Source organism: Mesocricetus auratus, unplaced genomic scaffold (assembly GCF_017639785.1).
Source record: "Mesocricetus auratus isolate SY011 unplaced genomic scaffold, BCM_Maur_2.0 Super-Scaffold_100008, whole genome shotgun sequence".
NCBI lineage: Eukaryota > Metazoa > Chordata > Mammalia > Rodentia > Cricetidae > Mesocricetus > Mesocricetus auratus.
The window spans coordinates 32,714,434-33,690,490 of NW_024429192.1; the positions used below are offsets into that span (position 1 = coordinate 32,714,434).

A 976,057-nucleotide genomic window follows, 5' to 3' on the forward strand; every position below is an offset into this window, starting at 1 on the left:
TGACACCAACTAAGAGTCTAAGCAATAGTGGAGAGTCTACCTTAAATATCCTTCCCCTATAATGAGACTGATGACTACCTTATAGGCCATCCTAGAGTCTTAAGCTTATGGTTTTAAAGGTCAATCTCTCAAGTGCCTAGGTGCTCTATGCTTTACCACTGAACAGGAGCCTTTCATGCAGTGAACACATCTGGTTCTATCTTGGCAACCAATCACCCTTTTTTGTAAACATCTCTGGATTTGCTCTCCTGATGTCCCCTGGGAGCCATCTTTAAGTGGCTAGTGTGCCCTTCAAGGGACAAACAGTTTGTTTCAGGTGTGTAACCCCTGGAAGTTCACTGTGCTACAATGAACAAGCCCTATATTCAGGAACATACTGAAGGTCAGCAACACCTGGACTCAGAGGAGGAGAAAAATATAAAAACTAAGCCATGAAGTGGGGATGGGGATTTGAATGGGAGGAGCTTGAAGGAGTAGCACTGAGTACATGTATAAAATTCTCAAAGATTAAATAAATTTAAAAGATTAGTGCTTACTGTAAGAAGCAGGTATTTCAAAAGTTTAATATTGGGGTTTCTTACTTTCATAAATATCCAAAATACCTTTCTTTGTATTTGTTTACATAGTAAATACATAGTTGCCTCTCTTTTTTGAATCTATACATAAATTGTCACAAGTGACTATGTAAAAAGTAAGAAATACAAATGATAGAAAACATACTATTTGTTTTTCTTAAATTGGCTTTGTCCTTTAATATGATGATAAGTAGTATATCTATTTTCATGTATATGGAATGTGTTATTTTTTCTTTCTTGCTGAAGTTTTACAATTAATATATGTATCACATATTTCTTATCCTTACTTCTGTCCTTGAACACCTGACTAATTTTTCATAAATTAAATAGTGTGGATAGTGAACAAAACACAGATTTCACACAGACAGACATTAGGTAGATAAATTGATAGATAATTAGATAGATGATACATGACAGTTAAATAGATAAATCATAGATAAACATATAGGTAGATATTTAGACAGATAAATAGATGGATAGATATGTAGACAATAAACATTTGCATTAATTGTTATATGCAAAATAGCTTATAGTATTTGACACATGTCAATGAGCAAAACATTTATAAACACATTGATAAAGCAATGTTTATACTTTTCATCTAAAATTTCAGTAGACACTAAAATATATAGTAACATAATGCCAACATTTAAAAAATACTATTTAATGGAAGATATATTACTCATGAAAGGCAAAGTGCTGAGGAAATCTGTTCATATGTTTTTTCAGTTTTTTAATATAAATTTTATTTAAATTAGAAATAATCTTATTTTGCATATCAAACCCAGTTCTCTCTCCCTCCCAACCTTCCATGCCCCCCACCAACCTTCCCATCCCACCCCTCATCTACTCCACAAGGAACGTGATGCCTTCCATGGGGAATCATCAAAATTTCTCATGCCATTTTGGTCAGGGACTAGGCTCTCTCCCGTGTAACTGGGCTGAGAAAGTATTCCTCCATAGAAAATGGGCACCCAAAGTTCACTGGTACCCTAGGGATAAATACTGGTTCTACTGTTACACAGACACAGACACACACACACAGGGTGAGAGAGAGGGACACATATATATGTATGTGTATTTCACCTATATATGCATGTGGAAATAGTAATAAAAATAGGCTTTCAACTCTCAATAGCAGCCATTTGACAGAGGAAAGTTAGGAGGGGCTGGAGGAGCTAAAGAGAGGGAGAAAAGTGTTGTAATTTCTATTTCAGCTAAAAATTTTTAAAATGAAAGAAAAATAAACACTTTTAAAAGTGAGACAATGAGAATTACTGAAAAGTAAGACAACAGTGACTAGATCTGCACTGAGTCTCTACAGATAAAATAATTTTCAGTATTAATATGGTAAAAGATGTAAAGCCCAGTGGGAGAAAAATTGAACAGTAGGAGCCTGTTGAGGGGTAATGCTGCAAAGTGCCATTACCAAAGCAGATGTGTCACTTCAGAGGAATCTTTAAAAGATGAATTTTTAAAACTATCAATTAAGATTAAGCCATTAATCCTCTTAATCAAAGAGAAAAGAAAATGCCTTGATTATCCAAAAAGTATCCTAATCAGAAATGCAACTAAAACTTGTCTGATTAGTATTCTATTTAAATGACTATTAACAAGTGCCACTGTGGACAATTTAATGTGGTATAGGCATGTAAGATTTAAAAAAAACATTAAAATAATTGTATTCCAAGATTCTCACAAATAAGGGAAAACAAGTTTTAAATCTGGGAAGATGACATTCAATACAACTTAACTGTTAATATATCTCTTAAACCTCATGCATTCATCTACAGCTATCAGGTTATCCACACTATGATAGCAAAATATCATTCAAAACATACCAGCTAAGACTACAAAGACTTCAATATGCAATATTAATTTCAGTTGTAACCAAAAGTCTTTCAAAGTCTATTATGAAATTCATAAGCATGTCAATATCCGTATTTCTAAATCAGCTTTTTGATAATGCCAGGATTATTACTACCTAGTCTCTCTTTTCTGCTGGGGTCCAGTCATACCTGTAAATGCCTGTTTAACACTGGGTTGTTTTTTTTTATCCAGAAGTACCTCCAGGGTGGGAAGATATGGGACATAGCAGAGATGATCTCATAGTAAACCTAGACTAAGTTCATGAAAAAGTGTTTGCCTGATATAAGAGTCTGTCACAATGGCTTAACTCTGAACTCTTTGGAACACATAAGATTCATCTCCGGTTTTTCCCTCAGACAGCAAACAAGAAGTTGAAAAATATGTTGTACTAACCTAAATATTTTAAAAGCCTTTGGACACTAAGAGAACTCCTATAGAGATGGGATGTGTGTGTGTACGTGTGTGTGTGTGTTTGTGTGTATGTGTGTATGTGTGTGTTTGTCTTTGTGTGTGTGGGTATGTGTGGGTAGAGCTCACTTGCCCATGCCCACATGTAGAGATCAGAAGAGGAAGTCAGATGTCCTACTTTAATATTTTTTCTTCTTCGTTTCCAGAAGATTGTGTTGCTCACTCAATCTTGTGCTAGGCTGGTAGCAAACAAGCCAATGTAATCTTTTCATCTCCTCTCCTACAGCTTTGGAGTTATTTGGGCATTTCTTTTACATGTGTACTTGAGAATTGAACATAGGTCCACCTGTCTGTATTACAAATGTTTTTACTTCCTGACCTAGTTTGATTTCAATTGCCATAAAAATCATCATTACCAAATCAACCTGGGGATAAAAGACTTTATTCAACTTGCATATCCATATAACATTCCATCATGAAAACAGACAAGGTAGGAAACCAAGCAGGGCAAGAATCTAGAGACAAGACATCAATAAGAAGTCCAGAAGCATGCTACTTACTGGCTTCCTCCTCATGATTTGCTCAGCTTAATCTTTCTTGCAACCCAGAACCATTCACCCAAAGAAGCATTACCCAGAGTGACCTAGCTTATCCCACATCAATACTCAATTAAAATTGCCCCTACAGATTATTTATAGGCCAATCTGATGGAGGCAATTATTCAGTTGAATCACCCTTTTCCAACTGTGTCTGTGTTGTGTCATGCTTGCAAAAGATAACTAGCAAATTGGCTGAGCCATCCCACAGAAACCAAAGATCTTTCTAATGAGGTAATAAAAAAAGAGGCTAGATACCCCAGAGACCCAGAACAGAACCAAACATGACTAGCAATATTAAAAAGTCAATGAAATGATTCCTAATGATACTTTGCTGTCAGGATTCTATCATCAAGGAGGCTTCATCCAGCAACAGATGGAAACAGATACAGAGACCCACAGCCAAACATTAGGTGGTATTCAGGTAATCCTGCTAAAGAGGAAAGGAGGGATTGTAGGAACTAGAGAGGTCAAGGAGAGGAAAGAAAACCCACAGAATTATCTCACTAGGCTCATAGGGACTCACAGAGACTGAAGCAACTATCAGGGAGCCTGTATGGGTCTGACCTAGGTCCTCTGCATGTATGTTATGGTTGTGTAGCTTGGTCTTCTTGTGAAATCTCTTTCAGAAGTAGAAATCAGGTCGTTGAACTTACACATCAAAGCTTTTACCTGCTGATCTCATTATCACATAACATATTATTTTATGTTATGAGTTATTAGACAATATTTGCATTATTTTTCTTCCTTGTATTATAAGTCCTACCAAATATTTGTGTGTTTTATACTATCCTAGATGACCACATTTCATGTTGTTAAGACAACATTTGAAGTTAAACTAGAATTATGAAGCAAGAAACACCAAAATATTATGACTAGTTTATTTAGCATCTACAGTGAAGAATCTTTGGTAATATGCAAGTGATCACATCAAAGAGTACATTCCCAATAGTGTATATAGTATACTGTGGTGCAGAATCTATGCATTAACAATAAATTATATCAGGATATATATTGCTGAATTTGAAATCTTTCTCATTGATGATCCTTTCTGCCACTGTAATTTACCAAAGTTTAATTGCTTGTGCTCTTCACTGATCAACAAAAACTTCATACTTTGAATTAATATTTTCTCCTTGCTTCAACAAACATAAAAGTTATACAGGTATGCTTATTTACCGCTTTCCTAAAAGAAACAAAAGTTATTAATTCGAAAAATAACTGTGAAGTTCCACCAGGTGTTACACAACATTACATTATTTAATTATTATTTTACGATCCAATATTAGTAATAAGGGGAGCAACTATTTAAGAAGAAATTTAGCCTTTATAGAGCTCGAGTATAAACACTGGCCAAAACAAAATTATGGGATCATGAAACCCTAGTAAAAATGTCAACTTGATTGCTTCAATGCTTTATCATTGCCTAGTCATTATGCCAGGATAACTTTTCACATGGAAGAGAGTAAATTATGACATATTTATCTGAAATATAAAGGCTCTCACAGAGCTCACATTGTTATATATCCTGGGGCACTGTGGTCTTACTTGTATTCATAAAAAATGGACCTGTCAAAACATCTCAGGATTAGTAAAGACAGATATTTTAAGAAGGTCAAGGGGAATGACTAGTTTATTCTTTGGAGTACAGCATAGATTTCAAAGAAAAAATATAATATTAGAATCAATAGTTATCAGTGCATCCATCATCCTTTCAGGAAATAAATTCATTGTAAATTGAAGAATTTTGTTCTTTTTAGGCATATTTAAATTTTAGCATCACTACACCAGTTTAAAACACAATGCTAAATCTCCTAACTTGTAGTACATGAATAAAAAATACAGATTTTTTTATTTTCTAATGATTTCTTCCATTATAAGATGTTATTTGTTAAATTGCATTATAAATGTTATTTGATACATATAAGGCTCATGCCAGTGATTTTTCATACGTGTTATAGATAAAATGATAAGCAATATGATATAAATAATTCATTTCTGAAAATGAGTTTGGATCAAGCAAGATAATTTTGTCTCCCATTACAGAAAAAAATGGTGGTAAATGACCTAGAAATTTAGGCACTTGTTGAACCCTAACTAGGTAGGGATTCTACCATGAGCTATATTAGGGGTTCAAGAATTGGAATTGGAAATAGAAGGCATTATGTTTTAATATTCAATTTTATTAATATATTTATTGGACACTTACTAAGCATACATACAAACTTATCCATATATGTACAAAATAAAATATCTGTAATGTCAATAGCAAGAAAAGTGGAAACCTTGCTTTGTTAGGTATGAGCTGAGATGATGGAGAGAAATAGATGCACAAAGCATATACCAGGAGTATTTTCTTTTCCTACAGGCTGGACTCTCTCCCATCAATTACTAATTAATAAAATGTCCTTTAGTCTGATCTTATCAAAGCATTTTCTCAATTGAGATCGTCGCCTTTCAGATAACCCTAGTTTCTGTCAAGTTAACAGAAAACTAGAGAGCCCAATATTCTCTTACATAAATACTTTATTGTTCCCTAACCTGATATTTTACTCATATGTTCCCAAAGACAAATATATTGTTTCTCTGTTTTCCTTCCTAAAAAACAAGAGGAGAGGATGGTTGGGGAGAGAAGAGGAAGGGAGAGAGAATTTAATGATGCATACCTGTGGGGACACCAGACCTTGAGCAGAGACCCACTTCCCCATGGGTCTGGGAGTAGGCAGCTGTAAGACAATATTTACTAAAAACATGTTTACTAAAAACAATACAATGCCTGGGGCAATAAGTTCCAGGAAAGGGCTTGCCCATGGGAACCGCCCTGACCTCCACCTTGTCTTCTGACACACCCAGATCAGTTTTTGGTGTCAGAGCAGAACCAGCCAGGGGAGAGGAGAGAGCAGAAGCTTTTCTGGAGGGAGGCCTTTCTTGGGAAGTTTTCTTGAGCCTTTTTGGGGCCTGCTTAAAGTTTTCTTTACATCATTGAACAAGTCTCTGTGTTGTCAATCCCCGACACCCTCTGCACGTTCTCGGACACAGGCTGCTCAGCAGATGCGGCACATACCTCATAATCTTTAGTTGATCAATAGCCACAAATATAATGGTGACTACATAATTCTTTCTACTGGTTTTGTATATATTTTTAGTTTGTGGACCTCTCATTTTTATTTTATTGAATTTAATATTTCTAGTTGGTTTATTGTGCTAGGCACAATTCAAGGCTGTGTAAATACTTTGAATGTAGGTGTATATACAAAGTATTCTTTACGAGTAATATACTTCAAGTTGCAATTTAGTATGCTGGACTAGCTCAATTAGTCAAATGCCTCTTTCAAAGAAAAAAATTTCCCAATTTACCAACACACATTTTTCTTCTTAGGACTGTCATAGCAACAAGTATTTATTCAACCCATGATTTTCTACTCTAAAAACTCATTCATACAGTATGAATAACCAAGATTAATTCTTATTAGTGTCCCTGAAAAAGGAATGCTCAGAATAGAAAAGAAATTTTAAAATAACCAATAGAATGTGCTTACATTTTCCCCTAGATTAAGCCTTTCAAATGCATCTTCGATTTTGAAATAACACATTAACTGTATTAACAATGCATTTTTAACACAGAGAGCAAGAAACATTTTAGCACTTTAGATTCTTTTACTATTTATTGCCAAGTTCCTAATTTTTATGCTTGAACTATGTACTTTGATTTATTAATTTAAGAAATGTTGAAATTTTGTTCATTTTATAGTATGTTTTATGTTCTTCATTTTCCTGATATATTCATAAGCTAACTGAAGAAACATTATTATGTGAATATTGTTATGATTAACAACTCATACACTGTTCAATTAATGAGGGAGTTTGTATTCTATTGGAGGTAGCAATTGTTCAGTTTTACTTGTGTATTTTACATTTTTGATTCTTTTTAATTTTATATAAATATGTGATTTATCTGCTCTTATTGTAAAAAAAGAAGCATATTAGTGTAGAAAGCTCCTGTTTTTCTTTTTATTTCATAATACCTGCTCCAGAATAGTACATTCTCATAGTCTGAAGAAAATCAAATGGTCTCTGGGTAAATCTATTATATCACTGATTTTACATGTCTTTGATTTCTGTTTTGTTTCCTCACTTTTTTCTCATTGCTATATGACAACTAGCAATAGGCAGAACCTGAAGAAATTGGACATATATTGAGTCACACCAAACTATTATATCTTTAACTATATGATCATAAGTTATTTGGGTTTAAGTTTAATAGTTGAACTTCATTTTTTCTTCCAAACTTGGGAATGATTCTATATAAGTTTCACCATCAGTTACTGCTGTGATCTTTTGGATATCATTCTGCTATCCCATCTTTGGATTCCTTTTTTTTTTCTTCATTAACAGAGGCATGATTTTGTTTCTAGTACTCTGACTGCACTTGGTAAGGGTGCTGGCTTCCATCTTGATGACCTAAGTTCAATCCTAATGACTTATATACTGGAAGGGGAGAGAAATAACTCCTGTAAGTTTTCTTTTGGCCTATACATGAGGGCAGAGAGACATATATACAGAAACTCCACATATAAGCCAAAATAAATAACTGTTTTAAAATAAAATAATTAAGAAGAAAAGAAGGCAATAGGATCTAACCCAGGATCCTTATTTCTACCAGAAAGGTCCCAACAACTTCGTGCAACATAAACATTTCTGGAAGCATCTCCACTGTCGATCATTCAAAATGGCTGAATGAGACTCAAACCAAAAACCGTATGCCTCAACTGGATCAGTGTGAAAAGCTATTAAACTCAGTGCTGCATTACTTAAAACTGCAAAGTTCTGATGCCAGATTTCTCAAATCATGAAAAGGTACAAAAATCAGGCAAGTGAACATAGGAATTTATCATGCAACATATGATAAAAGTGGCCTTTCAATTTTCTAAGGCAAGAAAGGACAATTTAATAAATGATGCAGGGATTGGTTAATCATTTGGAAAAAGATAAAATTAGAGTCATACTTCACCAGTGTCCTTGAAACTTCAATTCGAAAATAGATCATATATTTAAATGCTAAAAATATATATGGTGCTCTACAAGTAGGGAAAACTCATATAAATTGTTCTTTCCTCTCAGTGTGAGCATTATAATTTCTATTGCTCAAAATGAGTAAAATATTAATCATTTTACCTTATTTTGCATCACATTTTATGACAAAATTGCATCATGTGTTAGTGAGCTATTCTCTTTCCAGTACAATAACACATAAAAAATGATAAAATTTGAAAATGTAAGATGGTTTACCTTGCTTCATAGTTTTAGATATTTTGCCCATACATAATTAATAATTAATTGGTAGCAAACAACAGTGTCAAATCATGTGAGATATCATAAATGAGAAATCTTACTCACTTTATGTCTCAAATGCAATATAAAGGAAGAGGAAAGGGTAGTAGGCAACTATTGTTGGGGGAAGTCCTGTGCATTTGTCAATAAAGTACTGTTGAGCCTATAGGGAACCAAGATAGGAGGGACTAGGAATCCAGGAGAACTCTGGGAAGGAGAAACAGAAGAGAGTCAACATGTAATGCCATGGGGGTAGGAAGCCCGGAACCATTCTCCGGTAAGAGAAATACTTAGATTAGCAATTATGGGGTAATTACTTAAGTCAGAGCTAGCCAGTAAGAAACAAGCAAGGCCAACAGCTTCATAATTAATACAGCGTCTTGTGTGTTATTTGGGGACTACAAAGCGGCAGAGCCCAGGCAACTGGCGGGAGATAAACCAAAACGGCAAGCAAGGAAAAGCTTCCCTTTACAAACTATCCTCTTAGATTGCTTGTTCTAATGACCTATAGACCTCCTTCTAGACTTTTATTCTGAAAGGCTGGATGCATCCAAAGCACCACATTCTAGATGAAGCCTTAGGCAGATGGACTTTGAAGGTCACTTAATATGCATTCTACATCCCATAATAAGTAAAGTCAAAACACAACTCACAAACTAAATGGGAACCTTTCTGATGGGGGAAGTCCTGTACATTTGTCAATAAAGTACTGTTGAGCCAATAGGAATCTAGATAGGTGGGACTAGGAGTCCAGGAGGATGCTGGGAAGGAGAAACACAAGAGAGTTCGAGATGTGACGCCATGGGGTAGGAAGCCCGGAAACTTCTCCGGTAAGAGACATACTTAGATTAACAATTATGGGGTAAATACTTAAGTCAGAGCTAGCCAGTAAGAAATAAGCAAGGCCAACAGCTTCATAATTAATATAGCCTCCTGTGTGTTTATTTGGGACTGATGCGGCTCTAGAACCAGGCTGGCGAAAAGGCTTCTCTCAAAGGAAAAAACTTCTCTTTACACCTTTCAATATATACTACATGATGAAAAGCTACTGTCATGAACATATAGAGAATTCTTTTTATTTTAAAATTTTTATTCATTTTTACATTCCAACCACAGTTCCCCCTCCCTTCAATCCTCTCATCCACCCTTTACCCCCCCCCATTCAATGCAGAGAAAGGGTAAGTGCTCCCATGAGGAGTCAATGAAGCTTGAAGCATCAAGTTGAGACAGGACCAAGCCCCTCCCTGATGCATCAAGGCTGACCAAGGCATCCTATCATAAGGAATGGGCTCCAAAAACATCAGCTCATGTAAGAATTCTTGCTATTTTTTAATTTAATTTTGTAATCCAACTACAGTTCTCCCTCTCACACCTTCTCTTCCCCCTTTGCCTTCACAAGCCCACTCTCAGTTCACTTCTCCTCGTGGGTAAGGAACCCCTTTGTCCCAATCTACTGTGTCAGACTTTGTTGACAACTCATGGTAGCCCTTAACCTTACCCTTGAGGAGTCAACAAATTCTGAAATAATAGGTTAGGGCAGGGCCAAGCTCCTTTCCCATGCATTAAGACTGGGATTATATCATGATTCTACCCCTAGGGTCCTCTCAGCTACTCCAAGCTTCACAAACAGCGGGCCTAGCTACAATTCACACTGCCATAGAAAGTTAGGAAACAAGGGAGACGCTAAGAGAGATATACATGGTACCCCAGAGAAGGCGAAAGATAGGGACAAGATCTTATGAGCTAATTGGGAGCATGGGGTGAGGGGAGAGGAATTTAGGAGAAAGAGAAGGCAATAAAAGGAGAGGTGAGGAGGACATGAGGGAATAGGGGAAGAATAGAGGAGAGCAAGAAAAGAGATACCATAATAGAGGGAGCCATTATAGATTTAAAGAGAAATCTGGCACTAGGGAAATTTACAGAGATCTACAAGGTTGACCCCAACTAATAATGTAAGCAATAGCTGAGAGGCTACTTTAAATGCTTTCTCCAATAATGAGGTTGATGACTACCTTATATGCCATCTTAGAGCCTTCACCCAGTAGCTGATGGAGGTAATAGAGCTTTTTATATGACCATTTTATTTCCAGCTAATCGTTACACATTTTCTCTAACCATAATTTACAATTTTAAATAATTCAGTAGTTGAAGTAAAAGAGGGACACAAAGGTGTGGCACCCACAATACATGTCCGAGGTATCAGGAAATGAAAGACAACACGTCCAACCGTTCGTGCTAAAAGAATGTGTCTGCTGCCTTTATTGCCACAGAATGCATGTGTATATGCCTTTTTTGCAAGTGCTAAGATCTCTTTCTTTCTCTCACTCTTTCTGTCTGTCTGTCTCTCTCTCTCTGTAAAGAGGGAGCAGGCTTATATCAATCTTACAGCACAGTGGAAAAACCCCACTGTGTAAGGGCTTCTGTTTTTCTCGTGCTAGATATTGATTTCAGGCCGGCAAGGCTGGGGCTGTAAGCCAGGAGTAGAGAGAAGGACGCACCTGTGGCTATCAGCTGACAAGCAATGCACAGAAATCCGTGGGGGCTGGGACCCACCAAAAACGGACTGAGATGCACTGGCATGTAAATGCCTCAAGTCATTCTTTGTTGGTATTTGTAATTTCAAATCTGTAAAACAAATAGAACATATCTATAAGAGTTCTATAATAAACTATGAGAACATGCAATAGTCTATGGTGCATCATGACAAAATACAGGTTAAATATAGTGATATAAAGAATTTATTACTTAAAATAAATTTTGGAATATAATGTGCATCTGGGAATAGATTTTACACAGAAAGAAAGAAGAAAGAAGAAATTATATATGTATCATATCACCAAAAGTGTGAAGGGAAAAGGGAGGAAAAATGAACAGAAAATGAACCACTTAATTTCCAAGGTAGCAGGACATAGTGTAGAAAGAAACAACTGTAAATTGTAATGGGATTTTTCATATATACATACATAGTCCATAATCATAATTTATACGACAATTGAAGTACAATATCTAGATAAACTATATTCCTTGTTTATTTGTAAAGTAACTCCCACTTCAAAGTATGTATAAAAGTTATCTTCCTTATTTGCTGTCTTAAATGTATTCTTTAATGCCTATTTTTCTTTACTGAAATAGTTTTATACTTCTCTTTGAGGAAAGCCTAACAAAACAACTGAACTAAAAGCTAAAACTTCAGTCACAGTTATAGACTTCTTAACAAAATAGACTTCCTTGATCTTATTTCATAAAATCTATAATTTAAAAGACCAAATGTTTTAAACCATGAGAGTACTGCATTTGTATCCTAATCAATACTAACGATCTTTATTTTCTTCATATGGTGTTTGAAAAGAACTAAAATGACATGTAAATTACCTAATATGACAAACATCCAGTATTTTTCTTGCTTCTCCAAAACCCTTAATTATTTTTAAGAAATAAGATGTATGAATTTAAGAGAACTTGATAAGTAATTAACTACACACATTTTCAATAAAATTCCTTGGTCATTAAAATATATTGGACATAGTAAACAACTCAGTGGCTGAAATTTATGTAGTAGTATTTTTAGAAAGATATTTAGAATTTTTTTCACAATGTCTGGTTTTACAGGTGTTTCTATGTTATTTCCTTTTTGGTCAGCTTTTAAAAATTATTTAACTTGGCATAAGCATACTCAGCTCTAAGAAACTACAGTTTACATTCCTACTTGTTTCATAAAGCCCTTCATTCTTAGATCAATAATAAAATCCACTTGTGAAACAGTGTGTGCACTTTTGCAGTAAGTCTTCCAGCTGCACATTGTATTTCATGAATCGGTACTTAGTGTGCCTCCGTAGGTGCTTTAACTTTGTTTTAAATTCACCAGGGCAAATATAATCACATTAGGTGGTGAGCAGTCACTTGGCAACTGAGATTCTTATATGAACATTTAATTTCCAGCTAAGTCTTACACATTTCCTCTACCCACAAATTACAATTTCAAAATGAACATAATTCAATAGTTGACATAACAGAATAACATAAAGGGATTTAAATGCATTGCTATGATCATTGTTCAATGAAGCAGACAGTTATGCACTTTCCACAGACTCAAAAATAAATTATGAAGTATACTCTCATTATTTGTAAATTGGATTCACAGGAAGAGTTTTGTGATTATTGCATATTTATGACCATTCAGACATCAATGTAAAATTACTTTAAGATCACACTTATTAAAAGGAAACTACTCAAAATGCAGAAACAAGAGCCATTTCATAAACTTTCTTTCTCTCTTCTGTAATATCAAAAGAAAGGGCTATTCCAAATCCCCAAAGGGGGAAAAGAATTGTGATAAAATTGACATTTCAGCCAATAAGACTTTTATGATACTCATCCAAATGTGATTAAAACATAATTTTTAATATAGCACTTGCCAAGGAAGTAGTTCACTTAATCTACATTAATTGACTACAGAATTTTTCAGTAATCAAGTAATGGAAGGAGTGATGAAAAGATTGGCTTAGGTTTTCAATTGAAAGTTGTTTCTGCAAACTTTTAATATCGTCAGTTTCTAAGTACTTCCTCTTACTGGAAGGGACTTAATCAAATATTGTAGCATATACCATTTCCAAAAAGTTGGGAAGGATGTCATTGTTTAGTCATTACCTGTAAAAACTATGTTCCATCGAAATTCCACTTGCAAACATACAGTAGATGCTTTCCTGATAACGAAAATTAATGTGCCACTTCTTATTTATAGTTAGTCTAGAAAAACATAGCACATTAAAAATGAACCTATGATCCAGGCGTTGGTCGCACACTCCTTTAATCCCAGCACTCGGGAGGCAGAGGCAGGCAGATCTACGTGAGTTCGAGGCCAACCTGGTCTACAGAGCGAGTTCTAGGACAGCCTCAAAAACTATACAGAGAAACCCTGTCTCAAAAAAACCATAAAAATGAACCTATTTGCACACAGATTGGCAAAACAGGGATAATCCAAGGTTATGATTTGATTAAAAGCTCCACTATGCATATAATTTGGAGATTTAATTTCTGTGGGCAGTTTTATTTATAGCTGAACATTACTCAGTTGACTTTGATTTTCTCTTTATGCAACGCAAGAAGCCTCCCTTATACATATACAAGCATAAGAATATAACAGAATTCTGAGTACTAAAGAGGATGCATTGTGTGAAAGGGTAAGTTTCCACATCTAATCTCAAACACATATCAAAAAAGAATATTAGTGTATAACCATTACTTGAAATATATCTTTAATAAAATTTTCAACTTGATTGCTTGTTTCCACTAACTAGTATTTTGAAAACATGTTTACCAGCTACAGTGATAGAAAACCATATCTATCTACCAAGCAGAACTTATTTTATAAAATTAAATTTTAATGTATTATGGAATTAGAAGCTGCAAATTAGTTTTCTATAATTTGATTTATTATATGTAAATAAAATTGAAATAAGAGAAATATTGTAAGAAAATGAATATTTTTATCCAAGTGGTTATGACCTAGGATCTTAATGAATATGACTATAATAAATTTATATGATAAATTGACATGGTAGAATTCAATAACAGTTACCATAACCAGTTGGTACCACCTTTAAAAATAATGTTCTATTTTCTATAGGATTAGCATAAGACATCACAATTGTAACTCACACATTTAGGAACAAGAAATTTGAACAATATGCCTGAAAATAGGTTACACTATGACTATTCTATGGAAAGCAAAATATGTAGTCATCCTAAGTCAAGCTACCATGGATTCTAGCCTATATCATTGCCTCCTAAGATCTTCTCTGCTGTATCAATAGTAATCAATCATAGGGACCATGTTTTCTTTTGCATATTACCAACCATCTATCTCTATCAGACTTAAATATACAATTATCATTTTCTAAAGGCACAAGACATTTTCTCAACAAAATCAATCTTGTGTGTAATATTTTTAATTTTTATACTAATTGACTGCTTCCATAGATTGTTGTTGAAACTGTCAAATTATTCTGTAATATTATTCGTACATCTCCCTCTGATTAAGAGATTTTTTTCCTGATATCCCTACCTTTTACATTATTTTGGCACATTATATGTACAAAAATCACTTCACATTTATTTAAAATAGTAAGAAAGACAAAGAACTACAGGTAAGTATGAGAAATGAGGAATGGAGAATTGTCTTTCCCAGGGAGGAGTCCCCTGATTGGTTTCAATACAAAGTGATCAGTCTTTAAATAAAATATACAGAAGCAACAAAAACAAACTGAGAAGTTTGTGTTTATGTATTTATACATTGAAACATATGTGCATCCTATACGCATATAATGATATAATAAGAGTAAAGAGGCCATCATTTAAGATACAATAGTGGGCAGGTAAGGGGTGAGGGGAGTAAGGAAAGGAGGAGGTGATATAATTATTTTTAACTGAAATATAATACACATAATGTAAAAATAACAACACAACATTTGCTATCAATATTCTTTGATTTATGATCTTCACATACCTTAACAACAATTGTCACATTATATTTTCCTGATAAATATATTTATTTTGTACTCATTACCAATTTACCAAAACATGTGAAATCTACTAAAACAGGCATGTTCTCCTTTCAATATTGATTTGCAAATCCTAAATTATTTAGCATTTAAGATAATAATAAATGCACTGCATAGCTTATAAAGATTAAGTATAATGGAATTATTGCTTGCTTAAAGTAGTTTTAATTATTAAAAATGTCTGTAATTAGAAATTGCATATTTTTATTATGGAGTAAACACTGGTAAAATGCACAGGTAAATTGTTCTAAAATGTATAACCGTGAAAAATAATGAATCTACTTCTTCCAGAATATATAATTACAGACAATACATAATGCTAGGAAATAATATGTAGTTATTGTTTCTAATAACTGTGTGTTTATTACATAGTTTTATTCTAATTAGTTTAGGGACAAAAGTTAGCACACTCCTTTGTATGTAACAGATTTTAGAATACTGATACTTGTATCTACTTTCCAGTACAAACTTAATATTTTGGCAGTCCACCCTGGAAACCAGATAAGAGGCAAGGCAAATTCCATGTTGTGTCTATATTGAACAAAGGTAACTTCTATACTCAAACAACAGTCAAGTCATCACTTCTTTCTCTTGAATTTAAATAAATGGGCCCTGAAGAATACTTCCTGAGTGAACTTTATTAAAGATTAGTTTTCTGGTGTTTTTTTCTTATTACAAGCTCTCTCTGGTGTTTGCTCTTCTGACATCTTTCACTGTTAAAATTCTTAGGATAAATCTAATATATTCTCAGTTCAGCATATCATAACTTTTAACCCTCCCCTGTGGTAAAAACATATTACTCACCTAAGGTCAGCTTTATGAACAAATTGAAAATATGAGATCTGGGGAAAGGATGTGAGCGAACTCCAAGAATGTATCAAAAGCATAGGTAGGCATATTTATGTTGCAGAAAAGACAGGTTTTATTACAAGATTATCTTTAGAAATGGTAAAATGCTTTCTTTCTAAGCCTTGAAAAATCAAGATGTATTTCTATTTTTGTGAACATGCTATCGTATAGCACAATTAATTCCATTATTCTAATCTCAAGCTAATAAAGACAAAACTTCATATATTACATTTGTTTCTCCATTAATTCAAATTCTATCTCTCAAAATGGCAAAGTAAATAACACACCTCTGTCATAGCCCTTATATATTTTTCTATAAAATTTGAATTGTTCTGCCTGTAATTTAAAACATATCAATAAGAAAAATATCTACACCTTAAGGTATAAGAGAGAGAGAGAAAGAGAGAGGCATAAAATAAAATTTAAAAAGAGAAAAGGAGAGGAAGGAACAGGACAAAAACATACTGCATGAAAAACTTTAACAGAAAGTTTTAATATGAGGTCTGAAAAAGAAATTAATGAGTAAAACTTTCCATTTTTCAGTTATAATGCTTTTCAACAACAAATATAATATGCAACCTCCAATGTCATACTGCTTTATTACATGTTCTCAAGCCATTGGTAAAGTAAAAATGAAAAGATGTTCAATTGATAATTTTAAAAAGTAGAGTACTCTTATATTTTTGGTTGTGAGCCTAGCCTTTAATGACTGAGCCATCTCTCTAGCCCAGGGGCATGGAGTGGGGATGAAGGGTTGGGAGTATTGAGGGATGGGGGAGGAGGGGAGGGAGAGGGAACTGCTCATTGCGACAGAAGAAGATATGGGTAGTTTGAATAGGAATGACATAATTAGATTCACAGATTTGAATGTTTGTTCACCAGGGAGGCGTACTATTAGGAGATACGGTCTTGCTGTGATAGGTATGACTTGGTTGGAGGAAGTGTGCCACTGACATTTCATGTGGAGGTTTCAGATGCTTTCTTTCTTTCTGCTGCCTATGGATCAGGATGTAGAACTTTCAGCTTCTTCTCCAGCACTGTGTCTGTGTAGCACCATGCTTGCTGCCATGATGACAATGAACTAACTATAAGCAAGCCCCAATTAAATGCTTTCTGGATGACCCTGACTAAGATTCTAAGCAATAGTGGAGAGGGTGCTTTAAATGCCCTTCCCCTATAATGAGATTGATGACTACCTTAAATGCCATCATAGAACCTCATCCAGTAGCTGAAGGATGCAGAAGCAGAGATTCACAGCTAAGCACTGAGCAGGACTCTTGGAATCGAGTTGTAGAGAGGGACAAATGATGAACACAGGGGTCAAGACCATGCTAGGGAAACGCACAGAAACAGCTGCCCTGAGCAAGTCAAACAGCTGGGGAACCAGCATAAGACCGAACTATGGGTGTCAGTTGGGAGACTTGGGCAGTATATCGATCCTCTGGCAGAGCAACCAGTATTTATCCCTAGTGCATTAACTGGTACTTTGGAGACCATTCCCTTTGGAGAGATACTTTCTCAATGTAGATATAGGGGTAAGGCCTCATTTCTGCCACAAATGATGTGATCTCCCATGGAAGGCCTCACCCTCACTGAGGAGTTGAGATGAGGAACTGATGGGGGCAGTGGGAGGACAGAAGAGAGAGGGAACCGGGATTGGTATGTAAAATAAGATTATTTTTAATTTAGATGAAAAATTAATTTAAAAATGTTTCAATAGCTGATGGAATGTTAGAGATCCCTTAAAACAAAGGATTCATATTAATTATTTATATTCATAATAATTCACATGCAAACTATTCAAATAAATTCATTGTTATATTTTTAAACCAAATGTTATGAATTAATTTCAAATATCAGTATCCGGCCAGACAATTTGCTCTATATTATTCTTATTCTTATGTAATTCACAATGTATTTATGATTGTCAGTAGTAACTTTTGACTATATAGATACAAGAGTTGGTTATCATTAGAATTAAAAATAATGATTATTATGTTGAACTTAAGAAAATATGACTTTATAAGATGCTCATTGCATTGACATCTCTAACCATCATATTATTACTTTCTATTTTTGTAGTAGGTATTGATTTTTGTCTTAAACACTGTTAATGATTGTGTGTCTCTAATATTCTGAGTCAATATTAATTCAGATGCTCAAATACTCCTTCTAAGGACATAAAAGTCAACTGGTCTGCAGTATCTAAAGGAAACTGGTTTAAAGAATGCTAAGTGTATAAAAATCAAATCAAAAATATTCAAATTCCATACATAAACTGTCATATTTTTTAATATAAGCTACCATTTTACTCTGACATAATTCAACTCATTTCTTGCTAAAATTTTAGATGGAATATAGTTGCTATATCATCATTAGACTTTTGTGCTATGTAGTTATTAAAATTTATTATATCCAGGATAGTAAGAAAGAAAAGCCTCTATATACTCTATATAGAAACAATATTTTATGGATACTTTTGATATATTGTCGTTAAATCTGGAAATCAGAGAGCCACCAATATAGCGATCTTCATGTATTAGGGTGATAATTTATTTCTTGAAATATAACAATGAGATTCATTAGAAAATCAATAATGTAAGATTAGTTGACATATTTAAAGCTTGCTTATGCAGAATTATAATCCATTTATCCTGTACTAATTAAGGAGTATAAGTATCACACAATTCTGAAAAACTGGGCCCTGATTAAGTGGATAGAGCAATATTTTAATGAGCACAGATGGGGCACCAAGCTGATGGTTCAGCCCAAGGCTATCACATATGGTTGTGCAATTTGGTAATGGCTCAAAGCAACCTGACTGATAGAACTAGAAATGGCTGACAACTAACTCTGTGCTGCTTACCAAGCCATGAATATCCATGTGCTTGAAGACAGTTATTCTGAAGTCCCTACTGGGAGCTGCATGTATGTGGAGAGAAAAATAACCCCCTCCTTAATTTCCAATTATTTCATTTAGACCATAGCACGACAAATCAGTGCGTAAGGATTTGTTCCACCTTTGCACAGTGCTGAGAGTTGAGAGAAATTTCGAAGTAAAAATTTCATCCTAAATGATGTCTTTGACATTTACTAAGACAACTCTGTTATTAAACCAGCTGACACATTGAACAAAATCTCACCAATTTATGTATATGATAACATTTATATTGGCCAATGAGAAGTTTGTTTTGTTTAATTTTTTAAAATTTAAATTAGAAACAAGGTTGCTACACATGTCAATTCCAGGTCACTCTCCCTTTCCTTCCTCTCCTACCATGCCCTCCCACCAACCCCTCCAATATAACCATCATTTCCCCAGGAAGGGTAAGGCCCTCCATGGGGGTGTCCATAGTCTGTCATTTCATCTAGGGCAGGGCCTAGACCCGCTCCCGAGAGTCCATGGTAAGAGTGCTTCTCTCATTGTTGGATGGGTGTTCAAAGTTCATTTGTATACCCGGAATAAATACTGATCTACTACTCAAGACTCAATAGATTACCTAGGCCTCCTCACTGACACCCACATTCAGGGGGTTTTGATCAGTCTCATGCTGGATTTCCAGGCATCAGTCTGGGATTCAAGAGCTCAACCTTGTCAGGTCAGCTGTATCTGGCGGTTAAAGCAGCCCAGTCTTAACCCCTTTGCTCATCAGTCCTCCCTCTCTGTCACTGGATTCCTCGAGTTCAGCTCAGTGTTTAGCTGCAGGAGTCTGCCTCTACTTCCACAAGCCATCGAATGAAGGTTCTGTTTCCCAGACTCTCTGGCCATAGGATTGTAGGCTGGCACTCACCAGATCTATGTCTAAAATCCATGTATGAGAGAGTACATGCCATGTTTCCCTTTTTGTGACTGGGCTACCTTACTCAGGATGGTTTCTTCTAATGCCATCCACTTGCCTGCAAATTTCAGGATTTTTTTTTCTGCTGAATAGTATGCCATTGTGTAAATGTACCACATTTTCTATATCCACTCTTCAGTTGAGAGCCATCTAGGTTGCTTCTAAGTTCTGGCTATTAAAAATAATGCTGCTGTGAATATAGTGGAAAAGACATCTTTGTTATATGAATGGGCATCTTTAGATATATGCCTAAGATTAGAGTTTCTTGGTCTTGTGGTAGGTGTATTCCCATTTTTATGAAGAATCTCCATACTGATTTCCAAAGTGGCTGTACAAGTTGGCATTCCCACCGTCAGTGGAGGAGTGTTCCCTTTTCACCACAACCTCTCCAACATAAATTGTCGTTGGTGTTTTTGATTTAAGCCATTCTGACAGGAGTAAGATGGTATCTCAGAGTTTGTTTTGATTTGCATTTCCTGGATGGCTAAGGATGTTGAGCACTTCCTAAAGCGCCTCTCAGCCATTTTAGACTCCTCTATTGAGAATTCTCTGTGTAGTTCTGTATCCCACATTTTAATTGGATCCTTTGGTGTTTTGGAGACTTGCTTCTTGAGTTCTTTGTAAATTTTGGACATCAGCCCTCTGTCAGATGTGGGATTAGTGAATATCTTTAACCATTCTGTGGGATGCCTTTTTGTCTTGCTGACTGTGTACTTTGCCTTACAGAACCTTCTTAGTTTCAGGAGGTCTTATTTATTAACTTTTGACCACACTGTCTGCGATAATGTTCTGGAAGCTGTCTCCTATACCAATTCATTCAAGGGGACCACCCACTTTCTCTTCTAAGAGGTTCAGTATGGCTGGATTTATGTTAAGGTATTTGATCCATTTGGACTTAAGTTTAGTGCATGGCAATAGATATGGATCTATCCGCATTCTTCTGCATGCCAGCATCCATTTATGTTAGCATGTTTTGTTAAAGATGCTTTCTTTTTTCCATTGTAAATTTTTAGCTTCTTTCTCGAAGATCAGATGTTCATACATGTATGGGTGAATATCAGGGTGTTCAATTCGATTCCATTGGTCTACCTGTTTATTTTTATGCAAATAGCAACCTGTTTTCAGGACTAAAGCTCTACAATAGAGCTTGAAGTCAGGGATGGTGATGCCTCAAATTGTTGCTGTGTTGAATAAGGTTGTTTTGCCTATCCTGGGTCTTTTGTTTTTCCATACAAAATTGATTATTGTTCTTTCAAGGTCTGTGAAGAATTGTGCTGTTATTTTAATGGGAATTGCTTTGAATCTGTAGATTGCTTTTGGCTGGATCGCCATTTTTGCTACATTGAATCTACCAATCCAAGAGCATGGGAGATCTTTCCATTTTCAGAGGGCTTCTTTAATTTCTTTCTTTAAAGATTCAAAGTTCTTGAGATACAGGTCTTTCACTTGTTTGGTTAGAATTACCCCAAGAAATTTTAGCTGTTTGTAGCAATTGTATAGGGTTATGTCTCTCTGATTTCTTTCTCAGCCCTTTTATTATCTGTATATAGTAGGGCTACTGATTTTCTTGAGTTGGTCTTGTAGCCTGCCACTTTGCTGAAGATATCATCTATAAGTGTTCCCTGGTAGAGTTCTTTGGGTCATTTATGTTAACTATCATATCATCTGCAAACAGTGACTGTTTGACCTCTTCCTTTTGAAATTGTATCCCCTTGATCTCCTTTTATTGTCATATGGCTCTAGCTAGAACATCAAGTACAATATTGAAAAAGTATGGAGAGAGTGTACAGCCTTGTCTTGTTCCAGATTTTAGAGGAATTGTGTTGAGTTTCTGTCCATGTAGTTTGATGTTGACTGTTGATTTGCTGTATATGGCTTTTATTATGTTTATGTATGTTCCTATTATCCCAGATCTCTCCAAGACCTTTATCATGAATGGGTACTAGATTTTGTCAAAGACTTTTTTCTCATCTAGTATGATTTTTTGATTTTCAGCTTGTTTATATGGTAGATTACATTGAGGGATTTTAATATGTTGAACCATTCCTGCATCTTTGGGATGAAACCTACTTGATCATGGTGAATGATTGTTTTGATGTGTTCTTGGTTCCGATTTCCAGTATTTTATTGAGTAATTTTGCATCAATGTTCATGAGGAATATTAGTCTGAAGTTCTCTTTCTTAGTTGTGTCTTGGTGTAGCATGTGGATCAAGGTTATTGAAGCCTGGTAGAAAGAGATTAGCAAAGACCCTTCTGCTTCTATTGCGTGGAATACTTTGAGAAGAATTGGTATAAGCTGCAATTTGAATTTCTGGTAGAATTCTGCACTGAGGCCATCTATACCTGGGCTTTTTTTGGTTGGGAGACTTTTGATGACTGCTTCTATTTGCATAGGCATTATAGGTCTATTTAAATGGCTTATCTGTTCTTGATTTAATTTTGGCAAGTGACAGCGATCCAGAAAATTGTCCATTTCCTTTAAATTTTCGAATTTTGTGGAGTACAGGTTTTCAAAGTATGACCTGATGGTTCTCTGAATTTCCTCAGAGTCTGTTGTTATGTCCCCCTTTTATTTCTGATTTTTTTAATTTACATGTTCACACTCTGCTGTTTGGTAAGTTTGGGCAAAGGTTTGTCTATCTTGTTGATTTTCTCAAAGAACCGACTCTTTATTGCATTGATTCTTTGTATTGTTTTCCTAGTTTCTACTTTATTTGTTTCAGTACTCAGTTTGATTATTTCCTGGCATCTACTCCTCCTGGGTGAGTTTCCTTCTTTGTGTTCTAGAGCTTTCAGCTGTTCTGTTAATTCTCTAGTATAACTATTCTCCAGTTTCTTCATGTGGGCACTTAGTGCTATGAACTTCCCTCATAGCACTGCTTTCAAAGTTACCCATAGTTTTGGGTATGTTGTGTCTTCATTCTCATGGAATTCTAGGAAGTCTTTTTTTTTTGGTGACTTTTTAAAAATATTTTTTATTATAATTTTAAATAGCTTGTTTTACATGTCAATCCCAGTTCCCTCTCCCTCCCCTCCTCCCGCACTCCCCTTCCCCCCCACCCTCCCACACTATTGCCAAATCCTTCCACATAGGGGATATCTAGAGTCTGTCATTTTACTCTGGGTAGGGTCCAGGCATTCTCCTAAGAGTCCAGGCTGAGAGAGCATCCCTCTTTGTGCTATAGGCACACGAAGACTGTTTGTGTACCAGGGATAGACACTGATCCACAGCTCAGGGCCCCATAGGTTGCCCAGGACTTCTCGCTGACACTCACATTTGGGGGGTCCAGATCAGTCCCATACTGGCCTCCCCACTGTCGGTCTGGGGTCCAAGAGCTCTCCCCTGTTCAGATCAGCTGTCTCTGCTGGTTTTGCCAGCCCATTCTTTGCCAGTTTGCTCATCGCTCCTCTCTCTCTGTCACTGGGTTCCTTGGGTTCATTTCAGTGATTAATTGTGTTTTTGCCTCTGCTTCCATCAGTCACAGGATGAAGGCTCCCGGATGGTTATAGACATCAAGTTCATTATCAGGTATGGGCATTCGAGGTGGTCTCTCCACTATTGCTTAGCTTGCCAATTGGTATTATCCCTTTAGATCACTCCAGGTCACTCTGGTGCCTGATCTGTATTCGATCCTATGATTCCCTCTTCCCCCTATTCTACCCCCACCCCCTCAACTTCCTGTTCCCCCATGACCAACTCTCTTCCTCTTCACCCCCTCTCTTCTTCCCAGGTCCCACTCCCCCCACCCCTTGCCGTATTCCCCATCCATTCAGAGGATCTTGTCTCAATCCTCTTCTCTTGGGTACTATGCATATATGCATATCTTTTAGGTTCTTTCCTGTATCCCAGACTCTATCAGTGTAAGTGCAGAGTGGCACTATCCTGATCCATGTCTAAAATCCATATATGAGTGAGTACATACCATGTTTGTCTTTTTGCGACTGGGTTACCATCCTTATCCATCAGGGAAATGCAAATCAAAACAACTCTGAGATACCATCTTACTCATGTCAGAATGGCTAAAATCAAAAACACCGAAGACAATTTATGCTGGAGAGGATGTGGAGAGAGAGGAGCACTCCTCCACTGCTGGTGGGAGTGCCGACTCATACAGCCTCTTTGGAAATCAGTATGGAGATTCCTCAGGAAAATGGGAATTAATCTACCATTACACCCAGCAATTGCACTCTTAGGAAGTCTTTAATTTCTTTTTTGACCCAGGAATGGTGAAATTGTGCATTATTCAATTTACATGAGTTTGTAGGTTTTCTGCAATTTGTGCTGTTGTTGAATTCTAATTTTAACGCATGGTGGTCTGATAAGATGCATGGAGTTATTCCAATTATTTTGTACCTGCTGTGGTTTGATATGTTGCCAAGTATGTGGTCATTTTTTGAGATGGTTCCATGTGGTGGTGAGAAGAAGGTATATTCTTTTTTATGTGGATAGAATGTTCTATCAATGTCTGTTATTCCAAATTCGGGCATTACTTCTATTAGACCCTTTGCTTCTTTGTTAAGTTTCTGTCTGGTATTCCTGTTTAGTGGTGAGAGTGGGGTGTTGAAGTCTCCCACTATAAATGTGATTTGAGTTTTAGTAATGTTTTTTTTTTACGAACATGGATGACTTTATATTTGGGGCATAGATGTTCAGAATTGAAAATTCATCTTAATGGATTTCTCCTGTGATGAGTATGTAATGACCTCCTTCATCTCGTTCAATTGATTTTATTTTAAAGTCTAATTTGTTAGGTATTAGGATTGCTACCCCCACTTGTTTCTTGGGTCCATTTGATTGGAAAATATTTTCCCAGCCTTTAACTCTGAGGTAATGTCTATCTTTGAGGTTGAGGTGTGTTTCTTTTATGCAGCAGAAGGATGGGTTCTGTCCTCAAATCCATTCTTTTAGCCTGTGTTTTTTTATGGGTGAGTTAAAACCACTAATATTGAGGGATATTAATGACCATTTATTGCTCATTTTTCTTTGATTTGGAATGGTTGCTGGTGGTGGAATTATGTGTGGAATTCCACCCTTTTTTTTCTTTTGGCTGTTGGTAAAGTGCGATTATCTAATGCCTATGTTTTTCTGGTTGTAGTTAACTTCCTTGGGTTGTAGTTTTTGTTCCAGAACTTTCTTTAGGGGTGGGTTATTGGATATGTATTTCTTGCATCTAGTTTTCTCATGGAATATCTTGTTTCCTCCATCTGTAGTGATTGAGAGCTTTGCTGGATATGGTAGTCTGAGCTGGCATTCATGGTCTCTTAGTGTCTTCTGACTTTCAGAGATTCTATGGAGACGTGAGGTGTAATTCTGATAGTTTTGCCTTCATATGTTACTTGCCCTTTTTCCTTAGCTTCTCTTAATATTCTTTCTTTATTCTGTATATTTGGGTTCTTGATTATTGTGTGGCGAGGGGACTTTTTTGTGGTCCTCTCTATTTGGTGTTCTGTAAGCTTCTTGTACCTTAATTGGCACGTCTTTCTTTAGGTTGGGAACGTTTTCTTCTATGATTTTGTTGAATATGTTTTCTGCCCCTTTGAGGTGGTTTTCTTCACCTTCTTCTATACCTATTATTCTTAGGTTTGGTCTTTTCATGGTGTCCCATATTTCTTGGATGTTTTGTGATAAGCATTTGTTGGACTTAAGATTTTCTTTGGCTGATGAATCAATTTCTCCTAGTGTATCTTTAACACCTGAAATCCTCTCTTCCATCTCTTATATTCTGTTGGTTATGCTTGTATCTGTTTTACCTGATTGTTTGCCCAGCTTTTCTATTTCTAGCCTTCCTTCAGATTGTGTTTTTTTTTTATTGTCTCTATTTGAGTTTTCAACCCTTACACTGTTTGAATTGTTTCTTTCAATTTTTGGTTTATCTTTTCATCCATTTGTTGCATTTTATGAATTTTGGTTTGTTTTTTATTGTATTTCTTGTAATTTTGGTTTGCTTTTTCTTCCATTTCTTGCATTTTTAGTTTGTTTTTTCTTCCATTTCTTTCATCTTTAGCTTGTTTTTTCTTCTATTTCCTGTATTTTTTTGGTTTGTTATTTTGTCCATTTCTTTTGGGATTTTCCTATATCCTCTTTTAGGGCCTCTATAATTTTCATGAAGTTGCTTTTTAGGTCATTCTCTTCTTCTTCATTTGCATTGGAATGTTGGAGTCTTGCTTGTGTGGAGTCTCTAGAATCTGGCAGTGTCTTATTTCTTTTTCTGTTGCTGAGTGTGTTTTTGTATTGTCTTTTTGCCATATCTTCTTCTAGTAGGTGCAGAAAGAGCCCCTTACTGGTCTGGTGGTTAGAGGACCAGAGTTCCCTTTCAGTGGGTGCAAGCAAGTCCAATACTCTGGTATTTCTTCTCTTCCTGGTCCTAGTTCTGGTCCTGTAATTCGAGAAGAAGCCCGGGAATCTGGGGTGCTTAGTTTCCCACCTGGTCCTCTGGTTCCTTTGGTGGAAGAGAAGACCTGGGATCTGGGGTGCATTGCTCCTGCCAGGATTGGAGGCTCTGTGGCTGTCCCCAGGCACTGGTCCCACTTGTCCCCTGGTCCTGTTGATGGAAGAGAAGACCTGTGACCTGGGGTGCTTGGCTCCCGCTGGGATGGGAAGCTCTCTGGGAGTACCCAGGCACTGGAAAGCAGGCCTGGATGAAGCAGGGGCCTTGTTTACCTAGACCTGCTCTTATTTAAAATTTTGAGCTAGTCAATGGAAGGTTGATTTTCCTGCCAAAGACTTCTAAAAGGTAAGCAACATTTCAATTCTTTGAACAACAGAAAGAAACTTGTCATTTTTAAAGATGAAGGCCCCTATTTGACAACACATGACTTTACAATTCAGTGTATGGTCTGAGTGTGCATTGGTTTCCGCATGTGAGGAGCCTGAAATTACTGATTCTTCCAACACTGTATTGTACACATTCTGATATTGTCCTTTGTAGTGAGTGTGTTACAGAAACAAACCAGTTCCTGTATTATGAATTTTAGGTATTAAGAATTCAAACATTTTCTTCCCCAGCTGCCAGGAAACCACTCACCAGACTTTCAGAATATATTTATGTTCTCTAAGTATCAAAAAACAGGAAACAGATTTGAAGTCATTTATTGCCCCACATCACTGAAGATGAAACAAGTTAACATGATACCTCATTCTGTATGATCAATAAGTAACATCAGAAAAATGTGATAAAGAAACAATTATTTCATAACATATTGTTGAAATAAAAAAATCAGTTTTGTCACCTGTCAATTTTAGATTTAAAATGTTAAAGATCAGAGTGCCCATGTTATGCAGTGAAATTCTGTATATTTAGCGGGTTAGCTTTAAACCTTAAGTATATAATTCCTAAACTACTCAAAAAAGTTACAGGTTGTTTTCCTTATGATGAACTGAAAACATACTAATGAAGTGTAATTTTAGCAATCACATGAGATAAGGAGTAAATCTTAAATTTGAATTTGCCTCAATTGGAAAGAAAGACCAGATAGTAGATGAAAATTCAGTACTATAGCACACAGTTATATTTGTAAGGACAACTTTTGAGATGAGTAATTGAGACTAAGGTGGATTTGGCTGTGCATGCAGTTGTCAAAGGTCCTTTAAGTTATAACTAAACACTCTTTCTGCATTCAAATAATGCAAAAGCACACATGTGGACATAAAACATGTACTAAGATAGAACTAGTAAATGATTAAACAAAAGTTAACATGATAACATGAAATATCTATCTTTTACTTTCTGTTGATGTTCTGATATTCTGCATTGGCTAGTTTTGCATTTTTTCAATACATGATTTCTCTGTGTAGCTTTGGAGCCTATCCTGGCACTCAGTCTGTAGACCATGCTGGCCTTGATCTCACAGAGATCTGCCTGCCTCTGCCTTCTAAGTGATAAAATTAAAGGCATGCACCACCAATGCCTGGTCTGGCTAATTTTACTTTTAAACATCAGTGTATTCATCTGAAATGGCAAAAATTTTGATTTTTTTAAAAATATCCTACCTTTATTTTGACTAACACATTGGATTTACTTTTAATTTTGTTTTATTTGGATGACTTGATAGTATGTTTTTAAAAACAAAGATTCTATTTCCTTTCCTTTTATGGCAGAGAATAAGCAAACAAGTCAGTAGGCCATGCCAGGTGCACTCACCTAAAAACATGTTCATCCTTAATTTTAGCTCAACAAACTTATCCTTGCCTTTTGTTTTATGTCCTTCCAGCTGCCAATACATTATTGTGAATACAGAATGTGAATTCCCCACATGGATGCTGTTAGTAACCTTGTTCCTATCACAGTTCATTACAGACAAGTGGAAGTTTCTGATTCTTTTGAGAAATTAGTTTTAACTCATTCTTTTCTTTATCCTCACACCTTTATCACACACATTCTTGCATAAATGAAAGTGACTTGAATACATATCACAAACAAGAAGGACTACAGGGAAAAAGCAAGTCATTCTACCACTAAAATCAAGTTGTTGGATCCAAACATAGTATATACATGCACAAATTATATTCATTGTGCTTCATAATGATAAAATAATAATAGTAATAATAACAAAAACAATAATAGTGTTGAGGAAGAGGAGGTAAATGAGATAATGTTGGATGGTTAATGAAGTATAGGTGTGAATCTGAAAGGCATAAAGGAAGGGTGGTAAAAATAACTAAAATTCACTATTTGAAATTCTCAAATAAAAAAAAATAGCTGATTTCACAAGTCTTTCTTAGGGAAGTCTACATTCATTTGAGAAAACCTAAAAAGCATCAGATGCTTTGTGGTTTGTTAATGCACTGAAGATGGATGCATGTTTTCAACTAATAATTTCTGTCATAGATTGGTCATGCTTTCACTTATGCTTATATGCAGAATTGAGTTACTGTTTTTATGTGTGTTTTGCACTAGGATTTTAGGATAGAAAAAATATGAAGTAGGAAAACAAATGTGTTAGAAAAAAATAATAGGGATTGGGTTTTGCTGTACTCCTTCAGTGTCCTTGGACCTAGAATCAAAAGTTTCACATTTTACTTATAGTTTGAAAAAGGAATGGGAAATATAATGGCAATTTATATTTTGATTCCCACCACATATTTACTTTGCTCAATTTCACATAATTTTACCAAGCCCAAATATTTTCAAATTCCTCAATATTTTCAGTAGCTTGTATACTAATAAAAGGAGATTCTAAACATTCAAATACTTGTTAAAGGAAAGTGGCTAAGCTAATAATGACACTCATGTGTCACTAGACTGGATTCCCCTGCTTCTATGGAACAAATCATAACTTGTAAAATTGTCTCAGGGTCTAAATATCATTCAGTGTTGCTATTACTCCAGTTCTCCTAGCATATTAGCTTACTCCTGTTCCTTAACACTCAAGCTTTGCTTAGTTGTGTATTTCTGGTTATGAAATTGCCTGTCTATCCAGCAATTAGTTGTGGCATTCGACTATTTCCATCTGATAGGAACTCGAGTATACTTACTCTGACTTAGCTTCAAATTCTGGAGCACATTTAGGTCCCCCCACATACTAAAGTAATCACCACCAAATATTATAGCAGCCTCACCCTATTGAGCCAATTTTCCTAGGTTTTTGTTAGAGAATGTAACCAAGGAGATGGTTAATCCTCTGAGTTCTATACAGAAGTGCAATTACTGTTTTGGCCTGACCTTTATTAGTACATAGCAATTGGGCTTTTCTTCTTCTTCTTGATTCCAATCTTCTTTATTTTTTCATGGTGTATAGAAACATACACTTTGAGGTTAACAGTAGACTCAGAATTTGTTTGCTTCCTAATCCAGTCCTCAGAGACATCCTTTCTAGAATTGATTACTGACATTTTCAATGTACTTTGAACTCTTGTGATGTCAGATAAAAGCATTTACCATTAGCTTCTGACTACTGAGAATAAGCTGTGTAAAAAGCTGTTTCCTTTCTGTGTAGGATGTAGAAAAAAGTTGTAGTATTTCTAACAGGAAACAAATTTCTTCATGTATTATAGACAAAATAAAACAAAAAAACAAAGAAAAGTAAGGATCCATAGGAATTTTAGGAAATGGTAAAATTTGTCTTTCTACTAAAATAATTTAGTTTTCATGAAATTTTCCTTCAGTTTTTATTGTCAATTTAGAACGTGGACAGAAAAAAAAATATATATATATATGTGATTATGTGACAGTTTTAGGGAATGAATTGAGTTTAAAAGTACACATTGCCTACAGAAGAATTTTTAAACATTATATTCATGCACAATTCAGAAAAGTCATATGTTAATAACTGATTGTGTCACTTTCTTCAATAGCATAAGTGCTTGGTCAGTGCTTGTTCAATTAATTCTCGAACAGAAATAAAGGTATTCTCATATTCTCTTTTCCTGCCTCAACAACCACCCTTGAATTCAGGTGAAAATTTTTAGAAAAATGTAAACGCACACACACACAAATACACAAAAACAGATAGAGGGGGTAGAAAACAAAGTTGAAAAAATGAAACAGAGAAACAAGTGATAGTGATAGAGAAACAAAAGTGTTAGTATTCTCTCCATTTAGTTTGATGTTAGCTGTTGGTTTACTGTACATTGCTGTTATTATGTTCAGATATGTCCCTGTTATCCCTGATCTCTCTAGGACCTTTATCATGAAGAGGTGCTGGATTTTGTCAAAGGCTTTTTCAGCATCTAGTGAGATGATCATGTGGTTTTTCTTGCACAGTTTGTTTATATGGCAGATTACATTGATAGATTTTCTAATGTTGAACAATCCCTGCATTCATGGGATGAAGCCTACTTGATCATGGTGGATGATTTTTCTGATGGGTTCTTGAATCCAGTTTGCTAGTATTTTATTGAGTATTTTTGCATCGATGTTCATGAGGGAAATTGGTCTATTGTTCTCTTTCTTAGTTGTGTCTTTTAATTAGCATGCTCTCCGACTGTCTTTTGGTTAATTTGGACAGGTTTGTCTATTTTGTTGATTTTCTCAAAGAACCAACTATTTGTTTCAATTGATTCCTCTCAATGTCTTCCTGGTTTCTACTTGATTGATTTCATCCCTCAATTTGATTATTTCCTGGTGTCTGCTCCTTCTGAGTGAGTTTGCTTCTTTTGTTCTAGAGCATTCAGCTGTGCTGTTAATTCTCTAGTGTGACTGTTCTCTAGTTTCTTCATGTGGGCACTTAGTGCTATGAACTTTCCTCTCAGCACTGATTTCAGAGCGTCCTATAAGTTTGGGTATGTTGTGTCTTCACTCTCATTGAATTCCAGTAAGTCTTTAATTTCTTTTTTTTATTTCTTTCTTTACCCAGGGATGGTGCAATTGTGCATTGTTCAATTTCAATGAGTTTGTAGGGTTTCTGAGATTTGTGTTATTTTTGAATTCTAATTTTAATGCGTGGTGGTCTGATAAGATACAGGGGTAATTCCAATTTTTTGTGTCTGTAGAGTTTTGCTATGTTTCCTATTATGTGGTCAATTTTAGAGAAGGTTCCATGCGGCGCTGAGAAGAAGGTATATCCCTTTGTGTTTAGGTGGAATGTTCTATAGATGTCTGTTAAACCCAGTTGGGTCATAACTTCTATTAGTTCTTTTGTTTCTTTGTTAAGTTTCTGTCTGGAGGTGAGACTAGAGTGTTGAAGTCTCCTACAATACTGGAGGGGATGGTGGGGGGGTGCCTGAGGAGGGGAGGGAGAGGGAACTGGGATTGACATGTGAAGCAAGCTATTTAAAATTAAAATAATAAAATAAAAAATAAAAAAGTGTTAGTATTACAGGGAAAATTAGAATTCCAATAAGTAAAATTATTGAAAAACATTGCTTTTCTGAGCATTCAGAACCACCAGCCCAAGGTTGCACAACTCAGGTTTAGCAGGGCCCTCCCATGTCAATCACCAATTAGCAATAAAGAAAATGCACCACAGGATTGCCCTCAAGCCAATCTGGTGGAAGAATTTCCTTACTTCAGTTTCTCTCTTCCAACATGACTCTTGCTTCTGTCACGTTGGCATAAAGTTAGCCAGCAAACACCTGAAAATTAAACAATTCATTATTAAGCAATAGACCTGTCAAAGAAGAAATGTAAACATACCTAGAACTAAGTGAAAATGAAAAACACAACACAACACACATCCTGGGACAGATTGAAAGCATTTCGAAGGCAGAATTTATACTATAAGTGCCAACATTGAATTATAAGTTAGAGCACAAATTAATGGGACAATTCAAAAATTTGTAAAAACATGGAAAAGTCAAAGCCAAACAAAACCCAGTTTACCGCAAGAAATAATGAAATTACAAGCAGAAAATATTGAAATAGAAACAAGGAATTCAACACAAATACTGAATAAATCTAAAAGATCTGCTTTTTGAGGAAATAAACAGGATTTTTAGACCCTTAGCTAACTAACCATGAGATAAAAGGATACTGAGTATGTGGTAATTGTTTTCTTTGGTCATTATACAACTTGCAACTGAGTCTTGTGATAGAGTATTATTTTCAGTTGTGTAACTTTTGTTTCTGCTGCATTTGTTTAACTCTGTGAATCTGTGTTAATACGCCTGTCTGAACCACCTTATGGTCCTAATGAAGAAGGGAAAGGCCAATAGAGAGGCAGGAGGAAGGAGAGATGAGACTGGCAGGCAGAAAAGATAAACAGGAGGAGAAAGGAGAAAAAGCAGCAGCAATGGAAGAAGGAGGGGAAGACTTCAGGTCTAGCCATCCATCCATCCAGCTGCACAGCAATCCACCAGGTGAGAAAAAGATTTACATAAGAGAACAGGAAAGCCCAAAGGCAAAAAGTACATGGAATAATTTAAAGATAAGGAAAGATGGCTAGAAACAAGGTCAAGCTAAAGCCAGGCAGTTGTAACTAAGAATAAATCTCCGTGTGTGATTCATTTGAGAGCTGGGAGGTGGGTGCCCCACAAAGAGAAAATAAAAATAAAGACGTCTTACAAGAGTTTCAAGACATTGCATCGTATCTCATAAATTTGTGCAACAATGATTTCAATTAAAATAATTTAATAGTAATAACAGTAATACAGTGTCAGAAACCGAAATTCAAAACAAGGATTAGTTCAGTTATTTCATGGAATTGGTATAAATAAAAATTACTATGTAACGTAAGTCCACAAAATCTCATAAAACTGAAAAAGTGATATTTTTGTGTTTGGTAAGTCAATCTTTCTTGCGCAGTGTTCAGATGTTTAGCTTTCTTAGAAAAACTGTGGTTCTTATCCTGAAGTTATTGAATATCAAGCTCCTAAAATGCCTGGGGTTATAAAAATGCAATTGTAACATAATGGGTAATTACAGTTAGTAACTTGATAAGACCAACCATCAGATGGGAGCTGGGTCTCTGGGCTGCCCTTGGGGGACTTTATTGCTTGGGTTAATCCTAGTGTGAGGATCCACTGTTGGTGGTACCATTCCCTGGATGGGATGCCACAACCTCCCTTAGGTTGCTTTTATCATGGTCTTTTTTATTACAGCAACAAAAAAAGAAACTAATACAAATGAGTACAGCACACTAATTTTTGTCAAACATGTGTGTTATAAAAATGTGTCTTTAAAGTGTCTTTTGCTATAGTACTTTACCATGTGGCCTACTCTTCGACCTGCCCATGAGAAATACACAGGAGCTGAGCAGTTAGGTTCCAACTATTGTCTTTGTTTCTGCTATTGGTATTAGCCCTGTGACTTTGGAAAAACTCCCATTGTCATTCTGCTTCAAAACACAAAGGCTTCACTTTACAGTCTGCTTCTCTTCAGTGTCAATCACTCTGGAGGTAATTTGTTTTCTACCTTGGATCAAATGTGAAATAGACATCACAACTATTTTTTCTGTATTTCACCATTGTCAAGTTGTCTGAGGTCAGGCTAGGTTTCTGAGCACTTCTCTTTTTTCCTTTGAGTAAAGAAAGGTTTGTAGCCACAAATACCCAATGCCAATCACTGCTATTTTTTCTACTATTGATGTCTGTATCCAGTCCCGGATACAATTCAGTCAATTCCTGTGTTATTATTATATTATATGCTCACTGGTATACAATGTTTTCAAGTTAAACATTTCATGATTTCATATGTGTGTATGCATTTTTATGTATGTCATGTTTTACAGAATGGACATAGTTGAATATGTTTTAACTGAAAAGTATGGAAGGGGTTTAAGCATATTTGTGTATAATTATTAAAATTTAGGGTGAGGGAATGGGGGATTTATATGTAAAATAAGATTGTAAAATTAAAAAACAATTCTCTTTGCGGGGAATTTTGTAATGCAATGTAAATGGATTCCCCACATTTTCCTTTTCCTGTTTTCATTCATATTTGAATTTGAGGGATCGAACTTCCTCCATTTTACATGCTGGGTCTAATTTTCAGCATCTTTAACAAAGGACTTTTTATCAACAACACTCCTGACAATAGGGATGAGGATGAGAGCATGTACAATACCTAAGTCAGCCCCACAGTACCTCAAAGCAATGAACAAATAAGGACAGTTCCTGCAAAACCCTTAAAAGTTACACAAATATGCCCAAACATAAAAAACTAAGCTCCCTTTCCCTTCTCCCCTCCCCTTTCTCCTATCTCCTTTCTCCCTCCCTGCATCCTCCCAATTTACTCAGGAAAACTTGTCTATTTCCCTTCCCCAGGAGGATCCATGTATGTCCCTCCTTGTTTCCTAGCTTCTCTTGGGTTGTGGATTATAGGCTGTCTATTCTTTGCTGTATGTCTAATAACCACTTATAAGTGAGTACATATCATGTTTGTCTTTCTGTGTCTGGGTTACCTCACTCAGGATTGTGTCTTCTCGTTCCATCTATTTGCCTGCACATTTAAAGATGTCATTAGTTTTTACCTCTAAGTAGTATACATATACTTGGTTATGTATATGTACCACTTTTTCTTCATCCATTCTTCAGTTGAATGGCATCTTGGTTACATGAAGGATGAGGAAGGTCGAGTTGGGGAAAGGACACGAAAGGAGAGCAAGGAAAGAGACATCATGATAGAGGGAGACATTATGGGATTAATGAAAAACCTGGCACTAGGAAAATTCCCAGGAATCTACAAGGATGACCCCAACTAAGAATCTAAGCAATAGTGGAGAGGCTACCTTAAATGCCCTTCCTGATAATGAGATTGATGACTACCTTAAATACCATCATAGAGACTTCATCCAGAAGCTGATGGAAACAGAAGCAGAGTCCCACAGCTAAGCACTGAGCCAAACTCCTACACTCCAGTTATAGAGAGGGAGAGGTTTTAAGTAAAGGGGTCAAGACTATGATGGAAAAACCCACATAAACAGCTGACCTGAGCAAGTGAGAGCTCATGGACTCCAGAGTGATAGTTGGGGACCCTGAATAAGAATGAACTAAGCCCCCTGAACTTGAATGTCAGCTGGGGGGCTTGGGCAGCCTATGGGGCCTCTGGCTTTGGAATTAATATTTACCCCTACCACATGAACTAACTTTTTGGAGCTCATTCCCTATGGAATCTATGCTCAGCCTAGATACAGTGGGGAGGGTCTAGGTCCTGTCTCAAATGATGTGACAGCTTTGATGATTCCTTATGGGAATGAGTTATTAGGCCAGTTCAGGATCTCTGGCTTCTGCTCTACCAACAATACTGGACCATAACCAAGATGCATATCCTGCTATTGTCCTGAGTCATAGAGATGCTGCAGCTATGATTCCTGTGCTCCAATAGCTCATAAATGGAGTGGGACAATTCCAAAACCTGAATCTGAACCTAGGTGGGAGCCCAGTTGGTCTCTCTTAAAATAATATTTTTTGACAATTTTTTGATAGCAATTATATTTTTCTTGAAGTGAAATTTGCAGATACTGACATTGTATACTTTCTTAATTATTATATTGAGAAAGGTCTGCAGCAGTGTTTATTTGTGAGCCTGGAACTTCTACATTCCAGGTAAGCCTTAAACTTGTGTATTCTGATATCTCAATATCTCCAGGATCTGTAACTACAGGTAGTGCTAGCAGTCCAAGCCTGTGACACTGTTTTACTCTGTCAAAATCCCTTTTGCTTAATGGTAGGTTGTGTAGGATCTTAGTGTCTTCTGACTTCTAGCAACCTATCTGGAAATGGGAGCATGGTTGAAGAAGCTGTGCATGAAAATCTTGATTCCTAACTTTTTTCTTTGTTCATATTAACACAACTTCAGATTTTCTCTCACCATTACTTATCTAAGTCTTTTATCCAATTTTCTTTCATACAATGTGTTTTGATATTCTTTCCCCTACCCAAATCACTCCCCATCCTCCTCACTTTCCTCCCTACACAATATCATATTTCTCTCTCTCTTAAAACAAATAAAAATGAATACCTTTCTTTTCTATTTTTTAATGAAAAAATATTTTTACAATAATATAATCTAATAATTTTTACCCTCCCCCAGATCCTTCCTACTTGTTTTAGCACTAGGAACTGAAAGCAACCTAGTGGACACATTCTTCTGTCTTAATTAATAACTTACGTGTAGGCTGTGAGATCAAGGATACATGAACAGATATTTTCGATTCATTCTACGAACAATTGGATGCTAGTGGATCAACTTGCCTACATTTCGTGTCTTTACTTATTCCAGGGACACGACAACATTGTTTATATTAAGCATTAGATATGATATTTGTTAATAAGTGGATTCAGGATCTTGAGATAAAAGAAGGAACTGTGTTATTGATTTAATTTTTTCACTGGTAAATTTTGGTGAAACATTTTTATGGTTATTAAAGACACCTCTGCCAAGTATTGATCAAAAGCCATGAAATTTCATCTGTTAAGCAAAACTCCTTACTCCTCAACTACAATCTCTGTTCAGTCTTCACTGAATTTTTATGGTTTCATCCTATGATAAATATCATTCTGTGTTTCCATCTTTGTCTTTATGTATGTCAAATTCTCTTAAACAGCCTTGGGGACATTTGCAATGAAGGATATGTCGACATCCTAAAAAATTTATTATTGCTGATTTGTTAAGTACTTAGAGTTGAATAAAATAATAATTTTTTACTCTATAGTTTGTGAAAACATAAATAATCCAGATCAGTTTTTATAATGTCACAAAAGAGTAGTAACTTTCACAATATGCAAAGAGGAATCATTAAAGTACAGATGAATGTTAATGAAATATCATAAATGATTGATATTTTTATTCTAAAATTTGTTACTATTTCAGAATTTAAAAATGAAACATGGATACATTTTCTTGAAACTTAATTTATGAGTAATACATATTAATGACATCACACAACTATTAATTTTGGTTGACATAATATTTGCCAGGTACTGATTTATTTTATTCCAGAGATCATTTATAAGTTAACAAAATGTCTTTAGCCAGGTGGTGGTGCCACATGCATTTAATTCCAGGATTTGGGAGGCAGAAGCAAGTGGAGCTATATTAGTTTGAGGCCAGCCGGTTCTACAGAGAGAATTCCAGAATAGTCAAGGATACACAGGGAAACCCTGTATCAAAAAAATAAATAAATAAAAAATAAAAAATAAAAAGAGAATAGGTATAAGATATTTTAAGGGCATTGCTTTGGTTCTGCGATGACTCTTTAGAAGATTCAGCTAGGGCACAACCTTCACATAGAGGCTCCATAGTCTTCTAAATGGTCATCTTTTGACCATTTGCCCCCTATGGTGGTTTTAAAAAATGACTCCTCTAACAACATATGGACTACCACTTAGGGTTGTCCTCCTTGGAGAAAGTGTGTCATTGGAAGAGGGCTTTGAGGTTTGAGATGCTCAAGTGAGGCCCACTGTCTCACTCTCTTCCTGCTGCCTGCAAATTCATGTGTTCTTATTGAAGTTGTTTTACTTTAAACTGGATTTCTCTCCTCACATCGACTGTACGTTTATCATCTTTTCCCAGATGTATGACAAATTTCTTACTTGTCATGTTCAGAACTTAACTTTTTAAATTCTCTAGGGAACCTGTTCTTTCTACAATATTTTATTTCCTATTTCCTTGTCTGAGAACTTAATTTTAATTGTTAAATGGAGAGAAAAGGCCACCTTAGTTCCTGTCTTTCATACTTAATGTTAATCCATTTGCATGCTTGCCTATATCTCTTTCACAGTCAATCCAGAACAACTACTGAGCCCTTCTAACATTTTTAAAAAGTCTTGTTATGCCACCAGAATTGAGTCATTAAATTGTTACAGAAGTTAAAATTTGTCATGTCACTTAAAATCATGATAGTGAATAAACATCAGAAACATGACTGAAACTGAGTACACTAGAATCTGAGAAAGTGTGGCACAGGCAGTGTTAGGACCCACAGCAGAGTTCGAAAAATCTCATAACCCCGGGGATTTTATCACATTGAATAATCCTATGCCTAGAAGTACTTGAAGAAAAAATTCGGAATATTACCATTTGGAGAAAGTTCCTCAGTCTTCACTGGATTGCTGATTAAAGAGAACTATTTAGCCTCACACAAAACAGTGTGTTCTAGCTTTGTAAAGAGAATGTTTTCTGCCAGAAGCCTGCAGTCACTAAATGGCCACTGTCCAGAGCTCTGGAGTTTAGTAGAGTTGGAACAGTCTAAGCTTCTGCCTCAAACAAGATAAAAGGAAGCAAAAGCATGAAATATTAAAGGAGCACAAGTTACAATTTAAGGAGAAAATAATGCTCTAGTGGGGCCTCATCTAATTATCAAATCTGCTTTTATAATTTGCAATAAAATGAATGTGGAACATACCATCTGATTCTGCAATTTACTATGAGGCAAGGCAAAGACAATAAATGACACAAACTTACTTTGGCTTTGGTTGGGGTGTCAGAGAGTAGAACTGATAAAATTTTGAAGAAATTATGCAAATCAAATTTATTTTAGCTAATGGGTGTGTCAGTCTGTCCTAAATTTTTATAGCATATAAATTATCTCTTAATTATTTTCTTTATTTTTAAACATTTTTAGATATATTTACTTAGTATTCATAATCTGTCTGTATGCCCAAAGGCCAGAAGAGGGTGTGAAATCTCATTACAGATGGTTGTGAGCCACCACATGGTTGATGGGAATTGAACTCAGGTCCTCTGGAAGAACAGCCAATGCTCTTAACCTCTGAGCCATCTCTCTAGCCCCAATTCTTTTCTTTAATGACATATATTTCAAAACAATGACTTATTCCTAGAGAGTTCCAGTCATTTCAGAGTGATTCTGAGACATGATAGTATACCTTCCTTGCTTTCTCCCATTTCTTTATCTTACTATTTTTACACTTCATTGAGATTGTCTTTTAGTTCTTGATTATATTTATCCCTCTCACAACTCCTTCCAGAAAAAGACCCCTTTTTCTACAGTCCCAAACTGTGTACATTTCTAAAAGTAAAAAAAAAAATGAAACAAACCAACCAACAGAAAAACATCAAGTTCAAGTTGTGTTGCCCATAAATTCATGTGAGTGTGTGTGTGTATGTGTGTGTGTGTGTGTGTGTGTGTGTGTGTGTGTGTGTGTGTGTGTCTAGCCATCCATTCCATCAGCCCTGGCTGAACTCTAATTTTCTGTGTAGATTAGCCTGGCCTCAAACACACAGAAGTTCACCTACTTCTGCTTCTGGAGTGCTGGTGTTAAAGCTATGAGAACTCATTACAGCCTCACTAGGTTTTACTTGAGGAAACACTTCGTTGATAAATGTGTCATTACATTCCATGTTTTGTAGTATTCTAGAATGATCAGAGCCCGAAGCACTAGGTGAGATCTTTAGAGTAGATGAAAGCACTGGATTTGATCTGTGCCTCAGCTAGACTACCTGAACGTGTCCTTGCCTTGATTAAGCGCTCCTATTTCCTTTAAATTGAATCTTTTACAGAACTTGGGGAATAAAATTTACATTTTTATCAATAACTTTGAAAAATTTGTGAACTTTATTGTACTTTCTCAATATTGTTTCTAGACTCTGCACTTCATTCTTTTACGAGGTATGTTTAAATTAAATGTAACACCTAGGAGTCTAATTCTGACATCAAAATTCCTCCTGGTAAACTTCTTTCCCAAGTACATAATCATAACACAAACAATAAAAATCCAAAGACAGATACTGGGGTTCAATCTGAAGTTGAAAAAAGCAAAGCAGTCAACTAATAGCTCTTACCTCTACCACAGATAAAATGGAGATTCTGTCTTCCCTCTCACTAGAAACTGAACCTCACATGAGACCCTTTGCTTCTTCCTTATATACCTCTCAAGTTCTGGGATTAAAGGTGTGAGCTCTGTTACTCTTTGAGATTGATTCACATTCATATAGCCCAGGGTGGTCTTGAACTCACCACCATCTGCCTCTGTCGTTTCCTGAGTCCTAGGATTAAAGGTATGAGCCCCCTGCCAAGCTTCTATGGCTGTGACTAGTGTGGCTAGTGTTGCATTGTGATTGCCATGCAAGTTTTATTAAATCATAAACAATATATCACCACACATAATTTGATTAGCTTTGTTTCCTATGGTCTAATTTATTTGGGCATAATAATTTTTACAAATTTTTGACTTTGATCTGTATCAACTTTTCTAATCATCTTTAATGATTTTTAATTTGTGTTTGGCTTTCTATAGAAATTACTTGGTTCCCTACTGACCCTATAGTCAATACTCTGGATTTAAATTCTCTATATGATGATGTTCTCTGCCTGGTACCAGGTTTATCACAGCATATGCACAGTATAGCTTTGAAAATAATTACTATGGAACTCAGTAGCATAAGACAATTGAACCTCTTTCCCTTCCTTGTGGTTTGACAGGGATGTGGCAGATGTAGAGTAAACTCTGGGTTTTGTAAAGACCATAGGTTTTCAACTGTGTAACTCATGCTCCTTTAACAGGCCTAATTTAATTCACTAGTATACTGAGGTCAAAAAAGACACAATAATAGAAGGTGGAATAATTGGGAAGAAGAAGGGGCCAGTGTAAGTAGAAGGGAACCGCTAAGAGTAAATATAATAAATGTACATTATATGCATGTATGAACTCGATGTAATGCAACTCATGATGAGCTCTCTGTGTGTTGTAACTAACAAAGGTTTTGATACATCAGTTTGCATAATATTATTTATTCCTTATACTCTATAATATTTCATTTACTGTCAATATTCAACATCCAAGTCTGAATGACTCAACTCTGTGAATGTGATGCATTTATTATAAACTCTCTAGCAAACATTTTTAATTTAATTGTACCTATTTATAATATGTACTCCAGTTCACAAGTCATTGACACAGGACTCTAAAACACTTCTTCGCACTTACATACCATCCTTAAAAAATCCAATAACTGAATTAATACTTTATTAATTTTATTAGTTCATATGTTATCTTAGATTTATTTTTATTGTGTTAGATTTTTCTAGATGTTGAAAAAGATTTTGACAAGAAAAAATAGAACATTTTATTGGCTTTATTCTAACCACAGATGCCTTCAATTTAATTATAAAATCTAGGAGGCTGTGGTTATATTGTGGTGTAAACTTTCTTACACTTGTCATGATATGATCTAAAGTCCAATTTTTCAATCCTGACATTTAATCTATATGTATACACTACTTCAGGGACCAATCAGTGTTGTGTTACTTAATTGAAGTGCTAAATGTGATGTGAGAGCATGTTCATGCTATAATATCTTATTTGGCCTTTGAAAACAATCTTCAGCCTTGCCTGAATTCATAGCATCAGGCAAACTAATGGCATTACCAAATGTCCAAAGAGAAAGGAAATGTCTTCTTGATATCCATGCTTTAGTAAGACACAATCATTCTAAAGGTTTGCACCATTCCATATTTATGTAAGTCTTTTGTCAGGTCCCAACATCACAACAAGAGTACGAACTATAAACTAGCTTCTATTTTCAAAATCATAATACAAAAGTTTCCAGATTGTAAGCAAAATTTAATTATGAGTTTTTAAGAAAAATTATACTCAGCAATTTTTTTGTTTCATCTAATCATTTATTTAATTAGGTCATAAATTATTGAAGAGTACACACGCTTAAGAATTTAGAGATTTACTTTGAAAATTTAGGTGAATAGAATCATTAAAATATAGTGATATATGGTAATTGTAAGAGTAATGTTTCACAGTTGAGTTCTCATTGTAAGAAGGCTTGTCTGATCTTTAAGTTTTATGTCTTCATAACATTAACCTAATTTAAGAAACTGAAACTGGGGAGAAACAAACACCCTCTTTGTTTCAAGTGAATTGTTGGAAAAGAAAGATGTAGGTAGAAAAGAAAACAAAACAGCCTTACACCATGCATTCAATCTACTTGAGAGGTATAATGGTAGGCCCTTTTTCTTTCAGTTACCTTTTAGATTCTTGAAGGCACATCATTTGAGTTTCCCAAACAACTGCCACCCTAACGCAACTTGAAATTCTTGTACCTATTTTTTCTTTTTTCTTTTCCCCTTAAACCTTTTTTCTTTCCACACTAAACTCTGGGCAATTTGAGAGAGAACAGGAATTTAATCTTACCACTTTTCTCTCGAGTGTTGCTGAGCAAAGGAAGATAGTTATATTAAATGTCCTTTATCCTCCCTTTAGGCTTAACCAAGAAATGGATAAAGTTATTCCTGGAGAGGTATAGAAAATGCTTTGATACTGAACCTTGGTCAAATATAAGTTGATTCGATGTTAGAGATTTCTATCTCTGAAGAAGCTGAGGAAGTGAACACATGAAGGGAATTAGTTTTTAGTTGGGGTCATAGAAGTCATTAGAGCAAGTTCAGCTTAGAGAAGAGAACTGTTTCAAATTATCATAGGATCCAGGAGGTGCTATGGTCCTTTAGAAGACCTTTGCCATGTTTCTTACATTTTATTTAGTCCTTAAAGCAATTCTAAGGGATAGGTAGTATTTCCATTTCTTCTTGATTAATGAAAAACCTACTTTATAAAGACTTTTAACAAAGTGATTAATTTCTCTCAAATACATAGGGAAGGCCTAGACTAAAACTCACATCTAGTTATGCTTCTAGTAATATACATGGACTTCAAGTCCATAGATTACTTATATAAGTAAATTAGAGAAAAAGAGATTAATATAGAAAATACTAATATTTTATTTATCATTATACAGTTGAAAAACATCTTCAAATTACACACTGTAATTCATTTGTAAATACTATATTAGATTTAACTAATACATCCTGCTAAACAAAATTACTATCTACTGTGTATTTTAAACTTTGAAAGTTGGAAAAACATTTGTATATAATATATTTAAATAAATTTATCCTCAATTTTAAAAATCAAATGAAGAATAAGAGGAGTGAGTTTTGGCAGATGGTTTATATGTTATTAAGTTAGGCTCTCTACACTTTTTAACTGTAGCAGTGTTTTCCTCTGTAAGTATGGATGTTTTCCACCCACAAAAAGTTATCACCTAAAAAACTAGACCCTACCCCTGCCTCTTTGATTCTATGAGAAGCAGAGTGGTAAATCTAACATTCTTTAGATCACATGTGCTTAAAGGGAATGTCTTTCCCTGCCTACAGTGCTGGCTTTCTAAGTATAGATTTTTGCAAAGAGAAAGAAAGGCAGATAGATCTGAAGTGCAGCTTCTATGTACCATGACAAAGAAGGGGAAATAAATTTGCCTTAGGAAATTGTTCCTATTCTTATGGAAAAAGAAGGTTATTAAATTGCCCAAATTAGGATTAGTAAAAATCTGCATTTGCAGTAGAGAATCAGTTTTATTTAAGGATGTGGACCCTGGTAGGTTGACAGTGCTTCAGTATATGAAATCACTGTAGAATGTATAGCAGCACTTGATTCAGTAGTTTTAAATAAAATGAGAGGACACAATCTTGATTTGGGTTACAAGAGGAATCAAGGTAGGAGTTGGGCGGAATGAGAAAAAAGTTTGCAATTCTCAAAGAAATAATGAAGAAAGAGGAAAGGAAAACATTAGCCTCAGGAAGGAGTTGATGAAATCTGTCTTTAGCTATAACTGAATTAATTCTGCTAACTCCTTTTCCACATTTTTAAAGAATATTCTTTTTTTATAAATTTTATTTAAGATAGAAACAATCTTATTTTACATATCAATCCCAGTTCGTTCTCCCTCCCATTCTCCTATTCCCATCCCCCATCCACTCCCCAGGGAGGGCTAGACCTTCCATGAGGGATCATCAAAATCTATAAGTCATCTGTGTAGAGATAGATCTCATGTACCCATGAGAGCGTGGTCACAGGTATGTAGATCCTTAGGAATATAAAAGAGCTGGGAGGGAGATGTTCTCTCTTTCGGTCTGGTTGCATCCTAGAGAACAACTTGTAGACCTTTGGTTCTCAGTTTTCTTGGCTTCTCACATCAGTGATTTCTCCCTCAATGAAATATCAGAGGACATCCCTACTTTGCGTATCTTAATATTTCCATGATACTTCCCCATTTTGTATATGGAAATCAGATAATTGAGCTTCAGAGTTTAGAGTGAAACTCAGGCCCATCCAAGTGCAATACATACACTTCTCCTTTACATCACCACTTTAAAAACCACAAGGAAAACCTAGTCAGCTTCCTGAAAATATTCTAGTCAGGGTTCTTTTTTTTTCTTTTGAATTCTTCCTTTTATTTTTAATTATTTTCTCGTTAACAACTTTTATTTTCAATTGACATACAAAGTGTCTTAGTTACTGTTCTATTTCTATGAAAAACACAGGGCCTAGGCCCTCCCCTGTGTTTCTAGGCTAAGAGAATATCCCTTACATGGGCTCCCGAAGCCCATTTGTGCACTAAAGATACATCCTGCCTCCACTGCCAGAGGCCCCATAGACTGCCCAGTTCTCCTAGCTGACACCCACATACCAGAGGCCTGGTTTGTTCCTAATTTGATTTCCCAGCTGTCAGACTGAGGTCCATAAGTTCCACTTGCTCAGGTCAGTTGTTTCTGTGGGTTTCGCCAGCATGGTCTTGATCCCTTTTTTCATCATTTGTCCCTCTCTACAACTGGATTCCAAGAGTATGACTCAGTGCTTAGCTGTGAATCTCTGCTTCTGCATCCTTCAGCTACTGGATGAGGGCTAAGGATGACATTTAGGGTAGTCATAATTCTTGTTATAGGGGAAGAGCATTTAAGGTAGCCTCTCCACTATTGCTTAGAATCCAATTAACTCACACAATAAGCATAGGCAATAGGTAATCTCACTTTACCAAAAGTCAGGAAAAGGGCAAAAATGCACACACAGTACCACCACCAAAAACATATCCAAATCAAAAAATAATCAACAATCAATGGTCATTAATATCCCTCAATATCAATGGTCTTAACTCACCTATAAAAAGACACAGACTAGCAGAATGGATACGAAGACAGAGTCCATTTTTCTGCTGCATACAAGAAACACCTCAATTTCAAAGACAGACATGACCTCAGAGTAAAGGGTTGGGAAAAGATTTTCCAATCAAAGAAGCAAGCGGGTGTAGCTATCCTAATATCTAACAAATTAGACTTAAATTAAAATTAATCAAAAGACATGAAGAGCATTTCACAGTCATCACAGGAAAAAGTCCATCAAGATGAAGACTCAATTTGGAACATCAACACCCCAAATACAAAGGTACCCACATTCACAAAAAAACATTACTAAAACTCAAATCACACATTAAACCCCACACATTTACAGTGGTACCCCATTCTCACCACTGGACAGGACTACCAGACAGAAACTTAACAAAGAAACAAAGGAACTAACCGAAGTTATGACCCAATTGGGTTTAACAGACATCTATAGAACAGTCAAATTCAAAAACAATATTCTCATTCATTGACAGTTTATATATTTATACAATGTGTATTGATCGTATACAATTATTGCTCTTATATCATATCCTGTCTCCTGTTCAACTTTGTGGCTTTTAAGACATTATTATTATGAATTATTATTATTATTTATAATTGTAAGTCAAATTAGTATTGCCCATATGCTCAACTTATTTGAAACCTAGACTTATATGGGGAGACGGAATTAAATTTGAGGAATCAGCCCTATTAATTAACTCTAAACAAGTTTATGGTACATTTTCTTGTAGAGTTCTGACATGAAGTGAAACTCTATTCTTCCTCTATTTGGTTTGATATTTATCACAGCAATAGAAATCAAAGTAGTATATAGCTATCCATTGGTACATAAATAATCTACCAGTGGCCAGGTGCCAAAAGCAGAATGAATCTCCATCCTGAGATAGTCATCAATTGTCAGAAAACTGGCTCAGGGTGCTTTTCTAACCCATGCTAGAAATTTTACTGACTTGATTCTGTGCAAGTCTAATGCTGGTAAACATACCTTCTACGAGTTGATATATGCAGCAACTATGCCATGTTCGGAAGTCAGCATTACATAGCTCACCTCCATATTTATCAGCTTTTACTTTCTTTCTATCCTCTCTTTACCTTGCCTGAGCCTTGAAAGGTGAGAGATTGATCAATATGGTCCATTCTCAACTGAACATCTAGTATGATTTGTAATCAGGACATTGACGTATAGGTGTTTCCACTCACTATTACCCACTGTACTTAGAAGCTTCTCTGACAAAAGTTGAGAACACAGGTCTATGTCTATGAACCTAAATGTTTAGAATATTAACAGCATGACCATATGATATAGGAACAATATATGAACCCGTAGCGTCTGTGATCTTCCCAGTCATGACTTTTTGACCAGGTTTATAATAGCAGTCATAAAATCCTTTTGGATTCCTGAGAATTTCTCTAGTGCCAGGGTTCTCCCTATTCCTGTAATGAATCCCTCTATCAAGATAGCTCATTCAATTGCTCCCCCCCCCATTCTCTCCTGCAACTTGGACTTCTTCATCCCTCTCATGTTCCTGTCCCCCATCCCTTCCCTTTTACCCTCCTCCCAGTTTACCCAGGGAAACTTAAGTATTTCCTATTCCTGGTGCTTGCCACGTGTGTGCCTATTATGTTCCCCCTTGTTACCTAGCTTCTCTGGAGTTGTAGATTGTAGCCTGATTATCCTTTACTTTACATCTAATATCTACTTATGAGTGAGGATGTACTGTGTTTGTCTTCCTGGTCTAGGTCACCTCACTCAGAATGTTTTTTTTTTTCTAGTCCCAATCCATTTGTCTGAAATTTTAAGATGCCGTTGAATTTTTTACTGTTGAATAATACTCCATTGTGTAAATGTACCACATTTTCTTTATTCATTCTTACATTGATGGGTATTTAGATTGTTTCCAAGTTCTGGCTATTACGAATAATGCTGCTATGAATATAGCTGAGCAAATGTCCTTGTAGGAGTATTTCGTCCTCTCTGTACTCATGTAGAAACATTACATGATTTTTAACAGAAATGTAATTGATTTAGACTATGCTAACAATAGATAAAAAATGAAAACTGGTTAAAACCGTCTTTGGCAGTTATTAGAGAGTTTACTGGCAATGTTCTGTTATAAGAAAATTTTGGATGGGGATGTTATTAATACAATACAGGTTTGTCCAGCATGCATGAGGTCTTCTTTCGTCTATCCACAGCACTCCAGAAACTAGCATGGTAGTACATGCCTGCAATCTTAGTACATGGAAAGCAAAAGCATGTGCTAACCTCTATGGCTACCTTGTGTGGCTGTTGGAATTAAAAGTATGTATCACCATTACCTGGCTCTATGGCTGTGACTAGTTTTACATTTTGATTTATCACCACAAATAACCTCTACAGTTTGAGGAAGATGAAGTTTCTTTTTCATCAAGTCATATCAAGTGTTTCTTCTATGTATGATGCATAGTCTGTGCATGTTCATTCTGATCCCCCTTGAAATAGGACTCTTCACAATATTCTATTCCTCTATAATTTTATCCCTCATTATGCTGCAATGGTTTGAAGAGAAGCCACTGTGTACCATGGAGACTGAAAATTTATTCTCACCTTCTTTGGAGAGGAAATATATTTTAAAGCACTTATTAAAATTACAACTCAAAATGATTTCTCTGATGTTTCATAAAACAATGGAAACTGGAATGTAATTTAGTATGACTACAAATCTTTTGTTGATTTTAAGTTGATCTGTCTCTTCTAACAGTTTAATCTGTTTTCCTTTTCATACACAAATTGTTGTTTGCAACAAGTTTTCTCAACTCCAGTGTGATATGTGGTCAGATAATTATTTGCTGTGCAGAATGTATTGGATTGAGCAGGTTATTTATCAACATCTCTGACTTTGACTCTATCGCAGATTATAAATCTTTATACAATAACATTATATTTTGTCTTAATATGACTACCAAAAACACTTCCACATACTTTTAACTGTCTCATAAATGGCAGAATTCACTTAATTGAGGAATTTTATGCTGGACTATGATATATTTTCTAAATTATGAAATAATTTTTACATTATTTAGCTACATTGTATAACATGAACTATTCTGTCCCAAGAGAGATTCATAATACTCAAGTGGCTAAGCAAGATAATATACCTCAAAATATTATAAAGTGTAGCAATCTCAGGAATTTCTGAAAGACACTAGCTTCAATAATCTGTTCCTCACTGTAAGCCCTAATCAACTCTTGAAGAAGATGACACACTTTTCAGTGGAATTCTCTACAAGGTGAGCAATGGGATCAAAAGGAAACTGTTTGGAGTTGTCTCCCACGGAGTGTAGGCATTTTCTCAATGCAACTGGCTTTGTCTTACTCATACTCATATTAAAAAAAACCTATAAACTCACATATTTACCCATGTAGACTTGAGTGGAATCATCTCTTTGGATAGTTATTTGTGCCCTATTCTTTTGATGAATAAACGTTTCTTCGTGCCTCTCTGGACAAATCACAAAACATCATTTATAAAATTAACACATATTTCCTTGTCATGAACTATCTTAGTGTATTCCAAATTTTAGAAGGTTATTTATGTTGCCTCAATATTCTTCCATCCTTTGTAGCTCTCTTCTTCATAAGACATCTTATCCTTAACAAAACATCTTAAAGAAATAATCCAAGTATTTCCAGCAGTTTGCAATCAGTTCAATTTCTCCTTTATTCAATAAATTCTGACATCTAAAGATAAATTGTCACCACTGCTTTGATATCATAGACAGCCACTAATTTAAAAATTACCTCTTTGCATTTACTGTGTGGCTAGGCATGTCATGTCTCAAAAGCTGTCTTCTCTAATTAAATGTCACAAAACAGAATATACCTACTAAGAACAAAACTGTAGCAATGAAATTTATGATTTTATAACTTTTTCCTTGTATCAATATATCCATTTAATAGCTATCTCTAGAGTGAACACAATTCCTTCTAATCCCTTCAACACCTCTCTTCCCACAATTTCACTCTTCAGTTCATCATTTCAACCTCTTTCTCTGGATGCTTCTAATAGCAACTGAAAAAATGTGTCTCTAGCTTCTAGCCTCCCTAATTTGCCTATTGCTATTCTCTTAGTGCATTGTTTAAAACTGAATTGCTAATACAGTTCTTGAAATAATCTTCCATTGCATCCAACAACCTGAAAAATGAGTCCTCATAAGAACAGCTAAAGCTTTGGCTAATTGGTTTTTATATAACCCATGTGTTCATCTGTTTTCCTTGCTCTCCTTTCTGCTTTCTAACTTATTCTTCATAAGGCTACACATCTTTCAGTAAACAGGCAAGCCAAGTACCTATTTCCAGGTTATCCATTTGCATGCTGAGTTACATTTATACATTATATAAAGAGTTTTGTCGTCTGTTAATGCCTTCATCTTTGTAAAACCAATGAGATATCCAGGATATTTAATTGTCATTGACGATATAAATAATATTGAATAATGATTAAAAATATTCAAGGCACTTGACAGAAAAAATTTTTATTTAATTCCATAGTTCACTCACACAGCATAGGTAGGGACATGCCTAGTAGCCTTCATGAATTTTTGTGCAAAGGCGAAACATGAAGACATAGGTCACCTAAAAAAAATCCAAATACACTGTTTTCCTTTCCCTTTGTTGCATATGTGGTTCTCTTGACCAACATAGTATATGAGCAATGCCTTTGAATTCATACAACTTTCTCATCATTATTCAGAATATAATTATCTTTCTTTTTCTGTGAAAATTACCTTTTTCAATCAAGTAGCCTGAATTTCTTCTCTTTTTCTATCTTCTTTATCACAGCTTTAGAATTTTATATATTATTTTGTTACATGTCTTACTAAGCCTAATAAAGTCAAGATTATTTTTGTCTGTGCTACTGATACATCCACACCTGTAACTACATGGATGTATATGCCATTTGCTGAGACTATAATATGTTTTCAACTACAACAACAAATCTTTGAAGGATTAGACAAATAGACTCCACCAGTACAGCATCCAACAGAATGCTGTAAAAAGATACCATATACATATACAGAAAGAGAAATTTTAAAATCATAGATTATTCCCAAAAATATATAATAAAGGAACAATGGGTTATAATCCAGGAATGAGGTAAATGATGGTGCTCAATAAGATAAATTGAAATTTTCTTATTCTAATTTTCAATAAGGTAAAATGATCAGAATAAAATCCTATAGCTTTGAAATTAATATATGAGAAAATGACAGAAAATACAGAAATGCTCTTAGTTAATATAAATTTTATTTAATATTTGTTAAAGCAGAGAACTTTGGCTTAGAAGATTTAACAATGGGTAAAGTGATTGATGTGCACATGTAATAAACCAAATTAAGTTCAAGTTCAGATACATAGAAACCACTTTGATCCAGGCTTGGTAACACATGACTATAATTATAACATTTCTTGCAGATGGGAGTGGATACCTGGAATACAAAGAGGTGAAGAGGAGACCTCATCTCAAACAATGTAGAAAGCAATGACAGACAAGAAAAACTGTCCTCTGCTTTGCATATGTATCCATTACACATGTCTACCTGAACATACACAACACAAATATATGTGTACACACACACACATACACACCTATATCACACAAAGATTTAAATTAGTAGAATATGGAACCTACATTAGTATTCTTTGGAAAGTTGATTGTCTCTAAGATACTAGGGATAAAAAACAGATGTGTGGTATAATTATATTTCCATCTGGCCTGTGACTAAGGCAAATTGATCAAAACTGAATTAAGACAGTATATATATTGTCATGCACCTCTAAATATGCATTTCATGAACTTTTATATTTATACGTAATTCAAAAAGTCACACTCACATTAAAGACATTTATGAGAATATACAATCTGTATAGGCTCTCATTAACACTACTGTTGTTAATGAGCACATGAAGTATTTTAGGTGTATTAATTATATTTACTTTGCTTTGTTTCAATAGTTTTCCAAAGAAACAAGAAAATGTTCTCTTCTTTTACATTTTAAAGCAATAAATAAAATTGAATATTGAATTTATGAATACTACTAACTAAATTAGAGTCAGGTTCCAATTCTTACATTAAAGAAAGCCAATAGAAATATAAAATTAGTCAACGTGTGGCTCTTGCCAATCTCTAATGGTATTCAGGTAACTGCTTTCTCCAGTGAGTTATTATGGCTACTCTATTGTAAGATGAATACATTATAATTAGTTATTGATTTTGACAAGTTCTCACATATTACTTCCATGTATTACAAATTAAACCTAATAATGTTCAGTCTTATACAAAGCAATAAATTATATTCTTAATCTTCACTTTAATGTTACCATACTGAATATTTGTATGTAATAAGCAAAATGTGGACAAAAGAATATTTTCAATGATAAAATGCTGAACCAAATTTGCAAATATTTTCAATGATAGAATGCTGAATCAAATTTGCATATTATTAGAATACCACAAAATGTTATCATCTGAAACAAGCAAAGGAGTCATCAAATTCTAACTATCTCAGTAAACTTAATTCTGAGGTTAGACATTGGGTAGTGTAGTTTTATAATTATTACTATACTTGTGAAGACAAATCTAGTTGCATGAGAACAGACCAATGATTATAAGATAGCTATATCTCAAATAAAAATGAAAGCAAAAAGGAGGCACACTACTTTAATCCTTATGAGCAACATGCCATAGCTGGCTGGTATGAACAACGGACATTTATTGTGTTTTAATGAATCGTGCTAGCTTTGGTAGATCATTTTGATTTAACATTTCTCCAACTATAGTTCTATAAACTTGGTATACTTTGCCAAGTTTTATAGAGTGATCTATGCCAAGTACATGCAGTTTAATTAAGCTTAATTCATTTATTTGACCAACTCGTTAAAATAGAAAAAAAATATTGAAAGATTGCTGCCTATACGATTTCAAGGAAAAATGTAGTAATGCCCTAATAATTTTTAGAACATCTTTCCAATACATTGATATATTAAAAAGACATTGTGAATATCATTTTATTTGGAACACAATATCACAGTGAAAAAATTCTTTATTTAAACAAATGGTCAGCTGATGTTGACCAATGTGTTTCTCCAGGCTTGACTTTAATTCACATGAGGTAGCCATCTGTGGCACTTCTTTTAATACCTACTTCTGCAATGTTTAGTAAGAGTCTGCATGACTTTAGGTGTGGTGACATTTTGGACCCTAGAATCATTTCCTTCCCTTTCTTTCTCTTTATGTTTATGGGCAGGGTAAGTTACAATTTGAAACAATAATTATTCCAGACCAAAGATGAAGACAGGAAGACACACTCAACAGACAGATTATTCCAGAACCAGCCTCTTATGTGGGTTTCAGCTTTTTGACTAACCTCTTTTGCAAAAAACATTGCCTCGTGTCCTTCACCAAATACCCTGATTGAGGGAGCTGGATGGATGATACCAAGGTCCTTTTAACTGTCTTTTATCTTTTTCTGTGTGTGATATATAAGTAATACTTTATGTAATCAAATAGTTTGAGATGCTTTTCATAGGACGTAATTCTGTGATGTGATAATTTCTGATCATTCATGATGATTAGGTGCTGTTATTAGCCTTTCAATTTAGCAATTAAAAATTAAGTGAGTCAAGCTTCAGGAATGTACCTATAGTAGCAGCACTAGTTAGCTAAGAGAGGAAAGTCCTGAGATCAAACCAGTTTAGGCTATATACTGAGAACTTGGGAGAAAACAAGTAAGCAAACAAACAAGAAAATTTTATTTTCTGGCTGTATAATCAATAAATATATAACTTAATGGTGGTGTTATTATTAAATAATAATAGTATTTAGTGTGAGATGAAAATATATAAATCAGAGGTTCTCAGCCTTTCTCAGGCAGTGCCCTTTAATAGAATTCCTCAAGTCGTTGTGTTCCCCAGACATATAATTATTTTATTGCTGTTTCATAACTGCAATTTTGCTACTTTTATGAAACACAGTGTGAATATCTGTTATGCAGGATATTTAATGTGAGGACCACAAAGTCAGATGATGTGTTTATTCTCTTTTGATTAAGAGAAAGGGCCACAACAACCATTCATTTTCTACTGTAAATACCAAAAATATGAAACCTCATTTCATTGAATTGGGAAAGGGAATTTCTCTTGTTACTGAATGTTAAATGACGTGTGAACAAAAAATAAATATGCAAGATCACACCCAAGATAAATCGACTACATCAGTGCTTTTATAATATAGTATTGTTGAAGGAACTAAACACTTGCAAACAGACCCAACATCATTACATAAATTTGGGTCTGTAACCAAAAGTAATTGTCAACAATTAAAGTTCGCACATCCCTTTGGAAACCAACCTATAATAGAAAGAATTGAAACCATATCTTTTTGGCAGATATGCAATAAATTTAAACTTTAATTTCACATAACAACACAATATTAAACTCATAGGCATAAAAATGAAACTTTGAAGAGTGTTTTTGTTATAAATTAGTTGTGGATTGTAAAATGTGCCTAAAGCTTAACCATTTTACTAAAATATTAAAGCTTATCAATCATTAATAAACATTTTAATATATATGCAGATGCATACAATTCACAATTCTATAGTATTTCTTAATACTACTTTTGACAGACGATGTTGGTTACATAATCTCTGAACTAACTACTCCCAATATCTTCTCAATTGCAAATGTTACAATATCCAGTTCTAAACACAGATATAAAGTTAGTGGTGAATGTTTGCCATAGCATAGAGATCTTTGGTATTGTCAAAGACAAGCTCAAGTTGAGACTGCGAATTGCCTTTGAGCCTTTTATTAACTAACTGAATGATTCCCAATTTAAAGAAATAGCAGAAGAGAGATGAAGTTACCTATGACACACAGAAGGCATCATATGTGGTGGATTGACATCACTGAAGTAAAGAATCTACCAAGTTCCTATACAAGAAGAGAAAGATTGGATTATTTCCTACACTGTAAGGGAACAGTAGTTAGAGCAGAATTTAAAGAAACCCCAAGCAGATGATGGTAGATACTGGATGCTTTATGTGGGAAATCTCTTAGTATGATTTCAGGTACCAACAGGCAAATAATGACATTGTTTATTTGATGTTTAACTGTTGGACAGGGACTGAACTTATAAAGCATGAGAACTGTGGTGAGAGAGGTTGTGATCAATTTTGAGTGCCTGAGGTCAGTCAGTCTAATGCCATTGGCCTCTCTTATTTCTTAGAACATAGTAACACCAGCTTGCTTTCCATAATTCATATTAATATCCTCCAGACTCTTTTGTTTTAATTTCTATAATTTAAATATCCTTTAATTAATTTAAATTGTTTTAAATTAAGTGTATTTTTAAATTGTTTTCGTTACTATAAAACTCTCTCCATAGTTTCATAAATCCGGCATTTTATAGAAACTCCTTATTTTATAAAATATTATTATCAAACTTTCTTTAATGTATTAATTGTGAGGTTACTATAGGTTATGTTCTTATTAAATCAACCTAGGGTTTCTTTCATGTAGTTTCTTCTGGATACCTAGGTTCAGTATTCTTTGTATATCATTTACTTTTTCATTGGAAAGTGAACATTTAGATAGTATATTATGCCATTTTAAAGTACTTGAATTTTCTCAGTGCCTGCGACTGCTGATTTTTAATTTGTATTTGTTTAGTGACTGAATGAATTATTTAAGTCAAATCTTATCAGCCATACATCCATAAATAGTGTTCAAAATGATGTTTAGGGAGGCAGAGTTTTGGATATTTACTCTTTTTGTACACCACACCCTAAAAATAATCTCTTCACTATTGACTTTATTATTGCTACAATGCTTTCAAAATATCACTAATCCTAATTTTGTCTGCATACCAATCAAAGCAAATTTTGCCTTCTTTGAAGAAATATTTTTATGGCTTCAGTTTTGTTCTTGCTCGTTTATTATACCATTTTGAGTGCTGACCTCAGTGCTCTCACTATTAGGCTCTAGTATTATACAGATCCTAGAGTTTAATTTTTGTCCTACTACCCTTCTATTGGTATGATAAAACACAGCAACAGGAAACAAGCTACAAAAAAAGGTTCTTTTAGGCTTATATTTTTGGGGATACTGAGTCCATTGTGGCAGAAATGAAATGGCAACAGACAGGGAACACATGAAGGCAGAAGCCAGAACCTGGATAGTCACAAGTCACCAGGCTGGTTATAAGAACTTAAAACCAACTCACAGTGGTGGCCTTCTTCTAGCATGGTGCAACCTCTAAAGAGATCCTAGCCTCCACAAACAGTTGAATCAACTGGGGACAAAGTGTTCAAATTCATGTGTCTCCAAGCAACATATCATTTTCAAACCACAACAAGCTCATATCTTTACTTTTTTTACCATATTGTCCTGGATTCTGCAGAGGAAGTACCTTCAGACATAATTCCCATGAAAGAAATTAGTCCTTTGAGAAAAGAGTATTATTTGTTATGTGATTTATTTTCTACCATCAGGCAGAAATTGTGAGCCAAAATTATGGAGGCTGGGGTGGGAACAATACCAGGTTTCTTTATGAATGACACTCCTAGTACAAAAACTGAGCAATGGAGTAAGAAATATCAGACAACTGGATCCCTAGGATTGATGTCATCATGTTTTATCCTAATGTAATCAGAATCCCAGGGATATAGGCTGGCCACACAGAAAGGAAAGTCACTGTTATGCATCTCATACTACCAGTGCCAGGGGCCTAACCAAGTAACAAGAGTTCAGAGATGAATGAGAATGCTGTGTCCTCCTCCTCTCAGGAGAAAGTCTTCCATTTAAAGACTGGAGATACTGAAAGTCCTTTGTTCTTCTTTCTGCTCCTTTGAGTTAGAATACCACAAACTCCTCCTGTTTTTGACCCCTGTTTTAATATCTATTACTAATTGATATTTGCTTGCCCTTTAAAGAACATTCCTAAGTATTTTTGTGGTTGTATTTTTTTTAATTTGTTTATTTGTTTTTTTTAATATAGTATCCCTGGGAGTCCAGTTAGGCAGAAGGCAAGAATTTAAATTCTTGTACAATAATTTAAATATTTATTTGCAGATAAGAATAAAGTTAAATATGAAGTGAAAATTTCTTAACTGTTAGAAGCTATGAATTGAATGAGAACTTTGCAGATAGTTCAGTTCAGTTGTGAGTGATGTAATTTGTTACCTTATTTTGCGCTTCTATGGTCTCAGTGAAAGTGAATCATGTGGAAATATAAATAGAGTTCAAAGCTCTGATTTTAAACATAATGTGCTAATTTAAACTATTAGTGGAGATTTAGCTATCATGCAGTGTTTTTAACCAAGAATGAATACAAAGGCATCATAAAACACTTTAAAAAAATAAATTATTATAAATGATGATGAATATGTAAATCAGGTATTTATATATAAAGTTGACATTTCTCTCTACATAAAATTCTTCTAACCTTTTATTTTATATATCTAAAGTGTTATATAAAATCATAAAAATAAATTACTTTAATGTCAAATTAAGTTTTTGTGAAATGTAATTTGGTACAAACATTAAATCTATTCAGTTAAAAGTCTAAAATAAATTTCTATTTTAAATAAGATGAGCAAAAAGAGGATAATTTCTTAAAATTATTCATAAGAACAATAAGATCTAATTTTCATGCAACTTTCTAGGTAGAATTATTTTTCATAAATCAATGTGTTATATATTTTAGGCTGCCTTGTGGTTATTTACACTGAGTGAATGTTTTACTCCAAGAAATATTTGACCTGCCGTCCTAAGTCTATCCTTGTTTCATGAATTTCTGCTATAAGATAAAACTATAATCTAGGTTTAACATATGTCAAATTCTGCAAAAAAACAATAATTGATTAAAATTCTTTTTCTCCCTAGCATTAGGAATATTAATTTATAACCTTAACTGTGTATAAGATATTATTGTAATAATTTCACTTATTCACTGGTTAAAGAAGCACAGTATGCTCTATACCATGAGTTATGATCAGCCAGCTTCTGAAGTTTGCAAGATAATGAGTGATCCATTGTAGATATGAGTCCTTTATGACAAATGTTCATATTAGTCTACTGAAGTTCATTTCTTACAACTTTGGAAGACAGGCTGATCTTTTCAGATTCATCTTTCTATTGGTATTTGCTGCCAAAGAAAGGAAGAGAGAAAAGAGAGCTTCTGTCATTTTCTTAATGCTATTCTATAGTCATCGAAGATAACCTTATAAATCATAATTTTACATGGACTCTTGTATTACAACTCAAATGGAGCTCAGTAATGTTTTTCCATGTCTACTGTGTCTAATGATGAAAGCATCATTTTCCTAACATCCATTTGTTTAATCTGCATCTTTGTCTTACACCTCAACTTTGCATTTGTTCTACTTTTCTATATTTCTCCTAAGTTTTACCTTTATTACATTATATTCAACTTTGTTTCCAAACACAATCCTAGCTAGAATGGCATTCTTACACAAAGCTCTACAGTGAATTGTCTAGTCACTGGGTATAAATATTTATCTATCATCTTCTACTCTGTTTATTACCAGCATTCTCCTCCTGGTTAGTTGTCTTGTTTCTTCACACTTGAAAACCTGTTCAAGTGATAGAGCATTGCCTCCCTGCTCTTTCTGTTACTTGGATTATGGGATTATGCGTCTCACCAACACCCCAGTTTTTCTTTTTGTTCCCCTAAAAATATACTCATTAATTATATTCCTTCATGATTAGAGCTTCTGCTTGTGTTGCTATTAAAGTATGGCCAGACATTTAAAGAGGAAAGCATAGTGGGAAGCATAGTGGGAAGTCTTTAGGGGACATGTCCTTGGGAGCTTTATCTGTCTTTTCTTCCTCTTTTTTATTTACTTCGATAAGGATATTTTACAGTTCATGTTTTTCTTGTACTCTTTTTGATTTTTATTTTTAAGTTTAAATTTAAATTAGAAACAAGATTGCTTCACATGTCTATCCCAGGTCCCTCTCCCTTTCCCTCCCCTCCTCCCAGGCCCTCCCACCAACCCCCCCAATACCCCCTCATTTCCCCAGGTAGGGTGAGGCTCTCCATGGGGGTGTCCATAGTCTGTCATTTCATCCAGGGCAGGGCCTAGACTCTCCCTCAAGAGACCAGGGTGAGAGTGCATCTCTCGTTGCTGGATGGGCACCCAAAGTCCATTCTTGCAATCTTGACATATACCATTGACCACGGGCCCAGATGCAGTCATTTGAATTGTACAATTTTTTCTTGAACTGGAAACAAATGCCCTCCTTTCCTTAGGTTGCTGTCAATTGCCTCAAGTATTTCATTACACTGATGGAAAGTAGTGTAAGGATCAATATATCAAGATCTCAGAAGAACTGGAAAAGCTAAAGTGCTGCAGTGTAGGAAGTTTGATTTGTCAGTTAAACCAATGAGCTGAAAAAGAAAACAGTTAACCCAAATTTTGGGAGCTAGTCTCAGTGATTTTTTTCAAGACACTATAATAGGTGAATGTATTGATTTTCTTTAGAAACATTTTGTACCATGTAAAAGCAAAATTGTACACACAGAGGGTGTTTTCGTAGAAAGCAGACATGGGACTCATATCATTGTTGTGAGAACTCTAGACAAATTCTTCTAGAAATTTTAAACTATAGCAAATGTTGAAGAAGAGATGGAATTGAAAAGGAGCAGGCCTTGTGTAAGAAAAGGGAAGTTTCTTCAGGTTTTCCTGTTCTGCCCACCCTCATACTGGAAGGCATAGCAGATCCATCTGAGAACTTTGGTCCAAGGTCTGACAGAGAGATCTTGCAATGAATGTACTGTTCCTGGTGAAGGAATGTACTCCTACGGATGAATGGAATGACTCACCAGACTGGAGTAACTCACTGACTTCAGTTCCCTTTAGAGCTTGTGACATGCTTTTTACTATGTGTCTCTCATTTGTGTGCTTTGTCTGTGAGGTAGACTGCATGGTCTTTTTTATTGCCAATGACTGGAAGAAATATTCACACACAATGTTTCACAAGTTGCTGAACTGTTCAGTATTGTAAGAGCCCTGTGCCTATTATGGTCTAGATCCACTTTTGAAGCAGAAGTCTTGGACTTTAATGAAGGGTTGGGTGAATCATCAATATTCACATGTGAAGTTAGGCTGATTGAAGACTGTTGTAAACAAGAGTGGTTTATGATAGTAGGTTTGTGGAAGTCCCTTTTAAACTGAAAATCCTACTAGGATAATACAGAAGTCACTAACAAAGTCTAGACCTGAGACTGTCAGCTCCCCTTCTGTTACAGCCCCTGTATTGACGATGAGATAGTTAGAATTAAATTTCAAGGTATTGGGAATTTCTGTTCAATACCTTTTCTTGGGTATTCCAGAGCTTTTAAAAAACAATTTTCTGTTGTACAGATGTTATTAGCAGTCTAGTATTATGGATAACTTTAGTAGTCACAGAACCATTGCATTGCCTGATTTTCATGTACTTGCTCATTTAGTTTAAATGATCAATAGTATTGGCATTAGAATCTTTAATTTTCTTTAAAGCAATTTTAAGGTCTTTATAGCACTAAAAGTGCTATTAATTAACTAAATATATGAATATGCCTGATCATGAGCTGTTTTTTTTCTCTCATGGATTTATGTATTAAAACATCAGTGGCTAGAAATCACTTAAGACTGTATCATATTTTAGATTTGGTAAATTCTAAGGTAATTAGTTGTCTTAAGCCCAGCATCCAATAGGCTTATTAAAAGTACAGCAGTTGATTATTAACCATTATATTGCATTCTCTCATTTTAAAGAATGGCTCATTTGTTAAATTTTTTCATGTTTATATTTAATTCATGTTTTTAGTTTTTTGAGCCAGAGCCTCACTGTGTAGTCCTGGAAGATATCAGTCTCACAATGTATACAGATTGGTCATCAATTCACATAAAACCACCTGGCTCTGCCTTCTGATTAATGGGATTAAAGACATGCCACCATACTTCAACACTCATTTATTTTTAGTACAAATATTTTCTATTAGAATCTGTTTAAAAGGTAAAATATGCCTAATTAATACTTACAAATAAAGGACAACTTCTTGTTATATTACCAAAAACTCCTCTGTGTGAATAAATCTCAAGACTAGAAAGTCTGATCTGTACTTACAGCTTCTCGATCAACTCTTTCATGCAGCTGCATTTACCTGCTTGTTATGGAAGAGATGAATTGGTCCTTGGTAGCTTCATGAATATTTGTAATGTGGTTCATGGGGCTTCTGCACTTTGCTAAATAATTTTAGAAACAGTAAGAGGAAACAGAAAGGAAGCACTCTTCCTGTCTTCACATCTAATATAGTTCCCTTGCCCCAAATCAAGACGTATGGCAGATATCAGACTCTCTAAGAGGAAATGGTACCAAGAATGGAAATTAGGATGGCAGTCTTAACCACCCTCCCTTATAAAATACTTTAACTGTATTCATTTACATCTCTTTTGCATACAAAATACAATCACCTTTCTTCTAAAGGCTAAACCTCAGGATGTTGTCATCTAAATCAATTAAGAGGCAGATGAAGTTTTTTAGAGGAACATCATAGTGACCTTTTCTGATGTAATTGTGGTTTGCATATCAGGTAGTCTCAGATAACCTTGAGAGAAAAGCCCCAAACACAATAGCAATTTTCCAATTTGTGATTCAATTTGCTAAAATTTATCAGCCAAAAAATCGTACGTGCAAACTAGAACCAGTCATGAGGAGATGACTAACCAAATGAAATTAAGTAAAGAATCATAGTTCCAACCTTGCAAATAATTTGTCCTGTTAAAGGAAAAGGAAGCATCAAAAATCAGCTGATCTCAGAAACCACGTTGTGAGGTTCCAAACAACAGGTTTGATACATTATAGTATATTTCAGATTTCTCTATCTAGCCCTTTTATGCAAATAAAATTCAAATATTCATGAAAATGTGTACAGATACACTTTTAAAATGTGTATAGATTGGGAAGAACTGTCTCTTTGTTTTGCTATCATTAAGTACATAATTTCTGAAAATTCTTGTTTTCTCACTCCCTGTGACATGGTTACTGTCAGTCAGAATGTGTTCTACATTTTAAAATCTGTGAAAATTCCATCAATTAATCTTTACTAGTGGGCTCGTGCATTTACAGGGCTTATGTTTTGGTGATTTCCTTTTTTTTGTCATCAGACTATAGAGGGTGTTTTCCTACTGAGTACACTTTTACTTAGTTATTCTCATGTAGTCCAATGAAACCAGGAACCTGAGGTGATACATACCATCTTTTTATGGGCATATAACACATTTATGTAATAAATTCATGACATAAATGTAAGAATAAAATAAGAAAATTTCCATAGTGTTTTTCAAAATAATTAATGAATTTGTATTGTAAAATCATGTATTTATAGAACATGCTTTAATAAATAACCACAATAAATAAACTTCTACATTTCTGATAAAAATTAATTTGTATAATTTACATTAGCATAATTTTCATTTAATTTAACAAATAGATATGAAATCTTTGTTAAATATAAGATACTCTCATTTACTTCAGGGATAATAAAAGTTCACTATTTTTGACATTGAAGAAGACACACGATTCCTAACATATAACATATAACATTGAAGAATATATGAGGTATAAATATTACAAACATTTTCATTTGAAGTAATAGTGTTTATAGAAAATAAATTCTCCTAATAACAATGTGATTTAAGATATTCTTTGCCTGGATGGTCAGACACAAGCATTCTTAATAAGAGGAAGTAATAATCAACTAGAAATTAGAAAACAGATTTTCAAACAGCTGAGAAAAATTGAAAATTCCCAGTGATCTGACTCATAAATATAAAAGATCTTTATGAGAAAAATAATATCAAAAGTACTTGAGAGAGTGAAAAGTTTTAGCTGAAGAGAAAGACCATTTAATGAATACCAAACTGTATACAGCTGTATTATACTCAAAGTTATTGTTAATAAATAATTATTTAAATTATTCCTTTTAATTTTTCATGTATTTATTATGGTGCAAGTCAGAGAACAGCTGTTTGTTTGTTTGCTTATTTGTTTGTTTTGAGTCAGGTCTTCCTTTCACGATATTGATTACAGTGCTTAAGCTAATGTTTTTGTGTAGACAGAGAGTAATTTTATCGACAGGCCATCTCCATAGTGTTCAAGACTTACACCATAATTTAGCGAGCCTAACTGAGGGGATGACATGTAGACAGATTATCAGAAGTACAAGAAAAAGCCAGATAAGTCATTGAGAAAAGAAATGAAAGAGAATGAGGTAAGACCTGGGGTTGTATTGTAATACAATCTTTAACTTTTAAAATGAATGAGAGAAATACAACATAAGAACAAAAGGAAACGCAAGCTGTGCAACAGCAAGAAAATTTCAAGAAAAACCAACTAAAAATGACTAAATGAAGATTTAGTATGTGATGAAGAAGGCTGTCATTTGGAAAGAATTGGTAAGATTGAAAACAAAAGAAATAATAACATTTCACCATATCTTAAGACAAAATAAAATGATCTCCACTTTAACATGCATTAATATTTCTGATGAAAATATGTAAGTATCGGGGCAAATTCAAAATGTACATTTACATTAATATTTTTTCATATAATTTTAAAGAATGAAAGGAAAGGGTGTGATATTAACCACAATGCATTATACACATGTATGTGATTGTCAAAGAACAAATTAATCAACAGAAAAGAATGTGTCCTTCTCGTATTGATATGAGATGTACTTTCTCCTCTGTCTCTGTCCAACAAACACACGCACACACACACACACACACAAGTATGCCTAGACTAAAATGAAGAAAGCAAAAAACTTGAAGGCAGTACAATGTAAAAATTAATCTAGAGAACTAGATCAATGATTACTATAGACAAGAAAAATTATTTTCATTTAAGATTTCATTTGCATTTTGAGGAAAAATCATTCTGGAATAACTGAGACAAAATATTGGATGGTTTTTTTTGTTTTTTTTTTTTTTGGTTTTAAGAGACGGGGTTTCTCTGTATTGTTTTGGAGGCTGTCGGTCCAGCCCAGCCTCGAACTCACAGAGATCCGCCTGCCTCTGCCTCCCGAGTGCTGGGATTAAAGGCGTGCGCCACCACCGCCCGGCTAAAACATTGGATGTTTAAAATTATATTTGTCATTAAAAACAATATATTATAGTTCAAAACTGCACGCTAAAAGAATCTGTTATTGAGATTTTAGCAATGGGAAAAATTTCAGCTCAATTTCCCATCTGGTTAAATGCTGTGAATTGGAAACTGTGTTTTCAAATTTTAGTACTAATTCTTCTTAACAAACCAAGTGATGACTTCTGAGAATGACATATACATATATATATATATGTATATATATACATATATATATATACGTTTTTATTTAAATTAAACATGATTGCTTCACAGGTCAATCCCAGCTCTCTCTCTCACTCCTTCTCCCTTGTCCCTCCACCAGCCACCCACAACCCCACCCACAATCCCTACTCCATTCCCCAGGGAGAGTGAAGGCCTCCTTTGGAGGATCTCCAGAGTCTGTCATTTCATCCAGGGCAGGACATAGGCCCTTCCCCATGTGTCCAGGCTGAGAGAGCATCCCTGCATGGGCTCCCAAAGTTCATTAGTATGTCATGGTAAACACTGAACTACTACCCAAGGCCCCAGAGATTGTTGAGGGCTCCTCACTGACACTGCATTTGTGGAGTCTGGATCAGTTCCCTATTGACCTCTCAGCCATCAGTTTGGGGTTCAAGGGCTCCCCCTTCTCTGGTCAGCTGTCTTTGTGGGTTTCACCAGCATGGTATTGACTCCTTTGCGCATCACTCCCCCATCTCTGTTACTGGATTCCAGGAATTCAATTCAGTGTTTAGCTGTGGGTATTTGCCTCTGCTATCTTCAGTCACTTGATGAAGGTTTTAGGATGGCATATAAGGTAGTCATCAATCTTATCATCAGGGAGGGACTATTAATGTAGTCTCTCTGCTATTGGTTAGTTTGCCAGCTGGTGTTATCCTTGGAGATCTCTGGAAATCTCAATAGTGTCCACTCTCTCCTCAAACCTATATTGAATCCATCTATTAAGGAATATGTCATCCTGCTCTACTCTGCTTTTAACCCAACTCAACTTTTCTTCTCCCCCATGTCTTCCTCTGCCCTCCTCTACTCCCCCTCTCTTTTTCCCAATCCCCTCTCCCCTCCCCCACCCCTGTTCCCAATCTGCTCAGGAGATCTTGCCTCATTCCACTTCTCTGGGTTATCATGCATATCTCTTGGAAACCTCCCTGTTTCCCAGACTCACTGGCAAAGGACTTGTAGGCTGACACTCCCCTGATACATGTCAAACATCCATAAATGAGAAAGTACATACCATGTATGTTTTTTGTGACTGGGTTACCTCACTCAGGATGGTTTCTTCTAGTGCCATCTATTTGCCTGCAAATTTCAGGATTCCATGTTTTTACTGCTTAATAGTACTCCATTGTGTAAAGTTACCACATTTTCTCTATCTACTCTTCAGTTGTGGGGTATCTAGGTTGCCTCCAGGATCTTGCTATTACAAATAATGCTGCTATGAACATAGTGGAAAAGATATCTTTGTTGTATGAATAGCCATCTTTGGGTATATGCCTAAGAGTGGAATTGCTGGGTCTTGTGGTAGATTGATTCCCATTTTCCTGAAGAATCATCTTACTTATTTCCAAAGTGGCTGTACAAGTTTGCTCTCCCACCAGTAATGAATGACTGTTCTCCTTTCTCTACATCCTCTCCAACATAAATTCTCATCGGTGTTTTTTATTTTAGCCATTCTGACAGGAGCAATATGGTATCTCAGAGTTGTTTTGATTTGCATTTCCCTAATGGCTAAGGATGTTGAGCACTTTCTTAAGTGTCTTTCAGCAATTTTAGTCTTTTCTATTGAGAATTCTCTATTTAGTTCAGTCACCCACTTTTTAATTGGATGCTTTGGTGTTTTGGAGACTTGCTTCTTGTGTTTATTGTAAATTTGGGAGTTCAGCCCTCTGTCAGATGTGGAGTTAGTGGACGTTGTTTCTTATTCTGTGGGCTTCCGTTTTGTCTTGTTGACTCTGTCCTTTGCCTTACAGAAGCTTCTCAGTTTCAGGAGGTGCTATTTATTAATTGTCGGTCTCAGTGTTTGTGCTACTGGTGTTATGTTCAGGAAGTGGTCTCCTGTATCAATTTGATCAAGGGTTTCCTCCACGTTCTCTTCTAAGAGGTGCACTGTTGCTAGATTTATGTTGAGGTCTTTGATCCATTTTGACTTAAGTTTTGTTCATGGTGATAGATATGGATCTATCTGCAGTCTTCTATATGCCAGTATCCAGTTATGCCAACACCATCTGTTGAAGATGGTATCTTTTTTCCATTATATAATTTTAGCTTCTTTGTCAAAAATTAAGTATTCATAGGTTTGTGGGTTAATCTCAGGGTGTTCAATTCCATTTCATTGGTCTACCTGTCTATTTTTGTGCCAATACCAAGCTGTTTTCATGACTGTAGCTCTATAATAGAGCTTGAAGTCAGGGATGGTGATGCCTCCAGATGTTTCTTTATTGAGCAGGGTTTCTTGGCTATCCTGAGTCTTTTGTTTTTCCATATAAAGTTGCGAATTGTTCTTTCAAGGTCTGTGAAGAATTGTGCTGGGATTTGGATGGGGATTGCATTGAGTCTGTAGATTGCTTTTGGCAGGATTGCCATTTTTACTATGTTGATTCTACCTAACCAAGAGTATGGGAGACATTTCCATTTTCTGGTGCATCCTTTAATTTATTTCTTTAAAGGCTCAAAATTCTTACGATACAGGTCTTTCACTTGTTTGGTTAGTATTATCCCAAGGTATTTAATGTTGTTTGTGGCTATTGTAAAGGGTGATGTTTCTCTGATTTCTTTCTCAACCCTTTTATCATCTGTATATAGTAGGGTTATGGATTTTCTTGTGTTGATCTTGTATATTTCCACTTTTCTGAAGGTGTTTATCAATTCTAAGTGTTCCCTGTTAGAGTTTTTTGGGTCACTTATGTAAACTATCATATCATCTGCACATAGTGAAAGTTTGACCTGTTCCTTTCCAACTTTTATGCCCTTGATCTCCTTTTGTTTTCTTATTCCACTAGCTAGAACTTTGAGGACAATATTGAAGAGGTATGGGGGAGAGGAGACAGCCTTGTCTTGTTCCTGATTTTTGTATTGAAAGATCTGAAGTAAGCGGGCTTCAGGCTGAATACCCCAGTGACATCCCGAGCTCAATAACCAGACAGTAGGATGCAAACTGCAAGAGGTGTATTTTTTACACAGGCGTCTATGGGTGATTCAGCAGCTTGGCTAACTGAACGCACTGGGCTTTAGGACAGTTTTATTTTTATATACATAATTTTGGCAAGCAAAGTAATAGGGGTATTGTAAGGAGTGGAGCTACTGCAGGTGCAGATCTGGGTAAGCAATAGGGGATTTTCAGAAGCGCGGGCATAACTCATCCTCCCTGGAGAAACCACAAGGTCAGATTTACACTTATCTCTACAGCCTGCCAGTTTCCTTCATTAGCACTCTGGATAAGATGTTCTTTCTAATAAGAACTTGTTCCCTGCCCAGGGGAAGGGACCTTGGGAAATTTTCCACTGAGGCGACCTTCTGAGTCTCAAAAAGTGGGAGGGGTTTATTGAGGTTTTTCAGTATGTTGAACCATCCCCGCATCCATGGGATAAAAGCTACCTGATCATGGTGGATGATTATTTTTACGTGTTTGTTGATCTGATTTGCCAGTATTTTATTGAGTATTTTTGCATCAATGTTCATGAGGGATATTGGTCCGAAGTTCTCTTTCTTAGTTGTGTTTTTGTGTGGCTTGGGTATCGTAAAGAGAAGCCTTCCTGCCAGCCTGGTTCCAGATCTGCATCAGTCCCAAATGAACACACAGGAGACTATATTAATTATGAAGCTGTTGGCCTTGCTTTTTCCTACTGGCTAGCTCTGACTTAAGTATTTACCCCATAATTGTTAATCTAAGTATTTCTCTTACTGGAGCAAAGTTTCTGGGCTTCTTATCCCTGTGACAACTACATCTTGACTTCCTGTGTTTCTCCTACCCAGAGTCCTCCTGGATTCCTAGTCCCACCTATCTTGCTTCCCTATTGGCCAACAGTGCTTTATTGATATATGCACAGGACTTCCCCCATCAGGGTATCAATATTATTGAAGCCTCATAAAAAGAGTTTGGCAAAGACCCTTCTGCTTCTATTGCATGGACTTCTTTGAGGAGAATTGATATATGCTTTTCTTTGAATTTCTGGTAATACTCTGCACTGAGGCCATCTGGCCTTGGGCTTTTTCTTGGTTTGGAAACTTTTGATGACAGCTTCTATTTCCTTAGGTGTTATAGGTCTATTTAAATTGCTTATCTGTTTTGATTTAGTTTTGGTAAGTGATATCTATCAAGAAAATTTCAAAATATGACCTGATGATTCTCTGGATTTCCTTGATGTCCATTGTTATGTCTCCCTCTTCATTTCTGATTTTGTTAATTTGCATGTTCACAATCTACCTTTTGCTAAGTTTGATTAAAGTTTTGTCTATCTTGTTGATTTTCCCAAAGAACCAACTCTTCGTTACATTGATTCTTTGTATTTTCTTCCTAGTTTCTACATTACTGAGTTCAGCCCTCAATTTAATTATTTCCTGGAGTCTGCTCCTCTGGGGTGAGATTGCTTCCTTTTGTTCTAGACCATTCAGTTGTGCTGTTAATTCTCTAGTATGACTATTCTCAAGTTTCTTCATTTGGTCAGTTAGTGCTATGAACTTTCCTCTTAGCACTGCTTTCAAAGTGTCCTATAAGTTTGGGTATGTTGTGTCTTCATTCTCATTGAATTCTAGGAAGATTTTAATTTCCTTTTTTATTTCTTCTGTGACCCAAGAGTGGTGCAATTGTGCATTATTCAGTTTCAATGAGTTTGTAGGGTTTCTGCAATTTGTGCTGTTGTTAAATTCTAACTTTAAAGCATGGTGGTCTAATAAGATAAATGGAGTTATTCCAATTTTTTTGTGCCTGTTGAGGTTTGCTATGTTTGCAAGTATGTGGTTGATTTGTGAGAAGGCTCTGTGCGGCACTGAGAAGAAGGTATATTCTTTTGTGTTTGGATGGAATGCTCTAAAGCTGTCTGTTAAACCCGGTTGGGTCATAACTTATCAGTTCTGTTGTTTGTTTGTTAGGTTTTTTTTTTTCTCATCGTCCTGTCCATTGGTGAGAGTGGGGTGTTGAAGTCTCCCAATTTAAGTATGGGAGGTTTTATATGTGATTTGAGTTTTAGTAATGTTTCTTTTACAAACATGGATGCCTTTGTATTTGGGACATAGATATTGTAATTGAGACTCCATCTTGGAGGATTTCTCCTGTGATGAGTATGAAGTGACCTCCTTCATCTCTTTTAATTGATATTAGTTTAAAGTTTAATTTGTTAGATATTAGGATTGCTACCCCTGCTTTTTTCTTGGGTCCATTTGATTTGAAAATCTTTTACCTACCCTTAACCCTGAAGTAACATCTGTTTTTGAAACTGAGGTATGTTTCTTGTATGCAGCAGAAGGATGGATTCTGTCTTTGAAACTATTCTGTTAGCCTGTGTCTCCCTATGGGACAGTTAAAACATTAAAATTGAGGGATATTAATAACCATTGATTGCTCATTCTTGTTTGTTTTGGGATGGTTGTTGGTGGTGGAATTGTATGTGGATTTCCACCACTTTTTCTTTTGCCTCTTGGTAACGTGGGATTATCTATTTCCTATGTTTTCCTGGTTGTAGTTAACTTCCTTGGGTTGGAGTTTTCCTTCCAGAATTTTGTATAGGACTGGGTTAGTGGATATGTATTTTTTTAAATCTGTTTTGTCATGAAATATCTTGTTCTCTCTGCCTATAGTGATTGAAGGCTTTCCTGAGTATAGTAGTCTGGGCGGGCATCCGTGGTCTCTGGGTGTTGATAGAATATCTATCCAGGACCTTCTGACTTCATAGTTTCCACGGAGAAGTCAGGTGTAATTCTGATAGGTTTGCCTTTAATATCATTCTCTTCTGCTTCATTTGTGTTGATATGTTCAGATCTTGCTGGTGTAGGGCCTATGGACTCTGGCAGTGTCATATTGTTTTTTTTGTTGCTCAGTGTGCTTTTATGTTGTCTCTTTCCCATCCATTCTTCCAGTGGGTCCCAGAAGGTACCTCTTCCTCTCCTGGTGAGTGTAGGTCCAGGGTTCCCTTCTGGTGGGTTTAGATAAGTCCAATGCTCTGATAGCTCTCCACTTCCCATTGTCGTGGGTGGAAAAATGGACTAGGACGCTGGGGTGCTTTGGATCCTAGTCCTGTGGGTGGATCAGGAGACTAGGATACTGGGGTGAATTCGCTCCTGCCACCAGGATAGAAGCTGCAATGACAGACCCCCAAGAACAGGCAGGTGGCCTGGAAATGGGCCCTTATTTACATAGTCTATGGATAGAGCTGGAGACTAGGATGCTGCTGTGCTTTGGCTCCTGCTGCTGGGATGGAAGCCGCAGTGGTAGACCAATAACCAGTCTTTTACACTGTTGTTTTAAATGGGTTACTTGGGTTTGTAAGTAAAAACAATTCAAGTTAAAAGCAATCAGGTACTTTATGATTTTAGGATGCTTACACAATCAATTTCAGAATCTCCATTTATTTTCATTGTTAGAACTGACCAATCCTGCTCAGGTCAGCCAGAGCTGTGGCCACTGTCTCTGATGCAAATAGTTCTAATTGTTTTTAAATTTGGAAATGTAAAAGATGAACTGATTTCAACATGATTGTATCTACCATAGCTTTCTTCCTTCTGATTGAATGCAAACACAGTTTTGGTATTCGGGTGACAGAATATTGTTTATATTTTCTGTATTAATTGGAAGAGTAGTATAATGAATTACTCAAAGCTCTGCAATTGACCCCTCTCATATCTTTGACTTTTGAAATGAGTACATGAATGTTATATCAATTGGACCAATACCTAGTTATGACAAAAAGACATTTTTTGTATGTGAACATAAAAATGTCTTTTATGTTTATCTCAGAGTTGCATTGTTGTGGTCTGTGTTTTAATAGCATTACTGGCAATGTTTTAGAGTTTTTAAAGCACACACAAAGTTCTTATGGTACTCTTATTTCTGGCAGTACATGTAAAAGTAAATCAATTAAATTTGAACTTAATGTCTCATTGATATAAAAAAGGGTATTTAATCTATTTACATTGAACCCTAAATTGTGATTTGGATACTAATTAAAGACTATTGTATTCTTAACACATTAAATTTATAATTATAATATTTTAAACTCTATTGATATAGTACCCAAAATCCTTTCTTTTGCAGACTTGTCAGTTTAGCGACTAAATTGTGTTCACATGTGTACGGCTGTACATTTAGAAAGATCATATAAATATACATAGATTTTATGTATCAAAGACATGCAGAAGAATATTGTATGTCTTTAGTTATTCTATGCATGTCACAATCTTTCCATGTATAATTATGGAGACACAGCAAAGAAATCATTTCTAGCATCTGTTTCCTGCAGAAGTTGTTATGTACACAAAAGATGGCCAAACTATCTTTGTAGAACTTCATCTTACATCCTTGCCACATAGTAGTCTCATTATGCCATACTTGAAAAGCTTAACAACTTTAAAATATTTTACAAACATTTTGTTTACTCTGAGTTAATATTATCCTATTTTGTTTTATGCAATATTGCATTAGTGTTCTCAAATACTTTGAGAAAAAAAATCCTAGATATTTAATTCACTGTGTCCTTAGAGATGATTGTATTATCTACTGGGAAGTCTCATGAGCACAATAAAATTTAATATAATTGGAGAGCACACACACACACACACACAAAAGCGCATACACACATATGTATATGCATATATACACAGGTATATATGTGTTACATATATATTACAATAACTCTAATTTTGTTAAATAGATCATATTATAGAAATTTTATTTTTATAGAACATTTTTCCTTTTCTTTTCAAGTTTAAATTTTTATTGATTCTTTGTGATTACACATCATCCTTCTCAGCCACAATCATCTTCCTGTCCCTTCCCATCTGCCCTCTACCCTTGCAGGCCCATCAGACCAGGATAAAAAAAAAAGATACAATAAAAAAAAGAAAGCAAAATCTCATTGTGGAAGCTGTAATGTGACACAATGAGTCACACAACCTTCTGTCCATATGTTGCTACTTTCAAGTGTTCATTACATTGAGTTGTTGATCTGGTTTGGATTCTCTGGGTTTTACTACATCATTATTAAGCCCTCACTGGTGTTCTTCTTGGGTATTCCGTTCTTGTCCTATAAAATGGAAATGCTACCTGCAGGACAGAAATCTCCTCCATGTGCTCCAGCATTTCATAGATGGGCTGGATGCTGGGGCAGGCCAACTGATACATAGCTCTGGTTCTCTGTCTAGGTGGTTGCTAAGTTGGTCAGACCACCAGCTGTTCTCCTTCATCTTTAACACCAGGGTGTGCTCTTCAGTAATGCCCAGGTTAAGTCATCCTATATAATGAACAGTAAGGGGCTGGCCAGATTGTCCTGCTCTTATGTCATAATTTTTCATATATCTAATTCTATAAAATGCAACATGATGAACTAAGTTTTCAATTGACATGTCAATGAAACACTAATCTAAAGTCACACAACGTAAAAGTAGCAGATGGTACATATTTTTAAAATGTCACAAATATGCAGCAATTTTCAGTTCAAATATTTAAATTTAAATAATGATCAAACCAACTAATGCTATTGAAAATTTTCATCCAAAGGATGAGAATTATGCTGTGTGGTCCTTTTAAACATCAGGACTGTGTGAAATGGAGGCCGCCTGAGAAGGGGAATAAAGTTCTAACCTAGGACCTCATTTTTATTCCAAAACTTTGGGAATCTGTGGGGTTATTCATAAAGCAGCAGGAAAAGGTAGACACATAGCACCTGATAAAGAACAGCAAAAAAATAGGCACGGAGATATTTTTCTACTTTATTCCACTGATTATAGAAAGGGTACAGAAAGTCAGTATGTTCTGTGTATTACAGCAGTGATTCCACACCTTGATAAACAATCTATTTTTCCTCATGTGCTCTCTTAGGATAAGATAGTAAATGAAGAAAAATAGCAGAATAGAAGCATCAATGTGTGTAGGTCTCTGAGGATGGAGTCTAATACAGGAGCTGTTGCTGGAAACAGGGAACAAATCATTGATCAAAGAGACACACTGCTAAGTTCATGCAGTACTTTACTTGGAAAATGATAAAATAAAAGAAAGGACACAAGCCAGCAAGTATGTTTTGTCAGCTACAGACATCCCCAGAGTGAAACACAATAGACTTTTGCTTGTAATCAATAGAATGTGATCACTAAAAATTGAAGATTAATCATTTGTGCAGAAAAGCACACTTGGAAATAATATACATTGAGGGTTAATTGTATAACTTAAGGAATTGAGAATAAATTTAAAATGTAAATCTTTATGTTTAAAAAGTAGGGAATGAGATTTAAATGGGCATCCACCATTTTCTTTGTGGTTTCTATTATTTTTTATAAAAATTCATAAGAAATCATCATCATAATACACAATCCAAAGTTAGAATCAAGTATTAGAATATTCAGCACACAAACATTTACAGAAATTATGTATTTTGTGTTACATATATTAACCACATATTTATATTTTATTTTTATCAATACTTTAAAAAATGGACCCAGGCAAATATACTTTGTTTTTCTTTGTTTTCATTTCAGCATAAGAGTTTGTCTATGAAAGTAGAGGAATGTGAATAAGAAGTTGTATGCAAAAATTCCTTTGTCATTTGTGTTTCTTGAATGACATTAACTAAAACAAATTCTCAGTTAAATGTGAAGATTGTCTTCACTAGTTTTGGGAACTTTCTATTACTCAGTTAAGACAAATTACTAATGTCCTAGGAACTTTCATTCTCACTTTACTGGATATTTGTTGAAACCTTAAACACCAGTAGTAAATTCAGTGTCAAGGAGTACTTGGCACCCTATGTAAGAAGGATATATCTATTTATAAACAAATGCAAATAACTGCATGCATGTGTGGTGTATGTAGCTATGTATTTATATTGAAAGGAATAGAATACATGAAATGTTCTAGACACATAGAGGCTTTGGGTCAGCAAGAGTGAGCATTCTTCCGAGCCTCTTCTCTCTGACATAAAATTATATCTAGGGCAAGAGTTCTAATGTAACATGTAGGCTTTTAAATTTGAAAGAAAAGGTAGCAAGTAGCAGAAAACACAACATTTTAAAAGATGAGCATTTTGATACCCTGAAACAAATTGGTACAATAATCTGCTTTCTGAACATAACACCAGTAGCACAGACACTGAGATTGACAATTAATAAATGGAACCTCCTGAAACTGAGAAGCTTCTGGAAGGCATCGGACACATCCAATAAGACAAAATAGCAGCCCACGGAATGGAAAAATATTCAACAACCCCACATCTGACAGAGGGCTGATTTCCAAAATATACAAAGAACTCAAGAATCTAGTCATCCAAAAACCAAATAATCTAATTAAAAAGTGGGGTACAGAACGAAATAAGGAATTCTCAATAGAGGAATCATAAATAGCTGAAAGACACATAGGAAAGTGCTCAACATCCTTAGCCATTAGGGAAATGCAAATCAAAACAACTCTGAGGTAGCATCTTACTCCTGTCAGAATGGCTAAAATCAGAAACACCAATGACAGTTTATCCTAGAGTGGATATGGAGACAGGGGAACACTACTCCACTGCTGGTGGTAGTGCAAACTCATACAGCCACTTTGGAGATCAGTATGACAGTTCCTTAGGAACAAGACCCAGTCATTCTACTCTTAGGCATATGCTCAAAAGATCAAAAGATGCACATTCATACAAGAAGGACATCTATTCAACCATGTCCACAGCAGCATTATTTGTAATAACCAGAACCTGGATGCCTAGATGCCCCTTAACTAAAGAGTGGATGGAGAAAATGTTATACATTTATATAATGGAGTACGTACTAATCAGTAGAAAAAAAGCAATGGAATATTGAAATTTGCAGGCAAATGGATGGCACTAGAAGAAACCATCCTGAGTCAGGTAACCCAGTCACAAAAAGACAAACATGGTATATACTCACTCATATATGGATTTTAGACATAGAGCAAATGATTACCAGTCTTACAATCCATACTGCCAGAGAAGCTAGGTAGCAAGGAGGACTCCTAAAAGACATAGATGCTCCCCTGGAGAAGGGGAAACGGACAAGATCTCCCGACATAATTGGAAGCATGGAAGGAGGAGGAGAGGAAGTTAGAAGAAGGAGAAGGGGAGAAGATGAAGGGAGAGTAACACATGAGAGATTAAGTTTGTCCCTACTGGATCAAATGAACTTATTCTTACTTCTCCAACACAATTAATTCAATGACTTTATAAATTTTTAGATGAAGACTCTACCTGGTTTGCAATTGTGAGGAACATACATAAGGATCATTTGAAGCTATTAATTTTTCTTTTCTTGTCGTTTTAGTTGCTTCCAGGTGCTGTGGTAATAATTATATTCCAGGAAGCTTCTATTTTTAATAGTGTCAGAAATTTTTATGTAGACTGCTGGTGGAATAAAGGCAACAGTCTTACCCAAACTTGTACAATAATGGTGTAAGTATTAGTGGAGTAAACTACTTGTCTCTTATTGGATATAATGCTTTTTTTTTTATAAAAAGAGGAGTTCATGCCTGGTACAGTAAATATAGTCCAAAACTCATGGCTGAGGAAATCATAGACCCTAAGAAGTAGCTTATGACTATAGTTTTCTTGAATTTACATGATATCAAAAATGCATTTTAAACATTTGCTTATATCTTCATAAATACATGTTAGCCTCACCCTTAATCAAGGAGCCTTCATTTAACTAAAGGTACTGATAATGAGTAGGAGCTTAATGTACTGTCCTAAACAAGATAGTTGTACCATCTCCTCTATGGCACAGGAAACATTATAGTAGAGATGGTGAAAAAATGTAAAATCTGAAACGCAGGAATAAAAATTTCAAAACCTGGAGCTTAGAGTTCAGTCCTGTCCAAAAGAAATAAAGTAGACAGGGACAGAATAGGACTCTCAACATGATCCTCCAGTCTCTATGTTAATACATACAAAAACACCTGACCACACACACACACACACACACACACACACACACACATATCACACAGGCAACAGGCAGCAGTGTAAGCAGTGTAACACATACAACAAAATATTTTGATGCTAAATATTTTGATAATTTAAGAAAAAACTTTTATTTTTGAAGATATTTGATCAGAGAGATATACAGAGAACTGTAAATCACATAGAAACAGTATTAATCATAATAAATATTAGTAAAACAGTGAGTTATTGAGAACAGCACCAAGAGACTTTTGACATGTATAAAAAGATTCTGAAATAAAATAGAGGAAATTGTAGAGGAGAGGTAATATTTAAACAAATAATGAAAGGTTTCTTTATTTAATGAAACATGTGAGCCTGGAGATTGACAAGGTTTCCAAGTCCCAGCGCAGATTAATAAAAAAGGTCATTTACTTAGACATATCCTGATGAAAATTTGAATTCCAATAGTAAATAGGAAGTCTTATATGAGTTCCTTTAAGAGCAAAGAACTTTCATTTGAATGTTAATATGTCTAATGTCTCATGTATTTACAATACAAAACTCAACAACCATTAAATGTTATCCATTAACACAAAGGAAGCTAGCTTTAAGTCACTTCTCATCTGTCTGTGGACAGGAACACCACCATAGTCATTCATGGAATCAAGCTATCACCATGTTTTTGAGAAAATAATTGGAGAATTATAACACTCAACAGACAATAAATCATTGCTAAGACACTGCAAAAGATTAAGATGATAGTGGGAAATGGCATTAATGACTTTTTCAGTTTACAGGATTTCTCTTAAATGATAATGCTGATATAGTTTGAAAGGGTGAAAGTACTGTGGAATCGGATTTCTTAAAATAACTTCTCTTTAAAAAGAGACAAGCTATTACAGAGAACCTAAAATGAATTTAAACAAAACCTAAGACCTTGAAACTAATAGGAAAGGAAAAGAACAAAATGCATATTGATTGTCATATCTGGATGAGGGGGTTACCACAGAAACTTTTAATAACTACCTAATTCAAGTTCTTTTATTTTCCGTAAAGTTGAAATTCAATTTAATTACTGACAATTGCATCATAATCAAACTGGACACTTTTCTGCTGTGCTTTAAAGATATAGTGCTCTGTGATTACAGGCAAGGGAACATGACATTTGTGAATGCTGGTTCAAAGGCCATTTAATAGATGCTGACTAGGGGATGAAATGCTTCTCTTGCTTCATTTCCCTTACCCACTGATGTGAATTTACTAACTGGATGTTCAAGAGACAGTGTACTAATAAAAAGAAAAAAATAGAGAGGTCAAATCTTAAGCAGGGAAATAAAAGAAATAAAAATGTGCATTAAAAGTAATAAAATGGGGAGGTTGAAAGTTAAAAGGTAGGCTTTGCTGTTTCAAAGTATAAAATTGTGTGATTCGAGATTAATTAGAGAAGAAATACTGCGACTTTAAAAATACATATCCTCACAAATGCAAACTTCTGTGAGTGCTAGTATGTAGAAAGAAGGAGATATTTTAAAGACGTAAGATACAGAGAAGCATCACAGAAAAGACCTAAGTGATAATCAAAATGTAAATAATTAAAACTGATGAACAAGTAAACATTTTAAATGAACAAAATAAATAACAAAGTTTGAGCTAGAGAAAGGAATCAGTAGGTAAGAGCATTAGCTACTCTTCAACCCTTTTCATTTATTTTCTGTTTGCCTGCCCTCTTCATCCCCTGTATATCAAGCTGTTTCCTACTTGAACCTTTCTGCCCCCAGTAAGGTGACTGAATCTCATTTTTCATACATTCTACTACCTTCCCATCTCACAATATATTTTCATTTAATAGCCCATGTTCAGTGACAGCTGTCATATAATACCAGTTCAATTACATGACACAGAAGACTTGGATCTAGAATCCACACATGACAAAGAGCATTCAACATTTGTCTACCTAGACCTGGTTAACCTTATTCAGTATTCTATTTACAAGCTCCATTATGTAAATACTTATTTTGTGGCTTCATGTTTCTCAGTACAATTGAGTAAAAATTAATTGTGTATATGTACAATTGTGAAATGCTGCACAAAATCTCATTACCTACTCATCAGCTCATGGACATCTAGGTCGATTTCATTTGCTAATTATTAAGGAATATAGTAGAGCATCAGTGAGCACAAATGTGCAAGTATCTCTGTAACAGGATAGAACTTCACTTAAGTATAGACCTAAGTGTTGTCCAGTTGGATCATAGGATAGTTCTATTTATAGTTTACTGAAGAACCTCCAGACTGATGCCCAAAATAACTGCACTAAAACCACCCTGATACTAGGCAGTTAATGTTTGGAGAGCCACCATTCAGCTTGAAATCAATAGCAATCAACCACTCCTTTTCATTAAGATTAAGATATCCATTGGGAAAATCTACTAAGCTTTTCTTATTTCTTTGCAAATATGAATAATGAATTCTCACATTACCAATAAAGGAATGCTAGAGGAATTAACCAACATTTTAAGCTTCAAAAACAGTAAGAATGAAGGTAAAGTGTATCTTCCTTGTAGTAATCAAGAAATGAATATACTTGCACTGAAATTATTTCATAATTCTTTACAATTATGATAAAAACACACTGGAAAATACAAGTTAAGAACAAACCTCCTTTATTCATTGAAAGTATATGATATTACAAGTCTTCATAATTATGTTCATTTCAATTATCACCATAGTTTGAGTGAGTATATTATACAGCAGTTAACATTAAATAATTGAGATATTTTCATTTTCACAAAAAGACAGTATTTTATTTATTACTATAAATAAAGCTGTTAATGTTACTGATTTGCTAGAATCTTAATAATAACAAAGACAATTTAAATTTAAAATTTAAAATAGGCTGATATGGATATATAGTGTGGGTGTATATATATATATATGCATACATATGTGTATGTTTAGAAAAGAGAAAAGACTGGTTTTCTTTCTGTCTAAGATGGTACAATCCTATGTATGTATATCCTTGAGTCTATCACCACTGTCACTACATGGAAAATGCTAAGTTCTGAGGCCAGCTCAGATATAGCCAGGCCAACTTTTATCAGCCATATCTAATATGGCCTTCAAATACTGATTCAGGAAAACATTCTCCAATGCTGTTTAATTCAAGCAAGGTACACTATATACTCTATATACTCAGGCATTCTTTCTTCAGGAACTCTACTGGAAATAAATGTGCATTTGGATGCTTTAGGGTCTAGAGCTTTGGATGTTCCATATCTCACTTACAGGGCACTTTCCCTCTCGTTGCAGTGAAAACAATGACGTTTCTCTTTTATGGCACTACTTTCTTTAACAATTCCAGCTTCATTGTCTGCATCCACTATGTCTGCAAATTTCAGCCTGTTTGAATATATTTCCTCACAAATCACATTTTTTATAGTGCCTCGGCTATAGCCATGGATCTGAATTCTCATATATAAGCCTGTTGTCTATACTAAGTGGGATTATTGCGTAATTACAGACTTAAATTTCCTCACCCCTCACCAAACAAATCCACTACTTCTAAAGTCAACCTCACTGTAATATTCAGAGGATGGGCAGAATGACACAAGATTCATTTTCAGAATGTGACACAAATGGTCTCCAATCCAAATCCAAATGCAGTAGTCCTCCTTGCTTTCTAGAACCTAATGAAGCAAGCCTTTATTGCTCACACTTTTTAGGACAACTTTCTTTTCTACATCATCACCAAAGGGTGCTATTCCAGTAAGCAGTGTTTTCAGAATTCTCGGGGTCCTGTGTAGCTTAGAGTTCCAAACTTTTCTACTGTCCCCACAATCTAGGTCTGAATGCCTACACATACTTTGGTTAACAATCAGAGTAATGCCTCACTTTTCAAGATAACTTTCCTTTGACAGCTACTTATTTATTTATTTATTTATTTAAATTTCATTTTACCATCCAGCCAAAGTTCTCTGAGATTGTCTGATACTTGAAGTTTCATTAGTCAGTAATAACACTAAACATAGTCAATCAAAATGATGTAAATTTGCTTTTTAAGAAATCCCCAAACCCACATCTGACAGAGGGCTGATTTCCAAAATATACAATGAACTCAAGAAGCTAGCCACCAAACCACCAAACAACAGAACTAAATAGAGAATTCCCAATAGAGGAATATAAAATGACTAAAATACACTTAAGAAAGTGCTCCACATCCTTAGCCATCAGGGAAATGCAACTCAAAACAACTATAAGATATAATCTTACACCAGCCAGAATGGCTAAAACCAAAAACACCAATGACAGTCTATGGTAGATAAGATATGGAGAAAGAGGAACACTACTCCATTTTTAGTGGGAGAGCAAACTTGTATGACCACTCTGGAAATCAGTATGGCAATTTCTCATGAAAATTAGAATGAGTCTACCTCAAGGTCCAGCAATTCCTCTCCTGGGCATGTATCCAAAGAATTCACATTCATACAAGAAGGACATATGTTCCCCCATGTTTGTAGCACTGTTGTTTGTAATAGCCAGAACCTGGCAGCAATATATATGACCTTCAACTGAAGGATGGATAGAGAAAATTACATTTATGCAATGGAGTACTGCTCAGCAGAAAAAAAATGGAATTTTGAAATTTACAGGCAAATGGATGGAACTAGAAGAAACCATCCTGAGTGAGGTAACCAAATCACAGACAAACATGGTATGTACTCACTCATACATAGTGTTTTAGCATAGAGAAAAGGATTACCAGCATACAATCCACACTGCCAGAAGATCTAGAAAACAAGGAGGACCCCAAGAGAAAAACACATGCACTACCAAAGAAAGGGAGGGAAACAAGAACCCCTCAGCAAATGGGGAGCACGGGGGGGGGAGGAGAGAAGGGAGGTAGAAACATGAGAAGGGGAAAAGGGGGGAGGAGTACTGAGACAGGGAGAAATAGGGGAGGGCAAGAAAGGAGATGCCTTGATAGAGGGAGCCAGTACAGGTTTGGAGAGAGGTCTGGCACAGAGGAAATGGTAGGGGATCCACAGGGATAGCCCCAACCAAGGATCTAGGTGTGTTGGAGAGGCTGCCTTTGATGCCCTTCTCCTATAATGAGATTGATGACTACCTTGGTTACCATTCCTAGAGTCTTGACCCAGTAGCTGATCGAAGCAGAAACAGGCACCCACAGCTGAGCACTGAGCCATATTACCGGAATCCAGTTGTGGATAGGGAGGAGAGATGACCAAATGAACCAAGAGGGAACTGGAAAAACCCACAGAAACAGTTGACCTGAACTAATGAGAGCACACAGATCCTCGTGGTAAAGCGGGGGAACCAGCATTAGAGGAAACCAAGCCCTGTGAATGTGGGTACCAGCTAGGGGGACAAGGCGGTCTATGGAACCTCTAATAGTGGAGCCAGGGTTTATTGCTAGGACACAAATGGACTTTGGGAGTCCTTTTCCTATGGAGGGATACTATTGCATCCCAGAAACAGAAAGGAGGGCCTTGGCACTCCCCCAAATGATGTCATGGACTTTGATGATCCCCCGTGGAGGGCCTTACTACCCCTGGGGAGTGGGTGGTAGGTGGTTTGGGGGTCGTCGGGAAGCATGGGATGGTGGGAGTGCAAGAGAATTGGAGAATGGATATGTAAATAAGAGTGTTTCTAAAAATAAAATTGTAAAAAATCTAATCTAATAATAAAAAATTTTTCTTAACTTTAAAATATGTCTATAAAACTATTCTATTGGTTTTTTAAGTACCTTGTCACACTCTTATGTTTGTGTAAGTTTAATCTTATCTCTTATTTCCTGATAGTCAATAATAAAATGACATTGTACTAGAAATTTTCAAATTGAATTATTCAAAATTGAAATTTTAACTTATATGATAACTGGATTTGAAGGCATACAAAAGCAACTCATATGATAAAAAATGGCAATGTCTTAAATAATTTTTTAGAAAAGTTATTGAATTCCACAGCTTTGCAACTTTTAGAAAGACTTTTACTGTTTCAGAATATTTTAGTAAAACAGAGTTGTGATTAGAATTCCCATTTTTCTATTATTTCATTTTAAATATTTCACATATTTTATTTGCATATTTTTCTATGTATATGCTGTGTGTGTGTACAGATGGTCATAAAAGACAGAAGGGGGAATTAGATTGCCAAAACTAGAGTTATGGGCTCTTGTGAGCCATCTGATATGAGTGCTAAGACCAAACTTTGGTCTTCTGGAAGAACAAGTGTTTTTTGTTTTTTGGTTTTTTTTTTTAATGAATAGATTGCTTTTTAAAGGTATTGTTTAGAGCTGGGCCCACAGTGACTCTGACAAAACCAAAACATGACAAGGTATGTGCATATCAGAATTGAACACAGTATTCAGTGCTGGAAATAACAGTCCAGAGATTCCTTTTTTTTTCTTTTTTTTTCCAAGCTCCCTCTCCCATCCCTTCTCCGATGAATTTCCACATAGAATGACAAAAGCTTTAAAGGAATTTTAGGAACGGAGAGAAGCACAGATTTTTTGGTAGCAGCATTTTTCTCAGGTGTGCTCTGTTTTGCTAGCTACAAGCCGAGATTCACGCGGCTCGCTTAATGGAGTCTTCCTGACTCGGCATAAAAAAAAAAAAAACAGCAAGGTTGTTTTAAGAGACTCTGCTAACTGATTGAGAGGTGTGTACGTACAGCTGGAAGTGGCAGCTTTTGCTGGATGTCAGCATGGACTGAGGCGGTAAGCTGCAATCACGCTTACGCCCACCATCTTGAAACGGCAGTTTAAAACAGCCGAGGTTTTACAAATAAGACACATGGCCAGAAAAACATAAAGATTTACAGTAAAGTCAGACTTGGATGAAGAAAATCTCTAAAGGTTTACAGTGTGTTTAAAAATATACGTGAGATTGAGAGAGAAAATGAAACGACAAAGTGGTAAATAAATACAAAAGCTGGCTGTGGTGGCGCACACCGGTAGGAATTGCTCCAGAGGCAGAGGCAGGCAGGTTTCCAAAGAGAAACCCTGTCTCAGAGAAAAATAAATAAAAGTGAAAGAAATAAAGTAATAATAGATAAATAAATAAGCCACGTAAAGATGGAAAATACACAGAGACTCTGGATACTGTATGCTATTGTGTTTTTCAGTTTTTTCATTGCTAAGGAAGGAACAGCTACTGAAGTACACTTGATTATAAATGCTGCTGAATTAATTCAACTTATATCTTTTGAAAATGCCTTGACTTCAAAATTTAAGTATAAGGATATGTTACTTGGGAAAGGAGATTTTGCTTATGTTTCCACAGAAAATGAAAAGCTGAGGATTCCGTCCAGTCTTCTGTGGTTTGACGAACCAAGACCCCCGGAAGCAGTGGATCAGATGTTCCAACAATTGAAACAGCAAAGATGATACAGTTTTACAGACCTGAAAATACAGACTTATGCAGGTTTCTGAGTTCTGTCATGATCCCCATGGTATGAACAGCTCCCCCTTCCAGCAGGAAGCAGTTTGTAATGAGCGACGTCCCAATTCCCATCTTGTTTATAAATCTTTGTTTTCATTTAAATGGGATTGTTTATAATTGGCTAATGATCACAGCCAATCTTTTTTAATGGTAAAAAAGTAATTATGGTATGGGTATGGTTTTCATTTATAGATACAAATTCAAGGTCAATTTTGTGATGCATGTATTTCTCCTCTTGATTAATTATCGTGCTTATACTGATCTTTTAAAATGTAATGCATAACTGAATACAGACTATAGATAGTTACTTATAACAGAATTTATAGTTAGGTAAGTTAGGTTTTCTAGATATATAGAGATGTATTTGAGACAGATAAATAGTCTTCAAACCTTTCAAAGACCTTCAGAAAATGGCATTTAAAATGGTTTAGGGTTTTTCTTGACAATGAGAAATGTCTGCTCCTGGCAGCACCAATTATGAGAGGAAAATGGGCATCGAAGAAACTCATTATGGAGTTTGCTTTCAACATGGTAAGATTAGCCATTTGGGCAAGAAACTGTTCTTGCCTAGACTGACTGTTGCTGTATAAACTGGACATGCAGGACCCACAGGAAAGTGACTGCTGAACTCAGTCTTACAGGGTTCCTACTTCATGGAAGAGTCTATGGGACTTTCTACAGGACACAGAAAAATGACTGACAGACTGCTGATGCAGATAGACAGTTTGAAATTTCCTGCTTTGCTGAGAAGTGTTCCAGACACACTGTGGCCTATGGGCTAAAGATGGATGCCCCAATTTTACAGAGGAACTTCGGGTGACTGTCCAGGCAGTAAGATACCTCTGTCAATCCTAGTGTTTATATATTATCCTTCTGTGGTCTTTGATGGAGTTGAAGACAGATAGTTATAATTATAGTTTTCCTTAGTTATGATAAGAGATAAGCTACATATAGGACTTTGGACTCACAAGGATGAGATGGATGATATTTTCTTTAAATCTTGCTAAAATATTGTAACTATGTTCTTACTTGATAACTGTTCTGTCATATACAATTTGACTATGTTAAAATTAAGACCTTTCTTTTGTTTAAACAGAAAAGAGGAGATGTTGGGGAAGTCCTGTTATTTGCCTGTTATTTGTCAATAAAGTACTGTTGAGCCTATAGGAATCTAGATAGGTGAGGCTAGGAGTCCAGGAGGATTCTGGGAAGGAGAAACACAGAGAGTCAAGATTTAATGCCATGGGAGTAGGAAGTCCGGAACTATTCTCCGGTAGGAGAAATACTTAGATTAACAATTATGGGGTAAATACTTAAGTCAGAGCTAGCAAGGAAGAAACAAGCAAGGCCAACAGCTTCATAATTAATATAGCGTCTTGTGTGTTTATTTGGGGACTACATCGCGACAGAGCCCAGGCGGCTGGCGGGGGATAAACCAAAGCGGCTAGCAAAGAAAAGCTTCTCTTAACACCCCAACCCACCACCCTATCCCCACATCATTCTCTAGGGAGGGTGGGGCCCTCCATGGTGGATCTCCAGAATCTGTCATTTCATCTGGGGCAGTCCCTAGGCCCTTCCCCATGTGTCCAGGCAGAGAGAGCATCACTCTATGTGGAATGGGCTCCCAAAATTCATTCCTATGCATGGTAAACACTGATCTACTAAGCAAGGCTCCAGAGATTGCCGAGGCCTCTTCACTGACACTACATTCAGGGGGTCTGGAATAGTCCCCTGCTGTTCTCTCAGCCATTATCTGGGCTCCAAGAGCTCACCATTGTCGGGTAGGCTGTCTTAGTGGGTTTCACCAGCACTGTTTTGAACCCCTTTGCTCATCGCTCCTCCCTCACTGTCACTGGGTTCCAGAAGTTCAGTTCAGTGTTAACTGTGGGTATCTGTTTCTGCTTCCACCAGGCACTGGATAAAGTTTCTAGGATGGCTCAAAAGGTAGTCATCAATCTCATTATCAGGGTGGGGCTATTAAGGTAGTCTCTCCACTATTGCTTAGTTTGACAGTTGGTGTCATCCTTGTAGATCTCTAGAAATCTCATTAGTGTCAGCTCTCTCCTCAAACTTATAATGACTCCCTCTATTATGGACCAAGTTTTCTAAACCACTGAGTAACTTTCCCAGTCCCCATATGCTAGACAAGTGCTATACCAATAGAATATCAATATATATCACAATCAAGATTTTATCACATTATGCTGGTTTGATTCATATTATTTAAAATCCTATATAGATAAATTTTTATAATCAAAACCTAATCAACATTCATATTACATTAGATTTTGCCTAATATTGTTTTGGTTTCAAATACCTATGTGATGTATCACATTTTCACTCATCTCTTTAAGTTTCTGTTGGCTATGAAAATTTATGTTTGATTTCTTCCACTGATAAGAGCAGGAGACTTTCAAAAATAACATTTTCTTTGAATAATTCTAATTTAATATAGCACTGGGAATGTTTCTGTAGTCTAAAAAGTACTTTGACCTCAATTCACAATGGAATTGATTACTTTAAGTAATTAGTACATGTTTACCTAAGATAGCACATTATAATATTATGTATACATCTTGGGGTTTGCATGAGTATCTATCTGTGTTAGGAGGTTTGTGCTATGGATAAATTACTCTTTTGGCAATATAATTTATTATTCAAACAGAAACATTTGTAAATGAAACGCGTATTAGAATTGTTTCAGAACAATTCTATATGTTGGGAAACAAGCTAAGCAAACCCTTTGTCCATCATTAATTTATATACTGCCATTTCTTTCAGTAAGAGTAAAAGATGCATAATATATTATTACTCCTATAAAGCCATGAAAAAAACAAAGCAGAACCCAAATATTTCATCTATATGTATAAGTGTGCACCCATATATTTACATACATACAAACAAGTGAATAAATTTTCTGAAGCCTAAGAAAAAAATAAATGTGACCTTCACACAGCTGTGAGTCTATTCATAGACAGCTACAGGAACTACTGAGGAGCCAGGCTGTGTCTTGGACTAGATGAAGAATGTAAAGGAATCTCATCCTTTTAAAAAGAAAATTCAAGATAGAAATATCACAAAAACTGTAGTACCATCTACACACACAGCATGAACTGCTGGATATAATTTATCTTGTGTAATTTGGATATTAGAATATCAGATTAAGTAAAAAGATGATAGTATTCTCATATTCTAAACATACAGAATTAAATATCATGAGAATTTCCTAATAAGTGGAGCACTCAGATGATTGTGTGGCTGGACATCTTAGGGAAGCATGGCCTTGTAGATACATTTGTTTTACTGTTGAGATTTTGTTCAATTTAAATTCCATGTGGCATTTTAAACAAAGACTATGTATTACTTTTAGGTCTTTAGGATGAGATTATATTTTGGAAGACCAGTTGATCTTTATATATGCCCAGTCTTAATAATGTCCTTTATCTTAGAAACATTATGTAAATTAAACAAGATAAAGTTTTCAGTGACAACATATTTTTAATTTTTGCTTCTTAATTATATTTAAATTGTAGAGACCTCTTAAACATGCTTGCATATTTTTTATAAAAAACACAGATAAGCCCAAATTTTCCAAGCAAAAAATGTTTTTGTGTATTATTTTCATTGATTCTTTACAATCTGACTATAGCATTCAGGTATATTACATGCTGAGCCATCACTCTCATAGTTTTATTGGTTTCTAAAATCTGTAATAAATTATATACTGTATCCTCATACAGGGAGTTTCTTACACCTGTATTTATATTTCAGATTGCAATTCTAAAGAGCACTTTGGCCTATATTCTTTCTGAATAGGTTTATTTTTTTCTGCCTTAGTGTTTTTTTTTCTTCTGCCTTCCAACCATATCCATATCCCTTTTATCTCTATACACGCTGTTCTAGCAGTATGCTCACCTATAGAGTACCCTGGAAAGTCAGGATGGAAAGACAAAAAAGAATGTAGTTAAACTCCTGTATCTCTCCACTTCTGGTAGCCTCAGGCTTGGTATATTTCTTAACTTCAGTTCACTATTCCTCTTTATACTGGCCTCTCCATGGCCCTCTGATCCTTCTATTGCAGTAAAAGCTTTCTAAATTCCTTGGTGTGATTTGTTTGGAAATTATTTTGAAGAACAAAAGTAATTTATCACTTCAAGGGTCTCACTAGTGATCCCACTGTCTTCCAGGTAGTATCAGTATCACTCAGGCCTCAGTTTATACTAAATTAAGTTATGTCATATATTTCTACTTGAAGTCTCAGGATACATATTTACACACACACACACACACCATTTTCTTTGTCTATTCATCACTAATGGACACACGTTGATTTCACCTGTCAGATATTGATAATAATGTTAAGACCAACATGTAAGAAAAGATACATAATTCATGCAGTGACTTCGTAATCTCAAGACTAGTGCTAAACCGAAAAGCTCATCTTGCTCCAAACTTTAGCTTTAACACTGTCTTTTGAGTATGTATGCCCTATAGGAGGTTTGCTGAATATTGTGGCAATTACATTTTTAACTTCATATTACTATATAATTGTGGAACCACTTTGCATTCCTTGTGAAATTTATCCATTTTGCTTCTGTTCATACCATTCTGACCATGATCTACCCTTTAATTACTTAGATAATAGGAATTCTAAACTGTAAGATAATATAATCTCACAGTGGGTTTAATTTGTAATTTGTTGACAGTAACAAAATTCTCATAGCATGGTTTTATAACTTTGAGTGCCATCTTGGACCTTTGGAAAAATTGCATTTTAGTTTGTTGTTGTTTTTGGTCTTTGATTTTTGATGTTACATTTTTATTTATATATTTTGCTTCTATCTTATGTGCTTTGCTTAAAAGTTATAATTTTTTGTCTTTTTTAAGTGGGTAAAATGGACTTTTTGATGGTATTCAAAATATTAAAGCTCCACAAACCCTTTCTTCTGCAGTTCTGGGATTGAAATTGTGAGAACTCAATGTCAGGGCCCCTCTCTCTCTTATTCTTGCTGGAATGGATGGTTCAAGACTTCTAACTCCTTGGAGGCCATGTATACCTCGAGGTCCAGCACCGTGCTGCTAGAGCCATATGCTTGTCATAATAGGGAATTAGCTTTACAAAGTTATCATTGAGAGCAACACAAGCCCTAGCACCAAATGCAGAAGAATGGGGATCCATACTAAAGTTGCAGTACACAACCTAGTTCTCAGTGTATCCCAGGATGCTCTTTAGCAGGCCCTCTAATGCCTGCTTTACCACTTTCTTAATGACATTATATCTGACATCTTTATCCGTGTGGTATGTCGGGTACAGTACAGATATATATATATCTGGAGTAAGAACATGGGAGTCAATGCCAGTGAGTATCTCATTCAGCTCTGCAATGACCAAGCCCACAGCCTTGGCAGCACTAGTGGACACAGGAATGATATTATGCACAGCCCCACATCTGTCTCGTCACAGATGGGTCATCCACAGTCTTCTGGGAGGCAATGATGGGAGAAACTGTGGTCATGGATCTTTCTACAATGCCACAGTAGCCATGGATGCTCCTGGCTAGGGAGGGCTAAAAAATTATTGGTGAAGAAAGCATTGCTGAAAATCCAGCGAATTGTCATACTTCTAGTGCTTCGCACCAGTCACAAACAGAGTGGCATCATCTGAAGGGGTAGAAATGATGATCGTTTTGGAGTTACCCATCAAGTGGGCCCTTGCCTTCTCTGTTGTGGTGAATATAGCAATAGACTCCACAAAATACTTAGCACCACCATTACCAATTGTGATGTAGACAGTAGTTTTTGCCATGGGTATAATCATACTGGAACATGTATACCATGTAGCTGAGGTCAATGAAGGGGTCACTGATGGCAACTATATTCATTTTGCCAGAGTTAAAGAAAGCTCTGCCAACCAGACACCCAATATGGCCCAGTCCTTTCACCTCAGCCTTCACCATCATGTCTCAGGGATGAGACTGACACTGCATGAGAACATGTGGCCGTCTCTGGAATAGAGGAGCAGAAATCTAAAAAAATGCCTCATTTCAATTTCGAAACCAAACTATGGCGCTTCTTGATAGTCCTCAAGATAATGATTGTTACAAGGTAATCTATCTTCGGTGATTCAGTGAATAATAGCTATTTTAAGATACTTCAATTACATCTTGCAAAATATTGTGTGGCATTTTTACTTTAATACATTTTTTTCTTAACTGAAAAAAGAAATCTTTTCTTCTTATTGCTGAAGCTTCTGCGAGACACTTTTGATAATACAAGTCCCTCTAGTGGCACATGATGTGAATGCTGTCATATGAAAAAAGTTAAAATTGTTCTTAATGCTTATAGACCACATTCATAAGATGAACATTTAGAAATGGTGATATCTTCAAGTCATTCATGTCTTGCAACAGTAATTCATTGTTATATGTGATATGTACATGTATTAAATTAATTTAAGTGACATATAAGAATGTTATATTTTCCAGCTTAGGAAGTAGTTTGATGACTTGAGGGAGCGTTTCTTAAGTACTTAATCCATACTAGCTGTTTTATCCATTGATTAATTTTATTTGATTATTAATAATCTTATACAACAGAAGGCATCATTTTTTCTTTTAAAAAATAAAACTCAGAAAACCACACTCCTTGTGTGACATGTCTAGTGACTGAGAAAAGGGTTTGTGCAAAGTTTATTTAGTTTCTGCTGCACATTTCCATTGAAAATAAAGCTGCTGAAAATGAAGAGTGGGCTGAGGAAATGGTTCAGTGGGTTAAGGCCTCGGTGTACAAGCATGAAAACCTGAATTTGGATGCCCAGCATGTGGGAGGTTGAGGGAGGCTGGTCCTGCATGCTTGCAGGCCTTTATTCTATTCAATGTTGCCTATTTATCTATCAATCCTACCTTCATGCATCCAAATGAGCCATTCCCTGCTTACTGTTTGGGGAATGTGTATGACATTATAACAAATAAGCTAACTTTGCCTTTGTGTTTCTAAGTGCTCAAAGAAAATATTACCAAGTCTATATTAGAGGTTTGGCCATCACATAAAGAATGGGAAGTGCAAAATATGTTATATTTATTATTGTGCTCACTCTCCATAAAAAATAATCTTGAGTTTAACATGAATAACAGAAACCATGACAGTTTTCTAAAGGCAAGAAAGCTAATGAAAACAACTCAGGTTTGGTCAGAGCTTCGCAGACTTGATAAAAGGGCATAGAAAATGGGAAATTCCAGTCCTCAAACACTGTTGTGAGTTGCAAGCGTAAATTCCAGGATCACCACTACCACACCTCACATTAGTTAGGGAAGCCATTATCATCTGTGAGAATAAAATCCCAGTGTGAATGAAGCAATAGTTCTTTTTATATATTTGTTAAGAGTAAAATGAACTTATTGTTGTAGAAAGAAAAACTTGGAAAGTTTATATCTTCAAATAGTTCAAACTCCCTCTGTTCTGTTGGTCATTCCTATGTGGATAGGGCAATATCTGCATTGAATTATAAAGCCCCTATACCTCTGCTCAGGTAAGATCTTGATAAGAATGAAGGGCCTATAAAAACAATCTTCATAGAATTTGCATGTCACAGAATGAACTTGGAATATCAATGTAAGTTCTATGCACAGGGTAGAGATTTTAAGGAGGTAGGAAAGAATAGATCCACCAAAACCAGAACAGATAAAAACTGAAGGACATATTATCTGATAAGGATGATAAAGGATTCCTCACTGAAATCTGTGTAAATGGCAACACTGAGACAGTCTGTCCCTAAGCATCACATTCATCTGGTCATCGTGATCAATAAATATAAGTTTACAAACAGAGCAACAATACCAGAAGGCGGCAGGTGGATATTTCTGAAATAAATAATAAGATCCTACTTCGGGCAACATGGAAATAAATTGTTACCTGGTTGGATTCATAAGAAAACAGCATATTTCACTCACTTAAATTTGAGGTTAAGATATAGACTTGTTGACTTATAATAAGATACATAATAGTCACCTTTCCTAACCAAGGTCCAATTCAGAATTCTAAATCTTTTTGGAAATTATTCTGTTAAGTTTATTTTCTAATGCTTAAGTGATATACTGAGTATAGTTAAATATTTCAAGTATTTCAAAACATTTTATTAGTTCTATAAGGATACAGAGCATGTCATCGATATCAAATCAACAATTCATGAAACAATATTGAATAATGTGTTGGGCATAAATATTAATCACAAGCATTTTGCATCTTTCTTTACATTTTTAGCTTTCACACATCCTTAATTTATAGAACCCATTTCTGCAGCACTCATGCAATTTCCCAATGATTGTTCTGGTTATTTTTGTTAACTTGACACAGAGTCAACTGCGAAGAGAATTCATAAATTAAGGAATTGCTGCCATCTGTGGGACATTTTCTTCAATAAAGAATGATGTGGGAGTGTCCAACTCACTATGGGTGGTGAGGTCTCTGGGCAGGTTGTGTTGGTTTGTATGAGAAAACAAGTCAATCAAATCGATGGAACTAGAAGAAACCATCCTGAGTGAGGTTAAAAAGTCACAAAAAACCAAACATTGTATGTAATCATTCATATATGGATTTTAAACATAGACCAAATGATTATCAGCCTACAATCCACACCACCAGAGAAGCTAGGAAACAAGGAGGACCCTAAGAGAGACATGCATGGTCCCCTGGAGAAGGGGAAAGGGACAAGATCTCCTAAGCAAATTGGGAGCATGGGGGAAAACTGGGAGAGGGGTTAGGAGAAAGAGAAGGGAGATAATGATGGGAGAGGAGGACATGAGGGAGTAGGAAGATTGAGTTTGGGGAAGAATAGAGGAGATCAAGAAAAGAGATACCATAATAGAGGGAGTCATTATAGATAAGAGAAATCTGGCACTAGGGAAATATCCAGAGATCTGCAAGGATGACCCCAACTAATGATCTAAGCAATAGTGGATAGGCTACCTTAAGTGCCCTACCCCAATAATGAGATTGATGACTACATTATATGCCATCCTAGTGCCTTCATCCAGTAGCTGATGAAAGCAGAAGCAGAGACCCACAGCTAAACAATGAGCTGAACTCCTGGAATCCAGTTACAGAGAGGGAGGAGTGATGAGCAAAGGGGTCAAGGCCAGGATGGAAAAACCCACAGGAACTGCTGACCTGAACAAGGGGGAACTCATGTACCCCAGACTGAGGATAAATGTGAAACTAGCACAGGACTGACCCAGACCACATGGATGTGGGTGTCAGTTAAGAGACCTTGGCAATCTATGGGACCTCTGGTAGTGCATCAGTATTTATCCCTATTATATGAATGGACTTTGGGAGCCCATTCCACATGGAGGGATACTCTCACATGGGAAGGGTCTAGGACCTGCTCCAGATGATATGGCACACACTTTGATGACCCCCATGGAAGCTCTCACCCGCCCTGGGGACCAGAAAGGGTTGGTGAGTGGCAGGGGATGAGGGGAGGGAGAGGGATCTGGGATTGATATGTAAAACAAGCTTGTTTTTAATTTAAATAAAAAAGAAAATGAACTAAAGAAAAGAAGGAAGGAAGGAAGGAAGAAAGAAAGAAAGAAAGAAAGAAAGAAAGAAAGAAAGAAAAAAGAAAGAAAGATCAATATACAATATTCCTACAATGTTTTTGCTGTTCCTTCTTTGAAGATTCTACCTCCAGGTTCCTGCCTTAGCTTCTCCTCTATACAATTTATGTTGGAAGCCAAATAAACTCATCTCCAAATTGATTTTGGTCATAGTGTTTATCACAGTATGGTATTAATCTCTGTGACAGCAAGGAATGTAGGACAATGGTAAATGCTTTTATATATAAAAATTAAAAGAATTGACATTTTTATCATCATCACTTTCATAATTCATGGAATTATATTTTTAAAAATACTCCTTAAAACATCCCTCATGTTGTTGATCCTCACATCAACTGATCCAAACTTCATTATTAATAAATCTTGATTTTCTTCATTTTTATGGCATCTACCTCAATTTTTTATAAATTCCCTATTAGGACTCTACACTTTCTTACTATCAACAGTCTTAAAATATTATTCTGATGAGTTAAAATGCTTCCTGTTTTTCACTATTTGAGTGAACATTGAGTGTTGGGCAAAATGAAATCACACAACCAACTTTAAGTTTGAAAATCAAAATGCTGTTTTATGAACCTGACTTTTTTTTATTTATCAGTATTTAAGCTTATTGCCTAGAATACAGAGCTATAATGAACCCATAGTAAAAACTAATTCTCATGACATCCATTCATGTTTTTACAAACTCTGTATTAGCTAGAAATTTGTTATATGAAGCTATGTGTAAGATTTAATATAAAAATTATGTAAAACTTTCTAGTAGTCAAGTCCAAGTATTAAAGTAATTCCACAAGCTTTGATTGTTAAAAGCCAAATTCTGGAGTAGCTGGATTAACTAACAACATATTTTTCTGAAGCATTAAGAACTTACTGAGAAATCTGCCTGGTTAGACATCCTATACCCGTTATCTGCAAGAGAGTTGTTTACTCCACTAATGAGCACAGAGAGCCAGCAGATGTCTAGAACTGAATTGGCAGCTATGAGCTTTATATCCATATTCCAAGAACCCATTAGCTAAATATAATTTTTAGAAACATAAATGTCAGAATTCTGCCAATGCTTCATCCATAAGAATCCTACAATTGAAAGGACGGATCACTATACAGTAGTCCCTGAAAGGCAGCTGAAAATGCTGGTTGGGCAGCATCTGAGATGGTTAGATAACATCATCAATGTCCTAATCAAAATATTTACATTCTGCCAACATTCTTAAAATATCAAATATCTCCCTTATGCCTCAGCTCTCTTTGAAGTTAGAGGAGGAAGAGCAAAGAAGACAGGCTGCAGTCACAGCTTTAGTGGCCTTTTCTAAACCAGGTTTTTCATGGAAGCCACTGTGTAGTCAGCTATAGTCAATTATGACATTGTCTGTTAACTTCCTACCTATATAAAAATACAAATGTACTTTAATATAGTATTTGTTTAACACTTTGAAAGGTTTTGGACCTATTTTCTGTGAGGAAATCTGCTTTAAGAACTCTTCTGGTGCAACATGACAAATTCCTAATTGCCAAAGAGGGTATCACCTATACTACATGAATATCTAATGTTTTACCACAGGTGTAGTCTTCAATGTAAACAGCAGTATTCACATGACTGACAGATTTCAACTGAGATAATGAATCTACTGAAAACGAATGTCACAAATTCTCATTAAATATCCAATAAGGAAATGTATCTTTTTTTCTTTTTATTTTAGTAAGATCTTTATGTTAAATTATGCCAATACAAAAATGTTTTCTTAGTTTTATTGTCAGATTCATGCAAAGACCTTTTCTAAATTATTGCTTTATCACATGATCTTATTAATATTTCTTTAACGATGTAGTCAATTTCATTTTGAAAGTGGATTCTGTATTTCTTCATTCAAAAAACCTTGTTGATGATGTTGCTAATACCCCACATCCTGTGCAGAAAGTAATTAATTTTTAAACAAAGTCAGCTATCCCTAAAAAATTAGTTTATTATACATATAGACACATGAATTACAGACACATGTTATAAATTAGTATATTTGTGGGTTGCAGTATCTTCATGGTGCTAAGAAACCAGAGGAAGCTCAATTTCAGCACTATAATTGAATACAGTCTCAATTATAGTATCCAATATCCTTCATACACAGGAATCATATTTATTTCTCCTAGAAGTCAATGAATAGAAGTAAGTTTATTTCCATGGAGAATTTTATGCTTTATTTTATTGTATTATGTGAACAAGATAGCCTAAAGTAATTTGCCTTGCAGCCTGATTTTAGTTCATCGCAGTAAGTAACTCATGCTAAGTCCTTGATTCATTTTTATGACTTCTCCAAATGAGGTTTTGATGTTTACACCTTGTAATTGCCTTGTTTTACACATGTTTTTGAAGGGTGTTATTTTAAAACAGCAAGGGCTAGAAAGATAATCCCCAAAATTTTGAAGAGTTAATTAAGGCCTTGAGATTGTAGGTGATCACACAAAGACTACATATCTAGTTATTTGTGGAATTTATAATAGAAATGAGGCCATCTGAATTTTCATACTTCACTTAAAGCATCTTCCTAAAAGGTAAAATGGGAAAAGCTGTTAGCTAGATAATAACAATTGAATAGAAAGGAAGAAAGAAGACAAAGGAATTTGATAAAAAAGAAGTGGGAACTTAGTACTTAGTGAAGCTTTAAATTTTTATTTGACCATATATCATATATTAGATATAAAATTTGAAGGATGATGGTTATAGGAATTTAAACCTAAAGTAAAAATTCTTTAATGGAATTTTCTCCTAGGAGAAATAAACATAGTCCCTGCATCAAATAAAATATCTTTGTCTTAAAAATATTTTCAGTTTATTAAAAATTAAGTCATTTTATTAATCAAAAGCTACATGCTTTTTGTGGGAGAAGTGACTACAGGGCACAATAATTACTAGTATATGAGGACATCACAGTGACCTAAAATCAGCAGTATAGAATTCATTGGGACAGGAATTTAAGAGGTACATTCTAGGAGAAAACAGCTGGTTTGAAGCTACCAATGAAAAATGTTTTAATCTTCTCAATATAAAATATCTTCTGGCTGACATTATTTTGTCTTACTAGCCTTACCAGCTAACATTATGAACATTATAATTCTCCACAACACTTTTTTTCTTTACATTGTTTTTGAGAATTTTAATCATGAGTACAGTATTTGAATCATAACCACTTCACCCACTCCCCTCTCCAACTCCTCCTATGCCCTTCCAAGCTCTCAAATTCATGACATTGTCTTCTGTAGTTATTGTCATTACACATATATGAGTAAAAACTGCTAGGTTAATTATATGATGTGTGTTTGTGTTTATGTCTGGAATTGGCTAACCTGTCAGATACTTATTATTGAAAAAATCCAGAATTTTCCTTTCCAAGAGGCCATTAGTTGACTGAGGCTTATCATCTCAGGTTAAGACTTTCAGAGTATTCATACACCCATGCCACTTGATAATCAAGGATGTCAGTATGAAGCTCTTGTCCAAAAGATTTCCTAGATTTCATAGGTTCAAATCATATATTGTTCTAACTTTTTCACACTGTCTTCAAGATATTACCTTAGTCTTTTGTAAGTGAAGGGATTGTGTTACAGAAGATGTGTCAAGTTGGTATGGGAATACGGCAGTCGGTTGTTCTATGCATTTTGAGAAATTGTGGATGAACTGTTTCCAAAAGAAAGTCTTTTGATGAGGAGTGAGAGCTACACTATTCTGTGGCTATAAAGTTGGGCATTAAGACAGTTTTTAACAAGTGGCAGTCATAGGTCCTCCTTTAGAGTTGATGACTAATCTAGCTACAGGCAGTTGGCTAAATTCACAGTATTAGGTATGAATCCTCTCCTATTGAGTAGGCCTTAAGTCCAATTAGATTGTTGTTAGTTACTCTTAAATTACAGAAGTTGAGATTGCACCAGTGTGTATATTTTATCATGTTGGCCATTGTAATTCACAGATTCCACAGCTCCACAAGACTATAGATTGCTTTCTTTGCCTTGGCATCTTGCATAATATTTATTTATTTATTTTTGGTGTTTCATGACAAGATTTCTCTGTATAGCATTGGAGCCTATCCAGGCACTCACTCTGTAGATCAGGCTGGTCTTGAACTCACAGAATCTGCCTATCTCTACCTCCTGACTGCTGCGATTAAAGTTGTGCACCACCACTGCCTGGCTGCATTATACTTTCTTATACTTTGAGAGGTAGTGCTCAGTAAAGAGGTTTTCAACTCAGTTCCATCTCAATTTCTGTAAATCCTGCGTTTCAGTACATGGTGTCTTGATCAATGGTGTTTTACCTTCAAACTCTAGGAAGCAAACAGGGGCAATGGCAATAACTCATATACTTTTGGTAATTATTTGAACTCCTCTGTTGACGAGCAGTATCCCTTGTTGCTGTAACGATAAACAGCACACTTGTTGAGGTTATAGGTAACTCGTTATTGTAGAAATTACTTACAAGAGAATATGGTCCACCAACATTACAGAGGAACTTCTGGTGACTGTCCAGATAGCAAGATGTCTGTGTCAATTCTAGTGTTTATGCATTATCCTTCTGTGGTCTTTGATGGAGTTGAAGACAAGAGTTATAATCATGGTTTCCTTAGTTATGATAAAAGATTAGCTCCATATAAGACATGAGACTCATACAGATAGGATAGATGATAAAATACTTTCTTTAAATCTTACTAAATGTTAATGGACTAAATATTGTAACTATAGTTCTTACCTGACAACTGTTCTATTATATATATAATTTGACTATGTTAAAGCTAAAACCTTTTTTTAACTTAGAAAAGAGAAAATGGGAGATGTCATTTTGTAAATATATCTCTTATTGGTTGTTGAATAAAGTACTGCTGGCCAATAGGGAAGCAAGATAGGTGGGACTAGGACTTAAGGAGGTTTCTGGGAAAGAGAGGCAGATTTAGACACGATGTAGCCGCCAGAGGAATAAGAGGTCCAGACCCCTTCTCTGGTAGGAGAAATACTTAGATTAACAATTATGGGTTAAATACTTAAGTCAGAGCTAGCCAGTAAGAAACAAGCAAACAGCCAACAGCTTCATAATTAATATAGTGTCTTGTGTGTTATTTGTGGACTGCAACTATGGCAGGGCCTAGGTGGCTGGCAAGTAAGACTACGTTCCACAAGCCCATATGAGTTTTTTGTTAAATAGTCTATTGTTCTTGAGGGCATATATGCTGGAATTATCCCCACTAGTGTTGTTACTTAAATTATACGTGAATACACACACACACACACACACATATACATATATATACACACACATTATGTATTTTCTTTTTCTACATTTTAACATAATTTCTTTATTACTTCTTTAGGGATTTCACATCATGCACCCAAATTCCACTCATCTCCCAGTCCCCCTATATTCTCGCCTTGTCCCTTCAGAGCCCCCAAGATTTTTTTAAATCAAAACAAAAGAAGCAAGCAAACAAAAACAAGAAAAAAATCAAAAGCAAACTTCACTTCTCCAACTTTCCTGTCATCCAACACCTCTTAAGTTATCTTGGTGGCATTGGGAGTGGGGTGTCACATAGTATATGCCAAAAGCATGTCATTTTTGTCAGCTTTACTAGAAAATGTTCATTGCAATGAGTCAAAGATTAGTTCAAGGCCTCTGGTTTCTGGTACACCATCACTGGATCCTCACTAAAACTCCTCTTGGATATGCCGCATCTGCACAGAGTAATTTTACTTAAACATAGAATAATGCATTTTCTTAAGGGATTTCCAATCATCTTGCATAGTATTTAAGTGTCTTTCCACTATTTCCCTCTGAGTTGTCCTTCCTGCTTTCATTCCATCCTATTCAAGTTTTCCTTTACAAACACTATCAGTGTGCATACTGTGTTATATATCTATGAATATTTTGACTTGTACATGTTAATATCTTCCTCACCTGCTAAATGTCAACAAATTTATTCTTGAATTATAAGTTAGTACTACAGTTATAATTTCATTATGGAATAGTTGGGCTAATATTTGTTCTTATTTGTATGACATTAATAAAAAAATTTTGTTAAAATCAAATCATTGCTGCAAATGATAGCAGTCAGGAAGGTTCATTCTGAGTAGCTTTTGAGGAAGTGATGTTTTAGTGTGCTTTGGATTGTTGGTTCATGCTTATATTATCAAGTTACCATGTCTGGAATACTTTCATGGTCCTTCAGTAAGGGAAAGCAGGCCTATGCACCTGCCTTTCTGAACGACAATGCAATAATAGTCCAATAACAATGGACAATGCAGTAAATAGTCCAATAACCTCAACTTCAATGTCACTGTCAAGAACTTATCATGGTACATTCAATACTTCCTACATAAGCTCTGGTAGAAAGTCTTGTATTGAATACTTGTAAAGCAGTCAACACCTAGAAAATGGTTCCTATTTTTCTATTAGCATTTCCAAATCTGAGAGTTAATGGTGAAAAAATGATTTCAACAGATAGCTAACAGAAATTTAATTTTCAGACACATACATTGTCATTAGTTGAAACAAACTCTCTTGAGACATCTGGTGCTATGACGACAATGCCAGTCTACTGTTGGCTATTCTTTGGCTTAGTCTTTAGGTTTAACCCAGTGGTTCTCAACCTGTGGGTTACAACCTCTTTGACAAATATCTGTCTCCAAAAATATTTACGCTTTGATTCATAACAATAGCAAAATTACAATTATGGAATAGCAATCAAAATAATTGTATGGTTGGGCGCCATCTTACCATGAAAAACTGTATGAAAGGGTTACAGAATAAGGAAGGTTGAGAACCACTGGAAAAGGATGGTTTCTCTCCTAGCTAGTTGCAAAGTATCAAGAATAGTACTTTAATGGTGCTGGGAAGAGACAGAAAGAGCCTCAGAATTATCTGAAATTATTGTTGATGGTCCCAGCTGAGGTCCCAGACAACATCAGCTGGCATTCAAGCAAATTACCTTATAACTTGAGCCCCTCAGTCCTTAAGTTTTCTAGGCTAAGAGTTCTGCTCTTGAAGGAGGGACAAGTCCTGATCTCTGTTGTGCTTGTCTGACCTTCAGATTGCATGTGCATAATGAAATGATTGCTGTCTGCCACTACATTACAGGCAACATTAAAAACCACATGAATAAGTCATGATGGATAACATTTTCTAGAATGTATTTGTTGTCAGCCAAATATCAAGTTTCACATAAAGAGTATGAAGAAACAGTCATACACTTATCTCCCTGTGTAAATTAGGGCAGTTTATTCTGAAAAATACATGTGTTCACATGTATATTATTAAAACTGGTATGCTCTTACATAACTTTTGATAACAGGATGCAAAATGTGGCGTGAGTCCAATTACTTATGTTTCATATATGGAAAATGGTAACAATTCGTTTTAAAAGGAAAATACGAATATTTGAACTGTAACGTATAATTTTGTGTCTCAAAGAAAATATGTAACACAAAAGAAATATTTAAAAGTAGAGTTAAATAGATGGGTTCAAATTAGTTTATGATTTTATTTACAACTTTTAGGTCAAGAATTCATATTCCTTTTCTTACCCTAGTTGCAAACTTATGGCCTTTCTTCAGGAAGAAAATGTCTTATTAAATAATGGAAAAATATAAAAAACTAACAATAATACAAGTAAAATTTTATATCATCATGTTGCTACTATCTGTATGTGTTGATAATGTTATAAATATTTAAGATATACTGAGGACTTAAAATGCTTATTTGGCTTCTACTATTTGCTTTGTTGTACTAAAAGATCACCACTTTTCTTAACTGGTTACATTCACAGATTATCTCGATATTATAAGAATATCTATATACTACAATCAAAAGTCCTATAAACTCAAGCAACTTATGAAAATAGTGAAATGCAATGTAGTCTTGAACACATATCTTAGGTTCAGAAACATTAATATACATGTTTGGATGGGATAGCTTACGATGTTTAAAAAGTATACAAAAACTAAGTAATAATTTCATAATAACACGATAGAGGGTAATTGAAAAATTTTGTGTTGTTATGCTACTTCTAAAACTAAAAGAATAATTTTAAAAGCAGTCATGTTGGCTCATGACTATTATGTATGTTATCACTGAGGCAGGGTGATTATGGGTTCCAAGACAAATTGGGTGTACAAAGAGTTCTTGATGGAGGGAGAAGCCTTAAAGAGAAAAACATGTTATAAATTGCAACAACAACAAAAGTCATCCTACTCCAATTCCTTTAGCCTTATGTCATAAAGAAGTTAATTATTCCTTAATTGATGACTTTCAAAAACTATCTTGGTTACATAAGTAAACTAATGAAAAGTCTTTATACCCATGCATGGATAGTTAGCATTTCAATAAAATTTGTTTTGGCTGGCTGAGAGTCTGGAGATATTTTCCACTGGGAATTTGGGGATATCACTTCTAATACTGTCGTAATTACATTGGCTAAAGAGTAGTTAACCCTTGATTAGTGACAAATGACAAAGTCAAATATAGCTTTCAAAATAATAATTCTTTCAATAAGAGAATTAATGCTGGACTGAAACATATACAACAAACAACATATAGATTTTAATGACACAAGATACTTGTGTATTGTGAATAAGGCTCATGGCTAATTTTTCCAATCCTTGTCAAAATATACTCTATATTTCAAACTTTCAATAGTTGCCTACATCATATCACCTTCATTTTAGAATAATGACTAAATATGGTTTTTATGAGTGATCTGTATTGATTTACAGAAAGAAAGTAAAGTAAAATTGTAGAATTTTGATTCTAAACAGGAAAAAAGGAGTCTACTCTGTAAGTTACCACAGTAAAGTCTGATAAAAATTGTCATAAATCCATAAGTATATTAATTTATGATTTAAATAGGCATTTAAAATATAAATTTTTACCTTTATACTTAGGTACTTGATCTATCTGTAGCACTAACAAGAGAGTATGAAGCAGTAGGCTGATTATTAGTAGGCTGATAGTAATTACATTATAGACAGTCCTGTACTTACTCTGCACATAGGAAACTTATGTATCCCTCATTTTTGTCACTAACCCTGATTTATTCAGTTTTATTTACCTCCAGAATAACTGTGCAAACTTCTTGATTATCCCTTGGATAAATTAGGAAAAAAATACAGGGCACACTTTAAAATTTATAAATCATTGTCAAAGGCTTTTTCAGCATCTGGTGAGATGATCATGTAGTTTTTCTTTTTCATTTTGTTTATGTTGGAAAAATATGGCCTGTGATCTCTCCCACACCAGTGACCAACTATTGAAAAGCTTAGTTTTGTGCCTCTGCAGCACAGGCAACCATGATTGTTATGATTTCGTGATTGCAATGGCTATGTTATACCTAAAAGTAAGAGTTCCAGTCCCATACAGATGGGCTTACAGATGGCCATTGTTAAACTCACTGGGTCACAAAACAAAAGTAAGACATGAATGAAAGAAAAGAATATGGAGGTATTGGGGTAGGGAGGTTTCCAGTAGTGGACTAAAAGAGGGTATGAAGGGGGTAAGAACATTCAGGATTAATTTTGTAAAAGTGTGAAATTATCAGTGAAAACTTTCATTAATAAAAACTTAAGCTCATGCCTTGTTTGCCATTAGACTATAGCGCCTATGTTTTAGTTATCTTATTTCTGAAATTGGTAACTGAGACTACAGACCATGCTGTATGTAAGTTAATACATGAAAGCTCTGTGTGCACAAGCTTTGCTTTATTTCTCATGGAAGTGGGGACTTGAGAAAAGGCTGCAGATGGAGCAGGGAACAGAACAGATGAGTCAGGCGAGTCAGACTACAGAAGACAGCTTCTACTTAAAAGATATACTTTGTGAAAAACAGAAATAATTGTGCAAGTCATCGTTGTGCCAATGTTAGGCCAGTTCAAATAAGGACTAGAACATTTGGGAATTTAAGCATAACTGCAAAGGCAATTCACTTCGAGCATTATGTAGTAAGAGTTTAATTTCACAAGATTTGATAAATTTTTATAATAAGCAAATATATGTAAATTATGTGCGAGCAGAAGCCTTGTACTTTGCTGAACATTCGGGAACTTAAGAGGTAATGCAGTAATGGCAAGCAGAGCAGACAGCCAGAATGCCTGGGCTATTGTCTCTTTTTACATTGACTGCCTGAGAAACTAGGAAGGTTATGAAGTTTTATTCACTGTATTTTAACAATGAAGTTAGGGACAAAGTAAGGCTTTAGCATATCATCAAATGGAGTACTTTAGGGGGACATATGTGACAGGTGGAAACAGATTTGCTGACTTTCATACGCAATTTCTTATTTTTTAAAACATTTGTTTATAACCAAAAGGTGATTTTTATATCTATGTAAATAAAAAAATCACAGCGAGGAAAAACAAAACATAATCCAGAACAAAGTGTAACATAAAATAAGACAGGTAAAAAATGTGCCACATCTCTGTATTCTCTCAGGGTCATTAATTTTGGGAAGTCCCTACTGTTTCAGTTCCTTAACATGGTGCATTTGATGGACTCGTGGCAATATAGTGGGTATAGTGGGTATACTGAGCAGAGCAGTGGCTATGGCAACTCCAGCATCAGTTCAAAGTTATAACATTCAAAGGTTCTAGGCCCTGCCTGGGATTATATGACAGACTCTGGAAATCCCTCATGGAAGCCCTTATACTCCCTGGGGAGCAGAGGGGAGATGGAGTAGGGGGGGATTGGGAGGAATAGGGGGCTGGGCTATGAGGGGAGAGAGAGGGAACTGAGAGTAACGTGTAAAAAGTTAAATAAAAAATTATTAAATATAAAAAATAAAAAAGAAGGCCCATTGGCTAAATAACAAATAATTTATTCAGTTAAATAACTGAAATAATCTTCTAAGATATTGAGCTTGTATCTGAGTGACCAATTTCTATATGTTATCGCTAATTCAATAAAATACTAAATAGCACATTATACCTGGGCAATTTTTATTGAAAATAGATTTGTTTCTAAATATTATATTCTGATTATGGTTGCCCCCTACTCCTCACAGTTCCCCCCCTCTCTTCCAGTCCAGATCCAGTCTCTCCTTAAAAAACAAACAAGCATCTAATTAATAATAATAAAATAGGACACTGTAAAATAAATAAAAATGAAACAAATCACAATATGTCAAAACAAACAGGAAAAAGAGCCAAATGTCCCCTCACAAGAAATGCATAGATGCACACATTAGTGAAGACACCTAGTGTCTTAGTTACTCATCACTCTAGCAAAACTATGTAATTTGAGAAAATATAAGCATGCTTCATTCAGAAATTTTGTTTTGATATTAGCAAGAGGTATACATATATATCATATATCAAAATTATATAATAAATTTTTGTCATTCAGTGAAAACACCATTTCTAAAATAGTTTTCTACCTCTGTATTTGCTTTTAAAACAATATTCTCTCTTGCATTTCTACCAAGGACTGTGGGAAATATGCAAAGATTACTGAGATTGGGTTCCTAATCTCAAGAGTTTATATTATTGTGCAAAACACAGAAACATAAAATATGAATTAATCCAATACAGATCAATTTGTTTGCCCTCACAGTAAGGAAATAATACTTTCATCAACATTGTAGCTACAGCTTTTAGTGAGTTAGCACACTCTTTTTTCCCCTGTTTTTTAATTTAAATTAGAAACAAGCTTGTTTTACATGTCAATACCAGTTCCCTTTCCCTCCTCTCCTCCCCTGCCCCCAACCTGGCCCCTATTTAATCCCCCTTCTGCTCCCCAGGGTCTTTCAAGGATGATCTTCAGAGTCTGTCTTATCATTTGGAGCAAGGCCTAGGCCATCCCCTGTGTGTCTAGCCTTAGACAGTATCCCTGTATGTGAACTGGGCTCCTATAGTCCATTTACTTTTGATGTAGATGTGCTCATCCTCTTGAGATGACAATTTACTCACATCAAATACTGTATCAAAGGTTACGGAATTGTGAAATTATGCTACTAAGTTCAACTGAGTAGCATTAATAATGCTAGCCACAAAATAATTTGAATAAATTCTGTAGAAATGTTTTAAGTGATAACATGCATATTCATTCAATTTTATAGGTAACAAGCCATTTAGTTTATCTTTCCTGTTCCAGAATGACCAGCTGGGTCAAAAGAATTTGGTTTTCATTGAATAAAAATAAATATAATTAATTAGCAATTTCTAAATGTCAAGCAGGTAACAATTTATGGACAAGGGAAAGCTAAACTTAAATAAATATTTTTACAGTTAAATAAAAGTGATTTACTTTCATTGTGAAAAAATACAGTAGAGATTCTGCTCTTAGTTTATATACAAGTATTCAAATAGAAATTTAATAAAGTATACTTTTGCTTTGTCTTGTGATCTTCCTACAATGAGAAGCTCTGTGTACAATAAAGCTAGATTTTACAAGAATATTACATAAACATAAGTTTGTTAGCAGTCTTATCATTTCAATAACAGCTCTCTGATACACATTTCAGGGATTTTGGTATCAACAATGAAAACCGGATTTTTGTTATAATGTACCCAGGACAGACAATATATTCGATGAAGAGAAATAATCTTTAGGTGTGTCTGATAAGGAATTTTTATTCAAAGTCCTTTTAAGGAAATATTTCTGATTTTTTTGTCACCAAGGTTCATATTTGTACTTCTGAGACTCTGCATGCTTTCTTGCACATTAAGTTTGGAAAACTGAAAAGGAAATCTATCACAGTGTTATATTCCTTATGAGCTATGGCATGCTATTGGTAATTTAATGTGCCTACTATATGAATATTATGTGAGGAGTTCCGTATTACTTTAACCATAATGGATCTTTATCTCTGGCTATCAGGTCATTTACATGGAATATAAGTATCAGTACATACTCACAAGAATGATCTTTGTGCACCCTAGTAACAAAAGCTCACAATGAGATTTATTGGTGCTTTATGGTTAGAATCAATAGGGTTAGGAATATAATAAGGTTCAAAGTATTTGCAACTAGGCTTTGATATCTTCTTATAGTTTAATATACAATCCCCACTCTAATAAAGCAAGAAATCACAACCAGTAGGTAGATATATAGTAGTACATAGACTTTATCAAAAACTATGCTACATTTATTTAATCCTGATTTATTTTGTATCATGTCTTGAAATATATGAACAACAGGAAATATATTTGGACTTAATCTTTAATATGTTTTCAATCTGTACAAAAAAATTAGGAAAGTTCTTATAAAAAGAGGTACATAATTTCTAAGCAAAGAACCTCAGAGTAGCTGTATTTGAATTTGTAGATTTGTTTTTACTTTAGCTGTTGAATGTTACTTATGCTTTTTGTATGCTAAATAATATACAAGTCAGTCTTTTCCTTAATTCAGATTTTAAAGTTGATGCCATAAAATGTTATTATTGTCCACAGCAAGTCACTGACTTTGTTATCAGGAAAAAGGCTCAAGCATTGTGTATATCTGCAGTGCAAACTTAATCCTTTAAGACCTGGTGTTTCATAATATCTTTCAGCATCAGAGATCTTTATTTGTGTTTCTTCTTTCTTGACCTCAGAGAATGCAAATTACTGCTGTAAATGGATTAATTTACTTTTCTGCCAGAATAATATACTTGAGACTTTCTCCATGCTTGAAACATGCTGAGTCTTAAACAATATAATCCTTGTCTTTCCTCAAAGGAATTAATTGCAGGTTAAATCTCCACTTTTCATCATTTTACAAAGCAAATAGCATTCAATACTGTTTTCTCTACTACGCATGACTAGTTGGGCTGAATTTTTGTGTCATATATCTTTCACTTAATAAAATTTTAATCATTTCTTACCTGAGACCACATTACATATATCTTGGAGAACAATGTTCTGAAAGAATACAAAAGAATTCTGAACAATATAGCTCTGAAAAATGGGACATGAATGCCTTTATGAATATGGGTATGATTCAAACAGACAAGTGCAGATAAATCTGCATGAATATTACATCTGGTTCTTTGAGTGGCTTATAATTTTGAAACTGTCACATGTCAGCAAATATGACAACTATGCTAAAAAACAAAAATGAAAGTGTATCTCTGCTTAGCAATTGCATCCAGTTCACATATAATTCCCATGACTTTGTTTTATTCTAGTTATGATTTCTTTTCCTTTAACTGAAATTGGATGTTTTCTCACATAATATATCCCCTCTCTCTACTCCTCCTTGTTCCTCCCCATATCTCCTCCCATTTGGAGTCACCCCTGTTTCATCTCTCATTAGGTAATCTAAGAGATAACAGCAGAATAAAATATAAGCTAAAACAAAGGCATCACATCGAACATGGAGAAAGCAAACTGGCAGAACAAAAAGAGCCCAAGAAAAGGCATAAGAATCAGAGAGCCATTTGTTTTCACACTCAGAAATCTCATGAAGACACTAAGCTGAAAGCCATTATACATAGAAAGAGGACCTGATGCAGACCTCTGCAGGTCCAGGTATGCTGCTTCAGTCTCTATGAGTTCATATCAGCTTTGCTCATGTTGACGGATAGGTAGGACCTTGGCCTCTTTGTGCCTTCCATCCCCTTTGCCGCTTACACTCTGCCTCCTCTTACAGAGGGCTCCCTGAATGGTGAGGCTAGGTATTTGATGGAGACATCCCGTTTAGTTTATAGCTAAGTGTCCCAAGGAAACTTTATGCAACAAATTAGTTTTATTCATACAAAATAGTTAACTCTTAACTGCTTCCTGAGAGAAGAAAAGTGAACATTAAAAAAATTGGAATGTATATATGTATGTGTATTTTGTGGGGATATATATGGCCAAATTTTTTTATTGATTGATGCTATTATAAAGTTTAGGAGTTAACAACTCATGTATTAATTTACTTTTCTACCTGAATAATGTACTTGAGACTGTCCATGACAAATGGTCACCATAATTTAATTCATTATTGAAATTTTTAAAATTAAGATTTCCTTATCTTCCAAAAATGCAAGAAACAGTATCAAAGCATTTTTTAAACATAAAGACACATGCTTTAATATGGGGAAAATATTGTCATTATGTTTTTCTTAAAAAGTCACAACCAGTAAGGCAGCCATCATCTGCCCAGGTGATACATGTTATGTGAAGCTCTGCTGTGGTTTATTTGAACAAATAGTGAGGAGGAGCTAAGCAGTTGGTACAGCGGGAGTGAAGTTCAGTACAATCAAGTGTTAGAGCTACTTCGAAGTTTATGTTTCAGACATCGCATTCTGCTGTGAAATCGAGCCTGAGTCTTGGGAAATGACTCACAGCTTTGTTTCTGTTTGTTATCCCCTTCATTTTCTTTCCATTAGAATCACTCCCTTCTAAAATGATTTTATATATAGCTTCTGACCGTTCCACAATTTATAATAAATTGTGTCAAATTTAAGATTCAAATAAAGCATTAACACTTGAGTTTAAATGTTCATTTGTAAATGTGATGCTGAAATTATGTTAATTATTTCCCACTGAGAATATATTAAAACAGGAATTATTATATGTAATCAAACCACCAGCATAGTCATTAAGCACTCTGAAAAGATTACTTAGACAAAATGTCTTGTGGTGTCCTCATATTGATATTTATTTTACACCTGAGTTAGTAAACTAAATTGAATTTGCAAGTGCCTATGTCATTAGTCAGTATCAGTAAAACTGGTTAAATAAGTAGCAAAATCAGATTTCACTACTGTAAAAACTAATACACGAACTCCATCTTTGAAGATGTGATTTGCATACATTTAAATTGGCGTGGACATCTTTGAAAAGCTATGTATGAATTCATAATGAGTGTGAAAGCAGTCACCAATTAGAAAGCTTCTTCACACTTGCATGTTACATTTCTCTCCTTGAGAGCAGCTCTTAGATTCTTGGCGTCCCTTGCTCCTCTCTCTTTCCCTTTGATTGACTGTAAGGCATGGACAAAAATCCCTTAACTAGAGTTCCAACCATAAACAACACCGAGCAGAATCAGAATGCCTGGAAACGCTGCTTCATTTACAGAATTTCCGGTAAAACATTGACCCTTTCTTCTTAGCCTACTCCTTTTAAGGTTCCCAACACAGCCATTCCCGACCTGAACCCACCCGGCCGCTTTGAACATATCTGCTCTGTGCTGTAGAAATTCTCTTCACTCTTCTCCAATGCTATCAATAAACCTTCAAATAACCCCTTCCTCGTTTGGAGATGGATTTTTTAAAATCTTCATTCAAGACCGATAATATTCGTCCCTTCAATAAAGAAAACAATAACGACATTAACGAATGCATTACAGAAATTACAACGCCAGTGATAAAGTCTCCACAGTGAGACCCTACAAACACTGTAAGTTTGCTTGAATGCAGCCTTGTGCTTTTTCACAGGTTTAGCAAGCAATTCCACCTGCCAGCAATGAGGGAATTTTTTTTTCTTGTCTACTAACCCCCTCTAGCGCCGAATTGGCTGCACCCGAGCCACAGCTGCTGCCAGATCGCAGGGCTTCCACCAAGCTCAGCAGCGCTCTAGGGCCCTGCCCTCCGCGCACCGTTCTCGGCAGGCAGCTGGGCCACAGCTCCCAGATTGCCTTCGGTAACACCCCTTCCCATCAGCTAGTTCTGTTCCTCGTCCCAGGGTGGGGTCCCACCAAGTCGCAAGTGCACCTACTTAGGAGCGCCCGGACCTGAGAGCCTGTAGGAGCTGAAAAGGGGGCGTCTCGTGGAGAGCGCATCAGTCGCTGTGCGCGCTGCCTTGGACTTAGCCACGCAAAGCTCAACCCTTGAGCTGCTCTCAGCGCATAGCCCGACCCTGAAGAGCAGGCTGTCGAGGTCCTCGGAAGTACAGCACCAAAGCTGCCAGGATGATGCTGGTGACCTCCTTGGGGAAGTCACCACCTTATGCCAACGCAGACCTAGGCTAGCCAAGGCGCCAGGCACCAATCGACTCTCAGGCTGCAGTGACTTCTCTCTATTGCTTCTTCAATCCCTATGTTTTCCATGGACTCGGAACAGAACCGGAAAGGTTGCTGGTTCGCTCTGGTGGCCAAGTTTGGGAGGCTACAGACGCTACAGGGCCCACCACTGCCATCGTCAAGCTGTGCCCAGGGCGCTGACCTGCAACCCTTACCACTTGGAGCGGCAGAAATGTGGCAACAGGGAAGAAGGTGTTCAGAGCTGACAGTCTATCATTACATGGGGGAGGGGGAGCGCAAGAGATTGGGGGACTAAGGTAGCTTCACTGATATCCAGTAAGCAAGCCTCTGCCACGGCAGAGGGAGGCACAGATGCCACCTAATCGGTGGTGTCCACGACTGGTCACTCAGACCAGGTCACTCAGTCAAGAGACTGAGCGCTCAGCCAGCTGCACGCTGGGACCACTCGAGAACCCGCTGAACCTCATTTGCCCGGTTCTCTAGACGCCAGCCACAGGAAAGTTCTGGTCGCCCAGGCTACCCTTGCTGTCTTCTGTGCCCCCCTGCTCTGGGTTCTGTAAGTGTCAGATTGGGTCCAGAGAGACTCTTGAGTCCCCAGACTGCACCTTCACTACACCCCTGGACATCCCTACCAACCCCCAGTACCTTCCTTCAGGCACCCTCCCTGGTCTTTCCATCCCCTCCCCCAAACTACAGCCTGAGCTCGCTCTTGTGCGCGCGCTCTCTTGGGCCCAAGTGAATAGTCCTCGCTGGAGCGGGACACGGCTGTGGATGCAATTCCCCTCGCCTCCAGCCGCCAGGAGCTCCCCGGCGGCGCAGGCAGCATACTCCTCCGAAGCAGCTGCTCCTGCACCTGGACAGCCTGGACCCTCGTGCCCTGCTCACGGGGCCTCGCGCGGGAGGCGCCCCGGGACTTCCCCTGCGGGCCGGGTGGAGGAGGAAGAGGAGGAGGAAGAAGAAGAGAGCTTGGACCAGGATCCCCACCCTCCTAGGAACACCTGGCTGCAATACTGCCACTTCTTTTTAAGGGGCAAAAGGAGAGATCCAGCAAGAGCCATGGGGGGCTGCGAAGTCCGGGAATTTCTTTTGCAATTTGGTTTCTTCTTGCCCCTGCTGACAGCTTGGACAGGCGACTGCAGTCATGTCTCCAACCAAGGTAAGGGACAAACCGAAGGGCTGGAGGAGGAGGGTGCCTTGAGAGTGAGTACTCTTGTCCACTGTTGCAGGTAACTTTGTCCCTGGGTCAGCTCCTCTGGACTTCCCACACTGTGATGTCTAATACGTTTCCTAACCAGACAGCCCTGATTACACTGCCTGGGACCAGCTGACCCTGGAGCGCTCATCCCTTCTATCTAGAATTCTTTCCAATATATGAGCATCCTAGGTACATGTGTTCCTTCCTGGCAGTTGTTTGATTGGTCTCCATTGAGCAGTCTCCACTGGAGGTCAACCTTCATGGCACCGACCTAACTGCTTCTTGGAGAATCTTTCACCAAGCAGCAACGTGCGGATTCTCCTGGATAGCTTCTTGAAAGAAAGGTCATGACTCCTGCTGTACCCTATACACCTGTAACCAATCGTCAGCCTGCTTTCTCCAGTAACTACTGGTCAATCTTACTCGGTATTAGTTTCTGAATTCTGTCTACCATTCACTTCAAATTATTCTTATAACAGATGTTCACATATCTGTGCTGTTGTTTCTGTTTCGAGAACTGGGCAGAAGAGTGTTAAGCCTGAAATTCCAAGTTATGAATATCCTATTCATAAAGTCTAGTTGTTGTTGGATTTTTAGAGGGCTTTTACCAGTGGGTAGTGGAAAAGTGAAGGCGAATGCTCTATGGGGGAAATTATGGAAAGCGTGTAAAATACTTGAGTATTTTCTTTCCTTCTACTCAATCTTTAATAAAATACGTATCTTTGGATTTCTGCTATGAATGTCTAAGGATATAGGAAAGTATCACCTGCATGTTCCAAGTTGCTTTCATGCTCAGTATAAAACAACCATAAAAGTTTTCTATTGGCCCCATATGCAAAATTGTTTAGGAACATTTTCTGAAAGTACAAATAGAGGTCAAATGAGAGTGTGTACTTTGTGTTTGATGGGTAGAGGATGAGAGAAAAGGCAAGCCAAATAACAAAGCCTTACTTTTGTCATAATTGTGTGTGTGGTCATATTATTTTATCTAGAAACATTCATTCAGAAACAATTCACATGTTCCTGTTTATTAAACAACACTACTGATAGGTTTACTTTTATTTTTATCTGTCAAAATACAATCACAAGTATTTTTTTGAAACTGCATAGTATCCCTGCGACTTTGACATGTCACATATGTGACAGCTATAATGCCATACTCTTCCACAGTGGTATAGTTTCAAACTGCATCCCACATTGGAGCTTAAGGATTATTGGAATTAAGTTCCCGGGTGTATTTTAGGTTACTTGTATGGCAATAAAAAGACTGTTGAAAATAACATGTAGTTATTTACTTGACCTTTTATTTAGAAGGAAAACATTTTTTAAAAAAATGAGGAAGTGAGATATAGATTTGATACTAATACTATTGTCTAGGGGAATGAAAGGTAAATGTAGTTTGAGATTCATGCTCACTACAAAGTTTGAAATGATTCCGGTCTGAATTTACCTGAATAGCTAATATGTGCCTATGTAAGTCAGCACCAATCCTGGGCCCTGGCTTTATTTAGACAAATAAAACACATATGAACAGCCCCAAAACAAAAGTGCCATTCTACTGAAACATGCCATGCTAAACTGTGACCGTAGAAATATTTATATCAAATGCCAAAGCCTAGTGGAGGTGTTTCTTAACCTCTTAGTAATTTTATTTTCTTCTTTCTCTTAATGAATCTCTCATTCTTTTTAATGATTTTTTTTGTCAAGAGTAAAGAGGAAATATCTGAACTTTATTGTATGCTTCAATTAGCTTGACTTAGTGCTTCAAAATATTTTCCACCTATCCCATCATACACTTGCTAGTTTCCAAATATAAAGTTAGATAAAATTGAGTTTGTTCTCCAATACAAAGTTACAGATTACAGTCACATTTTTCATCAGTAATAAATGATTATTGGTTTTGCCTGACAAATTTAGAGAATACTAACATAATGAGACAAATGAATAAGAAATTATCACCTTTCTGCAGATTACTTGTATGAATATTTAGAGAAGTTTCTAAATTTGTAAGTTCATAAAGATACAGCAAACTGAACAATACTGCTTGTTTATCTAAAATGTGCACTGTTGCAGAATTATAAGAACAGCAAAGAAAGATTCAAGTAAAATTTGGATTTAATTGTAATAGATGTAAAAATAAATGTCAGAGATGTGATTAATGCTTAGTGTTTAGAAGATGCTTTTCATAATCCTCATAATTTTATTAATTTTTGAAACCTGCTATTTTATATAGAACAAATTTTCATTTTTCTATAACCTTCCTTCTTGATTAAGGACATTCACAAAATGAAATGTCATTGCTCTATGGCTATTTTTGTCAAATGATTATATATAAAATCCTTCATGGTTGAGTAGACCGAATTCACTCTCTGACCTCCTATCCCATCCCCAATCTTCCACACTAAGGCTGGGTCAAATAATGATGCTAAGAAGAAGTGAGCTATCTCCTTCTTAAAATGAACTAAGGGGAACCTCACTACAGACAAGGCTTCTTGCCTTTGAACTTGCTCTGAAGCTATGTGTGGTAAAGACAAAATAAATTAGATTGACTCTTTCTTTCTATTACCTTATGCTCTTTGAATCAATATGAAAGTAATGATGCTTCCCATATCACTTCATGTGATTAAGTAGAAAAACAATTTCTGTTAGACTGTCATATGCAGTTACATTTCATTACATTTAAAAAACTGTTCTTGAGGTATTGGTACATTTTATTTAAAACTCATATTATAATCTCTGAAAATATGCACCCTTGCATTTCCTTACTAGCGAACCAAAAACCGAGTATTACTTCATGTGTAAGCTAACCAAATGTAACAATTACAGTGGTTACTGGCCATCAGGGATCTATTTATTTAAATTTTACTCTTCTTTAGCAGGGTACCATATTGTCTGAATTAGTTGATGCATCTCTTAGTGTGCTCATGCTTATAAAAATAATCAATTTCATACAAAATAATTCATTAAGACAACCTGTGTTACTAGATGAAGCCTTGTGTATATTTTATTATCACTGTTGTATGATGTGACTGGTTACCAGACAATACTGGACAAACAAGCAAGGTAGCTATGGTACTAATGATTTTGTTTATTGCTTTGGATGAAATGATGGCAAGAAATCTAAAGTTGTATGTAAATATAAGGAAACATGTTAAAACAGAAAATATCTGCCTAAAAATCAATGATCTATAATTAGTTGCCCTATTACTAGCATCATCCATAAATTGTTAAAACAAAAGAAATAAGTTAACCCATATATTTTTAATTAAGATAATTAGATAATTTACTGACAATATTCCTCTAAGATTCTTCACAATAGTTTCAATTTATTTTCACAGATAAACTCTTGATAGGTTTTAGGGATGTTTGACATTATTTTCCCATGTCCTCTTGGTAGACATAACTATATATAAAACCTGAAATTTTATTATAAATATGAGTTCAAGTTGTGGAGTCATAGTCATCAGGAATAATATCCATTTATTTTTACTGAATCCAGAGTGCTCATCAGGTTCTATATATTATTCGCTGAGTTACAAATAAACTATATCTGAAAATGTTATTGCACAAAAATAGTAACATGTTCATTAAAATTATGTTCTTTAAACTAGAAATAACATAAATAAAATTATTAGAAACTAATATAAAGCATTGTTTAAATACTTTTTGTTGATTTTCTAATGGAGAAATGCTATTTTAAAGATACAAAAGAAGGTATAATGTATAAGATTGTTGAGTACAAGACATTTCATAACAATTCTTGTATCAATATATAAAACAATTCTGTTGCACAATCTTTTGCATTCGTCTACAAACTTGTTCTTTCTTTTTCGCAATCTCAACAACCACTTCCCTGTGCTCCCACACAAGTTGCAAATAGAAAAAAAAAGTTTCTACTTGCAACTCAACTATAGTGCAACATTCATAGAAGTCTCCTTCCTTTGGCTTAAAATTTCTTGGTGGTATAAACATGGTAAATATCAATATGAACAGTTAAATAATGAGAATAAATTTGTATCTATCCATACATTGCTAATCACGCAATTAAAAATATCAAATTAATAGTGTGTCTACAGCAATCAAATAAATTTAACGTTTGCCTATACCTCATTATTTCCTCAAAACTGAAAATATATTGCTATTATCACAACTTTATCTTGAGTATTGTTTTTAGAATGTAAAATGTCATGACTGGAGTGATGGCTCAGGGATTGGGAGGGCATGGCGCAGGATAGGATTCTGTTTTCTTTCACCCACATCTGGTGACTCCAAACCACATGTAATTGCACATCTACTGGGTTATTCTTTTGGCTGCCTTGGCCACCTGCACATGCACACATGCATGTATCCACACACATAAACACCATAAAAACTAATAATAAGCTAAATTAACAAACTCCCAAACTTCCAATAAAAGAGCAAGTTACTGTATATGAAACAAAAATGGTAAGACAAATCATAAAAAATATATTTAGTTGATAAAATGTAGAGGTTGTGGGAACAGTGATTTCTTCATACAACCTGGGTAAATAGTAAGAAGAAACAAACAAAAGACAGAAAAAAAGTGAACAAAGCAATCAAAGCATCAGAAGAAATAGTCACAGGACAATTGTGGTGCATTAAATGATACCACTGAAAGGACCTGTGTTGAGGTGCAATGTAGCCCTCATCCTCAAGCAAGAGGAACAAATAGCTTTTTCAGAGAAAGAAGCCCATTAATGCTAGAGGGAGATAAATGGTTTGTAAATATCTATGACAAGTATTAAGAACTGAGTCCAGTGATACTGGTGTTTACTGGGTAGAGGAAAGACCTGAAGAAATGTAGTTTGAAACACAGTAGAAAAATTTAATGGATGTAAAAGTAAGAAACGGTAAGAAACCAAGCTTTAAAATTATCTCAGGTAATGTGGATTGATGGTAAGGGAACTCGGGTCCATCTCAAGAGGAAAAAGATGGCAGTAGGCTTGCAAGAGCAGAACTAGGTTTTCTGGCTATTGTTCAGGAGAATGGGTGTGACATCCTAGTATAGAACATTAGTGCTGGAGATAGAAAGCAGAAAGTATATATATATATATATATATATATATATATATATCATTCTGAATTTATTTTTTTTTGAGAATCTGAGCTATATATTGTGTCATCCCCGATTAAGTAGTTATTCATAATTGATGTGTTAAGAGGAATTGAGCAAAACAAAAATACCTCAAAAATATATAGCTCATCTCCCATGTTTTTCCAGTTCAAACTGACTAGTTCAAAAGAATTATCCTATAAGAGTAAGCAGCACTCCTACATGGCCTCTGCATCAGCTCCTGCCTCCAAGTTCCTGCCTAGTTTGCCTTCCTGTCCTAACTTCCCATCAGTGATGAACAGTGACATGGAAGTGTAAGCCAAACAAACCCCCCCCAAAGAAAAATCATAAAAATTCATACTGATAAAAATAGATATGATATATTTACATATTGCATAATGATATAAATACATGTATTACTGGGGTTGGTGCTAAAGCCTCCATGCAGAATTCTTTCTGTGCCACTCATTTGAAAGTCTTATCTAATCTTAGTAACAGTTTCCTGTTTTGAAATACTGTACATGATGTTGATTCATCAAATGTAATGTGCTAATTCCTTTCTTTCACCTCAGCTTTCTATCTGTAGTAATCTTTTTTGTCTAGTGGGTGATGACTCAAGTAGGTATGGTCATCTTCACAGGACAATGTAATATTACAGTCTATGTTAGAATTGTTTTAAAATGCACCCGTGTGTTTTGATATTCTTTATTTAAATGAAAATCAATTAATATTAAATCCCAACTAATACTGCACATAAAAGAGGCAAGTTGTTTTCAGATATTAACCATGAGTCTCTTCTCTGCACTGAGTGTAAATAAAGAGTAATATATGTTAAGACAATGTTTATGATCTGGACAAAGGAATTTAAGGATATATTCTATGTGGGATCAGGAACACTGGAAGACCTGTCAGCAAATTTTGCATAATCTAAAACTTCCTTGAGTTGTTATCTCCCTTATATTGTGATCTGCCTTCACAAATGTCATTGAAAAATTTATTAAAATCACATAATAGTAAAAGAGCCTATAAAAATTATATAAAAACAAGCAAAAAAGACAGCAGGAAATTCCTAATTTAACAAAATTTCTATATATTTGATGTCTATTTTAAAAATCATACTTTGAATAATGTTCATGTAAGTATTATATTTTTTAAATATATTCACATGTAGTAAATCTTTACAGAATGTCTGGAAGAGTGGTTCCTTTTTAAAAAAATATGGCTTCTTATATGATACATGATTTAGTCTTTAAATATGTATGTTCTAAAAATGTCAATGTTTATTCTTGTCACCATATTTCTTAAAGACCTGCTACATGATAGGCAGTGTACTTGTCATATATAAAGGATATAAGACCATGCTTCATATTGGAATGTCTGATCAAGTGTAAAATATTCAGTCTATCTCCAAATTTGTCAGAAAATTTTGTTTTCTCAATAATTGAATCAATAATCTGGAAAGTAGTTTAAAATCATGTTCGGCATATTAACCACATATGATATGACATACAAACACATTGGTTGATCTTCAAATAAAAATTACATACCATTTTTTGAAAACTGAATCTATTATTCTAATGCAATTTATGTCAAAATTAAATAATGCAATAAACTCAATACATAGAGAGTCAGGCATCATATGATCTGCTAATACTACAGTGACAACAGCCAAACACAGAAAGTTTCCTGAAATCCTATTACAAAGGCTGTGATATTTTTTTAGGAACTTTTTATTTAATATTAAAAGGTTTGATGATGTCAATATACCATCATTCAGGGTAAAGAAGATTTTGTGATAAAACAGAATAATCAAATAAAATCATCAGTTTAAGAGCTGCATTCCTAGATTTCTTCTTAAGATACTCTACTCTAACTTTATAGGTAGGCAGATACTTAATTATGTAAACATATAAAATTAATTTACAAGCTTACAATGTTTGTGCAAATAAAAGTTAAATATATCACAAATTTAGAACTTTCTATAGACTGATATTGAAGTGAGCTTTTGTTGACAGGATTAAACTACTTATTCTGATTTGTTAATTTAAAAGGATCTTTTATTTAAAAGTGTAATTTGTCTTGAAAATGTGAATTTCCACTTCCAAAAAGCAATGGATGTTTGTTGTTTGTTTGTTTATGCTTTGGAGAAAAAACTTAGAATGAAAATGCATGTTTAAGCGTATATCCTGAAAAAATATTTTCAGCTACTTTGTGAGTACATTGCTGAAGACTTCACCTGTTGGCCTATGTGCCAACCTGAACTTGATGAACTTGCTTACAAATAATTGCTCTTCCAAATATTTCATTAAAACTTTTCAGGTGTGAAAGTCACCTATTTTTTGATCCCTAGAGATATGAGATAATATAGACTTGGAAAATCAGTATGATGGATATGAATCTGTTATTTTCTCTTGTAATTACTCATAATTTTATAGGTACAGGTATGCAATGAAAAGCACTTTATGTAAAAATGCATAATTCATTTAATGTATCCATCTGCTAATCCCAGGTCAATTATGAGTTCTCTGGAGTAACCATGCTATATATGGAACTTAGATATTATGGTCGAAGAGCACAGCAAATAGAAACACATTGTGCTGCAGTACTTACAGCAAAGCATCTAGAATAAGAACACTTGTAATTCATATTTAGAGTCCATGATTAAAGTTAAGCAACATATAGATATTCACCTGTCAATTATGTAGTTAATGAAGTCCATTGTAATTTAGAGAAAAAAAATCTTATGTTAGAAATATTCCAAATAAGAACTGAGAATAACTGAATGTATGTTTCCAGGTTGAATCATATTTGATGAGACCTTGAATCTCCTTTAATGTTACAGTGATACTTTAATGTCACTAAAGATTATTTAAATTAGATCCATAATTAGAGACTTCAGCTATAAAAATTATCTAAGAAATAATGTCTTCCATTCCTCCTAAATTAGCCTCACAGTGCTAGAGCAATAGTAATGAATGACCTGGCCTGGTTTAGGACATTCTGAAAATAAGCCTGTTGGTTATGAATTCTCCATGGTGTGACATATTCTGAATAAAATATTATGATCCATGACCCTTCATTTCTGAAAATATAAAAGTGTCTACTAATGAAAAATAACATTAGTTAAAAACTTACCTGTGGTAAATTCCTATCCAGGCCGTGGTAGTGCGCGCCTTTAATCCCAGCACTTCCAAGCCAGAAGTAGGCGGATTTCTGTGAGTTCATGACAAGTGTTGTCTACAGGAGCTAGTTCTAGGAAAGCCTCCAAAGCCACAGAGAAACCCTGTCTTGAAAAAAACAAAAGAAAAAAATACTTATGTGTGGTAAATTCCTTTTATATTCTATTTCTTTGAAATTAAAGTATATTTAAATAGTGTTTACCTTGTGAGTGAAAAATGGTCACCATTAAGTGTGATGAGTAAAACTTGAACAAACTGTTCGATCTGATTATATAAAATCAAAACTGACTTTAGCACTTTCGACATGAAAATGTGACTGTGTACCCTAGTTTACATACTCCCTTGCAAAATCAATGTTATGCTGTCTGTGAACATTTTAGAACACCAGAATTTAGTAATGGAAGTTCACTATTGCCTTGACAATTTCAATGCTCCTTTTAATGAAGAGCCAGTTGTAAAGAGATTTTTATTTTCATTTAACCAACCCCAAACATTTGGAGCTTCATATGCTCATTATAGCATGTTAACTACCATGATTTAAAAACAAGTAAAATTTAACATGTTCTAATTTCATTGTGAATTTTAAGACTACACAAGAACAATAGGTACTAAGGGGACAGTAACTTACTGTCTTATAGTGTTGCTCTATAATAACTTCATTTTATAGATGAAATGAAATGTGGTTTATCCAGGTTATTAAAATAACACTTTGTTAGTTTATTTAGAATGAAGTACAGACATAAAAATCTTTACATCCTTCACTGGTTTGTGACAAGAAATTTATTTATTGATACATTACCTCTGGTATTTTCAAGAATGCTATTAGCTTAAATGGTGAATTTATTTAAGAATTTGAGTGTTAGCATCTTAAAGTTTTTATAGTCTTATTAAAGCTAAGTGATACTGTATCTTTAAAAATGCTACAGAGGTATACAGTAAATTTGTATATATTTCTATTGTGAGATTCTGAAGTAATTGTTTATTTAAAAGCATAACAACCTTTAGGATTTTGTTACTTAAATACAAATACTGCAGTTCTTGAGAACCATTCACATATCTTGTGAGACTTTTGTTAGTTTCAAAAAATAGTACATATTCAAATTTGTTTTTTTTAAGCATCCAAAAATTCTTTATTGCTTTCATTTACTTTTGTATAGACGTTACAGCAGTTTTAGGTTCAGTGGGAAATTGAAAGGGAAGCACAACAATTTTCCACACACAGCCCCTGCCTCCCCCAAGGTCAAAATCCTCCAGCACAGTGGCATCTTTATCACAACCGAATTTGCACTGGCACAGCATTCCCTATAGTTCACAGTCTACATGAGGGTTCACTTCAGTGTCAGACATGCCATGCATGAGGACAGATTTGCAAGGATGTGCACCTTCCATTGCGGTGTCACTCAAAGCAGTTCTGCAGCCCTGAATACACTCTGTGGTCTACCTGTTCACCCCTCGCTGTCCAGACCTCTTCACCTGCTGCTCCTTCCATGCCTATAGCTTTACTTTCTTTTTTTTTTTTACATTTTATTTTATTTTTTTGATGTTTCTGGTTTTTTTTCCAGTTTAAATTTAGATAAGAAACAAGGTTGCTTCATAAGTCAGTTCCAGGTCCCTCTCCCTTTCCCTCCCCTCCTCCCGTGCCCTCCCCCCAACCCTCCCCTGTTATCCCCTCATTCCCCCAGGGAGGGTGAGGCCCTCCATGGGGGTGTCCATAGTCTGTCATTTTATATAGGGCAGGGCCTAGATCCTTCCCCAAGAGTTCAGGGTGAGAGTGCACCTCACATTGTTCTATGAGAGTCCAGAGACCGTGTGTATACTTGGGATGGGTACTTAAAATATTCAAATTTGAATTACACTGTTGGCAGTATGCTTCTTCATGTTGCTGAATACAGGAACTGTATATGTTACACTCTAGTCTACAAATTCAGAGAGATTACAATTTGGCTAACCATGACTAGGAAGATGGCTCAGTGGTTAAAAGCACTGACTTCTCTTGCAGAGGACCAGAGTTTGGTTCCAAGCACTCACATAGTGGTACAAATCCCCTCTACCTCCTATCCCAATGGATCCAGCATCTCCCCTGACCTCTGCAGGCAACAGGCTTGCACATGTGTACATACATACATGAGGGAAAGCACTGACAGAAAATCAATAAAATCTAATGATTTAGGTAATAAACATATGTAAGCATCAATGCATATACCTAAGTATTTGTATTTAACTCTTCTGAGGATCTGAATCCTTTAGAAAAATAAAATGTTGTCTTCTCAAAGATGCATAAATTAATCCACAAGGGCAATGAAAACATAGAGTCATTTAATAGGAGCATGACCACATATCAGGCATAAACTTATGACTATCTGAATCAAATCTGTCCTCACTCTAAGTTCATTGCCATAAAATCAGAGGTCTGCATGAGTACACTAGAGATATAGAGGTATACCAAAGACTAAAAGAAGTGATAAAATATGTACTTTACAAACAGGACATTCTTGTTAATGTTTAGGATAGGACTGTGACCCATTAATTAATATATGTCAACTTCAATACCTGAAATAAGAGAATGAAGCGAAACTTTTATATGATCCCAATTTTAAGCAATTTAGAGTTAGCTTGTCAGCATCTACAGATTAAAACTTACTGTACCTTTAAAGTGGAGCCATCACCACGTACTAAGAGTATTCTGGCTTGTCCTGACTAGTGGAGCTCATTACTGTATGGTATGGTTTGACTTTTCATTAAAATTTTAAACCTGACTTCTCATAGCTTTTATATTTAATTCTGGGACTGATTTCAGAATTCAAAAACCATAAATTTCATATTGTAGCAGACATGCATGTATTCCAGGCTGTGGATTACTTACCTCTTTTTATGACTGTATAATTGGCAATATCTGAATGGTCTTTCATTATATGAAATTTATTAATAAAATGCCCCTTCAGTTCCGGGGTGATGCCTGTACAGATAGGTGCTTTGCAAGCAAGTGTAAGACATCTCTGAGGCAGGACTGCAGAATCCATGTAAAAGCTATGTCTGGTGGTACATGCATCTGTAACTCCAGAGATGGAGAGATCATGTGTCTTACTTCTCAGAGAGTCCCAGGTTCCCTGTCTCTTGCAAAAAAGAAAAAAAGAAAAGAAGGAATGGTGGGAAGGAGGGTGAGAAGCAGGGAAGGAGGAAAGGGAAGAAAGAAGAAAAGAAAGATGAAGAATAATAGAGGAAGGAATCTCAATATAACAGGATTTTATGACCTGTACACACACACACACACACACACACACACACACACACACACACACACAGACAGACATGCACGCATGTGCGCACACATACACAAATACATACACACAGACACACACACCCACACAGACACAGACATGCACACACACACACACACACACACACACACACACACACACACACACACACACACTTTATAGGCCATATATGGTTGTTTAAATGTGTAATTCCAGCTACTGGGAGTGAGGCAGGGGAATAGAACTAATTTGTTGCCAGTCTACGTCACAGAGTGGTATCCTGTCTCAAAAAAGGACAAATCATTCTTAAAAATCTTACCACCTGTTTTATTTATGGCTGATCCACAGCTACTTTCTCTGTCCTAATTTTATTGAGCAGTGGTTTTAGCAGTGTTTTAGAAAGTTGGATTTGCAGGTATTCATAATTATTTTTTTAGAAATTAACGTATAATTTGACAGATTCTGTATTTTGTATTTGAAATATATTCCTCTAGAAGCACATAGAAATAGAAAGTGTTGTTATATCTTGGTATTTTTGAAAGAAGAAATCAATTGCAGATTACCCATGATTAGCTACTGACATTTAGATTTGCACATTTAGAATGTCAAAAAGCACTGTAAACTCCCATCTAGCTTCTAAATTGCAATAATACTCCCTATTTTCACATTGAATAATATACTACCTTTCATTTTTTCATAAAAAGAATATCATTTTCCAAACTAATCTAAATTATTACAGATCTTATCATATTTCTGATAGAAATAAATGATCGTAAAACAATGTGCATTTTAATAAGACAGATGAATGCCTCTATGTTTGTTCTTACAAGCGGACTTTTTGAGTTGAAAGGAATTTCAGAGTTTTGACACTTTAATTTTAAATTCTGATTGTGTGTGTGTGTGTGTGTGCTATTATGTGCATACCACTACAGACACAGCCCTCTGTGTGACAAGGAGTCCATCTTTTAAATGCACCCTAGCCTCAGTTATGTGCATACCACCATGTACTCAGCCCTCAGTGTGACAAGGAGATCATCTTTAAGGTGCATCCTAGCCTCAGTTACAAGTTCTGCTCTTGATACAGCAGAAGAATCCAGGAAACCTGTAAAACAGAGGACAAATGACTAATTTCCTCCTCACTAGATTTGCCATTGGTTGGCCTGTTGTACACCTCTTTTATTTATACTGTTTGTAGCAGTTGTGATCAAATTTAAAAGTGAGGGTAGTTTATATAATTTGGCTTTTAAAAAAGATTTTTGTTAGTTATTCTGAAACTGAAATGATTAGAAACATTCTGATTTTAGGTACCGATTTCTTATATACTTGTTATATGTATCAAATTAAATTAAAAACTTTCTTGAATTGGTTGTTATTTTATTATTGTATTATTCTTTGACTGTCAACAATGTTTTAAAGGCTGAATTTTTTTCTACTCAATACGTTTGTTCTACTGGAATATGTTTCTGAAGTACGTGTGTCCACATTGTTCAGCAGGTAATGGGAAAATGAATTACCCATTTGTCCACTACCGGACACCTGAAGCTTATGTGTGAATATCAGCTTTCTGTGAGAGTTCAGAGGCAGGTTTACATCTAACAGAACTTGTTCTTTAGAGGGGTTACTTCATTCCACTTTGAATCTGAATCTACTCAGATCCACTTATCTACCAGTCCTGGGAAGACGAAGGACTACTTTCCCGACTAATGGGTATAGGAAACAGAAGGAATCCTGACTGAATGTTTACTACGCTGAATATGACTGGCACAAAAGCAGCTATATGTGGCTCTGCCGCAGAAATACACTGCTCAGAAAATCTTTTCACGTGTCCACAATCTGTCTGTCTCTGTGAGTGGTGGCCTTGAGAGGAAGAAGTACCCACATGTTTAGAAGGGGTATTGATATTTTCAACAGGGATTTAGGATTGCTTTCCATAGAAAAGTAAGTTTTCTTTCCTAACCATCATTTCTCAACACTCTATTCTCTGGACCATGTATGTTGGTCTTGTCCTCAATTAATTTTCCAAGGTATTTTTTTCTCACACAGTGAATTGAACAAGGCCTTTCTTACATGCTTACAACAGGGAGCTACACTGCAGTGCATTTTCTGAGATGTTTAATGTGTAGCAATCTTTCCCAATCATTTTAGTTCATTTTCTCCATATATTATGGCTTTAAGCTAATATATTAGGCCTCAGAGTATGCCCTGATGGCAAACATTTCTTTTGAAGTTGTACTCTAGAAAGCAATTAAGCAGCATGTTGAAGAATAGCCACACATTTAAATTTCTTACTTCCCACGTTTGTGAATTTGCTTTTTACTACAAGAAAAGACAGAAGAAGATTTCTTTTGATTGTATATAAGCATTTTATATTACAGCCTTATTTATAAAATGAAAACTTTGGAATCAAATTGAATAATCCAAAATGTGAGATTCTTCTGGGAGATGACTGTATTTGTCTGAAATATTTTCTTAAATAATACCTCCTACTTTGGTAAGAATGACCAAGTATTTCTCTGAAAAGTAGAAGGAGAAATTTGTTTTGTTGTTAAAAATATTATGGTGACAGAGGAAAAGTGAAAGGTGGCTTATAACTGGATGAGCCTAATGGATACTACTTTTACTTAGCCAAAGAGACAGTATTAAAAGGATGGTTAAGGTTGCCCTATTTGAGGTACGTATTTTTCTTAAGGACTAGGCTTTGTCTGGCTTGGACATCCAGAATAGATGCTGGGTCAGGAATTTGATTCCATCTGGTACTGTGTTTCTAGTTACTTTCCAAAAAGTAACATGGATCACTCTAATATGACAACTACCTCACAGGAAAGTTACAGTGGTCAAAGAAATTAGGTCAGAAAGAAGATATCTGTATAATCTCATTAAATCTCATTAGTAAGAACTGCATATTGATGATATATTTCATTTATATTTAGAAGTTGGAAGTGATCCCAGCATAAGTTTATAATGTTCTAGAAGAGGGCATTCTGTGGCATGCTGGGTTGACAGTGTCATTTCTCAAGACTATTTAGCACTATTTTACTAAAAGTTATGGGGTCTTTTGTTTTTTCTAATAGTTGCAGATTAAGAGAATATTGGTTTGATATGTGACAAAGGGCATACACCTACATACAGAGCAAGGGGGGTACAACTAAATACAGTAATGTCATTCAGCAAATGAGGTAAATGGAGCATAAGAGAAACATGGTATGTACTCACTCATATATTGATTTTAGACATGAATCAGGGGACTGCCAGCATATGATCCCACTGCCAGAGAGTCTGGGAGACAGAACCTTCATCCAGTAACTGATGGAAGCAGAGGTAGACACCCACAGCTAAACACTGAACTGAAGCCCTGGAATCCATTGACAGAAAGGGAGAACTGATGAACAAAGGAGTTAAGACTGGACTGGTTTAACCCACAGAAACAGTTGACCTGAACAAGGAGGAGAACTTGGACCCCAGATTGATGGTTGTGTGGAAAGCATGGGACTGACCCAGACCCCCTGAATGTGGGTGTCAGAGAGGGCCAGAAAAGTCTAGCAGAATCATTAGGCTCCCATTCAGTTGTGTGTGTGTGTGTGTGTGTGTGAGAGAGAGAGAGAGAGAGAGAGAGAGAGAGAGAGAGAGAGAGAGAGAGAGAAAGTTGGGAGAGTGATTGAGAAAGAGACACACCCCCTAGATCCTAGCTTCTACATATATGCATGTGTATAAACACACACATGTAAAGTAGAAACTCACAAAACCTATTTATCAATCAAATTATTAAAGAGATGAAGTGTCTTCCAATCTCTTGTGCCTAGAAGTGCTATTGAAGACCCATTATTATTTTCAGCATTCTGATTTGAGGACATAAATATTTATTGAGCATTTAGTATACTTTACAGGAATTGGGAGTAATTTTGAAGCAAATTTTGTTCGTTAAATTTAAGCTAATGTTTGCCTCCCTCATAATCTGGAAGTTGTCATGGTACCTAGAACCTTGTAGGTAGTTGTATATTGTCTTCTGCTGCTGCCTGTTGGCTTCAACAGATGCTGTAACTATACGCGACACACAATTACTGAAAATAAGGCTAAGTATTTAATATAGAAAATTACTCACAAGATACCAAACCCAGAGGATCTAGTTCTCAGCTAGCGGCCGGACCGGAAGCCGAACTCCAGGAAAAGAGAGCGAGACTTCCTGGGTGCTGTCTTTTATGCCTTCCCCCGTAACGCCCCTAGCCATGCCCAAAAGTGGGCCATGGCTAGTGACGTAGTTCCGCCTACGTATGTATACGTCTTTACGTCCAGCCGTATACGTCTTTAGTCCTGCCTAAAGTGGGTGTGGTTAGCGGTGTGGTAAACTGCCCTTTTATTACCTCATCTGTATGGGCCTCTAATAAGTCACATGTTTAATGGCGGCATCAGACTTCCTCCTACAGCTGCCTCTCTAGGTGTGCATGTCTTTGCAGAGGTGGGGGTGAGGGAGAGAGAGCATGGGGCTAGAGGGAACTGAGGAGGCACCACAGCTTAAGTTACTTTCTCTACAATGTAAATTCTTCCCTTACTAGACAACAGTGATTCACATAAGCACTTCATTTTATTAGTGCATGAAAAGATCTGTAACTTTGAGATTGCATACTTTACTCTTTCCACTATATTTTTACTATGTTTTAGTTTTTTTATGTGGCAGCTTAAGGCTGCCATACAGGGAAAATCAGATGTACTTTAAGCTCATATACCTGGTATCTGCTGCTTGTACTCATAGAGACAGTGTCACTGAAACCTACCAGCATGTCTGCCAGCCAGTAGCTTCTCATTACATGCACATTTGGAAATGCATCAATGATGGAGTGTTTGAACAAAGAAAAATAAATAAAAGCGAATTCATTCTGACTGTATATATTAATTTTATTCCACTGCTTTATCTTGTTTTAAGTAAGATAAGCAACATAAATTTCGGTACTTATTTTGCTAATGCAGTTTTCATCAACAATAATTTACTGCGGCAGAGGTAATAAAGCAAATTAGTAACTAAAAGGGAAAAAGGAAAAATACTTTTAAGTACTATGTGAGAAAGAAAATTTCACACAACTTCTAGAATTTAAAAATGCAAAGAAATTAAGTTAAGTATTTGAATGTTTAATGTAAGCTCTATCAATATTTAAAAACTATTTTGAAAGAACACAATTTAGACAAACTTTTATAAAAATTACTTGTCTTGAATTAATAGATTTTTGTCTTTAATAAAAAGCCAAAGTTAACAATCAAAATTTAAGGAAATATTGTCCCGTTCATAGCATTTTACTTATGGCTCTTTCTCTGTTGATCATCTTTATAACATTTTCCTGATAAATTATCCCTCTTAAGGACTGTGTAAGCCATCTTTATTAAAGAGCAAAAGTATCAAAAAAAACCACCCAATGCAAGTTGTACACTTGAATTATCCCATGACCCTCTCCTTTTCAGACTACTTTTCATTCTCTCAATGTGGATCTAGCACATTAAAGATCATATTTTCTTTCTTTGTTGTAATTATTATTAAAGAGTGTGTTCAAATTACAGATCTGTGAAGCCTCCACCAAATAATTGAATTTGGTATATCTGAGATAGTATTTAGGACATTCATTTTTAATAAATATGCATGGGTTTGCACCAGGTTTTCTGCACATATGATGTGGATGTTAGTCTGGTGTTTTATGGAACTCGTAACTGTGGGAGCAAATGTGTCTTTGACTATTTTATGTGCTCTTGGGACTCCTTTTCTCCTGTTGAGTTGCATTGTCCAGATTGAGTTTGAGGGCCTTTGACTTGTCTTATTGTATTTTGTTTTGTCATGTTGTGCTGTTTTCACTTGGAGACCTGCAGTTTTCTGAAGAGAAAAAGAAGAGAAGTAAGTCCAGGGAACAGAGGGGGGTAGGGATGGAGGCTGGGAGGAATTGAGGGAAGAGAAACTGTGATCAGGATACATCGTATGAGAAAATAATCTATTTTCAATATAATTAAATAAGTATGCTGCATGAATTAGACAAGAATAGTTTGAAAAATACTAAATTGGACATTTGACCACTAACCATTCTAATTATTTGCAAGCAACAGGGATGATAGCATAAGCAGAAAAGAAAATTGTTAGTAACTTTCGGACAATCTGCATAATCAAAGAAATATCTAGAGATTGAGCTGGAATGGGTGGGTAAAAGGATAGATGCTGTGTTCCAGGTATCAAGGTTTCATCAGTCTCACTGGGCTGAATTGGTTCCAACTCTTTCCTGTATTTCTCTTGTATGTCTTGAGCTGAAAAACTCAATTTTATCAAATAATAACTGCTTGACCTTGCTGGGTTTTTATCCTCAGAGTCAAAAGAATAGTACAGTTTCTTGATTAATAACTTTGCCAAGACTAGACAGAATGCAATACAATAATTCTTTAAAATCTTTTGCTGGTGGAATATTCTAAATGGAATAGATAATGGATGGCCAACACCCAACATATATACCTAATCACTTATCATGCAATATGATGATAAAATATCTCCTTTTAACATTTTAACTTTATCAAAATATTAAGTGGATATTATTGGCTTGTCTATAGAATTCTAGATTTTTATTATTCAGAATATTAAGCATCATTTTGTTCCTAAGAAATCTAAGGATCATTTTATAGAAAATCATCGATGTAGGAGATCTGCAATAGAATCCTGAAGCCTACTACCTATTTCCTCAAACACATTATTGGAGCATCCTTTATTGTCATAAAACTCTTATTCTGCAGTATGTAACTTTATGGAAGATGGTGACACCTGGACTTCTGGCCATTCTTTTCAAAAACTTTGACTAAAAACAAATGAATTACACCATGAAAAACCTTGCACTGTAGTTAAAGTATGATATGGCATTCTAGCTATTGTCATTTGTTTGTATAATAGGAGACAAAGTCTTTCTTCTCTCTCTCTCTCTTTTTCAAGACAGTATTTCTCTGTATTGCTTTGGAGCCTGTCCTGGTACTCACTCAGTAGACCAGACTGGCCTTGAGCTCACAGAGATCTGCCTGCCTCTGCCTGGGATTAAAGAAGTGCACCACCAATACATGGCAAAATTGGGGACAATTTCTAATGTTAATTTAGTGTGTGTGTATGTGTGCATGTGGGTGTATGTAAAGAGAACAATTTGCAGGAGTCAGTTCACTTTCCACCATGTGTGTTCTAATATTGAATTCAGGTTGTCAGGCCTGGGTGGCATCAAGCACCTTACTAATCCAGTCATGGTTTCTGCTATATAAGAGAAAACTTTAGGAAAATTAAGCTGTACTGAATATTGATCTACCTTCCGTACACAAATATTCTACTTTTTATTACATTATTTCTAAACTAGAAGAAAATTATTGTTTCTAAACCTTACATTTTGAAAACTATCTATGAAACTACAATTTAAGTACTTTGCAAAGTAAGCTTTTCACAGTTTCATCTAAAATATGTTTGTGGATTTGATTACTCCTCTGGGAGCGATTTTCCCAGAAAGAGTTGTCCAAAAGTAAATTTCTTGTTGTTACATACCACCACAAGTATTTCAAGTTTACAATCCTTAGAGCAATTTTTCTTGTTACAAAACTTATTTTATTTATATATATATATATATAATTTTTATGTAACTTTGTATACATGTTATTCTCAGTTCCCTCTCCCTCCCTTCCTCCCCCGGCCCCCCATTCCTTTCACCCCTCCATCCTACTCCATCTCCCCTCTGCTCCTCAGGGAGGCTAAGGGGTTCCATGAGGGATTTTCAGTATGTCATATTATCCTGTGCAGGGCCTAGGTCCTCCCCCATGTGTCCAGGCTGAAAGAGCATCCCTCCATGTGGAATGTGTTCCTAGAGTCCATTTGAATGCCAAGAATAAATACTTATCTACTCTCCAAGGTCCCATAAATTGCTGAGGCCTCTTCTCTGACACCCAGGTTGAGTGGGAGGGTGTCTGGATCAGTCCCATGCTGGTCTCTCAGTCATCAGTCAGGGATCCATGTGTTCCCTGCCACTGTGGCTTTCACCAGCCTGTTCTTGATTCCTTTGCTCATTACTCCTCTCTGAAACTGGGTTCCAGGCTATCTCAAATGCCCTCCCCTGATTATGAGCTTGATAACTGCTTTATATGCCATCCTAGAACCCTCATCCAGTAGCTGATAGAGGCAGAGGCAGACACCCACAGCTAAGAGTAGTCTTTAAATTAATAGTATTACTATATTAACTTTATTTTTGAGGAAAATTGCACATGAAATAAGCAATTTAGCCCAAAGTTAAATTGTATTAGTTACATAATTTTATTAGTGTATTAATTTATTGAAATTTACCATCTATCAAAGATCCGACACAAGGAAAAATATGTATGTGTATATATTAACATGTGTTTAATAATATATGAAATTCCACATACAAAATTTATGTGGATATACAAGAACATATATATATATGTATATGGGTATATACTAGAATTACATAATTTATTAAGCAAAGAATGACAAAGAGTGGTAACAATTCACCTGATGGTTTAAAGAAGGCATTCTATGAGAGCCTCAGGATGAAAGATTCTCTGAAGATCTGAACCCATGTTAGCCATAGATTTATTATTTTAAGCCATCCCACCTCATAATATTTATATAGAAGAACTACAGGAATCTAGTACACAGAGAAAGGCTTTGTATGTATGCATTATGACTCCAGAGCCTTCTTAAGAACATGTTATGTTACCTATCGAATAGAAAGAAAACTAAGATACAGTATCATCTCTTAGGATAAAAAGAGATATTTGGTTTAAGAAAGATAATACACACTAAAATCACTAATATTATTTTTCTTTCTTTTTTAATAATTTTTATTTAACTGTTTATACATGTTACTCTCAGTTCCCTCTCCCTCCCCTCCTCCTCCAGCTCCCTCAATCCTCCCTCCCCCTCCCCCCACTACATCCTCCCCCCCCCCGCTTTGCTCCACAGGGAATGTAAGGGCTTCCATGAGGGATTTTCAGAGTCTGTCTTATCAATCGAGGCAGGGCCTAGGTCCTCCCCCATGTGTCCAGACTGAGAGGGGATCCCTCCATGTAGTATGGGCTCCCAGAGTCTATTTGTATGCCAGGAATAAATACTGATCTACTTGCTCTTCAAGGTCCCATCGATTGTCGAGTTCTTTTCTCTGACAACCAGGTCCGGGGGGCGAGAGTGCCCATATCAGTCCCATGCTAGCTTCTCAGTCATCAGTCTGGGGTTCATGTGTTCCCCCTTTTTAGGTCAGCTGCCTCTGTGGGCTTTGCCTGCCTGGACTTGATTCCTTTGCTTATCACTCCTCCCTGCAGTTGGGTTCCAGGAGTTCAGTTTGGCTTTTAGCTGTGGGTGTCTGCCTCTGCTTCTGTCAGCCACTGGATGGGAGTTCTAGGATGGCATATAAAGTTGTCATCAATCTCATTATCATGGGAAGGTATTTAAGACAGCTTTAATGCCAGTTGGTGTAATTCTTATAGATCTGTGAAGATCTCACTAATGCAGATCTCTCCTCCAACTTATAATGGCTCCCTCTATTATGGTATCGCTTTTTTCTGAAGCTTGACTACTCCTTCATGAGCATTACATGTGAGAACGTGCATGTCTGATATGCTTGATTCCATATGTTGTGTTTTTACAAAATTTGGAATGATTGATCATATATGAGGAAATATCTTGGTTTGGGATTCCAGTTAAAGTTACTACTTATGTTCAATGTTCACCATCTGTAAACAATCTCTACATAATTCTGTCTGGTACTTGTGGAAAACAAGGTGATATATGGCATTCGGTCAATGCTCAAAATGTTTGAGATTTAGGATTTACTGATTAGACATGCTAGGTATTCCATTAATGAAATAATGTCCATAAAAACTTAGCAAAAGGTAGAGAGATGTGACTATTGTTTGCAAATGTAATTGAAAACTTATCTTTTATTTATTTGCATAAATGGATCTAAGTTCATTTAAATATTAGCAGTAGTAAATAAGGAAGTCTCTGTAAGAAGAAAGATAATCCAAGGAAGTATCTCTTCCTATGTACATTTAACTCCATGAACACAAGCCACATGTCTTCATTATCTCAGTCTTAGAGTAAAAGTGCTTTCAGAGTGAGAAGAACAGAGATGAGAACGGCATTCATTTAAGATCTATAACTGGGGATCTGCTAGGCTTCCTTCAATGACTTTATGGTTTAAGCAGACAGTAATATATATATATGTATTAAATTTTCTCAGAAATAAATAAAATGAAAATAAATACAATGAAATGAGAAGTCTGGAAGAAAGTAAAAATTAAGTCGACTTCACACTGGCAGCCTCCATTCTGTTGTTAGGAACTGTGCAGGTGATAAGGGAATATCAGAGTTTCTCTAAATGGATAGCTAAGTGATAACCATCATTTGTTTTTTGACTATATGGATTAATTAAGGAAAAGTTGAATTTATCTCTTTTCTCAAGTTCAATGTAATTAGTAATATATATATATATATACACATATATATGTATAACAGAGATACCTTACTGCTGTAGATTAATTAGTAATTTTCTTGATGTGTAACTCTGTGTAATGTAATTACATTTTACTTTTCCAAAAGTCCATTGGGCTTCATAGTTAAAAAAGGCTCAGGATTAAATTCAAAAGTAAAGAAAGTATTTCTATTCTTATTTGTTTTTGATTGATTGATTTGACAATTTGATGTGTAAAATAAGACTTTATTTGGAGGTGTCAGAACATATCACATTTGATCAATTTATCTGATTTAAATTTCTATTATATGTTTATGTGTATATATATTTTCCATTAGATTTAAGAAAACTATTAATGGCTGTACAATGAATTTCAATAAATTTTTTTAAGGCCTCTAAGTATCTTAGTCCAGATAGACCTGGAACTTGTAATCCTCCTGGAACCTCCATCTCTTTGCTGAAATTAAAGGCATACAATGCCAAACTTATGCTTAAAATAAAAGTACAAAGGTGGATAACTGAAATCAATATATTAGCACTACTCTTTTACTTACAGGTGAGTGAAAGTAAAGTCCAGGGTCACCTGGCTAAATGAATACTGTAATTTAAAAATAACTGACTAACATGGCCACAGTTATCTAAATATTAAACTTAGAGTAAAAAAGGATTTTCATTAAATCAGTTAAATTAAATCATTTTGTCAAATAACGCTACATGGCTGTGAAGAAGTCATGCAATTTTCTTATCTCATTTGCCTATCAAGTAATAGAGGATATAGTTTTTCATGTAATGGTTAAATAATGATACAGAATGACATTTTACAAAAAATGTATGCCTAAAATGCTGCAAATCTACTCGGGCGTTGGTGGCACATGCCTTTAATCCCAGCACTCAGGAGGCAGAGGCAGGTGGATCTCTGTGAGTTCAAGGTCAACATGGTTTACAGAGTGAATTCCAGGACAGCCTCCAAAACAATGCAGAGAAACCATGTCTTGAAAAACAAAAAAAAAATGCTGCAAATCAACATCATTCAGGGAAAAATAAGCCATGGTTATTTTTATATTACTGGTACAAATATATATATATATATATATATATATATATATATATATATATATAAAGTCCTCTGTGATAAACATATATTCTATAGGAAGAAACTGAAATATATTGACTATTTTTGTAAAACCTTTTTGCTACTAGCTGTGTTGGAGTTAACAAGTAGCTTTCATCTCTGTGATTTTTATCCATATTTAGGATGGTTACATATTTTTTCTCTCATTCAGTCAATTCTCAAAAATACCTTTATCAAATGATGGTAGTAATATGTGAAATAATGCTTGAGAACAAACAATTTAGGTCATTAATATTCAGCCAGAATGGGTTAATTCAGTGAAATCCTGGAGAAGCATATGTAAAATCTTAAAGCAGTAAGGCATTTGCTTCTCAGGAAGGCATGAGCAGAATTAATTAAGTGAGCTGACTGGCATTGTTTTCCCTGTGGCCTTGAGCGAATATTTTAAATCTTTGAGCCATAGTTTGCAACTTGGTAAAATACTGACAACCCTTGGAGGCTCTATTTTACAGGGTTGTAGCAGCAATGGAATATTGTTTGTCAAAATGTTTTGAACACTGTGCAGTGCAGCACAATTGTATTAGTTCATTTGGTTTCACAGCGGTACTGGAACATCTTCACACACTGTCGATCAAGACATTTAATCATTCATTCCACATTTACTGAACAAACATTAATTGAATTCCAGAAACTGTGATTCATGTTAGCATTAAACAGAGAGCCACCCAGCCTCACTCTTGTTTCAAAAGGAAGAAAAACTTCTGAAGACTGAAGGACTGACAGCAGAGACATGGGCTCAAGTTAGGTTGGCAGCATCAACTGACACTGTGCCTCTTGTGCTATCAAGGTAATGTGCTGTCAAGGTAATGTGCTGTCGTGGTTATGAAAGGAAATGGGGTAAATTGGAAAGAGAAGAGGAAGTGTATCATTCTGCATGGATTGTATATTTCTCTTTTCTACCCGCATTACCAAACTATAACAGTCATCTCAGAAAGTTTAGTCTTAGGCAGATACTGTTATCACATCTCATTTTATAAATGAAGAAAATGAGGCAAAGAAAGGTTAAGAGAATTGAATAAGACTACCTGTCTTAGTTACTGCTGAATTACTGTTATGAAAGATTGTAAACAAGTCAAATTTAAAAGAAGGTATTTAATCGGGGGCATGTGCTTACAGTTTAAGAATCTTGGTCCGTGGTCATCATGGTGGGAAGCAGATGGGTGTGGCACTGGAGCAAAAGCAGAGAGCTATACAGGCTGATCTGCAGGCAACAGACAGTGAGAGTGACACTGGGCCTGGTGTGGACTTCTCCTCCAACAATGACACACATATTCCAATGAGGCCACATGCCCTAATTCTTCCAAACAGTTCATCAACTGGTGATTGAGTATACAAATACATGAGCCTGTGCAGCCATTCTCATTGAAACCTGGTCACCACTTGATAGGACAAGAGAATATGAGCAGACATTGGGTAGTCATCTAAATTGGGCAATAAGAGGTGAAGAAAAATTGAAAGCAATTGATATAATGGAGGGGACTTTCATAGGTGCTTTCTCACAGCAGATCAAGGTAATTCCTGAGTACTTGAAGTTGAATCCTAACAAATAAAAAGGCTTCTCTAACTGAAAAGAATGTTTAATAAACACAGAATGGAAATAAATAAATAATTAGAATTCAGTATATTAATTACCCACTAATAATCACAAGCACGTTTTTTTTTTCCTTTTTTTAAAATTTACTGTAGATTAGTGCTTACAGAGACTATTTCCTGGAGAGGATTGTGTCTGAATGACATGGTTTATGATGAAGAAGAATCAGCCAGGAAGGTTTTATTTTAAAAAAAAGTGTAACCAGGTGTTGTGGTACATATTTGTCAAGTCAAGAGAAGTTCAACGTCATTCTTCACCTCAAGTAGTTTAAAGACATCCATGATTGTACAGGACTTCGTAAAAAAACATGGAGTAAATGAGACTCTATCTAAAATAGAAGATGGAACAGGCAATTTGAAGAAAGTTGTATTACTGAGAAAGTCTATAACATCTATACGCGTGTATGCATGAAGCACAAGAATTTGGAAGGAGGTAACATTCGAAAAATGATGCAACAATGAATTAATTTTTAGACACCTTGCATCTTAGTTTTCTTTCTCATTTCTCTGATAAAATATCTTGACAGTAGCAACTAAAGGGAAAAGGTGTTTCTTTAGCTCACAGTTCCCTGTTACATGACCAACCACAACAAATATGTCAACTGGTCATATGACATCCACAACAAAGAGGAGTAGTGGATTAATCTCAATTCCTGCTAATGCTCACATCACTTTCTCCTTTTCATTAATTTCAGGGCCCAACCTATAAGATGGTACTCAAACTCAAGGTGGGCCTTACCATTTCATTAATTCATCTAAGAAAGTACTTCATAGGATGTCTACACATTCACTAATTCCAGACAGTTTACCATTAAGATTCTTTTCCCAGGTGATGCATTACTGTGCCAAATGAAAAACTAAAATTTACTAACTTAACTCCATTCTTGTCAATTTGAAATACCTCACCTAGCTGATGTCCTCCATTAAGACAGTTTGCTAGAGTATTCACTTTATATTCACAAATATAATTCACATTGTTTTGGCTTGCCTTGTAGGAAAATATTTTGTACACTTATGTTAAAACTACATACTGAAAGTCACACTCTAAAATATTTTCATGTGTGCATTTGAAACTTAGTATATTCTTAGAAAAGCAAAGTAATCTTTTTGGAAAATTCTATAAAATTGATTAATAAGCAAGATATTGATTGATTATACATAGAGAGATAGATAAATAGATAAATGATAGACAGACAGACAGATGTTGTATTTTATATTTTAGAATTGTCTCCCTGGAAGTTAACAAAATGTTTGGAGACCATAGTTGTTAGTGTCACTAAGAATAGAAGTGATAGACAAAGAATGACAAAACAAAAATTTCTGAGAAAACATGATTAATGTTTAATAGGTATGCCATAATAGTTTGTTGTTGTTTATGTGTGGTCACTGCCACACAATTATTACCATATGTAGTAAATCTATTAACTGTTGTAGAGAGATGGACAACTTAATCTTTTAGCTTCTTTATAAAAGCAACTACTGTGGCCAATGAAGGAACAACATATGTATAGAGCGAAGATTGATAATGAGAAGTTGATTAGGACAAGACTGTCATCATCCAGGCAAGTGTTTACAGTGATTAAAACTAGAGCAATGACAATTATCACTGAAAAGGGTGGATGGACTTTAATAGACTGAACTTCAAGTCTTGTCGTTCAGAGATAAGTTGTGATTAGTGAAACTTAACTGTAGCTCATGGGCTACCTACCACACAACATACGTGATCTTGGCGTTTGAAAATCTGAATTTATCATTTGAGAAGCAGGGATGACTTCTTCAGTTTGTCTTTCAGGTAAAGAAGTAATCTAATTGTCTTTTCTCAGAAAAAAAAGCATAGTTATTGATGTCGATGCCCACCTGTGCATCTCAAGTTGGTGTGCTGAGAATTTTTCCATTTCCTCTCCACTCTTGATTTTGAGTAATGGTACTGTTTTTTTCACTTTGATGGCTGGAAAAAATGTGTCAACGGTCCACATATTTGATCAGGATGTTGACTATAGTTCCCTGCATGGTAAACATCCTGGGTAAGAGCGTTCTTGTGAGTATGCCTTTGTTACAGCTGCCAAGAAAGCATCAGAGAAATTTTGCCCTGCTCATATTCTCTCTTCTGTCCCAAGAGTTCTCCAGAAAAACAAAAAGATAGGATTAGGCATGAAGCACCTTTACATTCCTGAGATCTAAGGCTTGAAAATATCTACTTGGCATATTTTTATGCTTTTTATTTTATTTTTCACTAAAAAAATCATGCATTTAGTGTGATGTCATGCAATATTCTATGACATGTATACATTGTGAATCAAATATTTATCTTTTTATAGTGAATATATTTTGAAATCTCTCTTTTATCTACTAAAATGGTATATGGTTATATTTAAAGTGTGATTTATTCCTTAATATTTCATCATATGTTGTATAATGCATCAAGATCATCTCCTATCCCATCTTCTTCCTGAATTCCCCCGTCACCCAAATTGTGGCCCTCTCAGCTTCATATCCTCTTGTATTTCTTTAAATATTCCACTTCATCCAATTACTACTGCCCCTATGGAAGTGGGCACTCAAGGTGAGATGTCAGAAGTTTTTTAATTAATTTTTATTCAAATTAAAACCAGTCTTATTTTGCATAACAAACCTAATTTCCCCTCTCTCCCCTTCCATCCTCCTATTTCCTAATAGTTCAGGTTCCCTAAACTCGAGTTCATGTTATTTCCCTAGCACTATATTTTAACTGCAATCTTACAACAGAAGAAACTATGATTAAAATACATCTTAAAATTAAGCTTTTCACTAATTGTTACCAGTAATTAATTAATTACAGCTCATATTGAGCATCAGGAACTTTGCTTATTGCAGCATAGCTCATTTAACTTTTTCTTTTGGAAGAGTCCTTGGTTAGCCTTATGAATCCAATATCAATATAAAGAGGAAGATTTCTCTAAAAAGTAAAACCAGGAGCATTACTTTGTTTGGATCTGAACATTATAGACAAATGTTTTACTTATCTAACATTTGAATTAAAGGTATTTATTTTGCCTATGATGGCTATTTCTCTTAACTGTCTTTTTTCCATTATATTTTATTACTTGTTTTTAGAAAAAAAGCTTACTTCACATGTCAATTCCAGCCCCCTCTCCCTCCCTCTTCCCACACCCCCCAACATCCCCCCATCCAGCCTCCTACCAATTCTGGACTCCCTTCCCCATAGGGGGTATGCAGAATCTCTCATTTTCTTCAGGGCAGGGTCCAGGCCCTTCCCCAAGAGTCCAGGCTGAGAGAGCATCCCTCTTTGTGGTATGGACACACAAAATCCATTTGTATGCCAGGGATAAACACTGATCTACTTCCCAGGGCCCCATAGCTTGTCCAGGCCTCTTCACGGACACCCGCATTCAGGGGGTCTGGATTAATTGTCTTTTTTTAATATCGGTATCAGCTTCCCTATGCAATATAATTTTCAAGTTTGTGTTTTTAAACTTTGGTTCACAAAGAAATTTTTAATGTGGTACTGTATTATAACTACAGTTCAAACAGTTAATATTTTGGCATATACTACTAGAAGCACAATTTGAAAGCAGAATACATGTTTAGCTTCTGAGAAGCTCCAAGTGCAGTATTTTCCTTATTAAATTCAAATATGTCATCTGTTGTTTTTTGCTCGTCAGGTAAGAGCTATTAATGCTTAGAAATTGTTCTATTTCATATGTATGGCTGCCCAGAGTATCCACACTGAAAGCAACCTACAGGAGACAGGCTTACGTTTCAGCTTACAATTCCAAGTTAGAGTCCATCATTGGGTAGAAGTTAAGGGATACACTTCAAACTACTAGTCACATGACACCCATACTGGAAAGTAGAGCAAAGTGAATGCACGCATGCTCTGGCTTGCTTGCTAGTGCTCAACTCTGTCTCTCCAGTCTTAAGCCACTGAAAATTCCCTCACTAGAGAATGAAGCCATCACATTGTAATGGGATTCTCACATCTGTTAACTTAATTAAAACATCTTGCACAACAGACATCCTCCTGGCCAACCTAGTATAGATTATTACTCATATGACTCTCCGCACATGTGATTCTTGGGTGTGTCAGTTTGGAGGTGGAAGCTAGGCATCCACACTCATTATCTTCTGTAAAAAATTTTCATATCCAGAAACAACTAGCAGAAGGAAGACTCCATTTGGGTTTATAATTCCAGAGAGATAAATGTTAATCACAGTGGGAGGCATACAAGCAAGTACTTACCACTGATATTTTATATTTACTAATTAAAATATAGTAATACAGAAAAATTTGGTTGGATACTACCTCCTTGAACAAGCTACCTTCATTACTTTACCTTGCAACTAGAAGTGTTTTGAACTTCACATCAATAAGTGGTTAGGCCCATGTTTTTATGTAGAAATAAAAATGAACAAAAGTATTTTGGAACCTGACAGCTAACTGAAGATACATTATCTGTGTGACATATGTTGTTTAAAACACATTTATTTAAACAAATATGCTTAAATTATAGATTGAGGCCATTTATAAAACCCTTTCTTTAAGAAAGTCTGATTCACATAGAAAGAGAAATGTATTGGTCAGTTTTGTTAATTCTGTCAGAAGGGTAGCAGAGGATAGGAACCATAGTGTTGTTAGATAGCAGCAAAAGAAATTCTGTTAGTGATACGTAGAAAAAAGAAGCCTTCAATCAGAATGCAATGAATGCTGTCTACAGCAATTATTTACAACTGCAATTGAGCTAAGTGGAAGGTACATGTATTATTGCTGTTCACATACCTGGTTCAGTGTTTGTTTGTAAAATACCTTAAAGCAAGTTTATGTGTTAAAGAGATACCAGAACTACATAGTTATTTGTGATATCTGATTGTATTTATTTAATTGTGTATGGTGTTTATACTTGTAGAGCCCTTTCCCTTTGAATCATTCTTTATTTATTTGGGCTGTTATCAGCAGGAGGACAAAAATATCCTTTTGTCAGAAAAGAAAAGTTTCAGGGTCTTTAAACAACTCAAAGGAGGTTAATCTTGTATGTTCCTTCAAATCCTTGGATTTCTGATTTTTTTAAGCAAGATAAATCAAAGTGCATCCCTCTGGCTGTGTAACTAAGTCTTTAACTTGTTTCCATAAAATTAATGTCCAGTCAATAACCATGAGCTCACTATTGTCCATTCAACAAATACGGACCTTTTTCCACACCAGCACTAAAAGTTGTCCCATTTAGCACATGCCTGGATAAAAAAATGTAGGCTTCAGGTTATCCTCTTGTCTTCCTTATTTATTATTGTTTAAAATGACACCATTCTGTGAATGTGCTAATTATCATCTTATTATTATAGTTTTCTCTCCCATAAACACAGATCTTATGTTGAGTGACATATGATATGGAGAGAACAAATATGTTACATGTGTAAGTGGTTGGAAAAGTAGCTTATCTGGTATATTAAAATGCATCTAAAATAAATTGTCATGTTTGGAAACAAAAAGTAAAGTACGGGGTATAGTTTGTGTGACTATGATAGAACTTGAATGTAAGAGAGAAACACTACTGCAGAGAAGAGGTAGAAAAGATGAGAGACCAAGATATGTGGCATGAAAGAAGGGACATCAAGTGAACTACAACGTCAACCAAGATGATTCTAGCTGTCATACTTATATTCTAAGGAAGGCTGATTTCAAATTCATCTAGTCTCTGCAGGACTAAAGGACAAGATGAAAACAAATCATACACTAATTAAGCAAAGTTTGAACATGTAAAGATAAAAGAAATAAAATACCCAGTATGTTCTGTGAAGTCATAGCTGTCATGTCACTACTGTCTTTCCGGCACTAATATAAGTACAAAGACAAAGGAAATATTTTTGTATTAATGAGTGATTATTTTAAATAAATAAAAAATGACTTTAAGAAAGTAGCTTTTATGATCAAAAAGGAAAATTAATTTCAGATTTAATATCTACTATTTAAATAACATAATTAAGAGACTTCTTATGAAAAATACAAATTGCATTTTTCCAGTATGCTTAGAATTCAAAATGGGGTTCAATAAAACACTAATTAGCTTAGTGAGCAATCATGTTAGGGTTAGGCTCATGCTGCGCACAATTATCTCCATGCAGAGTGATTCTGGGAACTATGGTACAAAGGCTTTCTATCCATCAAATGCAACAAAGCTGTATAGCTGTAGCTCTCTTGATGCCTCTCTACTAAAGTCCATCCAGCTCTCTTAGTAATTGTTCCCAGTAGATGTTGCTGGAAGGAGACAGATAGACAGACAGACAGACAGAAAGAGACAGAGGCAAAAAGAGACATAGAGGGAGAGTTTGTATGCTGTGTATTTCCTGTTTTAGATTTATAACATTTATCAATAAAATCTAATGATAAGTTTCTAAATTATGCCTGCTATAAAAACTGATATGAATCCCTCATCACTACTGAACAAGTTCTTCCTTCATTTGACTAGGAAAAGGGAAAATGGACATGTTTCTAGGTCTTTAATACTTTGCTACATTTGTAATTTTGTACTTACTGGCAGGAAGGCTACTTCTACTGAACACTTTAAATTCTGAACACATTCCTCTGAGTCAGTCTAGATCTTATCTATAGGAACAGTTCCAGCATACATTATGAGACCCGGGGAGATTTGGTTAACTTCTCATAAGCAGTAATGGTGACAAACATTAAAGTATTTGACTGAAAATTGAATGATGAATCATCACTCCTCATAAAAATTGAAAGTAAAATTATAGAAAATTAAAAGTCATTCATCTGAATACTTGAAGAATATAAAATCATAAAGCTTATATGTATTAAACAGTGATTTTTCAAACCTTTTGATTCTGTGAGTTAATGACTAAAATACATTGAAAGATAGAATATAAAATTAAAATTAATATCAGTTACACTGGTTCTCAGTGTAAAGTCGTTTTGTTGGTTTTAAAACATTTTGCAACATATAATTATCATAGAGTGTTTTGTGTTATGTGGTGTGTGTGTGTGTGTGTGTGTGTGTGTGTGCACTGTGTGCTTCTGTATGTGTAGAACACTTGAAAGATATGCATGTGGAGGTCAGAAGTCAACTCATAGGAGTCAGTTCTTAGTTCTCCCCATGTGGATCCTTACCTTGAGCTCAGGTCATAAAGTCTGGCACAACAGTGCACTCCTAAGCCTTTACCTATACTATTCTAGTTTATCTCCTGTTGCTGAGATAAAACACTCTGATATAATAAAAAAATATGAGATTGAGGTGTTTATTTGGCTTGTACTTCCAGGACACAAGGCATCCTTAAGGAGTGTTGGACTGGAACTCAAGCAGGAAACTAAGGAAATCACAGAGGAAAGGGGATTTCTTACTTTTTCATTGGCTCATGTCCAGAAGGCTTGGTTCTGTAGCCCAGAACCACCTGCCTATGGATGGTACCACTCACAGTGGATTGGGCCCTTTACATCAGTTAACTGTCAAAACAATACTTCACTGACATGCCTACAGGCTAAACTGACCATGTTGTTTCTTTACTTGTGGTTCCCTATTCCCAGGTAACTCTAGGTTCTGTCAAGTTGACTATAAAAATTAAGATACCTACTGAACCATCTCAATGAGCCTTAAATTTAGTTTCATTGTGAGAAATCAGGAACATTGTAAGCCACCAACAATTTGGATGATCTTAAAATGGGATATATGGAAGCATTCTCAAGCTGCTTTTTAAAAATAAATCATTGAAAAAGGGAAAAAATAGGAAAGATGCATGCTGTCTGTTTTATGAAATACAGATATACAGGATTATTCTTTATTAGCAATAATCTATAATGACACTCACTCAAGTGGTCTTATATTATTTTTTGAAAATCAGTACTCTTGAGAAAATAGACGAAAATGACTACAAGTGCTTAGCTTTCTAAATGTTTTAGTATTTAGTATTACTAAGCCAAATATATTTGAAAAGATTATATAGAATTAGCTTCTTATAGAATTTTGTAAATTTGGTATGTGAATACAGTACTCATTAGCACCCTTAGTAGCTTCAGAATATCAACTAAAATCATCTAGACTGGGTGCTTATAGCAAAGAAAATGTGCAATAAAAAGCAACCAGTAGAACACTTATAAGAAACTGTAAGTTTATATAGTAGTGACTCCAGACACCTTGACCTGACAAATTGCAACACTAATTGTGTGGACCTAGAGATATCCCCAAGCATCTTTTCACTTTTTATTTTGAAACAGTGTCTCACTAAGTTGCGGAATAACTCATGGATTTTGCAATCCTTCTATCTCAGCCTCCTGGATAACTGAGACAACAGGTTTGAACCACCAGGCTGTCATAAAACAATCTTTATGAAATTTCAAAACCTTATCCAGTCTTCTTGAAAGTTTTATGTAATTTTATGACAATGATGGAGGGTGTGCCTTGAGTTCCAGAATTCATCTACACTGCAGTATATTTGTGCCCATGATGATTGTCTCTCTTTCTTGGAGTGCACCACAGCCCTGTGTACACTTTCTCATCAGCTCACTCAAGCTGATTTCTCTCAAATCCCTGTCTCTCATTTTTCTCCCAAACCTCCACCACTAGATTGAAGGGCTATTTATATTAATAATGGGGTTATATTATGTTAAGGACATAAAGTTTAATACTGATTATTAATAAAAAGTTGTTTTAAACAAACATCATTAGTGAAAAAAATTATGTGTGTAATTAATTGTGGTCTGTTTAGCAAAATCTCTGGTGATATCTCACATGACAATTGTCCAACCCTTGCCTGTAAAGTGGCATGATGACAAATTGTTTCCTACATTCAGAGGACAAATAAATGTTTTTTTTTCACTTTCAAGATAGTAAGAAGACATAAAGGCATGAAAAGCATCCCTGACAAACAAGGTACATTTTATCAAGTTTTTCATTAATTTTGGGAAAAGTAGACTCATGGTAAGAACAGCAACCATAGTCTTGAAGAATCGATTGGACATGCTGTTTTTAGAAAACTATAAGTACAATTATATATTTATTACAACTTGTAAGACTAAGCTACACTTGAACATTCTTGAATTCAGGGATTAGGAAAATATTACTAATTACTCAACAACTAATTTTGCTAAGCATGTTGGAGAAGAAATAACATGAAAATGTGTTTTTTGGTATACTTCTGAACATGGGAGAACTGTGTAAGTCGTAGGAGCCAAACTTCTATCATCCCAAAAAGGCATGTAATGGAGTTACTAGAAGTCCTTTACAGTTTGATTTGGTCAGGGAAAGCAGGTGAGTAGAGAGAAAATGAATACAGTTATTCACTTAGTGCTTATTATCGATCACTTGATAGATATTCATTGTATGGAAAGCTTGTCTTAGGAGCTGGCAAATATAATTTTATGTGCCCCCAATTTTGAGCATAGCAAACAATAGTAACAGCTGGGAATATAACTATTTATCCCAATGGGATTTATTTTTGTACACATTGATATTTTAATGGGTACTTCATTTTAAGTCCACGTGCCTCACATTTCCTTAGTTTCATTACAAATTTTATTGACTCTCTTTTATACCATGCTTTATAATGCTGAAGGCTTTATTTCTAAACTGACCAAGACTTACTTGAAATAGGTAAATTGACAATGTGGCTAGACTTACAAAATAAGATGCATTCATGCCAGTAGAGATTGTATTCATTTCTGAATTATCATTATTACTGTTATCATCATTTTTACTTTGAAAAGAAGGTAATGCTATGTGGCTCAAGCTAGCCCTCCTGCCTCATGGCCCTGAATCTTGGGATTTCAAGCATGCATCACCACACCCATATTATGGTTACATTTCTTAGAAAAAAATTTCTAAAATTGGCCACCCATTTTAAACACATGAAATATTTGGGTCCTGTGATTTTTTTTATTTTCACAACTGTAATTTTGCTGTATGGTTTTGTTGACACAGAGTATGATCACTATTAAGTACCTTTAAAAAAATAAGGGGGTTGGGGATGAAGACAAGGAAGAAGGAAGATTGATTTCCAAAGAGAATGTAAGTGCTTAGCAAAAGTTAGAGCTGTCTCTGTGAGCAGCCTTCAAAGCTGATGTAAATAAGACATGAAGTGGAGCTTCCCAGAAGGCTTTAATTCAGGAATCTCTGATGGAATACAAATGTTCACAGCCTTCCGCTGTAAGATTTGTTCATTACCTCCATCCACTTGAACAGATGAGGTGTGAAATACTGTAAGATACAAAGGTAAGAGCTTTGAAAGGCACCTCCTTAAGCATTTTTATTTTTCACTACCAACATGGATGACCCTTCTTACTATTTATTCATCTCACACTGTGGAAGACTATGCAGGAAGTTAGTATTTCAAAATCAGATTACCACAAGGCTATTTTTGTTTATTTTTCTTTTCTGTTGGGTGATTATATAAAATCATATAAACTTTCAAATCTTCCAGTGCCTGCTTTACCAAAGCTTACTAGAATCCATTACTCATAAATCTGGCAGAGCCAGGTGTGTACCTGCAATCCCATGTCTAAGTGGTCACACCTTGTCTATTGTTCTTGTACTGTGGACTGAACCATTTTCCCAGCTCATATTCCAGATGACACTGAACAATGTGTAGTCCATACTCAGGCTGTTTTCAACTGTGAGCCTATCTGCCTTTCAGTTCAAATGCTTTGGTTTCTTAGTACTTGTGCTTCCCAAGTGTTCTTACATTCAAGGTTCATTGCTTAACCACCAAGAACAGAAATAGGAGTTAGAATATACTCTTGGAAAAGTAAATGTGGTGATACATTTAAAATATATTTAGTAAAGTGCTTAACATACAAAACCATTCAAACTACGGTAGCTACAATTACTATATCACAAAACTAAGTTTACAAATATGACTCAAATTTACCTTAAATCCTTAGGAAAAAATGTACAGGGACAAATAGCTGCAAATAATTATTTGAGGCACTAACCACTCCTTGTGAAGCATAGTCATCTTTTTTATTTAAATTAGTAACAAGGTTGCTTCACATATCAACCCCAGCGCCCTCTCCCTCGCTCTCATCCCACACTCTCCTAACAACTCCTTCTCCTTCCTCCACCATCACCACTCCTTTACCCAGGGAGGGTGAGGCTCTCCATGGGGGGGGTGTCCATCGTCTGTCATTCATCCAGGGCAGGGTTTAGTCCCTCCCCCAGGGTCCAGGCTGAGAGAGCATCTCTCACTGTGGGATGGGCGCCCAAAGTCCATTCATTCGCTAGGGATAAATACTGATCTACTACCCAAGGCCCCATAGATTGCCTAGGCCTCCTCACTGACACCCACCATTTTAACCCATTTTTTCTAGCATTAGAGAGATTAAATTTCAACTACTACTATTAGGTGAATTTGAGAAATTTGAAAAGAATTTTGTGAATGAGAGTGTGGGTAGGTGGTGTGTATGTGTGTGAGTGTGTGTGCATGTGTGTTTGTGTGTTCAAGTGACAGAGATGTTTTAGAGGACACTACAGTGATACTTTTGTTGTTGTTTTAGATGCATAAGAATTATCAGATAGCCTGTGACTGGTGTTCTGAGAATGGCACACACACGGGACAGAAGCAGTGCCGAATAGGAACTGAGGAGGAATGAGGGATGCTTTCCCACACCTTAGCAGGGTGCCATTACAGAAGGCACATTCTGGATAACTTGTCAGAAAACTTGCACAGTGAATGGTGCATCCCTGTTAGTAATGGTCAGCTCTCTCCTCATCTCCTTAGACCAACACTACTAACTGGGAATCACTGTTTCCCAGTGAGGGAGTGGGGGCATGGAAGGGATAGGGCAAGGGGGATTTTTCTAAACAGACACAAAAGAGAGTCATCTTTGACTCTGTTGTAATCCCAAAGTCAGAAAAGCAAACTCAAGACTGAAGTAGTCAGGAAAAAATTTTCCTCTGTGTGCTTAATCACTCACTTTCTGAGATTATTCTTGATGTATCAGAAATAGCAACCTTGAATGGCAGGTTACGAGTAGCAGCTAACACCTACCGCTCCTACACTGCAAGCTCTCAGATCTCAGGCAAAACAAAACTGATACACAGAGATCTGCAAAGTTGTGGGAAATTTGGTTGTTTGGATATTGAACTAAATGTTCAAAATTTGACATAATTAAAATTCACAGTAAATAATTAAACTGTGAGAGATTTCACTGGAATATGAAATAAAATTAGCCCACAAAGTTTTTTTTGTTTTAAAGATCAGGGATGAAATCAAATAAAAATAAAAGATTAAAGCCTAGTGCTTTCAAGTAAAATAACATAATTTTGTATAATCCAATATATCTTTAATAACAATATTAGATAGCAACATTATATGTATGTGTATCTTTGTCTTTGTGTATCTGTGTGTATGTTTGTGTGTGTTTGTGTGTCAGTGTCTGTGTGTGTCTTTGTGTAGCTGTGTGTGTATGTTTGTGTGTCTGTGTATTTGTGTTTGTGTGCATCTGTGTGTGTGTTTATGTCTGTGTGTAATTTTGTGTCTGTGTGTGTGTAATGGAATGCATGTGTCCTTGAGAATGTCGTTTCCCAGGAACATGCACTGGCCTGTCTCTTACCCATTAGCCTAGGCTGGCTGCTAGCAAGCCACAAGAGACCACTCTTCTCTGCTTCTCCAGAACCGGAGTTGGAACTGTTCACCTCCACATTCAAAACTTCAGTGAGTTATGTGGGTAGCAAGGACTCCACCAACTGAAACTTCTTTCCAACCCCATAGAATTGTTTTATGCAAGGACAATTATCATTTTTCTTCTGAGAACTTGCAGCTTTGATAGTTTACCAGACTGTAGAAAAAATTAGTGAACAGCATGACTAAAATGTCTGAACTTATGAAACTTAGTCCGTTTCACTGACATAAGTGATTGAATAGCTAGTGACAATAATGTCATGCCTTTGGCATGGAAAGCATATTTGTCTGAGGAGGCCCATTAAACGTGCCACTTCCACACCATTAGGTAAAGAATGCTGGGAGATGGCCCTAGCAGGAACTGTTATGTAAGCTGAAACTGAGTGAGTAGATTGTCATTAGGGTAAGAGAAAAGTAGCTTGTGGGAAGACCAAAATAGTTAAGTAGTCTTTCAGAAACAAATGTTTTGAGAAATAATTTTGGTAACACCTGCAGCCCTTTGTTTAAGGAATATTTCAATGGTACTTGAGAGATGAATGCAAGGTTCCTGCAGCGACAAAAAGCACACTGGCTACTTCAAAGTGGTTTGGAATATTCGATTAATTTCAGGCCTTATCTGAGAAAAAATATGCTTAAGCTCACATAAGAAATGTTCAAAGAAAAATGAATGGTTATGAACTGTGCTTTTGTTTAATTGTTCAGATGTTTTCTCAGTTTCATTTTTCATAGAAATAATTCAATAGAATTTTACTGTAAAGTATGATAGTTTGGTGTTGGTCAGAATATAAATCTAGGAGACTCAGAAAGGCCATTCTTCTCAATAAAGATCTGATATGACATAAAGATTTTCCTTCCTGAGGTTAAAATTTATAGACATGATGGATTTTAGATTTTTCTCTTTATGTCACTTGATTCTAAAAATTTAAGTTCTTGGCTGCTCTGTTTTTATATATTTACACAGTAAATGGTATTATCTACTTGAATATCAAACATTTGATAGGAACAGCTTATATCAGGAATGCTTATTATAAATAAGTGCTTTAATGGGCTTATGGCATTATGGAGAGACATACTAGGCAGAGCAGAGAAAGATAATGCCACCCATTTCTCTGTATGTGAGATACATTGAGGATGTATCATTAGACTAACTCTATTGTGAGTAGCCACATATATTCTTATTTTTTGCTTACTTGTTCAGAAAAAAGGCAGATTCTTTACTCAATAATAATGTGAACTTTGTCTCTATAGTGATTCCTGTACTTCCATAATAACAACTGCTTTTCTAAGGAACAATTGTGTGTCATTTAGACGTTCAGATATATCTCCAAACAATAGTAATCATAGGTCTAATTTAATATTTCATTTTATTTTATGAAACATTTAAGTTTCTACCAAAAGTTTGAATTCATACAAAAGCTCACTAGAGAGGAACTCAATAAAGAACATCATTCTCTACAGTTTTAAATGAATTCTAAAGTGTCAAACCGGTAGGATCCCTCAATTTAACTATAGAGATGTTACAGACTTCATAGTTCTTTTAAAATAATTTTAAATGCAGTTTCATATTTCCTTTCTTAGCTGTTCTTCAACCTAAATGGCCATAATGTATTGGCTATTTTTGTGTATGTGTGAAGAGCATCCTCTGGGCTAGAGATGTAATTCAAGGGATGGAGTCCTTGCCATACATGAACAAAGACTTGGCTTGAACAGAAGCCATGCACAAGCTGTGAGTGCTGGCATCTGCCTGTCATCTCAGCACTCCAGAAGTGGAGCCATAAGAGCAGCACGCTCAGGAGACCAGCCCGAGAAACAGGAAAAAGAATTAAAATCATTACCTATATTTTTCATAAGTATTCCCTATTATCCATATGTCTGTTTCATTTTTTGGAGGGGAGGGTTCGAGAAAGGGCTTCTTTGTGGCTTTGGAGTGTGTCCTGGAACTAGCTCTTATAAACCAAGCTTGTCTCAAAATCACAGAGATCTGCCTGCTTCTGCCTCCTGAGTGCTGGGATTAAAGGCATGGGCCACCACCACCCGGCCATCTGTTTCATTTTTAATTAAAGTAGAATCTATGATAAGGTTAGTGTTTTATTCATACATATACACATATATATGAATATCTATATATTAATATAAATATATTCACACATATACATATATACACATCTGATAAATCATCTTTATTTTCCCTGAGTACTATTTGAAATTTGTTTATCTCAAATTGTTAAAGCTCCTGATTCATGTTTTCCCTACTATAGCTGTTTGCTCTCCAACTCATAGTATCAAAATTCAAGATTATTATTATGCCTTTGACAGAGCTCTCCCTCTGCTCTATTAAGTTCCTTTGGTAAAACTTTCATTATTTATTGCTGTTGGACCAGTGGATTTATAAACACATGGCTGTAGCTGCCCATTTTCCAAAGGACTCTTTTCAAACTTGAAGCTATAGAAAGTATACTCTATTTCTTTTTTCTTTCTAAATTTCTATTTTTTTTTCCAAAATTTGAGTAATTTATCTCCTTCCTACTTATCTGTGTATGTGAATACTTTTCACATATATCCGTATATAATATATAGTTTTATTTTGTATATCCATTGAGTAACTTCATTGTTTTTAATACTTTTAGTTTTTAAAATAAATTGAGGCTCAAAGCAAAATTGACAAGCTGTTATTAATATTTTCAACACTCAGTCATAGGGAAGAATGTGACATTAACATTCATAGTTTGTAACCCAAAATGGTTTTAGTTGGTTGGAGAACATGTACAGAAAAAATCTATCCATTGTTAGAAAATTAAGATAATTCTTCTTAGAAAGTCATATATACAATTTGGAATAATATATAAGAACAGCAGTTTCTGTATTTTCAGGCTAATTAGGAAAAGTTCTAAAAGCAATCATGAGGTAGGACATAGGTGGTGAAAAAAATCTATTTGTAGTGCTACTAAAGTGAGAATGCTCTGAAGGGACAGCATAAGTGAAGTTGGTAGCAGGAAAAGCAACAAGGTGAGTTTGAAAAACAGCACTATTTAAGAAATGTGGAGGTTGGAATGACATGCAGAAGGAAAAGTGGAGCAGAAGGACTGCAGAAACTGTGTACTGTCCTACATGCACCACTGAAGAATTGAGTACAATGGACCCTGTGTTCCAAGACGAACTCCATTCAACGTTCAGTCAGAAGCAGACTGAAACATTCTACACATGTTTTTCTTGATATTATTATATAAATAAAACATTATGACAACTAATTCCATAGTATGTGCATTGAACTAAGTGTCAAAATTAATTTGAGGGTAATTTAGAATATAGGAAGGAAGTGTGAAGGCTATGTGCAAATACTGTTCATTGTACATAAGGGACTTTAGCATCTGGATATATTGACATCCATGGGAGGCCTTGTCAGCAGTACCATATACATAAGAAAGGACAGCAATATATATTGTAAATCCATGATTTCTACACCGTGTTCTCTTTATTTTCCACCTACAAGTTTTTAGTTTTAGTGACCTTAGAAATCTGCACCCATCACAACAGATCAAGTCACCACAGAATCTGTGCTTCTCTTACTGTTATCCAGCCTCCAACTCACTTTTTGCAGCACCGAAAATTGTCCTTTGCAGTACCCTGAGCTTCATTCTGTTCTTGGGTTCCTTTAATTTTCTTCATGACATTATTTTCTTATAAAGGTCATGGCTTGAAAGTCTGTATTTAGGATCATGGTTCTTTGCATACCCAAGAGACTAAAAAAATCATATGAAAGTCAATTGTCTTGCCATCACCAAAATGAATCTGATGGATACTGAGTCCAAATACAAAGATGATATCAGGTATGGTTTTGTACATTTTGGCTGGAATTTTCTTTCTTTGGCACTGTTGCATTCTCGGGGTAAAGACCATGAATGACTATTTGTTTCCTCTGGAGCAAACAGTAATGAGCTTCCTGGTCAATATTGTTACTGTCACTTTCACAATGGCTGCAGTCCCTAAGCAGCCATGGAGAAAAAGAGTTACCATGCTCTGTGGAATGTACTTTACTATAAAATATTGCTATAGATTCAATATAATTGAGAATTTAGTATCAAAAATGGTAAAGTACTAAATTAATTATAATTGTTTTTTCTTGTTTAATTTTTAAATCTTGTTTCCTGTTTGTCATCTCTAGCTCATTATAATAATACATAAATTTCATTTACCTGCTCTGTAGCAAGATATTAACAGGTTTCTGTAAATTAGGAGGCAAAGAGTTTGTGGGAGCTACAATTTTGCATATAGCACTCAGTTTTTAAACTGAGGGACTTGTTACGTACATAAAGGATGGTCAAGCTTGGTGCGATGGTTGAAATGTGTCCCTTCTAAAGTTCACTTTTGCTAATGTAATTGTATTCAGAGTGGAGCACCGCTTAGCATATAAGACCCGCAATGCTGCTACCTGGTGAATGGGTATGGTGCGCTTACAAAGGTATAGACTAAATTAGTTGATTCTCTCATCCTTCTTCATTGTGCCATGTAAACACACAACTCTGCGGTTACCATACCTGTGATTTTGACTTCCCAAGCTTCCACACTGTGAGAAGTAAATTCTTCTCCACTAATTACTTCCTTCTGATTAATCACAGACATTTCTAAAGAGAAGGGATGTTGGTTCATACTTTTTATGTTGGAGCAGATATTGTGGGCTAGACTTGAAACTAGAAGATAGGAAAGTGGTATCCTTTGCTCAGGTAGACAGTGAGTTATGTGGATTTCTTCTTTTTTTTGTTTGTTTGTTTTCTTTGTTTAGGGGACTTTTAATTGTATATGAAGCATAAGAGAAACATGGTAAATGACAGTTTTGGAAGGCTAACAATATTGCAATAATATTTCAAGTTCCAAACTGACTAATTTCATCTGCAAAGTATGATGTCAGAGAAAACAAAAGAGCAATGTATTTATGACATGGGTACAATGTACATCATTTTAATCATAGGCAGTTTTATAAAAATAGAATAAAATAAGATTCATTAATCACTCAGGGATGATTTTCATTGAGAAATTAATCATTTTTGTTTGAAAACTGTTATTATTATCATTGGTTAATAAAGACTTACAGAAGTGAGTTCATCTCTAAAAAGGGTACCTAAGACAAAAGTATTCTAACCAAATAACTGTGAACACCATGCTTATATATTTATATTTCTCCCCAAAATAACTCACGATAAACAAATGGAATCTTCTGTCCTGATTTGACACCATATGAATCAGCCTGTAGAAACGGGACTTATATTCTCATGTAACACACCTTTGGAGATGCAGAGATACTTCGTTTCAGTGTACAAAAATACTTGCTGTTTAAATTTAGAAGCCTGTGTTAAAATATCCAGTACCCATGTACCAAACGTCACATGACTGTGAAGGTTGCTGTCAATCAAGACACTATGGCTTTTTGTCAAGTTAGTCTAGCCCCAGATTTAGTGAGAGACACGGTATCAAAGAAATAATCTAGAGAGTGATAGGCAGATAGATACCTGACACCCCTTTCTGTCCCCCACATTCTACAGAGAACATATGCATTTGCACACATATACCTATACTCACATACAAAAATATTTTTTTGAAAAGGATACCTTTTGGGGTAAAGAAATATAAAACTTCTTAATTGAAAAAATTAAATAACCATTGTAATATCAAAACTCTAAAATTATTTTTTACAAAATTTAATCAATGAAATGTAAGACACAACTCTAAAGACTATGTGTAAATAATAATTGAAATGTTGGCAGTATACTTGACAATAGGTATATATGAAAACACTTAAACTAAGTAGAGAAAATTTCTTAAGCTAGGTGAGAGGTACAATCTTACAATGGTAATATTCAGGTAGCTGAAGCAGAAAGATTACAAGTTCAAGGTCATCCTGGCCCATGTAGCTTTGCTGCAAAAAATTGGAAACACGCAACTAACACTGTTTCTTTAGCATCATTCAGTGATGGAACTTTAAAATTGCTCTTTTTTAATTTAATTTTTGTATGTATTTTTTATTTAAATTAGAAACAAGCTTGTTTTCCATGTCAATCCCAGTTCCCTTTCCTTCCCCTCCTCCCCTGCTCCCCACCACCCTCCTATCCCACCCTCTTTCTGCTCCTCAAGGAGATTGAGGTCTTCCATGGGGATCTTCAAAGTCTGTCATATCATTTGGAGCAGGGCCTATACCCTCCCCTGTGTGTCTAGGCTGAGAGAGTATCCCTCTATGTGATGTTGGCTCCCAAAGTCCATTCGTGTACTAGGAATAAATACTGATCCGCTACCAGAGGCCCCATAGATTTCCCATGTTTCCTAACTGACACCCACGTTCAGGTGGTCTGTATTAGTCCTATTCTGGTTTCCCAGCTATCAGTCTGGGGTCCATGATGTCCCCCTTGTTCAGGTCAGCTATTTCTGTGGGTTTCTCCAGCCTGGTCTTGACCCCTTTGTTCATCACTCCTCCCTCTCTGCAACTGGTTTCCAGGAGTTCAACTCAGTGTTTAGCTGTGGGTATCTGCTTCTGCTTCAAAGTCATCGGGAAAATAGGAGGTTTTTTGTTTTTTGATTTTTTTTTGTTTTTTTGTTTTTGTTTTCCTAAAGGAAAACCTGATCATGAATTGTCAGTAATTTAGTGTTTTACAGGAAATCTTTGATATGATTTGGTGAATAAATTTAACTTCTGTAAAGGAGATTACCTTCTGAGACAAACTGCCACTGAAAAAAAGTCCTTCTCATTTATAAACTGGTCTCCTTTATGCATGGCTAGCAAAAATCAGGCTACTCTACTATGCTGTTGCCTCCTTAGCGAATAATGCTGAGGTCTAGTATGAGGGCCAAGGACAGACCTTGGTTTCTGATGACTTCATAAAAAAAGGTTTTCTTGTTGCACACATGTAATCACAACAATTCAGGAATGAAGGAAAGATCAGGAGTACAAGGCCAGCCTGAGCTACTTGTGATCCTTTTTTTAAAACAGTCATAAGAGTTTGTCAATATTATATATGTCTCCTGAAAATCCATATGTTGGATAATCACTAAATTAAGGATACTATTTATTGTATTATGAAATTCTGTATCTACTTCCCTGTCCTTAGTTATATTGGAGAAACTAATGCTGAATAAAATATTCTTCATTTGCCTAAATGTTAAAATGGCTTTGTCATTTCTACTGCGTTTGTTTTATTGCAGATGGTCCCGGTAATAAACAGTGTAACAATACTCCTTAATGATGCGCCTTCCCCACAGGGTAATGATGATCCTAATGTAGGTTTTTAAAAGTTTATTTTTATGCCAACAATAAAGCTTCCATCTGTCATTCGTTTTTGTATACCAAAGTCATACTGCTTCTGGCATGGGTCACATTTCTAAAAAACCCTTCTTCCTCTCAGCTCCTGTTCCCTTCAGAAATATGTCAGAAAAGATGTGATCCCTCACAATCCCTGCGCCTCCCAATCTGGCATTGCATTCATCCTGACATTTCCTTAGTCATTTCCAGTAGGAAGCTATCCTCCCTCCTTCTCATGACTTAATCCAATGATTGTGCCAAAGGCTGCTTAATGTATAAATAATGTGACAACTGCTTGATACATATTTTATGTAAGTCTTATCATTGCTGTATTTTTATTATAGACTACTATGCTCCATAGACACCATTGCCTAACAGTGTAATTGTTATGATTCAAATTACCTATTTAGAAGACAACTCATGTCCTTCAGGCAGTTGAGTATGTTAGAGTATGGTAAAAAGCATTTGAAAAATTACATTTTTATTTAAATTATTCTTGTGTAGCATCTTACCAGAATTCATATGAGCACATGAATAGATTATTCAGTTTTGTGATTGAATATGTATATTTCATGAGCAGTTGACTATGAAATCTGCATGTTCATGAACGGACTTTGTCGGCTGCTTTAGAAAAGAGTCTTCAAAGTGGCAGTATGATCTAACTCATTTAGACTATCAGAGTTGTGGCTTGGCTCTTATTTCTGTAGTCACCTGAAGAAACTGGATGGGATAAATCTAAGGAAAGAAACTTATTGTTCTTATGTCTATTCTGATGACTCTGTGGATCCATTGACATCAGAAACTCAAAGTGTGGCGAGAAAATATGACTCATGACTCAAGCAAGTTTTGTGATAACTCTTCTTCTCTTGCTCTCTTTCACTAAGTGTTCATAGCCTACTAAGGTTACTTAGTGAAAGCTAGATCAGGGTAGGTGTTGAGAAATGGACAATTACTTGTTTAGGACAGAGCAGTTCACAACAATTAGCAAATTGTGGTTGGTCACAGTTATATAAAACACAAGGGTCTTATCCCTGGATACAAATGAAGTATACACTACCTTTAGAATTAAGTTTTTAAATAAATTCCTATGAAGAATTTCTTAGGTGTAGTGATTTTTGGAACAACATGAAAATATCCCAAGTTTCTTTTTTATTTCTTTTGTTCTTTCTCTCTCTCTTCTTCCTTCCTTCCTACCTTCTTTTTTTTGAGTTTTAGAGACAGGGTTTCTCTGTGTAGTTTTGGAGCCTGTCCTGGAACTTGCTTTGTAGACCAGCCTAGCCTTGAACTTACAGAGATTTGCCTTCTTCTGCTTCATGAGTTCTGGGATTAAAGGCATTCACCACCACATCCTGAAAAAAAATGTCCCATGTTTCTATCAAAATACACTTCTAGAATAATTTACACTTATATTTTTAAAATGCTGCAGAAGTAATAATATGAAAGATTATTCTTGAGAAAAATCTACATGCTAATTTAGTAATATATATTCTTCATATGATGCATTCATTCAGTAGAGCAACTGATAAGAGACGGCCATGTAAAGACAGTGTTCATCATAGGACAAGTACACAGGACTGATGTGAGGGCAGACAGCCTGAGACCACTGCTGGCTGAAGGGGATGGGTACAACCTGGAGAAGGAAAAGATACTCCAGAAACTACAAAAGAAGTGTCTATTACAGGCAATTCTAGGCTCAAAGTGTTATCTGTTTTGATTTTGAATTTCCTAGTGTCTCTACTTTGTCTGCTAATAACATCAGATAAATGAAATGGAAATGACACAGGAGCACAGATTGCACATTAACCTGTCAAGTGCTATCCTCTCGTTATTCTGGACTGCTCTTTCAATACTTAGCTAAGAATACACTTCTACTCAAATACGCAGTTCTTGATCATTTTCTTTTCCATTAATTGCATTCTTCCATTCTTGCATTAGTTTTATTAGAGGGAGAAACAGAGGAGGAAGAGGTTGCCCCCGAGAAACTCTAATTTAAAAGTTTAATTGATAACGATAATTATCTTGATTGTTATCTAGCTACTGTGAAAATATGTTCTATCAAATTATTTCCAAGTATTTCATTCAAAATGATGACAATATAATTAAGATTTTTCCTTTGGACATTTCCTATTCTTGATGATGAAAGCCTGCCTTTTATCAATGTCTACTTATGAAAATGTTTACATCACTGTGTCTCTCCAGACAAATTTAGTAGAATTTTCATGTATTTGAGATTATTTGAGAGAACTTCTCATTTTGTTGACTCCAGAGATGTGCTGCTACTATCTGTTCCATCCTTGGCATTCTGTTGAAACTGGAATAAGTTATCCAAATACTGACAACTCTGATGCTGATGCTGATGATGTGATATCGAATGTCCGATCTTACAGAACAGCAATTCAATTTCACACAGTTTCCTAAATAGCCACAACTTCTCCTTAGCTGAATCTATAAATAAGGATCTTTTAAACTATACTGTTTGCATGTCTGAATAAACTATACCATGGGGATCAACACAAAATTCATAATGGTGAAAGGGATAAAATGCCACAGAACATTTTGAAGGACAGAGGTTTGTCCATTTTGTTGATTTTCTCAAAGAACCAACTCTTTGTTTCATTGATTCTTCTCAATGTTTTCCTGGTTTCTACTTGATTGATTTCAGCCCTCAATTTGATTATTTTCTGGCTTCTGCTCCTCCTGGGTGAGTTTGCTTCTTTTTGTTCTAGAACGTTCAGCTGTGCTATTAATTCTCTAGTATGACAGTTCTCCAGTTTCTTCATGAGGGCACTTAGTGCTATGAACTTTCCTCTCAGCACTGCTTTCAATGTGTCCCATAAGTTTGCATTTGTTGTGTCTTCATTCTCATTGAATTCCAGGAAGTCTTTAATTTCTTTTTTTATTTCTTCCTTTACCCAGGGATGGCGCAATTGTGCATTGTTCAATTTCCATGAGTTTGTATGGTTTCTGCAATTTGTGTTTTTGTTGAATTCTAATTTTAATGCATGGTGGTCTGATAAGATACAGGGGGTTATTCTGATTTGTATCTGTGATTTGCTATGTTTCCTATTATGTGGACAGTTTTAGAGAAGGTTCCATGTGGTGCTGAGAAGAAGGTATATCCCTTTGTGTTTGGGTGGAATGTTCTATAGATGTCTGTTAAACTGTGTCTCTCCAGACAAATTTAGTAGAATTTTCATGTATTTGAGATTATTTGAGAGAACTTCTCATTTTGTTGACTCCAGAGATGTGCTTCTACTATCTGTTCCATCCTTGGCATTCTGTTGAAACTGGAATAAGTTTCATAACTTCTATTAGTTCTTTTGTTTCTTTGTTAAGCTTCTGTCTGGAGGTCCTGTCTAGCGGTGAGAGCAGAGTGTTGAAGTCTCCTACTATTAGTGTGTGCGATTTTATGTGCAATTTGAGCTTTAGTAATGTTTCTTTCACAAAGGTAGGTGCCTTTGTATTTGGGGCGTAGATGTTTAAAATTGAGACTTCATCTTGATGGACTTTTCCTTTGATGAATATGAAATGTCCTTCTTCATCTCTTTTGATTGATTTTAATTTGAAGTCTAGTTTGTTAGATATTAGGATTGCTATGCCACCTTGTTTCTTGGGTCCGTTTGATGGGAAAATCTTTTCCCAACCCTTTACTGTGAGATACCGTCTGTCTTTGATGTTGAGATGTGTTTCTTCTATGCAGCAGAAGGATGGGTTCTGTCTTTGTATCCATTCTGCTAGTCTGTGTCTTTTTATAGGCAAGTTGAGGCCGTTGACATTGAGGGATATCAATGACCATTGACTGATGATTTTTGTTTGTGCTTGATTTATTGTTAGTGAAGTTTTTTTGTGTGTGTGTAGTTTCTCCTCCCTTTTTCTTTTGGTGTTTTGTAAAGTGGGATTATATATTGTCTGTGTCTTTCTGAGTGTAGTTAACTTTCTTGGATCTAGGTTTTCCTTCTAATACTTTCTGTTAAACCTGGCTTTACCATGTAATATTTTGTTTTCTCCATCTATGATAATTGAAGCTTTGCTGGATATAGTAGTCTGTGCTGGCATCCTTGTTCCCTTAGCGTTTGTAGGACATCTGTCCAGAATCTTCTGGCTTTCATTGTTTCCATTGAGATGTCAGGTATAATTCGGATAGGTCTGCCTTCATATGTTACTTGGCCTTTTTCTTTAGCTGCTCTTAATATTTTCTCTTTATTCTGTACGTATGATGTTTTGATTATTATATGGCGAGGTGACTTCTTTTTCTGGTCCAGCCTATTTGGTGTTCTCTAAGATTCTTGTATTTTCATAGGCATATCCTTCTTTAAGTTAGGGAAGTTTTCTTCTATGATTTTGTTGAATATGTTTTCTGTACCTTTGAGCTGTATTTCTTTGCCTTCTTCTATACCTATTATTCTCAGTTTTAGCTTCTTCATGGTGTCCCATATTTCCTGGATATTTTGTGTTTGGGATTTGTTGGTTTGAGATTTTCTTTGGTTGATGACTATATATCCTCTAATGAGTCTTCAACACCTGAGTTTCTCTCTTCTATCTCTTGTATTCTATTGGTGATACTTGCATCAGTAGTTCCTGATAGTTTACCCAGCTTTTCCATTTCCAGCATCCCCTCGTTCTGTGTTTTCTTTATTGTTTATATTTCAGCTTTCAATCCTTCAACTGTTTGAGTTGTTTCCTTCATTTGTTTGGATGTTTTTTCTTGGTACTCTTTAGATTCTTTGAGAGATTTGTTTATTTCTTGAATTTTCCCCCATTTCATGGATATTTTGCTTGCTTTTTCCTCTATTTCATTAAGGGATTTCCTCGTCTCTTCTTTGAGGGTCTCTAACATCTTCATAAAATGATTTTTAAGGTCTGTCTCCTCTGCTTCATCTATATAGTGCTTTTCAGGTCTTGCTAGCATTGGTTCCCTAGAATCTGGTGGAGTCATGTTGGTGTTTTGATTGCTGAGTGAGCTCTTATTCTATCTTCTTCCCATCTCTTTTTCCAGTGGGTGCTGGTGAGGTCTTTCTGTATCCACTGGTCTCCTTCCTTCCTGAAGCTGAAGCTGGGATCGCCAGAGTTTGGGGCCTGGAAGGGCTGATGTCTTTCCTGTGTGGGTGGGTCTTCTGGATGCCAGGGGTGGCCCCGGAAGATCAAGGGGATGGGATGGGTGTTGGGCAGAGGATGGGGAGTGTCCCCCCAAGACCCAAGCTCACCTGGCTGGGGTCGCTGGAGTTTGGGGCCTGGAAGGGCTGATGTCTTTCCTGTGTGGGCAGGTCTTCTGGATTCCAGTTGCGGCTCCAGAAGTTCGAGGGGATGGGTGTTGTGCTGAGGATGGGGAGTGTTCCCCCAGAGACCCAAGATCACCTGGTTGGCTGGGATCGCTGGAGTTTGGGGCCTGGAATGGCTGATGTCTTTCCTATGTGGGCAGGTCTTCTGGATGACAGGAGTGGCCCCAGAAGATTGAAGGGATGGGCGTCGGGTGGAGGATGGGGAGTGTTCCCCTGAACACCCAAGCTCACCTGTCTGGAATCGCTGGAGTTTCCTTCCTTCCTGTCTTTCCTTCTTTCCTTTTTTCTTTCTCTCTTTCCTCTTTCTTCAACCAATCTAACTCTGTGTAATTAAAGTAGATATAGAGAATTCAGGTCCTAAGATGAAGCAAGTGGAAGAATTATACAATGCCATTCAGTAACAACATGACAACCTTTTCGTCCTCTTACTATTTACTAGCCACACCAATAGCAATAATTTGGTAGAAATGAAAAGCAGTGTTGTGGAGAAATTAAGTGCATAAAATGACATTGGTCAGGGTCTCAGATTCCTGTTATAGTGGATCAGTTCCTATAAGATTAGAGAGACACTGGGATTCTCATTGGGTCCCTGTAGTCAGTGCTGGTAATGATGTACTTAAGAGAAGAAAATAAAACTGTATCAGAAAAGATAAATATCTAAATATGGCTGGAAAGTGAGAATAGGAATGTGTAAAAGTAATGATGGACATTCTAGTCATGTTTTATCAACTATTAGGAACTTTCTCTTGGACAAGTTCATAGTGGTAGTTATGACTCTGAAGTTTGTTATGCCTCTAAATAATAGCAAATTTTGTTCATTTGTTAATAACTTCCATGGAATTTCACTGAGTAAAATGGGTATAGATTTTTTTATTTTGTTAAATAATAACCAAATTTACATTTTTAGAGTAGAAATGAATGGAAAGATTTATTTTGCAAAAAATCAACATTTTTTCTGAAGATACTTTGTAGTGAAACACAAAACTCTTATTGCTCAAGAGTTCAACACTTAAATTTCTCTCTAATTTCTGAAAGTAATTTAGCCTTTCTATATATTTAGTATATTATGTTTCAAAATGGGATTTTTCCAAATTCTTAAAACTTAAAGACTGAATAAAAGTAATGACATATATAATTTACAATAAGGACAAGTGAACAAGAATAGAGTAAAATAAGCATAGCCATAAAGAAACAAAATGTTCTCAATATATAGAACCAGTGTCAATTTCTGTAGAATAAGATGACTTTCTTATTTTTAAGAAGGAATGATCCTCTTTCCTCTGTGTTGCCTTGAAAATAATATCAATATATAGAAAAGCATTTGAGGGGTAAGCATATAATCCTATGTACATTCCCAGCAATCTCTATTAGTTTGGGGAGGGATTAAATATTGATTACAACACTGTATTATACAGGTCTGTAAGTAAAAAATCTAACTATAGTTTTAACTGAATGAACCAGGCAGTTTTGTCAAGCCAGGATTAATTTGATTACCTCAAAGTCACTTGAAACACCTCAACAGTATATCATTCATTTAGACAATGTCTAGATTTTCTCATATTAAGAAGCATGTTTGGACAAAGGTTTGTCTATCTTGTTGATTTTCTCAAAGAACCAACTCTTCGTTGCATTGATTCTTTGTATTGTTGTCCTGGTTTCTACTTTATTGATTTCAGCCCTCAGTTTGATTATTTCCTGGTGTCTACTCCTCCAGGGGGAGTTTGCTTCTTTGTGTTCTAGAGCTTTCAACTGTGATGTTAATTCTCTGGTATAACTGTTCTCCTGTTTCTTCATGTGAGCACTTAGTGCTATGAACTTCCCCCGTAGCACTGCTTTCAAAGTGTCCCATAGGTTTGGGTATGTTGTGTCTTCATTCTCATTGAATTCGAGGAAGTCTTTAATTTCTTTTTTTTATTTCCTCTTTGACCCAGGGATGGTGCAGTTGAGCATTATTCAATTTCCAGGAGTTTGAAGGTGTTCTGCAATTTGTGTTGTTGTTGAATTCTAATTTTAAAGCATGGTGGTCTGATAAGATGCATGGAGTTATTCCAATTTTTTTGTAGCTGCTGAGGTTTGATATGTTGCCAAGTATGTGGTCGATTTTTGAGAAGGTTCCATGTGGTGGTGAGAAGAAGGTATATTCTTTTTTATGTGGATGAAATGTTCTATAAATATCTGTTAATCCCAGTTGGGCCACTACTTCTATTAGACCCTTTGCTTCTTTGTTGAGTTTCTGTCTGATATTCCTGTCTAGTGGTGAGAGTGGTGCAAACTTACCAAACAGCAGAGAGTGAACATGCAAATTAACAAAATCAGAAATGAAAAGGGGGACATAACAACAGACTATGAGGAAATCCAGAGAATCATTAGGTCATACTTTGAAAACCTGTACTCCACAAAATTCGAAAATTTAAAGGAAATGGATGACTTCCTGGATAGCTATCACTTGCCAAAACTAAATCAAGAATAGATAAGCAATTTAAATAGACCTATAACCCCTATGGAAATAGAAGCAATCATCAAAAGTCTCCCAACCAAAAAAAGTCCAGGTCCAAATGGCCTCAGTGCAGAATTCTACCAGAAATTCAAAGAACAGCTATACCAATTCTTCTCAATGTGTTCCACACAATAGAAGCAGAAGGGTCTTTGCCAAACTCTTTCTATGAGGCTGCAATAACCTTGATCCCCAAGCCACACAAAGATACAACTAAGAAAGAGAACTTCAGACCAATATCCCTCATGAACATTGATGCAAAAATACTCAATAAAATACTGGCAAATCGGATCCAAGAACACATCAAAACAATCATTCACCACGATCAAGTAGGTTTCATCCCAGGGATGCAGGGATGGTTCAACATACGAAAATCCATCAACAAAATCCACCATATAAACAAGCTGAAAAACAAAAATCACATGATCATCTCACTAGATGCTGAAAAAGCCTTTGACAAAATCCAACACCCCTTCATGATAAAGGTCTTGGAGAGATCTGGGATAACAGGGACATACTTAAACATAATAAAAGCTATATACAGTAAACCAACAGCCAACATCAAACTAAATGGACAGAAACTCAATGCAATTCCTCTAAAATCAGGAACAAAACAAGGCTGTCCACTCTCTCCATACCTTTTCAACATGGTACTTGAAGTTCTAGCTATTGCCATACGACAACAAAGGGGGATCAAGGGGATACAAATTGGGAAGGAAGAGGTCAAACTTTCACTGTTTGCAGACGATATGATAGTTTACATCAATGACCCAAAGAACTCTTCCAGGGAACTCTTACAGCTGATTAACACCTTCAGCAAAGTGGCAGGCTACAAGATCAACTCAAGAAAATCAGTAGCCCTACTATATACAGATGATAAAAGGGATGAAAAAGAAATCAGAGAAACATCACCCTTTACAATTGCCACAACAACATAAAATACCTTGGGGTAATGCTAACCAAACAAGTGAAAGACCTGTATCGTAAGAACATTGAATCTTTAAAGAAAGAAATTAAAGAAGCCCTCAGAAAATGGAAAGATCTCCCATGCTCTTGGATAGGTAGGATCAATGTAGTAAAAATGGCAATCCTGCCAAAAGCAATCTACAGATTCAAAGCAATCCCCATTAAAATCCCAGCACAATTCTTCACAGACCTTGAAAGAACAATAATCAATTTTGTATGGAAAAACAAAAGACCCAGGATAGCCAAAACAACCCTGTTCAACAAGGCAACGTCCGGAGGCATCACCATCCCTGACCTCAAGCTCTATTATAGAGCTATAGTCCTGAAAACAGCTTGGTATTGGCACAAAAAGAGACAGGTAGACCAATGGAATCGAATTGAAAACCCGGGTATTAACCCACACACGTAAGAACATCTGATCTTTGACAAAGAAGCTAAAAATATACAATGGAATAAAGAAAGCATCTTCAACAAACGGTGCTGGCATAACTGGAGACTGGCATGTAGAAGAATGCGGATCGATCCATGTTTATCGCCATGCACAAAACTTAAGTCCAAATGGATCAAAGACCTCAACATAAATCCAGCCGCACTGAACATCTTAGAAGAGAAAGTGGGTGGTACCCTTGAACGAACTGGTACAGAAGACAGCTTCCTGAACATAACACTAGTAGCACAGACAGTGAGATCAACAATTAATAAATGGGACCTACTGAAACTGAGAAGCTTCTGTAAGGCAAAGGACACAGTCAGCAAGACAAAAAGGCAGCCCACAGAATGGGAAAAATATTCACTAATCCCACATCTGACAGAGGGTTGATCTCCAAAATTTACAAAAAACTCAGGAAGCAAGTCTCCAAAACATCAAAGGACCCAATTAAAAAGTGGGCTGCAGAACTAAATAGAGAGTTTTCAATAGAGGAGTCTAAAATGGCTGAGAGGCACTTGAGAAAGTGCTCAACATCCTTAGCCATTCGGGAAATGCAAATCAAAACAACTCTGAGATACCATCTCACTCCTGTCAGAATGGCTAAAATCAAAAACACCAATGACAATTTATGCTGGAGAGGATGTGGTGAAAGGGGGACACTCCTCCATTGCTGGTGGGAGTGCCAACTGGCTCAGCCACTTTGGAAAGCAGTATGGAGATTCCTCAGAAAAATGGGAATAAACCTACCACAAGACCCAGCAACTCCACTCTTAGGCATATATCCAAATGATGCCCATTCATACAACAAAGATGTCTGTTCCACTATGTTCATAGCAGCTTTATTTGTAATAGCCAGAACTTGGAAGCAACCTAGATGTCCCTCAACTGAAGAGTGGATAGAGAAAATGTGGTACATTTATACAATGTAGTACTATTCAGCAGAAAAAAAAACAATGGAATCATGAGATTGGCAGGCAAATGGATGACACTAGAAGAAACCATCCTGAGTGAGGTAACCCAGTCACAAAAAGAGAAACATGGCATGTACTCTCTCATATATGGATTTTAGACATAGATCTGGGGAGTGCCAGCCTACAATCCTATGGCCAGAGAGTCTGGGAAACAGAAAATTCATTTAGTGGCTGATCGAAGAAGAGGCAGACTCCCTCGGTTAAGCACTGAGCTGAACTCAAGAAAGCCAGTAACAGAGAGGGAGGACTGATGATCAAAGGGATTAAGACTGGGCTGGTTTAACCCCCAGAAACAGCTGACTAGACAAAGGTTAACTCTTGAAACCCAGGCATCAGCCTGGGAATCCAGCATGGGACTGATCAAGACCCCCTGAATCTGGGTGTCAGTGAGGAGGCCTAGGTAATCTATTGAGCCTTGCACTCTCACCCTGAACTCTTGGGGAAGGGTCTAGGCCCTGCCCTATATGAAATGACAGACTATGGACACCCCCATGGAGGGCCTCACTCTGCCTGGGGGAATGAGGGGATAATGGGGGAGGTTGGGGGGCACGGGAGAAGGGGAGGGAAAGGGAGAGGGACCTGGAACTGACTTGTGAAGCAACATTGTTTCTTATCTAAATTTAAACTGGAAAAATAAAAAAAAGAAGCATGTTTGTTTCTATAATTGATACTTCTAAGTTAGAATAGATGCATTTTCTTTCATGTGTTCTCAGGTTTTAGTATTAGAGGAGGGTTAGGGGTTGTTATGGGTAGTGGAAGACAAACCATCACACCATACCCTGAATAGTTGTTTCTGAGCATCTCAATTCTTGCTTTACCTGACCTATCCTTAAAGGAGAATAACCTTTTCAAAAAATGCTTTATGCTCCCATGTATGAAAACCATTAAAGAAAGTCCACAAAATATCTATGATTGTTTGAACTTACAATATTAAAATATTAAAATCATGACAATCAGCATTCCAGGAAGGATGAAGGAAGTATGGCTGGGAGTAGGTGGACCATGCTTCAGTGTATGGGTCCATACGCATGAATATATGACCAACACAAATTAGGCTTGCTGGGCATGGATCTACAAGGAATTACGTGTAAGAAGGGGGTAAATATATTCAAAATGCATTGCATACAAATATAAAATTCTCAAGCAATGAAAAACTATATTTTTAAAATTAATGTTGTCAGTCCTTAATATGTCAGTTTCTATCTTTATAAAATAATTATACTAAAAGATATATGTATATCTTTATTGAGACAACTATTCCATGATGGGATTCCATGCATCCCATGCTGGCCTAGAACTAGTCATGTAGCTAGAGATGAAAGATGATCATGAACATCTCATGTTCCTTCCTCTACCTTCAACAGAGTGCAGTAACTATAGGGCAATTATTTTCATTCCAGATTTAAGGAGCGCTGGAGGCTTCCTGTATGGTAGGCAAACAATCGAACAGCTGAATTACATTCTCATTCCGAACTCCCAGTAAAAGATGACTTTCTTAATGAAACAACTTATTTCCTTATTTCAAAATGGTATATAAGTAAAATTTCATGTTCTTTTGCTATTCCATTTTAGTAAGAATAACTAATTATACATTTTAAGTAAATATGCTAATTGTTTTTAAAGTAGTATCATTTAAGTTTAATAAAGATGGTTAAGACTAAATAAACTAAAGACATTTTTATACTAAGTATTGAGTCTTATGTTCACATTTGTATTTATTTAACTACTATTTTAAAGTTCATTTTATTATTCAATATTTTCTTCTAGCACATAATTTTTTCAATTTTCCAGAAATTTTGATATATGGCAATATATTTTTTTGATTTTACAAGACAGGGTTTCCTTGTGTAGCTTTGAAGGATGTCCTAGAACTAGCTCTTGTAGACCAAGCTGGTCTCTAACTCATAGAGATCCACCTGCCTCCGCCTCCTGAGTGCTGGGATGAAAGGTGTGTGCCACCACTGCATGGCATGGCAGTATAATTTTATAAATCAATATAATAATCTGGATTATTTCAAAAGTTAATAAAGTTTTCCAAGCATATTCTGTGTCTTATATTGCTTTACAAAATTAATGTTCCAAACATTATCTTTTTAGCATCACCCTAGTATTTCTTTTTATGTATTTCCTCATTATCTAAACAAATAGTCACATTTTAAGTTTCATTTGATTAAATATATGTTTTGACTTTTACTTCATGACTGAGTACAATTTAAACCATGCCTGCTTCACTTAAAATGAAAATCTAAGGCATATGTATGGAGTAGCTGTTGTAATAGGGGTTTGCATCGATTTTGTGCTCTAGCAGTTAATACATGCCTTTGTTAAATGCCAGCAGGGGGAGCTCTCACCTCGTTGGGTTCAGTGTAATTAGTTTTGGAAATCTGCATTGTGAGATTTTGGTCTGTGAAACAAATAGTGAAATTAAAACTTTCATGGCCTGTAATAATATTATACTCTGAACAGTTTTCAGGTTTCTTTTAATATCATTGTATCATTCTCTTGTCTACAATGCAGGTTTTAAAAATGCCATTAGGAATTTTTTAACTGGATAGTTTACATAAAAATATAATTAGGGAAATCTTGTTTCTGAAAGCTATTAAAGTATCCCCCTCAAAAAACGTGTACCCTCTACACTATTGGTATGGTATATACATACTATCTCCATTATTTGTTTTGAAATGAATATACAATGGTTACTACTAAAAGCTATGTCGCAAAACATCTAGAAAGGATTGTAATTATATCAATTAACCAATTAATTCACCAGCCATAATATCAGTAACTTAAGGAAACTAAATTAATATCTGGTGACAAATTTAGATATTAGTGGTTTTTGGTAGTTCTTCTTGTAAGTGTCATGGGTTCTGCCCTTCTGATGTATGACCCTTACAATGTTTGTGTCCTGTGTTGCTTGATGATCCATGTGACTCTGGCATGGAGAGATGCAGGGAGAGATTTGATGAAAATGTCTCATTAATGGTTGAGCCCTTCACTGACACATTCTCTCTAGTGTGATCAGTTATGAGTTTCTGTGCTAGCCGACAGTCACTACACAAAGAAACTTCTTTGGTAAGATCTGAGAGTTGCACTAGTCCATGGGTATAGATACACGAATTTAGGGGGCAGCTTGATATTGTGCCCATTTAGTAGAACTCTAGTACTAGATTCATTACTTGGGACCGTGAACTTCCCATCCATGGTTTCTTGGCAAAATTAACAATACCAGGCAGGAATACTTCCCTGTAGAGCAGACCTTAAATTCATTCACAAAGTGATTGCTTTCTGCCATATTTGTTCCACTACTGCACCCAGAGGCATACCTTGCCATACAGATAATTAATGTAGTTAATGTAGTTTTTCTCCTCACAGAAGATCGTCTAGCACCTTCCAGTTCTATGAAAACTAATCAGCATGATAGAAGGCTTCCCTGTCAGTACCAACCTAATTACTTTACATGCTTTGAATAAAACATGAGGTGTCTTCAGCAACAGGTTGTTACTATCAAGTGTTGGTGTATATATCCAAGAGCAATAGAAATATTCTATATTATTTTGGTGGCCTCCTGGACACCTCTGAGATACAGTTGCAGGGGAGGTAGCCAACCTTTAACACAAGGCTTTTATTTGGTATTATATGGCTTCTTGAAGGAGCATTCTCCCCTGTGTAAGTTAAGTCCAATTACGCTCCCTTTTATATGAAAAAAAATCTTTCATATGATAAAACATTAGATTTTTTACTCACATTCCTGGCATGTTATTCCTTCCCCAATATCTTATCTGTCCTACACTCCCATCTTACACATTCTAACACACTCCCTGTATTATTTTTTTCCATTTCATATAATTTGTGTATCTGTCATATAATCTGTTTTTTGCTGATTCAATTCCCCTAAGATCCCCCGCTTCCCCACTTATAGATGGCCCCTTTTAGTTTTCTGGATTCTCTAATTATTACAAATTAAAGCAAATTCATAAAGATTTGACCAAAAATCCTCTATTAGTGAGATCATGTGATATATGACCTTGTGGGACTAGGTTACCTTATTTTCAGCTTCAACTATTTACTTGGGAATTTCATTTTTCTTTACATCTGAATAAAATTTTGTTAAGTGTAAGTACCACATGCTCATTATCCATGCATCAGCTGATTGACATCTAGGTTGTTCCCATGCCCTAGATATTATGAATAGAGCAGTTATGAACATGTATGAGCATGTGTCTCTGTAGTAGGAAATGGAGTCTTTTAGGGAGATGCCTAGAAGTGGCATTGCTGGGTCACTTGGTAGATCTAGTTTCTTGTTGAGTAACTGCCTCACTGATTTCCAAAGTAGCTACATAGATTTGCACTCCCACCAAAGATGCAAAGTGTTTTCTCATTACCCACATTCTGCTTGTATTTGTTGTCTTTTGTTTTCTTAATCTTAACCATCGCTATTAGAGCAAGATAAAATCTCAAAGTGGTTTTAATTTTTATTTTGTTTGTAGAGATGGGAGCAAAGGGTAAGATATTTATTCTGAGAAATCTCTGTTCAATTGAATAGCCCTCTTAAGAAGCAGTCTACAGAATGGGGAAATATTTTCTACCAGCTAAGCATCTGGCAGGAAAGCATTTGTCATTTCCTTATGGAGAAAATTTTTGTGATTCATTCTTGTAAACTTTTTAAATGAACACTACAGTTGCCATCTGCAGTTGCTCTGCACACAAAACTTAGTATGCCTTGACAGACTTTTCACATCTCTACCAGACCCCACTTCCTTAGTCTCTCATAACCACTACTATACTCTAAACTTCTAATAGATCAATATTCTAGATTCTGCAGATGAAGATACCAGGCTGTACATATCTTTCATTGTTCTTAATTTCACTTGTGATAAAAATCACCCATGTAGTGTCAAGGAAGAATTCAAATCTTTTTATTCTTACATAGCATTTCAATGTGGGTATATATCTTATTTTCTTTATCTTTCTTATTTCGTTTTCTTGCCACAATGACATGAGATACAGATAACCTTTAATATACTGATTTCATAAATATACGTAAGACATTTTGGAGATTACTGAAAGAAGAGATCACTGTGTTCCCACTTCTGCTAATGTGAATTAATTGCTAATCCTGCCAACTATTAGGGAAATAACAAAATATTTCCAAAGTATGAAACTTCTAAATAAGTAATAGCATAATCTTTCATGACCTAATATTGACACTGGACTTACATATTTCTACATTACTTAATATATCTCCAAAATAAAATAAATTATTTAATAACAGGATTAAATTAGAATTTTAATTATCATACTGCTACATTTTTTTTCTTTCAATTGTGAGGTATCTTGAATTGAATGACGCAAGCCAGTGTGTGTGTGTGTGTGTGTTTTATTGTTCATACTAATTTTTGGTTGTCTTGCTCCCATGCTTGTTAGAACCGTAAGCTGAGATGGAGTAAATTAAACTATAAAGTGCTTTAGAAGCTCTAGCCTTTTATGTCCCATTTTATATCTTTTTCTGATGTTAGCAGCCCTGGGAAACCATTAGCTAAATATATTAATTCATTAGCAGTAGCAAATAGTACACCCTAATCTGGTCATTCCTTCTCAATTTATTAACTAGAATATTTCAACAAGAGAAATTTCCTTACAGAAGCTATTTTATTTAGCAGAAATAGTAAGTACTGAAAATGCAAAATGCATATTTTATTGTATTCAGTGTATGCAACAGTTTTAAACATAGTGCTTATCTATTGTTCTGCAAAATATTCACTAGATATGTTATTATAAAGGCATAAATTTAAATGTACCTAGAGTATTTCAATTTACCCTTATATATGGTGAAATTAGTTACTTTGCCAGTAGGAACCTATGCAAATTGATCATGTTTTTCTTTGTTGTTATTATTGCCCTAGTAGACTATGATATCTTCTCCATGCTCTGATATTAGTTCTATGAGAAACCAGCAATATGTCTGGCAAAAAATAATGAATGAATGAACAATCAAATAAACAAATAAATAAATGAAGCTAAGTCTGGTGACTCAGACTCTTATGGCAGATGCTTGAGATGCTGCAGCAGAAGGGAGACAAGTTCAAGTTCTTTCTGTCCTATAGAGTGAGTCCAAATTCAGACTAGACAACTTTTAGAAACAATCTGTCAAATTTAAAACATAAACTAAGTGAAAAAAATATATGGAGTATTTCAATCCATTAGTAGATACATACAAATTAAGAAAATTTAACATGTAGAAAACAATATTTTATTCTGCTAGAGAATGATTCTGAGGTAGTAAAAAGGATAATTTTTCATCATTATTGGAAATGTCCTGTAGGTTGATGAAGGAGAATGACTCATGTGTCAGATGATGTAGACTAGCAGGACATGTAAGGACCTGTCATGTGGAGTAATAGAAAGCAATCTGACTAGCCATTGGAGATGTACAATTTTACTCAACAAGAAATACTAATTGTTTTCCCTGAAAAAGGGAAATTACATGAAAATTAAACTGGCTTAATAATTTCCTCAGCTGTAAAGCATACATATGTCCATTAGGTATGAATGCTGTTTGGTAGAAAACTTAGTTATTAGCCATGAAAAGAAGCATATTTATTGACTTGTGCAGCATCAAACATGAAGGCCAACTCCATGATTCCAAGTAAGAAAAACAGGCTCAAAAGCATAGATATCATTTGATGGCTACAGTTACATCTTGGAAATGTTAAAATGCTGAGACAGAAACCAGATACTGGGTGCCTCGAGACAGAATGGGAAAGTAATTCATTACACAGGGTCACAAGGAATATTGGGAGAACAATGGAAATATTCTCTACCTTGATTGTTTCCTTGATACATTGGATATGATGTGGGTTGTCACAATTCATATAAATGAGCATTCTAGAAAGATAAATTTTATGAAAATAAAACAAGTCAATACATATAAATTGAAAAGAGTTATGGGAGGCTTGAGGGTAGTGTTTTTTGTTGTATGTTTAGTGGGAGATTGGGTAAAGAAGTACATCTAAAACAAAGTTAGCAATAAATTAGCAATCAACAAATTTAAGGAGTGAGTATATGATGGTTGAATTTTCTCTTTAATTATTATCTCTAACTTGTAGATCAGCCTTCAGTCATCACCGGGGTATGTAAAAAAAAAGCAGCCGATGAATGTGGTGATGGCTTAGGAAAAAAATGTATCTGAGGGGAAAAAATAAGGAATACACTTTCTCATGGCTACTTTCTCTTTTGCTTCATTGTGAAAAAAATTCCTCTTTGAGAATATCTCTCGTTCTTCTTCATAGCTATTCACAGCTGCCTATTCTCACAGCCATATTGGACAATTGGATGTTACTTTTCCAGGGCCAAACCCATTTTCATAACACAAGATAAGTCACATTGTTTTTCTCAGGTTAGGAAGCTCCCATTGACCAGCCAGTGAGTAACGCTTGGCCATGCACATAGCTCTAAGTTGGTGAGGGTTCTCAGACAGAAAATGATATTTGAATTCACCACTTAACAATAAAAATTAATTAGGTGGGCACTGTGCGGTAGGGAGTATGTGTGAAAAGTTCATTACTGTATGAGGTTTACATCTATCAAAGTTGCCTAAAGCCTGACCTTGAATCAGCATATTTAGGCTCTGGTGGAAGCATTACAAAGACTCTCCTCAGGTGAACTTCATTTGCCTTTTTTTTCTTTTGCTTTGCCTTAGTTGCATTTTTGATGTTATAGTATCACTACATTTCTAATTTCTGTTTCCTGTTTCCAAAACCTCCTCTCTATCCTTCTTTGCTCTCCATCAAAGTCACATTCTTATTTTTCACTTATTCCATGAATATATTTTTGTTTATGATGTATATGTATGTATATATACACACAAATTTCTAAATATTACCTGCTGAATCTATATGATATTAATCATATGCTTGTTTTCATGTCTGACCATTCGATATTGGATAACCAATTGGTGTGATCTTCCCTGGAGAAGACTCTTTCCCACTCTCAGAATCCCTTAGTTGCTTGTAGTTCTTTGTGTAAGGTTGAGGGCTAGTGGCCCTTCCTGTTTCCAATTTGGCATGTTAATTAGTGTTGCCCCTGTTTAGCACATGTTCAGTCAAACATGTTGAACCTTTGTAGGTGTACTTTCTGACATTACTAGATAACACAATTTCATATTATATTCTCTGGTCCTTTGGCTCTTACAGTTTCCCTGTTCCCTTTTCTGCAAGATTCCCTGGGCCTAGGGTACAGGATTTCTTTTGTAGATATATCCATTGTGCTCCACAGCTCTGCATTTGAATGGTTGAGGTTTACTGTGATAGTCTGTAACTATTGCAAATAGAAGTTTGCTTCTGTAAATGTCTCCAAGTATTGTAAAGAGAAATTTGTTTGATGATGTATGAGGGTATAAAGACAAGTGATTAGATGGTTGTTAGGTATTATGCTAGTTTAATAATTGCAGTTGTAAGTTCCCCAACATCCACGATTACAGTTGCACTGAACAATTAGCTAAGTTTTTCAGTACCTGACATGATCTCAACCTTGTTGAGCAAGTCTTAAGTCAAACTAGAGAGAGATTGGTTAGCCCCAAGTATGCAGACTGTCTGCTTATGATTATTGTGTTGTGCTGGTTGTTGTGCTCACAGGTGTCATATCTGGGTAGGGTTGTTTGTTGCTCCCATCCCTTAGAAGTTTGTGTGGCACCTTTGGTACTATACAAGCTAGTCCTCAAGGAAGTGCCATATATTTCAGTTCCTTTTTGGGTCCTCTAAGCTCTGTGTGTGAAGTACATGGTATCTTAAGTAATAAGGACTTGCCTTCAACCTATGGAGAGGAAAACAAGCCAATAGCAATAGGCACCCAAAGTCCATTTGTATGCCAGGGATAAATACTGATCTATTACCCAAAGCCCCATAGATTGCCTAGGCCTCCTCACTGACACCCACATTCAGAGGGTCTGAATCAGTCCCACGCTGGATTCCTGGCCTTCTAGCTAGAGTAATACAAGAACAAAAGGAGATCAAGGGGATACAAATAGGAAAGCAATAGGTCAAATTTCACTTTTTGCAGATGATATGATAGTTTACATAAGAGACCAAAAAAACTCTACCAGGGAACTGCTACAGCTAATAAATACTTTCAGCAAAGTGGGTGGATACAAGATCAACTCAAGAAAATCAGTAGCCCTACTATACACAGATGATAAAAATACGTTGGGGACTTGTTTTCTTTTAGCTGATCGTGAGTTATCTTTGGTTACAGGAAAAGATCCGCTGTTTTAAATTGACTTGTATTTGTGTTATCAATCAGCAATTTGTATACTAACTAGTACTTAGGTATCTATGCTTTGAAGGCTATGATTTATTTAAAAAATAATGTTCATTTCTTACTAATTTTTATATGAGATTTTAATAGAAACAACAATGCACAGAGGCTAGTTTTATATTTCTCTAATATACTATGCTTGTATCCCTGGCATACAAATAGACTTTGAGTGTCCATCCCACAATGAGGGATACTCTCTCAGCCTGGACTCTTGGGGGGAGGGCCTAGGCCCTGCCCTGGATGAAATGGCAGACTCTGGCGATTCACCAAGGAGGGCTTCACCCTACCTGGGGATTGGAGTGGAGACTGAGTGGGGACTGGGGGACCTGGTAGGGAGGGTGCAGGAGGAGGAGAGAGGGAGGGAGCTGGTATTGACATGTGAAACAAGCTTGTTTCTAACTTATATAACCCCCACAAAAGAAACAAAAATGAAAGCCATATATTTACAATCATTACATATATTTCAATAAAATACATAGAGATTGAAATTTTTTCTCCCTAATTAACTTTTAAAATGTATGTATGCCTTTAATATGTATGTTCGCCTTTGTCTCATACAGTGCATATAAATGGATATTTCATATATACAAAGAATTAAATTTATTAATACCAAAAAAAAGTTAGAGAATAAACAGGGTGGGGTATTTCATTAGATTGAAAAATCTATGGTATCAAAAAGGACCCTGTTTTTGTTACTTAATTATCATTGTCACTTATTATTATTAAACCAAATATATGTGCAATATTTTTTGCATTAATTTATGACCATTTTATGCTTCTTATCTTAAAGAATTATAAGAGGCCAATGCAAGTAATTTCTAAGAAACAGTGATCTTAAAGCTATTGTGTTGAAGAACGTTTGATAATAATGATGAAACTAATATTGATATATTTTTGCATCAGTTGAGAAACTCATTTGTGTTTTATCTATTTAATTCTAGTTGTGTTGCTTGATACAACTACTGTGATGGGAGAGCTAGGATGGAAAACATATCCATTAAATGGGGTAAGTTTAAATATCATTAAAAAAAGTTTTCAAGTTACCATTCATCTTGTGTTTGTAGAATTTTCTATGAAAGTTAAAGCAACCACAGATTTGCGTGATTTTTACATATAACATAAGTCATACAGAAAAGATTAAAGTCTAATTGAATGAGTAATAAATACTCTGTTTTTTAATTAATAATTTGACACATAGTCACTAAATATGTATATTCATAACAATTTCATTAAAATAAATTTATATGCAATTATGTAATTCCATGATGTTTAGGTCTGTATACAGGTTACATACGGTAATTTAAAAGGGGTCTGTGCATTCATAAAATCTGTTGTATTTAGACTGCATAAATACTAGCACTATACCTGTTGATGAAAAAATGTTAGTTACCACAGAAGCGTTTTGTAACTTGACAAGGTGATATATCATGTCCACCTTTCTGTAATCTTGAAAGTTCCCTATAAGGGCTTATTCACAAGTGAAATCCATAAAATTATATCATATCCTATGTACTGATATTTTAGCTGTGGTTATTATTGAGTTTTTATATATTTCAGTTTGTTTTATATAATATCTACATTTCAGTGTGTTTCTAATTCAATTTTATATTATGCTAAGCTAAAGTGGTGGTTTGTAAGGCTTTTACTCTGATTTTTTTAGTATTGAAACATAAAATTATAAAAATAAGTAATATATACAGCTAAATGTTTTCAAGAGTTTAAATACTTTTCTTTTTCTCCTACAAATGTTCTCATACATCAGTTCCCTTCTGATACTGTTTTACATGTTTTCCATCATTGTAACTTCAAATGTGAATCTAATAGGAAAAATTTACCTTGAAATGCCTTTATGATTTTAGAATCTTTCACATAAGTTGACATTTTTTATCAAATAATATTCATTAAACAAGTGCTCTTGAAACTAAAAGAACTGTGCAGAGTAAAGTCTTCTTTTTTAATTGGCTATTTGCTTGTCAGGTGTTTTACAATCAATCTGTAACTTCATAGTTAAAGTTTTTGTTTTATTCTGATAGAATTGTCACTGTAAATTTCTGAGAAAATATATTTTTATATACTATAATTTATTCTTTATTATTTTATATCCATAAAGTTCATTATTAAATGCATTGAATTTATTGAGTTATATTTCTTAGTAATAATCTGGAATTCACTGTAAAACTGGTAATTATATAATACATAATATCATAAAATATTTCCATGATATACTAATTTATACTTGAAATTGCAAATGCTATTTCAAGTACGCTAGTTTTCCAAATTATCCAAAATATAGTTTGTAAGAAAGGTAGTGGTGGAATTCAGTTCAAGCCTTAAAGCCTGAGAACCCAAGGAGATAATGTCTCACTCCCAAGTCTAACCTCTAAATACAAAGACTGAGAAAGTATTCATCCGTGTAAGCTGTCAAGTCAAAAGGTCCCATGAACCACAGTGACAGAGGGTAAAGGAAGACAGATAACCATCCAAACTCATTCTAGACAGTGAATTCATCTTTCCAGTTTTGTGCTTTATGAGGCCCCCACTTTCATATAGGAGGGCTTTTTGTTCATTAAATATTATTTCCTACCAAAACATCCTCATATACACAAGCAGAAATATTTTCCCAGTGTTCTTTATCCCAGTCAAATTGACTCCAAATTAGTCAAATTAGTTAGAATAATAAGAACTTGTGTTTTCATATCCAAATAACAGCTGCAGGTGAGCCTTGTAGCTAATGCTATTTATAAGATACTTGTAGTTATAAATTTTGATTAATCTAGGTAAATGGATATGTCGTCTATAAGCCAATACCATGGTTTTCTAGTATCATTGTTTACTACAAGAAGACAACTGGATGTGTTGGAAAAGATAATGGAACATCTATTAATAGTTTTGTTAATATAGTGACATTTACATTTTTGTAATAACTTATCAGAACCCCAAGACCTTACTATTATATTCTGCATCATTTTATCATGTACCATTATATGCTAAAACTCACAAAATAAGAACTTTATTGATATTTTTTCTTCAAAAGTGAATGTGAAATTTGACTATTTTCCAAGCTGCTATTTATTCAAAAAATTCCACATCATATATGATCGTGTTCTAAATTTCCACCATCTTAATTTAGGTTTTATTATTTCACACTACAAATATTTGCTTTCAGTTTAGTGTATGCATAGATTAATTATATGAATACGTATTTCATTGATTTTCATGCTCCAGTGACGTTTTATTGCATCTTAGTGTGGAGTGTGTGGTGTGTGTGTGTGAATCAAAGCTGATGTCTGACATGTGAACAACAAGATACTGTTATCTCATTTTACTATGTAAATTTCAAGAGTCACACAGTTCCTAGGCTTAGCAACAAGCACCCTTTCTAGATGAACCAACTCAATACTGCTCAGCTGACATTTCATAACATGAGAGTTTAACCTCCATAAAAAGGGAAGAAAGCATTGATAGTATTCAATAACGTAGATTATTGTAAGGATAAAATATTGAAGAAATGTAAGAAATTCAAAAAGCATATTACTATAATTAACATTGTAATAGCTCTAACAATTTTGAATAAGCAAAATTTCAGCACTTGATATTATGCAGGTTGCTTGTTTTCTTTATCTGGAATCATCAATTTTTTCTATTTGGCACTAAAAACAATATGTAACCAATGCAATGCTATATCAAATAAATAGCCTGGAAGTAAAATGAGCATTGGCTTAAATCAAAGTGAAATGTAAAGTCATGTATGTATTCCTGCACTAAACATGAAGTACTTGAAAAATAGCTTGCTGATCATTAGATTTTCAAGTTGCATTTGTCAAAAAGGTATGCGAGCACTCATTCTTGTTACCTCAAATATCATAGTACCTGTGGTCTCTAAGTTATAACTACTTAATTCAGCATATATATAACATATCATATATACACACACACATATATATATATAATCTTAAAACCAAAATAGACATAAGATACTAATGTGATAACAGTCCCCTAAAGTTTGATGGGTTGCAGTAATGCAGAACACAAGGCTAGAGGACACTTATTAAAATCATTGTAGCTTGAGAGTAATTTCTTTTTAGGAAAGAAAAAGGAATAGTTGAGATATTTATAGAGAAAGAATCATTGTAGTTGTTTTCCTCTTTTTTTTGATTTTCAAAATTTTGTATTATCTCTTGTACTTCTCATTCTTCTGTATACTGCCCTTTATCCTTTTCCTTTCTACATCCCTAGTCTTCTTTTTCTTCTTCTTCTTCTTCTTCTTCTTCTTCTTCTTCTTCTTCTTCTTCTTCTTCTTCTTCTTCTTCTTCTTCTTCCTCCTCCTCCTCCTCCTCCTCCTCCCAATCCTCCTCCTGGTCCTCCTTCTCTTTTGATTCTTTGTGAATTTTACATCATGCATTCTGATCCCATTTATCTACCCTCACATCCACCAATGCACTTACAACCACCCTCTCCAATCAAAACCACGTTTAAAAGAAAAACCAAAAAACAATCAAAACAACAAGAAAGGAGGAGGAATACTTTCTTGGAAACTGTAGCATAGTCTGTTGAGACCCACAATTTACACTTTAGCCTATTTATCTTTACTTGCAAGTGTTCATTGCATCGAACATTGGTCTGGATGGAGAGACCTGTGGATTCTGATACACCCCCCATTAATGGACTCTCACTTGGGTTACTTTTGGATATCCTGTTGTTGCCTGTGTCATGGAAATCTTGCAGCTTTATATCTGTAGGCTTGTCTCTTTCACATGCTCTAACAGTTCATAGATTATGTGGATTTTTCAGTGATTCAATTCATAGCCCAGTTTCTTGACCTTGGTTGGTAGTTGGGTTGGCCAGGCCATCAGATGTCCCTCGTTGTCAACACCTAGGCTAGCTCTTCTTTACTTGCATGAAAATGCACTCTACAAAGGAAAGGTTTCTGCCATGTTACGGCTGAGCATTTTTTTGCCTTCACTTTCTTTTTTTAATTTAATTTTTTACATATGTTGCTCTCAATTCCCTCTCCTTTCCCTCCTCCCCAGTCCTCCAGTTTTTCAAACCCCCACCCCACTTCATTGCTACTCTGCTCCCTAGGGAGGGTAAGGGCTTCCATGACGGATTTTCAGAGTCTGTTATATCGTTCTGGGCAGGGGCTAGGTCCTCCCCCATGTGTCCAGGCTGAGAGAGCATCCTCCAAGTGGAATGGGCTCCCAGAGGCTATTTGCATGCCAAGAATAAATACTGATCTTGAACTCTCCAAGGTCCCATAGATTGCCAGAGGCCTCTTCTCTGACACCCAGGTTGGGTGGGTGTCTGGATTAGTCCCATGCTGGTCTCTCAGTCATCAGTCTGGAATCCATGAATTCCCCCTTGTTTAGGTCAGCTGCCACTTTGGGCTTCACCAGCCTGGTCTTGATTGTATTTGCTCATCACTGTTCTTTGTACCTGGGTTCCAGGATTCAGTTCAGTGTTTAGCTGTGGGTATATGCCTCTGCCTCCATCAGCCACTGAATGAGGGTACTAGGATGGCATACAAGGTAGTCATCAATCCCATTATCAGGGAAGGGCATTTAGGGAAGCCTTACTGCCAGTTTGTCATCCTTATAGATCTGTGAAGATCTCACTACTGCCAGATCTCTCCGGCAAATTATAATGGCTCCCTCTATTATGGTTTCTCTCATCTTTCTCTCCTCTCTTCCTGCTCTCCCATGTCTTCCTTTCCCCTCTTCTTCTTCTCCTCTCTTTCTTTCCCATAACCCTTCTCCAAGTTACCAGAAGCATCTCTCTTAGGGTCCTAATCTCTGGTGGTGAGATTGTAGACTGGCAATCCCTGCTCTATGTCTAAAGTATGTACCATGTTTCTCTTTTTGTGACTGGATTACCTCATTCAGGATGGTTTCTTTTAGTGCCATCAATTTGCTTGCAAATTTTAAGATTCCATTTTTTTTGTCCTGAGTAGTACTCCATTGTGTAGGTATACCACATTTTCTCTATCCATTCTTCAGTTGAGGGGCATCTAGGTTGCTTCCAGGTTCTAGTCTTTACAAATAATGCTGCTATGAACATAATTGAGTAGATGTCCTTATTATATGAGTGAACAACTTTTGAGTATATGCCTAAGAGTAGAACTGCTGGGTCTTGTGGTAGGCTGATATCCATTTTCCTGAGGAATCTCCATACTGATCTCCACAGTGGCTGCAAAAGTTGACATTCCACCAGCAGCTGAGGAATGCTCCCCTTTCTCCACATCCACTCCAGCATAAATTGTCATTATTTGTTTTGATTTTAGCTATTCTGATCGGAGTGAGATGGTATCACAGAGTTATTTTGATTTGCACCTCCCTGATGGCTAAGGCTACTGTGCACTTTCTCAAGTGTCTCAGCCATTTTAGACTCCTCTATTGAGAATTCTCTATTTAGTTCTGTAGCCCATTTTTTAATTAGATCCTTTGGTGTTTTGAAGACTTGCTTCTTGAGTTATTTGTAAATTTTGGAGATCAGCCGTCTGTCAGATGTGGGGTTGGTGAATATTTTTTTTCCATTCTGTGGGCTGTCATTTTGTCTTGTTGACTACATCCTTTGCCTTACAGAAGCTTCTCAGTTTCAGGAGGTCCCATTTATTAATTGTCAATCTCAGTGTCTGTGCTACAGGTCTTATGTCCAGGAAGCAGTCTCCTGTACCAATTCATTCAAGGGTACTCCCCACTTTCTCTTCTAAGAGGTTCAGTGCGGCTGGATTGATGTTGAGGTCTTTGATCCATGTGGACTTAAATTTTGTGCATGGTGATAGATATGCATCTATCTGCTGTCTTTTGCTTGCCAGCATCCAGTTACTCCAGCACCATTTAATGAAGATGATTTCCTTTTTTCATTGTATAGTTTTAGCTTCTTTGTCAAAGATCAGGTGTTCAAAGGTGTGTGGGTTGATATCAGGGTCTTTGAATCAATTCCATTCGTCTACCTGTCTGTTTTTGTGCCAGTACCAAACTGTTTTCAGGACTATAGTTCTATAGTAGAGCTTGAAGTCAGGAATGGTGATACCTCCTGAAGTTCCTTTATTGTATAAGGTTGTTTTGGCTATCCTGGATCTTTTTTTTCCATATAAAGTTGATGATTGTCCTTTTGAGGTCTGTGAAATATTGAGCATGTTTTTTGAGAGCCATGTTAATCATACAAGTTTCTCATATATCTCATATATAATTTTAAATATAGTAGAACACAATTTGAAGCCATCTTAATTCCTTGGCCCACTGCTCTGAAGAGCTCCAGTTGAGCTATCATTGCCTAGATATCCCTGAATACCCTCTTTGGGCAAGAGGAAAACAGGATAGCAGTGTAAGTTAGATAATCTGTGACCATTCCAAAGGGCAGTGTATAGTCCATTATGGCAGAGAAGTCATGGAAAGACACAATATATTTGGTCATATTACATCCATGGTCAGGAGAAGATAAAGATAAAAGCTAGTGTTCATGCTTGCTTCTCCCTGTTATTGAACCCAGAACCATAGCCACATTTAGACTAGTTCTTTCCATTTTGATTAAACCAGTCCAGTAGTTCACTCATTGCCAATCCCAGATGCTTATCTCATAAGTGATTTTAGATCACTTCACTTTGATGATCAGTATTATCATTAACAAATAACAACTGTACCTCCTCTCAGCTTAACATTCAAACATATAACTATTAAGCACTAACTTTCTCATCATTGTCCCAGAATCTCATGATCATCTCAAAGTGAAAAATTCATGAAGTCCAGTTTTTAAAACCCCATATGTTTTTGTTTTTTATTTTAACATTTCATACAATGTTTAAAAATCTAGACCTTCTGAGACTCAAGGAAGTCTCTTTACAAGGAGCTCTTACCAAAAAAATTAAATAGTTTCTAACATACACTGGCACTAAGTAAAACTTCCCATTTTATAAGGGAGGAATGAAACAAAGCATGTTAATATCTAAGCAAATCAATAATGAAACTCAGTAGAGGACATATTGAAGTTGCAGGTCAATATCCAGTATCTACATGAAATCATCTGGGCACCAAATGACTTCAGAAGTATTGCTTCCTAGCTGTACTTTCTTCTTGAAGCCTCTCTGTTAAGCCAGATCCACTCAGTGCCTTCAGTGGACATCTCCTGGGTCTCTTATATCCAACATGTTGGCATCTCTAGTACAACTTAGGATTCATCATCATAGCTTTATACCAACAACTTCCAAGACCTTCTTTCAGAGCCTTTGATTCTGCTGAACATTGCTTGAGTCAGTGAAACTTTGGCATGGAGTCATGCCCAACTCCATGACACAAGTCTTGCATCTTACAAGCTTGCAAAACTAGCATATTGTCAGTGATACTACCAAGTCCTGCTGCCAGGTTGAGGTGTAGCCTGGCAGCTTTTGAATACAGATGCATCAGTCTGTGCCTGCCTTTCAGACTGACCCTAGGGAAATACATCCTCAGGCACTTATTTTAAAGCAAGAAATCCATTTATTTTACTTAGGGCTTCTACTACAGTGAAAAGCATTATGACTAAATTTGAGAAAACAAAGGCCTACTTTACTTATAAGTCTCAGGCCATACTCCATCACAGAAGGAACTCAAGGCAGAAACTGAAACAGAGGCCATAAATGAACTCCGCTTACTGGTTTGTTCTTCGTAACTTGCTCAACCTGATTTCTTATACAACTCAGGATTAATTATTTGTCCAGGGGTTGCACTACTCACAGTGGGTTGGGTACTCCCATAAAAACCATTCATCCAAGAAAATGTCTTACAGACATGCCAACAGGTAAAATTTCTAGAGGCATTGACATTTTCCCAAATGACTTAATTTGACAAAAGCAAACAAAAAGAAAAAAAAAAGAATAAAACCAGCCAGGACCTTCTTCAAAGACATTTCCTATTGAAACTATCTGCTTCAAATGAAGTTGCATTGTGAAAGATTGGATCATTCATAGATGGGTCTCTCAACCCTCCTGGATATTTTTCTATTGGCTCATTACAGAGCACCATCTTCCACTTTAACAGTTCTCTTTAAAAACCACAGCTACTTTTAACGGTGCCTTTCTGTAACTTCATACCTAGACAGCAGAATTTTTCTTTCCAAACTGAACATTTCTCACAACATTCTGTTCCACTATTAATCCCTTTCACTGCACACCTGGACAAAGTTGTTCATAGGAACTGTAGCTCAGCTTGAATGTTCTTCTCCTTAAAATTTACATCATCAAACATGTTAGTCTATTACTTTCAACCACACCTTGACTCAGTTTATCAGGTCATAGTTAGAGAGAAACCATATTCTTCACCAAAGAAGAACAAGAGCAGGTCCTGACAGTCCTTGTTGGCCAACAAGGCTTTTTTTCTTTTTCTTGGCATTTGGTCTTCAAAAACTGCCACTGAAATAGTTAATTACGGTTCAGCTACAGCATTCCAGGCTTTTTAAAATGTAAAGTTATAGACTTGCTTACATCCTTTGAATAAATGAGCTCTGAAGTTCACCAGTCACATGGTCAGGTTTATCACAAAAGCAGTACAACTTCTAGATGCCAATGTTCTGTATTGGTTGTGTTGTACATTGTTGGAACAAGAAAAAATCCATAAGCAACTTCAGAAAGGATGGGTTTAATTTGGTCCTCAGTTGAAGGGTACAGTTTAGCATGAGAGAGGAGTTATTTAGCTGTTAAAGGGTGGCCACTCAATAATAAAAAACAATTATGAAAGGTAAATAGTAAAGGCCATAAGAAAACAGAAAGATTGAGAAACTCATTGCTCGTAGAAGTAACACTATAGCTGCTATAATGCCAGGTTCTGCATGGCTTCAGGGATTGACCTAACTGGTATAGAGATGGAATTAATAAATGACAGGCACATGGACACTTGGGCACAGAATACCTGGGATTGGGTGGGTGTTGCTTGACCTAATGAAGTAGCTGCAACATGCAGAAGCTGAGAATGTTCATAGTTCACAGTTGAACAGAGAGATAGGTTATTACATACAGTTGAACAAGAAGGTGGGGTTCATATTATCTAGCTAAACAAATAGGCAGGTTTAGCTAATCTCAGTTAGAACAGTCTATGTAGGGGAGCAATCTTCAGGATGTAATCATCTGGGGGAAGGGATATATAGTGGACTTTATTTTTTTTAGAATCACTCTTATTTACATATCCATCCCCCCATTCCTTCACTCTCCCATCCTTCCATGCTCCCCACCGAACCCACCAAATCCCCAAGGATAGTGAAGCCCTCTACATGGGGACCATCAAATCCATCACATCATTTGGGGCAGTGCCTAGGCCCTCTTTCTTGTATCTGGCCTTCTATAGCATTCCTTCATAGGAAATAGCCTCCCAAAATACATATGTGCTCTGGGTATAAACACTGGTTCCACTGTTAGAGGTCCCATAGACTGCCCTGGCCTCCTAGCTGGCATGCACTGTCAGAGGACTTCGTTCCATTGCTGGTTCCCAGCTTTACTACTAGGGTGTCTGTACTCTCACTAGGTCAGGTCAACTGTTTTTGCAGGTTTCTCCAGCACAGTCTTGGCTCCTTTACTCACCCCTCCTCCCTCTCTGCAACTGGATTCCAGGATTATGACTCAGGTTTAGCTAAGGGTGCCTGCTTCTGCTTCCATCAGCTATTGGATGAATGCTCTGGGAATGGCAATCAAGGTAGTCATCAATCGCATTATAGGGGAAGGGCATCAAAGACAGCCTCTCAACAACTATCTAGATTCTTAGTTGGGATCATCGCTATGGATCCCCTAACTTTTCCCTTCTGCCAGATCTCTCTCCAAAAGTATACTGGATCCCTGTATCATGGTATCTCCTTCTTGCCCTCCCCCATTCCTCCCCTGTCTCAGTCCTCCTGTTCTCTCCTGTTCTCCTCCTTCCTCCCCTTCTCCGCCTCTTCCCTTCCCACCTCCCTTTCTCCCCCCATGCTCCCAATTTGCTCAGGGGTTCTTGTCCTCCTCCCCTTCTTTGGGGGACCATCCATTCTTCTCTCAGGGTCATCCCTGTTTCCTAGTTTCTCTGGGGGTATGGATTGTAGGCTGGGAATTCTTTGCTATATGTCTAATATCCATATATGAGTGAGTATATACCCTGCTTGTCTGTCTGTGATTGAGTTACCTAACTCAGAATGTTTTCTTCTAGTTCGATTCATTTGCCTGTGATTTTCAAGATTCCAATGCTTTTTTATATTGAATAATACTCCATTGTATAAATGTACCACATTTTCTCCATTTATTCTTCAGTTGAGGGGCATGTAGGTTGCTTCCAGGTTCTGGTTATTACAAACAATACTGCTCTAAACATAGTTGAACAGATTTTGTATGAATGTGCATTCTTTGGGCATATACCCAATAGAGGAATTGCTGGATCTTGAGGTAGACTGATTCCATTTTCCTGAGAAACCACCATACTGATTTCCGAAGTGGTCATAAAAGTTTGCACTCCCACCATAAATGGAGGAGTATTCAGGTTTCTCCACATCCTCTCAAGCATAATTTGTCATTGGTGGTTTTGATTTTAGCCATTCTGGCCAGTATAAGATGGTATCTCAGAGTTGTTTTGAGTTGCATTTCCCTGATGGCTAAGGATGTTAAGCACTTTCTTAAGTGTCTTTTAGCCATTTTAGATTCCTCTATTGAGAATTATATATTTTGTTCTGTACCCCAACTTTAATTGAATTGTTTGGTGTTTTGGTGACTAGCTTCTTGAGCTCATTGTATATTTTGGAAATCAGCCCTCTGTCAGATATGAGGTTGGTGAATATCTTTTCCCATTCTGTGGGCTGCTATTTTGTCTTGTTGACCTTTACTTTGCTTCTCAGTTTCAGGAGTTCCCATTTATTTATTGTCAATCTCAGTGTCTGTGCTACTGATATTATGTTCATGAAATAAACTCCTGTACCAATTTGTTCAGTTATGGCTAGTACAACAAGACAACAAAAGGAAATCAAAGGGATACAAAATGGAAAGGAAGAAGTCAAACTCTCACTATTTGCAGATGATATGATTGTTTTCATAAGTGATCCAAAAAGTTCTACCAGGGAAATCCCACAGCTGATAAACACCTTTAGCAAAGTGGAAGTATACAAAATTAACTAAAAAAATCAGTAGACCTACGATTTGCAGACAATAAATGGGCTGAGAAAGAAATCAGAGAAACAGAGTTGGGCAGTTGTGGGGCACAGTTTTAATCCAAGCACTCAGGAGGCAGAGGCAGGTGGGTCTCTATGAGTTTGAGACCAGCCTGGTCTACAAGAGCTAGTTCCAGGACAGTCTCAAAAGCCACTGAGAAACCCTGTCTGGAAAAACAAAACAAAATGAAACAAAACAACAGCAAAAACATTAGAGAAACATCACACTTTACAATAGCCACATAAAATATCTTGAGGTAACTCTAGTCAACAAGTGAAAGACCTGCATAATAAGAACTTTGAGTCATTAAAGAAAGAAATTAAAGAAGATACCAAAAAATGGAAAGATCTCCCATGTTCTTGGATAGGTAGGATCAACATAGTAAAAATGACAATCTTACTGAAAGGAATCTACAAATTCAATGAAACCACCACGAAAATCCCAGCACAATTCTTCACAGACCATGAAAGAACAGTACTCAACTTTATTTGGAAAAACAAACCTGTACAATAAAGGAACTTCTGGAGGTATCACCATTCCTGACTTCAAGCTCTATTATAGAGTCATAGTTATGAAAACAGCTTGGTATTGGCACAAAAATAGACAGGTAGACCAATGGAATCAAACTGAAAACCCTGATATTAGCCCATATACCAAAGAGTACCTGATTTTTGACAAAGAAGCTAAAGTTATACACTGGAAGAAAAGAAAACATTTTCAACAAATGGTGCTGTCATAACTGTATTCAGACATGTAGAAGATTGCAGATAGATACATATCTATCTCTATGCACACAACTTTAGTCCAAATGGATCAAAGACCTCAACATAAATCCAGCCACACAACCTCTTAGAAGAGAAAGTGTGAGGCACCCTTGAATGAATTAGTGAACATTTTTTTATTAATTTGTTTTACATTCCAATTCCATTTCCTCCTCCCTCCAATTTTCCCTTTCCCCCTACATCTACCTCTTCACAATTGCTCCATAGAGAGGGTAATGCCTCCCCTGGGAAGTCTACTAAGTCTGTCCTATCATCTCATTGAGGCAGGATCAAGGTACCTCTCCACCTCCACACCCCTGTGCCTAGGCTGAGAAAGGTATCTCTCCACACAGAAAGGGCTCCACTAAGTCAGGTTGTGCATTAGCATTAGATTTTTGACCCATTGCCAGTGGCCTCATATATTGTCCCAGTCACACTTTTGTCACCTATATTAAGGGAGTCCAGTTTGGTCTTATGCTGGTTCCCCATTTGTCAGACCTGACTCAGAGATCTTGCACTAGCTCAGGACAGCTGATTCTGTGGGTTTCCCCATTATGGTCTTGACTCCATTATTCATATTATCACTCCTCCCTTACTTTACTTTGCTTGTACTCCAGGAGATTGGCCCATTGGTTAGCTGAGAATTTCTGCATCTGCTTCCATCTTGTTCTGGAAGATAATTCAAGTTTAGTAGACATTTTAACACAATATAGACATTTATGAAGACTAAAGAAAGACTTTGTAATTCCTGTGTGCCTCCCCCAAAGAAGGCTTTGTCACTTTCATATCTGAGGTATTGGTCCTTGACATGTTTATGCCCATGACCACAACATACATTCATTCATTCTGTACTTCTCTGACCACACTAAATCTCTAGATCAATTATTATTTATTCTTGAAGTAAAGTCCATAATTTGATTATTAACTAATATACGTATATATGGCATAATCATATTTTAAAAGTGACTTCCCCTTACCTTAGACTGCTGGATTGTGAATGAATGTTATAATGCTAAAAGTAGTTTGTAGTAATAATAGAGATCATGACAGTATTGACAAATGGAACACTGGCACTATTTTGAAACAGAGGAAAGGGAGAAAAAGCTCAAACACTAAAATCTTCTTTAGGAGGACACAGGACCATGAATTAAGGCAAGCTGCTGGATTCCTTTCATCTGCTCATGCAATGAGTTAGGGAAATGACTGCCCTGTGTGCTGGAAATATGAGAAAACAGAGGAATGAATTTACATAGTTTATTAGAAGGCATTAAAGTTTAAGTATTTAATAGATATACAGTTATGATTTCTGTCACTTCTCTTCTACTCTCATGGCACCCGTTCAAACTAGCATCTGTACAAAGGAAATTGATTGCTGTCTTATTTTTTCATTAACTGAAGGAGCATATATAAAACACTAGGTGAAATTAATTTTGAGCTAAGGACAAGAAATAATGGAAAAGTAAGTTTTAGTGATTTCTAAAATCAGATGTGAAATGTTTACTATCTGTAAATAAGTGATGGCTTTCATATGCTTTGAGCACCTAAAAGCTGGTATATATGAACTTAGTTTTCTTCCAGTGGCTCTGCTTTTTTTAACACATGAAATTACTAATATCTTCTTTTAAACATTTAGTATTTAAAAACTGTTTTAGGATATTTAAAACAAGTCCTTAATTAAATAACATACAATATTTTTCATTATTGTTTATACTTTTGATTCTTGGACTCTGGTTTTATTTTGAAATTAATTCTTGAGTTATAATGGCTCAGCTAAGACTCTGGGTTGTTTTATTTTTGTTGTTGTTGTTTGACTTTTTTGTTACAGCAGATTAAAGGCAATTTTAACCAGAATCATTTAAACACATTTAAGTGATTTCATTTATAAAGATGTCTATATCTAAGTCCCAAATGAGGTCACATGAATATTTTAGGAAATAATAGTAAAGATTTAAGATCCGCTTAACATGGTAGAGGCAGGTGTTTTAATACAATTAATTGGTTATTGTCTGGTAATTGACTCATTTCTTCGGTCATTCAAGTGCTTCAATGAGTGTTTTCTCAATCCATGTCTCTACCCCATCAAGTTTGTGTCCTCTTATTAACCTGTAGCCATTACTTTCCACTCTCCATTCATCATCTGACACACCCTGAGCTTTAGTCATTGCCAATTTCCAGCTTTTCCAGAAACATGTTCTTTGTTTTGTGCCTTGCTTAGTTTTGTCTCTGGTCATCAGATCTCACTTCCTCGGGTCTGTCATTAAGCACTGTGAATATCCTTACACATTTTCTGGAAAACTGATACTACTAGATGTTAAATTAGAAAACACTACTTCAGGAATGTCTGAGATTCAATGCCTACCCTGATCCTTTGACACACTGTTTAAATGTATGGTGAATTATTAGTGTAAAGATCTGATTTTTTTATGTGTGTATATAGAGTTAGGTAAGACAATGAGTAAAGTATGACAGATGTGCAATAAATGTCATTTTAATAGATAAATAGATGCACATCTGTCAATATTTTAGATAGTATACTATTTGGAGACTGTATTTTACAAATGTAATTATAGATGAAAGAGTCTAGTACTAAGTGTACACAAATCATGTGTATGGGAGAAAGACAGTATTGTTGTAAACATTTAAGTGTGGGTTTTTTATTAGTACAAGTAGAAAAATTTTAAATATTGGCTTCTAATTTTTTGTTTTTTAATCTGATTCAATTTATCAAATTTCTCATGAATTTCATGTTCAAAGATGGAAATATTTATTTATTTATTTACCAAATAAAAGGACTAAAAAAACCCTGAAAGCTTTCTAAGCAACACCAATGCAGACGTAATACACTTCCGAGAACTATTGACCAGTGTAGAGTGGTTGATGAGCTGAATCCCATCAGGAAAATATTAACCCTAGTTGGTTATTAAACCACCACTATGTTATTGAGAATATAATAAAAAGTAGGACATATGGATATTCAATGGTTTATAGAGTAACTTCATTTTTAGAGAATTTAGATTAAAGGACTAAGTTTTTAAAAGCATAGTTCAGTATTAAATGTTGAACGGGGTTTTTATAATATGTATTTCATTCAATTAGTATCTTGAGATAATTTACCACAGTAAACAAATTAGGTTCTTAAAATTATTTGCCTTCTTTTCATTCAGCTAAGCAAAGCATGTTGGCTAATAAATGTTTAGTCATCACTATAACTAGGAAGCATATATGAAAAAATACAATAATAGAAGCTTTACAAGTAGATATATAAACAAGGTCAGCATTTATACATACATATACACATTCATTTCCTTTGAAGGTTTATCCAAACTAAGTATAATGGTTTAGAAAATGATATTAATTTTTATTTTAGAATTCAAATTTAAGTTAAGAATTTAATTAAATTATTTGCTTGTCTTAATTGTCATGCCTTAAGACACACATTAGAAAGGATTTATTTATGGTTACCACTAAATAAAACTGTAAGTATTTTCCATATTGTCAATATATGGTAAGAGATATACATAACCATGAAAATACAATTATTTTTGCTTCTTCTATTGATACGTTTTACTAATTGACTGACGATCAACAATAATTTGCTTAGAAAAGCACTGGATTATTTCTATTGTCCCAGAATAATTGTTAGTTTTACTAGCAGTCCTGCCTTTAGTTGTTAAATAACTTAAAGATTAGAATGTCTATTTCCCTAAAATCATTATAGTTTTTTAGGAAAACTATCATTATGAAACTATGTCTCTGCTTTATTATAATCAATATCTATTATGATTTTAGAAATATATTTAATTATAATTCCCTGATATGATCTCTTCAAATGCCCTCATGTTTATAGTAAAATTATTCATATATAAGTTTTAATTATTTTCAGATACCCATTGGTCAACTTTAAGATATTGAAGCTATGTAATGAGCTTGGTTTGTATGTTCTAGAAGAACTAAATTCTGGTGAAATTTCTTGGCTTGATTTCTCTGTTTAAAATTGCCAGGGAAAAAGCTATGAAAAAATTTATTTTGGCCTAGTGTCATAGATTTTGTTCGTAGTCAACCTTCTCACTGCCTCTGAGTCTTTGGGAAGACAGAATTTCAAGGCAGAAGATCATGGGGTAGCTCAGTCACTCATCTGTGACAGTGAGGAATAAGAAGGAGACAGAGGAGAAGACAAGTGTGGGCCAGGTAAGAGATGAACTTTAAAGACATGCTCCACTAAATCACTTCCCTGAATGAGCCTTAACACCTAATAATCCATTCATGTGCAACTTGATAAGTCGATTAGTCCATTGATGAAGTTAGTGTGCAATTGCATCTTAAGTTTTCAGCTCATGAACCATTGGGACATTTTATATTTAATCCACAACAAGATTTTTACCCAATGGCTTAATTTATCAAGCAGACGTTATGACACTTTATAAAACCAGAAAAGAATCTCCCTTTTGCTTCATGTATATAATTTATTTAATCTTTTAAATTTCGTTTTACATTTCCACCACAGTTCTCCCTAAAACCCCTCATCCAGCTCCCTCTCCCTCTCCCAAACCCACCCCCAGTCCATGAGAAGTCAACAAAATCTGATACAATAGGTTGGGACAAGGGATGGCAAGATCATGATGAAGAAATCTACAGAGACAGTTGATCAAAGCTCATGGAAACTTATGACCTCTAGAGTGACAGCAGTAGAGATTCCAGGGGAACAAACTAGGCCCTCCATATGTGGGAGACAGAGAGGCCCCTGACATTAGGACCATGATACAAACCTGGTAGGTTGGAGCCCATCTTCTATAGTGGGATGCCATGCTCAGTCTTAATCTGCTTTGCTTCATTTTTTTCATTATTTTTATTACATATTTTTTAGAGAAGAGCTTGCTTCACATGTCAATCCCACCTCCCTCTCCCTCCCCTCGTCCCACAGCCCTTCACCATCCACCTCCCCAGCCTCCCTCCCTATCCCTACTCCCTTCCATATAGGAGATACCCAGAATCTGTCATTTCATTCAGGGCAGGGTCCAGGCCCTTGCCCTAAAGTCCAGGCTGAGAGACCATTCTTCTTTGTGTTATGAACACACAAAGTCCATTTGTATGCCAGGGATAAATACTGATCTACTGCCCAGGGCCCCATAGGTTGTCCAGGCCTCTTCACTGATTCTCTCATTCTGGGCCTCTGGATCAGTCCCATGCTGGCCTCCCAGCTGTCGGTCTGGTGTCCAAGAGCTCCCCCTTGTTCAGATCAGCTGTTTCTGCTGGTTTCGCCAGCCCATTCTTTGCCAATTTGCTCATTGCTCATCTCTCTCTGTCACTGGGTTCCATGGGGTTCAGTTCAGTGTTTAGTTGTGGTTGTTTGCCTCTGCTTCCATCAGTCACTGGATGAAGGTTCTAGGATGGCATATAGGGTAGACGTCAAGTTCATTATCAGGAATGGGCATTTAAAGTAGTCTCTCCACTATTGCTTAGTTTGCCAGTTGGTGTCATCCTTGTAAATTGCTAAAGGCCTCACTGGTGCCAGATCTCTTTTCAAACCTATAATGACTCCCTCTTATGGTATTTCTCATCCTGTTCTCCCCCTATTCTTCCCCCATCTCAACCTTCTTGCTCCCCCATGACCTAATCTCTCCTCCTCTTCTTCCCCTCTCTTCTTCCAAGCTCCCACTCCCTCCCACCCCCCATTGTGCTCCCACTCTGTTCAGGAGATCTTGCTTCATTCCTCTTCTCTGGGGTACCATGCATATCTCTTTCATGTTCTTTCCTGTTTCCCAGACTCTCTGTCAGACTGGCACTCCCCTGATCCATGTCTAAAATCCATATATGAGTGAGTACATACCATGTTTGTCTTTTTGTGACTGGGTCACCTCACTCAGGATGGTTTCTTCTAGAGCCATCCATTTGCCTGCTAATTTCAAGATTCCATTGGTTTTTTTCTGCTGAATAGTACTCCATTGTGTAAATGTACCACATTTTCTGTATTCACTCTTCAGTTGAGGTGCATCTAGGTTGCTTCCAGGTTTTGGCTATTACAAATAATGCAGCTGTGATCATAGTGGAACACATGTCCTTGTTGTATGAATTTGCTTCTTAATAAAGATTTTCACTTCAGAAACAGAAAGGATGCTGACTCATCATATATGTATCTTTACTTAATTTTTTGTGGACTGACCCTTCTTCTCAGGCACTTACTCTGTGTTGAGAAATGCATACAATTTGAAAGCAGTGTTCTCAAAATACATTTATTTTGCTGTTTTATCTTTCTGTTTCAACCTAAATATGTTGTCCTACAGTGATCCGATGATATCAAAACGTTAACAAGAATGCCAATGAAGCCACATATATAGACAGAACAAACTGGATCTGGGGCTGGATAGTTAAAATGTAATACAGTGAGATTTTCTGTCAGATAGTAGAATACCTACCCTTGCTGGTTTCTTAGTTCCAATTGCATGGAATACATCTGGGAAAAGTGAATCTAGATGATATGCCTGAATGGAAAAGGGTCATATGCATGAAGTCCCATGCCTAACCTAATAGCTGTGGGACATTTATAGCTGCCAGGAAAGGAAAAGTTAGTTTTCTCTACGAGTGTAGCCCCAGGTAAGTTGACCACATTCCAGGGGATGGTCACATATCCAAGACTATATGGGCTCACAAATTGGAATATATGGGTGTAATAAAAGAGAACACAGAATTTTATGGGTAAGGAAGGGGTATATAAGAGAGAAAATGTGAAGAGGAGAACAAACATGATTTAAAAAACATACTTTGTGAAAATGCAAGCCCTAATATATATATATATATATATATATATATATATATATATATATATATTAGTATCCCCTTGTACATTCACCTATTTGGTAGCTACCTATGGACTTAGAACTCTGTATAATTCTGATGAACAACTAGTGGCTTCCTTATTATATAACGTTACTCAAATGGCTCTCAGAGTTTATATTTATCTCTGGGTGTGCAGATATATTATGGGTTATTTAATAATCATATTCACAATAACTCCTGATGGGTATTTTCCCTTTGTCCTTAAATAGTTGAGTATGAGGGGATATATTATGCCTCATGGTGAGTGACTTGGTACTGCCCTTTAGTCCAAAATTTTTCTCAAGAACGTTTTCCTCCTGAAAGTATAATTTTTACATGCTAAGAAATTAATATTCACAAACTTAAAAGTGAAAATGTTGATTTTGCATTACTTGGATTTTAATGTATCTATATTGCTAAAGTTAATTTTCTTCATGGTAAATATTGCTAAAGACAGAAAATGTCTAATGAACATAATAATGAACATTTGAAATTGAGCCATTAAAAGGAACAACACCTGGAAGAAAAATGCCCTTTTTACAAATTGTATTAGTTGGCATTATATTGCTGCATTAAGATGCTCAAAGCAATTAAATTATGAAGAGAGAAGATTGATTTAGTTCACAGTTCTGAAAGTTTTAGTCAAAGATTTCACAGCTTATTTCTGTTGTCATTTTTTCTTACTTCTCATCTTTCTTTCTCTCTTTCTTCCTCCCTTTATTTCATTTCTTCTTTTTTGCTACTAATAGGAGCATCAGAGATCAATATTAGAGAGAAAATCATGGGGCAAACAATTTATGTCATGTACTAAGATTCAAGAAAATAATAATAGGAAACCTCCATCTCTTAAAAAAAGAATGGTACAAACCACCACAATGTGCTTCCAAGAACTAAGGATCCCACCCCTAAGGTATTAATTATAAAATCTGTTTAACATATCCCAGGGGGACTTCTGTAGGTTCCAGGCTCTTGGTACATGTAACTGTGGGAGGTACACATCCAAGTCAAAGGACAAACATGAAGTTTATTTTTAAAGTATTTCTTATTTAAACTTTTTTAAAAAAATAGTAATTGATTCTATATGAATAATTATTTTTATGTTTTTTAACTGTGATTTAAGCACTGGAAGGTGTGCTGAGGATAAAATGCAAATTTCTAGTGAAGTAGGAGAATTATGACTGATGTTACCAAAATCTATTTTAGTATACAGAAACGTGAAGGATTGCTTCACAGATCATCATTTCCGTCCTTATGTAGTAGTCAGATTGCTGTTCCAATAGCGAAATTTGTACAATATCAGTCTTTCAGATCTTTCAGTCTCTAATTAGCTAACCTATTGTTGCTTTTGAACTGGAATGAAGCACTGAATCATGGCAGGATGCATGATATAGGGATGTCTCACCTCAGGACCTCTAGGAAGGAAAGAAATATGATGAGCTAGCATCCATGTATTCCATGAAAGGGTCTATCCCTGGAAATCTATTTATATTCGCTTTGTAAAGGTTCCTTAACTTCTTTTCAGTGCTACCAAGTTCTCAACATTCAGAAGCCTTTGAGAGGGGTACTGAAAATTAAACTCCAGCACCTTCCTTTATTCTTGAACCTAACTACAATTGTTCCCTTTTTCAGGGTCACTGTTACCAAGCGAAATCCTGAATAACTCCTTTATTCCCCTTGTCATATATTCATGAATGAATTTCATAAGTAGTAGAACTGATCAATGAAGCCTTTTGTATAAACAAGAGAAATATAATTGATATATATTTTTAATTATCTATGACAGGTGAAGTAAAAACCTAGTAAAATCTACATTATAATATATATTATATCCCCAGGGTTAATATGCCAAATTACAGATAACTTGTTGAATATTTGTTTTAAAACAACAGGAATTGTTTCAAAGTTATAGAGACAGAGTTTCTGAAATTACAGTGTAATCAAGACCAAGCCTCCACTCAAGACTCAGAAAAGCACCCATAGTTATCACTTTTAGTCTCTTTGTGCTCTGAGTAATTCTCTTCCCACAACAGGTACTTCTCCACCTTTTTCCTGTATCTTCACATGGCCATCTTCTCTCTAGCTGTGTCTCTGTCTTCACAAGGCTATGGTAGGACTCAGTGATAGGACTTAGCTCATTCTCTAACTTAGTATGATCTTAATTCAGCTACACTTATTGTCTGTGTTTCAAAATGAGGTCTCATTTGCAGATATTAAGTAGATATGACATTTTCTAGAACATAGAATCCTTTTACATGTCAATATATCAATCTTCCAACAACATCAGTTTATATCTTACAATCATGTTTTAAGACAGCAATGTAGTAAGGAGAGATATAATCTGCTCATTTTGGGATTGATAATTCTTATTAAGTATATGTTTTTTCAAGGTGAATGTCTGATTTGATAAGTATACCTTTACTAAGGAGTATTTGGAAAGTTCTGGAGAGTTAAACATAGAAACATTATATGAAAATATGACATAGTTATGTGCTTATGAATTTGTAAGATAGTGTTTCCCTATCTTCAATCTTTTAGTTTTTTGTAATAAACAGTGGACGTGCTATTATGAATGATTATGCCTTCATGAAATCTGGAGTAGCACTATGAAATATAACACAAAGAAGAATAGGGAAAGAAGAGATTTGGGATATTTGTGGTTTTATTCCTAAGCTGAGAAAGCAATCCTACCTCGCTGTGTAGATATGTGCTCCATTGGCTTTCACATAATTCCTAAAAAAGTTCGTGAAAATGTGTAATAATTTCGTGTCAAATCCTGGTGATCTTTCAGGTGTTTTTATGTGATATTATTTTTTTCATTCTCTTCCAGATATATTGAGAAAATAAAATAGATTACTCTGCAAGCTGGCTTCCTCTGAGATTGAAGTAGATCGTTTACTAATTACTCAGGCACAATAAGTGTAAACAAAATATTCAGTTTTGCTAACTATTTAATAACCCATTCATCTTTTCTTTGTAATTGGGAAAATTATTTCTCTAATGTGCCTCAACATAAGCAAGAAATGGCAAGATACAATTTCTCTTAGCTGTGGCTAATAGTTTGAAGTCATTAGACTAATGAAAAGGAAGCTTCTAATTTAATGAGATCACTATGCAAATCAGAGTGGTCTGTGCTGCAAATGTTACCAAGGGTAGAAACTGCATATGTAATTCAGGAGAAAATGCAAAAGCTACTACCTCCTTACTTTAAAATAAATGTATGATTAAATTTTATTCTCTTATGGCCATTATTTTATATTACTGAAAATACAGACACACACACACACAAAAAATTATATATAACCTAGAATTTATCAGAATATCATTGAAAGAATTCTGATTTATTTTCTATTTTATTATTTATTTCCTTTATGTGAGATGACAATTCTTTAGGGTAAAAGTACCATTTTTTTTCTTTTTTAGTATTCTTTTTTTAATTTTAATTTTTATCTTTTTTTGTTTAAATTAGAAACAAGCTTGCTTCACATGTCAATCCCAGCTCCCTCCACTCCTCCTCTGCCCCCCACCAATACCCCAGCTCCCAACCCAATCCCTATTCAGCTCCCCAGGGAGGGTGAGGCCCTCCATGGGGGATCTCAAGAATCTTTCATTTCATCCAGGGCAGGTCTCAGACTCTCCCCCTTGTGTCCAGGCTGAGAGAGCATCCCTCATTGTGGGATGAGCACCTGAAGTTCATTTGCATACCAGGGATAAATACTGATCTACTCACCCAAGGATCCATAGATTGCCTAGGCCTCCTCACTGACACCCACTTTCAGGGGGTCTGGATCAGACCCATGCTGACCTCTCAGCCATCAGTCTGGTGTCCATGAGCTCCCCCTTGTTCATGTCAGCTGTTTCTCTGTTTTTCACCAGCCCAGTCTTGACCCCTTTACTCAGCACTCCTCCCTTTCTGCTACTGAGTTCCAGGAGTTCAGTTCAGTGTTTATCTGTGGTTGTCTTCCTCTGCTTACATCAGCCACTGGATGAAGGTTCTAGGATAGCATATAAGGTAGTCATAAATCTCATTATCAGGGAAGGGCATTTAAGGTAGCCTCTCCACTATTGCCAAGTTTGCCTGTTAGTGTCATCCTTGTAGATATCTGGAAATCTCACTAGTACCTGATCTCACCTTCTTTTTTACTATTATTGACTTAAAATTACTGCAAACTCATTTACACTTCACTTTGTTGAGTATCATTTAGAACTGGGAGTTGTTGAAAGTTATAATATACTTTTCATTCTTAAGTTAAAGAAAAGAATAAATGAGCAGATGGAAAGTCAGAAGTTTGCAGGTACTGTCAACCTGTACATGTGTAGTGGGAAAGAAGCAGACTAGCCTTCTAGAGAGCAGGGAGCATGGCTGTGGCAGCAGGCATGGAAGACACTCCTTGTACTCTGCAGAAAGTCAGTGAATAAGAAGTTTCACATAGAGTGATTTTACCAGGAGAACAGGTTCTGGCATGTGCCAGTACAATGATGTATCCTATTCATCTCTGTCAGTCACGGACTTCAAAGCCTGATTTCAAAGAATTGCTTTTCATGAGAGGGAGGACAAGAGGAAACATTTGAAAGAACAGGTGATTAATGACATCATTACAGAGTCCTGTAACTGTTATGCAAAACTGAAGACATTTGTGCAGGAAAATGGGAACAACTTGAATATCCACGGATTGCTGTATTTTGAATCATTGATCTAAAATACATGAACATAACAGGTTGAGGATAAATGTGACAACGTGGCCACACAGGAAATGGTAATCAGTGTTGGGTTTTTTTCTACATATTTGGCTACAATTGAAAACAAGGTAAGATCATGTCGATTGCATAAGGTTTGGAATTTTATGATTTTTAGCCAGCAAGCAAGGCAATGTTTAGCTTAACAGAGTATGATCTTTAGTGATATGAAACAGTTTTTGTTATTTTTATTGAATATTTCATTTCATGTTTTGATAAAATCCACTCCCTATTCTAAATTCTTCAATTCCTCCCATGTTTCTCTTCCTCCTTCATGTACTTCCTGTGTCTTTAATGTCTTTTGTTTTTAAAAAAGTAGAAAGCAACTCAGTTTTTTAAAAATTCTGTTACCAAACAGGAACTAGAGAGTAGTGAGAGATCCACCCAGACTCACCTGTGGCTCTGACCACACTCAATTGGGCATGGTCATAGGTGAGTACCAGAGCTTGTGGTATTTGTTCTGGGGACCAGGAGACGCTGTTAGCTATGGTCAGGTCATGGAGAACAACCTGGGTGTGGATCTTTGTAGCTGGAACTTACAGGTCATCTGTTTGTTATGTAAGTGACTTCTCGAATAAAATTAACCTATATTTAACCAAGTCACCTGTATCTTAATCTGTGCCACTACACTAGAGTGTGGAATAAAAATGTTGGTAGTTCAAACACAAGGTTATATGAGGACAGGAGCTTGTGTGTAGCATTGCATAGGAGTTTGGAGGTCATTTGCACAGCAAAGACTTTGAATTGAATAATGCTGTATGTACTACATGGGGTTCTTTCTTTCCCCTCTCTTTTTTATTTAAGTTAGAAACAATCTTGTTTTACATGACAATTCCAGTTCCCTCTCCCTGCCCTCCTCCCCTGCTCCCCACCAGCCCCTTATCCCATCTCCTTTTTGCTTCCCAGAAAGGGCAAGACCTTCCATGGGGGATCTTAAAAGTCTATCACATCATTTGGAGCAGGGCCTAAGCCCTCCCCTATGTGTCTAGGCTGAGAGAGTATACCTCTATGTGGAATGGGCTCCCAACGTCCATTTTTATGCTAGGAATAAATACTGATCCACTATCAGAGGCCCCATATGCTGTCCAGACCTCCTAACTGACACCCATGATCAGGGGGTCAGGGTTACTCCTATGCTGGTTTCCCAGGTATCAGTCTGTGGTCCATGGGCTCCCCCATGTTCAGGTCAATTGTTTCTGTGGAGTTTCTCCAGCCTGGTCTTGACCCCTTTGCTTATCACTCCTCCCTCCCTACAACTGAATTCTAGGAGTTCAGTTCAGTGTTTAGCTGTTGGTGTCTGTTTCTGCTTCCATCAGCTACTGGATTGGAGGATCTATGGTGGCATATAAGGTTCTCATCAATCTAATTATAGGGGAAGGGCACTTAAGGTAGCCTCTCTTCTATTTCTTAGATTGTTAGACGGGGGTCTTTATTATAGATTCTGCACATTTCCTTAGTGCCAGATTTTTCTTTAAACCTGTAATGGCTCCATCTATTATGGTATCTCTCTTTTTTGTTCTCCTCTGTTCTTTCTCTGACTGAATCTTCCTGCTTCCTCATTTCCTCCTCTCCCCTCCTCTTCTCCCCTTCTCATTCTCCTAACTCCCTCTACCCCCGTGCTCCCAATTTGCTCAGGAGAACTTGTCCCTTCCTCTCTCCAGGGGACCATGTATGTCTCACTTAAGGTCCTCCTTGCTTCTTAGCTTCTCTGGAGGTATGGATTGTAGGCTAGTAATCCTTTGCTCTATGTCTAATATCCATATATGAGTGAGTAAATGCCATGTTTTTCTTTTTGTGACTGGGTTACCTCACTCAGAATGGTTTCTTCTAGTACCATCCAGTTGACTGTGAATTTCAAGATTGTTGTTGTTGTTGTTTCTTCCGCTGAGTAGTACTCTATTGTGTAAATATACCACATTTTCTTCTTCCATTCTTCAGTTGAGGGACATCTATATTGCATGCAGATTCTGGCTATTACAAATAATGCTGCTATGAACATAGTGTAACAGATGTTGTATGAATGTGTCTCCTTTGGGTATATGACTAAGATTGGTATACCAATAGACTGATTCCCAATTTCCCAAGTAACCACCATGCTGATTTACAAAGTGGCTGTCCAAGTTGGTACACCCACCAGCAGTGGAGGAATAATGTTCCCTCTTCTCCACATCCAATCCAGCATAAACTGTTGGTGTTTTTTATTTTAGCATTCTAGAAGGAGCAAAATGGTATCTCAGAATTATATTGATCTGCATTTCCCTGATGACTAAGGATGTTGAACACTTTCTTAAGTGTCTTTCAGTCGTTTTAGAATTCTCTATTGAGAATTCTCTATTTAGTTCTATACCCCACATTTTAATTGGATTATTTGGTGTTTGGGTGACCAGCTTCTTGATTTCTTTGTATATTTTGGGAATCAGTCCTCTGTCAGATGTGTGGCTGGTGAATATCTTTTCCCATTCTGTGGGCCCATTTTGGCCCTGTTGACTGAGTCCTTTGCCTTACAGAAGCTTCTCACTTTCAGGAGGTCCTATTTATTAATTGTCGATCTCAGTGTCTATTCTACCCATGTTATGTTCAGGAAGTGGTCTCCTGTATCAATTCATTCAAGGGTACCTCCCAATTTCTCTTCCAAGAGGTTCAGTGTGGCTAGATTTAGGTTGAGGTCTTTGATCCATTGGACTTAAGTTTTGTGCATGGTGATAGATATGAATCTATCTGTAATCTTTTACATGTCAGCATGCAGTTATGTCTGCTAATATCAGGGTTTTCAGTTTGATTCCATTGTTCTGTCTATTTTTGTGCCAATACCAAGCTGTTTTCAGGAGTATGGCTCTATAATACAGCTTGAAGTTAGGGATGGTGATGCCTCCTGAAGTTCCTTTATTGTACAGGTTTGTTTTGGGTTTCTGTTTTTTGTTTGTTTGTTTTCCCATATAAAGTTGAGTACTGTTCTTTCAAGGTCTGTGAAGAATTGTGCTGGGATTTTGATGGAGATTTCATTGAATTTGTAGATTGCTTTCGGCAAGATTGCAATTTTTCTATGTTGATTCTACCTATCAAAAAGCATGGGAAATCTTTTCAATTTCTGGTATCTTCTTTAATTTCTTTCTTTAAAGACTCAAAGTTCTGGTTATACAGATCTTACCCTTGTTTGGTTAGAGTTATTCCGAGATATTTTATGTTTGTGGCTATTGTAAAGGGTGATGTTTCTCTGATTTCTTTCTCATCCCATTTATCCTCTGTATATAGTAGGGCTACTGATTTATTTGAGTTAATATTGTATCCTGCCACTTTGCTGAAATATTTATCAGCTGTAGGAGTTCCCTGGTAGAATTTTTAGGTCACTTATGTAAACTATCATATCATCTGCAAATAATGAAAGTTTGACTTCTTCCTTTCCAATTTGTATCCCCTTGATCTCCTTTTGTTTTATCATTGTTCTAGCTAGAACTTCGAGTACAATATTGAAGAGATATGAAGAAAGTGTGAACAACCTTGTCTTGTTCCTGATTTTAGAGGAATTGCGTTTAGTTTCTGTCCATTTAGTTTGATGTTGTCTGTTTGTTTGCTGTAGCTTGCTTTCATTATGTTTAGGTATGTTCCTGTTATCCCTTTTCTCTACAAGACCCTTATCATGAAGGGTTGTTGGATTTTTTCAAAGGCTTTTTCAGCATCACTGGGATGTAGGCTGCTTGATCATGGTGGATGATTTTCGTGATGTGTTTTTGGATTAGATTTGTCAATATTTTATTGAGTATTTCTGCATCAATATTCATGATGGAGATTGAGTTTTCCTTTTCTTTCTTAGTTGTATCTTTTTGTTGTTTGGGAAGCAAGGTAACTATAGCCTCATAAAAACAGTTTGGCAATGACCCTGTAGTTCTTCATGCACAACTTCATGTACTGCTTGTCTCTTAAATCTCTCCTTAAAGGTGTGCATTTTAATCATCTTCAGACACTGGAATTGTAGCACCTGTGACTCTGGGTAGTTATAATAAGCCTCAGGTTGAGGATTTCCAATCTTCCTATTTGACTGTGGGTTTTTCTAATAAACTAATTTGGAACCTGATGTAAAGTCTTCTAGACCTCACTCTCTACCCTACTAGTCTAACACAGAGTAGTTTCACAGTTTTGTAGGAAAGCTGAATAATGATCCGTCTCCTTATGACTACTTTTGGGAGATATAACCTCTGCCTGAAAAGGAGCTCAAAACTGTCTCCCACTATATCCATCTGCTGGAAAGGAATATATGATCCCTTATGGTAGGTATGGATGAATTCCAGAATTACAAAATTAGTCTTGATTTGTATCCTTAAAGATCGAAAAATAGAATTTTTTTTAGTATTAGGAAGGTCCCTGCAGATCTTTTAGCATTTCTTCAACCACCAGTCTTGCAATCAAACTGTCCTTATCATTCTGACTACTGAGTTTGGTAGTGAGATCTCTGAGGCTATGAAAACCATAACAAAGGCTATATATTTAGAATGTGTCAAAACACAGAAGAACAATTCCCAAAAAATCAAGTAGTTAAATAGATTAAAGATAATATAGTATGAGATAAAAATCAATGTACACTGTTATCTACAGTGGGATAGGAAAAACATCAATGAAAGCAATCAAACAAAAACAATTGTTTCAAATCCTGACAAATAATTGTTACTTGTTTTTCTGTAATAAAATATAACAGGATCAAATATAATCTAATAAAACAAAACTATCAAACTAAAGTTGTACAAGACAAACTAACAGGAGAAAAAGAACTCAAGAGATGTCACAAGAAACATACACCCACTCATTTACATACTCAGAATTCCCATAAAAACACTAAAATGGAAGCCATAATATATATATACACACAGAGAACCTAGTATAGATATATGCATATCCTGTGCATGCTGGTTTTGATTCTTTGCAATCATAGAAGCTTTTCTTATCTTGATTTAGAGGCCCCTGTTTGCCTGTGTCCTCCATCATCTATAACACTTACATTCTTTCTGCTTCTTCTTCCATGGTGTGCGCTGATCTCTGAAAGGAAAGGGAAATATAATAGACAATTATGGATCATCTATTATAAGAGATATGTTGGCATAGGAGGATCAAATGAGGAAGCAAAGGAGAGAGGGGTTTGAGGGAAAGAATGTGGACAAAGACACTTAACTTAGTGGGTGTTTGAGGGTTAGTATGAAAACCTAATATAGTAGAGATGTCCTAAAAGATGTACATGAATGGAGATGATGTAAATGAAATCACCAAGTAATTGGTCATCTCTTTTCACCAAAGGAAGCTTCCAGTACTTAGTTTGGATTACATCATTAGAGTTATTTGTGAAAGGTGTCCCATTAGACCTACATAACTCGTTGAACATGGAGAACTAAAGCTAGTGCTTACACAGAGACTTCACTCCTACCTTATATTATCTTTGGTACAGGAGGACACTCTGTAGGCATCCATCAGAGAAATGTAAACACCAAGCCAGCCTAAAGTTCTCTGATCTACAATGGTGTCCTTTCTGCAATATATGCTGGGGCATTTGTGCCACAATTCTTGTGGGAATAACCAATAGCTGGTTTGACTTAGGCCCACACCATGAGCTGGAACTCATAGAGACCAGATACCATAGGGATCTAAGGTAAAAACTGAATACTACCTGTGTAAAAATAATAGTAACACAGTGATAAAATGGTTCATAATGACATTCTACTGTAGTCATAGATTTGACCATTATCGGAGAAGCTCTTTCCAGCAGCATATGGGAAAAATACAAATTCCCACAACTAGACATTATGCAGAGAGTGAGATTCCTTCAAACATTCAACCCTAAGTAGGATGTCTCTATATTTGCTCTTCTTAACCTCAACTTTGAGGATATTTAGTGCTGTCTACAGGAGTCTGTTAATATCTGTGACTCCCATGAGTCAAGAGATTGAGTACTGTCTTCCATGAACATGTTTAGTTAATCAAAATAAATTATGCAGCTAGAAGGAGTTGCAAATATTTATGCATGTTCACAAGAAAATAGTGCATATATTGGTTGTCAGGAAAGGACAACATACAGGGGTTTATATGCATTTATTTGTGAGCATACTAATAATTTATATATATGAGTGTATATATATAAACATATTTCATTACCACTTGCACAGTATAATATACTTTTTTTTACATCATGATTTACTATTCTAATCATGATTAAATGTGCTGAAAAAGGTTTAAGAGTTTCCCCATCATGGAAGGAACAAAACCATGGCTTGAATGGCACAGGGTTAAGTCAATGGGAGGAAGTAAATTTCTATCTGGCCATATAAGGAAACCATAGAATGATGGGCCACAGGTGGAGCTGGATCATATCCTCAATGAAAACTTTTCATGGCTCACTTTCTCCAAATAAGAAACCCGTTTAAAGTTCTACAATATTCCAAGACAATTGGGGACCAAGGGTTCGAACTACATGAGCATAAAGGAGGAAATTTAACATAATAATTGTTCAACTATTACCAAGTAATTCTTTGAACATAGATATTTAATTATGTAAAACATGATAGCATCATAGTAATATATTTGATTATGGCTTGTTATATGATGGTACTTTAATTTGTATCTTAGATTCTAGACTAGATTAAAAAAACACTAAGGAAGGAAATGATTTCTTTAATATTATATATGTTTAAGGACTCAATAAGGTTTTGGATGATATTCATTAATATTTTTGTAATTTTTAAATGTAGACAACTTAAGAGGATGGGGCTACTAATATTAACCCCTAAAGAAAAAATACACTCCACTAACTTAGAACTTTAAGTCACAAAGAAGGTGCAGTAACCCTTTTGTATTAAACAGATTGCAAAGTGTCTTTCCTTTTATAAGGATGGTGGGGGAAAGGTAACAAACTTTCTGTTGGCAAAGGTAACAGTGAAGATTCTGACTTCTTGAGTACTATTTTGCAAGCAAAATTATGGCTTCTAAATTCACCACATAGCAGCAAATCATAGAAATAATACAGATATGATTGACCTTAGGCCAAATATCTATGTGAGTATCAGGGCATCATAGAGAGTGTACCCAGGGACTGTTGGTTTTGCTAAAGGCACCATTGCTTTAATACATTAACTTGGTATGTCAGAACTAAGAAAGATGGTGAAAAAGATGGACAGATCACAGAGAGAATAAGGGCAGTGGTCGTCTCTCATGTGTGTTGCCTTTTCATGTGATTGCTGTAATGTGAAGGATGGGTATACTTACTGTAAAAGTGGACAGGTATGTATCAGAAAGCTGTTTCTAATGCAACATATTATCCTTGCTATCCAATACAATACAAATATTTGTAGTTTATTCACAGACACTTTAAAATAGTAATTTAGTTTCCTCAATGTATTAGAAAAAGGATTGGGAACAGAATGAGAGATATAAGTGAACAAACATCAGTGGCTACAGTAGGAATAACAGTTCTCAGAATCTGGCTATGCTTCTGGCCACATCTAGCCCATTGTTAGGGATTAGGGATTATATTCATTAGGTACAGTGGTGGTTGTAGAAACTCTTCCAAGATCAATAGCTCACTCTTCTTAACTGGGTCTAATAGAGACAGAAAACATTAGACTCTGGAATATTCCACCTATGTGTACTTATTGCATTCGTTTTGAGTCAACCAGCTCATCTTGGATATCTATAGTATAATAGATACTCTAAGCATTACTGGCTCAAAAGCATGCAAAAGAGATAAGTTTGGGCCTTGCATACTTATATTAACAGAGCAAGAAAACCATCAGTAAGATGAGAGTGGTAAAATAATGTTAAAATGCGGCTGTACCTGGGAGAGATTCCACTGAAAAATGAACACTGGAAACATGAAAAAGAAAATTGTTGGTGGCCATATGAATATATGCAGAATGCTGGCATTGTGAATAGTACCACCAAGCAACAAAACCCATTAAACTTCATTACCATCAGCTGTGAAAAGCAATCTGGAAGTCTACATGAAATGGAAAGACCGGGAAATTGTAGTAAAGCTGGGGACAGAAGGCTTCACAGATCAGCGTTAGGGTGTCATTTTTATTTCAGAGAAAATCACCTGTAATTTGGTATATTTTTTATTTTAATACTTAAATGGGTTATTAATATTTAAACATCCATTCTGATGTTTGTAAGATGTGTTTAACACTTAAATTTGTATATATGCTCATTAAGAATTTTTAAAAATATTGCCAATGCTTCATAGCAATTCTAATCTTTCTATAATTTTAGAGAGACTATTAAGGTTTTCTTGGTAAGAACACTTCATAGAAGTTCAGAATTGTTTTTAGTCTCATAATTTAATTCAATAATTTAAATAGGATTGAAATAGTTACTAATTACAGACACCAAATCCTTGTGTACAGAGAGGAGTTTGAGGAGCTTTTTCTTTTTTTGGCTATGTGAAGGTTCTTTACAACTGTATTTCTATAGATGCTAGGATAGGGATAGCTGAATTTAATCAGCAGAACTAATTTACACATGATTTACAAAGATGACAAACTTCTCATAACCATTTGGCTAAAAATTTTCAGCATTCCCTTTTGATAACAAATAGTTAGCAATACACTTGCTACTAGCCAAAAAGCATATAGACTGAAATAAATTCAGGTTTATAACCAAATAAAACTTAGTGTGATGCTAAAGATGAAATGGTGTACATGGTGGTATCGCATGTGGCATGGGAAGCTAAGTCCAGATGGATCCTTCACCAGGACTCAGAATTGTTTGACTCAAATGGAGACAGCACTAAGGCAAAATCAAATATTTATCACAATCTCTAGAGGATCAACATTAATATCATCTACCCTCCATAGTTATAGTTTAAAGATTTCATATATAAAGACATTGTGTTTCATCTAACCTCTCCATGTCCCCTTTCTAAAATGCATGATCTAATTTTCTATATTTATTTACACACACACACACACACTTTAAGTAGGATTACAACATGCATTTAGCTTGTGGCAAATAAAAATCTATACTTTACCCATAAAGTAAAAAATTGTGATCAAACAGCACATACACTGAGTCAATGTACTGGACAGTTGTTACTGTCTACTTGATGCAAACTAGAATTGCTGGGGAAGATAGGACCTCAACTTAAGAACTGACTTCATCAGATTGGCCTGTGGTATTATTCCTTGGGGGGGCATTTTCCTAATTGACATAAGTGCGCCAAGCAGACTGTGGGTAGTAACTTTATTAGGCTGGGTGTCTAGGGCTGCAGATAAAAAGGTACCATATGCCTGAGGTAATAAACAGCACTATTCAGTGGGTTTTCTTCAATTTTACCTTGATTTACTTCCCTGACTTCTTTCAATAATGGATTGTGACCTGGAAGTGTAAGCCAAATGAAACCTTTCCTTGCCAAATTGCTTTTGAACAAATGTTTTATTACAGCAATAGAAAGAAAACTAGAACACCAGTATCTTCTTTATCCTAATAATCATTATATATCTTATAGGTGAATACATTCCTGATACCTCAACAGTGTAGCAGACATATCCCTTTCCTGTTATAACTATGTATAATAATCTTACACAGAAATCCTAAGGTACACTTGCTAGTATGATAATATCAATTGTTTAGTTATTTACAGTTTCTAAGAAAAATTTGCTTCGAAATTCAAAGTTTATATTTCATTGAACATACTCATGGTACTTTAGGATTTCTTTGTACTTTGACAAACCATGTATCTTTATACCTTGTATTAGATAATGTAGGATGTCTCTGTGCCTTTCAAACTTTGCGTATACGTCTTGTTCTTTGTCTTAGTTTCCTATGGTACCTGCCTTAGATCGCATAGTAGAATCATAAGTCAGTTTAGGACAATCAATTAGTCTACAGATAGTCATTATGATCATTCTTTCTCTAGAAAGTTAAGATAAGTCAAATAAAGATAGTACAAAAAATGGTTCAATGCATATAAAGAAGAGATAGAAAAATGAGAAAGGAAGAAAATACTTAGGATTCTATAAAAATGATGTGATAGGATACAGATTTGAAAATATGAATCTCCAAGTAAGTGTTTTCTAGAATTTTGGGTCAGAGAGGAATGGAGTCTTAATGAAATAGTAAAGAATGTCCCTATATTAGTAATATGAGAAAGATGATTTAGTGCCCCCATGCCCTGGAGATTTTAATAAACTATTGCAAAAGGTCATAATGAGAAATCTGAAAATTTTTAATTAACATTATATTATCAGCAATGATCCTGACTTTCTTTTAATATTATTATAGCATTTGGTATGATACATTTAACACTTTCTTGTTAATCTTATTAAACAGTAGTGAAAATTTTACTTGAAAGTGAATACTTAAGATAGGAACCTTATTTGCTTTTATTTGCTAATATTTTCTTAGCATGAGTTCTAATAGGTCTTCATAACAAAAAACCAGATCCAGCTATAGAGGTAAATGATGAAAGATCAGAGAAGCAGAGTAGCTAGCCATTAGTTCTTCCCTCGACACAATCCTCAGACTGAGTGGGCATTCCTGTCTCTAGCAATCTTCAGACTGAATGCAATGAGTTCTTGTCTTCTGCCGCCTTATGTATCTGTCTACTCATATCACTTCTGTCTCCACCTCTTACTGCTGGCATTAAGGGCGTGTGACTCCCAAGTACTGGGGTTAAATATGTAAGCCAGCACCTCCTGTCTCTGTCTTTTAGACTAGATCAGTCTCGTGTAGCCCTTGAAATCACAGAAATCTGCCTTCCTCTGCATTCCAAGAGCTGTGATTAAAGGTATATGCCACCACTGTGTGGCATCTATGGCTAACTAGTGGCTAGCTCCAGACGCTGATCTTCAGACAAGATTTATTTGTTAAAGCCAAACAGAATATCAACACATTTTTCTGAGTATTGATTATTTTCAAGAGACTGTCATGTATGCTATTTATTACAGAACCCACTGAAGGATTTAATCATGGAAGAATTACAAGTAAGGATCAATTCACTCCTGGCATCAATATGTAGATTTTACCTATAGATAACATACAGTGGAGATGCTCTCATTCTACTGTTCACCCATTATCTTATGTTTCTCATCTTTTTTTATATTCATACTGCCCTTTGGATACACTGTATATTTGCATTGACAATTTTAGTTAAAGATTTAGTGAAAGTGCAGTTTCATTACTATTAGATTTTTTTTACATGTTTTAGCTTGGCTTTAATTAATTAATAATTATGTTGTTAATGTTTTGAAACATTTTAGCAGATCTATCATGAATTTAGATTCAGTTTATGTGATTTAACAAAATAAATTAATATATATGTTGAATAATATAGCATTGGAGACTCTCAGTTCAAACTAGGCAATCTTTGGGGCCTTGGGTAGTAGAACAATATTTATCCCTGGCATACAAATGGGCTTTGGGTGCCCATCTTACAATGAGAGATGCTCTCTTAGTCTGGACTCTTGGGGTAGGGCCTAGGCCCTGCCCTGGATGAAATGACAGACTATGGATACCCCCCATGGAGGGCCTCACCCTCCCTGGGGAAAGGTGTGGGGACTGGTGGGGGTTAGGGGGTTTGGTGGGAGGGTATGGGAGAAGGGAAAGGAGAGGGAGAGGGAACTGGGATTGACATGTGAAGCAACCTTGATTTAAATTTTTTTTTGGTTTTTTCGAGACAGGGTTTCTCTGTGGCTTTGGAGGCTGTCCTGGAACTCACTTTGTAGACCAGGCTGGCCTTGAACTCACAGAGATCCGCCTGCCTCTGCCTCCCGAGTGCTGGGATTAAAGGCGTGCGCCACCAACGCCCGGCTAATTCTAATTTAAATTTAAAAATAAAAAAATTTAAAAGATACAGAATTGAGAAGAAATAATCTGCACTTTTCATGCTGGTATCTAAAATGCTTCAATTTGGATTATAAAATGCTAAAAACAAAACCAACCCCCCCAAAAAAAAGATAAACTTTCTATTTTTCTCAGCTTTCTATTCTGTAAGCCCATACATGTTTAAACATAATTCTACTCAAAGACAAATTTAGCCTTATTACTCTAGTGGAATTTTATTTGTCATATATATACATATAACAGAAGTAAAATTTAATAATCCTAGTTCTAAATAATGCTGCATGTTGTTTATCGTGATTTCTCTTTCTCAACAGATTGTCTTATATAATACTACAGCTAAATTAGGTTTTACATTAATTTATATATTTGTTTATTATGTATTTTTTAAAGAAGAGGTAGAACTCTATGTGCCATAGTACACAGGTTAAGGAAAAAAAACTTGCAGGAATCTGTTCTTCCCTCCTGCAATCTGGATCATTGAGATTGAACACATTTAATGCGTTTTATGGCAATTTCCTTTATCCACTGAACTATCCCATTGGTCATGTGTAACTTTTTTTTTAATTTTTTTTATTTTAATTTTAAATAGCTTGTTTTACATGTCAATCCCAGTTCCCTCTCCCTCCCCTCTTCCCACACTCCCCTTCCCCCCTCCCTCATATGTAACTTTTTAAAGAGCTTAAATATTATATTGTATGCTTTTATAATTTATTCTTTTTGGAAACTTTTGAATTAGTTCTCACATGGCATCAGCAGAGTTAAATTGTATTTAAATTCTTTTATTCAAGTTTTATCAGTTTTAGTTTTCATTTTTCATCTTCTGTGGTATCCATCAGTGGAAATCGTGGGTAGTGAATGCAGAGGAGTTAAAGCAACACAGAGCAAGATTAGGTGAGTGAGAGGATTGTTGCTCATAAGGAGAATTATTAGTCTTCTTAAAAGTTCTTCAACAAATAAAACAATTTTCTCTGTGTTCTTATTCTTGTAAACAGTTAATAAACTTGAAAGAAAAGCTATTTGGGTTTATTTTGGGGCTGGAGATGAAAGGATGGTTTAAGGCGATGGCTTTGTTGGAATTAATCTGCTAGGTTCCAGAAATACAGTTTCCAAAGCTTTGTAAAGTAATGGAAGCTTTTGAGACATCAAACAGTAGTTCAGTCTGGTTATTGATTCAGTTAAGTCTTTATGGCTTCAGCAGTATATATCTATTGCTGAGAGATGTGGATTTTTATGGCAGACATATTTTTATGATAATTTGTCTCAATAATGTTACAGTATCTTTATATTTTAAATGTTTTTTCAAAATACATTATATATAAAAACATACAAGTATATATACATATATATTTATCAAGCCTACTATCTATATATATATCTATATATATCTATATAATGTTGTATTCATGTATATATGTTTATGGATAACTACCAGGGATTAGGATAAACTATTGGGTTTCTCATCCCTGGGGATGGCCTGTAGTCATCCCTGTTTTCAAGATGGGAACTTGTGAAATCTCCACAGTATACAATGGCATGTTAACTAATGCCATTATACAAGTCTTATTTAGGAATATTATTGAGATTTCATTTGTGTACCTTCCATGTCAAGTCATCCTGATTCTATGACTCTTAAACAAATCTTTTTACCTCCTCTTCCTCACAGTTCCCTGAGACCTGGGTTTAGAGCTTGCATTATAGATATAATAATTGGGAAGAATACGCCAAGGTAACTTGTTCTCTGTATTTTAACCAGTTTTAGCTCTCCTTAGTAACCTCTACTTGCTTCAAAAAGAAACTTTCTTGATGCGGATTGATAGTTGCATGTATCTGCAGATATCTAGAACTTCTCTTGTCTTAAAAGATAAAATATTTCTCACAGTGTCTGTGGCTCAAAGGTATTCAGTGTATATTATTTGAATAGATGAAATAACATGATAGAGAAAGTGATAAATCTCAGATTTTTAAGAAACTCAAGTGTTATACTAAGTGAGAAACTAAAATATTTTGACTTATGATGTCTTAACATGGTGGACATTATCCTACTACTGAGCTCATATATGTGTATCTGAGCACAATTTCCTGTAGTTATTAAGCTGTGGGAGTTTGCCTACATGCAATCTTATTTCCTTCTTTTCCATGAGGCAGTGTTCATGCTTTATATAGTTACATAAGTAGCTTAACAGTTAATAAGAGAGGTAACTCCAGCCCTTGATATCTCTGCATGCCTGTAAATATTTTATGTTGATATAAGATCTATCTTTCTACATGTTTGTGTTCTAAAAATATGTTAAACATGCCCTCCACAAATTCATAGACATCACTGGTGGGAATGAAATGTATGACTAGACATGAAACTCTGCTCTGGTCACATAGATTTTTAAATAATAGCAGTACTAGACTTATATACAGTATCAACACATCAGGCTTTTATTCTTGATTAATTTCTAACAGCACAAAGCATGCTTTGTCCAGCCAGTTACTAACAACTACTACCATCTTAGTCCTGTCCTAACAGTTTTAAATTCTTTTTCATTTTTTGACCTTTTCCCCCAGTCCCCACAACAGTCACAATATTCCTGCAAAATAGACTGCCTAACAATTCACTCAAAATTATCATTTAGGACTCAGACTCCATCACTCCACATCATGTTGGCACTGTTCTTTCCTGGTTTTTTCCTTCTGTCTTTAAACCTTCTCATATATTACTATACTCTTTCTTTGCTGACTTACAATTTGTCCAACTCTTCATTCAAATGTCACATCCTCAGAAATTATAAATTCAACTCATCATTCATTACTTCCTTATCTCTTTCTTACTTATTTACTTTTTTGCTATTGCCAGTTTATGTTTGCTACATTTAATAATGTAAGCACTAAGTATCTTTCTTATTCACCAATGTATATAGATAGACTTGCTGGCCTATATAAATTATAACTATTGTTAACAGAAAAATATTGTTTTCTTTTAATACCTTACTTCCATTTCGATTCAGCATTATTTAATTTATACTTTGATTCCTTAATTCTTTGTAAATTATTTTACTGTAGTGTGCATACCATTACTAGTCGTGATGCTATAAAAATAGCTCACACTGGAACTTAAGGAAAACAAGTATTATTTTGTTATATTTCAATGGAATTTGCATAGTCCATCATCTTGAGGAAGTTATGACACCCAGAATCTGAGGCAAATTTCCACTGAATCTTCAGGCTGTTAGCAAAGACCAATGTTTCTTTTGGTGCTCCTTTTACTTGATTCTGAGACCCAAACACACTAATTCCTGGATAGTTCCATCTGACCAGGTTTAGAGTGAATCTTCCCACCCAAATAAATAAACTTAACTAAAAAATATTAAAATAAGCAAGAGAATAGCCATAAAATATTTTCATTCAAATGAAATCTTTCAAGATTTCAACTTGAAAATCAATGATAGCACTTAAAAATGTCTACAAATTAGTGTCTTCTTTTTTTTTTTTTTTTTTTTTTGGTTTTTCGAGACAGGGTTTCTCTGTGGCTTTGGAGGCTGTCCTGGAACTCGCTCGGTAGTCCAGGCTGGTCTCGAACTCACAGAGATCCGCCTGCCTCTGCCTCCCGAGTGCTGGGATTAAAGGCGTGCGCCACCAACGCCCAGCTTACAAATTAGTGTCTTCTCTTGAAGTTAGTTTTAATGTTTCTGAAGTAGCATGAGAGCCCTTCTAATTAAATGTGGTTCTGTGTGTTTGTATACTTCACCATGACTTTAGCAGAGTCAGGGTTTAGTGGAAAGTTTCCTATAAAACGAAATGATATATTTATCTGTAAGAAGACAAGGATAAAGAATCTTCTTGTTTACCAGGAATGTTCAGAAATTGATAAACACTCTAAAATAAAGTTACCTTGCCATGTTCCCACAGACACTTCTGTTAATGGGACAGATCCTGAAGATGTTGAAAACCATGTAAATTCTTTTGTGAAATATACAGAAGATGCGGGTTAGGTGAATCATAAACCAAATTTCTGATTAGCAAAAATACACACTTGGGCCTTTTGTCAGTGCATGGAGAGAAATCCCAGCTCTTGACAATTAATTTAATTCATTTCTAGCTAAGAGTATTTAGATATGAAATTCAGGCACCATTATTATGAGTAAATGTTGATGATAATTTTTGGCTTGTCAGAGAGGCTTGATTTCTTTGAGACAGGCTTTTAGGACTTCACAGCCTAGAATTCATTATATAGATAAGTCTGGCATAGGCCACAAATAGATTTTCTATTTCAGCCTCCCAGGAGCTGAGAAATACACATGTACCACTATGCCCAGCTCATGGCTGTTGTGGAAAAAAGCCAAAACAATGTGAAGAATTAACATACACCATGTTTATAGAAAAGTAAGAGAAAAGAAAGGTTAGTAAGAGTATTTAATGGTGGAAACAAAAACTCAGTTTTTACTTAACATTCTTCTAGGTTTTACACTACATTAATCATATGATTATTTATAATTTATGGTTAATATCAGGCATCATTTAAGAGCCTTATGTATTTTGTAAGTAGTATATGAAGTAATTTAGGGAATTCATAGAGAAACTCATTAGTTCTTCATGGAGACTTTGGAATTTCTATGAATGGTGTGAATGGGAAGTGATGTGTTCTAAAAATCCAGTGAACAAGTTTTGTTCAATTATCATTCCAATTATATCTTTAAATTTTTCCAAAATTGCCTGCTATTTTCTCATTTTTAGATAAGGAAACAAACAAATATATGAAATATGGTATCTATTCCCAGAATCTCTCTTAAGGCATTAGCATTAAAACTTTTATGTTCTTATTCTAGTATGTGTTGATTCCATGTCACATCTATGACGTATTTGATAAATCAGGATTGCTACAGTATAGCAACAATTACAAGGCTAACATAACATGTATGAATTTTGTTGCAAATACTGCTTTCGGGAACATTATATGCATTTATTTCATTTAATTTGAGCATGTTTTATAGACAATGAATAACTCTGGGGATGAAATAGCCACCACCATGTTTGTATATACATTTTTATGCCTCTAGAGATACAAAGTGTTATAATGCATACCTTTAATAATTGACATGTTAAAGATGCTTTCTAATCAATAAAGTTTTAAATAATGTCATTCTATAAGAATTTATTACTTAAATGATATAAATCAAGCTCCAAAAGTTGTGTAAAATATTTTTGTCTCAAAAAGAAAATGGAGAGAATATATGTCTTCATGAATAGATAAAGAATGTTAACACATTTGATTTACTTGGTGCCAGGGACATCTACAAGGAGAAATTAAATCAATTTATTGACTTATGATCTTGAGACAACAGAGCTTTTGGAAAGTGATCAACATTTTGAACAGGTGTCTGAATAGAGATAGGAAGAAATGAAATCTTATCTGTGGGAGAGAGAAAGAAGACATAGGATAATTGACAATTCTCATCATTACAAAAGTAGGGAGCAACTGAACAGCTGTTTTTCCATACTTTGTCTTTAAAATAACATTCATTTATTTTGCTAATACCAACATAGTGGTGTTGTTTGGGTCACAAAAGACTTGCCATAGTAACTGAATGTTGGTGAAAAAAATTGCATGTAGCAGCATCTAAAGGAACCACACAGAATCCCAGGAAGGAGAGGAGAGATGGTTTGACATGAGTGAGATCTATTATGGCTGAGAACACAGAAGGCTATTTTTTTCATTAGGAGACATTAATAAGAAAAGGCAATGACTTTACTTTTCATGCATGCATTCAGATTTTAAACTTTTATTGCTCATCAAAATGTGTAGATTCTAGCTTGTATATTAAGGATTACCAAATAACTCTAATGGTTTACAAATGTCATGTGTGACTTTTCATTCAACATTTAATTTCACGGTCTTATTTGAGTCTATTTCTAACAACAGATCTTTAAAAAAGAGATTTATGTTAGAATATTACACAAAGGATTTAATGATTTCCACAATAAATTTTTGTTGTAAATTCAAATAAATATATAAAGAAGAAGTACTACATTAATAAATTAGTCAAATTGGTATTCATAAAATAAGGCAAATATAGTCTACACAAAACCAAATCTAATGTATATAGTCTTCACCCTGCTACATAAAACCAAATCTAATGCATACAGTCTTCACCCTGCTACATCATTCCTAAATATAAAGACAACAATAGGAAAAGGCCATTTTCAGTAAATAAATTTCTGTATTTATTCAGGGAAAATGAAATGGCATGGATTTTTTATACTAAAATTAGCAGTAAATATTATCAAATTTCATATGCTACTCTATACTAGGAGAAATGTAGTTTCCTGAACTTCAAAACTAAGAATATTTTTTGAAATGATTAAAGTTCATAGAATCCAGTTTAAGAGTAAGAATTACATTTACATGCCTGAAAATAATATATCTAATAAAATGTTTTAGGAAGAATTCAATTAAATTTTGTGACAAGATAATAACTTCCATAGAAATTCATAACCACATTAATTCTGTCTACAGAGGAATGTTGTCTCTTGCTTAAAAATGACTCCTTTAGTCACTTCATTTAATTTAGCTTTAGGGAATTTTTAAATATATATTTATGTCTATTTCAATAAGAGAAACTATCTTCTTGAGCCTATTGAAAAAGCAATTATAATTGACTATAATAATTTTAGGTATTAAGTACTATTTAAAACTTCCTAGCTATAAAAATGCATGCCTTGGGCCAAAGTGGAATCAGGCGTCCATCTCTTATAACACATTCCCTGGTGTTCCTTTCTCTTGACAAATTACTTTGCTGTAAGTTTTTGTGCAACTAAGTTTAACTAGAAATCTTTTCTTTGTGTTCACTATATAAGAAGAAAAGGAGTGAATAAGTCATAGTGCACTTCTGACAGTGTGTTTAAATTTTATATAAAAGAAACAACAAATGCAAAACAATCACAAAAATCTTTACAAATCATCTAATTATTTCACTCTAATAATTACTTTAAAATTATTTTGGTAATAGAGACAAATTAATCTATTGCACTACTAAGGACAAAAAAACTATAGGACATTTAAATGGGTAATGAAATCTTTAAGATTACTAGAATACTAAATATTATCCTAATGGACAACAAAACTTGATATGGCATTTGTTTTTAAACAAGACAAGTTTTTTGTTAAAGAAACTATTCAAAATATTTAGCAAAACTGTATTTGTGCAATTTTGTCATGTCACAATATTATAAGATATATTTAATTTTTAAAATTAACTAATTGATAGCTATTAATTGATAGAAAATGTAAAGAACTCAATATCATAAATGACTTCTACCTTTTGGAAGATTTATCTAGTGTTGATCAGTTTCTAAAGGCTCTGTGTCATGATCCTATATCAATAAATAAATTTAATTTATCATTTTAGGGGTACCTCCCTCATACCAAGATACACAATGTGTTCATATCATACTTTATCTAATCATGAAGACATTTCCCTTTTCTTGGGATCAAGAAAATAATAATTTAGAAAATACTTAAAACTCTTATATAACAGTATAGTAAACATTAAGTAGCAAAAACATATTTGAAAAAAACAATGATTTTGCTATTCATGTACTAATTGATGGTGTATGTTCTGTATGTCTACTTAATGTTGCAGAATTGCTTTTCAGGATTTTTTAACATCTTATGCCAAGTGATATTTCTTTATTTTCTCCCTTCCTTCCTCCCTCCTTCCTTCCCTCCCTCCCTCCTTCCTTCCCTCCCTCCCTTTTCTCTCTTTCTTTTCCTTCTTTTCTCTTACTCTTCTCTCATATAATAATCCTGACCACAGATTCCCCTCCCTCCTGTTTTCTCATTCCCTCCCTCAGCATGGAAGCATTGTGTGAGTGATGAGAACCCTTTGGCAATCAATGGCAATTTGGTCAGGAAGAGATATTTCTTCAGGAATGCCACTCTTTTTAGGCTGCCCATGTACAAAGGATGGCCTGATATGCATAAAAATACTGACAATGCTAAATGGACACAGTGAGTCTAAAAAGAAGCACATCACGCTGAGGCAGGACCAAGCCAGTCCTCCATTCATCAAGGCTGAGCAAAGCATCCCACCATAGGGAATGGACTCCATACAGACAGCTCACCAACCTTGATGTGCCAGGCTTCATTTATTCCCCATATGAGGCCTTGCCATTTCTTAGGAGTAGATGGGGAATGAGGTGGCAGGAGGCAGAACTGGAGGAAGGGAGGGAGGGGAAACTGGGGTTGGTATGAAAAATGAAAAGAAAATTTAAAATAAATATAAAAATAAATAAAAAGGACCACATGAAGTTGGGAGGTAAACTGATGGGAATGGAAAAAAACTAGGAAGTATGGAGTAGAGATAATGAGATGGATGAATTTCATCAACACATGCACATTTGAAATTCCCAAACAATAAAAACAAATGAAATCATTTTTTAAATTAATTACAATTTTCCATGTAGTGTGAAATAGTTGCTTCCATCAGTTACTGCCTGTGTATGCTTCTCTTTGATACTGTCCCTGAAAGAAAACAAACAAGCATTTATGATATGTCAGGTTTTTCTTGCTATGGTACCTGTACAATTTTGTACAGAATGTTATAACAAATTCACAGACTGGGTGGGTTTATCTATAAATACATATTTTAATGAATCCTGAAGATTTACATACTGCAAGTTCCATGAGCTGGTAGATTTTTGGTGGCACGTCACAATCTGCTCCTTGTCCATGAGTCTACATTTCACTGTGTCCTCTCATGGTAGAAATGAGAAGTGAATCTCTTTACGTGGGTCCTCTTTGTTTCATGTAAAGTTGAGGCTCTTTTATATCACTGTGTAACTACCGGAGAAAAACAGCTCCAAAAAGTGGGTGCCTGTTTGTCTCAAGGGTCGAGAACTTTCACTTTACACTCATCTGGATCCCTTGCTTTCAGGCCAGTGGAAGACAGAAACATAGCTGAATGGATTGGAAGAGGAAAGCTGCATTCATCATGATATATTTAAGGAGAGGAATAAACAATAGAAGAGAGAAAGATCAAGGGGCAATATAAAAATCACCTCTTCATAGTCTATGAACTCATCAGCATATCACCTTCATGATCCACTCTCCTTTCCATAGAATGCTAAGGATCAACAACAGGAAATCCATGCCCACATAAGAACAAGATCCAACCCCATGACTGAACCACCTCCCAAACCTCCATAAATCCCAATCACAGCTGGATCTCAATTCATCCTCTTGGTGTAGACAAAAACCCTTCCATCCATTGCAGTCTATCAGGCAATAAATCACAGAGAATAAAGTTTCCCTTGCTATCATCAGCAAAATGCATTTGGCTTGGAAAGAAACCTGCTTGGTTTACGTTTCAAAAGCTTCCAAAAGCTTTCTCATTAAGTGAGGTTCTTGTTGTTGTTTAAGAAACAAAGCATTTTCATGGTTTGCTTGATTTCTTCCATCTCCAGATCTTTCAGTCCTTTAGAATTTGCTTCATTCTGCAAATTGACACGGAACAGACATTCTTGAGACCCTGGTAAAAATAAGACTGCTGTGGTGATTTTCTGTTTTAATATGTATCTCTTCAGATTTAAAAGATAATTAACATTCCAGCCTTTAAGGGTTTCTCTTTCCAAAAAAAAAAAAAATAGTTGAAAACATCCCTTGCATAACTGTAAACATCAGTCATCCATCTCACTACCATTTCTCAAATCCATGTTTTCTGATTATTCAGTGCTAAATTCTTCTATTTAAGTGTCTGCAATGTTTGTGAACACCTTCACCACAGAAGTTTCTATCATTAAATCACATATTCATTCCCCAATGTTCATGCTAAAAGTAAGCTAATGACAGTCTCTCTAATGAAATATGAAAATTATTTTCCCTTTTAATGGCTTTTAATTGCATGAAGAAATAAATTTGTAAACAATGAATTGATAAGATACATGTTAGCAAATGAAATATCTTACTTTGATTGGATAGATGCTTAGCCTTCCTTTTAATCCATAATGAATTACAAGTTAATATCAATCTCTTTCCGATTTTGTTACCTTAAAGCTTTAATCTTCCTTTTTCATTTTTGGTTTTGATAATCCACTTTGATTAAATCTGATTATGCCTATTACTCGAGAAGTTATATATTTATGTTTAATTTTAATTTTTATTTTTTCCTTTAATTTAAATGAAAAACAAACTTGTTTTACATGTCAATCTCAATTCCATCTCCTTCCCCTCCTCCCCTGCCCTGGACCAACCCATTATTCATTCCCCTTTCTGCTCCCCAGGAAGTGTGCAACCTTCCATGGGGGATTCAAGAACTTTTATTAACACATGCATATTAACACATATGGGTATTTTTTATCTTAGTTGTAAGTTACCACCTTAATAAGTGATAATTTGTTTTACAGACATAAGTTTTCAAGATATCTGTTTTATTTTATTAGTCATGATTTTGAATTTTTTTTCTTGGTTTTACAGGACAGGGTTTCTCTGTATTGTTTTGGAGGTTGTCGGTCCAGCCCAGCCTCGAACTCACAGAGACCCACCTGCCTCTGCCTCCCGAGTGTTGGGATTAAAGGCGTGTGCCACCACCGCACAGCTAGTCATGATTTTGAACTGAGTTTAGAATTTGTTAGGTGGAAAGATGTTCCCAGTAGTTTTCTACTTTACTGGTTGACACCAAATATTGAATAAATGTAATTTTATTCTATCTTGATCATCCCACAAATGGGAATTGATATATTTTAAATAATAATAATATTGTTTTAATTTTTTAAATGTAGTAAGTATTAATAAAATTTGTATAAAATCATATGCTAAGAGTGGTTACCTAGAAAAAAAGGAAACTGAAACTAAAATAGGTGATTACAGATACCAAAAGGAATAAAAATAAAAATACCATTTTCCTAAAGGAAATATGAGAACATAGGCCAGGAAATAAACAGGCATTTCAGTGTCATAGCTTTAATGTATTACTTTTGCTTCCAGGATTGTGAAATAAGCTCATCATCATTATTTGACTTTATTGCATTAATTCTGAAAAGAAACAACAATTATATTATTTCAACTTATGGCTACTTTCATTCATGTTATGGGTGACTGAATAGTTTTTGAACTCTAAAGTTCACTCAAGTTTTCTGTAAGTTGAACTGAACAAATAAGAGCATTTAAGCTCTCAGTCCTCACTGTTTTAGTAAGTTCTGCTCTGTATAAACATATTTAATACTATATTTCTTTTCCCTAGATCTCGTATTATAATACAAACAACATCCTTATACGCTGTTTGAAAATGTAACCAAATCATCTCTAGTTTGATACCTTGCTTTATACTAGAAATTAAGGGAAATCCAATTAAAACATATTTTATGTTATAATTAATATGGTGATTTTTTAACTAATTATGGATGCTTTATAGATCTAAAGTATATTCTATTTCAATATCAATGTTAAAATACAATTATTGACATTTAGATTTTGGCCTAACACACAAATGTATTTAAATAGTAATGTATGTTAATATTATTTTATATCTATAATATGTGTAGAAAACATTTTATGAATTAATTTAATATTTACTAGGTTGTAGAGATCATAAATGATTAAACATTCTTGGAAACCCAAATTTTATCTATAAAATATCAGCATCCTAATTTTTTCTGAAGCACCATAGATCAGTTTGCATCAAAAACATGACCCTAACTAGTTAAGCTTCCTGAGAATTTGCATCTGTGTAGGTGTAGTTCTAAGGATGCCTATATGTTTAGTTTTCATATCATATTCTTTTAATTTAAATGAATAAAATGAAGTATTTTTATCATGAATAGATTGTCTTAATATGGAGAAAAGGAGGACTCATTAGTCAAAATGAATATTCAATGTCTTGCCATATAGCACCTTCACCATGCAACATTGCCACAACAATATGGAAAAGAAAAACACCTCCTAAGGAAAATTTGATATAGCTTTCCTATGCTTTTCCAGACCTATTTCCAACACTGCTAAAAGGGGGGAAAATTCCAGAAGGCATTGAAGAGACCACCTCTCCAGAACCCGCTGTTACTTCTGCTCTGGATGCCCAGGCTGCAGCTCCCTAGGAGCCAGGTTGGAAAAGTTTCTAGGAAAACAGATTATTCATGTGTAGCGTATATTTTAAGTACAAAAGGTTTTTTTTCATTAAAATTTGTCTTTGAGAGTTCAGAATTAGCTAGACTAAAAGTCCACATTTCATTTTGACATTAACATTTGTTTCCTGAACTTTTAAAAATATTAATAATGAATGTTTGGATTTTTAAAAATATGATTGAAATGTAAGTGTTTTTACAGGATGCAAAGTTAGATTATTAAAACATAATGTCACAGTCTTATGCAAACTTTTCAAAACCAATCTCAGTCTCTTAAGACACCTTTAAGATCATAAAGTACGAAGTTAAACTTTAAATTGTATATTTTTTTTCAAAAATTTTAAGCTTTCCCATATAAACTATATAAATGACAGTAGTTTATTTTGTAATTCTCTTTTGTCTATACCTCAATTCAGGGACATTAGTAAAATCCTCTTTGCATAAATGGAAAAAGAAAAGTAGTAATTATGCATATGTTGTTCATTTTCAATGTCTGTGAAGAATCTGCTATGATAGGCCAAAGAATTAACAAAATACTAAGAGGGAATTTCATCTAAGACTAATATGAAGTTAAATTTTAGACTTGATGCACTTTGAAAGTACAGAGAACCATCATTAATAATGTCAACTTGCATTGAAGTGAAGAAGAATGGCAGTCACATTATTCACAGAGATTACATATAACAACTATGGCTATAAATAATGTATTCAGGAGAAACACAATTGATATTTTACAATAATATAGTATTAGTAGCCATTTATGAATATTAAAACATGTAAAATCAGTTTGAATAATTGGAAAACTAATTAACGCAGCAATTTTTAAGTAAAAGATCCAGAAAGCAATAAATTACACTATTTTTAAGTCTGAAATAATAAGTACAAAAATTGGAAATTACATATTCATATCCTTAAAAGTTAATTTAAAATAATATGTTTATCTATATTTACATATATAAAGCAGGGTGTTATTAAAATTTTAAGCATTTTTAAGTGAAAGTATATACATTAATCTACACATGTTTTATAATTTTTTTTCATTTACTGAAATCATTGCTTTAGGTGTATTTTATTATTCTTTCCTATGTATAATCATTAAATTTTTAATGCCCTGCGAAGGTTATCAGATCACAATATAGCATTTATATTTGCATCTTGTAGGAGTATAAGTACATCGAATTTATTGTTAATTATATAAGATTAGTTGATAGAACTGAATATACAAAATCAGGGGTTAAGAAAAAAATCCTCATTCAAAAACATGTGCTGCATCACCTTGATCGGAAATGTTTTTATTATCCTAGCAGAATGTTTTTATTTTTTAATTATTTTATAACTTATTTTGATCAGCATATGTTAATTTGTTAAGTGTGTTTAGAAAGACATTTCACTGCTCTATTTGCAAACACATATACAATGTTCTTTTTCACACTTGGTTCCTGTATTTCTTAATTCAAAGACACTTATAAGTCCATCTACTTGGAATACATAAAGTCACTTTAGGTAATGGGCCTAGTGTAATGTAGCCTAATACATTGCTGGCATGTCCAGACCTAGATCAGAAGTCCAATTTATATTTAAATTACAGGCAAAATTATGTGTGCTTCTGTAACCATTAATGTGACTGAACTACCCATTTGTCAGACTCATTTAAGCATGAAGGAAACAGTGAAGATTCTGTACATTTTATTCTGAAGCATAACTGACAAATTTGGCTCAGCTCACTATCATGTTAATTTCAAAATTGAAAAGAAACAAGGTAGCAGTTAATAAAGGAAAAATGAATCAATGAATAAAAGTTCTTAATTCATTGAATAGAAGAGAACTAACTCAATTAACATGTAAACAATGAATAATAATTATTATTGAACAAAATAACATTTTCAGTAAAGCCATAAATAAATCAGCCTTGTGGATAGTGAATAAACAGATAAGCAATAGTCCCATCATCCTAACTTGCTCCCATTAACAAAGAAAATCTCCTGACAGGCTCTAAGAAAGCCTTTTAAAAACATGAAGGTAGTAGACTACCTGTCTATCTATATCTGTGAACATGCATCTGCATCAATATCATTCAAATATTAATGCCTACCTGAATGTGCAACATAATGTTATAAAAACTGTATGTAAAAGACAGACTAGCGGCCTATCTAGGACTAGAAGAGAATTTTAGCAGTTAATTAATAAAATAAAAATTAAGAAGAATACTAATCTAATATTTTGAAATTTTTCATTGAACACTATGATAAACATAATTGTGTAAGCTATAACATATATTCTATGATACCAATACTGTTTTTCTGATAGATAACTGGAAGTATATTATATATCAGGCTATAAATATGACAAAATAGACAGATCTCAATCCAGATTTTGCATAATTCTTTATAAATCCCCTTTAAAAGTCCTCTGTGTGTATTTATGTCAGTCTCTCCATGAAGGGACTGCTCCTATCACCTTCCTTCAGAAGCCACTGCATTTAGCTTTATTTTCTGTTAGCTTCTTAATTGGAAATGTTATATATGTATATTCTATAGTCCAATAATTCTTGTATCCTTGTCAATACTCTCCATTGGTACCTGTAATGGCTTTTTAAAATTTATTTTTGTTTTAACTTAGATTAGAAACAAGGTTGCTTCACAAGTCAGTTCCAGATCCCTCCAGATCCCTCTCAGTTTCAATCCCCTCCTCTTATGCCTTCCCCCCAACCCCTGCCAATAACCCCTCATTTCCCCAGGGAGGGTGAGGCCCTCTATGGGGGTGTCCACAGTCTGTCATTTCATCCACAGCTGGGCCCAGACCCTCCCTCAAGAGTTCAGGGTGAGAGTGCATCTCACATTGTAGGATGGGAGTCCAAAGTCCATATGTATTCTCAGGATAAATACTGATCTACTGCCCAAGGCTCAATAGATTACCTAGGCCTCCTCACTGACACCCCCAGTCAGGGGATCTTGATCAGTCCCATGCTGGATTCCCAGGCATCAGCCTGGGATTCAAGAGCTACCCCCTTGTCAGGTCTGCTGTTTCTGGGGGTTAAATCAGCCCACTCTTAACCCCTTTGGTCATTAGTCCTCTCTCTCTATTACTGGCTTTCTTGAGTTCAGCTCAGTGCTTAGCCATGGGAGTCTGCCTCTTCTTCCATTAGCCACTGAATGAAGTTTCTGTTTCCCAGACTCTCTGGCCATGGGAATGTAGGCTGGCACTCCCCAGATCTATGTCTAAAATCCATATATGAGAGAGTACATGCCATGTTTCTCTTTTTTTTTGTGACTGTGTTACCTCACTCAGGATAGTTTCTTATATTTTTGGTTGTGAGCCTAGCCTTTAACGGCTGAGCCATCTCTCCAGCCCCAGGATGGTTTCTTATAGTGTCATCCATTTGCCTGCAAATGTCAAGATTCCATTGTTTCTTTCTGCTGAATAGTACTCAATTGTGTAAATGTACCACATTTTCTCTATCCATTCTTCGTTTGAGGGGCATCTAGGTTGCTTCCAAGTTCTGGCTATTAGAAATAATGCTGCTATGAACATAGTGAAACAGACATCCTTGTTATATGAATGGGCATCTTTTAGATATATACCTAAGAGTGGAGATGCTGGGTCTTGTGGTAGGTTTTTTCCCATTTTTCTGAGGAATCTCCATACAAATTTCCAAAGTGACTGAACAAGTTGGCACTACCACCAGCAATGGAGGAGTATTCCCCTTTTTACTATATCCTCTCCAGCATAAATCGTCATTAGTGTCTTTGATTTTAGCCATTCTGACAGGAGTGAGATGGTATCTCAGAGTTGTTTTGATTTGCATTTCCCGAATGGCTAAGGATGTTGAGCACTTTCTCAAGTGCCTCTCAGCCATTTTAGACTCCTCTATTGAAAATTCTCTATTTAGTTCTGCAGCCCACTTTTTAATTGGATCCTTTGATATTTTGGAGACTTGCTTCTTGAGGTCTTTGTAAATTTTGGAGATCAACCCTCTGTCAGATGTGGGGTTAGTGAATATTTTTTTCCCATTCTGTGGGCTGCCTTTTTGTCTTCCTGAGTGTGTCCTTTGCCTTACAGAAGCTTCTCAGTTTCAGAAGGTTCCATTTATTCATTGTTGATCCCCCTATGTGATACAGGTGTTATGTTCAGGATGCTGTCTCCTGTACTAATTCGTTCAAGGGTATCACCCACTTTCTCTTCTAAGAGGTTCAGTGTGGCTGGATTTATGTTTTGGACTTAAGTTTTGTGCATGGCGATAAACATGGACTTATCCACATTCTTCTACATGCCAGCCTCCAGTTATGCCAGCACCATTTGTTGAAGATGCTTTCTTTATTCCATTGTATATTTTTAGCTTCTTTGTCAAAGATCAGATGTTCAAAGGTGTGTGGGATAAATTCGATTCCATTGGTCTACCTGTCTATTTTTGTACAAATACCAAGCTGTTTTCAGGACTATAGCTCTATAATAGAGCTTGAAGTCAGGGATGGTGATGCCTCCAGACGTGCCTTTTTGAAAAGGGTTGTTTTGGCTATCCTGGGTCTTTTGTTTTTCCATACAAAATTGATTATTGTTCTTTAAAGGTCTGTGAAGAATTGTGCTGGGATTTTAATGGGGATTGCATTGAATCTGTAGATTTCTTTGGGCAGGATTGCCATTTTTACTACATTGATCTTACCTATCCAAGAGCATGGGAGATCTTTCCATTTTCTGATCGCTTCTTTAATTTCTTTCTTTGAAGATTCAAAGTTCTTACGATACAGGTCTTTCACTTGTTTGGTTAGCATTACCCCAAGGTATTTTATGTTGTTTGTGGCAATTGTAAAGGATGATGTTTCTCTGATTTCTTTCTCAGCCCTTTTATCATCTGTATATAGTAGGGCTACTGATTTTCTTGAATTGATATTGTAGCCTGCCACTTTGCTGAAGGTGTTAATCAGCTGTAAGAGTTCCCTGGTAGAGTTCTTTGGGTCATTGATGTAAACTATCATATTGTCTGCAAACAGTGAAAGTTTGACCTCTTCCTTCCCAATTTGTATCCTCTTGATCCCCTTTTGTTGTCATATGGCAATAGCTAGAACTTCAAGTACAATGTTGAAAAGGTATGGAGAGAGTGGACATCCCTATCTTGTTCCTGATTTTAGACGAATTGCATTGAGTGTCTGTCCATTTAGTTTGATGTTGGCTGTTGGTTTACTGTATATAGCTTTTATTATGTTTAAGTATGTCCCTGTTATCGCAGATCTCTTCAAGACCTTTATCATGAAGGGGTGTTGGATTTTGTCAAAGGCTTTTTCAGCATCTAGTCAGATGATCATGTGATTTTTGTTTTTCAGCTTGTTTATATGGTGGATTACATTGATGGATTTTCATATGTTGAACCATCCCTGCATCCCTGGGATGAAACCTACTTGATCATGGTGAATGATTGTTTTGATGTGTTCTTGGATCCGATTTGCCAGTATTTTATTGAGTATTTTTGCATCAATGTTGATGAGGGATATTGGTTTGAAGTTCTCTTTCTTAGTTGTGTCTTTGTGTGGCTTGGGGATCAAGGTTATTGAAGGCTCATAGAAAGAATTTGGCAAAGACCCTTCTGCTTCTGTTGCATGGAATACTTTGAGAAGATAAACCGAAAATTGCAAGACAAAATGCAAACAGTGCAAGGCTTGAAAACTTAATAGAGACAATAAAAAAACACAATCTGAAGAAAGGCAGGAAATAGAAAAGCTGGGTAAACAGTCAGGTACTACCGATACAAGCATTACCAACAGAATATATGAGATGGAAGAGAAAATCTCAGGTGTTTAAGATACACTAGGAGAAATGGATTCATCAACCAAAGAAAATCTTAAGTCCAACAGATCCTTAACACAAAACATCCAGGAAATATGGACATCATGAAAAGACCAAACCTAAGAATAATATGCATAGAAGATGGAGAAGAAAACCACCTCAAAGGGGCAGAAAACATATTCAACAAAATCATAGAAGAAAACTTTCCCAACCTTAAGAAAGACATGCCAATGAAGGTACAAGAAGCCTACAGAACACCAAATAGAGTGGATCACAAAATAAAATCCCCTCGCCACATAATAATCAAGACCCCAAATATAAAGAATAAAGAAAGAATATTAAGCGCTGCTAAGGAAAAAGGCCAAGTAACATATAAAGGCAACCTATAAGAATTACACTTGACTTCTCCATGGAAACTCTGAAAGCCAGAAGGTCCTGGATAGATATTCTACCAATACTAAGAGACCACAGATGCCAGCCCAGACTACTATACCCAGCAATGCTCTCAATCACTTTAGATGGAGAAAACAAAATATTCCATGACAAAACTAGATTCAAGCAATATGTATCTACTAACCCAGCCCTACAGAAAGTTTTGGAAGGAAAACTCCAATCCAAAGAAGTTAATTACAACCAGAAAACATAGGCATTAGAGAATCCCTCTCTACCCCAACAGCCAAAGGAACAAAGGAGTGAAATTCCACACATAATTCCACCAACAACAACCATTCCAAATCAAACAAGAATGAGCAATCAATGGTCATTAATATCCCTCAACATTAATAGCCTTAACTCACCCATAAAAAGCCACAGGCTAGCAGAATGGATTCGAAGACAGAGCCCATTCTTTTGCTGCATACAAGAAAGACACCTCACTCTCAAAGGCAGACATTACCTGAGAATTAAAGGTTGGGAAAAATTTTTCCAATCAAATAGACCCAAGAAACAAGCAGGGGTAGCAATCCTAATATCTAACAAATTAGACTTTAAAGTAAAATCAATCAAAAGAGATGAATGAGGTCATTACATACTCATCACAGATGAAATCCACCAAGATTAAGTGCCTATCCTGAACATCTATGCCCCAAATACAAAGGCATCCACATTCAGAAAAGAAATATTACTAAAACTTAAATCACATATAAAGCCCCACACATTTATAGTGGGAGATTTCAACACACCACTCTCACCACTAGACAGGAATACCAGATATCTATAGGACATTTCATCCACATAAAAAAGAATATACCTTCTTCTTACCACCACATGGAACTTTCTCAAAAATCGCCCACATACTTGGCAACATATCCAACCTCAGCAGCTTCAAAAAACTGGAATAACTCCATGCATCTTATCAGACCACCATGCTTTAAAATTAGAATTCAACAACAACAGAAATTGCAGAAAACCTACAAACTCATGGAAATTGAATAATGTACAACTGCACCAACATACCCAAACCAATGGGTCACTTTGAAAGCAGTGCTACGGGGGAAGTTCATAGCACAAAATGCCCATATGAAGAACCTGGAGAATTACTACAGAAATACTAGAGAATTAACAGCACAGCTGAAAGCTCTAGAACACAAAGAAGCAAACTCCCCCAGGAGGAGTAGATGCCAGGAAATAATCAAATTGAGGACTGAAATCAATAAAGTAGAAACTAAGAAAACAATACAAAGAATCAATGCAATGAAGAGTTGGTTCTTTGAAAAATCAACAAGATAGACAAACCTTTGTCCAAACTTACCAAACAGCAGAGAGTGAACATGCAAATTAACAAAATCAGAAATGAAAAGGGGGACATAACAACTGCCTCTGAGGAAATTCAGAGAATCATCAGGTCATACTTTGAAAACCTGTACTCCACAAAATTCAAAAATTTAAAGGAAATGGACGACTTCCTGGATAGCTATTACTTGCCAAAATTAAATCAAGAACAGATAAGCAATTTAAATAGACCTATAACCCCTATGTAAATAGAAGCAGTCATCAAAAGTCTCCCAACCAAACAAAGCCCAGGACCAGATGGCCTCAGTTCAGAATTGTACCAGAAATTCTAAGAACAGCTTATACCAATTCTTACCTGTCATGACTTTTGATTTAAATTTGTGATGTGGCTTACTAAGGTGGCTGTAAGCTTTTCCAAAGAGCCCAGCTGGGTAATCAGAAGATACTAAAGAGAGGACAATGGTTTTCCTTTTACCTGAATCTTTCAATAGCAAATAGTTCAATAGTGAAGGGATTCCCCCCCCCCAACCTGGAGCTTCTCCATCATGCAATTCTCCCTGTTGCTGACACATTGTTCTGATGACTGGGTGTAGGTTTTCACAGCTCCTTTGAGTTAGTGACTGCAGTGCCTCTGTCTTACCTAGGAAATGACATTTCACATATCGACTGCTTCTCTTCTAGTCTTTACCATTCTTTCTGTACAATCTTCAGTGATATACCCTGAGTCTTAATGGTGATATGTCTTATTTAGTGCTACAGTTGGAAATTTTTTCTCACACCTCCACCAAAACAAACTCAACTATCTTATTTACATTGTCAAATTCAGAAGTCCATCTTAATGTTCTCTTCTACTTATTGATCATTGATTGCCTTTATCACACCTGTTAAATTCGGGTGCTTGTTAGGAAAACTATCTGAAAGATCCCAAAGAGAACATTCCATCAATCTCTTCAACCTACTCTTATCAGTCCATCAAATTCCATCCTAGCAATATAAGTCTAGCCTACCAATAAGAAATCTACCAATCCACTCGACAGCACATTGGGTTTGCATATGATTTCACTTTTCTAAAACACTATAATTGATTGAAAAGCAAAATTTTATACTTTTGATTTCAAAGTAACCCCAAAATCCAATTAACTGTTAAAACCTTTATTGAAACTCTGGTCTTAGAAGCACCACCTTGCCTCTGGATTAAGTTTACTGTTAAGTGGTATTTCAGATTTTATGTTTCATACCTGGCTTCCTTTTTTTCTATCAAAATGTGCTGCAGGTTATTGAACCATGGTGATGAGAGTTTCCCTGAAATAAAAACACTTCTATAATTCTCATGATATAGATCATACATGTTAGAGTAATATAACAGTTAATTTGCAGATGCTTATTGGTTTCATGAAACCAATAGTAAAGATGTGAAAGTTCCCAACTTATCAAATTATACATATATACATACATATATGATATGATATAAAATATAACATAATATATATGTAATATGTATATAATAAAATTATACCTACCCATTTAACTTTGTTCATTTCAATATGACATACTTAACTTAGTTCATTTATCTGTAAAATAACTAAATTATAACATACCTTTATATGCTTTTCACATGTTAAGTGAAATAATAAATTTTAATCGCATTGTCTGCCATATAAATGTAATTTTAGGTTCATAAATGTATTACTATAATTAAATAATATGTAAACCAATGGTTAACTATAAAACTAGTAAAGTTTAGAAGGATATCTTAAAGGACAAAGAAACCTCAGAGAACAAATATGTGCCTCAAAAAGTTTTTATTTTGTTTTTCAAGAAATATTACCAGCCCTTAAACACATGTGGAAAAGAATAAATGTCAAAATTCAAGTTAATCAGAAAGTGCTCAATAAAATTATAGGATGTATTTCCAATGAAATAAAATGGAGCATATTTTTAGAGATTTAGTTTCCCAGCAGTGTGACCCAGAAGGTACAGATTTTTTTTTCTACCTGCTATACAAGCCCAGCCCCCATTATTGCAGACCTATCAGAGCACTTCATACCATTACATAGCACACATCTTTCATATTCAGACTCACTCCTAGGTTTCAACGAATTTATAACACAAATCCACCACGGTAATCAGGTCGACAGATTTAATTGTCCTAAACATTTCTCTGCTCTCTGGTTGTTCAGAACTTTTTCTTCTTTAAATCTTGACAGTGACTATTCATATTACTTTTAACACATTGCCCTTTTGTTTAACAATGACAAATTGCTGGAATGGCACTCTTTTTTTCTGATTTTTTCTTTCAGTTAATATTAACACATTTTAATATCCTTCATGTCCTTACTTGATACAACACCTCATTTCTACTTTCACAATGAATAATATTTCATTCTTGATACTTGTGTGAATCTGCAGGTAGAAACAGGTACATGCCTAGAATATTTCCCATAAGCATTTTCACATAAGCTTTAAGAAAATAATTATCTTTCATTGTTCTTTATTGAAAAGTTATCTTTCTGTGACTCTTAAATTAGCTGTTTAAAACTTACTTCATAGATCATTTTAATCTATGTGTTACCTGCTTCTGCTTCTCTGATTTGTCACTGAGGATCTTGTATTGATGGGGTTCACCTGATATATAAAGAATGCCTAAATTCTCACTATTCAGCCTATATTCTGTCACGCTATAGCTTCACCATGATACATTTCAAGACTGGGCATGCTGATTCATGCCTGTATGTCCTGAACTAGGGAGACTGAAGGAAGAGGTTCACATCATCTGATACCCACCTAGGTGACAGCGTGAGACCTTGTCTTAAAAAGAATCAAATCCACATACATTAAATCTCATTAGTAAGTGCATAATTTCTATTGTAGAAAGATGTTTTCATGACTTTATTAATGTTGATTTATATCTATGAAATTTAGGATAAGAAATATTAATTTCTTAATTGATCAGTTTTCTTGATCTAATACATAACCAAGCATAATTGTTTACTAAAATTTAAGTCCATGATTTCATATTATTATATGAAATCTTTGTTGAAAGAATTTTTAATATTTGGTTAATGATTTTCCTGTCTTCTTAGATATCCTTTTCTATCTTGAATTGAAGATATTACAAGGTATACATCCTTTCAAGATTTATAAGAATCTGACAAAAATGTTCATCATAATAAATGTATCATATATCTAATATCTGAGAAGTTTAAATAAGCCATTAATCAGAATAGATATAGTAAAGAATAAGAGTGTCATGTACAAGATTAAAGAAACAAGATCAGATTAGTCCCCTAAAGTTACATTGGGTTTCCCACATTTATTGCCTATTTTGAGTGTGTACATGTGAAGTCCTGGGTTAGTGGAACATTTTCTATCTTAGTTACTGTTAATTGAAGTGTGACACTTGTGTGTGTGTGTGTGTGTGTGAGTGTGTCCTAAAGAATCCAATACAATGATAAATAAACTTAATGGCTAGTTACTTTTCTATCACTATGATAAGACATTATGACTAAGGCAATTTATTTAAATAAGAGGAATTTATTGGGGACTAACAGTTTCATGGGGTGAACCTGTTACCATCACTGTAAGAAGCAGAGCAGCAAGCAGTAGCTGAGAGCTTACATCTTCACAAACATGAGGCAAAAGAGAACAAACTGGAAAGCAGGAGCTTTTGAATCCCCAAACCCGCCCTCAGTAACACCTTCTCTAACAAAGCCTCCCCTGCTGATTCTTCCCCAAGATTTACAACAACTGGGGACCAAGTATTTAAATATATGAGTCAATGGAGGATTGGCATTCAACAACTGGGGACCAAGTATTTAAATATATGAGTCAATGGAGGATGGACATTCTCTTTCAAACCACCATACTTTAGTGTTTAAGAATGAGGCAATTTGTTCTGTTGTATCTGATTATTAAATCGAGCATGGGGACATGCTGTTGCTTTATAATATATATACTAAATACAAGGTGAGCAAGAACCTGCCATGGTAATGAATGACAGAGAAGTCATTTCCCCCTTCTTTGTGATATAATTCTATTATATAATTTAACTGAAAACATTAGCATAAATTATCTACTGGTAGTAAAAGTTACTTATTTTATATGAGGATATTGAGATGAGAGGCGATGGATTGCAACTTCCAATAATTATTAGGAATACAGGTTGAGGTACATTTTTAACTGTCTTATATGCCCAATATATTTATTTGCTAATCAATATTATTTTTACTAATTATTTAAAATGACTTCACAAGATTGTATCGAGAACTAAATGGTATTTTATGAGAAGTACATATAACAATAAGATTATTAGCATCTGAAATTAAACTACTACAATTACCCGAGGTAAAGTTCAATTATATGAGGTTAACATCGGTAAAAATAACATGGGTAAAAACAATATGACATAAATATTAAAAGGAAGGGGAAGAGGTTGTGGGAATGCTGTTTTATTCATGAAATATTTGACTAAGTACAACACAGTTTTCAAATGTGTTATTTCTTTTCAGTAACTGTTATGAAATGGCAGTGTCTGCTCCAATGTTGGGTCCAGTTTTCTTAACTCTAAGCATATGCTTAGAGAGGCATCACCTGCCTGGCATAAGCACTAAGAAGCTGGTGCAGGATGGTATCTTGTATTTGCTGTCACACTGGACTATGTAGTATACTCTAGTCTACCCTCTCCTACATTACACAATACTGTCTAAAATGGATATAGTTATAGATAATATATAATAGTACATTCAAATCATAACAATCAATATAAGATAATGCTTGAAAATATCTGTCTTAGGTTTTCTCAAATCAGCAATTTAATACCTCTTTGAACATTTTAAACAAAAGGAAAACTGACCATTTCTGCATACTATTCTGTAGATGTCTTTTGCCACCTAACAATATCTCACAGGCAGCATCCTATATCAGAATATGCTAATCTGTCTCACACTGGATTTTTCTTCTTTCTCTGCTGTCCTCCGTTCTCAAACCATTAACGGACACATACAGACCTCCATTTAAGGCTATATGGAACCATTACCCATCTTGTTGCTATTCTAATCCAGGTTCTAATCAACTTTCAGGAATATTTAAACTATATTTCCTGCTCATCTGCCTCCCTCAATCGGTAACCCAGTCAGAAGCTAGAATGATCCATTAGAACTAGCAGCCAGATCTTATGATTTTCATGGCAAACTCCTGCTGTGCTTACCTCCTTAGTGTGGAATGACAGGAGCCCCTTTGTAGCCTGCCAGCACCCTAGAGATCATACTTCTCTTTGAATCACTTCTTGTCACTCCCACCCTTTAAACTGAGCTCTAGTCACACTGTTCCCTTATGTTTCTCAATTAAACCCTGCCTGCTTGCTTGCCCTTTGATCGGACCATTCTCTCCTCCTTTCAAGTCCCCCCACGGTCCTCCTTGGCTTGCACTTCAGTCAGATTTCAAATAGTACTGCATCAGAGACACGATCTCCATGATCTCATACAGGTATACCTCCCCGTTCACTCACCCTCACGTTACCTGTCTTCATTTTCCTCTGTAGCACTTTTACCCCTGATTTTTTCCCTCTAATTTTCTTTCTTTTTATATGACCTGAATTTTTAAAACTTCACAAGGGCAGAAAATTTGTCTTGTGTAAATATTTTTACTGATACATGCTTCAAGAATACTGTTTGGTGGAAGACAGGTTCTTAATAAATATATATTGAGTGGATTATTATGTAATTTAAAGAATAATGAAGTATATTTTAATCTGTGGTGTGTTCATAAATATAAATTACTACAGCTTCCTATTCTGCTAGTGCAGATACTTCATTTGTCTTATTTTTTCACTATTGAAAATGCTAAGTGAATTATAAATATATACTTTTCTTAATTTTTTGAGACAGGGTTTCTCTGTATTGTTTTGGAGGCTGTCCTGGAACTCGCTCTGTAGACCAGGCTAGCCTTGAACTCACAGAGACTCGGTATGCACCACCAATGCCCGGCTAATTATATATATTATACTACAATTTTCTAGTACTAGAAATACTGTATCTATAAGTATACAGATTGTGATGTTGTTGTATATGGCCAGGCTATCCTCCAAAACAATGAATCACACGAATTTTTAGAGTCCTAGCTGCTTTTGTCCTTGGCTATATTATACCTCTTACATTTATTCAGGTTTGTATATCTATGCCAACTTCAGTTTTATTTGTGTATGTGAATTGAGTCCACTTTTATTCATATTTATGGTGTTCGGTAATACTTGTCTTCCAAGGAACCATAAAGGGAACTATTATCCGTATATGAAGAATTATCACTAAAATTGTAGAAATTATTATCCTTGTGTTCTATTATGCCAGTATCCATAGAGATTTGCTTTTAGTTTCATTTCAAAATCACAACAAGAAATATATGGTCCTTAGAAACATATGGCTAGGCTTGGGCTTCCTCTGTGCCCCCGCTGCTTTGCTGAGTGGCTTTCTGTGTTCTTGCTGTGTATGTGTGTCCTCACCACTAATAAAAGTCTTCTTTTCCTGGCAAAATACCAAAACCACTTAAGGGTACGGATACATGTGTAGAAAGACCAAATATAAAAAGAAAAGTTGAATTTGATTACAAAAATTGAAGTTCATTATAAAGTATTTTGTGACCTCTCTAGTGATCTAAAGGGATGACACCAACTGGCAAGCTAAGAAATAGTTGAGACACCACCTTGAATGTCCATTCCTGATAATGAACTTGATGTCCATAACCATCCTGGAGCCTTCATCCAGTGACTGATGGAAGCAGAGGCAAACACCTACAGTTAAACACTGAACTGAACCCATGGAACCCAGTGACAGAGAGAGAGGAGTGATGAGCAAATTGGCAAAGAATGGGCTGGAAAAACCATCAGAGACAGCTGATCTGAACAGGGGAGAGCTCTTGGACCCCAGACTGACAGCTGGGAGGCCAGCATGGGACTGATCCAGATCCCCTGAATGTGAGAGTCAGTGACGAGGCCTGGGAAACCTATGGGGCCCTGGGCAGTGGATCAGTGTTTATCCCTGGCATACAAACAGACAACATGTGTCCATAACACAAACAGGGATGCTCTCTCAGCCTGGACTCTTAGGGGAGTGCCTGGACCCTGCTCTGAGTGAAATGACAGACTCTAGATATCCCCTATGTGGAAGGAATTGGTAATAGGGTGGGAAGCTGGGGGGGAGAGTGGTGGGGGGTGTGAGAGGAGGGGAGGGAAAGGGAACTGGGATTGACATGTAAAACAAGCTATTTAAAATTAAAATAATAAAAATAAAGTATTTTCACCTCCAAAATGAAAATCATTCATTAAAAATCTCTTATACTGATCGAAATATCATTTTATTATCCATGTCAGTAAATCCAATATTTTCTACTTTCTCATGCATTATGCTTATGATTTTTCACATGATTGCATTTTAATTAAAAGACAGTTGTCAACTGAAAAGTGTTACTCACAAGCAGGCACAAACACAAACTACTGTTTAAGTGATATTTAAAATGCTGGGATGAAAACAGCAGAGGAAATAATTTTCTAGTAACATAAAGGGATACAGTGTGTAAAACTGATCCCTTTTCAGTTGCACAAATCTGTATTCAGTACGAGAGGGACGCATGAGGTATGTTCTCTTCATTCCAAAGCTCATGTCTGATCAGGTCTGTGTCAAAGGTTGAAAATTTGAAAAGAATTCCACAGTGTAAAGGAAACATAAAATTAAACCTTAGAACATCATTCCCTTAAGTATAAATCTTTCCACAAGAACTCTTCCAAGGCTTCTGAAGAAACAATGACCCATATAAACAGAGAAGTGGCTGAGGATGGTAATTAGAAGAAATTCTTGCCTTCACATTCAAGTTATTGAGAGACTGCTGGGAAGGGGTGCACAGGTCATATTAACTACTTCTGTTCCGTGAATGAAGATGTTTCAGAACAGCCGGGCGTTGGTGGCCCATGCCTTTAATCCCAGCACTCGGGAGGCAGATGCAGGCGGATCTCTGTGATCTGGAGGCCAGCCTGATCTACAGATCGAGTTCCATGACAGTCTCCAAAACAATACAGGGAAACCCTGTCTCGAAAAAAAAAATGTTTCAGAACACGCTGGCATTCATGACCAAGATAACTAAACAGGTTTCTAATGAGTGTGTTTCAAATGGAAACAAATGATACATTACCTCAAAGCTGGAACCCAGCTATCAGAATTTTTAACTTCCAAGAGGAAAACTAATAGATAAAGTCCGCATTTTCACTCCTTGAAATTGAATATTATGATTTTGCGATACAAATAATAAATGCATGTCAACAGTTTATTGCAGTGTTGAGAATTCCTTGAATAGTGTCTGCTGGCTTCCTCTCTTTAAGGAAAGCATTAAGGTAAAATTTGCTAAAATTGAGAAGCATCAATTCAGAAAATATCTCAGTAAGTTTTGCCTGTAGGTAAATTTGGGGGTACTGCCTTTTTTAATGGTTGATGTGGGAGGCCTGTCCCACAGTGGGTGGGGCCAGTGTTTCCAGGTGTTTTAAGAAAGCCAGCTGACAAAGTCATACACTGAGACAATAAATACCATTCCTAAGCAGCCTCTGCATTATCTCCTGCCTCCTGTTTGAGTTTCTGCCCCAAATTACCCACTGTGATGGACTGTGAAATGGAACTGTAAGCTAAAATAAACTATTTCCTCACCAAGTTGCTTCATTAAAGCAACAGAAACCCTAAGGAAGACAACAGGTTTAGAAAAGCTGAAGAAAAGTTATGTGAAAAACTCTAGTTGTGAAGTGAAATACCTATTTAACTCAAGTATATTCATAATAGTATGGATAGTGATTTGGGTAGGATTAAAAAACAATGATGTGGTGATATTGGCAGACGAGAGAAAAGCAATACTGAGCATAGAAAGAAATTTGTGAGGTTGCAAAGAATGCATACAATATGAGAAAGAGAAAAATTATGTGCTGGTTATGTCAGATGGTTAAAGATATTACCATTAATCATGGAGCTTCCCAAGTTAATTTTGAAAATTCAAACAAAATAAAGATATAGAATGTGAGCTTAATAACTAGAAAACTTTTCATATACAGTTAACAAGCTTCACTCACTTTCAGTTAACAAGCTTCACTCACTTTCAGTTACAAGATGTTTTACAATACGTAGAATCTGCACTTGAAATAGACCAGAAACTAAGAGACTCTTCCCACAGAGAAGCATAATGGAAATTAGAGAATTTCAATCCCTGCTAATTCCTATTATTACATTTCTGATGGGATTGCAAAAACAACAGCATGCCTGGAAGAAAATAATTCTTAACTTACTTCTTAATAATTAAAAAAAACGAGATTTTCAAAATTGTTTATGTATACCAATTTAAGTAAAAGAAGTATTCTAATGGCATATGAAGTGCCCCCCCAAAGTAAACTAATAAAGTACAAAAACCAGAGAATATGCATTAAAGATAATGCAAGGGAATTCCCAGATTTTCTGCACTTTATAGGATTATTCTCAATGTTTCTGGGTAATCTGACTCATTTTCTTATTAGATGCCAGATTCTTCCCTCCAGCTTTTCTGCCATGTTTCCTTTAAGATTCCTGACTTTCATTTTACTAGCCAGGTCTCTGACATTCAGAAGTGTATTTCAACTTGCATATGACTCAGTGTCTATTATCTCATTGAACTTCTGTGAATTCACAAGACAGTAGTGTATGTTAAGCATTTATTGTTTGTACATATTCAATAAAATGATAAATAATATTAATCAGGTGCTGTTAATATTAGTAATAAATATGGCTGCAGTTTTCTTGTACTTGTTGTTTTTGGAGGGTAAGATAGACAGCAGTGAAAGCTACCAGGAGACCCTCAAGTTTTGGTTATAACTAAAATGTAGTGTCTTTATATGGTGAATCTCCTGTAATTGTTTTGCTTATATGTTAAGGGTCATGTGTGATATGCTGTGATTTTTAAATGGACTACAAATCAGCAAAGCTGGCAGTAAGGACCTGGCAGTGTGGCTGTAGCAGTGTTAGTGAGCTTTGGGGATGGAATGAATTGTTTTTAGCTACATGAATGAGGGAAAATATGTATATTATGCAGATATTCACAAAGCAAGTCTAATATGAACAGCTATGGCACACATGTCTTTTAGGAGTGGCAGATAGATAAATTCTGACACCTAAACTTTGATCTTGGTTTTCTGATAGATTATTGTCACACTCATTAAGATAACTATGTATCACAAGACCACATTTGTGATAAATACTATGAAGGGATGCTTTTCGTGCATACTGTTAACATGGATGGATGTAATTTCATAAAGTTACACCCTCAGATGAAGACTTCAAGTCAATCAATGTCTACTACAGTGGGATTCAGCCTTTACTCTGATAGGTTATCTAATCTCAGCATCCATCCCTAAATACATAATATATATACTATATGTATATATACTATATACATATAGTACTAAATGGGCTCAGTAGTGTGTGTGTGTGTATGTTTGTGTGTGTGTGTGTGTGTGTGTGTGTGTGTGTATTTGTGTTGAGAGTTTTGTAGAAAAGTAGAAAAGCCAGGTATCTGGGTTTAAACCACATAGATATCACCTAGTAAGAAAATATAAGCACAGATAGGGAATATCTCATCAATTCATGTCAAGCTAAGTTTTCCCGGTTATAAAATGATAAACTTCCATTCTTTCATTAACATGAATTTGGTTCAAACCAATATTCTGGATATATTATACATTAGATAATTTAGTCTAATTTTCTCTAAATTATTGCAGGTAAAATCTATGTGCTAAATACTGGACCTATTATTTTAATTTACCTTTATATTTTCAAATTGAGAATCAAATGTATCTCTCATTTCACAAGGACTTTGAAAATGACGGATGTGAAACATTTAAAGAATCCTACATCATTTCAAATAGCATCAAAGGTAAAAGTATCATAGATTTTAAGAACTGTATTGCTTTTGGCTCATACTGACAAATTCTGTTTTGGAAGTCAGACAAAAGGTACAAAGGAAGCACTGTAGGGAAAGGCTGAATATCCTGTCAGTATTTGACACATGGAGTCCATTTTTCCTGTAGCTAATTCATACCTTGTTTTTCTGAGCACGACAAAATTAGCCGATTTTTTCTTTACTTGGAATCTGTTCAGGTCATAAAAATAGCACCCTACGTGAAACAGACACAGTGGGAAGGGGCAATGGGATTGTCATTTAAAATATTTATTATTAAGATTTTATTTTGTGTGTGTGTGTTCTTTTTTTTATTTAAGTTAGAAACAATCTTGTTTCACATGTCAATTCCAGCTCCCTGTCCCTCCCTCTTCTCCTACCCTCCCCACTAGGTCACCCAGACCCCTACCCAATCTCCACTCCGATCCCCAGGGAGAGTGAGGCCCTCCATGGTGGATCTCCAGTGACTGTCATTTCATCCAGGGCAGGGCCTAGGCCCTCACCCAAGAGTTCCGGCTGAGAGAACATCCCATATTTTGGCATGGGCACTCAAAGTCTATTTGTATGCCTGGGATAAATACTATCCAAGGCGCCCAAGATTACTTAGGCCTCCTCACTAAGACATAATTCATTCACTATGAAACTAATTCAAAGAGTACAAGTAAATAGCTTTAATATAGTCACAGAGTTGTATGCACACACAATATTAAGTTTAGGGAATTTCCAACAACCTTCAGAGTTCTGAAATCTGCCCTTTCCACATTCCCACTCAGCTCTAGGAAAATGATATATATTTTCTGTTTCCCTGTATTTGCCCATATTTAATATTATATAGGAATTTAATTTGTATGATTCTCTAGTGCCTACCATATAACTTGCACATTTTCAAACTTAGCCAAGTATACCTTTATTTCTTTTGGTTCTTCTAGCATTACAGTCATTTACCAAATATGGTTCAATTATATACACCACAAAAGTGTTATCTATGTATTAATTAATTAATAAACAATTGGAGTTGAAATGGTGCTATGACTATCCATGTACAAACTTTCATGTGATCAGATGACTTAAGTGTTCTTGAGTACATACATAGGAGTTGAATTATGGATCATATCATACTATTACATATTATGTATATTATTTGACAAATTGTCTACTTACATTTTACAAAAGATATGTCACTTCTCCAGTTGCAATATATGAAGATTCCATGTTCTCTAGATCTGATTCTTGTCAACTGTTTTGTCTATTTGAAATTGTATATATTGTTTATTTGGGCTTTGTTTCCTACTGGAAATGATACTGAGAGTTTTTTATATGCTTAATAACCGCTTTTATATTTTCTTTTTAGAAGTATTTATGTAAAGTGTTTACCTGTCTTATAATTAAGGAACCTGTCTTTCTTTTGCCTGCGTGGCAGGTCACATATATTCCAGGTAGAGTTCCTTTATGAGACATAGGATTTTAAAAAAAGCTTCTCTCATTTTTGGGTATTATATTCTCCTTCAAAAATCCTTTTAATTTTAAAGTGCAATCACTCTGATTTTTATCCTATATTTGCTAATTTTAATGTTATATCTAAGAAACTTCTTAATAATCCAAACTAAATAAATCCAAAGATTTATTCCTATGTTTTTAATGTGCATATCAACAAGAATACATATTTTTGCTATGAACATATTATTCATAAAACAAAGTTACATATATGAACAAACAAAATTTCTATTTAGGAAGATTGAAGTTTGGTTTAATATGTAACATTTGTGAATTTCCTTGTCTGTGCAGAGAGTTTGCATAGGTAGAGAGAAACATCAGAGCACCAAACTGTAGGAAAGATAGAAGAGACAGTAGCCACAGATTTGAGATACTCTTTAATTACAGAGTACAAGATAATCTTCACAGCACTTGTGACGTGATACTGAGAAAATAACAATAGCAAATTGTCTTTTGAATGACTTTGAGCTGTCCCAGCTGAATCCAGTAAGCTAGAACTTTGGTAAACTAGTCCTGCAGGTCTTGGGGACTGTTTGAGGTTTTTGCTAATTCCTATATTGGATTTGGCCTTCTCCACTTCACTGATGGAATGGAGGTATATAGCTCATGCACCAAAATGGAGTAAGATGGCTCGAGGATTTTCATTATCTGAGCTGACTAAATGTGATATCAACATGGTCTTGAAATTCCTTGAATTTGTGTGTCCAGTGTCTTCTCATTGGTTACATATATAGTTAAGTCTTGAAATTTTGATTTGCTATTTCAGAATACCCTCATTCCTATTAAAACTCAGTAATCAGTTTCATTAGCAAACTCTTAACTCAAAGTATGGTCATTACAGGAAAATTGCTTTTGAGTGTTGTAGTGTTCTGTTTCTCTCTCTCTCTCTCTCTGTCTTTTTGTGTTTGTCTCTCTCCCACTCTTGAATGTGATTGTGTGTGTTGTTACTGCTACTTTTTATTTACAGAAATCTATCTTTAGAGAACCACAGATGGATCATAGGCAATAGATTCTCTAGTCTCATACTGACCTCTTTTAGACTTTGGACTTTTTCATCAAAATTCCAAAGAATTCCACCCTTTGATGTTGATTTCAGATCATCTTTTCAACTCTGTACCTCAAAGGAGCATACTAACAGCAGACCACAGCTCATTCAGCTGCCATTAAATTCCAAAGTCATTGGCAAATGACCTGATGCCAACCAGCTTCCTTGGGTGTGACCTATATTCTTTCCTCTGTTGTCCATGGTACAAAGAACCAACCTTTCCTGGACCAGGTTTCACAGTTCCTGCTTGAACATGTTAGTAGTGTTTTACATCCTTTTGATGAATAACCCATTTCCTCTCAGCGAAGAATGTAACTTCTATAATTGGGTTACATTGAAAATTGTACCAGCTGTTGACCTTGAAATCTTAAAAGCATGTTAGGGCCAGCTTGCAGGAAAAAGTTTTAATTTTGCCAAACTTCTATTGATGCAGTGCATCAACGTAAAGAGAAACTGCACTCCCATAACAAGAGCAAGTAAACCACATTTGTAAACCCAGAGAATTTAGAAAAAAATGGGGATTTAAATCTCAAATATCTCCACCCATAAATCTTCATTATTAAACTCAAATTCTTCCCTGTCCACCCCTGACTTAAATGTAGAGGATACACGGTGATGGTGAGTTCATCCATCTCTTCAGTATAGCACACAGCAAATCACGTTTTGATCTTATTTTGTATGCTGACCTACTTTTAGGAAACTCAAAATTAGTGTCTTTATCAAATCTATTATTAAAACCTTCTATCTCAAACTATGCTGTGAGGTAGATGTTGGCTGAGTCGACTATGCCATTTCTCTTCCTTCAGTGTTTTGATTGCTGTAGTATATCCACCATCATTATAATCACGATTGTTATTGCATTGTAACTTTCTCCTCTCCCAGATATATTAATAAATGTCACCATTTCACCTCTGTATCAAGGCAATTAACAAGGAAGAAAGCAGTTATTACCTTAAACACAGATAGATTCACTCTTAGAACAGCAGTGAAGTCTTCAAGGTTTTGGGACAGTGGCTAGTTCACCCACCACTACTTCTTAGGACAGATTTTAAACTGATTGTCTTAATCCATGACCTCCATTGTATATGTTCTGAGACAGGTCTTTGAGTGAAATGAACTATTATGACATTTAGAAAGCATTTCTGGGGAAGAAGAAGTAACGGGAAAAGAGAATGGTAGGAGTGAAGAGTACCTTTTATGCTAATTAATAAATAATTGGAATTAACCTTACTGGAGCATTTAAGGTAATGGCTGAAAGTATGTCTTAGACACTAAATTCTGTAAATTGTTTTGTGGTATATTAATTTCTTACTAATCCTGATCTTTCTAATTCAATTCACTGATAAGCCTTTTTATATCTTTGAGAACTTTGGAAACAACCTTCACATACAAAGCTGGTATCAGAGTATCATGAGAGATTGGAGGAACTGGACAAGTGAACAGTACCAGAAATAGGCTATGTTAGGATGTAATGCAGACTTGGCATTCTTTTGTGAGCTAATGGTCCCAGAAAGAAACCCCACCTACATTAACTATTCTTCAAGTCTAACTAAATATTTAGAACTTCAGTAATTGTGTAGCAATTAGAATGTTGTAGGTCCAGGGTCAAATTACAAGTTATGTTGGGATATTTTTTGTCACTCGATTGTCATTCATTGCCCACCTCTAATTTTAACCTAGCATCGTTAAGGGTACCACATGAACTGTTTTGAGTTTATTAACAGGATGTCATTAGCATCCACCAACCTCCACATCAAGGAATATCAGAGATCTATAGCAAATATTTCCCCAGTGCTACAGCCCTCCCATCTGAAGCTGCTACCTATGATTTGAAAGGTGCTTTGATTAGGGACTTCCTTTGTTTTGTGTATTAAATTTCCTATTAGTGAGATATCTTAAGATATGTGCCTGGAAAGATGACTGTATGATTAAAAGTGAGTGCTGACTTTCCAGAGGGTCCGAGTTTGGGTCCCAGCACTCACAGCTGACACACAATCAGCTATAATCCCAGCTCCATGAGATCTGACTCCCTCTTCTGGCCTCTGGTGACATTGCACTCAGTATAAAGAGAAAACTTACACCATCTACATTAGACTTGAATATCTTGTTTCAGTTAAAGTTAACTCTACTTTTTCATCAAGGAAGAGAATGTTTTCCTTGCCTGTAATTTCTAATTTAGTAGACCACTGAGTGACCCCTGTGTCCTGTAACAGCATTTATAACTAATTTTTAATGGTAATGGGTTTCTAATAACAAAAGAACAGAAATTAGTTAAATAAGAAAGAAACAAATGGAAAGGGGAGAGGAGGCATGACTGAGCACTTTTCTAACAGACAGCTATTACAAAAGGACTAAAACCAAGAAAAGAAAATCTTTTCATGGTGATACTCTAGTAGCTTGTCATTAACTTATCATCCTGACACACAATACCAGCAGGCAAATTTCACAGAAGACAAAACAAAAAAATCATCAGATCTCCACTTCACTCTGGTATGAACTTCAGACTCCTACAAATGCATCATCATCTATTTCTGTAATTTATGTTTCCAAACCCTCCATAGGCTTTCTTCGTTACAATAAACAAATCTTCTGCTTGAATTTTATTTTTATTATGTTAAAACCTATTGAAAAGACTTCTGCAGCAAGTTCAGGTGTCACACATGCTTGGTTATTTCTGTATCCATAGTCAGATACCATGCATTCACTTGTAGAAATCTTACACTGTGTCTGTGTAGTGAGCATTTCTTGTCAGACTTCCTTGGACCACTGGCCCCCAAATAATGACAAAGAGATTTATTATTAGTTATGAAAGCTTGGCTTTAGCATAGGCTTCTTCCCAACTAACTCTTATAACTTAAATCATCCTGTTTCTATTAATCTACATTCTGCCATGCGACTATTTTGCTATCCTCCATTCTGTAAGTCCACCTCCTCTATGTCTTGCTATCATCTCTCACATGCCTAAGATTCTTCGCCAGTTCCCCCTTTCCCTGGAAGGTCTGTCTATTCTCTCCTGCTTACCTATTGACCATTCAGCTCTTTATTAAACCAAGCAGAAGCTATATTTTTCAGTGTGACCAAATATCCCACAACATATCTGGACTCAGATTTGTTTTCCCTCTGGCTTGTTAAGCAAAATGAAACAGATGTACAAAATAAAATTCTAGGTAAAATTTTATCAGTTACTTGTGATGTTTTCTATATATGTTTATATAAAATGATTATCTCTGATAATTAGGTGAATATGAAACCTAGCTGTGGATAAAACATTATAATCATAGCAAAAAAGCAGTATAACTCTGTACACCAATTTGCTGGATTTAAGAAAGTTGATATTTTTGAGTTTTTTCCTTCATATCTCCAAATACCTATGAGGATTCATTGGTATACAAGGTATAAGATGCAGTTAGACTGTTCAAATTTGGAAGAAAGGTGACCACTGAGGCTGAAAAATGTGATTATTCTGTCTCTTAGTGCTGGTTTTCAGTGTCAGTCCAGTGCCTTCTTACCATCACTTAGTGATCTCTCTCTCTCTCTCTCTCTCTCTCTCTCTCTCTCTCTCTCGCTCTCTCTCTCTTTCTCTCTTTCTCTCTGTCTCTCTCTCTTTGTGTGTGTGTGTGTGTTTCTCTGTCTCTCTCAAACACATGCACACACTCACATTCTTTTTCATTAATTATAGTCAACGTTTGTGTCATAACTGTGCTAAATATCTTTAATTTCTATGTGATCTTAGACATCATAAACTGCTTTTTTGCACATGTTATATTGGTTTTCACAAGTGTCATTAAATTTTAGCAATTATTTTTATTAATAATATTTTACCAGCATTACAGACTATATAGTAGCACATATAACAATTTATATTTTTATGAAACAGAATTGAAGTTTAATAAAGATATTGTCATATGGTCTTCAGCATGGATCTTAACATAGACTTGGGTACTCAACAAAAAGTAAGACACAATCAGGGTCATATGTGTGACCTTCTGAAATAAGAGACATAGAATGTAAGGTATATTCAAGTGTGATCAATGATAGTCTAAGTTTTCTTTTTTTATAGGTTACTGTAAGATGCATATAGGGAATCAGCTAAAAAATAGAATTGTAGGTTTATAAAGTCCTGTACAAGAACATAAAGCAGCATGTGCAAGGGTGCTTTTGAAGCTGGCATAAGTGACTTAGTGGCACATGCAAGAAATCTGTGTTTCTTGCTGTTGATACTTCCTCCCAATGATGGACTATAATCTGGGACAACAGCTAAACTAAATCAGTTCTCTTCTAAATTGCTTCTTTTAGAATAATTTATCACTTCAATGGAAAAAGAAACTAAGTCACGCAATTTCTAGATAAGCACCTGTAGTACCCTCTTAGTGTTTATAAATGTGTGGCCACGTTTCTTGCTTACTTATCATGCATGAACACTATTTTAGGAACTCCAGTAACTTTCAACTTTTTTTTGAAATATATTTAGTCATTTAGTCATTACAATACTTTTAACATTCAGTTGTGAACATGGGTGTTTTAATTATTCTGAAGTTTTTTTTTGCTTGCAAACATTCTTAAGATAACTTCAGCCTGTAACACTCAGTTATAGAAACAGGAGAAATGGTGTCAAATATTCTAAAAAGATTAATAGTATGTTTTAAAAAATATCTTTGTAGGCAGTTATGGGCAGATAATTTGATTACATAAATGTTTGCTTATTTTATAATCTATGACTATTCTTTAAAATGTGAGCTTTTAGCAATGATAGTTGCTAAATCCCATGTATTTTTTGTTAGGAGCACTTTTATCTCTTATTTAAGTGTTGTTTAACATTGTCTCCTCTGGAGTCTCCTTTTTTAGTAATCCTATATTGCACTTCACTGTGTTTGTACTTTCTAAAATGCCATTTATTTTCTGTAAATTGCTGCATTTAGTTTAAATTATTATTATTGGTATAGATTGTTTTATGTATATCATAAAACTTAAGTACATATTAGTAATACAAGCTTTGAAAGTAAACTTATTCACTGTGGAAGTATATTTAATTTTATGTATAACAGCTAAAATGCATCCTCTTTTATTGTTTAATTGCTTATTTAGGAAATACGATTTTTTTCATTATTGGATTTAGTTGTAATATTTAAATTAAAATTACATGGTAAACTTTTATAGAAAAACTAGTATTAGCAAATGTAGAAGTAACAGATATTTAAATATTTTTGATAACTCTTTTCTATTACACTATCTCTGTAGAATATTGGTTTAATAGGAAGTATATATGACAATTTGTAATTATTTTTATGATGAATTTAAATGTGAGTAGCTAGGAACATTGGTTCCATATAATTTATTTCTGAGCAAAAAGATGTATGTTTCCAACATGACCTTAAAACTGTATGTGATATATGATAGAGCTTTTTGTTGCTGTACTCAGGGTGGTTTTAGTTTGATCTTTGATGGAATGTAATGTGCTATATTTAATGGTGTACAAGGCATTAGATAACCTCACAGTGTTTTTTGAACAGATATCTTTTAGTGGTTTCTCCTTCCCTTTTCTCTTTACTATGCTTCCCCCTTCCACTCACTCAGTAATCTCCTTTAGTCTCCTTTCCACCTTCATGTCATGTATAATCTTTGCCGTCCCCCACTCTTTTTCAGCATCCCATTTTACCCTTTCTAGCTCTCCTTCATATTTTTACAAGTATACATCCTAAGCTAGGATCTACATAAGAAAAATAACACATGGTTTCTTTCCTTTCTGGGGACAGGTCACCTTACTAGCTTTCTGATCTAGTCATTTCCTACAAATAAAGCAATTTCATCTTTGCGGCAAAATAAAACTCTATTATATATACATGGCACATATTCTTTATCCATTCACCTGTTAATAGATATCTATGCTGACTAAAACTTCTTGCAATTGTGAGTAGTGCAACAATAAAAATGGATGACAAGAATTTCCCTACTTTGCCAGCTGTAGTTTAGACACTTGGGTAATATCCAAAATTTACAAGAACTGTGACAACTTAACATAAAAACATTGAAACTGTCAATTAATGTATATACTAATTAACTGAGTGGGTAATTAACAAACAAGAAACATATGAGGTCACTAAGTTTTTAAATTTTCAAACATTCCCAGTGGTAAGTGAAGTACAAACCAAAACTATTTAAAGTTATTTAAGTTGAGGGTTTTTTTTTGTATGTAGGATTCTGATGTGAAGAAAGCATTTGTTCAATAAGAAAAATTGTGATGAAATCATGGACATAAATTGTGAAATCCTAAAGCATTTTCAAAAACAAGCAAACAAAAACAAGTCACCATCCACTCTTCATGAGGGATTAAAGCAATAATTATGGTCTATAATTTAGCTGAAGAAGATACATTGAAAGTCATTGGTCGTAAAGCAGTATTTGCAAATTTATTTTGTATATTAAAAGCCTATAACAGACTAAAACTCTCTTCAGAATAAAACACAATAATTGTGTTCCTTATTCTGATATCTTAGCAACTATCACATGCTATGTCACATAATTACTGTTAACAAATCAAGATACACTGATCTAGCACTTGTAACATGACTCCATAAATACGATTGATGATCTAGATTTTAGCCCTGGGTCATAAATTTTTGGAAGAACCAACTCCATCAAACTGTCTTTTGAGCTGTACACATGTCCCATGCCACTAGTGAGTATACACATACACACATATATGTGTAGTGCCAGCGCTATAATGTTTCTCACAGATTCAGGCCAGGGGCTGAGGATTTAAATAATGACAGCACATCCTACATGCAGGGAGAATGCCATTTATTGCAACAAGAGAGGAGAGCCTTATATGCCAGTCAGCAGGCGCAGTAGAAAACAACCCAGGCTGGGGGTTTACATTCCCAGGCCCATCTGGGGCATATAACAGGAACTTTCGCTCAGGCCTTCTCAGAAGGAGGGGAACAGGATATTTTTGCTGAATAAGCTCCTAGTCACAAGTTGGTCAGCAGATCCGCGTGGAAGAAGTGTCCAACACACATGAATTCATACATACATATATACATGCACATATGCACACATGCACATGCATATGTACTCCCCACACAATGAATAATGCTCTAAAAGGTGTACTGATATATATGTTACCAGACCATTTAAGCGTTCATATTCTTTTTTCTTTTTAAAAGTAATGTTTCTATTATTGCTTTGAGAATCTTATGAAATATATTTTGATCTTATTTACCTGCTTTCTTCTCCATTTTGTATCTTAGCCATCTGCCCCATGACATGCCCACCCAACCAACTTTGTTTGTTCTGTGTTTTTAATCTATCAGATCCAGTTTGTGTTTTCCAAATACTTTTAGTTGTGAGGCTTATCCTAGAGTATGATCAGCTACCAGGAGTCATACATTTAAAGAAATGAATGCAGTCTCTCAGAAGCAATAAATTACTAATAGTTTCTCAACTATGTAGGAGTGAACCCCACAAAGCTATCCGCCCAACGGTCAGTGCGTCTCTCTCTCTCTGATAAATAAATATATCGTTTTCCCTTTATAGTCTCGATACAACTATACGTGGACCTACCGTCCCCTTGCATACTGGGGTTGTTTTCTGGCTTGAGCTCATACAAGCCTTGTGATGATACCATAACTGCTGCCAGTTCATATGTGCAAATGCCTTGCTGTACCCAGAAAACACGGTTTCGCTGTAGTCATTTACTGACTCTGGCACTTACAATATTTCTGACCCCTCTTTTGGGTTGATTTCTGAGTGTTATGCGGAAAGATGTTTTCAATTTAGAGAAGAACACTCTGAAGTATCTCTATGTCTTAATATTAATCAGTTGTGGTTTAGTTGTCATCTACTGCAAGAAGAGGGATACAAGGTCTCAGATAAAGGATGAGTGATGTACCTCTGTCACCATAGGGGTAAGTCACTAGGAGTCAGTTTACTATAGCAACTGAGCATAATATAATAGGTCCTCTCATATTATTATCTAGCCACCAGTTCTTGGCCCTTGTAGCAGTGCCAGTTATTGGCTTTCTCTTGTGTAGCAGGCCTTTAAAATCTCACCAATAATGTTTGGTTAATATCCAAATATTTGTGCCACTATTGAGTCCATGAATATATTTTGCAAGACCAGTAACTATTATAGTTCTCACGTTCACAGCTAGGTAAAATTGATCATTAGTTTATTCTTCTAATGGCATGCAAAGTTCCTTCACACAATATGAAAACTAGCCAGTGCTGAAAAAGTTTGGAGGTCAGTACCAGTTTCCTGTTCTGTGATTCAAATGTATGGAATCTTCAGCATTAAAGTCTTACCATCAGATTCTGGAGAGTAACCAAGAGCAATGACAATAGCCTATAATTTGGTGATTTATGAGATCCCATTGGTCAACATTTACAAAAGAGTTAATGTGACATTGTCTAATAAATATTGGATACATCATTTAAACTTTTATATGTATATATGTTTATAGTGTGTAAAGCTTCTACAAGAGCAGGTTTCCATAGGTCTTTTCCATGAGGTCTTTAGTTTGAAATATACAAGAAAGATAAATGTCATTTATTTTTATATTTGGTGGGTGCTGAGATCTTACCTGGGTCTTATACATACTAGGAGAGTGCTCTACCAATGATCTGCATTGCCAGCCCCCAACAGCATTTAATACTCTTGAATACTTTCTTCCTCATTAGTCATTTTCATGTTCAGTGGGTAGAAAATATCACATCCCCAAGAGGCTTCATGTCCCCATTTGAATTAGCATGAACAGCTTGAATATTCATTTACTTCACATTTGATTTTTGCAAGAATTAAAAATTCATATTTTGCTATACTTAAACCATAAGCTTTTTTAGATAAAATAGAAAGTTAATCAGTGTGAGCTATGAACTTCATAAGTCTTTACCCCAAAGATAGAGGATCCTGCTGGATCTGTAATAGTCCTTCTAAATTAAAGTGATTCTCTAAGAAAGAACGCCTTCTTAGTCTCCTAGATGTTAGAACACTTTCTCAGTTCACTTAGCTAATGAAGACATGCAGTCTGAAAATCACTTCCCCCTCCTCTTCACTCCACCTTGAACATCAGACAGATGTGCATCCACACACAAACAACAGAGCAGAGTTATAAACCTGAATTTTCATTTAAAAATTCCTGTTTTCTAGTGTGATGCCCAGTATGCCTCCTGACATGCCAAGGCTTGAGCTTAGTCCTTTGAGCTATCTGTGGTTAGCTGTCCTCCTCTAATCTTCAAAATCATATCAGTACCATAGGAGATGACTTAAGCTTACCTATCTCTCAGTAATGTGTTGCTCTCAGAATCTGGACCTAGTACACAATCAGTCTGATTATTAGAGTTTAAGTATTTAATGACTTATTTTATATTAAAAAATAACAAGAACTTACTTAATTCCTGAAATTATATTTCTTCTGAAGTGTGACACAAGACCAATAGAATTCAATTCCTATTCTCATAGAGTACACAGTGTACTTAAATTTATTTTGATTTAAAGTCTTTATAATGGCAAGTATCATCCTCCAAATATTTTTATTATCCCTTTTATATTTGAGAGTATAATATATTCTTGTTCAAATTTATGGCATCTTTTTTAGTAATTGCTATTACATGCATATATGTTGCATGCAAATATGTATTGCCAAGTGGAACTTATGAGTCTGTATAATGTTATATGTCCATGTGTTTTCAAGGCTGACTATATCAGATAATTAGTGTGGATCTCTTGCTTGAATATGACTGTTATTCATGCTTTCAGAATTCCTTGGTGCCCTCTGGGTCTTTGTGGAGCATTGAGACATTGTTGACTTTCCCTAACAATATGTTAGGATGTCCACTGTTGTCCTTGTTCAGGTCATGTTTAGGCAGTCATGTCAGTACAACTTTATGGTTGTAGCTTCTGACATTGCTAGGAGACACAATCTCACAGACAACTTTATCATTTTCTTGTTTTTACAATCTTTCCACCTTGTCTTTTGCAAAGATTGTTTCCTAAGGCTTGGGCGTGGGAGTTGTTTTGAAGATGTACCCATTGGAACTGGGTTTCCTAATTCTGCATTTTGATTGGTTGTGACTTTTTAATAATCTCTGTCTATTTCAAGAATAAGGGTCCTTGGTTAGAAGTGAGGAATTCACTTATTAGTGGATAAAAGCAAAAATTATACAGATGATACTGGCTTAGTAAAATGGTAGTTCTAGTTTCTCCAAGATCAATGACTTCACAAGCTTTGAGCAATTGGCTAGGTTTCTAGTACTAGGCATTATTTTCCTTTTAGTCAAGACACTCTCAAACACTGTTGGTGTGTTTCTTTCCCTTGGTTGCCCTATTGCTGAAGACACTGCATTTTAGATGAATGACCCAGTGGCCCCTAAGCTGGAACTCACCTGCATTCTTCCTTTTTAACTTACAGGGTAACAGAAGGTGCCATGCAAACTTCACAGGGCAGGAAGAATTCAAATGGCAGGACGGTTCAGTTGGAAGACAGACAGAGTGGGAGAGCAATGAAAGAGAAATATTGATAGAGGGAACCATTATAGGGTTAGGGAAATAACCTGGTATTAGGGAAATTCCCAGGAATTCACAAAGATGACCCCAGCTAAGACACCTAGCTGTAACGGAAAGGATGCCTGAACTGGTCTTCCCCTGTAATGAGATTGAGGACTACCCTAACTGTTATCATAGAGCTTTTATTTAGTAACTGATGGAAGCCAATCCAAAGAGCCAAAGCCAAGTACCAGGCCTTGCTCTGGGAATCCAGTCAAAGATAGGGACGAGGGATTATATGAACAAGGGGTGGGTGTCAAGATCGTGATGGATAACCCACAGAAACAGCTGATCCAAGCTTGATGGAGCTCAGTGATTCTGGACTGACAGCTGGGAAGCCTGCATAGGACTTAAGTAGGCCCTCTGCATATGGATGACAACTGTTGCTTGATCTGTTTGTGGGACCATGAGTAGTAGGACCAGGATCTATCCCTAGTACATGAGCTGGCTTTTTGGAGGCCATTACATAAGGGGGGATTCCTTGCTCAATCTCATTGTGAGGGGAGGGGGGAATCTTATCCTTTCTGAGGAGTGGATAGAGGATGAGTTGGGGGGCATTTGGGGAGTAGGAGGAGGGGAGAGAGAGGGTACTGTGGTAGATATACTAAGTGAATAAAACAAAGCAAAAGAAAAGAAACAAATGTCCTATCTAGATATGACACCAATGAACTTCCACAATGACCATCATGGCACAATAACCCTATGGGTGTATTATGGCATATAATTGATAACCAACATGACCATTATTTGGACTTAAGACCCACCAAATAAGAGGGAAAGAATCCAAATACTTTTAAACAACACTGACTCATTTTATGCATGCACTGTTGGGAAGATTTCTCTCTCTCTCTCTCTCTCTCTCTCTCTCTCTCTCTCTCTCTCTCTCTCTCTCTCTCTTTCTCTCTCTCTTTGCTTTTATGAACCTAAATGAATCAATTACTTTCTTTAGGTCAGCATTATCATTCATAAAACAAGGAAAATAGACTTCTTTTTATCTCTGATGAATATGAATCAATATAAATATGAGGTTTTGTGTTTTTTGTATTTGGGAAGTCTTGTGAAACCTTGGTGTATTTTAATATAAGACAGGTTAGTTAAGAACAGTATTTGTCATTTACTTAAAGTATTAATCCTATAAGCATCTTAAGATGGTACATTCAACATCTTATTAACTGGTTAAGTAAAGACCTCAACTTTAGCCAGGTGGTGGTGGTACACACCTTCATGCAAACACTCAGGAGGCAGAGGCATACAGATGAGTTCAAGGCCAGCCTGGTCTACAGAGAAACCTGTCTCAACATTTCCCTCCAAAAAAGGACCTCAACTTTAGATTTTAGGCCTTTTGACATGGGAAGGTAGATTCCATAGGTAATTTTTAATCTCCATTAATATTGGACAGGCTTTAAATGAAACAATCTCTCATGACTAATGAACAGCATCCTCATTGCTACACATACCAAAAATCCACAAAATAACAATTTTTTTGGATCCTGGTCGCAGCTGTAGTTAGATGCAGCACTGCATTTGTACCTTTTTTATTAAATATCTTTGTATTTGTAATAAGAAAGTTTTATGTTGCTTGAAGTGAAATAGAAATGCTACATTTTGCTTCTTGTTTTATTCTCTGAAACTAGCTATCATTTAAATGCAGAGTCTTTGCTTTTTTGCTGCAAAAACAGATTTATGCTATTAACTCCATGCCTAGGAGCAGAATCCAGGGCGCTAATTTTCTAAGTTTATATCTGTATATTGACTCAAAGTGAATATTTAAGTGGTTCCGGGGAAAATATTACATTAGAATATGAAGAAGCCTTCAGAAGCTGCTTTTGATAGAGAATATTAGATGCATACAATTTACAAATTAGGCCAAGACAAAGCTACAGAATGAGATGCCTGTGTTCTACCTGGAACTGTAGTTTATTTGACTTGTGCAAGCAAAGAATGTTTGGGACAAATGAGGTTTCTGTTGCCTTAGCAAATTAAGGCTTCTCTTCCCTCTCAGACCTTTTTCTTCTTACAATGAAGTTCAAGATTTTCTTCCTCTACTTAGGCTTAGCTACTTGAATTAAATGAATTTTTATCACATACTGCAAAACACTTGGGAATACATTTTATGGAGAGCTTAATGAGAAATCACAGATTTATCATGTGCTTCCAGTCCTTTGTTATATCTTTTTACCAATCTGTGATGAAAAATGAAATCCACTGTCCCATTTGTATGCTTATTATTTGTAAATCTGTTCTAGACCATTTAAAGGGTTATTTTGTTTTGTGGAGTTGTATCATTTCAGTAGTGATTTATTATAGCCTGACTCTGTGATATTTTCTTCTTCGTCACAACCAAATGTTAAAAAAATTCTACATATATGACTCATCTTTTTAGCATCTGTTGTTTGCTACAAAGGTAGAAATAAATTGAGAATTTAATAATTTTGACATTAAAGTAAATAAAAGAGAAACAAGTGATTTCTGATGGACAGATAAAAGGGAAGAAAGTAAACAGATTTCATAATGCATACAATAATGTAAGTACTATTCAATCAGGAGACAGAGGTACAATCAAAATTCTCCTCTCTCTCTAACTCATTCTTCAATGCTGTAAGACTTCTTCCTCTCCAGGTCCCTTTTTTATATAAATAATATCAGATATATTTTTCATTTACAGGACATATGATTATCATTTGTGTTTTCCATTCTAATGATATTTTAAAGTTATTATTAGTAGTGTTCTGAGGGGTCCTTTTCATTCAGGTTCCTGCATGCTTTGGGCTCACCAACAATTTTTACTGATTGCTCTACTTCTCACTCTAGTCAGCCTTGCTGCTGCTTAGGATCTTGATGACTCTGCAGTGTGATTCGCCTCCAGTTGATTTTTCCTTCTACTGTGTGCTTTGAGGACATCAGTATTTATAATTTCCCCTAGAAAATATTAATTTTTCTAACTAGATTCCCACAAGCCTATTTTATTTTCAGAAACAGACTATCTTCATTGGTCCTAAATGTGTTTGTTTCTCAATAGACATTTATATTCCTGTTCCAGTTCTAAAGATTTCAAAACAAAAAAGGCATAAATTTGAGTAATTCATGTTAGTGCTTTGAACCCATAGGTCAATTTCCCTTCCTATTATCAGAACATTTGTTGCCTAGAAAGGCTACTTGATTGCCTTATTCTATTCTCAATGGAAAGAAAGCAACTTGAATCCTTAGTGACTGCCAGTTGCTTTGGGAATTATTTTTCTTGTTCTAGCCTTCTCTGCCTAGAAGGAATTCAGCTTTTTGGCCTACTTTATTAAGTTTGTTATGGAAATAAAACATCATATGTGGGTGTGGATGTTTCTAACAGAACCTCCAGGCATAAGCAGACTACGGATTATTCATAGTTCTGTATACTTCCCATCACTTGTAGCAAATACACACTTCAAATGGGACTGTGGAGAGATCATTAGTGAAGAAACATTCCTACATGAAAGAAGGCTCTAATACAAATGTGCATATTCTGTGTAATTTTTATCCTGTGTCATATGTATATAGTGGATAAAATGGGTTGTCCCTACTTAAAACAAACATATAACTTCTTTTAAGCAGTGAAACATTTACAGATATACAAACTGAGTAATGTTAGAAAACCACTGGATGAGAATAGTGAAAGCTCTTATTAATTCTGCTGTTAAGTTGCTCAGCACTCTTAGCTGCTTTCTTTTATGTAACTGACACTGAACTAAAACACTCCGCTTCCTTTGTGTCATGCTTTCATTTTTGCTCTAATTATGTAAAGTTAATATTTCATTAACTCTTTAACAGTGTCACTAAAATGTGTTTTGATCATATTCACCCTTCCATTTTTCCTGAGGACTTGGAATATAAAAAACAGTTCCTCAAAATATAACACAATTAGCTCAGCAAAAAAGAAGCACAAGCCCTGCATTCTTACGCAGAGGAGAATGTCCTCGACTTCCATCTTTTCTAATGTATTATATGAATAGAACAGACAGTTTCTTTTTGTTGTGGCAGTTTCATCGGGTGTTTATTGCTTGGATTGAGGAATGGATATGTGAATTACATATGATGAATGGGAATTCCTTGACCCAACTTTGACTATGAAAATTTTAGCTAAGCAAAATTTAGTTGTCCTTCAGAAGTTGTTTCAGAAAGAATGCAACGATTTTGAGAATGTCCTTTTGGATACAATAGAATGGAGTTGGTGTGGAAAACAAATGAGAATATATAGAAGGAAGTTTATCAAATTCAGGAATCTCAGAGAGGAGATCACATATCACATAAAAGCATAGAACCTTTGGTTGTGTTGTAGAAGAAGGCAGTCTATGACAGAATCCTATATGAGGGTATCTGAGGGAAATACAAGGCAAAGCACCTCAAAAGGGTGTGAAAATTTAAGAAAAAACACAAAATAAACAAAATGCTATTTAATTATCTTTAAAAACAAAACAAGAAAGGTGTTGATAAACAATCACTGGGATTTGTTTTCCTACTGTCTCTAATGCCTGATCACCAGGCTAGGAGCTTTTGTCTTCCTCTGTCTATCAAATGTGCCCCTGTGAGCAAATGGACCACCCTAGAAAATGGTAAAAAGAAGACTTGTGTCTTTTGCACCAGCCCATCATCGTGGGGAAGGTGTGGAGGAACAGCAATGTTGAAGTCATTGCAGATAGGAGGTAGAACAAAGAAGCAAAGGGAACACCTCATAGATATACTCCTTATTTCAAATAGCCATAATTACTTACAATTCACAACCTCCCAATAATGCTATCTATTACATTTCGTTTCCACCAAGTTATTAACCACTCACTAGACAGAATCTTCATGGCCTAACCCACTGGTGACATGTCCTCCTGGGCTCACTGTGGTATGTGCTTTATTAATCTCTTAGGTTTTCCTTAATCCAATCAAGCTTAAATGAGTAATCATCAAACTATGTGAAGGTTATATTAGGAAACATTCATGGCTGTAGATTTAACAGTAGCCTCTAGTGTGTGAAATATATGCTCCAACCCCAGTCCTTTGATTTCTGTAAGAAGTATTCAGCATTTAGAAGTTCAATATCCCATTTTCCTAACTTCTGGCAATATTTTATATTAGTTCTATAAGAATTTCAGACAACATATGTTGTTTATTTTTAAAAATAAACATCTCCACATAGTCCTTCTTACGCACTCACCCCAATTTTGCGCCTCTCCGATGTCAATCCGTTCATACCAACTTGTGCAGTCTAAATATTCTTGAATGTGTGGTCTTCATTGGAGTGTGGTGGACTTTCCAGGGAGCTTATTTTCTTAGAGAAAACTTTCCCTCCCTTCTCAGCAGCTCACTACTGCAAGTAACTTAGCAACCAGGTGTCATCGTTTTCTCAACTCCCTTTTCTGTGCTTGGATTTGGTCTGGTTTGGCATTGCACAGATTTTGTACATGTGTTTCCAGGGCACTGTGCATTCATAAGTTCAAATGCCATGCTTTATCCAGAGGTCACTATTTTTTTTTGTATTCATCCACTACCTTTGGATTCTATACTCTTTCCAACCCCCTCTTCAGCAACAGTTCCTGAGACTTGCAAAGAAGGACCAAGCTAAATATGTTACATTTAGGTCTGAGCTCAGTCTCCATAGCATGTAAAAGATATGATATATATATATAGCTTTAGTTTGATGAACACATTCTGCATTATATTTTGACAAATTATTATATAATATGTAATCATTCTGTTCCTATGGACAAATATCTAGATGATGTATTTATATGGAGAAAATGCTTACGTTGGGTCCCAGTTCTTCCTTATTTGACCTTATAACATATGGTACATCATAGCATGATCATATTGTGTTGCTCATCTCAAGGCATTCAAGAAGTCAAAAGATAGGAGGAAGGCCAGGGATCTGTATAATCCTTTCATGGCCCCCCAGTAACCTAACTTTCCAGGCTGGATCATACCCTTTTAAATTTTCCATCTCCTTCCAGTGCTGACACAAGTTAGTGTACTCCATAGAAGACTTAAAATATTTGATTCAGTGACAGTGCTGTCAAAAGCAAGCAGATGAGAAAGATGAGCAAGTGGTGAATGGCAGGTTTGACATGTTCTGAATATTTGTAATTTCTTTAGCTATTACATGTAAACATTCATCAGATAATCTGTTATGCATTATTTAAAAGGATAGGTACTATAATCCACTGAATGCACATAGTATAGTGCTAATGGTACCTAAAAGTATGCAAACATAGCTACCCTTATACATTAACCTATTGTTTCTCTGTTTTACTTAAAATTTGTTTGTTAGTTTCCTTATTTGTTTTTTTCCTTGTGCATGTGTGTGCAAGAAAGAGAGATTGTAAGAAAGAAAAGAGATAGATGATATATAGGTATAGATAGAAGACAGCTAGATAGTCACACAGAGAGTGAGAGCAAGCAAGAGAGAGACAGAGACAGAAAAATGAAAGATAGAGAGAGAGACAGAGACAGAGAGAGAGAGTCTAGGCCAGGCTAGCCTGAAACGTATTATGTATCCCAGATAGTCTTGAACTCATAGAAATCCTCCCACCACAGCCTCATGAATACCAGAATTGTAGGAGGGAATGAAGCACCAATGCTCAGTTTGAATTATTAAACCCATTAGTTCTTTAAAGTACAATTACATTTCTTCTTCAAGTTTGCAATACTATGCTAATTCATAAATATTGCTGATTACTTAATACTTACCCTATGTACTATCGATGCCATTGCATTGATACTTAGACTCAGACATGTGCTACAAGCATATTTTCATAATTTATTCCTTCAACTAGTTATTCAAAAGTCCAAGTACCATATCCTACATTCACTTTATCAAATTATAACATGCTATTACAAATTCAGTACAAACTGTTGTGTGGGGATTTTTTATATTTCTTCATTTTGTTTTTGCTTTTCAATTTTTTTACTTTTTAAGAATTTCATACATAAATATAACATATATCATTATATATCATAATCACTCCCCTTTCCCTGCCAATCCTCTTAGATACCTCTCAACATGTTTTTTTTCCAACATTGTTTCTCTTCTCTTCTCCTCTCCTCCCCTTCTATTCCTTCTTTTCTCTTCTTTCCTTTTTATTGAGTCTAATTAGTATTGTTCATGCAGTGATTGGTATAGGGCTGTCCACTGGCAAATGGACAAACTATCCATGCTCACAACTTCCAAAAAAAAAAACAATAACTTTTCCTCCCATATAAGCATTCAACAGTGAATATCACCTCATCTAGCTTTGGGGTTGAATGAGTTTAGTTTAAATCTTAATCTTCATGAACTGTTGTGAGAATTTTGCTATTGTTGTTGTTTCTTTTACGTTTTTCTGTTTCTGTGATAAAACAGTGATGAAATCCATCTTGGGAAGAAAAACTTTATTAAGCTTAGAATTTCTCAATTTCATTGAGAAAAGCAAGTCGAGAATCAAGACAGAAACCTGTAGGTTGGTACTGCAGCAGAGACCATGGAGAAATGCTTACTGGCTGATGTTTTCCAGCTTGCTCAGCTACTTTTCTCATATACCCCAGTGCCTCCTACTATTTATGGCACAGATCATTGTAGGCTTTGACCTACAGCATCAATTATCAATTAAGAAAATTAATTCCCACAGACCTATTTACAACTCAGTCTAATGAAGGCAATTGCTCACTTGAGTTTCTCTATTCCCAGATGACTCTAATTTTTTCAATAAGACAAAGTAACCAATATGGTTTTGCTTGTGACTCAGAAAACCTGGCTGGTCACTGAGAACATAGATCCTCCTGTCTCTCCCTCCACAACACTGGGATTACAAAAGCAAGCCACATGTCTGGATTTGGCATATATGCTGGGTTTTATGCTTCTGTGTCCTGCACGTTACCAACTCGAGCTATAATATTTTAAAATCTAATTTGAATATTTTCAATAATTTTCACCATCTTTAGACTTAGGATAGGAAACCATTTTGTCTGTACCTAGAACTTTAGATAGACTTTCCCATTTTCTTCTATGGCTGCACTCCACTTCATAAAACTGGGGGAGTGAAGGAAAAGGAGTTTTGTCTCTTAGATCTTGTGATAGATTTTCTATGTGGCATAGGCATCAAGATTCATGAATTTATTTCTTTAGTGAATTCCATCTACTTTGAGAAACACTGTGGTTTTATCTGCTTTGTCTACTCAATAGATTCATTAACTTTCAAAAATGTCATGGCTTTTAGGTTGGGTATTGGGGATGGGGATCCAGCCTCCATGACTGGCGATGGTTCTGGTGTCCTCAGTTCAAAATGAATGGGGGATATATGCTGTCAGCTAAGAGGAGGGCCCAAATTTTACATAAGTGTTAGGATAATCTTGTATGTTGGAAGTCCTTTGTGGGATTAGAAAATTGTGAATGTGTGGACTCACATGGTAGCTAACCTTATGCCTACAGTTTCAGTACTTGGAATATGAAAATCATAAATTCAATGTTTTTTAAAGAAACATACCTAAAATATGAGATAAATTTTACATCTACTGATAGTGAACAATAAATGTTATATCTTTTACATCTAGACTAATTTTAAATTCATTTCTTTATTTTAGGCAAGTAGATTCAAATTTAAATTTTAATGTACATTTCTTTTGACTAGTACAGAAGATAAAATTTAACAATAGACTTTTTGACTGTTCTGATACCTAATTGCAATTCCAATTGCATGCTTTCAATAAACAAAGATAAACACTGCCATGTATAAGTCTTCTTAAATTCAATATGGAATATCATACACCAGCCTATGCATATTGATGCATTGTGTTTGAAAATTCACACTTTCATTGAATCAGATAATGCTCTTATCTCTCTTTAATATTAGTTATTTGAGAATTTCATGTAAGATGCTTTGATCATATTCATTTCCTCCCCAACTTTTACCCATTCCCACTCCCTGTTTCCTCTTTTTTTGTTCATCCATGAAGTCCAGTTTGTACTACCTATACATTCTTTGATGTATGGCCTTCAGCTGGAGCATGGTCTATTTCGTATAACAGGGCCAACACTGTTAAAGCAAACTGTCTTTTCCTATTCTAGAATTGATCATTTGACAAGAGCTCCTAAGCTAGAGATCAACCTTCATGTCTAACTTTACTATCCATGCTGGGGTTTGGTCTGGGTTGAGCTTTTGCAGTTGTGCCTGATGACACAGTTGGTGAGTTCCTAAGTGTAGCTACCCTACTGTGTCCAGAGAACACTCTTTCCTCCTACCTCTCTTCTTCAGTGCTCACAGAACCTTGGAAGAAGAGTAGCTTTGATATAGATATCCCATTTAGGGCTGAGTGTCTTACTCTCTTTTTTCTCTGGTCTTTACCTTATTGTAGGTCTTTGCTTTAATTACCATATAAATAGAAGCATCTCTTGTGAGGGTTAAGAAATGCACTAATACGTGTGTACAACTGTTAGTATTAGAAGTCAGTTTGGTACAGTTTCTATCAAGCAAAATAATAGCACATTGTTTTCTCCTAGTGTGGATTACCTATCTAGCCCATCCTTTATATAAACAGTCCCGATGTAGAATATATTTACATAAGCATAATAATATAATGTATTAGGAAATGTATAAGGAAAATGTACATACTATTTTAAATGTATTAGCTTCATATTTTAGCTTATTGATGAATGATGAACATTTTAATATTTTAATCTAATGAGATAGAGTCTGAAATTATTGAAAGTGTAGAGGGTCAATCACTTTTGCCCCAAAGCAAAGCTGTACACTATTTGGGAAAGGTAAGGATGCAGTAAGGACAATCATTGAGTGCCTTTAATAAGAAATAAATGAAATCTGAATAGAAATTTGTCCATGATAAGAATAATCAATGGATGATACTTGAAAGCTTTCCAAGGTTTTTGGTTTTTTAGGGGTTTTTGGTAAAATTCTGTGAATTTCAGATATTGATTTTTTTTAATTTTCAGATTTATTATTATTACGTTATCTTGTTCACTATTATTAATAAATCTGTAGCAATTAGTTGACTCCTTACATGATCCAGTAGAATATTAAATAGCTTTTAATTTTAAATACAAATTATTCTTGAGACTCATGCTATTAGTGAAATGACAGGCATTAGATTGGTGATTCAATATCATTCTCCATTCAATGATGGGTACACCCCTGACAAGCAATGGTTTTGTTCTGTAAAATTAGACCAACAGTTAGAAAGAAACTGATTTCCATGGAAAATATCCCCTGAATCACAAGCAAGCTACTTGACATTTATGGATATAGATTTAATCTTACATAATAGATTATTCCATGATTTCTGCACATTTACAGTAGATAGTTAAAAGCACTTAATGTCATAACAGTACTAAATACTGAAGCAAGTATCCCTGCGGTTGGAAGCTATACTAACTCTCAGTTCAACCCACTTAAATTAAGTGACTCTCCACAGCCAATTAAAGTGAAAAATGTTATAAACAGAATGTGTTAAATCATCTTACTCTAAATTACTGAACTAGGGTACCAAGAGATGGGACACATACTTTATATAGAAAACAGTGTGTGTTTCTAGTATCATCTAACTGAAATAATAGATTCTTGAAGACCAACATGTTTTCTCTCAATGACTGTGAAGATTCTTAAATATTATTTATTCACTAACAATATTATTGTAATTATACAAATAAAATACAAACACCCTATATATACAAAATAGATAGAAAATTTGAAAGAAATACAAGCTAATACCTACTTACTTCAAAACACTCAAATTTTTTTATTAAGAAGGTTTAGCAAGGCCTTCCCATGAAGTCAACTGTCAGCATGCTTGTATTTATCACAAAACAGGGAAGGAAATCCAATGACCTAGGTCAGGACAAAAGGCCAAGTTCAAGTTACTGGGAAAGACATTTAGATCAGTTCTCTAGGCATTTCTTCCCCAGTTTTCTTCCTAAACTGTTTCTATGCACATATTGTCTTGTAATAGACTTAATATTTGCTTTCTACTCTGTCTCTTCCCTAAGATATTGCATAAGTGTCAGTTCCTTAGTGAGGTCGACATCAAAAGCCTATGAAATACTGTAAATTTCTTCCTCTTCCTATCTGTGATGTATTCTGTTACTGTATTCCTACCATGGCATTTATTCTTTTGATAATCCTATGTTACTATACCCCTATTCTGCAATATAATCTCAAGTAAACACTTCTTAAGTACTGTATTCTCATGTCTGGAGGAATGACAGGAATATCACTTGTATTAATCTAAGATCCCGTTTGTTTATTTCCTTCAAATTTTTACCAATGTGTGATTTTTTTTCTTTACCCAGATACAAATCCTGTGTAGACAAAAGGAAGCTCTTTGAGGGCTTGTATTTGGCAGCTATGTATGTCTAGATATGGAACAACAACAAACAGGGACATCAGACAGGTGACAATAGCAGTGTGTGGCATAGGAGCTAGCTCTGAAAGCATGATAGCTCTTAATGTGTGTCTAAATTTTTGGCATTATGGCTATGGACAGGTGTAGGTAAAGAGATTCATTACCTCTTAACAACCACTAGTGTTACCACACTTATATATGCCTAGCAATCTGGGTTTAACCAGCTGTTAGTCTCAGCTTAAGTGCCTGAGACATTTGGCCTGACAGATTATACAGCTCTGTAGAAATCTTCCAGTGACCAAAGCCTGTACTTTCTCTTCTCCAGCTCCTTAGACCAGCTTTGCTATTCCTCCCTCTTTTGCCATTCTCATAATTTCTGGACCTCTTGTCTTCCTGTCCTGGTGGTTCTCAAATTATTCACCAGCTTGTTCTCTAGTATCCATATGTCTGATTACTTTAGAGCTTGGCCTGTTCTCTTCACTACTCGATTCCATTACCTCTGCCAACATTGCATTCTGTTGCCTCTGATGCTTATTTCTTTGTGTTTAGTTTCATGACACTATATGAAGGCAAAAAAAAAGATGACGTGGGATAACCCTTTTATTGTACCTAGTGTAACTCCACCACAGGAAGAAGCACATGAGACTGTCTCCTGGTCTATTCACTCAGTTTTCCTGGTGCATTGTTCTATAGACAGAGAAAGGTATCAAAACCAATCATAACACACCCTCAGGCAAATAGAGATTTAGTTTGAACAAATCACAGCCTCAGCTGTTTATACCAGTCACAGGCTTCCCGTGAAAGGCCATCAAGGAAGTGTATCTAGACTAAGCAAAAAATGTTAAAAGGAGATTCAGAGTTGGTTAAGGTTTATTATTGTGTGATGAATAGTTTTATGCCAATTTGGCACAAGCTAAAGTCATCTGAGAAGAGGGAACCTCAATTAAGAACATGCTTCCATAAAATGGTGTTTCAGGCAAGACTGTAGTGCATTTTCATAATTATTTATTGATGGAGGAGGACCCAGCCCATTGTGCTTGGTTTCATTCTTGGGCTTGTAGACTTGAGTTCTATACAAAAGCAGGCTGAGTAATCCAAAAGGAGCAAGATAGTAAGCAGGACACCTTCAAGGACTCCAAATCAGTTCCTGCCTGCAGTTTCCTGCCCTGCTTGAGATCCTGCACGCACTGATTTTGATGATGAACTGTTATATGGGAATGTGAATGAAATAAACTACTTCCTCAAGTTGCTATTGATAATAGTTTATCATCACAGAAGGGGAACCTCAACTAAGATAGATATTGGTACCAGGATTTGGGGGTATTGCCGTTACTGATGTGACCATATAGTTTTGGTAGGATTTTGTTCTTTTGTAGAAGGACTTTGGAATTGTGGGACGGGAAATCTGCTGAGTTTTCAAAGCTTGGTGAGCTGTTTTGTGGGAGGTGGGAACATATAATGTGAAAATAAATGCAGAGGATGAAGTCCTGGCTTGTGACCTTCCAGTGTTTCTCTGGAACCACTCCACGTCTCTATCAGGGCCTTATACATTTTAAGTTAAGAAACTGTAGTTTTGTTAGCTGGAATTGAAGAATAGCTGTGATTAACAATAGACTAGCACCACTGAGGTAAAACCTTTGCTGGAGTTGTCAAAGCTAGTCACCTGGAGCTAAGAAATTAGCAGTGATTAACAAGAGACCAACATCATTGAGGTGAAATCTTCTGGGGAGTGCTTCCTCAGGTTCAACACACAGAAGTTTTGTTATAGATGTGACTAAGATTGTGCTTCTTCCTGGAAGCTGAACTTGGTACTGGAATAGTTACCTGGTTTCGAAGGCATGAAGGGGTCATGGAGAGCAGCTGAGACTTGAGACTGTGTGGCAAAGTGAAGTCCCTGAAGAGAGCATAGGAGAAACTGTTAGTGAAGGTGCAGCCAAGTTGCAACAATGCACCCCTGCATTATGGCTATGCCAATACAATGGGTTCACCAACAAGAAAAGCATGAGTGGTGGAGTCTAGCCAAGATGTTTGTGCTGCATAGAGCTGATCTAGGTAGGTAACAGAGGCCTTTTAAGAAGCCCAGAGGATGACAACTGGATTCCAGACATGGGATCTTGAATATGACGTAGCTTGGTTTGACTTTTTTCAGATTGTATGACTATTCACTGATTTTGCTCTCTTGAAGTAAGAAGGCATTTAAATTTATAGGAGCCTACAGTTGAGAGACTTTGGTTTTTAAAAGACTTGATTTTAAAAGAATAGAATTTTTTAAGTCTTTTAAAGTTGTAAGAATGAGTCTTTTAAGTTTGAAAATATTTTATATTGTGATATCAATATTAATGTTTGTCTTGAGAATGAACAAGAAATTAAAGGTTGTAGCTTAACAGTGGTATGTGTGTGTCAAGCTGACAAATGGTCAATTGTGTTAAATATTTTTATGTCAAACTGAAGCAAGCTAAAAGCTTCCATAAGATCCAGTTGTCTAGAACCCTATGGGGCATTTTCTTAGTGATTGATGTGGGAGGGCCCAGCCCAGTGTGGGTAGTTTTATGCCTCAGCTTGTGGTCTTAGATTCTATAAGAAAGCAGGCTAAGCAAGCCAGCAAGCAGCCGGATCATAGTACATCTACATCAGCTCTTGCCTTCAAGTTCCAACCCTGCTTGAGTTCCTGCTCTCACTGCCTTGATAATGAACTGTTATCGGGAACTATGAGTGAAATAAACCTTTTTGTCCTCACATTACTTTTGGTCATGTTGTTTCACCGTAGCAATAGTAATCGTAAGACATATCGCCAAGTCCAGTACAAACTGAAATAATCCTTATGATTGTAAAGAAATTATCTGTGGTCATTTTTTGTATTTTTTTAATCCATCAATCAGGGTGTCTGTGAATTATTCAAAATGTTGGAGCTGGCATAATGATAGTCTAGTTGGCTATTGTTTGGTGGTTCTTTTGCTAATAACTGTTAATTGTAGAATCAAACCATCCTATTGACGTATTCAGCCTGCTTTCCTATAAAAGTCAGCCCCACCAACCTACGGTGGTACGACCCAGTATGGACTGGACCATCTCATGTCAATCAGTAATTTAAAAAGTAGTGCTCTGCAGCCTAGTATTATGGAGGTATTTTCCAAATTAAGGTTCCCTCTTCTTCCGTGACTATAGATTGTGGAAAGTTGATACAAAACTAGCCAGCACAGAGGGAATCCCTATCTATCTCAGAATGACGACAGAAACATTTAATTTCACACTGGTTAATAAATCTCACATTGTGACAAATTATACACGAGGATAGATTAACAAACCACTGTGCATTTTTCATGGGTCTGATGATTTTGATCAAATAATGTATGCTACTTTAAATCCTTTTAGTAAGCCAAGAAATATTTCTATTTTTTATTCTATTTATGTGTCTGTTTCTCTGTGTGCATGCATGCACTAGAGGTCAGATAACCTTGGAAGTCAGACAAGGGTGGTGTCAGGTTGCCTAGATAGAGTGGCAGGTGGTTGTGAGCTGCCTGATGTGGATGATTTGAACAAATCTAGGGTCCTCTCCAAGAGCAGTATGTGTTGATAATTGTTCTAGCTCTCCCCCAGAACAGCTGTAACTGCTTTAGACATACATTTAAAACACATATGGGTTACAAGAATCCTATGAAAAAGGTCATGTTGCCAATTCTATTATACAGTCAAAGAAACTGACAATGTTAATGCTGCTTTGGTTATATTATAAAAGGAGAAAGCTCCCAGAAGAGTAGGTTCCATACTTTCAACTGAAGGGTCATGGTTCAAATGCTGCATTGCTGCTTTGGACAATTTCATTGCATAGTTTTAACTCATTTTCTTTTCCTAGGACATTCTTAAACATTAACAGGTCTGTTAATAGCAGTGGTTTTATAGACATTTCTCTTTTCCTTTTTGCAGTGGGATGCCATTACTGAAATGGATGAGCACAACAGGCCCATACATACATACCAGGTTTGCAATGTCATGGAGCCAAACCAGAACAATTGGCTTCGTACTAATTGGATCTCTCGTGATGCTGCACAGAAAATTTATGTGGAAATGAAGTTCACACTAAGGGATTGTAACAGCATCCCATGGGTTTTGGGAACTTGTAAAGAAACATTTAATCTGTATTATATAGAATCGGATGAATCCCACGGGACTAAATTCAAGCCAAGCCAATATATAAAGATCGACACAATTGCTGCTGATGAAAGTTTTACTCAGATGGATTTGGGTGATCGCATCCTCAAACTCAACACTGAAATTCGTGAGGTGGGGCCTATAGAAAGGAAAGGATTTTATCTGGCCTTTCAAGACATTGGAGCATGCATTGCCCTGGTCTCAGTCCGTGTTTTCTACAAAAAGTGCCCCTTCACTGTGCGGAACTTGGCTATGTTTCCTGATACCATCCCAAGGGTGGATTCTTCCTCTTTGGTGGAAGTGCGCGGTTCATGTGTGAAGAGTGCTGAAGAGCGGGATACTCCTAAACTCTACTGTGGGGCTGATGGAGATTGGCTCGTTCCTCTTGGGAGGTGTATCTGCAGTACAGGCTATGAAGAAATTGAGGGTTCCTGCCATGGTAAGATGCAAAAATGCAAAAATGTATCTCCTATCTTAAATTGTTTCTCGAAAATTATTGAATGTGCTTCCTGAACTTTTCTTGTTGAAGAAATTGACTTCTGTTAACTATAAAGAAAATCCGATATATTACTTTTTTCCTTAATATGAAGGAAGATATAGCATACTCCTTTCAATTAAACTCTATGCATTCTTGGATTTTTATAAAGGAAAATACCAACCTCAGTGGATTACTCACCTCTGATAGTAATAGCTAAAATTTTCACCTACGTTAGATTTTTAATTTTAGTAAGGTTTTTAAATGTTATTTTTAAGAAAAAATAATGTTGCAAATACATTTAAATTTAAAATTATAATTCATGTTCTTGTTTTTTTAAGATTTATTTATTTATCACATATACAGTGTTCTGCCTACATGCCAGAAGAGGGCACCAGATTGAATTGTAGATGGTTATGAGCCACCATGTGGTTGCTGGGAATTGAACTCAGGACCCCTGAAAGAGTAGCCAGTGCTCTTAACCTCTGAGCCATCTCTCCAGCCCCCTATAATTCATGTTCTTATGAGAATGAAATAATTATAACTAAAGGATTTTTCTCTCACATGAATCATCCTATGGAGATGTCTTAATTAAATAATATATGAAGGAAAACTCCAACCCAAGGAAGCTAACTACAACCAGAAAAACATAAGCATTAGAGAATCCCTCTCTACCAACAGCCAAAAGAACAAAGGGGTGAAATTCCACCCATAATTCCACCACCAACAACCATCGCAAATCGAAGAAGGATGAGCAATCAATGGTCATTAATATCCCTCAATATTAACGGCCTTAACTCACCCATAAAAAGACACAGACTAGCAGAATGGATTCGAAGACAGAACCCTTCCTTCTGCTGCATACAAGAAACACACCTCACCCTCAAAGACAGACATTACTTGAGAGTTAAAGGTTGGGAAAAAATTTTTCAATCAAATGGACCCAAGAAACAAGCAGGGGTAGCAATCCTAATATCTAACAAACTAGACTTTAAAATAATTCATGTTCTTATGAGAATGAAATAATTATAACTAAAGGATTTTTCTCTCACATGAATCATCCTATGGAGATATCTTAATTAAATAATATATGCATTTAATATTTTTACTTAACCTTCATAAAGAAGATTTATGTAACTACATTTAAATTTAAATTTCATATAATACATTATAGAAATACAGTGATCTTGTTTTACACCTTGGTTTACTATGGATGTTCAGCTTTCAGTGGTAAGTTATTCCTAGGAATTTTTTTCCTCTAGCACCAAATTATATTTATTCACTTGTACACTGGCATTACATTTACATTTATTTTAAAAAACAAAAGACAGAAAGAAGTGAAAGAAAAAATATTCTTCTATACACATGTAAATAGTGAGCAATAAAAGTGAATATTAAGATGTTAAATCAGTAGGACACATGGATTCTTGATTATCACAAATTTCAGTACATTAAGTGATTGTCATATTTGATGGGGAAAACATTAGTAATGCCATGAGAAGTTTTCTTTTACATAAAACATGAAACAGCCTCTACCATTTAATGGCTAGGATATTTCATTCAAGATAATACAAAGGATTAACCTAATGTTTTTCTTCACTTATATCGAGATTTTTTAATGGAGTAAATATAAATTATGACTGATCTTAGAAGGGATGGTCTATGAATTTCTTTTGCCTTAGAAAATACCATAAGTAGAAATGAATTAACTATTCAAAATTTGGGAAAGCAAAAGAGCTCTGGATAACTATTATACGTCTAGGATCCATATGTATTTTAATTTAACAATACTCTATGTGAAATTTCACTTATTTATGGCAGAAACCTTCATTCATTGCTTGGCAGAAATAGTTTTAATTAATGATAAATAGCATTAGTTTATTTTGAGATTGCATATCTGTATTTAGTGTTGTTAGCTTTGGTACCCTTCAACTAGTCATGCAATCAAGAGGAGCTGTAAATATATAGACAGTCAGCTTTTCTAATAATATATGGCAAAATGAGAATAATTAACCTTGGATTTTATATCCTTAAATTACTAACTTAAAAAATCTATTGACTTACGTATAAAGTACTAGTCATAGTAAATATAAAGTATTGTTAAAACTTCTAAATGCATTGTTCCCATTATAAATAATAAATTGGTATTTTCAAGCCAGTGGGGAAACAATAGATGTGAAGAAATCTATAAACATATGCTTTCCATTTTAAGCTATTTATTTGCTTGGACATTTTCATATTGCTCGTCTCTTTCCTGCTATAATAAGACACATTATTGCTTCTATTCTCTGCCCATGCTTTATATCACAGCCAAACATCTGAATTTTTCATAGTAAATGTCAACATATTGAAATGTATATGAATAAAATTATTTGTGGACTTCATATACTTATGTGAATAAAATGCTCACTTCAAACTATATCTTGACTACACATCCAGGGAGGGAAGAATAAAAACACTATCTGTATTCTTCTTTATTGGTTTAGTTTATTCTGATAAAATAACCAGAAAATGTTGCCATTTGTTATTTATGAATGTGTATTCTCTTAGTCACTCTAGTTGATACACACACACACACACACACACACACACACACACACACACATATTATTTGTTATATGTTTCCTTGAGAAAAAGCAACACAAAAAAAATGTTGACTGGCACATCAATGATTTGGTGTATCTCTGTACTGGATAAGTTTATGTCAGAAGAAGCAGAGCTTCCTTTTGCTACTGGATTTTCTTGTCCTATCAGGTTCTGCCACCCTGTTCAGCACCAAATAAGCACACAAAGACTTTTATGGAAGTCTTGGTCAATGGCTAGGACTTCCTATTGGCTAGCTCTGTCTTAATTCTTAACCCATTTCTATAAATGTATGTATTGCCACATGGTTGTAGCTTACCCAGTAATACCCCACCATGCTGTTACTCCTTCAGCAGCACAGTGACTCTCTGGAAGACCCCCCTGCCTACCTTTCCCAGAATTCTCCTTGTCTCCTAGCCCCACCTCTCTTGTTGCCTCTACTGACTATATGCCAAACAGTATTTATTCAGCAACCAATAAGAGAAACATATATACAGATGGACATTCCCATCATCCTAATGTGGCCATTTGATTGCTTGACCGGTGTTTAAGACCATTGTTTTCTGCCCGGAGCTATTCTGTAGGTGGCCTCCCAATATTTCAAAAATTAGCTTAAGCTTTCCTACAACATAAGGATCAGCAAGGAAAGGCAAACAAAAGATGGAGGGAAATAAAAGGTTAAATGTTTTTGTGTTCATGGGTGTAAAGGTGTGGAAAAGAAGACCTGTGAGGGAGTCAATGACTGATACTGTATTGACAGAGGGCTCCTGCTGTAATACTGAACCACATTCCACTCTGCTTCCTGCTGACTATTGTCCTTCCTTCCTTATACAAATACATGCTCCCATCTTGTGGCAGCATGCTGAAGTCTGTAGGGAGAGATTTTATGTACCCTTAGCACTGACCCCACCCATTTGGCCGAGTCACAGGTAAGCAGAACATAGGGGTCAAGACAAAGTCTGGGGGGCTTGGGCTTGGAGAGCAGTGAGCAAACCTTTGGTTCTCAGCTTCCTTGGCTTTTCATATAAGTGGCTTTTCCCTCAATAAAATATCATAGGACATCTCTACTTTGTGTAGCTTAATATTTCCATAAAATCTGGTGTCAGAAGTGAGATGTAAGATCTCTCCCTACAGCTGGGCAGTGGTGGCGAATGCCTTTAATCCCAGCACTCGGGAGGCAGAGGCAGGTGGATCTCTGTGAGTTCGAGGCCAGGCTGGACCGACAGCCTCCAAAACAATACAGAGAAACCCTGTCTCGTAAAACCAAAAAAAAAAAAAAAAGATCTCTCCCTACAGAAGTCCAACATAGCTTCATCAAAACCTATTTCAGTTGAGTGTGAAGAGCTGTACTTGAAGCTCCTCCAATTTGAAAGATACATGTTTTCAGTGACAGTTTTTAACAAACAAAATAGGAATTAGAATATTCAAAATGTTCAAGATTCTGAAAGATGAGAATTGAACACTAGTCTATTGTAACAATGAACTCATTGATATGTCACTGATTCTATTCTCTTAGTAAAGTCCAGATCTGTGTCTGGTTCTCAGCAGCTATCAGCTCCAGCCCTGCTCTCAAATTCTACACTTTGAGCCATTCTCCTATAGAATTGAACAGCCCCTGTAAACTTTCCACTTTTTACCAATAATGGGAAATGTTTTAGCTCTCCACCGAATTCCAAAGGCTATCCTCACCAAAGGTTCTTCAGTATGCACAGTGGGTTTTCCTTTTCTTAGATCCAACAGCAATTTCCTTGGTGCTTCCAAAACTCTGTTCCATATCTTTGCTGTCCTATTCAGTGTCCATAATCTTCAAAAGTGTTCTGATTATTGTTTATTGTCAACTTTGACCCAACCTAGAGTAACTTTGGATGAGGAACCTCAATTGAAGGATTGTCCCGGCACTTAACCTGAGGTCACTGTTGTAGGATATTGTAATTATTCCTAATTAATATCAGAGTGGTCCATCATACTTTGGGTAGCATCATCCCAGGACAAGTGGTCATTAATTATATGAGAAAGCTAGCTAAGCATGTCTGTAATCACTGTTTCTCCATAGATTCTGCTTGAATTTCTACCATGACTTCTCTCAATGATGCATTGTGACATGGGAGAATGAGCCAAACAATCACTTCCCTCCTTTGTGTTACCTTTAATAAGAATGTATTATCAAAGCACTAGAAGAGCAAACTAGGACACAAAGCAAATGTCATTGCAGTTTTTAACATGACATCATGGGAGTCCCTTATTTTCTCTAAATGTTTTCATAGGTCTCCTGAAAGTGACTATTCACTGCTGCCTTCAAAGAACCTCATGATATGGCCTTCTTTTGATTTTTAACCTTAAGGAATTTTACCTGCTGTTCTGGCTTACTGGTTTTGAACAATGGGTGTTTCCCCTGTGTCGCTTAATGATTTCCATGTTTTATCTAAGGGCTTGGTTCTTTATTAGTTGCTTTTCATATCATTGAATTTCATTAACATTTCCTGATCAACCATAATTCTTTGTATATGTTGGTTTTTCATAAAATTAATTTCCCTTTCATTCTTTTGGACTATTCTTTGTAATAATTATGCATGTGTCTGCTTCATCAGGCTGTCAGGTAAAAGAGCTATATTTAAAAAATCACCTTTGCAATAAATTGCATGAAATAGATTTCTGTATGAGTGATCATAAGGCATCAAGAAAGGAATTCAGTAAGAGTAAAGTCTACCTGTAATGTTACATTTTTCTTCTCATTTTGTCTCAGTGCTTTAGATCTGCAAGTATCTAGAATATACATATTGGGATCAGATATGTTTTGGCTGGGATCACAGAAGAGCTGCTAACATATTGAGGATTAAACCTCAGCTCTTTCTCTGCTTGTCTTTGAGAGTCACTGGCTACTTTTAAACTTTTCTTGAATAAACTTGAGAACTGGGAACGGATATGCAGTAAGCATACAATAAGATAATGTATAATAATCATTCCATATGTATCTGTCACAGATGATACAAGTTTCCTTTTGTGCATATTTGGTCCTTCTTGATAAACTTAAGAATTTGATGAAATTTTGGAGTTTGAGAGAGTAGACTACATGGCATGGAAACTTGAAATCTTAATAACTGCCAGGAGGAAAGAGATGGAAGGCAAAAATCAAGTCATTGTTTTTGTATCAAAAGAGGCAGGCATGGTACCAGACACCAGTAAGCAGTTTCATGGGCAGAGGTTAATGTAAGGGAGTGTAATCCCAGAGACTATTAGAGCTAGAAGGTTTTGCAGTCTGGCTGTTGTCCAAAGGTAGGAGATAGAAAGTGGAAGAGAGAAAAAGTTTTGCTTTCTGGACTCTAATGAAGTGTTTTAGTTAGGATGATGTTGCTGTGATGAAACACCATAACCAAAGCAACTTGCAGAGGAAAAATTTTGTTTCACTCAATATTCCATATAGCCTTAACCATTCATCATCAAAAGAAGTTAGTGCAGAAAATCATGCAGAGCAGGAACTTGGAGTCAGGAGCTGATGCAGAGGTCATGGAGGTGTGCTGATTACTGGTTTGCTCCCCATGGTTTGATCAGCCTGCTTTGTTATAGAACCCAGAGCCACCGGCAGAGGGATGACACTACCCACAATCAGTTGGATCTCCCCCCATCAATCACTAATTAAGAAAATGTCTTCCAGCTAAATTTTATGGAGGTATTTTTCATTTGAGGCTCTCCACTCTCTGATAACTCTAGTTTATGTCAATTAACATAAAACAGACACATGTAGAGAACAGAATTGTTTTGTGGTGAATAAGAAATCAACTGAGTTTTATGAGTCTTCTGGGACTCTGGGTCTGTAAGTTTCTGTGTCATCAAGGAAATAATTATCCCTGTTTTTCTTTTCTTTGTTTTTTTGCTGTTTTCAGGTGTATCATATTCACTTTTTGTCTTATGCTTTAGGAGCTTTCTTTGGTTGGAAATATAATATTCCCCATGATCTCTGAAGGTCTAAGTCCTTGTCTGGACAAAGGAAGAACCTAACTTCATCTTAAGAGTGTTATCAGATAATTACAAAGCTATTTGTGAAAGAGTTTGTTGACTATCAACTATGATATTTGTGTCAAAGGATATTGCCATGCTAGTACTTCTGTGCATGAAAAGAATCCCTCGATATGGAAGACACTGGCCTTGGATAATGCAATTTGCACTCGAAAAAGTTGGCACATTTATTCATATGTCCTAAATGGTACCTCAGAATGGCTGATTTTAATATATCACTTTGAGTTCATTAACATCCCCGCCACACCACCTGTCAAATCCACACCTTCAAAATCCACTGAATGATACATATTTACTTGAACTTGAGTAGTTATTATGAGATTGTATTCTAAAAGGTGGATTACTGAACTATGCATTTGTCATTCCTTTTCCATAATATTGTTAACATAGATTTATATCCAAACTCAAGCAACAAAAATGAGAGCTACAATCATTCTGATTCTTCCTGTATTGATCAAATAAACAGAAATATGATTTTAAGTATAAATCTATGATTTAAAACCAAATGAAAATACTTCAAATTACTCCATTCATAACAAATCAGCTCTTTGTTCTAAATACCTACTTATTTTTCAAAGCCATTTAAATATTTTCCTGTCATGCTACCATATAGTTACTGACACAATTTTGATTGTTTTAATTTATTCTACTTAATGATGTAATTTTATGGGTCTGAATAAATACTGCTTATTTTTAAAGTGCTAATTTACATCACATTGCTTTTTATTTCATCTTTCTAAGACTGTCATAACTATATAAGTAATAACAGAAACCAATTATCATGCAAATTTGAATGTAAGTTTTATTCTTTTGTGTGTTTTGAAGTGACATGTGTCCCCGTAAGCTCCTCATGAGCATTAATTTAGAATAAACCCTATTAACATAGTGATGTCAGGGTTGGGTTATAAACTTGCTCCAAGAAGTGAGGACTGGAGGTATTACATGATATAATTCAACAAATTTCATTTGGCAGTGGAGATTAAATTTGGAAATAAGATTCTTTTTATATTTGTTATACTGTGTGCCTTTTCTCAGTTGTCATACACAATATTAGATATTAGTATGTATCCCCTAAGGAAGTATGTTTTAGGAAGTTTGACCCACTCTCATCTCTCTGTCTTCAGTACACTGTCCTGTACCTCTTTACACTGACCTGTACCCTCTTAAACTGTCGTGCACCTTCCTACACTTTCTTGTATCCCCTTACACTCTTCTGTTCCCCTTGTACCTTGATTAAGACTTCTTTTCATTTCCATGTCACGTATATTCTTGTGTCCTCCCTTTATTCCACAATAGGTCTTTTTAAACCTCCAGCTCTCTGCTCTAGCATTTTAGGCTCTACTTACCTTTAGACTCACTTATGCACATACACAGTACCTTATAAGCCAAGACCCCCATCTAAGAAGGAACAAAGTGTGCTTTTCGTCTTTCTGAGTTTGAGCCACCCCTCCTAAAATCATACTTCCAAAGACCACCCATTTCCTGAGATTTTTGCAATACAATATTTTTTAATAAAACCTCAATGGGTATATGTAACTGCAATGTGTATTATTAATGTGCAGTATTCCTTTCCTTCAGAAAGATGCTCTTATTAAAGTTTCCTCTGAGGCTTCTTTGACATTCAGGAGGAAAAAATAAATGGTGGCTATTCTCAGACCATTACATAATTGTTCACAAAGGTGAATGGGATAAGCGGGGGCCTTTAGGGAAATAGCTATTGATTTGGACTCCTGAAGAGAGCTGTTATTAAGGACTCATAGCACAGCCTCTTTTTTAGTTCAGAAACATTTATGCTTTGAGCTTATGATCGTCTGTCCAATCATGTTATCCTACATGATTGTGTGAGCAGAGAGCATAAAGACATTTTAGGCACAAGGATTTTCTGGCATTAAACAAGGGAGTCTGAGGATATGATGAAAAGCTAGAAGTTGAGGCTGGTACCTGACAATAAAAGGGCAGGCTTATTGGCCCAGACCGTATTTTCTACTTTGAAAGGTTCTCACACACTAAATATAAACTCTGGCAATATAACAAAGACACTTTTCCTTGAAGACATCCCAGGCTTCATGTGGCTTGAGAAGAATATGAAATCAAGAAGCCCGAGTCTAAAAATAGAATGAACTATTTCCCAGCAAGACAGAATGAAGTTGAGTAATTATAGTTCATTCATTGCCACAGTCCTTAAACTAAGTTAAATGATAAGCGAGCTTAAATTTAAGGTATTTAGGAAGTTGTTTTACTCATATTTAACATCAATTTTAATTTTAATTTTATGACACTGGATTAAAAGTCACATATTACATTTCTATATAATCAATGTTTAATATTTTAATACATATGTTTCCAGAAGAGTATAAATTTATTCAGTGTCTCTGCTGTCTTATCAACTATTCAAATTACCTTTTCACTTTGGATTAATTGTCTGCAGTTTAATTTAATAATTTTGCAAGCAGTATTAACAGTTTATTAAGTCAAAGTTAAAAATAGCAGATAACCAAGTAATCATTACACTTGCCACACCTTTTCTATGCTTTTTCTGTTCTTTTGGGAGTAAATATTCTTTTACTTTAAGTGTAACCTGTAGAACTTATTTTGGCAAAGTGCATGAACTGTGAATATTGTCTCTTTAATCAGAATTTAAATTTTTCTTAAGGGGTGGCAAAAAATTGGCTCAGTGGTTAGGAGTACTTTTTGCTTTTCCAGAAGTCCCATATACAGTCCTCAGTACACAAATGGTTCATAATCATCTGTAACTCCACTTTCCTTGGATTTGATGCCCTCTTCTGGCATTTTGTGGCATTGCATGCCACTGGTATACATGCACACAGACAATAAAGCACATAAAATAAAAATAAATAAATGTTTTATATTTTTATTATAAAACATGCAGTTCAGTGACTAGCATTTATGAAGTATTGAATTCAATGTACAGAATCTCAACAGTAATGACAATATGCACAATATTTTTATGATGACTTTCCTCTTGGAATGTGTATTTTGGCACAGAATATTATGTGACCACTATTTTTTCTAAGTACTATGAAGATATTATTTTCTTGTCTCTGAATATCTTGTTGCCCATAGTTGATTTAGGAACTTCCTAATTGTCATTATGCTTAGGGAATTATCTGTAGGTTCCATAATTTTGATTGTAAGTTTCATGGCATTGTGACAAGATTAGTATTTTCTTTCTTCTGCTCCTTAGAAGGAGAGTGAGAAGGTGAGAGAAGGAGTGTTTCTGCCTATGGTTCCAGAATTTATCTTATATATTCATGAGAGACAGTCTATCTATTTGATTTATCATTAAAACTAAATGGTGAATGTTTCAGATTCACCACTGACTTCAAGTCATGATTTTCTACTTTTGTATCCACTTATTTAAGAATTTCCAACCTATTGAGATATTATTAACTATTTCCTTCATTTTTGAGATTAAATTAGAATTGTAGCATTTCCATTTTTCTTTTCCTCACTCCAAACTCTCCCATAAATCTCTCTTTGGTCTCATTCAAATTCGTGACCGCTTTCTTCATTAATGTTGTTACATGCATGTTGGTGCATGTATATACATGTAAATTCCTAAAAACCACCTGCTAAGTTTGTAATTGTATAGTGTCATCTGTCTGTATATTTTCAGAACCAGCTGTTATGTGTTGAATAACCAAATTGTGTGTGCTTCCTAAAGAAGACTAGTTCTTCTACTCTCAGTGATCCTTAATTGTTTATGTTTTTTTTTGTTTCTGCTAAGGACAAAGCATTCCAAGTCTCCCCCTTATCTTCTTCACCATATCTGTAGCTGTTGTCCTTGCTCAGAACATATTTAGTCATCTTTCCACAATAATTTTCAGTTATATTCTAACATTATCACTGTTTTATTGTTTCATTTCTGCTTACTTTATTTTAGAATTTTTTTCTTCTCAGTCCTAGTAAACTATCTAACTACATATAGGCGTTATTTCATATCTGAATTGACTCAGACATCTAAATAAATCCCATTGCTAACATGGTGACAATGTTTCTAGGTGTGTGTCCATTGGAGATATAACTCTCATGTTCATTTTCCTGGTTTTGCATTGTGTTTTCTGTTTTACTGAAGTTTTTTCATTTGATTCAGAACTTGTGTAAATGCACCAACCCAGTTCTTTCAGATCAGAAATTAGAGTAGTGTTTGCTGGTGACAGGAAACAATGACTTAGGGATAAAGACTCCTTACATTTTAGAATTTATATGTATAGAGACATCTTGGTACTTTGATGTCCTGTGAGCCATACTTCTAAAACAATGTGTAAAATTAGTAAAAAAAAAAACAAAAAACAAAATTACCATCAAGAAGTGGGGAAAACATCACATGTTCTCTCCTATTTGGATGTTAATGTGAATATGACTATATAATAATGATTTCTAGTAGGTGGGAATAGAGAGGGAGAAGTGATAATGGGGTCTATGAGCACCAAAGAACAATTGAATAGAAAGTAATAACTTCTGGTTTTATTGCCCAATGAGGCAACTATTCTTCACAGTTACTGGTTATATGTATTCATGAAAAATAGAAGCTTAAATAAATTATTAACTGTAAAATAATAGATTTTGATAGAGCTGGCTGTTCCTTAGCAATGGCAGAGTCTTCCAAGGCAAGTATAGTCAGTGTCCCTAATAGACATGGTCATTTATACAATGACATATTTTTATCTATATTCCTCAATGGCCCATGGATCTTAGGTCTATGAATTTCTTCTAACATTCATGACCATTTCTGAATGAGTATAGGTAGTTGGATAGACATTGTAGCCTGCTTCTTAGGTATCTGTTTTGAAAATTACATAATTGTTTTGTAACTGTAGGTTCATTTGCAACAGACAGATTTTGCTACATTGGCAGTAAGATCCTAGAAGTCATTACATTCTCATTATGCGTTTTCAATTCCATGGGTCAGAAACAACACACAAAGGCCACACACAAATTTCTTCCCCTAGCCTCAGGTTTGGCCTTTTTTGTTTTGTTTGTCTTGAACTTCTTGTTTCTATACTCATAAGTCTCCTTTAACTTAGAGTTTCTACACTGGGGTCATTTATTTAACAACAGGGTTAAAGTGAAACAGTGCTTGAGGATTTTTGTTTGTTTTTGTTTTTAATTTGTATGTCTTTTTTCATTTTCAAGGCAATTTGTGTATCTTAATTCATGCAAAAAATGTGATAGTTTTGACCTGCTTTCCATGTTATTGAAGATCCCGGTTCATCAATATGATTCGTGTGTGTGTGTGTGTGTGTGTGTGTGTGTGTGTGTGTGTGTGTCATAATGTCTGTTTGTTTTGCCTTCTATTACAAATCACACATATGTTTCTCTGACTGTTGAACTTAATTCATGTTAAATATAAGCCTTTTGACACACTTCATTGTTTAAATGTGCATTATTTAGAATTTCAAATATCATGTAGCCAGAGACATGCTCAGTGATTACAAGCACTGTGCTGCTCTTGCATATGACCCAAGTTGGTTCCAAGCACCAACATGGGAGCTAACCACTATCTGTAATTCCATTTCCAGGGGATCACATTACCTGTTCTGGTCTCCAGTCATGGCACATATGCACAACACACACATGCAAACAAATCACAAATACATGTATAACAAAACAAATAACTCTTCAAAAACTGAAGCACAAACAGAAATTCTCAATTCTAGAACCTTATCATATAGAAGTTTATGTTTCTTTCCAAAGCATGCTCTAAGATGTATTGATTGCTTATGTCATTCCCTCACACACCAAATAGAAGTTTAGTTTTCTGTTCACATTATACTCTAAGGTATGCAGGGTTGTTGATATCATTCCCTCACATGCAGTCACAGAGCTATGCACCCTTCACAGGCACAGAAGCAGAGCTGTGTCCCCTTCACAGGCAAAATAACAGAGCTGTACCCTTTCAATCTCCATTTTCAACTATGGCTTAAGAATATGCAACTAATGAGTGAAAAAAGAAAGTGCATAGCCAAACAGTTGTATATTAATTTTTAACACTTGACAGAGAAGTTACATGAAGAGTAAAGGTTTTTATTATTAGCAGGTGCAGTAAGTTCCATTCATTAAATATAATCATAAATTGTCTTTGTAACTCCATGAATTATTGACTCAGAGAGATGTGAATGTTCCTTGAAACCATATAAAAGCTTGAATTAAGTACAACAAAAAACATTAAGACAAATTTCTCTTAAAATTTTGAAATTCATTCTATTCTCATAGAAATACATAGAATTTATCATTTTTGATGTGGTGTCATTATTTCTGTCATACTCACAAGTAACATGAGAGAAATACCAAGTAAATTTACTGATAAAATATTGAGACATAACAAATAAAAATTTAAGAAATTACTAGTACCCTCACTGTGTCTGTAACCTTTAAGATAGTAGTCGTATTGATAGTCATTGTTTTATTGTCTTGTGTCATGTACCACTATACAATGGAACATTTTATTATTTCTTTCCTATCATGTGTTAATGGAAATAAATTGTGATAGTATCCAGTTACTATTTCCCATCTGAGCTTAGTGCAAACTAGGTACTCATGAAATAAATCTCAATAAATAAAGAACACATTAATGGCAACATTAATCTCCAGTTTAAAGGGAACTATAAACCCACGCTACATGGTGGAAAATGGAGATTTTTCCATCATTGGCTACACTGCACAGACACTATCACCATATAAAGAAGCATTCAAGGCTAACAATTGATGGCCACTTTCAAAACCTGAAAACAAACTCTGTTTTATCTTCAGTGGCAGACAAGAAGAAAAGCATGATTTATTCTGTTATTTGACAACACTAAAAGCAACTACTATATAAAGTCACAGAGATTTCTTGAAAGATGCAAACGCTGTAGTGTTGGGCAAAGATAAACAACCATTGTCTTGAATGGATTTCTTTAAAAAGAAGAAAAGTATTTTTGGTTGTTCTTCTTACAATGACTAATACCCTTATTTCCTTGCTTTACATGCTCTTATTTGAAATTTAACAGTTATTCATTGTGTGTCATTCTTTTCCTGTTGATGGGAACTGCATTTTTCAAGTTGAATAATAAAATATTTCAGTTTAATTAAATGTCAAAATGATTTCTTTGAAATTCTTTGAAATATAAAGGTGTATTATGAAATAGTTTTTCTAATAATGCACTAGTAAATTGATTATTACTCTGAAATCAGGATAACATACTCTTTAGTTACTAATTGCATATGGGTTATTATAAATTGTTAATATGATTAATTTTATACAAATATAATACTAAAAATAATAGTAGTTTTCAAATTTTTGTATAAAAGTTGTATAGATAATACCTATTTCTTAGTTAAGTGACTGTAATTTTCATAAATTATTCTTTAAGTAGCTAGGTGTGGTGTCAAACACCTGTGATCTCTGCAATCATACGACTGAGCTAGTAAAATTGAAAATTGAAACCCATGCTAAGCTGAGTTCAAGGCCAGCTAGAGCTATATACAATATTGTCTTTTTTTTCTTTTCTTATTTTTATGTTTAAATTTAGATTAAAAACATAGTTGGTTCACAAGTCAGTTCCAGGTCCCTCTCCCTTTCCCTCCCTTCCTCCTGTGCCCTTCCCCCAATTCCCCCATTATCCCCTCATTTCACCAGGGAGGGTGAGGCCCTCCATGGGGGTATCCATAGTCTGTCATTCATCCAGGGCAGGGTCTAGAGCCTCCCCACAAGAGTTCAGGGTGAGAGTTCATCTCACATTGTTGGATGGGAGTCCAAAGTCCATGTGTATACTTGGGATGGGTACTGATCTGCTGCCCAAGGCTCAGTAGATTCCCTAGGCCTCTTCACTGACACCCAGATTCAGGGGGTCTTGATCAGTCCCATGTTGGATTCCCAGGCATCAGCCTGGGATTCAAGAGTTAACCCTTGTCAGGTCAGCTATTTCTGGGGTTAAACCAGCCCAGTCTTAACTCCTTTGGTCATCAGTCCTCCCTCTCTGTTACTGGCTTTCTTGAGTTCAGCTCATTGCTTAGCTGTGGGAGTCTGCCTCTTCTTCCATCAGCCACTGAATGAAGGTTCTGTTTCCCAGACTCTCTGGCCATGGGATTGTAGGCTGGCACTCCCCAGATCTATGTCCAAAATCCATATATGAGAGAGTACATGCCATGTTTCTCTTTTTGTGACTGTGTTACCTCACTCAGGATGGTTTCTTCTAGTGTCATCCATTTGCCTGCAAATCTCAGGATTCCATTGTTTTTTTCTGCTGAAACAGAAACATGGATCGATCCGCATTCTTCTACATGCCAGCCTCCAGTTATGCCAGCACCATTTGTTGAAGAAGCTTTCTTTATTCCATTGTATATTTTTAGCTTCTTTGTCAAAGATCAGATGTCCATACGTGTGTGGGTTAATATCAGGGTTTTCAATTCGATTCCATTGGTCTACCTGTCTATTTTTGTGTCAGTACCAAGCTGTTTTCAGGACTATAGCTCTATAATAGAGCTTGAAGTCAGGGATGGTGATGCCTCCAGATGTTGCCTTGTCGAACAGGGTTGTTTTGGCTATCCTGGGTCTTTTGTTTTTCCATACAAGATTGATTATTGTTCTTTCAAGGTCTGTGAAGAATTGTGCTGGGATTTTAATGGGGATTGCATTGAATATGTAGATTGCTTTTGGCAGGATTGCCATTTTTACTACATTGACCGTACCTATCCAAGAGAATGGGAGATCTTTCCATTTCCTGAGGGCTTCTTTACCAGGAAACTCTTACAGCTGATTAACACCTTCAGCAAAGTGGCAGGCTACAAGATACTCAAGAAAATCAGTAGCCCTACTATATACAGATGATAAAAGGGATGAAAAAGAAATCAGAGAAACATCACCCTTTACAATTGCCACAAACATTAAATACCTTGGGGTAACACTAACCAAACAAGCGAAAGACCTGTATCACAAGAACTTTGAATCCTTAAAGAAAGAAATACAACATTGTCTTAATGAAATAAAAAAATGACAAATGTTCTCTCACATCTTTTTGTGACATTAAAAATTTCTTGCTCATTTTATAGATTTCAAATTTTCTTAGATGATCCATATTTATTTGATATCAAATTTGTTTAGGTTGATGAATTATTAATTTTATAGTATATATTTTTCATTGACTTCACTAAAAGTTAGTATGAAACCCCTCTAATGCTATAAACCATAATTTAATTTGAATTATGTAAAGAATATAGGATAATTAAGTAAACATACTGAGTTCTTGAATAATATATTTTGATGCTATTAATGTTAGTTTATTGTTATTAACAGCCACCACAATTAATTCTTATTATTTTTATAACATTTAACTAAGCAGAAATGAGTCCGAATTTTATGTGCAATTAAATCTACAGTATTAAAACAGAATAATATACATGATAATATACCCAGACAGACAATAAAATGCACTCCAGGGAAAATATTTTAAAAGCATATTGGTAACTCCTAAAGAGTGATATTTCTTTTTAGTGTTGGATTAGAAAAGGAAAATCAATTAAATTATATGAAGTAATTAAACTGTGGTAAAATAGAGGTAACTAATTAATAGGGGCAAATATATGGCGATTTTATAGACTGGTTCTCACTTTGTAGAGATTAAGATTGTTGTGGGCAAGCAGTCATAGTAGGGCCAGGACTGTCATATTTTAGTAAGCCCCAAAGGAGCCACCTTCATTATTGAAAACACCTCACTTCAGAAAGTATGAATTAGCCTCACTTACCCTTCAACAGAGGCCTGCAGAGGGTTTAGTGCAGCACTAAATTGATGCCTAAGGGAGACGTACAATGAAAGCATACTGAACTGTGTGATTCCAATTACTCTTCACATGGAAGTTTATAACTGTAAGGACTTGGTAGTTTTAAAAATCTTAAGAACAGGCAAAAAATTATTTAAATATTAAAGGATTGAATTTGGAGTCCAAATATTATTATATAAGTTTGTTTCATTATGACAGTACCACCTATGTGTTAACTATGGATTATAAAGATCCACAATTTCTTTCTCAGTTTAACCCCTCCCAAATTAGAGGACTATAGCCTTCTTGCCAATTGCAGAGATTCAGTGGAACACACTAAAGTCTAATATATTGCATGTATGATAGTTGTGTATGATATTATGGGGTCTATATACATAAATATTTATTTCCTGCTCTTGCTCAGATAATTTTATGACCCTATAGACAAATTAATGTATTACGGAATTAGAAATAATTTTTCAAACAAATTGCCTTGGCCAAATATTAATATATGTTCTTTTATTACTAAGCATAGAAGCACATATCTAAATAAGTACTTTCCTCAAGCAATCATCTATTCCTCAGCAAATATTAAATCATTTGTACTAAGGAATATAATTTCTGAAGAACTCGGAGAAGGACTCTGTACTGTTAATGTAGTTTGAGAGTAAGATACCATATTAGAAAAAATTAACAGAGTGTGTGTATATGCAAGCATGTGTATATATGTTTACATGAATTTGTATATGTTAATTACAGGATGTTAATATGATGGTGGCCTTTGAAGTGGAGCCCTTTCTCTAAAACCATCTGGTATTAGCTAACTTTCTCATATGGTAATAACTTCAGTATGAGTCATGCTAGATATTAATCATGTGTTTATTAAAATTTGGTGAATTCATAGTTTATGAATAAAAGGATATGTAGAAAAGATGGTAAATATCAAGTTGCCTTATGCTCAGGACAGATTTTAAAGTGAATCATTGTCTCAAATTGAAGACTACTTCCATTTTTCTTCAAGTGTAAAATGAGTGTTCAATATTTATTGAGAAAAATGTGTTCATTCAGGCATGATGTCAGATTAGCAGATATTTGTTTCCTACCTATTATATTCTTAACAACTATTATGATGACTCTTAGATAATACATAAGACTCTATCATATATTTATTTTTATTTTATTTTATTTACTTATTTATTTTTGGGTTTTCAAGACAAACTTCCTCTGTGTAGCTTTGGAGCTTGTCCTGGAAGTCTCTCTGAAGATCACACTGGCCTCCAATTCATATAGATCTGCCTGCCCTTGCCTCCCGAGTTCTGGGATTAAAGGCATGCAGCAGCAGCACCTAGCCTCTGGCATATATTTAAATACATTTGTAGTTAATTTTTTGAAAAGATAAATACGTATTTATGTGTGTGCGTAACATATATATCATGGTATATATATAAATTGGGCAGTCTTCCAAAAGTCACTCTCAGTTTTTTTGAACAATACATTTTTCACAAATATATTCCTAAAATAATTAATATTATAGCAATTTCATTGATATATAGAGAACTCTTTTAAGCTTAATAATTATAACAAAATAATTTTAAACTTCAGAGCAAGTTATTCATATTTGTAAAAGTACTGTTTACATTTTTTCTTATATTTCTAATCAAATATTTCTACTTATCCATTTTCATTCATTACCATTCCATCTCTTCCCTTCCAAATTTCATGCTTTCTCTCTCATTTTAAAACTTACTAGGACACCAGAACTCCAAATCTCTTTTAATTTTTTTCTTTGAAAAATAAAAACAATGTCCACTTCATTGTATTCATTTTAGTTGTGGTATCATTTATAGCATCATTGATTAAACTTTTCTATTGAAGCTATCCATTCTAATTCTTGGCAGCTGATGATTTAGAATTTTATTTAAAATTTAATCTACAATTACTTACAATAATTCACTGTGGCCACTGCCTCATTCCTTAGACTTATCAGTCTCCTCTATGATGCTTACATATGAAATAGTGCCTTGCTCTCCCAATTGAGCTCCTTAATTTCTATCCTTCCTTCTTTCCTTCCTTCCTCCCTGCCCCCACCTTCCTGCCTTCTTTCCTTCCTGCCTTCCTGTCTTCATGACTTCCTGTCTTCCTGCCTTCCTGCATGGATGAGTGTATGAATGAATAAATGCGTATGTACCTTTGTAAATTCCTTATGGTCTAAGGTAAATATACTTGAAAGAAATGAGTAAGCAATTTCTAAAGGAGTCTCTTTAAAAGCTAAGGAGTGTTTGTTTATGAACACTCAACCTTTTTATGAAGAATCAGTTATTAGAGATTCTCATATAATTAAAATTTTTAATTGAAAGCAGGAAAGAAAAATTTAACATGGAAAAAAATATTCCCACAAGTTAAACACGGGAAAAATTCCAACATTTTGAATGTCTTTGTACATATTACCTGAAATCACTTATCAACAATGTGTATTAGAATTCCTAAAGAAAAAAGTAGTCCATTTTATAGTTCAGTATGATAGCAGAAATTTTTTACTTGCTGTCTAGTGTTCATGAAATAGTAGTGTTTCTAAAATAGTATCTTAATTTTCTTGTGGCTTCTTTACTTTTCCCAGATGGTCTATAATTCAAAACTTGTCTTACATGTATGCATTAGCAAGTTAAAAGTATTCTTTCAATTAAATTATGTCATTATAAAACCTAATGTATTCTCCAATTGTCAGCAAATTAAAATGAAGATTATTGACAGAAGTTAATACTATCAGAGAAATGTATAATTTGTCAACAAATATTGTTTGATATTTAATAGAGATGTATGAAATAAACTGAGGAGTAAATGATCATATTAAAATATAAAGTATATATTTAAGACACTATTATCTATTGAAAAAAACTTTGTGCTTTTTTTTGAGACAGAATTTCTCTAGGTAGCCTTGGCTGTCCCTGTAACTCATTCTGCATATCAGACTGGCCTTTCACTCTCAGAGATCTTCCTGTATCTCAATTCTAGGTTCTGGGGTTGAAGGCATGTACTACCACTGTCCAACAATTGATACCATTGACGAAATCTTTCACTATGATTATAGCAGGAAAGGATTTACATGGCACTGAGAAACTTGGTGAAAGCTAATATCCTAAAATGAAAACTCCAGTAAATTCACTATACTGGGTTTAAGAGTAGATGTATAACTTTTGCCGAGAAATACTATATAGATCTTTTCATTTCCTTTCAAAAGGAGCCAAGCATGATTTGATTACAGTGAATGCCATTTGTAATATAGGAAAATGATCACCATTTATATTGTATCTTTAAAATTAAACTGTGTTGAAAGCAAATGTATGTACCACCAAGTTTAATATTAAGAAGACAATAGCTGTATATAATTAATTAAACTAAAAGGAACTGTGTTTTTTAAGACAGTGACAATTACAAGGCACAAAGTAAAATCTACATAGTGGAGAAAGCTTTGGAAAGGTGAGATGGTCCTGGCATGAGGAGGTAGAGTTGGTTTCCTCCAAACAGAGACACTGCTTCCTAGGGCCTGCACGTGTCATGGTATTTCCAATAAGAAAGTTGGTTTTTTCCTATGTGAAATAGAAAACCCCTTTCATAAGTTTGGTGAAAGGGAGATTTTTGATTAAAGCAAAATTCTAAGAAAATACAAGAAACTGAAGATGATTTTCCGATATGGCTTAAGCTTTCCCCAATTTGTTGCATGCTGACAACCTTGAGCTAAACTGTAGCTTATTTACTTTTCCTGAAGAAAAATCAACATCTTCATTAATCTTTAATCTTAAAGCTTGAAAGGGAAATTGAAAAGTGATGAATGGAATGAATATTCAGAATATACACTGTACTAAAACTGCTAATGAGAAGTTTTCAGTTACTTCGGAATTTCTGCTAGTGAAAATAAAAACAAAAAGATAAGATGACATAGGCCCACTGATAATGAGAGGAGATTATATTAGTAATAGTAATCAATTGGAATTAATTTATGTTACAAAATCTTATAAAAGATTTTTATATTATAAAAATCTACAAATAAAAAATATAAAAAATTATATAAAAAGTAAATTAAATAAAAAATAAAGGTCTACACAATGGTATGTATTAATTACTTTACCTTGTTGAAGAATGCACCATTTTCCTAATACATTGTTATTTATATTTGACATTTTTTATACTAAAATAGTCAACTTCCATGGAAATTAAGTTGTACAACCTTCATATTAGGATGACGTCATAAACATAAAATAAGCTTCATTAAATCAACAACCATGAGAATAATTAAATAAATCCTTCCATTATCACAATTTTCAGCTGAATCTAGGCTTTAAAAGTTTCTGACTATATTGTTAAATTATTTTCAATGTCTTTTGTCATTTGAAGCGAATTACACCCTTTAGCCTTTCATAAAGAATTTTTTAATGAATAAGAAATATTTACCACAGAATTGAGTTTTCTTCACAAAGATAAACTCTTTACTTTATAATGATTACTGCATAGTTAATTTGAATTCTTCAGTTTCATAAAAGAAGTAGAATAGTAAGAATGTCTATGAAGAAGATAATTACGATATAAAAAGCATGAATGCTTTAAAGTAAAATAGGAGAAATTATGTAAAAATTGACAAAATTACAATGACTTATTCATAATATTTCTATGCCATAAACAAAATCTATAATAATGTTAACTGCTCTTTCAGGCAGTAGTTTCATTAGTATTGACATGCATTGATAGCTGCACTTCTGTCATTATAAAAAAGATAATGAAAATGTCTGTTATGCCCACACTGTAAATTGAGGCACCGTACAAGGATGGGCAGGCATCGCTGACAAGATTTCTGCGGAAGGAAAAGTATGGGTATATGATGAGTGAAAAGCTGTAACTACCGGTGATGCACTTGCCTTCCCTTAGCATAGGCAAGCAGTCATGACGTGTTTCTTTGATAAAAATCATCATTTGTTTTGCTTCACAACTTAATTTTTTTACTCTGCACATAAACATTTATGTTCACATATTAAGATTTATACATATAGAAATAGAATAATACCTAATAGATCAAGGCTGTGGCCATGCTAATGTCTCATTTAAACTTCTCAGTCCTGAAGTTAACCTTTTCAGCGGTGTGCGGTGTGCATGGCTGCCCTGGGAGTTTAGGGAGAACGCTGCCTGGTCAGTATGCCTTGAGACACATGGGGACCTTTCTTTTCCAGTGTTCTTCATTTTAATAGCAAACAAGCTGATTATATCCTGGGCAAAATGGGTGTTGGTTATATTTGGGTTAGGATGGATAGTTACAGAATTGATTATGGCGATAAAGCATGTATTTTAGGATTCCATTGAGAGGATTCCTCTCTATGCATTTACCTTTTTAGAGACTGCTGTTCCCGTGAAATCAGGGCTTCAATTCTTGACTTTCCCATGACTTCCATAAGATGTATGGGCTGCAGTATGAAGGCCAAGGAACTTGGAGTCTGCGTTCCTATAAACATGGCAGGAGTGTCTTAGTTCAGGGCTCTGATATAATTTCTTTAAATCTCAGCATAGGAAGTTAATCTGCACTTTATTAACTTTTCCAACTAATTCTGTCTCCAGCACAGTGCTAGGATTTAGAAAGCATTGCCTAGCTTGGTCAAAGGCCCTCAACTGTTATGAAAGAGAGCTAATCTATCTTTTTTTTTTTTTTTTGGTTTTTACGAGACTGGGTTTCTCTGTATTGTTTTGGAGGCTATCGGTCCAGCCCGGCCTCGAACTCACAGAGATCTGCCTGCCTCTGCCTCTGCCTCCCGAGTGCTGGGTTTAAAGGCATGAGCCACCACCGCCCGGATCTTTTTTTTCTAACACAATAGATGAGAAGTTTCCCAGTTAATCATTAGACACCCACTAGCAAAGTCTTTGGAAAGTCATGTTTCTCAAGCCTCTGATTAAGTGGAAAGGCCTTACAACACAAGGAAAGTACAGGAGGTGACAAGCAGCAGTGAGACAGGCTGCATACAGTAACATGAATCTGATACTGGGTTCTCATAGACCAAAGACCCCAGAGCACATGCCGGATTCAGCATCTAGACACCAAAGGTAAACACAGCTATGGTACTCTACAGCAACAAACACTGAAGATTGCCACCTTTGGTCTGTGTAACAAATCACTCCAAACCATAGAAAACTAAGAGTCATAAACTCAGTTTATCACAGCAGGTACTCTTCCACTCAGCACCAATGTTCTGCATTTGTTTCTTTTACCGTGGCTATGAGAAATCATATAAGAAACACAATTTAAAGGACAGAATATTTGGGATCACAGTGGAAGGATACTGTCTTTCATGGTAGTAAAGCTCTGGCCCCAGATATTTGAGGCCACTGGTTACTGCGTCTGACCCAAGGAAGCACAGAGATGAATGCCTGCATACAGCTCCCTCTCCTATTCTGTTCAGCCTTCTGCAATGGTTTAACCACACTTAGATTGGTCCTTTCACCTTTGTCAACACAATTCAGAACTTTCTTCACAGGCCCAGTGTTAAGAGAAGCTTTATCTTGCTAGCCACTTTGGTTTATCCCCCGCCAGCCGCCTGGGCTCTGCTGCATTGTAGTCCCCAAATAAACACACAAGACGCTGTATTAATTATGAAGCTGTTGGCCTTGCTTGTTTCTTACTGGCTAGCTCTGACTTAAGTAATTACCCCATAATTGTTAATCTAAGTATGTCTCTTACCGGAGAATAGTTCCGGGCTCCTACCCCATGGCTTTACATCTCGAACTCTCTTGTGTTTCTCCTTCCCAGAATCCTCCTGGACTCCTAGTCCCACCCATCTAGATTCCTATTGGCTCAACAGTACTTTATTGACAAATGTACAGGACTTCCCCCATCAGCCCAGAGGTTGTCATCTAGGTGTTTTAGATCCTGTTAACCACTGCAGTCATTATATAAAATATATAAGAAAACATTTTATATGGCCAATAGAGAAAAATATCATAACTAGGACAGTTACATTTATAGAAATCTAAAACGGTCCTACAAAGTTAAGTGTGTTAAGCATGAACAAAATTTTCAACTATAGAGGATGAAGGAAAAAAGCAATAATAATTGATATTAATGTGCTGGTTCTTTTTAAATGCCAACTTGCCCCAACATAAATCTCCTATCAATATAGCCACAGTTAAAGAATTGTCTAGATCAGACAGGTGTGTAAGCATATCTGTCAGGGGTTGTCCTGATTTTGGGTTTATGTAGGAAGACATAATTCACTGTTAGTTGTACCATTTCCTGAGAAAGAGGTCCTCAACTATATTATTGAAGAAGCATATATCCTTGAACAAACTAGCATTCAGACAACACATGTACATGTGTTTTGTTGTTTGTTTGATATGATGTTTTCTCAATGTATTTTCCCTTGATAATGGATTGTGGCTTAGAATTATAAGCTAGGTAATTCCTTTTATTCCCCTCTATTTGTTTTGGTCAGGATGTTATATTTCAGCAATAAAATAAACCAGAATAGTTAACAAGGGCAGAAAGTTAGTTACAGTACATACTAAGATATATGTACTGTGACACCTGCTTGTTATCTCAGCTCTGGGAAGGCATGAACATGTAGATCACTAGACCTCACTGGACAGCCAGCTCAGATGAATTGGTCAGTCCCATGGCCCAGCAAAGGAAACCCTGTCTCAAACAAACAAATAAACAAAAAAGCCAAAAAGCCAAACAAATTACTAAGAATCAGCCAAATTGGATTAAAGCCCTTGAATGACACCTATGGGCATGTGATTGACCTCTGGTGTACACACACACTCACACTCACACACACACACACTTTCTGGGGGATATGTGAATGATCTTTAAATTCCAGAGGGAACAGTGATGCCTAATGAAGAAAGTGATTCCACTACAGTCTGCTTGTGAACAAGTGAGTTCACTGGAATTACTTAAGGAATATGGAGAAACTTTATTTACAGGAATAAAGATAAATCAAAGGTAGTTTCATTGTCAAAAAACCTACTCCACAATGGGTGACACTTCATGAAAGCTATAGGACTAGAACTACCATCATGATGTGGATGAAGATGATGTGATTGAAGACTGTCTTCTTTCTCAAAGGTGCTGGTACATGTAACCTTGAGAAGACTCTGTGTGAATTTCTTATATTCCAAGGGCTTTCAAAATCTGTGAATCTATTTGTTTCCTGGATCTTATAAGCCTCTCCTGTCTTTCAGGAATTGAATTGAGAGGAAATGGGTACAGAACACGTTACTCTTCAGGTTTATGTAACACAAGCTTTGTTAAAAAAATGTCATTATTCACAGAATTAGATCCACACTTTTTTTCAATAGAGCTACTTCTATCTTGCCTGTGGTTAAAAAGTTATTATACTTACTGTCCTGTTTAGGCTTACTGTCAAATTGATAGCTTACAGTATTCTGAGAGTAGAGCCTCAACTGAGAAATTGTCTAGATCAGATTGTCCTGTGGGCATATCTGTGGGGATTTGTTTTAACCATTAATTGATGTATAGATGGCCCATCCCACTGAGGGTTAGTTTGTCCTGAACTGTGCAAGAAAACGAAGTGTAAGAAGGTCTGTGAGTCAACTATCAGAAATATCCTCCATGATTTATTTCATATTTTTTGACAGTTATGTTAGTTTCTTGATTGGATGTAATGCTGTGTCCAATAATGTGAAGGCCTTCAAGTTACTGCTTTGGCTTTCTTCACTGACAGGCTGTGACCTTGAGTATTAACTGAAATACCCACCCTATTGCTTTTGGTCAGAATATTACTACTGCAAAATTGAAACTAGATCACTTATACTAATCAGATCTGATTAAAAAATAAATACTAAGAACTGCTATATAAGGAAATCTTAAGTTTTTCCCTTATGTTGATTAAGTACAATTCCCATCCCTTTGTGCTTAATTCATTGTACATGAAGCTTCTCATTATCCATTTCTAAATGAATCTTTGGATTCACTGTCAGATAAGTAGAAATAAATATACTTAATGGAGAGTAAGAACACAGCATGTCATGAGTTCATCTGTAGTTTGTATAGGTTACACCCTCCAAATATGTTTTTAAACCATTCTTCTTCATAAGCATCATTAACCTCACAGATTGATCTCAGTTTGCATAATAGCCCTTCCACATCTGTACCCAACAGACCACTCTCCAAGAAAATTTGGTGATGTCTTTTGCTATCTTTAAATAAAATCCCAATTCATAGTCACATCTTAGCAGTCCTTAACTCTCAAGATGGTCAAGCCCTTGCTGTATTCTATAATTCCCCAGCTCCCTAAACCTCCCTTACTTCCTATGACTACACTCCTATTCCTGTCATGATATTCTTCAAACTCTCCTAGCTTCTTCAAGTCTTTTACATGTGTTTCTTTCTCTGACACACTTACAATTCTATCTACTCCTATGTACTAGTTTACTATTGCTGCTGTAATAAATATCACAAAATGAACATTTAACATGACTCTATTTCCTCTACATTCCGGAGGCTGGGAGTTCAAGATCAATGTGCCAATAGGGTTGACTCCTAGTGACGACTCATCCTGGTTTGCCCATGGCTTTCTCCACTGTAAGTCTCACACAATATTTTTTTTGTGGACACTCAGCTGCAGTTGTAGTGCATCTATTTATTGCCATCAGGATATCAATCTTTTTGAATTATGTTATGGTACATACTTATTATATAATTCAACATTAATTGCCTTAAGGCTTCAATTTCCAAAAGCATTAACATAGTGGATTAGAATTTCAACCTATGATTTTTGGGGGCTCCCAGTTAATTACATAACATCTTGCCTACTATCTTGGTGTCCTGATTTTCACATGGTGGATTGTCATTATTCATGTTATTTTTACCATTTGTTTTAAATACTTCTTCTTTAGATACATGCTATTCAGAGAGTAACATAAATATACTGAACCAAGAATATGGCTGTCTTTGTTTATTCACTATTAATCTCATTATACATAGAACTTTTGCTTAGCATATGTGAATTACTTAGAGCATACCTGTAAGGGAATACATTTATCCAATTGAATGGACATATTCATTTCTGGGTTTGGCATATAATGTGTCAAGAGTTTTCATTTCTTTTTTAAATAAAATGATGAAATGGGTTGTACAACACAGAAACTAATAACATAAACTGGTTTCAGAATTATGTCTTATAATTTTCTTTTAATCCTTTAATTTAAAATATATTTTTCTCACATAATATATCCTCATTATGGATTCCCCTTTTTCTACTTTTCTCAGTACCCCTCATCCAGATCTACCCCCTTTCTGCCACTCATTAGAAAACAGGTTGCTAAGAGAAATCTGTAAAATAAAATGATATAAAACAAAAACTAACATACTGGAATAGGACAAAACAGACAGAAGGAAGAGGGCCAAAGAAAAGACATAGGAAACAGATATAGATACAGAGACATACTCAGGAATTCCATTAAAAACATTAAACTCTTGAGGCAAGAGTTGTATGATTCATTTTTTATAAGTGTATCACCAAATGAAACAACTAATTTCTTAAGGAGTGAAAACATATCGTTATTTTAATAAATCATTTTATTTTTCCAATCAATGCCTCCAGCTATGTTATAATGAAATTTCTAACTTCCCTTTTCTTACCAGGTGGCATCTTCTTGACTTTTTCTTGGACAGATGCCTGAATTTTTATAGCTGCTTGGGTTATTAGTTTATTCTTGCCCTCATTTATTTGAAAATGTCAATCATAAATTTTATCCAAATCATTTTGTACATTTACCATCTGTGATGACAGCTCTCATAGCATTGGAAATATTAAGGTGTGGGTGGACTTCCAGATATTTCTCACTCCCACGTCTAGAAGCCAGCTCCATCTTGCAAGGGCATGACGTGACTAGGGTAGCAAATGTCTGCTGACCTGACTCAGTGAGACTGTGGAATTTGTGTCTGTTGATTCTGATTTCTGTTTCACCTGTGGCATTCCTTTCAATATGCCCAACAATACATGTATTTTCTATGTAGTGTGAAACAAGTCCTTTGGGAGTAAGAGGTACCCCAGCTCATAGATCACAGGGAAAGAAGATCAAGCAAGATTCAGCTTCACACATTTCATGTCTTGTTCTATAAGGCCTATTGAAGCCTGCCTCTAGGCTACCTCTTCCATGTGCATGAGCAAGTCACTGTAGGTTCCAAAGCCTTCTTCATATTCATCCAGTTCAAAAGTAGTTCACAACCTCGCTTTACGAAATCAAAGTGAGATAGTACATACATCTCTGTTATGAACATTGCTGCGATGACTTTGTTTTCCAAACTTAATAAGCCAGAATAGAGCTGGCTTATTAAATTGAAGGAAACAAAATATCCATAGTCTTTGGATACTGTACAAACATATGAGAAACAATGAAGCTTTAAGGATGAGAGATTTACCTCACAGTTTTAGAGGTTTCCAGTCCTTATTGCTTAAAGCATGAGTGGCAGAGCACAGCATAGCTGTACTGTGTAGCAGAGAAAGCTTCTAACATCACAGTACACAAGAAGTAGAAAGAAAAAGAGAGAAGATGGCTTCAGAACCCTCAATAGCTTCTTCTCAGCCTTGCCTGAGTTGACTAGATTCCCTTCCCTGCTTCCCAGAGTATTAGAAGAACAGCACACACAGGTGATTAAGCCTTTAACCAGAGCCTTTGTAAAAATGTTGGGATCCAAATGATGGCTTTGTTTAGACAATTTCAAACTAATACCAGAGAAGCGAAGCAGCCTGCCACTAACTTCTTACCTCTGCCTCAGACTACAAGTGATGATCCACACACAAGCTTTTTACTAAGTCTGAAACTGCTGCCTCTCCTCAATGTGGATGGAGAACGAATGCATGATACTGACTGAATACTGAAGACCCTGTTTCTATTTTTAACACCCCTTTAGTGCTGGGATTAAAGGCGTGTGATCTGTTACTCTTTTAAACTAATTCAAACTTATGTATCCCTGGGTGGCCTTGAACTCAGAGAGATCCATCTAACTCTTTTTTTGCGTAATGTTTTTATTTAAATTAAAAAACATGAATGCTTCACATGTCAATCCCAGCTCCCTCTTAATCCTGAGTCCTTGGATTAAAGGTATGTACCACCACTTCCTAGTTTCTAACTGCTGGGATTAAAGGCTTATATCTGGCTTCTATGGCTTGTGGCTGACTTTGCTTTCTGAATCTTCAGGCAAGCCTTAAGAAATCATAAGCAGTGTATAAAGACACCAAATATGTGAGAAATTCATTGAGCAGACCTCAGCTCACCCACATACCTTCCATATTCATACAGGTAGCTTCACAGAATCTATAAGCCTGGAACATCATGAGTCATTATTTCCAATGAAAGCTTGTGACACAACAGTGTAAATGCATAGAATGTTTATTTTTCATCTTCATGGGCAATGCTAGGCTTTGAGGAAAACCTATTTGACACTCATCTCTAAGAGCATTCACTGTATATATTAGTTATGGTATATATTAAAGTTAGTTTCCTAACTTTTTAGTTTTATTTCACCAATAGTTAGCCATCCCCATGCTTAAGCATTGTGAGACAAAATTATGACAAATAGATTGACAAATGTAAAAATTTTGATAGTATTAAATGTTTTAAATATCCTGAATTTTTATTTTGCCTATGCATCTATTTTCCAATAAAAATTCCCTACCAACAACAGATCTCACTAATCATAGCTCAATTTATATTGTAAGTATTTTATTCTTTTTTATTCATATTCATACTTCTAATTTACCTTTTCTAAAATGCTCTGAGTATTGTGAGTTTACTATGATATAATTATTTGGTAAAAATATTAGGTATACCATAAGTTAATAAGACTGAAAATTATTCTTCTATTTCTAAAGAATATCAAATATCAAAAAATGTATTTTAAAAATTTATGTTATATAACATTAAGAAGTAAACCGTTGTGATTATTTTTACAACTTTACAATGTTTCATTTAAGCTAATTTCCATTTATATTCACTTCTATAAAAAACAAGAAAATATCTCATTTTCTTTGCTGAAGAGTTATAAAATTCAATTATGTAGAAAGGGAAATATTGCTCCAAGTAAAGAATCAGTCTGTAAAATTAACAAAATGAATATTTTGTGTCATCTTGTCCAGAGCGTATTTTTATGATTGCAGTGGTGATAATATTTTATATTTGAGTACATGTTATACAGAAAAACAATGTGATAAGACATATCCTTCACCATGTTGTCAGTCTTACCCCTTCCCCTCCTTCCTCCTTTTTTCTCCCCTTTCCTTCTTTCTTTTAAGGAATTCTCTTAGGATTTGGTGGTCAGTTCATTCCCTATTCTTTCAGAACAGTAATTTGCATATCAAAGTCGAGATAGAAGTAAACAGACCCTAAAGTTCCCATCTGCTGTTCTCACTCTGTTGAGACCTACATAAATAAAACAGTTGATTCAAGCCTACATCTCAATATACCAGTGTATTACAAGTGCAATTCATACATATATTTAGCTATTTTTAAACTGTTTCATAGTTAGACACTAACATCAAAAGAAAAGGTTACTTTTCTTTAACGGGAGTGGTGGTAAGAGGCCACTAGTAGGTCTTTATTGTAACTTGCTAGGATTTCATATTAACGACATTGCTATTTCATAACTGAACTTAAAGCATTATGAATAAGCAGATATTAAGTTTTAAAATTAGCACATATATTCTGACCCATTTTATCTGTAACTCACAGGAAAGATATTCTAACAATACCAAGAATAATTCAAAAAATTTAAAAGTCAGAATCAAGAAGAAAGTTTGCAAGTTTTACTTCATTCAACTCTGCTCTGAGACAAAACAATTCAGTAGGCAGAGCCTTTATCCATACAGGGGTCATTTTTACATTCTTCCCTTCTCTCCCTTTCTGTTTTCCATGGTAGTTGTGAAACCTTATTAATATTATTATTGTGAATGTGTAGCTAGAAACAAAGCAAATCCCAGCCTTTAGTGATGATTTCTACTCTCTGAAATCAACTGCAGAATAGAAATCGTAGAAGCATGGAAGGGTCAACACTGATTTAATGAGAACACTTCCTCTTTAAGTGTAATTCTAAGAGTAGTTCTGTGATGACAGTTGCAGACTGTGGTGCCAGATAAGCTTAGGTCAAAGCAAAATTCTGCACCTACTATGAAGCAGGAAAGATGTCGTGAAGTCTTTGTCAGAATGAAGTGAGGTAACACACAGAGGACTGAATATAACACCTGTGACCTTGTTAGTGTTCTCTATTATTATGCAAATTTTCATAATTTTTCAAAACACAGGAGAATTTGAAATCTTTTAGGGAAAATAGCAAGAGGAGAGTAATGCATGTCTGGAAAGAGAGAGGCTGAAAGTGTAAGTATTCATGGAATTTTGAAATTAGATAGAGAAAATGTTACTCATTTTTTTCACAAGTGTATGTGCTCCTGTTTCCTGATGAATACTAGATTTGATAGAACCTTAGCTATTTTAAGTCTGTTAAGGAGATGACATGAATAAGCATTAACAGGTTAATGAAATTCCTGTCCGAGTGTAAGTGAAATCCAGTTGCTTGTTTAATGTACCAAAACCCAACCTTATAATGTTTCATAATGGTCTCAGTTCCTCTTAGAACCACTAGAAATAGCTTCCATCCCAGGGGCATGCTGCCTTTAAAGAGAGTCTATTTTTATTAACATTCCTTGTGGATTTAACTACCATTATGTGGTTAGGGTAAAATATCTTGTTGATGACCCATTTCTAATCGCTCTTAATCAAGAATGATTTGCAATACTGGATGTACATTTCCTTCACATTTTTTCTTAATTCCCACATCCTGGACCCCTGTCTAGTATTCTCATTAAAGCTGTAAGTAGCTCAATTTCCTTGTGCTGCTATCTAGCATTTTTTTTTTTGTGCTCAGCATTGTTTCAGACATTAGGTGTGTTTTATATTGATATCCCAAACCTGAAAAATATGAAGAAAATTAGAGAGATTTGCAGAGTATTAATACCCATCTTCAGCTGACCCATCAAGAAGTATTTGAAAGAATGGCTTAAGCTTTGAGTTCTCTCTTCCTAATAAGTACTTGCATAGAGGACCATAGCAAACTGCAGCTTTCGTTTCTTGGATGAATTATTTTAATCGTTTTTTTCTTTTTTGGTGGGTGAGGGCACTTAGACAGGGTATCATTATGTAGCTCTGGCTTTCCTGGAATTCACTGTGTACACTAGGCTGTACTGGAACTCAACAGAGATCTACCTGCCTCTTCCCCCTGAGTGCTGGGATTAAGGGCATGTGCCACTACACCCAGATTCCTGGAATCCTTTTAAACACATTGAACAAGAGTTGCCTTATTTGTAACATGGAGTCAGTATTTTTCCTTGTGGCTGTTGGGGAGGATTAAGTATCAAATCCAGCTGAAACAAACTATGTGGTCTGGCGATAACATGAACTGAATAAGCATGTCTCCTCTTCTCCTTTTTTTTTTTTTTTTTTTTTTTTTTTTTTGGTATTTACGAGACAGGGTTTCTCTGTATTGTTTTGGAGGCTGTCGGTCCAGCCTGGCCTCGAACTCAGAGATCCACCTGCCTCTGCCTCCCAAGTGCTGGGATTAAAGGCGTGCGCCACCAACACCCGGCTTTCTCTCTTCTTTAATAGGTGGTGTGATCAGCAGAAATTCCAAAGTAGGGAAAAATATGCCCCAAAATACTCAGAAAGATTGTTCTATGTTGAATAGCTGTGGAATGTCCTTTGCTCATTCACTTTAAACTTGGTTGTTTTTGTGCAGCAGCTATGAAGTTTTTTCACAATTACATGTTATTTTTATATCTAAGCACAACAGTATATCTCTGTATAGACTCAAACGCTAAGGAATCTTAAGGCATAGGATTCCTTGCGTACCCAAATCTCAAATAAGAAGGACAACAAACTGAGCCCCTGTCTAAAAGAGAAGAAAGAAAAAATATTTACACAAAACCAATGAAAATATTTTTTAAATTTATTTGCTTGTCCTGTTAACAGATACAATTTGACCTTCAATTTGAAATTAAACTCCATATATGCAAAAATAACATGAAGTAAATATGATCTTTCAGATAAGTTAACCAAGTAATTAATAAGGCAGATTCTTATAGACCTTGAAAAATATGTCATATAAAATTTATGTCATATGAGGACTATATTTAATTCTTCTGGGCAAAACTTTTGTTTTATGTACATCAACTTGTCTAGACTGTCAGGATTTCCTTTCCTGACAAAAAATGAATATAATGACTACAAACAATTGAAATTTAAAAGGTAACTGAAATAGTCCATTTTTATAGAGTTAAAAATTAGAATAGAGATTTACTTTTCAGTACCACAGTCAGTGTTCCTCTAGACATTTTACAGAGTAAGCGATTTAAAATATGAGCATATTTAGTGAAATACTCAGCTACATAATTGTAAATATGATGAAATCATTTGATAAGTGATTTTTTTAAATACTATTGTTTTCAGAACTTACTTTTAATGTTAAACTAATAACGTATTTTTAAAGACATTTAAATCCCATGTGAGATATGTATTATATATAATTTACTTTCAGCATCTATTTTAACAGTTTTCAAATTGGCTTCAAAGAAAATGATAAGATAGCCTATTATAATTCACATATTGTAATATTGGTGCCAAAAACGAATAAAACACAAAAGGTACATACTGATTAATGCTTAAGTTTTAGGTAATGTGAACTATTTTCTGCTGGCAACAGTCATGTAAAGAAAAGCAAAAAGTGAAAAAGAACTATAAAAAGTATGGGAGAAAGTGTGGGGATATTTTTAAAATTCTATTGTGCTAATAGTTTAATCCAAACTCTTCAAATTGTTCTATAAAATTGTTTACAGCATATTTTACAGTAATTATACATCACAGAAAATGTTTTACATCTCCCTAGTTTTGAGTAAATAAAAAATTTTAGAGTTGTGATTGTTTTTAAAAGATTTTAATATTCTTATTTATTGTTTTGAATTTTTCTCATATACTCAATTTGATCATATCCATTCCTATCTCAAAGTCATCTCAGATCCTGCTACATTGCTGTCCTCCAAATTTAGCATTGTTTTTCTTTCTTTTGTCTTTCTCTGTCTCTCAAAAAAGGAATCTCTAAATAACAAAACAAACCAACAAGAAACCAAAGAGATAAAAGCATCAAACCATAACAACAAGAAAAGACAAAAATAAATAGTCACACAATGAAACGTGGAGTCTGTTAGGGTTGATCAACTCCTCCTGAACATGAGGCCGGCGCTAGAGTATAGCTGATATATCCTCCATCACTTCTGTTGAAGAAAATTTATTTTCTCTTGTCTAACATTTGTGTCATACAAATGGCTTTTTGATTAGGGTTTGGGATTTCTTTGTTTGTTTCTGTTTTTCTATGCTGGAACTTTCTCTGACTTGAATTTCTGCAAGTCTTAGGCATGCTGTCACAGTCTGTAAGTTCATATTACATCACCCTTGTATCTGAAATGCTCTCTCCTTGGAATCCTATACTACATTTGGATATTACAATCTTCTCACCTTCTCTTCTGCATAATCCCTGGATCTAGAGGTAAAGGGTTTGATAAAGATATTCCATTTAAGGATGAATGCTCCATTGTCTCTCACTTTCTATATGTACTCCAGTTTAATGTCTCTATGTTAATTACCATCTATTGCAAGAAGTTTCTCAGATGATGATTGAATGATGCATTGCAGTATGGGTGTAGCTATTCCATCCATTTGCCTACAAATTTCATTTCTGTTAATAGCTAAACAATATTTTCATTATCTATTAATTATTTGATAGACATCTAGGCTGTTTCATACTTCTGACTATTATGAATACAGCATCAACTAACATGGACTAACATAGGTCTCTGTAGTAAACATTAGTCAAAATTGAACCTAGTGCTATCTGTGTAATTCAGGAATCTATACTTTACTCACATTCTGAGTAGCATCTTGGGATTACTAGTTTGTTATCCTAACTAGCCCTTCATTAGATATGCACTTCATCTTGTTAGCACCATGCAGTGTATCAGTCCCATCATTTCTGTAACTACTTAAGGATTTGTGACATCATTCATCTTTTAGTCCCCATGCTTTCCATTAAAAGATCACCTGACCTACATTCCCCTTCTAAATACTGTAGCTAATCTTTTCAATGAATTTGAATATTCTTATCTGTAGAGATATGTATATCACATTCTTATTATCTCATAAGTTACTTTGCTAAATAATTTATAAATTCTAAATACAAGAAATGAATTAGAATAGTATCATTAGATGAAATACTGCTGTGTGAAAGTTCAAGAAATAGAAGCAGAAACCATGCATATGTAAACTATAACTGTTATAGCATAAGAAGTATACTTGTTATGCTTTCATGAACCAAATAACCTTTTTAAAGAATTATAAATAATGATGAAAAATTAAAATCAGAATTTAGACAACAGATTTTAAAGAGCTGAGTTTTCTTATTCATTTTTATAAAAGCTTTAACTGCAATCTGCCCTCTATATTATTTAATAAGATGATATTCTAAAATCAATGTTCTAATTTCTCTGTGATAACATTTTAGGAACAAAATGTCTTACTGTCAAGTTTTAATTTCATCATTATTTTCTAAACTGTCATACTGAAATTGTTTCAGCTGTCAAAAACAAAAACATATTCCATTCCAAGAGATAAATTTTTTTTGTAAAAGAAATCATGTATTCTTTTCATGCTTTGTTTTTCCTGAAATAATTAGATGTGAGTGTGAAAAGATATGAGCAGACTAAATTCTGTTGCTCTTCTTTACAGGACAGTCTTTGGAATGAGCATTTCCAAGGCTCTGCATGTTTCAGCCTTGATAGCTTCATGCTTATACATAATATGTAAAGGTATTTATTGTCCAAAAATATACTGTATAATAGATTGAGATCTGTTGTACCAGAGAATTTTCTAAAATGAGATTTCTGTGTCTAGGATCTCTTTGAAATTCTAAGTCAACTGTTAAAGGACATTATTCTCCATTTGAACTCTCCTCTCGAGACAAAATAATGTTCAAAATATTGAGAATTCAGTTATAGCTGAACAGATTATTTTTTTCCTTTATTTTCCATATATCTGACTGCTTAAAATTGTTCAGGCTTATATATTATTTTCAATAGTTTGCCTATTTTTTTACTGTTTTCAAAGCTCTTGACTGTATATAGTGCACGCATACACATACACACACACACACACACACACACACTAATGAGTTTATGTTTCCATTGAATGCTCATGGAATTGTAACAGATAAATCATTACCATAGAGAAGTCTTCTTTCTTGTACTTTGTTCTATTTCTACAGCCTCAGAGCTCTTAAAGTTTCCTAAATGGTTGGAAAAATCCCTTTATCATTGTACTTTTTGAATGACTCCAATTTTATTTTTTTTGTCAGCCTCTGGAGCTAAAGCCAGGCCAAAATCCAGTATGTAACCCATGCTGGTTGTGAGTATGCTTCATTCCTGCCTCAGAGTTAAAAGTCTGTGAGCTGCCACAGAGTTAGAGTTTTAAAAATATATAGATATTTTCATGGGCAGTTTTATTTCCAGAATACACCAGCTAACTCAGAAATCTAAGAATACCTGGGTGTCCTGCTCCCTTTTAAACCTGTTGGTTGCTTCTGATTTTCATTTAAATTTCGACTTATTTTTCCTTCAACCATCATTTTGGAAATAAGCTAGTTAAATCAGGACCAGATGAGGTGACATGCACCTGTTACTCCAAGCCCTTGCAAGAGTATGGCAAGGAGATCCTGATGACCGACCAGTCAGGGTGCATAGCAAGATGGTCTCGGGGGGGGGGGAGATATCTCCCAATTCCTTCAGAAAAGGGCACACACACTCCAGCAATATTTGGCACTGGTTATCTCCTTTCTTGCTTTTCTCGTATCCTTTTCTCTTTGTTCCATATGCATTGGCAAGTGTCTTACCCTTTCAGCAGATCACATCCCTCAGCAGGAGGCTGAGTAGATACAATTCATTTTTGGGCAGAAGTAAGCTCCAGGGGATCCTAACTACAGCCACCAGGAATTTACACCATGACCTTTCTCCATCCTATCCTATCAGCTCACCAAGCATATTGTGAGAGTAATACGTCCCTCTAATGTTGTAACTACTTTTCTCCTTAATACTGTTATTTAATATTCGATCCCTGTATCTAGTTTCCATTTACATAGGAAATCGATTTCCCCTAACCTGAAAACTCTTCTCTCTATTCTTTTGTCATAGCTGGAATTTTAGCCTTAAAACTGCAAGATTTTTTGTAGCACATCACATATTCCAATATAATTTTCTTTGTGTTATAAATTTATGTTACAGATGCATGGTTCTTCATTTTTGCTCAGGTACCCACACTTAGATTAAATAGGCATTTTCCTTTTTAAATTACTTGATAGTATATCTAGATTTTTCTTCATTTTTATGCCGAAAATAAGAGTGCTTTACATTTATTTTCATTTTTTTGTAATCAGTGTTGCAAATCAACTTTGTCCTGATTCAGTGACATCTAGTGGTGGGACCTGTGGAAAATGATAAAGGTCAGGAAGACAGAAATGTCACGAATGAAATTTATTCTGGTAGCATGGAGACCACACAAAGTTCCATTGTACCTTATCTGACCTGAAGACACCGTCAAAGACAGACCTTTAAACATAGAAGTGGGTTATCACAGACTCTTAGCATGTGGAAAACTTAATCACTGGATTTTCAACCCCCCCCTCTCTCCCTCTACCCCCCCTCTTTTTCTCTCTCACACATACACTGTCTCTCTCTGACATCTCCTCTGCTGTTTGTAAACATTGAGGGTATGAAACTTTTGCTCTGACAGCACCAGCAGACCTTTGCACAGTGACTTTAAAAATATAGTTTTAATTGTACAAATTGTACCATTCTTTACTGTTTGGGCCACCGACAAGCTCTCCAGTCACGACAAAGAGACTTATTATTAGTTTTGAATGCTTGACCTAGCTTAGGCACATTTCTGGCTAGTTCTTTTAACTTAATTTGTTTCTCTTTATCTAGCTTTTGCCTCAAGGTTTCTTACCTTTCTTACTTCTGTATATTTTACTTCCATTGCTTCTCTATGTCTATCTGGCTTCTTGTCCGAATATGCCCATTGTTGTCTACTGCTCCTCTGTTTCATTCTTCCCTACTCTTCCCCACCCTAGAATTCTCCTATTTATCCTCTCTCCTACCAGCCCTGCCAATCCCTCTCCTGCCTAGGTATTTGCCATTCAGCTTTTTATAAGACCAAGCAGGTGCTTTAGGCAGGCAAGGTGAAACAAATGCAACACACCTTTACATAATTAAATGAATGCAGCATAAACTAAAGTAACACACCTTTTTCTCCCATGCTCAGCATTCTTGGTTGTCTGTAGTCTTTGAGTGGGGTTGAGGCCTTGTGAGTTATTCCCTATCTATTTGGCATGTCTATTCTTGTTTCTACGAAGCTCATGTTACACCATTTGAAGGATTGTTTTTTTTTCTTCTTTGTCAATAACAGCAAGTAATACAGAATCCAATATCAAGCTCATCTGTTCAGATTCAAGTACTCAGCATTTTGTTTCCTTTCCTTCATCAAGACAAATTTCTCTGTGGTTTTCACACATTGTATGAGAATGATAGCATTGTCCATTCCATCAGGGTGTAGAGGTAAAACAAGATTCAAATGTACTCAAATGTTTTGAAACAATGACAGGCAAACAGTAAACACCAAATAGACAATGGTCAGCATTGTCGCCAGGGCTAATATGATTATTTTAATAATAGCACAACAAATCATCATTAACAATTGCATTTTGAATTCTTTCACATTCTTTTTCCTTGCCTGCCTTGAAAACCAGTCATTTTGTATCACAACTGGCACCTTCTCCATTCTACATGAGTCCAATTATGTAAACACCAAGCAGGATCAACTGAGGATGGGATTGGCTTTCAGACTCACAGCCCTGATCCCTGTTCTCAGTAATCTCCCTTGTGGCCCATTTTTCCTTGTATTTTTTCACTTAAATTTTTATTTTATTTTCATTGTCATTTCATTTTCATTAGAGATGATTATATTGTTATAGAATTGCCATAATATTTAAAGGAAAAGGAACATGCAAAGCTAGCCTTACAATTTCCCTTTGCTAAGTGATCATTTGATGCTTATGGTTCAGCTGCCCTCTTCTACAAGAATTGTCCTTGTGATGATGTTATTGGGGAAGACTGGAGGAACCATGGCCATCATTGATGGACTGGTAAGGGACTGCAAAAGGTCTCATCTCTTCCTTCATGCTAAAATGTTTGTGCTGTAAGTTTTAGCTTACCCTGTAGTTAATTCTTTGTGAGACTCAGCCACTACACTCTGAAGCCACATCCTGTGTAACTTCCTCTGTCATCTTTGGGGTTCTCATTTTTCTTGGCAACACATCCATAATTCATCTAACATCTGAATCCCTAATTTAGTATTTGCTCTGGAGGTGAGCCCTAACTTTATGTACAACTATAGAATGTTTTTTCTCATAATATAATAGCAATGAGTTTTTTCTCAGATGTTATAATAGATCATGACTCATTGAAAAATTTTACAGAATTTTTCCAGTGCTGTTATTTTACTTTACTTTTGTTGATCAATTTTTTCCATGACAATTTATAAAGCATTCTTATTTTTCCCTCCATCCTCTCTTCTCCCCACACATATCATCCACCTTCCTTAAAAGCCCTTATCTTGCATTCATGTCTTTTGTTTTACTTTGTGACCTGTCGATTTTTAGTCAAGTCCATCTGCATGACTATAGGTTTGTCATTATCCACTAGAGGCTTGTGGTCTCAATACTGGGTATGTGTGAGAAGACAATACCTGTTCTTCCTTCAGAATCTGTCACTAACAGTACCAAGAGTCCAGCATAAAAGACCTCCCCATCTAAAATGTGTATGTTTGTCATATCCAAGTGATATATTTTGAACTGCATAAATATTGAAGCATGCAACCCTGGTCAGATTCTGGACCAGGAGTTTGTGTGATATTGGAACTGTAATAAAGTTCACAGAATTTCAAAATAGCAAGCCCCCTGGGCTGCTCCAGGGCTCTGGATCAAGTCTAGGCCCTTGGTCATAGCTCATGCCTAGACACCTCTCTGGACTAGGGTGGCAAGCTAGGCAGGTCCTTACCACCCTCACCTCTCCAGATCTGCCCCTTGCCCAGCGCCCAAACCATCCCACCTCTCCCTCCCTTTTGCCTTCCTACCCTATTCTCTCTCACCACAGTGGTGTCCAACCACTCAGTGCAGGGGCTCTTGGTTAGGTATTGCCTGCCTCAGCCATAATGGATGGTATAGAGTTGTTGCCTTTCCTGTCTTCCATGACCAGGGCCACAAACCTCGTGAAGTACTTGCAGTGATGGTACTTGATTGTCCAGTGCCAGAGGCTCCTGGTTGATTGTCGGCCTCACAAACCCAAAGGTCTGGGAGGTTGCCAACTGTGTCCACAGCCAAAACAGGCACAAGTGGGACTGGAGGCTCCAGGTTATAAAATCTACACTTAGTAACACTTAATATTTTCAAAAAATATTTGGTTTACTGAATATACTTTAAAAGATGATAAATAAACTAAAATTATCACGATCGTTTTCTTGACAAGCAGGTTAAAATGTTATATGACAAATCTGTGCTGATTGATAAGAATTGAATGATTGGCAGGGCAAGTATGCCTTCTCCTCCCACTGAAAGATCTTATAGTTCAGTGCAGAATTTATACATGTCCACACATTAAATAAGAACAAACTTATTTAAAACTCACTATCATTCTTTGAAATTTCTATGAAGAAGAAAAATATAAAAAAGAATGAGTAAAAGTCTAAATTTAAGGTGACTAGAAGTGACTTCAATGAGTGAATGCCAGATGTTCTGCAACCTGAAGAATATGCAAGGGATACTGTACCTGAGCAGAGAGGGCATGCTCATTTGCAAAGGTCTTTAGGATAGATCAGATGTTTTACATAAAATACCAGTGTTCAAGAAGTGCAGTTAGAAGTGGTAAGATAGTTACTAAGATAACAAGGGGTAAGATCGTAAAGCATCGATTTTATGCCATGCAGTGGAGATTGGCCTTTGCTCTACATGCAATAAGAAACCACTAAAGGTTTATAAATTGAAGGAATGAGGAGTAATGAAATTTGACAAAATGATAGCAAATCAATCATAAAAGGCAAGAAAGGAAGCAGAAAATCACACACTTTTGTCAATAGCTGGTCAGTGATCTTACTGGACAGAGTGAGAGCAGTGGCAATACAGAGAGGTTTTAACACAGTATTTGAAGCCTACTAACTGTGGTGGATCAAGGTACAGAAAGCAGGTTTTGCTTGTTCAATGAACGTATAGGAAAGAGGAAAATGTGTGAGAAGGCAAGGAGAAGGTGGAAGATATAAGCATAACTGAGTTCAGTTTTCGCTATGGGCATGGGAAATAGGAATTGTAGTGAAACATTTAAATGAGTAACAGGCATAGCCAAGTTGGACTTCGAATGATTATCTACTATTGAACAAAACACAGTGTATTTTAAATTGAATTTTAATACAATTACATAGGAAAATGCACAGCAGAAGAGAAGATGGTCAAGGACTTAATATTTAAATTGGTAAAATATGACTTTTTAGGATAAGAAGGAAAAGGGAGGGAAAGAAAAAACAATAAGTAGAATGGGCTATAGGAATCAAATAACTATTTTAATAAATGGGTAATAACATGGTATTAGAGGCATATGTATTTGTGTTTCACTTTAAACTTTCCTCAAATTCAAATTTTGTGATTTTATGTTACTTTTTCTGCTTTCAAAATATCCTAAACAAATTTTACTGTTTTTAATGCATAATGTGTAAAACTTCCATCTAACAGGTGATAAAGTAAAATGCTTTGAAAAAAAAAGAAAAGTAGTGGCTATTTGCTACAAGTTTATGGCTCTTGATCTTGACTGTTTTATTGCAGCTAGGAGACACTTTAAAATAAGCTGTTAGGGTTTAAGTCCTTGAATGTAATTGGACACTGAGCAAATTGCAGCCTACATAACCTTTATACTACCAAGTTCAATAAGACTGTAGAAGACAAGGGAGAACATCAATCCAAAATAAAAAGAACTAGAACAACACCGCTTAATTCTATTAGTGTGCTGTGTGGGGCATGTTGTGAACTAGACTTGGACACTTGCTGATCTGAACAATGATAACACTGGTGTTACTATTAGTCTATAAATGGGACAACAGTTAACTCTGAAAATTCACTTGGAATGATAAATGTTAGTGTTCAAAATTCACAGTACCTGTAAGTAATTTTCAAAGCCTGTCAAGTAAGAAGAGAAATTACCATCTTCATTATATAAATAAAATTTATACAATATGAACTATGATGTAAACATCAAATTAATATCTTAAACATAGAACACATAGTATAAAACTGTTGTGATATCCATGACATTAATCAAAATAAGTTCTTCAAATGAAAAACAAGCACAAAATTTTAGATTGGATTAAGATATGCAAGCAATTTTCAATTTATCATGGCCTTTGCTCTTAAGGATAGAACAGCTTATTATAAATTCTTCATGCTATGGGAACTTGAACTCCTTGGAGTTTTCTGTATTATTGTATAAACTCTCTTTCTCTGATCAATCTAAATTGATTTTAGCATAGCTATAATGATCCAAGAATTCATATTATCCCTGGAGATGATGCCTGAAAGAAAGTAAGTTAATTTCTTGACTATGTCACATACTTCAGTGATAATTTATTTTATAATCAGTAACGCCAAAGAAAAGATGTAGCTGTTTACTGTGGAGTAGTAAAATTGCATTAACCATTCATTCTCAGTCTTACCTGTGATTGTAAATTTTATGTATCTTTGGTAAATATGTTGTTGATTCTGATGATTAGAATTTTATGATGATACTTGAGTAAAACACCAAAGATCCTTTGTGATAGAAACACACAACTTTTATTCTGATAGTTTTGTAGTTTTGTTCTTTCTCATCCTCTAATTACTTCTATGTCCTTTGTTGTTCTTTACATGAAGTTAGGATAAATTGATACAAGCTTTACTATCCCTTTCCTTTAAGAGTCCCAGGCAAATGCATACAATTTGGTCTGGACCCCAACCTAGCATACACACTGCACCTGGCTGTGATCACATGTACTTTTCCTTCAAAGGCAGATCCCATGCTTTGTATTGAAATTAGTTTGATCTTTTACTCCAGGAAGAAAATATCAACCCTGATTATCTCTAACCCTATTTTTTTGTCTTTTTGATGCCCAGTATTTCAAAGCAGAACCAAGAATTTTGAGTATAGAAGGCATTAGTCATAGAGCGCCAGACTGTTCTCTTGAATTGGTACAGACTTACTGGTGGAATATGCATTGTGCCATTTTAAAGAATTTCTCTTTGAAAATAAAACAAGTACCTCTGAGGAAAGAGTGCCTTTTTTATAACTACCTGTCCTCAGAGTTTCATATTTTTATTCACTCAGATGATATCTTAAATGTGAGTGAGACAACATTTCATAGTTCTGGACATGGAGTTTAGTCTCACCATTCAGACTGAGCCTTCAAAAGGATGGAAAATTTTCTATGGCTCATGGTTCAGAAGTTTTGGTCAGCCCATAGTTACCTGCCCTGGTCATTCAGCCGTTAGATAAATCAGGAAACCTATGGTGGGACAGATATAGTCAAACCTTAATGATGTCTACAGTAAAAATTATACCCATTGTATAAAAAGTCTTCAGTACCAAAACAGCCTGATATAAATCTGGGAGTTAGTGAGTGAGAAGCTGTAGAAAGGACACCATTTGTACCAGGAAGTAGTTGTGGATAGGAAGGGCTTCTGGCTCACAAATTATTTTCAAGGACACCTTGCTACTGAAGTTACTGGTGGCATTAAGTCCCACTTCCTAAGATTTCTAATAGCTATGAAAATCACACAGAATGGCAACACAGGAGACTGCAAACATTCGAGCAACAATGGAGTTATGATACCAAAGCTGATTATCAGACTTGGTATAAACTGGAACTTTGGCTTTGAATGTTTCTCAAAGATACATGTGGCACTATTGAGAGATTGAAAAGCCTAAAGAAAAGACAGAGTCTGGTGGAAGATCTTTACATCATTGCTAGTTCATCATTGAAAGGTCTGGGCATCTGGGCCTTCTGGCTGTCATTTATGTATCTATGTACTAAGTTTTTCTCTACCACACTCAGGTGATATAATGTGCTACCCAAAGTTACCTGGGAGCTAGAGGTATGGTTCAGTGGTTAAAAGTACTTATTCTTCTTGCAAAGCTTCTAAATTTTGTGCCTAGAGCTCACAACTGTGTGTTACTGCAATTTCAGGATATCTAGCATGTGCACAAATATACACAGGACATGTGCATACCTGCATGTAAAACACACACCTCACAGTGAAAACAAAAAATCATAAAATGTAAATCAGACCAATTCCTTATTGTTCTTAAAATTCTACACTGTCTGAGACTTAGCATGAAGAAGGATGTTCCTGTCATTCATGATTGTTCCATACCCTTGTCCTCAAAACTGCAGAACTGAAACCCCAGTGATAGTGGCTCCCCCTTGAAGAATCATTCTTTGTTCTGATCCTCAGTAACCTCCCCTGCTTTTAAGCAGGAGCACCTGATCAGCAGGAGGGCTTCAGGGCTTTTCATTCTCAGGGTGGGCTGTGAGAAGAAAGTGAATACATAGCCACCACTGAATTGGAACAATCAGATCAGATCAAACCGTAATCTTGAGAGCCCATTTACCATTCACAATCACTAGAGCAGGCAGTGCGGAACCTGCCATGATGACTTGCCTGTCTGTGTAGTGACTCACTGTGTAGGATCTCAGCAGGTGAGTCCTTAGAGAAGACTGTAGTTACAGAAAGGTAAATGTGATAGCAGACTGGGGAAGGGAAGCAACTTCCCTTGTCCTAACCAGTTGTTCACATGTATCCTGCTATGATACTGAGTTTCATCGTCGTTCTGTTCAGTCCTGGATCATATTTTCCCTACTGAAGGTCTTTCTTTTTGAACTTCAGAGGTATGTAGAGTTGATACAATTGTTTTACCTTCTCCAATTAAAGAACCAAAGACAGAACTCAGTCCTGATGTAGGACCACAGACATGATGTCGTACATTATCTCTAATTCCAGATAGGCTGTATATACAGCCATTTAGCTTTTTGCACTCCGACAAGAGCTGTCTGCCACTTTGTTAATCTTAAGAGCCAGAGTTTAGATAAACTCTTGTAAAAATATAAGTGGGCACCATTATGCATTTAGGACTCTGAAAGAGCTTTCCAAGAGCAGAGACAGTTACTATACTGACAGTCTTTAGCAATTGCCAAAAGAACATGAAAAGATCGTATGTCAAACTGCACAACTACAGCATGATGCTCCTTTCAAATTACACTGTACAGTGCGATCATTTCAATTCTCCTACCCCCAATTCTCTACATATTTTCCAGGTAGGAATATTCTCCTTAGTTAACTCAATAGTAACTATTGTCTTTGTCAAATATCTTTTCAAAATTAGGATCTAAAATATACTAAGTATAAAACCAATATTTTTGTTCTAGATGTACAAAAATTTCATGGGCATTTTTTTCAATAGACTTGAAGGCATCAATATACTTGTCTGTTTCTGAATGTGATTGACCTCATGGATGGGCATAGGCACTACCCAAAAGGCTTGATGATAAATGGGCTCACCAATGGCATGGAGTTGCAATCCTATCTTTCTTAGTAGAGAACTCATGGACTTTTGCAGTTTGGTTCCCTCTATCATGTCTTACCACTTCAGCTGCTACATGGCATCTCTCACTTGTGGTTTCTCTCTAAGTCCACTACCCAGAATTTTCCTTGTCTGGTAGCCCCACCTATACTGTCAGGGCCAGGTGAGATTTAGCTGATTCATACTGAATAGCTATATCAGCACCATGTTCTCTGAATGCAAAGGGACTTTACAGCTTTCTGTTTCTTGTACATCCTAACAACATAGATATTCTGATCTTTTAAAAATATCTCAAATTCATTTTAATATTAGTCTGTGTATTTTAATTGACATGATAAAATAATAGGGTTAATATGGATTTCTTAAACAATATGCATCGTGAAAACCATAATATATAGACAATATTAATTTAAGCAATATCTAAAATCTTCAAGGTGTAAGTAAACAGCACATATATTAAAACACTACAGTCTGATTGAAAGAATTCGTAGCTCATATCATGGGTCAAGAGTCAGGAATCCTTTAAAACATTACTTAAAACTCAAACTTGCTACATAATATATTAAAATAAAATTAGAATTTTAAAAATACTAGTGTAGCTTATTAATGTCAGCATAAACAAGGAGCAGCAATTACTGATACTTTCAAGTGGTATAATGTTCCTTCTGAAGAAGTATGTTAACAATGTTTTGGGTGTCAGTATCCACATACCAATCATTAACAATGATGCTACTGATAAATAAAGCTCCAGAATTGTTAAGAAATAGATTTATCTAATGTATACCATAGAGTCATACTTATAAAAGCATCATGTTTAATTTTATCAATACAATTAACAAGGATATAGAATATGTTAAAAATCAAGTAGAATAGAAATAAAGAACATAAAATTCAATAAATTGAGTATAATGACTGCCTAAGAGGATGATTTCTTGACACTCTAGGTAATGAGCTTCTAAACTAATAAGAAAACTGTGACAAGCATATCTAATTATGTTGTGGCTGAATCTGTTGAGAGGAGAAAATTATTTTTGGCTGGGCGAATAATTCACTAAGATTTTAATAACTGAGTTGCAGCTTGATGGAAGGATAGGGCATAATAAGCATGGAGTGGAATGAGAAGTGTGGAGGAAATTCCATGTGCACAAAGGCACAGGGGTAAGAGAGGAAATGTTCATAGATGGATTCAATGTGGCACCTAGGGATCGCACACTAGAATGTTCAGTGGCATGCTGTAGTATATAGCCTTTACTTATGAAGCAAAGTTGAATAGAAAAATTATTCTTGCAGTAGAATGTAGGATGCAATGCACAAGTCAGAAACATTGTGCAGAGAATAACTCAAGCAAATGTAATAACTTTCCAAACAATAGTGTTTGTGATGGATAGGATTGATGCAGAAAAATACTGAAGGAGTCCATTAGGAGGCTAATGTGTTATACACGGAAAATCATTCAGTGGGTGAACATTCACTGATTGGCAGGGAGTAGAGATAACCACAAAGGAAATCACTAAAAGTAAACCCTGCTTTAAAAATGTTACTGATAGCAAGGAAGAGATGGGCAGTTGAGAATAATCTACCAGTGCGATTTAAAATAATTTGCAAAGGTAGTGTTACAGTGATACCCACAGCAGTGAAGATAGGAATACAAGTTTTGTTTAGGAACACCTGAGGATGTGCAAATGTACACAAGGCTAGGAAAAGGTATTGCTATGAAGGTAAGGTGAGTGAAGACATGAAAAAGATGAGGGACTCAATTCTCAACTATTTGTTTCAGCAGCAGAAATCTGGAGGGAAGGAATGTTAGGAGCTAATTTCTTGAGGCAGACATATGTTGGAGAATTACAGGGACAGGTGACTGGAGGGATGTGTTGGGGAGACCAGGTCACAGAAAAATAAGATTCTGTGTATGTCCCATGTGAGGCCAATTGATTTATTCAGCAGGTTAAGGGAGATAAAAGAATCCTAAATCACAGATATTTCATAATATATCTTGAGTGTTAGCCAGATGACCACCATTACCGTATTGATAAAGAACACCTTGGACACAGAAGGAATAGATAGGGGCAGCCAGATCAAACTCCTGAGAGAAGCAGATATTGTCTTGAACATTAAGGAGGAGTGAACATGGCTGTTAGGTTGATGACTCATACAAGGAAGTCAAGAAAAAAAAGTCATAGTGATGGTAAATATAATAATGCTGTTCGGAGTCATGCTAAATTTTAAATTTAAATAATATCAAGTAGGTTTTAAAAATATAGCAGTCATCTTCCTCAGACAGTTTGCAAATTTATTTGGGAAATCTCTTCAGTGAGAATATGTTTTAAATGTAAATTAAAAGTGTGTTGATGTAAGACAAGATAATCTTCTTTAAATCATCTGAAAACTGTCAGAGGACACAGTAGATACTTTCTTTTCCTGTTCTTTTTTGAAGACATGACCTCAGGCATTGGACATAAACCAGGGATCTGCTGTAGCCAAGCATTCCTGATATGACATTCCCAGAAGGGAAAGAATAATCACACATTTGTATTTATATAAATAATAATATATTTGGCACTTATAAAATAAGTGTTGACTATAAAATTACTTTAATCATTCAATAGATTCCATAATCTTGGAGCTTTTACATAATTCATTATTTCTAGCAGACAGATAGTATGATATTATGTATGGTCATATAAGTAACTATCACATTTGTAATATGGCATTTTTGGCATAGAGTGGTCCCAGTCTTCAGCCTGTGTTTTGGAAGTGATGCTAAAATTTCTGAGAGTGAAACTTAAACTTCAGTGGTAAACCATTCTAATTCTGCAATTAAGTCAAAACTGAGGACACAGAATTAACTGGAAGTGAACATCCCTCTGGAAATCAGACTACCACTTATCTCATAATTTGCAGTGTCATGAGATGACAACCTCCTGATTGAATGCTAAGGCTAGATGAGATCGTGGCTCAAGAAACTCTAGACAAAAAACAAATGTTTTGTTTAAATGGACCTGACTGGGGAAAAATCTTGAAATAAGGGGTGCAATGTAGCATGACAGAGTAATTCATCTACTGATTAGTTTAGAGACACAGGCTAGTTATGGGTTCGTTGGCTGTGTGTCTTTGTCTGGGTAGATGTTTAAATGTTAGGAGCTGTGCTTCGTACTAAGTCTGAGAGTGTGAAAGCTAAAATCTCATTTGCCACAACAGGAAGCCCTTGTGTCTCCACACTGGAAGAGGTCATTGTTCTAAGAAGTTTTCAAATTACTAGAAAGCAAAAATGTGGGGATACTGTGAGAAAGTAGGATTTTCTTTGGAGTAGAAAAGGGGCATTGATGCTCTCCACACTGGCCCTCAGGTCTGAAATAGAGGGCTGTACCAATACTGCTTTCCACACTGAGCAGAGGAAGCTTGAGGTAGATGCTGCCATCTACTATACTCACTTTATTCACTGGTTTATTTTTAATCTCCTCATAGATGTAGAAAAAAAGTAAGATTGTTGTTCACTTGTGAATATTACCATACAAACACCTACAACATGGAAGAAACAACAAACTTATATCAACCTGATTTCGGACAAGTAACTTAGATGAACAGTGTGACTTTCAGCATGACTTTGGAATTTCCTCAATAAACACATGTGCTAATAGAGAACCTGATTGCCTTAACTCTGTTATAGCACACTTTTGAATGAGACTTATATTGGTTGAGACTAGGGATCTTGTCAGAAAGAGTAACTTTAACTGGGAAATATGTCGTACAGTACTCTAATAGACAGGCTTTGTCAAAACCTTTGGAGAAATTGTAGGACAGATACCACACCCTCAAAATAATTCAAAATCTGGGGAATCACTTCTATTTTAATATTTTGTTTTTGCTGGCAAAAATAACTTAAAGACAACCACTGTGACATGTAGATAGAAATTGTCACTAGAAAGCTGCCTTTCTTTCCCTATGAACTTAGTATAGAGATTATTTATTAAATATCCTCCTAAGGAACTGTGGAGCTTATAATTTCATTTAATCTGCATTTTCTGGTATTAAATGCTGATCCACAAACTCCAATAAATTCTATTTTGCAAATCAAGTAGAATATACATAGTATCTGTAGTGGATACTATTACATATTGTATGACACGCATATGGTTTAGTGTTTTATATTCCCTATAGGCATATCATCTACTTTAGATGAACCTAAATTAATTTAATTAGCATTTGATTATGTAATGCAGGGACAAGGAACCAAAATCTCTGAATAAATTTTAGGGTTCTACTTTTTAAAGCTGATTTGGTGTTAGATATGGCACCATAAATTACTTGGTAGGTGATATGATGAGTTCCAGAAGGAAGATCACTTCCAGTTAATTCTGTATCCTCAATCTTAACTTAATCATGAAATTAATTAGAAGTTTTGTTGATATTTGCGTCTCACCCTCAGCACCTCTGATGTAACTGCCCCAAAATATAGCTTGAACATTTAGACCACACTCAGTCAAAGATCGTATATTCCAAATGTGATATATACCTATGAGTTCATTCATAATATCATATATGTGTATATGTCCCGTAACAATTGTGACAGATATAAAAGCACTAAAGTAATGGCTATTAGTATAAGTAATTTGCAGTCAACATTTTTAAAATTAATTTTCATTTAAATTGAAAACAATCTTATTTTACATACCAATCCCAGTTCCCTACCACTCCTGTCCTCCCACTCCCCCCACCATCCCTTTGTCCCACCTCCAGCCACAATGTTTATTTTATTAGTTCCAAGGATATTATTAGTTACTGCAGACCAATGATGTAAGTCTTATCATCATCCCCACTTTACAGATAAGGGTCAGAGCTAAGTGACTAAGGCTGCAGAGATCATGAGTGACAGCACTAGCATTAGAATTCACTCTGTCTGGTTCTAGAGAACACACTCTTGACAGTACTATCAGCACACATTATTCCTGCCTAACAAACTTCTTTCAGATCACTGAACTGTTTCTATTTATTTACATGCCTTATGAAACCTCCCTCCAACTTCTGCCATGGTAAAATTATCTACATTTCCACTTCACTTATCAAAAATCACCCCATCTGTGGGAAGTCCCATCTTTCCTGCTATCCTGGGAAATGATGCCCCATTCTAGCAGTGGCCAAAGACAATTGTGTTTGCTTTTGCTGTGTGCCTCACATTTGTAGAGCGTCGTCTTCCTGCCAGCCTGGCTCCAGAGCCACATCAGTCCCAAATGAGCACACAGGACGCTATATTAATTATGAAGCTGTTGGCTGTTTGCTTGTTTCTTACGGGCTAGCTTTGAATTATTAACCCATAATTGTTAATCTAAGTATTTCTCTTACTGGAGAAAGGGGTCTGGACCTCTTACTCCTCTGGAGGCTACATCATGACTCTCTGGGTCTCTCTTTTCCAGAATCCTCCTCTAATCCTAGTCCCACCTATCTTGCTTCCCTATGGGCCAACAGTGCTTTATTTAAACCAATCAGACACATTTTTACAGAATGACATCTCCCAACATCTCCTCTTTTCTGTCTAAAATAAAAGAAAGGTTTTAACTTCAAAATAGTCAAATTATATATAACTGAACAGTTAGTTTTCAAGTAAGAACATAGTTAAAATATTTACTCTATTAAAATGTAGTAAGTTTAAAGAAAATACCATCTATCCTATCTTTGTGAGTCTAAAGTCTTATATTTAACTTATCTTTTATCCTAATTAAGGAAAACTATATTTACAACTATCTGTCTTCAACTCTATCAAAGACCACAGATGGAAAATACATAAACACTAGGATTGACAGAGATATCTTGTTACCTGGACAGTTACTTGAAGTTCCTCTGTAATGATCAGGCATCCATCTTCAGCCCATAGGCCACAGTGTGTCCAGAAGACTTCCCAGCAAAGAAGGAAATTTCAAACTGTCCATCTGCATTGACAGTCTGGCATTCATTTTTCTGTGTTCTGTGGAAAGTTTCGTAGACTCTTCCATGAAGCAGGAACCCTGAGGGACTGTTTGAGTTCAGCAGTCACTTTCCTGTGGGTCCTGCATGTCCAGTTTATACAGCAACAGTCAAGCAGTCTAGGCAAGAGCATTTCTTTCCCAAATGGCTAACTTGCCATGTTGAAAGCAAACTCCATAACAAGCTTCTTTGATGCCTATCTTCCTCTCTGACGTATCTAGTGCTGTCAGAAACAGACGTTTCTCATTGTCAAGAAAAACCTTAAACCATTTTAAATGCCATTTTCTGAAGGTCTTTGAAAGGTTTGAAGACTATCTATCCATTTGAAATATATTTCTGTATATCTAGAAAACCTAACTAACCTAAGTTCTGACTATTATAGGTAACTATCTATAATCTATATTTTATTATGTATTACATTTTAAAAGATCAGTATAAGCACAATACTTAATCAAGAGGAGAAATATACATATCACAAAATTGACCTTGAATTTGTGTCAATAAATGAAAAACCATACCCATACCAAGTATTCATTTTCATACCATAATTCTCCTTTTACCTTCAAAAAGAGATTGGTTGTGATAATTAACCAATTATAAGCAACCCCATTCAAATGAAAACGAAGATTTATAAACAATATGGGAATTTGGGCGTTGCTCATTCCAAAATGCTTCCTGCTGGATGGGGGTGCTGTTCATACTATGAGGATCATGACAAAACTCAGAAACCTGTATAAGTCCTTATTTTCATGGTCTGTAAGGCTACATCATCTTAGCTGTCTTAATTGTTGGAAAACCTGGCCTACTCCTTCTAGTAGTCTTGGTTCATCAAAACACAGAAGGCTGGAAGAAATCCACAGCTTTCCATTTTTCTGTCGAAACATAAATAAAAAGTCTTTTCCCAAGTAACTAGTCCTTACATTTAAGGTTAGATGTCAAAGCATTTTTGAAATATATAAGTTGGATTAATTCAGCAGCATTTATAATCAAGTACATTTCAGCAGTTGTTCCTTCCTTAGCCACTGAACAACTGAAAAACACAACAGCATACAGTATCCAGACTTTCTGTGTATTTTCCATCTTTATGTGGCTTATATTATTCTATTTCTTTTACTTTTATTTATTTTTCTCTGAGACAGCATATCTCTTTGGAAATCTACCTGCCTCTTCCTCTGGAGTGCTGGGATTAAAGGTGTGTGACACTACACGCAGCTACTCTCTTTGTTTATGTTTTCCTTCTCAGTGCTGGATTAAAGGTGTGAGCCACCATATCCAGCTACTTTAGTTTTATTTTTTTCAACATCTTGTTTCTTTTACTCTCCCAAGTCTACCTATATTTTTCTTCATCTGAATCTGACTTTATTGTAAAACGTTATGATTTTGGCCACATCTTATATAGGCTAAAGAACATTGCTAAAATTAAAGCGGAAACAGCTGCTAGCTTTCCAACATCATGACTCTAGCCACCCGCCTCAGTCTATGCTGACATCCAGCAGCATGGTGCCAGCTTGGAGATGTGGTCACTGTTACTGCCAGATGCTCGTGCACATCATTTAACTGTTAGCAGAGCCTCTTAAAAGAACCTGGCTGTTTTTAGGGGTTTTTTTTGTCTTGTTTTAGCTTATGCTGGGTCAGGAAGTCTCCCTTAAGTGAGCCTTATGAGTCTCTGCTTATCTCTAACAAAACAGAGGCCACCTGAGAAAAATGATGCTACCAAGAAACCGTGTTTTTCTCTCTGTTCTTTTGTTTCTAAAATCCCTTTTAAGCTTTTGTTATTCTACATGGAAAGTCATGATCTCACTCCTGACAACAATTTGTAGAGTGTAGTCTTCCTGCCAGCCTGGTTCCAGAGCTACAATGTGACTCTCTGTGTCTCTTTTTCCCAGAATCCTCCTCTACTCCTAGTCTCACCTATCTTCCTTCCCTATTGGCCAACAGTGCTTTATTCAAACCAATTAGACACATTTTTACAGAATGACATCTCCCAACATACATTGATGTGTATGTTGTTTGAGAGGAAATCCTATCCACATATACTTTGAGGCCACCTTAAGATGTTCAGAAGACTAGTAGCCCTTCAATATTTGTTGACAGCTTAAATGAATAAGTGAAAGAACCCAATAATGAATACATTCAATGATGAAGGCAAAAGAAAATTGAACTAATTGATTTGGTCAAATAAGAGATATGGCTAAAACATCAAAGTTATTATAAATGTATTTGGATTCTTTACTGATGTTAGACCTCATCAGTAAAGAGTCATGATTGTAGAAGATTTTAAGTTGACCCATAAAGTATCCTGTACTCATGAGTAGTACCAATATATATATATATATATATATATATATATGTATATACATATATATGTAACCAAATCGCGTAAGAATACTTAAAAGAGCTAGCAACCTTAAACCATGACAGAGACAAATGGCTTTTATATCCAGCTAACCAAAGGCATGCCTAAACATGACCTAAATAAGGACAACAAAAAACCATGCTAAAATGCTACAGTGGGTGAGGATAAACACATAAGGCCTCAACCCCACACAAAGAACTACCAGCATTTAAGGAATGCTGAGAATTGGGAAGAAATCCTCTCCCCCTAGGAAGAGCACACCAATTAGTTACCCAATATGAAATGGTCACCTCAGAAAACACACACATATGTAACATGGTACAGACTAGGTAGGCTGTATTTAAGAATATATGCATATATATATATATGAATATCAACAATTCATGAAAGAAGCTGTCAAAAATTAAAAGGATAAAAAGGCATTCATATATGTCCATATTTTCTTTTTTCCTTTTATTAATAATAGTTTTTTTCTCACACTATATATCCTGATTAGAGTTTCCCTTCCTTCTGCTTCTGCCAGTTCCTCCCCAACTTTCCTCACATCTGAGTCTATTCCCTTTCTGTCTCTCATTAGAAAACAAATAGAAATATATATATATATATGTATATATAATATGAAATATTATAAAATAATATAAGATACAACAAAACCCCACAAAATGACGACAAACAAAAAGAAAATAACCCAAAGAAAAGGCACAAGAATCATGCACTCATTCATATACTCAGGAATCCCAGTAAAAACTAGACTGGAAGCTGTAATATAAGCATGGGGACCAGGTGTACCTGTCCATGCCATGTGCTTGTCAGTTCAATTTCTTTGATTTCATATGAACTCTGTTCATGTTGACCAAGAAGGTCTTGTTTTCCTGGTGTCCTCTAACCCTCTGACTCCTACAATCTTCCTGCTTTCTCTTCCACAGGATTCTGTGAGCCCCAAGGGGATAGATTTCATGGAGATATCCATTTAGTACTCAGTATTCCAAGTTGTATCACTCTCTGCATAATGTATGGCTGTGGGTCTCTGTACTTGTCCCCATCCACACAGGGGGAAGTTTCACTGATGAAGGCTGAGCAAAGCATTCATCTATAAATACAAAAGAATGTCATTATGAATAATTTTATTGTTATTTTTAGTTTTAAATCATTATTTAGTGTTACTATAGGTCCCTGCCCTTGTAGTCTCAGGTTATGGGTCACCCATGAAATGTTGGATATTGGTGCTGTCTCATTGAATGGGGTTTAAGTCAAATCAGATGTTGGTTGGTTACTCCCACAAGCTTTGTGACACTGTTGTCCCATCATATATTGCAGGCAGGACAAGATTGTAGATCACAGAGTTCATGGGTGGGTTGAAGTTTATGTTTCTACTTTGGTAGGTTGTAGAGTACTTTCCTGTATTAAAAGCATTGAATTATAAGGAAGAAAATTCTATATAGATACCAGCTTGACTTCTCCATGTTCATATGTAATTTTATTTTTAATGTCTTACACTAGTCTGATAATATGGACCAAGTGATAGATGAAAAGAATGTAGGTAAGAAAAGCAATCGGTTAACATAGTTGTTCAACAAACCGAAAAGGATTAAAACAATCAATTGACTCACTGAAAAGATATATTATAGAAAAGTCTGAAATTTTAATAAAGTGAATGGAACCTAAAACCAAAGCAAAAGGTTTATATAATATTTAGAAACAACTTGAGTATGTTGATAGTAAGTAATAATAAGAAACCAATATATACATATACATATATGAATAATAACAGTTAATTAAACAAGATGCCATGAGAATGAAAAGATGGGTGTATAGGAGGGTTTGGAAGGAAGAAAAGGAAGGGGACCGTGATATAATTATATTAGAATTTCAAAAGACAAACAAAATAATAAATTCGTAAGACTATGTTAACAATGTTACTTTTATAAATAGAAAGTTCTAAATTTCACTGTGCCTATTTTAAACAACAGTGATAATTTTTGAGTATGTGCTTTTAATTTCTAGACTTCATAACTGGGTGACTATCAAGGATATCTTTTCTTTATAAAAGATAAATTTTCTAATAATTTGAAAACATTATTTCTTTTCATTGCCCCTCTCTAACATTTTTCATTTTGATTCATTCCATTGTTTCTATATTTGGAAAGTAATGAGGATGGTTCTGCCTAGGTACATTTTGAAAAAAAATCTTCTCTGAGTTGAGTATATATACATGATTCTAAGTGGTTGAGTGGGACTTGGGCCAACATGCTTAGCTTACTTTCCTGCTACAAAATATCTCAGACTAACTCTTAAACAGCATTAAGTCTGAATGTACTCAAGGGCAGAGTGAACTGAGTTGCTCATTAAAAATGCAAATGATGCTGTCCTGGACAAAACCTACTGAGGCTGGGTCTCTGAGGAAGCAGCCTGGAAGTATGAGTTTTTAACATGCTTTCTGCATGATTCTTGAGCAATTAAATGAGAACAGTTTTTGTATGTATACAGCTCCTTATTTATGTGCTAATTGTACTGCAACTGTTTAAAGAATAAAAGAAACCCCTACATCCAAAGGCGAAACTTTAGACCTTAGCTTAAAGACCTCTGCTAATTAAAATTCATGAATAAACATGCTTTGTTTAAAATAAAATTTTGACTGGTCATTAGCTTTTGGAAAGATTTATGATCTTTCTAGAATTGGATTTGTCTGCACATATACCAGGGCTTGCTGACTCATACTAAAATGAACAACTGAATGTAGGACTGTGGTAAGAGATGGTTTAAAAAAGAATGTTGGCTAAATAATATTTGGAGGTGTTATAATATGTTCCACTCTCTTTTTCCCTTAAATAATGATACTGACTTTTCTATGAATTTCTTATTTTAATTTAAAAACTTTCATCACATTTTACTTGTAAGAAAATAAGAATAATTTGCAGTATTAAATTGCATGGCAGAAAAATTAAACTTGGATAACAATTTGACTACTGCATTTCTTAATTAAGTATCTATATATAATATATGATAGAATATTTCTATACATACACAAGAGTATGCTTACTTTTATATACATTCATTCATGTCCTTTACTAGAACCTGAAAGTATAATATAAATGTAATCTGAAATAGGAAATTTTTACCAAGCCCATTTGTCATTATTTTCTGTATACATATTTAAGTGATCAAGAGGAATAATTCAGGGTTCTGTACTTTCATATAATTTGATATAAAAGACCAAATAAAACAAAATTGATTTTTAATTAATCATTTGATCCTGCAACTGGACTTTTAGAAATCACCTGAAGCTCTACAAATCAATTCTATTGATTTAGGTATTTAATATGGGTAGTTTGAACGAGTCTTTTTTATTGACTTACATCAGTAAGATTATTTTTCATACATGAAACAGTTTCTCAAAAATAAAATTGCTCAGAGTAAAACTAGAGGAAAGATACCTTTCTGAGCTCCCCGAACTCAAGAGCTGTTTCTTTTGTTTGTTTGTTTTGTTGCAGGAGTGGTTGGGTAGGAGTTAGAAGCAGATTGTCTCTACCTGAACAATAGGGTCTTTAGATTAAGCACTCAGGACAGATAAGGAACAACACAGACCCAGTAAAGTACACACAAGAGGGAAGCAGTCAACAGTAGGGAGGCAAGGTTTCAAGGCTGTGGAAGAAAGGGTAGCAGATATAAATCCCTAAGCATCTGGCTTTCAAAAAAATTGAGCCTGAAATCTGAGAATCAAGGTTTTCTTTTCAAATGATCTTACTTTATAATAATAAACTAGGCAAAGTAAAGCCAGCTGCATCCTAATGCTTCATTGGAAAGTGTTCACACACCTCCAGGCAGTCTCTATGGACAGATAATCATTTTAGGATTTGATAAGTATGACACACATTGCAGTTCATACAAGGTGTTTGATTGGCATTGGGGTTTTATTTTCTCTGCCACTTAAAGGAATAGATTATGTCAAGTGTATCTTCATTATGGAGTGTTGTGACATGGGCACAACAGGAACTCTCACTTTGTGACGCTGGAGAGGAATTTGGAGGATTATAAAACAATTAGGCCATCATCACCTCACATACTCACTCATATACTTGATTATTGAGAGCCTCATTCTTGGTTAAGTATTTAGAGCCAGATTCATCGTAAATATACCAAAACAATTTATAAAAGGAATCAAATGCAATAATTATTCATTGTTGTTCATTCACAGTTCAAGTACCATGACATAGAAAAAAACATATTGAGCATATCTGTAGTAAAATAAGAAAAAATATTCATTGAACATTGCTAAGGTTTAAAACATCAAGTTCAGAGTATCCATCTATCATTTAGTCTTTTGCTAGGTATTGCTCTCCTATTACACACAGAAAACTAACATTTGGTAACAAGTATTGTATAGAGAGTAATATTTGAGTTCATGGTCTTTAACACCTCCTTATACTTGGTAGCTACAATTTAAGAAAACGTAAGTATTACAAAATAGACACTTAAAATATGTAGACTAGTGAAAGGAAGCCAGTATTATGTACAAGGAGAAGTTAGGGTAAAGAAAAGCAGCTTTAAAACGTTTTTAAAAATCTTTTATTACATTGTGTTGGTGGGAGGTGGAATTAGGTATAGAGGTCATGAGATAATTTTCAGGAGTCAGTTTTTTTCTTTTACCGTGTAGGTTCTGGGGAATGGACTCAGGTATCCAGGCTTGACAATAAGTGTCTTTATGTGTTAATCAATATCAGTAGCCCTATTTAATAATTCTTTAAATTCATGCCATACCATATGCCATGATGGTTGCTATAAATACAGATATTGAAGTGCACACTGTGTATCTGAAAAAAACTTCTAATATAACAGGACAGGTGTATTTGGAAAGCATTTCTCTCTGCCTCTTTAAAAATATATTAACAACTGGAATTGGCTTGAACCTGTGCACTCCACATGAACCTATTTTTACCATCTTATTTTTTGAACAGCTCTCCATTGCCCAGCCAGTGTAAACTGTCAATAATAAAAATGTCTTTAAATGATTACTAAACAAATCTACTGTTGTATAAATAGCCCCAGAAAGATTCTGCCCATTTCCTTAGCCTTGACTAACCCCAGAGTGCTTCAGAAGCCAGTAAGAATGGTGACCAATGGTTTTCCTGTATCATTTTGAAGTTACATCTGAGGCTTCATGCCTGTTTTTTTCAGTGTCACTATAACTTCTGCTTTGGAAAAAGCCCCTGTATCCAAGGACAACCTTCTCCAGACACCTTTGTCTCATCATGATTGTCAGATCCAAATTCCTACTTCACCAAATGTAAATAAAAGCAAGGGATGGAGGACTGGCGAAATCTTCAAGGTTCTAAGATTTGTACACTGCTCTAACATTCTCAAACTGTTCATGCCCTCAATTTAAATAAAGTATTGTTGCCTTTTGAAAAATTTGCTTCTAGTAGAAAATATGTAACCAGTATGAAAATTAATACCTTGAGCTGAGCCTGTCACAATTCTTTGAAGTAATGGGCCTTTCCAGGGAGTGCATTATTCAGAATAGTTTAAAATATGCAAACAATGCACCAGGAGATTCATAGGCTATAAAATTATTCTAAGGCAGAACAAAATTTCCCTGATCTTTAAAGGGATTCAGCTATTAATTTTTAAATGCTGAACATAGTTGACATTTCAAATTGAATTGTTACTGGAGTAATCACATTGAATCTCTTGGTTAAATGTTCAAAGTAGAGCCTATGAAATATGCATGCGACCAAATCAGGGCACCAGCTCAATTCAGAGTCTACGGTTTTTATTTATATAAAACATTGTATGCTTTTTTGTTTAAAAATGAAATCATCACTTCTGTTAAGACACACTTTTTTAAGAAAATCAGAGTGTGGGTGACTCAAGGGAATTATGTGATGCTTTTCTATAACTGAACTTTCTGGATTTTCACATTTATAAGGAGATGGATTTAATAGTGAGATTTGAGATTAAGATACTTCGCCTGTAATGTGAATAGTGGAAAAATACAGCATTTCAAGGCGACATTATAAATCACAAATAACTCCCAAAATCAAAGGAATAAATAGCTTTGGTCACCAAGTAAAGCATTTATGGCCCTGAATTTCATCACTTTATTTATGTCATGGCTGTCTTTCAGTTGTTTCTGAAAATATAAAACTCTGATTTTAGTAACTGTATTAATTTACTTTGAAAATACATCTTTGTAGGACTGAGCCTGCTTCACAAGAATGAAACCCTAGATTTTATTCCTAGAATTTCATGAAACAGGTGTGCTTTTATGTGCTTGTAGTCCCAGCATTTGGGAAATACTTGTGTAGTAAGTTCAAGACTAGCATTGCTACATGAGCTTATGTAAATAAATGATTAAGTAGAAATTAGATATTTTAACATCTTGATTTCCTTTAAAAACCACATATAAATAATAATAGGGTGACCAGATTTTCGCAAGCATAAAGTGATTCTTTAGTCAGTGACTATAGAGTTAGTTCTCTGCCAACCCTATTGATCGAGATTATCTGTGATTTCTCTCACTTTTTATGACTTACTTTTAACTTGGAGATTCTAGGAACCCACTGAATTTTACAAATATTTGTTGGAGCTGGGATATAATGGCTCAGACCTGCAGTCCCAGCCTTCAGGAGGGTAACGTATTGTACACTCACAAGACAAGACACACATGACAAAAACATGTTTATCCATCGAGGCACATCAAGAAAGCAATAGACAGTTGTAATGAGAAATCTGAAATAAATGCACTACCCTGCTTATACCTGGAAGAGGCAGGAAAGTTCATGCCAACAATAATTCTGTCTCTTTGAAGAAACTGAGGTCACCTCACAAGACTCCTATCTTCTTTATTCAGAGTTTTCTCACAAGCACTCAGAATTCCCATTCTCGGACCATGTTCCAACAATAGCCTATGAATCTCCTGATGTATTGCTTGCATATTTTAAACTATTCTGAACAATTCACTTCCTGGAAAGGCCCATTACTTCAAAGAATTCTTACAGGTTCAGCTCAAGGTGTTAATTTTCATACCGGGTATGTTTAGTTAATTCTGTCTAACTTGTTTTCAATCAAAAAATATTTTACCCAGTAAAACAGTAGATTGGTTGTCTTTTTCAAAAATTTGTAGTCCTCTTTGCTAATAGGGTTTTCTTCAAAAGAAAGTGTAATGTTTGCAAAGAAATTCCAAAGTGCATGTTTTTATTGAAGGCTAGATTGAGGAATTACATGGCATACAAAGACACTTTTAAGTAGACTGGAAGTCTAAGACACATTTTTTCACTGTTGACTTTAGTAAATCCAGCTGTCTCCTGGACTTCCTAGGTCTGGGGAATGTCTAAAGAACAGAAGACTCTTACAGAGTGCTTCTCAGCAAGTCCTACAGATGACATCACATCTTTAAATGTGGTAGAAGCTCTTGAAAAGACTGAGGAGAAGTGGAGGTTTATCTTATCAAAACAGACATCAGAAGCTGCTCCCTTTCTTAACCTCTGAAGCAAGTTGCCCCATCAGGGCTTCCTCAGAACAGTAAATATGCAGTTGTCTAATTTATAGATGCAGACATTTCACAATATAGATTACTTCTAAGAATGTGTGACATTTAAATCAAAAGTCACATCTGAGCTCTAAGCATTTCTACATATTCACCCTAACAAGTATGATCCAACAGTGAATTCATCCAGATTGATTAAAAAGAACACAATCATCATGATAAAACAAATTGATATAGCAGGGTAGGTAGAACCTGCAGAGACAGAGACTGAATGTAACAGCTAAGAAAGTTAAGAGGGATGGTTGTCCGTGTGGAGAATGCTCACAATGCGTTTGCCAATATGATTCTCCAAACTGAGGACATTTTCTCTCACAGCAAATCTTCCCATTTTTTTTAATTCTAAATTTTCATTCACATATTTTCAGTAAATAATTTCATGGTTCAAAGGTGTGTGTTGTTTATTTTATGCTACTGACCAATGTAAATTTGACTTAGGCAAAATTCCCCAATTCATACATTTTCTGTCATAAATTAAAAGCATAATAATTGACTATTGCATTTGTTCAAATGATTTCTTGCCTAGAGGTAGACAATACTGTGCTACATGAGGATCACAGGGGGAATAAACACTTTTCATGTTTTAAGCAGCTTGAGTTTCAGGAGCAGGGAATGAAAGCTTTTCATCTCAACTGCATTAATTTCTAAATAGAGATACAAAGAGTGTAACTGATAAAGGAAAAAAAGTGCACATTAGGTTCCAAAGCTGAAAAGATAACATTTGTCAAAACATAAAATTGAATCAGTGATGAAGAAATTAAGATTGCACTTCGAAAATTGCAGTTATTGTAGAAGGTAGGAGAGGAGGGAGAGAGGGAGAGGGGAGAGGGGAAGGAGGGCGGGAGGGAGGGAAGGAAGGGGAGAGGGGAGGGGAGGGAGAGAGGGAAGGAAGGAGGGAGGGGAAGGAGGAAGGGAGGGAGGGAGGGAGGGAGGGAGGGAGGGAGGGAGGGAGGGAGGGAGGGAGGGAGAGTTGCTGGTGCAGGAGCAAATGGAGACCAAGGACAGCACACATGGCAAGCAGTACAAGCAAACTGAGAGAAAATAGTAGGTAGCATATATTGTAGTAGCAAAGATTTTCAAACAAGAGAAAAATAAGTTACAGAGAGAATTACTAGTTAATCTTTGAGACAGCCCTTTTCACAATAAGGAATATGGACTGTAGGATGCAAAATGCAGATCAATGGAAGTTTAAGGTAAGGAACTAGCAGAGGTAGCTCAGTGTATAAAAGTGCTTGCTTCAAGCTTGAGGACCTGTCATTAATCTGTAGAACCCATAAGGCAGCTGTGAATAGCAGAGTGTGCCTATAATCCCATTGCAGAGAAGGGGAGACAGGATGATCCTGAAGCTCCCAGGGAGGCAGCATACAACATAGCCTACTTGGTGAGAGATAGGCAAGACAGAGGTTCAAAGTGGACAATGAGTTTTAGACCTAAAAGAACAAACTAAAAACAAAATAAGAAAACACACACACACACAAAAACAATGGCGCCGGGCAATGGTGGCGCAGGCCTTTAATCCCAACACTCGGGAGGCAGAGGCAGGCAGATCTCTGTGAGTTTGAGGCTGGGCTGCACTGACAGCCTCCAAAAGAATACAGAGAAACCCTGTCTCGTAAAACCAAAGACAACAACAACAACAACAAAAAATAGCAACAAAAACCACACAAGGTGGAAGGCACCTATGATCCAATTCATGACTGGCCTCCAAGGAAGTGTACACACACAGGCAAGCTTGTAAATCCACACACACACACCACACACACACACACACACACACACACACACACACACACACACACATGACAAATGACAAATGAATGGAGAAGTAAGTGGTAATGTCTCAATAAAACTAAGCAGTAAAGGTTTTTTTATTTCTTGTTTAATGATGAAAACATTGTACTCAAGTATTTTTATGAACTTGTTGCAAGGTCAATGGAAGACAAAGGAGACACTGAAAACCCAAAACAACAGGGCAAACTTTGGAGATAAAGGGGGAGGCTGAAAGAGGTAAACTCTTTAGTTATAGGAATTTTATCATCTTGATCAGGAAAGGAATTTTAATTTTTCATTAGGATATCATTCCAATTAGTAATGTCCCTAAACAGTAATTACATGGAAAAACAGTGATGTAGCATTTAATAGATATAAGCATAATATGTGGTGATGGCAAAATAATCCTATTTTGAAACAAATATAATTAAAAATCATGTTTTTATGGTGATGATGATTAGTGTTTGAACATTGAAAGCACTTAATAATGACTGTATAGTATTTCTAGTAACTGGCATAACTTCAACATAAAATTACAGAAAAGGGAACATCAGAAAAAAGAATAATCTATTATTAATGAATTTATGAGCCATACCTGATACTTTCCATCAGCAATGCCTGCACTTGGGAGGCTGTGGCAGAAATATCAAGAGTTTAGGCTGCATAATAAGATTTATACAAAGTCAGAACAAAGACTGCTCTCTACTATAAGAATGATGTTTCTTTTTGTTGTTTTTCAGACTTTATTATCATTTATTATTTTTTAATTTTTAATTTAATTTAAATTAGAAACATGCTTCACATGTCAATTTTAGCTCCATTTCCCTCCCTTCCTCTCTTGTCCAACTTCAACCCTCTCCCAACCCCTCCCTCAATCCCCACTCCACTCTCCAAGGAGAATCTTGAAAGTCTGTCATATGATCTGGGGCAGGGCCTAGGCCCTTCCCCATGTGTACAGGCAGGGAGACAGCATCCCTCCACGTGTAATGGGCTCCCAAAGTACATCTGGATGACAGGGCTAAAGGCTGATTTATTGCCTGAGGTCCCAAAGGATCCTGAAGCCTCCTCACTGACATCCACATTTAGGGAGTCTGGATCAGTCCCATGCTGGCCTCTCAGCTATCAGTCTGGGGTCTATCAGCTACCCCTTGTTCAGGTCAGCAGTGTTTGTCTGTGGGTTTCACCTGCCAAGTCATAAACCCTTTGTTCATCACTTCTCCCTTTCGGCAACTGGGTTCCAGGAGTTCAGTTCAGTGTTTAACTGTGGGTGTCTGCCCCTGCTTCCTTCAGCCACTGGATCAAGGCTCTAGGATGGCACACAAGGAAGTCGTCAATCATGTTAGAGGGAAGGACATTTAAGGTAGCCTCTCCACTATTGGTTAGATTGCCATTTGCTATCATCCTTGGCCTCTGGACATCTCACTAATACCAGATCTCTCTTGAAACCTATAATGGTTCCTTCTATTATGGTATCTCTCATCCTTCTCTCCTCTATTCTTCCTCCTACTCAACTTTACTGCTCCCCCATGTCCTCCTCTAGCATCCTCTCCACCCCCTTTCTTTCTCCCAGCTTTCTCACCTCCCTCCATCCCCCTTCCCCGGCCATGCTCCCAATCCCCTCAGAAGATTCGGTCCTATTCCCCTTTTCTGGGTTACCATGCATATCTCTCTTAGGGTCCTCCCTATTTCCCAGACTTTCTGACTGGGAATTGTAGACTGGCACTCCCATGTTTCAGGCCTAAAATCCATATATGAGTAAGTACATACCATGCTTGTCTTTTTGTGACTGGGTTACCTCACTCAGGATGGTTTCTTCTAGTGCCATCCATTTGCCAGCAAATTTCAAGTCTCCATTGTTTTTTTTTTCCGCTGAGTAGTACTCCATTGTGTAAATGTACCACATTTTCTCTATCCTCTCTTCAGTTGAGGGGCATCTAGGTTTCTTCAAGCATGATGTTTCTAAGCTGTGTACCAGACCTCTGTTAGTCCATCTTCCTGGCTCTTCCATGCTACCTAAGCTTGCTGTTTCTTTTTCATCAAATTATGTGACATAGATGCGGCATAGCCATGGTCAGGAAGTGCTTCTTGACTATCATCTATTATCTATGAAAGCTTTCATTTTCCTGAAATAAAAGAAATTTAGATACAAACACCTGTAAGGGATTATAGTTGTAAGCACAGTAATAACACTTACATAGCCAAAGATTCAGACAGACCTTAACAGCTATCAATCAGAATTCACTTTGCATATTCCTCAATTATAGATAATATGGTTATAAAAGTATATGTAAACAAAACTCTTATAAGAACAGTACATTCCTTTATTTTTTTAAATCAGAGCAGCCTGAAGAATCATGAGTTAGAAAACAATCATTGATTACAATATTGTAATTTAAATATGTTCAGTTGGTTATTAGATCTTTAAATAGAAAAGGATATCTTTATTTGTTATTATTGTAATTTTCAAAGCGTTTAGTTTTATAGACAATGATGAAAAGAGATCCAAAAAAATAATTCACTCACCAATAGTGAGAAATGTCAACTGTTATCAAATACTTCTTAATATAACCTTATGTTTTCCCATTAGGTATAGTGCAAGCCGGCTTTTAGATTAAATATGAATTTTACAGGTTCAGCGCCCCACTGAGAGGTCTGTTTTGCTCACAGCATGCTGGCCTTCCACTCTGGGGTTCAGATTAACTTCAACATCAAAAGCTTTGTTCCTGCTTCCAACATAGTAGAGCAGGTGTCCCCTTCGATTTTTTCCTTCCTTATGATTTCTTTTTTTATAAGTGGAAGTAGTTTCATTTTTACATGTGGTACTCAATCCCACATGCAAGTTGCATGTACAGTAAAACAAAAAAAAATAAAGATGGTTTCTACATACATCTTATAGATGAGATTGTTTCTTCAAGAAATCCTTGCAATCCTAATGACATTTATTCTAGCAAACTTAGTCCCTCAAGCCGTGCCTTCTTCCTTCATTGCTATAAGTATCATACATTGTGAAGAAAAGGCTGATGCTAAAGTACTCCTTAACCACTTCCAAAATCTGATTTGAGAGTTGCCCAGTCTTCTCTGTTCTTTAAACACTTGAAGAAGTATTGTACCAAGGGGTTTTAATTTAAAAAGAAAATACAATTTATTTTCTTAATTAATGGCTGAACTAGAGGTAGAGGAATAGTGTATTTCTGTAATCTCAGTGCTGTGGAGGTAGTTAAAAATTACTAGTTGAACAAGTGGGCACTCCCACAAGCAGTGTAGGAGTATTCCCTTTCTCTACATCTTCTTCAGCATAAATGTCATTGGAGTTTTTGATTTTAGCCATTCTGACAGGAGTGAGATGGTATGTCAGAGTTGTTTTGATTTTCCTGGATGGCTAGGGATGTTGATCACTTTCTCAAGTGTCTCTCAGTCATTTTTGTCTCCTTTACTGAGAATTCTCTATTTAGTTCTGTACCCCATTTTTTGTTTGGATCCTTTGGTGTTTTGGAGACTTACTTCTTGAGTTCTTTGTAAATTTTGGAGATCAGCCCTCTGTCAGATGTGGGGTTAGTGAATATCTTTTCCCAATCTGTGGGTTGCCTTTTTGTCTTGCTGACTGTGGACTAGGAAACAGAACCTTCATCCAGAGACTGATGAAAGCAGAGGCAGATACTCACAGAAAAAGACTGAACTGAACTCCTGGAATCCAGTGTCAGAAAGGGAGAACTGATGGGCAAAGGAGTTAAGACTGGGCTGGTTTAACCCACAAAAACTGTTGACCTGATCAAGGGGAGCTCTTGGTCTCCAGATTGATGGCTGTGTGGAAAGCATGGAACTGACCCAGACCCCCTGAATGTGGGTGACAGTGAGGAGGCCTAGGAAATCTATGGGGCTTTGGGTAGTATTTATCCCTGGCATACAAATAGATTTTGAGTGCCCATGACACAATATGGGAGGCTCTCTCAACCAAGACTCTTGAGGGCAGGCCTAGGCCCTGCCCTGGATGAAATAACAGTCACTGGATATCCACCATGCAGGGCCTCACTGTCCCTGGAGATTGGATGGGGGGCTGGGAGACCTGGTGGGTTGGGCCGGGGAGGAGCGCAGGGAGAGGGATCTGGGATTGACATGTGAAACAAGATTGTTTTTAACCTAAAAAAAATAAAAATAAAGTAAAAATATATACATTTTAAAAAATACTATTTGAGGCCTGTCTAAGATACAAAGATCATGTTTTAAAAAATTATCTTGAATTATTATTTATAGGAATGATAAAGGATGATGAAGAAGGTTTATGGGTTTTGACTATCAGGCACAATGCTTTATAATCTTCAGCTCTGCAAAAAATTAGTTAATAATAATTATTATTATTATAATACCTAAACAATAATGATAATACCTAAAATTGAAAAAGACTAAATTGTCAAGGTACAGCAAGGTTTCTCAGTACATAATACACTCATCTGCAGGTCTGAGGGACTGAATTTGATCCTTGAATCAAGGTGTTAGGTGCATATTATCTCAGTTTTCCTCTGATGTGTACATATATGTACATACATACATACACACACACACACATACTATAAACTCACTATAAGCTGTCATAAAAATTGCTTTTTATCATGATGTTTCATTACAGCATAGAAACCTAACCAACATATCCACTCTGGAATCATTGACCTCTTCTTGTACAAATAAATAATCTATAAACTAAGGATGAAGGAGCTTCAAGAAAAGGGAACACATATCTATATATGCTACAATTATTGTTGCCCCTGTTTGTGTGTGATTAGTATTGATCACTTTGGATTGGAATTCCATCCCTGTAAGAAACTGGTTCTTCTCACTTAGAAGCCACTGACTGACTCTAATTTTTTTTATCTGAGGTGGAATATGAAATTTTCCTCCATTCTATTGGCTGTCTTCTGGCATGGTATCTGAAGGTTTTGTACAGGCAGCCAAATTACTGGGAGTCATTGGTTGTAAAACTCTGTCCAGTCCATAAACTATCATGCACCATTCATTCCAGTTCTTAGTCTCTTAATTTTTTTCTGTCCTTTTTCTACAATGTTCCCTGGTATTGGGTGTAAGAGTTCTGTTATAATTATCTGACTTAAGGTGTAGCACTGTGTTGTCTCTTCATAGCAATAAAACAGTGAATAAGACTAGCACCCAGTTGCTTAGTCCCTGAAATTTGGGTAGTTGCGGGTTTCTGCAAAAGCCTCCATCTGCTGCTAAAAGACGTTCCTTGAGGATGTGTGAGAGCCCTATGTATCTACTGGTATGAGGACAAGTATTTAGAAGGCAGTTAGAATGTATTTTTATTTAGTAATTTGGTAACATAGAGGTCCTCCTTTAGGACTTTATGGTCACCAATTCTGTGCTACATTTATAGTGGCTGGTTCCTTCTAATTAAGTGGTCTTTCAGGCTATTTAGGCAGTGGTCCACTGTACAAAAATATAAGTACAACTATATTATGCCATTGATGATCTTATGCCACTCTTGTCACTGTGGTGCATAGGCTTCACAGCTGAATAGGAAGGTTGATAGCTTTCATCACTGGGAGCCTTCCCAGGGCTTTTGTGTCACTATGAAAGCTAGCCCTAAGGTAGGAAATTTCCATGTCAGTAGCAGGTTAATTTCTCCAAATCTTGTGACTGAAGAATGTGGTATGTTCACTTATAGGGTATTACCTTCATGTGTTGGTAGGTAACAAAGAACAATGTCAATGGCCTATATCATATAAGGAATCTCCTAGACAGCCCAAGCCCCACCAAACCAACAACTCCAGGGGGTTTATTCCTTGCTTGGCACTGGCGTTTTTTTGTTAGATAAAATATAGTTTCTGGAGAGAACTTCATTCTTGCATGTGGGGTAACTCTATTAAGTGTGTGTGTGTGTGTGTGTGTGTGTGTGTGTGTGTGTGTGTGTTGAGAAGACTTCTGCAATAAGTTTCCCTGTGATTTTTCTAAACATATTATCAAGAACTTGGACAAGGAAAGGGAACACTTATTCAGTAGGTGGAGTTTACAAACTCTTGCAGCCACATGCAAGTAAGTCAGGAGAATCTTCAAGAAGCTACAAGAAAATCTACTATGTAGGCTAGCTATACCACTCCTTGGCATATATACAAAGGAGTCAATATCCTACAAACTTGGTCAGCCATGTTTATTGCTTTCCTATTCTCCTATTCACAATAGCTAGAAAATGGTAGGAGCTTAAATGACCAGCCATCGAATGAATAACATATTTTCCATTTATACAATGGAATTCTATTCATCTATACAGAAAAAAATGAAATCATGAGATTTCTGGGTAAGTTGTTAGATATAGAAAATATTATGCTGAATGAAGTAACCCTGACCCAGAAATATGAATGCTGCAATTTCTCTTTTTTATGTGGGTCCTAGATCCTAGCCTTTAGATTTATGTATGTAACTTGGAGTAGCCATACAAACTGAGAAAGCAAATAGGACCACTGGATAAAGTTGGGAGAAGGAGATCTAGAGAGAGGACAGCAGGACACAGATCCTATGAAGAAAATGGTAGAGAGGACTTAATATGGGAGGGGGGATAGGGGATAACACAGATGAACAGGGAAGAAAAATACACCTACCTAAAAATGATGTGTGTGTGTGTGTGTGTGTATTTGCACATCTGTGTTCAGTACCTTGAAGGCCAGGAGAGGTTGAAGGATCCCCTGTGTTGGAGTTACAGGTAATTGTGAGTAGCCTAAAATTCTGAGAACCATATTCAGGTGGTTTCCAAAACTAGCATTTGCTTTTAGCTGCTGAGCTGCCTCTCCAGCTGATGTTTCTGATTTACAATATGTATTTTCAATTTACTTTAAAAACATTAACAACAATTCACACTCCCACTAGTAATATGGGGGAGTTTTTGTATTTTATTCTAAACAACCTGAGATACTAGCAGATAGATACTAGATTCTTTATTGCTGTTATTGCTTTTCTTTATGCTTGAGGTTTTATACATTAATACAGTAAAATACCATTATATCTACCCCCAATTCTACCTCCCGTACCTCCCATTTCCCTGCCACACATCTGCCTCCAACTTCATACCTTCCTTCCTTCTTTCTTTCTTTCTTTCTTTCTTTCTTTCTTTCTTTCTTTCTTTCTTTCTTCTTACAAAATACCAAGTCTAGTAAATGCCATTTATATTTGCATGGATATGGAAACATCTACTAAAGAATGGAACTCCTACCCTAGGTTCATATCCTCAAAAAAAAAAAAGTTATTATCCCTCATTCAGTTAGAAGTGGGTCCTACCTTTGCAAGGTTTTGGGATAACTTGATCTTGGTGCAGGTCTTACACAGCTAGCCACAGCTGATGTGAGTTTATAAGTATAATTGATATGATATATCTATTTAAATAAGCATATATATTTAGAAGGTACCTTGACGGAATAACCATTTAGAAAAATAACAATAGCCAGATTCTACTTTAGGGCTTATGACCTACTTGGACACAGGCTTTGGAGATGGGCTATAGTATTGGGCATGAAATCTCACCTTGTCAAGCAGGCCTAAAATCCAATCAGAACGTGGTAAAAAGCCCCATAACAATCATGTAAATACTACTCCACTGGGCTCATTTCCACTGGGGTTTTCTTTCAATAACCCATCCATTCAGAGTAATCTTGATAGATCTCAGTTTTTTTTAGTTGTATTTTCAAATTAGTGTAACAACTAACAGTTCTCCATAAACTTTTTCATGCATACTTAGTTTTGGTTAACCTTGCTATGACCTCTTCCTGTCTACATCCTTGATTAACCCTTTAATCCCCAATACTTCTCCCTCACATTCTTTCATTAGAAACCTCTACTTTCCCTCTGTTTTAGTAAAGTATGGAGACAAGTCTTCAAAAATTATCTTATATTTCAGGAGTCACAGTGCTCTAGCGTTTGTTCTCTCTTTTCTGGAGCAGAGATGTGTGTGATAATACATGACTGTTTCTGTTATACATGACTGTTTCTGTTTTCAAATATTCAAAAGTACATAAGAGTCTCATTTGAACTACAGCGACATTTTAAATAACCAGATATCAGAGAACAATAGACACCTTTGCAAATATTCTCAGCTCATCATATAGTATGAAACTCATTGTGGTAACATGACCTACCTTCTACAGGCATAAGAAAAATTGGAACTATTTTATTTTCTGCTGTCTTTCACCAGCAATTAGGACAGCCTAACACTCCAGGCAAAATGATGGAATTTTACTAGTCAGGAAAAAAAAGAAAACATTTCTTAGAAGCTTAAAATATATAGTATATAAAAAGTGAAGGCCAACCAAGGAGAGTTTTAATTGATGGAGCATGTCATTTTATATGAAGTATGTCACATAGTTTGTTCCTTGAGTTTTTTTTCAAAGCACAGGAATGGCTGCCTCAGTTTTGCAAAAATACAATGTAGTCATTGGTACATATTTTAGAATATTTGGATATTTAGGTGTCATATGATCCCTGTTTATTTCTAGTGTTTTATTTGAATTTGATGTTTGCAGGTTATGTGTGCCACACTTTTTAAATAGTACATTTGGACTAACTTTTACAAATTTAGTTCACTTGGACTAATTTGCTTGTTTCTTAATAAATGCAAAGTATTTTGCCATTTAATATTATTGCAATGAATAAATGTACAGCTCTCCCAACACCACACACAGCAGGAAACAAACCATACTTCCCCAATGTTGTCATCATTGCAGTCAGTAAATTCCTTACTTTTCCAATGCTTATAACACACCACATTTTATAAGATAATGTGCAGTTAAGGAAATGAAGTAACTATCCTGGAAGTGGTTGGAAACTGGATGTCAAAATTCTGTGCTACTAGAAATGGTATATGTGCACTTCATCACTACATAGTTACTATTTGAATTAAAGTGCAGTATGGCCTTGCTTGGGAGGAATTCATGTCAAAAAATGAAAGCATTTCTTACATTAACATTTTCTTTCTTATGAAATTATTTTCAAGACAAAACGTACCTCATACATAAGTAGTTTTTCTCTCTAATGCTGTTCAACATTCCCAAAATACTTATGTCAAGTACTTAGCATTTTATACAACTATTTTTTCCAAAAAGGAATCCAGAAGAGAAGACTGACAGAGTATATAATGAAATAACATTTTAGAATATAAAGTGAGTGATAGCAATAAGGATAGAAATTACAGAATTTTAGGAAATGCACTTAGAGATTTGTTGGCACTTTACAAGTGAAATACCAAAAACAGAGAAGGTTATGCCAAGAAATGCATATTCACCTAACCCATCAATGTAGAGCACACAGTGCTTATACCTAAAATATGCTGCTCTAAGAGACATATTTGGGTCCACTTGTATAATGTTCTTGCCTATTTAAGTTTTTGCTCATTTACAAATAGTGATAACAATTATATGTTTTAAGTGAAGCTGGGTAACTAGACATCATATATTTTGCTTTTTAAAATACAGGCTTACTTGGAACATTTATTATTAAATATATGCACATATGCTTACATATGTCCATAGTTATGTTTGCACTGTAAGGTGTAAAATGCATTTACTTATAGATGATCTCCTCTTTTTATAAAGTCGGGCCATTCTTTGATTTTATTTTGTCTTTTTTATGTTTGTTAGAATAAATGTGTATTATGATTTTGTTTAGTTTTGCTTTACTTAATAAAGTACACTAATCATATATATATAATGACAACATTTTGACAAACTGGAACTAAAGCAAAATATGTAAAAAACAGATTATTCTTTTTCTAATAAGTTTATGAATACCAATGCAGAATGAAGTCTCTATTATAATTAGACACAAACTAATAAAAATTTAAATGATGTGCCAAAATGCATAAAACAACTCAAAATAATAATAATTTTATGGCTAATGGTTGATAAATTTTGACATGTAAAGACTTGCATAAGTTCTTTCATAGTACTACTCTCTTAATTAAAAAGTTAAGCAAAGGCAAAAATAAGAACTTCAAAATTATAATACAAATAGGTGAAGAACAAGTGTTCCAAATCACAATTATCAAACATAAGTTTATATTCAATTTAATAGATTTTTTATCAGACTGCCACATAGTTTGCAAGTATGCATAAGTTACCTTGTGGACAGAGTACTTTTAAACTAATTAACTTATAAACTAGTGTTAGGGATATATGGTTATACATAAAATAATGGATTCAGGACAGAACTGACAAATACCCATAAACAATAGTATGTGATCCCATTTGTGCAGTAAAAGTATTATTATTGGTACATTATGAATGACAAGAATTTATTTTATGTGTTCACTGTTATTTGATGCTATATAAATCCCATGTTTTCTTTATCCAGTAGTTTGCTGATGAATACTTAGGTTGAGTTCAGTATCTCTGTGGTGAATAGTGGTCCTATTCAGGTACTGACTGTTTCCTCAGCATACTGATTTCATATCCACTAGGTACATTCCAAGTGTTGAACAAAATCGTGGTAGCTTTAGTTTTGATTCTATGAGGAACACATTTGCTGTTTTCCCTCATGCCATAACTAATTTACATCCTTTCCAAGAGTTTGTAAGGTTCCCTTTTCACCATCACCTATCTAACTTTCCTCATGAAATATTTGATTTAACTGAAGTACAATGATATTTCACTAATGGTTTGATTTTGCCTTATGTTTAATAATGGAAATTCTTTCACAAACTTGTATCTATTCATCTGACATCTGAGAAACATCTTCTCATATTAGTAGGCAAACTTTCATTTGAGTTGTTTTTGCTACTAAGCTATGTAAGCTACTATTCCATAAAAATCAATAGTTTTAACAATATATTGCCATATTCTTTTTCTCTTTACTCTGTTATCACCATTTCTGTGCACAAGAGTTACATAAAATCAAGCCAAATAGAACTTCACCAATGGATATGAAATCCATCCATCCTTAGCTTAGAAGACATTGGTAATTCATGGACACAGGAAAGAATGAGTAAGGTTTTTGGGGGGATATGACCTCGAAGGCTACCCATGCTCCAGAGGAAGTTCCTATATTAATGACATAGAAGAAGAAATGGATAGGTTCAATGCATCTTAAGAACAAAACAAAACAAAACAAAAAAACAGAAAACATATGAAGTTGAGTGGAAAGTGTAGTGGTGAGGAAATAGTTGTAATACTCAGAATATTGGTAGATTAGATCAAAAGATATTCTATGCACAGGATATATGATGAATTATATTATAAATACACCTCTATAAAATTATATGAAAGTTTCAAGCAATAAAAGGAAGTTAGACAAAAAGAAATCAATAAACTTTTTTGTTGTTGTTTATTTGCTTTGGGCTTATTTGTTTGTTTGGTTGGTTAGTTTGGGTGGTTTATTTGTTTGTTTAGGTTGGGTTTTTAAGACAGGGATTCTCTTTTCTCTTTGAAGTCTTCCTGTCCTGGAACTTACTCTGAAGACCAGGCTGACCTTGGACTCATAGAGATCAGCCTGCCTCTGCTACCCGAATGCTGAGATTGAAAGCATGTATCACCAATTTCTGACTGTTTATCTTGGTTTTTGAAACTGGGTGTTTCTATGTATTCCTTGGACTCACTATGTATACCAAGTTGGCTTTGAACTCATAGATATCCTCCTGCTTCTGTCTTCCAAGTGCTGAGATAAAACTCTGTGCCACCATTTCTTGGCAACATTTTTACTTCACAGTCTTATTGACACAGAAATGTTTTCAGTCTTCCAGAGTTAATGACTAATGCAAGTTTGACATGAGAATATTCTAAAAACATAGAACACGTGAAATAGTCTACTTTGAGAAATTTCAATAACTTTTGGGGCTAGTTCCTTTTCTTCATTTAACATCATTACAAAAATCTAATTTTATAAAGAAATGACATTTCATCAGATGGCAGTTTATGCAATTTAATTTATGCTATAATATGGAAATGAATGCTGTTTCTACACATCATTATAATAACCTACTCATAGCAAACATGTCATTTTCTTGCAAACTTTACTGTAATTTTTAGAGAAGCATAGTCTTACTAATGGGATTTAACAAGATTGATACATTGACTCACAAAGTTTTTTGAAACTTGAAATACTGCTGTTATAAACATAAAGTAACAGAACACATAACCCACATGTGTGTGCTCAGTGATTCACAGGTGAGAGAGCTGGACTGGTCTCAGAGTTGGTGTGTCTAGGAACAGAATAGCCATTGTTTGAATGAGTAAAGCATCATGGCATTTTTATCATAGCCAAACTGAACGTAGTTCACAGTTGTACACTTCTTTCATAACCTTAAAATTAATATTCAGAACTAGTTCATCATCAATAGATAGCATAGAGCAATGAGCTGTGTTAATGTATCAAGGAATTTGTTTCTGTTTGAAGCTAAGGTGTTACTTTTACTTCTCCATCATTTTGAAATTAACCAACTTCTTTCTCATCTCAATACAAAATGTGAAAGTGTTCTCTTTGAAAAATGAGACAAAATTGAACATTCTTACTTGCGATCTATTTGTCTCCTTTTATAAATTAATGTCATTTAATCTGATCTACAAATTATTAGATTTATACAACTGTATAATGTAATAGCTAACAGTCTTCATGCTAAAATGTAAAACTTTTTAGTATAAAAGACATTTTCTCCATCATTACTTATGTTGCAGTTTAGATACGCATTGAGTAGACAGACATTCCTCAAATTACTTTACATTATAGTGCTGTTGAAAATAAAGTGGAAACTCAATGATTTTAAGCAGATAAGGAATAAAAAGTGTCTTATTTTAATTACTATGTATGTGTGTTATCTGTGTGGTATGTATTATGCGGGTGGGTATATAAAGTATCTGTGGATACCCATAAGGATAGAAGATAAAGGTCAGATACATTAACACTGCAATTAGGTACATTCATAAACCTCCTAAGCTGGGTTCTTGGAACCAAACTCTGGTCTTCAACTAGAAGATATGATACTCTTAACCTCTGAGTCCAAGATTATACAGTCTATGTTCTAAAGCAATGGTTTTCAACCTTCCTAATGCTTCAACTTCCTTTACTACAGTTCATCGTGTTGTGGTGACCACAAGCATAAAAATATTTTTGTGGTACTTCATACCTGTAATTTTGCTACTGATATGAATGATTCCTAATGTAAACATCTAAGATTTCTAATGGTCTTAGGCAAACCCTGTCAAAGAGTTGCACCCCACAGGTCAAGAACTGGTGGTCTACTGTGTAAAAATATAGAACATTAAAATAAAACAAATAACTAAATATTGTTATTAGAGTAGCAAACTTTGATTTTTAATTATAGTTTTAAACATTTGTTTGTTTGTTTGCATTTCCCACATGCTTGAATGTTTACCATGATGTACGTGAAGGTCAGAGGACAAATCGCAATTTGTTGGAATCTATTCTTTCCTTTCATCGTATGTGTCCTGGGGACCAAGCTTAGTCTTCCAATAAGCAACTTTACCCATTGAGCTACCACTCTGGCCACACAGAGCAAATCTTTAGCACTCTTTTGAGTTGTCAAATTATTGCACTGCTTGACAGTGACACACTAAGAAACTCAAATGAATATCTACATGTCAACCTATACATACAGATAAACACATTTATATGGTAACAGTGTCTTTCTACCATTTGGGGGTAATATTTACTATGCAATATTTTAACATCATGTTATTTAAATGTATGCATAAGTAATAATAATTGAATAAATTTCTGCCATAAGAAGTATCTAAAGATTTTAGGCATCTGGAATTTGTTGTGTTAATGAAACAATTTTAATAATATACTAACTTATCTATTTAAAGAATATTCTGGTAGACATGACATTCCAAAGACTCAATTTTGTCCATCACTGAACTGTATATTAGTAAAATTTTTGTGAGACGCTTAGCTAAGTGATATACAACAGTTACTAAAACATAAGGAGTCAGTGTTTTAGGGAGTTTGGTGTTCTTAGGCATTTCCCAAAGCAGCTTTACCTTCTGTCTATGCACTGCTCCTGTCAGCAGGCAGCAGAACTGACTGAAGAATGCCTGGTTTGAGGGAGGAAAGCGTGAATGGTATAGAAGAGAAAGAATTACTCAGGTGCCTGGCAGTTACGTAACACTGTTAGGTAGTTTGGTTCAGGGAGTCTCCTCTTTCTCTAATGATACAACAGGCACTGGAGAAGAAGGACTTTCATTATGAAAGCTGTATCCAGGCTTGCCTAGTGGCTGAATATGAACAGACTAAACCTCAAGTTCAGTGGTTTAGAACAGCTTTTTAAAAAGTAGCATTGTTTCCATTTAGTGTGAGAACATTGACTTGAAGGCTGATTGCTTACATGCTGGGCTTATGCACTTCTTATGACAGAAGTACATCTTACATTTTATAAATGGGACAGGGGACTATTAAACAGGCAGGTGTGTGCACAGAAACTAATTTACTTAGGAAATAGAAAAATGTAACTTATATTCCCCCAAGTGGAATTGCTTCATGCATATAAGAATGGCTTCCTTTACCTAGAGATTCATTGTAAATGAAATCTATGACCAAACCTCAGATCAAAGAGGAGGTTGACCTGACAGATTAACTATGGGTTCTGCTAATGAGTCTCTTAATGGTTGATGTCATTGCTGTTTGTTTAAACTTTCATTCACTGAGTACTGGCCAGCTCAAACAATTTAGATATGTTTTCTCTCTTGCTTCCATTAAGATATTTTTAAGTTTTGGAAATAGTTTCCTGAAGGTTACACAATTAACAAATGGAAGCTACAGAATTTCAACTAAAATATGTTGTGCCACTAATATCAATTCTGAAATTTAAAACACTAGAATTGAAGGGGAAAATGCTTTTTTTTCTATCTTTTTTTAAATTGTTTTTTTCTAATTTATTTTACATATCAAACACAGTTTCCCTATCTCCCCTTTTCTCCCCATCCCTTGCCCCCTGCTGAGCCTCCAATTAACTCCCTTCCCATTTACTCCTCCTCTATCTCCATTTGTAAAGGGGCAGGCCTTCCACTGGCTTGAGCAAAACTTGACTCATCAAGTTGAGGAAAGACCAAGCTCCCCCTGCTCCTTCAAGGCTGGGAAGGGAGGTGATCCAGCATGGGAAACAGGTTCCCAAAAGCCAGCTAAGCTCCAGGGACAGGTCCTGATCTCACTGCTAGGAGCCTCACAAAGAGACCAAGATACACAACTGTCACAAAATTGCAGAAGGCCCACACAGTCCCATGCAGACTCCCTAACTCTTGGTACAGAGCCCATGAGAGAGGGCCAACTGAGATCAATGGTTCATTCTTTCACTATTCTTACACAGGAGAGCTGTTCTTTCCCATGGTGCTTCCCAGTCTCCCTGGAGAGGCAAGTCTGAACTCCAGCTATACAGTCAGCATGATGTCTCACGTTTGCTTGCTTCTTTTACTCTTGTTTCATACATTTTCCATGTGATGAAACCATTTTCCCAAAGCATACATTGTGTTAGATGTTTCCATTCCATTGGTCTATACTCCCTCTTTTCCTTCTCTCCATAAGGGGACCCCATCCCCCCTTTTGCTCACATTTGGGCATTTATTCACAGTCTCAAAAACACTAAAAGTTAAATTATGCTATAGGTGTTTGATCTGTTTTAACGCCTAAGTTTTTTTCTGCTGGATAGTACTTCATTGTGTAAATGCATCACATTTTCTTTATCCACTCTTCAACTGAGGGGCATCTAGGTTGCTTCCAGGTTCTGGATATTACAAATAATGCTGCTCTGAACTTAGTTGAATAGATGGCCTTATTGTATGAATGTGCATCTTTTGGGTATATGCCTAAGAGTGGAATTGCTGGGTCTTCTGGTAGACTGATTCCCATTTTCCTGAGGAATCTCCATACTGATTTCCAAAGTGGGTGTAAGAGTTGGCACTCCCACCAGCAGTGGAGGAGTGTTCCCCTTTCTCCACATCCTTTCCAGCATAAATTGTCCTTGGTGTTTTAGATTTTAGCCATTCTGACAGGAGTAAGATAGTATCTCAGAGTTGTTTTGATTTGCATTTCCCTAACGGCTAAAAATATTAAGCACCTTCTTAAGTGTCTCTCTGCCATTTTATAACCTCTATTGAGAATTCTCTATTTAGTTCAGTCCCCCACTTTTTAATTGTGTCCTTTGGTATTTTGGAGAGTAGCTTCTTGAGTTCTTTGTAAATTTTGGAGATCAGCCCTCTGTCAGATGTGGGGTTAATGAATATCTTTTCCCAATCTGTGCCGTTTTGTCTTCTTGACTGTGTGCTTTGCCTTAGAGAAGCTCCTCAGTTTCAGGAGGTCCCATTTATTAATTGTTGATCTTAGTGTCTGTGCTATTGGTGTTACGTTCAGGAAGCATTCTCCTGTACCAGTTCGTTCAAGGGTACCCCCAACTTTCTCTTCTAACAGGTTCAGTGTGACTGGATTTATGTTGAGGTCTTTGATTCATTTAGACATAAGTTTTGTGCATGGCGATAGACATGGATCTATCTGGAGTCTTATACATGTCAGCATCCAGTTCTTCCGGCACCATTTGTTAAACATGCTTTCTTTTTTCCATTATATATTTTTAGCGTCTTTGTCAAAGATTAGGTGTTCATACGTGTATTGGTAATATCAGATCCTTCAACATTTTAAGAGTGATACAAATGTCCTATTTAGGACTGAGCACTCTACAGTCTTTATGCTTTTCTCATTACCAGCTGGGGTTCTGTGTTAACTGCTATTTGCTGCAAAGGGAGGCTTTTCTACTGATCGTGGACAGATGCTCTGATCTATGCATATGGCAATAGTTGTTACGAGTCATTTTAATACTACATACATTTAGCAGAATGATAGTATTGTGTTCTCTCTTATGGCCATACATTCTTTGACCCTTTAACTGTCTCATAGAGTGTGGCTTAGACCCTATTAGAAAGCCATTGGTTACTTCCGTAACATTAATGCTCATGCTGCACCAGCATGTTGATGGCTATTTGCTGCCTTAAGTTTTCTGATGCAGTGTCAAAACCTGCAACTTAGACAAAATATTTCTCCCTCAATATTCCCCCCCCAAAATGCACAGAATACCAGAGTTTTTGAAGCCCATCACTCTCTATTTTTCCATATGGTTTTCAAAGAAAGCCACTCAAGCTGATTTCAAAACTACCCAGCTCTACTGTCCTCTGGATATCAGCCATCCTAAGCTCTATGAGCAAACATGCTATATGAAATCTATAGCATCATTTGTTGGTAGTAAACAAGCCTAGATTCTAACTGAAGAAGCTCTAGAGTAGACATGTAAATTCTTCTTCCAACATTAGGCAAGTCTTGATCTACAACCACTTCAAAAGTTGAGTGATTCATTTATTGTGTTTTGATCTATCTAGTTTCAGAACAGCTGGGAAACTGGTGCAGCATTAGTGTAATTGAAAATACAGACAAATTATTTTCTTCACTTCCTGAATAAAGAACCAAGTCATATGAATTATATTGAATTTCCACCTGTGTATTTAATTGCTTGGTAGTGCACTGCAATCAATAATGTGAGTATTAATTATTTTAAGGTAATTATATTTAATTATTATGATTGCTATTCATATCTTATATCCTAATAGAGTAATATCAATGACATTCTTGACAAAATTATTATGTTTCCTTCATTCTAGAACAAAGAATAGGGATTTAATTTTATTCAGCTGAAAGCAGCCCTTGTTATTTCATGTATATTATTAATTCATTAATCCTTTTTGTTACATTTTTTAGCATGTGTCTCTTACAAAGAATAATATGTAAAACTTTTAGAAATTAGAAAAACAAAAGCAATACAGAATCAATGTATGTGAATTACAGCTTCATATACTTATAGATCACACTATAAATTCATATCTTTTTCTCCTACAGGGCATAACAGTACAAAGAAAAGGGTGATTAGACATTGTGACATTTTAAAACTCCAATTTATAATGTGTGTCAAATATATTCAACTCAGTGATTGCATAAATTACCTTACTTATAAGATTTGAAAATTCAAGAAATGCAAGGAAAAATGCAACTGACAGTGACTGAATAGAAAATTCTAATTTATTGCCTCATATGACCTGGTCTTAATTTGTTTACATTTCACATGGGAAACACCCACTTGCCATGTTCTTTTTGATGTAGTGCATATAAAACTGAAATAGCGTGTTTCTGCTTGGCTAATGGAGTCATTACCTCAATTTTAAACATCCTGCACCTTAAATAGGGATTCATAATGAACTCATTGGCTAACCAAAATTACCACAAGTAAAAACAATTTCTAGACACTTGGGAACTTGAGATTTGTTTTTAAATAGCTTTTTAGGTGGTATACTAAGAGAAATTATAGATACCACAAATTCAGATGTAAGAAAAACACAAAATATATATATTTTAAGGGAATAAAAGAGTTACTTGAACACCTGGCTAGAACAAGTACAAACAAGAAATATATATAATAGTTTACTTGGAAGGCATAAGTGTTTGATCAAAAATCTTTATAATATATAGAAAGTGTTCTCAGTCTGACTTTGTAGATTAAATATAATGGAAGCCACCAAATGAATTGGTGCCATTGTTAACATCTATTGTCTATAAATGAAATGATTTATAACTATTAAAACAAGTTAATATTTTTCCTTTATTAACTGAAAGTATATTTCTTTCATACAATGGATTCTGATTACAGTTTCTTCTTCCTCAACTCATCCAAGATCTTCCCAACTACTCCAAAAACCTAAACTCGTGCCCATTCATTTTCTCTCTTATAAGAATACAAACAGTTATTTAAAATAATAATAACAATAACAATAATAATGTTAGTGATAATAATAATATAATACAATCAGATATAAACAAACAAACCAGATTATGAAAGGACAGACAGGGGAAAAAAAGACCCAAGGAAAAAAGCACAAGAAACATGGACAGATGCTGAGACACACATTCATACACAAAAAACATATAAAAACAAAATCAGAAGCAATAATATATAAGCAAAGGGTCTGGAAGGTAATAATAGTAATAATAATACCAAGAAAAAAACATTTCTAGACAAAAGACTTCACATTTTATATGGTAAATTAGTGTTTTTAGAAAGGACCCAGTCAGTGCCACTATGTCCCTAAGTAGACATGCAGAAAAAAATCTGTGTACACAAACAGATGATCATTTATATTTTGTTGTATAAAAAGTCCATATAGAATTTCAAAGTTATAGTATTTATTTCAAGAGAAGGAAAAGCTATTTAATAGCTTTGCTACCTTGTAAAATATTCTTCATCTTTCTAATTTTCAGTTTTTCATTTTATCTAAATATATCTGCACTAAAGGGTTAACACATTTTAAGTGAGAACCATTGTCTGCCCACTATGAGCATATTAATGTTGTTTGTTCTCCTCTAAATGTCTGAAATATATAGGCTATTTTGTCTCTTCCAGCATAGCTTTCCTTTTGTTTTTAATACTTAAAGTACAAAAAGAAAGGCAACAATTTTTAAACGAAGACACGTCGTTTGTTTGTGGCTGTACCTTGTAGCTGCTAAGGGAAAGGTGTCTCCAAACACCTGTTTTTGTTATTACTATTGACGTTTTTGTGGGAGGATTCCCATTGATTCTACTTTCTTGAGAAGCATTAGGAAGGATAAGTTTGTGTTCCGAAATACTCAAATTTAAAAATTGTCTTCTATTTAAATTTTAATATATTTTCATTAGAAATATTTCTAACATGAACTTCATTAATACCATAGGTGACTAACTAACACTTTCTCTTAAAAAGTATAATGGGGTGTACAGGGTGGGAGGCAATGGAGGCAGGGTGAGGGATGGGAGAAAGAATTGTGATTGTTATGCAAAATGAAATTAAAAATAAACTTAAATAATATAATGTGTAGATTTTGAAAACCTTTGCAGCATTCACTCAATGTTTGTATTAAAACCAGATCTTATTGTTTGTCTCTCATTGTTCCAAGAAGTGCACATATCAAAGGAAATGCTATAGCAGGCATGTCAGGAGAGATAATTGGCAAAATAGCAATAACCAAATGGAGACCAGATTTTCACATCAGTCTGTATTTGGACAACATACTCTTAAAATCCAAGTTCATGGAATTTCTAAACTGTGCTCCCTGAGCAGTTATAGGCTTGAGCAAAATACAGCCAATTCCTCCTCAAATACACACCGTAAGTATATAATAATTTTTCACAGGTTCTGGAAGTCAAAACAACATTCATAAAACTGACAGTGACAATTTGCTCAGCATGAATACTATCACCACAATTGCCACTTGAGTTACTTAAATTTGTTTGTAACATATGTAATAGCTCGGTTCCTGATATGATAGGAGCTTTATAAGTTCCTGATGACTGAAGCCTCGTTAAAATATTGAACAATTCTATTCAGGCCAGTAGACTACCTATAGTCTGGACAGAACCACTGGAAGACAGGTAAGGACCATCATACCTCCTGGATAGAACAGCTGGAGGGTGTGCAAGGACCAACATGGCTCATAGAGGCATATTCTTCTGTTTCCTATCGTACCACTTGTATTAGACTTATACAATAGACCCACTATCTAAACCTCCAAATACATTATCATTAGTACCACATAAAGCTTTCATCCTTCAAAAAATGATTCAAAGACCTAAGTCCCTGCCTAATCATGGACTCTGCCTCATTAGAGCCTCACAGTCCGCTTTATCTGCCTAGCATTTAGAGAACCCTATTAAGTATGTTGATATGGAACTAACACAGTCCTCTTTATTTATGGGCAAAAAGTTGTCAGCAGAGCTATCTACACAAAACTAGGAAATAAAATCCCACATACAAAGCTACTTCATGCTTCCATTCTACATCTAGAAAGATAGGATAAAATTTCTTGTGACTGTCTAGTCATTTTATTCAACTAACTGCACAGCTTTAAAACATGAATTTCTGTCATTCTTGTTCAAATTTTAAAAAGACAGTAACATTCCAAAGAAGGATGTTTGAAGATTAATGTAGATGCATGTGTTGTAATTAGAACTATCATGTGTTCTGTCAGTAGGCATGAAATGATCATTTTTTCTCCTTTTATTTTGTATAATATGGTATTTCTATCCCATTCATGTTGAATGATGCTTTTTATGAAATCAAAACTATTTGATAACATCTTTACTTTATGAGTATTCCCCCCACAGGAGTGATAATACCAAATATTTTCTTTACCTATGTTGGGAATTTGTCAAGGAAAAATAGCTACTTTCCAATATCAGAAATAGTTCTCTTTAGCCAATAACTGCAGCTTCATCATGGCATACAGAGGCGGCAAGGTTCATACTATTTTCAATCTCAAATATCTTATGTGTTATTTACACTGAAGAAGACTCATCAGTTAAGAGAGTCTGCTGCTCTTCCAGAAGACCATTCCTAGCACCTAAATGACACAGTTCACAACTATCCAGTTCCACGGGATCCAACTCCTCTTCTGAACTGTATGGGGTCCTACATGTATGTGGTACACATACACTCAGGCACACACATATGTACATAAAATAAGTAAGCATACACAAACATATATGTACATATCTATATCTATATATGGCGCATATGTATGTATGTATGTATGCGTGTGTGTGTGAGTGTGTGTGTGTGTGTGTGTGTGTGTGCCACAGCAGGTGTATACCTGTCATAACTTGCATGTGGAGGCCAGAAGACAACTTTCTGGAATTGACTTTCACCTTCCATTTTGTCTCTCTTATTGTGTCTGTGCTCTACATTCTCCAGGGTAATTGGCCTGTATGTTACTAGCCCCATCTGTCTGAACTTCCTATCTAGCTATAGGGGTGCTGGGATTACAAATGTGTGCCTTTATGCCCAGCTTTTCTGAGACTTGAATCAAGGCTATCAGGTTTCCTCCATAAATGATTTTGCTTATTGAGCTATCTCAGCAGTGCTGGGCTCAGACCTTTTGACTGTGCCTAAGTCAGGGTCAGTTCCCCTTCATTACTCCTATATACAAGACATCAGAAAACCTAGGACAATGCAAGCCAAGAACCACGCAAGTATCAGGGAGAATTTGTCTTTCAACAAAGTTTCTCTTATTCTAATTCTAAAATGTATGCTTACTGTTTAATGTGTGCTGTACTCAATAAAGAACTTTTATAAACTACATAGCAGTTTCGTGTTCTATGAACACACTCAAATGTTAAAACAAATTATCAGCCTGTCTCTGTAGATGCAGAAAATGTTTACAAAACATTACATAAAATAACATATTGAACAGTGTTGAATATTCTGATAGTGATAAAAGTTGTGAACAGTAGCTTTTAATTACTTTTCATTCTCTTTTTTCAATTTTTTATTATTTTAATTTTAAATAGCTTGTTTTACATGTCAATCCCAGTTCCCTCTCCCTCCCCTCCTCCTGCACCCCCCCCACAATCCTCCCAACCTCCCACCCTATCGCCATGTCCTTCCACATAGGGGATATCTAGAGTCTGTCGTTTCACTCAGGGCAAGGTCCAGGCACTCCCCTAAGAGTCCAGGCTGAGAAAGCATCCCTCTTTGTGTTATGGACACACGATGTCTGTTTGTATTCCAGGGATAAACACTGATACACTGCTCAGGGCCCCATAGGTTGCCCAGGCCTCCTCACTGACTCTCACATTCAGGGGGTCTGGATCAGTCCCATGCTGGCCTCCTAGCTGTCAGTCTGGGGTCCAAGAGCTCTCCCCTGTTCAGCTCAGCTGTCTCTGCTGGTTTTGCCAGCCCATTCTTTGCCAATTTGCTCATTGCTCCTCTCTCATTGCTGGGTTCCATGGGTTCAGTTCAGTGTTTAACTGTGGGTGTTTGCCTCTGCTTCCATCAGTCACTGGAAGAAGGCTCCAGGATGGTTATGGACATCAAGTTCATTATCAGGAATGGGCATTCGAGGTGGTCTCTCTACTATTGCTTAGCTTGCCAGTTGGTGTCATCCCTTTAGATCACTAGAGGTCACACTGGTGCCTGATCTGTGTTCTAATCTATGATTCCCTCTTCCCCTATTCTACCCCCCACTCAAACTTCCTGCTCCCACATGACCTACTCTCTCTCTTCCTCTTCTCCCCCTCTCTTCTTCCCAGCTCCCACTCGCCCCCACCCCTAGCCGTGTTCCCCATCTGTTCAGAAGATCTTGCCTCATTCCTCTTCTCTGGGGTACCATGCCTATCTCTTAGGTTCTTTCCTGTTCCCCAGACTCTATCAGTGAAAGTGCAGACTGGCACTATCCTGACCCATGTCTAAAATCCATATATGAGTGAGTATCTACCATGTTTGTCTTTTTGTGACTGGGTTACCTCACTCAGGATGGTTTCTTCTAGTGCCATCCATTTACCTGTGAATTTCAAGATTCCATTGTTTTTTTTCTGCTGAGTAATACTCCATTGTGTAAATGTACCACATTTTCTAACAGCCATTTTATCTTTTTTATGTCAAAGAATAAGCAAGTGCCAAGCTAGCATTACCTATCATCTTTTCTTTTTATTATTTCTCTTACTTTTTGAGGTTATAATATAATTACATCATTTCTTTCTCCCTTTATAAACATTATATTGTCACTTTAAATTCAAATCAAAGTTTAGAAATACTGATGCCAGGTATCCAGTTATCTTGAGTTATTACCATTTCTCAGTTATTAAAACCTGGTTTCTATTTTGAGTATTCAATGATTGAAATATGAACAAGAAATAGAAAAATGTCAAGGGTGTCTCCTTCTGGTTAGCATTGTAATTTTAAAGTCTTTGCTCCTTAAGTTGCTGTTTTAGCTTTCATGTTTTAAAAGGCCTACATTTTCATTGGGAACCTTTGCAAGGAAATACAGAAAAGGGATATAGTGCTTTAGTAAGTACTATGTATAAGGAAACCTAATTTAAAAAAATCTGACTCTATCTTCTAAGAGCCTGGGTTCTATTAGCTTTGAAATGGTAAACACCATTTGATATTAGTGTAAAATTTAAAACATTGAGTAATAGAAAATAATTGCTATTGAGATCAATAAATAACTGCAAAAGAGTACATATTCTCTTTATATATATTGGGTTTTTTTGTTTTTGTTTTTTTCGAGACAGGGTTTCTCTGTATTGTTTTGGTGGCTGTCCTGGAACTAGCTCTTGTAGACCAGGCTGGCCTCGAACTCAGAGATCCACCTGCCTCTGCCTCCCAAGTGCTGGGATTAAAGGCGTGTGCCACCAATGCCTGGCTTATATGTATTTTTTAATTGTTGTGTACAGAGCAAGGGTGAGGCAGAGACTACAAGCATGCCACAGAGAACAGGAGGGAGGGCAGAGGACAACACAGAGAGCTGGTTCTCCCATCCCATTACATGGAATAAAAATAATATCATCCGTCTGGCAGCCAATAGTTTTACTCTCCAAGCCAATCTCAGGTTCCATAATCTGCATAGTGCAAGACATTTTCCTAAGAAAGGGTGAATTTAGTTGGCCTTAGTGGCCCACAGCTGAAATCTTAACCACAGAAGAGCTAAAGAAGGAGGATAGTGGTTCGAGGTTAACCTGCAGTTCACAGTGTGAATAGTGAGACCCTGAATAATAAAAAATAAACTTCAAGAGAACCAAAAGCCAGGAAGTACCATCCTTTCCCTTTTCTCTAGAAATACCTCATTTCAGTCAAGGACATAGGTACTTAAATTAATCCTGCATTTCCTAACATTATCATCAGCCACACATGCTCATGTTACTAAGTTATAGACAAATGAGTGTGAGTGATTCTCATATCTCTGTGCATCTTCACCTGGAAAGCCTAATTGGCAAATGGCCAGGTCCCAACCCATGGGTTCATACTCAAGAAGTCTAGGGAGGGACTTCATGCTCCTATTAAGGTACTTAATGTTGTTGGTGCATCTGAATTCAGGGTTTATATTTTGAGAGTCCCTGATTTCTAGTCTTTTTTCCCCATCCTGATGCTCTTAGCATGAATGTGTTCATTTGTAATGTATTTGGAGCTATGAATTGGAGGACTCCATCTTTAGGAGGATTCATAAGACACAGAATTTGAGATGCTAACATGAAATTCAGAGAACAATTTTAAATTGAATGAGTGGGCTCTAATCTTAGATTTACAAATTTAGTCTATATTTACATATAAATATAAATAGGAAGATATATTTGTAAAGTCTGTGTATATCTTCATACTAAGGATATATTTATATATCCATATAATGTAAATACTGTACTTGTAGCTAGTGATATATATATATCAGTTAATAGTTAATGTGATATATATATACATATATATATGCAGAGAGAGCTGACATTTTCATTGCACAACTGTATTTAGAGCATTTTAAAAGTCTAGTTTGGTCTCTCTATTTTTAATCCATGGGCATTTCATTGCAGTACATAAATATGTTCAGGTGTAATGATTAATAGTGAGATTTACTGTCTTCATGGGTATTGAGAGAACTTGGCATTCAACCTCATACCTTATTATTTTTTTAAACCAATGAATATATCTCAGAAGGAGGATCTTACCTGTCATGAGTTCTGCTGACCTCAGCATTTAAACTCTTGGTAAGATTTGCAAGAGTAAAGTCAGTATACCAAAGTTGTTGTGGTATTTTTTGTTTCCTTTTGTTTGTTTGTTTCTGTTTTCATTGGCATTGTTTTTGTATAAGGTCAATGGTAAACTTTAGCCTCTTACCTTATTCTTATATTTGTTTTAAGATTTGAATAATAAGGAGTGATTTAAATAATCACAGTCTCAAGAGAAAACACAGACAACATTTAATGCCACACAGAAAAACAAATGCTTACTTATTTACTAAAGTTAGGAGCGGGACTAGATTAGATCTTATATCTCCCCTAGGCACAGGTGCTAAAGGTTCAGTCACCAAATGGTGCTACTGGGAGGTGGCAAAACCACAGGTAGAGTCTGAAGGAAGCCTTCTGTAATTAGGGGCATGCGCTAATTGAAAGAACAGGCCCCTTTTTAGGAACCATTGATGAAGTAAATGCTCCCTTAGCCTCACACTCTCTTCATGATTTATTGTTCTGCCATAAGACCAAAACACCACCTCATTAGGATTTTGCCTAAATATTGAGAAAAATTATAATAAGGTATCTTTCATTTTTAAAAACAGATTCATTCCATATTGATAGTCATGGAAACATAATCAGCACAAACACAAAAGTAAAAATATTTATCATGTAAGAATAAAATTTAAAATAACTCAAGGTCAGCACCTACATTTCCTGGTGTTTATTATTATGGTTCTGATAGAATATATGCACTCATAATCATTTAAGTGCAAATTCGAATTACAATAAAATGACATTTTTGATATTTCATTTCTATTTCTCAATAAATACATCGTATTTTGGTATTATGAAAAGATCACAAAATACAGTTACCTTAGAAAGCCAAGAGAATGTTTAAAGAGAGTGGATATTTAAAAATAATTGGGTGATTTAGAAATACACATATATACTAAATCATTATTTAAATGTATGAAATATTTAAAAATAAAGACATGAGTAATATTTTTTATTATTTTTGTCAGTTGGAAACGCATACATTTTAAAAATGGTTTTGAATCAAAAGCATTAATTTCAAAAATAAAATATCTTGGATGCCAAAATGTGAGTTTTAACTGAATGTGTACTTCAGCGAAAATTAAACCATATTGAATTCTATATTTGTAATGAAGTCATTATGTAACGCATTTAATACATAGCTGCATACATTAATTACTTGATGAAAATGTATGTCCTCACTGCCAGCTTAGAGGATGCTGAAATCTGAAATACAGCCTACATTGCTTGTCTCTTCTATGTCAAATCTGTGTTCACAACATGAAAAATGAATGCCTTTAATAATGGATGGGCTAACAAAATTTAACGTTAAGAAATACTTTCTAGTATTTTAATCACGTGGCAGACAAATCAGGAGAATATACAGCTAATGTATCTAAAAATAAAATGCAAAGTAGGCAGGAGTTATTAAATCACATCTGTGGAAAGGAATAATAGTGGATATGAGGCACCACATCAGCAATGATAGGCTTCTGCTCCTTTCAGACTGAATTGCCAAAAACTGTATAGAATACATACTGAATGCAGGACTTTTAAATTAGAATATGCATATCTCAAAAGTAGGACGCAAATAATTGTGTAGTATTTACAGCAATCAAGTAGTCTTCTATGTGGATTGCTATGGTAGTCTTTATTCCAGCTTTTTGAAGTTGGATCTTTAAGCTATCATTCTGTGTCAGCCACAATTAATCAAATTACTACCTATTCTACATGGGCTTGACCCAGGGACAAAACAAAATTTGTTCCTGGATATACAACCTCATGAAGCCTATATTCTAGATTTAAAAATTTCAAAAAATTACACTTTATTTTCTGCATCTCATTTTTTCAAATTATTTGGGTATTATCACATTTCATGACTCCTGAATGTAATAAAAATTGCTGATTTACATTTTATGGCAAAAGACTACTTAAATCTATTGTTTAAATATAATCATATACATTCAAACTGAGCAAGCATCATAATTCATTGGAGAAACAAAACAATCCCAGACAAACTATAGAAAGTTAAATTAAAACCGAGATGTCAAAGTAAATTTAGTGTATGACTTAGCTGATATCGTGTTTCCAAGATTTGTAACACGTTAGGGCCAATTATGTGAAATATCTCTGCTTCAGTTTTAATTAGCAAACACTAGCTGCATGTCTAAGGCCATTTATAAATCCATTATAAGAAGCCAAGAAGATAGGAAAAATAATACTTTTTAAAAATATCTATGAAAAGGGGTAGGGGATGAAATTGCGTCTTGCTGCTCTGTCTTGCATCTATAAATGTGTTTGCTTTATTTAGCATTTGCTGCAGAATCAGTGGCGTTTGCTGTCAGCATTTCTACTAATATGCAGTTCTATTGTCCTGGAATTAACAGAATTATGAAATAAACATCACGACAACATTTTCAGTTAAAATTGATGAGGTTATATTCATTTAAACATTTAAGAGTGTGAACAAAATAGTTCAGAAGGCTTTGTGTTTGTGTGTTTATGTGTGTGTTTGTAAGTGTGGGGGTGGGTGGGTGTTGGTGTGTGTGTATGTGTGTGTATTTGGTCATTGTGCGTGGAAGAGTGTGTGTGTGTGTGTGTGTGTGTGTGTGTGTGTGCATGTATTTGGTCATCCAGTTGTCAAATGTAAATCACATGGAACTCTTCTAAAAGGTATGCTGGAAAGTTGCATGCAGATAAATAACAAAAAGAAACAGTAAGTGAAGGGATTCAATGAACACTTAGTATTTTAGTATTGTTTATGGAACAACATACTGGTAGTGAGAAGTAACACACACACATGCACACATACACACACACACACACACACACACCACAGTCTCCCGAACATTTCTGTTCACACTGTTACATGTTTAAATGAACATAACCTCATCAATTGTTACTGAAAATGTTGTCTTGCTGTTCATTTTAAATTCTGATGCTGAGATGACGATGCTAGAACTGCATACGGATAGAAATGCTGACAGCAAAAGTCACTGATTCCTCAGCAATCACTAAACAAAGCAAACAATAAGGCATCAGGACAGTGACCAGAACCTTTGACTATTGATTATTATCTTGTTGGTATGTTAATGCAAAATAATTATTCCTGTGTAATGAAGCTGAAAATCAACAAGTATATTAATTAACTTGAGTGTAGACTTCTACACTGGTAATTGCGGTTGTAGGGTCTAGTACCCATCATGCTTTGTCAACCGTAAAACATAAATAGATACTCCTCGCATCTTTTGAATTTTCAATTAAAATAAAAAACCTTTTGTTTCGATCCTGTGAACTCTTTTGTATATTTGTATTCCCAAAATTTTCACATTTTCCCATCAGGCATACTTACTAATTAATGAGCTGTCAGGGATTCTCAACCTGATACAGTTCCTCATGTGGTGGTGACCCCCAATCATAAAATTATGTCATTGCTATTTAATGACTGTAATTTTGCTACTGCTATGACTTGTAATGTAAAGATCTGATATGCAACCCCTGTTGGGGCCATGACTCATGGGTTGAGAACAATTGCTTATATGTTTCTTTTTTTTTTTTTTTTTTTTTTTGGTTTTTACGAGACAGGGTTTCTTTGTATTGTTTTAGAGGCTATCGGTCCAGCCCGGCCTCGAACTCACAGAGATCCGCCTGCCTCTGCCTCCCGAGTGCTGGGATTAAAGGTGTGCACCACCACCGCCCGGCTCTATATGTTTATTTATAAATACCCCTTACTAATGCTGGGAATAGTATAGGTGATAGTATAGGTGGGAATCACAAAATAGTTGATGCTAGAAAAGATGAAGAACAAATAAATTCCCATGAAGTGTATGGAAAATAAATCCATCCTTTTAGACATGATGACTTAAAAGTATATAAAATGAGGGTCTCAGATTGAAAACCTCATTTATGTGGAGTAGTCACCAAGGATGATAGACTGATTAGATTTTCTGATATTGTGGAGCACTGGAATGTTGCAGTTTCAGAACCAAATTACCTTCAGCCTGTCCCCATAGTAGCCATCTGTGCCCACCTTGTGTTTGACATATTGTCTATCCTGTGAATATTAGGAATTCCTTTTAGGAATTTCCTGCTAATTTCTACCTATCTGTATGCTAAAGATGTCATTAAATAGTATCTGAGACCTATGACAGCTCTCTCCATTTGTTGTAACCAACCTACCTAATGTTTCATCAGGGTGTTGAAACAGTGTCTTCATTTATAACTTTCATTACTATACAAATTTCATGAAGGTATTACTGCTGTGGAATATTGTCTTAGAGATTCCTGGAATGTAGCCACTCATATTTGGTTCCAAAATAAATGATCCCATTCCCTTGGAGATGAGAGTTGTGTTTTTACAACAAGAAAATCATTATAGGGTGTCATAGTTTATGGAGACTATTGAAATGACCAAAGTTATTGTTCTGTGAATACAACTAGAAATATTAGACCAAAATATGCACAAACCAAAGCTGTTTTTCATTAAAATTTAATTTCTTAACTCAAATCATAATGGAATGAAGGGTACAAATAACCATCTAGAAATCAAAGAATACAATAATATTAGATGAGATATACAGAATACAGCAGAGATACATTTAAACACTTATGATGAGCACAGTAGTCGTAAAGAATGATTTTTAAGTGGCATATTGTAGACTACTGTTTGATTATCAGCTAGATACATGAACGTAGAAATGATATTTGAAGCAATCATTTCGGGATTGCTTCTCAGGCAGTAAAAGACTGTGAAACTTTATTACTTATATTATCTTCTCAAATACTTTAACACTAACTCTATAACTAGGGAACAAAGAAAGAGATGGCACTTAAGACTGAGATTTACCCTAGGACCCAAACTGTTCCCAAGGCAGAGATTTCACTTCGTGTCCTATGAGAGAAAAGACATAGATAATGGAAATCAGGGGAGAATAACTCATATTACAAAATACTCATGCTGCCAGTATCTTAGCTATATTTCAAAGGATCACCGGTTATTACTCTGTACATTCTCAAAGTGACATGTCTTCTTCAAGTTTTTAAAACTTTTGAGAATTCCATAAATGTGTATTATTTTTATATCATTTCAACTTACACTTTGCCCTCAAAATCGCCCACCCTCCATCCCACCCACTCCATCTCAAATTCATGACCTCTTCCTCTTTAGTTACTCTGTGTATACAAATACACTAAGAAATACTGGACCAAAATATTAATAAATCTAAGCTATTTCTTCATTAAAAACTTAGTTTCTTAACTCAAACCAAATGGAGTAAATAACCCAGTGTCATCTAGAGATCAAAATATACAATATAAGTAGATGGGATATATTAAGTACAGAGGAACTTATATTTCTTAAAAACTATGATGAGCACAGTAGTAGTAAAGGGAGATATTATGAATGGTAGACACCTGTGTAATGGTAAATATACATATATATATAATTATTATCGAACACATACACACACATCCTAATAAACCACTGTAGTATCTATAGCTGATTATTTGAAAATGGATAACTTATCTAGGGTGCTCATGCTTTGAGAACTCTCATTCTTCCTGTCTTAGCAGACATTATCTGTAATGCTTCATCTAAAGATGTAACATTGTGAGATTTCTCCTATTCCTGTTGGCATTTCAACTGCCTTTGTGTAGGTCTTGCTTAGGTGACTATATTGTTAGGATTTCACGTATTTCATCATGTTTAACATTGACTATCAGTTAAAATAACCAGCAATGGAAATGAGATAAATGATTAAAATATATGTATGTTACCAAGTAATATATTGCCTTCAATCAGCACAGTATACAGGATTTATTTCATGATGAAGTTTAACTTCTGTGAAAATTTTAAAAGATTTTATATTGTTCCATGATTCATAATTTCAACTTATACAAGATACATGTCCTTTGATTTGTAATTTCTTACTGCAGAGGGTAAATTCAATAACTATATTTTCTGTCAATTCATCTTTATTAATAAATTTTTGAATCATACAACAAGAATATTATGTCCATAAATAAAACTCAAATTAATTAGAGTAAACTACAATTCACAATAAAGTTTACAGATGTTTAAGGCATTTTGACAGTTGACTAGTGAAATAAAATAAAATGTAAATACTTCCTCTCCAATTTCTTCTTCTTGGTCTTTATGTCCAATTTAAACTTCTCAAGTGACTGGAAGTGTTTTTGTTTCCAAGTAAATCATATATTTGCCTTGTTCCAACTTATTGCCTTGTTGGTAGTTGCAAAAAATCCCAATAGCTCCACGAGTGTCTACTGGAAGTTCCTTGTAATCACTAATTTATGTGTTACTATTTTCCCTTCTTAACTAAATATTAACCCCATTTCTAGAACCAGTGTCAGGGATACAACCAAAGTATTGACAAACTTCTTCTTGAAGGTGAAATGCATGTTCTGGGTTTATTTAGAAAAATCTATGTGCCAATGTAACTTTTTAAGAGTAATTAACTATCAAACTTTCAAGTTAACTACAATAATTATTGATACTTGTAGTTTCACAAAATGTAGTACATTGACAAATCTATCTCCGCATTCATTTTTTTATCATTTTTTATTTTAATTTTAAATAACTTGTTTTACATGTCAATCCCAGTTCCCTCTCCCTCCCTTCCTCCCATACTCCCTTCCCCCCCACCCTCCCACCCTATTGCCAAATCCTTCCAGATAAGGGATATCTAGAGTCTGTCATTTTACTCTGGGTAGGGTCCAGGCACTCCCCTAAGAGTCCAGGCTGAGAGAGCATCCCTCTTTGTACTATAGGCACCCGAAGACAGTTTGTATACCAGGGATAGACACTGATCCACAGCTCAGGACCCCATAGGTTGCCCAGGCCTTCTCGCTGACACTCACATTTGGGGGGTCCAGATCAGTCCCATGCTGGCCTCCCCACTGTCAGTCTGGGGTCCAAGAACTCTCCCCTGTTCAGATCAGCTGTCTCTGCTGGTTTTGCCAGCCCATTCTTTGCCAATTTGCTCATCACTCCTCTCTCTCTGTCACTGGGTTCCTTGGGTTCAGTTCACTGATTAATTGTGTGTTTGCCTCTGCTTCCATCAGTCACAGGATGAAGGCTCCCGGATGGTTATAGACATCAAGTTCATGATCAGGAATGGGCACTCGAGGTGGTCTCTCCACTATTGCTTAGCTTGCCAATTGGTGTTATCCCTTTACATCACTCGAGGTCGCTATGGTGCCTGATCTGTATTCGATCCTATGATTCCCTCTTCTCCCTATTCTACCCCCACCCCTCAAATTCCTGTTCCCCCATGACCAACTCTCTTCCTCTTCACCCCCTCTCTTCTTCCCAGGTCCCACTCCCCCCCACCCCTTGCCGTGTTCCCCATCCATTCAGGGGATCTTGTCTCCATCCTCTTCTCTTGGGCACTATGCATATATGCATATCTTTTAGGTTCTTTCCTGTTTCCCAGACTCTCTATCAGTGGAAGTGCAGACTGGCACTATCCTGATCCATGTCTAAAATCCATATATGAGTGAGTACATACCATGTTTGTCTTTTTGCGACTGGGTTACCTCACTCAGGATGGTTTCTTCCAGTGCTATCCATTTCCCTGAGAATTTCAAGATTCCATTGTTTTTTTCTGCTGAGTAATACTCCATTGTGTAAATGTACCACATTTTCTCTATCCACTCTTCAGTTGAGGGGCATCTAGGTTGCTTCCAGGTTCTGGCTATTACAAATAATGCTGCTATGAACATAGTGGAGCAGATGCCCTTGTTGTATGAACTTGCCTCATTTGGATATATGCCTAAGAGTGGAATTGCTGCGTCTAGTGGTAGATTAATTCCCATTTTCCTGAGGAATCTCCATACTGATTTCCAAAGAGGCTGTATGAGTCGGCACTCCCACCAGCAGTGGAGGAGTGTTCCTCTCTCTCCACATCCTCTCCAGCATAAATTGTCTTCGTTGTTTTTGATTTTAGCCATTCTGACAGGAGTAAGATGGTATCTCAGAGTTGTTTTGATTTGTATTTCCCTGATGGCTAAGGATGCTGAGCACTTTCTTAAGTGTCTCTTGGCCATTTTAGCCTCCTCTACTGAGAATTCTCTATTTAGCTCTGTACCCCACCTTTTAATTGGATCCTTTGGTGTTTTGGAGACTTGTTTCTTGAGTTCTTTGTAAATTTTGGAGATTAGCCCTCTGTCAGATGTAGGGTTAGTGAATATCTTTTCCCATTCTGTGGCCTGCCTTTTTGTCTTTTTGACTGTGTCCTTTGCCTTACAGAAGCTTTTTAGTTTCAGAAGGTCCCATTTGTTAATTGTCGATCTCAGTGCCTGTGCCACTGGTGTTATGTTTAGGAAGTGGTCTCCTGTACCAACTCGTTGAAGAGTATCTCCCACTTTCTCTTCTAAAAGTTTCAGTGTGGCTGGATTTATGTTGAGATCTAGACCCGCCCACACAGGAAAGACATCAGCCCCTCCAAGACTCCGCATTCATTTTTAAAATATTGGTTTAACGGTTGAAGACAGAGCTCAGTTGGTAGAGTACTTGCCTAGATAGAGGAGGGTTCAGGTTTAGTCACTAGTATAAGTAAATCAGGGTAGGATGGGCTGCCTACAATCCCAGGTGTGGGCAAGAGGAACAGGAGTTCTACATAACCCTTGGTTGTGAAAAAATGTGAGGCCAGTTTGGGCTACATGAGATCTTATCTCAAAATAACAAAAATATGTGTTGGACATTTGGTGTATGCCCTTTTGAGTTCAAGAAAGGAAATCCTGTAATTCATCCATCTGCACCTACATAGTGAATTTGAGGCCAATATGGGGCTACATGACAATCCGTTTTAAAAACAAGCAACAACAAATCAAAAAAAATAGTTAATATAGTATTCTCTTCTTTCCATGGTGTATATTTTCAACCAGTCATACCAGAATCCCCTTCTCATTCTGATGCTTACTATTGGATAACAGTTAAACCATTCTAAATCTTTTTTTTTTTTTGCAATTGTTGAGGAATATAGCACTTCTTCTGTTTGACCTATCAACTTGCTCAATCAATAACCTACTAAAGGTTGGATTATGCAACCTGGATTGTGATATCTGGGTATTGAGAAGTTTTGCTCCTTTACTTTGGTTTCTTGAGGCTTTGAATTATACATTAAGATGTTACTGTGTAATAATCCCACATAGCCTGTGATCTTGACACCGAATTTCAGGCCAATATACATACATATATATGGTTTTCTTTAATGCAACTGGAGTCTGTATTTACTGATAAGAAAGCATTTTTCCGATGGCATTTGAAAGAGTTGAACAAATTATCTCTCTCCCTTTTTACTTCATTAGCTATGAAATCAATAGTACTCTACATATGTGTTAGAACCACCTGGAAGCTGTGAGAACCCAAACTGCCCCCTAGAGCAGGGTCAAACACTGGGATAAGGTGCAGGCATATTTCTTTATAGACATAAAAAGGTCTTTCTTCCAGTTGTGTACATTTAGACAATTTAGACAATTTCATTAAGCAAAGGTAAATTTTGCAACCAAGCCTTTCTTAGTGAACAGATAGCACAGGGTAAACTTAGCCCATGCCACACGAAACATTGCTCACCTGAGCTCTAACCAAATCCCTGACTGCTGCAACTGTCAGATGTGGGAAAATTACTGTTATTTTAAGGGCTGTGGAGATAGTTCAGTGGGTCAGAGCACTTGTCACACAAACCTAGAGACCTAAGGTATAACTCTGGCACACACAGTGGTAGAAGAGAAGTAAATTCTGAAAATTGTTCTCTGAGCACTCTATGAGCTTTGTGAAAAGAGTGCACCTGTGTGCATTCACATCCAATGTAGCAACAACAATAACAACAATAATAATAGAGTCCTAGTTTGCTATAACTGTCAACTTGACATAGTTTTTAGTCACCTGATAAAGAAATCTTAGTTAAGGAATTACCGATGTCAGTTTGAGTTGTTGGCAAGCCAGGAAGGATAGTCTTAATTGTTAATTGATATAGGAAACCACAGATTACTGTGGGAATCCACATGCACTGGGTAGAATAAGAGTGATTTAGCAACAGAAAAGAAACAAAGACAAATGATAATTAAAGAAACATGGCGTTTTAAGATACTAAGCTATAAGGGTGGAAATTCATGGTATTGGCTATTACTTTCTTCCCTCACTATTTAATAAAATATGTTTTTATTTAAATTAGAAACATGAATGATTCACATGTCAATCCCAGCTCCTTCTCCCACCCCTCCCCCCTTGTCCCTCCACCAGTTCCCCCAACCCCCAAACTTACTATGTCTAAAGGTCCTGATACATTATAGATTTAAGAGTTATTATAAGGATAAGTACATCAAATTTTGATCTCTTGTGGTTACAATAAGTCTGTGTCTATGGCTGTCTAATACCACACATCAGTGTATATTGTCCTTTATTTTTATGCATTATATGCAAAGATAAAGAGAAGTGGAATACAACCTTTTCGAAAGTAATATGGATTCCCAAACAGTACATTTTTTTAAATGTGAATTTTAAAAATAAGCAAATATTTTCTGCAAATAAACACAGAGATGCTTTTAGAAGTTTGTGGACATTTTCTTTACTTAATTCTTGTCATGATACTTGGTACACTGAAGAGCAACTGACCTGCCTAGGTTTATTGGATACAGTAGAGAGATACTCTAGACCAGTGGATCTAGTTCTCAAAATTCCTAAGCAACCCATTAGTACAGGTCCTCATGTTGTGGTGATGGTCAACCAAAAAAAAAACTATTTCATTGCTATTTCCTACATGCAATTTGCTACTGTATGAATCATAATGGAAATATGTAATATGTACGATATATGATATATCTAACCCCTGTTTAAAGACCATTGGATACCCAAAGAGGTCGTGACTCACAGTTTGAAAACTATTGCCCTAGACTGGATCATATTCTAATTTATTTCATCTTTTGCTCTGTAGTTTTCAACTCTTTGGAGTACCTTGGAATCATCCTTCTAAGTTCATGGTCATATCCTTATAAAAGTTTTACAAATGTTGTTCACTGTCTTCAAGCCTAATATTGAACAACATGATGGCAAATGTCATTGGTCAAATTTTGTATTTTGTGTTTGCCTTTGGTAGTAATACTGCCTTGTGTTTGGGACACTGCCAAGTGTGTGTCTATAAGTGTGAGATCTGAAAGTGTGAGGACATGAGTGTGAGTCAAGTGTGAATCCCTCTGAGATAGACTGACATATTTTTGTACATGTTGTTATGCTGTCATCTTGCCTATCAGTGAGCTCCAGATTCTAAGAGAGATCCTCTCTCAAAAGAAAAAAGCTGGGGAAGCATTGAAGAAGGCATGTCAAATAATTAATTATTTGTTTATTAATATAAGTAATTTATTAGGACAAGTATGTCAAGACATGACACTGTTCTGAAAAGAATTACTGGAATAAGTGTCTCTGTTCAATGAGGTGATAAATGCTGGTTTTAAAAGTGAAGTGTTGGAAATTCACTACCTGTGTTATTAATATGTACTGCATTTACCAAAATAACTGAAAGAATAACTTAAAGGAATGATTTATTTAACTCAAAGTTTCAGAGTATTCAGTCTACCCTAATGGGGACCAAAGTGGCAAAACAGTAAATAGCACAGTCATCAATAAATAGAAAAAAACAATACAGGAAGAATCAGGGGCCAATTCAGGCCCCAAAGACAAGTCTTGATCGACCATATCTTCTAGTTAGGCCTACTGATTACCTTATATAGCCTCCATCAATTAATGCTAATATATTACGATTCCATCAAATGATTCATCGAGTCATTGGACAACCTTCTCCAAATAATGTCAACATATTGTGATTCCATTAAACAATTCATTTATTTAATAGGTCAGAATCTCAGTGATCTAATAGTCTCTGTACCTTGTATCACAACATGCCCAGAGTTCTATATTATTAACATCCTAGGTTATTTTTAATCTAATAATTGTTTATATGTATATATTTTATTTGAATTAGAAACAATCTGATTTTGCATATCAATCCTAGTTCTCTCTCACTTCCATCCTCCCATGCCCCCAAAAACCCCCCATCCCATACTCCATTCACTCTCTTCACTCTCTAAGAAGGGTGAGGCCTCCTATGACGTATCATTAAGCAATAAACAACACACTTATATATTTAAACTACCAAGGTACCTTGAAGATTCTGAACACTCCAATTTGAGTGACTAGAAGTAGAAATAAAAATAGTAATAGTTTCAAACCAAATGTGACTTAATTTTATAAATGTTATTATAATTGTGTGTACGTAAACCCACAGGATATTTAATTGAATACAATTTCATATTGGAAGTGAAAATCTGCTCAAAGGTCTAAAATGCAAATAGTTATGAAAACAGCTGCTTATCCACTTTCACCTGGCCTGCTTACCAAACTCGTTTTTGTTTTCTGGTTTTCTTCAACAGAAAGAAAGCCATTCTACAACAGAACTATCTTGGATTACTGTTTCTGTTTACTCTTGTTATATGCCATTCCTTTATTTTACAACTATGTTTAAGACCGTGTGTCACTTTCCTATTGTTTACTGGATCAGGTCACAATTCTTTACTTTCAAATGATGCCTACTGTCCCCAAAAGTCAGTTCTTGGTGGTTGACTACCATCTGTATTCCATGTGCAAGTTGTTCTAACCCATGTTAGAATCATGTTGTATCTGGTGGAACATGTCTTGTTCAAACATAATTTTCTGTCTACATCATCCATGAGGATTTTCTTGCTTCTACTGGATTAGGAAGACCCATGCCCCTAGAGCTATTATAGAATATATCACATGATTTGTCATTTAATGAACATTGTCTTTTACTATCCCCTCATTTTTTTGTTCTTTGTTTCATTTACTCAGGTGGTTTTAAGCTATTTTATTCTAAGAATCTCATTCTACTTTCTCAGTGGGTCACTTTTAAAGAGGGAAATTATGTGTTGTATATTTTAAATACTTTATTTTAAGGTTTATAATCTTAGGTTTTCAAATAAAACTCTGTGATACTTTTCTGAGTGCCATAGCTGTTTTGTACATACAAGACCTATGCTTCCTGCACTAAATTTAGCCTCATTCAAAACATAGCAGGATACCTTTTCTTGTCTCTGAAACCTTTATAATTCTAGCTGGCACTTCCTATAAGAAGCAGTGAAAAGCTAGGTAAATTGCATGGTAGGTAAAAGCTACCACGCTGTAACACACCACAGGGAGTGGTAAGAAAGAACTGTTAGTGGGAATTCCATGGAGGGCACAGTAGGAAAGGGACACATGAAAACAATATGCTTGTTATTATCAATACTTAAAACCAAATGGAGAGCAAGCATTTCCATTTAAAAATCAATCCGTGGATACCAGAATATCTTAGTCAGCATGAATCATTGATATTTTTGCAGAGGTTTTTTTTTTTTTAATTCCAACTCTCATGTGGAATGGACAAGAAATGGCACTGAATGCCATTTCAGAAAATGGCCCAACCTTCAGTAGATATTCAGAGCATGACTACTACTTTGAATATGGTCACGTTAGGAAGACAGAAAGACAGTATACAACTAAAGAAGACAGGGATTGGATCAAAACACACGTGTTCATTATTTGATGTTATAGACTCATGGTAACTAGGAAACAAAGACACTATTTTTCCAAAGAACTTTCTCTATATATGCTTCTCACAAAAGCTACTCCATGGCACAATATCAAAAGACAATCTGCTGTTGCATTGCCACTAATTTTGTTCTGTTGGGGAAGGAAAGAATGAGTAAAGAGGTACTGTTCTCAATCCATGTGTGACCTTGGCCTGACTTACAGACATCACTGTTACTTTTCATAAAGACATTCTGAGGACTTGTTCATGATTACTTTGTTGCATTTAACATTATTCTTTCTCTCTCTGATTTTCATGGCAGTGCCCAAAGGCTATGATGAATGCCAAATGTAGGATGCACTGCAGTTGTGCTACTAAATCTCTAGGGACTAAGCAGAGGCAATCAGAGCAAAGAGCAAGCTGCACCTGTAACCATCTTTGTTCTACTGCATCTGCAACACTTTTAAAATTATTGATTTATTTCCTAACATTCCCTATTATGGCATAAGCTGCTTAAAAGCAAGGATCATGATTTATTGATACAGTTGCAAGTAGATGATAAATGAATAGTCAACTCTAGGCATGCATCCTCGGTCAAAATTAAGCAACAATCACTTTACCTTGTGTGAGCTCTTTTCCTAAGAAACACAAGAATGGATATAGATTATTTAAAGTAGGGCAAAGGTTAATTAAGTTTAAGGGAGAACACTTGCTTATTAATTTCATTATGAGGCAAGGCCGTTTTATATGGATTCACTTCAGGACAGTGAAACTAAACAAAATAAGGCCTTTTCCCTTACAAGAAATGATGTAATGTTTTACTCTCAAGCACATACCTTCATGAACACTTTCCTGTTTAATGTTTAGAAAGACCTGAAAATAGCCATCAATAACTCCATCACTTGAGTAAAAAGCAGAAGACAATAACCTTCTATTATTCACCTTTTAGGACGCACAGATTTTTTTTTTTTACTTTTTGTCTTCAAAAACATGATGGGAATAAGGAGTCAGAAATGAAACAATTAGAAACAAACTAGAGATTAAAGATGTATAGCCTTCATTTAGCTTGAAATTATAAAATATTTATTTACTGAGAACAAGGCACTATGACAGAGGCTGAGAGCTGTAAACACTGTGGGGAAATTTCTTGACCTTACTGGAACTTATTTTCAAGTGAATGACAGGTTAAAAGTCATAGTTATGCAAATTATTAATGATAATTGTGATAATTGCAGGGAGTTAGGTAAGTTACACTTATCTAACAACCCAGACAAAACTATCCCTTGGCACCTTGGGACTTGGTGGATAATGGACATTATGCCAGGAAACAAGTCAGGTCAATAGAAATGAAATTCTGAAAGACATTAAGGAACATGGAAATATACTTTAATGTGCTCCTTACTTTAAGCATGTGGAAAGGCCAACTAGTTTCTAAGAGTAAACAGATGTAAACATTGTACAGCCATCACATAAACTTTTATCCAGTGTAAGAAATGAAATCCTCCTCATTTGCCACGTCTGCTGCGCAGCCTGTGTCCGAGAACGTGCGGAGGGTGTTGGGGATTGACAACACAGAGACTTGTTCAAAGATGTAAAGAAAACTTTAAGGCGGCCCCAAAAAGGCTCAAGAAAACTTCCCAAGAAAGGCCTCCCTCCAGAAAAGCTTCTGCTCTCTCCTCTCCCCTGGCTGGTTCTGCTCTGACACCAAAAACTGATCTGGGTGTGTCAGAAGAGGCGGTTAGTCTTCGGACAAGGTCGAGGTCAGGGCGGTTCCTGTGGGCAAGCCCTTTCCAGGAACTTATTGCCCCGGGCATTGTATTGTTTTTAGTAAACATTGTCTTACAGCTGCCTACTCCCAGGCTGATGGGGAAGTGGGTCTCTGCTCAAGGTCTGGTGTCCTCACACTCATTCATAAAATGGCAAAAGTATATGTAAGTGGGAATGATTGACAGGCTCAAATCATTAGATATTGTTATGGTAGGAATTCCCTAATGCTCATTTATGTGTTATGCAATTTTCACTTAGGAGACATTTCTGGTCCTGGCCTGCATTCCTACAGTGAAATGCAGCCAGGATTCAAACTACAATCATTGTGCTTGATTCATTTCCTTTCCAAATGCTGTCTTGTCAAATCACATTTTCAAATACGTTTCCTTTAGAATTGTTATTTTTCCATTTATAAACAAATATCCTACACCAGTGGTACAAATGAGGAAATGAATAAAGAGAGATAAGGCAACTTACAGTCTTTCTAGTATTAGATCGGTGCCTTAGTAATATGTAGGGTACACCTAAGAATATGCAGTGATATATATTAAAATATGACAGTGAGATGGTAATCTTTTCATTAGAAATATTCTTATTGGAAGTCTTTAGGGAAAAGACTCAGAGAAAACTTAAGATATAAAAATAATGCCATCTAATGAACATGTTCAGTACCCTCCCCACCCAAGTTTGATTGACTTGGGTAAGATGTTAGTTAGATAGGATGAATAAGTAACAAATTCTGGTGTTGTGTAGCATCTGCAACTGCAAGTGACAACTGCTTGCATTGCAGTTACAAGACAGACCAGGATTATACACCTAGAGGACTTTGCCTTCTGCACACTTAGAGGTCATCACCAACATCAGCACAATAATGTGAGATTTGCATGTGGAATAAAGAAGATGGATTCACTTATGATTTATTTTTTTGTGCAATAAAATATATCCCAAAATGAGATTTCAAGATCTATTATTGTGGCATTCATTTGTTGTAAGTGAATTTTTTAAAATTGTACTTGACGTGTACCTAGTTAAGTGCTTGTTTTCAGCTTTATCATAATAAGCAATATGTGCTATCACAGCTTCAATTTTCCTGCCAAGCAGAGAGTGACAGCTGTGTGGTAATATGTAATGCATATTTTCATCCACACATAAATTGGAAGGAAGGAAAACAGTTTCTGGGTGGGCAGGTCACTATCATTTAAATGAATCATTGAAATTATATTTTTCCCTAGAACAAAAATGTAATTGTTTTTCTGCTTAGATGCACATCACAAGGCCTTATTTGTATTGTTATATTTCCTCTCAATTGACAACTTTCTCAATATCCTTTGGATTATTTTCATTTGTGTTACTCTTTTCTACTCAGGTAATATTCAGATTATTTTCATTTGTGTTACTCTTTTCTACTCAGGTAATATTCACTTATTCCTGTGTAAGACTCCATATTTCTGCATTTTTATCCCCAGAGAGTAGCATTGCTCTACAAAAGGTGTTCTAGGACCCATCGTTTGCCTCCCCATTCATTTCATTGGCAAGCATGAAACTGAAAGTTGGCAGAATGCTACTAGTAGGAGGAAGTCTTCACACAAACCACAGCTGAAGAGCACTTATAGCGATGGACTAAGGATGTGCCATATTTTAACTTTATAAAAATATGATACATGGACTGTCACGATGGCTCAGTAGGTAAAGAAATTTGCTAGTAAGCCTTATGGTGTCTTTTTAGTCTGTGGAATTCATCTAGTAGAAGGAGGACAAAAAATATAATCTGATCACCACACTTACACTATGGCAAGTATCTCCATGTGTGTATACCTTCACCATTCACCTTCCCAAAGAAATAAACAAGTGAGTAGTGAAAATATTTAAGTGTAATAAAAAGTGTCACTGTTCTGGGCTGGAGAAATGGCTCAGCTGTTAAAGACTAGGCTCACAACTAAAATTATAAAAAGTGTCACTGATTAATTTACCAACTTTATAATTTTATAATTCATTACTAATAATTCTTACAATATCTTTATAAATATCCTAGTCATATTTCCAAATTGTTCTTTAGTATTTCTGTGAAACTTAGGACCTCTTTGTGAAGATTGTGGTTTGATGTTTATTTGATGATTTAAGTGGATAATTCCTTATTTACTTACCATAAATCTTTGCCTATCATGTCATATCGGGAACCTGCCTTCAACATGCGAGTGGCTTTTTTAGATTGTCAGCATACATACAGTAATCACTTTCAGAATCAGTTGTCAGAGTCTTGTGTGTTAGAACTTCTTTGGGGAGAATTGTGCCTTGAGATTTATTATGTCTTCCATAAGCTGATATTCCTAGGTTCTTGTTTCTAAGCCTTAAAATTACCTTAAAATTGCTTGGTCTTGATTTGCCCTGTCTTTTGTCACATGGCTTGGAAACAGATACCTAAACAGAATTGGCATTCAGGACACTTATTTGGTGGGTCCTACATTGAACAAATGTGACAGGGAATGAAGAACATGGGAACAAAAGGTTGAACTGAGACGAAGTTTTAAAAAGGCTCCATGCAATCAAATAGAATGTCAGCAGCTAAAATGGCCATTCAGAAATTTAGCAAATTGAAGGCTGGGAACCCTGTGAGCATCACTGATGAGTTATAATAATGAGATACAGGGACCACCTTTTGTATGCAACCAATCCCCCCGGAGTGCAGCTGTACACCCTCTACAGCCACACCCTCTACAGCCACACCCTTCACAGTAGAGGAATGGGACCTCAGTCGCCCAAAAATGAAGGGATAATGTGAAAATGAGCTTCGTTCCTTTCTCTTTTTTTCTATCTGGGAAGAAATGATCTCAAGGCCCCACCCCCCGCCCCGACCAAAACACTTCAATGATATATGTGTGTGTGTTGTGCTTAAAATAATTTTCTAATGAATATTCATCACATATTTAGAAAAGATGACATATAGTGATTATGTTTCTATTGTTTTAAAACTAAATTTTCTTCTGTAATTTCTCCTTCTCTCTCTTCCTCCCAAGTGCAAGGATTCAGATATATGGCACCAAGACTGACATGATCTTATACATAAAGAACTCTTATACATAGAGAGTTCTCTACATAGAGAACTAATGTGTTTTAAAACGTTAGCTAGAAATAATGACCCAATTGTTCTTCAGTAGAGAGGTCTAAAGGAAAACAAACAAATGCATATCTGTAGTTATCAGAGAGATGAGGAATTCATCACCTCACTTCACCTAAGGATTTACTGCAGACACTTTCACAGGGCTAGGGAGGAATGCCCCTGGTTTCACTTGTTATATCCTAAACAGACTGCCAGTTCTTGGTCACAAGGAGCATGTGATTGCTACCTCTATCATTAACACCAGCTGTTCTCATGCTATTAATCACAATACAGAAATATAAATAGAATGTAGCAATAGGAACACTGGCTTAAAAGACTGATTGGTGAACAAAGCCTGTTTCTCTCCATACCACTCTTCAGTTGTGTTTGAAATTTTACTCACATATGAAAATTGTCATTTCAACCACTCTTAATACATATAGGGTTTAATTATCGTAACATAAAATCTGAACATTTTGATACAAATTATTTTTCATGTTTTAAAATATTTAAGCTTGTTTTTGCTCATTAAGGCTGGAAAAGTATATCAAATCTCAGGAAACTACATTTACTGACAGTTGTGATCCTCTGCATTAGTTCTGGGAAACCAGGCCTGGTGTGTCTGCAAGGGCAGCCAATGCTTATAACCACTGAACAATCCCTCTATCATTGCTACAAAATTTTAATAACAATAAACATTGTTTTTCCATTGCTGTGATCTGGTGGGAGATTGGGTCGGAGGCTGGGAGGCCTGGTAGGGGAGGGGAGGGGGGAAGGGGGAGAGGGAGCTGGGATTGACATGTGAAGCAAGCTTATTTCTAACTTAAATAAAAAAGGAAGGAAAAATAATCAGAATAAAAATGAATAAAATTTGAATATTGAAAAAAATTCCTTATTCATGGAGATTTTAATGTCATCAAATAAAACTGCTTTCTGTATTTGTGTGTGTGTGTGTTTTAAACTGGTTTTTAGCAATATTTTTCTCCTCATACATTCATGCTTTTCTCCTAGCATGTTTATTGAGCTAAAAATTGAATGTAAAATCTCCCCCATTTTCTCTCTCCATTTACTCACAGCAACTACCATTCTACTCTTTGCTTTTGTTTGACATTTTAGATTCAAATACAGGTGGAATTTGCAGTATTTATCTTCCTATGTCTAGCTAATTGTTCTGGTTTCACCTATATTGTTGGTAATGACATGACTTTTCTATGGATATTGGCACATATGGTTATATTTGTGCCAGTACAATAATGTGGAAGGATTTGGCCATAGGGTGGGAGGGTGGGGGGGAAGGGGAGTGCGGGAGGAGGGGAGGGAGAGGGAACTGGGATTGACATGTAAAACAAGCTATTTAAAATTCAAGAAATAAACAAATCTCTCAAAGAATCTAAAGAGCACCAAGAAAGAACAACCAAAAAAATGAAGGAAACAACTCAAACAGTTGAAGGATTGAAAGCTGAAATAGAAATGATAAAGAAAACACAGAATGAAGGGATGCTGGAAATAGAAAAGCTGGGTAAACGATCAGGAACTACAGATGCAAGTATCACCAACAGAATACAAGAGATAGAAGAGAGAATCTCAGGTGTTGAAGACTCATTAGAGGATATAGAGTTGTCAACCAAAGAAAATCTCAAAACCAACAAATCCTTAACACAAAATATCCAGGAAATATGGGACACCGTGAAGAAGCCAAACCTGAGAATAATAGGTATAGAAGAAGGTGAAGAAATTCAACTTAAAGGTACAGAAAACATATTCAACAAAATCATAGAAGAAAGCTTCCCTAACCTAAAGAAAGATATGCCTATGAAAGTACAATACTCTTACAGAACACCAAATAGGCTCGACCAGAAAAAGAAGTCACCTCGCCATATAATAATCAAAACATCAAACCTACAGAGTAAAGAGAAAATATTAAGAGCAGCTAAAGAAAAAGGCCAAGTAACATACAAAGGCAGACCTATCCGAATTACACCTGACTTCTTAATGGAAACGATGAAAGCCAGAAGATCCTGGACAGATGTCCTACAAACGCTAAGGGAACAAGGATGCCAGCCCAGACTACTATATCCAGCAAAGCTCTCAATTACCATAGATGGAGAAAACAAAATATTCCATGACAAAGCCAGATTTAAACAATACCTATCCATGAATCCAGCTCTACATAAAATGCTAGAAGGAAAACCTAGAGCCAAGGAAGATAACTACATTCAAAAAGACACAGGCAATATATAATGACACTTTACAAAACACCAAAAGAAAAAGGGAGGAGAAACTACACAAAATAACTTCACTAACAATAAATCAAGCACAAGCAAGGATCACCAATCAATGGTCATTAATATCCCTCAATGTCAACGGCCTTAACTTGCCTATAAAAAGACACAGACTAGCAGAATGGATACGAAGACAGAACCCTTCCTTCTGCTGCATACAAGAAACACATCTCAACATCAAAGACAGACGTTATCTCAGAGTAAAGGGTTGGGAAAAGATCTTCTAATCAGCCGGGCGGTGGTGGCGCACGCCTTTAATCCCAGCACTCGGGAGGGAGGCAGAGGCAGGCGGATCTCTGTGAGTTCGAGGCCGGGCTGGACCGATAGCCTCCAAAACAATACAGAGAAACCCTGTCTCGTAAAAAAAAAAAAAAAAAAAAGATCTTCTAATCAAATGGTCCCAAGAAACAAGCGGGTGTAGCAATCCTAATATCTAACAAATTAGACTTCAAATTAAAATCAATCAAAAGAGATGAAGAAGGACACTTCATATTCATCAAAGGAAAAATACATCAAGACGAAGTCTCAATTTTAAACATCTATGCCCCAAATACAAAGGCACCTACATTCGTGAAAGAAACATTACTAAAGCTCAAAATGCACATAAAATCTCACACACTAATAGCAGGAGGCTTCAACACTCCGCTCTCACCGCTAGACAGGACCTCCAGATAGAAACTTAACAAAGAAACAAAAGAACTAATAGAAGTTATGACCCAACTGGGTTTAACAGACATCTATAGAACATTCCACCCAAATACAAAGGGATATACCTTCTTCTCGGCACCACATGGAATCTTCTCTAATATTGACCACATAATAGGAAACATAGCAAATCTCCACAGATACAAAAAAATTGGAATAACCCCCTGTATCTTATCAGACCACCATGCATTAACATTAGAATTCAACAGTAACACAAATCGCAGGAACCCTACAAACTCATGGAGATTGTACAATGCACAATTGCACCATCCCTGGGTAAAGGAACAAATAAAAAAAGAAATTAAAGACTTCCTCGACTTCAATGAAAATGAAGACACAACATACACAAACTTATGGGACACTTTGAAAGCAGTGCTGAGAGGAAAGTTTATAGCACTAAGTGCCCACATGAAAAAACTGGAGAACAGTCATACTAGAGAATTAATAGCACAGCTGAATGTTCTAGAACAAAAACAAGCAAACTCTCCCAGGAGCAGCAGACGCCAGGAAATAATCAAATTGAGGGCTGAAATCAATCAAGTAGAAACCAGACAAACACTGAGAAGAATCAATGAAACAAAGAGTTGGTTCTTTGAGAAAATCAACAAAATAGATAAACCTCTGTCCAAACTAACCAAAAGACAGAGGGAGAGCATGCTAATTAACAAAATCAGGGATGAAAAAGGGGACATAACAACAGACTCAGAGGAAATCCAGAGAATCATCAGGGCATACTTAGAAAATCTGTACTCCACAAAATTTGAAAATTTAAAGGAAATGGACAATTTCCTGGATAGATATCACTTGCCAAAACTAAATCAAGAACAGATAAACAATCTAAACAGACCTATAACCCCTAATGAAATAGAAGCAGTCATCAAAAGTCTCCCAAACAAAAAAAGCCCAGGCCCAGATGGCTTCAGTGCAGAATTCTACCAGAAATTCAAAGAAGAGCTAATTCCAATACTCCTCAAAGTATTCCACACAATAGAAGCAGGAGGCTCACTGCCAAACTCTTTCTACGAGGCTACAATTACCTTGATACCCAAGCCACACAAAGACACAACTAAGAAAGAGACCTATAGACCAATTTCCCTCATGAACATTGATGCAAAATACTCAATAAAATACTTGCAAACCGGATTCAAGAACGCATCAGAAAAATCATCCACCATGATCAAGTAGGCTTCATCCCAGGAATGCAGCGATGGTTCAACATTAGAAAATCTATCAATGTACTCCACCATATTAACAATGTGCGAAAGAAAAACCACATGATCATCTCACTAGATGCTGAAAAAGCCTTTGACAAAATCCAGCACCCCTTCATGATAAAGGTCCTAGAGAGATCAGGGATAACAGGAATGTGCCTGAATATAATAAAAGCAATATACAGTAAACCAACAGCTAACATCAAACTAAATGGAGAGAAACTCAAAGCAATTCCTCTAAAATCAGGAACAAGACAAGGCTGTCCACTCTCTCTATATCTCTTCAATATTGTACTTGAAGTTCTAGCTACAGCAATAAGACAACAAAAGGAGATAAAGGGGATACAAATAGGAAAAGAAGAAGTCAAACTTTCACTATTTGCAGATGATATGATAGTTTACATAAGTGACCCAAAAAACTTCGCAAGGTTACTCCTAGAGCTGATAAACACCTTCAGCAATGTGGCAGGATACAAGGTAAACTCAAAAAAATCAGTGGATCTATTATATACAGATGGTGAAGTGACTGAGAAAGAAATCAGAGAAACATCACCCTTTACAATAGCCAAAAACAGCATCAAATATCTGGGGATAATGTTAACCAAGGAAATTAAAGACCTGTATATCAAGAACTTTGTGTCTTTAAAGAAAGAAATCAAAGAAGATACAAGAAAATGGAAAGATCTCCCATGCTCTTGGATTGATAGGATCAACATAATAAAAATGGCAATCTTGCCAAAAGCAATCTACAGATTCAATGCAATCCCTATCAAAATTCCATCACAACTCTTCAAGGACCTGAAAAGAACATTAATCAACTTTATATGGAAAAACAAAAGGCCCAGGATAGCCAAAACATCCCTATACAATAAAGGAACTTCAGGAGGCATCACCATACCTGACTTCAAGCTCTATTATAGAGCTATAGTCCTGAAAAAAGCTTGGTATTGGAACAAAAATAGGCAGGTAGACCAATGGAACCGAATTGAAAGCTCTAATTTTAACCCACACACCTATGAACACTTGATTTTTGACAAAGAAGCTAAAACTGTACAATGGAAAAAAGAAAGCATCTTCAACAAATGGTGCTGGCATAACTGGGTACTGGTATGCAGAAGACTGCAGATAGATCCATGTTTATTGCCTTGTACAAAACTTAAGTCCAAATGGATCAAAGATCTCAACATAAATCCAGCCACACTGAAACTTTTAGAAGAGAAAGTGGGAGATACTCTTCAACGAGTTGGTACAGGAGACCACTTCCTAAACATAACACCAGTGGCACAGGCACTGAGATCGACAATTAACAAATGGGACCTTCTGAAACTAAAAAGCTTCTGTAAGGCAAAGGACACAGTCAAAAAGACAAAAAGGCAGGCCAGAGAATGGGAAAAGATATTCACTAACCCTACATCTGACAGAGGGCTAATCTCCAAAATTTACAAAGAACTCAAGAAACAAGTCTCCAAAACACCAAAGTATCCAATTAAAAGGTGGGGTACAGATCTAAATAGAGAATTCTCAGTAGAGGAGGCTAAAATGGCCAAGAGACACTTAAGAAAGTGCTCAACATCCTTAGCCATCAGGGAAATGCAAATCAAAACAACTCTGAGATACCATCTTACTCCTGTCAGAATGGCTAAAATAAAAAAAAAAACGAAGACAATTTATGCTGGAGAGGATGTGGAGAGAGAGGGACACTCCTCCACTGCTGGTGGGAGTGCCGACTCATACAGCCTCTTTGGAAATCAGTATGGAGATTCCTCAGGAAAATGGGAATTAATCTACCACAAGACCCAGCAATTCCACTCTTAGGTATATATCCAAATGAGGCAAGTTCATACAACAAGGGCATCTGCTCCACTATGTTCATAGCAGCATTATTTGTAATAGCCAGAACCTGGAAGCAACCTAGATGCCCCTCAACTGAAGAGTGGATAGAGAAATTGTGGTACATTTACACAATGGAGTATTACTCAGCAGAAAAAAATAATGGAATCTTGAAATTCTCAGGGAAATGGATAGCACTGGAAGAAACCATCCTGAGTGAGGTAACCCAGTCGCAAAAAGACAAACATGGTATGTACTCACTCATATATGGATTTTAGACATGGATCAGGATAGTGCCAGTTTGCACTTCCACTGATAGAGAGTCTGGGAAACAGGAAAGAACCTAAAAGATATGCATATATGCATAGTGCCCAAGAGAAGAGGATGGAGACAAGATCCCCTGAATGGATGGGGAACACGGTGAGGGGTAAGGGGGAGTGGGAGCTGGGAAGAAGAGAGGGGGAGAAGAGAAAGAGAGAGTAGGTCATGGGGGAACAGGAAGTTGAGTGGGTGAGGGTAGAATAGGGGGAAGAGGGAATCATAGGTTAGAAGACAGATCAGGCGCCAGAGTTACCTCTAGTGATCTAAAGGGATAACACCAATTGGCAAGCTAAGCAATAGTGGAGAGACCACCTCGAATGCCCATTCCTGATAATGAACTTGATGTCTATAACCATCCGGGAGCCTTCATCCTGTGACTGATGGAAGCAGAGGCAAACACACAATCACTGAACTGAACCCAAGGAACCCAGTGACAGAGAGAGAGGAGTGATGAGCAAATCGGCAAAGTATGGGCGGGCAAAACCAGCTGAGACAGCTAATCTGAACAGGGGAGAGCTCTTGGATCCCAGACTGACAGTGAGGAGGCCAGTATGGGACTGATCTGGACCCCCCAAATGTGAGTGTCAGCGAGAAGGCCTGGGCAACCTATGGGGCCCTGAGCTGTGGATCAGTGTCTATCCCTGATATACAAACAGTCTTCGTGTGCCTATAGCACAAAGAGGGATGCTCTCTCAGCCTGGACTCTTAGTGGAGTGCCTGGACCCTACCCAGAGTAAAATGACAGACTCTGATATCCCCTATGTGGAAGGATTTGGCAATAGGGTGGGAGGGTTGGGGGAAAGGGGAGTGCGGGAGGAGGGGAGGGAGAGGGAACTGGGATTGACATGTAAAACAAGCTATTTAAAATTAAAAAAATTTAAAAAAATAGTACACTAAGTATAAAATAGACTATTTTTAACAAATATGCATAGCATATCTTCACTCTCAATTAAATAAAGTACATTATTATTTAAAAAAAATTAAAATAAAAAATGATAAAAAAACAAAAAAATAATGTTTTAACTTATATACTTTTAATGTGCATGGGGCTGTGTTCGCTTGGCACCAAAAGATTATCTAAAGCACCCAAGATATTTTTATTACTTACTTTTATTGAAAATAAATTCTCTTTTCAAAGCATTTGCCTTGCTTACAGTTTCCCCTGCCTCTACTCCTCCCTGTCCTTCCCCATCTTCCCTCCAGTCTGAATCTACTCCTATTTTCCCATTCATTAAAAAAGAACAGGTTTATAAGAGATAACAACAAAATATAAGAAAATAAAATGTAATAGCATAATACAAAGACCATAGGATCAAGTTGTACAAGGCAACCCAACAGAAGGAAAAGAGTCCCAGAAGAAGGCACAAAATTCAGAGACCCATTCAATCATGTGCTTCAAAGTCCCAGAAAAATACTACACAGAAATTTATAATATATATGCAAAAGTCCCTTTAGAGAACTTTGAAAGCACTGGCACACAGGATTTCTTAACATAAAAATTATTCTGTTCACATAAGGAACCAACTATTACATAGATGATGTAAAACAATTTTATTCTTTAAACCAAACCAACCTGTATTTCTAACATGTAGTAGGCCGTCACTTTACATATAAACATTTATTAACTTTATAGCCAGCTATGTTAGTGTATAGCATGAGACACAAAGATTATCCATGTGAAGATTCACAGTAAAAAATAAGAAATCAGTTTTGAAACTTCCCTTTGATCTTCAAATACTGTATCAAATAATAAAACTGCTAAGTATTCAATTGCAATAATTTAGATAAAATCTTTAAATGATTAGAGTGCTTTAATATTTCATCCCATCGGATGAGGATAAGGATACTTTTATGTTTTGTAGCTTTCTGCTTCTTTGGTAACTATTGTAGAATATTGCTTAATTTTTTAAATAATTTATTTATTCTGCTAAATTATATTGTACATTCCAACCACATTTCCCTCCCCCCAGCCTACCTCCTGTCCACTCCTCCTTATAGTAAGGACTCCCATGAAGAGCCAACAAAGTCTGGCACAATAATTTGGGGCAGGGTCAATACCCTCTCCCATGCATTAAGCCTGAACATGGCATCCCAAGATAGGGATGATCTTATTGCCAGGGGTCCCTCAGATAGTTCAAGTTTTACAATTGTCTCCCACATATGGAGGGCCTAGTTTAGTCCCCTGGAGTCACCACAGCTATGTGTAAAGTTCATCTGTTTCCACATTATTGGTTCAGCTGTCTCTGTAAATTTCTCCATCATAATCTTGACATGCTGTTGAATGCCAGAAACTGGAAACATTGCATGTTTTAAGAACTCAGAAAATAAAGAACATGTCTAACATAATTCTTTTTGTTCTTTTTTTACATGTTAGTTATTTAACTGTTTCCTTGTGTTACTAGTTTCTAGTTTCCTTGTCACATTAATTTCAGTTTGCAACAATTCATTTTTTTATTTTAGTTTTGAGATTATAATGTAATTACGTCATTTATCCCCTTTCTTTCCCACCTCCAAACCCTCAAATATATCACTTGTTGCTCTCTTTCAAATTCATGACTTTTTCCTTAACTGTTGTTACATGCACATATTCTTATGTATATTCATATATAATCCTAAATATAAACTTTTCAGTCCATAAAATATTACTCATATGTGTTTCCAGGGCTGATCTTTTGGCACTGGATAGCCAGTTGGTGTATTCTTCTCTGGGTATGACTAAGTCTCCTTCTCTCGACATTCCTTAGTTTCCTACAGTTTTTGAATAGGGTTGAACCTCATGAGCTCTTCCCTGTCCACTTTGGCATGCCTATTTTGTTAGTTTTGTTCTGCTCAAATTCACCAGTTTGTTGGTGAAATTTTATTTGTGTAGCGTCTGACATCATTAGGAGACACAATTTCACAACAAGCATCCTGATTCTCTGGCTCTTACAGTCTGCAATCGCCCTTACACCAATGTTCCCTGAGCCTTAGTGCAGGAATGATTTGTAGATGTATCCATTGGAGGCCTACTTCACAACTTTACATTTTTATTGATTGTGGTTTTCTGTAATGGTCTCCATTAGTTTCAGAGACAGTTTTACTTTATGAGGGGTTATAGGACAGACCCTATATATTATGGATATTAGAACCACACAGAGCATAAAATTCCGTTTCCAGTCTTAGCACTAACTTGAGAAAGTTGTGTGACTTCCTAACACTCATTTTATATTAAATATTGATTAATATTAACTATTAAATAATTTTTAAATAACCTATAGAATACCCTTATAATTTAACACATTTTCACTTGTTTCTCTGTTTTCTGTAGTCATTGGGAGATAGAAACCATCTCTTTGCTTGTGTATATAGTACAAACTATAAAGCTTGTATTAACTTCCATGAAAGTAATGTTGTGCTATTTACTCAAAAGAACTTATTAAGAAAAATTTGTGGGTTCTTTGAAATTCTATTTCATACCATTACTGTATATGTGTATTGTTAATATTATCAGTGGTATAATGATTTGTGTTAGAATCATACATGACATCAGCTTGTAACATAAGTAAATTTATGTTCTGTCTAAATGATAATCATTTCCAATGAATTTCACTGTTAAAATATCAAAATAAAGGGGGCAGAATAACAGAATATAGCTGAGTACATTGGTGCTTGCGTAGCATGGGACACACCTTGAGTTTTGTCCTCAAAAGAAAATTTAACACAATTTTTTAATACTTTCACGGTTTCACTCACACACAGAAAGAGACAGAGACAGAGAGACAGACAGACAGTAAGGTGGCTATGTCAAACTAGGATACTAGGAAGCTGCTCTCCACTGTTCCTTTCTTTCATGGATACTTACTCTTACTTCTAAATACTTACAATCTGTCTTACCCTATCAAAGTAAATACATTAACCTATAAGGTATTTCTTTAACTTCATGTAACCTACAAAGATACCTAAAGAAATGTGTCAGCAAATGCCTTGTTTAAATGCATAAAGTGATTCTCTTTATCCATATGTATCTTAGTTTGTTTTCTTATTACTGAGATAAAATAACCAGAGAATAGCTTCCTAAGGGATAAGGAGTTTATTTTACCTTATAGTTCAAGGTGCTGTCTATCAATGAGAATTCAAGGTAGCAGAAACTTGAAGTAACTTAGAATAACACGTAATCAAAAAAGGGCAAAGGATAAATTGATGCTATTGCCCATCTCCTTGTCTCTATTTAGACCATGAATGGCATCACCAGTGGTGGGTGGATCTTCTCCCCAAATTTAACCTAACCAAGACAATATTCACAGATACTTCTGGCCTGATACCCAGTTGGTTCAAGAACTGACAAATTCACACCAGTCATAAGAATGTGTGTTAGTCTAACCAGTTGGGGAAATCAGCCATCTTCAACATTACTATAAAAGGTGTGGAGGCCACACAAGTCCTAATAGGGAATAAAAAAACCAAAGCCATGCAGACACTTAGTGTATTAACTGAGACATTAGTCCTAGATTTCAAGAGAAATGCATCAGCTATGAAGATATAAATGGTATGGGAGAAGAATGAAGAGACAAGTAGAAAGATTTTAGGTGATCATTATCAATAAGGAAATGGAAAGAAGGGAAAAATTCAGAATGAATGTATGGAGTGTTGCTTATACTTTTGTATTAGTTTTACTTTGGAAGACAGTTTTTAGGAACACAGGCTTATTTGGCTGCTTCTTTGTTCACCATATCTTCTTGCAGAAGACTTTTAAATTCATTTATGGTACATAATTTAACTCAGAGTCAACACCAACTGTGGTTTTAGGAAACACCCTTTTCACTCTCTTAAGTGCTAGAACTCTCTTCCTCACTCTCAGGGTTGCAGCCTTGTTTTCCTGTCTCATTATTTCTGAAATGTCAGCAATAAAAGTCATTTACTCCCACAAACCTCCTTGAAACGTGGCAGCATGATCTATCTTCTAGAAGACCAGAACTGAACTGCAATAGCTAGATATCTTCTTATGACCTCTTTCCCATTCAGAGTCCAAAATCACTTCTTGTAATGTGTCTGCCATTTCTCTTTGAGTTTTTACAGGTAAATATATATGAATTTGCATACACTTTTTGTATTTTAGAAGATAAATTCTTTTGATGAGGTAAACATCTACTTTTAGTTTATAATCCTTGTTTTTTAAATAAATCATAACACAACACCTGTTTTCCTATTAAAATTACTCTTAGAAATTGAGGGAACATATTAATTTTATGAAATTTGATGTGGAAATTTTAAACATTTTATTAAAAATATATAAATTTTGTTGCACTTATATAGTCACCAGTTTTTTTTCCAATTAGGGAATGCAGAAGCTTAACAATTAGTCACTTCCCTGGCATCTGGAAACAGAAAGTTGATAACAAATTTCTTTAAATCTGCAAAAGTACTACCAACAACGCATATGAAGGCTTTAAACACTTCCGTCTTTATTATAGCAGCAGAAGATCTCTGTTTACCTTTTACCCTGTATATATTAAAGAAAAAATGCTCTAGATCTTTTCGAGACTTCCTTTTGTAGCTTACAAATATGCAGAATTGGAAACGTTTATATGATTAAAAAGTACAATTTCCTCTAACACATCAACTCTATGACTTAGTAGGATAGGAACAGAATAATTACTAGTTTCTCATGAATCAACAAAACAGGGCTTTAACTCCTCCTGGTATCTTGAAAACTGTGAACAGCATGTTCTTGTCCTGACTGATGAATTCATAACATAAACAAAAATAAACGTCTCAAAATTAAGAGACAGTATGTGAAAGTATTTCTTGTTTGAAATTTTACAAATGGTAGAACATTTCCCCAAATGTTATATCTGTCAAGATCACACATCTGTTGAAACAAGGGATAAATCATACTCCATTTTCTTTTCAATATAACACATTACTTCAAATGAAAGATAGGTCCCTTTCTTTTTTGCACTGCTTTCTGAAATACAGACTGCTTCCCACAACCAGGCTAAGAGGACGCAATGCTTTCCTTAGTTTCAGATATCAATCTGTTAAAAAATCTGATTTTAAAAAATCTATATACATGTTCTTACAAATAGAAAAGAAAGAACAAATTTACAAATACACACCAAGGAACATGGTAGATGCAAATTTATGAGCAGCTGCAAAACATACTGATGTGTAGAAATTGCCTTACAGGATTTGTTGGGTATACGTGGGCCCATAATTGGGGAGGGGTGTATTTTTTCTAGTCTCTTAGGGAGACAGCGAACTCAATGATTTGACTTCCTCAAGCTTTTGTATCACTGTGGTGCACATCCCTACTCTAAATTAATCCAGGTGGACATATCAGAAAGCTTCTGAGTGAAATTGTGAACTGGGTTTACAGTTCCACTTGTCCCTTTGGCTGGATACTATTGTTTCATGATCATGGAGACTTCATCAAGAAGAGACATAGAAGATATATTTCCTTTTTAAAAAGAAGCTTCTGGCCCCATTTATAACAAGGTAACTTTTTACGGAAAGGATTATGCTATTTGGGACTGAAATCTAGGACAAAAGACAAAAGATAAATGTTAATGCTGGGGTCCAAAAGCAAAATTATCTGTTTAGCTATAAAATGATATATTGAGAAAAAAATGAAAGACATTGGATTATCAGCCGACAGTGCTTCTCTGCCTGTTTGTGATACTAAGGTGTTTTGGACTGACATTGCTGTGAACTGTTTTCTGCATATTTTCATGGAGCTTATAATCATTTGATGTTTATTGCACTGCATTTCTCCATTATATACTTAGCGATATTATGCCTGAAACTATACTTGTTTACTTATATGTCCTCAGTAAAAAAAATAGAATAATTACCATATTTGATAGTGCTTTTCTTGAATTATAATCTAGAAAAGAAAATGAAAACCTAAAACATCACCTTGGTCCTGTGGGCTCTTTTTCTGATTGCTTATCTGATATCATCAGGCTTTTCTCTATATACAAAAAGCATATATAATTCTCTGTATCTATATAGCTATCAATATCATCTCTCTGAAACATACATAGTCACAAAACAAAATATCCCTGACCTGTAATTGAATTTGCACACATGTTTTTAGAAACAAGATTGTTTTAATGGATTGCTGTTATACATCATGTTGGTTTGGTAAGCATGGAAATCTATTGATTTTTTGTGTTCCAATTTTCTACTGAGTGGCTAATCCTTTTATAAATAAAATGTATTTGGTGCAAAGAAAGAAAACTCTGCAGATATCTTTACACTGATAAAGTTCTTCTGGCTTCAGAGAAATTGAGTCACTATAAATCTGCAATTATTGATTTACCAAATACACAGAAATGATTGATTTCAAGAAAAACCTTAAAGATTATACGTGATAGCATCACTAAGATAAAGAATGTGTTTTTTGTTGTGAACACTATTTGATCAGTATTGAAATCTGTTTCTGAATAGACAAACTGCTAATTACATGGAATTGCTTATCCCCAAATTACAACAGTGAAAACTCCACATTCTAATAAATGAGTAAAAGTGTAACAAGTATATGTAAAGATTCATGTTAGTTTGATAAGGTGTGTCTGGCTATTTTGTTAGGAAATGCAAGTGATACTCATAATAAATTTCCATGTTGATATGATTGAAAACATAACATTTATATTAATTTGTGCACTAACCTTCATCCTTCGATACATGCAGGTTTTTTTCCAAAAATATGTTTTCTTTATCTAGTTGAGAAGTAGGTATAAGCTATCTGCTTCTATTAGTATCTCAAAGAAAACAGATATATATGATTTAACCTCTTCATTTATCCAACAGTAAATTATAATCTGTAATTACATACACTTCATATATTTTAATTTTATAAAACATAAAGAATTAACATATATTATTGCTGTCTACTAGGGATAATAAGTGAGTTCTATTGAAACATTCTTCACTATTTTTAATTTATTCCTGAGAATGTCATATAACTAGTCAATGAAATTTAATCACCTCTATCCCCATTTCTTTACTCAAACTCTCCCATCATATCCAATACATCACCCCAAGATTTAAGTAATCCATTAAGTAGAGTTATTATTCCCTGTGTGTTCATGAGTGCGGAGTTATCTCCTGAAGCATAAGAATCCTAGCAGGTTTTAGATCCACAAAAAAAGTCTCTCTCCTCTAGCAACTCTCAACTACCTCAATATCTCTTCCAGGGCTGAGACCTGTAGGTCAGCTATTACATCTACACTCATAATTTGGCTGGCTTAATTGTGTGTAGGTCTTGGGTATGGAAGGTAATCACAGCTAGTATGAGTTCATGACTGTGACATGTCACTTCTGGAAGACAACATTTCATAGCACCTCTCCCTACTCTTCAGCTCATTTTTCTGCCTCCTCTTCCAAGCTATTCTTCAAACCTCAGTTAGGGGTTGGCAGTAGGGTGATAGGTGTCTTGTTTAGGGCTGAACAATCAGCCTCTCATTTTCATCACTTTGGGCATTTACACATCTCTTTCTTTTTTTGGTTGTGTCTACTTCAAAAATGGAACTTCTATGAGCAAGCTTGGGAGCAGTCCAGCTCTTCATGTATAAAAGTAAACAATTTTTAGATGGGAATTTGACAACCACTTAGCAAAAGTGAACCAGCCTTGTTATGCCATAGTGCCCATGACATTCCCACTCATAAGCTTTTGACCAGGATTGCAGAACCAGGGATAACATTAACCTATTGTGGAGCAGGCCTTAACTCCATTTAAACAGAGGTGAGTTATTCCATAATAATCTTGATGCTCTCAAATAAGTGGGCACACTTTGCCTGGGAGGTGAGTATTGTATCATGCAGGGGACAACACTGGGTAAGACTATTGATGTCCTTTTCTCCAGCACCATAAATGACACCTTCAGATGCTAGCAAAGCTGGCCAGCATGGAGACAATTTCATGGTGTGTTTGAAACTGTTTTCACTATATCATATATCCAAAGTGTGGGGATTATGTAGGAATGTGATCTTACAGTGTAGCAAAAGGAATACATGTGTTGATCATGTATATGCCCTTGTAATTTCTCATTGTTTATATTAGGTAAGGTATTTGGTTTGATTAAGCAACAATTACTATCCTTTCCCTTTCCTTAGGAAAATTGAAATTATGAGCATAAAAATGTGTGAGTGGCTGAAATACTAAACCACATCGAGTTGGGATTTGGACAACTGCTGGGGGAAGTCCTGTACATTTGTTAATAAAGTACTGTTGAGCCAATAGAAATCTAGATAGGAGGGAGTAGGAGTCCAGGAGGACTCTGGGAAGGAGAAACACAAGAGAGTCAACATGTAACGCCATGGGGTAGGAGCCCGGAACTATTCTCCGGTAAGAGACATACTTAGATTAACAATTATGGGGTAATTACTTAAAGCAGAGCTAGCCAGTAAGAGACAATCAAGGCCAACAGCTTCATAATGAATATAGCCTCCTGTGTGTTTATTTGGGACTGATGCTGCTCTAGAACCAGGCTGGCAGGAAGACTCCTCACAAGGAAAAAGATTCCCTTTACATAATGGTTGTCAGGAGCGGGATTGAATTTCTACGCAAAACAACAAAAGCTTTAAAGGAATTTTAGAAACAGAAGAACAGAGAGAAGCACAGAATTTTGGTAGCAGCATTTTTCTGAGGTGGGCTTTGTTTTGCTATCGACAAGCTGAGATTTACGTGGCTCTATTACCGGAGTCTTCCTGACTCGGCATAAAAAGAAAAAAAAAAAGCAGCAAGGTTGTTTTAAGCGACTCTGCTAACAATTAAAAGGTGTGTACGTACAGCTGGAAGTGGCAGCTTTTGCTGGAGGTCAGCATGGACTGAGGTGGTAAGCTGGAATCACACGCCCGCCATCTTGAAAAAAAAAAGGCAGTTTAAAACAGCTGCGGTTTTACAGATAAGACACGTGGCCAGAAAAACATATAGCTTTACAGTAAAGTCAGACTTGGATGAACAAAACCTCTAAAGGTGTACAGTGTGTTTAAAAATATATGTGAGATTGAGAGAGAAAATGAAACAGCAAAGTGGTAAATAAATACAAAAGCCGGCATTGTGGTGGCCCATGCCGGTAAGATTTACTCCAGAGGCAGAGGCAGGCGGATTTCCAAAGAGAAACTCTGTCTCAGAGAAAAATAAATACAAGTAAAATAAATAAAGTAATAATAGATAAATAAATAAGCCACACAAAGATAGAAAATACACAGAGAGTCTGGATACTGTACGCTATTGTGTTTTTCAGTTTTTTGATTACTCAGGAAGGAACTGCTAAAGTACACTTGATTATAAATGCTGCTGAATTAATCCAACTTCTATCTTTTAAAAATGCCTTGACTTCAAAATTTAAGTATAAGGATATGTTACTTGGAAAAGGAGATTTTACTTACGTTTCCACAGAAAATGAAAAGCTGAGGATTCCTTCCAGGCTTCTGTGGTTTGACGAACCAAGACCCCCGGAAGCAGTGGACCAGGTGTTCCAACAACTGAAATAGCTAAGATGATGGAGCTTACAGACCACAAAAATAAGGACTTATACAGGTTTCTGAGTTTTGTCATGATTCCCATGGTATGAACAGCGCCCCCTTCCAGCATGAAGCAGTTTGGAATGAGCGACGTCCTAATTCCCATCTTGTTTATAAATCTTTGTTTTCATTTAAATGGGATTGTTTATAATTGGTTAATGATCACAACCAATCTCCTTTTAATGGTAAAGAGGGGAATTATGGTATGGGTATTGTTTTTCATTTATTGATACAAATTCAAGGTCAATTTTGTGATGTGTATATTTCTCCTCTTGATTAAGTATTGTGCTTATACTGATCTTTAAAACGTAATGCATAACTGAATACAGATTATAGATAGCTAATGATAATAGAATTTATAGTTAGGTAAGTTAGGTTTTCTAGATATACAGAAATATATTTGAGATAAACAGTCTTCAAACCTCTCAAAGATCTTCAGAAAATGGCATTTAAAATGGTTTAGGGTTTTTCTTGACAATGAGAAATGTCTGCTCCTGGCAGTACCAATTATGTCTGAGAGGAAGATGGGCATCAAAGAAACTCGTTATGGAGTTTGCTTTCAACATGGCAAGATTAGCCATTTGGGCAAGAAACTGCTTTTTCCTGGACTGCTTGACTGTTGTTGTATAATCTGGATATGCAGGACCCATAGGAAAGTGACTGCTGTACTCAAATAGTCCTTCAGGGTTCCTGCTTCATGAAAGAGCCTACGAGACTTTCTGCAGGACAAAGAAAACTGACTGACAGACTGCCAATGCAGATGGACAGTTTGAAATTTCCTGCTTTGCTGAGAAGTGTTCCAAACACATTGTGGCCTATGGGCTGAAGATGGATGCCCCAATGTTACAGAGGAACTTCAGGTGACTGTCCAGGCAGTAAGATGTCTCTATCAATCCTAGTGTTTATATATTATCCTTCTGTGGTCTTTGATGGAGTTGAAGACAGATAGTTATAGTGATAGTTTTCCTTAGTTATGATAAAAGATAAGCTATATATAGGACTTTGGACTCACAAGAATGAGATAGATGATATTTTCTTTAAATCTTGCTAAAATATTGTAACTATGTTCTTACTTGGTAACTGTTCTGTTATATATAATAATTTGACTATGTTAAAGTTAAGACCTTTCTTTTTGTTTAAACAGAAAAGAGGAGATGATGGGGGAAGTCCTGTACATTTGTTAATAAAGTACTGTTGAGCCAATAGAAATCTAGATAGGAGGGACTAGGAGTCCAGGAGGACTCTGGGAAGGAGAAACACAAGAGAGTCAACATGTAACGCCATGGGGTAGGAGCCCGGAACTATTCTCCGGTAAGAGACATACTGAGATGAACAATTATGGGGTAATTACTTAAAGCAGAGCTAGCCAGTAAGAGGCAAGCAAGGCCAACAGCTTCATAATGAATATAGCCTCCTGTGTGTTTATTTGGGACTGATGCGGCTCTAGAACCAGGCTGGCAGGAAGACTCCTCACAAGGAAAAGGTTTCCCTTTACAGACAACCATGTTTAAGCTTTTAATTAACAGTTACATCAATTCAGAAACAAGTTTAAAGAGTAAAAAAAAAGAATAAACAGAATGTACAGGCAGACTATCGAGACGTCAAGTCATTTCATACTGAATCAGTTGGTTAAAACTTACAGGAACTTATGTCTAAAACTTCAGGACTCTGCGTGTTAGTTGATTTCAACTTGGCAGTTTCAAATGAAGAGAAAAAAAAACAGTATTCTATTTACATTGTGGAACTTAGTAAATAGTCGTAAGTCAGGGTTCCCAGTTCCCTAAAACTGGATGTTGTAGATTTATCGATAGAGAGAGAGTCTAAATCTCAGAGAGCTTCTCTTTTCTGAGCTGTAAACCCTTGAGAATGAGGGATGCTTCATTTCTCTGGAGTACTTTCAGAGCCTTCTGGTAATCAGTCATGTATTTTAGACCCCCTTATTTTCATGAAAACTAAATAAATCCACAATTCTAATCAACATAATTAGATTATAAGGAATCAAAGCAGTGGTAAAAACTCAGAGGCAGAGCACTAGCCCATCTTGTTTGAGGACTTGGGTTCAATACCTAGCACTGCAAAGAAAAATCAAAGGAAGAAACAGCAGCTAAGGATAGAGAATTGTCTTATACTTACCTGTCAGCTTCTCTATAGTCTTACATTGGTTTGGTATAATTGAGATTGAGTCGTAAATAGTATCAAATACCAACTGTGTTGTCTGCTCTCTGGAAATCTGCTTCCCTATACATTTCTGTGCTGATCTAAATTGAGGGAAAAACAATGGCTGTATTGTAAAGAATGTTTGAATACTTTAATAATTTATGCACATAAGGACTGGGAAGAAGACTGGTTATCAGACAATCAAGACAAAATACAAGTAGCAGAATGAAAGCAACCATAGAGTTTGTAAGAAAAACAACAGGGAAGATAAGCTGCTATTGTGGCAGCTGCCTGGAGAAAACAGACAGGAACAGGAGATAGAAAGCAAGCCATGCCTTTGAAGACAGGAACAGGAGAGAGAAAGCAAGCCATGCCTTTCAGTAAAAGTCTCTGCTTAGTCTGAAATTCATCAAAAAGGCTAGCGTGGCTAGCTGATTAGGTCAAAAAGAGAAGCAAAAAGCGATGAAGGAATTTGGTAAAACATGAGGAGTAGATTGTCATTAAGACACCTCCCTTTGGCCATCAGTGGCTCAGAAGATAAAACAATTATGACCATGTCAGATCAGAGGACCTGATGTTATCTCTCTGAAACAGGTGATGGTGAAAGACCACAGAATGGGATGTATGGTTTAGTAACCTTAATTGCAGAAGGGCTGTAAACAAAAGGCCAAATTCTGGGCTGCTGACCATTTGTGATGAACTGACCAGGGCGCCAGAGATGGGCAAACAAGATTTGTGGGAAACAAGGAGATGATAACCACCATTTACTTAGGGAGAGATGATTCAATCATACCAAGATTTGAAGAATTTACAATGTGTAGGTCAGGAAGACATCTACTTCCCCTGGTCAGTGGTCACGTACCCCCCCCCATCACAAGATAAGGACCCCTCCCAAAGGCTTGTGGCTTTTGTCTTTAAAAGCTGATTGTAACTGAACCCTGGGGCCAATCGGTCTAAAAACTGACCGAGAGGCCCATCTGCAGATGCCTAATTAAAGCCTCTTGTGTGTTGCATCAATTGGCGCGTGGACTGTTGATTCTTGGGGCGACGAATCCAGCTTGGGGACCCCTCCTCAATTCGGGGAATCCCAACAATGGGAGAAAAGATTTGACTCCTACAAGTTATCTTCTGACCTCCATACACATCATGTGCTGTGACTCCTTCTGTTCTTCCCTCCCTCCCTCCCTCCCTCCCTCCCTCCCTCCCTCCCTCCCTCCCTCCCACTCTCTCTCTCTCTCTCTCTCTCTCTCTCTCTCACACACACACACACACACACACACACAGAGACACACATACACAGAAACACACACACAAATTAAATATTTCTTTAAAATACTCCCATTTAAAAATTTAAATTAGGAACACTGAAACTGTGGTCTAATTGTGAGAGCTACAGAAATTTTAAATCATACAGATCTGGAGCAAGAACAGCCATTTTGAGATGTGCACTTGACCTGTATTCATGCTCTAGATTCGAGCCTTCCTAGCCTCTCTTTCACACCACTTCCTCTAATGTCTGTTTGAGTAGCATTAACAAATGTCTTGTCAGAATCTCACTGTTGGATATCATCCTGAAAGGAGGTGATCTGCCTCCGTCCTCCATGTTCACCTCTATCTACTCCAGCTGAGCTTTTGGATAAAGATAAAATGTAAAATTCACTGAACTAAAGTCAGGCCCACTGATCATGTCAAACCACGGACAGAAAGGTATTCTTAACCCTAGCAATAACCAAAGCATAGCTGCAGCTGCATCCCTCCTTACCTGTTCTTATTGACCTCAGAATTTTAAGGTTAGGTACCAATGCCGAGAAGGGGCAGTTGTACTTACAGTTCTATTTTTTGACTTGCTGGGAACATCTTTAATGAAACACAGAGGCTGACCCACTTTTTAAAGGCTTTAGAAAGCTTAATTGGGAGCAGCATAACCCCACCAGTGCCAACAAAAGTATTTTTCCCTCATTAGGAGAAGTACAGCTCTATTGCTTTGAGAAACACCCAGTGTCATGGAGAACTCTTACCAAATGATATGCCTTGGGGCTACTGCCTTAAAGAAGGAAGAAATTGCAGCCTGGGTAGTTTTGTTTGTATTTAGAAAAGGCCACCAGAAGAATCCATTATTTTCTTTGAGCTAGGAGCCTAATAATGTTTTAGGGCAATTGTTAACCTTTAGCCAAGAAAGCATTTATTTTGGATATATATTGAAACATACTCCTATAGATTTTTCTGGCATATTTTATTTTTTTTATTTTTATATATACATATTTTATTTTCCAGTTTAAATTTAGATAAGAAACGAGGTTGCTTCACAAGTCAGTTCCAGGTCCCTCTCCCATTCCCTCCCCTCCCCCCACCCCCCAGTTATCCCCTCATTCCCCCAGGGAGGGTGAGGCCCTCCATGGGGGTGTCCATAGTCTGTCATTTCATATAGGGCAGGGCCTAGTCCCTTCCCCAAGAGTTCAGGGTGCGAGTGCACCTCACATTGTTCTATGGGAGTCCAAAGTCCGTGTGTATACTTGGGATGGGCATATTTTATAAAGAAGTGAACATTCATGGATTCCTACAGAGGAAACATATCCAGTTTAAGGGTCAGATATTTTCCCCGTTCTGCCAGTATAATATTAAAATGCCATATAAAATAAATAAAAATATTTATGAACATGCTTTGGCCATCACTAGGTATGTTTGGTATTCTTTTTCTCAATCATTTAAGAATAGGGTAGGTATTTATTAGAAGGAAATACTGAGATATCTAAATATCTTTTGATTTCTAACAATGTAAAGCAGGTTGCTTTTACATGTCATAATTTATGAATTTGTATTAGATTATTTTCTCACAAATAAAATAGGAAAATCACTTTAAAATTCTAGTCATATAGGTAAATGCATAAAGGGTTAATGTTACTCCAATATTGGGATGGTTAAGCTTAAATTATTGATGGCACTAAATACTTTTGATTGAATTTCCCCCAAAAGATACACACACACACACACACACACACACACACACACCTCTTTCAGTGACTGTCAAGCCAAGTAGAGAACTTTTCAGATTGTTTTTGAGTACTCTCCTCAGTTGTTGTAATATGGACATAAGTAAAGACTATTATTGATGTAGCTCATTTTTGCAGAAAGCTGAGAAATGGCTTCAATCAGAGTCATACATCATACTAAGCTTTTGTTTAGTGAATATGTAACAAACTGAGACATTTTAAAGATCAAAAGGCAAGTGGTTTTGGATCCTATGGCTGTGATTACATACATGACAAAGCCTGTCTTGATGCAAGTATGAACTTTACTACTACTTAATGGTAAATGGCAAGGTTTTTCTTTTTCTTAAGCCTTTGCAATATTGCTGGGATCTCATACTTTTGAAAAGGCATTGCAGTTTCTTTTCTTGAGCCAGGCTGGAGTTTTATTGATTTAGGCCTGGTGGTTACATTAACAAATTATTACCTGCCTGGTTCTAATCACCAGGGGATTGCAATTCTCTTGTCCCAGAATAGTCAGAAAGTGCTTGCAGCTTCAAGCTCAGCTCATGAAAGCTAACTCCAGGTGTTAAGTATAAGCCTACATTCCCCTAGGACAGAAGAAAACAGTAATTTCCTCGATTTTCTAAGCAGATGTTTCAGTATAAAAACAAAAACAAAGAAAGCAAAGAAGAAAAAATGTCAAACAAAAAATCTGTAATTCATCCAAGTAGTGATTTTGGTAGTTAGAAAAATGACAATAGAAGTCTACAAAGGGAGTCCCAGATAATTGCAGATGTATTGTAAAAATTATTACTATCATATCACTAGTAAGTGGATTTCTTCCAGAAGTTCAGATATGCCACACCAAAAGGCAACAAATTACTTCACATTAGACTCAAATACCTACTGCTTACTTCTTTTGAATATTTCATCTATTCTGACCTGTGACATATATATAGGGAGGAATGTTGAAAACTGAACTGAAAGATAGTTCAGTTTGTAAAGTGCCGGAGAGCTGAGTTCAGTTGTCATACCCACAAAAATTATCTGGGTATGAGAACATAAATCTGACACAAAGGGTGCAGAGAACCCTTGAGCTCACTGCCTAGCCAATAAGTGAGTACTAGGTGCCATGAAAGATCCTGCCTCAAAGAATAAGAGAGGGTGTGATAAGAGAAGACCTTGGACTTATGTTGAGATCTTTGATCCATTTGCTTTCGAGTTTTGTGCATGGTGATAGATATGGATCTGTCTGCAACCTTCTACATGTCAGTTGTGTCAACAGCATTTGTTGAAGATGCTTTCTTTTTTCCATTGCATAACTTTAGCTTCTTTGTGAAAAATCAAGTGTTCATAGGTGTGTGGGGGTAATATCAGTGTTTTCCACTCAATTTCATTGGTCTACCTGTCCACTTTTGTGCCAATACCAAGCTGTTTTCAGGACTATGGCTTTATAATAGAATTTGAAGTCACAGATGCCTCCAGAAGTTCCTTTATTGTACAGGGTTGTTGTAGCTAACCTGGGTTTTTTGTTTTTCCACATAAAGTTAACTATAGTTCTTTCAAGATATATGAAAAATTGTGCCAGTATTTTGATGGGGATTGCATTGAATCTATAGATTGCTTTTGGCAAGGTTGCCATTTTTACTATATTGATCCTACCTATCCAAGAGCGTGGGAGATTTTTCTATTAAATCCAGCCACACTGAACCTCTTAGTAGAGAAAGTGGGAGGTATCCTTGAGCGAATTGGTACAGGAGAACTCTTCCTGAACACAATAACAGTAGCGCAGACATTGAGATTGACAATTAATAAATGGGACCTCCTGAAACTGAGACGCGTCTGTAAGGCAAAGGACACAGTCAGAAAAAACAAAATAGCAACTAAAAGAATGGGGAAAGATCTTCTCAAACCCCACATCTTACAGTGGGCCGATTACCAAAATATACAATGAACTCAAGGAGCAAGTCTCCAAAACACCAAAGGATCCAATTAAAAAGTGGGGTACAGAGCTAAATAGAAAAGTCTCTTTTTTATTTTAATTTTAAATAGCTTGTTTTACATATCAATCCCAGTTCTCTCTCCCTCCCCTCCTCCCACACCCCCACACCATCCCCCCCACCCTCCCACCCTATTGCCAATTCCTTCTGCATAGGGGATATCTAGAGTCTATAATTTCACTCAGGGTAGGGTCCAGGCACATCCCTAAGAGTCCAGGCAGAGAGAGCAGCCCTCTTTGTGTTATGGACACACGATGTCTGTTAGTATTCGAGGGATAAACACTGGTGTCTAAAATGGCTGATAGACAATTAAGAAAGTGTTCAATGGTCTTAGCCATGAAAAAAATGCAAATAAAAACAAATCTGAGATACCATCTTACTCCTGTCAGAATGGCTAAAATCAAAAACACCAAAGACAGTTTATACTAGAGAGGATGTGGAGAAAGGGGTACTCTCCTCCATTGCTGGTGGGAGTGCAAACTTGAACAGCTACTCTGGAAATCAGTATGGTGGTTTCCTCAGGAAAATGGGAATGAGTCTGTCTCAAGATCCAGCAATTCCTCTCCTGGGCATATATCTAAATATGCACATTCATACAACAAGGATATATGTTCTACTATGTTCATAGTAGCATTGTTTGTAATAGCCAGAATCTAGAAGCAACCGAGATGCCCTTCAGCTGAAGAATGGATAGAGAAAATATGGTACATCTACACAATGGAGTACTACTCAGCAGAAAAAAAAATGGAATCTTGAAATTCCCAGGCAAATGGATGGAACTAGAAGAAACCATCCTGAGTGAGGTAACCCAGTCACAAAAAGACAAACATGGTATGTACTCACTCATATGTGGGGGGAGAGGTGAGAGATGCCTTGAAAAAGGGAGTAACTATAGGTTTTGAGAGAGGTCTGCCACAGAGGAAAAGGTAGGGGTTTCACAGGAATATCTCCAACTAAGAATCTAGGCAGTGGTAGAGAGGCTGCCTTTGATAACCTTCCTCTATAATGAGATTGATGACTTTCTTGGTTACCATTCCTCAAGCCTTGACCCAATAGCTGATCAAAGCAGAAACAGGAACCCACAGCTGAAGACTGAGCCATACTCCTGGAACCCAGTTGTGGAGAGGGAGGAGAGGTGACCAAACAAACCAAGATGGAACTGGAGATACCCACAGAAACAGTTAACCTGACTTAATGGGAGCATGCAGACCCTAGTTGTAAAGCATGGGAACCAGCATTGAACCAATCCAATCCCTCTGAAAGTAGGTACCATCTAGAAGACCAAGACAGTCTATGGAACCTCTAACAGTGGAGCCAGGGCATATTCCTAGGCCACAAATGGATTTGGGGAGCCTATTCCTAATGGAAGGATACTATTGCAGCCCAGATACTGAAAGGAGGGGCTGGGCTCCCAAATGATGTGATGGACTTTGATGACCCCCTGTGGAGGGTCTCACTATCCCTAGGGAGTGGGTGGTGGGTGGGTTGGGGGATTGGTGGGAAACATGGGAGGGTTGGAGGGCAAGGGAATGAGGGAGCAAAAAAAAGAGAAGACCTAGACAAATGCAGAGAGATGTATATGTATTTCCATACACAAGCATGTGCATACGTTATTGAGAAAATCTGGATTCTCTTTCATTATTAGCCTCATCAATAAAAATGTAGATTTTAGAGTTTGCCAGAAATTCAATAGGACAGGTAAACTTCATTTTGGCAGCTAACTCAAAGAGGGAGGCAGAAAAGAGAGAGAAAGTTAAGCCTTTTTAGCAGAAATCTCACATTATTCTGGAATCTGCCAATTTGCTGCTTTTCTTGTGAGCCCCAGGATTCTTTCAGTCTTTGCTTCACTACCTCTCAGATTATAAGCACACGGCACTGTGCATGGCCTTCTTATGTCAGTCAAATCTTCATGGTTTCAAAAAGCCACTTTACAGCTAAGCAATCTTGCTGATGCTCATTTAGTAAGTTTAAATGATGTAGATGCTGTCTTAAATACTTATATGTTACAGCACCTAACTGTGATGTATGCCATAGGCTAGGAGTGTTCCTTACCATTTACTGGAAGGATTCCAAGGTTTGCCTATTATTTCATCATGTATACAGCAAACCATTTGGTTGAGGCTGACAGAAATCATTTGAAGGTTAAATCAGAATACGTGGGTCCCATGCCGTATTTTGGAATTTTCTCTCAATGCCTGAAACAGCTTAAACAATCATAAAGCAATACCTGATATTAGAAAAACTTCTCATGACTTTTAGATAGAGTAAACCTAATCATTGACATGTTATCATTAGTCTTCAAACTTAGTAGATGTGTAATTTGCTTAATATTCCCAGGTATGTCTTCTTTCTTTTCCATTTTCAATTTGAAACAATAGTTTACTTAGGAAAATATTCCATCTAAAATTTGTCATGTGAAAGTATTCTACTTTTTTAACTCTCCAGTGATAAGGAATGCATTTTATACAAATAGATCTTCATGTTCTAAATTAATTAACTAATTAATTTAAAGCTCAAGTCAGTACATTCAAGATTGACCTGAGCTCATCAGACCTCAGTTTCTGACAGCATTGCCACACTCATTGTTTTTCTTTCTTTTTTTAAAAGTATTTTTCTTTTTTTATTTAAATTTAAATAGCTTGTTTTACATGTCAATCCCAGTTCCCTCTCCCTCCCCTCCTCCTGCACTCCCCCACCATCCCCCCCATCCTCCCACCCTATTGCCAATTCCTTCCACATAGGGGATACCTAGAGTCTATCATTTCACTCAGGGTAGGGTCCAGGCACTTCCCTTAGAGTCCAGGCAGAGAGAGCAACCCTCCTTATGTTATGGACACACGATATCTGTTAGTATTCGAGGGATAAACACTGATCCACTGCTCAGGACCCCATAGGGAGCCCAAGCCTCCTCATTGACTCTCACATTCAGGGGGTCTGGATAGGTCCCATGCTGGCCTCCCAGCTGTCAGTCTGGGGTCCAAGAGCTCTCCCCTGTTCTGATCAGCTGTCTCTAGTGATCTAAATGGATGACACCAATTGGCAAGATAAGCAATAGTGTAGAGACCACCTTGAATGCCCACTCATTGTTTTTCTATGTCCCTCATTATTGTCTCTTTAATTGACATGTGGAGTAAAGGTTATATGGACCAGTACGGTTTATTTTAAAATACCAGTTACATTAGAAACTATAGGAATTTGAGTTAGTTGAACAGGTTTAGTATCTCTGATCATACACTTATAAGCCAACACATTACCATGTAAATAATATAAAAACACAAGTATATGAGATAGTGTATTTACACAGGCATACACAGATAAAAAGTAGTAATACTTTTCTTTATATGTGTTGTTATTTGTTAACTTCTAAGTTCAACTTTTGGCTATTTACTCCATACAGCATTAATCAATCTTTAATCCAAAATCTGTATTTTCAAAAACATAATATATTACAAATGAAATAAAAGACTGAGATCTCAAAGACTCAGAGCCTAACCTGATCATTGGTAAGCCTCTGAACAGACTAAGTGGGCATTAACATTTCATTTTAAAACTGAAGTGTTTACCTTTATCTTAAATTGGATAAGGACTTTGAACAACCTCTCATTTTGTTTTTAAAAGAGGACTATACAGGTAGAGAGCAAATAATTCTTCTATATTAATACCACACTTGAAAATGCAAAGATATCCTAGAAATTTACCATACTGCTTATCACTCTTTCTGGTAAGATAGCAGAATATTTTTCTTTTAGACACAGAATACACTTACACACTTTCTGAGTAGTACTTCTTGAAATGATTATATTCCTTTAATTTCCATGTGAAAAAGGAAATTTAGCATAATAACCTTTTACAACCATTTGCCTGCTTCATTTAATTTGTATACCAAGAACAATCCTGGAAAAGCAATTCACAGCAATACACATTTGAAGACATTGTAGCCCAGGTCAACCTTGAACTGACTAGTTAAAGATAATTTTGGATTCTTTATCTGTCTTCCTCTGCTTCTCAAGTGTATGGAATTAGCAATTCTCATGATCTCGGGGAAATATGGTGTGTGTGTGTGTATGTGTGTGTGTGTGTGTGGTGGAGGGAGAAAGAGAACTAGAAAGGGGTACTGTGACAGGAAAGGATAGGGAAAGAGCACTAAAATACATGTGACTTGATAGCACAGGGTGGACTATGTGGTAGAAAAGGAGACCAGGTAGAAGAAAGTGAGCTTTCTCTAGTTGCTATCTATGATGTTTTTAATTGTGTGTGTGTGTGTGTGTGTGTGTGTGTTACACATGTGTCACAACACACAAGTGGAGGATAAGAGGCAATTATCAGGAGTCAGTTCTTACCTTCTGCTCTGTGGGTCCTGGGGAGCATGCTTGGCTATCAGGCTTGGTTCCAGTCTCCCTACTCACTAAGCCAACTCACAAGTATCAGGTGACTTGTAATGACTGTTAACTCAAGAGGATCTTGAATCAACTCCAAGACAAACCCCTGATCATATAAACGAGGGAATTATTGATTAATTCAATGAGATAAGTAGATTCCTCTTACCTGCTATACTGAGTGAAGCGGGGAGGGAGTGAGATGAGTACCAGCATCATCCTTGGCTTCTTAGCTGTGATGCACTGAAATTGCTTTCTCAAGCTTCTGCTGCCATGATTTCAGTCTTTCAACCATATTGGAATCCTTGCTTCTTTAAGCTGAATTCTCAGGATACTTTATCTCAGGAACAAGACAACTAATACACTGTCTAGCAAACTGAATTTGCAGTTTTTCTGTATATGAAAAATTAAGTTTGTTTTCATTGTAAATTGCTTTTGTTATCATTCTGGTTGTCATGAATCTTGGAGAGTGGAGCCTAAAAATGAAGCAGAATGAAGTCTCATACAATAGCCTATTTTATTTGGAGCATCTGACAATTTATTCTGAAGGTATTCTGAGAGTTAAGCAAAGTCATACGAGAAATGTTCACTTGAATTCAAGCTGTATACAGACACAAGGCAAGGTCACACAAGTGTAAATTGTGTAAAGTCTGGGATAATCTTTGCTTAGAAACAGTATTCTGAGTAAGAATGGGTAAGATAATGGGCAATGTAAAGTAACCCCTTTCATATTTACTCCACCCAGAAGGGGCACGAAAGCACATTCCAAGAACAACCCACGTCATGAAGGAACAAAGATTACAAATCTCTTGTCTTGTTTACTTCGAATTTTCTCACAAACTCTCAGAATTTCTCCTCACACGAATTCATTTTCAGACCATGTTTGAACATGTTTAGTCATGAAACATATAGAATCTAATTTTTTAAAGAATTATGATTGAACATTTGTCACATTAGCCTTAGCGCTGTATTTGATTATTCTAGCATATCTAATTTACTGATATTTTCTATTGATCAATATGTGTGTGTTAATATTTTCTATTAATCAATGTGTGTGTGTTTGTGTATCAGATAATACACACATACACATCTTTTGATATGGCATTGCACTGTGTAGTCCATGCTGACCTTGAACTCTTTATCCTCCACTCACAGCTTCTGAGTTCAGGAATTAAAAGCATGTGTGATCATATCTAAGTTTCTGTATACAATGCTATTTTTTTCTGTTTCTACAGCTGTTAAAAATAACTATCTTAAAAATATATGAAGCACAGAATGGAAGCTTATACTTACCTTGTCCCTAGATTACTGACACATTATTTCCACAAATCCTCTATTGTAATCTTAGAGTGCACATAACGTATCTCACATTAGAAGAACATAAACAAATATAGACATAGATATTGTCAAGTGTTAGCATCCAGGCATTATGCTGGCCTGCCCCTTGGGGACCTGACAGGATGTACTTGCCAGTACTCAGGGAGTACTCTGACCTAGTTAGGATCCTGACAATGTCCATGTGCTACATCACAACAGCACATGCACTGCATCCCTTCATAAAAGTCAGGCCCTGCCTGCTTCCTCTCTCTCTTCCTCTCTTATCCTATTCCACTTCTCCTGTCTACAGAGGTTGGTCTCCCCCCGACTTCTTTCCAGTTCCCCTCTCCCGTGGCATATATCTCTCTCCCATAATTTTTTAGATTTTAACACCATGACTGTTCAAAATTATGACTACATAGGCTGTATGCTTTTCTCAATCTGTTCAGAGAATATCAGCTATTTTCCCTGTATTTGCCCTTGTCACAGCCAAAGCATTTCTTCCTAATGAACATGGCTAAATTTGTTTCAGGGAAAATAAATTACCATAAAAATTTATTACAGATATAATTATCTTATTGTAACCATTCATAAGCCATTTGATTTACCCAAAGTAATCTCCAATCATTCTGAGGTTAATTTTTCCACGGTACCACAGGGAAAAATCAATAGAGAAATTGATTTATAACTGTAAATATTCTAGCATTACAAAGACAGATTGAAATTAAAATAATGGAATAAAATGACTGCCATTTATATAAAAGGAATATTGTGTAATTACAAAATGTGTCCTGTGCTTAATTTTTGGATCTTTACAAAGCAGAATATTCAGAATTTGTTGTTCTATGAATATGAATAGTGATGCACAGGGAGATTTTACTAATATAAATTAAATGGCTATACATGTATAAAAATCAATGGGTTGATGATATAACATATATAAGCAGATAATGTATATTTCTGTATATTCCACAGAAAGAGGTCAATGAATATTTAGAATATTTCTTAGTCACATTAATTTAGCTGCATTATAGCAATAGTATAAAATAATTGTACTACTAAACTTAAGGTATCACAGTTCTTAATTAAGTTAAAATGAGGATAAAATACTTGGCGAGTTTGTGAATTTTCATTATATATAATTTTATTTAGAAATTTAGCTCCTCCATTCCTTTAAGAGAAGGCATGTATGCACACAATTACACAGTTTATTTGCAAGTATAAGGCTAAAAGTTCCAAAACAGATGTCATGTGCATGGTCTAGGAAAATTACTAGAATACTGATGACAAAAACAGATTACCAGAAAAGGTTTCTTTTAGTTAAGGCATGTAAATTAATCAGTGTTCTTTTACTGTACTGTTGTTGCTAAACATAATAATAAAGGAAGAAGTCCTGATCAAAGTGAGGACTCTGCTCACACATCAGTGTGCAAGATACAGATCACACAGCACATGAACGGCCTCTGGTGGTTGGTTTTAGTCTTAACTAGCAAGATGACCTCCTACGTGAAAACAAAGCTGCTCGTTTTGTTTGTTAGGCAACTTCAAAGAAAATTTAAAGCATGTAAGTTAAAAGGTAGTAGAATAGTATTGCCATGATATTACCCTTACACGAAGTATTTGTGAATCCCTTTCTGTTTTTTGAAAACACTAACTCTGAAACTAATAATGAATATGTATTTAATATTTATGAAACACATACTAAATTAATTATAGATATCCAAGACTTTGCTTTACAGAACATTGCTCATTTTAAATCAATAGATACAATTAATAGAAGAAGTAAGTGCTGGTTGCTCACTATGTATCAGGTACTTTTTCAGTGTCTCAGTGTAACAATGCTTGCATGAATCATTTTTCAAGTGAGGCACTCAGAAGTGCTTGAAGTGTTGCATAACAAATATAATAATGTGCAACTTTTGGCTTCTGCTTTCATTGTTTCATTTAAGGGGAATCCTGAATAATGAGAGCTACAAAGCTGCTCTGTCATTCACTCTACCTGTTAATCTTTCTCCACATCTAGTCACTACTCTTGTATTAAGTCCTATTTCACTCAGATAAATGAGTCCTTGCATGACAGAGCATAAGAATTGCAGACATAAATTTTTGCTAAAAATTTTATGTGCTTATTTTCCCATTTAAATTATTTCATGGATTTTATATCTTCCAGAATTACAGTACGTATATGAAGCCTCATCTTTATACTATGTCCCTTAAAATTTTAATTTACCAAATTAATTCTTAGCCAGTGGAGGATAAAAAGCTGAGAAAGGCATGGGCAAAAAATCGCTTATACAGTGTGACTCATGTCATGAAGACTAGGAAACTAGTGTATACCCAAATATGAAAAAAGTAGTGAATCCATTATTCTTCTAGAGTTGAAATTGGTAGTAACTTTAATAAGTTAAGATCATCAGAAAAATGTTACTTGCCATTGAAGGTAATTTATTCTAACCATTCATGACAATAGCTTATTAGAGCTCACCACCTTTATAAAATGTCATATATATAAATTTAGAATATAATATTATGTGTGTCCATAGTGACAAAATGGAAGATGTAAAAGTGTTTTCAGTGACTGGTTAAGTTGAGATTCCTATTGAAAGAGAGTGGGCAAAATTGTAGAAATGTTAGCTGCATTGTGAATGAAACTGAAATCGAGATAATACTGGAAACATGCTTATGTTCCTTCTAGAACACTAGATTAAGGCTGTAGTTGAATGTTTTTCACTGTTCTGCTGATCCTCCAGACAAGTTTCTCTCCCACTCACACGTATCAGCAGCCACTTATGAAATAATCACTTAGAGGGTAATATTAAATATGATTGTTTAGTCAATGGCTCAGACTTATTAATGGCTAGCTGTCTCTTGTAAATTAACCCAGTTTTAGTAATCTGTGTATCACCGTGTGCCATAGATTACTGGTAATGTTCTGGCATCTTACCCCTTCAGCAACTACATGGCATCTCCTTGACTCCCCCTTCTCTCTTTCTCTAATACTGATTGGATTTCCCAACTAGCAATTTTCTGCATGGCCAATGGCCGAATAAGCTTTATTTATCAACTAATAAAAGTAATGCATATTCACAGCATATAGAAGCACATCCCATATCATAAATCATTTATGATTTTGCTAGCAATATTTGACTTTAAAAAGTGCTTAAGAATAGAGGCCAATGGCTTCATTCAGTGAGTAAAGGTTTTTCTTGCTAAACTGAATGACTTGAGGTTGACCTACAGAGTTCACCTGCTAAAATGAGAGAACTGTTAGTTCGATTGGCCTCTAAATTTGTTAGCATACAGGCACACCTTGAACCTACCCCATGGTGACCTGGCAGAGTTTGTCACCTCTACACACATGGCAAGCAGTACCCTGTCTCTGTACGCAGGCACAAAAGCTCCCTTTAAGAGACAAACTCCACCTCATTTCCCTTTCTGCCAGTTTTCTGAGCAGGCTTGTAGGTCTCTCTCTCTCTCTCCCTCTCTCTCTCTCCTCTCCTCTCACCCCTTTCTTCTTTCCATTTCTATCCCCCAATACCACTTCCCACTTAAATTCTGCCTACATGGTGTATTTGTTTTTGTTTCTCACCCACCATGGGATATGCCAAGGTCTCCCTTGTTCTGCATATCATAAGAGAATTTCATATTCATACTATGGCATGCACACACACACACATGCACAAGTCATCCACTGAAACATAGACAGCCTTCCAGTAGCCATGTTCCCCAAGCAGCTATTAATTGGAGGCAACTCCTGAGATTGAGGTAGAGCTTTAGGGACCTCTACTACCAGTGCAGGAACTTTTAGTTGGCTTTGCCTTGTGTAGATAAATGCAGGTTGCCACAGCTGCTGTGAGTGTTTGTAAGCAACAGCCATGTCAGATCTGGCTGTTCTCCATCTTCTACAGACATTTCTATTGCAGCGCACAGTGGTTAATACAGAAATACAAAACTGTTCAAACTGATAAGAATAAGGGCTGGAGGTGCTCAACTATAGACATCTATATTGACTTCCTATCACACTAATATTTCAGTTGATCCAATATTATCTTTGTCTTTTATTCATGTCATTCACAGTATCAATATTTATTAATGTAATTTTCCATTTCTATCAGCTATGTGGGTTTCTTAGTTACCTTTCCATTGCTATGATAAAATGCATGAAAAAGGCAAGTTTTGAATGAAAGCATTTCATTTGGAGGCTATAGTTCCAGGGGATTAGAGTTCATGATCATCATGGCAGAAAATATGGCAGCAGGCAGGCAAGCAAGGTGCTGGAGCAGTAGCTGAGAATTTATGCCTAATCTGCAAGTAGGAGGCAGAGTACTGGAGCAAAGGAGAATGGTATGGGCTTTTGAAATCTCAAAGCCCACCCCCAGTGGCACATTTCCATAAGGTCACATCTCTTAATTCTTCCAAAAAAATTCTACTAGCAGGAGACCAAGTATCCAAATATATGTGACTACAGGGGCATTCACACTCAATCCACCACAGTGTGTATAGGTGATCTCATTCTTTTCTGCAAATGTCTCTGAATAACAATAATTTTAGTATATTCTCCTCCATGGAATTACTTATTTCTACATTTTCTATTATTATATATTATGCAATCAAATGTTACTTTTTGTAGCTGTAAAAATGGATCTAGTGTAAATAACATGAATACACTGATATATCAAATTTAGACATTAAGTATTTTAATAGGTAAACATTTTGTCTAACTTTCTTTTTATCAGTTTTTGAAGCATCTTATCAAATATTCTGGCATTATGATAGTTTAAATATCATTTAGTATTGATCATATAATATATAATGAAACAGTTTTTCTGTGAATAATTTAACCTGGAATTCATCTCCTCATGATTTTTTTTGTGTGCTTAATTTTCTTTAAAGCATGAGTATATATTTTATTTCTTCTTCATTCCTAGTGTAGTTTTTCTCCCCACGTGGGTCAATTTCACATAGATTTAATTTTTTCATAGTCTTTCACACAGTTGCTATGGTTTGAATGCTGGCATGCCATGTGTTAAAACCTTAACATCTAGCGTAATTCTTTGGGAAGGTCACAGATCCTGTAGGAAGTGGATGTTGACAAAAGGGACTTAAATGATTGAGAGCATGTCCTTGCGACCTCTGCATAGCTTTCTCTGCTTGCTTCTTAACCACCATGAGGTGACCAGCCAACCAGCAACATGTTCCCCACCATGATGTACTGTCTCACCACAGACTCAAGGTCACAGGGCTAAGGAACTTTGAACTGAAACTCTAAAATCATGACCTCCATTTTTTATAAGTTCTTTATTGCAGACATTCAGCCAGTGACAGCAAGTTATCACAATAGTTGCCCAAAACAGTTTCTTCTGCTCATTTTGAAAATGTCTTGAATTACTAGTCCTTTGAATCATGCTAGTATAATTTGTGCTTTCATTTTCCTTTTTTAGTGCTTTTATTAAATAAAAATTTTCAAGTTTCTGTATTTATATGATTCTTAATTCTCTATTGAACGGAATGCAGACATACTTCTTTCATTTAATCTACCTATATTTTCTTTTGTAAAGATTTATCTATGTATTTAGTCAATTTTGTGTGTTTTGGCTGCATGTGTCTGTGTACCACAAGCAGTACCGGCTCATGTAGAGGTTAGAAAGGAGTAGCAGATCCCCCAGGTGGAGTTGCAGAAGGTTGTACAGTGCCATGTGGATGCTGGTCCTCTGAAGAGTAGCTAGTGCTCTTAACCATGGAACCATTTCTGCAACCAATATATATGTATATATATATGTATATAGATAGATAGATATGAAAATATATAGAGATATGAAAATGAATTAATCATATGAAATAAATAAAACCAAATGATGTTTTGAAACACAATCTTCTCTTCCCCTCTATATCTTAACTAGAGGCACCTCTCCTGATTTGAGGGCATCTATCTCTACGTAATATATCAATGCAAAAACTATACCACTCATTTCGTATTTTTTACTATTCAGTTGTCTAAAAATTCTACTACACTTTTTTCCATTCATAATATTTCCCAGATAGCCTGGATGTTCAGGTTAGTTTTTCTCCTTGATCCAAATGTGTTTTTGCTTTGTTTGGTTTTGGTTTTGGTTTAGGAAGGAATATGTATTATCCCCAAATGGGTTTTTTAAGAATTTTGCTTCCAGCTTCACTTTCATGTAACTTTTCTTATCTATTTTAATCTATATCTGTGATTTTCTAGTATTAAAACTAACCTAGCTTAATTAACTTAAGCTAGTGACAACACCAAAGGAAATATTTCAATTCACTATGCTAAATTCCAGTCTCGTGTTTGCATTACACTTGTTCTTACTTTTACAAGAAGAGATTAAAAATGAATTTTCATTAGAATCTGGCATTTATAATCTGTGCTGGAGCTTTTCCGTGTAGGTCTTCAGTTTAAATCTGATTTACTTAAATATTCACTTCTAGCTTAAATATATGCTACAACGTGATTTACGTCTTTCCCCGGGGGACTACATTTGGGTGCAAACTATGGTTTTATAAAAAATATTCAGTATAAATGTGAGCACATGCCAACAGCTTTAGAGATATGTTTTGGACCTGAACAATAAATTTTCGAGATTCTCGTCTTTAAAAAAATAGTTCTTGGACTCCTTTTCTAATGTAAATATGTGCTTCATAGGTATTTCTAAATTATCTCATTCTAAAGAATTAGAAAATTAGTGCATAATTAACAATAGCAAACCTAAAATTGATTTAAGCCTGAAACTGAATATTTGGCATGTTTTCTAATTAATGCTTTTAAGTTTTTTGGGGGTAGGAAAAACCTGAAACTTGTACATTTCTTTGCTTCTTGAATGTGTTTTTCAATAGTGAAAACCTATTTCAAGGTTCTGGGATTGTTTTCTTGCCTTTGTATCACACATTACCTGTTAGGATCCAGGCATTATAATGCTGGCCCTCTTTACCCAGTCAGGTGTCAGAATGCTCCCACCTGCACTTAGGCAAATACTTAGTGAGGGGGCCCTACAGCCTGATGTCACTGCATCAGGCTCTGCATGGCCACTTCATACATTGTATGGCTGCATAAGGCTCTGTACACATGTGCAATGGTTCCCTTTTAAGCAAGCACTGCCTGACCCTCACCCTCTCTTCACCTCCTCTCTTAGTCGAATGCCACAGCCCCTCCTCCCACGCCAATAAACACCCACTTGGGTTTGTTGTACTCCATGGCTCATTTCTCACCACCACTCCTGCTAAGCAACTACTTTACCTCCCACTCATTATTAAAAAACCTTACTCTCTACCCTCCACCCATCAATAAACGTGACTGTTTCCTGGGAGTTTTTGACATGTCTGTGCTACCAGATGGTTTTATGGCTTCCAATACCATCTCCTAGATAATGCCTCCCGAACTGTGTTCCCTAACGATCTTTCTTCTAAGTGTCAGTTCTAGTACTTGCAATCCTATTGACCATCCGGAAACCGAGGCATCTCAATTCCAAACTCTTCAGTACAGAGCAAATTCCATCTACGCACTTGCTCTGCCTCTTGTACCATCTCCTTAGAAAACTCATTTCCGTAGCCGCCTTATTAAGTGGTCAGGCATTCAAACAGTTACTGTCGTATTTGTCCCTCTTTTTCCACGGTCAATTCTGCAAGTACTGTAGCAGCCTCTCCCTTTCTACATTTCTAACATCATTGTAGTCTTCTTCATTACTGTATTGGTTGCATTTCTCATCTCATCACCGTCACCAAATGCCTTGGAGAAGGCAGGTTAACAGAGGATTTATTTGTTTTGGCTTATGCTCAATAGAGTCAGCTATTGTGGTGGGGAGAGATGATATTGCGAGGCTCGGTATCAACTGGAGCTTGCAGCGGCATCTTTACCGATTTCCCAGAACAGAAAGCAGACACAAGAGAGAAAAGGGGGTACAGTTATAAATATGTAGGCCCAGCCCTCTCCCACAAAGACCCACATGCAATAGCTAGGTTCCAAGTTTTAAAATTCCACAGTCCATCCAAAAACAGAATCAACAGCTGGGGCCACGCTTTCAAGCACATGAGTCCATAGAGGACATTGTACATCCAAGCCATAATTATTACACAAGCATTTTCCAGTGACAAGTTTCTAATTTTTTCTGCCTTTGGTTCATGGTACTGACAGTATGTCCCTTTCAAATTGCAAAGACGCCTAAAAAGGAAATGAAAAGGAAAACATTTTCAATATGTAATATCAGTTGTTCTTTTAATGGAAAAATTCAATAAACTCAGAAATGTAAATCTGGTCATGTTCCTGTTTAAAATCAATATGGAAGAATAATTTTCTTTTAACTTCCTATCCCTCTTTCAATAAAACCAAAGTGACTGGCAGAGCAAGCTAGCCACAGTAAAACCATAAAGCATCTGTTCACATTGCCTGACTGCCTTTGCATAAAACTCCATTCTTCCATTTCCTGGTGGTGAGAAATAAAATAAAATTCACACTAAAATATTTATCTTGAGTGTTACATCCTTCACTTGAGGGCATATCTTTTTATATCACTTTCTGATGGTATGAACTGCAGGTGACACGGGAAAAGGTAAAGAAACATATTTAAATGCATTCAGCTCTTCTTTACATGTGAATATCATTTTTATGTGTAATTTTTGGCAGTGACCCCTACCCAGCTTCTCATATACTGTATAATAATTTTATAATTAATTGGCTTTCCTCCTTTTCTATATTTGCCCTTTTAGATCTTTTTGAGTCTATAGTCCACCACCTTACCTCAGGAAGGCACAGAGTTGTCATTCAGTAAAAGCTTATTGGTAAATGATTCTTTAAGTAAAATGCTCCTTAGTTGTAATATTATTACCATGTCTTTCTGGGGATATATGCTCTGGATATTTGATAGAAAAAATGGTTTATTTTCATTAATGATTAGTATGCATCAATTATATGAAAGAGAAATAATAAGAATATGTAACAATTTTGTAGGAGAAGTAAGGGAGCTTTTGATCCCAGGTTGGAAACCATGCTGGAGTGCATCTAACCACTTATCTCCGTCACTATCACATTCATGAAACTGAAGAAGACTTAAACTCACTGAGCACCAGTGGCATTAGGAAGGATTGAAAGGTATCTCATTGTAGAACAAATCGAAAAGTGGCAACTTTCTAAAAAAGTTAGCCACACTCTTAACATATTGATGTCATGTTATTTGCTTACTCCTTTATTAGACAGATGTACTGTGATGATGTGCAGATTAGCGGTGTGGGAATTTGTGTGAATTATATAAACAAACTATCTCTACTAAATTTGCAAAGATTTCAGATATCTAAAACTATTCTAAAATACCAGATTTATGGAAAATGCAAGACATAACAAATGATTTCCTAACCTGCATGGCATTATATAATACTTTCTAGAGAGTGTGTGTATTTGAAGACAATTAAAATATTATGTTCAATATTAAGATCTTTTTAAAAATGTGTTTGAATAAATAAGATGTTGACTTTTTGCATCATGTACTACTTTCACTAGGTGATTTTAAATTATGATAATCTATCTGTGTAGATAATATAGTTTATCTCAAAATTTGAAGACATTTTCCGCATGATATCACCAGAAATTTTGGGAAAATCTCTGAAATTTGCATAGCTATAAACCCTTGAAATTTACATAAAAATAAACTAATTTTTATGTATCTGAATATTTTCAGTGTTCTCGATTTTTATACTATTAAAATCCCTTACAGCAGAATATGTTGTAGCAGTCAAGTTTTTCAACTATACCAAAAGCAAAACCTTCTGTTTCTCGATGTCACAGGGCACATTTGAGGGGTGGGCAGGCATACATTTGTTTTTGTCTTTTATTAACGTTTTACTGGAGGGCAAATGTCAGTGGAGCCATTTTCCTCTTTGTACCCCTCTTGCAGAAGGCTCCTGTAGGGAGGTTCTGCACACAGGCTTCTTTGATGGTTCTTTTCATTTTCATCTCCCGCTGTGCCTTTGACAGTCAGACTGGCAGCAAGAGACAAAAATAAGAGAGGAAGGCTTAAAGAAATGTTACGCACCATGCTGTGAATTTAGAAGATGACAGGAGTTTCTGGCTTGCTTCCTCTGGCCCATGACTAAAAGAAGACCTGTCACCAGGTTACAGTGCTAAGGGGAAGTAATGAGAACATATTTTCTCGTGCAGGCTACCTAGAGGACTTTGATGCACATGGCCCGCCCCAGTGAGTCTGAAACTCTGAGGCTAAAATTGCTGTGGCTGGATCCAAAACTCCATGGCTGGAAATCAGGCTCAGCATCTCTCTGTGCAGGTTTTACACAGCAGGCACATGATAAGCATTTTACTAATAATGGCATGCAATTGTGACTTTCATGCCATTATTGCAGGCACCTACATTCTACTGGATTGTCTGTATTTTTCAGTTAATGATAGTCTTGTAGTGAAATGATAACATCAATGGAGTAGGTATAACTTTCTCATTTTACTTTAGAAAGGGTTCTCCAATTATTTGCTAGGCAACAAGGGCTGTTGCATATTTGGAGTTAACCATACAGTGTTAACAGTACCAATGGGAAAACATGAGACTAAAGATCAAAGACTTCATAATGAGAAGTCGTTTAACTTTACAATAAATCCTAAAAAATGTTCAAGAATAAAATAATTTAGAGTAAAAATTTATGGTGGTTGTCACTTAAATTTGATGTCATTTTAATTATATAGTGACATCAGGATGTGTCATGAGAAACCTTTAAATCTTAGTGTGCAGAATTTTTAGTGGGCTCTATAGAATAAGGGATGGTTTGAATATGTGCTCTCACAAAATTCAGGTTGAAATTCAGTGTTCACTGTGGTGGACCTAAGAGGTGAGTTTTTCTGAAAGGTGATTAAATTGTGGGGGTTCCTTACTTATGAACAGATCAGGAAATCTTTATAAAAGAGGGTTCAGACAGAAATTATCGCTTGTCTTTCTACTCTCTACTACCCTCAGTACATAGTAACACGTACCATCTTGGGAAACAGAAGATAGGATGGGTTCTGACCAGACAATGAACTTGACAGCCACCCTGAAAGAGTATAGTGCATGCACAGTTGTTGAGGCTGCTGATTGTGTAACTTCAGGGGCCCCAAACACATTGTTCTTCCATAACAAATGTCCTGCAAGTTAGAGTAAATGATCATATAACATTTCATATCTTCCTTAAACTGTGTGACCACTGCCAGTCAGCTGCTGTTCTGCCTCACTCCAGGTCCTAAGTTGAAGTAAAAGCTCGTATTAATTAGTGTCTAACCATATTGAAAAGGCATTTTGGAAGCATAATAAGTCCACTGAAACTTTTAATCAATATATCCAGGAAAAATAAAGGAAGGAACACTTGTCAATACTTTATTGAACAAAGTTATTCTAATATACACAATTGACCGGAAATGAGTATGTAATTCTTCCATAAGATAGATCAGAGGATTTTAGCAAAGAATAATGCAATCTCCTAATGCTAACACATTTTTCATGTGCAAGATCATGTAAGTAGCATCATCTATGTTAGTTGTTTTCTGTTGCTATAAGAAGATCTCTTAAAAATGTATGTCACTATGGAAAAATGTTTATATGATTCACAATTTTGTGGATTTCTAGAGCATAACTGATACCTACTGACTTTGTGATTCATACTTGCTGGTGCCCCATGTCACCTGATCTCATTACAGGAACTCATGTAGCAAAAGATAGCACATGGTGATACAGGAATCAGGAAATGGGGAGTGCTCAGGTTTCCTGTCAACATTTTTGTGTAAACTGACCAAAGTCCATAAATCATTGCTACTTAAATCTTTATAGAAATTAAGTGCCAGTAACATAACTACTTCTACAAAAGCTCCAATGTGTGCAGGTTCCCCCATCTCAAAATTGACACCATTACAACCAGGTGTCTCATGCTTTGATCCTACATGCAAATAGTGTCATTAATCACCATGCGGAAGTTGTTACACCATGCAGTTGCATTCTGATTATTCATATTGAAGTACAATGCTTTCTGGATTGAGTGGAACTGGAAGACATAAAACTCAGAAAAGTGGGTTCGACAATAAAGCAAAGGCAGGATTTACTTTCTCTTACATTTCTGTGTATCACTTAAGTTGTCTTTATCTACATCGTACCATGAAATACATTTATTGTGTCCAAACCAGTTTACCTTCATCTCAAAATTCTACAAAGCCTCAGACTCCTCATAATGGAACCTTTGGGTTCTTTGCTTCATTTAGATTCTGAAACATTATGTTCAAATGTCCATATGTGATTATTTTGTCTTTTCAAATTCTAATGTACATTGAAGAATATCCAATATTCACATTTGAAATTTGCTTTAAATGATACCTACGAAATAGAATATTAACTTAAATGCTACTATTTTTGAAGTCCGTTTTATTTGAATGTTAATTAGCTGATAAATCTCTTTGCTTTAAGGTCTGAGATGCTATAAGTGATTCCCTTATTTCTCTTATACATTATCTCTTTTAAAATCTTAAAAATAATGGTATTCATTGAGATAATTTGCATGGAGTTATCTAATAATTCATCCAACTCATATTAATATATATAATCTCCTTTAAATCAACAGTACTGTTTCTTAATAATTAATTCTAGCAGATAATAAGTTTTAGAAACTGTCATCTTTTGATGCTGTATAAAAGGAAAAGATAATTTGCCACTTTCATTTTTAGTTCTATAGCATCAATTTAATGCTATAAAGTTTAATTACCTAAGGTAAGACTATAGAGATTAAAGGTTTGGGCTTTATCTTTATCCTTAAGTTAAAAATTATTAACATTTAATTAATAAAGTTTGTAATAGGACTCCATCTTGGATGGATTTAGTATAGTATTTCACTGTACATGTGGTTCCTATAGTAAATAAGTCAGGCATTCCATTTGTTGACACAATGACTTATTTTTTTTAACAAAATAAAGTATAATAAGATAAAACAAAAACCATAACATTGAAGTGGGACAAGGCAAATCGACAGAAAGAAAGAAGACCCAAAAGAAGCACAAAGATCAGAGACCCACTCAAACACACATTCAGGAACCCATCAAAGTAACAAAGGGCAAGTTATAATGCAGAGGACCTGGTGCAGACCCACATAGACCTGTGGTTGCTGCTCCAGTCTTTGAATTCATACAGTGTCCATTGAGTTAGAGGTATTTGATCTCCTAGCATCCTCTCTTCTCTCTGGATCCCATACTCTTTCTGCCACCTTTTCAGTAGGGTTCCCTGAGCTCTGAGGGGAAGGCTTTGATAGGGTATTTCATTTAGAACTGTAGGCTCTAACATTTCTCTTTCTCTGTGTAATGTCTGGCTGCTGCTCTCCATATTTGTTCCCATCTGCTTCAAGAGGAAGCTTCTCTGATGATGCCTGCATTCAGCACTGATCTATGAATATAGCAGAATATCATTAGGAATCATTTTATTGATTTTTTTAAAGACCAGTATTGTTTAGTTTTATTCTAAGTTTCTCAGCTATCTAATCTCTGGTTCTTTGGGTATGGGCTCCATCTTATGCAGTTGGCCTTGAGTCAAATCAAACATTGGTTGCTTACTGCCACAAGCAATGTGCTACCATTATCCTAGTATATTTTTCAGGACAGATCGATGGTAGATCAAGGTTTTTACTGCTGAGCTGGTGTTTACATTTCTCTATCCATACTCTGATTCATCAGCTCTACAGTTCTGAAATCTGCCTTTTGATAACTGGTGGCCTTTAGGGATTAATATCCATGAAACATAGAATTGAAGTCATAATAGAGAGAGTATGGTAGCATTTTGTGGGTACTGGAATAGCATGACACATACAGGCTGCTTTGAAAGTTTACAATGAAGCTTTGACTTAACTGTGTGATTTGTCAGTTAATGTGTTAAAGTTAAAACCATTTTAATTAGAAAATCAGAGATGATGTGGGATGTCCTTCTGTATGCTGTGAATATGTGTTACTTTTATTGGTTGATGAATAAACCTCTTTTGTCCAATGGCCAGGCAGAATAGAGCCAGGCAGGAAATTCAAACAGAGGTACAGAAGGAAAGAAGGTGGAGTCTGAGGGACTCCATGTACCTGCCAAAGGGGTAAGATGCCAGAAATTTATTAGTAGTCCACGACAACGTGGTGATACACAGATTTAGTAAATATGGGTTAATTTAATTGTGTTAGCTAGTCAATAATATGCCTGAGCCATTGATTAAACAATTAAAATTAATATTAAGCCTCATAGTGGTTATTAGGGAACTGGCAGGCAAGACAAAAATCCTCTATTTACACTAATGTGGGTATGGCCATATGAAATATTCGAAAGTAGTAAGTATCCCTTCTCTATTTTATATTCCATGGGGAATTCCATAAAGTTGCAAAAGGCTCATGGCAGTTTTTGTTAAATTATGTAGGAAGCAAGAAGACACGCAAAGAAACTACGTAGTTTCATTTATCCTACAACTCTCATCTTTATTAATATTTCAAAAAAACATAATTAAAGCTAAATAGTTCTACTATGTTTCTTCCTCACTCTAAGATATCTAACTGGTACCACACATGGCAGAAATATGAAATGCGGAGACCCAGTTTCAAGCAGATGAAAACCAATAAGGGAATGAGATATCATGTAACACAGGGGGCATTATTTCCTGTACTAAATTACATTAAGTATTGTTCCATGAATATTTATCTGTTGATTTGATATATATGCTTTAGCCATCCCATTCCAAATGTATCACAACCTAAAATAAAATATTAGATGTAAACCGTTGAGATGTACTTACAGTTTCATTCCCCTCATTATCTCTGCTGGATTGCTTTGAATCATAACCTCATCAATTTACTTTCTAGTCACCCAAGTGACCGTTACCATAGCACAAACAAACTGTCACAGTTTTAAAGAATCAAGACTATTTACATTTTTATCATAGAAGTGACCTTTAGGTGATGCATGATTTTAAAAAAATGATTTATGACCTAGACAACAAAATCATTTCATATGCTTCAATAAAATGTGATTTTGTACTTTAGCCTGATTTGTCATACTTTGTCCTCTCCAACTATTTTCTTGTGCTACATTCTATATAAAAACATTAAGCTATCTTAGCTATGTAGAGTGGGGAGAGGAATCAATTGGGACAAATTAAACCCCTTACTTATAATAATTGAAAAATTGTATAAAAGTCTCTTAAAACATACTAAACGTTAAATATTTCATTACATTTCTCTAGAAAGACAGACCAGGAATATAAATATAAATATATATGTAATATATGTGTGTTATATAACATATATTCTGCATATATTTATATAAATATGTGTGTGTATGAGAGAGAGAGAGACAGAGAGAGACAGAGAGAGACAGAGAGAGACAGAGAGAGACAGAGAGATAGGTGACAGGGCCAATTTATCATAGCAAATTGGGGCATATGATTCTGTGAGAAATTCCAGGACAGGTCATCGGCTAGCTAGAAAGCCTAGAATATCAGTAGCACTGTTCAGCTCAATTATAAAGCTACAAAGACCTAGTGATCCACTGGAATAGGTTTCAGAGAGCACTGATGTTTAGATGCAGGGTTAGAATATGCTGTAGGTTCAGGAGAAGCAGTGAGACTTCTGCTTGTTTTTATGCTCTCCTTGGGATACATGAATGATTGGCCTCTAGCCAATTGTGTGGTACCTTTTCCCATCAAGTACACTGAGATTCACATGGAAATCTCATTTGGAAATATTCTCATAGGTATACTCCAAAAACTATGCTTTACCACATCTCTAGGTATTTCTGAATCTAGTTATGATCATATCTAAAACAAACAATAATCACAAATGTCAGCTATCACAAAATGTATAGCATAATATGTTAACATATTTGGAGGGACAAGGGAGGACGGGTGGGAGACGGAGCTGGGATTGACATGTGAAGCAGTCATGTTTCTAATTTAAATAAAAACATTACAAAAAATAATAAAAAATATTTCCCAACTGAGAAAGATGTGGGGCCATGTGGATGACCTACTGAATTCTACTAGATCTTTAAATACCAAACATCAGCATTTCCAAAAGTATTTCCTACAATTGAAAGGGAAGGTACACCACCAAACTCCTTGTCTTATGTCAGGATCACCCTGATATTAAAGCCAGAAAAAGACAAAATTAAAAAAAATTATAAACCAATACCTGATGAACATAAATACAAATTTTCTCAAGAAAATACCTGTTGTGGAATATTTAACTATGAAAAAATGTGATTTGCATTGTTTAAAATATATGTACTTATATGTATGTACACTAATGTAAGGTGTATAATACAAACTATACTTGTGGCTTGAGAGATGACTCAGTGGTTAAAAGTGGTAGCTACTCTTATGGAGGGCTCAGGTTCTCTTCCTAACACACACATGCAGAAGCTAGCAACCATCTGTAACTCCAGTTCTAGAGGCTCTGTTGCTATCTTTGGCATTGGTGGATTATGTACACATATGGTCCACAGTAGTACATACAGGTAAACCATTCAAACATATAAATAAAATCAAATAGTTAAAATTTTACAAAATTATAATACAAATGTAAGCTAAAGAATTACAGAAAATGCTAGAAGGAAAACCTAGATCCAAGGAAGATAACTACATTCACAAAGACACAGGCAAGATATAATCCCACTCTACAAAACACCAAAAGAAAAAGGGAGGAGAAACTACACAAAATAACCTCACTAACAATAAATCAAGCACAAACAAGAATCAACAATCAATGGTCATTCCTATCCCTCAATGTCAACGGCCTCAACTTGCCTATAAAAAGACACAGACTAGCAGAATGGATACGAAGACAGAACCCTTCCTTCTGCTGCATACAAGAAACACATCTCAACATCAAAGACAGAGGTTACCTCAGAGTAAAGGGTTGGGAAAAGATCTTCCAATCAAATGGTCCCAAGAAACAAGCGGGTGTAGCAATCCTAATATCTAACAAACTAGACTTCAAATTAAAATCAATCAAAAGAGATGAAGAAGGACACTTCATATTCATCAAAGGAAAAGTACATCAAGATGAAGTCTCAATTTTAAACATCTGTGCCCCAAATACAAAGGCACCTACATTCGTGAAAGAAACACTACTAAAGCTCAAAATGCACATAAAATCTCACACACTAATAGTAGGAGACTTCAACACTCCGCTCTCACTGCTAGACAGGACCTCCAGACAGAAACTTAACAAAGAAACAAAAGAACTAATAGAAGTTATGACCCAACTGGGTTTAACAGACATCTATAGAACATTCCACCCAAATACAAAGGGATATACCTTCTTCTCGGCACCACATGGAACCTTCTCTAAAATTGACCACATAATAGGAAACATTGCAAATCTCCACAGATACAAAAATTGGAATAACCCCTGTATCTTATCAGACCACCATGCATTAAAATTAGAATTCAACAATAACACAAATCACAGAAACCCTACAAACTCATGGAGATTGAACAATGCACAATTGCACCATCCCTGGGTAAAGGAAGAAATAAAAAAAGAAATTAAAGACTTCCTCGATTTCAATGAGAATGAAGACACAACATACACAAACTTATGGGACACTTTGAAAGCAGTGCTGAGAGGAAAGTTTATAGCAATAAGTGCCCACATGAAAAAACTCGAGAACCGTCATACTACAGAATTAGTAGCACAGCTAAATGTTCCAGAACAAAAAGAAGCAAACTCAGGCAGGAGAAGCAGACACCAGGAAATAATCAAATAGAGGGAGGAAATCAATCAAGTAGAAACCAGGAAAACACTGAGAAGAATCAATGAAACAAAGAGTTGGTTCTTTGAGAAAATCAACAAAATAGACAAACCTCTGTCCAAACTAACCAAAAGACAGAGAGAGAGCATGCTGATTAACAAAATCATTAATGAAAAAGGGAACATAACAACGTACTCTGAGGAAATCCAGAGAATCATCAGGGCATACTTTGAAAATCTGTACTCCACAAAATTTGAAAATATAAAGGAAATGGACAATTTCCTGGATAGATATCACTTGCCAAAACTAAATCAAGAGCAGATAAACAATCTAAACAGACGTATAACCCCTAATGAAATAGAAGCAGTCATCAAAAGTCTCCCAAACAAAAAAAGCCCAGGCCCAGATGGCTTCAGTGCAGAATTCTACCAGAAATTCAAAGAAGAGCTAATTCCAATACTCCTCAAAGTATTCCACATAATAGAAGCAAGAGGCTCACTGCCAAACTCTTTTTACAAGGCTACAATTACTTGATACCCAAGCCACACAAAGACACAACTAAGAAAGAGAACAATAGACCAATTTCCCTCATGAACATCGATGCAAAAATACTCAATAAAATACTCGCAAACCGGATTCAAGAATGCATCAGAAAAGTCATCCACCATGATCAAGTAGGCTTCATCCCAGGACTGCAGGGATGGTTCAACATTAGAAAATCTATCAATGTAATCCACCATATTAACAATCTGCGAAAGAAAAACCACATGATCATCTCACTAGATGCTGAAAAAGCCTTTGACAAAAAATCCAGCACCCCTTCATGATAAAGGTCCTAGAGAGATCAGGGATAACAGGAACATACCTGAATATAATAAAAGCAATATACAGTAAACCAACAGCTAACATCAAACTAAATGGAGAGAAACTCAAAGCAATTCCTCTAAAATCAGGAACAAGACAAGGCTGTCCACTCTCTCCATATCTCTTCAATAGTGTACTTGAAGTTCCAGCTACAGCAATAAGACAACAAAAGGAGATAAAGGGGATACAAATAGGAAAAGAAGAAGTCAAACTTTCACTATTTGCAGATGATATGATAGTTTACATAAGTGACCCAAAAAACTCCGCAAGGTTACTCCTAGAGCTGATAAACACCTTCAGCAATGTGGCAGGATACAAGGTAAACTCAAAAAAATCAGTGGCCCTATTATATACAGATGATGAAGTGACTGAGAAAGAAATCAGAGAAACATCACCCTTTACAGTAGCCAAAAACAGCATCAAATATCTGGGGATAATGTTAACCAAGGAAGTGAAAGACCTGTATATCAAGAACTTTGTGTCTTTAAAGAAAGAAATTAAAGAGGATACCAGAAAATGGAAAGATCTCCCATGCTCTTGGATTGGTAGGATCAACACAATAAAAATGGCAATCTTGCCAAAAGCAGACTACAGATTCAATGCAATCCCTATCAAAATTCCTTCACAATTCTTCAAGGACCTGGAAAGAACATTAATCAACTTTATATGGAAAAACAAAAGGCCCAGGATAGCCAAAAGAACCCTATACAATAAAGGAACTTCAGGAGGCATCACCATACCTGACTTCAAGCTCTATTATAGAGCTATAGTCCTGAAAACAGCTTGATATTGGCACAAAAATAGGCAGGTAGACCAATGGAACCGAATTGAAAACCCTAATTTTAACCCACACACCTATGAACACTTGATTTTTGACAAAGAAGCTAAAACTGTACAATGGAAAAAAGAAAGCATCTTCAACAAATGGTGCTGGCATAACTGGGTACTGGTATGCAGAAGACTGCAGATAGATCCATGTTTATCGCCTTGTACAAAACTTAAGTCCAAATGGATCAAAGACCTCAACATAAATCCAGCCACACTGAAACCTTTAGAAGAGAAAGTGGGAGATACTCTTCAACGATTTGGTACAGGAGACCACTTCCTAAACATAACACCAGTGGCTCAAACACTGAGATTGACAATTAACAAATGGGACCTCCTGAAACTAAAAAGCTTCTGTAAGGCAAAGGACACAGTCAAAAAGACAAAAAGGCAGGCCACAGAATGGGAAAAGATATTCACTAACCCCACATCTGACAGAGGGCTAATCTCCAAAATTTACAAAGAACTCAAGAAACAAGTCTCCAAAACACCAAAGGATCCAATTAAAAAGTGGGGTACAGATCTAAATAGAGAATTCTCAACAGAGGAGGCTAAAATGGCCAAGAGACACTTAAGAAAGTGCTCAACATCCTTAGCCATCAGGGAAATGCAAATCAAAACAACTCTGAGATACCATCTTACTCCTGACAGAATGGCTAAAATCAAAAATACTGAAGACAATTTATGCTGGAGAGGATGTGGAGAGAGGGGAAATCTACTCCACTGCTGGTGGGAGTGCCAACTCGTACAGCCTCTTTGGAAATCAGTATGGAGATTCCTCAGGAAAATGGGAATTAATCTACCACAAGACCCAGCAATTGCACTCTTGGGCATATATCCAAATGAGGCAGGTTCATACAACAAGGGCATCTGCTCCACTATGTTCATAGCAGCATTATTTGTAATAGCCAGAACCTGGAAGCAACCTAGATGCCCCTCAACTGAAGAGTGGGTGGAGAAAAAGTGGTACATTTACACAATGGAGTATTACTCAGCAGAAAAAAAACAATGGAATCTTACAATTCGCAGGTAAATGGATGGCACTGGAGGAAGCAAGATGCCAGTTTTCTAATCAAACTATTATTTCTCTTTCGTTGGTGAAGAGACAATACATTTGTTTTTAATCTTGTTGTATGTAGACTTATTATAACATTACATTTGCAATACCCAATGGTATAAGATTTCTATCCTAATTAGGCTGCACTATTATAACAAAGGACCCAAAAATCCCACTGTGACTCATGATAACAGTTTTGTTTTTCATTTATTTGTTCATATTATGTGTTAGCTCTAGGGCTTAGGGCTTCTTTATTGTGTAAAAACAAACTGAAGGATTGCACCTATTTGGGAAACTATTGTTCCAACAAAGGTTGGAAAAGGGCAAAATGTTGTGATGGCTCTCAATGTTTCTTTTTTAAAATTGCCATACATAATTCCTAGTTATATTGCATTGGAAAGATACAGGATCAAGCCTAACATTTGTGGATGGGCAGAGAAAGGAAGGTGTGGTCCTCCTGTAGATAAAGCTAATAATAAAAATAGACATAATTGATTAGAAACTATTATGCGGCTATACATATTGTTCCTAGAATTAAAATTAAATTAAAACGAAGTACTAATAATGTTAAAAATTCTCAAGACCTGAGAAAATAGATCACGTATTAACTGCTGTTAAAATTATGAATTTTTGTAATCAACTTTGAGGAAATTCTATCACAGCTAGAAAACTTACACTAGGCACTATCTATGCCTTCTTCCAGCTTCTATCCCACGTGTGAAGCTGGTAGAATGTGTAAGGAGGCTTATCATGGAATTCTGCTCATAAAATTAAGTTGAAGGAATATGAAAGATCAGCAGAACAACTGACAAATTTCAGCATTTCCATATAATAGAAGGATAAGCATCAGTTATAATAGCAAGCTATATCAATACATGTCATCAGGAATAGCTTTGAGAAATTATTGTGGGGTAAATACTAATTTCAAAACATATGTAAAGAATACATTACATTTTACAGAATACTGTGATATTTACTTATTGCTTAAATACAAAACGTTTATAAAAACAATGTAGGCAGAAAGAAACCATCCTGGAGACAGTAGGTGACAGCAAAAGTATGATGTATCAGAGAAATGAAGAAATTTCAACATTACCATTACCATTTCATTTACCTGAGGAAAAAAATAAGGCAAGCTCTTAAACCATGAAAATGTTTTCACTGATTACATTTGGTTACATGTTTGAAATATCTCTTCAATAAAAAAGTAAGGTAGGAGAGATGGATCATTTAAGAGAAGACTGTTTGCTGCTTTTGCAGAGAATTTGAGTTTGTTTCCCAGCACTCAAACTGGATGGCACATTAGTACCCACAACTCCATGTACATACAGCATACATTCACACACACACACACACACACACACACACACACACACACACACACACACACACACACATAAACAATAAAAGAATCATTTTAAAAGGTGTTAAATGTAAAGAAGCTATATAAATGATAACGAATTTATAAGAAGTAAAAAGAAACATTGAAAAACAGTATATAAAGTATCCCACCCAACTCATAACTGAAATTATTAAACATAAGACTAAATGCTTCCAAATTATGACATATATGTTTACAAGCTCATAGAAAACAATCTGGAAAACTATATATTAATTAGCTTATATACCTTGGCTCCTACAGAATCTATTGAGGTTATGAAAAGAGCTTAATGGCATTTTATTGAGCTATATTCCTGAATTTAAAGTAACATTTTAAACTTACATTATTTTCATAAACTTTATGTTACGTTTATTTAAAAAATATTATAGGAATTGATAACTAACAGTTTTTTTCAAGGGTAATGGTTATTTTCCACCAATACATTGCTCATATGAAATTTGCAGAAAATGATAGAAAACAATATAGGGCCATAAATGCATCACTGTGAAGGACAACTTTTACAGATATAAAATAATACCTGTTCTTTCAAACTTCGTTGTTGCTGTATGACATTAGCATACAAGTAAAGATTATCAATATAAAAATACTCTGAATCTTTTTTTTAAATACTTAAGAAACTTAGTGTGAGGTGGGCGTTGGTAGGCACACGCCTTTAATCCCAGCACTCAGGAGACAGAGGCAGGTGGATCTCTGTGAGTTGGAGGCCAGCCTGGTATACAGAGTTCCAAAAAAAAAAAAAGGAAAAGAAAAAGGAAGAAAGAAACATAGTGTGGAAAAACACACTTTAAAATAGTACTGAGTTTTCATCTCAGCCTTGTCAGTGTGGCTACCATAAAGCAAGCAAATGGACACAAATATTGGTAAGCATATGAAGAAAGAGGAATTCTTAATCACCATCCACTACTGGTGGCACTGCTTACATGGTAATTAGTATGGAGGTATCTCAAGAAACTTAATATCACAACCATTTTATCTAGCTAAACCATTGGGTAAACATCCACAGAAATCAAAGTCAGCATAGCATGGAGATACTGAAACATACATGTGTATTATTGCTTATTCACAGGAGTCAAGATATGGAACCAGCCTAGATGCTCATCAACAGAAAAATAAATAAAAATATGAAAACACACACACACACACACACACACACACACAGAGAAAAAGAGAGAGACAGAGAGACACACAGAGAGAGAGAGAGAGAGAGAGAGAGAGAGAGAGAGAGAGAGAGAGAGAGAGAGAGAGAGAGAGAGAGAGAGAGAGAGAGAGAGAGAGAGAGAGAGAGAGAGAGAGAGAGAGAGAGAGATGGGATGGGAGTTGAGGATGAGGCCATCATAAAGAAACCCATTATTTCGTTAATAGAGTCCTAGGAGGAGCTCAAATAAGAACTGTGTCAAAATAATAATGTTACTTGTGGAAGTTAATACAACTGAGAGTAATGAGAAGTCTAGTCTAATATTTTATACATTCAATCCATATTAGTCGGAGTTACTGTTGCTGTGATGAAACACCATGACCAAAACTAACTTGGGATGGAAAAGGTTTATTTGACTTATGCCTGCACATGCATAGTCCATTACTGAAGGAAGTTAGGACAGGGACTCAATCAGGACCAAAACATGGATGCAGGAGCTAGGACAGTACATAGAGGGATGCTGCTTCCTGACTTGGTCCTCATGGCTTGCTCAGCCTGCTACTTACAGAATCCAGAATCCACCCTAGGCATGGCCCCACTCACAATAAGTTTGACCTTCCCACATAAAGCACCAATTAAGAAAATGGCTTGCCTACAGCCCAACCTAATACATATGTAATTTATTTTTTAAGCATTTTAAGTTTCATTTTACATTCCAACCTCAGTTCTCCCTCCCACCCCTCCCCCACCCCATCTCTCCAACCACTCCTTATCACAGAAGGTAAGGGAAGGGGCAAACCCCTCTCCCATGCATTAAACTTGAACATAGCATCCTAACATAGGGAATGGGCTCCAACAAGCTAGCACATGTACCAAGGTTGCATCCTGGTCCTGATACCAGGGACCCTTCAGGTAGTCTAAGCTCCACAACTGTCTCCCAATATTGGAGGGCCTACTTCGGTCCCATGGAGGCTTCATACCTGTGATTCTAGAGTTCATGAGTTTTCACAAGCTTGGTTCAGCTGTTTCGGTAGATTTCTCTCTTGTTCATATATTCCTTCCCCCATCTCTTCGACTGGATTCCTGGAGCTCGGCCTGGTGATTGATCGTGGATATCTGCATCTGGTTCTATGGATTACTGGAATGAGGGCTCTATGATGATAATTCAGGTATTCACCAATCTGGTTAAAGGGGTAGGCCAGTAGGGGCATCCTCTCCACTATTGCTAGGAATGTTAGCTGGGGTCATCCATGTGGATTCTTAGGAACTACCCTTGTGTCAAGTTTCTCCTTAACCCCATAGTGCCTCTCTCTATTAAGATACCTCTTTCATTATTCTTCCATTGCTCCTACCTCCACCATTCTGTTCCCTCATTCCCTCATGTTCTCATGCCCCTCCCCTCCCCTTGACTACCCTCATCACTCCCAGTCTACCCAGGATATCTTGACTATTTTTCCTTCCCAGGGTGATCCATGTATCCCTCTTAGGGTCCTCCTTGTTACCTAGCTTTTCTGGAGATATGGATTGCCTACAGCCCAGTCTTGTTGAGACATTTTCTCTGTTGAGATGCCCTTCTCTCCAGTGACTCTAAGTTGCATAAAACTAGCCAGCACACTATCCAAACAGAATTTCAATGACTTGGACATTTCCATGCCACTTTATACTACAAATAAGTATGATGAAAAATAAGACTTTGGTTATAACTCTTTAGCAAGATGAGTGCTGATTTGGATCAGTGTTATATATGTCTTTCCCTCTAATTCTACCGAAGGTCCTTTGATTCTGGCCTTCACACATTTGCCAAAGAAGATACTCAGCATTGCTACGTTTTGCTCAAAATTCAACATAAGACTCTCCTAGGGACACTTCTGCACTTCAAATTTCAATAAGCACTTCAACTTGTTCAGAAACTGAAATTTCTAGCAACCAAAGCAATTCTGCTTCCAATATTAAAAAGCAATAGTAAACATCATGTAGATTCTTGGAATTCTTAATTTTTCCTGCTTAACAGTTTTCTTAGTAAAGTGTAGGGAGAAGGGGTGGGCACAGGCATGTCTGGAAGAAATGTGGCCAGAGAGCAAATCTTTCAATTTTTAGGAGTTCAGAATTTCTCACTTGAGCAGAGCCCTCTCCACTGATGGTGAGAGTGGATGAGGTTCAAAAAAATGTGATTATCCCTGACTTGACAGCATTAGTGCTCCTAAACTGCACAATCCTACTGACCATCCAGGCAGTGTCAGGCATGGGCTCCATCTCATGGGTTGCACCTCAAGTGGAAGCAAACATTGGTTGGAAACTCCCACAAGTTCTGCACTACCACTGCCCCAGCACATGCTGCTGAAAGGGCAGATAATAGGTCTAGGATTTTGTGGTTGGGTTGCTACCCTGGCTTCCCTTTCCATAACCTACAGAGAACCATCTCTTGAGCTAAAGAAATTAGGACATAGGAGTAAGGTTCCAGGCCCACACTAGTTCAATCTCTATGTTCACTGAACAGAGTGGAAATAGTCCTCAGTAACTGAGGTACCACTCAGTTTTCAGACAGTGACCTTCTGTCTTAGCATCAGCCAGGGTTGTTTAGGGATCTTCATGGGAGCTCCTAGGCCAACAACTAAACCAGTCTCACCACTGGAAGCCTTGCCTGGCTAGGAACCATTTAAATCAGAAGAATGATGGCAGTTTGATAATGAATTTACATTTCTCATTTGGAGAAACTTTTCCTACTTGCCCTCCAGGCACCTTCTTGGGCATGTGCTACAGGGAGGTTTTAATTGACAAACCTAAGGACTCAACTTTGTCAAAGTGCAGAATCCGCGAGGTCTTAACCATCCAGCATCAGACCATACAGCCTCAGGCTTCTAACATACATTGTAAGAAGGAATCTTTCTGCCTCATAAATTTACTGTGATTGATTGAATAAGATGGCACACATATGATGTTTCACAGCATGCTTGATACATATTAAATGATCAATAAATTAAATATCTGTTTCCCATGGTTGTTTCAATCTGGCAGCCTCTTTCTGTGCGTACCTTCCGGCCATGCAGGCTTGCACACTCAGCATCTTTCCCTGTCCTGCTTAGTTAGACCCTGAAAGTCAATCTCCATTGGCCTGACTCTTAGTATTCATCCTCAGGCATTTCATTCAATTTAATTCAATATATATTTTCTGCAAGTTTTCCAGAACTCAGCAGGCCCTGTTGGTGCTGTATGTCAGGTGTACCAGGTTGCAAAATTAACAGGGCTTCCTCTTTGTACCCTGGCAGCCTATAATCTGATAACAGAAATTTATATATCTATGAAAATAAAATATAAGGTCAATATAGGCACAGCCCTGATTAACTGATGGAGATAGAAAAGGAGCATATGTAAAGTCTGATGCATTTTATTTTATAATTAGGCTTATACATGATAGTTGGTGTAAGATGTCTCACTTGGTGATGAGTTTAAGGGTGGTTTTGTTCAGAAATTACACAATAATCGTTCTGCATCTAAGGAATGGGAGGGAAACATCTAATTACTAAGTTTGTGAATTTTCTTTTTTAATAACCAAACACAGCAAAAGCTAATTTATCAGTGAGACAGTTGTACTGTGATTTTTAATTTTAATTTTATTTTATATTTGAGATTAAAATTTAATTGCCTTAATTCCTTCCCTTTCCACACTCCAAAGCCCTCCATATACCTCTCCCTGTTCTTCAGATTCATGGCTTCTTTTATCACTAATTATTATTGCACTTAGATGTGTATACTGCAAACCTGGGTAACTACTCATGGTACTACATTTTAACAAGAATGTGTCCTACATATAAAAACATATTTTATAGAATTAAGTGAAAATGTAATTTCCTCCAATAAATGAGCAAGCAAAATACTTGGAAGTTTAATGTGTCTTAAATTTAACATCTCTTAAATCAATCGTTTCAAAAGTGTACTATTAAATAATATAAATGCCTATGAGTGACAATGTCAAGAAATTCTCTCACTGTTCTGCTTAGCAGTTTTCTGTTTGTGTCTTCAGATGTAAATAATTCATTAGAGATTTGGTTTTTTCATAGTTATATATTATGTATGGAAATTGAAAGTTATCCGAAAGCTTAAAATTTGTTAACAAGTTTTAGCAAACTTGGCCTCTTAATCAGAGTTCTGTTACTTACACTGTTTCACTGATTCATATTAGTTTATCTCCTGCGAAGAAAATGAAACACAGTCATTATTGATTTATTAAAGAAACCATTCCTGAGACAATATTATTAGGGAGGAAATTCACCTTGAAAGGAAACTGGAATGGAAATATTAATTCATTTATGGTCATTTATTGATCTTTTTTTTTTGTTTTGATTTCAAGGTAAGGAGACAGAATTCCACTCCATGTAATTAAACTTCCTGCATCTTCTGACAAGTCACACTGCCTCAGTGTCCTTGTTGTGACGCAATAAAACACAGTGAGGAAAGCTAGTCTAGTTTCCTACCATAATTAGGAAATACTGCAATCCAACCAATAGTGGAGGGGCTACCTTAAATGCCCTTCCCTATAACGTGATTGACGACTTCCTTGTGTGCCATCCTAGAGCATTAGTCCAGTGGCTGAAGGAAGCAGAGGCAGACACCCACAGCTAAGCACTGTACTAAACCCCTGGAACCCAGTTGCAGAGAGGGAGGAGTGATGAGCAAAAGGGTTATGACTTGGCAGGTGAAACCCACAGAATCAGCTGACCTGAACGAGGGGGAGCTCATAGATCTGAGACTGATAGCTGAGAGGCCAGCATGGAACTGATCCAGACCCCCTGAACATGGGTGTCAGTGAGGAGACCTCAGCATCCTTTGGGGCCTCAGGCAATAAATCAGTATTTAGCCCTGTCATCCAGATGCACTTTGGGAGTCCATTCCACGTGGAGGGATGCTGTTTCTGCCTGGACACATGGAAGAGGGCCTAGGCCCTGCCCCAGATCATATGACAGACTTTCGGGTTCCCCCAACAAGGGCCTCACCCTCCTTGGGGTTGTGGGAGGGTTGAAGGGGGTTAGGAGAGGAGGGGAGGGAGAGGTACCTAGGATTGACATGTGAAGCAAACTTGTTTCTAATTTAAATAAATTAAAAAAGAAGTCTAATAAAATGAAGAAAAAAATAAAGTGCTGTTATATGCAGCAACACATAATCCCTGTACCCTCTAAACTCAGCAAACACATAAATTACCTAGTCCTGAATTAGTAACGGCATGCAGATACATAAGGACCAGAATCTACATCACTAGCTCATAATTTTTATCACTGCTCTTGGTAAGGTACGAGGCACTGTAATGGGTACACATAGCCCAACATGCTAATGATGCTGTTTTCACACCTAGTGACTCCGTGCAAGCAAAAACAACCATAAGGAAATGATAGAGGAATGGAAAAAACAAAGGCTTAGGCAGTAAGAAAAATTCTCAAAGACCACATATAGACAGGTATTGCTCCTCATATAGAACTTGAAATAACTCTTCATGTGGTAAGACTTTAGGATACATACAGGAAGAAAGATAACCCTTATAAGTAGAATCACAGTGCTCTATTAAAATTAATTGATTAGCACTTATTTTGGCATAACAAATAATAAATTGATTGTTTAACATTTTGAAGATGTTTAAGGTTCAAGATCTGATATTGTGTGTTCTTATATTGTTGTCTTCCAATCCCTTCTTCCAGTGGGTGCAGTTGGTGTCCCTTCCTCTCCTGTTAGGCACGGGTCCAAGATTCTCTTCTGGTGTGTGCAAGCAGGTCTGATACTCTGATGGGTCTCAAGGTGGGTGCAGGCAGGTCTGAGGCACTCCCTCTCTGAGGGGGCTGGAGCTAAATTAGCACAGTGCTGTCAGCAGACTTGAGGTTGCTTGGTCCACCAAAGTGTTTATTGACCTGCCTGCAATCACCAGGCCAGGAGATCCCAATCTCACCGCTGCCTGAGAGGGGACTGGAGTAGCCCAGCGATCTCAGCAGATTCATGGTTGCTTGGTCCACTGGGGGCACGTCTACTTGCCTGCAATGCCCAGGCCAGGAGATCTCAGAGTGAGCAAGCAGAAGTCAGGGCCGAGGCAGGGACCCAAGATCACCTCTGCCATGAGTGGGGGCGGGAGTAGCCCAGTGATCTCAGCATACATGTCTTTGCTTGTTCCACTAGGGGTGAGTCCATATCTGAAATTTTTCAACTTTAAAAATACAGAGCTTTGAAGTGAATAATTTAATATTAGAAGTAATACTGTTAGTTTTGCTTTCTTTTTCTTTTAATTGGTTTTTATTTATATTTATATTTTTTGTGTAGCACTAGTTTTTAAAGAGATAATTTCTATTTTTTAATCTTGTACTTTTCTTTTTATTAGAGCTGTTTCATTTTCTGGTTAAATATTAATTCATTCTGCAATGCTAAGGTTTTTTTTTAGTATATTATGTACTTTGGCAATATTCACTCCTCAATATCTTTTCCTTTCTTTCTTCTCCTTCTCTAATCTCAATAGTTGTCCTTTCTTCTTGTATAATGTATACACATGTAACATATATATGATTTTATGTAACTACATAAAATCTTGGTTTGGCTTATTTTGCTTAAAATGATGACTTCACGTTGTACCCATTTTCCCACATAAGACATTCTCCATGACTAAATAAAATTAACTCCATTGTGTACATTTCCATTTTTTATCCATTTATCAGTTGGTAGACCTTTAAGCTGATCCCATAACTTGGCAATTGTGAACAATGCCATAAAACATACAGATTAGCAAGTATGTCTGTGCTATACTGATTGACAGTCCTGTCATTATATGCCAAGAAGTGCTGTAGCTGAGTAATTTGAACACTCTATTTTTAGTTTTCTGAGAACTTCCATACTGATTTTTCATAGTATATGATTCATTTAAATTCCACTAGCAGGGTATAAGGGTTCCCTTTTCCCACAACTATATCAGAATTTGTTTTTATATGATAGTCAATCGAATTGACTAATAATTTTGAATATTTTTCATATGCTTGCAGGTAATGTATATTTTTAACTGTGATCTATTCCTTACTGTAATTGCATTTTTAAATTATGTCAAGATTTCATATTTTAGTACTTCTACCCCACACTCTACCATATCCAACTCATTCCATGCCCCACCCACTATATATGCCTCAAATTTATGAGCTCTTCTCATTTAATAACTATTGTTACACACACAGAAACACACATGTGAAGAAATGATTGTATATTTACATATGTTTATTTCTCTCTCTGTGTACTGAGTCCATTTATTGTTGTTTATACAAATCCTACAGGAGAAACTACTATTTTCATTTTCATAAACCAGTATAATTTTAAACTCTCCTGACTTAAAAGCTTGTATTAATTTCATTAGCCAATTTATAAATGTGTTGTTTGGTTTGAGAATATTCTTATTTTTAATTATTTTATTAGTGCTTGAATATGAGCATGTGTGCAAACAAACATGATATGTCTGTAAGCATCCTTAACACCACATGTGTGTAGCAGTCACAGGAATATCTTGTGGAGTTGGTTCTCTCCTTGTACATTTATGCTTTTTCTGGAGATTGAATTCTCATACCAGGTTTGTGCAGCAAACACCTTTACCCTCTGAGTCATCTTTCCAGCCCCTGTTTTGTTTTTCCCTTTTTAGATTTTATATATATATATATATATATATATATATATATATATATATAACCTCTGTACATGCATAGCTAACTGTATATTTTTATGGACAGTGTCTTCACCACCAAATTGTTTCCTTGGCTGTATAGAATCCTTTAATTTATGCAGTTTCACTGACAAATCCTTCACAATATATCCTGAACCATTAGTGTTCCTCTCACAAAACCCTTGTCTGTGTATCCTGAAGTGCTTAGTGGGCAGGTATGGTTTTTCATAGATTGAGAAACATCATGCCAAGCTCTCCTGGCATTTATTATTCTTCAGTTGTCATTGTTTGAAGCATTAACATCACATCCATCTACCTTGTCCTTTGCTTTCTGTTTAGTATACCTTTAGTAAATTATTAAACTCTATCAACTTGTTCCATACTACAGAAACCATATATTTGTTTTCCTGTATCTGAAAACCTCTGTGGCCTGTAGTACAGAACGTAAACTTGCTTGTACAATTTTTCAAACTAGAAAGCAATCATCTTTTTTCTTTTTTATTAAGAGTTTCATATACACATACAATGTGTTTTGATCAAGTCCATGTCAAGTTCCTCCAATGACTATCCTCTCTCTCTCTCTCTCTCTCTCTCTCTCTCTCTCTCTCTCTCTCTCTCTCTCTCTCTTTCTCAAATTAAAATGAAGTTATAGTGGTATTCACCAATGACTGGTGTTGAAGAACTGAAGTACTTAAGTTCAGCTGGGCAGTGGTGGCACACATCTTTATTCCCATCACTCCAGAGGCAAAGTCAGGCAGATCTCTGTGAGTTTGAGACCAGCCTGGTCTATAAGAGCTAGTTCCAGGACAGCCTCCAAAGCCACAGAGAAACCCTGTCTCGAAAAACCAAAAAAACAAACAAACAAAAAAAGAGCTAGTTCCAGCCTCCAAAGCCTCAGAGAAACCCTGTCTGGGAAAAAAAAAAGAATTGAAGTTGAATTTGAGATTCAACAGAACAAGAGGACTCTAGACAATTACACATCAGGAGCCATTTTCTTGGGTTCTATAAAGCTTTTTTTCAAGATAGCTCAAAGTTCAAAGGATAAATAGAGAAGCAATGACAAAAAAATGCAGAGAAGTTTTCATCACTTTCACCAGATAGGCGCAAAGGGCAGAAAGTCTCTGGGCCTATTGGGGGCTGTTTACATATTATCCTCAGATGAACTAAGTGAAAGGAAGGAAGCATATTGCCTGTAGCATTCCTTGGGCAGATAGAGGCACTTCTCCCAGGATAATAAACAAAGATCTAAGGGATATTGTATTAAAGTCTATGTTATACTCAGGCTACACAATTACATTGTTTCTCCTTTTACTTTTCTCCTGGAACACCTTCCATGTCCCCAGTCCTTGCTCATTCTCAAGTTCATATCTTTTAAAAAATGTGTTATTTTAATATATGTATATATGCATAAAACATAAAGAGAACCTGCTGAGACTATTTAGGTTGCCCGTATGCATGTGATTTCAGGTATCACATATATGATACTTGATATTAGATAACCAGAGGCCACATAAATGAGCTAACTAATTTTTCTGTCCCTGTCTCTGTCTCTCTCTGTGTCTTTCTTGCAGTTTTCTGACCAACGTTGGGCACCCACAAGATTTCCCATATCTCCCATAGCACACCTTCTCATGTTGTCGTTATTGAGATCTTGTTTAGGAGGCCATAATGATAAGAAATCCCTGTCGTATGGGCAGAAACAGTTTCATTGCAGAGTTCCTGTTTCTTTGGCTCTGATATTTTCCACCCTCACCATGATGCTCCCTGAGCTTTAGCTTTCATTGTACTGCAGATGTATTGTATCCACCCATGCTGGGTACCCCACAATCAGCTCTGAATTTTAACCAGTGGTGGTTCTCTGCAAAGATCTCTGCTCCAAAGAGAAGCTTCTTTGGTGAGACAAGAGTTAGAGTTAGTATCTATGGGTATAAGGATAAGTGTTTAGAATGCAGTTAGAAATTACACTGCTTTACTAAAATGGTGGTTGCTGGTACTCCTCCAAGTTCCATGACTTCATTGACTCCAGGAAGCTGGCTCAGTTTCTAGTACCAGGCATGATTTCCCTCCTGCTGAGCTGGCCAGAAGTCTAACTAGGTCCATGCTAGTCACTGTTGCCATTCTTAGACTGCACTTAGACTGCTTCTTTCCCTCCTTTGGCCACTTTCATAATATATTAGGGATCTATGAAATCTAGTACCCAGGAAACAGCCTTTTAGGGCCATATCCAACTCAAACATCAAGTCCTGTTTCCAAAGTATACATGAATTACCTGTAGGTCTACTATTATCATTTAACCTAAAGTGTTTATGTCTTCTCTCCTTAGAGAATGGGTCTTAAGCAAGCTCTCTCACATACTTGAGGAACAAATAATAACAGTGGTTAATTATATGCTTTTAAAGTTATTCCAATGTAGATTTATAGAAAATATTATATCTAAAAATTCCATATACATTAGATAATTCTTGAAACGATATGATTATTATGTCAATTATCCAATTCAAAAAGATATATATATATATATATCCATGTAAAAATGAACACTCACTCAAACCTGGGAGGTGAATACATTCATCGGGGTGTCATTGGAGACAGATGTTCTAAAATTGCAGTTTCCTATATGAAAACATAAATTATAAATACCTTTAAAATAGTCTGTTCTTGGTGATTGGTATAACAACTGTTATGTTAATTTCATGTCATCTTTTCATATGTTCTTTTCCTTTAAAGACATCATAGGAGAATGTAACTTGGCAAAAGAGACAAAACATTTTATTATTTAACTTGATACCCACTAAAAACATCAATTTTATTTAGCTATTGATTTAGCAAATATTTACACCTAATATATGCTCAAAGTATTTTCTCAGAAGAATGAAGTTTTAAGTCAAACTTGTATCTCAGCCAGACATGATGGTGCACTCCTGTAACCACAGCATGTGGGAGGTGGACACAGGAAAATCAGAATCACCCTCAATTACAGAAGCAATTTGAAGGTAGCAACGGATACCTTGTCACATCAATAAAAATCCATAGCTCCCACAATGCCCCAGAATCTGACACTACAATGAAACAAACTCCCTGAAAAATACTCAAATAGTCAGATGTGATAGGACATACGTATAATTCCAGCATTTAGGAAGCAGAGGCAGGAGGGTTGTCATAAGTTAGAGACCACTAAGGGAAACATGGTGAGGTTCTACCTCAAAGTGTTATTTTAAAACCATTGAAATTTTTCTTTAAGAAAAAGACTCTGAATAATGAAAGCATTAACAGTGTACCTTAGAAAAGGAGAGGAACAGTATGTCCTAATAATGCAGCCAACCCCTTTGACCCAATACCTTATTACCACATTTACAAGTCATGTCCCAGTTTAAGGATATTGGACATGCAAATACATAAAATGATTTAATTAATGGCTTAGGAGTTGAGATAAAGATGCCTGCTAAGATCTCCTATACTACTTAATATATTTATTCATGTATGGACAGGTATATAGATTCTAAACAAGTTTCATATATGTATTTCTTCTAATTGTAATATAAACTGGGAGCTCTATAGAAGAAAATTATGTTTACATTTAGCATTTTTCCAAATATAAGACTTATAGGTTCATGAAATGTTGTAGCTGACTTACAGAATAGACCCTGCTTACCATGAAAATTGAATTTTTCAGACACTAGCTTACAAATGATTTGGCTGTGTAACACATAGCAAAAGAAAACTCCAGGTTGAAATCACCAGTGTTTATACAGAGAAAGGCTGTGTGAGGGAGAGTTTGTGAGCCAAACTGAGAGAACATATTCTGATCAGACACATCATATCTGTAAGACAGCACATCCTTGCTTCTGCTGATTACAGAGCCATACAAATCTATTGCAAGCAATGCACTGGACATTCCAAATCTTGTCAGTTTGCTGCTGCAGCAGCACATAATATAGTACCCTTGATGTGCCCTTGTAATCTAAGACTATCTCACAGCCAAACCATGCTGAATATGTCAATACAGACACTACTATACTTCAACTGGATGGATGATTGTGTTGTAGTTTATTTTAAGTCTATGTTTCTACATTATTCCAGTGAAATGTAGATCAAGACATCTGTAAATTCTTTAGTATGCTATTACCAAGATTGTAATATGTTACTCTTTATAACTCCATGACTTAGCTCATGCATCAGGAGCACATCGTGGTCCCACTGCTAGCAGTCCCACAAAAGACCAAGCTACATAACTGTGACCAAGATACGAGAGCCTAGTGGGGTCCTACACCTGCTCCCTAGCTATCTTTCCATAGTTCATGAGCTCCCACAAGCTCAGGTCAACTGTGTCTAAGGGTTGTCCTGTCATGACCTTGACGCCTCCATCTTGCTCATATAATCCCTCTCCACCCTCTCTTTTCAACTTGTTAATAATTCCATCTGAAAATTCTCTCTGGTAAGAATTAAAGTATACAATTTCATAGAACTTATAGTAGTGTTCTACATGTTTGCCAACATAAATGGCTAAAAATTAATATCAGATTGAAGATTAGGTCCTAAGCTTGTTGTTAAACCACCAAAAGACATAGCATCAAGCTTCCCTAAGGTGACAGAGTATGTGACACTTGGAGCAGTGTTGAGAAGGTTTTGTTAAAATATTCAGATCATTCACGCAGTCCATTCAATGATGAGTCTGTTCTGCAAATTCCAAGGTTGTGTCTTGCTTGAAAATAAGGCAGTGCATAAGATAATTTATTAAACTTGCAGAATACAGTTAAATTTTCATTAGTTTGCATAAATCTATAGTTTTACTTTGTACCAAATTTATGGCTAAGAGAATACAGATATATAAAATGAAACCTTACTTGTCAATTAAAGTCCATAAAAGTGTATTTATTCTAAAAGTTATTTTAAACTTAAATGCCATAGTTAGTTGTCCAATAATGGCCATCACCTATAACAAAATAAGACTACCAGTACAGGGATTGGGGCCCTAGTCCAGTCACATAAACTCTGACCTGCAATTTTCCCTGCTTACAGTATATACTGGGACAAAGGTGTCACAGAAATTATGACTGGCCCAGCTTGAGACCCATACTGTGGGAGGGAGTCCACCCCAGAAGATGCCTAGAGAACCATGACCCAAGGGTGGGACAGCACAATGACCTATGATAGGAGAAAACATGACTGGAAAACAAGAAATAAAATTAAAGAAGTGATTCCTAATGATATTCTGCTATACTCAAAGATTGTTGCCTAGAACAATTGTCATCAGAGGCTTCACCCAGAATCTGATGGAAACAGATGCAAAAACCCACTGCCAAACATTAGGGGGACCTTGGGAATCCTGTGGAAGAGGGGAAGGAGGATCATGGGAGCCAGAGTGGCCAAGGGACACCACAGTAAAACACAGAGTACACTGACCTGGCTTCATGAGGGCTCTCTGAGCCTGAACTGCCATCAGAGAATGTGTACGGAGCTAACCTAAGCCCTCTGTACATAGGCTGCAGTTATATGACTTGGTCCTATTGTGGGACTCTTGGTAGAGGATCCAGGCGCTGTCTCTGATTCTGTTACCTGTTTGGGGGACCCTTTCCTTCTTCTGGGTTGCCTTGTCCGGCCTTAATAGGAGAGGCGATGCCTAGTCTCATTGCAACTTGATATGCCATGGCTGGAAGATATACATGGAAGGCCTGTACTCTTCTGAAAGGAAGGGAGAGGGAGTGGATGGAGGCAGAACTGGGAGCAGAGGAGGGAGGGAAACTGTGATCAGGCTGGGAAAATTAATGAATTGATTAATTAATAAAAAATTACAGTTCACTCAGCCCTTACCCTGAAAAACACAACACACAAAAGTTTCCACACATGTTAAACCACTGGTGTACCTTAGGGTGATGTACCTTAGGGTGATGTACCTTAGGATGATTTACCTTAGGATGGTGAACCTTAGGATGATGAACCCTAGGATACTGTACCTTAGGATGAAGACTCAGAAGACAGTTGAGATAACTTTAGGCCTTAAGCTACTCTCTTAACATATGGCTTTGAGTACGTTTATCAGACACTTCTTAAAGATCCACCGCAAATCTTAGTTATAGATTATTTGTGAAGAAACAAATCTTGTGAACAATACCGACTATATATTTTTTGGCCCATAAACCTGTATCTTTGACAGAGAGAAGCACGGTGGCTCTTCTCTTCTACAGGAAGTGTTCACCTTCGGTTCTGGACTCAGAGCTAAAGTGTCCACACTCCAGAGCCCATATGCTTGACCAGCAAATCGGTGTCTGGGAGCTCAGCTGCAGCCTAAGCTCCTCCCTGCATTGTCCTCCCCCTGGGTGCTTACACTCTGCAAGCATGCTTGCTAGGTTGGAAAACATCCAAGAGAACCAGGTGGACTCACTATCCACATTTAGTAGCTGACTGGGAAGTCACACTCCTTATGAGGTGTTTTAAAAGGGCCTTTGACAAACTCTTTCTACGAGGCTTCAATAACCTAGATACCCAAGCCACACGACTAAGAAAGAGAATTTCAGGTCAATATCCCTCATTAACATTGATGCAAAAATACTCAATAAAATATCAGCAAATCAAATCCAAGAACAGATCAGAAAACTCATCCACCATGATCAAGTAGGCTTCATCCCAGGCATGCAGGATTGGTTCAACATACGAAAATCCATCAATGTAATCCACCATATACTCAAGCTGAGAAACAAAAATCACATGATCATCTCACTGGATACTTAAAAAGCCTTTGACAAAATCCAACACCCCTTCATGATAAAGGTCTTGGAGTGATCTGGGATAACAGGAACTTATCTCAACATAGTAAAAGCTATATACAGCAAACCAACAGCCACCATCAAACTAAATGGACAGAAACTCAACGCAATTCCTCTAAGATCGGGAACAAGACAAGGTTGTCCACTCTCTCCATACCTCTTCAATATTATACTTGAAGTTCTAGCTAGAGCAATATGACAACAAAAAGGAGATCAAGGGGATACAAATTGGATAGGAAGAAGTCCAACTTTCACTATTTGCAGATGATATGATAGTTTATATAAGTGGCCCTAAAAACTCTACCAGGGAACTCCTGCAGCTGATAAATACTTTCAGCAAAGTGGCAGGATACAAGATCAACTCAAGAAAATCATTAGCCCTCCTATATACAGAGGATAAAAGGGCTGAAAAAGAAATCAGAGAAACATCACCCTTTACAATAGCCGCAAACAACATAAAATACCTTGGGGTAATGATAACCAAACAACCTGCCTGCATACTAATGCTCATGGAACCCTGGGCTGACCAGGGTACTGCCTGAGTGCATTCTGCCAGGTGACAGGGGAAGGCCACCATAATGCCGAAATCCTTCCAGGGGGTAGGTATTGAAAGGGGAGGGACGATTCCATGTTAATAATTAATAGTAGCTCAAATGTCACTGACACATGTGTCAGGCTAACTGGCTAACTGGTCCACAGGCTTCTGGGGATTTTCTTGTCTCCTCCCCTCAGCTTTTCACAGGATGTTAGGATCACAGATGTGTGATACGCACTGTGCCCTTCTTTACTGGGTTCTGGGGTTTATCTCAGGTGCTCCTGATTACACAGTAACACTAAACACTGAGCAATCTAATTAGCCCATAACAGTGTGTGTGTGTGTGTGTGTGTGTGTGTGTGTGTGTGTGTGTTTCTCTTATCTTTATAAGGACCCTGCCAGAAAGTTAGATTGATTTTTTTAAAGAGGCATATTATTACTATTTACAAATTAATGTTATCACTTTAAGAATTTCCCTTTATTAGTTATAGATTATTTGTGAAGAAACAAATCTTTCTATTTATTTACTCTTAAGTTTTTTTTGTTTTCGATTCCTTAGTTTTATTTTCTGCCCTCCCTATTTCCATGACATAGCAATCCAATTTTTACACCTGCATAACAGCCTTGAAGTAAGAGATACTCACTGCCTTTGACATTTCTGAAACTTCTTTAATGAATTCTAATATTTTAAGACATGATGAAGATCACATACTTTAAAGTCATTCAGGCTTATGTAAACTTGCAAACTAAAAGGTACCGGTGAGGAAAATTCATTCAGCACATTAGTATCACTTCCTGTCAAGATAAAATTTAAAATTTCATCAGATGGTCAGAATTGCATAGCTTGAAATTACATCTAGAATTTCTAGCAGCCTTTCAAATTCTAGGTATCCTTAAAGTCACTGGTATCAGTGCTTATAGCCGGGCTATTTTACTTTTAAAGTGAAGTGTAAGTAGAGCTGGTTATGTGTTTCTTGATTTTTCCATTAGCAGAGTTATCACTTTTGTTTATGTGCTTGCCTATATATAACTGTCTACTTTGTGTTGCAGCTTCTTATTTTATTTTTATGAAAAATAATGAAATTTCAAAATTTAATATTTTACTCATTTATTTTATCTATGGATATCATGCCTGCATGCATATCTTTGTGTTACATATGGGCATGGTGTTATTAGATACCAGAAGAGTTCATGGTAGATATCCTGGGACTGGAGTTACTAACACCATATGGTTGAGAACTACCATATGGGTGCTAAAAATTGAACCCAGAACCTTTGGAAGAACATCCATTGCTCTTCCAGTCCCTCAAAGATTGTTGAGGAAAACTGTACTGCACTTTGCTCACCACATTAGTATTAGTGATAAGTTCATTATTATACTCACACTGAGTGTGTCTATAATCAATGCTAAATTTGTATGACAAGTATCATGTTTAAGCAATTCTTTCAGATTCCTCGAATTATAAATATGTTGGTGAAGTACACACCTGTTGAGTTTATCTTAAGTTATACAATTTGCATTAATTGTTTATATTCTGTGTTTTATAAATACATTTTCATGATACCTATTCCTCTTGCCTCTCATCTCCTTGATACTTTTAACATTATAGTCAAAGCAATTTAAATCAAGAATTGCTTTCATAAAAATTTATTAAATAATAGTTTATTTATAATTTAACCATTCTCAACTAAATATATTCTAATTATATGGGGAAATTCAGCAAAGTAAAAATTTTGTATTAAATATAGTTGGTTGACATCGAACTCGTGATCCTCCTGCCTCTGCTTCCTTCAGCAAATCCTGAAGGAGGCATTTAAATGCCACAACCAGCATTTAATTTTTTTTTTTTGGAGACAGGGTTTCTGTTGAACATACCATTTTACCTCTATTCTCTTAAGATATTTTACCAATAAGACCTAGGGTGCACAAGTTTCCATTAAAGCAAATAAAAGAAGTAGAAAGGAGAAAAGGAAATACATAGAGTGAGAAAGGTTAATATGTCAACATAAGTCAGAAACTGAAACTAAAATGGAGGAATGAGAGCTCCCTTAACAGAAGAATTTTGCATAGATGACTTCATGGAGCAAAGCCACTTTGACTTAGGGCGTCTAGGCTGAGTAAACCTGAAGGAGTAGGAATGTTTTTTTTCAACAGCATGTCTGGGTTAAATCATATTGGATACTACCAGCTCTACATAAGATGCAATAATTTAATAGTCTCAGCAAAAGTGGTTATTGAATATCTATTTACCTTTAGCATGCAGTTTGATGGCAGCAGAATTGTGTTGGATATTGCAACATTTTACAATAAGAGTTGAATCAAGTAAGTAAATAGTTAGAATAAGGACATTATGTAGAAAAGTCTTTAAGAAAAATAAGAATTTAAGGGACTCAGCAGTCTGGCATATAAATGACACCTTATATAAACAAGTACTTGCTATATGAAGAAGTCATTTTTAAGACCTGAAACATCAGATGGGTGAATGGTGATATATCAAACATTATAGATGGACAATTTTCACCACTTGACATACAGAGAAAATTTCCAGTATATAGCAGAGGAAGAACGACTCTGGCACAATCTGGCAGTATCTCTTCTGTGGATCGTGGATGGAGATGCAGTGAGAGCAAAGCAACTGGGATTTGCAATACTGTTTGAGGATGGACATTGTAGAAGAACAGGGAGGTTCTGAGAAGAGATTCCAGATGGCTCTTTCTGAGTACTCATTGAATTTTACAGTAAACAAAACAAAAATTGTTTTTCAAGACTTATGTATACTGCCATTCTTAAAGAAGCAGTAAAAACATTGAAAGGGAAACAATGACTAAATATCACAAAATGAAAACCAAAGCTAGAAAAATATACTTAAGGCCTAAGCTGTAGGGGCTGGAGAAATGACACAGATGTTAAACACACTGGCTTAACTAGAAGGCCTGGGTTTGGTTCCTACACCCACACTGGCATTCTCAATGGTCTGTAAGTACAATCCTGGGAATCCAACATCCACTTCTAGCATTCATGGACACTGCGCACACACAGTGCACAGACTTACATGCAGGAAGAACACCATATGCATAAAAATAAAAGTTAAACATTATTAAGAATTATATAAGATTTGAGTAACCATATTAAGAAAATAATATAGCCATCTCAATTAAAGGGCAAAGACCATTCGATTGTATTTAAAAGAAACAAGTGAGTAAGTAGAGATACAAGACTAAAAATTGTGCTACCAAAAGAAAACAAATGTCAAACCTAAATGCATGGTAAAAATAAACAATTGTGAGCTGGGCGTTAGTGGCGCATGCCTTTAATCCCAGCACTTGGGAGGCATAGGCAGGCAGATCTCTGTGAGTTCCAGGCCAGCCTGGTCTAGAGAGCGAGTTCCAGGACAGCCTCCAAAACAATACAGATAAACCCTGTCTCGAAAACAAAAACAAAACATACAAAAATAAATGGTTGTAAAACTGGAATTAATGTAGTTTAGTCACTATAATAGCTGCTGTGGTTTTCGGCTGTATTTTACTAAATGCAGGCTGAGTGTATAGCTTTTGTGTGTTGATTGTACCTGGAGAAATCTGTAAAGTGATGTGGTGTATGTGAGGAAAGACAAAAACGCTAAAATCTTTGCAGTAGTGAAAGCCAACCCTTTGTAGATGCTCAATCAAGTGAGGAAGAATATAAATGCTAGTCTGGTATGTCAGAGTACGTGCATTTTTAAACATTACCCACAAAGCACAATACAGTATATACGTATTTCAGACTTGGTGCACAAAGAGCTTAAATCACATGTATCATATGTTTATGTAATCATTAAAATGTTTAATATATTCTTCTTAGCTTTCGTTTGTACACAATCAGACAGAAGGCCAGGCATGGGCACACAGAAATCACTTTCCATTTTCTGCTGTACAAAGCACAACACTACAGTCGTATCAGGTATTTAGAAATGCAACTAGAGTGACTTGGGAGAAAATTTGAGCTGGAAGAAAGCAGAGGCAGGCATTCTGAGATTATTGCATCAGGTCTAGACATAGATTTAAAAAACAGATCTATATGATTCTGGGTGGATGTGGGTACAATAATTGAATGTAATGAGGATTTAAACTGTAGGTACATTTGCACAATGGAGTACTATTCAGTGGAAAAAAAACAATGGAATCTGGAAATTTGCAGGCAAATGGATGACACTAGAAAAACCATCCTGAGTGAAGTAACCCAGTCACAAAAAGATAAACATAGTATGTACTCACTCATATATGGATTTTAGACATGGATCAGGGCAGTGCCAGCCTACAATCCCACTGCCAGAATCTGGGAAACAGAAACTTCATCTAGTGACTGATGGAACCTGAGGCAGTCACCCACAGCTAAACACTGAACTAAACGCCTGGAATCCAGTGACAGAGAGGGAGGAGTGATGAGCAAAGGGGTCAAGACAGGGCTGGTTTAACCCACAGAAACAGCTGACCGGAACAAGGGGGAGCTCTTGAACCCCAGACTGATGGCTGAGAGACCAGCATGGGACTGATCCAGACACCCTGAATGTGGGTGTCAGTGAGGAGACCTAGGCAATCTTTGGGGCTGTGAGTATTCATCGCTGGCATACAAATGGAATTTGGGTGCCCATCCCACAATGAGGTATGCTCTCTCAGCCTGGACTCTAGGGGGATGGCTTATGCCCTGCCCTTAAGGAAATAACAGACTCTTTTTTTTTCTTTTCTTTTTTTCTTTTATTATTATTTTTATTTTAAATAGCTTGTTTTACATGTCAATCTCAGTTCCCTCTCCCTCCCCTCCTCCTGCACCCCCCACTATCCTCCCCAGCCCCCCACCCTATCGCCATTTCCTTCCACATAGGGGATATCTAGAGTCTGTCATTTCACTCAGGGTAGGGTCCAGGCACTCCCCTAAGAGTCCAGGCGGAGAGAGCATCCCTCTTTGTGTTATGGACACACGATGTCTGTTTGTAGGCCAGGGATAAACACTGATCCACTGATCAGGGCCCCATAGGTTGCTCAGGCCTCCTCACTGACTCTCACACTCAGGGGGTCTGGATCAGTCCCCAGCTGTCGGTTCAGGGTCCAAGAGCTCTCCCATGTTCAGATCAGCTGTCTCTGCTGGTTTTGCCAGCCCATTCTTTGCCAATTTGCTCACCGCTCCTCTCTCTCTGTCACTGGGTTCCACGGGTTCAGTTCAGTGTTTAACTGTGGGTGTTTGCCTCTGCTTCCATCAGTCACTGGATGAAGGCTCCGAGATTCCCCCTTGGAGGACCTCGCACTCCCTGGGGAACAGAGTGGGGAATGGGGGGGGTGACTGGGGGGCCGGTTGGGGGAGCATGGGAGGAGGGGAGGGAGAGGGAGCTGCAATTGACATGTGAAGCAAGTTTGTTTCTAATTTAAAGAAAAAAGTCTACTTTGATATAGTAAGCCATATTTATAAAATTGGAATGAATTATAAACATTGTAAAACAAAATATTTCTCTGTACATTTAAAATAATATTTACATATTACAAATAAAGTGTAGATACTCAACATGCAACAACTCAGTTACATATGTGTTTCTATATACATTGACCTTATCAGATTTTAAATTTTTATTAGAAAAAAATTATGTAACTTCTAAGTAGAGTCAATTTAAAAATCATTTTTGACTTTGTTAAAAATGCATTCTCCTGGAACCCAGTTACAGAGATGGAGGAGTGATGAGCAAAGGGGTCAAGACCGTGCTGGTAAAACCCACAAAGACAGCTGACCCGACAAGGGGGAGCTCTTGAACCCCAGACTGATGGCTGAGAGGCCAACAGGGGACTGATCTGGACTCCACAAGTGCAGTGTCAGTGAGGAGGCCTCAGAAATCTCTGGGACCTTGGATCGTAGACTAGTGTTCACCATGGCATACAAATGAACTTTGGGAGCCCATTCCACATGGAGGGATGCTCTCTCAGCCTGGACACATGGGGAAGGGCCTAGTTCCTGCCCCGGATGAAATGACAGACTGTAGAGACCCTCCCAAGGAGGGCCTCACCCTCCCTGAGCAATGATGTGGGGATTGGGCTGGGGGCTGCGGGTGGGGGGTAGGACTGGTGGAGGGACAAGGGAGGAGGGTGGGAGAGGGAGCTGGGATTGACATGTGAAGCATGCATGTTTCTAATTTAAATAAAAACATACATTGATTAAAAACTTTTAAAAATGCATTCTATACTAAATTATTTTACCTTGTATAATTAAGAAGCAGTTATTTCTTTGACAAAATATAAAACCTTGAGTGAATGAGCATCATCTCAGAATTTATAAGAATGCTATAGGTCAAGTTTAGAAATCACATTCTTTTAAAAGAATGTTTTATTATGACAATAATGACAAATTAATTATATATTACTTTCACAATCAGGTTTCCTTAATTTGTTACCTGTATAACACCGTATAACTGTGTCAAAAAATGGACAGCTGCAGATATGTGCTTCCTGTTGAGCCTTATGCTGATATGGTATAAGGAGTCTTACACATGTGCCACCACTGCCCTGACTTTTTTTTATTCTTTAAGACAAGGATTTTTTTCTAAGTTTCCAAGCTTGCCTTTGAACTACTTCTGTAGTCTAGGTAGGCCTTGAATTTACAATACTCTTGCGTTAGGCACCTGAGTAGCTGTGATTAGAGATCTGCTTCAGCATATTTACCATGTGGAATTAAGAATTTTCTTACTGTTAATTACTCAATCCATTTACCAAAAAATATTTTAAAGCTAAGCATTCAAAGACAATATAGTTCTATCATAGACAATAGAATATTTAACCACTAGTATAATTGTTAAGGATCTACCTTAGTCAAAATATAAACCCAATAGTATTCAAAGACTGAGGTGTAAATGAATTAGAGAAGAATTTTGAGCTGTGAGACTCAACGTTATTTAATACTATCTCCTAAAAATACACAAAACAATCTCTTTTATGGCCAAGTATGGATATAGTCACAGATACGTAGCCAAGTATTGTGTGTGAATGTGGGAATTATAATGTATACATTGGCATGAGTATGTTTACTTTCAAAATCAGTTTAGCTAATTTTCTAAAATTATAATTGTTCTAATAATTGTATATATTACTGTTTATGTTGACTTTGTTGTATATGTATGAAATTGAATTCCGAGATGCAAAATATGGTTAAAACTTGTAAAAAACAGAAAAACGTTAGCAGTAATAACTAAAAAGGAATTGTTTTCCCTGTTTACACAGCTTGCAGACCAGGATTCTATAAAGCATTTGCTGGGAACACAAAATGTTCCAAATGCCCTCCACACAGCTCAACCTACGTGGAAGCAACATCTATCTGTCAATGTGAAAAGGGTTACTTCAGAGCAGAAAAAGACCCACCTTCTATGGCATGTACTAGTAAGTCTATGCATTTTGTATTTGAAAATTCTGTTTCTATTCATCTTATTCTCTGTGTTTAAAATTTTTAAAAATAAGTAAATGCACAAATCCCATGGGCTTTAGCAAAGCCCATCAAGTGGAGGCAGAACCAAGATCCTCCTCTAATATCAAGTCTGGCCAAGGTAATCAAGAATAGGGAACAGTGTCCCCACAGCCAACTAAGCACTATGGACAGGTCCTGATGCCACTGTTAGGAGCCTTACAAGGAGACCAAGATATACCACTGTCACATACATGTAGAGGGCCTAAGTCAATCTCATGCAGGCTCCCTAACTGTTGGTCCAGAGTCTATGAGCTCCCACAAGCTCAGGTCAGCTGTTTCTGTGGGTTCCCCCATCATGCCCCCCTCCTCTCGCTCATACAATCCCTCCTCCTTTTTTTCAGCAAGATTCCTGGAGCTCAGTTCAGTGTTTGGCTGTGGGTATCTGCATCTGCTTCCATAAGTTAATGAATAGGGTATCTCTGATGGCAATTAGAGTAGTCACCAATTTGATTACGTTAGATGGCAATGTCAGGAATCTTTTCTACTATTGCTAGGAGTCTTATCTAGGGTTATCCTTGTGGATTCCTGGGGGGTTTCCCTGGTGTCAGGTCTCCCCAACCCAGAAATGGACAAGACATCTCTTTCTTTACTTGTCCCTCAGTCCTGCCCCAACCTGACTCCCACACTCATCCCTCCCAACCTGCTTCCTCAGTTTCCCATTCCTCCATACCACCCCAAGTTTACTCAGGAGATCACTTCCATTTCCCATTGCCAGGGAAATCCGTGTGTCCAGAGGAAAACTTGTCATCAAGTGTTTGTGACTGACTTGCAGACAAGGAGAGTGCTTTTGAGTTTGTACACATCTCTCTCTCTCTATTTCTCTCTCTATCTCTATCTCCACCTCTGTCCCCCCTCTCCCTCTCCCTCCCCCCCTCTAGGATATTCAAATTAGATGTGAATGACATTTAATGAATGTTTTCAGAATTTTAAATGATTTGTTGGTGGTAGTTGTTTGCCACTCTTAGCTCTTTTACTCTTTGGGTGCCTACCACCCAACTCCCAAATAAATACATAGAGTCTTATTCTTACTTATGAATGCCAAGCCTTAGCTTGCATTGTTTCTAGCCAGCCTTTCTTAACTTAAATTAGGTCATCTACCTTTTACATTTTACTATTTCTGTATCATTTCTTTACTTCTTAATCCATGTCTGGCTATGTGGTTGGATGGCTGGCCCCATGTCCTCCTACTTTTTTGTCTTGTTCCTCAATTTTATCCTCCAAGATTTCTCCTCTTGTATATTCTCTCTGCCTACAAGTCCTGCCTATCCTTTCTCCTGCCTTTCGATTTTCCATTCAGATCTTTATTAGACTAAGCATGGTTTTTAGACAGGCACAGTAACACAACTTCACAGAGTTAAACAAATACAACATAAAAGAATACAACACATCTTTGTATCACTAAACAAATATTCCATAGCATAAACAAATGTAACACATCTTTAATATTCTACAATAATTTCTTTTTTATTTTTTAAGAATTGTGTAGTATCTATACATTTTTAAAAATGTATCATTAAGATACACAGAAATAGAAGGTCACTCTTTAGTTTTAACCTCTTTTTAAATTCATAAATAAGCTCTTATAGGTGGCCATTTGCTCTGTTGATGATGAAATGTGTAACTGAGAATTATATAATTCATAGAAACAATAATGATAATGCATCATTTTTAGGTTCTCATAAGTTTAAAGCATTCCTTTTAAAAAATTGATTATATTTCATTTTTTGTGAATTTCATACATAAATACAATGAAATATCATCACACTCCCCAATAGGACTATGCCTCTCCCTAACTTCCCTATATGCTCCAATTTACCACCATTTTCACTTTGTCATTTTATTTTTCTTTGTTCCTTCCTTCCTTCCTTTCCTTATTTTGATAACCTACTATGCCCAATTAGACTTGGCCACATGTACCTGGTTTAGGTGCCATTAATTTGAACACTGGACAACTACCAGTGACCACAAGCTCAAAGAGGAACCAACCTTGTTTGGTGCAATGGAGCTTGTGATTTTGTCAGGTTTATAAGTGCTTTCGATTGTCTCATTTATATTCTCTTCTGAATGTTGTTATAATGTATTTGAATTTTGTCATTAAAATGCTTCTAGTTCACTTTTTCTCTCCAATAATGCAAATGCCTTGGAAAAGCAGCCATATTTGCATGTATCACTTTGAATCACTTCTTTATTGCATTTATATTTATGATACATACCCTACTGTGTTTAATTTGCCTTCAGTCACTTTAAGTAATTATATCAGAAAAATTTACTAAGGATCCTCATTTCCACTTGAATTGGAAATATCTTTGTCCTGTTATTCATTTCACTTGATTCTGCTGCACCATCTTTCTTGAAACTATATGCGGCTTATCATAATATTCTGTTGCACTGAAGACACCATGACCAAAAGACACTCAGGGAAGATATGGATTTATTCCAACTTGTTGGGTGTACTCAGTCATTGAGGGAAGTCAAGGAAGGAACTCAAACTTTATTTTGAAGCAGAATCCATGAAATAATGCTGTTTTCTGGCTTGCTCCCATGTTCTTGCTTAGCTAGATTCTTTATATAGAGCCAAGGATCATCCTCACAGGGAATGGTGCCATCCATGGTAGGCTGGGCCTTCCTTTGTTAATTAAAAATCAAAATAATCCCCCATAGACATGCTCAAAGGCCCAGGTGATTTAGACAATCCCTCAAGCTAGGTGTTCCTCTTAGATGAGTTTAGGCTATGTTACCTTAACCAACTTAAGGAGGGCATGACTTTCACTTTGAAAAATTTGCAATGTCCTTTTCAACCTCCTTATCTACTATTTTATGTTATGACACTGATAGTTTTTCTTCTTCCTATGATAGGTGTTGGCTTTATTCATGTTACTTGTTTACCTTGTCAGTACATTTTTATTCTCTCCCATAGTTAGAACTGTCATCTGTAGGTAGACAGTGTTGACAATTTATATAGTCCCAGTCTTGTGTTCTAAGGACCAAAGTCTTCTAGCCTTAGGGTTAAGGTATTTGATCACCTGTAAATCCTACAGAAAATTTCCCACTGCACTGCAGACCCTTGGACTTCAAAGATGCCTTTTTTAGTAACAGCATCTCCACCATTTGAAGAGTTCTCTCCATTAGGATTCTTAGGGATGCTTACATTCCACTTTGCAGGATCAAATATCGTTCTCAGGATAGTTATTTTCTGACCAGTCTTTCAAAAATGCCACCTGTCCCACTTAATGTTTTTGTCATTCTGTTTTATGTTTTATGCACTGTATTATTCTTTAAAATCCTTGGTTTATTTCTGTTCCTGCATCACTATTTACTGTCATTTTTATCACACGAGACCACAAGAGCCATGGGACCAATGATGCTTTTTGCAGACTGCAAACTCACTGCTCTCAGAATAGTACCTGGCATACAGAAGGGCCTTAATATTTGATGAACAGAGAAACTAATCAGTCCAAGCTTAACTTGCCAGATCCAGTTTTATTACGCTCGACCTTCACTTGTTCATCCATCCTTGTTCTGTTTTCCTTATCTTGATGAACCTTCATTTATCCATGATTTCAAGACAGGAGCCCTAATTGTACTTCAAACCAAGAACATCCAAGGTCAAAACTCATTTTGTCTTTCTCTCTCCAATGTTAACTCTATCAAGATCCTTGAAACATTCCTAAAACCCACTTACACTAAAAACATGCTTGCCAATTTATACATATATTATTAAATTAAATTATTGAGATTCTTTTCAATCAACTGTAACTCAAAAAGTAGAAAGAAGTGAAATATGAAATGTTTTCTTTAATATCTCAATATAGTTCATATACACTAAACTTTATTTCTCAGATAATTTATTAATGTAAACTCTGTACTTCCCAAGGGGATCTGTGGAGGCAACTCCAAAGTGTCAGACCTTGGTCAATTAGGGCCATTTCTGAGAAAGTTAAGAGTACAGATAATTGACCGTCCTGGATTTTGCCAGGTCAATACTCACTGAGTTTTTTGTTTGTTTGGTTTGGTTTTTAAAGACAGGCAGGGTTGCTCTCTGTAGCTTAAAACTAAGTAATAATATAAGTGTTGCTTTAAAACACACTTATTGAAGCCAGGTAGTAGAGGTGCACACCTTTAATCCCAGCACTCAGAGGCAGAGGCAAGCAGATTTCTGTGGCAAGACTAGTCTACAGAGTAACTGCCAAGGCAATACAGAGAAATCCTGTCTTGAAAACAAAACAAACAACAAAATAACAACAACGAAAGTATTTATGGAATAGACAGTAAGGAATAGACATATGTTATATGAAATGTTAATACATAGATGATTAAAAGGTCAGGAAAACAGTACAAATCTGTGATCCTTGCACTTTGCTTTTTCTCATTATTTAAATCGTCAAAACTTTGATTCTTTAGAGCAACTGAACATATGCTGCAGGATTTACACGTTTAATGATCATTTACATTGCCTATTTAGAAAGGTTCTAACCAAATGCAAACCATGCATGTGCACACCTCTCCTGCACACCAGTAAACACATTGTTTGTATTGGGATTGTCTGAACATGTAATCAAATACCCTACTAGTAAAAGAGTTTATGGGTACAAAGACTGGATACAATGACAGTGATTGGGAAGGAAGCATAAAACTTCAATTTACTTTTGGTCTAAAGTGAATATTGTAAAACATGGTTTCATTATTGCTGGAATAATTGGCCACTTCAGAGAGTCATTATCCTCCCATTCTTATTTTGAGCAGAATAAATGCTGCTTGCAGTACAGCAGGTGGGCTCTTGCTTTTCAGCAGCTCTAATCAGAACCTGCACTTCCTGGATGGGTAGGGGAGGCCCTCCATCAGATCTCTCGGCTCTGCTTGCTTCCTCCTCCTTTTTAAGCCTTCTTTACATGTTTTTCAAGTAATCTTTTCCCAAAACTCAAGTTGTGGATGGAAGACATCATTCTTGGGTCTTGATTGTGCCTGTCCCAAACTAAAGCACAAAAGCAAAGTTTATGGTCTAGGCGACCCACTCTAAACACAATGCAGCGGCCACAATTTTACAAAAGCCAGAAAGGAAGGAGGAAAACAAAACTAGTTTTCATGACCTCTAGCAGGCTGTGTTTGTTCTGATATAGAGAGGATCTCTAAGTATGTACTGAGTATATTTCAATATTATAATTTCAAAAATTAAAATGACTCTGTGCTACAAAGAAGGCACCTGCATTGATCAATCACAGCTTCACCAGTATACAAGATGTTGTCAGCTGAATTTAACAAAATATTCTAGCCACAGTCACTTTAGTAGACATTTCTTCAGAGTTTCATTCATTAAATTATATGGGAAGTCTATCTTTATTGGAAGGATTATTAAGAGGAGAGTCTGCTGATGTTGAAGATTCAGCAAAAACTTGTTGCTAATGTAAGTCTCTCCCTGGCTTCTCCAATGAGACTTAGAGAAAAGTGCGCCACTTAATATTATTAAATTGCTCGTAGCAGACTAATTAGCCAAATGCACCTATAGCTTCAAAGAAAACATTCATAACTATTTTGTCATCATATGTGTTTCCAGGAAGATTTATTAATCTTTATTAATTAATCATTAATCTTTTAATCATTAATCATTTAGTCATTAATTCATTTTATGTTTGATTCTACTCACTCACTGTTTTGCTTTGCCCTGCCAAATTATGACAATTTAATCCTTCTCTCTTTTCGTCTCCCATTTCTAATGAGGCTATTTTAAAGTAATTGAATAAAAAAAGAGGCTCATTGTAAGCTTATATTTTTCTTTTGTTTTCCAGTTTATGTTTTCCCATTTATTCTTGATATGAACAGCTATAATACATTCCTGTAATTCATTTTTGCAGCATTATTTTTTATACAAATGAAGTACTAAGGATACTCATTAGATTTAGGTATATTTTTCAATGTATACACGAGAGGTAAAAAAGTGAACAGTTCTGCCTGAGAAAAGCAGAGTTGTCACAAAGGGGATAACATTTAAATCTGAGCAGAATTTTCTGTAATGCAGAAAGTAAAGCAATCTATAAACTGAATACACAGAGGCATTCCTATGTGACACTATTCCTGGGGAAACAGGAACAAACACCTATTCACCCCAGATAGCATTATAATACAGGGCACAGCAAGGAGACCACCAAATACCAAAGTCTAATTTGATGAACCATTGCATTATTTTCAGGTTGCTTATAGAAACGTGGGGGGGGATGGGTACTAAAAGGAGCAGGGATTTCTCTAAAGCAGATGCTCCACAAAGAGCCCACCCTAGCAAAGACAACTCATGGAAATTGGAATCCTAGAGCTAGCTATCTAACTCAGGGAGGTCAGAGTCTGCCTTCTAGGTAGCTCATTTGATCTGAGCTTCTTTTGAATTGTTCCCTGATATCTTTCTCACCAGCAGCTGTTACTATCTGTACAATTTTGAAGCCTAGCGTACACTGTCATCTTAGGGACTTACTGAGGCTTCTTGGTTGCTTCCTTCCTGAGTCGGTAGGAACCTCTTCCAGGAATTTTCCAAGTCTTTAGACTGTACTGTGTCTTACAAAGTGTTGAAAGAAGAAATGTTGACCAATAGGCTGAAACAAAAAGAAGGAAAGATTTAAAAAAATGGACCATGGCAAGGTTTTGAACACTTGTAGACTAAGTTGAGAACCTTGGACTGTATTTCACAAATGAATGGTGCTTGGTCTATTCATTTATGTTTTTATTTTAAACTTTAAACATATTATTCAATTCTTTAAACATAACACTATAAAAATATTAATGAACACCCATTCTTTATTTTAGAAATAAGTTTAGATGTTTAAATTAAATGTGAGAATATTAAATAAAGATAAGAAGACAATTTGTCTTCCTATGCTGAATTGTGTGCTCTAAAATTTTTGAGTTGACAATAATTTGAAGAAAATAACTGCATAAAATGCTTTCTAATATTTCCTTGCCAGGATTTCTATCTTTGTGTAGACTACAATGTAGTAAAGTTACAACAAAAATAAAGAGGCTCTCCCTAGTATCATGCCATTCCTGATGTCTCTCGTGAAACTGCTGTAATTTCGAATACTAATTGGTTTGTTGCTTTTCATTCAACCAAATTGTTGTAGTTCTTTCCTTGTGTCGAGTTCAGAATCAGAGATTTTTGGGTTTTATGTTTGTTTGTTTGTTTGTTTTGTTTTTCATTTTTTCTTGCTTCTATCCATTTCCAAATACATAAATATTTAATTACAGAATTTGAAAGTAAAAAAAAGTCCTACAGAGTCCAATGTTCTCTCAATAAATGTCCCCGTTAAATAAACTTTAAAAGATATAGGCATATCATTACATTAACAATGTAATTGTCTATAAAAGCAAAAATAGTGGTGAGAGATGACAATATGACTTCTAGAATTTTAATGTAAGCCTATACAGAAATTTGGGAACATATTTTAGGGTGTTATTAAGGTCTAAAGTTGTACTTTTTTGCTGACCAGATGCATTTATCATTATTTAATTGAAATCACAGCCATATACATTTACAAAAATATTCACCTGATCATTTCTAGAAGGGTATGTTTTTAAATGCATTAGGAAGATTGAGAACCATTATTAGCCTGTTTTGTAGAATTCTAGTATTACTTCACACATTTCCTAGATAAAATGCAATGAACCAATTTTGAGGAAATGCTGGAGTCAACAAAGCAAAATAAATTGTATTACTTTTCTTCCAGTGGCAATGGGCCAGAAGACTCTTATTTGAACACTGAATTCGGTTTTATTTGATATCATGTGGGACTTAGTATATTGCATGGAGATATTTTGAAAGACACAGTAGCACTTTAAACCAGTTTTCATTTAAAAAAATAAAACTTACTATAAGATAATAGCTATAACATACCCAGCCAATGTGGCATGAGAGGAAACAGCATCTGTGGAACCAGGTGCTGTCTGAGGAATAGGAAAGGAAGAAATAGTTTTCCTGTGTCTCGGGTATTTTACTTGAGCATTGGGCTTTTATTCTTCCAAAGTTTGAAGAGAAAATCCAAATTGAAGCAAAGGATGTCTGTGAGCAGAGACTCTATTTGAACATAACATTAGTAGTACAAAGTGTAGCAAAAATACAGTCAGTGTTACTGTAAAACTTTTCATGTTCTTATCTTTATAGCTGCCACTACAGGTCAGAGTAATTGTGCTCTCATTATAAAGTCAGGCTGGAGGGCAAGGATAAGAACTGTCTTCTATCTGATGTGAGTTATTTGTCCAAAGTTAAAAAAAAACAACATAAGGGAATCCCTAAGAGTTTTCAATATAAATGTCCCTAAATGCAATACTGCTGCCACATTATGTTTTCTGGGTGTCATATAATCTTTGTATAATTTATAAATGATAACAAAAGCAATCTGGCCACATTCAGAAAAGTCCAGTGACACATAATTTAGTTGAATCCGAGGATTAGAATTAATTGTCTCTCTGGCTTCCAAGTTCTAAATCTTAGTAAATGATTCAGTATGTGTCATTACAGCTTAATATTTGCATGACATCACAGTTTAGCTGGCATAATTTAACAGCAATTAAAAAGCTATTTAATCATTATGCAAATTGGTGTGAGGACCCTTGAGTAAGAAGGGTGTCTCTGTTTTTAAAATTTTTAACATATGTCCAAGCAGTTGTCCAAGTATAGTTATATACTTGTGAACACCCATAATATCATTGATAATGTTTCCTAGTTGTAGAGGTATATGTGAATAATAACACATATTATAAATAAGTGAAAAATCAGTAATATTAATGTGTAGCAGTGAGGCATTATTAGGAAAAACCATTTTTATCACACATGCATAAATTTAGGAAGAAGGTAAAATGCACATTTGATTCTGTGTTTCTCCATATTTTCCTATCTAAAGACACACATATCTGTAAGCCTGCTGAAACATGAAATGACACAAAGCAAGAAATTCAGCATTCTTTAATAAAAATCCCCATCGCATTTCTAGGTCTAGCATTAGATGATAGGAATGTGGACTGGGGGAGGTTCCTGCCTATATGTGACTGACATCAGAACAGCACAAGAGGAAGGAAGAGTCAGAAAATACTTCATAGTATCTCATATAGATTTATGGCTAATATTCTGCTCATCATCACTATAAAGGAGAACTTATTTTCATGCTCCCTGTTCTCATGCTACACACCATGCTTTGCACTGATGTGATTTTAAATCATATCATTTCCATACTTTAAAACCATCAAGTCTGGCTGGGAAAATGGCTCAGTAAATAGAAAAGTCCTTTTTTTGTGTGGTCCTGAGTTCAAATCTATAGAACATACATAAAAATGTAATATGTGGAGCAAACTTTTTATGATCCTAGCTCCCACAAGGAGTAAGGAAGTAGACAGGGAGAATACCCAAAAGCTTGTGAATTATATCCACTTGTGAAACAACCAAAGAGACCATGTGTCAAAAAAAGGCAGAAGGTAAAAACTGCCACTGAATATTGTTATCTGACCTCCATGTGAGCTCTGTGGCATGTGAATGCCTACACACACACACACACACACACACACACACACTTCCCTCTGTTGAACACAGGAAATTTTCTAGCTGTTCTAAGTAGAAACCTATGGTTTCCCTTTCTAGTCCTTACAACTTACTTCATGGATTCTCTGTCTGCTTTCTAACCCAGGTGCCTCTTTGTGTATTCCATGACTTTCAAGATTTTTCTTGCCTGTAACTACGTACTTTTGACCCCTAATATTCTTCCCAGCACACTGATAATGTTTCTTATCACTTTCAATGCTTCCTCATGATGTTATGAAGAGTTAATTCCTACTGATATTTCTTGCCTGTTAAAATTCTAATTCTTATGGTATTTGAATCCATTAATCGGTTTGTTTTTCTTCTTCCACTGAATGTTAACTGCAGTGAAGAAGGGGTAATGTCTACTATATCCCCTAGAGTATTTGTCATATAGTAGTCACTAAATAAAGTGTTAACTTAATGAACAAATGATCATAGCATTATATTCAAAAGATTGCCTACGTCACATTTTGAGTTTCTGTCCTAAGAGGATGTTGCAGAATCCCCACCTACTGAGCAGTTTCTATTAATAAAAGAAATTTATTGAACTATTCTAGATGTCTTAAAACCAAATTCTAAGTTGTGTCAGAATATTGGTGTTCCAGCACTTGTATAATGAGTTATTTTTCCAATTATGTCTCATAAATATATTCTCACAGTACATGGATTTTATGACATTAAAATAGCCCTCAACACAGAGTCTGGCACTGATGAGACCCTCGGGTAGTATTTACTCAATGAATGAAGAATAACTGAGATGTGGAAGACTAGCATGAATATAAAAGATGACTGTATAACTTTACAACATGACTGGTAGTGAAAATCTGTTGAGTACTATGTGTGTTTTGATATATATAGGAAACCAGAAAGAATATATGTTTGATGACAATGAAGAGAGGCTTGACTGAATCTTCTTTAGGGACATTTCACAGTGAAGGTCTAGGTTAGTTATGTTTACTGGACATCATCTAAATAAAAATAAAGTGGTTTTATCTTATATCATAATGCATATATGGCTTCAAGTTGGAAAGGCTCCATGAAAGGGTTTTATGCTGTCTCTGATTTTCATTTCTGTTCCTAAATAGTCTTCCCTCCCTAAATTTATGACCATTTATAACCAATTGTTGGAAAATAGATTCTATGGGTTTGGCAACAGAAATGAATGTGTCATTTATCTATATAATAATGACAGTATGAGGGCTGGAAGACTGAAACAGTGTGCTGAGTATACATACCCCAGTTGGTTTCAAATTGTGAAATCACAATAAAATTAATGAGGATATAAGGATGTCCATTTCATAGTTTACAATCTCTATCCATTACATATTTATAGCAAACAAACTTAAAAGTGTATTTTGACTTTGACATTAAATGTTGGAATTTAAATACTCAAAAATTAAAAAATATACTATATTCACACTTAAAGATTTTCTCTTTCATCAGATATTTAGACAAGTTTTTTATAGCTCTTGTAAGGAAATTATCTACAATTAACATTAAAGATCAGCAGCATGTATTCATGAAAATTTCAGTGTAGCACCACCATCATTCATTGACCTATCCATATATATATATATATTGTTTTCTCATTGCTTTTCTCTAGGGCCACCTTCAGCTCCTAGAAATGTAGCCTTTAACATCAATGAAACAGCCCTTATTTTGGAATGGAGCCCACCTAGTGACACAGGAGGGAGAAAGGATCTCACGTACAGTGTAATCTGTAAGAAGTGTGGCTTAGACACCAGCCAATGTGAGGACTGTGGTGGAGGACTCCGCTTCATCCCAAGACACACTGGACTGACCAACAATTCTGTGATAGTACTTGACTTCGTGTCTCATGTCAATTACACCTTTGAAATAGAAGCCATGAATGGAGTTTCTGAGCTGAGCATTTCTCCCAAGCCATTCACAGCTATTACTGTGACCACAGATCAAGATGGTAAGTCCATTTGCTGTTCTCTCAAAATTGTCTTCCCATTCTTTATAATGCTGAACATCCTTGATAAGCTTGTTTAGTTGTGATGTTCATGATCTTGTTGCTTTTATTCCTCTTTAAGATAGAGTTTTGTTATATCCTAGGCAGTATGGCCTAATAAGACAAAATGTTTCTCTCTAATGAGTGTGCTTTTAATATAGACAGATACCAATATTTCTTTATAAGTGCATATTTAATTTTGTCCATGAAAGCTAGCCCTAAATGAAATGTTGCTAAATGCACAGAGTTTCAATTCGCCCAGTTATGTTGACATCCTTTTTACATGTCAACTAAAACAAAACATAATGTTATTTTAATTGTAATTTGTTTATTTAAAAATTCTGGCTAACATGCTTTTATTTTCAAATGTATCGACCTTTATTAAAGATACTTTCCACAAACATATTGAGCATATTATTCCCCCTCCCAACTACTTCCAGATCCCCCCCTTCTTCTCTGTCCATAAAACTGCATGTTTTTTCTCCTTCTTAAAAACCAAAACCAAAAGTCCACGGCCCATGGAGTTTGTTCTGGGTTGGTCAACTACTCCTGATTGTGATATGCTTTGGAGTATGTGGTTGATATATCCAGTGTCAGTGGACGTAAGAGACTCTCCACCTCCCCAGCAGCTATCAATGGATATGGCTCCTTGGCTAGCAGAAGACTTTATGTCTACTTCCCATTCCACATGATGGAATTTTGTATGGCTTGAACTTATGCAGCCTTGCACATGCTGTTACTGTTTTTTCAATTCATATCAGCCCTGCTGTGTCTGGAAGACACTATTGCTTTAGAGTCAGCCACCATCTCTAGCTTTTACAGTATTCATGGATCTTCTGCATAGATTCTTAAACCTTGAAAGGGTTTGATAGAAAAAAAAAGCTATTTAAGGCTGAGTATTCCAAAGTCACTCATTCTCTACACATTGCTCAGTTTTATGTCTGTGTTACCATCTACTACTATAAGGAAAAGTCTCTCTAATGATGCTGAATAATGCACGGCTCTATAGGTATAACAATATGTCATTAAGATTCATTTTATTTGCTTCTATCAGTTGCTGGTGATAATTCAGATAATCATCAATCTGATTACAGGGGAAGGCAAGTTCAGTTAGCCTCTCCACTGATGCTTAGGGTCTTAGCTGTGGTCATCCTTGTGGATTCCTGGGAATTTCCATAGTACTGAGTTTCTCGATAACCCCATAATGACTCCCTCTATCAAGGCATCTCTTTCCTTGCTCTCCCTCTCTGCCAGAGGTGGGGAGGGCAGGAGGTGGGAATAAGAACTGGGATTGGCATATAAAATGAGAAAAGATTGTTTTAAAATAAAAAAATTATAAAAAAGATTCATTTTATTGCTATGTTCCTTTACACAATAATTTTAGTAGGTTTTCCTTTAGGACCCAAGTTTTTAGCTTTAGTAACAGGGTCTGATATGGGTTCAGTCTTATAGACTGGGCAAAATATTAATTAATTGTCTTTCCCAATCAATTAGAGGTATATCCACAACTGTGTTTTATTTCTCATACTTTTGCTTAAATATACCAGAAAGATGTTTCATTTTGTGTGCAAAGCAAGAAGGCAACACCAAGGAAACATTTTATTTTGATTTTTTGTTTATGGCTAAAAAATAAATAAAAAGATAAAATGGGTAGTTTAATACAAAGTAATTTTTCAGGTAGAAATTAACAAAACAAAACATTCATTATTAACAGTCAAAAAGAAACAAATTGTGTTTATAGAAATCCCGACACGTCCAAAGCATGTTCAACATGAAAGAAATGCCACTTAATATTAATTCTGCTGATGTTGCTAAAGGTTGTTAAGTCAATATTATCAGAAGCAAGTCGTCAAATTCTTTGCCTTCTTGAAATATAGATATTCAATACCCACTTCTCTACAGTTGGATGGCAATTAAGGATAGTCTGTCTCAGACTCATCTTTTCATTGTGAATTTCCTATCTTTGCTCTGGCAGCTGTAACTAATTGAACTGATACTGACATAGATTTAATTCTACAAAATGTATTCTAAAACCTAGTATATCTCTTTTTATTTGCAGTTCACTGAAATTTTGGAACATAACCTGTTTAAAATATTGTTTAGTGCCTTGTTGGGGAATGTAATTAGGCGCACACTGCACATCATTCCTTTTTATGCTTGCGCTTTAATGTTCTTTATCTTAGAATATCTCTTCTCATCCTCATTGTTTAAAACAAATGTTGACAACAACTTCTCTCTAAAATTCGTATCTCAATGTAAAACAAAAAGGGGAGTTTTAAATATTTCCTAACAATACACTGACTATAAGACAGTAGAATAAAGTTCATTGTTTTAAAACAAGCAGTCACCATGACTTGACCAAAATGTGATGCTGGTACTGTATGCTGTATTTTTTTCATGTTCTTACAACCTAAGCAAAGGACAGAGTCTAAAGCTACAGAATCTTGTATTACAGTGTAATATTTTCTGTTTCCTCAGGAAAAGGATTGCTGTCTGGGAAAGAACACTGAATATTTTATTTATTGAAGATAATTGAAATGTCAGTATAGTTAGTCATTACTAAATAACTTTAGAGCTCTGCCAAATATTAAATTATGTTAGAATCTGTAATTGTAAAGATATTTTTACCCCTCCAAAAAATCAAATCATTTCCAAGTCTAATGTCTTTTAGTGTCAAGCATCTTTTGTGTAACTGATATAAAAAGTACTTTGGGTTTTAGAAATTAATTTTCTGAGAAATTGTCAGTGACGGGGCTCCCAGTCAGTCATTAAAAAAAATGAGAAACTCTTTCTTACCACTTATGAACACACTGATATATGCTACAAATTCACTGAACCAGGATTGTTCATTTTATAAGTAATATTTTATTTTTTTAATTTTCTGCTGGGCGTTGGTGGCATATGCCTTTAATCTGAGCACTCAGGAGGCAGAGGCAGGCAGATCTCTGTGAGTTCGAGTCCAGCCTGGTCTACAGTGCGAGTTCCAGGACAGCCTCCAAAACAATACAGAAAAACACTGTCTCCAAAAACCAAAAAAAAAAAATTCGTATATATGTAAAATGTACTTTTATCTACCACCTACTATGTCCATTCTATCTGCCCTCAAGACACAATAACCTCTCTCCCTTCAACTTTACATTCTCTCATTTTATTACTATTATTATAATTAATATTATTATCATCATCACCATCATTATTATCATTAAATGCTTTCGTTCACTTGGGACTAGCCATGTGCAAATGGCTCTAAGGCTATCCACTGTGCCACAGACAACCTAATAGCAACTACATTCCCCCAAGAAAAGGAAATCTTCTCTATATGAGGGCTCCATAGTTCAGGAGTTAGAGCACTGATCTTATTATTTTTTTAAAAATGTTTTTTTCATCTCATACGCATGGTATTGGAAGACAAATACAATGTGTTATACCTAAAATAAACCACCCTACAAGTACCTATTAAAATAAGCCTCTGTAGACTTTATTAGTAAAAGTTAGAGATGGTATGAATCTTTCATTCATACATTTAATCAATTGGAAAATATTTATTTCATAGTTATTTCTGCCAGAATCTGTTCTGTGTTCTAAGGCTGTAACAACACAAGTGCAAAGTAAAGTTCAAAGTATCTTTATTGTCGTAGTCACTACTTTCATAATTGCCCTCCGTAAAGGGAAACTCAGTAGAGTAAGACACTTGTTATACGCATGTAACATAAATAATAATGGTTATGCAGAGAACTCAACACCTCTCTTAAAACATGAAACTTGAATGACTCGTGAATCTAAGAGAAAATCCTGTGGCTTCATAAAAAACTATGGCAGAAAGTGGTGACTTAAAGGGCAAAGTCTTAAACTCAAACCAGTGTCTAGAAAGTAACAAGAAAATACTACTGCATATCCATTCATTGGAAAATGCTTAAATTCATCTGCATTAAGTTCTTCAATGCTATACCTATAGACTTTACAACAAAAGACACTAATCAATAGCAAACCAGCTTTTAATGTAGGTATGCTTTTTTCTGAAGGAAACATGCCTATCCTTCACTTGATTTCAAGCTCTTAGGGTTATCAACTGTTTCTTCCTTTAAATATTTTGCATATTTATAAGAAAAAGAACTATAAAATTTCTTTTATTTCTAACTGTATTGAAGCCTTTATTCCTATGTTAGTAATTGTCACTCATTCACTTGTATAGATTGAAGAACAATAATGACTGAGTAACCAAATGCTTTCAATCCTATGAAAATGAGCCCCAGTAGTAGATGGCAAACTAAATTGAAAATAAGTGAATAGGATTATAGGCTACATTTTCTTTAACTGCCACATGATACAAAACATGACTGTAGGCTAGGAGAATGACAGAGATGCAGTGCAACTCTTTGTTTGAAAAATGAAAGTCACCTTGATTTTTGACTCAGGTATGTATAAAACTTGACTGCTTTGGAAAACCAATTCATTTCTGATTATTATTAAACAGTGCTTTAATTGTTTAACATGTTCTGAAAGTATTCCTTTGAAGTAAATATTCATAAAGATTGAAGCACATTAATTTATCCAAAACACAAAGTTTTTCAATGTATATATATGTATATATATATGCCTTATCGTTAATATGTTATATTCATTTACTTACCTTAAATCCTTCAGTTATATAATTTAAAAACAAACTAATGATATTTTAATGAACCTAAAATTCCATTTAGCATCCTTAGTTCAAATCATGTTTTCTTACCATATTTTCATCAGCATTTTCTATTTGATTTTGATTCTTAAACAAACAGTACTAGCTCCAAAAAAAAAACATAGCATCCTTCTTCATAGAGCAGGGGCAGGACCATGAAAAGAGCTATTTAATTCATCTACAAAATCATGGAAGTTATACAATTCCTATTTTTTTCATAAGTGTCTTAACCACCACAGGTGTCTCAGGGAGCCTGAACTGAGAAATATAAATCATACAATGTTAGATTGAGGAAACATGTGTAGCTCACATCTTGATCTGAAAGCATGAAGCAGAGAAAGCACACTGGGGATGACAGGGGGCTTTTGAAACCTTTATCCCTCTCCCAGTGACACACCTTGGTCAACATAGGCATGCCTCCTAATCTTTCCCAAACACACACCAACCGGGGACCAAGTTTCCAAATGCGAGGGGCTAATGGGCAGCATCTTACTAAAACTACGCCTAAGATCTCTTTCCTACCTAAGATAGAGTATGTACAGGGAAATATGTCTACCACCATCTCCCGCCTCCCTCTGCCTCTGCCTCTCACTCCCCCTCTCCCCCTCCTCTCACACATACACATACACACACCTGGACTGTCTGTTCCATATCTGGCAGTTCTGACTGAGAATATCCCCATGATGTCTGCATCTCCCACTGAAAATGGGAAGCAGATCAAGCATGTGGTCCTTTCTTCAAGAGATCAATATATTTGGAAAGCTAAAGTAGGTTATGGTGGTAACCACAAGGTAGCATTAGGGATGGGAAAACAGCTTAGCTAAGAGGAGGGTAGTATGACAAAGAACACAGCCTACACTTTTGACAGGTGGGCAAATGTTAAATCTTTCCTGGAGCCCAGGACTTAGGCAAACAATGCACATTCCATCATAGCATTACACTTACCTTATAAGATATGCTGACAAATATGAAAATTATTAAGACTTTCAAGATGACATGCACAGAGTATTAAACCCTGCATGAACGGAAGGGTTGGCACAACTGGCTAAGGCACCCATTCAAATAATGCTATTGCTTTTCTGCCTCTGTGTTTTCAGCAACCTAAAATGAGCAGTGACTGTGATGAAACAAGCGATATGATATACATGCTACAGTGAAAATAAATACATGATTGCATGGTTGAGTCATGATGCCAGCGCTCTGCTATAACGAAACAAGCAACATTTCATTCTCTACAATTTAAAAGTAAAAGTTTGCCTAAGTGAAAAACAAAAGACCAAGAGTAAATTAAATATATGATATATGATTCAATATTTTATTTCAAGAACTGGGTGCTTTCAGTATTACTAAAAATGTCAGTCTTTAAAAAGTAATACATGATTAATGAGTGATAAAACTTTTTGCATAAAATTGTTTCTGATCATTGGGACCACAGATATATCTGGAAATATTTGAATACAAAAAGAAATATAATATGACATAAAGACTATATTTCAAACCAATTAGAAAAGTGGATCTCAAAACAAATAGTTGTTAAGCAAAAACATTATTTGAAATGATCCAAACTAAATTCTTTAACTCAAAAAGTTTCTTTAGCTAAATTATACAAAGAGAAGATAAAATAAATACAGGCTAAAATATAGCAAAGAGAAAAGTAAGAATGTTACAAATAAAAAAGACTGATTTTATAGAAACTGAGTAAATCAAAAGTTGTATAAAATGAAATGAAAATAAATGGTGAGCTGGAAAAATAACTGTAAGATTATAGAGAAACAAAGGAAAAAACAGCAATTTCTTTGAAAAACGGTATTGCATAGAATTCATTAAGAACTTAGCACTCTTGCTAAACTCAGTAATGAAATTTAAACAATGACAGCATTTAACTTGTGTCTTTGTGTGTGCATGTTGCAGGGGTGTGTGTGTGTGTGTGTGTGTGTGTGTTTATTGATAATTATTAATGTAGTATCTGCTCAGATGGTGATTTTTGTCAAAGTCTTCAAACCACTGTTTGATTGGCTACAGAAATACATGATACTGAATATCCCACAATAGAATAATTATGCTTTCCAAAATATTACATATCATTGTTTAAGAAAGATAATACCAGTCTAACATGCTATGTTAAACTGAGAAATATAGCCTACATATCTTAAAGGTTCACCAACGAATACCGAAACATCATTTTACCTATAAGATGGGATGACATGTTTACTGAATGCAAATAACATTTATAATATTATTTTTAAGAGATTTGACAGTCCTGTATACACTATCATCCCAATTGCATGATAATTGATGCCTGTATATAACTGTAAGTAAATTAGTGACACAGTTATGTCATGATGGCAATATTTTCTTGTGCTTACCAATGTTTCTTTGAGTTATAGGATTATTATTATTTCTCTGAAATACTTGAAACATCCTTTATGATCTGACCTACTTTTTTTTAAACATCCCAACTGTAGTTTCCCCTCCCTCCTCTCTTCCCATTCCTTCCTGCTTCCTTCTGCTCCCCACCCCAGCATACACTGTTCCCTGTTTCTGTTCAGAAAAGTGCAGCCCTCCATGGGTATTAACAAAGCATGGCATATCAAGTTGTGGTAAGATTAACTAACTCCCCCTTTATTAAGGCTAGGCAAGGCAACCCAATGTGAGGAATAGTTTACCAAGAGCCAGTCAAAGTGTAAGAGACAGCCCCTTCTCCAACTGTTAGGAACTTAACTTTTATCTTTTTGAAAACATCTGCAAAATGTAAGAGCTGTCTGAAATTCTCTATGTAGACAAGACTAGCTCAAACACGCAGTGATCTTCCAGCTTCTGCTTTATGAACATTGAGATCATAGGACTCTACCAACATGTCCAGATATTTTTAACTCTTTACATCTACCCCATTATAGTACTTAACAAACCCTTTTGGTTATATGTCAATACTTTCTATGGATTGTCAACAACTATTTAGACCCCAAATCCCAGCATCACCTACCATATAAAATGTATGCACCAAATATTTGTTAAATAAATTGATGAATTAAGTGAGAATGTGCTTTTGGATACTTAAATATACTTTTATGCACACACACACAGAGAGAGAGAGAGAGAGAGAGAGAGAGAGAGAGAGAGAGAGAGAGAGAGAGAGAGAGAGAGAGGAGAGAGGGAGAGAGAGAGAGAGAGGGAGAGAGAGGGAGAATTTCTATCATACTCAAATTCAAACCAGCAAATGTTTAATTTCACTAGCATGCTTAGCCCTCAATCACCAAATATTCAACAATAAGCACTCTGTCAATACATCCATTTAACTAAAGCAGAATTCAGAAGGCATCCTACCCCACTCTCTCTTTCTCGTGTGTGTGTGTGTATGTGTGTGTGTGTGTGTGTGAGAGAGAGAGAGAGAGAGAGAGAGAGAGAGAGAGAGAGAGAGAGAGAGAGAGAGAGAGAGAGAACCTAAGCAGGAATGCCCTGAGCTCAGGCAGAAGAGGTCATTGTCCATTTGGTTTTATGAATCTCTAGGGCTCCTAATTTCATAGCCGGTGTACACAATTTTGTCTGCTATTTACCATGTGCATGCTCATGGATTTATAACTCCTAATGTCATTATATTTTTCTGTGGCTACTCCCAGTAGTTTAGCTATGTGTAGAATCAGGAAACAGCTGGTCAAAATCTGATCAACCCTTGAGTGAATCCCTGAAGTGTCTTTATGCAGCTGTGTAAACTCAGTCAAGTTATATAATCTCTCTGGACCACAAAGTCTTCACCTACATAATGAACAAATTGTATCCAATAATTTGATGATTACTCCTGTATTCAATAAATCTCTATTAAGTCTTTTCAATATTTAAAATCCATAGCGTGTGCAAATCCCTAGTAAAAATCGAAAACAAAATTCTAAAAGTGTGCAATATCTTCATCCACCTTCAGTAAGGAGATACAGACCTAGTCTGGAGTAAGGTAGCTAGGATATCTTGCTCCTTTTGCACAGTACTGGAATTATGTTCTCAGGAGCCACCTCAGGGGGCTCACAACCACCTACAATGCCAGCTCCAAGGAATCTGGCGTGTTCTTTTGCTCTAAAAGAAACAAGAAAGTGCATACAAGAAAGGAATGACATAGATTAAAATAAATAAATAATGTAATTGAAAGCAACAGAAACAAAGAAAAATTAAATCAATTTCATGGCTGATTGTAAGAATAAGGATTAGGTAGTCACTTGTAAGTGTAATCAAGAGTTAGGAAGAGGAGAAAAAATGAGATGAAATAGAGAAAATAACACAGAAAAGAAATGGTATAAATTAATACTCAAAGTAAAATGTGTTAATGCATAGAATTTGAAGATCTACTTGAAATATGATTTTTCCAGAAAAACCCAAGAATCCATTCAAAGGACAAAGAAGTTAAAAGTAGATACACCTGCATGAAACTGTCAAAGGACTCTTAGTGTCAAAGCTGAATTCCTTTGCAAATTTAAGAAGATTGATTTGTGTCACTTACAGAGGGTGGGGAAGTAGAAAAGATTTTATATGACCTGTACTACATCAGAATTATACTCCTTACAATTAAGCACTTAGGTAAATTCTGGTGACTATCAATGAGCACATGACAAGTAAAATCTCTGCTTCATTCAAAAATTACAAATTTTCTAACTTTAGATAATATATTAAAACTTCAAAGGAGTAAAAACAAGAATAAAACAAACCTACGCTCTCAAATAGCTAAGCAGAATCCAATAGTGAGGCTGTAATGGCTCCATAGTTAAGAGCCTTTGTTGCTCTTGTAGAAGTCTCAAGTTCAGTTCCCTGCACACATGTCAAGAGTGTTACAGCTTTGTAGAACTCCAGCCCCAAATAATATAACATCCATTTCTGGCCTATGAGGCCACACATTCACACATTTGTAAATAAACACATGCACATAGAAGATAAAATAAATATTAAAAATTACTTAACAGTTACATATCCTGAAATTCTATCTTAGCATCCCATGCAGGTTTTACCATAGACCTTATCTGAATATTTTAGGCATTCCAGAAAATGTACATAATGGCAAAAGTTGTGCAACTGTTTTAGAAGGTGAAAAGTATCGTGGTCATTTTTTTCTGACATACAAGTCCATAATATTTAATTTAGTGATTTAAAGCAGAACCAAATAAATAAAAAATAAAAATCCTGGTGGTTTGTATGAAATAAAAATATGCATCTTAAAGGCCAGGATATGTAAGTATGAACTGTTTTCTTTGTTTAGGTATAACAACAAGAATATTTCTTCATCATTTTTTTCTACAATTCTCATGCCATTTCTGTTACTTTAACCTCGGGGTTTTTTTGCCACATGTTTTAATCTAACATTTATTTTTTAAGATCAAGCCTGTGAGACTTTTTTATAGTGACTTGTTTGCGCCTTGAGTCCATCAGTTTATTCCAAGAAGAAATACTCTCCAAATTGAATTTGGATATTCAGCTATTGACTATAAGCCCTGTGTGGACTGGATTTACTAAATGTACTTTATAATTTCATTCACTCTCTAGAGATTTCAACAATACTTCATGCCATTTAGTTACTCAGTAAATGCATGCTTAATGAATGAACAATCATTTATTAAGCCATCTTATGTGACTATCATGTTCCATCTCATCTTACAGCTAAGAAATATACTCTGGTCAATCTCCAAGGGTTCACTCAACTAGGAACATGCAATTATCACAGAAGCAAGGATGAAAAGGAAAGATTAAAAGTCCATTTTATGTTACATGTTAAATAATAGCATGCTGATTTTAAATGTATTGTTTAGACAAAAAGACACTGGGTGGAATACTTTCTGTAGGAGTTGTACGTTGAATGACTATTAAGACCTCTTAGGGATGGCAACCTTGAGGTCAGAGCATGACAGGGAAGAACAAATGCTTACCACCCATCTCTGACAGGGTCGTGGAAAACCCAGTCCCTGTGTCCTTATCTATAGAGACAAATCATGTAGCAGAGTCAGAGGTTGATTAGAAAAATGCAGAATCATGCTTGTGACACTTAGGAGATAATCTCGCACATTACAACATGAGGTCTTAGTAACAATAATATTCTGTGCTTCCTCAATTAGAAGGCATGCTGGATCATGAGTTCTGAATGTCAAAGCGAGATTTGCCAGAGAAGGAGTTCCTCACTCGGTGGTGGTGTTCTTTTAAAGGAAGCTTCACAGAAAAACTGTTCCCAACTGGGAACAAATTTACCTGGCATGGAAGCAAGATGCACAATTTGATAGTGATTTATATGCGACATTACAGTGGAATACTGGTTGTCTTGTCAGAGAACTGTCTTTGAGCATGAAATGCTTTTTGGTCTAGCCCTGAAGATTTAACTACAGGGTGCACAGTTATGAAACTGTTTTTTTTCATTGATCTGAACTGTTGAATTTTTAACTGTAGCTTATTTTCACTTTGATTCTGAGACCCATAAATGTCAGTCAACATGTTGAAGAATCAAAATCATTGGCACAAGAATTGAAGAGTGATAAATCAAGCCTGCCAGTGACTACTGCCCCAGCCAGATGCAAACAACACAACCAGTCTCTAGTAGTCTTGCGTGTGTAATTTCAAATTAAGTGTGAAAATTAAGCAGGAAGTTAATTACTATCCTGAAACAAATAGTCTGATGTTGATTGGAGAGGACGTCATAAAGCTGTGCTTTTCCTTAAGAGAATTGTCAGAGGAAATATTGCAAAACAGAGATGTACAAGCAACTACTAGTTCAGGTGAAAAGGTGGGGTGGAGGCAGACATTTATATCACATCTGGCTTAAGGAGTCCAGGAATGTGAAGAATAGACTTCCTCCAAGAATACTTGGTTATTACAAAATCAAAGGCATAAATGAACAAAGCACATACATCATGGTGTCTGCATCAGGGATAAAGTAGTGGGTGGTTTAGAACGATTTCTCTACCCCTACTGACTGGATGTTGGAATCCTGTCAATTCTATTCATGATAGATGATTTTGAAGGAAGAATTGTACTTTAAATCCAAGTGACCTTAAAGACCTAGATATGTTATAAATCATTAGGCCACTGAATAATCCTCACATATTTTTCTCTATCTACCATCTGTAATTTGCATTATCTTTAGATATTTAATAGACAATGACTTCTTTTATTGAGGGCTTACTTGACTTACGTTTTTAACAACAATTAAGGAAATATTTCAGGAGAGAACCCATACATTGGAATTTAAGTGGATTTTAAGAAGGATGCAGCAGTGTGTTTGTGTTGGGCAATATTCTGAACACTGTAGTATCCAATGCTATTACCTTTGATATTTTCCTGGTATGGAATCTGAGACAGCATAAGAAAAATTAATATCTAGATAACACAGATAAATAAATGACAAATCAGAATTGGTAACCAGACAATCTGGTGTATAGTATGAATTATTAACCATTAGGACAGTCCTTTGAAACCGGGACTAGAGAACAGCAGTTCCTAACCCTAAGTTAATTATTTAGTCATAAAATATCAACTCCCACTGGGTGGTGGTGGTGCACACCTATAATCCCAGTACTCAGAAAGCAGAGGAAGGTTGATCTCTGTGAGTTCCAGGCTACACAGAGAAACCCTGTCTTGAAAAATATCAAAAACATATATATCAACTCCCATATTGTTGCTTTTCTAACTATTGAACAATCAAAATATTCTTTGTTAAAATAAAAATTATAAATTACTAATATATAGAGACTTGATCTTCAACAAATCCAAAAATGAAGAGGGAATTTAAAGATTAAGACAGATTGAATAAGAATATAGAAAGTCACCATCACACACTGCAGGGTGACGTTTGAGATTTTCTTTGCATAGACTTTAACAGCCTCTCATCTAGGAGTCTTAAGACTGAAACTTAAAATCATCCTTTCAGTCCCATAAGGGAGAATAAATATTCTTAATCCTTTCCTGACATATTGTTTTGATTACTGATATGCTTCTACTCATACATTCTTTTAATTCCAAAAGAAATTATATAGATATAATCCTATAATACCGATTCCTGTGAAGTTTTATTGTGTTCACTGAACATTGTAGGTGCATTCCTGATGTATGGTCTCTGTTCTTTGATTTACTGGCTACAACTCTTTGCTCAAATGGAATTTTGCATGAAAACAACCATATATTTATTTTATTAAGTTGATAATTTTTGATACCTACTACCCAAAACTTTAATTATATCTCCTTTGTTCACTACTATTTCTCAACTCATCCTATGTTCAATTTCTGCCTCCTTTCTTATTTAATTTGAGCTTCAGGTTTATAGAAATAACTTTTGTCATGTTTAGTTACCACATTAATAGTGCCTATAAGTTCCCTAGTTCATATGAGGCACTCAGTGTGTGTTAGCTGAATAAGTAGATGAAAAGCTTGATAAGTAAATGCTGTTGAAAGTGATCATTTTGTGATAGTTTATTTATCATTTTATAATTTAATGCTTTAAGCATGTCTATAATTTAGAATTAATTCAAAATATATATACCTCTTGATGCATTGATTGGGGCCTTTTATAAAATGCTCTGTGCACTAAAGTTATATATAACTATAACAAAAATACATGAAACCAGTATTTTATAACAAAATTATATATTTTAAATCAGAGATCTGGAGATGGATTTAGATGACTATATCTAGTTGCCTCATACAACATCACAACAGAGCTCTTAGAATTACAAAGTAAGAGCACATGAGAGAATGATGAACACAGTGTGTGGAAGATGTCAGATGGCAAAGACAAAGTTGAAAGAATAGGCACACTCATGTGGGAGTAAAGCTACTCCTGAGAGACAATCTATTCAGAGAGCCAAGTAAAATTAATATGAATTTCAAAATTTAAATATCAAATAAGTTAAGTCGTATCAGATAACAAAGGGATGTTCCTCTTTAACAATATTACTTCATTTCCTCATTTAGAGTCCTTTTGAGAGTGAACAATAAAATGAAATAAATCTAACAGTAACAAATTGAATGCTGATATTTTAAGGTAATAATGCAATTGTTTTGATATATGTATCAGTACAGAAGTTTCTCTCTCTCTCTTTCTCCCTCTCTCTCTCTTTCTCTCTCTCTCACATACACACAGTGACACCGATTTCTTATTCAAGCTTCATTTTTTAACTTTATTTGATTGTTGCTTAACAATTTTGCAATCCAATTACAAGAACTGTTGTCACAAGCCTGGATATATTACAACAATATAGAGAGTGGTGATGTTGTACCAATTTGAGCCATCAAAGAAAAAAACTGAACCTTTACCTTATCGCTTTTTTTCTAACTTTGTCTTTCTAAGGAGCATAAAGTCCTGATAAATTAGTTCTGCATGTGCTCAAAGTACAGAACAAATACAATTTAAAATGAAAAAGTGACAATTATGAATTTGTATTTTATATTTTAAAGATCAGCCCAGAAGTAAGTAATTCACTAAAGATGTCCATGTAATGATTTGCATAGAGATAAAGTTATTGATGTATAAAATCAATTTATATTCCACTTTCTGTGAGAAAGAAACAGGAATGAACAGTTAACATTGTAAAGTGCAGTCTGAGTTGCAACTGGAACCAATATTTTATAATCACAGCAATTGATTATTTTAATGTGGAGATAAGAATTTTAGTCTCTTTAAGTGACAGTCTAGTACATTTGTATTTGTATTTATTTATTATTCTGTTAATACAGGTTTCTATACTTGTAAATATTCAAATGATTTTTAAAAGATTTAAAAAAATAATTTCACGTGTCAATTTTAGCAAATGTACTTTATTTCCCTGCTTACATTTTTATTATTATTTCTTTTACTGAACATGTATTGATAGAAAAATTTGGTTCTTTAATGAGAGATGCATTGGGTCTCAGTGGTCATATATACATTCTTGCACACACTAAAATAAAGAAATATATCCAATTTTTCATCTGCATATATAATGCCTGTCCAAGTCCAACCTCTATGATAATAATGGCTTGAGATCAATAGGAAGGAAGGAAGGACGGAAGGAAATAAAACAAAAGTGTTAGTCACTGCATCTTTCCTAGGATATATTATGTTGCATGTGAAGGGCCTGCCAAAATGTTGATTGACAAAATAAGTGAATGAATTAATGAAAACTTTTATGTAAATGACAGTTTTACTTCCTACTTTAAACCTACTGTAAAGTTGTTTTACTTAACTTCTCAGAAGTTGTGTGTTTGCTTTTCTCTAGTGAGGAAATAAGGAAAGAAGATAAAAATCTTTTAGTCTGAAAGGAAGCACTAATAATCTGAGCACAGAATGGGAAGGTTAAGCTGAGAGAACTCAAGACCCAATTAAGAATTACAAAAGTCTTTCCCCATTCTTAATTAGATGAAAGATCCTTGCTCTCAGGTGCTTTACAAGCAATACAGCAGTCTCAGGGAATTATGTCTAAGGGTGCAGATAGCTCAGGTGCAGGTGAATAATTAATTCTAGCAGCCAACTCTGGGGTTGACTAAGAATATCAGAACTGTCCAATAAAGAACTGACTCAATAAAGAACTTCTCTTCCTCATACAAGGACAATGAAGATCATGCCTTGCTGAAGGTGCTAGGACCGCTAAGTGAAAATCCAGGGATGTAGAATGCCTCTATGTTTCTGCTTCATCATACAAAATGCGCACTCCCTTTCTCTAGATTTCCAAGCTGCTATCTCCTCCTCCAAGTCACATATCCATTTCCAAGGCAAAGAAAACTAAGATCTGGCCAGGTGGTGGTGGTGGCTCATGTCTTTAATCCCAGTACTGGGGAGGCAGAGACAGGTGGATCTCTGTGAGTTTGAGACCAGCTTGGTCTACAAGAGCTAGTTCCAGGATAGCTTCCAAAGCCACAGAGAAACACAGTCTCGAAAAAACAAACAAACAAAAAAATAAGATCTATAAAATGTCAGCACTAGTCATATATGTCTTTGTGTGGAGGGGAGGGAGAATTAAAGCTTTTAATAAAAATCAAACTATGCCTGATGAAATGACAGACTATGGACACCCCCATGGAGGGCCTCACCCTCTCTGGGGAAATGAGGGGATATTGGGGGGGTTGGTGGGAGGGCACGGGAAGAGGGGACGAAAATGGAAAGGGACCTGGAATTGGCATGTGAAGCAACGTCAGAATGGATAAAATCAAAAACACCAATGACAATTTATGCTGGAGAGGATGTGGTGAAAGGGGAACACTCCTCCATTGCTGGTGGGAGTGCCAACTGGTTCAGCCACTTTGGAAATCAGTATGGAGATTCCTCAGAAAAATGGGAATAAACCTACCACAAGACCCAGCAACTCCACTCTTAGACATATATCCAAAAGATGCCCATTCATACAACAAGGATGTCTGTTCCACTATGTTCATAGCAGCATTATTTGTAATAGCCGGAACTTGGAAGCAACCTAGATGCCCCTCAACCGAAGAGTGGATAGAGAAAATGTGGTACATTTACACAATGGAGTATATTCAGCAGAAAAAAAAAACAATAGAATCCTGAGATTTGCAGGCAAATGGATGACACTAGAAGAAACCATCCTGAGTGGGGTAACGCAGTCACAAAAAGAAAAACATGGCATGTACTCTCTCATATATGGATTTTAGACATAGACTTGGGGAGTGCCAGAGAGTCTGGGAAACAGAAACTTCATTCAGTGGCTGATGGAAGAAGAGGCAGACTCCCACGACTAAGTACTGAGCTGAACTCAAGAAAGCCCGTAACAGAGAAGGAGGACTGATGACCTAAGGAGTTAATCCTGGGCTGGTTTAACCCCAGAAACAGCTGACCTGACAACGGTTAACTCTTGAATCCCAGGCTAATGCCTGGGAATCCAACATGGGACTGATCAAGACCCCCTGAATGGGAGTGTCAGTGAGGAAGCCTAGGTAATCTATTGAGCCTTGGGCAGTAGATCAGTATACATCCCGAGTATACACATGGACTTTGGACTCCCATCCAACAATGTGATATGAACTCTCACCCTGAACTTTTGTGGGGAGGGTCTAGGCCCTGCCCTGGATGAAATGACAGACTATGGCCACCCCCATGGAGGGCCTCACCCTCCCTGGGGATATGAGGGTATAATGGGGGAGTTGGGGGAAGGGCATGGGAGGAGGAGAGGGAAAGGGAGAGAGACCTGGAACTCACTTGTGAACCAACAATGGTTCTAATCTAAATTTAAACATAAAAATAAAAAAATTAAAAATAAATAAATAATCTGAAAAAGAAGGATCTCAAGCTTGAAGTCAGCCTAGTAGACACCGTGAGTTCCAGGCCAGGCAGTGCTGCATAGTTAGTTATACCCGAGAAAGAGAGGGGAAGGGGGAATTGCAAGGTAAATGTCAAGCACTGTGACCAGAAATTCATTCCTTTAAATTACTACGAACTTGTTAGTGATGTTTACTAAACTACGTTATGTGCCAATGCCCTTTAATGCACCAATGTTGCTGTAAAATTGTAAAAATCAGAAAAACAAAATGTGACTGTTTAGCATAAAGAAAAACTGGTTTAATCAGGTATTAACATGGCAAAAACAGTTATATTCTATTAACATTTTAAAAGAATGATCAATTTTTCATAGTACAATGATGGAATTCCCTGTAAATATCAGCAACTACACAAAAGCTTTCTGCCCTAAGTAAACAAGTATTCATGGGAAGGCTGATAAAAGGACTTTAATTGTAAAATCATAATCTCCTTCATATTTTACTATTATGAGTAGCTCTATGACCTGTGTGCTTTCTGTATATTTTCTAAAAATAAGTAGTTATAATTTTTCCATCAGGATAGCAAAATATTTACCATTAGTTTCTAACTACCAGATGCATATGGTATGAGAGAATATTGCCTAGACATCACTGAGAGCCCAGTGACCCAGAGAACTGCCCCCCCACTCGCCTCCATGGCTCTTCACCAGAAATCAAACTCCATGCAAACCACACATCAGCATACGTTTCCACCTTCACACGTGGCAGATGTCTGTGGACATCTTAAACTAGTTTCCTCTGTCTTGTCTTCTCTTGATTTGCTTTATCCCTCACTCCTTCTCTTTACTGTTTTTGTGCCCTTTCTCATTGATCAGCTTTTCCAGGAGCCATTCATTTCTGTACACTTATTTCTGACATTCTAAAATGCACAGGAATCACTGGACACAGTTTCTTATTTCTTGCATCCAGAGTGAGTGAAATACCTCACCAGCGCTTATAAAACTGCACCATCACCTCCAAAATCTTGTCAACTAGGTTCTTCCCCTTTTACAGCAGATCAAACTGACTGGAATAATGTCTGGTCTCCAGGTTCTGTTGTAACCTGTAGAGGAATATTCAGAGCACCCCTGTCTTCAGAAGCTTCCTCTTTTACTTTATTTTCTCCCTTCCTCCTTATATTGACTTTTTCTTAAACCTTTTCCCTTTACCCACCTTCCCAGGAACGATTCCCTTCTCTTCATTAGCTCTAACTGTCCCTCCCTTCCTACACATTACACAACTATCATAGGAATTGAAGGCTCGTCATTTTCTTCCACCAAAGCCCATGATGGGAGAGAACAATTTACTTTATGTCATTGGATTTTTCTCATACCTGGTGAATGAACCAATGTATACAAGAGAGAAATATGAGTTATTCATTCATGCCACTGCAGCAGTGCAAGAAACTGAACTACAGGTGCCAGCTAACAAATTATTTACATAACATATTTTAATACTTCCCCCATTGCTTAAAATATGTCTATATTATACTATATAAATGGATTAATTGAATGCTAATTTCACATTGCAGTATAAAATGAAGATAGAATGCAGTTTATAAATCCTCATATCTTGAGTTTAGGTATTCTAGGCATTGTGAATATAAGCATACTTTTAAGAAAAACTAAAAAGTTATAGAATCTTAGAGTGTACATATTTACATTCACTTCACAAGGAAAGTCAAAGAGGCTGTCAAAATAGTTTTTAAAATAATGTAAGAAATTTGAAAACAATCTCTATTTGTAATGACAGCCTTACAAATTCTGACACAATTACTACTTCTCAAGTTACAGAAAATGAAACAGGGACTAAGAATATGTTGGTAAAGGATTTCCTTCAGGGGATTACTTTCATCATTTTTTCCTTGCAAGTTAAGAAATCTTTTAGTCTCCCTAAAAGTCTAATTTTAACTCATGTTAGCTGTCTTATCAAAAATAATAATAATGATACTCATAACCCTGGTTCACTCTAGAGCATATTCCTGCCTTTGTTATTTTTTTCTATGCTAGATGATATGTTTCTTCTTATTAAGGATGTCAGATTTGCCTTTGACACCCCAATTCATGAGTGGCTTCTGTTTTGACATATATACATTCAAAGCTTTATAATATAACTAAATTAAGATATTTTACCATGAATAATACTCATCAGAAATACATCAGAACTTAAGGCATTTGCTCTGCTTTCCTAGTACCTAAACTGACTAAAATCATTGCCCCAGACTAGACCATTTGCTAAGGGTCTGCAAAACATAAACAGCGAATGAAAGATGTTTGAAGGAAGGTGCAGAAGGCTTTTGCTTCTTCTTACGTTTCTTCCCTCATAGAAGATGCACAACGTCATATATATACACAGGAAGCAACATCCAAAGAAAACATGGAGGACATTCTCAGAATTCCCAGAGTGCCCTATGGCTAATTGTTTAATTTTCCCATTCCCCACTGGTACCTAAATGTAGAGATGATAAAAGATTCAGCAGAGAGCTTTTCTAGAACACGTCTCTATGAATTCAGGCACCTCTTTGCCCCTGCGCTATGAAAATGAGATGATAAGAATGGCTGGAAAATGAGCAGCAAACGACTCAATTGACCAATATACTTTATGACAGGTGAGAGATTTCTGAAAGGGAACTTGAAGCTAGCAAGAATGCTAAAATTATTCTGAATGTTAACTGGGTTGTTTCAAGGAAGCTGAGGCATTGACTTCTGAAATGGCATGTTGCTGAGTTTCTGACATATAACATGAATTCTTTGTTTTTTAATTTTCTCAAAGGATAAAAATACATATATTAAATGACAAGTAATACACTGTTCATCTTATATTACTTTGTTTTGAAAAATTATAGACCACGTGTGTCTTATTGTGCATTTGGCATATGTTCCTGTTAGTAACGATGTGTGCAAATGTGTGGGTGTAGTAGTTTGAATGCAATTGGCCTCCATAATCTCATAGGGAGTGGCATTAATAGGAGGTGTGACTTTGTTGAAATGGATATGCCCTTGTTGGAGGAAGTGTGTCACTGTGGGCATGAGCATTGAGGTTTTAAATCCTCAGAGAATCACATAGTGTCTCAGTTGACTTTTTGTTACATGCAAGATGTCAGACTCTTAGATATTACTCGAGCACAAATTCTGCCTGCATGACAACATGTTCCCTGCCATGATAATAGTGGACTACACACTTTTAACCACATAAATTAAGTATTTCCTTTATAACATAGGGTTATTATGGTTATAGTGTCTCTTCACAGCAATAAAAAAGAAAACTAAGTCGGAAGTTGGTACCAGGAACCTATTGTTGTGATAGGCCTGACTGTGTTTATGTTTGGAAGAATTTGGACTTTGGTACTTTGAGTTTGGAAAGCAGTGGAATGATTTAAGCACTGCTTAATGGGTCATACTGGTAGGAGCATGGAAGGCAGTGGTGTTGGGTGTGATTTGATGAACTGTTTGAAGCCAGATCAGAGATTTCAGAGGAGAAAAATTTTAGTATGTTGCCTAGAAATTGTTCTTGTTGTTACTTTGGTAAAGAATGAGGCTGGATTTTGCCCTTGTCTGAAGAGTCTGCCTAAGACTAAAATGAAGAAGTTTGGATTAATTCTGTTGACAGAGAAAATCTCAAAGCAGCCTGCTATGGACTCTGCTTTGTGGTTATTTCTGTTAACTCTGATGAAGATTTATAATAAAAAGGAGCCAGCTGAGCAAGAAATAATATTTGAGGAGAAAAAGAGCACCAGAATGTGGAATAGAGATAAATTCTGTGTTCAAGGAGATAAGCAGATTTAAAAAAATGGAATAAAGGGAGTGATATCCTCAGGACAAGATCCCACCCAGCTAAATTTCCAACTTGTGAAAATGAATTAACGAAACATTTAGACATGGGTTTGGTGGTGCATGCCTTTAATCCCAGCACTGGGAGGGCAGAGGTTGGCAGATTTCTGACTGTGAAGCCAATTTTGTCTTGAGATCCTATTTCAGAACAGCCAAGCTTAGGCGGTGAAGGACAGAAAGTTTGTGAAGATGTAATTAAACAAGAGTGCTGTGTTCCAGTCCTGGTAAGCAGTAGAACTTGGCAGCTTCAGCTGCATTCTTCTGGACTTAAGGAAAGAAGCAAAGTGCTATGGAATTTTCTCTTAAGGAAAGCTTCTGAGACTAGGCATGTGTCAGGGGTGTCCATAAATGGAGGCCTAGAGACACCATTGTGAGAAGCTGTAAAGATGAAGCCTGGATTGCATTGGAGAACTTCAGATGTTAGAGATGCCAAAACCTTGGGATACCTGCCCAGAGAGCTGATAACAGGAAATGGAACCATCCCAAGAAAAAGAAGTGTGTTGCAGTTAACAAAGCTGAATGGAGCTGAAGATCTGAAGAGGATTTTGACATCAGACATGGAGATGCTAAGTATGGAGTTTGCCCAGCTTGTTTTTGGTCTTCCTTTGGTCTAGTATTTCCTTGCTGTGCTGCCTTCCCTGCCTTTTGAAACAGTAATGTATGTCCTACAGCATAATCTGTTGGAAGTGTGTGATATGCCTTTAGATTTTGATTTTTTTCAGGTAATTACAGTAAAGAGATTGCAAGAATCTTAGAAAACACTTTGCACTTTGAACATTTTTCCTAGATTTTTTAATTTAAATTAGAAACAATCTTTTTATTTGTTTGTTTGGTTTTTGTTTTTTGAGTCAGGGTTTATGAGGCTGTCCTGGAACTCGCTCAGTAGACCAGGCTGGTCTCTAAATCACAGAAATCCGCCTGCCTCTGCCTCCCGAGTGCTGGGATTAAAAGCATTTGCCACCAATACCTGGCAAAACAATCTTATTTTATATATCAATCCCAGTTCCCTCTCCCTCTCATCCTCCCATTCACCCATCAACGCCTCATCCTCTCCCCCTTCTGTTCCCCAGGGATGGTGAGGCCTTCCATGGGGAATCTTCAAAGTCTGTCACATCATTTGGGATAGGGCCTAGGCCCTCCCCCGTGTGCTGAAAAAGCATCACTCTATGAGGAATGGGCTCCCAAAGTCCATTCCTACACTAGGGATAAATACTCTTCCACTATCAGAGGACTTTAAAACACTGTTGAGATTGTGATAGACTATAGGGTCTTTTGAAGTTTGACTAAATGGAATTCACATTATGATATTGTTATATGATATGGGGTCCAGAAGTGGAATGTGGTAGTATGAATGTAACTGGCCCCCATAATCTCACAGGAAATGGTATTATTAGGAGGTGTGGCTTTGTTGGAGTGGGTATACATATGAATGTAAGGTACACATTTGCATGCACACAATAAAACAATAATTAGCATTTTATCTTTCCTTCTTTGTCTTACTTCTCTTTTGGCATTTTTTATTATTTAGATGTGTTTTGATTATAATCTTCCCTTCCTTCAAGACCTTCCTGGTCCTGCCTCCCTCTTTACCTATCCAACTTCAAGTTCTATCTCAAAATAAAAACAAAAACACTATACAACAACAAACCCCCCAAAACAAAGCAATCAAAATAAAACTTGTCCCTAAAAAAATAAACAGTTGGGCATTGGTGGCAGACACCTTTAATATCAGCACTCAGGAGGCACAGGCAGGCGGGTTTCTGTGAATTCATGGCCAGCTTGGTCTATAGAGGAGTTCCAGAACAGGCTCCAAAAGCAATACAGAGAAAAATCCTGTCTTGAAAAGCCAAAAGACACACACACACACACACACACACACACACACACACACACACACACACACAGAGAGAGAGAGAGAGAGAGAGAGAGAGAGAGAACAAAAACGAAACAAAAAACCCAAAAAACAAAACCCACCAAACTGTAACCAAATAAAATCACACACATGTGTGCATGCACGCACACACACACATACACACACACACACACACACACACACACACACACACACACAAACCTGTGGCCTCCATTGTGTTTGTTCACCTGTTCCTGAATGGGAGACCTATCCTGGAGTGGCTGATAAACCCCATGTCCCAGAGTCACTCCATTGGAGAAAACTGATTTTCCATTTCCCAGAAGGTATAAGTGATAATTCAGTTGTTGACTTCTACCATAGTGGCTAGGATTTTATTCACTTTTTAAAAAAATAACAAAATAAATACAATAAGATAAATCAAAAACTATCACATCAATGTTGAACAAGACAAATGAACAGAAGGAAAAGAACCCAAGAGAAGATATAGGAATAAGAGACCCACTTGTTCACTTCCTCAGGAGTCCCATAAAAACACTAAACTTGAAGCTGTGAGTATGGAGGATCTGTTGCAGACCTGTGCAATCCCCATGTGTGCTGCTTCAGTCTCTGTGCACCTTACTCTGGTGATTTAGAAGACCTTGTTCTCCTGGTATCCTGCTCTCATACATTTCTGTGTAGTCTTCCCCAGAATTCCCTGAGCTCTGAGGTGAGGGATTTGATGGAAACCCCCAATTTAGGGCTGAGTTTTCCAAGGTCTCTGACTCTCTGTATAATGTCTGACTGTGGGTATCTATATTTGTTCCCATCTACTGCAAGTCCTATATCTTATATTTCAGCCTTTTCACTGACACTAGCTCATCACTATTATAAAGAAGATTAGCTAAATGCTGTTTACCTATTTTGGTCCATAGAGGAGCTATGACCTCAGTCAACTTGTCAGATTTCAGAAACTCTGTACGACACCTGAGTAATTCTGTTGATGATGCTTTGCATTTCCACCATGCCATGGTATGCTCCTTTGGTAATCTTGCTGCCTGCACCAAACTTTCAAGCAAAATCTGACAGTTGTCAGACTCCAGAGAAGTTCAACTTCTTAGAGGATAATAAATACTACAACTATGCACACTGCATTATTCCTGGTGAGGAATAGGATTTCCCACACTCCTTCACATCACATTACAATATCAGATTTTTTTTCAGGAAGAACAGCACTGTCAATAGATGTATGCTTTAATCATGGATAGGAAAGACCTAATACAATCCACTCCATAGTACATGCACACAACCTGTAGGTAGTGGATTCTTCCCAACAGCTGATTCAAACTAACTGGGCCTAGTTCCCTGGCCCTTGCCTAATTGAATCTGAAATATTGAAATCTGGACACAAACCTGAGATGCATTAATTCGCATGCTTACCAGAAAAAAAAGGATAAAAGAGTCTGAAGGAGGAATTACATTATCAATAAAGTAATAGCCCCATACAAAGAAGACATTGTTTTTCTTAGTTGCTTTTATAATGCCATGGCAAAACACAATCACCAAGGCAACTTATCAAACAAACCATTTAATCTTTTAGGAAGATACTGTTCACAACCAAGATGGTACGGAGAATGTAGAACATATGCAGGCAAGGCACTGGAGTGATAGGTGAGATCTTACGTCTCATCCACAAGCATGAGGCTGACTGAGAGAGGATGAGAGCTACTAGGAATGTAAACAGTATGGGATTTTGAAACATCAAAGCCCACCCCCAGTGACACACCTCCTTAACAAGGACACACCTCTTAATTCTTCCAAAACAGTTCCGACTGGGGACCAACCATTCAAGATATTAGGCTGTAAGCCATTCTCTCTCAAACCACTGCAGAGTGTTCTGTAAAAGATGTTTCAGACGCAAGTTCTGTTTTTCCTTAGCTGAGAATGTGGTGAAGATCTGCATGCACAAGACAATGTTTCCTGAAAACCAACACAGCATTACATCTACAAAATTGTTCAGTGGGTGTCATACTGGCATTTTAAGATGGTTCTAAACTAGACTAGTACAAAATGAAAACAGAAATGACGAGGTAATAAAAAGGTTGGACCTCTATTCTTGGTTTCATTACCACCTCTACTATATTCCACAGATGGCTATTCATAGATAATTGTGTGACTTTCTTAATGATTTGATATAGCATATGATTTGATCTATTGACAGTAGAGTTTAGTTTAATATTATGGTCTCAGTGGGGCCTTGCTCTGTTAGAATCTTCCCTATACCCAAACTATTATTTTCACAAGAAATTACCATTACTATAACAAGAGTGACTAACTTGAGTGTGTGTGTGTGTATGTGTGTGTGTGTGTGTGTGTGTGTGTGTCATCATAAGTCACTTTCAAGAGAGGAAGGAACATTTAAAGCAAAGTAGGTCAGACCAGGGGAAGTGTCAGTTAAAATAAGGTGTACCTTAAGCAAAATGAAAGCACTTTACAAGAAACTCCAAATCTAGTTACACAATTCATCACAGGCAAGAAGCCAAACAGAGAATCAATGAAAACTGGTTATGATCAAGGTGGATTCAAGGATGGAAAGATATAGGAGAGAATAAAATTTGAGCAATGATTTTTACTGAAGTCGTGGATGACATTTTCACTTCCAAATTTCCTTAAGAGGAAAGGTCAGAGACATCAAAGAAAATGCTATTCAATTTTTAGATGTTGTCCATCCTATAAAAGCATAGGAATAATTATGAATAATTTATATGTGTCAAAGTATTTGAAAATATGAATGTTTGTCTAACTATAGGAAGAAGTTAATTATAGAATTTCTTTCTATGTAAAATAATTGGTAAATATAACAGCCATCACAAAGGACTACTGCAAAGATTAAACACTATCTCAGGGATACAGTCCTTAGAGTGTGAGAAACCATAACTGTATAAATATGTTACTTTTGGGAAAATATTTTTTAAAGTTCCCATAACAAAAACTTTTGAAATTTATTATTAAAGAGACAGTTTTGAGATTAATCTCTGTCACTTTTTGTAATATAACTATGATCACACTAGCCATGTCTTTTTAAGCAATCAAGTCAACAATGGTCAATGCAGTTTAACTTTTACAACCAAATCTTTGACAGTCGGAATAGTTTCACCTTTCACCCATACATTTTTTTCCTAAATAACTTAGTTTTTGTCAATAAATGATTTTCAAGTTAGGCTCCCTTCCTCATCAGGGCTGTTTGTACTGAGTAGAGACATTCGATATTATCATAGACATTAGATATTATCAGGTGACAGTAAGCAGAAACCATTTACATAAAGAAGAGTTTCATTCATTGATCTAACGGCAATAATTAATTTAAAGTGTGGGGGAGACAAGGTCAGGACTTTATTACAATTATTCTTTTCAATACAAAACTTACCATTTTCCCAGAGGTAAAAGAAGTATATATGCCAAGAAGAAGGATGAATATCATTTTCACTTATGTTTTAATTTACTTTATCTTTCTTTTTTCCTTTTAGTTTGCATTTCTCCTGTGAATAAATTCACACAATTTTTTTCTTACAGCTAAAAGATACTGACATTTATGATCTATTCAAATGTAACGTTGCCTCAGCTAGTCTCACAACAGAGAGATAAATAACGCCTGCTCAGCTTCATCCTTTTTATGCAGAGCCTAACTCCAGTTCGCTGAACTATGCTGTTACAGTGAATCTTTCCACTTCAAATGGTGTAATCCAGGAATTCCCTTACAGGCAGGAATGTTCAGATATTTGTTTCCCAGATGGTCAATAGCCGACATAAACCATCATAATCTTAGGTATTCCTTAACTGCTTATTTACACACTTGTTGCCCAAAATACCCAATATACTAAATGACCCAAATCAACTGCCAAAAGTTGCAACCGCAAGACTCTCACAGGGTTCATCTTTTTACACAACCCTTCTGGAACTGATGGATATGAGGATAGCAGCTAGTTACACATACACAACTTTAGCTAACAGTGTTTCAGACTTGTGTTGTTTTCTGTTGTTCCTAAGAATTGTGTTAAACTAACATCCCAGATGGCCCTGCTTTGAAGCTAAAGTAGAAGAATTTCTTGCAATAAATAGAAGAAATGAAGGATTAGAAAGTCACCACTGTGCAATCAATCCCCTTGCAAATGTTTGATTGGGAAAGTTTTATCAGTGAAGGTAATTCCCTCCCCCATCCCCCAGAGGACTGCAAAGGCAAGGTGAGAAAATATGTATGCTCATTTTCATGAAAATATTCTACTAACTTAATTAAAATGAAAAATAAGCAGATGTGGCAACACACACTTGTAATCCTCATAGTTTGTGAGGGAAGTAAATTACAAGTTCGTGACTAGCCTGGACTACCTACATAATAAGTACCAGGCCACCTTTGGGCAGTATCAGATCAACCTATATCCTAAGTAAAAATTATAGAAGTAAATGGTAATTACAACATGAGTAAGATAAGAGTTTGCCTTAGCAAAGCTAGCATTACTCCATGAGGCAAATGTTCACTGTCATGTCTTAGCTCGGATTTGTCTGACAGTTCTACATGACAAACATTAAGTCAACAAGAAATGTACCACCTATTTGCACAATCTGACAGAATTATCAAGTTAACACTGAGAATAGTATGCTCAAAGTTTTTGAAAACACAACAAGAAAATATAGGCGAGGAGATTAATGTAGATTAAAAACTAGTAATTCATTTGAAGGCAGGAGAAACAGCTATGTAAGTCAAGAGCATAGTTGACTGTAAAAGGAATCAGCCAATCACTCACTACTAATCAATTTGGGGAAAATACACTGAAGTGAAAATTTAACATGAAGTTGAAAAATAAACAGAAACAGGTGGTATAAATTAACATTCAGAGAGCATTCTAATAATTATATGCATAGAATTTGTAGAGCTGGAAGAAATTTATGACTTCTAGTGAAACCTCAGTATCCATACAAAAGCTTCTCTTCACAGTTTAAGGAGGTCTATTTATATCATTTGTAGAGCATTTGAGAGCTGAAAAGACTCCATGGGATTTGTATGGTATCAAAGTTACACAAGACTTACAGGAAACACTTCGAAAATGACGATGAGTTTGGTGTCACAAGCAAAGTCTCTGCTTCTTCAAAAATAAGAAAGTTTCTTATTTTAGATAATGTGTCAAAACTTCAAATGAGAGGAAAAGAAGAAAATGCAAAGCAATGCTGCCAAATAGCAGCAGAAGATGGCTCTACAGCTACGAGCCAGTACTGTTCTTGTAGAACTCAAGTTCAGTTCCCAGCATACACATGAAGAGGCACAAAGCTTCTCTTAACTCCAGTTCAACAGATTCTGATGCTTATGGCCTCTGCAGGCACCAGCATTCCAGTGTGCACACCCACATACAAACACACATATATATGCACACATAATTAAAAATACATGCAAAAAATGAAAGAAACAGAGGCCATGAGTTAGAGAGGCCAGGAGCACAAGGGAGAATTAGAGGAAGGAAATAGAAGGAGAATAATGATGCAACTATATTTTAACTTAAAAACATTTAAATTTAAATGCTTACCTTTAAAATTTTAACCTTTCAAAAATACAATGAGAATAGAGATTTTTAAATAAATGCCTGATTCTGTGCTTCCATGTTCTGTAACAGATGAAAAATAATGCCTGTACCCGCAGCAATTCAATAAGTGTAAATATTTCTATTCAAATTACATTTTATATTTCTTTTGTTTTCTATCAAGCATTTTATAATAGAGGATACTGAAAAAATGACAAGGTAAGAAAGTAGCAAATTAGCCATTCTATTAACAGATTTTTCTGTTGAAAGGTGAATTTTACTAGCCAGTACTCTACGGTATACAAACATGATAAAAATTACTTTACTTTGTATTTCGTGGTTTACTCTATATTATTTACTTGGACACGAAACCAGCAGCCAACAGTATTAAACAAACATAAGCACATATGTAGATGGGAATACATCACAAAAAAAGTGGCAAGAGAAAAGGAGGTCTGCACAAATGTTAGTTCCTTTTTACAGTTTAGTATTTGGAGACAATGTACAGAGACAAATGTAGATGACACTAAGACATTGTATACACCACCCTGCCATTTCCTTTCTTTCTTTTAAGTGTGTGGATTTCCTCCTAGAATGCTTTGGGAAATTAATTACCATTCTTACCAGTGATAAGTGACTCCATCAGTATCTACATAGCATTTCACAACCATTTCTCATCAGGAAAGGCACCCTTAAGATGTATCCACCAGGGAGCCCTTGAACCCCAGACTGATGGCTGAGAGGCCAACAGGGGACTGATCCAGACTCCATGAATGTAGTGTCAGTGAGGAGGCCTCAGAAATCTCTGGGGCCTTGGGTAGTAGATCAGTGTTTACCATGGCGTACGAATGAACTTTGGGAACCTGTTCTATATAGAGGGGTGCTCTCTTGGCCTGGACACATGGGGGAGGGCCTAGGTCCTGCCCTGGATGAAATGACACACTTTAGAGATTCCCCCCCAGAAGGAGGACCTCACCCTCCCTGGGGAGTGATATGGGGATTGGGTGGGGGGCTGAAGGAGGACTGGTGGAGGGACAAGGGGGGAGGGGTGGGAGAGAGGGAGCTGGGATTGACATGTGAAGCATGCATGTTTCTAATTTAAATAAAAACATATATTGGGAAAAAAACATAGTTTTAATTTCTGTTTGTGTTTGAACAGAAAAATATGACAAGAAATCAGGTTTTAACCTGATGACTTTCAGCCATTTGAAGTTGAGTCTTACACAGGGGGAAAGATGAGGATTGAGTTCTGTTCTCCCACATTTATCAATGCAGTTTGACCAGCATCATTTGTAGAAATGCAATCTTATCTCCAGTGTGTAATTTTGACTTCTTTATTAATAGTCAGTTGGTTGTATTTGTGTGGGCTTATCATGGATCCTTAATTCTATTCTTTTGATCAGTAACTATATCTTGTCAGTGCCATGCTGGTTCTATTACTGTAACTCTGTAACATATCTTGAAATAAAAGATGATGATATGTCCAACACTATTTTTATTTTTCAAAGTTGCTTTGTCTCTCCTTGGTCTCATGTTTCTATATGAGGTCTGAGACAATTTTATTCAATTTCTGTAAGGAATTGCGTTGGAATTTTGATGGTGATTTTACTAAATCTGTATATGCTTTTAAGAGAAATTTTCATTTCACAACATAAATCCTACCAAGGGATGGAAACAAGGTCTTTCCCTATTCTGATATCTTAGTAGATTTACTTTTTCAGTTTCTTCAAGATTTCATTGCACAAGTCCTTCGCAATCTTGGTTCCAACGTATTTTTGAGATACTGTAAATAGGATTGTTTCTCCCATTGTTTTATCAATATGTATGCCATTTCTATCCAGGAAGGCTACCAGCTTTTGTGTGCTAGCACAATAGTTAGTAATAAGACCTGTTGCCTTAATTGTAATCATTGTCATATATCCAAACTGTGACTCAGTTTTAAATTAGATAAAACATCTGTTCTCAACACAAACTGTCAACTAGAAATTGAGACTAAAGCACAGTAAATTGATTCTAAATTAAGGTTTTTACTACAAAAGTTTTTTTTACATAGAAGTGTAAAATTTCCATTATTTCCTATGCTAATCCTTAAAAAAATAACTTTGTTCAGGAACTTTGATTTGTCTGTTTTGTTGCTCATTGCTCATTGCTCATTGCTGAACACAGCATTCTGTCTTAGGTGAAGTTTCTATTGCTGTAGTACAACACCATGACCAGAAGCTACGTGAAAGGGGTTTGTTTTACCTTACAGCTGATAAGTCAGTCATCCAAGGAAGTCAGGCAGAAACTCAGTGAAGGAAGTGGAGTGGTACTTGAGCAGAGACCATCCAGGAATGCTGATTATTGGCTTGTTCCCATGGCTTCTACAGATGGACCACCATCTCTAGAGGATAGAGCTACCCTTATCAGTCATCTGTCAACAAAATGTACCACAAGCTTGCCTCCAGGCCAATCTGTTGGTGCATTTTCTCTGTTGAGGATTCCACTTCCGAAATGATGCTGGTGTATATCAAGTTGACATAGAAACTAGCTAGTACAGAGTCTGAAAACAATATCAGTTTAAGTTAATAAATACCCACCAAAAAAAGCTTATATTCCTACGAATTTAAAGGAACAGGATTAGTTTTCTTTAAGATAAATACCGCTTTGTGAAAAAAACTAAAATCTTTACCATTTCTTCCCAAAGTCTATAATTACTTTTTTATTTTATAGTTTTTAAAACTTGTGCTATCCTGTGATGTTTTAAGTAAACCACTAGAAATTTTAGTGTAAACTGAACATTTTCCTTTTGTTAGTTGTTTTCTTTAAGAAAAGCTATCTTTCCCTTCTACTGTTTAATCTTTTTCTGAGTTCTAGTTCTCCCTTTACATATTTCCACTTGCCTTTTGTGTTTCCTACCACTTCCTTTGTTCATAGGTTTTAATTTTGTACTCCAGCTACCTCTTATATTCTACTAAATGGGTGTTTCAGAAAACACATCACAGCTGCTTCCAAACATTAAAGGAAAATTAATTTCTGAAGTGGGAGCTCAATGTCAAGGAGAATTTCTAACATAAGAAGTAGTGCCACATTTACTCCTAAAGTAACAATCATATTTAATTACACTTGCTATTAACTCCAGAGAAAGTAACCTCTTCAGATAATTTCATTTTCTGACCAATTAATACAGATGTATTAACCTCAGTTTGCATACTAGGAAAACAACTGAAATGTTAAGTCATACACAATGTGAGTAGTTCATTATTAAACAGAGAATACTTTGGTTCAAAAGGGATTATATATATATATATCCCTTATATGTCCAGCAAATTTATTAATTTTTGGAAATTTTATTTTATTATTAATTTTTCTTTTTATTTTTAATGTAATTTAGTTAAAATATAATTACAACATCTTCCCTTGTCTCTCCTCCTTCCAACCACTCCCATGCACCTTCTCCATCTCCTGCTCAATTAGATGGCATATTTTTCTGTAATTATTATTACATATATAGAAAGATACACAAATATATACACACATACAACCTGCTGAGTCCAATTTTGGTTTTTGTGTGTATATGAATTCAGACCTGACCATTCCATATGGGTAACCAATTAGGGAGAGAGGTTAATTCTCCCATTCAGTAGTCATTAATTGTTTGAAGTTTTTGCTCTAGGGTTGAGACTCAATTAGATTTCCATCTTCCTCAATAGCACAGTATCTAAGGATACTGTCATTGTTCAGTTCTTCTGTAAGTGGGCATTTCTAGGACACTCAGTCTTATAGCTGACTTCCTGATTCTCTGGCTCTTCTAATCTTTCTATCCCCTATTTTATTTTGTTCCTGGAGCCTTGGGTGCAGGATTTGTGTTGAAGATGTATGCTTCAGGCCTGGACTCTCTAAAATCCTATGATATCTACGTTGAGTCCAGTGTGGTTTTTCTATGATGGTCTCAATTTGCTATAAATAGGATACAAATTAGGAAATACGCTGGTCTAGTAAAGTAGTGGTATTAAGATTCATGATTTTTCTAGCCCTTGGTGCTTGGCTAGGTTTCCAGGCATGATTTCATTCCTGGTTAGTGAACCTTAAATCCAATTAGAGAACTGCCAGTTACAGTCAGCATATAAGTGTCACTATTGAGCCTTTAGGGTTCTACTGCCATATTGGCCAAGTACTTGAAACCTTTTTGTGTTCACTTCTTAATAAAACTTCGCATGAACAACTGTTCTTTTTGCTTTGTATTAATTTTACTTTTATTTTTGATGTCAATATCTATGTGAATATTTTCTGTCTTTAGGTTTTATTGATAGAAATGTCTTTATCTTTATACAACTTACTTGTATTCAGTAATCGAAGTCATGTTTGCATGGCATTACCTGTTACCATATTTATATCTTAAAATCCTTGCATCCTTTTGAGCCTTGATACATTCCTTGTGTAGTGATGTTAGAGAAGTTGTAAAATAAAACTGTATTATTATTTCACCTTTTTTCATATCTACTGACAGGTTATATATCAAACATAACACACAATTGCCCTTACCTGAGAGTAAGTGTTTAACAAACCGTTTTTTCACATACTATCATTGTCACTTGCATTCACCCTTGTATATTACAGCATCTCTAACTTGGAGACTTGTTTTAATATCGTTTTATAGATAATATGCAGAAAGAATGACAGGGCTTCAGAACTTTTACAGATCAGTCTCATGGTGACTGTTATGGAATTTCTTCAAAGTGCAAAGCAAGAGTTAGAGAGTAACTACCCTTATGCCAAAGGAAAAGGAATTCTGCATTTAGTTTCTCTCTTCAATGCTGTTTCTGGGATCTGAGGAGAGCTTTCTAAATAATTTACCATGTGAAGAATGCTGCTTCACTTGACAACTCTTTTACAAAAATAACTATTCTCTTCTTTAAATCAGTTTCTTAACCTTGGCATGAATTGGCCTTGCTATGCCAGGAATGCGTGCTTTACTCTTAATAATCAAATATATACGCAGAAGCAAATTGATACTAATGCTGGGAATAATAAACGTGACTTTGAATAGTAAATTCATTGTTTAATCATCAATACAACTTTTATTAGTACAATCCACATACATGCATGGAAATATATTGTCTTGGCTTAGTTCTCAAACATTCCTTCCCCAATAATGATCTATAACATGAATATAACCACTGAAAAGTTTATTCTGAATTTGAATAATGACTGTGCACTTATTAATAAATACATAAATTCTGATTAGGAATTTGAAATGTAAATGATAACTTTATCACCAGTTTCCCTTTAACTGGAGAAAAACCATTCCACTTTTTTCTATTCATTTTTATTTGAAAGTTATTATATTTATTGCTTTAATGTGCAGCCTTAAAACTGCTATATCTGTATTTTACAGTTTTATTTATTATCATAAAATAGAATATGTCTTGTAATAAAAATTCTTTGTAGTCCACCAATATTCATTTATTCTTAATATCCTAATGTCCTGAAATGTGGGTTGGATATTTCCTTGCTTTGAGTGTGTGTATGTGTCTGTCTGTCTGTCTGTCTGTCTGTATTTGTGTAGTATTTGTGTATTTTCTGTACTTTGCATATGTGTGTTTCATGTTTCAGACCTCATAGTTTTCCTGTCCAAAGACTGCATTGCCATATGCAAGTATATCCTCCAAGATATATATATATATATATATATGCCTCTTTCAGACTCAGGTAAAGGAGAAAAATACCCTATAGGTTGGAATGCAGTGCATCAAGTACTGAAAAGCATTGCTTTACCAGAAACACTGTTTCATTTGCTTTTAAATAAGAGGAATCATTTTGTGTTAGAAGACTTTCTAGAAGACCCAAGGCAGTCTTATGAGAACAGTAGATGAGTATTTCCCCTTGCTACTTCTTAGATCAAGATACAAAGTTTGAAGAACACTGGGTGTTCAGTAGTCCACCATGCACAGGGAAAAGATGAAGTGCATATGGTATGCACTTGTGCGGTTTTATTTTTGTTTCCAGAAATATGTATATTATCTTACAGGCATTCTAGTTAGGTAGCAAGAATTAAATTTATTTCAGAAATCTTTCTTCTTCTTAATAAATTGCCAAATCATATATAGGTTTCCCAAATACAGTATAGTAATTATTGTTAGACGTTTCTAAATTTCTATTAGAAAAAGAGCTTTGGATTAATATATTTCATGAACAACACCTGGCCTTTAAGGGATGTTTGGACTGATCCCATTCAATTTTAGATTGCATCCTTGACTAACTTATTAGCCATGTTTTTCACTCTTACAAGATAATGGAAAAATTAGGATGCTATCAATATATACACAATTTCATGTGCTCTGGATTTTCAGAGGAATTTTGCAAATTGGATAAAACCTCTGAAGTAGAAATTAAGGATTAACAAATATTCAGAACTTTAAATATTAGATATAAATTTCATCTTTGACATTTCATTATATCTTTAGCATAATATCTTTTTATCACAAAATCTAAAATAAATGAAGAAAAACCATGCCAAGAATCCCTCAGAACTTCAGTTGCTTTAATGCCAGTAGAAAAACTATTACTGCAACACTTGAAACTTCAAATCCTTGCCTCAGTCAAAGAACAATGTACGTGCCAAAAGCAGCAAGAGCAATTTCCATGATGGTGAAATAGCTGTGAACCATCTTGGATGAAAAGCAGAAGTTTGTCAGACACTGTTCTTTACTTTCCAATAAAGCACCTGCCCCAGTGACTCAGAGTATATCCATGGTACCTACAATTACTCCTACATTCATTTTTCCAAAAGTGTACATGTATACATACACACACACACACACATACATACATACATACACACACAGACACACAAAGAGAGAGAGACAGACAGAGACATACAGAGAAAGTGAACTGTGTCATTCATGGACACATACTGTGGTCAGTCATGGACACATACATATGTCAGGATATCCCACAAGTAGTAGACATGTGATTAGTATTTATGATCCCTCATCTTTCAATTTTGACTATCAGGAGAATTTTTAGCTCATCCTGTAGTCTGGACTATTTTATTGGTTACTCTCTGTAGTGACAATCTCCTACAGGATGACAATGTTCAGGATAAGACAGCTTATCTTTGAGATCTCTGGATCCAATTGCTTGTAATTTAAAACATTACACAACGATGCTAAGGAAAATAAATACTAAGCTATCTTTGCCACATTACCCTAATATTTGTGGTTTGCCTCATGGTATACTTAAAGATGGTATTTTGTGATAACCTTCAAATGGTGCATCCCACTGGAAACAGCACTTTTTCAACACATAAGCACTTGACATGTATAAAATAAAGCTGTTCTGGTCAGCTTTGGAGTGTCTCGTTGCCAGATTCTATCTATTCAAATTGTGATACCAGGAACAGCTTCCAGTTCCCAGAAAGAACAGTTGTCTATCTTACCCTGTTACTTGGAAATTATCAGGCCTTGGCAAGGGAAGCTAAAACAGAGAGTGACAAACTCTGGTGAGAAAGCAGGTTTTGACTTTAAATATTGTCTGTTTTGTGTACTCATGAGACAGAATGTTCATTTGAGTTACGTAAAAGAGATCACTTGTTTTCTATAATTTAGTTAAAACATCACTGAGAACAGAATGTAGAATATTCATATTTAGTTGTTCTTTCATTTATTACTTATTGTTTAATATCAACTTTCAAATTCCTTACAAATATAGACATGTATTTCTCACAACCTTGTTATGAAATACTATTTTTCCTTAATATAAATATGAAGACTAAGATAGAGCATCTTTCATTTTCAGACAAATAGCTCCTAACTGCTAGAATAGGGTTTTTAATGTGGCAGATGACCCACATTTATAGTGCTAGACTCTTACTATCTTCATGGGGTAATCTAATGTACTTACCTGTTACTTTCTTATGACAAATGCAAGCTTTTTGTTTCTATGTGTGCTTAAATGACTAAATAATTCTGTATTTTGAGTGAGGTTAATTTAAGTGATCATGTTACCAATCCAATGTTTCTCTCATAGTACTTGCATGCTATTCATATATGTTCAACTGTTTAATAGCTAGTTTAAACTACATCTGAAGTAATGTCACATAAAAGAGTAACAGCATACAAGTTGTGTAGTTAAAGACTTATATAAATTAATAACTAATAAGTTGTTTATATACATGTTTATATACAATACCCTTTTTCATTTTCTGAGAATTTCATTTATAAGCATACTCTTTTACATCCTTTCTACCCTTCCTCTCCCTACGCTAGCTTGTCATATTTATTTTTCCTATGCTTTTCTCCAATTCATGACCTCTTTAATAGTTAGTAGTAGTAGTAGTAGTAGTAGTAGTAGGCGTGTGTGTGTGTGTGTGTGTGTGTGTGTGTGTGTCCTCCTGAATCCCACTACGTTGCCTGCATGTACATAGACTGACCACTTAGGCTCAGGCAACCTATTAGTGACCTTGTCCTGAAAACAACTCTTCTTCCCCCAATAGCCATTGACTGCCGGTAGATCTTCATCTTGGGTGGGGCCTATTTTATGCAATATGATAGCTATAGGTATAGTTGAATCATTTTGCATGTTGGCATATAGTTTTCCATGGCTCATTTATTGAAGATGCTTTCTTATGTTTTTGCTTGTGAGCCTAGCCCATAAAGTCTGAGCCATCTCTCCAGTACCTGCCTCCCCCCTTTTCTTGGTTTGTTGAGACAGGGTTTCTCTACATAGCTTTGTAGACCAGGCTGGCCTTGTACACAAGGATTCACCTGCCTCTTCCTCCCGAGTGCTGGGATTAAAGATGTGCAACACCACAACCCTGCTGAAGGTACTTTCTTTACTCTAACATATGGCTCCAGCATCTTAGTCCAATATTAAAATGCTGAAGTTATGTGTACTCGTGTAGGATTCTTCAATTTTGTTCCATTGGTCTATATTTCTACTTTTGTGCTGGTACCATTTTATTACTATAAAATAACTCTAATATATCTTGAACTCTGTAATAGCAATACTTCTGATGTTCATTTTTCCTCCTCAGGGATACTTATGCTATTTGGGGTCTTTTCTTGTCCCATATTAATTTTAAGATGACTTTTTATATTTATATAAAAATGTTTTAGGTATTTTGATTGGGATGGCCATCACATATGGCATTGATTCTGTAAATTGATTTTCATATGGTGGTCATTTGACAGTATTAATTCTACCAATCTGTTAAACATAAAATAAAGGACTTTTATTTTCCAGTGTCTTTCTAAATCTCTTTCTGCAGATATTTGAAGTTTTTATTATAGAGGTCTTCTACCTCCTTGGTTGTTTTATTTTTTTACTAGCTACCTTTATGTCAACTTGACACAGCTATAGTCATCTGAGAGGAGGGAGTCTCAGCTGGGAAAATGTCTCCAGAAGATTCAGCTGTAAGCACACAAGCTTATAGTATGTTTTTTAACTAGTCATCAGTGTAGGAGGGTGTAGCCAATTATGGGCGGTATGACTCTGAGCTGATGATCCTGGTTGCCATAATGAAACATGATGAGAAAGCTATGAGGAACAAGCCAGTAAGCCACCATCTTCTTTGCCTTCTGCATAGAGCTCCTGTCTCTAGGATTCTGTCCTATGTGCATTCAAGTCCTGACTTCCTTAGATGATGACCAGTGAAACAGAAGCCTGATTAACCCTTCCTCCCCAAGTTGTCTTGGTCACCTTGGTCACAATTGTCACCCTAAATAAGAGAAATTGGTACCAGGATTGTGGGGGTATTGCTGTGACAGATCTGATCTTGTTTTGTGGATGACTGTGGAAGGGTTTTGAAATGCTATTGAGAAAAATCCATTGAGTGTTAAGAGCTCTATTCTGTAGGAGCTTAGAAAATGAGACTGTTGAAAGTAATGCAGATGACAGAGGCAGCACTTGTAAAGTTCCAAGGAGAAGGTTGACACTCTCCTAGAAACTATATCTGGACAATTGCATATCTTTAGTTAAGAATCAGTAGTTCTCTGGAGGTGTGGATTGTAGTCTGATTATTCTTTGCTTTACATCTAATAGCCACTTATGAGTGACTACATACCTTGACCATAAGAGAGGCACATGGATCACTCTGAGAAGAGAAATTAGATGAGATCTACAGGGTAAACTGGGGGTAGGGGTAGTAATGGGGAGGGGAGAAGGGATGAGAACAGGAGGAAATGAAATGGCCAAGGCAGGAAGACATACCGTGGAAGAGCAATGAAAGAGATATCTTAGTAGAGAGAGCCACTGTGGGCTTAGGGAGAAACCTGGTACTAGGGCAACTCCCAAGAATCCACAAGGAGAATCCCAGCTGAGACTCCTAGCAACAGTGGAGAGGATGCCCAAACTGGCCTACTCCTATAATCAGATTGGTAAATACCCCAACCATCATCATAGAGCCTTTATCCAGTAACTTATGGAACTAACCAGAGATCCACAACCAAGAACCAGGCCAAACCCTGGGATCCAGCTGAAGACAGGGAGAAGGGACTACATGATCAAGGGAGATCAACATCATTATGTAGAAATCTACCGAGACAGCTGAATTAAGCTTGTGGAAACTCATGAACACTAGACCTATAGCTATGGAGACTCCAGGGGACTGAACTAGACCCTCCATTTGGGGGAGACAGTTGTGAAGCTTGGACTAACTGAGGGGTCCCTGGCTGTAGGACCAAGATACAAGCCTGGTACATGAGCTAGCTTATTGGGGCCCATTCCCTATGGTAGGATGCTATGCTCAGTCTTAATGCATGGAAAAGGGGCCTGCCCCAACCAATTATGCCAGACTATGCTGACTCCTCATGGAAGCCCTTACTTGTGAGGAACCGTGGACTGGGGGTGGGCTGGGTGGGGAAGGTAGAGGGGTGAGAGGAGGTGTGGGAGGGAAAACTGTGGTTGGAACGCAACATGAATTTATTCTTTAAAAAATGGGAAAAAAGGAATCAATACTTCTGGTTAGCAGGGGCAAAATATTCAGCTGTGATCAACAAGATAGCAGAAACACTAAAACCTTAGTTTTTTGAGATAATCAACGCTGGTCAGGTGGAGCTCAGAAATAAGCAGTGATTAAGAGGAGTGGACTGGGAGCCGGGCGTTGGTGGTGCACGCCTTTAATCCCAGCACTCGGGAGGCAGAGGCAGGCGGATCTCTGTGAGTTCGAGGCCAGGCTGGACCGACAGCCTCCAAAACAGAGAAACCCTGTCTCGTAAAAACCAAAAAAAAAAAAAAAAAAAAAAAAAAAGAGGAGAGGACTGGGGATGTGCTGGGGGGAGGTGAGGGGAGTAGAAGGAGGGGTAGGGTATCCAAGCATGTACCTTGAGCTGTCAACAAAAATTGGTAATGGAAGAGCCACCCAGGTGCTACTGATTTTGGAGACATGAAGGGGTCATGGAGAGCACCTGTGGCTTGGCACTGGGTGGCAGGCATGGAGCCTAGGAGAGACTCTTGGTAAATGTGCAGCTGCAACAAGAGACCCCAAAATTTTGGAAATCCCAGTGCTGGGACCACTAAGAAAGAAACAGTTTGGAGTGAGCCAGCCTGAGTTTGGGAGATAATCAGTGTGGGTTACAGGGGGTGAAGCCAAAGAAGTGACCCAGGCCCCTTGGAGGAGCCTAGATAATTGTGACACTGAGTTATTTATCCTGTTATATTTCAGTTTTCTGTTGATTTTATTGTCATTATACACTGGTCCTTCTCTCTTGAAATAAGAAAGTATTTATCTCAGCTGAGGGACTTTGTTTTAGGATTTCAGAAAGGGAGATACATTTTTTATTCTTAGCATTACAGTCCGGCTAAAGCAGAGACACTTTTCCTTGAACCTGACATAAGACAGAGCTCACCTATTGGGCTAACCTGACTGATCAGCAGACCATAGGGGTTTTCCTGCCTCTGCTTCCCCAATGATGAGATTATAAGCACAAAACACCACACCTTGCATCTTTCTGTGGATTCTGGGAATCAGACTCAAGTGGTCATACTTACAAGGCAAGCATTTTACCTACTGAGCTATTGCTTTAACCATCTGCTTAAGGTTTAATTTATAGAATACAAAGCTAACATTTATCCTACATCAAAAGTTGCTGAGGCTCTGAAATAATTAATTCTTATCAGAATTAACATTCTCTCACTAAATCAACCTGACTTTTATAAAGTAGCAATGATTAAATTCCCAGCATTTTCCATTAGGAAATACCTGACAGAGCACACATGTATATACAGTTCTCTAACTTCCATCCATTAACATGTGCTTGAGATGACTTTTAACGTTTCCATTCCTCATTCTCCCTAAAATGTCAACTTTGATGACATTTTTTCAGACCTTTCATCTTCTCTTCCATGAAAATTTTTATGCTGTGCAATTTTCCCTCTTACTGAAAATAGATTCTTTTATTTATTGATGAATTTTGAAGTTTTTTGCTCATCAGGGAATGGGTGCTTAGGGGGTTGTTTGTTTTCACTTTGTTTTGTTTAAAATGGGTTTGTTGTTAGAATAATATTGGCTTCTTAGAATGTACTTAGTAGTGACCTTATTTGGGGTTTTCTCGAAATTTTAAGAAAAATCCATTGTAGCTCTTCTTTGAACCTCTGGTAGAGTTCTGTTATGAATATACCCAGGATGTTTTTTAAAAGAAAGTTTTAATTGTGAGATCTCCCCCCCCCATTCCCTTGCTAGGTACCTAACTTCTATGGTTCTTTGGATTATGGTACATATCTAAAGTTCAAAAAGTAATGTAGTACATGTCTAAAATTCAAAAAGTAATACCTACTTATAAGGTAAAACATGGTGTGAAAAGTTGTTAAAGAAAAAAGAAAGCAGTAGATGAAAACTTCACAAAGACATAGGAAAACATCTTTAACTTACCTTTTTAAAGTAATTTTGAGTTAGCATTTTTCTTATGAAAAAGGAAAAACTGTTTATGCAAACACGATATATAGAAGCTTAGTTAAAATGAGACCATGTATAAAAATCCGTTCAAAGTGACAGCTATGCTTTTGTGAAAATCATTTCTCCACGTGCACTTGTGTCAATCATCATGTTATGTACCTTACATATGTACAAATTTAGTTATAAATTCTACCACAGTACAACTTGGAAAGGCACACTATTTAAAGTAACCACCTGTTGGTTAATCTGTCAGTGTCAAGATGTAACTATTCTATTCTATCTTATTGAAAATACATGTGATCAGTCATTTGAACTTAGTTTTTTTTAATTTGTAAGTTGTCTCCAGATGGTGTAAGGTACTCAACTTGTTTTAAATTAATATATGTCCTTATTTTTTAAGTGTGAAAATTTTAAATTTTTCTAGTTATTGTTCACCTTTATTCCAGAAATTATGTTTTATTTTTACTTTCTTTAATTTTAGAAACAATCATATTTTACATATCAATCCTCCCATTCCTTCACCCTTCCATCCTCACATGTCCCCCACTGAAACCTCTAATCCACCCCCCACCTACTCCCCAAGGATGGTGAGGCCTTCCATGCGTGGGGTCACTGAAGTCTGTCACAGGATATGAGAGCATAGAGACCAGTATTCCTTTATATATTTTTTTTTATTTCTTTGGTGTCTTATAATGTTCTCATGTTCATTTTTTATTGGAGAGTTGAGACCATTTTATTGAAAGATGTGTGTTGGTTGCAGTCATTTTGATGTTTTCTACTGGTTTGTGTTTTTCATTGTGGTTTGTTTTTTAACATATTACAGCTTCCTGTGCTTATTTCTCTCTTGCTTCCACTACTCTGTTTGGCATTTTGTTAATGGTAGTGGATGTGATTTTATTTTTAAGGTTTTTAGTCATGGAACGTTTTACCATCTCATTCAACTATGGCAAATAATTTTGCTAGCTACATTCTAGGTTGCAGTAATGAGCTTATATAACTTCTTTCATTGTTTGGTATTTTCAGTGTTTTTAAAGGGAAATCAACTAACAAGCTATTATTGCTTATCATGTTTGTCATTAGCACTTAGCCTATATTCAAGTATTTAAGTTTTATCACTTTGGCTAAAAGTTTACTTCGTGGTAGAGTTTGTTAATCTTTTTTGTACAGATAATGGCCTTCTTGACTATGTGGGAAAAACATTCCAAACTTCTGAAAAATTATTAACAGTTTTTTCCTATCTTCCTTCTCCCCAATTTTCTTTCCCTTCACTTGTCTTCAATTACACATATCTGAATGTTTGCTCATGGTCTTCTGATATCAAGAGTATATTCTGTTATCATTATCACAATGTGCCTATGGACATTATTATTCATAAGGCTATGTACTGGTTGGGTTTTTTCAACACATACCATGATTTAAAAGTAACAGATAGAAATAGTGAGGAGCAGGTGGTAGAGACTGATCCAAGTTTGGGCATTTGAAACCTCAAAGCCTACCCCTTTATCCTGTGGTGGTTAAAGATGTGGACAGTCATTTTATATATCAGGCAGTCATGCCTGTGCCTTTGTGTGAAAAAGGACTGTTGAGATCCTTTGTCCATTTTAAATCATGTTCATTTTCTCTTATTATAGAGGTATTCATGTATTTAAAATAGTATCTTTTTATATATGTTTTGAATTGTTTTCCATCAATAAATTATCTTTTACTAAACTCAACCCTATTCATTTATTTTTATTCTTGTTGGGTATGCCCCTTCAATCTAGTAAATCATTCATAGACTAATGTTATAGATGATTTTCCTTACATTTCCTCATTTCCTCTGTGTAGGGGTGAGCCCACAATATAGTCCACACCCAAAGGGGCATGGACAAGAGATGGGCACAGGTGAGGATAAAAGGAAGCTAAATAAAAAGCACTCTCTCTCTCTCTTGGGAGTGGGCCGCATTCCCAGTGCTTCTATCCATGTTTATCTTGTAAGTATATTTAATGAAATATATGAGACCTCTTTTTCATCTAGTGTCATTTCCATCTTCATCTCTGGTGTGTGTGTGTGTGTGTGTGTGTGTGTGTGTGTGTGTGTGTGTGTGTGTGTGTTGGCTAATAATACAGATTACAAAGACATTCAAGAGAAGGTCTTTAATTCATGCTTAATTACATTTGATGATTGAGTGTTCAAAATTGAAACCAAAGCACCTATGTGAAACTTTACTGTGTCATGCTAACTCTCAAGCCAATGTGGGAGATAGATAACATATTTATCAAAGGATAAGTTCTAAAGTATTTGTGAAAATCTAAAGAAAGAAATCTAATAGATATTACAATCAGGTTATAGGACCAGGGAAGAATGTGGGTGTGCTGGTTCATACCCATACTACAAGTGCACTAAAGGCTACAGTTAGAGAATGATGAGTGAGGACAAAATGGAATCCTTAAGAAGTGTTTGTTCCCAAAGGCAAACTAAAATCAAAGAGGACTTCAGCTCAGTACTTAGCTGTGAATTTCTACTCATGTTTCCATCAGTATGAAGGTTCTGTGATGGCATTTATGGCAGCCATCATTCTCGTTATAGGGAAGGGCATTCATGGTACCCATTCTACTATTGCTTAGATTCTTTGATGGAGTCATCCTTGTGGATTCCTGGGAATTTCCCTAGTGCTAGGTTTCTCGTTTAACCAATAATGGCTCCATCTAACAAGGTACCTCTTTTCTTGAGCTCCCTCTCTATCCTTTCCCCAACTTGACGTTCCAGATTCCTCATGTTCCTGTTTCCACTCACCTTCTCTCCATCCACTCTCCTACTACCCTTCCCTTCCCCCAGCACTCCCAATTTACCGGGGAGATCTTCTCTATTTCACCTGCTCAAGGGGTTCATTTGACTTTTTTTAAGGTTATAATATAATTATAACATTTCTCCTTTTCCTTTACTCCCTGCAAACATTCATATGTCCTCTTCAAATCTATGGCCTCTTTTTTCATTAACTGTTATTGTATGTGTATTTGAATAGATGGCTGAATGGATAGATATAACAGACAGATATAACGTGGTGAGTGTTCATTCTGTATGTCTTGTATTTTGGGCTGACCATTTCGCACCGGACAACCAGTAGGTATGCTCTTCCCTACGAGTTTTTGTAACCCAAAAAGTAAGTGGCTGGTGAGACAGCAGCAGTCAACAGCATTTATTTTACAATCAAGGACAGGAGTCTGGATTCCAGCCCTTGTGTAACAAGTAGATCATCCAAAACTGGTCTAAAATCCTCTTCTGAGGGGCTCATTAGTTGGGGAGGAGGGTCTCATCTGTAGGAATATTTCCTGAGACTTATGTGCTTTCATACTCTGAGTCAAAGAAATTGGCAGATAATGATTGAGTAGCAGTCCGAAGCTCTTTCTTTATTACATAACTATACATAGGCACATGCGCACACGAATAAGTAAATAATAATCTACAACTCAAAATGTAGGAACTTCGAGAGGATATAGTTCATGGAACTGGAAAGGTCATAACTAACTGGAGGAGCTGTTAAAGAACCTTTTGGCTTAAATCCCTTAGGCATACTTGAAATTGGTTAGTGTTTTAGAGACAGAGGCCCAATTGTATATACAAGATATCATAATCTTAATTCACACACAACCAAGTATTTCTTAAAGCATCCATTCTGGTTAGTGTTCACTTTCTAGTGTGTATCCAGGAACCTGTTTCTTTTCACACTTTCTAGAGTTGATTTTAAATCGTTGCTACTGCTTGACTGTATCTCGGCTTTCTTTCTCCAAGTCAATCCAATCTTCTTAAGGTTTCCTATAACCACAGATTCGATAATTTAATAGGGATTTTTTTCCTTTCCTATCTTAGCTGTATAAAAATTATCACTCTAGCCAGGCATTGGTGGCACACGCCTTTAATCCCATCACTCGGGAGGCAGAGGCAGGTGGATCTCTGTGAGTTTGAGGCCAGCCTGGTCTACAGAGTGAGTTCCAGGACAGCCTCCAAAACAATTCAGAGAAACCCAGTCTCAAAAAACAAAAAAAGTTGTCACTCTCTTCCCTTTCTACTGAGGGAGAAAGGGTCTTCCAGAAAGACCGTATGTTACTTTTCATCTCCACAGACACCTTAAGCCATATGTTATTGAAATTTGAAGAGGAGTGGCCACATTTATCCATTTCTTAGGGGACAGTAAAGAACTGGGAAAAAAGAGAAATGATGTACCTTTGAATCAAAGGGATACTTTTCCTAGGTGTAGAAAAACTAATGTATTTCTGACCTTGATGGGGCAGCTCATTTACTACAATCTCAAGAGGAGGTAAAGGATGTATTTAATTATATCTGTGTCAAGAGGTAATTCCATCTCAAAAATTAATTTTTGGTGCTTTGAAGTCATTGAACATTAAAAAATATTGTCACACAAAAAAAGCATGTGTGGTCTGTCACAAACATTATGAAATTATTGACCTTGCACAGCTTCATCTGCACAACTATTGATTTTTTTCTGCTTTTATTTTGACATTTCATATGATTTCGTCTGAGATTCATCACTGTGGAAATGTCAGGTCTGAGGATGTGCTTTTATTGTTTGGGAAGAGCAATCTTAGGCATGGTTTACTACTTATCTATTAGAGGCAGTGGGCTAGAGTCATCGATGTTGAAATGACTTCAGCACCAAGTTATCATACCTATTTTTCTGGAGGTTTACAGATTGCACTTTTTTTTCCATCAAGGAAGTAAATTGGGTTGTCACTATGGGTTGCAGATGCCAATAATTCCTTACCTTGAGTTTAAAATACTTAGCTCATAAGTACTTTTAATTGATGATATTTTCAGATATATATGATAAAACTAATTCTATAGAAATGCTAGTAGTTTATAGAGTGTTAGATATGCTAACAGATTTTCAAATACCAGCTACTCAAGACTCCATAAAAATGATTGCCATTTCATCTTTAATATATTGTACTGTCTACATTTTAAAGTAGATACTTTTGATTGTCTTTTCTCCTTCCCTTTCCCCACGGTAATGGGAGACAAACAGAATTTTAAAGATCTATAATTGGATCTCCGTCGAAAACTACCATCTGAGAATGAGTTTCACGTGGTTAGCCTTCCCAAAGTGACATTTACAATTCGTTTAAAACAACAGAAATAGTAACAACAACATCAATTGAATAGTGAATAATTTCTGTGAAAACAGATTGACCTACAGCCTAGGGATGTAGCAGAATATTGCTTGTGTTTGTGATGGGAAAGTCATCCTTGGATCCTCGCTCTCCAGTTGCCTAGAATGCAAAATGAATGTCCTGTGTTGCATTTCTAGAACTGAGAAAGAAAAGAAAGTTAGTTAAAGAAAGCATAATGAAACTATTTCTGTTTCATTTGTTGGTGAACGTGATTCTAGTAATTGAAAAACGTTACTATAACTATGCTATAAAGTACATTGAGAGATTTATTTCACATAATTCTATAACTCTAGATGTTTGCACTGTCTTAAAGCCAAGTCATTGTAATAAAATACAATTAAGTCTCTAATGGCATTTTTCATTTAATTGAAAGGAAAAACCCAAGTTTTTAAAGAATGTTTAATGTTTTAATTATGGTACTTGATTCAGTGAAGAAAAATTTCCCTAATGAGAGCTAGCCTACATAATGACATTCTGAATTGTTTTATTTAACTAATCAGATTTCCCTTCAATCCAACTGTCTTTTACATATTCAGAGCAGATGTGCTTATGCTAGCATGTGTATTAATGTTAATTGAAGATATTCAGGTGGATGACAAAAGAAATTAGTCTCCTCAGGATATCATCTTCACTTGTAATTTGAAAAAAGAACTTTTGAGAACTGCATATATAAATTTGAACAAAATACTCTCCTCCACATGTCATGAGAGATTTCATAAGCCTTTGATCATGCTACTAACAATGTCTGTGACAAAATCTATGTCTCAAAAAATAATTCAAATAATAAATGGAATTTTAAAAAGAAAAGTTGTGCCAATTCTGAAGTGAAATTTTTACTCTATAATTAAAGTGTATTTCAGTAAGTTAATTCATTTTATTTAGAATAAATTCATTTTGACAAATAAAATAAATATGGTAGAGGACAGATTTATAGACATAATGGTCCAAAACAAATAAATAGGTGAAATCTTACTAACAAACATGTGAATTAAGATAGAAATACAGTATAGTTACTTGAATATGAGAAATGAAGGAATGGTAGGTTAAGAAAAACTCACTAGTTAGCTTCTGAAACAAATGATCATGATTACATAGACCAGTACCCATTTCTATTTCATTTTAAAGTAAACACCATGTCCATGAAACTTGTGAAATATCTAGAGCTGTTTGTACTCTGGAATACAGAGCAGTAGCAATCTCTCCTCCAAAACATGCATGAATTCTTTATTCAAACCTCCACATATGAAAGATACTCTAAGAGATCTGATAAAATTGCAGAACAAATGGGCTGTATTGACTCCACACAGAATAAAACTGGAAAGAATGTAAGTGTTCCCACAATGGTACCACAGGGAGAACAAAGCATAGTTTCAAAGCACGAGAGAAATTACAAACTGATACTTTAGTGGACACATAAAAGGCTCAAGTAGAATTGAGAAATGGTGTAGCCCCTGGAAATTGCATCTTAAAATAAGAAAATTCAATAGCATATTGATTGAAATGTAAATCCGAGGTTGTTTATCATTCATTTGATCTATGAACTGAAGTAGGGTGTTTTTCTTGTTTTGCCTTTTTTTTTCTGTTACAAAAGAAAATGCGGGTTGTGATGGTGGCTGAATGGCCCTCCATAGCAACAGAAAGCTTTAAGTGCGAAGAAAGTTCATCCAGTTCCACTGCACACTCTCAACACTATTCTTTACTCTGCTTCCTCCATGTTCTCATGTGTATTCCAAGTCCTTCGTCTACAGATTCCAACAAGTAGCTATCTCAAGGTGTGTGGGAGCAAACAAAATGGTATCTGTGCTTCTAATACTTACCTCAACCTCTAGGAGCAAGGAAGCCCCATTTCTTCTGAATATTACTACTAAATTTTCATATTTCTGAGACATGTTTCTTTTATTCTTGTGGGTAAAACAAGCTTTGGGACATGTTTGGCTACATATGCCAGGCTAGACTCAAACTCACAATCCTCCTGCCTCAGCAGCCTTCTGTGTGCTAGGCCTGCACCGTCACACAGGGCTCTTCATTCATGTGTTTTTATTTGCTATCATTTAAAAGACTTTTAAATAAAAATTATTAGTTGAATCTATATTGATATGTCACAGGGTTTTTTTGTCCAAACACATTAAATAAAGGTTTTATAAATTAAATGGGAGTGTTCATATTCCACCATTTTTAACCTCAGAAATTCCTTTCTGAATAGTGTCAGCTTGGATAACTACAATCCAGTAGCGTTAGGCTGAGGTGGTCCAAATCCAGCTTTTTCTAATCACTGATGTGTGACATCAAGCATCTCACCTCCTCTGCATCTATTTCTTCACCTATGAAATGGGATAATGATAATGAGATCACATGAGGAATAATTAAGTTAATCATGCTATTATTGTTGTAGGGTAATTATGGAAAGTTTGAGCAGACAGAGTTACTTAAACAAGAGATGGTTGCTACTGGTTTTCCTGGAGGCCTGAATTCTAACATTGAGCACAGATGCTATTGCTTTCCTCTGAAGCTTGGCCTTGGCTAGAAGATGGTCATCATTTTCCTGCATCCTCATCATCCTCTGTGTATACAAATCTCTAGAATCTCAATATATAAAAATACCCTCATATGAGGAAACAACCTATGACTCTCTTTCTAACTAAGCCACTGCCTCATAGACCCTTTTGCAAAATGGAGTTTGAGGACCTGAGATCTAGGGCTTTAATTTGGTAGGGGATCAGCACTTAGCCTGTGACATCCACCGTGGTGGTGGTGAGGGCAGACATAGTGTCAGAGGACTACCATCATAGCACCAGGGAAGAGGTGAAACAGAAAGAATGTGACTGAGTTTAGGCTAAGGTGCTAATTGAGACATAATCTGAAAAAGAATCAATAGCTTGGGGTATCACTCACAGGTAGATCACTGTCTGGTTTGTGCAACCTCCTCCATTCTATATCTAGCATCTCTCCCTCCCATTCCCCTAAGTAAGACCCTAGTACCTGGTACATAACACTGGGTGAATTCGTTGGTAACAGTGATATTCTTTGTCCACTTCAATCTTGTTCCCTTTTGCTTCTGTTGGTATCTTTCTCCCATTTTACTAATGAATTATCTAAAGATAATTTCACATTTGGATTCTAGAATATGAATTCTGTTGTAGTTTGAAAATGAAACTCTGCACAGGTCCATAGGTTGAACACTTAGTCCCAGATGATCTCCTCCTTTTGGGAAGTGCTTGAACTTTTAGGTATCAGTGTCTAGGTCATTGCAGGCCTATCTTTGGGAGCCCCAAGTTTTTTGGAGGGGAAGGGACCCTTCTGTATCACTCTTTCATTCTCTCTGCTTCCTGACAACTGTGAAATAATAGCTTTTCTCTCCATTTATTCCTGCCGCCATGATGTCATCATATTGCCTCAGTCCTAAAGTAACAAAGACATCTTAAACTGCTACCTATGAAACTACATCCTAAAATAAGATGCTCTACCTTTTATCGCATGATTCCCAAGTCATTGTCAGTGTTGAAGATGAGGATGGATAAGCTTTTCCTTTGTATTTTTACCTCTAAATCAAAATTTTTTCTGATAATCATCTGTGAATATTTCATTATTTCATAACATATAAATAGAATTTTCATTCTCCAGGGATTTCCCACTATCTCATTCATGTTCATTAAAGCATTTATTCTATATTATTTAAATTGTAAAGCATTTTCTATTACCAAAGACTATTTTATGAGACGTATATAAGATAGTCAAGCAGGCTAATAAATACATGCACCAACTGTCACATATATCACACATGATATACTAGGTGAAAAAGACAATTTCAGAGCTGGGATAATAACAAAATACTACCAGCTTTAAGAAGCAACATCTATTGTATTCAGAAAAATATGTCATTCTAAGAAAAGTCAAGATATCACAAAATCATGGATTCATAAGAATAATAAAAACTAAACACATTCACACAGCTGTCTTTTGGTCCTTCCAGTGTTGAGAATCTGGTGACTGTGTTCTAATCAATGTTCATGTAGGGAAAGGTAACTGGTGCTAAAACTTTGTGAGAATTGTATACAATGTAAGTACACTCTGACCTGGAGTTTATAAGTTAGCCCTGCTTATTGTTTCATATTTTCAGGATATTGAATTAAATAAGATCAATCTGACCTCTGTTCTCTGAATGAATGGTTCTAACTTTGCAGTGATAGAGCAAGAGGGAAGAAAGTCTACATCAGGAAAATCATCTACCCAGAAAGTGAAATTACTCCATCCTGAGAGATGGAATTTTGCACAGCTAGTTACTAGGGGAAACTGGATTGAGGGCTCTCCCCCAGAAACAAGGACTACTGAAGCCTTTCCTTATATAAAGAGGCAAAAATTCATGCACTTTATAGAAGTTTCAGCTTGTTAAATCTCAGTCAAGCAGTCTCAGCACACATCCCAAAACAGTAAAGTCTTTTTCCCATGGCAAAGGAAAAAAATAATTCTGACAAAGTGTTGATAGTAGAAGAAAGCACAGAAAACTGATGAGATTTCTAAGAGATGTAACTTGCAGCATTCAGATTTACAGAAATTAAATGTGAGAGATCTTAATTTGCATTAGAACTGTAACTGATCCAGGGACATTCCTCAGGGCAATTCTGTGGAGCAAAGCCATGGGGAGCAGGGAAGATCTTTATCAATACTTTGCCTATTTTGGAGTTTTTCAGTGGATGTGAAATTAAAACTTACAAGCACCATGACAACTTCTTGCAAATGGAGTAATCACCCTTTATTTCATAAAGAAGGCTGAGTCTGGAAATTTTATATCACTTTTGAACTCAACTCATTTTCTAATGAACTTGGAATGTGCACTGTTAATTATAAAATCTTTAATACAAACCCCTCTATTATACATAGTAACTGGGCACCTGAATATTTAGTTTTCTTACATACAGTTTTTTCTATTCTTTCTAGTTAAATACATTTCCAGGTTCACATAGCAATGAATTCTGTATTCAATAAAATTTAACTTTGTTTTAGGATGTGAAATAAAAATGAAATGAATATGAATGGCTTTTTTTACTATAGACTATGTCTTTTTGACAATATATAGGAGTGATGAACAAGATGATAAGCTTCATTTTTAATACTCATTTTAAAACCTACTTAAGACTACACTCTTTACATACTAACATAAATATTTTTCTAAAACTTAATCATGTTTCTTTAAACAAAAATGCTAAAAGTAGGCTTTCTAATTTTAGATGATATTTTTATGAAATCTATTGTGGGCATATAGGCAATAGAAAGAATAGACTGATTCTTGTTTGGGGATTACCATTTGGTAATAACCAACTGATGTGTTCATCCCTGGAAAAGACAATTTCTCCCACTCTCGGCATTCCTTTAGTTGCCTGTACTTCTTTGTGTAGGGTTGATTCAAGCCTTGTGACCTTTTCCCTATCCACATTGGCATGTCTATTGGTTTCATCATGGTTCACTTAAATTTGGACATCTATGTTTGTGAGACTTTATAGATTTAGCTTCTGATATTACTAGGAGACACATTTACAACAAAGTCTCTGATCCTCTGACTCTACATGTTTTTCCAAACCCTCTTCTACAATATTTCCTGAGCCTTATGTATGTGAGAATATTGATGATACATCTACTGGGACTGTGCTCTACAACTCTGCTTTTTGATAGGCTGTTGTTTACGTCTTTCTCAAAGAGAAGTTTCCATGATAAGGGGTGTAGACTATACTTATCTGTGGGTATAGGAACAAATATTTAGAATGTAGTTAGGGATTATGATGGTTTACTAAAATGGCAGTTATAGGTTCTCCTCCAAGATCTATCACTTTTACCAGTCCTGGGTATCTGGTTAGGTTTGCAGTACCAGACAAAATTTCCCATATGTTGAGTGAGTCTTTAGTACAACTAGATAACTATTGGTTATGGCCAAGGTATGCATGCTACTATTGCACTCTTACAGTTACAGGGCACATAGGCAACATAGCTTGGTGTAACTGTTGTTTGCTTTCCTCTTTTGGAAGCTTACATGTCACCTTCTGAAACCACAAAAGCTAGTCTTCAGAGAGGAGATTTTCAAACCTGTTCCAGCTCAGGGATCTCTGAGCCCAGTGCCCAATGTTCATGATGTCTTAGACAATAGCAGCTTACCTTCCACTTCTGTGGTACCATCAGAGGCAGAGCAATTCCTGTAATGTTTGGGAACAACATTGCAGGAACAACATTAACCATCAAAAAACTGTCCTGTTCCCCACTTAATGGCAAAATTTTTGCAAAACAATAATATAAAGTTACTAGATTGTTGATATCAATATAACCCATGGGTTTTACTGAGCTTTTTCCATGTTTTCATATGCCGTTTCCTCTTTCCATAAAAATTTACCACCTGCATATGCTTGTCTATTCACATATGGAACAGTGTCAATATCCAAAGATCCCTGGTATTGCTATTTATCATCAGATCCCTCTGTCTCCTCTCTCCAATACTTAAACACTCACTAATGTTAATGCATCTCCTAATTCTAAAATAGCCATTTAAAAATAGTATATAAGTGAAATAAAGGAATGTATGGCCTTTAGAAATTTCCTTTGCTGACTCTACATCATGCTTTTGAAATTTACCATTTGTTTGTTGTATTTCACTATGGAGTGACAGTCCACATCACATAGGATCTCAGTTGGTTATGCTAATCATCTCTGTGCTGTAGACTTTCTTGGTCAACTCCTCTTATTACATATCTCATATAACTCTTACTTATATTTATTCACAGCTTGTTTTTAGAGATTTAAGTTATCGTTTCTCAGGTATATAAGCTCTGTGAAGAATGTCTGAGCTCTATGATAATTGCATGGTTAGGTTTCTGAAAAATTATAAAATCTATTTAGAGTGACTCTGTCATTGACTCCCACAAGTGAATAGCATGACAGAGCTTCAGTGAACGAATCCCTTCCAGCATTTGGTGCCATCACTATTATTTTTTTAATTCTAGAGATTACAGTAGGTGTTTAGATATGTGCTGTGATTGTAATTTGCGTGCTCCTGATGGCTAATAGTGTTTACTGTAATTCTAGGAGCCCAGTTGCCATCTGTACTCCTGATTGATAGAATGTCTTTTCATGACCCATTTACATTTTCAAACTGCTTGTTGGTTTTCTAACCTCGAGTCGTGAGAAACATTTAAACATCCTAGATATGATTCTTTAGACATTTATAATGAGTACAAATATTTTTGACTGTCTGTAGTTTATGTTTGTAATCTAACCACATGGGTTTTCACAGAGTAAAAGATTTAAATTTTGTTAATTTGTCATTTGACTCTTGTGTGGAGCTTGGTATTAAATATGACATTGCCTATCCCTAAGTCTTAAAGCTTTGGTTTTTCCTTTAATACATTTTTTTTCTAAACTCATATAGTTGTGTGATCTACATTTAAACAAATTTACATGGACATCAGATCTACAATTCATTTTGAACTGTTACTGGGCTTTTTCTGAGGCTCTTGTTTCTGCATGTGATGACCACTTACTTTAACATCATTTGTAATAAACTTACATCATATACTATTTCATTAAATTGTGTGTGTGTGTGTGTGCCTACAATGACAGTGATATTATCTACAACGAAAACATTTCGTTTCTTTTTCCCCATGTTATTTTGGGGCACTTTTCTTGCTTGTTGCAATGAGTTGCTCTCCTACTACTTTGTTGAATCAATATAGGGAAAGTAGACATTCTTGACTTATAATCTTAGAAAGACTGTAATCTTTTGATAGTGGACTGTAATGCCATCTATGTCTTTGCAGACACACTATGCCAAGTCGAATTCACATCATCTGTTCTTAATGTATTGATGCTGACTTTATCATGAATGGATATTCAGCTTTGTTAAATATGTTTTATATTATTTGACATAATTATAGAATTTTACTTTTGTCATATTCATATAATGTATCACAGCTAATTTTCAACTACTAAAACCGGTCTTCCCTACATAGAAAAAATAATACTTAGGGAATATATCCCTTTTAACATTGACAAATTCAATCAATACTTTTTGATAGTCAACTAAGTATTTCTACATTAAGTTTACAACAAATGACCATTTTGAGTTTGCAATTTGTCTTACTGTGTTTGTCTTTTCTTTGCATCTGGGTAATGCCAGCTCCAAACAATTAATGCAGACATGGTTAATACCTCTTCAAAAAAAAGATATTTCTTGGAAAAGATTAGAAAAATTGGTGTCATAATTTAAAATATTTGGTATTCTTTGTCAGTGAAATCATTTTGTCCAGGAAGTCTGTTTTCAGTGAGCTCTTAAATTATAAATTCAAACCCTAATGGTTTTATGTCTAATTTAACTGTTTTTAATCTTGTTTCATATTTAATAAATTGTAGTTTTAAAGGAATTAGTTCACTTTTCTTTTTTTAAGGTAAATTTTTTATTATTATTTTAATTTTAAATAGCTCGTTTTACATTTCAATCCCAGTTCCCTCTCCCTTTCCTCCTCCTGCACCCCCCACCATCGCCCCCTGCCTCCTACCCTATTGCCATTTCCTTCCACATAGGGGATATCTAGAGTCTGTCATTTCACTCAGGGTAGGGTCCAGGCACTCCCCTAAGAGTCCAGGCTGAGAGAGCATCCCTCTTTGTGTTATGGACACACGATGTCTGTTAGTATTCGAGGGTTAAACACTGATCCACTGCCCAGGGCCCCATAGGTTGCCCAGGCCTCCTCACTGACTCTCACATTCAGGGGTCTGGATCAGTCCCATGCTGGCCTCCCAGCTGTCGGTCTGGGGTCCAAGAGCAATCCCCTGTTCAAATCAGCTGTCTCTGCTGGTTTTGCCAGCCCATTCTTTGCCAATTTGCTCACCGCTCCTCTCTCTCTGTCACTGGGTTCCTTGGGTTCAGTTCAGTGTTCACTTTTCTAAGCAGCTGATTTTTGCATGTAATTTTACTGACTTCTTTTCAAAGAAACAGCTTTGCTTCTTTTTCTAATTTATCTATTTTTATTGGCACTTACTACCTATCATTTTATCTCATTTTGGACAGGAAAAGTACTCTGTATGGTTTCAGTTTTCTTGAATATGTTTAATTTGATTTATTTTTTTTCAATGTTCAGTTTCCTTTAATGAGCCCCATCTCCCTTGCAGGGTACATGCAGGCAGCTAGGCGATGGCAAGACATGTTCACTTGAAGATCTTGCCTTGATTGATGGCTTTGCCCACAGTTTAATTTGATTTATGACTAATTGTGCAATTTATTTTTTAAAATAATATATAGGTATGGATCATTCAGTTTGGACCGTAAAATGGGTGGCTTAAAGACTCAACATTAATTTCTCACAGTTCTGTATTGTAGAAGACCTATGATCAAGTTGATAGCTGCTGTAGATATTGATAAGATCCCACTACATGTACTGCAGTTAGCTCTCTTATCCCTATAATACAACATTGGGAACAAAGAGGGAAAGAGAAAAAGGTAGGGAAAAGTTGAAAGGAGAGGACAGAGGAAGTAAGAAAAATTAAGAGCAACTATAGTGTGGTCTTGTGGCCTCTTCTCTATGTCTCCCTAATATCATTAGGAAGAACCCATTCTTAGGACTTCATCACTTCCCAGCTGTCCCAATGTTGTGCCCAAATTCTGAACCCCCAAATCACCAAGAGACCCATTCCAATGCAAAGGCCAAGAGTCTTTTGTTATTAATGAGTTAACTGCATTAACTCAAATCCAACATTGTGGCTCATGTAAGAAGGTTCCCAAGGGACCATGAGGCAGGGATTTTATTGGGAGGAACAATGGGAGTGTCTAGGGGTATGGAAAAGTCTCGGGATCAGTGTACTTCCAGGCTTGGGTGACCTGTCCTGTATTGATTTGTCAACTGGTTTATAAGGGCTATATGCCCTCCCAGGGTGGTTGCTATGCTCTGTGGGTCACTGTTACACCACTTTTACCATAAAACAAACACAGAACCTGCCAGCTAGCTTCTGGTTGGTTCCCTGCCATGTGGAGAATATCTGACTTCCTAGTGACTAGGAGATTGGACAAGGTCATTCAAGCACATATTCCTGAGTCAGGAGCCTACATCTTTTCTGCAGTCTGTCATGGTTGCTAAAGCAGGAGACTGGGTGAGGGTCTGGTCCCTTTACCATTATACCATTACCTTGGTTGCTTTGAATTCTGTATCTGTTTATCACTCTTTGGAAGAATCACTTCAGACCATAACAATCCATGCCTTGTTTCTGAAAACTTAGACTCTTCTAACATCAAAATAGAAGTATTCAAGCAAAGGATCCTAGAGGCCGTAAAGTTACTTTGTATAAGCTCTAAACTCTAAAGTACAAATCTTATCTAAATATCTAAATCAGAAATAAGAAAGATTCACGATGGGATTCTGTTGCGCCCAAATTCTGAACCAAAATCACCAAGAGAACCAAAGAGTCTTTTGTTGTTTAACAAGCTAACCCCATTAACTCAGACCTTTCCTCCTTCCAACATGGCAGCTGCCATGAGAAGGACCCGGAGAAACAGTGAGGCAGGGAACTTACTGAGCAGTGTAAGGGGAGTGTCTAGGATTATATAACAGTGTAATTCCAGGCTTGGACGACCTGTCCGGTGTTGATTGGTGAACTGGTTGTTATGGCCTATAGGCCCTCCCAGGGCAGTTGCTATGCTCTGCAGGTCACTGTTATGCCACTTTTATTCATAAAGCTTTACTGTAAAGCACTTTCAGAGTCATAAAAGCACATCCAGAATCTTGCCAGCTAATGTCTGATTGGTTCCTTGCCATGAGGAGGGTATCTGACTTCCTAGTGACTAGAGCAGGCCCAGCAATGCTGACATGTGCTGAATCAGAGGCCAACATGTCTTTCCTGCAGCCTGTCATGGCTGATAAAGCAGGGGACTGGGTGAGGGTCTGGTCCCTTCAATTATTCCCCAGAAAAGTTCCTCATTAGTTATGCAATCAGAACAAAAGATAATGGTGGAACATATTGTATAGGTATAGATTAAGCACTCATTTTCTGAAAGGGACCTATAGGAAGGAAGAGTGATTCAACAGAAATCTAAAACCTAGCAGGATGGCTGAACTGCTGAAGGCACCAGCTGAGACCTGAGTTTGGTGTTAAGGGAGCACATGGTGAAAAAGAAGAACTCACTGCTCTCCTACAAGTTGTTCTCTGACCAATCCTTACAAGCTGTGGTTCCCTAAGCACATGCTACATAAATAAAATATGTGATATTTCCAAAACCTAGACAGGCAATTCCACTAGACCATAAGGCCATATACAGAATGAACCTCTTTACTTAGATGCTGAATCCTCAGGCTCTCCATATCACCTCATGGCCCAGTTGGTCGGTTCTCATTTTGACTCAGTGGGGCCTTGCCCGCATTGCTGATGCTCTGTATTTCTTTGATAATCATAACCTTTGACACTGAGATGGGAACAGCCTTCCCTTCAAACAGGTATACATACTTTATTCCTGTGCTCTGAACTGAGTTTCGAATGACTTCAAAATTGCTTTTGACAATCCTCTTTCTTTCTTTGAAGAATAGTACACATGAATTTACAGCCAAATAATTAGTGTAGTTTGTCTTGAGAAATCCAAGAGTTTACTCCAAACTGGCAGGATCTTGGCTGCTGTGATGCCATCTCTATTCCTGGCTATTGCTGAAATGGAGAAAGAGATTCTAAACTCTGTCTATGATCTTCATGATTTTTTTCCTTAGCGGCATCTTTCTGTTCCCTTTGAAATAAGTTACCCTATTTTTTTTCTTTTTGGCAGAAATAGCAGGTTTATAATTCTTCAGACCTCACATTCTGGTTCCTTTGAGTTAGCAGTTCTGTTGTCAGTTTTCTCTTTCCAATTGCATCTTATTGCAAGAATTCAGGAGGAATACATCTTCAACGCTGTGATTGGAAGTCTTAGCTAAGCATTCAGTTTTACTCATCACAAGTTCTCCCTTCCATCAAACAGAGCAAATGAGCACAATACGGTTGAGTTCTTTGACATTCTTCAACCAAAATACCTTTTCTTCCTGTTTCTAATAGTGTGAAAAGTCTTTCTCTGTCCTGTCAACTACCAAATAATAACACAGACTTCTTATTAATTATGAAAGCTCAGCCTATAGCTTAGGCTTGTTTCTAACTAGTTTTTATTAATTAAATTAACCCATTTATATTAATCTACATTCTGCCATGTGTCTCATGGCTGTTACCTCTCCTACTGTACACCCCACTAACTCTGCATCTCCTGGATCTCCACCTTTCCTCTTCCCAGAGTCCTTCAGAAGTCCTGTCTGAACTTCCTGACTAGCTATTGGACATTAGTTCTTTATTTTATCAAATATTCTACTAGTGCTGTCATTTCTGCATAAGACTTCACAAGAATGCCTTTTATTTCTACTTCTTTTTTAAATTTAGACATTCCTAATCTTATTGTATTTTCAGAGATAGGTCCTTATGGAGCTAATTTATCCTAGTTAGTAGAATCAAAACTATGGAAAGCTCATACAAAGTTTGCCTACTTTCTTATTTCCCATCATTTGACAACATACTACTTTTGTCAGTTTGAACTAATTAATAATACCCTCCAGTACCCAACATGTGAATATTACATCAAGTAAAGGACATTACAAAGCATTGTTTTTCAGTATAATTTAATCAAAAGCAAGCCCATATTTGAATTCTCTCTGTCTCTCTGTCTCTCTGTCTCTCTGTCTCTCTGTCTCTCTGTCTCTGTCTCTCTGTCTCTCTCTCTGTCTCTCTCTGTCTCTGTCTCTGTCTCTCTCTCTCTCTCTCTCTCTCTCTCTCTCTCTCTCTCTCTCTCTCTCTCTCTCTCTCTCTCTCCTGTGTCTGGAATGTTCTGTCATTTGAGACCTATTTTTTTATATGCGCCTGAATCTGTGTCTTCCTGAACGTGCTATTTTGTGATTTTTGTCCTTGTGTCTGTGACTATGTGTCCTTAACAAAGAGCTTCTATTCGGTATTTATCAGAACAGCAAAGAAAATATCACATGTGGAAGGAATGAAAGATATGTCACAGAAATCTTTAATAGGTTTTAGTAAGAGATTAAGTCATTGACCTTTTTCACCTTTTTTATTTACATTAAAACAATCTTATTTTACATACCAATCCCATCTCCCTTTCCCTTCCAGTTATCCCACTCCCCCCAACCTCTCCCTATCCCACCCCCATCCACTACTCAGAAAGGGTGAGACCTCCCATGGGAAATCATCAAACTCTGTCACATCATTTGGGGCAGGACCCAGGCCCTCCCCATGTATCTAGGCTGAGCAAGATATTCCTCCATAGGTATTGGACTCCAAAAAGTCAGTTCATGTACTAGGGATAAATACTGATTCCACTGCCAGAGGCACCATATACTGCCCAGGTCCTCCAACTGACACCCATATTTGGGGGGCCTGGTTTGGGCTTGTACAGGTTCTCCAGCTGTTAGACTGGCATTCATGAGCTCCCACTGGCTAAAGTCAGCTTTCTCTGTGGGTTTCCCAGCATGGTCTTGGCCCCTTTGTTTATCATTCCTCCCTCTCTACAACTGGACTCCCGGAGTTCAGCTAAGTGCTTAGCTGTTAATATTTGCTTCTACTTCCTGTATGAAGGCTCTAGGATGGCATTTAAGATAGTCATCAATCTCATTATAGGTGAAGAGCATTTAAGGTAGCCTCTACACTATTACTTGGATTCTTAGCCGGGGACATCCTTAAGGATTCCTGGGAATTTCCCTAGTGTCATTTCTTGTTAAGCCCATAATGGCTCCGTCTATCAAGGTATCTCTTTCCTTGCTCTCCTTCTGTCCTTTCCCCAACTCAACCTTCCTGATCCCTCATGCTCTCCTCCTCCCTTCTCTCCTCCTTTCCTCTCTCTCCAACCTCCCTTCTGTCTCCCCCGACACTCATAATTTACTGGGGGGGGGTGCAGGTAGTCCATGTATGTCACTGTTAAGGTCCTCCATATTTCCTACCTTTTCTGGGGTTGTGAGTGTGGGCTGGTTATTCTTTGTTCTATGTCTAATATCCACTTACGGGAGAGTACATACCATGTGTGTCATTGACTTTTAACTGTCCCTAACTTCCTCGTACAAATTCTCTCAAGCAATATTCATATCTTGTCTTCAACATTTATAGCAGATAATATTTTATAGGGTTGCTTTCTATTTATTTGCTGTTTCCAGGACTTATGACCATAGCATGCATACACAATCTGTCCATACTCATGGGTCACAGGCAAGAATACAGCTTAAGATTGCAGCTATGTATTAGTTTTAAAAGTTGATTACATGAAAAATACAAGACAAGTAAAACTGGTTGTTACATTTTTCTCCTGAAGACAAATTAAAAAAACAGTCTGAGTACTGGTATCAGTGTTAAGTCTTAGTGAGCTCAAAGGATACTGCCTGTGAGGCTCAGCAAAATCCCAGTCCCTTAATATGTGGGAGTTATTTTTATAACAATGCATTGCCACAGTTTCTCCCACACATTTGCTTTTAAGCATTGAAAATGTGGTAAGAGGGACCTCATTAGCTAATACACACGACACTATGCTCTGAAATGTGAGTACACTTTAATTATAGCTCTCTTCTTTGTTCTGAGCACTGAGGAATCACATATCTCTTCATGTCAGTTTAAACTATTGACGTCATCTATCTCAAAATTCTCCCACCTCTACTCTATCCAGTTCTAAAGTTGCTATGACATTTGTGTTGTTATAAAAGTATTTCCTATCTTATTACAATTTTCCATAAGAAATTTGCTGTTATAACAAAATACTGAAGATGGTGTGACTTTAAACAACAAATATTTTTTTCACATAAACCTGGGCATTTGGAAGTCCAAGAGCAAGGCACTGAGATAGTCTTGATCGGAATCCTCTTCATGGCCTGATGATGCCTAATTCTATCCTGTATCTTTTGGGGGAAGATGGAGATGGAATAAAACATTTCTAACCTCTTTTAAGGAAACTAGTTATATCAAAGAATTCCTCCTTCGTGAGCTCCTTTCCAAACACCATTTTACTGAAGGTTGGAGGTGAACTTGTCAATTTGAGGATGTAATTTAAGGTACACAATCTGTCCATAACGGGGTGTTTGATTAATGAGTAGTCTGCTATCATTAGATGGAGAATTCTCTTTGTTTTCAATCTTGTTTATAATATTGATTTGTCTGAACTAATGGAACAAAATTTAAAAGGAAGGAGAATCATTCTTTTGAGATGGGGGAGTTTTTCATTTTTTCTCTATACATTTTTATATTTATATAAACTTTATTCCAACATTTAGAAAGTAAAAATTAGATCTAGGATTTATAGTCATTTTGTATCATCACAAACACTGCATAAGACCCATTCAACATGATCTACAAAGAGAAACACCTATTCTACAGGTAGAGATATTCTGTCTAGAAGAATCATGTTAATTGTTACACATTCAAGAAGTCAGACCCTAATATTGAAGTCAAGCCTCAGTAGTTGGTTATGGCTTATCTTCTTAGGTATTGTAAGGTGAAACTAAGTTGACAGTCACTGTAATAATTAATCAGAACTGTGGGATAAAAATGTAATAAAATAGAGAAAAATTAGTTTTCTCCAACATTGTCTCACTCGAGACTTATGTAAACCACCCTTAAAGCCCCATAGCCAGCATTAGATGGCCAACACAAAACTTTATTTGGGGAGTTTTTGTTTTGTTTTGTTTATTTGTCTCATAATGCTTCATCAGAGCTTTTTTTTCTTTTTTTCATAGGTCTTTGCTTATATATTATGGTTTATGTCATTATTGGATTTCTGTGTTTTTCTGTATCTATAAGTTTCTTGTGCTTTTTTGGCTTTTTCCTTCTTTCTTTCTTTATTTGATACCTTTTTAAAAAATGAAACAGGAAGAAAGGCTGTGGAATTGTGTGGGTGGGAAGAAACTGGGAACAGCTGGTGAGAGAAACGCATAATCAGAATCTATTTTCAAATTAAAAAGAAAGAAAAAATTGAATACTTAACAAAATACTTCATCTTACAGTATGCCATGTGGTACTTTTGAAATGTTACAGGATCCAGACAGTTAAAGATGTACCAGTAAAAGGAAAAGGGAGAATCTGGAATCATGCCTTAGCTCTGAACCAAAGATTTATGGACTTCACTGGCATTACATTTTTTATAAGCTGTACTTTTAGAAGCAGATGATAAACCCTCCAACACACTATAAAGTAAATTTTCAAGTTCATAGAAGTCATTGTTCGTTTATCACATATTGAAAGACTTGAATGACCTTAAAAATTATTAGTCTCAAATGGTCTCTATAGTGAGAAGTGCTAAACTTCTCTTGACATGACACAATATATTGTTTGATTTCTTAATCTTGTTCCCTATATCACTAAGTGAAACACTGAAAAACTTGAAATGATTTTATTTTTATCATGTCATAGTTTTTACAGGACATAATTTCAAGAAACGTGACACCAAAATCACGTAAAGCCAACACATATATATGATTTTTCAGCCTCAGCTGATAGTACTCGTGGGCTGTTTAGGTCTTTATCTCTTTTAAAGCCATTTTAAGGTGTTTTAAATCATGCCCTTCTACACCAATAATCGTCTGTAATTGAGAGATTTCTCCTAATAGTTTTTGAAGATCATTAAGAGTCCGATAACGATCTCTTCTGATCTGTACTTTCTGTGGTCTAATTTTCTGAGCATCTATTTTATAACCTAAATAGTTAATAGAATCTCCTCTTTGTATTTTTTCTGGGGCAATTTGTAATCCCCAGCGAGGCAAAATTTCCTTTACTGCCTCAAACATCTTTTCCAAAGTATCCTTATTTGAATCAGACAATAATATGTCATCCATATAATGATATATTAACGAATGTGGAAATTTTTTACGAATTATTTCTAGAGGTTTATTCACAAAATATTGACACAAAGTTGGACTGTTTAACATACCTTGAGGTAGTACCTTCCACTGGAATCTCTGTACCGGACGGGAATTATTATAGGTAGGTACTGTGAAGGCAAACTTTTCTCTGTCGTTTTCTTGTAACGGTATGGTGAAGAAACAATCTTTTAAGTCTATAACTATAATTGGCCAATCCTTAGGAATTAGAGAAGGTAACGGCATCCCAGGTTGTAGAGACCCCATAGGCTGAATTACCTTGTTGATGGCTCTAAGATCAGTAACCATTCTCCACTTACCAGACTTCTTCTTGACAACAAAAACAGGCGAATTCCACGCACTAGTTGATTCCTCAATGTGTCCAGCATCTAGCTGTTCCTGAACTAACTTCTCCAAAGCCTCTAACTTCTCAGATGTCATAGGCCATTGACCCACCCAGACGGGTTCATCTGTCAGCCATTTTAATGGTAGAGCTTTTGGTTGCTCTGTAGGTTTGGCACTAGCATCTTGCTTCTGCACAGCCTGTACGCTTGGCATCTGTTTTCTGTACTGTCTTACTATATTCTTACTACCACTAAGAGCTTGTCTATAATTCCTAGCTGATACAGGAGGAATTTTAATCTGCGTATTCCATTGCTGGAGTAGATCACGACCCCAGAGGTTTATAGCAATATCTGCAACGTATGGCTTTAACCTTCCTCTCTGTCCTTCTGGCCCAATAAAGTCAATCCATCTAACGCTCTGTTTAACTTCAGATAGGGTTCCAATCCCCAAGAATTGAACATTAACCTCTTTTAAAGCCCAGTTTTGTGGCCAGGACTGCTGATTAAGGATAGTGACGTCACTTCCGGTGTCCAGTAATCCGTAAATCACCCTATTATTTACCTTAACCGGAAGTTTGGGTCTATGATATTGTATAGAAGTTTGCCAAAATATATGTTTTGTATCTCCTCCTGATGTAATTGATTCATCCTCTGGAGCTAATGTATTATCCAGTGCCGTATTATTTACAATGGGCAGTGGATCTTCTAATTGTCCTGGGAGAGGCTGTCCTCCACTGTCACTGGGAATGACCGGATAATCTTCCTTTTCTAATTGTCCTGGGAGAGGCTGTCCTCCATTGTCACTGGGAATGACCGGATAATCTTCCTTTTCGGGGCTCCATGGAGCCCCGGAAGCCCGTTTCCCTGCTGCAAAGATCTACCTTGTCTGTCTATTGTGGAAAAGCATTCATCAGTCCAATGGCGCCCCTTCCCACACCTCCTGCATAGACCAGGAGGCTTAGGCCTTCTGTTTGATGCATTCCTGGTAAAAGCATTATTTCTAGGAATGCGTTGTCTACAGTTCCTACTAAGATGTCCTATTCTACCACAGTTAAAGCATGTTGGATCTTTACGCCTATTTAAATTCTTTGAGATTGCCTTCCCTACCCATGCCTCTATATCATCACAGGTAGGGTATTTGGCATCCTGGTGCCTCCTCAAGCCTGTAGAAATAGCTTCACCTACCCAAGCTCCTGTATCCTGACTTTTACATTCCAGGTTCGCTGTATGCAGAACCCATTCCTCCAATGGCGCTGATCTTATTTTTAATGGCCAAATTACCTGCCTGCATTGAGGATTCGCGTTCTCATACGCCAAAGATTCTATAAGGAGACGCCTGGATTCTGGGTTCGCTACCTGTACCTCTACTGCTCTGGATAATCTCTCTAAAAATTCAGTGAACCTTTCCCTTGGGCCCTGTAATACCTTGGTGTAGGGTTGCATTATCTCTCCTGTTTCACAAACCTTATCCAAGGCATTTAAAGCAGCTGTACGGCACAAAGACAACATGTGCTCGTCATATGCAGATTGAACCTGCGTGTCAGCGTAAGGACCCTCCCCAAGAATCTTGTCTTGGGGTACTTCATGACCGTTCTGCAATTCCTGAATCTCAATTGCTTTTGCTTCTTGCCTCCACAAAGCTCTCCATTGAATTTGGCAAGAATTTTCGAGCACTGCAGAGGCTAATTGGGCCCAGTCTTTTGGGGTTACTTTATTTACAGTAGCCCATGAGGTTAGGAGCTCTCTGACAAAGGGAGAATGAAGACCATACATGACAATGGCCTCCTTAATATTTTTTAGATCCTTCATCTGTATAGGCTCCCAGTGATAAGCAATGGGACCATTTGATTGTTTTTTCGTTGCTGGTTTTTCTGATACAGATACTGGAAAAACCATAGGGGAACGCATAGCAACCTTAGGGAAATCATTCCAGCATTTGAGAAGCTTTGGGAAACTCCTGTCCTGACCTGTTGCCTGTATTTCTGATTCTGAAGTATCAGATTGAGCGTCTTCTAAGTCCTGCAGTCTATTCATCATTGTTTCTCTGAGCTCTTGAAGTTCTTGGGACAAATGATTTTCTAAGGATGTCATGGAATCTTTCATTTTTTTACATTCATCATTTACATGTGATTCCAAATTTCTAATATTCTCATCCTTAGCAAGTACCTCAATAGCATGTAAACTGCCTTCTACAAATGATATTCTATCAGTTAGTTTACCATTGCTCTCAGACATGGAACAATTCTTTTCTGCTAGCATTTCAATTTTATGTTCCAGTCTTTGTAATTTGCTAGTGAAATCATCAAACATGGAACCGTGTTTGTCGTTAAATGTTTCCACATTATGTTCCAATTTTTCAATTCTATCTATGGAACACATTTTTCCTGAAAATAATTCAATTTTGTGTTCCGTCTCTTTAAACCTGTTCGTCAGACCTACATTATCATTTTTAATATCCTGAATATTTTCTACCAACCCTTTCTTACTCTCCTGCAATGAATTTTGCATTTCCTGAATCCTTTGTATTAAGATTTCAAAACTATCCTGCGATGACTGCATGACCTGTATAAGTTTATTCCTATTTTTGAGCCATTTCATTAACAAAATTATATTGATTATGAAGCTAATAATCACCATCATGGGTAGGAAGCACCTTTCAGGTAGGTCCTCAACCCTTTCTAAAATCCCATCCATACAAAAACCAAGAAAATTCTTAACATCCTGCATCATAGTGTTAGCTGTTGACATTGTATAAAGCAGTTAAGTTTGTTACCAATGGAGTAACTCAGGCCGAAATCAACAGGCTGCCAGCGAAAGAGCACGTGGCCGGAGTCAGCTGGCCGCCAGTAAAACAGCACGTGGCCGCTTGAGAAACCTTGGAATACCTAACCTTACCGGCAGGTAGAAGGTGCTGGTTCCTGGCGGCAGGAATCGTGCCTTGCCGAGCGAAGTGGTGAGGAACTTAGCGAAAGGAGAGTCCACGTGTGCCTGGTCGGGCCGAGAGAAGCCCTGGGTCCCGATTCCAATCCCGCTCCGACACCAAACTGTTGGCTTTACGGACGCTGTAACGATACGCGACACACAATTACGGAAAGTGAAGCTAAGTATTTTATGTTGAAAATTACTCACACGATACCAAACCCCGAGAAGCCCAGCAGATCTCAGCTAGCGACTGGACCGGAAGCCGAACTCCAGGAAAAGAGAGCGAGACTTCCTGTGCGCTGTCTTTTATGCCTTCCCCAGTAACGCCCCTAGCCATGCCCAAAAGTGGGCTTGGCTAGTGACGTAGTTCTGCCTACATACGTATACGTCTTTATGTCCAGCCGTATACGTCTTTAGTCCTGCCTAAAGTGGGTGTGGTTAGCGGTGTGGTAAACCGCCCTTTTATTACCTCATCTGTATGCGCCTCTAGTAAGTCACATGTTTCATGGCGGCATAGACTTCCTCCTACATATATGTACATATATGATTATATATAAAACTATAAATACTTAAAACATATGCAATTATTTCCCCACCTATAATTAAAAGGGGTTGAGGGCCGAATTCAATGTCAGTATCTATTTGTCTTATGTTATAAAGGGAAAAATAAGTCTACCTTCAAAATGTATACCAATTTCCCTCCAATATCATAAGAAGCATAGTGTTCATAAGAATAAGTGTTATTAAAATAAAGTAAAAATTGGATGATAAATTGACAAATTAACAGGTGTGTCACAGCAGTCATATTTATATCAGTAGTATTTATCATGTCACTCTGAGACCTTTGAGTGTGCCTCGGTTTCTCGTGTGTGAATGCCCTCCTCATCTCAGCAGAACTTGTGATAACTTAAGAATTCAAATGCTTGAGGATGATTGGAATTAAAGTAGAATCACAGAAAATGAACAGATATTTTTCTTTAGAATTCCCCTGGATAAATGGGATAACCTACATTTGGAAAGGTTCATAAATGAAAACTTCTATTTGAACTTTGATAATTTTAGGTAACTCTCAAGAGTTCTAAGTAAAGGTATCAAACATCTATCTGGATTTGAGTTTAGAGTAAAAATAAGAGATAAGAACCAGGATGGTATCCCTTGTGAGGATAATAATTGAGATAATAATTGTTTTAAACAAATGAGCCTACTAGTCTTTGAAAATTTCTCTAATAGCATCCTCTACCTGTATAACTCACCATATAACATAACCACAAGCTCACCTCATGTTGTATCTTTTACTATGCAGAACAAAACTGGGTTGTATCACATTGTTGCTTTATTGTAGGACTCAATTAAAACTGGCCAAAACTATATACATTTCCTGTACTTCCCAAGCCTAGTGTTTACTGTGGCTAAGATAAACCTGTTGGCACATTTGGATTTAGAAAATGCAACCTTATTCCAAATCCTCCCTGGTTGTCTATTCTGATGTCCATATATTGAATGTCCCTAGTGCCCATTCCTGAATACCATAGTCGTTCAACTGTGTTCTTCTCTAAGTGTTCAAGATTTCCACTATTACTCAAATTATTCATCCCTCAAACTGAGGTAACACCAGCTCCATTATACCTGAATCTATATATCACTACTGACAAGATCCAAAAGACTTGCCGCCTTATTCAAATGCATGGAGTTTTGTTATTGTCCACTTTCTGATTTGTTACATCACTTACAAAATTATAGTTCATGGTCAGAGTGTGAGCTCTACTACTCGATTCATGAGGTAGAATATACTCAGTATCCTTTCAGGAGCAAGGTGACAAACAAGGGGTGTGGATAATGTGAACAAAGCTTAATGGGCATCTCATGCAATCACAAGATTTACAATGAGAATGAGTGACCTCAGAGTTTAAAATCAGGACTTTATTGACACCATTAATGTGTTCTGATTATATTCTGTATATACAGGCTTTCTGCAGTTCAGTTGGGAACATGGCTATCTACTGACTGAGACTTAAATTGTTTTTCCTTAATCTCAAGGGAGGGAGAGGTTTATATCTCAACATCTTCAACAATTTAGCCATTTCTGATTGTGTAGGATAGAGTATCATAACCACTCATATCTCAGTCATTTAGAAGGTGGAATGGAGTGTGTGATGGGTAGTCCTGCCAAATCATAAGGATGGAAGGAGCAGGTTAGAGTGTTGTGCTGTGAGAAATAACAGGTTCCCTAGACCGATATAGACAGCAAGCATAGTTCTAACATATCAGCAAATCCATGACTCAATCTCTTCAAGGTCTAGGACTTAATCAAAATCTGCAATTGCCTGCTCCTTACTCTTTGCCTCTGGCTTCTTTCTCTTTGCTCCTATTCAGTCTCTCTTTAAAGTTCTTTTTATCTCATTCTGGAGAGGAAAAATCAATAGCATTTTAACACTTCATCTATAGTTCAATATTTTATGTTAACAATAGATTGAGGTATTTAACAACGTGGACTTTGGTGTCAGGGTAATCTGAATTTACATCTTGACTCTTCTGCTTCATATCTTGACCTCAGGCAAGTTCCCTGAGGACTTTGCAAAACAATATCTATCTTATCACAATCATTAGAACTAAAAACTAATAGGACTGTTTTTTAAGATTTTAAGAAAATTTCAAACCTGTATATCTTAGCCCCCAGGCTATAGAACTCCAGCAGGATCAACACATATTACAGAGATCAGCAGGAGCTCATAGCTTCTTGGGGTCATGATGGCTCATGACTGACAGCTCATGGCCCTGATCTCCCAAAGGCAGAGTGGCAATGTCTTTGAAGAAGATAGATGTCCTTCTGTAACACCACAAAACTTCATACAATGTAACATCACTGTGAATTACCTCTCTCCTATTGAGCTGTTTAAGAACTAAGCCTTTTTGCCAACAAAAGTCAGTGTTTGAGGTCTGTGTTAAATAATGATAACCTGAATATTTTTTCCAAAGGGATTTTTAAAATAGATAAAAATGTATGAGGCCACTTATAGTTTATTGAGAACAAGGGCTACAATGGATAAGGTTCTTATCCCCAACAATGTGGCATGAAGGATTTGACTAAATACTGAAAGGAGTGTTTCAACAGAAAAAGATCAAAATCTTGTGTGTAGAGAAAGTTCCTGGTGGTTTTGTCCTCAAGAATCAGCCTACAGTTGGAGTCATCACTGCCACTATCCTAGCAATTCTGTCACTTGGGAGAATAAACTGTAAGAACCTAAGACGTGATAAAATGGAGAGTGTTAGGGAGAGAGACTCAGTTTATAAAATAATCAGTCTATGTTCCTGCTTCAACCCAGCCCTTTCCACTCTGATTTGCCCCTCAGGCTGTTCCTTCAGGAGTTTCAGGATACCATAGAGGTTCATTGCCTCAGCACATTCCATCCAGAATCCTGGAGGAGATGTGTGCATTCTTCTTGCAGATTAGTTAGCTAGGTCTCACATAGCAAACACCAGCATGTGATTTGCCTAGACAACACACTTCTGTTTCTCACTGTCATGCCCACTGCACGTCCTTGGTTTTCACAACTTTGGCTTTTGGCAAGACCTCTTTTTCCAAATATTGACAAGAGCTTTCTCCTTGTATTCTCAGAAGTCCTTTCCCATGGACACAGAATGTAGTATAGCATTTCTTCCTTTTCTTATAAACACACCAGACTATTGGACCAGAGACCCACCTTCTCCTCTTCCTCAAGGCTTATAAGCATGCTGGGTCCTATATTTAAATCAGTTGTACTGAGAAATCAACATATGAATGGGACTGTAAAATTCACCCTGTAAGACTTCTACCAATTTTAAAAATATGAAAAGTTTTTCCGGAATTCCCAAACCAGTTTCTCAGTGAAGTCATTCACTGGCAAAACACTTCAAGGCTTTTTGTTTGTTTTTGCCAGATTTCAAAGGGTTTGGCCCACCAGCAAATACATGACTACTGACAGCAAAATGAAATCTGTCATGTTAGCATGGTAACCAAGAGCAACTTGAGCAGCACATACCATTAAAAAAAGTTAGAACTTCTAAAACTTCTGTGCAAAAAGGGAGAGAATGGAATAAGGAAAAGGAAAATACACTAGAAAATCCAGCCTACTAGGGACACTTATCACACTATGGTGGTATGGCTGTACTTTCAAACAAAAATATTAATATTTCCATTAAAATTTTAATGTGTATTGAATTATGTATAAGGTTTTATAAATCAGTGTTTTATATATAATTTAATGTTTACATACATATAGCATTTGATTATATAAATCAAAAGCTTAGACTCACTTTGATGATACTGTAAAGATTAATTTTTTAAAAGAGAGTCTGATTCTCAATGTAACTCTATATCCTGTGCCTTCATGTATTAATGCAAGAAGGTCCCTCCTCAGACATGTATTACTAAGAAAAGAATTCACTGACCAATACAGATATACACATGAAGAGCAAGAGAGACAGTAGACAACTTTGGACAGTGAAACAATATGAAACAAAAATGATGACATATTTAGGAGTCCCATGTTAGGGTTAGATATATCGAAGATATTTGGTAAATAGAGAAAGGAGAAGACAAATATGGAGAAAAAATGTAGAAAAGAATAAATAACCAAAAAAGGCATGTCTTGATGTTTAACTAAAATTATTATTATTATTCAGTCTTGTTCTCACATATTAGGACCTAGGAGACATTGCAGTTGACATGTGGATTTTGCTTGGTTGGTTTTCGTTTTGTTGTTTGCAAACTGTTTGGCTTATTATCTCAGGCTTATCATTAACTAGATCTTACAACTAAATTAACCCATTTCTATTAGTCTGTATTTTACCATAAGGCTCATGGCATGTTACCTCATATTTTGCTTTCCAAGGGACTACTTGCATCTCTCTGACTCTACCTTTCTTCTCCCTGTATTTCTGCTTGGATCTCCCTCCTGGCTCTATTCTGCCTAGCTATTGGCCAAATCAGCTTCTTAGTTAAGCAATGTTAATAAATCATCTTCACAGCCTACAAAATGGAAGCCCACATCATCCCCCCTTTTCTTTCTAATTAAAAAGGAAGGTTTTAACGTTAACATTATAAAATTACATGTAACAAAACAGTTATCAGGCAATAATCACAGTTGTAATGCTTTGTTTGGGTGGGTTTTGTTTTTAAATGTATCTTGCTCCTACTTTAATTTTTTTTTTTGGTTTTTTTACGAGACAGGGTTTCTCTGTATTGTTTTGGAGGCTATCGGTCCAGCCCGGCCTCAAATTCACAGAGATCCTCCTGCCTCTGCCTCCCGAGTGCTGGGATTAAAGGCGTGGGTCACCACTGCCCGGCCCTACTTTAATTTTTAATTAATGAAATTTTGCTTGAACAATTTCACATATGTACATAATGCATACTGACCACTCTCACTCCCACTGCTTTCTTCTATCGCTCTCTACATAACCTGTCCACCCCATCATTCTTCCCTACAAGTCACTCTTTTCACATTTATGTCAATTTCTTTTGGTGTTGTGATGTACTGAGTTTGACCAGGGACTTCTGTGTGGCCATAGGTTTGTTCGTAGCTAACTGAATCCCAGTGGGCTTGGCAGTGAATACACAACTGAAGACAGTGATTCATTCTCTCCCAATATCTATCAAGAACCAACAGTTCAGGAGTAATGAAAAGGTCCTGTGAGCTTCTCCCTTTTCCATGTCTGAGGGTTGACAGGGAAATCCTGGTACAACTGCAGTTGACACAAGTTCATGATGGCAGTGGTTGTATCAAATCTAGAGAATTGTATTTCTCAGCCCTTTATCTTTGGGTTATGGACTTATAGCTATCTCTTCTATATTCCCAGAAACTTAGAGGGTGTGTTGTAAATGTCATGTTTAGAGCTGTGCCTTCTCAACCAATGTCTTTTTTTAATTTCTAAAGTTAAAAAAAAATTAATGAACCCCCCTTCTTTCCCCTTCCCTGTTAAAATTTTTATTGGTATAGCCTTTGTTCAGGTCTTAAGTTACCCCGCTGATGAGACTTCATGGGTATAGCTTTTCTAACCTTTCCATGAAACAGCCTCACCACAAACTTCCTGTTCCACTGACTTTCTTACTATAATCTCTGAGATTTAGGACTGGGAGTCATGTTGTAGATGTATCTTTTGGGAGAGAGAGCTGTGTGATTACTTGTTCTGTACATTTTTTGACCTACTACGGTTTTGGTAATGGTAGGCATTTGTCACAAAGATATTTTTCTTTGACAATGGATGAGACCTACCCTTATTCTTTAATATAAGGGTAAATATTTAAATTTTTAGAATTAAGTTAGTAATTTATTCAAGTGGCTAGCCCAGAGCACTTGGTTAAGTTTCCAGTACCATGAATGATTTCTATCTTGTTGAGTAGGACTTAAGTACTACTAGAGAAGTGCTGGCTACCACCAAGGTAGGCATACCTTCATTACACACTTTTGGATATTTTGCTATGCTGATGGTTGTAGTTCATAGATTTCGTAACTGGTTTTGTCCCTCCTTTGGAAACTTTCACAGTACCTTCTGCTACCAAGAGAAAGCTTTCAGGTCAGCCTCGGCTCAGAATCTCTGGGTACTGTGTCCAAAATAGATGATGTATTCAGCAATAGGGATTTAAACCCAACTTCTAGGTCAACTGAATTTTTTAAATAATATATTGAGTTATAATTGACATGTAATAACTTTCATTATTGTATAGCTTGGTAAGTTTTGACAAAGATATATAGCTATAATCATAAATGAAATCAGTTTAGCAAGCACTATTGTTAGCTTCAAGTGTCTTCATGCCTGCTTATAATCACCTTCCATTCCTATGTCTAGTTTTGGCAGACAATGCCTTATATTCTGCCTCAATAACACTGCATTTCCCAGAAGGTCATAAAAATGGAATACTAGGTTTCAGTCTCTAAGATAGACTATTATATCTTTGATATTTTCTGTCAAGAGAGAATGTGTGATCTCCAACCTCAAATATTGAAGTGCTAACCCTTAATATTTGTAAACAAGGTCTTCATGTTATAACTCGATGATGAAGTGAGGATCTAATAAACTAAGTGCCCTGTAAGAAAAGACACAGAGGACTTGTTTCCATATCACTTATGTTTTTTGTATGGAAAGATGGAGTGAGATGACAGTACCTACAAATCTGAAAGGAGATCTCAGCAAGAAACTCAATCAGTGAGCCACCTTGATCTCATATTTTTAAATCCATATCTATAAGGAATAAAATGTTCCTGAAGTCAGCTGGTCTATGGCATTCTGACATAACAGCAAATGTGAACAGACAGAATTGGTACCAAGAATGGGTACTGAGGAGGTGCCACCATACAAATATCTAAAAATAAGGAAGCAGTTCTAGAACTGAGTAAGGAGAAGATGCTATAGGAGTTTTGAGCTGTTGTTTAAAAGAGCCTATGTTGCTGTGAAGGAGAAAGTAAGCAATTCTCATGAGGATTCTGGATATCAGAGAAGAACTATGGAAAAATCTTTGATATTCACAAGGAATTCACCAAGTGTCATCTGCAGGATGTTTGTTGAAACAATATTGATAAAGTATTGGAATGAGATTGCAGACAGCAATGTGGAGAAAATAAGAAACTAGAAGGAGGAAATCATTTTTTAATTTAAATTAGAAACAGGCTTGTTTCACATGTCAATCCCAGCTCCCTCTCCCTCCCATCCTCCCCTGCCTCCCACTAAACATCCAACCCTCCACTCCCCAGGAAGGGTGAGGACTTCGATCCTCCAGGGAGATCTCCAAAGTTTGTCACATCATCCAAGGCAGGGCCTAGGCCCTCCTCCATGTGTCCAGGCTGAAAGAGCATCTCTCCATGTGGAATGGGCTCCCCAAGTCCATTCATACACCAGGGATAAATACTGATCTACTACCTGATGCCCCGAAGATTGCTGAGGCCTCCTGACTGACACCCACGTTCAGCGGGTCTAGATCACTCCCATTCTGTCCTCTCAACCATCAGTCTGGGGTCTATGAGCTCCCCCTTGTTCAGGTCAGCTGTCTCTGTGGGTGTCACCAGCCTGGTCTTGACCCCTTTGCTCATCGGTCCTTCCTCTCTGTCACGGGGTTCCAGGAGTTCAGTTCAGTGTTTAGCTGTGGGTATATCTGCCTCTGCTTCATTAGCCACTGGATGAAGACTCTAGAATGGCACATAAGGTAATCATAAATCTCTTTATCAGGGAAGGACATTTAATGTAGCTTCTCCACTATTGCTTAGATTGCCAGTTGGTGTCATCCTTGTAGATCTCTGGAAATTAAACTAATGCCAGATCTCTCCTCAAACCTAAACTGGCTCCCTCTATTATGCTGTCCTCTATTCTTGTTTCCCCATGTCCTCCTCTCCCCACCTCCTCTCCTCCTCTCTTTCTCCCTGCTTCCTCTTCCCTCCCTCCATGCTCCCAATCTGCTCAGGAGATCCTGTCCCATTCCCCTTCTCTGGGGTGCCATACATATCTCTCTTAGTGTCCTCTCTGTTTCCCATACTCTGACGGTGGCATTGTGGACTGGCAATCCCCTACTCCATGTCTAAAATCCATATGTGAGAGAGTACATACAATGTTTGTGTTTTTGTAACTGGGTTACCTCCCTCAAGATGCTTTCTTCTAGTGCCATCCATTTGCCTGCAAATTTCAAGATCCCATTGTTTTTTGTTTTTCTTTTTCTTTTTCACACTGAGTAGTTCTCCATTGTGCAAATATACCACATTTTCTCTATCCACTCTTCAGCTGAGGGGCATCTAGGTAGCTTCCAGGTTCTGGCTATTACAAATAATGCTGCTATGAACATAGTGGAACAGATGACCTTATTGTATGAATGTGCATCTTTTGGGTGTATGCCTAAGAGTGGAATTTCTGGATCTTTTGGCAAACTGATTCCTGTTTTCCTGAGGAATCTCCAAACTGATTTCCAAAGTGGCTGTACAAGTTAGCACTCCCACCAGCAGGGGAGAAATGTTCCCCTTTCTCCACATCTTCTCTAACATAAACTGTCATTGGTGTTTTTGATTTTAGCCATTCTGACAGGAGTAAGATGGTGTCTCAGAGCTGTTTTGATTTGCATTTCCCTGATGGCTATGGATGTTGAGCACTTTCTTAAATGTCTGTCAGCCATTTTTAGACTCCTCTGTTGAGAATTCTCTATTTAGTTCTGTATCCTATTTTTTAATTGGATTATTTGGTGTTTTAGAGACAAGCTTCATGAGTTCTTTTGCTTGTTTTGGGGATCAGGACTCTAGAAAGCCTTAATGGGAAATGATGTAGTTGAATTGTGTTTTTCCTCCATGGTTGCATGGAAGGTATAGCTTGTGAGAAATGAAATTAGATATTTAGTCTTGATTTCTCTGTCTGCATATAATAAAAATCGAGAGGAGAAAAACACATTTGATTTTACAATTACTATTCCACAAAGAAGTATAACTTAAAAAATTTGAGAATATTAACCCTGAACTTACTACAAATAAAAATGAGAAAGTGCGTGGAAATCAACTAACTGCTAGTGTTTCTTCTGACCTGTGACAGAGATCTTTGCTGGTTTTGTCCCTAGACTTAGCTGTCATCTCATCAGAAGCCATTAACACCAAGAAGCTTATGTCAACGGAAGCATTGCCACATGGGAATAAAGGAGCTAGGTAAAACTCACTGAAGTAGTTTTCTAAACTAACACATTCCCACTTCCAAGGAAAGCAAGGAATGGCTCCTGAGGCTATCTTTAGATCACCAGGTACACTACCTAAATTTCAAAGAGTTCTCTGGCAGCCTTCAGCAGTAGTCATGTTGTTGGGACAACCCAATAATACCCTCAGTCTGGCAAAGCCCCATAATAGACTAGACCAGTACACAAAACTGCCATATCCTTTCTTGAGAGTAACATCTTATTTGTTTGCAAATCAGAGACATAAGTATTTTGTTCTTTAAGGTCTAATTCCATAAATAATAAGTAACCACATATGGACATAATATAGAATAATTTAAGAGATCTTTCCATTGCATTTTTATTATTGAGGATTTTTTTTAACGACTTCAATTTGGGGACATTTTGCAAACATAATATACCCAAGATAACTAATGAAGAAATGACATAGTAAATTAATAATAATAATAATAATAACTGAAAGTATTTATCTTAATGTTTTATGGATATGTTTTGTTTGTAATATGTGTATTTTAAGAACACAGTAATAGACATGCAATCACCCTATCACTTGTTTCATTTTTTTTAATTATAACACACTGTTCAGATGGCAGCAGTACAGCTTGAGCATTTGTATTATAGAGAACATGCTCACCTTCAAGCATCCTGCTCCATTTCTGAACAGCTATCAACAGGATAAAATGTCTCACGATCACATCAAAATCATGCTATTTTTTCTAGTGCTCTGTTTTTATGTTTGAGGCACTAAAGAAAATCATCTAATCTGTATTTTTTCATGCTAACAGTCTCTAATTAGTCAAGGTTAACAATAGGAAGGCAAAGGCAATCTGTGGGAGGAAATTAAAATATGAGATGCTGTAGAAATCCAACCTGGCATGCAAATCCTCTCTAAATGACCCAGTGCATCGCCTGCAGAGCCTGTTTGGTCTTCAACTTGCCATCTAGTTTTTGGCATTTTAGTACAATTAAACCTGCCACCCCTGAGTTCTAAAACTGAACAACATCCTGCATATGTTCATAGCTCTTTTACTAGAGACCAAAAAAAAAATGGCAGACGTCCATCCTTCTGTTCATGCCAAAGAGCAATTTGTCGATTGAAAGGTGTTAGTGGCTATGGTGGGAATGGGCTGGAAAAACTCATTTGGCATGCCATCATAGCTCTCACAGAGTGATTTCAAATTTTAAAAAAGCCTCTAGCCAGTGAAGGGGTGACTAGGATCATGTTATCTAGTGTTTTGAAACAGTTGTTATACATGCTATAAAAAACCATAAATTCTCAGCAATATGGATATAATTTTCAACTACTAATGATTCTGTTATTTTTGTTATGCTGTCATTTGTTTTTAATGGGACAGTAATTATTAGCAACCCAAGAGGATACACTTTAACTCGCATCAATTTGGAGGGAGTATTGAAGATTTTTTATTATTAATTAATGTTTTCATTTATTTTATATCCTGACTGCAGATTTTTCCTTCCTCCTCTCCTTAAGCTTCATAAATTTAAATTTTTGTCAAAATTTACAGTAAGGCAAATTATTAGTAAAAATAAGTCTATACAAAACCATTTCTTCCATTCCTGAAATGACATAGAATTTTCAACAACAAACAGAAGCAATTTTTTCTAATGAGTTTAAATTTTCAAGGAAAGACAAATGTTGGAGCTAATTACATACTCCAAGATCAGAAAAAAATCTTATAATTATTGTAAGGTGTTTACGTATGACACAAGTTTCTTGTTTCCTGAAAAGAAATGTTAGCCTGTAACAAAAAGACTGAAATTCTCTCTCTCTCTCTCTTTCTATCTCTGTCTTCTTACATTGGTTGGTTTATTATTACAAGCAAAGACTGATCAACTTTGAGAGATATAGTAGTTAAAAGATACTCAATATTTCTATGTGTAGATAAGCCATAAAAGCATGACTGGCAAGAAGAAGCCCCATTAAATATTTAACACCCTGGAATTCTATTTCATATTTACTCAAGTACATGGTGAATGACTCATTGGACTTAACAGTAAATGAGAAACTGTAGAGCTGTCAAGGAGATTGAACAAAGGATCTTGCCAATATTATTTCAATTAGAAGAGCAGAAAGAATGGTGAGTTTCAAAATTGATATTAGGGCCTGGAGAGATGGCTCGGGTGTTAAGAGCACTCATAAGTATTTCTATGACGCTTGCACCGGCCCTATTAGGTCACTAAAGCTCACTATAGGAAACATTGCTAGGCTCCCTTCCATAAGTCAGATGTACCCTTTGGGTTTTATTCCCAATATTGTAATTGTAACGCACCACGTGGTGTCTTTTATCCAATAGAGACCCTGGGTTTCTTTGTTGTGATACATTCAGCACAATATTCATTCTTCCATTGTAAACAATGCAATAATTTCATAGGTATGAATCATTTTTGGCACAAAGTAGACAGTTTGCCTCATTAGTGGGTGTCCCTAGAGTGACTGTAACTATCAGTAAAAAACTGTACTAAATAAATGGATGATTCTTTTCACCTGCTAAGCTATAATAGCATCCCCAAAGTAATCTCCATCTAACAGCTTGGGTCTTTTGCACAAATGATCAAGTGATCAATTCTGTTTTACACTGAGGGGTAAACTTCAGTGCTGTGCAGGATGCCAGGTGCAAGAACGCTTGCTGTGAATAAAAGAAATGTAGTATGTATTATGCATTTGAGCATGAGTATCTGCAACAGATATTGTTAAAAATCATTACTGCATGTTGGAAATAAATGAGGCAATGTCCCAAACAGAAACCAAGAAACAGATTAAAGAATGTTTTTATTCATTCAGAAAATATTTTGTGGCCATATTGAGACATACCAACTCACGTGAAACTATAGGTGCTGAACATACAACAATACATAAGGCTGACATATTCATTGCCTATTGACATTTTAACTTGTTTGTTTAACTTTAAGTAGACTACACAATGTTCTATACAAACCGTCATTTAATTATAATTTAGTGGAAAGTATGCTGTAGCATAATACATTAGAGTTCATCAGAGATTTAAATCTGTCTCATTTTCACAGAATTAATGGCTGTGTATGATTTGCTACTGAATTTGATAGAGATTGATGTGTATAAATGGTATTCAGCACTTTCAAACAGATTGTTTAAGAAAATTTTCATGTGTATTTTTAAAATAATTTATCTTAAGCTCATGTTTAGGATAAGTTCACAATGTAATATATTTCAAATTCTTATTATTCAATCAAAATTCCTTATATATTATCTAGGTTGAAAATTCTGAAAGTGGAAGAATTGAGGTTTTCATATTATCTGTTATTTCATATTCATGTTTTATTTACACATTTCATGGTCAAGCATTAACTTAAGAAATGTTTTGGAAATTTCAATGATGCACAGAATTTAATTTTTAGAACTTCTATTGCCTTTTTTATGAATTTTATACCATGATAGTTATTGCTAATATCATTTAGACGTGCCTTCCTGTATCCCATTTTACAAAATTACAACAGCAAAACCCAGTAGTTTATTAAAATTCACATTCAATCATTCATGTATTTATTAACTTAGAGGAATATCTATTGATACAAAAACTACTGAGTCAAAGTGTTAATTTTGTTTTCATTTCAATCTTCTTGTTTAATCTGTGACTGTATTTCATTCTCTCTGATAATAGTGAAGGGCATGTGACCATTCATTAAGATTGTTTTAATACCTTTGAAGGAAGTTTAAAGCCTATTTTTGAAATGGAAGAAGTTTACTTCCTTATTTAAATGATTTAAGGAGAAATCACTATGCTTATATTTTGGAGATCTTGCCTTTGTGTGAGTGTAACTTATTTAGTCCAGGGGTCAATTTGGAGGGTTTGCCCTTTGGGGTTACTACATCTCTATTGACAAGAGTAGTTCGTGTCTGGTAGACAAGAGAGTCTGGCCTTAGCAAAAAATCTTTTGTTAAAAAGATATAATGAAGCAGAGGAAGTCAAACGTGACTCTGATATCTAGCAAATATTGCTTGAGACTGATTGCACTCTAGTGTAATAGACTCTATGCCATCTATCAAGTTGTTGATATTGTAGGGAATTCTGATATTTATTGGTTTCTTTTCTTGAAAAGTTTCCACAAATAGGACTTGCCTTGTGTCTCAAAAGTCTTGTGTCTCAGAAGATATCAAAAAGTCAGGGTGAATTTGAGGCATGGGAAAGAACAGGAATGAGACTATTTTTCATGAGATAAAATTCCTCACAATTATATCACAACTAGCTGAATTTCAAGTAGACAAACTAATCTTCGTGATTGGAGTCATATTTTAAAGGAATATGCAAAACAGTTTCAAATAAAAACATTATTTCTATGCAACTCAAGCATTGAATTTATATGAATAATTAACACAAAATCTCTAATTGTGCCTTTAAGCTGACTCTAAAGGCACTGATTCCTCCATGAGCAATCCTTTTAAATAATGTATAAGTGCTTTAAATTTGGTTCGTGTTTACTTTTAAAAGTAAATCGGCCTGATTTTCTTGGAAATGGGGGATGTAGCTCAGCTGCTTAGTGTGTACAAGGCTCTGGGTTGCATGTCAACACCACACAAAAATAGTCAAACTAAAGCCTCGATTTTGAGATGCTTGTTTGAAACTTCTATGAACTGCTTTTGTGTTCTAAGAAAATAACTTCTTTTGTGATGAGCAAGGCTTCTGAATGAAGGGGAGTTTGGATGTTTAAATTTAAAGTCTCCACTAAATACAAATGACAAAAAGTATTATTTTGTCAACAGTTTGTCATGGCTGGTAATTCTAGCACTGAATAGGTAGATGAACAAAGACCATGAATTTAAAGCCAGGCTTCCCTACATAGGCTATGGGAGTTAATCAGGGCCACATGAGAAAGCCTTTGTCAAAAAGGCCAAAATGAATTAGTTAATTAATATATTATTAATAACTGTATAAGTAGAGCTATTTTTCTCCCATCCAAGTACTAATCAGGCCCAACCCTGCTTAGCTTCCAAGATCAGATGAGACTATTTTTCTAACCCTTGGTATAACAATTGTATTCATGAAAAAAAGTGTTGATATAGTTTTCAATGGTTCAAAAGGCAACTGTTTTTGTTGTTGTTGCTGAATTTTGTATTAAAAGCATAATGACTTTCTTGTGCTTAATTTAGTACAATTTAAGATTGAGTTTACCTACAAGTACCTTTTTTTATTTTTTATTTTTTGGGTTTTCGAAACAGGGTTCTCTGTGGCTTTGTAGACCATGCTGGTCTTGAACTCACAGAGATCTGCCTGCCTCTACCTCCTGAGTGCTGGGATTAAAGGCATGCACCACCATTGCCAGGCTTCCTAAAAGTATTTTTAAAATGTCTTTTATTTTTAGTAAGGAAAATTCCAAAATGACTGAAAGTTTAGTAGCGAATGAGCCTCAGTTTCTATAATCTTCTATTTCTTGTAAACACTGCCACAGAAACATCATTAGAAAAGATTTTGATGGAATCATAACATCTCAATAATTTACATTTTCACTTCTCTACTCTAAGTGTTAGTGAGCCAGGTTCCACTGTGTGATCCTAGGGTTCTCACAGAAATGATTTGTAGCTAGATATAAATTAAACATACTTTAGGATTTTTTTCTTGCCAGAACACTTCTGTTTGTTCTGTCTTTATCATCTTTAGAGGCTGTATTTTGCATTGTTTGTTTTCCACAGCCATAGTTTTCAAGTTAAAACATAATCTCACTCCCTGTAGGGTGATCCACTCACTCCAAGGAATAAAAGCCTTAATTGGTATAATTTGGATCCAAACACAAAACTTCATTATAAAAAATTCTCCCTTACAACAGTTACAGAAATATATCTAAGATTTAGCAGATTGTTTTTCAATAAGGCAATGAAATCCATTCCGATATTGCTGTTTTACCTTATATTGAAAGACTAATTTAAAGATTTCCTAACTATAAAACACCAAGTGCTGACTGATAGATGTTGTGTGGTGTTTCTTGGGAAACTGTGAACAGTTGTCTATTTAAACCCTAATGCAGAACTAATGACACACCAAAGTAACAATTGCATGGAAGTCTCACTTTGCAAAAACCTTAAGTTTATTGGAATGACTTACAGAAGTGTGGATAAGGAGTTGCTTACACAAGTGTAGATGACTCAAGGGCAGCTGCATCATGGAAAAACCCACCACAACCTAAGATACAATTCCTGACAGCTGCATACCTATAGGACTTGCAGAGAATGGGAGGGAACAGAAAGTCGTATCCCTCAGCAATTGATAACTATTGTAACTTTGGAAACTAGCCTTGTGAATGTTGCTCATCTCAGGAACTTCCTGATTGTAAGTGGTTTGCTGCTTTATGTGAGAGGCTTTAAGTTTATTGATCTGGATCAGTGAGACTGTTCATGAACAAAAGCAAATGATGAAGCTCAATGATACTAAGTCAGAGTTCATTCCCCAGTCCCCACACAACAGAAGGAAAGAACCAACTTCAAAAGTTGTCCTCTGACCCTGACTCACGTGGCACATGCATGCTCTCTGCTTCCTCCCTGTATGCATGCTTACTAAGTAAATAAAATAATAATAGAAAAAAGCTTAATGTGTTGACCTATTACATTCTCCCAGCAAACCAGAAGATGAGATTTTTGCCATCTCTCACAGATGCTTAGTGTTATATATAAAAAGGAAAGTTTCCAAAGTAACTGAGCTGTAGACAAAGGCGTCGAGATGTTATTCAAGCATTGTTTTTTCTATAACCTACCCTCTTAACTGGTATGTGCTTTGGTGAAGTTATATGAAGTAGTAAAAATGCACAGGCATAGAAATCTCTGGTGTTACATTGTTGCCATGAAAGTATGAAAGATTGAGAGTTTTCTGGCCTCTGTCTGTGGGGTAGGTGGGGCTCTGAGAAATGGAGATAAGCATAGAGACTAAAACTGAGATAGAGAGGGAAGGAGTACTCTGGGGTGCTGAATAACTGCCCTGAGGAGAGGACATCCAGATGTTTATTCTCTGGCTTGCTCCCTACAAGGTTATTTCTGTCTGTCTGTGTCTCTGGATGACTCTTTTCCATGCCATTTCTCTCTCTGATTCTTTTCTGTGTTTCACTGTTTGTTATTTATTTCCTTCCCTTAATCTCAAAGGTGGTAACAGATGTGTGTGTGTGTGTGTGTGTGTGTGAGTGTGTGTGTTTTCCATGGTTATCCTGTGGTTCTCCTTCACTTTGCCCATGCTTTTGGAAAAAAACAAAAACCAATGCGTAACTCCTTCTAATTGATTTCAATGTAAATGCACAGGCTGTTTCTGATTGCTGACCTGACTGGGATGGTGGTCTTGCTTTAGGAGGGATGTGGGGGTATTTTAGAGAACAATGTCAGGTTAATACAAATAACTGGAACCTCAAAGAATACAAGTTAAAGGATGTATGTAAAATCCCTTAAAAAGCACTGTGGTTAAGATGAAAAAAGACAGAAATAAAAAACAGGGCAACCTGCCCACTAGAGCTCACTGCTAAGTTGCTTTCTTATTTAACACAGCATTTCTTTCTCACTTCCTAAATAATTCATTGTGCTTTCACAAACTCAATGTGCTGACGTTCAAGCTCAGAATCTACATGTTCTCTGTTTGACAACATTACCATATGTTGGTAAACACTGAACCCATCTGGAATATTCCAAGCCTTTGCCTAATAATACATAAAGAATCAAATGCCAGAAACTACCTATTTTTCTGAGACAAATGCCAGTTAATGTCAGCAAGAAAACATTTAAATGTCTATGCACTCTACTGTATTTATTATTTGAAGAAAGGGACTCTCTACACTGACAGATGGAAATGAGAGATTTCCTACCTTTACTAAAAAATTGTGTGGATAATTCCATCAGAGTCAAAATTCACTGCATAACACATTACTAATATTGTAGACGATGTCAATGAATTTACAGAATTTGAAATTCTAAATACATACTTAATACTAATAATGCACAATGGATAGTTAATTGTTTCTTTTTATTATCTTCTTAGGAATATTTACTAATTAAAGCTGATTAGCTTGATTAAGCTAATGAAATATAGTGATAGAATTTATTTAATCTATAATGCTACTTATTAAAGAATTCTGTGGCTCTGTGTCTTTAACAAATGAATTAAGAGTAAAGACCTTTTTGAAATTACAATTTCATTTACCAGGTAATATCTTTGAAAATATAGAAGCCCATATCAGCTGGGACTGGGATCCACAATTCTTCATTTTGACCATTTATGGTTTTCTGCAATTGTATTTGTCTGTTGCAAAAGATGTTTTCTAGGTGAGGGGTGAAGACTACAGATATCTATGCATATAAGGATAAAAACTTAGAATGTAGTTAGGGCAAACCTGGTTTAGTAAAGTGGCAGTTTTACATTCTCATTCAAAATCCATGATTTTACTCTCCCTGGGCAGTTGGCTATGTTTACAGTATGATTTCCTTCTTGATGAGTGAATCATAAATCCAATTACAGCTGTTGTCTGCTGCCAGGCTATGAATGCCACTATTTTACCCTTCAGGTTACAGTGCTATCCTGATCATTGTGGTTCAAAGCACCACACCTGGGTGAGACTATCATTTGCTTTGTAAACTCTCCACCTAAGGTTGGGAGACTTTGTGGAAGTCAGAGCAGCAATATTGTAAGAGTCGGGGGAACAAGGGATTTGTTGTGAGATTGTGACCTCTAGAAATGTTACAAACAATACCCTTGAAGTGTCACCAAGATACCTGCCTAATATTGATCTGAACAATGATGATGACACATGCTAATGTGGACAGGGGAATGTACACAATGACTCAACCCTACACAAAGAACAACATTCCACTAAGGAACGCTGAATACAGGAGAAACAACCTTCTCAGGGGAATGTATACCTATTGAATATCCAATACCTAATTGTCACCCTTGAAAATATTTACATACATGTAACACTATAGAGACCAGCAGGTTGTATTCATTTAGGAACACATGTACACACACACACACACACACACACAGAGACACACACACACACACACACACACACACACACACGAGAGGCTGTGACTTTGAAAAACACAGTACTGGCATGAAGAAGATTGTGGCTTCAGTACCTGTCTCCCAATTCTCACACTAATTTTTACACTAATCTGATGTGGTTCACATTGCAGCTTCCATTCAATGATCCATAAGTCTTTCTTTTTGACACAGTGAGATATTTCATGTCTCTGGAATTTTGTAACATTTACATACTTATAATCAATGTGTGTCTGCCCTATGTATTAGGAGTCATAAATAATATCTAGGTTAACCATCTCCCATTATCAAATTTAAATTTCAGAGCATATAACTTCCATTTTCGGTCATCTATCCTATAAAACTAATCAAAGTTTCCAGTCTTCCATTTCTTTTTTTCTACAAAGACTTTACCTTTGTGTAGGCAGACATAATATTTTAGTGTTGATGGTACCTAAAAGAGTAAAAAACATTTTGTTACTTTTAACCACACATTAGTGGCTAGTTTGCCAGTAAACTCAAACCAAATTGAGGGTTGAGGCACTGTGTCCAGCATTTGTGATAAGTGGCTTCCACGTAAGTTCCCATGATTTCATTCATTTGTGAAGTGTCATTATTCTGGTAACAAATACTCTTCTTGTGAAAACTCTGCTAGCACTTGTAAAAATAGAAGTGTCACAATTACCAAGCCATTACTCAACTGATCTAGCAGAGAAAAAGACTATATCCAAATTAAGGATATAATTATTGACAAAGAAAATTCCCATTCCTGAAGAGTTCATGCTCAACAATACAATAACCAAACACAGAAACCAAACACATCTGCCTAATACGTTTTCCTATGCCGCATTGAAATGTATATATAATGCAATTTACAAAGAATGTGTAGTAGATTGAATATAATTAGCCCTCATAATCTCATAGAGAATGGCACTGTTACAAGGTGTGGCTTTGTTGGAGGAAGTGTGTCTCTGTGGGGGTGGGCTTTGAGGTTTCCTATGCTCAGAATACAGCCCAGTGAGTCAGTCACATTTCTGTTGCCTGCAAGATGTAGGACTCTAAGCTATTCCTCCAGCACCATGACTGCCTGCATGCCTCCATGCTCCTTGCCATGATGATAATGGATTGAAATTTTTAAACTGTAAGTGAGCCCTCTGAACCAAATGTTTTCCTTATAAGTCTTGCCATGGTTATGGTGCCTCTTCACTGCAATAAAAACCCTAACTAAGACACCAGGTGAGGTAAAACAATAGGCAACAATTAGATTTCAGACTTATTGCTATAAAATATTTTTAAATAATATATTATGGGATTTTATTACAGGATTTAGATGGACAAAGGGAAACGTGTACTATCAAGCATTAAATATTAAATTGTATTTTCTTGGCTCAGAGATGAGAGTTTGCCCAACTCCATTCTGGATAACAGATTAATATTTCCTAGTACTCTCTCTGGCTAAGTACTATGCTGTCTGAATTATGAATGTTACCTGATTTATAACTGAAGCAGTATTATAAGACTGCAATTACTATCACCATTTTTTATAAGATAGAGTTTCAGAGGCTTTGACTAAGTTGTACAAGATTGTGTAGATAATGAGAAATGGGGCAGAGATGTATGACAAGTAGGTCTGGCTGGAGGCCATTATGATTCTTCTTAAGCATTTCCACCAATGTGGACATGGTTCCCTTGGTTTCTGGGATCAAGCTTATGAACGTGAACTCCTCTATACCTGAATTCATGCTCAAGTCATGGGAGACTCTCATCCCCTGAATGGACTCATTGATCCCAAGTTCTTTCCATTAGCAGATTATGATTTCAGTTAATATGGCATCCATAAACAATGTAAACTAAATTCAAGATTTATATCATGACTTTAAATTACTTCTTACAAGTAATTGTATAGTCAACAGTGCTGGGAAATCCCACTGGCATACACTGTTGGAGAGTACCAGTCAGTTCAATAAGAGAACAGCCAAGTTTGAAAACATGCATTTCCTTCTAATCTGACAGTTCTCTTTTCTAAATTTCACTTTCATCAAATTTGCATATGATAAGACTTGTGAAGAGAGTGATATTCAATGTATTGTTATTATTAATACCCATCATTTAAAAGGAACTGGTTTTAAGGAAATATGTAAATGACTTTTGGAATAGTCATAAAGTGAAATATTGTATACAGTTCAGATGAATGGCCCAGTTGTATATTCACTGAGAGATAACAACCTATCATTCACTTAACTCTGTAATGTATATACTGTAACTTATTTTAAATTAACCCCATCAGGGAAATGCAAATCAAAACAACTCTGAGATACAATGTGACTCTTGTCAGAATGGCTAAAATCAAAATCACCAATGACAGTTTATACTGGAGAATACTTCTCCGATGCTAGTGGGAATGTCAACTTGTACAGCCATTTTGCAAATCAGTATGAAGATTCCTCAGGAAAAATGGGAATCAGTCTACCACAAGCTCCAGAAATTCCACTCTTAGGCATATACCCAAAAGATGTACATAAATACAACAAGAACATCTGTTCAACAAAGTCCATAGCAGCATTATTTGTAATAGTCATAACCAGTAAGCAACCTAGAAGCCCCTCAACTGAAGAATGAATAGAGAAAATGTGGTACAATTACTCAGCGGTAAAAAAAAATGGAATCTTGAAATTTTCAGGCAAATGGATGGAACTAGAAGAAACCATCCTGAGCAAGGTAACCCAGTCACAAAAAGAAAAACATGATATGTACTCACTCATATATGGATTTTAGACATAGAGCAAAGGAGTACCAACTTACAATCCACACCACCAGAGAAGCTAGGAAACAAGAAGGACACCAAGAGAAACATACATGATCCCCCCCAGAGAAGGAGAAAGGGACAAGATCTCCTAAGTAAATTGGGGGGGCGGGAGGGGAGAGGGAGCTAGGAGAAAGAGAAGGACAGAAGAGGAGGGGAAAGGAAGATATAAGGGAGCAGGAAGGATGAGTCGGGGGGAAGAATAGAGGAGAGCAAAATAAGAGATACCATACTAGAGGGAGCCATTATAGGTTTAGAGAGAAATCTGGCACTAGGGCAATGTCCAGAGATCTACAAGAATAACACCAACTAAGAATCTAAGCAATAGTAGAGAGGCTACCTTAAGTGCCCTTCCCCAATAATGAGATTGATGATTACCTTATATGTCATCCTAGAGCCTTCATCCAGTAGCGGATGGAAACAGAAGCAGACACCACAGCTAAACAATGAACTGACCTCCTGGAATTCATTTGCAGAGAGGGAGGAGGGATGAGCAAAGGGGACAAGACCAAGCTGGTGAAACCCACAGAAACAACTGACCTGAACAAGGGGGAGTTCATCGACCCCAGACTGATAGCTGAGAAACCAGCATAGAACTGATTCAGACTCCCCGAACGTGGGTGTTAGTGAGGAGGCCTTGGCAATCTATGGGGCCTCTGGTAATATATCAGTATTTATCCCTAGCATACAAATGGACTTTGGGAGCTCATTCCACATAGAGGGTTACTCTCTCAGCCTAGACACACAACACAGGAGAGGGCCTAGACCCTGCTCCAAATGATATGACAGACTCTGAAGATCCTGTATGGAAGGCCTCACACTCCTAGGGGAGCAGAAAGGGGATGGGATAGAGGGTTAGTAGCAGGCAGGGGAGGAGAGGAGGGAGATGGAACTGGGATTAACATGTAAAAGAAGCTTGTTTCTAATTTAAATTTTAAAAATTAGAAAAAAAACTTGCTATTAGCCAGGCAAGGTGAAAGAATGCCTTTAATCCCAGGACTTGAGAGGCAGAGGCAAACAAACCTCTGTGAGTTCAAGGCCAGCCTTGTCTACATAAGCATTTTCTAGGCCAGTAGTACTACATAGTGAGATCTTACCTAAGAAATTAAAATGGCCAAAGTGAATTATATACTACATATACAGTATTACTTTAAATTACAAATAACCTATTTTGCTCTGTGTAATTGACAAATATGTGAATTCTAAATATATGCAAACATTATCAGAATACATATATCAGTTTCAAGTAAATGGATTCTTTGGAAGTAAAAATTGATAGAACTATAATGAGGAATTTACCAAAGGTATTCTTTTATGAGGGAAAGGCATTTCCTATGTGTGTGTGTGTGTGTGTGTGTGTGTGTGTGTGTGTGTGTGTGTGTGCATTATCTCATTTGTGTAATATACCAAATCCTTCAAATTTCCCTGGTTGTAAAAACTAAGTGATTATGCTATTGTCTTCATTAAACTGGTGTGTTCTATGAAACTTCCTGATAAGTAGAAAGCGTATACTTTATATTTGCTTCCTAAGATAGTAATCACTACATAATATAGTGGTACTAACTACTTTGTCATAGTAATCTCTACATAATGTAATTTTGGAATGAAAAATATATTCACAAACACACTTAAATGTATATTTTATATGAATTATCTAAAATAACTTAGGAATAAACATTTTATGAGATAGAGTTTTCACTTCTGACCTTTTGAGATGCAAAAAGTGAGCCATACATATGATATCCTATGTCTGAAATTCAGTATCACGATGGCAGATTAATCATAAGACATCAGTCACAATAACAATCTGGATACAGATTGGCAGCAGTTATCTTTCACAGGAATTTAAGTATTTGAAAACTTAAAAAATTTCAGCTTTTGTCATCATATGTACTTCTTGTTTTAACATAAAGTGAGTCCTTTTAAACATCAAATAAAACTAGGATATTGTTTTATAAGTCATTTAATTTTGAACACAGAAAGTTGGTGGAAGAATGGCTTGTTACTTGAGTTTATCAATCACAAAGTCTGTACTCTTCAGCCCTTTTGGGAACTAGTACACTAAGCAGTACTGCTTTTGAGATAATTCCATGTAAATTAGAGATCATTTCTGAAAGAAGACACCATTTGATTCTGAGCTGATCTGTTATTAATGCCTTCCTTGGTATTTCTAAGACTTCATATATTATAGCAAAGTTTAAAAGCCAAAAACTATCTCATTTTCTTTACTTTTGCTGAGAAACTTCTGTTTTCTTCAAAAAAATCTTCCTTTGCCTGATTCTTTAAAATAGGTCATTTGTATTCCTGAACTGATAGGCAAAAATTACTGAAAGAAAGAGATATTTGTTAGGTATGTAATTCTTTAAAGCAAATTCCCAGTGTAAAAGGGTAAAGCTTAACTTCATGATGAGGTCTACACTTGTTTCTTGTGACAGGTGAAACTTCTGAAAGTTTTTCAAAGATCAAAAACTGCTCCCCAAAAGTATCCGTTGCTTTTTGGAAAAACTGTAGCTACTCGGATTTCTATTTGATTCAATACTGCCAACCTTTCAAGTCCATTGCAGATTCTCAAACATGTAAGTATAAGTTGAGACAATGCACCAAGAATTCACCCTATTTCCAAGTCTCTCACTTTCATATTGCCAGGCCTGTAAGTGCTATTCTAAATGCCCTGTCACCTGGCCTCAGAGCTTTCATCCTCTTACCCCTTGGCCTCTTACATTATCAACCACCTGGAATCTTATCTCTGCTGTCAAATCTATAGTCCTGCTTTGTTAACTCTTATTACTGCTCTTTGTTAACTCTATTGCTGCAATAGATTTGTAAAATTTCCTCTCTGTATCATTCCTTCCAAATCTTAAGTATCGATTACTCTTAATTTTCCACACATTTTACAACTGTGTTTGAAAACAGCCTCAACTTCAGTGACCATAGGCAACTTGTTGTTGGTGGTCCATACTCTGGATGGGTAGAGCCAAAGATGTCCTATCAGACTTAAAGATTTTGTGAACAAATATTTATTAGGAACCTACTATGCTTCATGATTGCCTCTTCAGCTTTGTTCCTCTGCATATATGTTATGATTGTCAGTTCAGTGTGTTTTGGGACCCCTAACATAATGAGAGTGAGGTATCCTTGACTCATCTGCTCTTTCATCTGGGACCCTTCTAGTGGGATGTGAAGGTTTGTACCTAATAATATTATATCTTGATATGCAATGTTCAGTGGATATTCCTAGGAGGCCTGCTCTTTTCTGAAGGGAAAGAAGGGAGAAGTACCTGGAAGAGAGGAGAGGGTAGGTGGCAGTAATTAGAGGGATGTAGATAGAGGAAACTGTGGTTGGGATGTACCAAAAACAAAAAAGAAAATACAGAAACTGCAAAAACAATGACCTAGTATTTGATTAATTGGTGGTTCATGTTGGCACTGGAGGCACAGCATGAACAGTGTGAATGCAGTTGTTACTACACTAGCTTATATAGGCTCCATGCTCTGGTTTATCCAAAAAAAAACTCACTGTCTGTGGAACCAATCCACATAACTTGAAAATTGAAATACATTTTACACATACACTAGGTCATCCTGTTACATCAATCTTTTTTTTATATACTTGCATAATGTGAAAGAAAGGGATGTATTTATTTATTTTTCCTTTTTTATTTAAATTAGAAACAAGCTTGCTTCACATGTCAGTCCCAGCTCCCTCACCCTCTCCTCCTCCTCTGCCCTCTCACCAGGACCTCCAGTCCCCCACCAACCCCCCACTCCATTCCCCAGGAAAGGTGAGGCACTCCATGGGGAATCTCCAGAGTCTGTCATTCCATTCAGGATCATCCCCCAAGAGTCCAGGCTGAGAGAGCAACCCTCATTGTGGGATGGGCACCCAAAGTCCATTTGTATGTCAGGGATAAATATTGATCTACTACCCAAGGCCCCATAGATTGACTAGGCCTCCTCACTGACAGCCACATTCAGGGCATCTGGATTAGTCCCATGCTAGCCTCCCACCCATCAGTCTGGGGTCCAAGAGCTCCCCCTTGTTCATGTCATCTGTTTCTGTGGGTTAAACAAGCCCAGTCTTGAACCCTTTGCTCATCAGTTCTCCCTTTGTCACTGGATTCTAGGAGTTCAGTTCAGTATTTAGCTGTGGGTGTCTGCCTCTGCTTCCATCAGTCAATGGGTGAAGGTTTTTGTATCCCAGACTCTCTGGCAGCAGGTCTGTAGGCTGGCACTCTCATGATCCATGTCTAAAATCCATATATGAGTGAGTACATACCATGTTTGTCTTTCTGTGACTGGGTTACCTCAATCAGGATGGTTTCTTCTAGTGCTGTCCATTTGCCTGCAAATTTCAAAATTCTAGCACCCCGCAGACTGAATAGTACTCCATTGTGTAAATGTACCACATTTTCTGCATCCACTCTTCAGCTGAGGGGCATCTAGGTTGCTTCAAGGTTCTGGTTATGAATATAGTGAAAAAGACATCCTTGTTGTATGAATGCTCATCTTTTGGGTAAATGCCTAAGAGTGGAATTGTTGGGTCTTATGGTAGACTGATTCCCATTTTCCTAAGGAATCTCCATACTAATTTCCAAAGTGGCTGTACAAGTTGGCATTTCCCCCCAGCAGTGGAGGAGTGTTCCCCTTTTTCCACATCTTCTCCAGCATAAACTGTCATTGGTGTTTTTTATTTTAGTCATTCTGACTGGAGTAAGATGGTATATCAGAGTTGTTTTGATTTGCATTTTCCTGATGGCTAAGGATGTTGAGCACTTTCTCGAGTGTCTCTCAGCCATTTCAGACTCCTCTGTTGAGAATTCTCTATTTAGTTCCATACCCCACTTTGTAATTGGATCCTTTGGTGTTTTGGAAACTTGCTTCTTGACTTCTTTGTAAGTTTTGGAAATCAGCCTTCTGTCAGATATGGGGTTGGTGAATATCTTTTCCCATTCTGTGTGCTGCCTTTTTGTCTTGTTGACTACGTCCTTTATATGAACTACATGTTCATCTTAACATTAAACCACATTCTCCTATATCTTTATGTCTGATGGGGGGACAAAAGGTTTTTAAATCTCCCCTAAGAAAATACAAGATCTAATCAGCAATTCTGTAAATGAAAGTATATTGAACCATGTACCTAACCACAAATTTACCACATTTTCTTTCCATAGCTTCTGGGTCAGGAATATAGGACTGTTTCTAAAACACCAAGTGCAATTTATCCCCAAGTTCAAATGTCTCTTGTTGTTGTCCTTGTTCAGCTCATGTTCAGCCAGAAGTTAACTGGGTAGTCATGTTGGTGTCAAATCTAACATTTCTAGATTCTCAGTCATACAGCAAAATCCTGATCCTCTGCATCTTACAATATCCCTTGCCCTTTACAGCAATGCTCCTAAGCCTCAGGTGAGGGAACTGTATTGCACATACATATATATCAGTTGGGACTGAACTCTATAATTCTATAGTGTGATTGGTTGTGTTTTTCTGTAATGGTTTCCATACATTACATAGAAAACCTCTCTTGATGTGTGATGAGAACCATACTTAACAGGCTGGAACCTGTAAAAGGATGAGAAAGTTGTTCTGACTATAAATCAATCAATGGAATAGTTTTTGTAAAATTTGTCATCAGTTCATAGCCTAGCAACTTTTATCAGCATAATTACATGAAAAATAAATATTATAAAAATTAAATGTTTTAAGCTTGGATTTGGTGGTGCACAACTTTAATCCCAGCACTCAGGAGGCAGAGGCAGGCAGATCTCTGTGAGTTAGAAGCTAGCCTGGTCTACAGAGAGAGTGCCAGGATAGGCTCCAAAGCTGCACAGAGAAACCCAGTCTGGAAAAACCGAAAAATGTATATGTTTTAAAAATATTGCCTATAAATATAAAGTAAATACTTGAAATTATTAATAACACAATATTATTCAGCATCAGTGATAATGGTCACAGAATATGAATAAATCCCAGTTTATTAAACTTAACTTTAAAAATGTATGACACTACATGTTATCTTATTCATTTATTTAAATTTTATAACAAGAAAACTAACCTATAGTGAAGTAATCACATCACTAGTTGCCCTGGGACAGTTCAAGTATAAAACGGGCTGCAGGTGAGGCAGTCTATCAGAATAAATTTACCCATTGTTTTTCTGACAGTGATAGATTGTCAAACCAACTACATATAAACCTCATCAAATTATAAAGCTTACATTTCATAGTTTATCTTATATAAACATTCTAAAATAAAAGGAGCATTTTTCACAGTGAGCCTAGTAGTAACAAAGAGAATTACCAAGATAAATGCAATCCAAATGTCAGCACATATACTTACTTTGGAGAAAGTAAAGCACAGAATTACTTTAAGAAGATGAACTTGATCTATGCATGCAAATATTCAAAGTGAAATATTCATGCTTCTGATTGGAGTCCTGTTTGAGCATGTGTTCCAATTTCTCCTCATAATGACTATGAAATACCAAAAATTAAAGACTATGAACAAGAAGTGTGTCAGAACAGTACAAAATAATCATATAATTTCTTTATTTCTCTGGAGTTAAAGAGATTTCAGCATTTCCCACTGACTGATTTTGATTGACAAAAGGAAGGTCTACATCAGCAAGTTGCTCTATCATGTCTGAACTGGTATGGTCCATATTGAGATAGCAAGACACTTTCCAGCATGATGACATTGTGTATTTACTATGGAACTTTACTTTCTCCAGCAAATCAGGAAGTAAGGAGAATAACATCAAGGAATGATGAATTATGCTGGAGGTAAGGCTGGGAGACAAGAACAGAAATAATAGCTTTTGATTTCATGATACAAATTCTTTACTTTCCTACCAAGAAACTCAAGTAACAGGGATTAAAGAATAATCAGTGGAACTAATCTGACAAAAAAAAACCAAAACAAGAATCCTACAATCTATATGCATAGGTTACCAACATGCTGTTTGCTCTACTCATATGAAAACTATGTATAGGGGATGAAGATTTCTATGGGTGGATCCAGATTCTTAAGTGCTAAATGATTATGCGCTGGGCAGACAGGTTTAAAGATTTAAGCCATGAGTACTGGAGGCTATGTCTCTAGAACTTAGTTACCAGAAATCTGTAGATGTATGTATTCAGGTTAAAGGCAGGCTTACTGTTCTGACCTCTGACTGCCACCAGATGGGCACTTAGATGCTGGCAATACTCTGGCTCTAATCAGCAAATGACATCAACAGCAGTTGGCTGCCCTCAATGCCAACAGGGATTAGACCTACTAAGTTGTTGGTGACACTAGTTTCACAGTGTTCTAGCCTCAGGTATTGGAAGCAGCAACTTTCAAGTTTGAAAGCTCCGATGACCTCTTTCCACAACCAAAGCCTGTAGGCTCTATTGATTGTCTTTTGCTTCCTGTCATCTTTTGTCATCCCTTTGCTTCCATGCTTAGTCCTTCATCATATTCACCATCTTATACCCCAACACCTCCCCTGTCAGTGACCCTGAAGTTAGTCAGTTGCCCTAGCTCAACTACTAATTGCCATCATCCTTGTGGCTGACTCTAACTCTAATGGTAACTCTTACCACCTCACCATGTTCTGCTTATAAAGATTATGTAAATAGGCAGGAAAGGACCATCAGGTAGAGGCTTTCACTGGGCTTAAAGTTGGCCAACAAAGAGTGTGTGTGTGTTGTGTGTGTGTTTATGCTGACTTAAAACATGAGCTGAAGAGTTTTATTGTTGTGGAATATTATTTTAAGGTGTGTTGCTTTTGTTCAAGATGCATTTGTTTAACTCTGTGAAGCTGCGACTCTTTGCCTGTCTAAAACACCTAATGGTCTAATAAAGAGTTGAACAGCCAATAGCAAGGCAGGAGAAAGGATAGGCAGGGCTGACAGGCAGAGAGAATAAATAGGAGAAATATGAAGAGAGAGGAGGGCAGCAAGATAGAACAAGGAGAGGAAGACATCAGGGGCCGTTCACCTAGCCATCCACAGAGTTAGAGTGAAAATAAGATATGCAGAAGTAAGAAAAGGAAAAAGCCCAGAGGCAAAAAGTAGTCAGGATAACTTAAGTTAAGAAAAGAGTAAGAAAAAAGCCTGATTGTGAATTATTTGGGTGCTAGGTGGCGGGTCCCCCAAGAGAAAAGCATAAAGGACCCAAAAAGTAAAAAACCAAAAACAACATTTAATAATATAGAGGTGTATTTGAAGTGACATACAAATGATTAATTTATAGCTGTCATGGCACAACTTTATGTTCTGCCTGTTGCTGGCTTCATGCTGAGATACTGAAGAAGGGCTGCACTCCTTATCTTGAATAATATAACTGTGGGGAGCAATAAGTGAAGTTCATGGAAACAACTTTCCTGGGATGCGGATTTCCGAGTCTAGTGCGGGTGTCTTGAATGGTATTACTGACTGAGCAAGTCACTCTGGAACTTCAGTATAGCGGTCCTTGGAACTAAAATGTCCTCAGAGTAAAATAATAAGGTGTCTAGAATAGCCAGGCTGTCATAAAGGAATTTCAATATGTTGCCAGAGAAGGAACTGCTTGACTGACATCCCTTGTTCCTGGTTGCCCTATACAAGTAAACGTTGTATTGCTGCCATTCAAAGGCCTGACCGGCCACTGCAGGTGAAGTTACTCATTTACGGGAAAATCATGACAGGGTTCTTAACAGGAAAGAATTATAGAAGCTCAGCAGAGCACTAACATTATCAATTGACTTATCAATTATCAATGTCTGCCAGTGTGGTATTTAACCTGTCCAACAGTGACTCAATCACAGTTGAGTACACCAATGTTTGAGGTTCACCTGCTTAGTATTCCTAGCCTAAGAGGAAAATGAAGCCTCTATTTACAGACAAAAAATTAAATAAAAAAAGAAAAAGAGCAAATAGGATTCTACTGCAGTCCCCATTGTCAAATCTTTTTCATTTGAAAAATATTTAATAACACTCCCAGTCTCTGAAGTTCTCATTTTTCCTTAATTCTGCTTTACAAAAGAATATTTAACAACAATTCATGTGACAAATTAAAAGCATTTCGGATTTAAGAAAAAGAATGTACACGTGTTTGATTCCCAGCACCCATAGGTGGTTCACAATCACCCAAATTCTAGTTCCAGGGTATCTGATGTCCTTTTCAGACTTCTGCAGGGATCAGGTACATGGTGCACGTACATATATCAAGCAAAACATTCATATAAATAAATATCTTTTAAATTAAAAAAGAATGTAATATACAAATTATGAGAATTTAAACCTGTGAAAGTCCATAAAATTTTAACATAAAAATTAAAATAAGCAATAGGAAAATGTTTATGACTTTAAAAAGATATACTTTGACTTAATGGGAGAGGCATGAGGCAAGAAAGAAAATAAACATGAAACAAGAATTAAATGGACTAATTAGATACATCAAAAAGTAGATACATATATGCATGGAACAAAAACTTTTTTTAAAGAGGCCACAACGAGTGAAAGAGAGCACAGAGATGTATATAGAATGGTTTGGAGAGAGAAAAGGCAAATTGATGTAATCATATTGATTTCAAAAATTAAAAGATTGTTTCTAATTTAAATATATAATAAAAATGTATCAAAAAATTAAAAGATGTCAAAATATCAACAAAAAATAGCATAAGAGCAAATGACATAAGGTGAGAAGAAATTAAACTAATAACGTGGCAAACAAATTAACAAAGCTCCTATGGCATATTTTTATTAATAAGAGTAATTAAGACAGTAAGACAGGAATTCATAGGAGGTTAGAGATACTAGGTCACCATAAGAAAATTCTAGAAGAGTAAGAAGACCTCAGATAATCATCAAAACCTTGACTAATTATTCTGTCTACACAATGAAGACATAATCTTTGCTATTCACTTTTGGTGGTCATTGTCTGTAAGTATGTTTTGCATCTTTTAGCATATATATTTTCAGCACAATCCTTTAAAATGTGCCTTGCCTTCATCCCAGGAATGCAGGGATGGTTCAACATTAGAAAAATCTATCAATGTAATCAACCATATTAACAATCTGCGAAAGAAAAACCACATGATCAACTCACTAGATGCTGAAAAAGCCTTTGACAAAATCCAGCACCCCTTCATGATAAAGGTCCTAGAGAGATCAGGGATAACAGGAATGTACCTGAATATAATAAAAGCAATATACAGTAAACCAACAGCTAACATCAAACTAAGTGGAGAGAAACTCAAAGCAATTCCTCTAAAATCAGGAACAAGACAAGGCTGTCCACTCTCTACATATCTCTTCAATATTGTACTTGAAGTTCTAGCTACAGCAATAAGACAACAAAAGGAGATAAAGAGGATACAAATAGGAAAAGAAGAAGTCAAACTTTCACTATTTGCAGATGATATGATAGTTTACATAAGTGACCCAAAAAACTCCGCAAGTTTACTCCTAGAGCTGATAAACACCTTCAGCAATGTGGCAGGATACAAGGTAAACTCAAAAAAATCAGTGGCCCTATTATATACAGATGATGTAGTGACTGAGAAAGAAATCAGAGAAACATCACCCTTTACAATAGCCAAAAACAACATCAAATATCTGGGGATAATGTTAACCAAGGAAATTAAAGACCTGTATATCAAGAACTTTGTCTCTTTAAAGAAAGAAATCAAAGAAGATACCAGAAAATGGAAAGATCTCCCATGCTCTTGGATTGGTAGGATCAACATAATAAAAATGGCAATCTTGCCAAAAGCAGTCTACAGATTCAATGCAATCCCTATCAAAATTCCATCACAATTCTTCAAGGACCTGGAAAGAACATTAATCAACTTTATACTGAAAAACAAAAGGCCCAGGATAGCTAAAACATTCCTATACAATAAAGAAACTTCAGGAGGCATCACCATACCTGACTTCAAGCTCTATTATAGAGCTATAGTCCTGAAAACAGCTTGGTATTGGCACAAAAATAGGCAGGTAGACCAATGGAACCGAATTGAAAGCTCTAATTTTAACCCACACACCTATGAACACTTGATTTTTGACAAAGAAGCTAAAACTGTACAATGGAAAAACGAAAGCATCTTCAACAAATGATGCTGGCATAACTGGGTACTGGTATGCAGAAGACTGCAGATAAATCCATGTTTATCGCCTTGTACAAAACTTAAGTCCAAATGGATCAAAGATCTCAACATAAATCCAGCCACACTGAAACTTTTAGAAGAGAAAGTGGGAGATACTCTTCAACGAGTTGGTACAGGTGACCACTTCCTAAACATAACACAGTGGCACAGGCACTGAGATCGACAATTAACAAATGGGACCTTCTGAAACTAAAAAGCTTCTGTAAGGCAAAGGACACAGTCAAAAAGACAAAAAGGCAGGCCACAGAATGGGAAAAGATATTCACTAACCCCACATCTGACAGAGGGCTAATCTCCAAAATTTACAAAGAACTCAAGAAACAAGTCTCCAAAACACCAAAGGATCCAATTAAAAGGTGGGGTACAGAGCTAAATAGAGAATTCTCAGTAGAGGAGGCTAAAATGGCCAAGAGACACTTAAGAAAGTGCTCAACATCCTTAGGCATCAGGGAAATGCAAATCAAAACAACTCTGAGATACCATCTTACTCCTGTCAGAATGGCTAAAATCAAAAACACCAAAGACAATTTATGCTGGAGAGGATGTGGAGAGAGAGGAACACTCCTCCACTGCTGGTGGGAGTGCCGACTCATACAGCCTCTTTGGAAATCAGTATGGAGATTCCTCAGGAAAATGGGAATTAATATACCACTAGACCCAGCAATTCCACTCTTAGGCATATATCCAAATGAGGCAAGTTCATACAACAAGGGCATCTGCTCCACTATGTTCATAGCAGCATTATTTGTAATAGCCAGAACCTGGAAGCAACCTAGATGCCCCTCAACTGAAGAGTGGATAGAGAAAATGTGGTACATTTACACAATGGAGTATTACTCAGCATAAAAAAACAATGGAATCTTGAAATTCGCAGGGAAATGGATAGCACTGGAAGAAACCATCCTGAGTGAGGTAACCCAGTCCCAAAAAGACAAACATGGTATGTACTCACTCATATATGGATTTTAGACATGGATCAGGATAGTGCCTGTCTGCACTTCCACTGATAGAGAGTCTGGGAAACAGGAAAGAATCTAAAAGATATGCATATATGCATAGTACCCAAGAGAAGAGGATGGAGACAAGATCCCCTGAATGGATGGGGAACATGGCGAGGGGTGGGGGAGTGGGACCTGGGAAGAACAGAGGGGGTGAAGAGGAAGAGAGTTGGTCACGGGGGAACAGGAAGTTGAGGGGGTGGGGGTAGAATAGGGGGAAGAGGGAATCATAGGATCGAATACAGATCAGGCACCAGAGCGACCTCGAGTGATCTAAAGGGAGAACACCAATTGGCAAGCTAAGCAATAGTGGAGAGACCACCTCGAATGCCCATTCCTGATAATGAACTTGATGTCTATAACCATCCGGGAGCCTTCATCCAGTGACTGATGGAAGCAGAGGCAAACACACAATCACTGAACTGAACCCAAGGAACCCAGTGACAGAGAGAGAGGAGTGATAAGCAAATTGGCAAAGAATGAGCTGGCAAAACCAGCAGAGACAGCTGAACTGAACAGGAGAGCGCTCTTGGACCCCAGACCGACAGGGGGGAGGCCAGCATGGGACTGATCTGGACCCCCCAAATGTGAGTGTCAGTGAGAATGCCTGGGCAACCTATGGGGCCCTGAGCTGTGGATCAGTGTCTATCCCTGGTATACAAACTGTCTTCGTGTGCCTATAGCACAAAGAGGGATGCTCTCTCAGCCTGGACTCTTCGGGGAGTGCCTGGACCCTACCCAGAGTAAAATGACTGACTCTAGATATCCCCTATGTGGAAGGATTTGGCAATAGGGTGGGAGGGAGGGGGGGAAGGGGAGTGTGGGAGGAGGAGAGGGAGAGGGAACTGGGATTGACATGTAAAACAAGCTATTTAAAATTAAAATAAAAATGATTTAAAAAATGTGCCTTGCAGATTTTGTGACAAAAATTAGGTTACTCTTCTGCTTTGTTTTAAAAAAATCAGGCATTGCTTCTTATTTGTGGGCTTCTTTATCTTCTGAAACTCACTGACCACTTTATGAAATGTGTGTGTCTTAGTCACTTTTCTGTTGCTGTGAAGAGACACCATGACATGGCAAATCTTACTGGATAAGTAGCTGAGAATTCTACATCTGAATCTGCAGGCAACAGGAAGGAGAGAGAGTCATTGGGCATGTCTACATCTGAATCTGCAGGCAACAGGAAGGAGAGAGAGTCAGTGGGCATGTTGTGAGCTTCTGAAACCCAAATTTCCACCCCCAGTGACACACTTCCTCCACCAAGGCCACACCTCCTAATCCCTGTGAAGTAGAGCCACTAATGACCAAGCATTCAAATGTATGAGCCTATGGGGCCATTCCTATTTAAACCACCACAATGAGACAATCAGTTGCTTATGCAGAAAAAATAATTCATGCAAGACAAGAAAAATGATAACATACTATTTCAGTAGAGAGATATTTAGGAAATTGGGAAACATGGCAGATTTTCAGGAAGGCAGCTTTAGACCATTAGAAAACTAAATTTTCAGTCTGCAATGCTCAAACTGCTTGTCAATACTTAACTAAAACTGAGCCAGAAAAGCAAATTGTGCTTTTCATGTTTAAGTTAAGAACGGACCAGTGACAGGCATTTCAAAAGGCAACAATGCTAAAAGTAAACTGAGGAGTCTAGCTATAACTAGGTGTTCCCCTGACCTAAAGCTAACAAAAACCAAAAGATAAATCAAGGTAACAGATACCATAATCTGTCTCCTTTCTCTAAAACTCATCCCTAGTTTGGGGCCACATCAAACTGATGCAAGTACCACCAGAATGTGGTTAATGATTTCTTTTATTTCCCAGAAGGCAAAACATCACTTTCAATCTCAAGACTGAAGTTAACTAAGGCAGAATGAAACTTTGAAAACTATTTAGATTCAAGGGACAAAGACTCAGGTTACCTGGTCTGTCTTTTCTTTCCTGGTGTCCACCAGTCCTTTCCTGGTGACCTTTCTACTTCTTTAAAGCTGACATCTTGACCTCTGATCTTGACTTCATTCTTTGGTAAAGTGTGATGGGATATTTCTTAGAGAACATCACACCAAGTACACAGGTGATTTTCAAGTTTTTCTAGTAATAGTACAGGAAGTAAGTCAATGGATTTTGCTCCATAAGATATTTAAGCTCATATACGTGGTTTCTGTCTCATGCAGCACATGTAAACGATTATAGAAGCATACAAGACAGGCATTTGCCACTAATGGAAACCAGTACTTCCCAATACTTTTCAAATGTTAAGTAAGTCAAATTTGAGTACTTAAATAGTCAAGGTACAGAATATTTAAAAGTATAATTTTAAGAATACATTATAAAGAAATAATTTCAAATTATTTATATAAAAACTTGTTGCCATTATAAAACTTTAATTTCCCTTCATCTGTTGGAAATCTGTAGCCATTAAGCAACATCTGCTTCATAATGCCACATCTTCAAATATTACCTAAAATGCTTTAGACTAATTTTAGCATCATATTTATATTCATCCAAAGGCAACTTCTTAATATAGATGTTTGTCCCTTCAATTTAGTCATTTGTTGCTTTTCTGTGCCATTTTCTTCTTTATAATTGTTATTAGGTGAGATCAGCCTTAACCAAGCACAGGTAATCTACTTTTCTAAAACTATTTTATGTACAAAAAAGTAGTTGTATTCCAACTCTCCCACAATACAAACATTTAGTTCGGTGATATCTACCAAGTGAAACAAAAAGAATAAATTTTAGTGGAAATGTGATGAGATGATTTGAGCTGAAAGAAAAACAAAATATAAAAACTTCCCTTATTAACAATTATATAAATTTTCTGAGAGTACTTGTCAAAATATTGAGAAAAAATAACCTGTTAATTAAATATGTTTAAAATTTCTCAAGAACTAGTCACTTTATAGAGGGATTATATAGCAAAATTATGTTCAACAACTCACTAGTTAGATGATGCTCCTGGAATTCCAAGTTTGTAAATGAGAAAATGAAATGAGAAAGTAACTGAATTGCCAAGAGTTATGCTGGTAAAACAGAATCTTGAGTCAAGAAAACCTAATTTCAGATTTAACTTTTAAAACTACTAATTATATCCCCTTTTGAAGGAGGCCACATGACACATAGGAAAAAGTCAAGTCCTAGAGACAGCTGTTAGCACTTGATTCCCCTACTTCATCAGGAGAAACATGCAAACTCTCACAAACTTCTGAGTTCCAGCCAGTTGGAATTTGAACAGGATGCATGAGTTTACTGGTATAGCTCATGGAAAAGTAGTATTTTGTGAAGACAGAAATGTCAGAAGAATTTTAGAATAACAAATCATTGTGTCTACTTAAAAAAGCATTAGTGGGCTATGAACTGTGGGTTTTTTTTTTTTTTTGCTTGATCAACTAATAGATCCTGCACCATTCAGGATCCCAGAGATGGCTTAGCACTACTTAAAGACCTGAGGTATAATGGACAACACTTTTTATCACTCAGAAAAAGGAAATTAAGTATTTGTTGTTTTGGTTTTCTTTTTTCCAGTAGATTTGTGTTAGAATAAAAGTAATATCTATTTACAAGTAAGTTTATTTTGTACAGTATTGAATGTCCACAGGATGAACTATTCAGAAACATGCATTTTAGACAAATTGGTGTATGGATGATCAGTAGGAATTCAATGAAAGTCTGAAAAAAATATATTACCAAAAGATTTAAATTACAGGAACCTATTTTGACATCCCCAGTAAATGCCAAGAAACACAGCTTTTACAGCAAGCTTATGGAAGTGTTCAGATAAAATATTCATGAATTCTCTGCTAAGAGAAAAGCCTCTTGTGGTCTTGTTTGACAGAGGATGACCTTTGCTTCAGTAAGTTCCCATTTTTTCTGTAACTTAGTGTTTAAATGCTCTGCTTAGATGAATAAACCATAGCATTTTGTTCTTTGTGAGTTTTTAGTATATGTGATAATTAATAGAAAGAAAGACTTTGAACTTTTAAAATGAAGTAAATGGGATATTTTTAAAGCAGTAAGGTGTCTTAGAAGATCAATTTCCCAGCAGGTTATTTGTCAAAGCTCTTAGGATCCATCCTGATTTGGGCATATCTAGGAGTATTCAATAGACGTTCTCTGTAAAATCTCTCAAAAATGTTTAGCTTTACTGTTTGTGACATCTTCCATCTAATCAATAATTCAGTTATGTAGTAGAAAAGGCTTTATTATGGTACTATATCGATGCAGCATATGTTCCATTTAGTAGTTTTGGTGTGAGTTGTAGTTCTTGTATTTCTTTTGAAGAAATATAGTAAATGCTACTGACATATATTTAGAAAATAGTAATTAAAGTAAACAGAAAGTTACCCACTCCTGTCTTGAGAGTTTTAGATTTTACTAAGACAACTGTCCATTTAATTGAACCCATCTAGCAATTATGGTGTAACATGATCTGAGGGAAAGTGTCACATTAGTTTTGGGGTCAAAATACTCTCCTCAGATATTGAACAGTATTTAATAGCCTGACCCAGAGCTACGAATTTATTCCATGACATGTAAAGATTAATGAACATGTGCTTAATATGTTGATGTAGGATTAGTTCCATTTTTGCAAAGCATTCAAAAGGCATGTAGCAACATACTTGTAGAAACATTAATAATCATATTTGTCTCATAATTATTTAAAGAATTAAAACAAGTACAATTAAAAAGTGTTTTAGTGATATTGTTAATTTAGGGCACATTATAAATTATAATATTGGCCTGGTTTTTAGGACTTTTAACTGTCAAGTGCCAAGATAACAGAGATTAGTAATGGTCATTAATTCAAAATTAACATATGTGAAGAATTCCAACAATGTATTAATTTAAATATCTAGAGTCCTTAACTTGTCTTCCACAGTAGCATTCCCTGAACTATTTCTGTAAAGAGCTCATTTCATTCTTACCTTAAAGAAATCATTTTTTAAATCATATTATGGAAATATGTATAATAGCACTTTCAAGATATTCAAGTTTGACAACTATGTTTTGGAAAGTATTTGATCAGACTTTCTCATACATGAATTCACAAGTTATTTGCTACATTACTTAAAAAACATAATTCTTTATTGATTCTTTGGAAATTTAACATCAATCTCCCCAATCCTGCTCACTTCCCAGTCCTTCCATAACCACCCCTCACACCTATATTATGCCCTTCAATACATTAATTAAAAACAAAACAAAACAAAAAAACAACGCACCTCACTCCTCCATCTTTCCAACACCTCTTCATACATGATAATGGCATAGGGAGCTGCCATGTGTCATGTAGTATTATACACCTTTAGTTCAATTAGCCCTACTCACAATATGTTCGTTGCAATGAGTCATTGGTATGGTTCAAGGTCTCTGGTTTCTGGAGGCCCATCATTACTGGGCCCTCATCAAAGTTCCTCTCAGATATTCTGTTATTTCCCAGAGTCATGGAGATTCTGTGGTTATCGTTCTGCAGGACCAGATCCTACTATGATCTGCTGGACTATAGGGTGGGTCAACCCAAGGCCAGCATATGAGAGTGGGCGGTAGCTGAGCTGGTTGGTCCAGACCATTGGGATCACCCCCTCAGCAAGGGACAGAATCAGCTTTCCTAGACCCATGCCATCATGGCCAGCTCTTCCATGCTTATGGTGATGGGTAGGACCATCTCTACCAAATGCTGGGGTCAGCTTTGCCATGGGTTGGGGAGATACCAGCTATCATGCTGCAGTGTCTAGAAATGGGCAGGGCCAGCAATCCTGGGACCAGTGAGAGAGCTATATTACCGTTTAGTGTGTTACTTTATTCAAAGATTTGTAATATTGACTATAGTATAAAAAACATCTTTAGCACTGTGTGAAATGGCCCTTTCATTACCACTCTAATGTTTATTTAAAGTTGTCATTTGTCCAACAACAATAATAGTCAACTTGTGTTATGTTGAATATACTTTAAATGAAACACTATGTTTTTACATATTATGCTAATCCTCATGACAACCTTGAAGGGTGAGTCATACTACTTTTCTATTCAAACCAAGAAAGTGAAGGAAAATTAATATGTCAGATTACTTACAGTCACATGTATCAGAGCTAGGATCAAACCCTAAGCATCAGTCAATATGTGGAATGGCAGCAAAGTTCCCAAACACTGAGCTAGCATGAGGTTTGCTGTGCTGCCACTGGGCCCACCTGTAGCCTTGCCCACCGAGCAGACATTGGTGTATTTTAGTCAGTTTCTAACATTTGGAATGCTAGAAAGTCCACTAACTGCAATACAGCAATGACTACAAATATATCAGTGAGCACATGCTTCCTAATGGTTTAGCTATGGTTGTTTATCCCATTGAAAATAGTATTTAGCATTCGGAGAATCCATGAATAGGACATGGGTAAAGCTATTTTTAATTTTAGCAACATAATTTAATTTTAATTTTAGCAACATAAATCTTATCTGAATAAAAATTTTTTTCATATCACATCTGTCTACATCTTGAAAATGTTGTTAAAAGTACATACTCTAAATTGACTACATAACATTTTATAAAAAGATATATAATAGTTATTTGAAAACTGGATTACCCTGACAAAAATATATAAAAATATTTTACAAAGACCTGATTTTCAGCATCTATCAATGTTGTAGTATCAACACTGCCATCGGGGCTGAATTCCATGAACTAAACTAAGCTACTAAAGAGAATGAGGAAGATTTGTTACAACAAGCTCTATGCAACAGAGGTATAACTTGAAAGTCAACTCCATGTACCATCCTTCTCATTCTATTTAAAGCCTAGCATTGCATACCAGAAAACCATAGAAATTAGCCTTTCTTACTGTAAAGGACATTTATGGTTAAGAGGACTTTTGAAATAAAAAATGTGTTTATGGCTCTTACAGGAATGGCCAGACTCGTGTCATAGCATTTGCACATTTGAACCAGTTCTTCCCAACCTAGTTATGAAACCCTGGACATTCTAATATTCAGAAATAAGATATATATCATGATTACCTTGGTTTATTTATTTTATTTTTTGCAATTCATGTCTGTAATCAGAGCACTTGGGTAGAAGAAATAGAAGGATCACAAGTTAAAGGCTAGCCTGGCCTACATTGAGAATTCCAGGCTAGCTACAGGTTATACAGTGAGATTCTAGTCCAGAAAACCCATGAGTTTGCTGTGTGTGTGTGTGTGTGTGTATCTCCAATAAAAACAAAATAATTCTCAAGGTATTACCCTATTCCTTTGCTTTTAGGCCATATTCTTCTAGTAATTATATATTATAATGTGTAATTGTATTCTAGTAATTTTAGCTCTAATTATAAAAATGTCATCTTTTTACACTAATACATTATATAAAGAATCTGTAATAAATGGACATAATATAGCAAGGAAATAATAAATCAATATGAGCAACAATAAAGAAAATAGTTGAGACATAGACTAATTTCTTCTCAAAGGATTATATCTTTTGTTCCTTAGGTTCCATGCTCTAACAGCATCTTTCCCCCTCCAAGTGTGCCTTCATCATAACTTCCTCTATATATTACCTTAGGAGGACTCACTGACACCCACATTTACCAATCTCTATTTTAAAACTTCAGAGTCAATTCAAATGTCAGCAGTCATTTTATTATCACCAAAGCTATGCCCATTGACTTGGAACTGTGGAGAGACTGTACACATAGCTTAGTTTAAAGAATGCATACTTTTCAATAATCTGAGCCAACAAGAGGCCACTCAAAACTGCATGTAATTCCAGCTCCACAGGACCCAACAGTCTCTGGTATATGTGAACACCTCATTTTACATACATGCACACACACACACACACACACACACACACACACATTAAAATAAGTTGTTGTAGAGGAAGACTTTCCTTATACTTTAAAGCCCCATGTTTGTTGGTTGCAAATTAAACGAGTAAGGGGCAAATTAGCAAAGCTGAAGGCAGATTAGTATCCAAAAATTAGTAGACAAAAATTCACAGAAAAAATGTGTTTCAAGGTGGAGTGGCTAGAATTTGGAGATTTTATGCCATCTTCACAAAGAAGGGAGAGAAGAGAACAAATCTGATGGGAAACAGTTGACTGTTAAGAGATACAAATGGGTTCTTTTTAATATAGATCGAAGATATGAGAGCTTGTGAAGTGACTGTTCCAATGATTTCCTGTCCTGGTGCTGACTTCCTCTACTTGTGGGAGTCAGTCTTCCTCAGATGTGAAATACCTAAGGAGGGAGTTATGATGGCTGAAATACTTGGAAAGTTTCTGCTTCAGGGCAGGTAAGAGAAGTTTCCATGTGGAGACGGGTGTGGGGAAAGCTAAACCCTTCATAGGAGCATATTGTAAGTCCCTTAACTCAATTTGGGGAAAGGACTGAACCGGTCGGTTATACAAGCATAAGTACATAACTTCAGACCCACATCATCTGAGTAAAATCTGGGCACAGTGCTGTGTGCTTATAATCCCAGAGCTGTACGGATGGGGACAAGCCCCACTGCTGCAGGCCTTTCAGTGAACAGCAGCTTCAGTGGGAGACACTGTCTAAAAATAATAGCCAGAGATTATTTAAGAAGATACCTAGCATGGGCTTCTGCAACACACACACACACACACACACACACACACACACACTCACACACACACACGATCAAGCACAACTGCACACGCTGCTAGCTCAACTTCTCTGAGGGTAAAGCTAGGGGTCCCTTGAGCACAAGAATTCAAAGACAACCTTGCTCTGAGATTCTGTCTCTATCAAAACAAACAACAAAACTGAACTGTATACACAACTAAGAACAAGAACAGATAGTGACTAAAGTTCAGAATGAAAGGAGAAAATTATTCTCAGGGTTTGTTTTTTCCTTTTTTTTTCTGAAGTTCTTCCAATCTAGAAGCATCATTATGAGGATCTGGGAACAAAAAATGCCCAGCAAGCAGTAGGTATAGTATGTAGGCCAGTTTAGAATCTAATAACTACTTAAATATTTGTCTTCCCTAAACAGTAGTCATGCTGTCAGCATTTTGGGGGTGCAAATAAAAGTCACATCTCCCCAAGAAATAAAAACTGATTCGTTTGGTCTGTTAACACAGTCATCACAGGAATCAGGGGAAGAGAGTACAGCATATGTATTGGATGAGCTAGCAGCCAATGTGAGAAAACAGCCTGTCTGCATGAGCCAATGCTTTGTACAGCACAACTACTAATTGGAGAAAATGAGGAGGGAACGCAGGGCTCAGCCAGGTGTTGCTCCATGTCCTTAATTTACTCTGCTCTGAGATCAGTGATGAGAACAAAATCTCACCGCTGTCCTCGGGAAGCCATGAGTGTTTCAAGGCTGGGATGGAAGCACCTGGCTGTTTGTGCTGTTCTCATCGGACAAGAATCAAGTTCTCCCCTCACCACTCAAACCAGAAGCAATGCGGGAAAGCATATGCTATCTCTTAAGTGAAAGGAAAAGAGGCAACGGTGCAGCTCCATTTCTAGTGACTTGACAGGAATACTTCCACATCCCTAAACCTTTTAATAAACCCTCCAGTGGGCAACAGTGTGGATACATCTTCCCATTTTAAACGTTTGTATCGCCTAGAATTATTACACATCACACTGTGTTATACATATAGCTTCCACTTGCCCAAAATAATAGAGATTAAAAACTCAGTAATGCTTCCTGTGTTTTTTTTTCCAGCTAGATTATTTGGAATACAATATACAGAATCTCATGAGTTCTCCTGCCCTACATTGCCTTGGAATACAGCAGAATTCTGCCCATTTGAATTTTCTGACCATGGGGGAAAGGAAATGATATTGATTTGTGACTGTGAAGGGAATGGTACTGGATAAATAATTTTAGAATTAGGAAAAAAATTGACGCTTAGGGCATTTCTCGTTCGTCCTTATGTTTTACTAACTTTTTAGTTGGCATACACAATGATGCAATTCATTAGGGCATTTTTCTACATATGTAGCATTGTGCCTTGCTCATAAGTATCAGCACCACCGCCCTCTCCCATATTTCTTCCCAACCTCTCACTGAAATGTGCTAGGTATGATTTTACAGTAATTAACTGGGAAGTATGCCTGTTCTTGCCACTTGGTGCAAATATTTCTTTTTAAATGAAATCATTAAGCCATGGTAAAAAAATATGGGAACTAACCTAAATGGATGTGACTACTATTCAACTGAATTATAATGTAATCCATTTCTTGTTTTCATTGCGCTGAGTTCCAATGATAGCATTTGAAAAAGAAGACCTCTCATTTTCTAACTTACCCTTATTAATATTACTCTACATTAATTCTACCTCTATAAAATGGTGGCTATATACATAAAATATATAAATCATTTGAACAATGCTTATGTGGTGTCCAGAGGATTAATAGTGAAAGATGTAGAGGTACCCATTGTTTCAGTCTTGAGATAGGATTCAGAAGAAAAGAAACCTTTAAGTAAAGGTAACTGAGTCAGTGTGGTAACATAGTGGGCCGCATGGGAATCCCAAGGCTCTAAAGAAACCTCGATGACCAAAGTGGACTTTGAAGCTGATCACCTTAGGATGTTGTCCACATGGTGTGACTATGGGTCAGTTGTTTCCAGGCAGATCCTTCACACTTATAAAGTAAAGACAACTGGACATTCAAGGCTGTGGGGTATAGGGAGTAGTTTAATACATTGGAAGAAGCATAGGAAGTTGAAAGCACAATCCAATATATGTCTTTGTACAGTCTGTGAAGGAGGATGTGCAGCCACTTCAGACGATGGTAGTCAATTTCTAGATGTCAGAGGAACAGTGAGCAAGCGCTTTAGAAGCTCAAACACAGAAGATCAATTCCACCCGAAGTGATCAAAGAAGGCTTAAGCTGGCCTGGTCTTCTATCTGAAGGGGAAAATGGTAATTGCTGCTATTTTATTTCATGGTATGAATGGAAGTCTTTTAAATGCGAACTCTTCTAAAAAGCCCAAGGACACATCCGTGGGTTGTTTTCTAGTACCCAAAGATGACTCTAATTTTTCATGTCTGTTTGTGCACCTTAGGTGTGCGGCAGGGAAGGATTTTTTTTTATTTCTTGGGATACACAGGAAGCAAATCCATAGCACTTACAAGTCTAATTTTCATAAACATTCCTCACTTAAAACTTTCAAAGTCCATGGCTTTTGTAGCTAGCTTTTGCTTCAATTTTGCATCATTATATGAATTGTAGCATGCTTGTATGACACCACTCTCAACAGCTGATGACTCTTCTGCAAGAGCTACATATATTAACTTATAAATACTACTTACAGATGTGTTTGTTTTCACGTGTAAGGTTTAAAACACATTAGCACTTTAAATTATAGAAATTTAAATATAGAAATAATATCAATAATTAATTCTGTGCTAAGACAAGGTTTATTTAAGTTCTTTGGCATGATATTTATTTTTAAATGTATTAATGTAACTTAAAATACTTACTAGATAGAAAACTGATTTCTGTTTTGTTTTAGACTTTGTTCACATGAGGTTTTACTGGACAGTGATGTTGAGTCACAAGAAGCAATTTAGGACTAAGTCATGCCATATATGTAGATATCACCACGCAGCCAATTTGGAGGAATCTAGTGTTTCGTAATTAATGGCACATGCTGTTTTATAATGTTTTGTCCCTTTACCTATCACGCCTGATTTCCCATTCCCATGCCATCAACTTATGAATGTGCAGATTTACTTTCGATGTCTAAGATTAAAGAAATGCGTGGGTTACTTTTGAAGCTCCAACCTTACCCCACACACACAAAAAGCACCATACACTTATTATACCACAGTTCTTTAAAGTTCAATTTCTGTTTTGAAAAGTTGTTTAGCTGTCCTCTATTTGTTAGTTCTAGCTAAGGTAATTTCATGTCATGGTAGCAGAATTTTTCCCCAAATTTGGTAACATTTAAATTAGCTCATTGTTTTCTATACCAGGAACATGAGGAAAATTTTTGTTGAAGAATCAGTTGACATACATAAGTAATAGAACATGCTCGAAGATATTAAGATGCTCACAAATTTAAATTTCATTACAATTTCATATGTATTGTGTATATATATATATATATATATATATATATATACAGCATTAAAGTAGAACTTTCATGGAAAAAGAAATGAATAGAGTGGCTGGAGAGATGGTACAGCACTTCTCATCATTGTCTGCTTTTCCAGAGATCCAAGTTTGATTCCCAGGACGCACATGGTAGATCTCAACTGGTTATAAGCCCAGTGCAAGGCACCCTATGCCCTCTTCTTACATCTGAGAGGGCTAGCAAAGCATGTGGTACACAGCCATACATGCAGGCAAAACACCCATATGCATAACATTTAACTGTCCTGTAATTTCCAAAAGAGACTTTAAATATTAGCAGTTTTAGTTTTATTATAATGAGATATTTAAGGTAAACATTTTTGTTTTTCAAGTTTTTTGGTTTTTCTTTTGAAGCTGGAAAGATTCAATTTCTTAATTTTTGTTTTTGGCCTGGACAGTTTCTCTGCCCTGGAGAGCTAGGTATGAGAAGCACTAGGGCAGCACATACTCTATTTTTTTTCAGATTTTTGTATTTAAATTAGAAACATGCTTGTTTTACATGTCAATCCCAGTTCCCTCTCCCTCCCCTCCTCCCCTGCCCCCCATTAATCCCCTAGTCCCATCCTCTTTCTCCTCCCCAGGGAAGGTAAGGCCTTCTATGGGGGATCTTCAAAGTCTGTCACATCATTTGGAGCAGGGCCTAGACACACGTGTGTCTAGGCTGACAGAATATCCCCCTATGTGGAGTGGGCTCCCGAAGTCCATTCGTGTACTAGAGATAAATACTGATCAACTACCAAAGGCCCTATAGAGCACAGGCCTTCTAACTGACACCCACGATCAGGGGGTCTGGAACAGTCCTATGCTGGCTTCTCAGCTCTCAGTCTAAGGTCCATGAGCTGTTGCCCGTTGTTCAAGTCAGTTGTTTCTGTGGGTTCCTCCAGCCTGGTCTTGACCTCTTTGTGCATCACTCCTCCCTCTCTGCAACTAGATTCCAGGAGTTCAGCTAAGTGTTTTCTTGAGGGTCTCTGCTTCTGCTTCCATTAGCTACTGGATGAAGGCTTTAGGATGGCATATAAGGTAGTCATAAATCTCATTATCACAGAAGGGCATTTAAGGTAGCCTCTCCACTATTGCTTAGGCTGTTAGTTGGTATCATCCTTGTAGATCTTTGGACATTTCCCTAGTGCCAGGTTTCTCTTTAAATCTATAATGACTCCATCTATTTTGGTATCTCTTTTCTTGCTCTCCTCTATTCTTCCCCCAAATCAACCTTCCTGATACCTCATGTCTTCCTCTCCCCTCCTCTTCTCCCCTTCTCTTTCTCCTAACTCCTCGACTATGGATGTCTGTCTTAGTGTCCTCCTTTTTTCCTAGCTTCACTGGCAGTGTGGATTGTAGGCTTGTATTCTTTACTCTATGTCTCAAATCCATATATTAGTAAATTCATACCATGTTTGTTTTTGTGTGACTGGGTTACCTCACTCAGGATGGTTTCTTCCAGTTCCATCCATTTGTCTGGGAATTTCAAGATTCCATTGTATTTTTTCTGCTGAGTAGTATTCCATCACATAAATGTACCACATTTTCTCTATCCACTCTTCAGTTGAGGGGTATCTAGCTTGCTCCAGGTTCTGGCTACTATAAATAATGATGCTATGAACATAGTAGAACATATATCTTTGTATGAATGAGCATCTTTTGGGTGTATGCCTAAGAGTGGAATTGCTGAATTTTGTGGTAAACTGGTTCCTATTTTTCTGAGGAATTTGCATATTGATTTTCAAAGTGGCTATATGAGTTGGCACTCCCAACAGCAGTGGATAAGTGTTCCCCATTCTCCATGTCCTCTACATTATAAACTGTCATTGGTGTTTTTTGATTTTAGCTATTCTGACAAGAGTAAGATGGTATCTTGGAGTCATTTTGAGTTGCATTTCCCAGATGTCTAAGCATGTTGAGCACTTTCTTAAGTGTCTCTCTGCCATTTTAGACTCCTCTATTGAGAATTCTCTATTTAATTATGTACCTCTCTTTTTAATTGGATTATTTGGTGTTTTGTATTTGGATTATTTGGTGTTTTGGTGACAAGCTTCTTGAGTTCTTTGTAAATTTTGGAGATCAGCACTCTGGCAGATGTAGGGTTGGTGAATAATATTCCCACTCTGTGGACTGCTGTTTTGTCTTGTTAAGTGTGTCATTTGCATGACACAAGCTTCTTAGTTTCAGGAGGTCCCATTTATTAATTGTCAATCTCACTGTCTGTGCTACTGGAGTTATGTTCAGGAAGCAGTCTCCTGTACCAACTCATTCAAGGGTGCTTCCCACTTTCTCTTCTAAGAAGTTCAGTGTGGCTGGATTTATGTTGAGGTCTTTGATCCATTTGGAATTAAGTTTTGTGCATGGTGATAGACATGGATCTATCTGCAGTCTTCTACATGCCAGCATTCAGTTATGCCAGCACCTTTTGTTGAAGATGCTTTTATTTTCCATAGTATAATTTTAACTTCTTTGTTAAATATCAAGTGTTCATAGACATGTGGGTTAGTATCAGGGTTTTCAATTAGATTCCATTGGTCTACCTGTCTATTTTTGTGCCAATACCAAGCTGTTTTCAGGACTATGGCTCTATAATAGAGCTTGAAGTCAGGGATGGTGATACCTGCAGAGCAAGTTCCTTTATTGTACATGGTTACTTTGACTATCCTGGGTCTTTTGCTTTCCATATAAAGTTGACTGTTGTCCTTTAAGGTCTGTGAAGAATTGTGCTGTTATTTTGATGGGGATTTCATTGAATCTGTAAATTGCTTTTGGCAAGATTGCCATTTTTACAATGTTGATCCCACCTATCTTTAAAGATTAAAAGTTCTTGCTATATAGGTCTTTCACTTGTTTGTTTTGCCTTACCCCAAGATATTTTATGTTGGTTGTGGCTATTTTAACCTTGTAACCTACCAATTTGCTGAAGGTGTTTATCAGCTGTAGGAGTTCCCTGGTAGAGTTTAGGGGTCACTTATGTAAAATATCACATTTTCTGCATATAGTGAAAGTTTTACTTCTTCCTTTCCAATTTGTATCCCCTTGATCTCCTTTTGTTGTGCTATTGCTCTAGCTAGAACTTCAAGTAAAATATTGAAGAGATATGGAGAGTGTGGGCAGCCTTGTATTGTTCCTGATTTTAGAGGGACTGTGTTGAGTTTCTGTCCATTAAGTTTGATATTGGCTATTTGTTTACTGTATATTGTTTTTATAATGTTCATGTATGTTCCTGTTATCTCTGATCTCTCCAAGACCTTTATCATGAAGGGTGCTGGATTTTGTCAAAGGTTTTGCAGCACATACTCTGCCATTGGAATGTGATAGGAAGAAAGGAGGTCAGCAGAGTCCCTGACTGCTCTTTTTTGAAGACACCTCACCTCACAGAGACTGAACCAACAACCCAGGAGCCTGCGTGGAATTGACCTAGGCTCTCTGCATATATGTGACAGTTGTGTAGCTGTATCTTCTTGTGGGACTCCTAAAAATAGAAGCAGTGGTGCTATCTGTGCCTCTTTTTCTGGCATTTACAATCCTATTCCTCGTACTGGGTTGCCTTGGCCAGCCTTAATAGGAGGAGAGGTGCTTAGTCTTACTGCGACTTCACATGTCATATTTGGTTGATATCCAGGGGAGTCTTGCCCTTTTCTGAATAGAAAGGGAAGAAGAGTGGATGTTGGGTGGACAGAGGTGAGGTGGTGGGGAGACTGGGAGGAGACTAGGGAAAAATGTGTTCAGGATATGAAAAAAATATATATTATGAAAAGAAAAAATGATAAAGATACAGATCCATCATTAAAGATACCTTTTCACTACTGTTTTGGATGACTTTTCTTTTAAAATTTACCCAGTTTTCATAATGGAACCACAAATACATATAAAATAAGATCTTTAAGGATATACTAATCATTAAATTGGTAAAATGTATTGTACTGTATTATATTGTTATTGGATTGATTTGTAAATTCCTTGGTTTAACTATGACTACAAATTATCACAACTTAGTATCTTAAAACAATATAAATTCATAGTTCCTCAGTGCTGGATATTAGAAATATAAGAAATTCTTCCAGAGCTAAAAGTCCAGATGTCAGGTGGTCTGGGCCTTCTGCAGGCTCCTGAGAGGAATCTATTGCTTGTTCTGATTTTGACTGGCCTCTTACCTTGGCTTCTGACCCTGTGCTTCTCTTATGAACTCCTTTGTGAATATGGGGTACACCTGGAGTACCATGCTAAATCCTCTCTGTCTAAAAATCCTGATCTTCAAAGCCCCATTTTTCTAGAACTTTTCCAGGCTCTAGGCATTGTAATGTGTTATTTGGGAGCCATTATCCTGTTTAGTGCATCCACCATTTGGTTCAGCATGCTACAATGTTATTCTTGTGCATGAAAAATGGAAATGAACAAGGGAGAACATAAAATAAAGTGCCAACTTTCCTCCATGTGTGTCTCGTGTGTATATTTCAAACACATAACCAGATTTCAACCACATGGGGAAAGGATATAACAATATATATTATCATTAAAATCTGATTACAAAGAAAAGTACATCAAAGCAAAACCACACTGGGCAAATATTGTGAAGATCATGGGAATTCATTATCTTTATAGCATAAGCCATTGAGTAAATATTTCCAAAACAAGCCACAGACTTTCAAGAATGGTGTCTCAATTTTATAATGTGTAGAATAAGTTATGTATAGGTATTGGCATAGACAGCTGTGTGTCCATCCACTTGCTCATGATAAATCTACATCTCATCAGCACAGCTTTGTGAAGAAGACAGTACTGAGCATGATGTCCCTGCTAAGTTCACACTGGAAGAAGCGTCAGCACATTTGTGATGCACAACAGTTCCCAAGCAATGAGAAAGAAGGATTACACAGCTTCAAATTTCTGTTCCAATGAGTTCATCCCAGTCTAAATTGTTTATTGACATTTCATTGTGTTATCGACTATGATTTTTTAAAACTTTTCTTATAACTTCTTAAAGTCTCTCCTGAAAGTGTTGAAAGGAAGAATGGAGAAGGAAAAGAGAAATCAAAAAGGACCCACAAATAAATGAAGAGGAGGCAGGATGAGATGTAAAAAGAAGAGAGGGAGAATGAAAGAGGAAAGGATATCAGGCCAGAAAATGTATTGACTAATTGAGGGCTCCAAGTTGGACCCAAAGTGCAAGTCTCACAAAGACACCACCAACTCCACATGAAAAATGTCTTACTATTCCATAGTCTTAAGAAATGGAAATACTGATCAAGTTGTCTACATCTTGATTCCACTGCCATAGCAAGACGTCTATAGTTATTCACTTTCCACATTAATGAAAAAAATTTAATAGCCTGTAAGTTCTATTTAAATTTTATTTAAAATTCACATTGTCAGAAACATTGATATCAGTGTTCTTGACCTCTCTTTCTTGCATAAACATTCGCATATTATACACATACATACCCCATATATATGCATACACATTCATACATTCAAACACATAAGTACCACACATATACAAACTTGCATATACCTAAAATCCATGTATGACAGAGTACACACTGTGTTTATCTTTTTGTGACTGGGTTACCTCGCTCAGGATGGTTTCTTCTAGTGCCGTCCATTTGCCTGCAAATCTCAGGATCCATTGTTTTTTCTGCTGAATAGTATTCCATTGTGTAAATGTACCACATTTTCTCTATCCACTCTTCAGTTGAGGGTCATCTAGGTTGCTTCCTAGTTCTGGCTATTACAAATAATGAAGCTATGAACATAGTGGAACAGACATCCTTGTTGTATGAATGGGCATCTTTTGGATATATGCCTAAGAGTGGAGTTGTTGGGTCTTGTGGTAGGTTTATTCCCATTTTTCTGAGGAATCTCCATACTGATTTCCAAAGTGGCTGAACAAGTTGGCACTCCCACCAGCAATGGAGGAGTGTCCCCCTTTCACCACATCCTCTCCAGCATAAATTGTCGTTGGTTTTTTTTATTTTAGCCATTCTGACAGGAGTGAGATGGTATCTCAGAGTTGTTTTGATTTGCATTTCCCGGATGGCTAAGGATGTTGAGCACTTTCTCAAGTGCCTCTCAGCCATTATAGACTGCTCTATTGAAAATTCTCTATTTAGTTCTGCAGCCCACTTTTTAATTGGAGCCTTTGGTGTTTTGGAGACTTGCTTCTTGAGTTCTTTGTAAATTTTGGAGATCAACCCTCTGTCAGATGTGGGGTTAGTGAAAAATTTTTCCCATTTTTCCCATTTTTGTCTTGCTGACTGTGTCCTTTGCCTTATAGAAGCTTCTCAGTTTCAGAAGGTCCCATTTACTAACTGTTGATCTCACTGTCTGTGCTACTGGTGTTATGTTCAGAAAGCTGTCTCCTGTACCAATTTGTTCAAGGGTACCACTCACTTTCTCTTCTAAGAGGTTCAGTGTGGCTGGATTTATGTTGAGGTCTTTGATCCATTTGGACTTAAGTTTTGTGCATGGCGGATGGATCGATCCGCATTCTTCTACATGCCAGCATCCAGATATGCTAGCACCATTTGCTTTCTATTTTCCATTGTATATTTTTAGCTTCTTTATCAAAGATCAGATGTTCATACGTGTGTGGGTTAATATCAGGGTTTTCAATTTGATTCCATCGGTCTACCTGTCTATTTTTGTGCCAATACCAAGCTGTTTTTAGGACTATAGTTCTATAATAGAGTTTGAAGTCAGAGATGGTGATGCCTCAGGACGTTGCCTTGTTGAACAGGTTTGTCTATCCTGGGTCTTTTGTTTTTCCATACAAAATTGATTATTGTTCTTTCAAGGTCTGTGAAGAATTGTGCTGGGATTTTAATGGGGATTGCATTGAATCTGTACATTGCTTTTGGCAGGATTGCCATTTTTACTACATTGGTCCTACCTATCCAAGAGCATGGGAGATCATTCCATTTTCTGAGGGCTTCTTTAATTTCTTTCTTTAAAGATTCAAAGTTCTTGCGATACAGGTCTTTCACTTGTTTGGTTAGCGTTACCCCAAGGTATTTTATGTTGTTTGTTGCAATTGTAAAGGGTGATGTTTCTCTGATTTCTTTCTCAGCCCTTTTATCATCTGTATATAGTAGGGCTACTAATTTTCTTGAGTTGATCTTGTAGCCTGCTACTTTGCTGAAGGTGTTAAGCAGCTGTAAGTGTTCCCTGGTAGTGTTCTTTGGGTCATTTATGTGAACTATCATATCATCTGCAAATAGTGAAAGTTTGACCTCTTCCTTTTCAATTTGTATCCCCTTGATCTCCTTTTGTTGTTGTATGGCTCTGGCTAGAACTTCAAGTATTAAGCACTGAGCTGAACTCAAGAAATCCAGGGACAGAGAGGGAGGACTGGTGAGAAAATGGATTAAGACTGGGCTGGTTTAACCCCCAGAAACAGCTGACCTGACAAGGGTTAGCTCTTGAATCCCAGACTGATGCCTGGGAATCCAGCATGGGGCTAATCAAGACCCCCTGAATGTGGGTGTTAGTAAGGAGGCCTAGGTAATCTATTGTGCGCGTTGGGTAGTAGATCAGTATTTATCCCAGGTGTACAAATGGACTTTGGACTCCCATCCCACAAGGAGAGATGCACTCTCACCCTGGAATCTTAGGGGAGGGTCTAGGCCCTTCCCTGGATTAAATGACAGACTATGGATACCCCCATGGAGGGCCTCACCCTCCCTGAGGAAATGAGGGGATATTGGGGGGGTTGGTGGGAGGGCACGGGAGGAAGGGAGGGAAATGGAGAGGGACCTGGAATTGACATGTGAAGCAACCTTGTTTCTAATTTAAATTTAAATTTATAAATTAAAAATATATAAAAATAAAATAAAACAATCTTTGTTAAAAAAACTTGCATATACACATAGACATGCATACACACACAACACCAACAAGCAATTGCTTGTACACACATCGAAATGAATAAATATTATTTTCAGCAATATGATAAATAGGTGAATGGGAATTAATAATATTAAATATAATTTTAAAATGCCATTATACCTTCAAATTAAAGCTATATTTTTCAGTTAACACATATGCATTATATATACACTATCACATGAGATATATCATAAATCTTAATAAAATTGACAGTGTAACACTTATTTGTAATTATCCATAGTTTGGTTTTGAATTGCAGTATATGTAAAATAACAGCCCAAGTTAATAAGATTATTTGTGACATTGTTTCACTCTTTGCTTGGGGTTTTGAACATGGATTTTACTTTTGAATGTTTTATGCTAAATTAGAGTGAAGGTTAAGAGAAATTCACAGCAATAATGTTAATATTCAAATTCTTACCTGACATCTGATATTGAAACTTATTTTCAAATATCTTTCCAAAATTGCAAGAGTCCTCCCAGCTTCAGTCCTTTATCTTAAAGATATGAATGTTCTGCATCCCATAAAGGAATGAGAGCTGGATAAGAGAATTTACAGGGTCACAGGTAACCATTTTAGCAAAAAGTGGCTAACTCCTAATTAGGAGCAAATTAAGTCTCTGCATAAACTTAAGCAAATAGTGTTCATGTATTTGTGAATAAGCTCTTTTGTTAGCTAATTATTACATAATTGTTACATAGTACTTGACAAATGATTTGTTATTCAGTAAATGTAGTAATCAGAAAGTTTTGCATTAAAACCGTTCTCAAGAACATGCTAATCAGTCAGAACATAGTCCAAGAATGGAGTCAGGTGAGGAAAATTCTGAAGCACTTGTGAGAAAACAAGGCAAGAGTCTTGTGACTTCAGTTTCACTGAAAACACAGAATTATCCCTGAAATGCATTTCCATGCTCATCCTTGGTGTAGTAGATGGGAGTAAGTTTACTTTTGCTGTTGCTATTCATATGCTTCTGTGGAAACACATTTTTGACATGTGTGGCTTGTCCTTGTGATGGAACATCTTATTCATGTGATTCTTCTTAACCCAAGAGTATAAATTGTCTGATGCTCTGATTAAAATTGGCTACTGGGTGAGACTATAGTCCACCTCACATTTAGGATTCATTCTTCCAGATTCACAGCAACAACCAGAGCAGTAACAGTAATCCATTCAATAATCATTTTTGAAGATCAAAACTAACAGTTTGAAGTTTTAAGCAAGGAGCTATACCAGAAACACGACTCTTTGCAAAACTGTCTTGAATATATAATTCTCAATCAGAAAGCATCACTTGAGTCTCCAAGTTGCTCTGACAGTTGCTGATGTAACAAATTCCAGAAGACATTTTTCTGCCTGTTCATTCCAAGATCTGATTGTGTTTTTAAATCAGGAGTTAAGACTCTACTTTCAGGAATCATTTTTATAGTTTGTTAAATCAGGGGTTGTCCTTCTTTTTCATAAAATCATTTTTCTTGATGTGTAGGAATGTGTGTATATGCTCTGTATTTACTAGTACAATTAATACAGTGTTATCAATGTTATCTTCTAGATACAGATGTTACATAACCTGGGTCATCAAACAATAAATTCATTAAATATATTCAAAACAAATGCATGAAGCTTTGTATATTGCAGTTTTTTATGATGAAATTTTCTACAATGCTGACTTTTGTGAAAGTAGAAAATACAGCATTATAAGTGTAGTAAGCTATAAATAGTTTCTCACATCCTCTGCTTCCATTCATTAATTGTGTCTAAAGTATATGGATGCAGCTATTTTCAGAAGCATTATGCTAATACACAACATGGTTCAGAAAGTTCAAATTATGTGAAGCAATTTTTTTCAATGAAAAATTTAACCAGCAGGACCCTGGGGCTGCATGTCTAATTCCAGCTGCTCAGGTAGCTGTGGTAAGATCACTTGAGGACACACATCAAAGACAGTAGGGAAAATAAGTGAGAATCCAACTTATGATGTTGGATTATGATGTGAAAACAATTTTCATAAATGAGTATTGTGAGAGGACAGTATTAGAAATTTGCATATCCAACAATGAAAAAACTTGATAAACACCAACATAATCAAGTATTCATAATTATTACAGACAAATACAGAGACCAGAAGACAACCTCAGGTGCCATGATCAGGATAGCTGTCCACCTCCTCTGAGACAGTACCTCCTATAGGTCCAGAACTCCCCAACTAGGCTGATTAGCTAGTAAGCACCACAGTCCTCCTGTGTCGACAATCCCTGCTGTGTGGTTTAGGATTTCACCATTTTCCTGGCTCTTTCTTAAAACAATATGGTCTGGGAATCAAATGAAGGTCTTTGTATTCAGAAGGCAAGTGCTTTATCAGCTAAGCCATCTTTCAGACAATGAAGTAGACTTTAAAGTGATAAATTTATGTAATTAAAGAATTTGAAATGTTTGTTCCATAAACTAATAACGTAAGACTTTAAAAATTAAAGTAATGTACCATTAATCTGTGACTGGAAGATTAGAATAGAAAAATGGCATGTGTATTTTACTCAGTAGTCATTTATTATGTTATTTTTGCAATTGAAAGTTTATCTTTTACAACCATTTTATGCTTGCCCTTAAGAGCAAGATGTAATAAGTGCAATGTTAATTGCAACATAATGCGTTATTAAGCTGAAAAATTAGCGATAGATAAATTCATGTATACATGAAAAGTACATTCAAATTTGTGTTGATCATTTCTAGTTTTTATGATTTGCTTTGACTTTATAATATATATATATATGACCATTTAATACATGATAAACTGTAATGTGATATCAGTACACTCCCCGTGGGGATCAATTTAATAGTGAATGTATCTAAGTTCAACTACTGAATAATTCCTGAGTGCTTTTCTTATTTTTATATTATCTAATACTATCTTCATTTACAATATAAAAATCTTTTAAATTACATATCATTTTGGCCAACATATTTTTACTCCAATCTTAGCTTTCTTCTAACAACCAGAATTTTAAACATATTTTCTGGTATTTATTCCCTCTGGATCAAAACTGTCATAAATTAAAAAAAATAATTTTCTTATGCTGCAAAGACAACCTTTAGAAGGAAAATATTAAAACGAGTTTTTATCAGAAGTTTTAAATATCACAATGATTCAGTTTTTAAATCTTACATCACCTATTGTTAACACATTAAACAGATTTCTGAGAATGAACTGGGAGAATTTCACAATTTCCTAAGGGCGTTGTTTGTTTGAATTCTTATTTTTCTTCGTTGATCTCACACCTCCCTTTTCTTGTGGACACTGTGGTGTCCTACTTCTCAGTATCAGCAAGAGAATTATTAAGTTGCACTGCACTTCCCTATGCACAACGATATCTGAATGGAACGCCATACTCTGGCCACAAAGTCATTAGAAAAGTAATGTCTATGGATCTTTCCTTGTGACTTCTTAAATTCAACTGTTGCCTTTTAAAGTCACTTTAAGTAGCTCTTCTGGAAAATCATGTCACAAAATTAACACTCAGCACTTTGGTACTGTATTTCTTTTACTCAGTTCTCCTGAGAAGCTTCCAAAAGCTCTTGTAACCACGTTTGTTTCCCAAAGTAGATAATAGATTATATGAAACACAGGAGACAAAAACACTAGCTCTCCTGTTAAAAACTCATACAAAACCTAGGTTGAGCAACAACAGCCTCCTTGACAGAGCTAGAGGCAAATGAGCTCTGGCTTTCGTCTTGGAATAGCTGAGGGTTTCCTATGTTCCTTAATGGTGTTCCTAAGCCTTTGAATTCCTTATTGACTTGAGTGGAAGATACTCTGAGCCGATTTATATTAATTTGGCATTGGCAGTTGGTATCCTGTATGTAAAATATTGCATTTGCTTTGGGAGAGACATAGCTTGTATTCAGAGACTGAAAATTATCTCTGCTAATCAATTATTTTCTTCCTTTCCTTACAGCACCTTCTCTGATAGGGATGGTGAGGAAGGACTGGGCATCCCAGAACAGCCTTGCCCTATCATGGCAAGCCCCTGCTTTCTCCAATGGCGCTGTCCTGGACTATGAGATCAAGTACTACGAGAAAGTAGGTCTCACTTAGCAATTGCTAAAACTCTGAATTTACACGCATCCTTGCACATGTGTTTACATTGTATATCACTGTGTAGTTTAGATGAAAGACATGCTGCTCTTTGACCTAATTCCATGATCAGTGCATCCTTGACTCCTCTCTGACATCCCATTGTGCTCATAACTCCTTCATTGGTTTATTTTGTTTTATGCCACATTAAACTGGAAGGTACCAGATGCTCATGTTTTTCAGGGCCTGCTCTAGGGAGGTTTATAATATAGCAATAATTGATAACGTCTTCAACTTATAGTTTCCTTGTCCTAACGTTGTCTAAAATGCTGTTGGGAAGGAACAGCAAGACTGAATTCCTATGATATAAATTAATGGGCAGAGCAGAGATATGAGTTTAATGTCACAGTCGGCCATAATTTAGAAAGGATGATTTAAAGGATAAATCTATTAAATGTTGTCTTTCACGTCAGCTGTTTTATTTTGTAATAATCTAGTGAGACCAACTCTACTTAAAAACCTATCTAATTTTTACTTTGTTATTTTTGAATTATTCTCAATTATTATAGTTTCCTAAATAATAAACATCCTTTATGTTATTAAATTTGTAATTCTTTTTTGTGTGCTTCCCTTCCCCAATTATTTGCCATTATGATATTTTCCATGGTCATTTCTGATTTATTCCTTGCACTAGACTCATAATACTTTGAAAATATTGAAAACAGAATTGTTATTTTACTTAAGACAAAATGTGCATATGTTATCCTGTGTTTACTATAAAAATATGACAGACTTCTAGAATTTATCAGAAACAAAGAGATATTTAAACTTTCCTACACTCCCCAAATCTTTTTTTATATATATTTCTCCAGAGGCAGAGTCTACCATGAGAGTCTGGTAATATTACCTTAATGTTATTTACCCCCATCATATCAGTCTTCACCTGAAAATGATGCAAAAATTCAAGTCATAAATGATCACATGCTCTATTCCATACCAAACCAACCATTGGGTCATTCTTCCGGATGTGCAGCTCCTGCCATCATTCTATCCATAATCATCTCCCATTAGAAGGTCACCTGCTTACTTTCATCTGCTGAACTGCTTTTCATTCTTTACTATATGAGCAGGAGAGAATCCTTCAAGTCCTTAAATTCTGTTTCCCTTTTTATTGTAAATTCTACTTCTCTATCATTTCTTTTTATGAATTTAAAGTATGTAGCTAAAAGAAGTCACAAAAAAACCCTAAAGCTTTATAGCTCATATATTTCATGCACTAGATATTCACATTCATCTCTTCTTAAATTCTGCTTTCTGCATGCCATGGGCACGAACATAATTCAGCCAAGTTCTTTGCTAGTTTGTAATAAGAATGGCCTTTCCTTCAGTTTCCAATGCATTCTTCCTCTTTTTTCTTCTGTTACTTTATCATAATGGCCTTTCTGTTCACATTGCCATCACAATTCAGAACACAATCACCTAGTAAATCCCTTAGAACCTTCCACCCCTTGCTATCTTTTCCTTTTGTACATTCACTCAATCTCCTTAATGTCCTATTTACAGCAAACTAGTTCTTTTCTTCTCTTATGTGTCCAATCTATTTCATCCTCTGGCCATCATACGATTATTTCACCTCTATTTCCATGTTTGAAGTACTCATCCTGGTGACATATATATATATATATATGTATATATATATATATATATATATATATATATCAGAATTGCAATGGCCTGTCAATACCTCTAAGATGGGATCTGAATGCTGCAACTTCCAGAGGGCAGATATGCCATGATTGAAGAAAGGAAGGAGAAAAATTTGAAGAGGGCAATGAACATACCTTTGTGTCGCAGCACTAATACTTTGGGTAGCTTATTGTGTTAAATCGGTACACACACCAGGGACAGATTACACTCTTCAACAAGTCCCTTTCCCTTATTGTGCCTCCAATACTCCTTCATGGCAAACATTAGAACCATAATGTTCTTCTATTGTCTTCCTTATCACTTTGCACATTTGGCTCACATTAGCCCTCACATACAAACATCCACCCACCACACCACACACATCTGTTTCACTCTATCCTCTCTGTCTCTCTGTCTCTGTCTGTGTCTCTGTCTCTGTCTGTCTCTCTCTGTCTCTGTCTGTCTCTGTCTCTCTCTGTCTCTCTCTCTCCCCTCTCTCTGCTTTTCTTTCTTCTCTTTTCATATGTGTTCCCGATTCTCTTAATGCACTTAGGTGTTCCTATCTAGTACCATAAACTGTATGATTTATAGACAGCTAGAGTATGTTTTGTAAAGTTTGGAGTCAGAACATCAGGATATGCAGACTTAGTGTATTATGGACCTTGCTCTCTGCTTCATAGGCAGTCATCCTTTCCCCATGTATTCTCATCATAGAGGGACAAGGTAGCTCACTGGGATCGCAAGTGTCATTTATGAGGCTTCTACCTGAATAACCTAATAATTTCCCCAAGAAATGACATCCTATTATCAGCTGTTTGAGGTTACTATTTCAACCTATAAACAGTCAGGGCATTCTTTAAAATCAGTACCTATCAAAAATAGCCTTAATTATTTATATATTTTTCTGTTGTGCCTATATAACTTTTGAAATTGTAGATTATTTGGTTTACAGCTCTCAACTTGAATCCGTGACTGACAGCGTTTTCTTTTCTGTCACATTGTAGCTGAATTGAGAAAATGGTCTTTTTGTTTAGATCTCATTTATTAGAAATTGAGAAAACATTCAATCACTGTAAAATTGCATCCAGCAATTAAAAAATTAAAGAGAATGTTTGTGTGTTTCAATAGCATCCTGAATGTTCATAAGCAAGACTCCATATACTGAGAAATGATCCTGTTGGTATTGAAAATGAAAGTATATGCAGGAAAGGATTTGTCTTTGTTATTGTTCTATCCCCACAGCAGAAACAAACATGTAGACAATAGTTAGTAGATATTAACTACTGATCATTTAAATAACAGGTAGTCTGAAGGGTTTGGGTATAGTTAATAATAAATCATATTAACAACCCCTTGAAATAAATACATTAGTTTAACATTTAACAAATAAAAAACCAAGTCCAAGGAGACTGAATAACTTCATCATAACCATAACAGCAGGTGGCTGTTATGGGTGACCAGGTTCTCCTGCATCACAATGGACAGGTGGAAAATTCAGGCTTTTGCTGATGCTGATTTTGTAGCTTCCCTGATGCCAAAGGCTGAATACTCTCCATTGCCCTTTTTAATACAAAATTGTTAACAATAAAGGATGTCTGTGTTACCATGGTGTTACACAGCTCCACTAATTACCAACTGGTAGCTCATCCTGCAAACATCAATAGTTCATTATTCTTACATTCAGTATTTAAAGATACTGACTGGGTAATTATTTTTTTTCATGAAATAATCCTGTTAATTTTGACCAGTCAGGAGGCTTTGACTGTGTTTAGGAAATCTTGTGAAAAAGGAAACATTTCTCATACCCAGATTATCAATAAGTGTCTGAATACAATGTTATAAGAAAGTAACTGTTCTTCCTCATCCAAACATAGAAACAGCTCTTCAGAGCACCAATTAAAAATATATAACTTCATGACCCGGAGAACAATATTATGAAGAGGCAAAAGTCCTGCAGAGAGGTGATCATTATGGGAACTATGCTTAGTACCAGCCAAGAGTGACTTGATGCTGCCTCTTTTGGGGGGTGAAGAAGACACTCTTAAGGGTTAGGTTTTTACATCTGTTATGAAAGCCACGTACAGCCCAGCAGTCTACATGATGCCTGTTTCTTTATTTCTGGTTATTTTATTTTCTCTAGGTAGGTTTTTGAGCAAGTGCTCATTTAATAAATAACCCTTTGTTTTTTTAAAGATTATATAATTGACCTCTGTTTCTTGGTCCTCAAGGGTGGTCTCCCTCTCATGGTATGGGTCTCAGGCAGGACCAGTCATGGGTTGGCCACTCCCACAATTTCTATGCCACATTTACCCCAGTGTACTTTGTAGGCAGGACAAATTGTAAGTCAAGTAATTTGTAGCTGGATTGGTGTCCAAATCCCTCCACTGGAAACCTTGCCTGGTTACAGAATATGGCCAGTTCAGGCTCTGTATCCCCCATTACTAGGAGTCTTTACAAGGGTACAATCCTCGATTCCTGGGAGTTTCCATAGCATTAGGATTCTAGTTCATCGCAGAGATGACCCAAAATTCCAGGTGTATCTCCTTCTATCCTCCCTGTAACTGAACACCCCTCACCTATCCATCCACTATTTCTTTTCTAAGAATCCTTTCCAGGGAGATTCATATGCCCGCACTACCCCTCCTTGCTAACTAGCCTCTTTGAGTCTGTGAATTGTCGTTATCCTTTACTTTACAGATAACATCCTCTTATACGTGAGTACACACCATGCTTGTCTCTCTGGGCATGGGTTACCTCACTCAGGATGTTTTTTTTTCTAGTTCCTTCAAATTTATAGATCCGTTTGCCAGCAAATTTCTTTACGTTACTCTTTTAACAGCTGGGTAGTACTGCATTGTGTAAATATACCACATTATCTTTATCAATTCTTTGACTGAGGGACATCTACGTAGTTTCCAGGCTGAGGCTAGTATGAATACAGATGCTATGAATGCAGTTGGGCAAGTGTCCCTATGATATGTTTGAGCATCCTTTGGGTATATAACCAAGAGTGGTATAGCTAGGTCTTGACACAGATCAATTTCCAACTTTCTGAAACTGGGAATACTGTTTTCCAAAGTGGCTCTGCAAGTTTGCATCCACACCAGCAGGGAAGGAGTGTTCCCTTGCTCCACATCCTCTCCAGTATGAGTTGTCACTTGTGATTTTGATATTAGGCATTCTGACAAGTGTAAGATGAAATCTCAGAGGCTTGTTTGTTTTTGTTTTTTTTTCATTTGCATTTCCCTGAAGGACTTTGAACATATTTAAGTGCTTCTCAGCCATTTGGATTTCCTCTCTTGATAATTCTCTGTTTAGAGCTGTGCCTCATTTTCAATTGGGTCATTTTGTTTGTTGTTAAGTTTTTTTGAGTTCTTTCTATATTTTGGAAATTAGCCATCTGTCAGATGTCGGGTGAGAAAAGATCTCTTCTGTTTCTATGCAGTGCCATTTTGTCCTGTTGATGGTGTTCTTTGCCTTACAGAAGTTTTCCAGTCCCATGTTTAGAACAAAACATGACTGGCAAAAAATGTCAGTGAAACGATTCTAATATATTCTGCTATACTCATAGATTATTGCATATCTCAATTGTCATATTGTCATCAGAAAGGCTTCTTAAGCAACTGAAGGAAACAGATCCAGAGACCCACAGCCAAACATTAGGTAGACCTCATGTAATCCTGAAGAGGAGGGAGAGGAAGGATTATAGGAGTAAGAGGGGTAAAGGACATCACAAGAAAACCCACACACTGAACTAACCTGAGCTCATATGGGCTCTCAAAAGCTGAGCCAACAATCAGGGAGCCTCTGTGGGACTGACCTAGGTACTCTGCATATATGTTACAGTGTGTAGATGGGTCTTCTTGTGGGACTACTAAAAGAAGAAGCAACAGTTGACTCTGACTCCGTTGTCTATTTTTGTGACCCTTTATCTTATATTGAATTGCCTTGTCCAGCCTTAATACAAGGGGAGGTGCATAGCCTTATTGTAACTTGATATGCCATGTTTAGTTGATATCTATGGGAGATCCACCATTTTCTGGAAAAAAATGGAGGAGAATAAATGGGGGTGTGTTATAGAGGAGGGAATGGGAGCAGAAGAGGAAGGGAAAACTGTAGTTCAGATATAAATAATAATAATATTAATAATAATTATTATTATTATATGGTCTCATTACCTGAAGATGAGCAGTATTGACATAAAAGGATATATAATCAGTATGTAAGTATACATCATCACCTCTATAAAATTAAATGAAGCAGTTCTTATACAAATAATCAACATTAAAATCCCTTTGAAATGATATATGTTTACTATTATTGTATTTTATTTCTTTCACTCCAATGAAGTTTTGTCTTCATTTCTAGGAAAGTTCCTCTTACTACTTAGGTAGAGAAGCACAGTCCTTTTCCTCTCCATCATCCTTCCTCTCTGGCCACCTACTTCATTTCTTTTGTGAACTTTAATGTAAGCTTATATTTAAACTGGTGTGATTATGGAACAGTGATTTAAGAACAGTAGCACTGGATGAAAATGAAGTAGAAGCCCTTTATTCACACAATGAACTAGCTGAAATGCAGATTATGATTCATCTTGTTTGGCAGAAAAGTGTTGGAAATAGGATGCGATTTTGCACTTTTAAAGTTACACCTATGCCAGCAACACTGGTCCAGGTATCATCCTTGAAGTTGTGAGTTGTGTACCTCTAGAGAATTTACATATCTATTGCTTCATTTCATTTAAATATGGATAAAGGGAAAATCGTCACAACCCTTTGGGACATACATAATAACAGATATGGCTATATTTAGTGACTGAGATCACTATAGATATTACATAATTAACATGACATCAGAACTTAAAGCAAAGTTGGATAAATGGGATACCACATCAGTTTCAAATACAACTTGACGTTTCTAATAAAATCAGATTTCTTGAACTGGTAAATAAAGCTTTTATATTCTTTTCCCCCTCCTATTTCATTTGCAATGTCCATTGTAGAGAAATTGGATATGAGCATTTGGTACTAATTAAAATAGCATTACCTGAAAGAAATGAACATCAAGGGAACACACTGATACAAACTCTCATTATAGAAATTCCTTATCAAATTTCCATGTTGTGTAGAAAACATTACACTCTCCACAAAGCCCTGTCTAGCTTAGTGAACCAGGGAGTCCCTGTGGTGCCTAGAACATAGATTCTCATGGTAACAAGACTGTAGCTAATGCCGGAACTTCAGCAACAGCAGCATCTGTCTAGTGTGAACATGGCAGGACAGAAACTAAAAAAACATGTGTACTATGCTAGAGACTACACACACACACACACACACACACACACACACACACACACACGATAAAAAATTGGAGGCAGCTGTTTTATGTTTAAAATCTCTCCTATTTCAAAAAGTTACATGATCATTGGTTTGAAGAACAAACTTTTAAAAAGAAAAGTTATATCATATAATTTGCATTTGAAGACAGTACATCCTAAACAGGGAAACACAAAACTAATTAATGTAAGTACTCAGGATAAATTTCATTACTGTTTTAAAATATGTGTTAGGAAACATTAATTATGTGTGCTTCTGTAACAAAAGACAGGAAGTCAGGAGTATTTCTCAAATGCCCTGGATGTTTATTTTAATGTACCATAGATTTAAACAGAGTGATATGTAAATTTCTAGACTAAACTAAAGATTGTAAACATAATGAATATCATTTTATATGGTCCATTTTCCTAGAAAAATGAAATAATATACTGTCTATTATATCAAAGAAGGCACTATTAGTGACTCAGAGTCATAGTAGAGCAGACTTCTTGTATACAGCTTCACAGGATATATATTAATGACACTTCAGCTAACCTGCTGTATCTCACCTCTTCAAAAGCTACATATGACACATGATAAAGTAATAATCAATTCTTTTCATACCCCTAGACACATACTTTGTAAAATGCTTCTTGTCCCTTACATGAATTCTGGGTTTTGTTGTTTTTTGATTGATGGGGTTAAAATAAAACATGTCATTTTCTAATTCTGTCATTTCATCCTTGTATAACTTTTTTATTTCCACTATGCACTATTTTTTGTGCATGGGCATAGGCAATAAGAATAAGGATTTTCACTTCTTCTTGAAGATTCCTTAGTATGAAAGAAAGAAAACAATGCAGTCCCACACCACTTTGATGACTAGAATAGACTTTTCAGTGGCTGTGAATGACAGAGAAAGTACAAGAAATATCCAAATGAAGTTCTTACACTAATGTACACCAGAAATCGTGGGTTTGTTTTTTTTTTTAAAAAATCAGTTTTACGAGGTCCAAAATTTTGTTCCTGTTGCATTTTCATTCTTTGGAATAATTTTTCTAAGGAATAAGAAGATCACAGATACAAACTATACAAATGTCCTCTAAATTTCAGATCTACATTAGGAAAATGGAAACAGATCTCCTAGGGGATGGGGTTTTCTGTTTAATTGTTTGCTGTAACATTATCACAAATTAAATTATAGTCTTCAAATAATTTATGGAAATATAATGTTGCTTTGTAAATTCAAATATATAAGACAAGCATCTTTGTATTCTAAGAAAAGGATAAAGGCTACCATGTCTCTTACCTGTTTTAGACTTTTTATATAAAACTAAAAGTGAAACTATCTAGACCCGTAGTTTTCCACCTGTAGGATCATAACCCCTTTGGTGGGGAAGTGGTCAGCTGACACTTTCACAAGGGTCACATATCAAATATTCACATTAAAATTGATAACAGTAACAAAATTATAGTTATGAAGTAGGAACAAAAATAATCTTATGGTTGGGGGCCACAGCGTTAGAAAGGTTGAAAACCACTGATATGGATTGTATTACCTAATGCTTAGAAGTTTTTGTAAGTTTTCTTCTATAAGTATATGGGTATTTTGTCTACATGTATGTCTGTGTGAGCATTGGATTGTCTGAAACTGGAGTTACAGAGGATTGAGAACTGCCTTGTTAGTGCCGTGAATTGAACACAAATCTTCTGGAAGAGCCACCAGTACTACTAGCAACTGAGCTGTCCTGACACCAACCGTTTTCCATACTGGGTTTACTAACGCGTTAACTGAGTCATTGTCATTGTCTAATTAGAAAGATTGGTTCATTTCAACTGCAGTTCAAAAATATAACAATGCTTTTGGCTATTGAGAGCCAATACTATTTGTAACTAGAAATAAAAGTATAATTACCAATTCTGTAATTTGTTCTCTGATGCTCCTTTGCACCTATCATTAATCAGATACTTAGTAAGTAAATCTCTATACTGAACAAAGAAACATTTATTTTCCTGAGTTTAAAACCAACGATTATATGAAAGCCACACGAAGTTTTGAGAGAATTCGTTTAAGAGGTTATGGACCTATTTCCAGAGTTGCACTGGTTCCTTAAAGAATTATAGCAGATAAAATAGACCACAGAGAAAGTCATGTACAGTAGCATATTTTCTTGGTAGCCAATCACAATTGTAAAGGGGTTTCTACATTGGAAATACCCTTTTCCAATGAATGCCTTTGTGATAGTGTGTGAGGAGTATGTGTATGCTTTTAGGGGTGGAAAGGTAATACGGGGGGTACATATGTGTATGCATGGGGTGTGTAAACATGATGTATATGTTTTGTGTATTTAAACTGCATTTTAAGTACATCTTTTAATATGTTCATATATTTTTAAGACAGCATGGTGTAATGAAAATATCCTTGAAGAAATATGTGAACTGCTATAGGCCTGCCCTGTCTGAGTCGATTCACAGATTTCAGCTATAAAAGGAACTCTAATACCTACTGTTTGTAGTTATTCAAAGTAAGGAATCTTGCCACATTGGAAAAGAAAAAAAAACAGAGAAACTCTTGTTTGCAGCAAGGTCAATATCCATTCCCATCCCTCCACTCTTTCTCTAAACAAATTACAGATAAAAAATTTTAAATGAGGTAACACTAAAATAGTTGAATTTTTGTAATCAAGGAAAATACTTTCCTGATCTTGAGTGAAGTTGAATGACTAAACTAGGTATTAAAATGTAAACTGAATCATGACAGTCAAAAATATGCACTTAGAAACTGATGGAACATACAAAGTGACTCTGGTCTCTATTCTTTTGTATTTCATTTACTATTTGATGCTTCTTTCAGTGATTGCCATTGACATTTATGAAATGAAGCACTTTAACACATGTAAACAAAAAATTATGGCTTCCAATTATAAACCAATTGAAAAACTAACTGGCTAGTTCAATGACTTAGATAATGACATATCCTTGCAGACCTTAGATAAGTCTTTAAAACTCTTTTTGCTGAAATCTCTGACAGCCAACATGAAATTGACATACTACACTATTTTTAAATATCTTTTTAACTCCTTGACAATCAAAGACATTCATTCTTTAATCAAACAGACATGCCTTGAAATTCTGATTTTTACAGTTGATTTTCCAGGTGACAAAGTTTTTAGTTTCCCAAACCTTAAATTCCTCACCCGTTAAGAAAAGGTAGTACAACTGTATAACGTATTTATGTGGAATGAATTAAATGAAAGTTTTAAGTATGAATCTTTTTATTCGCAGACTATTATGTCTGAATACATAGTATGCACTTAGTGTTCATAATTGACCAATATTGGCATTAGCATCAGATTCAACACCAGCTTGATTACTGTTCCCCCAGGGACTCTATAAATTTTTATGGCTCACACAGAATGCTGCTTGCCAAAGCTACAAGCAGGGTTATCGGGAGAGTTATTGCTGTTCTTTAGATGATGTGGAATCAAGAGAGTCACTAGTCTGGAAACATGAACAGTAACTGACTGTTCCCAGTGTTAGAGAGGGAGGACAGGTGAGCATTAGGGATCAAGACTGGGCTGGTTTAACCAACAGAAACAGCTGACCTGAACAAAGGGGGAGCTCTTGAACCCCAGACTGATGGCTGGGAATCCAGCATGGGACAGACCCAGACCCCCTGAATGTAAGTGTCAGTGAGGAGGCCTATGTAATCTATGGAGCCTTGGGTAGTAGATCAATATTTATCCTTGACATACAAATAGACTTTGGGTGCCCATCCCACAATGAGAGATGCTATCAAAGCCTGGACTCTTGGGGGAGGGCCTACGCTCTACCCTAGATGAAATGACAGACTATAGATCCAACCGATGGAGAATCTCACCCTCCCTGGGGAAAGGAGTGGGAATTGTGTGAGGGGAGATTGGGGTTTGGTGGGAGGGTGTTGGGGGGAAAGGGAGAAGGAGCTGGGATTGACATGTGAAGCAACCTTGTTTCTAATTTATGTTTAAAAATAAAAAAGACTTAAAAATAAGAATTTGCCATACATACAAAATTTAAGAGAAATTGTCAGAAACTTCAAGGTAAATTTGACATTATGAGGCCGGGGTGGTGGTGGCGCACGCCTTTAATCCCAGCACTCGGGAGGCAGAGGCAGGGGATCTCTGTGAGTTCGAGACCAAGCCTGGTCTACCATGCGAGTTCCAGGACAGGCTCCAAAACAATACAGAGAAACCCTGTCTCGAAAAAAAAGAAAAAAAACCACAAAAAAAGATATGTTGACATCTAAATCACTGAGAAAGAAGCATAAATGATAATTTTACTTTGTATTTTATGATTCATAATTTAATAACCATTCAATGAATTTCAGTAAAGTACAAAGAAAAAAAGAATTTTAACATAAATATTTGATGATATTCTAATTTTAAATCAGCAACTTTATTCAAATATGAATTAACACTTAAAACCTGAAAAACAATTGACATTTAGATGAGACAAAAATATTCTCACAAATTAAACATAAGTAAATGTATAACTCTGTAAAATTAACATGGGAAATAATTTCACTATTATTCAAAATTTTACCTGTACAGTAAACATCCAAATATCAACATAGACTTACTTTGGCTTAGGTTCCTCACTCTTCCTTTAAAGTTTTTAACCTAGAAGAATAGTTTACAAAATATGAAATTATCTTCAACAAATTTTTCATTGCCATTATTTCACACTTTACTAAGTGTTTCACCTACCTTTTCTTCTCTACCTACTTAGGTTTCCTTTCTCCATCTCTGTCTTAGTTTGGTAAAGGGACATATGCGGAGAATGTGTGACAGGCAAGTATTGTACGCCTCTCTCCATCACTGTACTCTGCCTGGCTCTCCAATTAAGAGTCTGTGGAAGTACAGACATCCTATAAGTGATAAACTATATCTTTAAAAAATATTCTTGAATTGTGAAACTTCTTTGCAATTATATAATCTTACTCTTGTCAGAATGGCTAAAATATAAAATACCAATGACAGTTTATGCTGGAGAGGATGTGGAGAAAGGGGAACGCTGGTCCATTGCTGGTGGCAGTGCAAACTTGTACAGCCACTAAGGAAAATGAGCATAAGTGTACCACAAGACCTAGAAATTCCACTCTTAGGCATATACTACCCAAAAGATGCCCATTGACACAACAAGGATGTCTGTTCCACTATGTTCATAGCAGCATTATTTGTAATAGCCAGAACCTAGAAGCCACCTAGATGCCCCTCAACTGAAGAGTGGATAGAGAAAATTCACACAATGGTGTACTATTTAGCAGAAAAAAAAACAATGGAAACCTGAAATTAGCAGGCAAATGGACGGCACTAGAAGAAACCATCCTGAGTGAGGTAACCCAGTCACAAAAAAGACAAACATGGTATGTACTCACTCATATATGGATTTTAGATATGGATCAGGGGAGTGTCAGCCTACAATCCCAGTGCCAGTGAGTATGGGAAACAGGGAGGTTCCCAAGAGAGATACATGATACCCCAGAGAAGAGGAATGAGCCAAGATCTCCTGAGAAGATTGGGAACATTGGGGGAAGGGAGAGGGAACCAGGAAAAAGAGAGGGGGATATGAGGAGGGAAGAAGAAGCCATGGGGGAGCAGGAAGGTTGAGTCAAGGTAAGAATAGAGGAGAGCAGGATGCGAGATACCATAATAGATGGAGTCATTATAGGCTTAAGAAGAGAGCTGACAATAGTGAGATTTCCAGAGATCTACAAGGATAACACCAACTGGCAAACTAAACAATAGTGGAAAGACTATACTAATAGCTCCTTCTTGATGATAGGGTTGATGACTACCCTATATACCATCCTAGAACCTTCATCCAGGGACTGATGGAAGCACAGACAGATAGCCACAGCTAAACACTGAACTGATCTCCTAGAACCCAGTGACAGAGATGGAGGAGTGATTAGCAAAGGGGTCAAGACCATGCTGGTGAAACCCACAAAGACAGCTGATAGGACAAGGGGGAGCTCTTGAACCCCAGACTGATGACAGAGGCCAACAGGGGACTGATCCAGACCCCATGAATACAGTGTCAGTGAGGAGGCCTCAGAAATCACTGGGGCCTTGGGTAGCAGATCCGTGTTTACCATGGCGTATGAATGAACTTTGGGAGCCCAATCCAAATAGAGGGATGCTCTCTCAGCCTGGACACAAAGGGAAGGGTCTAGGTCCTGCCCTGCATGAAATGACAGACTCTGGAAATCCCCACAAGGAGGGCCTCACTCTCTCTGGGGAATGATGTGGGGACTGGTTGTGGCTAGGGAGGGCTGGTGGAGGGACAAGGGAGGTGGAGCGGGAGAGGGAGCTGGGATTGGCATGTGAAGCATTCATGTTTCTAATTTAAATAAAAACATGTATTGAGGAAAAAATAAACAAAAAACAAACAAAAAAACCTCTAACATGAATATGTGTGTGCGTATGTAAGCTAAATCCAGGTATAGTGGAAGCCTGTGTGGTACAAATATGTTGGATGTAAGGTCAGTGCTCTTCAAACTTTCCCTGGCAATTCAATGGTATGATTTCATAAGCCACCCCTTTATGAATATACACTGAAACAAGGTTAATACCGTGTTTCCAAATCTACTGTATTAGATTAGGGAATCTACAAATCTTCTGTATTAGATTGTTATACAATCTGTTGAAAAAAAAAACTTGGCCATATTAGGACAGCATTGTCTATCTCATAGAATATATGAGGATCAGGAATCCATAAGTACCTGAGCTAGGTGACTCTAACTGAAGATCCAATGGGCTGTATAAAGGCTCATGGGCTGAGGATCTTTCAATTTCATTTACATGATAATCAGTTGAGATCCTCATCAATTCACCTATAGTTTTATCATACTTGAGAGCATGAATTCGAGACAATGACTGCAATGCCCTTAATAACTTGGTCATGGTGTCTAATCATGGTATAATAAGTGATTGCTTATAACTCTAAATCTAGGAGTTGGGATCTTGGGGTCTAGTCTTGGATGCCATTTACTACATCAGGCTTATTGGGGGTAGCACATGATACTTCACTTTGGCTTCCAAATGAAGGCAATGCTATATATTCACCCACTTCCTTTAAACTCTACTTAATGGATTTTAATGATAGTAATCTTATTTTCAGAATTTCTGTTAATCCACATAATATCACCTACAAGAGAGATCTTATTTATTTCTAAATACTGAGTCAGGTTGTTTACAAAACATGGAGGAAAATTCCAGTCTCTAAAATAAGTGAAATAAGCAACCCAAATAAAATTTCAAGCTAACAAATCACAATACTGCATTTATAAAAGTTCAACAGAATATCTTCATGTATTCAGCTCTGAAGATTTATTTTGCTTTGAATCTTGCAAAGCCTTAACATATTTTAATGATTAAAGTACACTGAATTCCATGAAAGCAAAATACCCTATTTTTATACATGGTTCAAGCCAACTTTGTTAGTAGAAATCTTTTTTCAATCTACAATTATTCACAGATATTAAACGTACTTAGGATAATAGTTGATAGTGCATAAACAATAAAATAAAAATCCCTAAAGGTGATTAGATAAGCCAAAATAAATGCCGTCTCAGAGTCATTTAAAAATAATGCATTTTCCCTTGTAGGAAATCAGTACCAGTTACTGTATCAAAAACAAGTGTGAGCCAGACATTGGTTGTGCATGCCTTTAGTCCCAGCACTCAGAAGGCAGAGGCAGGCAGATCTCTGTGAGTTCAAGCACTGATAGAATGATGTGTCACCATGTAATATGACAATATTAGCCAAAAGATCAGATCATGAACCTGTATGTGTATCTATGAGAGAAAGGAAGAGTGAAGTGAAGGGATAGAAAATATATGAGAAAATCAAGAGAAAAAAGACATTTAGGTATTTAAATTCTCACTCCTGCTCTCTTCCCAAATGTATGTCTCTGTCTCTGTATCTCTCTCTCTCTCTTAACATATGCATACATATGTGTTTGAAAAGGAACATTTTAAAAAGATCACTACCAAAAATATTCTTATCTAGGTCTTTTTAATCTGATATACTTAATACATTTTAATGATTTTAATTTAATTTAAATTAAATACAGCTACAGATACACTCCCTGGAAACCCTCCAATGCTCACTGACCCTGGAGTTGATAGCATCATTTTTCTCTGATTATCACTGTTATGTACATATATACGTGTGTATGTTTATGAACAAATATATAGAAATACAACCTAAAGAGAAAAGTAGCCAGCATTGCAACCTTATACACCTCAAATAATAAATCAAAACGACTGGACACAGAGGTTGCTGCTGCTGCTGCTGCTGAAACCAGTTTTCTGAACCCTGTGATACTGTTTGCTTCTTCTTTTCTAATTGTTAATCAGCATGTGCCTTCATAAAAGAAGATTCCTTTAGAAAATGCCTTACTTTCCTAATTTGGAGAGGTACTTAACATCTTCAAAAGATGCATCAGACCTTCAAAATCTAGAGACAAAATAATTACTATGAAATGCTCTGGGAGTTAAACTATTAAAGCAAAACTCTTGCAGCCTTTCCCGCATAGTGAGTGGTGTGTAGTAAGTTCTTCATTTCCCAGCTCTGCTGTTATTATTCTCATTCCTCAGAAGGGAGACTTAAGTATCTTAGATTCTCAAATGAGGAGGAAAAAATCTAAATCTGTATTCTATTGCAAATAAGTAGAGATAATTATGAAGCTTCTTCAGCCAAATATAATTTTTGCCTTGAAGAGTAAAGCTAAGTCCCTTGCAACAGCCATTATTAATGATGTTCGTATAATTACTATTTGAAAAAAAAAAGATCTGCCCAGAAAATCAATTATAAACCACCAAATGTTCCTTGGACTTCTCAAAGAACTTCTATGCCTAGTGTCCCTCATGACCTCTCCATTAAGAGACTGGTTGGCTATGCTCCTAATGGTTGCATTCAATTATTTAGAGGGGATTTCTAAGCTTTTGCATTTCATATTAAAATGGACAGAGAGCATTTCCTGATTATCTGCCTTGCAGAACTGAAGGGTCACTATGGAGAAAACAACCATCTGATTGGTTTTACTTTCAGAAAAAAAGAAAAAAGCAATTGAATCTTCTACCATTAGTGTCATTTGTCATAGAAACATGGTATGATGACTTTTCCACCATTAAAAAACTACATGGAAAATAATAATTTTAAAAGTCTAATGGAAACCAACCAGTCTGAGCAGCTGCATTTGTCAAGACCTGTTTTTTTAGCTCATCACACTCTGCTTTCCTCACCATTATTCTTCTAATCTCATTCACTGAATAGCCTATTATAATCCAACATTAATTAGTCTCCAAATGTACAGTGTTATTTAATCATATCATCTTATCCTTTACACCTTGACATTGGCAAAACTGCCTAAAAGGAGTTAAGCTGAAGACAAATGTTAATTTCAGAAAGACTTCATGAAATCGCAAAAAAGTCCCAATTCTATTCATACTGAACAAGATATGACGTTATTAAGGGACCGACACTAACATGAGTGGATGCTGTGAGATGGCCACCTATTGTGGAATATTTGCTTAGCTAGGCAAAGATGTGTTACCTTTGCATACGCTGAATTTATTTAACTTTGTAAAGATATGTTGCATTTTTATTAATTAAATAAGATTAATCTAGGCTCAGGGAAGCAGGATTGGGATTAGCAACTAGCCCACAAGAAGTGTTAGAGAGCTGTATAGGTGGGTGTATTAGTTGGGGTGGTATGGAAGGAGAGAAGCTTCCAGGGACACCAGCAAAGAAAGTAATCCAGTTGCTGCTCTAACTGTCTGAACTCACAGGCTTCCACCCTACACTTTGAATCTTGACTTTTATTAGAATTATAGAGATTTAATTAAAGCTACCTTTAGTAGCAGCAACAGAGCCATTGTCTGAGGAAACAATTACAGCCCTCCCTGGCTATGGCATAAGCACCTGAGAACTATTAATTTAAATCAAGGCTACAGTGAGGTAAAACAGCAGCCAGCAACTTCTCCATGTACATCATACTTGGGTTTTTTGTTTGTTTGTTTGTTGTTGTCTTTGTGTATTAATTTTATTATATTATTTTGTTTTTTCTCTTTGTTTTTATGTATTCTATGTGTCATTTATATCCATGTGTCCTTGATCCCATTCATTTCCCTATCCCTTCACATCTGCCTCCCCCCTAAATAAAACCAAATTTAAGAGAAAAAGGAAAAAGAAGGAGGGATTTAAAATCTCATTTTGGAAGCTGAGGTGTGACACAGCGAGTCACGCTTAGCCCCTTTGTCCATATATCTTATAAGTGTTCACTGCAAAGTCACTGATCTGGTTAATGGCCTCTGGTTTCTACTACAATGTCCATGTTGGTCTCTCACTAGAGCTCTTCCTGGATATCCTGCTGGTGCCCTGTGTGGTGGAGATCCCACAGTTTTGAGTCTGTGGGTCAGATTCCTTCACAAGCTCCAATGCTCCAGCATCTCAAAAATGGGGTAGATTCTGGGGCCGGACTAGTTATAACCCAAAATTTTGTGACAGTTTTTCCTCCTGATGCCTGCAGACGAGATCTAGATCCCTCACCTCCTTCTCCAGTACCACGTGTGCCTGCATCCTGCCATATCCTGCCATGATGATAACGGACTAAGCCTCTGAAACTATAAGTCAGACCCAATTAAATGTTTTCTACCATAAAAGTTGCCATGGTCATGGTGTCTCTTCACATAACAGAAATAAAAATAAGACACACAGAAAGTATTTTTCTTGTTTTTTAAGAATAACTTGCTAAGGAATTTGTCTCTGAACCAAATGAAATCTGAGGCTTGTGGGGAATTTTTATTTACTTACATTAACTTGCACAAAATGGGTGTTTTGAATCATGCCCATGTACACAGTCTAATTTCTGTCCCTTTCTAAGTTAGATGATCAGACACAATGTGCCTGTAATACATCATCTAAGCCCCTTGAGAAAAATTGTTCCAAAGGATTGAAATTCAAGAATATACCTGTATTCTGACTTCAAAAATGTTGGATGAAGCTATTTTCTACTGATTCATTCGGTAGTCATTATTTTCATTTCAGTTTTCCAACTCAAGTTTTGAGTAAAGAAAAATCTAATTTTCTAATTCTTGTGCTATAAAACTCATTGTCAAATAAATCTATATATCTCAATTTCACCTAATAGCTTTGAGTTTCTGAAGCCATATTTTCATCCAAGTATTGTCAAAATAAGATATATAAAACTGAAACAAATGCATAATTTTATTATTATAAACAAATGTTATTTTGTTCATATTTTCTTTAGGTAGATAAAAAAGGCAAATATAGGAATGGAAACTGAAAGAAACTAAAGGATGTTATATGTGCCAGTTTGGGAGCTGTGCATCTTTGCTCTCTGTAGCAGACACAGAATTCCATCCTTCATGTCATGATGTCCCTCAAAAATTAAAACTTAGACTTCTCTGTAATCTAAAGCTATATCTGAATTTAAAGTGAAATGAGTTTCTATAATAAAAAAAAACCCTGTGGATAAAACTTTAAATAATTAAAGAGGTGAAACATTTTCATTTTTGATTTAGATAACAATCCAAGATGGTGAGGCATTTAATATTACCAACTGAAGCAAAATACAAAAGGGGCATTTCAGGTAAAGGGAAGGCAAGGATAAACACTCAAGCCAGGAAGAACCTGAAAAGTTCAAAGAAGAGATAGAGTATAGTGGTTCGATAAAAGAAGGAAGGAAGTATAGGGCGGTTACATGGGTAAGAAAAGCCAAATGTACCATCCCTTCCTTCCTCCTCTCATTGAAATATATATGTACATGTAAATGTATAGTGATTTGTTAATGTGGATTCATATTAAACTTGCTATTGAAATTTAAAGTGTTGCTAAATGTGCCTAAGATAGAGTTGATTTATTAAACATTCCTTGACCATTGTTCTTATAAAATATTTTTATGTTTTCATTGACACTATTTGATTTTATTTTATTAGTACCAGACAACTGTAAAATAAATTTACCTCTTCTATAATTCAGGAAAAATAGCACTTATCTGTTGTTTGCTGGTTCTGCATTTTTAAATCAAGATAGTTTTATAAACCTTTCTTTTAAAACTATAATCATCCAATGGTACAATTCATTCATAAATTTTATTTTTCAAAAGTAGGTGGTCTAGAATAGATAAGAAAGTTACATTATTTCAAATGGTAAATCTGTAGGAGATTTGTTTATATTCAATTGTGCATCTTTTTTTATCATTTTTTATTTTAATTTTAAATAGCTTGTTTTACATGTCAATCCCAGTTCCCTCTCCCTCCCCTCCTCCCGCACTCCCCTTCCCCCCCTCCCTCCCACCCTATTGCCAAATCCTTCCACATAGGGGATATCTAGAGTCTGTCATTTTACTCTTGTTAGGGTCAAGGCACTCCCCTAAGAGTCCAGGCTGAGAGAGCATCTCTCTTTGTGCTATAGGCACATGAAGACAGATTGTATACCAGGGATAGACACTGATCCACAGCTCAGGGCCCCATAGGTTGCCCAGGCCTTCTCACTGACACTCACATTTGGGGGGGGTCCAGATCAGTCCCATGCTGGCCTCCCCACTGTCGGTCTGGGGTCCAAGAGCACTCCCCTGTTCAGATCAGCTGTCTCTGCTGGTTTTGCCAGCCCATTCTTTGCCAATTTGCTCATCACTCCTCTCTCTCTGTCACTGGGTTCCTTGGGTTCAGTTCAGTGCTTAGTTGTGTGTTTGCCTCTGCTTCCATCAGTCACAGGATGAAGGCTCCCGGATGGTTATAGACATCAAGTTCATTATCAGGAATGGGCATTCGAGGTGGTCTCTCCACTATTGCTTAGCTTGATGTTATACCTTTAGATCACTCGAGGTCACTCTGGTGCCTGATCTGTCTTCGATCCTATGATTCCCTCTTCCCCCATTCTACCCCCACCCCCTCAACTTCCTGTTCCCCCATGACCAACTCCCTTCCTCTTTAACCCCTCTATTCTTCCCAGGTCCCACTCCCCCCCCACCCCTCGCCGTGTTCCCCATCAGAGGATCTTGTCTCCATCCTCTTCTCTTGGGTACTATGCATATATGCATATCTTTTAGGTTCTTTCCTGTTTCCCAGACCCTCTATCTGTGGATCTTACATATGTATAGTCTTCATGCTTCTTTCACTAAAATATTTAAAATTTTAAAACATTACACGTATGTGTCACTAGCTTAGTAACAATTCTTCAGGCACAATGGGAATTTGAGTTTACTGTAGGCTTTTGCCTCAGATTCTTTCTCAGTCCTTGATGCTGAATATGGTCCTTTGGTCATATTTGCAGCTCAGCAACTAGCACCTTGACTGACACATCTAGGATGAAATTTGGGGACCTTTTCTTTCCTGAAAAAAAGTTGCATCAAATATTCTTAGTGCAAAGTAGTCTTTTGTTTACTAGAATGGTTATAAGCTATCAATTTTGGAAAGCTCATCATTTGAAAATTTACTAAGTATGTATACATTTACTCTTGAGGGAAATTTTAGTCTCACAAAACTAAGAGCATAATTTAATGAAATTTCTTTTCCCATAAAAAGACACACAGACACAAAGACACACACACACACACACACAAACACCTGGTTTAGAGGGAACTAGAGCTGTCAGTCTGGTACAGTGGGCTGCTTTAGAGATGGTTTCCTATTGATATAAGACAACTATTGATGGGATAAGAGAAGAGTTAGGGACCATCAACGAAATATGTGTGAAGTGAGCTATTTCAGCCACAGCCTACAGAGGAGGAAGCAAACTATCTCAGAAGGAAACCTTTCAAGATTAAGAACTCAAATAACACTGCAAATTATGGTTTGGACATAGCATCATATTCAAAGAGCTGAAAGCATGAGGAAAAAAATCACTGAGTCAGCATGAATAATCTGCAACAGATTTATGTTGAAATATCACACACAGAAAGACTATGGGAGAATACTTAAGAGAATTAATGCAATCGTGAAGGGAAGAAAGGCAATAATAGGCAAATTTTGCAAAATGGAATTTCTGAAGGGAATGGTCCTTTGGCATAAGCGTATGTATGCATTTATGCATGTGTATATTTATCAGGTGTGTATTATAATAAAATGATACTGGAATGTCCTGATAAAAAGAGGAACTATAAAATGTGTAAAATTGGATGTGCAGCTGAAAATCATGCCCAGTTGAGTACAAAAAAGATATGTGAAGCAACCTGAAGAACACAAGTGTACAATTAAGGCTAAATTTCATCTATGGACAAAGAAATAGGAAGAATGGGCAGCCCACAATATCTACATAAATAGTGATTGCACATTTTCAGCAAGCAATGAATCCACAAATGTGACATATCTAAAATGATCTCACACGTGTAATGTTTATATTAGATTTGTAGACTATAAAGAAAATAGAGAAAGAATGAGAGATTTAAATTAGTGATGCAATAAGAAGAGACCATTGGCAAAAATATGGGAGATTTACAACAGATTTCTTAGCACAGTGGAAAACAGGCAACTGAAAAATATCACCTTCAAAGTTTTTGATAGAAATCATTTATCAATCCAGAAAGATCTATGCCACAATATTTTTTTAGAACAGGGGTAGAATAAAGATGTTTAGAGATAAAGTAGAGAATCTATCACCAAAAGACCTATGATAAAAGGCCAGACTTCAGTAAGAATAAAATAACTCCAAAACCACAATATACAAAATAAGAAGCAAGCCAGAAGTTGTAGCACATGTCTTTCATCCCAGAATTTGGGGGGCAGAAGAGAGGGATCTCTGGGTTTCACTCTACAGAGTGAGGTCCAGGACATCCAACAATACGTAGAGAAACAGTGTCTCAAAAAATGGAAATAAAAAATAAAGAAAGTGGGAGGAAGAAGAAAGAGGGAGGAAGAGAGAAGAAGGAGAAGGAGAAGAAGTAGAGGCAGCAACAGGGAAAATTGTAGGGAAGTATATAAATCCAAAAAAGGTGCTTTTTTGGTATTTTAAAAATAAAATTCCTAAATATTGCATTAAAATAGCAAGTATCATACTATATTGTGGAAGGTTAACCCCAAATGTCCACAAGGGTAACCCCAAGATAGCATTTGATCCTTCATGCTGCAACGATAAACAGCATACTTACTGAAAGTATAAGTAAGTATTTATTGTAGAAATTATTCACAAGAGACAAACAAGTAACCCAGATGAGCTGAGTATTTTTCTGCCACTGAACGGGAAGCCAGAAAGAGGGCGATACTTCTGCTGCTCAGTCTTTTATTCCTTCCTCCATACATGCCCCTAGCCATGCCCAAAAGTGGGCCGGGCTAGTGACATAGTTCACCAACTATGTCGGTATACGTCTTTAGTCATGCCTAAAGTGGGTGTGGTTAGCGGTGCAGTAAACCGCCCTTTTATTACCTCATCTGTATGTGCCTCTAATATGCCACATGGCTAATAGCAGGGCACTGTTTCCTTCTACAATTCCCCTTTTAGTCTAAAAAGGATATTTAAACTTAAATCAACTAACTTGTGTTGATGAACAAAATATATCAAATTTCTATCCCATCTAAACCTAAACTTATCTGAAAGAAACACCCAAGTCTGAATACCTCCTCCAATCCCAACTATAAAATAATTGAAAACTAACACTAACAGGTGAAAACTGTCCTATAATATCAATAGTAGGGAGAGAGTGCATGGAATTCTCGAAACTACTTCCTGCTGAGATGGAACGATGACAATCTTTTGGGGACCTATGAGAAGAAAAATGTTAGTATAACAAAATCTTGAGTAGATCAGACAGTCCCTGTTTGTCAGGAGATACCTGGGAGTTCTAGTGTTGATTGAAGCTCTCGTCTGAAGCTCTGGCCAGATAGTAGAAGGTGTGCTGTTTCAGTTCCTTGGTCTGGAGTTGTGTCAAGTGATGTAGTTCCAAACCAGTTTCAGGATGGTGCTTGTCAGGTGGAGTCAATGAAGTGAATCCTCATTCTCTTTCTGAAGCAGTTGAAGATTGCTGTCAGGAAATCCCTTGTTCTCTGGAAAACTCAAACATTAATGTTAACAAAGAAATATTTTAACTTTTATATGTATGCATACTGGAAGAGGTAACAATAGGGAAGGTGGTAAACATGAAGGAAATTAGACTTTTCAGAAAAAGAAATCCATAGATAACAGTCCCTAATTTTATTTTCTTCAGTCTTATATCAATGGCTCTTTAATATTATACAGAAATTCTGAATTTTATTTAAATAATATGCTTGAATTTAGAGTACAAGAGCCTATCCAACTCCAAAGCCAGCTTCAGTTAAATGAATGGGGACTAAAGTATATGAAGAAACAAATATAAAAGGGTATTATAAAAAACAATATAGACAGATTTAGACTTTGATACCACACAGTGAGTTATTGTTTGTTTAATGGTCTCCAGGGTAGCTATTCATTCTTCTTCAGGAAACCATACGTCCAGTATTCTTTGCTGAGTTTACCTGTGAAGGCAAAACAAAACACTTCTCTTTCCTTTTATAAGGTAACTTTACCCATGGTAGAATATGATTTTGTAGATGAGCTGTTATCTTTCCTCCTCCTGAGATATCTTCTGTTCTGATCGAATCTTAATTAATTTCGATGGAACCCAAACCTTTTCTTCTCCTGTGGAAACAAAAGCAAAACCCCCTCCCCAATGTAGCACATATCCTGGTTTACAGATTGAGGTCATGACATCCGTAAAATACACCAGTTAGTTCAGTTCAGAAGTCTTCTCTGTAGTCCGGTGTCTAAAATGTCATTAATCACCATATTATTTACTTTAACTGGTAACTTGGGTCTATGATATTGTATAGAAGTTTGCCAAAATATACATTTTTGTATTTCCTCCTGATATAATTGATTCATACTCTGGAGCTAATATATTATCCAGTGCCGTATTATTTACAATTGGCAGTGGATCTTTTAATTGTCCTGGGAGAGGCTGTCCTCCACTGTCACTGGGAATGACCGGACTACCTTGGGTTTCATGGCCTTCGTGAGGCCCCTGGATTAGTTTCCTGGCTGTAAAGGTCTACCTTGTCTATCTGTAGTCAACCCTCATTCCTTGGTCCAATGTTTTCCCTTTCCACACCTCCTGAAGAGACCGGAAGCTGAGGTTCCTGGTAGAAGCATTTTTTCTAGGAGTGCTTTGTCTACAGTTCCTACTCAGATGTCCTATTTTACCACAGTTAAAGCACATGGCATCTTTATGTCTGTTGAAATTTTTGGAGATTGCCTCCCCTACCCAGGCCTCTATATCATCACGGGTAGGGTTTTGGCATCCTGGTGCCTCCTGAAACCTGTAGAATTTTTTTACCTACCCAAGATCCCGTATCCTGACTTTTACATTCAAGGTTAGCTGTATATAGGACCCATTCCTCCAATGGCGCTGATCTTATTTTTAATGGCCAAAGTACTTGCTTGCATTGTGGATTTGCATTCTCATATGCCAAATATTCTATAAGGAGACACCAAGATTCTGGATTTGTTACTTGTACTTCTATTGCTCTGGACAATCTCTCTAAAAATTCAGTGAACCTTTTCCTTGGACCCTGTACTACTTTGGTATAGGGTTGCATTATCTCTCCTGTTTCACAAACCTTATCCATAGCATTCAAAGCAGCTGTATGGCATAAAGCCAACATGTGCTGATCATATGCAGACTGAACCTGTGGGTCAATGTAAGCACTCTCCCCAAGAATCTTGTCTTGGGGCACTTCATAACCGTTATTTAATCCCTGAATCTCTAGGGCTTTTGCCTCTTGCCTTTATAGAGCTCTCCATTGAATTTGACATGAATTTTTGAGTATTGCCGAGGCTAATTGGGCCCAGTCTCTTGAAGTTACTCTATTTGCAGTGGCCCATGATGTAATGAGCTCTCTGACATAGGGAGAATGAAGACCATATGAAACAATGCCATCCTTGGTTCCCTTTAGGACCTTCATCTGTATAGGTTACCATTGATAAACAATGAAACCATTTGGGTGCTGGTTTTTCAGTTACAGATACTGGGAAAACCATAAGTAAGGGCATAACAACCTTAGGGAGATCTTTCTGGCATTTGAGCGGTGTAGGGAAACCCCTGTCCTGACTTGTTGCCTGTATGTCTGATTCTGAAGTATCAGATTGGACGACTTCTAAGACCTGCAATCTATTTATCATTGTTTCTCTGAGCTCTTGAAGTTCTTGGGTCAAATAATTTTCCAAGGATATCATGGAATCATTCGTTTTATTGCATTCATCATTTACACGTGATTCCAAATATTTAATATTCTCATCCTTAGAAAGTATCTCAATAAGGCTTAAGCAATCTGTTTGGGAACTGGAAGGCCCCATTTCACCATCTATAATGTCATAGTTGTGCTCTGAAGCACAGTACTAGTGCTGTGGTGTTGGGTTTTGTTATTGTTTTTGTTCCTTTGTTTGTTTTGGTTATTTGAAATACAACAAAGCTTTATTTTTACCTTATTCAAAACAAAAAGCTTCATAATTAGAATCTGAACCAGGTGGATCTCGTCATAGCTAACCAAAATGGAAGCTTTCTTTCTTTCATTCTTTTAAGGATGTATATCATTTTCTTTTTTTAATTAAAGCATGTTTGCATACAATAAAAAAAGAATCTCAATAGCATGTAAACTGCCTTCCAGAAATAACGTTCTATCAGCTAGTTTGTCATTGCTCTCAGACATGAAACAAATCTTTCTGTTAGCTTTTCAATCTTATGTTCCAGTCTTTGTAGTTTGCTAGTGAAATAATCAAACATGGAACAGTTTTGTTGGTTAAACGTTTCAACATAATGTTCCACTTTTTCTATCCTTTATGTTGAATAGATAGTTATGGAACACATTTTTCCTGAAAGTAATTCAATTTTATGTTCCGTCTCTTTAAACCTGTTTGTCAGATCTACATTATCATTTTTAATATCCTGAATATTTTTTACCAAACCTTCCTTACTATCCTGCAAGGAATTTTCCATTTCCTGAATTCTTTGTACTAGGATTTCATAACCATCCTGCGATGACTGTATGACCTGTATAAGTTTGTCATATTTTGCCCTATTTTTGAACCATTTCTTTAGCAAAATTATATAGATTATGAAACTAATAATAACCATCGTGCATAGAAAGTACCTTCCAGGTAGGTCCTCAACCCTTTCTAAAATCCCATCCATACAAAGAACAAGAAAATTCTTAACATCCTGCTTCGTAATGTTAGTTGACATTGTATAAAGCAGTTAAGTTTGTTACCAGTGGAGTTTTATTTAGGCCGAATTCAGCAGGCCGCCAGTGAAATAGCACGTGGCCGCAAGAAAAATCTCAGAAGACCACTTAAACTTACTGGCAGGTAGAAGGTGCTGGTTCCCGGCAGTGGGGATTGTGCCTTGCTGAGCAAAGTGGTAGGGAATTTAGCAAAAGGAGAATTCACGTGTGCCTGGGGCCAGCAGTGGTCGGGCCGAGGAGCAGCTGCTTTCAGGGTGCCTGAATCTGGGTTCCGGAACTTCTGACACCAAAATGATACTGCAACGATAAACGACACACTTATTGAAAGTATAAGTAAGTATTGTAGAAATAAGTCACAAGAGACAAACAAGTAACCCAGAGGAACCGAGTATTTTTCTGCCGCCGAACTGGAAGCCAGAAAGAGGGCAAGACTTCTGCTGCTCAGACTTTTATTCCTTCCTCCATACATGCCCCTAGCCATGACCAAAAGTGGGCCTGGCTAGTGACATAGTTCACCGACTATGTCCATATACGTCTTTAGTCATGCCTAAAGTAGGTGTCGTTAGCAGTGCGATAAACCGCCCTTTTATTACCTCATCTGTATGTGCCTCTAATATGTCACATGGCTAATGGTGGAGCACTGTTTCCTCCTACAGATCCTACTACCTTCTAGTACTGAGAGATGATAGTGGGAAGTTCTAGAGTATTGAAGGTGTGCCCTCCAAGAACAGTCTAGGGCTTTGATCAGTCCTCTAGTTTTCTATTTCATGGCTTGAGCTTTTAACAATCTCAAATGCTAGGTGTAATGTGCCAAAACCAAAGAGACCACTCAATCTTTCATTTGATCCTCCAGAAATGTGAACTAAAATAATCCCCTTTAACTTTATAAATAACTAAGTAAATAGTAAAAGATGGAAGAAAAATGATTTTGGGGAACTATCACTCGGCTCCATTCATGCCAAGTTCTAAAGAAAATGTTAGCCTACTCACCTAGCAAACTACAGGGCTGATTTGAGTATGGATGGGGTTGTTTTAATAGTATGCAGTTTATAATCTAACTTAGTTGTTCTCAACCTATGGGTCATAATCCCTTTGAGGGTCAGATGACCCTTTCAAAAGATCTCAGAAAAGACAGATGTTTACACTACAATTCATAATAGTAGCAAAGTTACAGTTCAGAAGTAGCCACGAAGATAATTTTATGTCTGGGGTCACCACAAAATGAGGAACTGTGTTAAAGGATAGCAGTCTTATAGAGGTTGAGAACCAGTTATCCAACTTAATCACACTATCAGACTAATTAGTAAAACATAACCATTTAAATAGTGTGTTAGTTACTTTTCTGTTATCACAATAAAACACATTGACAAAAGCCACTTATGGGAGAAAGGATTTACTTTGGCATATACTTTCAGTCAGTTACAGTCCATCATAGTGAGGAACATATGGCAGCAGGCAGCAGTAGGAGTCTGGCTGCTCTTATTGTATGAACACTCAGGAAGCAGGGAATTAACTGGAGATAGAAAGGGCCGAAAAGTCCCAAAGTCTCCCTCTAATAACCTGCTTCCCCCCAGCAAGGTTCCAAAGTCTGAGCATCCCACAAAGTTTCTCAACAGCACCAGCAGCTTGGAGTCAAGGGTTCAAACACTGGCATATATGAAGGGCACTTCATATTCAGACACCAAAATACAGAACCTTTAAAAGGCATTTCGTAAGTATTAGTCATTCCTAAGTAGTATTTTTGAACACTAGGAACGTAAAATAAATTCCCAAAGCAATTAAAATTAAATATTAAAATAATTCTCTAAGATGAGAATTATATAAAATATGCATTGTTATTCTATCAACATTAGGGGGATCTAGCTATTCGGGTGAGAACAAAACAAACAAACAAACAAACAAAAAGAATTATAAGACACTGGTAAAACTGCAGATGGTGTGACTCTTTATATAGAAATTCTGTCAAATCAATTAGAAAGCTGTAACAAAGTATCTAGTCATAAAAACATAAATGCATTTCCATATAGCATTGGCAAACAGAAAACATGATTTTCAAAGAAATTTAATTTCCAAAGCAAAATCTATAACATACCTGTAGATATACCCACAATATTTTTAATTTGACAGAAATTATCTAAAATGTTAAACACACACACACACACACATTAAAAGTTCTCCAATAAAGAGCCAATATTTGTAATATTAGTGTATAAAAGAAGTTACTTAGAGAGGTCATATTTCTCCCAATTAATACATCATCTTAATGAAATGCTAATTTAAAAATGCTAAGTTTTGTGGAAAGCAGCATTACCACAGAAAGATTAAATTTATTGTAATAAAGAATCCAGAGAAAAACCAACTCAGAGATGGATGTGAGCATGGAAGGAAGTGATATTATAGAGGAATAGTGAACTTAAAACCTGGGCTTGACAATTTATTCTGGGAGGGAAATAAGAAACAGAATTTGCACACTGACTTCCTATAGTTGACAGAAATTAAGCTCAGTAATATAAGGGAAGAAATGTTATTCAAAGAAACTTCAATACTTTTTGAATAATAGAGAGCTTCAAAAATTAAGAGAAAAACTGTAAAATAATGTATTTTGCCAAAGATAGTGAAAGCTTTCATACTTGAAATTCAAATATTGACTGGAACATGGAGATGATAGTTTTAAGCTCATTTTAAGAATGCTCTCTTCCAAAAGACCTATTAAGATTGTAAGAAGTAAGGTAACATCTAGGCGTACTGGCATGTGCAACAATATGCTACTTATCAGAAGAAAAAGCCAAATTTACATAATCAGAACAGTGAATAAATAAATTATATATTAAATGTAAATAATGCATGCTAGTTAAAGAAAAATAGAGATTTTCTTACAATGAAAACCTTAGAAATTTAAAAACAGTAGATTACCTCTTGAAAGCTTAAGTATATACCAAGTAGTTAATGTATTGTTTGTGGGCCCATTCAGATGTGGTAACGCCTGTTAGTTTAGGCGAGGATAATATAGTTATGAAATTCAACATAGTAAAATTTCTGTGACAGAAAAAGACACAGAAACAACCACGGTTAATGGCACCAGTACATATGGTGTTAGTAAAAAACACTCTTGGTTTTCAGAAGTTGTATTGATGTAACATATTTTAAACTAATGTCCTCCAAAGTGTGTACTGAAAAGTGAGTCTTTGGTAGATATCCTACTCATCATAGGTTTATGCAATCAATCAATATGACTAAAACCATTCAGTTGTGGATGTCCATCTGTAACTCTGAAAAATCATGTGGACACCTTTAAGATTCAGGAAGAAACCTGTAGCAAGTGGCCTCCCTAACTGTATTTGACCTTGTGTTTTCCAAGCATAGGGAACAGGTGTGAAATGCTCTCTGATCAAGAAAACTTACTGAAAATGGATGCCCTGGGTGCTAAAAGTTTAGGATTCACAATTAGTGTTCACCTCAGTGAAGGATTCTCCCTGCACCCCAAACGGCCAAAACTAGACCTTCCCATGGGAATACAGGGCTCTCTATGGTGTTTTATCTGCCCCTCCCCAACTCCAAATTCTCTCCCAGGTTTCAGAGTGTACTGGGGTCTGCAAGCTGCTTGTCTACTCTCCATCTCCTTTGGCTGGCTCAGGTATCTCCTGCCACACAGTCCCCTTTCACCACAGTTTTTCATCCCACTTCACCCCAACACTCAACATACAAGACCATAAAATATTTTTAATCAATTTGTTATATAACCCTTGCACTCTATGGAAAACTCTGCAGTAAATGTAATTTTAATATTTATTTTATTGCTGGAGAGTGAAGAACTTATAAAAACATAAATATATATTTGGCACCTTCATACTTTTACCAACAGAAAAATATCATTTAAAATTATGCACATACTTTGTTTTCTTCTGAATCCTTTGATTTTACTTTAAAATGAGTATTAGAGACAAATGATCTTCGACACCAAAGTAAGTCACTCTCTATATATTTTTTGCTAAATAATTTTGATATTCAAATACATTTCGCTAATTAATTGAAGTACAAATTTAAAGGAACAGTTCAAAAGAAGAAAAACAAAAATAGGTAATTGAGTTCTGCTTTTATTGATTTTAAGATATTATATATGTATATCTACCTCAAACTAAAAAGTTGCAGGATAATAGGATTCTTATCCAAATTGATAAAAATACCAATAAAGTATATATATTAATTGGTTTGTCATTACTGTATTGCAACACTTGAGAAATTTAAGTTATAAAGAAAAGGATTACTTAGACTGTAGTTATGGAAGATAATATCCAAAATGAAGCAGTCTCAAAGCTTTGGATTTCTGGTGAGGGAAATGGTTCAGAGGAAACTGCTCAAAACAAGAGTAAGGAAGGAGAAAGAAACACAGGGTAAAACACACACACACACACACACACACACACACACACACACACACATATATACAGAGAGACGGGCAGACAGACAGACAGGCAAAGAAATAGAGAGAGAACTCTCAGGTCACACAGCCCATTTTAATGGCAGGTCTCAATATCCTAAAATCTTCTTAATATGCCTAATTATTTAAGGGTGATAATATCTTCTATAACTCTACCCAGTTATTTCAATATAAGTTATAGTTATATTATTTATTTATATTAACCATAGCAGTAAGCTTATCCCACTGTATATGCAAAATATATTCTCTCACAAGTAATCCATAACCAGAATAATACTTAAAGAATCCTTAAATACAAAAGAAACTTTAAATATATTAATGAAAGCTTTAGAGATGGTCCTCTTGGTAAAATATTTGTTGTGCAATCATGAGAACTGAGCTTGATCACAGAAGCCACATTTAGAACATCCATTTGTGGTGAGGACAGTAATATTATCGAACCTTGGTTGCTTGCATGCCTAGCCAATCGGTGAACTCTAGATTCAGAACAGAACCTGTTCTCAAATGGATAGTGTTTCAGTAAAATACTTAGTGCCAGTCTCTGGCATAAACACACATGCGCGCACATGTACACACACACACATGCATGCACGCACGTGTGTGCACACACACACATACAAACAGTACATACACATCCATATTTTTTAATTTAATGCGTAAGCCAGCTAGGGAAGAAAATCACTCTATGAAAACAATTCTTTCATTTATAATGGCATGTGTGGAGGTGATAGAAAATAATATCATGCATAATTTCTTCATAGTGAGCAACTAATATATGACATAACATAGAATATCCCAAACATTCATTTAATTGCTAGTAGAAGGATGACTGAACTCATAGATGGGAAACACAAGTGTTAATTAATATAGCTTTGCTCAAATGAGCCCTAAAGTGTGGGCTTTAAAAAATATTAAATAAAAGTAACAATTTATTTTCCAGTACTTATTACTAAAATATGTTTAGCTTCAAAATTATGATTTGAATTTTATTCAGAAGAGTTAAAGAGTTCCTTTGGATGAGCATATTCTTATTAAGAAAACTAACTTCATTACTTTAATGATATAAAGTTTAAATGAACCTCTATTCATAAAGCATCATATCTGATACTCTTTAAAATCCAGTTGTCTTAATGGCTTCAAAAGTGTCCTTCCATGGTGCTCCTGCAAGGAAGGCTGCCTTAACAGCCTATTATTATATACTCCTTACTGAGCTGTTAATAGCTTTACAGCCTTGCAAAGAATACACCTGCTGCTCATAAAAACATTTATGTTGCTAAAGAATTTGGCTGCGTTTTAATATCATGTATTTGCAGTGACCTTGCAGAATGCATGCTGATCTGAATTTTTAGGGGAAAGAAAAACAAGAATAAAACACAGCTATCCTTTTATGTGAAAATAGAAGTAGAAAATTAGAAAATTTCTTGATTATTATAAGGTTTATAATACTATAAAAGTTATTCTTTAATCAATGGTTTTAACCATCTTTGTAGTCATATTACACTATTCAGTCTCATTTAGATTTTCATTCTGCAATTTTTGTGTCCTAAGTTACCTATATTGAAAATTAATTCTCATATATATTTACATAGGTAAGAAAGTGGTGGCTACCAGATATGCCAACATTTGCTTAGGGAAAAATTAAGAATTGCAATTTATTTGGATATTTCTTATTAATTCATAGAAACTCACAAATGTATAGTTAGAAAAATGTAAAACTTTAACTGAAGAAGTGTTCAGCAGTTTTTCATGGTTGGATGCAGTCTAAATTGGTTTTGGCTAAGTTTCAGTTGGCAAAGGCAAGAGTTCCCAGAACCTGAATTTGATCCTTTTCACACAAGGACATTTAAATAAGGCAATCAAATCAATCACATGTCCCTTTGAAAGACCCCAGGCGGGGGACTTTCACGGGAGGGAGACCCGAACCCAAGGAACACCGAGACCACGAGCTTGGATGCAACAGCAAGAGGCTTTATTGATAATACACGGGTACCCGGGGCATCTCAGTCTCGGGAACTGAGAGCCCCGAGCTGGGGACTCAGGGGTCCTTTTATAGCAAAAAGCGCAGTACAGAAGCGAGAAGCCTAGTTACGGGACCCTGATTGGGCAATTTGAATGAGGCTGGGGCTCAGAACGAGGGCAATTAAGGTTTCTCTCAGAACTCAAGTCTCGGCCTTGGCCCTATCTGAGGAACAATAGGTCTCTGTGCTTGCCCAATCTTGCTGGGCTAGCCATTTGGTCACAACAGACACCCAAAGCCCGTGTCCTTGGGCAGAGCTCCCTTCTGATAGCAAGGACTATTCAGCTGTGGGGGAAACAGAATTTTCCATGAGCCTCAGCTTGCCTGTGTAGGCTGGGCCGGGGTCTTTCACCTTGATTCTTGTGATTTTTGCGGATAAATACAGCAGGTAAATGAATTAAATATTTTTGTCCCCTCTAATTTAGCTATGTCTCAATGTTCAAAGCCATGACAACTCTTCCTATACACAACACCTAGGTGGTTTTCTAGTTAGTGTACTACACCTGATGATAGTCTCATTTTAACATATTCAATAATTTCATATTTTAAAGTCTATCATAAAGCCAAAGTGATAGTAAATGCTTATAATCTCAGAGATCAAGAGGCTAAAACAGGGGGATTATTATTTTGAGGTCAGCTTCTGCTCCAAAGAAAACTGTGTCTAAAATACAATAGCAGATATAAAACACACCATTCATACATCTAAAACTTAGGTTCAATTGTTTATTAGCACAGAAATCAAGACCATTTTCCCTGCTCTGCTCACCATGATAGCTACAAACACACAGTTCTTGGCTCCTGAAATATAGAATATTTAAGGAATGTCCTGATGTACTAATGAGGACTGCATTCATGATCATCAAGTGCTTATGCCCACAGGTAAAGGTTATTGACCTGAAACCCAAATAACTGACTTCTAAAGATATTCTACCACCTGAAACAATCTTGTAACATTGAAATTCTACCTACCAATAGATATTATGCCTGAACTTGATCATCCAAAGGGTTAGACATCTGGGCCCCTGGCTTAGCTGTCCTAAATTTCCAGAAATGGAGTAAAAAGGTTCAAGTTTCTATGGTTCTCAGAGAACAGTTTACAAAGTGGTCAATACAGTTCCATCCAGGAACTCAGATTTAATTATTACTGTATAACAAAGTCTCCATTATGAACATGGACATCAGGTTGCATTACCAGCAGCAATAATCTGTCTTTCGTTTGAATATAATCCCATTTAGAATCAGTTCAGATTCATTATGATTTGGTACCTCTCAGCACTGTGAGACTGTTGAAGCCAAGGATTTACACCCATTCCTTATCAGGATAGACACACACACACACACACACACACACACAGTGTATGTGTATGTCAATCTGTCTATGCATCCTTCCATCCATCTATCATCTGTCTGTCTGTCTGTCTATACTGCTCCCTTCTCCATTTCTTAGGAGATGGCTTGGTGGATAAATCACTTAACACATAGGGAAAAGGAGTAGAATTCAGATCCGCAGAACCAAAGTGCATAGTGGACATGGAAGCCCACCTGTAATTCCAGGCTCAGAAGTCAGAAAAAACAGGGAACCCTGGAACAAACTAACAAGTGATGAATGAAGACGACCTGCATGCCCACACACCAGAGTCACATGTAAAGTAAATACATAATGCTAAAGAACTCTCAGGCTTGCATCTCTACTTAAACGAATTTCTGCTACTTTTTCTAATGTAAACAAGTATGTCACATGATGATGTATTTTGCAGCTGATTTAGAAAAATGGGGTGGCCAGTATTTACAAATCATACAGTCATTCAGAAGAGACTCTGCAATGAAGTATTTCTCACAGTCTGCTGCTAGTCTTTCCCATTCTGATACAATTATGTTCATCTTATCTTTAATTTTTCCAGAAATAGCAACCTAAACATACTTAAAACCAGTCTTCTGCTACTTTGTTTATTTAATTGTCATAGTTGTTTTCTGTTATCTTGCATTGTTTATTTCTATCCTATTGGCACTGTTATCACAAACAGAAATGCTCTTTTTTAGATATATTATTTCTACTCACTTTGCATTTTTTAAAAAACATTTACATCCCATGGCTTAGTAAAATTAATGAAAAGACCACTCCATGCTGCCACATTGCTGCCATGATTTAACTTTGCAAATGTTCACTTTGACATTTGCTGTAACATTTATACTTGAGAAAAATCCAGATATGCATGTTAATGTTTCTAAAGATGCTTAGTGTATTTTTCTCTCTTTGACACGTATTGCTAACTTATGCTAATTTTTGTAATAAAATTTTTTATCTAGCTTTTATGTAGCTATTTTACAATCTGACCACAACTACTACTGTCTGTAGTAATTCCCAAACTTTCAACATATTTAGTTAAAATTTAGTGCAATCCTCAAACTAGAATTTCTACTTTCACATAAAATCATTTCATTTATCCTCAGTAGTCTAATATATGTGAATTATTTAAATGTTTTGTTCCCTGACATTTCTACTCCTGCTTTTTCTGTCAGCATATTTATTCTTATCACTTACATTTTGATTTTGAAATACTAATAAATAATTCAAATCTTTAGGAATGAATGACCTCAGTACTCACAAAGAAGGAGAATTTCCCCAAATCCTCAAACCTACAGAAAGAACTGTATGCAACTCAGGAATGCTGGGGGAGGCAGAGATGGTCTCCCTTAGGGACATACACACCAATTGATTCTCCAGTGAGTGCCAAATAGCCCTGAAAACATACATACAAGTAACATTTCTGGACTGAACAGGCTATTTGTACGAATATATAAGGTATATTATGTGTTATTATGCATATGTATGTTATATGCATACATGCATATAATGTTAGGAGTGCTGGAAGGTGTATATGGGGGGAAAAAGATGGGAGAAATAGTTATAATTGTATAATAAGCTCAATAAATATATACAAATAAATAAAAAGAATGAAGAAGTTTAAGCTATTTGCCCATATTACTCATTTAATAAAATATAGTAAAGAATTTTTGCACTTGAGGAACTTTTCTCTATGAACAAGGTAGTGGGCAGATTTAAACACTTCATTTTACTTATATATTTTCATAAATGGGTAATACAGGGCAAGGCATTTGAAGCAGTATAAATATAAATGCTTTTATAATGATTGAGCTTTGAGTCACTATTGACAACGCCTCTTAAAATAAAAAAGCTATGTTATATATCTGCTTGGTTCTATAATACTTTAAACTTTTACATTTCACTTTATTAACTACTTGTCAACACATCCCAACATCATGTGTGGAATGACTTTTCTGGTCCATACCTGGTACCAGTATTTTGTAGTCTTGCTATAACACTTTAAATATATCCCAGGCAGAAAACTTACCATTAATTTTACTTAATTATTTGCATATATTTGATCAACTAATTTTTAATATCTGATTTAAGACCAATAAGGCTATTTCCTATTGCTGAACAGTTAGTGTACTAAGATTGTATATGCTTTCATTTTACATGAATCCATTATCCACTGGAAGAATTATATGAAAAAAGAACATGAATACATTTCACAGCAATTTATGGTCTTCTATTTTTGATTACTGGGGATAATCAAGAGTTGATTGTAGTAAATTACAGCTACTGTACACTAAATGACACTTCTCAAGTGTAGCCAGAAAGTGCTTGTGCATTTAAAATAACTCTACAGTTTTCTTACTCATGCATATTTTAAAATTTTGTCGCAGCAGAAAAACATTTCAGAGCACTCTACCGACTGTCCAGGTACAATTAACGGAACTCCCTCCACCTCCCCACCATTTCTCTTCAAGGCAGGAACTTCTTACATAGTTTAAACAATAAGAAGAAAGAAAACTGTGGTTTATCGTTTGATAGTTATGAAATTCAAGTGTGAATTTTGTTGATAGGATGATCAAAATGCAGAGTGCAAGGCAGAGTTGGATCTCTCAACCTAAGAAACCGAAAGGTGGAAATGAGTATTCTCTGTGGCTCTTGATTACAGGGCCAATCATCTAGGAGAACAAACCTGTAGTCCTTTTACCTTGCTCTCATCTCTGAGAGAGTACACCATCTCTGACCCCTTCTGCTAGGCTGGGGTAGAAAGAGTGTACATGGAGCAACTCAAATACCCACCATCAGAATTGTTGATTTCAGGTACATGACCAAAGAATATAGGATTCTCTTGATGGTGTCATTCTAGGACATTCCAATGAAAGAAAGTTTTACATTATAATATGCATAGAAAAACCCACATTTCAGAGGCCAGTAATAGAAAAAATATAAAATCGCTTATTTAAAAAATATGGATTAAATTTTACTAAAATGTCATTAAATGCAACATTTTTATTTGTAAATATAATGTTACTGTACACATGATAGGCACTAACAGGTCAGTTTTACTGTAGGAATAAAATGATAGCTACTAAAAATTTATAGTATATTATAATGAAAAACATACAGCCAAGTTGATGGCAGATAGATTTTTTAATGAACACACTGTGTGTAAAGCTAAAAGAACAAAAGCTAACTCACCAACAAAGAGCTAAATCAGACACAGTTGCATTGAAAGCACAATTTAGTGTGGTTCCAATAAACATGAAACTAAAAGCATATTTCTGTTTTAATTGCTACTGTATACATTTTACTTAAGATTTTAGTATTGTGGCAAAAAAGAATAAAGATTGCTTATGTTTCTACACTAAAATATTAAATATTTAGGAATATAGGTCTTGTTCATTTTATCATATAGTTAATTATTTTAGAGATCCTGTATTTAATAAATGAATTTTTGTTTGCTACTGCCTATGTATAATAAAAATTTTATTTTAGCTAGCCTAAGCAAATGTATATTAATTAATTCTAAATTTTCTAAGTTGACTCTTGAGAAATTTCTCAGTAAACAGTTCTGACTAGCAAGAATGAACTGATGATTTCCTATAGTTTAATGTTAGCAGAATTGTCACACATGTTTCACACAGATTATTAGGCTTATTCTAGCAAATAACTAAGTTATGATTTAGAAGGACATTTTCTATATACTATATCGATCATTTGGGATGGAATTAGATTCTTTCTCTCTAGAGAACTTTAAAGGATGCATAGATTAACATGTAGGTTTAATCAAGGCAACCAACACCAGAATAGAAATAATGTTTTATAGCATCATTTTGTGATGATTCCAATTGACAAAGTTGCTACACCTCCAGATACTGAATTGCCTCTACTTGTATGGTACAGTGTTATAAAAACCTTAAAGATGGAATACACTCAGAGTCAGTAGCTGTTCCAGAGTTTTGACATTCTAATTGAGTTCCAGAAGTGATTGAAAGGCCAACCAGGATGATATGTCTTAATATGTTTAGGTCTTCTTCTACAGTGTTTGAGAAGCTATATTAACTGAAGGATGTCTGATGCTTCAAATGACACTGTAACGATAAGCGACACACTTACTGAAAGTAAAACTAAGTATTTATTGTAGAAATTACTCACAAGATACCAAACAAGTAACCCAGATGAGTCAAGTAGTTTTCCACTGCCAAACCGGAAGCCGAACTCCGGGAAAAGAGACCAAGATTTCCTGTATGCTGTCTTTTATGCCTTCCCCCGTAACACCCCCTAGCCATGCCCAAAAGTGGGCCTGGCTAGTGACGTAGTTCACCACCTACATACATATACATCTTTACATCCGTCCATATATGTCTTTAGTCATGCCTAAAGTGGGTGTGGTTAGCGGTGTGGTAAACCACTCTTACCTCATCTGTATGCGCCTCTAGTAAGTCACATGGTTAATGGCGGCATACAGGCTTCCTCCTATAATTCCCCTTTTAGTCTAAAAAGGACAACTAACTTGTGTCAATGAACAAAATGTATCAAACATCTATTCTATCTAAACCTAAACTTATCTGAAAGAAACACCCAAATCTGAACACCTCCTTCCAATCCCAACTCTAAAATAATTGAAAACTAATACTAACAGGTGTAAACTATCCTATAATATCAATAGTAGGGAGAGGGGGCGTGGAATTCTCAAAACTACTTCCTACTGAGATGGGACGATGATAATCTCATGGGGACCTGTGAGAAGAAAAATGTTAGTATAACAAAATCTCAGTAGATCAGAAAGTCTCTGTATGGCAGGAGATGCTTGATTGAAGTTCCTGACTGGGGTTCTAGTGTTGATTGAAGCTCTCATCTGAAGCTCTGGCCAGATTGTAGAAGATGTGCTGTTTCAGTTTCTTGGTCCGGAGTTGTGTAGAGTGATATAGTTTCAAGCCAGTTTCAGGATAGTGCGTGTCAGGTGGAGTCAATGATGTGGGGCAGTTCAGATGCCTCCAGTCGAATCAGGTGAAGTCAAGGAAGTGGATTCTCATCCTCTTTCTGAAGCAGTTGAAGATTGCTGTCAGGAAATCCCTTGTTCTCTGGAAAACTCAAACATTAATGTTAGCAAGAAATATTTTAACTTTTATATATATGCATACTGGAAGAGGTGACAATAGGGAAGATAGTAAACATTAAGGAAATTAGACTTTTCAGAAAAAGAAATCCACAGATAACAGTCCCTACTTTTATTTTCTTCTGTTTTATATCAATGGCTCTTTGATATAATACAGAAATTCTGAATTTTATTAAATAATATGCTTGAATTTAGAGTAGGAGAGCCAATCCAACTCCAAAGCCAGCTTCAGTTAAATGAATAGAGACTGAGGTATGTGAAGAAATAAAGATAAAAGGGTACTATGAAAAAACAATATAGAGAGATTTAGACTTTGATACCACACAGTGAGTTACTGTTTGTTTGATGGTCCTCAGGGTAGCTATTCATTCTTCTTTAGGAATCCATATGTCCAGTATTCTTTGCTGAGTTTACCTGTGAAGACAAAAAACAAAACACTTCTCTTTCCTTTTAGGAGGTCACTTTCCCCATGGTGGAATATGAATTTGTAGATGAGCTGTTATCTTCCTCCTCCTGAGATGTCTTCTGTTCTGATCGAATTTTAATTAATTTTGATGGAACCCAAACCTTTTCTTCTCCTGGGGAAACAAAAGCATAACCCCTTCCCCAACGTAACACATATCCTGGTTTCCAGACTGAGGTCATAACATCCTTAAAATATACCGGTTGGTTCAGTTCAGAAGTCTTCTCTGTAGTCCAGTGTCTTTCTGCTGCAGTTTGTCCTTTTTCATCAGCATTAAGAAAATTCAACGTTAGTAAAGCATTATGTAACCTGTGTTTAGGTGTCTTTGTTTTCCCTGGCATCTCTTTTAAGGTTCGGTTACATCTTTCAATTACTGCTTGTCATGTGGGATTGTAAGGTATACCAGTTACATGTTTTATATTATAATATTTGAAAAATTGTTCCAATTTACTGGAGACATATGCTGGAGCATTGTCAGTTTTTATCGTTTTAGGTATACCCATAACAGCCATCACATCTAAGAGGTGTGTAATAACAGAATCAGCTTTTTCAGAGCTGAGGGCAGTAGCCTATTGGAAGCCCGAGAATGTGTCTATGGTATGGTGTACATATTTCAAACTGCCAAATTCTGGGAAGTGAAATACATCCATTTGCAAAAGTTCATTTCTGTGAATACTTTTAGGATTACAACCTGCTGGTAATGGAGTTTGACTGTAGAATGAGCAACTGGGACAATTTCTTACTATTTCTATGGCTTGTTGCCAGGTGATAGAAAATCCTTCTTTAAGCCGTTGCTGTTAACATGGTGTTTCTTATGAAATTCTGAAGCTTCCAACACATTACCTACTAATAAATGATCAATTTCATCATTGCCTTGTACCAGAGGACCTGGCAGACCTGTATGGGATCTGATGTGTGTTATATATATAGGATGAGTCCTGTTTCTGATGATTTCCTGCAATTGTAAAAACAATGAGGTTAATTCTGTATTATCAGGAACAAATTCTGCAGTCCTAATGTGCAAGACAACTCTTTCTGCATACTGAGAATCTGTGACTATACTGAGAGGCTCTGTAAAGTCTTTAAGTACCATGAGAATGGCATATAACTCTGCCTTTTGTACAGAGTTGTAAGGGCTTTGAACTACTTTACTTATATTTCCTGATTTATACCCTGCCTTACCTGATTTGTTTGTATCTGTGTAGAAGGTAAGAACTCCAGAAATGGGTGTTTGCCTCACAATATGTGGAAGAATCCAAATTGTTTTCTTTATGAATTTGATTCTCTCTGTTTTGGGATAGTTATTACTAATAATTCCCAAAAAGTCACTGCAAGCTATTTGCCAATACTCATTATCCTTCCATAAGGAGGAAATTTCCTCATTCGTTAAAGGTACAATAATTTCATCTGGGTCTTTCCCAGTCAGTTGACGAAGCCTTAATTTACCTTTTGATATCAAATCAGAGATCTTTTCTATATATGTTTTCAATTTTTTATTCTGTTTATGTGGCAGAAATACCCATTCTAGAATGATGTCTTCCCTCTGCATTAATATTCCTGAGGGGTATTCTCTAGATGGTAAAATAACCAGAATACAGTCCAGATTTGGATCCACACGGTCCACATGTGCTTCTAATATTCTCTTTTCTACCCATTCTAATTCTTTTTCAGCCTCAGCTGATAGTACTCGTGGGCTGTTTAGGTCTTTATCTCTTTTAAAGCCATTTTAAGGTGTTTTAAATCATGCCCTTCTACACTGATAATTGTCTGTAATTAAGAGATTTCTCCTAATAGTTTCTGAAGATCATTAAGAGTCCGGTAACGATCTCTTCTGATCTGTACTTTCTGAGGTCTAATTTTCTGAGCATCTATTTTATAACATAAATAGTTAATAGAATCTCCTCTTTGTATTTTTTCTGGGGCAATTTGTAATCCCCAGTGAGGCAAAATTTCCTTTACTGCTACAAACATCTTTTCCAAGGTATCCTTATTTGAATCAGATAGTAATATGTCATCCATATAATGATATATTAACGAATGTGGAAATTTTTTACGAATTATTTCTAGAGGTTTATTCATAAAATATTGACACAAAGTTGGGCTGTTTAACATACCCTGAGGTAGTACCTTCCACTGGAATCTCTGTACTGGGTGGGAATTATTATAGGTAGGTACCGTGAAGGCGAACTTTTCTCTGTCGTTTTCTTGTAACGATATGGTGAAGAAGCAATCTTTTAAGTCTATAACTATAATTGGCCAATCCTTAGGAATTAGAGAAGGTAACAGCATCCCAGGTTGTAGAGACCCCATAGGCTGAATTACCTTGTTGATGGCTCTAAGATCAGTAACCATTCTCTACTTACCAGACTTCTTCTTGACAACAAAAACAGGTGAATTCCATGCATTAGTTGATCACAATCCCAGAGGTTTATAGCAATATCTGCAACATATGGCTTTAACCTTCCTCTCTGTCCTTCAGGCCCAATAAAGTCAATCCATCTAACGTTCTGTTTAACTTCAGATAGGGTTCCAATCCCTAAGAATTGAACATTAACCTCTTTTAAAGCCCAATTGGGGGGGCCAGGACTTCTGATTAATTATAGTAACGTCACTTCCGGTGTCTAAAATGCCATTAATCACCATATTATTTACCTTAACTGACAACTTGGGTCTATGATATTGTATAGAAGTTTGCCAAAATATATGTTTTGTATCTCCTCCTGAAATAATTGATTCATCCTCTGGAGCTAATGTATTATCCAGTGCCGTATTATTTACAATGGGCAGTGGATCTTCTAATTGTCCTGGGAGAGGCTGTCCTCCAATGTCACTGGGAATGACCGGATAATCTTTCTTTCTGGGGCTCGCTTGAGCCTTTGATCCCCGTTTCCCGGCTTTAAAGATCTACCTTGTCTATCTCTTGTGGACCAGCATTCGTCAGTCCAATGTTAGCCCTTTCCATACCTCCTGCAGAGACCAGGAGGCTGAGGCCTTCTGTTTGATGCATTCCTGGTAAAAGCATTATTTCTATGAATGCGTTGTCTACAGTTCCTACTAAGATGTCCTATTCTACCACAGTTAAAGCATGTTGCATCTTTATGCCTGTTAAAATTCTTGGAGATTGCCTTCCCTACCCAGGCCTCTATATCATCACATGTAGGGTATTTGGCATCCTGGTGCCTCCTCAAGCCTGTAGAAATAGCTTCACCTACCCAAGCTCTCGTATCCTGACTTTTACATTCCAGGTTTGCTGTATGTAGGACCCATTCCTCCAATGGTGCTGATCTTATTATTAATGGCCAAATTACCTGCCTGCATTGAGGATTTGCGTTCTCATATGCCAAAGATTCTATAAGGAGTCCCCTGGATTCTGGATTTGCTACCTGTACTTCTACTGCTCTGGATAATCTCTCTAAAAATTCAGTGAACCTTTCCCTTGGGCCCTGTAATACCTTGGTATAGGGTTGCATTATCTCTCCTGTTTCACAAACCTTATCCAAGGCATTTAAAGCAACTGTACGGCATAAAGACAATATGTGCTCGTCATATGCAGATTGAACCTGCGTGTCAGCGTAAGGACCCTCCCCAAGAATCTTGTCTTGGGGTACTTCATGACCGGTCTTTTATTCCTGAATCTCTATGGCTTTCGCTTCTTGCCTCCATAAAGCTCTCCATCGAATTCGACAAGAATTTTCGAGCACTGCGGAGGCTAATTGGGCCCAGTCTTTTGGGGTTACTTTATTTACAGTGGCCCATGAGGTTAGGAGCTCTCTGACAAAGGGAGAATGAAGACCATATGAAGCAATGGCCTCCTTGATTTCCTTTAGATCCTTCATCTGTATAGGTTCCCATTGATAAGCAATGGGACTATTTGATTGTTTTTTCGTTACTGGTTTTTCTAATACAGATACTGGGAAAACCATAGGTGAGCACATAGCAACCTTAGGGAGATATTTCTGGCATTTGAGAGGTGTTGGGAAACTCCTGTCCTGACCTATTGCCTGTATGTCTGATTCTGAAGTATCAGATTGAACGTCTTCTAAATCCTGCAGTCTATTCATCATTGTTTCTCTGAGCTCTTGAAGTTCTTTGGACAAATAATTTTCTAAGGGCGTCATGGAATCTTTCATTTGTTTGCATTCATCATTTACACGTGATTCCAAATACTTAATATTCTCATCCTTAGAAAGTAACTCAATGGCATGTAAACTGCCTTCCACAAATGATATTCTATCAGTTAGTTTGTCATTGCTCTCTGACATGGAACAATTCTTTTCTGTTATCATTTCAATCTTAAGTTCCAGTCTTTGTAGTTTGCTAATGAAATCATTGTACATGGAACAGTTTTGTTGATTAAAAGTTTCAACATTATGTTCCACTTTTTCAATTCTATCTGTTGAACACGTTTTTCCTGAAAGTAATTCAATTTTGTGTTCCATCTCTTTAAACCTGTTTGTCAGGCCTACATTATCATTTTTAATATCCTGAATATTTTCTATCAACCCTTTCTTACTATCCTGCAAGGAATTTTGCATTTCCTGAATCCTTTGTATTAAGATTTCAAAACTATCCTGCGATGACCGTATGACCTGTATAAGTTTAGTCCTATTTTTGAGCCATTTCTTTAGCAAAATTTTATTGATTATGAAACTAACAATCACCATCGTGGGTAGGAAGTACCTTTCAGGTAGGTCCTCAACCCGTTCTAAAATCCCATCCATACAAAAAACAAGAAAATTCTTAACATCCTGCATCATAATGTTAGCTGTTGACATTGTATAAAGCAGTTAAGTTTGTTACCAGTGGAGTAATTCAGGCCGAAATCAACAGGCTGCCAGCAAAAGAGCACGTGGCCCAAGTCAGCAGGCCACCAGTAAAACAGCACGTGGCCGTGAGAGAAATCTCGGAATACCACCTAACCTTACCGGCAGGTAGAACGTGCTGGTTCCTGGTGGCAGGAATCGTGCCTTGCCGAGCAAAGTGGTGAGGAACTTAGCGAAAGGAGAGTCCACGTGTGCCTGGTTGGGCCGAGGAGCAGCTGCTTTTCTGGGCACCTGGATCCGGATTCCAAAACTCCCAACACCAAATGATGCTTCAAATGACACTGTAATGATAAACGACACACTTTCTGAAAGTAAAACTAAGTATTTATTGTAGAAATTACTCACAAGATACCAAACAAGTAACCCAGATGAGCCAAGTAGTTTTCCGCTGCCAAACCGGAAGCCAAACTCCGGGAAAAGAGACCAAGATTTCCTGTGTGCTGTCTTTTATGCCTCCCCCCGTAACGCCCCCTAGCCATGCCCACTAGTGACGTAGTTCACCGCCTACGTATGTATACGTCTTTACGTCCATCCGTATACGTCTTTAGTCATGCCTAAAGTGGGTGTGGTTAGTGGTGTGGTAAACCACTCTTACCTCATCTGTATGCGCCTCTAGTAAGTCACATGGTTGGTTAATGGCAGCATACAGGCTTCCTCCTACAGATGTCCTATAGCATCAAAGAAGTGACAGGAAAAATCTTAGAGTATCTTGCAGCCAGGTTTGATGAGTTCCTCATGTCTCCGGGTAGTGCTCTTTTTAAGATGGTTCAATAAATGAAGTACTTCAGTCTCCATGATCTCTCCTGTGAAAAGTAATCATGAAACACAGTGTAAATCTAACACCCATGCCTTCTCGATTTGGAATCATGAGGGTATCTTCCTCATTTGAAGGGGAATATATTTTTTCTGATATGCAGGTACCAATTCATGCATTAATATCTTTCAAGTTTTAATTATTTTATTATAATTATGTCGATGATGTGATTATTCATTTGTCTGTAAAGAATGTCAAGCTTATGTGTGTATGTGAGAAAGAAAAAGAGACAGAGACAGACAAGTAGAGAGATATGGACACAGAAGAGAGATAAGGTTGAAATGGCAAACTAATCCTTGGAAAACCATCACTATTAATCTTCTTATGTTTTCTCAAGCATTCTACAGGTTCAGTCCTCTAATCAGTATTACAAGAACGTCACCAACAAAAATCAAGGTGGCAGTCCTAAATAGCAATAAAATTGCCATCCATACCTTATAGTTTTAAGTCACTGTGACTGGATGCTAATCAGATACCAAATCATCCAAGAGACAATCTTGGATTTTTGAACAAATTCTGTTCTCAGGATGAATTTGAATTTTACATTTTCCATGCAAAATGGGGTGACTTCTGAGTATTACCTGCAAAGTACCTACACAATAATTAATAAATGAAAATAAAGGCAGCATATATGGCTATATTAACTGAGGTAGACAGTTTCTGGATTAGTTTCATTCACTATAATATAAGTGGGAATTGAATATTATCATTTTTCTTGCTTTGGAGTCTTGTTAGGACTAAAGAAGGTATGTAAAAACATATTGACCATTGTACAGCACTATGTCAATCATGTTCCTATGAATATTGCCACCTTCATTTCTGTAAGTATAGAAAAAAGTCATTAGCATTGTCAGTAACTATCCATTTAGATAGTACAGCTAAATTTAAAATTTACATTAAATTTTATAATTAAAGAGGTGATCATTTACAAATATCCTAAAGCCAAGATTTTAGAAGAAAGCAAACCAGCTGAAGGAATGCTATCAGTGCTGTTCTCTTGAACTGCAGTACCCAGAACCATACAAAGAATGTGTGTTGCAGGATGAATGCATTTACACAGGTGTAAACAGATGCCTCGCACAAGGTAGAAGCCTTGCTACGGAATGGTGCAGGAGCAAAGTCAACGTCAGATACAAAACTGGAGCAGTCTAACCCAGAACTCTACACCTTATCTTCCGCTGAGCCTGATGGGGAATGACCTTATGTATATATCTTTCTCTTATTGGTTGATGAATAAAACAGTTTGGTCAATAGCCAGAATAGCCAGGTAGGAAGATAGGCAGGGCTATGAGAGGAAGGAGGAAGGCAGAGAGAAGCCATGAAAGTAGAGATGCCATGCTGTCAAAGGAGTAACATGCTAGATTATGGGCAAACCATAGTTTCGTGGCAATGTATAGATTAACAAATATGGGTTAATAATTTGGAGAGAGATAACCAATAAGAAACCCAAGCCATTGGCCAACAGATTCATAATCAAGATGGCATCCATGTGTTTATTTGGGTCTGAAGTGGCATCAGGACCTGGCAGGAAAGAAAAACCAGCAACAGAGTCAGGGTATATTACATTTGACTGCAGGGAAATGTAGACAGAGTAGCTGAGTGCTGGAGCCTCTGTCTCCTCATTCAGTTAGAGTTTTCAATCATATATTAAGTCAGGTTATATTAGGAGTGTTCCTTTAGTTATCATAAAAGGTTGCTACCTGCAGAGATAAAGCTAAACTCAGTATTTTAAGAAAATGAAACGTTCGGGGTTAACAACAAGAATATATTCCCAACAAAGCCTTTGCTCTCAGCACCTGGGAAGAGGCAGTTTAAACCTAAAGTCTTCCTGTGGGAAGACATTGTAAATAAATACTGAAAATTCTAGAGAATGATAAATGTACTGTTTATCAATATCCTATATTCACACTATTTTATTTCAAACTTTCATTCTTCACAATACACTAGACACCATGTGTAGATTCTATTCTGTGAAATGATACTCATAAAACAACATTAACATTCATTGTTACTAAGTGTGTTTCCCCCAGAATTGGTACTATTTCCTGTGCTCGTCCAAGTAGAAGCTGTGAAACTGCTTTGCTTGTAACCAGCATGCTTCACTGTCAGTGTCGTGGGCAATGAGTATCCTATGTAGTGATCAGAGTTCAGTGCACAATGCCAGTGCCAACAAGGCAGATGAATTCTTAGATATAGATTGTATAAATTCTGTACCTAGAACAGTCTGTAAGTAATAATCCTGGATGTGCCATGAAGTATATCTTAAAGTTCTTTTTGGAAATTAGTAACATTATATATTAAGCATAGTTAATGTGGTACTTAATATGAAATTGGTAAAAAAATGCATATGTGTGTACATATATATACATATATATATATATAAAGCATGTACTGATAGTTCAAAAATTAAACTTGAAACAAGTTAGAAGACAACACAATTAACATAAACAAAGTAGATAGAGGCAAAGTAATGCTTTACAGTATAACCAGATATTAAATGGTATAGGAAAGAATGCAAAATGGAGAAAGAGAAACAAAGCTACATGTTACTTCACATCTCTGGAAATTACAACAAGTCACATTAAGAATTATCTGGGATGGTAGCACAAAGTTTGTGTGAGTAACCAACCAATCTCTGATTTGACTTAACGGCCCAATCCATGAAATGGCACCCGTACTCAGTATTGCTTGGGTAACTATGAACATGAGAATAGATAGCCCAGGAATCTACAGTAAAACCAAATACTACTATTACAAAATCAAACAGAAAATTATAGAAATAAAATTCTGCTGTACTCATAGATTCGTGGCATGCATCCATCATTACAGATGCTTCCTCCTGCAGAGATGGAGACTGATACAGATACCTGCAGCCAGACATGATACAGAGTGAGAGACGTTCAAACCCTGAGCCCTAAACAGATGTCTCCATAAAATTTCTCCCCTCAAGGCTCAGTGAACGCCGAGGAAGAGGAGGCAGAAAGAACATAAGATCTAAAGGAAATGGAGGACAAAAGGAAAACAAAAGACAAGGTCTTCTAAATCAACATGATAGATGCACATACATATCTACTTTGAATGAGGTACCATGAACAGGGCCTGCATTCTTCTGGGGCTCTACAGCTGGAAGGAGATATGGACATGCCCTGATCCCTAGCCCAGAAGCTCTCTCCAATTGACATCCACTTGCAAATAATAATTTAGTTTCCTCCAAGGATGTCTCACTGGAGAGAAAAACTATTAAGGGAAGGCTGCATGCCCAACAGTAGATGGCCAACAGCAAGTTAACTCAAGGGCATTTGTGTGGGTTTTGTTGAGTCTGGGAGTTGCAAAAATACTGAGGATAAATCCACCAAAAGTAGATAGGCAGAGACAACTTTATTCCATCACTGCGGAGTACCAGAATTCTAACTAGTTAAGGCCACCACATGTCTGGTTCTGACACAGTGACCCTGAGCAGAGGGAGTAAGTCTTTTTTTTTTTAATTAATTCTTTTTTGTTGTTTTTGGGTTTTGAGACAGGGTTTCTCTGTGTAACAGGCCAGACTGCCCAGGAACTCTCTCTGTAGCCCAGGTTGGCCTAGAACTCACAGAGACCCACCTGCCTCTGCCTCCCCAGTGCTGGGATTAAAGGTGATACAAGAAAAGAAAATTTTGCAACTTTGAGGTTAAGTCTTGGGTAACAGTATATTCTGAAATTTTATAAATTGTTTTAACATTTTACAACTAGTAGTATAATTTGTGATAAGGAGGAGCTTGTACAAGTTTAATAGGGGGTGTGAAAGGCTGTTTACATAAATCTGTGATTGTAATAATATAGCTCTTGACACATCTGGGATCTTTTTAACCAACTGTTCTCATAACTGCTGAGAATGTGGGACAAGGTTCATGCAACAAAAGAAGCAGGGAGGAGGCTAATGTTTTTGAAAGATTGTGAACTCTACAGGTTCCTTATCTCACAAAATTGTGACAGGGTTTTCCACACACGGTTTTAAATTTTATCTTATCTTTTAATTAATTTATATATTTTTCATCTCTTTTTACCCTAGCAGGTCCTTCACATAAGTATTGTGACTTTCAGTTTAATGTTTTTATGGGACTTCTGAACAAGTGGGATTCTGCATCTATATTTACTTCTTTTGCCTTTTCCTGGCCTCTTTTCCTTCTGTTTGTTTTGTCCAATTCCAATGTCTTAATTCTTGTTTTGTCTTATTTTATTATTATCTCTTAGAATCCTGTTTTCTTTCTAATGAGAGACTGAAAGGGGGTGTATCTGGATAGGAGGACAGCTGGGGAAGAACTAGGGGAAGTATATAGAGGGGAAGCCATAAGTAATTAGGATATAATATATGAGAGCAAAAATCTATCTTTAATAAAAGGAAAAAAAGTAACAAAGCAATCATAACTTGAAAAAGAAAAAGAATGCCAGAGGATTTTACTACAGAATAAACTATGAAAAGATATAAGTATAGAAACAGTGAAATAGACTTCTTAGCAGAGTTAGCAGCATTCATGTCACACAGCTTGCAATTCTAGTATGGTTCGAAACTATGAAAAAGCACATGCAAATGCTGCACTCAAACATATTCACAACCTTCCTGCCCCGATGAGCAAGGGATCTAACAGCCCCTTGCGAGGTATGTTCTCTACATCATGACAGCTGTTTAGACTTGGAACTTATATGCCAGCAAGAGAGCAATTAGCTGATATCCTGACACAATAATGTCTATGCTTGTAGTAGATGAAAGCTAACTTGGTTGTGCATGAGTCTAAAAACGCCGAGAGGAAAAGTCTACTTCATGAGCTCTGCTCTGCTAGAAACTAGTAAGTGGCAAAAAAAGAGAGAGAACAACTGACATGCAGATGGTGATGTGTTGGGTGCGTTTAAGCACATGTCCTGAAGATTTTTATTTCAGAGATATAATGGCAAACATTTTGTGCAAATCTGAAAACTGCCTGCAGTAAGGATCCTTGACTCTGTAACTTAACTAAGTAGGAAATTACTGTTTAGCTATGTTTTGGCGAAGCAATGAAGACAGTGTGTAATTGTTAGGCTGTGTTTAAAAGAGTAAACTTTCCATTCCATACCATCTGTCTTGGGAGATAAGACTAAAATCTTCTTCATTGTTTTACAAATCCTCCTGTAGTCATCATTTCATATGGTAAGGCAGCCTTCAAGGTATGATATAACTTATCTATGGCAGGAAATTATATCAAAGGTGAACTGTTTTCCTCTTGCACACTAGATTGAAAAATCTGAATGATTGGCAAATTTCTACTTGAGACAATATGGTTGGCAAGCATATTTCTATTTCTCTGTGCTATGGACTTTTTAAGCCCTTGATTACAAATGTCATGACATCAGCTGACTCCTGCTTTCAATTCCCAGATGATTATCGCCATCAATATTTATAGGCCCGGTTTTGTTTCCTTGCATAGATTGCTATTTGCTTCCTACTCTCAAAACTGCATGTGTGTATGTGTGCATGTGTATATTCCCAGTTTTTGTGTTTTATTACTTCCAATACTGCTATAACTTAGTCATTTTGTAATTAATTTTTACTACTTGAGGTATAAATGGAAAATTTGATTCCTTGATTCAAACACTGAATACCATATATGCAAAGTTCTGGAAAATAAGGCCATAACATTTATTAATAAGCCTTCTGTTAAGAACATTTTTCTCCAGAACAGCTGAAAGGAAATCATTGTCATAGTTCTAAATCTGAAGTCATCACTCTCAAGTAAATGGAACGTTGACATGTCCTCTGCATGTGTAGATGTGTATGTAGATTTTTACAATCTTTTCTTAGTCTAGAAAGTCTCTTAAAAAAATAGCAGTTTCCAGGACAACCAAAAATGAGATCCTGATAATACAGATATGATTAAGCATCAAATGAGTCATTCAATTAGAGACCCTGAAGGCTCCTGCCTTCCTTGAAATTTTTACATTTAGACTTATAAAAAGCAGAATTCACTTTGGGGCTTGTTTGCCTATGTTGATCTGTGCATTGAGAAAATTTGTTTGCACAAATATAGATTGACTCTCCCTTATCTAATATCCTTGGGTATTTCAGATCTAGAATATTTTTTCAATGTTGGAGAATATTTGCATATACATGAAATAGTTTCAGGATGGTACCCAATTCTAAGCCCCAAATCTATTTAAACTTCCTATATGCATAGCCTGAAGGCAATTTGATGCAATACTTCCAGTGCCCCAGCATCACAACTGCGGCATACCATATGAGCTCAGGCATGCAGCTGTTTACCTGTAACATCAGGTCAGCACCTGATCAGTTTGGGCTGAGGATCATTGCAGACTGCAGATTTTTAGAACAGAGACACTTTTGAGCATCTTATTAAATTATAAGCTCTCAGAGGAAAGCTTTATAAACCCAGAACAGTAAGAATTTAGCTTATCCCTCACCATCACTGTCTTGTAAAGAATTCCTTACAAAGACAGGTAAACAATTCTGTTCTCACATAAGAGCTGAGAGGCCACGTGAACTTCGTGGACTCACCTGGTCCTTCAGAGTTCTTCACCTTACTGAGGTGACATAGTTAAATACATAACTGAGGACGCAGGAACAAACCTCCATCCAGACCTGTCTATGATTTCACAGGGCTAAGTCTTGCCTACCTTTATGTTGTTCCTTTATTTTGCAACCGATCTCAGTATCACTATGTAGCTTATACTTACCTAAAAGTGAACTCTGGGATCTCAAGGGAAAAATCACATCATTTTATTTATTAAATTTCATATATTAATGGTAAAATTTTAAGGCATCAGAGTTATATATCAATGCAAGTGATTTCCACATAAAGATTTCAAACCTGGCATTTAGGCACTTGCTACCTATGCTGTGTAGTAGATTCATGATTCCTTACACTAGTGCTAACGTGTCTAATCCAGTTCATCCATTTTGGTGAAAAAGCTGCTATTCTGTGTGAACATGGTCTCAGACCACCACTATTCTCCAAGTCACAGCCAAAGTCTAAAGTCACCTGTAGTCCAAATGTAATTAAATACAAATAACCATTCTATTGATAAATTTCCAAATCGGAGCCATATCATTCATATATATATATATATATATATATATATATATATATATATATGCCAATCAGCTAGGTGCTAACTTGTGGAAACTCATGATTACATTTCTTTCAAATCAGTATTTTTGATAGTCAGAGCCTCAATCCTCACTTTTACTGGGGACTGTCTCTAGGAAACGGTAGGGTCACACCGCCTCATTTCCTTTCTCCTTTTTTCTGTCCCTAGGAGCATGAACAGCTCACCTATTCTTCCACGAGGTCCAAGGCCCCCAGTGTCATCATCACAGGTCTCAAGCCATCCACCAAGTACATATTTCATATCCGAGTGAGGACTGCGACAGGATACAGTGGCTACAGTCAGAAGTTTGAATTTGAAACAGGAGATGAAAGTAAGTTTCACTAAAGGATATAAAGTAATATGGTAATTTAGGACTATTCCAATTAACCTGATAATGTAAAACCAGGTGTCCTAATGTTTAACAGCCCTTCCAAATGGGATGCAATTCCTACAAATACTCACATACTCATTTGAGTTACTGTTTTGATGCTAATCAGTAAATACCTCCTGAAATGCCTTGCTTTCAAGCAATCATGTGTCATAAACAAATCCCTATTTATACAGAAATTATCGCACATGCTACTACACAACATCTTAATGGATTGTGTGAGTTTAACTGTCCTGGTATTATAATATGATACTAATGAAGGCAGGGAAGAGATTAAGCCACAAACAAATGGTTTCATCAGTCAGTTCCAAATATGCACATTTGACTTGTTTTCTCAGATCAATAAAAACTGTGTTCAGGAGACACATTCCACCAATGTGTATATTACAAGATTAAATATAGGCACACAGGCTTTATGACAAACTTCCAGTGTTTCCACAGGCTCAGCATGCTGAAAACCAAAACCTGACATGAAGCAAGTGAAGTGTAATGTGCATTTTGCCATCTCTTGTTCATTATAAACCTAGACAAACTAGTGAATACAGACCTTCATCATTTTTCATCTTTGTAAGAAGGTACTAGAGAATGGCCAACAACCATCCATGTCTACACACTGCAGCCACTCTTGAAGCATTGCCTGGGGTCTCAGCACCCAGTTCTTTTCCAGTTTTACAATTACATTTGCTTTCCGAAATATTGCTACTTTACTTTACCCCACCTTATCCGTAGAAGCCTTCTTGACCCCTCTTTTCAGAATCAGAGCCATTTATAACTTCTTGGCATCTTGTGATAGTTCATGCCAACAGTTCAGTGTTCTTAATTCAAATTTACATTTTCTTCCCAGATATCTAGATGTTAAGCCCTGAGAACACAAGTGACCATATTGTTTGAATATACTTTGATATCCTTGGAGCCTCTCACAGAGCATGGGGGCTCTAGGTGTTCTATACATTGTTATTGGGCAGAATGAATATTACAATGATTTATGACTGACTATGCAACTGACAGCTATGAAGAGAATTTCATCTATATCATAGAAAAATTTAGTGTTGACATCAAGTACAAGTTTTATATCAGGCTTCATTTCTTATTTGACTAGATTCTAAATATATTTCACTATGTGAATTTTCCTGAGAGTGCATTTATAACCTAATAATTTAGTAATGACTTATGTGCTTTTAAAAGGCAGATGAATTATTTCCATTATAAAATAAAAATAACTAAATAGTTGTTAACTTTTCTAACCTGTGCCGTAAATTTGGTCATCACTAATAAATATAAATACAAAAAAAACCTTCATTCTCCCAAAAGATAGTGGTCTATGCTTTATTATTTAGGCTATGCCTGACAGGTAGGTAGGGAGAAATGGCCAATAGGATGTGGCAAGGGCAGTTTTTTGGATAAATTTATATAAATTTCATTGTGAAACTGTATTTGGTTATTGATAAAATGTATTCTTAATAACAATAATGCTATCACAATATTAAACACCCACATCCTACATATTTTTTCCATTGATTAATTTTACCTTTCTCTTAAAATATTCCTTTCTCTTCACTCAAGTTGGTATTTGGTCACATAAAGGAATAGTACATACCCTGAAGCCACTAAAGATGTTCTGGAGACTCCAGGCATGGGCACATTTCTACACTGAACAATTTACACAAATCATTTCCTTTAATTCTGACAGCACTGTGCCTCTTTTTAGAAACATAATTAGCTGCATCCATAATTGTATACTAGGGAGTGGAGGTAATAGACAAAAGCCCTAGAACTGGCTAACAACAGCATCAGAAGACAGTGAACACTGTGTCTTTAGTATGAAAGTGACTTTGATTAGATCCCTGAAAAGATGACGTACTGAGAAGAGTCTGAAAAATGTTTGTCTAAATCTGGAGTTCAGGAATATGAAATGGTTCCTAAGTCAGTTTACAGCCAAAGGAAAACGCATTTAAAGGATCATTTTATTGGACCGGCTCTAAATTGCATTTTAAAACATGTTGCTTATACCCTGGAGAAAATTTCAGTGAATAATGTTTTGGTAGGATGGGGGCAGGTTTGCCATAATTCAGTAATATGGTGATATGCACCCCAGTTGATAGCATCTGTCTTTTCCTTTTCATATTCTCCTAGCTCACGTGTAAATTTTTATAGCTTTGTTTCTCAAGTAGTATGTGAACTATTATGATGTCAATTTTATTACTAAGTTCTCCCTTGTGTCTTCCATTTAATTAACTAACTTTATAATACACTCAGAGAATGGGTAGGGACTGGATGGATTAGGCGTTCTCTCATTTGATGGCCTACTTTGAGGTTTTTTAAGGAAAGTGGAAGAATTTACTGTCTTGTTCTCTCCCATTATATATATTTTAATTTGTTCAAGCTTTAGTTTGCTAACAAAACCAATAAAATGAAGAATAGATTGATTCTTTTTCAAAATTATAATGATGTTCTTAACTATTAGCAAATACTGTGCCTTAAATGATAGTGCTATCCAAAGAATAGTTATAGTAATATCTCTTGACCTTCAAAGTCAGTACCTTCACTTACTTTTTTAATATATTTTTTTAATTTTAGAAATAACCTCATTTTACATATTAATCTTAGTATTCCCTCACCCTCCCATCCTTCCATCCTTCTTACCAACCCCCCCAATACACCCTCTACCCACTCCCCAGGATAGTGAGACCCTCCATGGGGGACCATCAAAGTCTGTCACATCATTTGTGGGAGGGCCTAGGCCCTCCTCCATGTATCTGGGCTGCAATAGTATCCCTCCATAAGGGATGGGCTCCCAAAGTCCATTTGTGCACTAGGGATAAACACTGGCTCCATTGTTAGAGTTCCCATGGACTGCCCAGGCCTTCTAGCTTGCACCCACATTCAGAGGGATTGCTTCAGTTCAACGCTAGTTCCCCGGCTTTATGACTTGTGTCTCCGTGCTCTCACTAGGTCAAGTCAATTGTTTCTGCTGGTTTCTCCAGCACAGCCTTGGCTTCTTTGCTCACCACTTAGTTTTTCTCTCATTCATTCATTCATTCATTCAATACTACATCATTAGAGTATGTTAACTGAAAGTAGCTAACAGATGTAAAGATTATTAACTATGGTTACTAGACTATAAAAACAACTTACTTGAACTAGCTTGGTGGCTTTCTTTTCTACAGAACAACATTATTATATATGTTTACATGGAGAGATATGTTAGTGATAAAGTAATAATAGATATTGATTTATAAGTATCTTCTTAGTTGCATGCTGAGTAGCACATTATTTCATTTTACATTTTAATGCTAAGTGCTGTGTCAAGCATATATTTACATATTGTGTACAATGACAGCATTTATCAGTTGCCAATTTTACCATTAACTTAAGTGCAATGTTTGATCCCTTTTTACTTTTGCTACCAAGTTAAATAAATAAAAAAAACAAAATTAGAACAAATTAAACAATAATAGTAAAAGAACAATAACATAAAATATTTCATGTGGATTTTCTTGAAAGACATACAGAAACAGTAGGGGTACTACTAATAATTTTTTTCAAATTGATATAACACTCTAAAATACCAACAACAAACAATACTCCACTAACTGGTCAAGTGTAGTTTGTTCTGTCTGAGATGAACAAACCTGAAGAAAATGTTAATTGCCTCAAACTCATTATTTATGCCCTTCCTAGTCAGAATTTTTAATGGATGAAAATTAAAATAAAAACTGTATCAGCAATATTTTCTACATCCTTAACAATCCTTTGAAACATATCCCATATGTTTTAAGATAATAATTTGTTAAAGTTATAAATATTTTTAAAAGAATAAGAATTTGTAAAGATTATGAAATCAAATATATTTTATTTAAATCACTATTATTCCACAGTCACATCATTTATTAGAGTCACAGGATATAACTGTTTATGTGTACATACTTATGTACAAAATAAAATGTTATAGCTATATTGAACTTTTCTTTGTACTCTAAAAATAATTTTCAAGCAATCCAATGGGAGCAGAATCCATAATTAAAACCCAGCATTATTAGAAAATTAGAATTCTACATGTAATGATTGGCCATTTCCTTCTTTTCTTCCCCTAATATATTATCCAAGTGACCTGAGAGTCAATACAGCGGCTTTATTTTTCTGAAAGCATCAATTATAGCTTACATTTTTACATTATGTAAATTTAGTTTTCACCTGTAGGCCACATACACAGTTTTGTAGCACAGAAGCCACATCTGTCAGCAACTGTAAATGTGTAGTAACTGAGTCTTAATGACTGGCTGGTTTTATAAAATAAACACAGAAAAACTACCAGGATCAGTGTTAACAAACTAAGGTCCTAATTGCTGAATCACAGCAATATTTTTTTAAATCCTCTCTTATACAAACATTATACACATGAAATACACATCTGAGTGAATGGACTTAGTCACTAAGTATTCTGAAAACATCTATAAAAATTAGCTATTTTGAGGTCTGATTAGAAGCAATTGTTTCATTTGAACAGGGCACCGATGAGAATGATCTTGAATGCAAAGCTACAAGATTGCCTTCAGTTCCTTCTTTCCTAATTCATTCTTCATGTTCCCAATAAACTCATTCTTCATTTTTTATAATTTATTTTGTTTTCATTGGTGCTTTGCCAGCATGTTTGTCTGCTTGAGGGTGTTAAATCTTTGGAGTTACAAACAGTTGTTAGCTGGGAGTTGAATCTGGGTCCTCTAGAGGAACAGTGTTCTTAACCACTGAATCATCTCTCCAGCCCCAATAAACTCATTTTCTATGCTCTGTTTAGTGTAGTGTTAATCCCTAAATCACTGCTGACTAAATAACCATATTTATTGAGTATAAGTGTCTCAAGAAGTAGTCATCTCCCTCCAAATCTAGTATCAATGAACATCATTTCTCTTCATCAAACCTTGTTAATGAGAACTCTATGAAAGTGGGATTGTTTGGATACTTCAAACACAAAGTTTTAGTAATACCATCATATCTCAGATTCTTCCAGTACTTCCAACTGAAACATTCAGAAAACTATTACAATATGAACTTCAGTCTAGCCCCCCTATTTCTTGACACACTCTTGATGAGCAAGAATCTCTCTCAGGGAGGAAAATGTTGTTGTTAACATGTTTCTGTATTAAATTTATTTGAAACCTGTATTCCATGTGACTCAGTCTGCTAGTTCAGACATATTCTGTACTGCTTGAGTTGCCTAGAATGAAATAAGCTGCATTATTAACAGCAGCCAGAAATTTTGGAATGATTATTAATGAAGGAGCATGAAGCAGAAAGAAGACCAACTGACCCTGGTGGAACCATAAAAAAGTCAATTAATCAACTAGTGGTACATTTCATATTTATGAGTCTGCTCAGAGGACGACAGATTCCAGAGTATAATACATTAATTTGGAATGAACTCCAATCAACAGCATACTTCCTGAGTTGGCAACTATAACGAAGCAAAGACAACAGTGAGAGGAAAAGAAGACATTCCTACCATCGGGTTGTCAGAATCCAAATGAGTCTGCCTAAAGAAGTAATGAAGGTTCTTGATAACAAGAATGTGCACTAAAAGTAGACTCTTCTCTGCCAGGTGATAAAGAAACTTCTTTACTTATATAAACGTTGAGACAGAAGTCTAATGTAGCGTCTGTCATTGAAACTCCACAATATGGTATCTGTTGAGTTCTAATTATTTTTCAAGCTCTATTCTTTTCTTTCTGGATAATATAAAGGATCTTATTATCTTACCAGTTATATGACTCACAAGCTGAAGAGTGTAGAAGACAAGTCTACTTATTTTCCATAGGCAGCAAGTGGTATAATGAGCAGGTGATAGTATTGGGCCATTTATGCCAAAGTTTAAATTGAACCAAGACAGACTTATGATTTTGCTCATTAATTGTGCTTATTTTTTCACATATGTCATTCCTTTGTTCTCATTCTTTACCTCCCCTTAATTGATTATATTCCTCTTTAGGTAAACATGACTTTGAATGTAAACACAGATGTTTAGGATATTTTAATACTTATGAATCATCAGTCTTGCAGTTCAGAGAGTGATGAGGTATTTTCATTCAGTTTTATGTATTATTGAACACATGGCAGGCTAAATATAATGCTTTAAAGGGGGCAAAATAATGAAATTAGTGTCATTTAATTATCTGTGAAGGATAAGAAGAACAACAATTATGGGCTGAATTCCCTTTAAGATAAATTATGCTGATCAAAAAAAACAAAAGACACTTTATTTCAACATTGTACAGACCAAATAAGAATTTTAAAGGACAGAAACTAGGCTTATGTACCATGTGATAGACTGAATGTCTTAACATAAAAAATATTAATGATTATAACTTGCTAAATGGTCTGGAAAGGAAATCATTAACAATTAGCAGATACTTAGAAGTTGTAAAACACACATTTAATGTACAGTGTTAGAATTTGGTTCATACATAAACATAAAATAACTAACAAGTAAATCTACTAATAAAGAAAATAGATAGGAACATATATGTAAAACTGTAATTCATGTAGTAGCCATCACACCTTGACTAAAAGTTGTTTTTCTGTACCTGGTGGCAGGGGTTCATTTCTTCTGCTTCTTTATTTGTGTGTGTGCACGTACACACACACATGAGTGTTCACTTATCCAGTTTCAATTAACCAACACAATAAGAGCTGTATTCTCTATAATATTTATTAAGTCCTCAGAAAGTGTTCCTTGATGGCTGAAATATGAACTCTCTGCTTAACGTTTCTCTATTTTCTGTTTTCATGTTTATACCTCTTGTGTTGCTTTTTAGATAGTTGTCAAAAAAGTTATTGTATAAGTGGCAAAAGGACTAATGTTACTTAGTAAATACTCAAAGAACACATTATCACTTATTTCTACAAGCATCATATCATTCTCCACACATGTTTTTGGTATCCACTATTATTTCTCTCTTACATAAATATATTAGCAGGAAGCCATATGTGGAATGATAGGGAGCTTCAGCCATGCTATGGACTCAGTCCTAACATTGACTTTATGTCGTTCAGTAAATCTGATTTTACCTTGACCTAATTTGAGAAGGATTTTCTCCTACCAGACATCATACAAATTATCTAAAATTTTCTGTCAAAGTTTACTTGACAGTAAACCATTGTCTTCTAGGCAACAAAAATCCTATGAAGAAATGTCAAATGTCTCCAAATTTAAAGTAAAAAATATATTCTCAGTATAATGGTTGAAGATTGGGAAACATTCTTCAGACTGTAAAAGTCTGCTTTATTGGTTGTGTGTTTTCAAGTGTCTTTTTTAAATGCCATAGTTTAATTGTTATGAAAACCTCAAAGACAAAATGAAAAAAAGCTAATTTTTTCATAATGACCACGTGAAATCCATCACAGAACTACTGCAGCATGCATGTCTGGAGTCACCTGTCACCTCCACAGAGGCCTGGTCGTGAATAGACTGCAGAAAGGAGCGGGAGTGGAATGCTGACAATGGCAGTTATGGGACAGTGTTTGAAGGCATGAGGAGACTTCCCTGCTGTTAAATGGCATATATTGGTGACACATAGATAAGGCTCTATAGTAAAGGCTGGAAACACTTGGTGCCAGCGTGCAGCTGTCATTGGGGAAGCTACAGGCTGCAAAGACAAAACAGCTTAGGTTTCTTTTAGAGTTTTCCTCCCATTGAATTTAACCCACATGGTAGTCCATCATGTGACAGAAATGTAAAACTTGAGTTGAATGAAACTGTCAAAATATTCAAATAGGCTAGAGGGATGTTATGTAAAATGTGTAAGTGTTAATTATCATACCTGTGTCAAAACTTAAAAGCACACTAAAATTTGAGCACTGTAAATTTTCTCAACACTACTAAGAAGTAAAGTCATTTAATGTAGTCTCTGATAACATTTTTTATTTGTATCAACCCAAAGTTAAGAGTCCATTTGTTGCTTTTGAGTTGTTATGAAGTAACAATACTGGATGAGCAGATTTTCAAAAATAATCACAGGAAGAACTCCACAGAGGCATGTGTGAAGAATTAAGAAGCAGCCTAAATATTTGCTACACTCCACCCTTGCAAGATATTTCAGTGTATTTTATATGATTTTATTTGGCAAAATCACAGAAGCCCTGTAAAGGATTTAGCTGCATGTGCATAAATCCCAATGTGTATCTGTGAGCACATTATTACACTATAAAGTAAGGCTAGGAGCACAGAGTGCCCACCTTGCTTCCAGATAGGAAACAGCTGATACATAGTAAACTGAATTGCTTACTCTTCTAGGTTTTTGGAAAGCTGAGTACCCATTAAAAACTTGCACTATAGTTATTTTTGTATCTTATACTTGCTGAATGCATAGCCAGGAAACACCAAAAAACAAATGATTTTTGAACCATTTCAACATAGTAAATGAATGTGAAATGCTATATTACTTACTAACCTAGAATATATAGAATACATCCTTTCTGTCCCCACCATCCTTTCTATTTTCATACTAAGATAAAAGAGTTACAAGAGGAGTATTCTAAATATCAATGTGTAAATTATCCTGGAAAGTTAAAAAATTGGAAATTTGATATATTTTATTCCTAAATTTAACAGAATGACAAAAGTAGGGGACACTTGACAAAAGGCTATATGAGGCAGGATATTTAACTGGTCTATATATTATTTTATCTGCTTACTAAGTTAACACAGGTCAGTAGGTAGCCAGATGTAATAAATGAGGCAGGCACTGAAAAACCAAACACTGCATGGATGAACTTGCTCCATGTTTTCACAAATTGCACTGATAAGTCAGAGACCTAAATATAGTTAAAAAACAGTGAGCATAGAGGAAGGAGCAAAGGGAGAAAAATGCAAACACACTTGCATGGAAAGCTTACAAGGGAGGATGTACCCTAAAAGGAAACTTCCAAGTTAAATGAAGCTTGACCTTGAAAATGAAGATGTGATTGACTACATGAATGGTCTATGCATCACCCTTTAAAGGTACCATCTGATCCCATCTCTTTATATCTTATAACGAGAACTGAATGTCAGCATGAGTTTAGAGGAAACAAATTCTATCCAAACAATAGCCACAAAACTGTTTTGATAGTCAGCACTCTCTTTTGATAAGTCTGCCTGATTTTTTTTTTTTTTGGTTTTTACGAGACAGGGTTTCTCTGTATTGTTTTGAAGGCTATTGGTCCAGCCCGGCCTCGAACTCACAGAGATCCGCCTGCCTCTGCCTCCCGAGTGCTGGGATTAAAGGCGTGCGCCACCACCGCCCGGCCAGTCTGCCTGATTTTGATAACTTGCTATATTCATAGAACTAACATGTAACGTGAACTCTTCCCACCAGGCTGGTCCCATAGCCATGTCAACCCCAAATGAACACACAAGACTTCTATTAATTATAAAGCTCTTGGCAGCTGACTATGGCTTCTTATTGGCTAGCTCTGTCTAAATTATTAGCCCATTTCTAATAATCTAAGTATTCCCATGTGGTCTTATCTTACCAGAGAAAAGGTCCAGGGACCTCTTACTCCTCTGGCATCCTACATGTCCACAGTTCAGCATCTTAGCAATGAGGAGAGAAGAGTGATTTCCTGTTTGTCCCTGCTTATATTCTGATTCTGCCCAGTTACGTCACTTCCTACCTGGTCAATCAGCCAGTCAGTGTTTTATTCATTAATCAATAAAAGAAACACACACACAAAAGGACTTCCCCTTTCACTAACACTTTATGAGTGAGTATGATCAGTGTTAGTAGTGGTTAAGGTGATACATGGGTTTAAAAAATATAAGAACTGTCTCATGCTGTACTTTATCTTGCTACTGAGTTTGAAGTTTCCTAGTTTTCCATTTTACTTCTACTGCCTGTGGTTATGAAGATAGACAAGCTATCCAGGGCAAGCTTCCTGTTAGTAACTTTTCTAGAACCAAGGCTAACACTTCTAATTATTTTTATACCTCCATTTTATCCACACTAAAAATAAACCTTTCCAAATATCTTTTTATTGTCATCCTATAGCTGTCATCACTTTCTGCTTCCCTAGAGACAATTTTATCTTTCAGAATTCACATACTGGAAGTGCTGGAACCTTGGGAATTATCAATTTAAATTCTAACTCATGCTCGCTCTCTGCCAGCATGCAAGCCTGCATATCTCTCTTTGACAGTTCATATTTGGTCTATGGAATTTCAAGACACACTGAATTATGGCCTTCTCACCAGAGCCTTCTAAGAAAAGTACAGCAAAGCCACCTCATGTCAAGCCTGCCAAAGAAGTGTTCAGTTACAGGAATCTTGGAAATTAAGTTATCTGGGAGACTTCATGAATCTAGATGGAAGGGAGGAAACTAAGATGTGTTAGCAAAGCAAAGGTAGACACAACATGTCACTAGCTTGTCCTAAGCTAAGCTACTTGGATATATATTGTAACTGCTGAAGACAGAATGATACATTGAATTGATGAGGCATCAAAAGATGTAGTCTTTTTGCTCATGAACTGTATAGGCTTTGGTTTCTTCTTAATCAATTTTTTAAAATGTGCTGTGATAACTTCCTTTGCTCTAAAAATGGGAAACTATAGCAAAGTAATTTAATTTCAGCGCTCTGATGAGTATCTAAATATTCCCAGTTTTTGTTTTTTGATTGTTTGTTTAGATATTGGGACATAACAGGTCAACTTAACCAGTCACTGTGAAGACCTAGACACTTACTCATGTACTATACAGTCACCCACACAACTCAGCTTCTTTAGATCCCATTCTGTATTCAAATAGTCTCTACATGATGGAGATATCACAGACATAGTCAAGAATGTCAAGAATTTTGTGTCTCTGGAAGTTACATTCTCAAGGTCAGAGAGACACAATGAACAAACAATAAGAAAAATACTCAATGTTTCAGGTGATGCAGAACTATGGGATGCTGTAAAGGGACTCCCTCAAGACCCAAGTTCTTATTCCCTATGCTACTGGGAGTCCTCATGAGAACTCAGCTACAAGCATTTCCCCTGGCCCAAAGAGCTACATGCCACAGAATTGTGCCAGCTCCCCAATCCCTGGAACAGACAGAATGCAAGACTGCTCAAAGTGACTTACACAGACTCCAGTTGCTTCAGTGAGGTGCAATTACAAAGAGCCAGCTCAGCTCCAGATCCCTTCATGTTTTCGGGGATCTTTGTTGCTTCCACTTGGCAGATCCTCTGCAACACTGTTGCTTTTCTGCTTCCCATACTGCCTCATCCATTCCTGATAAGACAACTCCCCACAGCCCTATTGAATGCAAGGCTCCTGTGCCAGCTCACAGTGACCTGAGGTAATTTCTGAAAGGTCCTCTGAGGAACAGCAAAGCTGAGAAGCAATGGGAGTGCTTATGTTCTACATGTGAACAGGACTCTGCAGTTCAACACACATGTCTTCTGATCATTAAGGGCTCACTGTCACTGTAATCATAACTGTTAGTGTTGTGACTGGACTCACAGAGAAAACTTCATGGAGAGACTGGCTTAATAAAGGAAGAACATGAAATACATAAAAACCCAGAAAGAAATAAGGAATATTTTCATAGTTGTTACAGATCCATACACTTCTAACTGATAGATATTTTATAGATAAATGGATCCATAAATAGAACAACTTTAGGGGGTGTTATATATTTTTAAAATGCATATTTTGTACTTGAATTAAATTCTGATGATTTAAATTTTGATGCAAGACTTTCTAAATACTAGAGTTGATTGCTCTATGCCTTAGCCTCCACATCTGGAAAATGGAAATGAGAATTCTATCGAATTTCTAGTGTTCTTGTCACTACTGACTTTTTGGTAGACTGTCTAGTACTCATTGGGTAGCAGTCAACAAATATTAATTAATTACTGTTTCCAACTCTAAAATACCATTCTAACAGCAATATTGTATTTAAAAAGACAATATTCTGCATCTTTTTGTTTGTAGACACTAATATAATAGTATCCAAGTCATTGTCTTGGTTTTTCCTTTTGACACTTATTTTCCATGGCCATCATGGCTGTTTTGGTGTTATATTTTGTTTAACTTTTATAGGTGAGATATTAAAATTAGTGGAATTCCCAAGATGTATTGACCTTGCAGAGATTAAGTGCTCTGAAACATTCATCTAATGAGACCCCACACTTCAACTTGTGAAAGTCTTCGTTTTTACCATTATAGGAAGCAATAGACCTTGGAGAATATACAAGACCTATGTCAATATTATCATTTAATGACCCAGAGTCACTGTTCCTGTTACATCTATGGAGTGGTAGTGTTGTCAGTTTGACAGAGCATAGAATCGCCTGGCTTATAATCCTTTGATGTGTCATTTAGATATTATCTTGATTTAGGTTAAATGATGTGGCAGGGGCATCCACTTTAACTGTGGGCCCAGCCATTCCCTAGGTGGGAATCCTGGTCTGCAAAACAGTGGAGAAAAGGAGCTGAGTACACCATGCCTGCACCACAGCTTTCTTCTTCTGTCTGATCTATTTCAAGCTCCTGCTACCAGAACCTTCCTCCCATGATGCACTTTAACCAGGAACTGTGAGCTAAACAAACTCTTTTTCCTTTGAGTTTATTTTACCACAACAGCAAGAAAAGCAACTAAGGTGTGTGGTAATCAGATTATTTAAGGTTTGGGCTATTTTTGTTTTATATAGGACAATTGTAAAACCTCAAACACTAGAGCTAGACTATTTGTATGTGAGATTTTGTTTAGTCATGTCTACCCATCTAACCATGGGCAGGTTAATTCAATTGTCTATGCCACAGTTTAGCTCTTCCTCTGGAACCCACTGTGTATCCTAGATTGGCATCTAACTTCAATCCTCTGTGTCTATATATAGTACTACCACTTTCTCGGGTGACTGCTGTGAAGACCATGTAAGGTGATATGTGTGGTGTGTTTAGAAGTTATTAATAGCTATACTAGAAGCATTTGTTACTATACTCATAAATACTGGCCCTCTTCTGAGAGAGGCCCCTTCATTGAATTTATCGTAATTCTGAAGGACTATTCTGAGCTGTGAATCACCTTATACTAATCTTCATAGAAGAGGAAAGAAAAAGTATAAAATGAAGATGAATATAATCCTGGTAAGAGAGCTTCCTTAGGGCACTGGCTGTGAAATCCCCTTCCAGTTGAAATGAACACCTGTATACCCGTCTGTTTTGCATCGCTGTAACACAATACTCAGAACTCATTAATAAATAGCAGAAGTTTAAATGGCTCAAGTTTCTTGAGGCAAGAAAAGTTTATTATCTGCATCTGTGTGGCATCTCCTGAGGGCCTTTGTATTATACCTAGGCAGAGAGCAACACATAGTGAGTTGGAACTGTTATGCTATCTCAACATGCCTCTTCCTCTCCATAAGAACCATTCAGGTGATATGGGGTCCACAACTGTCTGGGATCTGGATCAAGCTTCATTGCCTCAGAATGACCCTGACTCCTGACTCCACATGCCATTCCCATTTGAATATGAATGTTGATTTACAGAATACTCAGACTTCTGGGAAAAACAGTCAAGTCTTGAAAGGAATCAGAATGACTTACTGGGGTTTTAAAATTCCATAGCCATCCAGTTGATTTCCTTAGACAGGAATGAGTAAGCAATAGAACAGCAAAGCTAGCCATATGTTGAAAATTGTTTATTGATCAGGAGAGATATTAGCTGCACTGTTCCTTTCCAGACACTATAGCTTGTTTGAAGGATTTTCCTTTTACAAATGTTCAGCAGGCAGTTTTGAGAATATTTGAACTTCTATGAAATCACATTTTTTAACATTACATAATGACCAAGAAGTAGTCTGCTCCATTTTTTACCATATTATTCTGTGGCCTAGAAGGCAACCAGAACACCGAATGGCAATGTACCCAGGAGACATGGGTTACCTAATTACCTTCACATATTTTGTCTTTACTGTCATGTTCTTTATTGCAATCCACAGTGCTTTCTGAATCCTTCTAAAGCATTAGCAGCTAACTCCTATCCATTAGGGATCCACTTCTCACTATTTGTATTTATCTGTCTTAGGAACTGCAGCTTTTATAACCACCTAGCTGACTTTCTGTCATTTTTTTCACACTCATCCTACTTAAATGCCCACAGGAAGAGTAGATTCCTATCCGTATTAAACAAGTACATTCAGTAAAGATTCCTAATGTTGCACATGTGGTGATTTTTTTGCAAAAGGTATGTATTTTCAGAATTGTTTCTGACTTGAATTCAGAAATATTTTTAAAGTTTGTAATGTATATAATATGTAAATATATTTTATGTGTTTTATATAAATATACTTTACTACATTTGTATCTCTTTATAAATATATATGTGATCATCATTTTATTTGATGATGGCCACATAAAATCAGATTTTTATCCCATCCTTGAGATAGGGAAAGTCAGATCAACCCAGTGAGCTTTCATAAGAAAAAAATCAGAGTGAAAACAAAGCTAAACACTCCTTTATATCTACCTGTCTGTTAAATCAGGGAACGAATATATTCTATGCATAAGAGCTTGATAGATTGTTTGACCTTTGCACTCACAAGTGGCTTCTAGAAGTTTCCAGGGCCCACCTTTACACACAAAGAGGTAAGGGGCATTTCCATAATAGTGTATACCTAAGAAGCTCCAGTGCAGAGTATCAGAAAATTCTGATAACTTATACTTGTGAAACTGAAGGGTCAGGACAGCAAAACTCAAATTTGAATAATCATGGAACTTACATATAAATAAAAAGAACTAGAAAATATCCTACTGAATGAGGTATCCCAGACCCAGAAAGACAAATATCATATATATTTGCTTAAATGTGGGTATTGGCTGTTTAGACAATAATAGCCAAGCTATAATCCATAGAACCACAGAGGTTTGGTATAGAGTCAGGGACCAGAGAAGACAAGTGATATCCACAGAAAAGAGAAATAGAGTAGGTAGTTGATAGATGGGGAACTGGAGAAGCATCAGGTGGGCAGAAGGAGAAAAGATGGGATGATGGAGAAAATATGGGAAGAGACAGTAAAAATTAGGGGTTATTTGAAGGATACTATGGAAACCAAATAAAGTAGAAGCTTCCTAAAATATATTCATATATAAAGACAAGCTAAATGAAGCCACCAAATAAGAGGGAAAACAGAGTTACAATTGACCATTTATTGTCACCAAATGATGCTTCCAATACTGGAACTGGGTTGCATCTAATTGAATTGTTGGCCAAAGGCATACTATGGGAATCCCCAAACAACCCAGGCTATTGCCAAAACTATAGGTTGCCCCCCCACAAAGGATGGCAAGGCCCATTGCTAAAGACAACACCTAAACAATTCAATGAACACATAGAAGTTCTGTTGGTGCCTACATAGAGCCTCCACCCCCACATTTTAGCATCTTTGGTAAGGAAGGTACTCTGTATGCTACCAAAAGAGAAACATAAACACCAACCCAACCACAAAACCTTTGCTATACAATGGTTTCCTGCCTGTGAGATATGCTAGGGCAACGGTGGCACAAAGCTTGTGGGAGTCACCAACCAGTGTCTGATTTGACTTATGACCCACTCCATCAAGTGAAGCCCATGCTCAACACTGCTTGGGTGACCGAGAATCTGAGTCTAGGTAGTCCAGGGACCAAGCATAAAACCAAATGCTACTGTTCTTTAAAAAAAGTATCAATAAAAAGACCTCCTAGTGATATTCTGCTGTTCTGCTATAAACATAGATCAGAGGCTTGCTCAGCCATCATCACAAAAAGTTCCTCCTGCAGTAGATGGGAACAAATACAGAGACCCTTAGCCAGACATTATAAGAACCAGGTGAGATAGAGAACACTGAGAAAATGAGGCACTCTAATTAACATGAATCAAAGCTCATATGAACTCACAGAGACTGAGAAACACATGTAGTCCCTGCATGGGTCTGCACCAGGCCCATTACGTATATATTGTGGCTTTCAGTTCATTGTTTTTATGGGATTCATGAGTGAGTGAATGAGTGGGTTTCTGATTCTAGTGTGTTCTCTTGGGCTGTTTTCCTTCTGCTTGTTTTGTACAAATCCAATGCGTTAGTCTTTTGTTTTATCTTACTATATTTGGTTTTATTATAGAAAAATAGGTTTTGTTAACCTTCAAAAGAAAACCAGTATAAAAAAATCCCTTTGAAGCTTTGTTTCTGTACCTCTAAATTCAAGTAAAAGAAAACGAAAAAGAAAAAGACCTCTCCATGTATGAATTAGTCAGGGTGGTAAAAAAATGGAGTTCAGAAATTCTCATGTATGCCAAGGGAGCTAGGGCTGACTTCCATTACACTTTTCTTAATCACTGGGTTATTTAATTAAAACAATTGTGGAATAGAATATTTCCAAATCTGTCTGCATTGCTAATTGAAGTCATTAGTAACAATCTGAGGCGATAAAGAAGATCATAGTGCAAGCAGATTCGGTTTCCAGGGAAAGCCTGGACTTTCCCCCAGGGCCAACTTTCTTTACATATTGTCTAAGATACCTAAGCCATCCTTGAATTGTATTGGGACATTTTCTTGGCAGCATAATTAAACAGAGGAAAGTTTATTTCTCTAACTTGCAATTCTCTTCTCCCTAAGAACATTTATGATAGTGTAAAATAATACAGTAAATGTTAATAAATTAAAAATAGGAGCTGGAGAGATTGCTCATTTGTTAAAAGCACTTGTTGCTCTTCCAGAAGATCTGAGTTAAGTACCGAGAATCTACAGTGTGAAACTAACAATTGCTTGTAAATCCACCTCCAGGGATGCTGATACACTCCTCTAGCCTCCAAGGCCACCTGCATGCACATGGTATACATACATACCTTCAGACCCATACCTAGACACACAAAATACGATAAATCTAATAAAATAATAAAAACTAAATTTGACCTAGAAATATCAGGAACATACAAACACAAAGTAGCACAGTCACACCCTGAGACCTGTAACTAAGGACATAGCATGTGCATCATGTTGGCCTAGGACTCCTGCTGGCATTTAGAGAACAGCATGTGAAGATCCTCCTGTATACATGAAGCATGGATGCTATAGAGATGAGATGAGCACCATTTAGAATAGGGCTACAGGCAGTTTTTATTGGCTTATTTCCCCAGGTGTTTTCTCTCTATAGCATTGAAGAGAGCCAAGGCAAAATGTCAGTTGTCAAGTGAGACATTTTCCCATATTTAGGATGAAAGGGAAAAAAAACTACCAAAGAAAAAAGAAAAAAAATGATACCAAGGAATGCTCATTGGAATTTTGTCCATGGGAGCATACTTGTCAGAAAGAATCATATTGCATGTTGTTTCTAATTAATTATCAAAAACTAGGAATAAACTGAGATTACCCTTTGATTCCAGTAAAAAATATACCATGAGTTAGCCTAAGCAAAGTGCTTAGCAAGAATCCACACCTGATGAAACAGAAACACTGGGAAACTATCAGAAACAAAGTCACGAACATTCTTCTTGATCCACATAGTTCAGGAAGAGGTTGAAGATGTGTTACCTTCATTTATGACTCGGAAAGTTGTTTAACGGTATAAAGTATTAAATTATTTTATGTTGCATTTTTTACTCTGTAAAGCTGTTCTACTTTGCCTGTCTAAAACACCTATTTGGTCTAATAAAGAACTGAATAGACAATAACTAGGCAGGAGAGGACAGGCAGGGCTTCCAGGCAGAAGGAATGAATTGGAGAAGAAATCCAGGCTGGAAGGAAGAGAACAAGAGAGGGAGGAGTGAGAAAAGGAGAAAGAGAGGAGCACAGCGGGGTCCAGCCACACAGTCACCATGGAAGAAGAAAGAAAGAAAGAAAGAAAGAAAGAAAGAAAGGTGTACAGAATAGAGAAAGGTAAAACTCCAGAGGAAAAAGGTAGATGGGATAATTAAAAAAAAACTGGCTAGAAACAAGCAAAGCTAAAGCTGGGCATTCATACATAAGAACAATTCTCTGGGAGAGGAGGCTGGGAGTCCAGGGAAGTAGCTGTTCCTCCTGCAGCATCAGGTAAACAGGCCAGCTTCCCGGCCTGTGTTCCAGTGCCTGCAGATCACCTGGGAACTGCACAGAGCTCCCAATCCCGGCGGGAGCCAAGCACCCCAGACTCCAGATCTTCTCTCCCACCAACGAGACCAGGAAACCAGAGGAGGCAGGGAGACCAGGGGAGTAGCTGTTCCGGATCAGGTACAACAGGACCCAGCATAGGTTCAGGGGACCAGGTAGGAGGCTAAGCGCTCCAGATTCCTGTTCTTCTTCTCCACCCACGGGACCAGCATTTGGACAAGGAACAGAAGAACCACCAGATTATTGGACTTGCTAGCACCCACCAAAAGGGAACTCTGGTCCCCAGACCAGTAAGGGGCTCTTTCTGCACCCACTAGAAGAAGAGATGGGAAAGAGACAATACAAAAACACAGTCAGCAACAGAAAACAAATATGACACCGCCAGATTCTAGAGACTCCACACCAGCAAGACCCCAATATTCTAATGCGAAATGAAGCAGAAGAGAACGACCTTAAAAGCACTTTCATGAAAATAATAGAGGCCCTAAAAGAGGATATAGGAAAATCCCTCAAAGAAATGGAAGAAAAAAACAAACCAAAAAAATGCAAGAATTGGAAGAAAAAACAAACCAAAAAAGGCAGGAAATGGAAGAAGAAATGAAGCAAAAAATGCAAGAAATGGAAGAAAAAACAAAGCAAAAAATGCAAAAATTGGAAGAAGAAACATACCAAAAAAGGCAGGAAATGGAAGAAGAAACAAAGCAAAAAATGCAAGAAATGGTAGAAAAAACAAAGCAAAAAAATGAAAAAAATGGAAGAAGAAACAAACCAAAAAAGGCAAGAAATGGAAGAAGAAACAAAGCACAAAATGGGAGAAATGGAACAAAAATCAAACCAAAAAATGCAAGAAATGGAAGAAAGAACAAACCAAAAAATTCATAAAAGGCAACAAATGGACGAAAAGATCAACAGAAAATTGCAAGAAGCAATGCAAACACTGCAAGGGTTGAAAACTGAAATGGAGACATTAAAAAAAAAACACAATCTGAAGAAAGGCAGAAAATAGAAAAGCTGGACAAACAGTCAGGCACTACCAATACAAGCATTACCAACAGAATAGAAGAGATGGAAGAGAGAATCTCAAGTGTTGAAGGTACACTAGGAGAAATGGATTTATCAACCAAAGAAAACCTTAAATCCAACAAATCCTTAACACAAAACATCCAGGAAATATGGGACACCATGAAAATCCCAAACCTAAGAATAATAGGTATAGAAGAAGGAGAAGAAATCCACCTCAAAGGGGCAGAAGGCATATTTAACAAAATCATAGAAGAAAACTTTCCCAACCTTAAGAAAGACATGCCAATGAAGGTACAAGAAGCCTACAGAACACCAAATAGAGTGGACCACAAAAAAAAATTCCCTCGCCACATAATAAGCAAGACCCCAAACATACAGAATAAAGAAAGAATATTAAGAGCAGCTAAGGAAAAAGGTCAAGTAACATATAAAGGCAGACCTATCAGAATTACACTGAAACTCTGAAAGCCAGAAGGTCCTGGATAGATATTCTACCTACACTAAGAGACCATGGATGCCAGCCCAGACTACTATACCCGGCAAAGCTCTCAATCACTATAGATGGAGAAAACAAGATATTCCATGACAAAACTAGATTCAAGCAATATGTGTCCACTAACCCAGCCCTACAGAAAATTTTGGAAGGAAAACTCCAACCCAAGGAAGCTAACTACAACCAGAAAAACATAAGCATTAGAGAATCCCTCTCTACCAACAGCCAAAAGAACAAAGGGGTGAAATTCCACACATAATTCCACCAACAACAACCATCGCAAATCGAAGAAGCATGAGCAATCAATGGTCATTAATATCCCTCAATATTAATGGCCTTAACTCACCCATAAAAAGACACAGACTAGCAGAATGGATTCGAAGACAGAACCCTTCCTTCTGCTGCATACAAGAAACACACCTCACCCTCAAAGAGAGACATTACCTGAGAGTTAAAGGTTGAGAAAAAATTTTTCAATCAAATGGACCCAAGAAACAAGCAGGGGTAGCAATCCTAATATCTAACAAACTACACTTTAAAATAAAATCAATCAAAAGAGATGAAGGAGGTCATTACATACTCATCACAGGTGAAACCCACCAAGATGAAGTGTCTATCCTGAACATCTATGCCCCCAATACAAAGGCATCCACATTCGTTAAAGAAACATTATTAGAACTTAAATCTCATCTAAAGCCCCACACAGTTATAGTGGGAGATTTCAACATACCACTCTCACCACTAGACAGGAATACCACACAGAAACTCAACAAAGAAGCAAAGGGTCTAATAGAAGTAATGACCCAACTGGGATTAACAGATATCTATAGAACATTTCATCCACGTAAAAAAGAATATACCTTCTTCTCACCACCACATGGAACCTTCTCAAAAATCGACCACATACTTGACAACATATCAAACCTCAGCAGCTACCAAAAAATTGGAATAACTCCATGCATCTTATCAGACCACCATGCTTTAAAATTAGAATTCAACAACAACACAAATTGCAGAAAACCTACAAACTCATGGAAATTGAATAATGCTCAACTGCACCATCCCTGGGTCAAAGAGGAAATAAAAAAGGAAATTGAAGACGTCCTCGAATTCAATGAGAATGAAGACACAACATACCAAAACCTATGGGACACTTTGAAAGCAGTGCTACGGGGGAAGTTCATAGCGCTAAGTGCTCACATGAAGAAACAGGAGAACAGGTATACCAGAGAATTAACATCACAGCTGAAAGCTCTAGAACACAAAGAAGCAAACTCCCCCAGGAGGAGATAGACGCCAGGAAATAATCAAATTGAGGGCTGAAATCAATAAAGTAGAAACCAGGAAAACAATACAAAGAATCAATGCAATGAAGAGTTGGTTCTTTGAGAAAATCAATAAGATAGACAAACCTTTGTCCAAACTTACCAAACAGCAGAGAGTGAACACGCAAATTAACAAAATCAGAAATGAAAAGGGGGACATAACAACAGACTCTGAGGAAATCCAGAGAATCATTAGGTCATACTTTGAAAACCTGTACTCCACAAAATTCAAAAATTTAAAGGAAATGGATGACTTCCTGGACAGCTATCATTTGCCAAAACTAAATCAAGAACAGATAAGCAATTTAAATAGACCTATAACCCCTATGGAAATAGAAGCTGTCATCAAAAGTCTCCCAACCAAAAAAAGTCCAGGTCCAGATGGCCTCAGTGCAGAATTCTACCAGAAATTCAAAGAACAGCTTATACCAATTCTTCTCAAAGTGTTCCACACAATAGAAGCAGAAGGGTCTTTGCCAAACTCTTTCTATGAGGCTTCAATAACCTTGATCCCCAAGCCACACAAAGATACAACTAAGAAACAGAACTTCAGACCAATATCCCTCATGAACATTGATGCAAAAATACTCAATAAAATACTGGCAAATCGGATCCAAGAACACATCAAAACAATCATTCACCAAGATCAAGTAGGTTTCATCCCAGGGATGCAGGGATGGTTCAAAATACGAAAATCCATCAATGTAATCCACCATATAAACAAGCTGAAAAACAAAAATCACATGATCATCTCACTAGATGCTAAAAAAGCCTTTGACAAAATCCAACACCCCTTCATGATAAAGGTCTTGGAGAGATCTGGGATAACAGGGACATACTTAAACATAATAAAAGCTATATACAGTAAACCAACAGCCAACATCAAACTAAATGGACAGAAACTCAATGCAATTCCTCTAAAATCAGGAACAAAACAAGGCTGTCCACTCTCTCCATACCTTTTCAACATGGTACTTGAAGTCCTAGCTATTGCCATACGACAACAAAGGGGGATCAAGGGGATACAAATTGGGAAGGAAGAGGTCAAACTTTCACTGTTTGCAGACGATATGATAGGCTACAAGATCAACTCAAGAAAATCAGTAGCCCTACTATATACAGATGATAAAAGGGCTGAAAGAGAAATCAGAGAAACATCACCCTTTACAATTGCCACAAACAACATAAAATACCTTGGGGTAACGCTAACCAAACAAGTGAAAGACCTGTATCGTAAGAACTTTGAATCTTTAAAGAAAGAAATTAAAGAAGCCCTCAGAAAATGGAAAGATCTCCCATGCTCTTGGATAGGTAGGATCAATGTAGTAAAAATGGCAATCCTGCCAAAAGCAATCTACAGATTCAATGCAATCCCCATTAAAATCCCAGCACAGTTCTTCACAGACCTTGAAAGAACAATAATCAATTTTGTATGGAAAAACAAAAGACTCAGGATAGGCAAAACAACCCTGTTCAACAAGGCAACGTCCAGAGGCATCACCATCCCTGACCTCAAGCTCTATTACAGAGTTATAGTCCTGAAAACAGCTTGGTATTGGCACAAAAATAGACAGGTAGACCAATGGAATCGAATTGAAAACCCGGGTATTAACCCACACACGTATGAACATCTGATCTTTGACAAAGAAGCTAAAAATATACAATGGAATAAAGAAAGCATCTTCAACAAATGGTGCTGGCATAATTGGAGACTGGCATGTAGAAGAATGCGGATCGATCCATGTTTATCGCCATGCACAAAACTTAAGTCCAAATGGATCAAAGACCTCAACATAAATCCAGCCACACTGAACCTCTTAGAAGAGAAAGTGGGTGGTACCCTTGAACGAATTGGTACATTCCTGAACATAATACCAGTAGCACAGAGAGTGAGATCAACAATTAATAAATGGGACCTACTGAAACTGAGAAGCTTCTGTAAGGCAAAGGACACAGTCAGCAAGACAAAAAGGCAGCCCACAGAATGGGAAAAATATTCACTAATCCCACATCTGACAGAGGGTTGATCTCCAAAATTTACAAAGAACTCAAGAAGCAATTCTCCAAAACACCAAAGGACCCTATTAAAAAGTGGGCTGCAGAACTAAATAGAGAGTTTTCAATAGAGGAGTCTAAAATGGCTGAGAGGCACTTGAGAAAGTGCTCAACATCCTTAGCCATCCGGGAAATGCAAATCAAAACAACTCTGATATACCATCTCACTCCTGTCAGAATGGCTAAAATCAAAAACACCAATGACAATTTATGCTGGAGAGGATGTGGTGAAAGGGGGACACTCCTCCATTGCTGGTGGGAGTGCCAACTGGTTCAGCCACTTTGGAAATCAGTATGGAGATTCCTCAGAAAAATGCGAATAAACCTACCACAAGACCCAGCAACTCCACTCTTAGGCATATATCCAAAAGATGCCCATTCATACAACAAAGATATCTGTTCCACTATGTTCATAGCAGCTTTATTTGTAATAGCCAGAACTTGGAAGCAACCTAGATGTCCCTCACCCGAAGAGTGGATAGAGAAAATGTGGTACATCTACACAATGGAGTACTGTTCAGCAGAAAAAAATAATGGAATCATGAGATTCACAGGCAAATTCATGACACTAGAAGAAACCATCCTGAGTGAGGTAACCCAGTCACAAAAAGAGAAACATGGCATGTACTCTCTCATATATGGATTTTAGACATAGATCTGGGGAGTGCCAGCCTAGAATCCTATGGCCAGAGAGTCTGGGAAACAGAAACTTCATTTAGTGGCTGATCGAAGAAGAGGCAGACTCCCTTGGTTAAGTACTGAGCTGAACTCAAGAAAGCCAGTAACAGAGAGGGAGGACTGATGATCAAAGGGATTAAGACTGGGCTGGTTTAACCCCCAGAAACAGCTGACCAGACAAAGGTTAACTCTTGAATCCCAGGCATCAGCCTGGGAATCCTGCATGGGACTGATCAAGACCCCCTGAATCTGGGTGTCAGTGAGGAGGCCTAGGGAATCTATTGAGCCTTGGGCAGCAGAGCAGTACCCATCCCAAGTATACACACGGACTTTGGACTCCCATAGAACAATGTGAGGTGCACTCTCACCCTGAACTCTTGGGGAAGGGTCTAGGCCCTGCCCTATATGAAATGACAGACTATGGACACCCCATGGAGGGCCTCACCCTCCCTGGGGGAATGAGGGGATAACGGGGGGGGGGGGTTGGGGGGAGGGCACAGGAGGAGGGGAGGGAATGGGAGAAGGACCTGGAACTGACTTATGAAGCAACCTCGTTTCTTATCTAAATTTAAACTGGAAAATAAAATAAAAATGAACAATTCTCTGTGTATTTATTTTGGGAGCTGGGTGGCAGATCCCCCAAAACAGGAAAAAAAAACAACTACAGTTACCCTTGCATGAAAAAAAAGGATTTTAATGTCTTACTAGGTCATTCTTGCCCACTAAAACTGCCAAAACAATGGTGACTCCTAATGCCAAGCTGAAGAAAATGAGACTGTTTATTTCACTTTGGGATCAGAATACACACTCAGACCCCAACCCTATAATTTGACAGTTTTCCAAAGTTCTGCCCTGTAAGACACAAGACTGAATAGCTACCTTAGAGGATTTTAACAATGCTGAAGTGAGTGTGTCCTAAGGTAGCTTCAAGCACTCAAACTTCCTCCCTCTACATCCCTGGTGATGGGAGTATCTGAGTATACCACTCAGTCCAGCATGGAGGATAGTCTTTATGGAGGGCTTTACACATGGGGTTTTTCATTATTATTTCAATAAATGGTGTCAATCATTGCAAGGAAGGAGAAGAGAAATTGAATTCCTTGTATTGTAGAAATCAAGATCCCTAACAAAGATTTGTACCAAGGTGAAGATAAAACCTCCTTCATCTCCTCTGAAATAGGCTTCAGGTAAAGCAAAGATTGTTCTTAGGATTCTGCTTTTAATATACACCCACAATTAGACATACAGTGGATTGAGAGTTCATCATCTCATACCACAGGATAGCACAAGGAAAGGTCACATGGCCAGGAAATTTGTCAAAGCAGGTATTTTGTCATCAGAAAGAATCTGGCAAGTATGCTCCCATGGACAAAATTCCGAAGAGCTGTGTCAATCTGGAGCACGCTTCCAGGGGTTAGCTCTGGGCAAGTCCACTGTGCAAAGTAGAAATGGCTCCTCTTGTTGTGTCTAAATATGATCAATTGCTTCTTGTCTGCCAAAGAGAATGATTTTAGTTTTGATCAAGTTGACAACACTCAATTTTTTCCTGACAATAGAATAGCAGAGTTATTTGTGTCATTAAATCAATTCTAGTTATTGAAATTTTAAATTCATAGTGGGGTCTTTATAAAGACTTTCTATTTACCACCATGGCCAACACTGAATGTTTCTAAAATCGTTGTTCTAACTATAAGGATATTAGTGTAAATAGGAATAAATTAAGCAAACTAGTGGTTTCTATTACATAACTTCAAACATGAGTATGTTGAGGATATTTCCTTCTTTAGTTCGGTTTTAAAGGGCTAATTACTAACACATCTACACACACACACACTCACAAAGCTTTATTTTTTCTTTGCAGTATTTGAGACTAAACCCAGATACCCATGCATGTTACATAAGCACTCTGCCAGAAAACCACATGAGTAGGCCCCCCTCTAATTTAGAGAAAGATTAATATATACAACAAACAGTCTTCTTAAAATTATTAGCAGCTAGTAGAGTGATATTGGGCTTGAGAGTATTTTCATCCAATATGAAATTCTTAATTAGAATCCTATACATGAGGTTTGAGAAGCAGTTTGAAAAAAACTACCTGACAAAATAAAAATGCATTACCATTGATGAAGCCCCTTTTCTTTTCCCATGGGCTTGAGGACTTTACAACTATACCTGTTATCTCTGAGTCCCTACGAAATTGACACAGCTGAAAGGCATACCTAACCTTTGGCCTGCAGACAGCATACAACCCCACAGAACTGTGAATGGAGTTCAAAACTGTTGCAGGTGACAGCATCGTGTTACAACTTGGAATGTTTGAAAGAGGGTGTATGAGGCAAAAAAATCTTCTGAACAGCTTTCCTGTGATGATCATGAAACTTCCCTTAGAATTTATTGTCAGGGGATGATGATGAGTTGGTTGTTGGCAGACAGCAATTACATCACTGTTACATGCCTGGGCTCTAAGTTACTTAAGCTATGTTGGATTCAAAAGCAAGGAGACGCTGGTCCCCAGGATGGATGAATATCTGTGCTTCTAGGAACATCCCTACATAACTCTTATACACAAATGTGATGGATTCTATTTGGTATCATGTGAAACAGAAGCCCCTCCCTGGCTTTCATTTATTTGACTCTAACATATGGATGGTAACTTTATAGGTTAATGGTTTTGGTTTGGGCAGCTCACCCACATCCTAATTTTAACAAGTTTCATTGTTAAACTTTCTCAATAGTTGTCTGCTCATGTGCCTTTAGTTTGTCTTTGTATCCATGTCACTGTCATCAACCAACATGACATCTGCTAGGTAAGTTAGAAAAAATGAGTTTCTGATCTGAAACTATTGAAGAAAATATAGGTTGAATTTTAATATTTTTTGCTTTCTTTTATTTATGAATTTTATTTCAATTTATTTATTTGGAATTCTATTCCAATATTAATTGAAAATATGTTTTTCATACAATACAGTCTGATTATTGTTTCTCTTTCTCCCAGCTCCTTCTAGAGCCTTCCCATCTCCAAAACCACCCACATACACACCTTTTCCAGCTATTTCTCACTAGAAAACAATTAGGCATCTAGAAAAGGGAACAACTGATAAATAGAAATGTTATAGGACAGAAGCAAACAAGCCTGAATCTGAAAAAAGCAAGCAAACAGGAAAAGAATAAAAAGAGAAGACAGAGAAAAAACACATACAGATGCTCAGGTATACACACTCATCACAGAAACCCCATAAAGACACAATCACAAACCATAGTATGTGAGGGGAAAAGATGCCCATACCAAGTACTGTAAGACAAAAACCTACAAAAATACCATTGAGTTCATTTTTTATTGGCCATCTACTTCTGGGTATGGGGCCTGGCTGTTGGTGTGGTTTATGGACCCAATGAGTCATTCAATATTTTTTTCACAAAAGACTTTTTTAGAAACATTAAAAAAAATCTCCATCCCATTTCACCTTGCCTTCCAGTCCTGTCCATTCAGTCATGAGAAAACAACTGGGGATACTGTGTTTAGCATCAAAATACATGGAAAATCATGATGCTAAAGAACAATATAATAGACAATGAGAAGTTATTACTGGTGAGGCAGAAAAAGGCATATCACCCATTCTGTTTCCTTATCCATGCACAATATGCATGTGATTAAATCATTTTCTCTGAATTCATTACAATAAATAGTACCCTCAGTATTCTCAAATTCAAGTAACAGAAACAGGACTGAGTTTGGATCCCATGCTGGAGTCGCATCCCACATGTAACTGAAAATTGAAGGGAGTACTTTGAGACTCAATAAAACCCAGAGTGATCTCCTTGTAAGTTATCTTCAGATTTCATTTCTTCATCAAGATCACAATCTTGAGTAAGCACACTTTTTTTTATACTTATGTGCTTAAAAGTAATGAGAAAAACAATGGGATGCTGAAAGCTGTTATGTTGCCCCAATCCATCCCAGCCCATCATCCCAAATTTCTTTCCTGTATCTTGGCCTACATTTCAAACATCTCAAAGTATGGCAAACAATCCTGAAGGTTTTTGTCTTTTTGTATCTCTGGGCTTTATCTAGTGAAGTTTCTTTAACATAGAATGTCTTCATTACTAACTCTCCACTCAGTCCCTTGGTGAGCTGCAAAGCCTTCTAATCACTGCAGATTTGAGCAAGGAATCACCAGCTCCTTTTCTCACTCTCCCCTTATGACCTGCACACAAACCTACATTTGTTAAGTATCAGTTGAGCTCACTTATCCAGCTCTGCCCCTATAAAAGAAACTTTTATGAGATTGAGAAACTATACTTTAGTTTCATTCTCAGAACCTTGTATTTGTATTACAAGGCTTAATACACTTTTTTTTTAGACTGACTCTCACATAGGCCAGGTTATCTTAAACTTGCTATGTTTCCAAGGATGGCTTATATCCTCCTGCCTCTACCTCTCAAACACTTGGATTACTAACATGCATGACTACATTCAGTCTTTATTTTATTGTTTTGGTTTTTTATAATTTATTTATTCTTTTAAATTTCACTTTACATTCCATCCAACACCCCATCATGATAATGGTATTAGAGATCAGGGATACAAGGAACATACCTAATCATAATAAAAGCAATATACAGCAAGTCAACAGCCAACATCAAATTAAACAGAGAGAAATTCAAAGTAATTCCACTAAAATTAGTAGTGTATGTTTAATTTGTTGAGAACTTTATACATATATAGACTGTGATAGTATTCATCCACAGTTCTCTCCCTAACTCTACTCATGCTTTCTGACTCCCTCCCAACTTGGTGTGCATTCATTTTTAATAAGGGGCTTTGAAACTTCCTTTCAAAGTCCCGGAAGCCATATTCTTAAAGAAAATACTTCCTCGGGTAGGAATGGGGACTACTGAGACCCTGCCCTTTATCCTGAAATGTTAACTGGTTTATCTTGTGGAGGTCTTCTAAATCTGTCCAGAAGATGTTGCTTCCCACTACCCCGACCTCTGGATCTCATGGTCGTTCTACCCCCTCTTACTAGATGGTCCATGAACACTGGGAGAAGGAGGCACCACAGGTTAACACTATGCTGAGGATTCCAGGGCTTCAGGCACCACAGGAAAGCTCCATTCCTAGCTCCAGTGCATTCTTAATGATGGGCATTTTATTAATTTTTAATAAGTATTAAATCAATAAGAATGTTCTGCAGAAGCTTTCTATTTTCTTAAATTATATTTAATAATAAAATATATTAGTAGTGGTAGTGGTAGTGGGGCAAGGTGGTTGTATAAGTACGATGCTATGTATACATGTGTGGGGGGGTGGGTTGGTCAGAGAACAGCTTGTGGGAACTGGTTTTCCCCTTCTATCATTGGTTCCAGAGATTTAACTCAAGTCTTCAAGTCTTTGTATTCACTTAAACATCATGCCAACCCTCTGAACCCTTTTCTAAATAAACCTGTGTATATTTTAATTCATATTATTTTAAATATTTACTCTGAAAAATTAAACAATCTTTTGTTTTAAACAAAAGATTTAGAACATACAAGCCTTTTGAAATCTGTTACTTTTATTAGTTATATATTTAATTATAAAGACTTTCACTCCTAACAATAGGTACTGTTGTAATAAAAGACTAAAACCTCAAATACATAGATATGCTTATCAATATGTTACTGTGATTGGGGTTAGGGTTGGATGTTTCTTGGTTCTTGGCCTCTTATTCAGGGATTGAAATAAAAACCCACATAGATTCTGCAGCCAAAAAGAAATTTTCCTTAAGACAATGCAAAAATAAATATTTGAATACATTGCAACAGAGCAACAATCCATGTGGGTGAAAATATTCAGGGGCTCCTGAGATTTCCTTTGGTGGTATTAAAGAAAAGGAAAACGTTTGTTTCTAAGGGTCACAATAACGGTCATTCTGTGTTTCAACTGATAAATTAGGTCAATTTAGGTCATATATAATTTTTCTGCCATGCATATCCCTTACAGTTTATACATATGCAAAAATGGGATGTAGGGAATTCTCTGTAAATTTTACTTGACTTCACAATTTTTCCTTGGTAGGCATGTATTGAAATCCAGGTTAGGTTTGATCACTGTCACCTCACCCTGGACTGAGAATGTTTGAAAAGGAGCTGTACATGTCTAATATGAGAAGAAATTTATCCCATTGTACAGAGAGGTATGTACTAGTAGTCCAGTGCCAGTGAGGGTCTTAGACGTCTAGATAATTCATTTAGGAAAGTTTATATATGTATAAAAGTGCATACTAAAGTATGGAGAGTGCATAGCCCAAGCCACGGATAGACCCATCTTCTAAACTATTCCCTACATTTGCCTGCCTCAAATATGCTTACCAGTATATCCAAACATCCACAAAGAATATAATCATACATGGCAAATCATAATTTGATACATAAAATTCACTGATTTCTGGTCAGTAATCATGAGACTCTGTGGCATTTATAAGAGAATACTATTCTACACTGAATATTTAAAAAGAAGTAAATAAAGCAAGTACATATGATGCCAAAGATGTTACAGTTATAAAAAACAGTCTCCAAGACCTAGCTTAATTTTCATTTTGAAGGTTCTCTTCATGTGGCACAGCATCTGTGCAACTCATTAAGGAACATGGGAATCTCTTCCAAAGGATGGGTAGTTCATTATTTTGCACACCTATTGCTGTCTCTTCCTCTTTGTTTTCTAACCTTGCCTCAAGTTGTGCCAAACTCGATTTTTCCAATTATCCCTGTGTCATTTGGCGTTTCGTCTGACAGGTAAATTGGGCATCAAGAAGAGTGAGTCTCAAGACTGATGGTGTTCCAGGGAAGCCCCAGTTGGATGTACTGCCCTGTTTTGTTTCTGGAGCAGTGGCAGAGCAGTAGAAAAGACTCTGCTGGGAAGTTGCTTTCTGAACAGTCTAATCTCTGTGAAGCCTCAGCTTCAACAGGGATATCTGTGAGGATTGCTTCCATCCAGCTGAGAATTCAGTAATCAGCTCACCTGAGGGGAAGAGATAATCCCGTCTTTCTCTCTTTGAGTTTTAATCTTAGAGATATTTTGCGTGTGTATGATGGAACATGGCCTCAAGTATCGGATGATTATAAAAGACATGTGTCAATATAGCACCATGTGTATACTGCTTCCTCTAAATGTTCACTTCACTGAAAACTTTAGGCACAGATACTTGGGGAAAATTAATTCATACTTACTTCATCACTAATTTATTCTAGATCAGAAACAAATCACTGAATGTTCATATATGAAGCTGACATGTTTAATAATTAACATTTCTCAGGAGATAAAATTATTATCATTTAACTTGGACTCATGTTTGCACATAAAATGTATTCTTGTTTTAACCACTTTTTATCACTATATATTTGCTCATAGACATTTTCAGAGCATTACGTTAATCCAAAGTTGAAAGATAGTATTCTCTGCACACAAATAGCTAAACTGGCATTGATATTTGCCAAACTGACATCCTCAAAACAACATAAAAAGGAGAATAACTTTTGATAGTTGGAATTTCAACCAAAGATTTGATATTTTTAAGTATTATTTTTCCAAGTTTTAAATATTAGGAGAATAAATGCTTTTCTAACCTTGCATCCACACATTCTTTACTTTTTAAGTGAAATATCTTGGACTTGATGGTATTAGTAAACAATGTTTTCATTTATTCTTTGATTATTTCAAACAATATTTAATTATTTAATTTATGTTTTGATGTTGTAACATAACTCATCATTTATGCCTTCCCTTTCTTCCCCAGTCCATGTACCCCTCCTTGTACTCTTTCAAATTTGTGGTCTATTTTTTTCAGTAGTTGTAAACACATACATATATGTCTATTAAAATATGCATTATATATTAATATCATCAATGTTATATGTATTATTCCTAAATACATAATCACAAACTGTCCAGTCCATATAATGTTACTTGCATGTATATTTCTAAGAATGACCATTTCGTGTTGAAAAGCCGGTTGGTGCGTGTTCCTCTAAGGAAGACTATTTCTCAGTTTTCAGCCTTCCTTAGTTGTCTTGGCTCCCCGTCCACTCATCCCCATCCACATTCGTATGCTACATAGATCCCTGAACCTGGAGAAAACGAGAGTGATAGATATTCCATTTAGGACTGAGAATTCCAAAGTCTCTTGCTTTCTTCTCATTGATCTTTTGTGGATTTGTGTGTTAATTGCCATCTACTACAAGAAGAAGCTTTTCTAGTGAGGGCTGAGTGATATATTGATCTATGGATATAGCAATATGTCATTAGGAATCATTTTATTACTGTGCCCATTTAGCATAGTAATAGTGGTTTGTTTTTCCTTAGGTTGAATGACCCATCTATTCTTAGGTTCTTGGCCTTCTGAACAGTGGCAGTGTGGGTTCCATCTTCTGAAGCAGGTTAAGTACGAGCGAAACATGGTTGTTTATTTCCATTACATTTGCAGCGCAATTGCATCAGTGGGCATGTCTTGCAGGTGGGATGTTATTGTACCACACAGAGATAATAGCTGGGTAAAACTGATGATTTACTAAGTATTTTTAATTGAATTTAAGTGATTATGTCACTGAGATATCACACATAATTTTTTTGCCACTCCTTGAATTGAATAAGGCTATTTAATCCTAAACTTTCAGTTTCTGATGAGAACTATGTTAGAATCTTAAATCATATGTTCGTCCTTTTTCTCCCATCTGCCTGTACTATTAGATTGGACACCTCTTTGTACAACTTTGTGCAAGCTTTAACAACTCTTTCTCTTTATACGTCCCTCCCTTGATTGCTAATAGTCTATTGCTATTACACTGTTTCTGTAAAGTTAGGAATTAATAAATAGATCTGAAATCTCAGTGTATGCTCTTCCAGGAAGCAAACTATTCAGTGTTAATATGTGAACACAAGTCAGATATCTTCCATAAGATGTTACTCATTGTCTTACTATTGCTCAATTGTGTTTTACATAATTGAGACTGCCATCTACCTGATTTAAAATCAATGTGATCAGATGTAAATCTGAACTGAGAAAACAGGAATTAGAGTGAATAATGATGAAACTAAGAGATACTTACAGTGTGGAAATGGCAATATTGATGAATAGGGTGAATATTGATGAGCAGTGGAAAGACAAAGGAGAGAACTACACAAGGCCTGACTCCAGCATCATCTGCATGGGCATCTGAGCCAGCATTACTAGAAAGGAATGGCTTTACCTTCTAGAAAACGAAGACTATATGAGAAATTTCAAATAATATTTTGGAAAATAATTATCAGATAAGGGGGAATATATTGGGAAGACTCATTGAGACAAAGCAGAAACTCATAAGTCATCTACTCATGTATGTCTGCAGCCCGATATTAGCTCATATTAATGGTGATGAAAACTGAAGGTAAGATTGAGGCAAAGACTTTGAGTGCCCATCCCACAATGAAGGATGCTCTCTCAGCCGGGACTCTTGGGCGAGGGCCTAGGCCCTGCCCTGGATGAAATGATAGTCACTGGAGAACCACCATGGAGGGCCTCATCCTCCCTGAGGATCAGAGTGGAGATCAGGTTGGGGGCTGGGGGACCTGGTGGGGAGGAGGGGAGGAAGAGAGAGCTGGGATTGACATGTGAAACAAACTTGTGTCTAACTGAAATAAAAAAATAAAAATAAAAGTTTGACTTGAAACTCAGGCTTGTTTGGAAGACGCAAGATGAAACCAATTCAAAAGTCCAAGCAGGCAAGAAAGATAATAACAGCATCATCTACAAAATTACAATATTGTATTTTTCTTCCAGAACTATTTATTGTACTACCTTTCATCTGTACATAATATTCTAATGTCTACCTAGGCTTGTAGCATTGAAATTTTGTATATCTATTAATCTCCATCGCACATTGTTCAATGTGCATCTCAGTCTTACATAATGTAGAATCCTGATTGCTACATATGATCTAAGGAGGGAATTTTCATGTGTCACTTGCCAATAAACCTTACAATGATTTTTTTGTTTACTGTCAGCCTATTTGTTGAAATATAGGTTATGATTTTAAAATCATTTCGGTGAAATAACAAAGAAATGCATTTCACTGGGTAGCATTTTTGAGAAATACTTTATTCAAAATGTGTCATCCATCTTCCAGTAGCTTTCACAAGAAGTTCACAACAGAAATGAGTTAACTTCAAAATGTTCTTCCATAGAAAATGACACAGAATACAAATAACACTTTTCACTTTGAAATGTAAATATAAAAATAATCTTGATTACAGTGAGACAGAATCATATGCTGTCCTATAAGAAAATGTGTTAGTTAAAAATAGCCAAATTGCTTTTCTCTAACTTTTCTAAAAACGTGAAATCTATTTTTTCATAAGTGTTTAGATTCCAAGGAAAGGACTTCATTCTGTTTTTCCTCTTTAAATAGAAACAACTAGAGCAAGTCTCTTTTAATGTTATCCTGACTTAAACCAAACATTACCTAGGTGCTATATATTGGCTTAGTAATGGAGTGTACTTCTAGCCAAGATCATAAAATAAACTGTGCTGATTTTTGTCTGAGGATGTGACCTTTTTATATTTAACAACAACAACAAAAATTCCAATGAGTGAGCCACAAATAAATTTCATTTCTTTCTACATAAACCACTATGGCTAATTTTAGAGTCAGGGCTCTCCCTATTGGTACTGCTTATGAGAATAAGTTCTAGATATGTTTTCTCTGAGAAAACTAATTATACATAATTAGCATTGGGACTGCACAAATGAATATAGATAGCACTGCCGACAATTTTCTCTGATGTAGCAATTCTTACTCTTTGTAATTTTTTTTTGCTCATTGTCTATTTTCCCTACTGAACTGTCAGTCTACTAGCATAGTAATTGCATCTGTTTTGTTCATCTCTGTCTCTCCAGGGTCACCTTGGTATCTGCTATGTAATAACTTCTCAATAAATATTTATTGAGTGAATCAATGAATTCTTTAACTTTGTTCTGAAGACCATGGTGAAATGTAGAAGTGTTACTGCTATAGTAACTCTTGCCTACCAGGATCATTGTCTCCAAAGTGTGTATCATAATTAGTGATGGATATTGAGTACGCTGTCTTCATATATACTGAACAGCTAGCTGTGTTGTAGGTAAAACTTCCTCATGTTATCAAAAGGAGGACAGTTGTGAGCTATTCCCAGCTTATCCAACCTTTCCTTATCAGAATTATACACACATCCAGTCACATGGGTTGGACTTCAAATTCATTTTTGGGTGCTATACTACTCCCTTTGTGCCTTCAAACAGCAGATCACAAATAGAACCCAAAATCACCTCCTCCAAGGCTCTGAGAAACAACTCCTCCTCACTTCTTCCAATTCCTGGTCACTCTACTGTCACTCCAGCCACTCCCTCTGTTCTTCTTGTCTCAACCTCATATAAGAAGAATGACTCTTAGATCTGAGACCATCTAGATTATCCATGCTGGCTATGACTTTCATTTATACTTTCCTGCCTTCCTGGATTTCCATCCCAATGAAAGAGACAGTTAGCCAAAAAGTAATTTGGATGGCTCACTATACTTCCATTTGTAGTATTAGTTTAAGGAGTTTTGGAAACATCTGTCTGAGAGCCTAAAAACAACAACAAATTGGAAAAGCTTTCCAGATGACTGGGTGTCCATGAAAGAGAACTGTCAGCAACTAACCATAACAGGAAGCATGACTCTCTCAAGGATCTGGGGGAAATGCACTGTCCTTTAATAAGACAAGCTAGAGACTTGTGCTAGCCACTTGGAAAAAGCCTCATTAGCAATGTTAAGGGATTTGAAGTTTACCCTGAGATGAAATCAGAACTCTGTGTGATGGACTAGCGCTAATCCCATAAAGACCTTATCCAGCAAGTACAGTAACTGCAGCACAGATCTGGGGCATCCCTCCTACTTCCCTGTAGGAGATGATGTTCTTTCCAATATTTTATTGTAGCCTTCATGGAAAACACAATGAACTAGTTACATTTCTCTGGCAAACTGTGACAATTATGTTTAATTCCCTATTCTCACATTATAGACTTGAAATCAATGGCAAGCAAGGGCATGTATGATTTTGGTACAATAAAAGAAAATCTGGGTCTAATAGGTTCTATTGTTAGTGAAAAAGATCATAAAAATATTTCAGTAGCTAGGACTTAAAGACAGACAAATCAGTGTTGTGGTCTCAGCTGTGCTGTGCACAGTATGTGTGGGTTTGGCAAGTAACAGAGCTACTTAACTAGAAGTGACAGTGGTACTGGCATAATCATATTGACCATGAACATACATTAAATATTTTAAACTCAGTACATTAACCAAAGAACATACATCTGTTTATTAAATAATATACAAACTATAAGTGATATGGGTGTTTATGTTTGTCATGTTTCATTAATCATACCAACCTCATTATCTGTATTATTTTATGCCTAGGACAATAGTGACATTGATCTCCAACTGTATTGAGTATGTGTGTATGGTATTCTTTATACATAGTGTTTAATTTTGCTAGTATACATGCTTAGAAAATAATTATACAGAACTATACATTCTTCAAATTTATTTAACATTCTGTTAAACAATTGATATTTTAATTCAAGCCCAAATCATAATCCTATAATCAGAAGTATGCAAAGGGCGACTTCTTAGTGAAGCCAGTAGTTAACTAAGTTATTATGTAAATCAACATAACTTTCTATGATAAACTTTCTGATTTTCACAAGCCACTCGAGTACACAATCTTATTCCCCACCTGAGGTTTGAATAGCATTTCAGAAAACACTAGAGACCTCACTACTATAACAATATTTGTTCTAGGCTGAAAACTCCTGAACTAGATCATATCTTTTATGAGCACAGGAATTATAAGTAAATAATGTCTTCTTTTTAAAATGTCATCCTCTTTATCTTCTAAACTATAATGTTTTCTGAAACATCAATTTCTTAAAAATTTATTATTTGGTAATTTTCAGTTAGAAAATATGGCATTTTAGAGCACATCATTAATTCCCATATCAGTGCTATTTTGAAGGTTGTAAAACATGGGGAAGAACTAAGAAAAAGCTTGAGCCCATTATTTACTGGATAAGATGCATCTTGTCTCTGAATAGATTATGAATAAAAATTCAACTTTGCAAAGACTGCCTGAAAATACTTTGATGAAATAATGGTGACTAAACTCTAATTCCAATGTTTAATAAATTTCTTTAGCAGAAAACTGAACAATTGTAACTTTTAGTTCTTATTACATTTAGAAAGCCTCCTAAATGGTGTGACTGATTTCTTACTGAAGCCAACAGTTGCTATTTCCTAGGAGAGAAGGCTGTGCAAGCCTGATGTCCTGAGCTGAGTCCCCAAGAACCATTATGGAAGCTAGATTGTAGTAGCATAGCTATCACTGCCCTTACAGAAATATGGAAGGTGGAGAAAGGAAAACTCCTGGATGGTAGTGGAATATATGTATCAAAATAACCTGTAAAAAGAGTGAATGATGAGAGGCCCTGTTTCTAACAAGACAGAAGACTAGGACCAACACCCAAGTTTATCCTCTGACCTCCATATACACACTGGAGTACACACTGGTACACACTCACATAAAACACACACACACACATGAAATATGATGACAGTGCTTTAGTCAAACTGAAGGATAATAATGGGACTTATTGGTTAATATTTTAGACTATTGGTAGCTGAATTATTATTGGTATTGTAGCATAGGAAGTTAAACAAAACTAAAAGTGAGAGCCTGGATTCTGGTCATAAGTTTACATGAAGAGACTCTTTAACTAGTCTGTATTTCACTTTTCTTACTAAATTTTCTTTTTTAATTAACATACATCAATTATAGATAATAAGGGACTCACTCTGATATTTCTGTATGTATATACATCACATAAGCAATTTCCCATTCTATCCAGTGTAAAAAGCAGTAATAGAGAAAATGGAATACAATAACAAACCAGTCAATGTATGATATAGAAAGGAATACTTTGTATTGGTATGAATTTTCATTTATTGATTCAAATTTAAGATAAATTTTGTGATATATATATATATATATAGTGAGAGAGATTGTATATAGATATAGATTTCTCCTCTTGTTTAGATATTGTGTTTTTACAGCTCTTTTAAAAATGTAATGTATAATTAACTACAGATTATAGATAGTTACCTATAATAATCAAAACTTACAGTTAGGTTAGTTAAATTTTCTACATATACAGAGATGCATTTGAGATTGATAGATATTTTTCAAACCTTTCAAAGACATACAGAATATATGGCATTTAAATGGTTTAGGGTTTTTCATGATAGTGAGACAACCACTCCTGGCACACCAATTATGTCTGAGAGGAAGATGGGCATCAAAGAAACTCATTATAGAGTTTGCTTTCAACATGGCAAGATTAGCCATTTGGGCAAGAAACTGCTCTTGCCTTTACTGTTTGATAGACTGGACATGCAGGACCCACAGGAAAGTGACTGCTGAACTTGATGGGACAGTCCTAAAGGGTTCCTGCTTCATGGAAGAGTCTGCCAGACATTCTACAGGACAAAAAAAAAAATGACTGACAAACTGCCAATGTAGACAATTTAAATTTTTATGCTCTGCTGAGAAGTCTGCCAGACACACTGTGGCCTATGGATGCCCCAACATTACAGAGGAACTTCTGGTGACTATCTAGGTAGCAAGATGTCTCTGTCAATTCTAGTGTTCATAAATATCCTTCTATAGTCTTTGCTGGAGTTGAAGACAGATTGTTATAGTTATAATTTTGTTAGTTATGATAAAAGATAAGCTAATATAAGACTTTAGACTCACACAGATAGGATAGATGATAGAATACTTTCTTTAAATCTTGCTAAATATTAATAGACTAAATATTGTAACTATAGTTCTTACTTGACAACTGTTATGTTATATATAATTTGACTATAGTAAAACCTTTCTTTTTATTTAGACAGAAAAGAGGAGATGATGGGGAATAGTCTTCTGTGAATATGTTTGACCTTATTGGTTGGTGAATAAATCACTGTTGTCAAATAGGGAAGCAAAATAGGTGGGACTAAGAGAGGTGGAGGATTCTGGGAAATGGAGGCACAGTTAGTCACCATGCATGACCCTTTCTCTGGTAAGAGAAGACTACGTGGGAATACTCAGATTAGCAGTTATGGGTTAATAATTAAGTCAGAGCTAGTCAACAAGAAACCATAGCAAACAGCCAACAGCTTCATAATTAATATAGCGTCCAGCATGTTCATTTGGGACTGATGAGGCTCTGGGACCAGGCTGGCGGGAAGAATGCTTATTACATAATGATGCCTTTTCCCTTTAGAAAGAGATTGACTGTGACCATTAGCATTTATAACCAAACCTGTATAAATGAAAACAAACATTTATAAACAATATTTGGGAATGTGGATGTTGTTCTCTCTAAACTACTTCCTACCGTTAGGGGACACTGTCTTGGGGATCCTAAGAAGACCCAGAAATCCTGGTTGTAGTGGTCTGTAACTGCATAATCTCAACTGTTTTGGGATGTTGGATCACCTGGGCCACTACTTCAGGGGGTCTTGCTTCATCAAACCATATAAGTCTAGAAGGAATCCACAGCTATTCCTTTTCTGTGGAAACACAAGCAAAAATTCTTTTCCCAAATAACTTGTTCTTATATTTAAGTTTAGAAGTCAAAGCAATTTTAAAATATATAAGTTGGATTAATTTAGCATTGATAATCAAATGTCTTTTAGTAGTTGTTGCTCCTTCCCTAGCAATAAAACAATTTGAAGACAACACAATAGCATACACTATCCAGACTCTCTGTGTATTTTCCATATTTACATGGCTTTTTATTTATCTATTTATTACTATTACTCTATTTCTTTTCCTTTTCCTTTTTTTTTTCCTTTTTTAAGAAAGGTTTTCTCTGTAATACTTTAGCTGCCCTTGAACTCACTCTTTACACCAGGCTGGCCTTGAAATCACAGAAATCTGCTTGCCTATGCTTCCCAAGTGCTGGGATTACTGGCGGGTACCACCACACCCAGCTATTCTTTTTCTTTTTACCAGTATTCTGTTTCTTTTTCTCTCCCAAGCCTACATACATTTTTAAACACACTATAAATCTGAATCTGACTTTACTGTAAATCTTTGTTTTTCTGACCACATGTCTTTTATTTTTAAAACAACATTGTTAAAATTAAAGCAGCAGCTGGATTCCCAACATGGTGGGCATAAATTTACCACCAGCACTGGGAGCTGTGCTCACTGCCTTAGTTTATACTGCTATCAAGCAGTATGCTGCCGGCTTGGAGATGTGGACACTGCCACTGCAAGCTGCTTGTACACCATTCAATTGTTAGCAGGGCCTCTTAAAAGATCCATAAGGTGTTTTTGTTTGTTTGTTTCCTTGTTTGTTTTTTTTCACTTATGCTGAGTCAGGAAACTCTGCTCCCTTAATGGAACTGCACAAGTCTTTACTTGTCTCTAGCAAAACACAGACTACCCAGGAAAATGCTGCTACCAATAAACTATGATGGTCTCTGTTCTTTTGTTTCTAAAATGCATTTTAAGCTTTTGTTAGATTTACATGGAAACTCTTGCTGCATGTTGAGGGTACCATTTTGTAAGGAGCATTCTTCCTGCCACCCTGGTTCCAGAACTGCGGCAGTCTCAAATAACACACAGAGACTCTTAGTTACAATGCTGTCAGCCAATGTTCATAGCTTCTCATGGCTAGTTCTGTCTTAAGTATTAACCCATAATTACTAATAAGTATATTTCTATAAAGACTTATCTTTCCAAGGACACCATCCTGATGTGTCTGCTCTTCCCAGGATCATATGGTGACTCCTACTCTTTAATACATTTCCCAGAATTCTTCTCGACTCCTAGTCCCACCTATCTTGCTTCCCTATTGGCCAACAGTGTTCTATTTATCAACCAATAGAACAAACTTATATACAGAAGGACTTCCCCTATCAAGTGTATTTTAGGACCCCTGGTATGAATGAAATGCAGCTGCTGCAGTTTTCAAGATGAGTTGTCTATAATGTGCAAGGCCTCCTGTTCAAACACACACACACACAAGCACACACACAAACAGACAAACATACACAGAGAGAGAGACAAAATTTTGTCAGTGTCTTATTTTATTTCTTTCTTTGTATAGTAAAGCATTCTGACAGAAGTAACATAAGTGGACAGCTATTTTTTAAATCATATAACCAGTGTTTAGGAAGGGATGCCAAGACTACAAGAAAGCATCAGAAGGAGCTGTCCATAGCACAATCATGGAGTATGGAGAAAATGAATGTATGCTGGTGCTTAGCTCCCCTTCACTATTTATTCGTTCCTGGATCCCAGCCCATGAAATGGTTCCATGTTCAATTAACATTAATGTAATCAAAATAATTCTCCACATGCATGCTTAGACGCCAGCATCACCCAAATGATTCTGGGTCTGTCAAGTTGAAAATTAATATTAAATATCACACATAGCAAAAAAAAAGTAGTATGTTGTTACTATATGTGATCTGGCCTTTTCATCAAAGAAAAAAAGAAAAGAAAAAAGGGAAAACACTTAAGTATTCTTTTCTCCCCCACTTACTATCTATCAAATATATATATATGTGTGTACACATATGCACATGTATTCTTGTCTACACACACATATCCTTGCACTATGAGTATGGGACTGTATATCTTTAATATTTGAATTCAGTTCTATGAAATATATGTTACATATAAGTTAAATTATTTTAACTTATTAATTTAAATTACATAAACAGTCTTTTCATATTTTAAAAACAAATGCTAAATAAGTCTGCAAAGCCTGCTCAATGCAACTCATATTCAGTCTTAAAAGGAAGCATTAAGAATTCATATACTTTAGTTATATTTTTAAGAAGAAAGGTTTGTGTTATGTATGATGACCTGAGTTCTGCAATCATTATATAAATCTCACTTAGCTGGGTTGCTTAGAGACCTATTAAAATAAAGGGTAAAGATACTGTGCTTAAGAAAAATAACCATCACCATATGTGTCACCTGTGTTTGTGTTTTCAGCTTCTGACATGGCAGCAGAACAAGGGCAGATCCTGGTAATAGCCACAGCAGCTGTCGGGGGATTCACTCTCCTAGTCATCCTCACTCTGTTCTTCCTCATCACTGGAAGGTAATGAGTCTTCTGTGATTATCCTCAACTCGGTAGAAAACCATGCTTTATGCCGTGTGTGTGTGTGTGTGTGTGAGAGAGAGAGAGAGAGAGAGAGAGAGAGAGAGAGAGAGAGAGAGAGAGAGAGAGTAGATGATTACCAATATCCAATTTGACATGTTAGAGTCATTTGGGAAGAGGAAACCCCAATTAAGAAAATCTCCTCACCAGATTGGCCATGTCAGATTGATGTATGAGAACCTAGCTGATTGTGGGCTGGTGTTACCTTGGGCATGGTTCCTGGGAGGTCTAAGAAAAGAGGCTGAACAAGCTACAAGGAGTAAGGCAGTGAGAAGCACTCCCCTATGGACTATGCTTCAGTTCCTGCTTCCAGATTCCTGTCCTGACTTTCCTCACTGATAGAGTGTGAAATGACAGTTATGAGCTTGAGTAAAGTCTTTCCTCCCCAAATTGATCTGGTAATGATGCTTTCTCACAACAACAGAAACTCGAGGCATTTCTAAATATCAGTAAGGAACAAATAACACATCAAGACTTGGTGTTAATAATCTGAAACAGGCATAATACAAGATGCCAATGCCACGATTGAAAACTGCCCAAATAATGCTAATAAACCAAAAATAGATACCCAGGGTGACCCCATATATAAAGTACTAAATGCTATCAGAGAACCCTGAAAGCAGATAAAACAGCAACATTGACAGGCAGTAGATGTGGTTATGCCATTCAAAGCCCCTGTGACAGAAAGAGATGATGGGGTATTTAATTCATATTCTAAAGGATATATTATATAAAGGTGACATATATTATAAGTATATCTTATTTGACTATATAGTGAATTATTACAAAATAGAATATTTAAAATCAACTTCATAATGAATAGGGGGTTTTGTTTATTGTTGTAGATAAATGTGACACTCCTCTTAATATTGTACCCTAAACATCTTCAAAGAAGTTTTCAAAATGGAATTAAGAATCTTTCATATCAAAATCTTAATCATCATATTAAATTATCACTGTCTAGATAATATATGTTTCATATATTTGTTAAGATTTCTATATAGGATATCATTGTACTTTCAGTTGTGTGTGATTTAATGATGAATACATTATTATTGTCAAGATATCCATACCTAAGATTCACAAGTTGATGAGAGCATTTATTTTATAGAGGTTAAAGGAGATATACTAGAGAAATTTATTATATTTAGTGTTTTCTTGATAATGTTTACTAAGCAGTTATCAATATATAAGGTATTAGCAGTATTTTTGTAACCCAATCACATTACCATTGTGACTTTTCATGCAAAAAAAATCAAAATCATTTTATCCCTCTCATCCAACTCCTCAGACACTTTTTTTCTTGTCCCCTCACTCTGACCCAAATCATTACTGTCTTAGAAGCCGTCTCTCCAGACCCCTAACTGTTTTGTGTTGGTATATTACACAATTCTTAAACAAGCTTTTGTTTACTTTTTGTAAGGTGTCAGTGGTACATAAAGGCCAAGATGAAATCAGAGGAAAAGAGAAGAGCGCACTTACAGAATGGCCACTGTAAGTACTGCGATTGTTCTGCCCTGTTCTGTACCCTCCTGGAACCTTCAGAACTCCATTCAAATTTGGAATACCCCGAAAAAAAAACAAGAAATTCATTTGCGACCTTTTGGCATTAAGGCTTTCATCTAACTTCCAGGTTTAGGGTGGAAACCGCACCTGCTTCTCATTAAATGACATTACCCTTTCAGAATGCTTTCGGGAGAACCCAAGAAATTGAATTTACTAAAAATACATGGTGACTAATTGTGTACACTTATTTACCATCACAATGGCTCTGGAACATGAGTCAGTTTATTTAGTGAAGCATTAGATACAGACACAGGGAGGAACCTTTATTCCTTTTTTGAGAGATTGCCATTTAATCACACAACAAAGCAATTTACAATTCATTAGCACTATAAAAGTATATCAGCTCTTTAACTCTTAGAATATGTATGAAGCCTCGTGCTGACTACAAGGTTATATTCATTTGAAGATCTCTTTTTCAGCAAGCTATAATTACCACTATAGTTAGTTTGATAATTGCCCTTTTCTCCTCCCAAACAGCCACCTCCACCTTCACCTCAAAATTGCAAACTACTTCATCAAGACGGTTTTCTCCTATTGTAAGACACTGAATTAACAAGTAAAGGCTGTTCTTTAACTAACAAAAGTATAGAGATACTATAGGGGGCAACTCATTCAACTATTTAAATATCCCTTTTCTAAATTAAGCAAGAAAATAAAAAAAGATTTAAAAACACCCCTCCCATCTATATCACCCCACAAGACAGGAAAAGGTTTTAAGTAAGATATTATATATTTCTGAGATGGTTTAGGGAAAATTCTAAGGCACCTATCACTTTTAAAAGTGGCCTGAGAACCGTCTGCCTGAGAGACCTGGCCTGAGATGACCTCAGAATGTTGTAAACAGATTGCAAAAACCTGGATGCAGACACCTGGAGGGATGACTAATGCTGGGCAACCTTCAGATTCACGGCAGGGCTTTTTGTACCAAGGTGCAGAGGGAAACAGTGCTTCTGAGGTATTTATTATCTGCTTTCCAAGCAGCAGATTAGCATAAACTAAACCAGATGGGCTCAGCAAGACCTATTGAGAATAACCTGAAGCGGCCAAGGAAGTGAAGAAAAAGAAACCACTGTTTAAGAAAACGGGGATGAATTAAATTAGTAACCTGATATTCAAAATTGGGACTCATTTGGCCATGGTTTTTCCAATATTACATATATTACCTTTTCACAGACAAAGCATTCTTATCTAGTTATTGTATAGAATGCATTATAACTTTAAATAAATAGCTTAATTATGAAAATTATATGTTAGTAATGGTATTTTTATCTGTCTGACACTATGTATCTATCAGAATTATAGCTTGGTACTGTGTTTTAAATGCTAATCTTCTCACATGTGCATACCAAAGCACTAAGAAGACACAGGTGAGAGGTGATAAATGAAGGCAGTGAACACAAAATAATTGATGAGGCAAATTATAACTACTAATGAACATCTTATTGCCTCTTCTAAGCTCACTTATTTTTTTTGTTGGTTATTAAGATTTTCTTGTAAGAAAGCAAGACTAAAAACCTACTTAATTGTGAATTAGTATGCTTCTGAGATGTAACAAAACCAAATATCATCCACTTATTTTATATTATGTGTGAGATAGTTTTGTGTTGCTGTGACAAAACAGTGGACAAACGCCTCTTTTAGGCTGAAGCTTTCTTTTGCTCATGGTCTCAGAGGTATCATACATCGAGGGCATGATGGAGCAGACACATTCAAGTCATGGCAGAGAGGAAGAATAGGCTATGAAAAAGCTGCCTATGCTGTGGGTTTCCCCTCTTTTCTCCTTTATTTATTCATCACACACTCTAGAGATTGTCCTACCAAGATTTGAAGAAGTTTTCTCCCATAATGACTACTATTTTGGAACATCCTCACAGACACTCCCAAAGACTTTTAGTAATCCTGAAAGCACTTCTCAATAATTTGTCAATCAAAATTAAGCATCATAGGTCCACCTTCCATCAACTTAACATCTAAATTAATCTATAGCATTCTCCCCCTTATTCTAAAAAGTTTCATGATCATCTTACAATATCAAATGCATTTTCCCCAGAACCCAGTCATTAAAGTCTTAATAATTCAATACTGCTGAAAAAGTCTAAGTTTCCTATGAGCCCAGAGTCACAGAGACCAAATAGAGTGATACAAAATCAATATTCTCATTCCGAAGGTCAAGGTCAAGAATATGGAATACCATAAGGTTTTGAACAAAACAAACCAAATACAAGAGAGAAAACATTAAATCATGTAGATTTATGTCTAGGATTCAGGCCAGGTTGTGGAATGACATAAATTGCAAATGACTTGGGCATCACATCCTTTCTGTTTTTAGCTCACTTGGTGATTTTCCTGAGCTGGTTCTGCTTGTTACCTATAGTCTTTCTTAACAGGTATTCCATATTCCCAGAATCTCTAGCTTCCTGGGATCTCGATTCCATCTTTATCTTTGCTATCATAGCTTTATACATTACCTATCAGGGCTTACCACAGTAATACCAAATATACACAATGACTGAATCTCTCAGCTTTCTTTGAAAGTTGAGTGGAAGTCTCTGCAACCCTACCCATAATTCTTCTACTTTTATCATTGCAAAATTAGAATTAGTGAGTAATACTAAGATGTTCTCCGAGCTTGAACTATGAGTATAGAGCCCTCTTAGTGTCTAGATGATTGAGAAAATTGAAATAAATATTAAGGAAATAACTATCAAAACTGTCCTAGGTGAGTAGTATGTACCAACAGATCTCTCCTCTTAGGAAATATCTTTCAAATGTATACACTTATACTCGAGTCTAACATGGGTTGATTCCAGCTCATTCCTGAAATTTTCAAAATATACCTTATTGTTCCAAAGCCAAGTCCACAGCCTCATTTTAATGGTTCTAATCTCTTCGATAGACACACCCTCCTTGTCTATAATTTAATCTTACTTCTTTCTGACCAAATTGTGAGGTTGTTGGCTTTTTTTTAACACACCCATCTTTTTTTAAATCATAATTCTTACCATAAATATGCAATTGTGTCACAGCCTTCCCAGACTGCTTGGATATTTCCTCTACGTATTCACCTATGGTAATCGTAAAATCCAGGCTTCCACTGGGGCATGGACAAAAGATGGAGAAATTCTCTCTCACAACATGAAGGTCTTCTAACCAAATTTCCTATAGAGTTCTTCCTATAATAAAACTCCATGAACATAGTCTTTACTCGTAGCATTACTGCCTACGTTCTGGTCTTCTGACCTCCCTTCATTAGGCTCTCCTTACAGATCCAGAATTTCTGCCAGAATTTCTTCAAATCCTTTTATAAACCATCTCCGAAGTCTCTGAAGGACATGGTCCAGTTTAGTCACAGTATTAGATTTCCAAAATAGGAATGATTTATTATAAGCTCATGACTTCAGAGGATCCTGTTTGTGCTCACCTGAATCTACATTTCTGAACCTATAGTAAGGTAATATAGCCTAGACATAGGACCCTGTGGCTAAGGCTGTTCAATTTTTGGCAACCAAGAAGCAGAGCAAGAGATAATTTATGAACTATGGGATCTCTCTGTTGCTTTCCTTTTTGTTATGGTATCAACTGGAAAGAGAAATAAAGATAAATTTAAGTAATTAATAAGTAACTACTATTATCAGAATTCCATTCCCACCTTTACACATTAGTAAGATATATGCCTAGGGAAATACTCTTAACTTAAATCAATCTTATATTTTGTTGCAGTGCGCTTCCCAGGAGTTAAAACATACATTGATCCAGACACCTATGAAGACCCATCTCTAGCAGTCCATGAATTTGCAAAAGAGATTGATCCTTCAAGAATTCGCATTGAGAGAGTTATTGGAGCAGGTAAACATAAAATCTACACTCTTAAGTACAGGATTTCTTCACAGCTTTGCAGTTGGTTGCTTTATTAATACCATACTTTAAATCTTAGCATGTATCATCATTGAAAATATTAAGGTAAAAAGTGTTTTCTATTTTTTAGTTATTTCTTCAAAAGCAGATGTGTCCATATTCAGTTCCAAATAATGAGAATATTTGCAAAAGTTATTTTCACCTTCTGTAGTCTTTTTCATAATGAAGATAAATTACAGAGAAACTAGGCCTCAGGAATTTATTTTGAAAATGCAATTTCAGGAGTTTGTCATGAGATTATTATAGATTTACTCAAGTCCCAGCATCTATAGACTTATACGATAATTAGTGTTCATAAAGATGACCTTGAGGCTACACAAGGCTTAGAGTGTTCTGAAAATCATTGAAGGTAAAATTTGGTTCAATATCATTTTAGATCATTTTAATGCAAATTAACAATGCTTCTGCTACGTGCAAATCTCCAGTACTCAGAGCTTTTCATTATTCAGCTATTCTGACTTTAAAGAAATTATGGTGAAGCACCCCACAAGAATTTATGGTAGGCATTAGCTAGTAGGAACTATGTTAATGCAAAGGGCCTTGAAGATAAAGAATATTTCCTCTTCTAAGTCTTTGATGCAAGATAAGCAGCTGGGGTTTGCAGAGGGGATTTCCTTCAGCAGGTCTTGCAAAGAGCCCAGTTCCATTATCCTTTGTTGTGTTTCCCCTGGTGTGTCTGCTTCTACGTGGTCAAGGTTCCCTTAACAGCACATCTGCCTTCCTGCCTAAAGGAGCAAGAAGAAAGACTTTTGTCCACTTGCCTTTGCTTTTGAAGCAATAACCTAGAAATTTCCACTGATTCACCTATCAAATGTAATCATATGAACACACTGAAATCTAGGAAATAGAAACATTGACAACTATGTAAGTATCTTTAAAGCAGATGGTATAAGAGAACATGTTTAAAAAGGTAAACAACACTGCATACTTTGTGGAGAGATTAATCTCCTGAAGATGCTGCATGTGTGCAAACCTTTGGAGAAAACAAAACAGGCCCATGTGTTGTCATTAGGGCAAGTGTGTCTTCTCAAAGGCCATAAGAAAGCAGCTAATTGTATTTCACCACTTTAAAGGTTCTCCTATATAGCAGGCTGTACAATTCTCCTGACAATAACAGAGGTTCCTTGTTCAAATTTATTTTAAGTTTTAAAGTGGTGATAATAATATTTAAAACCCACCACCAAGTTCTTTTAAACCTGGGCTCTATCTCTGTGATTGCAGAGCACATGCCAGAGATAATTTGGTTCTGAAAGTCATTGAATGCTATTACTACTCAGGACCATGGGCTGCTAGGAAAGAATTTTTCTTAACTGCACTCCATTCCTCAAACACATTGGGTCATCACGTTCCCTCCATGGCCAGGTGTCCCTTTGGAAACTGGCATCACATTGCATATTTATGCTCTCTTAAGAAAGACTTCCCTATTAGAAAGATGATGGGTTTAGAAAACAACTGAAACTTTGTTATCTTATGACAAATAAGCAACTACAAAAGCCCAACACAAAATTTAAGTATGTGTTATATTCAGTTTCACAGTGTGTGTTTGGTTTTTGTTCTAAAAAGTGAAGCAATCTAGAAGAAAAGTGGCTAAAGGAGTTCTAACCACTGTTCAAATTTCCTCTTATGTCCCATATGATATCGTACTGGAAAGTATACATTTTTATTTCTTTTGTCATTTTTCATCATTATTTGTGTGTCTGTATTATGTGTGAGTATGTGTGTGTGTGTGTACTATATTCAACCTGCTTTATCTGAGCTTCTCATGTGACAAGCAAACATAGAATATTTAAATATGTAGTTACTTTTCCATCCCCCTCCTGTCCTCTTCATCACCCCCATCTTTCTTTAGCTTGAACATCTACAGAATATGGCAAGAGTGTCTTTACAGTTTGCTTTCAGAAATGTAAAAGTAAATGCTTTGTGAGAGCACACTCCTGTAACTTAAGGGTCCACTGTATGCCCCCACTCAGTTCTAAAGAAACTTTTAGAGCATGTTTCCAAAATTGATTGTGTGTGGGAAACATTGGTGGATGGGTGTGGTTGTGGTCCGTAGAAGCAGTGTGGAAAAAGCACTATTAAATGTAGGGTCAAGAAAGGTATAGTGCCTTTCCTCATCTATGGTAATAGTCATGGCTAACTACCACAAGAAAAGAAAAGTTAAACACAGAAATTCACAACACAGCGTTTAATTAAAGTTTAGCATGGTATGAGCACTTTCAGATACAAGGGTTCTAAGACACAGGTATATGCTTTGGATGGTATCAATGGATACTGTACGCTATTGTGTTGAGATAAAGGTGTGATCTAATAAGGAGACACTAAAAAGGGGATACTACAAGGATTGACTTCTTCGCTCTATGTGCAGCTTTCCTTCCTTCTAGATTTGAGGCAAAAGTCCTTGGAATGAGAGGCAGGAGTGGGGACGGGCATGTAATAATATACTCTCAGACAAGACAGGTCAAAGAATTTACACAGGTACAATTCCTACACAGAAACACACAGGAAGATCCAAACAGAAAACCTGTTTGTATGATTTGCTTTGGAGGAAAGAGGTCTCTCATTTCTGTAAAATTTCAGAGAAAAAGAACAGGAGCAAAACATAGAAGGGCATGAGATATCCAGAGAGATTCTGAGACTCTACCATCCTACCATTATCCTGAATGATGGAAGATGTATGTGTTATACAGTGGTGAAAATTTTTCTGAGCCCTAGCATGATTTAAATTATGGGTAAAAATATATATTTACCAAATCTTAAAAGGTAAGTTTCCTTAATTTAATCCTATCCTGTTCCCCTCCACACATACATATTGCTTCCCATTAGTATTCATTTCTACTGTAAGAGAGTGCACTAGACAACTCCTTCGGAAATGTGAGCTAAATTACTTATGTTGCTGAGCAAAGATGATAGAAAGAGATAGATTGGCAAGAGAGATGGCAGAGGTCAGGTACCATATCATGACAAGTGTCAGGTGAATGGCATTCAGGCTAGATGAAGGCACACAGTCTCACAATTCATTACTGAGGAAAAAAATCTACAAAACCGGCATGCATTTTTGGAAAAGAAATAGCCATAAATCATTCCAAGTTTCTCATTGGTAGATACAAGACCATTAAATGTTTCTTAACCAATTTATACCAAAGGAATGTAAACATGGCTGCATTGATGTTCTCAGGAAAAAAAATGGAAAATGGCATGGCACTTGAATCACAGAATCATTTCATCCAGTGGCTGAATCAAGTTTACCAGGTGGCTGATTCTTATAGAAGACAATATGCTATTTCTTTCATATGTAGTCTTTATGCTGACTGGAGATATGTGTATTCCACCTATGTTCCACAACCATTTTCCTTGGATTGTTAACTTCAAGATCAAATATCATGCAAGGAAAACTTAATTAATCTATGTATATGTATGTAGACATTTAACATACTCAGTCACCACTGCAAATTTTACTGTTTTATGAGTTTTCTAGAACAGTTTTTATATCACTCTTTAACTTAATAGAGGCATCTTATCTTTGTTCATCAATACAGGCCTGAATTTCCATGAAACTACGCATTACCATTTAAATGAAGTGAGCAGCTCCCCCGTTGTATAGGAGACAATCTGATCATATATCTTCTTTGACTTCTTTGCATCATAAAATGAAATACTACAGGTAGAAGCCTGTAAAACAGAAACTCCCAAGCTAAAAAGCCAGGACAGATTAAGGCTGAATCATTACTGAACACATATACTGAGATAAAGAAAAAACCTGGTAAACTGAAATGTAATCATGGTCAGGAAAAGGTCAGTGGAAGGCTACCTCTTTTTCAGGAGAGAACACCTGCACCATTATGAGAAAGCCTTTCTGAGTGGAAGTTTTATAATTTTGAAACATTATTCCATTGAAAATCATCATTCTTATGTCTCTAAGCCCATAGGGCACCCTTCTTAAACGTGACCTTTCTTCTTTCCCTAGTCACAGTGACAATGCAATATCTTCCCGTCATTCACATTCTATCCCCTTTATCTATACCAAACTTATTATTGCTTCTGCTATCAGCCTCCTCTTCCAGCTTAGTGTCAGTATGTTTTTCTATTCCGCAGGAAAGTCAAAAGTTTTAAATGCTTGTTTCTCAGCAATCAGCTACACACAGGGAAGAGCGAGTTGAAAGGACAATAAAATGGTGTGAGAAGTGATGCCCCAACGCTAACATTCTGGATAACATTCAAGGGCTTTCTGCTCTTCCTGCTGTACAAACCAAAAGGTTGACTCTAATCCCACCATAATGCCTAGCCCTCACCCTCGAAACTGACACCACTCACTTCTTTCTACTACTGAGTTTATTTCATTTTCAGAGATCTCAAACTTTCAGGTTCATTATTATATATTAGAGTTGTTTTAATAGTACACTTTCTTGTAGTACGAGAATGAGAATGATAGGAAGCATTACAAACGTGGTTTCATGGATAACTTTTTACAAAATGAAACCAGTAATTATAGTGCATTCCTCCTTGTTTAGATGAAACGTTCTTGCACAGAGACAGGTTTGTGTTTTGGGACTGGGCAATAAATGCTATTCTCAGACATTAGAATTGCAAGAACACTGCTTTCATTTTTGACCTAGTAGATTTGTTTCCATGCTATGATTTGACCAACAAGAAATTGATTGTAGAGGACATGTTGGTGTAGTTTTTAAGCTATTTTAATAACTAGTAGACCTGTCAATGACTTTGAATCATACATTTCATGACTTTACAAATCAAATGATGCCATAAAAAAGATTTTTCTGTTTTACGTAGACAATATAACATGAGTAAGAGGGACTCAGACCAAATGAATATTTGAGTCACAAAGTTCCTGCTAATTTCCTCTGTGACTTTCATTAATTTAGTGATCTTTTTTTATGTCAAACAAAAGTTTCACAAAGCATGTGAGTTTTATTTATCTATTAAAATTTACATGAACTTATTTTTTGCTTTTTTATTATTAATTGTTTTTTAATTTTTAAGTTTAAATTTAGATTAGAAACATGGTTGTTTCACAAGTCAGTTCCAGGTCCCTCTCCTTTTCCCTCCCCTCCTCCCTGGCCCTCACCCCAACTCCCCCATTATCCCATCATTTCCCCAGGGAGGATGAGGCCCTCTATGGGGGTGTCCATAGACTATCATTTCATCCATGGCAGGGCCTAGACCCTCCCCCCAAGAGTTCAGGGTGAGAGTTCATCTCACATTGTTGGATGGGAGTACAAAGTACATGTGTATACTTGGGATGAATACTGATCTACTGCCCAAGGCTCAATAGATTACCTAGGCCTCCTCAGTGACACCCCCATTCAGGGAGTCTTGATCAGTCCCATGTTGGATTCCCAGGCGTCAGCCTGGGATTCAAGAGTTAACCCTTGTCAGGTCAGCTGTTTCTGGGGTTAAACCAGCCCAGTCTTAACTCCTTTGGTAATCAGTCCTCCCTCTCTGTTACTGGCTTTCTTGAGTTCAGCTCAGTACTTAGCCATGGGAGTCTGCCTCTTCTTCCATCAGCCACTGAATGAAGTTTCTATTTCCCAGACTCTCTGGCCATGGGATTGTAGGCTGGCAGTCCCCAGATCTATGTCTAAAATCCATATATGAGAGAGTACATGCCATGTTTCTCTTTTTGTGACTGTGTTACCTCACTCAGGATGGTTTCTTCTAGTGTCATCCATTTGCCTGCAAATCCCAGGATTCCATTGTTTTTTTTCTGCTGAATAGTACTCCATTGTGTAAATGTACCACAATTTCTCTATCCACTGTTCAATTCAGGGGCATCTAGGTTGCTTCCAAGTTCTGGCTATTACAAATAATGCTGCTATGAACATAGTGGAACAGACATCCTTGTTGTATGAATGGGCATCTTTTGGATATATGCCTAAGAGTAGAGTTGCTGGGTCTTGTGGTAGGTTTATTCCCATTTTTCTGAGGAATCTCCATACTGATTTCCAAAGTGGCTGAACCAGTTAGCACTCCCACCAGAAATGGAGGAGTGTTCCCCTTTCACCACATCCTCTCCAGCATAAATTGTTTTTGGTGTTTTCGATTTTAGCCATTCTGACAGGAGTGACATGGTATCTCAGAGTTGTTTTGATTTGCATTTCCCGGATGGCTAAGGATGTTGAGCACTTTCTCAAGTGCCTCTCAGCCATATTACACTCTTCTATTGAAAATTCTCTATTTAGTTCTGCGGCCCACTCTTTAATTGGATTCTTTGGTGTTTTGGAGACTTGCTTCTTGAGTTCTTTGTAAATTTTGGAGATCAACCCTCTGTCAGATGTGGGGTTAATGAATATTTTTTCCCATTCTGTGAGCTGCCTTTTTGTCTTGCTGACTGTGTCCTTTGCCTTATAGAAGCTTCTCAGTTTCAGGAGGTCCCATTTATTAATTGTTGATCTTACTGTCTGTGCTACTGGTTTACATTCAGGAAGCTGTCTCCTGTACCAATTCGTTCAAGGGTACCACCCACTTTCTCTTCTAAGAGGTTCAGTGGCTGGATTTATGTTGAGGTCTTTGATCCATTTGGATTTAAGTTTTGTGCATGGCGATAGACATGGATCGATCCACAGTCTTCTACATGGCAGCCTCCAGTTATGCCAGCACCATTTGTTGAAGATGCTTTCTTTATTCCATTGCATATTTTTAGATTCTTTGTCAAAGATCAGATGTTCATACGTGTGTGGGTTAATATTAGGGTTTTCAATTCGATTCCATTGGTCTACCTGTCTGTTTTTGTGCCAACACCAAGCTGTTTTCAGGACTATAGCTGTATAATAGAGCTTGAAGTCAGGGATGGTGATGCCTCCAGACGTTGCCTTGTTGAACAGGGTTGTTTTGCCTATCCTGAGTCTTTTGTTTTTCCATACAAAATTGATTATTGTTCTTTCAAGGTCTGTGAAGAGTTGTGCTGGGATTATAATGGGGATTGCATTGAATCTGTAGATTGCTTTTAGCAGGATTGCCATTTTTACTACATTGATCCTACCTATCCAAGAGCATGGGAGATCTTTCCATTTTCTGAGGGCTTCTTTAATTTCTTTCTTTAAGGATTCAAAGTTCTTGCGATACAGGTCTTTCACTTGTTTGGTTAGTGTTACCCCAAGGTATTTAATGTTTTTTGTAACATTAAATTGTAAAGGGTGATGTTTTTCTGATTTCTTTTTCAGCCCTTTTATCATCTGTACATAGTAGGGCTACTGATTTTCTTGAGTTGATCTTGTAGCCTGCCACTTTGCTGAAGGTGTTAATCAACTGTAAGAGTTCCCTGGTAGAGTTCTTTGGGTCATTTATGTAAACTATCACATCAAATTTAGTGATCTTTTAGATATTTGTTTGACTTACCTATACAATGGGCCCAAAACAATCACTATCTTGCCAGTTTGTTATCAGAAACAGGACTATATATCAGTTTGATAGATCTTAAGTAAATTTTATTGGTCTCTAACTCAATATTCTGCATCTTACTTGTGGGTCGATTTAGTGTATATTTGTTATTTTACATGGGAATTTGTCATTCTTACAAACTGCCTCATTGCACTAGTCATTTGAGAAATGCTAAATAAGCAAATATTAAATTAGAGTATTATTAAATATTAGAAGGGGAGAACCTACTCTCAAGGGATTTCCTCTGACCTCCACAAGCACACTTCTCCCTGTAATGCACACACTTAAATAAATGTGAAAGGGCAGAGTTCTTTAAGTATCTCTTTTGTTGTCAACAAAGATCCTAATGTAGGGCAGTGAGACAGCTCAGCTGGTAAGGACATTTTTTGTCAGACCTGATGACCAGGGTTCAAGAGTTCAGTCACAAGAACCAACATGGTGGAAGGAGAGAACTGACTCATCCAGCTGGTCCTGTGACCTTACACACACACACACTCACATACACACACACTCACACATACACACACTTACACACACACTCACACGTACACACACTCACATATACACAAACCCACACTCACATGCTCACACACTCACACTCACACATACACACACTCACACATACACACACTCACACATACACACACAAACACACACTCACTCACACACACACTCACATATACACACAAACACACTCGCATACACTTACACACTCACACATACACACAAGCACATACACCCTCACACTCACACATACACACTCACACATATTCACACACTAACACACACACATACTCACACATACACACTCACATACACATACACATTCACGCACTCATACTCACACTTACACACTCACACACACATACACACTCACTATACATATACATATATATATATAAATTCTTACTGGAGAGGACATTAAACTATGACAGAATTAAAATAATATACTACCATGTATAAAATATTAAATCAGAAAGAACAAATGTATAAAAGATATTTATAAACTATCTTTACATTGCTTTAGATGATTAATTTACCTGATAAGTCAGGTCAAATTATAGGATTATTATATTATATGAAAGTGCCTTTATATATTGAAATACAAAATTGCATAAGAAAAAAATTCATGGATGATTTAATAAGAACTTAATAATTTTTAGATACTTTTCCCAGTATTTTTCCCTTGCATTTGGATATTGCTAAGTGTTTGGTAAAATTAAATTAGATTCATTTTTAAAGGAATGCTCTCAAAAGTGTGGGAAGGATGGCTGTATTTTATATGGAAATAAATAGGAATGATATTCTCTTAAAAATAAGACTAACATGCCAACAACAACTTTTTATTTATTGATTTTCATTTTTATCAAAAATAATTTTCCATATGCTACAGTCTGATCACAGTTTCTCCTCCCCCATCTCTTAACAGATCCTATTTACAGCCCTACCTAACCAACTCCGCACCTTCTTTCTCTCTCTTTAATAAACAAATAGGCAAAAAACAAAGAAAAACCCTAAGAAGTACACACATGTATAAAACCCATAAATGTATAAAATTGGAAGCCATGATATATAAGAAAAAATCAGAGAGATAATAAAATCCCAAACAAAACTGTATAAGGCAAGAAAATCTATAAAAATACCAGTGAGTTTATTTTGTGTTGTCCACCTATCGCTAAGAATGGAGCCTAATCTGAAGTGTGCTTTATACACCCAGGGAGACTCCATTGGAAAAAACTAAATTTTTCTTTGCAAGCAGTTGTCAATTGGAGAAAGCTTCCTGATTATGGACTTAACTCATATCCATTTCCCTGATTCAGTTCTGAACCCCCTCCCTACCCCCACCCCCCCACCCTACCCTACCCCTTCTGGAACCAGGTCCTGTGCATACTGTTCTGTTGTGTAAGGAAGACACTCTTTCATTGGTGTCATCCACCGTCCACCAACTCTGGTTTTTTTTTTTGAAGGTTATTTTTTTTGTTATTTGTACATTTCCTTTTTTCTATTTTTTAATTTCCCCTCATTTCCCCAGGGAGGGTGAGGCCCTCCATGGCGGTGTCCATAGTCTGTCATTTCATCCAGGGCAGGGCTTAGACCCTCCCCCAAGAGTCCAGGGTGAAAGTTCATCTCTCATTGTTGGATGGGCACCCAAAGTCAATTTGTATGCCAGGGATAAATATTGATCTACTACCCAAGGCCAATAGATTGCCTAGACCTCCTTACTGACACCCACATTCAAGGGGTCTTGATCAGTCCCATGCTGAATTAAGTCATCAGTCTGGAATTCAAGAGCTAACCTTTGTCAGGTCAGTTGTTTCTTGGGTTAAACCAGCCCATTCTTAACCCCTTTGCTCATCAGTTCTCCCTCTCTGTCACTGGGTTCCTTGAGTCAGCTCAGTGTTTATTTGCGGGAGTCTGCCTCTGCTTCCATCAGCCATTGGATGAAGGTTCTGTTTCCCAGACTCACTGGCCCTGGGATTGTAGGCTGACCACTCCCTGATCCATGTCTAAAATCCATATATGAGAGAGTATATAACATGTTTGTCTTTTTGTGACTGCGTTACCTCACTCAGGATGGTTTCTTCTAGTGCCATCCATTTGCCTGCAAATTTCAGGACTGCATTGTTTTTTTGAGTAGTACTCCATTGTGTAAATGTACCACATTTTCTCTATCCACTCTTCAGTTGAGGGGCATCTGGTTCTTATAATCTCTCTGTCTCCTCTTCTGTGAGGTTCCCAAGCCCCAAGAGGAGACATTTTCTCTATCCACTCTTCAGTTGAGGGGTATCTGGTTCGTATAATCTCTCTGTCTCTTCTTCTGTAAGGTTCCTGAGCCCCAAGAGGAGACATCCCATTTAGTATTGAGTGTTCCAAGGTCTCTCATGCTCTGCATATTGTCCAGCTGTGGGTCTCTGTATTTGTTCTCATCTATTACAGGAAGACTCTTCTCTGATTTTGCCTGAGAAGAACTGAACTATTAATAAAATAAGAATGTCACTCTGTGCCGGGCGGTGGTGGCGCACGCCTTTAATCCCAGCACTCGGGAGGCAGAGGCAGGCAGATCTCTGTGAGTTCGAGGCTGGGCTGGACCGATAGCCTCTGAAACAATACAGAGAAACCCTGTCTCGTAAAAACCAAAAAAAAAAAAAAAAAAAAAAAAAAAGAATGTCACTCTGTGCCGGGCGGTGGTGGCGCACGCCTTTAATCCCAGCACTCGGGAGGCAGAGGCAGGCAGATCTCTGTGAGTTCGAGGCTGGGCTGGACCGATAGCCTCTGAAACAATACAGAGAAACCCTGTCTCGTAAAAACCAAAAAAAAAAAAAAAAAAAAAAAAAAGAATGTCACTCTGAGTCAATTTTTTTCCTATTTCCCTTCAGCAGAATGGTAGTATTTGGTTTTCCCCCTAAACCCTGGCCTATCTGGTCTTAGGTTCTTAGACACACAAGCAGTGCCAAGGATGGATTCCATCTCATACAATGGGCCTTAAATTGTTAATTGCCACAATATTTGCACCACTATTAATCAGGCAGGTCATCATTGTAGATCAAAGGCTAGGTTTGTGTTTACTTTTTTCCTATGGTAGTATGAAGTGCTTTAGACGGAAGTTTCTGTTTAGGCATGATGGTTGAGTTCATCTGCTTTCTCAGAAATACATTCGATCCTTCTGTCCAGTTTGTCTCAACACCAAGCCTTAGGCTGCATCTGATGCTTAAGAGTTTTTTTCTGGTATACCCAGAAGATGTATAAGGGGGGAAGACTAGCTACATGAACCAGACACAGCAGGTTCATCAGACCAACCTATCAGAAAGATTTCCTTCTGGAGACCTTCCTTAAGAGTTTGCAGGAAGCTTGGACTAGCTGAGGGGCCCTTGGCAGTAGAACCATGATACAAACCTGGTATATGAGTTAGCTTATTGGAACCCATTCCTTAGGATGGGATGCCATCTTCAGTGGCAGTAAGAACAGGATATGATCCTGATACATGAGCTAGCTTGTTGGAGCCCATTCCCTGTTATGGGATGCCATGCTCGGTCTTAATGCATGGGAGAGGGGCCTGACCCTGCCCCAACCTATATGTCCCAGACTCTGCTGACTCCTCATGGGAGCCCTTACCTGTGAGGAGTAGACTGTGGTAGGCTAGGGGGGGAGGTGGAAGGGGGTGGGAGGAGGCAAGGGTATGGGAGGGAGAATTATGGTTGGAATATAAAATGAAATTTAAAATATTAAAAATGAAAAAAGAAGAGTTTGGAGGATTCTCCCCACTTCCCTACACTTTTGTTCAAGGAAGTTTTGTTGGGCTATGTATGAGAGTTGAAGATGATATGCTGAGGGGCCTTCTATCTGTGTCATCTAGGGTTTTAGATGCCAGGATTTTTCTTCTTAAACTCAGCACACACATAATTTTAGCTTTATAAGATGTATATAAAGGTCTTACAAAATAGTTAATAATGTGGATATAACATGTCTCTTACATGTTTTTAAATTGCAAATAATTTGACGTTTGTGTTTTATAGATGCTAGAATAACTTGGAGAAATATTAGATAAAAATTGAATGTTAGCTCATCACTATTGTCTTGTAAAATGTGAGGTTGTTTGTACTATATGATTATTCCTTAATGCTATTGAGACCATGTGTATTCTATATTGGTAAGCTATAAGGTGTGAATTAAGACCATAAATCTCTTTAAAGAATTTGCTTGTGTCACACTAAAGTTTTCCCAGCATGAGGCAATTGGTTTATTGTTCCCACAGTGATACTTGTGACCTCAATCTAATTGTCTCTGTACATAACTAATGGCTCTTGTGGAATTTCTGTCTATCTAAGGTATCTGTTGCTATGAAACAAGCTGTCGCTAAATCAAATAGCTTCAGATAATAATTTACTGATTTATTCACAATGCTACCATTTGGGCTTGTCTGTATAAGCCCTTGGAGGGGGGGTATTTTCTGCTTGTTTAGCCTAAGGTTACCTCTCAGCCATGGTCACAGATAGCTTGTCTATAACATCTCAGGACAGCTAGCTTATCTCCGTTTCACATTATCTCCTATCTGTTGACCTGAACTGTGGTAGTAGCAGTTTCTAAGCCAGTGACAAAAGAGCTGTGCAGCCACTTGAGGTCTTGGCTCTGAATTCTCACATCATAGTTCTCACATTTTAACTTGGTCAAGGAAGTCCAAAGGCAATCCAGATTTCATAGGACAACAAGGAGGACTCTTATCTCTTGACCAGAGAGCACCATCATATTATAAATGGGAACACATGCAGGATTGGGAAAAATTAGAGGCTACATACTATAATCTACATTTTAATGTTTTATTTATTTTTTATAATGAAATATATTATATATGTTTATATATACGATATAAACATACAATGGGATCTTTGTAATTTTCATTGAGAACGCTTTTATTTTCTCTCTGTACACATATGCTAATATAATTTTGAATTAAGAACTTAAAATCCTAGGTTGATGTTCCTAGCAGGATGAGGTAAAGAAGAAAACCCAGAGGTGAAAGATACTTCCAGGAGGAGAGGATCAGAGCTTTCCCATTTAGACAAGACATTGCACTGGATCCCAAAGACTGTTCATGCACTTGCAACCTCCATCCATCAGTCCTTACAGAAATGCCTTCTCACTTGTGAGCTTATTTACTTCTCCATGAAAGTAATGGAGAAGAGTCTGTGTTCAATGATATTGTCCTACCTGGCTGCTAGCTCCATCATTCCACAAGTTAACAGAACTTTCTTTGGAATGGGTTGAAGTATGGGTCAGAATTGAAAACTTAAATTAAAAAGGACTCATTTCCTTTATTAAGATGCTGAAAAATATGACAAAAGGTCAGACCTACTAAACATTAATATTTGATTTTGGTGTAGCAGTTAGAGCACTGTTGGTTGGTATGATGCACATTGGGGATTCTATAAAGGATGAACTTGGGAATCAATAAATAAAGAATTCCCCAGTGCAAAAATAGTTATCTTAATAAAAAATCTATAGAGAATATTGAATTGTTGCTTCATAGGGAGCTCTGAGCTGTTATAACATCACTTGATAGACTTGCAGGACAGAAAACACCTCAAACAATGCTGGGAAGGAAAAGAATTTCAGACTATTTGAGGTGGAAAAGCACATGGAATGTTGTGGAATTTTGTGTACAGAACTGCAATTAAAATTTTATTAAGAATATTTTAAGAGGAGCATACTGTATTTGATAGAGAATGAATACACATGTGATATATGTAGATGTACATTTGTAGTATGGCATAAAATATAATGTGATATTGTACTGAGCATAATAAAGGCAGCTGTCCCAGTATAGAAGTGGTCTTGACTTAACCTGGGGGGTCTCTCCAGCAAAAGGGCATGGCAACTGTTCAGAAGCAAACATGAATCCCTGCGGCACTAATCCAGCAGGGAAGAGGCTAAGTCTGCATATTCTGTATTGATTAGAAAAAAAATTGGAATGTTGGGACCCATTCTAAAAAGACTCAGAAAAAAACCCTGGGGGAAGGTGACCACATTGATGAAGCATCCAGAAATTTTGACAGGTGTGAATGGCTGAGAACTGCAGGCAAATTAGTTATGGAAAATAAAGACTATGAGGCTTATATGTTGTCTTCAAATAGGTACAGACCTACAGGGTAGGGTTCGCCTTACTTTGTAGAATTTCAGTTCTGCAGAATAATGACAGTAGGCAGTTATAAGATTATGCATCATACTTTACAGCTGCAAGTTTACTCATGTGGATTCATAGATCTGACCACTCTATCCACAGCAGGCTTCAGATTCTTTGGATGTGCATATCAATTTATATACATGCGTAGTAAGTTTATTCCTTTTCTAATTTTTCTTTCTATATATTTTCCATTCTCTTCTTGTGATTGAACAGCTTTGCTGTTTATTTTTTGTAAACATCATGTATCTAACATTAGACTCATTACCTAGTAGTTGCTAAATAAGAAAACTGTGAACATAATTCTTGAGTTTAAAATGGCAAATTATGATGTTAGAAAAAAATGTAATTAAAAATTCATAATCTGTTATCCTATAGGCTATAAAATGTGGGTTCTTATTTAATATGACATAAATAAAACATTATTATAATATATTTTATTACATATTTACATATGTGTAAAATATAAAATATACTATATATAATCATATAAAGCTACCATACCCAATTTATGGCAAAATTTTTAACTGACTATTTTTGTTTTAATTGTTATTATTAGCTTCATGTAGTTTTTAACTACTGATTTTAATATTACCATAGATAATGATTTAGAATGCTTAAACACAATCTTTCCTCTCCATTAATAATGTTGTTACCTGTGTTAACCTGTGTCTTAGATATTGCATTAATCTCGGATCTATACCTTTGTAGCATCTTCCCGCTAATGTGGGCATTACTTTCATAGTTAAATACTCTCTCACAATAATCAATATTTAAAATATAAGGACAACTTTCCTAATAATTGTATACATGTGTATAAAATGTTGGGACCTCTGTGCAAGGATTTCTAACATGGCAGCTCATGACCATCAGATGCCATCTTCTACTATTCTAGGAAAGGAAGGCTTAATTAATCCTTTTTATCCAGGCTGCCAAAGTATGTGTATGCCTTTTAATGAAGCCATTTTCTCCAGCACAGCTGTGTCTCACTGTCTTCTGAGGGACAGCCTTGCTTCTAAAACAATGTAAAGAATTAAACATTTAAAATCATCTAGATATGCACAGAGTTTCAAGAACTTGTTGAAAAAGCATGTCATACTACTTTGAATTAAATAAAACATAAAAGAAAATAATGGGTGAAAGAAACAGAGCAATCAGTTGTTATTTTAAAAAACACAAAGAAATACCAGTAGTTAAATATCTCAAGTAGACTTTACTGAGAATATGCATATTCTGCATTTCAGCTTCTGGTTATTGTTGTCTCATAAAAGAGAAGCACATCTTCCACAACAAATGTCATACAGCTTTAATTTATTTCACTAACATGAACACGAACACTGTCAGGTTTTATTATTCATGATATTCTGCAGTGAACTCCAAAGCAATCACCTGGTCTATCATTGTTTTTTTAAAGGAGAAACATCAAAACAACAGGTCTTTAACATCTCTGTCTGCTCCTGTTATAGTATAATGTGTGTGCCTTTAGATAACCCTAAGGTTCTGAAAGTTCTAGTCTACTAACCTCAAATTCAAAGCATTTGTAGACATATTTTCACATTATTATGAATGTATCTCTCTTTACCAACCATTTTAGTTTTCAGTTTTTAAAATTCTTTGCTCATTGCCTTGATTTCACTGCAGAACTAATGATGGTTTAACTGAGGAAATACTTTAAATTCACGATAGTTGTACAGCTATTGGTCACTTCATGAACTACTAATCTAATACGTAAAACTACATGTTGTCAATATAAGTTGGGAATGTGCTTTTATAGAGATTGCGGTGGAGAATTAAGGCCATTATGTCCCTTGAAACATGGCAAAATGGCACGAGTTTGGATGGCTGCTTCTTTTCATCTGAAAATGCACAAAGTGCACTGTTTGGGGTTGCACATAGCTTCACTTCATTTTGAGAGGATAGAATATCTAAAGATGTGCTTCAAAAACATGATTCTAAATTACTAGAATAGTGAGAGTCTTCAAGTATTGTACTCCGTATACTGCCCCTTATAGCCTTAAGGTCATCAATAACCCATGTCAACCATGAGAGAGGTCAGAGTACATATTATGAGGAAGAATATCTTTGTCTCCTGCTGTGGATCCTAAATATGTGGCTGTCTTGAAAACATGTTGGAATTGGTTCTATTTTTATCAGCAGATCATAAGCTCAAAACTAGTAGTATTTATTTATTTTCATAATTGATTCAGTAATGTGCATGGTTAAATGAATTAATTTGTATGTAGCACTCAAAGCAATACCCAATAGCTAATCACCCCTTATTATTTCATTAGGCAACAAGTAAGGCTGCATTAGTAAGCATCAACGTTTCTTAACATTATAAGGACCATGTTCAACCTCAAGATGTTAATCATGACTAATATTTTAATCATTTTAAGGTGACATTGAGTATTTACAGCTAGCATTTCTGGTATTTACCTCTGCGTACCTACCAGCAATAGAATGTACAAGAATAAATAGAAATATGAAGCAAAAATTGTCTTAGTGGTAAAATTAGAAATTGACAACACTAACAACTAAGTATTTTTATTACACTTTATAAGTAATGGTTTAAAATAGGAAAATCAATAAGGCTAGTGGATATGAATAATTTAAATATCAAACTTCTATTTTATGAATACTCAAGGGATAATTCTCATATCTCGTGAACGAAGCAAAATATTATGAATTTGATATATCCTATCATAAATCAATTTTCAAAACATGTTAAATATTCAGGTTTTCCAGAAATATACTTCTAGATAAGATACAATTTAGCAAGAAATAAACAGGAAAAAAAATCTAAAAATTGTAGAACTTAAAACATTCCTAAGGAACAGATATGCTTAGGGCTCATCCTCTCCTGTGCAATGAAATCAGTAAAGCAAACAGTTGCATTCAGGGAAGGAGCTGAGAGAAGGCTACTGAAACTAACAATGGGGAAATGGGAATTCTGTAAGATGGAGGCCTAGGGTGGGGCAGAGAGCAAACAGAGCGTGATCGCAATTTTGACATTAGATGAAAAAGTGACTGGGAGAGCCCTACTTATGATAAGTGGGTATATCAGCAACCTCAAATGAGAGTTCCTTAGTCCACACTGGCTTGGAGGTCAGATAGAAGAGCTGTGTGGAGTTCACGCTATAGCTTTGCCTTACAGGAAGAACTTGCATTGTCTCTCTTCAAATCTTAGAGGCCTGGTTTCTGCCATACTGGAGCCAAAGCCACACTGCCACTCACCACTCACCCCAGAGGTGCCACTGCTGAGCACATATTTACCACACTCCACATCTCTCTAACCAACACTCCCTTTGTTGAAGGTGCCTCACAGTAGATGCCCCACCCCTAGCACTGCATTCACCTACCTGACTGGATAGCTGTAGTATCCGTCTTCCCTGTGATACTCAAACCAAAACACTGGTCCTCTGACCCATTGCAACACACATACACCATACCCAAAGCCTCAGTATACATGGCAAAGCTACCTGGAAAGTGTATTATAGTGCTCAACTAAAACCAAAGCTACCACAGCCTGCAGACAGAATATATTCCTGTAAAATATATTTTACAGGAAGAAGCCACAGTTACTGACTCAACGAAGTGTTGTAGAAAACTTATCCCACAAATGTGCAGATCTCCATCAAGAAGTTGATTGTTAAAAATAAAAACAAAACAAAAAAAGTACCAAAAGAACACAATAACTTCTAGTAGCAGAAAAGAAAAGAAAGGATAAAAATGAAAATACCAATTAAGAACAACAATAAATATTTCTTGAAAAATCTCAATGAAATTCAAGAGTATAAAAAAGTTCATCAAATATATTGAAACAACTCATGATATGAACGAAAAATTTAGAAAATAGTGAAAATGAAAAAGAATCAAACAAAATCTTGGAAATGAAATCAGTAGGTGAAATAAAGGTAGAATTGTGAGCTAGGCTTAGGACACATCTTCAATTCCCACACTCAGGAAGCTGAATCAGGACCACATGTTTAAGACCAATAGGATCTTCACAGAGAGCTGTACTCCATCCTGGGCACATAGTCAACACTGTCTCAGAAAGAGACAACAGGAGTTGAAAGCCTCAACAGACTGGAAAAGACAGAAGAAAGAGCAGCAGAACTCAAATGCTAGTCTTTTGAAAAATAGCAGTCATGGAGGGAAAGAAATAGAATATCAGAGGAATGACAGTAAAACCAGCCTCTTAGGCTTATATGTCAATGATTTTACAAACTGCAGAGAAACCATGAGGTGAAGAAAGGAATAAAAAGTTAAGAAAGTAGGTTCAATGAAATACCAAACAAAAGTGTCCCTGTCTATTCAAAGATGAGGACATGTAGGTCTAGAATAACAATAGTAATTGCTGTCACAGCTTTGACCTGTGGCATATGTTCATAGATCTAAAACAGCAAGAGAAAAAGCTATCCAAGGAAAACCTCATTAGACTTAAAGCAGCTTGCCAGTGAGGCCTAATAAGTCAGTGTAGATAACAACATACTCCAGGTTATAAAGGAAAAGCTGTGCCGTACTCAGCAAAGCTGTCACTCAAGAATGGGAATGACTGGATGGATTAGCAAACCCAGCAAATGGGAGAAAAGTCCTCAGCATCAGACTAGTATCACAGGAGATGTTTAGAGCAGCCTACATCCTAAAGTCAGAAAATACCACCACAATGAAAGACAAATTTACAACTTTCACCAGAAAAGCAGATGTACAATGAGAAGCAGAAAATAATTCAAATATATCAATATATCAAAACACCAAACCGGTAAAGAAAACAAGACAACAAGAAAGATCAAAGCATATTCAATCCAAACAGCATAAATTCAGCAAAAATTATATGAAAAAAATTAACATATCTCTAGTAACCTTGAATGTGGTCTAAATTCTCCAATTAGAAATTTAAACTGGAGCTGCACAGATGGCTCAGTGGTTAAGAGCACTAGATTGTCTTGCAGAGGACCCAGGTTCATTTCCCAGCATCTACTTGGCAGCTCACAACTGTAACTCAGGTTCCAGGGGATCTGACATCATCACACAGACATGCAAGCAGGCAAAACACAAATACACATGAAAATAGATAAAAACTCCTCTTTAAAAATATCCAGTAATAGAGAGGGAGGAGTGATGAGCAAAATGGACAAGACCATGCTGGGGAAACCCACAGAAACAGCTGACCTGAGCAAGTGGGGCTCATATATCCCAGACTGATTGCTGGGAAACCACCAAAGGATGGACCCAGACCCTCTGAATGTGGGTGTCAGTTGGGAGGCCTGGGCAATCTATAGGGCCTCTGGCAGTGTAACCAGTATTTATCACTAGTGCATGAGTAGACTTTGGGAGCCCATTCCCAATAGAGGGATACTCTCTCAGCCTAGACACACAGGGGGGGCCTAGGTCTTGCCCCAAATGATGTGACAAACTTTGATGAACCCCCATGGGAGGCCTCACCCTTCTGAGGAGTGGATGGGACTAGAATGGGGATGGGGTGGGATGGGAGAATGGGTGGACGGGAGTTGGGATTGGTATTTAAAATAATGTTGTTTTTAGTATAAATAAAAATTAATTTAAACAATTCCTATTTATTGAGTGGCCTGAAAAACAAACCTAAGAATATAACAGCCAAAAGAAACCCACTTTACTAGTAACAATAAGGGAGTTGAAAGGACAAGAAGTGAAATTTCTTGGAAGCCAAAACAAAAAGTTAAGAAATGTAAGGAGAACTGTAACAGACTAAATACCAGATTTCAAACAAAAATAGAAAATGAAGTGGGGGTTTCTATAAGATTGCAAGTGGGCAAGTGAATATAACAGCTGTAAGTTAATGTGCACCTAATGCTAGAGTGACTTAAAAAATCTGGAGAGAAAATGGTTCTGTGAAAATATATTCATGGGTAATTTTGTGGTAAACTTGTTGGTGATGCAGACAAAAGTAATCAGCACTGAAATATCAGACTGAAATAATACAGAGCAAATGAAATAATACAGACCGAATAGATTAAAGACACCACAGAAATGTTTGCCTTGCAGCTACAAAATACAAGTCTTGTGTGTGTGTGTGTGTGTGTGTGTGTGTGTGTGTGTGCACTATGAAATCTTTATTAAGTCTTAAAGGTTTGCATCAATATAAAAATGTCATAAAATTTATCCAGAATCCACAGATGACCTTGAAAGGCAAAACAGTTTTGCAAATGATCAATTGAGACAGAAGCGTCCAATTGCCTGGTTTTAAAATAACTTAGAAAGATGTAGTGTCAAAATAAAGAAGAAACACAGGAAGGTAGACCTTAGGGCATAATATAGAGCCCCCAAAATTTTCAGCATGCAAAATACAAGTCTTTTTTTCAGTGCTGGACGTTTGTCTGACAGATCAGGCATCAGGCCACACTCTTAATGAATGATAATAATAATAATAACATTGAAATCATACCTTGTATCTTCTATGAACACAATGGAATACAGCTAAATCCACAGCAAAGAAACTTCGGAAAGTATATGGAACAAGCAAACTCAGGAAACCTAACAGTCACCAAATAACTAGTCAGCAAAGAAACTTTAAAATAAATTCTAAAGTAAAGAAAACACATTAATGCTTGTGGAACACATGAAAATAATTGCTAGGATGGAAGCTGATTGCACTAAGACACTGGGCACGAAATTACAAAGAGGGCCAAAGAGGTGGCTCAGGAGAGAAAAGTACTGGCTGCTCTTCCAAAGGAACTAGGCTAGTTTGCTAGGCTCACAACCGTCTGTAATTTCACTCCCAGGGATCCAATGTCCTCTTTTGGCTTCCATGTGCACCAGGCAAACACATGTGCATAGATATACGTGCAAACCAAACACCCACACACATAAAATAAATAAATAAAATCTTTAAAAGAATTCAGATGACCTTAAAAGTCAGAACAAGCCAAACCAACTCAAAAGTAACAGGAGAAATAACAAAGACCACAATTTAAATAAATGAAATAAAAACTAATGAATCCCAGCCACTAATGAAATGAAGGGCCTGTTATTTAGAAAAGATGAACAAAGTCAATAAACTGACTAACCAAAGCTGAAAATGATGGAAGCAGATAATATTAGAAATAAAAAGGGCAATATTACAATTAATAGGCTAATGCCACATAATTACAAACAACTATTAAGGCTTATAATGAGCACACGAACATGACCAAGTTGAGAAACCTAGAGTAAATGAGTAAATTCCTGGACACATAGCCAACCTAACTAGAGCCACAGAACCTGGAAACATGAACATCAGTAAGCAAGAAGGAAATGCATCGGCCAAAGGAAATCTAGTCCCAGTGACTTCCTTGCTGATTATAACATAATTTTTAAGAAACAACTAATACTAATTTTTCGCAATCTATCCCAAGGGCTAAGCTCTAGCATTGCCCTGATATTGCAACCAACAAGGACAATAATAAACAAAAAACACTGATGAATACTGCAAAACTACTCTACCGATCACAAGCAAATAGGTGTTCAGCAAAGAATCTCAGATCTTCTTGCTTCTGCTGCCTCATAACGGAAAGGAATTACACCTCTTACCACACTTCTTGGCTCCATTATTTTCATATTATTTCATTCTAGGAGAGTTCTCGATTATGTTTATTCCAATAGTTACTTAAAATGATTTATCTAATCATCAGGAAAATAACCCAAGTCTATTTACAGAAAAAGAAAGAGGAAAATAACAGAGTAAACAGATGGTTATATGGCACACAACTTTAATCCCAGCACTTGGAAGGCAGAGACAGGCGGATGTCTGTGAGTTGGAGGCTAGCCAGGGTTACAAAGTGAGTTCCAGGACAGGCTCCAAAGCTACAGAGAAATCCTGTCTCAAAAAAAGATGGTTATAAATGGTAAAAATAAAAATGGTAGAATACAAAAAATAAAATAAATCAAAATATATTTCTTGAAAAATCACTTAAAATTTAAAATTATGACAAAACACACGTTGTGTGGGAACAGAAAAAGTCAAACTGGTGATAGAATTGATATTTAATCATTAAGAAGAAAGTGTAAGCATTGAGAGAATAATACCAAAACTAAATAAAAGAGAAATTTCTAGAAAATTCTTTATTATAAAACCCGACTTCATTAGGAATAGAATATTAAATCTTCATATATATAATTTTGTGAACATTATCAGTACTTAAAATTATTTTATGTTCCAAAAACTTGATATTCAGATTTGAGGCTTGGGACAAGTTTTAAAAAAAAGCATCATTCCCAGATATAATCCCACTGCCAAAGAGTTTTGGAAACAGAACCTTCATCTATCGACTGATGAAAGCAGAGACAGATACCCACAGACAAATACTGAACTGAACTCCTGGAATCCAGTGTCAGAAAGAGAGAAGTTAAGAGTGGGCTGGTTTAACCCACAGAAACAGCTGACCTGAACAAGGGGGAGCTCTTGGACTCCAGATTGATTGGCTGTGTGGAAAGCATGGGACTGACCCAGACCCCCAGAATGTGGGTGTCAGTGAGGAGGCCTAGGCAATCTATGGGGCCTTGGGTAGTATTTATCCCTGGCATACAAATAGACTTTGAGTACCCATGCCACAGTATGGGAGGCTCTCTCAGCCAGAACTCTTGGGGGATGGCCTAGGCCCTGCCCTTGATAAAATGACAGTTACTGGAGATCCACCATAGAGTGTCTCATCCTCCTTGGGGATCGGAGTGGAGATTGGGTGGGGGATTGGAGGACCTGGTGGGGAGGGCGGGGGAGGAGGGGAGAGAGAGGGAGCTGGGATTGATATGTGAAGCAAGATTGTTTCTAACCTAAATAAAAAAAATTTTAAAAGGTATAGATAAATCCAACTTCATATAGACTTTTTTAAATGATGTTGGAATTATCTTCTTGGGCAAAAACTGATCAGAAAAAAAAAGCTTTTTAACCTGCCTCTATTCTTCCCAATATGTAAAATGTTTGCAGAGGATTATATGGAGTTCTTTTCTGTTTCTACACAAGTAGAAACCAAGTTTTGCTTTCTACTCACTATCAACATACAAACCATGGTCCAAGCTTGCAAGTTACATTGAAAATTATTTGACTAACCAGATGGAATTTGCTTCTTATGGCAAAAGGTCTAGGTGCAATAATAAATCAAGGAAGTATTTAAGAAAATTAAAACATTAAGGTGAGTCATAATTTTTCATCACAGTTTTGAAACCGGTAGAAATGGCTTTCCTTATTTTGTATCTCATTAGGTGAAGAATAAGCTTTAAATATCCTATTTCAAAAATGATTATTTGTAAATTCAGTGATTTAGCTACTTTTAAATATATATTTCTAGTACTCATTAATCGTACATGTTCCTGCTTCTCCAAGCATAAAACTTATATTTTCTTTTCACAAACTGGTAATTAGTCTGTATAATATTTGGTGGCCTATAATGAAGACACTTCTGTATTCATTGCTTACTATATTATGTGCAGTTTTTATATGATAACATAGATTATAACTAACAAATACCCTTTGTACTTTGAAATTCATCTCAATTTAAAATTTTTAAAGTCTAGTTTACCACTGAATGGCATGTAAGTCTATATAGAGCCACATTTTACAATTTAAAATTAGTCAAAATTTAGTTGACTACAATAATCTAACAGAATGTTCTTATTGAAACACAGCTCAAAACAATGATTTGAAAAAATGCTGTTGACTGATATATCAAATCTAGCTATATCCTGCTATGCATTTTCTCATATTATACCACCGAATTTGGGTTCTTTCCCACAGCTGAAGCATTTATAGTGTTGTTGGAAGTTTTACTTCCCTCCTAGAAGTATTACTAATGGCATGTATTATAATGTAGGTCTAAGTGAAAAGTGTTTTTAATAAATAATAAAGTATATTTTGTAATGTATGATGATTATCTCTGAAAGACAAATAGAATGAATGAAATTTTAACTAAAGTCATAAAGTTTATATTAGTGAAAATGTAATGTTAACATGAAAACGAACTTTTTATGCTAATTATTTTATTAGAAGATCTTTCTGTTATTGCTAGAGAATAAGTAAAGTCATATTAAAATGTCGTCAGTTTGAATCATGATTCAATTTACAGAGGTGATAGTGATTTCCCATGAATATTTTCTATAGCTTAAGATGAAATGATCTAATAATACAGTTTTAAATACAAGCATTTACTATATTAAAGCTACACAAAGACTTTACCGCTGTTGAAGTCATCTGTGATATCATTTCAGTGCTAATATAGGACACTATTTGACTTTTAAAATCAAAATTACTACCCTATTTGTTTTGGTAAAATCCTGGTTCTTCTGTACTTGTCACATCTTGACCAACACAGCTAGGAAGCTGCTTGCTTCTCTCCATCATTACATCAGTGCTGTCCAAACCCCCTCCGCTGTAAACAACTCTCGGTTTTTGTCTGACTAAATTTTAAAAGGGTTTTTTTTCTTTTGGTACCAACATGAATATCTTATCCTCGAAGAAATGAGGCTCTTTGTATTGCCTTAGTAACTCGTGGGACTACTCCTCCCACGAGTAGTCAAATACTCACGCAGGTGACTATCACGAAGTCTCTCTACGCCCAAGCACTTAGTAACATCCCTTCATGTTGGGTTCACAGTGGCTGACATAGGGAAAGCAAGAAGGCTCTACTTCAAATGTTTCGCAATGGGAATGGCAAAGGAGCAGAAAATGACAGTAAATGGGGGAACCGTTGATGAAGATTAGAGAGCTTTAGACAACACCGAGAAACCAAGGCTTAAGGGGTTGCATTCAGATTAAAGAGTAACCTACAATGTGAGAATTACTTTGTGCTCAACCCTTAGATAGTTGCCATCCATGCATTACCGGAGAAACACTCAGCTTTGTGGCTTTATAGTTCTTTAAGTCAACAATACCAAATCAGTCACACTAAACTAAATGCAGACTGATGGCAGGCCAGATTCCTCCTCCAGAGGGAAGATCTTTTGTCCTTGCCTGGCTAACTCCTAAAGATCCTCTTCTTCAAAAACATACTGTAGCCTCTTCAAATCACTTGCCTCTCTTCAGTCTGTTTCGTGTTCACACATCCCATGTCACACATCTTGTCCTTTCTGCTTCTCCCCTTTAAGAACCTTTGAGTTTCCACAGGGCTTTCCTGGGTGACACAGTATAATTGATGTGTCTCAAAGTTATTAATGTCTCTGTAAGATCCTTATGGTAAGGCATTATTCAATCAATCATAACTACAAAGTGAATTAAGGGAGAAAGTAGGAAAAGATGCTACAGGAAATTCTATATATTCAATTGTGTCCACTCCACACTCATGTGTTGAAGTTCTAAGCTCCAGTGTAAGTGGTTAGATTTTGGGGAAGATATGATTTTTAGGATGTAATTTAGTTTAAACGAATCATAAGCAAGTTCCTAATATTGTAGGATTGGTGGCCTTTTAAGAACGGAAAGAAAACAATTTTTCTCCCCATGAGCCCCAAAAAAAGAAAAGGTGATGTTTCAAGGAGAAAAAAGTTACTTAAGAGCCAGGAAGAAAGTCCTACCAGGAAAGGAGACAGCCAGTGTATTGAACTAGGACTCCCCCACCACAAAAAAAAATGGTGACAGCCATCTGTTACTTAAGCCAGCCACTCTGTGGCATTTTGTAATGGCAGTCTGAGCAGGTTGAGACAGGAGGTGATGATGAGATGGTCCCCAGGAGACTGCCAGGTGTTAGGGCACATGCAGATTTCAAGTGAGAAACCCGAGCAATAAATGTAGATGTGGGATTTACCAGCCTAAAGATGGTAGTAGTTGACAATGGGGGAAAAACATTAACCTAATATACAAGTATGTCTACTGTAAAGAGTATATACATGAGAATGTATTTGCACATAATTATATATATGTATATATATAATACATAGATTTTATATGTAATCTATTTCTCTAAAAATACTCAGTGAGGGGTTGAATTAATTCTCAGTTTCAGTGACAACATGAAAAGCAGGTGAAAGATGGTGACACAAGCTAATAGAGACATACTACATGCCTTGTGTACTTTTTCCTGCAAAACAGACAAAGGAAACAGGCACAACTGTATTTTTTTCATTATATTTTATTTTTAGCATGATTCTTCTGATAGCAGAATAGAAAAATCAATTTTGATAGATTATCAAGCAGACCTACCTTTGAAATGCAAATCATTTTCAGTATAAAGAGGATCGATCTCTTTCAACATATCCTGAGGCAAGAAAACTGTTGCTATGAGAGTCCATCTGGTAGCAGCTGATACTCTTGATAGAAAAGGAATTGTGGAAGTGGTGTTGAAATTATCTAGGGGGAGCAAAGCACTCTCTCCATGAAGGGGCTGCTGGCTTCTCTGTCCCATTGTGTGACAAACACTGTTATATCATGATATAAAAAATAGTAATCTTTGTTGGAAACATTTTCTTCCTCCATCTGTTCACAAAAGTATGATGATTTTGCTCTTGGACTACTTTCTGCTCTACCCTTTCCCTACTACAGAGCCGGCAGGGACAACAGTGGGGCTTGGAGGACACCATATAACATTGTTGGTCTGAAATCTAGAGGTCAACCTCACATCCAAATCTGCCTTCTCAGTGAACCACAGCACATACTTTACCAATATAATATACTTAGAATAGCTTAGATTACAGCTGACAACATGGAGTTATGTTGCCTTGGAATGATGATTAACAAAAGAATAAACATATCAAAGATGGATTTTAATGTGGAATTCAATTAGTTAAGTGTATTATGTTAGTAAATACTATTAATATTGTTGTGTGACAAAACATCTTCTGGGGAGACACTACACACACATCTACTCAACACAGATAGGGTGCCCACAACAGGCCAAAGTATGGATACCGCTAAAGTCCAACTTGGTGAAACAGTAAGTTTCACTGGGATTAATTAAGGAGTATGGGTAAGGGGTTACTTATAGAAGTATAAATGGCTCAAAGACAGTGGCATCACCAAAGCCCACCTCAATATATGTGACAGCTCACAAAAGCCAGAAACCTGGAGCATACTGCACAGCCTTCAGGCAGCATAACAGGGTGGAGAGTGTCCTTACATGTGACTCTATGTAAACCTTTTCCAGGCGGCTCTGCTAGGTTTATGCTTCTTGCAGGCAGCACGCCACCCTCAATCGTTGCAGGTTGGCTCCTCAGAAAGTCTTCTTTGCAAATTTCATTGCTTACTCTAGGAAGGAAGGACCTAATGAAACTGATCAGTTTCAGGGACTTCCTGAAGTTTCATTGATTGTTTACCTTACTGCTTAAGCAGTTTCCTGGAATATTGCAATCACAGAGGAAATTGTGAAAGCAAAATCTACCCAGAACACACTCTGATTAAACAAGATGTGCCTACTTCTCCTTTAAATAATGAAACACTTACAGTATGGAGAACAAATATGGCAACAAGATGTTAGGAAGAACCTAGACAGAGTTTGAACTTTTTGAGTGATTTGGGAGACCAGGGAAGCAAGGACTTGCTCTCAATTAACAGACAATTCCACATGGTTTATCTGAAGTCTTCATTTTTCAAAATGAGAAATAACAATTGTATTTAAGGGTCATGATGTGATGCTCTCATAAATGGTTGTAGTTTAGAATTACTAAGTCAAGCTTATTTCTTTTTAAAAACAAATTATCTCACAAAGTTTTTAGTAGTACATCATTTAGAAGTATTCTTTTAGCAATTTTGTAGCACACAGTGTATTTTTTTATCACATAGTATATTACATCCCTAATAAAAATACTTGATTTCTACCTGAAACTATACACTTTGGTCAACATATTCTCTCTCTCCCCACATATGCCACCCCCAGTTCCAGAAACTCTTGAGTCTATCCTTTACTCCAGTTGATTTGATTTCTTTCAATGTAATGAACTCGTTCAGTATTTTTGTAAGGTCAGTTTATAGTGATGAGCAAAATCAGTTTTTATTTGTCTGCCTGTCTGAATATCTATCTGTTTACAGTTAGAGACAGGCCTCTCTGTGTATCCCTTTCTAGCCTGGAACAGGCCTTCCCAACTTGCAGCAAATCTGCTGCTCTTACCAAAGTTCTGGATTATAGGAAGACTCAGACAGATACAGCTTAGGGCTTTGTGTAGTTGTTTGTATTAGTTGCTTTTATGTTTCTGTGATTAAAACATCATGGTGTAGTCAACTTACAAAAGGAAGTTTTACTTAAACTTGTGGTTCCAGAGGAATGAAGTTCCATCATGGCTGGAGCAGCAAGTCAAGGTTATGCATCTCAAACCACAAAGAGGATACAGAGAGAATAACCTGGGAATAAAGGCCTTCCACGGTTATATACTTTCTGCAACATCAGAGCTACTATCTGATGACAAAATACTAAAACAAATGATCCTGTGGGGACATTCTCATTCAAACCACCATGCTTCTCATAGACCACAGGTGGGAAAATACAGTGAAGTTCAGGGATGTTTCAGAATCTGCTGTAAGATAATGCCTGCAAGGATGTGACAGTGCCCCTGTGGACAAGAATCCTATCCAATCTTTGTGTGAGTCTGATTGCTACTAGGCTACAGAAAATCTAGCACTGAGCTTAGCGTTTTGGGGGAGCAACAGTGGGCAAAAGACCAACAAACTTATCAAGGACTTTCCCCAACATGTTCTCTGAACAGGAAAAACACCATCAGGAACTATAACTGAACATGAGTGTGACCTAGACAGGATACCTTCAGGATATGTTGTAAGACAGAGATGGGGAAGCCTGTCCCATTCGCAGTGGTAAGAAGTGTCCTATGGCCTTGGACTAGCATTACTAAACTCAAGATCAGATGAGAGGCAATTAGAGAAAAACAACAGTAGGGCTGTTAAGTCCACAGCCATGATCAATGTCAGCAAGCAAACAGACCTGTCTACAGTGCACATTGTGCGTGACTCCTCCTGCACTTTTGCCAGGTGGTTTTATTTGCAGGCTCAAGTCCAAATGGGTCTAAAGCCAAGCTGTCTGGCAAATGAAATTGCATCTAAAGCTGAAGATAGAGCTATAGCAATGGATCTGCCATACAGTTATGTATCTGTTCTCTCAGAATGACACTCTTAAGTCTTCTGTCCCATTGAAATTTTGCAACCTCCTATCCCAACCCAAAACCTGACACAAAGAGACATTTGTCTATAGATATTACAAAACTTTTCTTGCTAATAATATACTACAGATAGAGGAACTTTTTGTAATGATTTTATATTATAGTAAAAACACGTGGGCAATACTGGGTATTTCAGTTTAGTTTCTGTTGCTATAATAAAGCACACTGATGATGAGCAATTTGAGGAGGAAAGGGTGTGTGTTTCATCAAATAAGGAGAAGCACATGCTGTGTAGCACACACACAGAGCAGACTCTCCGGAAGCAAGTGGTGAGTAGACAAGATTCCTGGGAAGGCTGTGGGAGGAAAGTAACTACTTGAATTACTTCCTATTCATCTGTTGATCGGAGGATTCCCACTGCAGCGTTAAGTGGATGGTCCAGTATGCGACACTTCTCACTGGACACATGAAATGGTACACATTTATTAACTAAATGTACTTCTAGCCCATAGGAATAAGACAGCCCATACTTTGCAGATCTACAAAGAAGTTACACTTGGGAACAGAAGGAATGAAGGCTACAGGATATAGATTTTATAATATCAAGTAGGAGTGAACATCCCTTGTTCATCCAGGAAGGTTGCTGGCTTAGTTTAATCCTTCCACATGCTGACAAGGAAATTTGGAATGCTTTTCTCCAAGCCTGTCACTGCAACTTCTCAGCATCTGTGATTACTACACAAGATTTGGTCCATGAATGTTCCATCATTGGGGGCATGAGGAGAGATACATGAGGCCACGTTTCTTCTCAGGACTTTATGAGCAGTTAGTAGTTACTGGGAGTGGAGATTACAAGATTATACCTCTCCCCAGGGATTTATTAGCAGGAAACAATTGCTGTGAGAAAGAACTTTGTTCCATGGTATAGCTGTAGGTAAGTTGTCCACATTCCAGTAAGGAATCCCAATTACACTCATTGGTTCTCTAAGCTAGACTTGAGTGAAATCATTTCTTTGGTCTCTCATTAGTGATCTATCTAGAGTGAATAAAGAGCTTATTCACATCTCTCCAGGAAAATCACAAAGCATAGCAGTCTTGATGCTTGTTGTCAAGCACTTGGTAGTGAGAAGGGACTGCACCTGGCCTGCTTAAAAAAGGGACTATGTGTGTCCAGAGAATCTTATCTGAAAAAAAATGCAGGGAGTGGGCGGTTTGACATAGTTCTATTGGAATTCCTCACAGGTTCTCCCACTATAAAACAAAACAAAAAAAGAAACTGACAAAATAATGAGTCTGAGTTTTAGGATATCTATCACATTATCATAATAAAGTTTAGCTTTAAAAAGGGAACACTGGAATAAGAATAAAACCAGAATCAGTTTTAAAAAGAGGAGTACTCATTTTCGCCAAGAGAATGAGGTGTGTGGTATTTTGGGATGACATAGTGACCTTGCAAGTGTCTGAACTTGAAAAAAAATTATAAAGTAGCCTTGCTTTGTCTCATCTTGTCATGTCTCAGAATAGCCTTGTCTGAGGTTGGTATTATATGTTGTAGGAGAATAAAATAGCCTGTCTATGAGTGCTAGATGCACTTCCAAATGTAGAGGAAGGCATTATGTTAGTAGGTGTTTTTCTTTTGTATTTAAATGGATAAGTGAGTTGAAGGAAAGTAAGTTAGATGAAACTTTACTAGGGAAAGTGTTCTGGAGAGAAGATGGCAAAGCTCAGCCTTTATAGGAAAATGAGGAAATGTAGATGGAGCAAATGAAGACATTTATATAGGAGACCATTCCAGTCTGAGGAAACAGCAAATGTGAAGAAAAACACTTGAAATACTTGTGCTGGCGTTCTCCAGAGGATAACAATTCAGAGAATGAATATATATGATAAAGGGCATTTATTATTTTGTTTTACAGGATAGAAGTTGTGTTGGCCAACAGGGTTATCTTCACACTGGAGAGGGTGGCAGTCTGGTGACTGCTGAGTGCACAAGGCTGGTACTGAATGCCGGGGGGATTCCTGGGGAGCCCCTGAGTATGCTGCAGGAGGCTGAAGTTATATTCGGAAGGTAGCAAAGACTGCATCTGCTGCAGCAATGGTAGGGGAAGCACACTCACCAGCAGGGTCAAATGCAGACAGGCAAGCTCTTAGCTTTTCCCTCTGACCTCTTTTCATCTGAGCTACTTCTGGAAGTGTTGCTCACTCTGCAGGAGGTGAGGGCTCTTCTCCTCTCCTTTGGTCCTACCTATAAATCCCTCAAGACTTTCTCAGAGTCATCTTTTAGCTGATTACAAATCTAATCAAGTTGACAAGATTTACCATCCCCAAAACCAAAAGACATGATTAAAAAAATTAGGAATGTGGGTTTTGTTGTTGTTGTTGTTTCTTAGTCTCAAAGGGTTGCGAATAAAGGAGAGCTGGAGTCTCAGATCACAGAGGACAGAATTTAGGGATGGCTGTCTTGATCATGATGTCACAACTTTCCAAGCAGATTATACTTACTTCTCCCTGCTTTCCCCCAAGTTTCAGTTCAATTCTGAATTTTTTTGTGGAAAATCCTATACTAATTGATATTTTCACATGACCCTGTTTGTTATGCAATAAAATTGCTTGTCAAGAAAAGTTTTTACCACTGCCTGGGAGATAGATGGGATTGTTAGCTAGGAAAAGCACTGTCCATGGCAGAAGATCAATTACCTTGTGTATAATTTTCTTCGCCACCTTGAAACTAGACTATAGTGGTTTTTACAGATCACCTAATATACAATACATTTGAGCTAGGGCTCAAATTTAGTAGTTGTGCAGGATGAGAAAATGCCTCTATAAGATCTGGATGTAAGACACTTTCTTAATTATTGATTGATAGGGGAGAGTCAAGCCCATTGTAGGTGGTGCCATCCCTGAGCTGGTGGTCCTGGATTATAAGAAATCCGTGAAGAGCAAGCTGAGCAAGACACAAGGGGCAAGCCAGTAAGCAGCAACCCTCTGGGGCCTCTGTATTAGCACTGCCTTCAGGTCCCTGTCCTGTTTGAGTTCCTGCTCTGACTTTCCTAAGTGGTGGGCTGTTACCTGGAATTGTAAGATGAAATAAATCCTTTCACCCCAAATTGCTTTATGTCATGGTGTTTCATCCCAACTAGGATAGTAGTAAAGGATTCATAGACAATGGCTTTACCACTCTCTGTACATTTCCAATCTAGATCATGATTTAAACACTTAAGATAGCTACAGTGGAGAGAGCATTGTCACCATTGGAAATTTAGTATGTGACTCAATAAAGTCCTAACAATGACTGAATTGCTCAAACAGCAGAAAATAGTGTTAATGATGATGAACCGTTAGATCAACAGTTGTTTGGTTGTGAAGAATTTACTTAACATGTGTACTTCAGTTTCCTTGTTTATAAATTATTAGGACTTACTTCAAAAGTTTTTTATACAGAGATTAAAGTACATATTAACTTCACAGACTCATAGGCACAAAATACCATGTGAGGGCATTGTAATAATTTTTGCAATTATACACAAGTAGTCATTAATGTCATGCACCTCTAGTTAATGGGTTAGCTATAGACTAAATTACATATATAACTATTCACAGTCTTATTGAGGGATAATTTCTCTTAGCAATAATCAAGTTACATCTAGGATGTTACTGTCACTTATAGTTACTATAAGTGACAATCACATAATGAGTTAGTCTTTGGCAATTTATGAAATTATACTTAATTTAGAATACTTTCTTATGTGATATATCCAGGCCTTCTGTTAAAGAAGATTTGAACACAATTTGTGAGTGAGTTTTTTGGCACATGCCTGAAAAATTCACTAAAAGTCTCAGATTTGTAAGGCATAATTATCATTCCAACAACCAATACACATGATTTTTTAAATATCACAGGAGTGAGGTATTTTTGTTTCCTTGTCTCAAGGGGCTGGAAATGAAGGAGAGCTCATATCTCAGATCATCATATTTAGTGCCAATGAAATAAGTGTGATAGCATCCTGATCAAGCAAAACTTGACATGAAGAAAACACCTGCCTGGTGTGAATAAGATGCATGGATTTCAGACAACAGAAAACCAAAGAAAATTACCACTATGTTTGTCTTGATAAAAACCAGGAAAGCTGTCATTTATTATATTGGTCTCAAAAGTTTATTTGAATTCTTATGATATGTGAGTGGGAAAAAATCAAATGAATCTGGACTTAGGCCAGCTACTTCATTTCTAAATATTGTCAAATCTTTGTTAATACTAGCTAGTGTTTTCAGGTGCAGTAAAATATCTAGAAAAGCAAAGAGAAACATTTAATTTTTCTATATGCTTATTAGGAGGAGAGGTGTAATCAATGGACAAACTTTTAAGACCTTAGTAAGCCTTATGTATATTTGGTTTTAGTTTAGATATATTCAAACATCTTTTTTCCACACAAAGGTCCCAGAGGCTGAGAAAAATATTGCAATTTCTATCAGCTTTTATTTTTGGTACGAACTAAAATCTTTAAAAAATCAAAAACATTATAAAAGAAAAAAACTCAGCTTCATTTTCTGTGAAATATGAACACCCATCTCCCAACAAATTGAGAGCATCAAGTTAAAATATACTCTTATATTTCTTGCAAAATTTGGGCAAGATTTTTCAAGTCCAATATTATGAACACTGCATTTTCTAGGAAAAAAGTTATAATCAGTGTTTTCATGTCCTTGCTTGTGTGAATTTTTAATGTATAAAAGACAGATTCATCCTTGAGGCCACCTTTTCTGGCTTATTAGCCTATATCCACCAGAGGGGGGTGCCTCTTTCTTTTGTAATATATGGTTTCTAGTTCTAGTAACAACAACAATAATAATCACAACTGACTATTTTGTTAGACTTTCTATTTCTAACAGGTATACATACATATACTTTTTAGAAGGAAAATAATGTCTTTTTTACTTAAAGTTGATAAACAGTGGTTATTATTCACGTATAATTAAATTAGGTTAACTGAAGAATTGATGAAAAGAAAGTGTGCATAAGTGGAATTCACGGCACTGCAAATTGTAATCTGATCTTCTATCCTCATCCAACAATTGATTAGAACTGTGCTGTAGTATACTGAAGAGACATGAGTTTTTATTCCTTCCACCCTTAAAAGATTTAAACCTAAAGTCACTTAGGAATAATACTCCAAAGTGTGTGTGTGTGTGTGTGTGTGTGTGTGTGTGTGTGTGTGTGTGTGTGTGTGATAGCCCTGTTACTTAGGTTTGGTTACTGTGTGCATGTATTTGAGTGTGTGTATATATGCATGAGTGCATGTGTGTATGGTATATGAGCAAGTGTGTAGCTAGGAGCATGAGGAGGCCATAGGAGAATGTGGGTGTCCTCTGCTGTCACTCTCACCTTACTTCTCTGAGGCACATTCTCTTTCCCTGAACTGAGATCCTAGTCTGTCAGTTAAGCTACAAGTCAGCAAGAACTGAGATCCTTACTTTGGTTCATACACTACAACAAGAGCTCTTGCCCACTACGCCATCTCTCCAGCTCCCTGTTTTCATTTTGAAGCCAGGCCTCACATATCACAGGCTTCCTAGGAACTTGCTTTGTAACTAATAATGACCTTGAACTTCTATTTCTTTCCCCTTTTGCTGTTTTTATGAGACAGGGGTTCCCTTTGTAGCTTTGTCCTGGAACTCACTCTATAGACCAGGCTGGTCTCAACCTCACAAAGATCCACCTACCTCTGCCTCCCCAGGGCTGGGATTAAAGGTGTGTACCACCACTGCCAAAATGACCTTGAATTTCTGATATTCCTGACTCTACCTCCCTAGTGCTGTGATTGCAAATACACATCACATGACTGGTTTATACTCTGCTGTTAATTGAAGCCAGAGCTTCATAGATTCTAGACAAACATTAGCAACTGAACTGCATTCCAAGCCCTGACACTTTATATTGGCAAATATTTGAAAGGGGGTTATCATTTATAACGTCACTGAATTTTTGCACAAAGGGAATCCTATGCAATAAGGTGTAAGTCTTAGCTCTATCATGTTACCAATTACTAAATTGGCATCAAACACTATGGTTTAAAGTAAATGCAGATCACTTTCCCTAGAAAAAAAATTAGATACTGGAATCTTAAAGTTGTTTTGTTTTTGTTTTTTGTTTTGTTTTGTTTTGGAGGGGATTATTTGTTTTTGTGTATAGATATGTAGATAGGGACAATTGAACAGCTTCAGGTACAGTTTCTCAGAAGACATTCAGTCTGTTTTTGAGACAGGTTCTCATTGTCTTCAAATTTGCCTAAGGCTAGGCTGACTTAAACTGTGTGCCCCAGGGATGGGATTCACCTGTTTCCACCTCCCCTACACATGTGATCTTTGCATGGGTTCTGGGGATACTCAGGCCTTCATACTTCTGTGCAAGCCCTTTTTAATTAATCATTTGCCCATCCCCTTAATATTTGCCGAATGTATTGTGTTGCCCTGAGAAAGACGGTGACCTTTTTTTCCCTTGTGTCCTCATCATTCATTCACTGCTTCTGACCTTTTAATATTTCTTTATTTTCATCACACACTCATCACACTTGTCTTCATTGTTCCCACTGTTCCTGTACTTGTATATCCTATGTATCATTCACAGTCCAACACGAGGTATATCCCTCTCAGAAGTCCTCAAACCATGGCTATTCTTAAGGGAAACAGTATTTACATGGACAGAATGCTTTCATCTCCTATTTTTCTAAGGTAATACCATACACTTCCTTGAATCTCACAGAAGCCTAGCAATATATATTCATGTGGTAACTATTCGGAAAGTACTTGCTTATTTAATCTATTGATGCAACTACAGCCACAACATAGCTCATCTTCATACATTTACATTCTTGTCAATATAGCTCGTATAATTCTGTATCCTATATAATCAGTTATTATAATTGTGTTCAACATGGGTTTTCTCAATGTTCATAAATTAATGGAAACAATATTGCTTTCTAATTGTCATAAAGCCCAAACATATACCTTCAGAGTTCAAATAAACCACAAAAGCTAGGGAAGTTTCTGACCAAAAGACTAGGACGAAGTAGAGGAACAGGGAATTTTAGGTAATGGTTGCGTTTCTCTAGATTTATTATCTAGAGAAATTGTTTATTATCACCTCTCCTTCTGCTGGCCACAATTCTGCAGCAGATCAGGGATGTCTCTCAACAGTGCTCCCTTGGTTCAACACAAGGAAGAGTTCATTATAAACACACCACGCATATTATTTATACAGCCTAAAGAAAATGCATTTTCATGTAAATATTGCAAACTCGAAAGACATGTTTTAGATTATTTTCTAAACAATAGCAAGTTATTTGGATTTTCTGACATAGCAGTGTGTGATTTCTGGTTTGTTCTTTAAGGTGAATTTGGAGAAGTCTGCAGTGGGCGTTTGAAGACACCAGGGAAAAGAGAGATCCCAGTTGCCATTAAAACATTGAAGGGTGGTCACGTGGATAGACAAAGAAGAGATTTCCTGAGAGAAGCGAGCATCATGGGTCAGTTTGACCATCCCAACATCATTCGCCTAGAAGGTGTCGTCACCAAAAGTAAGTTCCAGGCTTTCCTCCCTACTTCTCACATACTGCTTTTAGTTTTTATTAACTCATAATAACAGTACCATAGTTGTGAAGACAACTTCATTCAGATGTTGTCTTCTGACCTCGCTTCTCAGTGTCCTGCCATGCAACCATGACATTACCAGAGCTTGCCAAGGTTACCACAGAGCTTTGGAATGACATTACCTTTAAACTTTGTTCATTTAGCTTAGCATAATGACTCAGAAGGAATAGATTATATTTCTCTAAATGTCAATATTAATAGAAGACAGATCATTGCTATTTAATTAATTCATGTAAAATACAACTGCTTAGAAATATATTTCACAGACAGATGTGGAATGTTTTATCATAGAGTAAAACATTTCCAGAAAAATTCTATATAGAAGTCAGCTCTATTAATAGCATTATTAATAAATTATAATAGTTGATAGAAAGTAAAGTAAAAGATAACTGCAGCAATAACAATCCTGCTGTTACAGAAATAATGGAATCAAGGTCATCCTTTTGAAAAACCATTTTAAAATCCAAAATTATTCATAATACTTTAAGAAATTGGCTGCATATATTTGAACAATGATATAGGAACAAAATGTAATAATATTTCTCTGTTTTTGCTCACTAATGCATTAAACATAAAACCAATACAAAATAGCATTATATTTTTCATGAGAATTATTCAGATATTTGAAAATATCATTTCATTTACAGAATAAAAGTTCTTTAATAAGCACTGAAGACAAGAGTGGTATCTGGAGAGATGGATAATTGGTTAAGAGCAGTTCTGATTCTTGCAGACGATCTGGGCGGGGTTTTCAGAACCTACTGTGAAATCCCAACCATATATAATTCCAGTTCCAGGGGATTTGTTGATCTCTTCATGCCATCACAGGCTCTTGTCCACACGTGTTGCATAAAAACTCATACACACATACACACACACACACACAAATAAAAAAATAAACATTTCAAACCATTTAAGGGAAGTTGAAATTTTATGTTATCGTTAGATATGAGCAAATATGAGAGCTTACTAAAAGCATGTGCTCAACTCTACATCTGAAATCTCTATGTTCCTCACATATGGCATTGGTAAAATGATGCTCAAGGGAGCAGATTACTTGTGGCCTCAAGAGTTTAGAGGTAAGTACTAAAGATGATAAGCATTGTGGTAGGCTTTTATTGTTGTGATTTTAATAGTCTTTCAATATTCATCCATGAGTAGTTCTCACCTACAATTACGCTAAATTCATCCATGTGCCCAACCTTGGCCAAAGGGACATTAGCAAATGTAAAGCACACAGTGTATTATGGATTTGTTGATGTTTGTAATTGAGAATTCTTCCCAAAACCCAACTTCCATGTTGAATAAAACAATCCATGCAATATTACAAAGAGAAGTTCAGAAGGTGACTCAATAAGTAATTTTGTATTTTTATTGACTATTTTAAGAATTACATACAGTATGTTTTGATTACATTTATCAACCCATTCCTCCCTCTAACTACTTCAAGATCTACTCCAAGATAGTGACCTTTCTTTTTTAATATTCCAACAGATCAAATTTGTCCTGCCCACATATTTCTGGTAGTGGGGCCCCATACATAAAGAAAAGTGACTCTTCATCTCCTAAAAGTCAAAATGTCTGTAGCTCCTCAGGTAGGGGTAGAGGCTTGTAAGCTCCTTTCCTTTCCATACTAGAAAGTTAATTGGCTTAATCTTGTTCAAGTCTTGTGCAGACAGAGTTGCTGTGAGTACATAAGTTCTTCTGTCCTATTCGATACAGAAAACACTGTTTCACTCTGGTTCTCTCTGATCTCTGGCTCTTAAAGTCTTTCTACTCTCCCATCTGTCATTGTCCATGAGTCATGAAGGATGGAAGAGTGATCTAGACGGCCCACTCCACTGACACTTATTCTCTCACTTTGAAGTATCATCCACTACCTAAAGATACCTCTCTGACGAAGTCCAAGAGCTATACTGATCTATGAATACATACAAAACTGTTCATGTGAACTAGTGCTACAAATGTTATGAAGGTAACCAACTGCTTTCTACTTGGATTTAAGGCCTGTTCCACAGGAGGAAACGCACACTTGAAACCTACAAATATGATTAAGATCCCATGGTTTGGGGTTAGTTCTTCATCCCTAGTATTTCTAGGGATGAACCTCTACAATTACTCTGCTAAATGCACATAGTATCCAACTGCCTCAAAAATTCATATAAAATTGTTGTTATTATTTCAAATTCATTCTTTCACAGCAATAAATGATCAAAGGAATGAATCATTATTGGATTTCTGATCTTGCTAGTTAAGACTTGTGGACACTGGATAAATTATTTAGCATCTCTATCCTGAACTTTTATGTCTGTAAAACAATACTAAATTAACCACAATATCATTGAGTGGAGCACCACAATTCCTTTTTTGCATGACTACAAAGGATTTCTATACAAATTTAATCTATATGTGTATACTGCATTTAGCATCATCTCCTGACTTCCTGTCATTAGATTCACCATTTCAAATTATTCCTCTGTTTTTATATTGCCATTTATATGCCAGGCAAAATTTAATTGTGAAAACTAAGTTTGATGACATAGTTCTCTTGGAAGGGTTTATACATAGAATATCTAGGAATATGTGGCCAGGGATAAACACAAAGATTGGAAAGTAAGAGATCTTTCTTTTCTTCCTTTATTAAATCAAATCATATGTGTTTTCATCCATTATTATGATTTCATCTATTTATTACCACATATTATACATATTTAAATTAGGATCTATTTAAAGGAAAGATCTATAAAATGAGGAAATTAATTCTGTATCCTAAGTCAAATAAATAGATTTACTAATATCATTGGTGGTATATTTTGCTGTCAGATTGAATGTTTATTTCATATAAACACCCAAATAAACAGCACAGAGATTATGCCTTTAATGATTTTATCTGAAAACCAGACAGGTGACTTCCATTTAGACACATTTGTGTGATTCGCATACCAGTATTACGGTTTGATTCTTAGGAAAAAAAATAAGAAAAAGATATTCCCATATCTGTTACAAGAAATTGAAAAGATGGCTTCAGTACATTCTTGATGACAATCAGCACTATAGCCAAGAGTGAGCCTCATAGGGGAGTACTGAACTGGTACAGGGTACGTAGTGGATAGAAGAGAAAGGCAATTCCGGCAATATTCAGTGAGCCTGTTTATACTGTTATCAGCTTGGGTCAAGTGCTATGGGATTGGTAGAAGAAAAGCAATAAATAAATGAATACCTCATTCCCATAAATACAGGGTAATTGTTCCAAGATTGCCCTTAAGTAGCTAAGAGATAGCTAGCAATTAATGTTCCCTAAAGATGCCCCCACTGCATAAAAGATGATACTGATAAAGATAATGGTGCAGTACAAGGGCCTGATTGTAGAATTTCCTGGGGTCTGAGAAACAAATACTCCATTAAAATTGATATATAAGGTTATAGATAAGAAGCTTCATAACATCCTTCCATAAGCCGTTACCTAATATGAACATGTTTTTGTCTTATAGCCTTTTCTCTTAGAAACATATATTGTACAGTTCTTTGAATCACTTCCGACCCTTCATATGTGCACATATATCTGCTTTTATTTTAAACATGAAAGCTAAATGATTAAAAAACTGCATCATACAAAAAAATTGTTGTTCCTTAAAAAAGATGAGCCTATTCATATGATACATAAAACAACTTTTGTTAGCCTGATAAGATGCAACTAATGGAAAGAGAGAGGAATTAGTTATAGCCATATGCTCAACACATACTATTTCTCCAGAAACAAATAGAAGCCGTACTTTGGAGGGCAGACTTGTAATCATTAGTAGCATAGGCATTCACAATAAGTAACTGATAGTTATCAGTGACAGTAGCCACATCACCAAGAGGCAAAAAGTCACCTTTCTATAAGAAGATAATAATTACGGCTTAGTGATGAAGAAATATAGCGCAGTACAGTGAGACAAATAACATTGTCTATCTTCCAGCTAAGTAAAAGGCACATTGACAAACACTAACTATATTGCCTAAATAACAGACTCAGTAAAGTGGAATAGAAGTCATTTCCAGTAGCAAACAAATTCCCAAAGATAATTCCATGTCATCTTAAGACATTCTTTAAAGAGTCCATGACTCAATACTGAAGCAATAACAGAATCTTTAGAGTTGCTCAAACCCTTTGTATGTTCAGGAATATTATGAATTACTCCCAGGGAGTTTTTGTAAGTAGATATAAAACCCAACCTGAGGAGTAAAATTTGTTCAGCCAAGAAATTGCAGTACATGCCTAAAAACATGCTCCCTAGTCATAGGATTGAATTATCCTTGTTAAATAATTATAATCCTCCAGGATTCCACTGCTAGACAACCTAATTCGCCAGCTATTTATTTATGGATTAGGCACCAAACCTCTCCAAGGCTTAGTTTTTTGTTTTTCTCTGAATTAAAGAAAAGTGAAGGTCAGAGTAGAAATCATCAAGGTCAAATACAACCCTAATAAATCCTGTTCTTTTAACAAATGAAGAGATGTGAGATGTTCATAACGAAAACTTTTCAGAGTGATGGCTGATCACCCTACCTGCCACATAATTGTACATTTAGGTTGGTGCTGATAGTTCAAAGAGTTAGCAAAGTTTGATTGTAAAAGAGAAATAAAAGAAAGAAGGAATGGAATTTTCAGCAAACTTCTAATTTATAATACATAATTTGGAAAAATAGGAGATAATTTTTATCTAAAAGCAACATCAGGATTTGGACATTAGTCTGCTTTCTGTAATATGATGAAATATTTAATATTATTCAACTGATAAAATAATAGGCTTGCTCTGGCTAACAATTTTGAAGGTTCTAGTATGTGACCGATTAGCTACAATATAATGGTAGCAGGAGGTGGTAGAGAAAAACTGCCTAGAAGTATAATAAGAAGGATTAGGACCCACGGTCCTCTTAAAGCTTGTACTAGGCTACCTTAAGAACCTCCTACTTGGTGGTGCACGACTTTAATCCCAGCACTCGGGAGGCAGAGGCAGGAGGATCTCTGTGAGTTCGAGACCAAGCCTGGTCTACCGAGCGAGTTCCAGGACAGGCTCCAAAACAATACAGAGAAACCCTGTCTCAAAAAAAAAAAAAAAAGAACCTCCTACTTCCTGGAGGTTCCACCATCTTCTCCTCAAAGGGTAATCCTGGGACCAAATTTAGCACATGGACCATGGGAGAAAAGCCAACATCAAAACTAGAACAGGCATATAGAATACATGTTTTGTAAGACGAAATGTCTATTGCTAATAGACATTTCCAACAATAGACATTCATTTGAATTTATCCCCTCCCCCCCCATTGAGATAAAGAGGTTCAAGGGAATTTGCCTGTTATTTCTTTTTGTCCTCTTGGAAACAGTTTCTAAATGGCACTAAGTGAAGGAGAGTTTTCCTTTTTCAAGCCAAGATGTGCAGGAAAGAGGTTGGTGAGTCCTCAGAAATTCATTTGACAGTGTCATCAACTGGGTTGGTACATACATAGATCTTTATTCCTAATGCAATGAGACAATTTCCACCCATTTACTCAGTGAAGATCAACTAACTGCCCCTTCTTCTGCTCACTGCTGTTAATAGAGTAATGAGAGAGATCAGGCTAAACACTGAAGGAGACAAAAAAGAAATCAGATTCTATAACAGAATTTTAGATAGCAAGAGAGAATTGAATGCAAAGAGGTAGCAAAACTAAAAAAATAATGGTAGAAGAATACTCTAGGCAGAAACAAAAACTTATTTGAAGCCTGGGGCCAGAGAAAAAGCAAGCTCGAGAAAGTAATGAGTATAAATTAGTTAAATAATGAAAGGAAAAAGATACACTAGGCAAAATATCAAGGAACCCAGTGTGGTAAGACAAGGAAAACTTGGAGAGAAAATAAATTAAATTAGGCAATATAGATTTTTAAGGAATAAATTGGAAGCCTATTTTCAAAATTAAAGTGAGATATTTTGTTACTGCCTGATTATATAGTAGACAAGGAAGAAAGGTGATACATTCAAATGGCTTATAATCTTATTATCCCTGTAAGAAAGAGGATGGAGAGGAAAATCAGGAAAGATAACAGATTTAAAGAGAAAATTGCAGTTTCTAGTTTGACCATGACTGCATTTAACTACAGACTTCCTGAAAGTCCTTTATACCTGGCAATAAGGTTGGACCACATATGCAAATGAGAAAATATTTGACAGGTGAGTGTTAGTAGCTGATGTAGAAAAGGTGATATTCACCGGAAAAGAGCTGCATTAAAAGGCACACATGTTGGAGAGATGTTTCAGCAGTTAAGAGCACGGACTAGTCTTCCAGAGAACCAGGGTTTAGTTCCCAGCACCCACATGGCAGCTCACAATAATCTGTAACTCCAAGGTCCAACACTCTTACACAGATATATATACATATATATAGGCAAAATACCAATGTGTGTAAACTAAATAAATTATGTAAAATAGGCATGCATGTTTAAAATTCTCAAGAAATGCATTTAATAAATAAAAAAGACAGAAAGAAAAGTACTAGAAGAGAGGGTAAGACAGAAGAGCAGCCTGCAACAGAAAAGGTAAGTCTCTCAGAATGAGGGAGAGATCCCTCGAGTAAAATGAGTTGGAATGTAGTTGGAAGCTAACTACAATGGGAACCAAGAAGTATCCTTTGGCAAAAGTAATCAGAAAAATACACTTCATTGTGCTCACTGTTGGCAGAGCTGAGAGCAAAGCATTTGAGGCATGCTAACACTACAAACTGGTATCTTAAATTCAAAATGCTTAACATTCATTAAAACGTTTCCTCATTCAAATAATATTAATTAAATTCCAAGCTACAGGATGCAAGGAACTTTCCCAAGTAATGGGTATTCAGCCTTGACCAGGAAAGGTCAAATCCTGTCCTCCTGGCTCAGAAATTCCTGTAGTTTCGTTCTTCTTAAGTCAAGCATTCATTTTGAATGACAAAGCAATTTCTAATTCACTCTTATTTCTCCTATACTTCACTTCCTCTTTCTAAACCCTGGAGAAGAGGGGATAGAATGCTAACAGGATCTCAGCCAAGGACTCAGGCAAACACCAATGATAAGAAGGTGGTGGTTTCTAGAGCACACTTTCTCTGGAGTTTCTGCCTTCCTTGACTTTGATGGTATCTGCCAAGATGTTTGGTAGAGGACTGGGGTTAGTGAGTGTTTGCAATATATTATGAGAAGACACTGGAAGCAAACTGGCCAGAAAAGCATTTTAGTGTCATTGGAGTCTATAGAAATTAGAGATAATAACAGCCTGCTTCCCTGCTGTCAAGAAAGGAAAGAGGAATGGGAATGTGGGGAAGATGTGGTCCAGGGTACAGGAGCATAGGAATTTCAGGAGAGAGAGAGAGAGAGAGAGAGAGAGAGAGAGAGAGAGAGAGAGAGAGAGAGAGAGAGAGAATTTTCTAGATTTTCTCCTCCTACTAGCCTGAAGTATTTATTCTGCTGTTGCTGGAAATAGTGAGGAATTATTTCTGTGTGATTTCAGGAGACTCAAGGGATTTGTGGAACATTTACGGCAAAGTATTTGCTCTTGGAATTATAACATATACAAACAGCTAAACCAAATGAAGCGATTGTGACCGTGGCAGATAATTACAAGATGGCACAGCCTATGGCTCTATAGTCATACTCAGTTCAAGCACTGCAGGGACTAGCTGGGAAACTGGAAAAACCAGTGTTTTCCTGTTGCCAGAGTAGACTCTCGCTTTATAAGAGAATAACTATCTCTATGTATGCCAGGGAAATGTATTCTTGTCCTGTCAGTGTTTCAATTTCCTAAGAACATTCATTTAAATCCCTTCCTTAGATCTACCTCTCAGTTGTACCCCTCTTTTCCAGTTCTCTGTGTCCCTAATCCTGCTAATGATGGAGTAGATGCTGATAAATATCAAAAAACAGCTTTCTGAAAGAAGCCTAATAACCAGTTTTTGAGTATAAAGTAACACTGTAAACCACAGGAGCTAAGAGAGAAAAGAGACTACAAATAAAATTGTATTTACACAAAGTATTTCCTTTAAGAATGAAGTCATCAAACATGGTATGTACTCACTTATAAGTGGATATTTGCCATAAAGTAAGAGTTACCAGGCTGCAATCCACAAACTGAGAGAAGCTAAGTAACAAGAAGTGCTTGTGGGTGGGTGGGAGGAATGAATGAATCTCACTGTGAAAGGGAAACAGGATAGACCTCTCTGGTGGACAAGGGGAGGGCATCTTTATAAGGGTTGGGGATCTGAACATGAGGGATCTAGTGCTGGGAGGACAGAGGGAAAGAGTACTAGGAAAGACAGATGGAATCGGGAGCATCTCTTAGATAAGCTAGAAACCTAGTACAATGGGAACTCTAATGAATCTATGAGGATGACCCTAGCTAAGACTCCTAGCAATGAGAGATTCAAAGACTGAACTAGCCATCTCCTGTAACCAGGCAAGACTTCCAGTGGAGGGTCCCCAACCCAGGCACACAACCTTTGACCTACAATTTATCCTGCCTACAAGATATGCTGGGGTAAAGGTGGCACAAAAATTTTAGGAATGGCCAACCAATGACTGATCCAACTGAAGCCCCATATCATGAGAGCCAGACTACCCTGCCACTGCCTGGAGGGTCAGGACCCAGAGTCTAGATAGCCCAGATACCTAGGATAGAACCAAACAAAAAGAGGCAATGAAATAATTCCTAATGAACTCTACTATAATCATAGATTGGTGCCTAACCTAATTGTCATCTGAGAGAGCTTTACCCAGTAACTGGTGGAAACAGATGCAGAGACCCACAGCCAAACATTGGGTGGAGCTGGGGGAATCCTACAGAAAAGGGGGAAGGATTGTAAAAACCAATGAGGTTAAGGACACCAAAAGAAAACCAACAGAATCGACTAACCTGAGCTCATAGGGGATCACAAAGACTGACCCAACAACCAGGGAGCCTGCATGGGACTGACCTAGTCCCTATGCATATGTTACAGTTGTATACTTTGGTCTTCTTGTGGGACTTCTAACAATGGAAGCAGGGGCTGTCTCTGACTATATTGCCTGATTTTGGAACCCATTTCTTCTACTGGATTGCCTCCTACAGCCTTAATAGGAGAGGAGGTGCCTAGTCTCATTGAAACTTAATATACCATGGCTGGCTGTTATCCATGGAAGTACCGCCCTTTTCTGAAGAGAAGCAGAGGGGGATAACCAGCCTGCTGCAGGAGAGGTCACTTCAATCATGACTGCAAAGTTCCTGAGGTTCCTAACAGCCTTATGTTGGGTTGGTAATATTGGTAAGCACCCAATTATTAAAATCGCCATGTTACTATAGAACATCCCATATGAAATTTCTATTTTCAAAAGTATATGAAATCGATGGTAGAAATCTAACATGGTTTTCATTTACTGTGTGGGATTCTGGGGAATGGCTCAGGATTGAACCAAGAATATATTCTAACGCGGTTGTGATTGCAGTTGCTTTTGTCCTTATTGAAGCATTTTTCTATGACTTTTTCTCCACTTTCTTCTCAGTATAATTTCAGACTTACAGAAAAATGCTATGAAAAAAATATACTTCTCATACAACTTTAGGCCAGTCCCTCTGATAACTGTTAGATCAATATCAAAACCAAGAAACAACCCAAGGTGCGGAGGCACACACATAATGGTACCAACTCTTGGGTAGCTGAACCAGGAGATGCACACTATTGAGGCCAGGATGGACAACATACTAAGATATTCTAGGTAAGAGAGAGAGAGAGGTAAGAGGGAAGGTGGGCAGGCAGGTGGGAGAGTCAGTGTGCAGTCCTTATGGTAAAGTCTCTTCCTATTGTCAGGTTACAGAGATAGAGCTGCCTCTCTTTCTGCTCTTTATCAGTCAGGTTGTCATGTGCCAGTAACGCTCACTTCTTCTTAGTCCTCTCTCATCGGTGAGAGTTCGTCAGTCTTCTTTGTCTCTGGCCTTGAAAACTGACCATGTATACTGATTGGCTTGTTTTCTGAATGTCCTCCACATTAGTATCCATAGTTCTCATGATTATGCCATGTTTCTCCCTCTGTTGTTAGGAACACTGCAGGATGGATACACCTGAGTGCAGTGTTTGAGAATGGAATGATGCCTGTGCACCTCATTCATATGTATAATGTAAATTTAATTTAAATATGTGTATATATTAATTAAATTTAAAACAATCTTATTTTACATACCAATCCCAGTTCCCTTTCCTTCCCATTCTCCCATGCTCCCCAACAGCTCCCCCATACCACTCCTATCCACTCCCTAGGGACAGTGAGGCCTCCCATGGGGAATCATCAAACTCTGTTCATGTATCTAGGCTGAGAGAGTATCCATCTGTAGGGAATGGGCTCCCAAAACTCATTTGTGCTCTTGAGATAAATACTGGTTCCATGGCCAGAGGCCCTCTGGACTGCCCAGGCCTCCTAACTGACACCCACATTCAGGGGCCTAGTTCTGTCCTATGTTTGGTCCCTACTTGTCAGACTGGAATCCTTGCACTACCACTTGCTTACGTCAGCTGTTTCTGTGTGTTTCCCTAGCCTGGTCTTGACCCCTTTCCTCATCACTCCTCCCTCTCTATAACTGGATTCCAGGAATTTGACTCAGTGTTTAGCTTATGCTTCCATCAGCTACTGGATGAAGGCTCTACAATGGCAAATAAGGTGGTCATCAATCTCATTATAGGGGAAGGGCATTTAAGGTAGCCTCTCCACTATTTCTTAGATTCTTAGTTTGGGTCATCCTTGTGGGTCCTTGGACATTTCTCTGGTGCAAGATTTCTCTTTAAACCTATAATGGCCCCCTCTATTAAGGTATCTCTTTACTTGCTCTCCTTCTCTATTCCTCCTTCAACTGGATCTTCCTGATCCCTCATGTTCTCTTCCTCCCTCCCCTTCTCCCCTCCTCTTTCTCATACTTCCCTTCCTCTCCCCCATGCTTCCAATTTGTTCAGGAGATCTTGTCCCTTTCCCCTGCTCCAGGGGACCATGTATGTCTCTCTTAGGGTCCTCATTGTCAAGTTAAGTTCTTATCTGTAACTCTGTCTGGTGTCAGTCACATTCATATAGAAATTATAGCTTTCTTCATGATTGTACTTGTCTGTACTTTGGCACTTTCTCCTACCTCTCAACAATCATCATCATATTGGAGTAATTTTCTCCTCTGAAATTTTATATTATGTGCTAGTTGTTTGGGTACATGGCTTTTCTACAGAACCAAGTTGATAATATGACTAAATGGCTAACTCACATATAGAAATTTTAAGTATTCCCAAGCATTGCCTAATCTGTGTCTTGGAGATGTGTAAATGATAATTGCAGTACTCAGTCTCAGTATGGGCATGGATATTTAAGTATAGTGTTGGGCTTTCTGGCCTGAGTTATAACAGTAGGGCCACTTTAGTTCACTCTAGATTGAGATAAAGCAACAGAATGGTGTGAATGGGTTGACATTTTTATGAGGATACATCAATCACTGAGTGCATTTCTTCATTGTTCACTCATCAAAATTGTCAAACAAAGGCATTAGTGATATTTTTCTCTCTTTCATTAGATGTCATGACTATTTCAAAATTCTTAGCTGTGAATTTAATGTATTGACCTTTCCCCTAAACATTAATAAGCATGATTCTTTTGAAATAAGTTCAGTTTTCATTTTGACATGGCCATATATTATATGAGAAATGCTGCTGGATTTGCTACAGCAATCCCTATGTACAGCAGGCTATTGCTCCTCTGTGACTTTGTCACTATTTCATATACCTGATGCCTGAACCATTTCATTACACTAAAATGAACGTGTATAGAAATGTCCCCATTAGCTATTGCCTCTTAATATAGATTTTATACTGTGGCGGGAAACCCTAGACTTTCCCTTGGGAAAGGAAGGCTGAGTGAGTAGTATACGACTGATGGAGGGACTAAGTATAAGGCAATTTCAAGGCAGGAAGAGTCAGTGCTGGGGATAATGGATGTCTTAGCGTGTTCAGAAAATGAATCAGCTCCCCTTAAGAAGGTTCTGAAATTAACAGAGATGTTAAGTGTTGCTAAGCAAGTTTTGTGAAACAAATGAAAGCTTTGCTGCTTTCAGATCTGGTGTTCCAAATTACCCTGCTTGAGCGAAGCAGGATTCCCAGTCACAAAGGCTAGGCAATGTGCTGAGAAATTATTTCATAGAAAAATAGAATGCTGAGTCACCAAATGTCTTAATTAAACAATCATTTATAGGCTTAAAATTGCTATTTTCATAAGATAAAAAATTAAAACTGCCGGGCGTTGGTGGTGCACGCCTTTAATCCCAGCACTCGGGAGGCAGAGGCAGGCAGATCTCTGTGAGTTCGAGGCCAGCCTGGTCTACAGAGTGAGTTCCAGGACAGCCTCCAAAACAATACAGAGAAACCCTGTCTCGAAAAACCAAAAAAAAAAAAATTAAAACTTCTTATAGCTAAAGTAATGCTACATCCTAGTTTTGCATTGTAAGTTCAGTTTGTAACTAAATTAGCCTGTTTTTGTTTTTGTTTTCTTTCTAATTAATTAAGAAGGAACTAGCCAGGAAAATGGAGAAAGATAAAATATTGGTGGAGAAACTGGTGTGAAAGGAACAGACCTCCATTTTAATCAAATTTGAGTCCCTTAAAGGATTTATCAGCAGTCTTTTTAGAAATTTGATGAAGCTAGGCATATGATTCTGCATGTGTCCTACCCCTCTTGTCAAACATAATATATTATAAAAGGAATTCTAATAAAAGTCACATTAAAATTTAGTCTTGATAGAGGAAGGGATGGAAAATAAAACTACTTTAGAACTACCCATGCTCCAACAGAAGTTCTTCAATCCGTGCATATGTATACAACCTCAGAGGGACTAAGTGGGTATTAAAAGTGTAGGTGATGAGTAGTCTCTCAGGGTCCTGTATCCCTGAAGAAGCTGACACTCCCTTCCCAGTAGCCATCAGTTCCTAATGGCTCCTTAGAAGTGAGATTACATGAGTCCCTCTAACACTTATGCCAGGATTTGGGCTAGATTGACCTGTCTTGTACATTCACTCTCAGCTTTGGTGGCTTCATGTGTGCAATTGGGCTGACATACCCTGCAGATGCTGCTTTTGCTGGACATTTCTACCCCTCTGGTTCTTGCAATCTTTCTCTCCCTTCTTTCTTGGTGAGCCCTGAGCCCTGGTGGGAAGGACTGTTTTATAGGCCTCGAGCTTATAACTCCACAGTCTCGATTTCTGCAGATTGGTTGGTCATGGATTTGAGTATTAATTGTCATCCACTATAAAAAATAGTTTCTCTGATGAAGGTTGAGAAAGACTAATCTACGAGTATAAAGGTAAGAACTTAGAAGGCAATTTATTACTCTGTCCCAGCAAAATGGTAGTGCCATGTTCTCCCTTAGGACCTATGACCTAACAAGTCTCAGGTTTTGGGACCAGTTTTTGCTACCAAGCATGGGTTTCATCTTGTGGAGATGAACTGAATTGGAAAGTGACTGGTTACTGCCATAATATTCCACCCCATTGTACTAGCAGCAAATATTTCCACTCTACTCATTATTGTAGTTGCTAGACCTTGTGGGTGGGCAAGACTGTTGATAACCTCTCTAATAGCATTAATGGAATCCTATGCCACTGTGAATGATGACATCAGATCAGTATCAGCTTCATTTTTCCATGCCCTGTAATTCAGGTATGTTGTATCTTCAGCATTAGGGTCTTACCATTAACATCCATGTGTTAGAATAAAGCAATCCAATAGTCTGTGATATTGGTGAAATGGTCTAAGGGATACAACTGACCAACAGTTAGTAAGAAGAAACCCATATCTAGCACCAGAATTTTTATTTGATAACTTATGGTGTCTGGAGGAAACATTGTTCCCCATTGTATGGTAGCACCATGTAAATCCATTTATATATGTATGTGTGTGTGTGTGTTTTTCTTTGTATTTAGGAATCTTTAACAATAGTAAATTTCCATATGGAATTAAGTAATTAGTGCTAACCTATATTGATACTCCAAACTCAGCTACTCACATGAAATATCATATACTAATAAATTTAGCATTGTTTTTAGAGAATATAAGGTAATACCAAAATATTACTTTAATAAATGTAGCAAAGAAAGCATAGTAGTTAATGTCAATATGAATTTTATCCAATATTAATTTATTCCAGAGTAAATTCATAAATTTACAGTGGGATGTTTTTCTGTTAATAGAGGAAATGAAGTACAACTCATATTCAAGATTACCAGTTTCCCTTAGTGTTCAACATTTATTTCTGAATTAAAAGTAAAATAGGTAAGAACTCTGTATTATTTCCTACCCATATTCACTGATATAAAAATAGTTTGCAAGGTGGCATTCTAGCCACACTTCAGATCTGGGTGTGATACTCACAGCTGATATTTTTACTCTTGATACTTCTGAAAATACTAGCCTTAACAAAGAGTAAAGAAAGTTATCAGGAAAACAAATTATCATCTTCATAAAACTTTAGTATTGGAAACCAAAATTATAATTACAGTGATTTCCTGTTCCCTCTTTGATTGCACGAACTTTCATGAAGATCTGTTATTTTGTAAATTAGAGTTCTTTTTGACTCTTTACATCAAATAATAGTGATATGCTTGGCACAGTTGTCTCCTGTTTTGCTTAATTGCCTTAATCTATCTTCTAGGACTTCTAATTTCATGTACTTTACTAAAAGGAGAATTTCTAGCCCTTGTTTCTCAAACATTATAAAATGAGTTCATACTCTATTGACAGCTTTACATGCAAGCTTGGTATCTAAGGGAGACTTGCAAGATTCCTCATGTTTTATATTAGATTATGCTTTTCATATTTTACATTAGATTATGTTGATACATAAATTACTTGGAGAGTATATGACCTTTGTTTATTCTTTAGAATTTTTATATAAATGAGATGATTTTTCACTGAGAAACACTGATCAAAACAGCCATTTGTTCTTAGCTATATCTAGGTAAGGAAACTTTTAATCACTATATGTACATCCCATATACATTATTTTATAATTTTTTAAGTAATCAAAAATTTTCATTTATTTTGCATGTCTACACCTGCCTCTTCCCTCTTCTCCCATGTCCTCCCCTCCTGCCCTCACCCCCAACCCCACTGAATCCACCCCTCCTCTACCTCTGTTCAGAAAGACCTCCCATGGGTGTCAACAAAGCTTGGCACATCAAGTTGGATTAAGACTAAGCACTGCTTTTTGGAATACCTTATTTTGGTTTGGTCAAGTAAACATGTCTTGTTTCATGTAAAACAAATAGTATACAACTTATAATTGTGGTTGCAAGATGATCAGACCATAACTGCTTAATGATTTTGAGTCCCCCTTTCTAGCAACTGGAGTCTCTCTTCCGCTAGTCCCACTGTCTGAGGGCTTTTCCTCCATTCCCAGGACCTTCCTCAGAGCCTTAGGGTCTGTGCTCTGGGCATGTGGATGAAAACAAATTAAATTTAAAGGAGCCCTTCTCCTGTCCCTAGGGTGTGTATGTCTGTGTGTGTGTGTGTGAGAGAGAGAGAGAGAGAGAGAGAGAGAGAGAGAGAGAGAGAGAGAGAGAGAGAGAAAGAGAGAGAGAGTCTCTTATGACTATGACTGGCTGTAACTCACTATGTAGCTCTACATTTTTTTATATTTATAAATACAAATACTAGATTAAGTGACTTACCATGATTCAGTAGTAAATTAAAAACAAGATATGTGCCAAATGTAACAATGTGTGGTCCATGAAATATATTTTTCTCCATGTTCTATGACTTAAGTATATGGGAAAAATCTCAGACATTAGTGGTTATTTTTTCTCTCCTATCTGCTTATACCCTGAATGCATGGGAATTTTCTACTCTGTTCTCACCTTTACTTCCACTCTGGTACACTTGTGTCTGTGTTAATTCATTTCTGAGGACAAGGGAATATTAGTGTACTTCAGAGGATACTGGGAAGGAAAACAATGCCTTCAAAGGCTAGAATATGGGCTGGAAAGACAGACAGTTCATCAGTTAAAGCACTAGCTGCTCTTACAGAGGATCCAGGTTCAGTTCTTGTACCCACATCAGAATCTCAAAACCATCAGTAACTCCAGAGGGCCTCCTTGAGTATCAGGCACAAATATATATATATATATATGCAAATGTTCATACACAGAAAATTTTAAAAAGGTTATTAAAAGATAAAAATAAATTTTAGTAATTATACTAAAATATGTCTAGTCTTTAAAACTTTCAGGAATTAATGTATCATGGGACTGATCCAGACCCCCTAAATGTGGGTGTCAGAGAGGAGGCCTAGGCAATCTATGGGGCCTTGGGTAGTAGATCAATATTTATCCCTGGAATACAAATGGACTCTGGGTGCCCATCCCACAATTAAGGATGGTCTCTCATCCTGAACTGTTGGGGGAGAGCCTAGGCCTTGCCCTGGATGAAATGACAGCCTCTGGAGATACACCATGGAGGGCCTCACCCTCCCTGGGGAAAGGAGTGGGGATTAGGGGGCTTGGTAGGGGGGAGGTTGGTGGGAGGGCATGGGAGGAGGAGAGGGAGAGGGAGCTAAGATTGACATGTGAAGTAACCTTGTTTCTAATTTAAATTAAAAAATAAAACAAAAAAACAAAAAAATACTTTCAGGAAGTTATAATTCCTATAAGAACTTAAAAATTGAAAACATTTTTCTGAATTGTTTAACAGTCTATTAATGGTATCTTGTAGAAACTAGTAGTAAATTAACCAATATGTGAGGCAGGCACACAATCAATTTAGAAACAAACTGTGTCATTGTCTGAGAAGTATTAGGAATGCAGAGCAGAGTTTATCTTGAGTTAATGCACAGCATGCAAGAAGATGATTGTAAAGACTTCAATGTAAATACTAACAAAAGAATGATTGAAAGAAAACACGTTAAAACCAGTATTGTCATTACTTCTTAGAACATATGACCAGTATTACAGAATGTGTATATCCATCTAAAAAGGCATGCCAAAATCTTCACTTGCCTCCCAAAATTACACTAAAAGGACAGTGGCCATGTATACATGAAAATATGTAATGAATTAATATTGACAAGCAAAAAGACCTCCAAAGTTTTGATGAATATGTGCAAATGGAAATTGCGTGGCTCTGACGGATGAGTGAAAAAAAGGGGGGTAGAAGCTCATGTTTCAAAGAACATAAAAGAAAAACTATTGTCATTGACCCGCTTTAAACAGGAAGCTCTGTCAGCTGACAAAATAGAGGCAGGAAAGCACTCAGAACCCAGAATATGCAAAGGAAGGGCACTGGCACCAAACCCTTGCTGTTTTCCATTCTCTCTCCCAGCACTTCCTTGCCTGCACAGCCACTAGAAGTGGTAGACTATTTCTAAATCTGAATGGGGAGGCACCCCATCTAAGGAAGTAGTGGAAGAGTCCAGGAAGGCAATGGAATGAATGGAGATGCTCCCATTCAAATGTAAAGCTCTCCTATCTTCTGCATGGAGACAGGGTTGAGCAGACTTGCCTACTCATCTCTGAAGCTAAGCCTGCCAGTCAATAATTTATGGACACCTTTCTCATGCAAGGAGGCAGCTGTTCACACAGAGAAGAATGGACAGCCAGGATCTAAAAGCACAAAGAACAACCAAGAGGAACAAAGAAACTCATTAATGATCACAGCACTGTAAAAGAAGCAATAATGGAAGTATTTCTGTTTGAGCTGGGAATGTTTCAGCATCTATAAACCCAGCACCAATGAGACAGAGACAGGAAGGGTCACTGTTAAATTAAGGCTAGCAACTTAAAATGGTAATTTGAAAACACACACACACACACAGAGACAGAGAGAGAGAGAGAGACAGAGAGAGAGACAGAGAGACATAGACAGAGAGATTCTATTTAATGATATTAGAGAGAATAAAAGATATCACATCCATTCAGTAAGAATATTCTATCATAAAAAAAATCTAAACTATCTAAAGTGATGGTCAAATATCTAACTCAAAAATGATTGAGGTATAAAAAGAAACACCTCATTCAGGCTGGAGGGTGTAGCCACACTCGCTGCCCGTTCTTAACAGCTCTCACTGCTCTTCCAGAGGACTGGGGCTTGTGTTCTGACACCTAACAAAGTACTTAGAAACATCTGCACCTACAGTTCAACGGATATCTGTTGCCCTCTTCTGGCCGCTGCAGGCACTGCATCCACCTGCTGCTGATGTGAGACACTGCTCGTGTTCACTGTAAAGATTTGTCACTCATATTGGTTTAGTAAAATGCTGTTTGGCCAGTAGCTAGACAGGAAGTATAGACTGGACTATCAGACTAGGAGAATTTTAGGAGATGGAGTTGCCAGCCAGACACAGAGGAAGCAAGATGAGAATGCCTTATTGAGTAAAGGTTCCAAGCCAGGTGGCTAAACATAGATAAGAATTATGGGTTAATTTAAGTTGTATGAGTTTGTTAGTAATTAGCCTAAGCAATAGGCCAAACAGTTTTTAATTAATATAAACCTCTGTGTGTTTGGGACTTAATGGTTGCAGGACCAGGTGGGACAGAATCTTCTTTCAATCAAAGCTCCATGAAATCTCTGAGAGTAACCCCAGCAAAGACTCTTGCTATTAGGGGACACAAAACCTGAACCAGCCATCTTCTGTAACCAGGCAAGACCTCCAGTGGAAGGACTGGGACACAGCCCAGTCACAAAGTCTTCTATCTAGTTTGTCCTACCTGCCAAAGGGTTCCAGGACCAGAATCTAGCAGAATCCTCATCAGAGCCCAGAGAGACTTCATTCAGCAACTGCTGGGAACAGATGCAGAGTCTCACAGCCAAACATTAGCTAGGAGAATCTTGCAGAGGAGGGAGGGTAAGTATCAGAAGAACTAGAAATGTCAGGGACAGCATGAGAACACAGCCCACAGAATCACTGACCAGGACTCATAGGGGCTTGCAGAAATCAGGGAGCCTGTAGGAATCTAATGTAGGTCCTCTGCATATATGTTAAGGCTGAGAAGCTGAGTGTTTTTGTGGGATTCCTAACAGTGGGAGCAAGGGCTGTCATGGAATATTTTGCCTGTTTGTGGGATCCTTTTCCTGCTACTGTGTTGCCTCGTCTAACCTCCATGTGAAGGTATGTGCCTGGTCTTATTGTAGATTGTTATGCTATGCTTGATTGATGTTCCTTGGAGGCCTGCTCTTTTCTGAGGGAAGGCAGAGGTGAGGTGGGTCTGGGAGAGAGGGAAATGGGGGGGACGTGGAGGAAGGAAGGGAGGTGAAACTGCTGTCAAAAAATAAAACTAAACAAAACATTAAAATAAAAATGTAATAAACTTACCAGCCATGGGCTGGAGAGATGGCCCAGTAATTAAGATCACTGACTAACATAGGGAATAGATTTGGATCCCAGCACTCATATGATAGTTCACAACCACCTGTAACTTCAGTTCTAAGTTACTTTTAATTCTAAAGTATCTGATAGCTTCTTCTGGCCTCTTTGGGCACTAGGCACATAAAGGCATGAAGTCAAAATACCTATACATATCAAATATAGATTGAATATTTTTAAAATTTTAAAAATATCTCTTGAAAACATGATTGAAATAGGGAAAAATCATAAAAGAAAGGCATTCCTCCTCCCACACTCAAAAAGACAATAAGGAGGAAATACAAAAGTAGATCCTAGAAGAGGGATGCCAAACATCATGAGAGAGAGACAGAAATCATAACAGACCTACTGTTCCATTGAAAATATCTTAAAATAAAGAATAGACTTGTTCAACAAGTATGGGACCTGCAGTGTCTATATGTCAGAGACACGTACTTATTTTTGCTTAAGTAAAAATGTAATACATTTATGATTTTGAAAGCTGTTCTCACTAGTGACATCTCCAGTGCTCACTATGCTCACTATACTCACAATGCTCACTATGTGCTTTAGTATAGCAAAACTGAAGTGCAAAGTTTTCCTTCATAGTAGGGTAACCTAAAGGACAGCTTTGACCTTAGTTATGTGGTGAGCTTTCCTTTATTTCTCATCCAACAAATATCTGTTGAGGTGCATGATTTTGAGGAATAGGACAGGGTGAAAATAAACATCCATATGGAGACAAGAGAATCTTTGTCCTCATGGGGCCCTGGAGCCTACCAGATAGACAGACGGTAAATAGATAAAGCATTATATAATGTGAAGTGATGACAGGTGCAAACAGGAAAAATAAAGCAATAATAAGACATGAGAGGAGACCCTTCGAGTCTGGATGTGAGTTCAGGTTTCTCTGAGAATTTGAGTCTGAAAGGTCAAGATGCCTATGGAACCTAGGGAAAGAATTCCAGGTAAAGAGAAAACCTAGCACAAAGAAGACAAAAAGTCTGTCTCTGGAACAGGAGGGCCACTGTGACTGAAACAGCTGAGGGGAGAGGGCAGGATAAAGGCAGACAACTTCAAGGCTACTCCCCACCTGCTTTTCTATCATGTTCAGCGTGTCTGGTTTTACTTGGAGATTTCTGATCCACTAGGACATCTGTTTTGTGCAGGGTGGTAAGTAGGGATCTATTTGTTTTGTGCAGGGTTGTAAGTAGGGATCTATTTGCACTCTTCTATTTGGCTGCCATCCAGCTTGACCAGCACCACTTGTTGAAGATGCTCTCTTTTTTCTAGTGGTATTTCTGACTTCTTTATCAAAAGCAGGCGTCCATAAGTGTATAGATATATGTCTGGGTCTTCAATTCAATTCCATTGATCAATGTGACTGTTTTTATGCCAGTACCATGAGGTTATTATTACTGTATCTTTGTAGTACAACTTGAAATTTAAAATGGTGACCTCCAGCAGTTATTTAATTGTTCAGGATTGTCTTAGCTGTGCTGTTTCTTTTGGGGAGGTGTTTGTTTTGTTTTTGGTTCAGGTTTTCCACATGAAGTTGAGAATTGTCCTGCCAAAACCTGTAAAGAAGTGTATTGGAATTTTTATGGGGATTGCATTTAATGTGTATATTGCTTTTGGTAGGATGGCAATTTTTACTGTGTTGGTTCTACTGATCCATGAACACTGGAGAGCTTTACATTTTCTGATATCTCTTCAATTTCTTTCTTCACAGACTTGAAGTTTTCATCATACAAGTCTTTCAGTAGCTTGATTAGAGTTATCCCAACATATTTTATATTATATTTATATTTATTATTATTTGATTTTCTTACAAAACAAAACAAAAAGCCTTTTGCCCCTGGGTCTTTGTAATGTCCTCTTTGTATCTATGTTGTTGATTTCATGCCTTCATTTGATTATTTCCTGCCATCTGTTCCTCATGGGTGTACACACTTGTTTTTATTCCAAGGGATTCAGTTGTGCTGTTAAGTTGCTAGTGTGATGTAGCTCCCATTTTTTTATGTAGGCACTTAGCGCCATGAACTTTCCTCAGCACCACTTTCATTGTATCCCGTAAGTTTGCATATGTTGTATGCTCATTTTCACTGACTGTTAGAAAGTATTTAATTTCTTTATTGTTGTCTTGAATTTTGTTTTATTCAGTAGAGGGTTGTTCATTTCTCATAAGTTTGTATGCTTCCTATTTTTGTTGTAGTTGATATCCAACTTTAATCTGTGGTGATCTGATAGGATACAGGGATTCAGTTTCCTTATATCTGTTGAGATTTGTCCAAATATGTGATCAATTTTGGAGAAAGTCCCATAAGGTGGCACACAAAAGAAGGTATATTCTTTTATGTTTGGCTGAAATGTTCTGCACATATCTGTTAGGTCCATTTAACTTATAACCTGTTAGCTCCTATATCCTCCATTTAGTTTTTGTCTGGATGACCTGTCTATTGGTGAGAGTGTGATGTTGAGGTCTCCACTACCGGTGTGTGAGTGTCAATGTGTTATTTAAGCCATAGTAGTGTTTCCGGTTTTGTTTTAATTTTGTTGTTGTTGTTCTGATTGTTTTGAAACTTTGCATCTGGACATAGATATTAAGAATTGAAATGTCATCTTGGTAGATTTTTCCTTTAATGAATCTCTTTTGGTTAATTTTGGTTTGAAATCTATTTTGCTAGATATTGAAGTCAATATACCAACTTGCGTATTAGGTCCATTGTCTTGGAATATCTTTTTCAGATCTGTCCCCTGAAATAATATTTATCCTTAATGTTGAGGTGTGTTTCTTGGATGCAGAAGAAGTGTGGATCCTGTTTTTGTGTGCATTGTATTATTTCATGTCTTTTTATTGGAAAATTGAGATCAATTATATTGAGAGATATCAATGGCCAATAATTGTTGATTCTTTTTATTTTATTATTGGGGCATTCCTGATGTGTGCTTCCCTTCATCTGATTTTGCTGGTATGAAATTTTTATTTCCTGTGTTTTCATGGGTATAGTTAACCTCCTTAGGATGGAGCTTTTCTTCTAACAATTCTGCAGAACTGAATTTATAGATAGATATTGATTAAATTTGACTTAATCAGGGAATATCTTGTTTTCATCAACCATGGTGATTGAAAGTTTTTATGGGTATAGGAGTCTGGACTAGGATGTGGTGTTTTAAGAGTCTGCAGCACATCTGTCCAGGCCCGTTTGGCTTTTAGAGTTTTATTGAGAAGTCAGGTGTTAGTAGTTCTGCCTTTATGTTTTGACCTTTTCTCCTGGAGTTTTTAATATTCTTTTTGTTCTGTATGTATAGTGTTTTGATTATTATGTGTCCAGGGTATTTTCTTTATCTGCCAGTCTATTCAGTATTCTGTGTGCTTCTTGTAGCTTGAGAGGCATAACCTTCTTAAGGTTAAGAAATTTTGCTTCTATGATTTTGTTGAGTATATTTTCTAGGCCTTTAGGCTGGAGTTCTTTTCCTTCCTCTATTCCTGTTATGTTTGGTCTTTTCATAGTCGGCCAGATTTCTTGGATGTTTTATGTAAAGATTTTTTAGATTTAACATTTTCTTTGACTGATGTATCAATCTATTGTATCATCAAAGCCTGAGATTCTCTCTTTTATCTCTTATCTTCTGTTGGCGAAGCTTTCCTCTGTAGTTTCTGCTCAAATATCTAAATTTTCAGATTTCCTTTGTAGTTTCTCATGCAGTTTCAGTTTACATTACTAAATTTTCCAGAATTCCTTTCTTTTGTGTTTTCCATTTTTAGACCTTGAGCAGTTTTATCCATTCTCTTCACCTGTCTATGTTTTCTTTGAAAATCTTAAGGAATTTATTAATATCCTCTCATGTTTTGTTTTATCTTTCATGGATTTGTTATGTGATTTATTCATTTCCTCTTTGGGTATCAGTATTATCTTCATACAGTTAGTTTTAAGGTCTTATTCCTTTTTGTACTTTTTTCTTTAAATCAGAAATGAGCTTGTTTTACATATCAATCCCAGTTCCCTCTCCCTACCCTCCTCCCCTGCACCCCACCAACCCATATCCCATCCCCTTTCTGCTTTTCAGGGAGAGTGAGTCCTTCCATGGGGGATCTTCAAAGTCTGTCAAATCATTTGCAGCAATGCCTAGACCCTGCCAACCCTCCCTTCCCCCGCCTTGTATCTAAGATGACAGAGTATTCCTCTATGTGGAATGAGCTCCCAAAGTCCATTCTTGAACTAGGAATAAATACTGATCCACTACCAGAGGTCCCATAGATTACCCAGACCTCCAAACTAACATCCATATTCATGGGGTCTGGAACAGTCCTATGCTGGTTTCCCAGCTATCAGTCTGGAGCCCATGAGCTCCCTCTTGTTCAGGTCAGCTGTTTCTGTGTGTTTCTCCAGCCTGGTCTTTACCCCTTTCCTCGTTATTCCTCCTTCTCTGCAACTGGATTCCAGGAGTTCTGCTTCCATGAGCTACTGGATGAAGGCTCTAGGATGGCACATAAGGTAGTCACCAATCTCATTATCAGAGAAGGCATTTAAGGTAGCCACTCTACTATTGCTTAAATTGTTAGTTAGGGTCATCCTTATAGATCTCTGGACATTTCCCTAGATCCAGATTTCTCTTTAAGCCAATAATGGCTCTCTCTATATGATATCTCTTTTCTTGCTCTCCTCTATTCTTCCTCTGACTCTATTTTCCTGTTCCTTCTATTCTTCCTCTGACTCTATTTTCCTGTTCCTTCATGTCCACCTCTCCCCTTCTTTTCTACCTTTCTCTTTCTCCTAACTCCCTCTCCCCTCCCCCCATGCTCCCAATTAGCTCAGAAGATCTTGTCCCTTTCCCCTTCTCCAAGGGACCATGTATGTCTCTCTTAGGGTCCTCCTTGTTTCCTAGCTTCTCTGGCAGTATAGATTGTAGGCTGGTAATACTTTACTCTATGTCTAACATCCATATATGAGTGAGTGCATACCACATTCACCTTTTTGTGACTGGGTTACCTCACTCAGGATGGTTTTTTCTAGTTCCATCCATTTGCCTGTGAATTTCAAGATTTCCATTTTTTTCCACAGAGTAGTACTCTATTGTGTAAATGTACCACATTTCATTTATCCATTCTTCAGTTGAGTGGCATCTAGGTAGCTTCCAGGTTCTGGCTATTACAAATAATGTAGCTAACAGAGATGAACATGTGTCCTTGTTGTATGAATGTACATCTTTTGAGTGCATACATAAGAGTGTAATTGCTGGGTCTTCTGGTAAACTGAGTACCATTTTCCTGAGGAACCACCATATTGATTTCCAAAGTGGCTATATGATTTTCACTCTCACCGGCAGTGTCTGGGTTGGTGATGGTTCTAAGTCTAGAAGCTGATTTCTGGGTTTGTCTTTGTTGGGTGGGTGTTCTCTTCCTTGGTTTCTGTTTCTTCTATGAATTTTCAGATAGTATGATAGCTGTGTGTTGCCTGTTTTCTTGGCCTTCTCCACTGGTGTATTCACAGGGATGTCTACTGGTGTTAGAGGCTGGGTTGAACTGGGGGAAAAAGTTTGGAGAAGATTCTTATGAACTCTTGGGAATGCAATCACAGAGGAAAGGGAGACCATAGCACTATTCCTGCTACAGAACTGAGGGTGAGACTGAGAGAGAGAGATTGGATCTCAGGAGCAGTAGGAGAGATATGGTTCTTCCTAATTGTTGCCCTAGGAAATGCAGTTCTTGGATTAGAAGAGGATGCCTGCTGGATTGGACTCTGGGGCAAAGCAACCCAAAAAAGGAAAGTTAAAAGGAGAAGATCTATGTCATCCACAGGAAATGTGAGCAGTGGGGAAAGGAAAGATGACATGAGTGTTCTTCTGCAGAGTATGGGATGATGCTAGGGTATTCCATTTGGAGCAACATAGAGAGCTGAAGTTCACATATCCAAGACGTCAATTTAACTGTACTGATGGGAAATTGTGTGAGTCTAAGAACAGAAGAAAAATTTATGTGACAGTCTCAGAAAACGTGTGTATTAAGAAATTTTTATTTTAGATATGAATCAAATAAAAGTATCTAATAAATATAAATAATTGTGAGCATTCATTTAACATCGTGGTCTTAAACATTCTCTCTCACTGACAGGTTTAGAGACAAATTATGCTTCTGTTTCTGAAAGTTAATCTCAGCAATGGGTTCATAAAGAATAATGTTGATATAATCAAGTAAATATAGATTCTGGTCATTAGCATAAAATCTTTAGAATGAATCTAAAAGCAAAAATGCAAGGAATTCATGAGTAATTAGAGATGTGAGATTTTATACACATGACAGTGATTTTTAAATAATTTCTGATCATTAGAACTTAGAAGGTGAAGGCTAATGGAAAAACTTGAAATGTTTCCTTCTTTAATAAAAAGATGTCAATGACTAGAACAATTCAGTAGAAGCTCAAGTGGTGTTTAAAAGCACTACATTAATTAATATTTAGAAAACTAAAGATAATCAAAATTAATGAAACTCAGAGAAAAGCTCTTGAATTATGTAGAAAGTGAATGATTCTTTATATGTCACCTAAGTCAGTAACTACCACAGGAGTAAACTAGAACAATTCATCATGACAGAAATCACCACCCAACTTTTCTCTTTCTTGTATTTTTTTTTGTTTAGCTAGAAGGCAAATAAGTAATTTATATGCAACCATAAGAGGGAAAAATACAATAGTAACATTTTGTTGGATAGAACCATTAAAATTTCAGATTTTTGAGGCTAAAGCTAAATGGGAAAAAGTTGTCAGCAGCCATTATACTTTTTAAGACCAATACTGCATGCATAATCAAAGGTCATAATGGGACAAAATCTGAGACATGTTCCAAGTAAATGTCTGGCATATATAGTACCTTAGAGGCAGGAAAAAATGGGAAACATTAGCATTCCTAATGTCACAAAAATTAGTATTAATGAAGGATAGAGGTGACTCTTGGCAACATAAAGACAGTGTGTATTTCCAACCCATACACCAAGGGAAAATGTTGACAGAGAAGCAGTAAAGACCTGAGGTGACCTGAAGGAGTCTCTTGCCAACACTCACTGAAAATAAGACAACTTAGTTCCATATGCATATGAACAAGTGAATACAAATCAAAAGAATAGAAGAAATGGAAGAGGAAAAACAATGTAATATATTACCATAAAAATAAAATAATTTTAAAAAGCATTATTATGCTAAGGACAGAACTCTTTTAACAAGCAAATTATACTATATAACAAAAACTACTTAAATATTTCATATCTGAAATGAAGAGTTTGACTCTACTCAAAATTCAGTTCAGGAAGTAATTCTTAATACTAAACCTACTTGTCCAAACTCTTTTAAATGGACTGGGAAATATAAGACTCCAAAGAATGATTCTAACACACAAAAGATAATTATTTCTAAAGCTAAGATTATGTAAAAAGCATTGATTTAAAACATGACCTTGTTCAATGGGGACTGATGTCGATAGTATATTGGCAATCCATGTCTGTTAATAAAATGTTATTTATTGAGGTTCTTAGTTATGTATGACAGAAACTCAAATTATATTGTATTCATCCAAAGAGAATTTGTACCTATTTTAATTAACAGTTCTGGGTCATTTAACTATTGATTTGGAGGGCTGAATCTATAATATTCTTTAATAATGGTCCTTTACTCTCAGTCTTTCTTCTGCCCTGTGCTTTGTTTTTCCTGGAATGGCTCACTTTCAGGTAAATTATTGTTTTAAAGCAATAGCCTCTATTTTGCATTGATCATCTACAATTAAGATGAATACTTCATTCTCTTAAACCTATAACAGAACATCAGATTTGAAACTCAGTAACTTAACAAGATCTACTCTACAATAGAATTTCATCAGAGATAGCTAGATTTCAACTCTACCATAGAACTTGAACCAACCAAGACAAAGGAAAATCAATGTAGTTTTAAAGACCAAAGAAAAATGGGTTACAGACAAGCAAAATCAGATATCTACTATGTTCAGTTTGGTTTAATTGTTTTAATTCTACAGATGATTTCACATATTGTCAACTTATTATAGCAGGATTGTATAAGTAGCATTAGGGACAGAAGCAAGAAAATCTAATTTTATGACCTTCAGTAATTGCCAAGACTCCCCAACTCTTTTCCACATGTTTTAAAAATGCATTCATCATTGCAGTTCAATAAATGACCTGAAGAAGGAAAAAGGAGCTTGGCAAACAAAGGGATCATATCCAAAAATAAATTCAGACCTGACTTTTACACAGTTTTAGAGGGCATCCTTCACAAAGAGTACAATAAAAAATCTATCAATACAATCTTCAAAATGAGGCTAATAGTAGCTTTTCATGAACTATGGAAAGCTAACATAACACTTTGGAAGTATATGCCACAGTGTTGGCCATGATTGTAAACTGAGTTGAATATGAAAAGGGGGTATTTTGATGTGTTCCAGCACAGATTCAGTTAGTTAAGATTAGTCATTCTGGATTAGTGTGGATTCTTATAAGGGAGAGGCACACAGGGAGAACACAAGGATATACAGAGAACAAAGTGACTACATCAGCATAGGAGAGATTACCATGAAGTCTCTGCAAGCCAAGATATTATCTGCTAGAACATTCAAGAGGATTACACTCTGCTGATATAGCCACCACACCTATAACAGAATATATTTGTGTCATTTTGAGATATGGTGTAACAACATACTTTTTATACCAGGTTAAAATTTTCAAATAAATACAAATACAAAAATAAAATTTAAAAAATCCAAATTGTAATTAATCATAGCTAAACTAAAAATACTCAATATTGATTTTTCCCAAAATGCATTGAAAATGTATGTATTTAAGTCAGTTGAAATTTCAAAAATAAGAACTGTGATTCTTTGTGATACTGACCCCTTTCCCTACAGGAAGCTTGTCTTGCCTTCCTAGATTCCTTGCTTGTCCAGCTCTCCTCATTTTGTCTGACTACTTATTTGCTTTTTTGTCATGTTCTCTTACTCTGATCTTGAATGTTGCTAGAATCAATCAAGTATTCAGCTATGAACCCTCTTTTCTTTTCACCCTGGATACCAAGCAGCATCCATGGACCACCACTATCAATACTTTCCTGTGTTCCAGAATCATAAGGGCTATTTACACATTTCCATACAGACATTACATGTACAACTTGAGCTATGCAGGAATTCAAATTCTCCATCCCCAAATATTACTGTCCCCAGGAGGTACAATACGTTGTCTTTGTTCCTCACTGTTCACTTCGAATACAAAACAAGGCTTCCTTTCTTCTTTCTTCTTCACCCTGATACTTCTCCTTTTTCACCTCCATGATGATCTCATTTATATTCTCTGATGAGACAATCTATCAAGTTAAGACAAGAAGAGAGACATGGGGAAATATCTAGGTTATAAAGTATATTATGTCTGCAAGTCCTAAAACATATGTCAAAGCACAATACTGTGGGGCAGTTGGAAAAGGAGTCCTGGAGGGTCAACACAAAGAGAATGGCTTGGGCAATGACCTTGATTTAGGTTCAACAATAAAGGAAAACAATATAAGTGGACATAGTGCATGGATATCTGAGCTAGTAATGATCTTTGGCGGTCATGAGCCTAGCCTAGGAATGGCAAGGCAAAGAAATACTGTCTTCTGAGGTATAATGGGAGTTTGCTTTTGGCTCTTTGCTATAGAGACAAAGATTTAGCTCTCCATAGGGAGTAAAGAGGAAATTTCCGGGAATTTATAAGCTAGTGACATATCCAGAAAACAAAGATAGTGTTTTATTAATAGAGTACTGAAATGAACCAAATGAAGGTGGACTAAAATGACAGGAAACACAAGTACTCACCTTATGGGATTGGCAATGCAATCATTCAGTTGCCTAGGAGGTATACAGAAGGTGTGTAGGCTACTCAGTCTTCAGCACACAATGTGCTCAAAGGAGGATCAGTCTCAGTAATATTACCTCAGACTCTAATTACTGTCATAAGTCTCATAAAAGGTCACTAAACTAAGCAACTGAGTGGTAACCCGTTTTAGGACAACAATTCCTACTGCAATGTTTTTCTCACTTTCCTAAGTAAATCTGCCTCCTCTTGGCTCACTCCTTGCCTGCAGTTTTTATTCTTCTTATGCATGAAATAATGAACATCAAAGACACTAACTCTGATTAGCTTTGGTGACTGTGATTGTTTGGAACACTCCACTCAGCATTAAGCACACCCGATCCAAGAAAGGTGCTGTCACTCTCAAAAAAATATATATCACCATCCTCAAGGACTTAGTGGATACTGACAAGGCAAGTCTTTCAACAACCAGAAACATGTTTTTAAGATATCCAAACACCATAAGATTTTAGAATAATTTAAAACATTTTTGCATTTCTATCTCCAGTTTCATTATCTGCCTACCCCCCCCCTTTTGAACTACTGGAGGAATGAACTTCAAAAAATGCACAACAGATATAGCATCACTCCCATATTTTATAAATCTCCAAGGCTCCCCACAGTCTGATGGGGCACAGCCAAGTTCTTTGGCAGAGCACTCAAAGCCCAGGTTGATCTGGCACTCGCTTCCTTAGTTGGATGGCATTTGTTAATCACTCATGGAGCCCATGCTCCAGTTCTATTCAAGACTCTTAGCCTAGATTAGGCTCTGCAGCAGAGTTCATTCTGCCAGTAATGCCCTCTTTCCGAGTGGTAAACACCTGACCTTTTTGGTTCAGCTGAGGAACTTCCTCCATAGTTTCCCTTTGCCTCCAGTGCACTGTACTCAGACATTTGTTGTTAAAGAAGAATCTGCTAGAAAAGCAGCTTTTCTTCAAGGAAGACAATGGTGAGTGGTGTAAGAACCACAAGCCAGGTATGCAATAAGAGATGAGGAGCTGACACAACTCCTGTATGGACAGGTAATAATAAATTGATAACTGAAGAGCAAGATGAGAATAGAAAGCTGCCAAGAAAAAGCACCAAGGCAGAATCAGATTGTTAATGAAGGCAGGCCTGCCTGATGCTACGGAATGGCAGCAGATAGAAAATATTGGGGAGGGCAGGGTACTTTCTTCAATAGACTCAACAGCATCCCCCCAAAACACTGGGTTTCATGGGAAAAAAGAGAAACCCCAAATTCATAATAATCAGACAGGCACAGGAGCCTGCCTAAAGTGTTGAAAGAGACAGTGCCTACACTTATCACAGTACCTACAACCAAGTATGTGTCGATTTGTTTGCCTGCATTGGCCTTCCTCGTTACCTTAAGGAGGTAAGGGCTCTCTTCACGATGAATGTCACCGAATGGCATATCAATGCTCAATGAATGCCACTAAACTGATAAATAACAAAAACAGAAAGTACAAACTAAGGCTAAATATTGAACGAGCTGCATACCCTTACTCTCCCCCAAGAATATTCACTTGAAAGCATGTAAGGGATTGATTCTGTACCTCTTGAAAATAAATGATTAAAACTGCAAACTCTGAAATCAGCTTCCTTTAATTCTTCTCAGCCATGTTTGGGGGCAATTTTGAGCTGTTTACTTCTCTAAGAATTGTGATGAAATATTTCCTTCTGGACTGGATTTTTGAGAAAACTAAGTAAATAGACATATGGCAGTTCTGAAGATTAATTATGAATACAGCAACTGCTGTGTACATTTTGTTTAAAGTACTTTCAGTGACAAAAGACTAGAGATGAGACTGTAGAGGAAGTCTGTTCTTTCTATGTGCATCCTTTAAATACTTTGACTTTAATTATAAACTGCATTTCTGTAGTTTCTAGTACTTCAGTTTCCAAAACACAAAAAATGTGTACACTTTTTGAGAGGTAAAACTGTCCCTTTCCTGGTAGTGTTGTATGTACATACTAGTTACAATCATTTTGTAGAAAGACCAGAGAGGTGAAATTAGTAGCCATGAATTTTTTTTAAGACAAAGTGTCTCGGAGTAGCCCTCAGTGGCTATGAATACATTATATAGATCAGGGAATCCTTAAACTCACAGATAGCTACCTGCCTCTGCCTCCCATGCTGGAATTAGAGGCACATGCTGTCATCACTTGCCCCTTTTTGGTTTGTGTTAGTTCAAAAGCTGTTGAAGATTCCAGGAAGAACAAAAGAAGTCCCAAGCAGAATGAGTCTGTTGACCCTGTTTCCAGACTGCACTAGTATTTTATTTTTAACTGTATTGCCCTGCCAATATTTTTATTTTTACCCTACCTGGACATCATCAGAGATGTTATAATTTGATTAAAGAAATTGGTGCTAAGTAGAATAAAATGTTCAAGACATGAAGAAAAATGTGAACAATTGAAGACTTGAGTGTCTAGGAAAATTATGGAAGAACAAGAGGCATGAATGTGGAGTGAGCAAAGACCAGTGATTTGACAATGGCAGGAGAAAGCATAGGAGGAACTGATAGCAAAAAGAAAAAAAGGAAAAAAAAGCACTTGTGAAGATAGGTCCACAGGTACATAGGTCCAAGGGCATTTCTGTATCTTGGAGATGGAACACTTGAATCTGCCCTAATTATGAGGCTTAAATGGGGAATATTCAGAATTTAAATTTCAAAAATCATTTAGAATGTGTTCTAGAAAGTTTTAAATACTAGACCATGATGTTTTATCTCCAAAGGCAATAAAAAGTTTAAAAAAATTTTAAGATAACAATTCTGCTATCTGGAGAAATCAGTTTGAAGTTAGAACTCTAGCACACGCACACACATACAAATAAATATCACTGATAAATTATATATATATACGTGTGTGTGTGTGTGTGCATACATCATACATGTCACTGAGGGGAGGCTTCATTGAGGGAAGCAATCGGACTTATTGCAAAATGTTACTGCAGGGTTATTACAGCCCTAGAAAGTCAATTAATCCTAATCGAGAAGGAATGAAGCAAAGGGACCAATTAGCAGAGGCTTGAATAGTCAAAATTAAGAATAAGTAAGGGCTAGAGGTGGAATGGTGAAAATTAGATTATAAGGGGTTAACCAAAGAAGGTTCAAGAGAAAAGCACTCCTTCAAAAAAGTCTCTGAGGATTCTTTCTTTTTTTGTGTGCGTATCTTTTGAAGCAATCGTACATGTCAGGCATTTTTTCCAAAATTTAGTGCTAATTAATAGATTCTGAAGCTGAGGTGTGAGCTAAATTCTGGTACCTCTTGAAAAAGTCATCTTCTTTGTGAACTGGCCACTACTTTATTATCTCAAATGCCTTTTTTTTCTCTTATTACATTCATTACACTGCAACCTCGAGATGAAAAAAAAAACTACACAAATGCCATAAATCTTGTTTCCCAAAGATCCAAGGAGGATCTGCCTTGAAGTGGCTAATGAAGCCCCTCTGCTTCATACCACATGAAAAAATGCATATTATACCCAGTTCTCCCTCACTCTGGATTCACCAGGAACTTACTGCTCAGCAGCTTTTAATTGGAATTAAACATTAGAGACCTACACAGACATGAATTTGCTGTTCACGAAAGATCAATTGTTAGCTCTACAAAATTTGTAAACATGAAGGTCAATGTGAAATGTAGGTTAATGCCGCTTGCAAAGAGGTTCTGAACACAGAGTCACCATAACAGTGCAAATGGCACTAACAGTTTTGCAACACCCTTTTCTGCCACTTCATGCTTGTAAAACTGTGTGGTTATTATGCTCCATTTAGATGTTATTGTCTCTCCATTGTTGTTTTATGTATAGAGGCTAGCTTGCTTTTTTTCTTGACAATTTATCTAAAGTATAGGTTTTCTTGCACAAAGCATCTCCATAGTTCTGATTAATGCCCACATCACCTGAAGCACTTGTCTCAAAATTGCTTCTTTTCCTGCTTGGTGGTGGTAAATTGACACACCTAATGGATTGTGTAGCACTGTTGGTTATGTATTTTAGCCAGGTAGTAGAGTGTGAAAATAGTTAAGTGCCACTCCACAGAGCCCTCCGGTTCCTAGATTTTAAGCCACAAAATAATGTTTAAGGTGGCATACTTTCATTCAGTGTTCTCCCTCTGTTGCTCTTTCTGGTTCAGGATTGACTGCTTTCCATGTGATTTTCTTCTTGCTTATCCTTGTCATATGCTGTGTACCGGATACTGTGTTATGCGTTTTACATATGTACCCTCATTAGTCCTCACAAAAGCTACAGAGCTAATTGTATTAGTTTTCTTACTTCTCAAATAAGGAAATTTAATTTGTAAAGTTAAGTAAATGTACAAAATACCAAATAGTAAGTGGAAGAGTGAAGAGTCAAACCTACTACTGATGTCGAATCTCCTTGCTCTCTTAGTCAAGCTGATTTTCCAGCATAATTTTTATTTTCATTTCTTTTAGCATTAAGTCATTTTATTTATTTCATTTTTGTTAGTGTATATTCACAATACTATTCATGATTGGCTGTATGTGACATCATTCTTTAGTATATTGTGAACTTTGAGCCGATATCTCCATTGTTGACTCCCCCAGTGACATTCCTTCCAAAATGAGTTTTCTGTTATTCATATCTCCATGTTATTTACATAGATTCCTATTTTCTTATTATTTATATAACCTAGGATCCACATATGATAAAAACATGCAGTATTTGTTTTTCTGAGTTTGTTATTTACTTGATTTGATAACCTCAAATTCTACCCATTTTCCTACAAAGGACATAACTTATTGCTCTTTTATGAATTAATAAACTATGCATGTGTTTATTTCTTTGTCTAGTCTTCAACTTCAACTGATAGTTAATTTGGCTATTATGAATAATATCACAATCAAGAGAAGAGTCTCTGTAGGATGCTGACTTGGATTACTTGTCTTATAATCCCAGGAGTTATATATCTAAATATTATGATAGTTCTATTATTAGTTTTGATGGGCCTCCAACTGGCTGCACTAGTAAATATTTCTACCAGCTAGCGTAAGACTTCTTCCCCATTTATATCAGCCTTCCTTCTTTTAATTATAATTCTTCTGACAGGGTGAGATAGAATTTCAATATAGTTTTGATTTGTCCAAAGATGTTGAACATGTTGTCATGTATTTATTAGCCACCTGTACTTAATTTTTGGTGAAATATTCTATGTGGTGGTTTGAAAGAAAATGGCCCCTAAAGAGAGTGGTACTCATAGGAGGTGCTGCCTTCTAGTGTAAGTGTGGTCTTGTTGGAAGAAGTGTGTCACTGTAGGGGCAGGCTTTGAGGTCTCAGATATGCTCAACATATTGCCCAGTAACGTAGTTCACTTCCTGTTGCCTACAAGATGTTGAATTCTGAGCTCTAGTGCCATGTCTGACTGCATTACACTATGTCCCACTATGGTAATAACGGCCTGAACCTCTGAACTTTTAGTGAGCCAACCCAATTAAATGTTTCCTTATAAGAGTTGCTACGGTTAAGGTGTCTCTTCACAGAAATAGAGCTCTTAACTAAGACAACTTATTTGTTAATTTTTGCCCTTTTATATTTGGATTATTTCCTTTTCTGTGTTTAAAGTATTTTAGTTCTTTAAATATTCATATTAATTTTCTATCAAATGATTACACAGGAATATTATTTCTGATATACAAGGCTACTGTTTCACTCTGTTCTTGTTTCATTTGCTCTGTAGAAGCTTTGAAATATCATGTGATCCAGTTTGTCAATTATTGAAATTATTTACTTAGCTGTCAGAGATTTTTAGAAAACCCTTGTCTATGCTACTTTTTCAGAACTTCAGTCTTGCATTAAAGCCTTTGTTCAATTTGAGTTGGTTTTTTGGTAAGGAAAAGACATAAATCTAGTTTAATTTTTCTACAAGTGGATATCCAACATTCTCTGTACCATTTTCATCAATGTGTGATTTTTGAGAACTCTGTCAAAATCTAAGTGGCTGCAGTTATGTGGGTTAAATTCTGGCTTCTCTATCCTATTCTACTTATCTTTGTGCTAGCTTTTCTGCCAGTATCATGCTGCTTTTTGTACTACTGATATATACTATAATTTGAAATAGGATATCATGATATTCCTTTCACTCAGGATTGCCTTAGCTAGTCTGAGTCTTTTGTACTTCCAAATAAAACTCAGGATCTTTTACTCACTTCTGTGCAGGATATCATTGGAAATTTTCTAGGGTGTGTATGAACCTGTAGATCATGCGTGGCAATGTAGTCATTTTACAATATTAATTCAGTCATTCTTTGAGCTGGAGAGGTCTTTCCATCTCCTAATGTCTACATTTTCCCTCTCTGATATTTCTTGTAGTACAGGTCATTACTTTCCTTAGATGTTTATTCATAGTATTTCAAGAGCTATTATAAATGTGTTTGTTTCCTGATTTTATTTTCAATGTATTTATTATTGGTATAGGAGAAATATGGATTTACAATATAGATTTTTCTTATCATGTTGCTTTGCTAAAAGTGTGTATCTGATCTACGAATCTTCACAATGTGCCACAATATGTATCACACTGAGGGGAAAAGCATAAAGCAAGAAGCAGACTCCCTTTCTCTTAAAGCATGATTTCAAATTCTTCAGTTTTTTAAAAAGCAACTATCTGAAATGATTGAATACTTCTCAATGGCTAGATTTTCATAATTAATGAATTTCTTAAAGCATGATAATGAAGTTCGCCATTGGCTTTTTGTTTGTATATAAGAAACCAAATATGTATACCCAGAATCAAAATAAGGAAAAGAATTGAGAAAACTAGACAGCAGTGTGCCTTCTAAATACATTAAGTAGAAAGTAAGCAACATCAACTGAAAACACCAATGGTTTGGGGGTGATGCAAGCTCAGTGGTGTATAGTGGTTTAGCAGCTGTAACAATATTGTAGCTGAAGAACCAACTGCATGTTAGGTTGCTGAAAATCAGAAGCTTTTCAATGGAAACTGAGTCCTTTACAATCTGCTCAGGGTTGTTCATATCTATTCTTTGTGATGTTTGGGGTGGGGTGGAGGACAGAAAAACAGATTACTGAAATATAAGGAGTTTATTGGAAGGGTTATTAACTCCATAGACAGACAGAGAGAAACACCATTGTGGGGGCTCAGAAGAGAGTTCAGACTCTAGTGCAAGAGACAGACAGCATTGTGGCATTTCTAAAGAGTATTAGAAACCTTTGGAGAAATAGAAGTCTGTTCTTGTAGCTCTCTGAAGATGAGGGAGATTTACAGCAAGAGTCCACAGTCAGGCTGTCTATTTCCGAGGCAGGAGGCAGGGAAGTGAGTGGAGAGTAGAATGTGTGTGGCATCAATTATGCCAATACCTTAACATTAGTACCCTTTGATGTTAACTCAATTCCTAGATGAGAAAGCCTGTCTGTTAGGTAAGGACTCATAGAATGTGTCCCAGTATGGTGCCTGTCTGTATCTATGAGAGAAGACTTGCACAGAGATGGATTCTCATATTAATTTTAATCTTGCTGACTGATCTTTCAGAAAACACTTTATGGATAAGATCATGAGAGTGTTCTTTATCCAAAAATAGATAACCATGAGGATAAGATGAGATTTTCAGAGCAATGCCAGACAAAGTAAGATCTATTTAACCAACAGTCAAAGACATAAGCAGGAGATATAAGGGCAAAGGAACAGGGCTTCCTAGTTATTATTTGGGCTATCATATGCAACATCAAACAAAAAATTAAAGACAAGTATATGAAAGAGTAATATATTTCTTGGAAAAAATATTTTAGTTGATTTAATATTAATTGGAAAAACTAGGCCCTGCGCACAACCAGCTGAAGCCTGGGGACTGCCACTGGGGCTCCCATCTCCACAGGAGCCAACCCACCCAGAGACTGCAAGCACCCTAGTCCCTTTCTCCACCAACAAGACTATTAAGACTGGACCTGGTTCTTGACCGCCTTCTGGGCAGTGCTCACAACCAGCTGAGGCCAGGGGACTACACATTGTAGATCCCAACCCAACAGGGTCCAGCCAACCCTGAGACTGCCAAGGCCCCAGTACCTAGACCACCTCCATCCACAGGAAGAAGAGAGCCACCAGAGTATTGACCTGCTTACCCCCACCTGAAGGGAACCCTGTTCCCACACCTACCAAGAGAGGAAGAGACTCTTTCTGAACCCACTGGAAGAAAGGATAGGAAGGAGACAATATAAAAGCACACAAAGCAACAGAAAAATCCATATGACACTGCCAGAGTCAAGTAACTCTACACCAAGACCCAAACACCCCAATGCAGATGAAGCATAAGGGAATGATCTTAAAAACAATTTCATGGAAATGATAGAGGCCCTCAAAGAGGATATGAGAAAATCCCTTAAAGAAATGGAAGAAAATCAAACCAAAAATGCAAGAAATAGAGGAAAAGACAAGCAAAAACTGCAAGAAACAGTTCAAACAGTGAAAGGCTTGAAAGCTGAAATAGAGACATTAAAAAAAACACAGTCTGAGGGAATGCTGGAAATAGAAAAGCTGGGAAAATGGTCAGGTACTACAGATGCAAGCATAACCAATGGAATACAAGAGATGGAAGAGATAATCTCAGGCGTTGAAGATATACTAGGAGAAATGGATTCATCCACCAAAGAAAATCTTAAGTCCAACAAATCCCTATCACAAAATGTCCAGGAAATATGGGACACCATGAAAAGACCAAATCTAAGAAAAATAGGTATAGAAGAAGGTGAAGAAACCCACCTCAAGGGTGCAGAAAACATATTTAACAAAATCATAGAGGAAAGCTTTCCCAACCAAAGAAAGACCTGTCAATGAAGGTACAAGAAGCTTACAGAACACCAAATAGAATGGACAACAAAAAGTCTCCTCACCACATAAAAATCAAGACTCCAAACATACAGAATAAAGAAAGAATATTAAGAGCAGCTAAGGAAAAGGGACAAGTAACATACAAAGGCAAACCCATCAGAATTACACTTGACTTCTCCATGGAAACTCTGAAAGTCAGAAGATCCAGGATAGATATTCTAACAAGAATAGAGACCATGGATACCAGCCCAGACTACTATACCCAGCAAAGCTTTCAATCAATATAGATGGAGAAAGCAAGATATTTCATGACAAAACCAGACTTAAACAATACAAATCCACCAACTCAGCCCTATAGAAAATTCTGGAAGGAGAACTCCAACCCAAGGAAGTTAACTACAACCAGAAAAGCATAGGCATTAGATAATCCCACTTTATTAACAGCCAAAAGAAAAAGGGGTGGAAATGCACAAACAATTCCACCAACAACAACCATACAATATAAACAGAATGGTCATTGCCAAATTCTTTTTACAAGGCTTCAATAACCTTGATACCCAAGTCACACAAAGACATAACTAAAAAAGAGAATTTCAGACCAATGTCCCTTATGAACATTGATGCAAAAATACTCAATAAAATACTGGCAAAACACCGGGCGTTGGTGGCGCATGCCTTTAATCCCAGCACTTGGGAGGCAGAGGCAGGCGGATCTCTGTGAGTTCCAGGACAGCCTCCAAAGCCACAGAGAACCCCTGTCTCGAAAAACCAAAAAAAAAAACCTGGCAAATCGAATCCAAGAACATATCAGAAAAATCATCCACCATGATAACCAAGGTTTCAACCCAGGGATGGAGGGATGGTTCCACATATGAACATCCATCAATGTAATCCACCATATTAAAAAGCTGAGAAACAAAATCACATGATCATCTCACCAAATGTTGAAAAAGCCTTTAACAAAATTCTACACACCTTCAAGATAAAGGTCTTGGAGAGATCAGGGATATCAGGAATATACCTAAACATAATAAAAGCTATATACAGAAAACCAACAGCCAACATCAAACTAAATGGACAGAAACTCAACACAATTCCTCTAAAATCAGGAACAAGACAAGGCTGTCCTCTCTATATATACATTTTCAATATTTTATTTGAATTTCTAGCTTGAGCAATAAGACAACAAAAGGAGATCAAGGGGATACAAGTTATAAAAGAAGTCAAACTTTCACTATTTGTTTACATAAGTGACCTGATAAACTCTACCAGGGAACTCCTACAGCTGATAAACACCTTCAGCAAAGTTTCAGGATACAATATCAACTCAAAAAAAAATCAGTAGCCCTACAATATACAGATGATAAAAGGGATGAGAAAGAAATCACTGAAACGTCACCTTTACAATTGCCACAACATAAAATATCTTGGGGTAATGCTAACAAAACAAGTGAAAGATATGTATGGCAAGAAATTTGAATCTTTAAAGAAAGAAATTAAAGGAGATATCAGAAAATGGAAAGATCTCCCATGCTTTTGGATAGGAAGGATGAATGTAGTAAAAATTGAAATATTGCCAAAAGCAGTCTACAGATTCAATGCCATCCCCATCAAAATCCCAGCACAATTCTTCACGGATGATTAAAGAACAATTCTCAACTTTATATGGAAAAACAAAAGATCCACAATAGCCAAAGAAGAGAGGGGGAGAAAAGGAAAAGAGAGAAGGTCATGGGGGAACAGGAAGGTAGAGTGGGGGGGGATAGGATAGGGGGAAGAGGGAACCATAGGTTAGAAGACAGATCAGGCACCAGTGTGACCTCTAGTGATCTAAAGGGATGACACCAATTGGCAAGCTAAGCAATAGTGGAGAGACCACCTCGATTGCCCATTCCTGATAATGAACTTGATGTCTATAACCATCCTGGAGCCTTCATCCAGTGACTAATGGAAGCAAAAGCAAACACCCACAGGTAAACACTGAACTGAACTCAAGGAACCCAGTGACAGAGAGAGAGGAGCGATGAGCAAATTGGCAAAGAATGGGCTGACAAAACCAGCAGAGACAGCTGATCTGAACAGGGGAGAGCTCTTGGACTCCAGACCGACAGCTGGGAAGCCAGCATGGGACTGATCCAGGCCCCCCGAATGTGAGAGTCAGTGAGGAGGCCTGGGCAACCTATGTGGCCCTGAGAAGTGGATCAGTGTTTATCCCTGGAATACAAACAGACATCGTGTGTCCATAACACAAAGTGGGATGCTCTTTCAGCCTGGACTCTTAGGGGAGTGGCTGGACCCTACCCTAAGTGAAATGACAGACTCTAGATATCCCCTATGTGGAAGGAATTGGCAATTGGGTGGGAGGCTGAGGGGAGATGGTGGGGGAGTGCAGGAGGAGGGGAGGGAGAGGAACTGGGATTGACATGTAAAACAAGCTATAAAAATTAAAATAATAAAAAAATCTAAAAAAAAAAAACCAACCCTGTTCAACAAAGCAACATGCAGAGATATCAGCATCCCTGACTTCAGGCTGTATTACAGAGCTATAGTCCTGAAAACAGCTTGGCTTTGGCCCAAAAATAGACAGGTAGACCAATGGAATAGAATGAAAACCCTGATTTTAACTCACACCTTATTTTTGACAAAGAAGCTAAAATTACACAATGGAAAAAAGAAAGCATCTTCAACAAATGGTGCTGGCATAACTGGGTGCTGGCATGTAGAAGAATGCAGATAGATCCATGTCTATTTCCATGCACAAAGATTAAGTCCAAATGGATCAAAGACCTCAAGCAGAAATCCAGCCACACCGAACCCCTTAGAAGAGAAAGTGGGAAGTACCCTTGATAGAACTGGTACAGGAGACTGCTTCCTGAACATAACACCAGTAGCACAGACACCGAATTGACAATTAAAAACTGGGACTTCCTGAAACTGAGAAGCTTCTGTAAGGCAAAGGACACAGTCAACAAGACAAAAAGGGAGCCAACAGAATGGAAAAATGTATTCACTAACTCCACATCTGACAGAGGGTTCTTTTCCAAAATTTACAATGAACTCAAGAAGCAAGTCTTGAAAACACCAATGGATGCAATTAAAAAATGAGGTACAGATCTAAAGAAAAGCAACCAAGATGCCCCTCAACCAAAGAGTGGAGAGAGAAAATGTGGTACATTTACACAATGGAGTACTACTCAGCAGAAAAAAAAACAATGGAATCTTGAAATTTGCAGGTAAATGGATGGAAATAGAAGAAACCATCCTGAGTGAGGTAACACAGTCACAAAAAGACAAATATGGTATGAACTCACTCTGTGAAACAGGGAGACCCTAAGCATGGTACCCCAGAGAAGGGGAATGGAACAGGATCTCCTAAGCAGATTGGGGTGGAGGGAACTGGGAAAAAGAGAGGGGCAGAAGAGGAGGAGAGAGGAGGACATGGGGGAGCAGGAAGGTTGAATTGTGGTAGAATAGAGGAGAGCAGGATGAGAGATACCATAATAGAGGGAGTCATCATAGGTTTGAGGAGAGATCTGGAAATAGTAAGATTTCCAGAGATCTACAAGGACAACACCAACTGGCAAACTAAGCAATATTGGAGAGGCTAGCTTAAATGTCCTTCCCTGATAATGAGTTTGACAACTACTTTATATGCCATCCTAGAGCCTTCATCCAGTAGAGGCAGACACCCGCAGCTAAACACTGAACTGAGCTCCTGGAACCCAGTTGCAAAGAGGGAGGAGTGATGAGCAAAGGGGTCAAGACCAGGCTGTTGAAACACATAGAGACAGCTGACATGAACAAGCGGGTCTCTTGGACGCCAGACTGATGGCTGAGAAGCCAGCATGGGACTGATCCAGACCCCCTAAATTTAGGTGTCAGCGAGGAGGCCTAGGCAATCTATGGGCCTTGGGTATTAGATCAGTATTTATCTCTGGCATACAAATGGACTTAGGGAGTCCATTATACTTTAAGGATGTTCTCTCAGCCTGAACACATGGGTGAGGGCCTAGGCTCTGCCCTGGATGAAATGACAGACTCTGGAGATCCCCCATGGAGGGCCTCATTCTCCCTGGGGAACTGGGTGGGGTAGGGGAGGGAAAGGGAGCTGGGATTGACATGTGAAGGAAGCTTGTTTCTAATTTAAATAAAAAAGAAAAGAAAAGAATTGAGAAAACTAAACAGTGTAACAGTTTAGCCTTGAGCATAGTCACAGACACACACATAGGGTAATTCAAATACACTCAGGACATTCAAATTTTTGTCTTTCTAAGCTCCTTTTGTTGAATGACAGCTATGATATTTTGTTGCATTTTATTTATCAATATGTACAACAGTTTTCTCTCTTTCACATTATTTAAGGAATCAGAGCATTATCATTGTTATGACTTTGAGGGAAAAATTTGGATTCCTCTTGGAGAAATGCATATTTCTCTATTAAATACAGCAAGAGTTTTAACAAGCCTTTTAGGAACTTAGTCTACTCAGAGGAGCTACTGTGAAGCTAGTAAAAAGTATGACTTAGTTTCTTCTCCAAGGAATCTGCTAGCAATAACAAGTAATGTGTAAGTGTGCTCTAGGGAATATGGTATCTCAATGAGTTAGGCTCAGGTTGTAAGCATGTGCATTCTCCCTGAAGGAGAATGACAAAAGATAGTTCATCACAGTTGTTCACAGGTAAGGAGAATATTAGAAGGCAAGTCCAAGCTACTTTCAGTATGAGGTGAGGAAAGTCTGTAGTATTAGCAGCACAGTCATAATGGAATAAGCTACCAACACATGAGATGAGCTTGAAAGGCTTACAAACCTACAAGCATCACTTACTGTGATAGCAAAGGCTCATAAAGCTGCTTAATGCAAAGGTTCCAGAGAGACTGACAACTTAGAAAACATAAGAGTGAAAAAAATTGGATAAACTTATTCAACAAAGATTAATACCCAAACTATATACTGAATTTTTCTTAATTTCTCTTCTCTAAAAGAAATTACATAAATATATGAACAGCTAATTTCTTTATAATAAATGTAAGGATCACTAAGATATTTAAATATCATTTATTTAAGTGGTATAAAGCAGTAGGAAAATTGAACAAAATTACACAGCTTTAGCTTTAACAAAAGTCAGATTGCCAGTACTACCAGAGTCAGAGATCACATGGCAATTGGAACATACTTGCAATTCACTACTGGTAAAAGTGAAAAGTGATGCATACTTCTGGTCGACTATGTGGAAACCTTTACAAAACTTTTAAAGGTATTCATACCTTAGCTAAGAACAATGGGAACAGTGGCAAACACCTGCAATCCCGAAGACAATAAAGTAAGGGCATCCCATATTTGAAATCAATTTGGACTACAGAAGGAGTTCTACACCAGCCAAGAGTCCCTTTATCAAAAAAGAAAACAAAACAAAATAAGAAAAGTAATCTCTAACGCTACATAAGTATCCTAGAAGTGCATAAAATAATCTAAATTCTCATGAGAAAGGTGATTATGAGATAAATATGTGACTGTCCTGTATCTCAGTACTGGTAACTGAAATGAACTAGTAAGAGGTGGATTAATGTCACAAAGGTACTCCAAAGAATTTAATCAAGTTTAAATATAAACAGAAGTTAATGCAATAATACACTCTTTTCAAAATATCTCTATATAAATCCTATATCTTTTCAATTATCAAGCAAAGCTATATATTTTCATGTGACTATAGGAACATACACATAAAATGTAGAATATCATATGAAAACATCTCTGAGGTCACACATCAAAACAGTAACAGTAAGAGACTAGATTTCAATTAATTTTTATTTTTGGTTTTTCGAGACAGTGTTTCTCTGTATTGTTTTGGAGGCTATCCTGTAACTCGCTCTGTACTCGAACTCACAAAGATCCGCCTGCGTCTGCCTCCCAAGTGCTGGGATTAAAGGTGTGTGCCACAAACGCCTGGCCGATTTCAATTAATTTATGAAAGGAGTTTTTCATTTTTCTAAATTGTATAAAGGTTAATAATAGTTTGTACATTGTGTGTAATATAAATTGCATGCATTATTCTTAAACCTGTGAGGAGTTATTGAAAGGGTGCAAACAGGAAAATCAGACAAACACATTTGCATTTTAGGAACATCTTTCTGCCTGCTGAATATAAGAAGGACTGAAGGAAAAATGAAGGTTTAGAAAGGGATGTCAATTAATAGCAATACAGCAGTGACCCAGTGACATTTTAGAGATCATGTGATATCAGTAGAGATAAACAAGAGAGAAAGAAGAGAATGGATGGGGATATAGGACAGAGTCAACACAGGTTACTTAGATTACCACTGAAGAATACAAAGTGACAATGATGGAGGAATCTACAGGATCCTCAAGTTTCCACCTCAGTAGCCAAGCCAGCTCACTGAGAGGAAGGCAGTAGGCATGAGGGTGGAGTGGGTATCAGTGTGAATTGTAGACCATTGCTAGTAGGTTTCTGTACCCAAATGATTTTCTCTTGTTTTTTTATTTTTCCCCTTGAAAAATATTCATTTCCTTCTATAAGTGGTCAGCGGTGAATAAGTTAAATCAATGTACTAGATTTCTATAACGCCCCATGAAATGTCTATACTCTGCAAAAACAAACCCAGATAATAGTTCCACATGCCAGTTATCATCCTAGGAAGAAGAGTGCTAGTACCATGCCCTAGAGCCACGCCCATTGTGTCTTCTCTCCATCCCATTCAATGACCTCCCTGATCACTGCACTCAGGTAGAGTCCAGTGGAGAATAATGTCTATCAGAAAAGTCAAATTGTTCATGATAAACTTGTGTCCTCTGAGACAACACTGATGTTGACTGCTAGACTGGATTCAAGTTCATAGAACTTCAGTTTTTAAAACTATTCAATTTAGGCAGTACACTTCTTTTTCTAAGTTCAAAGTGTATTGTCCTTAAAGTATATGCTTAGTTGGGGTGGGGGACAAATAGAAATAAAATCCCGTTTATATGTAAAACTGTGACATTAAGATTATATAATGAGATGACAGTAATCAGTATTCATCCTTCCCCAGAGTAAAAATGTTTGTATTAGTTACTGGCAGAATGATGAAATCCATGTAATCATTCATTAGTCCCCAAGTACCAATGAAGCCATGAATAAGATGGCATGATATTGGTCTTCATGGACTTTGAGGGGAAGAGCAAGCTGGGGTTCAATCTCATCTCTGGAGATTTCTGTCATGGTTGCTCTTTCTGTTTTTCTTTGCCTGGAGAAATAAAATTGAAAAGAAAGAAAAACAATTTTAAGAAAGACATAAACAATAGAGATAAACAATAAAGTCAAAGATGCTTCCTACCTTAAAAATGTACTCACAACTAAACACAGAATTTTCTTTTACAGAAAAAGAACACATGCTCTTGCTTTGTGAGGCATCTTTCTTTCTTTCTCTTCTTCCTTCCTTTCATTCTTTCTTTTGCATTAATTCATCAGCTAAACCGCAGATACTAAGCTCACTTGATCCAGGTATATGAATTAAAAAGTTCCATCATCTTGATAAAAATGAGAAGAACTTTCCTCCTGATTTGCACTTTCTTTTTTAGTCTCCTAAGAGTCAGTGGCTCTTTGTGAGACTGAACTATTAAGACACAACTTCGAACAGAGGGAATAAGACACAGGCTAGCCGGGTGGTGGTGGCGCAGGCCTTTAATCCCAGCACTCGGGAGGCAGAGGCAGGCGGATCTCTGTGAGTTCGAGGCCAGGCTGGACCGACAGCCTCCAAAACAATACAGAGAAACCCTGTCTTGTAAAACCAAAAAAAAAACCAAACCAAAACAAAAAAGACACAGCCTAACATTACCCATGGAGAATAGAATCATACTTCCAGTTATTTCCTTATAGTAATATAGATGCAAAAATTGCAAACTTTTTTTTAAAATACAAGTCAGTTAAATAGTTACTTCTAACTCTTAATTTTGTTGGGTACGGATTCTTTACTGAAAAAGAAAGGCAATTTTGTGTAGCTTGAACCTGCAAAGGTCTTGAGTGTGCTGTCCCAGATTTTCTGAGTTCATTTGTGTATCGGTCCTATTATGTCTGGAAGACACTGGTTCCTTGGAGCTATCCATCACCTCTGGCTCAGTCTTTCCTCCTCCTTTTCCACATAGCTCCCTGATCCTTGAGAGGAGGGATTTGATGAAGATATCCCATTTAGAACTGAGTATTCTAAAGTCTCCCACTCTCTGTCAGTTTTCCACTTGTGTGTCTCTGTGTTGATTCCTATGGAATCCATTTAGCTGTTGGGAGTTTCTTGTTTCATTTTGATATTTTTTGTCTTAGTGGGTTTCTTTTTGTTGTTGGCTTTTTTGTTGTTTTTGTTTTTAGAGAGGGGAGAGAAGTAGAAGGAGGGAAGGAGAAAGAAAGAGAAGGGGAGAACTTGAAATTGGGTGGAGAGTGAAGTGTGGATGATCTTGGAGGAATTTGGAGAGGGGAAAATATGACTAAAATATATTTTTAGGAGTATTTCCATCTGGAGGTTTGATAAAATGCTGTAATATAACTATACTCTTTTTGCTTATTTTGAGGTAAGATGACAGTTCAAGAACATTCCTGGCAGATTGCCTGTATCTGAACTGGTGAATACATTTTGAAATAACAGCTTAAATAACAGTAGAATAGTCTAGAACTGCCTAAATGATAAGCATGAAATCTATTCCAAATTCTAAGCTTCTTCCATATTCTAAATTTGAGCCAAAGGGTATTGACAGTTAATGAAAAGACCAGGAACCTTAATAAAGGATAAAAAGAGACTACAAGTTTCGGGGCATAATCAATGTGAATGACAGAAAAATGGAAATAGCCATTGTTTTACAATATAATATTATATTTCTCATATTTAAACAGCTTATAGATGGGCACAACCAGAGAGGGTGGGATGGATTCACAGTTCTCAAAGACTCGGGTTTCCACTGCTTCCTGAGCCTGCAGTATGAAGGGTCAAGCCATTCTGAACAGCTTTATTACATGTCCTCTCTGAATAAATAGAGGAACTGGAAAATAAAGACCGATTTTATTCTGCCAAACAACATATCATCTTAAATCAAGGTTTCCTAAACTGACAATCAAGTGAGCACTACTGAAACGTCTTCCCTCTCTGACACTGTGAAGTCTTGTTGCGAGAGGTGCTAGACTTCCCCCAGTTTTCAAGGGTGTTTGGGACTGCTCCTTTTGAAGAAAGACATTCTCAGAAAATTGAAACATTTGCTGCATTTAACACTCAGTTTAAATACTGAGCAGCGGTGGTGCACTCCTTTAATATCAGCACAATGGAGGCAGAAGCAGGCAGATTTTGTGAGATGCTGGCAGGTACATAGGGAGTTCCAAACCAGCCAAAGTGACATAGTGAGATCCTTTCTCAAAAGCAAAATGTATAAAGAGATTTGGTTCTTGCTTTTTATTATTATTTTTAAAAAATCTTCATGCCTATATTTGAACACTTACGCACACACAAACACACACACAGAAAATTTTGTCTCTTATGAAAGGCTTTCTGATTGAATGATGTGGGTCATTAACTGAACATGTACCTATTTCTCATTGTTTATTGCTTTTCTGCTAACCATTAGTATTTATCCTTGACAGCGCCATTTTCTGTAAGCACAGTTTTCTAGATGCTAGCTCAGTTTCTACTTAAATACACACTCTCTGGGAATCTCTCCAGACTCAAGTTTGTGATTACACTTGACCAGCATTGTCGCTTGCCTTTCCCTTCCTTTCAGTACCTTCTCTCCTTCGTCATCAACATCCAGTGTTGTGGAGATGAGATTGGAAGGCATGCTGATCTAAGTCTTTCCAATTAGGCTGCACTCGTTTATAACAGTACCCAGGTTACCCTGGAGTTATATGCACCCAATTAAGGAACATTCAATTTGAGATCTATATGCCTTTGAGTATGAATGGTAAGTCTCCGTAATTGAGTTTGATCCAGCTGCTCACTCAGCTGAGGTGAATGAAGTCTTCTGGGGCACTAGAGTACCATTTAGTAAATTATCTCATCCAGCTCGCTAAATGTGCCTCACATGGGTGAACAGCTTCCTTCCAGGGAGTAGTTTCTTCTCCCCACTTTGGCACTGGGCCAACCTTACTGATGCTTTGGGGTTGTTTGTATGATACAGGACATACCCATAGACCCAAACCATAACACTGAACCATTTTGTTTGAGAGCACATGTACCAATTCAAGGAGAAAGGAGAGAGCTGGTTATTTTGCTGTTTTACAATTAAATAGAAAAAGAATGAATCATGATTACACTCAAAACTGTGAAAAAAGAAATGCTGATGAATCCACCATAATATAATAAAATGATTTCGTTCCTTAAATTTTTCAGTAAACAAGCATCTTTTTTAAACCTTCGGTACAATAATACAGTCATAAAATGAGCCTATTTAAATAGCACTGAAATTGAATGGAATACTTAGGAAGCAGTATTTTGTTTTTTCGCTTGTAAATATAGCTGTTCACTTACTTTTAAATCAGTCCTATTATACCCTTCGCTATTAACACTTCAGAAATCTGTGGGTTCTATTCTTGAAAAAGAGCATCCAGAGCATGGGGCTGTTTCCATGGTGCCATGGGCTGTTAAGCGATGCTTAGAAAGTGGTTGGGTACCCAAAGTCCAGGCAGAAATAAGATGCAGTCAGACTGCTTCCAATGTTTTCCTGTCCACAAATATATCAAAGCTGTTCCTATCACAATGTCACTGTATCCAAGATACCATAACCACTTGCAACTTCTATCAAACGATCCAAATCCAAATCCATGCCAGCTTTTGAAAGGTGAAAAGCATGATTACGTATGAACCGGGATCTAATGATACAATCAGAGAGTGTGTTGAAATTAGCTTTGAAGAGTGGATCAACAGGAACATTTTCCATGCTGAGCAACACCTGCTAGCTTTCCCCCTCAGTTTTCTCTACACAAGGTCCTTGAGCCTCCTCTGGCAGGATTCTTTTCAATCTGGATGTACTTGTTGCCTCATTTTGAAGTCAGTCTAATAGGCTTTCAAGGGTTGCCCAGTAGTAAGCACAGTGGCACAGCAGGAAAGAGCCAAGGTGGTGAGTGCAGACATTAATTCAGCCTGCCCCGCAAATACCGCTGAGGGTACTGAGACTCCAGCTTCTTTGGGTCTGTTTCCACTTCCTCAGAATGGATCAGAAAGTTAAATTCATATAGTCCTCAGTGGTATCAGGCTTTTAAATGGATAGCTACAATAAAACTTTTAGAGTCTATTAAAGTATGTAATATCCAACTCTTTTCAAGACCATTTCACATTATGATCTTAGATGAAGCAGAGCATGGCATACCATTGTTTCCTGTCTGCCAAACACACACAGGGGCTGCAACTCCAGGCTCCCATCTAGAGTGAGGCCCCTGGAGCGTGAGAGCCCATTCAGTCTCTCTCTTCACAGGCTAGGATCTCTACTACTGTGCCTGCCCTTTTGTCTCTTCCAAATGCTTCCCAGTCAAAAGCTTCTCCCTTCCTCTTACACGCATAAGTTAGAGAGGGCACATGGGCAAAGCAGGGGGAAGCAGACAGGGTGTGTGTGGAAAACTCTTACCAGCTCCAGTGCCCCCTTCTCTGTCTGGGAATAAAACACCAACACAGGAGCTGGTGAGAGTGGCTTCATGTCACTTTCTGTGTGACTACAATGATATTCTAACTAACTTGGCCAACTGCTTGCATGCATTTGTTATCTGACCTTTAAAAGTCGATATCAAACCACCAGTAACAGTGCCACAAAGAACACAGGCAAGTGATGTTAATCCCATTTTGACAACTGCCTGCAGAGTTCAATGTTTGGGCCTTGTAGTATGCCAAGTTCTGTTGAAAATATAAAAACGAGAAGCTTCTGCAAATAATTTAAAGCAAGATGTATCAGGAACAAGAAATAACTCCACTACTGTGAAAAAAGTGTATTACTTGTAAGTGAAAATAAGGAAAACACTGAAAATGACAGTAGTGAGACCTATTAGTGACTGTTCTATGCCAGGCCCATATAACCCTATATTAAATAACTATCTCCATAGAATAGTATTCCCTACATATTATTAAAAGGAAAAGTGAGGCTCTGGAAGTTTAGATAGTTTGCATGAAACCATGTACAAGCTATGGCATAATAAAACTGTGACACCAGATGCCTCTAGCTTCAGAATCTGCATTCTTCTCAGAGGGCATCTGGAGCTTCACACAAATGCCAATGGAAAACCTGAAACCATCTTTGAAGAGATGGTGTTTCAACATCATATCTAGACTGCCAAGCAAAGTGGGGTATTGACTTTCTAGAAGGGGTTCCAATGTATGCAAATACCAGTAGATACATACAGAGTAAAATGGAACAGACTGTGAAGCAATTCTAATGTCCTGAATTTGTACTCAACCTCAAGAATTTGAAATGGAATGAAGTTGTTCAAAGGCACAAAATGAGACCAGAACTGTGAGTATAGGAGTCCATCTCAACACAAGCACCCTGCAGAGGCATAGGCAAGGGTTGGGAAACAAATTCCATGTGCTGACTTCAAGCAGACAGTGTCTACCCGAGAAAGCACACATGCCCTTGCTTCTGTCCAAGTGCCACCACAATTTTCTGAGCCTGTCACACATGTGTCGCAGCAAAAGCAGAAAGTCCTATTAGGGCCTACCTTGGTCTTAGTCTCTGTTGGTGGTTCAATTGTTTTCAAGATTATTTTTAAATCAAACTGTATTAGGCATAGTGCTGATTAATCCTATATATCATGTCATACGTTGCTGCCATACACATGCCAACTTGGTGCTATCTAACCTGAAAGACCTAACACTGTAAAAATGATTGAACAGTCTTAAATAAGAAATGGTTGATATGCATAATACATTTGTTTGTGGCTATCTCTTTTAAATTTTGTATACTGGAGCAACTATGGCACGTATGCAGCAAAAGGATTCAGATGAGCCATGATGGTCAGTCTAGTCTGCAGCCCCCTTTGAAAGTTACACAGGAACAGATACAAATGCAGCCTGCCTCCTGAACTCTTATCTGGTGTGCTAAACGTGTAAGCCTTGCGGTAGTAAAGTGGCAGATAACCCCACAGTTCATAAATATTAAGGCACAGCACACTTTGACTACCAAATTAAAGAAATTTAGCTCCCTTACATGTTGACAACTCTGTTTAACAATACATGGCTGACTCCTCAGCGCCTGAGATGTAGAAGCCCCCCCCTTATTTAAAACCCCCGTTTTTAAAGGACTTTTAAAATTAAAACTGTGAACCGAGAAAACAACAGCTGGGTAGAAATACGTCAACCAAGGTATTATGGGACCCAGTCAGAGGGCCACGCTCTCCAAATTCATCCATCTATTCATTACTTCTCAGATGGCTATTTAGAACATTCAAAGTTTTAGAATGAAAATCCCTCCCCAGTGCCTAAACACTAGCTTTTCATGAGCACTTAAAGTGGAAAAATGTGAGCCTCATTGAACTGTGATAATTACACATATTTTGAGGCTATGTATATTATGGAAGTCTACATAGCTCTGAAAGTTCTAACAAAGAAAATAAGTTTTTTGTTTCCACAAAGTCAAAATGCCCATGGACTATTTATACAAAGATGGTTTATATCAGCTTGATAAACATTACATTGAACAAACTCTGCGGATGTTGTGTGGAGGACAGCAGGACCTGTAATGACCCACTCATCTCCGTTCATATTACGTTAGGCTTATTAAATTTTGTGTGTATATGTGTGTACCAGAGTGAACTTACATGCACCATAGGTACGCAGGTACACTCAGAGGTCTGACGGCATTGGATTCCTTAGAAACCAAGTCACAGGTAATTATGGACTCCCTGATGTGGATGCTGAGAATCAAACCTGGGTTCTTAGCAAGAGCAGGATGCTCTCTTAACCTCTGAGCCATTTCTCCTTTCCCTTCCCCTTGTTATTAAGGAATCACAACCTAGCGAGGCAGACAAATGTGTAAGCCAGAGTCACCATTAACCAGTTACAAGCCAAAATCATGCAGGAGATGTGTGCCATTTGGTTTTTAAAATATTTTTAAAACATTTGGATTCATTTTCAGTCAGAGCTTTTACCCTCAGTTCATCTGGATGCCTTTGTCACAAGCTGATTTACTGATTTACTGCACCTGGCAAGGCCCTAAAGGCATCTGAGCTTGGCACCACAAACTGAAAAGCAAACACTGTATCTATGGTGATGTTGTGTTTCTGTTGCAGTATTTGAGATTATATAGAAGGCACAGAGGCTTGAGTAGACTGAATTCTTGCCAGATATGCTTAAGCACACTCTAACAAAGGAAGTGATGCCTGCAAGACCAGAAAGGCATTATAGACAGGGAACACGGAAAGGAGTGTGGAGAGTAAAATGTGAGCATTGGGTCATGGGAATTAGAAGGAGAAGGTGAAGAGAAAAGTATTTACTCTGCACCTATTGAAAACTTCCTGTACACATAGATGCTTACAATATACTTTAGCAATAAACCAACATATTCATTCTTTTTTATTTTTAAATTTAAATTAGAAACAAGGTTGCTTCACATGTCAATCCCACCTCCCACTCCCTCTCCCTCCCCTCTTCCCATGCCCTCCCACCAACCCTTCCATCCCCAGTCCCCCAATTTCCACTCCTTTCCCCAGGGAAGGTGAGGCCCTCCATTGGGGTGTCAATAGTCTGTCATTTCATCCATGGGAGGGCCTAGGCCCTCCCTCAAGAGTCCAGGCTGAGAGAACATTTATCATTGTGAGATGGGCACCCACAGTCAATTTGTATGCCAGGGATAAATACTGATCTACTACTCTAAGCCCCATAGACTGCCTAGGCCTTCTCACTGACACCCACATTCAAGGGATCTGGATCAGTCCCTCCTAGCCATCAAACTGGGGTTCAAGAGCTCCCCCTTTTCAGGTCAGCTGTTTCTGTGGGTAAAATAAGCCCAGTCTTGACTTCTATGCTCATCAGTCCTCCAACTCTGGGTTCCTTGAGTTCAGGTCAGTGTTTAGCTGTGGGTATCTGCCTCTGCTTCCATCAGTCTTTGGATGAAGGTTCTGTTTCACAGACTCTCTGGCAGTGGGATTATAGGTTGGCACTCTCCTGATCCATGTCTAAAATCCATATATAAATGAATACATACAACGTATTCATTCTTACTGACTCCAAATCACCCAACATTAACAAGCTAATGAAGATGAAATTCAAAGTTCTGCTTGACTTCAGACATAGCAATTTTTACTATGCAAGTTGGTATACCTATTAACAGATTGTAGATTTATTTGGGGTATTTTTCTGATAATTAATTTCCCTTGATCCACCAAATATAAACTAAACCACTGGACATAAGTCCCACTTGGGGAAAATTTAAGAATTATTTAAAGCAACAAATGGAACATAAATTGAGTCAACAGATTCTTTCAGCATAAAGGAAGCATAGTAAGTTATTCTGATCCAACTTTATCACTTTATCAGTAAGAAAATTAAGGCATTTAAATATTTTACTTTAAAACATTTATTTTAAATATAGATAAAACACATTCTTCAAGAAGGATCTTAAACTGCTTCAGTATTTTTAATTCTCCTCATTAGTGTGATATTTAAACAAATCATAACAGCCCTCATTATATAATTTAAAAATAACTGAGAGAAAGATGAAAATTTACTTTAAAGTCACTGAAGAAATCACTGAAATTTAATGACATCTCTGTCCTCTTTACTATGACATTAGATTACTAAAAATTAACAGGGTGAAATAGCTCTAAAACTTATATTACTGTGACCTGAAGGATTAAAAGAGTCAGGAGCAAAGTACATTCACCTTGATTTTTAATTTTAAAATGTTCTAAAGAATCTGCATTTGAGATTAGGTGTACAACTATAGAGGAAAATGCTGATTTACCTTCAGAAGTATTTCCATGTATACGAATTTAGAAAATTGACCAAATTCTATGACTGTAAATTTTGCTTAAGTTAGAATTATTTCCTAAATGCAATATTTTCACAAGAATATTTTTCTCTTTCTTATTTTTTAATTGGAAATGAGTACCAGAGTTTATGCTTTAATGGGTATTTTCTGAATAAATGAATAAATCAGTAGATGAACAAAAGAAGAGATAAATGAGTTATTCATATATGATTTCCTATATTTTCCCATTCCTTTGTTTATTTCATGTATATGGAGTACAAAAATATCTTGACTTTAGAAACTTAAATTCATTTATCATTGGTCATAATTTTAAATATAATATTTCATTTATTCTCTTCTCATACAATACATCCCTACCATAGTTGCCCCTCCATCCACTACTCCCAGCCCTCCCCCCATACACACCTCTTCTCTTTCTGGGATCCACTCCTCCTCTGTATCCTCTCAGAAAAGAGCAGGCTTCCCAGGGATATTAACCAAACATAACATAACAAGTTGCAATAAGACTAGGCACAAGCTCTCATATCAGGGATGAACCAGGCAACTCAGTAGGAAGAAAACGGTCTCAAGAACAGGCAAAAGAGCCAGAGCCACTCCCGTTCCCACTGTTAGGAGTCCCATAAAGCACTAAGCTAGGAACTGTAACATACATCCTATAGTTCAGTCCCATCCAGGTTCTGTGGTTGCCAATTCAGGGCCCTCTGAGCCCTGCTTAGTTGATTCTGTAGGCTGTGTTTTCCTGGAATCATCAACCTCTCTGGCTACTACAATCCTTCTTTCCATCTTCTGTGGGTTTCCTGAGCTCTGCCTAATGTTTGGCTGTGGGTCTCTGTTTCTGCTCCCATCAGCTGCTGGAGGAAGTCTCTCTGATGATAGATAGGCTCCAACATATGAGTATAGCCGAATATCATTAGGAATTATTTCATTGATTTTTTTTTACCAGTTGCGTTTGGTTCTACTTTAAGTTTTTGAGTCATCCAGCTTTTAGTTCCTGGCCATTCAGGCAAAGTTAGGCATGGGTTCCCTCTTGGGGTGTGGGCCTCAATCTGGAACAGTTATTGCTTGCCCACTCCCACAAGTTCTGTGTCACCATTGCCCCTTGTAGGCAGGGACAGGTTGTAGGTCACTGGAAGCCTTACCTGGTTACAAAATATGGCCAGTTCAGGCTTCCATATCCTCCATTAGTTGGAGTCCAAGCCAGGGTCACACAAACCCAGAAAGACAAAAATAGTATGTACTCACTCATAAGTGGGTATTAGCTGTTAAGTAAAGGATAATCATGCTACAATCCATAAACCCAGAGAGGCTAAGTTGCAAGAAAGGCTCTATGGGGATTGAATGGATCTCCTTGGGAAGGGGAAATTTTCCATATTTCAAGACTAACTAAAAATTACCTCCCTTTCAAAAAACTAATTTGGGATAGAAAGCATTTGAGCAGATGAGTTCTCTTGGTCCTAGGAAGTTTCTTGCTTAATGGGGAATATGTAACTTTTATTTGCTTCATTCTTATATCTATTTACACAACTTACATTTATTGAAACTTTCCTCTGCATGGCTTCTGATCACAGTTGCAGGAAACCAAGCTGGCTGGCCTAAAGTGCCATCAGTAAGCATAAACCTCTCTATGGTTAATTGTATATAGATAGAGCATCTCAGCCTTCATGTGCACCATCAGCAAGGGAACCAAAGCAAAGGTCTCTATGACCTAAGGATGCCTTCTTCCAGTGCTGTACATAAAGATGATTGCTCTTCCTACAGTCTGTCTTCCTCAATGGTGCTCTGAACTTTAGGAGTCTTTAGTCCCCTTGCTGATTACAGAAAATTAGACATGAAGATGGATAACTTGCCTCTTCTTAGAAGAAGAAAGAGCGTGTGGTATAAATTACTTTAACTGAGAAAGAGAAGGGAGATATATAGAAAAGAAAAGATAATCTCCAGAAATGCTAAAGGAATATTTATTAAGTCTGCGAAAGAAAGAACTAGCGTAGCTGGAGGGAGGAGTGTGATTAGAGAATCTTGAGCATGCAGAAGTGGCTATGCCTCAGTGGGAACAACACATGAGATAACATTTGGTTTAACTGTTAACTACAGAACAGAATCATGCTCGTTCATCCAAAGTCCACCCATGGTGTGGTATCTATGAGGCAGCCACAGAGCTCCTCCTCTCATGAGTTATCAAGATAAGAAAGAATCTCTACTGATGCTCTCAGAGCTCTACTAACTTAGGTCATGTCCAGTCAGCAAACATCCTTGAGCTGAAACTGTCTGATGAATGGGGTTATGGTCATCTATTTGTCATAGATAGAGAATACTTTACTGAGCTTATTAAAATACAGAATATAGAGTCAGATGTGGTGGCTCACATTTTTAAACCTAGCACTTTGGAGACAGAGGCAAGTAGATGTCTGTGAGTTGAAGGTCAGCCTGGATCAAAAGAAAGAAAGAAAGGAGGAAGGCAAGGAGGGAGGGAGGGAGATATAAAAGTAGGATTTAATGATTTAGGGTCTGACTACATTCAGTTTACTTAGATAATAAAATAGTAATAATAAACAGAGGTACATATAAAATGCCACATGTATGTAAATATTTGTTATTAGTAAATCCTTATTTTAACATGTGTGTGTGTGTGTGTGTGTGTGTGGTCTCTTTACATCTGATTACATAATCCACCCTTGTCATAATATAGTTGATAAAGAATTTGTGGAGAAAGGAGAACACTACTCCACTGCTGGTGGGAGTGCCAACTCGTACAGCCACTTTAGAAATCAGTATGGAGATTCCTCAGGAAAATGGGAATCAATCTACCACAAGACCCAGCAATTTCACTCTTAGGCATATATCCAAAAGATGCACATGCATACAACAAGGACATCTGTTCCACTATGTTCATAGCAGCGTTATTTGTAATAGCCAGAACTTGGAAGCAACCTAGATGCCCCTGAACTGAAGAGTGGATAGAGAAAATATGGTACATTTATACAATGGAGTAGTATTCAGTAGAAAAAAATGGAATCCTGAAATTTACAGACAAATGGTTGGCACTTGAAGAAACCATCCTGGGGGAGGTAACCCAGTCACAAAAAGAAAAACATGGTATGTACTCTCTCATATATGGATCTTAGACATAGATCTGGGGAGTGCCAGCCTACAATCCCAAGGCCAGAGAGTTTGGGAAACAGAACCTTCATCCAATGGCTAATGGAAGTAGATGCAGACTCCCACAGCTAAACGCTGAGATTAACTCAAGGAACCCAGTGACAGAGAGGGAAGACTGATGAGCAAAGGGGTTAAGACTGGGCTGGTTTAACCCCCGGAAACAACTGACTTAACAAGGGTTAGCTCTTGAATCCCAGACTGATGGCTGAGAATCTATCATGGGACTGATCAAGATCACCTAAATGTGGGTGTCAGTGAGGAGGCCTAGGCAATCTATGGGGCCTTGGGTAGTAGAACAGTATTTCCCTGGCATATAAATGGACTTTGGGTGCCCATCCAACAATGAGAGATGCACTAACACCCTGGACTCTTGGGGGAGTGTCTAGGTCCTGCCCTGGATGAAATGACAGACTATGGACACCACCATGGAGGGCCTCACCCTCCCTGAGGAAATGAGGGAGTTTTGGGGGTTTGGTGGAAGGACGTGGGAGGAGAGGAGGGAAAGGGAGAGGGACACTCCATACTGTGTTTGCTCCTTGTGCTTCCCAGTGTTTCCTAATGTGCACACATGGTTGAGAACAACTATGAAAGGGTAACCCACACTTTGCCATCTTTTTCTTCACTCATTATCAAAAGTGATCCAAAATTCTCTGATTATATACCACCTCCAACAATAAAATGTTTGAGCAATTTCCAAGGATTATTGAGTATATTTTATTTTCATATTTGTTACTTGCTAAAAGATAAACATTCATAATAAACATGCCTATGGGAAATTACATATATACAGACTTTCTGACCTTGTCTTTCTTCTGTCCATTTTCCTGTGCTCTGGAGCACACCTGCCACCCTACGCTTTGAAAACCTTTACAGACAGAAACTTACTATTCAGAAGCTGCAACAGAGGAGGGTCAGATAGGAACTAGCAAACTGCCCTTCCTAAGGCCATGTACATTGCACATGTTTGTTAAGCTCAATTCTTGATTGTTGGTCTTATCTAAGTTGGCATTTTGGATTCCTATGCATAGATCATAATGGTTACTTCCAAAAACAGTCACTTAACAAAAACACTATAAAGGAATTGTATCACAAAAGATTGGATTAGAAGGGAAGTTGTTTTATTGCTTAACATTTTAGCATCAAAGATAAATGACTGACATGTAGTGTTTAAAATTTGATTTTTATTTTCTATTAGAACTTGTGACTATATGGAGGGAGGAGTCGCATCATTTCACCAATCTTTTCTTTATTTCCTTCCTTAAGCGTTTTTTACTTTTGTTTTGGTTTTTGCTTTTTATAATGTTACAATCATGGGATGTTAGCACTGGCTTATATATGTGATGATTTGCTTTAATTAAATAGTGAAAATGAGCCCTATGAGGTGTCATCCATTATCATTTTCATTTTAAAAATGAAGTGGAGGCTCAGAGTTCTCTATCATCATGTGTCATTTCTACACAAATACCCAGTGACACCTAATTTTTAATGCAAAGTTGTTCCAGAGACATTGCTGAAATATCAATTTACAAATGGGATTTTGTTTCACAGAGTTTGTGTCAAATATGTGTTAATTATTGAAAACAGTTACTATGCAGGCCAGCTAACTTTCAGACATAGAAACCTAAGTAACTCTCAATTATGTTACCAAGTCAAATTATCAGGATGCAGACCATCTTCTCCTTTTTTGTGTTGTCTCATTGCATAAACTAGTAGAAAGCAACCGTTTATTTTTAAGAATTTTATACATGAACAATACATTACACCATTTCTACCCATCTACCATCCCATCCAACTCCTCCACTCTACACCCCAACTCCTTCTCAAATCCATGACCTTTCTTCGTCTTTAGTTATGCACACACACAGATGCACACACACATGCATGTGTACGCATGCATGCTCATAAACCTGCTGAATCCATTTAGTATGAATGCTTACATGTACATATGTTTAGTGATGACCACTTTGGATTAGATAACTTATTAGAAAGTTTGCCCCTGGAGAAGAGTGTCTCCCTCTTTCAGCAACCATTACTTACCTATAGCTCTTCATCTAGGGGTGTCATCCTATGATCCTTCCCCATCAATGGTTGCATATCAGTCAGTGTTGTCATTATGCAGGTCTAATTTAGAGCAATATATTGTTTATATTTCATGGGTGTAGCTTCCCTCTCATATATAGAATACATTCTCTGACACCAGACGTCTTAGTCCTCTGACTTTCACAATCATTATGCCCCATCTTCTGTAATAATGGTAGTTTGCTACAGTATAATATTTTTCAGTAGGCATTACTGGCATATGGAGACAGAGCTTTCCTTTTGGTGGCAGTACATTATATATTGCAAGGCCCCAACCCTCTATCTATTAAGCACCAATAATGACTTCCCCATCCTGATTTATGATGTCCTAAGTGTGCAGGTGACCCTAAACTTGAGAACCACTGTTCTAATGAAAGACTCAAGATACTACCAAGCCAGAAATGCAAGTATTCATGTTATACATATTTAATAAATGCTTACTCCACTGAGTATAACCAAAATTGAAACACTCAAAGAAATGGACAACTCTTCTGCTATAGATTTTAAACATTGCATCTTTAGATATCAAATAAATTATTAATATGTTTCACAATTAAAATATAAAAGCCAAGAGCATTAGCAACTGGGGCAATTGTCTGAACCTGTTAAAATCATTTCATACGAAACCTCTGTTAGTTATTTCTATTGTGGTTATGAAAAACAGCAAAGGAAAAGAAATTAAAGACAGGAATGATTTATTTGGACTCAAAGATTCAGCCTAGCTCCATGTGGTCAGACAGAATGTCCTGTTACTGGAGCATATGGTAGAGGCTCTTCTTTATCTCTTGGTGCATGAAAAACAGAGAGAGAGAGAGAGAGAGAGAGAGAGAGAGAGAGAGAGAGAGAGAGAGAGAGAGAGAGAGAGAGAGAGAGAGAGAGAGAGAGACAGCAAAGGTCCAAGGATAAAATACTCCCAAAGACCTGTTCCAACCAATCCCATTCCTCCAGTTAAGTGCCAGCTGCTTAGGTTTCTAGAAAGCTCCCTAACAACTCCACCAGCAAGGAAACATGCTAGTGAAAATAAACACCTGTGGAGGACATTTTGTATCCAGTCTATAACAAGTCCTACAATTTGATTCCCTATGAATGAAGAGAAATGATAAGGTGTGATTATCACATAATGCCTGATTTTAACTGAATATGTAACCATGCGCAACACTCTTACGGGGTTCTATTAGCTTTTACATAAAGTGACAGTTCTCTAAGAAACAGACACTACAAATGAAAGACCTTTTTAACCATGGGAAATAAACATAGAGAAAGCCATCATGAAAGGTGCAGTAACTTTAGGAAAAAGAAAATTGCTATTAGATATGACAGCTGTCACAACAGCACACAGTAATAAATGTAATTGTAGCAATAAAGTATTTGTACTTAGTTCTTTTCAAGGAGTTAACATAATGAGCATCTTGTCTAAATTGGTAGTTTTTATGGTGTTGTCAAAAATAGTAAAAGCAAGATAACATCTTGAAATGTGCAGCATATTTGCCTTACTCTGAGTCACTGGATATCTTACTCTGGATAACTATGTTTGGAATTGTTTCCATGGTTGTTCCATTTATATCCTTTAGTCATTGTTATGTGTGATTAAATTATTCTTTTACTTGAGATCTAACGTACTTGAACCGATCTTTCTATTATCTGGCTCTAATAAATCCATTGTAAGCTAAAATTGCACTGTTTTAGCTTTCACAGCATATAGTAAAACCTGTATTTCTTACAATTATTTTTCTATTATAACAATATAATTTTTGTGACTTTAAATAATAATGCTGTTTGCCTCTATAAGGTAGCATTCACCTGGCATCCAGTGAAAAGTCATCATTAGTGATTAGCGTTTTCTAGAAAATGAGGAAGCACTGCAATACAGAAAATGCATTCTTGGGGAGACCAAGAACACAGGAGCTATTTGTGAGCAATAATGAGTACTCTACACAGTCACAAAAAATGTTTTTCACTCTTCCTTGAAGTTATGACAGAGTTTCTCTGGTGACTCCTGGATACTCGTGACACATGTCTCAATGTTGCAAGTATTTCAGCTCTGCTATTAGTTCCTACCAAGTACAGAGATGCTTCCAACTTTAACCGGCTTTTGGCAGAGATTTTTGTATTGAAAAACAGTATATTGTTTCCTACTTGTCTTATTGATGGGACCAAATATCTGCGAGGAAACAAGGAAAGACACGTTTATTTTTGGCTTACAGTTTGAGGAGGTACAGTCCTTCGTGGTTGAGGAAGACACAGCTGTAGTGGTGTAAGCTAATCACAACTCCTCCAGAGTGGACAGGAACTGGGGCCAAACCTCAAAACCGCAAGGCTCTCAAAGGGACCCACTTCCTCAAGGAGGACTCCATATTTAAATTGTTCACAGTCTTCTAAAACCCCACGAACTAGCTGGTGACGTGTGTTTAATGACACAAGTCTATAGAGGAAATCTTATACTCAAGCAACAAGACAGACTAAGTCTCTTAACAAAAACAGCACTTGCGAACTCTGAGCATGGGACAAATATCACTCTAGGACACACCATATACAGTTCCTCTGCCTCCCAAGTGCTGGGATTAAAGGCATGTGCTACCACCAACCAGCCCTAGACATTAATATTTAATGTTACTACTTTTGAATTCAATATTTTCAAATCATATACAAAGGATTGCAATCTCTCAAATAAGGATTGGTGCATTGTTTATTTTCATTCCACAGTAGAGTTTGTTCTTGTAGTCAGTCAATTCTGTGACATCACTCCCTATCTCTTGACCTCACTTTGTTAGTATGAAAAGCATGTCTTTGATGAAAGTTCTTTTATACCCCAATATCTAAAGGGTACTGTGATTTATTCTGGAATGTGATGGATAATTTCTCAAGCATTTTAATGTTGTATATGTTTATTGTTATATAAATGTATTTCAAAAACATTCATAAATATAAAATGTTATACTCACAGAGGGCACCGGTATTAATATTTCCAGAGTACAGCACTAATCTTTTTGGTGCAAGATAGTTTCAGATACTAGTGGGACAATTTCCTGCATCTTTATCATTCATGTGGGTGTGGATAATCAAATGATGTAAGTGACAAGCTTTCATGTGTGTCTCATCATTTCATGGCCTGGCTCTTGGAACTAAATGCTGATTTAGAAATCTTAATCTGAGTGTAGTAGTGCATAACTTATAATACCAGGATTGGAGAGACAGAGGTAAGCGGTTTCTATGAATTTGAAGCCAACCTGATCTACATAGAGAGCTCAAGATCTCCAGCCTGGTCTTGACCCCTCTGCTCTCTGCAACTGGATTCCAGAGTTCAGCTCAGTGTTTAGCTGTGGGAGTCTGCTTCTGCTTCCATCAGCTACTGGATAAAGGCTCTAGGATGGCATATAAGGTAGTCATCAATCTCATTATCAGAGAAGGGCATTTAAGGTAGCCTCTCTCGATTATTGCTTAAACTGCTAGTTGGGGTCAACCTTTTAGATTTCTGGACATTTCCCTTAGAGCAAAGGATTACCAGCCTATAATCTACACCTCCAGAGAAGCAAGAATAATCTTATAAATTTGTGAGAAAAACTATATCCCAATTATTTAATTTTGTAACTTTCTTGTGAGAGTTATTGCCATTATTGATCACAGGTTTAATTGCATGTTGATGATCACTAACTTTTCCATGAATAAGTCTTGGATTAACACCAATTTTTATTTCTTCCAAGGATCCTTCCCGGCGATTGGGGTGGAAGCTTTCTGCCCCAGCTTCCTGAGAGCTGGGTTTTTAAACAGCATCCAGGCCCCACATCCAGTGACAGCGGGAGGATCTCTGCCCCCCAGGATTCCTACTGGTAGGTATCCCAGGTACATTTCTCCACCACCCACGTCCAGAGAAAGCAACACAGCTCTTCTCACAGCTGATAGAAAAACAATACAAAAACGGATAGTTCCAAAAGACATTGAGAAGAAATGCAAGTGACTCTTTGCAGTGCAGTGAGAACTCCTGTAGTATCCTGTGCTGTGAAAACAGGATCAAAATAGGGTAAAAGGAGTTTCGTCCCAAGTGCTCACTTAGTGTAGAGTTTACGTAGCAAAAACTAGAGCGACCTTGCCACTTGGAATGGTTCACAAAAGAGAATTGAAAACTAAGGATGTTGACAGAGTAATTGGATAAGTCTATAGGGATTTAATTAAAGTTCCATTTTACTAAAGGAAAATGATTTGAAGAAAAGCCAGAAACCAAAAAATTTGGAAGAAAAAATTGAGATAGAAAATTAAGATTCAGTCCACTCTAAAATTAGTAATCTGACCAAAATTATTAAATAAGATATAGCATATCTCACATTCTGAATTTCAATTTCAGAATTTAGTGAAATTTTTATGAGTTATTCCTGGCAACACAAATTATAAATCCTTTCTTCCTGTCCTTCAGTGAAGTCCAGAGCTGTCATCTTCTACTATACCCAAATGATACAGACTCCCTTGCACTTAATGTGAATGTTGACTCAACATTTTAAATCAAAATTGTTGTGTATTTATCATAACTAATAGTAATGGTATAAGTTATGCTAATGTTATAAGTATTTCCAAGAGAACTGTCCTACCATCAGGGTAATGGAACATTTGGAAAGGTCAGGATTTTTAATTTTTAAAAAGTTCCAAGATGTACATTTGTTTGCTTTTCTTAACACAATGCCAACTATTCTTACAATCATTCTGACATATTACTCTTGCCTTTTAATAAATCTTATTATATAAAAATCAACTATCAGTAACGATGCTTTATTGTCATTTTCTTCATTGACGCCATGTGGTGCTTGCTGTGTCTAGAGACTTTGTGGCTGACAGTACTGTTGATAAAAGTGGGAACCAAATGATGGAAGTGAAAAGCTTAGCAATTTTAATTCTGATGATGCTTTACCCCTTTTATGTCCTGAGAAACGGAGTGGTGAGAATGACATGGCTAATTTTTATTTTTGCTGACCAAAACAAGGGTAAAAATCTACATCAACTAAGCTTTAGTTTATATAATTAATATCTCACTGATTAGAATTGAGTAGATAAACACAATTAGTAGTTTAGTGGTTCAGTCCTTAACATTAGTGAGAATCTGATAAATTTAGATATATCTGACAGAAATGACATTATGAAGTTTAACAGTGATCTGAATTATTCAGCATTACTAACAAAAAAAATTGAAATAGCCCTTGTCATTTAGCCACTGGGAATGACAGAAGAAAGATGATCTGTCTACAATGCAACCACAAAAACTCCCTTCCAGAGAAGGATCCGAGAGAGAGCCCCAGCACTCCATTCTTCTAGGCTTTAAGCCAAATTTGCCTCCAGCTTTCAGAGGAGAAAAAACTCCATTCTGTTTTCATGACTTCCATACAAATTAGGTGAAACAAAATTGCTGCGTGAAACATTTATAGATCTCAACTTGCTCTTGTTCCTTCAAACTGAAATTAACTCAGCTCACTTTGCCTACTCCATAGCCTCCTCATGGATGATGCCTGTACATTTTTTTTTACCTTACAGCAAGGGCTGCCGCATTTTCAAGGGTGATTTGTATTTTCTCTCAATCAACTCTAGGTAATTTTCCTCATAATCTTGAGTTAAGAGGAATAATGCGGTCATCAAGAGAAGTCTCTCTTATTTGTTTCATACATTTAATACCCTGAAGTATTCCCTTGTCAAGTAATATCCTCAGGGATGTTCCTTCAGGGTTAGGATATCAAACCAAGAAAGACAGGAAGCAATGTTCCTTTCCCATAACTGCCAGGAGACTCCCAGAACCAGCTGAAGAATAATGTCTGCTGGGTGTCTACTAAATGATTATATGCCACCGAAGTTGACATTCTCTCAAGATATTTCCCATGTCATTGGAGAAGTATCAAACCTATTCTCAGACTGATGCTAATTTGGTTCCCGTTAATCAAATTTAAATGAGATATGCAGCTATGTTTTGTATACGAGGATTGTATTGATCCTTTGTTTTTCATCACATACTGCTATTAAGCAACATTATTTCTACTACAGCATTTACTTCTAATACATACTTCAACCTTACGACAATCACTGGATCATGAGACCCAGAAAATAGAGAAGCTTGTCAGTATTCGTGTAGCAACCCTCAGTCAGTCGTGAATTTCTTATTTCTGGATAGGTCATTTCAAAGGGTTATTTTTCTGAGTTTAGGATAGAGAAAAACACTTGGATGTATTGGTCTGTTCTCAGTAACATGCGGGAGCACACGGGACTTCAGAAAACAAATGAACATTGGAAATCTCCCTAGAATTTCCTCCATGGTTCATCTTAGAAGCAGATGCTGCTCCAGAGCATCTCAGTTTGCCTGTCTGTACCATGAGAATGACTCTTCTCGTTGGCATTTAGGGGTCTCTTCATTGTGTAAAATGTGTGAGGGTCCAAGGAAATGACCAATTTGCTTAGACTCTGCCTACCTGGAATTGTCAAACAGATAAATATGAACACACGGAGATTACAAAACCAGGTGTGCAGTTTCTAGGACTATAGCTAATAACATGTAATATCACTTGTTTATTTTCATAGAAATTGATTTCAACCATTCTAAAAGTCGAAGATTCAAACCTTTCTACATATGCCTCCCTGCCCCTTGGCTAACCATGCTAGCAAACGGGTTGACAACACTGCTTTCTGTAAGTCGCTAGTATTACAACTGCACCACTTTCACAACAAAGGACACACGCCCTGAATAAATATTAAAATTTCTCCACAGTCTACTTAACAGTTATCATGATTTTCCTTTCTCTGCTTCATATGAAATACTATCTGATATGGAATTATGGAAATATACTATGTATTACTCCATGGAAAAGAATTTGGAAGTATACAGCTTGGGTGTTCAAATTAGACTAGATAAGTTTGAAGCTCCAGGAAGTCTCATCCCTGGTGATAATGATGTTGTTAGCTCTGGGCCTGTACAGAGGATGCAAGAAAGAAATGACATCAATGCTTATGACTACATGGCAGGTTTGAATGGAGTAAACAGTATGTTAAGGAAATTTAACGTTTTGTTTGAACTCAGAGCACCACGGGAAATCAACATTGGAATAGAATACATTAACTGTTAAATGTGATCAAACAGCAGTTCAGAAAAATCAAATTAAATCATTTGGTTTCTTCATATCTTCAGGCATGCTAAAGGACAATGACATTGGCCTGAAACATTTCAAACCCAGTCATTTACAGCAAACCAACATCTACTGGAAACAGTTCTCCTGATGGTGAACATTGTGAAGTTAATTTTCCAAAGAGCACACATAATAAAATATTGTTGTACTTAGTATAAATACTTACAGGATATACTTTATAAGTAGGAGATCTTCAGGATGAAAAACTTCTATTATTCAATTGAAGTGCATATCTGCTATATATTTTGCAATTGCAGCTACTGCCAAATACTCAGGATGAATTATGGATAAGAGTATCCATGTGCCTGCCTAGATCAAGAGCTTCAGGGAACTGTAAAAGATGAAAAGTATAAGAAGTTCCAAATAAGCCACTCAAATGTACAGGTACAGTCGTAGAAAGATACCCCTTCCTCTGAAGTACTAACTTCCAGTTCCTTCCTTTCTTGCTATCTGCCTGATGTCAACCCTCCACCCACTTCAGTCCCTAATCAGGAGGAGTTTGTCACTCTTTTCTAAGGAACTCACCTTCTCTAGAGCTTTTACAGCTGCAAGCTTTGGAAGAAAAGCCAGAAAAATGGTATCTAAGAAGAAGGGAGGCAAAGCTGCTGACGCAGACAGATTCAGGCAGGCCACCATGATGACTGCTACCTCTGGTAAGAGAAACATTGAGGGACAGGGTCACAGACAGAATGACAGTATACCCAGCCTGCCAAAGCACAAGAACGTCAACGTCAACACGTGACTGTAGTTTTACTCCTTTGAAAGGAAATGTCCCCTTTAAATTACTTGCAACATTGGTAGTGCTAGGTCAAATATTTGAAAACTTCATAGTTCTAGGCAAAATATGCACCACATTGGTAGTGCTAGGTTTGAAGGCTATTGTGTTTGTTTGTTTGTTTGTTTGTTTGTTTTTTGAGACAGAGTGTCTCTGTATTGCTTTGGAGCCTGTCCTGGAACTCGCTCTGTAGACCAGGCTGGCCTCTAACTCACAGAGACCCACCTGCTTTTGCTTCACAAGTGCTGGGATTCAAGGTGTGTGTCACCAAGCCCTGCTTTGAGTGTTATTTTTAAACTCCCATTTAGGATGTATTTTACAAACAATCAAAAGCCAGATCAAGATCCAGGGTTGTATTCAGGCAGCTTGCTTAGTGTTCAAATTCAATGGGTTTAAAAGAGCAAGTACATGCTTTGGTTCTTTGGTTCTTGGACTTACTTAAGGAAAACTACTCCAAAAGTAGGAAAATCATTCAAAATTAAGGAAGACAAGTTCAAAATATTTGGAATTTTAAAAAGTCATAATAGGAACATACATTAAATTGAAGATGTTATTAAAACCTGCAAACATTAGACTTGAGAAAAGTTAATGCAGCTTATGAGATGAAAGAATGCTCTGGACAAGTTACATAATTCAGTGACACAGGCCATAGACTTAGATTCCTCACGGCTGTACTTTGGTTCCTTTTTGAGGGGGCCAGCTGGAAAGTAACACTCATCAGTTGTAACAACTGAAAACACCATGGTTCTTTATCCTCCATCCCCGCACCCAACGCTGATGGGTGAACATTCTGTAAAGTTTCAGGAGGTCACCCAACAGTCTGAAACTCAGAAAGGAAGCACGAGTCCTGCAGAACTAGATGTTCGGCTTTCCAAGTTTTATGCTCAGGGTAAGAAGTAGGCGTGACCGCCATTGTATAGAGGGGCAGTACATTAAAAAGGGAAGAGAGCGGCTGCACAGTGCATTTGACAGCAAGCTCTTGAACATGTTCTGAGGTTTTACTTGTCTGCCAAAAAGACATGAAAAATCTTTAAAGAGCCTTTAAATAATCTCTCATCCATTTATGTGTGTCTATTCACAATTTTTAAAAAGCGTTAGCCTTTGACCTTGGCTAAGCCTTCTTATTAACATAAAAGCTTCTTTTTATCTTACTATCATTTGAATAAGTTTGAATCTTAAAAAGTATAAATCTTACATAGCTATTTAAAGTCTCACTAAAATGTACCCAACGCCTAGAGATCTTGTTTATTATTCTAGATTATGCCATTTATTTTGGCTCTATTTAAAGACAAGCTCAATTCTTTTGAAGTTGTCAAAGAATCATTTTCTTCTTACAAAGAAAAATTCTAAACAGCCTTGCACCACTGCTAATTTAGCTGAGTCTCCATGTGAATCAGCATTTAATCTTGGCATCAGCTGAGGTTATTTTGTGGGTATGTTTTCTCCCTAATTAGGAATACCAGTACCTCTTCTCCTCCAGAGAGCCATTCCCTCAGGGTGGAAGGCATGCCCTGTTGGGCAGCTGGGCCACTTAAGAACATGAGTAAGAGAGACACCAGCACAGGAACAAATATGTCTCCGTTCAGCATTCATTCATCTCCTTTGTAGGGCAAAGCACAGTGGATGCCGCTCTTTGACACAATGTGGACTTTTCACGGTTCCTTTCACAGGCAGCTTTCAGAAAGTACACTTAGCTAAACCCAACTTTGAGAAAAAAAGCTTAAACATCTTGTAAAACTTGCAGCGAAGATTTGGATTATAAATAGCAACTTCCCAGGGTGGGAAGATGGTAGTCAGTGATCTAATTATGTGTAATGTATTTAGCAATTGTCTTCTCATTAGAATTAAAAGTTAATCCTAAATAGCCTATGTAGATGGTATTATAGGCAGGGATCTGAGTCTGTTCAGCACCTGACAGTGTCACAGAGTCTTATTGAAAAACCCAAGTTCTTATTTCAAAGGCCATGAATTGGACAAGAAGCATGTGGCTAGAAATAGAAATAAAGACAGATTTTTTAAAAAAGAAAGAAAGAAATGCACTATCTAGGATAAGAATGAGCTAGAAAACTGAGGGAAGAGCATGTGCTCCAGAAACTCTATGCAGAAACTATAGAGCTCTTTATAGGTCATCGCAGAGGATGCTAAACACAGAAAGCGAACAATTAAAATTTAGAGGAGACCACTAAACAGAAAGATCATAAAAGAGGAAATGCAAATGGCCAACAATGTTTGTTCAACATTAGGGTAGTGCAAACTAAAACTACCTTGAGATTTCATCTTAGCCTAGTCAGAATGGCTAAAAGCAATAAAACAAATGACAATTAATGATGATGTGAGTGTAGGGACATGGGAGCAAGGGACACTTATTCATTAATGGTGAGCATACAACTGGTGCAGCTACTGTGGGTATCAGTGTAGACATTTCTCAAAAACCTAAAAGCTACCACATGATAAAGCAATACCACTCCCATGAATATTGCAAATATCCCAGTACAGATATAGTTTGCTATCCATGCTCATTTCTCATTTCTGTTCAATGTAGTTGTTTGTTTGTTTGTCTTTTGCCCACCATCCAGTTCCCAAATAAATACACAGAGACTTATTCTTATTTATGAATGCTCAACTTTAGCTTGGCTTGTTTCTAGCCAGATTTTCTTTTTTTCATTTTTTATTTTTTTAATTTTATTTTCCAGTTTAAATTTAGATAAGAAACAAGGTTGCTTCACAAGTCAGTTCCAGGTCCCTCTCCCTTTCCCTCCCCTCCTCCCGTACCCTCCCCCCAAACCCCCCCCCCGTTATCCCATTATTCCCCCGGGAAGGGTGAGGCCCTCCATGGGGGTGTCCATAGTCTGTCATTTCATATAGGGCAGGGCCTAGACCCTTCCCCAAGAGTTCAGGGTGAGAGTGCACCTCACATTGTTCTATGGGAATCCAAAGTATGTGTGTATACTTGGGATGGGTACTGATCTGCTGCCCAAGGCTCAATAGATTCCCTAGGCCTCCTCACTGACACCCAGATTCAGGGGGTCTTGATCAGTCCCATGCTGGATTCCCAGGCTGATGCCTGGGATTCAAGAGTTAAACTTTGTCTGATCTGCTGTTTCTGGGGGTTAAACCAGCCCAGTCTTAATCCCTTTGATCATCAGTCCTCCCTCTCTGTTACTGGCTTTCTTGAGTTCAGCTCAGTACTTAACCAAGGGAGTCTGCCTCTTCTTCGATCAGCCACTAAATGAAGTTTCTGTTTCCCAGACTATCTGGCCATAGGATTGTAGGCTGGCACTCCCGAGATCTATGTCTAAAATCCATATGTGAGAGAGTACATGCCATGTTTCTCTTTTTGTAACTGGGTTACCTCACTCAGGATGGTTTCTTCTAGTGTCATCCATTTGCCTGCGAATCTCATGATTCCATTACTTTTTTCTGCTGAATAGTACTCCATTGTGTAGATGTACCACATTTTCTCTATCCACTCTTCGGTTGAGGGACATCTAGGTTGCTTCCAAGTTCTGGCAATTACAAATAAAGCTGCTATGAACATAGTGGAACAGACACCTTTTTTGTATGAATGGGCATCTTTTGGATATATGCCTAAGAGTGGAGTTGCTGGGTCTTGTGGTAGGTTTGTTCCCATTTTTTTGAGGAATCTCCATACAGATTTCCAAAGTGGCTGAACCAGTTGGCACTCCCACCAGCAATGGAGGAGTGTCCCCCTTTCACCACATCCTCTCCAGCATAAATTGTCACTGGTGTTTTTGATTTTAGCCATTCTGACAGGAGTAAGATGGTATCTCAGAGTTGTTTTGATTTGCATTTCCCGGATGGCTAAGGATGTTGAGCACTTTCTCAAGTGCCTCTCAGCCATTTTAGACTCCTCTATTGAAAATTCTCTATTTAGTTCTGCAGCCCACTTTTTAATTGGGTCCTTTGATGTTTTGGAGACTTGCTTCTTGAGTTCTTTGTAAATTTTGGAGATCAACCCTCTGTCAGATGTGGGGTTAGTGAATATTTTTTCCCATTCTGTGGGCTGCCTTTTTGTCTTGCTGACTGTGTCCTTTGCCTTACAGAAGCTTCTCAGTTTCAGTAGGTCCCATTTATTAATTGTTGATCTCACTGTCTGTGCTACTGGTGCTATGTTCAGGAAGCTGTCTCCTGTACCAATTTGTTCAAGGGTACCACCCACTTTCTCTTCTAAGAGGTTCAGTGTGGCTGGATTTATATTGAGGTCTTTGATCCATTTGGACTTAAGTTTTGTGCATGGCGATAAACATGGATCGATCCACATTCTTCTACATGCCAGTCTCCAGTTATGTCAGCACCATTTGTTGAAGATGCTTTCTTTATTCCATTGTATATTTTTAGCTTCTTTGTCAAAAATCAGATGTTCATATGTGTGTGGGTTAATACTCGGGTTTTCAATTCAATTCCATTGGTCTACCTGTCTGTTTTTGTGCCAATACCAAGCTGTTTTCAGGACTATAGCTCTATAATAGAACTTGAGGTCAGGGATGGTGACGCCTCCGGGCGTTGCCTTGTTGAACAGTGTTGTTTTGGCTATCCTGGGTCTTTTGTTTTTCCATACAAAATTGATTATTGTTCTTTCAAGGTCTGTGAAGAATTGTGCTGGGATTTTAATGGGGATTGCATTGAATCTGTAGATTGCTTTTGGCAGGATTGCCATTTTTACTACATTGATCCTACCTATCCAAGAGCATGGGAGATCTTTCCATTTTCTTAGGGCTTCTTTAATTTCTTTCTTTAAAGATTCAAAGTTCTTGCAATACAGGTCTTTCACTTGTTTGTTTAGCGTTACCCCAAGGTATTTTATGCTGTTTGTGGCAATTGTAAAGGGTGATGTTTCTCTGATTTCTTTTTCAGCCCTTTTATCATCTGTATATAGTAGGGCTACTGATTTACTTGAGATGATCTTGTAGCCTGCCACTTTGCTGAAGGTGTTAATCAGCTGTAAGAGTTCCCTTATAGAGTTCTTTGGGTCATTGATGTAAACTATCATATCGTCTGCAAACAGTGAAAGTTTGACCTCTTCCTTCCCAATTTGTATCCCCTTGATCCCCCTTTGTTGTCGTATGGCAATGGCTAGAACTTCAAGTACCATGTTGAAAAGGTATGGAGAGAGTGGACAGCCTTGTTTTGTTCCTGATTTTAGAGGAATTGCGTTGAGTTTCTGTCCATTTAGTTTGATGTTGGCTGTTGTTTACTGTATACAGCTTTTATTCTGTTTAAGTATATCCCTGTTATCCCAGATCTCTCCAAGTCCTTTATCATGATTTTGTTGTGTTGGATTTTGTCAAAGGCTTTTTCAGCATCTAGTGAGATGATCATGTGATTTTTGTTTTTCAGCTTGTTTATATGGTGGATTACGTTGATGGATTTTCGTATGTTGAACCATCCCTGCATCCCTGGGATGCAACCTGCTTGATCGTGGCGAATGATTCTTTTGATGTGTTCTTGGATCTGATTTGCCAGTATTTTATTGAGTATTTTTGCATCAATGTTCATGAGGGATATTGGTCTGAAGTGTGTGGAACACTTTGAGAAGAATTGGTATAAGCTGTTCTTTGAATTTATGGTAGAATTCTGCACTGAGGCCATCTGGACCTGGACTTTTTTTGGTTGGGAGACTTTTGATGACAGCTTCTATTTCCATAGGGGTTATAGGTCTATTTAAATTGCTTATCTGTTCTTGATTTAGTTTTGGCAAATGATAGCTGTCCAGGAAGTCATCCATTTCCTTTAAATTTTTGAATTTTGTGGAGTACAGGTTTTCAAAGTATGACCTAATGATTCTCTGGATTTCCTCAGAGTCTGTTGTTATGTCCCCCTTTTCATTTCTGATTTTGTTAATTTGCGTGTTCACTCTCTGCTGTTTGGTAAGTTTGGACAAAGGTTTGTCTATCTTATTGATTTTCTCAAAGAACCAACTCTTCGTTGCATTGATTCTTTGTATTGTTTTCCTGGTTTCTACTTTATTGATTTCAGCCTTCAATTTGATTATTTCCTGGCGTCTATCTCCTCCTGGGGGAGTTTGCTTCTTTGTGTTCTAGAGCTTTCAGCTGTGATGTTAATTCTCTGGTATACCTGTTCTCCTGTTTCTTCATGTGAGCACTTAGTGCTATGAACTTCCCCCGTAGCACTGCTTTCAAAGTGTCCCATAGGTTTTGGTATGTTGTGTCTTCATTCTCATTGAATTCGAGGACGTCTTCAATTTCTTTTTTTATTTCCTCTTTGACCCAGGGATGGTGCAGTTGAGCATTATTCAATTTCCATGAGTTTGTAGGTTTTCTGCAATTTGTGTTGTTGTTGAATTCTAATTTTAAAGCATGGTGGTCTGATAAGATGCATGGAGTTATTCCAATTTTTTGGTAGCTGCTGAGGTTTGATATGTTGCCAAGTATGTGGTCGATTTTTGAGAAGGTTCCATGTGGTGGTGAAAAGAAGGTATATTCTTTTTTATGTGGATGAAATGCTCTATAGATATCTGTTAATCCCAGTTGGGTCATTACTTCTATTAGACCCTTTGCTTCTTTGTTGAGTTTCTGTCTGGTATTCCTGTATAGTGGTGAGAGTGGTATGTTGAAATCTCCCACTATAACTGTGTGGGGCTTTAGATGAGATTTAAGTTCTAATAATGTTTCTTTAACGAATGTGGATGCCTTTGTATTGGGGGCATAGATGTTCAGGATAGATACTTCAACTTGGTGGGTTTCACCTGTGATTAGTATGTAATGACCTCCTTCATCTCTTTTGATTGATTTTATTTTAAAGTCCAGATTGTTAGATATTAGGATTGCTACCCCTGCTTGTTTCTTGGGTCCATTTGATTGACCCAACCTTTAACTCTCAGGTAATGTCTGTCTTTGAGGGTGAGGTAGGTTTCTTGTATGCAGCAGAAGGAAGGGTTCTGTCTTCGAATCCATTCTGCTAGTCTGTGTCTTTTTATGGGTGAGTTAAGGCCATTAATATTGAGGGATATTAATGACCATTGATTGCTCATCCTTCTTCGATTTGCAGTGGTTGTTGTTGGTGGAATTATGTGTGGAATTTCACCCCTTTGTTCTTTTGGCTGTTGGTAGAGAGGGATTCTCTAATGCCTTTGTTTTTCTGGTTGTAGTTAGCTTCCTTGGGTTGGAGTTTTCCTTCCAAAATTTTCTGTAGGGCTGGGTTAGTGGACACATATTGCTTGAATCTAGTTTTGTCATGGAATATCTTGTTTTCTCCGTCTATAGTGATTGAGAGCTTTGCCGGGTATAGTAGTCTGGGCTGCCATCCATGGTCTCTTAGTGTAGGTAGAATATCTATCCAGGACCTTCTGGCTTTCAGAGTTTCCATGGAAAAATCAGGTGTAATTCTGATAGGTCTGCCTTTATATGTTACTTGACCTTTTTCCTTAGCTGCTCTTAATATTCTTTCTTTATTCTGTATGTTTGGGGTCTTGATTATTATGTGGAGAGGGGATTTTTTTGTGGTCCACTCTATTTGGTGTTCTGTAGGCTTCTTGTACCTTCATTGGCATGTCTTTCTTAAGGTTGGGAAAGTTTTCTTCTATGATTTTGTTGAATATGCCTTCTGCCCCTTTGAGGTGGGTTTCTTCTCCTTCTTCTATACCTATTATTCTTAGGTTTGGTCTTTTCATGGTGTCCCATATTTCCTGTATGTTTTGTGTTAAGTATTTGTTGGATTTAAGGATTTCTTTGGTTGATAAATCCATTTCTCCTAGTGTATCTTCAACACTTGAGATTCTCTCTTCCATCTCTTCTATTCTGTTGGTAATGCTTGTATCGGTAGTGCCTGACTGTTTGTCCAGCTTTTCTATTTTCTGCCTTTCTTCAGATTGTATTTTTTTAATGTCTCTATTTCAGTTTTCAACCCTTGCAGTGTTTGCATTGCTTCTTGCAATTTTCTGTTTATCTTTTCGTACATTTGTTGCCTTTTATGAATTTTTTGGTTTGTTCTTTCTTCCATTTCTTGCATTTTTTGGTTTGCTTTTTGTTCTATTTCTCGCATTTTGTGCTTTGTTTCTTCTTCCATTTCCTGCCTTTTTTGATGTTTCTTCTTCCATTTTTTTCATTATTTGCTTTGTTTTTTCTTCCAATTCTTGCATTTTTTGCTTCGTTTCTTCTTCCATTTCCTGCCTTTTTTGGTTTGTTTTTTCTTCCAATTCTTGCATTTTTTGTTTTGTTTTTTCTTCGATTTCTTGCATTTTTTGGTTTGTTTTTTCTTCCATTTCTTTGAGGGATTTTCCTATATCCTCTTTTAGGGCCTCTATCATTTTCATGAAACTGCTTTTAAGGTCGTTCTCTTCTGCTTCATTCGCATTGGAATGTTGGGGTCTTGCTGGTGTGGAGTCTCTAGAATCTGGCGGTGTCATATTTGTTTTTCTGTTGCTGAATGTGTTTTTGTATTGTCTCTTTCCCATCTCTTCTTCTTGTGGGTTCAGAAAGAGCCCCTTACTGGTCTGGGAACCAGAGTTCCCTTTTGGTGGGTGCTAGCAAGTCCAATAATCTGGTGGTTCTTCTATTCCTTGTCCAAATGCTGGTCTCGTGGTTGGAGAAGAACAGGAATCTGGGGCGCTTAGCCTCCTACCTGGTCCTCTGGACCCTATGCTGGGTCCTGTTGTACCTGATCCGAAACAGCTACTCCCCTGGTCTCCCAGCCTCCTCTGGTTTCCTGGTCTCGTTGGTGGGAGAGAAGACCTGGAGTCTGGGGTGCTTGGCTCCCATTGGGATTGGGAGCTCTGTGCAGTTGCCAGGCGATCTGCAGGCACTGGAACACAGGCCGGGAACCTGGCCTGTTTACCTGATGCTGCAGGAGGAACACCTGCTTCCCTGGACTCCCAGCCTCCTCTGGTTTCCTGGTCTCGTTGGTCGGAGAGAAGACCTGGAGTCTGGGGTGCTTGGCTCCCGCCGGGATTGGGAGCTCTGTGCAGTTCCCAGGCGATCTGCAGGCACTGGAACACAGGCCGGGAAGCTGGCCTGTTTACCTGATGCTGCCGGAGCTCTAGCCAGATTTTCTAACTTAAATTACTCCATTTCTCTTTAAGTATGCTTTGCCTCTGCAATTTATTCCTTGCCTTGTTCTATATATCTTTCTTCCCTTCTCACCATGTGGCTGGCTGCATGGCCTGGCCGGGTGGCTGGCTCCTGACATCCTCCTCTCCTTTTCCTTTTCTCACCCCTCCCTCATCTCTAGATTTCTCCTCCTATTTATTCTCTCTGTCTACCAGCCTGGCCTGTTTCTCTCTCCTGCCTAGCTATTGCCCATTCAGCTCTTTATTATATCAATCAGGTATTTTAGGCAGGCAAAATAACACAGCTTCACTGAGTTAAACAAATGCAACATAAAGGAATGCAACACATCTTGGCATCATTATACAAATATTTCATATCATAAACAAATGTAACACCTTTTAAACAAACATTCCACAACAGCTCATTGTATAATAGCCATGAAAAGAAAACAACCTATATCTAATAATTGATGAATGGATAATGAAATATGGTTCATATACACAATGGAATAGTATCTAGCTGAAAAGAAATATGAAACTCAGAGATAAATGGATGGAGCTGAAAATAATCATTCAGAATAAAGTAACCCAGATCCACAATGACAAGTTCCATGTATTTTTCTCTCATATGTTAATGTTAGTCTTGAATTTTTAGATATATGTGTTAAACTAAAATATTCATAGACAGTAAAAAAAAATCTCAGAAAAGATTGTGGTTGTGGGAATTTCAGGGAAATAGGTAATGCAGGTAGTATGAAAGGGGAAAATGAAATAATGGAACAGGAAGAGTCAAATTGGGTAGTGGAAGGGAGGACAGGATAGAAGATGGAGTATGTAGAAGGATAACTAACACAGTATGTTAATTTCAATGTCATTTTCACCTGTCCCTATTCTGCCATACTAGGATATACTGAATTTTTTATAAAGCAGAATTTTGTTTCATTTTAAACTTACTGGTGATTTTCTTCTGATAGGGAATAATAAAGAAAACTGGATTACTATATATCATATCACTTATGGGATCAAAAGATAGTTTGGAAGCCACATCATCCACATGATCACTGGGAAAGGCAGAGCTTTCTGCTAGCCTTTTAAAGACTCTTAAAAGATTCAGGATGTGGCAGTATCTTCAATGCCTTCCCCAGAGAAGCTGAAAAAATGTTTTTACATTGCCACTTTCAAAGGTTTTCATATATTCCCCTTACAAGTGAAATTACAAGTGTGAAACTTTGTATGTTTCCCATAAGAGACTATGAGGAAAAGTACTTTCAAAAAATATGTATAATAGAGTCTTAAAATGATTATCAGAAGCTTATTATAAATGATCATGGGATGTAGGATAGATAAAAATATAAAGATTTCTCCAGCTGCTCTCCTTTAGACCTACTTGCTGTTTATATGGAATTTGTCTATACGATATGTTCTGTAGCCACAGATGGACATAATCTGTAATTGCTTTCCAGAATGTTTCTATAGGAAGACATAAAGATTTTTTTTGTTTTTGTTTTTGTTTTTACGAGACATGGTTTCTCTGTATTGTTTCGGGGGCTATCGGTCCAGCCCGGCCTCGAACTCACAGAGATCCGCCTGCCTCTGCCTCCCTAGTGCTGGGATTAAAGGCGTGCGCCACCAACGCCCGGCATAGACATAAAGATTTATGGTGAGTTTTTATGCTAGCCAAATAACTGATGGAGATTCCAGTGTCACTTTAGATTCACCCACATAGACAAGTACTTGGGCTCTGGAAGCTGATGTTTCAAGCAGTGGATATGCTGCTTAAAACCTCAAGACAACAGGAATCTCACCTGTTAAACTAACCTGGTAATGGCAATCACTATAGAAACGCCATGAGAATGAAATTAATTAGGAAATGGAATGTCCTTAGAATAGTGTCCAGCTCATTAATAAACATGCAACATTTGTTATACATATGCTGACTTACATGTAGCATGTATTTGTAGATTATTTATATAAAATGCTTTTACCCAAATAAGGCCTAAGGATTTTTTTCAGCTAATAAAATGATTTACTTTTACTTACAATCCTGAGAAAATTCAGTTTGGATCCCTAAAACCCATATTAAAAGCCAGGCATGGTTGGGGCTGGAGAGATAGCTTAGAGATTAAGAGTACTTACTGCTCTTGGAGAGGACTGGAATTCAGTTCCCAGCACCCACATTGAGTGACTCACAACTGCCTTTAGCTCCTTGGGATTTGATGCTCTCTTTGGGCCTCTGTAGGCACTACCATGAACGTACACACACACACACATTCACACATACATGCAAATAATAACAAATGAACCTTTACAAGAAAAATGCACATAGTATAAACATGTAATTTACAGTGAGTCAGAGACGGGAGGATTCCTGAAGCTCTCAGACAGACAGCCTAACAAACTTATGCACACCAGGTTTAGTGGAAGATTCTGCCCTATTCCCTAAAAACAATAAAGTGGTGGGCAATTCAAAAGATACCTGATATCAGCCTCTGTACTCAGTATGCATGGGCAGACATGTACATGTATGCCCATGTGCACACACATGTATACACAAGGAAATACACAAAATCATTGGAAATAAAGAAATAAAACATATTTTTAAGATCTTCTTTCAATGTGATTTACTCTAATAAATATAGACACAATACAAACTCAAGAACAGTAGTCATAAAGTGTAGGAGATATGCTGGAGAGTCTGGAAGGATTTAAACGGGATGGAATAGGAGGTGGAATTGACATAAACAAGCTGTACAAACATGTGAAATTCTCAAACAATAATAAAAATAGAAAAATGGAGATGAGCGAATGGCTCAGTGATAAAGAATATGGGATGCTCCTCCAGAGGCAGAGAGTTCATTTCCCAGCTCCCATGTCAGGCAATCCACAGCTGCCTGTAAGTGAAGCTACAAGGAAGGGATCAAATGCCTCTGGCCTCCACTGGAAGCAGCACTCATATGCACATATCCCACAGAAATACACACACACTTTTAAAAATACAACAGTAATTCTTAAGTAAAATGTTCAAGATAAAAAGCCTATGCTGTAGAACTACGTAAGGCAGTCCAGGCATTCTAGAGAAAGACAGCATAGCATTAGACATTCTTAGCAGTTATTTCCATTGTCTATGTGACATTGTTAGACAAGAAGAATTCTTTTGCTTGCATGGTAATTTCTTTTTTTTTTAATTATGAAGCTGTTGGCCTTGCTTGTTTTATACTGGCTAGCTCTGACTTAAAGTATTTACCCCATAATTGTTAATCTAAGTATTTCTCTTACCAGGGAATAGTTCCAAACTTCTTACCCCTAACGCAGCTACATCTTGATTCCCTGTGTTTCTCCTACCCAGAGTCCTCCTGGACTCCTAGTACCACCTATCTTGCTTCCCTATTGGCCAACAGTGCTTTATTGACATATACATAGGACTTCCCCATCATCTCCTCTCTTCTGTCTAAACAAAAGAAAGGTCTTAACTTTAACATAATCAAGTTATATATAACAGAACAGTTAGCAAGTAAGTACACAGTTACAATATTTTGTCTATCAACATTCAGCAAGATTTAAAGAAACTATCATCCATCCCATTCTTGTGAGTCCAAAGTTCTATATGTAGCTTATCTTTTATCATAACTAAGGAAAACTATAATTATAACTATCTGCCTTCAATTCTATCAAAGACCACAGAAGGATAATATATAAACACTAGGATTGACAGAGACATCTTGCTACCTGGACAGTCACCCGAAGTTCTTCTGTAACGTTGGGGCATCCATCTTCAGCCCATAAGGCCACAATGTGTCTGGAAGACTTCTCAGCAAAGCAGGAAATTTCAAACTGTCCATCTGCATCGGCAGTCTGTCAGTCATTTTTCTGTGTCCTGTAGAAAGTCTCGTAGACTTTTCTATGAATCAGGAACCCTGAAGGACTGTTTGAGTTCAGCAGTCACTTTCCTGTGGGCCCTGCATGTCCAGTTTATACAACAACAGTCAAGAAGTCTATGCAAGAGCAGTTTCTTGCCCAAATGGCCCAAATGCTGAAAGCAAACTCCATAACGAGTTTCTTCGATGCCCATCTTCCTCTCAGATGTAATTGGTGCTGCCAGGAGCAGACATTTCTCATTGTCAAGAAAAACCCTAAACCATTTTAAATTCCATTTTTTGAAGGTCTTTGAAAGGTTTGAAGACTGTCTATCTATCTCAAATATATTTCTGTATATCTAGAAAACCTAACTCACCTAACTATAAGTTTTGACTATTATAAGTAAGTCTCTATAGCCTGTATTTAATTATGTATTACATTTTAAAAGATTACTATAAACACAATACTTAATCAAGAGGAGAAACATACATATCCAAAAATTGACCTTGAATTTGTATCAATAAATGAAAAACCATACCAATACAAAGTATTCATTTCCATACCATAATCCCCTTTTTCCTTTAAAATGAGATTGGTTGTGAGCATTAACCAATTATAAGCAACCCCATTCAAATGAAAACAAAGATTTATAAACAAAATGGGGATTTGGACTTCGATCATTTCAAACTGCTTCGTGCTTGATGGGGGCGCAGTTCATACCATGGGGATCATGACAAAACTCAGGAACCTGTATAAGTCCTTATTTTCAGGGTCTGTAAGGCTCCATAATCTTAGCTGTTTTAAATGTTGAATCACTTGGGCCATTGCTTCCGGGGGTCTTGTTTCATCAAACCACAGAAGCCTGGAAGGAATCCTCAGCTTTCCATTTTCTGTAGAAACATAAACAAAAACTCTTTTCCAAAGTAACATATCCTTATACTTAAATTTTGAAGTCAAGGCATTTTCAAAAGATATAAGTTGAATTAATTCAGCAGCATTTATAATTAAGTGTACTTTAGTAGTTGTTCCTTCCTTAGCAATCAAAAAACTGAAAAAAACAATAGTGTACAGTATCCAGACTTTCTGTGTATTTTCATATTTATGTGGCTTATTTATTTATCTATTATTACTCTATTTCTTTTACTTTGATTTATTTGTTTTTATCTGAGACAGGGTTTTTCTTTGGAAATCTGCCTGCCTCTGCCTCTGGAGCAAATCCTACCAGCATGAGCCACCACAGCCAGCTTCTCTATTTATTTACCACTATGTCATTTCTTTTTTTCCTCTCTCTCAATCCTACGTATATTTTTAAACACACTGTAAACCTTTAGAGGTTTTTCTTTATCCAAGTCTGACTTTACTGTAAATCTTTATGTTTTTCTGGCCACTTGCCTTATCTGTTAAAACTGCGGCTGTTTAAACTGCAGTTTTTTCAACATGGTGGGCATAAGCATGATTCCAGCTCATTGCCTCAGTCTATGTTGATATCCAGCAAAAGCCATTTCCAGCTGTGCTTACACACCTTTAAATTGTTAGCAGAGCCTCTTAAGAGAACCTTGCTGTTTTTTTGTTTTGTTTTGTTTTTATGCTGAGTCATGAAGACTCCCTTAAGCAAGCCTCGTGAGTCTCTGCTTGTTCCTAGCAAAACAGAGTCCACCTGAGAAAACCCACGCTTTTCTCCATTCTTTTGTTTCTAAAATTCCTTTAAAGCTTTTGTCATTCTGCGTGGAAATTCATGATCCCACTCCTGATCACCATTATGTTGAGAGAAGCCTTTTCCTTGCCAGCCGCTTTGGTTTTTCCCCACCAGTCGCCTGCGCTCTGCCGCATTGTAGTCCCCAAATAACACACAAGATGCTGTATTAATTATGAAGCTGTTGACCTTACTTGTTTTAAACTGGCTAGCTCTGACTTAAGTATTAACCCATAATTGTTAATCTAAGTATTTCTCTTACCGGAGAATAGTTCCGAAATTCTTACCCCTATCGCAGCTACATCTTCACTCTTGTATGGTAATTTCTGGTAGGAAGAACATTACTGCATAGTACCAGGAGCTCCTTGATATAAATGGCATGTCTCAGGTCTCTGGAATGACAGCAAATACAAGTTGGTTGAGGTTTTTGTTTTTTGCTTTTTCCGTTGATTGCTTCTTAGCATCACGCCATTAATTTCCTCTTAAGTAAATCCAGACTAAGAACTGTTATTGTTTTAAAAATTGTAATCATTCTTCCTCATTCCGACACATTGTTTCTGTCTTACGAACAGTGTTTTATTCTTTAGCATGTCAGAAAGAGCTTTGGGTCAACTTCTCAATTTTGAAAACAGGAAATAAGGAGAAACATGAAACAAAGTTCACTGTTGGTACACATATGGGTCTGTCAACAGAGTCCAGAAGGCATGCACAGATAGTGGAAGAAGAATAAGAAACTCTCTCTGGTAGAAGCTGTTAGGATATCTAAGTCAAAAAAATAGCCACCTTATGAGGAAGCTTTTGGTTTATTTTAAAAGGTACAATCCTGTTGATTTCAAAATTTCAGTGACCCTTTGAGCCTATCAGGAGAGCTCCCAAATATACTGTCTTCCGTCACTTTCAGTAAAACCCTTCTTAATTGTGAAAAACATGCCTCACCTTAGAATAATGGAGATTTGTGCATTCCTTCACTCATGCCATAACTAGGTGATTCCACATTTAGTGTTGAATACTTGAGTCCTTTTTTTCACTACTGTAACCAGACAACTGACCAAAGAAACTTGGGGGTGGGGGGATAGGAAGTTTATCCTCACAAAATATTCAGAGTATAGAGTCCATTATAAAGGTTGAGACATGGTAGTCTGTGAGCAACTGCTCACATCTTGGAGAATCAGGAAACAAAAAGTAGAGTTCCTGGGTACAGATTTCTCACTCCTTCTATTCTTTATGCTCATCACAGCACCTCACCTCAAGCGATGGTGCTGTCCACATCTAAGTCAGGACTTTGTGATAACACCCTCAGCAACACACCTGAAATGATGCTTCACTGACCCTTAAGGGTTTCTTAGTCCAACTAAAGTGACAATCAAAACTAACCATAACAAGTCCACATGTTTTCAAACCAACACCCAAGCACATCTCTATAAATCGTAACATTTCACCTTAACTTCTACGTATTTACTGATTCAACATGACTTCAGTCTAACTCTAAGCCTCTCTTTAAATGCTAGTGAGGATGTGGGAAAAAGGGAATCCTTATACTGTTCTTGGGATTAAATTAGTCTAGATACTATGTAAATCAGTATAGATGTTCCTCAAAAACTAAAAATAGAAGTAGCATCTGCCTGAAGTATACCACTTAAGGGTTTATACCCAAAGAATCTAAGGTAATTTACCACATACGTGGCTGCACATCTCTGTTTATTGCAGGAGCTAAATCATGAAACTATCCTAGATGTTTGTCAACAGATGAATGGAGAAAATGTGGTTTATATACACCAAAATTTTCTTCAGCCATAACCAAGAATGAAATTTCGTTATATGCTAGAAAATGAATGCAGTTGTAGATCATCACAGTAAATAAAATAAGAAAAGAAAAACCAGAACATATTTTTCTCTCATTTGTGGTCTTTAGAATTCATTTTTATTTGAACATCCATGTTTATTGATGATTTCCTTATGATACCAATGAAATAGCACCAACATAGACATCTACCAACAGATGACTGTATAATGAAAGTGTGATAAAGATACAAAATGCATACACAGTCAGCTGTAAATTAAATCATGAGATTTCCAGAAAATGAATGGATTTAAAATGTATACTATTAAGTGAGGTCACTCAAAATGAGAAAGAAAAAATGGAAAATTATCCTTCATATGTAAATCCTGTGTGGGTGTGTAAGTGTGTATGATTACACATTAAAATCTATGTGTATGAATATTACAATATTTAGAAAGGAGAGCAAGAAAAGGAAATATTAGGTAATGAGAAAGTCCTAAATGCAGGCAAAAGGACACATGAGATATGTAAGAGGGCCTTTGAATTCTTATAGATACATAAAGCCCTGTCTGTGTGTCTCTGTGTATGTCTGTGTGAGTGAAATGAAAGGAGAAGGGGACTAGAAGAAAAGAGAAGACCAGTGAGATGACAGGAAATAGGAAGGAAGAAGAATGAAAAGGAATAGGAAGGGTGAATATGACCACAATACATATAACCATGAAAGAAATTGCTTATATGAAGCAAGACTCTAAACAATGAATATATGCTGATAAAAAAACTGAATACAAAAACAGATTACATATTTCCAATATGGAATATCATTCAAATCTAAAGAAAAAGTACAATAACAGTATTTTATGGAGAAATAGATGAAGCTAAAATAATATTAAAAAGGATAAGCCAATGTCAGAAAGAAAAACACATGCCCTCCTTCATATGTGGAGCCTGGCCTACAAGATATACTTGTGTGTAAATAAATAAATGTATGTGTGGTTATAGTGCTGCAGAGAAAAGAGAACAAATAACTGTAGTTAAAAAGACAAAATGCTAAGTAGTTCACTATACAGGATACTTTGTGTAAATCCTTTGAGCACTTTCTCAAGGTTTAGTACATTTTAAATGCCAAATAAATCCTTAAACGGAAAGTTTCCACTGAGGAACTGTTCCCTTATTAGGAGACCTGGGTTTTAAATTATATTTTCAGTAATATTTCTATAGGCTGTAGTTCTTTATAAGTACCACTAAATTTAGCAAATTTTATTCTTTAAACAAGAATTTTGGTTACTCAAATCCATATAGTGTAAACAGTATTAGCACATTTAAAATTTCATAATTTAAAATATCATAAAATAAAAACTCTGGGAATACTGATTTATTGTCCCAGAAACTCAGAGTAACATGCCAGAAATTTGAAAACATTTAAATGTCTTAGTTTCACTGTATGTTATAATTCTAAGTAGTATCATTGATGATGAACAAATATACTTTTTAAATTTAATTGAAATAAAATTACACTTCCCTGTCCTTTTTCTAGCTCTCCCAAGTACACTCCCTCCAACAACATCCAACTCTCAAGTAGATAACTTCTTTTTCTTTATTATTGTTACATACACACATATGTATGTATGTGTGTATGTGTGTACATATGTTAATGTACAACCATTTTTGTTGTTTGTGTGTATATGATTTCAGTACTAACTACTTTAATACTAAACCACCAAAAAGGGAAGTTATCCTTGGGATGGGGCTAATTCTTCTTCTCCCACCATACACTCATTGCCTGTAGTTCTTTGTCTAGAGGAAATTGCACTTTTAATTTAAAAACAGAGTGAACAAACTATTGCATGATCCCAATATCCCAATATACATGTTATTGTTCCCATTACAAATGTCAAGAACAAAGTATAGCAAGGAAAAGTAGGACAACCAAGGATCAGGCCTAGCAAAGGAATGGATTGGCACACACAGAAGCCACGTGTCTGTCACCAGGGCATCAAGGCTTCTGCTGGTATCCAGCAGCCAGCCCTTCCAGCTCTAGTGATTGTGGAAACTGGGATCTCATTTGGTCAGATCCATGGGTTACCTGATGATTTCCTCATTGAATGACCTACTTTTTGGTATCTCCTCTATCATCATATTAATTGTGATTTAGGTTTCACAAGTTTCAATCAGTGGCGTCTCAATTCCACTTTACAGAGACCCTGACTCTAGAACACATTTCTTAGCCTCAGTGGCTTTCTGGATCCTAAATGCAAGCGTCCACCTCTCTCATTATGGCTTCTGTTTTGCATGTCTGTACAGTAGTAACACATAGACCAAGTTCTACTGCCACTTAGCCTGGCTTACTTAGACTACATTTGCATTAGTATGCTGTACCTTCCTGACTGAATGTGGGAAAATGCCTCCCTAGGAAGCCATTTTCTAGCCATGTTCTAAACTCTTTTTTAGGTATTCTATTATCTAATGAATTTGTACTCATGTGCAGAATCTTGAAATAGATGGAGCTTTGCAATCAAGGTGCTCTCCCAATTGCCCCAGTATAACTCTGTGCTCAGTAATAGCGCTATTCTTTTTAACAGTTACAAATTGCAAATGCGTTGTCTGCACCTGCCTTTACTGCAACTTTGAAGTTAACTCACATTCTGTTACTTGCCAAACTGCACATTTTTACGCTTCATTCTGCTCTCTCGAACTGTAAATCTATGAGCAGTGAGCAGTAACCACAGATAATATGCGGCCTTGAAACTTTCTCCCTCCAACAACACAGTTCATTATTTTTTAATTTAGCTTCATTAAGATTTTCAGGACACAGACAGAATGCAGATATCCTTTGCTGAAGGATAACATGAATGACTTCCAGTCCACTGCCTGAAAGAGTCCTCCCATAGGGAAGGGTTACAAATTGTGGTGACTGACTCAACTGGAGTCAGAGGTCACTGTGTTAAACAGAATAAATACTGCATTCTCCCACTCCAATGTGCAATATGAACTGGTATATCTCAGAGCAGCTGAGAGAATGGTGATCACCAGAATTTGTGATGAGTAAGAGTGGTTGGTTGATCAGCAAATTACACAGGAGCACAGCAGAGGGAATATGATGTACAGTATCTTTCAAAATGTGGATAAGTAAATTTGAATGTTTCAACTATGAAAAATTAAAAGATTTGAGGAAATAGGTATCTATCCTTACTGAAATATTGTACAATGTGTGTGTGTGTGTGTATTGAAACATCACATAGTATCTGATAGGTGTGTAATTTTCAAGCACAAGAAATAGATTAAAGTTTTAGGTTAAAAATAAATTAAATTTTCATTTATAAATTTAAAATAACATAAGATTCAAAGTCACTGAGGATGAGTATTGTTTGGGAGAGGTTCTGATACTTACCAAGCAACAGTTGATAGTTATCATGTGAATAAAAACAGTAATTTAATGCATTATATCTTTTCAGATCTATATTACCCATATCTGTGGAAAGCATTACATGGATAAGAAAATTATTTCATTTATTTTCAAACCCAGAGGAGATTGTAATGTTAATTCCCTATCTATAAAAGAGGCAGGGAAGAAATAGATGAAATAACTGGCATACAAAGTAGTGAATTGAATGTGGGTAGAAAGAATACTGGCACTCTGTCAATGAAAGTTATTGCTGCAAGTTTATAACCTGGTAGACAAAATATAGACATGATCGAATGTTAAATAAACTAGAATGATTTAAATCTGTAATTGAGTTCTGAGGTTGTTGAGATTTGTTTCGATTCTTCATTTTACTGGCTACACATTAGAAATTGCTGAACTGATTCAAAACACCACATCCATCACAGACTCATTACTTATATAAAAAAGGCAAATCTCTGTAATCCTTGACTTTCACAAATATGCTCCGAAGAAAACCTGTTTCACCAGCAGAGTATTCCTCTGAGGTTTTTACAAGAAAGTTAAAGGATGCCTTTGTTTTCTTTTCTTTAATACCAGCATGAGAATAGTAGAGTCTTATGATCATATACATCCTGCATACCTCTGTTAGCAAAGTCATTATAGGTGTTGGGAAGTATTTGAATATGTATATATAATCAAATACATGCAAATATGTATAAGCATATGTGTCCATATGTATATATACATATATATATATGTTCCCTAAAATTCCAACTGAAAGAAAACAGTTATTGTTGTCTATAATAGAAAAAGGATGATAAAGGAATTCTGTGATCATCTTCAGAATATAAAGTAATTTCTCAGACTTTGATTCTTATGTAGTTAAGACTATTCATAACATCTGGTTATTTATGGTTTTATGCACTTGAAAACAATAACTTTGGGTAGCTTGGGAGATTTAACGTCAAACCAATGAACTTTCTGTTAAAGCATCCTGGAGTGTGCTCATTGTCTTTAGCCCAATTCAGTCACTAGGATGATGCTGAGGCATTTGGGCCAACAGACTAAAATTTACTAAAGGAAATGATCTCAGATATTTTTGAAAATTTAGAAAAATAATCAATTACTTCCAAGTATATCTTCTAGGAGCAGTCATACTCTTAGAATATATGATATATGATTTACATATGTAATTGTGCATATTGAAAAAGCAAGTCAAAAAAGGAATGTGTACCAAAAAGCCTCACTCACCTAAAATAGAATTAAAGAATAGCATCCAAATTTTCATAAGTTCCCTTATTCCTATGTATTTTGTTTCACAAATGCAATAAGGGGCCACAAGTCTGTCTTTGACATTCACATTTTATAACTACATATTTCCTATAGAAAATCATTAGGAAATAAATTGCAGATTAAATTCTGACAGTGGTCTGAGAAAACACAATCCTTCAGATCAGCCACTCTCAACTGAGAATTCTCCATAAAATGCAAAAGAATGGCTAAATGGAGCTTCTAATTCAGAAGAAACTGGGGGAATCTTCATCTAATTCCTCATTATGCTAAATGAGAAGTGAAACTTGTCACTGATGGATTTTAAGACTGCCAAAAGTACCTACTAAAGAGTTGTAGATAGAACTATGCCCCAAGTACTTTGTATTCACACAGTTAGAAATCTTGCTGAAATAATTCAGTGTTAGTTTCATAAGGATAATGAAATCAGTAAGAAAACATAATTTTGTAAAGCACCTGCCATGCTCATATCTATAGGAATTGACCATGAGAAACCCAGTGAATGAGACTACAAGTCTGTGCAGGAAAAGGACAAAGCAAGACAAAGGTCAAGCAGAGCATGTCACAGCATACACAATGGCAGTGATGGGATCTGTTGCAAACATCAGCATGAAGGCTTGCAAGGATATACAGTATATAAATTCTGGATGTGTGACACATTATGGGGGTATTGCAGAGAGGAGAAAGTTGAGAAATAACTCTGACTGGTGAATAGCAAAATGGAAGGCAGAAGCCAGAATTGAACAAGTGAAAATGAAAGACAGCTGGTAGAGTTAAGGGTAGGGAGGTTGGTTAGGAAGCATCCTTCACTGGAGAGAATGGTTAGCCAGACTAAACTTAGAGATATGATCCACTCATCTCTTCTGAAATGCAGACATACCGTAAGTGTTCAACAATCTGAAACACCAGACAGGATGACTAATGTTGCTCCTTACTGGATTTTGACTCAAGAAACATACTTTACTTTTCTATCCCTCAATTTCTTTATCTGTGTCATAGGGATGTAGCAATAAAAGGGAGTGTTTACAAGCTCTTTGATTCTAACAAAACTCACATTATTGAGGAATAGATACTTTAAAATGAACACTTGACAGCAATACTTGGGAGCTATTACAGAGGTATAAAGACAAAGGGGGCATAATCAGGTACCCATAGCAGCAACTCAGCATTATTCCTCCTAAGTACTCATAACCCACTACCATTCTAAATTAAATATTTGCTCAGAATTTGGTGTTGAGGTACAAAATAGCTTTGGATTTCCCCCACTTTCCTACCTAAGTTTTGGTCTTAGATTGCTGCCTCTTGGTTCTCTGAAACAATGACAAATTTTGAGGTCTTCTTGATCCCTTTCTGTGAGAGTGCTGACGGTTCATCTCGCCTCTACAACTGCCGATAAAGTTCTTTGTCCCTATGGGTAAGATTAATAGCTTTAAGGGGCGTTATTGAGCATAGGTTAATATTCTCTCTAAATAGAAAAATTCCTTAGGTTTGAATTCAATGCATGATAAAATGGGAGCTTTATTTCACCTTTTAACCTTTAGCTCATTTTCTTTAAAATATACATTCAAATGTAAAATCTAGCATTTGCATACATTGAAGCAATTTATCATGGCTACCCTTTCTAACCTGCAAGGCTTTGAGTTCAGGAAAAAAGGCTTTATTTACGAGTCCAACATTTTCATCATTGGCATTGGCACAGTTTCTTTCCAGATCAGTTTTTGGAGTGTTATAAAAATAGCTGTGTGCCATTCCGATTGAATCATCAAGAATTCTAATCAGAAATAAAATGTAGAAAGAAAAAGTAAGCATTGATAGATTCCTATTTCAGGTAAATATCATTTTCCACTCAATTGAAATTTTATCTTTTAAGCCTGTGCAATCGGAGAGAGCAAATACATTCCCTTCTTTGAAACATATCAAAGTTATTTATGTCAAATATTCTACCTAATAGAGATGTATTGGGAACTGTAACAATTGGTGTGATAAAAGGGGAAGTAAGTGATGCTCAGTTTCTGATCTTTGTTTCTGCACTAGAGTACAACTCAGAGTTACCTGTTTCTCATGCATTGCCATCGGCCCTCTGCTGATCAAATCTGTGTCCAATAAAGAGATGACCAGGCATGCGTCCAGATCCAACCCAGCATGGGATATTCATCAATCTACCGAAAATTATTCTGCTTCAAATCCCTTAAAAGCAGTCTATGTCTGATCTTTCATAAGTAGTCAAAGAAGATTTATGAATTTCTCCTTTCTGCTCTGATTTAGAAATAATTTCATAACTGCCCACTATAATATAAGTAAGGGGGGAAATGTGCCACAACATCATGGAAGATGTGCCACAACTGTCAAAATAGAAGCAGTGACTGCTTTAATGATGCATTTAGTGTCCTGGTTGTCATTTATGGAAAAACTAGAGGACAAAAGAAACCCCACAATCTATACAAGCAATCACAAGACATGTTTAAAATATGTTTAATTCTTTTGTAACTCAGATTGTAACCCATGTCCCTTTATGAACTGAGAAAGAAATAATGCTGGGTGGGGAAAGAGAGATGCATATATGAATACACTTTCACAAAACAGGATAGTGGTTACTGAAGCTGGAAAGCCTTACCTGCAGCACATCTCTCTGCAATTTCTCTAATGGTGTGTGTTTCTTGCTCTCTTGTAGGCCGGCCGGTAATGATCGTGGTAGAGTATATGGAGAATGGATCCCTTGACTCATTTTTGCGGGTGAGATGTTCTTTTCTGGTGTCATTTAAATAAGCTATTCTGAGACCTATACTTGACATCATTTATCAGGGATTATTTTTATATAATGTTATGCGTGGGCTTTCTGTGGAGCATGGCAGCATTTTCACCAGGTCTATTTCTCTGGCTCTGTGACGCCATAGAGCAGTACTAAGGGGACAGGGTGTACACATAATATCATTGATGTCTACCACAAATTTACTTGTCATACTAGTGATAAATGAATATATATAATGACTATACTATCAATTAAGAAGTAAAAATAAAACTCCATTGCCACTTATAGCCATTCATGAAGCAGTATCACATTTACCTCTTCAGTATGATATTTTATGTATTTTCTAAAATGCTGATCCCTTACATTGCTGTACATTTACCAAAATTCCACCAATTTTGTGCCTCATGATCACCTTGGGCAGCAGATCAGTACCCATCCCAAGTATACACACGGACTTTGGACTCCCATAGAACAATGTGAGGTGCACTCTCACCCTGGACTCTTGGGGAAGGGTCTAGGCGCTGCCCTATATGAAATGACAGACTATGGACACCCCCATGGAGGGCCTCACCCTCCCTGGGGGAATGAGGGGATAATGGGGGGGGGGTTGGGAGGAGGGCACGGGAGGAGGGGAGGGAATGGGAGAGGGACCTGGAACTGATTGTGAAGCAACCTTGTTTCTTAGCTAAATATAAACTGGAAAATAAATTATAAAAAAAGAGTAAAAGAACAAATAAAATTCCTTCAGCAGTAATCTCTTTTAGAATAAAAACCTAAAACTCATTCTGTTTAAGGTGACTTCGCATGAATATATATAGTGGAATAAAATAAACCTGAGAGAGTCTCAATATTGTTTTTCAAAGTGTATTCATCACATGTTAAATTTTGAAAGTGCCACAATATGCTTGGAAAATGCACATTGATAGTGAAAAATGAAATGAAGTATAAAAATATTCACTGAAGTAATTGTTTTTATCCCCAGGAGAGGTGACACATTTGTACAATGGTACACTCTTTAATACATCCAACTAAAGGCATAAGTATTATCTGTGTTTATGAAATGGCTAAGTTGTTTTTTTCCACTTAGAATTCATAGTCTTTCTTTGTATTTTCACCTTATTTTCTGTCCTGTGATATTTAGACATTTTCCACTTGCATCTTGTTTGTCTCCCTTGATCTCATTTCCTCTTATTTCCCTTGATTCCTGCCCCCTTCTTCCAACTGCTCACAATGCTGGTGGGGATGGTCTATCCATCCTGTGACTTGGCTTGATGTCCAGATTCAACCTCTGGAGCTGAATTCAGTAGCATCTCTAGGTTGTAATAAATACAAGCTACATCCACAGCACACACTCTTAACAAAGTGTGCTCTTTAAGGCAAAATGAAATTCATAGGTTGAGAAGATGAGCTGTTTGTTCTTGGCTGTGTCTATTTCAGAGTATTCTGCTTTATAATATATGCTCATTTTACCTGTAAATGCTCAAAATTATTTGAGAATAATTCATCATGGCCACCTACAAGATGTAAAATACATGTACATCATGTACATTTATGTCTTTTCATTATTTTTGTCCAAAGCATATTTGATCTTATATATATTAAATGACTCACTATATAATAATGTTTGGTGTAGGTTGGTTTTATACTTTTTGTAACAAGTACCCAAAGCAAAATACAGCAGCAAACAATGTAGCAGTCATTCAAAATAAATTACTGCTGAAAATTAGACTGGTAAGGAAAATTAGGTGGAAAATACTAGTTTCAGATGTACCTTTTATTCTACTGAACAAGAAATAAATAATAATACGTATAAAGAATCAATAATTAAAATATATGACATCCTATGCACATGCTTATAAATGATATGTTTCATGAGTTGACTTTCTAAAATCACCATTTTTCAGCTCTAATTATACACCATGTAGGTATCTGACAGTCTAGGAAGAAGTGAAGCTTTAATTGATGATGAACAGTATTAATACTACTGTGAGAATATGGATGCCTATGTCTGTTAATTCTAGCTCTGTCTTGTACTGGCTGTGGGTCCTTAGACATACTGGCAGCTTTCCTGTGTCTCTTCTCGTCCATGTGTATAGTTACCTGCTGCAGTTGTTAAGAGAACTTTAGTGACTGTTGTAAAGTTTATAAGATAAGGTCCACCCATAAGTCTTCATTACTCCAAAAGTGTGACTCTATGCTGTGAGTTCCCTTCATTAAATAGATATTTGATTCTCCTTGTAAGTCACTGTCAACTCTGCACCTGGCAGGTATTGCCTCTGCATATGCATGTTTCACTGGAGTAAAAATTATATCATTGAAATACACAAAGAATTCTAAAAGATTTAGAAGTCAAATAACTCATTTGACCAAAGGGCTACTGAAATAAAGAGACGACTCTCAAGTAGGATTACAAATGGCCAATAAACATATTATCCCTAGTCATTGAAGAAATGTAAATAAACACTACCTTAAAAATTCCATCTCATCCCAGTCATAATGTCATTCATAAAGAAGACAAATAGCAAATGATGGGAAGGGTGTGGACAGAATGGGACCCCTCATACACTGCTGAAATGAACATAGACTCATCCAGCATCTATGGAAGGCAATATGAGGTTAATCAAAAAAAACCTGAAAATAGAATCACCATATAACCCCACTCAACCCCCTGAATATTTATCTGAAGGACTCCAATTCATATAGCACATGGATATTTGCACATCAGTGTTTAGTTCAGCACTATTCAAAATAGCTCAGTAATAGAACTAACATTATGTGTCTGTCAACAAAAGAACAGCTAAAATGTGGTGTGTATAGCTGGGCGGTGGTGGCGCACGCCTTTAATCCCAGCACTCGGGAGGCAGAGGCAGGCGGATCTCTGTGAGTTCGAGGCTAGGCTGGACTGATAGCCTCCAAAACAATACAGAGAAACCCTGTCTCGAAAAACCAAAAAAAAAAATGTGGTGTGTATAGCCATTGGAGCTTTTTCAGTTATATAGAAGGAAGTATGCTATGTGCAGAAAATTAGATAATAATAATATTAAATTAGTTGCCATTTCAGAATGACAAATATCACATTTTCCTCTCATATGATGTCTTAGTTCCTGTTTCATTGCTGGGAAGAGATGCCATGACCAAGGCAACTATTATAAGAGAAAGCATTTAAATGGTGACTTTCTTACAGTTTCAGAGGTTCAGTCCATTACCATCATGGCAACATGCAGGCAGATGCTGGAGCAGAAGCTGAAAAATGCATCCTGAGCCATAGGCAGAGAGGAACTCTGAGCTTGCATGGACTTTTGAAGCCTCACAGTCCACCCCCAGAGACACAGTTCTCCAAGAAGGCCACACCTGTTAATCTTTCAAAGCCATTCAAATAGTGCCACTCCCTCATAATTAAGCATTCAAATATATGAGCCTACAGGGAACATTCATATTCAGACATATATAGCCTAGATTCTACATAGATACATAAAATCATATCTGTATATGTGAAATAAAAGCCGATATAAAGCTGTCTAGGGGGAGATGGAACTGATAAGAGAAGGGAGGAAAAGAGGAGTACACAAGGGAATTTGAGGTTCAGTGGACATTACATACTTGTAAGAAACTGTCCTTATATAACCCAGTACTAGGTACAATGAATAAATTCCAAGGGAAAATTATTAAGTTTAAGATAGCAAATCGTAGAAGTAGATATATGAATTAAAGTGTCTTTTAAAGAAAATATTACAAATACTTTCAAAAGTCTATAAGCATGCTGGATTTTTCTTCAAAAAAAGAAACTTACTCGATTAAAATACAAGAAGAATCTGGGCATGATTGCTCATACCTGTAATTTCAGCAATTCAGAAGCTGAGGCAAGAGGATTACCATGAGTTAAATGCCATCTAGGACTACATAGAAAAAATGCAAAAAGACAAAAATGAGAATGAAGACAACTATGGCCCTTCTTTAACATCCTGTTCCCTCTTTGCTATCATAAGTCTTCTCCAGGAGCTCAGAGGGTACTGTATAAACTCATGTCAACAGCAAGCACTCAATTCTCCTTGCAGACCACAAATAAAATATATAAGTGTGTGTGTGTGTGTGTGTGTGTGTGTGTGTTCCATAAATTCTGAAAAGCTAAGTCATTTTTCCAACCATTGCTTTAGAATTTGATAATCGCAGCCTCTGTGCACACAGAAAGCAGGCAGTTTCTGAATGCACTACGTGGTGGGGGAGCCAGACATGGCTCATTAATAGCCTTCTGTGCTTACTGGAGGCAGAAACATTTCCCTTTGGTCTCCCACACTGTCTGAAAATCACTTCAATTTGCTATTTTATTATGAAGGAGTTGTAGCACAACTAAGTACAAGATTGCAACCCACTTCCAGTGCTGGTTGCTTGCTGACTGGCTGGCTGTAATGTTGCTCCAAATTCATAAATCTAATGCTATTTGTGTCCCTATGGACATTTTTCCTGATACGTATTACCAGTGTGGATGTATGGGGAAGAGTTCAGGTGGGGGAGAAGAAAAGAGAATTGGGCATTTTTTGTAACTACATGTGCTTTTCCTTTAGAAGTACAATGCATTACACATTAGTGAGGAAATCCTAAATCTGCTTCCCCAGAAGCATTATGTCAAAAGGATTTCTGCCTTTGGGAATGGAATAAACTTAAGATAATTAAAGGTAATCTTAACCATCATCCCTACACAGTATCTGTTCAGTGATACGGATGCATTTCATGAATAAGATGTATAGTAATTGAATGAATAGTGTCAGTCTCTAATCTTTTTTCAATATATGTTTTTATTTAAATTAGAAACATGCATGCTTCAAATGTCAGTCCCAGCTCCCTAACCCACCTCTCCTCCCTTGTCCCTCCAACCAGCCCCCATCCAGCACCCAGCCCAATTGAAGGAGGTGATTTCATATACTCTAAATCTTATAACTTCCATTTTATAACATAAGACATAGTCTCTATCCATTCTTCAGTTGAGGGGTATCTAGGTTGCTTCCAGGTTCTGGCTATTATGAATAATGCTGATACTAACATAGTTGAACAGATGTCCTTGTCGTATGAATGTGCATCTTTGGTGTATATGCCTAAGAGTGGAATTGATGGATCTTGTGGTAGTCTGATTCCCATTTTTCTGATGAACTGCCATACTGATTTCCAAAGTGGCTGTACAAGCTTGCACTCCCACCAGCAGTGGAGGAGTGTTCCCCTTTCTCTATATCCTTTCCGGCATAAACTGTCATTGGTGTTTTTGATTTTAGCCATTCTGACAGGTGCAAGATGGTATCTCAGAGTTGTCATTTCCCTGATGGCTAACTTAAGTGTCTTTTAGCAATTGTGGATTCTTCTATTGAGAATTCTTTGTTTAGTTCTATACCCCATGTTTTAATTTAATTATTTGGTGTTTTGGTGACTAGCTTCTTGAGTTTTTTGTATATTTTGGAAATCAGCCCTCTGTCAGATGTGGTGTTGATGAATATCTTTTCCCATTCTGTGGGCTGCCTTTTTCTCTTGTTGACTGTGTCCTTTACCTTACAGAAGCTTCTCAGTTTCAGCAGGTCCCAAGTATTAATTGTTGACCTCAGTGTCTGTGCTACATGTGTTATGTTCAGGAAGCAATCTCCTGTACTGATCCATTCAAGGGTACCTCCCACTTTCTCTTCTAAAAGGTTCAGTTTGGCTGGAGTTATGTTGAGGTCTTTGATCCATTTGGACTTAAGTTTTGTGCATGGCGATAGATATGGATCTATCTGCAATCTTCTACACTCCAGCATCCAGTTATGCCAGGACTATTTGTTGAAGATGCTTTCTTTTTTCCATTGTATAACTTATGCTTCATTGTCAAAAATCAGGTGTTCGTAGTTATGTAGGTTAATATCAGTGCTTTCAGTTTGTTTCCATTGGTCTACCTGTCTATTTTTGTGCCAGTGCCATGCTGTTTTCAAGACTTTAGCTCTATAACAGAGTTTGATGTCAGAGATTGTGATACCGCCAGAAGTTCTTTAATTGTACAGGGTTGTTTTGGCTATCCGGTGTCTTTTGTTTTTCCATGTAAAGTTGAGTATTGTTCTTTCAAGGTCTGTGAAGAATTGTGCTGCTATTTTGGTGGGGATTGCATTGAACCTGTAGATTGCTTTTGACAAGATTGACATTTTTACTATGTTGAACCTACCTATCCAAAAGCATGGAAAATCTTTCCATCTTCTGTTATTTTCTTAAATTTCTTTCTTTAGAGACTCAAAGTTCTTGTTATACAGGTCTTTCAGTTGTTTGGTTAGCATTATCCCAAGATATTTTATGTTGTTTATGGCTATTGTAAAGGGTGATGTTTCTCTGATTCCTTTCTCGGGCCATTTATCATCTATATATAGTAGGGCTACTGATTTTTGCACAATGGAGTACTACTGAGAGGAAAAAAAACAATGGAATCTTGAGATTCACAGGAAAATGGATGGAACTAGAAGAAACCATCCTGAGTGAGGTAGCCCAGTCACAAAAACAAACATGGTATGTACTCACTCATATATGGATTTTAGACATAGAACAAAGGATTGCCAGCCTACAATCCATACCACCAGAGAAGATAGGAAATAAGGAGGACCCTAAGAGAGACATGTGTGGTACCCTGGAGAAGAGGAAAGGGACTTGATCTCCTGAGCAAATTAGGAGCATGGGAAGAGAAGAGAGGGAGTTAAGAGAAAGAGAAGGGCAGAAGAGACCGGGAAAGGAGGACATGAAGGAGCAGGAAGATTGATTCAGAGAAAGACTAGAGCAGAGCAAGAAAGGAGATACCATAATAGAGGGAGTCATTATAGGTTTAAAGAGAAATCTGGCAGTAGGGAAATGTCCAGAGATCTACCAGGATGACCCCATCTAACAATCTAAGCAATAGTCGAGTGACTACCTTAAATGCCTTTCCCCTAGGAGATTGATGACTACCTTATATGCCATCCTAGAGCCTTTATCCAGTAGCTGATGAAATTAGAAGCAGACACCCACAGCTAAATACTGAGCAGAACTCCTGGAATCCAGTTGCAGAGAGGGAGGAGTGATGAGCAAAGGGGCCAAGACCAGCCTGGAGAAACCCACAGAAATAGCTGACCTGAACAAGGAGTTGCTCCTGGACCTTAGACTGACAGCTGGGAAACCAGCATAGGACTGAACTGTACCCCCTGAACTTGGGTGTCAGTTAGGAGGCCTGGCCAATCTATAGGGCCTCTGATAGTGGATCAGTATTTATCCCTAGTATAAGAATGGACTTTGGGAGGTCATTCCACATAGAGGGATACTCTCTCAGCCTAGACACACAGGGAAGTGCCTAGGACCTGTTCCAAATAATGTGACAGACTCTGCAGGTCCCCCATGGAAGGCCTCTTCCTCCCTGGGGAGCAGAAATGGGATGGGATAGGGGGTCAGTGGGGGCCAGGGGAGGAGGGAAGGGAGAGGGAACTGGGATTGACATGTAAAACAAACTTGTTTCTAATTTAAATTTAAAAAGACACAGTCTTACTAGTCCTCTGGCCATTAAAATCTTTCTGCCCCCTCTTCCACTTGGTTTCCTCAGCCATAGGCATAGGGGTTGCATTGTATATGTATCAATTGGGACTGAATACCTCTCATCAGTGGGTTTCTACATTTTGACCAATCATGGATTTCTGTAATGAGCTCCATCAGTTGCAAAATGAAGTTTCTTTGATACCCTTATTTGTGCACATAAAGATAACTATTTAAAATGCAGGTTAAGATTATGCTGATTTGGGAAAGCAGCGCTAGTAGATGTCCCTCTAATTTCCATGATCTCACTAGGCACTAGCCATAAATAACAGGCTAGGTGAACAGTACCAGATATGACTTCCCTCCTGCTGCATGAGCTGTAAGTCCATTAAGACTAGGTTACCACCAAGTTTTAAGTACCACTATTGTACCTTTACTGCAATATCTTGTCATGATAGCCATTGTTCTGGCTCATAGGCATCACAGCTGGCAAGACTACCAATGCTTTCCTCCTTTAGCAGCTTGCATACCAACTTCCAGTGCTATGGAAGTCAGTCCTTGAGAAGGAGGCTCTGGGGTCAGATCCAAGTCTAATTCTCTGAATCCCGTATCAGAAATATAGGTCTTCAGCAATAACGACTCACCTTCAACTTCAAGTGAGGCAACCAGGGGCAACAGAAATAGTTTATACTGTTTGGAAAAACCTCTGGGAGTCACAGGAACAACTCGGAAAGAGGTTTCTAATAGTACTGAGAATTTTGTTAAACGTCTATGGCTCTTAGGGGAGCATTATCACCCTAAGTGGCATAATGACATAACTTTATATAATATATATGTATATGTACATATATGTGTCTTCATTTTAAATATATATATATTATGTAATTTTAAGTAAAAATATAACATACTATCATTGAAACCCAGTATCTACTAGCCAGTTGTACCAATTTAGTCAAGCTCCTGGAAATCATCATTCTAATTTCTATTTTTAATGTTATTAAGCATATTATATTATTAAGTCATATAAACAAAACACATAGAAGGACATCCTGCAGTACCAAACACTATGTCATCTGAAATAGTGTTCCTGAATGTTTCAGAAAATGTCACTAATCATTTTTCAATTCATTCCTTCCCTTTCTTATCAATGGTTTTGTTTTCTACCACTAAAAATACCTAGATATACCTCAGGAATATGAGTATTTAATAATGCATAGCACTCATATCAGCATTTCAAAAGCAATATGAGTCATTTGAAGTGCTCCTTGAACAAATGCAAAGCAAATATTAATTTAAAAAATTAAAGGGATCTTTTAAATATTTATATCCTCAAATTATAAATCTAGTAAAGATGGCATTTTACCTTATGCTAGTTATTTATTAATCATGAGAGCTGAATTTTATTAGCATACTTTTCTTGAAAATTGTGTGTGCCTGGTTGTATTTATGCAGAGGCACAAGAATGAAATTAATCTGTATCATACTCGTTTTATGTTCAACAGTGAAAAAAATTCACTTACTAACAATTCTTCAAACCATAAAAGTTATAGTTGAATCTCATCTTAATTAATTTTAAGACAAAATAGGTGAAACTTAATGCAAAACGTTATTATTTAGCATATCTGTCCCAACTTAGCAATAAAATCCACCTAATTTTACTGTGACAAGAATTGTTCAATTGTGGGAAAGCATGGTGTACTAGAACTTGTATAAGGCTGGCTTCACTTTTCTGGTTTCTTTTATTTTCTTTCAGATGGAATAAATCTTAACTTCTTAGTCCTCTTTTTCATCTTGGGTTCCTGGGTGACTTTATATATATTAATTTATACAAAATAATGACTTTCACTATGTCATTTTCATAGTTGTCTGATTTTTTAAGTAATGCTAAAGTATCAATAGCTAATAGCTCAAACCTGTCTCATTAGAATTTTAGTGCTATAATATGTGGGATCATCCATCCTGTGAGTATGAAATTAGCCTTTATTAGTCTGCTTTTTATTCCTCCCCTTACATATAAGAATTTTGCTGATTGTTTTCATTTGAATTTTTGAGACTTTCATGCATGAGCACTATAATATCTCTTTTCTGCCCTTCTACAGTGACTCCTGCATCATCCTCACTCCCTCTCGAGTTTGTGACCTTTCTATAATTATTGCTTTAAAATATTTACATGCTTACACAACAACCTACTGAGTCCAACTCGTGTTCCCTCTATGTACATGTGTTAGGACTGATTACTTACTGTTGATAAAACTGAACAATTGTTCTACCCTCCCCTTATTCCCCTCTCTTTTTCCTGGTTCCTTCTCCTTTCCCCCCATGTTCCCAATCTGCTCAGGAGATCTTGCCTCTTTCCACTTCTCTGGGGTATAATGCATATATCTCTTGGGAACCTCCCTGTTTCTCAGACTCACTGACCCTGGGATTGTAGGCTAACACTCCCCTGATCCATGTCTAAAATCCATATATGAGTGAGTACATACCATGTTTGTCTTTTTGTGACTGGGTTACCTCACTCAGGATGGTTTCTTCTAGGCTGTCCATTTGCCTGTAAATTTCAAGATTCTATTTTTTTCCACTGAGTAGTGCTCCATTGTGTAAATGTACCACATTTTCTCTATCCACTCTTCTGTTGTGGGGCATCTAGGTTGCTTTCAGGATCTAGCTATTACAAATAATGCTGCTATGAACATAGTGGAACAGATATCCTTGTTGTATGAATGGGCATCTTTTGGAGGATAGAAGAAGAGATGGGGGAGCAGGAAGGTTGAGTCAGGGTAAGAATAGAGGAGACCAGGATGAGAGATACCATAATAGTTAGAGTCATTATAGCTTTGAGGAGAGAGCTGACACCAGTGAGATTTCCAGAGATCTACAAGGATAACACCAACTGGAAAACTAAGTAATAGTGGGGAGACTACATTAATAGCCCCTACCTAATGATAAGGTTGCTGACTTCCTTATATGACATCCTAGAACCTTCATCCAGCGACTGACGGAAGCAGAGACAGATACTCACAGCTAAACACTTAACTGACCCGCAGGAACCCAGTGACAGAGGTGGAGGAGTGATAAGCAAAAAAGGTCAAGACCGTGCTAGTGAAACCCACAAAGACAGCTGACAGGACAAGGGGGAGCTCTTGAACCCCAGAATGATGGCTAAGAGGCCAACAGGGGACTGATCCAAACTCCATGAGTGTAGTGTCAGTGAGGAGGCCTCAGAAATCTCTGGGGCCTTGGGAAGTAGATTAGTGTTCACCATGGCATACAAATGAACTTTAGGAGCCCATTCCACATGGAGGGATGCTCTCTCAGCTTGGACACATGGGGAAGGGCCTAGGTCCTGCCCTGGATGAAATGACAGACCCTGGAGATCCCCCCAAGTAGGGCCTCACCCTCCCTGGGGAAAGATGTGGGGGTTGGGCTGGGGTGGGGGTGGGGCTGGGAGGGATAAGGGGGGAGCTAGGATTGACATTTGAAGCATGCATGTTTCTAATTTAAAGAAAAAAAGAAAAAAAAACTGAACAATTGATGCCTGAAGAAATCTGATGTACCCTGCCTCAGCAACCACTGACTGTAACTTTTGACCTAGCAGTTTTATGTAAGGAAACGTTTCCCATCTGTGCTGACATGGTGATTGATGTAGGCTTGTACATGTCTTGTGCAGGCAGCCATATTATTATGACTTCATGGTTGCAACATCAGCATCAAGTCCAGAAGTCACTTGGGCAGCAGCCATCCTGGTGTTCTAAATTTTACAAATTTTACCCACCTCCCAACCCATCCAGGATGTTCCCTCAGCCTAAAGTGTAGGGAGTGTAGGGATTGTGTTGTAGATGTCCCAGTTGGCAATGGAAACCCCGCTGTCACTTATTTTCTACATTTTGACTGCTTGTGGATTTCTGTAACACCCTACATCTGCTACATAAAGAAGATTCTCTGCACCTATCTTTGAGTACAAGGCTACATATTAAGCATACAATTGAAAACTATATTCATTTGACAATATAACAGTAATAGGTTCTCCTCTGCCATATACAACCTCTCCAGCCTTCTTAGCAGGGTTTACAGTAAAAGACATGCGTTCCCTAATATGGGTGGGCTGTAAGTCCAGCTAGGAAGCCCTTTGGTTACCCATAAAACATAAGTGTCACTATTGCAACATTGAAGGCTACTGCTAGTTCATGTGATCCCTCCTCCCTCCCTTCAACTGAACTCCTGGAGCTCAGTCCAGTGCTTGGCTGCAGGTCACTGCATCTGCTTCCATCAGTTACTGGATGTAGGCTCTATGATGACAATTAGAGTAGTCACTGATTCTGATTATAGGGGAAAGCCCATTCAGGCACTCTCTCCATTGTTGCTAGGAGTCTTAGCTGGGGTAATCTTTGTGAATTCCTGGGAATTTCCTTCGCACCAGGTTTCTCATGGATGCTGAACTGACAGCTGGGGAACCTACGTGGGAGAGAACTAGAACCTCTAAATGTGGGTGGCAGTTATGTGGATTGATCTGTTGGGGGGGCAGTGGAACCAGGACTTGTCCCAGGTGCATGAACTGCCTTTTTGGAGACCTTTCCCTATGATAGGACACCTGGCTCAGCCTTGATACAGTAGGGAGGGGCGTGGTCGCATTTGTTAACTCCCCAAAGAAGGCCTTACCTGCTCTGTGAAGGTAGAGGGGAAGGTAAGGAAGCAGGAGAAGGGGAAGAAGGAGAAAATGGGTTTAGTATGTAAAATGAAAAGAAAAATAAAAAAGTGTCTTGTCAGGTTGGTCATTTTTGTGGCTCAGAGGTCTTCTGTATAGTACTGTTGGTGATATTACCTTTAGCTACTTGCATAGCACCTTCTGGAACTATAATATCCAGCTCTCAGAGATGAGACTACTAGGTTACTATCAACTTGATTTATCTAACTTCTGTGACAAAAGTATGTGATGTCTAAACAAATAGAGTTTGAATTCCTAGGAGGCAACTAAGGAAATAGTAATGTCCTATATTGTCTTGGAGAGTCTCTTCAACTCTCCTGATCAACAATTTGAAAGGAAGGTGTCCTTTGCCTGACAGTAGGGTTTTTGTAAGATACTCTATGGATCCTGAGGAGAACATTATCCTTCCATTGGTGGCAACTCCAATATCATGAGTGTGTGTGTGTGTGTGTGTGTGTGTGTGTGTGTGAGAGAGAGAGAGAGAGAGAGAGAGAGAGAGAGGTGTGTGTGTTCTATGTCTATGCATGTGTGCACATGCCTGTGTCTGTCTGTGTGTATGTGTGCATGTCTATCTGTGTGTGTGCACATGCCTCTGTGTGTATACTCCCCATTCTTTATCCCCCTTTGCCTCTTCATAGTGCACCTTGATCCAGGTAGGACATTGCAAATGTGGTCAACTTACATATGAATGGAGAGGTCATAGACCTTAAAGAAAAATCCACTACTGCCATTTTCGTAAAACAATATGTCATTTATATCTGTATTCTAAACGCTTACCCTTATAGACACACAAAAGTATAACTCTTTTTTTTTATCAGATGGTGGCTATTGCAGAGATCCACAGCTGGTCTAAGTGCAAATGAGTGACCATAGAGTATTCAATCTCAGTTGACACATTTAAAATGCAAGACCAACACCTGAGGCTCAAGGACAGTCAGGGGAGTGATGGCTCAAAGATTGTAAGAGTCTTCAGAACACAAAATCTGCTGTGGTGTAGTATCCGTGTAGTATCTTCTAGACATAAGTGGAAAGCTGCAGTTAGTAATAATAATGAAAAATGTGGTGAATTTGAAAGGGAGTGAAGGAAATGATGTAAATATAGTACTCACATATGAATTTCACAAAAAGTTAAAATTAGAAAGAGAAAGAACATCCTGTGCTTGTGCGTTTGTCTTTCCAGGTCTGGGTCACTTCATTGAGTATAATATTTTCCAGTTCCATCCATGTACCTTAAAATTTCATGGTTCCACTTACTTTAAAGTTGAATAAAATTCTATTGTGTATATAGACCACATTTTTATTATTCAATCAGAGGCTGGTGGACATCAAGGCTGGCTCAATTTCCTGGAGGAGGCATTATTATGAAGGAGTAGCAATAAGCATGGATGAACAAGCATCTCTGAAGAAGGCTACCTAGTCCTTTGGATGCATGCCAAGGAATGATACACCTGGATCATATGTCAGACGATTTTCAACTTTTTGGTGATTCTCCCTACTGATTTCCATAATGGCTGCTCCAGTTTTCAATCCCATCAATGATGCATGAGAGTTTGTCTTTCCCTGCATCCTCATCCTTTTTAAATTAGTTCATATGTATGAATGTTTCGTTCATATTTATATCTGTGCACCAAGTATATGCCTAGTGTGCAAGGAGGCCAGAAAGAGCATTGCATGCCCTGAAAATGGAGTGACAGATGATTAGTAGCCTCCATGCAGGTGCTGGTAACTGAAACCATGTCATCTGTAAGAACAACTTTCAACCAGAGACACCCGTTTAGCCCCATCACTTTTCTTAATCTTAGCCATTTTGACTGGGATACTTTTTAATTGACCTACAATGTAAAAATAATGGTTGTAAATACATTTATTTTATGTACCTATCTGCACTCTTCTGTGGTCTTGTTTCTAAGTTTCAATTATACAAGAACTTCTGGATTTACATAACTAGATATTGAGTTCTTTGAAACACACACAGATATATCCTACAAATCCTTCCCAGAGCAATACTGTTATACTTCAGTGACGCTCTGCCACAAATGCAAACCCAAACAATTTTAAATTTTCTTGGCTTCACATAAAGGCTGTACATGGTGAGTTACATAGATTATGTTCAGAAAAACCTTACCAAAAAGTTTAAAAAGAAGAAAATCCCAAGTTTAATAGTAAGCTTGATGGGCTTAAGTTATATTATATTCAGATCCATTTTAAGTTCTTAAATGTAATTCAGAAATCTAGCTGCCATGCTTCACAAACCTCTATCTACTTTTCTTCCTAGATTTTGTAGGAATAAAAAAATGACTTTCAGTTTCTTTATGATTGAAATTTCTGATTCTACCTCCCATCTTCTCTCATCTATATAAGAACACAACTTTCAAACATAAATTCAAAAGTCATGATGCCTACCACAGAATGGCTTTGAGATATTTATTAAGCATTTGTAAAAATTTTAAGACTCTCAATAGGGAAACTACAAAAATCAACAGACTTTTCAGTAGAAAATAGACAATGACTTTCATTTTATTCACTTAATATTTTACTGGTCTTTCAAACCTACAAATAATCCTACCTGTTTCTTTTTTGAGATTCAGGAACATGCTAAATAGGCATAGCATGGCCAACTGTCTGATTCAGAAATACATAAGCACTAGATTTTAGCTTAAAACTTTAGTCATAAATGTAGCCCTCCATGGACTCTCTTCTTCAAAGCCACCTATAAATACACTGCTTAAAACTCAGAATGCATTTTCCCACAAACATTTCTCTTGAAGATATCACGTAAGTCCCTAGATAGGTGCATAAAAGTCTCTTTTACACAGAACCCAGATAAAGGAGGAAATGTCCAGTAGGAAATGGGCCTGGGAGTTTCCTATAAAGATGGAAAGAGAATGCTCTCCTTCCTTATATACAACCTTGGCTCTGCAAACTTTTCTTCAAGGCATATTTGTCCTAAGGCTTTGTCTTCTTGTTCATTACCCAGGTCCTCAAATATTCAATTCTTCCTGTTGTAAATTCCTGTGGTAACAAAACTTCTCCCTTGCCCTAGTGTCTTCCTTTTTCTTCTTCTTCCTCTTTTTTTGTTTTGTTTTATGAGACAGGATTTCTCTGTATTGTTTTGGAGGCTGTCGGTCCAGCCTGGCCTCGAACTCACAAAGATCCGCCTGCCTCTGCCTCCTGAGTGCTGGGATTAAAGGCGTGCGCCACCACCGCCCAGCTCTTTTTCTTCTTTTTAATATAGTAATTTTACTTATTTTTGAGACTTTCTATTTTATTAAGCATTCTATTTTTGAGAACTTCATACATGAGCACTGCATCTACAATGTTCATACATGTCCCTCTCCTTCCAATTCCTTCTATGTCTTCTCCTTCCTAAATTCATGATCACTTCTTTAATTATTATCGTTACACATTTGTACATACGAATATACATGTATATAAGTAAATGCATATGCACACTTGTATATACAACCTATAGAGTTTATTGTTGCTTGGGTGTGCATGTACCCCAGGCTAACCACTTTGAATTGAACACCCTTTATACTATCACTACCCTTCGCTAGAAGTGATTGATATTTCCCTCTCTCAGCAGCCATTGACCTTTTCATCTTAGATGCGGGATCATGAGAGATTTTCCCTATTGTCATCATACCAATCTTGTTCAGGAAAACATACTACTAAGATTTCATGGGCTCAAGTTCCCTGTTCTGTCTGGAGAACACTATCTAGTAGCAGACATCCTGGTCCTCTGAATTATTACAATGTTCCCTCCCCTTCTGTAATTTTCCCTGAGCCTTAGGTATAATGGTTTCATAGCAAATGTATCAGTTAGGATTAGGTGCCGCCAGAATTTTATACTTGAATAAAATGTATCTTTATCTTACTAGCTTCTTCCAACTCCTCTAGCACCCTACCTACATTCTCCAAGTGCATAGTCTGTTCTCTTGCTTATGTAGCTCACTAAGTCTAATTAATTCCGGGCATATACTCATTGGTGTGGAACCATCAACAGGGCAACACCGCTTGACAAAAGTGATTTCCCTATCCAAGCAGCATCAGGTACAGGGGGAACCTTATGAGCCCTTCACCTATGCCTGTTGGAATGTTGACTGTGTAGGTCTTGTGTAGCCAACCACATCTGCTATGAATTCATGACAGCAATAATCATACCATGTCCACAAGACATGTCCTGATCTTCCCCAAATGTTGACTTTTATTATCTTTCAGGCCTCTGTTCCTTTATGTTCCATGAACCTTAAAAGGAGTATGATATGCATGTCTCACTTGTGTGTGAGCTCTCCACAGACACTGGTTCCCTGCACTTTGACTGGCTGTGAGTCAGGGTCTTAACTGCCAGATACTGCAAAAGGGAGTTTCTCAGATGAAGACTGAGAGCTTCATGGATCTGTACATACAGAGATTCTTATCAGGGCGTGATCAGATACTATGAGCATTTAGCAAAATAATAATGAGAGAGTTCCCTTAGGGTTCATGAGCTCATTGGCCATAGGTTTTTGACAGAAATTATAGTATATGACATGAATTTCCTATAAACCACTTCTCATACAATCATTTACTGCCTAACTCAGAGTTTGGATATAATAATTTTTCAAGGTTTAAGCTAAGCCTTCTAATTGTCATTCTGGCTTGGTTTTATATAACATTCCTAACTTTTATTACTTATTTCAGATCATTTTTGTAAATATACAATATACTTTAAACACATCCCCTAAACCCCACATACTGTCTCCCTCCTTATCCCTCCCTCTCCACTAGACAGTTTGGCTTCTACTTTCAAATTATCTGTTTGTCTATAGTCATATAAATGAATAGTGGAAAACATGTAAATCTGTCCTTCTGAGACTGTCTTAATTTAGTTACTATGATGATCCATGTTCCAGAAAACAGCATAATTTCATTCTTCATAACTGAAAGTAAATTCCACCATGTATATTTTAAAAGGTTGCAACTATTCCATGTAACTTGTAGTAAGTAAACAAAAAAGGTGCTCTAACATACACATGAAACAAACTTAAATAACTTCTTTTTAGACCTTAAAACACTGTCATTATCTAAGAATGCTTATTACACCATGTGTGTGATTTATTCATTGTAGAAAACCAAGATCTTGTTCTGATAATTGGATCCTCTGTAGATATATGTTCAATGAATGATGTGTAATTTTAGAAATTCTGCTCAAGAGTACCAGCTTGTCATCAACTGGAATAATGTTATCACTCATAGTTAACCTTTCTAGGTCATGAATCACTAGAAAAGAAAGATCTATGTTTTATAGAGTATTGCACATTTTTTCAGCAAAAGCTTGAGAAATTTGATTTATACTATGGTAGTCAGATCTTTTGTACTTTCAAAGGCTATTTTGTTGGTGATCTAAATATTACCAACATTCTTCAATAATAATCCCCCAAAAATATAACAGAAATGTTAGATAATATTTACCTCCCCCTTTCTAGATCTATAGCAGAAATGAAAGGATCTGTTATTTATAGTCAAAGGATATTTAAAAGCGGGGATAGCTCCAACTGTAATCAGCATTTCAAAGCCTGTTCATATATGATATTCTTGGGGGAAATCCTAGCAAATCTTATTTTCTATGGAAGAAATAGTTCAAGAAACATATCTCACTGCTTACAGAGGATTTGAATGGCTTCTCTCTCTAAGAGAAAATATGTATTCATCTGTTTAATTCAGTGAATATCCCTTGAGTATTTGTCACATGTCAGTCCTGGGATAGACCCTTAAAGTGTAAGGATAAACACGACAAGGTAAGTTTGATCCTATAGAAGAAATAGACTTTCCTCAATCAGTGTTTTCTTCTGTTTAGTTCATCACAGACTTTGCCAATCAGTTTCTAAAATAAATCTTTAACTTCGTTCAAGCCAGTATCTCTTTCTTGGATTATTCCATTAACTTCAAAACATATCTCTACTTCCACTGTCCACATGAAAATAAGAATGAAACATTTTTCATTTACTATGAAGTCATTCTCCACCTTCTCCTTGAATAGACTTTAACTATGATGACTTTCATGGTTCTCCTTAACTTTACCTTATCAACCTTTTCAGGTCCTCTCTTGTTCTCCCCATGTAACAGATTTAAGCCTCCCTCGCTTTCCCTTCTCTTGCCAAACTCATTCTTAACTGAGCCATTGGTATGTGCTGAGAACCATTCACAGGCTCCACTTAACATTCTTTTTTTTTAATCATTCTGTCATATTTTTTACCATTATTCTTTCAAATGGTCTCACTTATTTTTGCTATTTTATTTTCTATCTCTCTAGTACAAGCACCTTTCTTGGTTTGGGCTTTCATGATCACTTGTACCAATCATTGTCCCAGGGCATGTATTTATACTAAAGGCCATTTAGAAAGCAAAACTTGTCATGAAAAAGCTCAGGTGAAGAAGAAAAAAGGTCAGTGTCCCTTGATGATGGAACTGTATAAGCCCAGCGTATTAGCTGTTACCAGTTTTAGGGGTGAACTGAACACACAAAAAGATACATCAAAATAAGGATGGGAACTGAAAGACCTAAAGAAGAGTTATAATTTCATATCCACAATGGAAACATTACATACTGTTCTATCACCTAAGATCACTGAAGAGTGTTAGACAATGACAGAATATGATTTTGGTTTCCTTAGGACCTGCACACATTTATCAAAAAGCAAAACTCAGTAGACTGTTATATGGTGACTTTGGACAGTGTGACACTCTAATCCAGTATTTTTTTCTAAGCTTGGGCCAGCTACCTCAACTATAAGGAGAATGAACATTGAAAAGCTTAATGTATCTGTGGGTGCAACTCACAGAGAAGGGCCTTGAAACCATCAAAACAGCTGGAGTTGCTGCAGAGATGATGTGACATGCCAGTGACAGCTCAGATCTAGAAGGTGCTGTGCCCCAGGGTCTAAGGAAGGGTGTGATGGAGCTCTCTACAGCTTTTAGAATAGCAGTCATTATTGTGTATAGCTCTCAGAAAACCCTTCCAATCAGGGTCACCCTTCCTGACAGTTAGAGGATACATTCCCTGTTCCTCAGCAGTCAGGATGAGAAAACCAAGAAAGAACAGGGTGAAAACAAACAGAATTCTAGTTACTAGTTACTAAGTTCCAAATGCGTTGTGTAAATATGTCACCTTCACTTGCTTTCATTTGGACCTGCCTTTCTGGGAAGAAACCATATGTCATATAAAAATCACACTTTCATTTTGACTAATCTCCAGGAGGAAGCACAGAGATATTAAATTTCAGTGTTCTCACATTTTTCTCTGCCCCTCGTAAACAATTCAATTGAATTTGACTTAATATTTATCAAGCACTGTGCTATGGATGGCAGCATGGTGGATGCTGTGACAGAAGTACTGCATAAAAGGGGTGAGCCTTGCTCATCCTTAAGAAAACAACCTATTTTTAAGAAAACAATAGGAATATCAGCAGTAGCAATCAGTACACTCCGAGACACTAAAAAGGTTTGTTTAAATTCTGTCACTCTTTATTAACCACACACAATATTCAAGAAACCCAAGTCCTGAACAGAATTTGTAAAAGTAATGTCATCAATGATTAGAAAGTGGGATATAGAATTTGTTGGGAGAACACAGTTGCATTGTTTCTAGAGAAAAATATTGTACAGTGCCTCATTTGTAAATAAATGAGGCTATTGCTCTTACCCAGACATAGAAGAATAGAATATCCTTTGTTAAGTTTTCTGAAATGTTTTTCTTTGCTTGGTCTTGGTTTAATACTCTCAGATATTGATTAAAGCATAGTTTACTATGCTAAATAGTACTGCCCAAACTAGCCAAGCCTAGATGAAGAAGAGGATAACTCTTTTTCTGATAATCCTAATACATAAGAATGCATGCTCCCTAATTCAGAGCCTCGTAAACTTTTATACTCACAATTCCTTTTACCCTTCTATTCCTTTTATATAATATATATATGTACTTTAAAAACATGTAGAAATCAACCATTTACTAGTAAAAAATCACGAAGAAATTGTGGTTTAAATCAATCTCTTTGCAAATCCATGACTTCATTATCACTTAAAGACAAAAGGAAGCTCACACTAATGAGAGGGATGTGTTTATTTATCTGTTCATAAAGAATTAAAACTTGGGGGCTGGAGCAATGGCTCAGCAGTTTACAGCCCTTGCTCTTGCCAAGGATCCAGGCTCAGTTCCTAGTACACACATGGCTACTCAACCATTAATAACTCCAGTTTTAAGGAGATTTGACACCATCTTCTAACCTCCAGGGGCACCAGGCATTCATATGGTAGACACACACATGCTGGCAAAACACTCATGTGCATTAGTAAATAAATATTAAAAAGAGAATTAAATAGTGGTGCTAGGGAGAAGCTCAGAGGATAAAGCTCTGGCAGTACAAGTGTAATGGAATAAGTTTGGGTACCCAGAACCCACACAAAGCCAGGAGTGGTAGGAGGCAGAGAAGAGAAAAGAGCATCTCCAGATGCTCATAGGCCACAGAGCCTGGTGATTACCAAAGTGAACAATACATCCTGCCTCCAATAAAGTAGAAGAGAAAGACAAATACCTGAATTGGTCTCTGGCATGCATATGTATAGCATGGTGTGTGTATGCCTGTACTCTTCACATACTATTCATGCACGAACATATGTACACATAATACATACACATTATCTTGAAATAATTAGATATTTTTTAAAATACTGATTTCCAAAGAGGCTGTATGAGTCGACACTCACACCAGCAGTGGAGGAGTATTCCCCTCTCTCCACATCCTCTCCAGCATAAATTGTCTTTGGTGTTTTTGATTTTAGCCATTCTGACAGGAGTAAGATGGTATCTCAGTTGTTTTGATTTTCATTTCCCTCATGGCTAAGGATGCTGAGCACTTTCTTAAGTGTCTCTTGGCCATTTTAGCCTCCACTATTGAGAATTCTCTATTTAGTTCTGTACCCTACCTTTTAATTGGATCCTTTGGTGTTTTGGAGACTTGTTTCTTGAGTTCTTTGTAAATTTTGGAGATTAGCCCTCTGTCAGATGTAGGGTTAGTGAATATCTTTTCCCATTCTGTGCCCTGCCTTTTTGTCTTTTTGACTGTGTCCTTTGCCTTACAGAAGCTTTTTCGTTTCAGAAGGTCCCATTTGTTAATTGTCGATCTCAGTGCCTGTGCCACTGGTGTTATGTTTAGGAAGTGATCTCCTGTACCAACTCGTTGAAGAGTATCTCCCACTTTCTCTTCTAAAAGTTTCAGTGTGGCTGGATTTATGTTGAGATCTTTGATCCATTTGGACTTAAGTTTTGTACAAGGCGATAAACATGGATCTATCTGCAGTCTTCTGCATACCAGTACCCAGTTATGCCAGCACCATTTGTTGAAGATGCTTTCTTTTTTCCATTGTACAGTTTTACCTTCTTTGTCAAAAATCAAGTGTTCATAGTTGTGTGGTTTAAAATTAGGGCTTTCAATTCGGTTCCATTGGTGTACCTGCCTATTTTTGTGCCAATACCAAGCTGTTTTCAGGACTAGAGCTCTATAATAGAGCTTGAAGTCAGACATGGTGATGCCTCCTGAATTTCCTTTATTGTATAGGGTTGTTTTGGCTATCCTGGGCCTTTTGTTTTTCCATATAAAGTTGATTAATGTTCTTTCCAGGTCCTTGAAGAATTGTGATGGAATTTTGATAGGGATTGCATTGAATCTGTACACTGCTTTTGGCAAGATTGCCATTTTTATTATGTTGATCCTACCAATCCAAGAGCATGGGAGATCTTTCCATTTTCTGGTATCTTCTTTGATTTCTTTCTTTAAGGACACAAAGTTCTTGATATACAGGTCTTTCACTTCCTTGGTTAACATTATCCCCAGATATTTGATGCTGTTTTTGGCTATTGTAAAGGGTGATGTTTCTCTGATTTCTTTCTCAGTTACTTCATCATCTGTATATAATAGGGCCACTGATTTTTTTTTTAGTTTACCTTGTATCCTGCCACATTGCTGAAGGTGTTTATCAGCTCTAGGAGTAACCTTGCGGAGTTTTTTGGGTCACTTATGTAAACTATCATATCATCTGCAAATAGTGAAAGTTTGACTTCTTCTTTTCCTATTCGTATCCCCTTGATCTCCTTTTGTTTTCTTATTGCTGTAGCTAGAACTTCAAGTACAATATTGAAGAGATATGGAGAGAGTGGACAGCCTTGTCTTGTTCCTGATTTTAGAGGAATTGCTTTGAGTTTCTCTCCATTTAGTTTGATGTTAGCTGTTGGTTTACTGTATATTGCTTTTATTATATTCAGGTACGTTCCTGTTATCCCTGATCTCTCTAGGACCTTTATCCTGAAGGGGTGCTGGATTTTGTCAAAGGCTTTTTCAGCATCTAGTGAGATGATCATGTGGTTTTTCTTTCGCAGTTTGTTAATATGATGGATTACATTGATAGATTTTCTAATGTTGAACCATCCCTGCATTCCTGGGATGAAGCCTACTTGATCATGGTGGATGATTTTTCTGATGTGTTCTTGAATCTGGTTTGCGAGTATTTTATTGAGTATTTTTGCATCGATGTTCATGAGGGAACTTGGTCTATAGTTCCCTTTCTTAGTTGTGTCTTTGTGTGGCTTGGGTATCAAGGTAATTGTAGCCTCGTAGAAAGAGTTTGGCAATGAGCCTCCTGCTTCTATTGTGTGGAATACTTTGAGGAGTATTGGAATTAGCTCTTCTTTGAATTTCTGGTAGAATTCTGCACTGAAGCCATCTGGGCCTGGGCTTTTTTTGTTTGGGAGACTTTTGATGACTGCTTCTATTTCATTAGGGGTTATACGTCTGTTTAGATTGTTGATCTGTTCTTGATTTAGTTTTGGCAAGTGATATCTATCCAGGAAATTTTCCAATTCCTTTAAATTTTCAAATTTTGTAGAGTACAGATTTTCAAAATATGCCCTGATGATTCTCTGGATTTCCTCAGAGTCCGTTGTTATGTCCACTTTTTCATCCCTGATTTTGTTAATTAGCATGCTCTCTCTCTATCTTTTGGTTAGTTTGGACAGAGGTTTATCTATTTTGTTGATTTTCTCAAAGAACCAACTCTTTGTTTCATTGATTCTTCTCAGTGTTTTCCTGGTTTCTACTTGATTGATTTCAGCCCTCAATTTGATTATTTCCTGGCGTCTGCTCCTCCTGGGGGAGTTGGCTTCTTTTTGTTCTAGAACATTCAGATGTGCTGTTAATTCTCTAGTATGACTGTTCTCCAGTTTTTTCATGTGGGCACTTAGTGCTATGAACTTCCCCCCGTAGCACTGCTTTCAAAGTGTCCCATAGGTTTGGGTATGTTGTGTCTTCATTCTCGTTGAAATCGAGGAAGTCTTTAATTTCTTTTTTTATTTCTTCTTTGATCCAGGGATGGTGCAGTTGAACATTATTCAATTTCCATGAGTTTGTAGGTTTTTTCTGCAATTTGTGTTGTTGTTGAATTCTAATTTTAAAGCATGGTGGTCAGATAAGATGCATGAAGTTATTCCAATTTTTTTGTAGCTGCTGAGGTTTGATATGTTGCCAAGTATGTGGTCGATTTTAGAGAAGGTTCCATGTGGTGCCGAGAAGAAGGTTTATCCCTTTGTATTTGGGTAGAATGTTCTATAGATGTCTGTTAAACCCAGTTGGGTCATAACTTCTATTAGTTCTTATGCTTCTTTGTTAAGTTTCTGTCTGGAGGTCCTGTCTGGCGGTGAGAGCGGAGTGTTGAAGTCTCCTACTATTAGTGAGTGAGATTTTATGTGCATTTTGAGCTTTAGTAATGTTTCTTTCACGAATGTAGGTGCCTTTGTATTTGGGGCATAGATGTTTAAAATTGAGACTTCGTCTTGATGTATTTTTCCTTTGATGAATATGAAGTGTCCTTCTTCATCTCTTTTGATTGATTTTACTTTGAAGTCTAATTTGTTAGATATTAGGATTGCTACACCTGCTTGTTTCTTGGGACCGTTTCATTGGAAGATCTTTTCCCAACCCTTTACTCTGAGATAACGACTGTCTTTGATGTTGAGATGTGTTTCTTGTATGCAGCAGAAGGAAGGGTTCTGTCTTCATATCCATTCTGCTAGTCTCTGTCTTTTTATAGGCAAGTTGAGGCTGTTGACATTGAGGGATATTAATGACCATTGATTGGTGATCCTTGTTTGTGCTTGATTTATTGTTAGTGAAGTTATTTTGTGTAATTTCTCCTCCCTTTTTCTTTTGGTGTTTTGTAAAGTGAGATTATATATTGCCTGTGTCTTTGTGAATGTAGTTATCTTCTTTGGATCTAGGTTTTCCTTCTAGCATTTTCTGTAGAGCTGGATTCATGGATACGTATTGTTTAAATCTGGCTTTGTCATGGAATATTTTGTTTTCTCCATCTATGGTAATTGAGAGCTTTGCTGGATATAGTAGTCTGGGTTGGCATCCTTGTTCCCTTAGCGTTTGTAGGACATCTGTCCAGGATCTTCTGGCTTTCATCGTTTCCATTGAGAAGTCAGGTGTAATTCGGCTAGGTCTGCCTTTGTATGTTACTTGGCCTTTTTCTTTAGCTGCTCTTAATATTTTCTCTTTACTCTGTAGGTTTGATGTTTTGATTATTATATGGCGAGGTGACTTCTTTTTCTGGTCAAGCCTATTTGGTGTTCTGTAAGACTCTTGTATTTTCATAGGCATATCTTTCTTTAGGTTAGGGAAGTTTTCTTCTATGATTTTGTTGAATATGTTTTCTGTACCTTTGAGTTGTATTTCTTCGCCTTCTTCTATACCTATTATTCTCAGGTTTGGCTTCTTCACGGTGTCCCATATTTCCTGGATATTTTGTGTTAAGGATTTGTTGGTTTTGAGATTTTCTTTGGTTGACGACTCTATATCCTCTAATGAATCTTCAACACCTGAGATTCTCTCTTCTATCTCTTGTATTCTATTGGTGATACTTACATCTGTAGTTCCTGATCGTTTACCCAGCTTTTCTATTTCCAGCATCCCTTCATTCTGTGTTTTCTTTATCGTTTCTATTTCAGCTTTCAATCCTTCAACTGTTTGAGTTGTTTCCTTAATTTTTTTGGTTGTTTTATCTTGGTGCTCTTTAGATTCTTTGAGAGATTTGTTTATTTCTTGAATTTTTCCCCCATTTCATGGATTTTTTTGTTTGTTTTTTCTTCTATTTCTTTAAGGGATTTCCTCATTTCTTCTTTTAGGGTCTCCATCATCTTCATGAAATAATTTTTAAGGTCTGTCTCCTCTTCTTCGTCTATGTAGTGCTTTTTGGGTCTTGCTGGTGTTGGATCCCTAGATTCTGGTGGGGTCATGTTGGTGTTTCTATTGCTGAGTAAGCTCTTATTCTGTCTTCTTCCCATCTCTTCTTCCAGTGGGTGCTGGTAGAGTCTTTCCATCTCCACTGGTCTCCTTCCTTCCTGCAGCTGAAGCTGGGGATGCTGACATGGAGTTTGGGGCCTGGAAGGGCTGATGTCTTTCCTGAAGCTGGACTCGCTGGGGTTGGGGTCTTGGAAGGGCTGATGTCTTTCCTGTGTGGGCGGGTCTTCTGGATGCCAGGAGTGGCCCCGGAAGATCAAGGAGATGGGTGTTGGGCGGGCGGTCTCCACTGGAGACCCAATCTCACCTGAAGCTGGACTCGCTGGGGTTGGGGTCTTGGAAGGGCTGATGTCTTTCCTGTGTGGGCGGGTCTTCTGGATGCCAGGAGCGGCCCCGGAAGATCAAGAGGATAAGTGTTGGGCAGGGGGTCCTACTGGAGACCCAATCTCACCTGAAGCTGGACTCGCTGGGGTTTGGGGCTTGAAGCTTGAAAGGGCTCACCTGAGTGATATTTTATGAACAATGGAGAGATACATGGATGGATGGATGGATGGTTGCATGGATGCAAGGATGCATGGATGGATGGATGCATGGATGGATGCATGGATGCATAGATGCATAGATGGATGCATGATGCATGGATGGATGCATGGATGCATAGATGGATGCATGGATGCATAGATGGATGCATGATGCATGGATGAATGCATGGATGCATGGGTGGATACATGGATGGATGCATGAATGTTGAGCTAAGCAGACAGATTGAAAGATGCAGAAATTGTAACTAGTAGCTATTCAGGGTGATAGATTATAAAAAGATTTGCATTAAGAAACTACCATGTTACAGTAAACTCTCATTCGGAAAGAATGTCCTACATTCTGGGACATCTGACTTTGCATGTTAATGTCTTTTACCCAAGTCCCTGCCTTGGAAATAATTATGATTACAGAAAGTTGTATAACCAAAGGCTATTGGAGTTTTACAGGGTCAGTCTGGATTGATAATTGACTATGCCAAATATACAAGCCCGAACCTGTCCCTGAAGGATTATTTTAATGTACTTCCATTTAATGTTCCCCATGTCCAGTTCTGCTTTTAGTCTGTCTCAAAGGCGTTGATCTTGCAACTGTGTAATCAAAGTCAAGATTTAGGGAAATGAAAGTTTTGTTGCTATTCTAAGGACAATTCAGATTTTATGTGTCAAAGTCCATAAAAATAAGTCTACTTTACTTGCAAGTTACAATCTTGATTCATATTAGTCTCCTGACCTTTTACCTATTAGAACTTTGCTACATTCACATAAATACAAACCTAGTGATAAAAAGGAGATAGATATATGTCATGTTGCTATTATGAAAGTGGTGTTGATTTTATCGACTCCAAAAGAAGTATTGGCCAAATGAATTAGACATTGATAAGGAACAGTGTGTGGCCTTTGAAACAACATGTACAAAGTAGTTCTGATTGCTTTCACACACTAGAATCTCACAAATTGTCATGCAGTTGGCAGGAAAGCAGTTAATCAGTCTCTTCAAGTGTTGATAACAACATTAAACAAACCAATAAAACTCACAGGCACAATCACTAAAGCATGGAAGTAATTCAAATACTAACTTTAAATGTATACAAAATGAATCAAATATAATAGTACAGATCAAATACTGATATGTGCTACAATGTGAAAGTGTCTCGGAAACATTAGGCTACAACGTGAAAGAAGATAGTCCTAAAGAGCTGCCTATTTCTGCTTAGGAAACAGTGAGAGCACATAGAACCCCATTGTGGTAGAAAGTAGGCTGGTAGCTGCCTAGTATGGCAGGATTATTGAGCATAGCAGGGTGTGATGGTCCATAGGAGGTTCTCTTGGGGGTGATGAAAATAATTCTTAAATTCTAGTAAGGTGCGTGCTATAAAAGGATGGATGTTATGTTATGGGAACTCGGTGTGACTAAAGCTGTTGGATGTGGTGCATTGTTGGTGAAGGCACGAGAGTGGAACCTTTAAATAGCATTGGTGGGAATGTAAACCAGCGCAGCCATTTGAAACCCAGTATGAGTAATCTTCAAAAAACTAAAACGCGAACTGCCATATAACCTGCTCATGGGTTACAACCTGAAGGAATCTAAGGCAGCATAAAATAGAGACACCTGTACAAACCTACATCACAGCACGTTCACAATAGACACATCACAGAGGCAGCATAGGAGCCCATCAATGTATGCACAGAAGACAAAGCATGGTGTATATAAATAGTGGTACATTCTTCAGCCACTGAACAAGAATGAAACTAATGTAATTATTCTAGAATATGAATGAAACTGAAGGTTATCATTTTAAGCAAAACTAGCTACTATCAGAATGGGAAAGATGGATCATTCGCTAAAATGCCCACATATGGGATCGTAGGTTGTAATCCCAGCAACCACATAAAGGACAAGGTGCAGCAGTGCACATCTGCAAGCCTGTGGCTACAGCAGCAGAGCTGGGATGGAGTTCACAGGCAGCCCACTGATCAGCCAGTGTAGGTGAAAATTGCAGGTTCTGTGAGTGCCTTGGCCTCAAAATAACAAGTTTTTAAAAGTTGGACAGTAATAGAAGACACCCAATATCAACCCTGCATGCACATGTGCAAACACACACACAGAGAGAGAGAGAGAGACAGAGACAGAGACAGAGACAGAGACAGAGAGACAGAGAGGGAGAGAGAGATTGGCCAGTCTTGGAAACATAACATTTCCTCTCATAAATAAAATTTAAGGAATAAAGGCAAATTTAACAAAAACACAAGATAGAAATTGGTGGGGTACCAGTAAAGGGAAGAAAAGCAAGTGATATGCAATGTATAAATAATGGGATGGTAATTATCAACAAAATGCCTTGTATATGTGCATGTAAAGGCCATAATGAAGCTTACTATTTTTTACAGTTTGCATTTGCTAATAAGAAGAGACATACTTTTTTTGGGAGGGGGGGTTTACGAGACAGGGTTTCTCTGTATTGTTTCAGAGGCTATCAGTCCAGCCCGGCCTCAAACTCACAGAGATCCGCCTGCCTCTGCCTCCCGAGTGCTGGGATTAAAGGCGTGCGCCACCACCGCCCGGCTGAGACATACTTTTTAAGTAGTAATTTCTTTCTTTGTGGTATCCTCAGGATAGACTGGAAGATGTATTTCCACATGGCTTTGTACAGCTCTTTTCTATCAAGTAAATAGGTTTTTAGAGTAACAACGTATTTTTCAGAAAGCAGAATTTTCTAATTCATTGTAGTTATAAAATTTCATGTAATAATAACAATGATTCATTAACTATTAACAATTATTAAAACAATCCAGGAGGTGGCTATGTATTTTACAAGTGAGTCTCATGAAAACTCTGGGTTGGACCACTACACTTGTTCAAAGAAAAGAAAGAGGCTCTAATTTCCTCATGGTCCATGAACTCTTCCAACTGTTTAGAGATTCTGCCTGATAACATCTATGATCTGTTGTCTATGAAGAACTTTCCTTTCTGAGAAAGAAGAATTACCTCTAAAGTGTAGTGTAACTCTTTCCAGAAAAAATAGAATTTATATTTTCAATTCTCAAGTTTTGAGACCTAACGGAAGAGAGGTAGATAGAACACATGATAGAAGAGGCCGATTTCCATCTAACAGTGGACCATCTATGAAGATGGATTGGGATCATAAAGAGCTAATAACACCAAAGGTTTTCTTTGCTAGGTTACCTTTTGTACATTAATTATACTGAAGAGCCTACTTTAATAGACATGCTTGCTATAAGGAAGGTACTTTTAAGAACAGCTTCCTTTCTCTACTCTGTACTTGACTTTGTAGATATAATACAAGAGCTATCAGAGAGATAAGATGAAATGATAAGGCCAAGTTTGTACAATGGATATGTAAGTTTATTCTTCTAAATAACCAGTGGGACAGAATTATGGAGGAGGCAGTGTCACTGTGAGAGATGCAGTAGGTTTCATCACCCTTGTGCCAAAGTTACTCTGTGGTTTTTATCAAATATTTATAACAAACAGCATGTAACACAGAAAAAATTAAATATCTATATTGTGTTTCTACTGTATAAGATAATATCGCCTTAATGTCTTAAACACACACACACACACACACACACACATATATATATATATCCATTTTAAATACCTTTTATAAATTAATTTGGCCTGGTATATAAAAATGACTTGAATCTTTTATGTTTCTCCGTAACTCGTTGAAGACAACCGTCTCCAAACAATTAGTAAGTTGATATACATTTGTATTTGTATCTCCTCTGATACCAAAACTACTATCTGCAGTTCACTTTGCCTGTACTTGCATTTTGCACTGTATACTCTTTTGTAAATTATGCATTTTTTTTACTCTGAGAGGATAAGATGCTATGCGTTGGTTGTGATGAAACACTACCCTGCCTGGCTTATTATTCACATTGTGGTATTTAGTATAATTCTTTCAGCCAAGAGCTAAAATGTCTTCTTTCCACTCAACTTCTAATATTTTCCTTTATATTTGAAAAATAGTTATTTTCTGTTTACTTGTGTTTTCTATTTTATCTTCAACTTTCCTAAACCCATTTCTTATTTATATAACTTTGGGTTTTTTTTTCTTGAATGGCCTACCCTGATTAACATTTTTCACAGTATTTCTAGTCACCACATGAGTTTCTCCCAATCACAGGTTCTGCTGCTCTCCTGCCTACTTGTGCAGCCTCAGCAATGCTTATAAATATGGAATGCCCATTGTGTATTTTCTGCAGTCTTTTCTCTCATACCATTTTACTTTCATTTGTTCTTGTTTAAAAAAAAGTCTGACATAATTTTTTTCTGGAGGTTGACTTGGCTGGCTGCCCTCTATTTTTGTTTAGTTCACAACCCTAGTTTTTATTCCTCTTTTAAATGTCACACAAGGGCCTTGTATTTTGCTAGGAAGACGTGCAATGGTCAGCAGAATTGATGGGCATCTTCTAAAGATCCCGTGCAATAAATCCATGGTTAAATTTACTGCATATACATATGAAGATTGTATGAAAATCAGTCAGCTAACAGGTATAATTCTCTCACAGAAGCATGATGGCCACTTCACTGTCATCCAACTAGTCGGCATGCTGCGGGGCATCGCGTCAGGCATGAAGTATCTTTCTGATATGGGATACGTTCATCGAGACCTAGCGGCCAGGAACATACTGGTGAACAGCAACCTAGTGTGCAAAGTCTCTGATTTCGGGCTCTCCCGGGTACTGGAAGACGATCCAGAAGCAGCGTACACAACAACTGTGAGTTCTGTGCCCTGTGCCGGCGCCCTGCTTACTTTTAGTTCTTTAACGCTATAAGAGTAACTGTTCATGTTTCCTCAAGGTCATGTTTTCACATTTTACTTTTTTTCTAATATGTTACTTGGTTAGAAGGATCTGTTATATTTGAAAGCTCAGAGGGTTGTAGTTGCTGCTGTTTTTGCTGTTGCTATTTATGAGAAAAATAAAGAAAACAAAAAAGACTTCTGAAATTTTATCTTTGAGCTTCTGGTGTGCTGGGACTTCACCACCTTGATGGAGATGTGTCCCTTGACTGCCCTCGGAATAAACCTGCCCTTGCCAGAGAGGTTTCAGCTGTTTCATAGACATTCTTCCTTAAATAGACTTCTTTATGGGTCATCAACATTGCCTTTAATACTTCAAGGGTACTAAGGAACCAGTGATCAGGAAATGTCTCCAAGACGCACTTGTAAACGAATGACCTAAGTTTGTTTTGAGACATATAAAGACTCCTTAAGACATTTTTAAATTGTACTCGGAGGAATCCGGTATAAAAGAATAGCTATCTAAAACAAAACTATCATCTAAAATTATATGATGTCAAATTTACCATGAATACCTTAAGTACTTTCGAGTGGTCCAAGTCAATTCACTATATTCATCTCTTTGACTATTGTTTTGAAGAATTTAGTGTTAACATCTCTATTGAGGTATGCTAAAGCTGTAGACTTTTAGTTGTGACTGCCATATTTTCTTTATTAAAATTCTCACCAATGATTCATTTGAGATTTAAATCAGCTTCAATGAAAAAGCAAGTCGATGAAGCTATTCAAAACATATTGATTCCTTTCCCCTCTTTTAACCTTGCAAATAATTTTTAAATGGCACCCCATTAATTAATTCTCTTTTATTTCATTTTCTATTAAACATTTTGAAGTTTTGCTATGTTCACTCAGTCTGGTGGTAGATGGAAGTTTGATATCATTAATAAAAAAATCTGTATGTTTTTACTATTTTTGCTGGAATGTTCTATAATAATTTATCAACATTTTCACAATTCCAATATAAAATAGACTTCTCAAGAAAATAAATTAATCTCTGTGTCTGATATATAATGTATAGGTATTCATTGATCTTTTAGTTTAACCAAATAAAAGTTTATAGAACCTGAGAATACATTAATCATTTTAGAGAAAAATTGGTATTTTAATCTTCATCTTCTATTTAGAAGATATTTTAGATATTTTTCTTTTTCTAAAGGCTTTTATTTTTTCTTCATTTTGATTTACTTTTTTGTTTTTACATCCCAACCAAAGTTTTTATTCCCTCACTTCCTCCCAATGCCTCCCCATCTCCTCTCTGCTTTCCCCCACCACCACCATTCACTCCACCTCCACTGTTTCTCATCAAATACAGACTGGCTTTCTACAGATATCAGCCAGCCAAGGTCTATCAAGTTGCAGTAAGAGTAAGTTCCTCCTCATCTATAAAGGCTAGAGGAGGCAATCCAGTGGGAGGAATGGGCCCTCCAAACAAGCATCAGAGTCAAAGGCAACCCCTGCTCCTACTGTTAGGAGTCTCACACAAAAACCAAGTTACACAACTGTAACATATATGCAAAGGACTAAGGCCAGTCCCATGCAGGCTCCATGGTTTCCAATTCGGTTTCTTTGAGCTTCCATGAGCCCGGGTTAGTTGGTTCTCTAGGTTTTCTGGTGGTGACCTTGACCTCTTTGGCTCCTACAACCCCCAACCACACACACACCTGTTGGGGAAGTCCTGTTATTTGCCTGTTATTTGTCAATAAAGTACTGTTGAGCCTATAGGAATCTAGATAGGTGGGGCTAGGGGTCCAGGAGGATTCTGGGAAGGAGAAACACAAGAGAGTCAACATGTAACACCATGGGGGTAGGAAGCTTGGAACTATTCTCCGGTAAGAAACATACTTAGATTAACAATTATGGGGTAATTACTTAAGTCAGAGCTAGCCAGTAAGAGACAAACAAGGCCAACAGCTTCATAATTAATACAGCGTCTTGTGTGTTATTTGGGGACTACAAAGCGGCAGAGCCCAGGCGGCTGGCAGAGGATACACCAAAGCAGCTAGCAAAGAAAAAGCTTCTCTTAAAACACACCTCCACCAACTTCCATAGAATTCTCCAAGTTCTGCCTAGTATTTGGCTGTTGATCTCTGCATCTGTTTCCATCAGTTTGTGGGTGAAACCTCTCTGATGGCAGTTGGGCTAGGCACCGATATATGAGAATAGCAGAATGTCATTAGGAATCATTTCAGTTGTTTTCTTCTTTTTTTGTCAGTCATGTTTGCTTCTCTCCTAGGTCTCTGGGGTATCCTGCCTCTGGGTCCTGGCCCTCAGGTAGAGCTAGCTCCCTTTCAGGGTATGAGTCTCAGGTTGTACCCGTTATTAGTTGATCACTTCCACATTTTCTGTGCTATCTTTACCCTGGTACATCTTGTAGACATCACAAATTGTAGGTTGAATTGGATTGGTGTCCCAATCCCTCCTCTGAAAGTCTTTCCTTGTTATAGGAGATGTCCAGTTCAGGCACCAATCTCCTATTGCTAGTAGTCTTAGCTGGGGTCCCCTTATAGATTCCAATAAGTTTTCATTGCTCTATGTTTCTAGCTCACCCCAGAGATGCCCCCAGATTCAAGTTGTCTCTCCCAGTACTCTCTCCCCACATAATCCCTCATGTTCCCATCCCCAATCCCCTTCCAGACTCTCCTCATGTCGCAGTGTTTCCCTTCAGAGTGAGATTCATGCATCTCCACCTTGAGCCCTTCTTGTTACTTAGCTTCTCTGGATCTGTGGGTTGTAGCATGGTTCTCCTTTACTTTAGAGTTAATATCCACCTATGAGTTAGTACAAAGCATGTTTGTCTTTCTGGGTCTGGGCCACCTCACTCAGGACGATCTTTTCTAGTTCCATTCACTTGCCAGCAAATCTCTTAGCTGTTGTTTTTAAGAGCTGAGTAATAGTCTATTGTGTAAATGTACCACATTTTCATTATTAGTTCTTAGGTTAAGGGACAGCTGTTTCCAGGTTCTGGCTATTACAAACAAAGCTGTGATGAGCATAGTTGAGCAAGAGTCTATTTGGTGTGGTAGAGTGTCCTTTGCATACAAGTCCATGGGTGGCGTAGCTGGGTCTTGAGGTAGATTGATTCCTGATTTTATAAGAAACTGCCATATTGATTTCCAAAGTGGCTATACAAGTTTGCACTCCCACCACCAGTGGAAGAGTGTTCCCCTTGCTCCACATCCTCTCCAGCATGAGCTGGCACTTGTGTTTTTTATCTTAACTCTAACAGGTATAAGACAGAATCTCAGTGTCATTTTAATTTGCATTTCCCTAATGACTAAGAGTGTTGAACATTTCTTTAAGTGATTCTCAGCCATTTGAGATTCCTATGCTTGGAATTATCTATTTAGATCTGTAATCCATATTTTTAAAATTGAATTATCTGTGTTTTAGTGTTTAGTTTCTTGAGTTCTTTATATGTTTTGGAAATTAGTCCTCGGTCAGATATGCATTTGGTGAAGAAATTTTCCCATTCTGTAACCTGCTATTTTGTCGTTTTGACAGTGTCCTTTGCTTTTCAGAAACTTTTCAGTTTCATACCATTTATTCAGTTTTAGTGCCTGTGCTGTTGGTGTTTTGTTCAGGAATTGTCTCTTCTATAAATGCTCTCAAGGCTATTCCCCCACTCTTTTCTTCTATCAGGGTCAGTGTGTCTGGTTTTCTGCTGAAGTCTTTAATCCTCTTGAATTTGAGTTTTGTGAAGAGTGATAGATCTGAATCTATTTGTATTCTTCTACATGGCAACACCCAGCTTGACTCGTACCATTTGCTGAAAATGCTTTCTATTTTTTCATTGTATCATTTTGACTTCTTTGTCAAAAAAGTCAGGTGTCCATAGGTGTATGGATGGATTTATATCTGGGTCTTTAATCCAATTCCATTTTCCACCATCTGTTTTTATGCCAATACCATGTGGATTTTTATTAGTATTGCTTTTTAGTACAACTAGAAAACAGGGATGGTGATACCTCAGAAGTTCTTTCATTGTACATATCTCTGAAGACATGAAGGGTGTACAATGCAGTTTGAAAGGAACCACAGCAGATGTTTCCAGTAAAGCACTTAAACCTTGGACTAAAATACATCAAGCTTCTGCTAAGGGACCTTGGGGCTTGGTAATGACAGTTGAAACCAAGAAATGTGCAATATAGGCCAAAAATAGAAAGAAATAAATTGTGAAAATAGTGTCGTGACAAGAATTAAGGCCAGGCTTTTCTGTGCCAATTCTGTGAAAAACACATCAGGTTCTTAGAAAAGTTGGTGATTATGACCCTGATCAAACAATGCACATAAAATTATCATTATTGACTAGAAAATTTACATAGAAATTATTGACTCTGGATTTTTTATTTGATATATGGTGTCCTGTTTGGCTAAAATTTAAGTGCTGAAAATCTCTTCCATTTCTAAATCTGACACATATTCACATGGACAACTGCTTTATAACCAGTCCAAAAAAGGTACTCTAGCTCATTTGAATATTGCTAGGCAACCACATCTTATATTATATTGAAAATGTAAAGCCCCTTTGCTTTCAATTATGAAAATAAGGTCTATTTACCTTTAAAAGAACATTAAAAGATGTATCTTGGCTCACAATCACATGATGTAAGAGATAGTTTTTATTTAAAATGTAATGATAGTGTTATTGTTAACTATTATATAGTGCCTGACAAAATTCTTTGGTTTCTTGATTACTACTTTTTTTAATTGTTTTTTATTTTTGAAGTTAAATTTAAATTAGAAACAAGGTTGCTTCACATATCAATTCCAGGTCCCTCTCCCTTTCCCTTCCCTCCTCTCACACCCTCCCACCAACCCCCCCCAGTACTCCCTCATTTCCCAGGGAGGGTGAGGCCCTCCATGGGGTGTTCCATAGTCTGTCGTTTCACCTAGGGTAAGGACTAGACCCTCCCGGAAGAGTCCAGGATAAGAGTGCATCTCTCATTGTGGGATGGATGCCCAAAGTCCATTTTTATGCGAGGAATTAAATATTGATCTACTACCCAAGCCCAATAGGTTGCTTAGGCCTCCTCACTGACGCCCACATTCAGGGAGTCTTGATCAGTCCCATGCTGGATTCCCAGCCATCAGTCTGGGATTCGAGAGGTAACCCTTGTTAGGTCAGCTGTTTCTGGAAGTTAAACCAGTCCAGTCTTAACCCCTTTGCTCATCGATCCTTCCTCTCTGTTACTGGGTTCATTGAGTTCACCTCAGTGTTTAGCTGTAGGAGTCTGCCTCTGCTTCCATCAGCCATTGAATGAAGGTTTTGTTTCCCAGACTATCTGGTAATAAGATTGTAAGCTGGCACTCCCCAGATCTATGTCTAAAATCAATAAATGAGAGAGTAGATATCATGTTACTCTTCTTGTGACTTGGTTACCTCACTCAGGATGGTTTCTTCCAGTACCATCTCTTTGCCTACAAATTTCATGATTCCATTGTTTTTTTCTGCTGAATAGTATACCACTGTGTAAATGTACCACATTTTCTCTATTCAATCTTCAGTTGAGGGGCATCTAGGTTGCTTCCAAGTTCCGGTTATTACAAATAATGCTGCTATGAACATAGTGGAACAGATGCCCTTGTTGTATGAATGTGCATCTTTTGGATATATGCCTTAGAGTGTAATTGCTGGGTCTTGTGGTAGGCTGATTCCCATTTTCCTGAGGAATCTCCATACTGATTTCCAAAGTGGCTGTACAAGTTGGCACTCCCACCAACAGTGGAGGTGTGTTCCCATTTCTCCACAACCTCTCCAACATAAACTGTCATTAGTGTTTTTGATTTTAGCCATTCTGACAGGAGTGAGATGGTATCTCAGAGTTGTTTTGATTTACATTTCCCTGATGGCTAGGCATATTGAGTGTTTTCTCAAGTGCCTCTCAGCCATTTTAGTCTCCTATATTGAGAATTCTCTATGTAGTTCGGTAGCCCACTTTTTAATTGGATCCTTTGGTGTTTTGGAGACTTGCTTCTTGAGTTCTTTATAAATTTTGGATATCAGCCCTCTGTCAGATGTGGGGTTAGTGAATATCTTTTCCCATTATGCGGGCTGCCTTTTTGTCTTGTTGACTGTGTCCTTTGCCTTACAGAAGCTTCTCAGTTTCAGGAGGTTCCATGTATTAATTGTCGACCTCTGTGTCTGTGCTACTGGTGTTATGTTCAGAAAGCAGTCTCCTGTACCAATTCATTCAAGGGTACCATCTGCTTTCTCTTCTAAAAGTTTCAGTGTGGCTGGATTTATGTTGAGATCTTTGATCCATTTGGACTTAAGTTCTGTGCATAGCAATAGACATGGATCTATCCGCATTCTTCTACATAGCAGCATCCAGTTATGCCAGCACCGTTTGTTGAAGATGCTTTCTTTTTTCCATTGTATATTTTTAGCTTCTTTGTCAAAGATCAGATGCTCATACATGTATGGGATAATATCAGGGTGTTCAATTATATTCCATTGGTCTACCTGTCTATTTTTGTGCCAATACCAAGCTGTTTTTAGGACTACAGCTCTATAATAGAGCTTGAAGTGAGGGATGGTGATGCCTCCAGATATTGCTTTGTTGAGTAAGGTTGTTTTGCCTATCATGGAATGCAGGCCCTGATCTTGATTACTACTTTTCATGTTATCTCAAAAATAAAATTTTTGTTTGTTCTCCTTAAAAAGCAGTAATCACATATCAGTATTCTCCTTATTGGAATACAGAATTTTGTAACTGACAATACATAATCTGGATAATTGGAATTCTATTAACAACTTAGTTTAGGTCAATTTGCCTTTGTATCCTCCCTTTCCATATTCTATAAGAAAAATATGAGAAATGGTAGATCTACCAATCTAAGAAGACATGGCCTATAACCAACATGTGGATAATTATAGCTAGTAATACAATAGCTTGAGCAAGATCTAAACTCCTTACCTAATTCAAGTGTTTATGAATTTTCTTGACTCTATGAATTAATTTTTAAATCTTGAGATTACCCTTTACAATAGCAAGTATCTTTAGTGCAAGGATAAATTTATAGACTATTCTAGTATTTGGGCATGACGACACAAGCCTATAATCCCAGAATTTAGGAGATTGGGGGTAGCCTGTCTCAAACAAACCGCAAAACAGCACAAAATGTCCTTTGCAATTCTGACTGGAAATACTTTAATCTAACATGAATAACCATTTTTTCCTGGAGCTTTACTAAACTTCTAGTAAAACATACTCAGAATGTTCCCTTGTTGGTAAATTAAAAGGTTGCTATGGGATGTTTGTTGAGAAAATATAAAGCTTCCTACTGAAAAAAAAAGATCTTTATTTCTGAAATTCAGCAAATAAAACTTTGTTCTGTGACATCCTAACAAGACACTTTCTGTTCATTAGAACATGATGGAGGGACCGACACTGAGCTGAAGAATACTTTGTGTTTTAGAGCTTTGCCAGGCTAAAAATGTAATAGATAAGAAAGTGTTGGGCACATGTAGATACCTAGTTATTATGGCTTTCTGACTTAGTATCTACGTAGAAAAGTAGAAAACCTCAATAACTAGTAACCTCCACAAACAACATGCAGGGAAAAAAATAGAATTGAAGATCATGTCCTTTTGCCGCATTTACTGAAAGCCTCAAGTGAAAGAAGTAGCTGTCCATTTTAGGCTAAATGGAGCAATAGGAGTAAAAAGAAAAATGACAAAAATAGTAATATTATCAGAAAGCCATTGTATAGTGATTAAAATAAATTCCTGTTCAATAACACAAATGATAGGATTGGGAATGGAATAGCAACAAAACCTAGGCTGGCTGAACAAGATCCGTCTTCAAGAAAGGCACTTAGGGGAAAATAATATAAAATGAGGCTTAACAGACACACAAGACAATTGTTGCTCAACAGATTCTATGATCGATGTCCATCAAAAGCAGTTAACTCCCAGGGTATTATAATTGAGGAGGAAAGATCACGTGTATTAATAGAGGTTTCCTAAATTGAAAGGTTCAAAGGATACAGTGTACTCTTGAACAATGACAAAAAAGATGAAGAAAGAAAGGAAGGAAGGAGGGAGGGAAGGAGGAAAAGAAGAAAGGAGGGAAAAAGAAAGGAAGGAAGGAAGAAAGAAAGAAAGATGTTTAATAGGCTAGACTAATCAATAAGAAGGAAATCTGAGTTCTTATTGATTTCTTCCAGTGTGTTTTTTTATTAATAGAAATTCTGACATAAGTCAATGTTTTAAAAGTTACAGTTTCTAAGACCCATAAAGTTTCACCAATATAACTTCCTAGACATGAGCTAAACAAGGACAATAGACATGCTAAAATGGATGGGGAAAACCATGATGCCTCAGCTCTACACAAAGAGCTGTATGCAACTGAGAAAGGCTAAGAGCAGAAGAAATAGTCTTCCCCAGGGAAGAGGCTCCCAATGGGTTATTCAATGCTAAACGGTCAGAGGGAGCACATGTACAGATGAGTAACATTGTACAGACTGGGAAGGTTATATTTAGGAATATATATGTGTGTGTGTGTGTGTGTGTGTATTGTGTAACAGCAATTAATTTTAAAAGAGGCTATGAATTTGAGAGAGAGCTACGAAGATATGTGGGAGGGTATAGAGGGAAAAAAGGAAGGAGAAATGATGTAATTCCATTATAATCTCAAAAATAAAAGAAACAGTTTTTTAAATTATATATCCAGAAAGTAATGGGTGCCACACATTGCAAGAATACCAGGAAATAAACCTACAACAATGTACATGAAATGACAGCAAAGCCTTACAGCAGGCACAAAGAACATGCTCTAAGTATAGAGGCAGAGGCGTCACCCAGTGTGAGTAGGCAACTTAGGCAGCAGCAGCCTAGATCTCAGGCTGAGAGAAGTGAAGCCTTAATGATGACTGTCTGGAGAGTTGGTAAAAGAGGGAATGACACTTAGCACTCAAGTGACTGAGCAAGTCTTAATCAAGACAGAAACTGAAGCCAATATAGCTCCAGAGAAATGATCATTTAAAGACTCATCCCAAGGTGGGGTACGGGTCAGGGGTAAAGCATTTACACAGCCAGTATGGAGTCCTGGCATCAATCTCAATGAAACTACAGAAACAGCATACAGAAAAATAGTCATTTGTTAAAGAGCTCTCATGTCTGAAGTTTAGGAAACAATAGTTTATGGTAGCTCTAGTGCTCTTTGTAAGAAGGGAATAAAAAGACTTAATTATGATCATTCATAGAAGAAAATGACATAGACTACAAGGCTAGCTTTTCAGGCTAGGTAGAGCAATCTAAGTCAGATGTATCCATAGAAGTTAATCAGTGCTTGGGAAAGTGTCTCATTCTTTCACGTGTAGGGAGGAAGCACTATAAGAAGACCTTTCCAAGGATGATTCTTCTGTCCATTCAATGTGTGTCTTAAAGAATAATATGCTAAGGCTTCAGAACTGGAAGACATTCTTCAAAACAAGAACCTTCTAAGAACCCATCGTTCTGTTCAAGAGTGTGAGTTGTTAGTTTATTTAGCTCTTTTTATTTTTGTTTCCCTCCTAAGGTAATGTATCACTTCAGATTCATGTTTATCCCTGGAAGATAAGAGGTTTATTTATTCTTGACTTTAAAAATTGGTATTGACTTATTATTTGTTTATTCGTGTAGGGAGTCAGAGGATAAGTCACCAAATAACTACTTGCTGAGCCATCTCCCTGACCTCCCTCTTCTTTAAATCTGTCCAGGATATATGCTGGTTGGCTATAGTGACTGCTTAATCATTGTAAACAATAAAGCCATGAAAAGACAGATCACAAGTACTGAAACTATTAGCATATTACTCTCAGCAAAACCACCAATTACTTCTCTATTATCACTGTTAACCACCACCCACTACTGGCTATGCCTGGGACAACTGTTATATAGTATAGTGAACTGAAAATCCTGAATATGAATAAGCCAATGTAACAAATGTTGAAGCTTTATAACGGTGGATTAAGATATTCACAAGCAAAGAAGAAAATTCTGCTTTTCTAAATCTCTGAAAACTTATGCCAAAATGCTTTGAGTATAAAAGACTACCTACATGGATAAGATCTAGGACAGATGGAACTCAATATCACAGATGCATATTTTAGGGGAAAGGGAGCCAGTGCTTCCTTTCATATTTTTTAAATTAAAATACAATTGTACCTTTTCCTCCCTTCCCTTCCAATGCTTCATTTACTCTCTCATAAAACCATGGCCTCTACAAGTCTGCTGTTACACATATATGTATATATTCTTAAATATATAAATACAATATTCTCACTGGGTATAATGTTACTTACACACACATGGTGTGTGTGTGTGTGTGTGTGTGTGTGTGTGTGTGTGTGTGTGTGGTATCAGGGTTCAACCTTAGAAATCCAGAAATTCTGAACTTTTAAAGGGGGAAGCTATTTGCAGTAATATAAAACACCCTGAATGACTAAAAGACATTATGCTGAGTGAAATAATACAGGAACAGAAATATATGATATATATGTATCACATATTTATGTACACATGTATAATCTAAATTAGTCCATATCACAGAAGTAGAGAGTACAATAGTAATCAGAAGCTAGGAGAAGTAGAAATAGAAAAATCTTGGCCAGAAAATATCAAGTTTCAGTTGATCAAGGAAAGATCTGTGATCTAGTGAAAAGTATTTGTCTATAGGAATAACACTATAATTTAGAAGTGAAATTTAATGAGGGTAGAATGTAGTTCTTCACAAAAGAAAGTAAAAGTTGAAAATATGGGAATTAGTTTTATTATAATGGTCATTTCATGTAGATGAATTCACAATATATATGAAAACATTATACATAGTTTATAATTTATTTGTCCATTTTAATTCTATACGTTTGTAGGAGGAAAGGTTCTCAGATTTTGGGAAAAGTCAGGCATTAAATAGCCATTGTCAAATCATTAAAACATATCTTATTTAATGAATATATAACAAACATACTATGTGTCATATACTATTATAGGCACTGCTGATTTCCCACCAAAAAAGTTATTCTCATGTACTTTGCAGTTTTGAGTATGCTGCATTGAATATAATTTTAAACAGAAATAATGCAATGATAAGTATAAAATAAGAATAATCTCAGTAAATACCTTGAAAGATGTGGCCAGAAAATACGTCTTTAGTTAGGGACATTGAAATGAGACCTGATAATTATGAGCGTGGCAGCTAAGAAAATATCTGAAGCCAGAATGCTCTAAGGTGAGGACAGAACAAATATAAATCTGCAAGTGGTAGCAAGCTTGGCACATTTTCCAGCAAGGACTCAGGCCAGCATGGCTGATGCACTGAACAAGTGACAAGGAAGGTCCTGGAGGAATTCAGTGTCAGGGAGAGGGGTGGAAATTCTGATCTAACTACAGGGAAAGGCACTGAAGATATGACAAAAAGGATGATAGAATTGATGCTGTAAGAGCTACCTGTACCTGGCATGTTAAAAAGGATTTATAAAGGGACAAGGAAAGCAACGGCAAAGATATTAGCTGGTGTAAACCCAAAGATTGGAGAGGAGCAGACAGATGTGGAGAAAAGGAAAGAGGGAGGGAGAATAGACAGTTTCCTGATAAGTTGTGTGTGTGTATGTGAGGTAGATAGAAAGAGAGAGAGAGAGAGAGAGAGAGAGAGAGAGAGAGAGAGAGAGAGAGAGAGAGAGAGAGAGGTGCTCAACATCGTATCATAATGTTATTTCATGAAAAGTTTTTCACTAAGTAGTTTTAAGTAATATTAAAGAAAGCATTTGTCCCACAATCAAATATTAATCCTCCTCCTCTTTCTCTTTCACCTTTTGGGGCTTCCCTGTGCAAATTCTATCCTATCACATTCAAAAATCCCTTCTGGCTCTCACCTTGAGATCTTTGCAGAACACTGTAGCAGCAGTAAGAGTTTAGGAAAGCTGGCAAATGAAAGGAATCATTACTCGATCTGTGTGTGCACATGTGCATATGTGTGCATATATAACAGTTTCTGTATTTATATATTTTGTTTATTGAATTTGTAAATTTTTCTATAGTATATATTTTGTTTTATGCTAAGAGAAGGAAAATACTATACATCTTAAACATAGAGAAATAGCTCCAGACAGAGTTGCAAAAAAATTTCTTCTGCTTACTATCAGACAGTGAATAAGCAATGTGTTTATTTATGTTCTCTACTGAAAAAATCTAGCTAGAGAACATTTTCTAGGTAGCATTTTCTTTTGACTGAAAGACCAAAGACTAATGAAATGAACATTACTATCTCCATGATTTTTCATGGAATTCTGTGACATCATTCCAACAAGTGCCAGGTTCCTTCAGATATTTACATTTAATGCCTGGTCTTCATTGTCACCCCTGTAATTATCATTACACTATCAACTTTTTTCAGGCCAATAATGATGAGTCCAACACGCAAGCTAGAAAAAGTATGACTAAGTCTTTAATTTCAAACATTACAAAAATGAATCCAGCATCCTTGTTAACAAAGAAAATCCATTGCCTCCGGTTGACTATCACGTGGCTATCTGTTGATAAGTTTATGAAGACTACTGATCAGGATTTTTACAGGTAACACATTTGCATGTAACAAAGACATCAAGTTAAAAGTCACCCCCTCATCTCCACAATCCTTAGGTTTCATAATCAAGGCTTTTCAATATTCAAGTATGGATGTTTTGCCATTAAATAATAAAGAAAGCGCTGAGGTAAAATATAGTAGAGAAAACAGGGAAGTATAGGCTTGGAGCTCTGTTTTTATTCTCAATTTGACTGTAATTGAGTAAACAAGATGAATCATTCATTTAAAATCCACATGCTTCAGTGGCTGCATCTGGAATAGAATTAATAAAACTGTCCCGTTGCCACAGAAACATTGAAGGAGATAACAAGCTAAAGTGTGGCCACTGTTGAGACCGCCTACTTAAGAAATGCTGTGAAGCATTTATAGGGCAGACTTCCAGTTTCAGCCAAGATTCATCTCCATTCAGCAGGCCCAAGAGAAGAGGAACAACACACTATCAGAAAATTTTGAGTTTTCAATAAACACCCAGGCAACTGTGAATCAATTTATCTGAGGCTCCCATCTTGATTAACTGGGCTAACAAAATCTAGACCCACATCCAATTATTCCCCCCCTGCAACTTTGTACATCATTAAAGAAGACAGAAGTTACAAGCAGATAAAAACCTGTCAATACAATGGGGAATGGGATAGAAAAGGAAGGAAAAGGAGGGGACAAGGAAACACTAGAATTTCTCTTCTTACATTTATATGAGGAAAAACTGCCCAGAAAGCTTAATAACTTCTCTGGTATTATTTTAATATGTGCGTTGGTGGCGCACGCCTTTAATCCCAGCACTCGGGAGGCAGAGGCAGGCGGATCTCTGTGAGTTCGAGACCAGGCTGGACTACCAAGCGAGTTCCAGGACAGCCTCCAAAGCCACAGAGAAACCCTGTCTCGAAAAAACCAAAAAAAAAAAATATGTGATATTCCACAAAACTCAAATGTTTTATTTTCAATTTCTACTAGAGGACTGATTTAACCATAGAATGTATTTCATAATAATGAAACCATTAGCCTTGATATTACATCTTTCCTTGACAAATTTAGTATTCTCTACGTCTCTAGATTCTTCTAAAAGATTGTTTCCCCACTCTTTCTTTAGAATGCCTATGATACTTACACTTCTCCCTCAGTTTATGTTAACAGCCTGTAAAATTCTATGCAAATATTTTATGATGTAACTATAACACATGGCCAAATATCAACCAATACCATTTTGCAGATAGCAAAATCACTCAAGTTGCCTCAGCACTGAATTTTTATCTCAGTTGTGTCAAGATAACTATATGTATCTCAAATTATGCAATTGAACATTTAGTATCTCTAAATCTGATGAGGTTTCAAGATACTAGAAATGATCAGGTTTTGCTTGAACTCTAGTATGATATATGGGAATGAAAAAGGAAAAAAAACCTTTTGGAGTTGGGTTTTCCAGTATGTGGACTAGGAGTATTCTCCTGTTTCTAAACTGAAACTCCTTCTCCATACTCAGCAAGAACTAGTTGATCTTATAGTCCCTTTATGAGAACTGTGCATGCTTTGGAGGGCAGGGAAGGGTACAAAGCTGATAAAATCACTTCACAAATGGTCAGCAGCAGAAGCTATCAAAGGATTATGAGGCCATTAAAACCTTCATAGCCTCTTGTTGCTCCTGAATGGGACACAGTGCATTTGGAAAGTGTTCTGAACACAGTTGGTTGGGTTTTGTTTTTCTTAGTCGAAAATTGCCTGAGAGAGAAGACACACATTTTATGAGACTTAATGAACAAGGACTTTTTGCTTTTCCTTGGTTTCTGAAGACAAGATTTCTCTGTGTAGCCCTGACTGTCATGGAACTCACCCTGTCGACCGGCTGGCCTGGAACTCAGAGATTCACATACCACTGCCTCCTCAGTGCTGGAACCAAAGGCATGTGCCATCACTGCTCAGCAAAAGAGGGTATTTTTTATTGTTTATCTTCCTGAAGGCAAAACCCTGAGCCTTATCCAAAATAAAAAAAGAAGGGAGCAGAGGAATTAATTTATCTCCTAATATTTCACTAATAAGTTCTCCAGATTTAAGTTGGGATCCTTGTGAAATGACCAAATGCAAAATTGCAAAAAAATTAATTGTTAAGTAAAGTTGTACCTGTTTAAAACATGATGAAAATTACAGAAATAATTAAAATTTGTATAAAAAAGAAAAGAAAGAAAATGCATAGGCTTTTCTGCAACTATTTTAGATGACTAGTTTTCTTTCTTAGGAATGAAATAGTTTCAAGAACATTGGAGAGAAAAAGAAAGCATTGCATAGGCAAAAGAAGCACTTGATTATAGGAGAAGATGCAAAGCAGTGGGCAAGTCTACAGACTTGGGTCCATCCAATCCAGCGTGAACCTCCATAATGTAATTGATGCAGACGGGGTGAGGACTGTGTGGAGAGCCCTGCTGCCAGATTAAACCCTAATTATAAAGAAAGAGTCAAGAATTCAAGAATTCAACTTGAAGAAAATGTTAAATTACCACAGTGGATTTTCTGTGTGTTGGAAAATGTTACCAGAAATTTAAAAAAGAAAGAAAAGAAAAATCAAACACTAATTTAGGGGGAAAGATACATGTTTTCCCAAAATTCATGGCTATGTCTCTCAATTAATTTATTGGAGATGAGGTTGACAACAAACAAATGAATTGTGTGTGTATAATTTTTGCATTTGTTTTTTTCTATTTGGCTTGGGAGAGGCATGTGTGTGTGTGTGTGTGTGTGTGAGAGAGAGAGAGAGAGAGAGAGAGAGAGAGAGACAGAGAGAGAGATAGAGAGAGAGAGAGAGAGAGAGAGACAGAGAGAGAGCATGTGCGCATGCACACTTGCATGTACACATCATAGTAGGGGAGGTGTAGTGCATGCTCATCAGTGTGCAAGTACTTACCCTCCTGTGTGAACATGCCAAAGTTAGAGCACAGCACAACCTCTGTTGTTCTCTACCTTGTTTCCTGGAGATAGGATCTATCTCATGAGAAGAAGCTGGTCACTTTTGCTCGGTTGGCTGGTCAGGAATGGCTTAGGGGCTGCCTGATTCTATACCCTAACACTGCAGTTGCAGGCATTTGTAGCCATGCTTGACTTTTTACATGGATGCTGGCTATTCAAACTGATCCTCTCATCCTCCAAATCATCTCCCCTGTACTTGTTTGTATGAGACAGGTTTCACTAAATAGCTCTAACCAGCTACAATAGGTATTATGGACCAGGTGGCTTTGAAACTTGTAATCCTCCTGCTTCTGCATCCTGAGTACTAGGGTGGTCATTTTATTATCCTAAGACAAATGAATTTATGTAATAGAAATACATATTTTTCTCTTGTACTTTAAATATTTTTTCTTCCTTTTTTTGTTTAAGTTAGAAACAAGCTTGTTTCACATGTCAATCCCATCTTCCTCTTCCTCTCCCTCCCCTCCTCCCCATCCTTCCCCACCAGGCTCCCTCATGCCCCACCCAATCTCCACTCCAATCCCCAAGGAGGGTGAGACCCTCCATTGTGGATCTCCAGAGTCTGTCATTGTATCTATGTGTTCTTTTTGTCAAGTTGTCTTTTATATACATTTACAGTAAGACTATAATGATATTCATATAGAATACTATTCCTTATACTTCTCTTGGCATTTTAAAAAAATATCACAGTATGTTTGTCTTTGCTAGCTTTCTAGCTTTCAATTTTAGGGATTAATCCAGGGCATATTTCCAACAACATAAAATACAATTCTTTTTAAAGGTCATTATGTTCTGGACTCCCTAAATCCTGGTCCTCCTGCCATTCACACTGGCAGGCAATACAATGCAGATGAATGTGAACTTCACACCCTGAGAGGTGTTGGGACCAGATTGCAAAGTCTTTTGTCCCTCATTGCATGTGGCTTGAGTTAGCTTGTCTAGAGCAATGCAAAGTAAAAAGACAAAATAGGTGACAATGGGCCCCCTTTTTTAATTTTAATTTTTAAATTTAAATTAGAAACAAGGTTGCTTCACATGTCAATTCCAGGTCCCTCTCCCTTTCCCTCCCCTCCTCCCACGCCCTCCCACCAACCCACTCAATACTCCCTAATTTCCCCAGGGAGGGTGAGGCCCTCCATGGGGGTGTCCATAGTCTGTCATTTCATCCAGGGCAGGGCCTAGACCCTCCCCCAAGAGTCCAGGCTGAGAGTGCATCTCTCATTGTTGGATAGGCACCCAAAGTCCATTTGTATCCCAGGGATAAATACTGATAGACCCCCTTTTTACAACAGCTCCAAGAAGGAGAAAAATACCAGTGATAGATACAATCTGACAGAGATACCCCCCGTTAAAACAGTAGCCTGTAATATGCACAGCACCTGATTTGTGTCGGCCACAATATCTTCCCTGTCGTAGAAAACCATCAGCAGTGTAGTACTGGTAGAGGACATCATGTGTCAATTCTTCCCCGGTACTGGAATCATTGAGATTATAAAAGTAATACTTAAAGTTTCCTAAAATGTGAAGCATAGTTTCCTATTTAATAAGTTAACTACAATGCACTTAACATACAGAAAAAAAAGAGATCCTGGTTCATGGGTAGCTCACTATCCCCACGTGTATACAACCCTGAGTTTGATCTCCAGAATAAATAAACAAACGAAAGGTTATCTTAAATCCCAACTTCTTCTAAGTAAAAATTTTTTTAAAACTGCATCTAAGATAACACTTCTATTTTTGTCTAATTGAATTTTCAACAAGTCTTCTTTCTGTCTTGTACTTTAATCAATACATCTGCACAAAGCACTTTTAGGTGTCATCTTTTCCACTATAATTCCTTCAATGAAGTGGAAGTATTAATTCCCTGTTGTATTTTTAAATCCATAAACAACATCACTTTCTATCGTTCGATAGTACCTACAATCTACAATCTCTTTCTGTGTCTTCACACTATACATCTCATTTATCATATAAATCTTGTGTAATGTTACCAAAAGAATTTCAGAGCAACAAAAATAATTTTAAGCAAGGCAACCCAGTTCAAAAAGAAAGATTCCTTGTTCTTTCTCATCTGCAGGTCCTAGTCACTAACCATTAAGTGAATCCAGATGGGAATAAATACGAGTAAAATCTTAGGAACTCAAAATGGACTTCCTAGTCTGTTCTGTTTGTTAACAGAGCTTTAATGGGTGGGTGAAAGGACAATGGAATAAAGTAGAAGTGGGAATACTGTGAGTTAAATGTACAGAGAATGGGGTGGTAGTGGGAAAATTTATCCCATTCTTCCCCATCCTTTTCAAATGTATACCTCTGTAACTATTACCATTTTACATACACACAAGAGTATGTGTGCATATACACACAACCTGCAGAGTCCATTTATTGTTGCTCATATGTATATGTGGATTCTTTAATATTTTTTAATCTGTGAAAGTTCCATATATTAATTCAATGTATATTGATCATATCCACCCCCCACTACCTCCTTCTAGCCTTTCCTGGTGCTTTACAACTCTTTTCCCAGTCAACTTTCAGATTTATTTTAATTTTCTATATCTAATTAGTTATATATCTAATATATAGAGAATATATATCTAATTTTGTTATATCTAATTCATTCTGCCCATATGCAAATAGATGTGTAGCCATCCATTGAGGCATAAGCAACCTATCAGCAGCCACATTCCCAAAGGAGAGCGATTCTCCCTCCTGCAGCAAATATCAACTATTAACAGCTTCTCAGAAGGACATGGGGCCTCAGGAGCCCCTATACCAACCAAAAACCATTGTTTAATGTATGGCTTAGAACCATGGACCATCTATACCTGAAACCAATTCTAAGAGCTGAAGTAATAAAAAGAATAATAAGGAAAGGCAAAGTCCTATCAGCTCTCTGTTATTTGTGGATTAATCCACCCACTCATCCCTGTATGCAAATATCTCCTGGCTAATGCAATTAAATGTTTTGATAAATAATAATCTTATACTTGACAGCACAATATAAGCAAAATGTATGCTTTTAAAACAATAAACAAAGTAGTCAACATATCAAAGAGATAATAAAACACCTTGAGGATTTGATTTTTCTTTGAGAGATGATCTTAAGAGTCAGGTCACAGGTTTCAGCCCTCAGCTGTGGCATTCAGTTGGAAGGCATCAAAACAACAGCCTTGTGAGAATGTGCCCTGGCTCACCTCATCTATGCAAATAAAAGATAAGCAGTCTCCCATCCTTCAGCTGTTTTCCCATGGAAAATAATTCTATGGGAGACATGCCAATTTTTTGTTTTGGTTTTTCGAGTTCCTAAATCACAAAATAGACTGTTTCTTGGGAATGCTTACTAATACCTACTTTTGTGGCATACTCATAACAGCAAGTCTTAAAAACTGGATACAGATAGTTGGGTGGTGTTGATTCATACCTTTAATGCCAGCACTAGAGACACAGAGGAAGGCAGACCACTATGAGTTCAAGGCCAGCCTGGTTTGAGGTCAGAGCAAATTCCAGAACAGCCACGTCTATACAGAGAAACAAAAAATAACCCACCTGGATACAGAAAGAATTTAGACAAGTAGAAATGAATAGATATGATAATATTTCATTTATATAATTACAAAATTCTCACAGAATAGCATAAGGAAAAAAGTGAACTACATATTCACTTTAATGAGTGTCCACCAATAAGAAAACAGATAACACCTGAGATGTAGTCGGGTAATAACACATGGAACAGGTCTTATAATAAGCAGCCCCTGATTCATTGTCTCCCTTTGCTATTTTTTTTTAAAATCCTATCACTATATAGTTACTCCAACAGTTATCTGATAAGGAAATATAAATCCTACACTTGATGAGGGTATTTATTGTGGGAAAGTACTTAGAAGAGAAACTGACAACCCAGGCTAGTCTCAGCAACTTTCAGAGACCAGACCAGACCCCAAAAAGAGAGAGTGTGCCTTTCTCCTCATTCTTTTATCCACAGCCCTTATGCACCTGTAGCCATGCCCAAAACGGGCATTGTTAGTGGCACTGGTACCTGGATTTCTCCCTACAGTTATCACCAGAATCTTATCCAGAGACTGGCATACCTTGCCTATTGGCAAAAGAATCTAGGAAGTAATTTTGATGTGGGAGGTCTTTCTGGTGAGGAAAAGTCCCCTTCTACACAATTTGAAATTTGTGTCCTACTAAGAACAGGTGTTGACCAGAGACTAGCAGAATCAGGGCGTAAAGACCCCCGCTCTGCCTTAAGGCAACTCAACGTGGACAACATAGAAAGGAGAACACGCGCCTTTCCACGTTACCCTGGGATGGGTACATACAGCGCTGTTCTTGATTCCTGTAGTAACTTAAATGGAAACTTACACAATGTCCTGAGCCTTTGATGTCCTGCAGATGAAGGAAGAAGATGTCCTCAAATTCCTTGCTGCAGGAACCCACTTAGGTGGCACCAACCTTGACTTTCAGATGGAGCAGTACATCTACAAAAGGAAAAGTGATGGTATCCTCATCATAAATCTGAAGAGGACATAGGAGAAGCTGTTGCTGACAGTCAGGGCCATCGTTGCCATTGAGAACCTTGCTGATGTCAGCGTTATCTCCTCCAGGCAGCGAGCTGTGCTGAAGTTTTCTGCTGCCACTGGAGCCACTCCAATTGCTGGCCATTTCACTCCTGGCACCTTCACCAACCAGATCCAAGCAGCCTTCCAGAGTCACAGCTTCTAGTGGTCACTGACCCCCGGGCTGACCAGCCCCTCACAGTGGTGTCTTACGTCAACCTCCCCACTATTGCTATGTGTAACACAGACTCTCTGCTGTGTTACTGGGACATTGCCATCCTGTGCAACAAGGGAATTCACTCAGTGGGTCTGATGTGGTGGATGCTGGCCCAGGAAGTACTCCGCATGCGTGGCATGATCTCCCCAGAGCACCCATGGGAGGTCACGCCTGACTTTTACTTCTACAGAGACCCAGAGGAGATTGAGAAGGAGGAGCAGGCTGCCACCGAGAAGGCTGCGACCAAGGAGGAATTTCAGGGCGAATGGACAGCGCCAGTGCCTGAGTTCACGGCTGCTCAGCCAGAGGTGACCAACTGGTCTGAGGGTGTGCAGGTGCCTCCATACCCATACAGCAGGTTCCTACTGAAGACTGGAGTGCCTAGCCAACCACTAAGGACTGGTCAGCAGCTCCCACAGCGCAGACCACTGGGTGGTCCTGAGCTGCTCTGCAGACACCCTAGCAAAGGGAAAAAAGGTGGAAGGAAAGTAAAGTTTCTACAAGCTGAAAAAAAGGAGGAAAGAAATAAAGGAAGGAAGGAAGGAAGGAAGGAAGGAAGGAAGGAAGGAAGGAAGGAAGGAAGGAAGGAAGGAAGGAAGGAAGGAAGGGGAACGTGCAAATAACAAAATCCAACTTTAAAACATGAAGCATCAAAAGATAGAGATAGGAGGAGGAGGGAGAACTGAACAAGAAAGTCTGGGCTTCAAATGTATTAGAAATAGTTCAGTGTGGCATGGGGTCAGGGAGGGGATATATGTATGCATGTATGTGCCTTTGTCCATGCGTGCATGTGAGACAACCAGAGGTTGATGACAGGTGTCCTCCTCTTACAATCTCTGCCTTACGTTTTAGAATCTGTAGTTCATCATTTTTGATAGGGTGGCTGGCCTGTTAGCCACTGGGTTCTACCTACCTCCCCTTCCTACCATTGAGATTATAGGCACAGCACCACACCAAGCTCTCACTTGTAGACCTAGGATTCAAACTGAGGATTTTATGTTTGTACAGCAAGCTCTTTACCCGATGAGCTATCACCCTCATCACCCTATGTTTTTTAGCCAGGTTGAGGAACCACAGGTAATTATAGTCTATACATGACTTTCACTTGAAGTATTTTAAATTTCTTTGTTCCTTTATTCACTCTGTATGTGTGTGTGTGCGCGCGCGCGCGTGCGTGTGTGTCTTCTGTAGGCATGTCTGCATGTGTGTGTAGATATACTGACTCTCCAGACCCATATGGAAGAAAGAGGATGGAATCTTCCTCAGTTGCCTCTCCCCCTTAATTTGGAGCAGACTCTCTAGCTGAACCTGGTGCTCACCCTTTTATCTACTAGACTTGACTGTCCAGTGAGCCCCTGGAATCCACTGGACTCTCCAGAGAGACCCAGTGCTGGGATTCCAGATATGAGCAACTACGTCCAAGTTTTATATGGGTACTGCGGATTTGCTGTTGACTGAATGAGCCTTGAGTCCTCCTTTCCCTTCATCCCTGGACAGTATGCAACTCTGAAAGGCAGACATTTCCTCTCTCCCTGATTCTGACTCCAAGTCCCAAAAGAACAAAACTTGATCAACAGAACTCTCTACAGACTTGGAAAATATAACTTATTTGGGCAAGCTCTTAGAGAAAACACCCTCTTTATTGTCAGTTCCATCTCTGCTGGTTGGCTGGGAGTGCTTTAACAGAGCACTACAGAGAGGGTAACTTAATTGGCAAAACTGATTGTCTCATACTCTGATGCTAAAGTCTGACATCAGGCCTGGTTCCCTCTGGGGGAGGTTAGGGATAGTCTATTCCGTCTCTCTCCTATTCACTGGTGGTGGGTTGGCTATCTTTGTTGGGTTTTGACTATAGGAAGCATCACTCCTATCTGTCTGTGCCTTTTGATGCACAGGTGTTTTCCTGTGTGCATGTCTGTCAGTCTGTCAGTGTTCCCTTCTTCATAAGGATACATGCTTCACTGGATTAAGGGCATATCCTACTCTGAGGAAAATGCATTTTAAATGATAAAATCTACAACAAGCCTATTTCCTAGGAAGTTCATATTCTGACTACTGGGTATTGGATTTTCAATCTAGAAATTGAAAGGAGACACTAACTAGACCCCAAGCAATCCTTTATGTCTAATATCAAAGTCTATAAGAGATTATCTTTCTTTGATCTACCAACAACCCTCTTTAGTCCTCTCTCTGTCATGTTGGGTGGTGTGTGTGTGTGTGTGTGTGTGTGTGTGTGTGTGTGTGTGTGTGTTTCCCAATAAATCTTCCTAGAACTCAATTTATATAACTGGAAGACACTTGAAGACATTTCTCTTTTGATGAGTTGTTTTGTTTTTTGTCAGCTCATGTGTTATTGTCATGTACAATATCCCAAGTGCTTTTTCTCTTTATTCTCACCTACCTCTCTTTATTGAACTGGAGAACATTATTTCCCACATGATGCAGCCTTGGAATTCTACCGTAATTGTTTCCCTAATGGGTTCTTCTGACTTACAAACGCCAGGTTTATTTTGACTTGTATATGAAGTTTGATTGCTTGCATTCATAATTGACTTTCCCTTTTGATATATTAATCAGAACCATCATATTTCAAGATGATAATTAGTTGGAAAGCTGTAGCAAACATTTATGAAGTTATTTATAGATATATCCACCTTCTTTCTGCATGGTAACATTGTTTAATAAATCAAAGAACTATGAAAATGACAAACTACACAGACTAAAATCTTTGAATTTTGCTAGAAGAGTGGCTTTCATAAATATCTACCGTGACTGTAGCTTAATTATACTCCTGTTCCATATTTTGACTCTACTATTTTGAAATGGCCTCACAAATATTATGTATTCAAATATTTAAAGGTGTTATGTTGTGTGTTCTGAAGTTATTTTATATATTACCTCAGAAGAGACATTGCTAAAAATAATAAATAGACATAACATTTCTAGTTTTCCATTTACACTTTTTCTGAACTGGAGAAAAACAAATTTACCATGCAACACATTTGAACATTTTCAAATCAAAGTCCATGAATATAAATAAATATACGAGAAGCATTTACTGAAATGCATCTTCATATCTGGTTACTTTAGAATATTTGAACAGGAGAAATTGAAGACGATACCGAAAGAGCTTTTAGATCATCATTATCATCATCGTCATTGTTGTTATTATTTGTGGGGATGTGTAGATCAAAGGAAAAGCTAAGATTTCATCTCTAGAACACCACCCACCTCCTTTTATACAGAGCATTTCTTGGTCTTGTGTTCACCAATTAATCTAGACTGGATGGCAGGAAGACCAGAATTCTCTTATCTCTACCTCCTGGATGCTGGGATTAAGTAAGGGACCATCAGCCCTGGTAATGTTTTTATGGGTTCTGGGAATTGAACTCAAGTCTTCATTCTTCCATAACAAGTACTCTGCCAGCTGACCTACCTCCCTATCCCTCTGGTTACCTTTGAAATACTTTTTCCCGACAACAATTACTATAGGTGGGAGATAGAAACAGACAAAATAAGAGGAGAGGTGTCTTCTATGGTGAGTTTCTTGGGGAAATCCTTGGTTAATGAAACACATGAGCCATTGCAAAGCCAGTGGAACTATGAAAATGAGTCTACACTCTTTCTTGTGCTTTCCTTCTTTGTAAAACTAACCACAGAAGTAAATACCTTTCTCAGTCCATGCTTCATCAAAGAAGGGAATGCACTGTTTAGTTCATTTTTGTCACAAGAAAAATGTATCCAAAAAAGGAAAGGTTACAACAAATTTTCTTCCTGATTTCTCTGCTTTTGTTTGGTGAACTTATCCATACAGTTAAACTATGACAACTCATGATACATGTTTTGGTGTGTAGACAGAGACACCAGAACCTTTAAGGTACCTTATGTATGGACATTCATCAAACAAATAACAAATAAGTAAATGTAAACATATACATATAAAACATTCATAAAAGTTGTTCATGCCAGGCATTGGTGATGCATGCCTTTAGTTTAGCAAATGGAACTCTGTGAGTTAGAGACCAGCCTGGTCTACAAGAGCTAGTTACAGGACAGCCTCCAAAGCCACAGAGAAACCCTGTCTCGAAAAACCAAACAAAAAAAGTTGTTCATAAGGATCAAGCATTTTCCAATTACCATTCAAAGAGAGTTGTTTTGTTTTGTTTTGCTTTGTTTCAAAAACCCTGCCTGGAGGGGGAAAAAGTCTTTTAAGGGCAATCCAAGCCAAAATATTGTAACTGTTTTTCAGGCAGTCAAAATCCTCAGATTCACCGCTTGAATTCCCTGAGATGTTTTAGAAATTAGGAAGCATCCCTTAGTAACAGCATTCATACAGCCTAGTTATGAAAAGAAAAATATTTCCAGGCAAGTTAGCTGATCCACACTTCTTTATTACCATTAATTCTGCCACTTACAGTCTATTTCTAATACCCATTATTCTGGTTAACAATCTACTATTTTCAGTGAAACTTTTTTTCCTTAATGTGCATTATGCTAATCCTCTATTATTCAGGCACTGAGACAGCATACAGTCAGGTATAAACACCTCTCCTGCAGCCCGGACTCCCTAGCTGAATACTGCCAAGCCACTCCCGAGTAACTAATCCATCACTCCTACTTTAGAATATAAACCAACAGCATATCTGTATTAGTCAATTTTCTATTACTGTGATAAAACAGCAAGGCTGATACAACTGTTTAATTGGGATTAAAGTTTCAGAGTTTAGAGTCCATTACAGCAGAGGGAAGACACAGCAGAAGTTCTTCAGAGGAAGAGCTGAGAATTCATAGGACCTTAAACAGAAGGCAGAGAGTACACTAAGAATGGTATGAGTCTTTGGAGGCATCAAATCCCTTCCACCCATTCCCCAAAGCTAACACCCCCACCCCCCACCCCATCATGTACGTTCTTCAACAAGACCAAACCTCCTAATCCTCATCAGTCAAACAGTTCCACAAACTAGGGACAAAGCATTCAAACACTCCAGCCTATGAGGCCATCCTCATTGAAAACCACCACATTACCCTAAAATAATGTAAATTATAGACACCACAGCATTGTAGCAAATTGCTAAGATGCTGTGATCTTCTATGGTGCTCATCAGGCTTGCCTGCCTTTTTGCTTTTCCTCATTTATAGTTCTGGTTTCCTTTATGACAATAGGCATTGTTATGCTGGCACTTTGATTTAAAGCTTGTAGGTCATTTTGTCCTTGATTACTCATCTTGTGCCATTCAGGAAATAAGTAGTATTTCCTGTTGCCATCTAAAGTAATATATACTTTTTTAGGAACAGACTCTGCAATGTCTTCTTGGGAATACCGTGACAAAATTTTAATGATGTAAACACCTGAGGAACACTTGTGAAGCTGGTCTACAGCCTGCACTTTTAGAAAACGCCTGAATGCTGTGATTCTTAAAAACACTAAATCTGAAGCCACGTTCTATTTTGTATGTTACAGTTAAGTGATAGTATGTATCCTTATGCAACTCAACTGGGCAAGTTGATGTTATTCCGTAGGTTTATGTAGAGCATCTACTTGTAAGTACACTCTGCAATTTTCATAAATATTCAGTAATGACAAAGCAGATTCTCAATTATTCAGATGTGAATTGACTATATGATGGGTTATCTGGGCTCTCAAATCCTTCTGCCTTGTTTAATCATTCTGGCTGTTTCATCTTTTGAAGCTCCTTAGCAAGTCTGATGGCATAGTTATCTATAAATTGCAGATTATCTGTGCAATAGTCTACCTAAAATGACCATGTCCCCTATATACAATAAAGGAGTGTTGACTGTGCTATCCACTAGTCACACAAGCATGTTGGAAAATTGCCTCACAATTAGCTCTGTAACTGCTTATGAATATTGCTAAATTTGCATGTACAAAGATAATACATATAAATAATTGTGAGATTAAACAATTGTTCCTGGCAAGGGTTTAAGAATAGCATTACTATTCTTATCCAAATTTGCAAAGAAATCAAAAGTACGGAGGCAACCCTTTCATCTCAGACACACCCACAGATATTTAGAGAGAGAAAGTATCTAGCCATCTGTACTTGGAAATAGAGCTTACCTCCCTTTAACACTTTCCCTGTTGCTTTTGCATTTGTTTTTGTTGTTTTTTGTTTTTGAAAGAAAATATTCATATTTTAATTAATTCTTAAATTATTTAACTTTTTACACATGTAGTCTCAGCTCCCTCTCCCTCTCCTCATGGCCTGCTCCCCAATCCCCCAACTCCACACTCCATCCCCCTCCACTCCCCAGGGAGAGTAAGGCCTTACCTGGGGGGATTTTCGAAGTCTGCAACATCATCCCGCATGGCCCAGTCTCTCCCCCATGTGTCCAAGCTGAGAGAGCATCCCTCCATGTGGAATAGGCTCACAGAGTCCATTTGTATGCCAGGGATAAATACAATCCAAGGCCCCATAGATTGTCAAGGCCTACTCTCTGACACCAAGATTCAGGAGGCCTGGATCAGTCCCATGCTGGTCTCTCAGTCACCAGTTTTTGATCCATGCCTTCCCCCTAGTTCAGGCCAGCTGCCTCTGTGGGCTTCATCAGCCAGGTCTTGCTTGATTCCTTTGCTCTTCACTCCTCTTTGCAACTGGGTTCCAGGAGTTCAGCTCTGTGTCAGGTATCTGCCTCTGTTTCCATGAGCCACTAGATGAGGGCTCATGTTTTTCTTTTTGTGACTGGATTACCTCACTCAGGATGGTTTCTTTTAGTGCTGTCCATTTGCCTGCAAATTTCAAGATTCCATTTTTTTCTCCGCTGAGAAATACTCCATTGTGTAAATGTACCACACTTTCTTTATCCATTCTTCAGCTGAGAGGCTAAGCTGCTTCCAAGTTCTGGCTATTGCAAATAATGTTGCTATGAACATAATTGAGCAGATGTCCTTATTTTATGAATTTGCATCTTTTGGGTATATGCCTAAGAGTGGAATTGCTGGATCCTGTGGTAGACTGATTCCCATTTTCCTGAGGAATCTGCATACTAATCTCCAAACTATCTCCAACTACACAATGGAAAAAAGAAAGCATCTTCAACAAATGGTGCTGGCATAACTGGATGCTGGCATGTAACTGACTGAAAATAGATTCATATCTATCACCATGCACAAAATTTAAGTCCAAATGGATCAAACAGCAATCTAGCCACACTGAACCTCTTAAAAGAGAAAGTGGGAGGTACCCTTGAATGAATTGGTACAGGAGACTGCTTGCTGAACATAACTCGGGTAGTACAGACACTGAGATCAGCAATTAATAAATGGGACCTCCTGAAACTGAGAAGCTTCTGCAAGGGAAAGGACACAGTCAACAAGGCAAAAAGGCAGTCCACAGAATGGGAAATGATATTCACTAACCCCACATCTGACAGAGGGCTGATCTCCAAAATTTACAAAGGACTCAAGAAGCTAGTTTCCAAAACAACAAATAATCCAATTAAAAAGTGGGATACAGAACTAAATAGAGGAGTCTAAACTGGCAGATATACACTTAAGAAAGTGCTCAATGTCCTTAGCCATCAGGGAAATACAAATCAAAACAGCTCTGAGATACCATCTTGCTCCTGTCAGAATGGCTAAAACCAAAAACACTAATGAAAGTTTATGATGGAGAGGATGTGGAGAAAGGAGATCACTCCTCCACTGCTGATGGGAGAGCCAGCTTGTACAGATTTTGCATTTGTTCACAGGTACTTTTTTTAGAATTCTCCGGGTACATCACTGCCAAATTCAGACTGACTTCTTGATTATACAATAGCAAGTTTATTTATTCAATACATGCTTGGGCACAGCTTCAAATCTCTGGTCATACAATGTTCAATTAATTTACGAAAGTGACTTGAAGATTCACAAGATGTTCAAGTAGAAACAACAAACTCTGGTTTAAATGGTGTGTAAAACCTTAATGAAAGTTTTTGCTTTGGAATAGAACTTTTCTTGATCTTTTCTCTAGCTACAGAAATTGTTTTGAAATCAACAACATCAATACACATTTGTATTTATTTTAAATAAATGTTATCACGATTCTTCTGATTTTATGTTTTTACCAGGCCACACTGTTCATCTGAGCAAGACTCTTACACCTTCGTCAAAAGAGAATTTCTCTTTTTTTAGCTTATTATTATTACTTATTACATTTTTAAATTAGAAACAAGAAAATCTGGGAGTTTTGGGAAGGCAAAATATCTTCTAGAGGATCTGTAATTAGGTTCTTTCAAAGGTCCTTGATGGCCTGTAATTGGTGCCAACTCGGCTACCTACCATACGTTTTGTCCCTCTCGCAGTCTCCATTTTCCCACTCGTGAATACCCTCAGATCGTTGGTGTACACTGTTCTAAATTTAACCCCTCTACATCATAAATACCGTCCCTTGAGCACACAGCTGCCTGAGACCACCAGAGTGGAATTTAGCAAATTCACAAATAACTACCCAAGCTATCATCATTTTCCTCTCCTCTCTCTCTCTCTTTCTTTCATTCAATTCTATCACACCAGAAAGACTAGGCAAGTTGATGAGTTGGAGGCAGAATAACAAATTTAAAAAAAAATAGATTCTACGATATAGTTATAAGGCAGTTGAGTGAGACTAGTTCCTTGTACTCAGTCACTGTAATGATTCCTAATCAAGCCTAATTTGTCTTTTTTACTGATTGCAAAGGAGCAAGTGAGAGTTATGTGTTCGGACTATGGGTTTGGGTTTATAAAAGAATATTCAATAGGACTACACAAGTGACATAGTCGGTGATAAAAATAAAATAGAATGCATTGAATTTATAAATTGCCTTATTATTTTAATAATAGTATTTATATCCTTTAATAATAATTTTTCTGCTGTAATCTTGTTATTGTAACCATGGAAAACGGTCATTTATGAAATCTTTAACTCAGGATAAACTCTGAAAAAGTAATTTCAGGACTTTTTTAAAAATTTCTTCCATTTAAGCAAGAATTGCTAAGCAACTGTAGCAAGTGACAAGTGGGGGAGGGGAGATGAAATCCCAGCATGGATTTTCCATTGTCAAAAAACTAAAGGGAAGGTAGAGCGGGAAGCTGTGATTTCTGATCCTTTTCTACCCAGCAAGCTTGACTCCGTTCCCTATGCAGCCCACAACACTGTTTAGATCCTCACTGCAATCCACTTCTTCCCACTGCCCCACCGAGGTGGCTGAGAGCGCGATTTAGGATGCACTGTCCTCTGCTGGGTTATGCCGTCCATCACAGCTCCCAAAAGGATGAGAGCTTGGTGCTTTCCAAGTGAAAAATGAAAAGGTTTCAAAGAATCCAGTTAAATACCAATTAAATTCAGATCCAAAATTGTATTCTTCCTTTCCTGGCCAAGGGGACTAAATTATACAATAAATTGTCTCTTTCGATTCCAATTTCAAGTTCTACTTCTTACCTATTAAATCACCCAAAGTGCTTTTGCAGGTCTACCAAATAATGTTCCAACTTCCAGCTCTGTAAAATAATACTTTCTCCTGTGCATGTATGCCTCTATATGATAGACTTACATGTATCTCCCATTCCTTTTCTCCATAGAGTTTTGATATGAAAAATTCCCTGCCCAAACTATTCTTTTGTTTTTCTGAATACTAAGAGCTTCTGTTGGCTTTTAAGAGCAGAGATTCATTACTATAATTCTTTCTAACTATTATTGAAGGCAGGTGGGAGAAGAGTTAGGGGCCCTCTGGGCAGTAAGTAGAAATGGCCCAGTTAATGGAAACAACAGTGAAGGAAATGGAGGAAACACGAGATGAAGATGATAGAACCTCACAAAGTGCCTGCCTACTGGCCTTGAGCTTAAAAAACAAATGCAAAATAGCATGGATTTTCTCATATGTAGAGTGCAGGGTTAGAAATAAAGACATGAAACTAGATGAGGGACTGTTAGGCAAGAGGAAAGAGAATAGAGAGGAGGAGATTATAATATGGAATAAGGAGTATGAGTGAGGAGTGCACCTATTTAATATCATAATGAAAGCCACTGTTCTGTAACATATGCTAATAAGGAATTTTTAAATGATAAAAGAAACAAGGGAGAAATCAGGAAATAAAGAGGAACAGAGAGAAGGGAGGTGGGATGAGCAGCAAGAATTTTGAATATGTGGAAAGAGTCCTTCAGTCCTACAGTGATAGATTTTATTGGTACTATTTTGCATAGATGACTTTTTAGTATTATGTGAGTGCAGGAAATTCTTGTTCTAAAAACCAAACTCTTTAGTTTTCACTAAAATTTTGTTTTGCTTAACTACAATCAGAATCTCATCTTTGGAATTAGCTGGTAGAGTAGTTCAAGGACAGAGCCCTTGCCTGTGTGAATAGGCCTTTGGTTCAATGACCAACTGTACCTTGGAGGTGAGAAGAAGAGAAGACGCCACATTTCTCACACCTGAGAATTCAGAATTTTCCTCAAGAGGAACCAGTCATTATTAAAACCCGGTGGAGAATTTTCCTTTTCAAAGAAAAAGTCTCTTGAAAATAGAATTATTCTCATTTAAAGTAAGACTTGTACACAGAGGGTTTGCAAAAGTCAACTTCTGAGCTATAGTTTTATTAACTTCATTGTGAGGCAGCTTAAATAACAGAGACCTAGGGGCTAGAGAGATGGTGCAGAGGATAAGAGCCCAGCTGCTCTTCCAGAGGACCCAGATTTGATTCCCAGCACCCAGTGACAGCCCACAACTGTCTATAGCTCCAGTTCCAGGGGGATCTGATGCCCTCTTCTAGCCTCCACAAGTACCAGGCATGCGCATGGTACACATAAAAGGTAAGTTAATGTTTTTTCTTTAAAAAAGAAAGGAGACAAGAAGAGTGAGAGAACTAATATGAAGAGGAAGTTGATGTTGGCCAGGAAGATGATTAGCATGAATACTTCAGTAAGTTCCAGATATAGACCGAGTAGGAGGCTAAATCATTGTTTTGAGTACATGAAGCCTCATCCACTTTTCACTGGATTAGTGGTTATTGGATTGGGAAACTCCTTTACAGTTTTACAGCCAAGTGTTTCAATATCTCGGCAACTGCCAAATTTCACATAGTAAAAGAACAGAAGGATGGAGTCGGGACTGGGAAGGCAGCTCAGCTGCTGAAGCGCCTGCTGCACAAGCACGAGGACCTGTGTGCCATCCTTAGCACGATGTGACATTTGGGCAGGGTGGCAGGTGCTGGCAGTCACAGTCACTGGAAGACAAAGACAGTAAAAGTCATGGGTCTTCCAAAGGAGGCAGCCTAGCAGGTTCCAGGGAGAGAACCTGGCTCACACAGCAATAGGTGAATGGCATCTGAGGAAGGACCCCCACAAAGCTAACTTCAGTACACACATGTGCATATATATATATATATATATATACACACCCAGACGCATTTTCACATGAACACACACACACACACACACACACCAGGTAATGGGGCACATTTAGGGGCAGGTTTACTCCAAATGGAACTCAAATAAGATTTCTCTAGATAAGTTCCCCTGAGTCAGGGTGAATCTTATTATGCAACATTCTATAAAATGGATTACATCCATTGACAAGTCAATCTCCATATGACCTAGTTCCTCAAGATTTAGTGTAGCTTTTTAGCCTTTTCTTAATACAGTTCTGAAGAAAAAATCTGGTGTGAGAATGAAGTCCATCTTTGTAGAATTATCCCTACATGGAACTAACTGGTCTAACCAAAACTAGCTTTATAATGGGTTAAAGTATATCATTGTTTATCATTAATAAGAATATATTTAATCCTTTACTTGCATGATATATATGCAAGTAATATCACATAAAAGCTTCTTTTGGAAAGTATTTTCTCAATATCCCAAAGGAAAAATAGGCATTTTGTAATATAGAACTTTATTTTAAAAAGATGAGTACAGTGAAAGAAACCTGGATGCTGAGGACATACAATCCTGAGAAAAATAAAAACCTGGATGATTAAATAGTTGCATTTTACCCTAGAAATTATGTTGAGATTTATGGCAAAGCAAGCATATGTACAAGGCAATGTCTCTTTTCTAAGTATCTGAAGCTTCATCTCAACCAAGTGTACAATCTGTCTCCATTTTCACAGGTACACATGTTAATGAAGCAACATTGGCCTCTATTTGCCCATTTAGATATGCTTCATGATACATACAGCCAAGGATATTTGCCATGAATTTCTTCCAACAGCACATTTTTATCCATGGGAGCATGGATAAAATAATATTTAGCAATGTTCCGATAGTACCATATTATGCAAAATAACTGACCTACTCAGGCGACAAAACATTTTGCCTAATTAATTTATCAATGAATGAGGCCCATGTTTTGCATTTTCAAACAAAAGGAGATAAAAACAAATTCTGTCTAGACTGGAGTACTCTTTGTTTCTCTCTGCAGTGTGATACTCCCAGGGAGTATCACAAAGAAATGAGGGAAATTCAATTACTGAGCTGAAATCAAGTCTTTGAAAGGGACAGTACACTGGCTTCTGCTCATTGTGGGCACTTGAGGAAACGGTTATTCAGGTCAGATAACTGACTGATTCAATTAGAAGGAGACAAGAAAACGATTTGCTGAAGCAGGCTCTGTGTCTGTTGTTGACTGTTGTCATCTAAAGCCACAATCGTGTAAGCCAGTGAGCTCCATCTTTTCTCATCCTAATCTATTAGAAGGCAAAACCTGGTTTGAACTCACTACATTAGGAATTCTCAGCCAGGGAATGCCTAATCATCAGATTTCAGGATAAGTTTATACAAATGATTGGACCCCTTCAATATTCAAATGTATCAAGAGTCACAGTCAGCAGGGCATTGGTGGTACACGCCTTTAATCCGAGCACTCAAGAAGTAGATGCAGGCAGATCTCTGAGTTCGAGGCCAGTCTAGTCTACAGAGCGAATTCCAGGGCAGCCTCCAAAACAATACAGAGAAACCCTGTCATGGGAAAAAAAAGAGTCTCGGTCATATAGGAACCACTACTATCATTACATGAAAATAATATTATGTGGCCTGTACTTTAAAGCAAATAAGCTATGAAATAACAATTCTTTATTCATTTCATTTTTCCAACTAAACACAAAAGAAAACCTGCTTAAACAGGATTGGAAATTAAAAGAGCATCAGGGACCAAACAGAAGGAGACACCTAAAGGTCCGCACCATGTAGTTTTTATTTCATTTTCTTTTTGTTGATGTGCCTCATACTGTGTTGATTACTAAGAAAGCAAATATACCAACCAAAACCAAATAATGGGAGATTATACACATCGAAACAGTATCAAATTATTCCAGTTTACTAAACATGACAAACTATAGGCAAAAATCATCTTTCTCTTTAGAATAATTCAATTTATGATTTTGAAACTTAGTAGTAACTTCAAAATATTTGAGAATATTTCTTTTTAATGGTATTATTTTTATCTACATCCCAACTGAAATTTACCCTCCCTTCTCTCCTTCCCGTCTCCTCCTACCACCCCTCTACCCTCCTCCATCCACTCCTCCTCCATTTCTACTCAGAACAAGGCAGGCCTCCCATAGATATCAACTAAAGATGGCATATCAAGTTGCAGTAGGACTAAACTCTCCCTCATATTAATATTGTACAAGTCAACCCAGTATGAGGAATCGGGTCTCAAAAGTCAGCAACAGAGTCAGAGATGGTCCCTGCTCCCTGTTAGGAGTCAAGGCTATTTCTTTCTTTTTTTTAATCAAACAAAGAGTTGTTTCTTTGAGAAAATGAACAAAATAGACAAATCCTTTCCCAAACTAGCTAAAATTATGAGAGAAAATATACAAATCAATAAATCATAAACAAAAATGGGGACATAACAATAGATATCGAGGAAATTCAGAAAATCACAAGACCTCAACATGTAAAAAAAATACATTGAACTTGATAAAGATAAAGACAGGAATAACCTTGAACTCATCAGCACAGGTAAAGATTTTCTGAACAGAACACCATTAGTACAGGCACTAAGATGAGCAATTAATAAATAAGACCTCATGAAACTGAAAAGCTTCTGTAGGAAAAGGATGTCATCATTTGGACAAAACAACTGCCTATAGAATGCAAAAAGATTTTTACCAACTACACATCTCATAAAGAATATATAATTAATTCAAAACCTAGATTTCAAGAAAACAACCCAATTAAAAAATGGGATACATATCTAAAAACAACACTCTTAAAAGAAGAAACACAAGTGGGTGTTAAATGCTTGAGGAAATGTCCAACATCCTTAGCCACCAGGGAAATACAAATCAAAAATACTCTGACACTCCATCTTACACATCTCAGAATAACTAAATCAGTAATACAAGTGACAGCTCATGCTGGTAAGAATCAAGGTGAACACTCACTCATTCATTGGTGATAGGATCCCAAACTTGTACAATGACCATGGAAATCTGTGTGGCAGTTCTTCAGGAAGACAGGCACCAATCTACCTCAAGATCCAGCTATACCATTATTGATGGAAGTTTCTGTCCAGTCCTGCAAGAGAAAGACAGAGAGACTTATATTAATTATAAACAATTTAGTTGATGAGTCAGGCTTCTTATTGGCTAGCTTTCTCTTAGTTATTAACTCATTTCCATCAATCTGTTTATCTCCACATGGTTTTAGCTTACCTGTGAAGCCCCCCCCCGTGAAGGCTATTTATTAATGAACTGTACAAGAACATTGTTTGAAAACTTCTCCAGTGATTAAAGTTACTATATTTTATTTTATTTTTTCTTCTACTGAAAAATGTATTATTCTTCTTCTATTAGTTACTGGGTAAAGGTTCTCTAATGACAATTAGGGTGGTCAAAAATCTGGTTACAATAGATGGCCAGGCAGTTCAGGTACCCACTCCACTATTGCTAGGAGTCTTAACTGGGGTCATCTTTGTGGATTCCTGGGAGTTTCCCTGGAACCCTAATCTTCAAGTACCCCCATCAAGATGTCTCTTTCATTGCCCTCGCCCTCCATGTCCAGCCTAATCCCTTATGTTTCCATCCCCCACACCAACCATCTCTGCTCCCAGTTTACCCAGGTTCTCTCTTCTATTTCCCCTTCCAAGGGAAATCCATGTGTCCCTCCTAGGGCTTTCCTTGTTATCTACCTTCTCCGGGACTGTGGATTGTAGGTTGGTTATCCTAATCTTTGCTCCTAATAAGGACTTATAGTGAGCACATACCATGGTTGTCTTTCTGGGTCTGTGTTATCTTACTCAGATGATTTTTTTCCTAGGGGAGGAGCTTGGTCCTGCCTCTACTTGGTGTGCTTCTTTCTGAAGAGGGATGGATGGGGAGGAGGTTAGGTAGGAGGTGTGGGGGGGGGAAGTGGGAGGCGAGGAGGGAGGAGAAACTGGTCAATATGTAGACCAAACTTTTTAAAAAATTAATTTAATTCATTAAAAATAAAAATATATTTTTATTACACAATATTTCCTGATTATGGTTTCCCTTCCTGTTGCTGGACTTTCTTGTAGGACTTTCTTTGGGACCACCAGTTCTCCCAATAATGACACTGAGATTTACTATTAATTATGAAAGCTTGGTCTTTAGCTTAAACTTGTTCCCAACTAGCCCCTATAACTTAACCAGTTTCTATTAAGCTACGTTCTGCAATGTGGCCTTTTACCTCTCTTCCATTCTATACAACTGATTTCCTCAGTGTCTCCCTGGCATCTCCTGTCATGTTAGTTTCTAGCATTCAGTTTCTCTCTGCCTGGAAGTCCCCCTAACCTTTCCTGTCTAGCTATTAGCCATTCATTCAGCTTTTCATTAAACCAGTCACAATAACACATCTTCACATAGTGCACAAATATTCCACAACACCTTCCCAGTTCCTTCTCACCTCCCCATTGGATCAACCCTGTTTCTGTCTCTCATTAAGAAAGAACAGTCTGTGAGTTCGAGGCCAGGCTGGACTGACAGCCTCCAAAACAATACAGAGAAACCCTGTCTCGTAAAAACCAAAAAAAGAAAGAAAGAAAAAAAAAAGAAAGAACAGGCTTCTAAGAAATAACAGCCAAGCATGACAAAATAAAATATAAGAGGAAGCAAAAACTATAATATCAAAGTTGGACACAGCAGGTCCTTATTTAGGTTGGGAAAATTTTCTTCTGTGATTTTGTCTAATATATTCTCTGGGTTTTTTGAGCTGGGTTTCTTCTGTTTGGTCTTTTCTTAGTGTCCCAGATTTCCTGGATGTTTTGTGTTAGGAATTTTTTATATTTAACATTTTCTTTGACTGATAAATATATTTTCTCTGTCTTGTCTTCAATGCCTGAGATTCTCTCTTCCATGTATTGTATACTGCTAGTGATGCTTGGCATTTGTAGTTCCTGTTTACTTACACAGACTTTCAATTTCCAGGATTCCCTACACATTGTGTTTTTCTTTACTGCTTCTGTTTCCATTTTCATGTCTCCAGCAGTTTTTTTTCTTAGCTTTCATTTAGAGATTAATTAATTTCTTCCAATTTTTTGTTTGTCTTTTCTTCAATTTCTTTAAGGGATTTGTTCATATACTCTTTAAGGACCTCTATCATCTTCATAAAGTAATTTCTGAGATTGTTTTCCTGTGTGTCACCTGTGTTAGATTGTTCAGGTCTTGCTGTTGCAGGGTAGCTGGGGTCTGGTGATGCTATATTGCCCATTCTGTTATTGATTGTATTCCTACATTGGTGTTTAGGCATCTGTATTTGGGATGGTTGTAGTTCTAGGTTTTTCTCTGTTAGATGGCTGTTTTGTTCCTCGGTTTTTCTTTCTCTCTAGTCTTCCTGTGTAAATATCCAAGAGTTCTTGTGACTAGCATGTCTTCAGGTCCAGAAGGGTATTTCCTTTGGAGTTTTTGAAACTAGAAGATCCTTAGATCTGCCCTGGCCTCTAGTAAAGCTGAAGTCTTCTTCTGAAGTTGTAGACCAGGATACAGGGCCCTCTGAGATGGGAGTTGGGTGGTGCAATCTATGGTGCCTAGATTTGGTCTGGCCTCTGGGGTCCCTAGGTCCAGTCTGGCCTATGCTGGGGTTCCTAGATCTGGCCTTGGCTCCATCAAAGCTGAAGTCTTCTTCTGAAATTGTAGAGCTGGGGTCTCTAGATGCGCCCTGGCCTATGGTAAAGTAGAAATCATCTGAAGTTGTAAATCAGGATATGAAGCCAGGGGTGGGAGGACCGGGAGGTGGGGTAGTGTGTGCAGTCTGCAATTGTTTGGCAGGCTTAAAGGGGTTTTGTGGGCTGTGGGGAGTGTCTTACGTCAGGTTCCTAGGACCAGCATAGACTCCTGTAACGCTGCCAAGGCTGTATGGAGCTCAGGGTGAAGTCCGGGACTGCTGGGTGGGCTTTATTGATGTCATTTTTTAACAGACAAGTAATACATTCATTGCATGAATGTAACACATTTTTTTATCCATTCTTCTCTCAGGGACACCTAGGTTGTTTGAAGTTTTGGGATATTTTGAATGAAGCCACAGTGAACATGTTTGAGCAAGTGTCCCTGTGGTAGGATGCAGCATCCTTTGGGTATAGTGGTATAGCTGGATATTGAGGTAGATTGACTCCCATCTTTCTGGGTAACAACCATATTTATTTCCATAGTGGCTATACAAGTTTTCACTCCCACTAGCAATGAAGGAGTATCCCCCTTGCTCCACATCTTTGCCAATGTGAGCTGTTACTTGTGTTGTTGATCTTGCCATTCTGACAGGTATAAAATGAAATCTTAAAGTAGTTTTGATTTTTATTTCCCTCATGGCTAAGGATGTTAATCATGTCTTAAAGTGTTTCTCAGACATTTGAGTTTCCTTTATTGATAATTCTCTCCTTAATTCTGTACCCTATTTTTAAGTTGAATTGTCGTGTGTGTGTGTGTGTGTGTGTGTGTGTGTGTGTGTGTGTGTGTGTGTGTGTGTGTGTAATGTGTAGTCTTCCCACCAGCTGCCTGGGCCCTGCTGCAGTTAGCCATTTGGGTCCCGTTGCAGTCTCAGTCCCCAAATAACACACAGGGCACTATATTAATTATAAGCTGTTGGCCATTTGCTTAGTTTCATACTGGCTAGCTCTGACTTAATTGCTCATCTAAGTATTTCCATGTGGTCTACTCTTACCAGAGGAAGGGTCCGGGCATGTTACTTCTCCCACGTCCTAAATTGTGACTGATTGTGCCTCTCTTTCCCAGAATCCTTCTCAACTCCTAACCCCACCTATCTTGCTTCCCTATTGGCCAACAGTGCTTTATTCAACAACCAATAAGATAAGCACATACACAGAAGTACTTCCCCCATCATGTTTGTGTGTGTGGGTGTGTGTGTGTGTGTGTGTGTGTGTGTGTGTGTGTGTTTGATATTTTGATACCTAATTTCTTGAGTTCTTTATATATTTTGCATCTGGAGTTGGTAAAGAATCTTCCCACTCTGTAGGCCTTGTCCTAATGAAAGTGTCCTTTGCCTAACAGAAGCTTTTCAATGAGGTACCATTTGCTGTTGTTTATAAAGTCCCTGTGCTATCCGTGTTTAGGTCAGAAAGTTGTCTCCTTTGCCAGTGTGTTCAAGGATATCCCCCACTTTGTTTTCTATCAGGTTCAGTGTATCTGTTTTTGTTGTTGTTGTTGTTGTTGTTGTTGAAGTCTTTAATCCACTTGGACTCAAGTTTTACTTAGGGTGATAGATAATGTATCTATTCATGTTCTTCTACATGCCAACATATTGCTTGATCAGCACCATTTGTTTAAGATGCTGGTTTTTTAAAGTTATATTTCTGACTTCTTAATTTAAAAAAATCAAGTGTCCCTATTTATGCAGATTTATGTTTGGGTATTCAATTTCATTCCATTTGTCAATATGCCTGTTTTATGCCAATACCATTTGGTTTTTATTACTGTAGCTCTGTAGTACAACTTGAAATCAGGGAAGGTAATACCTCCAGAAGATCTTTTATTATTTTAGCTATATTGTTTTTTTTGTTATTCCATATTAAACTGAGAATTGTTCTGTCAAAGCCTGAAAAGAATTGTGTTGCAATTTTGATAGGGATTACATGTTTTTTACTATGTTAATCCTACTGATCCATGAGCATTGGAGATCTTTCCATCTTCTGATATTTTCTTCAGTTTCTTTCTTCAAAGACTTAAAATTTTTATCATAAAAGACTTTCACTTGCTTAGTTATAGTTACCCCAAGACATTTTATACTATTTGAGGCTGTTGTGAAAGGTGTTGCAGAGAAGAAGGTATATTCTTTTGTGTTTGGATGAAATTTTCAATCAATATCTGTTCAGTCCATTTCATTTATAACATTTGTTAGCTCCAGCATTTCTCTATTTAGTTTTATTTGCTTGTTTGCTTGTTTGTTTGTTTTCATTAAGGGATTTATTCAATTCCTATATAAGGACATCGATTGCCTTCACATAGGCCAAAGCACCTTGTTTTTATGCTTTAGCTATGTTGAAAGATTCAGGGCCTTCTGTAGTAGGATAGCTGGGCTCTAGTGGAGACCTATTGCCCTGGCTGTAATTGTGTCTAAACATCTATGTTTGAGGTTGTTATAGGCCTAGGTGCTGATTTCTGGGTTTATCTTTGTTGGATAGGTATTTCGTTTCTTGGTTTTGGTTCCTCTCTGGATTTTCAAAGAGTGTGATGCTATGTGTTGCCTGTTTGCCTGGCCTGCTCAGCTACTGTGTTCAAAGGCAATGCCTGCTGGTATTGGAGGCTGGGATGGATACTAGGATGTAATGAAGAAGGATGGTTGGGGAAGAATGTCTTACCCCTTGGGAAGGGGGTCAGAAAGGAAAAGATCACATGAGTTTCTGAGACTGGGGGAACTGATCTCAGGAGTGGTAGGAGATAAGTGGTAAGAGTGGTAGGCCTTCAGCCTACTTGTTGCCCTAGGGAGAAGCAGCCCTTGTGTTAGCAGGGGGAGTCTACTAGGGTTGGGGTCTGGGGAAAAGTACTGAATTCAGGAAGAAGGTTAGCACTGGAAGATCTATGAGATCCACAGGAGATTAGAGCAGGAATGCAGGGAAGGATGCCAAATGTGTTCTGCTGGAGGGCTGAGGATGATACTGAGGGACTGATTTGGGGGATACAGAGAGAAGAGATGGTCTACAGGCAGCCTACCTAGTTTGCTAGGAGGAATGCCATGTGGGTCAGCAGGATATGCCTGCTGAAAGGCAAAGTACTGGGTGGAAAGTTAGGAGAAGATTGACTATGGGATGCACAGGAGATGTGGGCTTAGGGAAAGGAAGACTGCAGCTGGTGTTCTGGTGCAGTGCTATCGTTAAGAATTAGGGGACTGGATTTGGATGGGGAAGGGAGTGCTAAGAGTCTTTGGTTAGTTTATCTGTTTCCCTGCTCTGCTTAGCTGGTGTGTTCCCCATGAGTCTGTAATTTTTATTTTGAGCTATTGAAGATCAAAACATAGCTTCCTCCTCATAAGTCTGGATTACTGTCATGATAGAAAGATTAAAAAAACTCATTTGAAACATTTGTTCTTTATAAACTTTGAGTGTGTATTTATATATAATACCTTATAAGAATAAAACTAATTTTCCATCAGATCATTTAATTGAATGTCATGATTGCTGCATATATAAATTGAATCTTATATTAAAAATAAACTATTGTTAAAATTGATGCCTGTAATCTTTTAACTTAAAAAAATGACTACCGCAACTCCTAAAATATGCAGATGTAAAAAATATGGAAATAACTAAGGTAATTGAATTCTGGGTATAATCTTAACACAGATCCACCAGCATTCTAATTAAAATGAGTATGAGGAAAAATTATGGCATCTTAAAAAATAACTTCAAAGTTTTCTAGCTGTCTTAAGCAGGATGACTGTATGAAACTGTAGTCAGGGAAAGATGAAAATGCTTCATTGTGAATATATTACACATGATATGCCAACTTGAGATGCTGAGCCAAAATAGTCACACATAGACATACATACATACACACACACACACACACACACACACACACACACACACACACACACACACACCTGGAGTCCGGAGAAGAGGTGAAGATAAATTTGTGAATTTCTGGCCTATCAATGTCATTTGAAGACTTAAGACTTCTAAGAGCATAGAGAGTATGCTATGACATCCTGAGCTAAGAGGTTGAGAAGATGAGAAATCTGAGAAGAGATGCTCTTTCTGCGCATAGAAGAAACCAAGTGTGCGTAAGATCCTCGGGTCAAGAAGAGATGTTTTCAGGAAGGAGTTCTCAGAAGACAGATTCAGAATGGTGATTTGATTTAGCAATAATAACGATGGTGATAATGATTGTCTTTGAAAGTATAAATTCAGTGAAGAGACAGAGGTGACATTTGGTTTGAATGACATTAATGAGAAATGAGAGTAGACACCCTGAAGCCACGATATAAGGAAACTCAAGAGTTTGACTCCAAACGAAATCAAAGCAATAAGGCAGTGTCTAGAAGGGGTAATGAGGCATATAAACTGTTTTAAAGATATGCACATGAGAAAGTTATGTTAAGGTGAATGACCCTGAATTTAAAACGCAGCCTCATCATTATGTTGTATGACTTTCTCATGTGTGAGTCTGCTTCAGCAAAGGTGCAAGGTTGAGATTAGTGAGAGTTTGGCTTTGGGACATGATTATAACAAGACAAAGGCAGGTCAGAATGTTGAATTGATTGCAACAGAATTATTAAAATATTTGACAATAAAAATTAAGATAGCAGCAAAATGAGGACATATGAATGAGGAATTAAAAAAAAGATAGGTGCCTACATTTGGTGAGGTTGAAACATTATTAGTGTAAAGCTTCCAGAGGAGTAATAATAAACTATCGGACAGTGTTGTTCCACAGTGATTGGCTTAGGATTCAGACTACAGAAATATTGTGGTATCTATGGTAATTCTGTTTCACATTTGAAACAAGAGCAAGAAACAGGAGCAATATCACAAGGTTTCTCTCTTCACTCTTGTCAATCATAATTTAACTGCACATAGGGGTGGATGTCTTTAATCTCATAACTCACATTCAAAAGACAGAGGCTGGTGAGTTCGAGACCACACTGATTTACATAGTGAATTCCAGGTGAGCTTTACGTAGCAAAACCTGTCTCAAAGAAAAACAAGGAAGAGGAGAACAAGACAAAGAAAATAAAGGAGGAAGGGGACCAGGGGTATTATTCAAGGACATGCACAGGAAGTTATAGCAAGGAAACTTATTGAAAGTGAAAGTAGATACATTCATATAGACATGATTGGCCTGTTCAGAGAAAAGATTGGCCCACTGGGCCATTTCATCCTGTTATTATTCTACCTGTGTTTGAAGCATCATTTCCTCCTCACTTCTCTGGATTAAGTGTTTAAATACGTTTCAGTCCTTCTAAGCAGCACTTCACTTAGAACTGGTCTGAGCTAGACTTTGTTTACTCTTTTTTGAAACTGTTCAAGGTCTCGGGATTGATCCCATGACTACCCATTTAGGACATTCTGTTACCTAGAGGCTAAGACATCCTATTATTTTAAATTGGGTTTCATGCTAAAAGCTGAGGCCAGGGTGTTACAATAATTTGTCAGGCTTCACCAACAGGATAGTGTTTGCACTGTCATCTAGCTTACCTCTCCCTGCCCTAATACTCGTGTTTATCTTGTAGCTAATAGCACTGAAAGACTGTAACTGGACAGGGAATGTACATACATGGATGGCCAAAATCAAACAGAAGTTGTTTAGGAGAGGACAGTAATTCAGAAGTACAACTCTTTAAGAACATGATCCACAGGCCAATCAGCAGCATGAGGGACATCAGAGATATCAGACTAACTACTGTGACCAACCCTTAGGTGAGAAATCCAAGATCCATCCCGATGGTTGTCAATTTCATTGGATCTGGAATCAAGTAAGAGCTACACCTCTAGGTTGATATTTGAGGGCATTTCCTGGAACAATTAACTAAGAAGCAAAGACCGTCCAGTTTGTGTATCAGCTAGCAACAGCCTAGATATAAGCAGTATTGAAAATCTCTGCCCTGGTCTCACACTCCCATTCCAAAGCCAGCCAAGATGTTTAGCTCAGAACTCTCTCTTAGGCTCCACCTCTGTCTCGCCAGACTCCACTTTGAGAAAGCCTGCCAAGCAGTATCTTCTGCCCCTGAGATGCTCCGGACCACGCCTACATAGTATTTAAGACCCCAGGCCTGCCATATGATTTCTTCTCCTCTCATTTCCAAGAGTCACCCAGGAGCGCTTTGCTTTGCTTTGCTCTGTTTATTAAACCTGGTCTTATTAATTCAGCTGGATTTAGTTAATTGCATCAGCAGAGAACCCCCAACTGGGAATTTTCAAAATACTTATCAAGTATATCTAAGGAAAAGCAGTTGCTTTTTGTCTATCTACCATTGCCTCTTGTCTGCGATTGCATCAAATCTGTTGCTACTGTTGCCAATGTCGTTGCCATCTTCTACTGAAACCAGAACATAGATTCATCATCCTCCCAATGTACACTGAAGACCAGTTGCCCTCACAAAATCCTCCAGGCCTTTAGTCCCATAGTGGGTCTGTGGAAGCATACAGACTACGGACTGAGAAAGCAGCAACCAGTTTCTCAGCATCCCAATATTCAGATAGCCTTTGTTGAACTACCTATATTTTACCGATTTAATAACTCTCCATTGTAATAAATATTTTTAAAAATTTGACGGGGGTTATTACAGGTATACATCTGAATTCAGGAGGCACCTGCTGAGATTTCAAAGTTTTTGTGTTCTGAAACAAAAAGTTGGGCCAGGTACACAAAGACAATGATAGAAATGGAGGCTGTTTATTATGAAGGAAGAAGACATTCCCCAAAATAAAATTGGACTAATGAGCAGAGATAGGTCTGAGACAAGAAGCCCAGTGTTGTGACCATTTATAAGTTGTTTTCAAAGCTCTTGCCTCCTGCATTCAGAGATGGTATGGTTTATCTCATGCATGCTCTGTTTTATAATGTGTATAATGCGTTGGAGGGTTTTCCCAACTTAGCATGTCAACCAGCTTCTTTCATATATTAATCTAGATACCTCTTTCTTCACCTCTACTCTCCTGTGGATGTTGAGATTTTAAAACAAAATAAGGTGGATATTTTAGAATAAGATAAGGGGAGTTCCTTTTCTCTAGGTAGCTACACAGAGCATTAAAACTACAGCTGCGACACAAAAGTGGTTCAGAAGATCATGTGATCTCAAGAAAAGTTTACATTCTTGGTTAATATGATGTGTGAAACATCAGCAAATTGACCAAATACAGACAATCAGGTCCAAAGATTTTAAGGTAAGGCTTTACGATATGGACATGAGTATATAAAAGAGGAGGGTTGACCCAATAGCCTATACGTTCCTGTGGCAAACAACACAGTGCATAGAGATAGGGGAACAATAAAATATGTCCTGATGTTCTTACAGCAGGTTCTGGAGGCAATCCTCTACATTCTCAAGGATTCTGAGGCTCTCTGTCACTCTTGCAATGGATGCAAAGAAGCCCAGGGTGACTTACTTTTTCCTTTACTTAAATCTCATTTAATTGAGGGAAAAAAGTCTTCATTTTATCATGATCTTTGCCAGTCTTTTCCTAGAGTTTTCCTTTATATATTTGATGCTGAGTATTTGATTTGCAAAATCATGCAATTTGTTTTCAGGCTAGGGAACAAATCTATTCTTTAGGCACACTAGGGAAGCACTCAACCACTGAATTAACTCCTTGGACCTATTTTTATTCTTTTTTTATAAATAATGCAAATCCTGATTTCACATTGATTTTCTGGATGACTTAAACTAGTATTATACTTTCTTTGAAATTTAATCTTCGGGAATCCTTTTATTTGCATGCATTGGTATACATGAGACTCAATCTGATACTATTTGTACTTTAAAGATTTATTTTATTATTTAAAATTATGTGTACATGCATATATGAGCATGTGAATATGAATATGTGATTGCCCAAGGAGGCCAGAAGCCTCGGATGCCCTGAAGCTGGACTTGTAAGCAGTTGTGAGCCAATTGTGGGTGCTAGTAACCAAACTCAGGGCCTCTGCAAAAGCAGTAAGTGCTCTTAACCACTGAATCACACCTTTCAGCCTTCTAACCATTAAGAAAGAGTTTAACACATGTCCATTTATTGTGATAATATATACATTGTTGTATATGCTACACCACTTCTCCAATTTATGAAGTACTTGGTTTTACCTTAGAAATCAAAAGAACTACTTGTTTATTACCTACAAGTGATTTAGAAGTTGTTCCTGGTAATATTTTCTGCTAATAGTTAGCATATTTTGTACTCCTAGCAACCTTGAAAATAAAGTTTCCTAGAGTTTATTTCTATGTCCCCAGCATTTTCTATTGAGGAAACAGTCTAGAATCTATTCAGTTGCTTTGTTCACGTCAGTAGAGATTTTGAATCTCAAGAACTTAGTCACACAGGTAATTTTACTAAGCTGGACAGAAATCATGAACTCTATGGTTTTAGAATGTGAAGTATGTTAACTTACCTAAGTGCCTTAAGCAATAAATTGTCATTTATGATCTGTGGAATCCATTTTGTGGTATGCATGAGCATGATAAATAAGTTTCAGGAAGCCATTTAAAAGTAGGTTTAAGTGTTTTGTGCCTGATTAATGTACTGTACTACAGCATATACTTAATGAAGGAATCGTTAACTGGAATATAATTAGACGAGTAATTCAGTCTCTCGTCAATCATTTGTTTTTAAATCCACCTATGAGTAAATAATCCCCACAACTCTTCTTTTTACCTTCATCTTGTCTGGGAATGTGAACAGAAGAGAATGTGTTGCATGTGCATAAAGATATAGGAAGATGGATATGCAAAAATGTTTGGTTTTTTTCTTCATTATCCAAGGAATGTTTCCCTTAAGACACCCCATAATGGGTTCTGTATTTGAGCTCCAAATTAAATCAGATCCAGTACTTTTATCTTGGTGATTTGCCAATGTACCTTAATTTATTAAAGGACTCAGCATGAAGACACCTGTGTAGCTCTTTGTGACCCAGACTATTTGACAATGCAGTCTGTTGCTGCTCATCTCTGCCAACTCATTTTCAATGAAAAGTGGGAAGTGCTGCTGTGTGAGACTCTATTGTGAAATGACTGCAGTCTGCCTTTTTTACTCTTTTGCTTTTGATTACAGCACTCCCAGTGTGCCCCCTGTGTTGTTGATGCCTTAGCATTTGATGAAAACCACTGTCAGCTTTAACTTCCAATTCCACTTTCACCTGCCTTGCTAAGTCTGCAAACAAATATAAACTTGGCAATATGAGTGGACAAGAAATTACAGCCACAGGCACAGATACTCAAAATCAGCCCTCTCCTGTGATATGCAAAGGTATATTGACATGTCAGTACCTCAATTCATTCCTTCATTTCTTAGTGCACCTGGCCCACAGATATTAATAACATAGCTAATATTCTCAAGAATCTCTCAAAAGTGTGGTTCTGTCTGTCTTTCCAACCCTTAGTTATTTGTGGGAAGGTCTAAAATAGTAGTTACTCTTATTTCTCTGTTATTAATAATGAGATCAAGTGTTGCTGAAGGAATGAGTCATACAACAATATGAAAAGTGAAAATAACTGGTTTCTCTGGTTTTCACTGATTTCAGACCAAGGCATTTGACATAAAACTTCCAACCTATGGTTCCACTATATTGTATAGGTTTTCTTATGTATCAACACTCCATTGTCTAGGACCAAAATAGTGGCAGGGATCTTTCTTCATGTCAAGTTTGTGTTACAAATACTCTTAAATGAAGTACAAATGAACCTCAGACTTAAATATTCTTTTTGCATCCAAACATTTAGCATGTAGTGTTGAGTGTAAGTTTTCTGGCCTGCGAGAGTCCTGCCACCCTGGAGCCCCAAATAAACACACAGAAACCATATTAATTATAAAACTGTTGGCTGATAGCTTGGGCTTCTTATTGACTAGCTCTATCTTAATTATTGACCTATTTCTACTAATTTAAGTATTTCCACGTGGTCTTGTCTTGCTGGAGAAGTGTCTGGACCTGTTACTCTCTGGCATCCTACACAGTGACTGAGTCTGCCTACGTTTCCCAGAATTCTCCTCATCTCTTAGTCCCGGCTATCTCCCTGCCTCTATTGACCACAATGTTTTATTCATCAACCAATAAGACAAACATATATACAGAAGGACATCTCCCATCATTGTTGAGTGTTTTAAATGAAAGAAGACATGATTAAAATCATTCCCTTACCTGGTTTAACCCACAGAAACAGCTGCTGACCTGAACAAGGCGGAGCTCTTGGACCCCAGACTGGGAGGCCGGCACAGGACTGAATGTGGGTGTCAGTGAGGAGGCCTAGGCAATCTATGGGGCTTGGGTAGTAGATCAGTATTTATCCCTGGCATACAAATGAACTTTGGATGCCCATGCCACAATGAGGGATGTTCTCTCAGCCTGGACTCTTGGGGGAAGGCCTAGGCCCTGCCCTGAATGAAATGGCAGACTCTGAAGAACTCCCATGGAGGGCCTCACCCTCCCTGGGGAATGGAGTGGGGACTGGGGAGGCCTGGGGGGCGAGTATGGGGGGGCAATGGAGGAAGGGGGGAGAGGGAGCTGGGATTGACATGTGAAACAAGCTTGTTTCTAATTTAAATATAAAAACTCTTTTAAAAAATCATTCCCTTACAAAATGGTAACGCAGCGTCTTTAAATTTCAATGAATTTTACTTTCGTAGTGAAAATCCGTGACTCTGAAGTGATAGGAATCAAAGCCGGGCAAGTACTCTGTCAGTGGAGTGGCATCTCCAGTTCCCTGAGGTACCTTTTGTCACCACACCCAAGCATACAGAAATATATAGAATTAGTATCAACATTAACAGAAGGTAGATAGATAGATAGATAGATAGATAGATAGATAGATAGATAGATAGATAGACAGATAGACAGATAGATGTGTGTCTGTGTGTATGTGTGTGCACGACTTTAATCACAGCAGTCGGGAGACAGAGGCAGGTGGATCTCTGTGAGTTCGAGGCCAGCGGCAGGTGGATCTCTGTGAGTTCAAGGCCAGCCTGGTCTGCAGAGCGAGTTCCAGAATAGGCTCCAAAGAAATACAGAAAAACCCTGTCTCAAAAAAAAAATTAAAAACAAAACCAAAAAACAACAACAAAACTGGCCAGCCCAAGCAGCATCTAACTCTTTGAAGAGTTAAAAACAGCCAAATTATAATGAAATAATAGAGAGCCTACCTAATCCATTAATTAAGATTAGCAATGTCTGTTCTTTCACTCTTCCCTAAGATACAGCTCTGATCTCTCAGTGGAAGGTCAATGTGATGAAAATCATCACAACCTAGAAAATGGTCAAAGATGAGAATGAATGACAAGATACCTCAATTCTGATCCTTCAAGGGATTTCACCACCACCCCAAGTGTTTTGATTTGTTTTCAATTTTAGAAGCTAAAAATAAACCAAAATAAGGAAAATGGATCATTCCTGTGGATACATAAGGACACCTACAACTCAACTGAATCATTCCTTTAATTTTTTAGGCTTTCCACCTGTAGGCATGAAGAGCAGGCAGTATCTGCCCACAGGCCCTTACAAATTTATAATTCTGAGCAAATCATAGCTCAATGTCTCCATAGACCATGACCCTTTAGTACTCACCTGGAATGAAAACCCCGTTGCAGAAATAATGATCTCTCTATTAAATGATGGTGAATCATTGGTGCAGAGAGTGCATTTACTTCAAGCAATGCATTTTCCAGCAGCGTGAACACTAACCAGATGCGCAATGTGTACCATGCGCATGTCATTCGTCTATTTTTTTCTTTTAGTGAAAGACCTGAAAAATGGTCTAAGAGCTCATTTTCCCCTTGACCTGTCATCTGTATACTCTGTGGACAGCTTGTCTGTCATACTCAGTTACTGAAAACAAAATGCGTTCTCCCGTATTGGGCTGAAGGAATTGATAAGCATGTGTGAGTCACATAGTTATGACTAAATGATAACAGATGCCAGCAATGATCTGAAACCTGCCTACATCTTAATCACAAACACCACCACAGAAAAATTCCCTTCTACTACCAAAGCACTTAGCAAGTGTATAAGGATATTATACAGGGCTTTCCCTGATGCAATTTTAATAAACTCTATCTGCACTTTCAGTCACAAACATGAAAAGAATTTGTTTCCCCTTTAAGAGAAAATGGAGCCTTAGAATACTTTTCAATTACATTTTTAATTAAGATAAATTTTCCTAATTTCAGATTAACTCAAATTTTATTGGCACCATGTTCCTATGATGTACACAATTCCTCTTACATTATGGTATTTTTTTTTGTTCCCCAGGTTGTAAAAAAAATATGAAGCCTTTTCTACTATTGCATGACTTGTATCAACAAACACACACACACACACACACACACACACACACATACACACACACACAGAGCAACCTTCATTTAACAAAGATAGCTTCTGGTAATAACTGTTAATTGGGAAAAATTATAGAAAATAAACAGCATAATAACCCCCAATACATTAGTGCAGATGTAGTAACTATAAAAAGGATAATCAAATCACCCTCTGAGGTATTTAGTTGCTCTTCATATTTGAAACAGAAATAAAGTAATAAGAAATGAAACTTTACAATTTTAGAAAGGAGAGCAGTTGAGAAAAAATAAATAAATAAACTCATGACAGTTTAATTTGAAGTTTTCTAGCTTACTAAACATTTGCCTTTTGAAATCTAAATTCCCGGAAGCATAGTCAGTCCTGGATAGGGAGACTTGAAGACTAATAAATTTCACTGCTCACCAGCCCCAAAAAAAGCCTTAGGTACTTCTTTCCATTTCTCTCTACTGGGCCCCTGTGCATTCTGTTTAGCAATAAGATGACTATTGTGGCTCTAGACATCCCTGCCTGAGCGTGCAGTTTCAGTGAAGACAAGTGAGTGTTCAGCTGACTGCCTCAGAAGTTCCCTGTGGGTGCCCATATGGGGCCTTCAACTAATGCTTGTTCCCAATTATGTCACATGCAGAGCTGGAAGACCTAGAAGTGGTCTCATGAATGTGGTTACACGACTAAATCAGACTATCAGCCAAGTCCCCATTCTGCTTAAAATGGATGTTCTGAAAGTGTGTTGACTGGAAAGAATGAAGCAGTATCTGTACTCCCTAGACATACTGCTGTTTATAGACATGTCTGTCTCCCCTTGAATAGATGCCACTGAGAGGGCATGGGCCTGAAAATCTGCACTTGTATGTACTGAATTGTTACCATGCTTGAATCATGTCACAGGATTTATAAATGTTTTATTAAGGAATTAATGAACAAACACAACATTAACTAAGCAAGAGACAAATTTATTTTAGTTTTTAACTTTCTTTGAAAATAGATTTTTTCAGACAATATATTGATTTTAGCGCTCTCCTCCAACTCCTCCCAGATCCTCCCTGCCTCCTAGCCCACCCTAATGCTCATCACTTCTTGCTCTGTCTCTCATTAGAAAACAAGCTGGCATCTTCTACTGTGACCTTAACGAAGCTTCAGTTGTATAGGCCCTTTGTACAAAAGAAGATCTTTCGGGCGGTGGTGGCGCACGCCTTTAATCCCAGCACTCGGGAGGCAGAGGCAGGCGGATCTCTGTGAGTTCGAGGCCAGGCTGGACCGACAGCCTCCAAAACAATACAGAGAAACCCTGGCTCGTAAAAAGCCAAAAAAAAAAAAAGACCTTTCAAATTAAAATTCAAACGTTCATATGATAATCTATTACAAATTTCACAAAAACAAGGTATTTAAACTGCAACTAGTTAAAATTGCTGATGCCACTCTGCCTGGCTCTTAGTAACATTTCTCTCAGAGTTGAAGTGACCATGAACATTTTAAAAGTTCAGCTATTAGAAAGCTAAGCTGAGGGCACATTTGTTACAAGCACAGTGGGATTTATAATGTGTTTCTCAGTCACTTCTGTGAAAGCAAACCTTACTGCTGGTTTTTAGAAATATTTCCCACCCCAACATGCCAAATCCCTACAAAAGCATTACAAAGATACTTGTCAGAGATACTGTGACTGAACATCACCTATAGTACCCAGCCACCATCCCACCGTCACAACCCCCAAGAGGACTAACAGTGAAAGAAAAACAAGGATTGGAAGAGAAGGAGTCAGAAACCATTCTGCATAAAATTCTTCCAGTTTTCAGAATCTGAAAATTGAAAGTAGAAGTCAGTTCTAACCAAACTTCAGTCCAAACAGAACGGTTCTCCTGTCAAAACTGTGCCTTTGATGAGGATGTGATCTGTGTACCATTCCAAGGTCATGGTACTCTTTTCTCTTTTAATGGCTATTGCATGAAACTGGATTTTACATGAAACTAAATTTACCACAGTTTCTGGTGACTTCACAAATCCATGGCTGCATTGAAGACAGCAAGTGTTGCCACAGAAATGCTAAAGAAGCTTGATAGATCCCTTCCCCCCAAGTTTAGCAACAGCCATTAAAAATGTGAAGGATAGCACCCATAAAAATTAATGAAACTGAAAGAAAGTTTTCTGGAGTGTTACTAATAAAAATAAGCACAGTGAGGTGAGAGGAAAGGAATAGTTCTTCTTTGTTTTACTTCTAGAGAGTGAGAACATGAAAATGTCATCCAAAGAACAAGTGATGAGAGGAAGCAACAGCAAACTAAATTAAGGATGAGACCAATTTTGGCCAGGCTTTTTAGAGACTCTCTGCCTTTACTTCTCTAAAAGCATTTACAGCTGAGTAAGTCCTTCCTGCTTGATTAGCCTGAACATGCCAGACCTAAGCAGAGTTATCTAGACCACACCAGACTAAGTCATTAAACCTCTGTAGTTTTGTGCAATAGAGGGTTGCTTCCTCTTCATTCTGTATATCCTATAGCTAGAAATTATGCTGTACATGGTTGTCACATAGCAATGGATTCCAGAGACTCAGTTCTAAGAAATGTCCCTAGCCACTGTAACAGAAGGAAAGTACTACACAGCCCAATGACACTTCAACAGCTTGACTATAAGTGAAAGCAGTCATGTTTATGGATGCTTTGTGACTAAGAAAGTCACATGAAAATGCTTAACATCATATAAATGGGCAAAAATACCCTCTACTTAAAGGAAGCTATTTGTAAAAATCAGTAATGATTACTGAAGGTGCATGTGGCATGTAGAAAAACTGAAGTGTAAATCAAATTAAATAAAAATCATAAGATGAGCTGGGTGGTGGTGGCGCATGCCTTTAATCCCAGCACTGAGGAAGCAGAGGCAGGAAGATCTCTGTGAGTTCGAGGCCAGGCTGGACCGACAGCCTCCAAAACAATACAGAGAAACCTTGTCTTGTAAACCCAAAAAAAAAATCATAAGATGATAAAACCCAATGCTAAGACTGAGACCAAATGTTTTATACACAGTGCTCTTTCATGTAAAATGCTGATAAATCTCTAAGTCTTAAAATACCAAGTGGTAGCCAGTTAGCAACACCACTCAGTGGGTAGAGGTTCCCGCCACCAAGTGTGAAAACCTGAGTTTGAACCCGGTAACCCACATGATGGAATGAGAGAGTACAGTGAGACAAGATGTCTTCTGACTTCCACATCCATGCTAGGGTACACAAGTGCATCCACACACATGTGTATACATGTGTATGTACATGTGTGTGTACACTAAATAAGCCATTTTAAATGACATCATTTAAAGTGTTTTATATTCCTGAAGAGAAATTATGAAAGGTAAAACAGTCATACCTACATAGTCTCTAACAAGCAATACAACCTAAATAGACGTTATTTATTATATGCATCAAACAATATCTGAAGTGCATTCAGAAATTATAAATGAATACAACTGTTAATTTATGATGGTGTGATGACATCAGGGTGCTAGAGAAAATTATGAGGACAAACTCCTCCAAGCTTGACTGATGTTAGGAGTCTGTGGAGATAGATCAAAGGGCCAGCTATTGAGTGTTAGAAAGGTGGAAAGACACAGTCACCCTTCTCTCTTATTTCTCTTCTGATATATCCTTCCATCTCTCCTCACAAAAAGTTACTACTCTCCAGGTAAGTAATAGTCATTAAGGTTTGAAAAGGTAGGGAGGAATAAGATCTATGCTTACCCCAGCACACGTAAGAATGCTCAATCGAAGCCATAAATGAGATGTAGAAATGGAATGTAAGCTGGGCGTTGGCGGTGCACGCTTTTAATCCCAGCACTGGGGAGGCAGAGGCAGAGGCAGGCGGATCTCTGTGAATTCAAGGCCAGCCTGGTCTACAAAGAGAGTTCCAGGACAGCCTCCAAAACAATACAGAGAAAACCTGTCTTGGAAAAAACAAAAAAAAATGCATGCAATGTAAGATTCAGTGAGACGCTCCAAAAATCTTATAAAATCCAAACTCCACACATGCCCAATTTTATAGGGCAGGGTTAAGCTATAATTTGCCAAGATGTATTTATTACAGCTCTCAGCCTGTGAATTTATTAGCATCCTCTCTAATGCCTGAGACCTTTTCGTTTTACACACTGATATGTTTACAGTTGACACGCACTATCTTTCCTGACTTTTGTGCCCACATCTGTTTACCCTGACACACGGTGCCACAGCTTTACGCCTAGATAAGATTTCAAGTGTTTTCACTGAAATCACTCAGAATTATAGTAAAGAGATGCATTTATGACCATCAGGGAACACTGGATTCTAGAATCTCTGCTCTCTGGCATCTGTTAGTAAATATCTTGCTACCTCAAGTGGCATTAGGGTATGCACTGTTTACCTGTGGCACAGCAAAAGTATCTCCTGCATATTGTGGGGGGAAATTCTGCATCTAGCTTCATGATTCCAAGAGTTGTTTACGGCCATCTGGTGGAAAGCCTTCCTTGCACTTTGCCTGCAATGATTTGTCTCAGGCTTTTTGTCTCTTATGGTGCATGAAAAGGACAAATGAAAGTCCTTCCCCTGCAATATCTTCCCTGCTCATAAAAGTTACTTTTCCAGACTCTAATTACTGCCATGATAGCCTGTCTCCATTCTCGTGTCAGGGGTCTGATTTTGCTTTCTTTTCCAATTACATCGTTTTCTATTGCTTTATGTATTTTAGTCTACTGTAGATCCATCATTCTACAAAAATAAAAAAGAGAAAAAAACAATAAAAATTAACATTGGTGCTAAGTTACAGCAATTGGCCACAGTATATTTTATCTCAATCTATGTCTTCATTTTCCTCTATGGGAATCCAGGTACATATATATTTGTTAGAGTATTGTTGGACACTGTGGCCATAATCCAATATTAAAATGCTAGCCTTACCTAAATAACTCAAATGGAAACAAGCTTCCATCCATTTTAAGTTGCCAGAGAATATAATAAAGTATAAGCACATTTGGATTCAGCCTGAGACTGGAATTGTGCCTTAGATCCTGAATCCTATATTGTAATAATTCCCTTGTCAGGTGTGAGACCCACAATTCTGCATAGGTTCCTTTACAATAGATGCTGTACAATTTTGTCAATCCTATTGACACTTTTAGTTCTATATAAACTGTGATAAAATGAACAAAATGTTTTATGATACATAACCAGAAGGCTGCAAAGAACCTTGAAGGTTGGCAAGAAACCCTTATTTCTCAGTCAAGAGGATGCTGGTCCATGATGCTTAATACGTGAACCAGGGCTGGGTCTGTATGCTCCACATCTTCCATCGTGGGACACACCCTTTAGGAATAGAGCTGCCTACAGTAGGCCCTGCTTGATGTGCAGGGGGAGAGCAGCAAGGTGAGAGCCCAAAATGGAAACATTAAAATCATGGCAGTGTGTGGAATATGTTTCCTCACCAACAACCCAATGGTCAACCAACTTGCCTGCAAAATTGAAAGTCAGTGAGGAAGGGAAGACAGCTTCATTCCCAAGGAGCAAGGGCCAGGGAAGGGAGGAAAGGTCCCTTGTTTTAACTTGCAGGATTTACAGCTGGGTAAAATTATCTGCAGCTGCTTTTCTCTCCCAGAAGCCTGAATAGTACCTTCAGACATTGTGAAAACTAACCCATGGGAAGGAAGCATCCAGGATAGTACGAACGTGATTTCTCCATGCCCTGTGACCAAAGAGTAGTGTCTTCAGCAATAGGGTCTTGCCATGAAGTTCTAGTGGGCAGACAAAAGTAATACAATCTAATTTCAGAACATTTTTTAATCTCCCTAAAACCTGCTACCCATCTGGAGTCATTCCCCATTCCTTTGCAGCCAGCCACAGCTTTAGCCAACTACAAATCTACATTCTATCTGTTCCTATTTGCCAATTTTAAGTATTTCAAGTATGTCTCTTGTGAATAATATTTATTATTGTTTATTTGTTTGCTTGTTTACATGCTTGCTTAAGACAGGGTCTCATGTACCTAGGTTGGCATTAAATTCACAATGTATTTGAGAAATGATCTAAACCTTTGATCCTATTGCCTCCACTCCTAAATACCGGGATTCTAGAAGTGTGCCACCAAGCCCAGCTTATGTAGTTCCAAAAACTGAATCCAGGGCATGAACACAAGCACTCAAACCATAGCTTTGCTAAGCACCAGCCCCTATGAATCACTAAATGCAATTGCTCTTGCAGAGTATCATTCATGCAATGTGTATCATGTATCAAGCTTATACAATTCCATTGTATAAGAATACTGAATTTATTTCCTGTTAAAGTGGTAGGAATCTACATTGTTTCCACATCAGGGCTATTATAGTGACTATTACCACAACCTTTCATGTATAAGGCTTTGTGAAGACACATTTTTATTCCGTTATGTATATATCTAGAAGTGAAATACCTGGGACTGGTATGTAATTGGTTTGATACAGTACATTTGTGCATATAAAAAGCCTTCCATTGTATCCCTAGTACTGTATAAACTATGTACAGTGGCACATGCTTGTAATCTCAGTATTCAGATGGTAGATGATAGTTATTCTGGATTACAAAATAAGTTCAAGGCCAACCTGAATCATATGAACTATAGAAAGAAGGAGAGACGGGAGACAGGAAACAGGAGGAGAGAAGAGGGGGAGAGAGAGTGAAAATTAAATGGTTAGATAATGGTGCAATCAAATGTGTTTGTGTTAGATGAACATAATTATATATGTTTTAGAAAAGTCATTCCTTGTGAAGAGTTGCCAAATTGTTTTCCAAAATGCATACTCTATTTTAGTCTTGCACTAGTAATAAACAAGGTTTCTAGTGCAGCCCAGCCTTACCAGCATTTTCTATCTTCTTTCTTGCAGCTTTCCCAGTGGGTGTGTAGAGGTGCCTCACTATGGCTTTGATTCACATGCACTCAATTGCCAGTGGTGCTGGGCATCTTTTTCTAGACATACAATGCCTTCTTCAGAGTATTATCAGCTGGTACTCTTTGTCCAGTTTTTGAACTGAGCTGTTTTAAGATGACTTTATACATTCCATATGCAAGTACCTTACCCAATGACTATATCATTCACCTTTCTCTTAGTCCTAACCAGTATTAGCAACATGTAGAAGAAAGAAGCATTGGTTACTATGTGGTCAGCAATGCACTTCCTTTTAGAGATTGTGCAATGGTGTTAGGTCTAAACTTTTGACTGCATAAGTCATGATGTTCTACCACTGTGCTGTCCTCTAATGACATTATAGTTTTAGCAGTTGCGGTTAGATGTATACTTTTCTTTGAATAATTTGTTGATATGATGGATCCAACTTCACTCTTTTTCCATTATCTTGTACGTACTATTTGTTGAAAGACAGTTTTGTGCCACTGACCTGTGCTGGCTCCTTAGTTTACAACCAATGACCACTGATAATTTTTGTGTGAGTATTGGTCTCTAAAGTCATTCAGTTTGCTGGTATGCCTATTATATTACCAGCACACTGTGATTGTGAAAACTTTCAAGCTATAAAATATATTAGTGTGAGGCTGGGAACTTCATTTTTTATAAGATTGCTTTGACTACTGTGACCTCTTCATCTTAGCTTAATGTTCGAGGTAAATCGTTCAGAGTTCTTCATAGTACATTTGTTTCTCCACTGTTGTCTATATTACACGAAAATAGGAAAAAGTCTCAGAAAATGAATAATATCTAGTTGCTGGAAGAATTATCAACTTTTAATAATACACATATATTAACACTGAAACATTTCCTGGGTTTAAATATTATCACAAAATTCTTGCTGAAAGGGAAGTACTTGAAAGTCAAATAAGCCTTTGGCCCAACTCTCACATCAACTTACTTTATCCCTTAAGATATATACTGATGTTCACAGTCACACAGTAACCCTGATGCAACATGATTGCATTTGGAAGCACACAAACTTCATGATGCCCTAGAAGCAGAAGGAGAAAATTCACTTATAGTCCTTCTCCTTAGCATTTCTTTGATATTTTAGCAATAAAAACTTATTTTGTGAATGAAAGCAAACATTCCTTTAAAGCCAGAGAAGACCATGGCAATATCCTGAGGCCTACAGAAATGACTGGCAAGTTCATGTTTTCCCAGCACAAATGGTGTTTCCTTACATACGACTTTATTTGGAGCTGGAAATACTATGACAGAGGCAGCCATAGTACTCATGCCTCTAAGAAATTAGTATATGCACCACTTCATACCTGAAATTTTACAGAATTCATGCTATAAAACGTGAGGTCCAAGCTAGGAAGATGGCTCGGTTGATAAAATGCACATCAAGCATGAGATTGAGTTTGACTCTCTGGCACCCACATAAAAAGTCTGTAATGGACATGTTACTCTTTATAATAAGTATTTGGCAATATTTTTGAAAGTATGTGTATAATAGACATTTTGAAACCAGGGCTTTGTTTCTGTTTTATTCATCTCCAGCCTTTTTACAGTACAGTAGCCAGGAATACCATCAATCTCCTAAAAGCCATTCTTGTCCTAAACCGATTGACCCTCAAGCAGGAAATTCTCACCAGCTCAGGCACATTGCTGGACCTCGCTGCTGTTTTCTGAATGATTTGTGTGAACTCTGGCGCCTTATGAAAAGCCCTGAAAATGTCCCTGCATGTGACTTGTTTGCCTGTGATTTACCGTGACATCCTCTCTCAGTACTGGGAAGTTGCTGAGAACTTTTCTGAGGCATCCCTTTCTCATTCATCCTCCACAGCCTATGGCTCAATTATCAGTGACCTCAATTTTCTGCCCTGTTGTTTTTCAAATTAAAAAATGCATATGGGCAGTCTCTCTGCAAAGTCACACATTAAATAACATTACCAAATAGATCATTATCCTGTGTGCACTCTGCCATTGCCAATGGCTACGTGACCTTTAGAATGAAGGAGAGCACTATGTGCTCCACGGAGATACTGAAAGCAGAAGCATGACCAGCATTCTTAAGGGCCTCTGGAATGTTTACTTTGCACTACTCAGAGAGGGGGCTGGTAAAATGCCTTCCTCAAGGCTCCCGATACCCCTATGACAATAATTAAAATACTAAATGAGGATGGTACTGTCTGGTTCAGTGAACCAGGCATCTCAACAGAAGACTGAGCCTTTGTGAATTATTCTGACTTACACAGATCAAAAAATGAGGGAAAGGGCCCATCTGGATAGTGGCCTTGTCATTTAAATGAGGCAGCCAGGAAAAAAAAAAAGGTTGAGGAAAGTCACCTGTAAAGAGGAGGGCACACCAATTAATTGTGGGAAAACCCAGGTATCTGAGTTCTCCAGTACCCACTTAAGTGAAAATCATTTTTCTTCTCAGATACCTGAAATAATAAACAAATTGAAAGCATGCCTTTTTTAAGGGATAGTTGTTTCTTCTACTTAAGGAGTATAATAGAGATGGTTTCCTGTATGTAGTAATCAATAAAAGTGAGTACATCAGAAACAGATGAACCTTCTGCGTTGAACAGTAGTTTGCATAGAGGAAGAAATAATGTTTTCAAGATGTGCACAGTAGCTTAAAAGCATTGTTCTCTGGATTCCATGTGTCAGAGTAAATCTTTAACCAAACTGAAAAGCCAAATGAAGTAATATTTATAAAATGTCTGGTGAAATGCCCAATCAATATGTCACGAATATTAGCTAATATCATTATTATTATCATAATCAACACCATCCTTGATTTCTTCTATTGGATAGTCATAATTATGCTCAGTCAACTGTATACTGATTTGCATGAAACTCTTTCTCTGAGGTAATAAAAATAAAGAACTCCTCTCTACTCAGCATAATACCTCCATATATTTGCCTGACACTATTTAAATCACAAATGGTCAACAATTAACTTTGATTATTTCATAACAAGCACAAGAATAGTTGTCAGAAAACAGTCTATAATTCTGTCTACCATTCAGTGTTACATGACCTAGGGTTATTTACACTCTTTGGGCTACAGTTAGTAGCCCAGAAATATCTAAGTCATTTTCACACCTAGTAGACCTTGGAATGGTTTACGGGGAAGGCATTGCAGAAAAGTCATTATAATACATTGCATTCCCTTTTAATCTGCCCTTGGAAGTCACCTCACTTCTGCCCCAAGCAAGCTTCTCCATCTTGTTTAAGAATGTCATTTCATTGAGCAGGACTGTAGGCAGCAGAAATGTCCATTGCATAGTATCAGTGATGTGAACATTAAATATTTACTAAGGGATAAAAACCTGTCTTGACCCACTTGCAAATTGAACTTTTAAATACTGTTCTGTAACAGTATTAAATTTAAATACTGTTCTGTAACAGAGAGATGCATGTTGTCTTCCAATAATCTTTTACTATTTGTAGTGCCTTTGACCTTCACACAACTGCTATAGCAAAGCAACTCAAATTTTGTTTTCCACTGTTTATCCCTGGGCAGTACTATCTGATAGAAGTAGCATTCCATCAAAATGTGTGTTTTTCCTGAGGAAGTCTTGCTGTAATACATCATCAAAGTGACAGCCAGTGTATTGTATATTACAATAAAATATCCCCAGAGCAAAGGTACATGTGATGATAAATTATGCTAATATGTTATTGTCATTATATTATCAGTACTCAGAGAGTGATTTAGTGAGATACATCATCAGTGAGAGATTATCTGATTTCGTATTACTCAAAAAATGACACCATCATGGAAAACTCCCAGAAGACTCAATTGATGAATAGGGCTGGTGATATTCAAGTGCCAGAACTCATGTACAGTGGTATATTAAGATGTCCTTTAGAACTGAAAACAAGTTAAAGAAAGATGAGTCCATGAGGTGAGGTTCTGAAAGCACTGTCAATTTAAATATTATTACTGTAAACAGAGTAGATAGTGAAGTGTACACCAAAAGTCATCCTCTGTGCTTTAATCAAACTTTGACAGAGATCTAACGCTCTTTAATTGTCTTTAAGAAATCCAAAGACGACTAATGAGACATCATCTATCGTAAGACCACTGGTTAGTCTATTAATCTACAGTTCACAGATGACACTTTGTAATGGCATGTGGTTTATTCCTCAAATAACTGAACCAATTAGCTATTCCCAAGCCTTATGGTAGGGTAACAACTAGTTTATTCCTTATATAAGCTGATCATTCTCACCAAAACATCTTTGTATATAACCTTGTCTACCTTATGCACTCAAAATAAATTTCCTAAATTCAATTGAACATTTTCTTATAAGTTTCCATATTCAAAACCATGGAAAATTGAACAGACAGATTAAAAGAATAAGATGCTATTGACTATGAGTAAAAAAAATTAAAATCCCAGCACCCATAATGGATTACCTCTGTTATAATTGTTGGCCGTTGAGGTATATAGACCCTAAAACATTACATGCTATTACTGTCCTATTTGGTTACCTTCCAAAACTTGCTATTAGGACTCTATTGCTGAAGATATCACAGACTTGAGTTATAGACCATGGAAAAATCTATCTAGGACTGACCTGGAAGTTTCATCCGTATTGGCTAGCTTTCATGGTGCTGGAAGGCACTGTGTATGATGCCAAAAGAAAATGATAACCATCAGTCTTACCCAGCTGTGAGTCCGTAAGCTAAAATAACCAATAGCCTTGCAAGATATGCCCACTTGTGCAACAGTGTCATAAATGTGGTAGAAGCAACCAATCACTTTCTGCTTAGATTTAAGGCCTATTCTACAAGATGAAACCCATGCCTGGTATTATTATTTGGAGCCCAGAACCTGTGGATAGACAGGCCATAGGTACTAGAGAAGAACCTACTATTATTAATCTGCTAAGTGGCCATAGTAATGAACTGACTCATAATGGGTATAAATCCTTGTATCTGTAATTTAGCATATCTCTCAGCCTTTATTGGAGAAGCTTCCGTTTACAGTAGGTGACAGTTAACACAGAGTCCCAGAAGTAATCAAGATTCAGGCATATTAAACTAAAGAAATCTCATCCCTAACTGAGACATCTATGTCACACCCCCTCCTCCCAGGCTCAGGAATCTCTACAGAAGGGGCATGAAAAGACGGTAAGGACTAAAGGCAGTGGGTGACTACAATAGCCAGTGTTTTCAGATGCAATGGGGCAGTGGTGCATACGATCCCACAATGGTTGTGACAACATGTTTAAGATGTTTACAAATTCAAGCCAAACAACATTCCAGCATAGATGGGAGAGGTGGTCAAGAAGTTCTACCCCTACCTGAGGAGTTATTGATAATTAACTGTGGTTTGGGAGGTTATTTTTAAGGATCTGGTCCTTGGAAGGGCAAACATGCTCCAGTGGTGGCTACACAATTAAGAGTGCATAGCCACAGGTAATAGGTCAGGATGTTTTTTGTTTTCTTTTTAATAAGGACACGTTTGATTGATACAGAATGTTGGCATGGATCTGGGAAGAATGGGAAGAGAGATAAGCATGATCAAAATGCAGTGTGAGAAATCCTTCAAGAATATATTGTTAAAGAAAAGAAAACTGAGTTTTCCACACTGTCTATCACACCAAAGACCTAGGAAAGATTAAATTAACCCAAACTCACACCTGTGGTCACGGTTGCATTATGCTCTAAGCTATGCTGGTGCTCTGAGTGCCAGATGTCAGATTCACAATTATCTCCTCTTGTTAGAACAGGCACCAGCAAACCAGGTTCTTACCTTTAAACTTTTCCAGATGTAAATTCAAATCAAGTGCATACTCCACCAAATTCCAATGGCTAATTAAATGTTTCCTAGGGAATCCGCTGAACTTAAGATGAGGGGCCTTACAGAACTCCCACATTCTCCAAAGAGAATTCCTCCCACCCCAGCTTATTCTTTCTCACTGATCTGGGTATGGAGCCAGAGGGCACAAAGCCAATGCATTCTTTTTTTTTTGGACATCTCCTCCAACCTTTGGATAAAGTATGAAGGACTCATTAGGTGTTGTTCAGTTTTTGTTTCATTTTTTTCTCCTTCATCTTTTATAGTCAAAGTCAAAATTAAGACAGAGTCCCATTTTAACATCCACTTAGAAAAGCACAGGCCATTTTCTCGAGCCTAAAAGGCAAGGGTAGGATTATGTGTGGCTTCTAGGAATGGGTAGGCACATCTCTTCATCAGCAGTAAAATCCTGAAAAGATGGATGTGTCACAGACCTCAAGAAATGTTTCAGGGTCATGAAAGAAGTTTTTCCTTCAGCTGATTTATGTGTGCAATTTCGGCGGGGTGCCTGTTCTGGAGTGCTTCCAGGGATCCACTGGTTAGATCATGATGAAGTCGGCATCAACCTGTCAACGTTCAATTTGGCTTCGAGGTGTGTTATCAATTTCCAGAGCATCTAATATACTCGACTGAACCAATGGGATGGGGTCACTCCATGACCCAGCAATCATTTTATGTCAGTCTATCCCAAAGGTTATGGTGCTGCAAACTCTCTTACCTTCCCAAAATGCTCCCATCTAACACTCTCCAAAAAAGACTACCTGAAACCAGTTGACTGGGTATTCAAACCTCTGTACATACATTGGCTGCCCTAGGATTTATTGTTAAGGTGACTGAAGATACTGATTTTTTAAGATGAAAGCAGAGCATTAAAAGTTGGCTAATGGGTCTTTGATTTAGATAACTGCATACTAATAAACAAATGGTCTATCAAGAAAAAAATAAATTAGTGGCATTCAAAGCATTTCATGATTTACAGTACGGGAGACTGAATCCAGGGTCTTGAGAATACTTGTTTAGTACTCTACCACTAAAGTATGCCCTCAAGCCTTTTACTTTATTGTATTTTATTTAATACATTACATTATGCCACATTCATTATATTATGATACATTTGAGATAGGGTCTTACTAAGTTAGGTATGCTGGCCTCAAACTTGAAGTTCCTCCACATCAGCCTCTCTAGTACTGGGTCTGCAACCTATGCCATTAGGCTGAGTTTGCCTTTAAATGCTGAAAGAAAGAATGTCTGGGCTACAAGAAGTATAGCAGTGAATCCCAAAATAATAACACAAGTTAATACATAAAACACTGCATTTGTACTATATTTTTGTTCCAGCTATTTTATTGGATTTTGACATAACAACATAATTTTTTAGTATATAAAAGAAAACGCATGACTGGCAAGATGGTTCACCAGGTAAAGGAATTTGACACCAAGCCTGATGGCCAGAGTTTAGTCCTTTGGGCCCACAAGGTAGAAAGACCGTACAAACCTCTGCTGTAGTACATGTAGTACATGAGGCCAAGTATGTATACACACACACACACACACACACACACACACACCGCGTTAATCTTCTTTTATTTAAATGAAAAAGCACAAGTTTGATAACAAAAGCCTACATCTAACTACTGTCTTTGTTTCCTGCCAGCCTGCTTCCATGAGTAATTTTCCTCCTTTTTCCAAACTTCCTTTTCTCTGACTCAAACGCTGAAATAGTTACCGTTAAGCATCTCTGAGCTGAGTGGAGGACCTGTTCTCAGCTTCTCTTTGTGTCCACCGGTCCCTCATGCAATACTGGGCAAGGCGAGTTTCTGCTGAGTAAACACCTTTGCAAAGAATTGCTAACCAGTGTTTACAAGTGAGCAGATCAAGACTTAGCAATTCTGCAGGGCCCAATGTTACCCAGCTAGAAAGCAACCGTGTGGACCAGCTCACCGGCCAAGGGCTTAGGCAACAGTGGGGCTGTATCAGAGAGGCTGCAGCTACTGTGCCCTGTCCACACTCAGACAGCAACCAGTAGCCAAGGAAGGCAAAAGTTTCGCATAGTTTATGAACTTAAATCCAATTATTCCAGTTACCAGGTCATTCTGATAAGATCTATAGACTCTACAGAGGTAGGAAAAGTATCCAAATATGAGAATAAAACATGGTTTGATCTAAAAAGAAAAAAGCAAAATATAAAACAAAACAAGCAGAAACTACTGGATATAGAAGCCTCATGTGGTGACTGGCTTGTTGTTGAGTTTCAAAGCACAAGCATGGGATCCCAAACCCTCAAAAGGAGGCTTTCAGTGTACCAGTGATGCTGAGTATCCATCTTTGGACAGCAAGAGAGCCAGGGGAAAGTGTCAGACTTAGGATCAAATGATTCATTCCATCATTTCCTTCCTTGATTGGTGCGCATTGGCAGTTATATCCCTTCAGCAGGAGAAAAAAATGTGTCCTTATTATATCTGATTTTTAATACTTATTTTAGTGGTGCAACAAACTCACATCTTCTCTTGTGTATTTTTAGTAGTTTATTTTACCATATTTCTCTCAACCACAGAATGCATAGAATTTCGTTTTCATTACTAAAATTTAATGTTATCACTATTTGCCTTTTCCCAGCAATTCATACTCACCCTCTACTCTTTACAGTCTAATGTGATATTTGACTTTCACATTCACCTCTAATCCCTTCCTTCTTCCCCTTCCAGTCTCCTTCAAGTATGAAGCAATCAATCCCTTAAATTATGGTGGCAAGAATAATGTATAGCTAGATGCTTAGCCATTTCCCCAGATTCAGAAGTTCAGAACCTGATTGAACGTGATGCCAGGTATCTGCATTCCTAATTTGATGTTCTCAGAAGTAGCCCTTCCTGACAACTGGCAAGACTATCTTGCTCTGACAGTCTGACCCTTACACACCAATTAAATATAAAAACAGATCTGAATCTTCTTCAACCCATCGTAGTGTCAAGGCTAGTATAACTTCTCTGTCATGTAAAGCTCTTTAAATCAGCCTGCCAAGGAAATATGGTTGTAGTACAGATTTTTAACATTCAGAGATATTCACTCCCCTTTCACTTACAAGGATTTTGAGGGTCAAAGCTATGCATTTTTATTAGATATTTTATTATCTTTCAACCTTTGTGAAGATCAATGTATTAGGATGGAGGGGGAGAAAACGTTTTTCTCCTTCACTGCCAAAGTGAATTGGTCTAAGGGAAGTACTAATGAGGATTTTTTATTACTTATTGAAAGTTCCCAGTTGACAAAATGAAAAATTGTGATGGAGGAGTTGTATATGATGTTTAAAGTCCATAACACTTTGGAGAATGAAGCATCTGCTCGAAATAGATGAGCTTTTAGGAAAGGGATAGAAGAAGAGAGTTCTGGGTTTTCTTTAAAACATGAGTAGAGCCGCAGCATGATTTGACAAAATAGATAGGTAGACAGACAGACAGACAGACAGATAAATAGATACTAAGAATTCTGACTTGTAAATGTAAGCACAGAGACAAACTTTTACAGTTACACCTTTCCATCCATCTGAAATGAAATAGACTTCTTACTGAGTGTCTGATGGTGAGGACTTAGCCTTTTTCTGTGGTATAATATACCTGCCTCCTAATTGTTCCCTTTGTGCTCACTCAGTGGTTGTAGCTCAGAAGGTGGTAAGCTTGGCATTCTGCCTTTAACACCCATGGATTGATTGAACCACTTCCTCTTCCTTCTTAAAACAAGCTACATCCCATAAACCCCATCCTTTAACAAAGAGAACCTGTAAGAGACCGAGGATTTTCTTTTAAAACAAACACATAAATTTGTTTTAAAAATACATATTTAATAGATGTAATCTCTCTTCCTAGCTTCATTGCTGATAGCCATAGCTTTTTTTTTCACTATGCAGATACCTAACATTTATTTTGGATTTTGGACTCAGGTTGCAGTCTGGTGTGCTGGCTGAATTGTTTGGGGACTAAGGCCAGGCAAGGCAAATGGGAGGGAACATGTGGTAGGGTGAAATTCCTCACTCTGGCAATCAAGATAGGGAATAAAGAAAAGAAGGGAACAAAGCAGGTTGTAGCTCCCAAGAATGTGATCCTGTTGCATGACTTCCTCCTGCTAGGTCCCTCCTACTCAAGTTTCTTGAATCTCCATAAACAGTGCCAGCAGCTACAGACCAAGGCTTCAGCACAAGAGCCAGTAGTAGACATTCACACCCTGGCTATAACAATCATCTGTATGAACAGCTACAACCCTAAACGTGAGATGTCATTGTCTTTAAAGTATGGATATTCCCCTTTCTTAAAGCTGGAATTGATAGCATTGGTATCACAGATGAGTAGACAGAGACAGCATTGATATCACAGACACATGGATGGAGACGGCATTGGTATCACAGACACATGGATGGAGATGACATTGGTATCACAGACACATGGATGGAGACGGCATTGGTATCACAGACACATGGATAAAGACAGACTGATATCCTAGCCAGTCAACCTAGCCTACTTGATTCCAGACCAGGGAGATATCCTGTCTCTAAAAAACAAAGGGAGGCAAAGGAAGGGAGAAATGTTGTAACTAAAATACAATATTAAAACAAAGCAAGTGAAAAACTACAAATCCAACCAAGGTAGGAGCTGAAGAAATGGATCAGTAGTTAAGAGCTCATACTGCTCTTCTAGAGGACCCTACAAAGATGACTCAACTCCAAGGGGATCCTGTGCCTCTGGTCTCCATCGACACCTGTACTCACGTGCACATGCACACAGAATGTCACGCACTCAGACACATAATTTAGTTAGTTTTAATGTGGATAGAGCATAAGGAACAACAGCCAAGACTGGTTGGTACACTGCACACACATGCACATATGTGCACTCGTGCACATAGTTCTTCCCCTTTTCTGAGAGATCCTTGGGAAAAGGGTCGACTCATTTAGTACTTAGAGCAACTGAAGTACTGTCTGAAGTCAGGCAGAGACCACCTGGTCCCCAGGAAGCATTTCTGACAGCCATGCTAATGGACCACAACACTGACATGAGGTTTCCTCTAGATTCCAAGAAGAAGCAATTTGGAAGAGCTTGTCAATAATGCAAAACTGGGTCAAAGGATCCTGATTTTCAACTGCTTGCAAATGTCTACCTGAGCCTAATTGGAGGAGACTGAGCTCAGAGTAATTCTAGGGGGAAAAGGGGGGGGGGGAGACTTTCCTGGAATGTGACTTTCAAAAGTAGCTTATCTAATTTTTTTATGTGTATTTTATTATTTTTTTCTACAAGTATATTTTTTTCCTTCCTGAATTCTTTGGGCTCTACTTTAAGTTCAGTTCTGTTTACGAGAAAGATATGAGGACAAGGTTAACACTGTGAAAGGTGTTTACTCAGAACAGTAGCCTGACAAAGCAGATGACACATCATATAAAGCTCTCCAACCACCCGACTAGAACATTACCAGGGAACCAAAAAGGAAGCAGGAAGCACCATCAAATAAATGATCTTGCTTTTTGCTTAAATAAAGGATGAAGCCAAAGGTAAACATAACTGCTGGTTTTGGTTTGCTCAGCTGCAGCCGCAGTTTGACCTTGAGTCTGTTTCTCCAGAGTGTGACACGAAACCATGCGTCATCCTCTTCCCTAGGCAAATTTGTCATCAAAAAGAAACTGAGAAATTGGACCTGTAGAGAATTTCAGAGATGAGAATGCAGGAAAAACAACCATGCTTACCAATATACAAAAAAAAAGCAAATCAAAAATATTAACTCTACTAAGTATACACTAAACATACAAAAACCATTACAAATTAAGTGTGAGGAGAAGGGGATTTTTGAATCCTAACAAAAATATGAATTTTTGAATCATAACAATATTATAACAAATCATAACTATGTTAATTTTAGTTAATTTTAGATCTCTATGTGAAAGCTTTCTGGTCAAATTAGCAGGACCTTGACAGTGTGGTGGCTAAGCATATGTGTAAAACTGACTGACCCTAAACATACCCAGATAATTGGTAAACACTGTGTGTGTTGTCAAAATAAATTAACATTCAACCAACTAAATTAAGAAAATTCCTCACCAAAGTGGGTAGTCGTCATCCAATCCATTTAAGAACTGGGTGGAGCAGGGCGTTGGTGGCGCACACCTTTAATCCCAGCACTTGGGAGGCAGAGGCAGGCGGATCTCTATGAGTTCGAGGCTAGGCTAGACCGACAGCCTCCAAAACAATACAGAGAAACCCTGTCTCGTAAAACCAAAAAAAAAAACTGGGTGGAACAAAATAGTGAAGAAGAATAAATTATGCTTGGCTTGGCACACCCATCTTCTCCTCTCTGCCCACATCAGAGCTCCTAGCTTTTGGGTGTCCAGACCTGAAGAGCGACATTGACTGCTTCCTAAACTCTACCCCTCTGCCCCTGTCCTCAAGGATTTAGCTTCATCCTTAGAGTTATACCCTGGGTTATCCTGGTTCTCAGTGCCTCCACTCAGTCTGAATTATGCCACTGGCTTCCCTTATTCTTCATGGTGCTTGTGACCTCAGCAAGGAACTCCATGGCCTAGATCACATAAGTACTTCTCCATAGCCAATCTCCTCTTAAATGTCAACATAGCTTCTTTTTGGTTCTTTTTCCTGGAGACTTACTGTGATATATAAGCATGAGTATAAATAAGTGATGGTTCCACTGTGTGTATATAAATTGCTACATACTGCTATATATAAATGGTGGTTCTCTAAAAGAGAATTTTCCAAACTTAATGCCCAACTTTGGACTCTTGAGTTTAGATTATGTTCCTCAGAATAAATGTCGCCACACTCTTCTCTGTAAAATGGACACTATCTACTGTGAATGTTAAGTAAACCTTTAATGTGTAAAGATTTGATGTCATGTGATTGCTATAGAATTATGAAATAATATCACCAGCTTCTTAAACATTCCAAGATTTCCCTGTTTCTATTCATCCCTCTCCATCCCTAATCTAAAGCCAAAGTAATCTAAAAAAAATACCAAAAGCGCTGGGCAGTGGTTTCGCACGCCTTTAATCTCAGCACTCGGGAGGCAGAGGCAAGCAGATCTCTGTGAGTTTGAGACCAGGCTGGTCCGACAGCCTCCAAAACAATACAGAGAAACCAAAAAAAAAAAAAAAAAAAAACCAAAAGCAAGTAGAAACCATGATTTCATCATCCCTATGCATAAAGCTTTTTAATGATTTACTATTGGTCAAAAATGTGGTTCAAGTTCTTAGAATGACTCAGGAAGCCCTTACTGACCTCTCCCCTACCTGCTTGTCTAATCCCATCTGCCTCCATCCGCTTGCCCCGCACTATTTTGTCCGGTTGCACTCCACTTAGCTGCATCATGCTTTCTTCTCTCTCTGCCTGAACACATTTACACAGTCCTATGTCTGATCCCTTCTTTATCCACAATTCACTTGCAGTCTAATCTTACAGAGTCCTTATTATCTAGTTCACATCATCTCTTGGAAACCTCAGTCACTCAGTCTCCGCAATCATTGTGTCTTTCATAGCCTATAGAATCATTTACCATGTGTGATTCATTACCTGTTAGATGAGTGTACTGCTGTTGTCTCATGCTATATCTTCAACATTGATTTAACGAATAATAATTGAGCAGCTACTACTATGCTAAGGCTCCTTCTTCAGTGATAGGAAAATGTCAAAGAACCAAGCTAACAAGATCTTCTGCCCGAACACACAATCAGTAGTTGTCAGCACAAACACATTGGAAGGTTACAGGAGAGCAGAGAACCAAACAAAAAGGATGAACAAGAAAAAGAATACAGAAGAGAATGGAAAACATGGAGAGACACTCAAGGCAAAGAAGGGCTCCGCAACGAGGCAATGTGTGCAACCGGCAAGAAAATCAGAGGTTTGATTAGAAAGATGGAGGCCAGAGCATCTCCTCAAAGAAAGCAGCAAATTCAAAAGGACAGCAGGGTGGGACAGCACCACGTATCTAAGGAATTTCAATTCTCCTGAAATGGCTCCTACTTAGAATCCAAAGGAGAAAGCCCAGGCTTGAAACCTGAGACATCAGAATCTTGGTTAACCTAGGAAAGGGCCTGAGATATCTGGGCTATTAAAAAAAAGACAAAACAAAACCAAAAAAAACCTCATACTTGGATGGGTTTTCTTTTATTTGAAGCTATCCTTTGCCGTTGGCTTGTGATAACATTTAAAGATGATTAAAAAAACTCTTTCTTGCTTCATTCTGCTCACAGGCAAGCACATGCAGATCCTGTCATGCCACGCCATTCAGCACTCCAGCAGTGTCCTCCAGAGCCATCTGCTGTCCATGAGAACAAGGCTTCAGAACCCAAATGATATACTTACACCAGAGCAAAACAAGCTGGAGGCTCATTTCAAGAAGCATTGCTTCCCCCAAATGTATTCGCTGGGAAAAATCTGCTGCAAAATAGTGAATATTTTATGCAAGTAAAATTAGACCTTCCAACCTGCTCAGCATGACATGTGATTGCCGACACCTACTGCAGGTGATTCTGCCAGAATTGAAGCAATTTCATTTTTTTATTAGACATTTAATCCAAAGGTCAAAAAGAAGATTTAGAGTCCCTGGTATCCCTTTATATTATTTTAAATGGATTATTTATTCCACATTTTACCACGAGATCCCCATCTCTAAGCCACAAGAAATAAAAGTAGGATGAAAACAAAGAAAGAAAACCAAATTGTGTATTATTTTGCACATAGAAATAGCAGCAAATGAAACCAAAATAGTAGAATTCAGTTTCTGGGAAGGCATTCCAAAAGAAGACCACATCCTGCAATCCCAGTGCTTACTGTGCCAAATTCGTGGCCAAGTTGCTGGTCCCTCAGACTTCAGGACACCTCTTCCTTCCACGGACTCTAAATTGGAGCAGTTTCAGGAGTGTTTTAACTCTTTGGACACTTGGTCCTAATCTACTTGCTGTCTCTGAGCTTGCTCTGAAGAAATGGCCCGCCCTTCCTCTTCATAATCACTCTCCTACATTTCTCCCAGCTCTACAGATGACCTCTGTTGTGATGCCCTCCTCCCTCTCCCCACGCCATCCACGCTGCTCTTCCCTCCTCTGCTGCTGCTCAGGGAAGTTGGCAGAGAATTTGGTGCTGTTGGTACTTGCTTACATCCACGTCTGCCTTACCTTAACATGATCCCACTGGAGGAATCTTCGTGCTCTTAATATACTTGTTTTCATCAATGTCTCTCTCTCACCTTAATGTGATCTTACTAGAAGAATGTCTTCTTAACTCTCACTTGGCTCGAGAGACGTGTTCAAAAAAATAGTTCATCAAAAAAAAAAACACTAAGAGAATGAATGAGTGAGTGAGTGAATGAATGAATGAATGAATGACCTTCAGTGCTCCTACTGGTGTTGTACTTTATAAACGGAAAAATTCAGACCTGAAATTTCCCCCTTCTTCTGTTCTTGCCAACGGCAAAGTACACAGTGAATAATAAGATAGCACTGAAAAATGAAAGTTTTCATTTCATGTCATTCACCTTACTCATTCCATCCAGTTCCCAACTTAGTGCAAATGCCTGACTGGCATAGTCCTTATAGCCTTGAACCTGTGGATTCAAAGGGTCTTTCCATCTTTGCCTCCCAAGTGGCTGTGATCGCAGATTTTACCACACACAGATTTGATATCAAATGTAAAACTTAGGAATTGTTTGAGCTGCAACCAGCTATGTGCAGCTAAACTATAGGAAGTGAAATAGTGAGCAGAAGGGACACTGTCAATTAGTACACAGAAGATATGTACTTTCAAGTGTCAATCTGGTGAAGCTGATTGTTACAGGCTGGAGTAAGAGAACTGACTATATGAGTTATAAACAATTGGATCTTGAAGGATCAATGATTAGCTATACACAACAAAAAATTTAAAAAGAAAATTTTGGAGTAATTAACTAAACAAAGGAGTAGATGTTCTCAACTCTGCACCTAATGATTATAAACTGTCATCAAGTTTTAAATGCATTAAAAATTCTGGCATTGTTAATCCCCTCTACCTCTAAAATAGGATCCGCTGTATTAAACTTTCTTTTATAGCCAGACATTTAGGTTTTGGACTCTGTGAGTTCCTAGCCTGTCCTCACCGAGTACTGCTTTTTGAGTACCGTGGAAGCTGAACTCCTAAGTGATCAGCATTCCGAGCAGCAGGACCTAAACTGATAGCTTCTAAAGATTCCATCAAGCCGGTCTCTCTCTCCTCAGATCTCCCTCTCTCACAATAGGTAATCTTCACTCTGAGCTGATGCATCAAAACACCACAAACAGCAAAGGCCTTGCTTCTCCGATACATTCAAAGCACCAGGCTCTCTCAAGACACAAAGTGCCTGTGGCCAGAAGAGGGAACAACCCAGTTTAGCAGTCAGGAGAGATGACTACTCTCTCTGTTTAACTGACTGTAGAATCACGCTTCATAACAAATCATTGCATATTAGTCCTTCACAGAGCCTGCAAGACCAGATAGTCCAAAGCCATCAACTTACAGTAACACCCATCATCTGTTCAGAGTCCGAAGAAATTAGTGATGAAAGGGGACTGCAAAGTCAGGTAGACAGCAGGCTTCACAGCTGCCTTCCCTCACACTGCTGATTTCTCCAGAGTGCACTAAGATTTACAACCCTTCACCCTTCCCCCCCAGACCTATGCACTCTCAATAGCCTTTTTTGAATTTTGTTTCAATCAGGACTTACAAATAACACTAGAGCAAATACATCTTTGCCTCACTTTTTCCAATTTATTATCCTAATAATAGGATCTAAACACTTTCCAAAAGTAACTTCCAACCATGAAAAGAGATAGATGGGAGATGGGCTCTCAGAGAAACAAAGCTAGCAAATGTGGTATATGCAAATAATTGTATCATACCCTAAAGCATTAAATTTCTCAATTGTAATGGTAGCAGATGACCTCAAATAGCTAATGTTTCACTTTACAATGTATATGGTACATTTTAAGCCATCATTCCCGTGCTTGTTTCCACAGGTTTACCACATACACCACAGGTTTATAAACTTTATCAAAAAGAGAAGACTGCATTGCCCAGTTTTCTATAAAGAGGAAGGAGGAGAGAAAGAGGAAGACAGTGAGGAGAGGGGGGGAGGCCAGTAAGAAAAAGTGCTGTACAGAAAAAAAACTGAGATTTCTTTAACTCTCTTTTTATCATCTATCCTGTTGAGATTTTATCATACGATATATTTGTAAAGCGATAATAAGTTAATATATAAGAATAGCAATAATAGTAATAGGTTATTTTAAAAAAACAACTTGGCCATGCAGCAGGCAGCGTTTCAGTTATCTGTTCTGGGACACAATGGCAATGACTGTGTTTAATTCCCCATATTATAGCAGCATTGTGTCCTGCATTGTCTACTTTCCAGCATAGAATAGAAAATCTAATTTAACACATCTTTCAGAATAGTGTTATTCACTGAATGATGTAGCACCTATGTTCTCATTGAAAGAGAGTACTGGGAAATAGATGGCAATAAATTATTTTTCAGAGCGACTTAGGAGGAAGTAGGTTAAAAGGATCCTGGTTCTTGGAACTTTGAATGGTGTGATAAGCACTGTTTTCTTAAGAGAAACAAAAATTTTGCATTCGCTCCGACTGCTTATTACATTTAGACAATGAATGAAAATGTGGTGTAATCCAAGGGAAAAGGACCAGAGATCCTCTCCACACTTAAAAATTGTTTTAGCAATTGGGAAACAAAGCTGATGATTTGGCTCTTCGTGTTTACCTGAAATCATTCTAATCTGTCCCTATTCTTCATGAGAAGTGCATTTTTATATGAGTTTCAGAAGCATATACTTATTTATTTCATCACCCGAATGGAGAATGTAGACTAGCAGAAGAACAGAGGAACATAGCAATACCTAACAGTAATTCTGAGAGCCCTAGAGCACCCATCCCAACTCAGCCCTCCACTCCCTACCCTTCCCCTCCCTATCTCCTACCCTACCAGTCTACAGAGGGCTAAACTCAACTGATAGCAAGAATCATTTAGTCATGAAAAAATTAAGCCTATCTTAGCACAAGGCCAAACTGTCGATAGCTCTGAGTTCATAAAATAGCATACCATGAGACCTCAGAGACAAAGGTCCTTGACATAAATACTAGACATCTGGAACAAAAGACAAGTATTTCCAATACTGGTTTTACACATATTTAGTATAAAACAATAGGTTTGCCATAGATCTCTGCAGTGTTTATCTCATTAAAAGTTTCCAGCTTGTCTCTTTTGTGTTGCTGTAACACTACACCAAATACTGGGAAATTATAAAGAACAGAAGTTTATTTCTTACAGTTCCAGAGAGCCAGGGAACTCCAAGGTTAAAGAGTCTGTGTCTGGCAAGGACTTTTTCACTGCAATGTCATCCTGAGCCAGAGGACAGGAGAGGTGGTGTGTGGACCTCCCTGTATAAAACAGGGAAAGGATAGAGGTGAGACAAGCCAAACCCACTCTAGAGATAACTAACCCACCCCATGCTAATAGCATTAATCCATTCATGACAGGAATGTGCGCATAACCGAATCACCTTTTCAATTACCCCACCATCACTAGATAAGCATTCAAACACAGATGCTATTCTTTGATAACAAAATTTTACTTGTGTCATAGTAAGCTGTGTAAAGTATATCTTCAGGTTTAAGGGGGGCATTTTTAGGACAATGTCAAGATTTTAGGCACAGGATCTAGTTATGTATTCTTTTTTCAAATTGGCCAAAACAAGGCTAACAAATGAATTATTGAAAATGGATCAGATTCTGTCAATTAACAGAACTGTCTTGGTGCCTCAAGATCTAAATATTCACACATGCACATGTATATATTGTGTGTGTGTGTGTGTGTGTGTGTGTATACTCGAGCATGTGTGCATGTGCGTGTGTACTTTTCTGGTGATCATATTCAAGACCTTGTGTATATTAAGCCAGTATTCCACCACTGAACTACATTCTCAGGCCTTGGATGTTTTTATTTAATTAAAGTATAATTATATAATTTCTCATCCCCTCTCCACCTTCCTGCTCCTCCCATGTCCATACCTCCCTCAAGTTCATAACCGGTTCTTCTTTAACCATTGTTGTTACATAGACACATAAATGAATTATCATGTAGACATAACCTGCTGAGTCTGTTCAGTGTTGCTTGTGTGTTTCTAGGGTTGATGACTCAGTATTTTTGGATAACTAATCAGGGAGTTCATCCCAGTCTTTAATTGCTTGCAATTCTTTATCTAGTGGTGGGAACCCAAGACATTGCCTGTATCTATTATATTGGAGCATCAATTGTTGCTGGAGTTGTTCTGTTTTGAGTAGAGAGCCATATTGTGCCTCTAGTGATTCCATGGGTATCACTTCCCTGTCATAGCTACAAGGCCTCAACGCAGCCTTCCTGGTCCCCTGGCTCTTACAATCATTCTGCCTCTCATCCATGGTAACCACTGACCTTTGGGTACAGGAGTTGTGTTGTGTATGTATCAATCGAGGCTGGTTATTCCATGGTTGTCTTTCTGCATTTTGACTACTTATCTTTCTCTGTCACAGTCTCCATCTGTTGTAAAGAGAAGCTAATTTGACGAGGGATGAGATCTACACTTATCTGTGGATATACAAGAAAAAGTCTTTATAATGAAATTATAATTATAATTGTGTAGAAGAGTGGCTGTAAAAGGTCCTCTTTTAAGAGCCATGGTCTTGCTAACCATGTGTAGTTAGCAGGGATGGTCTTGCTCCATAGTTCAAATCAGCCTTGAATGCACTATGTAACCCAGGCTGATCTCAAAATAGTGATCCTCCTTCTGTCTCCAAAGTGCTGGTAATAATGGTACACCCCACACCTGACTGTGCCACTGGATTTTACAAATTTTGTTTAAGAATGTCACACTTAACTGGGCAGTGGTAGTGCACACCTTTAGTCTCAGCACTCAGGAAGCAAAGGCAGGCAGATCTCGGTGAGTCCTTGCCCAGTCTCATTTGTAAAGTGAGTTTGCAGGACAGTCAGAGATGTTACCCAGAGAAGCCTGTCTCAAACACACACACACACACACACACACACACACACACACACACACACACCACAAAGTAGGTCACACCTGAGCTCAGACGCTATGAAAGGTAACTTCAGGTGCTCCATAGTGAATTATGGTAGTTAACATATATCTTTGCTCACATTCACCCTAGCTCCTCTCTCCTGTCCACTGGTTCCTTTCTTTCTAAACAATCTCTTCTACTTTAAAATTTTAAAGACAGACAGATGTCAAGTAGGTAGGTAGGTAGGTAGGTAGAGGACAGATAGATAAATAGATAGATAGATAGATAGATAGATAGATAGATAGATAGATACATTCTATATATGATACTCAGCTTTCTAAATCTAGCTTACTTTCCTGAACATGTGATGATCGCCAATTTCATCCATTTTCTTGCTAATAACATAATGTTGTACTTTGTTACTGAATCAAGTTCCATGGTATACAAATGCCATATTTCATTAGTCTATTGATGGGAACCCAGGCAGCTTCTATGACTGGGCTATTGTGAACAATGTTCCAATAGGCATGAGTGTAAAAGGATCTTTGTGGTGCAATCCTTCCAGATATATATATACTGAAGCCAGATCACACAGTAGCTCTTTTTTAGTTCCTTTGTTAATTTGTTTTTACTGATTTCCATATGGACTGAATTTACTTTCCCATCAGCACTGAATAAAGGTCCCTTTTCCTATCTCTCTCATCTTGTCTAGCATTTGTTGTTTGCTTTCTTGATGATAACCATTCTGGCTGTGGTGAGACAGACCTCCTTATAATTTTGATTGTCCTTTTCCTGATAGCTAAGGATGCTAAAAATTTTTTCCCATATATTTACTAGCTGTTTGTCTATTCCACTACTCTTACATCTTAAAGTTTTAGGATTTTGAATATAGTCTCTAGAAGAAAAGAAAAGCCTCCAAAGAGCTTATTGTCCATTCAAACCCTTTTTCTTTAGGCTAAACATCAAATCCAGAGAATGAGAACTAGAGAATCTTTCAAATGTCTTTGCTTTCTCTGGATCATTTCTTTTCAGTGTTAATTTTCTTTTCAGTCTTTGTAATTTTACTACTTATCTATTGATTGGCCAGCCCTCTGGAGACAATAGGGCTACATTCTATATTTTTTGTTGTGAACTAGCCTTTAACGGCTGAGCTGTCCCTCCAGCTCAGGGTTACATTCTAAAACTTAGATATGAAATGCATCTACAATACAGCTATGTTGTGGGGTTGCTGGGCATGCGCAGATATACGAGTATGCAGAGCTCTGCACTCTCTTTTCAGCAACCCAGTACCTACTTGTTGGGTAACAAGCTTTGAATATAATTTGGGGAACATCATAGAAGCTTTGTTAGCAGTGGTTTTAGTAGCCTGTATGTCTCTGACTTCCTGTTCTTCTTTTGTTCCCTAGCGATTAAGCTAGCTGTATAAGAGAGGAATTAGTAATGAAAGCGCTTCTGAATCCCAGTTAGTCCCTTTGATTAGCATCTTTTCTTCTAACATATGGTGAAACAACGAGCAATGATTGTGGTTTCAAATCTAAAGAATTACACTATCTGTTCATTCCTGGAACCTGAAGTAAGCATCTGGTGGCTAGAGCTTCCAGAAATAACAGAAAGAAATGAACGAAGACAAACAGCACCTTAGCGCTCGTGGGTGAAAATGTGTAAACAAGATTTAAGCCACCAGAGGCCAACAGGGGACTGATCCAGACTCCATGAATGTAGTGTCAGTGAGGAGGCCTCAGAAATCTCTGAGGCCTTGGGTAGTAGACCAGTGCTTACCATGGCGTACAAGTGATCTTTGGGAGCCCATTCAATATGGAGGGATGCTCTCTCGGCCTAAACACATGGGGGAGGGCCTAGGTTCTGCCCTGGATGAAATGACAGACTCTGGAGATCCCCACAAGGGGGGGGGGGGGAATGATATGGGGATTGGGTGGGGGGCTGGAGGGGAACTGGTGGAGGCACAAGGGAGGAGGGGTGGGAGAGGGAACTGGGATTGACATGTGAGGCATTCATGTTTCTAATTTAAATAAAAACATATATTGAGGGGGGGAAAAGATTTAAGCAACAGCTTAAGTTAGTCCATCACATTAAAGGGTGGAGAGCCAGGGAGGTGGGGTGGTTCCCTGGAAACCAGAAGACCTGAGCTCCAACTCCCAGGATGCACTCAAAGCTGAGTGAGTCAGCATCTGTAATCCAAGCATACCTACCATGAGATGGGAGACGGAGACAGGAGAAACCCCAGAAAATGCAGAGCCGGTTTGCCAAACAATAAAGAGAACCTACCTTAAACGTCTTAGAAGGTGGGGGGGTGATACCTGAGGCTGTTCTCTGACATGTTCCACACATGTCCTGTGGCGCATGAGTACCCTCACTCACGCACACACAAGCGTACACACATATACATACTACACATGAATACAAAAGATAACTAGACTTCTACTTCCTTTTATGTAGGAAATAGAAACCATGCCCTGGGCTTAAAGATGTCTTCCTTTTTGCCCAATCTTACCACTAGAAATGTACTATATTGAGAATTTCTAATCAGAAAAAAAATATGCTCTGACTTTCCTTACCTCTATTGCATGTGAGCTCAGAAGTACCCCCAGTCTCCACCCACTATTAGATTGGAGCATTTTGTTACTTTCCACACTAAACGTCTGTCTTGGTTTTTTTTTTCATATTTTATTTTAAGATTATTCTGGCTCACACTTTCCATTTCCAGACAACACTGGGCAAAGAAATTGAGATAAAGATATGCTGTTCATTCTGTGGTGGTATTCACTTGAACAAGTACTGAAGGAAATTCATTTGTTTTTTTAAAACTGGGATAGGGTAATAATTAATCTGCTGGAGTTGCCATGAGAAAATACCACCAACTGGGTGTCCTAAACATCAGCAATCTTTTCTTTGTAGTTCTGGAGTCCAACACCAGGGTGTCAACAGTTCTGGCTCTTCTGGAAGCTTGTCTGACTCACAGACAGCTGGCTGCTTCTTGGGGATATCCTTACATGGCCTCTCTGTGCCTGCAGATTCTTTGCTGTCTCTTCATCTTCCTGTGGGGACTCCAGTCTGATTGGGTTACTCCCTTATGGCTTGATTTAACCTAAATTACCTTCCCTTTAAGTCTCCTTTAAAATAGATACCCTGTGAGTTGGGGCTTCAGCTCACATATTAGGAGTAAAAGCAGTTCACAACAGCTAGCAATGCAGTTTGTTAAATGTTTTAAATGTTTTTTAGTATCTTCCCTTTTGGAAGAAAACATAATCTCAAGAAGGAAGGTGATAAAATTCACATTTATATGTGAAAGTTGTTTGAAATACAAAAGTGTATGCATATGTGAATCATTCGGATATATTTTACAAGTCAAGGGGTAAATGAAAATAAAGTCACCATTAGCTGCTGCTTTATACTACCCCACAGAATCCAGGAGGACTTGTCAAAGGCAAAGGCAAGTGGGTAACACTGGATTCCTTGGAGTATCACTTACTGTTCAGTAACAGCCTTTTACAACATCTTACTTTTAGTGCATTTGACTAGGGTTTGCCAAATGTAACAAATCAAAATGCAGAATGCAATGTTTCAATTATAGTTCAAGAAAGGCGATTGCTTGATTCATTTATGATGAATGCCAGTCTCATTTGATAATTAGGACACACTTTTCAAAAACAAAAACAAAAAAAAGCTCCTTCATGGAGTATATATACTCTAAAAAAATTATTTGCTGTTTATCTAGGATTCCAATTTAACTGTGGGTTCTGCAGGGTTTGTTGTTTGGTTGGCTGTTTTCCGGCAAACTTAGATTAAAGACTGAATCTTCTGAGGTATGGGGTATGTGTGGAGGGGTTCATCGGTTAAGAATACTTGCTGCTCTTCCAGAGGACCAGAGTTTGACACACAGCAACCATGTCTGGCCACTTATAACCGTCTATAACTCTAGCTCTCAGGTACCAGACCACGAGTCCTCAATGGGCCTCCACAATTACCCTCACACACATGACATACACAGTAAAACACACACACACACACACACACACACACACACGAATAATTTTAAAGAGAAAAAAGAAAGAATGCCTCCTGTCTCCTGTCCCCACACCCAGTTGAACTGGTCTCACTAACTTCATAAATGTAATTTTCTGGCCTTTATTCAATGGTTTTGTTTTGTTTTATCTCTGCCCTAGAGCACAGACCTTAGGCTCCTGTCCAAGGTGCTGCATGATATATGACTACACTGTATCACATTACATAATAAAAATAGTTATGTACCCAAACCTCCGACTGAAGACTCTATGGCTCTCTAGCGGCATCTCCTCACGCCATCGTATGCTTGCACTACAGGCTTCAGACACTAAGGGTATCCATCAGTTGTTCCTCTCTGAACGCTAGGCTGCTGGCTCACCTGTAAAAACAGAGGACTGCATTCGAGGTGTTTTTCCCACGGGTCCTAACAATCCCTCTCTAGGTGTCTCTGAAATGAGGGTTTCACTGATTCTCCCATTATGAATCCTGAATTGTTCCTACTTCAAATTATTCCTGTTTTTCTCTTTAAGTTCATAGTTCTTCGATTGTTAAATAATTGAAAATTATAGTACTCAGAAATTTCACCTCTACAATGAAGTTTACCAATCCTAGATTCATCCAAGGGTGAAAGAAAGTACATAGATTTTTTTCTTTTCCTCCACTTCTTCCCCACAGTCCCCTTAACACAGATTTTTGTGCAGATCGCGAGCTCAGATGCTGTGCACGCGAAAATGCTGATGATGTTCAAACAATTCCGTGGTGGCGGGCTCTGACTGATGGAAATAATTTTGCAGGAACTGAAGCAGTCTCTCGGGTTTGAGTCAGACATCAGCAGCTCCTTGTTCTCTACCGCCATCTAGTGTCGCCATGGTCACACACATCTGTGCAACGTATTAGCTCTGAGCTGAGATTTTTAAATATTACTATAAATCAAATGGATGAATTGTTTTATTCTCGTCATCGTAGTAAAAGGAGATTTACAGAGTGTTTCAACAGATAAAATGCAATAAATTTTAATAAAAGTTAAGTACAACACAATGACAGACCTTAGCATTTAAATGGTATAAATGTATGCGATTTAATCTTTATGATGTTCAGATGTAAACCTGAACACCAAAAGAAGAAATGCAACATACCCTCACGTGTGAGAAAAATAATCTCCTCTGCTCTTGTATCATGGTAAAGAATATTTTTGAAATAATGTAATCATAGCTGAGGAAAAGCGACAAAATAATGTTCTCCTAAATGTGGAGTCAGTGCAGGCTGCTCAACCCATTTAACCACTTGTCTTCAATTAGATTCGAGCTTTAGTCTCATTATTATTTATAAACGCAATACAGTGCTTAATGAGTGTTGAATAATATTTAGTTTTTAATGTCCCATAATCTGGAACTTTCTCCAAATGGCACAATAGTGTGTTTAATTGTGTGAATCTAAACTAAAAAATAAATTTCTCTAATAAATGAAGTAAAATCTTTCCAAAGTAAGACTTTTCCCCCATTAAAGCAATTTTTCCCGAATAACAATTATGGGGGGATAACATTTTAACATTTTCCCAGTTCTCTATTTTAATTTAAAGTGCCAACACTATTACAAGTGCTTAGGGATTGCAAATAAGAGATATTTAAAAGGAATTGCCTGTGTCTTAATATACTTGTGAGCCAACTTGGAAATATCCGTTTTTATTTTTCAGGGTGGGAAAATCCCCATACGGTGGACAGCCCCAGAAGCTATCGCCTACAGAAAATTCTCTTCAGCAAGTGACGCATGGAGCTATGGCATTGTCATGTGGGAGGTGATGTCCTATGGAGAGAGACCATACTGGGAAATGTCCAACCAGGATGTAAGTGCATGGACAGTTCTGTCATTTTGGGAATGCAAGCACACTACCTTTGAGAAAGAAAATCCTCCTGAAGTCTCTCTCAGATTAACCCATGTCTTGCTGACTGTTTCACAAGGGACTTAGGGAGGGGTAGGCTTGAGAATCTGAGGAACCTTTCAGAAGCTGACTGGTGAGCTGGGCTGTGTTCCTTGCCTGATCTGTGTCCTTTCTGAGACATTCTCACTGTTCTAGGGCAGCAAGAGTGTGCTTGCCTACAGTTAACCAAAAGAAAGAGTAATGGTGACTTTTCATTATATCCACGGGGCAATACAGGGCATCACTACAAAGCCTGTATCAGCGAAGGCTAGATAACACTTAGAAGAAAAGTGAAGGCTTTCCGACGATGCACTATCCATAGATGTCATCTCTCAAGGTTCTTTTGAGATACATAATCTTTTTTTCAATCTCTCTTTTCTCTTTTTGAGTTATGTTTTATCTGTAGCAATTACATTTGTGGTTGATAACATTACAGAACCAAATAGTTCATACACTCAGCCTCTATGATCTGCCCACAGTCATAGAGACAATAATCAAAATTATACATATCCCAACAATGCAAGTGAGGGCAAGGTCAGAGCAGACAATGTATTCTCTCACCACTGCCTCCTCTCAGAACTCAGGTTTGTCTAATTGGCTTGCCTTCTTCAACGCACCCTGACCGTTTCTAAAGCTATAGTGATGGGAAATGAGCACTGGTGTGATTTTGACTGTCTGCAGAGGCAAGGATATCTATGTGACTGTGAATCACCACACACACACACACACACACACACACACAGAGAGAGGGGGGGGAAGGGGGAGGGAGAGAGAGAGAAACAGAGACAGAGAGAGAGAGAGAGAGAGAGAAAGCATAACTACTGTAGCACCGCATTCCTTTATTCCAGTTAAAACCTGACCACCTCCCCACAAACCTCCACACCTCACCCTTTGTTAGTACGCACTGCAGATTGTTCACATTTTGCACGATTTGTTTTGTTTTGTTTGTTGAGATCCGCCTGCCTCTACCTCCCTAGTTCTGGGATTTTATAGTCAGGCGTAAGTTTGACTAGATGTTGGGCACGGTTGATGCTTCTGCTGACATGAGTGTTGCTTTTGCAGCTGAGTCCTACTTCATTGTGTGAGTATCTCCTGACTGATCGTGGGGATTTCTAACATCAGATACCTATAAAACAGCAGGGATAAGGTCACGTGAGCTTCACAGTCATTGCTCTGCAAAACACAACTTCAAACATGAAGACAGAATAGCGTGGTCCACCCAAAACATCTTGGAACATCTGGTCTTCTATACAGAGTGTGCTGTAACAGCAACCTCTGTGACATACCCAGCATTGGAGAATTTTAAGGCCATGTCCTTTGGCTACAATCCTCTATTCCCTGGAGAGGTTTCATCTAATGGACCTGACAGCTCTTCCTGTCACCTTGTCACTGTGTGTGCGTGTGTGTGAGCGTGTGTGTATACGTACGTGCACACTGTGTGTCAGTTCATCAAAGCCTTCCCAGCACGGACTGATGATACATTCCTGAACAGGAAACTTTTTCCTTCACTCCCAGAACTTCCACTGTGAGTTGTGGTTTTATTTTTATTGCTTATTTGTACTTCTTTAAAAAGAGCAGTTAGCTAACGTCATATAAAACCTAAATTCACTGTAATACCTGCTTTATTCTAAATGTGAGCATTGCTAGTGTACATATTCTGTTTAAACTAAAGTAAGCCATCTAAGCAAATCCCCAGAATCAAGTCCTCTTCAACATTGCTCCTTGTCTAGCGTCTCATGGTAATGGGTTGTTAGTGCTTTTAGATTGCAGCCATAGTGAACTTTTAGAACAAGTCATATTCGGGGAAAGCAGTCAATGACTGTGACTTCTATGTTGGTTTGTTTGTTGTTAATTTAGCTTCCTGTTTGGGGCTGGTGATCTCCTGGCCTTACTGTGTTTGTGTTTTTAATAGTTTGGAGAGAGACTGGAAATGAAATAAATAAGCAAAAATACAATATGTGACCTAACGCTAATGGGAAAAAAACAAAAGAGGGAGATAAGAAACCCCAGGCTTGGATTTGATTTATTTTATGAAACACTTTCTTAAAAGTCATTCACTTATGACAATAAAAGCCACAATTAGTCCTTCTTATTAGACATTCAGAAGGAGTAGTTCTAACAAAAGGCTGACCAAGAGAAAGAACAATTTCCCAAGTTTTTTGATCCCTATATTTTCTTTCCTCCTGGGACACGTCGCATGACTGTGATGATGTAAACTATGACTCAATCATGCAAGCTGCTTAAACTCTGAAAGTGCCTCAGTGTCATGAATAAATAAAACAGCAGAGAAATGATTTGGGTTCCTTCTAATATGCTTTCTAAGAGCAAGAGGCTGTGATTTTTTTTCTCTGAAGAGACACTGGTGGCACTTATTACAACAAAGAAAGATCCATGCTCTTTCTTTTCTAGAATAGGGTTCTTCCTACCTCTGCAGAGGTGCCAAAGCATAGACAGGACTTTCACAGGGCAGATCAAGTACAAGTGAGGATGCCAGGCCACAAGACGGATTGCTGAGGAGGACAGCTTCTGTAGGGAATAGCCCAAATGTGCCATTTCAACTCAGACTACCAGGTAAAATGTTCTGAATTCTTGCCTAGAATAGTCCAGAGCCTGTTGTCAGCCTCTCTCCACCTGGATCATGCCCAACAGTTCACCCAGCAGTTCTGGCCATAGATCTTAATGATCAGCATCCAAGATGACCATTTAGAGAGTGATTTTTGTCTATTAAGTCTCATTTGACTGCCTGAACTCTATCTGGAACAGCCAGGAATTACCTCCTGACACTGAGCCTACTCACATTTGTTCTCAGGATTAGGCTGAATTTATCTCTGCCCAGAGTCAAGATAGGTTCTCAGTCACTGTGGTTTCACTGTCTTTGTGGGTGACCAAAGAATACTCAAGGGAGAATCTGAGAACCAGGAAAGGAAAAAATGGCTGACATTGGGGAGCCAAATCTTGAAGGCTTCAAATCAACACATTAGTAGATGATAGCAGAATGAGTTAAAATCTTTTATGTATCTCATGAATACCTTCTGCTGCTATAGGAGTAGGAGCTGGAATTTTCTTTAGCTAAACATATTGGAAGTTAGCATATCTAAGATGGATCCCACAACCTGAATCTCCATTTCGAAGCAGAAATAGCTTAGTCAAAATTCCCCAACTGCTCTGCCCAAATACTGTCCATTCCCTGTTTGTCCTCCAATCCTTATTCATTGAGTCAAGGTATAGTTTTACATTTGATCATTTCCAATGTCTTTCTAAGAAAAGTGATGGGGCAGAGAATAAAAGTCCAGCTACGTTCCATTTCAATATTTTATATGCTTTTACCACATTTTGGTGAGTTTAACAAAGCTGTGGGCACAGTTCAAATTGAAAGCTACCATGTTTTATGATTGTTAATGAGTTTAGGAAATTTCAGACAGTTTCTAGGAAATAGTTTTTCTATTCTGCAGACTATGGTGTATTTTATTACAATGAACGATTCGGAGTCTGCAGAATCTGTGTTAGTGAATAATATAATGAGTTTCCCAAAGGTCAGTGGAATTGTACATTAGGGAAGGGAAATGAGAATTTTAAAAAGGCAGAATGCACAGAACTATCCCATAAAAAAGCTAACAAAATATAATAGCAAGTGCCAGATGCTTAGCCATTCAGCAAGTACTTATTAAACATGTGTCAATCACCGGACCAGGTGTGCATGAGGGGCAAGGATGAGGAACAGGGAAAATCAGTCCTCCACTGTGTTCAATGACATAAACAAGGAGCAGAAGGACAGATGATGAACTCTCTCCCACGCAAGGAAGATGATCACATAGCACTAATGAGTGGAGTGGTGTTCAACTCGACTCTAGGAAGGAGAGGTAGGCAGCACATGCACGGAGGTCAGGCAGCAAGCACCAGGTATGCAAACTCATCCAGGCCAGAGAAACAAGGGCTAGTGTTCTATGTAGCGCACCAGGGTAAGGTAACTAGTGGTTATATGCTTTGTGTTTCAGGGTTGGTTTGGTTTGGTTTGGTTTTTCGAGAGAGGGTTTCTCTGTGTAGCCCTGTAGCTGTCCTTGAACTAGCTCTGTAGACCAGGCTAGCCTCAAACTCAGAGATCTGCATGCTTCTGCCTCCCAAGTGCTGGGACCAAGGGCATGTGCCATTAGCCCTGGCTTGGTTATACATTTTGCAAAGAATTATATTAGAGAATTTTGAGGATTTCCAGAGCAAAGAAATGACAAATAGTTGCAGAGACGGAAATGTTAATTTTGCTGATTGATTGCTACCCACTGTGCACCCATATGGAATTCTTACTGTGTGCCAGAAACACACAAAAGAATTAAGGAGGCATATTTTTCACTAGGAGTATCCATTATTTTGGTGTAGAGATGAAGTTCTAATACTTTATAAGTCCTGCACCCATGTCCAATTAGAATGACACTTACCAAGGGCATGTGCTGTTCTTTTTTAAAAAATGTAATAAAGCATTATATGACTACAATATAGTTATTTAAAATATATACACCAAGAAAGTATGCAATCTCTGCTATAGTGTTTTTCTGATTACTAGTGAAAGGAACCCAACACAAACTAACTTGAACAAGAAGTTTTTTTGCTTTGTTTTGTTTGTTCAAATCATGAAACAGCAGGTTGTCTAGCACACTGGATGCAGGGTTTAGTGTTAGTCTGAATTTCCAGACTCTTTCTAATCACTACATTCTTTGCTGCCTCATACTGTGGGGCTCAGGATTCCAGCCAAGCAATAGCAGTGTAATGAAACCTTTCTCAAATTCCCATGGCAATGAAATGTTCAAGAAGACTCCGGCTAGCTCTGTAAGGCCTCTCTCCATTCAACCCTGACCTAAAGCCCCACCAGGAAGTGAGTACTGTGATTAGCCATGCTAGATCTCCATGCCAGCCTTCTCCATTCCAAGGTGGATGGAGCGCTGTGATTGCAACTTTTCCCATAGTCACATGGAATGAGAAAAGGATCATAAGTTGAAAGTAGCTGTGCAGCTAGAAGATGTATGAGGTTCTTTCGTTTGCTTGTTTACTTTCATTTTTGTCCATCCTTTTGGGGTATTTGTCAAGAGAAACTTCATTGTAGTCTGGATTTTGTGTGACACTAGATGTTAGTAGGGATTTTTTTTACATTCAACCTGCTCTTAGTCTCCTGGTCCATGAATAAGTCATGGATCACAGTGACTATCACAGAAAGGGAACTGTCAGTGTAGCACTAACACAAGATTGCTGGAGCATCATGCCGTGGAGAAAGACAATGGAAGCAAAATGAGCAATGTGTGTCCAGCACCCTTGTTCCCCATGGTTTTATGACATGATGCATCAGATCTTTAAGTGTATAAACTTAAGTGTATGACTCTGTACCTGTCAGTCCCCACATCCATGTGATCAGGGTACTCTAGCACCGTAGCAACACAGGGCCTCTGGTCACTGAAAAAGACCAGAAAGTAGCACTATCCATCATGGCTAGCCTCTTCTCTTTCTCCATGATGAAGTGTAGGTAATGGTCACGTTACTCCTTCCAAATCAAAACCTCCAGTTCCAGTCAAGTCAATGGCACTTTCAGTTCTAGTTTAGAGAAACTTGGACTCCCCTGGCAGGTCTTCCTCTTCCAAGTTCAAATGTGCTCCAGTGTCAACCACAATACGTGATGTGGAATATTACAGGTGAAAATGTTGATTGTACATGGCAATATTGAGATATGACTTCCTAGCTTGAGGCAATAGAGGTCCAAGGTCTAAGCTTGCACTTGCTGGATCCTCTGAAAGCTAGTCTCACACAGTGTCTAATCTCCTATGAAGCTCCACAGAAACTAGCTGCAAGTGAGTAAGTGAGTCAATCACAGTCAGTTCCGTGGCTTTGAGATTAGTCCCTCATGGTCAGAGTAGATGCTGTATTCTAATCTAACAATAGGCCAAATTAGAAAGACTAGTAGGCCTGCAGGGTCTGCCAACATCAGTATCATCAATCAGTGTTTGGGGTGGGGATCTGTCCTGACTGTTGGAGCTGACACTTATCAGCAGTACCAGCTTCCACAGACCAGATTCCAGTAGCATTCCCCTACTGAAATAACAACAAAAAAGTCCCTGGCTGTTTCCTTGTCAGAGATGGGGAACAAAATTACCCCCAGTTAAGAACTACTGATAAAATACCTAGGAAGCTCTGAGTTCCGATCCCAGGCCCATGACTAACTGAACACTTAGGTAAGTGTTTTAAGCTTTCTGGTATACCATTTCCTGGAGTTCAAAATAACCAGCTTTAGATATTGAAGAAACAAAAATAGCTCATATGTAGTACCTGGTACATATACATTGTTTAATTAATCATGCATAGTGAAACCCTGGATTTTATGAATTTGCTACAAATCACCAATTTTTTGTTTGACACAGTTTGTTTTGTGCATTTTAAGCATCAAATTTTATTGATCCATTAAGATATCAAACCACAAAGACATGAAGAAGAGCATTGCAATAACAGAATGAATATTTAAAACAAACAAAAATTTAAGACATGAGAAGGTTGAGTCTTTCTCTGTCAATAATGACCTTGTGTTTAAATGAGCAAAATTTCCTAGTTAGAAACAGAGACCAGCATGCTGAAGAGAAGGCTAATAGAAATCAGCTGTTTTAGATGATGGTCTCACTTAAACTTCAAGGCAATTCTCTGGGTAGATGGCATTATTGTTCCCATTTCTAGATGATAGAACTGACTGGATCCTAGAAAGGATCGGTGACCTACCCAGGTTGTTGGGGAGTCAAGAAACTGAAGTTCAAGTCCCTGCTTAATCCAAAGTGCTTGCTTTTACTGTTAACCTATAAAGTAGACATCCAGGGTTCTGAGGAGTCTACATTCCACAACAGCTCTACCTAATGACGAAGGCTTCGTTAATTATGCATGCCACCCCATGGTACAAAAGTGTTAGCATTGCTTCCTGCTTGCAAAAAGATGCAGACTGACCTATCACTGTTGAGAAATGTAAAGCCTCCTTGCAGCTTTTTGTACCTTGATGTTAAAAATTTTATGAAATGCTCTCCCTTGTTGCTACATTTCTTACAAACAATTCAGTCAAATTTTAGTGAATGACAGAACTATCCCATCGCCCGAAACAATTCTCTAGCAGATTAAAGGTGGGGATCTCTTGCTGCTTTTAAGCATGTAAAGTTTATCTTTCATTTCCATAAGGTAGGTCTAGGTAATGTTGTATGTTATTTTCATCCGAGTCCAAACTCATTGTAATTTACTGCATAATGGGAATCTGACGTGGGTGCCTGAGCTCCAGAGGTGGCACCAAGGGCACTGCGCTTCTTCTTCACTCCAATGCTTGTACTAGGTAATGAGCTTCACGGGGTGTGGGAGAGATCAAAATACGAACAGCAGGAAATAGCTAAATCCACAGAGTCAGTAGGTGGGGAAAAGGCCAGCCTCACTTAAATGAGAAGCGACTTCAGTAGTAATGATGATCTGACTGCTAGACTGGAAAAAAAGCCTTGAAGCAGTTTGAATGGCAGATTCCTCCTGGCTGAGCTATCATTTAAGCTTTAGCACTAAACTCATCTGTTTTCACTAGAAGAAAGACATCAGGGAACATCTCACTTGAGGCTACAAGGAAGCACAATGCTATCGCAGTGTTTTGAGATTTTCCTCCTCACTTCTTAAAAGCTTTTGTGTAACAATAGTGGGTTTCTCCGTAGGTTACTTTACTTTCTGGAGCTCACTAGAAGAGGGGAAATGGGATGCATCTTCCAGGTTTTGATTTTTAGAAGGCATGTCAGAAATTTAAGAAGGAAGAAAGTACGTTTTCCTGTATTTCTTGTTTGCCCTCATAATTCTATAACTCTTCTCAGCCAGGGGTCAGCACCACAGCCAAGAATGGAGGATACCCAGAATCCACTTACCTAGAAATGCAGTGTGATTTTATGACCCAGTCCGGTCAATTTCAATTTTTTTCCTCTGATTAGATTTTCCAAACTCGGCTGTATTATGTAATGGTCCCTGTGTAATGACCTGTGTAAGATACAGTAAATTGCTAAAAACCCATTCCTATTATTTCAACCTTCCATTTTACAGAGGGAATTTTTGCCTTGATTTGAATATGTATTCTACTGAGGCAATTTTCAAAATGGTCTTCATCTTCTCGACTGTTTGGCAATTCAGACTCTTGGTGCACGGGAATTTGGTTGATAGGCACCATTTTAACTAAACGAACACTAATTGCACCAGGTGCAGGATGGACGCCTGCTTCAGGAACAAGAGTGACAGGGAGTGTGAGAAAATGCAGTGAATCACCAAGGCTACATAATTCAGTTAGTAAAGTAGGTAGAAGAAACCAGCCACTCATATGCTACCAAAACTATGGAACCGTTAAGAAAAAAAAATACGGCTCACACACACACACACACACACCAGATACACTTTGATTTCCACTCAGGAGAAGTGTATTTGCCATTTTTGATTCTTGTGGTTTTTATTTCTGTTCACTGGGGTCATTTACATAGAGTTTATTTTAAAGTTTCCTTTTTGACTGCACGCAGCTACTTTTCCACAGATTTTAGTCGTTTAAGCTGACCAAGGAACCATAATATTAAAAGTTGTCTTGTATGCTTCTGAATTCAAAAGGAGGTGACAAAGAAGAAAAGTTTACTTTTCCCCACAAGGGAAACATGGGATTTGAGAACATTACCCTCTTTAAGACAACCATTTCAGATAAATTAGTTTGGGAACTAGTCTGTGTATTTCCAAAAAAAGGGGTATGTCAGAATAAGGTATCTGGCAAAAAAAATGTGGTTTTGCCCAAATCTTCCTATTTTTTGTTTACAAGGCATATCCTCCATCCCTGTCTGAACTTTTGTTTCCTTCTGGACATACCCACAGCTCCTAGGAAACAGTTCTGCATTAAAACAAATCCTCTACTAAGTGCAGGAGAACCCGAGAATTAGAGTAGTTAGCAAACCCCCCTCAGCTTCAGAATTTCTAAAGACGTTAGCTTCTGGTGTAAAAGGTCCAATTGAAGGCAGAACCGAGTTCTGATTTCTTGATCAGTAACAGAGCCTTGTTGGCAGGTCATACCAAGGTCTTTGATGTTCCTTTACTGACACTGCTACAAGCCGATGTAAAGTACAGAAAAGGCATTAGTTACCTCTGTTCCCAGAAGTGGCTTTCCTTTTTATTATTAAAAATTAATTGCATCATTCCCCTCTATTCCCTTTCCTTACTCTGACTCTTCCCATGTCTCCCACACATGTGCATACCTTGCTCCCTCTCAAATCCCTGGCTTTGTCTTCTTTGTCTGTTATATACTATCTAAGAGCAAAGACACAACCCTCAGAGTTCATTCTGTATTATGTGCATGTACACAAATTCAGGACTCACCACTGGACGATGGATAACCAACCTTAGTTGCCTGTAGGGATGCAGTCCATGAGATTTCCACATTAGTGTGTTTATTTGTACTGTTGCTCAGGTATTATTTAGGCAGCCCTATTGTTGAGGAATCGGAGCTGTAGCCTTCTTGTCATTTCTAGGAGATACAAACTCAGTGGATTCCCTGGTCTTCTTGCTCACGTAATCTTTCCACCCAATCTTCTGCAATGTTCTCTGAGCCTTGGGTGCAGGAGTTGTGTTGAAGACGTATCCACTGGTGCTGAGCACCCTATGATCAGTTGTTGTTTCTGTGATGGTCTCTATCTGCTGCAAAGAGGAGCTTCTTATTGAGGACTAGGAGTCACACCACACTAACTGTGGGCATAAGTATTTAGAATGTAGTTAATAATTACGCTAATTTAGTAAAAATAGGGTTAAAAAGTTCTTGTCTAAGATCCCCACTCACCACTGGGTACCAGGCATGATTTCCCGTGTGAAACAATTAGATAGTTGTTAATTACTTCCCAGATATAAGTGCTGCTACTGAACCTTTAGAGCATCTGGCCCTGCTGGTCATCGTTGTTGTTCACAGGCATCACAGACTGATGGATAGCTGTACTGATTGCTCCCCTCCACTGGTAACTTCCATAGCCTCTTCTGGGGCTATGGAAGTTAGTCCTTGGGGAAAAACCCAGAGATATAATTCCTGCATTTGTGTATATATAACCTGAGAAAAGCCAATAGAAAAAATACAATAAAAATAATAGATGCAATAGTAGAGGTGTGTGTATGACTCAGAAGCATTCAGAAGTGATGACTTGGTTAAACATTACCTTTTATAGACTGCAAAGGGATTTTTTTAATTTACTGAAAATACTAAGTTTAGGGCCCAAATAAAAATGCTAAAGTCAAATTAACATGTATAATGACAAAGGCTAACAAGGTAAGCAGTATTCATGTTAGCATTATGGTATAAAATTTGAAAGGAAAACATTCTGTCATGGAAAATTAAAACCAGTATCTGAGGAAGACCAGATACTGGTCACAAGGAATTAAATGCAGGTCCTTGTTCTGTCGCATAGTAACTATGAGAATGTAACCAAATCTCACTACCTCTCATTTTATGATGTAAAAAGGCATGATAGTAGTAACCACCATACTGAGTAATTTTAAGAAGTAAACAAAAAAAGGTATAAGGACCAAGCACATAGAAAATACTCAATAAAGACAACCTTTCCCTCCTGACATTGCTTCACTTGTCACTGTTTTATTCTATGCACTTCTAATCACATAGGATGGCAAATTGACTCTCACACTCCCAGGGCACAACCTCAAAATTGTTCTCTAAAGTCATTTTGTCCTATTTTTAATAATTACTTCCAGAAGCTATTCTTAGGAGTTTAGATTGATTTCAGGCATTCTTATCCATTTCTGTTTTACTAAAATATGTAACAAAGTGAATTAATCTCAAGCCTACTTGGTATCAAAGTCAGTCAGGAAAATAAAGAAGAAAGAAATATGAGAAAAATATATTAGATAATGTAACATAAAATGAATAGTAAAACATTAATATCCCTGAGAATTAAAATATTCAGGGAGACCTGGAAGCAACCTAGATCTCCCTCAGCTGAAGAAAAGATAGAAAAATTGTGGTCCATTTACACAATGGAGTACTATTCAGAGGAAAAAAACAATGGAAGATTGAAATTCACAGGCAAATGGGTGGAACTGAGCTAGGCAACCCAGTCACAAAAAGACAAACATGGTATGTACTCACTCATATATGGATTTTAGACATAGAGCAAAGTATTACCAGCCTACAATCCACACCACCAGAGAAGCTAGGAAACAAGGAGAACTCTAAGAGAGACATACGTGATACCCTGGAGAAGAATAAAGGGGCAAGATCTCTTGAGCAAATTGGGAGCATGGGGGGAGGAGAGAGGGGGTTAGGAGAAAGAGAAGGGGAGAAGAGACCAGGAGAGGAGCATATGAAGGAGCAGGAAGATTGAGATGGGAAGAATAGAGGAGAGCAAGAAAAGAAATACCTAATAGAGAGAGCCATTATAGGTTTAAAGAGAAATCTGGCACTAGGGAAAGATCCAGAGATCTACAAGGATAACCCCAACTAAGAATGTAAGTGATAGTGGAGAGGCTACCTTAAATGCCGTTCTCTGATAGTGAGATTGATGACTACCTTATATGCCATCCTAGAGCCTTCATTCAGTAGCTGATGAAAATAGAAGCAGACACCCACAGCTAAACACTGAGCTGAATTCCTGGAATCCAGTTACAGAGAGGGAGGAGGAGTGATGAGCAGAGGGGTCAAGATCAGGCTGGAGAAACCCACAGAAACAGTCGACCTGAACAAGGGGGAGCTCATAGACCCAAGACTGATAGCTGGGAACCCAGCATAGGACTGATCCAGACCCCCTGGACATGGGTGTCAGTGAAAAGGCTTTGGCAATCTGTGGGGCCTCTGTATTTACCCCTACAATATGAATGGACTTTGGGAGCCCATTCGACATAGAGGGATACTATGTTAGCCTAGACACATGGGGAGAGCCTAAGCCCTGCTCCAAGGATATAACAGACTTTGATGATCCCCCATGGAATGCCTCACCTTACCTGGGGAGCAAAAGGGGATGGGATAGGAAGTTAGTGGGTAGCAGGGGAGGAGAGGGAACTGGGGTTGACATGAAAAACAATTTCGTTTCTAATTTAAAAATTGAAAAAATAATTATTAAAAAATAAATTACTAAAAAGTATTCTGGGAGAAAAATCCATGAGTAAAGTACCCAATGTCGTGTTTAGCTCCCCCAGCCTCATGTATGAAACTGAGTGTGACAGCACATACCCATAACCCCAGCCTTGGGATGGGAGAGAAACACATAGATCCCAGGGGTTCAGTGGCCAACTAGAGTGGCCAAACCAGTAAGCTCCAGGTTCAGTGAGAGACCCAGCCTCAAAAGGGAGCAATGCCCCAAGAAGACAGCTGAAGTAAATTCTGCCTTCCTCACACACATACACACGAGATTGCACACACACACACACACACACACACACACACAGTATTATAACCACAAAAATATTGATGTGATCATAAGAAATTCTCTGATACTGAAAAAGTTGAAACTTAGCAATTAAGAGGATCCTGAAGAAATATTAATGCTTTCTTTTTATAAATTGCATCTGTTATAAATTCAGTAATGTCAAATGGTGTCATTTTAAGAAGAGATTAAAATGAGATGTCAGTATTAAAAAAACACTCCAAAAAACCAGTTCATGTACTAGGGATAAATCCTGGTCCCAGTGTCAGGGCTTGAACTGGCTTTTTGGAGCCCATTCTTTTTGGTAAGTTACCTTGCTCAGCCTAGATATTGGGAGAGGGACTTGGTCCTGCCTCAAAGTGACAGATTTTGTTGACTCTCTGAGGAGTGTAGAGGGAGTGAGGTGGGGGAGCAGGAGGAGGGGAGGGAGTGGGATTGGTATGTAAAATGAAAAAAGATTGTTTTAAAATTAAAAATGATAAAAAATACTAACCTTAAAAAACATAGAGTATATGTAGATGATCCTGCAACAGAATTCTTAACACAGTGATGTTAACATTAAGTTTTATATTTTTATTGTTGGTTGAGGGGTGAATTTGATTAATATCTGTTTTATGTTTGATCCTCAGTTTCCCTGCTTTTTTAAATTGGACACACACACACACACACACACACACACACACACACTCCCCCATCGACGATGTACAAAGGTTCAAATGACTACCTTTAATCTGCTCTTCAAAAGCTCACCTATATGAATTCAGAATTAATTTTAGTCCATCTTGAGGAAATTCCTCATGGGAGGGGCTGGCAGGTGATACATTAAACAAACAAAAATGCCTACCTGGCCTCTAAGTGGATTCTAACCGCCAGACTGTCATCTCATTTTCATTGTTAACTCTTGTGCAGATTCCTTTCTACAGACCTGGACAGCAAGTGGGAGTTTAAAATTAATAAGTGAATTAACATTAACCAAGATCAAAATTTCAGTCCCTCACTCCTACTAGCTCCACAGTGGCCACACACAACTAACTAGTCACCACCATGTCCTACAGAGACAGCCCCTCCGCCTCACCAGAGAAGGACCTATTGGGTAACTCAGACTGAGTGTCCCTGTGGTTTTAGGTCTTGATGTTTGCCATTGTTAGCTTTCCATATTTTGAACTGCCTTAGGGTTTACGCGAAAACAACTTCATTGCCTGGTCAGTGTCAGACTATAGAAAATCCAAAGTCTAAAGGAGAACCGAAATAAGCAAGAAAGAGGGAATGATGGGTTTTAAAAATACACTGCCCTTATTGTAAGGAGGATGAAAAATGATTCAAGAAACACATTTGTTTGTCACATACAGTTTGCACATCATGCTGCCGTTTTGATGGGGCCATCAGGGTTTCAGATGGTCTAGTAGTTACACAAAAGCTGTTTCTTTAGACTGTGATGAAACTTAACTACATGTACATCAGCAGCACATGCTCACAGCACATTTTCGTCCCCAAAGGGGCAGCGGATGCTCTTGAGTCACCAGAACTTGCCGTTCAGAACTTAGATATTTACCCTTGCTTGGGCCCTGTGCGTCATCTTAAGCAGTTTTCATGCTTGTTATTATTTTGGTTTTTACCACTTGCATATAAAGATGCAGTTGCTTAAACGCACATCTTGTCACCAAAAGTAAGCCAGTAATCTGTGTATGTTTGCACTTAGGTTATTTTGTCCATTGAAGAAGGTTACAGACTTCCGGCTCCGATGGGCTGCCCACCGTCTCTGCACCAGCTGATGCTCCATTGCTGGCAGAAAGAAAGAAACCACAGGCCAAAATTTACAGACATCGTCAGCTTCCTTGACAAACTGATCCGCAATCCCAGTGCCCTTCACACCTTAGTGGAGGACATCCTTGTGTAAGATGCATAACGTTGGTATTTTTTCCCCTGACAATCATAACTCCTTTCAGGCTACAGACAAGAACAACAGGTAGAGGGAATGAGTTTGCCTTGGTAATTGTCTAATTGCTGACCCTGTATAAACCTTATTTTACTTATCCTTTGAACAGATAAATTACTAACATAAAAAAAATATGGATTTTTTTCCACAAGAAAAAAATTCCCCCTTTTTTTCTCTCTGTATCTAAACCATTACTTTATTTATATTTCTCTTATGAGGATCTTTGATATTTGTGTCTTCTTTACTTATTCTTCTTCATCTTTATGAATATAATTTGTGTGCATATGTGTGTCCCCTCTAATTTCCTTTCCATTCTACATTCTACCCCTCTATCTGAATCACCAGAAGTGAGCATGTTCCTTGCTGGTCTGATTACACCTCGCTGTTGTTACTTTCCTCTCCCAAAATCAGAATTGTGCCAGTGGTGGCACTGATACACCATTGTACAACCTTCAGCAGAACCAAGAAAATCTACTTACTTCTCTGTGAAGAGCAATGAAAAGGAGGAGAAAGATGGAAGCAAAAATAATCCTCACTCTCTCTGAAATACTACACTTAAAATTTCGTCAATGTCTTCTTTTAGACAAGATTATACATAACCAAAGCACAACTCCCTGAATTACCAAATGGCCACAGGATATGCAGACATTCACTGTGGATCACAGTTTCCAGTCAGGATAGGGTTTTAATAACAACAAGACTAGGCTCTTTAAGAGCTATTTGAAACAGACCTCTTTTCACAAAAGAGCATGTAAGAGTTCACCTCTAAATCACTAATTGGCAGCCTCAGCAAGATGAAGCCAAGCATGAAATAACTAATTATACAACTATTGCTGTATCCCTCTCTCCTCTGAGCAGTCCAGCATAGGAAGCTATGAGCAAAAGGCACAGAAAAGAAAGGCACTTTGGATGTTATTATTAAGGCAACGGACAGCCACTGAAGGATGTTTAAGCAAGAGAAGGATATAATCACAGTTACACTTCTGGAAGTGTTGATTTGGGCTATAAATGCAAAACATATCGGAAACATGTGTCTTTTCAGAAATCCAAGCTATAAAATTTCAAGGCCTAAGTTATAAAATGAGAGAGTAAAGTTAAGATCAGGAGAAAAGGGAATGAATTTATTGTCAGGCAACACACACAAACAATCTCAATGTGTCTTGGTCACTAAATAAATAGGGAATGAAGAAGAAAAAAGTAGAAATTAGTCATTACTTTTTCTTTCACAAACAGTGGGTAGTATACTTGCTAAGAGAAGAAGAGGAGCAACTTTTGGAGCCTAAATGAGATTATTTTGGGCATTCTGAGTCAGGGATGCCTGTGGGACGGTCAAGTGGAAATTCCTAGGTACATACTTCTAGGTTGAATTTGAGGTAAAAAAAAAAAAAAAGACCTGGTCTATTGCAGCTAGGGAGATGGCTCAGAAGTTAAGAGTGCATACTATTCTTGAGTCAGTTTCCAGGTCCTACAAAGGACTGCTCAAAACTACCTATAGCTTGAGCTCCAGGATTCTGACCTCCATGAGGTCCTACACTCATACATGCATACCCACCTGTAGACACTTATGCATAACATAATTATTTTTTTAAATATATAGGCTAAAGGTGTACATTTGAACTTGGCAGCATAGGCATTATAACTGAAGGAATTAACATACTTAAATAACCAATGAAGAAAATAAAGAATGCAAATAAACAAAGGAAAAGGAGGCAACTATCTAGAACATCAAGAGTCAAGACACAACCCCCCCAAAAAAAATAACCAAAGGAGATTGAAAAACGAAACCCAAACTGCTAATGCAGAAAAGATGGATGGAGCCACATCATAAAAGCCCAAAGAGAAGGCTCTTTCAAGGAATGTGGTACCCAAACCTCCACAAAGCTTCAGTGAACACAGAGTGGAGCATTAACTGGATTTAGTGGTGAGGCACACAGGTTCATGAGCAGCCACAAAAGGACAATTTTTTTCCAAAATTTATGAGACAATAAAGAGGGAATACAAAGTCAAAATAAAGACCAACACATAGTAATAACTTTTACTTCCAGAAACCTGTCTCCCATAGGCAAGATAAGTAGAGAAAATGTTTCTTGATTTTTGGTCATGCTTTACTATTGAAAGAACATCATAATGGAAACACAAAAATAAGTCTACCCTCACAGAAGAGGACTCACATCACACCTCTAAAGCCAAATCATTTCCCTGGGGCTTCTAGTAACATAGGGTTAACAGACTTAATGGTGGCCATAGCAAACTGTGAAGTGGCTATATTCATCATTTTAGTTGACTATTTTGAGACTGTGAATAACAGTATTATTTATAAAATACTCAAGAAGAATCTCAAATCATAAAATGACCAAAACAATGGAAAAAAGACACATAGGTCAAGGCAGATGCAGGGTCCTGATTGATGGTCAGAGATCTATGATGAAGTGACTGTCATGCTCTGAGAAACCACACAACACACAGGCCAGAAGTTGTATCCTTCATAGAAAGTTGTCAGCTTGGTTCAATTCCAAAATCTAATCTCTCTGAAACAAATGGAAATTTTTGTGAGTGATTTTTCTCTCCTTGTTTATGACAGAGGCACATGAACTTTTTGTTTTAATATATTTTTGTTTGAGAAGCAAAATGAACCAGAGTTCCCAGGGTATTGTGCCTGAAACTGCTCTTTATTCTTATTATCAGAAGGGCAAAGATTGGATTTCCTTGTCTTCCCACTTGTACCATATTCCCACCACCATCCACACCCTCTGTGCTAATCCTAGAGAACTGAGACACTTTATTGTAATGAGATGGCCTGGTTGGTTTTGTGCTTAGAAAATAGTGACAAGCACCTCCACATCAGAAACTCCTCTGTCTCCCAAGTCCCAAGAATGCATGCCTGGCCCAGATTAATGTTGGATTAAGGAAACACGACCATCAATCTTTGTGACAGAATGCCTCTCAAGCATGCCATCTGGGGAGACAGCTTGGTGCATAAGAGTGCTTGCTCTGCAAACACGAGCATTATTCTGAGTTTGAATCCCCAGCACCCACTGGGGGGAAGAAAAGGCTGAGCATGACTGTGTGTGCCTATATGCCCAGCATCAGAGATAGAGATAATAGAAGCTCAAGAGCTTGCTGGCCAGCCAGCCAGCCAAACCAAAATAGCAAGCTTCCAATTCAGTGAGAAATCCTGTCTCAAGTCTAGAGGGCAGAAATGAAAGATTTGATGTCCTGATCTAGCTTCTGCATAACCACGTGCGTGCAATACACACAGGCACACATGCACGCATGCACTCATGCACTCACACACGCACACTAAAGAGCCTGAGAGGATAATGCACAGTCAATCACCACTAAACTCTCCTTTACCCCAGTGTCCCCAAACTCCAGGTTTCTCTCATTTCTACACCATGTTCCTACAGGCATTGTTCTTTCATTGACAATATTCTCATGGTTTTTATTCCACTCTAATTGCCTTTGTTTCAAGAATTCACCTGAAAAACTTTTACTCTAAAAGACTAAATGACTAAAGAGAATAGGGAAGGCTATGGAAACCCATAGTTTAATATTTTATGCTAGCAAATTAGGAATCTCATGAGTCACAGTGGTAGCCTTTCCTTGCAAGCACCTGAGTGTTTCTACAAGAAAGATGTTGATCCAAGGCTGTCAGGACTGGAAAGAACAGTTTCACTCTTGTCTTCTGCTGACATTACTTGACCTGATACTTCCCCACAGGCACATTCTCATTCCTGTAGAGCTCCCAATACACTATTTTAAAAAGTGTACAGACATATATGAGATCATGGTGATTTATATAAGAATGTCCATATATCCAGATAACTGCTAAATAGATTTTCAAAATTACCATCTTGATGGAGGCAACCTTCCCTAAATGCAGCATCAATGCTCCGTCATTAATCACTTTACAATAATTTCTCTCAAAGAGTCATTTGTAATTGTCACATGGTACACAATCCTTGGTAGAATGGGGGTGGCTTGAGATCAAGGTTATGTGGAGTAGAGCATTTGAAGCAATGCCTAACTACACTTCTGCTCCTTCTCTCTATTTGTCCTCACTCTCACAACTCTCAGGATCAATCTTGTAGTTCTCAATTCCAGGTATAATCCTATAGAGTCCAGGAATATTTCTGGACATCTGAAGTTTAATAATGCAAAGTAGCCTGGTTACCATACGCTGTCCTTTCACTAAGCCCTACCTACCTTCCCTACCCTACATCAAACTACACATTCATTCTCCATCCTTTCCAGTGCTCCCGGCTTCGGTGTCTGCTGAGCATGCTAGATGACAGCCAGCTAGCTGTACTTTTTTGGCAGCACTGCAGTGCAATCAGGAAAGGACATTCCTAGGGCTTAGTGTATATAGCTCAGTGGTAGAACCCTTGCTTACTATTAAGAAGTCCCTTCCTTCAATGCCTAGTATCGCAAAAAGAAAAAAGAGGAAGAGAAAGACTATGTAGTGGAGAGAGAAAATAACATTTCCACTTCTGTTCCAAGCCCACTGCAAGTTACTGGCAAACAATTTTGTGCTTTTTAAACATAAATTCAAAGATGGTATCTGAGGATATGCAGCAATTTCTCAGATGGACGGTGCTGGCCAAGGATAGTCAAAGGTCTCATTCATCATGTTCTGCTCAAGCCAAGACACACTGTAAATATTTTCAGTATTCACTGGTCATGGTTAGGAATCCTGTAAACGTGTAGTTCTTAGAAACTTTAATGACTATCTTCCTTAGTCCATACAAGGGTATGGTTGAATGTTCAAGCACTTGGTTTCTAATGAATGAGGAAGGTAGTAAAGCAGCCATGTCATTACCATAATGCGTCTTCTTCTTCAGAAAACAATCAGAACCCCAAATACTACTATTATCTTGTATTCAGTAATAGCTTTCAACAATATGATATACAGTTTTCCATCCATTTCCAAAAAAATTCTCATAATACTTTTCTAGGAAATAGATTATCAACATCTACAAAATTGTTTGTGTCCATAAACAAACCATGGACAATGTGTTTTTTTTTTATTTTTGCTGCGGGTACTTTATTGATGTTTTGTCATGCAGAAATAAGTACCTGGGCTAGAGAGATGGCTCAGAGGTTAAGAGCACTGGCTGTTCTTCTAGAGGTCCTGAGTTCAATTCCCAGCAACCACATGGTGACTCACAGTAGAAAAAAAGCACTTGACGTTGGGTTGGAGAGATGGATCAGAAGTTAATAGTGCTAGCTGCTCTTCTAGAGGTCCTGAGTTCAATTCCCTGCAACCACTTGGTGACTCACAACCATCTATAATGAGAACTGGTGCCCTCTTCCGGCATGCAGGCACACACACAGACAGAACACTACACTATAAAAAGTAAATAGATACTAAAAAGAAAGAAAGGAGTGCCCAGTCAAACCTGTGAATAAATTGTGCAATAGTCAGCTTTCTGGAAGGAAGATAGAATATGAAGCATTGGTCAGTGTGGGGTTCCTACCTGCCCACTCTAAAATCATAACTGAATGACCTATGCTACTGGCACAAGATAGTTACAATACTGCCTGTAACTGTGGTAATAAACAAAGACAACTAGTGCCACTTGTTGAGACTCAACTGTGTGCTAGTCATTGTATATACTAGGTCCTGTCATTGCTTCTTTCTTTAATCATCACTGCTGCTGTTCCTGTGGCTCAGATAAGAAAAGGGACACTCAAGGAGGCTGTTTGTCAAAATAACACAAGAAAGATCATTAGATTAGTAACAAGGTTCGTCAACTCCGTAGTCCATATTCCCTTAGACTATGCAGCACAGAATAACAGAAACTCTCCAGATGTTTCTCAGCCCTGCACTGTTCTGAATACATGAGTATATAAAAAGAAGGTACAGTTTGATTTTTTCAGTTAGATTTTCTATTTATTGTGCCAAATAAGACTTCATAGATGAAGTGTATTAAAAGCCCTTTAAAATATTTTAGTGTAACACAGCTCTTGCTTTATTTATTTTTTACTGAGTAAATACAAAGTTATAGAGCATATGCCCCCCCATAGAGATAAACAGCAGACAAATAGTTATGTACTCCCTAAGCATCCTCCTCCAATCTGTAGCCACTTGAAGAACACTATCTGAGAACAGATGTAACTACTACACTATAGAGAGATGAGGGAAATATGGCAAGAACATAGTTCCAGAATTACATCCCTAGGCATTTCTGTAAGATTGCATTTTCGGGTGCTGCACACACACATGTGTTGCTTCTTTCTTCCTGAATGGCAGACATTACATCATGACACTTCCCTGCTTGGCTCAGATGTTACTCTGCTGTCCTTGTTTTTGGAATGGTGGGAATTGATCCCATGATGATATAATGACAGTCACTGTCAATGCATTGTGACTGCATGTGATATTATGCTTGTTTTCACTCTGGTTTACTTCCTCACAGAAGAAACTTTGAAAAAAGAAATAAACTTTCTTTGCGATCCAGTGACCTATTATTCTCTCTTTAGGAACCATGTGCTGACTACTCTACTCAGAAATCTGAGAGATTATTTTAAAAGCCTTGTTCCTGCCATGTACTTATGGTTCCATTTGTGCATATCTATAATTTAATTATCATCCCTGTATGTTTGACCAGTTATCACTCTTATTATACATATTAAATAATCTGGACAATTAAAAACAGAATTAATGAATAAAGTCTGACAAAAATTAATACCTCCAACTTAACACAGTTAAGATTCACACTGCAAATACTATTCACTAATTACCCATAAGCATTAAATAGAGATTAGATACATGTTCCTAGGCATTTGATACTTTAGGATAGTTTGAGTCAAATCATGCTTTAATTTTTCATCTCAAAATTATTTCGTTAATTTGTGATCAAGATAAATAATAAGCTCTATTGAAAAGAATGTAAATCTTGAAAATTGAAAAAATGGAAAGTAAAATTTTCTTTCAGTGACTGAGTAGACAATGTATATATTCATATGTTGATATATAAATTGACCAGATATAGAGAAGAATAGCCATTGAATCATGAGAACTTCATGTGAAAGTGGTAATATTCCTTAATGCTGAGACCTTAGATGTGAGCTGCTACATTCTGCTTACAACATATATTCTTTTAAAATGGGAGCTTCTGGTTAGGCTATGCAGATGTTTCAGGTGAGCAACTCTACTAATCACCAAAGACCAGAAATTTCCAGAATATTAGCAAAAAAATAGACTGAATTTATCAGTGTACAGGTTTGATAAGAAAGGGCATTTATTGTTTATTAGGCAATGTACTAGAGAACTCAACTGAAGATGATAGTGTCCAACTCTGAAAGCCAGAATATAGCAGCATTTTTCAACTTCAGTATAAGATAAAGTGAAATCAAAATTACCGCACCGCACAATGTGGAGCTCCTGACCTTACTAAATCAAGTGCCGAGCAAGCTGCAGAAAAGGCCAGGGAGTTAACTAGGTAGCTAATGTGAATGCAAGAAAGGAAATTATGACACTGCAAGATTTGGGGAACAAATGCAAATCCTTCTCAATGGGGGAATAGGCCATCGCAGTCATTATTTTTAAAGGGTGTTTATTCTTCCATGAGTTTTCTGTATTGATGGCATAAATTAGCAAATCACATTTGTACTCACCAGTTGCATAAAATTGTAAAATCTCAAGTTCCTAGTGTCATCCCAGTGTAAAGAAGAATCTCATCTGACTTTCCCTGTGCATCAAGAAGAATATGAACTAGGTGTTGAGGTACATGTCTATAATCCTAGCACTCCAGAGGCTAGGGCAGGAGGAGCAAGAGCTTGAGGCCAGGCTGCACCACACAGTGAAATACCATTTCAAACAAATAAATAAAAACAAACAAAGTAAGAAAGGTATAAGGATATGAAGGAAATGTCAGTTCGACTTATTTTCTATTCTGTTCCATTTTAACAAAATTCTCTAACAAGTAATTCCATTTATTGAAGCCATGTTGTTCTGAAATAAGATGTTTACTTTTCTAACCTATGGTAGTCAAAAAGGGTGTCCTAATCTTTTGAGAGTTAGTTGTGAAGTACAACAGTATTTCCTACAAGATATGCTATAGACACTGACTAAATAATTCAAGAGAATTATGCAGAAGCTATTTTGAATTCTCTTACTCAGAGTTCATGCTTGACAATTGAAGATTATAAGGAATGCTGTCATTAAAAAATCTAGATAAATATCTTAGCCATGATGGTTCTTGTTTATTATTTCATATGTGAATTTTTATTCAGTGATGTTTATTAACATAAATACAGCTATGAAACTTGGAAGAAACATTGCAACAATTCAGAATCTGTCACAACTTTTCAAATTTTGGGCATGACTCATTTTTGTTTTGTGTAAAATTGTGAGTCATTCTGATATTAACTAGAATGAAACAACCCACAGTTAAATAACCTTATCATTATAGTTTAGCTTCCAGAAGAGGAAGTAAAGAAATATACTACAACTACATAGTTTTTTGTTTTAAGTAAAATCTCCATTAAAGGAAACCATACTCAATAGAGAGTACAGTGTACACAAATTCCTATTACATACCAAAAAAACAAAAACAAAAACAAAAACAAAAACATCTGGGTTTCTCCATTTACACCCATCTCTACTTTAAACTGAATCTTAGTTTAGAAAAAGAGAGAAAGAAATCGATGTAGCATTGAAAATATCCAAAGAAAGAAGCTATAAGTCTTTAGCAAGGACTTGGTCCTGCATTGCAAGAAACTGCCTTTTAGTCTTTAGATGGTGAAATAAGTATAACTTGTTCTCCTGCAAGAATTTCAATGAAAGGTAAAAAAAAAAGATTAATTTTTATTGTAAGTGGTCTTCAATTTTCACCTTAGAACTTAATGCTCATCCCCATGTATGTTTTATCAGAATGATACCAGAATTAGATAAAACATATAAATCCAGAAATTCTTCCTTCATAGGGCTTTAGCCAAGTGATTTTTATTATTAGCACATTCTTTTTCCAACTTAAATATTGATGGCAAAAGCTTGATGAAATATTTAAAATATTGATATTTAAATTAGGTCTACACATATTTTCATTCATTTAAATATATTAGGAACAAAATAATTGAAAGTCGGACTAACTCTCAGTGTCTAATAAAAGTTTAAACATTTTCTTGTAGTAAGAACATTTCTCATTATCTAGTAAACATTGATTTGAATCAAATCATAAGCATATTATAAAGATCATTTTTAGTTTACTAGATAATGTTATTTCTGTATCTAAGAATGTTTAAAGGGTACATTTATTATAATGAATCAATTATTATACACTTTTTCTACCAAGTGTTTTTACAAATATCAAAATATCTACATGTTCTTGTGTTGTCACTCTACTTGGTGGCATGGACCTGGGAGAGTAAAACCTAAAAATGAGTTAGATTGAAGTTTCATGCAACAGCCATTTTTATTCAAGGCATCAGACAATTTATATTCTGAGGGTATTCTGTGGGCTAAGCAAGGTCGTGTAAGCAAAGTTCGCTTGAGTCCAAATTGTATACAGACACAAGGGCAAGGTCACATGAATTTAGATTGTAGACAGTCTGGAGGACAACTCATGCTTGGAAACCTCATTCTGAATGATAATGGGTAAGATGATGGATAAGTAACTCCATTCCTATTTATTACAACTGGGAGGAGCACGAAAGCACATTCCAAGTACAGCCCATGTCATGGAGAAACAGAGATTACAAAACTCTTGTGATGTTTAATCCCAGCTACATTCATGGACTATGTTCCAATATTCCTGTAAGAAGAATATTACAGTTTTTACTAGAATGATTTAAGCACAAAATTCTGAGTTATTTTACTGCAATTTCCAAGATTAATTCCATTGTATTCCTCCCATCTTTAGTTAATGTGTGTGTGCTATGTATAAACACATATCTATGCATGCATTCACATATATCTTTCCTAACCTTTCCAGAACAATGCCTTTATATTATCCCTATGCTTAAACTATAAACATTCTCAATTGTTGGGGAAGTCCTGTTATTTGCCTGTGCATTTGTCAATAAAGTACTGTCTGGCCAATAGAAAACCTAGATAGGAGGGACTAGGAGTCGAGGAGGATTCTGGGAAGGGGAAACACAAGAGAGTCAACATGTAACCGCCATGGGGGTAGGACACCGGGAACTATTCTCCGGTAAGAGACATACTTAGATTAACAATTATGGGGTAATTATTTAAGGCAGAGCTAGCCAGTAAGAGACAAACAAGGCCAACAGCTTCATAATTAATATAGCTTCCTGTGTGTTTATTTGGGACTCATGCAGATCTAGAACCAGGCTGGCGCGGCAGAGCCCAGGCGACTGGCGGGGGATAAACCAAAGCGGCTAGCAAAGGAAAAAGCTTCTCTTAACATAATGGTGATCAGGAGTGGGATTGAATTTCCACGTAGAATGACAAAAGCTTTAAAGGAATTTTAGAAACAGAAGAATGGAGAGAATCACAGATTATTGGTAGCAGCATTTTTCTCAGGTGTGCTCTGTTTTGCTATCGACAAGCTGAGATTCACGTGGCTCGCTTACCAGAGTCTTCCTGACTCGGCATAAAAAAAAAAAAAAAGAAAGAAAGAAAAAACAACAACAAGGTTGTTTTAAGAGACTCTGCTAACGATTGAAAAGTTGTACGTACCGCTGGAAGTGGCAGCTTTTGCTGGAGGTCAGCATGGACTGAGGCAGTAAGCTGGAGTCACGCTTACGCCCGCCATCTTGAAACGGCAGTTTAAAACAGCCGCGGTTTTACAGATAAGACACATGGCCAGAAAAACATAAAGATTTACAGTAAAGTCAGACTTGGATAAAGAAAAACTTCTAAAGGTTTACAGTGTGTTTAAAAATATACGTGAGATTGAGAGAGAAAATGAAACGGCAAAGTGGTAAATAAATGCAAAAGCCGGCTGTGGTGGCGCACGCCGGTAGGAATTGCCCCAGAGGCAGAGGCAGGCAGGTTTCCGAAGAGAAACCCTGTCTCAGAGAAAAATAAATAAAAGTGAAAGAAATAAAGTAATAATAGATAAATAAGCCACGTAAAGATGGAAAATACACAGAGAATCTGCATACTGTACGCTATTATGTTTTTCAGTTTTTTGATTACTCAGGAAAGAACTGCTAAAGTACACTTGATTATAAATGCTGCGAATTAATCCAACTTCTATCTTTTAAAAATGGCTTGACTTCAAAATTTAAGTGTAAGGATATGTTACTTGGAAACGGAGTTTTTATTTATGTTTCTACAGAAAATGAAAAGCTAAGGATTCCTTCCAGGCTTTTGTGGTTTGACGAACCAAGACCCCCGGAAGCAGTGGACCAAGTGTTCCAACAATCAAAACAGCGAAGATGATGCAGTCTTACAGACCCCGAAAATATGGACTTATACAGGTTTCTGAGTTTTGTCATGATCCCCATGGTATAAACAGCGCCCCCTTCCAGCAGGAAGCAGTTTGGAATGAGCGACGTCCCAATTCCCATCTTGTTTATAAATCTTTGTTTTCATTTAAATAGGATTGTTTATAATTGGCTAGTGATCACAGCCAATCTTTTTTAATGGTAAAAAAGGGGAATTATGTTATGGGTATTGTTTTTCATTTATTGATACAAATTCAAAGTCAATTTTGTGATAAGTATATTTCTCCTCTTGTTTAAGTATTGTGCTTATACTGATCTTTTACAACATAATGCATAATTGAATACAGATTATAGATACTTACTTATAATAGTCAGAATTTAGAGTTAGGTAAGTTAGGATTTCTAGATATATAGAGATGTATTTGAAACAGATAGATAGTCTTCAAACCTCTCAAAGACCTTCAGAAAATGGCATTTAAAATGGTTTAGGGTTTTTCTTGACAATGAGAAATGTCTGCTCCTGGCAGCACCAATTACGTCTGAGAGGAAGATGGGCATCGAAGAAACTTGTTATGGAGTTTGCTTTCAACATGGCAAGATTAGCCATTTGGGCAAGAACTGCTCTTGCCTGTACTTCTTGACTGTTGTTGTATAAACTGGACAAGCAGGACCCACAGGAAAGTGACTACTGAACTCAGTCTTACAGGGTTCCTGCTTCATGAAAGAGTCTACGAGACTTTCTACAGGACAAAGAAAAGTGAATAACAGACTGCCAATGCAGATGGACAGTTTGAAATTTCCTGCTTTGCTGAGAAGTGTTCCAGACACATTGTGGCCTATGGGCTGAAGATGGATGCCCAGAGGAACTTCGGGTGACTGTCCAGGCAGTAAGATGTCTCTGTCAATCCTAGTGTTTATATATTATCCTTCTGTGGTCTTTGATGGAGTTGAAGACAGATAGTTATAGTTTTCCTTAGTTATGATAAAAGATAAGCTACATATAGGACTTTGGACTCACAAGAATGGGATGGATGATATTTTCTTTAGATCTTGCTAAATGTTAATAGACAAAATGTTGTAACTGTGTTCTTACTTGATAACTGTTCTGTCATATACAATTTGACTATGTTAAAATTAAGACCTTTCTTTTGTTTAAACAGAAAAGAGGAGATGTTGGGGAAGTCCTGTTATTTGCCTGTGCATTTGTCAATAAAGTACTGTCTGGCCAATAGAAAACCTAGATAGGAGGGACTAGGAGTCGAGGAGGATTCTGGGAAGGGGAAACACAAGAGAGTCAACATGTAACCGCCATGGGGGTAGGACACCGGGAACTATTCTCCGGTAAGAGACATACTTAGATTAACAATTATGGGGTAATTACTTAAGGCAGAGCTAGCCAGTAAGAGACAAACAAGGCCAACAGCTTCATAATTAATATAGCTTCCTGTGTGTTTATTTGGGACTCATGCAGATCTAGAACCAGGCTGGCGCGGCAGAGCCCAGGCGACTGGCGGGGGATAAACCAAAGCGGCTAGCAAAAGAAAAAGCTTCTCTTAACACTCAATTAGAATTATTTTTAACATATTTCAGAAATGAAAATTATTGAGATAATATTATTTTAGTATCTAACAGAACTATACACCTTGACTTGTTAGCCCAAACTTCATTGATGTTTGATTTTATGCCTTCATATCTACCTTTTAAGCTACAATACCCATAAACTATGCTCAGATGTATGTAAATCCTATTTATGCAACTAAGTTTTATGATATCAGAAATTATTTTAAATAAGACTATTGTTGAATGCTTAAAAACATAATTAGAAGTTTGATCAATGAGTTAATCATTAAAAGGAGATCCCTCACAACAAGTGCAGGGCAGGTAAAAGGACATGGATCCCTTTTGTTGCTGTTTTGTTTTGTTTTTGTTGATTTTTGAGTTTTTTTTAAATTTATATACTTACTTTACATCCTGACTGCAGTTTCCTCTCCCTCCTCTCCTTCCAGTCCCTCCTCCAGTCCCAGTCTGTCCCCACCCCTAAATGCACTCCTCTGTTTCTGTTTAGAAATGAACAGGTCTCCCATGGCTATCAACAAAATATGGCGTATCAATTTGCAGTAAGACTAAGCACCTCCCCATGTATTAAAACTGGACAAGGTGACCCAGTATAAAGAGTAGTGTCCCAAAAGCCTGTAAAAGAATCAGAGATAGTTCCTGTTCCCACTGTTAGGAGACCCCTAGAAGAACAAGCTACAAAACGATAACATATATGCAAAGTGCCTAGGTCAGTGTCGTGCAGGCTCTCTGGTTATCTGTTCAGTCTCTGTGAGAGCCCAGGTTAATGGATTCTGTGAGGTTTGTGGTGAAGGATATGGATTCCTAGGAGGTCAGAAACGGTAGTCATGAATAGCTGTTACTCTCTATGCAGAGAGAGGAGGTAGACGAGGCTTCAAGTTTCAAAACAATTTCATGAAAGAAAAAATGGAATACAGAAAAAAGGGATTTTCTAAAGATCTAAGAAGTGTAATATCCATTGTTGCAAAAAACAGAAATGTCAAAAGAAATGACTGATTGGATTTTTAAATTTTTTTTCTAATTACTTGCTGAATAAGACAGAAAATTAGAGTCCATTAAACTGCAGGTTAAAAATATTAGATACAAGGATATTACCAAAGGAAAAAAAATGAAAACGACTAAGTCTGGCTTATCTGGCTTTTAAATGTTGTGTTTCATTTCCCCCATAGAATGCCAGAATCCCCTGGTGATGTTCCAGAATATCCATTGTTCGTCACAGTTGGTGACTGGTTGGATTCTATAAAGATGGGGCAGTACAAGAGTAACTTCATGGCAGCAGGATTTACAACATTTGATCTGATTTCAAGAATGAGCATCGAGTAAGTAGTTCTAGACTTATGACTGTAATTAGATATTCTGCTCATGGAATTTCACATTCACACGTCCAATCATGAATATGTTTCCTTAGGCTAGTATATGATTTCTGTCATTATCATTCCAGTGGAAGCTGAAGTTGCATTTTCAACTATTCTTTCAAAGAATATATTTAATTCAAATAGATTTTGACATTGCTGTAAATGATTCCAAAATGCATAATGATCCTATTTATATCATAGACATTATATCAACATAGTGTTTGTTGCCTTGGTCAATTGTTTTTCACATGTACTAATAAAGCATAGTCACTTCCTATTATCTTCCTTACATCAATCTACTTTAAAGAGTTACTGCCATTTTAGAGATCCTTCTATGTATTATCTTGATCAGACATCTTCCATTGTCTCAAAGATCATCCTTTGCCTATATCCAATAGAAATGTTCAAAATGTGTGTTAAAAACATAACAAATACATGGAGCTATGTGAAATTACCATTGGTTTTTTTTTTTTTTTTTTTTTTTTTTGGTTTTTACAAGACAGGGTTTCTCTGTATTGTTTAGGAGGCTATCGGTCCAGCCCGGCCTCGAACTCACAGAGATCCGCCTGCCTCTGCCTCCCGAGTGCTGGGATTAAAGGCGTGCGCCACCACCACCCGGCTGTGAAATTACCATTGTTTTAAGATAACAATGCAATTTCATATGTTTCAAAATAATGACAGTTTTTAAATAAAATACTGGATTTTATTGATTCTTATAAATTATTTCTCATGTATGCACAAATGAGTAAAAGAGTCAGTCTGACTCTGGTCCCACTGTTAGGAATCCCTCTTGAGTAACTCCTATTCACAAATGTCAAAAATTCCAGTGTACCCACCGAGTTTATGAGATAGTCCACTCATAAAGCAGTTTAAGTTCTGTATGTAGCCCACTTCTATCATATCTCCCACCCCCATCTCAAGGTTGTTACTATTCTGTAGTGCTTATTATTCTGTACATGCCTTATTTACATATTTCATATGAATTTTAAAATTCATGTAAGAGATTATGCATTGTTCCTGCTTTTTTCACCCAATATTTGAGATTCATTTGTGTTCATGCCTATAAATCTGGTTCATCAGTGTAGGCTACTGTGTGAGATTTTCTTAACGTCTCACTGTTTTTTAAATTGCATTAGTACAAGCATTTTTGCATTGTGTGATTTTTGTATTCATTTTCGTGTACCTCTTAAGCACAGAAGTGCAGTTACTGTAGGGTTTTAGAATACATATATTTCCACTTTATCTTCACAAAATTGCTAACTTTTGATTATCATTTTCATGCCCATATTATACCTCTACCCTACATACTCTGCATTGTCTATAACTGTTGCAAGTTTATATAACTACTTGAATTATAGATAGCCTTATGCCTATAGAAATGTAAACATTCTATCTAGATATGAAACTTTTCTTCATATATTTTATGAAGTATATTTTATGAAACAAGGGAGAAAGAAAATATAAAATTTTGATATTCAATTATATGACTACTTAACAATTAACCAACACATTTTTTGTCAAATGTAACATGGTATATATTTAACATAGGTAAGTATTCATTTTCTCTGACTTGTATTTATTAAATCCATATGCTCAAAATTTCTCTCTCTTTCTCCTCCACATCCGTTCCTCTCTGCCTCTTCTCCCTTCTCTCTGTCTTCATACTCTCTTAGTGACATTAGACGAATTGGAGTCATCCTCATTGGACACCAGAGACGAATAGTCAGCAGCATACAGACTTTACGTTTACATATGATGCACATACAGGAGAAGGGATTTCATGTATGAAAATACTATAAACACCTGTATTTTGTGCCTCAGCATTTCTACAAAGAAAGACATACCCTCTACGACTCATTCTTCTGATTCTCCAGACATCCCTTCACAACCCACAGTCTCCTGTTCAGACTATGGCTGCACATCTTACGTTTACGCTTCCACCCTGGATTTCGATATCCTGCTACACAGGTCCTCTCTGAATAGCCTGCAAATGAAACTCTGGCCCACTGCAGATTATCACTACATAATGATAAATAACTCAGCATGAATGTGTAACTTTGTATAGAAATGTTTGGGAAGTGTTCATGGACTTAACCTAAAGGAATTTTTCCAGGTGTGGCATCTTCAAAGATGTGTGTAGAGTTTGATGGTAGATAGGAAGAAATAGTTGACCATTCTTCGATGTTTTGTGATTGAGTAGCTTCCAACTTGACATGCTTCTTTTTCGATAGTTTTACTCAATGCTACGGGTTGTGCTGTTGTTTTATTTTTAATAACTTAACTGTTGGTGCCTGATGTTGTTACAACGATTTGCAGAAATGATCAATGATTCCATGTAGTGCATTTGTGTTGGGTGTGACTACAGTATGAAGGGCATTGTTGGGGAGGGAGATGAACAAAAATACTGTGCTTTTAAATATTCTAAGGCTGGGTTTGTCTATATTTTTAAATTAACTTTATAGGGTTCTACACATTTCATAGTAGGTGGTTGTTTAGAGGCTTTTCCCCCTCTAATTTTTTACTAACTATACTGTATTACTCTAGTATGTTACAAGAATCACCCTTGGAGAGACCAAGAGTGAGTCCACTACTCTGATAGTTTTCACAGACAGACACATGGAGTAAACCTATGGCTGTTCCCTTGGATTCATCTTCACAAGTTTGAAAAACAATTATCAAAGCATTGAGAAGGCTAATTGTTCACAATGAAACATTTTTAAATAAAAAGTCTAACATAGTATCCATAGACTACATGGGAAATGATTTACTAAATTTAAGATAGCTTGCAGTGGCCAAAGGTAATAAACACATCTAGTTGATTGATAACTGGTGTATTTTCCAACAATTCCAATATTTTGTTCACAAAAAAAGTTACAGGAACACTCTGAGCTGTTTTCCAAATCTTCTCAGAAATTAGTATGGCTACCATAGGCATGATATAAATAGATCTCACATTTAAGCATATATATATATATATGCATATATAATGTAATCCTTGGTCCATCATAATATATGAAAATAAGAACACATATGAGCCATGTTATCATAATCTTCTCTGGGGCTCCCAGAAAAAAACAAGCAAATATATTTTTCCAGTGAATTTGTCAGCTTATCAAAATAGTGCTCCTTTTTAAACAAACAGTAAAATCATGTGCTCCCCATGAAACTACAAAAATTACCGTCATGATGAGTGAAGAATAAGCTGGTTATTGAGGGGGGAAATGCAGATTCTGTGTATAAAGATGCGGATTTAGTGTAATATTTTTAAATTGATGTCAGAGACAAAAGTACCCTCTCCACATCCCCAAATTCCTACCTAAACTGTACTGAGAGAGTATAAAACTTTGCCTATTTAGGGATCTTCACTTTTCCTTTTACTCTTGTTTGTAAGATCCTGCTACATGATTTCTTTAGCTGATTTATCTTCCTGAATTTTTCCTCCTTTTGCAGCGTAATTTTTCTCATTTCAAAGAAAGCATGTATAGAGATAAAAGATGTCTTTAGAACATTCCTTAACTCTACAGAAGGAAAGAGTGGAATTCCAGGCCTTTTTAAGTAAGTGTGTCAGAAACAGCTAGTAACATTTCCTAGCCACCTACATGCATGACCGTGCATCACTCATAAACTCTCTGCAGTTTGCTTGATACATTTACACAAATCTGGATATATATTTAGGGGAAATACAAAATTTCCATATTTATCTGTGATTATCTATTAAGTGAGAACAGATGTAAACAGATGATTAAATTTATTAATCATATATATTTATTTTTATAATACAACAAAAAGGGTATTTAGAAAAATAATAAATAGAATAATACTGTCCATCGTAGGACTCTGTCTGCAGCATCTGTATGCCTTGATGAAATAAATTCTATAGTAGTCATTGAAATTCTGTGGGATTTCCATTTGGTGATGGCAAGATTTAAAAATCTGTTAATATTCTTCTCTTTTAAAATTCTTATGATGCAATTCTAGTTAATTTCCATTTCTATCATATGTCTTTCCTGATTTATTAAAACATCATCTTTCTATTCTCTACCCCCATATCTTGCAAGTTTTGTAAAATTAAGTTTATAACTTACCAAGCTATGATCATGATACTGTCCTGTGTGATTGTGAACTTCATGGTAGGCAGAAAAAAGCAGAAATGTGTGCAAACTTAAACGGAAATATTAAAATACAAGAATAGCTATTTATTTGCTGCCTAATGGTCACATACCCTATAATCCAAGAAGAATTAAGATCTGGGAATATAAATGGTTAAAATGCCCAAATGCATTTGGCAATATATTATGAAACATTCTGAGATTTACTGATACCTATGTTCAATAACTAAATTAATTTGATACATACAATTATAAAAAATTACCCCAAAATAAGCTAATGGCTTTCATAATTATAGTTAGGAGTAATCTCTTATAACTAAGATATACATTATGCACTTGCTTTTAAGAAAATGTAATTGATTCAAATGAGTGAGTTCTTAGAATTTTGAAAATCAGAACATGTAAATTTTTTATTTTCTCAAAGTCAACTTCTTGTCTATAGCCAAAAAAGGTGTATAAAAAAGTACAATTAAAAACAAAGATGGTGTATTTCAATCAACCACTTTAAAAGTATCTGAAATGATGACAGTGTAACAGAAGGAAGAATTATAGAAAGCTTGCAAAGTTGCCCAATAATGGCTGATAAATGTGTTGTGCATGCTCTAATAAGACATTTATCACTGTTTATCACTCCTTAAAATCTTCCCAGCTACAAACTAAATAAGAGAGCCGTCCAGCCGGGCATTGGTGGCGCATGCCTTTAATTCCAGCACTCAGGAGGCAGAGGCAGGCGGATCTCTGTGAGTTCGAGGCCAGCCTAGTCTACAGCGCCAGTTCCAGGATAGCCTCCAAAACAATACAGAGAAACCCTGTATCGAAAAACAGAGAGAGAGAGAGAGAGAGAGAGAGAGAGAGAGAGAGAGAGCCTTCCAACCATGACTATAAAGCCTCTCACAGCCCATAATAGAAAAATTTAATCTGTGAAAAGTAAAGTTTTTTGTAAAGTCCTCTATGACAGTGATAGGGAAGAGGAAATTGCACATCATTCAACCTATGTTCTAAACGTCTGTTTGATATCTTTCTCTATTAAATTTACACGCTGGGAGAAAGTCTGTTAAACTCTCATCTCAAGGTTTTTACTAGCATTGTTTTTTATTCCTTTATTAAATTTTTCAGGCCTCTGTTTTTTGTTTAAATCCCCCATCCAATCTCTTGGTTTATTTCTATCACAGGTTCTATCAATATATTCATTATATCAGTATAGCGAAGCACAGCAAGTCTAAAAAGCTTTGTAAATTTTTGTGGAAGGGGCTGAATGGCAGGGTAGGTTGAGAAAGATTATACTTTTAATATGTCTTAGCATACAAATGGGAGTCCTTCAAGTTAGAAGGTGTGGATCTGACTTTGCTTAATAGAAAATTAAACACAAAGGAAAGAAATTCAAAATGGACGGTTGTTTCTGCATCTTCAGCTTATCAAGTCTAGTATTACATAAAAAGAAATTAGTATTTTAATAATCTAATGCTACCTTATAGAGGATCTGATCTGTGTCTTTATATGTAAAAGAGTTTTACAGAAGATGCATCAGTTCTTATATTCTGGTCCCCTTAACTTTCACAACTTGAATTTCATGAAGTCAAGAAACTCATGTTCATAACTAATTAATTAAAACGTATTTGACACTTTGTTAAACAGTAGAGGAGTAAAGTGGGTACAATTGGGCATGTTCTTTTGACCTTCACGTGACCAAGTCACATAACTTTTTCTTTTATAATCAACATTTCCAAAGTCCTTTCTCATTTTTTTATAATGTTCAGGAAAGTATAAATTTTATTTACTGTAGTTGAAGAAAACAACATGTCTCCCATACATATAATTATTTTTCACAAAAATGAATTTAAGTACAGTTATTGGTTGCTATTAATCCCCAAGTTTAAATTTTAGAGATTGGAGCCTCCTTACATTATGCTATGCTAACTATCATGAGGGTTAGATCTTGCTATAGAATAAGACTAAACAAACAGGAGCTAGTCAAATGTGAAGTGCATTTTCAATTCCTGTCAGAAAGATATTTTTTGAACCTTGGAATCTCTTAAAATTCTTCCCAAACATCCATTACTCTGTTTTGTAGAGGGATTCATGCTTGTGGGTTCTGTAAGATAGTCTCATCAAAGTCAGTCCATATATGAACTCATTCTTCAGATAGCCTGTAAAACATCGGTTTTTTTTTTTCAAATCAAACCTGAAACTAATCTCTTACCTGAGCTAATTTTTCTAGCAGATGTGATAGTATGAACTTCAAAGCTTTCATAAAATCCTTTCCAGCAGGATCCATTAACCGGGGAAATAAGTGATTGACCATGACTAGACTAAACAGAGCCAAATGGAAGAAAAATCTTACATTGCATAAAAACAAATATCCCACCTTCATCTTACTGTTCCCTTTAAAGATAAGGCTTAGATGTTTTAAAGATTTATGGGAAAAACAGGAGGGTTTGTTATACAGAGATATGACATGAAACATATGACTCCTGGGAATAAAGTTGAAAAGGTCTAAAGTCACAGATAATCCACATGTAATTTAACTAACCTCTTTTACTGACTAGTAGTTAGATTCAAATTATCATTAGGTTAAATTATTGTGAGCATCTTTATAACTTGGCTTGAGCTCTTGTTTCTTGGATCAAGTGTTTTCTGTTTGATTGGCAGATTTCCCTTTTGAAATCATAGAATATATCTAAAAGTTTAGCTTTTCAAGTTACTGCATTTTAAAATGAAGCACGTAAGTTAAGAGAACTTCGATGCTAAAGGAAGATAAAGGACTTGTAAATGAACTTCAATTTTCCACAAGAATCTGACAACTACAATACTTGTGCACCTCAGTGTTGTCAAGTCACTTCTTTATTATATTTAAAACTTTTCTAATGAAATCATTTTTATAAACAAAACAATTTCCTTTATTAAAGTGTTATACCCATTAGTCACATTTCCATCTTTTCTTCAAAATCCAGAATCTTTGATTTGTTTCATATTAAGATAAATTTTCTTAATCCTCCGACCCTTAAGTACAGCCATTTTTTTGACGAATACAAAGCCACTGAAAAAATATTACCTGTCCAAACATGATAAAGGATAATGCTTAAATATAATACAGAGTTTTGCATACTAGGGAAGTGTTGTACCATTGATCCACATTCATCCTCAGGGCAAATTGTTTCTAGTTTTGTATGAGCAAATAAGGTACAGGTTAACCAAACATTTATCCCACAAGTTGCAAATTCAATCAATATGAATCTTCTCAAGTAACATATCTGTCCTTACCCATGCATCTGTATCATATTCATCTTCTAGTGATCTGTGTCACAATAGCATTTTAAGTTGGTGTGTTATCAAATCAAATAGTGAATATGAATGCTAGCTACTCTAGGATCCCTAAGCAATTGACACCAGGATCTCCATGTCAATAGTCCTCATTGAAAGGAAGATCCAATGTTGTCTTCCCGTGGTACATGATTATAAAGAAAACTCTGGGATCATAAGAATCATTGTTTTCCATATATCCTGTTCAGATTTTATATTCAGTCAGTCATAATTGTTTTCATGAGCTAAACATGAGCTTAAGTATGAAGCAATATTGACATGAGCTGTTATTGTTTGTGTTTTTGTGCTGTTACTCAAGAACAAGGCCTTGTCATGGAAGGCAAGCACTCTACCATTGAGTTACTCCCCTGGATGCTGGCAGCATTTCAGTACAAGTCTGTTCATGTCTGTAGTTCCTATGTAAGACACTCTTCTTGTTCTCTGTTCTAGAAAGAGACAATATCGTTTTTAAGTGTTTGAAACCATGATATGTCGGATGAAAAAAAGCCAGTTCCTAAAGACAAATCACAAAGTTCCAAGGTTTTATCTGCAATGGTCTGCTGCTTTTGGGATGGCATAAATCTTTTCAACATTGAGTTATTTGTAGAATTGGCTGTTTGTGTTTTAGAAAGAACTTTCTTTAACATATTTTTCATTTAAATATATCTTCATTCAATCTGAAAGGCTGGAACACTATTAATTCTATTGCCTCAGTTTGACAGGGGTAGTAACGTTCTTTCCTAGTAATCCTGAACTGTAGATGTTACTATCAAATCCATGATGAATTGTTAACTGGGAGTGCTTTATTTGTTGTCGTATATTTGTTTTCCTTTACTAAATCTACTTAAAATAAGGTCTTTTGAAACTCTAAGAAAATAAAAACCAGTAGCCACTCACATGCTAAGGAATTTGTAAATGAATGAGCTATTTTCCCATCAAAGTGGTTGACGTGATCATTGTTAAATCCAACTTGTTCCCATATTCACTATTATCTAGAAATACCGTTGCCATATACACTCAAAGTATTGTTGAGGCAATACTGAATATTACAGACAATAAGTGAATAATGAGGCTTTTAAATTTTTCTGCACTACATAGAGAGCAAAGTTTAATGTATAAATTAATGTTTTTCATTTGAGTTTTTAATTTAATGTGTTCTCTCTTCCTGAGATATATATAGTTCTTGAAGGAAAATTATATTAATACATTGATACTATGCAAAATGCTCATTTTTCTTTTTTATAAAAACATGGAGCTTCTGTTCAACTTTGTTTTTAATTAGTCCTTTGAGAGTGGAAAAAATATAAGTAAAACTTGAAATTGGAGCATTTTAGGGGAGAGGGGCACAATATTAGAGCAATAGTCATAGAAATGATGTAAAGAACACTTGATTTTAAAGGTCACTGAATGTTTTCATGTCTGATATCATATTATTCATTTCACTAACATGACTCCCCATCAAACTGTGACATTGAAAACCTGTATGTGGAATATAAATGCATTTGGGAGAATTTTTCCAGTCGCGTAGTTTTCACTTTATGTGCAAGGAAAGTATCAACAGCTTAAATTTTGTTTTGAAGTGGAAATTTTTAACTAGCAATGCTTGCTAAAATGTTAGCTATACTTGTAATAGCAGCATACATGGAAGATCACAACCATTAAGTCTAACTTTAATACAGAATATTACAGACCAAAAGGTAGTAAAATTAATGGCTTATGTTAAAGTGGTTACTTGATTTAAGAAGAAAACTATCAGAAAAGAAGCGGTTAACATTATGTCATGTTGTTCTCACTGGCAATTTTGAAACAAATGCATTGTGAGGATGTGAATATATAATGTAAATAATTCTACTCATTTTTGTGAAAATATATATTGACATTAAACTAGAAAAAATCTTATGGAAACACCCAAATTAAACAACTATTTTTTAAAAACACACTAGAAGGTGTGGTTGTATCTGAATGTTCTTTTAGTAACGCTTTTGATTCCTAAGAAACGTAAGCAAAATATTTTTAAAATAATAATTCATTAAGTGTGACTTTCAAAATATTTTACATGTGTAAATGAATTATCCAATTCATGGATTTTTACATCTGTCATTAAATTTAAAACTACCTAAAAGACACTGAAGAACTGAGATGAAAGAGTTTACTATGAACATACTTTCAAGCAGTTATGTCTATTTTACAAAATATTAAATGTTTTTAAAATTCATTATCTTCATATAAATTTTATGTGACACTTTTTTTTTTTGCATCACGCTCGAACTTTAAAAGCTTATATTCTTCATTTCCCCAGTTGCTTTCAGAGCCACTCCTTGGAGTTTGGATTTTAAATGAGTCCTTTGTTTTATTTGTTCATTTTTAAAATAGAGTGTCACTTAGTAGCCCAGGCTGGCTTCAGGATCCTCCACCCACTGTCCCTAGGTGCTTAAAGTACAGAATTGTGCACTTGGAGTATAGTTGCATGTTTTATATTTTCATTCAATTCCATAATGTTAGTAACTTTCCAATTCTCAAAAAGTTGATACCAAATGTCATTACAGTAGCTAGAATTTCTTTTTCCTTTGTCAAATTGTTCTTCTTTTATCTCACACTAGCCAGATATCCTATAAGGTAGTTAGAAAAAACAAATTGTTTTACTTTCTCCATAAGAAAAAATAAAAAGGAAGTCCACAATTTACTTAGTGAATTTAGGATAGCAATGTTTAATTTTTCAGTCATTTTTACTTATGTTTATTTGATGTTTAAAGTTTCAGTGAATAAGATGTTAAAGCAAAAGTAAAAACTATTCCATTTCATATAATCTCTTTTTTTTCTTCCAAGTTGTAAAACCTTCTGAACAATCAAGACATTCCATTTTCCTAGTTCACAAGCTTAACCACTCTATAATTTAATGTAAATGATCATAACATAATTTGTCTAAACATTTATCTTATTTATACTATGTAATGTTTAAGACAACAACAAAATAAAGGAAATTATGTCAGCCTACTGGTCAGAAACTGTAAAAGTCCTCAACTTTAAAGTAAGTACACATGCTTACATACAGTTTCATTTTAAATATGTTTTTTTTATCCAACAACACAATAAGGGTTAATGATGGCCAAGACAAGCTGCAGATGTTTCACCTCTGTGAAGGCATGGGCTTTTGGCCACTCCTGGTACCAGCTTACCAGGGAGGTCAATGCAATATGTAACATATTTATTTACCAGAGAAAGAACTTACACACAAGCTGAAAGGTGGCAGGCTTCCAATAGAGGGCTTACTTTATCTTTCGCTTTCTTTTATTCAAACCTGTGCCAGTACCTTTTGGGGTGTGGACTATATTGTGAGCTCACCCCTACAATGTCCAATATTGTGAAATTGACATTTTAGTAGTAAAGACACACAGTAATAGCCATGCATTATACTGATAATCATGTTATATACACATCACGGTTGCAAGTGACTTCACACTAGTGGTAAAATAAATTAGTACAGATATGATACTAAACTGCAATCTGGAAAATTGAAAGTAACATCCATGAGAGGAGCAAGAACAAAGTTACAAGCCGGGCATTGGTGACACATGCCTTTAATTCCAGCACTTGGGAGACAGAGGCAGGTGGATCTCTGTGAGTTCGAGGCCAGCCTGGTCTACAGAGTGAATTCCAGGATAGCCTCCAAAACAATACAGAGAAACCCTGTCTCGAAAAAAACAAAAAACAAAGTTACAAATAGAAAGAGCAGCTAAAGGTCGAGAATTTGGAGTGTGTGAGAACACAGAGAGCCATACATAGTAGTGATGGAAAAATATAGAATCAAAGAGCATGAACAAGACTGCAGTGGTTTAATAAAAAGTAGTAGCTCTTGTTAAATAGACAAGCTGAAGACAGAGACAAGTGGATGAGTTTTGGATGATTTAAAATCAGGTTATTCATCAATAATTGGGGTTGGGATTGGGAATGAGGGATGAAGAAGACAGAAAAGCCAAAACTAAATTTGCATTTAGGGAACCAGAAATTGCTTTAGTTGTAGTGATATAGGAGCTTTGGAGGGGGAAATCAAATTTGTTTTTGGCTACATGATTTCAGAAATAAACAGTAGATATTCAAGTGGCACTATTATGTAGGCAGCTGACATCTGGGGAGATAACTCAGCTATAGACTGCTTTACTTGAAAGCTTGATGACATGAGTTAAAGCCCAAGAATCCCCGTTTTAAAAAACCTAACAGCATGGCACTCTTGTAATCCCACAGTTGCCTGAGGCTCGCTGGTCAGCCAGTTTAGCTGTAGGTTCCAGGTCCACGAAAGGCCTGTCTCAACATAATGGTGTACAGCAAACAAGGAAGGACATCTGTTTTGTCATCTGACCTCTACATGCACAGGCACACACACGTGTGTGCACATACACACACATGCGTGTGTACAGGCACACACGAGTGTGCACATACAAACAAAATCTTAAACCATTGTATATGAGAGTTCAAAAGAGTTGTTAAGTTGTTGAAATTTATTAGTCTACATATCTATATTTACACTTTACAACCAGGAATCAGGAATAAATGTATGCCTAGGATTGAGTTTTTTTTTTAATCCAGTATTTTTAGGGGTTAGGCAGAGAACAAGACATGAATAAAGTAAACCGAGAAGCAAAAGGTAAGGTACAGAATAGAGAAATGCAGTTGAATGGGTGCTTTTAAGTCAAGATCAGGACTAGAGAGACGGCTTAACAGAGTATGCTGCTCCTGCAGAGGACCTAAGTTTGGTTTTAGCACAACATGCAGGAGCCTACAACAGTTACCTCTCGTTGTAGCTCCAGAGGATCTGATGCCCTCTTCTGGCCTCTGGAGGCATTCCTACACATGTGTACATACTCAGAGATACATCCATACAAAGTTAAAAATAACAAAAATAAATCTAAAAGAAAAGAAAAACAGTCAAGATCACAACGAAGTAATGGTCATTGGATATGGCAACTTTGTCCAGAATGTTCTCTTTGAAGTTCTTACTGAGGACAGTCTCTTTGAAACAGTGAAGTCAAAACCTGCCTGGAACAGACTGAGAAGAGAAATACAAAATGGAATCAGAATCTGTAAACAAGCCTTCAAAAGTATTTGTTGTGAAAGAAATCAAGAGAAACAGGAGTGTAGCAAAGGAGCTCTGGGGTCAAGAGAGTTCTGGGTTTTGTTTTTTGGTTTTGTTTAGATGAAGGATGTTAAAGCATATTTACATACTAATAAGAGTGATCTGGCAGACTGGAAACTGATTATGCAGGAGAGAAGATAATTACAGAAAAAGGCTGCAGAGGTAGACAGTTTGTTGGTATTCAAGCAAAGTATAAAGGTTACTTTTAAAAGGACCAGGTACACAGAACCCCGCTGCAAGGGAAGGGATTATGCACTATGCAGTTAGACTGGTAGATCTGCAGTAGAAACACAAAGATGTTGCTTTGTGAGTAGTTTGATTTGAGCAAGAAAAGTCAATGTCAGGGTTGGGAAGGAAGTGTAGGTTGAAAAAGAGATATGCAGTTGTTTAAGTAGAAGTGAGTATATATAATTTTCAAACACGGATGTGATTGAGCTTTAGGTATAATAAATAGTGAGGAAACTTATAAAATATCTCAAAGGCCTCTTCCTCAAATATTTTAAGATATCTTATTAGAAGATCTAACACTTTGTTTTTCAAGGATTCTAATAAGTGTTTTCTATCCAAATCATGAAAGTTGAGGCCTTCTTAAGGGTATGAGTATTTCTTGTTTTCTTACTTTTGCTTACATGGTACAGAGTACATGGCAGAAAAGTTTGGCATATATCCTACTTGAAAAGCTATGAAAATTAAAATTAGTTTAGTTTTGAAAGAGGCATAGCATTTATTTAGGTTGTCAATATTTTCAAAATCCTATTTTGGAGGGGTTTAATCTCCCATCTAAACTTTAAAAAGAAAACAACAAGTGTGCATCTATTAACCTTGTAAGACAAATTACTTTTGTTTCCAGGTAGAAAACATTAAAATATTTTGCCATTTAGAAGTACAAGGGCAATATAAATTGTTTTGCTCATTGTTCCACCAAACTTAATATGTTTTTTTTCTTGTAAAAAATAGTGTTTGGTACTTCATTGCTGGATAAGCTGTATCTGATGGGTGGGAATTTGAAGATGCATATTTCTTCATTGGGCTTTATGTGAAATTAGATTGTGGATAATAGGATAAGATTGTTCTCCTGATTTTTGCTATTCTAGCATAACCAAAATATAAATATGTAAATATACAGTAAATGTTTAACTGCTTAAACACTTTAGATATTTAAATGGCCACCTCAAATTTTAAATGGTAGACATTTCAATGAACTCAAAATATTAAGTATGAAAGTCTTTGTGACACAAATCCTAAAAAAAATACTAAATTATGTACTTCTTTTGTTTGTTTGGATTTTTGTTTTTAGAGACAGGGTTTCTTTGTGTGACGCTCCTGGCTGTCATAGAACTCATTTTGTATACCAGATAGGTCTCAGACTCCCAGAGATCCACCTGCCTCTGCCTCCCAAGTACTGGTATTGAGGGCATGTGTCCCCACATCCCAGCTAAATAGTGTATTTCTATAAAATGCCTAGATAACATCCGTCTAGAATGACTTATTTAATCCGTCACAGAGATTATATTTGACTAATAAAAAAACTGCAGCCAAAATATTTTCCTTCCATATGTTAAAGACTTGTGAGGTCTTTGTAAACTGACTTGAAGCTATTTATTATCAAATGTTAGCATTATAGCCATCTATTCTTGCAAGAGAGTATAGGTCTATTTGTGAAAATAAGGAAGGATAGTACCACATTATGTTTTCTCAGGTTGGAATCATATCACTATTTAGAGCATGTATGTTTCCTCCCACGTTGCTTATATTGTCTATGTTTCCTTTTTTGTTGTAATTACACTATAGTAGAGACACAAACGCAGTGAAATCACATGACTCAAACTGCAATCCCACCTACTACCTATCTACTTGATCACAGTACTGAAGTAGTTCAGATTGATTGGAAAGTGGTACTATTTTCATCTTATAAAAATCTACCATACTATTTCATGTACATTTTCACGTGCTGGCATGCATACAAGATAATAGTGTTATAGAATGGAATGTCCAGTTCTCAATATGAGGGATTGTTTATGGTAAATTGCATTATGTATGTCATCTATTTGCTGAAAGAATATGGAGTTTGGCAAAACAACCTGCTGAGCAACATAGAAAGATTTTTGTACAAAGTACAAATTGGTAATTATTGTATTTTATTTTTCTATGATTTCCTAAAAGGCATTATCAGGGTCTTACAGATGGAGAAAGCCTGTTTATTAAAATATCTATTACCAAATAAAAGTTACAGTTTTGGTGGTTCAATTTGTGACGTTTTGTACTATTGTATGCAAGTATATTATTGTAATTTACTTTTAAGTATATACTTCTAGTTATTGTTTAGAACTTTAATAATTCTGTATATGAAACATAGTTGTAATTTTTTTAAATAATTACAGACTCTGAGGTCTAGGCCTAAATTCACACATATCACTATATTTTTGTAGTGATTTTATACTGGCAAATATTTTATGAGATTCAGATGAATGAAATTATGTATTACAGAGGTAGTTTATACACATACGGCACATACACAATATCAACTGTTCTAACAAATCTTTAGACCATCACTGTCCATTGCAAAATTTTTAATAAATTATAATTCAGGGATTTTCCAGATTCTTTATAAGTTGCTGATAAGAAAATACATCTGTACTATTCTGAGTTCGTTAGAAGTAACATATCCACTGTATCTCACTCTTTTATAATTGTGGAACTGTAGCTCCAAAAAGTCACTATGGCATGAAAGGTGGTAAGCAGATATCTAACACTCTCTAGGACATGCCTTAAGTACACTTAAGAAAATTACATACTGGTTTAAAAGCTTGTTTTGCTCATAATAAAATCAAGAGAGTCAAACTAACTTTGTAAGTCACGTGAAATAATTTTATGTTGTGTTTCTGGGTAAACTCAAGATAGGTTATAACTGCCAACCATCAGAACAGTAGGTGCAAACATATGACATACTTACATTGTTTTAGGGTTCGTCTTTTCAATGTTTTCTAGATTACAAAACAGAATTTAGGTTTCCTGTGAACTCTTTAATCTCCAATAATAAAGTAGTATATCAACTACACTTCTCTAAAATAACTTCACCTTTTGTTGTTAAAATCAACTAAGTTGGGGAAGAGATGGCTCAGTGGTTTAAAGCTCTTGTGGCTCTTGCAGAGAAACTAGGTTTGGTTCACACTACCCACATGGTGGCTCACAACCTTCCCTAATTCCAGTCCCAGCAGATATGATGCCCTTTCCTGGCCTCTTCATGCACCAAATACTCATGTGGTACATATGCATACATATAAGCAGACAAAACACACATAAAATAAAATGAATAAGTCCAATAAAATGTTTTTAAAGTATCATCCAAGTTTATTGTAAGGCTGGTTGTTCAGTCTACCTCTTATATTTCTGTTTTCTCCACATGCTTTGTACCAAGAAAAACTGAACTTAATTTAAAAAGTGCCCCCAAAAAGTTCTAGCACATAAGCTCTATTACATGTCTAAGGGGGAAATGTTGTATAAGCAAATAAGCATTCATGTTTTGTCAAAGTGAGTCAAAACATTGGAAATCAAAGAGAAGTGTTTAACAGCTCCCTGTAAATGCACTTTGGTTCAGAAGTTAAAGGACAACCACACCAGGGATTGAGTTGATTTTCTTTGATTAATAAGAAAAAAACTCAGGACATAGGAAAGCATGAATATTTGTTATCAGTCAGACATATATACTTTTCCTTCTGTTTTCCTCAAAAACACTAGATAAAATGTAATTTTCCTAGACCACAAAGTATAGCATATTCCCATCATCTATTTTAACAAGGACATTCATGCCATCTACATACATGAATTTTTGTTCATTCAGTTTGTTTTTTGCCTTGCAAGAGTCAGGAGACCAGAACTACACCTTATTCCATGTTATGAACACCTGGGAATTTGGAAAAGCAACAGAAAAAGCACTCCATAGTAATGCACTACCATCTCTTTTATGGAACTTCTTTCAGTTTCTTTTTTTTTAATCTCCATAGTCAAGTTACTCGGACAAATTTAAAAATAAAAAGTATGATAGTTAAACATACTGCTAGCCAGTGAAAAGGTAAAAATAACACCCCACACCTATACTAACAAGTAAAATGGAGAGTTGAAGCTTTTTTTTAAATGTAGAGATGAAACTTTTAAAATACAAGTTTGTCATGAAAGTCATCCGTTGATGAGTAGAATGGTGGAAATGGCCAGCTTCAAAGACTTGACAAAAATTTCGTAGGTCTTTAAAATTGTTGCATCTGTAGCCTGTCCACTGGAGAACAATAAAAATGTGAGGAAAAGTGTCTATCCAAAAATCTTTCAATTAGAGCCAGGCGTTGGTGGCACAAGCCTTTAATCCTAGCACTCGGGAGGCAGAAGCAGGCAGATCTCTATGATAGACCACCCTGGTCTATCCAAAGCAATACAGAGAAACCCTGTCTAAAATCTTTCAATTAGCACAATTTATTTCTATTGCTATAAATTCCAAGTGAATTGGCCACCAGACTCTCTGATCCCGGGGTCTGTAATCACAAATTCATGCCTGGTGTTAATCTCTCCCAGACAACAGACAACTAAGAGTCAGGGACAGAACCACACTTCCTTTGCCAAATAATGTCTCTGGCCTTTTTAAAAAAAAAAAAAAAAACTATGGTGTATACAGCAGTTTCTCTCCTCTCCTGCCTATGCTAACAGCTATACTCCCGCAGGACTCGCTCTCAGGTCTAGCTGAGCCCAGGGAAGGTCTGTGTGATGGGAACCACATCTCCGTCGATTCCCTCTCCACACCACACCGCCCTGTGAGACTGAGTAGCGGTCACCCCAAATCTGTGCCAAGAACTAACCAGAACCCGGGCGCCCCAGACGCCATCTCCCACTAATGCGCGCGCAGCTAAGGCCCCAGCGCACAACCCGGCATGCTGTGCGCGGGCCCCCATCACGTCCCAGCAGCGAAGGCGCTGCCACTCGACTCCCAGCGTACTGGTGGCTCCAGGTGTCTTCTGTGCTCACTCTCTCTCGTAGAACTCCTCTGCTAGAATCAAGCCATTTTACCTAGTGCTCTTCAGCCGCAGAAGAGACAGCACAGCAGCGGACATACTACAACGCCCGAGGGGGCGTGGCTCTGGAACCGGAAGCAGGTCCTGTTGCCAAGGGAACGCGGCGCGCCTTGGAGCCTGCTCAGCCACTGATGCTCCCACCCGGGCCGAAGCCGCCTCTGCCCCGAACTTGTAGGAGAGGCTGTGCTCAGGACAAGGGAGCCTTCCTACGGAGTCATAGGGAGGAGGGCTGAGGCTCCCGGGGAAGATCCCACCGCGGAAACGGGTAGAGGAGCGCTTCCGTTCCTGTCCTTGCCAGCCCCTCGGCCTTTGGATTGGCTGATTCAAAGATCAGGTATCTCCACGTCCGTCCCCCCCCCATCCCGCTTTTTGTCTGTCTTCATCTCCAGCTCTGTGTGGTCTCTCTGCTCTGTTGGGTATAATTTTACACATCATCACTTTCACCCGTGGTAAATGTGCACTGCCTTGCTGCTGTGGTTGTAGCGCTA

The 976,057-nt window shown here is 36.7% G+C and overlaps 1 protein-coding gene and 1 pseudogene across 2 annotated transcripts; both read left to right on the forward strand.

Moving 5' to 3' along the window:
- Positions 1–109,166: 109,166 nt before the first annotated feature.
- On the forward strand, positions 109,167–972,759 carry Epha6 (EPH receptor A6). Of its 2 annotated transcripts, XM_040750610.1 has the most exons (19): positions 110,736–110,750; positions 175,790–175,854; positions 223,057–223,176; positions 270,005–270,668; positions 452,388–452,543; positions 463,782–464,117; positions 588,042–588,166; positions 640,717–640,879; positions 682,676–682,784; positions 684,268–684,338; positions 688,131–688,256; positions 724,827–725,012; positions 788,024–788,149; positions 815,942–816,003; positions 846,628–846,837; positions 929,105–929,254; positions 943,445–943,638; positions 957,787–957,936; positions 959,646–972,759. In XM_040750610.1, exons 3-19 carry the CDS (start codon positions 223,147–223,149, stop codon positions 959,758–959,760), a joined length of 2,973 nt encoding a protein of 990 aa, XP_040606544.1. In that variant the 5' UTR covers positions 110,736–110,750; positions 175,790–175,854; positions 223,057–223,146; the 3' UTR covers positions 959,761–972,759. The 2 variants fall into 2 exon arrangements, with proteins under 2 accessions (XP_040606543.1, XP_040606544.1); XM_040750609.1 differs by lacking the exon at positions 223,057–223,176 and having other exon boundaries at positions 109,167–110,750.
- Positions 866,807–867,656, forward strand: LOC106021640 (annotated as a pseudogene).
- Positions 972,760–976,057: the final 3,298 nt, after the last annotated feature.

Bases quoted from the DNA above. Each gene is read 5' to 3' on its own strand.
- Epha6 (XM_040750609.1), top strand. From the start codon at position 110,366: ATGCAATTCCCCTCGCCTCCAGCCGCCAGGAGCTCCCCGGCGGCGCAG. The intron at 640,880-682,675 runs GTAAGTTTCACT...TTGTGTTTTCAG, and splicing joins ATTTGAAACAGGAGATGAAA to CTTCTGACATGGCAGCAGAA. The intron at 682,785-684,267 runs GTAATGAGTCTT...ACTTTTTGTAAG, and splicing joins TTCTTCCTCATCACTGGAAG to GTGTCAGTGGTACATAAAGG.